Source organism: Orcinus orca, chromosome 20 (assembly GCF_937001465.1).
Source record: "Orcinus orca chromosome 20, mOrcOrc1.1, whole genome shotgun sequence".
NCBI classification, from domain to species: Eukaryota; Metazoa; Chordata; class Mammalia; order Artiodactyla; family Delphinidae; genus Orcinus; species Orcinus orca.
Window position 1 is genome coordinate 29,040,633 of NC_064578.1, and position 1,025,000 is coordinate 30,065,632.

At 45.7% G+C, this 1,025,000-nt stretch overlaps 7 protein-coding genes, 6 long non-coding RNA genes, 1 other non-coding gene and 2 pseudogenes across 33 annotated transcripts; 5 read left to right on the plus strand and 11 right to left on the minus strand.

The window, feature by feature from the left end:
* Positions 1 to 48,649: 48,649 nt before the first annotated feature.
* LOC101276480 (liver carboxylesterase-like) lies at positions 48,650 to 86,197 on the minus strand. Of its 5 annotated transcripts, none has more exons than XM_049703342.1 (14): positions 86,084 to 86,194; positions 82,446 to 82,653; positions 70,513 to 70,657; positions 67,951 to 68,084; positions 65,830 to 65,983; positions 64,254 to 64,358; positions 62,219 to 62,323; positions 59,532 to 59,570; positions 59,066 to 59,206; positions 56,804 to 56,884; positions 55,715 to 55,862; positions 51,355 to 51,486; positions 50,335 to 50,407; positions 48,650 to 49,316 (listed from the first exon to the last, which is right to left on the minus strand). In XM_049703342.1, the coding sequence occupies exons 1-14, from the start codon at positions 86,133 to 86,135 to the stop codon at positions 49,265 to 49,267; spliced, it is 1,569 nt and encodes a 522-aa protein (XP_049559299.1). In that variant the 5' UTR covers positions 86,136 to 86,194; the 3' UTR covers positions 48,650 to 49,264. The 5 variants fall into 5 exon arrangements, with proteins under 5 accessions (XP_049559299.1, XP_049559298.1, XP_033274867.1 ...); XM_049703341.1 differs by having other exon boundaries at positions 48,663 to 49,287; XM_033418976.2 differs by lacking the exon at positions 48,650 to 49,316 and adding an exon at positions 49,681 to 50,057 and having other exon boundaries at positions 82,446 to 82,650; positions 86,084 to 86,197.
* Positions 86,198 to 122,894: 36,697 nt separating this feature from the next.
* SLC6A2 (solute carrier family 6 member 2) lies at positions 122,895 to 167,414 on the minus strand. Of its 9 annotated transcripts, none has more exons than XM_004264907.3 (15): positions 163,917 to 167,409; positions 163,077 to 163,401; positions 152,019 to 152,150; positions 151,047 to 151,284; positions 141,983 to 142,121; positions 137,065 to 137,199; positions 135,345 to 135,448; positions 133,975 to 134,099; positions 133,121 to 133,233; positions 131,738 to 131,866; positions 130,681 to 130,780; positions 129,605 to 129,705; positions 128,942 to 129,109; positions 127,344 to 127,415; positions 122,895 to 126,707 (listed from the first exon to the last, which is right to left on the minus strand). In XM_004264907.3, the coding sequence occupies exons 1-15, from the start codon at positions 164,175 to 164,177 to the stop codon at positions 126,684 to 126,686; spliced, it is 2,166 nt and encodes a 721-aa protein (XP_004264955.3). In that variant the 5' UTR covers positions 164,178 to 167,409; the 3' UTR covers positions 122,895 to 126,683. The 9 variants fall into 9 exon arrangements, 3 of the variants coding, with proteins under 3 accessions (XP_004264955.3, XP_033274862.2, XP_033274865.2); XM_033418971.2 differs by having other exon boundaries at positions 163,077 to 163,404; XR_007474227.1 differs by lacking the exon at positions 122,895 to 126,707 and having other exon boundaries at positions 128,942 to 129,446; positions 163,917 to 167,413.
* An 11,352-nt stretch (positions 167,415 to 178,766) lies between these two features.
* On the plus strand, positions 178,767 to 780,560 carry LOC125962645 (uncharacterized). Of its 2 annotated transcripts, none has more exons than XR_007474070.1 (2): positions 178,767 to 178,894; positions 770,833 to 780,560. It is a non-coding gene; the product is annotated as an uncharacterized LOC125962645 (long non-coding RNA). The 2 variants fall into 2 exon arrangements; XR_007474071.1 differs by lacking the exon at positions 178,767 to 178,894 and adding an exon at positions 426,774 to 427,328.
* On the minus strand, positions 194,618 to 258,672 carry LPCAT2 (lysophosphatidylcholine acyltransferase 2). 2 transcript variants are annotated; one of them, XM_004264905.4, is made up of 14 exons: positions 258,382 to 258,672; positions 250,716 to 250,855; positions 249,218 to 249,435; positions 247,793 to 247,905; positions 245,819 to 245,879; positions 244,674 to 244,732; positions 243,362 to 243,396; positions 240,066 to 240,120; positions 230,067 to 230,149; positions 227,370 to 227,495; positions 225,632 to 225,785; positions 205,034 to 205,132; positions 199,807 to 199,942; positions 194,618 to 196,308 (listed from the first exon to the last, which is right to left on the minus strand). In XM_004264905.4, the coding sequence occupies exons 1-14, from the start codon at positions 258,550 to 258,552 to the stop codon at positions 196,127 to 196,129; spliced, it is 1,632 nt and encodes a 543-aa protein (XP_004264953.1). In that variant the 5' UTR covers positions 258,553 to 258,672; the 3' UTR covers positions 194,618 to 196,126. The 2 variants fall into 2 exon arrangements, with proteins under 2 accessions (XP_004264953.1, XP_012386760.1); XM_012531306.3 differs by lacking the exons at positions 245,819 to 245,879; positions 247,793 to 247,905.
* On the minus strand, positions 211,419 to 212,454 carry CAPNS2 (calpain small subunit 2). The gene has a single exon (XM_004264906.4). It carries the CDS (start codon positions 212,349 to 212,351, stop codon positions 211,602 to 211,604), a length of 750 nt encoding a protein of 249 aa, XP_004264954.2. The 5' UTR covers positions 212,352 to 212,454; the 3' UTR covers positions 211,419 to 211,601.
* On the plus strand, positions 212,588 to 222,537 carry LOC125962646 (uncharacterized). The gene is made up of 3 exons (XR_007474072.1): positions 212,588 to 212,705; positions 216,757 to 216,840; positions 221,824 to 222,537. It is a non-coding gene; the product is annotated as an uncharacterized LOC125962646 (long non-coding RNA).
* On the minus strand, positions 255,981 to 258,369 carry LOC125962647 (uncharacterized). The gene is made up of 2 exons (XR_007474073.1): positions 258,279 to 258,369; positions 255,981 to 258,212 (listed from the first exon to the last, which is right to left on the minus strand). It is a non-coding gene; the product is annotated as an uncharacterized LOC125962647 (long non-coding RNA).
* MMP2 (matrix metallopeptidase 2) lies at positions 261,187 to 286,763 on the minus strand. Its single transcript, XM_004264904.4, has 13 exons — positions 286,301 to 286,763; positions 283,516 to 283,742; positions 282,489 to 282,637; positions 281,317 to 281,445; positions 280,924 to 281,097; positions 278,078 to 278,251; positions 277,048 to 277,221; positions 274,986 to 275,141; positions 273,600 to 273,735; positions 269,164 to 269,300; positions 267,993 to 268,152; positions 263,568 to 263,677; positions 261,187 to 262,090 (listed from the first exon to the last, which is right to left on the minus strand). Exons 1-13 carry the CDS (start codon positions 286,454 to 286,456, stop codon positions 261,987 to 261,989), a joined length of 1,986 nt encoding a protein of 661 aa, XP_004264952.1. The 5' UTR covers positions 286,457 to 286,763; the 3' UTR covers positions 261,187 to 261,986.
* On the minus strand, positions 354,195 to 357,080 carry LOC125962644 (uncharacterized). Its single transcript, XR_007474069.1, has 3 exons — positions 356,848 to 357,080; positions 356,158 to 356,422; positions 354,195 to 354,369 (listed from the first exon to the last, which is right to left on the minus strand). It is a non-coding gene; the product is annotated as an uncharacterized LOC125962644 (long non-coding RNA).
* IRX6 (iroquois homeobox 6) lies at positions 407,119 to 413,029 on the minus strand. Its single transcript, XM_004264903.1, has 6 exons — positions 412,450 to 413,029; positions 411,186 to 411,443; positions 410,433 to 410,542; positions 409,931 to 410,238; positions 408,539 to 409,141; positions 407,119 to 407,566 (listed from the first exon to the last, which is right to left on the minus strand). Exons 1-6 carry the CDS (start codon positions 412,492 to 412,494, stop codon positions 407,559 to 407,561), a joined length of 1,332 nt encoding a protein of 443 aa, XP_004264951.1. The 5' UTR covers positions 412,495 to 413,029; the 3' UTR covers positions 407,119 to 407,558.
* Positions 471,130 to 471,202, minus strand: TRNAG-ACC (transfer RNA glycine (anticodon ACC)). The gene has a single exon. It is a non-coding gene; the product is annotated as a tRNA-Gly (tRNA).
* On the minus strand, positions 720,628 to 724,344 carry IRX5 (iroquois homeobox 5). Its single transcript, XM_004264902.3, is given in 4 exon segments — positions 720,628 to 721,834; positions 721,836 to 721,972; positions 722,133 to 722,538; positions 723,589 to 724,344. Coding segments are annotated over 4 exon segments (1,452 nt in total). The 5' UTR covers positions 723,838 to 724,344; the 3' UTR covers positions 720,628 to 721,174.
* Positions 725,694 to 736,372, plus strand: LOC117199437 (uncharacterized). Of its 5 annotated transcripts, none has more exons than XR_007474068.1 (6): positions 725,694 to 726,285; positions 728,590 to 728,638; positions 729,860 to 730,005; positions 731,392 to 731,457; positions 734,427 to 734,481; positions 736,097 to 736,372. It is a non-coding gene; the product is annotated as an uncharacterized LOC117199437 (long non-coding RNA). The 5 variants fall into 5 exon arrangements; XR_007474066.1 differs by having other exon boundaries at positions 725,699 to 726,285; positions 729,883 to 730,005; XR_007474067.1 differs by lacking the exon at positions 728,590 to 728,638 and having other exon boundaries at positions 725,702 to 726,285.
* LOC117199436 (uncharacterized) lies at positions 765,203 to 769,711 on the plus strand. 2 transcript variants are annotated; one of them, XR_004480671.2, is made up of 2 exons: positions 765,203 to 768,115; positions 768,360 to 769,711. It is a non-coding gene; the product is annotated as an uncharacterized LOC117199436 (long non-coding RNA). The 2 variants fall into 2 exon arrangements; XR_004480674.2 differs by having other exon boundaries at positions 765,203 to 768,091.
* Positions 780,561 to 800,530: 19,970 nt separating the features above from the next.
* On the minus strand, positions 800,531 to 876,116 carry LOC101274314 (mitochondrial import inner membrane translocase subunit Tim29-like; annotated as a pseudogene).
* LOC117199499 (uncharacterized) lies at positions 848,790 to 848,890 on the plus strand (annotated as a pseudogene).
* Positions 876,117 to 1,025,000: the final 148,884 nt, after the last annotated feature.

The following is a 1,025,000-nucleotide window of genomic DNA, read 5'->3' on the forward strand; positions in this document are numbered from 1 at the left end:
CCTGGGGAAGCATCCCATGATTAGGGAACCTCCACCCTGGCGTGGGGGTGGACCGGCTACAGTGAGGAGCGCCCCTGGAAAGTTCAGGCAAAGAAGCCCCCGGACAAATGAGCCAGGATCCCTCCAGGAAAGGAAAACACAAGTGACGCCTCGCGGCTGCAGGCAATGTTCACCGCGCTGCGGTTACAGGAGGCGGTACCGGAAAAACGCTTCCAAAGGACCGTGGTGGGGACCGGGGCTGGCAACGCCCGGGGACACATGGGGTCGGCCAAACGGTGGTGAGGGTCACATCCGCCTGCGCTCTCTGACACCGCTCCCCGGCTCCAGCCAAGCCAGGGACACGAGCGGGAGGCGGGGGCTGTTCTCAGGCTGCAGGAAACGGCGACCCGGAGGCCGGCGGCGCGGGGCCTGGGGCGGGGAAGACCGGAGGACGCGGGAGCCGGATTCCCGCACAACCCGCCAACACGGTGGCTGCTCCCGTCGGGCACACTGGGAAGGGGCGGCCGGGGGGCTGGGACACCGCTTACCGCACGGCACCCGGTTCCTCCGCTCCAGCCGGCACCGACGTGGAATCGTGCGCTCGGCCCCGCCTGTTGCTCACAGCCCGGCCCAGGGCGCTGCGGGCGGCACGGGCGGCGCGGGCGGCGCGGGCGCGGAGCCCCGGGGCGGGTGCAAGGCGGGGGCGGGGCCTCTGCGCCCGGGCCGCCTCCTCGGCCTATAACTGAGCCCCCGGGCTCCTCGCTCCCACACGGCCCCCACCGGACCCGTGAAGCGGCTTCGCCCCTTGCTTTGGACCTCGGGCCTCACTCCTCCTCCAGATGGACCCCAAGTGCTCCTGCCCCACTGGTAAGGGAGCCCTGCCTTTGAGCCTTAGGATGCCCCCTTCCCGGGCACAGGACGAGAAGGGAGGGCTTTGAGTTTTGAGCTCAGGAGGACTCCTGTCACGGGTCCAGGGCTTTCTTGGTAGCCAGGCTCCTGAGGGCACGTCAGTCTCCCTTTGCCTCTCCGTTGACACTGAGGGCACGGAGGCTCCAGGCTGTCCTTCTTGAGGTCACCCGGCAGGTCAGGGGATTGCTAGACCGGGACCCAGCGTCTGGAGGAGGCCTCGGACCTGCCACGATTTGATGGGAGGAGGGGGCGCTGCCTCTTTGGGGTTCAGGCCATGGGCCCCGGCCCCCGGCCCCAGTCGGCCTGGGTTGCGTCTGGAGCCCGGGACCTTCCCTGTGGAGTCCCATCAGGAGGGGACCTACTCTCCTTGGACCAGAAGAGAGGAGCTGGGGCTTCTCTATCCGCCCGAGTGGACACGAGCTCCCAGGGCTGGGTCCTGACAGAGGAGGAGGGCTCAGGGAGGCATTGCTGACCGTCTGCTGTGGCTCCTGCATCCCCGTCCCTGCTCACTGCTGGCCTCCTTTCCCTTCCCGGCAGGCGGCTCCTGCGGCTGCGCTGGCTCCTGCACCTGCAAAGCCTGCAGATGCACCTCCTGCAAGAAGAGTGAGTGTGCGGGGCCTTCTCTGGGAAGGCGGGGTCTGGGCTGAGTGCGAGGAGGGGGCCCAGAGCTCAGCAGGCAGGCAGGAGCAGGACAGTGACCAGACTTCCCGGCACCCCCCTCACCAGGAAGGGATTCACAGTCAGAGCTGGAATCACCTTCGGCATGACCGAGACCCAGGCGCGCACTAGAGAACAGGGAGACTGAGGCCCAGACGGGCCACCGACAAACAACCTCAGACCTGTCACTAGAACTAGTCCTCCTGCCTCCTGAGTCACGCTTCCGAAACCTCTCAGGGACTGAAGCACTTTCGGGACAGGAACCAGTGGCCGTGCGTGGCTTCTCGGACCTGGTGCAGCCCCTTCCTGTCGAAGCAGCCCAGAGCTTCCCTATCCCGAGCGGGAGCTGCTCTGTGCGGGCTTTGCCTCCACTTTGATCCTGAGGACTTGGCTCACATCACTGGTGGTGCTGGGGGCTGGCTTTCTCCTGTCCCCAGAGGCCCTGCTCACTGTCTCTCCAAGGCGCTGTGCCCTGTCCTGGGCACAGATGGGCCGGGCAACCTGAACCTAGTGTCTGAGAGCAATTACCTCAGGACAGAGGACACCATCGTAAACTCAGGGTCTGGGCCCGAGAGCGGCTGGGGCCAGGCCTGCTGCTGGGAAGGGTGGTTCCGGACAACGCGTGGTCCGACCGCACGCTGCCCTTGCCTCCCCAGGCTGCTGCTCCTGCTGCCCCGTGGGCTGCGCCAAGTGTGCCCAGGGCTGCGTCTGCAAAGGGGCCTCGGACAAGTGCAGCTGCTGTGCCTGATGTCGCGGAGAGCCTGCCCCGGGTGTCCACAGAGCAACCAAGACAAACCTGCATTTTACCGTTTTTCGTACAACCGGACCTGACGCTACATTCCTTTTTCTATGAAATCTGTGACTTGTAATAAAAGCTGTTGACTTTATTCTGGCTCTGTCTTCCTTGGTCTGTCTTGGACAAAGAGACTCCGTGCCCATCAGGGCTGGCGTGGGGAACTGGACTGGACGTGCAGAGACCTCGGCTCTGGACCAAAGAGTACCGCCCCCCAACACCCCACACCCCCAAAACACACACACGCTGAGCGTCTTAGCCGCTTAGGTTCATTTGAGCTTCCGTTTCTCAGCTCCAAAGGATACCCTCGCCAGATGACATAGGGCATTGGACACACAGAGGACACACTCCCTCTATTCCCCTTAGGAGTATGGATTGCAGAGAAAGTTGCCCATTTCTCATTTTCCTTCTCTGGGGGCCCCTGCCAAACTCAGCGCTCGGTGATGAGAGCCTAGAAAAGTACCCAGAGGGGATGGAATCCCACACCCCTCTCGTGTGACTTCTGCACGGGGCTTGCGTCTAAAACACCCTGGAAAGACCTCTTTGTATCTTCTGCCACCGTTTTCACCCTGGTCAGTAAAAACGATCGCTAAGAAAACACGTCAAAGGACACGATACGTGACACCCAGTTTTCCCTTCAACACGTAAAACCACCTTCACACGTGGAGGAGCAATTCTGAAAACTGGACGCTCTCATATGCTGCACGTACGTTGAAAGTGTGCCCGAGTCCTGGGAACACTTCACAGATGCCCCACTGTGTGGACCACACACGCCTGGAGCAGCTCTGCCCCCCGCCTCCCCACAGGGAACATCAGTCTTGGCTTGCCCAGGGCTACGGACAGGACACTCGCCACCCGTGACAGCTCCCTGCAGGGGCTTGGCTCTGAATCTTCGCAAGTACCTCCCTAGGTCAGGCTGACATCTTCCCTTCCCTCAAAATCCAGCCCGTGGCTACCTGACACCCCGAAAGAAAGTGATTTGGATTTGGTGGGAATTTCCCGGCTGTTTCCCTGAGACCTGGTTTCAGAAGAAGGACTTCACGTGTTCCTCTGCAGAGTGATGGTGGTGCTGCAGTGCGTGGGGTGGGGGGGGGCCTGGTGGGGTTTATTAGCAACAAGTGTGTGCTGAGGGAACAGGTAGTATATTTCAGGTGTTGGGCCCCCTGGCGGTCTGGGGAGGGAACTCCTATTTGATGGGCACTCCGAGAGAAAGAGGAGACACGTGGCTCAGAAGTCAGGACCAAGATGGGCCACAGGTGCCCCGAGTGCACAGGGCATTTCGGGAGCCGGCCCGTGCTGCGTGCGTGGGCGTCGGCGTCAGGCACTCAGGTTCACAGCCACCGTGCCACTTCCTGACCTGGCAAGTCACTGATACTCTCTGAGATTTCATTTCCTCCTTTCGATACAAAAGATTAATTTCAATGAGGGGGAATAAGCGAGATAGCGGCCTGGCTCCCAGCTCGGGCTTCCCCCACGGTGTCCCGTACGATCGCTCTCTCCACACTGACATCTGTGCACAGAGAATCCTTGAGCTCCCGACAAGCTCCTGGAGAAAGGCTCCCTGGTTTGCAAGCAAGCTCATGGTGAGGGCAGAGATGGATAGGAACCTTGCTTATCCAGTGCCAGAGGGCGTGGGGATGTCCTCCAACAAGCCCCGTGGAACGAGTCACCGCCACAGCGTTTGGACAGACTCGGTGAACCTGCATGGTCTGGAGTGATGGTGCCAATTCCAGAGAGGTTAAGCAACCTACCCAAGGGCACACAGCCTATACTCAGAGGACTAAACCTACACTGCAGCTGTCTCACCTCCCGGCCACACGGTGCCGGTTATGACATCACTGGAGGCTGAATCCGGCCTCTCCTTTTTCAGGGCTGCAGGGTCTTCGGAGACAGTCCAGCTGTGCTCCTGGCTGCAGAGGTGGGAGGCCGAAGCCCAGAGAGGTCACAGAGCTGTGCCGAGGGTTCTGGCTGCCGGCTCAGGGCTCTCCCACTGCTGCCTCTGTGCCAGGTGTTCAGTGTTCTCACCCTTCGTGGGATGACATGGTGTCCGGTTGGGCGCGGGGCTGCAGTCAGCCTGCAGGAGGGCCAGTCCCGTCTGTGCCACGTACAGCCATGGGACATAACCTCTCTGTGGCTCCGTCTGCTCTGCTCTAAAGGGAAAATAATAGTGTCTGGCTCTCGGGATTAAAGAACTGAATACATGCAAAGAAGGTCAGAACATACTGGGCACTCAGTGAGTAATCGATCACATCACCCATTCATCTATGTATCTATTGATTTATTTGTTATCATCAGCCTAGGAGACACTGTTCTCCTTCCAGACACGCAAGCAAGGACGGTGTGTTTAGCTCTGTGCTCTGGGCCGTCCCCATCGACCCTGTGAGCGTGGGACCGGTACCCCCGAGAGGGTTATCCTGCCTTCACGCAAAGAGCCGTTGACACTACAGATAGAAAGCCGTGAGGAGCACAGTCGGTGTCCTCCTCACAGACACAGAAGGGTCCTGCCACTTCTGCTGTCACCTGCATCAGGATTTCCTTACCATTTTCTTTTCGGTGATTTTCTGAAATACGTTATACCAAAAGAAACCTCTTGAACGCTACTGAAGGAGAGAGTCAGAAGGTAGCCACAAAATCATAAATACATTCCTACTGTGTCACCTTGGTCGCCCCCAGGATTGAGCTGGACATGGTAGAGACGGGCCGAGGACACAGCTCTGGGCCAAAGGGGAGCTTGCTCACTGACTCCCTCTTTCAGCTGCGAAGCGACAAAAACACAGAAGCAGGGCACCACTCCCCAGCCCTGTGTGCCTGCCTCAGTAGCCTCCCTGTACTGTAGGTACTTTGGACTTTGGGAACCGGGCTCCTGACTGCTGTCTCCCTTCCCGGTTGGTGTGACAACTCAAAGAGCCAAAGTGACTAACAAGGCTTGGCATGGACTCCACGGTGAGTAACTGTCAGGACTACTCAAAGGGAACTCTATCCACTTGTCTCGCTTTGTTAGTTACCGCCAGGTCTGCCTATCACCTACAATGATGCCGCCCCTGGGGAAGCATCCCATGATTAGGGAACCTCCACCCTGGCGTGGGGGTGGACCGGCTACAGTGAGGAGCGCCCCTGGAAAGTTCAGGCAAAGAAGCCCCCGGACAAATGAGCCAGGATCCCTCCAGGAAAGGAAAACACAAGTGACGCCTCGCGGCTGCAGGCAATGTTCACCGCGCTGCGGTTACAGGAGGCGGTACCGGAAAAACGCTTCCAAAGGACCGTGGTGGGGACCGGGGCTGGCAACGCCCGGGGACACATGGGGTCGGCCAAACGGTGGTGAGGGTCACATCCGCCTGCGCTCTCTGACACCGCTCCCCGGCTCCAGCCAAGCCAGGGACACGAGCGGGAGGCGGGGGCTGTTCTCAGGCTGCAGGAAACGGCGACCCGGAGGCCGGCGGCGCGGGGCCTGGGGCGGGGAAGACCGGAGGACGCGGGAGCCGGATTCCCGCACAACCCGCCAACACGGTGGCTGCTCCCGTCGGGCACACTGGGAAGGGGCGGCCGGGGGGCTGGGACACCGCTTACCGCACGGCACCCGGTTCCTCCGCTCCAGCCGGCACCGACGTGGAATCGTGCGCTCGGCCCCGCCTGTTGCTCACAGCCCGGCCCAGGGCGCTGCGGGCGGCACGGGCGGCGCGGGCGGCGCGGGCGCGGAGCCCCGGGGCGGGTGCAAGGCGGGGGCGGGGCCTCTGCGCCCGGGCCGCCTCCTCGGCCTATAACTGAGCCCCCGGGCTCCTCGCTCCCACACGGCCCCCACCGGACCCGTGAAGCGGCTTCGCCCCTTGCTTTGGACCTCGGGCCTCACTCCTCCTCCAGATGGACCCCAAGTGCTCCTGCCCCACTGGTAAGGGAGCCCTGCCTTTGAGCCTTAGGATGCCCCCTTCCCGGGCACAGGACGAGAAGGGAGGGCTTTGAGTTTTGAGCTCAGGAGGACTCCTGTCACGGGTCCAGGGCTTTCTTGGTAGCCAGGCTCCTGAGGGCACGTCAGTCTCCCTTTGCCTCTCCGTTGACACTGAGGGCACGGAGGCTCCAGGCTGTCCTTCTTGAGGTCACCCGGCAGGTCAGGGGATTGCTAGACCGGGACCCAGCGTCTGGAGGAGGCCTCGGACCTGCCACGATTTGATGGGAGGAGGGGGCGCTGCCTCTTTGGGGTTCAGGCCATGGGCCCCGGCCCCCGGCCCCAGTCGGCCTGGGTTGCGTCTGGAGCCCGGGACCTTCCCTGTGGAGTCCCATCAGGAGGGGACCTACTCTCCTTGGACCAGAAGAGAGGAGCTGGGGCTTCTCTATCCGCCCGAGTGGACACGAGCTCCCAGGGCTGGGTCCTGACAGAGGAGGAGGGCTCAGGGAGGCATTGCTGACCGTCTGCTGTGGCTCCTGCATCCCCGTCCCTGCTCACTGCTGGCCTCCTTTCCCTTCCCGGCAGGCGGCTCCTGCGGCTGCGCTGGCTCCTGCACCTGCAAAGCCTGCAGATGCACCTCCTGCAAGAAGAGTGAGTGTGCGGGGCCTTCTCTGGGAAGGCGGGGTCTGGGCTGAGTGCGAGGAGGGGGCCCAGAGCTCAGCAGGCAGGCAGGAGCAGGACAGTGACCAGACTTCCCGGCACCCCCCTCACCAGGAAGGGATTCACAGTCAGAGCTGGAATCACCTTCGGCATGACCGAGACCCAGGCGCGCACTAGAGAACAGGGAGACTGAGGCCCAGACGGGCCACCGACAAACAACCTCAGACCTGTCACTAGAACTAGTCCTCCTGCCTCCTGAGTCACGCTTCCGAAACCTCTCAGGGACTGAAGCACTTTCGGGACAGGAACCAGTGGCCGTGCGTGGCTTCTCGGACCTGGTGCAGCCCCTTCCTGTCGAAGCAGCCCAGAGCTTCCCTATCCCGAGCGGGAGCTGCTCTGTGCGGGCTTTGCCTCCACTTTGATCCTGAGGACTTGGCTCACATCACTGGTGGTGCTGGGGGCTGGCTTTCTCCTGTCCCCAGAGGCCCTGCTCACTGTCTCTCCAAGGCGCTGTGCCCTGTCCTGGGCACAGATGGGCCGGGCAACCTGAACCTAGTGTCTGAGAGCAATTACCTCAGGACAGAGGACACCATCGTAAACTCAGGGTCTGGGCCCGAGAGCGGCTGGGGCCAGGCCTGCTGCTGGGAAGGGTGGTTCCGGACAACGCGTGGTCCGACCGCACGCTGCCCTTGCCTCCCCAGGCTGCTGCTCCTGCTGCCCCGTGGGCTGCGCCAAGTGTGCCCAGGGCTGCGTCTGCAAAGGGGCCTCGGACAAGTGCAGCTGCTGTGCCTGATGTCGCGGAGAGCCTGCCCCGGGTGTCCACAGAGCAACCAAGACAAACCTGCATTTTACCGTTTTTCGTACAACCGGACCTGACGCTACATTCCTTTTTCTATGAAATCTGTGACTTGTAATAAAAGCTGTTGACTTTATTCTGGCTCTGTCTTCCTTGGTCTGTCTTGGACAAAGAGACTCCGTGCCCATCAGGGCTGGCGTGGGGAACTGGACTGGACGTGCAGAGACCTCGGCTCTGGACCAAAGAGTACCGCCCCCCAACACCCCACACCCCCAAAACACACACACGCTGAGCGTCTTAGCCGCTTAGGTTCATTTGAGCTTCCGTTTCTCAGCTCCAAAGGATACCCTCGCCAGATGACATAGGGCATTGGACACACAGAGGACACACTCCCTCTATTCCCCTTAGGAGTATGGATTGCAGAGAAAGTTGCCCATTTCTCATTTTCCTTCTCTGGGGGCCCCTGCCAAACTCAGCGCTCGGTGATGAGAGCCTAGAAAAGTACCCAGAGGGGATGGAATCCCACACCCCTCTCGTGTGACTTCTGCACGGGGCTTGCGTCTAAAACACCCTGGAAAGACCTCTTTGTATCTTCTGCCACCGTTTTCACCCTGGTCAGTAAAAACGATCGCTAAGAAAACACGTCAAAGGACACGATACGTGACACCCAGTTTTCCCTTCAACACGTAAAACCACCTTCACACGTGGAGGAGCAATTCTGAAAACTGGACGCTCTCATATGCTGCACGTACGTTGAAAGTGTGCCCGAGTCCTGGGAACACTTCACAGATGCCCCACTGTGTGGACCACACACGCCTGGAGCAGCTCTGCCCCCCGCCTCCCCACAGGGAACATCAGTCTTGGCTTGCCCAGGGCTACGGACAGGACACTCGCCACCCGTGACAGCTCCCTGCAGGGGCTTGGCTCTGAATCTTCGCAAGTACCTCCCTAGGTCAGGCTGACATCTTCCCTTCCCTCAAAATCCAGCCCGTGGCTACCTGACACCCCGAAAGAAAGTGATTTGGATTTGGTGGGAATTTCCCGGCTGTTTCCCTGAGACCTGGTTTCAGAAGAAGGACTTCACGTGTTCCTCTGCAGAGTGATGGTGGTGCTGCAGTGCGTGGGGTGGGGGGGGGCCTGGTGGGGTTTATTAGCAACAAGTGTGTGCTGAGGGAACAGGTAGTATATTTCAGGTGTTGGGCCCCCTGGCGGTCTGGGGAGGGAACTCCTATTTGATGGGCACTCCGAGAGAAAGAGGAGACACGTGGCTCAGAAGTCAGGACCAAGATGGGCCACAGGTGCCCCGAGTGCACAGGGCATTTCGGGAGCCGGCCCGTGCTGCGTGCGTGGGCGTCGGCGTCAGGCACTCAGGTTCACAGCCACCGTGCCACTTCCTGACCTGGCAAGTCACTGATACTCTCTGAGATTTCATTTCCTCCTTTCGATACAAAAGATTAATTTCAATGAGGGGGAATAAGCGAGATAGCGGCCTGGCTCCCAGCTCGGGCTTCCCCCACGGTGTCCCGTACGATCGCTCTCTCCACACTGACATCTGTGCACAGAGAATCCTTGAGCTCCCGACAAGCTCCTGGAGAAAGGCTCCCTGGTTTGCAAGCAAGCTCATGGTGAGGGCAGAGATGGATAGGAACCTTGCTTATCCAGTGCCAGAGGGCGTGGGGATGTCCTCCAACAAGCCCCGTGGAACGAGTCACCGCCACAGCGTTTGGACAGACTCGGTGAACCTGCATGGTCTGGAGTGATGGTGCCAATTCCAGAGAGGTTAAGCAACCTACCCAAGGGCACACAGCCTATACTCAGAGGACTAAACCTACACTGCAGCTGTCTCACCTCCCGGCCACACGGTGCCGGTTATGACATCACTGGAGGCTGAATCCGGCCTCTCCTTTTTCAGGGCTGCAGGGTCTTCGGAGACAGTCCAGCTGTGCTCCTGGCTGCAGAGGTGGGAGGCCGAAGCCCAGAGAGGTCACAGAGCTGTGCCGAGGGTTCTGGCTGCCGGCTCAGGGCTCTCCCACTGCTGCCTCTGTGCCAGGTGTTCAGTGTTCTCACCCTTCGTGGGATGACATGGTGTCCGGTTGGGCGCGGGGCTGCAGTCAGCCTGCAGGAGGGCCAGTCCCGTCTGTGCCACGTACAGCCATGGGACATAACCTCTCTGTGGCTCCGTCTGCTCTGCTCTAAAGGGAAAATAATAGTGTCTGGCTCTCGGGATTAAAGAACTGAATACATGCAAAGAAGGTCAGAATATACTGGGCACTCAGTGAGTAATCGATCACATCACCCATTCATCTATGTATCTATTGATTTATTTGTTATCATCAGCCTAGGAGACACTGTTCTCCTTCCAGACACGCAAGCAAGGACGGTGTGTTTAGCTCTGTGCTCTGGGCCGTCCCCATCGACCCTGTGAGCGTGGGACCGGTACCCCCGAGAGGGTTATCCTGCCTTCACGCAAAGAGCCGTTGACACTACAGATAGAAAGCCGTGAGGAGCACAGTCGGTGTCCTCCTCACAGACACAGAAGGGTCCTGCCACTTCTGCTGTCACCTGCATCAGGATTTCCTTACCATTTTCTTTTCGGTGATTTTCTGAAATACGTTATACCAAAAGAAACCTCTTGAACGCTACTGAAGGAGAGAGTCAGAAGGTAGCCACAAAATCATAAATACATTCCTACTGTGTCACCTTGGTCGCCCCCAGGATTGAGCTGGACATGGTAGAGACGGGCCGAGGACACAGCTCTGGGCCAAAGGGGAGCTTGCTCACTGACTCCCTCTTTCAGCTGCGAAGCGACAAAAACACAGAAGCAGGGCACCACTCCCCAGCCCTGTGTGCCTGCCTCAGTAGCCTCCCTGTACTGTAGGTACTTTGGACTTTGGGAACCGGGCTCCTGACTGCTGTCTCCCTTCCCGGTTGGTGTGACAACTCAAAGAGCCAAAGTGACTAACAAGGCTTGGCATGGACTCCACGGTGAGTAACTGTCAGGACTACTCAAAGGGAACTCTATCCACTTGTCTCGCTTTGTTAGTTACCGCCAGGTCTGCCTATCACCTACAATGATGCCGCCCCTGGGGAAGCATCCCATGATGAGGGAACCTCCACCCTGGCGTGGGGGTGGACCGGCTACAGTGAGGAGCGCCCCTGGAAAGTTCAGGCAAAGAAGCCCCCGGACAAATGAGCCAGGATCCCTCCAGGAAAGGAAAACACAAGTGACGCCTCGCGGCTGCAGGCAATGTTCACCGCGCTGCGGTTACAGGAGGCGGTACCGGAAAAACGCTTCCAAAGGACCGTGGTGGGGACCGGGGCTGGCAACGCCCGGGGACACATGGGGTCGGCCAAACGGTGGTGAGGGTCACATCCGCCTGCGCTCTCTGACACCGCTCCCCGGCTCCAGCCAAGCCAGGGACACGAGCGGGAGGCGGGGGCTGTTCTCAGGCTGCAGGAAACGGCGACCCGGAGGCCGGCGGCGCGGGGCCTGGGGCGGGGAAGACCGGAGGACGCGGGAGCCGGATTCCCGCACAACCCGCCAACACGGTGGCTGCTCCCGTCGGGCACACTGGGAAGGGGCGGCCGGGGGGCTGGGACACCGCTTACCGCACGGCACCCGGTTCCTCCGCTCCAGCCGGCACCGACGTGGAATCGTGCGCTCGGCCCCGCCTGTTGCTCACAGCCCGGCCCAGGGCGCTGCGGGCGGCGCGGGCGGCGCGGGCGGCGCGGGCGGCGCGGGCGGCGCGGGCGGCGCGGGCGGCGCGGGCGGCGCGGGCGGCGCGGGCGGCGCGGGCGCGGAGCCCCGGGGCGGGTGCAAGGCGGGGGCGGGGCCTCTGCGCCCGGGCCGCCTCCTCGGCCTATAACTGAGCCCCCGGGCTCCTCGCTCCCACATGGCCCCCACCGGACCCGTGAACCGGCTTCGCCCCTTGCTTTGGACCTCGGGCCTCACTCCTCCTCCAGATGGACCCCAAGTGCTCCTGCCCCACTGGTAAGGGAGCCCTGCCTTTGAGCCTTAGGATGCCCCCTTCCCGGGCACAGGACGAGAAGGGAGGGCTTTGAGTTTTGAGCTCAGGAGGACTCCTGTCACGGGTCCAGGGCTTTCTTGGTAGCCAGGCTCCTGAGGGCACGTCAGTCTCCCTTTGCCTCTCCGTTGACACTGAGGGCACGGAGGCTCCAGGCTGTCCTTCTTGAGGTCACCCGGCAGGTCAGGGGATTGCTAGACCGGGACCCAGCGTCTGGAGGAGGCCTCGGACCTGCCACGATTTGATGGGAGGAGGGGGCGCTGCCTCTTTGGGGTTCAGGCCATGGGCCCCGGCCCCCGGCCCCAGTCGGCCTGGGTTGCGTCTGGAGCCCGGGACCTTCCCTGTGGAGTCCCATCAGGAGGGGACCTACTCTCCTTGGACCAGAAGAGAGGAGCTGGGGCTTCTCTATCCGCCCGAGTGGACACGAGCTCCCAGGGCTGGGTCCTGACAGAGGAGGAGGGCTCAGGGAGGCATTGCTGACCGTCTGCTGTGGCTCCTGCATCCCCGTCCCTGCTCACTGCTGGCCTCCTTTCCCTTCCCGGCAGGCGGCTCCTGCGGCTGCGCTGGCTCCTGCACCTGCAAAGCCTGCAGATGCACCTCCTGCAAGAAGAGTGAGTGTGCGGGGCCTTCTCTGGGAAGGCGGGGTCTGGGCTGAGTGCGAGGAGGGGGCCCAGAGCTCAGCAGGCAGGCAGGAGCAGGACAGTGACCAGACTTCCCGGCACCCCCCTCACCAGGAAGGGATTCACAGTCAGAGCTGGAATCACCTTCGGCATGACCGAGACCCAGGCGCGCACTAGAGAACAGGGAGACTGAGGCCCAGACGGGCCACCGACAAACAACCTCAGACCTGTCACTAGAACTAGTCCTCCTGCCTCCTGAGTCACGCTTCCGAAACCTCTCAGGGACTGAAGCACTTTCGGGACAGGAACCAGTGGCCGTGCGTGGCTTCTCGGACCTGGTGCAGCCCCTTCCTGTCGAAGCAGCCCAGAGCTTCCCTATCCCGAGCGGGAGCTGCTCTGTGCGGGCTTTGCCTCCACTTTGATCCTGAGGACTTGGCTCACATCACTGGTGGTGCTGGGGGCTGGCTTTCTCCTGTCCCCAGAGGCCCTGCTCACTGTCTCTCCAAGGCGCTGTGCCCTGTCCTGGGCACAGATGGGCCGGGCAACCTGAACCTAGTGTCTGAGAGCAATTACCTCAGGACAGAGGACACCATCGTAAACTCAGGGTCTGGGCCCGAGAGCGGCTGGGGCCAGGCCTGCTGCTGGGAAGGGTGGTTCCGGACAACGCGTGGTCCGACCGCACGCTGCCCTTGCCTCCCCAGGCTGCTGCTCCTGCTGCCCCGTGGGCTGCGCCAAGTGTGCCCAGGGCTGCGTCTGCAAAGGGGCCTCGGACAAGTGCAGCTGCTGTGCCTGATGTCGCGGAGAGCCTGCCCCGGGTGTCCACAGAGCAACCAAGACAAACCTGCATTTTACCGTTTTTCGTACAACCGGACCTGACGCTACATTCCTTTTTCTATGAAATCTGTGACTTGTAATAAAAGCTGTTGACTTTATTCTGGCTCTGTCTTCCTTGGTCTGTCTTGGACAAAGAGACTCCGTGCCCATCAGGGCTGGCGTGGGGAACTGGACTGGACGTGCAGAGACCTCGGCTCTGGACCAAAGAGTACCGCCCCCCAACACCCCACACCCCCAAAACACACACACGCTGAGCGTCTTAGCCGCTTAGGTTCATTTGAGCTTCCGTTTCTCAGCTCCAAAGGATACCCTCGCCAGATGACATAGGGCATTGGACACACAGAGGACACACTCCCTCTATTCCCCTTAGGAGTATGGATTGCAGAGAAAGTTGCCCATTTCTCATTTTCCTTCTCTGGGGGCCCCTGCCAAACTCAGCGCTCGGTGATGAGAGCCTAGAAAAGTACCCAGAGGGGATGGAATCCCACACCCCTCTCGTGTGACTTCTGCACGGGGCTTGCGTCTAAAACACCCTGGAAAGACCTCTTTGTATCTTCTGCCACCGTTTTCACCCTGGTCAGTAAAAACGATCGCTAAGAAAACACGTCAAAGGACACGATACGTGACACCCAGTTTTCCCTTCAACACGTAAAACCACCTTCACACGTGGAGGAGCAATTCTGAAAACTGGACGCTCTCATATGCTGCACGTACGTTGAAAGTGTGCCCGAGTCCTGGGAACACTTCACAGATGCCCCACTGTGTGGACCACACACGCCTGGAGCAGCTCTGCCCCCCGCCTCCCCACAGGGAACATCAGTCTTGGCTTGCCCAGGGCTACGGACAGGACACTCGCCACCCGTGACAGCTCCCTGCAGGGGCTTGGCTCTGAATCTTCGCAAGTACCTCCCTAGGTCAGGCTGACATCTTCCCTTCCCTCAAAATCCAGCCCGTGGCTACCTGACACCCCGAAAGAAAGTGATTTGGATTTGGTGGGAATTTCCCGGCTGTTTCCCTGAGACCTGGTTTCAGAAGAAGGACTTCACGTGTTCCTCTGCAGAGTGATGGTGGTGCTGCAGTGCGTGGGGTGGGGGGGGGCCTGGTGGGGTTTATTAGCAACAAGTGTGTGCTGAGGGAACAGGTAGTATATTTCAGGTGTTGGGCCCCCTGGCGGTCTGGGGAGGGAACTCCTATTTGATGGGCACTCCGAGAGAAAGAGGAGACACGTGGCTCAGAAGTCAGGACCAAGATGGGCCACAGGTGCCCCGAGTGCACAGGGCATTTCGGGAGCCGGCCCGTGCTGCGTGCGTGGGCGTCGGCGTCAGGCACTCAGGTTCACAGCCACCGTGCCACTTCCTGACCTGGCAAGTCACTGATACTCTCTGAGATTTCATTTCCTCCTTTCGATACAAAAGATTAATTTCAATGAGGGGGAATAAGCGAGATAGCGGCCTGGCTCCCAGCTCGGGCTTCCCCCACGGTGTCCCGTACGATCGCTCTCTCCACACTGACATCTGTGCACAGAGAATCCTTGAGCTCCCGACAAGCTCCTGGAGAAAGGCTCCCTGGTTTGCAAGCAAGCTCATGGTGAGGGCAGAGATGGATAGGAACCTTGCTTATCCAGTGCCAGAGGGCGTGGGGATGTCCTCCAACAAGCCCCGTGGAACGAGTCACCGCCACAGCGTTTGGACAGACTCGGTGAACCTGCATGGTCTGGAGTGATGGTGCCAATTCCAGAGAGGTTAAGCAACCTACCCAAGGGCACACAGCCTATACTCAGAGGACTAAACCTACACTGCAGCTGTCTCACCTCCCGGCCACACGGTGCCGGTTATGACATCACTGGAGGCTGAATCCGGCCTCTCCTTTTTCAGGGCTGCAGGGTCTTCGGAGACAGTCCAGCTGTGCTCCTGGCTGCAGAGGTGGGAGGCCGAAGCCCAGAGAGGTCACAGAGCTGTGCCGAGGGTTCTGGCTGCCGGCTCAGGGCTCTCCCACTGCTGCCTCTGTGCCAGGTGTTCAGTGTTCTCACCCTTCGTGGGATGACATGGTGTCCGGTTGGGCGCGGGGCTGCAGTCAGCCTGCAGGAGGGCCAGTCCCGTCTGTGCCACGTACAGCCATGGGACATAACCTCTCTGTGGCTCCGTCTGCTCTGCTCTAAAGGGAAAATAATAGTGTCTGGCTCTCGGGATTAAAGAACTGAATACATGCAAAGAAGGTCAGAATATACTGGGCACTCAGTGAGTAATCGATCACATCACCCATTCATCTATGTATCTATTGATTTATTTGTTATCATCAGCCTAGGAGACACTGTTCTCCTTCCAGACACGCAAGCAAGGACGGTGTGTTTAGCTCTGTGCTCTGGGCCGTCCCCATCGACCCTGTGAGCGTGGGACCGGTACCCCCGAGAGGGTTATCCTGCCTTCACGCAAAGAGCCGTTGACACTACAGATAGAAAGCCGTGAGGAGCACAGTCGGTGTCCTCCTCACAGACACAGAAGGGTCCTGCCACTTCTGCTGTCACCTGCATCAGGATTTCCTTACCATTTTCTTTTCGGTGATTTTCTGAAATACGTTATACCAAAAGAAACCTCTTGAACGCTACTGAAGGAGAGAGTCAGAAGGTAGCCACAAAATCATAAATACATTCCTACTGTGTCACCTTGGTCGCCCCCAGGATTGAGCTGGACATGGTAGAGACGGGCCGAGGACACAGCTCTGGGCCAAAGGGGAGCTTGCTCACTGACTCCCTCTTTCAGCTGCGAAGCGACAAAAACACAGAAGCAGGGCACCACTCCCCAGCCCTGTGTGCCTGCCTCAGTAGCCTCCCTGTACTGTAGGTACTTTGGACTTTGGGAACCGGGCTCCTGACTGCTGTCTCCCTTCCCGGTTGGTGTGACAACTCAAAGAGCCAAAGTGACTAACAAGGCTTGGCATGGACTCCACGGTGAGTAACTGTCAGGACTACTCAAAGGGAACTCTATCCACTTGTCTCGCTTTGTTAGTTACCGCCAGGTCTGCCTATCACCTACAATGATGCCGCCCCTGGGGAAGCATCCCATGATGAGGGAACCTCCACCCTGGCGTGGGGGTGGACCGGCTACAGTGAGGAGCGCCCCTGGAAAGTTCAGGCAAAGAAGCCCCCGGACAAATGAGCCAGGATCCCTCCAGGAAAGGAAAACACAAGTGACGCCTCGCGGCTGCAGGCAATGTTCACCGCGCTGCGGTTACAGGAGGCGGTACCGGAAAAACGCTTCCAAAGGACCGTGGTGGGGACCGGGGCTGGCAACGCCCGGGGACACATGGGGTCGGCCAAACGGTGGTGAGGGTCACATCCGCCTGCGCTCTCTGACACCGCTCCCCGGCTCCAGCCAAGCCAGGGACACGAGCGGGAGGCGGGGGCTGTTCTCAGGCTGCAGGAAACGGCGACCCGGAGGCCGGCGGCGCGGGGCCTGGGGCGGGGAAGACCGGAGGACGCGGGAGCCGGATTCCCGCACAACCCGCCAACACGGTGGCTGCTCCCGTCGGGCACACTGGGAAGGGGCGGCCGGGGGGCTGGGACACCGCTTACCGCACGGCACCCGGTTCCTCCGCTCCAGCCGGCACCGACGTGGAATCGTGCGCTCGGCCCCGCCTGTTGCTCACAGCCCGGCCCAGGGCGCTGCGGGCGGCGCGGGCGGCGCGGGCGGCGCGGGCGGCGCGGGCGGCGCGGGCGGCGCGGGCGGCGCGGGCGGCGCGGGCGGCGCGGGCGGCGCGGGCGCGGAGCCCCGGGGCGGGTGCAAGGCGGGGGCGGGGCCTCTGCGCCCGGGCCGCCTCCTCGGCCTATAACTGAGCCCCCGGGCTCCTCGCTCCCACATGGCCCCCACCGGACCCGTGAACCGGCTTCGCCCCTTGCTTTGGACCTCGGGCCTCACTCCTCCTCCAGATGGACCCCAAGTGCTCCTGCCCCACTGGTAAGGGAGCCCTGCCTTTGAGCCTTAGGATGCCCCCTTCCCGGGCACAGGACGAGAAGGGAGGGCTTTGAGTTTTGAGCTCAGGAGGACTCCTGTCACGGGTCCAGGGCTTTCTTGGTAGCCAGGCTCCTGAGGGCACGTCAGTCTCCCTTTGCCTCTCCGTTGACACTGAGGGCACGGAGGCTCCAGGCTGTCCTTCTTGAGGTCACCCGGCAGGTCAGGGGATTGCTAGACCGGGACCCAGCGTCTGGAGGAGGCCTCGGACCTGCCACGATTTGATGGGAGGAGGGGGCGCTGCCTCTTTGGGGTTCAGGCCATGGGCCCCGGCCCCCGGCCCCAGTCGGCCTGGGTTGCGTCTGGAGCCCGGGACCTTCCCTGTGGAGTCCCATCAGGAGGGGACCTACTCTCCTTGGACCAGAAGAGAGGAGCTGGGGCTTCTCTATCCGCCCGAGTGGACACGAGCTCCCAGGGCTGGGTCCTGACAGAGGAGGAGGGCTCAGGGAGGCATTGCTGACCGTCTGCTGTGGCTCCTGCATCCCCGTCCCTGCTCACTGCTGGCCTCCTTTCCCTTCCCGGCAGGCGGCTCCTGCGGCTGCGCTGGCTCCTGCACCTGCAAAGCCTGCAGATGCACCTCCTGCAAGAAGAGTGAGTGTGCGGGGCCTTCTCTGGGAAGGCGGGGTCTGGGCTGAGTGCGAGGAGGGGGCCCAGAGCTCAGCAGGCAGGCAGGAGCAGGACAGTGACCAGACTTCCCGGCACCCCCCTCACCAGGAAGGGATTCACAGTCAGAGCTGGAATCACCTTCGGCATGACCGAGACCCAGGCGCGCACTAGAGAACAGGGAGACTGAGGCCCAGACGGGCCACCGACAAACAACCTCAGACCTGTCACTAGAACTAGTCCTCCTGCCTCCTGAGTCACGCTTCCGAAACCTCTCAGGGACTGAAGCACTTTCGGGACAGGAACCAGTGGCCGTGCGTGGCTTCTCGGACCTGGTGCAGCCCCTTCCTGTCGAAGCAGCCCAGAGCTTCCCTATCCCGAGCGGGAGCTGCTCTGTGCGGGCTTTGCCTCCACTTTGATCCTGAGGACTTGGCTCACATCACTGGTGGTGCTGGGGGCTGGCTTTCTCCTGTCCCCAGAGGCCCTGCTCACTGTCTCTCCAAGGCGCTGTGCCCTGTCCTGGGCACAGATGGGCCGGGCAACCTGAACCTAGTGTCTGAGAGCAATTACCTCAGGACAGAGGACACCATCGTAAACTCAGGGTCTGGGCCCGAGAGCGGCTGGGGCCAGGCCTGCTGCTGGGAAGGGTGGTTCCGGACAACGCGTGGTCCGACCGCACGCTGCCCTTGCCTCCCCAGGCTGCTGCTCCTGCTGCCCCGTGGGCTGCGCCAAGTGTGCCCAGGGCTGCGTCTGCAAAGGGGCCTCGGACAAGTGCAGCTGCTGTGCCTGATGTCGCGGAGAGCCTGCCCCGGGTGTCCACAGAGCAACCAAGACAAACCTGCATTTTACCGTTTTTCGTACAACCGGACCTGACGCTACATTCCTTTTTCTATGAAATCTGTGACTTGTAATAAAAGCTGTTGACTTTATTCTGGCTCTGTCTTCCTTGGTCTGTCTTGGACAAAGAGACTCCGTGCCCATCAGGGCTGGCGTGGGGAACTGGACTGGACGTGCAGAGACCTCGGCTCTGGACCAAAGAGTACCCCCCCCAACACCCCACACCCCCAAAACACACACACGCTGAGCGTCTTAGCCGCTTAGGTTCATTTGAGCTTCCGTTTCTCAGCTCCAAAGGATACCCTCGCCAGATGACATAGGGCATTGGACACACAGAGGACACACTCCCTCTATTCCCCTTAGGAGTATGGATTGCAGAGAAAGTTGCCCATTTCTCATTTTCCTTCTCTGGGGGCCCCTGCCAAACTCAGCGCTCGGTGATGAGAGCCTAGAAAAGTACCCAGAGGGGATGGAATCCCACACCCCTCTCGTGTGACTTCTGCACGGGGCTTGCGTCTAAAACACCCTGGAAAGACCTCTTTGTATCTTCTGCCACCGTTTTCACCCTGGTCAGTAAAAACGATCGCTAAGAAAACACGTCAAAGGACACGATACGTGACACCCAGTTTTCCCTTCAACACGTAAAACCACCTTCACACGTGGAGGAGCAATTCTGAAAACTGGACGCTCTCATATGCTGCACGTACGTTGAAAGTGTGCCCGAGTCCTGGGAACACTTCACAGATGCCCCACTGTGTGGACCACACACGCCTGGAGCAGCTCTGCCCCCCGCCTCCCCACAGGGAACATCAGTCTTGGCTTGCCCAGGGCTACGGACAGGACACTCGCCACCCGTGACAGCTCCCTGCAGGGGCTTGGCTCTGAATCTTCGCAAGTACCTCCCTAGGTCAGGCTGACATCTTCCCTTCCCTCAAAATCCAGCCCGTGGCTACCTGACACCCCGAAAGAAAGTGATTTGGATTTGGTGGGAATTTCCCGGCTGTTTCCCTGAGACCTGGTTTCAGAAGAAGGACTTCACGTGTTCCTCTGCAGAGTGATGGTGGTGCTGCAGTGCGTGGGGTGGGGGGGGGCCTGGTGGGGTTTATTAGCAACAAGTGTGTGCTGAGGGAACAGGTAGTATATTTCAGGTGTTGGGCCCCCTGGCGGTCTGGGGAGGGAACTCCTATTTGATGGGCACTCCGAGAGAAAGAGGAGACACGTGGCTCAGAAGTCAGGACCAAGATGGGCCACAGGTGCCCCGAGTGCACAGGGCATTTCGGGAGCCGGCCCGTGCTGCGTGCGTGGGCGTCGGCGTCAGGCACTCAGGTTCACAGCCACCGTGCCACTTCCTGACCTGGCAAGTCACTGATACTCTCTGAGATTTCATTTCCTCCTTTCGATACAAAAGATTAATTTCAATGAGGGGGAATAAGCGAGATAGTGGCCTGGCTCCCAGCTCGGGCTTCCCCCACGGTGTCCCGTACGATCGCTCTCTCCACACTGACATCTGTGCACAGAGAATCCTTGAGCTCCCGACAAGCTCCTGGAGAAAGGCTCCCTGGTTTGCAAGCAAGCTCATGGTGAGGGCAGAGATGGATAGGAACCTTGCTTATCCAGTGCCAGAGGGCGTGGGGATGTCCTCCAACAAGCCCCGTGGAACGAGTCACCGCCACAGCGTTTGGACAGACTCGGTGAACCTGCATGGTCTGGAGTGATGGTGCCAATTCCAGAGAGGTTAAGCAACCTACCCAAGGGCACACAGCCTATACTCAGAGGACTAAACCTACACTGCAGCTGTCTCACCTCCCGGCCACACGGTGCCGGTTATGACATCACTGGAGGCTGAATCCGGCCTCTCCTTTTTCAGGGCTGCAGGGTCTTCGGAGACAGTCCAGCTGTGCTCCTGGCTGCAGAGGTGGGAGGCCGAAGCCCAGAGAGGTCACAGAGCTGTGCCGAGGGTTCTGGCTGCCGGCTCAGGGCTCTCCCACTGCTGCCTCTGTGCCAGGTGTTCAGTGTTCTCACCCTTCGTGGGATGACATGGTGTCCGGTTGGGCGCGGGGCTGCAGTCAGCCTGCAGGAGGGCCAGTCCCGTCTGTGCCACGTACAGCCATGGGACATAACCTCTCTGTGGCTCCGTCTGCTCTGCTCTAAAGGGAAAATAATAGTGTCTGGCTCTCGGGATTAAAGAACTGAATACATGCAAAGAAGGTCAGAATATACTGGGCACTCAGTGAGTAATCGATCACATCACCCATTCATCTATGTATCTATTGATTTATTTGTTATCATCAGCCTAGGAGACACTGTTCTCCTTCCAGACACGCAAGCAAGGACGGTGTGTTTAGCTCTGTGCTCTGGGCCATCCCCATCGACCCTGTGAGCGTGGGACCGGTACCCCCGAGAGGGTTATCCTGCCTTCACGCAAAGAGCCGTTGACACTACAGATAGAAAGCCGTGAGGAGCACAGTCGGTGTCCTCCTCACAGACACAGAAGGGTCCTGCCACTTCTGCTGTCACCTGCATCAGGATTTCCTTACCATTTTCTTTTCGGTGATTTTCTGAAATACGTTATACCAAAAGAAACCTCTTGAACGCTACTGAAGGAGAGAGTCAGAAGGTAGCCACAAAATCATAAATACATTCCTACTGTGTCACCTTGGTCGCCCCCAGGATTGAGCTGGACATGGTAGAGACGGGCCGAGGACACAGCTCTGGGCCAAAGGGGAGCTTGCTCACTGACTCCCTCTTTCAGCTGCGAAGCGACAAAAACACAGAAGCAGGGCACCACTCCCCAGCCCTGTGTGCCTGCCTCAGTAGCCTCCCTGTACTGTAGGTACTTTGGACTTTGGGAACCGGGCTCCTGACTGCTGTCTCCCTTCCCGGTTGGTGTGACAACTCAAAGAGCCAAAGTGACTAACAAGGCTTGGCATGGACTCCACGGTGAGTAACTGTCAGGACTACTCAAAGGGAACTCTATCCACTTGTCTCGCTTTGTTATTTACCGCCAGGTCTGCCTATCACCTACAATGATGCCGCCCCTGGGGAAGCATCCCATGATTAGGGAACCTCCACCCTGGCGTGGGGGTGGACCGGCTACAGTGAGGAGCGCCCCTGGAAAGTTCAGGCAAAGAAGCCCCCGGACAAATGAGCCAGGATCCCTCCAGGAAAGGAAAACACAAGTGACGCCTCGCGGCTGCAGGCAATGTTCACCGCGCTGCGGTTACAGGAGGCGGTACCGGAAAAACGCTTCCAAAGGACCGTGGTGGGGACCGGGGCTGGCAACGCCCGGGGACACATGGGGTCGGCCAAACGGTGGTGAGGGTCACATCCGCCTGCGCTCTCTGACACCGCTCCCCGGCTCCAGCCAAGCCAGGGACACGAGCGGGAGGCGGGGGCTGTTCTCAGGCTGCAGGAAACGGCGACCCGGAGGCCGGCGGCGCGGGGCCTGGGGCGGGGAAGACCGGAGGACGCGGGAGCCGGATTCCCGCACAACCCGCCAACACGGTGGCTGCTCCCGTCGGGCACACTGGGAAGGGGCGGCCGGGGGGCTGGGACACCGCTTACCGCACGGCACCCGGTTCCTCCGCTCCAGCCGGCACCGACGTGGAATCGTGCGCTCGGCCCCGCCTGTTGCTCACAGCCCGGCCCAGGGCGCTGCGGGCGGCACGGGCGGCGCGGGCGGCGCGGGCGCGGAGCCCCGGGGCGGGTGCAAGGCGGGGGCGGGGCCTCTGCGCCCGGGCCGCCTCCTCGGCCTATAACTGAGCCCCCGGGCTCCTCGCTCCCACACGGCCCCCACCGGACCCGTGAAGCGGCTTCGCCCCTTGCTTTGGACCTCGGGCCTCACTCCTCCTCCAGATGGACCCCAAGTGCTCCTGCCCCACTGGTAAGGGAGCCCTGCCTTTGAGCCTTAGGATGCCCCCTTCCCGGGCACAGGACGAGAAGGGAGGGCTTTGAGTTTTGAGCTCAGGAGGACTCCTGTCACGGGTCCAGGGCTTTCTTGGTAGCCAGGCTCCTGAGGGCACGTCAGTCTCCCTTTGCCTCTCCGTTGACACTGAGGGCACGGAGGCTCCAGGCTGTCCTTCTTGAGGTCACCCGGCAGGTCAGGGGATTGCTAGACCGGGACCCAGCGTCTGGAGGAGGCCTCGGACCTGCCACGATTTGATGGGAGGAGGGGGCGCTGCCTCTTTGGGGTTCAGGCCATGGGCCCCGGCCCCCGGCCCCAGTCGGCCTGGGTTGCGTCTGGAGCCCGGGACCTTCCCTGTGGAGTCCCATCAGGAGGGGACCTACTCTCCTTGGACCAGAAGAGAGGAGCTGGGGCTTCTCTATCCGCCCGAGTGGACACGAGCTCCCAGGGCTGGGTCCTGACAGAGGAGGAGGGCTCAGGGAGGCATTGCTGACCGTCTGCTGTGGCTCCTGCATCCCCGTCCCTGCTCACTGCTGGCCTCCTTTCCCTTCCCGGCAGGCGGCTCCTGCGGCTGCGCTGGCTCCTGCACCTGCAAAGCCTGCAGATGCACCTCCTGCAAGAAGAGTGAGTGTGCGGGGCCTTCTCTGGGAAGGCGGGGTCTGGGCTGAGTGCGAGGAGGGGGCCCAGAGCTCAGCAGGCAGGCAGGAGCAGGACAGTGACCAGACTTCCCGGCACCCCCCTCACCAGGAAGGGATTCACAGTCAGAGCTGGAATCACCTTCGGCATGACCGAGACCCAGGCGCGCACTAGAGAACAGGGAGACTGAGGCCCAGACGGGCCACCGACAAACAACCTCAGACCTGTCACTAGAACTAGTCCTCCTGCCTCCTGAGTCACGCTTCCGAAACCTCTCAGGGACTGAAGCACTTTCGGGACAGGAACCAGTGGCCGTGCGTGGCTTCTCGGACCTGGTGCAGCCCCTTCCTGTCGAAGCAGCCCAGAGCTTCCCTATCCCGAGCGGGAGCTGCTCTGTGCGGGCTTTGCCTCCACTTTGATCCTGAGGACTTGGCTCACATCACTGGTGGTGCTGGGGGCTGGCTTTCTCCTGTCCCCAGAGGCCCTGCTCACTGTCTCTCCAAGGCGCTGTGCCCTGTCCTGGGCACAGATGGGCCGGGCAACCTGAACCTAGTGTCTGAGAGCAATTACCTCAGGACAGAGGACACCATCGTAAACTCAGGGTCTGGGCCCGAGAGCGGCTGGGGCCAGGCCTGCTGCTGGGAAGGGTGGTTCCGGACAACGCGTGGTCCGACCGCACGCTGCCCTTGCCTCCCCAGGCTGCTGCTCCTGCTGCCCCGTGGGCTGCGCCAAGTGTGCCCAGGGCTGCGTCTGCAAAGGGGCCTCGGACAAGTGCAGCTGCTGTGCCTGATGTCGCGGAGAGCCTGCCCCGGGTGTCCACAGAGCAACCAAGACAAACCTGCATTTTACCGTTTTTCGTACAACCGGACCTGACGCTACATTCCTTTTTCTATGAAATCTGTGACTTGTAATAAAAGCTGTTGACTTTATTCTGGCTCTGTCTTCCTTGGTCTGTCTTGGACAAAGAGACTCCGTGCCCATCAGGGCTGGCGTGGGGAACTGGACTGGACGTGCAGAGACCTCGGCTCTGGACCAAAGAGTACCGCCCCCCAACACCCCACACCCCCAAAACACACACACGCTGAGCGTCTTAGCCGCTTAGGTTCATTTGAGCTTCCGTTTCTCAGCTCCAAAGGATACCCTCGCCAGATGACATAGGGCATTGGACACACAGAGGACACACTCCCTCTATTCCCCTTAGGAGTATGGATTGCAGAGAAAGTTGCCCATTTCTCATTTTCCTTCTCTGGGGGCCCCTGCCAAACTCAGCGCTCGGTGATGAGAGCCTAGAAAAGTACCCAGAGGGGATGGAATCCCACACCCCTCTCGTGTGACTTCTGCACGGGGCTTGCGTCTAAAACACCCTGGAAAGACCTCTTTGTATCTTCTGCCACCGTTTTCACCCTGGTCAGTAAAAACGATCGCTAAGAAAACACGTCAAAGGACACGATACGTGACACCCAGTTTTCCCTTCAACACGTAAAACCACCTTCACACGTGGAGGAGCAATTCTGAAAACTGGACGCTCTCATATGCTGCACGTACGTTGAAAGTGTGCCCGAGTCCTGGGAACACTTCACAGATGCCCCACTGTGTGGACCACACACGCCTGGAGCAGCTCTGCCCCCCGCCTCCCCACAGGGAACATCAGTCTTGGCTTGCCCAGGGCTACGGACAGGACACTCGCCACCCGTGACAGCTCCCTGCAGGGGCTTGGCTCTGAATCTTCGCAAGTACCTCCCTAGGTCAGGCTGACATCTTCCCTTCCCTCAAAATCCAGCCCGTGGCTACCTGACACCCCGAAAGAAAGTGATTTGGATTTGGTGGGAATTTCCCGGCTGTTTCCCTGAGACCTGGTTTCAGAAGAAGGACTTCACGTGTTCCTCTGCAGAGTGATGGTGGTGCTGCAGTGCGTGGGGTGGGGGGGGGCCTGGTGGGGTTTATTAGCAACAAGTGTGTGCTGAGGGAACAGGTAGTATATTTCAGGTGTTGGGCCCCCTGGCGGTCTGGGGAGGGAACTCCTATTTGATGGGCACTCCGAGAGAAAGAGGAGACACGTGGCTCAGAAGTCAGGACCAAGATGGGCCACAGGTGCCCCGAGTGCACAGGGCATTTCGGGAGCCGGCCCGTGCTGCGTGCGTGGGCGTCGGCGTCAGGCACTCAGGTTCACAGCCACCGTGCCACTTCCTGACCTGGCAAGTCACTGATACTCTCTGAGATTTCATTTCCTCCTTTCGATACAAAAGATTAATTTCAATGAGGGGGAATAAGCGAGATAGCGGCCTGGCTCCCAGCTCGGGCTTCCCCCACGGTGTCCCGTACGATCGCTCTCTCCACACTGACATCTGTGCACAGAGAATCCTTGAGCTCCCGACAAGCTCCTGGAGAAAGGCTCCCTGGTTTGCAAGCAAGCTCATGGTGAGGGCAGAGATGGATAGGAACCTTGCTTATCCAGTGCCAGAGGGCGTGGGGATGTCCTCCAACAAGCCCCGTGGAACGAGTCACCGCCACAGCGTTTGGACAGACTCGGTGAACCTGCATGGTCTGGAGTGATGGTGCCAATTCCAGAGAGGTTAAGCAACCTACCCAAGGGCACACAGCCTATACTCAGAGGACTAAACCTACACTGCAGCTGTCTCACCTCCCGGCCACACGGTGCCGGTTATGACATCACTGGAGGCTGAATCCGGCCTCTCCTTTTTCAGGGCTGCAGGGTCTTCGGAGACAGTCCAGCTGTGCTCCTGGCTGCAGAGGTGGGAGGCCGAAGCCCAGAGAGGTCACAGAGCTGTGCCGAGGGTTCTGGCTGCCGGCTCAGGGCTCTCCCACTGCTGCCTCTGTGCCAGGTGTTCAGTGTTCTCACCCTTCGTGGGATGACATGGTGTCCGGTTGGGCGCGGGGCTGCAGTCAGCCTGCAGGAGGGCCAGTCCCGTCTGTGCCACGTACAGCCATGGGACATAACCTCTCTGTGGCTCCGTCTGCTCTGCTCTAAAGGGAAAATAATAGTGTCTGGCTCTCGGGATTAAAGAACTGAATACATGCAAAGAAGGTCAGAATATACTGGGCACTCAGTGAGTAATCGATCACATCACCCATTCATCTATGTATCTATTGATTTATTTGTTATCATCAGCCTAGGAGACACTGTTCTCCTTCCAGACACGCAAGCAAGGACGGTGTGTTTAGCTCTGTGCTCTGGGCCGTCCCCATCGACCCTGTGAGCGTGGGACCGGTACCCCCGAGAGGGTTATCCTGCCTTCACGCAAAGAGCCGTTGACACTACAGATAGAAAGCCGTGAGGAGCACAGTCGGTGTCCTCCTCACAGACACAGAAGGGTCCTGCCACTTCTGCTGTCACCTGCATCAGGATTTCCTTACCATTTTCTTTTCGGTGATTTTCTGAAATACGTTATACCAAAAGAAACCTCTTGAACGCTACTGAAGGAGAGAGTCAGAAGGTAGCCACAAAATCATAAATACATTCCTACTGTGTCACCTTGGTCGCCCCCAGGATTGAGCTGGACATGGTAGAGACGGGCCGAGGACACAGCTCTGGGCCAAAGGGGAGCTTGCTCACTGACTCCCTCTTTCAGCTGCGAAGCGACAAAAACACAGAAGCAGGGCACCACTCCCCAGCCCTGTGTGCCTGCCTCAGTAGCCTCCCTGTACTGTAGGTACTTTGGACTTTGGGAACCGGGCTCCTGACTGCTGTCTCCCTTCCCGGTTGGTGTGACAACTCAAAGAGCCAAAGTGACTAACAAGGCTTGGCATGGACTCCACGGTGAGTAACTGTCAGGACTACTCAAAGGGAACTCTATCCACTTGTCTCGCTTTGTTAGTTACCGCCAGGTCTGCCTATCACCTACAATGATGCCGCCCCTGGGGAAGCATCCCATGATGAGGGAACCTCCACCCTGGCGTGGGGGTGGACCGGCTACAGTGAGGAGCGCCCCTGGAAAGTTCAGGCAAAGAAGCCCCCGGACAAATGAGCCAGGATCCCTCCAGGAAAGGAAAACACAAGTGACGCCTCGCGGCTGCAGGCAATGTTCACCGCGCTGCGGTTACAGGAGGCGGTACCGGAAAAACGCTTCCAAAGGACCGTGGTGGGGACCGGGGCTGGCAACGCCCGGGGACACATGGGGTCGGCCAAACGGTGGTGAGGGTCACATCCGCCTGCGCTCTCTGACACCGCTCCCCGGCTCCAGCCAAGCCAGGGACACGAGCGGGAGGCGGGGGCTGTTCTCAGGCTGCAGGAAACGGCGACCCGGAGGCCGGCGGCGCGGGGCCTGGGGCGGGGAAGACCGGAGGACGCGGGAGCCGGATTCCCGCACAACCCGCCAACACGGTGGCTGCTCCCGTCGGGCACACTGGGAAGGGGCGGCCGGGGGGCTGGGACACCGCTTACCGCACGGCACCCGGTTCCTCCGCTCCAGCCGGCACCGACGTGGAATCGTGCGCTCGGCCCCGCCTGTTGCTCACAGCCCGGCCCAGGGCGCTGCGGGCGGCACGGGCGGCGCGGGCGCGGAGCCCCGGGGCGGGTGCAAGGCGGGGGCGGGGCCTCTGCGCCCGGGCCGCCTCCTCGGCCTATAACTGAGCCCCCGGGCTCCTCGCTCCCACACGGCCCCCACCGGACCCGTGAACCGGCTTCGCCCCTTGCTTTGGACCTCGGGCCTCACTCCTCCTCCAGATGGACCCCAAGTGCTCCTGCCCCACTGGTAAGGGAGCCCTGCCTTTGAGCCTTAGGATGCCCCCTTCCCGGGCACAGGACGAGAAGGGAGGGCTTTGAGTTTTGAGCTCAGGAGGACTCCTGTCACGGGTCCAGGGCTTTCTTGGTAGCCAGGCTCCTGAGGGCACGTCAGTCTCCCTTTGCCTCTCCGTTGACACTGAGGGCACGGAGGCTCCAGGCTGTCCTTCTTGAGGTCACCCGGCAGGTCAGGGGATTGCTAGACCGGGACCCAGCGTCTGGAGGAGGCCTCGGACCTGCCACGATTTGATGGGAGGAGGGGGCGCTGCCTCTTTGGGGTTCAGGCCATGGGCCCCGGCCCCCGGCCCCAGTCGGCCTGGGTTGCGTCTGGAGCCCGGGACCTTCCCTGTGGAGTCCCATCAGGAGGGGACCTACTCTCCTTGGACCAGAAGAGAGGAGCTGGGGCTTCTCTATCCGCCCGAGTGGACACGAGCTCCCAGGGCTGGGTCCTGACAGAGGAGGAGGGCTCAGGGAGGCATTGCTGACCGTCTGCTGTGGCTCCTGCATCCCCGTCCCTGCTCACTGCTGGCCTCCTTTCCCTTCCCGGCAGGCGGCTCCTGCGGCTGCGCTGGCTCCTGCACCTGCAAAGCCTGCAGATGCACCTCCTGCAAGAAGAGTGAGTGTGCGGGGCCTTCTCTGGGAAGGCGGGGTCTGGGCTGAGTGCGAGGAGGGGGCCCAGAGCTCAGCAGGCAGGCAGGAGCAGGACAGTGACCAGACTTCCCGGCACCCCCCTCACCAGGAAGGGATTCACAGTCAGAGCTGGAATCACCTTCGGCATGACCGAGACCCAGGCGCGCACTAGAGAACAGGGAGACTGAGGCCCAGACGGGCCACCGACAAACAACCTCAGACCTGTCACTAGAACTAGTCCTCCTGCCTCCTGAGTCACGCTTCCGAAACCTCTCAGGGACTGAAGCACTTTCGGGACAGGAACCAGTGGCCGTGCGTGGCTTCTCGGACCTGGTGCAGCCCCTTCCTGTCGAAGCAGCCCAGAGCTTCCCTATCCCGAGCGGGAGCTGCTCTGTGCGGGCTTTGCCTCCACTTTGATCCTGAGGACTTGGCTCACATCACTGGTGGTGCTGGGGGCTGGCTTTCTCCTGTCCCCAGAGGCCCTGCTCACTGTCTCTCCAAGGCGCTGTGCCCTGTCCTGGGCACAGATGGGCCGGGCAACCTGAACCTAGTGTCTGAGAGCAATTACCTCAGGACAGAGGACACCATCGTAAACTCAGGGTCTGGGCCCGAGAGCGGCTGGGGCCAGGCCTGCTGCTGGGAAGGGTGGTTCCGGACAACGCGTGGTCCGACCGCACGCTGCCCTTGCCTCCCCAGGCTGCTGCTCCTGCTGCCCCGTGGGCTGCGCCAAGTGTGCCCAGGGCTGCGTCTGCAAAGGGGCCTCGGACAAGTGCAGCTGCTGTGCCTGATGTCGCGGAGAGCCTGCCCCGGGTGTCCACAGAGCAACCAAGACAAACCTGCATTTTACCGTTTTTCGTACAACCGGACCTGACGCTACATTCCTTTTTCTATGAAATCTGTGACTTGTAATAAAAGCTGTTGACTTTATTCTGGCTCTGTCTTCCTTGGTCTGTCTTGGACAAAGAGACTCCGTGCCCATCAGGGCTGGCGTGGGGAACTGGACTGGACGTGCAGAGACCTCGGCTCTGGACCAAAGAGTACCCCCCCCAACACCCCACACCCCCAAAACACACACACGCTGAGCGTCTTAGCCGCTTAGGTTCATTTGAGCTTCCGTTTCTCAGCTCCAAAGGATACCCTCGCCAGATGACATAGGGCATTGGACACACAGAGGACACACTCCCTCTATTCCCCTTAGGAGTATGGATTGCAGAGAAAGTTGCCCATTTCTCATTTTCCTTCTCTGGGGGCCCCTGCCAAACTCAGCGCTCGGTGATGAGAGCCTAGAAAAGTACCCAGAGGGGATGGAATCCCACACCCCTCTCGTGTGACTTCTGCACGGGGCTTGCGTCTAAAACACCCTGGAAAGACCTCTTTGTATCTTCTGCCACCGTTTTCACCCTGGTCAGTAAAAACGATCGCTAAGAAAACACGTCAAAGGACACGATACGTGACACCCAGTTTTCCCTTCAACACGTAAAACCACCTTCACACGTGGAGGAGCAATTCTGAAAACTGGACGCTCTCATATGCTGCACGTACGTTGAAAGTGTGCCCGAGTCCTGGGAACACTTCACAGATGCCCCACTGTGTGGACCACACACGCCTGGAGCAGCTCTGCCCCCCGCCTCCCCACAGGGAACATCAGTCTTGGCTTGCCCAGGGCTACGGACAGGACACTCGCCACCCGTGACAGCTCCCTGCAGGGGCTTGGCTCTGAATCTTCGCAAGTACCTCCCTAGGTCAGGCTGACATCTTCCCTTCCCTCAAAATCCAGCCCGTGGCTACCTGACACCCCGAAAGAAAGTGATTTGGATTTGGTGGGAATTTCCCGGCTGTTTCCCTGAGACCTGGTTTCAGAAGAAGGACTTCACGTGTTCCTCTGCAGAGTGATGGTGGTGCTGCAGTGCGTGGGGGGGGGGGGGCCTGGTGGGGTTTATTAGCAACAAGTGTGTGCTGAGGGAACAGGTAGTATATTTCAGGTGTTGGGCCCCCTGGCGGTCTGGGGAGGGAACTCCTATTTGATGGGCACTCCGAGAGAAAGAGGAGACACGTGGCTCAGAAGTCAGGACCAAGATGGGCCACAGGTGCCCCGAGTGCACAGGGCATTTCGGGAGCCGGCCCGTGCTGCGTGCGTGGGCGTCGGCGTCAGGCACTCAGGTTCACAGCCACCGTGCCACTTCCTGACCTGGCAAGTCACTGATACTCTCTGAGATTTCATTTCCTCCTTTCGATACAAAAGATTAATTTCAATGAGGGGGAATAAGCGAGATAGTGGCCTAGGCTCCCAGCTCGGGCTTCCCCCACGGTGTCCCGTACGATCGCTCTCTCCACACTGACATCTGTGCACAGAGAATCCTTGAGCTCCCGACAAGCTCCTGGAGAAAGGCTCCCTGGTTTGCAAGCAAGCTCATGGTGAGGGCAGAGATGGATAGGAACCTTGCTTATCCAGTGCCAGAGGGCGTGGGGATGTCCTCCAACAAGCCCCGTGGAACGAGTCACCGCCACAGCGTTTGGACAGACTCGGTGAACCTGCATGGTCTGGAGTGATGGTGCCAATTCCAGAGAGGTTAAGCAACCTACCCAAGGGCACACAGCCTATACTCAGAGGACTAAACCTACACTGCAGCTGTCTCACCTCCCGGCCACACGGTGCCGGTTATGACATCACTGGAGGCTGAATCCGGCCTCTCCTTTTTCAGGGCTGCAGGGTCTTCGGAGACAGTCCAGCTGTGCTCCTGGCTGCAGAGGTGGGAGGCCGAAGCCCAGAGAGGTCACAGAGCTGTGCCGAGGGTTCTGGCTGCCGGCTCAGGGCTCTCCCACTGCTGCCTCTGTGCCAGGTGTTCAGTGTTCTCACCCTTCGTGGGATGACATGGTGTCCGGTTGGGCGCGGGGCTGCAGTCAGCCTGCAGGAGGGCCAGTCCCGTCTGTGCCACGTACAGCCATGGGACATAACCTCTCTGTGGCTCCGTCTGCTCTGCTCTAAAGGGAAAATAATAGTGTCTGGCTCTCGGGATTAAAGAACTGAATACATGCAAAGAAGGTCAGAACATACTGGGCACTCAGTGAGTAATCGATCACATCACCCATTCATCTATGTATCTATTGATTTATTTGTTATCATCAGCCTAGGAGACACTGTTCTCCTTCCAGACACGCAAGCAAGGACGGTGTGTTTAGCTCTGTGCTCTGGGCCGTCCCCATCGACCCTGTGAGCGTGGGACCGGTACCCCCGAGAGGGTTATCCTGCCTTCACGCAAAGAGCCGTTGACACTACAGATAGAAAGCCGTGAGGAGCACAGTCGGTGTCCTCCTCACAGACACAGAAGGGTCCTGCCACTTCTGCTGTCACCTGCATCAGGATTTCCTTACCATTTTCTTTTCGGTGATTTTCTGAAATACGTTATACCAAAAGAAACCTCTTGAACGCTACTGAAGGAGAGAGTCAGAAGGTAGCCACAAAATCATAAATACATTCCTACTGTGTCACCTTGGTCGCCCCCAGGATTGAGCTGGACATGGTAGAGACGGGCCGAGGACACAGCTCTGGGCCAAAGGGGAGCTTGCTCACTGACTCCCTCTTTCAGCTGCGAAGCGACAAAAACACAGAAGCAGGGCACCACTCCCCAGCCCTGTGTGCCTGCCTCAGTAGCCTCCCTGTACTGTAGGTACTTTGGACTTTGGGAACCGGGCTCCTGACTGCTGTCTCCCTTCCCGGTTGGTGTGACAACTCAAAGAGCCAAAGTGACTAACAAGGCTTGGCATGGACTCCACGGTGAGTAACTGTCAGGACTACTCAAAGGGAACTCTATCCACTTGTCTCGCTTTGTTATTTACCGCCAGGTCTGCCTATCACCTACAATGATGCCGCCCCTGGGGAAGCATCCCATGATTAGGGAACCTCCACCCTGGCGTGGGGGTGGACCGGCTACAGTGAGGAGCGCCCCTGGAAAGTTCAGGCAAAGAAGCCCCCGGACAAATGAGCCAGGATCCCTCCAGGAAAGGAAAACACAAGTGACGCCTCGCGGCTGCAGGCAATGTTCACCGCGCTGCGGTTACAGGAGGCGGTACCGGAAAAACGCTTCCAAAGGACCGTGGTGGGGACCGGGGCTGGCAACGCCCGGGGACACATGGGGTCGGCCAAACGGTGGTGAGGGTCACATCCGCCTGCGCTCTCTGACACCGCTCCCCGGCTCCAGCCAAGCCAGGGACACGAGCGGGAGGCGGGGGCTGTTCTCAGGCTGCAGGAAACGGCGACCCGGAGGCCGGCGGCGCGGGGCCTGGGGCGGGGAAGACCGGAGGACGCGGGAGCCGGATTCCCGCACAACCCGCCAACACGGTGGCTGCTCCCGTCGGGCACACTGGGAAGGGGCGGCCGGGGGGCTGGGACACCGCTTACCGCACGGCACCCGGTTCCTCCGCTCCAGCCGGCACCGACGTGGAATCGTGCGCTCGGCCCCGCCTGTTGCTCACAGCCCGGCCCAGGGCGCTGCGGGCGGCACGGGCGGCGCGGGCGCGGAGCCCCGGGGCGGGTGCAAGGCGGGGGCGGGGCCTCTGCGCCCGGGCCGCCTCCTCGGCCTATAACTGAGCCCCCGGGCTCCTCGCTCCCACACGGCCCCCACCGGACCCGTGAAGCGGCTTCGCCCCTTGCTTTGGACCTCGGGCCTCACTCCTCCTCCAGATGGACCCCAAGTGCTCCTGCCCCACTGGTAAGGGAGCCCTGCCTTTGAGCCTTAGGATGCCCCCTTCCCGGGCACAGGACGAGAAGGGAGGGCTTTGAGTTTTGAGCTCAGGAGGACTCCTGTCACGGGTCCAGGGCTTTCTTGGTAGCCAGGCTCCTGAGGGCACGTCAGTCTCCCTTTGCCTCTCCGTTGACACTGAGGGCACGGAGGCTCCAGGCTGTCCTTCTTGAGGTCACCCGGCAGGTCAGGGGATTGCTAGACCGGGACCCAGCGTCTGGAGGAGGCCTCGGACCTGCCACGATTTGATGGGAGGAGGGGACGCTGCCTCTTTGGGGTTCAGGCCATGGGCCCCGGCCCCCGGCCCCAGTCGGCCTGGGCTGCGTCTGGAGCCCGGGACCTTCCCTGTGGAGTCCCATCAGGAGGGGACCTACTCTCCTTGGACCAGGAGAGGAGCTGGGGCTTCTCTATCCGCCCGAGTGGACACGAGCTCCCAGGGCTGGGTCCTGACAGAGGAGGAGGGCTCAGGGAGGCATTGCTGACCGTCTGCTGTGGCTCCTGCATCCCCGTCCCTGCTCACTGCTGGCCTCCTTTCCCTTCCCGGCAGGCGGCTCCTGCGGCTGCGCTGGCTCCTGCACCTGCAAAGCCTGCAGATGCACCTCCTGCAAGAAGAGTGAGTGTGCGGGGCCTTCTCTGGGAAGGCGGGGTCTGGGCTGAGTGCGAGGAGGGGGCCCAGAGCTCAGCAGGCAGGCAGGAGCAGGACAGTGACCAGACTTCCCGGCACCCCCCTCACCAGGAAGGGATTCACAGTCAGAGCTGGAATCACCTTCGGCATGACCGAGACCCAGGCGCGCACTAGAGAACAGGGAGACTGAGGCCCAGACGGGCCACCGACAAACAACCTCAGACCTGTCACTAGAACTAGTCCTCCTGCCTCCTGAGTCACGCTTCCGAAACCTCTCAGGGACTGAAGCACTTTCGGGACAGGAACCAGTGGCCGTGCGTGGCTTCTCGGACCTGGTGCAGCCCCTTCCTGTCGAAGCAGCCCAGAGCTTCCCTATCCCGAGCGGGAGCTGCTCTGTGCGGGCTTTGCCTCCACTTTGATCCTGAGGACTTGGCTCACATCACTGGTGGTGCTGGGGGCTGGCTTTCTCCTGTCCCCAGAGGCCCTGCTCACTGTCTCTCCAAGGCGCTGTGCCCTGTCCTGGGCACAGATGGGCCGGGCAACCTGAACCTAGTGTCTGAGAGCAATTACCTCAGGACAGAGGACACCATCGTAAACTCAGGGTCTGGGCCCGAGAGCGGCTGGGGCCAGGCCTGCTGCTGGGAAGGGTGGTTCCGGACAACGCGTGGTCCGACCGCACGCTGCCCTTGCCTCCCCAGGCTGCTGCTCCTGCTGCCCCGTGGGCTGCGCCAAGTGTGCCCAGGGCTGCGTCTGCAAAGGGGCCTCGGACAAGTGCAGCTGCTGTGCCTGATGTCGCGGAGAGCCTGCCCCGGGTGTCCACAGAGCAACCAAGACAAACCTGCATTTTACCGTTTTTCGTACAACCGGACCTGACGCTACATTCCTTTTTCTATGAAATCTGTGACTTGTAATAAAAGCTGTTGACTTTATTCTGGCTCTGTCTTCCTTGGTCTGTCTTGGACAAAGAGACTCCGTGCCCATCAGGGCTGGCGTGGGGAACTGGACTGGACGTGCAGAGACCTCGGCTCTGGACCAAAGAGTACCCCCCCCAACACCCCACACCCCCAAAACACACACACGCTGAGCGTCTTAGCCGCTTAGGTTCATTTGAGCTTCCGTTTCTCAGCTCCAAAGGATACCCTCGCCAGATGACATAGGGCATTGGACACACAGAGGACACACTCCCTCTATTCCCCTTAGGAGTATGGATTGCAGAGAAAGTTGCCCATTTCTCATTTTCCTTCTCTGGGGGCCCCTGCCAAACTCAGCGCTCGGTGATGAGAGCCTAGAAAAGTACCCAGAGGGGATGGAATCCCACACCCCTCTCGTGTGACTTCTGCACGGGGCTTGCGTCTAAAACACCCTGGAAAGACCTCTTTGTATCTTCTGCCACCGTTTTCACCCTGGTCAGTAAAAACGATCGCTAAGAAAACACGTCAAAGGACACGATACGTGACACCCAGTTTTCCCTTCAACACGTAAAACCACCTTCACACGTGGAGGAGCAATTCTGAAAACTGGACGCTCTCATATGCTGCACGTACGTTGAAAGTGTGCCCGAGTCCTGGGAACACTTCACAGATGCCCCACTGTGTGGACCACACACGCCTGGAGCAGCTCTGCCCCCCGCCTCCCCACAGGGAACATCAGTCTTGGCTTGCCCAGGGCTACGGACAGGACACTCGCCACCCGTGACAGCTCCCTGCAGGGGCTTGGCTCTGAATCTTCGCAAGTACCTCCCTAGGTCAGGCTGACATCTTCCCTTCCCTCAAAATCCAGCCCGTGGCTACCTGACACCCCGAAAGAAAGTGATTTGGATTTGGTGGGAATTTCCCGGCTGTTTCCCTGAGACCTGGTTTCAGAAGAAGGACTTCACGTGTTCCTCTGCAGAGTGATGGTGGTGCTGCAGTGCGTGGGGGGGGGGGGGCCTGGTGGGGTTTATTAGCAACAAGTGTGTGCTGAGGGAACAGGTAGTATATTTCAGGTGTTGGGCCCCCTGGCGGTCTGGGGAGGGAACTCCTATTTGATGGGCACTCCGAGAGAAAGAGGAGACACGTGGCTCAGAAGTCAGGACCAAGATGGGCCACAGGTGCCCCGAGTGCACAGGGCATTTCGGGAGCCGGCCCGTGCTGCGTGCGTGGGCGTCGGCGTCAGGCACTCAGGTTCACAGCCACCGTGCCACTTCCTGACCTGGCAAGTCACTGATACTCTCTGAGATTTCATTTCCTCCTTTCGATACAAAAGATTAATTTCAATGAGGGGGAATAAGCGAGATAGTGGCCTAGGCTCCCAGCTCGGGCTTCCCCCACGGTGTCCCGTACGATCGCTCTCTCCACACTGACATCTGTGCACAGAGAATCCTTGAGCTCCCGACAAGCTCCTGGAGAAAGGCTCCCTGGTTTGCAAGCAAGCTCATGGTGAGGGCAGAGATGGATAGGAACCTTGCTTATCCAGTGCCAGAGGGCGTGGGGATGTCCTCCAACAAGCCCCGTGGAACGAGTCACCGCCACAGCGTTTGGACAGACTCGGTGAACCTGCATGGTCTGGAGTGATGGTGCCAATTCCAGAGAGGTTAAGCAACCTACCCAAGGGCACACAGCCTATACTCAGAGGACTAAACCTACACTGCAGCTGTCTCACCTCCCGGCCACACGGTGCCGGTTATGACATCACTGGAGGCTGAATCCGGCCTCTCCTTTTTCAGGGCTGCAGGGTCTTCGGAGACAGTCCAGCTGTGCTCCTGGCTGCAGAGGTGGGAGGCCGAAGCCCAGAGAGGTCACAGAGCTGTGCCGAGGGTTCTGGCTGCCGGCTCAGGGCTCTCCCACTGCTGCCTCTGTGCCAGGTGTTCAGTGTTCTCACCCTTCGTGGGATGACATGGTGTCCGGTTGGGCGCGGGGCTGCAGTCAGCCTGCAGGAGGGCCAGTCCCGTCTGTGCCACGTACAGCCATGGGACATAACCTCTCTGTGGCTCCGTCTGCTCTGCTCTAAAGGGAAAATAATAGTGTCTGGCTCTCGGGATTAAAGAACTGAATACATGCAAAGAAGGTCAGAACATACTGGGCACTCAGTGAGTAATCGATCACATCACCCATTCATCTATGTATCTATTGATTTATTTGTTATCATCAGCCTAGGAGACACTGTTCTCCTTCCAGACACGCAAGCAAGGACGGTGTGTTTAGCTCTGTGCTCTGGGCCGTCCCCATCGACCCTGTGAGCGTGGGACCGGTACCCCCGAGAGGGTTATCCTGCCTTCACGCAAAGAGCCGTTGACACTACAGATAGAAAGCCGTGAGGAGCACAGTCGGTGTCCTCCTCACAGACACAGAAGGGTCCTGCCACTTCTGCTGTCACCTGCATCAGGATTTCCTTACCATTTTCTTTTCGGTGATTTTCTGAAATACGTTATACCAAAAGAAACCTCTTGAACGCTACTGAAGGAGAGAGTCAGAAGGTAGCCACAAAATCATAAATACATTCCTACTGTGTCACCTTGGTCGCCCCCAGGATTGAGCTGGACATGGTAGAGACGGGCCGAGGACACAGCTCTGGGCCAAAGGGGAGCTTGCTCACTGACTCCCTCTTTCAGCTGCGAAGCGACAAAAACACAGAAGCAGGGCACCACTCCCCAGCCCTGTGTGCCTGCCTCAGTAGCCTCCCTGTACTGTAGGTACTTTGGACTTTGGGAACCGGGCTCCTGACTGCTGTCTCCCTTCCCGGTTGGTGTGACAACTCAAAGAGCCAAAGTGACTAACAAGGCTTGGCATGGACTCCACGGTGAGTAACTGTCAGGACTACTCAAAGGGAACTCTATCCACTTGTCTCGCTTTGTTAGTTACCGCCAGGTCTGCCTATCACCTACAATGATGCCGCCCCTGGGGAAGCATCCCATGATGAGGGAACCTCCACCCTGGCGTGGGGGTGGACCGGCTACAGTGAGGAGCGCCCCTGGAAAGTTCAGGCAAAGAAGCCCCCGGACAAATGAGCCAGGATCCCTCCAGGAAAGGAAAACACAAGTGACGCCTCGCGGCTGCAGGCAATGTTCACCGCGCTGCGGTTACAGGAGGCGGTACCGGAAAAACGCTTCCAAAGGACCGTGGTGGGGACCGGGGCTGGCAACGCCCGGGGACACATGGGGTCGGCCAAACGGTGGTGAGGGTCACATCCGCCTGCGCTCTCTGACACCGCTCCCCGGCTCCAGCCAAGCCAGGGACACGAGCGGGAGGCGGGGGCTGTTCTCAGGCTGCAGGAAACGGCGACCCGGAGGCCGGCGGCGCGGGGCCTGGGGCGGGGAAGACCGGAGGACGCGGGAGCCGGATTCCCGCACAACCCGCCAACACGGTGGCTGCTCCCGTCGGGCACACTGGGAAGGGGCGGCCGGGGGGCTGGGACACCGCTTACCGCACGGCACCCGGTTCCTCCGCTCCAGCCGGCACCGACGTGGAATCGTGCGCTCGGCCCCGCCTGTTGCTCACAGCCCGGCCCAGGGCGCTGCGGGCGGCACGGGCGGCGCGGGCGCGGAGCCCCGGGGCGGGTGCAAGGCGGGGGCGGGGCCTCTGCGCCCGGGCCGCCTCCTCGGCCTATAACTGAGCCCCCGGGCTCCTCGCTCCCACACGGCCCCCACCGGACCCGTGAACCGGCTTCGCCCCTTGCTTTGGACCTCGGGCCTCACTCCTCCTCCAGATGGACCCCAAGTGCTCCTGCCCCACTGGTAAGGGAGCCCTGCCTTTGAGCCTTAGGATGCCCCCTTCCCGGGCACAGGACGAGAAGGGAGGGCTTTGAGTTTTGAGCTCAGGAGGACTCCTGTCACGGGTCCAGGGCTTTCTTGGTAGCCAGGCTCCTGAGGGCACGTCAGTCTCCCTTTGCCTCTCCGTTGACACTGAGGGCACGGAGGCTCCAGGCTGTCCTTCTTGAGGTCACCCGGCAGGTCAGGGGATTGCTAGACCGGGACCCAGCGTCTGGAGGAGGCCTCGGACCTGCCACGATTTGATGGGAGGAGGGGGCGCTGCCTCTTTGGGGTTCAGGCCATGGGCCCCGGCCCCCGGCCCCAGTCGGCCTGGGTTGCGTCTGGAGCCCGGGACCTTCCCTGTGGAGTCCCATCAGGAGGGGACCTACTCTCCTTGGACCAGAAGAGAGGAGCTGGGGCTTCTCTATCCGCCCGAGTGGACACGAGCTCCCAGGGCTGGGTCCTGACAGAGGAGGAGGGCTCAGGGAGGCATTGCTGACCGTCTGCTGTGGCTCCTGCATCCCCGTCCCTGCTCACTGCTGGCCTCCTTTCCCTTCCCGGCAGGCGGCTCCTGCGGCTGCGCTGGCTCCTGCACCTGCAAAGCCTGCAGATGCACCTCCTGCAAGAAGAGTGAGTGTGCGGGGCCTTCTCTGGGAAGGCGGGGTCTGGGCTGAGTGCGAGGAGGGGGCCCAGAGCTCAGCAGGCAGGCAGGAGCAGGACAGTGACCAGACTTCCCGGCACCCCCCTCACCAGGAAGGGATTCACAGTCAGAGCTGGAATCACCTTCGGCATGACCGAGACCCAGGCGCGCACTAGAGAACAGGGAGACTGAGGCCCAGACGGGCCACCGACAAACAACCTCAGACCTGTCACTAGAACTAGTCCTCCTGCCTCCTGAGTCACGCTTCCGAAACCTCTCAGGGACTGAAGCACTTTCGGGACAGGAACCAGTGGCCGTGCGTGGCTTCTCGGACCTGGTGCAGCCCCTTCCTGTCGAAGCAGCCCAGAGCTTCCCTATCCCGAGCGGGAGCTGCTCTGTGCGGGCTTTGCCTCCACTTTGATCCTGAGGACTTGGCTCACATCACTGGTGGTGCTGGGGGCTGGCTTTCTCCTGTCCCCAGAGGCCCTGCTCACTGTCTCTCCAAGGCGCTGTGCCCTGTCCTGGGCACAGATGGGCCGGGCAACCTGAACCTAGTGTCTGAGAGCAATTACCTCAGGACAGAGGACACCATCGTAAACTCAGGGTCTGGGCCCGAGAGCGGCTGGGGCCAGGCCTGCTGCTGGGAAGGGTGGTTCCGGACAACGCGTGGTCCGACCGCACGCTGCCCTTGCCTCCCCAGGCTGCTGCTCCTGCTGCCCCGTGGGCTGCGCCAAGTGTGCCCAGGGCTGCGTCTGCAAAGGGGCCTCGGACAAGTGCAGCTGCTGTGCCTGATGTCGCGGAGAGCCTGCCCCGGGTGTCCACAGAGCAACCAAGACAAACCTGCATTTTACCGTTTTTCGTACAACCGGACCTGACGCTACATTCCTTTTTCTATGAAATCTGTGACTTGTAATAAAAGCTGTTGACTTTATTCTGGCTCTGTCTTCCTTGGTCTGTCTTGGACAAAGAGACTCCGTGCCCATCAGGGCTGGCGTGGGGAACTGGACTGGACGTGCAGAGACCTCGGCTCTGGACCAAAGAGTACCCCCCCCAACACCCCACACCCCCAAAACACACACACGCTGAGCGTCTTAGCCGCTTAGGTTCATTTGAGCTTCCGTTTCTCAGCTCCAAAGGATACCCTCGCCAGATGACATAGGGCATTGGACACACAGAGGACACACTCCCTCTATTCCCCTTAGGAGTATGGATTGCAGAGAAAGTTGCCCATTTCTCATTTTCCTTCTCTGGGGGCCCCTGCCAAACTCAGCGCTCGGTGATGAGAGCCTAGAAAAGTACCCAGAGGGGATGGAATCCCACACCCCTCTCGTGTGACTTCTGCACGGGGCTTGCGTCTAAAACACCCTGGAAAGACCTCTTTGTATCTTCTGCCACCGTTTTCACCCTGGTCAGTAAAAACGATCGCTAAGAAAACACGTCAAAGGACACGATACGTGACACCCAGTTTTCCCTTCAACACGTAAAACCACCTTCACACGTGGAGGAGCAATTCTGAAAACTGGACGCTCTCATATGCTGCACGTACGTTGAAAGTGTGCCCGAGTCCTGGGAACACTTCACAGATGCCCCACTGTGTGGACCACACACGCCTGGAGCAGCTCTGCCCCCCGCCTCCCCACAGGGAACATCAGTCTTGGCTTGCCCAGGGCTACGGACAGGACACTCGCCACCCGTGACAGCTCCCTGCAGGGGCTTGGCTCTGAATCTTCGCAAGTACCTCCCTAGGTCAGGCTGACATCTTCCCTTCCCTCAAAATCCAGCCCGTGGCTACCTGACACCCCGAAAGAAAGTGATTTGGATTTGGTGGGAATTTCCCGGCTGTTTCCCTGAGACCTGGTTTCAGAAGAAGGACTTCACGTGTTCCTCTGCAGAGTGATGGTGGTGCTGCAGTGCGTGGGGGGGGGGGGGCCTGGTGGGGTTTATTAGCAACAAGTGTGTGCTGAGGGAACAGGTAGTATATTTCAGGTGTTGGGCCCCCTGGCGGTCTGGGGAGGGAACTCCTATTTGATGGGCACTCCGAGAGAAAGAGGAGACACGTGGCTCAGAAGTCAGGACCAAGATGGGCCACAGGTGCCCCGAGTGCACAGGGCATTTCGGGAGCCGGCCCGTGCTGCGTGCGTGGGCGTCGGCGTCAGGCACTCAGGTTCACAGCCACCGTGCCACTTCCTGACCTGGCAAGTCACTGATACTCTCTGAGATTTCATTTCCTCCTTTCGATACAAAAGATTAATTTCAATGAGGGGGAATAAGCGAGATAGTGGCCTAGGCTCCCAGCTCGGGCTTCCCCCACGGTGTCCCGTACGATCGCTCTCTCCACACTGACATCTGTGCACAGAGAATCCTTGAGCTCCCGACAAGCTCCTGGAGAAAGGCTCCCTGGTTTGCAAGCAAGCTCATGGTGAGGGCAGAGATGGATAGGAACCTTGCTTATCCAGTGCCAGAGGGCGTGGGGATGTCCTCCAACAAGCCCCGTGGAACGAGTCACCGCCACAGCGTTTGGACAGACTCGGTGAACCTGCATGGTCTGGAGTGATGGTGCCAATTCCAGAGAGGTTAAGCAACCTACCCAAGGGCACACAGCCTATACTCAGAGGACTAAACCTACACTGCAGCTGTCTCACCTCCCGGCCACACGGTGCCGGTTATGACATCACTGGAGGCTGAATCCGGCCTCTCCTTTTTCAGGGCTGCAGGGTCTTCGGAGACAGTCCAGCTGTGCTCCTGGCTGCAGAGGTGGGAGGCCGAAGCCCAGAGAGGTCACAGAGCTGTGCCGAGGGTTCTGGCTGCCGGCTCAGGGCTCTCCCACTGCTGCCTCTGTGCCAGGTGTTCAGTGTTCTCACCCTTCGTGGGATGACATGGTGTCCGGTTGGGCGCGGGGCTGCAGTCAGCCTGCAGGAGGGCCAGTCCCGTCTGTGCCACGTACAGCCATGGGACATAACCTCTCTGTGGCTCCGTCTGCTCTGCTCTAAAGGGAAAATAATAGTGTCTGGCTCTCGGGATTAAAGAACTGAATACATGCAAAGAAGGTCAGAACATACTGGGCACTCAGTGAGTAATCGATCACATCACCCATTCATCTATGTATCTATTGATTTATTTGTTATCATCAGCCTAGGAGACACTGTTCTCCTTCCAGACACGCAAGCAAGGACGGTGTGTTTAGCTCTGTGCTCTGGGCCGTCCCCATCGACCCTGTGAGCGTGGGACCGGTACCCCCGAGAGGGTTATCCTGCCTTCACGCAAAGAGCCGTTGACACTACAGATAGAAAGCCGTGAGGAGCACAGTCGGTGTCCTCCTCACAGACACAGAAGGGTCCTGCCACTTCTGCTGTCACCTGCATCAGGATTTCCTTACCATTTTCTTTTCGGTGATTTTCTGAAATACGTTATACCAAAAGAAACCTCTTGAACGCTACTGAAGGAGAGAGTCAGAAGGTAGCCACAAAATCATAAATACATTCCTACTGTGTCACCTTGGTCGCCCCCAGGATTGAGCTGGACATGGTAGAGACGGGCCGAGGACACAGCTCTGGGCCAAAGGGGAGCTTGCTCACTGACTCCCTCTTTCAGCTGCGAAGCGACAAAAACACAGAAGCAGGGCACCACTCCCCAGCCCTGTGTGCCTGCCTCAGTAGCCTCCCTGTACTGTAGGTACTTTGGACTTTGGGAACCGGGCTCCTGACTGCTGTCTCCCTTCCCGGTTGGTGTGACAACTCAAAGAGCCAAAGTGACTAACAAGGCTTGGCATGGACTCCACGGTGAGTAACTGTCAGGACTACTCAAAGGGAACTCTATCCACTTGTCTCGCTTTGTTATTTACCGCCAGGTCTGCCTATCACCTACAATGATGCCGCCCCTGGGGAAGCATCCCATGATTAGGGAACCTCCACCCTGGCGTGGGGGTGGACCGGCTACAGTGAGGAGCGCCCCTGGAAAGTTCAGGCAAAGAAGCCCCCGGACAAATGAGCCAGGATCCCTCCAGGAAAGGAAAACACAAGTGACGCCTCGCGGCTGCAGGCAATGTTCACCGCGCTGCGGTTACAGGAGGCGGTACCGGAAAAACGCTTCCAAAGGACCGTGGTGGGGACCGGGGCTGGCAACGCCCGGGGACACATGGGGTCGGCCAAACGGTGGTGAGGGTCACATCCGCCTGCGCTCTCTGACACCGCTCCCCGGCTCCAGCCAAGCCAGGGACACGAGCGGGAGGCGGGGGCTGTTCTCAGGCTGCAGGAAACGGCGACCCGGAGGCCGGCGGCGCGGGGCCTGGGGCGGGGAAGACCGGAGGACGCGGGAGCCGGATTCCCGCACAACCCGCCAACACGGTGGCTGCTCCCGTCGGGCACACTGGGAAGGGGCGGCCGGGGGGCTGGGACACCGCTTACCGCACGGCACCCGGTTCCTCCGCTCCAGCCGGCACCGACGTGGAATCGTGCGCTCGGCCCCGCCTGTTGCTCACAGCCCGGCCCAGGGCGCTGCGGGCGGCACGGGCGGCGCGGGCGCGGAGCCCCGGGGCGGGTGCAAGGCGGGGGCGGGGCCTCTGCGCCCGGGCCGCCTCCTCGGCCTATAACTGAGCCCCCGGGCTCCTCGCTCCCACACGGCCCCCACCGGACCCGTGAAGCGGCTTCGCCCCTTGCTTTGGACCTCGGGCCTCACTCCTCCTCCAGATGGACCCCAAGTGCTCCTGCCCCACTGGTAAGGGAGCCCTGCCTTTGAGCCTTAGGATGCCCCCTTCCCGGGCACAGGACGAGAAGGGAGGGCTTTGAGTTTTGAGCTCAGGAGGACTCCTGTCACGGGTCCAGGGCTTTCTTGGTAGCCAGGCTCCTGAGGGCACGTCAGTCTCCCTTTGCCTCTCCGTTGACACTGAGGGCACGGAGGCTCCAGGCTGTCCTTCTTGAGGTCACCCGGCAGGTCAGGGGATTGCTAGACCGGGACCCAGCGTCTGGAGGAGGCCTCGGACCTGCCACGATTTGATGGGAGGAGGGGACGCTGCCTCTTTGGGGTTCAGGCCATGGGCCCCGGCCCCCGGCCCCAGTCGGCCTGGGCTGCGTCTGGAGCCCGGGACCTTCCCTGTGGAGTCCCATCAGGAGGGGACCTACTCTCCTTGGACCAGGAGAGGAGCTGGGGCTTCTCTATCCGCCCGAGTGGACACGAGCTCCCAGGGCTGGGTCCTGACAGAGGAGGAGGGCTCAGGGAGGCATTGCTGACCGTCTGCTGTGGCTCCTGCATCCCCGTCCCTGCTCACTGCTGGCCTCCTTTCCCTTCCCGGCAGGCGGCTCCTGCGGCTGCGCTGGCTCCTGCACCTGCAAAGCCTGCAGATGCACCTCCTGCAAGAAGAGTGAGTGTGCGGGGCCTTCTCTGGGAAGGCGGGGTCTGGGCTGAGTGCGAGGAGGGGGCCCAGAGCTCAGCAGGCAGGCAGGAGCAGGACAGTGACCAGACTTCCCGGCACCCCCCTCACCAGGAAGGGATTCACAGTCAGAGCTGGAATCACCTTCGGCATGACCGAGACCCAGGCGCGCACTAGAGAACAGGGAGACTGAGGCCCAGACGGGCCACCGACAAACAACCTCAGACCTGTCACTAGAACTAGTCCTCCTGCCTCCTGAGTCACGCTTCCGAAACCTCTCAGGGACTGAAGCACTTTCGGGACAGGAACCAGTGGCCGTGCGTGGCTTCTCGGACCTGGTGCAGCCCCTTCCTGTCGAAGCAGCCCAGAGCTTCCCTATCCCGAGCGGGAGCTGCTCTGTGCGGGCTTTGCCTCCACTTTGATCCTGAGGACTTGGCTCACATCACTGGTGGTGCTGGGGGCTGGCTTTCTCCTGTCCCCAGAGGCCCTGCTCACTGTCTCTCCAAGGCGCTGTGCCCTGTCCTGGGCACAGATGGGCCGGGCAACCTGAACCTAGTGTCTGAGAGCAATTACCTCAGGACAGAGGACACCATCGTAAACTCAGGGTCTGGGCCCGAGAGCGGCTGGGGCCAGGCCTGCTGCTGGGAAGGGTGGTTCCGGACAACGCGTGGTCCGACCGCACGCTGCCCTTGCCTCCCCAGGCTGCTGCTCCTGCTGCCCCGTGGGCTGCGCCAAGTGTGCCCAGGGCTGCGTCTGCAAAGGGGCCTCGGACAAGTGCAGCTGCTGTGCCTGATGTCGCGGAGAGCCTGCCCCGGGTGTCCACAGAGCAACCAAGACAAACCTGCATTTTACCGTTTTTCGTACAACCGGACCTGACGCTACATTCCTTTTTCTATGAAATCTGTGACTTGTAATAAAAGCTGTTGACTTTATTCTGGCTCTGTCTTCCTTGGTCTGTCTTGGACAAAGAGACTCCGTGCCCATCAGGGCTGGCGTGGGGAACTGGACTGGACGTGCAGAGACCTCGGCTCTGGACCAAAGAGTACCCCCCCCAACACCCCACACCCCCAAAACACACACACGCTGAGCGTCTTAGCCGCTTAGGTTCATTTGAGCTTCCGTTTCTCAGCTCCAAAGGATACCCTCGCCAGATGACATAGGGCATTGGACACACAGAGGACACACTCCCTCTATTCCCCTTAGGAGTATGGATTGCAGAGAAAGTTGCCCATTTCTCATTTTCCTTCTCTGGGGGCCCCTGCCAAACTCAGCGCTCGGTGATGAGAGCCTAGAAAAGTACCCAGAGGGGATGGAATCCCACACCCCTCTCGTGTGACTTCTGCACGGGGCTTGCGTCTAAAACACCCTGGAAAGACCTCTTTGTATCTTCTGCCACCGTTTTCACCCTGGTCAGTAAAAACGATCGCTAAGAAAACACGTCAAAGGACACGATACGTGACACCCAGTTTTCCCTTCAACACGTAAAACCACCTTCACACGTGGAGGAGCAATTCTGAAAACTGGACGCTCTCATATGCTGCACGTACGTTGAAAGTGTGCCCGAGTCCTGGGAACACTTCACAGATGCCCCACTGTGTGGACCACACACGCCTGGAGCAGCTCTGCCCCCCGCCTCCCCACAGGGAACATCAGTCTTGGCTTGCCCAGGGCTACGGACAGGACACTCGCCACCCGTGACAGCTCCCTGCAGGGGCTTGGCTCTGAATCTTCGCAAGTACCTCCCTAGGTCAGGCTGACATCTTCCCTTCCCTCAAAATCCAGCCCGTGGCTACCTGACACCCCGAAAGAAAGTGATTTGGATTTGGTGGGAATTTCCCGGCTGTTTCCCTGAGACCTGGTTTCAGAAGGACTTCACGTGTTCCTCTGCAGAGTGATGGTGGTGCTGCAGTGCGTGGGGGGGGGGGGGGCCTGGTGGGGTTTATTAGCAACAAGTGTGTGCTGAGGGAACAGGTAGTATATTTCAGGTGTTGGGCCCCCTGGCGGTCTGGGGAGGGAACTCCTATTTGATGGGCACTCCGAGAGAAAGAGGAGACACGTGGCTCAGAAGTCAGGACCAAGATGGGCCACAGGTGCCCCGAGTGCACAGGGCATTTCGGGAGCCGGCCCGTGCTGCGTGCGTGGGCGTCGGCGTCAGGCACTCAGGTTCACAGCCACCGTGCCACTTCCTGACCTGGCAAGTCACTGATACTCTCTGAGATTTCATTTCCTCCTTTCGATACAAAAGATTAATTTCAATGAGGGGGAATAAGCGAGATAGTGGCCTGGCTCCCAGCTCGGGCTTCCCCCACGGTGTCCCGTACGATCGCTCTCTCCACACTGACATCTGTGCACAGAGAATCCTTGAGCTCCCGACAAGCTCCTGGAGAAAGGCTCCCTGGTTTGCAAGCAAGCTCATGGTGAGGGCAGAGATGGATAGGAACCTTGCTTATCCAGTGCCAGAGGGCGTGGGGATGTCCTCCAACAAGCCCCGTGGAGCGAGTCTTCGCCACAGCATTTGGACAGACTCCATCCTTCTCAATAGCAGGCCTGGCCCCAGCCGTCCTCAGGCCCAGACCCTGAGTTTACGATGGTGTCCTCTGTCCTGAGATAATTGCTCTCAGACAGTAGGTTCAGGTTGCCCGGCCCATCTGTGCCCAGGAGAGGGCACAGAGCCTTGGAGAGACAGTGAGCAGGGCCTCTAGGGACAAGAGAAAGCCAACCCCCAGCATCATGCTGTGAGCCTGCAAGGTCTGGAGCGATTGTGCCAATTCCAGAGGGGTTAAGCAACTCACCCAAGGGCACACAGCCTATACTCAGAGAAGTAAACCTACCCTACAGCTGTTTCACCTCCCGCCCACATGGTGCTGGTTATGATATCACTGGAGGCTGAATCCAACGGCTCCTTTTTCAAGGCTGCAAAGGTCTTCGGAGAGAGTCCAGCTGTGCTCCTGGCTGCAGAGATGGGAGGCTGAAGCCCAGAGAGGTCACAGAGCTGTGCAGAGGGTTGTGACTGGCAGCTCAGGGCTTTCCCACTGCTGCCTCTTGCCAGGTGCTCAGTTTTCTCACCTTTCACGGGATGACATGGTGTCCGTTTGGGTTGGCGTCTGCAGTCAGCCTGCAGGAGGGCCAGTCCCACATATGTTCATTACTGCCAGCCTATATAACCTCTCTGGTCATTCTCCCCTGCTGCAGAAGTGTAAAATAATAGTGCCTGATTATTTAAAAATTTATCTATGCAACAAATTAGGATGTCAGAATTCAATAGGATTTAAGAATGTAATAGATACAACAATATTAGGTTTAAGCCTGGCACACAGTAAGTAACCAAAGTATTAGCTATTACTTTATTATTATTAGTCATATTTTAGGCGATATTTTCCTACTTACAAACCAATAAGACAGGGCTGCTGTGCACAGCTGTGTGTCCTGTGTCGTCCTCATCAGTCGTGTGAGCATGTGCCAGTTCGCAGAAAGGGTTATCATCTTTCCCAGAAAAGAGGAGTTGGCACTTGAGATATAAAGCCAGGAGCAAGCCTGTCCCTGTCCTTCAAAAAGTTGAAGGAGTATGCCTACCATTTCTGCTGTCACCTGCACTAGGATTTTACTTAAAATTTTTTCTTTTTAAAATAAATTTATTTATTTTTATTTATTTTGGACTGCAGTGGGTCTTCCTTGCTGCACGCGGGTTTTCTTTAGTTGCGGCGAGCGGGGGCTACTCTTCGTTGTGGTGCACGGGCTTCTCACTGTGGTGGCTTCCCTAGTTGCGGAGCGTGGCCTCTAGGCACTTGGCCTTCCGTACTTGCGGTGTGTGGGCTCAGTTGTGGTGCACGGGCTTAGTTGCTCCACAGCATGTGGGATCTTCCTGGACCAGGGCTCGAACCCATTTCGCCTGCATTGGCAGGCGAATTCTTAACCACTGCGCCACCAGAGAAGCCCAGGATTTCCTATATGTATATAAAGTTCTAAAATTTTCCTTTTCCTCAGCCACAATAGGTCTTTCCCAGGGCCCCAAGGGAAGTGGGTTTGCTGACCTTTCTTCAGTGGTTTGGGGATTTTATTTTTTCATGGAGAAGTATCTGAGCAGAGCTTGGAGCCTGCACCCTTGAGGCAGGTTTTCTCTCGTCTTACTACCTGTTCCCAGTATTTCTCACGGGTCCCTGATAGAGGTCCATGGAGAAGGGCCTGTAACAAGTGTAAATTCCCTGTGGGTGTGTGGTTTTTAGGATTTCATACTCTTATACTCACCTATGTTTGGCCTTTAGCCCTTGATTCGAATTTTAAGAGTAATTGTACTCACACATATGGTGACTCCATCTTCCACCTGTCTCCAGACGGTAAGCCAGTGTTCACTTCCCATCTCTCCTTCAAAATGCCTGTCTTCCCCGAGATTTCAGGGTAATTGTTTGCCTTGCAACCTCTTTGAATGAGTCAGAGAAAGTCATGATTTTGAGGATAATCCACTTTTTTCTTTCTGTTAAGGTGGGAGTGGCATTCCTTAGAGCTTTCTATATCCCAGGAGCCAGAAGTCACCCCAGGGATTCTGAAAGAGTCAGTTTTCACGTGACACTTCAGGGACTCACTTCAAGGTGGTCACTGCTTGTACCTGATGTGGTCCAGGCTGCAGAAAGTGTTCAGAAGAATTGCTGGAAGAGACGGCCTCAGGGAGGGGCCTGGGAGGATACTGTGTAAGTTGAAGAAAGAATTGTAGACCTGTGGGAGGGTCAGTAAGGGCCACACAACAGTGCCACAGTGTCACCATGGCAAGTCCCCCTCCTTCCCACTCCAGGTACATCCTCGGTCTGTGCCCCCTCCATGTCTACAGGCGGTTCCACATGGAGGAGAGGGCCACTGCCCTCTGGTTCCCTCACATCCACTTACTGGAGTTGTTGACGGCCCAGAGACATGGAGCAGATGCAGTGTCCCCCTCAGCCCCTCCCAGGGCCCAGCCTACTGGACTCTTCCTGTCCAGAGGCCAAGCCAGAGCTGCCCGAGTCACCTTCCTGCCAGTGGTGCCCTCTCTCATCCTTCTCTCGCTAATGATGACTTAATTCCAGCCCAAGACAAAGACACTGACTTGGTCTCCAAAAGAACATTTATTTCCAAAATTGAGGCCACAGAAACAGAAATTCCCCCTCCCTGACCTCTGCTACTCCCATCAGATAATTCCCCAGCCTCCACAATAAGATGCCTCTTAGGCCCACAAACACCTTCTATAGAATACCCCTGTCTGGGGTCCCACAAGCCCCGAAGGCCAGCTGAGCCTCCCATCACAGCTCAGCATGTTTTAACTGGGGTGGCTTCTTTGCCACCTCCTTGGACAGGAGCTCGTTCCAGAAAGCCACTTCCTTGTCTTTCAGCTTCTCGGCTGCCTGGGTGGTGACGCCAATCTGAAGGTACCCTTCTTTCTGGTCATATATTGGCCAAGGGGGAAGCCCCTCCCCGTTGGGATTCCTGGGAACAGAATCACATAGAAATTCCCCAAAGCTACTGTGTGGCCCCAGCAACCCTCAGAGATTGTCAGGGACCCCTTGGCTTCATCTCTGCCAAAGGCTCATACGCCTCCAGAGACAGGAGGCTGACCATCTCCTGGGCAGCCTGTCCACTGAGGGAGCTCTCACGTCAGGGGCCACAGGGCGGGGAGTTTGCCCAGCACACGTTGAAGCTCCTCCTACCCAGCAGACACGCCCTGCCCCTTCCCAACCCTGCCCCATCTGTGCCACCAGCTCACCCGTTCCGAGCAAAGTTGGCCCAAAATTTCATCACCATCTTGCTGAGATTGGTCTCCTCTTCTGAGGCACCATCTGTGGGGAGGAGACAAAGCCATTGCTACTCAAAGTGTGGTTCAGGGGCAGCAGCAGCCCTTGAGGACTTGTTAGAAATTCAGAAACGGAGCCCTTACTCCAGACCTACTGAGTCAAAACCACATTTTAAGAAGATCTTGGGTAATTCAAGTGCACTTTAAGCTTGACAGTTACTGACCTAGGTCGGGCTCAGTGAAGGGCTGTAGTCAATCCATAAACTGGCTGGGTCACAGGGCCACACCCCAGGGTTTCTGCTACAGTAACCCCACCTCCCAGGATACTCTCCTTTGGGTCTTTTTTCAATCTCCTACACCCACACACATTTTCATAGAATCTGAAAAATAACCAAGCTGCAAGGCCCCCAAAGAGTCACCCAACCAGAAAATGCCCAGAGGCACTGCCATGTACAGCCTTGGGTTGTGTCACACACAAGTTGTCGGTAACTGCTGAGGGTTAAGACATTGAAGACATCTGTGAAAAGTCTTTCTTTAAAATATTATACTCTTAAGTGTATTAAAATATTAAAAGATATGACTTTTAGATAGATAGATGGATGGTTGGATAGACAGACACATATTAGTCCTGATTCAAGGTTAAGAGCAATTCTAACCTTACTCTCACGTACCTTCTGATATGCTCTTGTGAGTGTGAAGTGAGTGGTGGCATTCTAGCCCTGAGCAGGGCCCTGCAGGTGACCCACCTCCTGTCTTACTGATGCCCAGGTCTGGATTCTTAGAGTGACCATGGAGGAAGGCGCAAGGATACACATTCTCCACCATGCACATTAGAGCAAGAGAAAGGTTAGGACCCTTTGTCCTTCAACCCTGTTATGGTGAACTCAGGAAACTAAGACCTGGAGGGAAGGAGGAACTTGCCCAAGGCCACCAAACCAAGACTTGAACCCAGATCCCCTAACTCCAAGTCTGTAGTCACCAAAGGGCCATCACCTTTCAAAAATGGAGCCCCGAAGACTGAGAAGAGCTCATCCCCATGGTCCCCCATCACCGTCTTGGGTTTCATGGCTGATGAGAAGCTTGGGCGATACTGGAACTCATACATGTAAGTGGGGGCTCCGGCATCTGGAAGACATGGATTCGTGCACAGTTCACTTCAGCAGACACACACCTGGATGGTATCAAGGGCTCCAGAGGTGGGTGGGAGGGGCGCTGTGAGCAATCAGGAAATTGGGGGCATGCCTGGTCCTGAGTGAACAACAATATTAACAGCAGCTGCCCGTTGTGAGAAGCAACTGTGTGCCAGACCCTGTGTGTCCCTGCAGGAAGCCCCTGGTTATCAGCATAACAGAAAAACAGTTTGGGAAAAGTTCTATGACTTGCTTAAGGGTGTACTGGTGGTGGAGGTGGAACTGGATTTGAGCCAGCTATTGAATGAATGAATGTTGAAACTTTGGGGAAATTGATTCAAAATAACTATCATTATCGAGGCATTGGGTCAATACATATAAACCTCTTTGCCTATTGATGCATTCACAGAGTAGAACATCTAGATACATAATCTATGTACACAGAAATACCACGACATTTCATTGCTAACAGGTTAGTCTTCATTCCCTTGGAGAATACCTGCAGCCTGACAGGTGCCTTCTATTATACCCATTTTTGAGCGTTTCTGGTATTTTTCACACGTATTCCAAGAAAAGTGAAGTAAATCCACGTTGCTGGTCTGCAAGTGCAGATATTTAAATACAAGCCTATGCAGAAAGGGGACAGTCTATTCCTTGTGTCTCAGGAAACCACAATTCAGCATTTCCTTTTTCTCTGTCATCTCACAGGTCTTGCTTCCTGCTTGGCCCGGGGAGTGTTAAGGTGGTGGCAGAAGGAAGAAGGGGCCGAGGAAGGGTACAGTACCTCCCTCCTCCTCTCCCCTGCCCTTACGCTCACCACCCCCTCTCTAAGCCCCAGGAAGATGTCAGTTTTCCTGCTGACGTTTCAGCAGCGTTGCCCATTTTGCTCCTTCAGGGCTAACTCACGGGCCACCCGCCTGGGGAGCTCTGTGCTCTGCATTGATCATTATGCCCAGAGCGAGTGACTCTACCCGGGAAGGGTCAGGCCCCAAGTCAGACTGGCGGGGAAATATCACACTTTTTCCCTTCCTGGGGACAGAATCACATTTGGAAAATGCAGAAAAAAGGAATAAGAACAAAATGATCACATATAATCCCACTGCTCAGAGAAACCTCTGTTAATATTTTAGCACTTATCTCACTTATGTATATAAAATAAGGATACTATTGGATGTGTAGTTTTGTAATGACTATAATAATTTCTTCACATCATTAAATGTTTGTCCACTACATAGTGTAACAATATATGCCATCCTGACAGGAGGATGTAGAATAATTTATTTAATTGCCTCCCTTCCCCCCTCTCACTGCACTCTTGGTTTAGCAAGAGGCATTGTTTGGAAGAAGCAATCCGTCTGTGGTTCCATAATCCAATTGCTAAACAGCTGCTTCAGGGTCAAGCAGAACTCACTGAAAGGAGGGTGTTTACCCTTGCCTCTGCTACTCAGAAGTGTTAGAACAGAATTGAGAACCCAACCATACAAAGAAAGACCTAGTGTGAATGAGAGAACTTAATTATGGCAGCATGCTGCCCAAAAGATATTCTTTTCATTCCTCTTCTTCTTCTTTTTTTTTTTTTTCAGTGTTTTGCCTTAAACCACTGAGATTTATAAAAAAAATTCCTACGGGGGTACTTTTCTGGTGGTCCGGTGGTTAAGACTCCATGCTCCCAGTGCAGGCGGCCCGGGTTCAATCCCTGATTGGGGAACTAGATCCCGCATGCCGCAACTAAAGATCCCGCATGCCGTAACTAAAGATCCCACATGCCATAACTGAAGATCCTGTGCGCCACAACTAAGACCCGGCTTAGCCAAATAAATAAATATTTAAAAAAAATTCCTGCAATCACAACACACATCTTCAAAGGAAAGTAGGGCAGAGATTTCAATAATAACAATCACGAGCAACAAGAGAAGCAGGGGGAAGGAGAGAGCTAGTAATAAAAATATGCAAATTAAAACAGTGTGATTTTTTTTTTGTGAGGTAGGACTTATATAAAATTGGCTGCATTATTTTTATTCTTTTAATCTGACTATCCCAAGTGAGAGAGCTAAGAAATCCACACTCTCATACACCAGAAAGCAATTTCACAAAATGTATCAAGAACTTTAAAATTGTACTACAGCCCAGCTTAATAATTTCACTTCTAGAAACCAACTCTAAGAAAATTATTTGAGACTTGGTTAAAGATTTATGCACATAAGGCTGAGTATGATGTTTTCTGTAGCATCAAAATGAGCAGCCAGGCTAAATACCCAATAGGACAGGAATACTAAAGTAAATTTTAATCCATCATACCATGAAATAATTGCTATTTTCCATGAATTTATATTGACATTGAGGAAATGCCTACAATATAGTTGTCTATGAACATAAAATTAATTTTAAAATTATGTGTAAGACATGGAAAGGCTAATAGAAAAAAAATGTCAAAACTTTATAGATGGGGCTTCCCTGGTGGCGCAGTGGTTGAGAATCCACCTGCCGATGCAGGGGACACAGGTTTGTGCCCCGGTCCAGGAAGATCCCACATGCCAAGGAGCCGCTGGGCCCGTGGCTGCTAAGCCTGCGCGTCCGGAGCCTGTGCTCCATAAGGGGAGAGGCCACAAGAGTGAGAGGCCCGCGTACCGCAAAAAAAACCAAAAAACCAAAACTTTATAGCTGATACTTCTAGGTGAAGGAATTATGAGTAATATATAGTTGCTTCTTTAATATGTTCCCATATTTTCAAAACTTTCTACAATGGTAAGATTAATTTTATACTCAGAAAACTACTTTATCAAAAAGAGATTGAGAGAAATACGACAATGAAAAAATAACATTGATAAACTCTGGGAAGTGCTGGCAATAAGACCCTGAATTCAAAGTCACGGGATGTCAGATAAAAAACTCAAGTCCAGTATGGCTGGGAGCAGCATGGATGCTGAAGGGGATACTACAAATCAAGACACGTAGCAAGAGGCAAGACCAAATTTATGAAAGAACAGATTTGACCCCAGGCAGTCCCTGGCTGGTCATCAGGACCCTAGGGAGGAAGAAATGGTAACTAGAACCTCCAAAGTACTGTACTGAGTGCTCGGGGATAGAGTAAGTCAGCCACAGCTACATTTTATCATGCTTATAAAGTCTCAAAGTTTAAAACCCTTCTAGCACCGTTAGGCAGGGAGGTCTGGACCCCAGAACCATCTCCTGGCTTGCAGACTAGGTGAGTGAGGTCTCCAAGAAATGAAGGGTACTGTGAGTAACTCAAAAGGTACCCAAAAGGGACACCTCCTCTCCAGGTGAGCTCATCCATCCCTGACCTCACACCCTACACACAGTCTTGGGTCAATGTTGGAAGGTCCTGTGGTGGACACAGCACACACTGGGAGAAACAACAGCCAGCCACAGACATTGACATTCTCTAGACCGCGTGGCCCCACTCTTCCAATAATCACTCCTTTCAGCTTTCTTGGTCCCAGACAACACTCCTGATCCTATGCTTGGCCTCCCTCTACCCCCAGCTCCACTGGTTAACAAACTAGTTTGCAGCTAGCTCTGACCTTGGAAACCTTCCAAGACCTATCTTCCAAGATTTCCCCTCTAGCCCCACAGACCACCGCAATTCAGGTGAGGAGCCCTGTGGCAGATGCTGTCGGTGCCTCCCCATATCCCCTGCTTCCGGGCACGCCAGCCTGATTTCCACCTCCTGCATCCACAGCTCTTTGCCTGAGGTCTTTGGCAGCCAGAGACCACTCTGCCCACGTGTGCAACAGGTCAAAGCACCAGGGAATTAACTGCCCTTGGGAACAGCCTTCAACCAATGACTCGTCAAAGTTGGAGGATAAATACCCCAGCTCTCTTGCCACTCACTAGGGATAACCCTGAGACATGTGTTCTGCTGGTTTCCCAGAGTTCCCCAGGTCCGGGTGTCCACAGTGGATGCTTTCTTGACAGTGCAGTGTGGACTGGCTTCCTCTCCATTCATGTCACTTCTCCACTCCTCTACTGGTGTTTCCTGGGATCACCCCCCAAATAAACTCTTTGCATTTGGATCCTTTTCTCGGAGTCTGCTTCTGGTGGAAACCAAAACAGGACAGTGCCCCACCCCAGGCCAAACGCAATCAGCCTTGGATGTACGACCCTCAGCAATGTCCACATGTGTTTGTGCTGAGGGCTGGGCAGGACAGTCAGTGAAGCTGGAGAGGTCAGTGTCCCTCTCCCGTCCAGTGTCTGGGACTCACCTCTGTGGCGACGGGCCACATTCACAGATGGGACACCGAACATCCCATCTGCAAGCAGGTCCAGGAACAGGTCTTTCCTTCTGGCAGGGTCGTCCGTCCCTCCTAAATACTTGTCAGCCGCCACCATGGCCAGTTCCTCAGGGATGCTCTGAAATAGATCCAGTGAAAGTGACCACTGTTAAAGTTAAATATAAAATGGAGACCAGACTTACGCATTATCTGTGCAGACAAAACCATTTAAGCCATGTAAGCAAAACTAACTCTAGCGTATTTCATGCACATAAGCAAAACCTAACTTAGGTTATTTTTTGTAAATCCCTCTGACAATCAAAAAATAAACTAAGTCATCTCCCTAAAATAGTATGAGATAATCACTTTTAACCAATCCCTTGCCACCTGAAAACCTCTATTGTAATAAGCAATCACTGAAAATGTTAACAACTTCCTCATTTTCACTTTATTAGCCATCCTGTAACTTCACCCCCCACCCCACCCCCGCCCCCCGCCGAGCTTCCTACCAGCCTTTGAAGTTGGAAGCCCCCAGGGCGTGAACTATTTTTCACGTACCATAAACTCTTACTAGATACTCTTCATTCATTTGGTGGTTTAAATTTTGCTATTTCTGGATTTTTTTTTTTTTTTGCAGTATGCGGGCCTCTCACTGTTGTGGCCTCTCCCGTTGTGGAGCACAGGCTCCGGACACACAGACTCAGCAGCCATGGCTCACGGGCCCAGCTGCTCCGCGGCATGTGGGATCTTCCCGGACCGGGGCACGAACCCGTGTCCCCTGCATCGGCAGGCGGACTCTCAACCACTGCGCCACCAGGGAAGCCCCTATTTCTGGATTTTTGACTTCACCACCCCTGATGAGTGACACAGTTTCTCTTCTTGTGTTAATGGTGAACTTTTTGAGCTCAGTGCAAACTTTTCCCCTCCCCCAACCCTGGGTAGTGATAAGAAAAGCAGGAAAAGTGGGGCAGAACCCTCCCAGCCCCAGTCTTCATTCTGCCATTAGTTGCTCTGCAATTGGGAACAAGCCTCTTCCCCTCTTTAGGGCTCAGCCAGTTCCTGTGATTCCTAGACTCTTACAAGGATGGGGTAGGACTTCCACACGAGGGATGTGGCCGTCTTCTGGTCCAGCTTGCCTTCAGAGAATGAGTAGCCCATGAACTGTTAAAACAAAGGTTAAGCAATTGTGAATCATCAGGTAATGACAGGAAAAACCAAAGTTACCAACAAACCAAACCAATGCAGGCTGAAGGTCACTGTCATATCTTGATGGGCATGGGTCCATTTTTTTTTCTTTTTGAGTCTTTTATTGTTTATTTATTTAACATCTTTATTGGAGTATAATTGCTTTACAATGGTGTGTTAGTTTCTGCTTTATAACAAAGTAAATCAGTTATACATATACGTATGTTCCCATATCTCTTCCCTCTTGCGTCTCCCTCCCTCCCACCCTCCCTATCCCACCCCTCTAGGTGGTCACAAAGCACCGAGCTGATCTCCCTGTGCTATGCAGCTGCTTCCTACTAGCTATCTATTTTACGTTTGGTAGTGTATATATGTCCATGCCACTCTCTCACTTTGTCACAGCTTACCCTTCCCCCTCCCCATATCCTCAAGTCCATTCTCTACGTCTGCGTCTTTATTCCCATCTTGCGCCTAGGTTCTTCATGACCATTTTTCTGTTTGTTTTTTAGATTCCATATATATGTGTTAGCATACGGTATTTGTTATTCTCTTTCTGACTTACTTTACTCTGTAGGGCATGGGTCTTTGAAGAGTTGGGCAAAATCAATGAATCAAAAGGAATTTTATATCTAGAAATCAAGGAATGCAAAGAAGATAAAGTAATTGTTAAGGGAAGCTGTCCCAGTTTTTGTGTGTGTGTGTGTGTGTATATATATGTATATATGTGTGTGTGTGTATATATATATGTGTGTCTGTGTGTGTATATGCGTGCATATATATGTGTGCATATATATATATATATATTTAGGCTAGAGTCTCCACGGTGGTCATCAAGACAGAGAGGGAAGGTTTCGGCCAGCCAAGTGTTGAAGTAGAGGGCTCTGGGGCAGATGACACAGACCTCACAAATACCCCGCCTGTGTTAGATAGCAGAGAAAGCCCCAAATTCTGCCATTATGGTTTTGGTCCTTTGGTATAACCTCTGAAATCATTCTGAAGAACTGCAGAACTCTGCACATAACAACTGCATCAAAACTCTGCACTAAGTGACTTCACCAAACTCTAGCACGGCCACAAGCAGCTTAAGGCCATGTCCCCAGGATGACCCCAGGCCCCCTTAAAAAGCTCTGTGCTGCCAGGAAAATTTACCGTTTGCTCTAGCCAAAACCTGGTGATAGGCAGGTATGTCCCTGAACCCTTTCTTAGTGCAGTTACTTTAGAAACCTTGTAATTATAAATCCTTTTTCTGCCCTTTGGGATGTAAAACCACTGCTCCAACCTGTTTTCTCAAGGACCTGAGAGCCAACTTTTATGAAAAGCAAACATTCAGGGGATAATTCTTGCTCTCTCCCCCAGTCCCTGTGGAAAGATAATGCCTAACTTCAGTGGGAGCCTTGCTTCTACTTACACCACGGCCTCCTGTCATAAAGACAGAAGCTTGTTTCTTCTCCAGATAAATGCCAGCTAACAAATCCAGGTGGCCCAGTTTCATGGACAAATCCCCCCTCCCCGCGCCCGCAGCCTTAAATAGGCTCCAGCCTTTTGTTTCAGGGATTTGGGTTCAGTTTACAATTGATCTTTTCCCTATAGCAAGAGTGTCACTGAATCAAACTCATTACCAATTCAACTGCTGTCCGGCTTTGTTTATCTTTGGCAGAAGGGAAAGCTCTTCCTAACTTTTAGAAGTCAATTTTAACTCAGGAGGAAGCAGGCTCCTTTGAATGTTTCCAGTTAGATGAATGAGAGTGTGAGGTGTGGGTGGGTGGAATTTATGGGGAAACTATGAAAGCACCAAGCCCAGGGGAGAGGCTGCAGGTCCCAGGCCTCACTCTCCCTAACTCCCAAACCCCTTCCCCTTTCCAGGCCTTGGGTTTCTCATCTGCCCAATGATTATCTCTACCAGCCCTCCTGGCACTGACATTTCAGGATTCTTGGAAGGGAGGACAAGCAGAGAGTGTGTGGGGATGTGGGTCCCCAGGGCCGCACCACCCAGGTGACAGCTGGGCCATCGTGAAGGTTTCCACGGAAACGTCAAGGTGTATGAAGGTCCCAGAGGGGGGTGCGTAGAAGGAGGGATCCTGTGACCAGAGATGGGAGGGGTGATGAGTCTAAGAGGCCTGCAGGGGAGGCGAGTCTAAGAGGCCTGCACTTTCTCACCATCGGCAGAATCCAGCCACACTCCTGCTTGTTGATTCCCACGACGTAGGGAACAGGGTGGAAATTCTTTTCAGCCAGAATCTCTTCGGGCGTCTTTGGCAGCAGCACTCCGTCAAGCACGGTGGGCAGGAAAGGAAAGCTCTGGGGAAGAGGGCAGCGTCACGTCTGTGCTTCCCCTTCGAGGTCACACCCGCGTCCCCCTCTCCACCTGCCTGAGCTCACAGCCGGCATCGCAGACCTGCGTGCCCATGGGCGGTGGCCACACACTCAGGGTCCTAACAAAGGGGGCTAAGTCTGTGGACCCCAGAGGGCAGAACTCTGACCAGGGCCAGCAGTGGTTAGGTGATGCGGGCAGATCTTCACTCAAGTTGGTATAAACTATATAACGTAATGTGCATTTAATTTGAAGGGTGTGTGTATCTATATGCATCTCTCCATCTATAGTCAGTTCTTGTAAGCATCTTACCTCTCTGGGGTCTCCGTGTAAATCAAGAGCGAAAAATTTCTGTGAAGACAAAGGCAGAGGCTGTGGGTGAGAAGTCTTCCTGAGAGCAAAGCTGATCCTGTGAGCTGTGCGTCAAAGGTATCAAGTCCTCCCTCCTGGTGCCACCCTGGCTGGGCTGAAAGGAAGTGGGCAGGGCACCAGCTCCCCTGGGCATGAGCACAGGGTGCAGGTATGGGATGGGGAGGGGAGCTCTGGAGAGGACTGCTGCTTGTGCCTGCCCTGCCCTGCTCCCATTTCCTCTTCTTGTTCCTCCAGGCGAAAACACCCCAATTTTCCTTTGGGGGACTCCCTCTTCCCCAGTCTCACTCCACGATTCCAGGCATCTATATGTGACCTGAGGTGCACCGTCTCCCTGAAGACAGGGATAACTTCAGGGATGGACATGTGCCCATGTCAGTTCAATAGAGTTTACCCAAAACTGTTGCTGGAATTATTGGGAAAGAGGGTTTCTAAGCAGATAGGATGTAAGTCTAGGATACTGCTGTTGTCTAACCTCCCCAGGGGACAAATCCGCCTGAGAGTGAAGCCAACGCAGAGAGGTAAAAAGCTGAGGGATAGAGACAGAGTCTTGATGATATCATATGTGCATCTGGATCCGGACATGCCTGAAGCCATCAACTCCTGGACTTTTCAGTTAGTTACCTGAAGATTCTGTTACAACATATCCCTTTCTCTTCTCAAGTCACTTCGAGATGAGTTTTCTCCTCCTGCATTAGAAAATCCTGACTCATACAAGCTCACTGAAATTCACCCCACTCCACGCTTCTCTTTGTTGTGAGTTCACCAGGATTGTGCTGATTTTATTGTGACACTGCAGCTAACAGGCCTGACCAGTATGCAGGAAGTCCCAGTAAGGGTCCCTCCGTTATAGGTTGTAGCCCCGCAATCCAGGTGTGTGTGTGTGCACGTGCACACCCACGTGTGTTATTGGGGAGAGAGGATAATCATGGAAACACTTCCACGTGATCTCAGAAGATCTCAGAAGGATAACATGGGCTCTTAGGTTCTCTGGATTCTCCCAAAGTCACCGACTCTCCCCCCTTATAAGCGGATCTCTTGTGCCACATGGAGAAGTGCTGAGATAAATTTACCTCTTTCCAGGCATCAGAAAACAGTTGTGTTTTTATCTTTGAGCACATTGGTCACCTTATTTGAGCCTGAGAAACCAGGATCCAAGGCTACGTTGGACTTAACCCATGGAAATAGAGCAGAGTCCAGTGCTGGAGGCTGGCCGCTGGGGGTCCAGGAGCATCCTCAGGGGTCCATGGTCCAGACTCTCCCCTTATAAGCGGATCTTATAAGTGGTGATCTCTGGGTATCTGTTGTGCTGTAGCTTCCTGTGATGACCCACTACCATAGCCATCCACCAATCCTGAAATGTCACCTTCTCTGTGAAGCATCCCTGCTTACTATAATGAATGCGTCCCCTCTCTGTATTCCCACCACACTTAATCCATGAAGTATATGGGCGTGTTTCTCCTTGAATAGTTCCTTATGAGCAGGGACTATATCCAGTTATGTCTGCATCACCCACGCTGTTACCCACCCCCATACACTTAGCAAAGAGAGATGGTTGGGTGGATGGAATTAGTCAATACTTGGAGCATTGAATTGGGGGGATAAGTGGATAGATGGATGATAGCTAGCAGATTAGGTGATGGATGGATCATTGACTTTAGAGAGATGGATGATGAAATACAGATATATGAATGATTGATAACAGATGAATGAATGTTATAGATGAGTTGATATTAGATTGATGAAAAGATACTGATGAATTGGATTCACTGGTGGATGGACAGATGTATAATAAGATGATGAATGAATGGATGGATGAATAGGTGGATGGATGGTTGGATGGATGAATGGGGAGATATACGATTATGTGAGAATCACTACGGAGGCAGACGTGCAGAAAATCTAGAAAATTGGGTCACCACTGGATTATAATTGAGGTGGTTTCTAAATTAACCAAGACAATTGTGACAACCTTTCTGAAGAGCTTTGTTCTGAATAACCCCATTCCCAAAATTCAGGATGGTAATCACCTCTGAGAATGGGTAATGTTTAATTTCTTAAAAATCTATCAGATTCCACTTATATGAATGAATCTAGGATGGGCAAATTCATAGACAGAAAGTAGATTAGAGGCTTCCAGAGACTGGGGGGAAGGGGAGAAGGCAGAGTAACTGTTTAAAGAGGTAGGGATTTTTTGTTTGTGATGATGAAAAGTTTTGGAAATAGTGGTGATGGTTGCACAATACTATGAGTGTAATTAATGCCATTGAATTGTACACTTAAAATGATTAAAATGGTAAATTGTATGTGACATATATATATTTACAATAAAGAAAATAGTCACATATAAAAAAATCTATCAGAAAAACAAGATTGGAAAAAGTAAGTTTTGATAGATATGAGGAGTTATTACACAGTTGTTCATTATGTTATTTTTTGTCTTTGCTAACATCTGAGTTAAAAAGAAAGAAGGAAATTCCCCATTCAGATCCAGTCTGACACTGCTCTTGAGAGGTGAGAAAGTGTCCCAGGTAGTTTTTCCAGGGCAAGGGGATAGGTGAAATGATGAAGCCTGGGGCCATGTTTACAGGGCGGGGAGCTTGTGTGGCCGTGAGAGTGGATGTACTCACCATCTTCAGCGTTATCTCCAAGAGCTCGTCCTCTGTCTTCTGGCGCAGGCAGTGAACAAGGACAGCTGAGGTGGTGCTTTTGCACCCAGCAAAGACAGCAATTTTCTGCAGAGATCACAGGTGACAGCAGAATTCAAGAGCCCTGTCTCTTCCCTCCATCAATAACGAAGTGTTCTGTTCCAACCTCAATTTCTAAAGTCAACACATGGTAGCGAAGATACTCTAGACCAGTATGTCCTGGATCCCAGATGTGCCAATTATACTCCTCAGCCTCTGCTGCCTTATCTCTGTTCAAGTGGACATAATGATCTCAGAGCTGAACATCTAAAGAGAGGCAGCATGGAGTGGGGCTTAAGAGCATGGAATCCAGAATCCACTGTCTAATTTCAAATCTCGGCTCACCCAATTAATAGCCTTTTGGCCTCAGGCTAGACACTTGCAAAGTGCAGCCAGAGGGGAAGATGCAGAAGGAGAGAAATCAGGCTCCATGATGGCGGGACCATGAAGAGTGTACATGGGCTGCCCAGAGCCTGGTCCGGTGTCTGACATACAATCAATGCTCAGTATGTATTTGGTGAAAAATTAAATAAAAAGGCACATGAAGAAGTAGAGCGGAGAGAGAGAGGGAGAGAGAGGGAGAGAGAGGGAGAGAGAGGGAGAGAGAGGGAGAGAGAGGGAGGGAGAGAGAGAGAGAGAGAGAGCGAGAGCGAGCGCGCACACAAGAATATGAGTCTTGGATTCTTCATTCTGCCAATCTCTGGTCCTGTGTGACAGCAAAATCCAGCACCATTTCTGCCACCTTTGTTTCCTTTAAATAAACTCCCCCTTCTTGACTTAAGCCTGATCAATGGGCTTCTGCTGTTAATAGCCAAAGAATTCTGAAAAACAGTCTCAACAATTTTTTAAATTCTTGGTGTCTTATCTCCTCCCCTCCTGCTTACCAGTCAGTCCCTTTAAGTCTGGTTGCTGCCCCCACCCGTCCACCTAACCAACTCTCACAGCCCGACGAAATCGCTCCACATCAGTGACTCCAGTGCACACTCCTCAGCAGAGCCTCCCTGTTGCTCACCCTTCCTTGGCTTCCTAACGCTCTCCAAATAAAGACAAAGTCCTCACCAGGTCCTCTGCAGCATGGCCCTGCCGATGGCTCCATCCTCACTTCACTCCAGGTTCCGTCTGCTCTTTCTGCTCTGGCCACAGCAGCCTTTCTCGCTCTCTCTCAGTTGAGATACCTGCTCCTGCCACAGGACATTTGCACAGGCTGTTCCCTCTTCCTGGATGTTCTTTTCTTACCAAGTAGTTTACTGCTCATCCTTCTCATCTCAACTCGTTGATCACTTTTTTTCATGAAGCCTTTCCTGATAACCTCCCCCTGTCCACTGGACTAAGCTCTCCTTTTGGATTCTGTTATGACATCAGGTATCTCTCCTTTATTGCTCTAGTCACAGTTGACATTTTGTAAGTTGTGCAATTATATAATTATTAATCTGTCTCCTCAATTATAACAGAAGCTTCATGAGGTTGCGAGATGTCAGATTATATCAAAACTATTTGTTGAGTGAATGAATGAATCAATGAATGAATTCTTCAGGAACCCACCCCAGTCACAAGCCCCCAAGGAGAATCCACTCCAGGCACACATGGTGCCAATGAGTTCATCAGATTTCAGACCCTGAGCGAGGCAAGATAGGATGACAGTTCACTGACCACTGTCCAGGCCAGCACCCCACCTGGAACACTTTGGGAAGCGTGTTCAGTGGAAAATGCATGGGGCTGGCAGTCCAGAGTCATGAGCCTGAGTCCGGCTCTGCTCTGATCACTCGCTGACCCTGGCAAGTGCTTCTGCTCTCTGCCCCAGTTTGCTCAGCGGTAGAAGGTGGAGGTGGGATGAGGTGTGTCCTTGCCCTCCCTGATCAGCCACCCTCACTTCTGTGATTCTCTGAGGATGTCAACTGGCTCCCACAGCAAGAAAGACCTCTGACAACTCCAGGAGAGCAGAGCAAAGGGTGTGGGGACAGTCCAGTGTGAGACCTACCTTAGCTGCAGCCTTCATGTCCTTCTTGACCAGGATAGAAGTGAGGGCCACACCACTCTCAGAGATGGCCCGGTGGAAGAGATTCTTGGCCAGGGGAGATAACACCTGGGAGGAGGGTGGCGAGAAAGGGAGTTTATGCTCACGGGGAGGGGTCTTCAAGAGCTACCCCCATCCACAGCCCTGTCCTGGGCTGTTCCCCTGGAGACCATGGGGCCTGGCTTCTGCAAGAAAACCTCAGCTGGAAGGAGCCAGGAGCAGAGTGAAGGACAAAACAGGAAGTGTGTGGCACACACTGATTATAACAATCAAAGTATCTGAAAGGCAGCTCAGCAATTCCTAGCAGCACTTTAAAGCACAGTTCTGATTCCCCATTTGCATTACTTAGCATTTATTTTAAGGAAAATGATCATGGAGGCACACAAAAATCTCTAAAATGTTCGTGTTATTTATAACAGTAAAAATTGGAAATAACACAAGGTTCTAATATATGACATTGGGTAAATAAGGTATTTTTCATTCTTACAATGAAATACTATACTATACTCGACTATATACACAAAAAATATGAAAGAATAACTAATGGTGAGGGAAATATTTGTGTTATAATATTAAGGAAGTTTTTTTGTTTAAAAATTCATAGAGACAGATAGATAGGTAGATAAATGATAGATGATAGATAGATAGATAGATACATGGAAAAAAGACTAGAAAAATAAAACTGTCCATGGTGACAATCCCTGGCTATTGGGATTGTGGATGAATTTTTATTTCGGGAGAGTTATCTATGCTTTTCTTTTTTCTCCATTTTATAAAATAAAAACATTTTCCTCTGAAGATTCAACTATGAATCCAACATATGTTTTAAAAATACAGTAATAGTGTTAACCTTCTGCTCAACTGTGAGGCAGCTGGAGGATTTCTAACAGCTCCCAGCGCCTTCTAATCTGGTTTTCCACCTTTGCTTCCCTCGGTGTCTCCCAACTGCCATTCCCACATCAGGCTCCCAGGTCGTGTCTGTGTTCCATTTCCTGGGTCCCATCCCCCCTTCCCTCCTCCTTCCTCTCTCTACCCCTCCTCCCCCAGCCCAGCTCCATCCTCAGCCCCAGAGGCTGCTGCCCTCCTTCCTGACCATGAACAAGCCATCAGACCTCCCCAGAGGAGGCCTCTGACCTGTTCTTAGTGTTTGTGTCCCCTTGAATTGTAGATCTGGCTTCAAGCCAAATAATGACATTGCACCCAACTTCATGGTTGCCTCCTCTTATCCAGAATTTACACCCACCCCTACTTCCCAAGAGGAGTGAGGTGAGTACTAATAGTAAAATGATTAGGAAGGAGAGTAAGAGCTCAACCAACACAGGACAGGAGGAATGTCTCCGTTGCAGCCGTGGCTGGAGATATGGCCCCAGGATGCTAAGCTGAGCTCTGAGCTTCCTGCGGTCCAAGGAGAGTTTGGCCATAACTTTCCACCATCTGGTGCTGCACAGAGTAGGGTCAGCCTTGAACCAGGTCCCATGACTAGACTGGCTGGTCTGCAAGGGGTCCCATCGGTAGCCACATCAGGGCCAGGAACACTTACAAGAATAGAGACACTTTCCCCTCCTGCTGACTCTCCAAAGATGGTCACAGAGCCTGGATCCCCTCCGAAGTTGGCAATGTTCTCCTGGACCCAGTGCAGTGCAGCCAACTGGTCCAAGTGACCCCAGTTCCCCCGGCTGTGTTCATCCCCTGTGCTGTAAGAGAACAGGGTGGGGTTGAGAGCAGACATGTCACAGCAGGGCTCTCAGGACCACAGATAGGGCTGGGGGTCTGGGTGAGCCTTCTGCAAGAGACTGGGCTTCCAGAGCCCTGACACTGGGGTCTTCACCTGCCTCCCATCCTGCAGCATTGTTCCGCTGTAGCACTCTATACATCCATCCCACATCTATTTATTGAGCATCTACTATTCTACAATTCCAAAGGGAATTCCAGGCAGAAGAAACAGCACATGCAAAGTCCCTGGCATCCAGTGAACAAAAGTGTGAGTCTAGGACCTACAGCTACAGAGGGCCCTGAGGGCCTCAGTAAGGATGTCAATGTCATCTTGAGTAAGTTAGGAAGCCACTGCAGGGATGACATGATTCCATTTATGTCTTAAATGATCACTTTGGCTACTGTGTGGATCAGACATGGTGTAAAATAGCAGGGTTATAAAAGTAGGTGTTATTACAACAATCCAGGGGAGAGACACAGAGTGCTTTGAACAGGGTGACTACAAGGGTGGAGGTGAGAAGTGGCTGGATTCTGAACATATTGTAAAAGTGGAGCCAAGAGGATTTGCTGGTGACTGGATGTGGGGTGTGAGAAAAAGAAAAGAATCCAAGTGCCCCCAGGCTTTTATCCTGAGTAACTGGAAGGGTGAAGCTGCCTGCAGCTGAGCAGGAGGTCCTGTGGAGAAAGGAGGAGGGTTTGGGGCAGGGGCATCTGGGAGTCAAGGGTTAAGTTTGTTCGAGGAAGGGAGAGGTGTCCCGTGGGGATGGCAGGAGGTAGTTAATGATGTACCTGCTGGTTTCAAAGGAGAAATGGGCTAAAAATAGGGAGCCTGGAAGTGCCCCCTGAGGTCACTCAGGGAACCAGTGGGACAGAGAAGAAGATGCACACAGAGGCTGAGACGGGGAGGGGAGGGTCCAGGAGGGGCCGAGAAGGAGCTGCCATGAGGGAGGAGGTGGCCAGGAGCCAAGAGCAGGAAATTTTTCAAAAAGGTTTGAGGGGTGACGTGCGGTTGCTGCCAAGGCTGGGCCGCTGGTGACCTGGACCAGAGCAGTGTGGTGTCTGGTCGGGGTGAAACCCTGACTGACGTGGTAGAGGAGAGCCTGGGGGAGAGGGAGGGGGGAGTGTACGCAGTTATACTGTAACTGGGAGCAGCCGTGGGCCGTGGGGGAAGGACATGAGGAGTCTCAGTGAAGGTGACACATCCCGGGACATGACTCACCTGGGACAGCCCTCCTCCAGCCCATAGGTCTTTCCAGTGAGATGACCACCCCTCGCCCAGCCCACCCACCAGCCATCTGAGGGTAAGCGGTCCTGGGGCTGGTGCATTCAGAAAAGGCTCGGTAACTGTGCCTGCAGGAAGTCCGGTTCCTGTCCCCACGGAGACTCCATGGAGGAGACTCGAGCCTTCGCTCACGCATGTGCCAAACTCCACGAAGGAAATGGGGTGAGTGGGCCCTACACTCCTCTCCGTAGACGTGTCCACTGGAGTCAGGTGCTCGTTACAGCCTCCAAGTTCCAGCCACCCATTCCTCCACCTACAAGACTTTACGGAGCTCCCACGTGAGTCTGCTCCTTCTTTCCTTCCCCATGAGGTAAGATGTATAAGCCTCTAACTGCTGCGCTGCATGTTAACTGTCACCTTACAGGTATGCAACATGCTGGGCAGCACAGGTGAAAAAGAGATGAGCATTTCAGACGAGGTAACATTTGGGTTGGGTTTTGCAGGAATAATAGGAGTTTGTCAGGCAGATTAGGCATTTTACATGCAAGTAAGTGGACCAGGGTGGCTGGGGAAGGAGAAGGTAGGTAGAGCCCAATTATGAGGGGACTTGCATGTCTTAGTAGGGAACCTAGCAAAGATCCCTTTGAGGGCTTGCATGACCAGAGTGGGGTCCTAGCACTCCCACACTGAGGGTCAATGTGCCGTGAGGAGAGTCCAGTGTCTTACCTGAAGAATCCCCAGATGCCCAGGCGGTACTGAACGGTCACCACCACCACGTTTTCATGGGCAGAGAGGGCCAGCCCATCATAGGTTGATGCCCCGCCCAACATCAGACCTCCTCCGTGGATCCACACCATCACCTGGATGGGGAGGAAGCAACCATACGGGGCATAGGAAGCAGAGCTGGGAAAGACCTCAAGAGGCTGTCTGGTTTGGTCATCTACCCGTTCTCCCAGCTGTGGCCCAACTCAGTGCACCCTGGCTGCCCCTGCCTGTCTCCCCTGCCTCAGTGCCACCTCCTGCCAGTGCTCTTCATGCTGAGAACATCATCATGGGAAGAGCCAAGGCTAAGAGCGCCATCTTCTCCCCAACACTCCCACAGTCCTCACTCCCGGACCCCTCACGCAGCTCAGCACACTCCGCATGCAACAGCCCTTGGTTAGAAGCTTATTTCAGCTTCACCTTAGTTACCTTTTGTGTGGTGAAATAAACTTCTCACGTGAATGATGACCATGTCAAGAAGCACACGCCCTGGGTGGTACCTCTTCTTAATAGGCCTTTCCACTGCCTCCTCTGCTCCCCAAATCTCACCCATCCTCCAAAGCCCAGCCTAAAAGCCACCTCCTCTAAGAAGTCTTCAATCATCTGATGAATATGATTTGAAAACCTACTAGGTGCCAGGGACTGTGGTAAGGATTAAGGATGAGAGTGGACATGACAATTCATAATGCATGGCCCTGAATTTAAAAAGTTCACATAGCAAGAAAGTGAGAATGGCTAAAATAATAGTATAATGATTTTGTTAATAAAAAAATCAAAGAACTCATACATGAACTATGTGTCAAGTACTGCTCTAAGCATTTAAAAATAAACCATCCACAAGATAGGGACTACTATTGTCCCATTTCACAGACAGGAAAACTGAGGCACTTAACCACCCTGAGGTCACGCAGCTCATAGGCGGTGGAGGCAGCACTTGAACCCAGGCAGTCTGGCTCCAGAGTCCACACGTCGAGCTGCCCAGCACACGGCAGCCAATGGCCATGGTGCAGTAGGCTGGCTGTTGGGGCAGGAGGAATTTCTTCCCTTCAACTCTAACTAATGCATCAGCAAGACTTGCCTCGTGTGCTGTGTCAAGACACTGACATAAATCTTGATATTCATTATTGAACACTTGTGTGTGATTATCCCTGATTTGAGGAAACAGAGCCAGGTCTCTCAGCTAGTAAAAGGCAGAACCAGGATTTACACCCAGATCCTGCAGTTCCAGAGCCTGTGTCCATAGTAGAGGTTCTCCAGCTTCAGGTTCCTGGAGCCCCTGCTCCTCCTACATCTCTGATCCCTGCCTACCTCCGGGCAGAGGGACTGAGTGTGCAGTCACCTCTGAGTCCAGGCTGAGCCAAGGGCTGGCCAGCAGTGATTTGCTGAAGAAGCTAGTCCAGCTCTGTGCAACCCAGATGCTAAGATCCTCGAAGGCAGGGGCTGTGTGGTCATGGTTTTATGTTCCTCCTTTCTCTTAACCCCCAATTCTAGCTATGCATATGGGGGCGCTGAGTATGTACTAGGGGAATGAATGAATGCATGAATGAATGAATTAACAATTGTCCCCACCTCTTTGAGCCCAGCATATGCAGGGCCACCTTCTAGTCACAAGTTCACAGATGCCCTCCTCCACATCTGGGCACCATGCCAGGGGTGTTCCTGGGAGATGGCTGGGTGCTCACACCCCGCCTGTCTCTACCCCACTGACCCCTCCTTTCCCAGCAGACCAGCCCCATCCTCCAGCCTGAGTCTGGAAGGTTGCCCCATCTCTGGGCTTCCATTTATTCTGCAAATGCTGACTCACTGGGACATCAGCTTGTGTCAAAGTAAATTAGGAAGTGAAATTATCTACAATAAAATCTTGATAGTTGGCAAAGGCAAAGGAAAGTGCTTCTCTGTTGCTCCAGGGTCTGCACCCTCCACCTGTGACACTGAGACACTGAAAGTTTGTCAGAGAAGGTCTCTGTGTGCTGAGGAAAGGCCACCCACAGGCTCCACTTGCTAGTGTGTGTGTGTCAAAAAGCGTGACTTAAAGATCAGGAGACCCATGCTCTAGTCCTGCCAACCCTACTCTGCGACCTCGCCTTCCCCTCACTGGGCTTCAGTTTCTCTATCTGTAACAGAACGGTTGGGTTGTTGGCTTATCTCCAAGATTCCTTCCAGCTCTGACTTTATTGGAAATTATGTCTTAGCCACCCTGGGTATCAGATTCCTAATCTAACGATTAAGAGTAATCCTTCTTGTCCATCTATTAGCATGAGAGACCTTAGAAAAATTAAAATGTTCATTACAGATGTATAGCAAACTCCCCCAGAGGCCCTATGTCTGTCACTAAGGGAAACTGAGGTGTGGAAAACCTGTGTTCCTCGATGTCAGGTTTGGCTGTGGTGGTAAAGAAAGCCCTGGGGCCCCTGGGGAACAGCCTGGGGCCCCTGGAACAGCCTCGGTCCAAGACGCCCCAACCCAACACTGCCTTCATCCCCCTCCAGTCTACACCAGCCTTGACCATGTGTTCCCACTGCTTACCGGCAGCCTGCTTCTCTTCCTCAAGTCAGCAGGAGTGTAAATATTTAGGTAAAGACAGTCTTCGGAAAACCTGAGATTAATGTTCTCCTTTCTGTTGGTAAAGAGCTCTGAGATCACTTGCCCCGCCACTGGGTCTTGGGAGCACCTGGGAGAGGCAAGGAGAGAAATGAATTCTTGAAGTTCAATCAGAGCTGACCAAGGAGATGTCTCCTGTGGTCAGGCCAGGTCTTGGACTGGCAGGTTTAGGGCAGTAAATAGAGTTGTTCTCACCAGACTCAAGACACTGGGTTAGGTAGGAGGCATCTGATGGGGGCTTCTCAGGCTCACCAAGGTGTCCCAGGACCAGGTATGGTGAGGCCTGACCCTCTTCCCTTCCTGGGGCCTTTGGGATGCCCTGAGTCAAGGAAGGAGGCTGCCTCTACGCTGCTGGGCCTGGGAAAGGACCATTTCCTGCTTGCCCTGGGTCCAGACCAGCTCTCCGCTGGGCGCTGTATGATGCCCGCTATAAGGTGACCATATTCTGCCAACAGGGAAACATGTTCTAGTCTACAGGAGACCTCCATAAACCAGGAGAAATCACCCAAATGGCAGTTATTTACGGCCTACAACAGGTCAGAGGTCAAATATTTGTGGGGCAGCTTTAGGGGAACTACGCTCTAGTCCTGCCTCAGCCTAATTTTTTTTTTTTTTTTTCGGTACGCAGGCCTCTCACTGTTGTGGCCTCTCCTGTTACGGAGCACAGGCTCTGGACGCGCAGGCTCAGCGGCCATGGCTCACGGGCCCAGCCACTCCACGGCATGTGGGATCTTCCCGGACCGGGGCACGAACCCGTGTCCCCTGCGTCGACAGGCAGACTCTCAACCACTGCATCACCAGGGAAGCCCATGACTCAGCCTAATTTGCTGGGTTTCCTTAGGTGAATTCTTTGCCTGCTCTGGGCCCCAGTCTGCTCCTCTGTGTAAATGAGGGGAGTGATTTCCATAAGGGCCCTGCAGCACTGACATACTAAAATTCTATCATCAACCCATCACAGGCAAGAACTATTGGTTGCCCTAATAGGAGGCTTTTTTTTAACATTTAAATTTTATTTTATTTATATTTTTATACAGCAGGTTCTAATTAGTTATCTATTTTATACATATTAGTGTATATATGTCAATCCCAATCTCCCAATTCATCACACCACCACCACCACTCCCCACTTGGTGTCCATACGTTTGTTCTCCATATCTTTGTCTCTATTCCTGCCCCGCAAACCGGTTCATCTGTACCATTTTTCTAGATTCCACATATATGTGTTAATATACGATATTTGTTTTTCTCTTTCTGACTTACTTCACTCTGTATGACAGTCTCTAGATTCATCCACGTCTCTACAAATGACCCAATTTCATTCCTTTTTATGGCTGAGTAATATTCCATTGTATATATGTACCACATCATCTTTATCCATTTGTCTGTCGATGGGCATTTAGGTTGCTTCCATGAGCTGGCTATTGTAAATAGTGCTGCAATGAACATTGGGGTGCATATGTCTTATTGAATTATGGTTTTCTCAAGGTATATGCCCAGTAGTGGGATTGCTGGGTCATATAGTAATTCTATTCTTAGTTTTATAAGGAACCTCCATACTGTTCTCCATAGTGGCTGAATCAATTTACATTCCCACCAACAGAGCAAGAGGGTTCCCTTTTCTCCACACCGTCTCCAGCATTTGTTGTTTGTAGATTCTTTGATGATGGCCATTCTGACTGGTGTAGGGTGATACCTCAATGTAGTTTTGATTTGCATTTCTCTAATAATTAGTGATGTTGAGCATCTTTTCATGTGCCTCTTGGCCATCTGTATTCTTCTTTGGAGAAATGTCTGCTTAGGTATTCTGCCCATTTTTTGATTTGGTTGTTTGTTTTGTATTAATTTAATTTAATTTATTTTTTTAACATCTTTATTGGAGTGTAATTGCTTTACAATGGTGTGTTAGTTTCTGCTTTATAACAAAGTGAATCAGCCATACATATACATATATCCTCATATCTCTTCCCTCTTGCGTCTCCCTCCCACCCTCCCTATCCCACCCCTCTAGGTGGTCACAAAGCACCGAGCTGATCTCCCTGTGCAACGCGGCTGCTTCCCACTAGCTACCTGTTTTACCTTTGGTAGTGTATATATGTCCATGCCACTCTCTCACTTTCTCCCAGCTTACTCTTCACCTTCCCCATGTCCTCAAGTCCGTGCTCTAGTAGGTCTGTATCTTTATTCCCATCCTGCCCCTAGGTTCTTCATGACCATTTTTTTTCTTAGATTCCATATATATGTGTTAGCATATGGTATCTGTTTTTCTCTTTCTGACTTACTTCACTCTGTATGACAGACTCTGGGTCCATCCACCTCACTACAAATAACTCAATTTCGTTTCCTTTTATGGCTGAATAATATTCCATTGTATATATGTGCCACATCTTCTTTATCCATTCATCTGTCGATGGACACTTAGGTTGCTTCCATGTCCAGGCTATTGTAAATCGTGCTGCAATGAGCATTGTGGTATATGACTCTTTTTGAATTATGGTTTTCTCATGGTATATGCCCAGTAGTGGGATTGCTGGGTCATATGGCAGTTCTATTTTTAGTTTTTTTCCCCAGGGAGCTCATCTCCTTTATTTATTTATTTATTTTTATTTATTTATTTTTTTGGTACGCGGGCCTCTCAATGTTGTGGCCTCTCCCATTGCGGAGCACAGGCTCCGGACACGCAGGCTCAGCGGCCATGGCTCACGGGCCCAGCCGCTCCGCGGCATGTGGGATCTTCCCGGACCGGGTTACGAACCCGCGTCCCCTGCATCGGCAGGCGGACTCTCAACCACTGTGCCACCAGGGAAGCCCCTCTATTTTTAGTTTTTTAAGGGATCTCCATACAGTTCTCTACAGTGGCTGTATCAATTTACTTTCCCACCAACAGTGTAAGAGGGTTCCCTTTCCTCTACACCCTCTCCAGCATTTACTGTTTGTAGATTTTTTGATGATGGCCATTCTGGCTGGTGTGAGGTGATACCTCATTGTAGTTTTGATTTGCATTTCTCTAATGATTAGTGACGTTGAGTATCCTTTCATGTGTTTGTTGGCAATCTGTATACCTTCTTTGGAGAAATGTCTATTTAGGTCTTCTGCCCATTTTTGGATTGGGTTGTTTGTTTTTTGATATTGAGCGGCATGAGCTGCTTGTAAATTTTGGAGATTAATCCTTTGTCAGTTGCTTCATTTGCAAATATTTTCTCCCATTATGAGGTTTGTCTTTTCGTCTTGCTTATGGCTTCCTTTGCTGTGCAAAAGCTTTTAAGTTTAATTAGGTCCCATTTGTTTATTTTTGTTTTTATTTCCATTACTCTAGGAGGTGGGTCAAAAAAGATCTTGCTGTGGTTTTTGTCAAAGACTGTTCTTCCTATGTTTTCCTCTAAGAATTTTATAGTGTCCGCTCTTACATTTAGGTCTTTAATCCATTTTGAGTTTATTTTTGTGTATGGTGTTAGGGAGTGTTCTAATTTCATTCTTTTACATGTAGCTGCCCAGTTTCCCCAGAACCACTTATTGAAGAGATTGTCTTTTCTCCATTGTATATCCTTGCCTCCTTTGTCAGAGATTAGTTGACCATAACTGCGTGGGTTTATCTCTGGGCTTTCTATCCTGTTCCATTGATCTATATTTCTGTTTTTGTGCCAGTACCATATTGTCTTGATTACTGTAGCTTTGTAGTATAGTCTGAAGTCAGGGAGTCTGATTCCTCCAGTTCCGTTTTTTACCCCTCAAGATTGCTTTGGCTATTCGGGGTCTTTTGTGCCTCCATACACATTTTAAGATTTTTTGTTCTAGTTCTATAAAAAATGCCATTGGTAATTTGATAGGGATTGCATTGAATCTGTAGGTTGCTTTGGGTAGTAGAATCATTTTCACAATATTAATTCTTCCAATCCAAGAACATGGTATATCTCTCCATCTGATTGTGTCATCTTCGATTTCTTTCATCAGTGTCTTATAGTTTTCTGAGTACAGGGCTTTTACCTCCTTAGGTGGTTTATTTCTAGGTATTTTATTCTTTTTGTTGCAATGGTGAATGGGATTGTTTCCTTAATTTCTCTTTCTGATCTTTCACTGTTAGTGTATTGGAATGCAAGAGATTTCTGTGCATTAATTTTGGATCCTGCAACTTTACCAAATTCATTGATTAGCTCCAGTAGTTTTCTGGTGGCATCTTTAGGATTATCTCTGTATAGTATCACGTCATCTGCAAACAGTGACAGTTTTACTTCTTCTTTTCCAATTTGTATTCCTTTCATTTCTTTTTCTTCTCTGATTTCTGTGGCTAGGACTTCCAAAACTTTGTGGAATAATAGTGGTGAGAGTGGACATCCTTGTCTTGTTCCTGTTCTTAGAGGAAATCCTTTCAGTTTTTCACCATTGAGAATGATGTTTGCTGTGGGTTTGTCGTATATGGCCTTTATTATGTTGAGGTAGGTTCCCTCTATGCCCACTTTCTGGAGAGTTTTTTATCATAAATCAGTGTTGAATTTTGCCAAAAGCTTTTTCTACATCTATTGAGATGATCATATGGTTTTTATCCTTCAGTTTTTTAATATGGTGTATCACAATGATTGATTTGCATATACTGAAGAATCCTTGTGTCCCTGGGATACATCCCAGTTGGTCATGCTGTATGATCCTTTTAATGTGTTGTTGGATTCTGATTGCTAGTATTTTGTTGAGGATTTTTGCGGTTATATTCATCAGTGATATTTGTCTGTAATTTTCTTTTTTTGTAGTATCTTTATTTGGTTTTGGTATCAGGGTGATGGTGGCCTCGTAGAATGAGTTTGGGAGTGTTTCTTCCTTTGCAATTTTTTGGAAGAGTTTGAGAAGGATGGGTGTTAGCTATTCTCTAAATGTTTCATAGAATTCACCTGTGGAGCCATCTGGTCCTGGGCTTTTGTTTGTTGGAAGATTTTTAATTACAGTTTTAATTTCATTACTTGTGATTGGTCTATTCATATTTTCTGTTTCTTCCTGGTTCAGTCTTGGAACGTTATACCTTTCTAAGAATTTGTCCCTTTCTTCCAGGTTGTCCATTTTATTGGCATAGAGTTGCTTGTAGTAGTCTCTTATGATGGTTTGCATTTCTGCGGTTTCTGTTGTAACTTCTCCTTTTTAATCTAATTTTATTGATTTGAGTCCTTTCCCTCTTTTTCTTGGTGAGTCTGGCTAAAGGTTTATCAATTTTGTTTATCTTCTCAAAGAAGCATCTTTTAGTTTTATTGATCTTTGCTACTGTTTTGTTTCTATTTCATTTACTTCTGCTCTGGTCTTTATGAATTCTTTACTTCTATTAACTCTGGGTTTTGTTTGTTCTTCTTTCTCTAGTTCCTTTAGGTGAAAGTTTAGATTGTTTGAGATTTTTCTTGTTTCTTGAGGTAGCATTGTATTGCTACAAGCTTCCCTCTTAGAACTCCTTTTGTAGCATCCCATGTGTTTTGGATCGTCATGTTTTCATTGTCATTTGTGTCTAGGTATTTTTTGATTTCCTCTTTGATTTCTTCAGTGATCTCTTGGTTATTTAGTAATGTATTGTTTATCCTCCAAGTGTTTGTGTTTTTTACGGTTTTTTCCCTGTAATTGATTTCTAATCTCATAGTGTTGTGGTCAGAAAAGATGCTTGATATGATTTCAATTTTCTTAAATTTACTGAGGCTTGATTTGTGACACAAGATGTGATCTATCCTGGAGAATGTTCCATGTGCACTTGAGAAGAAAGTGTAAGTCTGCCATTTTTGGATGGAATATCCTATAAATATCAATTAAATCTATCTGGTCTATTGTGTCATTTAAAGCTTCTGTTTCCTTATTAATTTTCTGTTTGGATGATCTGTCCATTGGTGTAAGTGAGGTGTTAAAGTCCCCCACTATTATTGTGTTACTGTCGATTTCCTCTTTTATAGCTGTTAGCATTTGCCTTACGTATTGAGGTCCTCCTATGTTGGGTGCATATATATTTATAATTGTTATATCTTCTTCTTAGATTGATCCCTTGATCATTATGTAGTGTCCTTCCTTCTCTCTTGTAACATTCTTTATTTTAAAGTCTATTTTATCTGATATGAGTATTGCTACTCCAGCTTTCTTTTGCTTTCCATTTGCATGGAATATCTTTTTCCATCCCTTCACTTTCAGTCTGTATGTGTCCGTAGGTCTGAAGTGGGTCTCCTGTAGACAGCAATATATACAGGTCTTGTTTTTGTATCCATTCAGTGAGCCTGTGTCTTTTGGCTGGAGCATTTAATCCATTCACATTTAAGGTAATTATCAATATGTATGTTCCTATTACCATTTTCTTAATTGTTATGGGTTTGTTTTTGTAGGTCCTTTTCTTCTCTTGTGTTTCCCACTTAGAGAAGTTCCTTTAGCACTTGTTGCAGAGCTGGTTTGGTGGTGCTGAATTCTCTTAGCTTTTGCTTGTCTGGAAAGCTTTTGATTTCTCCATCGAATCTGAATGAGATCCTTGCCGGGTAGAGTAACCTTGGTTGTAGGTTCTTCCCTTTCATCACTTTAAATATATTGTGTCACTCCCTTCTGGCTTGTAGAGTTTCTGCTGAGAAATCATCTGTGAACCTTATGGGAGTTCCCTTGTATGTTATTTGTCATTTTTCCCTTGTTGCTTTTAATAGTTTTTCTTTGTCTTTAATATTTGTCCATTTGATTACTATGTGTCTCAGCGTGTTTCTCCTTGGGTTTATCCTGTCTGGGACTCTCTGCATTTCCTGGACTTGGGTGGCTATTTCCTCTCCCATGTTAGAGAAGTTTTCAACTATAATCTCTTCAAATATTTTCTGGGGTCCTTTTTCTCTCTCTTCTCCTTCTGGGACTCCTATAATGCGAATGTTGGTGCATTTAATGTTGTCCCAGAGATCTCTTAGGCTGTCTTCATTTCTTTTCATTCTATTTTCTTTATTCTGTTCCGTGGCAGTGAATTCCACCATTCTGTCTTCCAGGTCACTTATCTGTTCTTCTGCCTCAGTTATTCTGCTATTGATTCCTTCTGGTGTAGTTTTCATTGCAGTTATTGTATTGTTCATCTCTGTTTGTCTTTTCTTTAATTCTTCTAGGTCTTTGTTAAACATTTCTTGCATCTTCTCAATCTTTGCCTCCATTCTTTTTCTTAGGTCCTGGATCATCTTCACTATCATTATTCTGAATTCTTTTTCTGGAAGATTGCCTATCTGCACTTCATTTAGTTGTTTTTCTGGTGTTTTATCTTGTTCCTTCATCTGGAACATATTCCTCTGCCTTTTCATTTTGTCTATCTTTCTGTGAATGTGGTTTTCGATCCATAGGCTGCAGGACTGTAGTTCTCCTTTCTTCTGCTGTCTGCCCTCTGTTGGATGAGGCCAGCTAAGAGTCTTGTACAAGCTTCCTGATGGGAGGGACTGGTGGTGGTAGAGCTGGGTGTTGCTCTGGTGGGCAGACCTCAGTAAAACTTTAATCTGCTTGTCTGCTGATGGGTGGGGCTGAGTTCCCTCCCTGTTGGTTGTTTGGCCTGAGGCAACCCAGCACTGGATCCTGCAGGCTATTTGGTGAGGCTAATGGTGGACTCTGGGAGGGCTCACACCAAAGAGTCCTTCCCAGAACTTCTGCTGCCAGTGTCCTTGTCCCTGCAGTGAGCCACAGCTGCCCCCCACCTCTGCAGGGGACCCTCCAACACTAGCAGGTAGGTCTGGTTCAGTTTCCTATGGGGTCACTGTTCCTTCCCCCTGGGTTCTCATACACACACTACTTTGTGTGTGCCCTCCAAGAGTGGAGTCTCTGTTTCCCCCAGTCCTGTCAAAGTCCTGAAATCAAATCCCGCTAGCCTTCAAAGTCTAATTCTCTGGGAATTCCTCCTCCTATTGCCGGGCCCCCAGGTTGGGAAGCCTGACGTGGGGCTCAGAACCTTCCCTCCAGTGAGTGGACTTCTGTGGTTTAAGTGTTCTCCAGTTTGTGAGTCACTCACCCAGCAGTTATGGGATTTGATTTTATTGTGATTGTGCCCCTCCTACAGTCTCATTGTGGCTTCTCCTTTGTCTTTGGATGTGGGGTATCTTTTTGGTGAGTTCCAGTGTCTTCCTGTCAATGATTGTTCAGCAGTTAGTTGTGATTCCAGTGCGCTCTCACCAACTGTTGTTTTAAATACTCCTTATGTATTAACTCATTTAATCTTCACATCAGCCCCATGATTTAGGTTCTATTATTATCCACATTTTACAGTTGAGAAACTGAGGCACAGAGATGTTAGAGAATTTGCCCAAGGTCACACAGCCAGAAAGAACCATACTATGTAGTGCTTATGTTTCCAAGGACCTTATAAGCCACATTTCCAGATCTCAGTGTCCCCACAAAACAGCATGACTGCCTCCAGTATGTCGACGAGGTAACTGAAGCACTGAGGTGCTTGGATGACAGAGCTGTCAATTAGCAGAGTCAGAGCTCCAAAGATAAACTCTTGATTTCCATCCCGGGGGAACTTTCCCCAGATCACCAAAGCAATGGGCGTAATATTCATAAAAGAAGACAATCAAAAGTTTAAAAAGAGAAAAATAAGTCAATGTCACTAGTATTCAGATAAATGTAGAATAAAGAGAATAATCATACATATAATGACGGAGATAATAAAAATTATCGTTATTTTGCCTATTCAATAGCCCCAAATCATTTTTAATAACCCAAAACATTGTTTAAAATTCAGTTAATGGAGGTTTTCATATATTAAATAAAGGGGTGCAGTTGGAGTATTTCTGAAGGGAAATTTTAAAAATACTCTTACTCGTAAATGTTATTTCTTAGAACTTATCCAAAAATATTTATGAACATGCATGAAGATTTAGCTACAGGATATTCATCATAGTGCTACTTATATTATCAAAATCATCAAGAACAATTAATAATCCCAAATAAAAGGTGCAGTAAATAAATTATGATTCAATATGCAACGTAATGCATCTATTAAATGTCGGGGTGTGATATTTAATGACATAGAATGATGTTCATGATATACGTTCATGAGCAAAACAGGCATCTAAAGTATCTGTCTTGGGGTTTCCCTGGTGGCACAGTGGTGAAGAATCCGCCTGCCAATGCAGGGGACATGGGTTCCAGTCCTGGTCCGGGAAGATCCCACATGCCGTGGAGCACCTAAGCCTGTGAGCTACAACTACTGAGCCCATGCGCCACAACTACTGAAGCCCACGTGCCTAGAGCCTGTGCTCCATAACAGGAGAAGCCACCGCAATGAGAAGCCCGCACACCACAACGAAGAGTAGCCCCCGCTGGCCGCAACTACAGAAAGCACGCATGCAGCAACGAAGACCCAGCGCAGCCAAAAATAAATAAATTAAAATAAATAAATAAAGTAAAATAAAGTATCTGTATCGTGTAATATGATATTGTGATATAAGAAGAAATATGTATTTGATCTTTGTCCAGTTTCTGCTGAAGAGCTCTTTTTTTTTTTTTTTTATTGCCATAGGCAGGCCTCTCACTGTTGTGGCCTCTCCCGTTGCAGAGCACAGGCTCCGGACGCGCAGGCTCAGTGGCTATGGCTCACAGGCCCAGCCGCTCCGTGGCATGTGGGATCTTCCCGGACCGGGGCACGAACCCACGTCCCCTGCATCGGCAGGCGGACTCGCAACCACTGCGCCACCAGGGAAGCCCTGAAGAGCTCTTAAAACCCTTGAAATCTCCTGAGTGGTGTATACTGTTGGGTTAATGAGGTCACTTTTGGACCTCATCTAAGAGCAGGAACTGGTTGCCAGAGGAACAATCATGTGATTAGAGGGTTGGAACTCTGCGCCACAGCCCCCTGACCTCTGGAAAGGGGAGATGGGCTGGAGAGGAATCAATCACCAGTGACCAATGCTTTCAATCATCCTGCCCATGTAATGAGGGCTCCATAAAACCCAAAAGGACAGGGTTCAGAGGGCGTCCTGGTTGGTGAACCAGAACTCTTCTAAGTGCCACCGTGCTGGGTCCCAAACTCCAGAAGGATGGATGGATGCTCCTTTGTTAGGGACCTCACCTTATGGATATCTTCATCTGGCTAGTGGCTTGTATCCTTTAATATCCTTCATAATAAACTGGTAATCTAGTGAGAAAACTAATTTCCTGAGTTCTGTGAGCTGCTACGGCAAATTAATAGAACTTAAGGAGGGGGTCACAGGAACCTCTAATTTATAGCCAGTTGGTCAGAAGCATAGGTGACGACTTGGACTTGGAACTGGCATCGAAGCAGAGGGAGTTATTGTGGAGCTGAGCCTTTAATCTGTGGAATCTGATGCTATCTCTAGGAAGAGAGTGTTAGAATTAGCTAAATTGTTGGACACACATATGGTGTGTGAGAATTGCTTTTTGGTGCGGGGGAAAAAAAAACACACACATTAGAATTGGGTACAGAAAATTATGTGATTACATTTTAAGGGAGAAATTATGCAACAGATAAAAGACTGGAAAAATAGAATCTAAAATATGAACAACAGTTCTTGCTCTGTGGTGTATGCTTTTCATTTTCTTACCTTTACTTACCTATATTTTCTCACTTTTATGTAATAAGTATGTATTACTTATTACTTGCAATCAGGAAATTAAATGTATACTTGCAATAAAAATAAATAAAACATATTAATTGCAATCAGGAAATAAAAAGAATGAATATTATTTTAAAAGAATGGAAGAAGTAAGGAAGGAAGGGAGTAAGGAGAGAAGAGAAGAAAAGAAAATTCAGCAAGAGGCAGGACCCTGGAAATTATTAGAAATCTCTTGCTGAGATAAATATGGTCTGAATCAATGCTTGTAGACATCTTAGGTGCCTTGGGGGACAGTTGTGAGTCTTCTTGCCCAACTTGACCAGCTAACTAGAACACATCAACCATCGTTCTGCTTGTGACTAGGTAGCCAGACACATTTGGGAGTTGAGAACTTGCCCAGTCAACACCCCAAAGCACTACCCATCCACACATCTCCTGGCCCACCTCACTTCCCACTATGGTAAAGTTCAAGAAGGAAAATGAATAGAACTGTGAAAATTAATAAAGAGAACCCGCACTAAAATGGAATCTGGAGGTGAGATGGGGGAGATCTCAGGAAGATATCACTCCACCTCAATACAGATCCCCCTAGGAAGAGACATACTGTGCACCTCTGACCAGAAATGACACGACTTTACCACAAGAAAGATTTCCTCCTTGCCTGGCAACAGCTCAGCCAATCAGAGACTATCATTACTCAGCCAATTAAAAGCCACTACATAACAAACTCCCAGTTTCCTCCAATGGACTTTTGTTTATAACAGTGCCTTCTAACTTCCCCTTTGCCTCTATAGAAGAGTTTCCTTTCCTTTTACCAGACTTGCATGTGGTTTGCCATAGTTGCATGTCCCCAATTGTGATTCTTTGCTGCTCCCAAATAAATCTCTGGTTTTGCTGGTAAAATATCTGGTTGTTTTATTGTTTTAGGTTAACAGAATCATTACTTTTGAAACCCCTCACCTGCTCAACTTTCTATTTTTTTCCACAGCACTTATCATATTCTAACATACTGTATAGTCTATTTACTAATTTGCATATTGTTTACTATCTATCTGCCCCTGCTAGAATGCAAGCTCCATGAAGGTGGGATCTTTGTTCTGTTCACTAATAGATTCCAGGAAACTAGAAAATGCCTGGCAAAGTTGCTCAATAAATATTAGTTGAATAAAGGGCTCTAGAATGCTGTGAGAGTTCTGAAATGTTTGTAAGGATCTACAATATCTTAGGATTCCAGAACAAAGTATGAGCCACTCAGAGGATTGCCTTGGCTCCTTCCTGTGTCCCTTTGAGGCTAACATCCCCACTGGAAGATGCCAAAGTCACACCTTGACTTACATGGGAGGGTAAGAGGTGGTATTCTTCACGAAGATCCATGGTTCTGCAGGCTGCGGCGGAGCAAACCTCAAGGATCCAAGAGGGGGCCTGGCAAAAGGGACTCCCAGGAAAACAGCCACAGGCTGTGCAAAACCTTCTAAGCTGACGTATTTCCCCAGGACTCTGCCCTGCGCGGTGTCCACAACAGGTGGTGAGGGTGGTTGCCCTGCTGGACATTGAGAGGAAATGAGAACATGTCAGTGGTGAAGGTGTGAACTGGATTCTGGGTGAATTTTGTTACTTTTGCCACGTGATCTTGAATGTCCCCTCAACTCTCTAAGCCTCAGTTTCTTCTTGTGTAAGAGAGAGTGAAGCTAACTGTCCTTCCTAACTCACAGCGCTATCTGAAGGAGCGAATTGGAATTGGAGGTATAACAGCATCAAATAAGACATAAATGCAAAAAGAAGAGCCACTGGGAATGAAGAGGGCATTCAGTTTCCACACTTAGGAGCATCTAGAAACAATCACTGGATGCTGGTGCCGAGCTGCACGCTGGATGAGAGGATGAACAAGAGCAGGTTGCTCTTCTCAGAAATCTGGCCTTATGTGGAGGATGAGCCACATACATACCTGACCCTACTACTGGGAAGAAAGTGGTCCGTGTCCTGAGAGACGTACCAAGTAAGGTGCCATAGGAGACAGAAGAGGGAGCGAGGCCTTCTGACTGGTGGCTTCATGGAGGCAGTGACCTTGGAGCTGGGACTTGCAGTAGTGGAAGGAGTGACAAGGGGAGGTGGAAGAGGGTGCTTAAAGGTATAAACAGAGATGAGATTGTGCAGAGGTGAGTCTCTGTGACAGCAAAGTGCAAGACCTGCTTGAGGAAGAGCGATTGGCCCATTTGGGTCAGGAAGAGTAATGGGGGAGGAACATAATCCTGGATGAGACAGATTCATGTCTGGGAGGGTCTCAAACGCCAGGCCAGTGATTCGGGCTTTATTTAGTGGGTAAATGAGCAGCAGTGAACCGTCCTGGAGTAAAAGAGAGTGACACAATCAGCTTGAAGAGGCCCCTTCTGCTGGCTCTGAGCACGGTCATCCAGAGGGAGCGAGACGGGCTCAGATTCCATCTGTCCCCTTCTCGTGGAGCAGACAGTTCTTTCTCACTGAGCTGAAATGCGTCTCCCTGAAGCTGCCACATCAGTCCTGGTCCTACCTGCTCTGGGACATCCTGCACCTTCATGTGACAGGCAGCCTTAGTGACCCATGTTCATACCCATCCCTCAAGTCTTCTCTTGTCCGTCCTCAACAGCTTCAGTTTGTTTAAGCATCCTAACAGGAAACGATTTCCAGCCTCTCATCCTCCCAATTGTTCCCCTTTAGATATAGACACAAGGTCAACCTCTCTCTCAAAGTATGTGGCCAGAACAGAAAAGAATAACCCAGATTTGGTCTTCCGGACAAATCCGATGATAACCTTCAAGAGAGATGAAGTGGACAGATGTCCAAATGGCAAGGGTGAAAAAGTGGGTGATTGGCTGAGAGGTATAGGCAATACTGGTAACAGCAGCAGTTACCACTTGTGTTATATGTAATGTTTGTATATTGAGCACTTACTATGTGCTACACGGGCATTCCAGTTCCTTTAAACTAATCTTCACAAAAGCCTTGCTAGGTAGACATCAATATGCCCATTTTTCAGATGAAGTAACTGAGGAAATGGAGGCAGTCAGTATGGACTTTCTTTTTTAAAAATTTTTATTTATTTTTGGCTGTGTTGGGTCTTAGTTTCTGTGTGTGGGCTTTCTCTAGTTGTGGTGAGTGGGGGCTACTCTTCATTGCAGTGCATGGGCTTCTCATTGGGTGACTTCTCTTGTTGCAGAGCATGGGCTCAAGGCACGTGGCTTCAGTAGTTGCAGCGTATGGGCTCAGTAGTTGTGGCATGCGGGCTCTAGAGTGCAGGCTCAGCAGTTGGGGCGCACGCGCTTATTTTCACAGCATGTGGGATCTTCCCAGACCATGGCTCAAACCCGTGTCCCCTGCATTGGCAGGCGTATTCTTAACCACTGTGCCACCAGGGAAGTTCCCAGTATGGACTTTCTAAAGATGGAAGTGGCATGGCCCTGCCAGGGGGTAAACAGCAGTTTACCCCTAATTTGGTTCTTACTCTGCTCTTACCCTCAGTTCCAGGCCTCTCACAGTGTCATAGGCCCAGGAAGAAGAGAAAACCCAGTGGAGCCTGGGCTGTCAGTGCACTGACAGCCAGAGCACTGGCTCTGGACTCAGGAGTTAGAGATAGAATTCAGAGCATGATTTTCCGGTTGACCTTGGGCATGTACATTTCCCTCTCTGAGTCTCAGTTTCCCCATCTATAAAATGGCACAGATGCATTCTGAGGTCCCTTGCCGCACCCTTGTATTAACCAGGTCTTTTATGTTCTGTATTCTGATGCCTTGACATCTGGGGCCTTGCTGATTCTGGAGGGACTGCCCCTCCCAGAGTTCGCCAATCCCTAATGATAGGAATGAACTTCCCCTTCAAGCGTGCCAGAGCCTGTACCCCAACTACCTTCTCTATCAGGCCCTCCACATCTGGCCACTATCATCCTGCCCTAATCACTCCAGGCCAAGTACCTGACAACTGTGCAGTCCCTAAGCCCCAGAACCTGTTGAAATTGGCTACTTTGCCAATCCCAAACCTGCATATCCTGCCTCACCTCTTCCTTCCCCCCAGCAACCAAGATAAAGCCCCTCACCCCCAGTTCCTCCTTCTTCCCTGTGTCTCATGACCCACCCAGGGCTTCACCTCCAGGCCCCCCATGGTAGTTCCGTACTCCTTCCTCTGGGGAAATGGAGTCATAAACCATCTTTTCAATGACAGTTGGTTCCTGATCTGTGGGCCTTAGAATACCCCTAATTGTCTATTAATACACTGTCTTTTTTTTTCTGGCTGCCCTGCGAGGCACACGGGATCTTAGTTCCCCGACCAGGGATCAAACCTGCGCCCCCTGCAATAGAAGTGCAGAGTCTTTAACCACTGGACCGCCAGGGAAGTTCCAATACACTTTTTTTTTTTTCAATACACTGTCTTTTAAAACAACTTCTTTATCCCTTTTTTGCACTCTCTCCATTCCAGGCACTCTCTCAGAAACAACAGCCCATTTCAACCTCACAAGAGCCTAATGATGTGGATACAGCTTTCACCCCCATTTTATAGAGGGGGAAACTGAGGCACAGAAAAAGGAAGTCCTTTGCCTAAGCTCACAGGGCTAGTAAGTGCTGAGCTGGGATGCAAACCCACACACTCTGCCTCCAGAGGCGGTATTAATATTCTGGTAAGCTAAGCTCCAGGATTTGGCCACGTCCGTATTAGTAATCAAGAGGAAAAGCTATGGAACTCTCCCAAGTCCTCAGCTGGAGGTTGAGGTTAGCTGGTTGTCCAACCGGGAGGTTAGCTGGTTGTCCTCCTCTGGTGTGGCGGCGTGCAGCCGAGTCTAGGGTGTTTATCGTCCACTGTGTCTCCTGCTGCGGGGGACCAGCTGGGCTAGACGGTCCAAGTCCACAGAGCGTGCGCTGCTGCAGAACCGCCCCTGTCACTCCTTCCCCTTGTCCCACACAAGGATTTCCAAAGGTCCCCCGCTATTTGAATTTAGGAGGACTCACCCAAAGCCGTGAAAGTGGTGAGGGAGGACAAGACCAGAGCGAAGACCCACATCGTGGAAGGACAGCAGCTCCTGTGCCCGCAGGTCTCGGCCCTGCTCAGAGGGGCTGTTCCAGTCCCCGCCCCCAGTCCCCGCCCCCAGCTCTCTGCACAGGCTCCCGCCCCAGTTGCTCAGTAGCCTAATCTGGAAATAACAGAAAAGCTCTCCCACCCTTCCCCGTGGGCTGCTGTTTAGGGCTGTAAGCCACGCCCACCCAGAATTTACCTTCTTTTAAATCAAGAGCCCGGACTTTACTCTCCAATTACAGGTAGCCACCTACAGGTTCAACGATTTGTTTCATAAGTGTTTCTCCCTTCCTGGACTCTAACCTTAGTGTACTGTGGGCTACCAAGGCAGACACAAGCACACAGAGGTCTTTGGACAAGGGGAGGCTGTGGTCGGGTCCTCAGAACAACTTGAAAACTTTCAGAGCAACTCCCAGACCCACAGCTGCCCAGCTGGGGAATTAAGGGCAAATCTTTTCATTTCCCTGGGCTTCTGTTTCACAGAGTTCCATGCTCTTATTTTAGAAACATCTTAAATTTCATTCAGTCTCCCTTCTGATGCCTAAATTAACTTCACAGTATTCCTGCCAAGTGACTCAGCCTCCTGTTGCACACCTGCAGGGTCAGGGAACTATTACCTCTCCAGGCAGGGATCTTTGGACAGAATGTTCTTACAATAAAGGGACTCCATCTCTCTATAGTCTTTGGTTCTAATTATTCATTCATCCATCCCTCCATCTTTCCTTCCATTTATTCATTATTTCATTTATTCATTCATTCTCCTAACATTTACCAAATACCTGGCACTATGCTAAGTGCAATGGATACAAAGATAAATTCAAGACATGTTCCATCTCCTGGAGGAACTCTCTATGTAATAAATAAGACAGATGCAGGGAGAGGTGATAGGTAGATTGCAGTGCAATCTGAAAGCACCAAAGTAGAGGGATACAAAGTGCTCTGAGTACACCTGTGAAAGTGCCACTTACTCACTAGGGACACAAGGAAAATGCTCAAAGCCTGTTTTATAGAATTACTAAATGTTGAACAGTAGGACATTCTCTAAATACATTCTGGTACAGCTGGCTAAGGAAATACTATGCTTTCACTCAAACTAGTGAAGCACACCTCTATTTATTTAGTTAGTTATTTTTGGCTGCGTTGGGTCTTTGTTGCTGTGCGTGGGCTTTCTCTAGTTGAGGCGAGCGGGGGCTGCTCTTTTTTGCAGTGCGCGAGCTTCTCACTGGGGTGGCTTCTCTTGTTGCAGAGCATGGGCTCTAGGTGCGGGGGCTTCAGTAGTGGTGGCACGCGGGCTCAGTAGTTGTAGCACATGTGCTTAGTTGCTCTGTGGCATGTGGGATCTTCTCTGACCAAGGCTCGAATCCGTGTCCCCTGCATTGGCAGGCGGATTCTTAACCACTGAGCCACCAGGGAAGTCATACACACCTCTATTTATTGACAAGGAAAGGCAGTCATGATCTATTGTGAAGGGGAAAAAAACAGATTATAATATAATTATGACTGCTTTAGGAAACAGTTTGGCAATTCCTCAAAAATCAAACACAGGGATTTCCCTGGCGGTCCAGCGATTAAGACTCCATGCTTCCGCTGCAGGGGGTGCGGGTTCGATCCCTGAGGATCCTGCATGCCACGTGATGAGGCCAAAAAAATTTAAAAATTAAAAAAAATCAAACACAAAGTTACCAGATTTCCCAGCAATTCCACTCCTAGGTATATACCCACAACAGCTGAAAACATATCTATACAAAAACTTGTACACAAATAGCTGCATTAGTCACAACGGCCCGAAGTGGAAAGAACCCAAATATCCAGGAACTGATGAATGGACAAATAAAATAATATCTATCTATACAATGGAATATTATTCAGCCATAAAAAGAAATGAAGTACTGGTACATGCTAAACATGGATGAACCTTGAAAATATTACGCTAATGTAAGAAGCCAGACATGAAAGGACATATATTGTATGATTCTATTTGTATGAAATGTCCAGATTAAGCAAATCCATAGAGGCGGAAAGTAGTTTAGTGGCTGCTGCAGGCCTGGGGTGGGGGAATGATGTGCGGCTGCTAATGCATGGAGGCTTCTCTTTGAGGTGATGAAAATGTTCTGGGATTACATAGTGGTGATGGTTGCACAACCCTGTGAATATACTGAAAACCACTGAAGTGTACGCCTCAGAAAGGTGAATTTTATGGTGTGTGGATAATCTTTCAATAAATAAATATTTTTAAAAATCTAGGGCTTCCCTGGTGGCGCAGCGGCTGGGAGTCCACCTGCCAATGCAGGGGACACGGGTTCGAGCTCTGGTCTGGGAAGATCCCACATGCCGCAGAGCAACTGGGCCCGTGTGCCACAACTACTGAGGCTGCATGCCACAACTACTGAAGCCTGTGAGCCTAGAGCCCGTGCTCCGCAATGAGAAGCCCATGCACCGCAACGAAGAGTAGGCCCCGCTCACCTCAACTAGAGAAAGCCCAGTGCAGCAACAAAGACCCAACGCAGCCAAAAATAAATAAATAAATAAATTTATAAAAAAATTTTTTAAAAATAAATAAAAATAAAAAATCTAGTCATGTACAATATCCCATTATAATATAAAAAATATCTTTCTTTGGGGAGGAAAAATTTTGGAAGGTTATACCTCTAACTTGTGTTGCAACAGCCATTTCCTGGCTATAATATTGCGAGTGTTTTTATTAGTATTTTCCACTTTTATTCACTCAGACATTCATTTGACAAATATTTACGGAGCGCTCACAGTGTGGGAATGACCGTGCTGAGGGCTTTGTATGCAGGATCTCACTTAGTTCTCAAAATAAACCTGTGAATTGATACTATGATCTCCCAGTGCTCAGTGAGGACAAGGAAATGGCCCACAGTCACAAAGCAAGTAAGAGGAAGAGCTGAGAATTGAACAAAAGCTGCACAGTGTTATAGACCTTACTCTAAACATTGTGTTAACCGGAGTCGTGAGATGTGAACTTTGTTCTTGTCCGTGGAGAGGGAGCAGATGTGAAGGGGTTGTCTCTAGGGCACAAGACTGAAGAGGTAGCTGTGCCTTCTCCATGCTTGCACTGTTTCCCAACTGTCATTTGTCAAAACTGACCTTGTCCAGGCCAGACCAATATTAACATTAGGAAGAATTGGGCAACCATAAAGCACATGACAATCTTAGAAAAGCTCATGGGTTCTTGGCCAATGTCATAGGTTGTAGCTGAAATGAAGCTTTTGGAGATCCAAGTTCTAAGAGTGATGCTCATCTGCACCCATTCTAGCCCCTGTGGCAGGCCGGCGAGGGGTGAGTTTGAGACAGCAGTAGAGTCAGGCCCCAGAGGCGACTGCTTCTACAAAGATTGACCTGGGCTGGGCTCCTCACTTTTACCAGGAAAGAAACATGGGTCCTAAAGAACACCCTAATAAAGAACACCCCTATCTCTATCCACACTGAACAACCCAGGCTGTCTTCCTAAGCAGAAAACAAAGCTGTTTCTAATCACTTTGCACTCATACACTCACACACGTGCGTGCACGCGCGCACACACACACACACACACACACACACACACACACACACACACACAAACACAGAGCTGTTAAGGCAAAACCATCCTGCCTTTTGCCCTGGCCAGCTGGCCTTTGCAACTTGAGACAGACCTGGCTCTTAGACTATGAAGACTGCAGGATGCTGTCTTAGCAAAATATAAAAGGTAAGGATGAATTATTCTCCCAGCCCCACTGTTCCATCACATGCCCTCTTGTGACACCCACAGTTCCGCAAACACGCGCAGCTATGCCCAGACCTTGAAGTGTCTGCAGCCTGCATGCCCACTCCTGGCTCATGATGACTCTGCAGAAATGGGTAAGGCATCAAGCCAGACCTCAGTTTGCTTAACCTGTGCCCGCTCCCTGGGTCACACCAGCTGTAAGTGATACAGCTCTTGTTTCAGTGGCATTTGATAGAGATTACAGCTTTTAACTTGGGAAACTCCCATATGGAACTAGTCTGAAGAGGAAAATCCTATACTGGCCTTAATGCCTAAGTAGCTGGGCAGGTCTTGGGAAAGAAGACACCTCTAAGCTCCAAATCAGACCCCTGCCATCTCCATCAATTCACTCAACAGATACATGGAGAGCACATACTAGAACAAGCACTAGACAAGTCTGAGCCCATGTCCTACTGGACCATTCAACTGGACTCTGTCCATTAATCGTGGGATTAATCAGGCAGAGTCTTCATGGTGGCGAACGCTGCACTGGCGGACCAGAGGTCTGGAAACCCACAGGGTGACTTCGGAACGTCCTTTTTGGAAAGGGAGTGGTGAGAGGCAGGGGTGGCGATGGCTGAGGTGATCCCTCATGCGCCATCCACCTTGGATCAACATTCGATGAACCTGGAATTCTATGAAATTTTTCAATGCAGCCTAGACATATACAGTGTTTCTGGAATCTGTTATTCTCATGCTAACATCACATTTTCAGCCATATCAGCATAACGTCTGTACTATTATGAGCAGTTTTCTTTTTTTTTACATTTATTTTTGGCTGTGCTGGGTCTTTGTTGCTGCACGCAGGCTTTCTCTACTTGTGGCGAGTGGGGGCTACTCTTCGGTGTGCGGGCTCCTCATTGCGGTGGCTTCTCTTGTTGCAGAACACGGGCTCTAGGCATGCGGGCTTCAGTAGTTGTGGCCCATGGGCTCAGTAGTTGTGGCTCATGAGCTCTAGAGTGCAGGTTCAGTAGTCGTGGCGCATGGGCTTAGTTGCTCCGCAGCATATGGGATCTTCCTGGACCAGGGCTCGAACTCATGTCCCCTGCATTGGCAGGTGGATTCTTAGCCACTGCGCCACCAGGGAAGTTCCTATGAGCAGTTTTCTTAAATGAATTAATTCTTTTTGTTTTAATGCAATTGTTCAAAAAAATTTTACCCATTTCCATAAATGGAAGATTATAAATTGTCATGAATTAAAGGTATTAAAAAGGTAAAAATTCAACTGAGTAAAATTTAAAGATCTTATTGGCTCTATTCAATAATTAATGAATCGGGCAGTCTCCCATATAGCAGAAAGAAAGATGCTCAGAGAGCTATACAAAATGAAAGACTCTTACAGGCAGAAGGAGGTGGGACAAGGAAGTTACTAAATAAGAGTGCATTTTTTGTGGCATGCTCACCTTACATTAAGGGGTGGCAGGGGTCTATCAGGCCAATGACCTCACTGGTTCTGACCAGGCAATTCCGGATCGACATAAATCACAGCAAGATTTTTTTTGACCCATCTCCTAGAGTAATGAAATAAAAACAAAAATAAACAAATGGGACCTAATTAAACTTAAAAGCTTTTGCACAGCAAAGGAAGCCATAAACAAGACGAAAAGACAACCCTCAGAATGGGAGAAAATATCTGCAAATGAAGCAACTGACAAGGGATTAATCTCCAAAATATAACAACAGCTCATGAAGCTCAATACCAAAAAGACAAACGACCCAATCAAACAAAGGGCGGAAGACCTAAACAGACATTTCTCCAAAGAAGACATACAGATGGCCAAGAGGCACATGAAAAGATGCTCAAAATCACTAATTATTAGAGAAATGCAAATCAAAACTACCATGAGGCATCACCTCACACCAGTCAGAATGGGCATCATCAGAAAATCTACAAAGAGCAAATGCTGGAGAGGGGGTGGAGAAAAGGGAACCCTCCTGCACTGTTGGTGGGAATGTAAATTGATGCAGCCACTATGGAGAACAGTATGGAGGTTCCTTAAAAAACTAAAAATAGAACTACCATATGACCCAGCAATCCCACTCCTGGGCATATACTTGGAGAAAACCATAATTTGAAAAGATACATGCACCCCAAGGTTCATTGCAGCACTATTTACAATAGCCAGTTCATGGAATGCCCATCAATAGACGAATGGATAAAGAAGATGTGGTACATATATACAATGGAACATTACTCAGCCATAAAAAGGAATGAAATTGTGCTATTTGCAGAGACGTGCATGGACCTCGAGACTGTCATACAGAGTGAAGTAAGTCAGAAAGAGAAAAACAAATATCCTATATTAACGCATATATGTGCAATCTAGAAAAATAATACAGATGAACCTATTTGCAAAGCAGAAATAGAGACACAGATGTAGAGAACAAAGGACTCCAAGGGTGAAAAGGGGGTGGGATAAATTGGGAGATTGGGATTGGCATGTATACCCTACTATGTATAAAATAGATAACCAATGAGAACCTATTGTTTAGCAAAGGGGAAAAAAAAAGAAGGTACAATCTGTTTGTTAACCTTAAAAATGCATTCCAATATACAGTAGGTGCAGGCAAATTCTGTTTGGTTCCACTTATACAAGGTACCTTGAATAGTCAAATTCATGGAGTACGAAAGTACATTTGTAGATGCCAGGGGCTAGGGGGTTGGGGGCATGGGGAGGGGGAATGGGGAGTTAATGTTTAATGGGGACAGAGTTTCAGTTTAGGAAGATGCAAAATGCAGTAGATGGATGACGGTGAGAGTTGCACAGCAATGTGAATGTACTTAGTGCCACTGAACTGTACAGTTAAATATGGTTAAAACAGTATGTTTTATATTATGTGACTTTTACCACAATAAAAAAAAATTTTTAAAGTGGGGGATGGCAGGGGTCTATCAGGCCAATGACCTCACTGGTGCTGACCAGGCAATTCCAGATTGACCGGTTTAACATTTTACTCCTGGGAGAAGTTGAACTATAATTAAGTCAGATATTAAACCTGTTTGGTGACGTGTGCTTAGTGCAAGTGATTCCATTTTGGGACTGTTGTCTCTTTTGACAATTTTCCGCTTTTGGTCAGAGTCTCAGCTTAACTGAGAGACGTGATAAAAATTTAAGGCATCAGTGCCACTCCCAGCTGCCACTCTGAAGTTTTTGCTGATCCTCTGTGTGGTATTTACAGGTCATGATGTTCTTTGCTGAATCTCTGTTGTATTCAGAGGTCATGATTTTCGATTCACATTTTTTTTTTTTTTTTTTTTTGGTGGTACGCGGGCCTCTCACTGTTGTGGCCTCTCCCGTTGCGGTGCACAGGCTCCGGACGCGCAGGCTCAGCGGCCATGGCTCACGGGCCCAGCCGCTCCGCGGCATGTGGGATCTTCCCAGACTGGGGCACGAACCCGTGTCCCCTGAATCGGCAGGCGGACTCTCAACCACTGTGCCACCAGGGAAGCCCCACATTTTTTTTAGTTGGTTATTCTCTTTGTTCCTTTTCTGATGTTCCAGTCTTAGGGAGATTAGCTACGAATATGTATTTAAGATTTTGAGGGGCTACAACACACCAGGGAGATTACTATGATTATTAGAAGCAGGATAATTCCCAAAGTCTAGAGTGTACTTTAAAGCTGTGGTCCCCAAGACCTAAATCAATCAAAATCAAATGAGTCAAGGAAAGACCCCATTGAAAGGGTCACTTTCTTAAGGCATGTGGCTTGCTCAGTGATCTCATGCTCAACTGATGTTCAGCTTCCCCAGAAGTGTTAATCCAGGTGCCTCAAGTGTCGTGGTCCACAGCACAGACACCTACTTGTTCAGCTAAAAGATAATCAATGGCAGCTTTATTATCAGAAACAACCTGTCCAATATATACACTACCAAATGTAAAACAGTTAGCTAGTGGGAAGCTGCTGCACAGCACAGGGAGATCAGCTCGGTGCTTTGTGACTGCCTGGAGGGGTGGGATAGGGAGGGTGGGAGGGAGACGCAAGAGGGAGGGGATATGGGGATATACGTATACGTATAGCTGATTCACTTTGTTATACAGCAGAAACACACCATTGTAAAGCAATTATACTCCAATAAAGATGTTAAAAAAACAAAACAAACAAACAAAAAACAACCTGTCCAGAGAGTCTAAGGATTTTTGTTGGGCAACCATTATGTTAGCAGAAGATCCTGCAATACTTTGAACAGTTGAGGAGAGGTTTCAGATCATAGCCTCATTTGCACCTACTCCTACCCGGGAGAGTAGTAATCTGCCACAGGAAGCTAATCTTGAATGATGAATGCCTTCTGATAATTCCCAGTTGAGTCTGTGTCTCAGGGCTGGAAAGGCATCAGCCATGGAGGTCAATAAAATTTGAGGGTTGATAGACCACACAGGCATATGTATTCCAGTTATCCTTGCCTTGTGCCCGTCTTTTTGTACACAGTTTGGGATCACAGGCAGGGAATCAGAGACAGGGAAATGGACCCCCAGGGTCACGTTGTCCGACACAGTACAGAGGGGACTGAGTTTGTTCCAGGGAAACTGAGGCACTGGAAATCAGGGTAAGTTTGTGACAGGAAAAACTACAGAATCACCACCATCATGGCAAATCTAACTGTCATTTGGTGGTTGGATTACCATTATTTGCAATGTCCTGAGGCATTTGAGCAATGGCATTATCTTTCCAGGCCAGAGCAAGACAAAAGGTGGACAAAAGAATCATAAAATATTTTCATGGTGTAAGAATTAGGAAAAGAATGGTCAAGTAGCAAAGGAGAAATGGAATGAAACTTTCTGGATCCAATGTCTTGGTAGGAAGTAGTCTACCTCAATGTTGGCTACTTCTTTTCCTAGTCAATTTGATTTTGAGGTCTCCAGCAGGTGTGCAGTTCCTAGCGTCTAGAGGAATCCTTTTAAGTTGACAAATGAGGACCCAAAGGACTTCCCTGGTGGCACAGTGGTTAAGAATCCACCTGCCAGACTTCCCTGGTGGCACAGTGCTTAAGAATCCGCCTGCCAATGCAGGGCACATGGGTTCGAGCCCTGGTCCAGGAAGATCCCACATGTCATGGAGCAAATAAGCCCATGCACCACAACTACTGAGCCTGCACTCTAGAGCCCACGAGCCACAACTACTGAGCCCACGTGCCACAACTACTGAAGCTCGCCTGCCTAGAGGCCATGCTCCACAACAAGAGAAGCCCCTGCAATGAGAAGGCTGCACACCGCAACGAAGAGGTGCCCCTGCTCTCTGCAACTAGAGAGAAGCCCATGCGTAGCAACGAAGACCCAATGCAGCCAAAAATAAATAAATGAAACAAATAAATTTATATATTAAAAAAAAGAATCTGCCTGCCAATGCAGGGGACACGGGTTTGAGCCCTGGTCCAGGAAGATCCCACATGCCGTGGAGCAACTAAGCCCATGTACCACAACTACTGAGCCCATGTGTCACAACTACTGAATCCTGTGTACGTAGACGCCGTGCTCCACAACAAGAGAAGCCACTGCAGTGAGAAGCCTGTGCACTGCAACGGAGGGTAGCCCCCGCTCGCCGCAACTAGAGAAAGCCTGCGTGCAACAACAAAGACCCAACGCAGCCAAAACTAAATAAATAAATTAATTAATTTAAAAAAAAGGAAATGAGGACCCAAGGTTTAAGTCCCTGATATTTGGCTGTCATCTGGGTAGTCAGGAGGACCTGTTATAATGGGCTCCCTTCCAAGGAGATTAAAGGACAGTCTTTGTGCTTAGTGATTCCAAATCAGAAAGGTGGGAAAAAACTTGAAACTTTAGTTTGGAGAGTCATAGCCAGATATTTGAGGAAACTAGAAAAATTCAGGATCCAGTCCAGTTTACAGCAACATGTCTTGGATTTATCTTTGTATCCACTACACTTAGCATAGTGCCAGGCATTTGGTAAATGTTTGGAGAATGAATGAATAAATGAAATAATGAATAAATGGAAGGAAAGATGGAGGGATGGATGAATGAATAATTAGAACCAAAGACTATGGAGAGATGGAGTCCCTTTATTGTAAGAACATTCTGTCCAAAGATCCCTGCCTGGAGAGGTAATGAGTTCCCTGACCCTGCAGGTGTGCAACAGGAGGCTGAGTCACTTAGCAGGAATATTGTGAAGTTAATTTAGGCATCAGAAGGGAGACTGAATGAGATTTAAGATGTTTCCAAAATAAAAGCATGGAACTCTATGAAATAAAAGCCCAGGGAAATGAAAAGATTTGCCCTTAATTCCCCAGCTGGGCAGCTGTGGGTCTGGGAGTTGCTCTGAAAGTTTTCAAGTTGTTCTGAGGACCCCAGACCACAGCCTCCCCTTGTCCAAAGGCCTCTGTGTGCTTGTGTCTGCCTTGGTAGCCCACAGCACCCTAAGGTTAGAGTCCAGGAAGGGAAAAACACTTAATGAAACAAATTGTTTGAAGAGTCTCCGGCCACCTGTAGTTGGAGGGTTTAGTCCTGGCTGTCAGTATAGAAGAGGGCAAACTCTGGGGCGGGGAGGGTGTGTCTTAGAGGTGGCCGGGGGTTCGGGGGGGTAGGAGCTTGCAGCCAGAGCTAGAGAGGGCGGGACTGGAGGGGGGCAGAGCTGAGGGGTGGGACCGTACTGCCTCTCCAAACTCCTAGAGACCTGTAGGCATGCGAGCTGCTCTTCTGTACTGTGGCTCTTTGCTCTGGTCCTGACCTCCCTCTCCACTTCCACAGCTTGGCATGAGTCCTGCTGAAATGCAAATAGCAGGGTGACATTTTGAAATCTTTGTCTGGGACGAGGTGCCAGAGATGCATACAGGGCCAAAGTTCCCTAGCAGTGGCTCACCCTCTGGGCTTGGAGCTTTGAGTCCAGCCAATCTGGTGGCAGGAGACAGAGGGGAAGGTAAACACCATGAGACACAGCTGCACGGGCCATGTGCAGGAGGGACATCAGCTGACCTCCCGCCTTGCTGTTGAGAACTCTGGAGAGTGCCTACTATTTTCCTCTTGATTATCAGTATGCATGAGGCCAAATCATGGAGAGTGGCATACCAGAATATTAATACCGACTCTGGAGCCATAGTGCGTGTGTTTGCATTCCAGCTCAGCACTTACTAGCTGTGTGTCCTGAGGCAAGAACCTTCCCTTTTCTGTGCCTCGGTTTTGTATTTCTAAAATGGGGGTGACAACTGTATCTACCTCATTGGGCTACTGTGAGGTTGAAATGGGTTGCTGTTTCTAAAGAGTGCCTGGAATGGAGAAAGAAAAATAAAGTAATTCATAAATAAAGGGGTTGTTTTAAGATATAGTGTATTAATAGACAGTCTGAGGTGTGGTAAGGCCACGGATCAGGAGCCAACTGCCACTGAAAAGATAGTTTGTTACTCACAGCTCCCCAGAGGAGGGGGCGTGACACCACCATGGTGGGCCACAGCTGAGGCACCGGGTGCATCAGGAGGCAGAGGAAGGAACGAGGAATTGGGCGCAAGAACCTTTATCTTGGTTGCTGGGGGCAAGGTCGAGGTAAAGCAGAATAAGCAGGTTTGGGATTGGCAAACTAGCCAATTGCAATGGGCTCTGGGGCTTAGGGAGTTCCCACAGTTGTCAGGTACTTGGCCTGGAGTGATTAGGGCAGGATGATAGTGGCCAGATGTGGAGGGCCTGATAGAGAAGGTAGTTGGGGTACAGGCTCTGGCACGCTTGAAGGGGAAGTTCATTCCTATCATTAGGGATTGGCGAACTCTGGGAGGGGCAGTCCCTCCAGAATCAGCAAGGCCCCAGATGTCAAGGCATCAGAATACAGAACATAAAAGACCTGGTTAATACAAGGGTGCGGCAAGGGACCTCAGAATGCATCTGTGCCATTTTATAGATGGGGAAACTGAGACTCAGAGAGGGAAATGTACATGCCCAAGGTCAACCGGAAAATCATGCTCTGAATTCTATCTCTAACTCCTGAGTCCAGAGCCAGTGCTCTGGCTGTCAGTGCACTGACAGCCCAGGCTCCACTGGGTTTTCTCTTCTTCCTGGGCCTATGACACTGTGAGAGGCCTGGAACTGAGGGTAAGAGCAGAGTAAGAACCAAATTAGGGGTAAACTGCTGTTTACCCCCTGGCAGGGCCATGCCACTTCCACCTTTAGAAAGCCCATACTGGCTGCCTCCATTTCCTCAGTTACCTCATCTGTAAAATGGGCATATTAATGTCTACCTAGCAAGGCTTTTGTGAAGATTAGTTTAAAGGAACTGGACTGCACATGCAATAATTTAAAAGTTATTAAGAATTTCAAGATGGCAACAGCAGAGTACTAAAGCTACCACGGAGCCTGGAGGCTTCTGAGTGGGTACTGTGTGACAGCACAGGTCTCACACCCATGACAGAGCTGGTGACAGAGCTGGGATAGGACCCTTGCCAGTTTGGCTCTAGAATCTAAGTCCTTAAGTGCAAAGTAATCCTTCCTTCCTACACAGACCATGGTTTAAAAATCTTTACCTGGGCTTCTCATCTTCCTTCAGGGATGGAGCTGGACGACAACCCCAGGGCCAGACTCCCAGCACTTTTCCCAAATAATGGTGACTGTGCCTGAGCTGACACTTCCAGGGACAGCATTCGGACTGATCCCTTGGCTCTTGCAGCCTCTAGAGCCCCAACCATGCAGCGGCTGCTTGGGTGGGAGCTTCCCAAATCTTATTCCTCCTCTTCAAACTGAGATTTAATGCCTTCTTGTCAGGTGGACTCCCCAGCCTCCAAGATGGAACTAATCCAGGACCTGGCACCTTGGAAGTGCTAAGGAGACTTCACTCACAGAGCATTTCTCTGAAGAGTATCTATCTTTTGCCTCTTACCTGGGCTAATCAAAGACTCTAACCAGTTCTCGCTGCTGCTGTTCTCCACCCTGCAGAGCCAGAGAGATTCATCTCAATGGCCACAGTTGTTTTCACATCTCTCTGTACGTGTCCTTTGCCATGTGATTTTGCAGCTGCACTCATGAAGAGTCTGGGCCGGCCGCTTGACTCGCTTTGATAATAAAACACAGCAGACGTGATGGTGTGCCAGCTCTCAGCTCTGGATATAAGAGGCCTTGCATACAAATACTTACTCTCTTGCGCCCCTGTGACCGCCATGTGAACAAGTCCAGCTGAGACTGCTGGAGAATGAGACAGCACCTGGAGGCAACAAAGACCAGCCAGCCTCTGGCTGACCCACAGATGCAGACACATGCGTGAGCCCAATCAAGATCAGCAGAGGCTGGTCCAGATCAGCAGTACTTGCTTGGTAGCCCACAGACTCGGGAGCCAAATATATGGTTGTTGTTTTCAGTTTGGGGGTGGTTTGTTACACAGCAATTGCTCACTGATACACTATATAACACCCAAGTCTGATCACATTACTCCACCAATCTAGAGCTTTTCAGCGACTCCCCACCACCCTCTGGAAAAAGTTCCATCACCTTATCCAGAATAGGAGGGCCCTTGTCTTCTGGATTTTATGTCCCTCTGCAGCCCTTTCACTTAGACCCTTCAAATCTGCAAATCCTTGTATTCCCTGTACTGCTTCATACTTCTGTGCTGTCACTTTTGTGACTCTCATGACCTGGAATTTCCCTCATGACTCAGCTCAAGTGTCATCGGTAATGGGGAGCCCTGTCTCCCTAGGTGGGATTCTGTGTGTGATTTCACTGCCAGGTCATGAAATGGCCTCGTCTCATTCATCTGTAAACCCAACCACCCACTGAGGGCTGACCATGTTCCAGATACTTGTCTAGGCACTGGATATACAAATAAAAGTAAGTGGTTGTGACCTCCTGGCCCCAAAGTTGTTGGTCCCCTGAAAGATCAGTTTGACAAATTGTGGTGAGTGCAGTGACAAGGATAGGTTCAGAAAGGCTTTTTTTAGAGGTGACATCTTGAGGGACAAATAGGAATTAGTCAGTTTCAGAGAAATGCACAGGTATGAGGCCCAGGGGGCTGGGTGTGCTTGGGGACACACCTGCAGGTAGTACAGGATGACTGGAGCAGAGAGGCAGGGTGGGCTGAGGAGGGGGAGTTTGGATTTACCTTGAAGGCAATGGGAGCCACTAGAGGGCTTTAAAGAAGCAAGCAATAGGTGCTCAATAAATGTTTCCTTATTAGCACACCGTCTGTCTTCTCCATTAGACTGAGAGTTCCCGAGGACAGGGTTATTCCTTCTTTGTATTCTCCACTTCCTTCCTGGAATGGCTGGGTATGATTTTGATCAATGAATGAATGAGTGAATAATGCCACCCAAGATATAACAATACAAAACCCAATGGGTCGGGCTTCCCTGGTGGCGCAGTGGTTGAGAATCTGCCTGCCAATGCAGGTGACACGGGTTCGAGCCCTGGTCTGGGAGGATCCCACATGCTGCGGAGCAACTACGCCCATGAGCCACAACTACTGAGCCTGCGCGTCTGGAGCCTGTGCTCCGCAACAAGAGAGGCTGCGATAGTGAGAGGCCCGTGCACCACGATGAAGAGTAGCTGCCTCTCACCACAACTAGAGAAAGCCCTCACACAGAAACGAAGGCCCAACACACCCAAAAATAAATAAATAAATTAAAAAAAAAAAAAACCCAATGGGTCTTTTCATCCAAACAAGAACCGCTTTTCACTCCCCTGGTCAGGGAGGTGTTGAGGGTTCAGATAGGCTCTGAGACGGGTCCAGAGAACAAAGACCCCTAGTCCTCTGGGCTTCCCTGAGCCTTTGCTTGGCAGCAGGAGTGTGTGCTGGTGCTACCTGGTGGCCACAATGCTCATGTTCTATTTTGATTGTCCTCCTCCATTGCCAAGGGGCCCTGTCAGGCCAGAGAAGGGGAGCAGGAGCCTGGAGTGGGCAGAAATGCTCTGCTCAGCATGTAACCAAAATTTTGGTCCCTGTTCCCAATGCCAAATGATAATGAGGACAAGGTTTTGAGAATAAAGGAAAGAAAGAAAAGATTTTAATATAACAACACTTCTTTTAATGTACACACATCATGCTCCTATCATTTCACTAGCAAAACCAGGGCCTTCAGAACTCAGTATTAACTACAATACCATCCCACAGGGCTATCTATAGCCTTAGAAACACTTTGTGCTCTTTAGATGTGGGGGCAGCAGGAGAAAATGGAAAAGAATAGTGGCTTCTCAGGATAGCTTCACCAAAGTGCCAGTTGATCCAACCCAATTGTTTGGAGTGAGAAAAATTTCTTGTCAACTAGTCCGTCATCCTTTCCAAAGTTTCACAGAAAACCCTGTACTCTTCTGCTCTTGGTACTTAGAAACATTCCAGTCTTTTAGCTCTTTGATTATTCCTTCATTCAACAAGCATATGTTTTTCACTCACATCACAGTCCAAATGAGTTTTGCCAACTGCAGCTGGCCTTCCCTCGTGATTTGATATCTGGCTTCTCCATCTTGTGAGGCTGAGATCTTCCAGGGCCTCCTGAGTCACCTCTGCTGTTCTAGAAGAGTCTCCTGGAGAGGCGGGAAGCAATTGGAGCTCACCCTGGGGACACAGTTGCTGGCAGGAGCCATTTTTGGTAGCTCATTCTACCACAAGCACACTGGTGCTGGCCAGTGTCATTTTGGAGTCCTTGAGATATTTACTTATTTATTTATTTATATTTATTTTTTGGTTGCCCCACATGGCTTGTGAGATCTTAGTTCCCTGACCAGGGATTGAACCTGCACTCTCTGCAGTAAAAGTGCAGGGTCCTAACCACTGGACTGCCAGGGAATTCCCTTGAGAAATATTATTTTGCCAGCAAATGAGGAGGGTAGGAGACTAACTTCTTGAAAACTACTGTCCTACTCTCTGAAAGAGGGCAGGTCTATTTAAGGAGAATTTTGAGGGTAGGGGTAACAGGACTACGTGACTGAGATCTCACTGGGCTGGTGCTGTTTCTTTCGATATATCTGTGATTCATGGCCATTGCAGTGGTCTGCCTCTGGTCAAGATGCTCTGTTTTTCTTCTGCTTGATCCTACACAACTGTGACTCAAATTAAGAAGAACTAGCCAAACAGGCTAGAACTTATCAGCATAGTTAGCAGACAGAAACAGCAAGTGTACATTATTTGATTTAATGCATGAGTTAAAGGAAGTGGTCAGTTGTTAAATTTTTAACTCTATATTCAGCTACATATTCCCCACTGTCAGTTATAACCCTCCATATCTATGGCAGTGAGGACTAAAAAGTCATCTGGCTACTTCCTGCTGAACAGGGGCAATGTTAAAATTGGGGAGGATTAGAAGAGAGAAAGTTCTGGACTTTCATTTTAAAGGATTCGCTTGTCCCAAAAGGTGCTCTAGAATCCTGCAAGATAAGCAGAGAGGCTTTTTCTTTCTTTCTGGCCTGATGTCACCTTTTGTTATATTAACACCTTGGAGGGCATAAGGTTGCAGTCGGCTGCCAGGTTCTCAGTCGTACAGAAACATGTCTGAAACCACATCCGTAACAGCCATCCAGCTCTGTATTCAATGCCTGAACCATATTTACTCTGATTTTTAAATGTATACTTTTTCTCAATGGTTAAAGCAGATGTACAAGTGTATGTAATAGGACACAAACAGGCTGTTCTGGTTAGCCTAAAGTTCAAAATAATGTATAAGCCAGAATGACTTTCCCATACCTCAATATGTGAAAATTTCCTCCATCATTTTTCCCTTTTAGTTGCAAATCTCTCCATAGAAAGCACTGATAATCAATACATTTTTCCATTGTTGTTGGAGTGGTTTAGCTGCCTGCTCCAGGTCCATTCATGTCCCTCAGGGCTAGGCTTACTCTTCGTTTATACCTTTGCCTAGTTCTCCACGTTGGGGGAAAACTAATCAGATAGGACAAACAAATATAGTGAGGTATGCTGACAGGGAAACACTTTATAGGCTATGCACTTAATCAATTGTACCAAATTGTCATTCAAACATACGTGCTTTTAGCAGTACACTCAAAGCAAGCAGTGATATATGTCATGAATAGTTAGACAACTTCACTAGAGAAATTTCTTTCCATCCTGAACATTGGTGTTAAACGTATGGTCAGAAGTAAAACAATAACTTTCCATTTTGATAGGAAGACAAACATTTGGTAAACAATTCAATTAAATTAGTTGGATGGTTCTTCAGGGCTGATACAGATCCTTGGGTCAGCTGCCTACCACTGCTGTTGTCTTCTTATCCTGTGTGGTTGTCATTTGGGGTCAGCAGTCTTTTCTGTAGACAGTTCAATGCAGAGGCCCTTCTTAATTGGGAAATATGAATTTAAGAGTTGTTTCCCTTCAGTTTCCTTGTGCATGGGGTACTTGAGAATACCTGATAAGAAGTCTTTCATCTAGGTTGAAGACAGTCCTTTAAATGATGCTTTTTCCAGTATGCATAACCCCTTGGTTATAGATCATGGGGCACCTGATCTTCATCCAAAGATAGATTACAGTGATCAGCTTCAGAAACAGGCTTAGGATATCTTCTTAATAACTCAGTTAAACTTTACAATAACGTAACATAGTAACAAAGAGCTATTTGGGAAGAGAGTTTTAGACAGTAAATACTGACCTCAATTAACAAAACTAGAATTTAACACCTATTGAAACAATCTTTTCTCTCTAAAAACAATCTTTTCTCTCTAAAAACAATCTTTTCTCTCATTTTTACCAAGTATAGCCAAATTATGATTGTAGAAAGAATACCCCAAGTGGAAAACACATTTTCTAACCATTTCTTTTTTCATTGTGAGGGCATCAGTCTTGCAGTCAGGGAAGGCTTTAACCCATTAAATAAAAAATGGGGTTTGCCAGGGACCTGGGACAATCCAAGTGTCTGTCTTGGGTTCCCCATAGCCCTGCCTGTTTAACTCACAGCTATTGTTTACATATCTTAATTTCTCTGATTTAGGAGCAGACTGTTGCCATGTTATAAAGACATCAGGATGGCAATGAGGGGTTAAGTTTCTTTGTAGAACCAGAATGGAGTTTATCTACATGTGCTATCATCTTTATAGATTCTGTTGTTGCCTTTGCATGAAAGTCAGTTAGGGCATTTCCCTAACACTCAGGTTCAGTCCCTTTGGTGTGAGTCTCAAATTTGATGATGGATAACATTTTATGTCAGGTCATATAAGATTTTAAGGAATTTCATATAATTTCTGTAACACCCACAATATACTTATATAGACATAATAAAAAGAAGGCTTAATGTTACCTTTTATTTGACAATGCTTCCCCTCTAATTTAATCTACCAAATAATCCTAGTTAGTTTAATATTTTTTTCTGAGATGCCTCAGGGGCCCTCTGGAGCACCTCGAAGTTAGCTGGAGGTCAGAAGAACCTTAACTAGAATTTGACTTTTGGGAAGTTTGTCAAAAATATCAAAAAGTTTCAAAACACTTGGTGAACGGAATTATAGGTCATTTTGAAACAATACTTATTCACTCAACCAAAGTAATAAAAGATTTCAAAAGCAAATACAAGTCACTTAAAGGCCAAGAGATTCACACAATCTGTTATCAAAAGCAGCATTTCAAGAAAACTTTGTTCTTTTAACAGAGAGAAAACCAAATTCTTTTTTTTTTTGGTACCACCTTACTGTTAATAACAAAATCCATTTATTTAATTAAATTCAATCTAATCTTAATCAATCCTGACCATTAAAAAACCCTCCTTTTTTCAAGGTTCTTTTTCTGTAAACGTTCCATAAATTTATGTGTCCATATTAATTTGTCCCCTTTTTTAAAACTATAAACAAGCAGCTCTAGGACAAAATTATTCTTTTTTTTCCCCATGAATATATTTCCCGTCTTCATGTCTTCTGTCACTGACAACATATATCCTACTATCTTTACATATTGAAATGTTTCCCTTATTATTTTAGTAGCTTTAGTTATATATAATAATTTTTTAACTCTTAGAAACCTTAACAAAACCAAGAAACAAGTAATTTAACTAGCTGTGATATCAGCATTCCCTGATTAGCAAACTTAAGAATTTATTTCATAACCTCCAAAAACATAGTTTCCTCATAGCATGATTTCTCTTGCATGTGGTGCAAGATGCATGTCTAATAAACCCAAACATCTTTAGTTTCCCTCTCGTAAGAAGACAAAAGTAGGTAAACTTAGATTTGTTCAGCAATCAATGTTCCAGTATTTTACCTTAAAAATGATTTTGACATTTAATGTTATCATTTAATTTAATTTAGCAAAACTCTAAAATTTCAAGTTACCAGAAACCTGGAAAAACTATTTTTAAATAGACATTTCTAAAACATAATTATTCCCAAAGTGTTCACCCAAAAGCTTTTATCCCATACCAAGTTAATTTTCTCGCTGACAAATTTTGCAATAGATATACTGGGCTGGCCAAAAGGTTCGTTCGGTTTTTTTCATAAGATGTCTCTAGTAGCACTTAGTTTTCTTTAACTTCATTCGAAACAATTTTGTTAGATTGTATGTGACAGCTGTCATATCAGCGTGCATTTAAAAAAAGACATCAAAATTGGTGAATTTTTGTATAGCCATTTTAATATGGAAGGTGGAAGAAAAAAAGCAACATTTTTGGCATATTATGGTTTATCATTTCAAGAAAGGTAAAAATACAACTGAAATGCAAAACAGATTTGTGCAGTGTATGGAGAAGGTGCTGTGACTGATCGAACGTGTCAAAAGTGGTTTGTGAAGTTTCATGCCGGAGATTTCTCGCTGGATGATGCTCCACGGTCGGGTAGACCAGCTGAAGTTGATAGCGATCAAATCGAGACATTAATTGAGATCAACATTATACCATGTGGGAGACAGCTGACATATTCAAAATATCCAAATCAAGCTCTGAAAATCATTTGCACCATCTTGGTTGTGTTAATTGCTTTGAGGTTTGGGTTCCACATAAGTTAAGCGAAAAAAACCTTCTTGACCGTATTTCTGCACGTGATTCTCTACTTAAACATAAGGAAAACGTTCCGTTTTTAAAACAAATTGTGACGGGTGATAAAAAGTAGATACTGTACAATAATGTGGAACAGAAGAGATTGTGGGGCAAGTGAAATGAATCACCACCAACCACACCAAAGGCCGGTCTTCATCCAAAGAAGGTGATGCGTATATGGTGGGATTGGAAGGGAGTCCTCTATTATGAGCTCCTTCCAGAAAACCAAACGATTAATTCCAAGTACTGCTCCCATTTACACCGACTGAAAGCAGCACTCAACGAAAAGCGTCTGGAATTAGTCAATAGAAAACGCAAAATCTTCCATCAGGATAATGCAAGACTGCATGTTGTTTTATGACCAGGCAAAAACTGTTACAGCTTGGCTGGGAAGTTCTGATTCACCCGCCATATTCACCAGACATTGCACCTTCGGATTTCCATTTATTTCAGTCTTTACAAAATTCTCTTAATGGAAAAAATTTCAGTTCCCTGGAAGACTGTAAAAGGCACCTGGAACAGTTCTTTGCTCAAAAAGATAAGTTTTAGGAAGATGGAATTATGAAGTTGCCTGAAAAATGGCAGAAGGTAGTGGAACAAAAGGGTGAGTACGTTGCTCAATAAAGTTCTTGATGAAAATGAAAAATGTGTCTTATTTTTACTTAAAAACCGAAGGCACTTTTTGGCGATCCCAATAGTATGAACTTATTGACGCTCAGTAAGCCCAAGTACAATAAAAGTACAATACTTAATGTTGATGATTCTAAAGATGTGCCTTGCTAATTAACATACTTAAACAATGAACTTAAGCTGACTTTAATACTAGATATTAATTTAATACTTAATATTCCTCAGATCATGTGAACTTGAAATTTATTTAGCTTAATTTCTCTTGTATTTAGAAATGTTTGATTTGTAAGTGCTTACTTTAAGCCAATTAAATAGAGCTCATTTACAAATTAACCTCAGCAATATTATCCAAAGACAAAGACACGTAATGAGACATCCATATATCCAGACAGACACAGAGAGCTCATAGTTTCTGCTTGAGGTTAAAAATGCCTCTTTAGGGCTTCCCTGGTGGCGCAGTGGTTGCGAGTCCGCCTGCCGATGCAGGGGACACGGGTTCGTGCCCCGGTCTGGGAAGATCCCACATGCCGCAGAGCGGCTGGGCCTGTGAGCCATGGCCGCTGAGCCTCCGCGTCCGGAGCCTGTGCTCCGCAACGGGAGAGGCCGCAGCGGTGAGAGGCCCGCGTATCGCAAAAAAAAAAAAAAAAAAAAAAAAAAGGCTCTTTGCCTTTTTTTCCTCCTTGGCTTGAGGTTCTGCTGCAGCAGAAATAGAAATGAAGTTTCCCTTCTCCTGAGAACAAGGAAAATAAAGGGAACAGTGAACAGGCTAGAGAAGAAACAATCTGGCCTGAAAGAGTTAATCACTCCTAGTTTTTTGTTTTTTGTTCTGTTACTAGCATCTGTAGTTTCTGTAACTACATTTGTACTTCACAAAGCTAACCTATTACTCTTTAACACTATGTGAATTACACTCCCATGTAGTAAATCACCCCTTGTAGGATTTGCATTTCAGAAAAAAAGTCGCAGGCAGATAAGGCAGAGACAAACGGACCCAATTACCCGACTGCCTGACGCCAGCTGTGACTGTTTTGAAATAATGCGGGAAGAAGAAGAATGCAAGACCTTCACTACTTTGATCCTTATCGTATACCCCCGGACTGCAGCCCCACATATAAAATCTTCTCCGATTCCCGAAGGAGGGTGGGGGGCACAGTCCTTGAGGCGCTAGCCTGCTGTGTCTTCCCTTGTGCCTGGCAGAAAAATCACACCCTCTCTCTCTTCCTCCAAAATCTCTGGCTCCGAATTTCTGTTCGGCATCGGTGCACAGAGAAGCCGAGATTTCGTCCACAAAATGGGGGCTCCTCCGTGATCTGGTCGCAGGCAGGCGGCTCTGCAGTGCCCCTCGGCTTGATCGGAAGCTTGGGGATCTCTCTCCAAGCCCTTCAGGAGAGCGGAGGGTTCGAGGATATCCCTGAGTCCAGATCGCCAGGGACTCCCTGCCTCAGGGCTGCGCCCCGATCACGCCCGGCCCGCCGACTCGGCTGCGGAACTCCAAGGCTGCGGCAGAGAACGCGGGAGAGGCTGACCCAGCAGCTGCCAGGCTTCTTTGCCTTAAGGACACCTTCTCTTCTCTTGCCCTTGCCGGCCGGGACTTCCACTCAGAGAAAACACTAAATATTGGAAGATCAGAAAGAGGGCATACGGAGGTCGCGACACACCCCGTCAGCACCTACGGTGAGTCTCCGGGAGTGTACTCCGGGACCTTTGACCGTCCCCCCCGTAGGGGAACTCGGTTCCAATTTGGGGGATTTTCCTGCAAAGGGAAATCCTGATGTGGAATTCTCCCTGCAAAGGGAGATTCTGATGTAAGGCGCCGCTTTGGGGCAACCATCCAGGTCGAGTGGGACTCGGAAGTCACGTTTGGGCAGGTCTCTGCCATATGTTTCTCTTTTTTCTTTTTGAGCATCCCTTTGCTGTTTCCTTTTATGGTTTATGTTTATGTGTGACTTCCAGCTGACGAGGTGAAGGTTTATGTTTTGATTTGAGCGCGCTAACATCTAACGTCTGTTACCAACTGCTCTAGACAAAATGGGAAGCGCTTCCTCTAAGGTTCCACCCTCATCTGGGAACTTTTAGGGAAAATCTTAAATGACTGGTCGACCTGTAGCTATGATCCAATGACAAAGAAAAATGGCCTGAAAATGGGTCTCCTACAATTAGATCTTTATTGCCACAGGATGGGGAAAATGGACCGAGGTTCCCTTTTTTTTTTTTTGTGGTACGCGGGCCTCTCACTGTTGTGGCCTCTCCCGTTGCGAAGCACAGGCTCCGGACGCGCAGGCTCAGCGGCCATGGCTCATGGGCCCAGCCACTCCGCGGCATGTGGGATCTTCCCAGACCGGGGCACGAACCCGCGTCCCCTTCATCGGCAGGTGGACTCTCAACCACTGCGCCACCAGGGAAGCCCGAGAAAGATCATTTTTGACAGTATGGCCACAGTATTCTTTAGACTCTGGAGAAAATTGGTTAAAATAAAACTTTTCTTAAAATTGCAAAGCCAGTTCTTTTTGCATGTGCAATTAGAAAAGGCTAGCTTGTTAAAATACTTTTCTTCAAAATTCTGACCCTGAGAGAACAAAAATATGCCTAGGAGGAAGCTTGAAGTTAACTCTCATCATGTCCTTGAGTTACAAACACAGCCCACTTTGCTTGAGAGTTCAGCCTTGGGTTAATTAGTAGAACTTCAAGCCAAAAAAAAAAGAGGCAAAGACACATTTTAAATATCAAGTGGAAACTATGAGATCTCTGTCTGTCTGGATATATGTGTATGTCTCAGTACGTGTTTTTGTCTTTGGATAATATTGCTGAGGTTAATTTGTAAAGGAGCTCTATTTCATTGGCTTTAAAGAAAAGTAAGCGCTTACAAATCAAACAATTCTAAATACAAGAAAAGTTAAATAAATTTCAGGTTCATGTGAACTGGGAAATATTCAATATTAAATTAATACCTGGTATTAATGTTTAAGTTTGTTGATCTAATTAATCTGAACATGTCTTTAGAGCCATCAACATTAAGTATAATACTTTTATTGTGCCTAGGTTTAATATAAACTAAATAAGATCTGATTATATCTGCTACAAATTTGTCAGCAATGAAAATAACTCGATGTGAAGAAACTTTTAAGAAGAAAAACTGCAAATGAGATAAGAACTTTGGGTGAATTTTTAGGAATAATTATGTTTTAGGAATATTTACTTAAGCATGATCTCTCCAGATATTCAACAACTTGAAAATTTAGAGTTACGCTAAATTAAGTTAAAGGATGGAAGTTTATTAAACAGTAATTACTGAACATTGGCTTCCTTTTACAGAGAAACAAAAGGTTTAGAACTATTAAAAAATGTGTTTGGTGCCACACTGAGATATTTTCTATAAGGAAGCACATTCTTCAAAAATTATTATTTGGATGTATGTTTACCAATCTACAGAGTGCTGATATAAAGGACAGTTCATGGTTGCTTAAGGAAAGTAGAAAGTGGTTTTTAGTAAGGAAGGTATGAGGAATGGAATTGCATTTTATTAAAGGAAAAGGAAGTAGGTCTGATTTACAGGTGGCTGTTTCTGATTGGGAAAATAAAGTGATGGATACAGAAAGTGATAAAAAAGGTTTGCAGAATGTGGACCCTTAGAAAAGAGTTTTATACATGGTACAAGTTTTCTTAAGATGCTGAACTGCTTTGGATGACAGATTTCAAGCTTGCTTATTTATTTATTTATTCATTCATTCATTCATTTATGTTTGGCTGCATTGGGTCTCTGTTGCTGCACGCAGGCCCTCTCTAGTTGCGGCCAGCGGGGGCCACTTTTCGTTGCGGTACATGGGCCTCTCATTGCAGTGACCTCTCCTGTTGTGGAGCACAGGCTCCAGGAGTGCAGGCTTCAGTAGTTGTGGCGCACAGGCTTAGTTGCTCCGCGGCATGCGGGATCTTCCCGGACCTGGGCTCAAACCCGTGTCCCCTGCATTGGCAGGTGGACTCCCAACCATTGTGCCACCGGGGAAGTCCCATGCTTCTTTACCTTTTAAGTGATCCGTTTGATATTTGCCTTTAAAATCTTTTATCGAGGGCTTCTCTGGTGACGCAGTGGTTGAGAGTCCGCCTGCCGATGCAGGGGACACGGGTTCGTGCCCCGGTCCGGGAAGATGCCGCAGAGCGGCTGGGCCCGTGAGCCATGGCCGCTGAGCCTGCGCATCCGGAGCCTGTGCTCTGCAACGGGAGAGGCCACAGCAGTGAGAGGCCTGCGTACCGCAAAAAAAAAAAAAGAAAACTTTTATCGTTACTTTGGCTAAGTGAATAACTACTGTTTCCCGGTGACGTATGATCTTATCTGACGGAGTGTTCTAAACGCTTTTGATTTTTTTCATAAAACTTCCCAAATCAAATGTAATGAAGTTTCTTTGACCTCTAGGTAACTTTGGGGTGCTTCAAATGGCCCCTGAAACATCCCAAAGAGAGAGATTACACTAATTAGGTTCATTTGGTATGTTAAAAGTATGTGGGAAGTATTGTCAAATGTGTAATAACTCTTCTTAGGTTATATTGTATGGTAATTGTTACTAATATAGATAGTCTAGAAATTATATGGAGTTTCAAAAAAATTCTGTTATGTCCTGGTAAAATGTTATCAGTCATAATTCTAGTTATTATCTTAAGTGTCATATGTCACAACAGTATCCAAGTTACCTTGTTAATTACATTGTAATCAAATTTTAAATTTGCCTTAAGTCTTTTGTCTCCAGAGACACAGTTTCACTCTGATCCCTTTGCAAAAATGCTTCCTCATCAAGAAGATTTATAAAAAGGACTTCTGGATAAATACAAGTTTCTGACTTTCAGACCATAATGCTAAATTGGATATAAAGAAGCTCTTCTCCTCAAGCTACTTATGGTTTACAACCATTTGGTGATTTACATTTATGGGTAAAATTAAAACATTTATTTTCTCTATCTGCTCCCTCCAGAGACTGGAAACTCTTAGGTCCCCAGCAGCTTTATCAGATAAATTAGGAAGGCTACCTCACTAACAGGTATAGAAATCTCATGGTATTTTCGGGACCTTGAAAAGGGAGGAATTCACCTACATCTGGTAAGCGAAATCTGTGACAAGCCCTTGGTGTGACTTCCCTGAGAGGTCTTTTAAAAGTTCAGTCTGAGACTCCTTATAAAAGTTTCAGCAAGCAAAAAGCCTATATGATCAATTACAGTTATATAAATCATCAGGCCAAGTTTATTGATACCAGACTAAAATTTGGTTCTCTTTCTCTGTTTAGAGAACAAAGTTTTCTTGGAATGCTGCTTTAATAACAGACTATGTAAATTTCTTTGCCTTTACATCGTGATTTACATTTGCTTTTAAAATCTTCTGTTACTTTGGTAAAGTAAATATTATTTCACAGTGATCTGTAAAGATTATGATGGTGCACGTAGATAAAGTTCACTCTGCTTCTACAAAAATTGACCCCTCAGTGTCAGACTTTTGCCATCCTGATGTCCTGAAAACATGACAACGGTCTACTCCTAAATCAGGGAATTAAAAATGTGTAAACATTAGCTGTCAATCAAACAGTCAGGGCTATGGAAAATCCAAGACGGCTGCTTGGCTTTTTCCGGCTCCCTAACAAACCTCATTTTTTATTTGATGGTATAAAGCCTTCCCTGGCTGCAAGGTTAATGCCCTCACAGTGAAGAAAAAAAATTATGTTTTACTGAATATTAAATTCTAGTTTTGTTAATTGAGGTCTGTGTTTACCAAGACTCACTTCCCAGATAGTTCCTTGCTGTTATGTTATATTGCTAAGAAGTTTAATTGAATTATTAAAGGCCACTCTAAGTTTGTTTCTAAAGCTGATCTCAGTAATCTATCTTTGGATGAAGATCAGATGCCCCACGACCGACAACCAGAGGATTATACATACTGGAAAAGACATAATTTAAAGGACTATCTCCAAACTGGAGGGAAGGACCCTTATCTGGTACTCTTAACTAGCTCGTACACAGTAAAACTAAAGGGAATTAATTCTTGGATTAATTTCCACTCACGAAGGGCCCCTGCACTGGACTGGCCTATAGAGAGGGCAGCTGACCTCAAAATCACCTTAAAACAATGCTCAAACAGCGGAGAAACTACACTCACCCCAGGATGAGAAAAAGACAACATCAGAAGTAGACAGCTTACCCAAGAGCCTGGACCTGACTCATATGCCCATCTATAATGTTCTCTTGACTTCTTGGACCTTTGCATATGAATCAAATGTTTTTCTATCATAGACACGATCCTATGCTAGTTTTAAAAATCAATCCAGTTGTTGGGTTTGTGGCCAATTACCTATGTCTAGTACTTCTGGATTACCTGAGTGGATTTCTCCACTCCAAGGCTCTAATTGGTTGACTCTTAAGAAATTAATCGTAAAAGGAAAATTATAGTCATGTTCAGGCCACTATTGGTATTACTAGGTAAGATCCCCTCACCTGACCCATTCATAATACCTGCTCTGACCCTGACCATAAATATGAATTTTCCTCTATTACTCAAAGTTCAATCAGAGCAACAAGCAAAATTTCAGCCAAGGAATAAAACCTCCCACCATCATGGGATGGATTTATGTAGTTAACACCAGGCTATGGTAATTTAAGGTTAAAGGCTTCTCTATGCTGGGAACAATTAAATCATACTAAGGATAATCATTCTAGTAACACTAGGAAGCTGGGCTGAGTACCTTATGGACAATGCCAATGTATAATTTCCCTGAAGAACAGGGATTAGTATAGAACAGACTAAGTCAAGACAACCTGGGATATACTGGGCTGCACCTAATGGAAGTTCTTGGCTATTTGTATTTTGCCTATTTCAGAAAAATGATTGTTTCTTACGTTACCAAATGTGTGACTGAGCCTCTGATAAAGTGAGGATATATAGTTCCATGGGAGATCAAATGATTACCATAACCTAACTCTAGATATGAGAAGAAGCAACAAGAGGGAATATCCTGGACCATAAGAGACTAGGAAGACAGGTGGTCCAGAGACTTCTGGATACGAGTAAAGGCCTAGTCCAGTAATAGCACATGGAGTGGCCTACTGGCAAAATCTTTGCCAGACCTGGGAAAGAGCGTTCCTAGCACCGTGGGACAAAATGGTCAGGAAATGCCCCAAACCATGATTGAAATTATGACCATAAAGGGGCCCTGCCGACTGAAAACTGACACTTGCCATCTCCTTCTACAAGGATTAAATCATGAGCTTCTGTAGCTGGTGACCTTCAACACCCTCTACAAGGAGTTCAGGGTGGAGATCTTAAATGAGGCACTCTGTGCTCTGGGAAAAACAGACAAGGACAGGCCTTCAGATAGTTAAATACTTTCAGGAGAAGATTTTATGAGCCCCAAGTCTTGCATCTTCTCATACCTAGAGAAACATTGACATCATTAACAGGGACACTAAGGTGTTATTTTAGGCAAGTCCTTTTATTGCTAAGAACTTGAGTTTTCTGAGCTGTGTTAGATTTGGGATGTTACCAGCCATTCTCAAAAGAACGTCTGCTGGCAGCTGGTAACTGCAACCTTACTTCTTAAAGGTCTCCTCTGGTAACTATTACACTTTTAGATGAAAAACTTGCTTTAGATCATATGTTAACAAAAAGAGAAAACACATATGTAGTGACCAGTAGCTCCTGTTACTTATATGTTAATACCACATCAAAGGTTAAAACCTATTTTGATGAACTAGATAACCGGCTACCTAGCTACAAGTCTCCCCAAAGTGCCAGGCCTAGACTGGGTTTCAGGCTTATTCTCCTAAAAAGAAATGAGATCTATTTTGTCTATTAACGTTTAGGTTGTCACTCCCCCAAATACTTCTAACAGGGTCTGTTACACCTACATCAATCACACTGGGCTAATAGAAGAGGACATAAAATTATATATATGACTACACCAAATGGCTCCATTCCTTTAGACAGGGTAACCCAAATGCTGACTCTATCTAGACCAGGATCAAAATTACCACCGAGCGTAACATGGCTCTTAGTCCTGCTTGGGACCCCAGCTACAATAATTCTTTTACTAATCTTTGGCCTCTGTTTTTTTTTTTAAACTACTTGTTAAGTTCTGTCTCTTCCAGATTACAATAGGTTCACATCAAGATAATGATGATGCAAAGATTCCAGCCGTTTCTCAGAACAGATCCTGCCAAAACAACAACAGAAGTCACCCCGGGGCCCTTAATAAGACAGGGTGAGAGCTCCGTGACCCCAACTAGGTAGGGTCTACGAGCCCCTTGCCAGCCTAAAGAAGCTACAGAAGACATACCGTCGTCCCTTATCCTCCCAATGAAGATTTCTTGGGGTTCACGCCTCTCAGGGGGGATATAAAATAGGAGATAGATGGGCCCCTGGGCCGGATAGCTGGTGTTTGTCAAGTGGAGCAAAACTGAAGTTTTGTCCTCAGCCAGACAAGGACGCCTGTCTCCCTCCCTCCATTGATACGGAGGGAATGAACTAGCAGTGGGGAATTTGTTGCAGCAAAAATAGAAGTGAAGTTTTCTCCCTCCTGAGAACAAGGGAACACTGAACAGGCTAGAGAAGAAACATGACCTGGCCTGAAAGGTTAATCACTCCTAGTTTTTTTTTTTTTTTTTTAACTGTTACTAATCTGTAGTTTCTGTAACTAGATTTGTACGTCACAAAGCTAACCTATTACTCTTTAACACTATGTGAATTACACTCCCTTGTAGTAAATCACCCCTTGCAGGATTTGTATTTCAGAAAAAAGTCGCAGGCGGATAAGGCAGAGACAAACGGACCCAATTACCCGACTGCCTGACGCCAGCTGTGACTGTTTTGAAATAATGCGGGAAGAAGAAGAATGCAAGACCTTCACTACTTTGATCCTTATCATATACCCCCCCAGACTGCAGCCCCACACATAAAATCTTCTCCGATTCCCGAAGGAGGGTGGGGGGGCACAGTCCTTGAGGCGCTAGCCTGCTGTGTCTTCCCTTGTGCCTGGAAGAAAAAAATCACGCCCTCTCTCTCTTCCTCCAAAATCTCTGGCTCCGAATTTCTGTTCAGCATCGGTGCACAGAGAAGCCGAGATTTCGGCAACAGTTCTACTTATTAACTCAAGGCTGAAGTCTCAGGCAAAGAGGGCTGCGTTTATATTTCAAGGACATGTAAGAGTTAACCTCAAGCTTTCTCCTAGGCATATTTTTGTTCTCACAGGGTCAGAATTCTGAAAAAAAGTATTTTATCAAACCAGCTTTCTCTAACTGCATATGCAAAAAGAAACAGTTTTGGAATTAAAAAACTTCATCTTGGCCATTTTTCTCCAGAGTCTAAAGAACACTGTGGCCATGTAGTGTTAAAAAAAAAAAAAAAAAAAAAAACACTTTGGGCTTCCCTGGTGGCGCAGTGGTTGAGAATCTGCCTGCTAGTGCAGGGGACACGGGTTCGAGCCCTGGTCTGGGAGGATCCCACATGCCGCGGAGCAACTGGGCCCGTGAGCCACAACTACTGAGCCTGCGCGTCTGGAGCCTGTGCTCCGCAACAGGAGAGGCCGCGATAGTGAGAGGCCCGTGCACCGTGATAAAGAGTGGCCCCCGCTTGCCACAACTAGAGAAAGCCCTTGCACAGAAACGAAGACTCAACACAGCAAAAATAAATAAATTAATTAATAAACTCCTACCCCCAACATCTTCTAAACAAACAAACAAAAAAACAACTTCTTTCTCTTTCTAGGAGCATACTAAAAATCACCCAGTTTTGTAAAATACACCCTAGGGAACAAGTACAAGATGGAATAGAGCTCTCATTACCCATTTTCCTTTTAGACATAGGCTTATAGCTGTAAGTTGGTCATTCGGCCATAATCCTTCCCAAGGGACTTTCAGACGGAATTGAAACGGCACCTCCCATGTTTAAAAGCAGACAAACGACAAAGGAACAACAAAGGAACCAAACCCAACAAGGCCAGCTAAACAAACAGGAACCTTTCAAAACTCAAAAGAGAACAAAAGGGAACAACTTCTCCGGGTTCTCTGGTCTCACTCAACCGTGACCTCCATACCATTGGTGCCACAAACAACCCGTAAAGGGCTGGAAGTTTCACAACCTTCCTTAAAAGTACGGAATCAAGGATCTCGGTGTGCACACCAGGGGACTTACCCAAATGGCCAAGGTGTCTCGACTCTTCCAAAATCTGTTTCCTTTTCCTCCAAGAAGGTTCAAGTTGCAGGGGACCATGTCCTATCTGGGGAGAGAGACCGGAGTTCCCCAGAGCTAAATGGGGCTCCGGCCGCTGCTTGGACAGTCCCTCACTCTCTTCCCGGAAGGCAGCCTTCTTGCCGGCGTGGGCTCCAAGTGCAACCTGGGGCGGGGGCGGGGGCGGGCCCTCGGGGCAGGCCCTCCCCGCTCTGACAGTGTTCCATCGGGCTTGGGTAGGGGATGAACACCACCCCACTGGGGAGCCGAGGTGCCTCTGGCTGGCTCAGCCAATTTGTAACCGAAAATTTGGTCCCTGTCCCCGATGCCAAATGAGAATAACGAGGGCAAGGTTTTGAGGATAAAGGAAGGAAAAATTTCTTAATGTGCCAGCAAATGAGGAGGGTAACAGACTAAGATCTTGAAAACTACCGTCCTGCTCTCTGAAAGAGGGCAGGTCTATTTAAGGAGAATTTTGAGGGTGGAGATCGCAAGACTATGTGACTGAGACCTCGCTGGGCTGGAGCCATTTCTTTTGATACTTCCGTGATTCATGGACATTGTGGTGGTCTGCCTCCGGTCAAGGCAGACCAGACTGACTGTTTTTCTGCTGACTGCTTGATCCTACACACCTGTGATTCAGGATAAAAAGAAATAGCCAAACAGGCTAGAGCCTATCAGCACAGTTAGCAGAGAGAAGCAGCATGTGTACATTATTTGAATTAAAACATGAGTTAAAAGAGAAGGTCAGCTGTTAAAATTTTAACTCTGTAATTGGCTACAAGCAGACCTAGCTGCCAGCTCAGCCAGTTAGAGGTGCCTCTATAAATGCCAACCCAGGTCAGTCTGTCCTCACCTGCAAGACCTGCGTCCCGAATCCCCATAACTTGAGCCCAAGGGAGTCATTGATCTCACCCCATAGGACAGAGAAGCCCTTTATCTATGGCCACTCAGACCATGGTGCTTTTCACAAGGGCCCCTGCCATTGTCAGCAGATGATGGAATTCAGGTGAGGAAGCCACGAAAGGGAGGTAATGACCAGTGTCTTCCCAATATCCTTCTCATCCTCTTCCTAAGATCCTCTTCCTGATTCTGTCCAGAGAAGCAATGTATCCAGTTACACAGTCTTTCTCCCACCCCAGACTCTCTTACAGCTAAAGTTGCCAGGTTACATGAATCTGGCCTATGAGATGTAGATGGACATCCAGGTGGGTTTCTAGGAAATCTACTCTTCTTCAGAGTTAAGAGGCACAGATTCAGCAGGCCTCTGCCCTTGCTCTTTCTCTTTATTTCCCTTCTTCCTGCCTGAAAGGTGGGCAAGATGTCAGCAGGTGGATTAGCCATTTTTCTCCATGACTGTGAGAACCGCATGCTGTAGATGGTAGAACAGGAAGCTAGAAGGAGTCCAAATCCTTGATGACTTTCTTAAGCATCACCAGAGGCATCCTGGGCTTCTGAGCATGTCCAGGAGGAGATCCTCACTAAAGTCCTTCTCCAGAACCAGGGACACTTCTCCTTTTTCTTCCTGCTGAAGAACACTCTTCTCTCTGACTCATTGTCTATTTGTTACAAGAAAATGAGAAAAACTCATTGTTAAGAGACCATGGTTAGATTTCAGTTACATGCAGCCACTTATCATCCTAACGCATATGAGTATAATATTTTTGCTTTTTGATAGTGAGTCCAGATGGACATAAGAACCAGAAAGCATGGGATTGGGGTGTGTATGGAGAAAGCCAGCAAAGATATTTTCCTTGAGATAAAGGAGAGGTCTGTTCAAGATGAAATCTCTTACTTTGTGATCTAGGGCAAGTCATTTGCTTCCTAGCATCATGTAGGCAAATTATATATAAATGTATATAGATTTAAGTGCATGCATATATAACATATGTATATAAAGTATGTATATGTGTACAAATTATAAATGTGTATACATATAAATAAATTTATTTTCATTTCTAGTACTTATTTGTAATTGGAGAGGGTGTTGGAACTAGTTGAGGACCCATGCCCCTACCAGCTGGACCATGGTATGCCTGGATGGCTGGGGACATCAGAGTGGTTAGAAGCACAGACTGCAGCTGGACTTCCTGGCTTCAAATCACAGTCCCACCAGCTAGTGAGTTGTCTCTTCTCTTTGTGTCTCCATTTTCCCCACTTACAAATGGGGATAATAATACTACCTCATCGACTCATTAAGAGGATTCAAAGAGTTGCAATTTGTAAAGCACCGGGAATAGTAACTGCGGCAGGATAAGCTGATGTGCTTGTTAATTGAATGTCAGCCCAGTGCATTGGCCTTGTCCAAGGTGCTGATGCTCCTAAGGTCTCAGTCCTCCTGGGAACCATGGCCTGTGAGACCTGGATGGCCCCATTTTCTATTTTAACAAAGCCAGCCAGGTACTGCTTTGCCGTGCTCCCTTCCAATCCCAAAACTCCGGTGGGGAACTCTATACATTTAATTGCTTACCTAAAAATTCTAGTCTTGGCTCTGACACTCCCTGATCTGATTCTGCAGCTCACTTGAAATGCCAGAGTGGCAATGTCCTTCCTTATCTGTGAAGTGAGTTTGCCTCATTTATCGGCCCTGCCCTCTCACTCCTCTCCATGGATAGGTTATTGTTACTATCCAGTGACTGGAGATGGGAGTCAGGGGTCAATGGCAACTACCAGGGAAATCTGGGGCGCCGTGGTGCAAGAACAGAAATGTAGCAAGAACCTGGGAATGGACTCAGGGTGAGCAGTAGGCAGGTACCCTGTTGTTGGCCTGACCACGGCCTTCAGGTCTGCCCCAGGCTCACCATTGCCAGAAGCTGGGCTTTTGCTTCAGGCCTCTCCTCTTCTGACTCCACATCTTCCTGTCCTAGGCTGAGACTCTGCACTGGAGCCTGCAGTAGGTGGGGTGGCTGCTCCCTCTATATTCTTTGCTGTAGAAACAATCAACCGTGGCTCCAGGGTATGTTCCGGCCATGACCCCTGCTGGGCATCCTCTGGGGACAGAGATGGTTTCCCTTGATTTCCTACGGCCCAACCCCTTACCTTCATGCCCTGCTGGGGCCCAGCTCAGCCCCTCCCAGGCCTGATGACAAACCAGTAGCTAATAAGAAAGACATCAGAAGCCAATCACTTGCCAGCACTTTCAGGAGCCTCTGGTTACCACACTTCTGTCTCCAGCTCTTCTGGGTCATAGCTGAGGTCAGGGCCTCCCTGAAACATGGCCCAGCTGAGGGAGCATCTCCCTTGCCAGCAGCCTAATGGGGACTGACAGCGGAGGGCTTGTGAGGCAGCCAGGTCCTGCAGGAGGTTGGCTGCTGCCTGGCAAGGCTTGTGGAGGCTGGTATTTCCGAAGCTGGAACTTCCTGCCCAGTGGTCACGTGCACTCAGGCCCAAGGAGACTCAGGTTTGGCTACTCAGACCCCAATTCAAACCTCTGGGGCAGTTTCCTAAGGAGGGGACAAGGGAACAGAGACATTGTTTCGGCTACATGAAAGCACAGCAGTAGCTGGGTTGCCTTTGAAATGGGCAAAGATGGGTGAGAAGGAGAAGAAATAGATCAGCATTATGTAACTGACATGTACTAAACATATAACAACAAGCTGTGTAAGCTAGCACTATTCTGAATCCAATATTAATATTTAATCCTACCTATGATCCCATGAGGTGGTGGGGCCATTGTCATTCCCATGGATCGATGATAAATGAGGCAAAGGGAGGTTAAGTAACCTGCCCAAGTCTTCACACAATTGAGTGATGGAACCAGGATTTGGATCCAGGCAATGTGGCCCCAGAGAGGTTCGTCTTAAGTGTTCACCATCTTTATTCGATCCTGCTGACCTTCTTGGCAGTGCTATTCCCACTCTTCAGAAGCTAGAGAGACTCAGATTTTACATAATTTGTCCAGGTTTCCACAGGAGTAAGTAGTAGAGTTGGTATTCAAACCCAGGTCTAATCTGGCTCAAAACCTTTGTTCTTTTCATTAATCCAGGGCAAACCACAGACCTCAGGCCAAATCCAGCTCACTACCTGTCTTGTAAATAAAGCTACTTTTATGCTACAACAGGAGAGGAGTACTTCTGACAGAGACCTTTACAGAAAATGTTTGCTGAAACCTACACTAAAAACGTAGAATGGGTGAAAAGCAGCAACTCCCACTTCTGTCTATCAGCAGCTACCTAGAAAGGTAGTCATTCACATTTTAGTGTGAATTCACCAATCATATCTGTGGTCGCTCCCTGAGAGTATATCATAGAGTCAAAAACAGAAGGGGGGACTTCCCTGGTGGTCCAGTGGTTAAGACTCTGCCCTTCCACTGCAGGGGGCATGGGGTTCCATCCCAAGTCAGGGAACTAAGATCCTGTATGCCACGCAGTGTGGCCAAAACGCCCCCCAAACCAACAAAAAAACAGAAGGGACTTTACAGAATCACCTAATCCAACCTTTTCATTTTACCAATTGGAAAACTAAGGTTTAATAACTGTTGCCAGGAAAACAGATGAGATATTGAATCTGGGGTGGATTAAAATGAAAAGTCAACATAATGCAGGGTGATGGAGATTTAGAAATGAACTCTGTTGTCATACTGATTTCATTTGGGGTGAGGACAGAGAGAGATGCCATGTACTATCGGAAGAAAGAGGCCCCCAAAGGTAATATATACCAGTGAGTCTTCAACATCTGAGAATCTGATGAATGTATCAATTCTCTCTCCCGGAAAGGTAGACATAAACTCATGCACACAAAAATTTGCGTTTCATTTCAGAAGGTTCTGATATTTCTGAAGGCTATCCATGAACACTTAGTGTTAATAACCCCTGACCCATTGCACAGATGAACAAATTGAGGCCCAGGGAGAGACTCCACATATCAGGGCCTTTTGGAAGGAGATAAAAATGAAGCTCTATCTCTCCAAACATAGGACAGGAGTGCTATTAAAATTGGGACATTTCAAAAGCCCACCAGTTTCTTAAAGTGAAGCCCACCTGTGAGGCTTCTCCAACTACATTTGTCAGCCTAGGGGACAGAATGGCAGCCAGCCCCCCAGAAGAGCTGCCCTTTCCCCCTCTGCTCCAGGCTCCCTCCTCTACTCCCGCAGGGCCCCTTATTAAATGTCAGCAGGCGTGAGGGGAGGGCTGGAAGCAATGTGGCTGCCTTTTGTTTGATTCATTATAATAAACCCTAACTCCAATTCTGGAGGTAAAATTTAAATGATCAGATGATAATACCCCCTCTGGGATGTCTGCCCAGCTCCAATTCGACAAGCCAAACCCACCCCGACATCTTTGACATAAATGTATTTGACTCTCCCAATGCTGCTGTGCAAGGTTGGGTTCATGGCTGTCCAAAAAAAAAAAAAAAATTCCATAAGCTCCAAATGGAAGGGATCTTAGAGGTATGCAACCCCCTCTCACACCCCTACCTGACACTGAGTTCCCTCTACAACCTCCCTAAGAGACATCACTGGGGTGCTCACTACTTCTGGCACTATCCCATTCTCTGTTTGGCCTCAATTCAGCCCTCGGGCCCACCACCCACTCCCTGACGGCCTTTACATACTTGAAGACATAGACTGAATTGTTGGTTGTCAATACCTCCCTTATATTGGTGTCACTGTCTATCTGCTTACTTGCATTAAAAATAACAATGTAAGGTCACACCTTCCCCAAACAATACAATATAGCACTAAGGCCCTAAGTGTTAGTGTATCCCTCTTCCCAGAAAAATGCACACAAGTGCTAAATTGCACATTCATTTCCATCCAACTGGAAGTTCTGATCCCCTTGAAATTCAGGCCTAGAAACAAAAAAGTGAAACTACTAACTTGGTATCCACTTTCTACTTAAATAAAAATGTGTCGGGCTTCCCTGGTGGCGCAGTGGTTGAGAGTCCGCCTGCCGATGCAGGGGACACGGGTTCATGCCCCGGTCCGGGAAGATCCTACATGCCGCGGAGTGGCTGGGCCCGTGAGCCATGGCCGCTGAGCCTGCGCGTCTGGAGCCTGTGCTTCGCAACGGGAGAGGCCACAACAGTGAGAGGCCCATGTACCGCAAAAAAAAAAAAAAAAAAAAAAAAAAGTGTCAATCTCAGAGCTAGGATTACAGATTTAACTCCCCCCTAGTCTTCTGTTCCATAGGTTATCAAGAGAGTTATTTGGGTGAAAGGTGGGCCACTATGACCAGAAGCTCTACTTTACTAGCTGGAGGCTGATCACAGAAGACCCATTGGACTTAATTTGTAGCATTTTACCTTCACGCCAGAAAGAATTCCACTACCAGTTACATGGCACAGGAAATATCCTTTATTATTCTGTACACTTAATTTTCCATGAAGAGAACAGCTTTTAAAATAAACGCACACACCAGATATAGAAATATGCATGACATTGGAACAGTCCATGACACAAGGCACCACTGAAAGAGTCCTTATTTACATAAAAGTGGAGAAACAGAGGGAGGAGGGCGGGAACCCCAAAAGCTACTTCACATTCACCAGAATTTTGGTGACTTCTATGATCGCAGCTATAGCCATGCTGCACATCGCAGAGCTGTGGATTTTGGGACTCATAAGAGCATGACAACTTACCCTCAAATTCCGCAAAACAAAAGGGTTGGATTTATTTTTTAAAATACCAAGTGTTTCTGGCATCAGTTGAAGAAATATTGTCGAAAGAGGAACTACTGAATGTCCAGAAAAATCATAGTTCTGATATGTCTGCTCAGTAGTAGGTTATTGGTCACTAGATCATTCTGGAATGTCCTAAAGTAAACCGTGTGCTTCCTTCATTGTAAATTTACAACAATAACATTGTTACGGAGACAGGAAATTTTATTTACTGGATGGGACCTTTGATCTCTGATCCAACCCTTGCTTTTACAGACAGAGAACTCTGAAGCCCACAGAGGTGGAGCCCCTCTCCCCAGGTGACCCAGTAAGACAGCCGTAGACCCAGGTCCATGCAACTCTAAATGCTGTGCTGTTTCCCCCACGCCACACTCCCTCTCTGTTCTTCTCCCTTCCATGGCTTTCAAAGGAAATAAAGAAATGAAGTGAGCTCAGTGGGCTTCTTACTAAGAAATGATATCTTTGGTAAGAATGTTTGGTCTCACATTAACGGGATCATTTGGCAAGAGACTGGCTCCCACCTGGGCCGGAACCCCTCTGAGAATTAAGGCAGCTTTTAGGACCTTTATTTGGCATGATATTTGGCAAGAGTTGGCAGGTCCCCTTCTCCTCTGTCTCATTCGCATCTAGAATGAAGACCGACTCACAGGTAGACACTAAATTATATAATTAGACATTGAGTAGATGTTAACGGGATGGTATTAAACAGATATTTTTACACTTCATGGAAAATAATAATTCCTTAAAAAATCTGGTAAAGTATCAAAAGTGCTCTATACAGTACACAGGAGCACCCTTATCCCGGATAACCTCTACTATCAAAAAAAAGGCCTCAAATAAGAAGTCAAACATTACTTATGATAAAGCCCATGCTCCCTCTCCAGCGAGTGTGGGTGAAAGGTGAACCCAGAAGGTCTGCCAGCACCTCCTCGAAAATGTCCATGGGTGCCCCGGGTCCCCCCATCTCCAGAGCCCCTCCCCAGGCTCGGGAGCCAACTTCCCCCGCAAGGCAGCACCACTGGGTTGGTTGGTGTTGGTTCAGGTAGCACCACATCTCTGATTCGCCTTCGGACAAATGTCTGGAGGCAGAAGGGCCACGCGCAGATGGCAAAGAGCAAACGTCAGGCTCTCTCTGAAGGGTGCCCCTGATACACAGGCTTTTCTGACTCATTTCTGCCAAGTAGGCTCAGCTTTTCACAACCCACTGTTCCCTAGAGTGCTTATTTTCATCAAAGGAGAGCAGCTAAATCATTTCCTCTCTAGCAACCAGTTAGAGGAGAATAAATGACATCCCCCCACGCCCCCCTTCTTCCAACACATTGTTCTTTTGCTAAGAAATATGCCTTGGCCACTTGACTGGATGGATTTTTGTTTATGTTTAATGACAGCCCTGGGTGGGGTGAACCATATTGTGCTGGGAATTTCAAAGTGCTCTCAGCTGAGAGTCAGGGGCTCTGACTTGAGGTTCCAACTGGATCCCTTAGTAGCTGGGGAACCTTGAGCAGGAATGACTGAAATGCTGGACCTTGGTTTTCTCACCTGCAGAATGGGGACACAGAAGCCAGCCCTGCAGTACTTGCTGGGCGGATGGGAGTAAACGTGGATGAAAGTGCTTTGTTAAAAACAAACAAACAAGCTGTCACACCTAGGGAGGAATTACCCTTCACGGGGCGGGCGGATTCAGTCACTTGTGAGGCCAAATTCCATCAGTGACGGGTCACCTTGCTCTCATTCCCAGACCCCTACCTGTCTGTTCCACTCTGTTGGATGCTCCCAGGCCCCCTCTTTTTCAGGGTCCAAGACACCTGCCACTTGGGCTGTCTCAGATTTTGAACTGAACTTTTTATATGGAGAGATCCAAGGTCTACTGATTTTCCTACTTTTCTTTAAAGAATGCCATAAGGACCCTGTCCCTGGGAGAAAACCACCGCCATGCCCCCAGCCAGCCCATCTTCCACAGACTGCATGATCGATAGATTAGGCTCAGTGACACCCCACTTTCCCCAAAGCACCTTTTGGATGTGTGTCACCCTCTACTCCCAGTGGAAATGATGTGGCCTTTTATTTTTTTGCCCAAGATTCTGCAGCAGGGGCTCCCACGGTCAGGACAATAACCCACAACTCTAGATTGCCAATGAGAGCGTAAGAAACTCAGACCATATGTTAAAAAAAAAAAAAATGCAAATGGATGCCACCGACTTACCAACTACAAACCGCTTCTCTGAATGAGCTGAGACCAGCCACCAGCACCACCAGAGGGCACCACTTATAAGTTTGTATCAGAAATCAACCTGAAATTCTCTACAACCGCCAACCTGCTCCGTCAATTGAGACTATTCTCCCCTCAACCTGAGTGACCGGGGTGCTGTACGCTTGGTTCCATGCTGCCCTCCACGGTGCAAAGTACGGCCCATGAGGAGAGACAAAGGGAGTTTTCAGGGCCCACTTCCCATCACTTGAGACTTCTGGTCCAGGCTGGGTGGGATTTCCCAGGGACAGGCTTTGCAGGTGTCTGTGAAAAATACAGAAACAGACAGCCTGTCGGGCTGCCCTTGGACACCCACCTGGCCCCGTGAGGACAGCAGAGGATCCCGTAGCGGAGACATGCAGCTGGCCTTGCTGGGTTCCTGTCCTGAGTCCCCCAGGAAGGTCTCAGGAGCCACAGGTAGGTTCCTGAGCTCCGTGCATCTGACAGAGCGAGACCCGCATGTGGTCTCTACAGACTTGTCTGCTGCTTCTGCAGAAGCCACTCACTGTGACACCCATAGCTCTGGACCCTCTGAGCGCCAGAAACCAGAAGAATATTCCAGAACACACACAAATCAAACCCAGGTCAACCAGAGTGAAAACTAACTATGAAGATTTCTGCTCACGACCCCCCAGAGCTTCTATCCACGGACTTCATAACAGTGACAAATATCCCCAAGCTCCCCAACCAAGGTCCAAACAACAGAGCACTGACCGGGGCAGACGAGAGAGGCAAGATCTCTGTACCTCCCAAACCCAGCTGGGCTTTTTATTTGTGTTTTGGTTTTTCAGTGTCTGACCAAAAAGCAACATCCTCTGTCTGATCTGGTGGACTGAGGATTTCTTCTGCGGCCCAAAGTACCAGCAAACGAGGTGGGGAGTCCTTCCCAAGCCCGTGGACGTCAGCTCGGGCCGGTTCCCACACTGGGTGAGACTTCCTCAAAACTAAAGAGGTTCGACGGAAGTCATTTTTCCTGTTCCCTCCTCTCCTCCTCTCCCACAAGGCTTACCAATCCAAGCTCACAGCCCTCAGGCCAGGTGAACAGAAAGTGAACGAAAACCAGGTCACTAAATCAGTTGTTAACTTGGAAAAGAGGAAGAGGGGGGTCGGAGAGGAATCCCCAGACAGTGTCTGGGGTGGTAGGAAACCTTTGACCTGAACGTTGGTGCAGCAGGGTTCCTCCTCGGGGTCAGATTCAGATGGCCAGCCAGTGTTCCAACTGCAGAGGAAGACGGCAAGGCTGTTAGGCCGGGGCCAGGGCAGGCAGGGACTGAGGGACAAGGGCCAGCTGAGAAGGGCAGTAAGACACATGGAGGGGCAGAAAACACAGCTGTTTCCTTCAAAGACCCGCAGAACACGCAGGCCAATCCCCTAATTGTCATGGGCACCCAGAAAGGGCAAAGGAGCCTTCACAAAGTCACACAGTAAGTCTGAAGCAGGGGGGCTCACCGGGACCCTCCTGGCTCCCCCACCCCCATATTTTACAGGGGAAAAGGGTAGGACTCAGGTCAACACGTTATTGATGTACCTACAGCGCTTCCTTCAAGATAAGAAATCCTCAGCCTAATTTGGGGATACTCCGTGGTCACAACTCAAAGAGGGAGAACCGAGTTTAGGAAAGTCTGGGCATTTGGTATCTCAGGACCAAGGAGTGGAGGGGCAGGCGACAGCTGGTAGAAGGCAGAAGACAGGCCCCTCTCCTCCGGTTTGTAACATCACACCCCCAGGGGCTATAGCCCACAGCTGCTCTGGGTTTTCTGGAGTGTGGTGTGTGGTCTTGCCTCCGATAGCACAGCAGGGAGCAGTAGGGCCCCCGCCCCGTGGCCCCCATCAAAATGGTCCAAGCTGCACCTACTTGGAACTGCCTGACGTCCCTCTGGGCCACCAGGTGATGCTCGTTCTCTGGGGTGATGCCATAGGCCAGTCTCTGTGAAAGGATGGAGAAGGGGAGGAGGCCTCAGCTTGGCCCAGGGACACCCTTCCAGCAGCCCAGAGGACACCACACATCAGGGCCACCTGCTATTTGGCCCTGAAGTCTCACATGGACAGCAGGAGAGGTTCGTACAAGACACTCCCCACCCTGGTTAGTTCACTTTGAGACATTCATCCAGTGAATGTTTATTGAGTCAATGACTGTAGTCACACACTGGCCTAGGCCCTGGGGATCCAGAGCTGAAGGTCACCCACACATTTTGCTTTGGGAGAGCTTACAGCTCAGGGAAGGGGCTGACACTGAACAGAAACACACACAGGCAGTTTTACAACCACGACTGGAGTCAGTGCTGCAGAGGACAAGTTCAGAGCACAATGAGAACTCAGTGATGGGACCTCAGCCCTGCCTGGGGATTGGGGCTGCCTCCTTGGGCTGTAGACACAGGGTGGACTCAGGGAATGCATCTGGAATCAATGTCTGATCACTAGAGGGGGATCCCAAAGTGTAGAGAATAAAAAGCTCAAAGCAGGTCCTGGTTCCACGTCCGGGATGAGCTCACAGAACATGGATCCTCCCAGTGACCCAGAGGTTCCTGGACTTTGGGATTTCATGGACAGGAAACATGTCACAGGGGGAGGGGGTCCCAGCCCTGCCCGGGACCCTCTGCCCTAAGTTCCTGTACAGCTCACTCCTTTACGTCCTCCTGTGTCTTTCTGTCCCCTCACGAGAACATGAGCTCCGGGGAGTGTGTCTAGAGCTGAGGATACTGCCTGCCCCGTACAGATTCTCAGTAAATATCTGTGAAGGGAGTGGATAAAGGAATGAAGGGATGAGATCTTTATAAGTAAGGGCATGAGGAAATGACTATCACCATTATTTATAAAAGAAAGGGCATTTAACAACCAAACTATAGGAAAGACATAATTTTAATGAAAACGCAGATCATGCGTATATGTATCTGCAATGTACGCAGGTCAAAGAAGAAAATGTATTTTGGAAATCTCTGGTTTAGGCTGATTAGGTATCAGGTTCACAATAGAAGCAGGTGAAAGCCAAAGATACAAGGTCACGGTGAGTTTGGATGGGGAGAGTGGGGGACATCTGGGGACATGACAAACCTTAGGAGGTGGGACACAGGAGTGGGCACAGTTAATGTAGATTAACTGCTCTTTAGGGGACTGCAGGGCTGAGCCCCTCACATAAACAACGGTAGGAACAGAGTGGGAGCACACGGCGCATATGACGTTCAACACGATAGGAAGTGCCGCGTGGTGACCATCTACCGTGTGCCAGGCCCTGCGCTAAGCACTTCCTTTCACCTTTCAAGGTCTGTATGATTACCCCAGGTTACAAATGTGGAACCTGAGGCTTGGGGGTAAATAACGTGGCCAACGTGGCAGGTCCGTCTGACTCTAGATTCCGTGTCCTTCTGTCTCCCTCTCTCACCCCAGCGGGAATAACTCGGGATGCCCCCTCCCGTGCTGTCCCCCACCCTCCCCCAGGCTCGGCCCAGAGCTCACCTCGCGAAGGGAGCCCCGCGTGCTGAGGAACTTGTAGACGACGTAGGCAGGCACCAGGACCATGGAGGAGCCCGCGATGCCCCACCCGACCCAGTTGGCCCAGAGTGGGAAGATGTAGTCATCGTAGGTGAGCGGCTTGAAATTGATGATGCTCACGACCACCACAAACTGGGGGGAAGGGACAGAAGGAAGAGGGAGAGAGACAGGGAGAGGGGAGAAAGAGGGAAGGAGGCGGGAGAGAGGGAGAGATGCAGAGAGGGACCAGAGGGAAGTGAGGGCCAGGGTGTGAGATGGATGCAGGAATGGAGAAGATAAGGAAGGAGGGAGATCGAGAGAGAAAGGAGGAAGAATCCAAGTAAGGAAGGATAACAAAAAGGAGACAAAGAAACAGGAGCAATACAAAGAGAAGAAGACTAGAAAGGTGACCTTGGAACTGAGTGGTGGCACAGACAGCCCCCGGCCCAGACCTGGCCCCAGGCTGGCGACCCCTCTCATGTGCAGCCTCCTGGGAATCAACAGGGCGGAGCATCCTGAGCATCTGTCTGCGTGACCAGGGCCCTGCATCCCAACCTCCTCCCCTTAGAGGCAAAGATCCCCACCCCCACCCTCACCCTAGACACACAGCACCCCTCACCCGAGGATGCCCAACCATGCACTACACACCAGGAGGAACGCAGGACTGACAAACTTCCAGCAGAGTCTCCAGTACAGGCCTGGCTTGAACCCCATCATCTGCTGGATGTCGTTGCTGAACCTGTCCACACCTGCGCACACACAGGGCAGGCCCATCACAGCGGCCCCTGCAGAGCCTGGGGCCACCCCTACTGCCTTCCCAAGAGGGTCTGTCCCCAGGTGGACAGCAGAACAGTATCTCCTAAGACAGGGATACCCTGGCACTTAGGCGACCTGGGGACAGGCACTTGGCTGGTTCAGAACAGGGGAGAGAACACACTCAGGGGTAGCATCCCCTGGTAGGTGCCGCCCCACTTCCTTTTTCAGAGGGAAAACCAGGGCTCGGGGAGGGGAGGGGACTTGGCCCTGGTTTACACAGCCAGGGTGGCCTGACTCCAAAGCCCAGCTCTTTCCTCCCGCTCCCTCTCTCTTAAAACAATGATGGCTGTGTATATAGAGCTTTCCCCGACTTTAATCTGGTAGAAGAGACCAGACTCTTTCCAATGAGTAGAAAAGAGTGAGTGACACATGGGGAAAAAATGAACAATGACAACACATTTCACTTTCTACCATGTTCTCCCCATTCAGCTCTGGAATAAGGTTGCCAGAGAAGATAGAGGACACTCAGTTACATTTGAATTTCGGAGAGACAACAGAAGTCATTTTAGTTTAAATAATTTCATGCAATATTTGGGACATATACTAAAAAAATGATTCATTATCTGAAATTCAAGTTTAACTGGATGTGTCGTATCCCAGATTTGCTAAACCTGGCAACCCTACTCTAGAGTGAATTACATGGCTTGAGGAGCAGCATCTTCCTCTGAGTTCCTCTCTAACAGCTGACGCTGATGCCTTTGGGGCCCTTGCCTCCTCCTTTTAAAGGGAGCTCATGCAAAGATGAGCTGAGGGCTGGAAGAGCTGTGCCCAATAAGCAACTTGCTCAACTCTGGGATCAGCCAGTGACTGCCCTGGAAATGGAAAGCCCCTTTGCACCTCCAGGTGAAAAGGCTCCAGAAGCACATGGGGCCCGAGGCTTTTCCACACGCTCAGGACCCAGCACGTACCGTAAAACCAGGAGACGCCTATGGCCTCCATGAGCACAGCAAACAGAATGGAGGTTCCCGCCGCAAACGTGTCCAGCAGGGTCAGCACGTATATTCCACCCTGGGGCATGGACAGAGAAAGCCTGAGGCCATGATGGATAGAAATGGCTATCAACTGTTACATCCATCAAAATTGAGCTGTCCCCTGTCCCGCTCACTCAGAACCCACACCCACCCCCAACACAGGTAATGGGGTTTCTGGTGCTACTGTGTTGCTGCTACGTATTCTGTGTATTCACTGGGTCTGAGGGTGGGGACTTCAGCCAGTAAAAAGCAAGATGGATTTTATCAATAAAAAAAAAAATGTTGCCTGCCACGTCAGTAAACAAAAGATGTTGCAGCCATCACATTATAGCCACCCCTCTGAAGGTGAGCTCTGAGGGAATTCAGGATAGAAACAGCATGCCCGCCATCTAGCAGTCAGCAAAAAGCTCGGATACTGGCCCTAGATAGCTGAGGTCCATATCAAAGGAATGATTTCAGTGAGCCCAAACTCTTGCATCTTCCCATACATGGAAAAGCATGAGATTCCTTAACTTGAGACGTCTGGTTTTCTTTAGTCAACAGTAATCTTTTGATGTAACAACTACCTGGTCTTTGTCGCAAAAACTCATGTATCCTGGATCCTCCCTTACCTCTCTGGAGCAGTCCCTCAGAGCTATCTGAGATGCTGTGTCCCAGGCTTAAGTCCTCAGTTTTGTCCACCGAACAAAACGTAATTCTCAGCTTTCAGGTTGTGCACTTTCTTCAGTTGGCAGTTTAAAATGGACTTTTGCTGTCCCCCCAAACCAACAAGCAGTTGAAAGATTTGTCTGGATATCCTCAGGCTCAGAAGGGACAGATAACAATGGGGTGTAACCCTAAGGGACTGGGCCACGGAGTTCAGGATACCAGGCGCTGCCATGGTTCCCCTGAGCTCACCCTAGCCCTACCCCCCAGCTTCAAGTCTGGGAATATCTGGCTGGATTGAAATGCAGCCTCAGAAGCCCCAGGTGACCCAGAGCCCAGCCCCCCTCACCTTGGTTATGCAAAACAGGGCCAGAAGGAAGGTTCCAAAGGAGACACCAAATGTGAAGAGTTTCCGGTGTCGTTTCAGGACCTGGAAGTCGTCGGCCAGGCCCGTGATGACCGCCTCCATGCCTCCCATCTGAAGGGAACCAGGCAGGTGGGATACAGAGGTGAATGAAAAATGTTGTCCAACATATCAGCAAACAAAGGATGCTGCAGCCATCAAGCCATCAGCCACTACTGCTGCCCCCGCAAAGGTACACCTGAGGGGACTCAGGATGGGAAAGAAAGGATACTGGCTCTACGTAGATCTGGTGCATATCAAAGGAATGATTTCAATGAGCCCAGACTCTTGCATCTTCCCATATATAGAAAAGTGCTAAATTCATTAACTTGAGATGTCTGGTTTTGTTTAATTAACAGTAATCTTTTGATGCTCTGACCACCTGGTCTTTGTTGCAAAAACTCCTACATATCCTGGCTCCTCCCTGACCTCTTCAGAGCAGTCCCTCAGAGCGATCTGAGAGCCTGCCTCCCAGGTTTGAAGTCCCCAGAAAGTCTGCCAACTGAAACATAATTCTCAACTTTTAGGTTGTGCACTTTTTTTTTTTTTTTTTTTTTTGCCGCACCACGCGCATGTGGGATTGTTAGCTCCCCAACCAGGGAGTGAACCTGTGCCCCCTGCAGTGGAAGCTCGGAGTCTCAACCACTGGACCACTGGGGAAGTCCCAGGTTGTGCATTTTTTTTTCAGTCAACACAGGAGTGAGGGACTCTCTGAACCCCAGTCTCAGGCCTCCCGGCTCCCTTGGACCTCCCGCAGCCCTGGACTCATGAACCCTGGAGGCTGCCTTCCTTCTCTAGAGAAATCAGCAGATCCTCCCTTCTCCCCATCCTCTCACCCTACTTCTGCCCTATTCTCAACCAACCTCAGAACTCAGAAACCATGTGGGAGAGGGTGAAGAGATAACTCCTGTCTCCCCCTTATCAACAGGGACCTGACTCCTGTCCGCTCACTCAGCTTGAGTGGATGCTGATGAAATACCCTGGGAAGAGTGGTTGGTTAGAGAACAAGAGTTCTAGCCACACCCTCTCTGAATTCAGTTTCCCATCTGTAAAAGGAGAGTATTGGGCTGGCTTATCTGAGGTCCCTTCTAAGGTAGAGTTCCATGATGTCAAGTAGGTTTCTCTTGGCTCTTGGCTTTGGCCTAAATCTTGCCTTTCTGAGTGAGTACTGATTTCCTTGTTTGCATTTAAATAAGGTCTTCTGCAAACAACTACTGATCAGGGGCTTGAATACGGGGGAACTCTGAGTAGTGTGAGTGTAGTTAGGGGAGGGAGGGTCAGGTCTAGTGGTGTCTGTGGGGGGATGGTATCCCCAGCCAGGTCACTCACTGAGCTGTCAATTCCCAGAGCCAGGAGCATGACGAAGAACACGACAGCCCAGAACGTGGATCCTGATAGGGTGGAAATGGCTTCTGGGTACAGGATGAAGACCAGGCCAGCTCCTGTAAGAAACATCAAGGACCTCATTAATAGCTGGGACTGTTGGTCTGAGCTGCAGATGATAGGAGAGCATTTTGAGGCCCAACAAGCCCCAGCCCAGCCCCATGATGTTTGGGCAGTCATGTGTAGATGGAGCAAACCAAGGTCTAAAGATGACTGATGAAACCAGCTTCAGCCTGAGTTCACCTACGCACCGAGGAGGTTGACCTCAAACAGCCAAGCCAGAGGGCAGTGCCTCTCCTGGACAGCTACAGGCAACGGGCCTCAAACCCCACCTCCTGCACCCTATGAGGGATCCTCTTACTCTCAAAACTTTGTGATTTTCAGAGTCCATCAGAGGTAGCCCCTCCCCAAGTCTTGGCCTGTTTGTGGCCCTAAGAATATGAGAAGCAGCGGGGAAGGACACGAGCTGGTTGAACAACTTCAATCACCTGAGTCTCAGCTTTCTGATCTTTAAAGTGGGTCTATTAACACTTGCCTAGTAACACTGCAAGAACTAAACCAAGATACGTCAAGTGCTTAGCACAGGGGCTGGTACAGAGTCAGTGCTCCCAAATCTATCTGGTCTGGCCTGACTCAGAAGATGATTCTGCCTGGACTTCCTACTGATGGCCTCAAAGAAAGTGGGCAGCTGGGAAAGCTCCATGTCCAGTCCTCTCAGTCCCACAGCCACAGGAGAACTGCTAAGAAAGAGGTGAGTTTTGCAGCCCCCGCCTCCTCAGTGGGCGAGTCTGCCCACCCACCTTCAGTGGCAACATCCTCAATGTTGACCTTGTGTTCATGGGCCATGTAACCAAGGATGGAGAAGATGGCGAACCCAGAGATGAAGCTGGTGACACAGTTGATGGTGCTGGTGAGCAGGGCATCCCTGAGAGAAAAGAAAGCACTGTTAGTTCAAGTGGTCTGACTCTCCCCAACCCTGCTTATGGACTGCTGGATCATCTATGGAATCCACGGCTTCAAATGCCAACCCCCTCTTCAGCGCCCCTGCTGCCACATGGGCCCCCAGCACCCCACCATCACAGGGTCAGAACCTGTAGGTGCAGGAAATAGGTCAGCAGCTTCTGGATGAAACACTTTAACACCAGAGCCTGATATCGAACTCTTGCTGGGAAATCGAGGCACCAGCCTCCTTCCTCAACAAACTTTCTGTGGCTCCCCAGTGCCTCACAACTTTTCACCCAGGCATTCAAGAGCTTTGCTGAGATGACCCAACCTTCCTTCCAGGCTTATTTCCCATAACTCCCCAACACGTACTCTCTGAGCAAACCAGTCAACTTGCTGGTTCACAAACACACCACCTCCCCTGGCTTTGCTCATGCTGTAAGTTGTCCACTCACTCCGTGTCTGCCTATCCCAACCCTAACTATCTTCCAAGGCTCACCTCAAATGCACTTCTGTGCTCTTGCTGACCCCCCATCAGATGGCTGATCACCCCATTTCCTTAGCCTCCCTAAAGCCTGTCCCACTGGTATGCATTCATCCTACTCTGTCTTGTACCAGGGAGGTTATGATTCTGTCTTAAGCCTTTGATAGAGAGGGATGGAAGCAGCCCCATCTGTGCCCATGTCTGAAGCCCTCACAGCACTGGGGCTGCAGGAGGCAGCATTAAATGCTTACAGGACCAGGTGATCTAGAGCATGGTCTTCTGACTCTACGGCACTGAGCAGACTTCTCATTCTGCTGTGTGGTCTTAAGCTCTGACCCTGCTAGGCCCTCAGCCCTCAAGCAACCAGCCTGGATATTCCAACCTTGTCTGCCTGGGCATCAGATGGACAGACAGGCAGTGCTGGCTGCTCTGAAAGCCACATAGTGCCCCTCTGTCCCAGCCACCCACCCTCATGATATCCCAGTGTTAGTGGCCTCAACTTTGCCAGCTCCTCACCCTGCATCTATCTGGGAGGTGTCCTGAACTGACATATGTTCATCAGGACCCCCATAGGCCATGTTGGAGTTCACAGAACATCCAGGATGGTCTACTCTGCTTCATTTCCCGGGGAAAGAAACCCAAGCAGAAAATTTGACTTGTCCCAGACCAGAGCCCTCTCTCCCATCCCTGCAAGGGTTGATTCCCAGGATTTAGAGCTTTCCAGAGCCCCAGGAAGGATCTTACCTATAGCAGTTGTTGTCAAATTTGTTGTAACTAGCAAATGCAATCAAGACACCAAATCCAGCGCCCAAGGAAAAAAATATCTGAGTTGCAGCATCAATCCATACCTGAAATGGGCAGATAAAGGCCATCACCCTCTGTTTCCACAGAATTGGACTACCTCACTGCTCCAGAAGGGCTGGGAAGTCCCAGGAATGCCCTAAGACCTGAGGAAATGAGGTCTGAACTAGAGATGGGCAGCCATGCAACTCCTGCTCTCCAGCAGCCTGTACAAAATCACTGTAGAGAGAGGCTGGGGTCTCTCTAGCATCTCCCAGCCTTGGGTGGTCATGAGTGAGCTCACCCCAGAGGAACTCACTGGCTCAATTTGACATCCTGATTTTCAAAGAAAGTTAATAAACAAAATGTTCTAGACTAGAATGTGGATAGGGCAAGGGCAAAGGGTTATGACTATCTCAGCGGTTATGGAGACAACATCTTCAGAAAGGGGTAATGATTCCTAGTAGCTTCTACCAATCCATAGACAGTGGTGACTCCTTGGTGGCCAGTCGGGTCTACTTCCTTCATCTTTTGGATGATGAAACTGCATGGCTGGAAGCCCGGAGATCTGAGCTCCTCTCCAACCTCTCAGCCTCATGGTCTTGCCCTGGTCAATTTCACTGTCTATATCTCAGTTTCCTCCTCTGTACAGTGGGGATAATTTTACCTAGCTCACCAGGACTAAGCCACAATTCGGATTTGTGAGACTTCTGTCATCTCCCCACTCGTGCTATTCTAGACTTCCCCTGCTTTGTAAGCAAAGGGTGTAATGAGAGAAGCAATCTGACGGAGGAAGATATATCTGCTCCCTGAGACGGCACTCAGGCTGAGTTTCTACTGTCCAGAAAGACTTAGGATATTTAAACAATGCAGAACAGATAGAACTCTGACTTGCTTCACAATTTACAAGGCTGTTTCATGTCTTACGCTCTGTTATTTTTCTGACAGTTACTAAGGAAGTAGGGTTTTCTCTTGGTTACTGGGCTGTAACCCAGAGTTGTGCTAGGACAATGGGAGGTGTGTACTGGGAGGCATCCGTCCTAATCCTATGTTGATCTTGCCTGCCAGGATTATTATGGGTTCAAGTAGAGTGTGGAGAAGTCTTTGGGGATTATGAGGGGAAATATTGAGGTGTGGTCACTGAGGCAGACGCGAGGGAGGAGGTTGGAAATAATCTCAGCTGTGATTTGAAGATGCTCAAGGCACTAGGAACCTCTAAGATTGTCCCTGTTCCCAGCCTCACCGTGCTATTTTGGACTCCACTCCAAAGTCACCCCACCTTCATTGTAATCGCTGCCTCTGGGCAGGACAGTGAGCTGGAGGGGTACCAGAGGCCAGAGTTGGAGACCAGAGTAGAAATAGGGCTAGGGTGGCTGGGGTGAGGCTGGGGCCACGGCACAGGGCAGAGGTAAGAACCCAGGACAGGGTATTGCTTTCCTTGAAAGGAGGGGTCTGCAAAGGCCACTCAACAGAACCACAGATCCCGAGCCATCAGAGCTGGACACGCTCACGGAGACTGTCAGGTGCAAATCAAATTGGCCTTGGTCAGGTAGAGACGCTGCAGCCCAGAGTGGGAAGGATCCATCCCAGGCTACGCAGAGCTGGGACCAGATTTTCTTTCACTGCCTGCACCGAGAACCCTCCCCAACCCTGGCCCAAGGGTGGGTGGTCACTGGGCACTGACCGTGGCCTCTTTCAGACGGTAGAAGTCGATGTGCAGGTAGGCGTTGATGCCATTGGAAGCGCCGGGCAGCGTGATGCCGTGGACCAGGAGTACAAACAGCACGAGGTAAGGCAGCGTGGCCGTGATCCACACCACCTGGCGGTGGGCAAGGTCGCAGTGAGGGCCCGACTCTGCTGCCAGCGGGGTGGGGGGCTGGCGGGGGGCGAGCCAGTCACACCCTCCCCACACGTTCCTTCACACCGTGCGCGTGCTAAAAGCTCCACCTCTAGGCCAGGCCTGGGGCACTCCAGAACAGAGCGGACAGACCAAGGCTGCACCGCATGAGAAAGTCAGCACCCTGGGGGCACCGCTGCCAAGGAAGCCAAGGAGTGAGGACGCAGACTCTCTCGGTGCCCAGCGCCTCCTGCTCTACCAGCTTCCTGCACTAACTAGCACCCTCACCTTTATGCCCTCCTTCCTCCCTTCTGTCCCCTTCTCGTTTACCTTCATTCAAGCGTGTCCTCCTAAGCTCACCACCCAGGGAGGGACGTGGCTGGGCAGAAAGCAGAATCCCTGGCTGCTCTTTATTTGGGGATGGATTTAGGGCAAAGACAAACTGCCTCATCCAGAAACCCATAAGGGAAAAAACTGTCCCCAGACTGAAAAGAGACACCAGCCCACCCTGCCCACGATGAAGAAACAGAGAAGAGAGGCGGGGAGAGGAGAAGGCTGCGTAGGCTTCCTCGCTGTTCCTTCTCACCCCTGACTATACATTAGACGACTCTGGGGGAAGTTACAGACAAAAATGTCCAAGTTCGGACTCCATTTTTGGAGTTTCTGATTTAATTGGTCTGGGATGGGGCTTGCGCTCCATGCTTTAAAAGCTCTCTCAGGTGGATGCAGGGGACAAAGACAGGTGAGGATCATTTATTGAGCAACTTCCATCTGCTAGCCCAGCAGCGAGGACCTCTCACCCCATCCTCCCAGCTGCCCTGGAGGCGGACAGGATCGTGAACTGCCCTCATTTTGCGGGGTGAGGACACTGAAGCTTAGGGAGTATCATTCATCCCGAGGTCACCCATTAGTGAATGATGGTGCCGGGACTCCAACCCCTCAACCAACACAAAGCCGTGTTCTTAATCCCTCACGCTACTGCATGTTTGACACCCACGTGCAAGTCCTGGCTCTGCCAGGCTGTGAAACCCTGTCCCTCTCTTGGCCTCAGCTTCCCCATCTGTACAAGCAGGCTGGAGCACATGGCTTTGGAGAACCTTCCAGTTCAACACTGAGGTGTTTGGTACAGGCTTGTAGTTTCTAAGTGCTGGTTCAGCCAACACCTATGAGTGGGGGGCGGGCAGACAGGACTCCAGGGCGGCAAGCAGCACTGTGTGCACACTTGCCCGATGCCCTGGGGGCTGACTGGCCTCCTCCCTCTACCCTGCGGTGGTCGGTGGGCCAGGGTCACAGAGTGTGTGGTCTGCGGTAACCCCTTTCCCTGATTCAGACTGTACCTCGCCCCCCAGTATCCCAGCTGCCAGCTGTGGAGCCATCTTCCCGAGAACAGAGCCTTCACCGGCCAAGACAGGAAGTTTGAACACTTGCAATTCATTTCAGGCCAGCTCTGTGGCTTTGGCAGCCTGCTAAGAAAAGATCCGTGTCCTGTTCCAGACGTAGTCTGGGAAGAAATAAGCAATGCTCTTGGTTTTCTCATGAGCCAGAGTATAAAAACAATGAAAGACAGGACACTGCAACGTCCTGCATGAAGTTCCTTATTCTAGAAAGCCCCTCCCTACGGACTGCAGGGGTCCTCGCCTGCTCTGGAGGCAAAATGTGGGCAGGGACTTCAGGCGACAAGTTTCCATCAGCGGGGGGCTTCCTAGGGCAACACTCCTGCCCCACTCGTCATTACACTCCTCAGGGGAGGGCGTGAGTCCTCCTCCTCCAAAGGTGACTTTGCACAAAGAAACGGAGCATGCGAGTCTCCCCTCCTTTTCTCTTTAGCATCAGTCTCCCCATAGACAACTCAGGCCTGCTCCAGCCAAGTGCTAAACAAGGTGGGGCAGGCTGTGGCGATGTGGCGATGGCTACAGGAAACTTAATCTTGAGGTGTAATATTAGAAGCCCGTGGTGGCCCCTCACCCAGGCCGGAGCAGTAGTAGAGCTCATACACCTTCTGCAGCTCTGCTGCCTGCAGAGGCCAGGAAAGCCCTGCTTTCGATACCCAGGAGAGGCACAGAGAGACTGGACAAGGCTGGCCTGGGGCTTCTGTAGTTTTGCTTGCAGCTGAAAACCCTTTCCCTCTGCCCCATCTCTACCTGACCTAGCCCAATGCCACCTTCTCCATGGTCTTTGCAGACCCTCTCAGTCTGAAGAGCTTCCTCCTTCCACTAATGTAACATCTTATGGTTTTTGGACCATGGGAACTCATGGTAAGAAAAACCTTATTTATCGAGACGTATGGGTTGCTATAACTGAAATGCAAAAATTCCACAAGACATCTCTATCTTTAGTATGTGCAATGCACACTGTTATTATGTAGACGATTTCATTTTGAAAAATTGTGGTGACCCACTAAATTGATTTAATGACAGTTGAAAAACCCACAGTTTGTATCTCAATTAAAGTGCAACCTACCTGATGTAAAATTGTTTTCAAGGTAAAGTTAAGTTTTTTAAAAAGCAAGATCTATAATAGTGTGTATAGTTTGTGACCATTAGTGTTTATATGTCTCTGAACGGAGATGCAAGAAAATAATAACATTGACCTACACCTACCTGGCTATAACACACATAATACTACAATCAATTGAATCTGTCTTATTTCTTCTTGCATCACTAGTACTAGCATCAAGCCTGGCACATAGTAGGTATCCATAAATGTTTACCGAGTTGAATTCAAAAGAACACTTAATGAAGTTCCCCCAACTTATTTACCCACCTACCCTTCTTCCTCCCTTCCCTTCTTTCCTCACTACTCTGTCAATAAATATTTACTGAAGACCTACTATGTGTCGGGTGTTGGGATGGTTGTGGTCTTAGCCTGGTTTTGCTCTATCTTAGAATTCCTCCAAGCCCTGGTCTGCATTTCATTTGGGTTCTTCCTTGGGGCAGATACCATGTCTCCAATACGCTGATAGGAAGTTCCACTTCAGGCTCTTGTCAAATTTCATTCCCGTTGGCTGCTGGTCCCCTGTCACTATCTTTGCTATTATGACATAACCAAGACTTTAGGAGAACCAGAGAGAACCCTGATGCACCCCACTTTTCAAAATCAGTTGCCTAGGGCTTCCCCGGTGGTGCCATGGTTAAGAATCTGCCTGCCAACGCAGGGGACAGAGGTTTGATCCCTGGTCAAGGAAGATCCCACATGCCGCGGAGCAACTAAGCCCATGCACCCCCACTACTGAGCCTGCGCTCTAGAGCCCGCGAGCCACAAGTACTGAGCCCGCGTACCACAACTGCTGAAGCCTATGAGCCTAGAGCCCGTGCTCTGCAACAAGAGACGCCACTGCAATGAGAAGCCTGTGCACCACAAGGAAGAGTAGCCCCCGCTTGCCACAACTAGAGAAAGTCCACGCGCAGCAATGAAGACACAACACAGACAGAAATAAATAAATAAAATAAATTTAAAAAAATTCAAAATCAGTTGCCTAATGAAGGTTCTCATAAATTCATGCCTACCTGATTATTGTTGCCTTGTAACCCCCAATGAACATACACACTGTGTGTTCCACACTGACTCTGGGCTTTACCACAAGACTTATCTTGTTCATTGGGACAATAGCAAGCATGATGAAAACAGAGACTGGAAGAGCTACTTGTACATTGGGGCTTGTCTGCTTGGAACATGCTCTTGGAACTCAGCCATCATGCTGTGACATACCCAAGCTACAGGGCGAGGCTGTATGGAAACTACCCAAGGTGCTCTGGTTGACAGCTCCAGTTAAGCTCCCAGCCAGTACCAACTGCCATCCATGAGTGTTAGCCATCTTGGAGGTTCCAGCCCAGTCAATCCCCCAGACGTGTAGCTCAGGCAATATCACATGGAGCAGAAGAACCACCTTGCTGAGCCCAGTCAACCCACAGAATCATGAGAGGTAATAAAATGGCTGTTATTTTACATCTCTACATCTTGAGGTATTTTGTTACACAGCGATAGCTAACCAAAATACTGGACAGAATATTTCCCAGCTACAGCCTCTTTAATACAGCCAAGCTCCACATGGACCCATAGGGTCCAAATGGAGCTGTTGTTCTCATGATATTCATCAGGCTCAGAATCAATGTGGGCCATGACCTGAGTATACTCCACCATGAGGTGCTGACTATGGGGGGCACTGTCACCTAAGTCAGAATGCCAACTCTGGCAGGCTCTCCTAGGTCATCAAACCCTGTGCTCCTCTCTCCAGGAAACGCAGACCCTTGCGAGCACTCCGCACTGTGTCAGAGGATGCCCCAGGATTCATCTAGATATCTTCTGGAGCATTCTCATTTACTCAAAAATTCAGAGGTGGGAACAATCAATTTTATAGTGAAAGAAATGGTTATATGCTAGAGAAGGCTGCAATATTTGCATGCAGTTTTAGTCCAGAATTTAAGATTTATCAAACACATGTCAACAGGTTGCTTTGGGCTTTTTCCAGAGACGCTTGGGGTGTCCCGTTCCCTGGTCTCTGCTATTAGGGAGGCTTTGGTGGGAAATTGTGAAGAACTCTGATCCACTTGCACTCCCTCATCCTACTGCTGGGGAGTCCTGGGCTTAGGGAAGGGAGGTGATTCATCTAAAATCTCCAGCAAGCCAATGGTAGAGCTGGGGTGCAAACCCAGGTTTTGTACTTCTAGCACCACCTTTTCTTTTCACCAACTACCTGTTTATAGGTAGAAAAAAACATCTTTTTTTGAGGCCAACCTCCCAACTGAAAGAGAAACAAAAATATTACCTTTCCTGATGTCTTCACTCCTTTCCAGAGGCTAAAAAACAGGACGATGACGACGACAATCAGACAGAGCAAGAGCTGCCACTGGGGCAGGCCAATGTCATGAATCCCGCTGCTCTCGTGAAGGTGCAGGACGCCACGTCTGCGGGGAGGAGAGGGGAGCGGACCGGGGAAGATGGTGTCGTCAGGGAGGATGATCAAGGCCTCGACCACAGGCCAGTCCTCGAAAGTGCACATTGATGGAGACAGGCCCTCGGCTGCCCCCGCTACAGCCCTGCATCACTTGGACCTGCCCTGCATCGTCATGGCCTGTGCCCAGCACCTCCCTGCCCTGGGCCAGCAACTCATCTGGGGAGACGTCCCCACCCAAGGCTGCTTTTTAAATGGTAACAGAAGCTTTCAACATAACAAATATCTCTTGAGTGCCACCTGCAAGCCAGGTCCTAGGGAGAGGGTGGTAAATAAACAGAGGAAAGGTCTCTGCCCTCATAGCACTCATGGTCTAAAGCAGTGGACACTGGAACATTTGGCAATGTCTGGAGATGTCTTTGATTGTCACGACTTGGGTAGGAGACATCTAGAGGATAGAGAAGTGGGACATCCTATGATGCACAGGACAACCTAAACATCCTATAAGGCACAGGACAGCCTCCAAAATTCCCATGTTGCTGAGGTTTAGAATCCCTGGTCTAGAGACTGAGATAAGAGTAAACCTTTCTCCTATTTGGGAATATCTACCCCAACTAAAGGTATGTGTATCCTCTGCTTTAGCAATTCCACTCCTGGGTGTTTGCCCAGTAGAAACATTGTACATATGTTCACCAAAAGACATGGTCTAGAATGTTCATAGCAGCATTATTCATAACAACCCCAAATTGCAAAATAAATATCTATAAACAGTAGACTACAGGGACTTCCCTGGTGGTCCAGTGGTTAAGAATCCGCTTTGCAATGCAGGGGATGCTGGTTCGATCTCTGGTCAGGGAACTGAGATCCCACATGCCTTGGGGCAACTAAGCCCGTGCGCCTCAACTAGAGAGAAGACTGCGCACTGCAACGAAAGATCCCGCGTGCTGCAACTAAGAACCAATGCAGCCAAGAAATAAATAAATATTAAACAAAACAAAAACAGTAGACTACATAAATTATGATATATTCATAAATTGGAATATTATATAGCAACTAGCTCTGTATGGATGAATCTCACACACCTAATTTCGTGAGAAAGAAGTCAAAACCGAAAGAGGACTGCTGGGGGCAGGTGACAAGGCTGTGGGCAAGAGCCACATGGAACTCCTGGGTGACAATAGCTGGTGCAAACATTCCCCATCTTGAGCCCTTTTCCTCTTCAGTAAAATGGCTCTCGCGAGGCTTACGTTGCAGAACGTGAGACAGTGCCTAGAACCCAGGAGATGCTCAGCGCCAATGGTCATTGTAACTATCATTCTGACTGAGTCCCAGCCTTCAAGGAGCAGCGGGCATTGGCAAAGAAGCTAAGGAGTGCTCAGAAAACTCAGCCAAGGGAGTCCCTGTGGCAGGCTCCACCGAGGGGCTGGCTGGTGCCTTCTCTGCGGGCCTGTGGGAGAGCCGGTGAGTTGAGAAGGGGTGGCCAGGTGTGGTAGGGGCGAGATGGGGAGAGGGAGGTGGGTGGTAACAGGAAAACAGAGGAGTCTGCAGTGAGCCCTCAGGAATGAGTGAGCAGAGCTGTGTGGCTGATCAAGGCCCACAAAGACCCGTGTCCCCATCTCCAGAGCGGCCTTCATCCCCACTGCCCCCAGGCAGGATGCTGTGGACACAAACTACTCACCCTGCATCAACTTTCCTGAGCAATCAGTCTCTGTGTCTGGCCCCTCCTAGCCCTAGCTCTTGGAAATCAGCTCAACCAACACCCCCGTCCTCATGGCCCAATGCCAGGCCAGACCCATATTCTGTTCCTCCAGGACTACTGTAAAAACCTCCCCATCCTCCCACCATCCCAGTCTCTCTACCTCCAGTCAGCCTCCTTAAATCTACAGTCTGTGCTGCTGTAGAACCATCCGATTCATCTGAAGTTGTGTTCTAACTTTGTCACTCTTCTGCCCCCAAATCCTCAGAGGCTCCTTGTCACCTAAAACAGTGGTTCTCACTGGGGGCAATTTTGCCCCTGCTTTCCCTGGACACTTGGCAACAGCTGGAGACATTTTTGGTTGTCACAGCTGGAGGGCAGAGGGGTGTTACTGGTGTCTAGTGGGCAGAAGCCTGGGATGAGGCTAAACGTCCAAAGTGCACAGGACAGCCTTCCCACCGCAATTATCCAGCCCCAAATGTCAAAAGCGTCAGCGCTGTGGAATCCTGGTAGAGAGGATAAAGACATATGCCTTTCAGAATCGGAGGCCTTTCTCAATCGTCCTGTACCAAGCGCACCCCATGCCTTGCCACACCATGCCTTTGGCTCCTGGCGACCACCAGCCACTTGTCATTCCCGAATTATATGAAGCTCTCGTCACTCTGGGCCTTGGAACCGTCTGTTCCTTTATGCCTAGAACACACTTCCTGGCCCAATGTGTCTGCCTGGTGAACTTCTGTCCCTGCTAGTCTCAGCTCAAAAATGAGGCCCTGGCTGAGGTCCCTCTCCTATGATGAGAAGGAGGGAGAGAGTGGGAGAGGGAAGGAGAGAGAGAGGAAGAAGAAGGAGAAGGAGGGGAAGGAGGAGGAGGGGGAAGAGTAGGGGGAGAGAGAGGACAAGGGAAGGGAGGAGGGGGAGGGGAGGAAGGGGAGGGGAGGAAGGGGGAGGGGGGAGAGTAGGGGGAGAGAGGAAAAGGGAAGGGAGGAGGGGGAGGGGAAGAGTAGGGGGAGAGAGAGGAAAAGGGAGGGGAGGAGGGTGAGGGGAGGAGGGTGAGGGGAGGAGGGGAGGAGGGGGAGGGGGGAGAGTAGGGGGAGAGAGAGGAAAAGGGAAGGGAGGAGGGGGAGGGGAGGAGGGGGAGGGGGAAGAGTAGGGAGAGAGAGAGGAAAAGGGAGGGGAGGAGGGGGAGGGCAGGAGGGGGAGGGGAAGAGGAGGAGAAGCATGGGGTTGGGGAGGGGAGAGGGGAGGGGAGGGGAGCAAAGGGAAGGGAGGAGATTGGAAGAGAAGAGAGGCCGGGCATATCTAAAAATATGGAGAACCAGAATCAGGTACTGAGCCCATCTGACTCTTAATCCTGCTTCTTCCCATTTCTTTCCATACGGGCCAAGTATTGAATGGTATCAATAACCATTTGGCCAATTTGACTGTTAAAATCATGAAAAAAAAAAAAGGCACTGAACCAACTGTGCTTGCCCTCAAACGTGCGAAAATGACTCTAGAATCCAATCAGATGGCCGAAACGCCTCCTAATCGGCCCAGGTGACCCACATGTGTGTGAGGTCCACTTTCAGCCTTGTAGTGGTTGTCTAGATATTTCATCAGTGAAAAAGCCAGACTCCAGAGCTGATTTCCAAGAAACGTGAATCCAGCCTCCTCTCCCGTAACAGGCCGAAGTCTTGGGGATTAGTACAAGTAACTTTGTTGTTTGTTGTAGTTTTCCAGCAGTTTAATGAAAATGAATCATCGTGGAGTACACGGTCCAGACTTTCCGATGTCTACAGGCCAAACGGGCTCAGATCTCACTTGACATTTAAGTGCAAAGGGTTAGTGTTGGGGTGGAGGGAGAGTTCTCTTCCCCACCAGGAACACGCAGCGGGTAGAAGTTTTCTATTCCCTGAGCGTGTTCACCAAGGGTGCCCTTTTACAGATTAAGTTACAGAGCCTCGGGGTTTCCTTCAGCCTTGGGCTATTTGGCCTCAGGCCTAGAGCCTGGGGAGTATCGAAGTTTTGTTCCCTTGAATGATATGTTCAATCTGTCAGCTTAAATAAGTACAAGATGGCAAGAGAATCGGCCAGCAGGCTCTGAGGAAAGCAAAAAAAAACAACTAATCTCTTCAGGGTTGGTTGGCCCTGGGAGTCCTACCTGCTGGGTCCCCAGACTGAGAGGGGGTAACTTTTAAAGCAGAAGCATTTAGATAAAAGGGCCATTAAAAACAAAGTGAGAGAGTGGCATGGACATATATACACTACCAAACGTAAAATAGATAGCTAGTGGGAAGCAGCCGCATAGCACAGGGAGATCAGCTCGGTGCTTTGTGACCACCTAGAGGGGTGGGATAGGGAGGGTGGGAGCGAGGGAGACGCAAGAGGGAAGAGCTATGGGAACATATGTATATGTATAACTGATTCACTTTGTTATAAAGCAGAAACTAACACACCATTGTAAAGCAATTATACTCCAATAAAGATGTAAGAAAAACAAAAGAAAGCAAAAACAAATCCAGAGGCAGCTCATGACTTAGATACTGAGAAGCACACAAAAGCAGCTTCAGGGTGAGAAAGAGATGCATGAGAAGGGCTCTGATCTACCCACAGACACTCCTGCACTCCTGTCCCGAATACACCCCACTGGATACTCTGATGGGATGGAAGAGAAGACAGGGGAGAGGCCTGTGGATGGGATGAGGGCCTTAACTCAGACGGCCCGGGTTCGGATCCCAGCTCTGCCACTTCCCTAAAACCTGTACCACTACATTCTTATCTGGAAAATAGGAGTAATTCCCACCTCCATGAACTGTGAGGACTAAATGGGACTTGGATATGAGAAGATGCTTGGTGCCTGGCTCACGGCAGCTGTGAAGCTTGGGGTGGGGATGTACTTAAAAGGATGGAGGAGGGGAAAGAAGGGGGAGGCAGGGAGGGGATAGGAGCTCTGTGGAGCAGAAAGCTGTAGAAATAAGTCTTGGATTCTGCTCCCCACAACATCCCCCAAGCCCCTTCAGCCCCACATAAGAGAATGTCATCTTCTTCCACCTTATTCTGCTCACAGCCAAGCTGGGAGGAAGTTTAAGGCTGTAATTAAAGCAACCTGGGTTTCAAAACCCAACTCACTTCTCCCTTCGGCTGGGGCAGATCTGCTGGCTATGAAGACGTCAGAGAAGGAATCAAATAATAACTAGACTAGAGACAAGGCTATCATTTCCCATTTTAATTTATAAGGACGAGGGTTGCCAAGAGTAAAAAGAACGATCATGTTTTCTTCCTTTATCATGAGATGATAAAGGAGAAAGCATGGAACCAATTACATGTATCATGCAGCACCCTCAGCTCCACTATCCTTTACCATCTCCTAGTCCAAACCACACTTATAAACTAGGAAGGCCTAAAACCTCCGCCTGCAAGGTCCCTGAGGGTTCTGGGATTGTCCGAGGCCACACCCCCAAGGAGAAGAATAAAGGAGGCCCTAGATTTTCCATGACATGGTCCTGTAGGCATGTTAGCCTGAGCCCACTAAGGATCCTATTCTGTTTGAGATGGGAGAATGCAGTGGCTAAGACAGGGGCTTTCAACCCTGGCTGGATATTAGAATCACTGGAGGAGCTGTTAATACAAATCTCCACGCCCCACCGGCTGCACCCAGACCAATGAAATGGATCTCTGGGTGTGGGATCCAGGCATCAGTGTGTTTTAAAGGCTCTCCAAGTGGTTCCAATGAGCAGCCAGTGTTTAGCATTGCTGGGCTAAGAGCCTGGACTTCGGAGCCAGACTTCCTGGATTCAAACCCACTTCAAATGTCACTTCCAAATGCATGGCTGGGATATAATCTAAGCTGGATAAATGTTAGTTGTGACTATGACAGTATTTTGGAATAATAATAGCCGTTTATAATGGCTAGAATCCAATATAACACAGAAGTTAAGCCTGCAGACTCTGGACTTTCACTGCTTGGCAAGGGAGGGGCCAGGGTGAGGAGAGTGAGGCTCCTGGGGGCAAAGTGTAAGGGGGCTCCCACTCTTCGAGTCCTGTAGCTGCAAACCGTCTGGGTCCACATCTTGGCTCTGCACAAGACTAGCCATGTGGCCATGGGCCAGTGATTTACAGTGATTTATTCATCTGCAAAATGAGGCCGCGTCACACATGCAATGAAGGTAAGAGTTACAGAAACCTCATCAGGTTGGTGTGAGGCTTACTCTGAAATAACACATACAGAGAAGTTAGCAGAAAGCTTGAGGCACACGGTAAGTGATTAGCTGTTGATGTGATGAGGAGAAAGACAGGGATGATGGTGTTGCTTAGATGCTTACTTTAAGTAACAGCAGTCCTTCAGATCCGTCTGGGGCTATAGAAGGATTTTGAATTCCATGACAACTGTGGACCCTCTCCCCACAAAATTCCCAAATCTACATAATTGTGCACATGCCTGCTGAAGTCTGCAGAAAACACAGATGGGGGTAGGTGGACACACAGGTCCAGGACCCTTAGCAAATTCTCCACCATGGCTCATTGAGGGTAGTTCCTGGGCCCTGAGAACCCTGACTCCTCTGAGCCCCAGGACGCAGCAGACTTTCCAGAGGCCACCTTTAACCACACCAAGGCTCCTTGGCCATGCTGCACCGAGATGGCAGGAGTGGAAATGGTCCTCAGGAACCCCACTCTCTGGATAATCAGGACTCGTTCCAAGGTCCTTGGCTGAGGGAATATATAGGACCAAAGCAGAGTGGCCCTAAGGTTTTGGTGTTGGTGAATTTGTTGTTTTCCATCCTCTAGACCTGCACTGCCCAATATGGTAACCACGAGCTATTTACACATAAATGAATGAAAATTAATGAAGTTAAAAATTCAGGGCTTCCCTGGTGGCACAGTGGTTGAGAGTCCGCCTGCCGATGCAGGGGACGCGGGTTTGTGCCCTGGTCCGGGAAGATCCCACATGCCGTGGAGCGGCTGGGCCCGTGAGCCATGGCCGCTGAGCCTGCACGTCCGGAGCCTGTGCTCCGCAACGGGAGAGGCCACAGCAGTGAGAGGCCCGCGTACAGCAAAAAAAAAAAAAAAAAAAAAAAATTCAACTTAGTCACGCTAGCCACATTTCAACTGCTCACTAACCACGTGTGGCATGTAGCTACTGCACTGGGCTGTGCAGACATAGGACATTTCTATCACGGGGAGTTCTCCTGAGCAGGACTGCTCCAGACCAGCAGTCAGCAAGCCATGCCCCGCCCCTCCCCGCCCCGTCCCCAAATCCAGCTGTGGCCCATTGAGTTATGGCCTGTGAGCTAAGGATGGTTTCTATCTTTTTAAAGGGTAAAATCAAATAAAGAATATGCAAGAGACCTACGTGGCCCACAAAGGCCCAAAATATTTCCTATCTAATTTTTTACTGGAAAGTTTTCCGACCACTACTCAGACCATGTGTACCTTGAGAGTGAGGTTTGAGTGGGATTTACTTGTCCTGCCCCACAGTTTGTACCACGGACTTTCTGCTTAGCTGCTAACAGTTGTGTAGGGGTTGCTAAAATGGGACTCACCTCCGCCTGAAGCATAAAGACAATAGATGCTACATTCTGAAGAGACCACCATGCAAACATTTGAAATAAGGTGACTGAAAACAAGTTGACTATTACCAACCTCAAGGACTTAAAAGGACGGAGTAGAGGTTGAGAGGATTCTAGGGAGCAACAAAATAAATAATGATGTCTATGGGTTAAAACCACAGAATAAAATAAATACCAATGAGCCCATACTGATAGAAATGAATAAATGAGTAAACAAACGAATGATTAAATAGGGGAAAAGGGACTTTTCTCTTCAATTAATCTAGAGGGAATGATGGGACTAGAAATTACTTTAGATCAACACTATAAAAAATAATCCTTGTTTGCAAGACTCATTGAAGAATGATAAGAACTGTGGGCAAAAGTCTGATGACAAATGAGATATTTGCATAACCTCAAAGTAACTTCCCAGAAGACACTTACTAATCACAGAGAATAATGCTACCTCTGCACAGGAGGAAGCTGGTAGATAGCACTTTAGCTGAGTGATCAAGGTCAACATGCCTAGTAATAAGAGACTGGCATCCTGTACCCCCTGATATGATGCACCGAGAAGGACACAATGTCATTTCCAAGTTATTCTTGCCAAAAATGTCAAAGTCAGTCTAATCACGAGAAAACAATGACCAACCCACACTGAGGGCTATTTTATAGAAAAACTGACCAGTGCTCTTCAAAAGCATCAAGGGCATGACACTCAAGGAAAGACTAAAGAACTCTCACAGATTGGAGGAGACTAAGGAGATGTGATAATTAGATGCCACATGGGACTCTAGGTTGGATCCTGGACCAGGATATGACATTAGTGGGAAAACTAACAAATTCAAAAATAGTCTTTAGCAGGTTAGTTAATCCATGTTAATTTTCTGATTTCAATCATTGCACTATGGTTGTATAAGGTGTCAACATTAGGGGAAACTGGGTGAAGGGTCTACAGGGGCTCTGTGTACTACATTTGCAACTTTTTTCTACCTCTAAAATGATTTCAACATAAAATGTTTCTTTTTTTAAAAGATGTTCTGTCTTCTACACCAGTCAGTGCCTCTCATACACATAGTCCAAATAATTTCTCTGAGCTGTACACAGCTGGCCTGCCTCCCGCTTCCTAAATCTCACTCACAAACTCTGGCTACTTTCACCCATGGAAGCCCCAGAGAGACAGCAGCACACGGTGGACCAGGTGACAGCTTCAGGATCAGATTGACTTGGGTTCAAGCTGCAGCTCCATCATCTACCAGCTGTGCCCTTAGGTGTTCCCCTGGCTGACTTCATCAGTTCTTACGACACCTCCTCCTAGAAGCCCTCCCTGACCACCTGCACTAAAGTTCCTTTCCCCTACACAATCACTGTGTAGCACTGGTTTTAGTTCCTTAAGAGCACTTATACTCCCTAAAATGTGTTTGATTTCCTGAAGGGCATGTTCACGCTGTACAGCGTTCTTGCTTCCTTACCTTTTTGCTAGTGTGTTGTCTCCCCACCCCCATTCTGCGCCAGAACACAAGCTCCTCAAGCTTTGTCCACGGCTGTATCCTTGGCTTCTAGCCAGGATCATGCCTGTGGTGGCTGCTGAGTACACATTACAGTGACTGGCGTGGCCCCCTCACCTCCTGTGGTTTTCCTTAGCATTTGGCTCAGGTCCTGCCCAGCACAGGTCTCGATGCGCCCGTGTGAACAGGACAAGGGGTTGATGACTTACTCATAAAACTCTGCTGCTGGCGTGAACTTGTACTTGGAGTACGTGGTATGGTTGCCCAGCACGGAGCTGTTGAGGAGTTTGGGGTCGGTGCAGTTGGGGCTGTTCCAGGCATGGCCGCAGTCAGTCCAGGGCAGGTTAAGGGTGAAGGAGGAGAAGAGGTAGTAGAGTGACCAGGCAATGATGACATTGTAGTAGAAGCCAACGTAGAGTGCAATGAGGATCACAGCGTAGCCAACTCCTGGGTGGGGGGCAGAGGGGGTCAGGCAGGGGCTTCCTCAGAACCACCTCTCCTGGGGAGCTTGCTCCAACCATTGCACTACCCGACCCCGCACACCTCTCTTTTTTTCTGTAGCAGATTATCGGAGCCCTAAACCCCCTAGGGCCCCACCCCCCATTCCTTTGCCTGAGGGCTCTCTCTTGCCCCTGGAGCCCCTTCTGTCCACTTATCATCAGGCAAGGCTAAAGTGCCAGGACATTTAATGCCCCAGGGAGCAGCCGGGTCAGGTGTTGGAGCATAAGTATCCCAGCTCCCCCCACCCCTTGGGCAGGATAACACTGAGGCATGATAACATTCTCTCCCAGCGGAAGGAAGCCCCTTGCCCATGGTGGAAAGGCACGTGATCCACTTATCATGTCTGCCATGGGAGCAAGAGGGGAGAGTAGTGGTATGTGTTCTGGGTACTTCTGACACTTCTATGAGTTTTTCCCAATCAGGAAAACAGATTCCCTCTGGTTACTCAGCTGTACAGCCTGGACTGGAACCCAGATTTCCAGACTTTCTAGGCTAAAGCTGTCCCTGACACCCCCAATGCGTTCCGTGTAACTTTGAACGGTGGACGTGCTTGACCTTGCCAATAACTGTAAATCTCGAGAGAGCTGGTCTACCGCAGATCCCACCTTTGGAGTAGATTCTCCAGGGGCACACAGAAGTCTTTTAGAACAACCTTTGACTCCCCCAGATTCCTTCTTTACCTTTGAAAAACGGGCAGATCTTCCACACGGTGGCTGCCCCTTCCCGGTTGTACTGGCCCAGAGCCAGCTCCATGTAGAACAGGGGCATGCCAGCGATGATGAGGAACAGGGTGTACGGGATCAGAAAGGCACCTGGAAGACACAGAAGCAGAGTGTGAGCCCCTAGATCCCTGCTCAGCCTTGGGCCTGCCCCTCAGAGCGTGTGGACCCATGTCAGCCAGAGCTGTGAGGGTCCTCATTCATGGCACCTGGCCACTTCTCAAGGGATGTCTTGTGGTAGGTAAATCAGAGCAATTAATACAAATAGCCATAACATAATAATAGTTATAGCAGTAGTCATAATCATAGTCATAATAATGAGGTTCTGTGCTCAAATTAGTAAAATCTGTGTTCATCAAAGCTAAACAGGCTTGGGCTTCCCTGGTGGCGCAGTGGTTAAGAATCTGCCTACCAATGCAGGGGACATGGGTTCGAGCCCTGGTCTGGGAAGATCCCACACGCCGCAGAGCAACTAAGCCCATGAGCCACAGCTACTGAGCCTGTGCTCTAGAGCCTGAAAGCCACAACTACTGAAGTCCGTGCACCTGGAGCCCGTGCTCCACAAGAGAAGCCACCGCAATGAGAAGCCTGCGCACCGCAATGAAGAGTAGCCCCCACTTGCCGCAACTAGAGAAAGCCATGCACAGCAACAAAAGAAACAAAGCGGCCAAAAGTAAATTAAAAAAAAATAATTTTAAAAAAAGCTAAATAGGCTTGTTTCTTGCAGGATTCTCCTAGCCTTTGATACACAAGCACAAGCTGTGACGGGCTATGAGGAAGATCAGGTGCAGTCTTTACCAAATTAATTTCAACATAGAACTCTTTCTTTCATGAATCACAACTCTGGGGAATGCCAATCACCCCAAACCCTTCCTTTTATAGGTAAGGCAATTGAGGCCAGAGAGGGAGAGACAGTGCCCAAAGTTACATATGACTGAGTTTTCATTTTGCTCATGTCTATATCAGCTTAAGGTCACCTCGGGTTTTCCCAAACATGACCTCACTGGATTGTCCTTAGTCTCACATCAGCTCACAGAAATAATCAGAGAGGGTCAGTATTTCCCCCCAGGGGAAACTGAAGGCAGAGAAGGGAGTCGAATTGGTTTTGTTTGCACTGTTGCTAAGTGACAGAAGCAGGATTCGCATTCATGTCTTCCAACCATCAAGCTCACTCTGTTACTGCTGGCTGAAGGTAAACAAACACCAGATCAAAGAGGTCAGAGGCTCAAGTCTCTGACCAGGGAAGATGCCCACCCAGAACACTGCCGAAGCTACAGGGAGCCCTTGGCAATGGGCAGCAGCAAGTCCCTGGGAAAATTCCTGGTAGAATTAGACACGTCTGAGTTCCAGAGACAGTTCTCAGTACGCCTGGTAGCCTGGGGTGAGCTTAACGGGCTCTGACGCCGTAAGGTGACTCACAGGGGTACTTGCCACGTCAGCCTAGGCTGCTCCTTGGCCTGGTGCAACCGGAGGTGGCCAGGCCAGATCCACACTCCTCCCGCCATTGGCCTTTGGCTGAGATGTCATAACCTTGGAAACCAAACACTCTCTGACCCGCCCGCACTAGGAAAGTGCAGAAACCGGGAAATGCGTAACGATGATAATATTAGGAATATAATATTCCCTACTGTGTTCCCGGCACTGTGTTCCATGCAATATCTCATTCCATCTTCACAACAACCCTAAAAGTATTACTACCGCCATTTTACAGATGTGGAAACTGGGGCACCAGGCTAGCAGAGAACTGTGGCAAAGTCGCACGCACCCAGGGTCAAACTCCCCCAGCTACTCAGACTGTCAGTCTCCACTTTCCTCCCAGGGCGTCTCCTCAGGAAGCCCAGGGCTCTTAGGGACAAAGCATGAAGTTTTGGCCGCAGTGCTCTGAGACCCAGTCCTTCTGAAGCAGGAGACGGACTAGCAGGGTGGGCAGTAGGGAAGAAACCACTGGAACATGAGTACCTCCTATATATCAAGCAGGGCACTGGGCACTGGACATCTGTGATCCCATTTATCCTACCCAGAAGCCATCTCAGGTAGCAACTGCTACACCCATTTTTCAGAGGAGGAAACTGAGGCTTGGTGACTTGTCTAAATTCACCCAACTGGTCAGTGATAGATCTGAGATTTGGGCCCAGGTCTGCCTGGCTCCAGAGCTCCAGAGCCATTCCCAAAATATTCTGTTGATTCCAGAATATCCCAGCCTCGATGGAGGACATGAGTCTGCATAGAGGCTTGGTGGAGGGTGATCTGAAACTGGGACTCTGGGGCCAGCTGAGCCAGCTGGTCTGCTGGTCATGGGCTGCTCCAAGCCTCCAGCCCCTGCTCCAGGCTGGACTTCTTTGAAACGGCCACATGCCAACCTCTCTCTTCCCCTCCTCATTTCTACTCTCAATCTCCACCCTTCTCTTTCCCCACACAGAGAGGGCTAGTCTGGCACTAGAACCCACGTCTGTTCACGCTGCTAATAGCAATGCCGGTGATGCTGATGGAGGTTGGGGTGGTGGTGGTGACGGTGGAGCTGGTGAAAGTAACAAGTACCATTTATTGAGCTCCGTTATATGCCAAGCCACACACTAAGTTTTTGCATAATTATTCCTTTAAAACCATCCCTGAGAAGTACCACCAATCCCATGTAAAAGATGAGGAAACTGAGGCTTAGAAAGGTCAAGATGCTTGTCCAAACTAGTAAATATGCTTGCTTGGCTCCACATCTGGATCTGCCTTGTGGCCACCTGTCACTGCCCTTGGGGGCCTGGAGCCAGAGAGTAAGGGAAATAGATGTATTAGAGTATTTAACAGGTCTGAAGACTGAAGTCAGGGTCCAAGGGACAACAGGGAAGGAAAAAGCCAGGAGTCATGGCTCAGATCTCAGCACCGTGGTTTGCCTCTGTCAACTAGATGTTCTTTTCTACAACCAGAGGAAAAAGCAATGTCAGCCAATTCACCAGGGATCTCACATTGGCCAGTTTTCTCAACTCTAACCCTCTGGGTGGCACTGCCAACAGGTAGGTAAATTGCCCAGTTGTAGGTAAATAACCCTCTTGTGCTGGCTGGGAGTTCCAGTGGAAGGAGAGGAGGAAAGATTATGGGTCTGCACAAGCCCAAGACTCTTCCAAGTGCATTTGATGCAGGGCAGCCAAAGCTTCAGGTGGTAACAGATGGGGAACGTTCAAGAATGTTGGAATGGCTGAGTATGAATGAAAACCAGAAAGCTGCCCAGTGGCCAGTGTCTTATTCTAAAAGAGGACATCGACCAGGGAGATGGCCTAAGCCCCCTTGCAGAAAGATCTGGAGGAAGCCAGGACAGAGCTGAAGAATCAGAAAGAGGTTTCAGGGGTGCCTGAGGTCAGCTAAGGATGCTTCTCCTAGAAACAGCTCTGCAGCAGCTCCTGGGACACCGAGGCTGGTTGCAAACTTCCTAGAAGGTACTGCTCTGCAAGGCCCATAAGTGCCACATTCCCACGGCCCTGCCTCATCTCCATGCGTGGCAGCGTCAGCTTCATCCAGCCTCATGCAGGGCCAGAGAGCTGAGAACCTGAGGAGCTACAGGCCCAGAATCCTGGCTCTGGAATGCTCTGGCTGGGCTGACAGGGGCAGACCTCCCGAGGGTCTCAGCTCCTAGGGGTCTCCAATATCCACACACGTACACAGATGCACACCTGTACATCTTCATGCAAAGGTACACACGGATTCTGCACGTCAACACACTCACACGAACACAGGAAGAAAAGACTGTCAACTGCGAAAGGGACTCCGACCCGTGGCCTTTGGATGAATTCAGTAAGAAAAGCATCTGTCTGGCACACACTGCCTGATGCCGCCCCGCCATTAGAGAGGAACACTACTGGTCAGAGAGGGGCTCTGGACTCCTCTGTGCAAATGTCAAGTCCTCAGAAAAGGGAAGCCAGTGGTCACTCAGTTCAGATGGGAAGTGCTGGAGCAGACCCCTGGTGGGTGAGGAGGACCCCAGGGGAGGGGACGGGATGCCTGTGGGAGGTGGCTCAGCAAGAGGAGGTGCGGGCCAGGCCTGGTGCGGGGGTGGAGAGACTGATCAGGGAGGGGCTGCAGGAGGGACAGGAGGGTCCCTGAGACCTCACTGGCCCAGCTTCCCAGTTGGTGGAGGGTAGGATTCCTCAAACTGGCCACATCCTGATGTATTAAGAAGTGAAAACCCACAGGACTGTTCGCCTGGTGCCTGTAGCTCAGCTATGGGTGGTCACTGCCCGTGGCTTTCACCAGAATTCCAAGAAAAAGTTGGTCAATGCCTACAGTAGCCAGATTTGTCCCCGCTTCCCAGGTACCCCAAGGGTATAGACATCAGGGTGCAAAAGAAGGTGGAATTTCAGTAGAGACAGGGCTGCATGCAGCAGGCCCACCCGACTTGTAGAAATGGGGACAAGAGCACTGGTGGAGACTTACCCTGCGATATCCACATATTTAAAGGAGACAACTCAGGCCACAGCTGTTAAACCAAACCTGCTCTATCATCCTACCTTGACAACTCAGCATGGTTCTATTATAAAGTTCAAAACTGGAATCCCCAGTTCTTGGAGCTTTGCGCTGGAGTGTGGAGGCCTGGGGGGAGCCCGCACCCTGCTTCATCCCCACCTCAGCTCCAACCAGCAGTGTGTGAGGCCTTTTGCACGTACGTGTGGACTCTTGTGCCCACATGTCTAAGCTCTGTCCACAGCCTCTGGCTTCCCCTTGGGCCTGGGGCTGTGCAGGCCTGTAACACAGTCCAGGCTGGGGAAGCAGGGTCCAGGTAAGAGGACCTTGTAGACTGGGGTGGGTGGATGTTGGAGTGTTTGGGCAGGGAATTCCGGAGTCCAGGTACCTGGAGTTTGATGGGGGTTAGAATCAGTGCTCTGGGTGGGCAGGCCCTCTCAGCCCTGGAGTGGGGGAGGCAGAGAGGAGGGCAGATCAGGGCACAGGGCCCAGGGCAGACCCCCTGTCTCTGCTCTGGACTCCTGACACAGAACTCCTAAAACCCTTGTAACTTCCTGCGTGATGGGGGTGACAGGAGCATCTTACACAGAGCTCCTAAATCCCTGGGAATTTTCTGGGTGATGGGAATGTCTTTTCTTCTAATGAAGCCACTCTTGGTGGGCTTCTAGATGGGGGCTGGTCCCCAGAAAGATCAAGCCATGATGAGAGGCTTAGGACTTTCAGCCCCACGCCCACCCTCCAGGGAAGGAAGAGGGGCTAGAGATTGAGTTAATATCGATCATGCCCTTGTGAGGAGGCTTCATAAATATCCCGAACGTAGGGGGTTTGGAAAGTTTCCGGACTGATGCACTGGCGAGCACGTGCACATACTGGGAGGGTGGTGCACCCCAACTCCACGGGCTCAGACGCTCCTGCACCCAGGACCCTTCCATACCTCACCCCCTGTGTACTTCTTCACCTGGCTGTTTACCTGTACCCTTCATAATAGCCTTTATAACAAACTGGCAAATGTTTCTCTGAGTTCTGTGAGCTGTTATAGCAAATTATCAAACCTGCAGAGGGGGTCATGGGAACCCCTGATTATAGCCGGTTGGTCAGAAGCACAGGTGACATCTTGACCCTTGTGACTGGCCTGTGAAGTGAGAGAATTCTTGTGAGACTGAGCCCTAACCTGTGGGGTCTGCACTAACTCCAGGTGGTGTCAGAATTGAATGGTAGGACACCCACCCCAAAGTTGAAGGATGGGTTGGTGTTAAGAAAAACCCCACATATTTGGTGTCAAAAGACTGTAGAATGTGTACAAAAACGGAGTTTTCCTCTTACCCCCTTGCCTCGATCTGAGGCAATCCTGGCCCCCAACCATGCTATTTATGGCTTTGTGACCTCGAGCCAATGTGACTTCTCTGAGCTTTGGTTCCCCCTTTGTAAGGGGGGATAATACCTGCATCACTGGTTTGCTGTGATCATTAGAGATAACGGAGGTGAAGTCCCTGGCACTGAGGTGCTCTGTAAATGGGAAGCATGTCCTGCCATCACACATCTCTAGTTCTGAGAGAAGGACAGTTCCAATGAGGAAACATGCTTGCTCCTCTGGTAGATTAAACCCTGCCCCTCTAAGGAGGTCAGTGGGGGTGAAATTCAGGGAAATTGGAGTTGAGGCTACCCCTCCTCCTGTGACAATTCTCCCTCCGTGTCAACTTTGCAGGATCTGACTTGATTCTTACTAATGAAGCTCCTCGAAGATTTTGGTTTCCCACCTCTTCCTTCCTGGTCTCTTTAAGAGGAACAAATTACAGGGTGTTTGGAATGGTCAGAACTATATTAGAGAAGGAAATATAACTCACAAAGAACAGAGTGGAACCTCACCTCCCTGATTTGGGATATAGTACCTCCAATAACAGAATTGAAAATGACGTTAACTTGTAGAATATCTGTAATAGACTATGAACTCCCTAAAGGCAGGGATTGCCTTTTGCTCACCTCTATATTCCTGGCATATGACAGGCATTTAGTAAGTGGGGTTTTTTGGTTAAATAAATGGATCCCGGCAGTGACTCACACAGAAGATTGCAGCTAATGAAAGCCCCGGGGCCTTTCTCCACTTGTGCTGTGGCCTAATCCTTACTTAGGCAGTTGGGTTTGGGATCACAGGGCAGGATGTAACATTTATCCCTATGAAATCCCACCTTGTTGAAAACAGTCCCTCTAGATCTTTTTGGCCAGCTCAGAGCAATGGGCCAAATCATGCGGGTAATGCCAGATCACAGTCTCAGCTCCAGCCCCTGATGAATGCCTCCTTCCTGCAAACTTGTTAGCCGAAGGGCCATACCAGCTGGCTGGCTCATGTACATCTGAGCTGAACCATCAGCCTCAGGCTTGGCAAGCTCAGGGTGTAGATGGCCCCCTGCAGCCAGGCCCAACGCGAGGGCGATGAGTTTGCAAACTCCTGCCTTTTGTACCTGTCACCGCCTCTTACTTGACCTCAAGAACCCCAGATATTTTGGCCAAGAGGATTCCCGAAGGTCTGTGGGTACCTGAGACCCTGAGCTCACTTGAGGAAGGAAGGGAACCCCATTTGGGACCCAGAACTACATATCTCATGGGACCCCATATAGGAATGTTAATCCCCATTTTCCAGGTAGGGAAAAAACAGTGGGATAAGGTTAGGCTGTTAGAAACCCCAGGCCCAAGTGTGACCACTTTCCAGCCTTATATCCCTTCTAACTTCCTCTTAGAATCAAATCTGCTCCAAAATCAGGACCCTGCCCTACTCCTGTATCTAGCCCGGGTCTAGCAGTTAAAAATCATTGAACAATAAAAATAACAGCAACAACTTCATTTATTGAGCCCCTACTACGTGTCAGACACTGTTGTAAGTACTTTGCTTATATTATATCTAATGTCATATCACCCTGTGGGGAGAGGCAGTCACCTTCCTTTTCTGCACATGGAAACTGAGGTCCAAAAAGGACGAGTGCCTTGTCCGAGGCCACACTTCTGGGAAGTGTCAGGCTCAGATTCAAACTCAGGCCTGTCTGAACTTAAAGGACATCTCTCTGACAGCTCAGAGCTGTCAGCCGGACACATCTCAAACAGAAGCGTTCATTTACAAAGGATAATTCAGAGTGGCCTCTTCCATGGCAAGGAGACAGACACGGGGACTCGATGGATCCGTCCACTCCTCCCTGGGGACCAACACAGGCCTGGCCCAAGACCACAGGAGCGGAGCACCTTGGAAAGAGCCCCACTGACACCGCCTCCCTGTTTGAGAAGGTTCTGAACAAAGCCTTGGAATTTCCAAGAGTGGCTTTCCCGGCTGGAAGGAAGCCACTTGCCCCCGTGCATCCCAGCAGCTGGCTTATGGGAAGATGTTCGGACAGGTTGATCTTTCTCAGTAATTCATTCAAAAAATATTAGCCAAAAAAAATATATTAGCCAGGGGCCTAAACTATTGGCACTTTTATCATTTCAAAACATCCTCCAGTCTGGGCCAGCATGAACAGCTGGACTTGGAGGTTACCGTGTTAATACTGGCACCAGAAGAGAACACAGCCTGTTAAATAACAGGGTGCGTGAGTCCTGGCTTGGGTGCAATGCTGAGCCAGGCATTGGAGAGGGACGGATCTTGGGGGTCATCCAAGCTCACCTCCAGCTGTAGTGGGGAACTTGAGCTCAGAGAGAGTGACAGAGATGGGATTTGAACTTGGGTCTTTGGGCTGCTTCTAGAATTACAGGATATCCACCTGCCAACCTGCTTGCCCATCTCTAGGCCTGACTTTATAATTGCTGGATGAGAATTGATCCACAAGGAGCAGCCAGGAGGTCTCAGCAGAGACAAAGCCCAGAAGGAGCCAGCCAAGCTTCCCCTGGAGGGGTGCAGAGTAAGAACAGGAGCTGCCTCAGACTCTGAGATGTGGGACTGCACTGCTCCATTGTGCCAGCCGTAGACATCCTAGCCAGAAATGGAAATTCACTCGTATAACCTCCCCACCCCGTAGCCTGCCAGCCACGGTCTCCATAGCCTGGCCCCAACTTGCCTCTCCACCCTTATCTCTCCCGGCCTGCCCTTCAGCCAGTCTGCACTCCTAATCTCAGAGACCATCCCTCCTGCATTCTTGAGCAACTAGTACACCTGCTCCCTTCCCCAGGCTTGTCCGCGCTCCATCTGTCCCAAGGAGCTGAGTTCCAACCACACAGCTCACTTCCTCTGAGTCTTTCCTAAGCAGCCTCTCCTCAGGCCTTTAGAGCACATGACACCTCTCCCGTCCATCTCACGCATCATCGCAAGGATGTGAATAAGAGGTGGCAGCTATCTTTACTAAGGCCGTACTTCATGCCAGGCCCTCCACAGCATTATCACATTGAGTCCTCACAACAACCCTCTGAGTTGAACATCATTGTTTCCATTTGACAGATGAGGAAACAGAGGCTTGGAGAGGTGCCGAATGTCACACAGCTAGAAGCTGGAACCCAGGACTCCACAGCCAGGGCTTCTGATCTCTAGGTGCCAACCCCGCCTCCCACCAGCACAGGCTGCCTCACTTTGTTAGCTCCTGCCGGTGGAGTTGGGGGTTCTGCTGTTCCTGGGTAGGCATTAGGTCTCTGAGGGCTTGAACCATTTCATTCATTTTTTTCATTCAACAGAAGTTTGTCGGGCACCTTCTACCACATTGCCAGGATCTAGCCCTTATCTTGGGCATTAGAAATACAGGCATGAAAAAGCCACAGTCTCTGCTCTCAATGTGCCCCCGTCTGTTTGGAAGACAGACTCACAAAGAGAAAAATGACTCAACAACTCAGGATGGGTGATGTGCAGGGCTAGCAAGCCTAGGAGAGGGAGCTTCCGGCCAACTTCACCTAAAAATTGGAACGTGTGACAAATGTGCTGTGTTTGGTGCTCTGGGCGCCTGGTACAGACTACCTTGCATACAGCAGGCGCTCTCAGTTGGTGGCGGTGGCCAAGTGAGCGGACAGTGTCAGTGAAAGCCCCAGAATATCCATCTAGCTGATGTGTTCAATTGGCCATCTGGGGTGCTTTTAGTTTCAACAGATACTTATAACAATGGAAATGATGGGTAGTGCATGACAATGAAGCCCTTAGATGACTAGAGCTCCTGGCAGGCAGAAGTGGTGGTTAATACATCTAGGTGACCCCTGCAGAGCCTAGCACTGTAGCTCATGCCAAGAGGAACCCGATCAGTATTGCTGATTGATGACAGAACCTTCTGCTGTCTAGGGACACGCAGCCTCGGACAGTCATGGAGGACATGCTAGACAGAGTGTCCTAGGTTTTCTTAGTCTTTCATTCCTCGTCTCCCTGTCTGCTAAAAATACAGAGAATCTGCATTTCCTCCCTCCTTGAGTCCAAAGGGCCAGAATGCTTAAACCTGACCAGAAACTCTTGAGAAGATGCAGCAGTCAAACGAGGAAAAGTTTCACCTCTGGATCATCTGTTTTCCATTCCTCACCCAAAGCAAGTGTCCAGAGTACACACTGAAGCAATCAGCAGGGGCCCAGACCCTATGGAACAAGGTCATGAGCTTTCCCTCCAGCTCCAAACCCTCACCCTACCTCCCTCTGACCCCCTGGAGTCCTGAGCCAGAGCCCCTGCCAGGCAGATGGCCCAGTGGATAGAAAAGTGTTTCGGTTGCTGGTGGCCACCCCTTTGCCGACTTCTTTCTCTGGGTCATTTTCCCAGGCTCTCTACAGGGTACTTCTGAGCTCATCCCAGCAAAGGGGGCAGGTCTGGGGTGGTTTGGGCAAAAGCTCTCAGGAAGGAGTTAGGGCTTTAGGCCCCAGTATCCTGCCCCCTGGGCTGCTTCCCCCAGGACTCTGCCCCCTGAGTAGGCTATAGTTGATTGCAAGGCTCTCATCCCAGGGCAGACAGTAATCGGTCACCCAGCAGGGGGAGGGGGAGAGAGCCTGGTTGCTGGACTGGGGTCTCCTCCAGACCTTCCTCGCACTCCACCCTGCAACGTGGCCAGGACCCCAGGAGGTAGAGGCTTCATCCCAATCACCCAGGGCTCCTGTCTCAAGGACCAGGCCAGTTCTTGGTACCCACTGATGCAATCCCGCCTAGGCTGTGTGCTCTGGTCCCTCCAGCCAAAGGACCACCAACCCGAGAGTGGAGTTCTCTCTGCCACTAGCTTCTCTTTATGCGTCTCTGTTCCAGGGTTTCTGTCCCCAAGGGAGCAGGGCCTCCCAAGTGCCTTCAGGGTACCCAAGTCCTTTATCAAACCTGGAGCGCTGGAGTTGGGGTCACCGTGGGCACTTTTGGCGCCCAGTCAAGAGCTCTCCACCTCCCTTCCTGCGGACCATCAAAAAGTCAGAGTTCCTCACCCAACCTGGTCCTTCCACGCATGCGCCTATCACCGTCCAAAGTCATGCCTCGATTTCCCTGTTCCACAGGGGACTCCTTTTTCCGTGAGCCCTATCCAGTCCCTTCCTGCGTCCCAGACTTGCCCTTCTGCCTCCTCTTCTCCTCCCGTGTGTATCCCAGCTCCTCTCCCGGCCACCGCTGGGGACTTCAGGTAGCCTCCCAAGTACAAACCCCCAGCCCGTCAGGGGGCTCACCTCCGCCGTTCTTGTAGCAGAGATAGGGGAAACGCCACACGTTGGCCAGGTCTACGGCGAAGCCGACCACCGACAGCAGAAAGTCGATTTTCTTGCCCCAGGTCTCCCGGGGCTGCTCGTCGCCGTCGCGGGATGCCAGGAGGCACTGGACGCCGTTGCGCTCTTTCACCACCAAGAGTTCTGCAGCTTTGCGCTTCCGCTGGGGCTGCTCCGACCCCGGGCCCGCCCCGCTGTTCTCAGGCTGCACCTGTGGGTTCATCCGCGCCAGAAGCATGGGTGCGGCTGGCGAGAGGGGAGTTGGCGATACTGGGAGCACGCCGAGGCTCTGCTGGAATAAAAGGAAAAGATGCGGTCACTGGGCCCTTCCACCCTGCCTGCGCCTCCCGAGGCCTCCCGGGAGCACCGGGATACTGTGGTCGGCGCGCGCTGAGCGGACGCAAGGTTCCTAGAAAAGGGCGCGCGTCTGTTGGAAAAATTTGGAAGCAGAGGTAGTGGGGCGCCCGACTGGGACGGCACTTCGAGGTGGAGACCACCCCTGCCGCCCTAGGGATCCTGCTAGGCACCCCGCAGCTCTTCCCTCATTCACCCGCTCTCTCTTGTCCCCAAACGGCGGAGTTTGGACACGTCCAGGCAGAGATTTCCCAGGGCGGTGACCCGGCCGGGTGCAGCTGGCTGCCCCCTACCCTCGGCTCGGGTCTGAGCCACGTCCGAGAGCCCCAGGAGTCTCCCCGGACACTTATTACCTCTGCACTTCAAACTCGCTGGCACCCTACCTCTGCGCATCCCAACCTGGGCCTCCCCGGCACACCTAGCTCGGTTCCGCGCGCAGGGCGCACTCACGCGTTCGGCGGCGACGGGATCCCGGCTGCCGTGCGCTCTGCCTTGCCTGCTCCGGACCCGCCTCGCTTCGCCTCGCCTCGCCTCGCCAGGCTGTGGGGCGCGGGCTGGGGCTGGGCTCCGCCGCGTGGCGCTCGGGCGCGGCCTGAGGAGCGCTGAAAGCGCGGGGCGGCCGGCGGGGCGCAGGCTGGCTGGTTCTGACCGCGCCGGGCGGGGGCCGGGCTGGTAATGTAGCCTGCGCCCCAGGTAACGCGCCGATTGCATTAACCCAGCGCCGGGCCCGCTCTGTCTGGAGCCTGTTAGCGCTAATGGAGACTGACAGCGCGGCCGGGGATGGGCAGGGGCGGGAGCGCGGCGCGGGCTCGGGGGACGGCGGGAGTCCCGCTCCCGGCGACTCACGGGACCCGGGCGCCCATTCCCGTTGCAGCACGCACTGGGACACCAGACTCAGCTCCTGGGGGCACCAGGCTCTGACCTCTGACTACGGGAAGAGAGCGAGACTCTCAGAAATAGTATCTGAGTCGCGGGGACGGGGAAAAGACTGGGGAGATCAACGACGGTTCAGTACCAGCTCTGTCATCCGCCGCAGGCCACTTAAACCACCTGGCCAGAGTTTCTCCACCAACAAAATGGGAATGTTCTGTTCAGTGCCTAGGAAGGCACACTGAGGGCCTGCAGGCCATTGGGTGGGTTTTGTTTAGCTGGCTCGAATTGAAAGGTCACAGCTGGGCACTTACTCCTTCGTCAGTTTGTTATGGGCAGGCTAGCAAGGGATTTGAGGTTGTGACCCCTGTTGTATGAGGCTTAGAGTCGCTATTCATTCATCTATTCACCCATTCATGCACCCCTTTGCTCACGTGTTCCTACATATGCCTTTTATGTGCCAGGCACTGTTCTGGGCTCTTGAGACACATTAGTGGACAACTCAGTCAAAAATCCCTTAAAAAAAAAAAAATCCCTGACATGATGGTGTTTACAATCTGTCATGGGGAGTCAGGGGAAAACAAGAAACATAACAAGTAAACACATTATTATATAGTATATCAGAAGGTGATCTGTACTATGAGAGGATAGGGAGTGCTGTGTGGGGGGAGGGTGCAGTTGTAGTGTGACCAGGGAACTTGAGAAGGCGAGTTTAAACAAGTAAAGGAGTGAGCCATTTGGACCTGATATTCATTCATTCGTTTACCTGTTGGTTAATTTATTCATTCATCAGTAGATGCTGATCACCTGCTATATGCCTGAAGCATGCTGGCTGGTGGAGCTATGGAGGTAGTCCCTGGCTTTAAGGAGCTCTCAGTCCAGTGTGCAAAGAGTTGATCACAAATCAGCGTGGTCAGAATTAGTTGTGACCACAAGGGTGTGGAAATTGGGCGCAGCTGAATTAGCGAGTAAGGGGTGGGGTGGTGATCCAAGAAGGCCTCACAGAGGTGACAACTCTTAAGCAGGATAGGTAGGAGTTTGAATAAGCCCAGGCACACTGACCTTTCTTTTGTTTAAACATTCCAAGCTCAAACCCACCTCAGGACCTTTACACTTGCTGTTTCCTCTGCCTGAGTTGTTCAGGTCTCAGTTCAGTGGTCCCTTCCTGACCACTCAAATTTAAAGTGTATGCCCACTCTCTATCAAATCACCCTATCATCCTATTTTATTCCTTTCATTACATCACTATCCAGATTTTAAAATTTGTTTATCTATTATATGTCTCCTCTTGGTGGCTTACGAGCTCCGTGGGGGCAGGGATCTTGGCTGTCCTATACACTACCATATTCCTAATATCTGGAACATACTAGGGCATCAGTTATATAAGGTGAATGAATTAATGATGGTGCATGAGGGTGTTTAGAGCATTTTCATCAGGGTGACCAGCATGAGAGATGTCCTCTGTGAAGGATGCAGAGAGAAGAGAAAGGGGAAAATAGTGGGGTGGTGGGTCAGCCTTGGCCTTCTGGAGGCTGATGGTCAGAGAAAGGAGGAGGTTTCAGGAGGAAAGCCTGGAACCACACCCATCAGGACGTTCATCTCCTCTGACGCATGGACCATTTTGATAAGCCTATGAGGAAAGCAGGAATGGAATCATCTTTCCAATCTGGGGGTCAGGAAACTGTGGCTGTGAAGTCTCACAGGTTAGAAGTGACAGAGTTGAAATGAGAACCCAGGTCTCCTGGCTTCCAACCTGTGTCTCCTCCACCAGCTTATGGATGGAGACACTCAGAATCTCTCTGGGAGTCATGTTCCCCTCCTCTCTTCTACCCCATGTCCCATCCAACTGGTCCTGAGAATCCCACCTTTGAATCTGCTACGAAGCCCCATTCCCACTGCTGCAGCATCCCCACAGAGGGTCCCCACCCATCGCCTTCCACTGCAGCAGCCTCCTTGCTGGTTACCCTGTGTCCGGTATCTTTCCAGCCACATGATATTCACCAGCTGCCAGAGCCTTTTCTAAAACTCATCTGATCACCTCACTCTTCTGCATAAAACTCCTCTGAGAGACAACAACACATCAATGTGATTTAATTAACCCTGGATTTGAGGTAATTTTATTTTCTTCTTTATACTTCTCTTTATCTGACAACTTTTCTACAATGAGCATTTGATACTTATGCAATCAGAAAAAAGATAATTTCTTAAAATCTTCCAATCTTTCCAAGATAATATCACAACACCTTCAGCTGTACAGACAAGATTCTGCCTGCCTATTTAACCACATCTCTTGCTATTCTAATTCTCTCCTCATTCTTCTTAAAATTCCTTTACCATCTCCAAATTGTGCTTTATTCTCCAGCAACATGAGAGATACTCAACTATTAATGGTTCCTTGGACACCTTGTGCCTTTTTACACTTCTGGATTTTTAAGTAGGCTGTCCATCTTCCTCTTGTCTACCTGGAGAACTCCTACTCATCCTTTAAAACCTCAGATGTCACCTCCACTGTAAAGCCTTCCCCGATAACCACCTCCCACAATAGAGTAAACTCTCCCATTATATTGCTTTGTATTTTTGCCTAGTACTTTATCTGTGTGACTTCCCTACTAGGGAAAAGGACAGTACCTGATATATCCTGTTACATAGCTTGCACTCCAGAAATGTGTGCACAACAGAACTAGGTGAGATCTCAATTGTTGGCTGGGTTTGGTTGGGGTTTTTTCTGTTGGTTCTTCCAGAAACAGAACCTGAAACAAAGAATTGAATTCAAGACGTTTATTTAGGAGGGGATACTGGAAGCACTGATAGAGGAGGGGGGAGGTAAGAAAGGGAAGGAACCCAACAGAGGGGACGTTAAAAAGCAGTTACTACCAAATATAAAATCGATAGCTAGTGGGAAGCAGCCACATAGCACAGGGAGATCAGCTCGGTGCTTTGTGACCACCTAGAGGGATGGGATAAGGAGGGTGGAAGGGAGACGCAAGAGGGAGGAGATATGGGGATATATGTATATGTATGGCTGATTCACCTTGTTATAATGCAGAAACTAACACACCATTTGTAGAGTAATTATACTCCAATAAATATGTTAAAAAAAAGCAGTTACGGAAAAAAAAAAAAAAAAGCAGTTACGGCTGTGGGCAGCTGTTGGTCAGTCCTGCTGGGAACTTCTGGGAGACAGCATTGACCGTACCTCGGAGTTGTCCCATCCCCGGGCAAGGAAGCTGGAGTATTTATCCATGAAGGCTGCTCCCTTCAGCCTTCCCTGGAAGGGTGCTAACTTCCCAGCATTCCCAGCCTGTCTGGTGTGTGGGCTGAGTGAGCTCCTGTTGCCAGAAAAAGTCTCCCATCAGAGTCCCAGGTACGGGCAGTAGGAAGCTTGTGGGTCAGGTCTGCGTTGGCAGGAATAGAGGATGACGAGTGGTGTTGGTGAGGCAGTGGAAGTGTTCACTACAGAGATGGAGGGAGACACCCTCCCATACATGCACATCACTGGAGGGGCCGCCAGCAAGTCCTGAGGGTTCCACTTTGTGGTTTCAGAGACTTCTGGAGGACAGCAGTGAGGATACCAGCCCGCGGCTGTGCTGAAGGGGAAGACATCTCTCTCCATCTCTGGCCCAGATTCCCTGCCCTCAGTTCCAAGAGCCATGGGGCCATGTGGCTTCTCTCTGTGCCCTGCCTCCTGCCCCTCCAGGTGGCCTGAGGGCAAGTGGGTGGGCAGGCGACTGGAGCATTATCAGAGCTAACGGGATCCCTGGGGAGGCGTCACTTCCACTTACCACGGCACTTGGTGACACAGGCCATGGGCACAAGGTGATGGCTGGTGCTGTCAGCCCAGCTCTGGTCATCTCCCTGCAGACACCAAGACCCTGACACACAAAGGCTGGTCTGGAGGTTATTTGGAATCCAAGTGGCTCAGTCCTGGAAGTGTCCTGAGGATACTATGAGAACCTGCACCTCTATTGCACTGATAAGGAAAATAAGGCCAGAGAGGAGGAGAGGTTCGTCTGTACATTTCCTCCCTTCCTTCTTTCCTCCTTCGCTCCTTCCTTCCCACCTTCCTTCCCTCCCTCCCTCCCTCTCTCTCTCTCTCTTTCTTTCTTTCTTTCTGTTTCTGTTTTTCTTTTTTTTCATCTTTTGATCAGGGGCGTTAGACTGATGTCCTTGCCACTGACCTGCCCTGCGTCATTGGTCATGGATATAGGTTAAACTGCATTTACAAATAGCAAAAAAGTGTCCTCAGTAAAAGACCCCTAGGAGCTGAAATCAGTCTCCTTCAGGACACCTCCCACTAAAGTCCCCCAGGTGTCCCTGAGGCTTCCAACCTACCCCGATGGGACTCATCTGGGTTAGAAGAGTCTAAGGACTCTTCTCTACGGAACTCCTACCCAACCTGGGACCACATCCGGGCACAGGCATTAAAGAGCGTCTATCCATCATTGACGATGGATACAACCATTTACATCCCCTGCCTGGATCTAAATACAGACCGACATCTCCACACGGGTAGTAAACGGCACCTGGAACTCCCATGTCCGAGATAGAATTCTTGGTGCCCCCTTGCTGACCTGCATGCACACCTGTTCCTCCTCACCTCCCTCATTCCAGGCGATGGCATATTTTTCCTTGTAGAGCCTCAGAGGCCAAAAACCTTGGAGTCCTCTTTCTCACGTTCCCACAACCAATCCTACTGCAAACTCTGTTGGCTCCGAATCAGATCCCACCTCCACACCTCCAAGGTCGCCACCCTGTTCCAGGCTATGTCATCCCTCACCTGGATTACTGTGGCAGCCTCTGAATGGCCTCCCTCACTTCTCCCTTTGCCCCCTGAAGTTTAAGCTCTACACAGCCACCAGGAAGACCTTTTGGAAGCGAGTTCAGTTCCTATTCCTCCCTCTCTCCAGTGGCTCCCATCTCATTCAGAATAGAATCTGAAGCCCTTCCACGGGTGAGATGGATGAATGCGTAAACCATCCTTTCGTGGATTTGCCAACACAAGCCCGGCCAAGCCTCGTGACCCTCTATGGGATGGACAGAGGCACTGGCAGGTGGGGTGGCAGAAAAAGCACAAGGCTGGGAGTCAGCACCCTGGGTTCTGACTCCTGCTCTGCTGCTTTCGGGCTTTTTGGTGAGGGCCAACTCCATCAGCAAGATGGGGAGGGACAGTAGGAAGAAGAAAGACAGAGAGAAGTTATGTCAGGACTGGAACTGCAGAAGGAGAAAGGAAAGGAGATGTTCGAGGCAAAGGAACTCAGTCTCCTGGGAGGAAAGGAGGACCTCCCTCTTCTGCATGAGCCACCAAATACATCCTTTGGCCTGAGGTGGTCACGTGAGTTATGGGGACAGAGGACTCACACCTGGTTTATGTCCTGTTCCGAGGCAGAGGGGGGTTGAGGTCAGCTGACCAGGATGAGCCATAATCAGGCTGACACAAGGCCTCTGTCCATCATGGGGATGAATATCAGAGCAGGATGGGACCACAGAAACCTTCATGCCCAGGTGTACTCTGTTAGAAGACCAGACACTCCTTAGATAACCCAATGAATGTGGACTCTCCCAGAAATATGCACACACACACGGTATTTTAAAATTTAGTGTGAAATTTCTCATACATAAGAAAAAGTGTATAAAAATATATGAGCAATTTATAGTTTAAGTATCAATAATATGAACATACAAGAACCCACCCTGTTGGATTAAGAAATAGACCATTTCCGATACCCTATGAGCCCCTGTGTGCCCCACTCCAAGGTAACCACTTTCCTGTATTTAGCAACTCATCAATTTTTTTGTTTTTCTTCACAGTATTGTCACCTATGGATCTATTCCTAACAATATATTGTTTAGTTTTATCCTTCTTTGAACTTTATCTAAAAGGAATCATACTACAGATACTGTTCTGTGACTCCTTTGGCTTGAATACAATATTTTTGAGATTCATCCATGATGATGGAGTTAGCTGTAGTTCACTCATTTTCACTGTTATATATATTCATTCTATTGTCTGAATTATAACAATTTGTTTATTCATTCAGCTATTGAAGGACATTTGGATTGTTTCTAGTTTTTTAAATGTTTTGAACAATGCTGCCTAGAAACTTTGGTACAGACAGCTCCTACGCCCATGTGCAAGTCTCTCTAGGCTCTATACTTAGTGAAGTGCTGGCGTGCAGCGTATGTGTTTGTTCAGCTTCATCAAATAATGTCAAACTATTTTCTAAAGCGGTACCAGCTGAAACTCTAACACTGTTATTTCTTCACTTGCAATTTCTTTACATCCTCGCCAACCCTTGGCATTATCTGCCTTTTATTTTTTACCAATCTTTAAGATGTGATTTTGGGAATTCCCTGGTGGACCAGTGGTTAAGACTTGGCACTTGCACTGCAGTGGCCCAGGTTCAATCCCTGGTCAGGGAACGAAGATACTGCAAGCCGCACGGCGCAGCCAAAACACAAAAAAAGATGTGATTTTAACATGCATTTCTCTGACTTCCAATGACCTGGACCATCTTTTCACATACGTGTGGGTCATCTGTGTTTCTTTTTTTCTGTGACATGATGACATGTTGTCTGTACAATTTTGTGTTGGCTTGTTTTTTTCTTATTGATTCACAGTAGTTCTTAATATACTGGGCCCAAATCTTTGTCACTTGTCACTTACGTTGCAAACATCTTGTCTTGGTTGTGTAAGTCTTTTTTCTCTATATGGTGATTTTGATAGAGGTTATTCATTTTAATGTATTTTAATGCAGCAATGCATTAATGCAGCAATGCATTAAAATACATTATGTATTTATTTCAGAAACACTTCCCTACCTGATATTTTCCTAAACTATAAATTTTGATAGTTTTTCCCTTCATATTTATATCGTTAATCCACATGGAGTTGATTTTGTGTAGGGTGTGAGGTAGGGATTCCACTTCACTATTTTTCATATGAATCACTGATAAACTGTCATGGCCCATTCATTAAGTACTTCTATCTTTTCTGCTCTGATTGGCAGAGAATGCTCACTCACCAACCAAGTCTCCTTGTACAGTTGCGTTTGTTTCTGGGCTCTTCATTCTGCCCCATTGGTCGGTTTTCTGTGTCCAAGCAATACCACATTGTCTTAATTAACATTGTTTTCCAGGTACAAACTTTCAGTCATAAGGTGACTAAGTTCTAGGGCTCTAAAGCATGGCATGGTGACTATAGCTAACAACACTCTATTGTATATTTGAAATTTGCAGAGAGTAGATCTTACATATGTCATCGCACACACACAAAAGGTAACTATGTGAGGTGATGGATGTGTCAATTAACTTAATTATGGTAACCATATCATGTTGTATATGTATATCAAACCATCACGTTGTACACTTTAAATATATACAACTTTTTGTGAATTATACCCCAATAAAGCTGGGAAAACAAACAAACAACTTTGCCATATAATAAGTTTTTCCACCTGATGGGGCAAGACTCTCCAGCTCTTTTTCTTTGGAAGTGTCTTGGCAAACTCTTCTCTGCAAATTTCAGAATCAGCTTGTTGAGTTCCATGAAAAATCCCATTGGAATTTCAACTGTGATTACATTGAATCTATAGATCAATTTGGGGAGAATTGACTTTTTTTTTTTTACAGTATTCAGTATTCCTATCCAAGGTAAGTATTCCTTATCTCTGTGTATTTGTCATTTTTAATGTACACAGCATTTAAAATAGAGGTTTAGGGGACTTACAGATTCCTGCATGGACTCCATCTCAGAATCCCTGACATGACTGCCCACTAGTCTCTGTGCTCTGTTTTCTTTTCCATCAGGAAACACTCCCCAGTGGTGTCACTAGTCATACATAATACATACACATACAGCTACCTTCCCACCCCCTCCCCACTTGTCTTTCTGGCCCTCTGATATCTATTCCTCGGAAACTTACCAAGTTAACCTTTTTCTGCAGTCTGGAGAGGGAGAATGGGTAAAAGCAGGAACTTAGGAGCCATATTGCATGAATTTTAATCTTGTCTCCACACTTACTATCTGTGAAATCTTGGTCAAGTTCTCCTTGTCTCAGTTTCCTCATCTGTAAAATGGATAAGATGGTGATGCCAAATAGGACTTACCTCATAGAACTGTTGAGAGGATTAAATGAATAAATACATGCAAAGCACTTAGAACAGTGCCTGGTATAGCATATGTGTTACTGCTTCTTGCTGTTGTTTCAAAAACTTTAATGTCTCCACATCTGTGGGAGGCGGGGATCATCTTCAGAATTTTAAGTTAGGTCTATCTGACTTCAAATTCTGAGGCTGGGGGACTTCCCTGGTGGTCCAGTGGTAAAGAATCTGCCTTACAATGCAGGAGATGCGGGTTCCATGCCTGGTCAGGGAACTAAGATCCCACATACTGTGGGGCAACCCGCACACGGCAACTACTGAGCTAGCGTGCCTCATCTAGAGCCCGCCATAATGCAAACGCTCTGGAACCCGCGCACTACAACTACAGAGCCCACACACCTTGGAGCCTGTGCGCCACAACTAGAGAAGAGGAAAAACCCGTGCACCACAACTAGAGAGAAGCCTGTGCACGACAGGGAAGAACTTGCGCACTGCGACGAAAGATCCCACGTGCCTCAACTAAGACCCAACACAGCCAAAAAAAAAAAAAAAAAAAAAAAAAAAAATTCCGAGACTGGGATGAAGTAGCAAATATGGGTTTGTTTAACAACTATGAGTGTGGATTTGGAGTTTAAAAAAAAAAGCTGGGTGGGTTCAAAACTTGCTTCACCATTTACCTGCTGAGTGACTTTGGTTTCTGAGCCTCAGGTTTCCCACCTGTAAAATGGGGATAACACAGCTATTAAATAAAACAATCAATGGGAAAGACTTGGTAACACTACAGGAAGGGACTCATTTATCAACACTCTGTGACGTCAGTTACAGTCATGTCCTTGAAAGTAATCTGCTTCTTCCTAGAGTTCTGTTGCCTCTTTGTCACTTTCCCAGTTCACATTAGTCTAGCAGATTGTTCAAAGTGCAGATTCCTGGGCCTGCCCCAGAAATTTAGATTCAGTGGATCTGCATCTGCCTGTCTGTGGCATGTTTAATTCCTGTTTAAAAAAAATATAATTCCAGTATTAGTGATATGTTTCATAAGCACAGTCCCAGTTTGAGAGTGGCTATAGCGATTCACACTGGCTTTGCCCTACCTGAGTGCCGTCTTTCCCGAGCACTGGGGCTTCTTCCATTTGCTCTGGCTACACTTAGCAAAAAACTCGCAACCACTTCCTGGCGGAGCTGTCTTCTCCCTGGGAGGGGTGAACGGGTGCCCTCTAGGGCATGGAAGGAGAAGAGCTGCTTCCTGCTCACTGTCTAAGGGACAGTTGTAGAGGTACCAGGAGCAGCCATAGAACCCCCAGAGCAGGTGTGTGGGATGGGCAAGGGGATGGAGGTGGGAACTGCACCCTCATCAAGGTGATTGTCAGGAGGCCTCAGCCCAAGGAAGCCAAGGGCTGTGGGATCTGCCCCCAGCCTGGGCTGGTCCTGCTCCGCCCTCGTGCCCAGGAACCTGAATCTAATAAGCCACTTAGTGACGGCAGCACAAGCAGTAGCCACACTCTGTGCACCACAGACAGAAAACACCAGCCTGAGGCACGCCCTTACGAAGCCTGTCTCCTCCTCTGCCTGTACCCTTGACCCCCAAGATGAAAGCTGAGTGGTTTTAGGGCAAGGGCAGGGGAACTAGAGAGCAGGGCTCAGGGTAGTGATTTTCTGCCCCTCTTTATGGTAAACACCATCACCCTCCCCTCCTAGTTTCTCGGGAGACCCCTGACACACTGGCCTCCTTTATGTGACAAGCAGGCAGCGTGGCACTCAGCTTTCATACTAACTGCTTGGGGCTTCAAATCCTGGCTCTGTTGCTTACTAGTTGTGTCAGCCTGGGCTGATGCGTGCCTCAGTGTTCTATACAATGGTGCTCATCACAGTACTTATCTCACAGGGTACTCGTAAGGCTTAAATGCATCATGACTGCCAAATGCTTCGTGTTGGGCACATACTAAATACACAAAAGACATTTGCTATATATTTGGCAGTCTTTCCATTCATTGGTTTTAGGTACCATGCTAAGTATTATTTCATATAATACTATTATTATCCCCATTTTACAGATTAAAGAATTAATGGTATTAACCAATAAAATTTAAAAATTTTTCCAAAAAGAACAATAATGGTGAAAGTGGTTAAATGCCTTGCCCAGGGTCACATGGGTAGGATGGGACAGAGGGTGGAATTTGAACCTAGAACTAGGCTGGCTCCAGGGCACACGTTCTTAACCATTGTTCTATCCTGGTGGCTCAGGGTCTCCCTCTTTGGTCCCCACCTTCTTCATCCTCCTTACCTTCTCACCTTCCCCCTTCCCCACTCAAGCTTCCCATTCTCAGCAGGGCTCCTCTCGCTTTTTGCCTGGGAACCCGGAGGCTGTGGCTGATGCAGTTCTGAACCCCAGCATTGTCTGTTTGCAGCCACCATCTTCTCTGGCCCTTTCTCCTCAGAACTGGAATCCTTCCCTCTCCAAGGCTTACCTCCTCTCCACTCCAGTCCCTTATGTCCTCCCACCTCTGGGACCTGCCCCAACACCATCCTGTTTCTCTTCTACTTCTCTTCTCTTCTCCCCTTCCCTCTGTCCTACCCAGGTCTTCTCTACCTGATGGCATCCCCCCTCCTTAGTGCTGTATCACGCTCCTTTCCCTTCCTCCCAGGTAACTCGAAGAAGAACCCCCCACTCACAGCTTCCGTGCCTCACCCCCAACTCCCAGGGTCACACAGAACAAGTGCTCAGACTCTGACTCCTGACATGTGGTCCAGGGCTCTTCCCACACGGCACATCTTCTCTGTGGAGCATTTATCAGACTAGGTAGTCTGGGCACACCCTGAAGGGAAGAAACAAGGGACCGGGAAGCTGAGATGAGGAGGCTGGCGAGACTTTGAGGTCTTGGTGGAGGAGGGTCCGGGCTGGGCAGAATTCTGGGTGACAGAGTCGAACACAGGTCATCATTAGGTCCTCCCTGCTTATTCCAGGGGACACAGAAATGCACATACTAACCCTCCAATGCACTGCTTTCCTTGTGAGGAGACCGGGTAGCCAGTTCATACTGCCCAGGCATAGATGGGGGCTGTTGAGTTGAAGTCAGTCCAGACACTCGGACACCCCCGCAAATATACTGCATATTTCTGCTTGTGTGTGTGCCGGGGAGTATGAGGAGAGGGGGTGGTAGAGGGGCTTGTGGCCTCAGGAGACTGAGGGACAGACCTGCTGTCCTCATGGGGGGACATGCAGTCAGAGAGGGGAGGTGGCAGTTATATTCTCTGTGACCCAAGAGCAGGATCAAAGCCCATAAACACACACTGCAGGGAGTCAGCCCCCAGCTCCCCGGAGCACAGGAGGGGGCTTAAAGAGCTGTACCGGGGTGGACGAGGCCCACCTCCCAGGCGTGAGGGCCCGGCTCCCAGAGGCGTCCAGGCTGAGCCCCAGCGTGAGAACAAATCACATGGTGGGGATTGTTTGCCTGACAGTTTTCCAGGCACTCATGAGGCCTGGGAAGGGGGTCGCAGGAGGAAGGGGGCTCTTCATCAAGGCTTTCCCAATTCTGCCAATCATTGCTAATCATTTTACTACTAATAATCCCTCCACTTTTGCCTCCCTGTCTCCCAGCCCACTCCTAACAAGACCTACTCCACTCCCCAAACCACTTAGAAGGCAGGACAGCCAGGGCTTAGAGGGACCTCGCTACCCTTTCCTGAAGTACAGCAGCACAATGGGTTGTGAGATGTTGATGATTTAGGCCCATGCAGCCCCTGCTTTAAGTGGCTTTGCCTCATATAGGAAGAAAGTGTGACCCCCTTCCCACTGTAATAGAGAAGAACAAATCTGACTCCATATTAGATCTGTTTCTTCTGTTTTAACCTTTGTATTCTATTGCTTTTGCTTCCAGTTAAGAATGTTGCCTATAGCCTGAAATATACAGCACAGCCCATTCTCAAGGCCCTGACCTTTAAGGGTATAATACTTTTCCATTCATATAGAGATAAAAAGTTGCAGAACAGAGAGAATAACATTTTCCTCCTTGGAGGTTTACAGGAACATCCTGACCTGACCTACATGGACAGCTACAAGAACAAACGATTCTGACACCAAGAGGTTTGCAAGAACAAGCCATGCTCCTCCCTCACCTTGTCTTTAAAAATGCTTTGCTGAAACCCTTCGAGGAGCTTGGGGTCTTTTCAGGCATAAGCCACCTGTTCTCCTTGCATGGCCCTGCAATAAACCTTTCTCTGATCCAAACTCCAACGTTTCGTTTGGTAACACCATGTCCTTTTAACCCTGACTATTGAAGTAGCACCTCTTTCTCCTTCACTGATCCCCATTTCAACAGAGGGAAGTGGGGCTCAGGATCAGACCCTTCTAGCCCAAACAGTGTCAAAGTACAATTGAATAACAGTGTTTCATCTCATTGCATATCTATTGTTATGCTTACCATCTATTTATAGCATGTGGTAGTGGTTTTCGATTTCTGATATTATATAAAGTTTCTTTCATTATTTATTACTTAATGATTTTAAACTTATGACATATCTCAGACTTACATAAAATTATAGACACTCCTATAACAAACAACTAACTAACTTAAGAAATAAAAACATTAGAAATATGGTCGAAGTTCCTGAGTCTCTTTCCCAATTGTATTCCTCTCCCTCCCACCTGCCCTGGCCTGCCGCCATCCTTATATAATATTGATTATTCCCAAGCATGTATCTATGTTTTCGATAGATGGATGATAGATTGATAGGTAGATGGATGGATGGATGGATAAATGCAGAGACAGATATAGGGATATATAACTAAAATTGTATGTGTATACTCCTAAAATTATCTTACATATATGTGTGTGTGTCTATGAGGCTTAACACACACAGAAAAATACAGAAAAGTGCAATAATTACGAGTGTACTTTTTACATAATGAATATACTTAAAAAAAAATGACCAGCACCCCAGAATTCTCCTTTGTACCCCCTCTCCGTCACCATCTCCTCCCTCCTCCCCTCTAATGTCATGGACTAGTTTTGCCTGTCTAAACAACAGAAAGTATGGTTTTGCTTTTTTTTTTTTAGTTTCTGCTTTATAGCAAAGTGAATCAGCTATACATATACATATATCCCCATATCTCCTCCCTCTTGCGTCTCCCTCTCACCCTCCCTATCCCACCCCTCTAGGTGGTCACGTAGCACCGAGCTGATCTCCCTGTGCTACGTGGCTGCTTCCCACTAGCTACCTATTTCACATTTGGTAGTGTATATATGTCCATGCCACTCTCTCACTTTGTCCCAGCTTACCCTTCCCACTCCCTGTGTTTTCAAGTCCATTCTCTACATCTGCATCTTTATTCCTGTCCTGCCCCTAGGTTCTTCAGAACCATTTTTTTTTTTTTTTTTTTGCTAGCTGATTTTCCATGAATGGTTGCTAATATAGGTTCTAGCTCAAGAACAAACATTTTAGAACCAGTTATATCTTTTTTTTCTTTTTCTTTTTAGATTCCACATACATGTGTTAGCATATGGTATTTGTTTTTCTCTTTCTGACTTACTTCACTCTGTATGACAGACTCTAGGTCCATCCACCTCACTACAAATAACTTTGTAGCTTTTTATGGCTGACTAATATTGCATTGTATATATGTGCCACATCTTCTTTAACCATTCATCTGTCGATGGACACTTAGGTTGCTTCCATGTCCTGGCTATTGTAAATGGAGCTGCAGTGAACATTGTGGTACATGACTCTTTTCTTTTTTTTTTTTGCGGTACGCGGGCCTCTCACTGTTGTGGCCTCTCCCGTTGCGGAGCACAGGCTCCGGACGCACAGGCTCAGCGGCCATGGCTCACGGTCCCACCCGCTCCGCGGGATCCTCCCGGACCGGGGCACGAACCTGTGTCCCCTGTATCGGCAGGCGGACTCTCAACCACTGCGCCACCAGGGAAGCCCCACATGACTCTTTTCGAATTATGGTTTTCTCAGGGTATATGTCCAGTAGTGGGATTGCTGGGTCGTATGGTAGTTCTATTTTTAGTTTTTTAAGGAACCTCCATACTGTTCTCCATATGGCTGTATCAATTTACATTCCCACCAACAGTGCAAGAGGGTTCCCTTTTCTCCACACCCTCTCCAACATTTATTGTTTCTAGATTTTTTGATGATGGTCATTCTGGCTGGTGTGAGGTGATACCTCATTATAGTTTTGATTTGCATTTATCTAATAAGTAGTGATGTTGAGCATCCTGTCATGTGTTTGTTGGCAATCTGTATATCTTCTTTGGAGAAATGTCTATTTAGGTCTTCTGCCCATTTTGGGAGTGGGTTGTTTTTTTGATACTGAGCTGTATGAGCTGCTTGTAAATTTTGGAGATTAATCCTTTGTCAGTTGCTTCATTTGCAAATATTTTCTCCCATTCTGAGGGTTGTCTTTTTGTCTTGTTTATGGTTTCCTTTGCTGTGCAAAAGCTTTTAAGTTTCATTAGGTCCCATTTGCTTACTTTTATTTCCATTTCTCTAGGACATGGGTCAAAAAGGATCTTGCTGTAATTTATGTCAAAGAGTGTTCTGTCTGTGTTTTCCTCTAAGAGTTTGATAATGTCTGGCCTTACATTTAGGTCTTTAATCCATTTTGAGTTTATTTTTGTGTATGGTGTTAGGGAGTGTTCTAATTTCATTCTTTTACATGTAGCTGTCCAGTTTTCCCAGAACCACTTATTGAAGAAGCTGTCTTTTCTCCATTGTATATTCTTGCCTCCTTTATCAAAGATAAGGTGACCATATGTGCATGGGTTTATTGCTTGGCTTTCTATCCTGTTCCATTGATCTATATTTCTGTTTTTGTGCCAGTACCATACTGTCTTGATTACTGTAGCTTTGTAGTATAGTCTAAAGTCTGGGAGCCTAATTCTTCCAGCTCCGTTTTTCTTTCTCAAGATTGCTTTGGCTATTCGGGCCTTTTGTGTTTCCATACAAATTGTGAATTTTTTTGTTCTAGTTCTGTGAAAAATGCAAGTGGTAGTTTGATAGGGATTTCATTGAATCTGGAGATTGCTTTGGGTAGTAGAGTCATTTTCACAATGTTAATTCTTCCAATCCAAGAACATGGTATATCTCTCCATCTGTTTGTATCTTCCTTAATTTCTTTCATCAGTGTCTTATAGTTTTCTGCATACAGGTCTTTGTCTCCTTAGGTAGGTTTATTCCTAGGTATTTTATTCTTTTTGTTGCAGTGGTAAATGGGAGTGTTTCCTTAATTTCTCTTTCAGATTTTTCATCATTAGTGTATAGGAATGCAAGAGATTTCTGTCCATTAATTTTGTATACTGCTACTTTACCAAATTCATTGATTAACTCTAGTAGTTTTCTGGTAGCATCTTTAGGATTCTCTATGTATAGTATCATGTCATCTGCAAAGAGTGACAGCTTTACTTCTTCTTTTCCCATTTGGATTCCTTTTATTTCCTTTTCTTCTCTGATTGCTGTGGCTAAAACTTACAAAACTATGTTGAATAATAGTGGTGAGAGTGGGCAACCTTGTCTTATTCCTGATCTTAGAGGAAATGGTTTCAGTTTTTCACCATTGAGAACGATGTTGGCTGTGGGTTTGTCATATATGGCCTTTATTATGTTGAGGTAAGTTCCCTCTATGCCTACTTTCTGGAGGGTTTTTACCATAAATGGGTGTTGAATTTTGTCGAAAGCTTTTTCTGCATCTGTTGAGATGATCATATGGTTTTTCTCCTTCAGTTTATTAGTATGGTTTATCACATTGTTTGATTTGTACATATTGAAGAATCCTTGCATTCCTGGGATCAACCCCATTTGATCATGGTGTACGATGCTTTTAATGTGCTGTTGGATTCTGTTTGCTAGTATTTAGTTTTGCATGTTTAATATTTATACAAATGGCATCATTCTGCATGAATCTTTCTACAAATGTTCTTGAGATTTTTCCATATTGATACTTGAGCTTCCTTTTTAAAACAAATGTATTTAATTTAGAAGAGTGAATTGACTTAAAGGAAAACATCAAGGGCACACAAGGACGAGTTGAACTTGGACTGCCAGAGGAACAATGGCTCTAATTCCACTGCCTTCCCCCCTTACAGATGTGAAAACTGAGGTCTGAGAGAGTAAAAATCATACCCTCAGGTTACTTTGCAAGTTCGGGACACAACTGCGATGAGAGCCCCAGCTCCAAATGCTAGAGGCCAGAGATCTTTTCTACTGTGTCATGTTGGTAAGAACTGTCTCCCTCACCCCACCCCATGGCAACAGATACCAACACTATTTTCTAGCCAGGGTTAGTTCTTAACCTTGAACTGCAGAAAGTAAACTGTTTTTGTGAGTTGATTGTTTGAGAATTAAGCCTGGGATTGGGGTGTGTCATGGGGGGGGAACAAGACAGCTGTCCAGCCTTCAAAGTTATGACAAGGCTTCCACTTGGCAGCCCACCTCGGTGACCTATATTTTAATATGTGCTATTAGATTATTGCTAATGAGACATCTTAGGGATAAAAGAATTATGCTCGCTGCCTGGGCTGTGGTAAAAGTAGAATTGAATTAAGGGCTGAAATCGTTTAGGACTCTGCTAGACAACCTGTCCCCCAGGCTGGGCCTGAATGGAGATATTAAGCTTTGGAAATTACACAGGAAAAATAAGTATAATTGATCTAAGGTAACTTCACTCGTCTAAATTAAATAATGTGATTGTCACAGGCAGAAAGGATGGGGATGAGGAGCCGGACAGAAAAGGCTCACTATCTGCAAACAAAGTTATAAGTAAAAGCCGTAGGGAATTGACTTTCCCCTGATGAGCTGAGCACCCTCCCGATGGCTCCGAGTGTCCACTTGGGCATCAGTGGGAAATGGATCTAGTCTGGGCATCATAGAATAATCTGTGGTGTGGCAGGGACTCAGACCACCGTCTTTACCATCTCCTACCTAACACCTGAGCACTTGTTCCTCTCCTCGGCCTCCAGTGTGGGAAGCTCCTGCCCGCTCCAGCCCCCTAGTCAAGCTGTCCAGTGTCTGCGCTCTCGGTTAAAAGAGATTTCTCTGCTGGTGGCCAGCCAGCTGCTTTTGTGTAGCACGTGTCCAGCCACATGAGTCCTGCCCTCTGGAACACCAAAGGTTGGTGCAATGCCACCTCCCTGGAACAAGGTCCCACCCCCTCCTGAGCCACCTTCATCATAGCTCAGTTGTGTGTGCAGTGCCCACCTGAGGCCAGGTCTTGAGCGACATACTTCATTTGCATAACTTCAGAAGACCTGGTCCCGTCTCCAAGGACCTCATGGGCTGAAGGAGGGAAATAAATTATATTCCTCGCTCTGACCTAAATATTTGCATTCCACCAGCTCTTTCATTGATTCTACGTTATTTGAGGGCAAGGCTGGTCCTGATGCTGTTTATACAATGGCAGATGCTACCATCACACATCTGCCAGGCAGGGCTGATCCTGCCCACCTGTGAGGGCGGAGACTTCTCCCCTCCTCCATCCACTCCATCCAACCATCGCGCCCCACTGGCAGCTCCCTTTACCTCCCCAGCTCCTGTCTGTCCTCCCCTGGACCACAGAGCTGGCTGCCTGGAAGGTGAGACTGAGGGCTCCCCACCCCCAATCTGCCCCCCAATATTGCTGCTTATAATGCATTAAAACCCACAGTTAATCCTTTTGTTTTAGCTACTACCCTCTTCAAGCTAGACACCAACTAGTATATGTAGATATAAGAGGCTTCCTTTATCCTTTCTCTTTTTCTTCTCCCGTTCTTCCTCCCTCCCTCTTTCCTTCCTTCCCACAAGTATTTCTTGAGCAACTATTACACATCAGGAACGGTTCTATGAGCCAGGATTGTAATAATAAAGAAAACAGATGAGGTCCCTCTTAAACTCAAGCAGGGGGAAGACTAGAAAGAAATAAACAAGCAACTAAATCAGCTATCAACAGATACTGACAAAGCCTTGCAGACAATACCAGAGCAGTGGGTTAACTCAGAAAACCTGGGAAGGGCCCTTTAGTTGGGTGCTCAGGAACGCCTTCTCCAAGCCCTCCCCAATGAGACCAAAAGGTGAGAGGGACCTAGGTCGGCAGGGAGCAGGGAGGGATGACTCAGGTAGACGTAGCACCGTGTGGGTTGGAGGGAGCTAGCAGCAAGGGGCAGTGCCTCCCAGGGGTGTGGCCAAGGGCAAGGGAGAGGAAGTGGAGAGGTGGGCGGTGGCCTAATTTTAATCTGCTTCTTGGCCACCCTGAAGAGGATGGCATTTACTCAATGCACTGAGAAAGCCACTGAGGCCTTTATACGGTGAGCAGCACAATCAAAATTGTATTGAAAGGGTCTGTCCAACACTGTGTGCAGAGTGGCGGGCAGGGGTGGGGCAGAGGCCTGGTCAGGAGGTCCTGGAGTCACCGGAAGAGAAGAGGGGGCAGTGAGGAAGGGGGGCTGAGGCCTTCTTCACAGGCAGGAGAAGGAGGACAGCAGGCGCAAAGGGTGGTTTTAACGACGAGTCTAAATCACACCCCAAAAGAACAGTCTGGGGACATTTTCTGATCCTGAAAAAAGGTAAGGAAATACTGAAAGAGTAAATGGATCTGCTCTCTCTAGTTCCTTACACACGTGACCGCCCTGGCTCAGAAAACTGCCTAAGCTTCCCAGTCCTGCTGGGAACCCTGCTGGGCCTCTCTGTGTCTTTCAAAGTGGGCCAAACAGGTTCCATGCCCCTGAACCACCCAGGGATGGGCCTGCTTTCTGGGTGGGTCTGTGAACAGGGCAGAACACAGAGCCTGGTGGTACTTAAGAACATCCCCAAACCTCACCCTGTCAACAAAAACGTGACTTTTAGTGTGTGGGACAGGAGAAATCCTATTTCTCAAAAGCCAGTTATTGAGTTGGAGAGACTCCCATATTAATCTCCAGAGATGATGTTTTTTAACGCAGAAGCGTGAGCTCTATCTTCAGTGCTGTGAACTTCTTTTCTATTAATTTAGGAGAGAACATGAAGCGGCTCTTGCACATCTCAATCTTCCCTGTCGCACTTGGTACAGGGACCGTTCTTTGGGCCTCCGCTTTCCCTTCTGTACGACGCATGCAGTGTTTCCCAACGTCTAGTCTACTTCTGTTCTGATGTTCTGCGTCCTTACTGAGGGGGAGTGATGAAATGGACTGCTCAACACTATAACTGGACGTGAAGGAGATCACTTGCGCAAATGGTGAGCCCCTGGTCTCGTTGGGTCCTGGGGTGGGTGTGAGGGCTGCTATTGACTGGGAAGGAATCCAGTGATAGGCGAAGGCCGGAGCAGGACGTCTGGCTGCCGTGAAGGACTCCCCTAGCAGGGTGTAATTAACTTTTCCTGACTTCTCCTGTTGTGTTGGTCACCAGAGGTCTCTGGAAAGCCTTCATTACTCTCCAAGTGTCGATTTTCTTTTTTCCATTTCTTATTTTTTCCTGTTACCTTCAGACTTGGAAATTATCTCAGTGACTCAGCCATTTGACTTCTTATTAATTCCAGGATTCCATGTCCTATCTGCCCATTTTCCTTCCTGTTTCTCAGAAGCCTGGCTTGTACTTTAGTTCTTCCCAGCAGCCACAAATTAAGGCACTGTCAGTGACTCCCTGCTACCTTCACCTCGAAAGTATCGCGGTCCAGGGTCACTTTCCACTCCTCATAGTCCCTGTGCTGAGAGTTCTAAGTCCCATTTCTAGAGTGGAAAGAGAATTCTGAAGTTTCTGCATATCTTCTAAAACAAAACAAAATCAAATCCCAAACAAACAAAAAACAAGACCCCAAATAAAGCAGGTCAATTGAACTGTGTCTAGTAAGATAAATCACAGAATTTCTAGGATGGATGGAACTCCAGAGTCTGTCCAAAGTGATGCTTCTCTCCACCATATAATCTCCAAACGGTGGGCACTGAACGTGTGCTTGGATGCCTCCCACGACAGAGTGCTCATTTCTTCCAAAGGCAAGCGACTCCACCTTTAGCCCTCTGATTGCTAGGGAGTTGTTTCCCTATAACTTCCACCTGCTGGCCCTGGGTTTAACTCTTGGATCCTCACAAAAGAAGCTACTTCCCTCCAACTGTAACAACCGGCGGGTATTTGAGGACAGGGATAACTACTCCCTCTCCCTCCCTTTCACCACGCCCTTGCACCTTGGGTTTTCTCTTCTCTGGGCCAGGCATCCAGCCCCAATGCCTTTAAGTGTGTCTTAAGAGACTGATTCCAAATCATAGCTTCTGGAATGACCTCTGGAATTCAGCAGCTGCTAGGGACATCAACGCTAATTGCTTAAGAGGTCACACGACACATTTCTTCCCCTCCCAGCCCTTGACTTTCTCAGGTTTCCTTGATCTGGTTTGTAATGATCGCATCCCAGTGAAATGCAAACGTTCACACTGTTTCACTGCCCCAGAGAGACCTGCCCATTCTCCGCACCAGAGAAGGCCATAACCCTTTGTGATCACTTAGGAAGGTGCCTAAGGGCCACTAAAGCAGCTGTGGCCACGCACAGCCAGATGTCAGGGTGGATGGTGGAAGGAGTTAACCTCTGTTACAGAGCATCACCAACCAGTGCCTTTATGGGCCCACCTTGAGGTCCCAGTGCTTTACTTGGCCCACCCAGTGCTTTATAGATCAGGAAATTTCACATAAAAATCTAGGTCTCTGCAGAGAAAACAAACTTATTGTCATCAAACGGGAAGGGATGTGGGGGGAGGGATAAATTGGAAGTATGGGATTGATAAGATGCACACTACCATATATAAAATAGATATACAACAAGGATTTACTGTATAGGACAGGAACTATATTCAGCATCTTGTAATTCAGTATAATGGAAAAGAATAGAAAAAAATTTGGATAACTGAATCACTTTGCTGTACACCTGAAACTAACACAATATTGTAAATAAACTATACTTCAATTAAGAAAAAAATCTAGGTCTCTGGCTTCCCATAAAGCTTGGGGAGTTACGTCTGGCCACCCTGAGTTTTGGAGAGGGCAGGAGCTCTCCAGATCACTCCAGACCCCTTATATCTTGACGGCCGTACTCACTTCCCTCTCTGCCGAGCCTCCTTGGCTTTGCAACCACAGAGTTTGCAACCACGGCCCTCGGCCCTTCCACTCCTTTGTCACCAGTGTTGCCCCCGCGATGTGGTGCTGCCTGGGAAAGAGTTATCACTTTGCCTCTACACGGGGCTTTCCATGTGCACTGACCTCCCCAGCCATCGCTGGCCCTCTGTCTGAATTCCTACCTATGTCAGTGTTGCCAGGTGATTCCTGACCAGATCAGGTGCCTTTGGGCCATCCTCCTGGTCTAGCATTTGAACCTGATCAGATGTTCTGCTGAAATAGGCAGGAGGGATAGGGAAAGAACCATGGGTTACCAGGCTAATCTGAGTGTTAATTAACCAGTTGCCCTGAGAACGTGTGGTCTCATGCTTCTCTGGTGGAGGCCTGGGAATCTGAAGGGCTGTTGCTGAATCTTGTTCAGCGCCATCTTTGGAAACAATACATTTACCAGAAAGGACTGTATGAATTTCCTAGGGCTGCTGTAACAAAGTACCACAAACTGGTGGCTTTAAACAACAGTTACTGTCTCATGATTCTGGAGGCTGGAAGTCTCAAATCAAGGTTTCTGCTGGGCCTTGCCCACTCTGAAGGCTCCAGGAAAGAATCCTTCCTTGCCTGAGGAAGTATGGGCCTTAGGTGTGGCTCAAGGGCTGCCATGTGAGGGATCAAAGCAAAGGAGGTCTCTTCAAGGTACCACTTCTACCCTTATGTGGACTTCACGAGCACCCTGAGCCCTCTCCCATCTCTTGTCGCGTCAGCTTTCTCCAAAGGCCCTGTGTGGTCGACAAAGCCATGATGATGATTTCCTTTTAGAGAGGCAGAAATTGAGCTCAGAGAGATGAAAGTGGCTTCTTGGTGGTGTGTGGGAATCAGAGTTGACCTACGAGTTAGAGGACTTGGAACACTAAGCCAGCTTGGTCCCCAGAACTCTGCCCCCAGAGCTGGATCCGGCAGTGACTTCGCCTCATGGGGTCTCAGCTTCCTCATTTGTAAAGGAGGCCTAATGCTTCTTTTGAGACACTGCTAGTAGGACCCAAATAGGTAGCTTCATTTTGATAGTACCTTGAGAATCATTAAAAAAAAAACCCCAACTTTCTGGACCCATCATTCAAATGATCTACTGATTCAATGAATGAATGGAGACAAAGTTAAGGTATATGTGTGACTATTATGAGTGAGCTCAAGGCAGAAAACAAAATCATTCTCCAAAAATGTCCTCTGAGGGTCAGGACCCCATGATCTGGTTCCTTCACTTCTGAGCCATTTATGGTTTACATTTGAATGTTCCCACAACTGTTCTGCATTTGCCAACATTTAATGCAAGCATTGCAGGGTGATGATGGGGAAAGGGGCAGTTCTGGCAGATTTAAAAGCAGCTTACTAGCAGGTTGGGTTTCTGTTTACACACAATTTAAACAAAGAGTCAAATTGTCACTGGGAAAAGTGACAGTGCTTCTCTCTCAGGATTTCTGTGTTTTGTTTCTTCACCAAGAAACTCTGAGGTTGAGAGTATTCAGTTACTTATTTGTCCAGAAATATCATGGCAGAGTTGAGGAGATAATGCGAGGCCCATAAATGTGGCAGAATTTGGATGAAGAGGAAATGTGCTATGTAAAGATGACACTGATACGGTACGGTAGGGTTGGGAGATTATTGAACAAATGTTGCATTCTATGGCGGGTTGAATCTATTGCCTGAGAAAACACCTTTGTTCAAATAAATTTCCTGTATCGGAAATCCGTTTTAGCCTCCTAAAATTTTCCCTGTTCATTTTATTTGACAAATCATTTGTTCTCCTCCACCCTGTGCATCTGAAAGGAAAGTAACCCTGAATGGAGTGAAAAGTGATTTCAGCAGGCCCCGTCAGTGCTGTTCATAAGGCCTGTGTTTACCTTTCAAAGGAAATTCCTTTTCCGTAACAATTGTGTCGAGCACAGAGATTTTGCTTCAATTATCTCAATTTAATTTGGAGCGCCTTCTAGTCTAAAACACTGACAAGCAGGTGATTGAATCTAAGAAACCTGGAAAAATTTGCAAGTTTATATTATGAATGTTTTTCACTGGAGAAAACTCTGTGTGTGTGTAAAATAAATTTAGGGGAAACTTTGGGCTTTTCTACTATAGAGAAGTGGATTACAATTCAGCAATGCTATTCAAACAACCACTTTGGAAGGGATTCTTTCCTTCCCCCACCTCCAGTTCCCCAAATTATCACTCACTTGAACTTTCTCCATCGGACACATATGCCTCATCTTTCTATACGGCAAAAATGCATCCAACAACTTGTGAAGCTATCTACTGGGAAAATCAGTCTGGGTTAAAACTTACTAATGTTAAGAATAAGAAAGTATATCATTAAGATTGTACAGACATCAAAAGGATAACAGGAATATTAAGAACAAATTTATTGTAATAAATTCAACAACTTAAGTAAAATAAATAAATTCCTTGAAAAATGCAACTTATACTGACTCCACCAAATGCTAGTGAGAATGTAGAGCCTTCAGGGTTCTTATCTATTGCTGATGGAATGTAAACTGGTACAGCTACTTTGGGAAAAACGTCTTATAGTCTTATGCTTTTGGTGTCAGGTCTCAAAACGCTTTGCCTATCCATAGAGCCCAAAGATTTTCTCACACATTTTCCTCTGAAAGTTTTATAGTTTTTCATTTTACATTTAAATCTGTGATCATTTTGAGTTATTCTTTGTATAGGGTGTAAGGTTTAGGTTGAAGTTCATGTGATACTCTGCAAGTAAATTAACTACCTGGCAGAACAAAACTCAAAACTCTGTTAAGGATGATAGCCAAATCTAGACACTCAATACAGTGGCATCTATAATGTACAGGATATAGTACAAAATTACTTTCATAAGTAAACTGTACACATTTGTGTACAAAATAATTTGTATAAAGACACGTGAAGAAGGAAAATATGACCCATTACCAGGAGAAGAATCAGCCAATATAGACCCAGGAATGACAGAGATGATGAAATAGGAAACAAGGACTTTAAAACTACTATTATAAGTATATTCCAAAAGGTTAAGAAATCTATGAACATAATGAGGGAAAGAAATATGGATTTCTCATTAGCCAGGTAGAAACTAAGAACCAAATGAAAATTCTAGAAGCGAAAGTTGCAGTATCTGAAATGAAACATCTGCTGTGCAGATTAGATGAAGAAGAATCAGTGAACCTGAAATAAGAGCAACAGAAATGACCAAAATTAAAGCACACTGAGAAAGACTGAAAAAAAATCCCACCACTTGAGGTCCCACTCAGTCACCTGTGGGATAATCCAAGCAGTCTAACATATGTGTAATTGGAGGAGAGAAAAGAGAAATATGAGGGGCAGAAAAGTTATTTGAAAAATATAATAGCTGAAAAATTTTCCAATATGATGAACTCTAAACCTATAGATCCAAGAAGTTCAGTAAACCCCTAGAGGATAGCATAAAGAAAATCACACCAAGGCAAATCACAATAAAATTTCTCAAAAATTTCTCAACAGTAATAAAGAAAAAAATGTTAAAAGTAGCCTGATGGTGAAAATACATTATATACAAGAGAGCTGTGAAAAGAAATATTTCTAACTTTCATCAGAGACAATAAAAGGAAGAAGACAATGGGATCTTTAAAGTACTGAAAGGAAAAAAAAAGTTAACCTAGAATTCTGTATCCAGCAAAAATATTCTTCAAAAAGGAAGGCAAAATAAAGACACATTTAGACAAAAGAAAGCTGAGAGAATTTATTGTCAGGAGACTTGCACTACAGGAGTTGTTTAAGGACATTCTCCAGGCTTAAGAAAAATGATGGAAAGGTGGAATTAGAATGCCAGGGACAGTAAATATGTAGATAAATAGACCTTTTTTTCTAAATTTTTAACTTGACTATTCAGAGCAAAAATGATAAAAGTGTCTTGTGGGATTTAAAACACACAGAAGATATATTACAATAGCACAAATGATGGGATGGAGTGAATTGGAAATATATTTGTAAGGTTCCTATGTTATAAGTGAAAAGTACACTATTATTTGAAAGTAAACTATATTAATTTAAAGATATCTATTGTAAGCTCTGGAGAAACCACTAAAAATAAATAAGTACAGCTAAGAAGGCAAAAGAAAATAAGATAATAAATGACCAAAAAATATTGATTAATCCAAAATAAATCAGGAAAGGAGGAAAAAAGATCAAAGAAAGTCAGACAAGATATAAAAGCAAGACCCAAACAGACCACAAAACACTCACTTAAGAGATGCATATTAAATATAAAGTAAAAAGATAGAAAAAGGTAAACATGCAAACACTAAGAAAGTTGGTATGGTTGAAGTGGCTATGTTAACAGAACAAGTATTACTGGAATTAAAGAGGAATATTCATGATGATAAAAAGGTTATTTTATCAAAACTATATAACAATTGAAAATGATTATAAATCAATGGCAAACTCCAGACAAACTGACAGTTGCTAAAACCACAATTACAGTTGGAGATTTCAACATCCCTCTTCAATAATTAATAGAACAAGTAGACAAAAAACAGTAAGAATAAAGGGGAGTTATACAACACTATCAAATAACTGGATCTAACTTATGTTTCTAAAACATTACACCCAACAACTGCAGAATACACATTCTTTTCTAGTACACATGGGATATTCACCAAGATATATCATAGGCTGGGCCATAAAATGAGTCTCAAAACATTTAAAAGAATTGAAAGTTTAAAAAAAGTTATCAGAGGAGGAGTTTTTCCCCCAAGCTAGAATCCAGGCCAGGACAGAAAATTTCCTCAGAGTCTTCCTTTACCAGAAGATGAATTTTCGCAGTTCATTATTTTACTGAGGGTGTAGCCCTTCAAGTGTCTTTTTTTTTTCCTCCCCTGAGATCTCAGTTCCAAATCCCCACATCATATAAAAAACCTTGTCTTTTGTTTCCCATAGCCACAAAATACAACCCTCTTTGTTACTAAGATTGATGAATATCCCCAGGTCAACTATAACTTATGCCTTCACACAGTTCTGGGGTCCAGCTCCCTTTTCATTTTTGGCCTTTGAGCATTTCCCTTAGTATTGTGCATGCTCAGCTACACATTTCAAATATGTTGGTGATATTTTGTTCAACATTCTAGGGGTTTTGTGGCCAGAGGGTTCTCAGATTATCTATCTAGTTTCCACGTTTCTGGAACCTGAAGCTTGTCATATAAGTTTTTACTTACTTTATGGGTTCAGGTTACCTTGGCCTAATCAAAAGTCCCTTCACTTAGAGCCAGGCAGCCTTGGGTTTGAATTCCAGCCCTGGTGCTCACCAATTATGTAACTCTGAGCAAGTGACAAAACTCTCTGAGCCTTATTTTCTATATTAGTTTTAGGGATCATAATCCCAGGTTTTCAAGTTTGTTGTAAAGATGATCTCTATTCTAAATACAATACAAGGCACAATAAGTGAAAGATAATGTTATCATTATTCATTCTTCAAATACTGAGTGTTCACTGTCAGGTACACCCTCTTAGTGCTATGAAAAAAAGACAATAAATACACGAATAATACATTATATAAACATATTTTAATATATAAATATATATTAGTTATATATATATATAACAATAACAACAAACCCCCCAGAAGTTTAAGTGCACTACCAAAAAGGATAATGGGATTGAGACTGCCCATAGAGACAGAGTGAGCTTTTTGATTAGGTGATAGGAGATTCCCATTTGATGGTGTGACATTTGATTTAAAATCTGAATGAAGTCAAGAATAAAAGATTTAGATGAGAGGTGATGGTTGCACAACTCTGTGAATATGCTAAAAAAGCTGAATTGTAGGGCTTCCCTGGTGGCGCAGCGGTTGAGAGTCCGCCTGCCGATGCAGGGGACACGGGTTCGTGCCCCGGTCCGGGAAGATCCCACATGCCACAGAGCAGCTGGGCCCGTGAGCCATGGCCGCTGAGCCTGCGCATCCGGAGCTTGTGCTCCGCAATGGGAGAGGCCACAACAGTGAGAGGCCCGTGTACCGCAAAAAAAAAAAAAAAAAAAAGCTGAATTGTATACGTTACATGGGTGAATTGTATGGTGTGTGAATCATATCTTGATGAAGCTGTTTTTCTTTAAGACTGAAGGAAGAAGAGAAAACAAGGTGAAAATCTTTGGGAAAGAGCACTCCAGCTAGAGGGAACGGCAGTACAGAGACCATGAGGTTGGAAGGGACTTTCATCAGTTGGAGGAAAAGAAAGATTGGGTGGTGGGAGTTTAGTTAGGGAGGAGATTGGAGATGGTGGAGATCTAGACTATGGTAGGGGACAGACCAGGCAGGGCCTTGTAGATCATGTTGAATACTTGAGATTTTATCCAAAGTGCAATGGGTAGCCCTTGAAAACATTTAACTGGAGAAGTGATATATGGTTTATGCTTTCAAACAATAAATTTGTGCTTTCTGTATGGCAAAAGGATATATAGGAGGGCAAAAATATAAGCAGGGAGACCAGCAAAGGGAATGCTTCACAATAGTTAGAACGAAGGTCCTAGATATTGCAATTCTGGCTTTGTCCTCGGTCCCTCAGACTCTCCTTTATTGATCATAAACTTTATTCTGAGAGCAGAGATGTGACAGAAAAGGCCACTGCAGCAGAGGGACCCATGAGAAGTAGAGAATTCATGCTCCACCACTACCCACAAAGGAAAAAGGTTACTGTAGTACCCTGGCATTCACCTCACCTTTGGTTTACAGTAACTTGTATTATTTCTACAGGAAGGTTTCAGGATTTTCAGCTGATCTATCCTGGGCCACAATGAAGAGGGTCAGGAGGGTTCACTTTTCTAGGCTGGGGTTGGCCAATCTTTTTCCCCATCTCAGCCACTGCTTGGAACCATTCTGAACTACCTCTGTCTCTCTTTAAGAACTAAGTCAAGGGCTTCCCTGGTGACACAGTGGTTAAAAATCCACCTGCCAATGCAGGGGACACGGGTTCGATCCCCAGTCCAGGAAGATCCCACATGCCGTGGAACAACTGTGCGCCACAACTACCGAGCCTGCGCTCTAGAGCCCGTGAGCCACAACTGCTGAGCCCCCATGCCACAACTACTGAGGCCCGTGTGCCTAGAGCCCATGCACCTCAACAAGAGAAGCCACCGCAATGAGACGCCTGCACATCGCAACGAAGAGTAGCCCCCACTCGCCACAACTAGAGAAAGCCCACATGCAGCAACAAAGACCCAATGCAGCCAAAAGATAAATAAATAAAAAATAAAAAAATAAAAAAAGAACTAAGTCAAAATTTCCCACAAGTAGAAAAATACATGGGCAGATGCTCAATCTATAAATTTTATAAATCAGGCAGCTTTGCTGCTTTATATAAATGATTAGAAGCATGGCCTTTGGAATCAGACAAAATTAGGTTTAATTGCAAGCTCCGCCACTTAATGAGTAACTTAGGGATAGTTCTAAATTTTGTTTAGTAAAACTAGGGACAACAATACCTATGCTTCATTGAGTGTTTAAATGTGTTGATGTCTGTAAATCACTTAGTACAATGCCTGATACATAGTAAGGATGCCAGATTGGTAGTATTATTATTATTACTTATTGTAATAATTAGTAAGTCTGTTACTTTTACAAAGGGAAAAATACCTTCAAAAAGATGAAGTCTACTTACCTTTAAAAGACATGAACCTGTTAACTACTACATGAGGTTAAAACTATGGAATCAAAAATAATCATTTCAATTTTTTCCTGTAATAAAATTAATTTAAAATAAAGTTAATAATTATAAAATCTTTAGCCAAAAAATTTTTCATTTTGGAATTCAGTAACTATAAATAAGCCCCTTAGCAAACTATTCATAATTATAAACTATTATGGAGTATGGAGTTGATTATTTTTAATAGTCCCAAAATGAAAATCAAACTCACAGTTTCAATATTTGAAGAAAGATCACATATATTATGTTATAGCTATATACTATGTTATAGCTATATACTATGTTATACTCTGAAGGAGTATTAGGTATACTTTTAAAAATTTACATTTCCAGGTAATTTTAATGATACTGGAAAATGTTATATTGCAAGTGAAAAAGCAGTATATAAATACCATCTACATTGTTTATGATATGTATACGTGATATGTACGTTGGATATATGTCAAGAACTTTGTGAGGGCCTTCGCCTCTATCAACTCACAGCATGGCATCGATGGAATACTCTGGTATAACAATTTACCAAAAATGGAAAAGTCCATTCAAGTGAACAGAAAAGAAAAAAAGAATTATAAACATGTATGCTTTCCTAGGGGATGGCTTCTTACTAGTGTCTTTTAATCCTCTTTAGTGATTCCTTTATAAGGATTCCACAAGGACCTTTGTGGTCGAGAGCCCACTTGTTCCAATACAGTCAATGGTGTATCAATTAACTGGCATCAACTAACCACCTTGCATCTGTAACAGTCTGAAAGGGAGAGCTCCTGAGTCTGGGAGTCAGATATCTGTACTGCTGTGCCTCATGCAGACAGCAGACCATGTGTCTTCTAAAAGGGGCTCTTTTAAATATCCATTAGAGGTAGCACTACTAGCGATCACACTCAGCCTTCCAACACTCTAAAAGCATTGGCAAAGGAGAATTAAATACGCATAATGCAAGCAACTTGTTCTATAAGCATTCAGTATGTCATATCCTTCAATAGAACTGTTCTGATGGAAATTTATATGGTCTTTATAGGTCTTAGGATCTAGTATTTCTCATTTCAAAGAGTAACCTCGTTTTTTCAAACTATTATATAACACCACAGTGCATTTAACTGATTTAGTTAAATTTAATTTCTTACTTTAAATTCTAAGAGAAAAAACTCTTTGAAGGAAATCTTTGTTTAGATGGCATAAAAGTAGAGGCCTCGTTGGTAGTAGTACTGACAGTCATGACTTGTGTTATTACATACACCCTACCAGTCAAAAGTCAACTTCTTTAGGAATAATAACTATTGCTGCTTTGGCTAAAATTTGAGTCTTTCATTAGAATAAAATTATGTCTGACATTTCATAAGGCTTAAATGCAAACAAAAATGATTAATCACATTCATAAATATGCAAACTTACGTTCAAACCATGATATTAAAAAGGTATATTACATTTGAGACAATATGGCAAAACCAGAATTTTTAATTGCCAAGAATTTTATGTAGCAAGTTTGTTCAGTAACATAATAAAACAGGAATATTACATTGGCAGAAGTGGAATTAAAGAACATAAAATATTACTTTAAAACAGGAAAACAATGGGATCACTTTCAAGAGCCTCACAGAAAGCTTGTAATTTAAAATGCTACCTTTTCATGATTAATGGGATTAATATGTGGGTTTTCTGTGATAAAAATCATGGTACCTGAGTAATACATACATTCAATTGCATATGACAACCAATATTATAAAGATGTACTTTCCTAATTACTTAAGAAATTGTTTTCAGCTTATTCAATGCTCTGTCTAAATAGCTTAAGATATGTAAAAAGCAAACAATCATACTGTTTCATCCTTCATACTTAAGGATGAAACTTTTTAGTAAGCATGTGTGACTATAATAAAATAGCACTTGAGGGAAATTATTGCTTAACCTAAAGGAAAAAAATATCACCGTTAAATTCCTGCCTGGGGGTTAAATTGTGGTCTTGCATTAATAAAGTAGGTTTTTGGATTCCTTAGCTTTTGGTGATAATTTGGAACCTTTCGTATTTTCCCTGTAGATATTTCAGGCAAGCTCTAAAATTTGAGAGGACACAATAAAATAAAACTCCCACTTAGATGATAAAATATATTAATTCTAATAATATATAAATAAAGTAAATCTGATTCATTTACTGGGCAAGGGCTACATTCTAAATTACCCAACTCAAATTAAACTAAACTCTGTGGCAAACAATTTTTCTCGTTAGGCAATTAATGTTACCTTCGATAAGGCAATTCCCACATAGCCTTTGGCCATAGCTGTTGTCTTTAAAACAAAGTTCTAAATCTGTAGATCATGCAAAAGGTTATGATCTCCTTAGCAGGTGGTTAAGGAAATCTACAATAGGGATGCATGGTCAAGAGAATATGAGTTTTTAAGAAGTCTCATCTAATTAGCGGAGCTCTCCCTTCCAATCCCCCCATGTTTAGTGATCCAAGAAACTGAAATGCAAATGGAAAAAATGAATCTGTGAAGTTAAAGGTATAAAATTCTGCAACGTTCCTCAGACTCTTCATTCTTATTTCTAGAATGGGAAGGGATTAAAGCTAACCTTGTTTCTTTAGAGGAAAGTAAATGAAAAATTATTTATACTTTTAAAACTTTTTGCAGCGTTGATTAATGCTCATCAGTAAATAAGGGAGACCATTTCATTCATTTGGATATGCAAATTAACCTGGAAAATCCATAAAAACATCTTTATTGCCAATAAGCCCATCAGTATAGCAAAATATAATGTAAAAGAAAATGAATATTACTTGATAAACACATGTGAATAGAAGCATTTCAATAAGAAAATCTATCATTTTTTTATAAAAAAGCTTTCTATTTTAAACATCATTACTCAATCACAAATAAAATACTATGAGTAAATGCCTTTGAAATTTCAAGTAAAAGCCACCGCATTTTCCTTATTAGGAATGTTTGCTTTCAGTCGTCCTTTTTGTCTGAGGTACTCTCTTCATGACTTTCAGGGCTGACTTTATTACTTACGACTGAGGGAGTTGCTTGGACTTCTGGTAATGAAAACACATGGCACGTCTGGAGGTCTAAGTAGGTGGTAAATATCTTAGCATATTCTGGATGCTTTAGGGCAAAACTTTTAAATTCCTCTAAAAGAGGAAAAAAAACAAAATCCAATAAATTGAGGTGAATCTTCTTTTGGCATGATGCAGATTAACATATGATCTTAATAATACAATGATCGTAAAAGTCTATTACTCAACCCCTTTAAATTATACAACCACTTTGGGAGATAGTTTTTTCCATTAGCTAGTCAAGTTGAAGATATGCATACTTTATTCCAGGGTATATAAGTGAGAGAATTTGTGCGTATTGTGCTCTGGGAGACAGGTATGAGAATGTTCATAGCAACATTATTCATAATAGGTAAAAAATGGAAACAATTCACATGTTTGTCAACAGTTGGAATGGCTAATTAAATCATGGCATATTTGTGGAACAAAGTGCTACACAGCAATGAAGATGAATGAATAGCTGTGTTGTAACAATGTGGATGAATCTTAAAACCATAATGTTGAATGAAAAAAGCCAGATGCAAAGGAACACATATTGTATGAGACCATTATGTAAAGTTCAAAAACTTAGGCGAAACTAAAATATATTTAAAGATGTGTACTTTTGTGGTGAAATGCTAAAACAAAGCAGGCAAAGATTCCTTTTTAAGTCAGGTCAGCAGTTCCCTCCTTTAAGACAGAAGAAGGGGTTCTATTTGGGAATAGGCACATGGAGGCTTCTAGAGTTATTGAAAAGCTCTATTCCTTGACCTGAGTGGTAGTTACACAAGGGTTCATTTGTAAAACTTTGTTGTGCTCTATGTTTATGTTTTATGTAATTTTATTATGTTTTTGTAATAGAAAATGTTAACAAAATTTATTACCCAGGACTCTCTATCACTGGCTTTTAAAACTATTTTAACCTTTAACTCTGGTAAAGAAATAAACCATCTTGAAAAGCTGAGCCCTGACTTATGATCAGTAAGGGCAAGTAGCGTGTACAATATTCACTAATCATATCACAAGACCCCTGAGTAGTAGGCCTCCTTTTATCTCAGGTGTTTGAGATTTAGGAAGTGAGGTAGAGTATAGAAGGCTTACAAAATTAACCATCAGAATTTGAACCCAAGCCTCCGGTAACCTGGAGTTTCTGAAATATGATGCTACCCTCAAGTTTGACATTTCTCTCTCCTCTTCTGTTTGGACAGAGAAAACTTTATTGAGCTTATATAGCAAAGTGAGCTTGGTCTTTGAATCAGCTTGCTATTTGACTCTATAATAAAAGGTTTTTAACCCAATATCCTATTTCTATCCATTCACTAAAAAAAAAAATCCTCTGATAACCAAGTGTCTACTTCATTGCACATTAGACTATCTAGCAACTCTTGAAGATAAAAACAGGTCTTAGTGATGAGGAAGTCACCAGATAGAGCCCAGATCATTCTTTGCAATTACAACATTATTTTGCATTGACAGAGCACTTTATATTTCTAAATCAGGCAAGCTATTAATTGTTCTTTCTTAACATCCAAAATAAAGATTTATCTGAATGAGTCTATTTCAATGACAAAGATACAGAGGACATAAGTGACTTCTAAGATACGTGGGCAGGAGTGTTGATCTACTGAAACCACGAGCTTTAATTTTAAGACTTGTGCTCTGGTCAAAAGATCAAGGTTCTCTGTCCTCTTTGGGGATGCTAGTGGCATTAAAGAGTAACTCATTTCTAGAAGTGCTGAGAGCTGGCAATAAGTAGAATTTGGGCATTAATTTGGCTAAAGGAAAACCAAGAATGAAAACAATTTAAACTATCACATTTAAATAATGTAAATGGATACATTCATGATACATTTCTATACCTATTCTTTCATAAAATCATACTTAAATACCTCAAACATTCCTGCAAAAAAAAGTGGGCTTGCATAATATTGGGGAAAGGGAGATATTCTGTGTATTCTAAAAAGAAAAAGGTTGAACTCCAAAAAACAGAGTAGATTTCCCTAAAAACATACTAAAACTGACAGGTAAAAATATGACTACCTACAAATAATTCTTAGTATTAGTTTCCATTGAAATAGCTATTCCAAATACTTTTTCAAAATTTGTAGTTTGGAGTAATACAGAGTATTAACTATGCAATGAAAATGGTCAGCGAATTAGTACACATGGGGTTTTTGACTCTTAAGTTTTTTTTGTTTTTTTTTTTGTGTGTGTGGTATGCGGGCCTCTCACTGTTGTGGCCTCTCCCATTGCGGAGCACAGGCTCCGGATGCGCAGGCTCAGCGGCCATGGCTCACGGGCCCGGCCGCTCCGCAGCAATGTGGGATCTTCCCAGACCGGGGCACGAACCCGTGACCCCTGCATCGGCAGGCGTACTCTCAACCACTGCACCACCAGGGAAGCCCAGACTCTTAAGTTTTATATCAGTATCTACTTGCCATTTTATCTTTTTTTTTTTTAAATGAACTTAATAGATAAGTGCACTTAATTACCTAAAATAGAATAAGGACAGCCAAAATGACAGTAATTAAAAACAGAAGAGTAGGGCTTCCTTGGTGGCACAGTAGTTGAGAGTCCGCCTGCCGATGAGGGGGACACGGGTTCATGCCCCGGTCCGGGAGGATCCCGTATGGGGCCCGTGAGCCATGGCCGCTGAGCCTGTGCATCCGGAGCCTGTGCTCCGCAACGAGAGAGGCCACAACAGTGAGAGGCCCGCGTACCGCAAAAAACAAAACAAAACAAAACAAAAAACAGAAGAGTAAGAGAAGTCTATGAACTAATTCCCCCATCCCATGAAAGTTATCGGGTTGAAACTCTTTGACCACCAGAAGGAAAAAGGCATTCAAGAGGAATCCCCCTCTGGCCCATGAGAGAAGACTGGGGAAGATAAGCCATGCTGACAACTACAACCATATCAAAGCTAAGGCAGAGGCCTCTCCACTGAGGTGTGTTTCCCAAGGACACTGTGAAACTGATGAACCATCCCTTCAGCCCTTAGGGGACTTGTCTTCATGTGTGGACTCGAGCCATCAGGAGAAAGGCTGGTCACTGGTGGACGGACCTGCCACTTGGCCACAAGGTCTTCCTCCACGACAGTCCCTACCTCACAGGGGTGCCATCAACATGATGTGAGATAATGAACGTGAAAGCTCATCTAAGCCACTAACGGGAAACATTAATAGATGGTTTAGCTACTGTTATTACTGTGGGTGCCTCAGTCCATATCCCTCTACTGTGGCTACAACTCTGACATTCTCTAGTAGATGATCTTAGGTAAGTCACCTAAATTCTTTGCATCTCAGTAACATAAGAATAATGAAGAGTACTGATTGAATAGGCTTGCTATAAAGAATAAATGAATTAATACATATAAAATGTGTGAAGAGTGCTTAGCATACGGTAAGTCCTCAATAATTAGCTTCTACCATTACACCACTACTACTATTATTACTATCATCATCATTGTTACTATTACTTCTATTGTTAACGTATTAGTGGGGGGAAACAACACTCTTGTATGAGGGTCAGTCATAGTCTGGATGTACACTGTATACTGTACAGCACACCGAACCAGGAGCCAAACTGCCTACTCACCATATGAAACAGAATCCCCCTGGGCTATTTCCTTGAAGAGACCAGAAACATCAAGGTCAGGCACTCCAAGGGAAGCCTGCATAATGGTGGCGAACTCTTCCTCTGTTATGAAGCCATCCTCGTCAACATCAAAGAGCTGAAGGAAAAAGAAAATAAAGCCTAAGAATGAGCTCCTCCAGAGCAATGGTGGTATGTAATAATCTTAAAAAATAAACTGTTTAGTAATTCAGACATTCATTGTGTGGGGGGCTAGGGATATATGTCCATAAGTATGGTATCTGCTGCCTTCACAATACTTATAGTTTAGTGGTAGAAAGAGATAGGATTAAAATAGGGGCTATAGGGACTTCCCTGGTGGTCCAGTGGTGAAGAATCTGCCTTATAATTCAGGGGTGCAGGTTCGATCCCTGGTGAGGGAACTGGGATTCCACATGCCGCGGGGCAACTAGGCCCGCACGCCACAACTACTGAGCTCTCGCGCCTTAACTAGAGAGACCCCATGCCACAAACTACAGAACCCACGCTCCCTGGAGCCTGTGTGCCACAACTAGAGAGAAGCCCGTGCGCTGCAACAAAAGATCTTGTGTGCCGCAGCCAAAAATAAATAAAATAATAAATAAATCTTTAAAGAAAAATAAGGGCTACGACCATAGTAAGTACAAAAGCACATGGAAAAAATAGGGGATATAACCATAGTAAGTACAAAAGCACATGGGAGTCCTGTGTAAACAAGATGAATCCTACCCGGAGAGGTCAGGGAAGGCTTTATGACATTTGAGTTGGGTCTTAAAACATGAAGAGATGTTCCCAGAACATACAAGTACTGGCAGGCAATTGCCTGGGGCTCAAGTCAGGAGAGAGAAAGACAAGCAAGGATCAGATCATGATGGCCATATAAGGCCTCATCTACCCCTGCAGGATTATGATGGGAAGGGCTGTGGGGTGATTGCCTGTGAACTGAGGGAGCTCTGAGGCAAAGTGTGGAGGATGGAGAGAGGGCAGAAAGTTGAAAGGACTAGAGGCATGAAAAACAATTAAGAGTCTGGGGTGGAGAAGCAGGAAGGGCAGGAAGAGACAGAATTTATAAGGAAGCAAAGACAGGACTTACATATCAGTTAGAGGTCTGTAGTGATGGAAAAAAAGGAGCTAAAGACGGCTGAGGGATTCTAGCTTGGGCAAATGGGTGAAGGAGGGTTATGTTACCAAGAGTGGGAAAACAGGTTCCCAATGAGATCAAGGGTTAGACCTGGAGAGCTTAAATTTGAGTCAGAAGTGCCAGGAGGAAGTTAAGATTGAGCACATCAGCTCAGGAGAGTGATGAGGCTTCAGATATGAATTCAGGTAAAGATTGAAACTACAAGTGTGTTTGAGCTTCTCTGTGGAAAGTGCACAAAGTAAGGCAGAGCCCTGGGAACAGCAAGAGTTGAGGTGTGCGCAGGGAAGAGGAACCTGCCAGAAAAACTCAGAAGCAGCAGCCAGAGAAATGGAGAAGCAGAAAGAAAGAGCATGCATCTTGGAAGCTAGGGAAGGTTTTCAGCAAAGAGGAAGAAACTCTGAGTGTGGTAATGGCCAACAGAGTAAAATGGCATAGGAAGGCCAAGCAAGAAGCAAGAAGGTTTGCTGGATTTGGCAATTAGGAGATCCTGGCGACGGATGGTAACAGGAATCAAGCAATGATTAGAGAGGTGAGGCATGGAGGCAACAGGCATGGCTCTTCTTTTAAGAAATTATGGAATAAAGCACAGGAGATAAATGGGGTAATAACCACGTACAAAAGGAGGCTGCCTTCAGGAAGGGAGAGACAATATGTTTATAGGCAGAGGGGAAAGGGTGGGATAGTCTGAAAGTCAAGCAGCAATGCAGGGGTAACTGATAGATAATTAATATGCCATATTCATAATCCTCTCCAGGGTATTAACATTTTTTCATGATATCAACACTGACTCTTTGCAGGCACTGATCCAACATGTTCAAATCACTTTACACACTCATTGAACCCTAATAATAGTCTTATGTAAGGGGGGGTGTTGTTATTAGCCCTATCTCACAGATGAGAAGGCTGAGCAACAAGGAAGCCAGGTAACTTTCCCAAGGTCACACAGCTTGTAAATGGTCAAGCTGTCACCCAAATGCAGGCAGATATCTACAGTTCCTGCTGTTAAGGTATCCACTTCTGACCAAATACACGATCAAAAACAGGCATTGGATGAGGTGTGATAATCATGAAAAGAACAATAAGCAAATACTGAATAGTGTTTTAATTGTTCACTAGGGTGGGAGGAGAAGAATATAATTCGAAGTTGTGATTTGCTGCTCCCAGATAAGAAGGCACTGGGACGCCTAGTCCATTTTCTACTACTCAGCCCCTAAATGGACGATAAGATAGCTGGAAAGCGCAAAGTGAATTAGCTAGCATTTGTTTTCACAACAGTAGCCCCGGGGCTCTTTATGGGCCTTGGACTTCAGGCGCTAACTGCCAGGATTCAGTCACAACCTCCCCCCACCTTCTCACAAACTCTAATTTTTCTGTAAAAGTCTTCCGTTCCTAAAGAATTCTCACCAGCTTATCAAATCATCTAAATTTGGTCCTTTGATGGCTCTTCCGTCTGTGTAAGTTTCCTTCACACGTCCATTCTGGGGACTTTTACTTCCTCTCCATTTGTCCTTTGTCACAACTACCCCACGAAAACCCCTCCATTTCTCTCAATTCCTCATCGCTCCCAATAGCCTCCCTACTACAGAGTTCCCAGATCTAAGGTAAATCTCATGCTCTGGGCTCTGGTAGAAGATTTAACACCCCATTTTCCTTGGAGAATGGGGGAGCGATATCTCCCCAGTGCACGGAATGCTGTGGGACTCTGCATCAAAACATCCTGTCTTTCCTAGCAAGCACATGGTCCAAGACCATTTGGACTCTGCCTGGAATTTGAATGATGAACAGCGTTGGAGTTTGCTCACTCTAACGGCAGTGCCCAAGGGAGATGTAGAGCAGCTCCCACAGCTGGGACCTCTGGAGCTGCCTGCTTTGGAGTATTCCCTGGAGCCTGCTTGCTGTCCTCACAACTGATTCCTCCACCAGAGTCTATGCCGACTGCTTACAACTGAAGAATGCTGACTAATATTCTACCTCTAAAGGTCACCGTGATGATGAAATATGATCAAAGATGGGAAGTTAACTGTGAAGTGTTACCCAAATAAAAGGATGTGAATGCATTCTGTATATATACAAAATGATACTACTAAATGAAAAATAGAAGCATGCCAAAATAATTTTCAAAAACATCATACAGGGACTTCCCTGGTGGCACAGTGGTTAAGAATCTGCCTGCCAATGCAGGGGTCACTGGTTCAATCCCTAGTCCGGGAAGATCCCACATGCCGTGGAGCAACTAAGCCCGTGCGTCACAACTACTGAGCCTGTGCTCTAGAGCCCATGAGCCACAACTACTGAGCCTGTGAGCCACAACTACTGAAGCCCACATGCCTAGAGCCTGTGCTCCACAACAAGAGAAGCCACTGCAGTGAGAAGCCCGTGCACCGCAACGAAGAGTAGCCCCTGCTCGACGCAACTAGAGAAAGCCTGCACACAGCAACGAAGACCCAACACAGCCAATAAATAAATAAATAAATAAAATAAAATAGGCAAATAGACACTTAAACAAAACAAAACAAAATGAAGAAACCAAAACATCATACACCCCTGAGAAGGATAAAAAAATAACCAAAGTAAAACATAACACTTGCTTTACTGAAGAAAAGAGCTAATTATAGTTTTAGGTTCTTCTTTCCTCTCCCTGTCCCCCCTCAAAACCAAGGTCTAGGCTAGAGAAAAATCTCAGGACTTCTTTAAAGACAATAATTACTATGATTAAGGGCCAAATTTTCTATCAGGTCTTTCATTGGTAAACCCAAAGTGACCACTTGCCCAGCTGACCTTATAATCACACAGACAATCTCAGAACAGAAACAGAAATGTCCGGGTTGGAATAAGTTAGCTATGTGTATAATTTTAGGTTTTATGATGAATAAGTCTGTAAAAGTTTTCAGCTTGGAAAGAGTTCTGGCCCTTGCCTTGAGACCATCTGCTAAGCATCAACCTCTTAGGTTCTTTATAGGCCTAGCAGTTAACTCAGTTGAAACCAATCTGAAATAAAAAGTCAACCTGGGGACTCCTCTGTCAAGGATAGAACACATGGAAATTCGTGAGGCTAACCCAGGTGGCCTCTAAGACGTGAGAAAGGACTCTGGGAGGAAGAGAGTCTTTCTAGATGATAGAGGGGAAAACACTTGTTGAGGACACAGTGGGATATTCTTCTCAGAGAAAATAAGGAAGAAATAAGAGTAGGAAAGAGGCATGGGGAAGGTCCTCAGCTGTTATGGTGGATGAAGCAGAGACTCAAAGGGCTGTATGATAAGATTCCACATACACAGCTTGGTAAGTGCGATCAAGTTTTTGTTTTACTTGAGAGCAGATCATGTAAGATTAAAATATGGAAGGGAACATCCCATTCAAATACTAATTAGATAAAGCACGTTTCATCTCCAAAGAACCAAAACACTTTGGGAATGTACTCTTCCCTCTCCTTTTTGCATATATAAGTGATAAAATGGAATCTGAGTTCTCATAATTCAAACCTCCATTAAGTTCTGCTAGGGATGGGGGACATGGATTTTATTCATCTGCCCCTCAACCCCCCATACTGCTGTGACAATATATGTGATATACAGGAAAACACATAGGGTGGAAACTTGAGACATTTATGATGGTATTCACCTGACACCACCACAACAAAGTAAACTCCGTCGGGAAAAGATCACCTAAAATATCTCTGACATACAGAGTGAGAAAATAAGGATGGATCAGAACTTTCTGCCTGGTGAATTGGGATGACTATAGACAGGTGGTGTTTATTTATAAACCTCACTTTGGGGCTCCAAGATGGGGAGGCTGAAAAGAAATAATTTTTAAACTAATTTATGAAATCACCTGCTCTTCAATTTTAATGCTGTTAACTAGGCTGCTTCCAAAGACTTTCTTTTTGCTTAAATGGATGCTTGTCTTTTCTTTATTCTCGGTAGCGATTGTCTTAATCACATTGCCCTCGTGTACATGTCACAGCAGATCTATAAACACTCGTAATAGATGCACTGATTTTCAGATAATACACTTAGAGTCAACACTTGTTTACGAGACAGACCAAGATGATTTCAGTGGGGCTGACAGTACCTTAAATGCCACCTGGATGATCTCCTCTGTGTTGGCAGGGTTGCACAGGACAGCCAGGCCAATTACATACTCTCGGAAGTCGATACTGCCATCATGGTTCTGTGAAAGGATGGGAGAAATCAGTTAGCAGGGCCACTGGTTGAATGACTATTAATCACAGCCCACAAGGTGAAATGCAGACATGCCACGCAGCTCAGCCTCGTCATGCACTGAGCCAATTTGGAAAAACGTTCGCACTGAGATAGAACAGCTAGTGAGTGGCCCACCTATTCCCAACTCAGAAGGAAGAAAAATATATTCCTGTTGAGTGATCAGTATAAACATTTTATCACTGAGGCTCATTTAGACTGGCTCTATGGCACTCATTGTGGGTTCTTCAGCTCAGCCTTGATGGGAGCCTCTCTGGGAAGCAGGATGGGGGATTTCATCCTAGGTGGGACTGAAGCCTTCATTCCACCATCGATGGTGGGCCTGCCACGATGGCCAACACCAGTGGGTCACTAAGAGACTCTCTCCATGTAGGAGATAGAAGGGAAAGGAAAGGGGCAAATTGAGGCAATAGTCACAGCTACATTCTTTCTCCTTTCTGTGCTTACTCTGCAATAAAGCAGGAGAAAGTAAGCAAACCCGAGCAACTTCAAGGGCCCCTTAGTGATATCGGGCCCTGGAAGATCCTGCACTTCTAAGCCTTGGAAACTAAACCTAATTCGTATGATGTTTATATCTATACACTGCAGCAGGTATTTCTTGATGGTATTATAAAAGAAGGGGTTGATAATTCTAATCCATGCTGACCGAATACAGAGTTTTTCCTACACATGAACTACTCACCTAGATGGGAACACTGAGAAGATGAAATGGGGAGAAAGGAGAGAAAGCTTAAGGAAGAGAGGAAGAAAGGGAGAGAGAGGCAAGGCAGAGAAGGAGGGAGGATGGAAAGAAGAGAAAGAAGAGAGAGAACAAGAAGGAAAGGGGAAGAGGAGAAAGGAAAAGTGAGATGGAGAGTGGAAGAGAAAGATGGAGGGGGAAAGAGGAGGAGGAGGAGGGAGAAAGGAAGAGGACAATAAGCTCAATGATTATAATCCCAGGTGTGGAATCATTTTGGCAGCAAGATCTTCATGTTGCCAGATGAACTATGAACTAGTAACAACAAAGCTAAGTGTGATACTTGATAGGTTAGCAGATGTTTGGCACTGATGAGAGCGTAATCTTTAGCTGTGACTAAGTGTCTACATTTCAACCATCAAGAGTTCCTCTAGGGCAGGGATTGCCTTCCTCTGTGCTGTGTATTCCCATTGCCTAGCACACACAGGTAGGTGCTAAAAAACGATGCTACCTTTTCCTCACCTACTCTCACCTACTATTGATACTTTGGGTTCACCTTAAGACACTTAGGCAGTGTTTTTCACTGGGGTTTCACAGATGAGCTTGAAAGGGAAGGCTGTGAAGCCTCTGAAAGGGTATGCCTTTTTTTTTGCTTTTTTGTTTTTGGCTGAGCCACAGGGCATGCGGGATCTTATTTCCCTGACCAGGGATCGAACCCTTGCCCCCTGCAATGGAAGCGTGGAGTCTTAACCCCTGACCAGGGATCGAACCCATGTCCCGTGCAGTGGAAGCATGGAGTCTTAACCCCTGGACCGCCAGGGAAGTCCCAGCCCTTTTTATATGTACATTTTTCTAGGGAAAAAAAATCTTGTAGCTTTCCTCAGCTTCTCAAAGCAACCAAGACTCACTGTCACCATACTACTTTATCTTGCTGCAGGGTGGGAACTAAAAAGGAATAATTTACCTTCACTTTCTCATCGGAGAAGGTAGAAACAGAGGATTCAAGATTTCCCTAAAGTAACAGGGTTTCTTCCTAGGATTTAAAACTCAGGTCATCCGACTTCCATTTTTGTCTGATTACCAGCCTCTAAGACAGCTGTTTTCTGCCTTTCCTTTAATCGACTTTATTGAGGTATCAATTACAGTCAATAAAAAGCATCCATTTTAAGTGTACAGTTTGATGTTCTTTGAAAAAATGCAGACACCAGGGTAACCACCATCACAATTGATGGCTACGATATTTTCATCACCCCAGAAGTTTCAGAGTTTTAAGGGACATAATTTTCCTTGTGCCACTAACGTTTAATTTTCTTCTGTACTATGGAGGGCTGTTGTTCATTAGGCCTTAGAGGCTGAACAGCTTATGGTACCGTGAATATATGCTCAATAAAGGTAAATTTATTCTGCAATTGGTTTTCTCCACTAAGCAACATAGAAGTCTTGAATAGAAGTTCTGAAGTATAATGAACCGGTTTGCAGGGCAGAAGTAGAGACACAGATGTAGAGAACAAATGTATGGACACCAAGGGGGGAAAATGGCGGGGAGGTGGGTGGTGGTGGTGTGATGAATTGGGAGATTAGGATTGACATTTATACACTAATATGTATAAAATGGATAATAAGAACCTGCTGTATAAAAAAAATAAAATTCTAAAATTCAAAAAAAAAGAAGTTCTGAAGTATAGATATAAGAATGACCTATGAATATATTCAATATCCTGTGATAAACCATAATGGAAAAGAATATGAAAATAAGTATATATATGTATAACTGAATCACTTTGTTGTACAGTGGAAATTAACACAACATTGTAAATCAACCATACTTCAATTAAATAAATGAAAAAAAAAGAATGATCTATGGACACTGAAGATATGGTCGTAGGTAGTATGATTGGAAATACGCCTTTGATTTATTGTGAGGCATCCAATTTTTATCTATATTACCGGACCCTATGTATAATACAGGTCAAGCATTATAGCTTATTTTTCAGATGGAGGAAGAGAAATGTAAAAGACCCTTAGTATTACTGCTATTCACGAATAAAGGTAATATTCTGGACCCCTGGTTTTCTTTAACAGTTTTATATGAGTGGCTTTGACCGACAAAAGAATATTAAAGCAGACTCTTGATAATCAGTCACATGAGAAACTATATGTAAGTTTTCATCCTAGTAATGTGAAGGAAAAAAGGCAGCATAGAAATTATTCTGAGAGATTTCATTATAGGACTAATAAAATAATACATTTTAAGGTTCCAATTTCAGAATAATAAAATTTAGAACTGGGAGGAATCTTAGAAATCATCCGTTCAACTTCTTCATTTTTACTAATGAAAAATTGAGATGTAAGTTTTACTTGAGGTCACAAAACTCACTATTGCCACAATGACAATTAACATTTACCTAAACATTTACGTGACTCCCAGTCATTCAAATTAAAGCAGGCAAGTTGATAAAATATATTCAAAAACAGATAATAAAAAAGTATACAGCAAAATACACTCCTTTAATTTTTCAAATTCTAATCAGTCCCATGGTAAAAAATTATTCCTCAAAGCTGTGGTTCTTTCCTTTAAAAACTAATGGAACTCCTCAGGAAGAGTATTGCTATTCAAATTCAATAAATTCTCAGTTATCCAGGAGAGTCAGGGAAGAGGTATTCTGTTTACCTCAATATTCTTATTTAGAGCATATTTCTACCCACCTGCATAATTGTATTATCAATTTTCTAGGAATTAAACTGTTTTAATCCACTTAGCATTAAAAATAGACATTTTAAAAAAAGTAATTCTGAAAGCACTTCAAGATTAATACGTGCATTAAGTATCAGTGCCCTGCAGGTGCCTCAGCAAATATTTTTTAAGGCCTGACTATGGGTTAGTTGTGCAATATTACTGATGAAATTTCTGATTGAAGTTGATACATAAATCAACTTTTAAATCACATGCACTATTACTCAAAAAATATTTTAAAAGTGACCTTTAAGATGATATACAAATTTTGAATGTTTTTGGACATTTGCTGTTCTTAGGTACAGAACACACAGTTCTTTTTCCTGCTATTATAGGTTACAGAATTCAGTGTATTAAATCAAGACTAAGGTGTTTTTCAAAATCATATGGGATATTTTGAAATTAAAAAATGTAGCTGTATAATTTCACATTTAAACAAAATCATTATTATTTTCAACTTACTACATTGATTGTATTGCTTTTAGAAATTTGAAAATGAGATGGAGTTATATTAATGAAAGCCCTTCACCTTAGGCTATCAGTAGTCTTCCATGTAGAAAAGGCAACATTTGAAAACAATTATCAGGTGAATACTCCCTCTTACACTGAAGATGTGCCTTTAAAACACCAACTAAAACAAACAAACAAACAACAAAAAAACCCATTGGATGGAAATTAAGAAATTCAATCACTTGTTAGGCTATTGGTTCTACACAATGCCAAAGGTTTGTTTACTTGGAAAAATCCAGACTTTGGACTAAATTTTCTGGGATCCACTCTAGTGCCTGGGGTTATTTGTCCAGTTTTACACAAATTCAGAAAAGAACAAGAGAAACTTAGGTAACTTCAGGATGTTTTGCCCTGTGCATGCAGGAAGAGAATCATAAAAGTAGGTAATCCCTTAACTTGAAGAGCAAGAGAAATACTTAATACCACCCCTAGTGTGAGATAATTGTCTTAACTTTCATAAAACATTTAAAATGAAGTGAGGGGAGAAAAGTGGGGCTACGTTTTCTTTTCCCCAACCATCATGTGGAAAGATTAAACTATAAACTTAATATTCTGAGACCTTAAAAGGTATCTTGGCAGATTTCCCCTTTCCTGGCTATATTACTACAGCCATGCCTAACATACTAGTGGCCATATTCTAAAACAGGGATCCTGATATTAATGTGCGGTTGCAGCCTCATTCTAATATAACCACACCTGTTTTAAGTAGCTCCCCAGACCAAGTTTAAATTACAAGTCCCTTGAGGAAAGCGGATGTGATCTCTGGGCTTGGCTCAATTCAGAATTACATGCATGTGGTATTTCATAAATATTATATGATGGTGATAATGGTGTCCACAGAGGCCAAATGCCAACCTGTCCTATTTTCACTGGGGATTTCTAACAGGCAGCTGAGGGCTGTTAACAGGCCAGTTACATCATTTCAACAGTTACAGCTTTCCTCTAAATGACTCAAAAAGGAAGGATTTATCTTCAAACTCAGGATGATCCTCCAAAGTAGATTGGGAGAGAGGGAATGCATTAAAACCCAGAGAAGCAGGAGGGTAGAAACCAATTAAATAGGCAGATGAACAGAGCACTTGAAAATGCAGCCTCTCTAGCTGAGTCTACTGGCCCGGGATTCCTGGATTCTCTTCGCCCCGTTATCACCACCTGAATCAAAATGAAAAAGCCAAACCAAGGGCCATTCACAAGAAAGGCACAACTACCCCTGCTTTTTGGGTGGCAGTTTCTCCATACTCCTATCTTCTTTTTTTTGGAAGCTGGCAACACTGACTCCTGTGGGGACCTTAGTTTTCAGCTGAGACTAATATGAAAAATACAGTGAAGACAGACTAACCTTAAAGCTGTGGCTGTCAACCTTGGTTGCTCATCAGAATCACCCGGGGAGCTTTAAAAAATACTCATCTCTGAGCTCCACCTCTAAAGATTTGTATTTAACTCATGTGGAGTGGGACTCAGCTCAAGAGCTCTCCCGGTGATTCTAAATTGCAGTCAGGGCTGAGAACCACTGCAATAAAGACTCAGCAACATTTATATATATTTATACATCTCTCTATCGCTTTAGATACCAAATAACTGGTTATGATTTGTGTACATTTTCTTTGTTTACTTTTTTTCCTGTCTGCAGTTTTCAAACAAATGAAAGAATATTCTTTGCTCTGAGGCAGGGCAAGACGTGACAAGAGCTGGCTAACATCAGCAGGGCGTGCCTGATTTTGAAGTACATGTAAGAGCGATCACTTTGATTCATTAAGGCAACCAGAGACATTTCAACTATAAGTACACTCTTTCATTCCCCAATGCCCTGATTCTCTTTACAATTATATCAGAACAAAACTGTTACATGCTTATTTTGCTAGAGAAAAGGGACTAAAGAATTCTAGATTTTAGATAGTTGTTCCACCATTAAAAAAAATACTACCTTTTATAAAACTGCTTAATTTCACATTTCTGAACCTGTTTCTATACAGTTAAGCAGGTTACCAGGAAAACACTTTTTTTTTTTTAAATGTAATAGAAAGACCTGATGTGAATTAACAGAAAAACAGGTTTTGAATTTCCTGCCTCCTCACCTTTTTTAAAGGAGAAAAATATATCCCCTGAGAGCTTTCTTGATTTATTCCAGGATTTTTTTCAAAATTTCATTCTTAACAATAACAACAACAGCTTTCCTGCTCTTTGGAATTCATTCACCAAATAAGAAATGACCTATTAAAATCTACTCCATTACAGCCTGCCTTGCATTCCCATCACATATATAAGTCCATATTAATCCTGTGTCTCAAAAAGCCAACATACAAACCACTCAGAACATTTTTCATGAAAAATCTGTTTAAGTAAGCAGTAAAGGGCAGCACAAGTTCAGAAATAGGTCGGGTTATGAAAGAACTCGGCAGGAAATGACAGCTTTGGATGGGGTAACCGCAACCGTGCAGAGAGCATGGCTAAGCTTCCAGCACTCCCGTCCCCCGGGGTAGTCCCGACTTAGTGCCCACTTTAGGAATACATGGTCAGCTGCAGCCATTCTTGGATAGACACCTGAATCAGGCCATCCGCATCTCTATCCAGGGATTTGAAGGCACAAAACATGGCATCCAGGCGAACCAGGCAGCTGATGAAGTTGTTAAAATCCATACTTCCATCCTCATTGGCATATCGGCGGACAATCATTTGGTAAAGTTGTTCCTTTAGCTGGAAGCCTGCTGCCTGCAGAGCCCCCCGCAGCTGAGAACTTCCCAGAGACCCAGAATGGTCCCTGTCATATTGCTTATAAACACGCTGCCATTTCTTGATGTTTCTCCAGAGATACTTAAATTCTTTGAAGCCCAGCTTTCCAGTTGTGTCACTGTCCATGATGGACACGATGCTCCGGCAGGTGTCAAGACTAAAGCCGTCAGACTTCAGATCCTTGTGCTTAGACAGGACTTTGTTGAGAATATTCATTAGGTGAGTGGCATCCACTTCCATGTCTGGTCCAGCCAGCTGTGCAAATTGTTGCCGAAACCGCCTAACTTCCTCACTTTCATTGGCCTCCACGTTGGTGAAATGCTGCTCAGTGGGTGGTGGTTCCGGGGTATACTGAGCAGCTGCAGCCTCGCTGATAAAATTCACAATTCCTCCAACTATCCCCCCAATATTTCCTGCTCCTCTACTTTTCTGACTGCCTCCTCCAAGAAGGTCTCCAAGAGCTTGTCCAAGACCTTGACCTTGATCTCCTCCTTCCAATAGAGACTTTACAAGAAACATGCTTTTGGTTTACCGAAAGGGTAAAGCGTAAAGGCTGCTGAAATCTTGGAGGTGGTATGAGAGAGATGAAATGGAGTCTAAGTAGTTTACATGTGGAAGAACTGGCTTTTCTGTACTTGCTTGCATTGTACAACACCCTACCCTAGTTGCCTGAATTCCGCTAGGTCCTAGCACCTGCCATTTTTCAGAGGGCATCAATAAAATACTCCTAAGTTATAGTATGTCTGACAAATTAGAAGAAATCATATTTTTAACTGTAATATATTAAACTATACATTTCTATATGCTGTTAACTATTTTTAGTTCTCTTTCTCAGCACCTGAAAGATGACGTGGAGTTTCCTAACAGGAGAAGGTAAATGACTCAAGGATATCAAGAATTTCTTTTCTAAGGAATATTTATTGTTAGGGTACAACTGAAGAATTCTGGGGCACTGGAAAAATATTTACCTAATTCTCTTCCTTTAGCAAAGATCTGCAGCATCCAATGTTCTTAAGAAAAACTTGGAAGGGGGATTTTTAAAATGCAGGGTCCCCAGGTCCCATCCTCAGAGATTCTGATTCTGTATAGTCTGCTGTGGGGCTCATGATTTACGTTTTTGGAATCTTTTGGAAGTGTAACATTCACATAGAAAACTGTACAAATCACAAATATATAGCTCAAAGAATTTCATATATATATATATATATATATATATATATATATATATATATATACCCATGTCATACACCCCGATCAAGAAATAGAACATCATCAGGACTTCCAAAGCCTCTTCATGCCTCTTTCCAGTTATTCTCCTCTCCCAAGGGTAACTAACCATTGTCCTGACATCTAACACCACAGATTCATTTTTGTACCTTAAATAAATGGAATCATATAGCATATACTTTTTTGTATCTTGTTTTTAAATTTTTAATTAAAAAATTTTAAAATTGTGGTTAAATACATGTAATGTGCAATTTACCATTTTAACCATCTTTTAAAAAATATTTATTTATTTATTTGGTTGCACTGAGTCTTAGTTGTGGCAGGCGGCTCCCTAGTTGGGCTCCTTAGTTGTGGCACATGGGCTCAACACTTGAGTTGCAGCTCGTGGCCTCCTTAGTTGTGGCAGGTGAACTCTTAGTTGCGGCATGCATGTGGGATCTAGTTCCCTGACCAGGGATCAAACCCGGGCCCCCTACACAGGGAGCGCAGAGTCTTAACCACTGTGCCACCAGGGAAGTCCCCCATTTTATAATAGTTTTAGCTCTTCTGCTTAGGTCTTTGACCCATTTTGAGTTAGTTTTTATATATGGCATAAGGTAAGAGTCCACTTCATTCTTCTGCATGTGGTTATCCAGTTTTCTCAGCACCATTTGTTGAAAAGACTGTTCTTTCCCCATTGAATGGTCTTGGCACCCTTATCGAAAATCATTTGTATGCACACACACAGGTTTATTTCTGGGCTCTCTATTCTATACCATTGGTTCATATGTCTGTCTTTATGCCAGTACCACACTATTTGGATTACTGTAGCTTTGTAGTAAGTTTTGAAATCAGGAAGTGTAAGACTTCCAACTTTGTTCTTGTGCAAGACTATTTTGTCTATTCAGCATCCTTTGAGATTCCATATGAATTTTAGGATGGATTTTCTGACTTCTGTAAAAAAAATTTTTGTCGGGATTTTGATAGGGATTGCATGGACTCTGTAGACCACTTTGGGTAGTATTGACTTCTTAACAATATTAAGAATTCCAATCCATGAACACAGGATATCTTTCCATTTATTTGCATCTTTTTAAATTTCTTTGAACAACGCTTTGTAGTTTGCAGTGTACAAGTCTTCTACCTCCTTGGTTGTTTATTCCTATTTTATTCTTTTTAATGCTGCTGTAAATAGAGTCACTTTCTTAATTTCTTTTTCATATTGTTTATCGTTAGTGTATAGAAACACAACTAAGTTTTTTTTAAAAAAATAAATTTATTTATTTTTGGCTGCATTGGGTCTTCGGTGCGGTGCACAGGCTTCTCACTGCAGTGGCTTCTCTTGTTGCGGAGCATGGGCTCTAAGCAAGTGGGCTTCAGTACTTGTGGCATGCGGGCTCTAGAGTGCAGGGTCAGTAATTGCATTGCATGGGCTTAGTTGCTCCATAGCATGTGGGATCTTCTCAGACCAGTGATCGAACCTGTATCCCCTGCATTGGTAGGCAGATTCTTTTATTTATTTATTTATTTATTTATTTATTTATTTATGGCTGCATTGGGTCTTTGATGCTGCACGTGGGCTTCCTCTAGTTGTGGTGATCAGGGGCTACTCTTTGTCGCGGTGCACGGGTTTCTCATTGTGGTGGCTTCTCTTGTTGTGGAGCATGGGCTCTAAGCTCGTGGGCTTCAGTAGTTGTGGCATGCAGGCTTCAGTAGTTGTGGCTTGCGGACTCTACAGCATAGGCTCAGTAGTTGTGGCGCACGGACTTAGTTGCTCTGCGGCATGTGGGATCTTCCCAGACCAGGGATCAAACCCGTGTCCCCTGCATTGGCAGGCGGATTCTTAACCACTGAGCCACCAGGGAAGTCCCCACAACTAAGTTTTGTGTGTGAATTTGTATCCGGCAACTCTGCTGAATTAGTTTATTAGTTCTAACAATTGTGTGTGTGTGTGTGTGTGTGTGTTGTCTGCAGGATTCTTTTACATATAAGATCATGTATTCTGTGAGCAGAGATAATTTTTCTTCTTCCTTTCCAGCTCATATTCCTTTCATTTCTTTTCTTGCCTAACTGTTTTGGCTAGGGCTTCCAGTACTATGCTGAATAGGAGTAGTGAAAGCAGGCATCCTTTTGTGTTCCTAATCTTAGAGGAAAGGTTTTCAGGCTCAAACCATTGAGTATGCTGTTGGCTGTGGGCTTTTCATATATGGTTTTTATTATGTTGAGGTACTTTTCTTCTATTCCTAGTTTGTTAAGTGTTTTTATCTGAAAGGGTGTTGAATTTTGTCAAATGCTTTTTCTGGATCGATTGAGGTAACTGTGTTTTTTCCCCCTTCATCTGTTAATGTGGTTTATTACATTGATTGATTTTCATATGTTGAACCACCCTTGCGTTCAAGGAATAAATCCCACTTAGTCATGATGTAAAATCCTCTTTATGTGCTGTTGAATTCTGTTTGCTAGTATTTTGTTCAGAATTGTTGCATCAATATTCATATGGGGGACTTCCCTGGTGGTGCAGTAGTTAAGAATCTGCCTTCCAGTGCAAGGGAGATGGGTTCGATCCCTGGTCAGGGAACTAGATCCCACATGCATGCCACAACTAAGGAGCCCATGAGCCACAACTAAGGAGCACATGTGCTGCAATTAAGTAGCACACGTGCTGCAACTAAAGGAGCTGGCGAGCCGCAAGTAAGGAGCCCGCCTGCTGCAACTAAGACCAAAATAAATAAATAAATAAAAAATTCATATAGGACATTGGTCTGTAATTTTCTTTTCATGTACCGTTGACACTTGAACAATATGGGTTTGAACCATGTGCCTTCATTTCTACTAGGATTTTATTCAATAAATACATACTACAGTACTACACTTGAGCTTGGTTGAATCTGTGGATGCAGAATCATGCATACATAGGGCCAACTATAAAGTTATATGGAGATTTTCGACTGCACGGGGTTTGGTTCCCCTAACCCCTGTGTTGTTCAAGGGTCAACTGTACTATCTTTTTCTGACCTTGGTATCAGGATAATGTTGGCCTCATAGAATGAGTTGGGAAGTATTCCCTCCTCTTCAATTTTTGGGAAGAGTTTGAGAAGGATTAGTGTTAACTCTTCTTTAAACATTTGGTAGAATTCACTAGTGAAGCCATCTGGTCCTGGAATTTTCTTTGTTGGGAGTTTTAAAAAAAAATTACTCATTCAATCTCCTTACTAGTTAGGTCTGTTCATATTTTCTGTTTCTTCATGATTCAGTCCTGGTAGGTTGTACATTTCTAGGAATTTGTCCATTACATCTAGGTTAACCAATTTGTTGGCATACAGTTGCTCATAGTACTGTTTTATAATACTTTTTATTTCTGTAAATTTGGTAGTACTGTCCTCTCTTTTCTGATTTTGTGTGTCTGGATTCTCTTTGCTCAAAATTACATTTGTGAGATTTTATATTTTTAATAAGTATCTTCAGAAGTCAGTCTATGACAGATAGTCCCAGATAATACTTTGAGAAACCTCACCCTTGATACTAGGTAGAGTCAGGGTATAAGCCCTTCAGCAGTCTTTGGAAGTTCTATTGGTAAACTCAGGGAAAAGTGGCCAGGACATAACTAAGTCCTTATATCACTCAGCATTTTGGATCTTAATTTCAATCTGCAAACTGATGATAATAGTATCTCCCCTGCCTACTTCATAATGATTCAATTTCTTTTATTATGTTTCAGGACTTGGACTCAATGTTTAGGAGAGAAAGATGAAAACATCAGGATTGCTGTCCTCAAGGATCAAAGAGACCCACAGAAAACTAGGTGTTGTAACTATAATCTGAGGTCTATTTTCACATTTCTACTATTAATACTAAACTATTACATTTGTATATAATATTCTTTGGTATATCGATTTTATAGAATTTCCATGAAAGACATAAAAGCATTTGAAATAAGGAAAGGAAATCTCAGAGAAGTTAAGCTACTTATAAAAGGTCACACAGCTAATATATCGTATAGGATTATCAAACCAATATGGGTGCCCAAAAGGGGAACAATAAGTTCTGCTGAGGAAAGGAAAGGAGAACATTTACCTACAGAAGAGGTAATGTGTAGGCCTGACCATAGGCTAAGTCAGAGTTCTCCAAAAAGACAAGATATATATATATATATATATATAAAGGGGTGGTGTAGTGAAAAGATAGAGGAAGTAAAGCATGTGTGGTATTCAAGAGATAATGAGTAGTCCAGTGTGATGAGTTTACTGCTGAGAATGATGGGAGATAAAGGCAACTCAATAGAATAGAATGAAATTGGAAAGGACTCTGAACTGCCATGTGACAAAGTCTATCTCACAGGTTACTCTGGAAACTACTAAGGCTCAAATATGAAGTCAAAAGGAGATTAAACGTAAAATTACTTTATAAACTGTACAATTCTAGAATTAAATAATGATTATTCTAGCTATTATTAGGGAGAGAATAGTAGCTGGGAGACACTGCTCTGTGTAGGACATGAGAGCAATGTCTCCTGCCACACTTAGTGGTTTATAGAAAACTCTCCATCAACTGGTTTTATGGCACAATGACTCCAATAACTGGTCTCATGGGCACCGTGAAATGGTCTCTGTAAACACCAAAGGCCAAATGTCTTCCTTTACCACACTGAAGAAGCACCACAAAAGGACTTTCTTCCCTTTAGGGGATCACAAGGGGCCATCTGGCCTCAGACAGATTTAAATCCATTCATATAAGCTTCTGAGGAAATTACATGGGCTTTGTTTTTATAATATTGCAAATTAACTTGACAGCATCCATTGTCATATAAAATGTGCCTCCTTATGACCATCTGAAGTGTTTTTCGCTGAAGTTTAAATCCAATTCCTCTCATTTATTTTCTGCTAAGATGGAAAGCATTTGGCTAACAGTTTCTCATAAGGCATCATAGAATAAAAGACTGTTATTAGATTAACAAGCCTTTTCTTCTCTGGACTATTTAATCCCCTAAGGCTATTTATTAGAACATTAATAGGAACTTTGGTTGCTGTCTGGGGGAACTCTACTGCGCAGCTCTGGAGAAAAAGAGTAGGGGAAGAAGCCATATTCAATGGAAAATTTAACCTCAATTTGAGGGGGAAGAGTTATTGAACTTAAAAAGTTAACAGTGACACACGAATGCTACTAGCAACACTATTCATAATAGTTCCAAAGTAGAAACAACCTAAATATCGACTAACAGGTGAATGAATAAACAAAATGTGATAAATTCATATAATGGAGTACTATTGGGCAATAAAAAGGGATGAATTACTGATACAGGCAACAACATGGATGGACCTCAAAAACTTACAATAAGTGATAAAAGCCAGACATGATACTATATATTGTAAGATTCCATTATATGAAATGTCCAGAAAAGGCAAATCTATACAAGTCTCTATTCTAGTCTTTATTCTAGACCAGGTCTAGAACAACGCAGGAGGACTTACTATAGTGGTTGCCTAGGGTTGGGAGATAGGTAGGTGACAGGAATTAACAGTTAATGACACAAGGAATCATAATGGGGTGATGGAAAAACTCTAAAACTGATTTATGGTGCTGGTTGCACAACTTGGTAAATTTACTAAAAAAATCATTGAACTGTATGCTTGAAATGGCTGAATGCTATGATATGTAAAATATGCCTCAAGAAAGTTATTTTTAAAAAGTCCAGAGATGGTTTGTAGTAAAAAGAATACTGAACTAGGAGTTCCCAGTGCTGCAACTAACCAGCTCTGTAGCCTTGAGCATACAACTTCCTCTTTTGGGCTGGAAGCTTCCTGAGAAATGAGGAAGATGGGCAATTTGACACTAAACATCCTTTCAGCTCTAGAATGCTGTGAGTCTAGATCTTCACGTGCCATGAAGTGGTGACTGCAGCTTCGTTCTTACCTTGCATTCAGTTTCCTTCTCATGCCCAAGTATTTTTATGTTATATATGACTGTAATTTAATCTTTTTCTTGGGTCTGGTTCTACAACTTTTAAAGACATACTTACATACCCTTATCCTCACTTTGACGTATTGTCTGGTTTTCAAAAGTATTCTGGTAACCTATCAAGTATGTTGCTCCTCCAGACAGAACTCCAAGGTGGGGGGACTGAAGCAGGTCTCGAATAACACAGGACACACAGCTCCCGCTGTCAGTGAGGGCTCTCTGTCAAGTGGGGCTTTCACCTAACTGCAACATGATCTGGACCAGACCTTCCTAATTTATTGATGAGAATGTCACGTTGGATGAAATCAAAAACCTTTCTAGAGTCCATATAGATAATATCTATTTCTTCTTCTTTATCATCTTGGACTGTCACTCTGTCATAGGAGGAAATTAAATTGGTCTGACACAATTTGCTCCTTACAAAGCCCTGTTCTTTACCTCTTTATGCTCTTGGAGGAGGCCACTGCTCACTTGTTCCAATAAAAAATCGAGCTTTAATCAATGCCCTCTCCTTTCTGTTTCCTCTAAGTGTCTCCTAGGTAGACTTGCATTGAGAAGCCAAAAAGAAAGCATACAATTCTCATGCTTAAAAGGATATTTCTAGTGTAAGAACACTCAGGGAGGGAAAATATTGTGCTGGACTGCATGGGGGAGTTAAGTCACCATGAGAATTGAAGAAGGAAATGGTCAGACATATAGACCATCAAACTTTCAGGATGACTGGTACAACTGGATAGGAATGTTCATCTAGCCCACTCAGAAAGTTATAGCTTTCTTCTGTTAATTATATCATATGAGCTTTAGATTTCATATAACAAATCCTGATTAACTGAGATTGGAGTCAAGATGAGTTCTTTTCACATGAGCTATGAAATACTAAAGTATACATCAAACCCGAACTGGAAATTTAAAGGATAGAAGAAAGGGGAAGAGGGGGGTAGAGGAGGGATAAATTAGGAGCTTGGGATTAACAGATACACACTACTAGATATAAAGTAGATAAACAATGAGGTCCTAGTGTGTAGCACAGGGAAAAATATTCAATATCTTGTAATAACCTATAATGGAAAAGAATCTGAAAAAGAATATATAAATATAACTGAATCACTTTGCTGTACACCAGAAACTGACACAACATTGTAAATCAGCTATACTTCAATTTAAAAAATAGGATAGAAGACTTCACGGTTGCAACTATTCACCTCTGGCACTGTATTATGAAAGCAGCCATAGACAGTACATAAACAAATGGGCATGGTTGGTGTCCCAATAAAGCTTTATTTACAAAATAGGCGTCAGACTGGATCTGGTCTATCAGCTGTAGTTTGCTGACTGTCACCTGCTATATTTCCTAAACTGATGAAAATAAAGCATGCTGGTAAAATTTAAGGACTGATCGAAGGATTGCAGTCAAGGCTTATAGCCACCATCGTTCCACGTCTGATTTAAAGGGGGTCATTCTGAATCTTTATTCTCACCAAATCTGTCTACTTCTTATTGACATCCTCCCCATTTCTAACTAGTGGTATATCATTCATCTTCACAGATGAGAGAGACTGATTTCTAATCACTCAGCTATAGTCTGGCATGAGCTCACTCTCTTTTTACCAAAACCATTATGCACACAACAGACCACAGGCTAAGAAAATTTAGATAGCTGGTTACTATTTCCATTCTCTAAAAAATGTGAAAACTGTCCTGATTTTTCCCATTTCGGCCTTCTAACGGGTACTTGGTTCTTCTGGCATTACTATGTCCTTTGTTTAAATATTAGAACAGGAAAGTGTGTGTATACTTTAGCACTTTGACAATCCATCATTTTTGGCTATTCTGGAGATCTTTTATTACTCTTTTGCATTGTGTGGAATGAATGCGTTTCTTTATCCGAGTTCTTCCTGTCTGCCCTGTTCTTGGCATTAGTTCAAGTGTTAAACCATGAGCAAATAATGAGCATATAATAACAAGCATCCTTGCTTGCCCTTCCCTGTTAGAGAAGGTAGGGTGCTGTATTATGCAGATTTTCAAGCTGAGAGTTAGGACAGGGCATTTATGTGGCTTAAGTGACTGAAAATAACCAGAGAAATCTTTCTGAGTGGGGTGGATTAACTTTTCTATTCAGTTGTACAAATTATACTGAAAGTTTAGGACCAAATGTCCCACAAAGTCAAAAACATTTACAATCCTGCTCTTTGCTGAAAAAAGCCTGCTGATCCCTGAAATATAGCTTCGCCACCAGCGAATATACATACCGTTATGGTGATGTGTGCCAGATGGAACATGACCCTGAATGTATCATGAGATGTAGTGCAGATGAGATGACTTGCCACTAGTAAGAGGTAAGAGGCAGATAACATGGTATACTGTCAAACTAGCAACAAAGATGATATGTGTGCTGCAATATTTGAGGACTTTGTCTCATAGGTATGTAAGATACTGCTGGCAGGGCAGCACATGGCTCTGCTCAATAACACAGCGTTGAAGAATGAATGAAATAAGGTGATGCTGTGTAGATATTCTTATAACTGTACAAATGTGTTATAATTATTTCTGACTTAGCCAGTGTTGTTTCTCAGTCCCATTAAGTGTATTTAAATGCCTTCAAGAGTGTTGGCAAAAAAATCTAGTCTTGAAAACTGAATTATGAATATAAAAAATGTTGAGAAGCCACTGTTTTAAACTACTGTCTCAGCTCTCAACTGTCTCTAACTCATGTGGACTTTTGACTAATCCCTATCAGCCTCTGATTCAGAGAGCTCAGTGTACATTTGGGAAAATAAAGAAGCTGAATGAAACCTAAAGATGAAAAGGGTCTTCTTTTCCTTTTTTTCAGAGATGAGACCTCTCCACAAAAAACTATCCTAATCCAATGAGCCATGCTATGCTTTGGATCATGAATGCCACATTTCTGTTGGACCTTGAAATCATCTGCCATCGCATATCTGACAATCTAAAAGAACACATCAGATTGTCAGAAGAAACTGAATGGACAGCACATTTTCTTTTTTTTAGGACAGACTGAGATGAAAACCATTATGAAGTTTTTGCAGACTTGCCAGGAATGTATGTGGGAAGAAGGAGTAAGGGAACATGGAGAGATATACAGATCTCTCCCCTTCCCCAAAATACCAACCACAATTGCACCAGACCTGGGGAGAGATTGAGAGAAGAAAAGAAGGAAGGGGAAAAGGAGAATAAAGTGGGAAAGGCACATGGGAGGAGCCCTCTGTCCTGCAAAAATTTATAGCTACTGAAATGAAAGAGCAAGAGGAACATCCCACCCTCTCTTTCCCACCCTTCTTCCTCCCCCACCCCTCATAAGTATTGAGTTTAGCAAGATAAGCTACTCAGAGAGAAATAAACTATGACGTTACTGAACTTCTTTGTCTTTTCCGTGGAACATTTCCCAGCTAAATCCCTCCAAGAGAGCATGGAAGTGGGGATGTGCACAGGGTGTGGCAACGATTACATAATTCAGCTTCTCAAAACAAAGCAAATCTTCACAGGCACAGACATGCAGGTATGTTAAAAACAAAAAAAAAGGAAAGCGAGAAAGACAGAGAGACAAAGAGAAGAGAAAAGGAAGAGGTAAAGAAAGGTCAAATGCATTAGTTGTTAATTCTCCAGATTATTTTCTCTACCTTCCAGTATGTTGGAGATCAAAAGTGTTTTAAAGACCAACTCGTGGTCTATATCTAAAGCTAAGTCTATACACTATACAAAGAAGTGAAGAAAACTTAACAGTTACAATTGATACGTGAGCCGATTGAAGCAGTCCATGCAGAAGTGTGATTGACCACACTGGCCACAAAGGCTCACCAGTCTCCAAACTGCTTGGAGCTAATTGTATTCTTTCGTTCAGAGTGAGTCAATCTGGCTAACTAGGGCTTATTGTAATCCTTGGTTTACACTCCCTTCCCCACTCCCAAATCTTACCACATATCCCAGTGCTATAGAAACAATGGGGCCAGTGGCAGGTATCATCAGTCATCAAAAGACAGAACTGCTGTCAAAGCAATCCTGTTATTGCTGCTATGACAGTTTGACACCTGAAAGACAGGGCAACTTCTATGGAGACTATTTTTTTTTTTTTTTTTTTTTTGCGGTACGCGGGCCTCTCACTGCCGTGGCCTCTCCCGTTGCGGAGCACAGGCTCCGGACGTGCAGGCTCAGCGGCCATGGCTCATGGGCCCAGCCGCTCCACGGCATGTGGGATCCTCCCGGACCGGGGCACGAACCCGCGTCGCCTGCATCGGCAGGCGGACTCTCGACCACTGCGCCACCAGGCAAGCCCTCTATGGAGACTGTTTTTAATCTTGATTAAAAATCCTGATGAGCATAAAGTCTATCATGTGCTTTGAACTTCCCTCTTGGTCCCTGTTTCATGTCACTTCCCATTTCCCCATCTCCTGTTCTTATTTGTATGTCCCTGCCATATTCCTTCCTGTCACCAAGTTCATATTTATAGAAACTTTATTTAAAATTGCTTGCATGGTTTCCAGAGCCATACTGAAAAATGCTATACAAATCTCACAGAAATACTAGTAACAGTACAAGTGAAAAGTGCCTGTATTTTCCCAACTTGCACTGTTACATACCATAATTTACATCTCCTTTTCCCTAAATCTTCATTACACTTTAAAGTAGCACCATTGCAGTGACACATTACCATTTCACGGACAAGGAAAAAATATTTGTATGCTGCAACAAGCACAGAAGAGAGGCTTGTGCACTCCATACGGAAGAAGGTTGCTTACCTGTATCATGTTAAAGAATAGTTCATCTAAGGGACTTCCCTGGTGGCGCAGTGGTTAAGAATCCACCTGCCAACGCAGGGGACACAGGTTCGAGCCCTGGTCCGGGAAGATCCCACATGCCGCGGAGCAACTAAGTCCGCAAGCCACAACTACAGAGCCCACGTGCCACAACTACCGAAGCCCGCACACCTAGAGCCCGTGCTCCACAACAAAGAGAAGCCACCACAATGAGAAGCCTGCGCACCGCAACGAAGAATAGCCCCCACTCGTCGCAACTAGAGAAAGCCCGGGCCCAGCAGCGAAGACCTAACGCAGCCAAAATTAAAATAAATTAAAAAAAAAAGTTCATCTAAGAGAATAAGTCACAGAATAAGTCATTAGGAATGTTAGTGACCTCTGGGTAAGAAGAAAAAGAAAAGCTCTGTCCTGGTTTCTGTCAGCAGGCTATAATTTCTTTGCAAAATATCTTTTCCCAGTGGTTGATAGAGACCTGGGACTTCTGGTGCCAGCCAGGATGGAATGAGCTTAGTTTAGCCTATCTCTCCTTCTCACTACAATTAGAAACTCTGATCGAAATACAAAAAGCACTACCTCTGGATAAAATACCATGGCAGGAGGAACTTGAAAAACAACCAGATAGGCCTGAAGGCAGCAGGATGAAATTATTAAATTGTTGAAAGTGAAGAACTCTATACAGAATTCCATATATGTACAACAAAAATATCCCTCAGGAATGAATGTGAAATAAAAAAGATAACAATCCTAAGTATTTACCCAAGTAAAAGGAAAACTATATTCACTCAAAAACCTATACATGAATGCTTAGAACAGTTATATTCATAATTGTCCCAAGGTGGAAACAAACCAAATGTTCCTCAGTTGGGGAATGGATACACCAAGTATGGTACATCCACACAATGGAATACCATTCAGCAATAAAAGGAGACAAATTACAGATACATGCAATAACGTGGCTGAATCTCAGGTGCGTTATGCTGAGTGAAAGAAGCTGGACCCAAAAGGATATACTAAATGATTCCATTTGTATGGCATCTGGAAAAGGCAAACCTATAGGGATGGAGTGATTGCCAGTGGTTAAAGGTGAGGGAGGGGCTTGACTATAAAAGCCTAGCTACAGGGAATTTTTTTTTTTTGCAATTGTATTTCTTGAATGTGGTGGTAGTTACATGACTCTATGCATTTGTTAGAACTCACAAAACTGTAACCAAAAAAGTAAACTTTGCTGTCAACTTTATATATTAAAAAACAAATTAAAAAGAGAGAACTTGAAATCTTGATGCACTTTTCCTAAGGAAACTTTGACATTTCAATTATCTAACTCCATGTACGTACATATTCGTAAGCAGAAAACTGAATCCCCAATATGAGGACTAACAGTCAAGCTTTAATTGAAAACTTTGTTATAAATAAACTAAAATCGATTTGGTCTTCGGATGTTTTGGGGGAAGTCCAGAAACCTTCAGGATAGAATAGTACCACCCGTGTCATCAATGTATGATTTTGACATAAATATTAAAATTCTTGCTAGTTATGTAAACCTTTCCAATTCCATACACAAATATGGGTATATGGTCACAATATTTATTTCTGACCTGGTGTTTAAAATAAATAGACACTATCATAACTGTTGCCACACACACACACACAATTATTATTATATTACTATTATTATTACTACTACTACTACTGCTACTACTACTATTAAGCTGAAAAACAAAATCATGCAATTAAACAATGGGCTCAGGCTTGCTTCTTCTAACACTGACCTAGCAAGTTTTTCTAATGCCTGCCATACTGATTTATACCCTGTGGGGACTCGTGAAATAAAAATATTTGCGTGTTAAAGATTAAACTTTAACCTACCCTGTCAAAGAGCGCAAAAAGTTGTCTCAAGACATCTGAAACAGGCAGCTTCAAATACTCCGCAAATTCTTCAATTCCGATTTTTCCTCCTTTAGAGGAACTTGCAATAGCGGCATATTCATCCAAATGCTTACGAATTCCATCCCAATCTAATCTAAACAAAGAGTTATGAAGATGTATTAGCGTTTTACAATCCACATGGACATTTTGTGAGTTTTGTTTTATTCATCTGTCTGAGGGAAAAATATATTCAGTGTTACATTTGAAAAGGAGAAGAAAACGAATTTTTAAAGATTTTTTTTTGCGGTACGCGGGCCTCTCACTGTTGTGGCCTCTCCCGTTGCGGGGCACAGGCTCTGGATGCGCAGGCTCAGCGGCCATGGCTCATGGGCCCAGCCGCTCCGCGGCATGTGGAATCTTCCCAGACCGGGGCACGAACCCGCGTCTCCTGCATCTGCAGGCAGACTCTCAACCAGTGCGCCACTAGGGAAGCCCCAAAAACGAATATTTTAAGGCACACTTTGAACATGGATACAGACTTCTAATTTTTTAAAGGATATTAACATAACTATAATTATCCCAAATATCTGAGGGAAAGAAAAGTAACTGGGAAAAGGAGCAATGTGGTAAGATAATAAGTGACTCATGAGAAGAAAAAAAGAACTCACATTTTAATCTAAATATTACTTAGTAAGTCAACAGTACTTACTGAGTTGTTAAAAAAAAAAAAAACAATTCTTGCTTTCAAGCTTTCCAGATGATAATGAACTCACATTTCACAAAATGTTGTGATGGGGGATTCATTAGACTTTGTACACTTCCTCCAATATTAGTTATAGAACACTTTAAAAAACACTGGAAAATATACTGTAGCTTACATCACATCCTGCAGAATTAAACAGGTGACTTAACATATACTTCTACATCCAATTTCAGTAACTATCTAATTTTTTCAAATCTATTGGAATATTATAAAAATATAACATCAAAACATTGCTATCTAGAAGATATAAATAATGTTTGCTACATCAGTTATCAAAAAATATTTTTTAATATTGAACTTTAATACAGTAACTGGTTCTGCAGCTCCCTCCTAGGGAGGATGCCAAGGTCTACTGAGTTAATAAATTCTGCAGATCTCTGTCAGGGCTGAAAACAATGAACTGTAATCAGAGAGGGATGTGGGAGTTACACCTTCATACCAGGAAGTTCAAAGGGAATGTTCTAAATGGTTTAAACCAGATCATTAAAATCACAATTTTTTTTTTTTTGCCTTTTAAAAAAATTATGTACCCAGAAGGAGAAGGTTGATCTAGGGAAGTATTTAAAATTCAATGATGGTCAGAATTGCTGCTCTACAAGTCAATTCCTATTTCACATGAGGAGTTCTGACCACCTCGTGCCAGTACCATATAATTAGGCCATCTTTCTTATAAGAAGGTGGCAGGACCAACTACTCAGCTGTTTCTGGGTAGGGAGGCAGATCTGTGCTGACTCGTGTTTACTATCTCGTTCTCCTCTCATGACCAACGCACATATTTCTGAGTTAGCTGTTCTTGAAAAAACAAAACTAGATGAACTAAATGGGAGATAAATTCACATCCCTGGCTTTCTTAATAAACGCCACGTAGGCTCTAGAGTTGGAGCACTAATGAAAGCAGAGAAAATAAACATAGCAGGAGTTCAGGTCTCTTTTGGACGCCTTTAGGAAAGTGTGGTAATTTTAAAATACGCTTACTTCAATTTCCGGCTGATTTTGGTAAATTCCACCAACCCAGCTTCCATAGGCAGTGTTAGCTGTCCTGCTGAAATCATCAATCTGCAGTCTTCATAGGTGTGATCTGTTACTGGAATTCTCAGAGCTCTAAAGTATTAAAAAACAAACAGATTAAACTTTTTAAAAAAGGTGATGGTTTTTCATTAGGCCTGAATTGGTCAACAAACGACAGTAAATGGAAAAGTATTTACTACTTTTTGAACCAGTGGCTTTGGCTTATTATTGCCAAAGAGACATAGTTCTCTACTTCACAGACTTATTGTGGCCCGAGTTGATCTCTTTATGTCTGTGTGCTTCTGCCAGCTAGTCATTTTTGTTCTGTGTTTTGACTACAGTGATAATAATAGTTGAGTTCAGTCAATGGAAAGTAATGAGAAGACTTAGGTTCAAGTCCTATGGAGTCTTATACCAGCTGGCACTTAACCTAAGCCTCACTTTTCTCATCTGCACATGGGAATAATCACTTCCTACACAGGGTTATTTTAAGGACCAACTAAGAATGCCTGTGGAAGTGCCATTTAAACAGATAAATGGTACCTGTACATATTATAAGTGAATGGTCTATCCATATTGCTAGCTAGCTGCGTCTTTCCATCTTTTAAGACTGAAGATCACCTTCTAGCTACATAGCAATCTTCAAAAAATACTAATGAGGACTGATTATAAGATCATATTTCTTCCAAACCTAAACACCCTCCATCCTCAAAGGAGTGCACAATACTGACTACCTCCCTCCTGCTCAGAGATCTACTTATAGTGAAACAGATTTGGAAAAAATACATATTAACAAGAACTTGAAATAACACTGGAGTGACAAGAAGAAAATCTGTGCTGTACATAAAATAATTTCCTGCAGATCCCTCTTGGCTAAATTTTTATTCACACACATTCAGTGACAATCATAAAATTATGTCATCAACTGTTATTTGATTTTGTTGAATCATGGCTAAGAACATTCAATTTTCAATGAATGCAATATGAATAAACATTTTTTTCCTACCTGCCACTAAGCTGTTTTTGATTAATGACTATTTGGGTGTAAGAATATATAAGGAAAATAAAAATTAAAAACACTTCAGGAATTATGAGTAAATAGTAGAACAAAACAGTTAAGAGCTTGGGCTTTGGTAATAGGAAGTGTGGATTTGAATCCCAGCCCAGAAACTCTCACTACCTCAGAGCCTCCATTTTCTCACTTGCCTCAGAGCTGCTGTGAAGATTATGTTAGGTAACACAAGCAAATGGCCTAGCACAGGATTTGGTAAATATTTATTAGTGGTCGACCACCACTACTTACCTCGGCTTTGCTCTTTACCATTTTCAAATGCTTTTAACATTTCCTACTTGACTCTCATAATAACCAAAACTATGAGAAAAGCCAGGCAAGGATTAGAATTCCCACTTTACACATGAGGAAAGGAGCCTTGGAGGGAACTTATCCAAGGTTGTACAGCTAACTGAGGTCTTTCTTACTCTTTATCCAAGGCCCTTCTACCTCCACGCCTCCAAATCCAGGAAAAGGCTGCTTAAACAAACCTTTCCTGTTTTTAGGCAGGTTTTGGGAAGTCAAAATATCTGATGTAAATTCTCTCAGTTCCTAATACTTATCTTCCTTCCTAAATTTTGGACATAAGCTAGTATGAAAACATAATGGAAGAGGGAAGAAAACAATATCAAAGCAAATTTTGTAGCTGCTCTAGAAACTAGGTAAATCAAGTACATGTAGAGACACGTAGTAACAAAAGTTTTTCAGCCAAACACTTAAACATTTATTCTTTTTTGAAAATAAATTTAGTCTCCTGTGAAATATTAATATATGTAATATACATATAATATATGTAATCTTGCTTATAATGCCAAATTCAGCTATGAAGCTAAATTCAGAGTTCTCATTGCATTTTTACTAAGAGAATAAATACTGCTGGCTTATTAGCTCCAAACCTACCGTTGGGCATGACTGAGGGAGGTGGTGCTTGGGGAGAGGGTGCACACCTGGAGGGTTCTGAGGCTGCCTGGGTGGTGGGGATAGTATAACACACTCTTTCATTACAGGAGGAGAGGTGATTTATCTAATCAGGATAGTGGCCAGTTCAAACTCCCTTAAGTGCAGGAAAATACTTGCCTTATGTTTTGCAGTTTCTAAATCCTAAATTTATAGCCATCCCCTTAATGAGGGTGACTTTCCCCCTTTTCTATGCATCTATTGCATTCCCTTGCAAACATTTCCCTTTTTGGTGCTATAATCATTAATGCCTTTGAAACACGTGGCCTTGGCAGCTATATGGAGGCTGAGAGGATAGAAGGTGGGTCACAGCAGGAACCACTCAGACCATCATTAGCTTTGTCTGACAGCGACTGGCCAGCTTGGGAGAATTCACCCTTTGGAGGTCACTGGCTGGTTTCTCCTGGTTCATGTACCCTCCCTGTTCACCTGGCAAAGCTACGTCTCCATTATTTTGGGGTTACGTCAGGGAAAATATTTATAGATTGTCTTACTGACCGCATTCCTAGGCACATGATTTTTCCTTACCAAAATGAGTTGGGGAATGAGGCCCTCAGACAGAAAAAAACAAAGACAAAAAACAGAAACAATGTTAAATGCCATTTACCAATAATTTTAAAACTATTTACTGATCATAATCACATATAGATACTTACTCTGCCATTAAATTCCGGACTGTACTGGCAAAAAGGACAGGATCACTTTTTTCTTCATCATTTGGTATTTGAACAGGCATAAACTGAAAGGCAAATATACCTTTCCATTACAATTGTGAGGCCTAAGACTTTAAATGCTAAGTTAATTTATAAGCTGTCATTATATGAAATCCCCTGCCTTTCTAGCATACGGGATATAGGATAGAATGTAAAGAGCACTGTGCTTGGACTCAAGAGATCTGAATCCAAGCTCTGGGTCTTTCTGTGTGTTAACTAGTATGACCTTTAACTTTTCTGAACTGTCTCCTCAACTCTGAAAGGAGGGCTATGACCACCTATGTCCCGGGTTGTGGTGAGGATGAAATGAACCAATGTCTGGAATTCTGGAAGTTGTAAAGCTGAAACTACTCAGATCTTACTCTCAAAGCTGCACTTTCTCCCACGTACCCTCTGTGTGAAAATGTTATTAGTGGTAGTACTTTGTTTTTTGTAGTTTATCTTCTCTATCCATTCCTATATCAGCCATATTTTTATCACTTGATCAAGCTTTATGTTTGATCATTTCTTCTGCTTGTTTTTGAACCCTTATATTGGCTTTCTACCATGTTTTGCTTTATCATTTTAAATTTTACTCTTTTTTCTCCACTTGATAATCTGTGATACCTCATTTGTACTATTCTTGTTTTTAATTATAGTTTCCTAACATTAACAAGCTTTCAGTGTTATATTTAAGTCATTGTACATTTTTTGAGCACCTACTATATACCAGGCAAGACGAACAGGACCCTAATTCCCACTCTAAAGAAGATCCATATTTTAACAGGATAGACTGACACAACACACACTATCATTACCCCTAATGATAGGGCTTAAAAGCTTAATTAACTTACTTAAAGTTATATGGGTCACATGACTAGGATTCAGCTCAAGGCCTGTCAGACTTTAAAACCCTTGTTTTTCCCACTAAACCATCCTTCCTGGAGTATGAGCACAAGGGATAGGAAACGATTAATTTGGTCGGGGCCTGGGAAAAGCAACCAAAGAGGTTTTATAGAAGAGCTAATGCTTGATCTTGACTTTCTGAGGATAAACATGATCTTGCCAATTCCTACTGTTTATTAACTGAACCAGGCACCACGCTAGGTGTTTTATATGCATTATTTCATTTTACTAATCCTCCCAATTCTAGTCATAAGGAATTGGGGATCACAAAGATTAAAAGACTTGCTCAAGATTTCATGGCTCATTTCCATTCAACAAATCCTGCTTAAGCACACTGTTATATGCCAGGCACCACACTAAGCCTTGAAAACATGACAAGGAAGTTCTGCCCTCAAGGAGTTCTTCATGCAGCGGGGAATAAATGTACGATACAGTGAGCTAAGTCCACCAGTAAGGGCTACCATCCTTCAAGAACCTACTGTGTACTGGGTACTTTATATAAGGGGTTTTATGTGCCGAAATCTTGCAACAATTTCTTGAGGCAAATTCTACCATTTCCCTTTGATAGGTAAAGAATGTGGCTCCAAGAGGTTAAACGATATAGCTAAGCCACACACAGATGGCAGGGTCACAATTTGAAAGAAAAGTAAGTATCTGTATAAATAACACCACTTTCAGACTCACATGGACCTGTTTTCAAGCTTGTTAACCATGTTTAAGAAGCCTACGGGGGGCTTCCCTGATGGCTCAGTGGTTAAGAATCTGCCTGCCAATGCAGGGGACATGGGTTCGAGCCCTTGTCTGGGAAGATCCCACATGCCGCGGAGCAACTAAGCCCGTGAGCCACAGCTACTGAGCCTGTGCTCTAGAGCCCGCGAGCCACAACCACTGAGCCTGCGTGCCGCAACTACTGAAGCCCACGTGCCTAGAGCCCATGCTCCGCAACAAAAGAAGCCACTGCAATGAGAAGCCCGTGCACCGCAACGGAGTAGCTCCCACTTACCGCAACTAGAGAAAGCCCTCGTGCAGCTATGAAGACCCAAAGTAGCCAAAAATAAAATAAATAAATTTATAAAAATAAAAAAATAAAAAAAAAAAAGAAGCCTACGGGCAATAGTGACTCAGAGATGAAGTTTAAGCAAGGGAGTGAAATGACCCGGTCAAAGTTTTTGAGCGTAACTTTGGTGGCAGGGAGTGGATAACCAAAGAGGAAGAGGCTCGGAGCAGGGAGAACCCCTGGAGGCAACCACAATCACTCTGTGAGTGATGGTAAGACCATGAATAGAGGGAGGGAGGGAGGGTGTACAGGCCAGCATGGACCCAACTGGCATTTTTAGGATAAAATGGACAGAAATCATAGGATAATGTGCTATTTGTTATTTCACTTCTCACATTTATTTTATTAACATCCTCTCCAAGAGGACAGTGGCATGCTGCGGAGACAGCACTAGGCCTGGATTGATGCCTTGGCTCTGTGATCCTGGAAAAGTCATTTAGCCATTATAGGCCTCAATTCCCTCGTTTGTCAAAGGAAAAGTTTGAGTAGATGCCGTCTAAGGTCCTTTCCAACTGGACTTCTAAGTCTATCTTTTCGCTTAGTATCCAGTCATTCTTTAAGATGGAAAAATAAACTAAGCCACCAGAGGTCCCCACATCACTTATATATCCAGAGCAATGAAAAATCTTTGCAAATAAATATTTCTAAAAATTCCCTCCATCCTGTTCTAGTAAAATCTCTTATAGTTGCTTAGGATGAAATCCAAGGAAGAAAACTATGTTAAAATCAATGTTCATAAAAACCTAACAAAATAATACAATCAATTAAAGTTTTAAATTGCCATTTAATTCTTCATTAAAAAAAGCTAAATACTCATTTATAATACACTTGATTGGTAGGTCATAAAAGTTCATACTGAAAACCCTAAAAAATAAATTGCTGTTACACTGTTAACCAAACACAATACAATGAACTATGGGTTTGGTTCCTTTTAGTGCAGGGAATATTTTCCATAAAATGATTTTTAATAATGCTTATATTGGCATGGCATCTTATTCTTGAGGAAAATAATTCCTCTGAGAGTTCAAAATAGTTAAAAGCCTGGATTTGATACTCACTGGTCTTGGAGGCCCCCATGCCTCCTGAGAAGCAATTCAACGGAAATTCTAATAAAAAGTCATCTCTCCTTGGATAAGATCTTGCCCTTTATATCACATTTCCAATTTGTACAAAGTCATTCAAGGGTCACAGCATGAACATATCTTTTACTTGGGAAGGAAGATCAGCCAGAGAGAGGGGAACATGATTGTCATTATCTATTACTGAACGCTAGTACACACCTAAATACCCCAGTGACCCCAGGACCACAAGTTATCCTTTCTACCTTTATCTTCTCTCGTTATCCCCAGTATCCACATTGATGGCCCATCTTGATTTCACACCCCTTCATCTGGCCACAGATATTCTTCTCAACTCTACCTTGGCCATGGAAAAAACATGCATTCTAATTCCTCCTCTGACAAGTTCTTCCATGAGAGTTTCCCCTCATTATCTATTAGTGTTTACTTCACCCCTAACCTGGTCCTGCAGAGACCGCAAGAAACTGACGGTCACCCTCAGGAACTATTCATCCCTCTCTGCCACCCCCTGCTGACAACATCTGTCTGCCTATCTACACTGTACTTTGAGAATCAGACACTTCTCTATGACCCTTCTGTCACCTAGAATCTGTCACTTCTGCCACATACTCGGTCACCTCTCCTGATCCCGCCTCCCTAATCCTGTTAGAGAGTGATGCTAACTGAGAGATGCTAAACAAAGGTACAAAATCTTACTGGCTGAGGCTACTACAAATTCATGTTCAGTTCCTTGGAGCTGCTTGAAAAATTATATAATTTCCCAAGGTGACCATGCTGCCTCCAAACATAAAAAAATACTTTTTTGTTTCTGTTGTCGAACATCTTCTTTTATCCTTCTAATCTGTGTAGGTGGGCCAAAATATGTGATCTTAACATTGGGTCTATTTCTTTAATGTTTATGTGATAGGTGACGATCAAGTTACTTAAATCGAACCTCACTGCTGCTTGGCAGCCCTCTTCTGTCCTTCTTTGACCTGCTGCCATCATATTTTCCTTTCAAACGTGTTCCTTGCTTCTCAAGTTGCAATTCCACTTTCATCTCAATAATACTTCATTTTCAACTTTAGAAAGAAGACAGTGAAGGAGTTCAGGACATGCAACTGCAAAATGTGCCACTTGGGTATATCAATTATTTTGAGCTGTAGGCACTTAAAAACAGCACTGCAGGGAGAGGTTTTCTCTGAACTCCCCTTATCTGCCCATGACAGATCCTCCAAAAAGAACTCAATTGTCCTAAATGTGCTCCTGGGGAGTTTCATCAAACAGGGAAGACTGACTCTCATCAGAGGGGAGGAGACTAGAAGTCAACATCACACCCAGACAAACTTTATCACACACCATCATGTCTCCCATCTGTTCTAAAGGCCCACTCGTCTTTCTTAAAAATCATTTACTCTCCCCTAAGTGGCCTATGCCCTCCCTCCCCTGCTTCTTTTTCTTTAATTTGAAACTTTTATTTCTGCTATAAACTATGTGGAAGCTCTAATTCATCTTGTTTTTAAATTGGAGTAAAATTGCTTTACAATGTTGTGCTAGTTTCTGCTGTACAATGAAGTGAATCACCTATATGTGTACCTATAACCCCTCTCTCTTGGACCTCCCTCCCTCCCCACCCCACCCATCTAGATTGTCACAGAGCACCAAGCTGAGCTCCCTGTGCTATACGGGAGGTTCACGCGTATTTACGTCAAACCTAATCTCCCAATCTCCCTCTTCTTCCCCGTGTCCATGTGTCCATTCTCTACGTCTACGTCTCTATTTCTGCCCTACAAATAGGTTCATATGTACCATTTTTCTAGATTCCACATATATGCATTAATATATACTTGTTTTTCTCTTTCTGGCTTACTTCACTCTGTATGACAGACTCTAGGTCCATCCACATCTCTACAAATGACCCAATTTCGTTCCTTTTTATGGCTGAGTAATATTCCATTGTATATATGTACCACATCTTCTTTATCCATTCATCTATCGTTGGACATTTAGGTTGTTTCCACATCCTGGCTATTGTAAATAGTGCTGCAATCAACATTGGGGTACATGTGTCCTTTTGAATTATGGTTTTCTCAGGGTATATGCCCAGTAGTGGGATGGCTGGGTTGTATGGTAGTTCTATTTTTAGTTCTTTAAGGAACCTCCATACTGTTCTCCATAGTGGCTGTATCCCCTGCTTCTTTTAACATGGTATATAAGCTCTCAAATCTCACTTTTTTGGGTATTCACTTTTTATTCCCTGTGATGCCCTTGTGAATATCATATTAAAACTTAATAAATCTGTATATCTTTTCCGCTGTTAATCTGCCTATTATCAGTTTATTTCATAGACCCAGGAATCAGACCTGGGTGGGTAGAGGGAAGTCTTTCCTCCCTGACAGCATCCTGTGTAAACTCCGTCAGTTCCCTTTCCCGTTGCACCTGAGATGGGCTCCACAGCTCCAGCCCCCTCCTCACTGCAGTATCCCCTCTTCCCTCACCCTGCTTACTCTGTACCATCCTGACCCAGATGAGGAGGAGACTAACTGGCCTGTCTCCCACACCAGCACCTCTAGTTTGCACTTTTGGTCCCAGAGCCTCCTACCTCTTCTTGGGCCTTAGACTGCACACAAGATAAAGCCCAAATTCCCCTGCCTATTGTTTAAGACTCTCCATTACCCAGAGCCAGTCCTTTACATGAATACTCACTACCAGTGAGACTGGTGTATTCATTGTTTACTGACCACATCAAGCACATTCCTTTCTATTAAATAAGTGATGATGAGAGGGAGAAAGATTGACGAGTGATGACGCTACAATCAACTTTTTCTTCTTCTAAGGAACAGAAAAGGATTTTAACAGGTGAATCTTAAGAAATGTGCAGTTCTGGGAATTCCCTGGCAGTCCAGTGGTTAGGACTTGGTGCTGTCACTGCTGGGCCTGGGGTTCAATCCCTGGTCAGGGAACTAAGATCCCGCAAGCCGCGCGGTTCAGCCAAAAAAAAAAAAAATAAGAAGAAGAAGAAAAGTGCAGTTCTAGTTCTGCTCGTGATTCTCCTTTACAGTCTTCAAAAGGAGAAATGCAAAAGAAGAAAGGTTTTATGAACAATGTTTTATGAACATTAGCTCCTTCCTTCCCAAAAGAACAGGAAAATCTAGTTGATAAGGTGAATAAAGGTTAATGCCTAACTCACCACATACTAGCACACAAGCAACCTGATTAAATCCTCACAACCCTATAAAATAGGTATTAGTATCCCCCTTTGACCAGTGAGAACACAGGCTTAGAGCGGTTTAAGTAATTTGCTCAAGCAAATACAGGTAAGTACTAGCAGAACTGGAACAAAACCCCCAGCTAACGCTCTTCTTGTAGCACTCTATTTCTCCACTTACAAATTCCAGAATTCTACCAAGTTCCAGAAGAAATTACCTCTGTTAGAACAAGTACATATGGGGTGTGTTGTGTGTGTATGTATGTATGTATTTGTGTGATGGTTTTCTAAAAGGCCCGTTTTAGATTAAAAACTACACATCATTTTAGTGCATTCGGATATTTAAATAAACTATATAAATGTATTTGAAACTTCTCTAAGTAATTAGCTTTAGAGATTTAAAAAGTGATATATTTCTATAGGTGTTGATCATAACACTCATTATTATAATCCTTTCCTACATCAGAAATTTTTTAATGAAAAAAAAAACCTCTTTCTATCACAAGGCAATGAATTACCTACCATTAAGTAATGCCAGCAGCCACTAGAAGCTCACTATAAGCTTTGCCAAGGAAGTTTCCTAAAGCAAAATATGTATGTCTACAGACAAATCATTTTTATGTATCTCTAATATAGTGGATGGCTTTAAAGTCAACATATTTTGAATGCAAACTAAGACACAGCCCATGAAAAAGGAAACTGATTGTAGAGTCAATGTGAATGTCATGTTTCCATTCAGAAACTAGCTGTTATCCACAGAGTGCTATATAGTCTGACTTTGCTTATATTCTCTCTCATGAGATAAACTAGAAGGCTCTTTATTTATGTCATATTTTGGGATGTTCCCTACTAGCTAGCTTATTCCCTATGCCCCTAAGCCATATGCTTATTAAGGAATACTTGTGGAGTAGCTGGCTGATAAAAGTGATCACTAAAAGATGCTTTAAGTACACCCACTACGCCACATTATGATTCAAAGAATAACTTTCAATAGAACCATTCTGTAGACACACATGGCATCATTGTTCAAAGATGCCACAAGACCAATTACATAGGGCATGAGGTTTGGAACTTGTTGTATTTTTAAGATCCAAGAGTCAAGAAAATAATAACCTTTACAAAAATAAGTCTTTTTGTTGGGGAAGCAGAGAAGGAGTGGGTAAGGAAATAGTCCTAAATACTATATTCCCTAGATTTTTAGATATCTGATCATTTTGGTAATTAAAGAGATTGATAATCATCATTAATGAGGGGAGACGTGAAACTAAAGGATACAGCCTTCAACATACTGAGAAGTCCTTGACTCACAAGAACAAGTGTGTCTAAATGGACATTTTAGTAACAATCCACTCATAGCTCATTTTAAAAACCATAAAGTTAAGGCTATATTCTTGAATAATACATCTTGAATTAGGTTTACCTAATTAATATTCAAGAAGGTCTAAAAACACATGTTAAAAATAACACCTAGGATTTCCATCCATTTTAAGAAAAAGGAAAGCAGAGGAGGTGCTTTTGAACAACCAAGACAACTGAAATTGTAGCAACTAAATGTACTGAGATTTCTGACTAAGCTGCATTGGGGCAGTTCAAGCTGGGCCTCCTTTGACGTGGTGGAAAAGCTGGAGCCTTAGAGCTAGTGCCCAGCCCCTGAGAGTCTTGAGCCAAGGTGTGGGTATACTTAGTGCCTGGCAGGCTGCTGGGATACATTTTCCAGTTACATCCCAACAGTGGGGAATTAAAATATTCAAAAATCATAAAGTAGTTAGGAGTCCCCTGGGTGAAAGGTAGACTCATAAATCTCAAATTAAATTACAGTTAAAATAAGAATACCCAATTTGAAGCCTAAAATTTCCATCTTCTTACCCTGCACCACAATTCTTATACATCAAATCCCTACCTATTCAGCTTTTTTCAACTGGTTAAAAGCCATTTTGTGTGTGAAGTTATCGAACAAAGGATATATTGTTTTATTTGCAGAAAATATTATCCAAACAGGTCTGAGAACAGGTTGGAGAATGCAAATATTGTAATTGAAAAGAAAGAAGGACAGCCATGACATGGAAAGGAAATGTGGTAATAGTGGTCAGGGCAAAAGCATGAGGAATTTGCAACCTCTGTTGTAACACAATTTGACCACTGACACGCGTGCTAGACAAAAAAATGTACAGTTCTATGTGCATTTCCACATCTATTGCTAGATTTCATCTTAGCTAAAGAGGGGTAAATTCAGAGGAAGGAACAGCATATATATATAAACAATATCTTCCAAATTTGCAGAGAATATGGGTTTTCTTATTTATTTATTTTTTTTTAGAGAAAGAAAACAGGGCTAGCTATCTGAGCAGCTTTTCAAGAAGGAAGAGCAGTGCTCAGTCGAAGTACTTAGAAATAATAAGATATTTCTTTCTACCAGGGTTTCCCAAAATGTATTCTATGGAAACTGGCTCTAGGAGGTATCCAGAGAAAAAGGGGTTCAGTGGTCAAACATTTCAAAGGCACTGAGAAGTCTTGAGAAAAGAAATCTGATTCATTTTATTTACCCTGGTACTTCATAAACTTACTAGGATACAGATTAGTTTTTTTCTGTAGAAACATCTAACTATATTCCAAGATCTAGTGTTTTCTAGTCACACTGAGAGATACTGAGCTGGTTTTAAAAGTGTGGAGGTGTGGCATATAATTAGTAAACAGGTATTTTCAAGGCAGGCAGACAACCTGCAAGTCTCAAGAAAAATTTCACTGAAGTTAAATTCACTTTGACATAATTTGCCCTCCTACATCATTTGGTAGTGCTGACAACATCTAAATGGCTGAACAACCAAGCTATCCAACAAAATAAAACAGGATTCTTGTGACTTCCATTCCACAGTCCTGTCACCTGGAGCACTGCCCCCACCCCCACCCCCGCTCAGAACTCTGAATTACATATGCAAACTTAAGGTTTTCATTACAAAAGCCATGGATGCAATTGGAAAATCCAGGCAAGAGTCTGGAGAACCACTATTCTGACCCTCTCTCTTCAGAGGCTACCTGAGGGTATCACTGAAGCCAACGAGATTCTGAATTCAGGAGTCCATTATTCCATGTCATTCCTGGAAACTAAGCATAGTTCTTGGAATCAACCTTCAGAGTCTTAAAAATCTGGTCAGAATTTTCAGAACATTCTAATCACTCCTCCAGTGTTACAGCCTGCTACTGTGACTTAAACTGAAAAACTGTCCTGTGAACAATGATATGAGCTGCCTTCACGGCTCATACAACATGATTTCCTCAGGCTTTCCATGTGCAGATTGATTCCAAAAGTGAGGGTTTCTCACTCTGTACCTCTCCCACAATCTCTCAGCTTTCACAGAACATACTTCTTCAAGAAGCTGTGGGGTTCTACCAGCTACTGTAGTTCCTTTGGTCAGGATGTGAAGGCATATCATACAACTTGGCAGAGGTGAGCACTAAAAGGATTAAAGATAGGAACGGGTGATGCAAATCTGGCCAGCCAGGGTGGTGACATGCTGGAAGTTCCCAGAAGTTAGGAAATTGTGTTTCCTAACACAGTTCTAAGGGCTAGGGTTGACAGACGGTTTAGGCACACAATTTGCAAAAGACCAGGGCTTATTTTCAAGGTGGCAGATTTAACTTCCAATCTTTCTACATCTGGTCTCTCTAGACTAAAAATTCACAATGAAAGGAAAGGCCAAATCTTAGGCTCCAAGGCTACATTTTGAACCACTTACCTCAACTTCCACCTTTGTGAAGGGCTGGCAGCAAGTGAGCACACAAAGTTGAATGCTGAGGAGAAAAAAAGAGAAGGCCATCTTTATGTGGTAATACAAGTACCATCTAATATTACTGAACAATCTTTTCTTTACATACAAGCAACCCCATGTCACTCTTTGTATGTATTCTGCATTTATAAATGCCACACTGTAGCTACAACACTTTTTGGGTTTAGAGAACTATTCTTGATATTCAAAAGTTAAATTGCTGAATGCAATACCAAATATGTATTTGTGGGTCAGAGCCGCAGCTCAGCAGACTAAACCCCAAATTTGAAGTCTTCTTGACAGCTAAGACTCATAGGCCTAGAGAAACTAACCATGGTCACATCTTAAGGTACATTAATATGTTTACAGAAAAACTGCTGAGTAGAACATTACTAAATTCTTTTCTAATATTAAAAAAAACAAAAAACCAGTGGGCCTTTCCTTAAAAGCAGAAACTTTATCATCATTGTCCCAGTTATTAATAAATGTTTTAGCTATGGGGAAATTTTCTGAAAAGTTTCAGGTTTCATTGTAAAGCTAGACGAAGCCTTTTTTTTTTTTTTTTTTTGCGGTACGTGGGCCTCTCACTGCCGTGGCCTCTCCTGCACGTGGGATCCTCCTGGACCAGGGCACGAACCCATGTCCCCTGCATTGGCAGACGGACTCCCAACCACTGCACCAACAGGGAAGCCCGACAAAGGCTTTCTTTAAAGTGGTTATAATCAATCCTCTCAAAGATAATTTTTGAAATGGTTCCTACTTGCAGCTTTCCAGTGTATATTTAGACTCTCTGGCTAAGATTTCTATGGGATTTTTATTTCACCTCATGTAGACGGATGACCCAGAAGTCAGGCAGGGTAAATTAGACTACATGTTTAAGAAAACAACCAACCAAGCTTTTTCTGCTATTAAGAAATTAAAATATGATTTACCTGTAAAAATTGCTTGAAGGGACTTACTTAAGACAAGGAATTTAGGAATTTAAACAAGGAATTTACTTAAAAGAAGGAATTTAGGAAACAGGCTTATTAATTCCATAATTAATTATAAATTGTTAATGTGTCAGTTCTCATATCTTCTGTTTGAAAGGGAAAGAATCTTTTACTATCAACTCCAAGCCACAAAGCCAATCCATATTATCTATCATTAAGTAAATTGTTCTTTAATGATTTAAATTGAGCTTTGGAATTCAATGACTTGAATACATATTTTGTTCTGAAAATTCTGAATGCTGTTAAAGAAAAAAAAAACATACACAAATGAAATCACACACAAGATCTCTTTAAACTTGACTTGTCCACACTACAGACAAACCAAACAACACTTCTTAGACTGACATAAAACAGCTTTTCCAAGGCTTTCCCTTCTTGATGGTTAGTCCCTGAGTCTCCTCTCCCCTAGGACATCTGCTTTGGTGTAAAATCCCTTCCCTAGATCCTGAGTCAGAGTAGTACTTGGAGCCAGGACAATTGAGAAAACTGATTTAGAAGTAAGAGACACAGTGCTAAATATAACATGAAGACCAGAAGATAAAGGTGGAAACAAGAGGTTACCACACGTAAGTGTGATGTGGCACTTGGATAAAACAACGTTGTATCTTTAGAAGGTTTTGTGTTTGCTTATAAATCCTAAGAAACCTTTAACTCTGAAAATACTTTTTTTCCTCTCTTTCTTTGCTGAATTCTATTTTTCCCCCTCTGTCACACATTTCTCAGGTTAGAGCCTAGATTAACTCAACCACTCTATTTACCCCTGATCTCCCTTCCAGAAAAGCTTCCTATTTGACCTTCACATCCACCAGCCCAGCTGCAAAACCAAAAAAAGTCACAATGAACCCAAAGTCACTATCTCTATGAGGACTTAACTTGTAAAGGCCCCAGGGATGACACACCTCTGGAAATATAAATATGTTATCCCCTCAATTTTCAGGCACTTCTTTTTCTAAAATGCTCTCATACTACTTGTTTCTCCTACTTTCCCCTTGTATAGAAGTTGAAAACCAGGAATTCGTAATTAGTAATGACAGGAAATACGTATTCTAGCCAAGGGAATAGACTGATTTCCTGTAGGGTTAAAGATAGCATAATGTCTAGATACCTTTTACAATTTATGTTCCTTATTTTTGGTGTTGTTTACTTAACTTCAGCTACCAGGGATTGAAGTATAACAGGAACATAAATGTCTCAGGCGTATCAATGTTTATTAATACATGTAATTGGCCCATCTATTCTGATTTAAATGTATCATTTCAAAGCAACTTACATACACAAAAAAATGGAGAAAATATGTTTTAGTTAAAAAAAATCTAATTTTCAGAAGTTGTTTGGATTGTCTACAATGTACTTGAAGGCAAATGATGATTTCTTTTAAATATTTCCAAGTGATCGTCACCTATCCATCAATAATTTGAGCTCTGTGTATAACAGTACCAAAAGGCATTACTTCATAAGTCCTGGGAAAATCCTCAAATCCAAAATATAAACAGGCTGTCTTCTGAAAATTTTTTTAAGTTTGGGGAAGGTTTATTATTTTTTTTCTCTTCTGCCACCCAAAGCCAGCCAGGTTCCTTGAGGTGAACATAGAGGGGTGTCGACACTCTCCATGCAGGTAAAGGACCAAAGGAGGCACGTAAACAGGCAGGGGAGCCAAACAAAAGAACTTCTTGAGAGTAAGTAAGATTCTACATGTTCTGCTCTTTTTAAAAGGTCTAGTTCACTTCAGCTAGCTTAACAGTGAAACTGTATTCTTCTCTTCAACATTTATAGAAACTGCTGATCCTTAGGCTCTTAAAATCCAAGAGTGGAAGTGAAAGTTTGGTTAGCTATTTCCTCAACTCAAATCAGACACATCACAACTATTTCAGGCCATATGACTAAAATGCTCTGGACTGTTTAAACGAATACAGTAAAATAAAGATGGAGACACCAGATAATGCTAAATTTGCGATGGGAATGAAATTACAAAATTTAAGCTGAGTAGGATTCAAATGAGATCACTGGAATGTTTCTTAAGAATAGGTAGATAAACACTTGAGACCCATTAGAACATGACAAACAACTAGAATTCTGCACATGGCAGACACTGGGGTTTAATGGGCAAGATAGTTATGCTCTCTACAGAAACTTCTCAGTTACAAGATTCAAGGATCTGATTAGAAATCTTTACTTCTACAAAAACAAGGCTTTTTTTTTTTTTTAAAAAGAACAAATTCTTTTTCTTCACTCGAATAAAATTTATATAAACTAATAATAATATAAGCAACTTACAATTTATATCCTTGCCATGTCCATGTCACAGTATCCTAGAATAACAATAGTATTTAAACTGTTAGTTCAGAGAAAAAATACCAAATAAAACAAAAATTTTATTTTGATACTGAATATACTTTCTTTCTGAATTAAAAGCAATATGCTGAAAAGTAAGACAAGCATACTATTATTGTTAAACAAGAGTGAACTGATCTATAAATTATTGGATCACATATCTACATGGCAAAGATCTGTCTTCCATATGTAACCACCTATCTTTTTATGGAATTAAGTTGCTTTGAATTTTTAAAAAAACTTGTGCATGCTTAACTATTTTTCTCCTAATATGAACATATCTGGGTAATTAATTGGCTTACAAAAACCAGAATACATCAGTTCTTAAAAAAAAAAAAAGTTTATTTGGGGAAAAAAGACTACAGTAGTGAGGTAGTGCACAGTGAAAGAATTTGAGTAAATGACAAATGCAAACCCACAGGTAGAAGTACGCTGAGTAAAAATTTGATGAATTTTAATTTTTTAACTACAAGTGTCCAAGGTTGAGAAATAAGCCGCTGATAGAAAGTTGAATGGATTAAGAACTCAATCTTAAATGACACAGATGATTAATAATTACATCCTGCATTTTAATGTAAATTCTCTAGTAAAGAAAGCTCCTCTCCAAAACAGAACATCCCTCCCCCTGCCAAAAAACCACTTTTTTTAGGAAAATGGTGACGCAGTCAATACCCAGAAAAAGACAAAGCTCCTCGCTGGAGCAGAAGAGTATTTCCTGAGCCCACATGGACTTTCTATAGGATGTTAGGTTCTTTTCAGATATTTCCTTATTTAAGGTACTTGCCAAGTGTCACACAGCTACGAAGTACTGAGCCCGTAATTAAACACCAAGCCTCTTGCAAATTTATCCTACTACTTCAATCCTTCTCCACCAGTAATGACCAGTGAATCAGGAGATTTCTCCTTCTAAGCTTAATGAAAACTACAAATTTATGAGAGTTTTCTGAAGTCCAGTCTAAGAGACCCTGAATCTGAGACTTAACCATACCATCACAGTGACTACAGGGTAGAAGCTAAGGAAATATCTTCCTATAGCTTAGTAATAGCAAAAGCAATATGTCAAATTGGTATCAACCAATATGTGCCTATCTTGCAAATTTTTAAAAACTAAATTATAGCAAGGAGAATGAGTCTACCCATCTGCTCCCACCATTTATCTATTCATCTATTTTATTTATTCAAACAAAAGGGGTCCTAGAGAATTTGTGCTGTTTGGAATGTTGAGATTCTTCCCATAGTAAACTACGATGCTTACCAGCTTGTTTGGGTATCTGAGGAGAACTGGTTGTACTGGAACTCCTGGAATGAAGGCCCCTATAACCATATAGTGAAATTTTATAACATGCTCTTTATATGAACACAAATTTTACAGTGAATTAAAAAATTAATAATAAATGATGTAAATATGTTAAATGTTTTAAGAGTACATATAAACTATTGGCTAAATGTTGGTAAATCCCTAGTGTTAGCCAAAATGACAGATTTTGAATTCAGAATTATGTAAGGAAAATATTAAATGTTATGCCTAAGTCACTTAAAATATTACTTATATCTCCATTTGTTTTCATTTGCCAAATACCTATTATTCAACAGGATTAAAAAAAACAGTAATGATGAAACCAAGACAAAGAGAAAATAAAGAGAAGAAAATCTAGTTGAAACCAAATGCTTGAACCCTCAACTATCACACTTGCTAGAATTGAGTTCTAACTTTGGCTCTGAGCATTCTAGCAGCCAATACGAAAACATTTTAAAGTATTAATAATTACTGTGAATTGACATATGAAATTACAAATTACTATAAAATTCACAACTTCATAATATATATATATTTTTTGCGGTACGCGGGCCTCTCACTGTTGTGGCCTCTGCTGTTGCGGAGCACAGACTCTGGACCCGCAGGCTCCGCGGCATGTGGGATCTTCCCAGACCGGGGCACGAACCCGTGTCCCCTGCATCGGCAGGCGGACTCTCAACCACTGCGCCACCAGGGAAGCCTTCATAATATTTTAAAAAGGAGTGAACCTTAGAAGGAACTGAAGGTATTTTAATGATAATTGAAGTAGGTTTTCTAACTTGATGACACAGGACCCCAAGTGTCTGTGAGGGTTATCTTTGGAGGAAAAGAAAAATCTGCTAGTGGCTTCTGCTCAAACACACACACACACACACACACACACACACACACACACACACGGGACATTCCAAGGAAGAAGGGGTTATGATACCAAAAAAGAAAGCAAAGGAGTGAGTTCTGTGGATCCACATCATTCAAAACATTTTATCAGAAAATAAGAAATGCTCCAAGCGAACTGACAAGTTATTTTGTATATTTATTATCAGATCATTGAGAAATCTTCCATACTACTTTGTCACAATACATAATTTAATTGATCTCACCTGGTTTAAAAGTAATCAAACAGGAACGATTAGTACAAGTACCTTCTGGGAAAACTAGTATCTTGGGAGAAAAGGAATAGATTTAATATTTCAGTCTAATTAATAGATTAGCTCTTTACTTGCTTTCTTAAGACTTTGCAAATAGTTGCCAATTTTTATAAAGCAAAAATAAAATAAAAGGCTAACACCTGATTCTAGTGAAAGCTAGAATCTGATTATTCGCTTTTGCTCTAAAAGAAGTGTAGTCTGACCATTAAGATAACTAGAAAATGAATTAAAGCTTTGAAGAGAGAATACACATAGTAAATATTTCTTAACGATGATGCTAATGATCTGAATAGACTTCGAAGAAGATGTAGACCCTGAATCATGGTCAAAGTGTACATTTTAGGCAATATTAAATGCCTTCTTCTACTGCTGTACACCCTTAACCAAATCATTTCCTACTTCTTTGTTTCAGTCTTCCCATTAAATGATATTCCCTCTTACAACATATAGCTTTGGGACGTACTGAGAAAAAAGGAGGAAATGCCTACAATATGCTTTATGCTTACTTCAATTCGTTGACATATGGAATACAATTTAATGTCCTTTTTTGAGGAGGTGTTTTTAGCTTTTAATATACTTCTTTATGTTTTCCACACAAAAGATATGCAGTATAGTTCCTCATTAACTGAACAGCATAGCAGCTTCATTTTTCTGAAGCTTTTAGAATTTAGCAATGAGTAAATTGCTAGGCACATAAAACAAAAAAGAAAATCCCTGCACTAACAGCAGTTAGTAATGGGTATTTTATAATAATTAGAGAAGGAAAACATTATTAAGCTAAATTGTCACAATAACAAGTTATTTGTAAAATAAAAATTGTGAATAGGTGCAGTTCCATCCTCCAATTAAAAAAAAACCAGGTTTCTTACCCCAATCGGATACAATATCAAATATGATTCATGGAGTGGATATTCTATATACTATGAACAATAAATTAATATAGAGTAAATCATAAAATCTCAAGAACTGGATGGGGCATTAAAAGTCATATAGCATCTCTAATGCTTGAATTCTTTTTACAATATCCCACCCAAGTTGTTGCTTAGCCAATGCCTGAACATTCCAGAAAGAGATTCCAAATCAGTCCATTCTAATTCTGGACAGAAAACTTGAGATGAGCAAAATGAACTGAAATCTACCTACTTGTTAACTTTCACCCACAAGTCCTAGATACATTCCTTGGAGCCAAGAGCAAAATCACACCCTTATTCCAAATGTCATTTCTTCCCAGTGACTTTTTAAATCATTCCTTACATGCCTTGGTTTCTAAAACCTCCTGGTTGGTCATATGCCTCTTGGTACTTTAACAGCTACAAATCACCATGAGTGGCCAGACCACCTCAGGACCGTGAGTTCTGCTAGAGATCACTTGTTTTCACCTGGGCAAAGATAGAGGGGTACTTATCAGAATCACCCATGAGGCTCCATTTATGCAATAAATGTTGCCCCTTCCACACCTTCAAAAAGCATTCCAGGGGAAGGAGGTGGTGGGATGGTAAAATGTGAAAAAGTTCTACAGGTGATTCTGATATGCCCCTGAACTAAAAAGGCTGTCTAAATACACTTCAGATAAACTTAAGATTTTAATCATTTTCAAAATAAACCCACCATATTGTTGAGTATAACTGAGCTTCAGTATCTCATCTTTAAAAGGATAAATAAATTCAGAGGTAGAGAATTACTTTTTATGACACAAAGTAAAAACCAGTTCAAAGAGTTTGGAGAATAAAAAAGAATGATACATTTAATTCCACAGAGTATCTCATGGGGAAGAGGACTTTTTAATCCTCACTCATTTATTCTGCTTCTAGACATCTAGCAGAAGGTGTCCCCCAGTATTGGATCTGTGGATCCAAATGAGTATGTATACAAGTGTACAATAAATAAACTTTCAATATATTTAAATAAACATCTACTATGTTTTACCTGGGGCCATTCCCCTCCTGATGTGGCCCGCCTTATTATTTCATTTATTGTGTTTTTTCGAGAATCTGGATCTACACGGGACACCAACACTGGTTGCAGAGCCCGCAATATTCCTTTAAAACAAATGAAAAGTCACAACTAAGTCATTTTTGGGGCTAAAGCTACGACAGCAATGATACCAGATAAATCATAAAACAAATTGTATGGAAAATTAAAATGACAGCAAATCAAAGAGAACAACTTAAAAAAGCCCTCTAATTCAAAGTTTATTAGAACTTAGCTTCCAGTTTCAAAAGGATAGGTGGATATTTAGACCTAAAAATATTTCACTGATTTAACAGAAGTAAGCAGCAGGAATATGAAAAGAAGCAAATGCAGTTTTCTCCCTAAAAGACTTCTTCCTCAATTGACATTAAACATTTGGAATATACTATAAGATTATCTTGTTTTATTTCAGGAATATCCTGCAAACCGATTATGTGAAGTCATAGTACACGTGGGTAGGAGGCAATTATTATTTATCTTACTAAAATTTTCAGCGCAATAGTCTTTTAAGTAGGTAGCTTCCTAGCACATGCAAAATAAACCTCAATTTACCAAAAGACTATTGCTAAACAACTTTTGGGGAAAATGTCATATTACAGAAAGCAAGGTGGTTACCTTAAGAAAAAAGAGAGAGAGAGAGAGAGAGTCTGTCTTTCTTAGATGAATGACAAAGCTGTAAGAACTACTATTATTTCTCCAGAGTACCAAGGCAACATCAGGCAGTTTTCACACGCACTTTCTCACCACTTGATGCTTGGCAATAACCTTGGGACAACTGGTAGCAGTTACTTGGAGACTAATCCCCTGGGGAGAGAGCAAAGCATCTGGTGGGAAAAACATTTCACTTGCTTCATTATTTTTTATGGCAGGAAGCATTAATTTTTCCACATCATAATTTTCAAAGAGTTACACATTTGTCCCTCATGGAGATCTGGACAATAATGAAGAAAACAGAGTTAGGAGAAAAGACTTAGTGCATTTATTTATCAGTCTAATACGCTAAAGAGAAATTCACTGAAATAGCATGTAACCAGTGCTTTCACAGATTCTTAGATTAAATTCTCTCTCCAAAAAATCTACCATGTTTGGTATTTAAAAACTGTTCTTTTTGGCTATATTTAGGAGCAGAAAGAGGTGATGGTGCAGTGACAGAGTTTAGACTTAAAAAGAATGATAAGGGTACAGATACGGAAGTCTTTAATCTTTTTTCATAAATTCATTCTTGTGATATAGTACCTCATTAAAAGCAAGGAAATATGTTTGAAGTGTTTTATTATTTTAAAGTTTTTAAAAAGCCTACCGATGAACTATACATGATTTTCTAAATTGAAAGCATGAACATGAAAATATTTTATCTCTGTTATCTTATAAAGTACTTACTGCCAATCAGAGGCACCTGCACATTCTCATGTCGAGATACTATAGAAGGTAACCCAGCCACAACACAGGCAATTCCATCAAAGAATGTTGAATGAGGGGCAACAACAAAAATTGGTGCTTCCACAGGACTTGCGATCTTTCCTTTCACGGTAACTATAAATCCCATTGAAAAGAACATGGCATGGCCTAGAAACTTCAAGACTGGCTGAGTAATTGTCCTTTGGAAATAAATACAAAAAAGGACATAATTAGCTTTGCCAACTGCAGCTAACAGCAGGGTTTTACTCTAAAGCACAATGCAAAAACCAAGACAAGCTGGAGCACTTCATTTTAAAACGTGAGCTAAGAAGAATAGCTAACACTTCAGTGGAGCTCTTTCTGCCAGGCACTGTTCTAAGTAATTTATGCATATTAATTTCTTTAATCCTTAGCCCAATTTTATGAAATAGATAGCATTTATTATTATCCCCATTTTACAGACATGAAAACTGAGTCCCAGAGAAGTAATTTTCCCAAGGCCATGTGGCTAATAAGTGGCTCCTTTATTCTGTGACTATAAAGTAATAAGAATGAATCTTCAACATGGATCCACCACTGAGAAATCCAAATCAGTACTGTCCTTCAAAGGAGTCACCTTGGAAATCTATATTTGTGTAACAAGGATGCTGCTACCTCCCAAAACACTTTTAGAACCGGCATGTGGAAATTGTCCTCAGAATTATTTTAGGAATAAAATTTTAAAAGTAAGCCTTATTACCTATATCATTATAGCCCTTAGACATCATTAAGAATCTTAAGAAGTAAATTTACCATCTCACTTCTCTGGAACAAAGAAATTTCAATTCCAGAAATTGAATTGTTTACTCTTTAAAAAGAACCTGTCATTAAAGATTAGTTAATTCATCAAATTGTGCCAGGAATTGTGTTGGACACACAAGACAAGTAAGATCCAGGTCTCTGTCCTTGATAAACTCAGTTGAGTAGAGAAACAAAAAAATAGCCCTGGAAGTACAAACACATGACAGACATCTCAGTATGTGAATAAGCGTTATAGCTTTGCATGAAAAATGTCTCCCATAAGACATCCAGTGGGAGCTTTAAAAAATGGGCTTCCTATAGAATTCTCTCAAAATTCACATAATAATATAGCGAGGCGCTATTAAGCAACTAACCTGGGAAGTTTCTCTAACTTTAATTTCACAGTAAGGAGAAGTGAGACACAGAAAACCAAAGAACTTTTCCAGAGGGCACAGGGAAATGATCGATCTCTCCTTGCCCTGTAGTTTAGAGTTGAGATCTCTATTTATTTAAAGATAAAGAGCTTATCCCTTCACAGAATTTCCATACCTCTTATTTTTTATTTTTAGTGACATAGCCTGTAAAAACTATATTCCAAAATATCCTATATTCAGAGTCATAATTGTTGTTCACTGACTAAACTTTGACAAACTCTTCTTTATCTTGATTTTCCTAATATTTAGACATAGTTATTTCTTACCTCTTCCAACCAGTTATTGGGTGGGTCAGCTTTTCAGGACAGCATGTTGTTGAAATTGCAGCAAATAGCCACGCCAGTAATAAAATTAATGCAAGCAACAGGGCACGAATTGGAAGCAGGATAATTCCAAGAAAGAAAATCTGAAATCAAAGTTGATTAAAAAAACAGATGACATTATTCTAATGCTGTAGTTATCAAACAGAAATACATAAGAGGAAAATCTTATGCTATTCATGCATTCATTCAAAGATGAATTGGGCATTACCCTATACCAGACAAGGATCTAAGCACAAAGAAAATAAGACATTGTATCTGACCTCACAAAGCCTACAAAGCAGCAAAAGAAACAGGGAAGAAAACCAAGTACTGCCTGATCTGTATATCAATGAACGTGAATAGGGCTGCTGGGGGAACAAAGAAAAGGTTTGTTGGACTTAGTAGTCAGGGAAAGCTTCCTGGAGGAGTTGAAGCTGAAACGTCTTGCTTTAAGAAGCAAGCAGAAGCTGGCAAGGTAAGAGGGGGAAATAGTTTTTTGAGAGCTAGAAGTAGGATGAATATTAGTAAAGGCATTAGAGTGTGAAGAAGTAAATGTATTATTTTATATACCTGCCAGTCCTTTATAACTAACAATAAGGAGATGGGGGAGGAAATACAAGAAATAATAAAAACTAAATAAGAATAAGAATAAAAACTACATAAATAAGAACAGCAAATAATACTGAGTGCTTACTATGTGCCAGGCACTCTAAGCACTTGGCATGTAGTAACTTATCTGAGTCTTACAACCTTAAGCTGTTTTACATACAAGAAAGGAGTGGCACAGAGGGAATTAAGTTAAACTGCTTAAGATCACACAGTAAGTGGCAGAACCAGGATTTGAAACCAATGTGGTTATAAAACTCTTGCTCTTAATCCTATCCCATAATGTCTTTCAAGTGAAATAAACTATCCTTATATATCACAAATTGTCTTCTTTTTTTTTTAGCCAATTACACTACTCAAACAGTGCTGCCCTTCTTGTCTCTATTGGCCCGTAATGTGAATCTGAGCATCATCAAATAATTTATGAGAAATGCCAAAAATATTGTAGTTATCAGATCTCTATCAAATTATATGTGTACATGTGTATGACTGAATTAAAAATTACATACAGGGCTTCCCTGGTGGTGCAGTGGTTGAGAGTCCGCCTGCCGATGCAGAGGACGCGGGTTCGTGCCCCGGTCTGGGAAGATCCCACATGCCGTGGAGCGGCTGGGCCCGTGAGCCATGGCCACTGAGCCTGTGCATCCGGAGCCTGTGCTCCGCAACGGGAGAGGCCGCAACAGTGAGAGGCCCGCGTACCACCAAAAAAAAAAAAAAAAAAAAATACAAGGAAATATACAGATCTTAAATGTATATAATCAATGAGTTTTGATAAATGTGTACTCTTGTAAACATCACCTCAATCAAGATACAGAACACATCTGCCACTCAGAAAGTTGCCTCATACCTCTTTCAGTCAATACTTATCCTCTTAGGCAACGAATGCTGGATGTTTATCATCATATATTATTAGTTTTGCACGTTCTTGAGTGTCATATAAATGGAATCATACATTATGCATTCTTGTGTGTCTCACTTCTTCCACTTAACATAATGCTTTTGAAATTCAACTATGTTGATTTCGATGTCAGTAAGTCATTCATTCTGACTGCAGAGTATTATTCTACTATATGACCATATGACATTCTGTCTATTCTCCTGTTGATGAACATTTGGGCTGTTTCCAGTTGTGGGCTATTATGAATACAGCCACTACAAACATTCTTCTACAAGCCTTTTTGGGAATAGTTGCTTTCGTTTCTCTTAGGTAAATACCTAGGAGTGGAATTGCTGGGTCATAGATGTAGTTTAACTTTATAAGAAACTGGCCAAACAATTTTCCAAAGTGGCTGTATCATTTTAAAGTGTCACTGGTAGTGTATGAGAATTTCAGTTACTGTACATCCTTGCTGACATTTGGTGTTTGTAGTATTTTATAAAAATCAATTTTACTAAGGCATAATTTACATAAAATAAAATGCACCTATTTTAAGTATGAGGTTTTCAAATGCATAACCCTATGCAGGCACCACTATAATCAAGATATAGATCATTTCCATCATCCAGAAAAGTTCCCTTGTGTCTCTTTGGTTTTTTTGTTTTGTTTTTTTTTTTGCGGTACACGGGCCTCTCACTGTTGTGGCCTCTCACGTTGCGGAGCACAGGCTCTGGACGTGCAGGCTCTGGACGTGCAGGCTTAGTGGCCATGGCTCACGGGCCTAGCCGCTCCGCAGCATGTGGGATCTTCTCAGACCAGGGCATGAACCCGTGTCCCCTGCATCGGCAGGCAGACTCTCAACCACTGCGCCACCAGGGAAGCCTCCCTTGTGCCTCTTTGCAGTCAATATATCCTCAGTGTATAGCAACCACTGACAGTCAGTCTTTCTTTCACTATAGTTTTTGCCTGTTCTATATTTTCATATAAATGAAACCACACAGTATGTACTCTTTTATGTCTGGCTTCTTTCACTTCATATTTTTGAGATTCAACCATGTTGTCATATGTATCAGTAGTATAGTCTTTTTAATTGCAGAGTAATATTCCATTGTATGAATATATCACATTTAATCTATCCATTAATCTGTTCAGGGACATTTAGCCTATTATAAGTTTTTAGCTCTTATGAGTAAACATTAATGTTTGAGTCTCTATGCGGACATACATTTCCATTTCAAGGGGAGTGAAATTGTTGGGCCAGGATATGCCAAACTGTTTTCCAAAGTAGTTGTATCATTTTATATCTCCACCAACAAAGTATGAAATTTCCTGTTGCTTCACACCCTCATCAACATTCAGTGTTGTCAGTCTTTGTAGCCATTCTAGTGGGTGTAAAATGATATCTCACTGTGGTTTTAATTCATATTTCCTTGATGAACAATGACAGTGAGCACATTTTTTCATGTGCTTATTGGTCATCCCTTTAACCTGTCTGTTCGAGTCTTTGGCCCATTTTTATTGGGTAGTTAGTCCTTTTCTTATCAATTTGTAGGAGTTCTTTATATGTTCTGTTTACAAGCCCTTTTTCAATACATGTATTGAAAATATTTTCTCCCATTTCATGGCGTGCCTTTTCATTTTCTTTATTTTTTTTTAAATTTAATTTATTTATTTTTGTCTGTGTTGGGTCTTTGTTGCTGTGTGTGGGCTTTCTCTAGTTGCGGTGAGCCGGGGCTTCTCTTCATTGTGGTACACGGGCTTCTCATTGTGGTGGCTTCTCTTTGTTGCGGAGCATGGGCTCTAGATGCGCAGGCTTCAGTAGTTGTGGCACACTGGCTCAGTAGTTGTGGCTCACGGGCTCTAGAGCGCAGGCTCAGTAGTTGTGGCACACAGGCTTAGTTGCTCCACGGCATGTGGGATCTTTCCGGACCAGGGCTCAAACCCGTGTCTCCTGCATTGGCAGGCAGATTCTTAACCACTGAGCACCAGGGAAGTCCGCCTTTTCATTTTTTTCATGGTATCCTCTGATGAGAAGAATTTTAATTCTGATGAAGACTAATTTATCATTTTTATTTTCTGTTTAGCTCTCTTCTGAATCCTTTCTAAGAAATCTTTACCTATCTCAAGATCATGAAGATATTTTATATTTTCTTCTTCTTCTAGAAGATATATGAGTTTTGCTTTTATGTTCAAGACTATGATCCACCTTAAATTACTTTCTGTGTAGTGTGCAGAAGGGATCAAGTTTCTTTTTTTTTTTCCGTATGCGGGCCTCTCACTGTTGTGGCCTCTCCCGTTGCAGAGCACAGGCTCCGGATGCGCAGGCTCAGCGGCCATGGCTCACAGGCCCAGCAGCTCCACGGCACGTGGGATCCTCCCGGACCGGGGCACGAACCTGCGTCCCCCACATCGGTAGGCGGACCCCCAACCACTGCGCCACCAGGGAAGCCCGTCAAGTTTCATTTTTATCCATAGATTTATCTACTTGTTCCAGAACCAATTCCATCCCCCCTCCTTTTTTTTTTTGGCTGTGCTGCGGCTTGCGGGATCTTAGTTCCCCAACCAGGGATTGAACCCTGGCCCCAGTAATGAAAGCGCCGAGTCCTAACCACTGGACCGCCAGGGAATTCCCCAGAACCAATTTTTGAAAAGACTTGACATTCCCCGATAAATTCTCTTGGCCACTTTGTCAAAAATCAATTGAACATACATGTGGGCTCTCTATTCTGTTCAATTGATCTATTAATCTGTTCTTCTGTTGATACTACCCTACCCTCTTAATTGCTGTAGCTTTCTAGTAATTCTTGACATAAGGTAGTGTATGTCCTCCAACTTTTTCTTTTTCAAGCTTTTTTTGGGCTAATATAGATCCTTTGCATTTCCACATAAATTTCAGAATTAGTCAGTTTCCACACAAACAAAAAGCCTGTTGGGATTTTTGTTGAGATTTCAATGAATCTATAGATCAATTTGGGAGGAATTATCATCTTAATAATGTCGATTCTTCAAACTTATAAACATGGTATATCTCTTCATTTTACGTAAATCTTCATTAATTTCTCACAATGGTGTTTTGTTGTTTTCATTGTAGTGGTCTTACATGCTTCTGGTTAATATATTCCTACGTATTTCAGGTCATTTTATTGCTATTATGAGATTATTTAATTTCATTTTGCAATTGTTTGCTGCTAGTATATACACAAAGTTGATTTAAAATTTTAATCTTTAAACATTATTAAGATGACAAAATCAATTCTGAGTAACTGTCGAATTAAAAGGATTACCCATTATATTGCCATTTGGTAATATGTCATCTCTGTAGGAAGGCCTTCTTTCAACACTCTATTGGGATTATTTTCCTCTCTGGATTTACTTCATAGCACTTACTAAAACATGGAATTATATATTTCTATACTTGCTTGTTTAACTTTTTCAGTGAAATACAAGCTTTAAATAGGCAGGGTCCTTATTTCTCTTGTTCATTGCTATGTCTCCGGGGATTAACAGTGTGCCTGGCACATAGTAGGCATCCAACAAATATTTTTGGTATGGTAAATGACCCCACAATTACAACCACTCATTTTAGTTCCATATTCTGTTGAGGAAATAGAAGCTAGGCTAATTTTTTATATGCCATTGTGTAGCAGACCCTTAAACGGTCAAAAAAGAGAAGGGGAGCAATAAAGCTAAGCCCTATAATGAGACACAAAAGTCACAACAGTCCTTAAGCAAGACGTTGATCATCATTTAGGATTAAATTTAGTCTGATTTAATCATATCAAATCATACTTAAATTCAAGTATATCAATCTTTTAAACTGGATAATACAGACAACATTGTTTTTCAATCATGTCTATTTAAATTTTCCTTTTACCCAGACTGTTCAAGCCATTGAAACTACCTTGGAATCTCTCGTCTACATGCATTTTTAATTTTTTTTTTTTTTTTTTTTTTTTGCGGTATGCGGGTCTCTCACTGTTGTGGCCTCTCCCGTTGCGGAGCACAGGCTCCGGATGCGCAGGCTCAGCGGCCATGGCTCACGGGCCCAGCCGCTCCGCGGCATGTGGGATCTTCCCGGACCGGGGCACGAACCCGTGTCCCCTGCATTGGCAGGCGGACTCTCAACCACTGCGCCACCAGGGAAGCCCGCATTTTTAATTTTTTAAAAAATATCGAGACTATATTCATTTCTATCCAATCCAAGTGGTAAATTTTAAGTGCAGTATACAATTGTAGATAACAAAGAGCATAACTATCAATATTAAGATCAGCAAACAATACCAGATTCTTTCACACATTATCTCACTTAAATTTTAATCCCTCTTCCATGTATTATTATTCCAATTTAATAGATGAGGAAAGTGAAGTTCAGAGAGGTTAAGTGACTTGGCCAAAGCTATACAACTAATAAATGGCAGGGCCTGAGCAGGTTTTCTGACTAACACTAGTGATCTTTCCATCATCCTACAACTCTTGCAGGGTTATTTGAAAGTGCTCTCAAAATGGTTGCAGGCATGCTATTAAAAAAACCCCCAAAACTCAAAAACTTAATAATTTACTCCAGGTACAATATAAATACTATAAATATGCCACTTTGAGCCTCTCTCCAAAACATGAAGCCAAATAGATGGACATGACTTTCATTTAAGTATGACCGATTTGACTCAATCAGACCAAAAGGAACCTTGAATGATAGTCAATGTATTTATTGTTTCAGAAGTTTTAAGATATAAAGGGAATATCTATCCATTTAAAGACATGAAGATCAAATTTTTAAACATTTAGTTTCTTTACAAAGAGGGATTACTACATTCACTATCTTCCTCTTCCTCTCTCACACCTTTCTTCAACCAGACACCCATCTACCATTATTCTAACCACCACCCCATGCTGCTTAGCCAAAAAGCGCGTATGCGTTTTTTCTTGAATATATTCATTTATATATATACACTTAACCTGCTTCCATCGTAGAGAACAACAGTCTCAGGGCACACAAGTATGCCGTGCAAAAATGACACTATTTCAAATCCAAAGTAAATAAATGAGTGAGATGGACAGGAAAATATTAAAACCATTTTTTCCACGCAGAACACAAAGGACAAACGTAGCTTGCATGGTCTATCTTGTTCTCTGATCACTAACTTCACCAAACAGGAAGTCCAAAGAGCGAGTATTACAAGAAAGAGCAGCGTTTTACAAGAAAAAGGAAAGGACAGGAAACTTCCTTTTTGTATGTAGCTGTTTTTAAGAATGAAAGAAAGTCTGAGCTGCTTCTCATCCTTGAATGTAGAAGTGTTTGGGCGAAAACTGACTCAGGACCAAAAACTCTTGACTACCTTGAGCTGCCCCACAGAATCCCTTTTCTTAGACTGTGATTTCCCGTCCTTGATGCCCCTGCTCAGCCGGAGCATCCCAGCCTTTCTTCTTGTTCTAATTCCAGACCTGGGTTCCCTGCCTTCTCCCTTACTCTTCCCATCCCAAACTGACTCCTCTCCTTCCCTGCGGCAAAGCGAAAACTTCCCCAAACCCGCTCTCCTGGGCTACGATGACCTCCCACTAGACTTTCACACACTCCAGTCGAAGTTCACCCACAGTCGTTGCCTCTTCTCAGCATGGAATGTTTCCTCTGCCAACGGCCCGCCTGCTCGGCCTCCTCCTGTTTAGGACCTTCCTCCAAGGCCCACCTGTGCTTTGCGTCTTCTTTTCTCACACACGCCCCCAGACCATCCTCCAAGGACCCTCAGTTTTCAGTGCCGCATCTCTGTCCCCTGCACACTCATGGCCCCTTCAAAAGCCCTCTCCCCTCAGATCTACATCCCTGTCTTCCTCAGAGCCTTGCTTCCCAGACTCATGCCCTCCTCAGCCACTCCCCTCTGACAACAACCTCCCCTGGCAGGCCCAAGCTCCCCTCAGACTGCCTCCTCTCTCAGACCCACGTCCCTCCCCTGAATCTGCGTCCCCTGTCAGACGTCCCTCCCCTGGACCTGAGTCCTCTGTCAGACGCTCCTCACCTGAATCTGCGTCCCCTGTCAGCCGCCCCTCACCTGGATCTGCGTCCCCTGTCAGACGCCCCTCACCTGGATCTGCGTCCCCTGTCAGCCGCCCCTCACCTGAATCTGCGTCCCCTGTCAGACCCTCGCCCCGCACCTGGATGCGCCTCGCCGCGCCCAGCCGTGTCTGCTGCACGAAGGGGTTGCGCACGGGCGGCGGGAAGAAGGACGTCTGGCGGGGCACTCTGGGCGGCCGCTGCCCCGCGTTCCCGACGCCCGCGCCGGGTCCCGAGGCCGCCACCGCCGCCGCCTCAGCGCACCGGTTCATGGCCGAGCCCGGCGCCTCACAGGAGCGAAGAGACCCAAGCGGTGCGCGCGAGCTGCCGCTGCCGCGAAGGCTTGAGGGGGATCAGCTTAGGAGTCCGGGGTCTTTGCGCAGGCGCCAAAGTTACCTACCCGCCCTCCGGTCTCGCCCCGCCCCCTCCGGCTCTGAACACGCCCAGGCCCTGGCCCCACCCCCTGAGCACACCCCCACCCTTTTAGGTTGTCCGGCTCTTCCTCTTGGGGTTAATAGCTCAGCCTCCTTGGGGGTGAAGGTTTTTCCTTCAGAGCCAGGCACCCCACAATGAGAGACAGTTTAGGCTGAGTTCTCTGCTTTAGGGTCAGGCGGACCTGGATTTCCTTTTGCTTTTTTTTTTTAAAAGAAATTTATTTATTTATTTATTTTTGGGTGCGTTGAGTCTTCCTTGCTGCCCACGGGCTATCTTTAGTTGCGGCGAGCGGGGTCTGCTCATCGCGATGGCTTCTCCCATTGCAGAGCACGGGCTCTAGGCGCGCAGGCTCAGTAGTTGCTCCGCGGCATGTGGGATCTTCCTGGACCAGGGCTCGAACCCATGTTCCCTACATTGGCAGGTGGATTCTTGACCACTGCGCCACCAGGGAAGCCCTTCCTTTCGCTTTTACTGGCTCTTTGACGTTGGTCAAATCACTGTCTCCATGAGCCTCCGCTGCCCCCTTCGTAATCGGGGATAAATGGAGCTCACATAAACAACCTGAATCCAGCAATTCAAGTAGCAACCCCTGGGCTGTTCCTGTAAGAGGGTTAATTATCCAGGGTGGGTTTGATTTCTGGTGTATGTTTTGATTTTGCTTAAACCCGTTTGGGTGGGATATTTATCAGTTACCGCTAAGACTCCTGACTAATATAGAAATTGGTAACAGGAGTGGAATCTCTTTCACTCAAAATATGGACTGACAATGGGGAGATAGTTCTCCAAAGGAAAATTGAAGCTGTAATTACTAGAAAATGACAAAACCACCACTACCCTCTGCACTAGATGAGGAACCTGGCCTCAAAAAGGGAAGTGACTTGGGCTGTGGTTCCACTTCACCCTGAAGAAGTTCAAGGGCCCATCTGGACCTTTGTTGGTGGGGGTTAGGGGGAGGATTTTCCCAGGACCTGAGATCAGTTGGTCAAGCCCTGAGTGGCTGAGAGGCAGATGGAGATGGTGAATGATTTATCTTTACTGGTCAACTGCTCACAGCAGGCTGGAGGCATGATGAGAATCTGACTCTGGGCCCTGGGACGGCTGCTCCTTCCAAGGTGTCCACTGTAGAATCTCAGAATCTTCCAACCCTACCAGATAGATGCAGCCTTCAGCTACTCACTTAACCTCTCTGAGCTTGCATACTCATCTCAGAATGGGAAGACTAATTCCTAACCCATAGGATTGTATTGGGTTGGCCAAAAAGTTTGTTTGGGTTTTTCCACACCACGCTATGGAAAAGCCCGAACGAACTTTTTGGCCAACCCAGTAGTATCAATTAAGTAAAATAATGCATGTGTAGTGTTCATAGAAAAGCACTCAAGAAATGGCACCTTTTAGGTATTACATAGTGGAGCAGCTGAATTTTCTCAGTATTTAACAGAGAACCTTAATAACAACATATTACAGCCGTGATATAAAGTGCCCCAGCTTTGGGGTCTTCAAGTAGAGGGTGGCAGACCCTTATGGTTCTTTAGCACAGAAGGCAGTCTCTCCAAGAGCCCTCAAGGACCGGAGCGATTGGGCAGGCCACAGGAGAAAACAGGACTCCACCAAGGTCACTTTCAGAGAGACCTGTGCACTCATCATCCGCTTCCCTACCAGCCCCACCATGAGAGGCCTGAAGTAATAGTCTATCGGAGCCAGAAAGGGCCTCTGAAATAACCCCAGGCCTTAAGTTTCTGTTCTGTAGCAGCTCCAGAATTTCTATATAGGAAGGGATTAAAGATGGGCAATCTGCTGGAGAGGAAGGTAAGGAGCTTACCCATTAATAGAAGCTGTGTTTAGAAAGCACACACATTTCTCCCCTAGTTGAGTTTACTTAGAGGGTTTTGGGGGAGGTGAAGGTTAATGCTGCTGAGGGAGATACTCAGCTTCCGGCTAAACCTTCTTCTCTAGGTCATCTTTGGCCTTGAGTCAGGATGTTACCCAGTATCTATGGTATCCTGGGAAAATCACTTTTCTCCAAGCCTTAGTTTCCTTATCAATAAAAATTGACTAATAATATTCTCCCTTCTTTAGGTTGGTATAAAGGTTAAATGAAGTGATGCACGTGAAGTGCCTGGCATGTAGTAAGCATTCTATTAATGGAAGGGGTATTACTGTTGTTCACTGTTATTAGTATTAGAATTGGTGTTACTGTCAACAAAGAAACAGACTCAAGAAGAGAGGAAACCTTGAACAAGGACCTGCAATTAAATAACAGAAACGCTGCTGTTCCAGGGCTCTTTCCACGGGACAGAGGGACTCCAGCTCACCCACCCTGAGTCTCTTGCTGTTTATTTGGGCATCTGTGACCTTTCCAGCATATGTTACCTGTATGCTGCAGGGAGCAAAGATTTAGACTTTCTAAGTTTCCTCTTCTGGCTGGGGCTGGGGCCCCTCTCTAGTCTCTGCTAAAACAGCCGGCCAACATGGCCACTCAATCGGTGTCTTTATTCATACTTGTTGATTTTTCCCACGGGGAAACTGCTGAAGGGAGAGGAGGGGAGACTGGGTGAGGAGCCAGGGTTTGGTTTTCCTCCATCCAGTGGAGTAAGTGACAGAGGAGGGACATACTAAATAGAGTGACCAAGGGGACCATCACTACGTGGGCTGAGATGCATTGTGCAGTGACTTCAGATAACCTGAGTCCTTCTGTCAGGAAACGCAATTTCAAAGTGGAAAAATAGATCAAAACAAAAAAAAAAACAAAGTGCATACAAAGCAAACTGCTAATGTAGGGACGGTTCTAAGGCAGCCAGCAGTGAGAAGGCCAGGTGCCTGGCGTGGCCACCGGGCCATGCCCCTCTCCCACTGCCCCATGCCAGGCCAGGCTGTCGGGCCACCAGTGCCCTCTTCAGACAGTCTCTGTTGGCTCCAAGGGTGCTGTAAAGCCACAGAAGGTTGTGGAAGGAGAAGAGCCTGAAGGGTGGCAGCACCAGGGCAGCCCAAGACAAGGCTGCATTGAGAATATCAAAGCATCTCTTTGGGGGTGGCTCTGGAGGGCTGGTGAGGTGTGGAGGGGGAGGGGCACCTGGGACGGGTACAATCAGCACCTTTCTTGGAGCACAGGGCAGAGCCACTCTGTGGTTTCTTAAGTTACCAGGTGGGAGTGAGAATGCTGATTAACTACAGAGCTGAGGGCTGCCAGGCCCATCCGGGTCCTTCCCTGGTGCTCAGGGCCCGGTGTGCAGAAAGTGATAGAGAGGCAGGCCCTGGGGGAGGCAGAGACAGCTCAGCAGCCCAGCCAGTCGGACTTGATGCTTCCAAACTTCACGCTCTTCAGACTTTGGTTCTCCAACTTCAGGTAATACGCGCCCTTGAAGAAGTAGCTGTGACCTGGGATGAGAAAGAGAAGAGGCTGTGACCAAGCCATCCTCAGGCATTCCCCTTCTCAGGGAAGGTTCCTGAGAGTTTTACAAGTCTGCCTGCCATAGGGAAGAAGCTTTTAAATCACAGGAGACCCCTGTGAGGCTGGAAGAAGGGAAACGGCTGTGGAATTATGCTCTCTGAGTCTTTGTTTCTTCATCTTTAAGATGTGGATAACGATACCACCTCTTAAGGCTTCTGAGGATTAAATGAGATGAGATATGCTATAATTAAGATAAATAACAGAACTCCACTGAGCACAAGCTCCAAACTAGGCACTTTCCTTTTCCAGAGGTGGCAAACCAGGAGGCTGCTAGCCCCATCGGGCCCACAGATTGGTTTTATTTAGCTCACACAGTTTTTTCTTTTGTTTTGTTTTGAATAACTGGCCAACATGTAAACATCTGGAAATTTCATATGAAAATACAGATTTCTCACTTCCTTTTAAAAGAGTTAGAATATCTAATAACACTGCTCCCCTTTTCTTGCAGGGCAGAGATCGCCAGAAGCCGAGAAGCAACTGTCCCCTGAAAATGAGCCATGTGCTCTCTGGTGCTCCACAGACCCCACCACTCCCTACTGTCTGCCCTGCCTGCATCACTTATTCAGGCCACCAGCTTGGCCCCTGTGGGCTTTGGAATTTCTTACTCTGAACATATATGATCTCATTTTCTTCCTTTCAAACCCTGGCATATAGTACGTGCTCAGTAGACGTTTATTTCTGAAGATAATCTTTAACCTAGCACCTGATTGTATACTGCTTTTTCCTGGACATGTAAGACCTTTAGCCCCTGGAGGTCAGGGCCATGTGCTTAGCGTGTGATAGGAACTCAAGAAGCATCTTTGCGAAATTTAATTGAAATCTCCTCTAAAAAGCCAAACTGGACTCATTTCCAGGGCCCTAGAGACCTCCCAGAAGCCTCCTCAGGAATATGGTTTCCAAACTCCAAACTCTATCCCTCGCTGGTTTGGTGTTTCATTCAGCAAGGGACCAGGGACAAATTGAGCCGATGGGCTATCTCTGCCACCTCAGCAGCAGGGCCTAACAAAGTCTGTGCTGTCTCAAATGGAGCCATCCTTCTGCTAATAGGAAGCAGTCACAAGGCCCCTTGCGGAACCCAAAAGGGCCTGGATCAAACCCCAGAATGAATCCAGGGCACTGAGCCCAGGTTTCTCGCTCCCAGCAGGCCTCCCGCCCTCCCTGCTCCCTGGCTCCAGGCTCTGCAGCTGTGAGGGGCCTTTCTGGGTCTTATAGCCTGGAGCCAGCTGAGTGAGCAGAGGTCAGGGGTCTGGATGCCTTCCCAGCACTGGGTTGAAGGGGCTGGTTTGTTTTCCCGGGGCGCCGCATGCTTTCCTGCACAATAAGGGAGTGTGTGCTTGCGAGGAGCAGGGCCCTGGCTGGGGGGCAGGGAGTCCTAGAAAGTGGACAGAGGCCTGGGCAGCTCACCCCCGCCCTGCAGGTCCACCACAGCATCCAGGTTATCAGGGATGGCGTTCCAGGCATCTGCGATGAGCTTGGGGAAGCCGGGATCCATTTTCTTCTTCACCTCATTGTATCTGCAGGGAAATGGCCATGGTGAACCTGTGGGAATCCCTAAAGGCCAGCCCTTCCCCAACTTGATGGGAGGGCCGGGATGATGGCTCCTGGGTGAGCCTGGGAAGCCAGACCTAGCCCTTCAGGGAGGCCGTTGACTGGAGCTGAGGGGCAGGGAGTCAGACCTGGGTGAATCCTAATTCCACTACTCACTAATCAGGTGACTTTGGACAGCCCCATGAAAACAATCTTGTGATTACTGCTCACGTTTAAGCAGTGTGTTACCCACCTTCCATATACTTTCTCAATCCTTTCGACAACGCTAAGACACAGTCACTACCATAATACCCATTTTACAGACCAGAGGCTTAAAAAGGGCACCCAGTTTCTAAGTGGGAGTCCAACCCTGGCCTGTCTGGCTCAGGGCAGCAAACTGCTCTCTGGGCCTCAGTTTTACCATCTGTAAAATGGGTTATAATTAATTTACTGTATTTAATTAACACATATGTGAAACAGAGTAAGACATGCAAAGTGCCTATCCCAGTATCTGGTACTGGGTAGGTATCTGGGAAATGTTAGTTCCCTTACAAACTCTGATCCCTGCTGCAGTACAAACAGCACTGGCCCAGGAGCCCAGAGACAGGGTCCGGCCCCATCACTGCCCTTCACGGCTCAGCTTGGACAAATACTGCTTCTTCATCTGTCAAGTGGAGTTGACAGTCCACAACCTGGGCGATGATCTTGGCTGGGACAGTGAGGTTACAGTACAAGGTGGTGTGTGAACCCAAGCCCTGTCAGTCACAGGGCGACTTCCTGCCACCTCAGTCCCAATTGCAGTTCTCAGGGCAAGTCGTTATCTTGGGCTCTGCCTTTAATTTGTGTAAATACCTTAAGTATTAGTTGGCATATTCTTTCTGGCTAGCAACATCTGTGTCTTTTTAATTTGGAGGGAGAACTTTTTAAATGCTGGGGTTATTTTGATTCCATTGCTTCTCCACTTACACTCAATATATTTATTATTCTGTAAATATTTAATGAGCTCCCACCATGTCGCTGTGGATATTGTAATCAACAAGATAAAGTCTTGCCCTCATGATGCTGATTTTCTAGATAGATCTGTGTTTGAATGCCATCCCGGTGACAGCCAAGCATCAGCCTCATAGCTGACTCTCTTCTTCCCCACAGCCAGCCTGACAACCTCTGCCCCAGATGCCAAAAACAGCTTCCTCTCTGAGTCCCCTTCTACAGGGGTCTTCCCCCTCTGCCCATCACCCTCAGAACTGCCAGAAAAGCCTTCCTAATCCCAGTTCTGTCATGAAACTTCTTCTTGCCAAACCTAGCATGCTTCCTCATGACCTGGGGTACCAAAACCAAGTTTCCCAGCTCAAAATTCTAGCAATCCATCCATGTCACCTGCACTGACCTCCCAAACTACATTCTCTAGAGTGATGATGGCTGAGAGCTATGTGTCCTTGAACTTGCCCTCATTTCTTTCTCACTCTACCCACGGAAAGTAGGGATAGCAGGAAGCAACCCCATTTGATGGATGAGGGAACTGAGGCTCGGAGAAGTGAACCAATTTGCTTCCAAGTTCTTTTCCTCCAGGAAGAGTACAGCATGGAGCCATCAGAACATGTTGGCTCTGAACAGAACCACACCTCTTCACATTCCTCTCTGTCCCCAGAGCCTCCTCTGGGAGCCTCCTTTCCTGCTCGCTGGTACACTCTTTTGAAAGGCTTCTCTGTGACCCTCTGAACTTCTCCCTTCTGGCTGTAGAATTGCAGTGCAGAGCAGGTGTTAAGAACACAGACATCGGGCTTCCCTGGTGGCGCAGTGGTTGAGAGTCCACCTGCCAATGCAGGGGACATGGGTTTGTGCCCTGGTCCGGGAAGATCCCACATGCCACGGAGCGGCTGGGCCCGTGAGCCATGGCCGCTGAGCCTGCGCATCCGGAGCCTGTGCTCCGCCAGAGGAGAGGCCACAACAGGGAGAGGTACGCGTACCGCAAAAAAAAAAAAAGAACACAGACATTTGTGTCCAAGCTTGTTCAAAGGTATATCCTTGAGGCACTTCAGCCTGAGTTTCTACACTTAGAAAATGGAGTTAATAATAGCATCTACCTTAAATGAGAAATACAGGTGAAATGCACAGCCCTGGGATGTGGTACAGGTCCCATCACAAGAGCCATCACTATTTTATTTGTATGTGTTTATGTCTCTTCCCCTCACGATATTGTAAGTTCTACCAGGCAGAGAGAGACTATTTCTTGACAGCTGTCTTCCAGCACCTAGGTAATTGTCTGGCACATAGGAGATATTGAATATATTATTGTGGGTTTAGTGGAAGCTTCTAGAAGCAAGGGCTGAGCACTCCCTGGCATGACCTAGGGTTTGCCCAGTCTGGAAGCAGCTGCTCGTCCTCTGTCATTCTGGAGCGCTCTCTCCTTCTCCAGAAAGGAGGCCTGGGAATCGGCAGACTCCACCAGGACCAATGTCTCGAGCTCATTAACTACCTCTCTTGGGAAAAAGATCTGTCTCCTTTGGAAACCCCGCCCAGATCCTCCAATAGATGTTTCAGTTCTGCTGCTTTTAAGGAAGATTCACAGAACTTCCTCTGCGGAGCAGGCTGTCCATCCCAGATCCAGGCTTTGTGAGGTGGGCTTGCTGTGGAAAAGGACTGGGAAGCAGATAACTCTGCCCAAAACCCAGCAAGGTACCACCACAGCGTGAGCATCAGTGTGTGTGTGTGTGTGCGCGCGCGCGCGCGCATGGACACGTCTGTTCTCATATGTTTACATTCACCGTACGTGCTGGGGGTGATTATAAATGTCCTCTCAACACCATGATTCAAAGGCAAGGGTTCTATGATTCTGCTCTGTGCGGCTGGGCCTCTTGCTGTGCGCGATTCTAAGATCTGGAGATTCGGAGCGCCTCCTGTGCCGAGATGCCCTTCCCCAGTACGTGCGCGTGCCTGAGTGTTCTGGAGCCTGTGGGCAGAGTGCCTGCTCCGCGTTTTCCTGGCTGACTGTTTCCTTTCTTGAGGCTTGAGATATCAATCAGCTTAAGTTGCTAAGCATCTTAGCAATATGTCTGGAATTCCACCCTGCCACGGCAGCCTGGGACATAAACAGCTCCTGAATGCAGGGCAGCTGGGGGCGGGTGGTAGGGAGGAGACGGGAGGAGAGAGGCCTTGGGAGGGAAGCAGGATTGTTCCAGGGGTGGCAGACAAAGGTCCAGATGCAGCCACGGGAGGAAACGTGGGGACGCGAGGAGGGAAGGAGGAAGACCACCCCTCCCCCACCGACCCGATGACCCTGAGGGTACAGTGCAGGGGGCCCAGGGTTAGAAACCAGAAGAAGCGGTTATAATCCTATAATCTGTGGCCAACACACTTGCCTATAAATAACTTAAGACAAGTTGGTTCATTTCTATGGACGTCAGATTCCTCATCTAGGAAATGTGAAGATTTAAAATCAAACTCCTGAGGTCTGGGCTGCCTCTCACTAACCTTTCCTGGAGATCAGGCTCCCTGACCCTCAGGCCTGACCATGGCCTCTCAGAATCAGACCCTTCCCTTTAGACGAGCTGGAGCAGAGAGCTACCTGCTTCCACACTGGTCCCCGGCCAGCCTGTGCCCACAGCTACTGAGCCTGTGGCAGACGGGCCAGAGGGTGCCGCTGTTTTCAATGAGGCTGAATTTGGATGCTGGCTCCAGTGGACACCCGTCTCAGTTTTCATCCTATGTTTGCTATCTGCCATCCCTGCCTCCACCACCCCCATCTCTTGGGACCCCACTATCTCAGGTATAGTGTAGAAAAGTGAAGAATGTTCTCTGGGAGCCAGAATTCCAGGGTTTAAATCCCAGCCTGCCACTACTTGGCTGTGTGACTTTAAGCTAGACACTTAACCTCTCTGAACCTCTTTCTTCACCTGTAAAATGGGAGGAATAGTAATAATAATATGCACCTCATAAAGCCTTTGGAATGGTGTCTGGCACATAGCATCAGAGTAGCAGCTATTATCTTTATTTTTATCACTCCCTTCTTCAGTGATTCACTCTAAAATATGGGACTCCAGACCAGACGGACATGGGCCCAATCCAAAGACTTCTGAGAAGGGAAAGGAGGATCTAACCAGAATTGTACCAGTAATGTGCCCAAGAATAGCTCACCCTTTGGTGACTTTTCAGAGGGCCAATAACCCTGGCAGATTAGAGACCAGAGAGGGGGCATCCGTGGTCCACCAGCCTCCAAACTTAACCCAGGAGGCTCAAAGCCCGTGTCTTCTCTCTGTCCACGCAGCTGGTGGTGCCGCTTTCCTTCGCACCGCCCTCCCTTACCTCCAGAATTTGTCTCCAGCGAAGATGTACGTCTTCTTGTTCTTGCTCCAGTTAAAGGCAGCATCCACTTTTTGGACATCAGGAGGAAGCCCCAAGCTGGTCAGTGGCTTGGGGTACCCTCGCTCCAGGGTGCTGGCTGAATAGACCCAGTATTCATTCCCTGGGGTGGAAGAAGAGGGTGGGCTGGTGGCAGGTGCTGGAGGCTGTTCCTCCCATCATCCATCTGCTAGGGACCCCACCGTGGCCTTTCTCAGCAGGGACACAAGTTCTGCCCAGTTCCGCATTCAGTGTCCGGAATCAGGGTCCACATACAAGGTTTTACAAATCGGTTATGGAAGGTCCCTGGCCAAGAAGGTAAGTGGGAGTGAGTCCTAGCCTGGCTCCACTTACCAAGCCAGAGACTCTAAGTGCCACACCTGTTGTGAAGAGGCACCTTTTTCTAATTTGCACAAAGGTCCCCTGTGAGCCAGCAGCTGCTCTCATCACTCTGGGCTGGAGGAGCTGGGAAGCCGGCTGGTGGAACACGCACCCGTGGTGCTTCAGTGCCCCCAGGAAGCCACCCCTGGGCCTCCACCGCAGCCCTTCCTGAGCTCCCTCAGAACAGCCTGGTTTTCTGTCTCCCCCACTAGTTCATGAGCTCCCTGAGAGCAGGGGCTGCATCTCTGGCACATGATAGGTGCTCGAATAAAGATTAAATGAGCAGGGTTTCCCAAATGTTACCCATGTGACCCTACCTCGGTGATTTTTACCACTTACAGAGTCTCCTCATATTACTTAACTCGAATTAACGTTTTGCTTTCAAGGAATTCATTTTGAAGTCTATAGAAATACATTTAAACGTTAAAAATGAAAACAAATAGGTGTTTAAAAAATTCTAATTAAAATTGTCATCTGCCAAAGGCACTAGCATTAGGAAGGTGTTACAGACACCAGAACTAAAGTGTCATTTTCCCTCTGGAAAAGGAATCAGAAGGATTGAAAAGGGATTAAAAGGTTATTGAAATGGTCGTTCTGTGGGCCAGTGCTAGTTGATGCTGGGTGTCTGAACCCATCTCCCAGATGATGGTTGAAAGAGTGGATCCCTAAAGGAGAGGGAACACCCACCAGTGCACAGGAATCACGGTGCAGTGCCGCCTGGAGCCCAGGGCCAGGCAGCTCCCCTCCCACACACCTGCAAAGAATACAGCCTTCTCCTCCTGTGGGGCCTCGTATACAGCATCGATCTTTTCCGGGAGCTCAGGCCAGAATGTGGCCACCAGCAGGGGCCCCATGGGCTTGTCACGTGGTGTCACTGTTCGCCAAATGAACCTGGGTGGGGGAAGGGGACACAGGAAACCAAACCTTCAGTCACTCTGCAGTTGTAACTGCACATGCCTCTATAAGCCCTCTCAGAAACATCCCTGGATGATTCCCTGGGAGGTGGGGAGGTAAGATCAAAGAAAGGGTGGAGAAGGACTGAAGAATGGGCAGAGCCCCCTCTGCAAGATGCCAGGGCTGAGAAGCAACCTTTTGCTCGCCCTCCTGCTCCCTCCTCCAGGAAGCCTTCCCTAACTACTTCTGTCCCTTACTGTGTTCTCCCTCCTCTGAGCCTCTTAAAATCATCAACACTGAGTGCCCAGAAGAGTAGTTTGATTGTTTGTTTTTTTAAGTGTCTTATCTTTCCTGTCAGTTTCAAAGCCAATTCAGGCAGAGGCTGATGGCGCTCAAGAGTATTTCCTGAATTGAAATGATGGATTCAGGCACTTTGGCAGGAGTAGTAAAGAGCCATCGTTTATTGAGGGCCTACTAAGTGCCAAGCACTTTATGTGGCTTGTAAGATGTCGATTTCAATGTCAATATTATAATATAATATGCACTCTCAGTGGTCTACCCAGCATCTATTATCTTATTTCCCTATCATCCTCCCTCACAAAATTCCCACATTTATGGCCCCTCCTTTCCTATAGGTGGACCCAATCCCCATTCTGATGAGTTTAAGCTACTGGTTCTCAAAGTGTGAGCTCCAGACCAACACCTGGAACTCATTAGAAATGCAAATTATTGGACCCGACTCAGGACCCATGAATCAGACTCTGGGCTTGGGGCCCAGTAATCTGTGTCTTAAGAGCCTTCCAGATGATTCTAATGCATGCCAAAGTTTGAGAACCGCTGATCTAAGCCTATCGGAGCTTAGCATTCCCCGGCAACTGTTATTGATTCAGCAGTGGCCATGTGTCCTATGTTGGCACAATAAGATTGAACACATACACTTATAGTTCACATCTGGAGATCTGTCCCTCTCTTTCTTTTCTGCTGGATGTTTGCAAGGAAGTTTATAGCCCCAGTTGCCACTGGCAGCCATTGTGTGACCCTGAGGGACCCAGTCTTAGGATGAAGACAATGCCAAGGAGAGCAGTGGATGAAGACATCATTGAATCAGTGACCCTCTTTCTGCCCCTGGAGGCAGCCCTACCCCTGGACTTTGTACCACGTGGGAGTAATTTCTTTCCATTGTTTAAGCTGGTTTCAGCTGGGATTCTCTGTTACTTGCAGCCAAAACATCCTGATACAGGAAAGTATCACAATCCTTATTTGGCAAATGACGCTCAGAGAGGTAATGGAATTACCAGGATTCAAATCCACATCTGACTCCAAAGTCTGAGTTTAATTATCCTACAATACTGCCTTTCTTGTCCCCCACAATGCCTAGCACCAATTTTTGCATATGGTCAGAGCTTAAATTTTTTTTTTTTTTTTGGCGATACGCAGGCCTCTCACTGCTGTGGCCTCTCCCATTGCGGAGCACAGGTTCCGGACGCGCAGGCTCAGCGGCCATGGCTCACGGGCCCAGCCGCTCCGCGGCATGCGGGATCTTCCTGGACCAGGGCACGAACCTGTGTCCCCTGCATCGGCAGGCGGACTCTCAACCACTGTGCCACCAGGGAAGCCCAGAGCTTAAATATTTACTGATTAATTCAAGGAGTCCGTTAAACACTCATCAACTTCCTTTTTTTTTTTTTTTGCATTTTTTTTTTTTTTTTTTTCTTTTTGCGGTACGCGGGCTTCTCACTGTTGTGGCCTCTCCCGTTGCGGAGCACGGGCTCCGGACGCGCAGGCTCAGCGGCCATGGCTCACGGGCCCAGCCGCTCCGCGGCATGTGGGATCCTCCCTGACCAGGGCACGAACCCGTGTCCCCTGCGTCGGCAGGCAGACTCTGAACCACTGCGCCACCAGGGAAGCCCATTCATCAACTTCCTTTTGAAAGAAAGTAATGTGTCAGGCCAGGGATGGCTCCGACCTGGGCCTAGGCACTGCACCCTTTCCCAACTCTGTACTCAGATCCGCACGTGTGGTCAGGGCTTCTTTAGGGAGAAGTGCTCCAGACCAAGGGTGGTGCTGGGGCACGGGGCCCCTGGGCTCACCTCTTCCCCAGCCCTGTAATGGGGGCTGCAGGACAGCACTGACATCTGTTGTTACATGTCCTGGTTTGGGCGTTCATGGCCTGATGGACCTGACTTCTCATTGCAATTTGGGTCTCATCTCACTCTGTATTCTTGCCCTCTCTCTCCCTACTGGCATCTGCCCCCCGGCACCTAGCCCAGTGCCTGGAGCAGAGGAGCCCCTTCACAAGAGTCTTTGGAATATCTTCAGCCTCACCAGGCTCTCCCGGGAAAAGCCAGGAACTTTCACATCTCTATGGCTTTGTTCTTGCAGTTCCCTCATCTCAAACACGCTCCCACCCTGCCAGCCCCATCACGTCCATCCGCATCTGCTTCTCCTTTAATGTTTCCCCTTGAGCGCTGCTTCACCTGCAGAGCTCTTCCTTCACTTGGACGTGTCCACAAAGCATTTTGCTAATGTCTCTTGCAGTCACATCTCTTTCATTCTGCCATGTCAGTCCTCTATGCCTCTATTCCCTAAACCAGACTGGGGGTGCTCAAACTTTAATGTGCATCAGAATCACTGGGGAAATTTTCTTTTTTTTCTTTTTTGGCTGTGCCACATGGCTTGTGAGATCTTAGTTCCCCTACCAGGGATTGAACCCAGGCCCTCGGCAGTGAAAGCTCAGAGTCCTAACCACTGGACCGCCAGGGAATTCCCATGGGGAAATTTTCTTAAATGCAGACGCCTGGGACCCATTCCCAGAGATTCCAGTCAGAGGGCCTGAGGGTGAGGACAGAAACCCACACGTTTAACCCTCACACTCTAGGTGGTTTCTGTGTGGGAGATCCACTGACCTCTTTTTGAAGACACCGATTCAGGCATTAAGCAGCCCCTCCACCTCTGGAACAACACCTTGCACCCCCAGCTCCCAAAGCCTAGCAAAGGATTTGGCACAGTAGATGGCAAGTAATTATTTGTCGATAATAACAGCTAGTATACTTGAACGCACTTAGTCTGTGTCAGGCACTCTTTTAAGCACTAAGCTCATCTAATCCTTACAACAGCCCTGTGAGATAGGTTGGAATATTCATCCCATTTTAGAGATGAGGAAATTGAGGTTAAAAAGAGATACACAGGGCTTCCCTGGTGGCGCAGTGGTTGAGAGTCCGCCTGCCGATGCAGGGGACACAGGTTCGTGCCCTGGTCCGGGAGGATCCCACATGCCGCGGAGCGGCTGGGCCCGTGAGCCATGGCCGCTGAGCCTGCGCGTCCGGAGCCTGTGCTCCGCAACGGGAGAGGCCACAGCAGTGAGAAGCCCGCGTACCACAAAAAAAAAAAAAAAAAAAAAAAGAGCTACACAATTAACTTGCCTATAATCATGCAACTGGTTAGTAGCAGGTCCAGGATTCTAACCCAGGCAATCTGGCTCCAGAACCATTCTCTCAGCTATTATGCTCTATGGATGGACAGACGGATGGATGATGAATGGCTTGATGATGGATATGGACAATGGATGATGGATGGACAGATAATGGATAGATGGATGGATGATGGACCCTTTAATGTAGTCCTAGATTCTGCCTGCCTTTAGGATAGCTGGGTGAGTCTTAGCCCCTGATGGATTGAGTCGGGGCCATATTTATAGCACGAAGGACACCACTTCTTTCTACTCTGTGGTTACTTGCTCCCATACATAGAACATTTTAGGTCAAGGCCATTCCAGGAGAAGGCCTGTGGTAGACTGGATTATTGTTCCTAATTCTTCCCTCCATCCCTAGTTTAGAAGTATACATCCACGTGTGTTGTCACACGACTATGCAGTACCATCCCCTAGAGTAGGTGTTGGCCTTGGCCACGTGATTTGCTTGAGCCAGTGGAATATTCTCAAACATGCTGAGACTGAAGGCTTTAAATGTGCTTGTGTGGTTTTGATTCGGCCTCTTGTGCTCCTGCCATGTGCCACAAGTCGCCGCTTAATCCCAGGAGAATGAGTGACACGCAGAGCATACCTGAGCCCAAACTGCAGCCCAAAGCCAAGGCACCTGGTAGACCCACAGACTAGAAGAGGGCACAAGAAATGCCTGTTGTGGTAGCCACCAGGATCTATCTGACACGCAGCAAAAATGGTCTCATACAGGCCATTCTGTGAAGCCCACAGTAGGATCCTTGAGCAAGAGATGGGCACGAGAATAACAGAGAAGGGAAAGAGGGCAAGGAGGACCAGAAGCGAGATCCCGCACTTACCGGTCCTTGAAGAAGAAGATCTCCCCACGGATCTGAGAGATGCCATCAAAGACGATGTCCTGTTTGCAGATCTCAGGAGTGATGGGGCCCAGTGTGGGCGTGGGGCCGGTGCCAGTGTCAATGTCAGGGGAGGCCCCTGGGGGAGGACACCTGACCTCAGACTCAGACTCTCCCCAGCTCCAGGGGTTCTCCCTACCAGGCTGAGCCCCTAGGCTGGCCCACCCAACCTGCGAAGCATCAGAAGAATAGTATTCTGGCCTCGGTGTCAGCCCAGGGAAGACGGGGGACGAGGCCTGGACTTGGAGAGAGGAGACTGAACAGAAACCGGAATCCTGTGGCCCTTCGCCTTCTACAAATGCTCTTCCCTGACATCCTCAGAATCAGTTCTCTCTACATCCCTAAGAGGTAGGCATCATTATTACCCCCATTTTACAGATGAGGAAACTGAGGCCCAGAAAGGTTGTATATGACTTGCCCAAATATTTAAACCCAAAGCTCATGTTAGTAAGCCCACAAGAGAGTCACGGTGGTCAGAGGGGATACTCATGTGTCCAGCACTGGGGGGTGTGGTACTTCCTTCACTCCTTAGGATAACCAGCCGCAGTTTAGAGATGAAGAAACTGAGTCGAAAGAGGTAAAGACCGGCTCCATCTTTTGCGGCTGGTGAGTGGCAGAGGCAGCACTCGAACCCACAGCCTCTCACTCTACTGCAGTTCTTCCCCGAGTCCAATGCTCCCCACACTTCATGACTCCAGAGCCAGTTCCATGATTTCAGCTTTGTCCAGGTACCACCAGTACTATTCCATATTGACTTTTCTTTTTTTAAAATGGAGTTACTTTGTAAACTCTGGCCTCACTGTAAGCATTAATATAAATAAAATCCCTAGTTTCAGGTAATAGTTGTATTGATCCTATTACACGTTAAAATAGAAGAATCGTTAGGAAGACTAGAAACTTGCACCCCTGTATCACTAAGGTCATTCCAGGCACTGGGAAACTCTACCCTGTGTTTAGCTAATCCTCCTGGATTCTAAGCCTCACTTGGATACATAAACCTGGTTGATCTCGGGCCAGAGGGTTACCTTTCTCATACCTCAGTTGACCCGCCTAGAAAATGGAGAGCCCATTTCTGCCCCGCCTGCCTCACAGCATGGCTCTGGGGAACCAAGTGGGGCACAGACACTGGTGTTATTTGGAAAGGAAAGGGCTGTCCAAGGGCCCCCTTGGAGAGTTGCTCTGACACACCCAGACCAGGTTAACACTCCTGCCCTTGTCTCCTGCAGTCCTAGACAAATGGGACCTGGATGGTTCCACTCCCTGGGCCTCCATCCCCAGTGGCATGACCTCCCCAGATCCCTGCCCCAGGGACCCCAAGCTGAGGCTTACCATAGAGCTCTTGAATGCCCTTGATGTCATCATGCGACAGGCGGAAGTTCTTGGTGTAGGTGTAAATGGGGGCCATTAGGGCTCCGGGATCCTCTGAGTGTTCCAGCCCCATTGCATGGCCAAACTCATGGGCTGCCACGAGGAACAGGCTGTACCCTGAGGCCCGCAGGGAGGGGAGGAGGGACAGAGAGACAGGGAGAAAGATGAGAGAGAAGTCAGGCCTGGCCCCGGCAATGGCGACATTTGAGGACATCCCCATGGTGGGACTGAGAGCATGGAGGTGACATGTGCTGATTTTTCCTTCTCCCAAGAATTCTGGGGTTAACAGACCACGCCTATGGTTTTCAAGGAGAGTCAACCAAAGTCCGCTTGTCCCTTTCCAGGTGGGCTGCACGTGTGCTAGAAAGGGGAGCACGTAGCATCGGCAAATCCTCTATGTAGAGTCCCATTTGTTAAAAATCCTGTTTCCTGGCTCTTTGTTTCTCTATAAAGACTTAGGACAAAACCTGCTCTGTGGGTTCTCCAGAGAGGTAACCCCTGGGACCACCATTTCTGCTCCAGGGGAAGCAGTAAAAAGATTCTTACTTGGAGTGGTTGCCCAAGCTCAAGCCAGACAGTGGGCAAACCCTACTGTCACACCCTGCTGTGTATTGAATTGTGTCCCTCCAAACCCCACGTACCTGTGACTATGACCTTATTCGGTAATAGAGTCTTTGCAGATAAATTAAGATGCAAGTTAAAATGAAGCCATACTGCAGTAGGGTGGACCCTTAATCCAATGTGACCCATGTCCTTATAAGAAAAGAAGATACTTAGAGATGAACATATAAGGCCAAATAACAACAGAGGCAAAGATTGGAGGGATACAGCCTCTAGAGGGAATGTGGCCTTACCCACACCTTGATTTTGGACTTCTAGATGACTCTAGAAGGGCAAGAGAATAAATTTCTGTTGTTTGAAGCCACCTGGTTGGCGGTACTCTGTTATGGCGGCCCTAGGACACGAATACACCGCTCCCCAGGTGCACCACACCTGCTCTGGAGCCTCAAACCACTCCGGTAGGTGGAGAATCCCACCTTTAGGTAGAGACTGCAGCAGGTAAAATCAGGATATGTCTTAGCACGGCACTTGGTGGAGGATGAGAAAAACTCCTTTGGCCAGCCTCTGTCAGCTGGCGTTCTCCAAGTTCCATCTCATTGAGAGTAAAAAGAAGAAAAGTAACTTAAAGAGAGGCTGACCTAATTCTGGCTGGCCCAGGACCAGCACTCTCACCTGGCTATCTGGGGCCTTGAACCCAATGACACTGGGCCCTGCAGCCTAGACTGGGCACAGTGCCCCCAAGGATTCTGTTCATTGCAGTGACCACACAGTACGGTCATGACCTGTCTCCTGGTCACTCTCTCGCTCCAGCCTGTGAGTCCTGGAGGGCAGAGAACTGTCCCAGGTAGCTGTGTTTTCAACACCCAGCACTGACGAGGACCCCTCCATTCACAACTTGGCAAAGGACGGTGCCCGTGGGGCAGGAGGGCTGTGGACGCTTCCCCGTGCGGCATGGAGGGTGGGGAGAGCAAGGATGAGGCTCCTCCTGTTTTCCTCTCTTCTGCCCACCTGGCTCCCTGAAGGTAGCTCTCTGTTGGAGTGAGAATGCCTCGCAGGAGAATCATCTCTCTGGGGCAGGGCTCCCTGTGCCCAGCATTGAGACATTTTGGGGTTTGACAGACCCACCCGGAGGGGTACAGATGTGGGAGGGAAAAGCAGCATCTCCTCGGGAAAGCTGGTTCCCACCCAGGAATCGGGTACTGGGATGGATGGGGTCTTATTTCGGAGGCCATGTCTCTGCCCGGAGAAACAAGGCCAAGGCAGGGACACTGTCTCCACGAGGAACGGACAGCATCTCTGCCAAGTGGGTGGGTCTGTTGTGGGCAGTGTCTCTACCAGGGTAGGTGGGTGTCTGGGGGGCAATGTCTGTGGCTGAGGTGGGTGGGGACTCTGGAAGATTTCCAGCCCAGTCGCGGGTGGGGCGGGGTGTGCAGTGTCTTTGCCCAATGGCCAGGGCTCCTACCTTGGTCGGGGCAGAAGCCCCACTTGCGGTCATCGTCGTAGTTGGCCGTGGTCGCGCACCACAACTTCCCATCGCTGCGGCCGGCGCTGGTGCAGCTCTCGTGCTTGTTGCCCAGGAAGGTGAAGGGGAAGACACAGGGGGCACCTTCCGAGTTCCCGCCCACAGTGGACATGGCTGTGGGGTTAGGGACATGGGTCAGCGGGCAGCAACGGGTCTGGGGCCACCGCCAGGGAGCAATGATATGATGCGGCCATTAACAAACCAGGCTTACTGAGTACTCGCTCAGTCCGGGGCACGTGGTCAAGTGCTTTACACACCGCTCACCCGCCTGGCCCCCTCCAACAGCCCTGTGTGGGTGGGACCCTAGGTTACCCCCCATCTCATGGATGGGGTGACTGGAGCTCAGAGAGATGAAGTAACTTGCCTGGGCACATGCTGCTAGGAAGTGGCAGGGCTGGGATGCAAACCCAGGCAGCCCGATTCCAGAGCTTTAATTAGCCTCCCATGGATGGGACCACAGCGGCTAGAGGCAAAGGGGGCTGGGCAGAGCTGAAGGCGTCAACACGTTTCCCGAGACCGGGAGCTCCATCACACATGGTCTCGTGGGAGACCTACCTGTGTCTCCTGCAGAGAGCAGGGACTCAGCAAATGTCTGCTGAAGGAAAGGAGGAAGAAAAGAAGGGAAGGAGGGAGGGAGTCCTTATTGAAAAACAGAGACCAAAGGAGATACAGACTAAGACAAAGAAAGGCAGGCAATAGAGACATTGAGATCAGAGAGAGGAAGAGATAATTGCCAGGGAGGCTGCGAGAGTGTGGGTCGTTCAGAGGGTCCTGGGTGGACCTGACATTAGACATCACCAACCGATTCAGCTGAACTGGCTGTCGGTGCCCAGCGTCTGTCCTGATTTTGGTGTCCGTGCTGGACCAGCTGCTACACACCCTGACTAGCGCCCCAGTCCTGGGGAAAGGAGGTGGGGACAGGGCTCCCGTGGGCTTGCTATCGAAGGACAGGGAGAGGCGTGACACCTACCGGTCTCGGGGCAGAAGCCGTACTTCTTGTCGCGGTCGAAGTCCTCGGTGGTACCACACCAGCGGTAGCCATCGGTGCGGCCCTCCGTGGTGCAGCTGCTATAGGATGTACCCTGGAAGCGGAACGGGAACTTGCAGGGCTGTCCGTCGGCGTTGCCACCCATGGTGAACAGGGCTGGGGTGCAGGAGAGAGGGGGAGGGTGCGAATGTGAGGGAGACCGCCCACCTGCCCACGGGAGCATCCGCTGGGCACCTGCATGGGCGCAGAGCTGCTGCCCACCTGCCCGCTCATACCAGGGAAGTTGTAGCGTTGGTAAAACGTTAATTCTGAGCTCCCAAGGTGTAATTACCCCTGCCTACACGGCCAACCCCATCCTTCCCCTGGGACGTTATGGACGGCCCCTCCACACCAGCAATATAATAGTAAACACCTGGCACACAGTGGGGCCCTCAGATCCCTGCCCCAGCCCCAGGGTCACTGTCCACTCTGCCTGGTTGTTGCCCACATCCCTGCGGATTGCTAAATATATCATCCATGGTGGGCAGGATGGCAAGAGTCTCTCCATTTGATAGATCGGGAAACTGAGGTTTGCAGAAGCTGGTTCCAGAACTGCTTATGGTCATAGAAACGGAAAAACTGGATGAGGGCTGTAACTGAAAACTACAAAACACACTTAACCGCAATTTCTCCCTTCCTCGCTCTGTCACACACGCTCGTGCACACAGAGAAAGCTTCACCTCCTTTCAACCCCAGGCCCTCTCCTGGATGCTGCAGTCCCTGCACGAGGGAGGAGGACAGGAGAAGGAGGGCACGACAGGGAGGTGGTGTTTTGGGGGACCTTTCAAGACACACCCCAGGCTCCCACTCTGACCTCCCCAAGACATGGGCCATGACTGGAGAGTTCAGGGCAGACAGCGGGATTAAGAGTCTGGGCTTGTCTGTCTTGGGTTCTTCCCCTGCTCCCCCTACCCTCATCCACCCTAAAGCTACAAAATGGTGTGTCTTTGGATTTGCCAACTAGCAAAACCACAAGTGCGTAACAAGGACCATCTGTGCACTACAGCGCCAGAGGTGACCTCACCAGCCCCCGTTAACTCCGCCATGGCCAGAATTGAGCCCAGTCCATGGCGCCCCCAGCGCGGGTCTTGGGGCCCCATACCCTCACTGCTCCCGTCTCCCCAGCCTAGTGACCTTCTCCTGCAACGCCAGAAACAACGGGACGAATGGAGAAAGAAACACTGAGGCCAGATGCCTTGGTGACCTCAAAGTGGGAAAGGCAATTGTTAAATGTATCATCCACGGTGGGCAGGATGGTGTTAACCTCAATGGAGGCCAGTCTCCACCTCCGGCCTTCCATCAGCTGCATTTCTACCACCCAGGAAGCCCCCATCTCCTCTCAGATCCTGCCCCCGAAGGGATGGAGAGAAGCAGACGCTGACTCAGCAGTCAGGAGGGGCTGAGTAACCAGAACCTCTGCCCCAAGACCCAAACACGTGCATGTCGTGCGTACTTGCATCTGGCTAAAGACCAAATCAATGGCTAATGTTCAGGGCAGGGAAAAACCCTTCCCTGACTTATGAATTCCAGCTGTTTCTACTTCTATTATCAAGACATTCTGTTCTAAACACAGGGGTTGACACATGGGAGGGTTAACGCCATCCAAACCCATACCGGGAAATGCAAGATACATTAAATATTTTTGGTTTTAAATATTTCTGACTTATTGATGGTCAATGCCTTGAACTCTTAATACAAAGTATTGTGTGCACTTTGGTACCAAAAGCGTAAACAGGAACACAGTTAACCAGGTCTTTGTTTTTTTCCTTCTGTCAACATAGCTGGTACTTAGGGTTCAGTTGCAATAGTCACAAGAGATTCACAAACATGTAAAATTACAGCCAAGAAGACAGAGGCATCTATAGATCGAGGAGTCTTTATGGGATAGTGAATACTTTTAAAAAGTATTTTAAAAGGTTTTGGACTTTCTCCCCTTTTCCCCAAACTTTCTCAGCTTTCAATTTCTAGAATCATTAAACACGATGACTTGATAGAGTATGAAGTACGTACGCTGTCCTTTTATGATTTCTGATTATGAAGTGTGTCAAGGATAGATAGATGAAAAAGGATTGAGTGTGTATGTCAACACCCTCACCTTTTTAAAGACTTTTCCCTCTATGTTCCTTCAAAATATCTGAAGCTTATGTCTGAAGCACTGACAAAAAGGCACACACAAATACTGCGTCAAACCTAATGCCTTTGCCAAGACACAGAGAGGCAGCCACAAGCAAAGACAGATGGAGACCAAGAAAGGCAGACGCAACAGCTCCCAGACACCCCCCCACCCCCACACACATACTCAGAGTCCAAATCAGAACCAGAAGTGATGGCTGAAATTCCCCAGGTTGACGTCCCCAAGCCGGGCTGGGTACCAGGCCTTGGTGTCTGAGTCTTGCCTCCCAATCCCACTGCTAGGCTTCTCATCTACCCCCAAGCCTCTCCTCATGCCCTTGAACCTCCAAACCTGCTGGAGGGTAGAGAGTGGTTCTCTAGAGATCCGCTGGGCATTTTAATCATTCTAAGTTCCTCTAACGCATGTTAGAAAAAAATAATTAGTGCATCAAACTGGTGAGTTCAAAAATATTATTGCTAATGATAAAACTTAAAGAAAAAAAGGAATTGATTTAATGAAAGTATTAACTGAATAGTGGAACAGACGAGAGGGGCACAGTGATGGCTCAGATCAGGACATGGGGCCTGAAGAAGGGGACACTGGTTCCCTGGCAGTGCCAGGCCTGGGGAGTGTGGAGGCCAGGAAGGTGGAGGCCTGGGGCCAGGAGGACACTCACCTTCATGGGGGCAGAAGCCGTACTTGCCGTCCTTGTCGAAGTTGTAGGTGGTGGAACACCAGAGGAAGCCGTCGCTGCGGCCCGTGTCCGTGCAGCTGGTGTACTCCTTGCCGTTGAACAGGAAAGGGAACTTGCAGTACTCCCCGTCGGCGTTCCCGTACTTCACGCGGACCACTGAGGGGCCACACAGGGTGGAGGGTGAACCTCTCCAGGCCTTTCTTTAGAGACCAGGATTGCGACTCACCAGGGTGTGTGACCTCCCTCCCCCTCCCATCTGAGCAGATGGAGGGGTCCGCGGTTGCCAGGGAAGCCAAAGTCCTTGTTGCTAGGTGACAGGGAGGCATGCAGAGGACCGGCGAGGAGGCTTGGGCACGTGGATGGTCACTTTCTTACCTTGCCCTTCTCCCAGGGTCCACAGCTCATCGTCATCAAAGTGAGAGTCTCCCCCAACGCCAGGGCCTGGGGCGAAGGCGTGAGCCAGAAGCCCGTCTTTGCCGTCGAAAGGGTACCCATCTCCATGCTCTGAAACACACTGGATCTCAGCTTCTAGCTACCCCGCTGGGCACTGAAACCCAAGCACATGCCATCCATGGTTGGGGCCCTTTAGCCCACCTAGCATGTGTCCCCTTCCCCTGTCCTGTTGGGTTATCCAGGACTGGGGACACAGTGAGTCTAGAGTATTGCCTACTTGACTGTCACCATCCTATGGTCTACACTACTCCCTCAAGTCTACACAGCCTTCAGAATCTCTGCCACCAACCTTCACTGTCTACACTACTGCCAATGACACTACAGCTATCCACATACCTACACTACCATACCAGTCTCCTCACCACCCACCCTCCTTGTCCACAGTGTCTATACCATCTACTCTCAATCCACACTGCTCTCTCTTAGCCGTATCACCTCCCTTCACGTCACACTATCCAGTGGCCACAATACTAACCCTCATAACCGCTTTGCCACCCAGGGCCACATGCCTACACTGTCTCCTGTGACTGTGCCACTTACCCTCATCACATACCACTCACAATGTCTACACTGCCTACCTTCGTGTCTACACTACTGCCAGTGTTCCTACCCCAACACACACGGCACCCTGGACCCTGGGTTCTATTCCACTTACTCTCATGTCTGCACTGGTCCAGCTGCCCCACTCCCATATCTAGAGTTCCTCAGTGTCTCTGAGTGTCATCCAACAGAACTTCCTGCCATGATGGGAATGTTCCTTGCCCAACTTAATAGTCTGATGTGTCTACTGAAATCTGACTAGTGTGACGGAGAAACTGAATTTCAAATTTTATTGAATTTTAACTAATTTAAAAGTAAGTAGCCCTATGGATCCAGGGGCTACCACGCTGGACAGGAGATGGGGAGCCACATGTTTTCAGGTTCACACCGCCTCCAGGGAGTCACGTCACTGCCTTCCCATCAACGCGGCTCTCCAGTGTCTGCATCTTCTGCCCTCCTAGCTAAGCTGGAAAGGAGTCCCCTGTGGCTCTCTGATGCCTGGATCGCCCCCTTGTCTCTGCACTGAGCCCCCTGCTGGCCCCTCTTCTGCCTACCCCAGCGGCCAAAGTTGATCATGATGTCAGCTTCTCCATCATGGGTCCGAGAAAACCGCAGTGGAGTCACATCACTCCAGACTCGGAAGGCACGAGCGAAGGCATTGTCCACTGTCTCGGGGTCCAGATCAGGGGTGTAGCCAATGATCCTGGAGGTGGCAGAAGTGCACGTGAGTGTGTATGGGTATGCAAAGGAACGTGAGCGTACCTATGCATGTGAGTGTGTGTGCATGTGTGCAAGGGTGTGTGTGTGTATGCAAGTGTGTGCATACATGGGAGGAGTGTGAGAGTCTGTGTGCACGAGCGTGTGCATGTGAGTGTGGATACACACGCAGACAATGTGTGTGCATGTTGAGTAGAGCTCCCTGGGAGAGGAGCCCGCCCAGAGTGCCTTGAGGTCCCGCGGTGCCTCAGATCAGCCTGTATGTTCAGGCCCTGCCTCAGGCGTCTCTTCCCTCCCTCTGGCCGAGGGAGAAGGATGGGCGTGTAAATAGTGCATTATGGAACACAGCACAGAGATCTCATCCTTGGAGTCCAACATGAGCCGTACGGAACAGAGCCCCCAGCCCAATTAACAACCAATTATAACAACTCTATAATACAATAAAAAACCCAATTAGCAACCAATCATCAAGTTCCCTTTACCCGCCCCAATGACCTCATCTGATAATAACAGTGACTAGCATTTATTACACTCTTACTACATGCTGGACACTGAAAGCCCTTTATACCTATCATCCAGTTCCCAAGCCGTAAGTAAGGCTTCGTTTTAACCCCATTTGGCAGATCGGAAAGCCAAGGCTCAGAGCGCTGAAAAGGAAGGAGTCCAATGCCGCACAGCCAGGAAGCGTGAGATTCAAGTCCTGGTCTGTCTTATTCCAGGTCCCAAGAATTCTGCATGCAAGCTCCTTAAGAGGCCAAGTCCTCCCAAGATAGCTCCCGGGTCCCCGGAGCGGGGAGGCAACGCCCAATGAGACGCGGTGTCCCTTGGCCCAGGGCCCTGCCTCCCGCAGCCCTGCCCCGGCACCTGTAGGTGATCTGGTTCTTGTCCCACTTGGGCTTGCGGGGGAAGAAGTTGTAGTTGGCCACGTCGGGGTTGCCACAGCGCGGCTTCCGCATGGTCTCGATGGTGCTCTGGTCCAGTTCACCTGTCTGGGGTAGCCCGAAGAACTTCTGCATCTTCTTCAGCGTGTCCTTCAGCACAAACAGGTTACAACTCTCCTTGGGGCAGCCATAGAAGGTGTTCAGGTATTGCTGGAAGAAGTAAGCACCCCGGCACAGGCAGCCACGTTAGGATGGCATAGTACTGATCAAAGGAGTCAGGGACCCAAGGGCACTGGGTGGAGTCCTAGGTTCCCAAACCAGCCCTGTCACCCACTAGCCGAGTGACATAAAAGCTGTAGAGAGCACGGCTTGGGAGCACATGTTGAGTGCTTACAATGGGCCCAGGCACTAATGTCAGCTTGTGTTAACTCATTGAATGCTCACAGCAACTCTGTCATGTAGACAGTCCATCATACAGGAGGAAACTAAAGCACAGAGAGGTTAAGAAACTTGCCTAAGATCACACAGCTCACAAATGGCAGAACTGAATTTGGACCCAAGCAAACTGGCTCCAGAGGCCAGGCTTAGAACTGTACCTCTCTACCACCCCTCTATACCTCCATCATCTCTTTTAATCCACCAAACTGCTGATGACATAGGGATTACTTTCCTCACTTTTCTTTAAAGAGATTCAAGGGCTATGTGCCTGAGCTCCAGCAGCAGTCAGTCCTGGGTTCAAATCCTGAATCTGCCAATTTCCCAGAAGAAAACAGGCCCATCCTTCAGGTCCTGTGCAGCGGGCTCTGCCCAAACGGAGGCCAAAACCAAACAGGCCCCTGCAGGGCATCGGGGACCCATCAGCTCACTTATTTGTTGAACAAATACTTTTTGACACGTACCAGGTGCCAAGCCTGGTGCTAGTGCTGGGGGTCAAGTGGTGAGCACGACAGATGTTTCTAGTCTCTAGGGTTCAAATCCCAGTGTGGGGAGGCTGATGGACCACAAATAAGTGAAAAGTTAAATATGTGATAGGAATGGTGGGAGAAGCCAGGAGATCTCATTACTGGGGCCCTAACCTTGTTTGAGAGGGTAGTTAGGAAAGAAGAAATAAAGGGTATAATAATGATAATAACAATATAATGACTAATACTTATTGAGCACTTACCATGTCCCAGGTACCCTTCAAAGTGTCTAAGATTACCTCTCCTCGAACCCCAAGACAGGTACCATTATTACCCTCAGTTTGCGGAAGCAGTTGAGAGAAGTTAAGTCACTTGCCCAAGATTTACTAGGCCAGTTGATTCGTGCAGCCCCAGATTTGAGGCCAGGCAGACTAAGTTCAAAGCCTGGCTTCTCAAGCCCCGGGCCCCACTGCATTGCCTCTGGGTAACAGGGACTTCCACATGCTGTAGAAAGCATGGGGACCCAGGTAGCTTTGTCAGTGCTCCAAAGCTCCACCCTCCCCCTCAGCCATAGCCCCCTCACTATGCAGACCACCTCCTATGCAGACCCTTGAGAAAAATAGCCCCCTAAAAACGTAAGGTCTCCCAACCCATTTGTCCAGAGAAGGCAGAGACCTAGATGCTGGAAAGGGGGCAGGGGTGGTGTCACATCCAGAGAAGGGGCCCCCCAGGTGACCAGGGGGCACGAAGATCCTGTCCTGGGCAGTTTGGAGACCACGCTGAAGGCGAATAGGGGCTTTCTAAGGTGGCTGAAGCAACACGTGGCAGATGTCTTGTGCGCTGGAAAGAACATCTTGAGGGGTCCCCAGCCCGAGGCGCTTACAGGGTGAGGGGGAGTGTCCTTCAGCTGCCCGCATCTCTGCTTGTGCAATGTGGTGGCCTGGATGCCCCTCTGGCCAGGCGCGCGCGCCCGCGCCCGCGCGCGCTCGCAAAACAACATCTGAGCCGCAGCTCGGAGCCCTGCCAGGAGGGAGGGCTCCCTGGCCGCTCTCCGACCCCAGCCGGCCTCAGTCCGCCCCCGCCCCACGCGCCAGGGCCCTCGTGCCGCCCCTCCCTCCGCCCTGCCGGCCAATTCTCTCCTTCTGTCCTCCGACCCTTCTGGAGAAGTTCGAGGAAACTTTCTGAGGTCCAACTCTTGACCCTCCTTGACCAACTTGCTCATTGAGCCACTGGAAAAAGCGCTGTCCTCTTCCCTCCTGCCCCCAATACTTGCCAAAAGGTCCCGGGGAGCGGTTTGTCCAAGGCCCCTCTCCAGATGTGTGCCAAAGGTTCCCAGACGTTTGCCAAAGTTCCGCTTTGCCCAGAGCTCCCACCCTCACGCGTGCAAAAACTTATCCAAATTGTGTGCCAAAGGCCCCTCTTCTCTAAGTCCCACAGGGGTTTAAAGGATCCTCCACCGTTTGCAAGAGACCCCTTTCGGCTTTTTGCCAAAGGCCTATGAGGACGCTGGCCAACGGCCTCGTTAGCCAACCCCCCAGATGTGTCCAAGAGATGCATACAAAGCCGCCCCCCTTTGCCAAATCCCGGATACTAGTCAATGTCCTTACTATTTGCAAAGGGGGCCCATTCCAGCGGTTTGCCAAAGCACCCCCCGCGCCCCCCGCTGTGTCCCGAAAGTTGCCAAATTGGGCTTCTCTTACCACAACTCCTCACCCCCTCCTCCTGCGAACCAGACCACCCCATGCTGTTTGCTGAAGCCCCTCCCCCACGCTGTATGCCCTCCGTGGCGATGGGGGAGGGGTGGCCCTTCCTCTACCTCCGAAGTTTGTCGAAACTCGGTTGGATGAGGCTCGCTTCGGAACTCACCACAGCCAACTCTTTGTCCGTTTTGGGGGCGACATCTCCAGGAAACTTGATGATGGGCGACGGCGCGGCGGTGGCGCGGCCCAACAGGCAGCCCAGGACGCAGAGCGCCCGCAGGGGGCCGGCCAGCGGGCCCCGAGCCACTCGCGCCTCGGTCATTGCGCTCTCGGGCCCCGCGCGTCGCCCGGGGGGTTGCTGGCTCGGTGCGTGTGGCCGCGTCGCCGCCTGGCTGGCGCCTGCTCCCCCGCGCAGCGCTGCGCCCCCAGGGGCTGTTCGACTCGGTCTCCTCGGCTTTGCCCGGCTCAGCGGCGCATGGTCCGGCCCCCAGCCCTCGCCGCCGCCGCCAGCTCTCGCCGGTCCTGGCAAAGCCTTTGTATGTTTAAAGCCCCAGATGCGTAGCTCCAGCCACCGCCGGAGGAAGTCTGGATGCAGCGGAAACAAGGGAGGGCAGCCGCCAGATGTGGCCGGCTGGGCTGGGAGGGCGCTGGCAGTGCAGCGCCGGGTGGAGGGGGAGCGCTCAGGCCCGCCCCTCTCCGCCCCATTCTCCCTCTAGCCCTCCTCCTCTTTTCTCCTTTCTTTTCCTTTCTCCGCCTCTTTTCCCCTCAGCCAGAGCTTTGGGCCTCTTCGAGAACCATCAGTGCGGCGACCTTCCAACCTTTACTCCCCAGTCCGGGCGCAAAACCTATGGAACCTCTGCTGGGAAACATCTGGCGCTACCACTCTAGACACTTGAAGTCCTGAGGCTGGAGAGCAGCGGTTCTCGGAGGGACACACGGCGGGGGGCCGGACGGCCTGCACTCCCAGGGGTGTAGGTCAGAGATGGGGAGGAAGGGTCAGGAACAGATGATCAGCTGCACCTGTAGATCGTCAGAGAAAGAGATTTTAGATGATTAGAGATGGAGACAGAGAGATGAGAGAGATAGGCAGAAATGGGAAGAGATACAGAGATGGAAACAAAGTGAAGGTCCCTCCTTCCTCATCTCCCTCCTCCCTCCCCCTCCCCTCCCTCCCTCCTTCCTTCCTTCCTTCCTTCCTTCCTTCCTTCTTTCCTTCCTTCCTTCCTTCCTTCCTTCCTTCTCCTTCCCCTCTTCTTCCTTCTATGACTATTTAAGCATTTACTTGGCCTCAGGCATAATGCTAGGTGCTAGATAAACACTTGGAAACCCAGCAGTCCTGGTCTCTGTCCCTGAGGAATGTCCCCTTCCTCCCTCAGGAAGGAGAATTCATTAGGTGCTAAGCTGTGTTGGGGAACTCCAGCAGGTGTGGGGACACCTGACCTCAGTCCCTAAACTAGTATAGGTGGTCAGGGAAGGCTCCCTGGAAGAAGGGACTTCTGGGCTGACACCTGAAGAGCTACAAGACTTGAGAGTATTGGGGTGGGGGGAGGGATGTGGAAGGCACAGTCTAAGGAACAACATTTACAAAGGTCCAGAGATGAAGGACAGCAAGAGGCACTGGAGAAGGACGTTCCCTCTATCTGAAAACTGGGGGGGAGGGGGGAGGGGGAGGAGATGGGACTGGGGGTCGGCAGGGGCCAATTTGAGGAGAAGAGTCATGGGCTGAAAGGGTCAGCAACAAGCTGCCTGCGAGGGCCTTGGAAGTCAGGTGATGAATCTGGTCTGTATCGTAAGAACCAGAAAAGCTCCTGCAGCTTGGGTGTCAGTGGGTTTCAGAGAAGTACAGGCTTGCCTGGCAGGCATGTGCTGCTGGCTGGCCAGGAGTCAACCTGAAAGGCACCCCTTGGGAAGGACTTCGCTCCACAGGAGGAGCCCAGCCCAGCATCCTGACCCAGGGAGAAGCCTTGGCTATTTGGGGGAGGGTGAGTCTGAGGTCAGTGGGAGAGGGGGTTGCCTCCTGGCTAGGCCCCATTTGGCTCAGGTCCACATCCTCTGGATAACCAGAGAGCCAAGTTGGAGAGCAGAGAGCTAGGAGTGAAAATGGAAAAAGTTGTCTCACTGAAGCAGGGCTTACAAACTCGTGGCCTGTGGGCTGAATCCCGCCTGAACAGCACTTTGAAACTCGGGACACTTCATCTAAAAATCTGACTTTCTGGTTTGCTTTCAGAAATCTCCCCAAATCTGGCAATACTGGGTGCCGATGTCCACATGGCAACAATTAGCTGAGGCATGTACTTTGGTTTGCCACAGTCCCCACCATTCTCTATTGCCTTGCATGTGACTCAGCTCAGTTTTGCTCATTTACATCACTTGTCCCATTTGAGGTTTAACATTTTCCCGAAAACCTTTGTGAGACATTGGGCACTTCTGGCACAGGGCAGCTGTGACTGTGCCTCTTCACAATCTGTGTAGTTTTGGCATTCCAAGGGCATTGGTTCCCAGTGTAGGTGCTTGGTGTCCATTTAGAGATGGTGACAGCTGCAGAAGCAGGTGTCCATTGTACCCAGCAGAGCAGTGGCGGTGCGCAGTAGTGACTAAGGCCCAGGGGACCAGGAGATCATAGGCAGTATCTAGTGGAAATGAACTTGTCAGCGAGTGCACGCGATATACTCCGGGACCCCTGTGTATCCCTTTAGCTCTCTCTGCATTGGCAACCTGCCATGGTCACCCTGGGAGCCATGGTAACCCCGGGAGCCCCATGGTGATGTGGCAGAACCACAAAATGAAAGCAACCAGTCCCACTGTAGACTTGGTAAGTGGAAAAAGAAACTTTGACATAATACTATAAACCACTGACATCTGGGGATACCGTTGGTATTGCAGCATCTTTCAGTCCATACTAATACAGGTAAAAATTGTGGGCCCCCCCGAAAGGTATGTTCTACTCCTAACCGCCAGTACCTGTAAATGTGCCCTCATTTGGAAATAGAGTCTTTGCAGATATCACCAAGTTAAGATGAGGTCATACTGGATTAGGGTGGGCCCTAATCCAATGACTGGTGTCCTTATAAGAGAAGAAATTTGCACACAGAGACACACATGTGACCATGGAGGCAGAGTTTGAAGTGACACAGCTGCAAGACAAGGAATCCCAAGGACTGACAGGAGCCCCAGAAGCTGGGAGAGACGAGGAAGCATTTTTCTCTAGAGCCTTTGGAGAGAGCATGGGTCTGACAACACCTTGATTTTGGACTTCTAGCCTCCAGAATTATGATAGAATAAATTTCTGACGTTTTAAGCCACCCAGTTTGTGCTACTTGGTTACAGCAGCCCTAAGAAATTAATACAGGCTTCAATGAAGTGACACCAGGATATGGCATCGGTTTCTGCCATGCATTCATTTATTCATTCATTCATTCAGGAAAACTTTAATGAACACTGTTCCAGGTGCTGGGGTACAGCAGCATCAAGATAAAATTTGTATTGATGAAGAGGGAAAACAAGGATGGGAGATACCAAACAGGAGACGACTGGGCCCTGGGGGAGGTAGTGGCCATCTGTTGTTTATTGCTTCCCAAGATCCTGTCCTCCTCCTTTTGGTAGCGGCCCCTTAATTTTCCTTTGAGGAAACCTCCTCTAAGCAATTCTTGGTCTATGAGGTTCAGTGGATGTGACCTACCTCCTGGATCGTGGGTCCATGTGACCCAGGCCTGGCTAAAGAGCAGATCCAATGTCACTGGCTAGATGCTGGTCCAGAAGGAGGCTTATGAGTCCGTTGGAGCCCATGAAAAGTAATTCTGGGACGTTCACTGGAGGTATTTGGGATGTAGCCTACACTTGCAGCTATAAATGGTATGATGCAATGGTGGAGGAGCCCTTAAGGACAGAGGCTTCCTAAGATTGAAACTACACCAAAGAGAACAGAAATGGTGATGCTGAGCTCCTGCTGGCATCGGCTGAACTCCTGGATCCAGCCCTGCCTGCAGCCAATGTATCCTGAGCTTTTTAGTTTGTGAGTCTATATAGCCTCTCCTCCTAACTTTGTATGTGGTTTGTTTGTTTTTTGCTTAAGTCTGTTTGAGTTGAGTTTCTGTTGCTTGCAACCTGAGATTCCTGACTGATACAGTGAAAGACTTAGCTGAGAAATCAGCACCAGTCATAGCCTCTGCCTGAGGTCACAGCCCTCCCTCATTTTGTCTCTGTCTCTGGTCCCAGGGACATCTGAGAAGCAGTCCTGGGGGCACAGGAGTGTGCCAACACACTCCATCCTAGAGGAGCATAGCAGGACCTTCTCTGGGGCCAGGGAACCCCAGGTACCTTTTGGTTTCCTGCTGGGACCCCAACCCTAGGCCCAGGCCTATAGATTCCAAGCCATGTCCTCTCCATACAGTCAGGAGCCCAGGAGGGAGCAGGTGGCACTCTTGCAGGAGGCTAATTCCAGGAGTGCCTAGTGAGGAAGGGATTAAATACAAAGTGTGCGGGTGGAAGGTAGGGGGGACTAATGGGCCAGAAGCAGGACCGTGATCATCTGGCCCAGAAGGTTGACGGGAGGGCGCAGTTATGGGAGAGCAGGTGCCTTTAACGAAACGACAGCCCAAGAGACCTCCTGCCGAGGGATCCAGGAATAAACACCCTCCTTTGTTCTCTTCCTTCCCTCCCTCCTTTGCGGGGCTCCCCAGCACGGGAGGAACGGGCCCCAGCAGTCCAAGGGGGAGGGAGGTGGAGCGCCACCTGGAGGAGCAAATGGAAATTGACCAGCACGCCCGCCATCTCCTCCCTCCTGCACTTTTTATCTGCAGCTAAGCTGGCTTTCTCTCTGTTCCTGAAAGATGGCAACCCTCTTGTGACAGCCATAGATTTTCTTTCAAGGAAGAACATGCTGTTCAGTGGCAAAGAGTGCAGTGAGCTGACTGCCTACAGCTGTAGGAATCAGCCCGAGCTTTTGAGCCTACACCGTGCTCGTTTGGCCAAAGCCCCGGATTATGACTGAGCACATAGGGTACCAGGGCTCCAGAGCTCCCCTCTGGGGCCACTTGATCTTTTTGGAGGAGCTGTCTTGGAGGCTGAGACTCTCTGCCCCATCCTGCTTCCCACTCTTTTTCTTTCTCTGGTCTTATCCTCCAAAACTGCTTGAACTCCTGACCCCATCCCAGAATGTACTTCCTGGAGGGCCCAACTGACATGCCTGTCCTCTTGGCCTGCAAGTCTTCTCATCTGTTAGGTCTCAGCTCAGATGCTGCCTCCCCAGGGAAGCCTTCCTTGACTGACCAGCCACAGAAAGGATCCACCCCCTGTGTTTTTTCCTTCCAAGCAGCTACAGCTGTCTTGAAACAATCTTGTTAACTTTAATTTCTTGTTTGATTATTGACTCCTGTACTGTGGCCCTAGTACCTGGAACAGGGTTTGCATATAGAAGGTATTGAATTAATACTTGTCAAATAAATGGTTGAATACGTTAATGAATCAGCCCTAGATGTGGGGAGATGGAAGGGCAGGCCCAGTGAGTAGAGGTGGGAATGGTGTGGTGGTCCCCAAGTAGAAAGAAAGGCCAGAATGAGCACCCGGGGCTCTGACCTGGAGTCATTTTGGATGACTCAAAACTCTGGGGCTTCTCTTGTGTTATAAAGACACAGGTGGCCATCCTAAGTCTTCCCTTTTCTGCCATGTGGAGGTCAGGTGGGAACAGATTGCTTTAGGTTTTGGAGAGCCGCAGGGCAGAGTTGTTAATTTGTAACCAACAGCAGGAGAAACTCAGGGTAGATGTCAGGTAGACTTCCCAACAGTGAAGAGAAGGAATGAGGCCTTAAAGGGTCCATAAGTTAGGCTGAGACAACGGCTTCCCTAAGGGACCTCGGGGAGAGAGAGGACAGGTGAAACCCTGTTTGGCCTAACCTAGACTAGTTGAGTGGACACAAAGAACAGCAGACAGCAAAACGATCTTGACTAGGCTGAGAAAGACAAGTGGGCCATCGACTTCCGTCCTTGTCATCCCCACCTTGCCCATCGGCCCTCCATTCCCTCGCCACCACGCCCACACGGGGTCTCTGAGTCCCCGGGTCACTGCCTCTCCTGGGGCTCTGCCCCTGCCCACTCCCCCTGCCTTTGCTCTTGTCTAGATGCGTGGCTTCTGGCCATGATCATCAGGACAGAATGTAGTATTGGCGCAGCCCTTGTTTGTGCCTGCTTGGCCCCCATTCTCCTTTCTCGTGCACAGCACACTGGGTTCTCATTTGGGAAACCATACCTTCCTCCCACGTGGCCCAGGCCTGGCCAGTTGGAGTATCTAGCCCTTGGGGCACAGGAACCACTTGCCAGCTTCTATCTGGAGGGTAAATCCGGCCTCACAGTGGGGGCAGAAGAAGAAGACACAGACTGGGGGGCACTACTTTAGACCCTGGATCCAGCTTTACCTGAAATCATCTCGCCTTGGATTTCTTAGTCTGAGGAACCCTTTTAGACTTCATCTGATTTGGGTAGCATTTCCGTTATTTGTACCTGAAAGTGTGCAGGGGAATCCCCGTGATACCTGGGAAGGCTCGCCACTGAGGTGCTTCTGCTGGCAGGATGCAGCCCCGGGGTAAGCGTGTTCAGTGGATGAGACTGTGATGATATCGACTTGGCTGTCTGTCTGCACATCGCTAAGCCAGGCAGAGAACCCCCTTCCTCAGCTCCTGGGGGTCGGTCTTCCTGTGCAAGCGCCACGCGGTGGAAGAGATGGCAGAGTGCAGATCTGCCCCGTGGGCTCCAGGGCATCTGCGAGGAAGGGTCTACATTCCCACCGCTGCTTGAATGGCCCTGAGAAGCGTGGGTTACAGGTAGGTAGATGGAAACCAGGCAGTGAGCTCCCTGTACTTGTACTTGGACATGTTCAAACAGGCTGCCCCTGCCCCCCCCCACCCCATTCAGGGAGGCTGCAGAGAGGAGTCCTGAGTGATACCCTGCTGTGGGCGCAGTGGTGTCCACATATTTGTCATCAGCAGCCTTTGCAGGCTGCCTTTCTGTGGGGTGGGAGGCCACGGGCGGTCCGGGGAAGGGGAGGCCCAAATCGGAGCATAGTCTGCGGTTATGGGGCTTGCCCGAGCACTCAGGGTACCCCAGATGACAGGCAGGTATAGTAGGGGGGAAAAAAGAGAAAAGGAATTAAGAGGCTGTCAGCTAAAGAAAAGACTAACGAGCATGTCAGATCTGCACGGATCCTTGAGAAGGTCTGATTACACCTTTCAGTTTAATGCAAGTCACCACTGGAAGGGAACCTGAGTGCTGACTGCACGTCAGGCACTGGGCCAGGTCTTTTATGGGCGTTGAATTCCCACGGTGCTCTTTTGACACAGGTCACGTGGTTAGCATCTCCGATTTACAGTTGAAGAAACGAGGCAGAGAGAGGAGGACTTTGCTAAGGTCATTGCATGCAGCACCAGCACCAGGATACCCCTCGGGGCTCTCTGACACCAGGGTCTTTGCACCCAACCACCACACTACATGGACACCCTGGAGAGATGGGGGAAACGGAGGCACACGGGAAGATTTGCCCAGGCCACACAAGGGAAAGAAAATGAGCCACCCCCAGGGGCTCAATTTGTTCCAAGGACTGAGTGAGGCAGGCACCTTCACACAGGTCACTGTACTCAGTCCTCCCAATGAACTTGTGACTAGGCTACGAATATGAGGGGAAAATGAGCCCAGAGAAGGCAAGTAGCTTGACCAAGGACACACAGCATATAACGCTGGAACCTGAGTCTAGTGAGTCTTTCCCCCCTAGCAACTGCTACTCCCCCACCTGCTGGGTCCTGTCAGCCCAACAACCCAATCCCACTGTCTTCCACCTCCTTCTAGCACCCCTGCAGCCAAACCTCCCCCTGCCCTCTGCTGCCCTCAGCTCACCGGTTTCACCCTTGCTCAGGGGTATTCTCCAAATGTCCTCCCTCCATGACTCTACCCTACTTGTAAAACCAGCTCAAAACTCACCCCCAGGGAGCCCTTGATTCAGAGCCCTTGTTCTGTAACTACAGTCAAGTGCTGACTATGACTTACTGACCATGTGACTCCAGATGCCTTCAGCTCATGGAGGAGCTCTCTCTTTTTTGTCCAATAGTCGTTATAATCATCTCTCAGGGCTGGGTATAGAATATGTTAGTGTTTATGAAATACTTAACACAGAGTCTGGGGAATTCCCTGGCGGTCCAGTGGTTAGGACTCTGTCTTTCCACTGCAGGGGGCAAGGGTTCGATCCCTGATCAGGGAACTAAGATCCTGCATGCTGCACAGCCAAAAAAAAAAAAAAAAAAGTATATACAAAAAGAACATTAAAATAAAAGTGTCTGGCATGCGTGCAGTAGGCACTTAATAATTGATCACTGTAATGACTGTGCTCCCCACAGGGCTCATCAAGCAGGCCTCTGTGTGTGTGTGTGTGTAGGTGGGGTGGGGAGGGTATCGGCTCAAGTGATCAAAAGTCTTTGTTGAGCACCTACTGAATGCAAAGCCTTTACACTGGGGCAAGTGCCAAGACGGGCAGACGGGGTTCTGATGGAACAGGCGGGGTTGGATGTTCATAACCCTGAAATAGAACTAGGTCTCCCCTGACCCCAGATCTCCATCTTGGGGCTATAACCCACCTCAGCAGGGAAGTTTGTACCTCTCAAACCACTGGTATAGTGAGGCCAGGCTATCCTGCACCCAACCCCTCACCGTGGAGGAGCGGCTCCTTCTGCAGACGGGCTGCGCCATCTGGTGGCCACTCTTGGTGAAGCAGCCTCAGGGCTCGGAGCCCGCTGGGTTAGACCGTTATTTAGGCTTGTGGCTCTATCTAGTGGCATTAGTGAGCAACCACACTCAATCAGCTTCAACCTCAGAAATCACCCGAGGAGCTTCGATAAACACTCCAGGACTCCACTTAAGAACTAATGAGCCAGATTTCGGGGGCGTGATTCTGAACTCAAGGAAAGTTTACGTTTGAGAAGCAGGACCGTAAAGGGACTTCTACCAATGTATTTGTACCTGCTCCCCGCCTGTTCAGTAATAACATCATCAACCTACTTCATATATGAGATTCTCATTTTCGCGTTTAAAGGGGAGGAAACCGAGGTCCACAAAGTGGCAGTCACTCACCCATGACCACACAGCGAGCCAGAAGACATCTGCCCTCCCAGCTCTAGGGCAGGAAGGAAGCATGTTTGCCATCAGGAGACCTGGCATCTGTTACCTGCTATTTGCAAATAAATGAAGGGCGCTGCCAAGGTGAGCTAGATCACTGTGGCAGGATCTCCTGGCCGCTGGTCTTATGATGCTGCAGTTTGTTTGTCTGTTGGATTATTACTATAACTATCTTGCTTGCCTCTTCTTCATCCTGGTTGGCATGAGGGTGGGATGGGACACTGATCTGTCAGGGATAAGGACACAGAAGGTCTAGAATAGTAAGAACTTGCATTACGGTAATGTCAGGCTCTGCCCTAAGCACCTTCTACGTATTAGTTCATCTGATCCTACAAACACGCCCCTGAGAATATATTATTATGATTATCCCTTTACACAGAGAGATATCCCTTTGCACAGAGGAAACTGAGGTACAGTTAGTGAGCACTGCCCCAGGCAATCTGCTCTGGGCCCATGCTTTTAGCCAGGGGCCATCCAGTGCCCCAGAGCAGGTAAGGTTTGGCTTCTGCATTTTTGAGGACATCAACATCTTCTCTCTGATCATCCTTGGCCAAGCAACCTTCTCTGTCTGGGTCTCTTTGTCCTTATTTGTTTGTTTCCCTGGTAAATGTTTATTAAAGCCTTGCACTGGGCACTGGATATACAGCAGTGATTAATTACAGTCATTGCTCTCATGGTGCTTACATTCTGGTGGCGGGGGGTGGGGCAGGACAGACAATACAAAGCAGACAAATTAATAAACTAATAAACAAGGTAATGTTCGATGGTTGGAAGACCTGTGAAGATGGGATTGTAACAGGGAAGAGCAAAATCTGACTCCACGTTGGCTCTGTTTCTTTTACTTTAACCTTTGCTTTTCGTTGCTTTTGTTATTGTAATCACTAAAAGGATGCTGTCTATAGCTGTAAACATACATGATGGCCTGCCACAGGAATCCCTGCCCACCTGTGAATGGCTGCAGAAAAGAAGAAATTAATACATCCCCTCCCTGATGTGGGCCAAGCGAGGAGATATCTCGCAAGATTAATGGCCATTTTACTTTACTTCCTCACCTCCTCCCCCTCTCTGTTCTATAAGAGAAACTGGCATCCAGACCCCTGATAAGATGATTTTTGGGGACACTGGGACTCGGTCTGCCAGCTTTCCAAATAAAGTCATTATTCCTTGTCTAAACACCTTGTCTTCCGATTTATTGGCCTGTCGTGTGGTGAGCAGAGTGAGCTTGGACTTGGTAACAGGATCAAGATGATCTGATGGGGAAAACTTGAGAATGGGTGGTCAGGAAGGGCCTTTCAGAGAAGCTGATGTGAGATCTGAGTCCTGAAGGATGAAAAGGAACCAGACATGTGCAGAACCAGGGGCAGGATGTTCAAGGCAGAGAAGATGGCAGGTGCAAAGGCCCTGTGGTGGGAGCAGAGTGAAGGACACACGAGACATTCATGGGTTTGGTCTGCAAACACCTGCCCATCCCCTTTTTGGGGATACTTCTCTCCTTCCACTGAGGACAGTGTTGCGGGGGAACTTCTCTGTTGCTGGGAAAACAGACTGGGGTACCTGCCTTCCCTTTTCAGAGGTCACACAGGTCCTTGGTGCCTTCTTGGGCCAGGCTCCTTCCTCTGGGTACACTTCCTCTGTTACAAGCAGGGGTGGGCTTGTGATCTGGGCTCAGCCAATGGGACACTCAGGGAATCTTGAATGACATAAATATAAACAGAACACTGGGAGCCCAGGCATGCCAACGGTGGGGTCCCTCGGACCTGGTGTTCCCATCTTGGTGCCTGCCCTGGTTGTCTAGCTTTTGCCACCACGGCTATTATTATTCCAATAAATGCCTACTTGTTTGAAGTTAGCCAGCATCAATTTCTGTTGCTTGCACCCAAATAACCCTAATGAAGCAGTGTAGGAACAAAGGGAGAGGAAGCTGGGGACAGATCCTGCTGTTTGGCCAAGCTAAGGAGTTGGCCTGTGTTCTGATGACTACGGGATCCTGTGGATTCCTCTGACACTGCCCTTCTGAGATCTCTTGATTACGTGCAGGTGGCTTCTTACCTGCAGGGATGACCTTTCTTCTACCAACCCTCATCCAGAATTTCTCCCTTCCCCACCCAAGCCAGGTCCCTACCCCTCTCTATGGTTAGCAAGCAGCTGCCCTCAGGCAGAGAGCAGAGAGCCAATGGCTTTGAGCTTGAGATGATTTATCTGTTTCCTGTGCCCGCCCCCCCACACCTACAAATGGTCCCTCCATGGCTTAGATAAATGTCGCTAAGACTTTATCCCCTGCCACATTCCAGTGAAAGCAAAGTCAAGTGAGAAGGAAGGAGAAATGGGCAATCAGAACATCCTACATATTATAGGATCCAGGGAGGGCGCTCAGGAGGGGGCCAGAGAGCCCGAGGTTGAGCCGTGGCCCCAGAGCGCCTCCTGCCCTTGAATTCCAAAGCAGCAGGAACCAATCCCTGTATCAAACAGCCAGCTGGTGACCCCAATCCTTCTGCCCCAGCGGTAAGCTCTGGCTATCGTTTTTCTAAGAATACAGTCAATCCCCTTTCCTGTGAGTTCCACCCCATCCTTCCCCCTCGGGTCAGCAAAACCCTTCAAAGAGGAAAACCCACAGCTCGGCTTTTGTCCGCTGCCCTCCCAGCTGTAGCCCAGAGACCCGCAGGCTGGAGTCCCAACTGTGATGCCCAAGTCAGTCTCCAGCTCCATGCCCATGTCCCATCTCCACTCTCATCAAACTCAACCGGTCCTTGGCCTCCCCCTTCGGTGACCCGCACTGAGGGGTTGACAGGGAGGTCCCTGACCCCTCCTTCACCTGGTGGAGGCTCCTTGTCATGGAATCCAGGAGAGACTTAAGGGCGGAATTGCAGGCAGGCAGCTAGGAGGGATTTCAGGAAGGCCTGGAAAATGGCTGGGGGTTTCCAAAGTGCACGTGTGGGCAGTGCCCCAGGCTCCTGAGGGAATATTCATTTTTCATGCACAACCTGCCCACATCGGTGGGCAGGTTGCTTGGTGATCTCTCCAAGCCTCAGTTTCCCCATCTGTAAGACATGCTTACAATTTTGCGACCTCAGGGGGTTGTTCTGAGAGTTTTTATTGAGAAAACACACAGAATGTACTTAGTACGGTGCCTGGAACATAGTAAACGCCCCCAAAAATGTTTGTTGCAGAAACAAATGTAGCCCAGTTCCAGGTTCTTTGCAGCCCCTGCACCTCCACGAGACTGTCTCCACCTCCACGAGACTGTCTCCATTTCTTCCCTGACAACAATATTTCTGTTCTTTGATCCACATCAACTTCTTAATCACTTTGCAAGGATGGGAATGAGGGAAGTAAAACATGCCCAAAAAGTCCTTGAAATTATTGCCATTCAGGGATCAGAAGACGAAGATTAGTTGCCTGTCTCTGTCTCACAAACAAATTAACCAAGTGGCAGCTTTTGGTGCCAAATATGATTCTTGTCGAAAGGATTAGACGTAGTAAATCCAGCTACAATATACTGTGATCGTGTGTGTGCGTGTGGGGTTTTCTTAAAAGCAAATCTGCAATAATCATACATTTACAACTAATAAATTGGGTCCTTTAATTCCTCTGCAGTAAGCCTTTGAAATATAATCTGTCATTTCAGACTTACAGAACATGACTTTTCATAATTATAATTCTCCAGCACACATGACTACTTATAATTAAATTCACTTTTAAGAAATCCAAAGCTTTTTGTGTGTGTGTGTATTATCTGTTTGTCTGATGTCATAATGGTAAAATGAATGTATAATCTGTTGAATAAATTTGGTGAGTTCTTATATAAAAAACACACTCTGCTATCGATCAAAACCTGGAAAGATAAGATGGTGAACGAAGTATACACTACTTCTCAGCAACAGGCTTAAACAAAGGCAGAACAAACCCAAGCATGTCTTCTCATCCCTGCCTCCTTTTAGGGCTGCTAACCCCATAAAAGAAGAACGTTTGAAAGAGTTTGAGAAAACCCAAATGTTAAATTATGGCCAAATGATCTGCTGGAGACCCATAAATTTTGAAAGGCAGTTGAATAAAAGCCCCAGAAAACAGACCCGAAATGGCCCCAAATCAGTGAATACGTGCCGGAAACATACAGACCCATAAAAGGAAGGATAACCACACAGGAAAAGATAAGCAGAGAAAGGAAATGGGAACCTTGAACTCAGAGAAACAGACACAGCATTTGTGGTCTACAGGTACCATCTTGAGCTTTTAATAAAGAATAGCCTAGAAGCTATGTTGCAGTTTTGCAACTCTTGACATAAATGACTTAATGTTTCATTCTTCAGCCAAAGGCCAAGTCTGGATGCACTTGTGGAAGTGTGTGTTCCCTCCTTGTGCCTCCAGAGAAGTAAACACTGCCTCAGAGATGGGATTTCAAGAATGACAGGACAGTTTTCCCCATCAACGGAAATGTCCTTCCAGGTTGATACCTCTGCCTGAGGTCCAGGAGATCACTGCCAAGGTAACAATTTTTCCTGAGAGATGCTACTTGAACGAGAGTCAAGTATTTAGCATGATCCTGGGTACCTTTTGAGAGGAAGGGCTCCCTGGGAGAAGAGCCCACCCAGAGTGCCTTGCAGTCCCATGAAGCCTTAGATCAGCCCGTATCTTCAGGCCCTGTCTCAGGCGTCTCTTCCCTCCTTCTGGGGAGGCATTTATGGAGACATTTCTTGTGGTTTTGGCCCAGGTGGGGCACAGGGAGGAAGTTGTGGCAGACTCAGGCAGGTGAGCCTATTAAGACCAGCTTAATAGGTGAGCCTATTAAGACTGAGGTGACGTCAGCACAAAGGTTAGCATTGGCCTTGGGCCTGAAATGAGGTTAAGGACCAGACCAGAGGACTTCCCTGGTGGCACAGTGGTTAAGAATCTGCCTGCTAGTGCCGGGGACGCGGGTTTGAGCCCTGGTTGGGGAGGATTCCACATGCCGTGGAGCAACTAAGCCCGTGTGCCACAACTACTGAAGCCTGCGCACCTGGAGACTGACTGTACTCTGCAGCAAGAGAAGCTACAACAGTGAGAAGCCGGTGCACCACAATGAAGAGTAACCCCCGCTCGCCACAACTAGAGAAAGCCCGCGCACAGTAACAAAAGAACCAACGCAACCAAAATAAATAAATAAATAAAATTTATTAAAAAAAGAAAGAAAGAAAGAAACAGACCAGAAATGGTCACAGATGACAGCTTCAAGTATCAAAGAAGAAGCCTAAAGAAGGGAAGTCATGAGCCCAAGGTCACATGCAGCTTAGGAGCCAGGATAGGCCTCAAGAACGTGACTTTGGGGACTTCCCTTGTGGTCCAGTGGTTAAGACTCCCTGCTTCCAATGCAGGGGGCATGGGTCCGATCCCTGGTTGGGGAACTAAGATCCCACATGCTGACTTTTGATCCTTGGTCTCTGCTTAAAACACACGCGCTCGCGCGCGCGCGCACACACACACACACACACACACTATTATTTAAAAACTATATCTGGCTGCCTCCCTCTGTCAAGTCAAGATAAGACCAGAATGGGGCTCGAGCTAAGATTGGACTTGGGGGTAGACTTATTTCTATTTCTATCACATTCCCTTATACCTGGGAGCATTACTGAATATTCACTGGATGGATGGATAGATGAATAGATAAGTGAATAAATGGTTGGATGGATAAATGGATGGATGGACAGACGGATGGATGGATGGATGGATACTGAAATTAAAGAAGGGACAAAACTGAGGCCTAATAGTTGCCTCCTAGGACTGAAGGCCAAAGTTCATCCACACAAATGCTTTATTTTGGTCATAGAAGGTGACCCACACAAGGGCTTTAAATATTTAAAAATGTTAAATATTTAAATAATAAGTAGCCACTACAAAACCAGGAGATTTCACATTAAAAAAATACAGATTTCTGGATTTTCTTGAAAAAAAATTAGAAGATGTGGTGACACCCAGCTTGCATCCCACATATAAACAATCTTGAAGCTGAGTAGCAGCTGCCCCTTTCAAGGGGAGACTGATTTTGAGAGCACCACAATCCCCACCACTCCCTACTACCCTGCATCTTCCACACATCCTCAGTTATGTCCCTCGTCTAGCCCCATAGGTATCTGCATTTTCATCTTCTGAGTTAAAAACATCGCTGTGTCGCTCCTTTTTCCCTTGGTTCACCGATGCTGCCGCAGTCACTCTGAGGCTGTGTTTCCTCACTTTCCTTCCCCCTGCTCTTCCACCCCGCCCCTCATTCTGCAGTTCTGGGCTACGTACCCAGGTGATGTTAACCCCTGCCTTCTAACTCGGGCAACTCAAGATACAGGGAAGGCTCAAGCAGGTATCTGCAGCTCACCTCCCTCCAGTCTCCCAAGGGGATGGTAAAGGGTCTGGACAAGGGATCCCCCATGGCAGAGAAAAATGGTGGGTTGAGTGTTTGCTCTGAGTGGACAAGCAGGCAGGCTTGCGGGAAGGAACAGCCTACCATCCAAAAGTGAAAATGGAATGATTCTCGAAAAAGTCCCCAGTGCACTTTTGTATTTCATTGATTTTTTTTTTTTTTTTTTTTTTGTGGTACGTGGGCCTCTCACTGTTGTGGCCTGTCCCGTTGCGGAGCACAGGCTCCGGACGCGCAGGCTCAGCGGCCATGACTCACGGGCCCAGCCGCTCCGCGGCATGTGGGATCTTCCCGGACCGGGGCACAAACCCGTGTCCCCTGCATTGGCAGGCGGGCTCTCAACCACTGCGCCACCAGGGAAGCCCATGTAATCTTTTTAAATCTGAAAATTTCTGAATACTGAAATACATCTGGCCCCAACAGTTTCAGATAAGGGTTTGTAGTCTTCTACTCAAAACCAGGAAGTATTTTAAAGGTTAACTTAATCTATGTCCTGCAAACAGATTGTACCTTTTTCTTCCCCCCTGTGCTCTACAGTAGGCCCTCACCAGCCATCTACTTCATACATAGTAGTGTACATACGTCAATCCCAATCTCCCAATCCATCTGCCCCTCCCCCTTGGTGTCCATACGTTTGTTCTCTACGTCTGTGTCTCTCTTTCTGCTTTGCAAATAGGTTCATCTGTACCATTTTTCTAAATTCCACATATATGCGTCAATATACGATATTTGTTTTTCTCTTTCTGACTTACTTTACTCTGTATGACAGAGTTTCAGTTTAGGAAGGTGAAAAATTTGGGAGATGGACAATGGTGAGAGTTGCACAACGATATGAATGTATTAGTGCCACTGAACTGCACAGTTAAATATGGTTAAAATAATATGTTTATATTATGTGACTTTTACCACAATAAAAAAGCATTGAAAAAAAACCCAGGAAGACTTTCGCGTAAAACTCAATAGTTCCAGCTTCCTTGAAGAGGTGGCAAGAAGGAGTTCCTGGCAGTCCAGTGGTTAGGACTCCACACTTTCACTGCCGAAGGCCCAGGTTCGATCCCTGGTTGGGGAACTAAGATCCTGCAAACAGTGCAGTATGGCCAAAAAAAAAAAAAAAAAGTGGTGGAAGGTGGGCCAGCCTTTCCCCACAGTGCCGTCATGCACCCCTGGGGTGACAACTGTTGAACTCTGAGAGGCCCCTGCCCCCTTGGAAAGGGCCTGCCCTCTGCATTCTGGCTTGGTCCCCACTGCTGTGCACCCATAGGCCAAGATAAGCCAAGGATAGAGAAGATTCAGACAATCCTCTTTCCAGGTGTGGATGTGGGGTGGTGGTAGGGACTGTGGCAGCCCGCAGTTTCCTAATGTCATTCCTGGGTACCTCTGTCTCCCTCAGACCCACTGTTTGTCATCCCTGTGAACCTGTGGAATCCTAAGAGCAGAGCTGGACAGTCTCTTCCACTCTCCAGCATCAGTTCATATCACTGTCACAACAGCCCTGGGCGAGCCTTATTCTGTCCACTTTCAGGTGAAGAGACAGAGGGTCCAACATACTGTGTGTCTTGCCCAAGGCCACGCCCTTAGGAAACGCCGGGGCTGGACCTGAGAGCTTCCCTTGACCATCATCTATGGGTCAGTCTGGAGAAGTGACTGGAGCAGGGGACCCCTTGACCTGGTTCAGGTTTGAAAGGAGGGTGAGGAAGAGAGTCAGTGTCAGGAAAGCCCAAAATTAGAGTAAATGGAGGATGTGAACGTGAAGAGCTTTCCGGTTGTTTGATTCAATGCTCTTGTTTTCTCCCTGGAAGAGATGGAGGACGTGGTGGCTTAAAGGAGACACAGTAGGCTGGGAATAGAGGAAAGGGTCATCGTAGTCATAGTAGGGACCTTAACCCTGGACTTTGCCCTTTAATATCCTTCTCCCCCTGCAACCTCTTTAACTTGCTTAGCTAGAGGGAGGGGAGCTCTGGTCTGTCCATCCGTCCAACCATCCGTGCCTGCGGGTCTTTGTTCTTTCGCCCCCACCTCCAGAGCATGCCCACGGGTGATCTTTCCATGACACTTTCCCTCTTTGGACTTTGAGAAGTAAAAACCGAGCCCCTGCTGTTGTGTAGCCACACTTGAGCCTGGAGGAATGTTAAAATTCAGCTGGAGAGGCGCCTAGTGAGATAGAAGCATAGATAAAAAAAAAAAAAAAAGGGATTTCAGGCAAGAGGAAAAAATAAAATAAAGAGGCGTCTCTTTAAAATGTCCTGTGAAATGGGGAGCATTGGCCCCTCGGCACCAACGTCCACGGGAGATGACTCCTTTGGAAAGCGGTGAGTTGTGTGTGAGCACAGACGCATTTTGTTTTCCTAGGAGGAATCGATGATTAAATTATCAGAAACCAAGCTCAAAACCAGGCTGCTTGCATATTCCCCCATACCTCCCCAGTGTCTCCTGCTTATGAGGTGTCAGCTTTATCTCGGAAGCTTTAGTTTAAATGCCCAACACATCTTATTAATGAAAGTAATAAGCTGTTGTTTATATATGTCATAATGGGGAATGACTATTTAATATAAATCTGACATTTAAATTCCACTTAGTTCTGAGATGTGGACCATATCAAGGCGTAACTCTTTACCCTGGAGTAAAAACTCCCTGGGTCTGCATTTTCCAGCATTGAAGTTTTCAAAGTAATCAGGTTCCTTTTTTTTTTTTTTTCCAGAGGAACCAAATTGTGAAGACATCTGTTCTGTTATTAATTTCACATAAATCTTAAGCTCCTCAAGGCCAGAAATGAGGCTTCATTCACGTCGAATTAATGAAACATGATTGTAAGTCCCTTGCATGGAAATGCTGTCACACAATTCTGAGCTGCTTAGAGCACTGAGTAATCTCAGAAACTGCCAGGGGACAGCCACGTGAAATCCGCCCTCCCCTCCCCCCCAGCCACCCGAACACAATATCTGAAAATATCACAACACTAACCATATCCTGAAAGATTAATAGAGAGATGAACATTTCTGGGAAATGAATCAGACTTTCTCGGTAAAGGATACACATATCCTGGGCAAAAGCAGATTGCACAGTGTAAGAGCTCTTCAGATACAGTTTAATAACTGTGCCCCGGGAGGCCCTATGTACACCCGAAAGGAGGGGGGGAGGTTCCTGAGATGCCCCGCAAAGATGTCTTTGGAGAGGATGTTGGAGATATGGGTCAAATCTAGGCGGCATAGATTTGAGATGGGAAACCTGGGCTGGCCGAAGCATGATACATGTGTTGGGTGTGAGAATGTGTGTGTGTTTATGTGTGAATGAACATGTGTGTGAGTGCGTGTATGAAATCAAGTTTGTGTGTGAAAATGTGTGCGCTGTTTATGAGTGTGCGTGAGAATATGTGTGTGGGTGTCTGTGTGTAGGAATGTGGGTGAGTTTGTGTGAGAGCGTTCATGATTTTGTGTGTGTGTGTGCATGTGTTTGGTGTATGTGTGAGGGTGTGTGTATACAGAATGTATGAGTTGGTGTGTGTGTGTTATATGTGTGAGCATAAGTGGCACATATGTCCGGAGAGCACCCGTGTGTGTAGGTGTGTGAGCTTATACGAGTGTGTGAGTGTGTACATAGGAAACCTCTCTGGATGGACATGAATTTGTCAGTGGGAGATGCATCTCAAATAGCTCAGCACAATCTTGTACCCGGCTGAGCTGTTCTTGAAAGAAACTTGCTTCTGAAACTTGCTTCTGGGCTTTTGCATGTGTGGGGCACAAATTTTTTGTCAAATAACTGAGATTTGCCAGCAGAAAGAGTGTCTGGAGGGAGACAGGGAAGGCGGGGGGGCCCTGAGATTTCTTAATCAAACTTCCAAGTGTTATTTTTGGTCTTCCGCTGAGCTGGGACCCCAAAAAAGCATCTGCATATGATATTTACATCTCAAAGCTTCAGAGCCTCATTAGCTTTGATATTTATTTATTTATTTATTTACAAAAAGGAATTTAAATCAAACAGAGAGGCACAAAAGCAAAACCTTTGAATACAGGGCAAAATTAATTAAAACAGGCAGCCAATGGGTAGAATGGAATATAACAGAATTCAGAGAAAGGACAATGAAAGTAATTAGACTCTGACGGGAAAAATCCCTCGTTTAGAATCTCCTTTCTACCACCTCCCCCCCCCCACCGATGTTTTAGTGATCATCTACTGGTAATGAATAAATCACCAATATTGATATTGGAAAAAAAGTTCGGAATTTGAAATGCTGTTTTTCCAGAAGTTTCCTTCTTCATTTTCCTAAGACTCTTATCTTCCAAACTAAGCCAATCAGATTATTGGAGGTTGTGTTTATTATATTTTGGAGAAAACAGTCTAGTCTGTACCAGCAGCCGTCCATCCCCAAAATAGCATGTAGGTGGGCTGAATTTAACTGACAGCAGAGAAAGCCACATTCAGACGCAAGGGATGTTGAACTCCAACAGTTAGCATTAACCCAAGTGGTGGAACCAATTTGTGTATATGAACAGATACAGTCCCAGCCACATTTTGCCCCTGGATGTTTTGAGGCTTTGTTTTACCATCCATGCTTTGTAGATCTGTGAAAAACATTTCCATCCCTCCAGTTGAAAAACCCTTGACCAACAAGATAAGAAAGACTTTTAGCTTTGTTTAGCATAAGACTACATCAAGGAGTCTGGCTTTCTTGTCGGAGTTCTTTTGAATAAAATGATCAGTTAGTATTTATGCATTTTGTCCTTCTGTGTTATGCAATAGCACAAATGTACAACTGTCATAGTGGGACAATTCAATGCATAGCCAGGCTGTCACAAAGTTTTAAAGTTGGCCACATGTGTCTTTGGCAAGTCCTAGGTCCGCTTTCAGCTTCATTTAGAATCTCCTTTCTACCACCCCCTCCCCCCAAGCCCAGCACTTAAGTCTCTCAGGTTGACCCTGGGTCATTTCCAGCTTCAAGAGAGTGGACTTTGAGAAATACCATGATAAGCCTTAGTTCAATTTAAAAAGATGACGAAAATGCTAATGGGGAAATTTTAGGCTTTGTGGCCATTGGATGAAAGAGATATTTTTGAACAAAAAAATCATTCCAATGATTCCTCAAAACAATTATTCTCCAATGCATAGAGATAGGCTTGTTTTGATAAGTCAGTAAATTAAACCAGATCTCAGTTTTCCTCTGTGTAAAGTGGAAGGAGTTGAATTGGAACTAGAATGATCTTTAAGATTTCTCAAAGCAGGTATAATTAGTGATTCTGGCACACACATATACACATATATATGTGTGTATATTATACATATAAATTACACATATATATAAATTACATACATATATATACAGAGAGAGAGAGAGAGAGAATAACTTTTCTATGTACAATGAAAATCAAGGGTCTCACTTATAAGTAGTATACGGATTCATTCATTCATTTATTCATTCATGTGTGTCTGTCCCCCATGGGCCAGGTCCTGTATCCCACAGTTCTTCTACATCATTTCATTTAATCCTACAACAACCTTTTGAGCTGGGTTTTCCTAATGGGAGTGATAGTCGATCTATTAAACTATCAATACACTACAATAGGGGCCAAACAGAAAGGACACGGAGCAAAGCCCTTGTCTGTGTCAGCTGTTCATTGCAAGATGAGAAGAGGTGCGGCTTTGGAGGAGGTAGGGAGAGCCAGGGTGGCTGGTAAGATGGAGGGGGGCTTGGGAGGCTATTTAACAACTGACCTGGGAAGGGCTTTCAGTTTTAAACAACCAGGACAAGCTGGACCACTAACCATATCTGGATATGGTTGAACATCAGCCCTGATTTTCAGTCTCCAGATTCTGCAGAGGACAGAGATGAAGCTCTGGGAGCGCAAGTAACCTTCTCAAGGGCAACCCACTAGGCAGTGACAGGCCTGAGTTGGAAGCCACTTTAAGTCTTTAAGACCCCAAAGTTCACGTTCTTAACCATCGTGCTGACTGCAGAGATGCCTGTAAGCTGACCTCAGTAAGTCCCAGGGTGGCCCAGTGCTTCTTTCCCAAGATCCCAAGGAGCTGTTCCAGAATCCAGTTTGAGTCAGTGTAGAGCTGCCAGATTTAGCAAATAAAAATACAGGACACTCAGTGAAATCCGAATTTCAGAGAAACAGCCCTAATGTTTTTGCATATTTTAGCATATTGCACGGTACAGAGTTATACTAAAAAATATTCATTATTTATCTGAAATGCAAATTTAACTGGACATCTTGTATTTTATCTGGCAAATCTAACTGGGGGGTAAGGGAACAGTCACAGGGATGCCAAGACATTTCAGTGCAGAAATATTTTCTTTTCTAGGAGCTCCCTTCTCAGAAGCTGATAGGTCTCAGGGCAGTAGGAAATCCTTCTAACCTCACTCCTTGTACTTTCTTGATTCTGAAGTCAAAATGCCAGGGCAGAGGTCATGTAAGCTAAGACACTGCCTCTTCCGGTCCTCCCTCCACACAAGAAGGCAGAACCCACGGCACGGTGGCTTGGCTTTGAAGCCAGGGAACATTGTCCACGAGGCGTGTCCTCCTCTCCAAAGCACATGGAAACTATTGCCTTCCAGAAGGTCTTCATGGTTAGTCTGCTGGAAGTCTCATGGTTTTTCAGCTGCAGTTATAATTTCTGTAGCACCCCCTGCCCCAGCTCAGATGGTATTGATTAGAACACATTGCTTTTGAAAAGAAAACTGCATCTTAATTAAAGGTTGGCAATCCAAAGCCTGTTTGCAGATGAGAAAAATTAAACAACTACTATGAAGGGGGCAGCGCATCTCCTCTGTCGGTTAAAACCCCAGTCCATATGCTGAGGCTCTCCCGTGTTTCAGGCTATCCCCTCATCTTCATCGGATGCTGTAGGTACAGCAAATAGAAATGAACCACAAGACTAAAGGGAGGAGCTTTCGGAGCAAAAACGGGCTTGTCTTCTCTGGTACTCATTCCCCTTCATGGGCTGCAGCCCAAACACAATGCCTGGGCTGGGAGTGGGGTTAGGGAAGGTTGTTTGGTGTCCAGAAATCAGCCCCATTGTGCACCCCGGTGCATCGGAAACTGAGCCACTGGTGTGGATACTGGGCCTGGTTCTGGGGCTAGGTGGAGGCTGGAAGGATCTGGCCTTTGCCTCACTTCTGAACCAAGATGGACATAAGCTGGTGGAGGATAAAAACGCTGCTTCTCTGGGGTGGAGGGCTTCTTAACTTGGGTCCCATGGAGCAGAAGCCCCTTAAAGGATCCATGAAGCCCCTTAAAGGATCCACTCGCAGCATTCACCGAGTCTGTGAACTTAGATGGGAAAAATTTACACACACGCGCACACATACACACCCATACACTTTTTTTTCTAATTCCTAACTGAAAGTTAGCATCTCCTCCAATTTTGAATGTAGGTAACAAACCATCACCATACTGGCACGACGTGTGGCTTCTGTCATCAAAGCTATTTAATGTCACATTTATAGTGGCTCTAGGATATCGTAAACTAGACTCATGATATCTTGAAATTCTAATAGCTATTAGATCCACCTCTATGTCTTGCTATTTAAAGGTTAATAAAAGCACATGAATTCCTATATCTTTTCAAATTATTTGAATAGCTGTCATTTAATATGCTTTTTCTTTGTAATCCTATTTTTAAATTTTATGCCTGTAAAAACATTATCTGTAACAAACCTTGAAGACGTTAAGTGAAATAAGCCTGTCACAAAAGGACAAATACTATATGATTCTACTTATTTAAGGTACCCAGAGGAGTTGAATCACATTCAAAAACAGACATTGTTCTGTAAAGGGGTTCATGGGCCTCACTGGAGCCATGGTACAAACCAGGTTAAGACACTCTGATTCTGGGGGAACTGCCCTTTTTCATACCTGTATATCTTCCCAAGCCTGCTCTACCTGGAGGAATCTTCCTCCCTCTTCAGGGCTCAGCTCAAATGCCACTGGCCTTGTGGCTCTTGTTCTGTCCCCAAGGCTCACCTGGGGATAAATTCTTCATATATCTCTAGGCATCCCTCTAGCATCCCAGTTGGACCCTGCTGCCTACCAAGAGCCTGAGGTTTTGCTCTCTGCTTTAGTTAGGGGTTATTAGGCAAGTATCAGAGAAGTGTTCAAGCCATGTTAGTACCAAACCGAGACTCCTCCTTGGTGCAATGAGGAAACTTGCTTTATGAGTCAATATCACTTAATGCTTTGTCCACATACCATCCACATATATCTCAAGGTAACTTCCCACATTTTGTGAGACATTACATAATCTTAGTGAATCTATAGATCCTAGGATGTTTGTACTATCAGGAACAGCATTTTACAGAGGAGGAACTAAGACTCAGAAAGGTGAACTTGTCTGACCCCAGAATTTTTTTGCATCGAACATCCTTCTGTAGTGATGTTCCTTAGGAGAAGCCCAGGGCTGCATTAGATGAAGATCAGAGAATCTGGCTTTGAACCTGACAGAGAAAAACGACAGACTAAACAAGTAAGGACTGTCAGATCCTCAGAGTGGGAAGGACCATCTAGTTTGTCCTACCTGTTTTAGATGAGGACACTGGGGCATGGGGAGGGCACACAGAAGAGCTGAGGCCAGGCTTGTGGCCCCGGTGCCCTGGCACCAGCTCAAGTGCTGGTCCAGGCTTCCATCCTCACACAGGTTTATACAAACTATGGTTTCTTCTTCAATCTGCATCCTGGAGATGGAGGGAATGGGAAAGAGGGTCTGGATCTGGAGCGTGTTCTGCTTCTCAGAACCCAAATCACTTCTTGGGTGGACACCAAAACCGTGGTCGCAATCACTGTGCTAGCCCCTTGATGTGGGTTTTCTCAATGATTCCAAACTTCCATCACTTGTGGCTCCCTTTACAACTTTGGCCATATATGAGTGTCATTGAAACTTATCTACTTAGTGCTCCCACCCCCCTAAATGGACCTGCTTTTATTGAAACTTAAATCCATTTACTTACAAAGTGAAATTTATATCAGCAGTGTAAATAGAAAGCCAATAACCATATACATTACTTCCATCAAAAACTTTTTCTCGGGCTTTCCTGGTGGCGCAGTGGTTGAGGGTCCGCCTGCCGATGCGGGGGACGCAGGTTCGTGCCCCGGTCCGGGAAGATCCCACGTGCCGCGGAGCGGCTGGGCCCGTGAGCCATGGCCGCTGAGCCTGCGCATCCGGAGCCTGTGCTCCGTGGTGGGAGAGGCCACAGCAGTGGGAGGCCTGCGTACCGAAAAAAAAAAAAAAATTTTTTCTTAAATTCTACCTCGGTATCGCTGCCTAGAATAGACTCAGCACCTTAAGTCTTCTCTCTGTTAAAACAAAAAGAAAACACTTGTTAGGTGTTAAAGACACACTAGCATCAAATGGAGACTTTCTTGATGTAATTAGGAGGGTCAAAAGGGAATTTACAAGGACATAACGTACTAACTGTGTGAATCAATGATATTTACTGTCTTACCTGAGCATCATCTAAAATCCTTTTGGGTGTCATCTGTGGTCTCTGTGCATCTCCAAATACTTCATTATCCCAGTTCCTCTTTGAAACAACCCTATGCTGTTAGTACTAGTTAGTATTGCTAGTAGCAGTTATTACTAGTAGTAGTTAGCACTAGTACAAGTTAGTACTACTAGTAGTTAGTACTAGAAGTTAGTACTACTACAGTACTAGTAGTTAGTACTACCCCATTTGATGGATACAGAGAGGCTGCTCGGTTAGCCCGAGGTGGCACAGCCAGCAGGGGCAGCCCTGCTCTCGTTGACTCTGCGGCTGGGGCTCCTCTCCCCCAGGCTGCCTGACCACAGTGGTGTTCTGTTCCATGGCTACATCTGCCCAGGAAGAGAGCATCTGGCAGTATCCTGTGACTCCTCAGGAGCTGCCTAGGCCGGGCGTCCATCCAAGCACAACCTCCACTGTACGGGGCCCCGTGCTGAGACAGAGTGCCTACCCGCAGCCCCGCCTGTGCAGGACAGAAATGCACGTGCACAATGCTGGACCTCCTCAGACTTAGCGAATGAGGATGGCACTGATGCAGGAAAGGAGGAGTGGACAGAGGGGGAAGGAGGTGAGGGCAAGGGATGGAGAGGAGGAGAGGAGCCTCAGGGTCTTCATCTGGAAAACAGGGATAATAAATCCTACTGCAAGTCTGTTCTCTATGTCTGTGAGTCTGTTTCTGTTTCTTAGATAAGTTCATTTGTGTCATATTTTAGATTCCACATATAAATGATATCATGTGGTATTTGTCTTTCTCTGTCTGATTTACTTCACTTGGTATGATCATCTCTAGGTCCCTCTGTGTTGCTGCATTTGGTATTATATCATTCTTTTTTATGGCTGAGTAATATTCCATGGCATATATATGTACCACATCTTCTCTATCCATAATGGAAAAGAATATGGAAAAGAATGTATATATGTATAACTGAATCACTTTGTTGTACAGCAGAAATTAACACAACATTGGAAATCGACTATACTTCAATAAAATACATTAAAAAATACCCCTATTTCATAAGATAGGTGATTGTCAGGAGGATTTGAGCACATAGTAGGTGCTTCACTCTCCCTCTTCCCTCCTTTCCCCTCCCCTCCTCTATGTACACACAAAATACGCACATGAGTGTGTATATTGTTTTAAGTGAAAAGAGGGATTTTGTAGTTGAGCACATGAGAATAAATGTGACATGTGGGACAAGAAAGACACAGGCAGATACAGCCCCTTGAGTTTCAGGGCAACCTTACCAGAAGGTGGAGTAAGGGGTCCCTCAAGAGGGATCGTCTGACATGGACCAGGAAGTCCCTCATGGCCAACAGCCTGTAATCCCACCATTGGAATCTCACGCCTTTGAGCTTGGCTCTGGCCTCGCTTCTGTAGGTTCCCTAGAGAAATACAAGAGCCGACACATAAAGCAGAAATGGGTATGTCAGGTGCCTTCTTTCAAAAGAGACTCTGGGAAAGGGGGGACCCCAAGAAATGGAAGGAAGGGGCAAAGGACTGGACCTACCCAAGGGGCGTTCCTTTCCCTCCCCCGTGGGCTGAGAGGTCCTGAGGCTTCGGACATGCCTAGGCGTGGGTTGGGTGGCCAAAGCCCGCAGATTGTAAGAGGGCAGAGGAAACCATTCTTAGGGTGCGGGGTGCGTGCTTGCGCGTCAGTTTCCTCCACGTCGGCCTCTTATCTCCCGCAGGCAGAAAGGCGAGGCTGATGTGAAGTGTCGATTACACCCAGACCAGGCCTGCTTCTCATCGCTGGCAAACCACTTCCTCGGGCTCCCTTGAGCTCGGCACATCTGGCAACCTGGTGGGCTTTTTCTCAGGACCAGGGAAAACAAACACAGCGGCGCGGGTGTGCACGCTGTATAAATATAGCCGCGGTGCGCCAAGAAGGCTTAGAGGGGGAGCCCGGGATCAGATGTTCTAAGTTGCTCTGTGCGCTGCAGTAAGCCTGTCTCCTCTGCGGGGCCTCAGTTTCCTGAACTGTAAACTTGTGGAGGGGCGACAAGGCTAGTTGATGTCTAAGAGCTCTTCTTGTTCTTTAACGATATGGATACTCCTCTTGGATAAAAATACAGATACACAAGAATGCACAGAGTAATACTCGTGAATTTGAGTGCGTACTGAAGCCCCATCTCTGCAGGGCCAAATACCTAGACAGTAAGAAAATCCATCTTGACAGAATCTCAATTATCAGCCAAAGGGTGGGAGTGATGCAGACTTAAGGGTCATATTTTTTTGCTCTGAGTTAATGAGCTTGATCTGAACCCAGACATCAGAGTTCAGCCACCGGAGGCCTTCTTTCTTTTGCACTGTATGGTATTTTTTAAAACCGAGTAAACATTTGAATAACAAGATTTCCCATGAAAATTCCAATATCTGACATCTCTACAAAAATCAGCGGATCTGAGACCATCAGCAGGAATTGAGTCAGCCTGTCACGGCCATAGTCTGTTCATCCTTGTCCCTACTAGGTGACATTAATGTCACCGAACCCGGCCTAGGTGTTTGAGTTTGAGACTTTGTTTTACGAGGAGAATGTCTGGATGCTCGAGGCAGAAAGAGAGACACCCCAGTTGGAAGTGTTATTCTCTTCCCTGGTGACTGATAAGGGCACAGCCCTGAGTGTGCCCCCCCTTAACCTGGTGGGCTTACCTGCCTCATCCCAGAGCCGGCCTTGCCCAGTCCCCTCTCCCTCGTTGGCTGTGAACAAGGCTGGGGACATGTGGCTGTCTGAGCCCTCTGGAAGACTGGCTGCCCCGCCCCTCAGAAGCAAGTATCAGCCTGAGCAGGGCTGGGGCCCATATGCGTCCCAGAAACGTCCCAACCTCCCATTTGATATGGGTTTCCTGCTCAACCTTGCAGCACCTACTGCCAACTCGTGGCTTTCATGTCGTCTGCCCAGGGCCTTTTTCCAACGTGTGAAATTGCATTCTCTTTTTTTTCCTCAGGTGGGTCCCCATGCTTGCTGAAGGGGTTTTGAGATTGAGGCTTTTGCAAAAAAATGACTTTCTGGGGCTTCCCTGGTGGCGCAGTGGTTGAGAGTCCGCCTGCCGATGCAGGGGACACGGGTTCGTGCCCCTGGTCCGGGAGGATCCCACATGCCGCGGAGCGGCTGGGCCCGTGAGCCATGGCCGCTGAGCCTGCGTGTCCGGAGCCTGTGCTCCGCAAGGGGTGGGGCCCCAGCAGTGAGAGGCCTGCGTACCGCAAAAAAAAAAAAAAAAAAAAAAAAAAAAGACTTTCTTGGTTAAGGCTTTTGCAAAAATGACAGTTCAGAGAGACTTTTCCCTCCCTGACTTTCAAGACCCCTCCTACCTCGCCTGTCTTAACTCTCCAGCTCTGTCCCCAGCTGGCTGTGCCCTAGCGGGGGCCGGAGAAGGACAGCTGGGGGCGATAGCCAGAGAAGGCTTCCAGAGGAGGGACTACTTGGCCATGGCTGTGGGTCGACTGCTAAACATGGCAGGTGAGTCACGTGAGGAAAAGAGAAGAGCCGGTGGCAGGTCACCGAGGTAGGAAAGTGTTAGGCATATTTTGCGGAGCATTTGGTGGGAGGAATGTAAGGCACCTGCGGGCATCTGTTTTAGGGGCTTGCGGACTAAAGGATGGTGAAGGAGGAAGAGTATGCAGGACCCAGAGTGCCAAGGGCCGTGGATGTCATGCTACACTTTGTCCTGCTGCCAGCGGAACCATTGGAGGTTTAAAGCCACAGAGCAATGCAGTCAGATCTGCTTTTTGGAAACAACAACGGACCGACTGGAAGCGAGACAAGGAAAGCGGTGAGAAAACAACAGCAAGTGTCCACACCTGAGACAGTGGTTGAACTGGATGGTGGTGGCCTGATGGCGGGCGGTGGGTGAGGACACCCACTTGATGGGAGGGACACTTCTCTGGATTGGGTGTGGAAGAGGAGGAAGACGGGTGGGTTGGAAGTGATCCCAACGTGCCTGACCTGGGCTCCTGGGTATCATGACTCCAGTAAGACTAAAGAGGGGGAGGAGCTCAGGGGAAAACCCAGTGAGTCTGGTTTTACACTTAGATAAGTAATTCATCTTTAAAACAGAGATGCAGTCTTGGATTTGTGGTACCACTTTGCACACTCTCCAAACTAGTTATGGGCATGCATGCATGATTTTTGAACTCATGAAAGATTCATGCTGTGTTGGCACACAGAGCACTTTGGTGTCAAGGAAAAGTCCTCTTCCTTCTGCCCTTGCTGCTAGGGACCATCACTTCAGCCTTCCAGGCCTGGCTCAAATGTCATCTGTTCCAGACAGAACTCCTCCCAGGTTCCGATTTCATAGCAGCCCTCATTCCATGGACCTAGAGTCAATGACTCTCTCTGTCAATGACTCTCTCTCAGTGATAAGCAATGACTCTCTCTCAGTGATAAGCATATTGATTGAATCTTTAAACCTGCCATCTGGCACAGTGTTAAATATATCGAAATTGTCACTAAAAGTTGAAGAATGAATCCATGATATTTTTTATATCCTTCTTACAGCTTTGGATTCAAGGCACAGAGAAATGCAGCCACTGGTCCCAGATCACACAGTGATCTTAGACCAGATCCCCAGGGACTTTTCTCAGTTTTGGTCTTTCCCAGTGACTTCACATTCATGTTTTACAAAACACTTATGTGCCCCACACAGTTATTTAGAAGTTAGAGCCCACATGGAAATTGGGAGCTTTCACAACTAGGTCTGAAATTTTTGTTTCTTTGCATAAGTCAGACAATCTGGAGATATTGAACAGGCTTCTCTTCCCAATTTTCCACACTCCCCACCATTCCCCAAGATTCCCCCAACAGTAGGGAGGGAAGACAGTTGCTGTGTAGTATTGTGCTTGTATTGTTGTTGTTGTTGCTTTTTCCTGCATAGAGGAACATTATTATACAGTCACGCCCTTAACAAATGTGGATACAAAATGAAACTGGAGTGGGCCTTGTGTTTGGAGAGGATGAGAGAGGACATATTTTTTGGTGGAAGTAATGACTATTTCTATGTGCTATCTTTAATATGCAAATGACCCCCTATTTCCCTCACTTTCACTGTTACTCCGGTGCCTAAGGACCCAAGCATCAAGGCCCCTCCCACAGAGGCAGCTGGACACAGTGGTTAGGAGCATGGCTTTCTGGGTGACCTTGGGCAACTTCCTTAAACTCTCCCTGCCTCTGTGTCCTCATTGCAAAATGGGGTGATGATGATAATTGTACTTCTTGGAGGTGGTTATGAGGACTGAATGAGTCAAGAAGTGTAAGGAGCTCAGAAGAGCCCCTGATCACTAGCAAGTGCACAGAAGAAAGGAGCTATTTTTGTCACTATGACGCAGGGTAACATATTGACATTCACTTACTAGTTAATTGGCTTGGTGAACATCTATCGGTAGATGCGTTTGAAAAATGCCAGATTATAAATTTTAAAGGTTTCTTGGTCTAGGTCTGTAACTCAGTGGTTCTCAATCATGATGTTCATGGACTCATCTGGGGAATTCTGACAAAATACTGATGCTGGGGGCCCCACCTAAGACCAAAGAGCAGATACTCAGGAGGCAGAATCCATGGCTCTCATATTGATGACAAACTATGTCAAGTTATGGTCAAGATGGGGCACTGTCTTCAAGCCAGGGCCAGGTCGTCCATGACCCTGATAGTGGGTACTTCCTTCACTTTTGCACTCCGGTCCCTCATTTGCCTCGCCTGACCCTGGCCCTGCCCCAGACCTCTAGAACAGAAACTCCATGAGGGCAGGGATCTTTTTTTTTTTGGTCTATTTTCTTCCTCCTGCTCTATCCCCAGTACCTGGAAAAGCAGCGAACACAGTATGCCCTCAATAAATATTTATTGAAATAATAGATGAATGAATGAGCCCATCATCCTAAAGTTCGAGCTACAGCTGCCTCTTTGCTGGAGACAGCTGCGTCTGCTCTACACAAACCAGAGGAGCATAGTTCGGATGCTGAGCGTTTCTAGAGGGAACCTTGGAGGTCAGTTGGGACAGGAGTTCCCAAAGCAAAGGCGTTCGGTCTCACTCTCAAGATGTTTGCCTTACCCGCATCCCTCTTGAAATATTATTTCTTTACATCAATCCATGTTTACTTATCTACGTTTGTCTGATAAAGAAGCCTTTAAAAATCAGTTCTGTAAAGGAAAAACTATTTTTACTTGCCATGAATGGGTAACTGTAAAAATAAGGACAGGGCTTTCCTGGTGGCGCAGCGGTTGAGAGTCCGCCTGCCGATGCAGGGGACATGGGTTCGTGCCCCGGTCCGGGAAGATCCCACATGCTGCGGAGGGGCTGGGCCCGTGAGCCATGGCCGCTGGGCCTGCGCGTCTGGAGCCTGTGCTCCGCAACGGGAGAGGCCACAACAGTGAGAGGCCCACGTACCGCAAAAAAAAAAAAAAAAAGGGACAAAAGAAAGAAATCGTGTTATTAACTTTAGTTGAATGCCATTGCCTGTGGAGGGATGGGAGCCTGAGTCCTCCTCTCTTATTATTATGAAGGGAGGTCTAAGAACATAAGAGAGGTGTTAAAGGCATATTAGTTTTGGACTGGCAACTTTCTCTTGGGGGGAAGCAGAAAGCTTGAAAGACAGCTCAAAAGTGATACCTTTCTCCCTCTGTGCCTCAGTATGATTTAATGCTATATTCAGGTTTATCACCCAATCCCATCCATATGGTACCCAACCATCATCGTGCCCATCCCACTGGGGAAATCCTCAGTTAGTCCAACTCTCTCATTTTACAAGACTTTTAAGCTCAAAGAGGAGAGGTTTACCCAATGGCACATTCATTTATTCATCCATGCATTCATTTGACATCTATTTACGGAACGCCTCCAATATGCCTGGCACTGTGAACGAGACAGGCCCAGTCCCTGTTACCATGGAGCTACCATCCTAGGGCCAGAGGAGGGACTCTATCCCAAGTCCCCTGATTCCTTGTCTACTGCTCCTTCCCTTACCCTTCCCATCTGGTAGGAGGTGTTTTCATAATTCCCGTCCATACCCTGCCTGCATGGATGACTTGGACCCTCAGTGTTGCATTAAACATCTTTTCATTTTAATAAATCAGCTACATTTTCACTCCATCCCGGGCTCCCCGTCCCTGCAACACACACTTTGAGAATGCTGCTAATTTCAGCGTCTGGCTTCCAGACCCAGACGTCAAAACAACTACCTTTCATCTCAGGTTTGTAACACAGAAAACCTTCAATATTGGGAACAGATAGCCTCGAAGGTGGGTTCATATCTCTCAGCAAGATTGCTGTAACTTAACTCTCCCGCGTCCGATCAAGGCTTTCTCTCTGCCTCGTAGGTATTTTAATACAAATGTTCCTTTCATTTGACTGATTGAAGGTCTTCAACCTGCAGTAAATGAAACATCTGATCCCCTTGAATCCAAATCACTTTTTCTTTGATTTTCTTTTACTTCTATTTCTTCGTCCTTTGTTCTACAGCTCGAGTCAAATTTCCCTTTAGAAATTGAAAGAATGTGTGTGGCGTTTGCCTGCCTTAAAAAAAAAAAAAAAAAAGCAACACCAGGCTCTAGCGAAACTGCAGGCTCATGGACTAGAATATTAAGATCGGATTCAATGGCTGCCTGTCGCCACAATGTGCTTTACGTGCCATTGTCCCCCCAGTTTCGGGCAACGGCCACACACATTGGCCTCTGTGTAGGAGTCACCAAAGCCGACTTCTTGAGTAACCCCTAGGTTTGGGAGAAAATATGACTAAAGATTTTTACCCCTGCTCAAAGAGCTAAGTTATCCGTGCACAAAGGCCTACATGTTGGCATCTAGCTATGGAGGTGAGCATTTAATTGCCTTTATAATGACTTATCCCATCCACATAGTAACGGGTCCCCAGTTGCAGGCAAAGCATGTTCGTACTTAGGTATGTCAGCAGCTGGAGACCTTCACCTTCCAGCTTTGCTGGCAACATGGACAACACTGACAAGTACAAGTTCAGGCAGGTGCCAAATCCAGGTTACTCTGATACTCTTTTCAAGGAACATTTAGGCTCAACATGACTCTGCTTTCACAAATGGCCCACATGGCCATTTTAAGACGAATATGTGTGGATATTATCTGAAAGGGCCCAGGCTTTAAAATCAGACAGCCTTGGGCTGGACGTCGGGCTCCATCACTTTGTAGCATGTGGTCCTTGGACAAGTCAGCTAAATTCTCTGAGCCTTTAGTTCCACCATCTATGAAATAATGACAGTAGAATGGTTGAGATATTATGATTTTTTAAAAAATCATGCCATAAAGGATTCAACTAAGAAAAGGGATCTTCCTTCATTCCCCTCTCCCTGGAAGGAAAAAGCTACTGCGATTTCTTGTCTGGGTATATTTCTTCCACGGTTCCTAAATAATTTTTGGTGGCAATGTGGTGAGTGAAGGCAGGAAGGTGTTTCAATGCTATAGGACCTTTGATCTTCAGTTGGTACCTTGGAATGGCCCAGAATTACTAGTGCTACAGGATAAGCCCAAGGTGATTTAGACAGAAATTAACTACCCACCTCATTGTAACAAAAAGTTTGAGAGAATGAGAAAGCGAAGAGAGAGAAAGAGAGATTGCCACCACGACTGGCACATGTCCCAAGCCGAACCACAGATACCCGAGTTGGGCATGAGGGTATCAAGGTATATTTACAGACCCAGCGCCATGGCTGGTGGAATTGACTATGTGAACTGGAGTCTAAACCCTGGCCGGTGGCAGCATCCTGGCCCTGGGCTTTTAGAAATCCCAGCCTAGGGAGGAGGCCTAGGCGTCCCCATCCTGAGTGGGCCCAGCTGAGCTGCAGGAAGGCCCGAGCTCAGGCTGATTTCCCTGTTGATACGTCCCTAGGAGCTCAGCCCAGGGCTGTGTTGGGAGAGTGTAAGCTCTTTAACACATGCTGTTGTTAGTTTTAAAGGGTCCGTTGTCCTTACAGCTCTCTCAGCTGCCATGTCTCTCTCCCTTCTTTGCTCCCTTTCTTGGTTTTTCATCTCTGGTTTGTTTCAAGCATGATTGGAAACCTGATGTTGTGAGTTTGCATGGAGGAGGTGAAGGCGTCTCCCATCCTCCTGCTTTGCCTTCTTGCAGGAAGGCAAACATCAAAAGGCCCTGCGCCGGCTCCCCACGAGGCCCAGATCTTCCTGTATAATGTGGAGAGGAAATTGGGGCCTTTGTGCTTCCCTTGCTCAGATCATATCAATTCAGTTTTCCCCTTCACTTAATTTGTAGTTGGAGTCGTCCTTGCAGGCAGGGCAGCGGTGGGTGAAGTGGAAGGTCAGGAAGGGGAGAGGAAACGGGCTGGATGCTGGGGCTGGTAAAGACTCCCGGAGATTTTGGAAATGAGGGTGGAGCAGAGGGTAAACCTTTGGTCAAGGGATTGGAGAGGGGCTGCAGTATTAACCCCGAGTATCCCCGGCCTCCCCGGGGCTTGGCTACTTTGTGTTCTGAATCCATAAAACAAGGAGCTGGGAGCAGATGAATGTTAGGTGCCTCTTCAGCCATGATTTTGTGATTCTTCACCGGTTCTGTCTCTTAAAATATGACTTTGGCCATGTCACTATCTCTAGGCCCCCTTTTAATCATCTCTGTGCTGGAGGTTGTGAGGTGACTCAACAAGGTAATATCCACGAAGGTGCTTAGCTGACTCCTGGAGCAAGAGGAGCCTGATGGATGCCACTTAAACATGCATCTCTTCTCTGTGACTCCTGTGTCCACGTGGGGAGTGCCCAGGGAATTCTTAATTTGATATATTTGTTCTCTTAAACATTTGAGGCTTTGTGGGCCATGCATGGTCTCTGTTGCACACTTTATCCCTCTGCCTTTTTTTTTTAAAAAAGTCTTTATTGAATTTGTTACAATATTGCTTCTGTTTTATGTTTTGGTTATTTGGGCCCGAGGCACGTGAGATCTTAGCTCCCTGACCAGGGATCGAACCCGCAGACCCTGCGTTGGAAGGCGAAGTCCTAACCACTGAACCACCAGGGAAGTCCCTCCCTCCGACTTTTAAAAAATGTGAAAACCCGTCCTAGCTCGCAGGTTATACAAAAACATATAGAGGACTGGAGCTGGCCTGTGAGCCATACTTTGCCACCCCCTGCCCGAGAGAGATAGACTGTTGAGGTTCAAATGCCAGCTTAGTCACTTACTAGCTGTGTGACATTGGGCAAGTGATTTAACCTCTCTGATCAGCATTTTCTTCATCTATCAAATAGGGCTTATAACTACCCTTCTCATAGTAGTACTATAAGAATGATGTCTACAGATACAACACTTAGAATATCTGGCATACAGTTAGCCCTTAACAGTGGTTTATTATTAATGTTATTAATTTGCAGCTGGGAATTTAGGGCCTGCTTGGATAAGAGCTTGGTTGGGGATAGAACTTCATTTTTTTTTTGCCACAGGGTCAAGGGAGAAGGGGGGGGGGTCTCTGAGCACAAAGCCCGGGGCATCTCTGGGCCTAAGATGCATGCATGCATTCATTCATTACCTCACTCACTCACAAACCTTTATTGAGGGTTTACAACATGCAGGCACTATAATAAGAACTGAAGACACAGCAGAGTACAAAATGGACCAAATCCCTGCCCCCAACGGATTCATATTCTAGTGGAGGGATATAGATGATACACACACAAATAAGGTCATATTTAATATGTCAGAATGTGTCAGGAAAAATAAAGCAGAGTAGGGAGGGTTAGGAAATGCTGCAGGGGGATGATTGTTTTGTGTGGGGAGATCTGAGAAGGCCTCACTGGGAAGGTGTTCTATGAACAGAGACCTGAATGCAAGGATGGAGGGAGTCAGCCACGTGGATGTTTGGAAGAAGAGAATTCCAGGCACAAGGAGCCACAGGGGTACAAAGGCACTGGGGCTGGAACATAGTTGTCCTGTAACAGGAACACAGTGGGAGCCAGAACACCAGGAACATGTGATGAGGCCAGAGTGAAGCGTACTGAAGGGAGATGGCAGAACAGATATCCGAGAAGGACGAGGCTGGGGAGGGCGTGCAGCCCGTGTTAGGCCTTGTAGGTCACTGTAAGGCCTTCATGCCTGAGGCTGCTGGGGAGACAGCCAGAGTCTTCTCTCGTTCCCTCTGCAGTTACTTCTTCAACTTCCAGTATTCATATCCGCACAGCACCCACTCTGTGCTAGTTATTCTCTCCATGGTGTCAGTCACACACCACCCTCTGTGCTCTCAAGGAACTCAAAATCAAGTGGGGGCAGACAGGCATTCATTCAATAAACCCTCCAAAGTCAGACCACTGCCCTGGAGAGTGATGGGGAGAAGAGGCTTTAAGGGACACTGAGGTGGTCTGGCAATCAGGGAAGGCTGCCTGAGGAAGGAGTGGAGGAAAGAGCTGGGCGTTTGGCAGGTGGCAGCATGGCCCCTTCTAGGAGCTCAGAGAAGCCAGTGCGGCTGCAGGTCGGAGAGTGAAGGGGAGCATGGCGGGCATGTGCAGCTGGAACTGTGGGCTGGGGCTCCCCACACCTTGTGGGCTGGGTAGAGCTCCTCCTTTCTCCTGTGTGCAAGGAGGCCTCTGAAGTGGGCAAAGCAGGGAATGACACAATCATATATGCAATTGGACTGGATCACTTTGGCTGCCCCCATGGAGGGGGCATCAGAGTAGATTTGGGGCCACCTGTTAAGAGGCTATTATACAGTTATCAAGCTGAAAAATTATAGTTGCTTTGCCCTATTTACCATAGCCAAGACATGGATAAAGAAGATGTGTTTTATATATGTGTGTGTGTGTGTGTGTTATATATATGTTATATATATATGTTATATGTATATATATATACACTACCCAGCCATAAAAGAGAATGAAATAATGCCATTTGCAGCAACATAGATGGACCTAGAGATTATCATACTAAGTGAAGTACATCAGACAGAGAAAGACCAATACCCTATGACAATACTTATATGTGGAATCTAACATATGACACAAATGAACTTATTTACAAAACAGAAATAGACTCACAGACATAGAAAACAAACTTACAGTTGCCAAAAGGGATAGTAGGGGGAGAGATAAATTAGGGGTTTGGGATTAGCAGATACAAACTACTATATATAAAATAGATAAACAACAAGGTCCTACTGTATCGCATAGGGAACTATTTTCAATATCTTGTAATAAACTATAATGGAAAGGAATATGAAAAAGAATATATATATATATATATATATATATATATGTAACTGAAGCACTGTGCTGTACACCAGAAACTAACACAACATTGTAAATTAGCTATACTTAAATTGAAAAAAATAAAATTATAGTTGCTTTGATGAGAGTAGAGGCAGGGAGGCCTGAGGTTGGTGGCTGCACCCAAGAATATTTTGCAGGTAGGATTGAGAAGACTTGGTAGAAAGATGAGGCAGGAGGTGTAAGGGAGAAGAAGGCATCAAAATGCCTCTGAGGTTTGGGATTTGTGCCCCCAGATGAAGGGCAACCAGGGTGCTGGCAGGAGGGTGAAAGCCTTGGCAGTTCACACTGCTGGGATCTGCTGGAACAGGCGCCTTGTTGGTAAGGACCACAGCTGAGTTCCCTCCCCAGCGCCTGGCTCCTGACCTGGTCGACCGCAGGTGCGGGTCAGTGCAGCGTTGAGGGTCCATTCAAGCCAGTCTCCCTCGAGAGGGTCAGGAGAGAACCTGACAGCAAACAGAGCTGGCCAAAGTGGAGGGCCATCCAAACTCAGTTTGGAAGCGATGAGAATAAGGCTTGAAATATCTGGGGTGGGGTGGCGTTTCTGCAACCAACAGTGAAAAAGTGGCCATGGGGCTTCCCTGGTGGCACAGTGGTTGAGTCCGCCTGCCGATGCAGGGGACACGGGTTCGTGCCCTGGTCCGGGAAGATCCCACATGCTGTGGAGCGGCTGGGTCCGTGAGCCATGGCCACTGAGCCTGCGCGTCTGGAGCCTGTGCTCCGCAACAGGAGAGGCCACAACAGTGAGAGGCCCGCGTACCCCCCCACCAAAAAAAAAAGTGGCCATGACTTTACCCATCAATTTCTCAAGGTGGCTTTTGACTGCCTGAGTTCCCCTCCTTTCACGCCTTCCCTCCAGTCTCTCTCTCGGTGATGATCCCTCCTTTCCCTCTAAGAGCCTGTTTCCAGAGTTCACTTTGGAAGGGATCCTCCAAGCTCCTTCCTACTTAAAGCCTCTGCACATACTGTCCTTTGTGTTGTGAGTGCCTGTCCCTCCACCCTACCCCACCTCGGTAACTCCTTCTGTCCTTCTGTACCACTTGTCACCTGCTCAGGTAGCCTTCCCAGAGCCCCTGGCCTAAATTATTCATTCCCACAGCATCCTGTACTTGTCCTGTGTGGCCCTTCTCACCGCTGTCATGAATTCCATATTCTTGTCCTTTTCTCTCCCTCTCAGTAGTTTATGGTCCCCTTTTCCTGGAACTGGGCCAGCACAGAGTTGTGTTCAATGACCAGTTACTGAGTGAACGAATGAATGAATGGGCTGGGGTTATCCAGTCTTAGGGCTGGATGAGCCACCAACAAACTCATATTTTCCAAAAGTATTTCGGAAAGAAGAGATTTTGCTTGACACTCCCTAGGCATATCTGCATTTTATGAGATGAAGCAAACCTTGGGCTAAAGGAATGCACCTCTTGTAATGGAGAAAGTATTTTAAAAATATTAAATGCCTGTGGTTTTCATCCAACTCCTCTATAAATAATGTTGTCTACAGCCATCCTCCCGTGATTGCTCCAGTGAAGGGTGAATGTCACCTTGGGAACGAATATGCTATGAGGTAGGAAATGCCCAGACTGGACAAGAAGAGGAAGGAGAAAGCCCCTTCCTGGCAGGTGAGAGGTGAGTGGAAAGTGAAGGGCGTGGTCGTGTAGGGGATGCAAGCAATGTGCCACCGGAGGACCACCCTCCTTAGGGCTGGGACAACCGTCTCGACAGAGGTAACAGCTTGAATGTCCAGATGGGATAGATCATTGGGAGGCTGTGGTTCTGGGAGCAAAGCAGACACCAGCAGCTGCCTTGCAGAAGGCACTAGCGAGTACTCAGAAGGCACAGTGTGGACAAGGGGTCCCCTCTCCCCAATGTCATAAACACGAAGACTAGACAGGACTATTTGAACTCAGAGGAGATGCTTCAAACTGAGGAAGTGGAGTAGTCTTTAAATAGCAAGCTTAAAATATCCAATCCTGAAGACACCACCCAACATGCATCCCCAGTGGCAAGAGGTTTGGGGAAAGGAGAAGATCAGTTATACAAGATAAAGCTGCTACTTTTTCTTTGTACATCTGAGTAGCAGTGTGATTGAAATGGCGATCCCCCTGCCTCCACACCCTGTGATGGTAGAACCTTAGGCTGGCCTTAATATTACACCGAAAGATGTTTGCCTGTTGGCACCATCCCAGCCACCCAACAATTCCAAGCCTGCTTTCTTCTCCATGATGTGCTTTGCCCCCTCATCCTCTTCAATCCCTTTTGCAATGACAATGCCCAGCACTGAATGACTGCAGTAGTCCAACAGCAAATATGAAGTGGGGGTCTTGGGGCTGAGCTGGACAGGTTCCTGGTCTTCCAGCTCAGCTTCCCAGGCCCCCAGACTCTTTTACCTGAGACAGTGATGCACAGCGACCATGGAGGTGTGTGTGTCTGCATCCATCCATCCTTCCTTATGTCCGAGATGGGCTGTCTCAGCCTCACCTGTCCATGTGCAGATGCCGGAGCCTTGGCTACATCCAACCATCCCCTCACAGGTTCTGTACTCTTAGTCTCTTTAAGTGAGCACACTGACTCCATCATTCTCTTACGTGGACACTCTTGCCTACAGATCCCACTGCTAAAAATTAATACCCGGTCTTTCAGTTCCTGGCTCATCCTCTGGTTCACTTCAATTACTCTCTGCTCCTACTAGGAGTTAAATATTCCTGTCATAGCTTGACCCCTTTGAAAATGTCTGATGGTCGTATCATAAAACAATGGCGAGGCAGTTTAATTGAATCCTTTTTTTAAACTGCATATTCACATCTGATGCAGAATAATAATGCTTAGCACTCACAAGAGAACTTTTCATCTTCAAAGCACTCTGCTACCATTAAAGGCCACATTTGCCGAAGATAGATTCGCTTTCCTTTGTGTCACGCTGAATCACATCAGATTGAATTTAGAGGGGACAAGTAGCAGGGGACGCCTTAAAATGCTGAGTTGTGCTTGAAAACAGGCTGAAAATAAGCACTGGAGAGATCTCAGGATAATTGTTGTTTCCATCTCAATTCCTCTCAGTTGTGTCCCGGTCATGCCTTCTTCTTATTTCCTTTTTTGGGCAAGATAGGGTATATGATGCTGCAATAACAAACCAACCCCTGATTGCAAAGGCTTAAGATGTCAGAAGTTGATTTCTGACTCATGCTACACATCCAGTGGCTCACCTGGGGCTCTGCTCCATTTCTCCTTTGTACGATGGACCCGAGATGTACGTGTGGCCCAGCAATTGAGATGAGGACAAATGTCATTCAAAGGAAAAGAGAGAGTGTGGGCAATCACACACTGGTTCTTTAAAGTTTCCACCTGGAATTGGCACATGTCACTTCTGGTCACAATTCATTGGCAAGCAAGTCATATGGTCACGTCTCTCATAAGCCTGAGACCTGTCACGACCTTCTAAATCTCTCTCTGATCACTTTCCTTCCTCTTCATTTCTACCAAACCCACCAGCCTCTCTCCTTGCCTAGACTTCTGCAGGAGTCCCTATCTGATTTCCCTAAATTCATTCTTGTTTCTTTCTCTCGATCTGCTGTCCATACTCCAATCCGAGTGAATTTTTCAGTATGCAAATCTGATTTCATTGCCCTCATCTCAAGTTAAACCATTTCACTGGCTTTTCGTTGCTCTTAAAACACAGACCCTCCCGCCCGGTGTCCGACAGATGAATGGATAAAGAAGATATGGTACATATATACAATGGAATATTACTCAGCCATAAAAAGGAATGAAACCGGGTCATTTGTAGAGACATGGATGGACCTGGAGACTGTCATACAGAGTAAGTCAGAAAGAGAAAAACAAATATCGTCTATTAACGCATATATGTGAAATCTAGAAAAATGGTGCAGATGAACCAGTTTGCAAGGAAGAAATAGAGACACAGATGTAGAGAACAAATGTATGGACACCAAGGGGGGAAAGGGGGTGGTGGATGAATTGGGAGATTGGGATTGACATATATACACTAATATGTATAAAATACATAACTAATGAGAACCTGCTGTATAGCACAGGGAACTCCACTTTGCTGTACAGTAGAAACTAACACAACATTGTAAAACAACTATATCCCAATTAAAAAACAAAACAAGGCACAGACAGCCCCCGCCACTCCCTGCCAGCCTCATCTCAAGTCACACTTCCTATCACTCTCCTTCTATGGCCTCGTTTTGTTTCTGTTCAGCTGTGTATTCCCACAGCCTAATCGCATAGTGCTTGGCACTCCATACATATTGATTGATTCAATGAACAAATGAATGCATGAATTTCTCTCAAGTTTGTCTCCCATTTCTATTTGCCCAAATATCCAGTTCAGGTCAAAGACAAATCCCTTTGTGTACTTTCCTTATGACGTTTATCTTATGCTTCCTTAGTCTACAATCATTGTGAATTTGTCTCTCCTTCTCCTGGGGTGCCTAGGACTTTCAGAGCCTTGCCCATCATAGACACTTAGCATATGGCGTTAAATAGACCTGAAGTAGCTAAACTCACCCTTTCTGGTTTTGATACAGAAGGAAGTCTGCACGGTGTCCCTGTCATACCCCGTGGGCTCTGTCTCTGCCCGTCTCCCTGACCTCATCCTCATCTCTGCCTCTTCACCCCATTCATCCCTCTCTAAAGGACGCTCTAGCCCCAGGTCTTTGCATGATTGTCTCCCTCAATTAATTCAGGTAACTACTCAAATCTCTCCAGAAAAGTCTTCCTAATCAAAAATGGCACAGCCGGGCTTCCCTGGTGGCACAGTGGTTGAGAGTCCTGCCGATGCGGTACGCGGGCCTCTCACTGTTGTGGCCTCTCCCGTTGCAGAGCACAGGCTCCGGACACGCAGGCTCAGCTGCCATGGCTCACGGGCCCAGCCGCTCCGCGGCACGTGGGATCCTCCCGGACCGGGGCACGAACCCGTGTCCCCCGCATCGTCAGGCGGACTCTCAACCACTGCGCCACCAGGGAAGCCCGGCACACCCTTTTTTCTATTTTTAAGTCATTCTCTCTTTCTAAATTGTTTATTATAGCTTTTATAAGGGCATGTTATATAAATATAAGTAAATACATATTTATTTTCTGACCCTTCATTGGGATGTATAGTCCATGAGGGTGGGAGCCATTGCTTATCATAATATCTTCAGCCTCTGGAATGGTGCTTGGCACAGAGGGGATCAATGAACACCTGTGAATGAATGAATGATTATTAATTATGATGCCAACTAACTGGCTAGTTTTGTCACTGGGGGAAATAATGAAGAGATTTAACTTGATGGTTTGATATTTTGGTTGTAGTGTAACAGGTATTTTCTAGTTGTTCTTGTAGGAATAGTTGGGATTGTCTTTCAAATTTCAATCTATTTCTCTTTCCACTTCCGTGTCTCTTTCTGACTCTGCCTCTCACTTTCTCAACCAAAAGTCTTACACAAATATACACATACATCTCCTCAGAACAACTTTATTAGATCATTAGCTGAGGTGATGGAAAGTTGACTCTCTTTGATTTCATTCTTCATGTGTTGTACATTTCAAATAAATTAAGCTCATCCCAAGAAAACAAAGTATTCATTTTGCAGTTTTCTGAGAATTATTGGAACCAGGTCTTCAACACGAGATATGAGTCTATAAATATTTCCAATCCTTAAAGCAGTAATTACATTTAGGTGCTGATTCACATGTAAATACTTTCATATTTCCACCACATGCATGTTGGAGTGTACACATTTTTCTTTTTTTCTTGTTCTTTTTTTTTCTTCGGAAAAGCATATAAAATACAAATCTTTCTGCTTCAAAGTGGCAGCAGAGGAGTTAGAGTTCTAAATATTCTCTGATTTGGAATGGTGTTCCACTAGCATGAAACCAACATTTCATCAAAGTGGTTTGCTTCAATCAGGGTTGTACCAGTGAGATATAAATTATAAATCATATCTTCTGTTTTACATGGGAAACAGGAACTCGGAGGTGGATCGCTCTCGAACAGATGGACTCGAGGTGGTTTCATGTTTTCTGCTTATGTTTTGCTTCTAATGTCATTTTCAAAGATTCCATCATTAACTTCAGAGGCGCCCAGGCAAAGAACTTTCAACAACTAAATATGGGTTTTGGCAAAGGTTCCAGCTGCCAAACAAGGCAGGGTGGCGTGGGGTGCCTGGGAAGCACAAACAGACCAGAGGGGTGGGCACAGGGAAGGGGGAACAGCAGGGGACAGAGAAGGGACATCCCCCCCCACTGCATTCGCAGTTCCCCTCAGGGAAGTAATGTGGGACTGACTTTATCTGCATCCCGTTGATTACCCTGGGCTCCGGTTTCCTAGCTATTCAGTATTCAGAATCCATAATAGGAGGAGTTTGGACCGAATCGGGGCTGATATGCTGTGATTCTGCTGTATAAGGTGTTGAATGTTGAAATACTATTTGTTAAAAAGCCCCCTCTAGGGACTTCCCTGGTGGTCCAGGAGTTAAGGCTCCGCACTTCCACTGCAGGGGGCGCGGGTTCCATCCTTGGTCGGGGAACTAAGATTCCCACACGCCTTGTGGTACGCCAAAAAAAAAAAAAATAGCCCCCTCTATTGGTTTCCTGGAGCTGCTATAACAAATAACCAGAGGCTGGGAGGCTTAACACAACAGAAATGTATTCTCTTACTGTTTTGGAGGCTAGACGTCCAAAATCAAGGTGTGAGCAGGGTCACGCTCCCTCTGAAGGCTTTAGGAGAGAGTCCTTCTTTGCCTCTTCCGATTTCTGGTGGCCCCAGATGTTCCTTGGCTTGTGGTAGCATCAATGCTGTCTGTGCCTCCATCTTCACGTGGCCTTCTCCGTGTGTCTCTGTGTCCCCTCTTCTTCTTTTTTTAATTTTCATTTTATTTTATTTTATTTTATTTTTGTGGTACGCGGGCCTCTCACCGCCGTGGCCTCTCCTGCTGCGGAGCACAGGATCCGGACGCGCAGGCTCAGCGGCCATGGCTCACGGGCCCAGCCGCTCCGCGGCATGTGGGATCCTCCCGGACCGGGGCACCCGTGTCCCCTGCATCGGCAGGTGGACTCTCTACCACTGCGTCACCAGGGAAGCCCCCCTCTTCTTCTTATAAAGGGCACCAGATGATTTCATCTTGTGATCCTTAACTAATAACATCTGCAAAGACCTTATTTTCTAACTAGGTTTGCCTTTCTGAGGTTGTGGATGAACATGAATTTTGGGGGGGCACTATCTCACACAGGACACCCTCTGAATGCCTCTGCTGTGCTGGCTTTCTTGGCTCTTTCCTTGGACTCCCTGAACCTGCCCTGCATCCAGCAAGTAAAGTATTATTTCCTGGCACAGCAGGGCACCTCAGGACCCCGCTCCATGCCTCTGGATAGGACTAGAGGATCCGATGGGCCCTGTCTGTTCTGGCATTCTGACCCAGCCAACAGCACAGACAGTACAAGGGGAGAGCAGAGATGAGCCCGGGGAGGACCAAAGAGGCTTCAGACGTAGGTGGAGGGAAGACGTGATTGGGGAGCGTATTCTGGGAAGACTGGGACCCAGTGCTGTGGTGTGTACATGTGTGTACATGAGTGTGTGTGTGCATGTGTAGGCGGGGTGGACGTGTGTGTTGAGAGCAACCTCTGCTTAGCCAGACTGGATGCCTTCACTATGTGACCGGGCAAACGAGGTTTTCGTACACCGAACCTTTTACCTGTGTTGTTTCTTCGCCTGGAGCGTTCTTCTTCCTCTTCTTAGGCTGTATTCCTCATCCTTCAAGGCTTTCTGGAATTTGGTTCATAATGATTGTGCTGAGGATCCATTCCTTGTATTTCCCCTGCTCTGAACTAGGAGGCAAGGAGAGGTGGGGCCAGAGCCCTGCAGGCTACATTTCCCAGGTCCTGAGTCAGCTGGATTCAACCAATGGGAGGCACTGCTGGGCCCTGGAGGGTGGGAGGAAGGGAGAAGCCAGGGTATTTTTCCCCTCCCTCTCTGCCTCTGGTGGGGTCTCCAGCAGCAGCTTTGTCTCCTCCAGAGTTCCAGTTTCCCTGGGCTGACCTTCAGTAGTTCCATCTTTCTCTGGGTCATGCCTGGCCCCTGGCTCGCATAACCCCCCCTCCTCCCTTTGTCTCTCCAGCTTGGGGGTGGTACCTGCATCCTGCTATTGTTAAGATCTCAGCTGCTTCCCAATCCCATGTTTGACTTTCTCTACCATAGGTAACCAGTTCCCTGTATTAAATTCCTTCTGTTTTAAATACTCAGACTATTTGACTGAAGTGCCTTTGTTGTAGCACCATCCACACTGGTTTGCCGTTCAGCTATTTATCTCTCTGCCTCTCCAACGAGATGATGAATTTGAAATGAGCAGGACCTGTGTTTTCCTGATTTTTGGACCCTCTCCCAGATCAGAGCCTTCTTCTCCCATCCTGCCCTGTCCAGGGCTTTTCACAGAGTAGGTTTCCACTACCTGTCTGTTGGTTTAATGAAGAAATGGTAGACAAGATCAGCTTTCCACAAGCCTGAAAACTGGAGAGACTGTCTTCTCTTTCCTTGACACAATTTACAGGAGTCTTTTCTTTGCCTAGCACTTGTCACAGTGTATCGTTGTAGCTATTTGCATGTTCATTTGATTAAGGTCTATCTTTTCTCTTTATCCTCAAGGAGCAAAGCATGGAGCAGTTGGCTGAGCCCACTACATTGTGCTAGCACAGGGCCTAGCAGATAATAAGTGCTCATGAAAACTTTACTAAATGAACTATGGTTAGTTCAGGCGGGCTTTCAGAATTTCTAATTGCTTTGATCTTAAAGAGAAAACTTTGCTTACTTTGGAATAAAAGGGAAAATATATTGGAAATAAATAAAATTGAAAGACAGAGAAAGTATTTATTTGCTTGCATGACCAAAATAATGTTCCCTTTCACTCTTACTGACTATTATAGATTTTATCTCAGTTGACTTTAGAGATCTCTGTTAAACAGGGAAAGAGAAAGATTATTTCCCCTCCTGCAGCTGCAGAGACATGGGCAGGGCCTTTCTTCCCCATCATTCTGTGACTCTCAGGGTGGCCCTTTGCTGAACCCTGCACTTATCAGACTCCAGTATTTTGTAGGTTACACATCTGAGTCTCTCACAAGCAGGAGGGCAGGAACTGTGTTGGGTCATTAGTGCTGATCACAAACGCTCCAGTTCTTCCCTTCTTCCAGCACGTGGTAGGATTGCACTTCCAGGCCCCCGTAAAGGTAGGCATGGCAATGACATGCGAGCAGAAGGGACACGTGTCACTTCCAGAAGGAAGCTTAAAGAGTGAATGCGTGATTTACTACATCCTTTTCCCACTCTTGCAGAAATGCAGAAGCTCCTGTCCAGCCTAGGTCCCTGAGAAATTAAGAGGAGCAGAGCCCCCTGCTGACCTGTGAAGTCAACTCCCTCTTTTACCGTTCTGAGATGCTTGTTTTTGTAGCATGATCCAACATCTCCTGACTGATATTCATACCTTATTCACTTTTCTAGCTCCTGGATCCAGGACAGTACCTGACATATTATGGGCCCTCAATAATTATTTGCCAAATTAATAAGTGAATGAAGACAGAGTCCTTACCTTCCAAAGGAACAGTTTTCATGTGAGTCAACTGACTAGGAAGGAGGTGAGGGTGGGAATAGAGAAAATGCCAAAGGTGAGTTTGTTGTAGAAGTAGATGGATTAATTCCCAAACTGGAATGCTAGCACCTGTCCAATCCTGTCTCTTTGGCAGGCTTAAAGACTAAAGTATAACTCTCTTGATATTGACTTTAGCAGTGCCTTGGTAGTTAAAAAAATTTAAAAAGGCAGAAAAAAGAATTAATACTTGACTGCTGAGCTAAAACGAGACAGAGGAATCGGCAGGTGGTGAGTAATCCACTCCCCTCCCCTCATTTCTTTTCTCATGGCTTAATTAATTAATTTTGAAAAATTGAATTAATTTACGATATTATATTAGTTTCAGGTGTGCAGCATAGTGATTCAGTATTTTTGCAAATTATACTCCATTAAAATGTATAACATGAGAATGGCTATAAATCCCTGTGCTGTACAATATATCCATGTAACTTATCTATTTTATACATTGTAGTTTGTATCTCTTAATCCCATACCCCTACCTTCCCCTCCCCTATGCACTCTCCCCACTGGTAACCACTAGTTTGTTTTCTTTATCTGTGAGTCTCTTTCTGTTTTGCATATACATTTGGGTTTTTTAAAATTTTTTATTTATTTTATTTTATTTTTTTGGCTGCGTTGGGTCTTCGTTGCTGCGCACGGGCTTTCTCTAGTTGCGGCGAGCGAGGGTTTCTCTTCATTGTCGTGGGTGGGCTTCTCATTGCGGTGGCTTCTCTTGTTGTGGAGCACAGGCTCTAGGCACACAGGCTTCAGTAGGTGGGGCATGTGGGCTCTGTAGTTGTGGCTCGCGGGCTCTAGAGCGCAGGCTCAGTAGCTGTGGCGCACGGGCTTAGCTGCTCTGCGGCACATGGGATCTTCCCAGACCAGGGATTGAACCTGTGTCACCTGCACTGGCAGGCGGATTCTTAACTACTGAGCCACCAGAGGAGTCCCTGTTTTATTTTTTAGATTCCACATATAAGTGATATCATACTGTATTTGTCTTTCTCTGTCTGCCTTATTTCGCTAAGCATAACATTCTCTAGGTTCATCCAGACCAGGGCTTAATTTAGTTGGGCTAATTTATCTGCTCTCCATTGCTCTTATCTATTCACAGATTCCTCCTGGGGTTTAGTCTGCAGATATGGCGAGCAGTTACTAGGCGCCAGCTCCTGGCTTAGGTAATAGGCGATACAATGTGATCTATTCTCTTTAGAAACTCACAGTTGCGTAGGGAGAAAGGCCCAAGGTAAGTGCTGTCACGCCCAGGCCCAAGATGCTTGGGGGAACCCCACTCAGCACCTGCAAGAAGTAACTGTGCATTTCCCCCTAAAGTCCTCAGAACCTTGATTCCTTACTCCTCCAAAGTCCTTTAAATTGCTGCCTCATCCTTGACCAGCACAGCAACTCTTGGAAAGAGGAAAGGCAAGTCGTATTCTCTTTATTTGCAAGATGGGGAAGCAGAGGCACTGAGGGAGTAGGACATTCATCCAAGGTCAGTGTCGGAGCTGGGGTGGGGACTTTGTGGTCAAGATTTCTAGAGTCAGAGGAGACGAACCCCTCATTTCTAGGCAAAGACACCAGTCCAGCACAGACCAGTGGCTTCCTCAAGGCCACTGGACGAGTTCTCTGGGTCTGCAAGATTCCAGGATGTGTGTTATCCAAGCCACACAGGCTATTTAAAAAGCCAGGTTCACGTTGATTGGTTTTGCTTCAAATCAAAACCAACTAGATACAAGAGTCAGAAACATCAGGCAGACGACTGCCTTCTCAAGACCCTCCTCGCCCTGACATGCACGGATGAAACAGACCTGATTCTGGCCCGCATGCTGAGTGGAGTTCCTAACAGCCCGGTATGCCAGTTGCACATAATCAATGTTGTTGGTTGTTTGTGCCAGCGTCCCTTAACACCAGAAGCCGAGGAGGCAGGTGGATAATTTTGCACTGGGGGAGAAGGAAAGCAGGCCTACCAGGTATCTGTTACTCGGAGAGAGATGAAAGAGAATCAGCAGGTTCTCTTCGAAGCTGAAAACAGCCCGCGTCACGTGGATGGCCGGCCAGCTGGGCGACAGGAATTTCTTCCACTGTGGTTGACCGGACCAGGAAAACTTCTCTGGGCTGCTTGTGTTAATAGGTTGTTAATGATTGATGCGGGGGTCTTTTATGTCACCAAATGAAAGGCAGAAACAAGGGGCCCGACTTTGGAGTTGATGACTAGACCAGCACTTGTTCCGTGCAAAGGCGGAATTTTAAAACATTTATGTTGGCTGAGCTTGAGCTGGGCTACACAACAGCTCGTTGGAGGAATGAAACGATCTTCTCTGGTGCTCGCCTTCCTTTGTTCTTTCACTCAGACATTAAAAATACAGCAGGCTAAAAGGAGAAAATAAATTTCAAAGATCCTGCTAGATGTCAGGTGCAAAGAGGAGGCGAGATGCGGGGTGAGTTTGCTAAACAGATAAAGCAAGTGGGTAGGGATGTGTAGTAGATTCTTTGGAGACAGAGACCTCACGCTGTCCAGCCTCCTTGGGGTATTTCTTATACACGGACCTAGTGCACCTGCTACCCTATTTCCTGGGTTAGGGTTTTTTACAGAGCATTCTAGAGTGTCGTAGTGAAATAGCTTTTGTCTGTGCTCTGAGAGTGGCTTGGATACTTCAAAACAATAAACTTATTTATTGATGTATAATATAAATACAGAAAAGTAATTTCTGGAAATCACGAATGTTCACCTTCATATGTATACGTGTTCACTAATTGAATACACCCGTGTAACCCCCACTGGCATCAGTGAACAGAACATTAGTTTGGACACGTATTATTGCTTTGGAACTCTCTTCCCAGTGCAGATCAGATTCTCACATACTTTGATAATAACTAGGGTGACCATATAATTTATCTTCCCAACTGGGAAACCTTTGGGAGTAAAAATGTACAACAGGCATACATTGGAATTGTCCCAGGAAGCTAGGATATGTGCTCACCGTACCAATAACAACAGTACACATTTATCAAGCGCTGTGTTCTTGAGTCTCCATTTGGTACTGCTGTGCACCATCCTTTTGCTGCCTTCTCTCCCTGCTCTGGGATCCAGGACGTGGACTCTTGTGTACCACATATCTGCGTTTCATTGCCCTTTGGCTTCAGCCAGTGGGAAGCCCAACAGGAGATCCTAGGTTGGGAGGAGAGAGAAGTGGGAGCATTTCTTTCTTGCTCCCTCCCTCCACTGGCGCAGCATCTCTGGCTGTGGCTTCCTCCTTCCATGTCTACAGCTCTTGCCAGGTTGGCCCTCCTCCAAGCCCCAGTCCTCCCTGGCCTCCACTAGCACAATTTCCTCTCCTTGACTTCCAGGGCTAAGAGATGGAGCAGTTTTTCTCTACTGCTAGTTTTTAGGTGCTTGGTTCCTACACCTGCCCAGACCTCTGTGAGTAGTTCCTTCATTGTAGCTTTCTCATTGGAACCTCCCAAGTGAATTGTTTCTCGCCAGGATCCTGACTGATACAACTGCTTGCTATGAGCCACTACTTTATCCACATCAACTCATTATGTCCTTACAATAGTCCGTGAAGTGATGACTATTGTTATCTCCTTTTCGTAGATAACAGACTAAGGACAGAGATGTTAAATCATTTACTAAGACATACGGGGAGAAAGTAGTGTCATCGATTCTTATAGGAGTGACTGGAATCTAGGGACAGTGAGATAGGTCTTTCTCAGAACGGCACTCAAACCGATGACTTCGGGGCCTCTGACCACATCCTGTAATGACCAGGCAGCTCCTAGCAGTTCAGTGCAAACCCTGCAATTCAGAGAAGAGACTCAGATAAGAATAAGACTCATGCTGGCTTTCATCAGACAGGTCTACATTTTCATCAACCGTCTACATTATTGTCTTTTTGAGCCATTGCTTTAATATTGTAGAGCAGTAAGGTCACCAGACCTGGAGCATCAGGTCCTCCTGGGAATTTGCTAAAAATGTGAAATCCCGGGCCTCACCCCAGACCTACTGATTCAGATTATCTGCAGTGGGGTCCAGCAACTTGTATTTTAAGAAGCCCCTCGGGGGATACTGATGCCCTGGCCCTTGGGCTCTTGCAGCTTCCTGCCTGAAGCCTGACCCTATCTGGCTTTCAGAGGTCCTTGGGATTTCCCAAATTCTTTCTTTTTCTGATGGGATTGAGAATAAGTGAGTAGATGACATGAAACCCTCAGTATCCCTGCCTTCCTGCTTCCCCTGTGGACCCCATCTCTATGTGTGCAGCTGTTAAAATCATTGAAGAAGTTGTTCATGAATATTTCAGGGCCTCAGACAAATCCCGAGTCTAATTAGAAGAGCACAGAGGGAAGAACCCCAGAACTGGCTGCCCTTACAGGCTGTTGCAATAGAACTAGGTATTTTTTTTTTTTTTTTTTTTAGAACTAGGTATTTATTCATTGAATCCTTGTGGGGTCCCCAAATCTGGAAGGAGGAGGTCTTGGTCAACCTCTTTCTGATGAAGGGTAGAGGTTATGAAGGGTAGAGGTGATGGCTGACCTCCTCCATGCCCAGAAGTTTCTAGAGGAAGACTGATGGGGACTTTCTCAACACTGTGATTTATGTGGGGCTCCATTACTTGGCGATAAGTAACAGAAACTAAATTAAAGAGAAACAAAAGAAATCTATCAGAAGGTGTATCAGTTAGGGTTCAATCAAAGAAACAAAACCAGTAGAGGATATATATTAAGAGGTTTATTGCAAGGAATTGGATGGCTAAGCAAGTCCTAAATCTGAAGGATAGGCCATCAGGAAGGGCAGGCTGGAACTGTCAGGCATGGGCTGAAGCTGTCGTCCACAGGAAGGATTTCTTCTCTTCTAGAAAGCCTCCATTCTGCTCTTAAGGCCTTTCACCAGATTGAATCAGCCCTGCCCAGATTATCTAGTATAATCTCCCTATGAAAAGTCAACTGATTAGGGACCTTAATCACATCTACAAATTCCTTCATAGTAGCACTGATGTTAATATTTGATTAAATAACTGGAGACCATAGCCTAGCCGCATGGACTCATAAAACTGACCATCAGAGAAGGGCATGGAATAGTTCCAAGAATAGAGGAAAAGCCACACTAAAAGAATCAAGGACTTTTCTAAAATCCAAGTAGCAGGTGTGCATGGAATTCTTCTTCTGGGAACCATATTTAGGGAGAAGAGTTCCAAACAATTTTGACCTCATATGATTTCTCTCCCAGTTACAATTCTTGGATTGACGTGATACCTTCAATTCAATTCCTTCATTCCCTCTATACATTTGCCCTCTCTCACAAGGAGAATAGTGGCTCCCAACAATATTGATATATTGACTCATTTGCCCTATCTTACAATACACACAAAATCATTTCAGATTTGCTACCTGGATACTCCTATGGACAAAAGATGCTTTAAGTAAAGTTCGAGATTTCTTTATACTTATTTTGTTCTTAGACTATATCCCACAATACGTGAATAGTCAGAATATTATGTTCAGAAGTTGCTAGAAGTACTTTTTGTGTGGGTGTGTGGTTATATTATCATCGTGATATATAGTTCAGTTCATTCATATCTCTTTGATTTCAATGTTAGAGTTTGCTTTCTAGACCCTTTTAAATTTAATTCTGTTCTTTTAAAATATTCACAAGGTTCAAATGTCAGAGCCTTATTTAAAAGTGTGTATTCAGGGCTTCCCTGGTGGTGCAGTGGTTGAGAGTCCGCCTGCCGATGCAGGGGACGCGGGTTCGTGCCCCGGTCCGGGAAGATCCCACATGCCACAGAGCGGCTGGGCCTGTGAGCCATGGCTGCTGGGCCTGTGCGTCCAGAGCCAAAAAAAAAAAAAAAAAAAGTGTGTATTCAGTAAAGTCTCCTTCCCATCCCCCTCTCTTTTGCCCTTTTCCAGCCCATCATAATAAGAAACAATTTTCATTCATTTCTGGTTTACCTTTCCTCAGTTTCTTTTTACAAAAATACGATATATATATGTTCTCATTTCCTCATGTTTCTTACACAAAAGTTAGCATTTATATACATTAAATTAAAAAAAATTGTGGTAAAAAATACATACACAAAACTTACCATCTTAACCATCTTAAGTGTATGTTCAGTACTGTTAAATATATTCACACTGATGTGCAACAAAGCTTTAGAATTTTTTCATTTTTCCAAACTAAAACTCTATACCCATTCATTTCCCTCTCCCTGTAGCCTTTGGCAGCCACCGTACTTACTGTTTCTTTTTTTTTTTAATTCAAACTGATCATATTCTTTATTTTATTTTCATTTTTTAATTTTTGGCCGTGCTGCACAGCTTGTGGGATCTTAGTTCCACGACCAGGGGTTGAACCCGGGGCCCCGGCAGTGAAAGCACTGAGTCCTAACCACTGGACCTCCAGGGAACTTTCCATGCTTATTGTTTCTGTGAAACAGACTAGCAGTCCCGTTGAGTCAAAGGAGGGGAGACCAGTGAGGGTGGTTGGCCTTCAGTGTCTCAATTGTCATAGCAACAGGCAGAGTGGAAATGTTATCATAATGATGCAGATGAAGAAACAGAGACTTGGGCTCTAGTCGGGGAATCAGACCCAAAAAAAGTAAATAAATGAAAACATGGCCAGTTGTCATAAAAGCCATGAGAAAAGATAAAATGAGGCTGACATGGGAGTTGTGGGAGAATCTAGGGAGGACTCTATTCAAAAGAGTAAGAAGGAGTTAGCTAAGAGAAGAAAGGAGCAGGAGGGGATCATATCAGGTGGTGGGAACAGCATGTACAAAGGCCCTGAGTCAGGAATGTGTGGACTGTGCTGGAGAAGCCGAGGGACAGAGTTTGGGTTTTACTCTAAGTAGCTCACTCTGTTTATCTCCCATTTCACATGCACATGCATGTGCTGCGTTAGCTCCAGTTCAGCTGTTCCGTTCTTTGGGGTAGAACGTGGAGCCATTTCTTAATTGCTCTATATTTAGCTTTGTTTAAAAATCTATAATTTAAAAACCGCCAAGGGTTGGGCTGGTAATTGAGTTTCCATGGTCCATTTACTCCTTGGCCTTTGCTCCTGAGCTGGCCTACCAGGGTGACGGCGTGTGCCAGTCCCAATGAAGTATTTGTTAGCAGAATATCTGCTCCCCCAGAGCTGACCCGGCTCTAGTTGCCAAATCCCCAAACTAATCTCAGGGCCTCTTAGTTTAGTTTCCTACAAAGCGGGGCTGGAGAGGGACGGCAGAATACCTGGGGCTTAGTGGAGTGGGTGGAGAATAGTATCACAGGTCCGGTATCAATCTAAGCCTAGGCTGTGCTATTTATAAACCACATTGCTTCCTGTCTCTGGGCCTCAGTTTCCTCGCCTATCAAATGGATTAGATGAAATCAGGTGTCCTGAATCTAGAAGGTATTCTTATTTACTATTAGTGGGGTTGTCAATTGGTACATCTTGTTGCAGGGTTGTTTGACAATATCACAATTTTAAAGACACTTTCTCTCTGTTCCAGCAGGTCCACCTCTAAGAATCTTTCTTCCAGATGTGCTCACACTTTTGTACAGTTAAGCATGCACTGTTTGTAAGAGCAAAGGATCGGAAACCACCTGAATGTCCATCATTAGGGAACTGGTTATATAAATTACAGTGCATCCGTACAAAGGAATATTATGCAGCCTTTGAAAAGAGGGCGGCGGCTCTCTTTATATGGATAAGGTAGGGTGCCTAAAATGTATCATTGTGTAAAGTGGCAAAATATTAGTGCATTTGTGGTTTTTGAAAAGGTAATGACGTAATATGTTTGCCTGGCCTATTGTATCCCTAGAAAGAGAAGATACTGGTAACAGTGGTTGTCACAGGAGCCTTCAGGACAGAGTGGGAGGGAGGGTCCTTTTCACTACATATGCCATCGGTAAAACTTGAAGTATTTCCCAAATGCATAATTAATCAATTAAATAAAAATTTTTAAAGTTTTAAATGTCTATAGAACCCAGATAGGTAACGTAAGTGACTGAAACAGGCTAGGAGTGAAATGCCAGGGAGCAGTGGGGATGTTGGTGACCTGGAGTGCTCAAGTCCGCAGAAAGGGGCAGCTGTCAACCTCACTTGACTGTGCCCATGGGACAGGGGACCAGGGTAGCCAGACCTGATTTCCCAAGAGAAATAGAAATTGACGTTTTAATGTGAACTCTTCTGATGCTTAAGTGTTGGCAACTGGTTAAAACTCTGATAAACAAAACAAAACTCTGTGGGTCCAAAAAGTCTGGGGCCAGCATTGGTTTCTGGCATCCAGTTGGTAGCTGATGTATTAGGCGCTTTTTTTTTTTTGCGGTACGCGGACCTCTTACTGTTGTGGCCTCCCCCACTGCGGAGCACAGGCTCCGGACGTGCAGGCTCAGCGGCCATGGCTCACGGACCCAGCTGCTCCGCGGCATGTGGGATCTTCCCGGAGCGGGGCACGAACCCGTGTCCCCTGCATTGACAGGAGGACTCTCAACCACTGCGCCACCAGGGAAGCCCTATGAGGCGCTTTTTACGTTTCCTTTCAGTTTTGACAGTCCTCTGCCCGGGGCAACTGCAGCCACTGCACACGTATTTGCAAGCACAAAATGGGTTCTTTTCAGGTTGTTACTAGTAACTGTGCAAATGGTGGCCCTGGCACAGTGATGGCTCCACACCAGCTGCCGTGGTAAATGGAGAAAGCACTGGGCTTTAGTAAACACGGGAGGCTTGATTGGAGGCCAGCCTTGGATTTTTCATCTATGAAATGGAGACAACCACCAACTTGCCCTGCCTGTAGTTGTAAGGATCATATGAATTGTTGAATATAAGAGTGTTTTGAAAGTGGCAGGGTGTGGGTATGACGTTGTTTCAAGGACACAAAGCCTGGGCGGCCAGCATCAGCCCTCCCGGTCACTTTCCTTCCATCTCCCATGCTCACGGGACCTTGGAGAGTTTTCAGTCCCATAGAGGAAGTTCAGCGAAGCCAATGTTACACCCATCCAGACCCCAATCCTACTCCAGCAAATTCACCAACCCTAAATGGATAAACGTGCACGCCTGTGTTCAAGCTCACATCCTCCCAACATATTAGAATGGAAACGCTGTTTAGTAAGAACTGTGTTTGAGCCCAGAAAGAGGTTATTTTCTACCACCTGTGAAATGTCTTGACCCAGAAACAAAAAAATGTTCCCATTAGAGCAGTGCAGAAACCTACAGCAGAGCCAAAATTTCTTAAGTAGTCCCTGTTTTTGCCCTAATATCAATATGCTTTTATTGTCTACATTTATACAGTGGTGAGTAGATAAGAGCCTCCTTTAGTGTGGCTGAAGTTCTGAGCTCCACAAGAAAGATGTTAGCATTCAGCAGGCGGTAAATAATGTATTAAAAAGCAATTATTTATCTCTTTCCCTCTAATGGCTAGTAGCTGCCTGTTTCCCCTTGAATGGATCTGTTTCCTAGACTATAGCTCTCAAAAAACATAATAATAAAGCTGGCCTTTCTAAATAAGAACACTGATTATGGAGGATGCTTTGCTGGGTTCGCAGGGGCTGTGAAGTGTCTGGTCAGTGCTGTGCAGAGAATGTGATTATCTCCTCACACAAGGCTCCCCTGGAACGATCCAGAAAGAGAAGCCTCAAAGACACACTTGAAAGATGATGGTAAGAGTGGAATGCATCAGTCAACTTGGGAGGGACACCATCACCGTGTTTCCCCAATTATGGGCCTGATGCAAGTCTGAAGAGAGAGCTCTTTGTATAAAACACTCGAATGCAAATCAACACTGGAGCCTGCCCGCGCCCTGGCCCCGCCTGATCGAGATGCTTCTGGACTTCAGCAGAACCTGGAGGCCAGAATGACGCTTCTCTTCACATCACTAATGAATTCGCGGCCGGGCGTCTCAGACTCTCATCTCCTCTGCCTGCGTCTCCTCAGTCCCTGTCCAGCCAGCCTGGGGACCATTGAGCAGTCGCTGCTGTGCTGAGTGTCAGGCGCTGGGAGCTTTCAGCCTCCAATCAGCCAAACCAGTGATTTGGAAACAGAAAGAGGCAGTTTCAGGATTTGAACCCAGGACTTGCTACCTCCAACGCCCAAGTTCTTTCCACTAAGGAAACCTCCTGGGCTTCTAATTGTTTAGGAAAAAAAAAGATAAGCCCGTAGCCTGGCATTCAAGATCTCAGTTCCCCTAACCCTTCTTATATCTGCCAGCATCTCCGAACCGGCACAGACAGCCTCTGCGCTTACCGTTTCTGGAGCGCTCTTTGAACTATGTTGCAAGTGCCCTTTATCTGGGATCCTGGTCCCTCATCTCTCCTCTCTTATGCTGCTCATGGCTTAACATAAGCTCTGGGAAGCCTGCCCTCTCCTCTTCATTGTGGGGTATGCAGCCTGGTCCTATGCTAGACCTTCTGCATGTCTGAATCACCCCTGCCCCACCCCCATCCATCACAGAGCACATCTATAGCAATATCCCATTTTCCCTATAGTTCTTGTCCAACTATTACACTTGGCCTAGAAGAAATGCTTTGGTTCTAGCCCCAGTTTTACTATTTGTAAACTTTGTGATGTTTGGCAAGTGAGAATTGCTTCCCAGCCTCACTTTTCTCATTTTGATGGAATAACAATCTGTGGTCTGTTAACAGAGTTCTTGGGGGTGGGGAAAGAGACAATAAGATAACTGAAAACCATGTTGGAACTTGTAAAATAAGTTGTATTATTATAACTATTACACGTTTTGAATTTTTCTCCGTCACATTTCGCCCATCAAGTGTTCCTGTGAAAAGGAGGTAGGAGAAAGCATTTTCGCAGTTTTTATAGATGGGAAAACAGGACGCTATAAAGCCTGAGTGACTGATTTAAAGACGAAACAGAATAGAAACAGAGCCCTGAGAGGGTCTTTAACTTCCTAACTTTTTGCCTTTTTGTTAGATTACAGGTCTCTTTAACAGTCCTCCTGTTCTTATTCTCAGAGAAAGAATACTTTTAATGACTCAAATTCAGAAAGCTTTTAGTGAGTATGTACTTTGCACCAGAAAGAGATTCAAGGGTTCGGGCTGGCTCAAGGAGCCTTAGTTTATTAGTTTCAGCCCAAGAGATGGAGCTACAGTAAGAGCTTAGAGAGGAGGTAGGATAGACCAGTGGTCGGGCATGTGGGCTGCCTGCCCCTTCGTCCACTGCACCACTGACCAGCTGGGCAACATTGGGCATGTTGGTTACCTGCACATTGTGTCAGTTTCCTCATCTGTTAAAGAGTATCCCTGAAGTCTTAATACTTGTAAAGTGCTCAGAGCAATGCCTCAATTACTACTACTGTTCCTTTGCACAACAAATATTAGGTAAATGCCTACAGGGCAGCAGGCATTGTTTTAGGCACTGGGCATACAGCAGTGACCAGAACAAGAAGTCCCTGCTCTCATGGGGCTTAGAGTCACAAAGGCAGGCAAAAATAAACACATCAATGAATACAAACATTTTAAAGTCATTTGGTTAGCTTTTCTTACAAACTGTCATTTTATAGATTATTACCTTTTTCACTTGATTTTATTGGCAGAGAATGTGAACAGTTATTGGGTCATTGATTCTAGATTTCTAAACTCATTTTCTAAAGATCCCGATTTTATATTGGTGTTTCATTGCTGATTGCTCACTAGAAATAGCCACCCAGGAGACAATCCTACTGCAGCCTGGAACTAAAACCAGTTTGGTTTTTTGATACTAAATGGTATAAACTCTGGGTTTGCTTAAATTGGAGCTTGCAAACTTAAATTACTGCTGAGGTCAGGTGAGTCACATCAAAAGAGGCAGCCGGCTGGGACTGGGCCTGGGAGACTGCTGTCACATGGGGAAGTGGACCCAGTAAGGCCAGATCTTCTGATATTTTTCTGAGATGGGACAATTCAGAAATTTTTGTATGAAATTTCCAGATTTTTGTTTAGTGGAAACACATTCACCTTTAAGATGAAGCTGTTGAATTAGGCCTAGTGTGGATTAAACAGAACCCTTCTGTAGGCCAAGTTCAGCCTGAGAACCACCAGTCTGCAAAGATCCTTGGTTTATATCACTGCATATGATTTTCAACTTTGTCCTAAACTGCCCTGCCGTTTGAAGACACTGCAGTTTCCTTCCTTTTGTCCGTCTCTTTCCCCAGCATCATCTGTGGCAGCAGTCCTTGTAAATGGATGTTTTGTGCCAGGTCATTGCAGCACCGGAGAGGCTGGTGAGCTTGGGTAGTGGAATCCTCTCCGTGGCAGCCTGTTTTTCAGAGGGTCTTAGAGTCCATCTGAGCTTGGGGAAAAGAACCCAGTCCTGCTTTCCCAGCTTTAATAATCACTGACTCTTTGTACTTTCCATCTTTCTGGTGATGTTTGTTTTCTTTGCATATTAATATGTCCCACAGAAGAATGCTTAAATCCAAGAGGGAGCAGGCGTGGGGAATGTGTACAGACACATTCATAGTCCTTCTGACATAATACAGATGAAACCGGAACCCCTTGGGCCTCCTCTGCTTACCCCAGACATCCAGGAGACTTTGGCTCTTTGTTTTCCAAAGATTACAGGATTAGAGTCACTGGTCACCCTGTCCCAGAATATAATCAGCCGCATGGCTGAGCGGGGCTCAATTCTGCGCCAATGGTGAGTGACTGGCAGAGAATTTGGGGCCAGGCCTCTATATGAGTGAGTGAGTCTTTATTCCTGCGGTCTCAGAGCCAAGGAAGGCAGCTTTGAATCATAACAAGCTTTTCAAGGCTTTGGACTCTGGCCTTCACTAAATGGAATTCAGAGGTGATGAGTATGAATTTTGACTGGTATTTTGAAGCAGCCCTTTCAGCAAACCCACAAAACCCCATCAACTTCGAGGGGAACGGTTCTGAAAGTTGAGCGTGCGTCGGAATCACCTGGAGGGCTTGGAAACACAGGTTTCTGGCCCCTCTTCCAGATTTTGATTCACAAGGTCTAGGATAGGACCTATCCTACCTCCGGGAAACTTGCATTTTTGGCCAGTTTCTAGGTGATGTTGATGGTGCGGTCCAGGGATCACACTTTGAGAACCAGTGCTCTAAGGAATTGGCAAACAGGTGTCTAAAAAATCAGGAAATGCTTCCCCTTACTTATCTTACTATTAGAGGCTGCCAGTCCTAGTGGAAATCAAGTCAGGAAACCTGGGTTCCAGCCCTGACCCTCTGTTACCCGCTCTGTGGTCTTGGGCAAGACACTTACCTTCTCTGAACCTCGGTTTTCCCACCTGGAAACTGAAAATAGTAATTCCAGTCATGCTTCCTTCCCAGGGGTCTGGGGAGATGCCAATGACCTTAGGGGTACGTGTGCTTGAGACCCTCCATTCAGGCACGAGGGACTCTTACTGAGAGTGTGGAACCTTAGGAATTAGTTTTCCAGTCTGTTCTTGTCTTTCACTCTGGGGAGACCTCATCTGTAAGACTATTTTAAGGTGAGAGACCCTCAGAATTTGGGATCAAAAGGTTATTTTCCTGAAGAATGAATCCTTTCTGAGAGAAAACACTGTAACTTCCTCCCATCTCCAAGAACACTTTCCAACCTGAGAAATGGGTTGACTTAGTGGAGTAGGCGAAGCCCTCAAAATAATGGCAACTTGTGGATGTTCTAAACAGACAGCATTCCTGTTCATATTGGGGATTCATTTTAAAGATTATAGACATATAAAAAAAGATCGCTGACTTGGAAAATTCAGCATCAAGGAAGAGCTTAAATAGGCCAAGACAGTAAGTAGATGTTAAAATGGTGGAGAGCAGAATGGGGTCTCTTCAGAACGACTGGGAATTGCCTTGCTGAGCACACTCTCAAAGCTTCTTCCCCAGCCCAGTGGATAGAAATTCTCCCACAATCCACTCTGGATTTCTTTCCTGATTACAAACAAATTTCTTTCACCTGTTGGCCCAGCCCATCTCCATACTGGGCAAAACAAGAATGTTTACTCTTATATTGCCCAGGCTTTTCTGCAATATCAAAGCTAAATTGTGTGCTGAGTTGTCGGTTGACTGTCTGGCAATCTGACAAGGGCTGCAAAAGGATAACAGTCCAGATGAAGAGGGCAACCTGGGACTGTGAGATAAGATGAGTGTCCCACCTTCCCTGTTCCTAGGCATGAAATCCCAGCATCTTCCAAAGAAAGACTAGAGAGACCTTATCATGCAGCTTTAAGCTTTCATCCAGTTTGTTCCTTAACCGGCCGATTGATTATAAGCATAGTGTATGCCTACCATGGGCCATCTGTAAAGAATTTAGAGCCAGATTGATTATAAGTTTAATATCATCCCTCAGCTCTCAGCTGTGAAGTGGGCAATTTCATCAAAGCAAGGAGGAAAAGAATGTGAGATGACCCCCACTCCGTTTTCCCCTGCCACCAACAGTCCCACATCCAGTGTCAGCCATTCCTTGAATCAAAGATTAGTGGTGTGATATTGTGCATTCAGAGTGAGACCAAGACTTCCCAAGGGTCTGATAGAAGTTGAGGCAGGAAGGACTGAGTTGCAAAAATGAAATCATGGCATGTTGCAGTCAAAAGAATGTTTATAGAGCATCAGGTCCAATGGGGAAACTGAGGTCCACAGATGGCAAAGGACATGTCCAAGTCACTTGGGTTTTAGTAAAAGAATTACAGAACTGAAAGTCAAAGCCAGAAGGGCTTTAAGGTCATCCAACCTATCTACCCATTCAATGGGTACCTATCAGGAGACAGAAGTCCCCTCTGCTGCTGGAATACCTCCTGTGACAGAGAATTTACTGCTCTCAGGGCCGGCTCATTACTTTTTCCCGTAGCTGGGAGCAATAGAAAGTCAGTGTTTTCTTTCTGTCTTCCCATGGCTTCCTATTTCTATCCTTGGGGATATGTGATTAAATCCCAATCTTTCCTTTAATTGCCATTCCTGTGGATATTTGAGGTCATCTATCATGTTTTCTATAAACATTTTCTTTTTTTGGCCTGTGACGAGCATTGCTTATGCCTCTTGTGATTCACTGTCCAGGCCTCTCACCACCTAAACACTGCCCACATTTATCCGAATCCCTCTTGAAAGTATGATGCCGCAAACTGAACGCAATCTTCCTGTGTCTAATTTACATGATCATGTCCTTTGTTCTAAAGACTTCATATCTATTAATTCATCCTAAGATCATATTGACTGCTCTCAGAATAAACCATTTAGGGTTCCTTTGGTTGTAAATGATGAAAATTAAATTCTAACCAGCTTAAGTAAAAGTGGGAATTTAATAGCTCACATAACCAAAAAATCAGGGATAGAACTTCAGGGATGAATGGCTCAGGCAACATTTGCCTGAGGTAGGTATCTCTGTAAGTATTTGCCCAGCTTTGCAACTGTTGGCTCCATTGCTAAATAAGATAAATGCCTGCCATGCCCTCTTAGTCCGTTCGGGCTGCTGTAACAAAATGCCACAGGCTGAGTAGCTTATAAACAACAGAAATTTATGTCTCATGGTTCTGGAGGCTGTAAGTCCGACGTCAGCGTGCCAGCATGGCTGGGTGAGGGATGTCTTCCAGGTCAGACTTCCCATTGTGTTCTCACATGGTGGAAGGGGCTAGGGATCTCTCAGGAGCCTCTTTTATAGGATGCTAATCCCATTCATGAGGGTTCCACTGTCATGGCTTAGGCACCTCCCAAAGGCCCCACCTTCTAATACCACCATCTGTCGGGGTTACGATTCCAACATGTGAATTTTGGGAGAGCACATTCAGACCATAGCACAGGCCAAGCTTAAATTTCAAAGTACCCAATACATGGGAATAAAAGAGAGTGGGCCTCTGTATTAGGCTGCTAGGGCTACCGTAACAAAGTACCATAAATCGAGTAGCTTAAACAACAGAAATTGATTGTCTCATGGTTCTGGAGACTAGAAGTCTGAGATCAAAATGTTGCCAGGGTTGGTTTCTTCTGAAGGCTGTGAGGAAGAATCTGTTCCATGCCTCTCGCCCAGCTTCTGGTGGTTTGCTGGAAATATTTGGTGTTCTTTGGCTTGTAAAAGCCTCATCCCGGTCTTTCATCTTTATATGGCCTTCCCCTATGTGTGTGTCTGTCTGTGTCCAAATTTCCTCTTTTCATAAGGATGCTAGTCACAGTGTATTAGGAGTCCCACTTACTGCGGTTAAGACCTCATTTTAACTAATCACCTCTGCAACGATCCTGTGCCCCAGTAGGGTCATATTGTCAGGTATTTAGAATTAGGACTTCAACATATGTATTTTGGGGAGGACACAGTTCAAACCATAACAACCCCTTTCATAAGATTACTGCCAAGAACACCCAAGGCTGCATTTCACGGGCTCCAATGAATCACACACCCATCCCTGAACTAATTAATCACAGTGATGCCAGGACAGAGACACATGTCTTTCCCTAGAACCACTGGTGAAGCCGACGCAACCTAAACCACAGGGACTGAGGGTGGGGGAGGGGAGGGTCTCGAGGAAAATGAAGGTGCCCTTAGAAGAGGCAGTAATGGGTGCTGGACGCACAAAACCGGTAGATATTTACTACACAAGGGAAACTGAGCAAACGCGAAAGCATGGCCCAGGACTTGGGCAACAGCTGCAGAAACAGGCAACTTCAAGGATGCGCTTGACTCTTGCCCATTAGAAAGAAGTCATTGTGTGTGTTGTCATGAATCAAGCCGGGAAGTTGAGCGGCCAGACTGTTTTCAGTTCTTACAAGGCGTCACGGAAGCCGCTTCGGCTCCTGGTAGCTTTGTGTTTTGCATTCATTTCTTTTCATACTGGGAGATTAAAACAATAGCTTCTGGTTATCATCCCACATATTATTGATTAAAATCCTTGCCTGAAGACCTTCCATCTCACTTTCCAGCGTGGCATGATTTACTTTTCTTTTTACTCCCTGTAACATATGATTAATGCTGATCTCCGGAGTCCCGGTGAGATGAAGCTGGGTGTCAGGTACAATTTGTCAGCTTGGAAGTATAGATTATTTTATGTTTCTCGAACTTTGTGGCCAAGGGAACACAGCTCTTGATGGTTAAATCCATCCACACTTTCCCCTGGGCTATGAAATGCCAGAAACATTAAATAGCCCACTTAATACATAACCTCATTCTGTATGCTTGACTATTTTGTTTTTAATTTTTCTTCCCTTTCCCGGCTGCTCACATGAAATGGGATCAAAGAAAAAATTATCCTCACTGGATTTTGTTAAAATATTAATAGGTTAGGGTTGACTGGCTAAATTGAATATCTTTGCTGATCTCACTGCATGTTTAACTTGTGCTTAGGAAAATATGTTTCCTAGGTGATAACCTTTTGTGTACCAGCCCGACTTCATTGAAATGCATAGAGATAAAAATATGTCACGCTCAGCGGCTATGCTATTCTTGTGTGGCACTGTGATTATTCAGATGGTAATTGACCCCCACCTGTAGACAGCTCCGATTCTGTAGTCAATCATTTCATTTGATGTTAAAATATGTGAAAGTACAATTATATAATTTACATTACAAATCATGCTGAATGCTAGGGGTCTCTGAACCGCTGACAAATGCAAAGGAATCGGGGTTGGGGGAGAGAACTCTGGTCAATAAATGAAGTGAATTACACCAGGCGAAGGGTTCACTTTTCTCATTTGTGTCCATAACAAGAGCTTTTGTGCCTGCGTCATTGAAAGAGTAGCTATGGCCTTCTCTCTGCGCCATAAATGGCAACGTTTTGGACGCCTTTCTAAGGATGTTTCCCCTTTTTCTGGCAAAGAATCACTCCTCCCATTAGCTAAAGAAGTGAGGGCTTGTCCAGGCCAGAAGGGAAAGCAGAGAATCTAATGAAGGGAAGACGGCGTCAGGTCTGGGAGGTTGCGGTGGCTGTTTGGTGCCAAAGCCAACACAGGTGTGAGTGGTAGACTGTAAATTACGCTTGCACGTTTCCGGACTTCAGATCTCGGCCATCAAACTTGAAACATGTACTACTATTATTAGGAGTCATGGCTATTATTTATCTAGTATTTCATATGTTCCCGGACACTGGGATAAACGTTTTAGATACATTATCTAGGTAACCCTCCCAACACAGTCATATGACTTGGATCTGCTGCCAGTGCCGTTTTTAGATGAAGGGAATGGGCACAGACTCGTTAGCGGGCTTGCCCAGGACCACTCAGTTATAAGATGGAAAGCGGCTCGTGGCAGAACCTGGGCCGGTGACCACCCTCCCAATTCTGGATCAGGCATCAAATGCTTATGGTGGCCATGCAGGACTGGAAAGGAGCACAGGACACGGTTTCTGCCTCAGTGGGGCTTTTGGGAAAGCAGGTGGGTTGGGGTGGGAGTGGGCATCCTTGGTGAGGGTGGTCCAAGTAGGAAACTCACCAGCCATAGGGTTCCGATGGAGATGGAGTAGCCACTGAGGTACAGTGGAGGACCGTCTCCAGTCCTGCTGCGGCGCTCTCGTAGGTCAGGGGAGGTGGCATGATTATGTCTCCTGTGGATGCATAATACTTCCTGCATCAGAGCCATCCAAAGCCAGACTCTCAGACTTCCTTCTACCACATTCCAAAGCAGCTGGGCTGGGCTGTCCCCGGGGCCTCTGGCTTCCAGAGTGGGTGCAGTGCTGGTCTGGGCACATGAACGAGAAAGCTTCACTCCCCGCAAAGTGATTTTGGGCAACTAGAGCTGGATTGGTTTCCGATGTGGACACCTGATCCTTGAAACGTGCTGGGAATCACACCCTGTTGGCTAAGGAGCGCAGGTTTGCTGCCAGCGCCTCTCACAGGGGCAGGGGCCAGCTTCTGCGCCACATCCTCAGGCAGCCCTCGGGAAGAGTACATTCGTACAACATCGCCTGGAGCAGATGCCGGACATCAGACAACTGCCTCCGTGATGTTCATATCCCATCCTCCTATCTCTTAATCACTTCACTTTGTTATACAGCAGCAACTAACACACCATTGTAAAGCAGTTATACTCTGATGAAGATGTAAAAAAAAAAAGTGCACAGGTTGGAGATAAACAGCTGGGTTCCAATCCCCGCTCTGCCATGTGCTGGCTGTGAGATCTGCATAAGTTAACCTCAGTTTGCCTCAGTTTCCCTAATTGTAAGTGAAGTGAATAATAGTACCCACCTTATAGAGTTGTTCTAAGAATTGAGTTAAAATGCAAAGCACTTAGAACAATGCCTGATACATGGTAAGAGAATATGTAAAGTGTTAAATAAAATGTCCTTTGTTCTTGAGTAAGGATGATTTTTTTTACCCGATTGTATATGAGAGCTAAATATATTTCTAATAAACTTAAAACATACACATAACTACTAAATATTGTTTTAAAATCTGTTTATGGACTCCAAGTGGTCCGGGCACTGCACTCTGTGAACCCCCAAAGAGTCAAGTTCAAACCCTTGGACCTGGCATTCTAAGTGGCCCCCAAAATTGTCCCCCACTCACCTTTGCAGCACTGTCTTCCCTAACAACGCACTACATACGTTGTTTTCTGTTGGGCTTTGTACTTAAACAGCATGAAGTCGGTTCATTATTTTATCAAGAGTCAGTACAGCTTAGTGGTTATGCACACAGCTCTGGTGTAAATGACATGGGTTTGAATCCCAGCTCTGTGCCATCTTAGCTGAGTAATATCAGTCACTCATCCCAGCTTTCACATCTGTAAAATGGGAATATAAATAGGATCTACTTCCTTAGAGAATTAAGTGAGTTGATTCATGAAAGCATTTCGTACAGGGCATGGCTAAAGTGAATGCTCTTTAGATGTGAGCTAAGCTAGTCATTGGTATTTGGGTCACATTTTATGTTACGTACAAGTCCTTAAGCCTGCACGCAGGCCCAGAGAATGAAGCAGCGGCTTCCTTGTCCAGGTTCTGGGACTAGTATTTGAGGAGCTCGAGGCCCTTTCTCCCCGACTGGAAGCTGCTGTGCTGAGGAGGTAGGGAGCTGACCTCGGGGGAGGGAGCCGGCCGTTTCTCCATTCAGTCAGAAATCCCAGCAACAGAAATCACCCACTTGGTGAACGAGCCAGACGCTCTGGCCAGGGAAAATTTCCCAGGCGCTTTCTGGAGGCTCATTTTGAAAGTGAATTGAGACATTATTTTTAATTAAAGTGGCAATCTACCCCCATGAGTTTCTCCGTCCCTCGCTGCTCAAATGATGGCCTCTGTTTTGTCCCCGCCCTGCCTTCTCTTCCTCCTTTTAATTTCAAGCCCATAAGACGGCCAGTTTACTAAATTGGTTTTAATGGAAATTTAGCCAACACGAACAATAATGAAATGTAAAATTATTCCTTAGCTAATGAACAGCCAGTGGCTTTGGGGTTAATCGTTTGCTTCTGGTGTCAGCTTATTTATATTGAAATAGAATTGTAATAGGATTCCAAGCTAAAACTGTTTCATCTTCTCCATCATCACTTACCTTAAGGTTTATTCTTTATCATCTGTTATTGTTTAGCAATCTCTCTCACTTTGGTCCTACTTGTGAATTAATTAATTACCTAGTTAAACTTGGGTGATGTTTTTTCCTTTGAAAAATAGAAAACTTGTCTTATTTTACCTTAGCATTGTGCTTTTATTCCAAAGCTCTCCATACACATGGAAACATCTTCTTCATTGATTTTTACATCAGCTGGTCATCTTGACCAGCCAGGAATCAAGGGGTTCTCCCTTCATCAACCATGGCTGATCCCCTCAGGGGTCTCCAGACAGAGTACAAAGGGGCAGGCAGCAGAGAGAGCAGCCACTTCTAGAAACTCATTTTCCTTCCCCAGGACTCAGTGTCCCATTTAAAAAGGTGGGGTGTTCGATCCCAGAACAACGCTTTTTAAACCTGTGGAGGTTCTTCTGAAGTTATTGCTGGAGGATATTGGTGGACTGGGGATCAGGTTCTCATTTGGAAAAGAACTGTTCATTCAAGAAGTTCTCTCTTTTAAAGATAGATTTTTCTGAGTGAGTTTTTGTTTGGAAAAACCAAAAGCGAGGGAGGTGAGCGTCACACTGTCTAAATAAAAAAAGTTTAGATTATGGACCAGATTTAGGGTTCCCAAATTTGGCTGCATCAAAATCACTCAAGCTCTTTTTTTTTTTTTAATTTTTAAAATTTATTTTTGGCTGCATTGGGTCTTTGTTGCTGTGCGTGGGCTTTCTCCAGTTGCGGCGAGCGGGGGCTACTCTTTGCTGCGGTGTGTGGACTTCTCATTGCGGTGGCTTCTCTTGTTGCGGAGCACGGGCTCTAGGCGCGTGGGCTTCAGTAGTTGCGGCATGCAGGCTCAGTAGTTGTGGCTCGTGGGCTCTGGAGCGCAGGCTCAGTAGTTGTGGCGCACTGGCTTAGTTGCTCCGCGGCATGTGGGATCTTCTTGGACCAGGGCTCGAACCAGCGTCCTCTGCATTGGCAGGTGGATTCTTAATCATTCTGCCACCAGGGAAGTCCCCCAAATCACTCAAGCTCTTGAAGTGCAACAGAAGCACAGGCAACAAAAGAAAAACAGAAAAATTGAATTATCGCACTTAAAAACTTCTGTGCATCAAAAGACACTATCGACAAAGTGAAAAGGCAACCCATGGAATAGGACTGTGAATAATATACCTGAGAAGGGATTACTGTCCAGTATATGTAAAGAACTTCCACAACTCAACAACAGAAAAAAACCAAACAATCGATTCAAAAATGGGCAAAAGACTTGAATAGATATTTCCCCAAAGAAGACACACAAATGGCCAAATAAGCCCTTGCAAAGACGCTCGACAGCCCTAATCACTGGGGAATGTAAATCAAAACCACAGTAAGATGCCACTTCACACCTACCTGCCTAGATCTAAGGATGATTAGGAAGATTAGATGATAAAATACATGGAAAGTATTTAGCACAGTGATATCTAAATAAATTATTAATATATCAGTTAGTTCTCCTGACACATATTGAACACCTTGCCAAGGTGCAAGGTGCTCTAGGTTATACGGACCATGTCCTACCAATGAGTTTGCAAGAGGACTGAGAAAAAAGTTAAATAGTACTAAAAGATTAAAATGTTTAAAAATAGGTTGGTTTCTGATGACAGGTATTTATATCAAGCAGTTCTTAATTTTTCCTTATTTAGAAAGAGCAGGATATTAAAAACAAAACAAACAAAACAATCTTATTTTTCAGTCTTTAAGGCTGTCTAGTTTCTAAAACGCCTGCCTGTGAAGTTAATACCGGCCATCCTGGATTAGACCTGCTCCCGTTACACCCATCTGGAATTCACTAGAAGGCCAAATCAAGGCACTTTACCCAGGCCCTTCCTGCAAAGCCGAATTAGGTTAGACTTTCCAAGGAGAAGTCAGGACCAGCCCAGCAAAGCTGCCCAGTGTTATGAGCTGTAATGTCAGAACCTGAAGTTGCCTTTAGTGTCTAGTTCAACTACTGCATCCTGTAGCCTGTTCAACTACTGCACTCTGAGACCCAGAAGGGGGAAGGACCCCTGCATCAGTCAGGTCTTAGGACACAGAAGGGGGTGCACATGTGATATTCTAATTGTCTCTTGGTCTGTCTTTGCACCGTTCCCTACTGAGCATCTGTCCCCCCGTGGGGCCTCTGCCTCTCCCATCCTCAGGTGACCTTCCACCCAATCCTTGTTAAAACTGTTGAAAATGATTAAAGAAGACCATATAGGTGATACAAACAAACTTGAACGCTCCATGAACTGGGCAGTGTCTGTTCCCAAGGGTCCAGAGAACTGCAGAATGGGGCAGGAGGCAGGAAGCTTTTATAGTGTAAAGAATAAGGAACAAGGAAGAGATAGATAGAAAACAGAAAAGGAACAAGCAAATAAGTATAGAGCCCAGAGTTGGCTTGGCATCTGGGGGCTGGCTGACTGGATATCCTGTGTTTCTGGTCCAGCGGGGCATTTAGAGGAACAAAGAAGTTGCCTGAGTTTTGGTTTGCTGACCTGGCACCCCGGGCAGGAGTGGCTCCATCTTGAGTCTAGAAAGTTATTTCAACACAACCCTTGCTCATTCAGCATCACATTGAAGGGTGAATTGTGACCTTGATGGGGACGTTTGCAGCACCGTGGTAGACTGGTTGGAAGAGCTTTCTTAGGCTGGGGACCTGTGATTCCTCAAGTAGCCCCACGCAGGGAGCCCCTGCTTTCTCCCACTTTGCACTGCCTCACAGGAAGGCTGGACCTGAGTTTGTCAACAGCTGTGGAACTGGAAGGTCCAAAGATGTCAAGGTAAGTGCTTACCAGACTTACCAGGTACAGGATTCCCCGCAGTCCAAAAGTACAACGTTTTGTACTTTTGTATGAAGAAGCAATTACGTCGTGACACATCTTTCTAACAGATGCACAAAATAAATCGAGATAAAGCACAGATGCTCACAGATACATAGTTCATACTATGAGTTCATAGCTCATAGTTCAAAGCTATGGCAGCCTGATGCTGAGATGCTGAGTGTAGTTCTTGGGAAGGAGCCTGGCAACAGCACGCTCACTCTTCCAGGTGCCTCTGTACTGGCTCCTGCAAAACAAACTCTGAATGTTACCTTCACTTTTTGCCTTTTTTTCCTAAAGGCTAAAACCTTCTTTGAATTTCTTTCGGTTAGTGAAAACATGTACTACTGGAGGTCTTTCCTAAACGCGAGGTGGTGTTAAATTCGAATTTTCGAATAGTGGGGGAAGCCTGTACTCAGGAGCCCCTAGTGTGCTTTCATAAAGGGCAGAATTCCTAAGCCCTTTCCTTGGAAACTCCAATTCAGTAGATCCCACATGGAAACTGGGAATCTGAATGTTTAACAGCATCCAGGTGATGTTAGGATTTATCCAGCTGAGTCAATATTTCCTGTCTTTCCTTCCTCCACGGATCTTGCAGATAAGAAAATCGAGTCTCAGAGATAAGAAGTAATATTTTCAAGTGTGGAAAACATAGTTCTAGAGCCCACCTACCTTTTTAAAAATAATTTGTCTTTGTCCGCAAAAGCTTGGAGGAAGACCTTAAAAAGATAACCGTTCCTTTGTTGTTCACAACCTTGACCTTGTAGCAGCTCTTTCTCATCTCACCTTCAGGATAATCGTTGTCATTTTCCTTTGGCAATGACTTCAGAGTCACCCCACCGGTGAGTCCTCTATAAAAACACCCCCATGTCAGTTCACAGAGAGGAGTCACAATGTGCCTGGGAACAAATCTCTCCTCAAATTAGAAAAGAAAAACATCAGCCTCTAAATATATCAACTACGATGAGCCTTCTATTTTTGATCCATTGTTGTATGGCTTGAGATCCTGAGCTATTAGCGCGGCTAAGCTTGGCCGAAATTAGACCGGAGATATTAAAAGCAATTAATGTTCTTCCCTTTCGTTTTATTTATTTATTTTTCAGTTTCACAATGCAATTACTTAAGAGGCTTTCAGGAGAAACCCTGAGAATCATTTTCAATCAGTAGAATGAAAACGTCGCCTTTTGTGATTTGGCAAATAAACGACGGGGTGAAATGACGCCCTTCTATGTCACTGTGTACTATTCATTAAAGGCTAATTGCTGCGGTCTCTAAATGAAATACGGCAAACTGTTCCACCTCTATGCCAGTTTGTTTAAAATCTGCAAGAGCTTTATTATTAACACTATTTAATTATGAGAATGTCAGCCATGGAAAATTCCAAACCCACACTTTCCCTTCATCATTAGTAACAGGGCAAAAATGAAACACTTTCAACAATGAAACGTTCATATTTCAAGCTTATACAGTAGCTGCTAAAAGGCTATACTCAGAAAATCAATTTTATTAAAATCCTTCCAGCACTAAAGGGACTTGCATGCAACTAAGCAATTTTAAAAACATGTCCAGGAGTCGTGACTTTTTGATCCATGTTTTTAGTGGGGTGATTTTGGACTGTTTTCAATATTGTCTCCTAACAGTGGGGTCAGAAGTGATTTGGGGAAGGGCTGAGAAAGGCAAAGGGAACACGTTCTCACAATTCCTCCCTGCCTCAATTTCCATCAGACACGGGGGTATGTGGAGTGTGCGATCCAGGAGAGAGAGGCGTGACAACTCGCAAGATTGAGAATGGAGGCGGAAGGGCGGCAGGGGAAGGAGACAACATCTTTCCTCTTTTACTTTTTCTTTCATTTTAAACTCAGGAAAATAAGATTATATATGGATCTAAGTCACAGATATACAGGCTTAGGCCCTGAAGCCTGCATGAGCTCTCCCCAGCTTCCCAACTTCCACTCACCCTCCCAGTATCATGTTTTGTTCAAACTCCTCATTTGGCAATTCATTTACTGCCTTCCTACCATCACCTGCACTATTTACTTCTGTCTTTGAACTTGTCTCTTCATGATTTGTGTGTGTTGCCTCCTCAAAAGGGTCCTGAGTGTTTTGAAAGCAGAGACCACCATCCACCTCTTGGAACTATGAAGCCAACCAACTCTTTTCCCAAACTATTACCTTCGTCTTTAAAGAATACTTATCTAGTTGTCTAATTATGTCTCTTCGCCCCAGCCTTTTTGCAAACTCTTTGGCGTGATGTGGCTATGTCACCAGCGTCCAGAACAGTGCTTGGCACACAGCAGGAATCAACATCAGTTGGTTGGATCCATTGGTGTATTAATAATCAACAGATCCGTCTCTGTGGTACCCAGATAGCCTGGCCTGGTGCTTTTGTTTTTGGGTAGGCTCACAATGATTTCTTTCAGCATCATTGTTTTAGTATTTTAATAGCATTTAATATTTCAGTATTATTGTTTTTGGACTAATTGGCAGAATAACATGGGAACGAAAGTACAAGCCCCCAGATCAGACAGATTGGGTCTGAATCCTGGTGATGCCTAGTCTCAGGGGGTGGTATCTTCCCAAGGGACTCCAGACCACTTTAAGGCAAGAACTGGGCCCTTCTGCTTCCCAGTTTCTCTCCTGGTTTAGAGAAATGGCAAAGAACCTGGGCTTTGTCACCACAAAGGCCTCCATTTGAATAGGGATTTCGTTCTGTTCCCGTATGACCTTGAGCTTGTTATTTAACTCTTGGTTTCCTTAGGTATAAAATGTGCACAGTAATGTCTAGTCACAGGATTGTTCTAAGGATTAAATGAGATGACATGTGCAGCATTAGCGCTGGATTGGGTACATGATAAGCTCAATAAATGGGGGCCTTTGATGACAAGAACAAACACCATGGCTATTGGTAGTTTGGTTGCAGGGGGACAAGGTTAAGGTTTAAGTGTAAGGGTATAGTGGAGAAGCCAGGATATTTGAGCTTAACCCAAGTCTTTGTGGCTGTAGGCAAGGCCTTCCATATCTCAGTTTTATTGTCTTTGAAATGGGTACAATCATATTTACCATGTTTGCATCCTAATGTTGTTGTGAGGCTAAAATAAAAGAATAGATCTCAAGGTAATGACGCTATACACAACTACTCAGCTTCTATCTAAAATAAGTATTTCTTGAGGGCTTGATACTGGCCCAGCTCTTATCACGTGGTGAAGACATGTATAATCTAAACCCTGTCTTCCAGGATAAGGTAAGGCTAACCCTAGCCTAATAATAAACTTACCATTTATTGAGCACTTGCTATAGAGCTGGCACAGTTGCCAGTACTTTGCAGGTTAACTCATTTTATCCTCATAACAAACCACTAGGACAGTGTTAGTTCCCTCTTAATTTACAGCTGAGGACCCTGAAGCTCAGAGAGGGGAGGTGATTTGCCCAAAGTCACACAGCTAATCAGTGGCAGAGCTGAGTGTCAAACCCAGGCTGTCTAGCTCTCCACTACAAGCTATCTGTAATTAGATGAGCTGCTTTCTTTCTCTGGGTCTTTGGTTTCCCTTTCTCAAGATGAGTGAGTAATTTTACCCTGATGTTCCTTGGAAACTGGAAGACCTCGGGGACAGAAGGAAGGAGTGGAAAAGGGATTTTGACAGTAAGAGTCGGGGGAGGCCATGAGTAGCACGGTCCTATTTTAATTAAAATAGAAAAATATTTCGTCAAATCCTTAGTATTTTCATATACAGCTCCCTTCCTTGTGTGTATATTTACAAAGATCCTCTCCAGTTCAAGGTCGGATCAAAAGCTCCCTATCATTTGGTCTATTTCTTGTATTATTTTAGTTTTACATTTATGTGTTTAATTGAGATGGAATTCATTTGAGCAGGGAGAGTGAGGTGAGGCTTTAACTTTGTATTTTCTAAATAGTTAATCAATTTCCTTGGCACAAGTTCATCAAATCATTATTAATTTCCTAACTTATTGGAAACACCTCCTTCATCAAACAAATGAATATGTAAATTTGAGTTTGTTTCCGAACTTTTTCTTAATTTGTGGATGTCTATCTACTCGTGTTTCAATACAACAGTGGCCGTTGCTGGCTGATTAAAATAAATCCATACCCAATGACTGCACATTAATAATATTTAAAAACTGAGAACTTTGGATGTGAGGTCAAAGACAACATGGACCCATTACCATTAGGACTTAACAGCTGGGCAGCATTCCATTGGAACAGTGCAGTGATCTATCAAGACTCTGATTGGAAACATTGTGTTTGCCAATTAGTCATTTGACATATTGTCCACATGGTCAGTGGGAAGTCTCGGCAACCATCATTGAACATTTGTAAAAGATAAGGACACACTAGTTGGTTATGTGAAGTACGAAGAATATGGTGAACTTTCCTTGTTTCCTAGAGCCTGCAGAGGCATTTAGAGATGATTTTCCATGTTCACTCAGGGTCAGCCCATGATACCCATCTGGGCAGAAGAAGCCACTGCAGTATGTGGAAAAATCCACTCCACGCAGGGGAAATGTCCAGGGAGAAATTGTCTGGCTCTCCGGCTCACATCAGTGCCGTGTGCATCCGTCCCACAGCAAGTACGCATTTGGAAACATTGGGATCCCTTCAGAGTTTAGAGCCAGAAGAAATAATGCTGTGTGAAGGGTCACCATTTGCTTTCTAAGCAAATGTGCACCAGTCTCTACTCTCTCTGACCCTCCATTTCTTGTTCTGTAAAGTGGAGATAATTGTCCTTGCCATCTTATATAGCTGGGAAGACCCAATGTGATGATGCATGTGAAAACACAATTAACTTGTAGTCTTTTAAACAACTAAACAATGATAGTTATGACTACTACACTTGGGTCATGATTTTTTTAAATAGATGAATTGTTGAAGACCAGATATTTTTCTTTTCCTGTTGATTTGGAAAAAAGCCAAATTGTCCAATAGTCTCTAAATGTTTAAGTGAGAGGTACAGAATCCTCCAAACCTCAATAATAAGGAATGTGTCCAGTCGGGGCCATTCACTGGACAGCTATATGGTTAGTTTCATTTGTGTTATAGGATTTTTTTTCCTACTGAAAAGAGGGTGCTAGAGACGCTGTACTTTATATAAAAGCCCGTCTTTTTTTTTTTTTTTTTTTTTTAGTACTTGGAACACTTGGTAAATTCTCAAGTGTAGGCATGTGGCAATGCAATGCCTAATGAGCAGCTGGTGTCTTGCACTTCCATGGAAATCCATGTAGGCACTGGGTGCCTTTTCATCACCCCAAGCTTTAAGGTTATGGAATTTCACAAACTAATTATTTCTTCTCATTATCTTCTTCTACTTCTTCCACTCTCTTTTGAACCTGGTTCAATCAGGCTCCTCTCCACGGAGAAAGCTCTTGTCAAGGTCATGTTGCTAAATCTCACGGTCAAGTCTCAGACTTCATCTTTTTTTTTTTTTTGCGGTACGCGGGCCTCTCACTGTTGTGGCCTCTCCCGTTGCAGAGCACAGGCTCCGGATGCGCAGGTTCAGCGGCCATGGCTCACGGGCCCAGCTGCTCCGCGGCACATGGGATCTTCCCGGACTGGGGCACGAACCCGTGTCCCCTGCCTCGGCAGGTAGACTCTCAACCACTGCGCCACCAGGAAAGCCCTCTCCCCAATCTTTAAATGTTGAAGCATCTCTGGACTCAGCCCTCAGATTCCTTTCCTATCCTTCCCTTCCTTCCCCTTTCCTTTCATTCCCCTTCCGTCCCTTTCCCCTCTTCTCTGCTTTTATTCATGCCTTTGGTGGTTTTTCTTCTCTGGCTACTCATTTAGTCTCATGGCTTTAAATACCATCATAAAACGTATCTCCAGATGAGACCTCTCTCTTGAACTTCAGACTCTCTACCTTCTTAAGTGTCTAAAAGGAATCTCAAAATTAGCATGTCCAAAACCAAATTCCTAAGTCTCCCACTCCTTATGACTTGGTTCTTTTGTAATGTCCCCATTTTGGAACATACCTCCATTTTCCCAATCTTGTAAGCCAAGCCTCTCCTACTCCTTACTACCCCCAAGCTACTAACATGGTCCAAGCCACCAATATCTCTTGCTTGGATGACAACAATGGCCTCCTATCTGGTTTCCTTCCTTCCATTCTTGTCATGTATTTACTGAATTAAATCTGAGTGATTCTGTCAAAATCGGAATCCGATTATGTCATTCTTCTTCTCAAAGCCCTCCAATAGCTTCTCTTACTTGAAGGAAATCTCAAATCCTTACAATGCATAAATAATCTCCTTTCCCAATCTAATTTCCCATTTGCCCCCTCCCTTATCCTGCCAGACTTGCATTTTTGTTACTCTGGTCTCAGGACTTTTGCACTTTCTGTTCCCACTGCCTGGACTGTTCTTCCATCAGATAGCTGCATGGTCTACACCCTTCCTTCCTCCTGATCTCTGCTCATATGTCACCCAATCAGTGAGGTCATCCTTGCTCACCACTTACACAATGACAAATCCTCCCCCTTGCCTTTCCTATCTTCTCTGCCTTGCTTTATTTTTCTTTCTTGAGCTTATCATTACCTGATATATGCTTGTGAAAGCACATAGTTGGTCCTTATGAATACTGTCAAATGAATGAATGAATGAGTGAATGAGCTCTGGCATACACAAATTCCTATGAAAGTACTTTCTGTTCAGTGGGTTTCTTCCTTCTGGGGTGGAGGGATATCCACTGGCCCCCAGTCCTTGGACCCTCACATAGGAGGGGTTTGCTCTATTCCACGAGTCTCCAAGGGGCAGGGAGTGAGAGTAAAGCTTTGCCCAAACCTCTGAGGTCCAGATCCTGGTGACGGGCCAGGCTGGATGGGAAGGATTGAGGGTTTTGTGGGCATGGCAGGCATTCGGAGTCTTGAAAACGAGACAGAGCTACTTCACAAGGGAGACCAAAAACCAAGCCGTCTCCCATCATAATCTGCCGCGTTTGCTGTCCTAGGTTTGTAGAGGATTTGCCTGGACTGATTTCCTCCAGGGAAACAGTAATGTGTGTCAGCAATTACTCTTTCAAGTCGAAGCACTATCTTTATCAGAGGGCACTCAGGCGCTTTCTCCGAGGGCTGTAGGACAGGGAGAGGGGCGATAAGGTAGCCAAATGGCTTCGGGAGGTCTCCTGAGTCCTGCGGCAGGGATGGGGGTGGGAGCGGACACCTCCCCACCGCAGCCGTCTGGAGGGACCCCAGCCTGCGGAGCTCTCTTGAGACTCCAGAACACCCCTGAGCTGGAGCTCGGGAAGCAGAGCCAAGCCGCGCAGGGCCGGTTTTACGCTTTTACTTCTGAGATAGTGATCGTGGGGGAAGATTCCCTGCGTTTGTGGAATCATAAATTTTTTAAAGTCTCTGGGCTCCACTTTTAAATTTAGTGCCTGAATAAAATGTTGGCTGAGTTCCATATTCGATTATTAAAAATCATACTCAGGCCTGGGAGACGAGTATTTACACATTTTCCTGCTCATCTGAAGACCCACATATCAAAATATGGCTCACATCAGAGTGCGGTTTCCTGGGAAAAGAGGCTCCCGTGAGCCGAGTGCCACATTTGTGAAATGAGGGAGTTGTGCTGGAAAAGCCCTTAAAACTCTTTCTTGTTCTAACATTTGTAAGTGTTCTTGGCTATCCTTCCACCAAATTCATTGTTTGTTTTTTCCCTTGAAGAACATGAATGCCTATGTATGTGTGTGTGTGCACATGCGCGTGTGTGTAAATTAATAAGAGATAGTTCTAGAAAGATCCAGACTAAGCTGATAACAGCGGGTTACCTCTAGAGAAGGAGCTGGGGTGGGAAGGGGTAGAGATCAAAGGAGACTTCAACCTTATACGTAATATTTCATTTTTTTCAAGGAATATGTATTCACATATTATTCAATTATTTTTTAAACTAGCACATGATGGCTGTAGAAAATCCAGAAGCCATAGAAAAGGATAAAAATGAAAATAAAAATTTATCCTATGTCTCAGACCCCGAAGATAACATTGTTGGTATTTTGGCATTTTTATTTTAGGAATAGTTTTCTCATTACAGGTCCACTCATACCAGGTGTTCCCATTAGGGTTACAAGGACATAGCTTTTAAAGACAGGCTGTAGCTTTGGTTCCATTGCCAAAAGGGATGATGCATCTTTTCCCCTAAATAAAAATCAGTAATAAAATACCCTGAGGAGTGAGATATGGAAAATGTCCATTTTGGCCCATTTGAAAAACATCTGTACTTTTTATTTTTTGTGGATTATGGATCATAAGAGTCCCAGGCATGATAAGTATTTACCCAAATGAGGGAGAGGGGAAAAGTCACTAACAGAAGAAGGAGAGAGGAAAGATGCTGAGATAAAGGGAAAGCTTCTCTTTTCTATCTTTAAAGGAAGTTTAGTAAAAAGATAGCTTCCTCTCAATGGTTCTATTAGACCTACAGAAAGGTCATAAAAACACCTGTAGTGCAGGTATGGCTGACACGGCAAAATAAATAGATTCTTTAAAAAAGAAGGAGCCAAGAAACAGCTAATCTGTATCTCGGAAATTTTTTTTTTGCATGAACTTTTCAACTGGACTTGAACAATAGCAACAGAGTATGCATGTACGAGCACACACTTGCACACACACACTTTAAAAGTATCAAAATGGAAAAACAAACACCAGTAACTAGAAAAAAAATTTTTTAATATTAAATGATTCTCAAAATAATGCCCCAAATATGAATGTACAATATAACGGTAATCTATACTATTAAAAAACTAACAAAAACTTGAAAGAGACATAGCAATGCCACTTGTGTTAAGAGCACGGGAGGGTGAATGACTCAGCTTCCATTTTAGAAAAGAACAGGTGATTCTGGCTTAAGAGGAGGAGAGAGAACAGCAGTGGGATCAAGAATCCCATATTTGGTAGGAGCTGACCAAGACAAGAGCCCTTTAGCCATTGGGGTCTCCTGACACCCAAGTAAGGCAAACCTTGGTGCAGTGTCCAGATATCAACCCTGCCCCCCCATCTACCCAGCCTGCAAATCTGGGTCTCTGGGAGCTAAATTCCTTTTCGGGGTGCCCCTAATGTGTGTGTAAGTGTTGGGTAACAGGAGAAGTTGGCAAGGGTTTGGGTCGGGTGTAGGAGCCTTACTCTTAAGGGCAATTTCTGTTCCTTGCTTTATGCATTGAATCTGTCATTTTAATCATCTTCATAGCATCCCTCTACCATCATAAACATAATTTCCCTGCAGGAAAAGCTGGGTCACAAATGAGGAAGACCTGATTCGAACACCAACCTCTGCATCCGGGAAACAGATGCATCATGGTTCAGGGTTAGCGGGAACGTCAAGGGTATCTATCAATAGTTCAACCTGCGTCTGATCCTTGAATCTCTCCAATGACATCCTGTTAGGCACTCTCCTCTTATATGCCCCCAGGGGAGAGGAACTCACTACCTCCTCACATCTGAGAGTCAGTAACTTTTCCTCATATTGAGTTAAAACCCAGCTCTAAAAACCCTTCCTCCAATGGTCTATGCTGTGGGGTCTCCATGACAACAGGCTGTCACATCTCCCTGGAGTCCTCCTCTGCTTTCTTCAGCTATTCCTCACATACGTTTCCAGGTCTCTTTCCTAGGAGCTCACTGGGCTACCAATGGCCCCCACCCCGCCCACACACACACTGAACTGGCACGTCCAGAACCTCATCTGGGTTTGGGTTAATGGGTATCTACAATTCAGTTGTTCAAGGCAGAGATCCGATTGATGGACTAGATTGTATTATTTAGGACTCCTTCCACAGTCAGTGATCGAAACCCAACTCAAAATGGCTAATTTTAAAATAGGGAGTTGAGTGGTTCACATCACTGAAAATCTAGGCATGGCTTCATCCATGGGCTCACTAATCCCCATCTCTCCCTTTGGCTTCTCCCTATGGGATCCCAGGATGGCAAGATGGCAACCAGCAGTGCCAGGCTTTCAGAGCTCTGAGCCCTGAAGGTTTGGGCCGGAGTGCCGGGCTTGACTCCCATTGGCCTGAATTGAATCCTGTGCCCATCCTCACACAGATAGCTGAGACCACAAGTATGGCACAGCTGTGACTGGCCAAGCGTGGGTCAAATCCCCACCCCTCGAGCTGATTTTGGAGCCAACTTTCCCTCAAAGACATGAACCAAGAATGGGATTTGCCAGAGGGAAATGGGAATCCTGTCACTAGAAGGAGGGAGAGTAAAGCTGGGGGCGTGAATGTCCATCACATCAACTAAAGTCACCACGTGGTCCTGTTCAGAGGTCACCCATGGGGCCGATGAGGAGATCCTTGGTGGGTTAAGGAAGAGTCATGGTGGGTTATCCCTGCAGGCTGGGGAGGTCCTTTGTAAGCACAGAAACAGTCAGCTTCCCCCTTGGGCTTTTGATAAAAGCTTTTCCTCACAAGTTCCTTAGCTTTAGCACCATCTTTCACAGCTTTCAGGTTGTTGCCACATTGTTCAGGAGGAAAGTTGATTTTCTCACTTAAATTAGTTTGCTTAAAAAACCCCAGCTGTTACCCTTCCTTTCATCCCCCGCTTCCCCTGCTTTATTCAAAGACAATATCCCTTACCTGGGACCCACCAGAGCCTTTGGGTGTTAGATGTATATCCTGGGAATAGGGAATGAGAAGTCCAAGTGCAGATACCACCAGGCCCTTAAAGATGGTCTTTACCGGAAGGTGGGTGGTGCTGGGGCTCCAGGGGATGCTAAAGAGAACTCAGATGGTCACCAAGGCGGAACCCTATTGGAGCGACTCCTGTCCCACACGGATGACAGTTTGGGGAACAGGAATGAACGGGAATGAGATTGTCTAGTCACCAATGACTAGATATCAGACCCAAATGCACATGATGCCAAGCTTACGTTCTTCCAAAGTTTTGATTAAAATACTAAAAGCCTACAAGCAAAATACGGCAGAAATAGTTCAGTCAACACTGTGACAGAACATTAGCGCCCCAGTTATATAGCATCCTCTTACAGACTGGTTCAACTAAGGTGCATTAGTTCGACTAGTAGAAAAATAGGTCAAAGACTTAGCTAAGAAGTTCCTAAATGAATCAACACAAATGAAAGTTCAACCTTCATAGCAATCAAGAAATTTAAAACAACGAGATGCAATATTTGGGGCCTATCTAAAAGGTAAATGTATTTAAAGTGATGCTACCCAGGGTTGGTGGAGATGTGAACATAAACTCTTGTACCCTGCTTAGGTGGATTTGAAGTGATCCAAACTTTTTGGAGGGCGCTTTGACAATTTCTATCCAAAGCCTGAAAACTATGCATGCCCTGTGACCCAGCAAGTCAACATTTAGGGACTCTCCTGAAGAAATTACCATAAACATTTATAAAGAATTATGTCTAAGAATAATTACTGAAGCCCTATTTGCAATAGCAAAAAGTTGACAAACCTGAATTACCAGTGATAGGAGATTGGTTAAAAGACCCCTGAAAATCATATTTTTGCAAGAATTTGATGACATGGGAAATGTTTATTATATACCCGAGATTGATGAGTAAAGTATGAAATAGTGTATAAATTATGTGTAACATATATACGCTTATATGTCGTATATATTATGTAAGCTTGGAAGAAAGACTGGAAAGATAATCTCCAGAGTATTAACTATGGTTATTTCTAGGTTTGGGATAATGGGTGATTTTTTTGTATGTGTGTTTTCTATATGATTAGAAAAACAAAAACAAAAACAATGTTGACAATGGCTACTATTTATTGAGGGCTTAATCACATGCCAGGCATTGTGATAAACTTTTTGTAGATTAATTTACCACACTACTACCTTGTAAAATAGGTATTGTAATTATACCCACTTTACAGATGAGGAAACTAAGGGGGTGTGCCCACCCAAAGCTCATGCCCCTCTTCTAGTCCTTGCCCTAGAAATCCCATACCATGGAGTTTCCTGCTGAAAGGGCCCTGTTACGGGATGACAGATCAGGGCCAGTGAGGAAAGTGAGAGAGATTTCTACCTGCCACTCAGGTCCTCCTTTGTTAGTTAATGCTTACAGGTGTATGTTCTCCATCAATTTATCCTGCCCTTCTTTATCCTAAAAGGAGGAAGCAGAGCACACTGGAAGGAGCACAGTGTAGAATTTCAGTCCTGGTTTGGCTGTGTGACCTTGGGCAAGTCACTTCCCCTCTCTGGGCCTCAGAGTTTTCAGCTGTGGTTAGACTTGGTGTTCTGATGCTTCGTGACTCCACTCACTAAAGAAGATCTCTAAATAACTCAGGGGAATTGCTGAGAGCTGGGATGAGGGAATCCTTTTTCTTCAGGCAGCAAAGCAGGATATCTAGGTCCAAAATTCTTGACACCTTCTGAGGCGCAGATGATGAAATCCATTCATTCATTTGCTCATGTATGTAACGAATCACTCATTCATTGGCTCATGTATGTAACGAATTCTTGTGTACTACTTTCACACATGTGTTCTTATTCAGTCCTCCACGGGGGCTATACTTGGGTGGTTATTAAATGACTCATGATTGGCCTTTTGATTTCTGGAAAGCAATACATTTTTATGTGCCTTCGTCAGTTATGGGATGAGAGAAGTCAAAGACAATTAAGGTTTTGTTGGTGTCCTCTTTGAACCCTCCAGGAGAGTTTAGTTTCAGAATCAGCTCTCATTTTATTTGTCATCATCCACCAACCTGCTGAGCATAAGTGAGGTCTGTGGGTAGCACCCAGAATAAGTGGGCGTTCACCGTCTGCGTATGCACCTAAATCCTGACCCATTTTCGGTTCCGTGCACCTTGATGAGGTGGCTGCTATGGTTTACATTGCCTGTAAGCACCGGGTCAGAGGTGAGAAGCCTGGGAAGGAGGGCCCCTGTGAATACACACAGTTCTGTGCAAGTAAAGGATCACATCAGCTCCACGCTTACAACCCTCCAACAGAGACCCCAATTCAAACTCCTCACCTGGAGTCCACAGATCCCAAGTGATGAAGCTCCACCCACCTCTCTGATCTCACCCCCTACCCCACCCTCCAGCATCCTCAGCTCCAGTGCCCTGGCCTTCTTTAGCCTACAGAGTTACACCGGCCTTATGTCCACCCTGGGAACTTTGCCATTACTGTCCCTTCTGCCTCAAATGCTCTGCCTCTGGATTTTCACATGGCTGGCTCCTTCTGGAGTTGACATTTAGGTGTCCCCGAAAAGGTATGGACCTGATTTGTTTCAGTCACCACTGAGAATCTCCAGCACCTGAAACAATGTTTGGCCATAGCAGGCCCTCCATAAATATTTGGTACATGAATAATTCTTCCAGGAGACATCCCTGAGGTCTGCCTGGAGGAGGGGCATGTGAGCTGGGCCCAAAACACTAAGTAGCTCATTGGGTCTCCCTTCCTCTGTCCTGCTTCACATTTTTTCCATGCGGACACACAGCCTTTCCCAGAATGACCTCATCCATGCATGTACTTGATTTCAGCTACTATCTTTGCTGAGGCCTCTCACCGTGACGCCGGTTCACCGTCCCTCCCTTCCCCTCTCTTTGTCTGTTCTCAGCTGTCCTATTTCTGGTGCTTAATTACAGTCCTGCTATGCAGACAATGACGATGCCATCATTCTCAAAAGATGATTGTGTCTGCTCGCTCTTTTGTCCCAAACAGAAAGACGGCAAGACTGTCTAGGTCATAAAAATGAGTGCAGTGTTAGTTAGAAACCATTTCAGAAAGCACTTGTGTGATGCTGTCTGTCACCACCATGCTCATGAGGCTCGCCCAAATGGCACACAGAGCTTCTGAGCTGCTTTGGGCAGGATGTCTTATTAGATTAATTACAATTTTTAGACCTGAACTCTTTTTTTTTAAGAAGCTTTTAAAACAGGTTTTGTTTTGGTTGTTTTTTTTTTGGTTTGTTTGTTTGTTTGTTTGTTTTTGGTTTAAATGACAGGAACTAGAGTTCTTCCAGCCAGGAGCAAATTTAGATACTGAATAGTTTGGGTGGGAAACACGCTTTTGGGTTCAAGTCCAATTTAGGTTTTGGTTAACAGAGCTGTTGCCTTCACTGGACAAATTAGGCAAAAGGCCAGAGGCCCAAACTTCTCAAGGGCCTTCGAAAATGTTTGAGACTTGGGGGAAAAAAAATCACTGGTTGCAAAAGGAGAAAAGAACGGTATCCACTGAAAATGAATAAATAATGTTATACACAAAACTAGAAACTTCTTTCCCATTTTGTTCAGCAAAAGAAAAAAAAAAAGTACATCTAAGGTGGAATTTGAGTGTGTTTTAGTATTTGGTACAACATAGGAAGGAGCAAAGCAAAGTAGAGAGGTCCAGCCTATGGAAACTTTTCGAAGGCCTTGCTGCTAAATACGATCACCATTTTCTGTCTCTCCACCTCCCCAGAAGCCGCTTGAATGCTCGGGGGAGAAAGCTTTTGTGGGAGAGGCTTTTTAGTCCTCTATCATAAATCGGAGAGTTTAAATTTGACTGGCAAGAGGAAGATTTAAGAATTAAAACGACGAAAACTTATAAAATCTTTCCAACAGGACGGTAATTGCAGTAATAATCCCCTTTGTTATGGAAGCTACTGTATTATGGGTGACCTTGACTTCTATTATGTAGTGTTACCTTTAGCTCAGAATCTATAACTCAGGGGACTATTAATTATCTCGCCATAAGTGCTGGCTGGAGTGGGGGACTTTCTGGAGAAGTAAATGCCACATCAATACGAAGTGGAGCCCCTCGGTTGCTTGATGGCTGTTATCAGTGATTAGGGCTCAGCAGCCCACAGTCAAAGCCAGGAGATTATTCCTGCTTAGGCTCCCAGGCCGCCTCAAACTTTTCTCATCACTGTGACCTCTATCTGTGATTTACCTCAGCTTGCAAAACAAAACAAGTTTACATATAACGTTTAAACACTCCTACTTTTTCATCAACCACATCCTTGGGGTGTGCTCTGCTGCTAAGAGTTGCACAAGAATAAAACACTGTCTTCCTTGGGGTATTTTTTTCCAGTTTATGGTTTGATCTGTGGAATTTGGTATTCTCATCTTCCACCCTTTATGATCATCAGGATAGAGAACATTAAGGAAACCTATATCTAGCTCAGTAAATGTTGAATATGCTATGTTGGGGGAGACACAAAGAAGAGAGTTTTTAAAATGAGCTAGAAATCAGGTAAAAGGCGGGCATTTCCTTTGCCATCTTTTCCTTAAAAGGGTGAGCCCGAGCCAATATTCTGACTACTCGGCATCCGCTGGAAATTGTATCCTTCGATTTCAATCTTCGGTTACAGCCAAGGAACTATTCCGAGAAGTTCTCAGCAGTCTTGACTAACCCCAGAGCAAAATTTCCATTTTGCCCCCTAATGCCCTAATTGAATTTAGGGGGTCGGTTATGTTTTGGATAGGCATCTATCCCACATCAATGGCATACATTCAAAAAGAGTCTTATGGAGTGGATCAGATAAATATGGGCTGCAAATGTGCTGATTTACCCCAGCTTGTAAAACAAAACAATTTACGTATACAATTTAAACATTCTTTCTAGTTTTTCATAAACCACATCCCTTGGGTGTATAATTGAGATTTCCTTGCCACCCAGAAGATAGCAAGATAGTCCGCTGGGCTTTGTTCCTCTTCTGCGGGAGGGTGGCTGGAACTGTGAGCTGCTTCTTAGAAAGGAGCTGCTGGCAGTTTCAGATTGGAGGCTGTCAGATGCTGGACCTGGCCGGCGACGCTAGGGAGCAGACTGACACAAGGATTATGGATGCGCTGCAGATGCCCCGTCTGAAGAGGCAGAAGCCGCTGCAAATAAAAGCCTTGTCTGTTTCCTTCTTTATTTTGGTTCTGTCTATTGCCACAGAGTGGGAGAGAAAAGAGGGAAGGAGGCACGTTTCATGCTCAAAGGCTCCTGCCAGCTTGAGCCAAAGGGATCGGCGTCCTCGCATAAAATTCAAGAGCAGTGGCCAAGGAGGAGGAGGGGATATTTTTGTACCTTGGATCTCCAGTGGTTGAGCCGTGGAGGAGAGGATGTAGATCTTCCCATAGATGAGGCTGTGTGGCCTGTCCTAGGACCTGAATGAAATCTATGTCTATAACTAAGGGATGTGGGCACCTTTCTCCTAACTGATGACAGAATAACCTTAGTAGGTTGGCTCCTTCCAATTGCCTGACAGTAGAGGAATGAATGGAGGAAAAATAAATAAAAAATTTAAAAAGTCACAAATTGGAATGTTAAAAGAGATGACTTAGGGTGTCAAGTGGGAAAAGCCAGTGGTAGAATTTCACAAACGCATTCAGTGATACTGTGCTGACTTATGGAGCCCTATATATTTAACAAGAAACTAAGGGCAAGAAGGAAACACACAACATTCAGCCCAGCCTCTGGGGAAGGAGAAGGAAAAGAATAGAGGTTGAGACAGAGAGGGGGACAAAAAACACTTTTGTTTTATGTGCATTGATTTATTTGTATTAAAATAATCTGATGCAGGGCTTCCCTGGTGGCGCAGTGGTTGAGAGTCCGCCTGCCACTGCAGGGGACACGGGTTCGTGCCCCGGTCCGGGAAGATCCCACATGCCGCGGAGCGGCTGGGCCCGTCAGCCATGGCCGCTGAGCCTGCGCGTCCGGAGCCTGTGCTCCGCAACGGGAGAGGCCACAACAGTGAGAGGCCCGAGTACTGCAAAAAACCCAAAAAACTGCATTTAAAATAATCTGATGCAAATCTGACGTTAACAAATTTTTTTTTCTTTTTGGGTTGTGAGAGCTTGTTTTTATTATTCTCTGCATTTTTTTGTATTTAAAGCAATATTTTTATTTTTAGGAGTTTATTAATTAATCTATTTATTTTTGCTGTGTTGGGTCTTCGTTTCTGTGCGAGGGCTTTCTCTAGTTGTGGTGAGCAGGGGCCACTCTTCATCGCGGTGCATGGGCCTCTCACTATCACGGCCTCTCTTGTTGCGGAGCACAGGCTCCAGGCGCGCAGGCTCAGTAGTTGTGGCTCACGGGCCTAGTTGCTCCGCGGCATGTGGGATCCTCCCAGACCAGGGCTCGAACCCGTGTCCCCTGTATTAGCAGGCAGATTCTCAACCACTGAGCCACCAGGGAAGCCCAAGCAATATTTTGAAAAGAAAAATAATTGGAAATGTGAGTGTGGAGACCACAGACAGAAGTCCACTTTCAGCATAGCTCAGGCCTTGGTTCCATAAGCCCCTGTCAGAATATAGCTCAAAAGTTGTAGAAGTCAATCACCTTTATAATTTTAAATTGCACCATTTGGGTGTAATTGAGTCTCTCCTCCCTCCCCTTCCCCCCCCACCCCCCCTCCACCCCCCCACCCCCCCACCCCCCACCCCCGTCTCCTTTTAGTCAAATTAAACTTATTGATTAGAACCCATTAGTATGTAATGGATTGTTAATTTGACTCTTTTTACAAATCATATTTATCTGCACCAATAAAATATTTGGATTTAATATTCATCTGTCACATTTATGGTGATGTTGATTGAGGGCCAGGCAATTTGAAGTGAAAGCAGGCAACTTATCCTTTACTCACACAAGGGAAAATGCACAATTAGCTCCATGAACTCTCCCAAAGGTGGGAAGCTTAAATATAAAGGAAATCTGAGAAAAGGAGAGGGCCCTCCCTCCTGCCTTTTCCTGTAAACTTGAAACTCCATCTCATGTTTGCATACTCCTCAGCAATAGAGCAGGATTGGGGTACCCCGTTGCGGTATTCGATTTATTTGTAATGTGGTTGCAAAGTCTCTGTTAGGAACAAGAAACAGGTTTTTGGTAAACATCAGTAGAACTGTGGCCTCTTGTGCTCATTTTGCCTCTTAAGGAAAACAGAACCCAAAGAAAGATCGACTCCTTGTCTTCCTTTGCTGGCAGAAGGCACTTAGCAGGCAGCTACTCAAAGGGAAAACATGAATATATTTTCTGTATATTGCAAATATATAGTAACTGAATACTGCAGGTGATACAGCTGCTGGGAGTGCAGGACAAACGTACTGAACTGCTACCATTAATCGAGTGCCTCTTCTCTGCCTGGCTCCTGGGGTGATGATAAAAATATTTAACAACTAGTACAGCATGAGCACCCACCAATTGGAGAGGAAGCCAGCTGAAAACAAAACAGCTGGTTAAGTCTGGTATCCCAGCTGAGTTTCTGTCCTGCTTGTTTCTTGAACAGGAAATACTACATCTAAGTTCATTTAATGCTCAATTATAGGAGCTCTATTTGCCTAGGCTAATAATGTGTTTGATTATTTTCTTACCTTCCTTTTTTTTTCTTGCTTTTAAAATATTTCATTTTTATATTCGTACCAGTCTTAATGCAGATAGTTTTCCGTTGTGTACTGGTTTTTGTTTTGCCAGGAGATCCTAAACCTTTTGAGAAGCAGGAAGGCTATATGTTTTAAATAAATAAAAAATAAATACATGCTTTTCCTGATCCTGACCAAATCCCATTACAAAGAGAACCAAGACACCATCAGAATTCCTTTGTTGCCCAGGGGTTGTCCTATCAATATTGTATAAAGCGAGCAGGTCATTGGCTAGGCCTCGGAATTCTTTTTGTTATTTCAAGGGTTTGGGGTGATATTTGTTGTAATGAGAGCAAATCTTTAAAAATAAAATTTCTTTCTGCAAGGCGGCAACAAGAAAGGCTTGCACAGCCAGTCCGGGCTATGTCAATGTTTGGTCCATGGTCTTTGCAGACAAAGAGCTTGGCTGGTCATCATTAATGATGGAATGCATGATTGCTACAACTTTTTTGACAGCCAGCTTCGGTAGAAACTCTACACAGCCTATCGTCAAGTCATTTTACTGAGCTCGGGCAATTTTTCCATTTGTCGCTTAACAGGCATGTGTCAGAAGTAGGATGCTTTGAACACAATTGTGATTTTCTTTTCAATATCTCTTAAAAATGTATGTTCTTTCACCAGTATGAAACGACCTAGTTTTTGAAGCAGTAACCTTTATTAAAAAAAAAAACAAAAAACGAACTCTTAACATTTGCGTTTTCATATTGAATACCAACATAATTTTTTTTTTCTCTAAGAAAAGCAGCCCCCTTCATAAGCAGTCATTATTCTAGATAAGTTATGTGGTGAGCCAGGATATAGAGAGGAAGTGGGAAGTTTCCCTGGACTCAGCAGAAATGTGGTGTCAGAAGCAGAAATAGCCCCTTGTAAGTGCTAGGTTAATAGTCGCGTAGTTCTTCCTTTACTGGCCAGGTTCTAGGGGATAGATTTTTTTTACACGAATACATTATGGCCCAGACTGAACTGTAAAATCCTAGAGGACAGGGAATGGATTCCATTTGTTTATTTCTCTCTGCAGGCCCTAACAAAATAAGTGTTTGTTGATTATATGGTAGACTTGGGGATGAGAAATGTCCTTAAATTCTTGATCCAGTTACTTCAAACTCTGGCCATGCTGAGATAGTAATATTTTGGACTGAGATAGTAATATTTTGAGGATTATTGAAATGTTGGGCAATTCTTGTGCTATTTGGCTGTTGTAGGAACTGAGTAACAAGGCAAAAACATTTATAAAATACATAATAATGATTTATATAGTAAGTTATACTCCGTTAGGCAAAGATGTTATATAAACCACAAAGTATTTGGCCACTGTAGCTTTTAAGACATCTTAAGATGCTTAAATACCATGAGATTTATAAATATTTTAATAGTTAAATGAATTTAACTTTGAAAGTTACTTAATATTCTATGAGGTTTGAGGTTGGAACTTGTTTTTCTTTTTTGTGTTTGAATGTGCTGCTTTCAGGTTGATGCAAGCCGTTAGTTTGGGTACTTAATGGCATATCATAAAGGATTTAACTTAATTCCACCATAATGAATTAATTCTCCCAGTGACACTGTTTTCATTATAGATTTAATGACATCACCTTGGCCAAGATTCAGGAATTCAGAACTCTAAGTTCCCTGAATTATCTGAAAACGAAAATGGAAAGATGATTCTGCTTTGTGCCTATGTGTGCTCTAACTGCGGATAAGAGTACATGGGGATCGTCTATTATTTTGACTAGTTGAGTTAAAAATAAAACTCCTAACACCAGTGAGGAAATTGGATTCCACATTCTCTTAAATTGTCTTTGGGGACATTCATTTTACAAAACATGAAACCCAGAAGAAGAAGAAAGCCCGAGTGTTTCTTTTCATTTGCTTATGTCATGATATTTGTTGTAAACATAAAAGGATAAATACGCAATCTGAAATCATAATTCAGGAACAAGTTTTCCCCGGCTAAGGAAAGGGGGAGTGGGTGCAAAATATATGCGTTTTCAAGGACTGTGTTTGATTTCCTTTTGGATTTGTTTATTTTGTGGAATTAGAGGGATGGTGCATCCTATTTTTACAGGCTTGTATTGTTACCCCAGGAATGTTTTGGCAGATGCGAAATTAGAAACAAATTTTGCATGTTCTCCAGTGCCCTTCAGGCCTTAAAGGACAGGAACAAAGTGTGGTGGTTTGTCATCAGAACTCCAGGAAGCCGCAAGGAAACAGATCTTAGGAACCAAATTGTTCAAAATGGGAAAGAAATGAAAAATGTACAGCAGATGCTCCCAGCCCAGAAGTGTAAGCCTCAGGAAGAAGGGACCACCAGTAATGCTAATTGGTCTTGAACAATGGCTGTTTGCATGGAGACACGAGAGAGAGCCCTGTTTCCCTCTGATTCTGTTCTATAGACATCGTTACAGGATTTGAAATTGATAATTGTAGACACAAAGATACACTTGGCCTAATTTGCCAGCCTATTGGAGTCATGGGTGTCACCCTGCATGTCTGCATGGGTGCAGATGGTTCCTGCCGGCTCCAATAAAATTGGAAAACACAGAATCTGTATTTTTTTTTTTTCCTTCAGACTATTGAAAGGGGCTGGTTGTCAGTGCCCTGGGTGTTGAAATGAGAAATGTTATGCTGATTTTTAAAAAGTGTTCCTTATGCTTTTAGACCAGCAACACCGTCAAATCCGGTTATTTGGGCTAAAATCAGGGGTAGGAGAATAGGGCCAATCAGTAGATCACTAAATAGAAAATAAAGTCAATCACTGAATCAGATGTGAATTAGTGAATGCTTTAGCAGAGCAGATATAATTTCTAAATTCCATTTGTGAACAGGCCTTCTGCTTTAATCACTTAAGTATTTAACTCAGTGATTTCCAAACATCATTCATTCAGGTTCCAACTTTATGGTTTTTGTCTGCTCCAAATACAGCTTATCCTATCATTTACCTATTCTTCTATTCAAACAGACTTAATATTTAAATTAAATTTATTTTTAAGAGGAAGTTTGTATCACTTCTATGAATGGAAAAACACCCACTAACTGCACCCCTTACCACCAATACAAAGTAACCATCAAAATAATTGTTGCTTGCCTAAGGCTTTCTGAGCCCCAGACCTTCTCTTTCTTCATTAAAAAGGGAGATTATGCTGTGTCCTTTGTCAGAAAGGTGCTGAAGATGTGCTAGTACCAGTGGACACCATTTCTTTGATAATCAGAAGGATGTAAAAAGCAGTGAAAACAGGAATAAATGATTTGACTTCACTCAAAGTGTTCACAGTGGTCCCATTCCTCTGGGTTAGAACCAGAAACTGGTTTTGCTTTCAAAATGCTTGTCTGTTGGGTGAGAAAATACTTGCCCATCAGAATGATTATCTTATCTATCTATTATTTTTTCTAGATATGTGCTGAATTTTGTAGTATGCACTCTTAAGTTGTGTAGGAGTTCAGAATATGCTAGGCTAATTAACAGCTACCTTTTATTGAGTGCTTGTTACGTGTGGGCACTGTGTTAAATGTTTCTCATGTACTCTCAGATTTAATCCTGACAATCTAATTACACAGGCATCCCACTTAACAGATGTGGAACCTGAGGCCAAGAGAAGTTAACTGGCTCCAAATCATAAAGGTGAAAACCCAATTTAGGCTGCCTACCATGTAGGAGGTCTTAATGTCTATATTTTACAACAAATAAAGCTTATTTTTATTTGGTATTTTATTCGTAGGCAAATATAAACTCCCTTCTATAACAAGCTCCCTTCTGTATTGGTTAGCTATTGCCACAGCAAAGCTGCGAAACAAGCCATGCCAAAACTCAGTGACTTGAAACAATAATCATTTATTATTGCTCACACATCTGTGGATTGATTGGAGAGATTCTGCTTCAGGACGCCGCAGCTGAGACAGCTCTGATCCATGTCTCTCTCTCTCTCTCATTCTCCTCTGGAACCAGCAGGCTAACCATCGTTCTTAGAACGATGGCAGAGAAGCAAAAGAGCAAGTCTATCTTTGCAAGCACAATCACACAAGCACATTTCAAGCCTCCAATCACATCTGTGAACATCCTGTTGGCCAAAGCAAGTCACAGGGCTGAGCTTAAAGTCAAAGGGCAGAGAAATATACAACAAATATGTGATGAAGGGCATGGACACAGGGAGGGGTGACGAATTAGGGCCAATAACATAGACTCTACTTCCTCTTTTTAAGCACAGGAATATATCCCTTTCTGTGACTCTATCGGTTTCCTGTTTATCTTCTTAGCTGCAAGCTAAGGAGCATCTCAAGGCAATCCGAGTTCAATAGCAAGAGTGTCGACCTACAGAAAGGAGGAATGTCCTAGTTCTATGTACCTAATATAGTCCTCTTGGTTTTCATCATGAAGAAACTAAAGTCCAAGGAGGGAAAAGGCCTTTCCCAGGTCAAAGAATGAACGGATGGCAGAGGGGGCAGTGGACCAGGATTTCCCCACTCCCATCTAGCGAGGCTCCCTCTCTGCAAAATCAATGAGGTCAGAATCGGGGGGGTTTTCTTGAAGATTTTTTTTAAGTAAACGAGGGAGGTATTTCACTCCACAGAGAACAAGATGTCATATTTGAGTTAAAAGAGCAACACAATAAAAATGTTTGGAAAAGTTACCATAGAGATATTTTGGATTCATCCCTCCATTGTCTCTAAAATCAGATGTTACACATGAATGTAAGCTTACATTTAAGCTGCTAATTTGAGATTGATTTGTACTGCTTTAAAGTATTTTAAAAACAAAAATACTAGTGAAATTTACATCATGCCATTTCAAACATGTTAGTTTTGTTTACACTTGGGCATGCACATATTTTCATTTCGGGTCTTGATGGTATAGCCTTTTATTTTCATGGATGAATAGAGTTCAATTTTACTTGGGTAGGATTGACTACTTCCAAAGCTAGAAAAGGAAATAGCATGCCCATGAGGGAAGAGACACCTGTCTCTCCCAAGTAGTGAGTCCGGCTTTGCAGAGAAAATCAGACCGGGAGTGTGAACATCAAGTGTGTCCTTGCCTGGGCAAATCCTCCGCACTGTATGGCGGCTCATCCCAAGACTGGAGCTGTCAGAAGGGTCATTGGCCTGCTCTGCCCACTGTACTCTTGGTCCCATCTTTCACATACCCGAGTGCTGAGCGCTCAGTCTGCGCAGTAAAGCTCTATGGAATCCCTGCTAGAAGACACAGACTACAATTTGGGGGAGAATCAGAGAACTGCCAGAGCTGAAAGGATCAAAGAGGACATCTGGTGTGAGATTCTCATTTTTGGGTGGGAACAGAGGCCCAGAGAGATGAAGCGTCTGGCCCACGTTAGCACAACTCCTAAATGGTTGAGCAGAGGCTGGATCAGCTGATGTTATTTACGAAGATATTGTTCTGTTTTCCATAGTGAGGGCTCCTTGAGGGCTGGGTTTCTGCTGATTTCATCTCTGTCATCCCTGTTAACTTATTCGTGTCTTTAGGACTGACACAAGGATTCTCCACTGCTCCGTGAGTTATTGCCGGGGTACTGAGGACATTCCTATGCCTGTTGCAGGAAAGACTTGAAAATATGAGCTGTAAAACAGTCCTTCCACTGCATTACATTTTGTGGTTTTAAATAGCATTTTACAAATTGGAATTGTGTGCTATTGACTCAGTAATTCCACATTCCCTGGAATTACTTTAAAAGAAAAGAAAAAGTACAAATATATTTAAAATAGTAAAGCACAAAGATGCTCATGACAGTGAGTTTTATAATAGCACAAGGTTTGTAGCAAAGCAGTGTCCAACAATAGGGGACTGTTGGAGTAAATGGTGGTCTTGTGTAGCCATTTCAAAGATGCAAAAAGACAAATGGGATAATATTAAATAGAAAATAAAGTGTAAAACTGTATGTACCCTATGATCAGAACATGAGAATCAAAATATTTTCTTCAAAAAGCCCAACCCTAAATCATGAATGTTAGGAAACTAGAGAAAAAGTCCATATCATTGTCTTGGACTGGGTAGATTATAGGTAACGGATTTTAGAAGCTGTATCTGGGAGTTTCTCTGTTTTGTTTAATGAGCATTTATTGTAGAAACAGCCTTTATTTCAAAATGAAGATCATACTGACATTTATTATCTCATTTGATCACTGCAGCCTCCTAACAGCCCAGATAAATCACCCCCCATTCAATATAAACAATGAAACTGAGGTTCGGAGATGTTTTTAAAAGCTTAATTCTTCTACTAAATGTTGGTGCTGAAATTCATGATAAGATTTCCAGACTCCTGAACTGATGTTCTTACACAGTCCCCTCTGCTGGCTTGACATATGCTCTTCAGTTTCACCCAGCAACACAGTGCACCTTGTGGCAACTATGAAAAACCAGCACTTGGTTCTGTCATATTGGTTGGGTAAGAGGACCCTGTTCTGTTTTCCTGTTCCTTTATATGCTGTATTAATGTGCCTTTCTTAGTAGCACGAAACTAGCTGTCTTGGCTAGGGAACTCACCAGGAAAGCTCTTTTTTAAGATACTTTTCTCAAAACCTGGAGCAGACAGAGTCTTAGAAACCCTAGGAGGTAGTGATTATTATTATTCCCATTGCACAGATAGGGAAGCTGAGGCCCAGAGAGGTTAAGAAACTCTCCCAGGGTTACCACTTAGGAAAATCTAGCACTGTCAACCCCCAAGTCCACTCCCTTGGCTATTATGCCAGGGTCCCCCAAACTCATCCGATAGTAAGAAACCCATGTGGTCATGTAAAAATACAGATTTCCACACCTAACAGTCAGCAAAATCCAGTGCTGGATGCCCCATGCCAAACTACTAGCAAGACAGGAACACAACCCCACCAATTAGCAGAGAGGCTGCCTAAAATCATAATAATTTCATAGACACCCCAAAACACACCACTGGACATGGTCCTGCCCACTAGAAAGACAAGATCTAGCCTCATCCACCAGAACACAGGCACAAGTCCCCTCTACCAGGAAGCCTACAAAACCCACTGAACCAACCTAACCCACTGGGGGCAGACACCAAAAACAATGGGAACTATGAACCTGCAGTCTGTGAAAAGGAGACCCCAGACACGGTAAGTTAAGCAAAATGAGAAGACAGAGAAATACACAGCTGATGAAGGAGCAAAGTAAAAACCCACCAGACCAAACAAATGAAGAGGAAATAGGCAGTCTACCTGAAAAAGAATTCAGAATAATGATAGTAAAGATGATTCAAAATCTTGGAAATAGAATGGAGAAAATGTAAGAAATGTTTAACAAGAACCTAGAAGAACTAAAGAGCAAACAAACAATGATGAACAACACAATAAATGAAAATAAAAATTCTCTAGAAGAAATCAAAAGCAGAATAACTGAGGCAGAAGAATGGATAAGTGACCTCGAAGGTAAAATAGTGGGAGTAACTACCACAGAGCAGAATAAAGAAAAAGGAATGAAAAGAATTGAGGACAATCTCAGAGACATCTGGGACCACATTAAACACACCAACATTCAAATTATAGGGGTCCCAGAAGAAGAAGAGAAAAAGAAAGGGACTGAGAAAATATTTGAAGAGATTGTACTTGAAAACAACTCTAATATGGAAAGGAAATAGTCATTCAAGTCCAGGAAGCACAAAGAGTCCCATATAGGATAAATCGAAGGAGAAACACGTCAAGACACATATTAATCAAACTATCAAAAATTAAATACAAAGAAAAACTATTAAAAGCAGCAAGGGAAAAACAACAAATAACATACAAGGGAATCCTTATAAGGTTAACAGCTGATCTTTCAGCAGAAATTCTGCAAGCCAGAAGGCAGTGGCAAGACATATTTAAAGTGATAAAAGGGAAAATCCTACACCAAGATTACTCTACCCAACAAGGATCTCATTCAGATTTGACAGAGAAATTAAAACCTTTACAGACAAGCAAAAGCTAAGAGAATGCAGCACCACCAAACCAGCTTTACAACAAATGCTAAAGGAACTTCTTTAGGTAGGAAACACAAGAGAAGGAAAAGACTTACAATAACAAACCCAAAACAATTAAGAAAATGGTAATAGTCATACATACTGATAATTACCTTAAATGTAAATGGATTAAATGCTCCAACCAAAAGACATAGACTAGCTGAATGGATACAAAAACAAGATCCATATATATGCTGTCTGCAAGAGACCCAATTCAGACGTAGGGATACATACAGACGGAGAGTGAGGGGATGGAAAAAGATATTCCATGCAAATGGAAATCAAAAGAAAGCTGGAGTAGCAATTCTCATATTAGACAAAATAGACTTTAAAATAAAGACTATTACAAGAGACAAAGAAGGACACTACCTAATGATCAAGGGATCAATCCAAGAAGAAGATATAACAATTGTAAATATTTATGCACCCAACATAGGAGCACCTCAACACATAAGGCAAATGCTAACAGACATAAAAGGGGAAATCAATAGTAACACAAACATAGTAGTGGACTTTAACACCCCACTTTCACCAATGGATAGACCATCCAAAATGAAAATAAATAAGGAAACACAAGCTTTAAATGACACATTAAACAAGATGGACTTAACTGATATTTATAGGACATTCCATCCAAAACAACAGAATACACTTTCTTCTCAAGTGCTCATGGAACATTCTGCAAGATAGATTATATCTTGGGTCACAAATCAAGCCTTGGTAAATTTAAGAAAATTGAAATCATATCAAGTATCTTGTCTGACCACAATGCTATGAGACTAGATATCAAATACAGGAAAAAAAAACTGTAAAAAATACAAACACATAGAGGCTAAACAATACACTACTAAATAACCAAGAGATCATTGAAGAAATCAAAGAGGAAATCAAAAAATACCTAGAAACAAGTGACAATGAGAACACGATGACCCTATGGGTTGCAGCAAAACCAGTTATAAGAGGGAAATTTATAGCAATAAATCCTACCTCAAGAAACAAGAGAAGTCTCAAATAAACAACCTAACCTTACACCTAAAGCAATTAGAGAAAGGAGAACAAAGAACCCCAAAGTTAGTGAAGGAAAGAAATCATAAAAATCAGTTCAGAAATAAATGAAGGAAACCATAGCAAAGATCAATAAAACTAAAAGCTTCTTCTTTGAGAACATAAACAAAATCGATAAACCATTAGCCAGACTCATCAAGAATAAAAGAGAAAAGACTCAAATCAACAGAATTAGAAATAAAAAAGGAGAAGTAACAAGTGACACTGCAGAAATACAAAGGACCATGAGAGATTACTACAAGCAACTATATGTCAATAAAATGGACAACCTGGAGGAAACGGACAAATTCTTAGAAAAGCACAACCTTCCAAGACTGAACCAGGAAGAAATAGAATATATAAACAGACCAATCACAAGCAGTGAAATTGAGACTGTGATTAAAAATCTTCCAACAGTCAAAAGCCCAGGACCAGATGGCTTCACAGGTGAATTCTATCAAACATTTAGAGACAAGCTTACATCTATCTTTCTCAAACTCTTCCAAAATATAGCAGAGGGAGGAACACTCCCAAACTCATTCTACAAGGCCACCATTAACCCAATACCAAAACCAGACAAACATGTCACAAAAAAAGAAAACTACAGGCCAATATCTCTGATGACCATAGATGCAAAGATCCTCAACAAATTACTAACAAACAGAATCCAACAGCATATTAAAAGGATCATACACCATGATCAAGTGGGGTTTATCCCAGGAATGCAAGGATTCTTCAATATATGCAAATCAATTGATGTGATACACCATATTAACAAATTGAAGGATAAAAACCATATGATAATCTCAACAGAGGCAGAAAAAGCTTTTGACAAAATTCAACACCCTTTTATGATAAAAACCCTCCAGAAAGTAGGCATAGAGGGAACTTACCTCAACATAATAAAGGCCATATATGACAAACCCACAGGCAACTTGGTTCTCAATTGTGAAAAACTGAAACCGCTTCCAGTAAGGTCGGGAACAAGACAAGGTTACCCACTCTCACCACTCTTATTCAACATAGTTTTGGAAGTTTTAACCACAGCAATCAGAGAAGAAAAAGAAATAAAAGGAATCCAAATTGGAAAAGGAGAAGTAAAACTGTCACTGTTTGCAGATGATATGATACGATACATAGAGAATCCTAAAGATGCTACCAGAAAACTATTAGAGCTAATCAATGAATCTGGTAAAGTAGCAGGATACAAAATTAATGCACAGAAATCTCTTGTATTCCTATACACTCACTAATGATGAATACTCTGAAAGAAAAATTAAGGAAACACTCCCATTTACCATTGCAACAAAAAGAATAAAATACCTAAGAATAAACCTAAGGAGGCAAAAGACCTGTATGCAGAAAACTATAAGATGCTGATGAGAGAAATTAAAGATGATACAAATAGATGGAGAGATATACCATGTTCTTGGATTGGAAGAATCAACATTGTGAAAATGACTCTACTACCCAAAGCAATCTCCAGATTCAATGCAACACCTATCAAACTACCAATGGCATTTTTCACAGAACTAGAACCAAAAATTTCACAATTTGTATGGAAACACAAAAGACCCCAAATAGCCAAAACAATTTTGAGGAAGAAAAACAGAGCTGGAGGAATCAAGCTCCCAGACTTCAGACTATACTACAAAGCTACAGTAATCCAGACGGTATGGTACTGGCACAAAAACAGAAAGATAGATCAATGGAACAGGATAGAAAGCCCAGAGATAAACCCACACACATATGGTCACCTTATCTTTAGTAACGGAGGCAAGAATATACAATGGAGAAAATACAGCCTCTTCAATAAGTGGTGCTGGGAAAACTGGACAGCTAGATGTAAAAGAATGAAATTAGAACACTCCCTAACATCATACACAGAAATAAACTCAAAATGGATTAAAGACCTAAATGTAATGCCAGAGCATATAAAACTCTTAGAGGAAAACATAGGCAGAGCACCCTATGACATAAATCACAGCAAGATCCTTTTTGACCCACCTCCTAGAGAAATGGAAATAAAAACAAAAGGGACCTAATGAGACTTAAAAGCTTTTGCACAGCAAAGGAAACCATAAACAAGACGAAAAGACAACCCTCAGAATGGGAGAAAATATTTGCAAATGAAGCAACTGACAAAGGATTAATCTCCAAAATATACAAGCAGTTCATGCAGCTCAATATCAAAAAAACAAACAGCCCAATTCCAAAATGGGCAGAAGACCTAAATAGACATTTCTCCAAAGAAGATATACAGATTGCCAACAAACACATGAAAGGATGTTCAACATCACTAATCATTAGAGAAATGCAAATCAAAACTACAATGAGGTATCACCTCACACTGGTCAGAATGGCCATCATCAAAAAATCTGCAAATAATAAATGCTGGAGAGGGTGTGGAGAAAAGGGAACGCTCTTGCACTGTTGGTGGGAACGTAAATTGATACAGCCACTATGGAGAACAGTATGGAGGTTCCTTAAAAGCTAAAAATAGAACTACCATATGATCCTGCAATCCCACTACTGGACATATACCCTGAGAAAACCATAATTCAAAAAGAGTCATGTACCACAATGCTCATTGCAGCACTATTTACAATAGCCAGGACATGGAAGCAACCTAAGTGTCCATCGACAGATGAATAGATAAAGAAGATGTGGCAGATATATACAATGGAATATTATTCAGCCATAAAAGGAAACGAAATTGAGTTATTTGTAGTGAGGTGGATGGACCCAGAGTCTGTCATACAGAGTGAAGTAAGTCAGAAAGAGAAAAACAAATATCATATGCTAACACATATATATGGAATCTTAAAAAGAAAAAGGTCCTCATATATAAACTACTAAACATAAAATAGATAGCTAGTGGGAAGCAGCTGCATAGCACAGGGAGATCAGCTCGGTGCTTTGTGACCACCTAGAGGGATGGAATAGGGAGGGTGGGACGGAGACGCAAGAGGGAGGGGATATGGGAATATATGTATACGTATAGCTGATTCACTTTGTTATACAGCAAAAACTAACACAACATTGTAAAGCAATTATACTCCAATAAAGATGTTAAAAAAATATATATATATAGATTTCCAGGTCTCTCTCTTGTCAATTATGATTCAGTGGTTCTGGGGAGGGCCTGGGAATCTGGGTTTTTAGCATGTGCCTCTCATGATTCTCTTGATCATGTAACTACACTGTCTCATTTTAAGACACCAATCCTAGAGTCTGCCTGGCAAACACAAACTATTCCTGTTTCTCTTTTCTCTATTCTTACACCTGAACTCAGGTCGTGCTTTTAAAATGTGAACTCAGCTAAACACAGCCCCGTCTTTATGTCCTGGGGGACAGCATGGTTGCTTTCTTCTCAATCAAAGAAAATGGTAGGTTGGGAATGCACAGTGATTGGGTTTTTTTTGAGAATACATATGAAAAAAAACCCCAAACAAATTAAACCCTTGATTCATAATTGCCATTAGGCATCATTAAAGTTCTACTCAAATATATCATCAAAGTTTCAGAACATTCCTTAGCCCTCATGTCTTAGGAGAGGGAATGCTGTTATTGGTGCTGCTGTCTTTCATTTTTTAAAAAATTCTCCTCATATTACCAGGATTATGATAAACAACTTGTCTGAGACAACACAGTGTGATAAAAAAGTGCTGGACTGAGACTCAGGAGATCTTGGCGCTCCTGCAAAATGGCTGTGTGCCCTGGAGAAAAGCATTCCCCATTCCCTGGACTCAGTGTTCCAGTCTGTAGAATGGGAGGTAGGTGGACACAGTTCTCTCTAAAGCCCTTGCTATCCATGAATTAAACAGACAAACAAAATAAAACAAAATAAACAAATAAATAGAACCAATAACACAAAACCAAAGACAGCTGTTCTAACTTGCAGCATGCCCAGCTCAAAAGCCTTCCTGGTGGGTCGGTGCTGATATATTTTTCTGATAAGATATTCAACAAATGTTCTTTGGGCCCCTGTTCTGTGCCAGGCAATTGAGGCAGGAGCTGGGGATAAAATAATAAGCCTCCCTAATCCCACTGAAAACCAAACCAAACTAAACAGAATATTCTGATCTTAGAGTGTTTACAGTCTAGTGGAAGAGAAAGACAATTAATGCATTGCATAATAATGATATGCTTTATAATATACAATATTATACATTATACCAATAATATGCTGATTATTTATATAATATCGGAACAGGGGCAAGTGCTATGAGGAAGAGGGGTTTCCTGGAGGAGGTAAGGATGGATCTGAGAATAAGATTGAAGTAGGAACTAAGGGCTCACTGGGCCTTAAACCGTAATGGCTGTCAGTCAAATCTGATTTTAAATAAATGGAAAATCCAAAAAGAAAGAAATAATCCCAAACAGCAATAATCTTTGTTTATAATCAGTAAACTTGCTCCAATTCCAGAAAATCTGAACAGTTGCTCTGGCCTGAGCCCTGTACCTACTCATGGAAACTAATGGCTACATTTTCAGGAATTTTGCAAGCTGTTAAACGCAGCTGTCATTAAAAATGAAACAGTTTAACCTTTCCATTAAGTAAATCATATTCAAAACAAAGGTAATATACTTTTAAAGGTCATCACTTCCTAATTATTGTTACTGTATTGCTGATCATGAGATTATTTATACATCTGTGGGATGGAAATGCTATGTTGTATGTACTATTCCAACTATGCCTCTTTCCCCAACTTCATGTTCTGTGATATATTAGTAGCTGTAAATTGACTACGGTAGGAGTATTTACCCTCCAGAAATCAGCCAACATGAGGAATCAGGGCTTCCCTTTTCTCCACCCTGCCGAGACAGCCAGTTGTTAAACCAATGTATCACGACCTGAGCTGCCCTTCAGAGCCGCTCCCTCCAGGTGGCCATTGAGTCCATGAAGTCCAATCAGTCCACCCACTGCTGTGGGAGGACCAGGTGGAGGAGCTCAGTCCCCAAGGACCCACAGTTGCATCGGGTTGCCTTAGGAAGGCAGAGCTGAACCTCGGTGAGGATGAGCGTAGAATTGAGATCATTGCTGTGCCTCCAGGGCATTTGAGGCTCTGTCTGACTCAGTCGGACCTGGCATCACTGGACACTTTGCTGCATTGCAGGCGGCCCTGCCACAGAGGTGAATGAATGAATCAACATTTCCTCTGTGCTTGGAAGCCAACGGATGAGAGGCAAAGAGGAGGGAGGTGGAGGGTCTGTAAGGAGGGAGAATAAAAGGAGAGGTCTGTGGCAATTTCCTCCTGGGGAAGTTTAATAAGTACTATTTAAAAAAATGTAGTAATTCATTGTCATGGTTTTAAAAATTTGAAACCAGGATTTATGAGGAGTGAAAAGGAGAGTCATCTTCCCCATCCACTCCCCAGCTGTGCTTTCCTAGGTAACCTTCCAGACATTTCTATGCAGATGCTAAATTTCTTGTTCTCGCCCCACACCAGCTCTCTGTGTGTAGTTCAGTAACTTGTTTTGTTGTTGCTACTGCTCACTTAATGATGTAGCCGGGCTCTGCAGAGAGGCAGTGCAACCTAGTGTTCAGAGCATCACTCTGGAGCCAGACAGCCTTCGCTCACCAGCTACCAGCAATATAACCTTGGACAAGTTACTCCCCTTTCTGACTCCGTTTCCTAATCTGTAAAACTAGAACAGAGTAAAAGCATCTGTCTCGGGACTTTGTGAGCCTTCTGTAACGAATATACGCCAAGCATAAGAGAGGAAGTGACATGTGTTAACTTTCTATATCAGATCATTTCTCTCACATTATTTTTTAAGTCACCTACTATTCCATTATATGAATGTACTAAACTATATTTAAGCAGGCTCCTTTATATTTAGGTTATTTCCAGGCTTTTTTTTTTTTTTTTTTTGCTGCTACAAACAATGCTGCAGTATAATCACACAAATATATTTGCACAATTGTGTGAGTTTATGCATGGGAAAAAAATTCCTGGGAGTTAAACTACTGAGTCAAAATTTGATAGCTATTACCAAAATTACTCCAAATCAGTTTGCAACAAATATATGTTCTGCAAACAGAACATCAGAATGTCTGTTGAATTTCAAAGGCAATAACTGTAGACATTACCCAACCTTCTCATGTTTGCCAATGCAGTGAGTGAAAAGTGGTATCTTATTGTTTACATTTTCCAAATTACTGATACGTTTAACCACCTAGTCATATTTTTATTACCCATTAGTATTTCTTTAAAAAACATGAAATGTTTATGTTTTTTGCCCTTTTCTTTATATTTTTGCAGTTTGTCTTCTAATTCTTTTTTTTAGCCACACAAAATATTTTTATGTAGTCAAATATATCAATCTTTAACATAATAGTTTCTGGGTGGTATGCTATATATGGAATAGCCTTCTTCTGCCCTTTTATTAAAACGCAATTATTTGGCCTCACTTTCAGTTCTTTCATGGCTTCACATTTTATATCTAAATATTTGAGACATCTGTAATAGTTGTAAAGTGCATTCATGATTAATTTCATTTTTTCCCAAATATTTAGCGAGTTTTCTCAGCACCATTTATTGAATAAGCCAGTTTCTCCATCAATTTATTTTTTATTATTATTTTTTAACATCTTTATTGGAGTATAATTGCTTTCTCCATCAATTTAAAATGACACTTTTATTATGTGTAAGATCCCCATATGTATTTAGCTTGAATTCTTTTAATTCACTGATCTGCCTCCCTAGCTCTGCAGCAGGATCATACTGTTTTAATTACTGCAGCTTCATAGTATGTTTTAATATACAGTAGTGTTAGTTCCTCTCAATATTTTTTATTTTCAGAATTTTCCTGGCTATCTTATAAGATTGCTTTTCTCTATGTATTTTGATACCCTTATGACAAGTTGCTCCCAAAAATCTCAGTGAATGTTTAATTAATAATCACCTCCTTGATGCATGTAATTAACTCAATGGCAGAGGTCCTTTTACAAGGTATACATTTATTAAATCATCATATTGTACACTTTAAATATCACAATTTTAAAAAGTTGTACCTCAACAAAACTGGTGAAAAATAATCACCTCCTTCTTTGAAAAGTCCTTCCTGACTCATTTTCTCTTTTATTCCTCATAACAATTCTGGGAATCCCTCTTTACAGGTGAAAAATCTGAGACTCAGAGAAGTGATGACATTTGCCCATCGTCACCCAGCTGACACAGGGTCAATGTCCTAAGACTCAAACCCAGGTTTTCTGATTCTAAATCCGATGCTCTTTCCATCACGCCCAGAGAAATATAAATGAAGGAATAAGTTTGGAAAAGTGAGGAAAAAATACAGTTATCTTTATCAAGAGCCTAAAAAAGGAATCGGCCAACTTGAACTCACCTGGAATCCAGATGTATGTAGAGCTGTGCGATGTGTAATATCAGATGAAGCCCCTGGTCCACCTACACTGTATGATTCTGACCTTCCTCGTACTAGTGCCTACGGCTGACTGTGGAGAAATAAGTAACAGAAAGTGCTACAAAACTTCTTGCTAATATTATGTGTTAAGTACAACCACACTGCTGCTTTGGGCTGCTTCCTTAAGAATGCAGAAAAAAATAATGCTGACACTTTGATCTCATGTTTTAAATCTGGCTGTTATAAATAGATAGAATTTCAGCTTAAATATACTAATGATTTTTTTTGCTATGCAAATTATATTGGTTCCTTAGCAACAGAATAAATAAGTGTTTCTCCTCTAATTCTGTGTATGTTGGTTTAGAGAAGGCACACAATAAGTTAATTAGAGAGTGGTTGGGGGTGATTTGTAAATGTCATATTAACATGCTACTTGCTTTGTAGCGCCTGAAGACGTTAAAATAAATAGACGCCATTTTCTGGCATGGTTGATTTTTTTTTTTTTTTTTTGTCTTTGGAACCTTTTCCCAACTAATATTTGGAATAAAGATTTAGAAGTGATATGCAAACCAAACATACCTTTGGTTGCAACTTCTAATTACATATGTGCTCAGTTTTGAAAAAACAGATATATAAAAATCTAATCTGAAAAATGAAGATAAACGGGGCATTATTAGAATCCTAGTGTATTAGAGGTAGTCCTTATAGCCCTTTCATTTACCGAGGGGACGACTTGGGCTTAGATGGGGCAAAGGCCCAGCATCTGTGCTTGGCTGTGAGGTAATAGAAAGTATCTATTGGTCTCTGCCCCCGGATCCTGACACAGAGCTCCTGAAACCCTTGTGATTTCCTGGGTGATAGGAGTGTCTTTTGTGCCAATGAAGCGACTCAGGTGGGCTCCTTGATGAGAGCTGGTCACTGGAAAGACCAAGTCACGATTAGAAGTTTAGAATTTTCAGCCGCACAGCCCTCTGCCCCCATTCTCAGAGAAGGGAGGAGGGATGCAAACAGAGTTAATGATTGGTCATGCCTACGTGATGAAGCCTCCATAAAATCCTCCAAATATGGGGTCTGGAGAGCTTCCGGATTGGTGAGCATGGGGAGGTGCTAGGAGAGTGGTGAGCCTGGCCAGGGCATGGAAGCTCCGTGTCCTTCCCACATGCCTTGTTGCCCTGCACATCTCTTCCATCTGGATGCTCATCTGTATCCTTTATCATATCCTTCAGTAAACTGGTAAACATAAGTGTTTCTCTGAGTTCTGTGAGCTGCTGTAGCAAAATAATCGAACCCAAGGAGGGGATCATCGGACCCTCCAATCTAAAGCCAGTTGGTCAGAAGCACAGGTGACAGACAGCCTGGGCTTGCAACTGGCATTTCAAGTGTGTGCATGGGGGACAATCATGTGGGACTGAGTCCTTAACCTGTGGGATCTAATGCTATCTTCGGGTAGGAGGGGTTCAGAAGTGAGTTAAGTTGTAGGATACCCAGCTGGTGTTGCAGAGAATCGCTTGTTGTGGAGGAAAAACATATTGGTGACCAGAAGTGTCAGAAGTGAAGTGTCTGTGTGAGTGTGGCATTAGTGTGAGAGTAAAGGGGACACACAGGAAACAAATACACAGTAAGAAAGAACTGGGTTTTTCCCACACAGGTGGGAAGTTGAGTTTTCCCTTTACACTGGTGAAGCTTCAACTCAAACCCAGGACTCCCTCTTCTGTCTGCCATGTCCCCTCTCATTCCAAGGCTTGCCCTTATAGTCCTTAAATAACCAGCTCTTTACTGTTTGTTGGTAAGGCTGTGTTTATATTTCCGTCTGTTTTGGACTCGATTTCTGCCAAAAGTTACCCTTCTGTCCTTTCCTCCCACCATGGGTGGGCTGTATTATATCTGATTAATGAACTGTTTGCAGGGAGAACAGAGGGTGGTGGTTGTGCTGGGGTGAGGAATTCTGTAATATCCAGGATAAATCATGAGGCATAAAAGCTGAAAAGAGCATTGAGAAAATACAACAAATTAATTCATTAAAATAACAACTTGTCTCCTATTTTGATTGTTTCAATTGCACAATCAAAGATTTGTTAAGTCTCAGCATATTTTTACATTGGTTTAAACCACCACCCTTACTCTGATTATTAAAAAAAAATGTAAGGGACTCACCTGGTGGCGCACTGGTTAAGAATCTGCCTGTCAATGCAGGGGACATGGGTTTGAGCCCTGGCCTGGGAAGATCCCACATGCCGTGGAGCAACTAAGTTCGTGTACCACAACTACTGAGCCCGTGTGCCTAGAGCCCGTGCTCCGCAACAAGAGAAGCCACTGCAATGAGAAGCCTGCGTACCGCAACGAACAGTAGACCCTGCTTCCCGCAACTAGAGAAAAGCCCTCATGCAAAAATGAAGACCCAATAAGCCAAAAATAAACAAATAAAATAAATAAATTTTAAAAATCGATTTAAAAAAAATGTAAGGAAATTCCCTGGTGGTCCAGTGGTTAGGACTCTGCACTTTCACTGCCAAGGACCTGGGTTCAATCCCTGGTCAGGGAATTAAGATTGGCAAAAAAAACAAAAACAAAAAAAACCCCAGGTAAATGGACAATGATACAAACTTCGTATTCTGAGACAAAAGCAAATTTTGTGTCAGTTAAGAATGTATTTAGCTGCAAGTAACAGAAAACTCAACCAGTAGGACAGTCATTTTTTACAATACATTAAGTCTGAGTATACGCAGTTTCAGTATTGGTTCAGAATATAAATGATGTCTGGGTTGAAAATGTGGTCCCAGTAGGTGCCACTGCTCCACGCCTCATGACCTCACATGACCCGTCCAAAGGCAGGAGACACATGGAGGCCCGGCAGTGAGTAGTCTACTTGTGAATCTCTTTCCTTTCAACAGGAAAGACAAATCTTTCCCAGAAGCCTCTAGGGGGCGTTCTGTTACCTCTCATCGGCCACAAGAAAGCCAACCTTAGCTGCAGAGATAGCAAGGAAAGCCTATTTCCTGGGAGGTGGGCAAGGATGAAGGGATTGGGCGTGCTGCTGACTGGCAGCCGTGGTGCCTACCATGTACTGGTTATGCTAGCAGAATCCCCGTGGCACTCATCTTTCCATACATGCTAATTTTGTTCTACTGTGAGGGGCTGAGGGCTTCCTCTTGCCTGCAAGTTGGCAATTCCTTGGTGCTGGGGAGTTACACCTCTGAGAGCGAATTGGACATGGACATTGGGGATGGAGGACTCATACCCCAGCTCCGTTGCGCTTGAGTGGGACAACCCTAAGACATGTGTCATATCAGTTCCCAATGGTTTCCAGTGGGATTGAGCTCCCGTTGCCCACAGAGGTAACTTGTTTGTCCGTGCACTCCGAATTTGCTTCTTTGCCTTCTCTGTCTTGCTTCTCGACCCTCGCACTGGTATTTTCTGAGACCATCTTCCAAAGAAACCACTTGTATTCAAGTCTTGCTTTTGAATTAGCTTCCAGGGGGAATCCGGTCTAAGATACTAGCTATGTGAACCTCCTTAACTTCAGTTCTGCTAACTGTAGAAAGGAGATAATAATCTCCACTCGGGTAACCACTTGTGAGGGTCAATGACAAAACATATGTGAAAATACATTGTGAACTATAAAGCATTAAATTGACACAGGGATAATGTGGGATGGAAAACACAACGTGTTTTTCACCCAAGCCCTCAGTTTAGATTCCATTTCTGTAATTTCACCCAAACTTGCCAAGGACTGAGTCTTTGGGCAGAGATCCCTTCCTTTGACAGGTAAAGGAAGTGTAATTGCTAAAGTGGTACTTCCCCTCAGTCTCAGCTGAGAGCCTTACTTTTATGCCTGTTACTGCACGAGGATTCCAGTTAGCTCTTACTCTTTAGAGATGGGGGGTTGGTGATAAAATGGTCTTCACAGTTGCATTACAGTTCTCAATATTCAGTATGTTGACAAAGATAAACAGTTAATTCTCTGTCACAGGTACTCACCTGGAAATCTGTTGGGACTGCCTCAAAAAACTTTACCCTTGGTTTCATTTCTCCACGGGGGAAAAAAGGGCATCTTGATGCATTGAATACAATCACCCTAATGAAGCCACGCTTTTAAAAATAAGAATCAAAGTCATCTATTTCCATCTAGTGGAAACCCTCATCCTTTTAAAAAAATATTTGTTTAATTGAAGTATAGTTGGTTTACAATATTGTGCTAGTTTCAGACGTACACAAAGTGATTCAGTTATACATACATATATATTTTTTCCAATTTGCTTCCATTATAGGTCATTGCAAGATATTGAATATAGTTCCCTGTGCTATAGAGTACTCATAAAGGTGAGAGCCATGGTCCTTTCAGGGTAGGGTTGAGGTAAATGTACTCTGTATGACCATCCATGCTGTGACCCCCATCAGTCTGATTATATTAAACCCTAAAAGTCAAACCACTGCTGTTTGAATTTAAAGTTGAGACAGCAGGGCAACTTTGGTGATGTGAATACTACAGTGAAGAAGCCGCAGATACTAGAAAAACTATGTCAAGAGGAAGCACATCTCTATCTTCATGATACTGTGAAGTGTCACATAGACTTTCAGTGTTTTATAAATGTCAAATTTGACCCCAGAATTTTTACTTCTTATCATGGAACTTGGCCCCTGCTCCTTGGGGGTTAGTAGGCTGGGGAATGGGGAGATGGGGAGCTCCTTGTTAATTCTAGAAGTGGTTTTCTCCAAAAAGTGCTATCCAGGGGGTTGGAAATGCTCCTTTGGGTTATGGGATGGAAATATTAAAATGATCTTACTTTCTATATTTTTTAATGACTATTTTATATATACTTAGGTTGTATATATTATATATACTTAGGTTGTATATAAAACACATGCATGTAATTTACAAACAAACACACCTATATTTGGGATGCACCTTTAATTTTTACTACTAATAATAGACATTTCCTGGTCTAGAAGAGAGGTCCTTTTGGGAGATCACTGGCGCCTCTAAGAATCTGATGAAAAATGAGGATGCCCTCTCCCCAGAACACTGCACATGGACACAGTTCTACAGACGGTTTGAGGGAGGTTCAGAGCTCCCCAGAGTCCAACTGTGGATCCCAGGGAAAGAGTTCTTGCTTCCAAATTTCCTCATCAGGAATTATTCTAGTGTGCCTTTAGGCCACTGTAACATCTGGTCACCCAGCAGGGCCCTCAGTTCAGGAACCTGCCAGCCGGCTCTGCAGAGCATCTCTGTTCATGCTCTTGCAGACTTCCCGAGACAAAAGTAAGGGACCCAAAATAATGGGTACTCTCTTGTCACCCATCTCAACAGGACAGCCCCAGGGAGCACAACCGTCCTTTCTATCCATCTCTTATTGTTCACAATTGTGTATGTACACACACACACACACACACACAGATTTATTATGTATTTTTCATGATTAAGCACAATCTTGCAGAAAATTTGGAGATATAAAAATGTAAAAACCAGAAAAGTGAAAATACCCATAATCTCATCTTCCAGAGAAAACCACTGTTCTCATTCTGGCATGTGATCTTGCAGTGTCTTTTTCTCTGCGTGTTTGTACTTATGAAAAGATGATTTTAACAGCTTTACTGAGGTATAATTGATACACAAAGTGACATATATTTATCTATACAATTTGATGAGTTTGGACTGATGCATACACTGGGGAAACCATGACCACATTCAAGGTAACAGATATGTCCATCACCTCCCAAAGTTTCCTTGTGTCGCTTTGTGTGTGTGTGTGTATTTTTAAATAAATTTATTTATTTAATTTATTTATTTTTGGCTGTGTTAGGTCTTCGTTGCTGCGCGGGCTTTCTCTAGTTGTGGTGAGTGATCTTCTCATCGCGGTGGCTTCTCTTGTTGCGGAGCACGGGCTCTAGGAGTGCGGGCTTCAGTAGTTGCAGCACACAGGCTCAGCGCTTGTGGCTCACGGGCTCTAGCGCACAGGCTCAGTAGTTGTGGTGCACGAACTTAGTTCCTCTGCGGCATGTGGGATCTTCCCGGACCAGGGCTCGAGCCTGTGTCCCCTGCATTGGCAGGCGGATTTTCAACCACTGCACCATCAGGGAAGCCCTGTGTGTTTGTTTTTGTTTTGCGGTAAGAAGACTTAACATGAGATCCACCCTCCTAAAAGGTTTTCAAGTGCACAATGCAGTATTGCTAACGATGGGCAGGTTTCTCTTGAACAGGAATGAGGCAGGTAAATCACACTTTAGCCAAAAATCAATAAGCAGATGCATATATACTGAGGTTCCCAGGATCTTGAACTCAAGGGCAGAAATCTGGGCTCTTTTCTTTTCAGATGCTTTTGATTTACTCTCCAACTCTCTGTAAACCTCCCCTTCCCCTTGCTTTGTCCCTCTTTTCCTTTTCTGGCCTTCCTCTCTCCTTCCTCATTTATTCACCTTTCCAGGTTGGTTTTTTCGGCATCTACCTCTGATGGGTCACTGAGCTTGGTGCAGGGAGCAAGGTGGGCAACACTGACTCCTTTCTGTCCCTCGCCCCCATCCCCTGACTCATCCCGCCATCTCGTTTTTTTCTTTTTTGTCCCGAGTCACTTTGTATCATTCCATGCCACCTGTAGGCTTTCAATTTCCTCCTTATAACTTACCCCTCTAGAAACATTCACATATTCGAGTGCCTTCTCTGACAGTCAGTATTCCATAAACTGTCAGCTCCACACAAGAAGCCTCTCTCTGCTGAATTTATGGCTTCGGCAAAGCCATTTCATAAAAAATGATTAATGATAATTAACATTTTAACTTCAGGCCATTTAATGGCACCCAACAAAGGGGTCAAGTGAAACTCATGGGTGTCATATGTCAAATGTCACGGTGAAGGGATGGGGCTGAACAGGAGCTGAGAGTTAGGTGAAGAGAGAGTGGGAAAAACTGCAGACAGGGCTTCTGCCTCCTTGCCGGGGCCTGTGGCCTCCTTGCCCACCGTCAAAGGGCTACCGCCTTCAGCCCACATTAGAAGTATCTCTCCTTCAGTTAGAATGTAGGTTGGAGCGTTTGGTTTTGCATAGAATGTAATAATAGCCCAGGCCCTTCTGCCGCACGCGTTCAATGTACAGCATGTTGCACGTTAAGGGAAGTCGGCTGGACGCCCAGCATTGAGGGACTTCGTTTCTTTTCTTTTCTTTTTTTTTTTGCGGTACGCGGGCCTCTCACTGTTGTGGCCTCTCCCGTTGCGGAGCACAGGCTCCGGATGCGCAGGCTCAGCGGCCATGGCTCATGGGCCCAGCTGCTCCGCGGCATGTGGGATCTTCCCGGACCGGGGCACGAACCCGCGTCCCCTGCATCGGCAGGCGGACTCTCAACCACTGCGCCACCAGGGAAGCCCGGGACTTCGTTTCTTGAACATCCCAAGTTTTTTCACCCTACACCTGGGTCCTCACTCTCTGAAGTCTCTGAGCTGACATCCTCCACCCTCCAACCTCCTCCCATTCATCTGCACGTTCTCATTTCACTTCCTCTCCCCCACCCCAATCCAGGCTCCATCTTTGCTTCTCCCCCACGTATTACTCCCCCCTCTCTTTTATAACAAATTTTTATTGGAGTGTAGTTGATTTACAATGTTGCATTAGTTTCATGTGTACAGCAAAGTGAATCAGTTATACATATATGTACATCCACTCTTTTTTAGATTCTTTTCCCATATAGGCCATTACAGAGTGCAGAGTAGAGTTCCCTGTGCTATACAGTAAGTTCTTATTAGTAATCTGTTTTATATATAGTGGTATGTATATGTCAATCCCAATCTCCCAATTTATCTCTACCCCCTCTTACCGCCTGGTAACCACAAGTTTGTTTTCTACATCTGTGACTCCATTTCTGCTTTGTAGATAACCCTCCCCTCTCTTCTCGCTCTTTGAAAGTTTACCCATCAGTGCTTGGGAAACCACTCCCCGAGGGTGGCCTCATCCCGCTGCTCTGCACTCACCCCACAGATGGGACCTAAACACCAACCACTACCAACAAAAAGTTAAGCATAAAGTGAGGCCAAGAACCAATGCATTTCAGCAATGGAAGGTTGGAGTCCTCCTGGAAGGTAATGAGTTGAATGATCAAGGACTAGGCAACATGGCAGACACTAGGTACTAGACCTGAAGCCCTGGGAGGTAGGATCTTGGTGTTGAGATAATAGCTGGTAATGGACAGGAACACTCTCTTGGGTCAGTTCCCAAGAAGGAGAAAAGTGTGGTAGTGAAACAGTGCTTCCGTACGAGGGTGACATCACACGCCCAGATCCCATCTTTGGGGAATGGCCCTTTGTCGACAGAATTAGGACCTCACAGTGGGGTGACACATGAGATACTCAGGACTACAGTCTATATCATGATCATAGCAGGGACATGTATGGCAAGCTAAGGCAGTTTGTCACTTCCCTAGGGAGCCCAGCTATAGTGGAGCAAGTTAATTCAGTCATAACCAACATTTATTGAGCATGTGTGTCAGCCCCCGAGCTATACACTTAACATTTCTCAGCTGAGTTCATCCTCGCCATCACCCCACGAGCTAAGCTCAAGTTCTATCCCATTTTACTGACGAAGAAGCTGAGGTTCAGAGAGATTAAGGCAGTAGCTCACCATCACCGGGTACTAAGTGCCGGGGCCAGAATGTGAATCCAGCTTTCCCTGCCTCCTATACCTATGCTCTTCATCACACTGCCACGCCACCTCTTGACCGGCTGAGTGTGTCATGGTGGCCACAGGGGAAGGGCAGACATAAAGAGTGGGTAACCACACCATTTACACACCCCATTTAGTGGGGTGTGTTTAAGGAACAGGAGGAAAAAATAAGGAGCTTTCCAGTGTAATAGAAAGAAAATCCCCACTGTTCGGCCCAGTGACAGTCCCTTGATGGGCATCGTCCTGACCTTGCCTCGCGTGTCAATGTCAATAGCTGTTGTCACCAGTCAATGGGCCTCCCGTTTGGCGCTTAGAGATTCTCTTTATGCACTTAAAAGGCATCATTAGTACCAAGTGGCTATTAAAGCAGTCTTGCTGTTCAGAACGATCTTCTGAAGCAAATGCGGAGGAAACACGTTGAGGGTTGAAGTCATTAGCTGAGACCACAGGAGGACTGACCGTGGGCAATGGTGCCATTAATCTTGATAAGGGGAAGTGTGAGCAATTCATAAAATGTGCCGCATGAGGTTTCTCCCTAAATGGACACCGAGAGAGTGACCCCATGTCTTTGTTCCAGGTAAGAGGGACATGTGTGAACTGTGACACCGACTTGGTAGAATAAGCAGGGCAGGCAGGACTGCTGGGGGTGGGGACACAACAGTGATTTCAGGCTTCACTGGAGAGGCAGGGACCGCTGGTGCAGTAGTGGGAAAAGAAGTTGCAGCTGACATTTTACATAACGTATACTATGGACCGGGCACACAATTCTAATGCTTTACATATTAACCGTTTAATCCTCACAACAGTCCAGTGAGGCAGGCACAGGCACTATTATTATTCCCATTTTACAGATGAGGAAACCGAGGTCCAGACAGGTTATGCTACTTGCTTCAGGTTACACAGCTAGTAAATGGCAGAGCTGGGATTCAGACCCTGGTAGTCTGGTTTCAGAAGCTGTGCTCTTACCACTTTGCTCTACAGCATGATCTTAGAGTGGAGGCACTCAGCCTCCTTCTGTCTTCCCTTGGAGGACAGCAAGGGCTTTGGAGTCACACAGACCTGGATTGGAACCCCAACTCTGCCATTTTCCAGATGGGCACCTTGGAAAAAGGACTTTGTTTCTTAAGACTCAGTTTCTTTGTTTACAGAGTGTTATGAAATCATATGCAGTGACAGGCACTTAATGGCTCTTGAAGATATGTCACTGCGTTCTTCTTCCACATTGAGGTTACAGACACATTGCCAGGGCAGGACATTTTAAAAATATATATTTATTTGGCAGCACTGGGCCTTAGTTGTGGCATGTGGGATCTTAGTTGCGGCATGTGGGATCTTAGTTGCGGCATGTGGGATCTTAGTTGTGGCGTGCGGGATCTACTTCCCCAACCAGGGATCGATCCCGGGCCCCCTGCATTGGGAGCACAGAGTTTTAACCACTGGACCACTAGGGAAGTCCCCAGGGCAGGACATTGATGGGGGGATATGATGGGCAGCTAGATGCCTGCCCCAGCCAGCACCTCTGTGGCTAGGGGCTGGCCTGGACCATTGGCGAGAGAATCAGCACCCTTTTCTTGGTCACCTACTTCCTAACTGACCTTGTCCATCTTGAGTTCTGGGTTAGGGTCTGTTATTAAATGATTATGGCCCTCCAGAAGTCCTATGTTGAAGCCCTAATCCCCAATGGGACTGTATTGGAAGACAGCGCCCGTGTGGAGGTGATAAAAGTCAAATGAGGTCATAAAGGTAGGACCCTGATCCAATAGGGTTGGTGCCCTTATAAGAAGAGGAAGAAACACCAGAGCTCTCTCTCTCCACCATGTGAGGACACCATGAGAAGACTGCCATCTGTGAGCCAAGAAGAAAGCTCTCACTAGGAACCAAACTGGCTGGCACCTTGATCTTAGACTTCCCAGCCTCTAGAACTGTGAGAGCATAAACGTCTGTTGTTTAAGCCACCCAGTCTGTGGTATTTTGCTACGGCAGCCCTAGCTGACTAAGACAGAACCCCAAGTCCACACGTTGAATGGGAGAGTAATAAAGTCTGGAACTTCATTCAGAACTGGGCCTTCAGCTATGATCTCAATTTGGGTAAAGATGCCTACAAACTCTATGCTATGCCTCCCATTAAATGGTAGAGTTGAATTCCTCTCCTGTCTCTGAACAAGCTTAGTGACTTGCTTAACCAATGGAATACAGTGGAAGTGACATCCTGAGACTTCTGAGGATGGGTCATGAGAAACCTTGTGACTTCCACCCAGGCCTCTTGGAACACTTGCTCTTGAAACCTGGCTGCCATGATGTAAGGAAACTCAAGCAGCCCATGGCAAGGATGGAAACCTCTGCAGGGGCTGGAACCCCACATCCTCCTTGGAAGTGGATCCTCCAGCTCCAGTCAAGATACCTCTTCTAATACCTCATGGGCCAGAAACAAATCATTCCCACTGAACCCTGCCCAGATTGCAGATCTGTGAGCAAAATTAATGACTGTTGCTGTTTTGAGCCATTAAGTTTGAGGGTGATTTTTCCCTCTGCAATACATAACTGGAACACCAAGAAACACTTCCAAAGGGCTCTTACCCAGCTCAGGGCCACCTCTGAGCTGTCCCGGGGATGACTTGGCTCATGTGCCTAGGGTCTTCCACTCTGTGTACAGGCAGCTGGCATATGAGATGGGCAAGGCTCAAGGAGGTCTCCCTGGCTTGACACTGGCCTTCGATGTCCAGGATGACATCCATCTTTGGGCTCCTTTGTGAATGATGCGATAAACTGTAACTGTCATATCTCATTTTACCCTGGGGAAAATGTGAAGTCCATAGACTCCAGGGAGAAACCACAGGCTTCTAGACTTTGTCTGCCAAGCCCCATCCCTTACTCCAACACCCTTCTAGAAAATAGTGGGGCTGGAAAGAGAAACAGCCTAGTTGTAGTTCACTGGTTCTCAACCTTGGCTGTACATTGGAATCACTTAGAAGCTTCAAAAATACTGCTGGGGCCCACCCCTAGAGATTGGATTTAATTGGTCTGAGGTACAGCTTGGAGGTTGGTATGGAAAATCAAAACAAAGGCAAACACCTCCCTGGCTGATCTGATGCACCACCAGGGTTGAGAACAAATACTCTAGACTCATTATCCTTGTGGACATTACTGTTCTAAGGCAGGTTGTCTAAGACTTTAAATAAAGCCAAGTTGGAATTTGGAGACAGACCCAGGCAATGAGGGAAGACCTCAGTCTCTGATGATCTCTTCAATAATAATCACCCTTTACATTCATACAGATTAACTCACCAAACAGTCGAATGTGTACAAGCCGTGATGTGAGCTGGTCATGGCATTAAATAACGCTGAATCTCAGAGTGACACAAAGGGTTCCCTCTTCAACTTTCTTTCAATCCTCTTATTCACAAAGGAGAAGCCTCCGTTGGTGCTAGTTTGTCTTTAACATCTCTCCAACTCTTGGCAAAAATTAGGGGTGTTGCTTTGCCACTGACCAACATTCAAGTAACATTGATCTAAATCTTCGTCTCCACGGCAGCTAGAGCAATTATGAAAGAGCTACATGGTTTAACATGATCCCACCTACCAGGAGAAAGCTGAATCTCAGAGGCATTTGGTGACTTGCCCAAGGACTCAGGTCACTATATCTCCACCTTCTCCAACTTAGTGTTTAATGAAAATCATGCCAACGGAGAGGGTCCTCCACCATATAACTGGGAGACAGCTGTTGGACTCCATTCTTACCCTGATCTCAGAGGAAGGACCAAGCAAGTTCCACTGAGAGGACGAGGGGAAGAGGAGGCATAGAGGGTAGGACAAAGAAGAAGGAATCGTGGAGAAGAGTAAGACTTGTTGGTTCAGGAAATTGATTTCAGAAGAGATGTGGAGAAAGAATTTGGTTCAAAAAAGAAAAAACTTTCTATTGCAGCCAAGGCTGCAACAGGAGACAGTGAGAGACCCATCCCCTCCATCACTTTTTTTTTTTTTTGCTTAGGATACAGTCTTCCCTTCCTGGTGTTGGCTTTCCCCAAATATGTAGTGATTCTGGACTGCATGCTTGTGTTTGGGCACAGAATTCTCTTACATGCTGAAGTGCAGGGGACTCCAAAGATGCTTCCAAACCTGGAATCCTAGTTAGTCTTTAGACTGCTCGGACAGGCAAGTTCGTCTCCTAGGTCACCTCCTCCCCCTCCAATAACAACAAATCTTTGAGCTTCAGGATGGGGCGTGGGGAGCCGAACCAGACGAGGCGATTGCATGCCAATCCAGATTAAATCCTGGAGGAAATGTTGGCACCTGTTACTGGGATGTGATTTATTCTTGGCCGACAGCAGGCATCCTAAGGTCTCAGGATGAGTTTAGGGTCTGACCACTTGAGGGTCAGTCACTGCTACTCAGATTAGAGGCCCACGAGGCCTCCTAGGGTGCTTGTCACACAAGCAGATCTTTCAGGCAACCTCCCAGTGGGATTCTTTAGTCATGGGCTGACTTTGATGGTGGAGATCCATGGGCTACATTTTGCCAAACACTGACCAGGGGTGTCTCAGACAGCCATGTCCCGGGGAAATGTGGGCAGTGGGATGGGGGGGTGCTCTCAGCCAGGATATGGGGGCAGGTCCAGGAGGCACCAGAGGTCCTTTTCCACTGGATATTCCTGAGAAGGAAGAAGGGCAACCTGGAGTTCCAGAGGCATGAGACAATAGACTCAGAGAGTATCAAAGACATAGGCTCTTATTCATAATGGAATAAAAGAATTTTAAAATAAGAGAATGCATTAACAGTAGAGCTTAGTGGTTTAGAACCAGTCCTACTTGGGGTTTGACTTCTTTACTTGCTAACTGGATAACTGACATCAAGTTATTTTACCTCTCTAAGCTTCTGTCTCCTCATTCGGTAGATGGACACACTAGTAAGTACAATATAATGGTCCCTGGGACCCTTGCGACGTATAAATGAGTCCGTGCATTGAAAGGACATGGAATTGAGTCTGGCACGTGGTAAGGCCTCCAGAAGCTCTTATCGTCATTACCAGGGTCATAGGATGTTTGAGCCAAAAGTGATCATAGAGATCATCTAGTGAGTCCAATGCCAATGTCGTGACTCCTGGCAGGAAAGGAATCGATAAAGGAAGAAGACACGTGTTGTGGCTCCCTTGCCTTAGCTTCTTCTCTCTACCCAGTCCCCTCATGGTTCTCCCCAGCTGAGGGAAGGAGCACGTGAGCCATCAAGGGAGTTTGGAGAGCCAGTCCTACAGTCTCTCCAAACCTGAGAAAGTCACCTTGCCTCCTTGACTGCCACTCACTCTGCAGGGCTCACAGGCCAGCTGTCTGCGGGCCCCAGCAGGCTCAGCTGAGGACGGCAGGGTGCATCCTCCCTCCCCTTGCTCTGGTGTTTAATCAAAACAGTATTCAAAATATGATTCTGGGAGATTAGATTGGGAGATTTGCAGGAGGCTCTCAGTGGGGGCAGAGATGGTGGGAACAGATTGCCGCTGGGGGCCGGAGGCTGGGATAATCACAGGCTCAGACTCGCCATTCTCAGGCCTTCACCTGTGCTGCTGGAGCCCACCATCAGCTCCGGAGTGAACACTGAGAACCAGGATGGAGAACTAGATCATCTCTGTACCTGACAGCTGGGGAAACTAAGAGAGGGGAAGGGGGCTGTCCACGGCCACATAGCAAGGTAGTAATGGGATTGAGGTGGTCAAGCCGTTTCCTGGGATTCAAGGCTACTCTTTTTGGCCCTTCTGACACGCCTCTGCCTCCAGCTAACCAGGCCCAAGGTCTTTGGAACAACCCTGGGCCGCAGGCTCCTGCTCGGGGTTGTGGTGGGGGAGAGGCTGGACCTCTTAGACAAGAGAGAGAGACCACCTCTAGAGGTCCTGCTTGATAGCTGGGCCTCCTTTCGCAAGGCTCAGTGTCCTATAAAGGCTGAATGGCTGGAGGCAGGGTGCAGGTAAACCCTCCGCCCACTACCATCTTCCACTCTCTGCATCCTAGGCCCACATGACCTCGGGCTTAGGTGGGTCCCTTCTCTCTGGCCTTCACTTTCCCATCTGGAAATCTGACTCGATGTGATGCTAAGGGCCCCTCTCCTCTCCACTAAATGGTCAGCGGGAGCCCCGCTCTCAACTGGAGGCCCGAGGAACAAGCTTCTGCAGCCTCAGCAGCCTCCCGAGGGGGTTTACCTGGCCCCCTAGGAGGGGCTGGGGTCGAGAGCGCCTTGAAAGAAACCTCTAGCTAATGCGCTTTATTACAAGCGTTAATCCCACAAAGCCGACTGGAAATAATGTTTATCTTTTCGCAGTTTAATTTCCCGGACCCTAAGCCGCAGGTCAGTGAGGGCGACTGGAGTGTCCCTGGGGAGGCTGGGGGTAGGAGCAGCTGTCGCCCAGAAGCAAAACGAAAGCAGAGAGGTGGTTTCCCAACAGGAAGCTAGGGAGAGGGGCAGGAGCTAAAAGGGGCCTTGAACCCTCAATGGAGAGCTGGGTCCCTCTTCACCACTTTGAGCCAGTCCCTGCCCTCCCATCTGGCCTCAGTTTCCTCATCTGAGGAAGGGGTTTGTGCTTTTGTAATTCATTATCTCTGACTATTCTATAGAAAAGAAGGCAGGGTGGGGTGGGGGGAGGTGGCCTGTTCCCTTCGGGTTTTTTTTAACCCCCTCTTTTCCTCTCTGCAGCCTTCAAGGTTCTTAAAATCTCCTCCCAAGGATAAGGATCCTTCCCGTCCCAGACTTCAGCGGCCCGTCAGCTGGCAGGGCTCTGGTCTGGAAGGCTGTCACTCAGCCACCTCCGGCCGGGCTGGAGCCCAGCAGTGGAGACACAGCTTCCCGAGGATCCAGCCCCTAGGCGCACACCCCAGCTGCCCTCCCTCCCGCCTCCCCGTCCGCATCAGCTGCCCGGACCTCCCCACTAGGGCGCTGTCCCGGGCTCGCCTCCGTCTCTCCTCGTGTGCAGCGGCGAACGCACTCGCTGGCTAAAGCCGAAGCCACTGCGTCGAGGACACGAACTCAGGGCTGGCAGCGGCATCTTTAAATGTCTCATCTCCGCCTCCGCACTCCCCAGCCCTACTCCAGAAGCTGCTAGCCAGGGGGGCAAAGCCCCCTTCCTCGCCCGTCAGCTCCCATTGGTTGGCCTGTACCGGAAGTGTTTGCTGGCACTAGATTAAATGGAAAGAATGCCCCCTCTCGCCTCTCCTCGACCCGGCAAGCTGTCACACTTGGCCGCCGGGGCAGAGGGGAGGAGCGCGGGGGTCCCAGCGGTGCGCCCAGGGACGGACAAGAGGATCCCCATCGCCCCTCCTCCCAGCAAACTTAAAGCCCAAGTACGAACCCGGAAACAAATGCAGCTTCCACACAAATATCCTGAAGGCTGCACGCCGCCTCTTCCCCGCCCCCAGTGGCCGCCCCCATCCCCAACTCCCAGGAATCGGCCGGGCGTCTGCCGGGCTCTGCGTGTTGGCTGGGGCCGCAGTTCGGTGGGCTAAGCCGCAGGCGCCGTGGCCTTGACCATTCCCTTGCCAGTTTCTCTCCCAGCTCTGAAAGGGACTGAAATCTGCATCCTGTCCCCAGAACCACATTTCATCCTCCCCTCCACCCCGACCTTATCAGGCTCCCCTGGCGCAAAGAGGCCACACAGCTTGGGTTCGGTTGGATTATTTTTAAGCACACAAGGAGTGGGGAGGAGGAGAAGACCCACGTGGTCCTTAGGGGCCAAGTCAGCATTGAAGTTACAAAGTGAGGGTGATGGGAGTGAGCAGGAGCGGGAGTGGCTTCAGACCCTGAATCCAGAGGGGAGAGGGAGACTTGGATACTGAGTCCGTGCACGGTGCAGACTCGCCAAGCCTTCCCCCTTGACCTTCCCCAAGGTGCCCTGCCGCCTCCTCCGTGAGATCTGACAAAATGCACGTCTGCCAGCCACTCCCAGCTCTGCGTGCGAGGAGGGCCGGTAGGAGGGTTTCTGTGTGTCTGTCTCTTAGGCAAAGTGAGAGCCCCAGACCCTGGGGAGGTCTCTCAGCTTCTTAGTGTGGAGGTGAGTTCCAAAAAGTAGGGCTTGTTTCCAAGATTCTTCTGCAAATCGCAGCCATTGCGCTAACCTGCTGAGAGAGGAAAGGTTGATTAAAACCGGAGGGCCACTTGGTGGTGATTCCTAGGAAATCTGAGGTCAGTGGTGTCTCATCCAAAGGGAATCAAAGGTCTAGGGGCAATTTGCTTGCCAGAGGTAGCATTTGGACCCCGTTATGTGTAAATTCAAATAACAGTGTAACCCAATTTTCTAAGCCAGTAGCTAATCCCGAGAGAAATTACTTCAAAGAGCAGAATCTGACAGTAATTGCTGGAGGCTGCCAAATGCTTCTGGAACGTCCCTTTGTGGGGTGAGATTCCCTTCCACCAAACACAGCCAGAGAACCAGCCAGGGGCAGGAGACACTGACTGGCAGTCCTGCCCTGCTTGGGGGTGAGCTTTTGGTGGGGGGCGCGGGGCTTTCCAGGGACAGCACCCACCTGAGCGACGCCCATAGGGATTTAGTGGGCGGCACAGAGGGCTGCCCGCTGAACTTAAGCACTGGCCTTGAACCGACTGTAGGTATCTGGCCCTTCCCCTCAGACTTCCGGGAAAGCCCTGGTACCTGCCTAGCCCTGGCAAAGTCTTGGCACCGGAACAGCAGGAGCCAGCTGGCTTCCTCTGAAGGGCAGGCAGGGGACAAGGGTGGCTGTGCTGGAGAGGGTCATGGTGGTGCCCACCTGGCACACTGGCTGAACGTTGGAGAGATATTAGCTGTCCATCTCTTCAATGACTTTCTAAGGGTTTTCTAGGCAAGTTACTGTCTCATTCTGAGCTGAGTACTATTATTTGGTTTTAAGATTTGGTAACTAGAACTTTTATCTCTAAGCTTCTGTTTCAAGGAGTGCTGTGAGACAATCTTGCGCTAGGTCTGAACCTGGGCATACTGGAGAGGCAGAGAGAGTGTGCAGCGGCTGGGCACCCGGGGCGGGGGGGTGGATGGATGGATGTGTCGGGGGAAGGTGTCTTTTGGACAGACACTCCCAGCGCCGTTGGGGGCCCACTACCTTCTGCTCCTGACTGGTACTGGCACCGCACTGCCGGCGCCCTCCGCCGCGGGCATGGCGTACAGTCCAGAGGCAGGCCCTGTTGGGCAAACGAGGGGTTTCCAAAGGCTTTGGCTACTCGGGAAGACTCTTCGCACGCGGAGTCTCTGGGGACTGCGGGTCGCGCGCCGGGGCCTGGAGGCTGTCCAGGAATCAGATGGCACTCAGGACTTCGTGGCCTGGACAGGTTTGGGGGTGCACCTTCGACACCGCTGGCTGCCGCAGTGTGCGCCAGAGACCAGATGCGCGGTTTCTCGCTGCGCGGGTAGTGCATGGTCAAAGTGGGGCCTCCTGGCTCGGCCCGCAGGAAGTCGGTTTCTCCTGACCTGGGGGTCTCAGTGAACGAGAAGCGGGGCGCCGCCAGACTGCACTCCTTGCGCTCCGGCCGGCCCTCTCGAGTTGTGGCACACTGTGCCGCCGGCAGCGACTGAGTGTCTTGATGGAGCTCAGCCAGCCTGTCCGTAGCTGTGGCCACTGCCTCCTCTTCATCCGCCTCCTCTTCCTCTTCTTCCTCCAGGTCTTCCAGGTCACTCAGCCCCCGAGCCTCCTGGCTAGCTGAAACGTCTGCGGGAAATCAGGAGCGAGTGAGAAAAGCCCCAGGCCCCAAGGGAAATCCTCGGGAGTGCCCATCCCTGAGAAGCTTTTAGCAAACGCGCTCTGCACTCAGGGCATTCTCGGTGTAATTCACCAGGATGGCCACACCGCCTCCTACATTTGCCCCTGGGCTGCCGGCTGCGCAGCAGGAAAAGAATTCCCGCCCCTAGACCTGCCCCCACCCTTTGGAAGACTCCTCCCCTCCGATACCCCAAGGAAATGTCCACTTTTCGCTGCCTAAGACCTGGATCTCAGTTCCTCAGCCTTAAAAAAGCAAGGGAAAGTTTTTACCCAATTCCAACACCCACAGGTGGCTGGTGTGTATTACTTAATTGAGAAAATATTTACTGAGTACCAACTATACTCCAGACATCATTTAGGCATTTAGGTATTAGGAACTTAGAGAATACAGCAGTGGATAAGACACTTTCTAGGGGAGTTGACATCCCTGAGGGGCTAAGTATGGCACATAAAGTAGGCTGACGTGATAGAGAATAACTTGGGAAGCTAGTTGGCGTGGGTGGCCAGGGAAGGCTTTTCGGAGGCACTTTTCAAGTCGAGAAGAAGCCGGCTCTGTAGGGAATTCCAGGCAGAGGGAACCACACAGGCAAAGGCCCTGAGGCATGCAGGGGTTGCACGTGCAAGGGTAAGCAAGGGGGTGCCTTCCTAAAAGCTACCCCACGGAGTGGTTGTGAAAAGCCAATTAAACTGCTTGATGGCTGGAAACCCACGCAGGTTGGGGCAGTGAACATTCGGTACCTTTGGTGTCACCATTTAGGCAGCCCAGCAATTCCTCTGCTCCACCCTCCTCCTTCCTCTCCTCCCCGCCTTTGTTCTTGGGCGCCCAAGTCATCTTGTTCTCCTTCTTGAGGCGCCGGCGCGCGTTGGCGAACCAGGTGGACACCTGGGTGAGGGTCATCTTGGTGATGATGGCCAGCATGATCTTCTCGCCCTTGGTGGGGTAGGGGTTCTTGCGGTGCTCGTTGAGCCAGGCCTTGAGTGTGCTAGTGGTCTCCCGGGTGGCGTTCTTTCTGCGCCCAGCGCCACCCAACTCCACCGATCCGTACCTGGGGGAGAACTTGACTCACAGTTCTGGGGTGAGGAACCTGGGGCTGCAGGCAGGAGACTGTTTACGTCCTGGAAGTGAGGTTCTGCTCCCCATCCTAGCACACAGCCCCCCATGCTCTGTAGATTGGTCCTACCTTGGCCAGGAAGGGGGGAAAGGACTTGAGATGACAGCCACCAATGCCCCATGCCTTACCGGTCATACTGGTACTGCCCCAGGCTCTGCTCGTAGGGATAATAGGCTGCTGGTTGCGCCAGGCCGGGTGTAAAGTTCCCTGCAGCCTCCTTAAATTCATACTGTGGATTCTGGTGGGGGAGGAAGGAAGAATTCAGAACTACATCTGGGGAGGAAGAGGGGTGGGGAGTTGCTGAGGGTGTGAACTCTGGAGTCAAGTCTGGTTCCAATTGCAGTACCACCACTCGCATTGGCTGTGTGACCTTGGGCACAGTTGTTTAACCCCTCTATGCCTCAGTTTCCCCTTGGTAAAATGGGATAACAATAATGCCTAGAGGTTATTGAAGAAGAATGCTTGACAGAGTTCCTGGTGCAGAATAAACAATAGTTAAATATTAGCTGTTAAGATTACTGTTACTACTTGTCCCCCCAGCCCCTCCCCCCTCCCACCAGCTGGGGAACTTTCTTTACTCCCCTTCCAGAGCTATTCCCTGACCCTTTCTCTCTCGGGCCCCTCTGCACCTCAGTTTCCTCATGTGTACCCTGAGCCTAGTGATGACTTGCCTACCTCACGCAATTCATAGAGGTACAGGACGGACTCCTGTAAACTGTAAAGATTTTTTTTTCTTTATATACAGTCCTAACCTTTTCCTTTCCTCGGAGTTGTGAGTCCTTCCTAGATGGAGACATCACACTGGATTTCGCCCCTGCCGCTCCTGCCCCCAGGAGGGTAGGTTTTGACGCACAGACCCAGGCTCCACCCCAGCTACTCACCAGCGCCCCGTACAGCGTGGGCGGCTCCGGGCCGTAGGGCAGGTAGCCTGCGTAGCTCTGGGCGGCTGCAGCGGCCGAGTAGGGAGCTCCATAGATGCCCAAGGCCGCGCCCAGCTCCGGCCTCGCACTGCCCAGCAGCCGACTGTCGTAGGGTGCGAAGCAGAGCGCGGCCGCCGGGGTGGAGCCTGAGGCCACATCTGGGACCGAGCGCGGGGCGGATTCGCAGCAAGTGGCGTTGGAACTTGCAGACACCAGAAACTACGGGGGCGAGAGAGGGGGCACCGGAGGTCAGAGACCGGCGCCTCGGGCTGGCGGGAGCCAGCGGCGGAACTGCCAGATCGTTCCTTCATTCAATATAAACTAAATGCCACCTTGTGCTGTGTTGAGCGTTCTGCTGAGGACTGGGACAGGAATTGTCCGTAGACGCAATTTACCCAAACTGCCTTTATAAATACCCCTAAACCTTTGCTAAACTCCAGAGTTCCAGGGGCTCCGGGTCATGGGAAGGTTCTAAAACCCAAATCACAGAGGCCAACCTCGGCCAGTTCCCTCGCGAGCCCTCCCTCCCCGGAGTCACAGGATCCTACAAAGGCCGAACTTGAAGGTAGTCTTAGAGACCACGTCTCACTCCTGCTCCCATTTTATAGATCGGGAGTTAGGGCTAGAGAGAGTCGGAGGCTTATCCTAGATCACAAAGCGGGGCAGAGGTCAAGTGGGACTAGTCCTCTGGCACTCTGCGGAGAAACTGAACAGGGGTGGGCTCTCCAGAATTTCCCCAGGAAACCCTGTCACCGTACAGTACCCACCCAGGTCTGGAAAAATCGAAGGAACCAGAAGCAGAGCGCTTGGACCTGCCCATGGAAAGGGAAGAAAAAGAACAGAGGACAACAAACGAACAAGCCCAGAAAAACAGTGAGATGGACAGGGCTCTGGACTGGAAGTCTGAGACTCTCCTGGCCACCTCGGATATCTGTACGATAAGGAGGCCTCTCTGTAAGATTCCCGAGATCCCACCCACCTCACGGAGCTCGTGGCCAGAGTGCCCAAGTTTCGGGTCCCACGATTTTCCAGCCTACGCTGGGGGAGTTGAACGTTCTCAGCCAGGGATTGGGGCTGCCAGAGGGGTCGGTGGTGCATTACCCAGGTGCCCGCTCTCTGACTTCCCCGGGGACTCGTGTGAGAGGGGGGCGTTTACGAGCGGGCTCCTGCGCTAGGCGCTCCCTCCTTCCAGCCCGCCCCCATCCCCCAAGGGGGCGGCTCTTACCTGGGAAGCGCTGCCATAAGGGTGTCCAAAGTGCGGGAAGGACATGGTGGCTGTCCGTGACCCACCTCCCTCTTCTCTTGCGAGTTCCCGCCTCTGCCTCGCGGTTCTGCGCCTCCAGCCGTCCGCGGCCTCGGTTCCTTACACGGTTGCCGATGCCCAGCGCCGGGTCCTCCGCCCGCTTGGCGCGACTGGAGGCAGAGCCGAAGGCAGCCCGGCTGCCGAGCCCTGCGCTCCAGAAGGCTCCCCTCCGGCCCGCGTGGTCCGGAAGACAGAAGGGCCCATGGATGGGCAGGGGAAGGCAGTGGATGCGGGTTCCCAAAAGCGCGCGGTGGCGAGGCAAGGTGAGGCGCGGCGCGGGGCCGTGCAGCTCCCGAGGTGCCCCAGTCCAAGGTGGCCAGAGGCTCAATGTGACGTCACGGTAATCCCGGGCTGCCAGGCGGGCCCCCGAGCCCTGGGGCCCCGGGCCACCAAGCCTGCCAAGCGCAGCCAGCCCGTGCGCGCGCGCGCACTCACCACACACACTTGTTCCGGGAGGTTTGTGCAGCTGGTGAGGAAAGTCAAAGACCCTGACCCTCTCTGCCTGGCGCAGGATCCTACCGTTTTCGCCTTAAACTCACGCGCGCGCGCACGTACAATCTCACCAAATTACCCGGGAGAAGTAGCAGAAACGCCTCCCACTGTGCCGCGCAGGCCCCGGGCGCAGCGCGCTTACCTCCTCCCCTGCAGCCCGGAGGAGGAGAGAAGCACCGGGCAGCGAGGGAGGAGAGAATACAAAAGAAGAGACAGGAGAAACTACAGGAGAAAAGTGGGGGAGAAAGGCTAGAGGGAGAAGGAGGAGGGGAGAGGAGAGAGATGAGGAGTCTAACTGAATAGAGGCGCGCGGGGGAGGGGAGGAAACAGGGGTGGGCGAAGGCTGGGCGGAGGTTGAAAGCTGGCAGGTGGAGGAGAGCAGAAGCTCGGGGGAGAAGCCTCCAGCCCGGCCCCCCCATCCCGCCCCTCCGCTGCAGGAAAGTTTGTTCGCGCCACAGGCCCCGAGCTCGTTGGGGCAGCGCTGGGCAGCGTCAGTGGATCCCACTGTTCCGGCCGTCTTTGTCCTCGGGGACCTGGCTCCCCGCCCCAGTCTCCCTAGGACTCTAGCTCGATGCAGGCTCTCCATGCCCGGGGCTTTGCCAGGGCCTTGACCCCGGGGCTTCTCTGCGGCTTTCAGGCCCTCCAATAGGCCGAATAGCGCCCCCTCGAGGTCAAGGTTCAGATCCCCCCTTCGGACTCCGCCAGGAAAGGCGCCAAGTCTGACCCCTGGCATCTGCAGGCCACGGGCTGAGACTCCTGGGCGTCTCCTCCGAAGCCGAGACTTGGCTGCCTCGTGCGCACGGCGAACTGTGTCCACGGGGGAGCGGGGAGCCGCAGGAAGGCGCTGGGGCCGAGCTGCAGCCGCCGCGCTCCGCTGGGGGTGGCGCTGGCGAGCCGCGGTTCAGCCCGCGGGGAGGGCGGCCCATTCCCTGCGCTCCGCTGGGACGCCTGGCTGGGCCTAGCGGTCTGACCACCCCCTCCATCCCAGGGGCTCTCAAAAGGGCACCGATGGGCGGACGAGCTCGTTGGTGCCTGGGAGGGGGCCGTGTCCTCCAGGCCTGGCTCCCGGGCAAGCGGCCGCCAGTTTGCAAGCACCGTAGATCCTGCACTCCCAAAGGCTCAATCCCCAGGCCTGGAGCCTCCCCGCTGAGGGTCTCTAACCTGCGACGTCTGGGGGCGTAAAGGGGCTGCCGGCCTGGTGGTGGTGGTGGGTGGCGTTTCGGGGGCTGCTACCGGGATCGAATGCCTCGCCTTTCATTCACGGGGTCACCGCGCTTTACAGTTTACAAAAATGTTCCCCCAGGCCCTCTCTGCACCTCCCCGGAGGAATCGGGGCGGCGGGGTTGGTTCAAGGGCCCGGGTTTATTTTCTAGTTGAAACGCAAGAACGTGTGGCGCAGAGGTTAGGAACAACCCGTATCTCTGCCCTGGGTTCTGGCGAGGCAAGGAGGAAGCCCAGGGGACGGACAAGGTTTGGGGCCCTGGCCCGGAATCCCTGGCCGCGAGCTTTCCTTCGGCACCTTTCAGAGGAGACGGGTAGGCCCGGAAGCCAGCGACGTCTTTAGAAGGACATCGGCTTCTTTTTTCTTTACATATTCTGCAGAACGCGCACGGAGCTTGGATAAGCGCAAACCGAAGACTCCTCCGCCTAAGAGATTATTAACATGAGGACAAGCTCCATTCTAAATACGAACAAACCCAGCGAGGTTTCCTGGCTGCTGCTACAGCGTCGTTACCTTGGAGAAACCTTGCGTTCAACCCGGGAAACTCCTAGTTAGAAAAAGAATTATAGTTATCGCCGGATTGATTTAGTGATAAAAATTCACCGTAATAGATAAGATCCCTCGATTTTTCAAAATGCACTTTGGAGCCATCTACACGTTTGCAGCTTGGATACATCTAAGCTATTTTTTAAACGTAAGAATTGGAGAGAATTCATTAAATTAGTCCCTTGGGGAAGGTTACTGCTAATTAATTAATTGCAAACATTTCCAGAGGGAAGGTATGTCAATTGTAAAGTAATAAAATTAGGTAGTTGAAATACTTACTCAGCAGCTTTGATTGCCCATTCGTTCCTAAGCAGATTTTTTTTTTTTTATGACAGAAAAATGGGGAGGGTGGTGAAGAAAAAGCATTAGTTCTGTCCCCTGGCAACCTGATTGCAAAGGAGAAACTACCATATAGAATTTATTGATTTTCATCTGATTTATAAGACCTCTGTGGTATCAATGCTGTGTGCAGGGCCTCCAGGCCTACCTCTTGTCTTTGCTCTCCAGGATTCGAGAAAAGCAACAAGATTTTTCAAAAGAGAAAGAAAAGAGGAGGAAGAACAGTGGTGAAGTGAATTGGGAGGTGAGACTCTGAAGATGTTTCAGCATGTTTTCTTCATCTGCAGAAAAGAAAACAAACAAAAGAGCAGGTTTTCTGTTAAGGCATCTTTCTATTGTGTGCAAAGTTGCTTTAAGGTATCTGGATGTCTTGGGGAGGAAGGCTGCAATTTCCAGGCATGGGAGACCTTGATTTAACATTTCTTTCCTGGGGAGAGGCTGCACCCAAAGCAAACCTACCTGGTGCCGCTGACGTTCGATTGTCACCACCTTCAAAAGGGGTCTATGTTCCCTAAAAAGGGGTCCTATGAAGTGTGCCTTTTCCCATTATTTTGGGGCCCTCATTACAAAACCAAACCATCAGGTTCAACCAGTATCAACCTCTGACTGGCAGAAACCTCAGGTGAAAAGAAGTCTTTCCTGGAAAGTGCTTCAGGGAAGCTGCCGTGGAATTTGCTCTTGTCCTCCTGACTGTCGACAGACACTCACCTCTGCAGCCAAAGTGCTCTGAGCTTCTCCACCGTGCTGGCTTTTCATTGCTTTATTCAGCACCGTCTAATTTAGTTTTGGGAAAAATGCCCAATTGTCTATGTGTACGCATTGAATTTTACTGAAGCAAGTAAATAAGCCTCTGAAATACAGACCCTCCCAGTTACATTTAAGGGAGTCATTCCACCTAAAATGTTTTACACAGATGATACAGATTCTTTTGTTGTATTATGCCACATGCCCTGATAGTTCCTCTAGCTGCTCATTAAAACAAAGTCAACAGTCAAAGGCCTATTTGGAGGAGGGAGAGCGCTAATCCACATCGTTTATTTGAAGTTCACGTTGCTTTGCTTGAAATGCACTGAAGGTCCTGAGCAGGCAGAGTAAAGGATGTGTCTTGACAGTAAACTGGAGTGCAGGTACCATACACGCAAAAAATCACATTGCACTATTTTGAGTTAAACAGCCATGATTTCCTAATGATTTAGAAAGACAGCACATTTTACAGGGAGGGGATGATAACTCCAAAATGCCTCAAATCAACTTCAAATGCCTCAAGTCATAGATGGAATGCGTAAGTATATGGATAAAATAACACCGATGAAAATGTGCTAAATTATATTTTTTTAAGTATGAGATTTTTAGTGACTGTTTTTGAACTGGGAAGAATGAAATTTCCTCAAATCTATGCATGAATGAACAAGTGCATCTGGACAGAAGCATCTATAATTTATACTGATCAGTCACCGCAGGTCTCCCCGAGTAAAACCGAAATGAACACTAATTGTTTTGACGGAAGTAGTGTGCGTGGCATCTGATTGTGAAACACAGCGAGCCCCTTGCCTGAATACATATTGTCAGCAGCAACTCTGGCATCAGGAGGGGAAAATAAAAAGGCAATAATTCCCAGATGAGGGTGTTGATGTTGCTTGTCAGGAAGGTGGCAAAGAGAAAGAAAGAATGAACTTCCGGATAAAGTAAAAAACGAGACAATGCAGCGATCCTGGTGCGTCAGTGAGCCAGGTACAAACCTGAGCTTAGAGTTAAAAATCATAGCTTTTGCTATGTGGTATTCTTTTGCATTTGTAGCATGCTTGGGGGCTATCCTTAACACCCCTGCTTTACCTTACTTAAGGTTCATGATAAGGAAACTGGAGAGGTGGGAAGCAAATCTAAGATTACATAACCCAAGAGATGAGAGAGGAGGAACCAGAATTCAGACCTCCCCACTTTGGGTCTTTCCACAAGACCTTATTTCAAACATACATAAAGCCAGATACAGCTGGAGATGTCGTGCCCTGGGATATCACCGTGTAATTTAGCAGAGAAAATATCTAAAGAGATGCTGCAGTAAGCACACGAGTTCAGGGTCTCTACTGTATGCTTTTATATCAGCTGGTATTATGAAAGAGCTTCTGTAATACTTTGGGAGTTTTAGAAATTTGATGATGGTCATTAATTAAAATAGAAAACAGCAAACAGACCCAGCTGTGATGGATAAGAATATTTTAAAAAAGCTAAAAAAACACAAAACCAGCCACAACAAAAAACCTCTGAAAAATTCAGCCAAGATTATGTCTATATATCTATGACAGTTTATAAAACAATTAATGGAACTTGGTTAGTGACTATTTTCAGAAAGATATACATATATATGACTGTATATATATAGTCACTAACCAAATTATATATATTTATATATATATTTATGTACATATTTTTAATCTTTGTTTTTGCATCAGTAGACTGGGGGAGGGGGTTGGTGCATTAACTCCTCACTTACAAAGCAGGTTTTATGTATAGAAATTCTTGATTATTTTTATCTTCTGGATGGTGATATCTTTCTAATGATAAGCTCAAGGCATCTCAAGGAATTAAAATTGAAAGTTAATGACAGATGTATGGATTTGAAGGCCAGGGAACAGCTTTTGAAGCCAAAGTCTTTGGGAAACAAAAATGCATGTAAAAAATAAAGACCTGAAAGAAGCCACACAAAAGGACTTGCTAGGATAAGATGCCACGTCTTTTTTCCCCTGTGCGACAGGGCCTAGGAGCGGTCTTGAGTGTACACTTAGGGGACAGAGTCATGGCTTAGACAAGTGGCAAAGTGAGCTGATTTGGTGCCGGCTCTGACTCTAGCCAGGGACTGTGCGTTTTTGCATACAGCAATCTAACTGGACCGTTGCTAACAGGCAATTTTTAAAGATGCTATTTTGTCATTGTTCTTCCCAAAGGATTTCACTGTCATAGACTTTAAGGCTTCAATTAAAATATGAGCAGCTTCGGGGCTTCCCTGGTGGCGCAGTGGTTGAGAGTCCGCCTGCCGATGCAGGGGACACGGGTTCGTGCCCCGGTCCGGGAAGATCCCACATGCCGCGGAGCGGCTGGGCCCGTCAGCCATGGCCGCTGAGCCTGCGCGTCCGGAGCCTGTGCTCCGCAACAGGAGAGGCCACAACAGTGAGAGGCCCGCGTACCGCAAAAAAAATATATATATATGTATATATATGAGCAGCTTCAAGTCGTATACATATTGTCTGATGAGCTGCATTCTGCTGGTATCCTCTTTCACTGTGGTATCTCCTACTTTGAAAGCTGAGCATTAGAACAGGCCAGGAGCCTTCTGTTTTTGTGCCACCTGGAGCCCGCTACTTTAGGGAAGCTGGGACCATTTGTGATGTCACGTGCTGGCCAGAGTAATTTATGACAAATCTTCACAAATCAATAAAAATATGGGAAGTATATCATTTCTAAAGGGAGGGGAAAAAAAGAGAAACACATGAGACATGCCCATTAAGGGCATAGCCATTCTAATACCTGCATGTCTGCTTGGGTCTGCAATTAAAAACATTCCAATAATAAATCTCCTTGCAGTCTCTTTTAATGCTTTTAACTTTCCTGAAGGTTCAAATTGGTATCCCAAAAATGTGCCAGGACCGTCACAAGGTGTTTTATAGACTCATAAATAAATACGGCAATTCATCTCTGCTATATTTCTTTCATATTTGACGACAATTTATTATGGCATTCACCCATTCGGTGTACAAAAACTCTAATGCACTTAAAATCGGATTTCAAACCAAACATTTTATGGGAAAATATAGTATTGATCATCCATTTAAAGATATCATGAAGATGATTCATAACCTGCTGTAAAAAAAAGATCTCATGAGAATCTTACAAATGAGTGGGGTGGTGGAATCGTCTATTCATAAAACCAGAGCTGTTGGATCTGTTCCTCTAGTTTTCTTCATCTATCTTTGAGCTTTCCAGCACTGATTGCTTTCATAAGTTGCTGTTTTATAAGAAAAATCCTTTTCCATGACATTTTTCATAGTGACAGAGGTTGTGGGATTTCTCAGTGAGTATTTTCTCGTGCGATTTTCTCTGGAGATTCTGTCTGCAGGAAGAGTTTCAGGGGGTAATAGAAGATGTTTCTGTTACTTGGAGTCAAAACCAGCCCCCCATGACACTTACGCATAATTGACAGATGGTGGTGGTTCTAAGCAATCTTGAGCCCCTGTTAGTCTGCAGTCCTCCCATGCTATGAATGCTTGAATATCTTTTGTGCACACACAGTCCGGGTGAGAATATAAGAAAATCCTGGTGCTGGTCTTTCTCTTCAACTAGCACGTGGCCTGTCTGGGAAGAACAGCCCATATCATTCATTCAACGGATAACTACTGAGTGTCTACTGAAAGCAGGGCATGGTTCAAGGAGGTGAGGATTCAACACTAAACGAAACAGGTTCCTGCCCTCATGCACGCTGCATGTGAATGAGTTAAATATTCTAGCGTCATCCTGAAATCACTTATCTAGCATCATAATAATTTGGGAAAGCGGCTTAATGTTTACTGAATGCTCACAAGACTCTAGGCGTGAGGTTAAGCACTTTTTATGTCACCCTTCCTTCATTCCTTCACTAAGCACTCATTGAGCGCTTGTTATTTAAGAGCACGGACTTAGGGGCTGCGGATTTAATGCAGCGAGACAATGAAAATCTCTGTCCCCGTGGGGTTTACAGTTGAGCTATAATGTATACCTGAAATTAGATATCATTTGTTTTGTTTTACAGAAGTTTGAGCCTAAGAGAGCTTAACTTGCCCAGTGTAATAGAGCTAGTTCTGAAAATCTGGGGCTTGAACTGAAGTTGTTGGCCTTAAAGTCTGGGGAAAATAACATTTCCAATTAAATGCTTAATTGTTGAGATGATGCGTCTCGAGAAATAACCACCTCACCTAATAAACAAATGATCTGAACTGCTGCTGTGTTCTTTTTTATAGCAGATGGTTGGCTTTCCCTACGTTTTTAAGTCTATGTAATACCAAATATCTGCATAGAAATGAAAAAAAAATGGACCAGCTAAATAGATATTTCAGTCCTGTTGACACCAGCACCTTGGATTCTCAGCAGATATTTTTTACATTTGCCTTTGACTGAAGACTAGGGCCCTATATAATGTCTAGGAAAATGCATCTCTTATAAATATTGGCTGATGGGCATGGGGGAGGGAGCAATACAGAGCTGGAATTTTAGGGCACCTATGACTCAGTTGCTTCAAATCTACCCATATTACATGGGTATTACATTACCCATATTACCTGTATTACAGGTTCGTAAGTTGCTTTCTTCCGTTCTCCCAGTCACTCTGGAGGTTAAATAGGGGAGGTTTTCTTATCCTCTTTTCATAGATGAGCAACTGGGGTTCAGAGGGATTAAGCCTCTGGTTCAGGTCACATAACCGATTAGCATTTGAGACAACCCGGGAACCAACGGGTCTCTGAATTGATGCTTGTTCCTCTCGGGGGTTCTAGCACCTTTTGCAAGAAAGCATGAAGTCTGACCTTGGATTTCTATACAGGCTTTGGGAGGTAGCCTGGCAGCTCCTCCCATCTCTGCGAAGGCGGTACCTTGCTCTTTCATTTGGGTTTTGCTATATCAGATTTCCCCTGGCAATTTTAAAGCCACACATCCTTCTGATTTCTGATTGTTCAGGTTTATTCTAACAGAGAGCTCAGAAGAGAAAGTTTGCACTGTTCATAGCAATCACACAGGCACGGCGCCGAGTATGAGGCACTTAATCAACAGTAATAAATCTATCCACCAACAGGACCTAGGGTCTCCTCACCTGCATTTCTGAAACCCTCTGCCCCAAAGCTGTAGTCCTTCGGAGGGGGGCTGCCTATATCTGCTCCAGGCATATGCTGCTTTGAGTCCGCGGAGATGGAGACATTGGGCACAGTAGCCGAGAGAAAATGGACTTGACGGAGACAGCATGAAATACACGAGCGGGATTAGACTGTCAGTGTAGACCGGAGAACATAAACCATTTCCTGTGTCACTCTCTAGCTCAAGGGCAGGGGCAGAGCAGAGGGGAAACCTGCAACTATAATTATGAAATATAAATGTATACATATATAAAGGGGAAGCCTGAGAGTGGATATTAACCACTAAAACTCCTTTTACATTATAAAATGTAAAAGGGATATGAAAAAGCAGTGTGGGGATTAAGGGCATCTTTTTGGTTGGGGACTAATTTATTACTGTAGGTTATGCAGTTAACGGAGAACGGGAAAGTTGACACTTGGCCGTTTCTCTGTAAAAGTTAAATGTGAGTAACGGGAGGGTCCTGCCCCTGGCTGTAAACACTTGATGATGGCGAAAAAGGTGGCGGAGAGTTTATGGGAGCAAAGCACTGGTTTGAGAGACAGTGCTGGAATCTAGCCCTGGCCCCGCCACTGATTGCCTGGGAGACTTTAGACAATTCTCTGTCCCTCTGGAAGCCTCAGTTTACTCAGCTGCAAATTGGAGAGCCTGAGTTCCATGATCTACAAAGGTCCCTTGGGCTCACATCTTTCTGGGAGTCACGTCACACTTCCTTTTCCAGGACTTAAAAACTCCTCTGCTGCTACCTATAAGCACAGACTCTCTGGAAAGTTCTTTTTATCATGGATGGTGCATCGAAATCTTTTGAGCATCTTTAAACGGCACACACGCCCAGCCTCGCCCTCTGAGAATTTGAGCAAGCCTCAAGTGTGGCCTGGACATCTGTATTCAAGAAGAATGTAAAATACAGCAGCGTGTACATGTCAATCTCAAACTCCTAATCTATCCCTTCCCCCACTCTCCCCCTCGCCGTAACCATAAATTCGTTCTCTAAGTCTGTGAGTCTGTTTCTGTTTGTGTGTATCATTTTTTTTTAGATTCTGCATATAAGCGATATATCATATTTGTCTTTCTCTGCCACACTTACTTCACTTAGTATATGATAATCTCCAGGTCCATCCATGTTGCTGACATGTACACATCACTGTATTTAAAATAGATAAACCAACAAAGACCTACTGTATAGCACAGGGAACTCTGCTCAATATTCTGTAATAAGCTAAATGGGAAAAGAATTTGAAAAAGAATAGATACGTATATATGTATAACTGAATCACTTTGTTGTACACCGGGAACTAACACAACGTTGTTAACTATGCTCCAATATAAAATAAAAATATTAAAACGTTAAAAAATTAAAAAAGAAAAAAATTGAAAAAGGAATATATAAAATTAAAGTAGAATATTCATGTGGTAAAAAGCCAGACCGCCTGTGGGAGATATGATTGATTGTCTAATTGGTACCCACTCCTGCTTCTTCCTGGCTAAGCACGTCCTGTTGTTGGCTGGGGTGACCATGTGAAGTTGTAACCACCTACTCCTGGATTCTAGCATCTTTGGACGGGGAAGAGGAGTGTGCCGTGTGAACCAATTCCGGCCAATAGGACGTAGAGGAAGTCTGTGTGGAGGATTCTGGGAAAGCACTTGTTTTCATGATAAAAGAGGACAGAAGCAATGGTGGCACTTGCCCTCTCTTTTCAGTCTTGGACACGGATGTGATAACTGAAGCAGCAACATCCATTCATTCATTGGTTCAACAAATGTTTATTGAGCACTAACTCTGTACCAGGTAGGATTCTAGGGTGCTGGGGTACAGCTGTGAACAAAAAAAGTTCCCATCCTCCTAGAGCTGACATTCTGGTGCAGGAGACAGACAATAACCAAGGTACACAGGCAAAATATAGAGATGCTAGACGAAGATAAATGCTGTAGAGGAAAAAATAAAGCAAGGAAGGAGAGTCACCAAGAGTGTAAGGTCAAGCTCATTGCACAGAAGTAGCCCTGTTATCAGGGACAGTAAAACACTACCTCTGGACTGCTGGTTATGTCAGACAAATAAACTGGTTTTGTTTAAGTCTTTGTTAATTGGGTTTTCTATTACTTACAGCTGAATGAACTCCTGAGAGACAGTGTAGTGGGGTTGCAAAGAGACAAGGAAGTCATCTGATTGTTTCATCCCCACCCTCCAGAGGCACAGACTCCTAACAGTTTCTTGGCTGCCTTCCAGATATTTTCTATGTTAATATAAGCCATATAAGTATAAACTATATATATTCTCTCAATCTCTGTCTGTCTCTCTGTCTCTGTCTCTCTCCGTCTCTCTCCCTCTCTCTCTCACACACACACACACACACACACAATTAATAACAGTATAGCATGGGGGTCGGAGGTCTGGATGTAGGCAGCCTATATGTATTGCATGATATACAGGCTGCCTATATTGTGGCTCCAACACTTTCCAGCCATGATTATCTTGAATAAGTTTCTTAATTCCTGTTTTTCAATTTCCCCATCAAGAAAATGAGAATAACAAGCTTACCACAGTTTCTTCTGACGATTTAATAGATTATTAGGTACAGCACAAAGAGCTGTCCCTGGTACATTGTGACCACTCAGAAATGTTTGCTACTTTATACACAATGAATATCCTTCTATTCACTTGACCATCTACTTGTACCTCTTTCCAACATGCACAGAGGTATCCCTCTTTTGGACATGTGTGTATTATTCCTCAGTACAGAGATCAGTATTTTTTTCTCTTAATGTCCATTGGACATTTGAATGAGCCCTCCTGATGGAAGACCATGTTCTGAAAGGACTTATGTCTCACAGAAGCTGGCTAACACGGAGAATCTACTGAGACTGACCTTCTTTCTTCTTTGTTAGCCTTCCCTTTACACGGCTCCCCATCTTCTACTCTCTCTCACCCCACTCTGTACACTTTCCCCTTTAGTTATGTGCAGAGCTAGGCACACTTACAGGGCAGCATTTATGATACATTCTACTTAGGCATTTAAGAATTGGACCTTTGCAGACTTTTCCTCCATGAGGTTGCATCTCTTGTTTTAGGATGGATGGAGAAAGAAAGAAAGGAAGGAAGGAAGGAAGGAAGGAAGGAAGGAACCTAGATGTCCTCTATCTACATAGACACATAATAGGTAATTTGGTGGCATTAATCCTATGAAGGAAGACGTATTTAAGTAACAACTAGTCCAATGGGGGCACAGACATGAAATAAATCAGATAATAATACCATAACACGTTAAGTGTAATGAGGGAGAATAAGCATAAAGGGCAATGGGAGTGACTAATCTTAACTAATTGTGCCTTATAGCTTGTGCAGAAGATCGGGAAATGATCTGGCTGTGACAGGCAAACAGGGTTTTTGATCAGAGAAGGAGGAGGGGTCATTCCAGGTAAGAGAGGAAATCAGCATAGGCAGAGCCATGAAGTGAGATATTGGGGATCATAATAGGGTATATGGGAAGGCATGGATGGGATGGGGCCAGAGAAGGTGTTGGGGGCAGACTGAAAAGGGTGTTGGGTCCCATTGAGTCTCTGATTAGCTGCTCTGGGACCTAGCAGTGTCATAAATGACAAAGCCTATGAGATATAGCATCTTCTAGAACTCTAACCCTTGCCCAGTACACACTGTCAGCTTGTTTCCTATCCCACCCTCCAAGCGGTACCATTCTGTAGGGGCTCCCAAAGAAAGTGACTAAAGTTGCTGAGTTTGGGAGAGAAATACAGAAAAGTAGGTCATGGGCAGTGGGAAGGCTGAAGATGATGTGCCTCTGTCTCGAGGGTGTGTGCTTAACACAGGTATTAGTCAAGATTCTTTTGGTTGCTGCAACAGACGGAGCCTAGCTCAGTTAAGAACAAAAAGGTAAATGAGCAGTGGATGAAAGGATGAGTTAGAAATCCCACTTTAGGGAAACATATCCAGAGGTCTCAGCAAAAGGCTCAAAGACTTTCTCTCCAGAAGGCTGCCGTTAAGCAGTCTCGGCCTCCAATAGCTATGTCCCTTTTAATAAGTGTCATATCCCTGAGAGAGAGAATCTGATTGGTCCATTTTTGGTCTAGTATTATTATGGCTGGACCAATCATCTGTGGTCACGGAATGATGGGGTGATGGTCCAAACTTGGGCACTGAGACTTGAGGGGTCACCTCTTATGAACCAAGCACCACCACCCTCCCCAGTCCAAAATGGTGGATCAAAGAGTAAATCAGGGCAATCCTCAGGGGTGAAGCAAAGCTGTCCTCCATTCAGGGCTTGGAGGGGGGCAGCTGGAACTACCTCTGCTGGATCCAGGCCCCAAGAAATTTGGAATTCATAATTTACGAAGGCAACAGGGAGCCAAGAGATCCACTCAGCACACATGAAATATTTCAAGTGAGGCACAAGGGACCTGGAGCAGGTCTTAGAGAAGACGGATTTACATCTGGCAATAAAATCCCAACTCCAGTAACCTTTGCACTGAGGTCTGGATTTTGTCTGGCTCTTAAAACTTTTAGAAGTGTTTTAGAGCATGAACTCTGTAAGGTTTGGAATGTCTCTTGCCTTCTCTCCCCCCAGTGATTGGGCTGCCATGATTAGGTTGGGGGGTGGCTACCTGTCATTCTCCCAGTCCTGGAACTCTTGGGTGATGTACTTAACGTTGCTGAGCTCCAGCGTCCTCACCTGTGAAATGGGGGTGCTCCTACCAACCTTATAGGACGGTCATAGATACGAAATCCGGAACACATTTGAAAGCATTTTGTAAAGCAACAAATGAGTGAATGTGATTATTTTGTGATCTTGCTGGAGTTTGGTTTTAGAGGTAGAACACCCATTGCTTTGGGTCTCAGCTTTGCTTAGGAAAGTCACCTTGCCTCTCTGATCCTCAGTTTCCTCATCTAGAAAATGGGGACAATAGGGCCTATCTTGTGATGTTATTGTGAGGGTTAGATGATAATGCATGCAAGTGGTCTTGTATGGGTCTGAGCACAGGGTCTAGGCACAGCACGTGATAATCCTCCCCAGCTCCCGTGGAAGTGTTCAAGAAGTCAAATCTAACATTCATGGTGAGTGCGGGTCTCTCCAGGCACCAAGAGGCCTTTGGAGTCCCTATTTGTGGTAGATATTTCTAGCACTCACCTATATACTTCTCCTTTCCTTCTTGGTGTACTGGAGACAACACTTCCAAGCCTCCTTGCCATTAGCCAGTGCCACGTTATTAATCTGGGCCACAGAATAATGAGTAATGTGAGTCACTTCCAGGCTGAGGAAATGAGAAGTCTCTGTATGAGATGCCCATGATACATCCCACCCTCCCCATCCCACCCCCCCAGGCAGTCACAAAGCACCGAGCTGATCTCCCTGTGCCATGCGGCTGCTTCCCACTAGCTATCTACCTTACATTTAGTAGTGTGCATATGTCCATGCCACTCTCTCGCTTTGTCACAGCTTACCATTCCCCCTTCCCATATCCTCAAGTCCATTTTCTAGTAGATCTATGTCTTTATTCCTGTCTTACCCCTAAGTTCTTCATGACATTTTTTTTCTTAAATTCCATATATATGTGTTAGCATACGGCATTTGTCTTTCTCTTTCTGACTTACTTCACTCTGTATGACAGACTCTAGGTCTATCCACCTCATTACAAATAGCTCAATTTTGTTTCTTTTTATGGCTGAGTAATATTCCATTGTATATATGTGCCACGTCTTCTTTATCCATTCATCCGATGATGGACACTTAAGTTGTTTCCATCTCCGGGCGATTGTAAATAGAGCTGCAATGAACATTTTGGTACATGACTCTTTTTGAATTTTGGTTTTCTCAGGGTATATGCCCAGTAGTGGGATTGCTGGGTCATATGGTAGTTCTATTTGTAGTTTTTAAAGGAACCTCCATACTGTTCTCCATAGTGGCTGTACCGACTCACATTCGCACCAGCAGTTCAAGAGTGTTCCCTTTTCTCCACACCCTCTCCAGCATTTATTGTTTCTAGATTTTTTGATGATGGCCATTCTGACTGGTGTGAGATGATATCTCATTGTAGTTTTGATTTGCATTTCTCTAATGATTAATGATGTTGAGCATTCTTTCATGTGTTTGTTGGTAGTCTGTATATCTTCTTTGGAGAAATGTCTATTTAAGTCTTCTGCCCATTTTTGGATTGGGTTGTTTGTTTTTTTGTTATTGAGCTGCATGAGCTGCTTGTAAATTTTGGAGATTAATCCTTTGTCAGTTGCTTCATTTGCAAATATTTTCTCCCATTCTGAGGGTTGTCTTTTCGTCTTGTTTATGGTTTCCTTTGCTGTGCAAAAGCTTTTAAGTCTCATTAGGTCCCTTTTGGTTTTATTTCCATTTCTCTAGGAGGTGGGTCAAAAAGGATCTTGCTGTGATTTATGTCATAGGGTGCTCTGCCTATGTTTTCCTCTAAGAGTTTTATATGCTCTGGCATTACATTTAGGTCTTTAATCCATTTTGAGTTTATTTTTGTGTATGATGTTAGGGAGTGTTCTAATTTCATTCTTTTACATGTAGCTGTCCAGTTTTCCCAGCACCACTTATTGAAGAGGCTGTATTTTCTCCATTGTATATTCTTGCCTCCGTTACTAAAGATAAGGTGACCATATGTGTGTGGGTTTATCTCTGGGCTTTCTATCCTGTTCCATTGATCTATCTTTCTGTTTTTGTGCCAGTACCATACCGTCTGGATTACTGTAGCTTTGTAGTATAGTCTGAAGTCTGGGAGCTTGATTTCTCCAGCTCTGTTTTTCTTCCTCAAAACTGCTTTGGCTATTCTGGGTCTTTTGTGTTTCCATATAAACTGTGAAATTTTTGGTTCTAGTTCTGTGAAAAATGCCAGTGGTAGTTTGATAGGGATTGCATTGAATCTGGAGATTGCTTTGGGTAGTAGAGTCATTTTCACAATGTTGATTCTTCCAATCCAAGAACATGGTATATCTCTCCATCTATTTGTATCATCTTTAATTTCTCTCATCAGTGTCTTATAATTTTCTGCATACAGGTCTTTTGTCTCCTTAGGTAGGTTTATTCCTAGATATTTTATTCTTTTTGCTGCAATGGTAAATGGAGTGTTTTCTTGATTTTACTTTCAGATTTTTCATCATTAGTGTATAGGAATGCCAGAGATTTCTGTGCATTAATTTTGTATCCTGCTACTTTACCAAATTCATTGATTAGCTCTAGAAGTTTTCTGGTAGCATCTTTAGGATTCTCTATGTATAGTATCATGTCATCTGCAAACAGTGACAGCTTTACTTCTTCTTTTCTGATTTGGATTGCTTTTATTTCCTTTTCTTCTTTGATTGCTGTGGCTAAAACTTCCAAAACTATGTTGAGTAAGAGTGGTGAGAGTGGGCAACCTTGTCTTGTTCCTGATCTTAGTGGAAATGCTTTCAGTTTTTCACCATTGAAGACGATGTTGGCTGTGGGTTTGTCATATATGGCCTTTATTATGTTGAAGAAAGTTCCCTCTATGCCTACTTTCTGCAGGGTTTTTATCATAAATGGGTGTTGAATTTTGTCGAAAGCCTTCTCTGCATCTATTGACATGATCATATGGTTTTTCTCCTTCAATTTGTTAATACGGTGTATCACATTGATTGATTTGCGTATATTGAAGAATCCTTGCATTCCTGGAATAAACCCCACTTGATCATGGTGTATGATCCTTTAAATGTGCTGTTGGATTCTGTTTGCTAGTATTTTGTTGAGGATTTTTGCATCTATGTTCATCAGTGATATTGGCCTGTAGTTTTCTTTCTTTGTGACATCCTTGTCTGGTTTTGGTATCAAGGTGATGGTGGCCTCGTAGAATAAGTTTGGGAGTGTTCCTCCCTCTGCTATTTTTTGGAAGAGTTTGAGAAGGATAGGTGTTAGCTCTTCTCTAAATGTTTGATAGAATTCGCCTGTGAAGCCATCTGGTCCTGGGCTTTTGTTTTTTGGAATTTTTTTTTTTTTTTTGCAGTATGCGGGCCTCTCACTCTTGTGGCCTCTCCCGTTGTGGAGCACAGGCTCTGGACGCGCAGGCTCAGCCACCATGGCTCACGGGCCCAGCCACTCCGCGGCATGTGGGATCTTCCTGGACCAGTGCACGAACCCGTGTCCCCTGCATTGGCAGGCGGACTCTCAACCACTGCACCACCAGGGAAGCCCTGTTGAAAGATTTTTAATTACAGTTTCAATTTCAGTGCTTGTGATTGGCCTGTTCATATTTTCTATTTCTTCCTGATTCAGTCTTGGCAGGTTGTGCATTTCTAAGAATTTGTCCATTTCTTCCAGGGTGTCCATTTTATTGGCATAGAGTTGCTTGTAGTAATCTCTCATGATCTTTTGTATTTCTGCAGTGTCAGTTGTTACTTCTCCTTTTTCATTTCTAATTCTATTGATTTGAGTCTTCTCCCTTTTTTTCTTGATGAGTCTGGCTAATGGTTTATCAATTTTGTTTATCTTCTCAAAGAACCAGCTTTTAGTTTTATTGATCTTTGTTATCATTTCCTTCATTTCTAATTTATTTGTTTTTAATTTAAAAGCTCTTAGCCAATTATTATCATTGTTTGAGTGAAGCCCTTCTCACTAACTTTATTTCCTTCTTTTTCTGTGGATTTCCTTCTTTTTTTGTGGATCCTTAACCACTGCGCCACCAGGAAAGCCCTGTACTGAACATTTTGCTCTCCTCCCTACTTATCTCTTGAAGCCTTCTGCTTTGTGACCTGTCCACATTGCTTTATGTATGTCTAGTTCATTGTTCCTTACTACTGTATATATATTCCATGTCGTCCCTTTTTATTAGCCAGAACATTGGATTTACCAGAACACCTTTATTCCCCAGCCAAGACTACTCTACAAGAAATATTGTCTTCATTTTCTACTGAGTAAATCAGTCATTAAATTATGACCTTATGATGCAATTATAGCAATAATGATGGCCATGCCCACTTGCCCACATCGAGAATTATAGTAGGAAAGAGCTGAAAGCAAGCTCTTTGATTTTATGTCTCACTGTTATGTGTATGATTGCCCATGTGCGTGTGTGCTTTTGGCAATATGTACTTTCCTGTGTTTTAAATAAATATTCCAATTTCCATAATTTTAGCGAATTTCCATGGTGCATGAAAATATAAACTCAGGGCTATGATGTCAATTAGGACAATTCATATCCCATAATAAAAGCAGCCTTGAGTTTAGAGGCAGGCGATCTACATTCAAGTTCGGGTTCTGCCTCTTGTTAGCTGCGTGATTTCAGCCAAGCCGTTTAACCTTTTCTGTAAAGTGGAGAGTAATAAATACAGGGTTGTCACGAGGATAAATGAAATGACAGTTGGACATGCTATAGAAATGCAGCATCATATCATATTTTTTTGTTTCAGATATGGAGTTTTAAAACTGAATGTAACTGGCAAACATTCAAGGGCCTGCTCTGATGGTTCCCCTTTCCCATTTGTGCCTATGAAAGATGTTTCTAATTGAGCTGGACACAGCCTCACAATCCTTTTCAACTTAGCATTCATGGAAGACTACCAACTCATTAGGGATAACTTGCACCCCAAATTTTAATTTTTAGTTTTTGCCATTCATCATTTGGGCACTGTGTTGAGTCCACTAGGGAAGAGCAGAGATGAACATGTCCTAGGCTTGCCTTCAGAAAGCCTAAAGTTATGCAGGGGCAGCAGGCATAATTAGATCCAAAACAAGACAAAGTATAATCTTATGATGAATCACCCAAGTGCTATGGATACACAGAAAAATGGGAAATGGATTCTACGATGGACATCATTGAACATTTCTTGGAGCTGATAGCATTTCAGCTAAGGCTTCAAGGTCAGAGATGATTTGGGAGGTGCACACATTGTGAAGAACATTCCAGGTAGGAAGAAGGGTCTAATCAAGTTTAAGATATAAGAAGTGCAAAGTGTGTGTGGAGAGTAACTAAATCTGGCTTAAATCCAGGTACCATACTGTAAGATAGACAAGATACACTGAACATTATGATAAGAAGTTTAGAGTATACTCTTCTACTTCTGCTACCACTATCAGTAATGTTACTAGTACAAATTGGTATTTATTGAGCACTTAGGCTGTTCCAAGCACTGTGCTAAGCATTTTAGATACATGATCTCATTTGATAATCATAAAAACTCTATAAAATAATATATCAGTTAGCTATCACTGTGTAACAAACATTTCCAAAATTTAGTAGCTTAAATTTACAGTCATTTATTATTTTTCATGAGTCTAGAGAGGTTCTGCAGATCTGGATCAAGCTTGGCTGATTTCAGCCTCACTCATATGTCTGTATTCAACTGATGGGTCAGCTTGGTCCTGGCAGGTCTAAAATGACCTAAGCTGGGCAGCCTCTGTAGAATGCTTTCACATCCTTTCAGCAGGCTAGCTTGGGCTTGCTCACATGTCTTTTGTAGGATTCTGAGATAGAGACCAGAAACATTCAAAACCTCTGAGGTCTGGGTTTGGAACTGGCACAGTCACTATTCTATCTGGCCAGCCCAGATTCTAGGAATGGGGAAATAGGCTCCACCTCTTGATGGGAGCTGCTGTGAAATCACATTGTAATCAATCTACCACAAGTAGTAGCTACTATTATTATCTTTATATTACAAGTGAAGAAAACTGTGGTCACAGGAGGTTGAGTGTCTTGCCCAAGTTCATGTAGCTGGTAAGTGAAGAACCAGAACTTGTACTTAGCTTAGTTAGCAGGGAGAGCCAATATAGATCATGTGTATAGGAGTGATGCTTTCGGCAGACTGGAAGGAAGGAGTATTTCTATGGCTAAAAGCTGGCACCATGGAGAATGCAAACCTTGATTATTCCAACATCATTCCACCCCACTTTCAGCTCAAGTCGGCTTTGGGACATAGCATTCTCTTGGAGCACTGGGTGGTTATGGTATTGGCTTTTGAAAGACACTCTCACTGAGCCTGCCTTTGCTCCAGTCCCTTAATCCTCTGTGCCTTTCAGGAAGCCGAGCGCTGTCCTTTCAGGGCACCTTCCCAGTATGTTCTGTGATTATTAGGCATCTCCAAGCTGAAAGGACCTGTCATTCCCAGGACTCGTGCCACCCCAGCATCCCTGCATGGCAGCTACCAGTGGCTGAGCACTCCGGAGACTGTGGAGAATTAGCGAGGACCTAGCATCCCAGTCGCCTCACTTGCCATCGTTCAGAGATCTGGGTATGGTAACACGGGACCCTTCCTGGAGCCAGAAGCAAACCTGAAATCTAACCTTAATCAGATGTGGGCTTCAGAACTGGATACCTGCTAACTCTGGTGACTGGACGTTAAAAGGCGTAACGTGGCTTGATTTTCTCCTAGGTCAAGTGCAAGAGACCTTTCATAAGTAAAGTTATTCAGAGATCACAAATTCAGAGCCATGGTTCCCATTACCATTGAGTCCAGGTGGTCATCTGCCCAGGAGAGTCTGCGTAGCTTAGTGGGAGGTTAAGAGCACATGCTTTGCCAAAAGACAAACTCAGGGTCGAATACTACAGCCCATTTCCTTTCTGTGAAGTTCCTAGACAAGGAGCTTAATCTCTGTGGGCCTTGGTTTCCTCTTTATAAAATGAAAACGTTAATATCTGCTTCTCAGGGTCGGCATCAGAATTAGGTGAGCTGGTGAAGACCTCCCAATGGCCACTCTGATCAAGAGCACGGTTGCATCCTCAGAAGAGGGAAAGCTGAAATCTTGCAAAATCACCTAGGAAGAAGCCAAGTGCATGCAAAGAATCTGAGCATTCCTCTTCCAAGCCTTGATATTCATAATTAACAGTTCTGTCCACTACTAATGTGCTCTGCTTGAGGAGACCCTCTGTATCAGTGGTTCTCAAAACTGGCTGCACATCACAATCACTTGTGGAGCTTTCAAATATCTCAATGTCCAGGTCCATTGCAAGGCCAGTGAAATCAGAACCTCTGGGGTGTGGCCCAAGAATCAGTAGTTTTCAAATTCCTTAGGGTAGGAACTAGGGTAAAGTACGGGAGCTGCCTAGTGTGCAGAATTTAAGGAGGCACCCCCGGTCAGGTGCCAGCTCTGTGCTTGCAGGACCCTGAGAGTGAGTGCCTCCTTAAATGTTTCACACTAGGTACCTTACTCTGCTCACCCTGGTCCTGGCTCTGTTCCGAAGGTGACTTTAGTCATCAGCCAAAATTTTAGGAATTGTTAAATCTGTGAACTTATGTCATATATCCATGGGCCACAAAAGTGACCCTGTTCCATTCTGCTTTCTGGTTCTGTCTTCCTGCCTCTCCTCCACCCCCTCTATTATTCCCTGACAAATGGAATGAATTATTTGTCCCAGACTTCCAAATCACCAAAGTGTCCAGCAAACACAGTGTCCTTTAGTTAAAAGGACTTATTCTCTTAAGTATAGAGTTGAGCACATTTTTTTTCTTCATCATTTTAGGGGACCCCCCCCCACTGCACCCTAGTGACTTACCAAGAGTTTTAATAAACGATGTATCACTAACACTGGGCTTTTATAAGAATGGTCTACTAAAACCCCCCAAAACCCTCTTTATGTTACAGCCCTGATTGTTACATTTATTATGTTATGTTGTAGTAGGCTCTCCCTGTGAAAATAAAAATCAAGTTCATTCACTGTTATGACACCTCATCACATAGAAAACCACCTGGCATATATAGTAGGAACATTCAAAAATGAATGAACGAATGAATGAATAGTCCAATGTTTAGACTCCATTTTATCTTTTCCCTTTGGACCAAGTGGTCCAATTTCATCATTGTTCTCTCTTGGAGCTGCTTGAAGGCAGGGATGGATGGTCAGAATCACGTTTTGTACACAGTAGGAGGGCAGGAAACATTTAGTACAATGAGACAAAGCACCAGTGCCCCTGGAACCCATGCCCTCTCTCTCGGCCGGGGAGTAGCTTAAAGAAGCTTCCCTGAAAAGGTGCTGACAATAGCTCAGGATTCTAAGAAGAGAAAAGCCTAGCGCTGGCAACAGGAGCTGCTCCTGACCTGTAGTGGGGAAGGCTGGCCCAGGCTGTGGCTTGAGAGCGGGCCAGCAGAGGGGGGCAGCTCTGGGACTCTCCTGCTTGGGGAAGGCAAGCCATGGCTTGGAAGAGAAGAGAAAGGAGACCTCTTCTTGGCTCCCCAGCTGGCATCTTAGGGTCTGAGGTTGAGTTTGGAGAGGAAGGGTTGGAGGAGAGGCCCTGAAGCTCAATGTAACATCAGCTATGCTCCCAGCTGCCTCTCTTTGAGGACATACATCTAGGAAAGAGGCCTGCAATTCAGACCGGTGGAGCAGCAAAAATCTTTTTTTTATTAAAATGCTTTGTGCTGCAGGATACCGGGGAGTTAAGCTGATCTGTCTCTGAGAGTGTGTTTGCCTAGAGCGCACTATTAGATACTTTGTCTTCTTTAAAATAATACTAAGAGATGGGCTTTATAAAGTCTCTCTGTTCCTGCCCTATATTGCCATCTGCAGAAACGGGGCCAGGAGAAGAGACCATTGGCCCTGCTGGGAAGGGCCTTGGCGTACCACGAAGTGAGGGCTTACCCACGGCCTGGATCCCCAACAGCGGGCAAGCTGGAGCAAACAAACTGGTTTGATTCTGGAGACTAATTTGTGAAAACGCAGCGTTATCCGCCAGGACAAAGATAGTGCTGCAGCGTCTCCACCTCCTGCTCCAGATGCTATCAAATCGTTCATAGTAGCATTCCTCTTGGATAAAAGATTTTATCGAGATCATTTATTTATAAAGAAAATAGTGCCTATAATGGCATCATTACGTCCCCCGTTAATCAGCCCTCTCGTCTTTCACACTGTGTTCAAACTCATTAGTATTTGGAAGATAAAATATATACACTTGGTTATCCTTGGGCACCTCATGATTTAAAAAGGAAGAAGAAGAAAATAAGCCCCTGACAGCAAATCCTTGAAAGTGATTGCTTTTTACGGGCTCTGTGCACGGAGTTTTGTGTTTCTCTGAGCATGTAAAGGCGTCTCATAACACACATTACACTGGTAGCCTCGGCAGGTTTTAGTCATAAATATAACCACTCTCTTAAGTGGTGCAATATGTATCATTTTTCTCCTGTGAACTTGGGGCCTCACAACATTATTCTCCAATTGCAAATAATAAAATGTGGGCGAGATCGGTATTCCTAATTCAAGAATCAACTAGAAGAAATGTCGTGTTTAAAACGGCATGAACACAGAGACAGACTGATACACTGGTGGGTAGCAAGCGACTTCTCTTTCTGCCCCAATTTGAAGAACTGCCTAAGCCCTGCATTTCTCCATTTAAATATCTCTTTCTTGGGTTGCCACAAAGAGCCTTTGTACTTTCTTCTGAAGAGCTGTAGGCATAGGATTATGTGTTCTCCCACATCTTATTTTAGGTACCAGCAGCAAAGTATACCAAAGGCAAATTTATGTTTAGGGCTATCAATAAAACATAACTGAGAGTCTGCTAAATTGGGAATCATGAAAACCTAGCCAGATCGCTCATTCTCTCTCTTCCTCTCTCTCTCTTTTTAATATCACAAAGCAAGTTTTAAAGTATTTGCCTTTGGTGTGAGGGAGGTCTCCTAAGACAATGTATACTTAAATATCTCAGAGGTACCTGCAGGCCTTATTTTTGGACTAGGGTATCAAGGGAGAGCTAAACTAAAATCTAATAATGGTTTTAAGTTAAATGCCTTCAAGTACTGCCAAGGGCCTTTACTATCAGATGTCCATCACGAGAGGCATAATTTATCAGCAAGATGGAAAAGATAGTGTTTGTCAGCAGTTATTATTAACTCAAATGAATAGATAGTCTTGCCCGGGCCTCTGAAAGCTCTGTTTCAATCTCACGGACACCAAAAAACTACACATGAAACCATTTAGCCAAGAGGGAAAATTACTCCCCATCTTACCACAATGACTCCGGATTTTTCTGAAGGGAACATAAACAGTAAAGCAGAAAGGAAGATGCCCGCCATGAGGCAGTGTCGGGGAGGGTGAGGTCCAGCCCAAGAGAGAAAGCTCTTTCTTTATGATGGGTTTTATATCCAGAGGGAAAGCTTTTCTCGTCATCGGGGGTCACTGAGCCATCTGGTACCCCCAGAAGGCGGCATGCAGACAGGAGTCTGGGTGTGGTTTCTTTTTGGTGCCTAAATCATTTGCAAGAAGTCGAAGGACTAGAAAACACAGACAATTATCTCTCTCGGCTGCTAGGATATGAGGGCTGGAAGGCCTCCGAGATCAGCTGGCAGAGTGGTTTTCATTTTCTTTTTAGCCTCAGAACTCTTTCTTCTTTCAAAATATCATACTGAACTCTGATTATAAAAGAGATAAAAGCAGAATGCTCTGGTTAAGGTACGGATGGGGGTTCAAAATCCCACCCTCTGAGCCCCAGACCCTCCTCCTACAATAGCTTCTGTGAAGTGACTAAGGGCTCAGCAGAACATAAATTTAAAACCACTGCTTTATTAGCTTCGCTCGCTCCCAACCCCGAGATTCAGAGAGGGGAAGGGACTTGTCCAAAGTCACCGAGCTGACACAAAGGGCAGAGAAGCACCGAGTAATGCCAGTCATGGGCTTTGCCTGCTTTAGTTATTAAGATTCAAAAGCACATAACTTGGACTTCCCTGGTGGCGCAGTGGTTAAGAATCCGCCTGCCAAAGCAGGGGACACGGGTTCGAGCCCTGGTCCGGGAGGATCCCACATGCCACGGAGCGGCTGAGTCTGTGCGCCACAACTACTGAGCCTGTGCTCTAGAGCCGTGAGTCACAACTACTGAGCCCCCAAAGCCACCGCTATGAGAAGCCCAAGCACCGCAATGAAGAGTAGCCCCCGCACTCCGCAACTGGAGAAAGCCCACGCGCAACAACGAAGACCCAACACGGCCAAAAAAAAAAAAAAAAGCAGATAACTTGCTTCCCTGGCCACACCTTGCCTGCAACATGCTTTGCCAGCTTCAGAAGCCGTGCATATTCACGTGGTTCTGTCTTGCGCATTTCTTGCTTTATTCTTCCTGGCAGTGAGCAGCCAACCTTATCATCAGCAGTTTTAAAGATGACATGTAACCCTAATGATGATTTCCACCTCATCATGTTTTTTTTTTTTTTTTTAACATTGGAGGCTTGCATGTATATTTCATCTCTTCAGTTTACCATAACTCTAATAGAGAAGCTGGGACTTTCGCTACTGTTTGGAAATCCATGGTGTGTAGGTTCAGCACCTCCCAACAGTTCTACTCACTTCAGCCACGTGGCTCCAGCGGGAGCAGCCTGGTTTTCACAAAATCCCACCCCACTGACCTCCGTGGACCAGCATTGGATGCTGAGTGGAACCGTATGATACGAAGCGCAGAAGTTGTGACTCAGCCATGTTCCCTAACAAGGGGGATTTTCATTTGCGGTGAGGGTTTGGGGTGTGGAATCATGTAAACACGGTGACTCACGCTTGATCTAGAGCAAGTCACTTAGTTGCTCTTTCTGTCTCCGTTTCTTTATCTATAAAATGAGGAAGATAATAGTACCTGTCTCATAGCGTTATCGCAGCTAAACACTTGATAAGAATGCAATTTCTAGGACCTGGTCCCAGAGAATCAACTTTCAATTCACTCAGTGTATCAGTTCAGGAATGTGTTGGTATAAGTGAGCAGGGAAGTGGCCAGCGGCTGCAGAGAGTCAAGGAAGATGAGAGCCAGAAGGGTATTAACCATTGACCTTTCTCGTGAAAATTAAAATGGAAATCCTTCATCCAGGCAGGTGGTTTCAGTCTGGGGCCCTGATGGGCACATGCTGCTGTTATCTTCTGCCTGGCGTAGCATCTCTGTAAATTTCTGAGTCCCTTGATACCATAAAAATCTTAATATTCTCTGAGTCTGTGAGCATCTTTCCATCAATATCATCCTCATCCCATTGTGACGACAATACTCTTATTCTCTTCTTTGCATACACTCCGCTAGCTAGTTGGGTTGAGATTTTAGCCCTGGCAACCAAGAGGCCCACACTTGTAGGTACATCTAGGCCCTGATTCCAAGCCCAAAGATTGAATTCCCTCCTGTTGACGCATGTCTTTTACTGAAGTACCATGATTGGGTTGATCTACAGGCAGAATTTAATACATTGTCTCAAACATTTTCTAAGTACCTCCTGGGAAATAAGGGGTAAATAGCATTATCCTGCGATAAGGGTTCCAAAAGAGAGAGGAGAGAAAGGTCTGTGGGAGTCTGAGGCCAAGGGGGATTGCTTCCGGCTTGGGGAATTGGGAAAGGGCTCACAGAGAAGGCGGCTTTTGCTCTGGGTCTTGAGGAGAAGGGGAACATCAGTGAGAGAGGTACTGGATCAAGACAACGCAAAGTATGCTAGAGGCAGCGACTTTTCCTTAATGCGACGCACCCTTGAAGCCACAGAGCGAGGTCTGACAGTACTAAGTGATAATAATAATGGATGGCATCTTTTGGATGCTTCCTATTGGTCAGATTTCTTCTGTGTGCTTTACACATATTCTTTCACTGGATGCTCACAGCACCCTGTGATATATCCTGAATTATTCCCATTTTGCATAAGAGTTCGCATGTGTCAGTGGTAGGGCTGGGATGCAGCCTCCTACCAGGTCATTGGACAGCTCGTATCCACTAACTATGCTTAATGGTCCCAAATGCATAGTTCCACGCCCTGGGGAGATGCTGGTGAATAGGAGAAGCATGGTCTCTGTCCTCTTGGAGTTCACAGTCCAGTGTGTGTTGGTAAGAATCCAGACTCAGCTCTTTCTCATGTTGTTGTTTTTCTGGATACTGGTTAGATATGGCAGAATCCTCACCCTTTAGTGTTGTGTTTGTGTGGCTTTTAGGTTTGCCTGAGGACCTTGGTGGTTACAGCTCTAGCATGCATTTTCCCACCATCCCCCACTTTCCCAACAGCCCCTGATTTTTGTGATTCTGGGCAGGCTGATAGCACCCCTGGCCCAAGGTGGAATGTGAGTGAGACCAGGTTAAGCCAGTCAATGCATTCCCTCTACTGGCTCCAGTTACTGGGTCAGGAGTGGAAGGGTGAATTCAGTTGGCCTGATTATATTGGTTTTCAGGTCTTTGGGAATACTGAGATAAAGGTTCTCTTTCTTCCTCTCCAGGACATGAAGAAAGAAATAGGAAGCTCTCTAAACTACTGAAAGCCATCTTAGGACTGGGTGAAGAAACTCTGGCTGAGCTTGGAGTCAGAACCAAGCAAATGGAGCTCAAAAATCAAGAGAGAGAAGCTGGATCCTGGTGACGTCGCTGGGCTCCTGGATCACGCCTCGCCTGAAGCCTCAATAGTTCCACCTCTGGATTTTACAGTCACGGAAGACAGTTTGAGTCAGGTGTCAATTGGAATCCAAAGCCTACAGCTTAGGAGGCTGTGGGGGCCACTGTTGGCATGGAAAATTCTCCTGTGAATCCCAGTCTGCTACCCGGTCTTCATGTGACCTCTGTTCTCCAAGTCTCAGTTTCTTTATCTGTAACTGGAGAAGACCAGATTGAAACAACAGCAGTGACGAGGATGGTCATGATGGCCACCACGTCTCAGGCACTGTCTGCTTCCATCTGCTTTGCTGAGGGATTTTATACACAATATCTCATTTAGTTGGTCCAAGAGCCTCATGAAGTAGTAATATAGGGAAGCTGATGCCCAGAGAGGTTGAATTACAATGCAATTAATAATTGGCAGAGCTGAGATGTGATTCAGGCATCTAACAATGACTTTTTTTGTTTGTTTTGAGACCAGCTTTTTCATTGCAAAACTCCTTGTATGTCTGTGAACATCTAGGTCTACTGCTATGTTATTCGCACTTTATTCCCCCAGCACCAAGCATAATGCTTGTCAAAGAGTAGATGTCTAATTCATATTGGTTGAATGAATGAATGAATGAATGAGTGGCCAGAGGAACTCCAAGAGCCCATTCAGCTCTAAAGTCCTTTGAAATCTGCCTTGTGCTCTTTGCCTAATGAGAGTTCCCAGAAGCATTTCTCGAGTGAAGGGCAAACTCCTTTCTCCTCCTCTGAACTGGTGTTTGCTCCACTGTCTCTCTCCCACTAATGAGGGGACACAGCCCAAGGGGACCGTGTCTCCAGGCTAATGACGGTTGTGGTTGCTCTGACCACACGGTTCAGAATATTCAGGCCATCGCTGGTGTTTTACATCTTGCCACTGTTGCCCTTGTCAACTTCCAAGGGCACGAAGCCATGGCCCAGTGGGCTGGCCCTTCCAAGGTCAGCTTGATGGCAAACACAAACTTAATTGAGCTGGAATAATAATATTTTTTCTTTGCCTGATGTGCAGGTGACAATACTTAAAATATCGACATGCCTTAATACTTTTAAATTCAGTTGTTTGCTGATCGGCCGCAGCTACTTAAATTGACCAATCTATCTTGCCCAGCTGGAGATCAAGGGATCAGCACTTAATTTCATTCCCTGAATAAAGAATTTTTTTTTATATCCACATGGAAATATCAGAACATGAAAGGTTAAATCAATATGGAGTTTTACATTGCTTAAAGGGCATTTGCATCAAAGCAGCCCTGAATGCAATTCACTTGTTTAATGAATTTTTTATGCTTATTTAATGAATTTCACAAAGGTTTGGTGTTTTTCATAAAATGGATAAGGACTTCCAGTTTTATGAAATAATAAAAATGGAACTGAAGTTATGAAATGAGCAATCTCATTAGTTAGGCATGATATATTCATATGAAAATGTACATGTCTCTGTATTATTGCCTGGGCACCATTATGCGAACAGTGGCTTGTTATAATAGCATGGCAAATATTCCTGTAGTTAAGATATCAAGAAGTGACAGAAGGAAATTGCATTTTCTCCCCATTTCTAATAATGACATAATTAATGCTCATTTAAAATAATTACCTGGGCATTGTTTCCCAGGAGTGCTGAGGTCTAACTCGATGGTAAATGGGTCTTGAGATTCTTTTGAACCTCAATAACTCAAATGACATCCCTTGCTTTATAATTTGTTATTTGTTGAAGTAACAGTGATCTCCTGACTTTCCATTTTGATGTCCTGGTGCACATATAGAATATTCCAGACTAAATTGATCAAACTGTCCACATACAGAAGAAATATCTTGTGTCCTAATAGAGAGAGAGGGAGAGAGAGAGAGAGAGAGAGAGAGAGAGGGAGATTGATTGATTGTGTAATCAATTCCTCAGCTTTTTTTGGGGGGTTGTATATTTCCTTGGATATTAGGCTTTTTACTGGGTGTCCAGAGTTTGGTGAACTGGTTTTGTCCTATTGACTCATCTTTGATTTTCAGAGGTTGGAAAGCATATAGGTTACCAACTGAGGCTTTGAAGCACAGCTCTACGCCTTACAGCTATTTGACCCTCAGCCAGTTCCTTAACCTCTCTGAACCTCAGCCACAAAATAAGGATCATACTTGGTATGATCCATGGTAGTTCCTGCCTCAGAAGGTTGTGGGCAAGACTAAGGAAGTCTATGCATGAAAACTTCTTAGCATGGTGTCAGGCATCCGGTAGACACCCTGTGATATCAGCTGTTGTCATAGAAGCTGCTGGTAAGAAGCTGCACCTTGAGTTTGCTGCCTGTTCTGGTGTGGAGTCTGGACAGAAGTTATGAATCAGTGCTAGGCAGGCCCTCAGTGGGGAAACTCGAAACTGTTCCATCACTCTTTCTTTGCCTATTCAAGAGGACAGGCAGCTGGAATGCTCCTCTGGCATTCAACACTGGTATCAACCTCAGCAACATTAATAATACAGTGCAACCGAATTAATTCTGGCTCCTCTGATTTCACAGAGCGGATAAATTCAAATGAGCACGTCAGTGAGCGTGTCTGGGGCACCCACTGGGTGCTGGGCTTTCCCTAAGAAAAGGGGAAGGCAGAGCTCCCCATTCTCAAGGAGTATGTAATCTTGGTAGGGCAACGTGGGAGAGCCAGGATACAATTTTACTACCAATAAAACTTCTTATATCTGTATAGCACTTCGTAGTTTTCAAAAACCTTTCAAGGGACCAGCTTATCCCTTAGGACAGTTTTGACAGTAGACTGAAATAATTTCATTGGATGCAGAGAGGTACGTAGCACTGTGGTTAGCAAATTGGTCCCTGCAGTTAGAACTGAGTTTTGGAACCAGCTCTGCACAGTTCTAGCTGTGTGGTTTCCCGCAAGTCACTTAACCTCTCTGAGCGTCAGTTTCTTCGTCTTTTAAATGGAGATGATAAGAAGACCCAGTAAATTTGTTGGCATTTAAGACACATCGCCCTGACTTTCCTCCACACCCTGAAAATTACTGTGTGTCCAATGTGCCCATATTCTGGGGGGGAAATGAGTGTTAAAGAGAGAAAATAATGGAAGATACTACCCCCCAGTGGTGGAGTTAGGGAATTCAAAACCTCACAGCAAAGGTAAGAGTACCGTTGCCTTTTGGTAGTGGAGACAGTGGGTAAATATTTACTTTGCAAAATTTTTTAAATAAAAATTTTAAAAAAAAGGTCACCTGAATGATTAGAGTTTCAGTTATTTCTGCTGTTTTCTAGATACACTGACATATTATAATGTGTATGTTTACATATATATACACACACACATATGCACATGTGTAATTTTTAAAGCTGTATCATTTTATACTCTTTCAAGAGCATAAAACGATCACTGAATATCCAGAAATTATGACTTTCTACTGAATTCCACTAAGTACAATAAGTCTATTGTACTTATAATAATAAATGTAAAATAGTAAAACTATAGAGTAATATTCTTTCCCATATAAAATCACTTTAATATCATCTTTAATATAGACAGTAAAAGTACTCAGCTTCTTCCTCTTCGTCTACATTTTCTTCTGGTATTCGGGGGAATCATAGTATAGAGTGTTAATAATAATAACACTAATAATATTTCTTTAAACTCAGGTCTTAACCCCCAAGATGAGAGACCCTTCTAAGACAGGGCACTCTCTCTCACCTTCACATGTCTGCATCTTCACTGAAATTTCACATCTTCGGTTCTCCATCGGAGCACACCTGGAGACCTTTGTGACCTACACAAGCCCACAGCTCTAGCCGGAGAACTCACAGGTCAGGGGCAGGCCCAGGAATTACACTCTTCATCTGTGTAATGAATTACACCCGTCTCGTAATTCTGATTTGTCCCTTTGATTCGAAAGCAATAGGTAAGAAACCCTGAAAGAATGCAGCACAGATTCCAAACAAAAATGATGAGGGAATAAAGATAACCTTTATACAGCAAGGCTAGGTATAAAATCTGCCTTCACTCACATCTTTTCACTCATCATTTTAGATATCAGCGCCTCAAATTTGACAATGGCCTCATTTTACTTTACAAGAGAAGATGCTTAGATTTATAGGTAAGCTCACCTATCCCACCCCACAACTCCATCTCCCACACTGGCTCTCCAGGTGTTCAGGCCCACACCTGGGAATCACCCTTGACTACCCTCTGACTCTCATCACAGTCAGATGGGGGCTTCTCCTCAACACCCCTGCGCCACCCCGAACACACACAGCCCACGTCAGCAAATCCTGCTGGCTCTACCATCGGTATCTACCCGGAAACTTTCCCACCGTGTCCATCACTCCAGGTCACCGTCACACTCAGCCTGCATCGTGCAGCAGTGTCCTACCTGCCCTTCCCTTTCTTACTCCTGCTCCCTCAGTCTGTGTCCCAGAAAAAAAGCCAGAGTGACGCTTTTAAGATGTAAACCAGATCCCATTATCCCTGTGTTCAAAACCATCTCAGAGTAAAAGCCCAAGTCCTTCTGGCAGCCTGGCCATCGCACAGGTCTCCTTCCGCAAACTCCCAGGCCCTGTTCACCTTGCACTGGCCTGGCGCTCTGCCTGGAGCTCTCCTCCCCGCTATCTGTAGGTTTCATTCCCTCCCCGAGAGGCTTTCTTAGCACCCTCTCCTCTAAGGAACTCTCTACCCTTGCTCCCTCAATCTGCTTGATTTTCTGAAGTTCTTAGGGTCACTTACCATAGCACATGTTTGCACGTTTCTTCGTTTGTCTGTCTGCGTTCCTCACCAGAACTTGGGGGCTCAGTGCTATATCTTTAGTGCCTAGAGCAATGTGTATAGTAAGTGGTGGATGCTCATTTGTTGAATGAATGAATAAATGAATGAATGAATGAATATCTAGGCCCCAGGACAACCCATATTCATTGTCTGAAGCTATCTCCCTGTCTCTGCCCCAAACATAATTCGGGGACAAACAGGAACTCACTTCAATCATGCCTGCATCTGACTTACTCTCCAGGCCTGGGAAGGGGAAGTACCCAGTGTGGCATTAAACATATTCAGACCCCAGGCCAGCCCTTAAAAATGCTTGAAAGACAAAAGCCCAAACAGAACAGAAACCATCTAATCCTTGAGCCTTTTCCCTCCTATTGGCCTTGTCCCGCTTCGAGGAGAGAGTCATTTATAAAATTCAGTTCAATGAGGTTTCCAGCTAATTGAGGCTTTCCTGAATATCCTATTTGGTGCATTGATTAAGCACCTCTCTGTGCTTTGTGCCACAGAGGGCTGGGAAGTAAAACAGTGAACAAGACGAGGCCTGTGCCCTCCAGGTGCTGACAACTCCAGCGGGGAGGGAGACAGACACACAGGAACTCATAACCCAGGGCAGAGAGAAGGGCAAGTTAAGCAGAGCTGACAGCTCTGTGCTTGGGGCCAGGAGGGTCCGTGACATCAACTCTTGTTTGGTCCAATTTATTGCCACCGCTATTACTAATCTAATAATAATAATAATTTCTAGTAGGCTTGCCTTCTTTGATATCAAAGGGTAATTTTTCTACTGCCAAAATGAATGATAAAAGAAAACAACTCCTTGGAATTAAAAGCAGTTGTGCTTGCTGATGGTGGAGAGAGGCATGGGCTCTTTCTTCTTGGGAGAGTGGGGAGGCGGGGGTGCTGGTGACTATCTCTTTAAGGACCCACTCCCCCCAAGGACCTCCTCTAGCAGAGAGAGTATCATGGCATATGCAGGAATCAAAGTCACATTGGGTCGGTCTCTATCAGCTCTGCCATTTAATGTTTAACAGCTGGGAGGGAAAATGTCCTGAAGCTTTTCAAAATAAATGAAGACATGCATTCCAGGTTTGTGGTGAGAATGGCGACAGGGCTGGCATCTCACACGTTCTGGGGGCCCGAGTCGGCCAAGGCGCACGGCGGTATCCAGGAACCCCGTACTACCCACAAGAAGACCTCAGGGGGGATTTCTTGGGGCCTGGCTTGCCTGGGCATGGTTCCTAGATTTCAAAGACTGCTTGACACAGGGGATGGGTCAGCATTTTCCAACCTCATTTTCTGTCGTATTCCTTTAGCCCTGGACCCACATCACCATCTTTGTCAAAACCATTCTCGGTTGCTGGGCGTGATGGATCCGCTGTTAGATATTAGGGCAAACGTTGAAAATAACTATGGACAGACTATAGTAGAAAGCAGGCCTTTGTCCTCTCCTGTGACTCGTGAGTAATGTGGCATGCATGTTATGTTTCAGGTGTACCAAGTGCAATGGGCCTTGGGACGGTCAGGTAACGTGCGCGAAGTGGGCCAGGTTTAAGCACACGCATGCATTTTGTGAGAGGTGGAGTGTCGGCCGAACAGCAGGCCCTGTCTCCACAACGGAGAACAACCATTACTCAGCCCCGTCAGCTGCTGCCAGGGAGGAATGCGGTGGGCCCAGGCAGGAATTTGGATTTTCATGTGATCCAACAGCCCGGTGAAACATGCCTGTGGGCCACTAGGGCTGCAGTTTGCAAACACTGTCATATATCAGTCAAAGCTATCTCTAAAAGCTCGATTATAGGTGGCATTTCCATCTATGAACGTTCTGCCTTGTTGGGTTATACGTGGGGCTTTTAACACAAATAATCCTTCATAGTTGTGCAGTATTTGACCATGTAGGAAAGAAAGTACCTTCATAATGATTACAGGTCCCACTTTACAGATGAAGAAGAGCTTCTTTAGTGATATCTGTGTGGTTAAGAGGTGAGGCAGAAATCCTGAGCCTAAGTTCTTTCTCTAAGTATAAAAGGCTTTGGTTTTTTCCCTGCTGTTTAAATATGCCATCGTGCGGTGTTAAACATGGCCACACATTTTTGGACCCTTCTCCTGTCACAGATTGGTCTGTTTCCCCTCACTTTGCATCTGGGCTTGTCTGGAACTCTTTGACCAATAGGATGCAGAGGAAGTGACATTCTGCCAGTTCTGGGTGTAGTCTTTAAGAGGATTGGCGGTTTCTACTTCCTTCTTCTTGGAGTCTTGAGCTGCCTTGGGAAAAGTCCGACTAGCCAGCTGGAGAAACCATGTGGAGAAACTCTGAGACTACACAGAGAGGGAGCGGGCCTGGCTGAACCAGCCTTCCAACTACCCCACCAGAAGACCAGACTATGAGGGAACCTTCTTGGTCCCTCCAGACCACCCAGCTGCCAGCCGAACACCATGGAGGGACCCTTTCAGCCCATGGCCTATGGCACAGAAGCATCTCTCGTCTGAGGTCTGCTCGAATTGCTGACACAAAATATAATAATCACATTAAATAATAACTTGGTTATTGTTTTAAGCCATTAAATTCCAGGGAAGTATGTCATACAGATAACCAAAACTTACCTGCATAACTGCCATAGCACATCTCTGAATGCGGTACTATTGTATCTATCATCTACCTATACCTATCTATCTATCTACCTAACTATCTATCACCTATCTATCTATCATCTATCTATCTATCTATCTATCCCTATTTATCTATCATCTATCTATCAATCTCTTATCTATCTATCATCTATCTATCACCTATCTATCTATCATCTATCATCTATCAATCTATCATCTATCTATCTACCTATCATCTATCTATCATCTGTCTATCACCTATCTATCTATCTCTTATCTATCTGTCTATCTTCTATCTATCTATCCCTTTCTATCTATCATCTATCACCTATCTATCTCTTATCTATCTATCTATCATCTATCTATCTATCATCTATCTATCTATCTAATCTATCTATCTATCTATCTATCATCTATCCATCTATCATCTATCTATCTCTCATTTACAGAATATATCAATATCAATATAGTAATTTTGAAGAGGGCAGAAAAGCACAAAAAAGAATTGAGCTATCTGAAGATTGTCACTAGGAATACCTATCCCTTCAGACCTTTTCCTTTTTCTTTTTTTTCTTAACAAAATTGAGATCATACTGGGCTTACTGCTTTGTAATCTGCCTTTATCACTTAGTATGTTGTGACCATTTTCCCATGTGATGAAACATTTTTTCCGATGTGATTTTTAATGGCTGCACAGAAAATTTGTGTGCTGCATATACTATGATATATGTAACCAATTTCATATTGTTTGGATGTTTAGACTGTTCCAAAGTTTCTGCATTTTCTGCATTATAAATATTGTTGCAATCAATGTCCTTGACCATAACCACTAATTCATATCACTGATTATATTTTAGGATGCACATGTGCAAATGAAATGGTTAGGTATAAAGTTTATGTATATTTTTCAAGCTTTTGAACATTGGGAAGTTGCTCTGTGGACTACAGCAGTAGTTGAAAAGGACAATTTTTTAAACTGTCTTTTCAAATTCTGAGTCTTATTATTATTAATTTTTTTACAAAATATTAAGTAGAGTTCCCTGTGCTATACAGTAGGTCTTGTTGTTTATCTATTTTATATATATAGTAGTGTGTATATGTTAATCCCAACCTCCTAATTTATCTGTCCCCACACCCCCCTTTCCCCTTTGGTAACCATAGGTTTGTCTTCTATATCTGAGTCTCTTTCTCTTTTGGAGATAAGTTTACTTGCATCTTGTTTTTTTTTTTTTAGATTCCATGTATAAGGATATCATATGATATCTGTCTTTCTCTGTCTGGCTTACTTCACTTAGTATAATAATCTCTAGGTCCATCCATATTGCTGCAGATGGCTTATTGCACTCTTTTTTATGGCTGAGTAATATTCATATATATATATATATATATATATATGCATATATCTATCTATCTATCTATCTCACATCTTCTCTATCCATTCATCTGTCGATGGACATTTAAGTTGTTTCCGTGTCTTGGCTATTGTAAATAATGCTGCAATGAACATTGGGGTGCATGTATCTTTTCAAATTATGGTTTTCTCCAGATCTATGCCCAGGAATGGGATTGCTAGATCATACGGTAGCTCTATTTTTAGTTTTTTAAGGAACCTCCATACTGTTCTCCATAGTGGCTGCACCAATTTATATTCCCACCGACAGTGTAGAAGGTCGTCTCTGTCCAAAACTTTACAAATGTGGATCCTTGATTCATACCACGCAGCACTCCCACAAGATATTCCATGAAAAAAATCTTTCTTCAAATATGTTTGTACAATGATGCATTCTATACTTCCCTCTTACAGACTCGCTACACCCATTAGCTTATTTAAGGTTCTGGAAAGTTTTACCTAATGAAATCTCATTTTATTTAATTCAATAGCTTCCAATTATATTTGACTACCAGAACTCTTTTGTTTTTCTTTCACATAATGCTGTAAAATACACAAATTTCACTCAAGCCACAGGCTCAGGTTGTGCAAAAATGTAACATTCAAAGATGTCTCGTGTTAGTCTAATTTATACCTTGATCCCTCTTTCATTTAATAACACAAAACTTTATTTTTCCTAAAAGATTTGTCACTGATTTTTTAATGCATTGAATAGATTATCTTCATATAGCAATACAGTCATAGATTATAATTTTAAAAATACAGTGAGGGGCTTCCCTGGTGGCGCAGTGGTTGAGAGTCCGCCTGCCGATGCAGGGGACGCGGGTTCGTGCCCCGGTCCGGGAAGATCCCACATACCGCGGAGTGGCTGGGCCCGTGAGCCATGGCTGCTGAGCCTGCATGTCCGGAGCCTGTGCTCCGCAACGGGAGAGGCCACAGCAGTGAGAGGCCCGCGTACCGCAAAAAAAAAAAAAAAAAAAAAAAAATACAGTGAAAAGTTTTTCTGTCACCCTTTCCCCAGTCTGCCCAGTTTCTATCATTACTCTGAGCATCCTTTTTTGTTTTGTTTTGTTTGTTTCTTGTGTGTCCCTTAAAATATCTTCTTGCATACTCAAACAAATACGAGTTTATTTTCTTATTCCCCTCCTAATAAAATGCTGCACCTTGATGCTTTTCACTTTATATATATATATATATATATATTTTTTTTTTTTTCACTTAATATATTTTGACAATCCTTCTGTATCGGTGCATAGGATAATTCCTGAGTTTCTTACTGATGCATAGTATTTCCCTGGATTACAAACACTCGCATTGTTTTCAATCTTTTGCTGTTGTGAACTATGCTGCAATAGATAGCTTTGCTTTTATGTCATTTCTCTCCATGAATTTCTATTTTCAGGATAAGTTCTTTGAAATACAATTGCTGGCTCAAAGGATATCTGCATTAGTAATTCTGATAAATCCCGCACCCCTATAAGGGTTGTACGATTTATTTTCATCCCAATAATATATGAGGCATGCCTGTTAACCACTGTCCTTGACAACAGAACGTGTTTTAAACTTTTGAGTTTTTGCCAATATGATAGGCGAGTAACAGTAGCTCAGGGCAGCTTCAGTAAAAGTCACTTATATTAATCTTGTCTATTTTTCTATTGGGTGGTTGGCTTTTGTCTTATCTAGTCCTGTAAATAGTTATTACTTGTATTTTGCTTTGTTGGGGAACTTGCAGGATTAAAAAATTTTTTTAATCAAATGTATCAATCTTTTCTTTTATGACATCTTGGTTTTGAGCCATCATTAGAAAGATCTTTGAGCTTCCCAGGTGATAAAGAAATGGTTCCATGTTTTCTTCCAGAACGTTTACCGCTTAATTTTAAAAATTTAAATATTTGATCAAGTTTTAAGTGTCCAGGTGTGAGGTATGGCACAATCTTACCCTTTTTTTTCTTCCCATTGTCTGTACAGTTGCTCCAGCCTCACGTGTCAGGTAGCCCATTGTTCCTCCGCTGATTCCAGATGTGGCGGCAGCCATTAGCCAAGTGAGGGTAAATTCTGTCAATTCATATTTTCCCTGGGAAACAATAAATGCCTTGCTGTCTCCCTGGTCTCCACCCAGGAGCAGAGCCACAGGGACTCCCCTCTGGGGTCCTCATCCCTCTCTGGGGATCTATTTCTCCCCCCAACTACCTCCCCCCCTCTGCCTCCCACTCTCAGCCCCTGTCTTGACTTGCTGGGGGCTGGGGGCTGGCCCTGGCTGATCTCATTTTCTCTTAAAACACTTATCAGGACATTTAGGGCTGCACTTTTTGATACTCAACTTGAAAACCTCAGGTTTCAGAGACTCAAGACCTTTCTCTCAAGCTATTGCTTTTGTTTTGCATTTCCAGTGTCTATTTTGAAACTCAAAAGCTGAGAATGTTCTCTTTCTCCCTTCTGCCCCCGGAGGCCAGTCCCCTGGAATGCTGGTCACTGCTGTCATGGTGTGGTAGGGTGGGCGACCGGAGCGGGGACAGGAAGTCCTGATCAAGGAGACCTGGGTCAATATTGCAAACTACGGCTTCATCGCGCCACCACACGGAGTAACTTGGTACTTGGGGAGCGACGGTTGGAAGTGTGAGATGCTTCTGTCATTTGAACTATATTAAGGGGAGCACTGCAGGCCCCATGCTCGTCCTGGTTCTACCAGCTCACCTTGGGGAAACTGTGGGACTTAACCTCTTTCTGCCTTAGTTTCCACATCTGCATTGTCCTTCCCCAGGCTCTGCGAGAGACTCCAAATATGTCACGAAGCCAAAGCACTTTGTAAACTTAAACACACCATACACATGTAAGGCATTACTACTATCTTCCTTCTCATCGAAAACATTTTTCCTGGGCCCCCCTGTGTTCCAAACACCATTCCGACGCATGTGTTCTAACACATAACAAATACCTCTTTGAGATGTTTTTAATTGCATGTTAGCTCCCTTTCAGACCTGATTCATTTCTGATCTGAACAGCAACAAAGGGAGCTTTTATTGCTGAGGTTCATTTCTGGAAATTAAATTTCCATTTTCAACACTAATGCTACTGTAATTCGCGGTGCTTTCTGTCTCTTTTTATTGTGTCTGACAGCGACCAGCCTATCAGCGTAAGTGGCTGAATACGAGTATGTAAATGTACAACATAAAAAGACATTTTTGAAAAGCGGGGGAAAGAAAAACATTTAAAGTAGGAAATTAGAGCAGTTACTGGATCCCACACCATGGTTAATGAGTGTGCAGGAAGCAAACAGTTTCTGGCTCGGGGACCTCAAGCGTTACAGCCAGGGCAACGCTTCTCCTGTTTTTGGAAGGAAATCAGTAATAGTCTCCACACATGGGAAGCCTTCAGTTTGCATTTTTTAATGCCTCCAGGGAGGACAGGGTTTCTAGTTTCAAATCTGTTAAATTTTTCCTTAAAAGACGGGTTTTGTTCAGAAACCAAAACAAAAATTAGCATATTAAGAATATATGCAGGTCACGCATTTGCACCGGTGCTGGAAGATTTCATCAAGTGTGGCTTTTGCCAAACATCAGTGGGTTCCTGAGAAGCAGGGTGGGACTCGGTCACTTTGTCTAATTAGGTAAAACCTCTTAAAAGCCCCATACCCCATTTTTATTAATAATTTAGTACGTAAAATCTGGCCAAATGCCCGTCTACGCGTTAAAAGTGGCCATTCAAAGGTGTTGAGTTGGGAGAGATTTTCATTTTCTTCCTCTTGTTATCCGCGTTTTCTAAATTTTTTAGAATGGAAGAATACGGCTTTAGAAACAAGAAAAATAGGAGGTACTTAGGACAAAGCAAAATGAAAACTCACAAGTAGTTTTGCTTTTCTGTTTTGCGCCTGGAGCCCAGGATATAACCTGAACTCAATTCCAATTAATAAAAACCCTCTCACTGAGCACCTAAGTGTGATGTGGTGCTTTCCTTCTGTCTCCAGTATTCAAATTTGTTTTTCCTTTTACAAGGGAGTCTTTCTGAGTAACCCCTTATGCCATCCAAAGACTGAATGGCTATGAGAAAGTTTGAAATGGCTGGTTTGAAAGTAACAAAGAAAATTATGAAAAATAAGAAAACTTAACCTCCCTTATGTAAATACGGGCTGTTTTGTGCCTTATTTATACTATTCTAAGTGTTGGAGATGTTACTCCTAAAAACTGCCTATTCAATTAAACTTTGGAGCATGGCGGTCCTGGAGTCAGGATTGAGTCCCATCTTGCTGTGTGAACTTGGGCAAATCATTCTTTTCGCTGCGGGTGGACATTGGCTTAGTTGTTGGGATTAGGTTCTGAAAACTGGAACCTGGAGTGGGAGTGTCCAACTAGGCAAAAAGACAGGAGTGAGTCAAACTGAGTCACTGGGGAGGGCTGAACCTCTGCCGGAGATTGCTTGCTGTTCACCAAAAATCAACTTTTCTTCTTTTCCTCCTCCCCTTCCTCTTTTTCTTCTTCTCCGTTATTATCACCTCCATCTCCTCCATCATCAACATCATCATTATCATCGTCATCATCATCACAGAGCTAGACCCCATTCTCATTCCTCAGTCTCCCCTCCACTTAGGTCTGGCTATGTGACTGAGTCTAAGCCAATGGAATATAAGCAGAAATGCTCTCTCCCCTTCCTCCAGCTGTATGTTGATTATGACAAGACCCTCACCCCCAGCAGTTGGTAGAGCCACACAACAGAAAGAGATGAGGTTCCTGAATCATGACATGGTGGAAACCCCACTGTTTAGGAACATCTGCCTAAAACTATTACATAGGGACTATTATCAATACATAAATGTTGATGGTATTTGAGGCATCATGTTTTGGTGTCCATTTGTTACCGCAGCCTGGATTGCTTAATGGACGCAGAATCAAACACCACCACCAAGAGCCAGAGGCAGGAGCAGTAGTGTAGAGGCAAGAGTTGGGTGCATGGGGTCTGAGTGACCCACTATACTGACATATATGTCAATAATAAGTGAGGTGAGGACAAGACTGTCAGGGCTCCATGGCTGGCCTTTATTAATCTGTGGGGATTCTTTTTTTTTTTTTTTTTTTGTGGTACATGGGCCTCTCACTGTTGTGGCCTCTTCCATTGCGGAGCACAGGCTCCGGACGCTCAGGCTCAGCGGCCATGGCTCACGGGCCCAGCCACTCCGCGGCATGTGGGATCTTCCCGGACCGGGGCACGAACCCGTGTCCCTGCATCGGCAGGCGGACTCTCAACCACAGTGCCACCAGGGAAGCCCCTGTGGGGATTCTTAAGGGTCAGGGGTTGCTTGGTACAATTAGCTTCTCTGGGCTTTCTTTTCTCGTCTGTAAAATGGGGAATGTTGGATGAGATTAAGAACAGCAAGAGCGCTTCATTTTAAGGGCCAGCTCCAATAGATTGGGCAGAGCTGTTTGGAGCACTGTGTTGAGAAAGATTCTGAGGTTGAGTCATGGATCTGCAGGGGAGTACCACAGCCAATTATTGGTGCAGGCACAGGGAGGGAGAGAAGGAACCCGCACACCGATGGCTGCCATGGCACGTTGTTCTCTGACATCTATGATCTCATCATGGCAGAAATTTCAAGGGCTGCAGTAGCAAATGTGTCCAGCTGAGGGTGACCTCAGAGACTGGGCAGCTGGAGTCAATTCATCGCTAGTGAGTCCCTTAGTTTAGCAGTTTTCACTTCAAAGATACCAAGCTGTCTGCCTTACGGATGCCTGGAAATTCTATCCAGGTTTTTCATTTTCTTTCTATTCTGTGTGTGTGTGTGTGTGTGTGTGTGTGTGTGTGTGTGTGCGCGCGCGTGCGCGCGCACTAGGTTATTCTAAAAGACCTCAATGAAAAAGAAATACCAATGAATTTGACCCCCTGGGAAAGAGTTCTAATTGGGTTCTTCCCAGGTCAGACTGATTCAGACAAAGACTTTTAAAAAAAATTGAGATGATGTGGTAAGAGGCCTGGGAATGTACAAGTTTTGTTATAACTTGGAAAGATAATCCACTCCATCAACATGGCCCAGAGGAAGGAAACTAACTCATCTTTTCATGCCCAGGGAGAGTTGTATCATGCAATTAGGCTTGGTAACCAGGGATCTAGGAGGCAGGATTCGAGTTCCAACGTTGTTGTCAATTTGCTGTGTGGCCTTAGACAAATGACATTCCCTCCCTGAGCCTCAGTTTCCTCATCTGTAAAATAAGGATTTTGGACTAGAAACATGGTTTTCGAATTGAGTCCCTTGGTTCCCAAACATTCAGAGATGATGTTTGGGGACAGGAGGGTGCTGCTGAGCTTGTGGGGTCCTGGGGCCCCCTTTCTCATTTCCATCAGAGTGACCTTCCTTGTATCTATTCTATACGTGGGCCAAAGTGGCGCTCTGGTGGTTCCCTGCCCGCTCCCCAGCTAGGTGTGTCCTCCCTGTTGAGAGGTTGACCCTTCTGGCTGCAGCACACTCCAGGGGGCCGGGAGGAGCTGAGTGGAGGCGGGAGTGAGCCGGGCGCTGCTCCAGCAGCAGGGGCTGCCATCTGAACGCTGTGCAGCTGCCTAAATATTTTGCCTCCAGATTCTCCCTGCAGCTGCCCATGCTCCGGTTCATCTTAATTAAAGGGGCCTCTCTCATTCTGCCTCTGGCTTTTTGTCAGTTCTTCCCCACCTCCTCGACTTAATGTCAAATCTCCAAGTTTGGCTGTGGTTTTATTTGGACTTGACTTTATTAGTGTAATAGTAGTGGTAGTAGCCACATATTCACCATAATAATGAATATCGTCCTAGGTTTATAAACCACTTCAACTTTGCAAACTACTTTGACCTACAATAACCCATTTACAGAGAACCCCACCCCCATTCTGCCTTTTCTTTTTAAAGTTTTTCCTTGCACTGCAAATGTGATAAACAGTTATGTTTCATTAAGAACACCCACTTCGGTGGCTTCCCTGGTGGCTCAGTGGTTGAGAGTCCGCCTGCCGATGCAGGGGACAGGGGTTCGTGCCCCGGTCCGGGAGGATCCCACATGCCGCGGAGCGGCTGGGCCCGTGAGCCATGGCCGCTGAGCCTGCGCATCCGGAGCCTGCGCTCCGCAACGGGAGAGGCCACAGCAGTGAGAGGCGCGTGTACTGCAAAAAAAAAAAAAAAAAAAAAAAGCTAACTCTTATGTATAAAGCACAGATACACAGTACATGAATAGATATGTAATATATCTGTGATTTTAAAATTTCATAGGTGGGACATTGAGGGGCAATAAGAAAATGTTGAGAAACACTGTTCTGATTCCTCTCCCTAGATTAACACATGGCTCTGTGAGTGTCCTACCACAATTTCTAGTTATTGTTTTATTGTGCAACAAAACCGCTTCTGTGCTCTGCAATGCCTTAGCTCTTTCCTGATTTATCATGGCTATCCTTCCGGGATGCGGAGGCAGAATTGATGCGCCTTACGATGACGCATCATGAAGAATCATAACTGATTCACTGATTCCTCTGCTTATGAGCGCTCGGGCAACTCTGGTGAATGTGTTTTCCTGAGCACAAGGATTGATTCCTAGAAGTGCAACTGTGAGGTGGGAGTGGCTGCGCTTTTAGAGTTTTTATAGCTCCTGCCCAGTTACTCATGTGATCTTCACAAGTATCATGAGTGGGACCTTTGGACGTGGAAGCCAGCTCTGAGAGGCTGGAGCATACCTGGCAGAGAGCAAGCAGCCCAGCTGGGTTTAGACTTCCTGTCTCCTGTGCCATGGAGCAGGTACGTTTTCTTGGGAGCCTCTTTCACCTGCGGGGTGAAGCCTCCCTTGCTGGCCCAGGACTAGCTCATGGGGGATCTTCACTGGGCAGCCTCGCAGGCCCACCCCACCTTGTTGCTGGAGGAGGGCACTCTGTGCCCCGAGAGGTTTGTAGCCAAATGCATCCTAACTGACTTAGCGAGGCATTGGTGGAAGTCTAAATCTGAGTTGTTCAAGGGTTTCTTCCTCTGCCAACATTCACTAAACCCTGAGTGTGTCTCTTCTGAGTAACTGTGGTCCCACAAGAGAAAAAAGGATTGGTACTTTCGATCATTAACTCTGTGTCACATACTACTGTAAGCTCTTTCCCTGCATTGCCTCATTTAATGCTCCCTAGTGCTCTACCAGGTAAGTACTATTATTATGTCCATTTTAAAGATGGGGAAACAGAGGCTCAGTGGCTTGCTCAAGTTTCATAGCTGATAAGGAACAGGGTAAAGGATTTGTACTCATAGTTGCCTAACATCAGGGTCCATGACCCTTGGACTCTCTCTTCTCTTGACTATTGTGGTAGATCGAATTATTGTCCCAATTCATTACCCCTCTCTGTACCTATACCCTTTGTCAAGTGATTTTTTAGGGCAAAGTGACCATGACAGGTGATCCCCCTTTATAAAATTGAACTGGAGAATTTTATATTCTCTTGTGTGGAGAATGCGGGCATCAATACTGCTACCTCTCACATGCTAAGCAAGTGCTCTACCACATGAGCTAATTCCCTAGCTCCTGTTGTAAGATTTCTTTTCCAGCTTTTCCTACTAGAGGTATAATGCCCCAGATCTTCACTTTGGCTTTGGTCATGTGACTTGCTTTAGCCAGTGAGATCGGGGCAAGAATGCCTGTGAGCTAGCTTAAGCCAAAGCCTTAAGTAGGCACTTGGCCATCATCAAGCTTCCCAGGAAGTCGCTTCCTTATGGCTGGGGCCCCAGGATGAGCCCAGGAGGAGGAGATCTCAGCCTGTGCTACAGCGTGAAGCAGCCGAGCCCAGCTGATCCACTCACGTGGGAAATCAATTCTTGCTTTGGTGCGTCTCTGGTAAGATGTGGCTCCTGGTCGTTCTGCGTTAATGTTGAATGATTGCCTGAAAGGCGAACTGACACCCTCGGCTTCATGTTTGAGGCTCCCTGTTCTGCAGCACCTGCCACAATCCTGGGGAATGTCGTGGATGAAATTAGGTGGCAAATGTGCTTTAGCATCTCAGCACCAAGAGTCCATGTGGACTCAGGCCCGCGTCCTGGGTTCTAGCCTTGGTCCTGCCCGTTACGAGGCTGGGGGTCCTTCTCCAAGTCCCTTGCCTTCTCTGTGCCTCAGTTTCCTCGTGAGTGAATGAGGGGCTGTGACTGGGTCTCCTCCAGCCCTAACATGAATGGGATTCCAGGTGACTGAAGACTTCGAAAGACATCATGTGTAACTTTATATTGAAAAAGGGACAAGTAGAGATCAGGGCTTAAATCCCATGCCGAGTGAAGAAGCAAACATAAACACCTGGAGAAAGATGTTTGAAAGTCAAGGAGTGAATTCTTGGAAGGATATTCGTTTCTAGCAAATGGTCATGTAGAAAATAAGCCGTCAGGGCAGTCTAATGCTGTGCCATGTTAGATCTGTTATTCCTTTTTCTTTTACACTTATTTATTTATATTTATTTATTATTTTTGGCTGTGTTGGGTCTTTGTTGCTGTGCGCAGGCTTTCTCTAGTTTGCGGCGAGTGGGGGCTACTCTTCATTGCGGTGTGCGGGCTTCTCTTGCTGCAGAGCACGGGCTCTAGAGTGCTTGGGCTTCAGTAGATGTGGCGCGTGGGTCAGTAGTTGTGGTTCATGGGCTCTAGAGCGCAGGCTCAGTAGTTGTGGCACACGGGCTTAGTTGCTCCGCGGCATGTGGGATCTTCCCTGAGCAGGGCTTGAACCCGTGTCCCCTGCATTGGCAGGCGGATTCTTAATCCACTGCGCCACCAGGGAAGCCCTGTTATTCCTTTTTGATCTAGCAGACCTTGAATTACCCAAGGCAAGGTTCCCTCTGTATTTGTTAAATCTTGGCGCAGCAGCAATTATGAGCAAATCAGGCAGGCCTGGGATGGAATCTGGATTATTTCAGTTCGTAGCTTTGTGACCTTGAGAAACTGGCCCACCCTCCCTGAGCCTCTTACACTTCCTTATGTGTAAAATGGGACAATCGGAGCTTAGGCACATTGAGTTCTTACTAAGGGCCAGGGCTGATTTTAATCACTTTGCTGGAATGACGTGATTTAGTCCTCACAACAGCCCATGGAACAGATCACTATTTATTACCATCCTCATTTTGCAGATAGAGAAGCTGAGGCTTAGAGAAGTTAAGTAACTTACAGAAGGTTGCACAACAAGCAAATGCTGGGGTCCGAGCCAGGACAGCTCTTAACCACTACCCTGCATTGTCTGCCTCATAGAAGGCATAAGGTTAAGTGGCTCCACGGAGTGCATACACAGAAAGTACTCAGAACATCCTAGGAAAAGACCCAAGTAACAAAAATCAAAATCACCGGGGGAAACTTCACCCATTTCACAGCCTTTGGGTCTTGTACACATCAGCCTAACTGGGAAGAGTGTCTTTTTGCCTCTCTCTGAGCTGATTCAAAAGACAGAATTGGGCTGGGTTTTGCTCCATCTTTTTTTTTTTTTTTTAACAACCAAGAATGACTGAGTGACCAGGGGGTTTCTGTCATCTGTGGTAATGAATGCCCCCAAAGGGCAGAAATAAAGATAGGTGCCGTTATCAGCCCTGGGTCCTTAGAGGAAAGTTGTTAGATGGTGGCTGGTACAGAGCAGGTGCCCTGTTGGGGTGCAGTGCCTGCAGTGGAGGTACCCTCTCCGGCTTCACTGCAGGTGTGCGAGATAAATTCCCGAGAGACATGTCAGTTGTCTCGTGGTGGTGGAGCCAGAACAGAGAGATGGCAAAGCCGAAGTGGCTTGATTTGGGGGCAGGGAAGAGGCAGCTCTCTGCCGTTTCCAAGTGTCACTGGAGACTGTCCTCCCTTGTGTGGGGAGGCTGCCATGTGGGGAAATCTGCACTGAGCATCGCAGAGGGGTCCAGCTGCGAGCTCGAGTTTCCGGGTCAGGTGGTGAGTTGGGAAGGACTCACATCCAGAAGTTAATTAGATTAAACTGCTGTATCACGGGAATGAAAGGGTGAGTATCAAGTAACCAGTACCTCAAAAAAAAAAAAAAACAAAAAAACCCCAAAACCCACTGGAATCAGGCTAATGCTGAAATTAAGAGAGGTGAGAGAATAGTAAAGTGTGATTTACAGGTCAGTTCTCTTTATTACCCCAGACTCTTGTGTGCTCCTTCATTCATTCTTATATTCATTCATTCAACCAGTGTGAGATCACCCAGTTGTAGACTCAGCGTGTGTGGGCACCAGCAAGTAGGGGAACTCCCTCACTCCAAGATTCAGCTTCAATAGACTTTTCCTGAATCTCATAAACTGAAAATTTAGAAATATGCTTTTAAAAAATTTTAGCACACATATACATTTTGTGTTTTGTTGTCTTCTTCTTCTTTTTTTTTTTTTGTGGTACACAGGCTTCTCACTGTTGTGGCCTCTCCCATTGTGGAGCACAGGCTCCGGATGCACAGGCTCAGCGGCCATGGGTCACAGGCCCAGCCGCTCCGCGGCATGTGGGATCTTCCTGGACTGGGGCACGAACCCATGTCCCCTGCATCGGCAGGCGGACTCTCAACCACTGCGCCACCAGGGAAGCCGCCCTGTGTCTTATTCTTATTCTTAATTTGAATTACATATAGAGTTGGGGACTCCACTATCTTTACAAGGCCCAGAGTCTCAAAAACATCTAAATCTGGTCCCACATTCCATCAGCATTAACTGAGTGCTAAGTACCAAGTATTGCGCTAGGTCCTAGGACGTAGCTGTTGTATTAGTCAGGGTTCTCTAGAGAAATAGAACCAATAGAATACATATATGAAGAGATCTATTATAAGGAATTGGCTCACACGATCGTGAGGGGTGACAAGGCCCAAGATCTACAGCTGGTAGCTGGAGACCCAGGAGAGCTGATGGTGTAAGTTCTGGTCTGAAGGCCAGGAGGCTGGAGACCCAGGAAGAGGTGATGTTTCTGTTAAAGCCCAAAGGCTGGAAAGAACCAATGCCTGAGCCTGAAGATAGGCAGGAAGAAGTTCCCCTTACTCATGGGAGGGTCAGCCTTTTTGTTCTATTCAGGCCTTCAACGGATCTGATGAGGCCCACCCAGACTTGGAAGGGCAATCTGCTTTACTCAGTCTATCAATTTGCCCAGAAACACCCTCACAGACACATCCAGATTCACGTTTGATCAAATATCTGGGTACCCCATGGCCCAGTCAAGTTGACACATAAAACTGACCCTCACAGCTACGAATACAACTGCTTGTTAATCACGTGCTGTGGTTGTCCAAGTGAAAGGTAGTAGAGGCCCAGATGAGGGTGGCCCTGGGAGAAACAGGATGAAGGGGACACATCTGGGGAAAAGAGAGGCAAGTGAACGGATCTTGCCCAGTGGGATGGATGCAGACAGAGAAGGGGAAAGATTTGGAGCTTTTAGAGTCAGAGGATTGTTGGTGGAAGTTTGCTGATGGCAGGAACAGAATTATTTCAAGCCAAAAAGTGGGTTAAGGAGCAGAAAATCATGGTAAGTCTTCAGTAGGGTGATCACCATCCTGGTTTGTCCAGGATAGTCGCAGTTAACACCTGGAACGAGACCTGTGGTCTTGATGTCCCACGTGTTTACTTAGCTTCTGTCCCCAGCACAAGTGGGTCCCCATTCAGATGCTAGATTGTACTGTCACCTCCAATCTTCAGGTAGGTTGCTTTCGAGCTGCCAACATATTCCTCACTGTTGGAAAAGGTTGCTTATTGTCTAACTTCTATCCTTCCAGCTGTAATGAAAACCTGCTCTTATAGTCCTGAGGTCAGTGACATCAACAACCACAGAACAGCTAGTGTTAAGTTGTTCCAGAAACTACCCTGTGCCAGGGGCTATCCTGGGCACAGCGTGGGCGGTGAGTTACAGCGGTGAATAAGACCTAGCCCCTGCATCCGGGGAGCTCTGTTCTGAGGGAGTACAGACAGTAAGCAGATAATTAGAGCACAGTGTAATTAGAACTTGGAGAGAAGTGACTCAGGGTCTAAGGAAGCCCCACTGAGAAGTCTTTTTATCGCTGGCCATTGCCGCAGGCAAGTCTTTCCGAGGTGTTCAATATTAATTAATGAGCTGTAATTGAGCACCTGGTCCCCTGCTTTCCACCCTCGCTCCCTGCAGCCCTTTGCACAGCCACCGAGAGAGATCCATGTAGAAGAGAAACTCATGAGATTGCCGTTTCTTCCAATATCCCCATGCCTCGCATTATATGATACTAGCATCCCAGTCTTTCATCATGGCCTCTTCTCTCAGCTCTGGCCCCTGGCTAACTCTCTGAGCATTCCTTCCTTGCTAGTGGCATATAGATAGAGCATCCTCCATCTCCTGGGACTTGGAAGGCAGAGTTAAACCCAATGGGCAGAAACCAGTGGGAAAAACTGGTGCACAAGGGAGGAATGAGCTGACCATAAAGGAGTGAATTCCCTGTCACTGGAGGTGTGCAAGCACAGGGAGGATGCCTGTAGTAGCTGAACTTTAAGGTCCCTTTTAATGTTATTCTCTGCTAAAGGTCTTTTGCTTATAGGTGGGAGAAGTTCTTCCCTCCTGTCTCCTCAATCTTCGCCCAGAGAAGGGAATATGTACTGATCTAAATTGTCTGCTCTCAGGACCTCAGTGGGTGATGGAGCAGTGGCCAGAGTTACAGGGCTGGCTTACCCTCGGGCACATTGTTTCCCCAGACTGGAGAAAGGGCCATTGGAGCCCCAGGCTGGCTTGCCATCTGTTCTCTCTCTCTTATGTTATTTATTTATCAGATTTGCACACAACAGTTACTGTGTACCATGTACACAGCACTTACTAAGTCCTTTCCAAACATTAACTTGAGTAACCAAGTAAACTTAAGTAAAAAAACTCTAGAAGGTAGCTACTGTTATTATCCCCAGCTAACAGAAGAGGAAATTAAGGACAGAGAGATGGCGGAGCTTGCCCAGGGTGACCCAGCTAGTCAGTGATCAGTCAGGATTTGAACCCAGACAGTGTGGATCTAGACCATGATTTGAACTACTGCAGCCACGTCACCTTCTTTTCTCCTGAAAGCTTCAGTTTTGAATGTCTTGCTGGTGGTCAGATTAGGTCTCATTGGAGAACGGAGTGTCTCCCTTTTCCAAACACTCCCCAGCCATGGGCTAGTTTTGTCAGCCTTTGGGACGAGGCCTGCAGGGCTCACTTCTGTGGGCTGTGCTCTCTTACCTGGCATCAGCCGGTGCAGAGACCGGCCCTGGGTCACAGGAGACCAAGAGAGAGACTGTGGACGGCTCCAAGCAGCAGATCTACTTTCTCTTGTACGGTAAACGCCTACTCATCCTGGACATTGCAAATGAATAACCACTCCCTTGAGAAGTCTTACTCGACCCCCTGCCCCGTCCCGCCCTAGGGGTTTCAGTTAGGCTATGCTGCATTACCAACCAACCTCAAAATCTCAGCGGGCCATCACAGCTAAAGTTTATTTCTCAATCATGTGCGGTCATTTGCAGATCCAGGCAACTCTTCAGAGCCCTGTTCCTCCATGTGTGACCCTCAGTTATTTCCATCTTGTGGCTGTACCTTCTCAACACGTTTGCCTCAAAGGGGAACAAGAGGCTGGAGAATCATGGAGAGGTGTTCCAGTGGGTCATTTATACCTGTGTTTTTGGCCAGAACCAATCACATGTCCCCATTGGGCTGGGAAGTTAATCTCCTGAATGCCCAGGCAGGGTGAACACTCGTAACACCCTCCACACTAGACCAGATTTCCTTCTAATTGCTCTTATGTCCACATGTACCTTCCTTTCATATATCAGTTTGTAATTACAAATTTGTGCGATTATATGATGGACGTCCAACTTTCCCCCAGCCTCTATGGGAATGTAACTTAGAATGTTGCTTATTGTTAACTGAGTGGATGGATGGATGGATGGATGGATGGATAAATGGTTGGATGTTTGGATGGACAGAGGGATGGTTGGATGGATGGATGGATGGATGGATAAATGGTTGGATGGTTAGATGGATGAAAGCGTAGTGAGCCCTTTGTATAAAAGACGACACATTCACAATTCAGTATTACTTGGATGTGTCTGATATTTCCTCCCGAGTTTCAGAGCTAGTATAATCCTAAGAAGGGTTAATTAAGATTTCCTAAGGGATTTACATCTGAGATCTTTCAGAGAATTAATTAGTTTGGTGTTAAAGTTGCAACCAAAATCCCCAGGAACAGTTGTAATCCCTGAACTAAGACCCTGCTTCATGCTCTGTTCCCAGGCTTGCTGACCTGTTGGTCCTCGCCATGGCTGTGAAGGATGGCGGGAGTATGTGAAGTCAGAGCTGGGAAATGTTTGCTGCCTCAGTCATATTATAGCTGCAGCTTCCTTAGCTCATAATCTCTGGGCATAGATGGGAAACAAAGAGACGCTAGGACATTAGCAGAAAAGGTGCCTACCACTCTAAGACAGTACATGGCATTGAAATGTATCTGCTTTTTTGATGACGGAGCCTCCAGGGGGCCCACTCCAGGGCAGAGCTGGCTTTGCAATATGTTAAAGGGGGCCCTTCAGAAGGTGGAAGAAGATGCTAAGCTGTCATCATCCTTTTTCCTTCCAGGACTTCAGGTTTCTCTTCAATCTCATCTAGAGCTTCATTTAAATAATCTACTTGTCCCTATAGCTCTGACACTAAGAAATCACCACAGAGAAAGATTTAAAATTAGTCATAATAGCCTTGCTGATTGGTTGACACACCTCTTTCTTCTGCTGTCCCACCGGAAACACGACTCCCCTTGTCACGTCTTTACCAAGGAGATTCAGAGGCGCAGGCACTCGGCTCAGGAATACCTTTTCTCTGCTTTTGCTTTCACATCCTTTCCTGGAGGCAATGGATGCCATATGGTGGAGCTGCTGAAAAGGTACGAAGGGGTCATGGGGTAACAGGAAATACCAGGGAAAAACAATAATTGGTAAGTATTTGAAATTATCACCCACATCATTAGCTATTACTATAATTGTTATTACTATAATCGCTATAGACATATTGAGTTATGGGTTCTTTTATTAATAAGTGAACTCCCTTCACCTTGTGCCCCCCCTATCCAAATAATGCCCATTTAATTAAGGCTTAACTTTTGCTTTACTGCCTCAAAAATATTTCCTGACCTCCAGCGCACACGTTTCTTCCCTCCTCTCAACTCCTGTCCTGACGACCCTCTGTGCTACATATGCATGCATATTTTCTTTTTTTAAGGCTGCGCCGGGTATATTTGCACCATGCGGGCTCTTAGTTGCAGCATGTAAGACCTAGTTCCCTGACCAGGGATCGAACCCGGGCCCCCTGCATTGGGATCGTGGAGTCTTAGCCACTGGACCACCAGGGAAGTCTCTCCACGTATATTTTCAGTGAACTTTTCATGTGTATATCTATCTCATTTTGTGTTCTTGTTCTGGTAATCTATTGCTGCAAATACTCCGAAATTAGCACCAAATGCAATCATCATATTATGTTTATGGAGTTTTGGTGTCAGGAATTAGGCAATGACAGAACCAAGATGGTTTGTGTCTGTACCAAGATGTCTGGGGGTCTCTTCTGGGAAGACCCCCAAGGGTAGAAGTGACTTGGTGGCTGGGACAGGAATCACATGGAACTGTCTTTACTCGTATGACTGGCATTTAAAAATATATATATATATATTTATTTATTTATTTTTGGCTGTGTTGGGTCTTCGCTGCTGCACACAGGCTTTCTCTAGTTGAGGCGAGTGGGGGCTACTCTTCGTTGTGGTGCACGGGCTTCTCATTGCAGTGGCTTCTCTTGTTGCAGAGCACGGGCTCTAGGCGCACGGCCTTCAGTAGTGGTGGCATGCGGGCTCAGTAGCTGTGGCTCGCGGGGTCTAGAGCACAGGCTCAGTAGTTGTGGCGCAGGGGTTTAGTTGCTCCGCAGCATGTGGGATCTTCCCGGACCAGGGCATGAACCCATGTCCCCTGCATTGGCAGGCGGATTCTTAACCACTGCGCCACCAGGGAAGTCCCATGGCTGGCATTTGATACTGCCTGTTGGCTGAAACACCTACACACGGCCTCTCCATGTGGACTGGGCTTCCTCCCATACTGATGGCATCAGACCTCTTACATGACAGCTCAGGGCTCCAAAGGCAAATGCCACAAGGGAACCAAGCAGAAGCTACTGCCTACTATGAGCTTGCCTGGATGCCACATATCACTGCTTTAAGTCCCAAGCCTGCTCAGATTCAGGGGGGAGAAACGTAGACCCCACCTCTCAGTGAGGAATGTCACAGACACACTGTAAGAGCATTTGGGGTGGGAGGTACTGTTGCGGCAATCTTTGGAAAGTATCGTCTGCCACAGTCCTAGAAACATTCCCTCTGGGATGGAGACCATGACTTAATTTTCTTTGAATCTTTTCCAGACCCATTACACAGTATCTTGAAAAAAAAATACATGTGTAACAATATTTACTGGTTGATTAACTGGCCTGTGTTGGAGGCAGCCACATGACTCTCATGGATTAAGACAATTGGGATTGAATAGCATTTTATGATGGACAAATCACTCGTATATATGCGTCATTCAAATATCATTTAAATATCACAAAAGCCCTGTCAAGGAGGTGTGGGTAGCCTAATTCATGAGTTCGCAGGTGCCTCAGAGGGTTTAGACAACTTGTGTCATGTCAACACAGCTGGTGAAGGACACATTTGAGCCCAGGATCCGCTTCCCAGCGTGGGACTCATCCTCAGAGTGTCAAATGCCCAGTTGAAACACAGGTGAAAAAAAAAGGCAGGTAACTAAGACTCTCCAAATGTTTGTCTTGAAGATTTTGCCAGTCTCTAATCCAGCCTCTACAGGCTGTTTCTACTTCCTGCTGTGCCCCCTTCCAGGAGGCTCAATCAGGAAAGGACTCCAAGTTCAGCATCGAAAGCCAGGCTCCTGGTAACCAAAGATGGTTGGCAAATGGTCTTTGAACAAACTTGTCTCGTGAAATGCCGGGTCGGTTTCACAAGTACATAAAATAACAACGGAATCAAAGACATAAACAAGAACAAGCCTGTAATCGTCACAGAGCTGGGCAGGCATGGGGGAAGGAAGGCGGCTTCTGATGCCTTTGCCTCTCCTGCTTTCTTTGCAGGCGATTCCAGCGCTTCGGCCATCTGTTCCTTGTTGTGGGTGGTTAAGTGAAATGGGCTGCCAATACAAATAGCCCCACTTGAGGTTTGTTTGCATAAATTGTTTTGAAAGCTTCATGACGAATTTTCAGGATTACTTGCAGTGGTAGGGACCTCGGCGGAGGCGGAAATATAAATTTAGAGATGCCAGTTGGAATCTATTAATTTGCTTGCAGCCCGTTACCCTAGCTCTGTTGCTTAACTGGCTGTGTGACCTTGGGCCAGTGAACTAACCTCTCTGGACTTTAGTTTCCTTATCTGTTCAATGGGAGGTGATAGGCATAGTAGCTACTTTATGGGATTATGAATTGGAAACAAGATGATGCATATAAAATGCTGAGCATAGGGATTGGCATATGGTAGGTACTTAATAAATGGAATGGATTAGAGTCTTTTTGCTGAAATGAGAGGAAGAACAGCCCCCCCCCCATTTGGTGCTCAAGTCAGATAGCCCTGGGGTTGTGTCCCAGCTAGGTAACTTGCTACCTGGGTGACCTTGGGAGAGTTATATTGTCTCTTTGAGCCTCAGTTTTTAAATTTGGGGAATAGGACCAATAACAGATCATGAAGACCACTTGAGGCAACATATGTAAAGCACGTAGCTCTACGTCAAGCGCTCAGGATGGCTGCCCTTGTGATTATTCCATGCCGACTATGGCTGAGCTACTTCTGGATGAGTTTGAGCCCTTTACTGTCTATGTCCGGGATGGGACATCCATCCTGTCTCCTGTGTCTCCTGTATTTGTTCTGATCTTGGCTGGCTGCCTGGAGAAGTTTCTTCAGAAGGAGCTATGTGGGAAAGAGCGATGGGCTCACTGGGAAAGAGCGATTGGTGCTCTCTGCCAGAGGAATAGGGGCACCCGAGTGAATCTGTTGACCTTACTCTAGACTCTAAGACATTAAGACCACTGCCTGCACATATTCAGCTGGTAAAGAAAGAAGATGCACAGAGTGAAGGCGTCAGATGGAGAGATGCCATAGCCCATGGCTGCCAGCTACCAAATGCTACAAATCTTGAGCTGGACGTTTGACTCCCCTGTGCTGCTAGTATCTTGGGGAACATGTTGGGGGAATCCCCAGGGAAATAGTTCATTTGGGGTTGATTCGCTGGGGCTAAGAGAGAGAACGAGACAGAAAAATGAAGAAGAGAGGAGCAACAAAAGCATGGGATTAAGAAGGACAGACAGAGAAGCAGACAAGAGACACAGAGAGAGGGAGAAAAGAGAGAGGGATGGGAAGACGAAGAGACATACAGTCAGAGAGACATGGAGGAGAAGGAGATAGAGATGGAGACAAACAGAGAGACAGAGAAGGAGAGATTCAGAGAAGGTGAGACAGAGACCAAGATGGAGACATGGAGAGACATAGACAGTCTACAGGGAGAGAGGAAGAGAGATACTCCTATAGAGAATGGAACAGAGGCAGAGTGAGATGGAGTAGGAGAGATGGAGAGATCAACAGAGACAGAGAGAGAAGAGAGAGGAGGAAGAGACCAATGGCTACCCCTAGCTCCCACAGCCAGAAGCAACAGGGAACGGCGTCCAGTTTCTTTCATCTGGACAGTCCGATCTGCACACCCAGGGACCATCAGAAGGGTTGGTGGCCCCCATCTTGTTCCCGGGACACCAGCTGCCCATCAGCCCTCAGTCTGGCACACTGGCAGGACCTTTCCAGCTCCCAGGGGCCTGACACAGTTCTTTCATCTTCCGGCTCCACGGTCCCATCTCATAAATGCAGACCAGGAACTGCCCAGATGGAGCGAAGGGCCAGGGCTTGTGGCCGTGCCCGTTGAAGCATTTCTGTCGATGACAGTTAAATTGTTGAGGCCTCTGTTCTTCATTTACATCACAGACACGAGGGTCCTCTGACGACCTCCCCCAGATGAAAGCCAGCTGCCCCCGATCTCATCCACCGTGCACTTGCTTCACTTCAGACGGTCTTCTGACTTTCAACTCAAACCTGCCGTCTGCCTTGACAGGCTATAGCGCTTAATGATATTTTATTGTGTGATTTCACCAAACCCTAGAGTTTTGCACTTATTTTAAGCTAATGGACTAAATCTGGACCCATTTGCTAAAACAAGTTCTCTTTTAGTAAGGAGTAGAGTGGTTACACATAAATCAGGGTTTCAGGTAAAATATTAGGTTTCTATTGCATCAAACCTAGTAACAGGCTGTCCTTTTATGTGATTGGTAAAGCAGCTGACACAAGGCATGTTTAAAACTTGCCTTCCTACTGGGAGGGACTCACGGCAAACTATTTTGTCCAATGCCCTCAGTCATTTGATAAATGTTTGCCGAACTTCCATTATATGTAAGTCCTTGAGGCATATGCAATTGAAAACCATGATCCAAAGGAGATTACATGCTGGGTGGAAATAGGTATGAAGAAGAAAGGGCTCAGGGCGTTATGGTGGAACAGAGGGCACAGTTCTCCGTATATTCCCTGGCAAGTGAATATACTCTCAGCTTTGTGGGGTACGTGGCTTTGAGGGTAAATCTTCAAATTTGGGTAAGATTTTAGAGCAGTGGCTCTCAAACCAGAGACGATTTTGCCTTCGATGGGACCCATGACAATGGCTGGAAACATTTTCAGTTGTCACATCTGGGAGGACGGGGTGTTAGGGTTGCAGCTGAACATTGTACAGTGTACAGGACAGTTCTCCACAACACAGAACGATCTGATTTAAATGTCAATGGCTCTGCTATTGAGAAATCCTGCTTTATTTTTATTTTTTGTGTTGTGACTTTGTTTTCTTAAAATTTTTTATTAAAGTAGAGTTGTTACAATATTATATTTGTTTCAGGTATACAACATAGTGATTCAATATTTTTATAGATTTTACTCCATTTAAAGTTATTATAAAATATTGGCTATATTCCCTGTGCTGGACAATGTATCCTTGTAGCTTATTTATTGTATACATAGTAATCCCCTATCGCTACTTTCCCCTCCCCCTTCCCCTCTCCCCTCTGGTAACCCCTAGTTTGTTCTCTATATCTGTAAGTTTGTTTCTATTTTGTTATATTCATTAGTTTGTTTCAGTTTTTAGATTCCACAATAAGCGATAACATACAGTATGTGTCTTTCTCTGTCTGACTTACTTCCAAAAGCATAACACCCTCCAGGTCCACAGGTCCATCCATGTTGCTGTAAATAGCAAAATCTCATTCTTTTTAATGACTGAGTAATATTCTATTGCATATATATATGCACACACATATATACACACACACATATGTATGTATATATATCACGTCTTCTTTATCCATTCATCTGTTGATGGACCCTTAGGTTGCTTCCATATCTTGGCAATTGTAAATTATGCTGCTATGAACATTGTGGCACATGTATCTTTTAGAATTTGTGTTTTCATTTTCTTCAGATATATAGCCAGGAGTGGAATTGCTCGGTCATATGGCAGCTCTATTTTTAGTTTTCTGAGGAACCTCCATACTGTTCTCCATAGTGACTGCACCAATTTACATTCCCACCCACAGTGAACTAGGGTTCCCTTTTCTCTATATCCTTTCCAACATTTGTTATTTGTGGTCTTTTTGATGATAGTAATTCTGACAGGTGTGAGGTGATATCTCATTGGGATTTGGATTTGCCTTTCTCTAATAACTAGCAATGTAGAGAATCTTTTCATGTGCCTGTTGGCTATCTGTATGTCTTCTTCAGAAAATTGTCTATTCAGGTCTTCTGCCCATTTTTCAACCCAGTTGATTTTTTTTTTGATATTGAATCATATGAGCTGTTTATATATTTTGGATATTAGCTGCTATCAGTCATATCATTTGCAAATAGAGAAATCCTGCTTTAGATAGAAGGAAATGGGTGTGGCAGTATATATGATCCAGATGGGCAGGTGGTCAGGTGTAGCTGTGCAGGCTGTGCACTGCCCAAGTCCAATAGATGCTAGTCACATTGCCTCTGATGAAAGCGGGCCTCTTGGAGTTGTGCAGTGCAACGGCCTTGCAGGTAGAGGGAAAAGTACAAGCAAAGACCCAAAGGCAGAACAGTTTCTGTGAGGTTTGGCTTGAAGACAAGGTGCTTGGAGGGGATTGGAAAGGAGTGAAAAGTTAGGGTTGGTTCTGGGACCTAGGACTTTGTTCTGTAAGCACTGGGGAGCCATTGAAGGCTTTGGAAAATAAAATGAAAAGATCTGGGATGTGCTTTGGAAAGACACAGATCATGAACTGAGCCCTCTCATCTTTCACGTGCCCAGGCTACCCCGAGGCCCTGTTTTTGTAACATATAATAAATGAAGCATGGTTCTTTAACATTATAATGATTTTTTCATTTGCGGTGACAATGAAACCAAAGGAAGGGAAAGGATTGTAAACTGGAAAGCTTCCTGAGGATGACTCTCTGAGAGCAGAGAACAGAGATTTAGGTATTTGCTGTCAAGGTGACGGGACCATGATCCAGGGGCTGCTCTGGTGGGTACCTGGGTGGCTGACAGGCAGGGTCAAGGGCATTACACTGAGAATTAGCTGTGCTGGGCCCTAGTCTCTCCCTGCTACCTCTTGTGGCTCTGAGCAGTCCACACCCATACCCTGGCTCCCAGTCTCCCCAGCTTTAAACTGTGTATTTCCCCATCTTGTTGTGGTGAAGTCCATATAATGGGTAAAAGTGGTGATGGACTAATCAGTTATGGGGTGAGGAGCTGCAGGTTTTATTTACTATTAAAATGTATTTCATTGGTTGATGACTTAAAAGGCAGTGCAGTGTGGCTGTCAAGCAGGTAGCCTCTGGAGTTGCCTTCCCAATCAGAAACCAACACTGCTCCCTAGTAAGTGGGTGACCTTCAGCTGAAGAACGAACTTTTCTGTGCTTCAGTTTTCTAAACCTTTTTCTTTAAAAAAAAAAAAAAAATTATTTATTTATTTGGCCGCACCGGGTCCTGGTTGCGGCACACGGGATCTTCATTGAGGCATGCAGGATCTTTAGTTGCGGCATGTAGGCTCTTAGTTGCGGCATGTGGGCTCTTAGTTGCGGCATGTGGCATCTACTTCCCTGACCAGGGATCGAACCTGGGTCCACTGCATTGGTAGCGTGGAGTCTTAACCACTGGACCACCAGGGAAGTCCCAAGTTTTCTAAATCTTTGCATCAGTGGGGATAGTACCACCTTGTAGAGTTATTATGAAAATTAAATGAGTTAATGAATGTAAAATACTTAAATAGTAGCTGGCAGAAAGTAAATGCTCAATAAAATATTTGGTATTTTGATCATCATCATCATCATTATTTTCATTAGTCTCTTTTCTGTGCTTATCCTTTAGGGTTTGAGAGGTGACCCTTGAGAACCAGTTGGTGTGTCCTGTGTAAAAGATACTTAACAGATTAAACACAGGGAATGATTCTGACCTAGTCTCTGAAGAAGGTTGTTTCTTTATGCGCTGTTTCTATTCATCATCACCATTGTGCATCTTCTCTGAGTGTTTATTGAACACGAGGGTCAGTCTCTGGGAGTTAAATGTTTCCCTGAATCGAACCCATTAGAGATGAGCTGCCCTCCCATTTCTGCATCTGGCATTGGGGGTGCAGCAGGGGGAACCCAGTCAACTCAGATTGGAAACAGCCATTGGCAGTTGAGTCCCAGCAGACTGGAGGGAAACGTTTTTGGTTATGCCCAATAAGTATAAAAAACTGAAACAGAAAAAAAAAAAACCCTAATTTGGACAAAGTGATTTAAATGTGTGTGTTTTGAAGGGACCTGGAATAGGTTAGAGGAGGGAACTGACAAGTCTGTGTTTCTGGAAGATATGAGCTGAAGCTTTATCCACTGCTGCAGGCATTCACAGCGCCCCCTGCAGGAGGAAGCTTGTCACCTCATCTTGCTGTGCTGCTGAAGTCCACGTACAATGGATAAAAGTGGTGCTGGACCAACCAGCCGTGTGTGGGGCAAGGATCTGCTGGTTGTATTGACTACTAAAGTGTTTATTTCATCAGTCGATGGTTTACATGAGCAGCTAGAATACAAAGCAACTGACGAAAACCATCTCTCCCCCTCAAAGATGAGATATTTGAACCTATTGTCCAAAGGTTTTGGTAAACCCTGGGTGACCAACTGGAGTTGTCACATGTGTTGGGTGAAGTGTAAACGAGGCTGAAGGGAGTTCCTCACGTGGACTTCGGAATTGCCTCAGTAAGACCCAGCTGTTACCTGGCCCTCCACTGCTGTATCTCATTTAAATCCACACAGGGCAAACTCCCCTGCCGCAAAACTGGGTCCTTTCTGGCAAATCTTCTCAGCATTCAGATGGCAAGATAATGCCAGATTCACCCTGGGAAACTCTCCCGAGCTGGCCTTCCTTGAGTCAAGCCCTATGTGACCCCACCTTGGGGCCATGACCTTACATGGCCACTGGGTGTCGCTGTGCCACTGAGCTGGGCCACAGAGAGCATTTATCTGGCTGTTAAAAAACCCTGCCTCTTAAGGAAAACAGTGGAACGTAACTACTCAGATGGGTCTTAATTATAATGCAAACCTTGTCAAAAATATGATGTTTACTATAGGAGGCATTTTACATGACTATCTTTCACATGCTAGGAGATATTTTAGATCCAGTTTCAAACAAAATAAAAAGAAGAAAAGAAAGGCAAGAGAAAAGCCGAATGAACATTCTTGATTCCTAATCCCCCAAATTATGATATTCTGATATATTATGTGGTTGTATTGTGGGATGATGAACACCAGGATGGAGTTTTTTCCTTCTTTTTTTTTTTTTTTTTGTTTCTGACAGCTTTTATTCCTCCCCCAGCCTCTTCCAAGAGCCACAGAAAAAATGTTTTTCAAATGAACACAGGCACAGATGTGTCACCCCATGATGGATTGCTCACTCTGGTTCAGCTTTTGATAATTAAGTTCTACTCTTCACAGACGAAGGCTATTCTGCCAAATCCGAAATACCCCGGAAAATGTAGAATTCGAAACTTATGAGAGAAAAGATTAAAAGAGCTAAATATATATGCATGGCGTTTGGCTAGGTGGTGGGGTGGGCTGCAGAGAGGGGGTGTGATTCGATATACTAATCCCTATAGGGACACATGGCGAGGAAAAATGGGGAATATTTACACACAGGGACAAGGTTGAATTAAGAGTAAGTAGATGACTTAAATAAAAAAGAACAGGGCTTCCCTGGTGGCGCAGTGGTTGAGAGTCCGCCTGCCGATGCAGGGGGCACGGGTTCGTGCCCCGGTCCGGGAAGATCCCACATGCCGCGGAGCAGCTGGGCCCGTGAGCCGTGGCCTCTGAGCCTGCGCGTCCGGAGCCTGTGCTCTGCAACGGGAGAGGCCACAGCAGTGAGAGGCCCGTGTACTGCAAAAAAAAAAAAAAAAGAAGAACATTTAGGACAAACATCACTATAATAACCCTGACTGATGGGGACTGTACTTCAATTAGGGTCTCAAAGGGGAAATATTAGATACTCCAAAACTTGAGACATTTCATATAGGTTTATCCTAAACACAGGTTGGCAGTACTATACAGAGACTAAAAAACCCTCCTGGTTCCCTAGAGGTGGGGCAGGTTTTCTCAAAACTCTGATTTCTCTCTCTATAAGTCTTTCGTTTGGTGCCTCAAGGTTATACACCATTAAATACAATTTGCTAACTGGAATCTTCAACCCCTGAAGACTGGCTCTGAATCATGAGCTGCGGAATCCACGTGGCTGCTCCAAAACTCTACTATGAAGTCCTGGCTGAGGTAGAGGGAGCCTGTGCAACCCCACGCGGACAGCATCGCACGCAGGCACATTGGCCTGGAGGCCACCATCTTGTTTTGCTGCATTTGTGGTTCAGCCGCTACACTCAGGCTGTGACTGGTGGAGACTAGCCCATCCTTTCACCATGGATCAACACCACGGACCACAACAAGCAACAGGAGTGGCTGAGTGATTTATTAGAAGAGACTGCAAAAGATACTTTAAAAGCAAACTCCCTCACTCCGCAGTGTAATGTACCAAGGGGGGGAGCAGAAGGGCCAATAACCCACGTAGCCATTACATTCTTGGCCCGGAGCACCCTCTTAGCTGGCTCGCTCAAGTGGGCAGGAGCTGGGTTTCACAAACCGTTCCTATCTTGAGGACTCCTGGTGTTCATTTGATCGCCCTGAAAGCTGGATCCTTATCTGCCCCAGTAATTTATCTCTTTGGAAGGAGAAAGCAGAGGCAAAGACAGATACAGTCGATAAATACACCATTTTGCAGTGTACAATTAGCCTCAGTTAAATGTTAAAGTGCTACTGACGGGGGCTGCCTTTTTGCTGTGAAACAGATATTTTAAACTAACCCCAACTGGAGCTAGCTCTCCGCCAACCCAACCACTTTCTGCCTGCGGTAGTGGTGGAGAGACACTTACGTCTGGCCAATGGGAAATTTCTCAAGTCTGGAGGGAGGATGAGGGGGATAGAGATGAAAGAGGGCACGGTCAGGCCAGGTCTCTTTCCTCTTTGCCAAGAAGCTTTTGGATTTTGTATCCAATTTTTTTTTTTTTTTTTTTTTTTTGCATCCGATTGCAAACCTGGCCTTAAGGGCAGTCTGGCCTGACCCTGGGCTCAAGGAGAGTGAGATAGCTTAAACCTGCTTTCTGTCAGAACTCCCTCCCCACCGAGATGGCTTGGTGGGAACCCAGAGATAAAAAACGGGAACTGACTTCTTGCATGGGGCACGAAAACAGCAGGAGGAAAAGAGGCTTCCTGCCCCTCTCTGTCAGCCGATAAGCCTAATTGGCCAGGTCTGCTGCTGCGTGTTGATTACACCTCCCAACGAAACACCATTGATTGGCACATGGTGTAACAGTGGCCCCCTTGGGCAGTGTTCCCACCCCTGTTATTTGGACAGCAACCTCTTCCTGTGGTACGGCTTCCTAGCATTATAAATTGGGTCAAAGGTGGGAAACGTGCACTCATCTTGGGGACATCAGGGCAATTTCTGACTACTTTAAGACCTAGCATGTTACCTCTTTTGAGCAGAAAAGATGCCTTAATTGGATTCAGGAAGTACTGAGTTACTAATACTATTCTGATGGTGGCTTATGTTTTCGTGAAGCCTCAGAATTAAGAGCAAGGCTGTTCAGGGATCCCAAGCCCATGTGGCCAGGCTGGGGAGCAGCCTGGGCTGGCACAAGGCACACACACAGGCTCTCAGGGCTGAGATGGGAAAGCAAGAGGAAGGGAGGTTCAGTGAGCTGTCTCAAGCCATAGAACACTGTGGTTCTAGCTGAATGAGCCTGGGCAAAAGTTATACCTCCCCCTGTCCCCTGCCACACACACATAAGGCTTAGAAGAGTATGTGGTCCAAAGCAAGTGTTCAATGTATTTTAGCAAATAGTAGGATGCTATCTCCCATTGTCATCCCTGTCATTCCTCAACTCAAGACCAGATTTTGATCTATGGGGGCACAAACATTGAAAACATTATGGATACGGGGACTGGAGAGGGAACACAAAGAGCTTCTTGCCCATGTCTTGAGATCATTCTGAAAGCACTATGGTGCCACTTGGTCAACTTAAGTATACGTATAACCCAAGGCTCAGTTGTCCCGACCCTGTGTATATGCCCCCATGGAAATTCCCACACAGGTCGTTGTAAAGAGCTATCGAGAGGAAATCCGTGGCGTTGTATTTTCTGGGGGCGGAGACTTGTGGGCAATCTGGGCCCCCCTTAGGAAAATTGAGAATGCCCACCATAGAGAACTGAGAAATGGGAGCTACAGACAGTAAACACACAGCAGAGGGGCTGGGGTTTTAATGCACGGTGTTACCGTGAGAAAGTAAGAAATACGATGAGACTATGCAATGTGATGCCATTATGTCGATTAACTATACATCCACACCAAGAATACATGTGTAAGGGCACACGCAGTCACGAAGATACACTTCAGAGGGGCTGACTATAGGGGCGGAAGACAATGGATATTAATGGGAATAATCAGATAACCAAATAAATACAATGAAGTGGGTCTTGCCCAGATGGATAATGGCAATGTATGGTAACCGAGGATAAATAAAATTAACTCACCCCTCCACCCTGCCCCTGAGTTTCAAATAGAAGATTGATTACCCCTACATGTTATGAAAAGTAAAAAGATTGTATATTCTTACATTATACCACATATGCAACAATGTAACATATTATATATATATATAGATAGATATAGATATAGATATATATAGATATATATACATTAAACTATGAACTAAGTGGAGAAAAGTTTAATAAAGTTATGCTTTTTCCCCATTTACAAGACTTTTTGGGGAATAATTTTGGAATAATCCAAAAGATTATTTTGGAATAATTTTAGATTAATAGAAAAGTTGCAAAGAAAGTACAGGCACTTCCTGTAGACCCTTTATCCAACTTCCCCCAGTGATACCATCTTACAGAATCATGGTATATTTGTCACAACCCAGAAACCAACATCAGTACCTTACTATTAACTAAACTCCAGACTTTGTTCGAATTTCACCATTTCCCCACAAATGTGGAATACAGGAGACTGCATTACATTTAGTTGTCAAGTCTCCTCCAATCTGTGATAGTTTCTCAGTCTTTCCTTGTTTTGCTCGACTTGGTGGTTTTGAGGAGTACAGGTAAGGTAGTTTGCAGAATGGCCCTCACTTTTGATTTGTCTGATGTTTTCTTATGATTAGACTGGGGCTATGGGTTTTGTGTAAGAATATCACAGAGGTGAAATACCCTTCTGTAACATGATGTCAGGGGCATACAATGTCAACGTGATTTTGTCACCTGGGACACTAACCTTCACTTGGTAAAGGTGGTATCTGCCAGGTTTCTCCACTGTAAAGTTAGCATTTTTCTTTTTTTATACTCTATTCTTTGGAAACAAGTCACTGAGTCCCGCTCATACTCAACAAGGGGAGAATTAAGCTCCACTTCGTGGATGGGGGCAAGTTTCTACCTATATTTCTCAATGCACTTTTTCCTTTTTTTATTGTGGTAAAATACACATAACACAGAATTCAGCGTCTTCATCATTTTTAAATGTACAGTTCTCTCAATGAATTAAAAAATAGCTTTATTGAGACATAATTCACATACCATAAAATTCACCCCTCTAAAGCTTTGAAATCAATGATTTTAGTATATTCACAGGGTTGTGCAACCGTCACCACTAAATATCAATAAGTTTAGAACATTTTCATCACCTGCCCCCCAATGAAGCCATGCACCCAATAATAGTCACTTTTCATTTCCACCCTCCCCCCAGATCCTGGCAACCACTGACTCTAGATCTGTCTGTTCTAGACACTTTATATAAATGGAATCATCATTTATCAGCTGATAGATATTTGTGTTGTTTCTATTTTTTGGCTATTATGAATAATGTTGCTATGAATATTCATGTATAAGTTTTTTGTGTGTGTGTGGAGGTATGTTTTCATTTCTTTGGGGTAAATACCTAGGAGAAGAACTTCTGGGTCGTAAGATAGCTCTGTGTTTATCATTTAAGGAACGGTCAAATTGTTTTCCAAAGTGGTTTCACCATTTTGCATTTCGACTAGTAGTGTATGAGGGTTCTGATTTCTCCACATCCTGGTTATGATCTGTCTTTTGGTTATAGCCCTCTTAGTGGGGGTGAAGTGATATCTCACTGAGGTTTTAATTTGCATTTCCCTGATGACTTATGATACCAAACACTATTTTCATGTGTTTATTGCTCATTTGCGTATCTTCTTTGGAGAAATTTCTCTTGAAATCCTTTGATCATTAAAAAAATTGGGTTACTTGTGTTTTTATTATTGAGTTGCAAGGGCTCTTTATATATTCTGGATACCAGGCCCTTATCAGATATATGAGTTGTGCATATTTTCCCATTCGTTTGATTGCCCTTTCACTTTCTTGCTGGTATTATTTGCGGCACAAAAGCTTTAAATTTTGATTTGTCCAATTTATCTATTTTGTTGTCATGGTTGCTTGTATTTTTCAGGTCGTATCTAAGAAACCATTGCCTAATCCGAGGTCATAAAGATTTACTCCTATGATTTCTTCTAAGAGTTGTATAGTTTTAGTGTTAACATTCAGGTCTATGATCCATTTTGAGTTCACTTTTATGCATGGTGTAATGAAGGGCTACAACTTCACCCTTTTGCCTGAGGATATCCAGTGGTTTCCGTACATTTGCTGAAAAGACTATCCTTTCCCTCATTGAATTGTATTGGTATTCAATGCATTTCTGAAATGTCAACATTTTTCCAAAAAAAATTGTTGGGTGTCTCCACTTTGCCCGCCCTAAGCCCAAGCTGCCCAGTCAACCATTGTTTCCAGTAGCATTTTAAAGATATTGTTTCATGGAAGAGCACTTGTGGGAATTCCCTGATTGTTCAGTGGTTAGAACTCTGCACACTGCTGAGGGCCCAGGTTCAATCCTTGGTTGGGGAACCAAGATCCCACAAGCCTTGTGTCGTGGACAAAAAAAAAAAAAAGAAAGAAAGAAGAAAGAGTACTTGCTTTTGGTGGATCAGACAAACCTGAATTTGTTTTCTACTCCTACACTTACTGACCTCACCTCTCTGGAAAGTCACTGAACTTCTCTGAGCCTCATCCCTTTATCTGAGAAACATGCCAGGTGGACTGTAGGTGGGAGTGAGAGGACCTAAGAAAGTGCTTTGTAAACTAGAAAGTGAAGTGTCCTGTGTATTTTTTACTGATTGCTGCGTAACAGATTACCCCCAATCTTAGTGGCTTAAAACAATAGACATTTACTATCACACAGTTTCAATGGGTGAGGAACCTTGGCATGGCCAGACTGGGCTCCTTGGCTGAAGGTCTCTCCCAGGCCGTGTTGGAGGTATTGGCTGGGTCTGTGGTCATCTGATGGCTCTCTTGCAGAAGGATCCACTTCTAAACTTGTTGGTGTGGGCGGGACTCAGCCCCTCATAGGCTGTTAGGTGGGGGTGCCTTCAGCTCCTTGCCTTGTGTGTTTCTCCACTGAGTCACTCCCAACATGACAGCTCGCTTCATCAGGGCAAGTAAGGAGAATCACAGGGTGTGTGCACAACGGAAATCAGCCTTTTATAACCTAATCTGGAGTGATCATCCATCACTTTTGCATATTCTTTTCGTTATAGGTCCAGCCGACACTTGGCAGGAAGGGATGATACAAGGGTATGAATACCAGGAGGTGGGGATCATGGAGGGTCGCCTTAGAAAGCAGGCTACTACATCCTGTCAGGGCAGCAGGAACAAGGCATTTCTAGATCTCAGAGCTCAGAGGTGTGTCTTGTACATAGTGGGTCTTCAGCCAATGTTTGTTGAAAGAAGAACTCATTTCTGTAAAACGTGTTCTAACCAGCTGCTTTGTATCATCAACTTCAACCATTAGAAATTCAGTTCCATGTGTAGTTAGGCAACTAAAAATATAGCCCTGGTCACTTGCCTGCCTCATTTCCCCTGAAAACTACATTTCCCAGCTTCCCTTGCCAACTGGCTTCTGGTTAGGGCAAGCCAGTTGGGGGCACTGGTTGAGACTGAAGAATAGGAGAAGGGGAGAAGCTAGGGCATTTGCCTCCCACCCACTCCTGTTTTGGGTGACATCTCTAGTGGGCTCTGAGGCTCCAACTCCTACCATTTGGGCTCTTCCTGTGGTTCCAGCTCCCAGGCTTGGTAACACTGCCTTTGCCCTTCCAGCACTGCTGTTGTCATCTTTGAGCTGCTTCACCTTCCCCTGTCTGGCTCTTCAGCTCTCCCTCACCTTTGTACCTAATTCTCTGCATTAAATGCCACTGATTAGAGACCCTGGAATGGGCCCAGTTTCCCAAGTCAGACCCTGACCCATGCATCCTTTTAAAGTTTAGAATATCCGGTCTCCTTTGATGACTTGATCTCGTTAGGTCCTAACAACATCCTTCTGATCGGGTGGGAGAGGTAGCAGATGTGTCTTCACTTTACAAACCCTCATCTGCACTACAGCTCAGTTTGGGAAGGGGACCTACGTAAGGTGACACCATAGTGTTGAGACCCAATCTCGAATACCACACCCTCTGCCCTGGGCCCCTTCCAGATGTCACTCCAATTTCTGTCAAGATCCTCTGATGCCCAAGTGCTTTCATGTTCCCTTATGAAACCCCTGGCTCGCTTCACATTCGGCGGTGGTTCTTAACCCTATTTTTGTTAAGGGAGCTCCGGGGTAATGACCCTATAACTTCCGCCCAGTACAAGAGCTTAGGAAGAGAGTGAGGAGGGGCTGAAACCAGCTCATGCTCTGTTTGCTAAGCTGGGCATCTTGGCTCGGGGCTGAGCCTTCCCAGAGGAAGTGGCACCTTTTTCTAACTCATTATCCCAACAGGAGTGCCTTTTTCTAAATTTCCTGAGGGCATAATATAGATTAGCAGCAGCTCTGGTCAGAAACCCCTTTCAGATGAAATGCAAGCAACATGACCTCTCCTCAGAAAAATACACATATTCATACAAAATTGTGCATGATTTTAGGGGTTCATAGGCTCCCTTAAATGTCATGGTGCAGCCTCTAGGGATCGATGGAATTAAGCTTCATACCAACTTGTATAGTGTTTCAGGATTTCCCAAATGCTGTTCACCACCTAGAAAATGTTTAACACATCGCCACACCACTTTTACTATTGTTCATTTAATATTTCCTTTATATTAACTTCCTATAGTTTAATTGAACTGTGAAAGCATACTTGATAGCACTATCATGATATCTGTGAAGTCACAGGTTTGGTGTAGTGGTTAAGAGCTTGGCTCTGGAGCCAGACTGCCTGGGCTGGCATCCTGGCCACCACTTTTAGCTGTGTGACCATGAGCAAGTTACTTGACCTCTCTGAGCCTCGGTTCTTTATCTGTAAAACGAGGCTAATAAGACTACCTTCTGCATAGGGTTGTTGTGAAGATTAAATAATTTTGTGTATGGAAAGTCCTCTGAACGGTGCCTGGGACATAGTAAGTCCTCCATCAATGCTATTATTATGACACCAATATATTATGCATTTTCCAGTACATTTAAAAACAGACACACAATATTAAGATAAAAAAGCATCATGTGTGTGTCACCCCAAATGATCTTATGTACCCCAGTAGCTGACACATTTTGCGCTTTGGAAAATGCTGCTGAGTAGTCGTGACCTCTCACATGTATGTGTGCGCGGGTGCGTGTACACACACACACACACACACACACACACACACACACACACACACACACTCCAGCAAAAGAAGCAGGAAATCCCAAAGAGGAGATAAAGTAACTGATAGTGGCTTTGGAAGGATACTGAGAGGGCATCTGAGGGTCTGTTTGTTTCTGGATTACGGTGACAGAGCAATAAAGAAAAACAGACTCTATTTATCCTACTCGATGCCACTTCCAGAGAGGCCAGGAAACACATCCGCCCCTATCTAGTGACTGTTGCCGTGGGGCCCCCCTTGGTCCCTATCCTGCTAGCTGGCTGCAGTGAGCTGCTGAAAGCCTTCCAGTCGGGTGTGGGAGCTTCTGCTCTGCCCTTCTCCGTGGGGGGCACTCGCCCCTGGAGCCTGGATCTGTGCACAGAGAGGTCTGCTTTAGCAGAAGGGTGTGCTGCTGCTGTGGCCTAAAACACCTGTCCACAGTGGCGAGTGGGAAGAATTTGGGCCAAGCCTCGGGGGAATCATTTGTAATTTTGTCCATAATTTCTTACATCTTCTTCAAAAGCACCCTGATTTTGTTCTAGGGAGGCTCACCCTACTTCCCTAATGGTTCATGTGCTTCAAGTTCCGGGGGAGGAGCTTGTGACTGAAGCTAAACCAATCAGCTCTGCCCATCCCTCCTACCATGGTGTTTGGTTTAGGAATGGGCACATGACCCAAGTGGGTCCAATCAGAACCAACCTGACTCAACACTGGGACCTTTCTTTGAGCTATCAGAGAAGGAGCCTCTGTTCCTCAGAACCAGCAGTAGGAATAGAGGAGCCTGAAATGGCCAGAGGTGCCTGAGGATGGAGCCAACCCAGGGGGAACAGAATCAAGGGATGGATCCTTCTTCTATTGGTTGAGCCTGGATCACGCTGTGCCAGAAGTCCACCTTCCTCCTAGATTTGTCTTTTGCGAGTGAAAAATACAAAACCGGATCCTCAGACTCAGCCCTGGGAAAATGAGCCGTTTAACAGTTCCAGCTGGGCAGCTGGGGACTGCTGGTGGGCGCGACTTTAAAAGTTGGAAACCAACGTTATTTGCTTCTTCACTCTGTGGAAGAAATTATGGCCACGAGCTATACGTATGTCACCTTTATTCAAGATGACCATTCAACCTTAGTCTGGGCCATTCCACAGGAGCAACAATCTCTTATATTCATTTGGTATCCCCAGCTTGTAAAGTACCTTCAATTGCATTGCCTCTTTGGATGTCCCCGGAGTGACCCTTGGAGGAAAGCTGAATGGGAATTAGTAGCCCCAGTTTATAGATGGGCAAACTGAGTGTTAAGGGCTGAAGGTTCCTGTCCAAGACACACATCTGATTAGTGACAGGCAGGACTTGCATCCTTGTTCTACCATGAAATGACTGCTTTTCCTAATTCACTAGTAGGAAAGCTAAGTATACTTTGCTCAGGAGGCCACACTGCATGGGGTGGGGGGCAAGAGGGTGGACTCTGGACTATACTAGCTCCCAGCTGCTTACTAGTGATGTGATTCCAATACTAGTTTTCCTTTTGCGCGCCGGTTTCTGCATTTGTCAAAGTGGATGGTAATAACACCCGCCACATAGGTATCATCCTCTTTTGACAATGTTAAACCTCATTGTTGTGAAAAGTAAAAATCCCTATAAAGTATTTACAGGATAAATAATCCAAGTGAGCGCTTATTGTAACGATTCATTATGAATCAGAGTGGCGTCATAAAGCCTCAGGCTTGGCTGGAAAACAGCGGAGGGACAATTCCTTGGCAGGATAGGGGAGGCGATGCCTACAGCTCTTGGCAAATCCACTTCTGTCCAAAAGACTTGATGTAGAAACTGATGCTCTAAACTGACTGGTGATCAGTTTTGAAGGAGAGATGATAACTCATTGGTGTGACAAGGGAGGAGAGGGAAAAGGAGGTGTGTGTGACCGGGGAGGTCTGAGCTCCAGCTCTAAAGATGGTGTATCTGTCAATTGCATCCATCCCCTTTCCACTGGGGATGAGCCCTCGTCCAAAACACCTGCAGGGCTCAATAAGACACAAATTGCTGAAACCCACCCCCAGAATTTCAGATTCCATAGGACTGATTCCATAGGGACCTGAGAATCTGCTGCTGGTTGGGGGGCCCTGCTTCAGAACTTGCCAGGGACACCCCATTTTTATTGAAGTATAGTCCATTTACAATATTGTGTTAGTTTCAGGTGTACAGCGGAGTGATTCAATTTTTTTTTTCAGGTTATATCCCATTATAGGTATTACAAGACGTTGAATATAATTCCCTGTGCTATACAGTAAATCCTTGTTGCTTATCTATTTTATATATAGTAGTTTGTATCTGGTAACCCCATACTTCTAATTTGAGGGACATCCCATTTTTAACATTAGAAATGGTCCGGAAAATTTGGTGGAATTAATTTCCCACTGACCTATATTTTAATGTTAAGATAATATTTTGTTACTCTTGGTAATCTTTCAGTAGGTATCCTGATTCTTAGAACTAGATGTTCTCTGTTTTTCTTTTTCTTTTTTTCTAAATTTAACTTATTTATTTTTGGCTGCGTTGGGTCTTTGTTGCTGTGCGCGGGCTTTCTCTAGTTGCGGTGAGCGGGGGCTACCCTTCGTTACGGTGGCTTCTTTTGTTGCGGAGCATGGGTTCTAGGCACACAGGCTGTAGTAGTTGTGGCACGCAGACTCAGTAGTTGTGGTGCACAGGCTCAGCAGTTGTGGCTCACGGGCTCAGTTGCTCCGCGGCATGTGGGATCTTCCTGGACCAGGGATCGAACCCATGTCCCCTGCACTGGCAGGAGGGTTCTTAACCACTGAGCCACCAGGGAAGTCCCTAGACGTTCTCTGCTTTTCTAACTCACCTCACTTAACTGATGCCACATGCCAGGGGAGAGGGTGTATTCTATGTGCCATGTGTGGGTATGAATTGTTTTGGGGAGGTCTCCCTAAACCTGGTCTAGGCTTGCTTCTCCTACTCAACATACACATCCTCCTTCCCAGACAAGTCCAAGATCGCCCTCTGGATTTCCTCTGGCTTTTCTGGAAGAGCGTCTCTGTGGCTGCTGGTTTTAAAAAAGCCCCAGTAACAGCTCATGATTATTGAGCTCACAGGTGACACCAGGCTTGTGCCGTAACTTTACCAGCATCACCTCATTTAAGCTTCAGGCAGTCATGTGAGGTGGACGCTAGTACGACTCCCATTTTACAGATGAGGAGACTGAGTCTGGGAGAGGTTAAGTCACTGATACAAGGACATACAGGTGGTAAAGACAGGAATCAAGCCCAGGTACTCTGATTTCAGAGATATAAAGTCTTTGCTGGCTTTATATTGCTTTTATTCACCAAAATATCGCCAAGGAATATTGCCTTGCATTTTAAAATTTGATTTTAGTGCCCCTTCACGTATCACCACACTTGACCTTCACTATCACTATAGGACACACGACTTTATCCTCATTTGACAGATAAGGAAACCGAGGTGCCTGAAGTTTAGGCAACTCAAGCATGGACTTGGAAAGAGTAAACGACTGGGGCTGGGGTCTCTGGTCTTCTTCAGGGCCCAAGGGTTCGAGTTCATGTGACATGAATTATGATTCACTCACATGTTTCCAAGGATTAGTTGGGGGTTGTGGTATGTTTTTCCACAAACCACAACTATAAATGGACCGTTCGAGTACAGATTAGCCTGGAGAAACCATCACGGATTCCATCTGAGTAAAAGCAATCAGCCTTTGAATATCTCCAGGGATTCCAAGAATTGGAAATATAGGTAATAATAAACATGAGTATTCACAACAATAACAGAACAACCAGCATACTACGTGCTTTTCTAGGAGGCATGAAACCTTGACCCCAGGAAGTGCATACAATAGGTCTCACACCCATTTTAGAGATGAGGAAACCAAGCCTTAGAGTTGTCAAGCTATTTGTCTAAGGTCACACACCTCACATGTGGCAGATCCAGGACTCAAACCCTCGCTCCGCTTTCTCGGCACTTACTTGGGGCTGTGCTGCTTCCTTCCATTCACTTCCTCTCTTTAACCTTCCTGACCTCCAGGACACCCACTTTTGCTATGGGGTATCTTTTTTTTTTTTTGGCGGTACGCGGGCCTCTCACTGCTGTGGCCTCTCCCGTCGCGGAGCACAGGCTCCGGACGCGCAGGCTCAGCGGCCATGGCTCACGGGCCCAGCCGCTCCGCGGCATGTGGGATCTTCCCGGACCGGGGCACGAACCCATGTCCCCTGCATCGGCAGGCGGACTCTCACCCACTGCGCCACCAGGGAAGCCCAAGCTATGGGGTATCTCGGCTGAGGCTCCCCTCACCTCTAAGTGGTCTTGCTCACTGCCCATTAATCCTCATTATCACCTTCATAATAACATCTCTCCATAAATCTTTCACCACTTGGCACTTGATTATAATGTAATAAAGGACCATAATCTAAATTGATATCTTACATTTATTGTTGTTTAAATGATGAGAGAGAAGAAAAAGTTCATACAATATTTAAATATTTCTTTTCCCTCGAGGGCTGTGAATAGAAAGCTCTTTCAACTCCACTGTCGGTAATTTTTTTCCCCCAGTTTGAGGCATAACAGGCGACTGAGAACATTCCGGTGCTGTTGGTCTGTCTGCAGATACCAGCATGCTATGGAGTATGGTCTCATTTCTATACGGTCCCTATTGATTTGGGAAGCAATTGCTTGGTTTACACTAACTTAAGGCAAAAAACAGGGAGTTAATCTGCAGGCTGTGGAGGTGTCTTGTGGGACCTGTATCGGTCATCTATCACTGCAGTAATGCTGCATAACAAAGCAGCTAAAACATTATTTAGTTTAAAACAAAAAGTGTGAATTTGGGCAGATGAATTTGTGGATTAGCGATTTAGGTGAGCTTCAGTAGGGGTGGTCTCTGCTCAGCTCACTCACATGTCTGGGGTCAGCTGCAAGGCAATTGATCTAGAATGGCCTTGGGTGGGCAGCCTGGGGTGACCCAGCTGTGCTCCATGTGTCTTAGCCCCCAAGAGGATAGCTTAGACATGTTCTCATGGTGAAGGCTGAGAGGCAATAGCATACATGGAAATGCTCCAGTGCTTTCTCAAGCTTCTACTGTGTCATGAGCTAATGTCCCCACAGGTGTCCAGAGTCAAGGGGGTGGGGCAGAATACCCGACCCAGGTTGGGAAGGCACTACAAGTTACACAGCAAAGGGTGTGAATACCGGGAGGGGCCATTAATACAACTGATTTACCTGGAGCCCCAAGCAGGGAGGAGAAGTGGGCTTGCGTGGATCGGGGATCAGACTGCAAGCCGTCACACACCAAGGCGGCGCTGTCGCCCAGCAACTGCTCAGCATCTCATTTGTGTAGCTCTCTGAGCATCTTTTCCCTCTTGCCTCCACTGATGCTTTCTCTGCTGCCTTTGTCCATGTTATTGTGTGTCTTTGTGCCTTTGCTGGAACGTCACTGCCCTGGCTTACAAGACTGTCGACATCAGGCACCAGCCCAGTAGTGTGTGTCCTAACCTCACATTCCTGGGACAGACAAGCAGTTGATTCATCCCAGCCTCTGGAATCAAGCCCCTGCGTCGGGAATCTTGATTCTTCCCTGCACTATTCTGCTAGGGCTGCTGTCACAAAGTACCGCGGGCTGGGTGGCTTAATCAACAGACATTTATTTTCTCACAGTTCTGGAGACTAGAAGTCTGATATCAAGGTGTCCACAGGGTTGGTTTCTCCTGAGGCCTCTCCCTTTGGCTTATAGATGGTCATTTCCTCCCTGGGTCTTCACGTGATTTTTCCCTCTGAAGACATTTGTGCCGTAATCTCCTCTTCTTACAAGGACACCAGTCATAATGGATTAGGGACTATACTAATGACCTCATTTTAACTTAATCATCTCTGCAAAGACCCCTATCTCCAAACAAGGCCACATTTTAGGTACTGGGGGTTACGATTTTAACATACGAATTTGGAGACAATACAGTTCAGCCCGTAACATTCCATGAAACTTGTTCTTTTTCCTTCTTCCCCAGTTTGGTCAATGGCACCATCGACCATACACGGGTCCAGGATGAAAACTTCAGAGTCAACTTTCATCCTTCTTACCCCCCGCCTCTCATCCAACCCATCATCAAACCCAGCAAATACTGCACTCAAAATATTGGTCAATTCACTCCTTCCCATTTCCACCATCCCCACCATCTGTGTGCAAGTCACCATCCTCCTTCTGGATGCCCATGGTTGCCCCCTCCTACCTACCAGTCACTTTCAATCCCATTGCCCTGTTTCGTTTTCTCCATAACATTTACTACTGTCTAAGATCATCCTCTTGTATACTTGCTTATACCTGTCCCATTGTAGCAGTTGGTAAACTCCGTGAGGACAGGGGACTCTGTCTGTTTCGGTTAGTGCCGGATCCCCGTGCCTAGCTGTCTACTGTGATTGGCGACTGGTAGGTGCTCAGTGTTGAATGAATGAAAAGGGGTGAATCATGTAATACAGACGTGGCGGCAGGCTCCCCACTTCCCCACCGCCTCCTTGTTCTGCGTTGGTGGGCGGTTCTGTTAAAAAAAAAAAAAAGGAAATGAGAAGAGAGCACCCTCGAAAGGCATTGACTACAGCCCCAGATGCCATGTCTGGGTTAAGAACCCTGGGCCAAGGGGCTGCCCTGGCTGAGCAGGGCCTTAGCTGAACCCACGAAGTCAGGGTTGCTTGAGGCATGCCCTGTGTGAACAGGACGATGAATGAGGCAGACCCTGCTTCGACCTACTTAACATGAATAGCGAGGATTCCTCTGTAATGAATACAACTGCTGACCTACAATTAGTACGGAAGGCTGTCCTCTAATTTAGTCCACAAAGCGGTCCCAGCAGGACCTCAACTTAGAAATAATTTGTCAGCAGTTAGAGTCATAGAATGGCAGCGCCCAATACTTAAGAGTGATAAAGCTGCATCCACTTAAAAACTATTCTGTAATTCTGCCTCCTCCCTGGCCTGCTCCCCAGTTAATCTAAATGTGTTTATTTATGACGTCTAGCCTTCCTACTTCCCAAAAGGATTTGATGTGGCTTCCATTAAAGGCGCATTTCAAATAGGGAGAATGATTTAAAGAGAGAAGAGAGCAAGACAACTCCAAGAGGCTGCCCTGCAAAGCCAGAGGGGCAGTGAAGGGGGCCCTCTGACTGAGGGGCGGAGGCAAGCCAGGAAGCGGGGTGGACATGGGGGTGGGAGGTGCAGACCTTTGAGATCTGAGGATGGGAAAGGTCTAAGCCCATCCCCTCCCCCCAGGCATGGGGGGGAGAGTGTACCTTAAATCTCTACTCCCCGGCGCAATGCTTGATGTTTCCAGTCTGTTGACCTCTTGAGCTGTCTTCTCCAAAGTCATGTTTTCATTTTGCCAGAGAGGAGAGCCTGTCCTAACCCTCTGGGCATATTCTCCCAGGTGCAGGGGGTGAGGAAAGGGAGTTGAAGTGGGTGTGTGTGTGTGGAGAATGGGGGTCGATCAACACCAAGCAAAGCTAATACTTATATAGACCCCACCCCGTGCTAAGTACTGTTCGGAGCACTCTGTATGAATTAACTCAATCTTTAGGTAGTGATCCTATTATTATCCCTACTTTATAGATAAGGAGTGGAGGCCTGGGGAAGTTAAGAAACTTGCCCAAGGGCGGCACACAGCAGAGCTAAGATAGGAGCCCAAGCGGTGTGACTCCTGGATCCCGGGGCGCAGTAAATGTTGTCCACCACGACCACAGAGCTTTTGGATTCTACATCTTTCCACTGGGAAGAAAGGACTTTGAAATGGTCTGTTTTTCTGAGAATGTGCCATAATTATAATCATGGCAACACTTACTCCTTTTCCTCTCTGCACTCAGACCCATAGCATAATAAAGCATTTCCCAACTTTCTCTCTTCCTTCAGTTTCCCCTTGTTAGCCCTGCCAATGACCTCCAATTCCCCATCCACCACATTCTAGGTCTTCTGAGATTCCTGGAGCTCGGCACAGATTGGCCATCTGAACTTGGGCAACTTATTTCAGTAATCTGTGCCTCAATTGCCTCATCTGTAAAATGGGGATAATAATAGTCCCTAAGTCTTATGGTTCCTTTGTGACTTAAACGACTAATACGTACAGAACAATTTACAGGGCAGCTGGCAATCAGCAAGAGCTCAATAACATTAGCTACTACTGTATTCATTGTATCAGTTCATTGGGGCCATGGAGATTTCAGGTAGGGTTCTGGAACCGAATTTTAATAAATGCTCTACAAGGGCATCCAAATGACAGGGAAAGTTGGGGAACACTCTTCTAAGGCAACATATGCTTTTTTTTTTAAGATACGAAGACTGAGACCCAGAACAAGGAAGTGGCCTGGGAAAGGTCACCCAAAAAGAAATTGGGGCTAGAATTCAAGTGACCTAGCTCCCTCCTGGCCAAGAGTCTTTTCCAATATACCTAAACGACTAGAAGTTTCTATACCTCAACCATGTCACCAGAGTCCTGGTGGGATTCAGTGTCTTAAGAAAAATAAAGTCAACCTTGGTTCAAAATGGCCCTTGATTTCCCATCTCTTTTGAACAAAGACTCTCAGAGATCAAGTTTAACATATGATGACATATAGATACCCTCTCGTGACATCTTGAGGGGTTGTGGTGGCCTTGGAAATGTGCTGCCTAGAAGTCTCTTCCGGGGCAGACTTGCTGCCCAGTTGTGGGAAGTGAGGTCAGTAGGCAGCCTCCAGCTGCCTTTAGGGTCTACCTGAGCTGCAGACCCCCTCGCCCAAGGTTATGCCCTTCCTGGTAACTAACTGGGTGAGGTAGGGGTACTAGGGTCTGATGCCCCCTAAGGGGCAGTTCTCACTCCAGAGCTCCCTGCTTGGTTGCCTAGGTCTTTGTTGGGCTGCATCATAGTTCATCTTCTTACTGTGCCCGGTCCTGTTTCCTCTCATTCGCTTCACAGGTGTTGATTCTTAAAAAAAACATTTTGCATCCCAAACACCATCTCTGCAGAAGGGTCAACAACAACGGTGGCGGTGTGGAAAGGGGGATTTTGGCCGTGGCGATGAATTTTGCCAAGGGGCACACGATGGGGAAACAGACGGTGTATCACATAAAATGCATGCTTTTAAGGAAGCCTTGGCTGACAGAAGTGCAGGAGACACCTAAACATTTAAATCACCTTTTCCTATTGATTAAGGTAAATACTTTACTGATGGTTTTAATCAATACCCCTATAAATCCTCCATCTATGATGGGTTTACTGTGCATTTAATGTTTCTGTCTTTAACTGACTTACATCCCCCTCAGCCCAAAATGATGAACGGAAAGTTAGAAATCATCTTGGCTCTGACAAAAATGGGGAGTATTCTTTTTTTTCTTTGTTTAACTTGAAGAACTAAACCCTTTGAACATAAGTCAGCAAGCCTGATTTGGTCACCAGTGGTTGGTCTCATTTCTTTATCTCTCTGGGTCTCAGTTTTCTCATCCGGAGATGGGGGAAATGGCTGCTCTGCCCATGAAAGATAACAGCTGAGAAAGCCCTGAAGCTGAAAGGGAGTCTTATTATAAATGACTCAAAGCAGGGATCTGCAAGAAAACTCACAGAATCTTCCACGGTATCCACAGGGAGTGGCCATGGTGGTCTTGGACCCTGTTAATTCCTCCCACAGACCTCCTTCTGCACTGCCATCCACTGATTGATTTGCCCATTTAGTCAGCTGAGTGTAAATATCCACCTGTCAATCACTCCATTATGCTAAGTGCCCATCGAGCCCGGAACGGTGATTTACACCCCTCTGTGGAAAGCCCTGGCCCTCCTGGCAGCTGTGCCGTGTACACGGTTAGGTGGAGTGGGGCACACACAGCGTGTTGCATCCTCAGGTCTACACTGCAGAGCGTCAGAGACATGGTCTTGTCCTCAAAGAGAGATCTGGATGACAGATGTGACCTATTCTCATATCTCTTTTCCATCCCCAGTTCTGCTGAGGGGATGACGTTAAAGCAGACCTCAGAATCTAAAGGAACTAATTTCGGCCCCCAGAGAAGAAAGATCTGCAACAGTGGTGCTCAACTAGAGGCCACTTTGACCCCCAGGGGACACTGGCAATGTCTGGAGATGTTTTAGAGGTCACAACTAGGGGTGTGTCCCTGGCATCTACTATGTAGAGGAGGCTAGGAATACTGCTAAAAATTCTATGATGCACAAGACTGGCCCCTATACAGAGAATTATCCAGTCCAAATTGTCAACAGTGCCACTGTTGAGAAATCCAGATCTACAGGGAAGAGAGAATGTTGAGCATCAGTAGGCATTAGGCAGCTCAAGGAAATGCCCACAGACACAATGATTTGTTGCAAGATCACTTTGGGACAGGCAGGAGTTAGGGGGGTGGATGAGCACGATGGTGATGTTAGGAGAAGAAACAGCTGGTCAGAATTTCTCAGAGCTGGTACAGTCTTCCGTAATCTTCACTTTACAGAGATGGGTTCTGAGGCTCAGACTGGGGACCAACTTTCTCAGGTTGGCAGCAGATCTAGAATAGGAATCCTTGTCTTTTGATTAGCACTTCAGGGCTCTTTTCAACATCAGAGAAATCACTTGAAGTGATTGATTAGTAGTGGCTTTCCAGATTGCTCTTGCCTGCTGAGCATCTAAGCCTAGCAGATGCTGGGATTGATTTGTGATGTCTGCCACAGGCATAGGAAGGGAAAGTAGTAGCACTTGGGCAAAATAGTTACCTTCCTTGCACTTTACCATTTTTCTTATCCTCAATCATCACAGTTAAGGGCAAACACATATAAGGACACTTAAAAATATTTAGAATCTTTTTAAGCTAAACAAAAAGAGATATTTTAAAATATCCTACTTGCTTAAAAATGTATTTTTCTGGTTGCTTTAGTAATACATGCTTATTTTGGAAAATAAGAACGAATAAAGAGAAAAAAAATAAAAATTCCCAATATTCCAAAGATAGCTACGAGGATATTCTGATAGACGCCTTTAGACTTTTATGGTATACCATATGTATTCTTCCCCTAAGTTTTCCTAAAATTAAATTTATCATGATTCATTGTTGTTTTTTTTAAAAAATTAACACTAACATATGTGTGTTATTCATGTCATTAAATATATTTGTAAGCATTGTTAGTTCATGGCTGTAATGATATACCACACTATGGATGTGTTAACGTTTTTTAAATAAATATTCGGTAGTTGGATGTTAGGGTTTTTTCTAGCTGGGTTTTAAAAAAATTAATTATTTTGCTATTTTTACATGATAAACAACTCGTATGTAATTTTTTTGCATATGATGATTTTTCCATAGAATTAAAATTTGTAATGCTGTAATGACTGGTTCAAAGGTAATGAGAATTATTAAGGTCCTTGATACATTTTATTAGATTTCTTTCAGACAAATGACTCTGGATTTACTTCTATCAGGAAGGAATATGAAGGCTAGTTTCTCTGAATTGTCAACAAAAATGGCAATTTAAAAATGGTTGTATTTTTAAGCAAAAGCATAGTGTCTTGTTTTAAAATTTGTATTCGTTAGTGAGGTTGAATTTTTAAAAATGATTTCAGTTATTTGTGTATTTTTCTTGTGTGAATTATCTGTTCATGTCTTTTTTCCATTTTTTCTTTGGGAATTTTTTTTCTGTTTTTCTTTTGTATAAATTCTTTAGATTATACTAGCTTTTTAAAAGATTTGTATATTTGTTATAAATATTTCCATCAGTCTTGTTGGACTTTTATGTATGTGTGTATGTATGTATGCATGCATGTATGTATGTTTACATTAAGAAATTTTAGTGTGTTTTGTCAAATACTTTTTTTTTCTTTTGGAATTTATCCCACTGCTTTTAAGGTCAGTTATTTCTTTTCTATCTTAATCATATATAAATATGATTAGTGTCCATACATGCACACATATGCAGAGAGAAGCTTTTATTTTAATTATATAAATATGATTAAATATACAGATATAATTACATGTACAGAATTTCCTCTACTGTTTCAATTTTTTGTTTTTGTATATTTAGCATCTGAAGTTTATTTATGGGGCAAGGTAAGAAACTAATTTTTTTTACCTCAAGTATTTACCAGTTTTCCCAGTGGTTTTTAATACCTAATTCTGCCTTCTCTCCCGGACATGATGCCATCACATATGGTATTCTTCTACTTAATAGAGTTTGTTTGTGGGTTAGTTGCTCCTTTGCATTTTTCTGCCAGTATATGTAGTAATTATTAGTGCTATTCACCAACATTTCTGGTTTGCTGGCTACCAGGAGTATGGTCAGATTTCACTACCTAGCAACTGTATTCCTTAAGGTTGCATGGAGTCATATGACTTGCTCTGACCAATGAAATATGAGCAGATATGAGGTGGGTCTTTCTGGGCTGGAACATTTACTTGCCAGTGGGATATCTTCCAGAACTCTACTGATTCCATCAGCAGGAGTACAGAGGAGTGGAGCAGAGCCCCCAGTGAACCTCTAGTGAATATGCATCAGAAACAAGATATAAATCTTTGTTTCTAAGACACTCATATTTTGGGGTTGTTACTACAGCAGAACTGAGTGTGTGCTGACTGAGATGTATTCTACTGTTTTAATTATTGTATTTGTAATACAATACATGGTCAAGTAAATCAGTCCTTGTTGCTTCTTACCCACAACCCCAAAATGTTCTGAATAATTTTACCTATCTGTATTCCTAGAAAGCCTTTTGATTCATTGCATCAAGTATTATTACTTCTCCTTGCATTCCCAGATGAAACAGTGAGATTTGGTTTGAACTGTATGAAATATATTACTAAATTTAGAAATAATTGACATTCATTCAATATTTCACCTTCCCATTTTTTTTTGCGGTACACGGGCCTCTCACTGTTGGGGCCTCTCCCGTCACGGAGCACAGGCTCCGGACGCGCAGGCTCCGGACGCGCAGGCTCAGCGGCCATGGCTCACGGGCCCAGCCGCTCCGCGGCATGTGGGACCTTCCCGGACCAGGGCACGAATCCGTGTCCCCTGCATCGGCAGGCGGACTCTCAACCACTGCGCCACCAGGGAAGCCCGAAACATGGCATCTTATATTTTGTTTACAAATTATTTTAGATATCTCCATAAAATATTTTTATGGAGAGTTCTGTATATTTATCATAAACATTATTCTTAAATTTTTACATACATTGTTGCTTTTCATCTGGGGTCATTGTATCATTACTATTTTCTAACTGGTTTTTGCCGTTATTTAAGAACACTTTTTATTTTGTACATTTCGTTATGAATTCAGCTACCTTACTGGATTTTAATTGGTTTTCATCATTTTTCAGTTCATTGTTTTCGATTACTTTTCAACAATTTTCAAATTTAAATAGTACATTCTAATTTAAACAGCTAAGTTTTATTACACCAAATAGAAATAACATTGTGAATGAATCAAATAAGACAAATTATTTTTACAATTATTAATTTGGAACTATAATTTATATACTATTAGGTTTTCTCTAAACTCATATTCATTTTTCACATTTTATAGAGACTAGTATAGTGAACTTACATATATCCATCTCCAAGCTTTAAAAATTTTCGAACATGATCAATCTTGTTTTACCTGTACACCCCAATCCCTATCCACTCTACACACACATTACACACACAAACACACACACACACTTTTTTCCACTGAATTATTCTGAAGAAAATTCCACAATATCATACCATTGCACCCACAAGTATTTCATATATTCTAATTTTTAATCTAAATCATGACTTTTCCCTCTTTAATTTTCCAAATTGTACTGAAATAATTTTCCAAATTATACTGAAAACCTGCTGTTGGCTTGCCCCAGTCTGGTTCCATCTTTCTTTTTAATTGAACAGATAATACCTGCTTATGATAAACAATTTTTTGAAGTTCTCAAGCAGTAGAAAGGGATATACAATGCAAAGTGAATTGTTGTCTTTTCCCAAGGTCCCACGTAGCTCTTCCTCAAAAATGTCACTCATAGTTTTCTCTTGAGTATTCCAGGTGGACATCATGTCATCTGCAAAAAAAAGTCTGATTGAGGCTAGAACTTCCAGCACAATCGGGATTATGCTGTTTGCCTCTAGTGAGTAGGGGATGCCAGGATGCATACCCATGAAATTTGGTACCAGAATATGTTTTTAACCACTGTACCAGACTTTAACACAGTAAAGAAGTGTGCTTCTTTTTCCAGGTTATTAAGACCTGGATGTTGAATTTGATCAAATTTCTTTTTGTTATCTATTGCAATGATTGGATGGTTTTGTCCTTTGATTTATTGATTTGTCATTTCATCTTACTAGATGGTAAAGCCATTGTTTAATTCCTGAGATAACTAAAATTTGGAATTTTATTTGGTTAGTTATATTTTAACATGTTGCTGGTTTCAATTTGTTAGGTTTTTTTTTAATTTAGAGAATATTTGTATCTATATTTACAAGTGTGAGCGGGCTATAGCTATCTGTGCTATTTTTGTCATATTTTGCTCTACTATCAATCAGAAAGCTTTCTAACCTCTTCTAATTTTGGAAAGATTTTGGAACTAATTTGACCCCCTAGAAGTATGAAAGTATTCACAGTAAGACATGATAGTCCTGGAGATTTTTTCAAAGGGAACTTTTTGATAGTTTTGAAATGTCTTAAATCAATATTGATCAATTATATTTTCTTAGAAACCATCCATTTCATTGACATTTTTCAGGGAAATTTACTTAATATTTACATTTATAAAAGATAGTAGCTACTTTTTAACTTGATTTCAAAGATAAATATGGGTTAATCTTAGAACATTGATTTGAGAAACAGAAAAGCATATTTAAAAAATAAAAATCACATGTATTTCAAGTTCCTTTTAACATTTCAGTCTATAAACTTCATATCTATTTGTCAGGCTAGCTTCCCATTTTGCTTAATGAAACATGAAAGATGTTGTATGTCATCAGTTTTCAAAAATGTAATTTTAAGCACTGTACAATATCCTATGCTACAGAGGTAACGTAATTTATTTATGCAATTTCCTACTGTTGGACATTTAAGTTACTTCTATTTTTTCCTATGAATAATACTGGGATATATAGCTTTGTAAATATACATATGTATACTTATGTGAATCTTTCCTCAGCATATATTTCTGGAAATAGAATTAGTAAGTCAAAGATTATGAATATGTGAAAGCTTTTCGGTCCTTATTTCCAAGTTGTCTATGCTTTTACCAATTTTGGCTATTATATTTCAAATATCTTGTTTTATTTTTTATCTTTTTCATTACTATTCAGATTAAACACTTTTTCATATATGTATTGGGCATTTTTAATTCTTATCGCCCATCCTGTTTGTCTATTCATATTCTTTTCCTATTTTCTATTAGGTGCTCATATTATTCTTATTAATTTAGGTGATTTGTTAACTCTATACATCGAAAATAGTTTTTCCTAGATTGTCCTATACTTTTGATTGTTAATTTCTTGAGAGTACAGAAACTTCTCTCGTTTATGCAGTCTATTAATTTTTTTCCCTGTATGCCTTCTTCCTTTGCTTTCATACTTAGAAAGGACTTCATTATTTCATTTTATAAAGGTCTTATCTCTTGTTACATTCCCTTTCTCATTTTATTTGGGTTTTTTTCTTGCTTTCCTTTTTATTATTAAATTTGCCAGAGTAAAGCCTGTTTTCTTATAGCTTTAATGAGTCATCTCAGACATTTATACTCTGCTTCTCTTTCTCAAATCCATCATTTTTCCTTTTTATCTGTTTAATTTTTGTCCAGCTTTCCTTAGGTTTATTTTGCTGTTCATTTGCTATGTTCTTGAAGCAAATATTTATTCATTTATTTTTATTCTTTCTCATTTAATACTAAAACAATTTATGGCTTTACATTTCTTTTCTCTTAAGTGTAGCTTTGGCAGCTTTCCATAATCTTCGACAAAGCGTTGTTTTGTTCTTATTTTATTATTTTCTAAATAGTCCGGAACTAAAGTTTTTATTTCCCTTTTGACTCAATAACTATTTATGAGAATTTTTCAACTTATTTATTTATTTATTATCCAGGTTTCTATTATTTTCTTTGTGGCTGTTAGAAATGTCTCCATTTATTTTACTTCTATCAGGGAATGTGGCCTGTAAACTTCTTTTTTTGGTTGAGGTTTTCTTGACAGTGCAGTACGTGGAAAGCTTTTGAAAACGTTCTACTAACACTTGAAAAAGTATTTATAGGGAACAAAGTTGGGTAAACTATATATCTCCAGTCTTATTAACTCAATTATTCATGTTTTCTTGGTCTCCTTGAGGTACTGAAGGCATTGAGGTTTGTTAACCCTCTGACAGCTATGTCTCTGTCATTTCTTCCTGACATTTCTGAAACAACTAAAATATTTCGGAGGTTTCATAAAGGTCTACTATATCTTCATTGGAGATTTTATTTTTATCATAAGAAAATGACACATTTAAATGAAAAGACTCAAGCTATCATTTGCTTTCTTTTTGCATGAATTTGTCTTCTTTTTCTCTATAACACCTCTTCTAAACCCAGTCTCACTTCTTAGTCATGATCCATGGAAGTAGAATATAGTCAAATTTTCCTTTTACTCCCATCTGTGAGTCTTTTAATAGGGAATTTAAAGTCATTTACGTACACTGGGAGCCATGGTTAGCTATAGCTGGGTTGAGGCCCACCTGCACCCTAGGGTGTGCATGAGGACTGAGGGATGCCCTGGGGACACAGTCCCTCTCAGGAAAAGAGAGTCACTCAGGAAAAACTACCTACAGGTAAAGCCACAGAGGTTGGGGAGGGGAAGTTGTTTTATTTTCATCATTTTTCAGTTCATTGTTTTCGATTACTTTTCAACAATTTTCAAATTTAAATAGTACATTCTAATTTAAACAGCTAAGTTTTATTACACCAAATAGAAATAACATTGTGAATGAATCAAATAAGACAAATTATTTTTACAATTATTAATTTGATCTCTCTATGATCAAATTATGAGATTTGATCTCTCTATGATCAAATTATGAGATTTGATCTCTCTATGATCAAATTATGAGAGATCACACTATGATCTCTCTAACTCGCATATTTCTGAATCTTGGCCCACTATGGGTCGTGTGTGATACAGAGAGACAGGGGAGGAATGGGATGGGGTTAGAAGACGGCGGGGGTGGGGGGAGACACTAACATCACTACCAGCTCTGTGGGTTCATAACTCCTCAGACAGCGTGGTCTCAGAGCCTGTCTAACACTTTGTAGCTCAAAAGAGAAAAGATGAACCTTCTCCCATTGTTATCATATCCACTCGGTGGCTCAGACACCTCAAGGATCTCAGTACCTCTGAGGTCCTTGATGGATGCCCGGTGGAGAGCTCTGGAGCCCAGGGCATGTAATCTGGCAGCTGGTTGGACTTGGTAATGAGCCCACGAGGGACTCCCCCAGAGGGTTCAAGAAAACTTGACAACCTGAAGGGTACATTTCTGGAACCTAGGACCCTGCATGTGGAGACAGAAGCAAACAAGTGAGTAATTATTATAACCAGCACCCTATTTGCAGCCCTCATAGATAGGCGATGCCGGGAGTGGTGTGTGTGTGTGTGTGTGTGTGAATTTATCTTCAGAACTAGCATACATGTTCTCATTTCTTTCATTTTATTTTCCATTTTAAATAGTGTATTCATTGATCTTCTGCTATATCCCCAAAGGACTTTTTTTTTTTTACTTCTTCTTTTATGATTTGGAAAGTTTACTTTTTTTCTTTTTTTTTTTTAAATTAAGTTTTTACCATTCAATTTCCAAGAAAGAGCTCTAGCTTGAGTTTGAACCACTGGCTCCGCAGGGGTTCACACAAGTCTGGCGAGCTTTAGGGAGGCATCTGCCAGGAATCTGTTTTTGTGTGAGGCTGAGGAGTTTCCTGGGAAAGAAAAATGTGTTTTCTCCACATTTATCACCTTCCTTGCATCTTTTTCATCTATTTTTTCTTTCTTCTACATTCTGGAGAGTTTCTCCAGCTTATCTCTAGCCTATTCCATGACTTGATATTCACGTATCAATTCTCTTTTTTTCTGTATGAAATCTGGAATTTAATTCTGCGATTGCATTTTTAGTTTCCTTATGGTTCTTCTGGATATTGTTTATCTTTATTTGTATCTCATTCTGTTGGTCTTAACTTATCGTCCTCTTCAGGCTCTCGTGCTGCTCTTGAGAATATGAAACATTGCTCTGTAATTATTATCTCCTTCTTGTAGGTTGTGTTTTCAAAGTCTGGCTCATCCCCTGTATCTTCAGGATTTATTTATTCTCTTTCCCTCCCCACAACATAGGCTTTTCTCTCCCTGTTTTTCAGAAAAGTTCTCACCAGACATAAGGACGTATTAAATATGTCTGTCCAGTTCTCTGTTCACCAGCCTACTGGTCCAATCCCATTCCCAATCCAAGCTGAATGGCCCATTGATGTGCCCAATTTTAGCCTGACCTACCCTAAGTCACAACTCCAGCTGGCTTTCATCTCTTAAGGCTCCAATGAATCAAGATGGGGCTGTCTTCTCCTCCTTCTGTCTGAGCCTCTCTCCTGATCTTAATGTCTGCAGAGTTCTTCTTGTCTCCAAGCCTTTCTCCCACACCCTTAGGAGCTTCATTTCAACAGGTAGATACGAAGTTCTAGGACTGGGAAAACAGATGAAGAAACAGTCACTTGATGAATGAATGAACACACTTCCTCTGCAGAGAAGTAAGCATAGGGGTTCAAGGGAAGAGCTGATTACAGTCAAATTCCACTCCTTTCTCTTTCCTAATATATAACTCTTTTTAAAAAATTAATTAATTAGTTTCTGGCTGCATTGGGTCTTTGTTGCTGCATGCGGGCTTTCTCTAGTTGCGGTGAGTGGGGGCTATTCTTTGTTGCGGTGCACGGGCTTCCCATTGTGGTGGCTTTTCTTGTTGCGGAGCAGGACTCTAGGCATGCGGGCTTCTGTAGTTGTGGCATGCGGGCTCAGTAGTTGTGGTGCACGGGCTCAGTTGCTCCGCGGCACGTGGGATCTTCCCAGACCAGGGCTAGAACCTGTGTCCCCTGCATTGGCAGATGGATTCTTAACTACTGCGCCACAAGGGAAGTCCCATAACACATAACTCTTTACCATAGGCAAAGGTTTTAGATGCTCTTGTGTGTATCTTTCTGTCCATCACTCCAGAGCACATCATGCTACATCACTTCTCCATGCCTTTGCTGGTGCTGTTCCCTCTGCCTGGAATGCCCTTCTCTCTCTTGCCCATCACACAGTACACTTGTTAAAGTCCTGCTTATCTTTCCAGGCTCACTTAAATGTCATCATCTTCCCTCTTTAAACTTTCCTCCTATGTTCTCATCCTTGTTTGTGCACCCGTAGTGCTTACCCAGGTGTCATAGAGCTTATTACCTTCTCTATTTTAGTTATCATTTAGTTGCCATCTATCTCTCTGAAAGATGGTCAGTTCCTCAAAGACAAAGGGTTGGCTTTATTCACTCTTGTGTCCCCATCCCTGGCAAGTGCAGGCTTGGCAGACACAGACTAGGTCACATACATGTTTTTTGAAGGGTTTGATGATGCTCTGGTTAGATCTTGCAATTGACCAAACGGCCCAGGGTCTCTTATCACCTTGGTGTCAGAAGCACATCTCAGGTCAAAAGATCCCAAATGTCATAAGACCAGGCCTTGGTGTACTTGTTCGTGGTTTCTTGATGTGAGGGTGATGCTGGCACACTCGGGCCGTGTGGGTGCTACCTATCCCTTTGGATAGTTCCTTAGATGTAGTCTGTTTAGCAATATCGGTGGTGTGTTTCTGGGGAGAGTCTTGTGAATCACAGAAGGCCTTGAATGCAGCATTCCAGAGTTTGCATAGCCTAAGAACGCACCACTAACTCGTTGTGTGCTTCTGGTCCTATTTATTTACCTCCCTGTTCCCTGGTTTTCTCCTCTTTAACATGGGGATAAGAATAGTACCAACCTTGTAGGGATGCTGTTGGGATTAAATGAGTTACTACATGGAAAGCAGTAAGTACAGTGCCAGCTCATCACAGTCACTGTATTAGGGAGGCATTTATTGTTATGTTTATCAATGAAGATTGATTGATATTATCTACCTGTGTTAAGAAGGATTCTGAGGCCTCATCTTGGCTCAGTTAGAAAAAATACGCTGTCCAGTGTGCAAGAAGAAGAGGTAGCCCGTATGGCAAGTATTTGCTGGCTTTGCTATAGGCACTAGAAAATGGCAAAGTTTTTACGTTAGTAGGTACTAGGGGAATATGGTGTAGATGTGGCAGCTTCTAAACAATTTCCGGAGTTTAGTTCCAAGGAGAGGTCAAAGGAGTTCCTGAACACTCAGAGGAGAAATGACTGAGTGTCCATGCACAAACACATTCACACACCTCATGCATGCATGCAACACACAAGGGGATGAAGGCATCACCTTTAATTTGTGACCCATGTTTTCCTACCCTCTGTGCCCTTTGCCAGCTTCCTGTGTGGGGAAGTAAGGGGTTAAATGTCTCTAGAAAGGCTTCTGGGCCCCTTTTTGCATACGAGCATTTCCATGTTAATAGAACATTTTAGAGAAAACGCTCTCTGTCAATTGATTGTATAAATATTTTATCTGGAGTAAGTGGCAGCCAGGAAGGTCTTTCTAAAGATTTTCCCAGAGAGCAGTGTGAAGGATAAAATTAGGGTGTTATTGTGCAAAGAAATAAGACACAACAGGGAGTTATAAACACTTGATCCAAAGTGTAAAAAATGGTCCCCTCACCTCTGTGCAGCCTGGAGCCTGGGCCGATTAAATCCATAATGGAATGAGTAAGTTTGGGCCACATAAATTTGTCTCCCTTCCTCAGGAATCCTGCCCGCCGACCAGCTAGATTAATGGCCAGGAGCCTCGCACATAATGAAGTGCGCTACCCTGGCATCCGCTCATGAATTTATTATGGTGTCCACAATTGCGCTGGATGGTGGAGACATCTTTATAAATCCTGCATTTAGCACTGCCGAGATGAGCACTTCACTCCTAATGGCGAACTTGATTTATCACCAGGGGCCCTGCTCCTCAGCCAGGCCCCTCCCCGGCGCTTCTCGAAGGAAATCCAGGTCATCTTGCTGATGGAAATGAAATGTGAAGGTAATTAGAGGATGCCAAATGGAGATGGGAAAGGGGGCACCGTGGACGTTTTAAATACGTTGGTCATCTTTTTCCTTGGAGCAATTATATCAGGCTGATTTATTTTTACAGTTTATAATCACTTAACTACCTGTGGCTGGGGATTTTTTTTACTTTAACCTCAAGCTTTGGAACAAGAAACAGGCTTTCGATTTCTCTTTCTTAGGATGGTATAAGGGGAATTCGTTCCAAGTGCCTCGGGCTCTGAGTTCCTTTGCAGTTCTGTAGTCAGAGCGGCTGGCTGCTGGGGGAGTCCTAGTCAGTCCCTCTCTGGGGTACCCTAGCTGTGCATAGCCCTCAGCAGCTTTCGGGACCCATCTCCAGGTGGAGATGTAACAATATCTACTTTTTCTGGAAGGTCATGGGGACAGGCCCACGACAGGTGGAAGAAGAGTGTTGTCGAAAATGTCACGGACTTCAATCCTGGCTCTTTGACTTCCTGGCCAGCTGACTCTGGATGTCTTTCTTCTCTAAGCCTCAGTTCTTCTATCCATAAAATAGGTATCATAATCACAGTAATATCTTCCTTAGGCTGCTATGAAATTATACGGGAAAATGTTTGCAAACTCTTAGTAAAGTGCCTGGCACGTACTAACCACCCCAAAATATTCGATAATTATAAAATATTCAGGGCCACCACACTATAACTAGGTCAGCCCATGTTTACTTTGAGAATTAATTATGTTTTAGATACTGTGAATATAGCCTGAAGGCTCTACCTGCCACCTAGGCCTCTCTGTTAGTGGGGAAGGTAGTGCAGTAAAGACGATTTCAGTACAGAGTGGCAGGGACAGGGACAGTAAGAACAGGTAAGATGGGAGCACCGTGGAGGAGTCCTAAACCCTAAGAGTGGTTTCAGAGGTGCTGTATCAGGAAGGGCTTCCTGGAGAAGGAGAACCTTACTTTTAAAGCGTGAATTACAGTGTACACAGCATTTTTATATGTAGTGTCTTACTTAATCTTCATGACAATCTTGTCGGGTAGACAGTTTATAGGTGAGGAGATGGGGAAGAGAGAGGCAAGGTGACCAACAGAAGGCAGCAGAGAATACCAGAGAGAGCACTGGACTCCGGGTCTACTCACCTGGATTTGAATCTTGGCAGGGTGTAGGCTGCGTACCAGTTGGTGGTGCCCTTGCCACATAACATCATACGTATTAAAAGGCATACTCATTTTCCATTTAATATAAATTAAATATAACTGTCTAAGAGTTTGGTTGAGATGCAGTTGACTGGGTGACACAGTGTGTGTTTGTGTGTGTGTGTGTTTATCACCCAGATGCTTTTAAGATTTTTCTCTTCATCTTCGGTTTTTAACAGTTATTTTATGATATGTGTTTTTCTTTGTATTTAATCTGTTTGTAGTTCACAGCACATCTTGAATGTATCTCTTGATGTCTTCTGCAGTCTTGCTAGATTCTCTGCCATTATCTTTCCAAATATTGTTTTCTCTCTATTCTCTGTTAGTCTCCCTTTCTGGATCTTTTCAGACTGGATATTTTCTACCCACATACTTTCCAGAACATCAATCCTCTTTTTAGCAGTATCTAATCTTCTGTTAAATCCATTTATTAAGTTCTTAATTTGGGTTATTGTATTTTCCACCTGTAGAGTTCCTATATGATTCATTAAATACAGATTCTAGTTCTTTGGTCAAATTCTCCATTTCTAATTCTATTTTCTTGAACATAGGAATCAAAGTCATTTTAAAGTCCATATCTGATAACTCCAATATCTAGATTACCTGTGAGTCTGTTCTATTGTTTTTCTTATTCTTTTGGTCCAGCCTCCTTTATGTCTGGTTATTTTTTAATGAATTATCAGATATTGTGTATTAAAAATCGTAGAGCTATTGACTGCTGTTTTCTTCTTTAGAAAGTTAACTTCTGGCAACCAATTAGAGGAGAAGCAGATCACCTTGGTCCAATAAGGTACTGAGATGACTTGAGGTTGCATCTCAGCCTCTCCATCCCTGCCACTTGAGAACTAGCTGATGCCTTCAGGGGAAAAGAAGTAGAGAATGTAAATATGGTAGAGCTTTGCCTCAGTGGGTTTCTCTTCGCTTTAGATCACGGTCCCTCAGGTCTTGGGTGCTTGGTGTTTCTCTGAATCCTTCAAACAGAACTTTAAAAAATATTTATCCAGTTTTTAAAGTTATTCTTATGGAAGGGTGATCTGCTACAAACTCATAACTAGAAGTAGAAGTCTAACATATATTAATTATGACTCTGAAGTTTTCTTTTTACATGTTGGTGCATACAATTTTAATTTTTGTCTAAACTTATTTTCATAGGCTCTTTACAAGCTTGTAAGGCCTGTACTCTGCAACTTACCAACCGAATAGATTAATAATGGTAATAACAATAACTAATGTTTATTCACTGCTTATTATATGCCAGAAACTATTCTAACTGCTTTAATATATTAACTTATTGGATCACCACTAAGTCCATTTCATAGTTGAGCAGTGAGGCACAGAGAATATGGCATCCAGCCTCCAAGATGGCCCCAAATGCTCCCTGTCTCCTGGCTGTCACACTGCTGTGTAGTTCCCTCCCACACTGTAACCGGCTTGATCTATATGACCAATAGATGACAGCAGAGGTCATGGTATGTCAGTACTGAGATTATGTTATAAAAGACACTGTGGCTTTTGTCTTCATTGCTTGCTGACACCCTCCATATCTCATATCACTTGCTCTCTCTCTGGACCTCTTGCTTTGAAGAAGCCATCTGCCACATCACAAGTAGTCCTATCTTACGGAGAGGCTCACCTGTCAAGGAACTGAGTGAGGTCTCTTGCCCACAGCCAATGGAATGAGCTTAGAAGCATGTACCCCAGCCCCAGTCAAGCTTTCAGATGACTGCAGGTGCCGTGAACAGCCTCAGAAGAGACTCTGAGCTAGAACCACCCAGCTAAGCCACTGCTGGATTCCTGACTCTCAGAAATGGGGTGAAATATCCCATGTTTGTGGTCTTCAACTGCTAAGTTTGGGGATAATTTGTTATGTAGCAATGGGTCATTAACCCAGAGAGGTTTAAAAAAGTTCACATAAATAGTATGTGGCTGAGTGGGATTAACTTGGGAAAATCAGGCAAACTATTGTGGAAAAATAAAAGACTACAATCTGAGCATTTAAAATGAAAATATTTAGAATTTAAAAACAAGATTCCATTGTTTTTAAAGGCTGAATTATGGGAAGGAAGAAGGGAGAGCTCACCCACCAGAGGCTGGGGACTTCCTCACCCACTTTTGGACATTTTCTATTTGGACAACCTAAGATCTCCTGAAAGAAACCTTGGCTGACAGCCAACAAGAAAACAGAGACTTCACTCCTATGACTGCAAGGAACTGAATTCTGCAAACAACCTGGACCAGTGTGGAAGAAGACCCCAGACCAAGCTGGGGCCAACACCTTGATTTCAACCTTGTAAGACTCTGAGCATAGAACCCAGCTATGCTATATCCAGACTTTGGAGCCATGGAAATAGTGAGATAATAAACATGATAATTTAAACCGTTATGTTTGTGGTAAGTGCTATGTAACAATCAAAACTTAATACAAAGTTAAAATGCACCACTTAATTTTTAAAAAGCAGTCAACTAGTATAATAAGTTTCTTTTGATGGATTCCTTTCCCCATTTGAAATCATCGATGGTGGCTGAAAATAAGTTTTATAGTAATCCCACGTCTAGTTTTGCCCTGAATATTTTTGAGTCTCAAGAATACCCAGATTCCCTTAGATAAAGTAGTCATTAATAGCTCAGTTTGCAAATTCTGGGTGCTCTTCAGTTGTCCAGAGCTGCAAAGAGAAGCTTAACTTCAGGGTCTGTCCCGAAGTGATTTTGCCTGGCAGCACAAGTTAATGATTCGGTGGTCCTGGGTATATTAAATTTTCTATCCAACATCTTGAGAGTTGTAGGGACTTCTAAAACTTACAGTCTTAAAAATATCTAAAACTGTGTTTTAAAAAGAATTTTAAGTGAAATGTTTAGGTAATCTTGAAGGGCTTCTCTCAAATCCAGGGCTCCAGAAGACACAGGTAAAATCCCAGATTGGCAATTTACCCAGGGACCTTCCAGCTGCACGTTTTTAATTGATCTGAAATTATTTTAGTCAGAGTGCTTTGGCCCTTCTTTCACACTTCCTTAGAAAATCATTAGGTTACCAGTATTTATACACATACACACATATGTGTGTATATATGTATTTATATATGGTATTCTATATGTGTATGTGTAAATATATGAGGCATTACATATGTGTGCATACGTATGTATGTATATGTCATATATATAGTATTATATATGTATGTGTATTTCTGGAAAGGGAGCCAAAGTCTGAGTAGGAGGCGGAGCTAAGGGCACTGAGGGGCACAGGTTAATGTGTGTGTCTATATCTAATTATTTGAGAATTTGTTACTCTATTTTTTTTTTTTCTTGTGGTACGCGGGCCTCTCACTGTTGTGGCCTCTCCCGTTGCGGAGCACAGGCTCCGGACGCGCAGGCTCAGCGGCCATGGCTCACGGGCCCAGCCGCTCCGTGGCATGTGGGATCCTCCCGAACCGGGGCACGAACCCGTGTCCCCTGCGTCGGCAGGCGGACTCTCAATCACTGCGCCACGAGGAAAGCCCTGTTACTCTATTTAAGTTAAGCTTTAATCCTCAGCTGAATTTTCATTTTGTATTTGGTGAAGAAGACCATCTTACCAGGGAGGCCAAACCGATTTGATGCCGGTTACAGCTGGCCTGTAAACCTGACTCCAGTTGCGCAGTCTGAGAAAGGGTCTAGAACAGGGTCTTTCAACCTCGGGATTACTGACACTTGGGGTCGGATAGCTCTTTGCTGTAAGGGGGCTGTCCCGTGCACTGTAGAATGTTTGGCAGCATCCCTGGTCTCTACCCTCTAGATTCCAGTAGCACTGCCGTCACCCTCACCTCCACCCCAGCCCCTAGTCGTGAGCATCACAAACACCCCAGATAAGAACTTCTGCTCTAGGGAAAAAAACCAAGCTTCAGGCTTATAGCAGCTGTTCTAGAAATAATACATTTTCTTCTTATCTTAGACCTGTCACCTGGCTCTCAGTATTTAAGAAGCTTCGGTTCTCTTAAGCAGGAAAGTTTTGTTGACCTCTAGACTACAGTAGACATATTCCAGAAATCAGATGATTTCAAAAATTCCAATTTCAGGAATGGAGAAACTGAGGCCCAGAGAGGGGTAGGAACTTACACGGGGGGACACAGAATCAGGGACTGGAATTTGAACCTTTCCCTGGTAGATAAGTTCCTCCATCTTCTCTGTCTCTCTGTCTCTCTGTCTCTCTCTCTGTCTCTCTCTGTCTCACACACACACACACACACACACACACACATACACACACACACACACTCATCCTCTCCTTGCCACCCCAGGAGTCTGATGGATTGAGGCTAACACACATTCAAGGCAAGAAGGGAGGCGCTGTTCCATTGACTAATCAAATACACATAAAAGCTCCTTCTGAACTATAATTACGTTTGTTCGCTCCTTGGGTTGATTTATTTTTTATTTTAATTGTCAGCCCTGCTCCACCATGATGCTAATAGAAATGTTATTGCAGCCAATATGTGCTAAAATGATGTCTAAAGATTATTAATGAGAGCAATAAGAAGGTGTCTTCATAATAAGTCAGCATTAACAGAGTAATTCATTTTACCTGATGTAATTGGATTGTAGCGTTTCAATAGCCTGGGACTTCCTCCTAATTGGGATTAGCTGCAGCTTCCTCCTTTTAGGAGGACATTTAACTCTTCCTCTTCTACTTTCCAGCTTTTTATGAAGTAATTCAATGTGAACTGTGGGCCATTTCTGAACAGGGAGCCAAGATCTGAGGAGATGCTGGGTGGAGAGGGGACGGGGTAGAGCTGAGAGCATGGATGGATGGCCGTTGGCCGAGAGCTTAGTCCTCCCTGCCTTCCTCCTCCCCTCCCCCTTCCTTCCTCCTCCCCTCCCCCTTTCTTCCTCCTCCCCTCTCCCTCCCCTTCCTTCCTCCCCCTCCCCCTTCCTTCCTCCTCCCCTCCCCCTCCTCCCCCCTCTCCTTTTCCCTCCCTCCCCCTGTTCTCCTCCGCCCCCACTCAGTTTCCTCGGCTCCTCCTCTTCCTGCCCTTCGGATCTTCGTCTTCCTTCCCGAGTGAGTCTGGGGTCTTAGAACATGGGGCAGAGAACAGAGGCTAGCGCTGTGCTGAGGGAGACAGAGCTTAGCCATAGTCGCTAGGAAACATGTTGCCCGTGAGGAGGGAAATTCATCCCTAGGCCCTACTTGGTACCAGGATTCAGGTCAGACCCTCTGCATTTCCTATTTCACTGAATTGTCTCACTCGCTGTGGAAATGCTCAGTGTCCTTGCTTTTCTGGTGAGGAAATTGGGACTCAGGGACAAAAACCGTGCCACCCAGCAACACCACCTGCCACCCTACTCAGGGATCCTGGGACATGGGGGCACATTTCCTCAGATTGTGGCCCTCGTGGTAGCAGGAAAGGACTTTAGGGGGTGCCAGCCAAAGGGTTTTTACTGAATAGTCATGTGTGACTTCAGTGGGAGTTAAGGAAGAAAATGGGAATTAGCACGTCAAACCCTTTCAATGCAAATTCATTTCAGTAAAAATGTGAGTCAAAAGGTAAAAACTAAGGAAATCTTTAGAATGTATGGTCTTTAGTTAATAATAATGTAAATATTGGTTCATACAATTTTAACAAGTTTACATTTTAATTTTAACAAATGTACATACTAGTGTAAGATGTTAGTAGGAGGACTGAATGTAGGGTAGATGGGAGCTCTCGGTACATCTGTGTAATATTTGTAAAGTTGAAATTTTCCTATACATCTAAAACTTTTAAAATTAAAATTTACTTAAAATATTAATAAAGTACTTATGATTCAGAAAAGAAAAAGTGAGTCAGTATAAGGAGCATTATAGAAATATATAATATATGTAATATATGGGCAAATCTGTCTCCGTTGGGGACCTGTGGGTACCATACAGCCTGACATCTTTCACTGGATCAATCTCTGTTCTCTCAGTTGCATCAACAGAAACCAACTCTACCTTATTTAAGGAGTAGAGGAATAACTGGAAGGATATTCGTGACTAGGGCCATGGACACCTTTGCACTGAGCACCAAGGTCAGGCATGGGGCCTCAGGGCCCCCAGAGATCGTCATCAAATGACTCTACAATAAACAGCAAAGCTAGTGGCAGCGAATCATCACAGTGATAACAGTCATCTTCATCATCATCATCTGAATGGCAACCAACACATACTGGGCTGTTATCATGTCCCGGGCACTGAGCACCTGACATTTAATCTTTACAGTCCTTACAAAAATTGTCTTTATTATCTGATCTTGATTATGTCCACTGAGGCACAGAGAGCATAAGCAAGTTGCCCAAGCTTACACAGCATTGCCAGGCAACCTGGAGAAACAGGCTGGGATGATGGCTCAGAGCAGGGAGGCCAGGAGGCAGCCAGGACATAGCTGAATCCTGCCACAGCCTCAGTCCTGGTCACCACTGCAGCCCCATGGCCTCTGCTGACCTTTGATCAGGATGTGGCTTCCACTACCAGAAGACCTCTTTACTCTGTGCCCTATTTGGGAGCACCCCCTCCAAGGATACATCATCTGTTTGGCTAGTCCTAAATCATATGGTCACATCCTAGCCACAAGGGCAGCTAGGAAAGTGGATGTCCAGCTTCTACATCGCGATGTGGGCTCTGCCCCATGAGCGTGCATGAGGTGCAGAATTCCTGAACACGGCTGTTCTCAAACTTTTTGGTCTCAGGACCCCTTGGCACTTGAAAACGTTGTTGTCATTGAGGAGCCCAAAGATCTTTTGTTTAGGCAGTATGTATTGATATTTAGCATGTTAGAAATTAAAAATGAGAAATATTTAATTATTATTTAAAAATAACAATGATGAGCCCACTGTACACTTACATAGATAAGCTAATTTAGCGAGCCACATTATTTTACATTTTTGCATCTCTCTTAACTGTGTGGGTTAACAGATTCTCATTTTCTTCTGCATCAATCAGTTGTAACATCCCAACATCCTGTAGCCTGTGGGAAACTTCCCTGTATACTTATGAGAAAATGACAATTTAAAAAGGCAAGTAATGTTTTAGTATTATATGAAAACAATGGCTGGGTTTCAGGAACCCCCAGGGGTTCCCTGACCTCACTTTGAGAACCACTGCCCTAACACACAAAGCAACTCCAGTGATCAGACCAAAGCTAATACTTAGGTCATGTCCCCTGTACCTATGACCTTCCTGAGGCTCAACTCCTCCCTCCTCTCTTCCCTAAATGTGGGCAAGGCTTTCACAGTATATAACCCTGACACCCTGGGGAGTTGTCAGCAGAAAGTACTGGACAAGAGGAGGATTTTCCTGATCCCTTGGTATCCCATTAATGCTGGGAGGAAGCTTGTCTTTTATTCACTGTGGTCCTACTGTGTTCTGGGCACAGAGCTGGCTCTGGGGCCAGAATAATGGATGTGGCATTGGTCCATCCTCTCCAAGCAGACAACTGACCTCACCTTTAACTGCAGGTACTGCAGTTAAAGCAGGGGGTGCTGGAACCCCAAGGAGGGAGGGGCTTGTTGTGCCTGGGGAGAGGCACAGGCTCCCTCTGTGGGAATACTCTTCCCCAAGGCCCCCTTCAACCTCAGGGCAGTCCCAATGTCCCCCTCAACCCAGACAACCTCATCCCCTCTGCACACGGCAGGCTGCTTAAGCATCACTGTGATTTCAAGTCCACCAGATGAGGGCAAGCGAGAAGGGCAGGTGCCTCAATGCTCCAGGGAGCAGCCCTCCACCAATGACACATGGGGAGCTGATCCCTCAGCCCCCTCCCCCTGGGGTGGGATAACAGAGGAGCAGCCCCTACAGTGTCCCTGAGGTCCCTAGAGGGCCTCAGGGTCACTAGCTGGATTACACACTCTTGGTGGTGTCCCTCCCTTCCCTGCCTCACTTCCCACTCTCCTGCTGGTACTTCCTGGGACCATCTCTTAAATAACTTCCATTTGAACCTTTATCTCAGGGTCTGCTTCTGGGGGAACCAGGGGGTACAGTTTAATAACTTTATGAATTCTCCAGTACAGAATGCAGCTCAGTTTAGCGCGGCACATTTGCGTGATGATCTGTTTAACATCTGTGCCCCGACAAGGCTGTAAGTACCTTGGTGAGGGAACTGAGACTCTGCTCATTCTTGAGTCATAAGTACTGAGCACAGGTCTTGGCACATGGCTGTCCCTTGAGAAACGTTTGTTGACTGACTGAATAAGCGAATGATTGAGCGGATGAAACCTTTCACACCATATGCCAGCTGTTCTAGAAAAACCCAGCCACTGTTGTTACAGAAATATTGTTTCTAGGTCGGGGGTTGGCAGACATTTTCTGTAAAGGACCAGATAGTAAATATTTCAGGCCTTGGTGCCATACATTCTCAGTTGCTATCACACCCACTCAATACTTCTGTCGTAGCATGAAAACAGCCATAGGCAATGTGTAAACAAACGGACATGCCTGTGGTCCAATAAAACTTTATTTACAAAAACAGATAGGCCTGAGGGCCACAGTTTGCCGATCTCTAGTCTAGGACAAAAATGTTAATTGTTCCCTGTGGGGTAAGTATTATGTTTGGTTCTTGTGGGGAACACTTGTCTTCCTTTTGAGAACCCACGCCCATCCCACTCGGGAACCTCACCTTTCCCCTCCCTCCGTGTCCATGGGGCTCCTCTGAAGAGTGAGAGCAGATCACCTCAGGGCCTTAGGACCTTGGCTCTGCCCCTTTCCCCACATCTGGTGACTGGCTGCCCTGTTGGGTTCTGCAGCTGTTCTCATGGTCTGTTTGCTGACCTTGGTCAGGGCCTGGGATCCACCCTTGCTGACCCAGCCAGCCCTATGTGGTCTGTGTTGCTCTGTGGAACCTCAAGTCACACCCTCCATCTTGCCCTGCACTTGTGTTGCTCACTTGGAGGCCGCCCCAGTGAGATCACCTTGCTCCTTACCTGGAAGCCTCACTGTTAGGTCTGTATTAGTCAGCTCAGGCTGCATAACAAACACCATGGACTGGGTGACTTAAACAACTGAGATTTATTTTTTCACAGTTCTGGAGGCTGGAAGTCTAAGCAAAGTGTTGGCGGGGTTGATTTCTTTTGAGGCCTCTCCCCTTGGCTTGCAGATGGCCAACTTCTCCCTTTGTCCCCACATGGCCTTTCTCTCTGTGTGGGAATCCTTGGTGTCTCTGTGTGTGTCCGAATTTCCTCTTCTTATAAGGACATCAGTCATATTAGATTAGGGCCTACCATATGACCTCATTTTAATTTAATCACCTCTTTAAAGACCCTATCTCCAAATACAGTCACTTTCTGAGGTACAGAGGGTTAGGACTTCAACATATGAATTTTGGGGGCTACAACTCAGTCCATAACAAGGTATGTTGTCCACATCTCCCACTGAAAACTCTGATCCCTGCACTGCCCAATGGAGATAAGGGGACCCAGGATCTAACTTAGGCCTCTCTCCACCTAACGACATCAAGCCTGCATTTTATTTCTACTACATTACTCCACATTGGAATAGGACCACCCCTGGTGGTGATCTCTGATTTCCAAAGGGGAAATTGGAACACCAGCCCTCCCAGTTTCACCTTTCTCCTCATCCCAATACCCTCACCTCTGGGATTTTGGTCCAGAGGGAGGAATGCAGGCATATCCTACTGTTTTTCATTTTCAGAATAGCATTGTGGATAACAGCATTTGGAACTAGTGGGCCTGGCTTCTAATCCAGCAAGATCTTTAACCTTCCAGCACTTTAGTCTCCTCATCTGTGAAATGGGATGACAATTATAACTATCCCAAAGTTTGTTGTAAGGATTAAATTAATACATATAAAGTGCATAGAGCTTTAACATATATTAATCAATACATATGCATACATTTATATACATTTATGATGTCTATAAAGTGTCTGGTGCACAGATAGCCCTCAGTATGTGTGACCATTGGTATCCTGACCTCTGTCCTTCTGCTGCTCACCTTGCCCAGGGCAAGAAGGGCTGCCCTTACTCTGCTTCCTGTGTGTCCTCCTACCTCATATCTGTCCCCTCCCAGAGGGAGCATTGGGTCCTCCCCACTTCTGTGGGGCCATAATGCTGTGGTGACTTCAGGGGAGCATGTTTAATGGGGCGGGGGCAGCATATAAAAATATGTTGATGTAAGATTTTAAAAAATCATCCCCATTATATATGAGTATTCCAGGCACTGGACTGATCCTATGAGAAGACACAGACATTTAAGAATGTCTGTGTTCCTCCCTCCTAGAGTGCCACGTAGAGCATTTTTCAGTGCTGGAGGCACGTCAGAGAGACCAAGTTCAAATCTTGGCTCTGACCTTAACTACCTATGTGTCCTGAGCACATTGCTTTGCCTCTCTGAGCCTCAGTTTACTGGTCTGTATATTGGGTTAATGCCAGAGTTGATAAGACAATGCATATAAAATGGGGTCACATATAATGGGTGTTAAATAAGGTTATAGATAAGTTCAACAGTCTGAAGGTACACCTGATCATGTAGATAAAGAGGCTGCTACAGTGCCTGCCCTGCACATAGTACACACAGCTTCTGACATGCTTGCGGAGGTACACACGAGACGGGGCTTATGGAATGCTGAATTGGTACTAGCCACTTCTGTTGCAGGGGAGGAAATTGGAACAACCCAAATGTCAGATGTAAGCCTGAAACTGAAGTCACTGCCCTGGGTAGATTAAATCCCACCCCTACCCGCCCTCGCCCCAGGGAACCAGGGGAGCTGGGGCAGCATCTCTTAGTTGCTGAGCACACAGAGGACAGAAGCAGCCTGTCTATCTGTCAGCTGTGCTTTTAGGATGAAAACCAGGATTTAATGTTTGGGGCCATCAAGATGCCAAGGAGGATTCACTGCCAGGCCAAACTTGGGTTCTGTCCAAAAGCCACTTGCAAGACAGCAGGGAAAATGTGATGGTCACAAGCCAGGCCTTGTGATGATGGGGGTTTTCCCTTCCGTTTTCCATCAACCTGGGGTGTCTATGGTGGCCTTTCTCTGGAGTCTGGCTGTCGGGGGGCTTGGGGAGTGGGGAGTCTCTGGTTTTCCATCCCGAGAAGGATTTCTTTCTTACAGGTTGCGGCGAAAATCAGCAGTGTCCGGGCCGGGAACACAAAATAGGAAGTGGTGCGCCCCCATCCCGAGTCCCCCACGACCTCCCCTGACTGCCACAGCTGTGACGTTGAGCCTCTGATTGTCCCGCTATTGATCCCCCCTCCCGTAATGAACTGTAACAACAACTCCATTACTCTGTGCTCGCCCATTGGCTAAGGATAATATAAAATTAGCCAGCGTGCATGGGGCCTCTTAGGATCGATTTCCCTACTCAGATTACTTGTTACGAAAGAATAGAGCTGTCTCCCCCGTAATTGAACAAGTTAACTCCTTGTCTCATAAAATGTAAGCCAGTATTGATTGGCTGTTGTTGGCGTGCAGAGGGGGGGCTTGGAGAGAGGTGGGAACACCAGGGCGTGGGGATGCTCTTCCCCTCCCCCACCCCTCCCTCATGGCCCCGCCCCCCCTTAGCTTTAGAGGTTAGGGCATCAAGCCTGAGGCTGGATCCTCGGTCTGAATAGTTATGGCGAGGGGGTCTCTGAGCCCCGGTTTCACACCCTCGGTCCCCGTCTTTCTAAGCCAAGGATGTTTATGCGTGTCAGAACACCTGGGGCTCTGGACTTACATGGACCTGGGTTCAAATCCTAGCTCTGTCAAATGCTAGCCATGTGACCTTGAGCTGGGCACCCAGCCCCTCTGTTTATGGGGATAGTAGCAGTAACCACCTGAGAGGTTATTGAAGAGGGTCAGATGAGCTAACTCGTGTACAAGGCCAGGCACGCACGCAGGCATAGGCAGCTAGACACAGGAATGGTTATTAGTGTTCTTGTGCTTGTTTTAATTTATGTCAGTAATAGAAACCCATTAAGGTAACATATGAAATTAAGACACACATGGTTTTCTGTTGGGTGGGTGAATGGAGCCTTTAAGGAGCGGGGGCAGAAAGCCTGGTTTTAAATACCTCTGACCATCTTTCATGTGCGGTCAGAAACCACAGGCGTCGTGATGGGCAGGATTATTCTGACATGTTTTCAAACCGGAGAGATGACTCTGTCATTCCAGAAAGGCAGGGGCTCGCCTCGCCGACCACATGAGCTTGCCAATCCCAGCTGACCCCAGCCCCCCTCCCCTGAAAGCGTGGCAGCCCCATCATCTTACAGCCTCGGTGGATGTGGTCAATGAGACCACCTGCCACCAGGAGGGGGCTCGCGTTCACTGGATTTGGGACCATTTCCCAAGGCCCGCACATCAAACGGCAGTGGGCAATGTGTGCCCAGGAAGGCTAATTTTCAAGGCTATCATCTCCCTACTGACTTTGGCTGGGATGTCAAAGGCAGAAGGAGGCAGGAGGCAGTGAAGAAAGGAAGTAAACAGCAACCTAGGACCCAGGTCTGGGTTCATGGTGTAGGCTCACGGAAAGCAGCAGCCGGCAATTACGGTACCGACAGATTTCGCCTTTACCTAGGTGTGAGGTATAAGGCTCGTTCTATAGCTGGGAAGAATAGTAAACTCACTCAGGAATGACCTCTATATTAGCCATGCAATTTGGGAATTTTTTTTCTAATAATAATATGTCAGTAGTAATAATACCAACATATACTGTGTGGGCTTACAATGTGCCAGGCTCTGTTCTAAACACTTGACCAGGGTTCCCTTACAGAAACCTGCCAGCAACCCTTTATCTAGGTGGCATTATTACTGTAACGGGCATCACTTGGTTGAGACCTACTCTCTGCCCAGGCTATGGAAAGGGTACTGTACGGTCATCTCAACGATGCTCGCCATGTGGGAGATAACATCTCCATTTTCTAACGAGCAAACAGGTTAATCACCTTGCACACAACTATTAAGGAGAACTGGGTTTAAAACTTAGGAATGCCAGCCTCAGAAGCGGTGCTTGAAGCTACTTCACTTCACTGTATCTCTCTGATGTGAAAATTAAGACTGATGAAAGTGAGGGGGGGAGGAAAGAAGGGAGGAATGAAAGAAAGAAGGAAGGAAGGGAGGGAGGAAGGAAGGAAGGAAAGACTGCCAGGTGTGTCACAGGCCGCAGGAGACTCTGATCCCAGTTCTTAGATTGGATGCTGAGTGACTGTGGCCCGAGCCCACCCCGTGGTTGAGCTCTCTTAACTGAGTGAATTCTTAACTGAGAATTGTGGAACCATACATTGCATGGGGGTACCGAAACCTGAAGTCAGTAAATGAATTGATCTGCAAGCGTGGTTATGGCAAAATCAACAAGAAGCGAATTGCCCTGACGGATAACGTGTTGATTGCTCGATCTCTTGGCAAATACGGTATCATCTGCATGGAGGATCTGATTCATGAGATCTATACTGTTGGAAAACGTTTCAAAGAAGCAAACAACTTCCTGTGGCCCTTCAAATTGTCTTCTCCGTGAGGTGGAATGAAGAAAAAGACCACCCATTTTGTAGAAGGTGGAGATGCTGGCAACAGGGAAGACCAGATCAACAGACTTATAAGAAGGGTGAACTAAGGTATCTACCATGATTATTTTTGTAATCTGGTCAGTTAATAAACAGTGACTGCTTTCAAATTGAAAAAAAAAAGGTTCTCAGGTTCTTGCTATGAGTTTAAACAATCACATTTATTCATTTCAGAGAAGAATCTTGCTTTTCCTATGGAATGAATTCATTTTTAAGTGTACAAGTAATATATGCCTATTATAGAAAAAGTTGAAAAATAGAGACAAACGAAAAGAAAATTAAATTATCCACAAATCCACACTCTCACCCTTGTGATGACCACTGTTGTTTATTCTGTTGTATGTTATTCCAGACTGTTTTCCTATTTGGATGAAACATGCATGCACGTGTACACACACACACACACATTTAACCCAAATGGGACATTATTCATCCTATCTTGTGACCTACTTTTTACTCATCACTGTACTTTGGACACCTTATCTTGTCAATGACTGAAATTCTAAATCACCTTTTCTAAAAACTACACAGGGCAGTTTTTTCAAACTGCAGCTCAAGACACATCAATGTGTTCAAAAATCAACTTGACGAGTCAAAATCAATATTTAAAAATAAATGAAACAGGGACTTCCCTGATGGTACAGTGGTTAAGCATCTACCTGCCAGTGCAGGGGACACGGGTTCGATCCCTGGTCTGGGAAGATTCCACATGCCGTGGAGCAGCTAAGCCTGTGCGCTACAACTACTGAGCCTGCGCGCCACAACTACTGAAGCCCACACACCTAAAGCCCATGCTCCGCAACAAGAGAAGACACTGCAATGAGAAGCCCGTGAACTGCAATGAAGAGTATCCCCTGCTCGCCGCAACTAGAGAAAGCCCGTGTGTGGCAATGAAGACCCAACGCAGCCAAAAATAAATAGATAAATTTATATTAAAAAAATAAATGAAACAGAAAAGAATATCATTGTACAGAAGAGAAAAATATTAGTGTGTATTGCATTAGTGAAGATCAGTACTTTTATAAACACTCTGTGTATTAAACATATAGGTATATATTGGGTTGTAATATAGTATGTATCTCTTATGTGAATTCCAGTCAAAATTTTTGAAAATTTCTGATATGCTCTCAGTAGAATTTAGCAGAATCCATTTAACCCATCTACTGTTCTTGAACATTTATGTTGTTTGTACATTGAATTTTGCATGTTTGTCTATTTATTTCCTTAGGATTTCTAATGGAATTAGAATGGGTCATAAGGGTGTGTCCATTTTTAACGAGTCTTCCAGAAAGAATGAGCCAAGGTATATTCCCACTGGCTGGGTATGAGGCCACCTGTTTACCCATACTCTGACCACCACTAAGTTTATTATCATTTAATATTTGCCAACCTCATATTATTAAGAATAGTAACTAGCATGCTTTGCAGTTTACTGTGTTCCAGGCTCTGTGTGAAGTGCTTCCTTAACTCATTATCTCCTTCGAGCCTATGTTAACCTTCTGAAATGAGTGCAACTATGATTCAGTTTTGCAGATGAGGGAGCTAAAGCTCCAAAAAGTCCAAATTCTGACAAAGGAGGATTTAAATTCAAACCCGATTACAAAAGCCGTGCACACCTTTCATTGTTCTCATCGACCTCCCTCATTGTCATCACTGATAACATAGCATACCTAGCGAGACTGAGGATCTTCCATATGCTTATCAAATAGTGCTGATTAAAAATATTTTCAAATATATTTGAATGATTCTTCAAAGTCCTGGCATTGCATCATCTAAGTTGCACTGTCCAAGGTTTGGCCCCAGGATTTAAAAAAACACAATTTCTTAAACTGGGTATGCATTCAGCAGGGATGGTCTTGGAGGATCTGGAAGGCACAGGATAAACAAGCAATATCTTTGTGAAGCCTTAATTTAACTCACCAATTTGAGGGGAAATGTTATTTTGATATCAACATAACCACTGATTTGATATGGTGTACAAAAATTTTAAAGTTAAAACACACAACTTCGAAGAAATTTAATCTTGCTGCAGGGAGTTGTAGCAATCAGTATAAGCTAGGTTCTGCTGTGGTAACAAAAGATCCCAAAATTTCAGTGTCTTAAAAAAACAGATATTTATTTCTCCCTGACCCACCGTATCTATTGCCTATTGTCTGGGGCTCTGCTCCGTTGCATCCCCCCTCCAGGATCCAGGCCAATGGAGCAGCCTCCATTTGGAATAGTGCTTGTCACTGTGGGAAAGAAGAAAAGTGAGCTTTGGAGGGTTTCATGCCAGCAATTAAATGCTTAGCCCAGAAGTGACATATGTGACTTCCACTGGAAAGTTTTTGGCCAGGACTAGTCACATTGTCCCACCCAACCACAAGGAAGCAGGAAGTACAATCCTACGATTTACTTGAAATGTAAAGGGTCAGACATATTTGGGGAATGGCATAATAATTACCATGGTTGTTTAGGCTCTTGCCTCCATTTTTCTCTTGTTCTCCAATGGTCTTCTGAGGAGGAAAACAAGGTTATTCATCAGAAGGTGAGAAGACAACATCAGAACGTCTATATCTCCTATTTAAAAAAAAAAAAAAAAACCAAGGTAAAAGATTATCTCTCTATCATGTAATAGAAGTGTGGAGGTAAGCAGTCTGGAGCTTGTGTGATGTTCCATGGTGACGAGGATCTAGGGTCCTTCTATCTTCTTGTTCCACTATCATGGTTCTATCTAATGGTTCAGGAAGACTGTTCAAACTCCAGCCATTATGTTTGTATTCAAGTCAGCAGGAAAGAAAAATTTTTTAAAAAATTAACAGCTTTATTGAGATATAATTCACATGCCATACAATCCATGCATTTAAAGTGTACAATTTGGGGGCTTCCCTGGTGGCGCAGTGGTTGAGAGTCCGCCTGCCGATGCAGGGGACACGGGTTCGTGCCCCGGTCCGGGAAGATCCCACATGCCGTGGAGCGGCTGGGCCTGTGAGCCATGGCCGCTGAGCCTGCGCGTCCGGAGCCTGTGCTCCACAACGGGAGAGGCCACAACAGTGAGAGGCCTGCGTACCGCAAAACAAACAAAAACAAACAAAAAAACCCATTAAAGTATACAATTCAATGGCTTGTAATATATTCAGGAGTATGAAACCTTTATCATAGTCCATTGATTTTAGGGCATCTTTGCCATCTCCAAAAGGCACACTGTGTGCTTCAGCTGTCACCCCCTCTACCCTCAACCTCCTCCAGCCCTAGGCAACCACAAATCTACTTTCTGTTTCTATAGATTTCCCCGTTCTGGGCAGTTCATATGAATGGACTCATGTAATTATGTAGTCTTTTGTGATTGGTTTCTTTCACTTAGCATAATGTTTTTGAGGTTCATGCATGGTGTAGCATGTATCAGTATTTCATTTTTTTTCTTGACCAAAAATATTCCCTTGTATGGATATAACACATTTTGTTTATGCATTCATCGGTTGAGAGACATTTGGGTTGTTTCCACATTTTGGCCGTTATAAATAATGCTTCTATAAATATTCATGTACAAGTTTCTGTATGGACATATGTTTTCATTTCTCTTGGATATATACCTAGGAGTGGAATTGCTGAGTCAAACAGTAACTCTATGTTTAATTATTTGAGGAACTGCCAGACGATTTTTTTTTTTTTTTGCGGTACGCAGGCCTCTCACTGTTGTGGCCTCTCCCGTTGCGGAGCACAGGCTCCGGACGCGCAGGCTCAGCGGCCATGGCTCACGGGCCCCGCCGCTCCGCGGCATGTGGGATCTCCCCGGACCGGGGCACGAACCCACGTCCCCTGCATCGGCAGGCAGACTCTCAACCACTGCGCCACCAGGGAAGCCCCCTACCAGACGAGTTTTCAAAGCTGCTGCACCATTTTACATTCCTACCAGCAGTGTATGAACGTTCCAATTTTCCCACATCCTCACCGATATTTGATTGAATTTTTGATTATAGTCTCCTAGCGGGTGTGAAGTGGTATCTCATTGCAGTTTTGATTTGTATTTCCTTGATGACTGATGGTATCCTGAAGCTTTTCATGTACTTATTGGCCATTTGTATATCTTTTTTGGAGAAACGTCTATTCATCTCCTTTGGCCACTTGTTAAATTGGGTTATTTGTCTTTGTAAGAGGTCCTTATACATCCTAGATACAATCCCTTATCAGATATATAATTTGCAATTTTTTTTTCCTATTCTGTGGGTTGTCTTTTCACTTGCTTGATGATGTTCATAGAAGGACAAAAGTTTTTAGTTCTGTTGAAGTTCAGTTCATTTTTCTCTTTCACTGCTCATGATTTTGGTATCATACCTAAGAATCCTTTGCTAAGTCTAAGGTCGTGAAGAATTTCCCTTATGGTTTCTTCTGTGAGTTTTATGTTTTAGCACTTACATTTTGGTCTTTGATCCATTTTCAGTTAATTTTTTATGTGGTATGAGGTAGGGATTCAATTTAATTCTTTTGCATGTGGCTATCCAGTTGTCCCAGCACCATTTATTGAAAATACTATTATTCCCCATTGGATAGTCTTGGTATCCATGTTGAAAATCAGCAAGGTTGCAGGATACAAGATCAATATGCCAAAATCAATTGTATTGATGCACCTAGAGTGAACAACCTGAAAATGAAATTAAGAAAACAATTCAGGGCTTCCCTGGTGGCGCGGTGGTTGAGAGTCCGCCTGCCGATGCAGGGGACACGGGTTCGTGCCCCGGTCCGGGAAGATTCCACGACGCGGAGCGGTTAGGCCCATGAGCCAAGGCCGCTGAGCCTGCGCGTCCAGAGCCTGTGCTCCACACAGGAGAGGCCACAACAGTGAGAGGCCCGCGTACTGCAAAAAAAAAAAAAGAAAAGAAAAAAAGAAAACAATTCAATTTATAATAGCAACTAAAAGAATAAAACACTTAGGAATAAATTAAGTGGAATAATCAAGTATTAAAATTAATAATAAAATAGGTTAAAATAAATTAATTAATAAAATAAGTGAAAGATGCATCCTGTGAAAACTATAAACATTGCTGAAAGAAATTAAAGAAAATGTAAATAATTGGAGAAAGATCCCATGTTCATAGATTGGAAGATTTAACATTGTTAAAATATCTCTACTCCCCAACCTGACCTATAGGTTCCTTGTAATCCCTATTAGAATCCCAGCTGACTTCTTTACAGAAATTGACAAGCTGATTTTAAAATTCAGAAGGAATTGCAAGAGACCTCAAATAGTTAAAAGAACCTTGAAAAAGAAGAGGGAAGGAGGAAGACTCGTGCTTTCAGATTTCAAAACTTACTTCAAAGCAATGGTAATCAAGACAGTGTGGTTAATATATGTATATGTATAACAGATTCACTTTGCTGTACACCTGAAACTAACACAACATTGTAAATCAACTATACCCCAATAAAAATTAAAAACAAAACAAACAAAAAACCAGTGTGGCATTGGCACAAAGAGAGACATGTCGTTTAACAGAATGGAATTGAGAGTCCATAAGTAAATCTATTTTTTATCAAAAACTTGGGAAATAAATGAGGGTTCAACAGTTTTTAAATCTACAGACTGCCACTGATTCTTTCATTCTGTCCTATGTCATAAAGGCTGTATGTACCATAAACTCTAGAAGGCATCCTTGGGGGAGGAGTGGAGGTCACCACGAGGAGGGGTGGACAGTTTCTCTATTACCCATTTTTTGGTTTGTTTTCGGTGCATTTTGAGGACATGTGCATGTGTCCTGTTAATTGGATGTACAGATGATCTTATCTTGTTTTAGTGAAATCAGCCTTCACAAGAGGGACAAGTGGCTGAAGAAGATTTCTGCAAAGAAACCAAGATTAATGTTAACAATGATGATGCCAGTAGAAGAAAAGGAGAACAGGGCCATTCTGTCATATCCTCTCCTCACACAGGCTTTTGACCAGCCACCTGAGGAGATGAAAACAATGGTTATCTAATAAGATCTGAAATAAAATCCAATTGTTTGGCCCAAACCAATTGAAATTATCAAAAAGATTTACATCCCTATAGTTGATAACAACCTATCCCTAAGGGGATATTGTGCTGTGAGATATTAGCTAATGAGAGTATGTGGCCCTCACAGTTAGAAAAACATTTAAAAATACTGCTCATTTCATCATCTCATTGTTTCAAAAATTTATGTTTTGTGTCTAGGCATGCTTTATAATGTTCATGCATTTATTCCTTCACTCAACAAAGCATGGATCGGGAGACCCTGGGGATATAGTAATAAAGCAACCATGTGGCTCTTATGGAGCTGGTATTCTCCTGGGGAGAGGCCAACAATAAAGAAAAAGCATAGAGAATATAGTGTCCACTATAGATTTTAAAAATTTGGTAACCACATGCCTAGATATTTAAACATGCTCCTTCGTCGTGGATGTTATTTTGAAGGAAAAGTTTGAGAGGTGCTAAGATTAAACCTAACTCCAAAATAATGATGGCTTAACACTCACTATCCTCCCAGACCCTGCCAATGCTCCCTTCTGTTCACCCTTCTCCTCTTGTATTATCTTGAATAAAATAAAATTCCAAGAACCAGCATTTTGGTGGTTTTGATATACATATTAGTTACCAGTTGATGTGTTACAAATTACCATGAATTTAACAGCTTAAAACAACACCTACTTATTTTATCACAATTTCTGTGGGTTAGGAATGCAGGCACGGCTTAGTGAGGTTGTCAACCAAGACCGCAGTCAAGGGGTTGCTTGGGCTGGAATTTCATCTGGAGGCTTGACTGGGGAAGGATCTACTTCCAAGCTCACGTGATTGTTGGCAGAATTCAGTTCCTTGGGGACTGTTAGACTGAGGGTCTCAGATTTTGACTGTTGGTCTCAGTTTTTGACTGTTGACCTGAGACCACCCTCAGTTCTTTGCCACATGGGCCTCTCCAACATGGTGGCTTGCTTCAGCCACACATGCAAGCAATAGAGAAAGTCCACTAGAAAGATGGATTCACATTCCTATGTAACTTAATCGCAGAAGTGACATCCTGTCATCTTTGCCATATTCTTCTTTCTTTTTTTAATTAAAATTTACTTTTGAGATAATTGTAGGTTCTCATGTACTTGTAAGAAATAATACAAAGAAATCCCATGTACCCTTTATGCAGTTTCCCCCAATGGTGACATCTTGAATATCACAAGTAGGATACTGACATTATGCAGTCAAAATACCAAACATTTCCATCATCACTAGGATCCCTCATGTTGCCCTCAGTGGCTGTATCTGCTTCTCTCCCATCCCCACGCTGTCTGTAATCACTGGCAACCATTTAATCTGTTCTCTATTTCTATACTTTTGTCACTATATGAATGTTATGTAAATGTAATTGTATAGTATATGCATACATTTATATCCTTTTTTTTTTTTTAAAGAAGATGTTGCGGGTAGGAGTTTATTAATTAATTAATTAATTTTTTTGCTGTGTTGGGTCTTCATTTCTGTGCGAGGGCTTTCTCTAGTTGTGGCAAGCAGGCGCCATTCTTCGTCACGGTGTGCGGGCCTCTCACTATCGCGGCCTCTCTTGTTGCAGAGCACAGGCTCCAGACGCGCAGGCTCAGTAGTTGTGGCTCACGGGCCCAGTTGCTCCGTGGCATGTGGGTTCTTCCCAGACCAGGGCTCGAACCCATGTCCCCTGCATTAGCAGGCAGATTCTCAACCACTGCACCACCAGGGAAGCCCCCTCCTATTTTTTTTAAACAGACTGCTTCCAGAATCAGAGCTAAACTCATAGATAATATTCCTAAATTGACACAGTGCCACATTTTTTTGTGTCACATTAATCTGGCATATTGGTCTGATTTTTTTTTTTAATTATCAAATCACCCCTTATGTAGTCAACAGTTTCATTTACAAAAACTCATTCCAACTTACTGAATTAGCTTGGATTCCCTGGAAACTGACTCTGAGGTGGAGGCTTGTGTATAGATGGGCCTTTGGGGTTTGGACCCAGTAGACACCCCTGGAAGGAAGTGAGGAAGGCAGTTTGGGCAGAAGGAGAATCTGCCCCAAGGTGCGGTTGCAACTGAGGCTTCAGCAGCTCACCTTACAGGGAGCTCTGAAACCAGACAATTTTTCAGAGTCGTCCCAAATTAAGGAAGGAGGCTGGACCCTATATATCTCCATTCTAGTTCCTTTGATTCTTCATATACATTTTATTTATCTTTTATATTTATTTATTTATTTTTATTTTATTAAATTTATTTATTATACAGTAGGTTCTTATTAGTTATCCATTTTATACATATTAGTGTATATATGCCAATCCCAATCTCCCAATTCATCCCACCACCACCAGTCCCCCTCCAGCCCGCTTTCCCTCCTTGGTGTCCATACATTTGAGTGAAGTAAGTCGGAAAGAGAAAAACAAATATCGTATATTAACGCATATATGTGGAATCTAGAAAAATGGTACAGATGAACCGGTTTGCAAGGCAGAAACAGACACAGATGTAGAGAACAAACGTATCATATACATTTAGAATCACCTTGTAGATTCCTACAAAGCATGCTGCTGAGATTTTGATTCGAATTGCATTTAATCTATAAATCTATTTGGTAGGAACTGACACATTCAGAATTTTGGATCTTATCGTTGAGCATGATTTATTTGGTCCTTGATTTCTTTTATCAGTGTTTTATAGTTTTCAGCATACAGATCTTCACTTTCACCGTATTAGAAGCAAAGCGAAAGTCCCTCCCAGACTCCAGGGAGGAGATTACATCAGGGATGAATACCAGGGGATAGAGATCATTGGAGGCCAAGTTAGAGTTTGCCTGCTGTACACCTTTGGGTGGTAGTGACCCTCATACCTTCCTGGCTAAGAGGGCTGTGGTGTTCATGGGCCCCAGTGCTCTGAGACTAAGCCCTCCGAGTGGTTCAGAAGTAGGAGAGATAAGTGGGGGGAGCCCAGCATGTGTGCGTGACCTGGTCCTAACCTCCCTGCCCACCTCATCTCTCTCAGTCCCTTCACACTATGCCTTGTACACACTCCATGCTCTCCTGCTTTTGCCCCTTACTGAGCCTTCCGCCTGGAATTAGATCACCCACTTTCTCCGTGTACCAAAAACCTGACACTCATTCTGAGCCTAGGCTCAAAGACCACCTCCTCTAGGAAGGAGTCCTTGAGTCCTTGGAAGACTCAAATTCTCCTCTGAGTTTCTACAATATTCTGATCATACCCTGTGCATGACACATTTCATTCTGCCTTGTTTTTTAATCATTTGCGTAGGAATGAGTAACATTCTTTCTCTTGTGACAGTAGACCGGTTCAGGCAAAAACGTACTTTATGGGCTCACAAAATGGAAAAGTCCAGGGGTAGACTGACTTCAGGCAGTTGGATTCAAGGGCTCAGACAGCAGTATCAGGACCCAGTCTCTCTCCATCATTCTGCTCCACTCTCCCCTTTGGGCCCTTCTTGGTGCCCAGGGGCAACAAGGTGCTTCCTGTGGTCCCAGACCTAAGCCAACGAAATCTACCTCCAATCAAAAGAGGGAGGGCCCCTTTCTGCCCACAGAGGGTCCCGGCTTGTGACTAAACCACGTGTCCATCCCTGTACCAATCACGGAGGCCAGGTGACATGGCATGAGTCAAGGTGAGGCTAATTTCCCCGAGAAAATCCAGGACACTGGAACCAGAGCGCACAGAAACGGATGTTCGGTGGTGCCGAATCCTGTGGTGTCCCCACAGACTGTGAGACCCTGGAAGGCAGGAACTTTGGCCCTTTGTTTTTCGTTCCAGCACCTGGCCCAGAGCTCAGCACATACTTAGACTCTACACGTTGAGCCAATGCTTGTCCAGCAGACAGACGCAGCCAAACGGACTAGAACAGGAGTTGGCCAGCGTTTCCCGTAAGGGGCCAGATAGTAAATATTTCCAGCTTTGGGGTCTCCCTGTTGCAGCAGAGAACAGCCACAGACAACACAACGGAGGGATGTGGCCGTGTTCTAATAAGACTTTATTTACGCACAGTGACCTGTGAATTTCATGTCCTTTTCACGTGCGTGTCCGGAAATAGACCAGGCTCACAAAAGGCTCAGGAAGCTTCCTTTTGCTGCTTCCGGAATGAGGAGCGCAGGTCAGTAGGCAGAAAAATAACCCACCGCGGGCGTCACACCCTCGCGCAGTTTCACACCTTGCCGAGCCGACTTTGTGTGAGGCCCGTGAGGCCCATTGTTGTGCCATCAGCACGTGAAAAGGTAACATTTAATTTAGGTCGCGCATCTGGAGCGGGCGAGGCGCCTTCATCAGGCGGTATTTAAATTTCTGTGTTCCACACCAGTGCCTCTGAAATTGTTAAACTGCGTCGCCCTTGCAGCTTTATTAAACCTCATCCGTTCTAGCCAGGCGTGACGAACGAACGAGCAGACTTTCTTCCGAGTGGAGTAGATTTGCCGGGCGGGATGCCGCTCCCTCCCAGCCGCTCCTGGGAAGTCAGCGCGGTCCCGGCCCCCGGGCCCTTTGTGCGCGGGTGCCTGGCGCCCAGCAATTGTGTCTCTAATCAACTGCCTCTAAGCAGGTGAGCGTTTATCTCAGTCAGTTACCCCTTATAATTACTGTATTGAACCTAGTTGTCTATAAAATGAATGGTTTGTTCAGACACTTTACCCAAAGAGTTCATTAGGGGTTAAACAAAATGCAATCCCATTTGCAAAGAGTATAATAAATTGTTTCATCTGTGAATTTAGCTGTTCTCCCTAATGCAGACATGGGTGTTACAGTGGCTTTCCCTTGATAGGGTTATGGGTTAATGAAATGCCTTTTCTGTTGCTTATTTTCCTCTCTTCTGTGCTGAGTGATAAGTAGCTAACCAACGAAGCTTGTAATTACAATCTTACAGAAACCGGGCCGATCTGTATATAAATCTCACCATCCAATTACAAGATGTAATAATTTTGCACTCAAGCTGGTAATGAGGTCTAATACTCGTGCATGCGATAATCCCCTCTGGATGCTGGCTTGATCAGATGTTGGCTTTGTAATTAGACGGGCAGAAAATCATTATTTCATGTTCAGGAAAAAATTAGGTTGGTGGGAAGTTAATTTTCTCACCGCTCTCTGAAGCGTAGACAAGAATTTAATGATTTAATCATGATTGTTAGCTCTTTTGCAATCAATTTGTAATGATTGTGTAGCAACTCTCTTCAAGGGAAGGTGCTTTGGAGAGGAGTTTGCAAACAGCTGTCCAGGGGGGCTGACCTTCGAGGGATGCTTGACGCCAGGCCATTAAAACTGTCTTCAGCGTGACTGACAGGATGTGGGGAGGCCCAGCCTTCCAGCTTGCAGATGTGCATCCCTTCCAGCAGGGTCTGAGGAGATGGAGCATCTTAGCACTAGAGGCTGCCAGGGTTCTGACTCCATCCTCAAGGAATGGGATGCAGGCTCCTTAGCTGCCCATGCCTGGGGAGTAATTTTGCTGCTGTCATGCGATGTAGATCCCGGCTTACAAACTCAAGTGTGCAAAGAAGCTACAGCGTATTTTTCCACTTTTAAAAAATTTACTGAATTCTGAGAGACTCATGCTGCCCGGTTGGTGGGAGCTATAACTTACAGATAAATGGAGTTCTCTACCCCACCTCCTGAGAAAGGTTGACATCCAGGACCGTGCACAGTGCAAAGGCCCTTCCTGTCTCAGCCTGCACCGTCCCTTCAGGCTCTTGAGACCATGCAGCTCCCCTTCCAGGAATGAGACACAAGAACCTTTGGGGAGGCTGAGAGCCGTGGGCCTAAGGTCCAGCCTCCGGAGCTGGGTCAGTTAGGCAGGCAGGCCCTGTGAGGTTTCACATCATGGGGACCAGGAGCCAGGTTCCGACTTACAGCAGTTTCCCTGCCCAGGCCTCAGGCCAGCTCACTGTTTGCCAAGTTCAGGCTCCTCTGAGAGGCCGCCAGCTCACCCCAACGACCCCATCCCATCCCTTCAATAACTTTACCTTTTTCAAAGGGTCAGAAGTGCCTTTAACGTCAGGCATCTTCTGTGTGCAGCCCTGCTGAAACTCCTGAGGCTGAGAATTGCAAAGCCTGCCTACCTGCTTGAAGGAGAAGACAGAGGGAGAACAAACTCTAATGAATATTTCAATAAATTATTTTCCTGTATTGACTCAGACCTCCTCCTGTGTGTTCACTGGATGATTTATTTTCTGAGTGCCCCAAACACATTTTCCCTCCCAATATTGGATGGTGTGATTATCACTGGGAGGTGTCTGGGTGTTCCATCCAGTTCAATCCTAGAAGTTTTTATTATGCTCTAGCTAGATGCTAAAGGCTGAGCAGAGGATATCCTGTGTGTGTGTGTTGGGGGGGGGCAGTGATAAACAGTATTAACATTTATTACTCATTGCATTTTATTGAATTTCCCTGACTCCATCCATTGTAAAATGCATCATTATTTTACATACTAAGAAAGTAAAAAGTTATTGCCAAAGAAGATACGTATAGTGCTTCTATAATCACTTAGAATTTTTATCTTGTACTTAATGACAGGCTCTTTCATAGTTATATAAACATAGATTTTTATCAGAGATCATTCATTTGCACACATAAAAAGAAAATATGAGTGGAATAAATTGGCGAAGATATTCCAGAACCATCTTCATATTCAGAGACTAGATTTTCTGAGCTCAGTGCCTTTGATGTCTGTGTTTTCTTAAAAGAAGCCTGCACTATTATCTTCAGGAATTTCTTCTAAGCAGTGACATCTTTGTGCAAATTTTGGTGACCATGTGCAGTTAACGCCAGTGATGTCATGATTGCTCCTGGCCAACACCCATCCCAATCTCGATGTTAAGATGTGTAACAAAAAATGCTCATCTCAAAATTGATGAAATACAGTAAGTATCTGGCTTTGGACAAAAGTACAGTTTTTCAACCAGGGCAGGTGGAGTGAGGACAGAGAGACTCTGGGGCAGGCGGTGGGGAGTGGGAAAGAGAAAGCTCAGATCCGGGCTAGCATGTTTTCATTCAACAGAGTAAGAGGTGAACTCAGCTGTGCAGCCGGGGCGGAGGGCGGTAGGGCTGAACTCTGAGTTCCAGAAGCTCAGAGTCGCTCTAAGGCCTCCTGATGGGACGAGGAAGGTGGCTAGAGCCCTTGAATGTCCCTGGCTAGTTCTAGCGACACCGGAAGCCCAGAAGAAAGGAGGAGGAAGCTGGTGTTGGTGAGCCTGTAGCATTGAGGGCAAGAAAGACAAATGGGGCATGAGAGTGGGTCCCGTCGAAATGGTTGGCTAAAGTTTCCACCCCAGGCAGGTGGGTTTCCTGGTTACTCCATGCTCATTCCCTCTGCTGTGCCTCTGCCCATGCTGTTTAGCCCACCTGGATGCCCTTGTGCATTACTTCTCTTTCTCCAAGTACTGCTATAATGCCTTTTACCATCCCTAGGGAGTAACTTGGCTTGAGGCATTGCCCCCTATTAAAATATAGCTCCCTGAGAGGCGTTTCAGTGTGAATTACACTGTCTCTCACCCTCAGTGCGCAGTCGCCCTATGCTTGTTTTCCATTTCCTTGTTTTTTGTATGTTCCCTTTCACCAGAGGACCTTTGCACACGTTTATCCCACTACCAGGACATCTTTCTTTCCCTGCTCATCTTTCAGGTTTGGGCTCAAGCAGCATCTTCTCAGGGAAGTTTTCCCTGTAGCCTGAGCAGATTACCCCTTCCAATTATGGGTCTCCCTAGGCTATGTGACTTTTCTGCCGGACTCTTGTCACAGTTGCAAATTACGTTAGTTACGTGTCTTCAGAGATCTGTATCTCCCACTAGAGTTTTAGCTCCTAGAGTGTTAGGGCAGGGGCTGTATCCACTTTGCGTCGCAGACCTAATGCACTGTCTGCATGTGGGTAGTTGCTCTCTCGCACCCTCTGTCTTCATGTATATAAATGATGGATGCATGAGTGGATCATTTTTAGATGAATTAATAAGCGCATGGGTGGAAAATGTGAGGCATTTCTGGGTGTAGCGGGAAGCAACCTGCTTTGGAGGCAGGGCAGGGGAGTGATGAATAAGAGCATGAACTCTGCTTGCAGATCCCCTTGCTGCCACTTCCTAGCTGTGCCCGTCACGTCACTGCTCTGAGCCTCAGTCCCCTCATCTGTCATATGGAAATGACAATAATGGGGCCCATTTCATAGGATCCTTGTGAGGATTAACTTATTTAATGTACGTAGAGAGATCAGCGTAGTGCCTGGCATGTTCTTGTTCTTTTTCTTATTTGTTCTTATTTGCTACACAAAAAGGCATAGCAGGATACATTTCCACCTACCAAAGGGAACTAACAGGACCCTCCTTGAGCGCCCAGGCCCCCTGCTGCACTGTCCCGGGCTCCTACCTAGCCTGGAACTATGTGACCCAGATATCATCAGGGCTCTCTCTGGGTGATGGGAGTATAGATTTCCTCTTTCTACTTCTTCTCTGTTTTACAAGATTTGAGAAGTGGACATAATTCTTTTATAATCATAGGTAACCGTTATAATAATGAAGACATTTTAAATGAGCACAGACTTCTAGCTAAAGATAATAAAGTCATTTTTCTCTATTTGTCTCCCTTAAAGTCTACATAAAACAGCCACGAATAAGTAAAAATAGAGATCAATTTGAATTTTGATGGAACCGGAACAAGTCTGCATCCCCAGACCATCTCTCTTGTATCTGGAGCAAGGCTTGGCAGAGGGAGAGAGCTTCCAGGTCCTTCTTCGTACTTCAGGAAGGATCTGAAAATAAGCTTTGCCCTCGTGAATTAGAGGAATGTGGTTGGAGAGACCAGAAGTGAGGATGGGGTGTCTAGAAAGGTGTGGAGGCATTGCTGTGCAGGTCCTGTTGAACTTGAATGGAAGGGGAGGTGGGCAGGGTGGAGAAACCATGGGGATGGGCAGTTTCTCTTGTCTGGGGACTGACCTCCCAGCAAGGGAGTTCATGGGAGGTGAGGTGGGGTGAAGGGTGAATAAGCGGTGACCCCTGAGCTCCGCACAGAAAACTTGGGACAGATGCACCCCCTCTCCATCATGGAAAACTGAGGTTCCATCTGCCCTGGAGCACAGGCAATAGAAAATACCTGAAACTCCAACTCTGAACTGAAGTGTGGGCCTCCCCAGCCCAGTCTCTGACCACTCTTCGTGCCTTCCACATCCAGCATCTCAAGAGGAGAAATCGTCAGAGAGGAGTCAGCACGTGCCCTATGCATACACACTGGAAAACTTTATAAAATAAAAGAAAAATCAGGACGGCGGAAAGAAATCTAAGCGAAAGCCACTGAAGAGCATACATCCCAAGAGGAATTACTCTACATAACAGAAGGAGAGTTGGACAAATGGTTATCCATAGATTCAAAGAAATTACACACAGTATGGTCTTTCTACAAAAGGAACTCAGAGAGTTGATGAAAGGCCAGTTAGCAAAGCTCAGGAAAGAAATGGGAAGTAGACGCTTGACAGTCGAGTACTGCACTGAAAGCAGCAACCCCCCAAAATAAACATGACCAAAAATGTAGCCGGGGGCGGGGGCGGGGGCGGGGGTGGGGAACAGGTCAGAGAAAATTATACGCATGGAATGGAAGAGAATGCAAAATGTAAATATGAAAATGAGAAAAGCTGATAGACGTGGAAGACAAAGGAGATCAAACGTACATAAATGGTGGACTTGAAGATGAGCACAGAATGGCGCATAAATTAATACTCAAAAACAAAGTTAAGCAAATCCTTGTGAAATAAAGACTTCAACTGTATGTGGAATGGGAACAGGAAAAATTATGTAGAAAATTGGTGAGTTTCCTAAAGTTCCAAAAAAACAAGCAAACAAAAAAGAGTGTTGTATTAGCATCTTGGGTGAAAGGTACTGGGGGAAGAAAGTCAAGTATGAGGGGAAAAGAGTTGGGTAGGTGTCAAACTTCTCCATAGCAATTTGCAATTCGTAAGATAATGGAGCAGTGTTTATGCTCTGATATGAAAAAGTAAGACTCTCAAATTTATGCCCCATCAAGCTAGCACTCACATATGAAAACCACACATATTTTCAAGCATGTGAGAAGTCAGTTATGTAGGACCTGTGGACCCTTCTTGGAAATTTAAAAAAAGAAAGAAAGAAAGAAATGCTTAATAAAATCCAGCCAACCTAGAGATGAATCAAATAAAGTAAAGAATTCTGGGGTGAGAAGTAGATAGATTTATTTTAATTAAGAAAAATTTGTAATATAAAAAATTGCTTTAGGGGCTTCCTTGGTGGCGCAGTGGTTGAGAGTCTGCCTGCTAATGCAGGGGACACGGGTTCGAGCCCTGGTCTGGGAGGATCCCGCATGCCGCGGAGCGACTAGGCCCGTGAGCCACAATTACTGAGCCTGCGCGTCTGGAGCCTGTGCTCCGCAACAAGAGAGGCCGCGATAGTGAGAGGCCCGCGCACCGCGATGAAGAGTGGCCCCCGCTTGCCACAACTAGAGAAAGCCCTCGCACAGAAACAAAGACCCAACACAGAAAAAATAAATAAATTAATTAATTAAAAAAAAGAAAAAGAATAAAGTCTTTGAATGCAGAGAATGTGCTTTAAAAAAAACTTGTTTTAAATTTCAAAGAGAGGAAGCAGATCCACAATGGGTAATTCTAGTATACTCTGGGAGGTGTTCCATCAGAGCAGTGGTTCTTAACCAGTGGTTCTCCAACCTGAGGCAGGACTGGGGGGCATTTGGCAATGTCTGGAGTCACCTTTGACTGTCAGGACTTGGCAAGTGGAGTGCTACTTGTATCCAGCTGGTAGAGATCAGGGATGCTGTAAACATCCTACAATGCACAGGACAGCTTCTCCCCTCCCCATCCAAAAATTATCCAGTCCAAAATGTCAACAGAGCCATGGCTGAGGAATCCTTCACTAGTGGGATGGACATCCAACAAGGCACTGCAGTTTCCTGACACTGCCCGGTATTCATATACATTTGACATCAGTGACTATGCTCTGTCTCTCAAAGGAATTTTTGTTTCAAAAAGCTTGCTGGGATAGGGCACTGCTTATCTGAAAGGGATCATCTCTAATGGGACCTGTAGGCACCATATCAAGCAAGTAGGGGAGAAAACTTGGGGCAGGGAGAATTTTCTGGGTGGTTCCGAGCAGTACCAACGGGCAGATCACCACTCTGCCGTGCGACCTTGACCAAGACATCTTATTCTCACGGGCTGGCCCGTTTTGCGAGCCCTTACGCCCCGCCCCCCGCCCCCAAACTCCTGCAGCCCCTTTCTGTGGCCCCCTTTCCCCATCAGTTCCTGAAGCCTCCTGCTTGGCCATGTCATGCCATGAAGCCCCCTCCCCTGGAACTGCTCTCACTTGGCCATCCCTCTGGAGTGCCTTTGAAGATTTCTGGCTTCTCTAGTTTGGAAGCCGCACACAGGGTCAGGCATTTGAGCCCGATAATCACTCTGTTCTGCCAGGGCCCGAGTGCCACGAAGCCTCTTTTCATGCCTATTTAAAGCCTCCGAGGGGCTTTCAAGTGCTCTTTGATAAATCATAGTAAGTGTTATTCCGGCCACTGCGGCGCGGTACCTGCTCGCGCCCTTCCCGTCTCCCGGGCAGCTGCTGCCCATCACCGCATTTCACTGGCGACAGTAATTCATTCCACTCGAGCTGACGAGCTTAGTTCCCATTTATTTGCACATTATGAGCTGTGTCACTCCACTTACCCTCTAGACAGTAAATGGTTTGAAAAATGCAACTGTAACAAATATTCAGGAGAGGATAAGAGAGAGGAAAAAAGAGTGAGAGAGAGAGAGAGTGAAGGAGGGAAATGAAACCTTTGAATTCAGAGTCCAAAAACCCAGATAATGAATAAATAATGCTCTTGAATTATCTCAATCAGCAACAGCAACAGGGATGCCATAGAAACGTCCAAGCCTTCCTCGGAAATAAGCCTCATTCTCTTTCTGCTTTTGAGTCTGAATTCTCTGAGAGTGGAGCTAAATCAAATACCATTCTCAGGTCAGGAAAATAATGCGGCTGCTGTATCCGCTTTTACCTTTAAAATCAGAGAGGCCTGGGCTGTTTTCTCTGCCTGCTGGGGGCCAGGGGCCCACTCTGTAGCCCCACTTTCCTTGTGATGATTGGGATGACTTTCAGGGAAACTGAGGCAGCTCGGAATGGTAATGCTTCTTCTAGGTCTCAGAGCTTATACAAACCAGAACTTGAATCCAAGTCTTCTAAAGCCCTGGTGTGACTTGGCTGATGTAGCCTGCATAGCACCTTTGTGAGTAGCATAAAAAGCTGCCCCGTGACTCCTAACTTGTAGCTAGGATATGGCTTGGTCGTCTGATGGTGCCTTGAGTGAAGAGAAGGTGCCCCTTCTTCTGGGGAGATGTGGCCCCATGCTAGGACAACGGTCTGGCTTGCAGTGTGTAGGCTGGAAGCCTTTGTGCAGTGCACATCCTGTACAACCGTATGTGACATCTTGCCATGATATTCCGGAAAGTCTACTTTCTGTGGGATGTGGGGAGTGGGTACCAGAATGTTTAAGGCTAACTCTAGGCTGTATCTAGAGAGCTGAAGCAGGAAGGGAGAGAGGCTACAGAATGCCAGGGCCAGACCCCCTGCACTCAGGCTGCAGTTGGAGGAGCAGATCTAGGCAAGGGGTTCAGGGCTGAAGATGTGCAAGTGGAGTGTGCCTGTGGTTGGCACATGCTGTGAGGTAGGCCAGCCACTTAGAGGAAGCAGGTGGGGCTGAAAGCATGGCCTGTCTCTGGAGCCACGACAACTGCCTGGAGGCTAGGATTTGGCAGTAGATGCCAGGTGATGTCGTGACTAAAATCATGATTTGAACCCTGGCTCTATCACTGTGGTGGATGAGGTCTTTGATCAGCAAGTATTTACTTCTTCCTCGACCTCGACGGTCAGAAGGTACTTGCCTTTGATGTTGGGCTGAGCCCTATAGCTTGCTTTGGCCAATGAGGGGTTGACCAGTTGTGATACGAGCAGAAGCTTGAAACGTGCTTGCAAACTTGTCTTCTCATCCTCCTGTTGTTGCCCTGGGAACGTATGCTGGGGAGCCCAGTGGTCCTGCTAGGAGAAACACATAGAGCAGGTCTGAACCAAACCCAGATCCAAGCCCAGCTGAGCCCAGCCTAGATCGGCCAAACTGGAGCCAAACCTCCGATCACTGTGGTTGTTTGCTGTGCAGCAATAGCTGACTCAGAAAACTACTTGCTGTGCAGTCTTCGAAAAATTCTTTTATCTACCAAGGCCCTCATTTCTTCATCTATAAAATGGGGAAATGCAGAGCTACTGTAAGAATTTAATGAGATAAGAGCATAAAGTTCTTCACATATGGTATATAGTCAATAAATATGATTGTTATTATTATTTGAAAGCAATCCCTACTTCCTTCACCCTTCCCTTGCTTCCTTCCCAGGCATCTCTCCCCACCCCAGGCATCACGATCACCACAAGTTGGGAATGCACAGGGCAGGATGAGTTGCCAGCTCCTGGCCCATCTTACCAACTACTGCTTTGTGGGAAGAAAAAACAACATAGAGCCTACTCACTGTCACGATAAGAGTGAACATACGGATTATTTCCTTGTGCAGGATCAGGCCCCAAAAGGAGGTGCAAGGGGGCCTAAAGGTGAGCCTTCCTGAGCACTGGCCCAAGGCCTTTGCCCCAGTGAAGCATGGGAACAAGCCTATCCCATGGATGGAGACATGCACTCAGAACCCCAGCCTCAGAGCGACAGTGCTGGCCCAGGAAGTCTTAAATGCAGAAAGGAGCTACCTTAATTAAGCCTTTGTGTGTGCACCACCCTTCACAGTTTACAAAACAATGATGCTTATGATCTCCTGGGTACCTCGCAGTAGCCCCAGGAGAGAAGATTATGATCGTTTGCACTTTGCAGATGCGGAAGTGAGGGCAAGGAAGTGGCCAAGCAGATGTCAGTGGTCCTCCACTGACCAGGCCTCTCCCACCGACCCCTGGCCCTCGCTAAAGAGGCTGCTGGGAACAGCTTCCAGGGCGAGATCAACAGACACTGTCACACTCAGCAAAGCTGAAACCTGCCAAGGTTTGCAGGCACGTCTGTTAGTGAACGTTCACAGGCGTGAAGAGCAGGGAGAATTTCAGAGATTGTCGGGGACAGTGTCGTCCCCAAACTGAATCATTTGTACAATATCCTGGGGTTTCTGTCATGTCCACGTGACTTTGTTCCTTATTTTGATGGCTTTTTCCTTAATAGACCCCATGTTTTTACTTGAATACCTTTATTTTTTTTAATGTGTTTTTGTTTTTAATATTTATTTATTTGGCTGCACTGGGCCTTAGTTGCGGCATGCAGGATCTTTTAGTTGCAGCCTGCGAACTCTCAGTTGTGGCATGTGGGATCTAGTTCCCTGACCAGGGATGGAACGCGGACCTCAGCCACTGGACCACCAGGGAAGTCCCTAAATACCTTTATTTTAAAATAAAATTTTATATATCTGTGAAGTCACGGATTTAATGTGCCACTGTATTTTTTCCAAATACACATTAAAATAGATCTATGCCTATTCAAACAAAAATTGTTTGTCCACAGACCTCCTAATACTCATGCTCATGCTACCAGGGAAGTGTTACTATGGGAAATGCTGATCTAGTCTAAGGCTCTTATTTTTTGGAGGGAAACTGAAGCACACAGAGGCAATGGGGTTCACCAAGGTCATGTATCTGGATAGAAGGAAAGGCAGAGCCTGGTCTCCAGATGCTTAGCTTGGGCCCTTTTGCCTCACCAGCAGGTGCCCAGCAGTTCTATTCACAGCTCCTGTTCTATGTGATAAAGAATTCTGGGCCCAAATGAGCTTGGGAAATGCTGGGATAAACCCTGTCAAGAAGGTTTGCTTGGCACACACTGATGTGACCCCAAGAGGGTCAGTCATGATGTTTCCAAACTTCTCTGGCCATGGAATACGTTTTCCTAGATCAGATTGCATAGGCTTCTGGAAAGGTAGCACGCCGGTGAGCTTGTCTGAGGCTCTGGGCCCAGCAGTTGAGGCCCAGGGACCTCCGTAGAGACCCAGGTTCACCTTGTCTAGGAAACCAAGTCCCATCCTGAATCCTGAGTCAGGAATGATTCTTGCCTCCCAAGGGGGCAAGAAAGGTGGCTGCCGCTGGGAGGGCTGGGAACCCCAGGGGTTTGGATCCTGGAAGCATCAGGGAGGTTGGGGAGGGAGAGGTGGGGTGTCTCCAGACAGGAGCCTGGCTGTGGGGTCAGCTGCTGTGGCACGTCCTGGGCCTGAAGACCACCGGCCCCATCCTGACCCCACTCCGATCACGCCAGGCTTCCAAACCTGCCTCATCAGGGGATTTACCATGGCTTTTCCTCTCACCAGCTGTGTGACCTTGGGAAACCTATGAGCTCTGAGACTCAGGTTCCTCATCTATAAGTTGGGATAATACCTTTCACATTATTGTAATGAGAAAATGTACATAAAGTACCCAACGCAGGGCCTGGTGGTAGATGCCTTGTAAATGACAATTAGTAATATTATTACCGTCATTATCAGCGGCAGCAGGCTGGAACTTGCCCCACCCCCTCCTAAATCTGTGATTCTGATCATCCCGTCTCTCCCTTCCTCATTTCCTGGTTATCGCATATCCCATGGGAATGCCTCCTTGGCTTTCAAAAGTACAAGGAATCGTTTGGTAGACAGAGAAAGTACCTTTCCCTATTTTCTATAGATCACATTCATTTCTCTTTCAAGCACCACTGCCCTGGGCAAGTGGGGTACTCGAGCTCATCACTTTGGAATCCTGCCCTGTGTCTTCCGGTGGCCAGGTCAGTCTTGCCGGATGTGAAGTCATATTGAACTGGTGTCCTCAGTGGTCCACAGAGGTCCCTGTGGAGGCTTGGAGGCAGACACTGTGAGTTGCCTGCTCTACTGCACCACCCTGTACCTTTCTCCAAATTATCTTTATCAAATATGAAAATGTTGAATACATACTTATATCGAAATGTCCCCTGGGAGGTTTTTAGGAAAAATGTTTTCTCACCTTACCAAACAAGGAGGGCGTCCCTTTGTTTATCCCTAGTTATCTCTTTGATATTCTCTGGCCCCTCCCATCTTGCACTGTACACTGTAGTGTGAAGACGTGATGGTTGGGGCTGCTGCAGCCAACTTGCAACCATGAGAAAAAGACCAAGGGAATCCTATACTGCTGACCAAGATCCTTGACACCCCTGAGTTGCCAAACCGCTACCACCGAGTAGACACAGGTCATAGGAGATGGGTTCAGTCAGGGGCAAGTTCAGTCTTCTAGGGCCAACAAGCACATATTGCTGGGTCCTGGGTGCTGAGTACTATGTTAGACGCAGAGATAAGGAAGGAAGAAAAACCACCACAATGACTTCCCTCCCTCATAGCATCTGTGCAGCTAAATGACATCTTAAGCTTGCAAACTTTGATGCAGCTCATCTTCCCAGGACAGGGTTCCAGATTCAAAATCTGGTGGTTCATCCTGAGGCAACTTATTCAAGTGATTCTGACCCGAGTTTCCATTCATGGAAATTGAGGCTAGTTACCCCTAGCTCGTAGGGTTCTTCTGGGACGATGGCAGTAAAAAGCTGAGCACGCTTCAGTTAGTTCTTGAGTTAATGATTTGACTATTGCGGTTATTAATAAATATCATTGCCCTGGTGTCAAGAGGCCTTTGCTGGAACCCTCTTAACCGTCACTCATGCCTAGACTTCCCTGACTGGGCACACGTTCCGGGTCCTGGGTCCCAAGGCGCATGTGGGCCTGTCTGGAGGTCAGGGTGGCCTCACACAGGGACTCCACATCCTTGTGACGGAGGCATCGAAAGGAAATTAATTCTCTCCATTCGGAGCCCTCCTCTATTACCTATTCATCAAAAATTGCCCGGCGTTTGTGCATTTTTCATTACAAGAGTCAACATTTGCCACGTTAATAAAACAAGGGGCTGCTTTTCTCCCCTCAGAAATAGAATATGTAACAACACGGCCCCTTTGATGTTTCTCGGCCAATACAATATGTATCTGAATGAGGATGAAAGCCGTCCTGTTAGGGCCCGGCCGCAGAGATGCCTTGATGGAGCCGAGCCGGGGAGGGGGCGTGGTGGTATGTCTGGAAAAGGCTCCGCAAGGCAGGAAGTGGGCTGGGCTTCCTCGCCATCCCAGCTTCTGAGAGGCCTCACCTGGTGAGAGAGGTAACAAGAAGATTCTCTTTCCCTCTAGGGATCCCCGCTGCGGTAAATCATGACACCCAGAAGCTAGGAGGTGACACGGGGTGCCTGGGGAGGGTATGGAAGCCCGGTTCCTGGACCAAGGGCGGGAGTGGAAGTTAGTTGCCAGGTCAGCTCAGGGTGTCTTGGATGCAGGACAGCCGGGGGTGGCAAAGAAAACCTTCTCTCCAGGTTGTTTGTGTGCGTCACACGGAACCGTGTACGTGCACGTGCCTGTGATGGGAGTGTGCGTCTGGGGGGCCAGAATTATTTTTGTCCTCAAAAGCCACCGCATGTCCTGAGCACCAACGATGCCAGCGCTGTGGGAGGCACTCGGGGAGATGAACCGATGGGACCCTCCCTGTCTTTGCCCACATGGAGCTGACAGTGTAGCTGGGGAGAGGCCCCCATGATGAGACCTGAATATCCAAGGTTCCGTTCAAAATCTGGATGGTGCCGGGAGCCGGGCCACGGGGCAGGGTGGACAGAAGCCCCAGAGGACCCAGCAGCCCGATCCCAGGCCCTCGCCCTCGGCAGTGAGGCAACTGCAGACCGGCTCCTGACGGGGCCCAGGAACAAGTTACCCGGGCAGGAAAGCAAATGGGGAGCACTCCCCTCCCTAGGAACCCCGTGTTTGCCACACCCCATATTCAGGGAATACTCTGACCTCAGACCCATCAAAAAATCAGCCCCTTGGGTAAACTACACCCGCCCCCATGTCTTCAAAGAACCAACAAGGATGGCATGAAAAGGAAAGCCATCGATTCTCTGTCCCATCAGCTTGTCTCTCCCCATCCCCAGCCAGTTCTCTTTCTCCTTTTGGATAATCCCATGAAATGGCTCACAACAAGAGGGTGTACTAGCTTTTCTAGTCACTGGCTGTGTGACCCCAGGCAAGCCACATACCATCTCTGAGGCTCAGTTTCTTTGTTTTTTTTTTTTTGCGGTACGCAGGCCTCTCACTGCTGCGGCCTCTCTCGTTGCGGAGCACAGGCTCTGGACGCACAGGCTCAGCGGCCATGGCTCACGGGCCCAGCCGCCCCGTGGCATGTGGGATCTTCCCGGACCGGGGCACGAACCCGTGTCCCCTGCATCGGCAGGCGGACTCTCAACCACTGCGCCACCAGGGAAGCCCCAGAGCCTCAGTTTCTTTACCTGTAAAACAGGGATAACAATAGTGCCTCTCTCACAGGGCTGTTGAGGCCTGAGTGCAATGCCTGGCATGCAGCCGTCCCCGGTAGTGACGAGCAGTCATGGCCTGCTCCTTCCTCCTGAGCAGCCCTGTCCCCCTGCCCCCCACTCCTGCCCTGCAGGTTGGGGCCTGCCGGGCAAAACTGCAGCCAGAGTCTCCCAGGGCCTGGGAGGGCTGTAACACGTTAGGACTGTGTGGTGGGACCTGGTCAGACACTCACAGCCCTAAAAGAGGCAGAGAGGCCCGTTGCAGGCTCTGGGCTCACTGTAGATGCTGTGGTCAGCGCAAGTTTGCTGCTATAAGGAGCAAACCTGTTTGCACACTGGCTCCTTGTGGTGTAGCCTGCTTCAGCAGGCCCGTTGTCAAGGCTCCTCATTCCCTCTCCAGAAGGCCACTGATACCAGTGGGAACTGTGGACAGTCAAGGTGGAAGGAAGGGACCAGAAAGCTCAGAGAGGGCCACTGGGCTCATTGAAGAGCTAGAAGCCATGGTCTGAAAACGAGGCTCAAGCCCCTTCAGGAAGCCTTTTCACCGTGCCAAGCCTCAGTTGTCTCATCTGTAAAATGGAGCTCCCGTTACCCACTGGCCCCTACTCTTGATACGCCAGGGTCAATTGAGGTAATGTGTGTGTAAGAGGCCAGTGGAGTGGCTGAGAGCGCCAAGACCAGAAGCAGCCCTGCCAGCCTCTAGCCAAACTCTGGATTCAGTTACTGGTGAGCAGTATGGGATGGCCACAGAACCTTCTCGACGGAGCTGCCGTGAGGATTCAGAGAGCGCCTATGCACGAAGAGCCCGGGGCTATTCCAGGCACCAGCGTCTACCTGTGCTCTCAGGGGCTCCCACTGAGTGGGGCAGAAAGACAATGAACAGATATCTAAGGGGTGCTGTGGACAGAGTGACCATGTGTCTCCTGATTACATCGGCTGTCTCTGCACAATTACTAAGAGTGCTCCTTTCACACTCAAAAGTCTTCTGGTTTGGAAGATCCGTTCTATACTTCCCTTCACTATGAAGAAAATGGAAGAGAAGGATTAGTGAAAAAGTGACCTAGAAGAGCATGTTTAGGTGGATTAGAAAGGCCACTCAGAGGTTATGACGTTTTCATCAGACCCGAGTAAAGGGAAGGAGTCAGCTGGGTAATAATCAGGTCAATGAGCATTTCAGGTAGAGGGAAGAGCAAGGGCAAAGGCCCTGAGGCAGCACTGAGCTTTGGGTGTTGGAAGAGCAGGAGAACTAATAATGTTGTTGAGCAGAGGAGAGAGTGGTGCCAAAGGGGGGCCTGGGGTAGGCGGGGCCTGATCACAGAGAGTCTGGTGGGCTTTGGGAAGGGAATTTAAATTTTGTTCTCTAGGTCAGAGGTCAGCACATTTTTTTCTGTAAAAGGTCATAGAGTAAAGATTTTAGACCTCATAGGCCATAAGCTCTCTGCCGCTCCTACTGTCCTACTCAACTCTGCTGTTGTAGCACAAAAGTTGCCATCTTCAATATGCAAACAAATGAGTGGGGCCGTGTTCCAATAAAACTTTATTTATAAGAACAGAGACAAGGCCCGATTTGACCCCAAGCCGTAATTTGCCAACACTGCTCTAGGTCATGGGAGACCATGCATAGATTTTGAGCAATGGCTTGATCGTTGTATGACACCATCTGATTTACATTGTTAAAGTAACCTCTCTGATTGCCGTGAGGATAATGAATGGCTGTGGGTCAAGAGAGATAACCTGCTTGAAAAAAAAAAAACTACTGCAAAGATCCAGGTAAGCGCTGATGGACTCAGGAACTAGCAGAGGAGCTGGAGAGAAGTGATGGATTTGGGAGCTGTTTTGAAGGGAAGAAGCCGAGAAGGCAGGTCTGTTACTGTGGGTGAAACACAAGGTGTGATCATCAGCATCGTCATCTGTACCGTTTTGCTCGTCCAAGGGGCTGGCTAGCCTGGCAGCCACCAGGCCCATGCAATAAGCTTTGCAGAAATTACCTCCTTACTTCAAATCACTTACAAAAGTTCAGGCTGCAATTATAAAGCTTCATAGCTGTGCAGCATCCATAAAAAGAGGTAATTTTAATATTTGGTTCAACTTCAAAGCAATAACTTAGAATTATATATACCCCATTAAAATATAATGTTTCTCCCCCAAACTAATCAAATGGCTAAATCAATTGTTGGTGGATTGCCAGTGGCCTGAGGATCAATGGGAATAGAAAATGTATTCTATATTTTCCCTGGTACATAGAGTTAGAGCACATATTTTATTAATGTTCATCCTTTAGAGACCAGATTTGTGTGTTCGCTAAAATAAACACTCCGATCTTCAGGGTTTGGTTGGATGGAGAGTGCCGGAGAGTGTAAGGGCAAAGAACGCTTCACAAGGAAGCAGCCATTCCAGAGCCCTCGTGAGGTGGTGGGAACCGCCCAGAGCTCAGATCCTGGGAACTTGTGTCTTGCATCTCCCATTCACATGTCGAATGACTTTGGAATACGTCCTTTATCTTCTTAGTCGTTCCATTTGTCAAATGACGAGTTTGGACAAGATCAGTGAAGGTAAACAGGATTGGGGCTAAATTAGCTCAATTAGTAGGCAATGCATGGAGCCTTGAATGGGGAAGGATTCTGAATCTATGGCTGGGTTCAGAGGGAGGGAGTGCAGCCATTGATTGGTAATGTCTGTCATGGGCATGGGTTAGGCATCCTGCAAGCCAGGGGTTTGTGATCCTTGGACTAAATGGATTCTAAGGTCCCTTCTGTTCTAACAGGTTGAATAAAGGTCTATTAGTCTGAGTAGGTCGTCTCCTCTGTGACTTGTAGGATCTTCTCAGGCCCTCCATGAATGGTCTCTCACCCTTCCCTATGGCCAGCTCTGGCTAGACTGGGAACTCACTGAGAATAATAGATTCCAAACTCTGTGTGCAATATGTCAGTTGCTACATTTCAGTGGTGCTTACTGGGCACCAGGCCCTGCAGAGCTAAAGGTCCATAAGCCATGGCTGCAGCCTTATATGAGCAGGGACTATGGAGAAGGGCATTCAATTTAAAGAAGGACCAACAAGTAACATAAAACTCTAAGGTGGCCCAAGTCTCCCTGAATTTTCCATCCATACTTGGGAAGACCTAGTCTAGAGGGTGGGTCACTCCCCTCATCTCCTGAGTCTCTCTTTTCTCTTGGTGAGCTGTCGCCTCCCCTTTAGCAGTTGCATTGTTTGGTTGCAAGCAACAGTGACTGACCCAGGCAACAAAGAAATTGATTGGAGAGCTATAGGAAAGAGCTCACTGAGTTGGTGGAAGGCTGGAGAATTGGCTCAGAAAAAGGCAGCACTAGGAGTTCAGGGTGCTGGAATTGAACAGTCACGTGTGGCACTGCCTTTGAAATGTTTTCCACTCACGATTCTATGTCTTGGGAGGGAGTTCAGTTGACCAGCCTTGGACTACATGCTCTCTTCTTGGTAGGAGACTACAAGCAGCCTTGATTTATAAGCTGACACAATGGAGTAAAGAGAATACCCCAAAGGAGACATAGTACAGACACAGGAGAAGGAGGATATGGATACCGGGAGGTCAAAACCAGAACACATCTGGAGGAACAGCTCTGCCACTCTGCCTTGGCAGCTGAAATGAGCCTCTTCTAACCCTAATCAAGGGTCAGCTTAGGCTGCTGGTTCTATTTTCGGATGGCAGAAGCTTGGTCACTGTGTTAGTTTCCTGTGGCTGCTGTAACAAATAACCACGAGCTGGGCGGCTTTAAGACAAGAGAAATTTGTTCTTTCACAGTTCAGCCAGAAGTCCAAAATTAAGCTGTTGACAGGGTAGCGTTCCCTCTGCAGGTTCTAGGGGAGGGTCGTTCTTTGCCTCCTCTACCTTCTGGTGACTGTCGGCATTCCTTGGCTTGTGGCTGCATCGCTTCCGTGGTCACGTTGCCTTTTCTTCTGTCTGTCTCAGATCTCATCCTGCCTTTCTCTTATAAAGTCATTTGTCATTGGATTTAGGGCTCATCCAGATTATCCAGGAGGATGTCTTCGTGGGCTACCTCTGCTTCCAACAGTCATCCTGGGCTCCAGCAGGAGGCCCTCGGGACCCACAAATGCATTTCGTGGTAGTCCTCCAGAGACCATCCAGAAAAGTGGGAGCCTGGGACCTCCGTTGAAGGCTGGCTTTCCTCCCAGTGCTGAGTGGTTGACCATCAACCCTTCAGTGCAGAAGAACTGAATTATAGGCCCCTGTTCTCCCTCACAGTGCCGTGACCAAGATCCACAATTAAAACTCGGTCTGTGCACAGACTTATGGCCTTGGGCTTTGCATTCACTCCAAAAGCAGAGCTGTCTTACCAGTTACCGTACTCCGAGGATTTGAGGAACTGTGGGCCCCTGAGCCCCAGCAATGATGGGAGTGCTTAAGGCTAAACAGCACAAAGGCAAAGACCTTCCCAGAATTGGGAATTGCCCCACTTTGAGCCAGTGGCTTCCTTTAGAATTTGGAACTCTATTAGCAAACATCTAGTCGAAACTTTTCCTATTCCACTGAGGACCAGGGAAAGGCAGAGGCCTTCCCGAAGCCCCACAGAACTCTTATCTCCTGGTTCCTTTCCTGGGTGCTTTCTCTGACACCCCAAGTGGGCTGCACTGAGCAGTGGACAGGTCAGATGAGCAGAGCCTGTGCAGACAGCTGGGGGAAAGGAGCCTACCAATTAGTCTGGGAAAGTGACAAGCACATGAAAAATGACTGAGAAAATAAACCTAGACATTTCACAAGGAAAATTACACTTCCACACAGCCTCAAAATATTCCCCATAAAATATCCCGGCAAAATATCTCCAAGGACACGCGACATGTTGGGATTCTGTCACAGGCTCCATTTAAGTGTTTTCACCTGGGCAAAAGTTTTGTTTTTCCACTTGAAAAATAAGAAGGATCAACTTCTAGGCTCAAAGGAAATACATCCTCAGAAGGAGAACAGTTGTGTTTGCAGAGAAACGTTTATTCATTTAATAAGCATTTTCTGAGTCTCATTATGTGCTCAGGTAGCAAGGATACAGCGGTGAACAAGAAAGACACAGTCCTGGCCCTAAGGATGGAGATGACAATGCTGATGCTGACGATGGAACTGGTGGTGGTGGGATGACGATGGAGGTGGTGATGGAGGTCATAATGTTGGTTATAATTTTTAACTTCTATTAAGAATTCACCCTGTGCCCTTGCTCATTCATTATCTCATTGTATCTTTGCAACAAGCCTGTGAGGCAGGGACTTTTATTAGCCCCTTCTTACAGATATGGAAACTGGGGCACAGAAGTATTAAAGAACATTCCAATGCTACTCCTTTAGAAACTGATGGAGCCAGGTTTTGACTCAGCCAGTCGGGTCTGATAAAGAAGATAGACGATAAACAACTTGTCTCTTAAAAATAAATATTTGATCACAAACTGTGATGACTTCCACAAAAGACAAGTGCGATTATTTTAAGAGAATGAAAAGGAAAGACTTCTTTGTGTAGGGGTTTTAGGGAGAGCTTGAAGGGCAAGTAGGAGTTAATTCAGTAAAGAGGTTGGGGAGAGGGGAATGTATACCGTGTTTTTAAATGGACACTGAAATCCTTTCTTTGCAGTGGAATTCCACATAACATTCTATGTAATAAAACAGGACAAGGGCACAGCCTGCATGGGGAAGCCTGGAGGTACCCCTGGTCCACTACTGTCCTGACTCTCCTCTCTAGGGTCTCCCCCTACCGTCCCCATCCTGCGGTGACCCAAAGCCCCACAGGAGACAGTGTGGGACCCACCAAGCTGGAGGTTGAGATTTCAGCCAGGGCTGGGTCTGCGCCTGGGGCCAAGGGACAGTGGCTCTGTGGGCCGAGGTGTGAGGAGTGGTCAAAGTCTTCTCCTCGGACTTCCCTGGTGGCACAGTGGTTAGGAATCCGCCTGCTGATGCAGGGGATGCAGGTTCGAGCCCTGGTCCGGGAAGATCCCACATGCCGCAGAGCAACTAAGCCCGTGTGCCACAACTACTGAGCCTGCACTCTAGAGCCCGTGCTCCGCAACAAGAGAAGTCACCGCAATGAGAAGCATGTGCACCAAAACAAACAGTAGCCCCCGCTCACCACAACTAGAGAAAGCCCACACGCAGCAACGAAGACCCAATGCAGCCAAAAATAAATAAGTAACTGTATTAAAAAAATTTTAAACAAAACAAAACAAACCAACAAAGAAACAAACAAAAGTCCTCTTCTCTAGCCTGAGACTGGCATTGGCTGCAGCCAGCACAGTGTCTGGTGGCTTCTCATAGTGGTGAGCGGGGAGAGGGTGAAGGTGACGTGGAACAGCAAGACACACCTTTTAGCCTGGAAGCCAAGAGATGGCTGCTCCCACTGCTGTCCTCAACTGGCCCTATTGCTTGAGTCTCCCAAGTGACCCCAGAGTATCTGCTAGACGGTTACTGGCCATCAGTCCATACCCTTCGTTCTCTCCCACCTCTGCGCCTTTGCTTTGACCACCTCTTCCATTTGGATAACCATGTTTTTCCCCCGTCACATCATTCCCATTCACTTCCGTTTTTCCCAAACTGACGTATCAGCTAAGACTTGGGCTGACTTCCTTAACCCTGCCTTGAACTCCTCTGGAAGGAAGCCGTGGTGCAGCTCATCTGAGACGTGGGGTTGGGGGAGGGGATAGCTGGGGGTTGGAGGAGTCCAGAGGCTGAAGGTCCACGTTTGTTGACCCCTCCATCAAAGGCTGGCTCGGTGACCCTGGCAAATCCCTTAAGCTCTCAGAGCCACACTTTTCCCACCTGTAAAAGAGGACTAATAATGTCTATTCCACAGGCACCTTTGCTGGTGGTTCCTGGATGCGTATTTAATCTTTGCTTGTGGACTGTTGGGTCGTGCCAACCACATCTGAAGCGCCCACTCCTGTGGGTACTGGATATGCCCACTGTGGCCAATATCCCCTTCTTTGAGGAGTGGCCCCCATCACAGACAACTTTGTAAAATCAGATCCCCCCCTCCACCTCCCCAGGTTGATTGGCTTCTGTCCCGAGGACAGCTCGGCCATGGGCTAGCTTGGAAAAATGGACGAGGCCAATCAGATCCCTGCACCTGGAAACGACCATGAGCCAGGATGACCAGAACCCCACCTGTGGGTATCGAGTTAAGAAGTGGTGAGTGAGGGAAGCTCAGGGCCACAGTCACCATCAGGGGTGGTCACAGACTGAGACTTGGAGGACACTGGTGGGGGAGAGAAGAAAATGGGGGCAGAGACACATGGAAATGCCTGAGAGAAGACCACACTAGCTGTTCCCATGACAATAGGCTACTCTCAGTGACCTAAGTAAAGCTCTCTGCCCAGGGTCACCGCTGTCTGCAAGGGGATGTGACGGAGGAATTGACTTCCACTCACTGCCATACCTCCAAGGAAGGCCCCAGGGGTCAGTAAGGAGCCTGTGAGGAAATCGCAGTGGTTATCACTAAACATGTGCCAGGCATCCTTCTGTGGTCCATCCTCAGAACGGCCCTGGGAGGCAGATACCATCGATCTCCCCATTTCACAGGTGCGGAAACTGAAGCAAAGAGTGGTCACGTGAACTTGCCTCATACGACGAGATATACGAGTGAGTGACCCAGGATTCAAACCCAAGTAATCGTCTCTAGAGACTCTGAACTTAATCTCGGTGTTATCCTGTCAGCTACTGTAATCAGCCAGAAAAGGCAATGAAAGAGAGATACAAGAGTCCATTCACAGGAGTCTCAAAGATAGTCACCAGCCCAACAAGAAAAGGGCAGGAGCTTCATGAAGAAGAGTACAAAGCTTTGCTGAGTCACCAAAAGCTTGAACGATACACAGACACTGCTCCTCTATGGAAAGATTTAGTATTAAAATTGCCAGTTTTGCCCACAGTGATTTCAAAGTTTCAGAGAACCTAAATCACGAAGCTACTTTTTAAGGAGCTTGATAACACGATTCTAAGTTGCACCTGGAAGATTTAATGGGAGAGAAGGGCCAGGAAGTTTTTGAGAAAAGGAGCATAATTAGGGGGGATTTGCTCATTACCATGTTTGGGGGACATATTATGAAGCCATGGTAATTAAAACAGTGTGACACTGGCTTTGAAGAGCAGAAAGATAAAAGATATGCAATTAAATATTTGCTATGTGATAAAGGAGGTGTTTCATGTAAGTGAGAAAAAATATATCATTTATACCCCAATTAATTCCAAATGGATTCAATGTTTTCATGTGAAGAAATGAAACTGAAATTTCCTCTCAAAAATGCATAACCTGAATTTAATCAAAAGGGAACATCAAACAAACCTGGACTAGGGACCTTCTACAAAATGGTTGGCCTGGAATCTTCTAGCTATCAGCAGCAAAGCAGTCAGAGGGCAGAGAATGAGCTCTCAGAGCTGGGGGAAGAGACCCCAGTGTGGGTGGAGCAGTGACGGCACCCGCAGCAGAGGGAGGGGTGGGTGTTGCAGGAGCTGGTGACGCCACATGAAGAAAAATGGATCCCTGGGGCTTTCCTGGCGGTCCAGTGGTTAGGACTTGGTGCTTTCACTGCAGAGGGCCCGAGTTCGACTCCTGGTCAAGGAGCTAAGATCCTGCAAGCTGCATGGTGCGGCCCACCGCCCGTCCCCACCAAGAAAAAAGAAAGAAAGAAAAGAAAAATGGATCCCGAAAGAAGGTTCTGGGAGCAACCTGTGTCACCAACAAGAAGCCTCATCCTTTGCCTCCCTGGTTTTCTGAACTCCCCTCTAGTGATTGCTGATCCATGTCTTAATGTAACATTGTGTAAGCTCAGAAAAACATATTTGTGAAGAACTTTTAATTACAGTAAGTGTCCTACATACAAATGAGTTCCATTCCGAGAGTATGTTCGTAAGTCCAACAAAGTTAGCCTAGGTACACAACTAACACGATTGGCTATAGAGTACTGCACTGTAATAGTTTTATAACATGATACGTTTCACACAAATAATAGCTAAAAAACAAACAGAAAAAATAAAACATTTTGAATCGTACAGTACAGTACCTTGAAAAGTACAGTAGTACAGTGCAACAGCTGGCATACAAGGGGGGGCATCGAGTGAACAGGCAAGAAGAGTTACTGACTGGAGGAGGGAGAGGAGGTGTCAGATGGTACAGCTGAAGGATCGTCAGCAACAGGAGGATGTAGAGGATGTGTGCACGTGACAACGTACGCCAGACACGTGAGGTAACGTGATTGGACATGTGAACGCACCTGAAGGTTCACAACTTGAAGGTTCGTATGTAGGGGACTTACTTATATGTCAAAACAGACGTTAAATATAAAGTTAGGCAAAAACATTTTGTAGCGTTTACTAGATACTAGTAAACGCCAGATACTAGTCTAAGTCCTTTTAGATTTAGTCCTCGTATTTACCCTATAGGGCAGGTACTATTATTATCCCCTTTAAATTTGAGGAAATCGAGGCAGGCCACAAGAGGTCAAGCGACTGCGTCCGGAATCACATGACTGTATAGGCTAGGACTGAGGCTTGGTGGTAGGTAGTTGAACCCCTAAAACTGCACTAATAGACACCATGCTCTACTGTTCTGTATAAAATCAATAACATGCCCAGGACAAGACAGAAGGGATGCTCAGAGGCTACCCAACTTGCCCAGAAGCTGGGATTATGGGTACCTGTTTTCTGGATGTATTTGCCTTTGCTGAACTTTTAGAATATTCCAGGCTAAGTCACGACTTTTCTTTTTTCTTACAATTGGAAAAGTCAACAACGAAATGGAAAAAATTCTACCCACCCTTCTAGTTTGTTCTATGGGAGTCAGTTCTTGGCCCCTGCGAGCCCACACTGACAGCCCTCTCTGAAATCCCACACCACTTAGGTTCCCTTTATATTGCTAAGGACGTCGTTATCGGCCAAGCGGTTGGTGGGTCTGATTCATCGCTAGGACATTGTGAGTTCCTCAGGGTGGTCTCTACTTGGTTCTCCGGGGGAAATGCAGGTGCTCACATCTCAAGCCTTTCTTGCTTGTTCACCCTCTGTAAGATAATATGTTTGTGTTAAGCCACTAAGTTTACTGTCATTTGTTATAGCAGCGATCAGAAACTAATACATTCCTAGTGAGGATGGAGTCAGTACATGAACTTGTGCTGTCTGGCGTCAGAGCTCAAACTCTTAGCCATGATATCTGACTGCCTCGATCAGTGTATACAGAATATGGGTCCATGGTGAAATTATCTGGGGTCCTAGGAATTCAGGAGGCCTTGAGGTTATGCTGAGTGAGGCTTAAGGTAGATCCCAATGAGGGCAAGGGTTTGGATAAGTGAGGGTGAGAGGGAGCAGAGCGGAGAGAACATTCTGCCTGAGGAAACTGTGTCCAAAGTTCCAGAGGCAGCAGACAAGAAAGCAGAGGTGGGTGAGATGAAGGGCCAGGTGGAGTGGGGAGCAATAGGAGGCCCACAAAGGCCAGCAGAGAATGTGCCTGGAAGCTGTGGGTTCTGCGAGCAGCCATGGGAATGACGAACAGATAGACCGGGGGTGCTGAGGGGCCCAGGAGCCGGCCAGGTCTCTCTCCTCATTGGCAGACATGACGCTGCTGTATTCTATGGGGCATCTGGCACCATGGTTTTGGGAAGACATTCCCCCCCAGGTCAAGTCCAGCTCAGGCTGAGTCTTCTGGGCCCTGGAGCACCAGACCTGTGGGAAATAGGATTGTTGGCAGGGCCCAGCCCCTGAAACCTCCCCTGGCTGAAGGAAGATGCTGGAGAAAAGCCTTGTTCCCAGTCCCTCTGGCCTCACGATCCAGTGCTTATTTCTACCCGAGCTAGGCTGCCGGCAGAGTTTGTCTCAGGTGTCCCTGCCCCAAGCCTTGATCTTCAGCTTCCTGGGACCCCATTCAAGACTGAATGCCGTTCATTCGTTCAACCCTTTATCCGTCACATGCTTATTGAGCCCTTACTACGTGTCAGACACCGGACTTGGTTGTTGGTGAGACAGTGATGGTCAACGTCCTGCCCACCGGGAGCTCAAGTCATATCACTCTTGTCGCTCTGGCCAGATGGCGCTGGATGGGGCATGGTGGCTCTCCCAGTCTGGAAGATGCACATGGTGACCCACAGTCCTCACACAGCCAACAGGTACATTTTGTTTGACATGCACAGTTTTTTTTTTTTTTTTTCCTGATTTACTTATCAACGTATACAGATTAGAAGATTTCCTATATAATAGATACCCGGCTTTCCAGCTTCCCATGAAAAACTACAAGCTCTGGCAAACCAGGCTCATGTTTGCACACAACTAGGGTTGGAACTGAGTAGCAGCTGCCCCCTTTGGCTCACCACAGTCACCCTCTTCCTGGTCCCTGAGTCTCCCAGCCTGGAGGACAGGTGTCAGGACCCACTGTCATAGTTGTATTGCTGTTTGTTACTTGGAAACCTCCACCTTCGGAGACAGTTCCCCATATATGTAGCCTCTATGATCTCTTCAGAATCAGTGCTTGCCTGACATGAGTCCCAGAAAATGCTACATGCTGCTCTGGTGAGCTCAGTAGTCACACGAATATCCATGCACCTGCTGTTGTAGCTGGTGCAGATGAGAGAGCTCCATGCTGGGACATAGGACCTGCTGATGAGTCTTCCATGGGTTTGCTGTGTGACCCTGAGCAGGTCACTTCACCTATGCCTCAGTGTCCTCACCCGTACAATGGGGAAGTTAAAAACCCTCCAAGCATTCTCCTAGCTCTAAAACTCTCTACACGATTGCACTTCCTTCCTTCCCCATGGCACTGGGAGGGGCTACTCAGATCATAGATGTGGAAGCATCTTGAAAATTCAGCAACTGCACGCTGGCTAGGAGTGCAGGCTTCGGAGGCCAACAGCTCAAGAGTTTAACTCTCAGCCCAGCCCTAACTTGTTGAACCTGGGGAAACTTTCTTAAGCTCTCCATCTCAGCTTCCTCATATGTCAAAAGGGTATAATAAAATTCACTCGCATTGTTGTGAGTATTAAACAAGTCATTGTAGGGAAGGTGCTTAAAGCAATGCTTGGCGCCGAGAAGTGCTCAATAAATATTAGCTCTGTGCCAGAAGCCACTGTTATTGTAAAAGCCTCTGTTCTTGAAGAGTGTCTAAGCTCACGGGGAGACAAGGAGGGCCTCTAAAGTACAGTCTGGGGACAAGAGGATTGTAAGGCATTCAGCATGAATTCAGGGAGTGTAGTGGAGGCTTTCAGACCTGTAGGAAGCAGAGAAGGGTGGTCTGGAAGAGTTCAGAAGGCTTCTCTAAGGAAGGTGTGGATGGCAGGATTTGGCTGAGAAATAGTGGGTGCCAATGGGAGGGTGTTTTGTGGATAACCCTATCCCAGGTGGGAGAAAGAAAGGACCAGGCATTGCTTCACTTGATCATTTATATTTTTAATGATGCCTCGTGTCAGGCTCAGTGTTTGGTGCCAAGGACACAAGTGAATAAGGCAATTCGGTGCTGTAGCTAAGACCACAGACATTGAGTCAGACGTACTTGGGTGAGAGTCCCAGTGCTGTTGCCATCAAGCTGTGTGATCTTGGTCAAGCTAGTTAACCTCTCTGGGCTTTACTTTTCCATTCTGTAAAATGGGGATGATAATGGCACTTTGTCAGGGGGCCTGTGAGGATTAAAGGAACTAATGCCTGAAAAAAAAGTCAGCCCCTGGTAAGTGATGGTCATCGTTGCTCCCTTGTTTTGTATGTCTCTCGCATTGTAACATTGTGGGGAACATGGCCTGTGTGAGAAATACAGCTTCTGACTGGGAATTGTATATAACTCAAAGGAAAAATGATCTAGGCGGCATGCAAGGTGGGATGGTCCTACACATGGATGAAAAAGATCTAGAACAGTGCTACTCAAAGTGTGGTCTGTGTTCCCACACCAGCCCAAAAACTCTTTGTAGGAGATCTGTGATGAGACAACTATAGAGGTTGAGGGTAAAAGCTTAGAAGCTTTTTCAGCAGTTTCACATTGACTGACATCCAAAAGCATGCTTGGTAGACTTGTCTCACTGAACAGGATGTAGAACAGTTCAGTTCTTGTTGAATTAGCATGGTACAGTGCATGTGGCTCAAGTTGCTTACCAGTCATGTGCAGTAGGACCAAGTGTCAATCCATGATGGATTGGAAATATTTGAAAATGGTCCTTTGCAACAGATAGTTTGAGAAACAGTGTGTTATAGTCAGGCAGAAAGCTTAATTTTGAGTGAGTAGATTTGTCAGTCAGGGCCCACCATGAAAACAAAATGTGCTCTAGGTGTTTCAAATATAGAGAATTTAATAGAGGGGATTGATTACACAGGCAATGGAAGATCTGGGAAGCCAAATAAGGGACAATGATACAACCCAGAAATTGGCTACAGCAGGAATCTGTTACCATTCCTAGGGCTGGAGGGACAGCAGAAGGACGTGGTGCAACTAAAATCAAGATTCAGGGTTGTCCGGAGAGGGCTAGACCCATGGCTAGGGCTTCTCAGCAGGAGCTGGGGCCATGGAAGAGACCTAGGTTCTGCTTTAGATGACACTGGAAAAAAGGAGAGATAAAGAGAGATACCCTGACTTTTATCCTCTGTCTATCCCTCAGTATTCTGTCAGTACCTTCTATTGGTTGGGACCTATGCAGAAGCCAGTTGGCAAGGGAGCTTGGGGACAGAGAGCAGGGGAATGACAATGAATGGATCTGAGAGCAAAGAAGCCAATGACTGTCACAGGGGGCGAGAGAGGGCAGGAAACTAGCCACCCAGAAATGATTTCCAATCAACTACTTCTGACCATGGTGATGGGGCTGGTGATGGTGGATTAAGACTTCTCACTAGCTCTCTGTCTCTTGTTGTTGAGATGACCAAGTAAGATGGTACTCACCTGATACCCTGGAGCGGGGATAGGTGGGGAAGAAGATGGAGTTTCTGTACCACCAACCTCAAGGGCAGGATTAAGAAACACGATTAATGTCTGCTTCTCTAGATTATCTTCCCTCCAACCTTCTTCTTGTAACTTCCAAGTGGGAAAAAAAAAATCCATGAAGTCTGTGATGTCTTCCATTTTTTAAATGGAGCTGTTAGAGTCCAAAGATGTGTGCATTATGGAGACGATTTGAGAGAATTTCTTAGAAAATGGAGAAAGAATTCCAGAGAAGTTTAAAAAAAAACCCCAAAATACAAGCAGCAACACCAAACCAAGAGATTGGGGGAATAAAACACTTGTGAAAAAACCTGCCAGGCTGTGATGCAGGGAGAAAATTGATATTAATGAAACATCATGAGTGAATTAAGGCGGCCAAAGTACTCTCAGATGTCTGTGGGGACTGCTCCTCTCACTGGCTTTTGGAAAAAGTTAACATGTAAAACTTCCTCATAAACAAAAGTATTTTAAGAATTTCAACTTGGAGACATTCCTGGCTAGCATCACTCATGCAGTTGGGAATACCTTTGATTAATTCCGGCTGGTAATTAGGTTGGAGAGCGTTTGTGCCAAGCGTTCCTAAGAGCTGCGTGAAGGGTGAAAGGGGAAGGCAGGGCGCAGTGGGAGAGCCCTCACCTGGCTTTGCTGCCCTGAGATGAGCTGGATGGAGACTTCTGGTTTTAGGAGTGAGACCAGTATATTAGCTCTTGTCATTTATAAGACTGTCACTGAAACCATCCTGTGTGTGACTATAGAAGATACCAACCGGGGTGTCTCTCCAGCTCATGTCTCCTTTCTCTGAGACCAGCCTCTCCCTACCCTACAGCCATATTGAAATCACGAGATCTCAGCCCTGGACGTAGCAGATTCGACCAGGAGTGGTCACCTGACTAAAGCTTAGCCAATCAGATTCTTCCCCAAATCCCAAGCTCTTGGAACTAGCATTTGCAGATGCTAGTGAGTTTCTTCTTGTTGCTTGAACTGTGGACGTATAAACTCAACGAATGCTGGCTGCCTACCTTTCGCAGAGAAGCCTGTTTACAGAGAAAGAAAGATGAAGAAGATCCAGAGAAAAGAAGCAATTCCAGGCAATGAGGCTTGAGAGAGAACCTGATTATGGGGTCCTGGTTCCTGTCCTCCATGAGGCCCAGTTTCATGGTCTCTCCTTCAGTTTTGAGAGATACGTCCAAAAATAGTCCCCTTTTTATTGCTTGTGCAAATCTGGGTATCTGCTCTTTGCCAGCAAGACACCAACAGTATGAGAAAATGGTGGTCGCCATGTCATGGCCTAAGATGGCATCAATGCCTACAGATGAGACAAGTCAACGATACTTGCTTATTACTCACTTCAATTTAGGAGACGTCTGTGCAATATCTCTCAATTCTGTCTCCCATTTGGGGATGCCAGTAAAGAGAGAAGTGGGGGAAGATGCTGCGCAATTTGATGGCTCCCCCAAACCTGCCCTGAACAAAAGCAGCCCTTGCCCACCTGCCTTATGTCCTACCATTAGTCATCCCACTCTACGTAGGTCAACACAGGATGCTACCTGGAGAGGGAGAGAACCCATTGTACAGATGATATGACTGAGGCTCAGAGCTTAAGTGGCTGCCCTTTGCAGCATCTAACAGAGTTCTAGCACCAGGTTTGTACTTGATAGTACCAACTTAGCATCAGCACCAAGCTGAGGCCTGTGACCCAGATACGGCCCTTGGAGAAATCATGCAGCCGTCTTGAGGAAATGAATATTAGTGTCTCCTGACTGTGGCTGCACTTTAAAATTACTAGGGAAGGTTTTTGAAAAAAAAAAAATCTAATGCCTGGGCTATACTCCAGACCAATTGAATCACAGTCTCTTGGTTTGGGACCTGGGCACTATTATCTTTTAAAAGTTCCCAGGATGATTTTAAGATGCAATCAGGGTTAAGAACAACTGAGCTTGGTGAATTACTTTTGGGAAGAAGGAGAGATTAATTGAGCTGATGGGTGCTGGATCTTCATTGTTGAGCACTGAGCATGAACCCCCTGAACTCCTTGCCAGGGATGGGTGAGAGAAAGGGGAGAAAGGGGGAAGACTTGGCTATTGAGTTCAGATGTTTCCTGTCACAATTAAGGTCAAACCAGCTTGGACTGTCTGAAGTTCATCACTCATTATACTTCATTAATTTGGACTCAAGGTAAGAATTTATGAATGTTCTCAAACTCTTAGGAAATAGCTTTGTTCAACAGAGGAAAGATGTAAATAAGACAGCCAGCCCTTTGGCCTGCTTAAGGGAATCAGCCCTACACACACACACACACACACACACACACACACACACACACACACACACACATACACACACACACCCCAACAGTGAGTTTGCTAATAACACATTGGATTTTAGTTAGTCATTCAAGTAGGTCCTTGGGGACCACTATTTGCCAAACACTGTTCCTGGCATATGGTAGAGACTCAATAAATATTTGTTGAATTAATGAATAAGTGAACATATTGTCACTGTAGAAGTCACCACATGCTGTTCGGATTATAGATGGTTTTGAAAGAAATGGAATATTTTGAGGCCCAAACAAAAATGAACAGACCTGCCTCCATCTGGAACTTGGTTGGGGGTGGGGGTCATAGGTCAGAAATCTCAGATTTTGGATGGGCAATAATTTCTATTGGTTTTGCTTTCAAGGTTCCCAAGCTCTAACCTGTCCCCTCCGCATATTCCAAGGCTGGGTTTAACCTGACTCAATTTTGGCCAGTAATAAAGGGGAGCGGGGTGGGACATTGGCACCTCACATATGTCCTGTATTGGGGAGGCAACTGCCCCCTCCACTGGGCTCCTCCTTTGGGCATCACCCTGTCAGTGGACACATTGAGGGCCCAGAGCCTCTCAGACTTGCCAACTGAAACACTAATGAGGGCAGAAGAGCATGAACTCATAACCCCCATGACGTAAGGGCATTTCCTTGAAGCAACCAGTTGCAGCAGGGCTGCTATGAACTAAACTGAATTGTGTCCCCCACCCCACCCCCCAATTCCTACATGGAATCTATTATCCCCAGTGTGGCTGTATTTGGAGATAGGACCTATAAGGAGGTAATTAAGGTCAAATGAGGTCATAAGGATGGCACCCTGATCCTTTAGGATTAGTGTCTTTATAAGAAGAGACACAGAGAGCTCTCTCACACTCAGAGGAAAGGCCACATAAGGACAAAGCTGGGAAAAAAGCACAAGGGACTTGAACTATGTAAAAAAATTATTTTGATGTTGTAATCTATTGGACAATAAAGTCCTTGTTTGTTTAATATTAAAAATAGTTGTTATTTAAAATAACATTTTTCCTGAAGTTTCACCTAATCCCTACCTTATCTCCAATTACCTTCCCAGGTACATGTGCCCAGTTTGAAAAGTACATGATAAGCTGAGTTGAGAAGAGGCTTAAATTGAGAGGGAGCCATGATCCAGGTCAGAAGAAGTGTTTGCAGGAACTGGGGGTAATTGTCCCAAAGAGGAGGGGCTGAGGGTCAAGCATGACAGCTACCTTCAGATGTCAGAAAGGGAACCTGAAACATATACCAAACAAAGGCCTTCAGTCTTAGCAAACACCATGCCCCCTTTTGATAAATATAAAAATCTTGCACATTCTACTTATTATCAGGCTCTTATTTGTATCATGGAAAATAGAATTTTTTTTCATTTTTCAGCTTTAAATATCATAACTTGAATTGTGGGTTTCAAACCATTTTCACTGCTGACGCCCCTCCATCCTGGAGATTCTGATATTCCCATCCAGCCGGCTTCCTCACCTCCCTGCTGAGTTTTGCTATTTTAAGTGTGTAGCTCCGCAAAGTAGAATCCAGCCAATGGGGATGAGTTACAGGAAGGTAGAATTCAGCACAGAAAGAAAGACATTGTAAAAGAATCCAGAATGGATTGATGTTGTAGGTAGTAAGCCCCTTGTTGCTGGAGGGGTGTAAGAAGAGGCCAAGCGACACTGTGATTACCAATTCTGACTTTGTGCTTCAAAAACTGAGATGTACGACGTGGAAACTCCAGGTCTCTGGACAAACAGCCACACCTTTGTAGGTTAGACATTTCAGTGTTTTAAATTCTGTTCTCCATACTTTCAAAGAGGAGCCACTCACCTCTGATCCCTTGGGATCCCTAATTCTTTCTCCCATCCAGTTAGGGGAGTTGAACTCAATTTGTCTGAGGACTGGAGGGCCCCAGGGGAGACATCGGAGGTGTGGAGGCTCCAGTGGTGAAGGTGGAGAAGGTGGCACAGGGGTACCATGTGAAAAGGGCACAGGGAGTTCTCTCTGTCACTTCAGCCTTTCTAAGCCAAAGAGCCAGGGTCCATTCATTACACACCTGGAGGTCTCAGTGCCCTACCATAGAAAATTAGCCTGGCCCTGGGTCACTGCCTGCTGCCCCACCATGTACTTGTTGCCATCCTGAAAAGTGCGAGTTCACCACTCCCTCCTCACTTTCTAGCCTTAGGCCAGAGGTTACCTTACCCCAGGCTAAGCTTAATGCATTTGGTTTGAACAGGAGGGTGTATTTCGTTAGCCCTCTCCTACCAAACAGAACAAAATAAGGGATTTCACGTAAGGAATCCAGATTTCCAGTTTCTCTGTAACACTCGGATCTGGGAACCTGGACCTGCATCCCCCAGGGCACAATTCATCTCCTGTGCTGCCCTCCCCTTCTGTCACCAGATGTCCCTTGTCTTAGTTTGGATTCTTCCTAGAGCAGATCCTGGATCAGAGAGCAAGTTAGTTACTTGGGAGGTGAGTCCAGAACATACGAGCAGAACATACAAGCAGAAGGTGGGCAGGGAGGGAAGAAAGCCCATATAGTTACTACTGTGGGCAGCTAGAGTCTAATCCTGCTGGGGTCACTCTGAGAAGCTGTGCAGATCATGCCTCTGTGTCCGTCCTGAGAGGGGAGGGAGCTGGGGTATTTGTACACCAACTCCTATCAATCACGGGTGGAGGCTGTTCAAGCAGAGAGAGCACGGGTGGCCAGAGAGAGCCCTGGGGCAGAGAGAGGCAGGTCCTGGCAGCAGGGAGGCGAGTGCACGGAAAGGGTAAGGCCTGCACGGGGTGGGCGTTGTGGGGGGGCAGTGCTGGTGGCTTCTGCTGCTCTTCTGTAAGAAGTTTGACTCCGCTACTCTGCTTTAAACCATTTTGTCCAGCCCTGTTTTAAAAGGACATCTCCTCTCCTTGCTGTCCTCATCTGACTCATTTCCTGTTCCGTGCTATGTGGGCATGATGGTGCGTGCTGTGGCCTTGGGGGCGAGGTGCAGGTCCAGGCAAGTTGCTTGCTGTCCCCTAAGACAAAAGTCACCTGCTTTTCATGGCCTTGTCCTCTCAAATCCCCTGATGGGGCTGACCTTGACGGGGTGTCCTGGGTTCTCTCTTTCCTCGACCCCATCCAGCCAGTCTTGCTTTTGCCTTCTGAAAGCTTTAAATTCCTCAAGTCCCCTGCTCTCCTGTTCATTCTAAGTTAAGCAGCCAACTGGTTTCTTGGCCAGTTGTGGGAGAGATTAATTGGAGGGGAGGGATTAACAATCCTTTTCTAAGTCAAATCTCCAGATCTGGGTCATTAGCAATGATGCCTTTTTGAGTACTTCCATCTTTGCTGGCATCCCTTTGCTGACCAAAGGAAGAACGGCAGACACCAGACAATGGGCCCCCATCTGCCCTCACGGCCACAACATTTCCTGGAACCAAAGGGCTGGTAATATGTACAAATGAGAGGGGCAAGTTCTCTGCCAGGCCCTCCCCAGAGGGGAGTTAATCTTCACCGTAGACGTGTTTTATTCTGAGAATCTGTCTTGTAAACCCCGTGCAGACAGCTGTTGTTTTCAGATTACAGAGCCTGTTGACGGTCTCTCCTTCAAAGGATCTACAGTTTGGGGTTTTTAACTGTTGCAAACCATGCCGCCTAGTCCCTGCTGCATTTGTTTTGCCAGAGGTGCCCGCCAAGGGCTTCTTTTTTCTGTGTCTTTGTACGCCAGGGCTTGGAGTCAGGACTGGCTGTAGCCTCTTCTGCATCAAGTGAACTTCTTCTGCCCTTTTTCTCATCTTTTTCAGGCCCTTTTCTTTGTTCCTCTTTCTCAGATGCTCTAAACCGAGACTGGGTGAGGCCAGCCCGTCAAATGTCCCCATGGGTCCTGCCTTCTTGGGTATTTAGTTACACCAAGCTGTGGTGAGTGGTGGGCATGGGACAAGTACACAGAGGCACTGAGCCAAAGATATGGGCCTTGAAATGTATTGCTTAGGGTACCAGGCCCCAACCAGTTACTAGCCGGGAGCCCTGGGGCAAGCCACTTAACTTCTGTCTGTTCCTGTTTCCTGGCCTATAAAATGGAAATAATGAGGGCACCTACCTCAGGGAGCTATTGTAAAGATAAAATGTGATAATACACAAAAAGCTTCTTGGTTGGCACACAGTAAGAGTTTGATAAATGAGAGCATTTTTTTATGATTTAAAAAAATGTTTTTATTGAAGCATAGCTGATTTACAATAGTGTGTTAGTTTCAGGTGTCCAGCGTAGTGAGAGCTTTTTTGCTTTCACCCTCATCATCGTCATCTGGGCTTCCAGAAATACCATCACTGGCTTTCAGAGGAGGACTGAGCTCCATCCACTGCGAAGAAACAGGGGTAGTTTCTCAAATCGCAATGTCGTAGAGGGGGATGGCAAGTCAGAACAGCGAGGACGGCATTCCAGGTGGAGTGTGAAAGTCTCTTATATTGACTGCAGTCAGTAAAAGAGAGGCAAAAGGAGAAAATGAGGCAGAAGAGGTAGGCTGGGCCCAGTCCAAATGCCCAGCTTAAAGGTGGTGGGCGCCATGCATAGTTTTAAACGAGGAGATCTGTTTCATCAGAGCAGGGAGTGTCCGTGCTCAGAAAGAACACCTCTGCTTTCTGGGAGAGGCCAAACTTCTCAATTAAGAGAATTCTCCTTTGGTCTTGACAAAATGGCCAACAGGAACCACACGCTTGGATTTTCCATTTGTCAAATGACATCCTTTGCTTCGACAGCAAAGCTGAGGCCCTGTGTTATGTGCCGGGGGTGGGAGGGTCGGACATCTTACTGGAAAGTATTGAATTTGTTCAGACCCCTGCAATTCCCCTGGAAAGGGCCACGGATACGGGGTCAATTTACCCTCCGACCCGAAGCCACAAAGTTGATAACCAGCCGCCACCGTCTATGGGGGAGATGAGCTCCGTTGTGGAGCTGTTCAATAAATCTGCTATTAGCAGGGAAAGTGCTTACATGCACTTAAAAAGAATTAAACAACAAAATAAGAGCCGCTGATTGACAAGGCATCAATAAAGCCGTATGTGTGCACTGCTGACCTTCCCTGCCCCCAGCTGCCAATCTGTGTTTATTAGAAATCAGTTTCTATAAATAGCTTGTGGAAGGGAGCACAGTGAGCTGCTTCTCAGATGTGGGATTGTGAGTGCTAACTCTTTAATACTTGGCTCTTGGTTTGCTGCAGCTGAAAAGTGGGGCATCAGTAGTGAGGGGCTAGTGTCAGGAGGTGGTTAATAATTTTTTATCCCCCCCACCTTCGAAGCAGAATTGCTAGTTCCTCACCCCAGATCTGTTCTTCCTTTTCGTTGACCAGCTGAACCCCAATTTGTTTCCAGGTTGGCTATGTTCTATGCTAAAAAAAAACGATGGCTTTCCCAAACTTCTCTGAAGCTTGGGCTGTGAACACGTTCTCACCAATGAAACACAAGCTGAGGGTTTCAGGGAAAATGTTTGCCAACCTGATACACGTACTACCTCTTTCTCTTTCTTCCTTCCATTTTCTTCCTGCCTGGAATACGGATGTAAGGCTGGAGGTACAGCAGCCATATTGTGACTATGAGGTTACAAGCTTGAGGATGAAGACTGCAATGCTAAGGATGGTAGGGCAGAGAGGTGGATGTGACTGAAGTCCCTGATGTTGTTGAGTCACTTATAGCTCTAGGCTGCCTATTTGTAGACTCTTTGTTGTGTGATTAAAAACAAAAAACAAAAAAACTCTTCTCTGTTTAAGCCTCTGTAGAAAGGTTGCCAGTCAGTTGCAGCTGAATACATCCCTAACTGATGAAATCTTATTCCAGACTCTCATCTCAAATTTATACTACGAAGATGTGAAGATCACGTGCCCAGCGTTGGCTCCACTGGGTAATTAAGAGTAGAGTGTGTTGGCTCTTGAATCGGCTAGACCTTGGCTCAAATCAAGAAGCCAGATGCCACTCACTAGCTGTGTGACCAAGGTCAAGTCTCTTTACAGGTCTTTGCCTTATCTATAAAGTGGAGTAATAATAGTACTTACCCCATAGGTTGTTGTAAGTATTCGATGGTGAATGGAAATGCTCCACCTTGCAGGGAATAAGAGGCCCTTGCCTGAGGGTGGGCCAGGGGCGCACAGGCATGGCTTAAGAAGCTCCAAGAAGTGGGCAGACACAGGAGACCAACTACCATGGGGGGCACTGGGCTGGGAGCCCAGAGGCCTGGGATCTGGCTGGTCATATGTACACACCTTCCCATGATCCGAGGAAGAAGTTCCACGATGTGGATTCAGCCATGGACTATCTTCCTGGGCATTTGTCATCTCACTGCACCTTCATTCCACAACCTTTACTGGGTACCACCAGGCCCCTGGCGCTGTATATTACTGTCTCATTTCTTTTCTCATCGCTCGTCTGCGTGGGTGTTTTTAACCCCATTTCACAGGGGAACAAACATAGGCTCACAGAGTTTATCTATTTGTCACCCTTATTTATTCAGTCCTTCAACAAATGTTTCCCGAGAGTCTGCTATGTACCAGGCACTGTGCAAAGCCTTCTCTGAGTTAATCCTTGAAACAATATTATGAAATGGATACTGTGAGCCTTAATTTTCAGGCTCAGAGAACGTATTGATTTCATTCCTTCTCTCGGTGAATTCTGAAATAGACCACCTGATTACTACATCAAGAAGCAGGAGTGGCCCAGAGCACAGGCCAGGCCAGCTGTCTCTGTGGGAGGCTATCTGTACATTGCCTTTCCTCCTGGGGATGATTTTTGGTCCATCTTTTCCCATCTGCAGGCCTGAAGGTGGCGGGTTAGTGGGGCAAGCCTTCAGGTGCCTGCCCCACTGGCTCCCGCCCGGACCCCTGTCCTCTGGCCTGGCTCTCAGCTTTGCAGCGTTGGTGGCCCTACAATGGTTTGTTTCAGATTCTTATTTGCTTTCTAAAGGGGACTTTCCCCCCACCCCCCATTTCACTGATGAAGATTGAGGCAAGTCCTGTGCAGTCTGAAATCGTGGACTAAAGTGTAGTGATCCTATGGTATCCCGCCCACATCTCTTTATTAGGCTGGTGCACTCAACCTTCGGTGACCGTGAGTATTGGCTGCTAATGGCTCACAGGTGCCCATGAAATTGTCCAGACAATTTTCCTTGGCCAATGGTCAGCCCCCTTGCCAGGGAGGTTAAACTCCCTAATTCCTGAGAGCAACCCACATCCAATGACTGACTGATCGGAGGGGACCAAAGCCTGGACACCTTGCCTGAGGGTCGAACCACGCCCTGAGTTGTAATTCAAGCTCCAGGCCTCCCCTGAGGCTAGATTCCAGCTACGACCAAGTTCTTTCATACCTCCTTCCTCCACTCTACCCTACTCCCCTCATTCTCTTTCTTCTGAGAAACACGAATCACCCAAGTCCCTGTTCTGGGCTCTGCTTCTCAGGAACCTGACCTGAGGCATCTGGGTAAAACCTTGGAAATCATCTAGCTTGGGTCTTCTTTTTATAGAGTCCTACCCTCCCCTGATCTCCAGCCAGGATGGGTTATTGACGGCCACCGAAGCTCTTACTGCTCTGTCTTGTAATCGATTGTCTGCTTATGCATCTGTTTCTCTTGATTGACTAAAAGATACTCTTGAGGGCAAGACGGAGTCTTGGTTAACTTTGTGTCTTCCTGTTCAGTGCCTGGCCTGTGATGAGCACCCAGTGATAAGAACAGCAACATACTAGTAAATAGAGCTGACATCAGTATTTGCTGTGTGCCAGGCACTGTTCTAGTGACTACATATAGTAGTTCATTTACACCTCGCTACAATCCTCTTAAGTAGGAAATATTATTTTTCTCATTTTGTGGATGAGGAAACTGAGGCTTGAGAAGAGCTTTGAAAGGGAAGAATCAGGGCTGGAATGCTACACCCCTGACTCCTGATTGGGGTTCTCTGTGTCCCTCTGCTCAGAGAGGAGGCCTTGCCCTCCTAAAAAGTTGAGAGAGAATTTGTTCAAAGGTTCTTAAATAGCATTTCTCATCTCACCCTCGGGGTAAAAGAAAGTAGCAGTGATGCTTGATAAAAGCAAACCACAACAAGGCTAAACATCCTGGTCTCGTAGCGTGAATCATGCAAAAGTGGAAAGGAAAGATGGATTAAAGAATGATGGATCTCAGTTTCAATTGCTATTTCATCAGCTTACGAAATGAAGGCACTCTGGGAGTCCACCACGTGTGAGGAAGGGGAGGCGGCAGGAAGGAAGCTCAGTCCTCTTGCTCTATAGCTGTTCACCCCATTGCAGTATTTCTCCCTCCACCGGAGACACAGCAGCCCCTCAGACACAGGTCTCTTTGCTCTTTCCTTTCAGGATCTGAGCTTCTTAGAGAATCTCGGCATCTCAAGGCTCTAAGGGACTTAAGCGGTCATTGAACCCACTCTCAATTCAGGAATGAGAATAATGGTTATAAGATTCATTAACATGTTATGAGCATTTACTATGTAATGGGCATCCTGCTAAGTGCTTTATGTATTTATTTCTCTCAACCATCCTAGGAGGTAAGTACTATAGATAACACCAATTTGAGGAAGAAGAAATGAGGTACAGAACATTTAAGTTACTTGCTTAAATTTCTATAGAAAGTAAATGTGTTCGTTAAGGTTGCATTAGCTGTGTAACAAATAATCCCCCAAATGTTAGTGCTTAACACACTAGAAATTCACCTCCGGACCACCACCTCAACATTCCATTGCAGGTATTTCTGGTCACTGGATGGTGCCTTCTACATGGTGCTTTGGGGACCCAGGCTCCTTCCATCTTGTAGCTCTGCTGTCTCCTAGAGCCTTGTCTGTCAACCTTACCCACCCAGTGAAAGGAGAGAGAAAGCATGGAGAAGGCATACCTACTAAGAAGACTCTTGGCCCAGAATTGACATGCGTCTGTTCCTTTCATGTCCCATTAATGAAAGTCAGCGATGGAGGCAAATCTAGATGCAAAAAGGGAAGGCAGATGCTTCTCAGGGGCAACTCTGGAATAAAAGAGATGAATTTGAATGACCACTAGCCATTTGTCCCAGTAAGCCCTCCCTGAAGGTTGGAAGAAGAGGGAGGAGGGAAGAATTAGACACTGCAACCTTATCTGTTTCCTTTAACCAAGACTGCATAAGCTTTCCCAGAACCCCTCAGCAGACTTCCACTTAGGTCTCATTGGCCAGAACTGGGTCACATATCCATCCCTAGCTGCAAGGCATGCTGGGAAAACAGAATAGGATTGTCACAGTTAGTTTACATGCATCATGTTTCATCACCTGAGACTGGGTATGTTGCCTTCTGGAACTAAAACAGGCTTCAATTAGCAAGCAAGAAAGGAGGGGGTTGGGAATTGAGTAATAAACTCCTTGAGTGTGTCACACATTCATTTATTCAAGATCTATTCCACAAAGTCCAGAGCACCTGCTCTGTGCCAGGCACTGTTTTCTATCGTCCAAGGCCATCCTGACTGCTACCCAACACTGCACTGAAAGTTTCTTCACCAAGCTTACCAAGCACCTCAAAGTAAATAAATGGCAGAGACACCCTCCAGGGCTGAACCTCATGGCCCATCAGAGGCTTTTGCCAAAGCGAGGTCACCTCTCTTCTTCGGGGTTCCCAAGAACAAATCTCAGTGCCCAGGGTCAGACATGGGAATAGTATGCCCACCTGTGGAGGTGGTCTCCCCAGCAACTCCATCAGCAGAAGGGAATGATGAAGAGCCAGGAGCCCTACCCACCAGCTGTCCCCCTGCCTGGCTCTCTGGAGGGCAGCTGGAAGGGGGCTTTCCCATCATTTCTGATGCCTGAACCAAGTTCATGTTCAGCATATATATAAAGTTATTTGGGCCAAATTTCCATGTTAACTGTTCAGATCAGAAATGCTCAATGTCAGTTAAATTTGGTTGGATTATAAGACAACACAGTCAAGATCAAGAACATGTGGCCTGATTTGATTTAACCCAGAGAAGAAATGCCTTTTCCCTTCTGCTCAGCTATAACATTATACATATAAAGATACATAACGCGCTTGCTCTCTGCCAGAAATGTCAACTGCTTTTGATCTCTCCCTTTAGATATTAAAGTTTCCCTTGCTCGCCTCTCTGCTTGGCAGGCCCCTTAAGGGCTTTCAAACCAATAAACAAGCCCGGAGCTGCTGAGAGGGTGGAAGCTGTTTGCCTTTTTGAGCTGGAGCCCCGTGGCCCGAAGGTCGTGTTTAATCAGCCTCAAGGTTTTGCTTAACATTGACTTGGAGTTTAAAATAGCATTTCAATAACCTCAGCCCCTTCCTGCTCTCCCCCATCAGCCATGGGAGGAGGGAGACAGAGGCCCACGGGTTTGGGAGTTTGTGTGTTTGTTGTTAAGGTTCTGAAGCAAATGAGCTGTGCTTGGCTGGTGGCCATAGCAGAGAGCTGCCCTCCTTGTCTCAGGGAGGGATTTGGCCCCAGTGCCAGGACCTGGTCCTGAGTGCTTGAAATAATAGGCTTATTGTAGCAGAATGCCAGCTGGAGATTGGAGTTGCATTTTTTTCTTTTCTTCTTCTCAGACTCTAAAGATAGATAATGCTCTTTAGAAGAGGACATGGGGCCACACTTGTGTGTTTCTGTTATGCCCATAGTATCGAGTGGAAGGTGAGAGCGGGAATTACAATCTTACGTACAAACTGACTGCAAACTCTCCCAAGACTGAAGCTGGTATAAAGCACTTAACTGCTGTTCCTTCCCTGGGAGGGGTCTTTCATGCCACGCAGAGTCTCCTGAGATGGGCATTGGCTGCTTCTACTCACTCTGCTTCTCCTCTCTCCAGCCTCCCCCTACGTCTTGACCTTCCCCCTGAAGGATCCTCGTCCTCCCCTGGTGACATGATTCCTCACCCCATCCTTGGAACCTTGGAACCTGATGTCTTCTAAGACAATTTTCGTTCATTTTACAGAATCTGCCTACTGAAGCATTCTTTCAATGCATTATTATACTTAGAAATACCCTCCTCATCTAGCCAACCAGTGAGTTCATGGACTCATCATCAGTATAGTGTCAAATAGCTCAGCCACCCAGTATTAGTCAGGATGTTTAGGCTCTGTTGAAATAACAAAATAACCTCAATATCTCCATGCCTCAACTCAACAGAAGTTCATCCGTCACCCATGAAAAGTCCTGTGCAGATGAAGTTGCCCTCCAGTGCACCTGGTCCCCCTGCAGTGGCTTAGTGACCCAGACAGCTTCCACCCTCTTGACGTGTGGCATCCATGATCGCTGAAGGTTGACAGTCAGCTTTTAAGTGCTTTGGCCCAGAAGTAACACTCACCGCTTCTGCTCACAGACCAGTGCTAATCACATGGTCCTATATACTGCAAGAGATCTGGGCAACCTAAGGATATTAGGTGAGCAGGAAATTCCTTTGCCACACATACCCATTCTCCACATCTCCGAACCCTTGTAATCGCTAGGATAATGCTTGCACTCTTTCCAGGCTGTGGGGAAAGTCGCTTCTGAACCTATGGATAGCCGTGAGACATTACTATCAGGACCCCATTTTCAGGGCAGGCTGCTTTGTATTTTTTAATGAGATGGTCAGTCAGGTGCAGCAACAAGAAGAGACACAGGAGAGGCTCGGGAAAAGAAAATGTATTATACTCACAGGTCCTAGAGACAGGAGACACGGCATGCCACGCAGAGCCACATGGGAAAGTCACCAGGGTGACAGGATGCAGAAGACAGGAGGGGTCAGGGAGCACTTAGGCCACAGCCTTTATTGGGGTTTCCAGGGGAAAGGTGAGGCAGGACAGAGTGAACCGCCTCCGATTGGCCAGTGTGAATCATTTCAGCTGGTGTGAGCTGTAGGGGTGGCCCCGGGTGACAAAGGCAGAGGAATATTGCCTCCTGGAATGCAAGGCCAGATAAAGAAGGGACGGCTTGGAGTAGTTAATTTGCATAACAAAGTCCTGCTCCTGGCTGGGCCTTTGCTGCCTCTAGGAATTGGCTACCAGGGAAAGGCAGACTCAACCCAGTCAGAAAGATTTTTTTAAGATGTAAAAACTTCATAATATACAGAGAATGAAAAAAAAATTTATATATGTATATGTATATATATATACACACACACAGTACACAGACCCTAGGAGAAGCAGGTAGTCAAAGCTCAGACAGTTAAGACACAGGATAAGGGGCATCCCCATGTTTTACAGAGGTGGAAACTGAGGCCCAGATACACGAGCAGTTGTGCGCAGGCTCAGAGTTGGTGAGGGACAGAAGGAAACTTGTCCTCTATTTGTTCACTCGGGTCCCTGGTCCTCTCCCATCTCCGTTGGCTGGGTCTCTTCCTTTGCCTCTTTCCAGAAACTCTGGGGACCCCAAGGCTTCCTGTCGGAAAAGAGACCCCAAACTCACTCCCTGGTGAGTACCTGGGGACTTGATGTGCTGCTCTGATTAGGTGGGAACAGAATGATTCTAAACCCAAAAGACCGGGCAGTGCTTACCTCGAAGGATGGACAGCAAACCCTGCGGTGGAAGGCCACGATGGCTGGAAGGCCACGAAGTGGGGAGAGAGCTTTGGGAGGAGAGCAGGGGGCCTTGCTGCTGCTCTAAAGCCACAGCTCACCTCTCCTGGGCTCCCCTCAAACCCTCCACCTGAACTGAAGCTTTTAGTGTTCCCTTTGTTTCTGAACCTACTTTCTTTCCCCCTTCCCAGTCAATTCCGAAATATTTTCTTGAAATGTTTCAGTGATTCCATACGAGATGAGGGACAAACCTCTGGGGTTACCACCCTGAATTACCTTATTGTTTGAGGCCACACCGTGGGCTCTCTAAAGGGCCTGGGTCGAGGAATTCGCTAGAACGCCTGGAAAAGGAAACTCCCAGCCCTTGCCCTCACTGATGAGTGAGCCCCTTCCGAGTCCAGGCAGGCGCAAGCGAGCTTTGGTGCCCAAGTGGAAGGGAGCTGGTAATATTCCCTCCGCGCATCTGGAAACAGATGCCTCTGAAAGCCTGCGGATTTCTTGCCTGGCACACACAACCTGCTAATTAAGTTTTACTATTTACCTCTGGGAAGAAAAGGGGCTTCTTGGACTCTTGGTCTCCCCTCTCTCCTTTCCATCCTCCACCTCAATCTGGCTCCCGCAGGAAGGGTGGGTAAATCTTTGGGGTCTGAAGAAGGGGAGAAATTACATAATCCTCTCCCCCCTCCCCCCAGGCTGCCCCTGAAGGTGGCGAGCAACACTGCCCCTGAAGGAGGCAAGAGAATGAAGCAGTTCAGCCAAAACTAACTTGCTCCTTCTTGCTATTTGAACTTGATCTCTCTAAAGGTCATTTTCCTCATTCGTAAAGTGGAGGAAATAATCACACTTACCTGTGAGGATGGTTGGGATGATTAAAGAAGAGAGGAGAGAGAGGTCGTGTGGGAGAGTCTGCTAGATGCCCACTCAATGTCCATTTTGCCCTTTCTCATTACCAATAGGCCTATGAGTCTTTATTTGGGCAGCAAAGTGCCCAGATAAAAGACTATACTTCCTGGCCTCCCTTGTAGCTAGGGATGGCCTGTGAGATACGAGTGGAAGTTATTGGTGGTGGTAGAGTTTCCAGAAATATTACAGGGGTCTGCCTTAACCGAGAGACAAGCCTATTGCTCTTCCCTCCCTGCTTCATTCTCCTTGTGTGGAATGCAGACTTGATGGCTGGAGCTCCAGCAGCCATTCTAGCGTAAAAAATCTTGAGAATAGACCCATGTGCTGAAGACGGTAGAACAAAAAAATGGGGATGTTCACTGGCCCTGGACTCTCTGTTTCTGGATTTCTTCTAAGAGATGTAGAATTAACCTCTATTTTTCTTCAAGTCAGTGATTCTCAAGCTCTAGCTTGCATTAGAATTACTTGGAGAGCTGGTTAAAACAAAGATAGCTGGGCTCTAGTCCCAAGGGTTTCTGATTCAGTAGGCCTGGGGGTGAGGCCTCAGAATTTTATTTCTAACACGCTGCCAGGTGATGCTGATGGTGCTGGTATGGGTACCACACTTTGAGAATCACTGGTTCAAGCCACCATCAGTCAAGTTTTCTATTGTATGAAGCAGAACCCAATCCTAACTTACATAGCAGGGTAAGGGCTTCACCCTCAATAAACGTGATTAATGTTTTTCTACAGAGATGAAACGATAGTGAGGGGACTGCCTGTTTTCCTCCTGGGACCCAGCCATGGGAATAAATAAGAAGCCCAAGGGGCTGGAAGGCAGGGCTAGGCTGCCATGATGGCCAGCCTTAGCCCCCACCACTGAAGGGCAGCCTTGACATCAAGAACCCCAAGGAGACTGGTCCTAAGGCCTATGTGTGGGGCGAAGTTGAGGCCCCACCTTGCACAGGCCCATCATATAGCATCTCCTATTCCTCCAAGTTTTCCAGAAACTTAACAATATGCTACATGATGAGAAAACTTTTTTTTTTTTAAGTGGGGACCATGTGTAGGTCCAAGCCCTCTGTGAGTATTATCTCATTTACTCCTCCTATAAAGGGGAGCAGTAGACAAATGAGGAAACTGAACCTAACAAAGGATAAGTAATTTGCCTATAGTCACAGAACACTAGTGAGCAATGGAGCTGAGATTTGAACTGGAAAGGCCACACTCCAAATAGCCATTTAAAGCTGGGGTCAGCCCTGCCCTGGCATTGGGCTATGCTCAGCCGTATTTCCAGAAATAAGAAAGCAAGAAGGCTTTGGGGCAGCTCCGGGCGAGGGTGGGGAGAGTGTCTGGGCCACCCTCCCACCCCTGTGTCTGTGGACCCTCAGTGAGGACTGAACACCAAGCCCTGGAGAGGTTGAGGGGTGGCAGCCCCTCTTCCGGGCAGGCGGAAACCATGCCTCTCCTGAGGTGAGGGGGTCGGTGGCCCCGTGCTGCCAGCTGTTCCAATAAAATATGAAGTTCAGAAACCCCAAGCAAGCTTCTCTCTCCACTGAGTGATGACCTTGTAATTGGCTCTCAAGCTGGCTTGATTTATCGACTCCAACCTGGGCAGCCAGAAAAGGATGAATTAGCTCCTGGGGCCTGCCGATGAGAGCAGGGTCCCTGGGAGCAGTGATGCCAAGGGCATGGGGCCGTTTGTCGCCACCAGGCCCTGCTTAACTGTGGGAAGATGAAGCGAGGAGGTGTCGGATTGCACCGTATAAATCACGGTCTTTTGTAGTACAAGCTGGGCCAAGGCGGCCGGAGGCATTCTCCTATTTGGAGGGAGTCCCTGGGCACAGACCCGCATCTCTGCACCCCTACCACTTCATGAAAGAGGCAGCTTGGGCATAGGCTTCAAAGAGCGTCCTTTAGGGAGAACTGGAGAGCTAAGTGGTGTTACAGCCTCAGGGGAATCCCGTGTACTTTTCAGCCAGCGTCCTGGGTTCAAATCCTGATTCTGCCATTTACCAGCTGAGGGACCATGGCTGAGTCATGTAATCTCTCCTTGCTGGACATCATGGTTAAGAGCACTGAGTCTAGACTGGAATCTGGGCTCTGCCCCTTACTGGCTCTGCGGCCTTGGGCAAGTTACTTAATTTCTCTGTGCCTCAGTTTCCTCATCTGAAAAATGAGGATAATAATAATACTTAACTTACAGGACTGTGTTAGTTTCCTGGGGCTGCCATGACACATTGCCACAAACTGGGTGGCCTAAAACAACAGAAGTTTATTCGCTTACTGTTCTGGGGGCTGGAAATCCAAATTCAAGTTCCCTCCAAAGTCTCTAGGGCAGAAATCTTTTCTGACCTCTTTCATCTTCTGGTGGCTTCAGAGTTCCTTGGCTTGTGTCTGTGACACTCTAGTCTCTCCCTTTGTCCTCACATGGCCTCATCCTCTTCTCTGTTTCCCTCTTCTGCCTCTTATAAGGACACTTGTCACTGGATCTAGGGCCCACACAGATAATCCAGGGTGATCTCATCTCAACTCCCTTAACTTAATTACATTTGCCAAGACCCTTTTTCCAAATAGGTCACATTCACAGATTCCAGAGGTTAGGACTTAGACTTATCTTTTGGGCGGTTACCATTCAACCTACCACAGGGCTATTGTGAAAATTAATGAATTAAAATATTTGTAAAGTTCTAAGGAGAGGCCCTGGCACATAGTAAGTGCTATACAAGGATCTGATACATGCATGCATGTATATATAAAATTATTTATATTACATAATGTATAGTATAAATTTAAATATATCTTTCTATATTTAATATAAGTAATATATACATTAATATATAACATATTAATGCGTGTATTAGTATGTATCCATTAGCACATATAATCTATCTACATGTCTATGTGTAGAAAATAATGACACACATTTGTAGTAAGTCAAGTTATTGGAAAGATTAGAGCTGATGATGAGCGTGCAGCAGCTGTCACTCTGCTCAGGGCACAGTAGATACTCAATAAACGGTCGCTTTCATTATTATGACATCGTGCCAGGCCCAGGGGTGGGATGGGTCAATCTGTCCACTAGTCCACACATATTTATTGAGCATCTGTTATGTGCCTGGCGCTTGTCAGGCACTGGGGAGACAGAAAGGGATAACAAAAAAGTTAGTCCCCTGCCCTTATGGAACTTTCATTGCAGTAGGGAAAACAGACAAGCAAATAAATATATGTATAAGGTAATGTCAGTGATAAGGAGGAAGGAAGGGGAAATAACTACGGCAACTGTAACCCCAAATCAACCCCCACTCAGGCCACCTGGGATTCTGGCTGCAGCTGTAGGTGGCTCTGGAGCAACCTGGCAGCGTCTCATCCCAAATGCCACCTCACCCCCCAGCTCTTCTGGCTCCAGCGTTTTCCAAAGCCTTGGCCGATGCCCTATCGGTGTGTATCATGGGGAGTGACGGGGGGAAGTTCAGGCAAGTTAATGACCCACTCAACCAATGAGGGACAGATGGAAGTTGGTAGATACATGTCACAACGTCCTAACCTTCAGTGGGACAAAACTGAGGCACGTCCTTCTCAGTTCCTCAGGGGGTCCCTGGGGGGGATTGGGCCCCCGTGGTCCACAGAGGTAACCCACTCACTGAAGCACCCTTTTTTTGTTGTTTTTGCTTTTCTTCCTTCTCCATCCCATTTATCATGCCTCTTTACTGCTTCCTGAGTTATGTACCAAAGAAGGAAAGAAATATGTATGTTTACATAAAAACAGGTGCACAAATGTTCAGAGAAGCTTTCGTTGGAATGGGCAGAGAGTGAAACAACCTAAACACCCCACATGTGGGGAATGGATAGACACACTGCTCCATCCAGAGGATGGAGCACTACCCAGCAATAAGAAGGAATGAACCGCTGAGACAGCAACACGGTACAGCCTGGATGCCCCACGTTAAATGAAATGGCTACAATATGTAGGATCCCATTCCCACAGCATTCTGAAAATAGCAAAACGCTACGGAAAGAAAACAGATCACTGGTTGCCAGGTGTGGGGAGGGGTCGACTACAAAGTGTGGGGCAGAGGAGGGACGGACTTGGGGGGAGGCTGAGTCTCTTCTCCACTCTGTGGTAGTAGTTACACAACTGTGTTTGTTAAACTAGCAGAATTGTACACGCTAAGGGTACATTTTACTGAATGTAAATTATACCTTAATTTAAAACTGAAAACAAAAATCGTCTGAAGAAAAGGTTCTGTTGCTACAGAACAGAAGTTGGAAAATCCCCAAACTGGGGCAACCTAAAGGTCTTTCCCAGTGTGCAGTGTGGATTCCTGGGAAGATTCAGATACCGCCCTACCCTGCTCTGAGTTGAGGCCAGGGGCTTGGTCTGCGGGTCTGACACCATGTGGCTGAGTGTCTGCTGGGTGCCCTGCCTGGGAAACACTGGTCCTTCCCACCCCGCCCCTGTGTGGCCTCCGCTGAATAAACACTGACCCCTGCTGTCTCCATCAGTTCCTCCTTCCTTCCAGCCTGGTCTCGGAGCCAGAGAACTGTGGTCCATCCCCAGGTCTGGGGGAACCCTGGGTGTAGAGGCGGGGAGCTGAGGCTGGAGCAAGAGCTGGCAGCCAGGGCTTTCAAGGGTGGAGGAGGTGCTAGAAAGGGGCTTGTGTCCCCTCTGGGCCTGGAGCTGGCACAGGGCAGAGCCAGGGCTGGGAGCCGGGGGCTCCCAGGACCACCTTGCTGCCGACTTGCCTAATCCGAATTTCCCCACCCAGGACTGGGTGTGGGGAGGAAGAAGGCATCGGGGGGTTCCACAGATGGGGTCAGGCTTGCGGGACAGACCCACGCCTCTCTGGGCCTCAGTCTCCCTAGCTGTTAAGTGGGAATATCAATCCCCGCTCTTCAACTTCACCCATTTATGTTCTGAGCACAGGCACCACAGTGCATCCTGGGCATAAAGGGCTGAGCATCACTGCCGGGGCCCCTGGCCCCAAAGAGCTCATAGACCCACAGAGACTGGGAAATTCATGGTAAATATGGTACCAACGAACTGTGGACACGGCCAGACCTAAACTATGGAAGGACCTGGAATTGGTTTACCATTTACTCCTTCCTGGGGATGACTGGAGAATGAGGTGAGTCGAGGCTGGCTGGGAGCTGGGGTGTGGGCTCCAAGGTAGATTCTGCACTTCCTTGGCAACTTCTCCCTGACCCTCCCATTCCAGAGCCCCCCTAAAGCTGTCCTTGGATTCTTCTTCAGATGAGATGACACCAGCCCTCTGGGGTGAAGATGGCCCAGCTACCACTGGGGTGATCATGTCCAGAGAAAGAGGAGGCCCATGGGGCCAGTGACTAAGATTGTGTGATCATGTGTGTACAGTTGCCTACCTGGGTATTTGCCTGTGTGTAGCTACAAGTGCATATGAGTGTGTGTGTGTGTGAGGATAAGTGGGCAAGGTTGTGTAGATCTCTGCAGGGGTGTGTGTGGGTAAGGGCAGGTGCGTGTGCATGCGTGTGTCTGTGTGCATGTGCGTGTATGCATGACATCGTGGCCTGTGTGTGCCTCTGTGTTCCTGTGTGTGCTGTGTGCATGGCTGCATGAGTTCACATATGTATTTCTGGACCTGCAGGGGCATGGCCTGTGTCTGCGTGTGTCTGTTAGGGTGTGTGTGCTGTGTGTTGGCGACTCTGCGAGGGTATGTTTGTGTGTGCATGGTGGGGACAGGGCGACCAACACCCAGATCCCTTCTCACTCCCCAGGACCCTTGTCTGGCGAGGAGGCTGCCGCCCCAGCTGCTGAAGGCTGAGAGCCCAAGCGAGCACTGCCCTCCTTTCTTCCGGGGGTCAAAGGCGGAGCCTCCCCAGGTACGAGCAGCAGCCCTGCAGGGCAGAGCAGGCGGGGCACAGTCAGCCGAACACTGATGAGCTCCCTTCATGTGGTGGCTCGGGCCTATTTCTGTCTTGTTTGGCTCATCCTGGCCGGGTGTTCCCGTCCAATAATGCCCTGTTTCTCCGCCCGGCTATTTCAGCTGAGGAATGTGCTGTTTGTGTCTCGAGCAGAAACCCAAAAGCCCCCATTATGGTTAGCTGTCCTGTGGCTCGGAGCAGCCACTCACTCATTTAGGTTTCTCCTGGTCTATATTTGTCGACGGATGACATGTTGAACTTGGAAGGCATGGCGTAAGGGGGACCAGGGCCTCTTTAACGAGGCGGAGGCATCATCTCAGCCCTCCCCACGGCTCCGCTAGGGGTAGCTGCCCTTTTTGCTCTCCTCACCTCACCCTGGGCTGCCCAGCCGCCCCTGTGCATGGGCCCCCAGACCTTCTGACTCAGCGCATTGTCCAGACCAGGCCTCCCCTCTCCCTGCTGGCCTCAGCTGCAAGCCTCCGCTCCGCCACCCACTTCATCCCCATAGCATCTTCCCCCAGCCCTGCTCCACACACCCAGAGCCCCATAGGGGTGGGTAGGGCACAGGATCTAGAACTAAACTGTCTGGTATAAACCTTGGCTCAGCCATCTCCCGGCTGGGTTACTCAGCAAATTACTTGTCTTCTTCCCGTCACCTTCCCTTCTTCTAGAAAGTGGGAGTAATACTCGATTTCGCTGATTTAAGACACACGTTTTCACGCTCTGACGCTGGCCTTACAATCAACAGCATGGCATCGTTTAATTGGCCACATTTTTCCTATGACTTCATGGTACATAGAATAAGGTGTGGTGTGTATTTTTATTTTATTTATTTATTTGTTTATTTATTTGCCGCACCGCGTGTCATCATGCAGGATCTTAGTTCCCCGACCAGGGATCGAACTCATGCCCCCTGCAGTGGAAGCTCAGAGTCCTAACCGCTGGACCGCCGGGGAAGTCCCTGGTTTGGTTTATAATCAATGGCATTTAGGGGTCTATGAAACATGCTAGTATGAACACTAGCGCTTTAACAGATGGTCCTTTCAAATTAAGGTAACATGAGGAGGTTTGAATAAAGGAACACAAGGTGTGGGCAGGATGTAGGGGAGCCACGGCTATAGTAGGATACCTGGGACTAGTAACAGAGGGGTTGTTACGATCCTAGACCTGAAGACAGAGTTTGGGAGAGTGGTTCCCAGAACTTCGAAGGAGGCATTTGGTACAGATGACCACTGAGAGCAGTGACTTTTAGTGGGGGACACACAGCCAGGCTGAGACAGGCTACTGGCTCTCCTATCTGTTAGCTGTGTGATTTGGGGCAACTTATTTATCTGTGCTTCAGTTTACTCATCTGCAAAATGGGCATAATAATGGTCCTACCCCATAGGATTGTTGCCCAGGCTTAAATAAGAAAAGACACATCAAGTGTTTAGAGTACCTCCATAAAGACTGCCTATGCTTTCTTTCTGTCTTGGTGTTCCAAGCTGCCCTGGTTCCCATCCTAACTCCATAACTAACTCACTCTCCACTTTCCTGTCCATTTTATGAGGTACTTGGTCTCCCTGCAATAAGGCTGGAGTTTTGTTGTTGTTTGTTTGTTTGTTGCTTAATTTAGCTCAAGTTGATTTCTGTTGCTTGCCACCAGAAAACCTTAACTCTACAGTGACACAGCAGTGAGACGGGAGTGAGCCAGGGTCCTCCCCAGCAGGCACTAGTGATGAAACAGTCTCTGCTTACTGCTGAGCGCCAGCTCCCCTAGGACAAGCTACCATACCCGGAGATTCTCGGATTGACATGGCAGTAGAGGGTCAAGAGCCCTGCTCCTTCTGCTTTTCCCTCCTCCCTTTCCCCTTCTTCGACCCCCTTGCACCTCAGCCCTAGAATCTTCTAGAACACTGGCTCCCCAACAATTGTGTCCACAGCCCACCTTGGCCAAACCAAAGCCCCCAGACACTCTGTCTCATCCTATCCCATAGGCAGAAGGGAAAAGAAGGTGGTGACGACATGGAAGGGCCCCATGGGAGCAGCTGCAGGAGTTTTATGGACGCATCTGCTAGAAGAATAAGGGCATAGGGGTGATTCATAACCAAACTGCAACACCTACATGTTTCAGAGTCTGGGAGTTATTGGAAAATGATGGGCCCCACACTCCGCTGGTGCAAATATGCATCCCTACATGCTGTGGGCTTAACCAACCACCCGCCACAAGCTGCATTGATGACGAGGGAACCAAACCCACAGTGATTCATAATTAAAATGTAAGAATAGCAGCAACTGAAAACCAGGATCAGCCCGAGGCAGCCCCGCCGGGGCCCAAGCATCTTGCGTGTGACATCTCCGCCTCTGGGAACATGTGGTAGCATTTTGCCATGCTGCCAAGCCTTGCACGGCAGCCCGACTTCTTCGCCAAGTGCTGAATCAAGTCCTCAGGAAGCTCTCCTAACCTGCTAATTTGGGGTTATAGATACCAAGTTTCGGTAATCCTTGTTGACTCACTGGATCTGTTAGTGAGTGGCTATTTGTAGGATTGGGTACCATTTGCTGGAGAAAGGCTCTTCCCTTGGAAAATCGTTCAATCTAGAGCCTTGAGTTGTAGGGAAAAGAGCCTGAAATAGTCATGTAAAAGTTGAAAGACCTGCGTTCAAAACCTGGTCATAGGAAGGTCTGAGCCTCCAAGCCTCATAGGAGCTCACGATGGGAGGTTGCATCAGCGGCAGCAGGGCTGCTCTGGCTGCTCTGGGCAAAGAGCTTGGAGCTGGCGTATAAGGAGCTTTGCATCGCACTGGTGCGGGAATGTCACCAGACAGGCAGTAGGACTGGATTCGACAAGGAAAATTTCAAGAATCCAGCTCCTCTGTCTCTCTGCTCTGTCGTCCTTGGCAAGGCTCTTCCACGTGTTATTCTGAGAAGCAGATGCACAAGGATGTTATTAGGGAGCTGCCAGTCTGACCCTGATTGGGAGAGAGGGTGGCGAGGTCTGGTGGAGTGTCCTGGACCTCCAGGCAGGTCTGGGGAAGGGTCAGCAAGGCTGTCGCGGAGTCCTAGAGCCACAGTCACCTGAGTCTCCGTTGGAGGAGTCCTGTGTCTCCCTGGATCCAGCTCAGCTTAGTATCCCTGCCGCATTCGCTCATTGGCTGGGAGCAGCCCGTGGGAGGAGCGGTCTGAGTGCAAGGGTGGAGGTCGATCTCAGAGCACAGCAGCTGTGGCCCTTGGATGAGTATGGTCCCTGTGGTCAGAGGTCGGCAGGGGAAAGCCTCCACTGAGCTTTGTGACGCTGCTTCCCCGAACTCCAGTGCTTTCCTGATGGCCTTGGTGGACGCTGTGCCCGTTGGGGCCTCTCATGGAGCCGAGTCCTCCGGTGGGTCTTCTGGCCTCCCATGAGATCCACTTCAGTACGCCCAGCTCCCTCAAGCTCCATCCCTCCCTCCACCTCCTGCCTGGGGCAACTCAGACATTTCCACTTTGCTGGGACTCGGACATTGTTTTCTCTAGGCTTCTCATAACCACCCTGGTAGCGAGTCTGCCACATTCTCTGGGGTGTGAAATCCCCAGAACCCAAGAAAATGCCCTCGATCAGTGAATCAGTTTATCTAGTTTTATATTCCAGCCTTGTTGAACAAGAACGCTTAAGCCCCACCCCAGGAGCACGCCCCAGGCTGCTGCCTGTGCCACGACACACCGCTTATTCTCGCGTTCTTTAGCCGCATAGCCCCTTCCCTTCATCCCAGGCTTAGCGCTAACGTGAGATTTCACCCTAGTTACCAGCTGCCAGGGGAAGCATTTGTTGCCTGGTTGGGGAAAGGCTTCTGTGGCATCTCCCAGCATAGAAGTGTCAGCTCTTTTTAGGGAAGGGCAGGTCACCTCCACAAACCCCGAGGGCCCAAGGAGGTTGTAGAATCCACATTCTTAAGGACATCCATCCCAATGTCCCTGTTCTATATTTCATGGTCCCAGGTTTCCCCAACCAGGACCCTGGCCTTTGCATCACCATTTTCCAACTACTTTAGCGCTGCATCCAGACATCCCTGGAGTCGTGCCGCTCTTAGAACTGAGCTCTCCACCTTTGCTCAGCTGTATCCACCCTCCCCGGGCAGGTGATAAAGGCCTCTTTCTGAGCTACCGCCAAAGCCCTCTGGTCCTTATACTTGCTGTGAACTGCCCAGGAATTGCCCTCAGACTCTCATTATCCATCCGCAGGCTGCAGGGTCAGCACAGCTTAGCATCAACCAGCCGGCTCCTCTGTCTTTGGGGGCATGGCTCAGCTCATATATTTCAAACCCCTGTGCCATTGCACCGGCCTTGGCATCCGCCTCCACCAGTATGCTTTCCCGGGTCATTCCAGTAAAATCTTTGACAATTGAGCTGCCACTTTGTGCCAGGGATTATCCTGCTGCACCCACCGACCAGGACAGCATCCTCTTCTCCCAGCAGGTGCCGGGAGAGTCGGTCCCAAATCCTCATCTTAGCATCTGTTTTTTCAGGCCACTCCTGGTACCACAGAAGTTAGTGTCTGAAAAGATGTCAAGGGAAGAGAGAGGAAAGGAAAGGTGGAGAAGGATCGTCGACAGCTGTGCAGTCTCAGCACGGTTTGTCATGGGCTGAGAGTAGCCGGTGGGAAGCACGACTTTGGCACAAAGGTGGTGATGGATTTCAGAGCAGACAAGACATACGGCCACTTCTAGAGCAACAAGAATCCCATGGAATGCCATGTGCTAACTGGCTCAGATAAGCCAGAGTCCCCTCCTGGAGCTGGGAATGGGATGTGTGGATTCTGAACAAGACCTGTGCTGTTAGGAGGAAGGAAAGGGAGGGAGTGCCGGGGAGGCCACCGACCGCGTCCACCAACAGAAGCGACGTTAGAAAGAACAAAACCCCTTCTTCTTGCAGATGGAGGAGGCAAAGGTCTAGAGTGGAGACGAGAGAGATGTGCCCAGGCTCTCACTTGGAACTGGGGCAAACACAGGACGGGGAGCTATGTCAGGCCCCTCCCAGAATGGTTTCACACCATCTCTTCCTGGCAGCTTTGAAGTACCCAAGTCTGCACCAAGCCATGGCGTCTGGTCCTTGCTCCTTATTGAGCTGGCCTGGTGCAAGCCCTCCCTTCTCAGAATTCTCAGCTGTTTTTTTTCTTGAGCCCCAACTGGGGTCTGGCCACTTCTCCCTGGAACACTGGATCAGCACCCAGGGGGGAACTCACAGGCAGCTCTCCTGAGATATTTTTAGGGCAATTAAATACAGCAATAACTCCTCACTTTCTCTTAAGGCTCATTTCCTATTCCTCTATTAAAGGGAATAAAAGCCCATCCTGGAAGGATGCCCAATACCCTCTTTGGGGAAGGCGGTAGGACCGGATGCCAGACAATGTTGGTCAAAGTCAGATGGAGTTTGCCTGTGAAGCCCCCGGGAGGCTTGTCTGACACGCAGCCACTCCCACCTCAGCTGGCTCTCCTGAAGTGATGTCTGAGTTCCTTCCGCTGTGACCTGGCACCAGGGATGGTTCGACAGTGCGGGCCGGCCGGCTGACTTTCCTGGTCTGGCTCAGAAGACAGCATTAGCTCCATCACAAATGCACAACCTAAATCACCCCCACCTTCCTGCAGGCCTGCCAGAGAGTCTACACTTTGGCCTTTTCTCTTGTTGGGTAAGCAGAGGGTTAATTCCACCCTTAAACATTTGCTCTTGGGGGTTGTCTCTCTGCAAGCCACCTACTTTAAAAGAGAAGTACCCCTGGGAAAGAAGATCCAATGTCCATGTATACTTAGTTGGGAAAGAGCGTTGCACCCAGGCTTGGAGGCCTGCATTTCAATCCTGCGTCTGCCGCTTATAAGGTGAATAATCTTGAGCAAATCATTTCCCGTCTCTGAGTCTCAGTTTCCTTACATATCCACTCTGAACACTTATCTCTATAGGCCCTCTCTCCTGGGGCTCTTGTGAAGATCAAACTGAATAATGATTTTAAAAAGTACTTTAGAAGCTGTGAAGTTGTATTAGTCACGTTAGGTTAGGCTGTGCTACAGTAACAAAGAAACCCTGAATCCTCAGTAGCTGAACACATAATTATTTCTTTCATATGTCAATGTCTCTGGTTCCATCTTTTGGCCTCCCTCTCTCAATTCATGGCTCCCCAAGTCACCACAGTAGGGGTGTAAGATCAGGGGGGTCCACACCCACCTTTACATGATTTGGATCTGAAATGACACTTGTCACTTCTGCTCATAGCCTATTGGTCAGAATTAGAATATGGCTCTGCCTGGTAGCAAAGGGGCTGAGAAATGCAGGGGGCATATGTGTGTTTGGTGAGCTGTCAATGTCTCTGTTGCAAAAGAGTTTTATAATTCAGAAGAATTATTGTTTGCTGTTGGCTTTGTTTTGTTTTTTTTTGTTTGTTTGTTTTTGGCCACGCTGCACAGCCTGTGGGATTTCAGTTCCCTGACAAGGGCTGGAGCCCAGACCATGGCAATGAGTGCCGAATCCTAACCACTAGACCACCAGGGAACTCCCTGCATTATTGTTATTTGGAATGATGCTAGCAAGAGCAACTGTCTCTGACTCTGGCTCATTTATAATGGGAGCAGGAAAAGGGATGGTGGAGGAGTAAAACTGCATATGGGATAGGATGAGGGTCCTGAATGCTCAGAGCAAGAGGAAAGGAGTCAAAGCAAATATTTGCCCTGTTGTAGACTGGGCAAGTACGGGGTGCCAGACAGCAGCCCATCTGCAATGCCTTCTCTGCTGCATGTAAGCCAGCCAGCACCAGGTCGCCACAGTCCACTGGTTCTTGCCAGGGTCTCACTAGCACCCCCAGGTCCCCATCAAAGTAAGCCAGGATCCCTTAGTTCTCAAACTCTCTGTGGCTACAGACGGATTTTGTTTTTAATCTCCAACCTGTCAAGGACATTGTAAGGTACGATAAAAGAAAATTACTAGAGGAGTTAAATAACCTAGAAATTAATCTAGAAAATAACATGGATAGCCTAGGATGAAGTACTGTAGAAAAGAACCCAGTTAACACAAAGATAATTTTGAAAAATTTCTCAAAACTAATAAAATCCAAATAAAGTAATCTAGAACATAATCTAGAGACTAAAGAAATGAAATAATTTGTTGTGAACATTTGCAAACTATAATTTAAAAAGCAGGATAAGGGAGGGAGGGATAAATTGGGAGATTGGAATTGATATATACACACTACTATATATAAAATAGATAACTAATAAGGACCTATTGTATAGCACAGGGAACTCTACTCAGTATTCTGTAATGACCTATATGGGAAAAGAATCTAAAAAAGAGTAGATATATGTATATGTATAACTGATTCACTTTGCCGTACACCTGAAACTAACACAACACTGTAAAACACTATAGTTTAATAAAAAAGTTTTTAGAAAAGCATTACTAGGATAATGAAAAGAAGGGCATCCTGACTTGTCTGCCTCCTGTTCAGTGAGATGAGTCCATTGATCAAGCCCACAGATGCTGTGCCTATATCACATTGCTATGGAAGTGAAGTGTTCCCCTTGATTTCCGTACTTATCTCGTGGTGGACCAGTTTCCAAGGTGTGTGTGGCTCATCACTGATCCCTGAACACACTTCAGGGGCCCTGTTAGATGCAAGCTTTTGGGGGGCAGAGCCTGCATTTCCCTAACAAGGAATGTGGGGGTCATCCAGCTCAGCAGCCCTCAATGTGGGAGATACAAGACCCTGGCTGATGAGTCATGGAGACCCCCAGCCATGGCCAGGAACATGCCAAGGAAGATCTCCCCAAATCATTAATGAAATGCTTACCCCCAAGTCAGAGCCTTGCCCCCGTGGAGGGGTGTGTTTTAAATTTTCCTCTCTCCAGATTCCTTGTGTCCCCCTCTGCCATCCCACACCCACCCTCCTGAGTCACTCACACGCATTTATGGCTTTCGACTACTCGAGTCTGTGTTAATTAAAGAGCAGACTTGAGATAGGAGAGCCAAGTGTCTTATTTCATAACGTAGATAATGTTAGAGATTTTAATTTACAACGAGAGCGGAGACCAGGGTCTGTCTGTAGCAGAAACAGCCACAGAAAGCTTCTTAGTTTCTGAATCTGATATCTCGAGACTCTGAGTTGCCATAAATTCTGATAAAAATGTCTTCCCAGCGGCAAAAGATAATTTTTATAAGCTTTTGGAAGGGACTAATAAAGCAGTAATCTACCGTCTTCCATTATTTAAAGACCTGGCTTGAGGGATGTGATTTGTAAGGGTTTTCATATATAAATATATAGACGTACATTAATTATACATCTCAATCCATCACCCTCTCTGGAAAGGAACTGTGGCAGAGAGCTCTGGTTTTCCCAGGACCGGCCTCTTGCCTCAGCTGGAGCTGGAAAAATCTGTCTCTGAGACCTAGCCCCGCAGATCTCCATGCCTCCAGGAGAAGTGATCAAAGGTGATGGTGCAAACACTCTTCATCCCTCCCCTGGACCCGTGTGATAACCTTAGGGTTACAATGCACGTCTGACAAACATGATTCCACTGTGACAAGGCCTGGTGGCGATGAGGGAGGCTTAGTCAGCAACTGACAACAGACTCACGTTGGGGATTTTCCCATCTACCCCTTGCCCGAGTATTCTAGCTCTGGAGTTATCGTGCAAACACCAGCCTGAGCATCCAATAACAACAAGCTTAAGCTCAGAGCCAGAGAAGGTGGCCCTTGCATCTGACTCCAGGAGCCGGGACCCCTGCTGGGTAAGGCAGAGCAGATTTTCGAGACTGTGGGATTTGTGTGACTTATTCTGTGAGAACGCTCCATGCCCCCGTAAAGTACCTTAGATGCTACAGGGCAAATATATGGTCCAAGTCCCTGCTCATCAGCCTCCTTGCCTCAGACAAGCCAAGAGGCCTTTGGATGGTGGCAAAGAGCTGACTGAAGATGCTCCTTAAAGGGACAGAGGTGGTTCTGTATTGGCCACATTTCTCCCGTGTCTTTTTACAATCTGAGCGTACAAAGGGACCCAACACCAGGAAGATGCCGGTGGCAGCGGTGGTGTTTCATCCCCTATCTCTTCTCCCTTCAACCTCATGATCTGTGACCCCCAATATATAGGCAAAGAAAGTATAGCACAGATTAGTGAGGTGCAGAGGCAGAGCCGGGATTCAAATCCAGGTCTGGCTGACCCCATATGTTGTGTGATTTTATCTACAAATATTGACTTATAGATAAGGAGAATACATTTTTAAAAAGAAAAGAGGGAAGGAGGGAGGGCTTGGCAAATTTGAATTGGCCACCTGGATTAGTTGCAGATTGCTGTGCTAAAAAGGAGGAGAGAGTTTGGGGAAATAGCTCACACAAGTGAAGGGTAGGAGCAGAAGACCCTCTGAAGCCTGCAAAAACTCTGCAGGAGACCCTGGATAGGCAGCTGGCTGGAGATCCCAGGGCTGAAGCCAGGAAGATGAAATTAGAGAGAATGTCCGGCAGTCAGTTCCAAAGCAAGCGGTCTCCTCAGCTCCATGAGCGAGAAGCATCCTCCAGGGACGCCTGCTGGCCTCCTCCCAGCCAAGACTGGACCAAGGAATAGTTCCTATATGGCTGGACCTGGAGCCTGGACCAAGTTGCAGGCCTGGCCACTTTAGTTGCAGCCCCTGCTCCAGGAGCCATGTTACAGCTCCAAGGCTTGGGTATTGAGACCTTGAGGGGCATTACGATCCCCTGAGTAAGGTGAGAGAAGGGAGGCAAGGATTTTCCGGTTGTGAAGCCAGCAGCCACCAGCTTCCCAGGATGTCCAGACCTCCTCCTGTAAAGCTCGCACGCTGGGGTCACGTGCGGCTGAGGTCGCGGGCAGCAGCTTCCTCACGATTCGTGAACGTCTAGATTTCCTGAAAGTCAGCAGCAGCATTCCCAACCCTTGCTTCCACCCAACCCCCACCACCTTTCAAGAATTGCACCATTTTCCGAGGCCCTGAATTAAAATCCTCCCTCTGGGAAATACCCAGAGCAACTCCTGGCTGCCTGGCCGAACCCTGAGTGAGACAGGAGACCAACTGGAACTGCCTGGCAGGAAGCGTCTATCACACAGAAGAACAGAAACTTAATCCAGTTTTGGAAAACGAAGAGACGTTTCCAAACCTCTTTGCCCACCTGAGTATACAGACTGACAGTCATAACTTACTACATGTTTTTGAGGTAGCTATGGTCCTCAGGGTGGTCAGCACCTCCTACCCCATCGCAGGTCTCGACATTTACAAGGGACTTTCTTGGCCACCACTGATCCCACCTGCAAGCCTGCAAGGTGGGCATGATCCCCATTTAGTGGATTAGAAACGTGGGTCTCTGGGACAGGAGCAAATAGAACCAAGGGCTTAGACCCTGCATTCGTCTGCTCGGGCTGCAAAAAAACAAAAGAAAACAAAACAAAACACCCTGACAGGCTGGGTGCCTTAAACAACAGAGATTTATTTTTCCACGGCTCTGGAGGCTGGAAGTCCCAGATCAGGGCTCGGCACAGTTGGTTTCCAGGGAGAGTTCTCTTCCTGGTGTACAGATGGCATTCTTCTCTCCTTGTCCTCACATGGCCCTGCCTCTGTGTATGCACAGGGAGAGGGAGCAAGCTCTCTGGTGTCTCTTCTTATAAGGACACTAATCCTATAGATCAGGGCCCCACCCTTAGGACCTTACTTAACCTTAATTACTTCCTGAGAGGCTCCACCTCCAAAGACAGCCACACTGTGGGGGACAGGGCTTCAACACAGGAATCTGGGGTGTGGGGGACACAAACATTCAGTTCGTCCCATACCTCTAGCCTGGTGCTCTTATTATGACCCTAGGAAACTGAATGCATTAGGGAGAGGCATCCAAGGAGGGTGAAAAGAGAAGGAAAAAAAGATGGAGGTGAAGGTCTTGGCCTAATTTCAACCTAAATCAAAAAGTCACACTGATCTCCAAGCCTTGAAGCAGACACCCTCCAACATATTGAATCTGGAAAGGCTGTCCACAGGCAAACTGCAGAGGCTTTGGCTTGGCCTGCATAATATCTTTTAGAAATTAGAATTTGTCGCCCATATTTAAAGATTGGAAGACTTCCCATAAAAACCTGGGTTTCTGGCTTCTCTTAAAAATCAGAAGGTGACTTCTCACTGGGGCTTCATGTCGGTATAGCAACCATTGGCCCGAGTTCCGGAGTGGCCACTCCTGATGGAGCATCTGACTTATTCCCTTGCTCACCCAGGTCCCCACCACTGGCCTGGGCCCTCCTGGCCCCTCTGGGCACACATTGGCCCCATGGGCCTGGGGAAGACGGGCCACCATGGAGCAGCCCGGCCTCCCTGAGCTTCTTGCAGAGGTGACCGCACAGCATGGGTCCTCTTTGACTCCAGGGCTGCTCATCCAATGTCCAGCTGCTCCTTCCCCCATGACAATATCGCATAATTCACATGAAAGCGGATTAATATATGGTCAGGAAATTCAGACACTTGATATAACTTCTAAGGGCCTCTTTATTTGTATGAAAAAGGGAGCATCCCAAAATATTCACTTCTCCTCCCCTCTGGGGTTTGAAGATCGTTCCCCAAGACCCTGTCCCACCAACCGTTTGGACGATAACCAGAGAATCCTGTGGGCTGAAGGTGGGCGGATTCCTGGATACCCCATGCTGGCTGCAGGCACCCCAAGCCTTCCATGTAAAGGGTCCGATCTTGGCGTTTATTTATTATTAAAAACACAATCTCTAGCTCTGAATCCTTTGCTGTTTTTTGGCTCTTGCCTGAAGCCTCTCCCACAACCCAGCTTCTCTGATCATTTGTGTCGGAAAGTTTCCTCTCTTGGCCCAGGATGAAGCAGGCCTGTTACCCCACCGTGCTGTTCAGCTCTGAAAAAAATGGGCTGAGGAAATGGTAACGGTTCTCCATCCTCCCACGTGGCTCCCCGCTCCTTAGCTGCGTGACCTTGGGCAAAACACTTTACCTCTCTGAGCTTTTGATCGTTCTTCTGTTAAGTGGTGTTTTAAAATACCACTCAGGGAAAATATACTGTGATCATGGATGAGAAAAAAAATCTTTGAAAGATATAAAACACTATATAGAGCTTAACCCCAGTGAATTGGTCAGGACCCCTGAAAGGAAACAGACAATGCTTCCAAACAGGGTAACAGAAGACAAGGTTAATGAAAGGACTATTGACAAAGGAGTGGGGAGGTTTGAGGACTCTGACAAGGGATGGGGCAGCACCCTGAGGATGTATCTGTGAAGATACAAGCAAAGGAGTAACTGTCCCAGAACCCAGGAGTGGGACTGTATTAAGAGGGCTGCCTGGGAGGAGCAGTGGCCTTCAGTACTGTGCAGCCAACTCATGGTGACCTGGCGAGGGTGGGGGAGGTGGAGGAATAAATATCCCAGCATGCTTCACCCCTCACCCTCTACTGTCCTGTTGGGGTCTTCCATTGGTTAAACCCAGTCAGAAGCAAGAGAGTGAGGGAGCTCCTTGCTACTGTCCTCGGGCGTCAATCTCTCAAGCCCCAGAGCAGGGTGTGGAAGAGTGGAGTTTGGATCCGGAGGGGCAAATGGAAGATGTTTGGAATCACTTGGAGCAAACAGTCGCTGTGTTTTTAAAGTGCACCAGACACCGTGGCAATGCTTTGTATCACCATATCACTGACTCTTCCTACCAGCCCTAGGAGGTGGAGACCCGATTATCCCCATTTTACAGATGAGCAAACTGAGGTTTGGGCAGGCAAATGGACCCCCTCAGGATCACTCAGCTACTAACTGGTAGAGGCAGGAATTGAACCTAGGAGCCCGGATTCCTTGAGGATGCTGCTGCGTGCTCTCTCAGGTAGAGAGAGAGAGATACTCATTGTATCATCGTCCCGGATCACAGCACGGTATTGTATTGATGCTTTCTGCCTTGTTCAATATTCAGGGGTCCTGTCCTCAGCACCATGGAGATTTGCTGCGCTGGCCTCAAGGGCTCATAACATAACCGTGAGCCCTGTGGAGGCAGGAAGCACGCCACGAATGCAGGCACATGGGGTGGATGGGATGCGCAATGCAGATGGAGAAGCACGTAAGGCTCAGAGGGTAATGAAATCAGGGGAGCGAGGAGACAGTCCCCCGATGAGGGTGGAGCCTCCTGTCGACAGAAGTAGGGGCGGTGGGGGGTGATGAAGATGAGTTCTTTCTGAGGTGCCTGTAGAGTGTGCAACTGGACATGTCTAGCCAGCTGTTGGACTGTGTGGGGCTTTGAGCAGGTTATTCAGCTTCTATTTCCCAAGGAACCAAAGAAGCAGGGCTGCCTTCCCTTTTTTTGGTCATCCATGAATTAATATAGAGGACAGCAAGGCACTAGGGAGACTGAAGCTAAAATATAGAAAGAGCTCAGGTCCCTAATCACTAAGGAGAAGTCATCTAGGTACCAGGCACTCCGTTCTTAGACTAATATGTGAGTGAGCAAATAAATTTTTATCATGTCAAGCCACTGACATTTTAGGGTTTGTTACAGCGGATACAATCAACTCGCCAGTACGTGGAGCTTTTCTGTGGATCACATCCTGTTTGTAGAAAGACTGAATAGGATGGGAAGTTCAGAACTGCCTCCAGAGGGACCCCCGGCTTCTAAGAGTGGCTTCTTCAGGCAAGATGTGCTTCAGGAGAAGCACATCTTCCTCTAAGGAGCCAGCTTTAGCCAGGGTGAGGAGAGCCCAGGCTGAGAAGGCATTTACTCCCCAAAGCTGGGGTCACCCGAGGGATGGGCTTCTCTCAGGGGATCTGTGCAGCTGGGTCCCCGTTCAGCAGAGACCTGTAAGTGGTTGTGGTCCTGGGGCTCCACATATAACTGCTCTGGCTTTGACAACAGGCTTTGGGGTGCAATGAGCGTCTGTAGAACTCAGTCGGCAGGAAATTTATATCTCATCCCCTCACTTTCTTATTGTATATATTGATTGAAGCAGTTCTTATTTAGCTTAAAGCCTCCAATGACAGGGTGTTTTTTTCTTTTTTTGGTCTTGGCTTTTTTTGCGGGGGGGAGTTTTTTTTTTTTTTTTTTTTTGCGGTACGCGGGCCTCTCACTGTTGTGGCCTCTCCCGCTGCGGAGCACAGGCTCCGGACGCGCAGGCCCAGCGGCCATGGCTCACGGGCCCAGCTGCTCCGCGGCATGTGGGATCTTCCCGGACCGGGGCACGAACCCACGTCCCCTGCATCGGCAGGCGGACTCTCAACCACTGCCCCACCAGGGAGGCCCAGCGGGGGGAGTATATTTTTCCCAAAATGAAGCCACTTTCCGTTGAGTAATTGAGACCCATCTTGCTACCTCCCCCTCCACTGCCGGCCCCACCACCACTCTCCCAGGAACCCCAGAAGAACCAGTGGGGCGGCAGCCAGGGCTTCCCAAACCATGGCCTAATTCAGTGCTATTTGATATTCCTGCAAACCCAGGACCCACACGATGCTCTGGGACAGTTTGTTTGGAGAACACATTTCTGCCCTTTTGTACTGCAAGCCTGGGACCAAATGACATGCATGTCTTTTCTGCAAATCTGGAGTTTGCGAGTTTGCTGGAGGGAAGACATCTTGCGACCACGTAGACATGCTACAGTTTCTCTATCCATGATATGGGCACGCTGCGACGTGGCCTGGCCACCTCAAAGGGTAGTTAAGGAATCGTGTGGGGAAAATGTCTTTGTCAGTCAGGAATGCCAGCTTCAAGGAACAGAAAAGTTTACGACTATGATCTAAATTAATAGGGGTTTCTTTTTTTCCCACTACAAGCTATCTGGAGGGTGGCAGTTTGGGGCACTGGCTCGGTGGCTCTGTGATGTCATCAGGGTCTAAGGTCTGTTTCATCTTTCAGTTCCCTCATCTTTGCCGTGTTGACTTTGGATCTCGTGTGATTGCTTCCTGGTCCCCAAATGGCGAGTGACTCTCTAGATCCCATGTCAGCATCCAAGGCAGAAAGAAGGAGTCAAGGCCAAGGCTCTCTTCTAATGAGGCCTTGTCTTTTTATTTGGTAAGGTGAGCCGTCCCCGGTAGATTGCCCGGTTACCTCTCACTGGCCGGAACTGGACCAGAGGAAGGAAGGGGGACTGAGTGATGGCTGCTGGGTGGGCAGTGGGTAGCATCTGTGGCAGAACCACAGACCAAAGGCGAGAAGAGCTGGAGTTTAGGCCTGGTTCTGCACTCAGGGTGAGCTGTGTGTCTTTGGGTTCTGTCCCTGCCTTCTCTGGGCCCCAGTTTACCTTTGGTCCCAGGAGAGAGTTGAACTCAGTCATCTCCGGGGCACTTCCTGTGTCTGTGGTTCTGGGGCTGTGACCTGGACGTGGCGACTGGACTGTGGCAACCTCAGCAGAGGAAGCCCCTCCCATCGCAGTGGAGAAGGCCCCACCCACCCCTCTGCCAATTCCTCCTGCTATACTGCAATGGCACATTCACCTGCTCTGGGGTTCTGCCTCCAGGATCAAATGAATTGTGGCTGAGAGTGTGCAGGGGCTGCCTGGGACAGAAGAGTCCCCACGCACATGTTTGGGCTCCAGGAGTGCTGGATTCTGGTCCTAGTGATGCTTCTGATTGGCTGGCTGATCTTGGGCCAGTTTCTGGCTTTCTCTGTGTCACGGAGTCCGATTTATTCTGGGAGGACAGATTCTCCGGCTTAGTTTTTGTTTCACAGGCCTCTCAAAGCATGGCCCAGAGATGACTCTGTTCTCCCAAACTTAACGTTTAAGGATTCATTATAAAAATACTTGGCAATGACCTGTCTCTCTATACTTCTCTTGTCCCTTGTTTGTCCCTCCCTCCTCCCCTCCCTCCCTCCCTCCCTCCCTCCCTCCCTTCCTTCCTTCCTTCCTTCCTTCCTGAAGCACTTATTGAGCAACTACTATGTACCAGGTGCTAAAGATATAACAAGAAACAAGGCAGACACGGTCCCCGCCTTCCTGGAACTGACACTAATGGAGAGACAGGCACTGAATAAGCATTTACTATCTGTATGTTGGGGATCAAAGCTATGAATGCATAGATAAGAATCAACAAACATAGCCAAAGAGAAGGAATCAAGGAAGGAATCCTGAAGGATAAGGGGGGCTTAGCCAGGGGTAGTAAACGCTGGTGCACCCACTCTGGATGCTGTAAGCCGGGCTCTTAATGACCCACTACTGCCCCTTCTCCAGAGACTCATCAGCTGGGGAGCCACTTCATCTGGAAATGCCTAAGAGATTCCACGTTCCCCCCACTACCCTCATGAGGGGCAGGACGACAGTCAATAATTGATGTGTGGGCACAAAAACTCAGACCCCTTGCCTTAAGGAGGGGTGTCATCACTCTCTAGAGCTCCCCGTGGATCAAGCTGAGGATTGACTCTTGCAGAACCCACAGCTTTGCCCAGCTTCCTCCCCTGCCCTCTCCTTTCATCACTCTCTTGTAGGGTTCTCCTGGGAACAAGTCCTCAAAAAGCCACTAGTGTAAGAATCCCCATGTCAATCTGTTTCTAGGGAACTTATCCTAAGACATCAGGTGACCAACTACTCCAGCACAAAAAACAGCTTATATAAAGCTTTATATAAACCTTTAGTCTCTCCCAAAGCAGCTAAAGTTTGCATAGCTCCAATCCGGGCTTCTTCCTCATCCTCTTCTCTCCTTTTGAATCAAGCTTATCTCCTTAAAGGTCTTTCATCATCGTTATCTTATGGCCTCAAGACACACCTGTGAAATAGCAGGTCAGAACTGTAATTGTTAACCCTATGTGACAGAAGGGTAAATTGCATCCAAAGAGGTTAAGTGACGTGGCTAAAGTCCCCCAGCCAGAACCCCGATCTCCAGATTCCCAGCCCGGAGCCTCCCGGGTTAGGACTATTAGGAAGTTTTGGGTGCGAGGCCAAGAATTCCATATTCGCGGTCCAGGACTTGGCACATCAGCTCTTTGTCTTCTGCTGGAATCCCATTTGGGTTCAGCCTGATCTCAGACTGTCTAAATGAGACGCCCATTCTAATGCTCAGAGACGGTTTTATGAATAACAATCAGCATTGGGGACATTTTTTAAAGTTGCTAATATTAATCTTACAGAAATAAAATCTAATTGAATTCCTCCTGGCTTTCCCCATTAACTTAATGTTATGGACTTTTAACGGATGCTTTAATTAGACATTCCTAGTAATGGGAATATGGCTCAGTTTTCAAACGAGGGCCTAAGCTGCCAATATTCCCGTTTGGGCTTTTAATTAAGGTGAGAAAGTATTAACCAATTATACCGGGTTATTGCCTGGGCTCTTTGTAGGATGGTGAGGTCACAATAGAGCAGGAACCGCAAGGGCCTTCGGGTAAAGGAGGATGAGTATTGGGGTTGGGACAGCAGGGAAGGGCAAGCCAGGACCTCCGGAGAAAGGAATCCTGTATCAGCTGTTTCTCCATGTGAAGATGTGGATGTGGAACCTGGTTTTAAATATTGATACTTCCCTGCATTTCTCTCTGAGTTTTCTGGGTTCGTGGAATACTCAGTTGGCAAATGCATCAACTTGCTTTTGCTGTGTAACAAAACATCTCAAAATGTAGTGACTTTAAAAGCAACGTTTTATTATCTTACAATTCTGTATGACAGCCTTTGGACTGAGTTTAACTGGGTATTTCTTCTGGTCTGGGCTGGATTTGGCTCATCTCGGCTGGGCTTATCCGTGTATCTGTGGCCAACTAGTGGACCAGCTGGATGATGATGGTCTTGGCTGGGATAAGTGGGGCCTGTCTCCCAGTGGGTGCTCATCCTCCAGCAGGCTAGCCCAGATTACAGGGTTTTAAGAGCTACCAGAGGGTAAACCCTTATGCTCAGATGCTTTTCCAGCCTTTGCTTGAATCTCATTTGCCACTGTCCCATTGGCCAAAGCAAGTCGTGTGGAGAGCACATCCCAAGGATGAAGACTTTATAAGACGTGTGAACAAATTGGGATGTTCCTGCAACTGACCCACCACAGCAGGTTAGGTGAAAAGCAGCTGAGACACTAAACCAGAGGTCCCAAATCCAAATGCCTGCAGGGCATGACACAAGAATGAATGAAGCAGGCCTGGCAGTAGGCACTGAGGGACACCATTGACCACATCCTGACTAAAGGGACTCTTCACTGCTAAGCCCCAGCTGATCACTGCCATGCAGGGACACCGGCCACCCATGGCCAAAGAGTCTCTGTTCTCTGCTGTAACCAGATGTCTGTATTTTAGTATAGAGTCTCTCAATTTTTGAAAGTTGGAAACAAAATTTTTAAATGCTGTACAGCTAGTAGAGAAATGAGAAGAAAGTTTAAACAGGAACTCTACAAGAGGAAATCAAAATGGCCAATAAATATACTAAGTGGTTGTTGACCTCATCAACCACCAAAGAAATACAAGTTAAAGCCAGGATGAGGTATAATTCACACCACGATCTCAGACGCTGCCGGTGGGAGTGAAAGCTGGGGCAAGAAATTATCGATAAGAGTTGAAGATCTGCATAGACCGTACACAGAAATTCCACTCCTTGGCACATATTAAGAAGTGTGAGCCCATATTCACTAAGTGACAGGTAAGAATGAGCTTGGTGGCATTGTACCAAACAGCCCAACATTGGAAACAACCCAAATGTCCATCAACAATAGAACTGATAAACACATTGTTGCATATTGCATAGCAACACAATGAAGTACTATACAGCAGTGAACATGACCGAGATACCAAGATATGCAACAAAGTGGCTGAACCTCACAGATGTGATGCTGAGTGAAAGAAGTAGGGCACAAAAGGATGCACACTATAGATTCTCTTTCTAGAAAGTTCAGAAAGGAGTACAATTAAACACCATATTTACATAAGTATGCATAAATGCTAAAATACATTTTAAAAGACACGACAGCATTATGAAAAAGCCTAGACAGTGGTTATCTCCGGTGGCGAAGAAAGGGTGGTGATTGGCTAGGAGTACCCCAGGGGCTGTCGATATTCTCTTTCCTCACCTGGGAGGTGGTTTCATGAGTTGGGAGTATGAGTGGGACTTGGCTGGACAATTCTTTTGCTCCAGGTGGCCTTGCCTGGGGTCGCTTGGGGGTGTTCAGTGGGTGGCTGTCCTAGTTTGGAGGATCCAAGATGCCTTAAGTCACATTTTTTGAAAGACTGTGCTTATCTGGACCCCTGTCCCTCCCCATGTGGTCTCTGCTGAAGGGTAGTTGGAATTCTTACATGACTGCTCAAGGCTCTAAGAGTGAGTGGACCCACAGACAGGAGGTGGAAGTTGCTGGTGTTGGAAGGCCTGGGCCTGGAAACTAGTGCTTCTATGATATTCTATTCATCACAGCAGTCACAGTGCACCCAGGTTCAAGAAGAGGGAACGTGGCCCCATCTCTCCATGGGAGGGTATCAAAGAATCTTTGGCCATCTTTAATCTGCCATCCTACAACTACATTACTATTATTGCTATTATTATTATTTATTAATTATTGGTATTATCCCAGGGTTAGAAATTTGAGGAGATAGCACCAGAACCAAGATCTTCCCACTTTTCTTGCTGAGGAAGCAGCCCTGAAAACCAGCTTCCTCCTTCATCTGGGGCAGGGGCCCTGGATCCTACCCACCCATCTGTGACTCGTTAGATGGAGGGAGATGAGTGGATTTCTGGCAGATTTGCGTTCCCAACGACATTTGTGTCCCCCCACCTCCAATTTCTCTCCCACTTCCTAGAGCCCACAGTTCCAGTGCCACCTTCCCCTCCCCCTCCCCACGCCCACACGTTGGGGGTCCTGGCCTGCCCCACTCCCTGTTCCCCGGGCAACAGTGCGTGAGTCTCACGGTGGGTCTGCCAAAGGCTCTGCAGCCAAGGGGCTGTGTTACTCAGCGTCACATCCATTCCCTTTTCCACCCCAGGATGAGTCTTTTCCATTCTTTTTTTTTTTTTTTTTTTGGCAGTACGCGGGTCTCTCACTGTTGTGGCCTCTCCCGTTGCAGAACACAGGCTCCGGACGCGCAGGCTCGGCGGCCACGGCTCACGGGCCCAGGCGCTCCGCGGCATGTGGGATCTTCCCGGACCAGGGCACGAACCCACGTCCCCTGCATCGGCAGGCGGACTCTCAACCACTGCGCCACCAGGGAAGCCCTCATTTCTTATTTATCAAATAGCTTCTTATAGGGTGGCAGGTTCATAAAGAGGTGATATGCCTGCCGTTTGGAGCTGAGCTATCAGGGTTTGATCTTTAGTTCTGCCATTTACTGTGTGATGTTTAGCAGGTTATTAATGTTTCAATGCCTCAGTCTCCTTGTCTGTCCAATGGGGATACCAATAATAATATACCCCTGGCATGGGGCAACTATGAGGATGAAGTGAGTTATCATAAAAAGCACCAAGAACAGTACCTGCTTGTAGTAAGGACGACGTAAATGTTTTCCCTGATTTTTATTATTGCAGAGCAAAAAGGCACCTAGTAAAAATTATATAGAAGAACATACTATGAAAAGTCAGTCTGCCCACACCTGTGTATCTTCTGCCTTTCTCCTCAGAGGCAACCTCTGCTTGTAGTTTCTTGGATCCACAGACAAAAATATTCATCCAAGTGTGTGTGTGTGTGTGTGTGTGTGTGTGTGTGTGTGTGAGAGAGAGAGAGAGATTTTAAATATCGTATATATATATATATATATATATATATATACACCCATACCCATACACAGATATATATTTTGCAGAATACTGAATACTTTTAGACACTTGTCTATACTTTGCTTTCTTTCCTTAACTCCGTATCAAGAAGATTTTTACTGGCACATCTGGACTCAAGGACTAGAGCTCTAATGGTAGAAGTTCAGGACATTCGGGCCCATAGGGAAGAAATCCATGGAAGAAAACATCCTTTAGAGGTACTCCCAAATTCTACCCTGTGGGTAGTTCCTGACCCTGGTTATAGCTTTTAAAGATTTTGTCTCAAATTGACTGTGTAACCTCAGAAAGTCCCTTCTCTCTGGCCTCAGTTTTCCTAGCTGTTAAATAGGTACTGGCCAAGGCTAGCTCCAAAGCCTCCTGGAGCAGGACATCCAGGGCTTCCAGGGTACGAGAAGGCTCTGTCCTGGCGGGGACCCAGAGCCTTCAGGGTGTCAGCCTTCTTCTGCAGCCTGAGTGTTGCCTGGCCCCATTTCATACAGCCTCTGTGAAGGGGCTGGGATGTGTGTCACTGAGGCGTGGAGAGTCGGGTAACGAGGCCAGAGCGGGAACAAGGCAAATGTCCTGGGACTGCCTGAACCGAACCCAGGGCATCTGGAGACGCCAGGCGGGCGGCCTCGGTTTGTGTTGGACGCCTCACAGCCCGCCCGTGGTAACCGAACCGGCTTTTGTTTGTTTGTCTAAATAGGAAGACAGAGGCTCGGGGCTGCCTGGGATGGCTCCACAAACAGCCCCGCGGCCAGAGTGGGCGGCCGTGGGCTGAGCTGGGCAGCCAGAGGCCTCCGGGACTGAGGAGGGGGCGCCTGGAGGCCAGGCTAACCGAGCCTGTGAGGGGATAGTGTGACAGGCAGGCAGGGCCGGGGGAGCGGGACGGTCATGTTTCACTCCCCTTGCAGAAGTGGGAGGACAGGACAGGAGACTCTGGACTGGCCCAGAGTGAGGCCTAGGCTAGGCTGCCCTCCCTCTGCCCTGGCTCTGCCCTGCAGCTTCTGACCTCACCCCAGGGGATGCAGACCTGGGGCCCAACCCCTGTGTGTGCCTCCGTCTTGCCCATCAACTACAAGTCAGCGTCAAAGGGTCCACTCATCTCTCCCTTCTGCCGCTGAGGGGGCGGTGGCCGGTGAATTAGGGCCTCCCCTTGGTCAGCAGAGGGAGTGGAGGGGACCAGCTCACTCTGAGGCCAGGAGAGCTGGACAGCTATCCGGGGTCCTCCTTGACCCTCGGGTCCCCGAGGCCTCGCTTCCTGTCCATCTCAGGGCGGCCAGGCTCCTAGTCGGGGTGGGGGGTGGGGGAGCAGTACTCCCAGATTCGGAATTAGAGGAATGTTTGTGGGTTTTTTTGTGTGTGAAAGAGAAGGAAATATAGATCTAGATTATAGAGATTCAGTATAGGTATAGAGCTGAGCCATTTCAAGGAGCCATTTTTATAGCTCAAAAATGGTCTAATACAGTCAATTTCATGTGGTTCAACTTAACAATTGTAGTGATAAGGATATAAATGTAGTGCTGACGTAGATACAGATGTACACACATATACACAGATATATAAATATGTATACACGTTGTAAAATGATACACTAGTCATTGTTTTTATCAGATACAGACAAACCTCACTGACCTCTGCTTTGCCCTCTGTGCTCCCCACTCCACCCCACAAGCACGAAGGTCTTGATATAGCCTCGGGGCCCTCACAGCGTAAGGGCTCGCTTCAACAGTGGTCAGCGCTCCAGGGGTTGCTGACCAGGACTTCGCCTTGTTCACTCGCTGCAGGGCTGGGCAGCAAAAAGAGAACTTTGGCATCAGGCGAATCTGGAGCTGAATCCCCACCTTGTAACTTACTACTGGTGTGACCTTAGTTAAGGCGTCATTTCCTGGAGCCTCGTTTCCTCGTCTGTGAACGGGGGGATACAAAGAGGACCGACATGGCAGAGCCTTTATGAAAACAAAATAGGATGATGTACACTGTGAACTGACCACTGACACGTGGAACCATCTTAACAGGTATTGATCTTCTCACTGCCTCTTACCCTTTCCTTCCTGGGCCCTTCTTAGCCAACAGGAGGGGAAAATTGCTTTGGCCCCTGTGCATGGCAGAAACATATGAATATTTTTTACATAAAACTTTTTTTTTAATTATGAAAGTAATCCAAGTTCATTTTATGAAATTCAGAGTAGTAAAATAAAAGAAGAAACTAAGAGCCCCTGAATTCCACACTCTGAGACTACCAGTGTTAATATCGTATAATTAACGGGCAATTCTTAATTTACAATTTGCAAGTAAAGAAAACTGGACTCAAACCGGCTTAAGACAAAAGGTAATTGATGAGCTCACGTGACTGAAATGTTTAGAGGAAGCTTGTCAGATGGCAGGCACAGCTGGCCTAGGTGTTAAATGATGTCATCAGGTATATTAGTCAGCTTGGGCTACCATAGCCAACACCGCAGACTGCGTGGCTTAAATGACAGAAATTTATTTTCTCACCATTCTAGAGGCTGAAAGTTCAGGATCAAGGGGCCGGCAGGGTTGGTTTCTCCTGAGGTCTCTCTCCTCAGCATGCAGATGGCCTCCTTCTTGCTGTGTCCTCACATGGCCTTTTCCTCTGTGCACATACACTTCTGGTGTCTCTACCTCTTCTCATATGGACATCGGTCCTATCGAGTTAGGAATCCCCCTCCCACTTGTGACTTCATTTAAATTTAATTCTTTATTTTTTATTTTATTTTTTTTATTTAGATGTTGGGGGTAGGAGTTTATTAATTTACTTATTTATTTTGCTGTGTTGGGTCTTCGTTTCTGTGCGAGGGCTTTCTCTAGTTGCGGCAAGTGGGAGCCACTCTTCATCGCGGTGCGCGGGCCTCTCACTATCGAAGCCTCTCGTTGCGGAGCACAGGCTCCAGACGCGCAGGCTCAGTAGTTGTGGCTCACGGGCCCAGTTGCTCCGCGGCACGTGGGACCCTCCCAGACCAGGGCTCGAACTCGTGTCCCCTGCGTTAGCAGGCAGATTCTCAACCACTGCGCCACCAGGGAAGCCCCTAATTACTTCTTTAAAGGCCCTATCTCCAAATACAGTCACACCAGGTGTTAGGACTTCAACATATGAATTTTTGAGGGGACACAATTCAGTCCATATCATTAGGGAGCTACCGTTCTCCATCTTTAGCCTGTTTTCCTCTGAGTGGCTTCATCCTTTGGCAGGAATGATGTCCATCAGCAACTCTAGGCCGACTTCCTAGTTCTTTATCTACAACAGAAAGAGAGCATCTCTGTCTGTCTCTACTGCTCCTACAAAGTTCCATTTGTTTGGTCCAGACTGCGTTATGTGCCCACTCCTGAGCCAACTGCTGTGTTCTGATTGGGCAGGCTGGTGCCACATGTTCACACGGGTTCTTGGGGCTCAAGTCAGCCACATGTGAGCATGTGGCCTGGAAGTGGGGGAAGGGCAGTTCCCCAAAGGAAACTGGGTGCTATTTTCAGCAGGAGGGTACAAGGATGCCAGGTAGACCAAACAACTCATGTCCACCACACACATGGAATATAATCATATACAAATACATTTCCCTGAGAAAAATATGGCCAAAGCGGTGGGGAGCTTGGAGAGGCACAGATGCTAACCACCTACTCAAATGCCAGCTTTACATCTATTTCGTAGTTTTACAGTTTTACAAGCTATGCCTTGTGATTTCTCCCACAGGTGGTTTTGCCTTTATGTCCTTCTTATACAACTACTCCTCACCAGCCCCATCACATGGGCCACCCCTGAATATCAAATTTCCCAACAGACATGCTTCCTCTAGAAAGAATCAAGGTGACTTCAGACCCTGACAAGGCGGAAGGCTCAGGAAAGGGAGACTGGGCCTCAAAGATTTTGCAAAGGAAAATGGCATCCAATTCCATCTGTCACCAAACAGAAGGTGATCACTGCAACCGTGGGAAGATCAGGATCCAGTTCCGCCTCTTTTCTTTTTTCTTTTTTTTTTTTTTTTTGCGGTACGCGGGCCTCTCACTGTTGTGGCCTCTCCCGTTGCGGAGCACAGGTTCCGGACGCACAGGCTCAGCGGCCATGGCTCACGGGCCCAGCCACTCCGCGGCACGTGGGATCTTCCCAGACCGGGTCACGAACCTGTGTCCCCTGCATCGGCAGGCAGACTCCCAACCACTGTGCCACCAGGGAAGCCCCCGCCTCTTTTCTTACTTCCTCTCTCTGATCCCCAGTGGGCCCACCTGCAAAGGAAGACCTCTGATCTCAGTAACAGACTCTGTATCCCAATACACCAGCTCCTGAAGTCAGCATCCTGATTTCCTGACTCACCCGCCTCCCTCAGAGGCATAGTTTGGGTGGGATGACAAACTCCTGAGCAGTACCCTGCTGTGTGGAAGCCACAGGCCGAGCGCAGTCCTCTCCCCTCCCCTCTGTAGACGGCGGTCCGTCAGGTGAGGGATCTAGGTGTGGCCAGCCAGGTGTTCTCACAGGGACTTTGCTTACGGAACCAGAGACACAAGGCTGAAGACATGGACGGCCTTCCTCGTGACCAGGCCATTCCTCTTGTGACCCCACGGCTGTGCTGGCTGCTCCCCAGGCTCCCCTGCCATATCCCAAGCTGGTGATTGCTTCATGTCCTGATCATAAATTTCCTAATGCTAATTTCTTTCTGTGGCTTACAACCCAAGGACCTAAACCAATCAGTGCTTTCAGGACCCTTTCAGTTCTGAAGTTGTGTGAGGAAACGGCCATGACAGAGACCGCTCTGGAACACTCAAACCCACCCTCTCCTCTTGCTCCAGCCTGCACCACCAGCTTGATTTCCCAGCCTCCCTTGCAGTTAAGCAAGACCACGTGACTAAGTTCTGGCCAATGGGGTGTGAGCATCCTGTGATGTGCGTCACTTCCTGCCCCCGCCCACAGAGCCGCACTGCAATTCTCCATGGCGAGGACTCTGAGATCAGAGGGCCGGGCGCTGCTGCAGGATGGAAGGGCCTTCCTCATCTTCACTCCCTGCCACCGTTTCGGCGTCACACGAGTGAGAAATGGAGTGTCAGAGTCTCAAACCTTAGAGACTCTGAGGTGCTGGTATGGGCCCTATCCATATCTACCTTAATTCTCCTGGTAAGCAGTCCTATGCCTCCGAGTTAGCAGTGAAGACACCCAGCAAAGCCAAGAAGTGACCACCAGCTGCTGCTTCCCTCGTCAGCCAGAGGGGCAAGCTCCCCTGGACTAGGGCCCAGGCCATGTCTCCTGTGACACAGAAAAGCTTTATGCGGAAGGAGATGCAGCTCGAGGTGGGTCACGCTGGGGCTGCGCCTTTAAGTGTAACTTCCAATTACATGACGAGTGAATTTCCGTCAGGGACCCAGGGATTTTGAAGCGACTTTCGGTTGTTCTGGAGCCTTCCCCTCAGAGTTCATTGGGTTGGGCTCCTTTCCCCAGAGCACTGTGGGAGGATCCTTCCCTGAGTAGAGGAGCAGATGTTGATTTGCATATATGCATGTTTCTGGTCTCTGATGAGATTAGGAGGTGCATATTTAATCAAAGCCTCCAGCGAGGCTGGGCCCTGGTAGGCAGCCTCAAGGGGGAAAGAGGAAATGTCACAGCAAAGAGGGTGGGGTCCTGGGAGAAAGAGACTCTCAGAGCTGAGCCTTGTTTACAGAATCGGAGAGGGGCTGGCTGGGCTCTGTGGCTGGCAAACAGGGCTGAAGATGGAGGCAGACCTGGAAGTGAGGTCATGTGCCCCAGCCCCTGCAGTAGCTCTCTATAAACCCTTGGACAAGTCCTGGCTTCTCCTTGAGGCTCAGATGACCCCGTAAAATGGAGGGTTGGGGTGAGGCCATTGGACCCACTAAGGAATGGGCTGCAGATCCAGGTCCAGGGGGTCAAGGGTTCTGTCTTACAGGGAAGTACCCTTGTCCCACCAAGATGCCCAGCTGAAATAGAGGCCAGTGTGGGGTGGAAACTGCTATTTCCCTTCTGATGAATAGGGATGCCTTGCTTTTCCTGGAGGAGAATGCTTAGAAATGATTCCAGGGTGAAATCTGTGCTCCTTGAGGTGTCTATTTCCCAAAGCAGAAGACTCTGAAGGATGAGTTATGTCTGCATGTGTTCCTTGAACACATCAAGTATTTTGCCTCCTCAGAACCTTTGCACCGGCTGTTCCCTCTGCCTGAAATGCTCTTCCCTTGTCGTTGACTCCTCAATTTCATTCATGTCTCTGCAGAAACGTTACCTCTTTGAATGGAAGTAACATCTGAGGAGGCAACCTGATCATCCTGGCTTCCCACACCATCCCGGTTTCAATACCCCTTGTCCATGACTCTCTCCCCCACCCCACGGTTTCTCGATCTCCGAACTGTTGATATTTTGTGCTGGTTAATGCTTTGCAGTGGAGGTTCTCCTGTGCATTTTAGAACATTTAGCAGCATTTCTTGGCTCTTCCCATTAGATGCCAGTAGCATCCACCCTCCAAAGGTTATGACGATCAAAAATGTCTCCAAACACGTGTCGTGGGGGCAAAGTCTTTCTAGCTGAGAACCCTAGTCCAACGTGTTTTATTTTTCTGTACGGGACTTGGCACTACCTGAAATTTGTATTTTGCAGGTTTTTCTGATCATTTGTTTATCATCCATTTCCACTGCTGGAATGTGAGGTCTGCTCAGGCAGGGACCCTGTCTTGCCTTGTTCACCAGGGTGGCCCTAGCCTGAGAGTAGCACCTCACATGTCAAGGAGCCCAATGAATGCTTGTTGAATAAATAAGCAAGTGAGAAAAAAAGTAGCTTCGGCGAGAGTGTGTTTTAAGATCCCTTTAATGTCTGTGTGCACGTGTGTAACAAGATGCAGAGAGCTGTGCTCCTGTGGCTGCTGGTGCAAAAAGCCTTCCAGGGAGAGGCCAGTCTGCATCTGAACGGCACCATTCTTCATAAAGCCACTCTGAGCAGAGCTCCCCGAGGCTCTCAAGGCCAGCTCCCACCTGGGTGTTCGAAAAGGGTTGAAATTGCTCTGGGTGAGACAGATACAGAACGCTCTGCTGGTTCTGACCACATGCAGAACAAAAACTAATGTGTGTAGAAGGAAATGCAGAGATCGTACAGGATCTACATTCCATGCTTCTCTGTCTCTCATCTCCTTTATCCTCCCCTTTGTGAACTCTGCCCCTGCCACACTGGCCTCCTTGGTATTCCTGGAACACTGCCAGCATATGCTGCCTCAGGGCCTTTGCACTTGCTGCTGCCGCTCCCTGGAACACTCTTAAACTTCTTATGTGGGTTATTTCCATGGCTTGCCTCCTCCCCAACTCCTTTAAGTGTCTACTCAAAAGTTGCCTTTGCAGGGAGGCCCTTCCTGTCCACCTCATTTATTTAATTCTCGTGTTGTCTGTCTTCCCCAGGAGAGTATCTGCTCCTCCAGGCAGGAGCTCTTGATGGTTTCATTCTCTGCTGCATCCCCAGCACCCAGATTATTGCTTGGCATGTTCTTGGTCATGTGTGGGTGTGCATGGGTGTGACTTATTTAACATTGTGACACCAGGGCAGAAAGCAATGGCTGGCACACAGGTGGGTGTTAAGCCTGGGTTCCCCAAGGCAGACCCTGAGATGGAGTCAGGTGAAAGTGGTGCATTAGGAAGCATTTCTGGGAACAATCCACAGGGAGTGGAGAAGTGGGACAGGGAAGGGAAGGAGGCCAAGAGAGGGCGTGTATCCAGCAAAGTCCTACAGAGGGGACCTGGTGCTGGAGATAGCATGGGTCATACATTTGAGTTGTCCCTCGCGGGGACAGGTGAGGCAGAACCTTTCAACCCACACCCTTCAAGCTGCTCTAGAAGGATGTACTTTTCCAGACGCTTCCAGGTCTCTGTGCATGCCGTGTTCCAGCAATTTGAGGGCAGCGCACTGACAAAAAGACTCAGGTGTTGGCTCTTGGGAATGATAGCACGCCCAGAGCTGGCCTCCAGTGTGCAGCAAGGTGGGAGAAGGATCCCAGGGGATTGTGGGGGAACTCTGACAGCGTCTGCTACAATAGGCCTGCTCCGTATTGTTGAGTAAACGCTCCAGCCTAGCTCAATTGCAACCAGAACATTCTTGGAGCTAAAGAAATGACAGCATTTCATGCTACCACACCTTTATCCCTTGCAACTCACAACTCACATGAAAATGAGGATACTAGGATCTGCCTGCAGAGTTCGGCCTGGGCTAAATGAGTGGCGTGTGCCCTGCACCCACATTCCTGCTCCCTGAGGCTCAGGCAGAGCTGCTCCAGCTCAAGGCTGGTTTCTCTGTTTTGCATCCTGAGGTGGAGTCCACAGAGACCCTGTCACCGGAACAGACCTCACTTTCATCTGCTTCCTCTGCTTCAACTCCAGTAAATTTCTGATTCGTCCTCTCACCCCTCCCTGCCTTTACAGAGGCCGGGCCCTCTGCCTGGAATGTCCTCCTCTCCATTTTCAACCTTGAAATGCATTTGCCTTCCTTCCCTCCTTCCTTTCCTCCTTCCTTCCTTCCTTCCTTCTGCTCAGATATCACTTCTGAAGTGGGTGAACCCACCCTGCCCTCAGCTTCTATCACACAGGGCTGCTTTCGTTGGTCTCCCTATTTGGGCAGCAACCATGGCTCTGTCTCTCTGGCCTCTGGTGCTAACCAGGTGCCTGGCTTCCAGGACATGAGTGGCATATGCTTCATGAGTGAACGCAACGTCCAACCACTGAAAACAGACAAGTGGAAGGAGAGATGCCACCCAAACCTGAGTCCTTCTCCATGGCACCTTCTCCCACCCCACGTGGACCTGGGATCAAGCGTTGGGAGGCTGCTCTGGCCTTTGAGATTGCCACCGGGGACCCTCCTTTCCAGGGCCCCTCCTCTCCGGCACCTATATTCTGTTCTGTTCCCCACACCCCAGGTTCCTTCCTTTCAGCTCCTCCGTTCCCCGGTTCCCCTTCCTCCCAGGGGTCCGCCCTGGTCTCCCTCCCATCCCTAGGGCCTCAGTGACCTCGCTCCACTTGATTTCCTGTGCCAGAAACTTCTGGAACTAGATCAGACTCCAGTGCCCCAAGAGTTAACTACCTCAAACTCAGCTCGCACTGTTCATTGTCAAATGGATTTCTCAGGCCAGCCAGAGTGCCGGGGAGCCCGGGCCGAGCTGGGTCGAGTGGAGGTTTATTTTTCTGCTGACTACCATCTCCCAGTCGAGTATCTTTCCCAGGACAAATCTCAGGCCCCGTTTTCCCTGGCTCTCTCTCCCCGTATAAAAACAACTTTATCTCTAAAGAGCAAATAACACCCAGCGCTCATAAGAGATGCCAAGAACTGTTTCTGTTTTGATTTTTGAAAATAAAAATTCAACTGTGTTCAATAAAATTCAGAAGCCGCTTCCCTCTGTGGAAATTAAAGGAATCCAAGACGCCGGAGAAGCCACCGACCTTCCTAATTAAAGCTGCAGCAACGGCGGGAATCTGCTTCCTACAACCAGCCCGCTCTCGCTGAGCAGAGAACAAAGCCGACCCCCATCAATATTTCATTCTCTCTTTTCTTCCACGATAACAATGCTGTGTGTTCTGAGCGCGCCCCCCAAAAAAGACATGCAGAGCTATGTTAATTAGGGTTTAAATAATTGACGCCCTAGATCTCACTCTGTTTCCGGAAGTGTGCAAGATGGGTTGTTGGCTCAGCTCATAATTGCATGTGTTCGAAGTCACAGCCTCTGTCTGTCTGTCCAATTTGACAGGTACAGACTTAGGGAAAGACTAGTCCCAGTTCCTAGAAATTGCTTCCATGCTGAGGTTTTGGCTGGTTTTTTGCTTTGAGTTGTAGACTGGAGTCTGATAAGATGTGTTAACTTGGGGCCTACTCAGAGGAGGGGAGCTCTGCACCTCTTCCCGTCCGGGCCACCCCCGGGCCTCTGACCTCATTCTGGGCACCCACTCTGGATGCCTGACATGCAGGAAAGTCATAGCAAACAGTCTTTCAGTGGAAGAAAGGAGAGAAGAGAGGGAGGGAGAATGAAAGGGAAGGATAGAGAGAAGGAAGGAGAAAGGATAAATGGATGGATGGATTCATGGATAGCTGGATGGGTGCATGGGTGCATGGGTGCATGGGTGGATGGGTGGATGGGTGGATGGGTGGATGGATGAGTCTTTCCTGTGGGCCCATGGTGATTTATTTCCTCCTAGATGGGAACTTTAAAACATGGTAGATAGTCTATCCATAGGTCCTTAGGTGCAGATAGTACCCTAGTACCTTGTTCTATAAACACTGATGAGAGGAGCTGTGGTGTGGTGGTTAAGAGCATGAACTCTGGGCCAGACTATCAAGGTTGGAATCCCAGCTCTGCCACTTACTAGCTGTACACCTTGGACAAGGTTCTTGGCCTCTCTGTGCCTCAGTTTCCTCATCTGTAAAATGAGGATAATAATAGATAATACCTACCTCACAGGGTTAGCTGTGTTTACATCAAGTGTAAACCGCTATCGCTATTCCAGTTGTTCAGTACGAAGGATTGAGTTTCAGGCAGCAAAGCAAAGAGCTGTAGGGGAGGAACCTCTGGGGGGACTTCCAGGGACTGCAATACGTAAAGGCATAAAGACAGCCAAGGCACAGAGTTTCGGGGGGTAGAGAGGGAGCTAAGGCTGCGAGTCACTGTGCTAAAGACATATCGAGCAAAGGCTCTTTTGGCTTCTGGAAGGACCAGCAACGGCCCACTGTGTGGACGGCCGTTCTTTGTGGGGCATCTGCGTCAGTCCCTAGTTGGTGTGGAGCCTTAAGGGCATGTGACAGTGTTAATCCCTAGGTCCTCCCTCAAGCGCGCCCTTCCCTGACACCTTGCTTTGTGGTGTCCCCACTTCTCTGGCTGACCCTTCTCAGTATCCTTCAAGGTACCTCTTTCTCAGCCCAGGCCCCAATCACCAAAGTTCCTCAGGGCTTGGTCCTTTCTTTTGCTCTGTTCTCCCCTCCCCTCCCCTCCCCTCTCTTCCTTCCACGGAACCCTCTCCTTCTGGACACAAGCATGGACTCCCATGGACCCACTAACCATTTCTAGACCTTCAGTAGAGGCTAAGACCCCTCATCTAAGCCTCAGACTTGTCTGTCCCACTGCTCACCCGGCAGCAACAACCAGGTTTCTGTCTTACAACCCCTTCAACTCAGCACATCACAAGCGGAACAATGCGAAGTGGTCCAGACCACAAACTCTAGAGCCAGACTGGCTGTATTCAGATCCTGGCCCTGACACCTGCCGCTGTGCAGCCTTGGGCCAGGTGCTTAACCACTCTGTGCCTCATTTTCTCCATCTGTAAAGTGGGAAGAATGACAGTACCTGGCTCATTAAGGTGTAGGGAGGATTAATGACTTCATGTAGGTAAAGCACCTTGGAACAGCCCTGGATCAGAGTAAATGTTACATGGGTTTTTCTACTGTTCCTAATATCGCCTCCTCTTCCCTGCAATGTGTCCCTTCCTCAACTTTCCCATCTCAGCAAGTGACACCACCATCCACCCTGGAAACGGGCTGTCTTCCTGGTATCTTGTCCCTTCCTTACGGCCGCGTATGTCATCATCCAATGCAATGCATTCCCCCTGCTGACTACTTTTCAAAAACGTCCACTTCTCACCTTCCCACTGCCACCTTCCTGGCCCTCACCCCCTCCTCTCTCTCCTGGGCTGGGAGCAGCCTCCTAACTGGTCTCTCGGTCTCTACCATTGGCCTCCTTCAATCTGCCCTCCACCCAGAGGCAGATTTATGCCCTCCAGGATGAAGTCCCAATGTCTGAGCGTGGCCTCCGAAGGCCCTCGCCATTAGGCTTTGCTGATGCCCCCTCCTCACTTCCTCCTATTCTATCAACCACCAGCCAAACTGCTTCACACGGGCCTTTGGACCCGCTGCTCCATCCACCTGAAATCCACTTTCTCCTCCCGTTCTCTCCCCTCCCCTTCTTCCTTCCCATCTCCTCCTCCTCCCCCTAGTGCCCTCCAGAGCCTTCCTGACTCCCCACAACTCCTCTGCCAGGACTGCCCTGGAACATCCACAGCCTCCTGGCTCATCCCTGTGCCGGTCTCAGCCCTACTAGGCTGGAGTCGTCTGTCAGCCGCACCAGACTCCGAGAGCCACGAGAGCCATGTACTAATTTTCTATCACCGCTTGAAAAGTTACCACAAGCTCAGCAGCTTAAAACAACACACACTTGTTACCTCATAGTTTCCCTGGGTCGGGAGACCGAACACAGCCTAGCTGGTCCCCCGCCCAGGGTCTCACAAGTCTGCATTGAAGACGGCAAGCAGGCTCCACGATGCCGTTGGTTGTTGGCCGGACTCAGATGCTTGAAGTTGCGGGCCTGGGGTCCTTGCTTTCTCGCTGGCTATCAGCTAGGGGTTGGGGAGGGGGTAATCAGGGGATGCTCTCAGCTTCAAGAGGTCGCCCACAGTTCCCTGTCACATGGCCTTTTCGTAGCCCCTCCCACACACGGCAGCTTACTTCTTCAAAGCAGAGGAGAAATTCTTTCTCTTCAAGAGGGGCCCAGTCACTCTTTTAAAGACTTTTCACCTGATTCAGTCAGGCCCACCAGGATAATCTCCCTTTCGATTAACTCAAAATTAACTAAAAATCCACTGATTTGAGACTTTAATTACATCTGAAAAAAATCCCTTCACCTTTGCCGTATAATAAAACCTGATCACAGAGTGAAATCCCATCCTATTCTCAAGGTCTTCCCATGCTCAAGGGGAGGGCATTATACAGACCATGTATGCAGCGGGCAGGAATCCTGGCTGCCAGCTCAGAATTCTGTCTCCCACAAGGGGGAACTTGGCTACCATGTTTCTAGCCCCTGGCACATGGCAGGTGCTCATAACCTTCTTTGAACATGTGAATGAATGAATGAATGAATGAATGAATGAGTCAAATGGCTGTGAGGCTCAGACCTTCTTCTTTGGGAAGGAAAGGTAGGGTAGAATTACAGATTAGCCTGGAAGGTGACCCCTGATTCACCACCTAATCAACTCCTTTGAAGAGACCTTCAGTTGCCATTTGTCCTGGCACAGACCAGGCTGGACACAGGAAGACACAATCCCTTTCACTCCTCAGAGATGAGCTGGTGGAGGTCACTTGAGTGTAGCCAAGCTACAGAAGCTTGGCTTCCCCAGTGTCCCCCAGGCCACCCCAAAGTGAGAAGAGACCTCCCCTTTGCCAGGAACCAGCTTACTTGTTTCTTTGTGCCCCCATGTTGGCACACATGGTGTCCGGCTAGAGCCAGTGAAGGATCCCAGGGGACACCCTGACTTTGGGCAGGAATCGGGGATTGTGTGCAGTGAGCTGCGAGGAGCCGCTCGCTGAGAGGCCCGTGGTATCCTTTATTTATTTGCATTGAAATATTTATTGAGATGTGAGGCATCTATAATAGATTTGTCAGCCACTCGGGCGGGTCTGCTGGGGGACAAATCTGGGTGGCCTCTCTCCTAGGCATTACTATTCATTCAGTGAATAACTCACCTGGAAAACACTTCCTGGGGATCCACTGCAGACCAGGCACTGTGCTGTGGAATCAGATTGGGTCACTGCCTTTGTGGGGAAACGGGAGACGAAGAGGAGGCAGGGGAGAAACTCGTGTTCATTGAATGCCTACTGTGGGCTAGGCATTTTACACATATCATCTCACTTGATTGTCACAGCAGCCCTATGATGTAGGTGGCATAATTATGTCTCCTGTAGAGATGAAGAAGGTGAGGTTCAGAGAGGTTAAGTAACTTGCCAAAGGTCACACAGTCTCACTTAAAAGTTCAAGGTCTTTCCATCAAGCCATGCTTCCTGAGACCTGAATTGAGAGCTCTTTATAAATTTCAACAACTAAAATAAGTTTGGGGGTGGGGTGTAAGGATAGGCAGTGGACTTGGGATGGAGCACAGGGAGGAGATGAAGGGACCAAACCCCAGAGGAGAAGCTAGTGATGGGGAAATCATTGTGGTCCTCATTGGCTGAGCCCTCACTCAGCCCTCACTCAGCCAGCTCCTGTTCAAAGAAGTTTAGTTCATTCCACCCTCCCAACAACCCTCTAGGGTGGCTATTATAACCTTCATTTTATGGGTGAGAAAATGGAGCTCAAGTTGGCAAAGCAACTTGCCCCAGCTCACCAGGTACAAAGTGGCTGAGCTGGGATTCGAAGCCAGGGTTCTGTTTCTGGGTGCATCTGGGAAATGGTTCATGGAAACAACAAGGCTTCCTGGGTCCTGACTCTGACCAGGCAGCTGCTCAGAGACCTTTACATGCATTGGCTCAGCCTGTCCTTACAGGCGCCCCTGTGAGTCGTGCATTGTCAATAACCCCATTTTACGGAGGGGGAAATTAAACCATGGAGCGGTAAAGTCCGCCACACGGCCAGGGAGGGACAAAGATGGTATTTGAATCCAGGCAGTTTGGAGCCCAGAGCCAGTCCTTGTGCTACCCTACTAAGTGTCGGGGTTTGGCAGTGGCCTGTAGACCAGGGCAAGCACCCCTAGGGAGGGGACAGGGCTCTCCCATAAGCTGGGGCCAGGAGGCACAGGCCCAGCCCCTTGTGCTTCCTGGGATCCCTGCACCTCTGATCCCCTGGCTTCCTGGGATCCTGCCATTTTTGCTATGCCCACTCTCTGGGATGCCATCATTTCTGCCTCGCCCTTGACTTTCTTTGGTAAGCCTCTAATGTGGGACTCTGCAGAGCCCCAGAAAGATCTTTCCAGGTCCTTCCAGGCTCCTGCTCTCCACACAACACCAAATCTCTGTCCTTTAGTGCTGCTTCCCTGTCCAGAGTCTGGTGGACAGGGATCTGGGTGAATATGTCACTCGGGGGCAAACAAACACAGGCACAGCTGCAGACGGCCCAGAGGAGGAATAACACAGGCTTAACCTCTTTGGGGAACCGGCCTGCTTCAGAAAGGAGGGGTATGTGTGTGTGTGTGTGACTTTATTTTTTTTTTTAATTAAGAAAAAGTATCAATGTAATAAATATATGTGGCTTTTAAAGGCAGATGATTTTATGAGGTTTAGCGAAGAACAGGCGTCTTCTGCTTCTCCCTCCCCTTTCCTCACCTGCAATTCCCACGCCCCCGAAGCATCCTCTTTCAGCTCCTAAAGTTCTTTTTTCTACTATTTACCATACTTCTATATAATATTCAGCTATTTTTCAATTTAACAGCTTTCTTGGGGTATAATTGACATACCATAAACTGTACATATTTAAAGTACATAACTTGATAAACTTTGACACGTGCTTATACCCATGAAACCATCACTAGTCAAGATAAGGAGCCTATCCATCATCTCCCCAGATTTCCTCTTGCTCCTTGGCCATCCCTCTCTTGTCTCCCTAACTCCCCTTTCCCGCTCATCCCCAAGTCACCCATGATCTTTCTGTGACTGCATTTTCTAAACTTGTACACAAATAGAATCACACCATATGTACTCCTTTTTGTTTGGCTTCTTTCATTTACCATAATTATTTTGAGATTTGTCCATGTTGTTGCAGTAACAAGCAATTAACAAGTTTTACTGCTGAGTTGTGTACCATCTTGTGGATGTATGACTGTTTACCCATTAACTTGATGGACATTGAGACTGTTTCTAGTTTTCAGTAATTATAAATAAAGCTGCTAGGGGCACCTATGTACAAATGCCTTTATTTCTCTTGGACGAATACCTAGGAGTGGAATAATTCCATGATATGATATGCCTAGGTATAACTTTTTAAAGAAACTACCAAACTCTTTTCCAAATGGTCATGCCATTTTACTTTCGCATCAGCAGTGTATGAGAGTCCCAGTTGTTTTCTACTCTCGCCAACACTGGCATGCTTCGTCTTTTTAAGCCATTGTAATAGCTGTGTATCTAATAGGTGTTAGTGGTATCTCATTGTGGTGTTCATTTGCATTTACCTAATGACTAATGATGTTTCATGATGTTTTCATGTGCTTATTTGCTATCTATAAATTTTCTTTAGTAAAGTATTTGTTCAAATCATTGGCTCTTTTTTAAATTGGATTTTCCATGTTCCTATTATTAAGTTTTGAGAGCTCTTTACATATTCTGGATACAAGTCCTTTATCAGAGGATTTGCAAATATTTTCTCACAGTCTGTGGCTTGCCTTTTCATTCTCTAAACAGTACCTTTCAAAGAGTGGAAGTCCTTAATTTTGATGATGCTCAGTTGATCAATTTTGATCTTCCATGGAGCATGTTTTTGATGCCTTTTCTAAGAAATCTATGCCTTACGCCAAGGTCACAAAGCTTCCCCCCCCTTTTTTTCTATAATTTTTTAGTTTTAAGTTTTACATTTTAGGTTTATGATCCATTTTGAGGTCTGTGATTAATTTTTATACTTAGGGAGAAGTATGGATCGAGACTCAATTATTTGCATATGGATATCCAATTATTCTCCATCATTTATTAAAAAGACTGTCCTTTCCTCATTGATTTCTCTTTGTACCTTTGTTGAAAATTGTTTGTCTATATATGTGTGGGTCTATTTGTACACTCTCTGTTCTGTTTCATTGATCTTTTTGTCTGTCTTAACACCAATACCACACTGTATTGATTAACATATTGATTACTTGATGTCAGATAGCATTAGTCCTCCCACTTTGATCTTCATTTTCAAAAGTGTTTTGGGTATTCCAGGTCCTTTGCGTTTCTATATGAAATTCAGAATCAACTTGTCAATTTCCACAAAGAAACCTTCCTTCTGATTGAGGCTGCATCAAATTGGTAGATCAATTTGGGAAGAATTGTTATCGTAACAATGTTGAAGTTTCCAATGCGTGAATATGATATATCTCTCCATTTATTTAGATCTTTTAACACCTTTCATCAGTGTTTTGTAGTTTTGGGGGCACAGATCTTGCACATCTTTTGTCAGATTTATTCTTATGTATTTCATATTTTCTAGTACATGGTATATTTTATTCCAATTTTCAATTATTCAGTGATAGCCTATAGAAATATAATTGATTTTGGTATAGTGACCTTGAATATTGCAACCTTATTACATTTGCTTATTAAATCTGGTAATGTTTTTGTAGATGCCATTGGATTTTCTATATTAGACAATCATGGACGATCATGTCATCCACGACCAAAGACAGTTTTACTTTTTCTTTCCCGATTTGAGTGTTCTTAAGTTGTTTTTCTTGCCTTATCACACTGGCTAGACATTCTAGAATAATATTAAATAGAAATGGGGAGAGTGGACATATGCTGGTCTTGCTCTTGATCTTAGAGGGAAAGCAATCAGTGTTCCACCATTAAGTATGATGTTACCTGTGGGTTGTCATATAAGCCTTTCATCAAGTAAAGGTAGTTTCCTTCTATTCATAGTTTGCTGCAATATTTAAAAAATCAAGACTCAGTATTGGATTTTGTTGAATGCCTTGCATATATCTATTGAAATATCCATACATGTTTTTTGTTTTCAGTTTGTTAATATAGTGAATTGCATGGAGTGACTCTCAAATGTTAAACCAACCTTGCATTCCTGGGATAACCCCTACTTGGTCATGATGTAGTATCTTTTTATAAATTGTTGGATGCAAATTGCTAAAATGTTGTTAAGAAGTTTTGCCTCTACATTCAAGGGGATATTGGTTTGTAGTTTTCAAGTAATGTCGCTGTCTGGTTTTGGTATCAGGGTAATGCTGGTCTATGAAAGTTGGGAAATATTTCATCCTCTTCAATTTTCTGGAACAGTTTTTATAGAATTGGTATTATTTCTTTATTAAATACTTAGTGGAATTCATCAGTGAAGACTTCTTGGCTTAGAGTTTTCTTTATGAGGAGATTTTATTTGTACTAAAATTTAATTTCTTTAATAAATTTGGCTATTCAGAATATCCATTTGTTTTCGAATAAGCTTTGTAGTTTTTTTCCCAAGAATTTGTTTATTTCATGAAAGCTATTGAATTTTTTGGTATAAACTTGTCATAATAGTCCCTTATTATCTTTTAAATATCTGTAGAACCTATAGTGATTTCACCTCTCTCAATGCTCGTACTGATAATCTGTGTCTTCTCTTTATCTAGATCAACCTGGATAATGATTTATTAATTTTATTGATCTCAAAATACCATCTTTTAGTATCAGTAATTTACTCCATTGTTTTTCAGTTTTCTATTTCCTTGATTTTCACTTTGATCTTTATTGTTCTTTTTTTTTCCCTGCTTACTTTGGTTTCAATTTGTTCCTTTTATTTATTTTTTCCTAGTTTCTTAAGATGGAAGTGGATGTCATTGGTGTAGACTCTTATTCTTTTGTAATATTCATGTTTAGTGCTATAAATTTCCCTTTATACTTTTTACATGTATCTCATGCCCTTTGGTTTTTTATTTATATTCATTTCAAAAAATCTAATTTTCTTTTGATTTCTTCTTTGACCCATGGTTTATTTAGAAGTGTGTCATTTAGTTTCTAAATACTTGGAGGTTTTCCAGATATTTTTCTGTGATTGAGTTCAAACGTAATTCCATATGGTCAGAGAACATATTTTGAATCTGTTTAAATTTATTGAGACTTGTTTTATGGCCCAGAATATGGTCTATCTTGGTAAATGTTCTGTGTGCACTTGTGAAGAATGTGTGTCCCGCTATTGTTGGGTGGGGTGTTCTGTAAATGCCAATCAGGGTCAAGTTGATCGATACACCTGTCCAAATCTTGTATAGCCTTACTGATTTTCCGTCTACTTCTTCTATCAATTATTGAAAAAAGGACATTGAAATTTCCAGCTGTAATGGTGGATTTATCTGTTTTTCCTTGCAATTCCATCAGGTTTTGCTTCGTGTATTTGGAAGCTCAGTTATTAAGTGCATAAATGTTTAGGATTGCTATATCCTCTTGATGAATAGACCCCATTATCTTTATGAAATGAGCTTCTTTGTCTCTGGCAGGATCAGAGAAGTGTTTAGTCTAGGGCTAATTATTCCCTGCTATTGAGGCAAGACCCTTCTGAGTTCTCTACTCCATCCTCTGAGTTATGAGGGGTTTCCACTCTGGCTGGTGGGAATAGGTATCACTGCAGGCCCTGTGTGAATGCCAAATACTATTCTATTTAATCCTTCTGGGTGGTTCTTTCCCCACCTCAGGAAGCTTCCTCGCATGCACGTGTTGATCAGCACCCTGTGACTCCTCCAGGGGACTGTCTGCAGGTCTCTGTGCAGCTCCCTCCTTTCCTGTACTCTTCCCTATACATTTCAGCTACCTGGTCTCCCTGTATTCTTCACTCCATCTCCTCACCCAGGAAATCCACCCTGTCTCACCTGGGTTTCCTCTCCCTATGCCATGGCCTAGAAACTCTCTCTAGGCAGTAAGCTGGGCTGTAGGCTTACCTCATTTGCTGTCCATCTCTCAGGGATCTGTGTCCTTCATTAAGTCATGTGCAGTGTCTTAAAAACCATTGCTTCATATATTTTGTCCAGTTTTATCATTGTTTGAGGTGGATTTTTATCACTGTTAAGTCTAGTTCTTGCGATTCCATTTTGGCTGGAGGTGGAAGTTTTTGGCTATTTTTTAATCTGTTCATTTTTAGGTATCTGTTTTGACCCGTGGCTGTGAAATCTGAGAGCTTAGATTTCTTACAAAAGATTCTCCACCTTCACCTGCACACCTTTTCCCTTCCCCCAGCCTCCCAATATAGATTTGGTTAAAATAGCATTAAATATTCACATTATGATGACTTTGAAAATATTACTCACATCTGACTCATCTGGTATGCTGGGGCTAAGGTCCTTTCTTTTATTTTAGTTGTCGATAGAGTTAATATTTATCTTTTAAAAAGGCTTGCTTTCTTATCTAATGGTTTATTCTTTTAGTTTAAGACTTTCATGCTCAAATAACAGGAAAGCCAGCTGAGTCTGGAGGAGGGAGGTTACTGAAGGATCTGGGCTACATGGGCTGAGGCCACTTTTGTGTCTCTGGCACGGCAGAGGGGTAGGGCAGGGACTCAGGCTTTGACACACAGTCCTGGCCCTCTGCACCCACCGTACATGTCCCTGGCATATTCTGGGAAGGAAGGAAAACATGGGAATTGGGGTCAATAGAGAAGGTAAGAAGTATGAACACAGAACCGATCATGGGATTCCAGTCTCACCTGTGTTACTAGTGTTCTGTGTGACCTCAAGCGAACTTCTTCTCTGTTGAGACCCCAGCGACATATCTGTGACATGGGCATGAGGTTGAATGATTGCAAAAGTCTCTTCTAGATCTCCAAGGTCATGAAGGGATGGGGGTGTCCATGGAGATATTGGGAGCCTGAGAAGTTCCCCAGGGACCTGCGTCAATTCAACCAACACTCAGGCAATCCTTTGCATATAAAAGAGAGCAGACATGGTTGTTTGGAGTCACCAACAGATCTAATGATGGGAGCCACAGGGAGTGGGTTTCAGACCAAGATGGTGATGGATTGAGGAAACATAAGCCCTCTGTAGGTAATGAGCTCCCCATCACTGGAGTGTGTGAGCAGAGCTTGGACCAGCCTTAGGCAAAGTCCTGCATTCCTCCATTACAATCATCATACTGTATTGTCATTGGCTATTTCCTTCACTGGCTCCCTGACTGGACCGCAAGATGCCCAAGTGTCTAGCCCAGTGGTTCTCAACCAGGGCATTTTTCCCCCGGGTGACATTTGGCAATGACTGGAGACATTTTTGGTTGTCCCAACTTAGGGTGGGGGTGGGGAAGGTACTCCTAGTGGATAGAGGTCAGAGATGCTGCTAAACATGCGACAAAGGATAAGACGACACGCAGCAAAGAATTATCTGGTAGGAAGTGTTAGTGGTGCCGAGGTTGAGGAGCCCTGGGCTGTTCCACCACCTCAGCCCACACGCAGCTTGGGGTCTGGCACATGGGAGGCGATCAGTACGTGTAGGAGGAATGAACAACAATGCTGGGCAGGGGCTCTGCTTGCCCAATGTCCCCTGTTCCTACCCCGGGCCCTGAGGGGAGTGTTGCCCAGTGTGGCTGAGGGGAAGGTCCCCACCCCAAAGCACAGCGGGTGGACTTCTGGTCTGATCAGGCCTTCCCTTGCTCGGGTTTGTGAGCTATCCTGGCCAGACAGAAACTGGGCTGCAACCCCAGCCCTTCCTTGATCCTTGGCATTAATTCTTCCACTGTCAGCTGAATGAACCAAGACTCGGGTTTTCCCTCTATGTCACAGGGAATTGCTGGAGCCCCTCAGGAGCCGAAGGGCAGAGGGTAGCGGTAGTTCATGGGGGAGTGTCGGAGCTTTGCCTTCCTAGACTCGTCAGAGTGCAACCAGTGGGATGACAGTGCCAGAGGGAGAAATTCCCTCATCCATCTATGCAACAAGTATTTATTGAGTATCTACTATGTGCGAGGCCTAGGTGTTGGGAATATAGCACTGAATCAGACAGAAATTCCTGTTCTCATGGAACTTACATTTTAGTGGAAGAGAGACAATTCAAAAAATTATGATAGAAAGAGAGGAAGAGAGAAAAAGAGAAAGGAAGAAAGGAGGAAAGAATGAAAAGAAACAACAGGGCATACAGATTCCAATTTTCCAAGTTTGTTAAATTGAATACAATTTACTGTTATACCTTATACTATAGGCAATTTTAATACGTTGAAGAAATTCTCCAATTCATCACTTTCCAAACATCCATTTTACCTCCCTATTCCTCTCGTGTCCTCGTACATTTCCAGAAATCATTTTGGTATGAACTTCACTCAAATCCCCTCTAATTTTGACCATTTAACAGATTTCATATACTGTGTGAAATGCTGGAGATAATGAAATCGATGACATCGTCTCTGCTGAAAAAAAATATGATAAGTAAATTATAGGAGATGACACATTATGATATAAAAGAAAAACAAATCAAAACAAGGCCCAGGGGATCAGGAGTGAGTGGGGCGAGGAGGGGGATAAGCCCTGTAATTTTAAGTGGGGTAGACACGGTAGGCGTCGTTGAGAAGGTGACATCTGGTCAGAGGCCTGAAGGAGGAGACAGGGGTGGGAAGGTGGGTATGTGGGAAAGAGTGTCCAGGTGGAGGGAACAGCCCGTGCAAAGACCCTGGTGGGAAAAGGTAGCTAGCATGCTTGAGGAACAGCAGGGAGGCCCGTGTGGCTGGGGCAGAGTGAGTGAGACTGGCAGCTGGGACTCAAAGGTGAGGCCAGGAGGGACACACAGCACACCGGGCCTTGTGGACGCCCTGGCTTTGGCTCTGCACTGGAAAGCCATGGAAGGGCTTTGAGCAGAGGAGTGGTCTGGTCAGCCTTGGAGCTGTATGACTTTCCTATTGCTGTTGTAGCAACTCACCACAAACTCAGTGGCCTACACCCTCGTGAATGTATTCTTTTATGGTTCTGGAGACCGGAAGTCCAAAGTCAGTTTCACTGGGCTAAAGTCAAGGTGTTTCCAGGCTGGTTTCTTCTTGAGGGTCCGGGAGAGAATCATTTCCTTGTCTTTTCTAGCTTCTGGAAGCCACCTGCCCTCCTTGGCCCATGACTCTGGCTCACATCACTGTGCCTTTTCTCCCGTTGCTCTGTGGACACACCACTTTCTTCCTCTTCCGTAGGTGTGTTTCCGTCTGCCTCCGTGTTAGAAGGATGCCTGCGATTACACCAGCCGCACTAGCCTTCTTGATGTTTCTTAAGCACACCAAACATTAGCACCTTTTCCTTGTCATGGTAAAGGGACCGTGGAGAGCATGAGTGGGTGAGGTTGACCTTGAACCCCCAGCGGGTCAAATCTCCAGGATCCCCTGCCAGCTCTGGGTGCTGCCCCCATGGTACACCCCCTGCCAAGCTGCAAGATGTGAAACGCTTATTTAAGGAAACTGTAGACCTGCTCTGGTCAGGGACACCCAGGTGGGTCATCCCAGATTCTCCCCCTACAGAACCGTAAACATTTTTAGACCCATGGTCCCGTAATTGAGAAGGGTGGCTATCATGTTGGAATTTCGGGTCTGGTGGCGATGCAAGGGAAGTGAATTACGGCTGGGTGGCTCCGCCACGACAGAGGGGCTTCCCTGGGCCATGGGAATGGATGTTGAGGACCTGGGATGCTGAGGTCCCTCCCGGGCCACACCGGAGTCTGGCCCTGATATGACCTAGCCCTGGAGTAGAGTGGCTTAGGAGAAAGAAGTCTAGCAGGTTGTGGCCTCCGTGAGCCTGGGGTTCAAATCCCAGAGCCTCCTCTTCCTAGCCCTGAGACTTCCTGTGCATAAATTAGGTCTCACAGTTTCTTTGTGCGACTGTTCTGAGGATTAAATAAATCAGAAAGTCCCACCAAGCGCCTGGCACGTAGTGGGCACCCCCAAGCCCCTCCCTGTTCTGGCTTTCTCTTCTTACGAGCCGCCCGGAGACCCTGTCTTCACTGTCACAGGGATAGTAGCCAGACCAGCCGGCCCACCCTCTACCCGGATCAGCCTCTCTGCGTTTGAAAACTTTCAAGGCAGGAAAACTTCGTTTCCCAGGCCGGCCCCGTCTCTGCTGCCACCATGAAAGCCCCTCCGCTTTCCCCCCACGCGACTGCCGCCGTCGTAAGAAAAACCCTCATCCCCTCTGCCGGGCGCAAAATCGTCACCAGGAAAGGAGGGAGCCGAGGGGGACGCACTAATGGGGGACGCGTCGGCAGAGGAGAAGACACAGTGGATAAAAGAAGAAAGCGCATCCGAACACGAGTTCTTGTTCTCGAGGAGAAGGGCCAAGTCTGACTTTATAGCAACAGCTTTGAGAGCAGCAGCGGTGGGATTTCATGGCAGAGATTCCGCGGGAAAATCAATAAGCGGGGACGCTGTTTGGAGAGGCAGCAAGAAAGGCCACTAACGAGGCCAGATTGTAACAGTTCTGCGAGCAGTCACAATGCTCACCTTACACGGCGCGGCCGCGCGTTAGTAAATAATAAATCACAGCGGCCGGCGGCCGGCGGCGGCGGCGGCGGCGCCGGACAGAACGCAGCGCGTTTGACTGCAAAGCAGACCCGGGGCCATGAATTATTCACCGCCGCGCGGAGATAAAACACGGCAGCGGGAGGAGGCGCAGCCCTGCAAACAGGTGCCCGGCGCGGAAATCTACATTTTGATTACGAGCCTGGGCTGGGGCTGGGCCGGCCGGGCCGCAGTTCGGGGGCGTCGGCGCTCAGGGCGCGGGAAAAGCTGGGATTAATCAGGGGCGGCAGCCGCCGCCCAGCAAGAGCGATTTGCCAGACTCCGGAGCTGGGAGCAATTATAGGCGGGCGCGGCAGGGCTGGCGGGAGGGCCTGCGAGGGCTGGCGTGCGTGCGTGCGTGCGTGTGTGTGTGTGTGTACGTGCGCGCTTGCCTGCGTGCACGCATGTTCGGGTGGTTAAGCATGCAGGTATGCTTTAGCGTACATACACCATGCATTTGGGTGCGCGTGTGCATATGTGCTGTGTGTGTGTGGTTATGCATGCACGTATGTTCCATTTGTGCACTGTGTGCACAGGTACCGTGATCCACATGCATGTGTGCACATATGTGAATTCTGATTATGTGTATCTGCATGTATGGCTATGCAGACATGCATGCACACGTGTGCAAATGTGGTGCATTTGCCTCTGCATACAAGGTGTGTGGGGGTATGTGTGAGGTTACGTATTCATGTGGGCACGCATGCGCAGTGCATGTGTGCTTAATGTGCTATATGTGTGTGCGTAAGCAAATCTGCGGGGTTATTTCTGCATATAGAGCATATGCAGATATGCGTGTGGGCATATGCAGGGTATGCGTTTGTATCAGCTCATACCTGCACGTGAGGTGTTCGTGCATGCATACAGGGTGGCTGTGTGTGCCTGTGTAGTATGTGTGGCAGGCGTCTGTACAAATGTGCACTTGTGCATGTGTGTGGTTATACACACATGTGACCCTGCACAGGGCACCTGTGTATGTGCATGTTGCATGTGTGTATTCATCCGTGCTTTGTGAAGTTTTAAAGGTTTATGGTGTGCATACATTGTACGTGTGTGTGCTTGTGGACAGTTACGCACACACACGTAGGTGTGTGGCAGCCTGTGTGCAGAGGTGCTCACGTGCACTGTGAGTACTTATACGATGTGGTCTTGCATAGCTGTTTGCTGGCGCCAGTGTACATGCACATGGCTGTGTCTACAGTGTGCAGATGGGCACATGGACCTCAAGGTGTATGTTCGTGCACACGTACACCTCATTGAAACTGGGTCAGCTACATGTTTGAGGCAGCCACGTTCTCTCCTCAGTGCTCCCCTACAAGGAAGTCTTAAATGTCATTGCATCCACAAAGCAAAGCCCATCACAGACACATCTGCAAAGCACTGATGAATAACGTGCACTCTACTGTAGTTTGCCTGGGGAGCTTGAGAGAAGCTTTATACCTTGCGTTGCACTCAGAAATTCTTTGAAAGCCATCTTAAATGACTCTATCTTTTTCCAAAGTGCACCATGGAGCTGTCTCATCTTTTCCTTCCCTCAACTCCCTTCTCCTGGGAGCCTGGGAAAATAACATACGTGAGACCTGTACACCAGCCCCTAGGACACACAGTAGGAAGTAGTTGGTTCCCTAATACAAGGAAAATGTCAGAAAGCTCACAGCAGGGAGAGATACCTCACTGCTGGAGAACCCAGAGGTCTTCCTGGAGGAAGTGGCACCGAGGCTCAGAAGAGTGGAGAGGATTTAGCTGTACCAAGACAGAGACGTGGATGGGGGTTGAGATTGAGCTCCTGGTGGAGAAGAAGGGAAAATAAAGGCCTCAGGGATATGTCTCAGTCAGGATCCAGTTAGGAAACAGAAACCACTCCAGATATTTGAACAGAAAGAATTTAATATAAAGAATTATTAACCAGGTATTAGAGAACTGAAAACGTAAAAAGAAGAGTAAGTTTTCATGGAGTTTGCAACTGCGGGAAATGACTGCCAGCCCTAGAGCCAGGAAAACAAAGGGAGGAGATTGGAATTATTAACATTTAGAAGCTTAGAAGGGGAGCCCTTTGGGCCAGGGATCTAGATCTCTGAGGAGGGGACACCAGTTGGCTGGAGTTAGCATCTCTGGGGGAGGGCCTCCAGACGTCAAGGACCCAGCCTGCTGGAAAGGGGGCACTGTCACCTGGTGCTGGTATCTCCGAGGGGCTGGTTCTACAAGAATTGGAAAAACTGTACACTGGGCTCAGCCACTGCCTGGGAAGGGAACCGCCGCGGCCAGGGTGAAGAAGCATCCCTGGATGATGTTGGCATGGACCACTAGCGGACAGGAAGTAATCCGGAAGGAGCCAATCCCTTCTTCCTCTTCCAGCCTTGCAGTCTCCCTCTAGCGACCCTATTGGCAGAGGTAACATGGAGCCAGAATTGTGGCTTGCAGAGCCCCAGCCCCTGCGTCACAAAGCTGAGGATGGAAGGGCCTCTTGGAGCTGAGAGGCAGTAATCTAATTAACCGACACAGCCTGCCCCCGTGGTTACCTGGCAGGGGTAGGCACCCTTTATACCGATTTGAAATTCCACACAATAACAAAACAACTTTGTGTTTCTGCCTAACTCGGGTTTTATTTGTGTAAATATAAACCTGTTCAGCTTCTCCCCGAAATAAGGAGGCAGCATTCTCAACTGACATTGTATCCATCTCTGCAAGATAGTGAGAGGGTGGGAAAAGAGGGGTCATCGTGGCAACAATGAGAAATCCAGACTGACCTTCCTGACTTGAGTCCCACACAGAGGCCTTGGGGAGGGGTCAGCAGATGGCTCAGAGAGGGGTCTGTCCATCCAGTGGGACAGAAAGCTAAAGCCAGCTCTGTGGACCCTAGAGTCTGTAAGTGTTCTGGGTCCTACAAGTTTTGTCAAGCCATTTCCTCACGTTGACCATCAGCTTTGTCTTCTGTTAAAGGGACTGTCTGCCTGCAGTGAGAGCCAGAGAAAGGTGTCAGCCGTAAGAGCAACCTGTGTGTAGTGGGATGGTGGGTTCCAAGGCCGGACGTCCTGTCCACTTCTCTATCGTTGATGTCTTGTGTTCTGGCTCCAATTTAAAATGGGCTGAGTAAGGGTGTCCGTGGGTCCCACTGTGGGGAGTAGACCAGGTCTGGTGGGTTTGGGACCCTGAGCCAGAAGGGGGATACCACCCTAGCCAGCACAGACACACCCACGCCTTGCAGGAGGGAAGCAGAGATACTCTGATCTCCTCTCTACTGGGTTGAAGAGGGTCTCCTGCGTGTGTCCTCAGAGCCAGGGCACAGAAGCAGAACAGGGCCATGGAGACTAGAAGTGGTCTCCCCTTGCCACCTCCTCCCTCATCCTCTGCCTGTGCCCAGCTTCATTCTAATGATGCCCCTATGAAGCATGGTCGGATCTGTTGTGCCTTGCCCACCCCGAGGATGACTGCCTTCTTAGAGCTACTCCAGAGCCTGCTATGCTTATTATCCCAAGGAACAGGGGACTGAGGGTAGAATGTCAGGCGTCTGCAGGGCTGCCATGTGCAGTTGTGCAGGCTGTGCACTGCCAAAAGGCTCCCGGCAAAGGAGGCAAGTGGGGGCTGAAATCCATTCTGAAATCCTTTCTGAAGGTAGGGGAGCCGTGATCTAATTGGTACAAAGGCACTTTCCGGACTCGTACTGGAGGCGGGTATTGAGGTACCCAGGACAAAGGAAATCGCCAGAGGTTTTCTGCACGTGACTAGGCTCCCAGGCAACTGAGCAGTCCTCACCCACTAGCAGATCTCTGAGCAGGAACGATTCACAGCTGTTATCACAGCCAACATCCTGTCCATCTGCCTGCGCATAGCAGCACTGAGGCCCCAGAGGCTCAGAAAGTAAGAGTGAATCTCAGGCTAAAGGCAGAGCTGAGACCAGACCCCAGTGGGAAGCTCTGCCCACTCCCTCAGCTCCCAGGCGACTCTGAGCTCACAAGGAAGAAAGACTTTCTTATCTTCACAGGATACGGGCAGTCCTGGCAGTCAAGCCCAGCCACCTCTGTGCAACTTCGGGCAAATGGCCTAACTTCTCTGTGCCGCAGTTTCCACCTCTGTAAAATGGGGATTATCATAGCTCCTCCCAGAACGACTGGGAGGATTAAATAAAGTGATAACAAAAAGAGTTGAATGTGAACTATGCCAAGTTTGGGAGCTATCAGTAATCCCATGTTAGAGATGAGAAAGCTTGGAGAGGTTAGGTAACTTACTCAAGGTCACAGCTACCCATTTTAGAGATGAGAAAGCTTGGAGAGGTTAGGTAACTTACTCAAGGTCACAGCTACTACGGGGCTGGGATCTGCATCCAGGCAGGCCCTAACTATGGCGTAAGATCATATGAGGAAACCTCCCAGCCCAGTCCCTGGCACACATGAGTCCTCAATAACTGTAGCTATTATTATATTTCTTGAATTGCAATAGGTCCTGCCCGACGTGGGTTATCTCTGGAAGCCACTGTGTCAGCTGTTGCTATGAGTCCACCAGCAGGGCCCAGCTTCTCATTCTTCCCAATGCCAACACCTGTGCCTGCAGGAACTCCAGGCCCTGGTGTCCCCAACTCTCAGACCCTCAAGCCTGGCTCTGGCCCTCCCTCCTCGGAGGCAGCTGTAGGTCTGCCGTTGACACACACTTAATTAGTTCCATCACTTGCTGAGCCCTGGCAGGGGCATATCAGTCTCTCTCTGTCTCAGGCACTGATGGGCTCCCCATAAGCAGCTTTGGAGGGAGATGGTGGAGAGATCTGAGGTACAGAAATGCATTTTCCCCTTCCTGCTTGCAGATAAAGTGGCAAGTAACCAAGCAGGCTTCTTTCTGGAGGAAGGCCTCCAGGCTGCGCAGTGGTGCATAGAAATGATTTATTTCCAGCCAGGCACTTGGGGCTTGTCAGGGAAAGTTCCCTGATTCCCAGACCTGTGGTCTCCAAGTGCCACCCTGGATGCAATGAGCTTTGGCTAGGTGGAAGGGCCTGGGAGGGGAGTGGTGCACAGGGCCCTGGCTGGATACTCTTGACCCTCTGAGCCGGTCCTATCTCAATCGGGGGGACAGGTGTGTTCCCTAATCCAGGCCTTCCCAGGCTGCATTCTGCTTTAGGCAAGCATGTTGTCTCCTAATTCAGGATGTGCTGAAAATCTCCATCACTTGGATGAGTGACGTTTTGTACATTAACCACGAGAGGTAGTATTGTTTCGTGACAAACTGGCTTTGATTCGGGGTTCCACCACCGACAAGCTCTGTGACCTTCAACAAGTGACTTGACCTCTCTGTCCCTCAGTTTTCCAATTTATAAAATGATGATGAAAATATCTATCTCATAGGGTTACCACAGGGATAAAAGATTATCATAAGGATCACCTCATAAGGTTATCAAAAGGAAAAAAGACTTTATTCCGTGTGGAGTACCTGGAACAGTGTCTGGAACAGTATTTCCCTGGTGCAGAGTAAATACTTAATATCGATGAGTTGTCATTGTTACTTGACTGTTTTCCACACTATACACCGTTTGTCTTAAAGTGTGGTGATCTATTTCCCTCAGCCGCTGAGGGGCTCTGCTGTAGCACCGCATCCGGACAGGGGTTGCCATTGACCCCATGAGAAGAGGGCCAGGGACAGAATTTCTGGAGTGAGGGCTCACTCTTCCATGGGATGATTGATTAATCATGGTTGCCCAGAGCTTTGTGCATGCAAGGATTCCGGAGCCTTGTCTGAGCCCCAGAGGAACAAGCAATGTGATTGATTACTGATGTCTGCCCCAGGCATGAGCTAGGCAAGAAAGGGCTTTTAGTTGGCTTCCCCCCACAGGGGGCTGAGCCAAGACGGGTGCAAGGAGTGTATCTGGGAGGTGATGCCAGGAAGACCCGTACGTGGGGCAGTAAGACAGGGAAGGCAGAAACCCAGTGAAGGGGGCAGTACGGGGAGGACTACTGCTGGGGCGACAGGAGGGGGCTTGTTTCTTCCGAGGACCTGGTGGAGACTGTAGCGCACACCTCGGCATCACCCCACTCGGGGGCAGGGCAGCTGGAGTGTGTAGCTGCCAATTCTCATGGCTCATTCCTGGAGAGTCGCTCTTCTGGCCTTAGTCCCTGGGCACTTGCTGCCAGTCCTGGATGTAGTCTGAGCACACATCCACGGCCAGGAAATTGCCTTCGAGTAGAAAGATCCAGTAAGCTGGAAGAGAGGCCAGGAAGGGTTGCAGCGACCTTTGGGTGGGCTAGGTGTGTGGCTGGGGCACCGGGTACACAGGTCATGGATGCTTTGTGTGTGTCACCACACACTGCAAGACCAGAGGAGCTGTCACCTGCCCTCCCTCCTCCCTGAACACCCTCCTCCCTGCCTTTCTTTTTCTTTGCCCTCCCTCCTTCCTTTTGTTTTATTTTCTCTTCTTCCTCTCCTTCCTGCCTCCCTTCTGCAAATATTTTCTGTGTGTCTTGCCAGAGCTTATGCTAGGAACCGAAAGTAACAAAATAAATAAAAACTCGCCTTTGCCCTTTAGCTGTTCAATCTGATGAAAACGGCAGAGACCTCCCATCTCCCCGGAGGGGGAAGAAGACACCCAGAGCAGCTAATAAATGGTTTCAAGTGGTTCCTTTTCAGGCACTTTCATTTTTAAAAGCAGGGCCCAAGGGCTGCTGGGACTGGCAATTAGAGGCTGCGTCTCTGTGTTTGCCAAGAGACAGGTGTGAGGAATCTGGACACTTGGAAAAAGTAAACTTATTAGGAGGAGGAGGATCTAACAGAGTATGAAATTTACAAAAGCCTCCTCCGAAGTAACACTAATGACAGGCCACTTTATTGATGTTTAATTCAAAAACAGAAGCTAATGCAAGTACCCTTCCCTCAGAGTGGGAAGGAGGCGGGAGCCTTTCTTCCTAATAATTTACTTAAACTGAATTTCATATGGGAAATTAAGTTGTCTGGAATAAAAGCAAGACCTCACTCCAGAAGTAAGAAGTCACCTTGAATGAGTCTATCCTCACAAGGGCAGCTCACTGTCTTCCAAGCCCAGAAAGTTCCATCTAATAGGCAGGCCTGGGGGTAGCACGACTATATTTTGGGGTCTTTGGGGGCTGTATGAATTTTCTATTACTTTACTGTGTGACAAATTACTACAAATTTAGCTGCTTCAAACAACACCAATTGATTATCTCAGTTTCTGCGAGTCAGCTGCATGGGTCAGCTCAGGTCCCATAAGACTGCTATCAAGGTGTCGGCCAGGGCTGGGGCTTATTTGAGTCTCAGGTTCCCTTTCCAAGCTCATGCAGCTTGGTGCCAGAATTCAGTGCCCTGAAGCTGAAGAACTCGAGGTGGCTTTCATCTTCTTCAAGGTCAGCAAGAAAAAGGTATTTTGGGCCTTCGCCTTCACCTGATTAGGTCCGGCCCACCCAGGATGATCTCACTTTGGTTAATGCAAAGTACACTGATTAGAAACCTCATCACAGGACAGAAACCTCAGGGGAGGGGGCTGGACAGGGTGTGTACACCAGAGGGTGGGAATCTTGGGGACCCTCTTAGAATTCTGTCCGCCACCCAGGCAGAGGAGCTGGATCCAGCTGAACCTTCCTCAGCTCTGAGACTGTGGACAAACCATTTCCTACTGCTTGGCCTTTGTGCTCTCACCTGTGCAACAGGTTATCAATCCTAGCCCTTCTGACCTGAAGAGGAACAGCAGAAGTGTCTTAAATGATTAGCTGGGTAGTAATTCAGTATTCAAAAATGACAGTGGGAAGTCATCAGAAATGGTATATACTTGTTGCAGGCATTTTAACTTAAATTTGATAAGTAAATGCACATTTGCTGATTTTTTTTCACATAAGACCAAGGCAGTTTTGTTGAATGTGACCCTCCCCCATGGAGTTCCAGGAATCATTCTTACTTGAATTAAACCCACACCATTCCACCTATAATTTCTAATGTTCTTCAGCGTGGAGTGAGAACTTTGCACATGTGAAGCAACATGTGTGCAGAATCTGTCCAGATATTCACAACTTCTGCAGCCTTTCGTAATTATTTAATTCCCTCCTTGTTTGACACACATTTTCTTAGAAAACTGCCATTCCTGAGAGCTTCCACAGCGTTCACCTCCTTGGTTTTGTGCTCCCGTTTCATTGGTTTATGTAATATTTAATGTAATTATGTAAGTATAAGAACAAGCACAACTGGCATATAAACAGGTTTGGGAATAAATTCAACCAACTTGGGGTGAATTTGTCTGGCTCCACCGTGGCATACACGCGTGTGCGCACACTGGAGAGGAAGTGACAGCTGGGATATTTGGCCTAGAATAGGCAACAACCAAGCTAATTTGAGAAGAAATATAATATTGGCTAATCTGGCAAGTTAATTAGGAGAAGGGTGGTTTACTCTGAAAATGAGAAATGCTTTGGCAAGTGTGAAGTTTGGTGTCAGTCTGAAGGGTGTTGGGGACTGAACCTACTGTCCCAATGCCTCTTATTTATTTGACTGCCTTGAGGCCAGGCCTCCTGCTTGATGTCACAGGGCTGGGGGTTAGGACCCCAGGGAAGGAGAGGCCATCCCATGAGTCACAGATGTAGACACTGAGGCACAGAGATGTCAAGTGATTTGCTCAGGTGATAAAAACGATGAAACTGGAATTCAAACCATGATCAATTTGACACCAGAGCCATTGCTCTTAACCCTTCAGAATTGGTTCTTGGACATGAATGTGCAAAGAATCCCATGGGGAATGGGGAGGGAGAGCTTGATAACAATGCCACTTCCTGGGGCCCTACCTCCACCGATTCTGATGCAGTAGGTTTGGTTGGGGCCTGGGGATGTGTACTTCTAACAAACGTCCCAGGTGGACTGAAAGCCAAGTCAGGGGCTGTACCGTGCAAAGCCATGCCCTCCAGTGGTGCCCTTACCTAAGGCCTGGCCTGCTGAGTTCAAGAGAAGTGAGCCGATTCTGAACCCAGTCCTGAGTCTGCTGGGGACCCTGCCCAGAGAGAACTCTTGCCTGCCCCAGTGGAGACCTCCAAGATGGCCCCAGGGCGAACCATCAAATGGGCCAGCAGGCGCAGCATGACTTTCTACCAGCTGCACAATAGAATCATCATTCTATTCTACAATACCCATACCTGGACCCCTCCCCAGAGTTTCTGACTCATCTCAGCTGATTCTAAGGGACAGCCAGGATTGAGAATCACTGAGCTAAAGCAGAAAGATTTCAGACCTTTCTATTGTACCGTTTAAAGCTGTCTGGGACAGGGAAGCCTGCCTTGGGAAGTAATGAGCTCTCTGACTTAGAAGCCTGAAAGACAGAACTAGATGACTGCTACTTGTGATGGAGGATTAAGGGGCACTGGCGGGGGTGGAGGCTGCCACTGGGAGGCAGGTGGAGTGAGTGCTACAGCCTCCAACTTGCCTCTGTCAGTGAGCAAAACAGAGTGGACTAGGGACAGGACGTCAAAGGAACATGGAAGCCAGATCCTTCCCCATCAGCCCTGTCATTATAATGATATCACTCACAGTCACAGGGTGCTGAGGTCTGTCCTGGACCCTTTAGATCGTGATCATGTGATTCAGCTGTTGTGAACAGCCTATGACGTTTGTGATGTAGCCTCCATTTTCCAAATGGGGAGTTTAAGTCCCAGTGATGTTAAAAAATCTCGACTCAATCACAGAAGATTTGAGCCCAGCTGGTCAGATACTTTCTGCCTTTCTATTCAACCAGGCTGCTTCTTTTCTCTGAGGCAACACACACACACACACGCACACACGCACACACACACATGCACACACTTGTTCCCATACACAATTCCTTGCATGAAAATACACTGTAGCGAGAGACTAGCTCAGCCCCCATGTCCCTGTGTCTCTGTCTTGTTCTCCTCCTGTGCCCCTCCTGTCCTCGGCTCTGTCCTTCTTACTTTCTGTGTGTCACACAGACTGTCCAGTTTGAACTCTCCTCTGAGATTTCCAAAGAAGCCCCATCCACCTGCTTAAGTTTTATAGTTTCCAGTGAGATGTGCCAGAGGGGCCACCAGCTCCAGCCTTGAAGGAATTGTTCACCAGTTTGGCTTGCAGGGCAGGCCAAGCAGAAACTTCTAAATGCATGAAGGGCAGCCGGAAAACACCCTGGTATTTACAAATTGTTGTTGAAGCCAGGAAAACCCCAGGGAAGAGGATGAGGTAGGGAAGCAGTGCAGAGAGAAACTGCGAGGCCTCAGCCTGTCCAGGCCTGGGTCACCAACATCTACTAGCATCCAACAAGCCTGGAAGAGGGGATGGCCAGACAGCATTGTCCCCATTGTACAGAAGGGGAGACTGAGGCCAGAGAGCTCCAATGATGCCATTCAGTGAGCTGGAAGTATCAGAGGCAGGAATCAAACACGGGACCTGAGGTCATAGAAACTGCAGCTGAGAATTCAGTGGAGAACTCAGCGGGACTCACCATCCATGGGTTTGTCTAGCTGCGTCCATTCTGATTGGCCAGTGCCCATACCTTACTGATTATCCAATTCCTTCACTTATTGAATCCTACTCTGGCCCCAGGCTGGGCACAATTGGGGGATGGCAGAGATTGGACAGAGAGAAGCTGGAGGTCTCTGGGTCGGCCACAGAACTCTGAGAATACTTCCGGGGCTTGCTTAGATGATGAGGTTGGGGAGACCCCAGCCCAAATTCTATTGTACACAAGTTTCTTCACGAGGAGTTCCCACCAGTGGAAAAGGCACTCTCCCCTCCACCTTGCATTTTCTGTCCCTGAAAATTGAATGTATTACTTGACTCCTTGGGCCATTTTCCAAGCGATCTCCCCATCTGATCTGTAACTTGGCCTCTGACGGATTTACAGGTCCAGCCTTGGTCCCGATTTTTCTGTGCCTTCCCGTGTGCTGCTCAGCACGGATGTCTTAATACGCCAGCTGAGACTTCTTAAATCCACATTGAAACAACTGTTGGGTTTTTATACCGTTGTAAAACTCTTTGTAGGGTATTCATAGAAAATGTTTTATTAATTGCCATATGTTTATTGATTTCTCTTTCATGTCGGTTCTTTTGTTCTTTCTTTGTAGTGGCAAAAGATCTCTCTGCATCATCATTTGCAAGTTATCTAAAATGTCAAAGGTGTTCTTTTGAAGTTTATTACAGATCACATGCCATAAGGCCCGGACGTTGGGTATTTACAGCAAGGGGGGAATTCCTGCACGGACTTTCAAAGCTCACAAAAGAATTGAGATCATATTGGTTTAAAACAAGACACACACACAAAACCCCAATTTATCATTTTTTTACAATTTTTCTCATTTTGAGTGAGTAAGGGGGGGGTCGGCAAAGACATACCAACGAGGAGAAATGAACAAATGTTCTGGTCTATTCATAGCATGGGTCTCCCTCTCCGTCTTGCAATCTCATTGTGGTCCAGGTTATGGAATTGCTCCCCAACCTTCAACCTGCAGCCTAGCAAACCTTCACTTGGAGGTCCCCTCAGCTACCCTGCATAAGGGGGATAACCTGCCACTTTTCCCAGCAGGCCAGCTTCCGCCTCCCCATTTCAGTAGAGCCTGCTCCTGCTGAGGTGCTCAGGGGGGACCCCTGCGAAGAGAACTCTCCCCTACAGAGCGGAGGTCCTAGAGGTACCTGGGCTCTACCTCCAGGATCCAGGGTGGGGGATGGATGGGGGAGGGCCAGGAAAAAGAAAATAAAAAGTTAATAGTGTAATTCCCCAAGTTTTAAGGGAGCTATTGATGTCTAAGTCAGCAGAGCATTTTCTTTTGAAAACCCCAAAAGTCATATTTTAAAAAGCCTAACCGGGAAAAACTCGCACTTTGATCTAGATGGGATATGAATGAGATCCACGCACTTATCAGGGAGGCATGAGGAGCTATTTTCCAAGCTCCCTCCCTTCCCAAGGGAAGGATGACTCCAACAAGCTGGAATCCAGCCCAGGCTTGCACCCCATCATGCTGGTGCACTTGGGTGGCTCACTGATGCTGCAGGAGCCTCGATTGCCTCATCTTTAAACGAGTATAATGATTCCTAGCTGATCTGGGTCTCCAAGAACTCATGAGGGTCCACTGACACTTAGGAAAAGGACGTGTTGTCTGGACTGCCTTCCTCCTCGGTCTCCTTTGCTAATTGCCAGTGTCCCCCTGGCTTCCGGTCCCCACTGCTTGGTTGGGAATTGGGGCTGGGGGCGGGGGTGGGATTTAGGTTGAGGACTTGATGTTTTGTTGCTAAACTCAACTAGCTGCGCCTTTCTCCCCCAGACTGGGCCAAGAGTCCGTAGCCGGAATCTGGCAAAAGAGCTAAAAGGGGACTGTGCCTGGGGCCCTGAGCTGGCTCTGCAGCAAAGGGAAAAAGAGAGACTCCCTGGATGGGGAGATGGAGAGGTTTGGGGAGGGTGAGGCCAGAGGCTGGGCCAGAGACTCCCAGGGGAGAAGTGCTTGAGAGAGGCCTGTTGGAGCCTCTTTTGCTCACTGTCACAAAGCCACCATCCTGGTGGAGGCCTGAGCACTGCCCTGCTTCCCAGCAACCATGGGTCTGATTCCCAGTTCTGCCAGTGTCATGCTTTTTGCTCCTGGGTAATTTACATCCTGTGTCAGAGCCTCAGTTTCCTCATATATGAAACAGGAACAGGCTGGGACTAGGGTGAGGAAATCCAAGTGCACCCTGGGTATAAGATTTAAGGAGGCACTCGCTTACATGCTCGAGTAAGTGCAAGGTTGACACCTGAGAGCGAGTGCCTCCTTAAAATTGGCCTCCCACTTGTCTTGGCCCTGAATGGAAACTTGGCCATGCCCCTGAGTTTTGTGAAGGTCTGACAGGCCAGTTACTGGCTGCAATTGTGTGTGTGTGTGTGTGTGTGTGTGTGTGTGTGTGTGTGTGTGTGTGTGTGTGTGTGTGTGTGTGTGTAGAGGTTTCCATCCAGGCTCTAGAGCCACATCCTGGCCCTACCACTTTCTAGCTGTGTGACTTGGGCAAGTTACTTAACCTCTCTGATCCTCAGTTTCTTTGCACCTGAACAAGAGGTATTATTAGCTTCTTCTTTGCAGGTTTGTACTGAGGTTTAAATAAGCTAATAGAAGTGAAGTGGCCAAGACAGTGCCTGCTGCATAGCGCGGTCATAGTTAAAAGTGCCAGCTGTTATTAACACCTGCCGCCTCCTTGGTGAGGGCTGCTGGGAGCCTAGAGTCCTTCCTTGTCCCTTCCCCTCTTCTTGCCACAAGAAGGAGCTTCTACCACTACCCCCTGGGCTTCCTCAAGACCCTTTGCCCACCCTCTCTGGGTGTTATGAATGGGGCTGTGCCCACCTCTCACCCCTCCGAGGCCCAGGAATTGCGGTGAGGACAGCTTTGGGGAAGGTTTCTGGGGCTCCCTCCCAAGCTTCAGGTCGGCAGAGGAGCCTGTGAGGGAGACTGTCCCCAGCCCGAATCAAGCCCACGTCCACTCACACAGCCTCCCCTGGCCTTTCCCCAAAGCCAAGAGCTGTCTGTAGACCTGGAGAAGAAAACCAAGCTTTATTTATTCACACGTTTGTCCTCATCTGGGCCCGGCTGTATCTGGCATTGGGGACCCAGAGATGACCCCGGCTCTGCCCCCAGCCTCCAGGAATCCCCAGTCTAGGCCAGAATGTCTCCTGGTGACATGCTGGGGGGAGGGGCATGAGGCTTGCGGGGGGTGCAGGGGTGAGTACAGAAGTAGTGGCATTAGGGACACTTCCCAGAAGTGGTGACCTTTGAGCAGGACCTTGGAAGGGGAGGGGACCTTGGCTGGAGAGAACTTCGCCAGGCAAAGGGGTGTGTGTCCCTGGCACAGGGAGTCACCTGCACAAAGGTTTGTGGGCAGGAGAGAGGCTGGGAAATGATGGGGTAGGGAGGCCTGGAGAGCATCCCAGAGACCCTGCAGAGGCAGGTTAGGGCAGGGCCGGCCAGGGACATGGGGTTAATGGGCAGGGTTGGAGACATGGCCTTTGGGGTATAGGGCCTGCCTACCCTTTGGGGTATAGGGCCTGCCCCGCCAGGGGCTAAAGCCTGGCTGGGTCCACGTTCCATCTCTCCTACCCTTCACGATGGAGAAGCCATTTTCAAGGTCCCCAGGGCAGGATCTGCCATCATCTGGCCATTTGTGAACATCGTGGGCAGCTCAAGTCCCAAAGAAGTGCTGAGGTCTGGTCTCCCTGTGGGGTCTTTCGGATCACCAAGTAGCAAGTGGGAGTGATTCTTTGATATGGTCCCGTTGGAGAAGCCTCAGATGGACTCTGGGCTCAAGAGGAGTCCATTGGAAATAGTGCCAAGTCCCTAAGCAACCAGGTGGCCTAACAGAGATGCTCAACTCCTGGGAGCTCTCCTGGGGCCTCCTGGGCCCTCCTGAGGGCAGTGCCCAGTTGCCAGGCTCTAGACATGGGTCACTGCGTTTGAACTGGGAGGTGCCTGGAGAGGCGGCCTGGGCCAAGATTCCCGACACTCTGGCCATGGTTCCTTCCCCCCTTTCTCTGTCGTCTTCAGTAAGAGAGCCTGCTGGCCAAGAGCCACAAAGTTGACTTCCAATCCCAGCTCCACACTTTCCAGCTGTGTGACCTTGGGCAAATGAATGAATTTATTAGAAGAGAAGTTTCACACATCTTTGTTTTTTTCACTCCTCCATCCCCAGAGCTGAAAACAGAGTGTGGCACATAGAAGGTGCTCAGTAAATATCCGGAGCTCTTAAAGTCTTAAATGCCTTAATTGTCTCATGTGTGTAAAGTGAGCAAAATAATAGTACTTATCTCAGAGGTTAGCTGTGAGTAGCAAATAGAATATCCATTAAAAATGCTAAGCCTGGTGCACGGAGGCCAGTAGGTACTCAGTCACTATGAGATCACAGTGTTATCGCCATTGTAATCACCACCACGGCCACCTCACCTTTTAGAACCTCCCAAAGCACTTTCAGTCCCATCACCTCTCAGGAGTTTCTCAATACACTAGAGATGGCAGGTGGGCTGCAATGAGGTCCAGAGAGGTCAAGATTCTTCCCCAAGCCCACGCTGCTCCATAGTGGCGGGGCAGCCTAGCTCCCTGACCGCCCCTAGCGTGTCCTGGCGCCCATCTAGAGAGGCTGACCTTGACCTGTCCTTTTATATACCATCCCGAGCCCAGTGCAGCGTTGGGTAGAGGAGTCGTCCAGTGGGGCTCCCTGATCGAATGATGAACTAGGTGACTATAGCTGGCTTGCACTACCACTTTATTTGTAGCTGGGACACGGTATAGGAAGCTTTATGGAGTAAGGCAGAAGTCAGCAAACTTTCTCTGTAAAGGTCCAAATCATAATTATTTGGGCTTTGTGGAGTTTCTGCCTCAACCACCAATGCAGGACCAAGTAGCACAAAAACACCCTTAGACAATACATAAGTGAATGGTGTTCTATTTCCAGTCAAACTTGATTTACAAGACGGGCAATGGCTAGGTTTGGCCCATAAATCACGATTTGCCAATTCTTGCTGAAAGAGGACAAGCCTAAACCAACAGTGAAAACTCGAGTCTGGTTTCAACCTACTGACTCCCTTCCTCTGGGCCTCAGTTTCCCCGTTAGTTCAATGACAGGGTTGAACTAGACCAAGGGTCTCACATTGAACTTCCTACAAGGGCAGGCAAGTGGGACAGAAGTGTGATGTGGCCCGGGGTGGGAGGGGGACAGCTGGAGGCAAGCTCTCTCATCTGGGGCAGCTACGATGTAGCATCCATTGATGGTGGTCAGGTCTCCTGAGAATCTGCGCAAGCAGAATTGTATGTGAACTGCCGAGATCTGTAAGAACTTTTTACTGACATACAACACGCGTACAGGAAAGTGCACACAGCTTAATTATCCAGCTTGATGAATTTTCTTAAACTGAACACATCCAAGTAACTAACACCCAAATCAGGAACAGAAGGTGACCGGCACACCAAAAGCCTTCTGCGTGTCAACCCCCAGGGAACCGTTTCCTGACTTTGCACAATTTTTAATGTGGCATCTAGTTCTCTCTCTCTTTTTTTTTAAGCTCTGTGTAGACTAAACGCATCGGCGGGCCACTTCTCAACGGCTGGCTCGGACGTTCCTAGCGCTCAGTGACTTGTTAGTGATGACACTTCCAGGCACGTAAAATCGCAGGCTGTTGCCCAGAGCCGGCCACGCAGAGCAGACAGCAGGTGGGCAGCGCCCCGGGAGTGAGTGGCCGGTGTTTTTGTTCCCCTGAAGGCGTGTGCAGTGAGCAATCAGAGTGACAATGCGGCCCAAGGGGCATCCTAAGTGCCTTCCGAGGAGGGCAGCGGGAGGAGGCCGGGCCGGGCCGGCGCACTCGGCTGGCTTATTAAAACGACTTTGATCCCTGGCTGCTTTGATATCCCGGTCTTATAAAGAATTCACTTTCAGGGGTAAATATAGGTAGTTCAGAGAGATTTTATGACATACCGTACAGGCTCCTCTTCGAGAGACTTATTTAATTACTGCGGTCGGGAGGGCTGGGGGCAGCAGAAATGCTGACAGAGAGTGGCTGGGCCTCCGTGTCATCTGCTGCCCACCAGCGGCACTGCCCGGCTCCGCTCCCACGGTCCCTGCCATTGGAGGGACCGTCTGTGTTGGCCTCTTCACCAGGGGTGCCCAGGAAAGGCCTAGGCTGGGGAAGCAGGCAGGGCCCTGCTACCTGCTGTTTAATCCGGGGCATTGGAAGAGGAACCAGGTGGGAGATGCGGGATGCAGGGCAGTGCTGCCCGATGGTCATTGCTTGTCACAGTGAGACCTAGCTTCGAATGAATGCAAGCTCTGCCAGCGAGTCACCTGGGGCAAGGGCCGCTCTCAGAGCCTCAGTTTTCTCATTTGTAAAGTGGGAACAAAAGCAGTGCCCACGTCCTAGGGTGGGTGTGAGGGGTTACAGTCATCATGGCAAGGGAGAGACTGACAGTGCTGAGCACACCGTAAGCAGAAAACCCAGCTCCACTGGGACCCAGACCGTGCCCTTTGATGGACCCCGGGCACAGCGTCACTCCTTCCAGGCTGTAGAAGGAGACGCTGTGCTGCTGAGGACCCTGTCCTGAGGGCTCTGATCCCTCCTCTGTCTGGGAGACTTCCCCACCCACACTGGTCCTGCAACACAGGACTACAGAACAAGCAGGACCTGTGTGGGGTTGTAAGTACCCATGACTAGAGAAGTAAAAAGAGGCTGGGGAGGGAGTCCCGGGCTGCAGGGAGAATAGACTGGAACAGTGTGCTTCTCACGCTCCATTTCTCAAAATGCAGATTCTGATTCCGCAGATGTGGGGTGGCCAGATTCTGCATTTCTGCAGCATTTCCAAAGCTGCTGGTTGCCAGTCTACTCTGAGAATTGAGGGCCGAGGTGATCCCTGGGGCTTTCCCACCATGCCTTTGCCCCAAAGCACGTTCCTGTTTGGGTCACTCATAGGGTGCTCAATGCAGAATAATTCCCCTTCTGTCAAGTGTTCCAGGATTTGCATCATCCAGAGAGGTGACACATGTAGAGAACTTACAATAGTATTGAAATTTTAGTAAGCGCTCAGTGATGACAATTGAAACTGTTATTCTATTCTGAGGCGAGAGACTCAACATCATTTGTATCTCTAAAAGCTTCTATGTATTGACCATCTCTGCATATTGGATCCTCTAGGAAAAATCGGTATAAAATCTCACAAGAAATAGCTATCATCAGCACCATTTTATGGATGGGAAAACTGAAACTCAGAGAGACGAGGGGATACATGCAAAGGCCCAGAGCTGATCAGTGACTAGGCAAGGATTGGAAATCAGTCAAGAATGTCAAACCCAAGTATCTTCTGCTACAGCCCCGCCTCAGTGATTTCTCCCATCTGCTATACACACATACACACACACACACACACACACACACACACACATACACACACACACACACACATGCACACGTGCACGCACACACACTTTGGGCCTGCCACTGCACTAGGCACATAGAACTCACGTATCCTTCATTACCTCGTAGAGTTGTTATTTTGTTTTCATGCCAAATGTCCCATTAGCTATGCACTCTTGACAGGCAAGAGTCACGTCTTCCTCACGGTTGACTGCCCAGGGTCTAGCGCAGGTGCTGGTATACAGTGGGTGCTCCGCACATGCCTGCTAAATGAAAGAACGCCCAAGACATGAAATGAGCAAATTTACTAACCGTCCTTTGAGAGGGCCAGTGAGTTTGTTGCTTTTCCTGGTAACCAGCTAAATAAGCTCTCCCATCCTTCTTCTCGTATCTGTAGAAACACTGCCAGGTGACAGACAATGAATCCGTCACAGAAAAATGGTGGTTTCGATCTAGAAAATACCCCCTTTTGCGATCATGGCCTGCTAACTAATCCCCTGTTCTCTCCAAACTGCAATCAAAGAAGGATTGGATAAAAACAAGATGTCAAAGCAGAGTAGACTCCAGGATGGAGGACGAGGGGCCTTCTTCATTCCAGGGGCCCTCAGTGCCCTGGCAAAGACCTTACACATAGTAGGTGCTTAGATGCTCGTGGAATGAATGAGTCAGTGCTGGCTATTTCAAGCAAGAGAATGGAATAACTGTCCCCAGGTCTCTTCACCCCAGTCACACACGCATACACACACACCCACACACACATGTATACGCACACATTCACGAGCCCTTTTGGCATGGGGGAAGGAACCTGCTTGGAGGTTTAAGGGACCCTGGCATCCATCAGTCTGGGGACAGGAGCCCTTTGCTCTGTTTTTCTCTCCTTCTTCTTCACTCACTCCTCGCCTTGCCCTGGAGCTGAGGCAGTAACTAATATTGTTTCCTGGCCTAAATAGATAATTGCCCTTCTGGCTGGATGAAAGATGTCTCGCGGAGCAGAGTGAAATATCATTAATAAAAGAGACTGATTTACTCAGGAATTCCTCCAGAAGTGAGATTAATAAGCCATCCCCTGGTGTTAGATATAATCTTCAGTTCTCTCCTCACTGCATGACTTATTTTTGCAACAACTGCACTATTCTGTCATTAATCATTAGAGGAGGCCCACAGTTTGTCTAGGCTAATGGGCCTGATACACAAACACAACAACTTTTTCCTCCCATTTGACAAGGGAGAAATTCAGGGGGAAAATTAATCAACTGTGTGTTTCTTGTTAAGGAAAGAATCTACCACCTGACCCAGGATTCAAAGCATATACACACCGTGGTGTGAATGAATATGCCGTATGACTACAGATGGGTGCATATATATGGAATATGACTGTGAATAGATAGATATGGGGCCTGGCCATGTGATTCTGTGTGTGCTTAAAATTGTATAAGCTGTGTTTGTGTGTGAATGTATATAGGGCACAAATAAATATGTAAGATATCAGAACCTGTGAATATATTGTATGGGATTATGCGCTCAGCTTTACGTGTAAACAGGTGACATGAACCTATGTATGTGGAAATGTGCATGGCATATGCTTGTCTGTGTAAATGTATATGCCCATCTATGATGTCGTGTATGTAACTAACTTATGATGGATAATTTTTAGCATGTGTATCCCAGCTAATGAATGTATGCTTAATAAATGTTTCCTACACTAAATTGAAAGACAAAAGTCTGTTCAGTGTGAAAAAAAAAATCAACAAACTTTTAACTTACCCATTCCTGCTCCTTGGGATTTTCTGTCTGTCTGGCTATCTATCTGTCTACCTATCTATCTATATCTATCTATCTATCTATCTATCTATCTATCTATTCATCCATCCATCCATCTATCTATTTGCTGTCTTAGGCTGGGCACCCTAGAAGCAGAATCAAGACAGGGGTTCCCATCAAGTGATTTATGGGGTGGAGGAGAGGCTGACTTCCCGGCATTGAGGCAGAGGGTAGTCTCTATAGAAAGTCGCAGCTGCGAGCCGTTAGCATCCAACACTCCCAGCAGCTGGGGATGGACACAGCTGCCCAGAACAGGGGATCTGGGAGCGGCACCTTAGCATATAAGGTACCTACCTGGTCTAGATTGGAGCTGGACTGGAAGAGTTCTTGACAACCAGGCTCTGGAATTTCTTAGACTCGATTTTGTGGGGAAGGAGGTACTGGTAGGCTTCAGAAGCTCCAAGATCAGACTGGGCTTCAGGACAACAGCCCTGGGGACACTCAGAGGCAGGGCTGTGGTGCTCCCAGAGAGACCTGGGGCATTAATGGAGGCACTGAACCCCCAGGCCTTGCTGCCTCCACCCTGGTCCTTCAGGGGCCTACAGGGCCACAGCGCCCGGTGGGGTCCCAAGCCCGTAGGCACAGAGCCCACGGCTGCCCTGCCATCCCCTCCCCGAGCACGCGGGCGGTTCTAGCCACTGTCAATGACAGCATTCAGCCAGATGGGTTCCTGTCCCTCGGCCAGAGAAATGTCTGATCCCGGTGGGAAGGTGAGAGGCCGCTGGGTGCTTATTTATAAACCAGGCTCCCTGTCCTTGCGGCAGGCAGTGAGGCAGCGCCCACGAGGGCAGCCAGCCCCGAGCCTGAGCTCTGACAGAGCCCACGCTTGTCTGGGCGGCGGAGAGCCGCCAGCCTGGCCCCCGTCTCGGGCGGAACCGGGCAGCAGCCCGCAGCTTGGGTTCCATCCTTGCCCCCTCCCCGGGCCACGGAGGAGTCGGGTGGTTACACAGGCATTTCTGATGTTGTCTCATGAAACCCGAGTGCTGAATCCTGAATTATAGCCACGCTCCACTTGGTGACTCGAAGGAATGTGAAATGGGGCGATTCTGGCCGCCCTTGCCAATTGTAGTTCAGAGAATGTGGTATTTGTAGATGGAATTAGAGGCGGCTTTCATGTTAACAAACTGAAATGAGCAGGGTTTGGTTTTGCAAAATAAACTCCTCTCGGCCTGAGCTGCCTGGTGGTGGCCCAGGCTGTAGACACCCCATCTGACTCACGCGGGCCCTGACACCCAGGCACACACTCTCACAGCCACGCCATGTACGCCACGGCCACACAGGCGTGCATCGGGAGAGAGGCAGCTCTGTCCCAGCGGTTTAGAGCTCAGAGCCAGGCTGGGTTCAAAGCCCAGCTCCACCACTTAATGAAGGAGCCGAATGACCTTGGCCAAGTCCATGGCACGAAAATGTCTTGACACTTCCCTAAAATTTGCTTACATTCCTTTTCAACAAAGGGCGAGTCCCGCCTTGAACTTGGACCTTGAACAGCCACGGTAGCTAGAATGGAAAACTGCCTTCTCTGTTCACTGTGCTCGTTTTCATCATTATCTACTTTTTATGCCAAATGACCTTGATTTTTCCATTTCTGGCAGCAAAGGTTTCTTCTAAAAGTAAACTTAAGTTCACAAATGAGTCAATTTAATGGAAAAAATATTATAACAAGGGATGGTCAAAGGAGTCTGTGGACTGGGGGAGCACGAGTGAAAGAGCTCTTCCAATGACTGCAGTGTGGAAAAGGCTTCATTTAGCTTTACTGCTTCTGCAGACCTGGGCGACCTGACCCCCTAGCCCTCTCTGTGGGAGTCTGGGCGCTGGGGCAGGCTTAAACGGATCCTGCCAGGAGAGTCAGTGAGGCCGGGACCTGCCCATGGCCTTTGCAGGGTGGGGAGCCCCTTCCCTGCACACTCTGGATTGGAGTCGCTCTCTAAACGGCCATCATAGTCTCCAGCCCTCAGCTGGAGTTCTAGAAATTCAATAAGACAGCTAGCTGGACGGAAGCGCTGTTTCAAGGGTCCAAATGGATACAGGGTGCTATAGTACCTTCCTCAAGTGAGACTCCAAATGTGGAAGGAGAGAAAGGGAAACACAGAGGGAGGGACCCTGTACACACACACACACACACACACACACACACACACATGCACACACATGCATGCATAAGCAAAACACACACACGTACATGCAAACACACACACGACACACATACATACAAGACACATTTGTGCAAACACACGTGTGTGCAAACACCCACATGCAAACAACATGCATGCCAACACACATGCCTGCGAGCACAGACAAATATACACATGAACATGCACGTGCAAACACACACAAACCACTCACACAACTGCTTCCTCCCGCTGAGGACAAGATCCTGGGGGAGGCCAGTGCAGTGAAGAGAACAGCTCTTCCGGAGGCCTGCTTGCCTCTGGCCCCAGGTGCTCTTCCCTCCTCCCAGAATGGAAGTCATGAGTAACTCCACACAGCGCCTGACAGAAAAGGTATTTGCTCCATCCTGGCCTAATTACAAGGGCCATCCTGGGCCTGGCCTGGGCAGCTCAGCCTCTCCCTGCTCCCCTGCCCGTCTACTTTCCTGTGTGCTGGGGAATCTCTGGCCAGCCCGTTTCCTGGACATGGTGTCCATTAGGCCTCAATTACCTGGCAGGGCCATGGCCTTTGAAGTGGTTGCAGAGACCGCTGGGAGGCCATTTTTCTCTCACCTGTCACCACTTATTTTCCTGGGCTCCTGGCCTGTGGCCTGCCATTTTTAACTAATGGGGATTAAATAATCCAGCTGTAATACAAATGCCCACTCCTGGCCCCTGGGTCCACCTTGGAGTCATTAAGACCTCAGATGGAGCTGGCAGGCGCTCCCTCTGGAAGGGGTAAGGAGAGGCCGGGCAGCACATTCTGGATTTTTTTATTGCCTCCTCCTTATAGCTATTATCCACAAACACAACCGCTAATGAGAGGGCTGAGGAATTTGGGAGAGGAAAGGTTTCATTTGGGCTAGAGAAGGAAGCCATCGTCTGCCCTGAAATAGCAATGCCATGTCTGAGAGCGCCTCTCCCGCAGCACCCCACAACCCAGGGCATGAGCCGTGAAACTGTGGGCAGAAGGGGGCGGGAAAGAGACCCGCAAGCTGGGTTTCTAGTACCTGAAAAGAAAGGGATGCCCACGTCTCACTCGTGGGCTTGGCAATATTTACCGCACACAGCCAAGTGCCCGGGTCTGCATTAGGGCTGTGGAGGGACTGTGTAATTTATCACACAAACCAAGACAGCTCGGAGAGCGAAAGGGAGAAGCTGTAACAGTTTCTCCAGGGCAACAGGCATAAACCAGGAATGTCCTGGGCCGGGACTAGGGTGAAACATGTGAGGCACTCATCTCGGCTGCAAAAGTTGAGGCTGTGCCCAAATACTCAGTCCTCAAGATAAATATTTTAACAAGCTGTTTCTAAAAGATCGAACTCAAGTCCAAAAAAAATTCCAGGCACATGAACAGATGCTCAACATTGCTAATTATTAGAGAAATGCACATTAAAACCACAATGAGATTACACCTCACACCTGTCAGAACAACTATCATCAAAAAGAACACAAATAACAAATGTTGGTGAGGATGTGAAGAAAGGGAACCCTCGTGCAGCCTTGGTGGGAAGATAAATTGGTGAAGCCACTGTGCAAAACAGTATGGAGGTTTCTTAAAAACTAAAACTAGAACTACCATATGACCCAGCAATTCTACTCCTGGATATATATCAGGAAAAAAGGTGAAAACACTAATTTGAAAAGATACTCACGCACCAATGTTCACAGCAGCATTATTTACAATAGCCAAGATATGGAAGCAACTTAAGTGTCCATCAGCAGATGAGTGGATAAAGAAGATGTGGTGTACACACACAATGGAATATTACTCAGCCATGAAAAAGAATGAAATTTTGCCCTTTGCAACAACATGGGTGGACTTGGGGGGCATTATGCTAAGTGAAATAAGCCAGGCGGGGAAAGACAAACACTGTCTGATACCACTTATATGTGGGATCTACAAAATACAACAAAGTAGTGAATATAACAAAACAGACGCAGACTCACAGATATAGAGAACATTAACTAGTGGTTACCAGTGGGGAGGGCGGTGGGGAAAAGGGCAAGATAGGGGTAGGGGATAAAGAGGTACAAAGTACAATGTACAAAATAAATAAACCGCAAGGATATATTGTACAACACAGGGAATACAGCCAATATTTTGTAATAACTGTAAATGGAATATAACCTTTAAATCTGTGAATCACTATGCTGTACACCTGAAACTTATATAATAGTGTACATCAACTCTACCTCAAATAATAAATAAATAGAAGAATTTAATTCCAAGCAACTTAAAAAAGAAAGAAAAGAAAAGAAAAGAAAAAAAGTTAATGGGCTAAACACTCTAATTAAAAGGCAGAGATTGTTCATGAGAATAAAGGTCATTGTAAGACCAGAGAAGCCATACGGTTGAATGTAGGCCTGATGTTTACCTCGTAGGGGCTGATGCAGCTTACTGGTGGTTAGAAATACTTCCATACCAGTTGCTAACTAGGCCTGAGTGCTCACTTCATCCTAAACCCTAGCCCTTCCCTATGAAGCCCCACCTCTACCACCCAGCATCTCAATGCTACATGCCTAGCACAGGACAAGGATCCTGGGACCCTGCTCCAGCACGGAGGCCATGGTCCATTCTATTTTGACATTTCCACTGCTGCACCAGTTGGCAATCTTTTGAATATCACCCCTGGCTGAATGTCAGAATTTGAAATCAGGGGTTACAAATGCCTCACCCCTGGTCTTGCCAGCCTCAGCATGTGATTCATTTCAGTATTTTGTTTCTTGCGTGCATTAAAAAGTGTATCCTGATTCGCACCGAAAAATAGTTTCAAACGATAAGAGTTTTATTTTTTTTTTGTCCACAATCCAACTTGCAATCTCAGAATATACTTCACTTTAACAAAGGCATGCGGAGAGATTTTATTCCAAGGTGTTCCCCCCCACCAAATATTAAATTGGCCATATACAGTAATGTAGCAATGATCTCCAGCAGATTTAAATTGGGGAACAGACCTTGACATGTCTTTTGATGTTTTAAGTTTTCTGTAATATTGTTTTTATTATAGCTTTTTAGATACTTAAAACTATATAAAAATTTAAAACTGTGATTAAACGTTTGAAACGCTAAGGGCTGTATAGAATTTACTTTAAACTCCGCCTGCCTGTCCCCGCTCTATGTGTGGGTGCGTCTGTGTGTGTGTACACATGTGGGTGTACACGTGTGAGTGTGCTGTAGGTGTGTGTACGTGTGTGTGCTGTGTGTGAACCAGCACTCTTTCACAAGCATTATCTCCTGGGTGTTCACTAGTATCTGATGGAGGAAGGAGAGAGGACGGCTCTGTTTCCGGCCTCTGCCTCAGCCTGGGGGCTTCATCTGCTCAGCCTGGAGGATGGCCCGTCCCCCGCCACGCCCACCAGTCGCACCCAATTCCCATCCCGCCTGGCGACGCTGGTGGCTCCCTGTGTCTGAGTGCAGAAAGGTCAGTGATGGGGTTTTAGAGACACTCATGATTACATCCTGGATGACCTCGGAGACGGGCCATTTGGGGGCTGACACCTTTCTAAACATAGCACGGGGGAAGGGCTGACATCCCGTTCGTCACCAAAGCCACTTACCCACCCAGACAGGCCCACACGCCAACAGGAGCCACTTATAGACACCTTCAAAAGGGCCCAGAGTGGGTGCAGTGCCCAGGGGAAGGGAGGGTGTGACGCTGTGGCCTGAGGCCTCTTGACCAGAGAGGAATCTCTGGAGCGTGACATTTAGAGAGGCCGAGGGGCCTGCGTTCAAATTCTACCTCTGCCCCTGCCCGTGTGAGATCTCATCACTGCTCTGAGCTTCCTTTGTCCCATTGGCAAGACGGGGATATCGTTGCCCTAACTGTCCCTAAGAAGCAGAGCTCGCTGCTGGGGCTGAGGCCTGGAACTGACCCCCCGCCCCACCTTTGGCCTCTCCGGCTCAGAAGCTGGGGAGAGGGTCTTGGCCGGGGCAGGGGTAGCTGTGGGCATGCGGGTGTGCATAGATGTTCCGATTCAACGCCATACGCGCTGTGTGTCTTTGGGTGAACCGCTCTCCCTTTCTGAGCCTAATTTCTCTGAGCTGCCTCCTGTCCTTCCAGACCTATTGTCAGTCCTTCTTGAGCCACTGGTCTTTAACATCTGCATAAAACAGACTTCATCGCAAGCTGGGCTGGTCTTCATTGTGGTCTAATTGCCCCAGAGCCGGCCCAGCCCTGGGTCCCCACGAGGGCTTGGGAGCCTCCAGTAATGCAGAAAAGGCCCGGTTCCCTTCCTCTTGGCACACAATCTCATTTTTACCAGGGGCCCAGTAGCTTCCATGCTGCCCTCAGGCTTCTGTCAATGCAAATTAATTCACTCCAAGGTGGCAGAGACTAAATCTGTCTCCAGACTCATGGCTTTTTCAAAGAGGGGCTGAAAAGGGCCATGCTTAACCCAGCAGCATGACTGGGCGTGAGTGGCACCTTAGAGGTCCACGGGGAGGATGTCTAAAAGCAGAAGCTCCTAAAGTCATAGGTCAGCGCTAACAGCCGTGTCCCCCACGGGGTCCAGGTCAATAGGATTCTTCAGGCCTTCCTGTCTTGTTTGTCCCGGTACCACTGGGTGGCAGGAGAGATGGGTTCCAGGGGATTGGATGCAGGCGGACCTCCATCCTCAGGCAAGTCCTGCTGGGGTGGGGGTGCTGCTCTGGGTGAACGCTGGAACTTCATGGGAGCTTTTGGTCGTGAGCAGCCCCTCTGCCCATGGGCTCAACTTCCCAGGACATTGTGCCCTGTGGCAAAGGGCACCCCAGGGGGTGGTGCGCCCGGCTTTGAAGTCAGAGAGGCCTGCGCTTGCATTCTGTCTCTGCCCCGAGTGAGTGTGCAACTTTGGGTAAGCGTTCCCCTTTCTGGGCCTCAGTTTCCTCATCTGGAAAATGAAGCCAATGTGTCCTCCTGCATGGGCTTGTGTGGAGGCTTCCAGGAGCTGAGCCACGGCAGGCTCCAAGCGCAGAGCCTGGGGCAGGATCCAGCTCTCCACAGACGGAGGCGTCGGAGGTGCTGGTGACCGTGGGGAAGAGGAGGAAAAGGAAAAGGACCACGTTAGAGATGGTGATGGCTCGGGAAGCAGGTCGTAGCTCTGACAGCGGGAGCTAGGGGTGCTGCAAGCTCCTCTCCCTGCCAGCGACGCTCTTTGCCATCAGCGACATCTGGCTCTCTGCCCTGGATGTGTATTAGGAGTGATTACGTGTCCCTTTAAATTCTGGGAGCTGTCGCTAACGGGTGCCGAGGTTTATCTGCACAGTTTATTTCAGCTCCCTTGCAGCCCCTGCCCTTCTCTCCTGAGAGGGGCAGGGGAGGAGAGACACCTGCTCAGTGTGTTTAATTTCCATGCAAAGCGTGCTTCCTGAGAAGGAAGCCCTTTGAAGTGCTCCGGGTTGCCTGGAAATGAGTCCCGAGTGACAGCCCCCGACCCCAGACATGGGGCTCCCCCTTTCTGGAGATGGAGAGGAAGAGGAGCCCTTTCTAAAGGGAGATTCAAATTGGTTAGAAATTAAGGTGGAGGAGAAAAATGATGATGAGCCCGACCTGGGGGTGAGGACAGAGTGGGGCTTTGGGCGGGGTCTGGCCGGCCTGGGCTCCTGTCACATGATAGTCACATTCTGGTTGAGTTTCGGGGCACATTTCCTAACCTCTGGATAAAAAGGAAGAGCTGAGCCCCGTCCCCGAAACACACACACACACACACACACACACACACACACACACACACACACACACACACACACACACACAGCCAGGAGGATGAAATGTGCTAGAAAATGTTGGATTCGAATTGCAGAGGTTGATGATATCACAATCACCCAGAACATTTGTGGAGCCAGGGCCAAGAAGCCCCCCTTTTAATATTCCTCCCCCAACTGCATGGCTCACTGTGTGGGCCCCTCACAGAGGTGTGTGGACCCTCCAGCCCAGCCACCCAGCCCTGTCCACACACTGCCACCCCTCGGAACCAGGGACATACACGTCGGCTGCGTAGCTCACTTTTGGGGGATTGGACTCACTGAAGAGACCCACAGAGCCCCTGGAAGGACGATTTGGGCAAGAATTCACGAGTCCCAGGTACCCAGAGCATCACCTAGAAACGGGAATGCAGGCTCTGAGCGGGCAGCCCCCTTTAACCCTTGACCCTTGCCTCTGAAGACACCTCACCTTGTGGGGTGAGGCGTGGCTGCAGGAGGGACAGAGCTGGGCTTCTCCTGCCAGGTCTCCACGGAGTACTGACATCAGAAGCTGGGGAGGATGGGAATAAACAGCGGCCGTCAGCCACTACCCGTGGGGGCAGAAGTGGGCACAGCTATTTTGGAGGGCAATTTGGTGGTGGCTGCTGAAATTTCAAATGCACGCAGATCCTATGACCCAGAAATTACACCTCTTCGTGGCGACCCCAGGAAAAAACACCACTGCGTCCAAAGAGGTGTGTGCAGAGGTCACAACATGACGTATAAAAGTTACAGTAGGTGAAGTAAGTCAGAGAGAGAAAGACAACTAGCATATGATATCGCTTATATGCAGAATCTTACAAAATGATAGAAATGAACTTATTTACAAAACAGAAACAGACTCACAGACTTAGAGAACAAACTTATGGTTACCAGGGGGAAGGGTGCGGGGGGAGGGACAGATTGGGAGTTTGACATGTACACGCTGCTATATTTAAAATAAAATGCTTTTCCATGAAAAAAAAAGAAAAGAAAAAAATAAAAATAGGTATAAGGATTCTTTTGGGGAGCATAAAAAAGTTCTAAAATTGGTTGTGGTGTTGGTTGCACAACTCAGTGAATATTCTAAAAGACATTCAACAGTACACTTTAAATGTATGAATTGTACAATATGTGTTGTACCTCAATGAAGTTTTTTAAAAGAACTATAAAAAAAAGTTGAAAAACTGGAAACAACCTAAATGTCCATCAGGAGGGGAATGTTTAATTAAACCACAGCGTGGCCACACAAGGAACACTGTGCAGCCATTAAAAAGAATAATGCTAAGTCTGTACGTTCTCACAAGGGACAGTCGTGAAGGTGTGTTCTTGGTCAGAAAGAAGCATGGTATTTTGAGCCGATTTATAGCAAATCAAAACATAACACCACCATATATGTCTACGAGTATATGCACATGTATGTAAACACACAGAAACACGTCTGGAAAAATTCACAACGTGATACCAGAGATTATCTCTGGGGAATGGATTAGGGGACTAGGACGGGATTAAGTTCAAAGGAAATTTAATCTGTAATGTGTGAATATCTGCATATAGTTATGTGTTCCTTGTGTCACTAAAATTTAATCTACATTTTAGCTGAGTGGACACTCGATTGAAATCCATCTATGTTTCCTTTCCTTTCATCTTTAGAGCACGTGACAGTCTCCAAAGCATTTCTCACCCAGAGTTTGTAAATCAGCAGAGCCAAGAGAATCCCATTTCACAGATGGGAAAAACAAGGTTCGTTACAGGGACTAATCAAAAATCTCCAAACCCCTCCTAGTGAGGACTCTACCTAGGAGCATTAAGAGGGTGGCACATAAGGAAAATGTCTAATTTCTTTAATGAGATAGAAAAAAAAAGAAACCCGTATTCCCCTTATCATTATTCCTTAGCTGATGAAATGTGGTCATCTGAGTGTTTTGCTTCTGCTATGGCCTCTGCCTGGAACCCCTGCCTCACTCTACTTGTGTTCATCCTTCCCAGCATAGCTGCATCTCACCTCTTCCAGGAAGCCATCCCTGACTGCCCCAGCCCTATCTACCTCTCCTTCCTCTGCTTCTGCGTCTGCGAGAATAGCACTATGTACCCACAGGAATACTTATTGTGCACCTTCTATATGCTAGCGGCATAAAACATTTTTTAAATGCACATGAAATATTAAGGAAACAACTAAATGTTAAATCATATGGCACCGGGAGTAAATTATTCAAAGTTTAATTATTTGGAAACCTCATTAGTCCAAAATACAACTCTAGAATATTGTTGCTTTATCCATACATTTTTACTTAAAGAAGAGTCCCACGAGGTCCTACTGAGGGCTTAAATACTCTTACGTGACAAATTATTCTAACAATCACAGTGATGTGGTTTCCAAATCTGAAGAAGGAACACAAATTAGAACGGGGAGAGAAATGGCGTTTCAGCGGTTGTACATCAGGAAACAGGAATGACATCCCCACATCCCGACAGGAAAATGAGAGAGAAACGCTAAAAAGCAGACAGGAGACTTGAAAAACCAGAGCCCCTTGGGACATTCAGTGCAAGGGCAAACAGTCCTCCACACTTGGGTGGGTCTCGAGCACATTCTCGATGTATTAAAACACAGAAAAATAATGACATAGTTTAAGTCATCCATAAAAGTTAAATAATGTTCCGAGCTCTCTAAGAAAATAGGGATATACATGATTTATTTTAGAAAATTTTCCCCTGGAAAAAATTTAAATAAGAAAAAGTTGTATCTAGAAAGGGCAGCCTTCAATTGTCTAAAAATTCAAATATGTGAAAAAGCTTTGTTGCCTCATGATTCTGGGTAGCTGAGGCGGGACAGGTTACAGCTGATTGTCCCGTGAGTGCTAGTCTCAGTTTCCTTGATCCACGGAAGATGCGTGTTCTGTGACCACACCAATGTGGCCCTGGCATGAGGCTTGGCTCGGCAGAGGAACATGCCCACCGGATCACAGGCTTACAACTCAGAACTGGCTTTGCACTCCAGACTCCTGCCCAGCTCTGTACCTGGCATGCAGCTCTGGCTCTAAGACTCTGGTGGCATAAGAGTGAGCTGGAAAAAAGCATCTGAAACAGATGACGATAAACCAGAGGGGTGGGCATCTGTGGTCTAAATTAAACAACGCCTGAGAGGAGGTGGGAGGCGGATACATAGACATGAAAGAGACGGAGTGGCTGATTTATGGATAAAGCAACAATGTTCTAGAGTTGTATTTTGGACTAATGAGGTTTCCAAATAATTAAACTTTGAATCACTTACTCCCAGTGCCTTACAATTTAACATTTAGTTGTTTCCAGGACTTTGTGTGTCAGAAAGCCTCAAGCTCCCTGAGAAAATCAAGAGGTTCAACGTGGTGAAGAGGGTTCATTTGATTTGCAGACTGCAATCATCTGCTAATGTCTGTTGGGGTAAGAAGATTCAGAAGCCAGGTCCAGACTCAGTGAGAAAGACGGCTGTGAGTGATTGGCTTTCCATCATTGATGTCTGCCACAAGCAGGAGAGAGGGGCAGCGAGCATGATAAAGATTTGCTATCCTTGATCTGGTCTAATGCCTTTATTAAACAAATGGGATGGTGGGTGGTCTAGAGAAAAGAGTGATTTGCCTGGAGTCACCCAGCAAGAAGCAAGGAGATGGTTTAGAACTGTGCTGTCCAATATAGTGGCCACTAGCCACATGTGGCTACTTAGAACTTGGGATGCAATTGGTCCGAGTTAAGCCGTATAATTACAAAATACACATCGCATTTTGAAGACTTAATAGGAAATATCTCATTAACATTTTTATATTGATTGCATGCTGAAATGATAACGTTTTGGACATACTGAGTTGAATAAACTCTATTAATAAATTAATGTCACCTGTTTCATTTTACTTTCTTAAAATGTGGCTACTAGAGAATTGTAAATTCGTGGCTCCCATTACATTTCTATTAAACAGCGCTGTTTTAGAACAAAGCGGAGGCTGTCTGCCAGGCAGAGGGGAGTCAGCTATGGGGGACTAATTATCCTAATCTAGGAGGTCGTCCTGGGGGCAGGTAAGATCCAGAAATGTTTTGGTAAGTCCTGGTATGCAGTCCAATTTTATCTTCTTAAGATTATTAAAATATTGGAACAAATTGATACACCACCTTAGAAGTTAGTCACTTCCGTGTCCCTACCCCATACTGTCCCACCTTTTATGGTACCTTCCATGTCCCGGACATATGTGCTTACCTACCTCCATATCATCTCATCTCACCCAAAGGAGGATGGCATCTCACTAGCTCCATCCTACAGCTGCAGCAGTTGGGGCTTCAAGATGCCAGGGACCTTGCCCAAGCTAACAAAAGTAGGCAGTGACAGAGAGTCAGTGCTCTTTCCTCCATGGGGGTGCGAGGGAGAGGGAACTCCTCAGCTGGTGCCTATTTTTAGGGCCAGGCGAAGCCAAAGAATTGCATTCGTTCTCCCGAAAAGCTCTAAATGGAATGCAGCCTCGCAATAAACCATAATCAAAACCTGACTTTGCAAAGCAGGGAGGGAAAGAGTCCCCTCCTGTTAGTCCTTCATTCAAATTTCCCTTGGGAGGAAGCTGGGGCATGGCTGGGCTCACATCTGGTGGGTGACGCTGCAGGGCACAAGCCCTGGGTGGCCATCCATGGGCAGATCGTGACTCTCTCCAGGACTCAGTGTCCCTGTCTCTGCCATAAGGAGGGTTGGGGTGATTTCATTTAACCCCTCCAGCCTCTCCAATTCCAGAAAATCTGCTCTGCTTCAAGGCTGGTGACTCAGGGACACTTGATGGGCTCAGCTCTAAGGAGAGTGGAATGGAGACGGAAGAAATCTGAGGATAGGGTTAGTGACAAGGCTTAGCTTTCCCAGCTCTGGGGCAGCATGGTTCTCAGGACTGTTGTGCAGGTTGTTCACTGCACCAGAGCATCCCTAAACAAAGCAAACAGGAGAAGAACTCTACTCCATCCTCCGAGCCGAGTTCCTGGTGCGGGAACCACATCTGCCCTGACGAAGTTGCACCCACACTAATGAGCACAACATCACTGTATGGGCAAGCGAGGGGTCCTGGTGTTGCCCTCCCACTGCGCACTCACTCCCAAAATGACTCCACCCACCTTTTCTTGTCAATACCTTAACGATCAACACGGAGGTAGTGCCCACTCATGAAATTGGTACATCTTATGGCCTGAGGCTGGAGAGAGTGTAAGCGCCAGCCATGATCTTGGAGTCAAACACAGACAAGGGTACAGGGGCTGGGTGCAAAGGGTGCATTCAGGTGGGTGCATGGAAGCCAAGAGACCAGGCCAGCGACCCAGGGACCATCTCTGGCCCTGGGCTTGGACAGCCTCACGGTCCAGGAGCCACTCCACCACCAGCTCCTCATATAGCTTTGGGCAAGTCACTTTCTCTTCCTGAGCCTCAGTTTTCTCATCTATCAAATGGGGGTGATTCTCCCAGGACCCCACTGAGGGTCGGTGGAAAGGTGGATATGGAAGCACCTGGTGGGCCACAGGATCCAGCCATGGCCGACTGACAGGTGCAGTTCAGGGCGTGCAGGACCTCAGCTTCCCCTGGGGCCTCCCTGGGTGACTCAGCCCACACTGTCCCTGGCCTTGCACACACAGGCTACCCTATCCTTTGTCCTCAGGACCTTCCCAGTCCACATAAGCCCGGCAGAGCTGCCCACCTGCAAAGGTCATCTTGAGGATGATGGACGATGGGGCGCAGGGATGGGGTAAGGAGACACACTCCTCAAATAGTCACAGAAATTGTCAGCCCCGTCTTCAGAGAACCCGAGGGCCTCTCTCCCCACCCGCTGAGGTCCAGCTGCAGGGGGGCAGTTTGAGAAGGCTGAGACTTGGTCCTTGCTGTTTGGGAGCTGTTCCAGCTGAGGGGACAGAGAACAGGCCCCCGAACCCTGATGCAAAGTCACGGACACATCCACAGAACTGGGGCATGACTTTCACGGGTGCCGAGCCCTTGGTCCACTCCAGGGATACCTCCGTCTGCACTGCTGGGGCTGATGAGAGGTAATATACCCATCCAGCCCCAACTCTGAGGCCCAGGAGGGCCTCAGCTCCCAAATTCAAGGCCAAGACCGGGCAAGTGCTGTCCTGGGTATTAATCAGCTACCATCTGAGGCGTTCGGATCATTCAAGGTGACGGCTGACCCAGCCACTTTCTGTAATTGGGATCAAGTGCCCTCTTGGTGTCTGAAGAGGAGGCTCTGGGGGCATAAAAGGCCCTCCAAGGTCTGGCCTCTCAACTATCCAGGAGGATAGGGGGGCCTAGGCCATCCCCACTTACCAGTCCCCTTCCCCACTGCAGCCCACTGTGGTCTCCCTGCCCTTGCTGCCAGCCCACAGGCTGAGGAGGCGGGAGCTAGGAGCCCACTTCTCCCCGGCACAAGTACAAAGCAGTCCTTTCGCTTCCTCAGGCCTCCCCTTCTGCCTCTGGCACCCTTGGCCCAGATACCGGCTTGAGTCAGACAGATGCGGAGTCCTATCCTAGCTCTGCCACTTATTGGCTAGAAGCAAGTCCCAAGGCTTCCTGAGCCTCGGTTTTCATGTCTACAACATGGGCATCTTCTCATCACCCAGCCAGTGTAGCGAAGAGGGTTAACAGAGATGCTGCGTATCTGTTGTATGTCTGCCATTAACGCTCAATACTATTGCCCCACCCCACATCCCCTCCCTGCATAAAATGGGGGAGAAGAATGCCAACATGCCCAACTCACTAATTTAGCAATGGGTGTTCACATTCTTTGTTAGCTCTAAAGTGCTATGCAAATATTTATTGTTATTACATTGGTAATGAAAATTGACATTAATAACAATAGCCAACAACCTATGAGAGTTTAACTGTGTGTGGCCAGCTAAACAGACACCTGTGCTAACTAGATTCCTTTCCTTTCATTGTCTACTTGAACCCTTACATCAACTCAACCCAGTGGGTACAACTGCCATCCCACTTTACAGATGGGAAAACTGAGCCACAGACAGGTTGAGGAGCCTGTTCAAGATCACGGAGGACGGATCAGCCCAGATTTGAAGTCGAGTCTGACTCACTCCAGAGCCTGCATTCTTGAAGGCTGAACCCTGCTGCCCTCATTAGCAGTGCACTGTCTTTTACTGAGGCCCCCAGGACCCAGCCCCCTGCTAAGGGCTCCCACCTAGATAAAGACAGGCCCTGCCCCTAAGGCCCTGGTGTAGCCCAGCTGCCATCTACTGTCCGCCCCACGATGTCTATCTCGGAGCCTGTGCACGAAGGTGTTGGCAGAGGGCGAGAGGGCCAGTCCGGGGAGGGCTGCTGCGATCCTGGCTCCCTTCCTTCCCCCACCCCATCCATTGATCTCAGCAAGGACTCTGGCAGCCCATCCTTAGGCCGAGAAGCCAAGCATGGCCCCTGCCTCCCACCCTCCCACCATCCCATTAGGTTGTGTCGAGTCACACTGTATAGAGAGAAGTTTGGGGGAACCTGTCTTTTTCCCATGAGCACCACTCCACCTCTGCCTAGTATCTGCTGTGCCTGGAAGGACTCAGAGACTTTTAGCATTTTACAGAAGCTGAAAACTTTGTGGGAAAAAAAAAAAGTCATGTGGGTGAGAAAGCCCAGGGCATTTTTGGGAACTGGTGAAGACTGGAGGGGGATGTGAGAGGAGCTGAGGCTGGGACCTAACAGCTCAGAATGCTAAAAGCCTCGCAGGCTGCGCGAAGCCATCTAGACCTCATTCCGTACAGGAGGCACGGAACGCTGGGGATCAGGAGACTGAGACACTCGGCGGTAACTTTTAGGAAAACAACTTGGGCTGCGGGAATGAGGATTCACTCATTCGTTGCACAAACACTTACTGAGCACCTACTATGTTCCAGATACTGTTCCAGGCTCTGGGGACTGATTGGTGAATAAGATTGACAAGGTCCTTGCCCTGGGGGGCTTACACTCTAGGGGAAAACACAGCCAGCACTGGAAAAGCTGGGAGAGTGGGGAAGGGGGCTCTTGGAGGATTTCAATTCTCTTTCGGATCCCCTTGTTCCTCCTCTCCAGGTCAAGCAAGGCCACCCTCCATCAGGTTCTATGGATCGCAGACACAGCCCCTGAAAGAGGTTCTTCTGCCTAAGCACCTCCCAGAGACTCTGAGCCATAGTCAATGCCCAGCCCCTCTGTAGGAACTCTGATCCCTTTCCTATGCTCCCAGGCTCCCCTGCTAATCTGCTAGGCCCTTGCTTGTCTGTGCTTGGCTCCTACTTGCCAGCGTCTTTTTTTTTTTTTTTTTTTTAATTGTGGTAAACACACAGAACATAAAATTTACCATTGTAACCATTCGTAAGTGTACAATTCAGTAGTGTTAAGTATATTCACATTGTCTCCAGAACATCTTCACACTCTTTCAAAAACAACTCTCCATTTCTCCCTCCCCCCACCCCCAGCTCCTGGAAACCACGATTCTACTGTCCCTATGAATTTGACTACTCTCGATATCTCATGTAAGTGAAATCATACGGCATTTGTCTTTTTTGTGACGGGCTTATTTCGCTTAGCATAATGTCCTCAAGGTTCATCCATGTTGTAGCAGGTGTCAGAATTGCCTTCCTTTTTAAGGATGGATTTTGTCATCCATTCATCAACAGTTGGGTTGTTTCCACGTTTTGGCTATTGTGAATAATGCTGCTTTGAACATGGTGTACCTATATCTCTTTGGGTCCCTGTGATTCTTTTGGATATATATCCAGAAGTGGAATTACTGGATCATATGGTAATGCTATTTTTAATTTTTTGAGGAATCCTTGCCAGCATCCGAAGTTATTAATCAGTATAAAAGCATAGGCACTTTACCATCTTCAAGCACAGGTAACAGGTTAAAAATCTGCCTTTCCTATGGACTATTCAGACGGGTCAGACACATCTCAGGAGACAGCTTTCTAGGCCAAAGCCCACAGGAATAGCTGGTGTACAAATGGTTATGATCTAGGCTTACTGACCAGTGACAAAGTAATCACTTGTCTGTTGCTTTAGGCAGCACTGATTGGCGATGTCAGTATCTGAAGACGGCGAGGCAGCTTCCCATGGAATTCAAATACAGTAGGGTGAGCTTATACACCTCTTCAGTGGCATTAAGAACCCACTAAAAGGAAAATGGTTTTAATGAGGAGCAAACAAATAACACACGATTAGCCTTGTCAAGCTCGTGGTAGCCAATGTGTCTCCACCTTGGCACTACTGACATTTGGGGCCAGATAATTCTCTACTGGGGCTGCCCTCTGCTTTGGAGGATGGATAACAGCATCCCTGGCCTCTACCCACTAGATCCCTGCAGTACCTTCCTTTCATTGCGACAGCCAAAAATGTCTCCCATCATCTCAAATGTCCCCTGGGTGGTGGGGGTGGGGGCGGGATGCAGAATCGCCCCTTGTTGAGAACCACTGGTGTAGCCAGAGCGCCACTCGTCGTGTGTCGCAGTGGCCACTGCTGTTATTTAGACTGTGATGGTCTGGTGACAGTAAAACCGTATACATTTGAACTAAAGCCAACTTGGGCTCACGGGGTCAAGAATGTTTACGGAAAGAAGGGCTCAGAGAGGACTGCTTGGTCCGGGGCGTCCTCTGCTGAAGTTTCCCCTTGTGCTGCATTTGGAAATGAACTTGTAGACCAGGGCCTGCACACAAGACTGCAGGGGGCAGATGTGGCCTTCTGAACAAAACCAGCTTTCCAGGGGCTCTGCACGCAGATTGCCGCTGCCGTGTGCTAATTATAAATAATTATGAATTATTCTTTGACGCTCATGAAAGCGGGTCTTAGGCACAGCCTGTGTTGCTCCCTATGACATTTGAGAGGAGTGAGCCTGGATTTGGGGGCCATTTTAAAGAAGGAGGGCCATTTCCATGCCCATGACAGAGTCGACTGCATCTCGGGGCGGGGGCTGTCTTGGAGGAGGGATGCAGAGAGGTGTGGCATTGCTCCGTCCATGCTGGACTGCCGACCCGGGGCAGGAAGCTCCAGGTGAGGTGGGCAAGGAGACCCTCTCGACTCCCCCACGGATCCATCCTCCACCTGCCAAGTCAGGCTTCAGCACTTGTGCTAGGTGGAGAGGGGCAGAGTTCTCAGAGGATCCGGGGTATCCCCATCGCTGGCCTCTGTTTTTCAGCATTAAGAAGTCCATACAGCTGTTCAAACGAATTCCCTGAGGTTTCCCTCCATCAGGTTCCAGGTTTGCTGTTAGGCCCAGACTGTCCGTACTGTGCAGCCCACTGCGGTGTCCACACCTTCCCCTGGACCCTGTACCACAGAATCATCGCCAGAGTCAGGTGCTCAGGGCTGGACCACCACCCCCTGAGGGTAGCACTGCCTCGGGCATTTGTCACATAACAGACACGTTCCCAGCTGGGGGAGTGCATGCAGAGTCCTTTTCACATTCACTTCAGCAACCAGCCGGATGGGCCAGAAATAGGTTTCCAGTCAGATTAAGCCACTATTTATGAAGTTATCGGGAGAGGCTGGGCACTCTCCCCCCATGGACGCGGAACAGAGGAGAAGGGACATTGGAGCTGGGAAGGCCTGAGTTGAACTCCAAGAAGCCATTTGTTAAGGTTCTACATAGCATAAGTTTCTACATAGCATAGTCTGTGGAGAGCACAGGCTCTGTCCCCTTGGGGCCTGTGTTCGAAACCCGGCACAGACACTGTGTGATGTTGGGCAGGTCACGTCACCCTCTACACCTCAGAATCTTCACCTATCCAGGGGGCTGACAATAGACCCTATCCCAGAGCATCCTTGTGCCGAGTGAGGTTACGCATGGAAAGCACTAGAACACTCTCTGGCATTCGAGAAACCCAGCGTGAGCCTTTCTCATTGCAGTGTAGTCTCCAGCAAGTCACTTGAAATCTCTCTGAGCCTCAGTTTCCCACTGCATAAGAGAGAAACCATAATGCCTCCCGAAGAGGGAAAGTTAAACAAGAATGCACATCTGACATGCCGGGCACAGAGCAGGTGTACCATAATTGGTAGCAGTTATCTTTATGTGATGGACAAAACCATGTCCCTAGCCTCTAATTCCTCTGCCTTCTCACTGTATTGTTTTCTCTCCCTCTTCTGTGTTGGAGGAGCTGAGGGATGTTCTCAGCTCATAATTACTCCTTTCAATAAAAGGGTCTGTGCGTAGAAAGGCTATTTGTCAGATCAGAACATTGAGTGAGCTCAGAGGTGGTGGCCACTTCCCATCCTCTCCTTGGCATTTACCTATCTGGCGACAATTTCCGCTGAAAGTAATTATGGCCACTGAGCGGATAATTAGAGAAGGGCTCCATCTTCCTCTCCCAGCTATGAAAATGTCACAGCTGGTTTCTCATCTCTGAGTGCAGTGAATTCTCAGGAGGCAATCAAGCCCACTGCTGGGGTAGAGATAATGCCTTCTCATCAATGCCCAGCTACTCCCCCTGGCGGCATGGCTCTGTCCCCAACTTGCTGGGTGACCCTGGGCCAGTGCTTAACCCCCCTGGGATTCAGCTTCCTTAGAGAAGGACTGAGATCCCCAACACCATGTTAGGACCTGTAGAAGCCAAAACAAAGCACAGGGCATGGCCCTTCCGGTATCATTCAGAAGAGGGTGAACTGGCCTGCAATTCAAGGGATGTGGGTTCTCATCCAGGCTGTGTGACCTCAGACAAGCCACCCCACCTGCCCAGCACTTGTATTGCACGTCTGTAAAATAGGCATTACACACATGAATCAGTTGTTTGTGTTCCTAGCTATTTATACTCTGCCTGCTTCCAAAAAGGATTTGAGACAGCTTGTAATCAGATGCTGTGAAAATAGACATGGAAAATCAAAGACCTTGAGGAAGGTGGGGGAAGAGGCAAATAGACCAGCCACATGGACCAACATAGCTTCTGTGGTTAATCTGACCCTTTTTGCCTTGGATCCCAGGAAGCTCAGGACTAAATTTGTTATTCTGGAGTTACACAATCCACTGTTCAAAGAAAATCCACTGTTACCAGTTGTTGAAGGGAGACAGCCTTTTTCAGAAGTAAATTCTGAAAATAATCAACAAAGATACCAAACCTCAGAAAACGCTCTATAAATATTAGTCTTTACATTGATTCACTCAGTAACTTTATTGAACAAGATGCCAGGTGTGGAGAATGTTGGGGATACGAGATGAACAAAGCTAACAAAGTCGCTGCCCTCGTGAAGTATATTTTAGTGAAGGAAAACACACAACATATAATAAACAACACCAAGTGCATAAACAAGAAGAGAGGAGATAATAAATGCAACTCCAAAAAATGATAGGGTGGGGGCTGGTGACCTTGGAAAGTCAAGAAAGCATCTTCGTGGAAATAACATTTGAGCTAAGAGCTCAACGGCAAGAAAACAGAAGCTTTGACAACATTTGAGGAGAGACAATATTCCAAGCAGAGGGAATAGCATGTGTAAATGTCCTGGGGGCAGTGGGGGAGAACTCAGCACTTGGAGGAAATGAAAGAAGAGGGGCAAAGCATAAGATGAGGAAGAGAGGGATAGGAGATGAGAGATGAAAAGTTAGATCATGGAAGTCGGAGGTTCTCACGTGGAGCTAAGCCTTAGAATCACCTGGGGAGCTCTTGCAAATACACTACACTCTGGTCCCATCCCTCAGGATTCTAATATAATTGGTCTAGGGTGGGCCCCACACCATAATTTATTTCAAAGCTCCCCAAGTGATTCTACAGAACACCAGCGTGAGAACCAGTGGTGTAGGGCCTCGTGGACTGTCTTAAGAAGTCTACTCACTATGATGGGAATCCACAGGAGGATTTAAAAGTCTTCTCTGCTGCTGGGTGGAGTATGAATCTAAATAGAGTAAGAGTGGAAGGAGGGAGCCTAGGCTATGTTGGGCCCTGGGAAAATATTTTTTCAGGGCCTCTGTCTATATAAATAATTTGAGTCACCCTGAATCAGTGAGTCAGCACCATTCAGGTGACCAGAACTCATAGGATCCTGTGAAAGAAATAGTACACGGTCTAGTGTGAAGGACCTGCTTGCCAGACTGCCCTCCTGGAACTATGGTGAGGCCACAGGCCCTGGGATGACCCCACAGGTATGTGTTCTGGAGCTCCTTGGGGCATCTGGTCTACCCAACGTATGTGTTGGGTTGGGATAGGGCATTAGAGAGCACAGAGAAGGAGAGGGTTGGGGACCATAGCCTAAATAAGTCCCCGTCTGGACTGAGGGTGCCCAGTGGCACTGCTGGCCCCAACTGGCTCCAGGCATTAGAAGGGGACTAAGACTTACAAACTTTCAAGAAAATGACTCCAAAGCCCAGGACCCACTGAGGTCCTGCCCCCAGACCAAATCTAAGGATGGCACTGGGAGAGAACACAGGTAGTGGAGGTGACAGGTGATGGCAGCCTGGGCAAAAGTAGTAGCAGAGTACAGGGAAAAGTGGACTGCTCCAGGAATCCAGTATACACTGACTGGGAGGCAGAGCTGTTCTTATGAACAGAATTTATGACAATGATAGTCAGCAAGGCAGCTGACAAATATCGGGTCTCCTTGTCTGAAGGCACATGGTAGTATCACACTTCTTTGCCCACCTGAACTTTTGTGTGGTCATGTGAGTCGCTCTGGCCAATGAAGTGTGAGAGGAAGTGACGTGGCGCTTTGACGGAAGTTCTGAGATAGCTCACAGCCCACCACGCTTTCCTCTCTACCTCTGCAAGACGGAGTCTCCACGACCAAGTCCCCAGGGTGGCTGTACTGAACAGACATCCCCCACCCCACAGTGGGCATGCCACACAAGTGAAAATGTAGCTTTGCTGTTGGAAGCCTCTGAGATGAGGGGCTGGGGAGGTGTTTGTTATGGCAGCATAACCAAGCTTGTCCTGACTGATGCAGGGGCTCTTGATTGGCCAAGGCTGAGGTTTCACCACACTTTCCTCTTGTCCTTGGCCCACTGGGAGGGGGGCCCTTCCCAGCCTTATCCACTTGGCAGGACCCTAGGCAGCCATTTTCTGGGCCTTTGGAAGCCTCTGGAATAAAAACAGGCTGAAAGAGAATGTATGCGTGGCCCTTACCCCGCAGGCTGTCCAGCCGGGGCTCTGGCGCCTCCACCCCGGCTGTGGGCTCATTAGATGAAAGTACTATCACCTGTCAGACAAACTGCTAGAACTGTGATAAATTAATGATCAAATGATACAGTCAGCGCAGCTACTATACGGCCTTGGCTAGTTACAAGCCGGCCGAGTGCTTAAAAAATGCAGCCGGCATTAAAAAAAAATCAGGCATTAAAGGAAAATGTCACCTGGCTTTTCAAAAAGGATCTGTTTTAAAATGACCACAGACGGCTTGGTTTCAGGGTCTTTATTTGATTCTTGTTCTTTGTATTTTGTTTTATTGCTCACAAGGAAGGAAGGGGGTGGTGGTGGAGTGGGGAGAGGGCAGAAGGAAGGTTGGAATTTCTGACAATTTTCACCAGCCTCCAGCCCTTTGGAGCATCTGACATGGGACTCAGCCCCTCTTGACAAACACAGGGAGGTTCTTCCCAGGGCCTGGCTGGATTGAGTATCTGAGCAGTAATTACTATACAAATACAATAGTTACACGTCTTTTGTTCTAGGATCTTTGCTTTCTTATTTCATTTACTCATCCTGATAGCTCTACTAAGTCCCCATTTGTCAGATAAAAAAACTGATACTCAAGAAGTTACCGTGGTTAACAGTCTTCTGAGTGCTAACCATGTATCCTCAATGCACGTTCCACCTCTTGTTTTATGAGTTTAATTTATTCTTTTTAATATAAAATCTCATTACCTGAACATGATACCACCACTTCCACTTTACACGCACCATCTCATACAACTGCCATCGTGGATCTAGGTGGATACTAACATGACCTCCACTTTAAAGAAGAAAGAGGGGATCAGAGAGGTTAAGCCACTCGCTCATAGTCACACAGCCAATAAGTGGTAAAGGGAGGACCTCCACAGTTGCTTCTGGCTCCTGGGACACTGAAATCTCATCTCTGGGGGCTTATGGGAGCAATTTCCAAAAAGAAACAGGAAAAAGAGTTCTCTTGACTTAAAACCCAGGCCCAAACCTGGACTCCTAATCATGGCGGATACACAGTCCGTAAATGTATAGGTTTCCTCTGTGTGTCAGCCTCGCCTGGTCCTTCCACCTCCCGTTTTATGAGCTTAATTTATTCTTTTTAATATAAAATCTCATTACCTGAACATGATACCACCACTTCCACTTTATCTTTGATATAAGAACAGAGAGAAACCTAAATCAAACCTTTAAATAAAGTCTATAATCATGCAGCACTTTCACTTGCTTTTCAAATTTCTAAACAAAATTAAGTCGAAATAGCTCAAGGAGAGGAGTGTGGAAAGGGAAGGGGAACTAGGGAGGGGAAGACCCCCACGCATGGCTTTGCTGGGCAGCCACCAGGGACGTGATTACTCAGAGAAGGAGAACAGCTTCTGCTTGATGCTTGGTTCCTGCTGTTCTTTGGCTCCCCGGCCCAGGTCTGGAGAAGGAATCAAATGAAGTCTGCCCAAACCTGTGTTTGCCAGGGATTGATCTCAAAAAGCCATTTGCCTCACCTTGATATATATTTCAAGGCATTTGCTATCTGGCGTTAATTTTCATAAAGTGAAAATTGATGAGCAGTTTAAAGAAACACAGTCAAGGGTTTTATTCCCCAGGAGCCAGGGGTGGGCAAGTTGAGGCCACGGGGGATCTTGGCAGCGGAGGGCGGCACGGGTTCCTGGGAGAAGAAGCTCTTTCCTGGCCTCCAGAAGCATGGGTTCAGACCAGGAGTTTGGCTGGATACCAGCAGAGAAAGAGAACCGTGGGCAAGGCATGTCATTACTCTAGGCTCCCCTCAGTTTCCCCATCTGTGAAATGGGGATGAACACTCCCCACTTCACAGAGCTGTGCACATAAAATTAAAATAAACTATGGGAAAGTGTCCAGCTTTGTGTCCACAGACAGGGTAAGTGATACCCATTGTCAAATCTGAGCATGAAGAGCTGGACCCCTTCTTTCCTTTCTTCAACACATCACTTATCTTGGGATCTGGCCAACGTCTCTCCTCTTCCAGGAAGACTTCCTTGATTTTTGATAATGGATCTGAAGTATCCATGGTTTCACTTTCTTTAGACCTCAGGTAAATAGCACACATCATTGCAGCGTGAAGGGAGCAAGCAGGCTCTGGTGTCAGCCTTGCCTGAGTCCAAACTCTGGATCTGCACATCCTCACCTGTGACCTTGAGAAAGTCACTTGACCTCTGGGACCTCAGTTTGCTTTCTGTAAAGTGAAAAAATTCCCCAGAATCCTGCTTCATCGTTGTTGCTTACATTCAACGTATTAATTGCTGTTAAGGAGCTTAGAAAAATGCCTGATACATAACAAATCTCAATAAGGGATAACTAATATTATCAATATTATTGCTGTCATCTCTCAAAGCAGCTTAGATGTCTATGGCTCTGTGTGTATGTGTGTGTGTGTGTGTGAATCTTATGTAGGTGATGTTTTTATTGAAGTTTATTCTACAAACAGAAATACGAACATACCAGAAATCCAAAATTTTCACAAAGCAAACACACTTGGTAACCAGCTTCTAGATCAAGTTGCAGAATACCACCAGCCCCTTGGAAGAGCCCCTTGTGCCTCTCCTGGGAAGCAGCAGTCTCCTGGAGGAAGAGCTGGAATAGATAGAATCCCAGTAGATGCCAGTAGTATAGCCAATCTTAGAACAAATTCTTGAACCCGTGGGGTAGATGGACAAGGGAGAGAGTGGCTGCGATGAAAGCCCTCACCGCTATTCTATTTGGAACAGACCCCCACCCCTATCTCCAACTAGCTGTGAGACTAATCCCTTCCTCCCTCCAGGCCTCAATTTCCCCTTCTACACAAAGAGGCATTTGGTTGAGATAACCTCTTAGAGCTCTAAGGATGAATTCAGTCATCTATTGACTTAAATATTTGAGCACCTACTAGGTGCCAGGCTCTGTCCTAGGTACTTGAGATCCAGCAGTAAACAAAATAGATACCCATCCCTGTCCACAAGAATTCTACATTGTAGCAGGATGGAGTGAACCATAAATACCAGACATCATAAGTAATTACACGTGATTCTAGGAGAGTGCCCCAGCTAGGAGATAAAGGGTAGCCACCTGCCACAATTGTCTTGCTTCTCCAGTCCCCCTGGGTCTGTGTCAGAGCCAGGCCACAAGTGGCTACAAGATGGACTTTTCTGAACTGTGCTCCCTGAAGTGTGAGCCTATCCCTAAGGGGATGAAGGGACCGGGACATCATTTTTTCCAATTTGTCCAAATTAGGACAAAAGATTTCAGACACACAAAAGGATCGTAATAGAAATGAACAACCCCCAGCTTATGAGATGGAGTTGGAGCTCTTTGTACCCCTCTCTGATTGCATGGAGGTATGAATTCTCCTCATAAGGAGCTCTGCCCCACCACTTATGCTCTGTGGATTTGAAGGAACCAGTCCCCACACACCTGCCATTTTCCTGAAAATGAGCACATTGCCTTAGGGATCCCCTGCTTTCTGCCCAGAGAAAGATCTCATCAAATGCACTGAGACCTTGGAGAACATTCTCTCTGCAGAATGAACCTCCCGCTGCCTCTCTCTCCCTAGGTAGGAAGTGAAAACAGGCTGAGCTGGGCAGATGCAGGCCTTCGCTGGAACTCAGTCTGGGTGGAAGAGGCGATAAGAGGCTGGTGGGTGGTGGTGGAAGTGAGTCAGGAGGGACCAGGAAAAGGCTGATCTTAAATACCTGCAGGAGGGGGCAGCAGAGAGAAATGGTCCTTGAGGAATAGGATCAGGGGTGATATTTCAATTATTTAACTTGAGTGCGTTGCATGGGTCCCAACAGGCCTTCTGGAGCACATCCTGGGTGGCCCATACTGGGTCAGGTTTTTCCCTTTACCTGCTGGACTGTGGGAAATCCAGGCATTGTAAGGAGGGCCTGGAGCCGCAGGGTGGGAAGGCACTCAGGGACTTGCTATAGCAGTTATTTGACAACAGGTTGAATATATTTTAATATTTTTACAACCACTGTGACTTGTCCTAGAACGGCAGAGATGTGGGCTTTGACTGTAAAGAGGCTTGGGAAAGAATGCTAATGTAGGGCTCATACTCAAGTGCAGAAATGTCTATTCCATCTTGAGTTTTGAGGGTCCAGCTTTATCCTGAGCACAGGAAAAAGACAGTTTTCTGACATCAGTAGCCATTTCAGGGGTCCAACGGGCATGGGTTATACCAGCTAGCTGCCTATAATCTACAAACTGATTTGCTGGAAACATAGAATGTTTTCTTTAAAAATTGTCCCTAGTTGTCCACATTTCCAAACGGGGAAATTTCACGTAAAAATCTGAACTTCCAGTTTCTCTTAACAGATCAGAAGAGGGGGCCATTGTCGGCCCAGCACCAGCTCTACATAGTGCCTGGAGCAGGGTGGGGCTGCTCTCCCAGACGGTATGTGCCCTCCAGGTTGCCCAAGTCCCTCTATAGCCCACTTCACTTGCTTATGTCTCCTTCCTGGCCCTGAGTTTGTCATCCCTGAGAAAATGGAAAAAGCAGAGGATTTGAAGCCAGAAGACCTGGGTTAATGTCTTACTCTTGTCTTCTCGAGCTCATCTAAACTCTTGGAACCTCAGTTACTCCATCTGTCAAATATGGGTCATAATAATTTCTTCTTCACAAGTGTTTGTGAGGATCAGATAAACTGTACAAATCACTGAGAGGCAGGACCACACAGAGATAAAGGGCAGAGGCATCTGAATCCAACTGTGTTTAAATGCTGGATTTGTCGCTGCCAGGCTGTATGACCCTGGACCTACCCTTTAACCTTCCTGTCCCTCATTTTTCTCATCTGTAAAATGGATACGATAAGAAGTCAGCCTGACAGGCTGTTGTGAGGATTCTGTGGATTGACACACGTGGAGGGCTTAGTCTGCTGCCACAACATACGTGTTCAATAAATGTACATCATCATCATTATTATTACAATTACTCTTACTATTATATGACTTGCTCTTTTTGTGCAGCTAAAACTTACACCCCTGGATCCGGGAAGGTGCTCTGTCTGCAGAATACCACAAGAGCAATCTCCTTTCACCCAGAATATTATCCCAAGGGAGGATAAATTGTAAGTTGGAAAATTATTATTTAAAATAATTTTGATATCAGTAAAATAAAAAACCAGTCACTGATAATTATTGTGTTCAATGGGACTCTTTGAGGGTACTTTTTATACACTTCCCGAAATGCTTCAGGAATCAGAAAACCCAATGGTATAATTGCTCTCCACTCATCCTTTAAGCAGACCACAGAGCTGTATATTGGCGACAAAAGAAAAAGGCTTGAACCATCAACTTTGGTGGGTGCAGAGCTGTGCTGGAAAGCTCTTAGACTGTGCTCAGAACCACTCTTTTGTCCTGAGGCAGTAACACGACCATGTTCCTTGCATTTTGCAACAAAAGCGGGCTCCCTCCCCTGTCCAGAAGCAATCTGGGAAGAAGTCATCTTTTTTTTTTTTTTAATAAATACATTTATTTATTTTTGGCTGCGCTGGGTCTTCGTTGCGGTGCGCGGGTTTTTCTCTAGTTGCGGCGAGCAGGGGCTACTATTCGTTGTGGTGCGCGGGCTTCTCATTGCTGTGGTTTCTCTTGTTGCGGAGCATGGGCTCTAGGCGCGCAGGCTTCAGTAGCTGTGACACATGGACTTCAGTAGCTGTGGCTCACGGCTCTAGAGCTCAGGCTCAGTAGTTGGGGCGCACGGGATTAGTTGCCCCGCGGCATGTGGGATCTTCCCCACCCAGGGCTCGAACCCGTGTCTCCTGCATTGTCAGGTGAGTTCTTAACCACTGTGCCACCAGGGAAGTCCTGGGGAGAAGTCATCTTAATGGCCCATCTCCGACGGGAATAAAATGAACAGGATGACAAATGCAGGTCAGGCAGCCTAGGAATTTGCCAAGGATGGAAACCAGTCAAATGCTTCCCTCCGTGATGAAAGTCTGTTCCCCCAATGTATCATGCCTCCTCCCTCGCCTGTGCCCCTTTTCCCAGCAGGCTGCGCCCACGGTGGGTGCTTTTGAAGTCCAGCCAGCGGCCTCCCGTCTCCGAGCTTACAGCTAAACACGCCAGCCCCGGAAGCATGAGCCATTATCATTTTTGCCCTGGGAGAGAAAAGCAAAGATCTAAAACAGCTCTAGGAGATCCAAACAGGGAATATTTAAAATACCAAAGGAATGGGAAATGGGGTCGGGGGTATTTCTTTACTTTTGTCTCCTTTGCGCCAGCAGCAGGAAGACTGTTCTGAGCGCTCCGGGGGGAAGGAAGGGTCGAGGAAGCAGGGACGGTGTTGGGAACCAAGGTGCTGCTGGCAGGAAGCAGGATTTAGAAGGTGGTAAAGAGCAGCGAGTTCAGAAAAGTCCCCTGCTGCCAAAACCAAAATCACTGAGGTCACATGCACAGACTCATGTGTATGCACTGGGCATCTTGTTACAATGCAGATTCTGATTCAGTAGGTCAGGGGTGGGGCCCAAGTCTCTGCATCTCCAACAAACTCCCAGGTGCTGCTGGCCTGAGGACCACACTCTGAGTGACAAGGGTTAGAGGGCTGGTTTTGAAGCTGGAGTTGCATAATTTTTACTTCGACTGTGCCTGTATTTGGAGAGATCTTGGGGTATCTGATTATCAAGGGGCTACAATCCATCATGACTTCCCTTTGCTTTCAGAATCAAGTTCAAGCTTCTTCCCAAGACTTGCAGAGCCTGCAGCATCCATCCCAGACCCATCCATGGCTTACTGCCCCCAGGCCCATGTCCTGTCCATCTCGACCCTACAGTCCAGAAACCAACCATCTGAACTGCTTGCAATGTCTGAACACTCCCATGCTCTGGCACTTCCGGGTCTTTGCACATGCTGTTCCCCCTGCATGGAACCTCAATGCCCATCTCTCTGTATGGTGAACCTCTCTGCATCCAGGTTTCAATTCAGATGACTCTTCCTCCAGGAAGCCTTCCCTGACTGTAGTGGTTAATTTTACATGTCAACTGGACTGGACCATGGAGGGTCCAGATATTTGGTCAAGTATTACAGTATTCTGGGTATGTCCATGAGGGTGTTTCTGGATGAGATTAACATTTGAATCGGTGGGATCAAGCAGATTGCCCTCCTCAATGTGGGTGGGCCTCACCCTATCTGTAGAAGGCCTGAATAGAACAAAAAGGCTGACACTGCTGAGAGTAAGGGACAACTACCCCTGCCTGACTGCATTCCAGCTAGAACAGTGATTTTTTTTCCTGCATCTGAACTTAAACTGAAACATTGTTCTTCCTGGGTCTGTAGCCTGTCAGCTTTCAGACTGGAGCTATACCATAGGCTCTCCTGGGTTTTTAGCTTGCTGACTGCAGATCTTGGAACTTGTTAGACCCCATAATCACATGAGCCAGTTTCATATTATAATAATAATAATAGTAATAATAAATTCTATTGGTTTCTATTGGTTCTGTTTCTCTGGAGAAACTTGACTAACGCACTGACCCACCCAGGATTTTCTCTCTCATTTCTGCTGTTCTTGTATTTTCAACTTATACCAGGGATTTCATCTTATACCAGTAAAAATACCATAGCTGTACTTTAGAGCTGTACCATCCAATAAGATAGTCACTAGCCCTATGAGGCTGTTGAGAACTTGAAATAAGGAAGTGTGAACTGAGATCTGCTGTAAGTGTAAAATACACACCAGAATTTGAAGACAGTACGAAAAAAGAATTTAAAATCTTATTAGTGATTTATTGTATCCATTATCTGTTGAAATCATAATTGTGATACATTAGATTAAATAAAATATATTATTAAAATTAATTTTCCCTGCTTTTTTCCTCTCTAATGTAAAAATAGAAAAAAATATTAATATTTTAATGTAAAAATATAAAGTTGTGTCTACACCTTATGTTTATATTTCTATTAGATTGTGCTGCTCCAGAGCAAGGCCCAGTCAAAAGTCTAGATCCAACCAAGCTAGAGATGCTGAAAGTTACCAGAGCCTTCCAGGCTCCAGTATTCAAATTCCCACAAGATGGTTTCATAAGAAAATATATGTTAGGGCACTAGAGCAGAAATGAGTAAATTACAACCAAGGGGCCAAATCCAGCCTGCCACTGGCTTTTGTAAATAAAGTTTTATTGGAACAGAACCATGCTTATTCATTCACATATCGTCTAAGGTTGCTTTCATGCTACAATGGTAGAGTCGAGTAGTTGCAACAGAGACTGTCTGGCCTGCACAGCTTAAAATATTTACCATCTGGCCCTTTATAAGAAAGTTTGCCAAGCCCTGGTCTAAGGCAAGAAGGTGGATACTGTAGCTCCGGCGGACAGAGAGGCCAGTGATTGGGTGCCGGCTCCACGGCTCATTAGCTGGACGTTCTGAGCATGTTACTGCGGACCTCTGAGCCTCAGTGTAGTCTGTAAAATGGGAGAGTTATAATAGTTACTTCATGGGTTGCTCTGAGAAGTGAGAGGATGCAGCTAAAGGGGCTGGTACCTAAATCATAATAGTAATTTATATGTCTATATGTCTCTGTTTGTTTGTTTTGCTGAGTTAGGGGCCCTGCTCTGTGCCTCCACAGGCCCCTGCAATGCTCTCTCTATATAAGATATTTTTCTGCTCCCCGGGTGTCTCCTTACCTGGACCATGACTTCTCTAAGGGAAGAAGAGTCTTTTTCTTGCTTTTGGTAGTTGCAAAACCAGTGCCAGGAAGTGCTGGCTGGCTCCCTCTGGCCCTCACTCCTCTTGGCTCTATGGACAGCTGAGGGGACACTTCTCTGAGGAAACTGAGTGAGAATGTGGCCTTCCCACACTGAATTCTCCTCAGTGCTCTCCCCATTTGGGTCTGGGGGCTATGGAACCCTGAGGGGCTGGAGGCGGCAGCCTCTCCTTGCAGTGTTTCGCCCGACCCGTCTTGTCCAGTAGTTTCCACCCTGGTTCCTTATGGGGTGCCTCTGAGTCATTGAGGGACCCAGAGCGGGCGTCCAGATGGGATGGAAGCCTATTTTTATCCCCTATTGATCTCTCTTGCTCAGAAACCATCATTATCCTGGTGTAAAGTGGCCGCTCCCAATGCAGGAGACTCTTGGTGTCTCTGGCCAATGGACACCCAGCAAATTGCTCCAAGCCACACCGGCCAGGGAAACCAAAATAACGTCATGAGACAGCCGTCCAGCCAGGCCCTGCTGGGGCTCTCGGAAAACGGCTAACTTTGACCCTTTCTAACATTATCCACAGCTTGTCTTGTCTTTTCGGAAACAAAGATGAAGCTAGTCTCTAATTGACCTGCTGTCTGCAGTTCTTGACTGTGCCTGCCAGCTGGGCAGAGGTGAGGGGCCTTTGCCAGGGTCCAGCCCGGCAGTGACCATCCTCATGGAGCCATTGGTGGCCCAGGGCTCCGGGCTCACAGAGGAGTCACAGGGACCTCGTACACTGAAGGGCAGCTGCGGCCGAGGAAGAGGGTGATGTCTGGTCCTCATCCAAGGTAAAGCCAAACTCCCATCCAATAGCCCAGAAATCAGTCCCTGCTCCTCTGAGGGCAAGACGAACAAGCTTACCCCTTACGCACCCAGAACTGCCCTGTGGTATAGGAGTCAGCAAGGGGGATACAGTGATGCAGGGGGCACAGTCTTGGTAGCTGGACCGAGTGAGTCCTGTCCCATGGTTTGCCGGGAAATGTTTGACAACCGACTTCCGGGGGAAGGGCAGTAACCTTTATCTGTGGCCTTATTTGCTGATTCCCACAGTGTGAATATTACTCGCATGGCCGATTTCAAGGCACCAACGTGACTAAACGCAGAGTTGGGAAAAGACGCACACGATCGGCTCTCCCGAGCCATTCCACACCAGCTCCAGCTCACCAAGGGCTCCAGCTCTACTACCCCTGGTTGCTCTGTGGCCTCAGACAAGTTACTTAACCCCTCAGTTTAACTGTGCCTCAGTTTCCTCAAGTGTAAAACAGGACTCATAATAGTGCCTACTTCTTAAGATGATCGTAAGATGCAAATGATAAATGACTGGAAAACACTCCATTCTGGGCCTGGTGCGTCGTAAGCACTCAGTAAATGCTGGAAGTAATTACGACCCCTGGGATTATTGCCATTAAGTTCATAACTGAGTTGGCAGGGAAGCACTCACGTACATACACGCTCTGTCACTTAGAGATGGGTGTAAGATAGTGCATCACGGGGCTTCCCTGATGGCACAGTGGTTAAGAATCTGCCTGCCAGTGCAGGGGACACGGGTTCAAGCCCTGGTCCAGGAAGATCCCACATGCCGCGGAGCAACTAAGGCCATGCACCACAACTACCACGCCTGCACCCTAGAGCCTGTGAGCCACAACTTCTGAAGCCCACGCACCTAGAGCCCCTTCTCCGCAACAAGAGAAGCCACCGCAATGAGAAACCCGCGCACCACAATGAAGAGTAGCCCCTGCTCGCCACCACTAGAGAAAAACCTATGCACAGCAACAAAGACCCAACGCAGCCAAAAAAAAAAAAAGATAGTGCACCACTAACTTGTGAAGGGCCAGGCAAGGAGAGATGAGCCTCGCGCGGAGCAGTCCCAGCAGGCTTCCTGGGGAGGCAGGATCCGGATCCGCAGGAGGTGAGCGAAGAGGAGAGCAGTGAGTGGAAGACTGAGGGCCAGAGAGAGGACACACAGAGAGAGGAACACGTGAGGGCTCAGTCAAGGCGAGGAGAGTTCACTTAGAGAGCGGGCCCAAACCCACTCAGTGTGGGCCGGCTGGCGCATGCGGGCTGAACCTCTCGGGGCTCCCAACAACCGGGGCCCAGGGCGGAAGTCCAGGCCACGGGGATTCTGGAGCAGGACACCTGGACCCCGCTGGGTTCCCCTGGCAGGCCGTGACCTCGAGAATTGGCCTGAGCAGCGGGTCCCGTACCCCCGGACGCGCAGAGTTTGCAGCTGTGCCTCCCTCCACGCCCGCCGCCCGCTCCCAGCCCGGCGGCCCCGACGCCGGTGAGGGCGGGTAATAATCAGCCAGTGTGTACAAAGGCCGGGCTTGTTTTCTCATTCGGGTGGGGTGGCTGGGTAGCTGTGTTTGCGCCGGGAACTGGCGTAGGGCCTCTGTCCAGCCAGCGCTGTCTCGTCTTTGTTAACATTCCTCACTAACTGCGGCTCCTCCGGGGCTGGAGCCCGGGGCAGAAGGCGGCACCTCGGCCCGCGGGCCTCCGCGGCCCCGCTCCCGGCGCCGCAGACCCCTGGGAAACCTTGGCCCGGCTTCCTTCTCGCCTCGGCCTCCAGGGACAGGCCCAGAACTAGCCCAGCTCACCTGGCAGGTGCAAGACCCACATCTCAGGCAATTACCTTAAACACGGGGCCTCCCCCGCCACCCCAGGTGGGTTGAGAACACTCCTTAGGTGTTCCTTTCTATGGCGGCCTTCTCTCTCTTTCAGGGACCGAGGGGCTAATTACACAGCTGGGCCCTCCCCACCTTGCACAGCCCCCAGGACAAATGCTACCTGGGTCCTCCCTCGGTTCTTCGAGCCCACTCCCACCCAGCACTTACACGGCCGACAAATGAATGTTTTGGCCTGTCCTCGGTTCACATAAATAGCCACAAATTCCTATAATTAACTACAGTAAGCTAGGCTGGGATTAAAACAAAGATGGGCTTGTTTACTGGGATGTCCTGAAACAAGCAATTTTCAACATTACAGTGACAACTACTGTCTCTGTCTTTGTTAAGCAAGGCATGGGGTAAGGAGGCGGGGGCGGGCATGAATGGTGAGGGGCCCCAGATGGGAGCTGGGAAGGCGTAGGGATGATCGCTTCTCATGTTTCAGCCAAAACTCCTTTGTCCATGGGTCATTGGACCCCCGAGGCCCCAAGACCCACTCAGCGTCTAGTGGAGACAGTGGAGTCAGGCATAGCCAAAGAGACACCCTCTCCTCTTCCCAGACGTTGGGGTTCGAGTGTTCCCCAAAGAGCTCCCTCCCTCACTCCTGGCAAAAGTGTCTCCCACTCACCCAGTAAAATTCCCGAAATTTCCACCGTTAGGTGTTAAAGTGGGATAGGACTCTGGAAACTGGCCCAAGCCCGCCTCTTCCAGGTAGGGAAAATGAGCCCCAGGAGGCTGTCGTAGCTAGCCGCTCATGGTAATGGTCTAGCAGGACTTGGCCCCAACTTTTCTCGTCGTAATCTACAAGGGTCAGCAAACTAGGGCCCACGGGCCAGTCCTACTCAATGTCTGTTTTGTTTTGTTTTGTTTTTTAACAGCCTGAGAGCTAAGAAGAGTTTTTACATTTTCCAATAGTTGAAAAAAATTAAAAGAAGAAAACGACAAAGCATGTGAATATTCCATGAAATTTAAGTGTCTATGAAAAAGAAGTTTTACTGGAACACAACCTCTCATCCATTTACAGGTTGTCTATGGCCTCTCTCAAGGTACATGAGGTGAGTAGTTGCCCTCGACTCTATGGCCTGCAAAGCCGAAAAGATTTCCTATCAGACCCCTCACAGGAGAAGTTTGCTGGTCCCTGTGCTAGTATATTACACGCTACTCTATTGCTTTAGTTAAGATAAAAAGGCAGAATTTTTTTTCCAAAAGTTTGTCTTCTACTCGGGACTCTTTTTTCAAACAAAATCTTGGGCACACCTTTGGTGTAGAATGCTTATCTCAAAAGGGGGTCTGTTCTGTTTAGTTGGGTGGGAGTGGGGTAAAAGCCCTGAGGAGACTTTGTGGGCTCCCCGAGCAGGTGGAAGAGTGTCTGAGCCCCCAAGTAAAAATAGCATCTCTTGCTAAGGCCTCCCTGTCACCCCGGAGCTGCAGGGGTGTCCACATGTTACAGTCATCAGCGGACGAGCCAGGTCTCTGGGCAGATCCACTCTAAGAGAGGAATTTTAAGGAGACTTTTCTGATGGGATTGCCTTACTCGGCATGGGTTGGGCAAATGAATTTAACATTCAGTGACTATTTCCTGAGCTCCTCCTCTGTACCAGACACTGTGCTAAACTCTGAGAAGCCCGAGGTGAACATCAGGCAAAGTCCCTGCCCTCCCAGAGCTGACATTCTAGTAGGAAAGACAGAGCGTGAAGACATTAATTCATTAATGCCAAGTAGTTACTCACTATAAGGAAGACAAATCGAGTAAGGGCTTAGAGAGAGATGAGATAGTAATACGAAAGGAAGGGCTCTGACAGGGTAAATTTGAGCAGGGAATGAATGACTGAATGATAAAAAAAAAAGAAGAAGAAGAAGAAGAAAGAAAGGGTAGAGAAAAACCCAGACTTTGGAGAAGGCTGGGGCAGGCTGGCCTGCATAGGTCACTAGAACGGAACCTCAGGGACCCTTAGAGAGCGGCAGGTTGGACATTGAAAGATGACCTTGTAAACTTGGAGATTTGAGCTGGGAGAGGGGTTGCGGCAGGGGGTGGTCCCCCTGCAGACACAACCTTAAAACCCTGTGTCCCATCACTTGTGATCCTAGTTAGACCACTGCAAAAGAACCCAAACCACTGGCAAGACCAGGTATCAAAGGCACAAAGCAATCAATGGAGAATACCCTGGAATCCAGGTCCCTTGACCCCCAGAGAGGTCTTTCTGGGAAGGGTGGGCTGCTGGGGGTCACGGGCAGTGATTCCAGTTCACGCCCTGCTCACAATGTCACGTGTCTGCAGGCTGTGCTCTTGAACTCCCCAGTGTCCAACCATTTATACGTGAATTTGTTGATCCTGATGGGCTGCCATAAAGGCAGCTCGGTGCGTGGCACGGTGACAAAGCTCTTAAAAGAGTCAAGAGTGTGTTTACTGGCCACCCAGCGGTGATGAGGGCTCCTGCCAGCTCTGTCTCTGGGCCAAGGGGCCAAGTAGCTGCAAACACATTAGTCTGAGCCCGAGTCTGGGCTGAGAGGGCAGAGCACTGTGAAAGCAGAGGAAGCCAGGCGATTCTACCCACGGTGACCTTCTGCAAGTCACTCACCCTCTCAGGGGCTCTGCTGGCGCTTCTGAAAAGTGGGGGGAAATGAACAATGCAATCTCTTGGGTATGCTTTGGAGCGCCAATGAAGTGACACGTACGAAGCCCTTTAAAAAGCGCTAACGGGAAGTGCAGGCACCGCTGATGATATTACTAACAGAGGCAGAGCAATGGGTGTCCGGTCTGGCCAAGGAAAGGTCATGACCTCTCTGAACATCAGGAGTCTCATTAGACAACAGGCTGTAGGTGCAGAAATTAAGACGGGGCCTCTGGGGTCAGGCTGCCTGGGTTCAGATCTCAACACTGATACTTGGGGGTCGTGCAGTTTGGGTCAAGTTGCTTTGTTTCTTGGGATTTCAGTTTCATCATCTATAACGTGGAGATAATAATGGGTCTGACTTGACTTAGGGTTACTGCCAGAACTGCCTGTGTTAGTAACATAAATAAAGCAGTTAGAAGGAGCTTAGGGAATTCCCTGGAGGTGTAATGGTTAGGACTTCGAGCTCTCACTGCTGAGGGCCCAGTTCAATCCCTGGTCGGGGAACTAAGGTCCCACCCACAAGCCACGCAGGGTGGCCCGCAAAAAAAAAAAAAAGGAGCATAGTTCATTGTTATTAACCAGGACCTTCTCTGCCACCCAGGGCTGCAGGGCTGTTGTGAGGACAGAGAGTGAGCTCTGAGATCAGTAGATAGCTGGGTACACGGGGAGGATTGTCTTACGGGTGTCTGGGGGCTGGTTGGGGGAATTTGGTGCTGATGGGGCCTTGCTTCTTGCTTCTCCCTCTTCTTAGGGCTTGTCACTGCGTGGCAGAAGTCGGGAACTGGCCAGAGCTCTTGTTTTCTCTTCATCAAATTATTTGCTAATGTTGAATTTACTGAACGCCAGGCATTAGTCTAGGTGCTGAAGACACTATGGGGAACCAACAGAGCCCAGTACCCTGCCTTGGGGAGCTGGTATTCTAGTGGAAGAGGCAAGAGATGCAGACGCAAACAGATGCACCATATCGTGCCGGGGAGTGAGTGGTGCTGTAAAGGAAACTAAAGCAGGTAAGGGGCTAGTGCCTGGGCCCTGCTTCAGCAGGGAGGGGTGAAGATCTCTGTGAGGAGGTGACGGCCGAGCACACAGTCCTCTCTGACCCTCGGTCTCTTCATCTGGATGACTTGTGGGACAGGAAGAACTGAGCAAGATGTTCGCTCTGGTCACCTTGCCCACCTTGCTGCTGCCTTCCTGGTGCCATTGTGCGGCAGACCCCGAGGCGTCCACCCTGAGCGAGCCCAGGGGCTGGCACGAGGCAGTACCTGGCTCCTCAGGCCCAGTGCTGCCATCAGCCCTGAGCAGAGCTATTTTTTTAATTCGGACCAAAGGTACAATTAACGGCCTCCGCTTGGGCCTCGCCCAGCCCCAGGGCCTCTGCTCAGCCTGACTGACCGGCAGGAGGGAGGAGACCCTCCCAGTGCCCCTCAGTCCAGTGCCAGGGCTATTTTGGTGACTGTTATTTGGGCAAGGAGTGGGCTAGTGGCTTGTGGGAAGGAGGGAAGATGCTAAAAATACGGAGGCCAGACTGAGGTGACCGGCCTCTACCCTCTCACGGGCCTGGCCTCCCTTCCTGGGTGAGGAGGGCCTGGTCCTTGGTCTCTCCTGGGGGATGGGCTGCTGAGGCCTCAAACCCACTCAGGAGCCCTTTGGTTTTGGATCATGTTAGTTGTGGTTTCCATTAGTAGGGAGGTTGGGGGGGAGGCGGTTAAGTGACCTGCAGAGGTCACGCAGCTGGTAGGTGGAGGACAGATGTCTGAAAAGTTGAGAAACAGCTGTAATTGGAGCAAAGGCCAGCCGGTCAGAGTGGCGTCCTGCTGAGGAGACGGTTTGGGAGAAATCTGCATGATGGCATCATCTCCCCAGGCCCTGCCAGTCCTTCCCTTGTTACAAGAAGACCCCAGCCGTCACCCCCCAACCATCAGTGCCCCTTCTCCACACATCAAATCCCACAGGCCAGGGCCACCTCCTCCAGGACGGCTGAAGCGAGGACCCAGTCAGCTGCGTTCTCACTCTGCTCTCTGCTTTCTCATCTGCTGAACTGGTGGGCCCAGGGGACCAGGAGGGAGAAAACTCTTCTGAATCCTGGTTTGGTCACACCTTGATCTTGGATGACCTTGGACACAACACCCAACTTCCCAGGCCTCAGATCTTGGCTCTGACCACCTTGTAAACAGATACTTGGGTGACTTGCCATGACTTCTACCAGGTGGGGGCCCCAGCTGAACTGTGGGTTCTTCAGCTTGAAGGTCAAGGTCTAGTGCATGAATGAGCCCACCTCTACCTGGGGAGATAGGATCCACTAGGGGAAGGAACCTAAGAGGCCCTTGATGTTGGGATCTAATCATTCATTCATTCACTCATATGTTCCTTTCTTCAGTTATTCCTTCAAGATTTTTTGAGTAAGCACCACCTACATTTAGGCATTCTTCTAGACGATAGGAATCCAGTGGGAAGCAAGTCCAAGCCCTACATCCTTGTGGAACTTGCTTTGTAGAAGGAATGGACAGCCAGTGCACCAAGGAATGAAGCAATGTGCTCGGAGGTGATGGGGCCATGAAGAAGAAAAAGCAGATTAAAGAAATAGGGAGTGTGTGTGTGTGCATATGTGTGTGTGTGTGTGTGAGTGTTTCTGTGTGTCTATGTATGTGTGTGCATGCATGTATATATGTGTGTGCATGTGTGTATATGTGTGTATGCATGTGTATACGTTTGTGTGTGTATGTTTTTGTGTATGTGTGTGTATGCATGCATGTGTGTGCGCGTATATGTGAGTGTTTCTATGTGTCTATGTGTTGTGTGCATGTATATATGTGTGTGCATGTGTGTGCATGTGTATACGTTTGTATGTATATGTATGTGTGAGGGTTTCTCTGTGCATGTGTGTACGTGTGTTATGTGTATGTATGCATGTATGTGAGTGTGCATGTGTGTGTGTGCGTGTGTGTGTGTGTGATGTGTAGGGGGCTGGGAATGGCGGTCAGGAAACGTCATGTTTGAAGCAGGACTTGAAGAACGTGAGTGTATGAGCCATTCAGATACCTGGGGGAAGAGCACTCAGGGAGAGGCTGTGAAGCACAAGGGCGCTGAGGCACGGCACGCTCGGAGGAGACAGAAGGAAAGACCTCCGCGCCCTTGGTCCGCCTTCTGCCACGGGTCCTGGGGGCAGAGGCAGTCCCTACACTCCCTCGCCCATCACAGCACCCTCTCCCCAGGGCGGGCCTCGCTCCCCTCTGCAGCCCCTGGTGAACCTTCACCCTACAATTACCATCCTCTGCCCAGGGCTATTTCCTGCAGACTTGTAAATAGAACCTCTTTCAGCTCCACACACATTATGGTTTGTCTAAAACGGTGTCAAAGGAGCCAATTTTCCTGAACGGGGACCATTGACTAGAGGTGAAGTTTACAGAGGGTCCCCGCAGGACCTGGGTCTGCGGAGTCGAAAACAAGGACCCAGGGATGACGCAACCACCTGGCAAAGCCAGCTTGAATGCTTGAACAGAGGAGCAGACCTCGGGCATCTCTAGGGTGGATTTCCTTGGGGACGTGGAAATAAATAAGATGGTTAGGGCACAACCTGACTAGCTTTATCAGGGAGGGGCCCCAGCTCGGGCTCCGGGAGCAGGAGGGCCTGGGTGCTGGGCCTGGCCTCTCTGCTATCTTTCCCTCTCCATGAATCTGCTTACGTCTTGTGAGCAGACGCCAATGAACTTGACTAGCCAGCTGAGACGAGTTGCAGCCATCTTGCAGAAGGGAAGGAGGTTTATGATTGAGAGAGGAAAGAGGTATGAGTAACGGGGAGATGGTTCTAAGGACTCTCCCCCACTCTCACGTAGCCCTTAGGGACTTCCCAGGAGGCTGCAGGTCCACGTGATGGCTGCAAGTTGAGAAACAGCACCCGCTCTGGGCACAAGCAGTCCACAGGCACGGGGCTTGGTTGAGTAGAAGGCAGCTGGACTGGGGTCCTCCTGTGAAGTGAGGGTGATGATCTCCATCCTATACATGAAGAAACCGAAGCCCAGAGATGTCACACATTTAATGCTCAAAGTCACACATTTGATAAGTGGCAGAAGCAGGGTTTGAGCCCAAGCCCGTGTCATCTCAAAGCCTGTGAGTCTTCCACGCTTCTGGACGTCTCCCCGTCCTGACCCTGCTCTGCCTTAGCAAGTCCTGGGCACAGCCCTCTGAGCAGGAACCTCTACCGACCGTGACCTTCCCGCGGCCCCAGAGGAGTGTCCCGTGCCAGCTCTGCAGCTGCCGGCCCTTTCCAGGGCCCAGGCCTGAACCCTACAAGGCTGGTGCTGCCCGTTTTGGCCCAGGTTCCTGTCTTACTTAGGCTTCTATGAATAAAGGTCCAGAGAGCATTTTAGGAACCAAAACCACCTAGTAATCTTCCTTGACTTTAAAACAAAACAAAACAAAAAGAACAGATGTGCAAGGAATATCCTAGCTAGAAAAGTACACTCACTTGAATTATATAAAGATGACCCAGGAAACAGAGGTCTGGGATAGGGTTCTGGACCCAGATTTACCTCTAAGTCATTCGACTTCGCTGAGCCTCAGTTTCATCATTTACCAAATGAGAAAGGTGTTAATATCTACCCTGTTCATATCCCACTTGAGAAACAGGGTAAAGTGGTTAAGAACACAGGTTTTAGGATCAAACACACCTGGATCTGAACTCTCAGCCTCGCCGTTTCTAGCTGTGTGATCTCTGACATGTTAGTCTCCTCTCTGAGTCTTAGTTTCCTTAGCTGCAAAACGGAATTAACAATCCTTGCCCTGCCTCTCTTTCAGAATGAGTGTGAGGATACTGAGAAAGCAGGGGGGTATAATGTATCAAAGGGTTTCTTTCTCTCCCTGGGGATTTTTAGTTGTTAAAAGAGATATATATATATATATATATATATATATATATATATATATATATATATTCACACACACATATATATGTATATATATATGTTAAAATCATGATTTACATACAAAAAAGGGAACATGTATCAAAGATTTTATTTAACTCATTAATTAATGAGGCAACAAGCAAGATGTTACAACTGTTCAAAGGAGAATCAAAAGAACCCACATATATAGGCAATCGAGAAAGCAGGAAATGAATTTACAAATAGATGCAAAAATAATCCATCCACATGGCATTAATCAATTGCATTCCAACCAAACAAAATTCATTTGCATTCCTACGGACGAGAAGCGTTTGAATTATTATTAGTTCTCTACGACTGCAGAGATGTAAAATACCTTAAAGACTAAGAAATGCGGAAATAATCCAGAAGGGTGGACTATACAGAAGACACAACAATTCTTTTTCTGCTCATTTCAAAGCATTTCACAAATTTTCCTGCCACGGTTCTGGTGCCTCCCCACCTCCCTCCAAAACAGAGAGCAAAAAAACATGTGTTGCTTGAGCCACTGGAATCATGGTGGCAGAAAAGTTTCATGTTAGGTATCAACTTCAATTAATCGGTAGCAACTGCCTAGAGAGCTCTTTGGAGGAGATTTGAAGGCTGCTCACCATGGGACAGAATGGGTCTGGCCTGAGGGTGAGTGCTGCTCAGAACTCTCCCGCAAACTCCCCTCTGTGGACCTGCTCCTCTATTTCTCCTTCCAGCTGGCTGGACAAAAAAGGTCCCTGGCGTGACATTGAGAGTCAATTACTGCAAAGGACAGAGCCACGAGAAGGAAGGTGCCTGAGTCTCTGGACTGCAGGAGAACCTCCCAGTCAGGATACCAGACACAAGTGAGAAATAGACCTCTTTCTTCATTAAACCACTGAGATTCTGTGGTTTCTTTGCCTGTCTGGATTTGAAATCTTACTTACTTGCTGTGCGATCTTGGAAAAGTGACTTCATTTCTCTGAACCCTGGATTCCTCAAATGCACAAAATGGGGATTATGATATAACCATCACAAGTGAGGCGGGAGAATCAAATAAGAAAATGTATATGGCAAGAGCCCATGCCCCCTTTCAGGCAGACACTTAAAATCAAAAGCATCTTTTCTCCTGGACTGCACGGACAGACCTCTTTACAGTCGATATGATATTCGCTATAGGAGAAGCCAGGGCCAAGCAGGAGCAGAAAGAGAGAAATGAAAGGCTTCTTAGCACAGTAAGGGTGGGGGTAAGAATGGCAATAGTTCCCAGTGGGCAGCAGCAAAGCCACGCTAATGGGAGAAATGGTCCCTCCTCCGCTTAGGAGCAAACTGAACCAACTCCAAAGGAGATGAATGCCCGCTGTGATGGTTTGTATCATTCTCGCAGGTGATCTGTAAAGAACATTGGTACATGTCTCTTGGATGCAGAGACTGAAGTGGAATCCACCCTCACTCATGGAACTTGACCGCATCCCTAGCTCCCTTTTGGGGTTTGCAATGGCTGAGCTGAGAGAGTCCTCAAAAGGGTTCTGTTAGGGACACAGAAAGCATGGAGCCTCTTTCCCTTTGTTTGTAGGAAGCAGAGTGTCTTGAGGACAGACAAGAAAATGCCCCCATATGGAGAGATGTGGAATGTTAGGAAATGTTTTTTAAAGAGAGAAAGTAATCAGGGGGAGAAAGATTATCCACAGTGTGGAGTGGGAGAAGAAGTAGGGGAGCATCCCAGTGAAGTCTGAGTTTGCAAGGATCTTCACAGGACAAGGGAATGACCCTGAGAGTTACCATTCCCAACCTTTATTTCTGCCACCTTGTCCTTTCTGAGAAGTAGCTGACCCTTCATTAAGAAACTCCACTGTTAATGACTAATAAGTGAATTTAATAAAGTTGCAGGGTACAGAATCAATATACAAAAATCAGTTGTATTTCTATACATTAATAACTAGCAGAAAAAGAAATTAAGAAAATGATCCTGCTTACAATTGCATCAAAAAGAATAAAATACATAGGAATAAATCTAACCAAGAAGCTAAAAGACTTGTATACTGAACACTATAAGACATTGATGAAAGAAATTGAAGAAGACACAAATAAATGAATCCATGCTCGTGGATTGGAAGAATTAATATTGTTAAAATATCCATACTACTCAAAGCCATCTACAGATTCAGTACAATCCTTATTAAGATTCCAACAGCATTTTTCACAGAAATAGAACAAACAGTCCTAACATGTATATGGAACCACGGAAAACCCCAAATAGCCAAAGCAATCTGGAGAAAGAAGAACAGAGGCGGAGGCATCACCCATCCTGATTTCCAACTATATTACAAAGCTATATTAATCAAAACCATATGGTATTGGCATAAAAACAAACACATAGATCAATGGAACAGAATAGAGAGCCCCAAATAAACCCATGCGTGTATGGTCAACTAATTTATGACAAAGGAGCCAAGAAAAGAAAAAAAAAAAAAGAAACTCCAGGTGTTTGCACTGTAGTCTCAAGCCCTTGGTTTGACAGAGACTGATGAGGCAGTGGTGGCCAGTGGAAGTGGCCGCCATCTCTGCTTCTCTTCTTTTGGGGGCGCTTGCAGAGATGATGCTGGGGAGGAATCCACCCCTCCTGGATGAAAATGTGTAGTCACCACTTGTTGTCAGCAGCCAAGTGAGACCCATGCCCCAACAGCAGGCACACAAGACCTTGAGGTGTGGGAGAGCAAGACCAAATTTCCTGATCTCCACCCTGACATTGCTCAGGACCCTGCCCCCCACCCCGGCCTCTTCTGAGTTACGACATGAATGGACCTGATACATGATGGTGGGTGATGCCACATGTATGCAGTTGTATATTCCCACGGGCTGGCACAGCCGTGCAATTAACAAGTGGTAGGACATCATTTCTCCCAAATGTGAGCACAGGGTGCTTGTATAGAAGCATAACATCTAGAGCCAGGGAGATGTAGGCTTTGCACTGATCAGACCCCATTGGGATGCTGGATTGCCATCAGCACCGTCACTAGCATGGTTACCTTCATCATGGTCATCATCATCACCATCATTACCATCATTTTCAACATTATTATTCATTACTACACGCTTAGCACCTAGAACAGAGTAAATATAAGTGTTGAAGAATGAGTAAGAGGATGCATAAGTGAGAAAAGGGAAGAGCTAATGGCTCTGGCAGATATAAACATGTAGGTGTCTTATTTCCAGATAAGAACTAAAATGAGCCTGGTGCCCGGGGCCCTGGGACCAGTTGCTTCTGGTGCCAAGTGATAGGAAGCATGTACTGAGCATACTCAGCCCAAGAATTGAGCTCTGAACTCCCAATGAATGCTGCTTCTTTGGGAGAAAATATTGGTTAAAATATGCAACCCCTGCCTACTTCCAGGTGCATCCCCTTAATGTCCTGTGGGAGTGACCGTGAACTTCCAATACCCCTTGGTGTTTTCCTGAGTTACCTGTCTTACAGGCCTCCAGATGAGATGTTTGTTTCTCAAGTGAAGGTGAATGGAACCCTCAAGGCAGAAAATAGAGTCTCTCTCCTCCAAACTGCATGGCCACCCACAGACTCCAGGACAGTCATCACTCCTGTGAACAGGTTTACAGCCAGAGACTGCTTCTTGGCATGGAAGCTCAGCAGCTCCAAACACATCTATCATCTTGTCAACCGCCCTGGCTGCTGGGAAGAATTTGAGAACTATGACTTTTTAAATTTAAACATTCAGAATGCCTCACTATTAAACTTGGGACACTTTGAAGTGGAAATGTACTTGGCACTCAGAATGATCTTTTACATAGGTGGCTCTGAAAGCTTGTACTCCAGCTACCAAGACATGCCATGTTTTCTATCAGCCTTGCTTGCTGGTTGTAACCAGTCTCTGTAGAGACTCTGTCTTCTCCCTTGTATGAGTTGCTGGGAGAAGCATGGGATTTGGAATGACGTGGATTGGGATTTGAGTCCTACAGCTGAAATTTTTTAGCTGTTTGACTTTGAGCAAGTTTCTCAAACTTTCTGTGCCAGAGTTCTTTGTTGTGTTAAAAGGAGATCACAAAAGTTGTAACCCCTATCTAACTAAGTGTATCAGTCAGGACAGGCTAGGTCATGCTGTGTAACAAACAACTTCAAAATTTCAGTGCTTTAACACAAGAAAGATGCATTTGCTCACTCATCTACATGTCTATCCCACTGGCATAGAGTTCTGGTCTATGTCCTTTTCATTCACCTAGGCTGGTAAAGGTACCACTGCCTGGAATATCACTGGTCATCGTGACAGGGTGAAGGGAAAGTGGAGAATTGTGAATTACCTCTGAAATGCTTCTACCCAGAAGCAACACATTCACTGATCTGGGCAAGTCACAAAGCCACACCTGAATTTAAGGGGAGAAGAAAGTGCAATTCCTCTGTGTCTGGAAGGGGAGGGAAACTGGAAATTTTGTCCTGCAGGACTCATATCTACATGCCAAAGTTGGAAAGGGAGCATGTGTGAGAATCCCTTAGATTGTGGAAGACTCAAGACTGTAAAGAGTTTTCACATTCATTACTATTTTCAGAATATTCTGGCCACTGGGATGACCACCTTATAACTAAGTGACACACTTTCCAATGCCAGGTCTACTTTTGTGGTTACACTCACATTGGTGTCAAGAAGTACAACTATAATCATTGAGGGCTAAGGAGAAAAGGAACAGAGATAAACTTAACATGAAAAGATACATTAGTGTCAAATGAGAACCGATTGGCAAATGTATTACGGAATGCTTCCGGAACGCAAAAGAGCATCGGTGTAGCAGTCAGCACCATATTCTTATTTCAGGTGATGATTTGGTTTTGGTAAGACAATGTTATTCTTCATCTTAAATATTTATATTTTAAAATTTGAATGTTAATATTTTAAAATGTGGATGTTACTACTTTTTAGCAAAGTTCATATTTAATTTGTCAATGTGTTTGCATTGTATAGCTGTACAAGGGCTCTAAGCTAGTTTTATATTTGTAGTTTGCAGAGGACACTTGATGATTGTTTTGTCACTCAGCATTTGAACACTCTTCTGATGATAGTCAAATCCCCATCTTATGAATCAAGTCCACCATAAAAATGGAGAAGCTGAAAATGCCAGCAACTTGCTTTCCCAGCCTCACTTGCAGCTAGGGAACAATCACATGACCTGGGTCCACCAAACAGATGTGCTCTCACCAGAGTTTGAGCAGGAGCTTGTGATGGGAAAAAGGAGACCACGTGGAACCCTTTCAGAGGAGGTTGGTGGCTGTGGTAGTGGCCACACCTGGGGTGCAGCACGGGTGGTGTCTGCAGAGGGCTCTTGACATCTATGCCAGCAGGGGCCCCACCCCAAGCTCTGTAGGACCAGTTCTGCCACTTGACTTGAAGTTATGGCATCTCCATCCTTGTTCCCTGGTCTTAAAGGAGAGTCTATTAGCCACTCTACAGTCTTTCATTAATATATTTTTTGCTCGTATTAGCCACCATAGTTTTCTGCTGTTTGCAACATACCTATAAAAATCAGAGTGATATTAAAATATTAAAATAAAAATAGTGTGTGTAGTGGGCTTCCCTGGTGGCGCAGTGGTTGAGAGTCCGCCTGCCGATGCAGGGGACGCGGGTTCGTGCCCCGGTCCGGGAAGATCCCACATGCCGTGGAGCGGCTGAGCCTGTGAGCCATGGCCGCTGAGCCTGTGCTCCGCAACGGGAGAGGCCACAACAGTGAGAGGCCCGCGTACCGCAAAAAAAAAAAAAAAAAAAAAAAAAATAGTGTGTGTAGAACGTCAGCATCCACAAGAACCATGCCCCCCTCCTTGAAAGGACTGTGTATATAACTTAAATATAAGCATTAACCTAGTGGGTCTCTTTTTAAAATGGAAAGATGGAGGATGTGACGGGGAAGGAACCTGCAGGGTCCCACAGTGGATGAGTAACAGAGTCCAGACGGGGACACAGATTCTGCACCTTCAGTCCCCAAGTGTCTTCCAGTGAAGTAGCCCAGCTGGGGCAGGGCTGACCTTCTCTGGGCCTGTGGCAGGTGGGGAGGGCAGGAGGCGTGAATGGGAGCTGATAATGGAACCCAGTGAAACGTCTGCACCCCAGTAACTGCCCCTCTGAGCATCCTGGCAAGGGCCACCCCGGGACTGGTCACCGGGATTCCTGGCATGGGCCCAAGAGCAAGCAGGGACTGTGGAGTAGCAGCCATTGCCCCCGGAGCCACCAGACAATCGCCCCGCAGTCCGCAGCCCTCCTGTAAACAGGCGGCTGTGCCTGAGAGAACAGGATAATAGCAGCCCCTGCCACCCTGCCCTCTCTCTGTGTTGGGGAAGGTCTGTAATTACTGTCTTAACTGACTCAGATATGACTGGCAGAGGGTAGACATTTCCTGAAGCTGTGTACAATTTTTGCAAGCTTTTTCCTCCTCCCTCTTCTAGGGCTGGGGATTCAGGCTCCCTCCCTCCAGCCCCACCCCTCAAACTTCTCCTGCAAGGCCAATGGTGGGGCATGCTCCAGAGAACCGAAACACAGAAACTTCCTCTCCCAGAACTCACATCCACAGCTGTGGACCAAGGCTTGGAGGTGGGGTTGGGGGAGGGACAGTGAAGAAAGGTCTCTGTCTAATGGTCCCTGCCCAGACCTTTCCTGTGCACGGAATTTCTCCATCAAAGAGCCAATCCTTTGGCAAAGCATGGCTCTCATAAAGTACCTGCTAGACAATGTTTTTCTCTTCAGGACACCAAAAGGACTTCAGAGAAAATCAATGGTTCAGATGCCTAAAACAGAGCATATTCAGAAGTAGATAAATCCTGGAGAGGGTGTGGAGAAAAGGGAACACTTCTACCCTGTGGGAATGTAAATCGGTGCACCCTCTGTGGAGGACAGTATGGAGGTTCCTTAAAAGACTAAAAATAGAGCTACCCTTTGATCCAGCAATCCCGCTCCTGGACATATATCTGAAGGAAACTATAATTTGAAAAGATACATGCACCCCAATGTTCACAGCAGCACTATTTACAATAGCCAAGACATGGAAGCAACCTAAGTGTCCATCAGCAGATGAATGGTTAAAGAAGATGTGGTACATATATACCGTGGAATATTACTCAGCCATAAGAAAGAATGAAACAATGCCATTTGCAGCGACATGGATGGACCTAGAGATTATCATACTAAGTGAAGTAAGTCAGACAAAGACAAATATCATATGATATCACTTATATGTGGAATCTTAAAAAATGATAGGAATGAATTTTTTTACAAAACAGAAATAGACTCAGACATAAAAAACAAACTTATGGTTACCAAAAGGGATGGGGGGGGATAAATTAGGAGTTTGGGATTAACATATACACACCACTATATATAAAATTTAGATAACCAACAAGGACCTACTATGTAGCACAGGGAACTATATTCAATATCTTGTAATAACTTATAAGGGAAAAGAATCTGAGAAAAGAATATAAATGTATGTATAACTGAATCACTTCGCTGTACATATAAACCTAAACCTAATACAACATTGTAAATCAACTACACTTCAATAAAAAAAAAAAAACCAAAGTAAATCTGCCCAGGCCTGAGCTGAGTGACAGTGGCTAAGTGGCCTGGATAGGTCAGACCCGAGTCTCTGAAATGAGATTTGGTGCCCACCACTCACTGTCAGTCCTGGAGGCTCAGAAACGGGTATTAGGGAGTCACCACAGAATGAGGAGAGAAACTGGGAAGTAGAAAAGGAGCCAAGGAGACTTCTGGGCTTTAGAGAAATTTACTGATAGAGCCTGAACCGGACCAAGTATTAGCCACCAAATCTCTTTGTGCCTTAGTTTTCTCATCTGTAAAATGGGGATGATAATTCCACCAATCAGGACAAGCTAGGTTATCTTGCAGTAACAAACAACCCCGAAGCTCGGTGGCTGTCAACAACACAGGTGTGTTTCTCACTCACACTACACGTTCACCGTGAGTCGTCGAGGAGTTTCTGCTCATTGTTTTCAGAGCAGCTACCAACCCAAATGTTGCTGGTTGATAACAGGAGGGAAAAGGAACGATTGAGATCTTGAACCAGCAATTGTGCTCTGTCCTGTAAATAACACAGGTCTCTCCTGTTCACACTCATTGTCCAGAAACAGTCCCCTGATCCATCCAGTTATCAGAAGTGCAGTCCACGTGTTCTGGAGAGAGAGCGCCAGAAATACTTGGTGAACAGCATGAATGCCTACCACAATAATCATAGAACAAACTTCTAAGGTTGTTGAGAGAATGAAAGGGATTCCATGTGTGATAAGTTCTGTGTAAGTGTAGGCTGTTCGCATTATGATAATAATGATGATGGTGATGTTTATTAGTAGTAAGAATATTAAAATAGGACCCGAGGAAACCATCAATGAAAGAATAATCACTGCTCTAAACTCCTATTAAAATGATATTAGAAAGTTGGATGTCATGTCAAGAAGAGCCACATCCTGGGTCTGCCACTCATTTGCTGTGTGATCTTAGGAAATAACGCTCTTTGTCTGAGCTTCCAATTCCTCTTTTGCGCAAAAGGGTTCTTGGGCTCATTATTCGGGAATGAGCTTGGGGGTAGGTAGGGGTAGAATGTAAGTAAAAGCAGTCCAGGGCCTGGCTTGGACTCACCCTCACTAGCTTGGGTGAGATGTACCCCTTGATGCTGAGCTCAGGAAAATCCTTGACATTGGAGCCGTCTGTGTCAGGGTTATGAATCTCAATCCGTAAATTATGGGTGACAGTGGCTTCTTAAAGAGGAAATGAATTGTTGCAACACAATCCAGCCGTGTTGTATCGATATGATTAGGTAGTTATCCACGGAGTGCAGTAATTTGCTTTGATTTTTAAGTATCCGTTAGCAGCCAAGTCCTAATGAGGCGGCTCTAAATTGATTAGATACTCTAAGATACAGCACGGTTCACAGATTGTTTCAGAAAACTGTCAAGATCCCGAGACTGGCGTTTCATTGGATTTAATGATTGCTGGAGAAGGTGTGCATCCCAGCCAGATACAATCACATTTGTCAGCGTGATCCTTTTAAGCACAATTCAATTAAAGTGTTATTCTCTAATTTTATTAGAACCTGAGCCCAGAGCTAATGCAAACTCCCCATATTGCGTCAGGAGGGGAGCGTGCACAATTCAGTTTCCCTAACTGGAGTTTAGTGATCTAACATGCTTTTCATATCTTAATTCTTGGGATAATCTCCGGTTTTTGCACCTGCTACAATTCCTTTAATGGAAATGAGGGATCAGATGCAACGGTTACGCCTGGCATGGAATCACCAGGTCACATCTGCCTCATTGAAGCGAATTTGCACATCTGGATCCTTTGCTTTTACCTGATCCTTTCCCACTGACCTTGGCCTTGGCTTTGATAAGAAGCATCTCTAACCTGGATATGATCAGCTTTTCCAGCCAGGCTGACAATCTGAGAATGAAGATGGTGGAAAGAATGTGGGCTAGTTTTGGATCTCAGCTCCATCAGGCATCCGTCCGTGCAGCTGATCAATATTTTGTGGGTTCCTACTATGTGCTGGGCACTGTGTTAGTTGGTGAGGGTACAAGCCTGAGCAAATCAGACATGGCCTCTGACATCATAGAACTTAGAGCCTGCTGGGGAGAGGGTCATAAATAGTAATCACACGAATATCAAAACAATCGTTATTGTAATAAAAGACGTGAAGGGAAGGAATGATGTAAGAAAGACCTCGTCCCACTCCAGGCTTAGTTGTAGCAAGGGCCTCTAAAAAGGTCCTGTGGCCTGAAGATCCTGGATGAGAACCAAGGGAAGTGTGCTATGTCGCCTTCGTGCCAGACCCTCTCTCTGGCTGCAGTGCCCCTCTCCCTGCCCCAAACAAGTCCCAGCCTTCAGGTTTTGGGTGGAGCCCCAAGTGGGAAGAAGCTTGGAACATTTGTGAAGCTAAGAGTTGGCTGTTCAGTTTAAATGACGTAGAAAGGGTCAAGGAATTAGGTTAGAGAGGTAGCTGGGGGCCAGATCCCATAAGATCTTACGGGTCTCAGTTGACATCTGTTGTCCTAATGCCCCAGTATGGGCGATAAATTACAAGGCCACCCACTTACAAGTCAAAATGGGGAGGGGTGTCTTATTGCTAACATTGTCTAGAATTGCTGATGCGTGGTGCTGGTAAGAAAAGATTCGTAATAGGAAAAATAGCTAAAATGTATTGAGTTCTATGTGCTCAGCTCTTCTATACATTATCATTTGATGCTTTCAATGGCCGTAGGAGGGCACTGTGACAGTGTCCCTTCTACAGATGGGAAAACTGGGGCTCAGAGAGGTAATACTTTGCAAGGTCATCAGCTAGTACGTAGCAGAGCAGGATTTAAACTTTGCCTAGCTGACCCAGAACCACCAGCGTGAATTGCTTGATGTCATAAGCCTTCTCCTCACCCCCAATCCTGAAGTGCAAGTCCTGTTAAAAAAAGGGGAGGTACCAGAGCCTCACCAGGCCACACTGGATGTCTAGAGCCCTGTGGACCCTGCATATCCTCTCCTCAGCTCTAGACTGGCATAGCAAGTCCAACTCCAGCCAGGATTCAAAGGCAGGACACCCAGGGCCTGCCTCATTCCTGCCACTGTCACTTCTGGGACCTGGCCTGGTTACATCAGCTTTTGTTGGACTCTGTGGGGAAATAACACCCCAGCAGTGATCACAGCTAGATGACAGGCAAGGATGCTCCTTGCTGGTTAGAAATGGCTTCCCATGGCACTCAGAACCAAACCTCAAATTGTTTCCATGTTTCCACAAAACTATGGAAAATCTGGCCTCTGATCTATCACCAACCCCTCTTCTAATACTTTCGCAGGCAGGTGAGAAACATTTTTCTGGGAGTAATCAGTAAAAACTAACACTTGCCTAGGTATTGCTCTGTGCCAGACAATATGCTAAGTACTTTACATGAATTAACTCATTCTCATTCTCCCAAAAACCCTAGGAGGTTGGGGATGCGGGAGTATTACAGGCAGATGAAGTATCCGGGGCACAGAGAGGTTAAGTAACCTGTGCAATGTCACACAGCTGATAAGTGGTAGAGATGGGATTTGAACTCATAACCCTGCCTAGCTTTAGAATTTTTGCTCTTAACATGCATTAACTCATTCCAGCTTCCAAACACTCCTGTAATGGGGCACTTGCATTGTGGCGATAGTAAAACTGAGATTCAGGGAGGAAACGTGATTTACCCAGTGTTTAAGCCTTGTGAGTGGCAAGCTGACAGGCTAGTTCTATTTGGGTCCAGGCCAGACAGTGCCTCCCCAGCATGGAGGCAGGAGATGATAGATACTACTGGTAGCTAACATTGAATGTGTACTTACAATGTGTCAGCCACTGTTCTAAGTGCTTTCCAGGAATTAACACAAGTAATCTTTACATGAACCCTATGAAAGAGGTATAGCTTACCCCCATTGTACAGATCAGGCAACTGAGGCCCACAGAGGTTAGGCAGTTTGCCCAGGATCACACAGCTGGTAAGTAATGCAATCTGGCTCTAGAGTCCTTCTGCTTTTCTGCCTTATCTCCTAGACAAATGCCCTCTTTAGGCCTGAGGAGCACTAAACAGCACTCAAAATTTGCATCTAGGTATGGGGAAAGGTATCTGGGGAAACACTGGCCTCGCTGACTCTGAACAGCGCCAGATGATAGCTGAGGTAGCCCGGATCAGGGGTTGGGAGGCCACCCTCAGCTGGGACCGTGAAGACCCAAGAATAAGATGTTCAAGTTTGAGGCTCCCCCAGGGGCTGGGTTCACTAATGGAAACCCACAGGATGTGCCAATAAAAGATGTGATGGGGAAGGTGATCACCTTACTCTGCTCTGCCCAGGAGTGATCTTACTGTCAGAAATGATTAGGGGTCAAGTTTGTCTGTGAGCCAGCTTGGGGGCCAAGGCGGTGGGGGGTGAGTGGGAAGATGAGAGGGCCTATTAAAACAGAAAGAGGGGCTTCCCTGGTGGCGCAGTGGTTAAAAATCCGCCTGCCAATGCAGGGGACACGGGTTCAAGCACTGGTCTGGGAAGATCCCACATGCCGTGGAGCAACTAAGCCCGAGCACCACAACTACTGAGCCTGTGCTCTAGAGCCCATGAGCCACAACTACTGAGCCCGTGTGCCACAACTGCTGAAGCCCACATACCTACAGCCCATGCTCCGCAACAAGAGAAGCCACCACAATGAGAAGCCCACGCACTGCCACACTAGAGAAAGCCCATGTGCAGCAACGAAGACCCAACACAGCCAAAATAAAAAAACAAAAACCAGAAAGAGAAGCAGACTTACAGAGGCCGGGAGAGGGGAGGAGGAGGGAGGGAGATGGAGAGAGAAGGGGAAGAGAGACGAGAGACATATTGAAGCAATTGGAAAAAAAAGTAAAAGGAGAGAGAATCATTTCGAGCAAGCTCTTTTTAATCTCCCCTCCCCCCATATCCGTCATTCCATCCCAGTTTCCCTCTCCGCTCAAAGTTGTGATTAAGTTATCCTATACATAACAAATAGAATGAGACTGGCCTCTTGGAAAGTGATTTGGGGAAATAATTAAATTACTGTCTTCGTGAGCACCGGCCAAATAAAATGATTCTGGCCCCTTTTCATTCCAAGATGGGGCCGGGGCGGTGGAGGAAGGGAAGGGGGACCAGGTTAGCAGCCTGCCGGTGGAATTAACTTCTCAGTCTTTCTCTCTCTCTGAGGAGTGGTAAAGATTCATTTCATCTTCATGTTTGACTGTCCTGGCCGAGGAAGTGCTCACGACAGTAAAAAATGGCATGTGGTTCCAGGAATGACATCAGAGAAATAAAGGTAGCTCTCCAGCCTCCATCCCCAAGTAGGAGCCCAGATGCCAGTGCCCAGGATGACAGAGAGCCCAGGACTCCCCTGAGATGCCAGGAAAATCCACAGCCCTTGGCTCCACGGTTTTAGGGCAGAAGGCTCTGCTCCCCTCTTGGACTCCAGGGAAAGAGATGATGATGCCCAGCCCCAAAGGAGCTGGGTAGGTGGACCAAGCTTATTTATGATGCTGCTCGAGTTTCATTTGACTCAGGCAGAAAGACGAGTTTGTCCCCCGCAAAAGAGCAGCTTTTGATAACACGCTTTCCTCGATGACTCTTACTCCTCAATTCAGAGCTTCCGGTTAGAACTCTTAGCGATGGATGACCAGTCCCTGTGAAAGACTGTGCAGGTCATAACTGGCGGTGGGATTTCTTCTTGTCTTTGTGTTTTATAGCAACGGTGCTGACGGTAGCTTCATAATGCATTACTGTCTCCTCCTTGGGTGTGGCTCCTTCCTTCCTCCTTCCCCCCCCCGCCCCCCGCTTCCTTCCTCTCTCACTCCCTCTCTCCGTTACTTCAACAAATATCGACTGAGCACCTACTCTGTGCCAAATCCTGTCCTAAGCTCTGAGAATCCAGCAGTGAACAAGACAGACAAGATCCCTGCTCTCATGTAACCCGCATTCTGTATAGAAATTATAGACAATAAACAACAGCAAAAAAAACAAAGCCACAAATGCTAATACTATAAATCATGTTAAGCACTATAAGAAAAAAAAATGGACAAGTGTCATGGGGTGGCAGTGGGGGATGGAGCGGGCAGGGGGCGCTGTGTATTTGGAAGGCATCTCAGAGCGGGGTCTGGAGCAGAAGGGAGGGTGGTAGGAGGTGAGCTTGGAGGAGATGTGTGGTCAGATGGTGCAGGACCCGACGTTACTCTGGGTGAGATGGGAGCTGTCTGGCTGCTGGGTGGGAAATGGACAGAGAGACAATAGTCCAGGTGAGAGATGGACGTGGCAGAAGGAACGGAGATGTAGTTTGCAGGTAGAGCTGATCGGATTTGCTTAGGAATTGGAGAAAGAGCAGGGTCATCCTGGGATGATGAGAGGGTGAGTGCTGGGCGAACGGAATGCAGCTCCCTGCCTGGCAGTACAGATGAGAAGGCCCTCACCCCCTCGTTAGGGTGGGTACCTCAACGGCGGGAGGGCAAGCTGAGGCAAACACCTTGACCTTCCTCCCAGAGCTCTCTGGTGACCAACAAAGGAGGAGAAGGCACTCCTCATAGAACAATTACTCTTGCCACCCCTGGCAGGGGGCCTCTCTGCAAAGTGTTATTACCCCCTTTTTGCACAGGGGAAAAAAAAAAAGATAAGCCTCGATTTCCGTTGATCCATCATGAATCAATGCTTTTAAAAAATCTCACGCACATACGCACATTTGGCTTAAGAGCCAAAGCATGCATTTTAGGTTTTGACATGGTGTCATCGATCGGAGGCAGGCGCGCACGTGTGTGTGTGTGTGTGTGTGCGTGTGCGCGAGCGCACGTGCGCGCCCCACCTGCCGGAGCCCCCCAGTCCACCCCCGGGACGGCGGGCCTGGTCGCGGTGCGTCCTTAATGGCCTTGCCCCCGCCTGCACCTTCCATGCCTCCCCTGGCCCTCAGCACGGGGCCCTTTCTCAGGTTTTTTGAAAGGATCGATAAGGTGCTGAGGCCTCCTGCTGCTGCCTGTCACTCATACTCCGCCATACCATAAATTATGTATCTGCCTCTCTCTCTCTCCCGGCTCTCATTCCTCTTGCATTCTTCGATGACTCGGCGATGGTTGTCTCTTTTCAGCCCTCTGAGGCAGGGGTGCAGTTCAACTTTAGTGAGGACACGGGTCGGGGCTGCAGGCTTAGGAAGAGGGGCTGGAATGCGGGGAGAGGGAGTCAGCAGCTGCTGGTGATGGATGGAGGATAGGGGGAGGGGTGCTGGGGCTCGGGACGGCTGAGCTGCTTCCGGTGGTCCTGGGACCTTCTCAGTGGGGTGGCGGTGGATCAGAACCCAGCCTCCCAGCCTAGGAAAAAGGAACATCTTTCTGGGGGAGAAGGGAGAGATTGAAGTCGGCATAAAATATCATCTCCTGCTGGGTCTTTTACCCTGGCTTTTAGACCAACAGGGAATTTTGCTAAGACTGGGGCAAGCAGAGGGTGGTGAAAACAGGGTACAGCGTCCGTTAGCTGGAGAGTGGGCTTTCCTCGCTCGGGAGCCTCCAGACCACCCACCCAGAATGCTGAGTGATGTGTTAGAAGAACAGTGGGCTGGAAGGTCCCTCATTTACTGTGTGACTAGAGACGAGCCTGTTCCCTTCCCTCAGAGGTACAGCCTGGAGATCAAAGGAGCTAATACATGTAACAGCTACCAATTATTGACCATTTACTACAGTTCATCTTCCCAACAGCCTCGGCACAATCCCAATCCCTATTTACAGATGAGCTAACTGAGGCCAGAGAGGTTAAGTCAGTTACTCAAAATCACACAGTTAGAAGTGAGGGACATTTGAACCCAGGCCTCTGCACATCAGAGGCTATGCTCCTAGTCACTCTGCCCTGCTTTGTTCCTCTTTGATTCTCTTAGAATCTGTCCATGTGATCTTTGCACTCTTATCTCAGGGTAGAGACAGGCTTGGGAAGAGGGGCTGTAACTGGGAGAGAGGGAATCGAGCCTGTAGCCTGGCCACGCTCTAGCCAGGCCTCTCTTCCCTGCACCCTTTCTCTCCCACTCTCAATCTACACAACCACCATGCCTTCCTCTCTGTTGATGACAACGGTGGCTAGTGGATTGGTATGTTTTCTCCACCTGTGTAAATGTTTGCGATGAAAACTAGAAAAAGATTTGAGCCAGAAGTCCAAGTAATAACTTCTGCCTTCCGGTATGACCTAGAGCAAATCCTTTCCTCAATTTTCACCTCAGTTTCCTCATCTGTAAAATGGGTACTATAAGGTAATGCATGTTTTATGTACCTCCTAATGGAGATGGGAAGGAGGGAAAGAAATGAGGTCATTTTTCAAAAACCGAGTAGATAATGAATGAGGAAATATTTTGAAGCCCTAAAACATTATACACATGAAACAGATTGGCGCAGATTTTGGTGCAAAGAGTGTTTTATTCTTACCCCAGGGAATAAAACTCTAACAGATTCTCTGGGTGACACTGGAAGGGAAACTAAGAAGATAGTCTAACTCTGCAGCTATAGTGACCTCTGTCTACTGGTCTCGGGGTTTCACTGAGGCCCAGCACGGCTCTTTGGACAATGAAAGATGTTTTCCGGTTGGTAATGATCACAATATATGTGTCCCTATTCCACTGATGTGAATGGATCTTGTTAAGGCCAAGACCTAGCAGTTGGATGGAGCCCCCAAATCTACCAGGTTCAGAGCTGGAATATCTGTTCATATCTCGCAGAGAGAAGGGTCTGCAGCTCTGAGCTGGGAACCGAGCAGAGAGACCCATTCATTCGGTATTCATCCACGTGTATTCATCTATCTGTAAAGTACTTGGTACAGTGCCTGGTATATAGTAGGTGCTATATAAGTGCATGCCTTCATCGTTCACTTGTCCTTTCCCTCACTCACTAGCTCACTCAGTCACAGGGCTGGTTTGCACAATTCCAGGGGGTGACATTCATATGGATGGGAGGGGGGCTGTTCATTCCATCTCTGAAGCTAGACACTGGGCCAGGGCCTTTGGGCTTACCAGGTGAATAAAAGAGAGTCCCACCCCACCCCCACCCCAAGCATCTCACAGTCTGTAGCAGAGGAGACAAAGATGCCTATAAACATCCGTAATTCCCACAGAAGGTAGAAAGCAAGAAATAGCCCCTAGAGGGCTTCCCTGGTGGCGCAGTGGTTGACAGTCCTCCTGCCGATGCAGGGGACACGGGTTCGTGCCCCGGTCCGGGAGGATCCCACGTGCCGTGGAGCGGCTGGGCCCGTGAGCCGTGGCCGCTGAGCCTGCGTGTCCGGAGCCTGTGCTCCGCAGCGGGAGAGGCCACAGCAGTGAGAGGCCCGCGTACCGCAAAAAAAAAAAAAAAAAGAAAAAAAAAGAAATAGCCCCTAGAAGAAAAACACGGAGAGTGGAAGAGGAGGGGAAGGTTGGGGAGGATGGAGAGGAGGGGGAGGTGGGGGGGGGGGGTTGAGGAGGGGGAGGGGAGGGGAGGGGAGGGGGAGGGGAGGGGAGGGGAGGGGAGGGAGGGGAGGGGAGGGGAGGGAGGGGGAGGGGAGGGGAGGGAGGGGGAGGGGAGGGGAGGGGGAGGGGGAGGGGGAGGGGAGGGGGAGGGGAGGGGAGGGGAGGGGGAGGGGAGGGGGAGGGGAGGGGAGGGGGAGGGGAGGGAGGGGGAGGGGAGGGGGAGGGGGAGGAGGGGGACAGGAGGGAGGATCTCAGTTGCCTTCAGGTCTCAGGCAGGCAAAGTCCACCCTGGAGTAAGTGGAGAAATCATGAAATGACTGCCCCACCTGCAGGGGGCAGCAGTGACCCATCTCCAGACGATTTTTTTTTCACGATTTTTTATTTTTCACGTTTTTTTTTGTTCAGGAATGTGGAGCGAGGATTGCCAGGTCTTCCGACTCTTTTTAGAGAAGGTGGAAATCCAAAATTTTCGGTGACATTTTCTGATTTTTAAAAATATAGTGCAGGTCAAACAAAAGAGCCGCTAGCTTGTAACTCTGGCTTGAGCTTTGCAAGAAGAAATTAATTCCTTCCCAGGGAAGGCTTCATGGTGGCATTTGAGCCTGACCTTGTAAGACTGACATGCAAGATGGGAAGAAAAGATTGGCAGTGACCTTAGAGAGAATCTAGTTTCTCTATCTCACTTCATAGATTAGGAAATTAAGGCCTAGGGGTCTGGTTCCTTTTGGTTGCCAGTTAAGAGAAGATGGGAAATGGGCAAGAGTTTGGAAGACTAGGTTGGAGACAAATTACAGAGGAGCTTGAATGCCAGGCTGGGGAACTTGGGTTTGAATAAGCATGTATGCCTAAGGGCTAACACTTCTGAGCACTTAACTATGTGCCAGGCCCAAGCACCATCTCATTTAACCTTCACAGTACAATTACTATCATCCCCATTTTACAGATGAGAAAACTGAGGCTTAGTGAGTTTAAGAAACTTGCCAAGTTCACACGGCTGGTAAATGGCAGAGCAGGTCCTCAGACCTAGGCCTTTCAGACCCCAAAGTTTGTGTTCTTGACCACCAGTTCCTACTGCAAGAGAAAAACGGAGCAATGGATTTTCAAAAGATGTTCCATTACCTAGACATATTTTTAACTTCTCTAACTCATTTCCTCCCAGAGCCCTGTTTTGTTTTATTGACTTGAAGATTAGGTTTCCACATTTCTTGAGAAGTCTCTCTCCACCCCTTTTTAAACACAGCTGTCTTTGAGGGTGGAGAGGAGGAGTATTTTAAACAGGAGTTGTTTAACTAATTGCCAATTATCTCTGAATAGGGTATGGTTTCCAACAGCTGTAAGGGATTTTGGTCTCCATCCATTGCCTACTGTTGCTGGTACTTGGAGTGTGTTGAGATATTCTTGGCCTCTTGCTTCAAAGGGACAAAACCAGTGCCTCACCCCTCCTCCATTCATGCAAACAGTCTCAGCCCTGCTTTTCACTGACTGGCTGGCTCAGGAGGGCACTGGCTGTTTCTGACTGTAAGAAGATCAGTAAAGACTTTCTATCTGTCTGTCTCTGAGTGTAAGTGGCCTGGTACTTGTGAGGGCAGAATTCTCCCCCAGGACTTGGCACCTTTACTATCATTTCCCAGGGCTTTTTAACATCTCCCTTGTGTATGGAGGTTTCTTGTTGAAATAGGAGACCTGCTTTGCCTCCTCCATCCTGAACCTAGCTGAAAGCTCAAAAGAAATTAATATGAGACGTCAGAAGACCCCAGTGCAGATGGGTGATGTTAATTGTCCCTTCTGGCTCTGTCTGCTGGATTCTTGGGAACCGGCCGAGGGGCAAACTTTTGTAAATGTTAATCTCCTTATGCTTAAGATATCACACTGCCTTTGATGTTCCCAAACATGTTCACTCCTATCTTGGTTAAGGGTGTGTGGCTCAGACAGGCCAAATGCTTGTTTTGTCTTCTGTCTTCCTCCAGGAGGGCTCAATTGATAATATGCTCACCTCCAGTTGAAATATGAACAAGTCCCTCTTCAAAGCCAAAGTGGTATTGGGGGTGGGGGGTGGGGAGGAAAGATGCAGTGACACTCAGGGCCCCTCCACCTCTATACCCAGAAACCAAACTTAACTGGAGTCATTTTCTCACCCACGGCCCTTTGCATTCAAGTGGGTTGAATTCAAGTGGATGTCCCTGTCCGTTGCAAACCCCTCCGCTACTATAGAAAGGGGAAAAAAGGAAAGATTTTTAAAAATCTATTTAATATATATGTATGGTTAAGGTAACACTGATTGCTGTAACAAAAAAAAACAAAAATGTATGATGGCTCAAATACAATGGAAGTATATTTATACCTAATGTCAAGTCCAAAATGGACGCTCCTAACGGGAGGTGGCTTTCCTCCAAATGATGATTCAGGTACCCAGATTCATTGTCTTGTGGTCCTTTCATCTTCAACAATTGTTTCCAAGTTTGCTGTGTTCATCTACAAGGAGCTGTGGAAGAAGGAAGAGAGGGTGGGGAAGGCACACCCATTTCTTAACTGCTGGTGTCTGAAAATGGTACACATCAGAATGAGTCACATGACCTCACCTAGAAGGGAAGCTGGGAAATGTAGTTCTGGCTCGTGGCTGCTTCCCACTAACACCCTGTATTACAGAAGTGGGAGCATGACTCTTTGGTGGACAATTAATTTCTCTGCCATATACTTGAGCTGTGAGGAGACAACTGTGACACCAGAGGAAGAGAAGCAGTTAGAAGCTATGGTTTGAGTTTCAAAGTCTGGCCAAGTCTGGCCTTCTGGGTAGGTCACTTTCCCTTTCTGAGTCTCAGTTTCCTAATCTGGAAAATGGAGATAGTGCAAAATGGGAAGAGATAATAAGGATGACCGAGTTATATTCTATCAAACATCCTACCCGTGGCTGCACACTAAGCTTGGATGTTAGAGTATTTTAGGGAAAATGTGATGCAGTTGACGATTTATATGGATTTCAACTTTCCCTGAAAAAGAAAAAAAAAAAGCAAAGGACTAGCAACACTGGGTCTGCATTCCTGGATGGTGAATCAGCCAGTGCTGAATGTAGAAAAGGTAGCATTGTGAAGTCCCCTACAGTCGAAACCACTCCCATATAGCCTTTTGCCCATTTATATGGCTTTTCTTGCCATGTCAGCAGGGAAATTTGAGGATCCTGAGCTATACAAGTGTCATACCTGCTCATAACGGTGATCACACTCAAGCTTCAGGAATGTTTTACTTCTTTTCTGATTTCAAAGAACTTAGTCAGGGCTTCCCTGGTGGCACAGTGGTTGAGAGTCCACCTGCCGACGCAGGGGACACGGGTTCGTGCCCCGGTCCGGGATGATCCCACATGCCGCGGAGTGGCTAGGCCCGTGAGCCATGGCCGCTGAGCCTGTGCATCCGGAGCCTGTGCTCCGCAACGGGAGAGGCCACAACAGTGAGAGGCCCGCGTACCGCAAAAAAAAAAAAAAAAGAATTTAGTCATTGCCAGACTTCCACCCCAGCAGCAGAATCTTGTACATTAGCTTTATTAACTGATAAACTCTAGAAATTCCATATTAACAATGAAGACCAATGTATGTAATTTTTAATTGTCAATTTTTTTTTCAATCTTGGCAGAGTATTGTTACGACTACCATAGCACAAACTTCAGGATCTTGTTAATTTTCCTGAGAAAATGGGCATTCTTGGAGAAGGTTCCATTCCGGAACTCAGAGCCCTGTGAGTCCAGTAATTTGCCTCCTGCCGAGGCCAGTGCTGGGGAGGTCGACTGACTGACAGCTGTAATTGATGGACACTGGCGATGATGCCAGGGGCACGGCGTTGTGGGGCAGGCTGGTGATCTCCTGCCAATGTCCACTTGAATATCACTGGGAAGGCAGGAGATGACCAATCATCGATGCCTTTTAATAGTCTGTTGACAGAAGGTAAGATAAGAAATAGAGTTATGTAAGAAAGACTGCTGGGCAGAGCAGAGCAGCAACGGGAGAGGGAGGGAAAAGGAGAGGAAGAAAGAGAAGGAGGACGAGTTCGAAGAGGATTCTACGTATATTATTTAGGATAGGCTAAGTTATGCTGTTATAACAAATGACCCCAAATCTCAACGGCTTAAAACAACAAAGGTTTATTTCTTGCTCACAGTGCGTATCCATCGAGGGTCAGCAGGGGTCTCTGTTCCATACTGTCCTCAGTCTGGGACCCAGGCTGATAGAGCCACCACCATCTGGAACAGCATTATGGGAAGGAAAGAGAGAGAGTGGTGAATCGCACACGACTTGTAAAGAGCCCACCCGGAAGTGACGCCTATCACTTCTACTCCCATTTCATTGACAAAGGAAGGCATATGCCCTGCCTCGCTCAGGATCGGTGGAGAAGTACAATTCTCCCACATGCCCAGAATGAGAAAAACTGGAAAGCTTGTGAATAGCCTTAATATCTACCTCTCAGAGGATCCAAGATTCTAGATCTGGAAAGAATCTGCACTAGTTGGAACCATTTGGGTTGCAAATATAGAAAATGAAACTCAAACTACTTTAAACGAAGGACATTTATTGACTCACAAAACTAAAAATTCAGTGGTAGGTCTGTCTGTCTTCAGGCAAAACTTAATCCAGGGGATCAAATTCTCTAAGATCTGGTCTCTTTCCATCTCTCAGCTCTGTTCCCTTCCATGTAGGCTTTGTTCTCAGGTCTTCATAGTCCCAGAGTTCAAGTTCGATGGGAAAAGAGAGCCTGTACCTCTCTTCAATTTTAATAAAAATCTGAGGCCTCAATCTCTCTGGACCACATTGAGTCATGTGCATATTTCTGAACCAGTCACTGAACCCAAAAGGATGGAATGTCAGGCATCCCTAAATCATACGTCTAGCCCTAGAATCAAAATTGAATTAACTTCATCAAAAGCATTTAGACCGGGCTTCCCTGGTGGCACAGTAGTTGGGAGTCCTCCTGCCAATGCAGGGAACACGGGTTTGAGCCCTGGTCTGCGAATATCCCACATGCCGCAGAGCAACTCAGCCCGTGCGCCACAACTACTGAGCCTGCGCTCTAGAGCCTGTGAGCCACAACTACTGAAGCCCGCGCACCTAGAGCCCGTGCTCCGCGACAAGAGGAGCCACTGCAATGAGAAGCCCACGCACCGCAATGAAAAGCAGCCCCCGCTCGACGCAACTAGAGCAAGCCCGCGCACAGCAACGAAGACCCAACACTGCCAAAAATAAATAAATAAAATAAAAATTTTAAAAAGCTTTTAGACACAGGGGAGGGGAGAGATGGTTCCCAAGGGAAATTCAGAATGCTGGACTAGAATAAGTATCCAAAAATATACACAAATAAAATAACACATATCCACTATAGGATGTAGAGATGCTCTGACCCAGTGGCTTTCCAAGTATTGTTTTGTGGATGGGAAGAGTAGGACGGAGTTCCTGCACTCTCCAATCTCCCTTTCAATTAGAGCAATTGTGCTTTGTTATACATTAACATTCCACGTAAGATTTTTTTGGAATTAAAAAAGGGGGATCCTCTGCTTTTAAAAAAAACAAGGGGATTAAGCAACCCTGCTGTTTGATCCCACCTGCTCATTTTACAAAAGTAGAGATTGAGATTCAGAAAGATTAGTAGATTTCTCTTCACGTCTCATTGGCCAGAATTAGTCATATGGCCTCCTACCTGTAAGGGAGGCTGGGAAAGTGAGCATCTGGCAAGGAGAATGGAATGATCACAACTGGCCTAGAGATAAACGGTCCATCCCCTAGGGCTGGGCACATTGCCACCCCACACAAAGGTGGGGTTCCTTTAGGAAAAGAGAAGGAAGGAAATGGCTCTCAAGGAGCTGTCAGCTGTGGTGGTATGAGTCTGATCTCATTGAAAGTTCCTTAAGGCTAGGACTGGGCCTTGTGCCTCTGTTTATTCCTCCACTGGTCTATGAAATGTGCCTGCAATGATCTCCTTTAATCCTCACAGCAATCCTATGAGGCAGTGAATCACACACTGACTGTTAAAACTGTCCAGCTAGAATGGACTTTTATTATTATGATTGTGCCCAATTTTACAGAAAGAGAAACCGAACTTCAGAGATGAATTAATTACCCAAGGTCACACAACTAGTAAATGTTGTTTGTTCCTTACTTGACACCTTTAGCACTGAAGGAGGAGGGAACTTTACCCACAGATCTTTAACCATGTAGGGGTTGACTGTAGAAAGGTGGGGGGCAGACAGTGAGAACTGGGGCATGACAGAGGGAACAACAGCATGTGCAAAGGCCCAGAGGCAAAATAGTGTATATGAATGGCAAACAGGTTTGCCATTTGCAGGTTTAGAACCTAATGTTTAAAGGAACATTATACTTAGGAGTTCAAGTCTTGCATGAGGGCAATAGAGAGCCGATAGATATTTCAGGCAGAAGAATTATATCATCACATATGCAGTCTATCTTCAGTGGGGAAAATCAACTTCAGGAAACAGGACTAGAGCTGGAAGGCCATTGAGTGGGTGAGAGATGACAGTGGCCTGCATTACAAAGTTGGTGATGGTAACGAAGTGTAGATTCAGGGGGAGAAAATCGAGGACACTGAATCCACCAAGTCTGAATCCAGATTTCGTAACCAGAGGTGACGATCTGGAGAAAATGGAAAAAGCCAAGACTGAGTCCCAGGTTTCTAGATGGTGGTGCCGTTGGCTAAGCTGGGGTAGGTGGGAGGTGAGTGTGGAGGGCAGGAACCCAGGCAGCCTGGCTCCCAAGGCTGCACTCCTCGTCACAATTCAGGCTGAATCCCCGACACTTAACACGCAGTAGGAAAATGTGAGGACTCAGGACCGGGCCAGGGGTATTAAGGGAAACCTGATGGAAGTGAGGAAACCTCCCTCATCGGGTGTGGGTACAAGTCCTCACACAGCCAGTTCCTCACCCTGCAAAGAACACCGGGCGCAAGTGAGTGCCCCTTGCCAGGAGGAGGTAGTGAGCCCCTCCCTCATCCTGCCTCAGAGCCACCATCTTTGCCCCTCCCCTGCACCCATCTGGGCCCTCAGATTCATCTTAGACTGACTGCGGTCTATTCTGGGCACCCCAGACTACGCCTTAGGGTGCCCAAGATAGATTCTATAGAATCTGGTATGCACTTGATTCGTTTCTCCACCTGTAGCCTCAGAGAATCACCTGGGTGCTCTCACACCTGTTACCCTGAAGCTCAGACTCTGTGCCTGGTACAGTACTGAGGGAAGGAGTACCAAAATTAATGATTTTGACACTTGTTAAATTCATCCTAAAACTTGTGTGGAAGAATAAATGCCCCCAAATAGCCAAGTCAAAGAGTTCTGAACAAGAAAAGCAAAAAGTAAGGACTGCTCTGTCGTATTGTAAGACACATTGCAAAGTCATAGTCAGATAAACAGTATGGGGTTCCAGACAAAGAGCCTGGGAGAGTGCAGAACCAGATCTGTGTGTTTCTGGAAATGTACATGCAAAGATGAAGGGCCAGGTCGAAGCTCACAGAAGCATGTACTTTTTGGAATCACCTTGTTTCCAATCCTGTACATGGATGCTAATATGTGAACAAAGAACATACTGGCTTTGCAGGTGGTCCTGGAACGAATGACTTCTAAAGCACTCCACAGACAGGCTCACCCTCTAACCAAAAACCGGGACACAGATAGCATCATCATTACTTCACTCTGGTGGAACTGAGGCTCTGAGAGGTTAAGCCACTTGCCCAAGGTCACACAGCTGGCATGTGACAGAGATGGGAGGCAAACCCAGCTTTCCCTGACCCTAGAGCCCATGCGCTCTGCTGTCTCTCCCTCAGCAGCAGCCCCATGTGGAGAGGAAGCGGTGTGAGCTGGAGCCATTGTGAAAGGCCTAGAAGCTGCTAGAAGCACTTGAACTCAACCTCTGAAGGGCAAGTGGATTTAGACAGGTGACTGGGATGGTGGCTCTGAGGCAGGGGACCCAGCCTGGGGAAGAGGGCTTGGAAAGTGACTGTTGAGCCAGTGTGACCAGAGCACAAGATACCCAGGAAGGGTCTAGGGAGACGGGGTCACCTGGGAGAATGGGGTCAGACTGATGAAGAGCTTCAGATGACTTAGAGAGGAATCCGTTGGAGTATAGTTTTGATTTTGTCACTCTCCCGCTCTACAACCTTCTGTAGCTCCTTTGGCTACTGTCTCCTGGCTAGTAAGGTAAGAGTATGTAGATGGAAAGATGGGGGAGAGCCTGGAGACAGAGAAACCAGTTAGGAGGCTGATGTCACAGTCCAAGAGGAAGGGGCCAAGGGCCTGGAGGGGATGGGAGAGAGGAAGAGCAGGCACTTTGGGACAGGGTTTTGTGAGATGCACGCCAACCCCTCCCCCTCCCCCCGCCCCTGGCCCTCATCACATTGAGGATCACTGCTTCTCTGTAGCATCAGATAACATTCCAAGGTCAGCAAATGGCAGGTACCTTATTCTACTCACAGTAGAATTGAGCTGTGAATAGCCAGAGAAACAACTGCTGCCTAAAACTGCAAAGAACAGCCAGCAACTCCCTCCTGGCTCCATCTAGGCACAGAAGATGAGAGTCAGACATTCCTAGGTTCACATGTCACTTTGACGCTTACTCGGGCAAGTAAACCTTTCAGCACCTCAGTTTCTTCACCTGTAAAACAGAGATAGTGATAGTACGTACTCCATAGGTTTGATGAGGCATTACTGAGCTCATGTACATACAATCTTCAGTAGAATAACTGGTATACACTAAGAGTTCAATAAGGTAGCTATTATTATCAATAACAAAATCATTGTTTAGGTAATATGTTAACTGTTAACTGTACTATGCGATTGTTATGCAGCTTTTAGCAAAGGAATTGGTGTTGGAGTTCTCAGACGTCACTTATTTTATCACCAAGGTGGCGACATGGGCCTTATGACTAAGAAATGTCAGAAGATGAAGCAAATTCCATTCAATTCAATTCAGGAAGTTGTGAATTGTCAGTCCTCATTATAAACTGTTAGAGAGATAGATGGACAGATAGTAAATCATGAAAGCTAACCATATTTCCCTATTTGAAGTACTGATTGCTATTTAAAAGAAAAGGAAAGAAAAGCCTATTATATTTCCCTCCAAAAGCCCCTGCTTCTGTGACAGAAGTCCATCGTTTCACCTCTAAGAGTTTTCATTATTCAGCAGTTTTGAGAATGAGTGATTGATGTAATTAAAGTTATTGGTAAAGAAAGACTCAGTTACCACGGAACAGATGAGTCAGCAGAAAGTTTAAGTAATGAAATAATGTTCCAAGGAGTGATTCTTAAAATAAGATTTTTTTTTCACTCTAGACATCTTAACCATTGCTGATCAGCAAAAAGATGTGAAGTAGTTAAGAAATGGAGAAAACACGCTACACAATTTTAGAAATTCTCAGATGAAATCATTTGCAATCATATGAAACCATATTTATTGAGTAATAATGGTAAGCACTCACATTTCTTGAGAGTCCACCATGTGCTTCGGTGCACTTTGCATCCATTATCTCATAATCCTCACCCTGTGAGGTAGGTACTGTATTATCCCTGTTTTATGGATGCTGAATTTCAGAGAGGTTAAGGAACTTTCCCAGGGTTGCACAGCTGGCAGAGGGCACAGATAGGAACAGAATCCAAGAAGTCTGGCACCCAATAGAGTCCACCTTTTCCAACACCACAGGTGCTGGGTCTCTCTGTTTAGATTTCTTAGTCATCTAATCTGGTTCATTAATATACCCAAGATAGTAGAGGGCAGTCAGGATTTGAATTCACATCTGTCTGACCCCAGAGCTGTTTCAAAATTCATTTCTATGGGAAAAATCCAAGTACACTGGCTTGGAATCCATTTCTTTGTTTTCATTTCCATCAACATGTATTGAATACCCAGGACGCTCCAGGCTTTGGGCTCTACTTTGGTGCTACAAAGATGGCTGGGGCAGGGAGACCTTCAGGAGGTATGTGATGGTCAGTATGACAGACGATGAAGTTCAGACCAGTGCAGTAGGTGGGGGAGACGGTTGAACAAAATCCCTCAGAAGGATCTATGGGACTTGGGGAGTGGATGCATATGAAGCATTGGGGAAAGGAAACTGTTGGCCTGTTTCTGAAGTCCTTCCACTGGGTCACTGGATGAAGGAAGGCAAGAGAAGCCAATCTGGGGTTGGGGTGAGGTTAGGAATGGGAAGGAGGTGACTATAGCTTGGAACATTTTTTTTCATCTGTCATTTTATCTGGCTTTATTCTTTTATATATATATATATTTCTTTTTATTATTTTTAGTTTTTATTGAAGTATAGTTGATATACAATATTATATAAGTTACAGGTGTACAATATAGTGATTCAAAAATTTTAAAGGTTATTCTCTACTTATAGTTATTATAAAATATTGGCTATATTCCCTGTGTTGTACAATATATCCTTGTAGTTTTGTTTTGTTTTTTTTTTTTTTTTTTTTTGCCGTACGCGGGCCTCTCACTGTTGTGGCCTCTCCCATTGCGGAGCACAGGCTCCGGACACGCAGGCTCAGCAGCCATGGCTCACGGGCCCAGCCGCTCCGCGGCATGTGGGATCTTCCCGGACCGGGGCACGAACCCGCGTCCCCTGCATCGGCAGGCGGACTCTCAACCACTGCACCACCAGGGAAGCTCCTTGTAGCTTATTTTATACCTAATAGTTTGTACCTCTTAATCCCCTACCCCTATTTTTCCCTTCCCCCATCTGCTCCCCACTGGTAACCACCAGTTTGTTCTCTATATCTGTGAGTCTGCGTCTGTTTTGTTATATTCACTACTTTGTTGTATTTTGTAGATCCCACATATAAGTGGTATCAGACAGTGTTTGTCTTTCTCTGTCTGACTTATTTCACTTAGCACAGTGCCCTCCAAGTCCATTCATGTTGTCACAAATGGCAAAATTTCATTTTTTTAACAGCTGAGTAGTATTCCACTGTATATATATATATACCACATAGAAATTAAGGAAACAATCCCATTTACCATCATGTCAAAAAGAATAAAATACCTAGGAATAAACCTAGTTTGGGACATTTTGAATTTGAGTTGCTTGTGGTCCTTCCGGCTGGAGATAGACTTCAGGTAGTGGATAGGTGGCCTGGAGAAGAGGTGAGAGTGCTGGCTGGAGGTAGGCCAGGTGTGCTGCAACACCACTGAGGGGCATGGCAGGCCTTCCAGGGCAGGTGAGGGAGGGCCTACCCAATAAACAAGCTATGCTAAAGGTCCCCACCCAGGGAGAAGAGAAAAGAGAAGAGAAAGGAGCAAGCAAGCAAAGAGGAGAAAGTGTGTGTGTGTGTGTGTGTGTGTGTGTGTGTGTGTGTACAGGGGTGTTAACTTTGAGTGATATTACAGCCGGGAACCTAACAACACCCTACTTGTTAGCACTAAACAAAGTTCCCATGTGTCTCTGTGGCCAGCTTCAGAAAGGAGGGGAGAGGGATGGGAACCTCCCATTGTAAGTATCTGGAAAAAGGGGCACTGATAGGGCAGGAACCTCTCAAAGGGAAATGCATCCACCTCCTCAAGCCCACCCACCCCTTCTCCAAATTTTGCTCAGAGCTGGAGGCTCCAACCCTCTCTTCTTCCCCTGCAGAAGAAATGGAGAAGGACCAGAGCCCTTTGTGGCGTCAAAGAGCATACTGGGTTGTGGGTCTTGGCCTCTTAACCCCAAAGAGTGACCCACAGATAGGAAAAAAGAGATTCAGGCCTTGCAGAACCAGTGGAATGGAAGGAACAAAAGTTTACAAGGTTTGTACGAATTCTCCCATCTCGGTCCTGCTTCCCCAGAAGCTCACCCAGAGATGAGGATTACAGTGCAAGGAATTCATTAAGAAAAAGGCGTAGGGGGAGCAGGGTGGGGATAGTGGGCAGCCACCCCTGGCTGCTCTGTCACCAACAAGCTGTGTGATCTGGAGCAAACTGCTTTACCTCTCAGGGCCTCAATTTCCATATCTGTAAAATAAGCAGTTACTATTTTTTAAAGTGTGGGAAGCACATCTCTGGGGGGACACAGGATGACTTTAGGTGTGGGTGAAAAGATGCTCACGTGACCTACATAATCATTGGCAAAGCAGAAGGGATGGGGTTGCAGTAACCTCTAGAACAACCAGAGACCCTGAGAGACACCAGTTGCCTTCAAAGCCCAGGAGGCAAAGAACTTCACTTAATTAACTGGCTTCTTAATAATTGTCTTCCACTGATGGCGAGTGATACTCGTTTTTCAGTGACTGTAGTGGTACAAACATTCCTTTCAATATAAGTAAATGGTAACAAAATTCAAAGGAAATTATTCTGTAAATAGTAGTTTCAATAATCGTAGGCTATGACAAGGACTGGGAGGGCAGGGCTCAAATGAGTAAGTTTTGGGGAACACGGAGCAAGGACCCTTTCCTTGCAATTTCGAGTCCCACAGAGCCTTCTCAGACATTCCTCAGACATTTTCTAGGACCTGTCAGGCACTTACCAGATTAAAAGAAAAAAATTAAAAAGAAAAAAGAAAGTAAGAAAGAAAAAAATGTCTGGAGAGAGGGGAAAAAAAAACTCCACCAACCAAAATAAACCAGGCCAAGGATTTTTCTACCACATTCTTCATGAGCACAAAGAGGTGGTGTTTATTCCAAAAACACCCTTTTCTCCAAGTTGCCACTCATCCACTCTTTTATGTGATCCAGGAAAATCAGTCCTCAACTACCCATGAACATCTCTGCATGTATGAGTATTTAGAAAAAGAGCCACCTATTACAAATAGTAGGCAAATGAAATCAACCAACCAACCAACAAACAAACAAACAAAAAACCTTGTGGCTTGGACCTTAAAAAAAAAAGTCTCAGCAATGACAACTGTGTGGTAAGTCTGATGTCAAACCCTGTTAGCTGGGAAGGTGTCTGGGATGTTCTGGAACTGTGAGGGTATTTGGAATCTAGGGTTAACAGATGTCTCGCTCTGCTTGAAAGACATTGAGATGCTATTCCTAAGGGCCTGTGGGTTCCCTTGGGGACAAAGCCACTGATAGATTTTACAGAAAAAATCCCCAAGCAGACGACCATATATATGACACAAGGAGTCAAGAAAAGGATTGAGGTGGGGAAAAAAAAGCAAAAAACAGTCAAGGTGAGGCACTGAAAAAAGAAAAAAAGAAAGAAATACAAAATACATGCATGAAAGACCTATGATTGGAGTCCTTGTCCCCAATTCAAATCTGTTTGCTGGGAGCTGCTCTGTAAAATGATGGGCAAAGGAACATTCGTTTTTGCTGCAATATGCGAGATCGTTGTGGGCAGGCAGGCAGTCACTTCCAACAGGAGAAATGAGCAAATCTTTTCAGATGGTCATCTGTACTTCACACACACAGTCCTGAGGGGGCAGCCTGTCTTCCAGCAGCTTTGGAGGAGGGCTAAGATATTTCCCGGCCCTGCCTAAAAATATCTCCCTTGACAGCTTGTCACAGTGTCTGAGACTCCACCACTCTAAATTCATTCCTCTCTGTTAAGGCATTTTGTTTCCAGGAGTTCTCCGTTAAAACACAGATATCCATGAGATCTTAGCTTCGCTGAGACAGAAGGAGAGCACAGCATAGGAGTTAGGAGACCCGGGTTTCTGATTCGGTGCTGCCTATAAGCTCACTGTGTGAGCTTGGGCAAGTCATTTCATTTCCTGAACCTCAGTTTCTCCACTGATAAAAAAAAAAGAAAAAGAAAAAGGGAAAGGAATAAAAGGCAGAAATAAAAGGGGAGATGGGGTTAGAAAGGTCTGAGATCTCTGGTCTCAGGCGGCAGGATCTGTTCACTTCAGGGTTTGGCCTGGCCACTGGATGACCAGCATGTCCACGAGAGCAACTCCTTTGGGCCAAAGGGCTTGGGGATCAGGTCAATGAGTATCTTACTTCCCCCTTCTCCAGAAAAAAAAAAAAAATCCCTGCTCCTCCCTTACCACTGGACATCTCAGCAAATGGCAACCCCATGCCTCTGGGTTTTCAGGCTCAAATTCTTGGAGGCATCTAGAACTCCACTCCTCTTATTCCCAACATCTAATCCATCAACAAAGCCTGTTGACACTACCTTCAGCCCAGACCTGATTGCTTCTCCTCACTTCCCCGGCTACCGTGCTGGACCAAGACCGCATTCCATTACCCCCCCCCCCCAAATTCTCCATCACCCTCTTAACTGGTCCCTGCCTCTACTCTTGTCCTCCCAGAGTCTCAGCTCCTCATATAGGGGGATGCCTTTAAAACATAAATTTGATCCTGTCTCTCCCTTCAAAACCCTCCCTGCCTTCCTCTCGCTCTCTCTCTCCCTCTCTCTCTGTCACATCATAAAATCCACAGATCTCACCAGGACCCATGAGGCCCCATATAACCTGAACCTGGCTTTGCCTTGATCTAATCCCCTCCCATAAAAGTCTTCTTGGCGTTGCTCAAACCTGCTCCCACCTCAGGATCTTTGCACCTGCTATGCCTTCTTCCCAGAACTCTCTCCCCTGGGATACCTGCCTGGCTTATTCCCTAACTTCTTTCAGGTCTCTGCTCAAATGCCCCCTCCTAGGGGATGCTTCCCAGACCGTCCTCACTCCAAGAGCACACTCCCGTCCATGTCCTTACCCTACTTAATTTTTTTCCTAACACTCATCACCTGGAGATTGTGATAAGCCATTATCACACTTATTTGTTTGCTTTCTGCCCACCCCTCTAAAATGTAAGCTCCAGGAGGGCAGGGACTTTGCTCTGTTCTTTGCTCTATCATCAGCACCTAGAACAAGGAATCTGGCATATTATAGATGCTCAATTATGTATGTGGCAGGAAGGGAAAAAATAGTCTAAGTGGAGCTGCACTAACATGGAGGCCAACCAAGCCTCTTACTGGAGAGGTCAATGCCAAGGGCTTCCCTGTGCTCTGCTTCAGCAGGGTAGGATGTCCCAGGGAGGCAAAGGTAGAGCCAGGTGTTGGGAGATCTGGGTGGGGCAGTGTGCGGGGTACAAGGTAGGCAGGGGAGGTAAAGACTCCAAGCTGAGTTTATAAGTTTGTGGGCTGCAGGGTTTTGATTGAGGCTAGAGGAAGTGGCTAAAAGGACTTGGGGACACATTCCAAAAGACAGGAGCCTGCAGAAAAAGGGTGGGTTATACATAAATGAGAGGAGGTCTGAACTGTCCTGTGAACTAACTTGAACTTCAATTCTGCCCCCATGCAGGGGATCCCAAGGCAGGTCCGGTCAGCTCCCCAAAGCTCAGCTGTGATCAGAGCTGCCTTCCCAGGCTCCCCAGTGTCCCCCTCCAATCAAGCCCCAGAGAGTGATGTATAGCCAGAGGAGGCAGGGAAAGGGAAGAGTGCTAAAGAACAACAGCCATTCTGGCAGGATTCTCCCCAAGTCAGAACCCAAAGCCTCAGTCTCCCACCCTCTCCCCTTTCCCCCAGGCCTTGGCTAGCATCTCCAGCGAAGTGAAGTGCTAAGAGAGCACGACCCTAATAACTGTATTGAAGGATGACTATCTGCCACCCACTAGAATCCTCACAAAACAGGGGTGGAGGCTTCCCTGGTGGCGCAGTGGTTGAGAGTCCGCCTGCCGAAGTAGAGGACATGGGTTCGTGCCCCGGTCTGGGAAGATCCCACATGCCGCGGAGCGGCTGGGCTCGTGAGCCGTGGTCGCTGAGCCTGCGCGTCCGGAGCCTGTGCTCCACAATGGGAGAGGCCACAACAGTGAGAGGCCCACGTACAGCAAAAAAAAAAAAAGAAAAGAAAACAGGGGTGGTACAGGCCCATTCTACAGAGGAGGCCATTGAAGTTCAGAGAGCTTATTTGATCTGCCCAAGGACCCACAGCTTAGTAAATTGCAGAGGGAGGTAGGATTGAGCCACCAAGGCCCGAGGACCCACTGTAACGCTTCTGGACAACAGCCTACATCTCCATCTTCACACTGCCTGGGGTGCCCTGGTCACACTCAAGGCCTGGCTTCTAGGACGCTGGAGAGGTGCTGTCCACCTCTGGGCCTGCAGCCACTGGAGTCCTGGCCTCCCCCCACCTCCACCCCCGCCTGAGCCGCTGGCCCGCAGGGGGCGATGGCGGCATGGCTGGAACCTGAGCCCCAAATCTGAGGCTGGTCAGCAGAAAGCGGCTAAGGTCAAGGAAAGCCCCCAGGGCCAGGGCTGGGTGCAAGAGAAAACCGTTGCAGGCGCTGAACCCCCGGAGGCCGAACCCCAGCTGTGCTGAGCGCCGCTGCCAGGCCGCCCCGTGTGGACCCGAGCTCTCCAGCCGTTGTTTGATGAGCAGCGGCCAATAAATTCATTAATCATCATTTTATGCCTCATCAAACCCCCTCCAAGCCCCTCCATGGGAGTTACACAAATTAGCCCCTGAAAAGACAGTAATTTCAGTTTAGCGAGGTAAGTGCTTTCTGATGGGCTCCGCGCACAGAGCTCTCCTGACAAGCCAATTCATCAGCGAGTTGGGGATGGGACGCGGCCGGCCCGCCCTGACCAGCCGGGCCTCACCAGTCCCAGCCCTGCCCAGCCTAGCCTCTGGGGTCTACCTGGCAAGGGTCTCCGCCTAGGGCGCCCCCTTTCCCAGGCTCCTTTGCACCCATCCTCCGCAGTCTGTCTCAGCTGGCCTCTTGCCTTCACCCACCCAGACCTCCTCCACCCTCCTAAACGGAAGAAAAACTTTGCCGGAAAAACCAAGGCCCAAACTTGGGGAACGAATTTGTCGAGGATGGCGGAGACCGACGCACTGGTGCTGAAGTTCTGAACTCCCGCCCAGTGGAGCTGGGAGTCAGGTAGTCCTTTCTCCTCCTACAGTCTGGATGTCCGGGTTCTGCGACCCTTTGAAACTATTGAAGGATTGTGTGCATTGCGGGCATACATTGGGGGAGGGGAGGTTATCCACGCCAGTCCTGAAAGAAATCCCAGAATCCAAAAGAGGGCCAACTGGGAACAGAGAAGGGTGGTCCTTCCATCTAAGGGGCGACTCCATGGGACCCTGGTGGCCGGGGGTCGGGGTGGAGGTGGGGGACGCCCCTGGCCTTTTCCACGTCCCTCCCGTCTTTCTTTCGGAAACCCCCGCCTGGGGTGAAAGACGACGCCTGGGGAGGGGAGCAAGAAAGGATTTTCTATCGAATCGGCCCTGCCAGTAGGACTCCTGTATGGAGAGTTGGGTAAAAACCGCAGAACACTGTGGCGAGAGGTTGAGTATTTGCAAGCGCGAAGCCGAAGCCGCGCCTTCTCACTTTCCGGTCCCCTTGCACAAAAAGTCCCAAGGGGATCCTACCCGGCGGGCAGGGCGCATACAGAGGGGGTGGACAAGGAGCCGCCGCCCAAGCCGAGCCGACCGACCAGCGCTCGAGCGCCCAGCGACGCGCCTCTCCTTCATTAGCTTCCCCTCCACGCGGCGCTGCATGCCTCGGAAAATAAGTTAGCAAACGGGGAGCCGTTTATCTCTTTTATCTTGGGGCCTGATCCAATTAAACAAGTGCACATTTACATTTGCATCCATCAGGCGAGAGCGCTGAGAGCCCGGGGTTTGCTCGGAGCAAATAAAAGCAGATTTCACTGAGAAAAGTGGCGTCTGGGAGCGCCAGGCTCGTCCGGGCGCCGGAAACGAGCGCGGCCGGGAGGGCGGCCTTGGGGACCCAGGGTTGGGGCCTGCGGCCGACGGGAGGCCGGAGATCCCCAACGGCCCGGAGAGGCCGGCCGGCGCTGGGTGTGCAGCCAGAGCTGCAGCCCGGTCCCCGAGGCGATCGTGTTAGGCCACAACCTGGGTCCCACCTCGTGCCTGGGACCCAAGTCGCATTTAGCGCGAAAACGAAAAGGAGATTAGCTCTGGCCTGGTTCAAAAGGGAGACCCGTGGGGTGGGTGTAGGACCAGTTCCACAGCTTTGGCCACTTTCGGGGGAGAGCAGGAGGCAAGATTCCGGTCGGGCCGATTTTCCTCCTATTCGGGGGCCGAGTGGCAAAGAAGGCGAAAGTCAGGTAGAGGGCGCGCCCCTCGCTGTCCCCAACATCCTTGCACCGGGGGAAACCAGCTGAGACTTCCCGTTAGCGCTTCTGGATGGGTAGAGGGGGACGTCCAGGTGAGCACCTCCTCCTTTGCCACGCCGAGCTCATTAAAGGTGCTTTCGAAATAGGGTTTGAAGAATTCGAGGGTAGTTTTGTTTTGTTTTTCCTTTTCCTAAAGATGTCCAACCTACAGGCCAAAAGATAGAAACGATCTTTGGGGGCGCGGCTGCGTCGTAGACCCCCGACATGCCAAACCGCAAATTAAAACTGTGCGGGGCCCAGAGGCCGGGAGTGGAAAGGCCAGCAGAAACGGAATACCTGCACCTGAAGCGGAGCGGGCGCACCGGCACTGCCTGGGCTGCGCACCGCCGCGCGCGCCCCCCCCCCCCTCCCTGCAGTCTGCTGCAGCAGCCCGCATATTTCTCAACTGCCTGCCGCCAGGTTTTAAAGGCTGTGCCCAAGCCGCGGCAGGAATCTGTAGGGTTAATACTCTCCAGTCGAAGGCCGTGCTTTCCGAATCCCCAATGTTAACTGGGTCCTGGGTCCCAGGCCGAAGCGAGTGGGATGGCGGAGCAATTTACTTTTGACCCTGTTGGGGTCCAGAGCTAAGGCCCCGCTGAGGGTGGAGGGCATAGCTGGGTGTCGCCTAACTCCTCCTCTCTGCGAGCCGCGTGGCGCCCGGGGACCAGTAGGCGGCGCCCTTCCTAAACTGCATCCGCCTCCGGCTCCCTCTTGGGAGCGCAATCACATTCCTTTCACTTTGGGCGCTTTGCAGGGCGCTGTTCTGTGCCTCCGCCCCAGCTGGCAGCTTGTTAGGCGGGACAGGTGGGCTGGTAGGAACAGCCAGTTCTGAAACCGCTCGCACGACCACCGCAGCCCAGCCCCCAACCTTCCAGGCTCCAAGAGCTGTGCACATCTCAGGGAACGAGAGGCCCTGAGGGGTTTGCAAACCAGGAGGCCTCAATAAAGACCCCTCACCCAGGCCGGGGAACAGCAGTTCGGGCCCTGGCACCCCGGTCCGAAGAGCGGGAAGGAGAAAGGGCCCCTTCTGCAGCCTCACCTCAATGCCCGAGTATGCACCCTCGGGGATTGACTGGGCTGTTGGTTCCTCACCCCAAATCCCAGAAGCTGATTCGTCCCTGCACAGGGGGGCAAGGGAAGAAACCCAGCCGGGCCCTGGTTTGGCGCTGCCTCGTGGGGCTGACTGCAGGGACCCCACTCAGTGGTCCCGCGGCCTCTGTTGCCAGGGGTTCAGCGACTCCTAGTCCCCTTAGTGCCAAGCTAGGCTCTGCTTGGGGGCTGCAACCAGTGCAGCCAAGCGCAGGTGACAAACGCCCGCGATACCCCAGCACCGAGGTGTATTAGGCACTGCTTCGCATAACTTCCGCGCCCCCGTCCAAGTCTGCGAACAAACCCCTGGCACACGCCGAAAGGTTTCCCCCAGCCCCCCTTGCAAGGAGCATCGCCTTCGACACGGCCCAAGATGCGGCCAGGCTGAGGCTCGGAGGGACTTGGGACCTTACAGACACGCATCTACTTCTGGGATTAAACGCGGGAGACATTTCCTAGCTGCACATACCTCGACCCGCCCAGCAGGCCGCCCCCAAACTGAGAAGTCTCTAGACAACAGAAAAACCACTGGCCAACGAACCCCAGCTCTGCAAAGGAGAAAACCCTAAACTTAATTTGGGGCTTGTACTTAGGACGAAGTACGCAAAGAAAACCCTCGACCCTGCAGAGGCCAAGGGCAGGAGGGATGCGGACAGGGGGCAGCGATGTGGGCACCAGCCTTCCAGACTCTGGCGGTTTCGCTGCGCAGCCGGGAGGCGTCTCGCACAGCCCCTCGTTGGGGAGAAACGCCACGGGCTCCCCGGTACGCGGTTCCCGTTCCCAGGCAGCCCCCGCGGGCATTCGGCTCCCAGCCCGGAGCCTCGGCAATCAGACCCGGGAGGCCCGCGCCGCGCCATTTGCATATTCCCGGGAACACAAGGAAGCCTACAATTTTCTTTTTAAAATCGTTGGGCAGGGTTTAGGGCCAGTGCTTCCAAATCCCGCAGAGTTGATGTCGTCCTTAAACTCTCTCTTAAGAGAAGGCGACTGGCCTATTCTTCTGACTTTTTTAGAAGAGAAGGTGACTCCTGGGGCTGCATATTCAACAGGGGGGAAAAAGCTGATTGTGAACCGGGCTGTCGGGGGGTGGATGGAGGGGGCTGGGGCGCGGGGGGTAGGGCAAGTCATCTCTGGAATTCAATTGTTTAAAAAAATCATTTATAATTAAAGGGACAAAATAAAATACGATCGTCTCATGCATATTTAATCATTCACACTTCCAGCTTTGAAACCATTTTCCCTGCGTGAATTTTCTCACTAATTTAAACACTGAAGTCGACTGCTGTTCAAGAAAACATCTGGACAATGCTGCTTTCAAACTTGTTTAAATTCGAATAACTAAAGGAGCCCCGTTGCAGGTTAAAAAAAAAAAAGTAGCAAAAGTGAAAACTCCAGTGAAAATTTGGGCTGTGTTTAAAAAAACAGGGTTAAAGTGGTCTTGAGTAGAAGTGCAAATATGTGAGTTTTGATTTAGCCTAATTAAACCGGTGTTATGTGCAAACACATTCTCTCTACGCTCAGGCTTGGGTTTAATAGAGCAAATTAATTCCCCTCGCTGGGGTATGTTTTTGCTGTAAAGCCTCCCGTCCCCCGACCAGTGAAAATTTCCCACGAAATTCCACAAGTCCGCGGTTCCCCATCTCCCGCGCAAAATGGAGAGGCGAACACCGACCGTGCTGGCGGGCCTCGGGCGCAGGGCGGTATCTCTTCCTCATGTGGGATTGAGACGTAACCTGCCTTTTCGTTTTGCGATGAAAGATGCGGGATTAAACGGAGAAAATAAAACCTCAAAAATACTTTTGTGGCTACTCGGACTCTTGAATCCGTGATGGGAAGAGTGCTAAAGTGACAAGCCTGATCAAGTCCACAACGGCCTCATTATCTAGGCAAACGTCCTCGAACTTTTGAATGCCGCTTGTCCAAAAAGGGGCCCTTGGGGGTGGGGCGGGGGGGGCTCTTCTGGTTCGTTCGGGGCTCCCCTTGCTTCCCCCAAGCGCTTATGGCACTCCCTCCCCCACTTCCGCCCACTCTCTCTCCAATCTCCGACTCTGCAAAGTGCAGGCTTGTAATTCAGGACAAGTGTGACACCTACCTGTGAAAGGGAGGAACCGTCCCCTCGCTGGTCCCGCGGCCCAGCCCCGCGGCTGCGCGGGGAATCTACCCGGCCGCCTACCACCCGCACGGTCGCGGATGGAACATTTACTAATCTAATCAAATCCAGCGAAGAGATCAATGCCCAATTTTGAAGGGGTAGAGAAGACAGTGACTTGGGAAAGCCTTCTCCTTGTCATCCCCTAACGCTTCCCGCCCGCATTAGCCCAGAGCACCTTTGAAAGAGTAATAAGGGCTAAATCCGGCATAAAATCGAACTCATTAGCAAAGTTCACCAGCTCATTGCTTTGCATAAAACACGACACTGATTGGAAGTAATTAGGTTAAGCAATGGAGCTCGGGTGGTGCGTGTCTCTAGCTGCCTTTGCCATCTCTTCTCCCTTCTGGGCACACACTTGGGTCTCTCTCCTCCCTCCTTCAGGGTCCAATCTCCCCACAGCAGCCCGCATCAGTGATCCAAATCTGCATTCCGGGCAGGGCCAGGTTCCCCGGGGCTCGAAGCCTAATTACAGTTTCCCGCTGGCACACTAGGTTCGGTGGAACCTTTCATTCCCCACTTCGAAAAAAAGTTGCAGTTTGCACCTTTTGTCCAGGGCGATGGACAGTTTACTGTGGCTTCTAAAAAGTAATGAGTGGCTCTGATTATGTTAAAATCTCTTTTAATTAAATATTTTGCATTTTACAAAGGCGGCTGCAGTTTCTTTTACTTTTTAAATCTAAGAGTATAACCTGTTCCCTTTCTGTAATAATACTTCAGCTCATACCCAGAAAAATCAATAGGTGTAAAAAATTAAATTAAACTTGTATTTTTAAACTATGAAACAGTTCTGGGGGAAACACAAATGTATATAGTTATATTACAAAAAAACATTAAATGCCTGTACAGGTGTCTTAATTTCATAATTTACTTCAAAGATATTGAGTTATCAATTTAAATACAAAAATGCTACATTAAATATACAGAATAAGATTTAATACAAATCCTTTTTTAAATTTTTCTTTTCAGTTGGTTAAGACATTTTTGTTTGTGTGTGGAGATGTTTACATTTTTATGTCATCCATCTCCAGGAACTATAAACTTTTTAGTAGGAGGGGTAGTTTTGTTTTTCTCTCATGTTGATGGAAAAATAACTGCCAAGGCCATTTTTTTTTAATAAATTAGGAAAGTCCAGGACCGACGCAGCCCGCGTTAAATGTCGGACATACCTTTCTTCAATTCATAGGGAGAGTCTTTGCACAGGTCTAGCTGGGACTGGCTCCGCAACATTTTCGGGTCTTTAGCCAAAGCGTCCGCTCGGTTCAACACGGTCTGGTTTAATCCATTGAAATGCGAGCTCGGACCCGTTGTAGGGCCTGGACCGGGCCCCGGGTGGCCGTGAAGGTGTCCGAAGGAGCCATAGTTCGTGTAGCCAGGATAGAAGGGCGCCGTGTAGTAGAGAGGCCGGGACAGCACTGTCCCGCCTGGAAAGGGACACTGAGCCGAGGGCGAGCGCGATGGCGCCGGTGCTGGTGACGCGCGGCTGCCTCCTAGGGCTTGCCCGGCTACGGGCCCGGGGCACGGTGGGCACGGAGAGCCCTCGCTCCCGCCGCCCCCGTCCTTGACCTTGTCCGAGGATGTGGCGATCTCCGCCAGAGACCAGAGTTTGGGCTTGGCGAGCACCGCCTGAGGCGGTGGCGGTGGCGGCGAGTGTATGACCGAGGGCCCTCCGGGACCGGGGGGCAGCTCTCCCGCGGCTGGGTGTGGGCCCGGAGCCGGCGCGCCCGAGGAGTAGTGAGGGGCCGGGTCTTCGGCCAGCCGAGCTGCCGCAGGCCCGGCCGGGGAGGGCCCGCCGGCGCGGGGGGGGCCCGGGCAGCGCGTCGAGGCGGCCCTCGGATGGCGGCTCTTTAAAATCCGAGTCGCTGAGGCTACCCTCGGTCTCTTTGCCGGCGGGGGTGGGCGGCCCCTGCAGCCGTTCAAAGCCTGAAGCCGCCTTCTGCTCTGCTCCTCCTGCGGGCGAAACCCAGGCAGTCAGAAGCTCGGAGGCCGCGCGGCGGGGCCCAGGTCCCCGCCCGCAAAGGCAAAGACCCCTGCCCTCAACCTCCAGGCCCTGTGCGCCCCCTCTCCAGTCCCCCTTTTGCTTAACGCACCCTTTCCCGCGTCCACCAACCTGCATCGGGGCCCTCGGGGTCGCCCTTGTCCTCGGGCTTCTGGGGCTCATCCTCGTCGTTCTTCTCCAGATCAATGTTTTCCTCCTCCTCCTCGTCCTCGCTGCGGTTCCGCGGCGTCCACGTCATCTTGTTCTCCTTCTTGAGGCGCCGGCGCGCATTAGCGAACCAGGTGGACACCTGGGTGAGGGTCATCTTGGTGATGATGGCCAGCATGATCTTCTCGCCCTTGGTGGGGTAGGGGTTCTTGCGGTGCTCGTTGAGCCAGGCCTTCAGTGTAGCAGTGGCATCTCGCGTGGCGTTCTTCCGGTACGCGGGGTCCCCGTAGGGGTACGAGCCCAGGGGTGCTGCGTACGGGTGGTACCCCAAGGAGCCTGCCATGCCGGGTGTATGGTCGTAGGGAGAGCCCTGCAGGGAAGGGGCAGAGAGAAAGTGAGAGTGGGCCGTGGTCCCCAGTGCCACCTGGGCGACTGAAAGACACTTTCCCTGCGCCCAGGGGTCTTCGGGCTGCGAGGCCCGCACTCAGGCTTTCCCTGGGGTAGGGCTGGAGAGCTCAGACCCTGGGGCAACGCCTCCTCCTCCTCATAAGGAAGCGGGGGCGCCAACTCCTGAGTCCTTGGGGGCGCTTGGAGCCGTCCTGGCTTCCCTGGCCCCTGGGAGGCCCAGGAACGTCCTCCCTCCGTACGCAGATCCGGCCACGGCGGCCGGGCCCTCTACCCAGAGAGAGGCCTGGGCAGCGGCGGCGACTCTGCGCTCCGCAACCGAGTGGTTGCGCGTTGGGAGCAAGGGTGGTGAGCAAAGGAAATCAAGGACTTTTTTTCCCCACAGAGAAAGGCAAACGAAAAGCTAAGCCTTGCCTCGGCACTCCCACCCCTCCAAAAGTGTTACCCCAAACCGAAGCCAAGGCGCTTTTCCAGAAAGTGCACCCGGCCGAAAAATCCCGGATGCACCGCAGCTCGCCCGACTTTTCAGAAATTTAATACCTACAAATCGGATTGCAAAGATAGGATTACGGATTTGCAACATTTTGGAGGACTAATTAAAGGCGAGGCCAAACACATTTACACAGACTTAGCACGCTTCTGTTCAGATTTCGGGTCTATTTCTTTTGAACTACTTTCTCCAAATGGCAAAACCAAAAAAAAAAAAGAAAGAAAGAAAGTAAAATGTGCAGGGCGGCCTGGAGCTCACGTTTGCTGCTCTTTAATCGCAGCGACCTCTCCCCAAAAAACCCTTTCGCCAACTCAGCGATCCGAGCAAGACGCGGCTCTTCTCTCCGAGCAACTCCTGAACCCGAGGCCCGGGCGAAGCCGAGGGAGACAATCGCCCAAGGTTGCAGGGTCCGCGAGGCTTGGCAGGGGCGGCCCGCGGTGGAGCCGAGGCCCGTGTCCCCCGCAGCCCCCGATCGCCCCAAGCTGCCGCAGCTGCCCTCGCCCGCCCCGGCTCCAGCTCACTCACCACGTACGAAGAGAAGGCGGCGGCTGCCGCCGCCGCGGGGTCGGCGCCGTACTGGAGGTGCGAGTTGTAGCCCGGCGAGGGCGCCGTGAAGGCGGTGGAGCCGGCGTAGGGCGAGAACGCGGAGCCCGACGACGAGCGCCCGAGCTCATCCGTGCGGGGCCCCGAGATGACGCTGGTGCTGTACGCCGGGCACGAGTAGAGCGCCAGCGAGGCGGACGGCTGGTACAAGTAGCCCTGCGGGTAGGACATGGCCACGCACGGGCATGGGGCGCTCCGCGCCGCGGCCGCCAACGAGCCGGGCGGCGCCCTGCGAGGGCGTGCGGGCGGGCACCTGGTCTCCGGCTGCCCCGGGCCGCCGCTCCTCGGGCCCCGGCTCCCGGGCTCCGGCCCGCGGCGCCTCCTCGCTGACTTCCCGCGCGCCTCCGGCTGCGGCCGCCGAGCCCGCTCCTCTGCGCGCCTCGCTCGCCCCGGCAGGGTTTTCCCCCCCCTCCCTTGCTGCTTTCTCTTTTTCCCCCTCGCTCTTTGCACTGGGGGGCTCTGCTTTTGGCTTCGCAAAGGTCCTGCCAAGATGCTAAGTTGGAAATTGAGGATTCTGACGCCTTGTGCGCGCCTGAAGCTCCTCCTTCGCGGGGTGTAGTCGGTGGGAGGACTGGCAGGAGCCTCTGGGCGGCCGCAGCCAACCCGGCCGCCAGGCGCGCCTCGCCCTCTCCCTCTTCCTCCCCGGCTCCCTCTCCCGCTCGCTGGCGCTCCCCTCGCCCCTCCCTAGCGCCCGCCTCTCCTCCGCGGCACTCCTCTCCCCCCTCCTCTTATTTCCCCCCCTCCCCTCCTAGGTCTCTCCCTCTCTCTCTCTCTCAGACTCTTGAGCGCCGGCCCCAGGATGACAAACACATCCCAGGCGCGCCGATCTCTTCCAACTTTCCTCCCCTGCTAAGTCGGGGTGGAGCGGCGGTTCCGACACAAGGCGGGCCCTGATGGCCGGTCCCGCCGCTTCGACGCACAAAGGGAACGAGGCCTCGGACCGCGCGCCAGCGAAAGCTCTGCTTTCTGTACGCCGCAGTAAATCGCGGAGTTAGCGGATTTCTCGTTCGCCAGAAGGCTGAACTCCAAGGCAGATCGCCGCCCACCCGCCCCTGGCTTCTCCCCCAAGCTAGGGGACCCGAGAGCGAGATGGATACCCGGAATGAAGGCCCCCGAGAGAGCCGGATGGATGCCAGCGTCCAGGGCGCAGGGAGTCCGGGGTGACTGTCCCTCTCCGCCAGCAGCAGCAGGTGGGCGAGAGACAGGCCTTGGACATCTGCACGTCTCCGGCCCGGCCTCCCTTCCACCAACTCCCCGCCAGACGGCGAGGGAGGAGGCACTGGGGACCCAGTACTACGGGGGTAGCCTTTCTCTAGAGAGGTAGTGGGCAAGAGCTGCCAGACGGAGAAGCAGCTACACCGGAGTAGGTCGTCGGACTCCACTACACCTCCTCCCGCAATGCCTGGCTGCCTCTTTCTCGGGGCTCTGCATTATCCGCAGCCCGCCCCGCCAGGCCGGTGGTGGTGGAGAGTGCGGGTCCTCTTCCCCTTCGCACCCACTCTCGCATCCGCCCACGCTCCACTGCTAACATTGCGGAGCAGTAACCAACCCAACCATTTGTTCAGCGAGGCGCTGGCAAGGCAAACACACACAACCGAGTCACAGGCCGAGCCCTTGCCCACGAAGGCCACACATTTAGAATACAAAACAGACCCTTTGCCTGTCTCTCCACACCGCGCCGCCACAAGCCACAGAAGCACTCGAACTGTGGGACAGACAGGGGCGCTGGTGAACCAGGACAGGGGCTGGCACAGTGTTGGGCACTCCGCTGGGGCCCAGTAGATCGGGGACTTTGTGGCCTTTTATAATGAGGTCACACGGAAGCCGAAGTATGCCTATACACAGAGTTTCCCTCAATGACTCTGACGGGAGAGATACACTTTTACTTCCTGAGCTCCAACCCCTGCACCCAAGCCCACTCTCCACAACGGCACACTCTCCGCAGCGCGACTTCACGCACGCGCGCTGACTCCTCCCCTCCGTCAGTTCCCTCCAGACTCCGCCCCTCAGGCGGACGTCCTCCTACAACCGCTCTAGCCTCCCGGCCCCATCCCTCCTTGCTTTCACCTCTAATTGGACGCTGGCCTCTATTGGCTCCGCCCTTCGGCTACGTGAGCCCGCTTTCCTCCGAGTAACGGCGCCGAGAGGGCGGGACTGGGCGGGGCGACGGCGCGCTATTGTCATGGAGACGGGAAGCCGGCGGCGGCGGTGGCGGGAACAGCCAGGCTGAGGTGGCAGCAAGCCGGCCGCGACTGAGGCGAGGCTGAGCGGCCTGACGTGCGGAGCCGGCCAGTGGTGGCCTCTCAGGCAGCCAAGGGGCAATGTCTTCTGGGGCTCGGACAACGCCCGGGTGGTCGCGGGGAGTGCCCCGAAGCGTCCCCGCCCTGCTCGCATCGCTCCCGCCTCTCGCTGCCCCTCAGCTCCCCAGCGCCCGCCCCCCGGCTCCGCCCGCCGCCGGCTCCGCCCGCCGCCGCCGCTGCCGCCGCCGCCGCCGCCGCCGCCGCCGCAGCAGCCCTTCGCGCTAAAGGTCTGTAGCGGCCCGCGCGCGCCGCCCGCCGGGGGCTCGCGCCAGCCACGAGGGAGCGTCCGCGGCTCGCGCGCCCGCGCCGTGGAGGAGAGGTGAGCCCCGGGTCCTCCATGCCACCGCGCACCCGCCCCGTTGCGGCCGGGCTTCCTGCCTCTCGAGCCGCGTCCGCGTCCCCTCGTGGACCGGACGGACGCGACGGTGCCCCGCGCGCCTCCGTGGGCATGGGCCGCGTGAAAGTTGGGCGGGCTTCTCCTGGTGTGACGGTCCCCGGGCGGGCGGGCGTGGGCGTGTCCCCTCCATCCACGCGCGGCGGCTTCACCCTCTGGGCTCTCGTCCGAGATTTCTGAAATGGAGCCGTGGAGGTTTGTGCCACCGAAAATCTGAGTCTGTCCACACAGACATTCTCGTTACATCATCATGTAACTCTGGGCAGCTAAGCAACCCCCCCACACAGACACACTATACTTACCAAACCCCCCTCCCCCCCACTTCGTTTCTTTCTACTGTCTTCTTTTTGGTGCACGGACTGTAGAGAATCCTGCAAGATATTGAGGCATTTAGAATTTATGGAGTTTATGGTTCTGTTGCTGTGGTTGTCACCTCCGCTCTACGTCAAATTTGAGACTCATTTCTTAAGGATGTCTCTATTTTCTGGTTTATTTGCACATTGATGGCTCTGATGCTCGGCTGGCCACGGCCGCCCGGCGTCTGAGATAGACTCGTGTTAATATGTGAAAGGGAAGAGCTGATCATTAGCGTGCAGACGGGATTCAGATAACATCTGGCGGGTTTTCTCCGTTTTCATGTGAAAGCTTTCACGTTTTTGCTGGTAAACCGGAGGTTTTAACTTTTAGTCTTGGTAGCAGTGACGATAAGGATACGTTCCCTTCTCTCCACCCCGCCCCCGCCCCTTTTCCTCCTTTATTCATCAGCTTTGCCGTTTGGGAGCCTGCGTGCTTTTAGCAGTAGTTTAACTCGTCTCTTGTCACTGAAGCTTTCTCCCCCAGCAGAGGTGGGAGCTAACTCCCTCTGGTTCCAGGTTACCAAGACGACTCCTTTTGTTTTTGGCTTACTGTTGCATTTGTATCTTTCCGAACATTTTAACTTACACTAGGGATAGGTATTCCCTGATTGTTCTTAATGAAGGACTTTAAAAAAATTCTAATTTTAAAACTTCCTAAGAGTTTATTGGTTTGTCATGTCTGCACGGATCCTGTTAGGCATAACTCTTAAAATTTAGAGCTTTAAAATAAGATCCACAATTGTATTGTTAAGACATGGTCGTGGAGCTTGCTCTTCGAGTTTTGGCTGTACAGTTGTCATTGTTTAAATCAAGTGCAAAAGAGGTTATTCCTGTTTATTTAGTGTAATAACTGTTTACAGTTAAAACTTTAAAGACTCATAAAAGGAGATCTGCTGTATTTTAAAGATCTCATCATTCTTGTGGGAGAGACACAACACTGACGCTAGGAAAGGCAACAGATTGCTTCTGTCATATCGCTTTGCAGTTTTGGAGTGTACTTAAAGGATTATGATTGATAAGGCTGTCTTGCCAGAGAATGTTGACACAGGTGTGCATCGTTATCTTAATTAAGATCTTGAGAAAATGTTGTCTATAAAATGGTGACATAAGAAGGGCGGCATATTTCTGTACAGTTTTGCTTTTGGAGAATTTAATTGCATAGAAACCTGTCTTTGAGCTTCCAGCACTCTGGCAGCAGAAGTTTTAGACAGAAATGATAGTTCAATGTTAAGTGTTCTGGCATGTATTAATACTACTTGTGGCTTTTTGGCAATGCCTTTGTCGACTTCTTTTGTGCTTCCATCTTTGTGGAGTAATGGTTCCTGATTTAGAAAGAAAAGCATAAATAGCATAGTATATTATTAAGCAAACGTTTATTAGTGTTCAGTAAAAATATGTAGAGGAAGGCGTGCTTAATGTGCAGAAACAGGATTGTAATGAAAAGGTAAATATATAAGAAATTTATGTCCCTTCACTTTTTTTAGAAGACAGTCTCCTAGAATGTTTTAATGATCTAAAACAACTTCTTTTTTCTTATTGTCAGGTACTTAACTACATTTTTTATGGAATGTCTTGTTTTTATTTCCAGACGTAGAAGAAAACTGTTTCATTTCTTCCAAAATGTGGTTCTGTAAACTTGAATTGATGAGCAAGTGAAGATAGTGCATTTAGACTCTTATTAGTTTAAGGATCTGAATCATAACCTGGATGACCACTAGAATAGTATTACTGTCCTTTACTTCAAATCTCTGAATACCAAATGCCACAACAATAGCAGGACGGATGCTGCTGATTATATTACCCCTTGGCTTACCCAGCACCTAATACCCTTCAACATAAGTATTGCATTAAGATTTCCCCCCTCTCTTTGTAGCCCATGATTTCCTGGAAGCTGGCTGTCCATCAGTGTGTATGTAAGATGTGTGAGTGTTTTTCTTTAATATTAAAACTCATTGTAGAAAGAGGAAATGAAAGTGGAGGAGGCCATAGGCGTTATGATCGGAGAGGCCAGGTGTAGAATCACAGCTCATTCCTGACTCCAAGGATAATGAGCTGCCGAGCATTACATGGTAAACTAAAATCAGAGAATGACTTATGTAGATTTGTTTGCTGAAACTAAAACAAGAGCATTAATTTTGACATAATTGCTTTACTTATCCCCCAACTCCCCTTCAAAAATTTCTTTTCTGGCAGCTAAGATCAGCATCCCAATGCTATTATCCATACATTATTTTCAAATTTGATATGCTGTGTTAAAAGAAATGAAATAGGAATATGAGCTAATTACCTGTCATCTGTTTTAATAAGTAACACCAAGTAATTATTACTATATTAATATATAATAATATAATATATTTTTACAGTATAGAAATCTTGTGGAAAATGTCAGTGTTCTTCAGTTGATAATGTGCAAGTAAATGAGATCGTGTAATCCTGAGTGAATTAAACATGTTCTTTAAAACAGATTATGAAAACAGGATCATATTTTGGAACAGTGTTTTACCTCTGAGATAGCACAGCCTATTTTGTGTGGTAATATCTCAATATCTTTGTGTATTTCCCTTCAGCGTCTACATTGTGTTGGCTCCTGTAGCTTAACATCTTTTCGGTATAAATGTTAGCTGTTTTATAGAGAATAATTGTCCTTAATAGAATAGCAGCTGATACCACTCTAAGAAGATGTAAAATCTTGGAATTATTTTTTTCTTGTTCAGTAATGACTCTGGTTTGCTTTCTGGTTTAGCACTACTCTGGAGTGTGATACTCATGACTTATTTCTGCATAAATCTGCAGTATTTTATAGCTAGAGTATACCTGAGCACCAATTTAGCTTGGCAAATTAACTTAGATGCTTCAAAATTGAAAACCAGTATATTCAAATGTAGTTAAAGTTTAAATCTTTATGAGTAAGGATGCACTTAACATTTGTTCAAGAGAATAGAATATAATTTTCTCCTGCAGTTGTCATTTATGTAATCCATTTTTCTAGCCTTTTCTCAGGCTAATGATATTCCACACCTTGATACAGTCTTTAGTTGTTTATTTGAGATAATATAGAGTGATACCTTGGAGAAAATTAGATTAGATATTCATATCTAATATCCCTAAAGTATTTAACCAGACTTCTGTGTTTCCTTAAACAGAATCGTTTCCATTTTCTGTGCAGGTTTTAAGTATGATGTTTCCGTAATACATTTGGATGTTTTTAGCTAAGCTCACTTCTGAACCATGGGGTTCCTCCAAATGTTGACTGAAATTTGTCCTTGTGCATCCCCAGGCTCATCTGCAAGTGAGTGTCTGCACAGTTGTGCTTGTGTGTGGAGTAAACCCAAAATAGCATTAGCGTTTGTTTTACCAAAGTATTTGTATTGGAAATGGGGATGGTCTAAGTACAGAATGTAGAGAATGTCACTTGAGGCCTTTGATTATTAAAATTTTACCAATGCATTGGTAAGTAGGAAAATTTTTGATTCATGGAAATGCACTTAAAATGCATTTATTTTTTAATGTTATCGTCGGATAGTGAAACTTTTGAGCTCAGTGCTTTTTGTAAAAATCAAGACTAAAGTTACGATATGTTATAGAAATAGGATTATTATTTAAAGGAAATAATGTTTATATCAAATTACAGTTTTTGATTATTTTCATTACCCCAGTTCTTTTAAGAATAAACTTAGAGGGAGTATCAGCTCTAGTCATGGGTACTAAACTCTTTTAAAAAGACAAAGGATATACAGGTGTGCACAAAACTTGTCACTTCTCATCAAAATAGGGGATGCTGAATACAAGCAGATGAGAAAAGCTATGAGAAAAAAAAAATACTGTGCAGAATATTTGCGTTGCCTAGTGGGGAGAGCAAGTACTGGATTTAGTGATAGAGAATATTTTCTTAAGTAAAAAAGATGGTTGAATGACCAAAAAAAAAAAGCTAATTCTACAGAAGGCAACTCTAGTACAGCCTGCAGTAGAATAAGTGCTTCTCTGTGGATACTTTCAAAGGTATTAAAGTGATTTTTAATGTTATATAATTGTTTTTAAATAACACACTTGTGTTCTTCTATCACTGATTGGGCGTTATGGGGCTTCATGTATGACCAAGAGCTGAAGCATTACAGTCACTTAGGAAACACACAAATATGAAGAAAATGTTAAACAGTGAGCAGTCTGATTCCTCTTTGTTTGCCTTTAAGCTTAGTTTGTGTTTTTTTAACCACATGTAAACTTGTTGAATTTATAAGACAGGAGGATTAGATTTTTCTTCCCTCCTAAGGATGAATATAGGAAAAATCTAAACATATATGCAAATTGGTTGAGTTTTATATCTGTAATTAGCCAAAATTTATTATGAAGATTCATGTTTATTTCTTATATATTAATGGTATTCAAATGTATTAAAACCGATACTTCTTTTATATAAAATAGGTGGTGTGAGGGGGGGTTCCCCACTCTTGAAAATATGAAGAAAGCATGTCCTTTCAACAGTAATAGGTTATGGTTGATTAATTGAGAAGGTTATACTAAATGTTCTCTAGTGGAAATGGCTAGAGTATGCTTTTTGAGAACTATATCATTCAGGAATAAAATCAATTGAAGTATTGGTAATTAAATTGTAATTCAATGAAGGAACGAACTGGTAGGAAAGATGAAGCTAACTCTTGCTGTTTTTCTCTTTAAGAATCTACAGTCCATAATGGAGCTACTGTACTGGCTATTGGAAGAAGGAGATTCTGAAGATAGGGAGGTAATATTATCTCTTTTAAAAGAATACTTTCCTCTGTAATCCTGTGCCTTTATTACATATAAGAACTTTATCTAGTAGAGAGCAATTTCTTTAAATTTGGGGTATGGAAACAATCTGATTTTCCTGTGCTGAGTTTTCGAGCTCCTCCTCCTGGGGTAATAGGCTATGTTGGGAGAGCTGAGAAATCTCATCTAGGCATACTCAGCACCCTTAAAATAGCTTCTTTCTGAGAATTAGATCTGTGATGGTGGCCTACCCCGTTCTAGTAGATGTCATTTTAGCATGTGGTTGATGTGCAGGCATTGAGCGCGTTGCTTAGCTGTCCTCATTTACCTCTCTGGCTTTGTTGCCTTCTCTGGGGGAACGTGCTCTCGGCAGGGTGGTTTACTGCCAGCCACCACCCAGCTCTGAGTGGGAGACTTGCTGGTTGACAACTGGTTCCAGGGCTCTGCCAAAGAGCTCACCAGGCCCAGCCTGGGCTGCTCTAGCGCACTGGAGGCCAGGAGCTCCCACACACGGGTTCCTTCCCTAGTTGTCAGCTTTAGGTCCCTTTCCATTTTTTGTGTAATCCTAGGCTATGGGTAATACTTTCCGTTTCCTCTCACTAGGTTGGCTTGTTGCTTTCTTTGCAGCTGTTGCAGGGATTCACATGGAATGGAGGACTCTGTTTTATTCTGGATGAGATCTTTGATCATTTCCCCACATGCTTTCCCAGTTTCAGAAACCTAATGCTGGTGTTACAGAATGAATCTAAGATTCTTGAACAACAAAAATGAAAAATCTATGTCAATAAGAAAATCTTCCATCTTTTCATGCTATGTTGCTACATTGCCCATGCAAGTTAAATTAAAAACAGAGTCAAACCCCTTTATAAATTATCAATCGCTATGTCTAAGAATGTTTATAAAGGCTTAAATTGTGTAATGGTATTTATATCATTTTTTTTCCTTTTTAAGAAAAATGATATACTTTTCTAGTCATCAAAAATACTCCCTGAACTATATCTATGGAGGGATATTAATGTAATAATAAAGGGCTTTATGATGTCTAATTATATAATTGGGAAATTGGTAAGCAACAGTAGTAGATAAAATCAATTTCTTCTATTAAAGAGCTAGTATACATTTAAAAACAAAAACCTTCAAGAAGGGGACTCTTTAATCTTTAAATCATATATGTTTTTGGTTAATACAACGGGAAGAGGAAATATACTAATCTCAGATTCTTTTATTCTTGCCTAGGTAGAGGTTGGAAGTAGCTGAGGAGCTATTAGCATGTAGCCTAGAAAAAAAATGATATAAAAGTGATTACTTGGAAGGCAGTTTACATTTGCAGAACAATTCAATATTATGTCCTTGACCAACTTTTACACTTCATATACTTGGGTTATTACTCTAGCGTTTAAAATATCAATCTATGGTGTAGCTTGTGTATGGAATGCAAGGGTATTTTTGAATTGACTAGGTCTTGCTGGTCATTCTAAAATGTGCTACAGTATTACAAAGTTGAAATGTAATATTTACTAATAGAAGGAAAATATAAAATTTAATATCTGGGCAACTGTGACCTTTAAACCTACTTTAAAAGTATAATCTTGACATCTGTGACACTATTTTTTGTCTTTGTTTATAGATAGAATTATGGATATTCTACAATCCAAATGATTTATTTATTAATTCCAAATTTTGTTCTCTATAATGGACTTTTAAAATAAAAAGAATACGTACTTTAGACATGGACTAATTTATTAAGCATTAGTACACAGAAAAGCAGCCTTGATTAATTTAAAACTGTGAAAGGGGGCAGGTAAAACTGTTTTTGGCTGAAATTTACTAATGCAGTAACCATTTAAATTAAATGTTTGTTAACGTAATAGTGATGGCATTTTCTCCTCCTCCTCCTTGTGGTTTTGTCCAACTAGATGTTACAGTGGCAGTTGCGCTGACTGTTAAGTGTTTAAATGATGACACCATTATGTGAAGTGATTTTGAAATGAGAGATTCCAGCCAAGAATTACATCTGCTCCCATCTCCTTCAAATCATACTCTCTGGCAGTACAGATTATGATTGATTTGTTTGTGACAGATTGCAGGAAACAGTCATTGATTTTTCAATATTTTACCTTAAAATTATTTACAGTTGTAACCATGGGGAGGTATTTCCACGGGCTGTCAGCCCCTGAAAGACTAGGATAATATTCCCTGCTCTCTGACAAGACAAATTACCTGTAATGAGTGCAGTAGCTGAAGGGTATACTTTTATTTTAAAATATGTCAATAACCCCAGTGACTAAACGAATATTGATTTAGCATAATGAAGCCTGAGTAATGTGAAAATGAGCTTTTTCAAGGAGCATGGTAAAGACTTTCTTTTTAGCTGGTTGTAAGAAGCTTTTCATTCTTTTCAACTAGCTAGTGGAGATAAGGAGTTTTATATGCAAACCATCAGGAATGATAGTGTTGTTTGTGATAACCAGGGTCCAAATATTTTGCCCTTGCTTTTATCGATTCTTTTTCAGATCTTATTTGGAGTCTTACTTTCAGTCATAGAATAGCTACTGATTTGCTTGCTCTTATCTTGAACCAAATTAATGTATTTACCATTTCAGCATATTTTGCGTTAGAACCTCTGGTATTGAATATTAAAATATAAGTCTATATACAATCATTTGTAGATGACATAATAATTATCTTAAGACATTTCAAATGGGTCTATTGTAGTATTTAATGTGCTGTGTGTTATGGTAGAATAATTCCTTGTCCCTGGACATCAGACTGCTTTCAGTGGGAATGAAGATTAATTTACTTAAGCCCTGATATTTTAGGCATCATTGCATGTTTTCATTTTTGTCAGACTTCCGCCCACCCTTTTCAAATGTAATTCTCAACTTTTTAATGGATTAAGATCCCAATACATAAGGTCCTTCAAACAAGAATGATAATAAAGTAGTATATTGCTTTATTTTATAGTTCATCAAGAAGCCAAAGATCTTATGCCTGACTAAGAATCTCCATATCTAACTTGGTAAGGAGAAAATAGGGTAGACAATGCCCATAATATATAGTAGAAAAGTCAGTATTTGAAGATGTCTAACTTGTATTCCATGGGAACCTAACGTATTTTATGATAACTAATAGTAATAAAATTTTATTGAAAGCAATAGGTAAAGTCCCTTTAGAAATTAAAAATGAGTTATGATTTAAAGAAAATTCAGATGGCTCTTTGTCAGTGCTAGTTCTTTTGTAGCATTGCATTGGAAATGTTGCAATAAAATGAAAAATATAAACATATCTTTTCATGGAAAATAGGATAGACTCTAGAACAGAAAATTATCATTTTATTTTTTCCCAGGAATTTGCCTGAGGGTGTGACACAGATGATCTCTGTTACTCTTCTTAGTTGTGTCCTGCAATAAGCTGGATGCTTTATAAAATACTGGTCCCTTGGTTTCAAATGTAAGATTTTAGTTCTCCATCACCCCCTCCCCCCAATTTTTTCCTTTTTTCTATAAAGGACCTTTGAAAATAGAAATATAAAGGTTGCACTATCATCACATATGAAACTGGTAGCCCGAATTCTTCAACCATTAATTTGGTTTATAGTTTTCTAAGTTTATACTTTATCCTTAGAACTTATCTGTGGTTAAGGCCTGTCTATAGATGTGCCCTCCAGAAAAAAATGAATATAGATTTTCTTCCTCAATAGTTTTTTTAAATGAAGCGTATTTTCTTCATACAAATCTACGTTAAGGAAAACATCTATATTGTTGTTTAGTTTATTTTGGAGTAAAATAATAAATGTATATGGTAAGTACCTCCTGACCCCATCATTTAGTTTAAACCTATCTGTTCATTTTATAGTACATGTGCAGAACTATTTACGTGAATAAAATTCAATAAATACGTAGATAAAGTAAAGCTTTTTCTGAGGAAATTATTCTCTTTTGGATACTCTGCCCTTTTCCATTTCTTTTCTCCCCTTGGGAAAAAAAAATCTTGCCCTTGTTCTCCTTTAAGGAAAAACTATTTAGATAAAGTGTTTTTAAATCATGCAAGTCATTGCCTGGGGTTGGTTAAAACATTTACTTTTTTGAAAAGAAGAAAAATGCCCCTGTTTTAAAAATCTTTCTTGTATTTGTATCTATTAAGATAAACAGTTTACTTTGATACGGTACATACCAATCTACTTAGTTAATTTTTTTTCCAGAATTCATTTTACTGTGCTTGGTATGACCTTCTATGATAACTTAATATAGGAACAAATTAGCATATAATTCTATTTTCCATGTGACCTCAACCAGTTGCAGAATTGTACCGCCACTTTTGGGGCGCAGTTTGATAGTCTATGTAGACTGTAGTATTTTTAAGTGTTTGCAAATGTTCAGTGCATCCTGCCTAAGGTGTTATCGAAAATGTTTAAAAGTAAGCAGTTAGAGGAAATACCCCTATTCCTAAGGTATCAAAATGCCTCCTAAAGGTAGCATTTTAAATTAGTGTGCATAATTGATTAGTGATTTGTCTTTCTCCCAAGCATAAAGCAACAGGGCAAAGTTAAGTGAGGTTGGTGAAGTATAAGAAGATATTAGGGACTGGTGGTGACAATGATCATGGCAACTAAATGGATTTCTTTTTTCTTTTAGATTCAGCTGTCAGTCTGAAATTTCCTGTGGTCTGTTCAGTTTAGATGCAAAGGCCATGGAAAAATCAAGTGCTCAAGTGGTTTAAATATGTTTTGGATGTTCTTATTTATAGATTACAGTATTTTTCCACTTAAAGTCCACAGTTGTCATGCAGAAGAAGGTTATGCCCTTCTAGATCACCAATTTTATTTGACATGCTTAGCGTTGTAATGTATTACCAAGTGCTATCTGTTTTAATCAAAGTATAGAAAAAATAAAATCAATTTTATATGTTGACTTTTTTTCTAAAACGACTTTATTGGATTGAATGAATGTTTATACCTGAAAAAGAGCGTTCCAAAAAAAAAAAAAATCACATTCTCCAACCTAGCAATTCTTCTGGCAATCTGATATCATTAGAATAGGTTTAAAATCACTTTCTAATGTGACCGTATTATATTTATGGGAGAAAAAAGGCTTGAAAGGTATCCTTATATATATTTTAATTCTCTATATTAGTCCCTCTGGAATAGAACATTTTCTTCTCAAAAAATCTATTAGCTCAACTCAGATACAAGATAAAAATCATAACTGGCAGAGCATTTGTTACGTGTTTGAGCATTTGTTATGTAAAGAAGGTTGACATCCAGTCTTTCACAGAGTTCTTACATTTGGGGAGACTGAATAATGACCGTTTGCCTTGCCATTGGGAAATTCCTTGTTGTGGCCTTTGTGGTGGCTGTAGGAAAATGGAAGGATTCCTCTGTGGTAGGCAGGCCTCTGGCTTCTGTGGTGTGAACACTGTCAAGGGGTATGTGTCACTAGAGGTGGCCCTTAGCGAGGGAACTGGGGAGATTCACAGATGCTGATGACACTCGAAGAAGCAGTTGTGAGTAACTGTTTTGTAAATGACCCAGTTCGTACTTCATCCACTTCTGTAGTTTTTACAAAGAAAGTGCTATGATAAATTCTTAAGCTCAGGTCTCCATATGGCAAAGTAAATTTATTAGGCTAGAGTGTTTCTTTTTTATTTTTAATTAAACTTAGTATTTTGAGATCATTATAGATTTCACATGCAGTTGTACTAAATAATGGAGAGGTCCTTTGTGCCCTTTACCTAGTTTCCCCAAATAGTATGGTATATAGTGCCATATCACAACCTGGACATTGGCATCAGTACAGCCAAAATACAGAACAGTTCCTTCAGCACAAGGATTCCTCATGTTGCCCTTGTGTATCCATAGCTGCTTCTGTCCTGCTCCCCTTCCTTAACCATAGCAACCACTAGGCTGTTCTCCATTTCTATAATTTTTTCTTTTCAAGGATGTTATACAAATGGAATCATATAGTATATAACCTTTTGGAATTGACTTTTCTCACTCAGCACAATTTTCTGGAGATTGAACTTGAATATTTCAAGTCTGTTCTTTTTATGTTTGGGTAATATCCCACGGTATCGTTGTCCCACAGTTTGTTTAACCATTTACCAGTTGAGACTTCAGGGTTGTTTCTGGTTTTTCACTATTACGAATAAAACTGCTGTAAACATTCGTGTATAGATTTTTGTGTGAACGTAAGTTTTCATTTTCCTGGGATAAATGCCCAGGAGTGTGATTGTGGGTCATATGATAATTACAGAGAGCATTTCTTTTTAAGACTAGAATTGATTTTGTGTGTATGGAAGGGGAGACAAAGAGAACATCTACATTTTTGTGGTATTTTTGCTTTAACAGGATTTGTTTATGATTTCAAAACATGCAGACTATCTTAAATAACTTGTAGCTAGATATCAAAAAACATTTTTTCCACAACGTAGATTTTGTTCTTATTTTTAGAGAAATATTTTTGAGAAAAAATTACCTTTTTGGGGGGGTAAACAATTTCTATGTAAAGGAATAAAGGTAGACATACACTATAGAAAAGACGCTGCAAAGCTGACAGGTTACTTGGGGATATTTTCCAAGTGTTGATAGAGAGACTTGACGTTCAAGGATATATTATAATAGTTTTTCGATTGGTAGACTCTAGCTTTTGTCACCACCATGTTGCCTGTAGTTTTTATTTGTAGGATGAATTCATTATCTTTACAATTTGTGTTCAGCGGTATTGCATGTAATGTCCATTTAATTCAACTATATGCACTTAGGAAGAAAAGAAGGAAATAAAAAACAATAAGTATGTTTTCTAGTACATGGCCCCTAAAAGGCAACTATTGACACTTTACATGATGCTTAATGGAAGAAACAGCTCTGTTCCCAACCCTGGTGAAAATTATACTGTTATACTTCCTGAGAGGCATGCATGAAACCGTCTATGCTCTATTTTGGGAGAGACTTACTGAAAGTATTTTCAAGGATAATTTTTATTCTAATTTTCCGCCGTATATATTGACTTTGGAACTCTTACTGAAGATGTAGCTCCATTTCTTTTTTAGAAACATTGGATGCCTTTAACTCGTTACAATAATCCTTCTAACAAAAGTCAATATTTTAAATCTTTAACCTTTTTGAGTGAGGCCCTAGGCCCAGGGGAACCCCAATCATGCAATTCTTCTAAATATAGTTCATCTTTAGCCCATATGGTCATGACCACAGTGATATAAATGACATAAGATAATAAAATAGTCCTTGCCCTTAAAAATGACCTGGACAAAAGATAGTATGGACATATAGAATCTTTGAATACCAGTAGTCACTCATCAAGAAGCAGCTAGGGAAGCATCTCCTGTCTAGCACTTCTAGGAACTGGGACCCTAACAGTAAAGAAGAGCAATACAGGCCCTGATCCCTTTGCGGGGTTCTCGCGGCTCTTAGATTGGGGGGTGGGGACAGGGGAGAAGTAAAAAGAAACTGAGATAGAGTCCAACATGATTATGTGTTACTAGAAATCCAGAACCTTCGGAATTTAGGAGAGAGACTAGGAAAGCTGAAACTGCTGGAGCAGGCCTCACAGAAAATGGTGGGCTTGAATTGGGAAGGAGCATGTATGTGACACAGAGAAGGAGGACATCAGGAGCGGAGGGAAATGAGCTGCAGTGTGGTTGTTGGAAGTGAGGTGCAATTTGGTCTAGTCATCAGAATAGTAGGTGACTGCCCCGAAGGATACTTAACAGCTTCCTATGTTTTAGGAACTCACCAGAAATGTGGCATGCCTTAAGAGCAATATTTGAGTTTAAATATGTATATTTGAGTGGAAAAACAAATGGATACTCTTCTTCTTAAAACTAGGACTTGGAAGTAGCTTTTAGACTATGAGGCTCAGTATGTGTGTGTGAATGTGAAAAACAACCTTACTTTCCTCCATTTGTGTTTGATAAGGAATAAGATATTTTGTACCTTTCTGATGTCTTAAATGCATAATCTGTAAGACTATAATACTTTAAAATGTTTTATTTTAGGCTTAAAATAAAAGAACTTAAAGTTCTTTTAGAAGAGCTCCAAAATTAAAACTGCAAGATCACATATAGATACAAGTTACATAAAGAATACATTTGTAAGATGGTACATAGAGCTGATGGCTTTACTAAGAAACTATTTTGGGCACCCTAAGAAAATACAGGCATTTCTGTGCATTCTTTTCAAGTGTTCAAGGTAGTAAGAGAGCTGAGAGCCTTTTCTAAATGTGCATCCAATTTTAGAAGGCTGAACTAGGAAGCGCTAATATGCCTGAGGCCCTTTAAGTCAGGAACCTGGAAAAAGGAAGACACCTAAGGGACTATCAGAGTTTCTTTAAATTTATATAAATCATAGATTTGATCAATGTGGTTATAAAAGACATCAAAATTAAGATACTCAGGATTTTATGTGTAATAATACAGATTCCAGTGCCCCCAACTATATGCCATTGCCAATGAGGCCAAAATGAATTGTGTTTTAGGAAAGTGCTACATTAGGTGGATGACTTAAAAGTTCTGAGTATGTATAATGAGCCAGCACTGTGGAATCATCTTGTAATACTGTTTATCTAGCAGTTTAAAAAAAAAAAATGGTGCTATTTTAGACAGTTAAAAAAATTTTTTTTACAAATATTGCAAATCATAGGTTGGTTACCACTAGACTTCCTGACTCTGCTGTGATTGCTGTATTCTCTCTATATTCTTTTAAAATACGAGGCACTTTATAATTTTGTCTATAATTGTTTATATATATTTTCTCCACAAAATGTTTTTAGAACAACTTATTGCTAAATTACCTTAACCTACCTGCCATTTTTAAACTTTGTGTATAAATGTACTGAAGTGTCAGTTGCAAGACACATTAGCAGACTATTTAATTTTTTTTTCCCGGAGTCTTTTTATTCAAAACACCTTGCAAACTCTATGCATAAAAATAGCAGACTGCTTCCACTTGCAGGCTTTTGAAGCTGGAGAAGATGTGTTTTTCACGTGAAGAAACTTGAGTCCCAGGAAGATGAAATGCCTTGCTTCTAAGTGGTAATAAGGATCTTTTGACTCCACAGCAAATGCTGCCATCTTGAAGATGCTTGTCCCCAGTTCTGGAAATTCAATCTGCAGATGGTTGTATCACATCCCTATTCTTCATAATATTTTATTCTATACACATCAGAAATAAATGTCTACTTGCCATCTGTAGATGTCATACAAACATTTTGTCATCCATTATGGGTACAAGTAACAAGTTAAAGTATGTTAATCTCAGAACTGAATTTTAACCAATAGAATGTTCCATGTATTCATTACTATTTATACATACCTGCTGGGTTTTACCATTGTGATAAATCCAGGGAATCAAATATGAATACAATATGTTCCCTGAATTCAACAACGTGGGCATTGGGCTCAGGCATGGAGATGAAATGGTGAACAGCATGCAGTGTTTACCTTTGTGGAGCTTGGAGCTTAGCATCTATCTTGGCTACAGAGGCATAATCAGACCATTTCAGCACAGCACGGTGAGAGGGAAAGGCCAGGTGCCATGGGACCCCAGGGGCAGAGTCCTCACAAGCCTGACGGAGGGTGGGCAAAGTCAAGGAAGGCTTCCCAGAGGAGAGGGGCATTGGGGTTGAGCCTTGAAGGAAGGGGGAGCAAAGAAAGACAAGGGAGAGCACGTGCCTTCAAGAGTCAGCAAGGAGTTTGAAAGAAGCAGGAGAGGTGCGTGCGGAGATTAGAAGGAGAGATGAGAGTAATCGGGCCAGGCTACAAAGGGTGGTTTATACGCTCGAGAGAGCAGCTTGGACCTCATCTTACTTTCACCTGACCAGCTCTGTGTTGTGGAGGTATCATGTTTGGTGGCAGCATGGGGAGTACATTGGAGACCAGCAAGACTGGTGGTGAGAGACTAGTTCGGTGGTTTTTGCAAGTAATTGTCCAGGGGTGAGAATAGTTGCGGGAGCCAGGGGAAGGAGAGCTGTCGGTGGATTGATGGGAGATACTAAGATGCTAGAAATTAAAGGACCTGTGGCTGACTGGTTACGTATGGGGGTAAAGGAAAAGCCTGTCAACGAGGGCGTCCAGAAGGCTGCAGCAGTTAGTTCGTGGTGGTGGTGTTTTGAGACAGGGAACCTAGGACAAGGAAGTCTAATGGGAGAAAAGAGTGTGGGCCGAGTAGATGGTGAGATGCTAGTAGAATATCCAGGGGATTTGGAACTCACAATCTAGTAGCAGGCAGGGAACACAATCTATTCTTTCATATCCGCTTGTTTTCATTTCTCTGAAAGGCACATTTCTCCAAAAATGTGTTTTCTTTCATTATTAAATGTTGTTTTCCTTTTTTTCTTACGTGATACAGCTGTAATGGTCCTATGAAAAGCAAGTCTGAGATGAACCGTTCAATATTATTGGGCAGCGTTTGTTTTTAAAAAAAGATGGGGTTCAGGATACGAAGGAAGGAAAGTGAAAGAATATTCCTGGCTATAGCTGTCCCCTAAACCGTTCAATGGATTAAGTATACTCAATTTCATTTGTGCAGAGGGATTTAAAGATAGAGAGGGAGGGGCAAAACATTTCCAAGAAAAAAGCACTGGAGAATATTTTTGTTTTTAGACACTTGGTGAGTTTGGATTACAACATATGCTTAAGTGATTAGTAAGTAACATTATCTGGATCATGTTCTTCCAACATTCACCCACAAGTCCTTACTCAGCATGTACTGGGTACTGGACAGCGTTGGCCATCGAGTAGAGACCACAGTGGGCATGGTCCTTCCCTCACAGAGTTTATAGTCTAGCTGGAGGGTTATAAATCCTGAAGGTAGCTTTTTATGTTATTTCTGTCCATGTTTGTTTAATATAGTTGACATACATTGCGAGGACAACTTACGACTCTCAAATCCTATAAAAATGAACGTTTATGCCTCCAGAGGGCACTGCCATGTTCAGAGGAGGAAGAAAAAGAAAGGATTCAGGCTGCCTTGACTTTCTATCTGTTGAGGTGGGGCTAGTTGGAATTGTTCCTCAAATCAGGGGACTGGAGCACATGTGGACAGTAGCTCCTGGCTATTCCTGAGTAGCTAAGAAGTGGAGTTGTGACTTACTTGCTCAAAAGGGTCAACATTCCCCACCAGCGTGGTGCATTTGTTACAGTTGATGAACCTGTATTGACACCATCACCCAAAGTCCATAGTTTACATTAAGGTTTACTGTTGGTGTTTTATATTCTGTGGATTTGGACAAATGTGTAATGACATGTATCCACCATTAGAGTATCATACAGAATAGTTTCACTGCCCTAAAAATCCTCTCTGCTTTGCTTATTCATCCTTTCGTCTCCACTAACCCCTGACAGCCATTGATCTTCTTACTGTCTCCATAGTTTTGCCTTTTCCATCATGTCATACTGTTAGAATCATCAAGTATTTAGCCTTTTCGGATTGGCTTCTTTTAGTTAGTGATATGCCTTTAAGGTTTCTCTCTGTCTTTTCATGGCTTGATAACTCATTTCTTTTTAGTGCTGAATAATATTTCATTGAATGTACCAGTGTTTTTCTATTTACTTAATGAAGCGTATCTTGGTTGCTTCCAAGTTTTGGCAGTTACGAATAAAATGGCTGTAAACATCTGTACGCAGGTTTTTGTGTGGATATAAATTTTCATCTCCTTTGGGTAAATACCATGGAGTGCTATTGTTGGATCATATGTAAGAGTATTAAGTTTTATAAGAAGCCGCCAAACTGTCTTGCAGAAGTGGCTGTATTGTTTTGCGTTCCCACCAGCAAGGAATGAGAGAGACTCATGATTAGGTCTCTGTCTTTTAATAAGCCTGCTGCACCTCTTGTCAGAACTTCGCACTCCTCAGTCTCCCGCCCCCTTAGGTAGGACAGGGTGGCTAGAGCAGGCTGCAGTTACATATTTCCCTTCCTCCCTGTGGAAGGCTATGGCCAGCTGGAAGTGAGTATTTCTTTTCCTTCAGGTCAGTTAGGTTAGGCTCTATGAAAATAGTTTCTCCTGAGAGCAGACCTTGTTACGAAGAAAGCTCTGGCACGTTTCAAAAATGCTTCCTTTTCCCCTCCCCCTGCCAGAAGCATGAGGGGATTTTTCCTGGACGTTCACTGTGAGGACCTGGTTGAGCTCCTGGAGGTGAAACTCACAAAAGGGTGGGAACTCCCTGTGACTGGGCCCCCCTGGAACTTTTGCCTTCAGAGTTGTCCACACTGAGCCTCCAGCAACTGGGCAATTACAGTTCAGGTTCTCCCACCTGCCATTGGCTCCCATGGAGGTTTCTGCTCTAGTGAGTTGTGATTTTCTGTACTCATCTGTCTCTCACTCCAGCTTTAGGGGCAGAAGTTTGCCCTGTAACTGCACTTCCCTTATGCATCTCACAAGATTGACTGATTTTTCAGTTTGTTCATTTTTTTACTTGTTTTATATTGGAGTTGGTGACATCTAAGCTCCTTACGTGTTGGACCAGAAACCAGAAATCCACAAACATTTATCAGCCTGTGACAAGATAAATACCAAATAATAAGAGAAGGCATTTAGAAACTTACATGGCGATTTGACTTTGCCATGATATCCACGTGCACAAAAATATTGGTCTGCAGAAGATTGGAAATTAGAAGCAAAACAAAAAGACAACGAACGATTGGCCCTTCACTACAGATAGGTGGAGGAGCTTGGAACTGGGAGGCAGTCAAGAAAATGATGATTGGGGATGGGAATTATACCACTTTATCAATTGTCCAGAAGGTGCTCTGAGATGCCAGGGGAAGAAAGTCAAACTGCTTGGAGTGCAAAGAAGAGGGTGATTAGGGCCTTTCAGAGTGGCTGTGCTGGGCAGGATACAGTGGCTTATGGGAGAGCATAGACATCCTCCACCCCCCACCTACCTCGCCCCTGCTGTCAGAGTGATCTTCCTAACATGGAGATCAGATCATGTCACCCCCCTTGCTTAAATCCTTTAGAGACACCTTCTGCCTAACGCTCCTCAGCTTCTCAGCACCATTCCTAAGGCTGCTCTCCACCTGACCAGAGGACCCCTCTCACATCGTTTTCTACCACTCCAGCCTGTGACCCTTCTCTCCAGCAGCTGGTTTTCCTGGAGTAGATCGTGGCATGCACTGCCACCTCAGTCATGCATGTGCAGCAACTACGCATCTGTGACCTCTTCTGTTGGGAAGGCCTTCCCTCCTCTCACTGTTCTCTGGTGAAATCTCACATATCCTTTAACATCATCCTCTTGGGGGTTTTCCTGCATTTGGTGTCAAATGCACAGGTGAGGCGGGCCCAGGTGCTCAGTCAATGTGGGGTGAGTGTGGAGCTGGAAGGGAAACTTACAGATTCTGCTACATTTCGGATGATTTCATGTTCTTGTGTCTTCTTTGGGCATCTCATGACTGGAAAGGGGGATGTGTTTCAGGCCATTAGGTAGGAGCAATTACCAGATAACACTGAAACTAGCATCTGGATGCCTCAGGGCTGCGGGGAGACCAGAGAAGAGGCCATTGAAGGTCGGGCTCTCCTGGGGCAGCTTTCCTGGGGTTCCCATCCTTCTCAGAGAGAGAGAGCCTCCAAAGCAGGGCTTGGCACACTTTTTCCCGAAGGAGCCAGATAATGAATATTTTTGGCTTTGTGGGCCAGACAATGTCTGTTGCGACTATTTTGTCATTGCAACGCAAAAGCGGGCATAGACAAGTGGGTGTGGCTGAGTTCCAGTGACACTTCTACAAAAGTGTTCCAATAACATTTATGAAAACAGACTGCAGGCTGAATTTAGCCCACGGGCTGTCGTTGCCAACCCCTGCTCGAAGGAAAGAAAACGTCCCCTTTCTTCTGCCCTGTCTCTAAATAGCCTTCGGAGGCCTCGCTAAGTTTACCTTTATAGTTTCTAAATTCCTGGATTTTTTTTCCTTCAAAATGGCATAAACAATGAGTAATCTGCCCCTACTTGCCAGTCAGTTGCAGCCTAAAATGTTCTTTATTGGTGGAGTGAAAGATGCAGTGGCATACACTGAACATGTATAAATGTTTGTAAAATTCATCCTTAACCCAGGTCTTTATGAGATAGACGCATGAGATTCTGACTATGAACTATATGAGAGCTAAAACCTTGCCATAAAGTGATTTGGTAATATCCTTGGTGCTCTGACTACCTTTTGGTGGGCTATGTGAATTTTGGACCTGGAAAGTAGAGTTAAGCTTTTCACAAACTGGGGTAAGGATGGGGACCTAGAGGATGCCCACGTCCATGGCCCAGTATACTGTCTAGAATTCACACCCCATGGGAAAAACTGCACAGCTTACTGATATCTTATCTTTGAGATAACAGTGGTAGATAGCGTAGCAATGCATAAACTAGGCCAGTAGACATTAAAGGCAAGTATACCTGCCTCAGATGGCTCAGATGGTCATATACTCTATAAAATGCTCAAGCCAAATAGCCATGTAAATTAAAGTCGAAAACAGCGGGGTTACTAAAACCCTGATATCATCAGCACCAGGGAAGCAGGTAGAGGAGGCTTGCTAATGCTATGATAGCCTTTGTCACCTCCCTCTGCCCCCAAGGGGCCCCATGGAGGTCACCCTGCTACCCTATTTCCCCAAAGCCACAAATCAGGACATCTTTTGTGGCCCGACCGAACAGGACGACCTAGTAGCAAGGCTCATGCGAGCTGTGACGGGGGGACTCTGACTTGGTCCTCATCATCTTCTGGTGCTATTTGGAGTATCTTTAGATTAGCCACAGTCTCCTACTCTGAAAAATAACCAGGATGGGACTTTCTTCACCTGGCAGTTTTTGCCCCCAGATGCAGTCAAAATCAATGTGTGCTTTATAGCCAGCAGTGGAGTGGTTTCCTTTACAATCTTGAATTCTTTCCCTTTCCTTATGTCTTAGACATCTAACTAAACACCCCCAAGAAAAGTTGGTGATATTCCCAGTATCTCTCTTCTTTTATTTATATGACAACCAGACCAGTTGCAAATTGTATTTCAGATAAACAACAATATATTGAGCACCTACTAGGCCATTATGATGTGAAATCAAATTAGAATGGTGTGAAATATTACTAGATCCTCACCCAGATGCATAGGCTAGGTTTGTTCTCCTACAGCCTCTTCTCATGAGTGTAGTGTGTGATTATTTAGATTTTATCAAAAGGGTATAAATTAGTAATTTTATGTCTCTTTTCTCCCCATTTACCTTTGGAGATTTTCACTTTTCATTTTGAAAAGTCCATATTGAATATATTTATCGTCAGTGTTGAAGAGGGCTAGTTTTAGTTTATTCTAATGTTATGTACTTTAGGGCTTGAATTATTTACTGTGGGTTTGGTTATTGACCTATTTTATTTGTCATTTTATGACATACATATTTTCAGTGGAGACGCTTAGGCTAAGCTATATTTATTTTTACCACAGTACATTAACCATAAAACTATCTAACTACAGTAAAAAACCACGATAATCTGGAACCCTCGGGGAATAGGTTATTCAAGATAGCCAAGTTTTAAGAATGAACATTAACTATTTGTGTTGGAAACCTTTGTAAAATGGACCATACCTGTCCCTCTTATCTTGAAAAAAAGGTAGAGTCTCACTGCGCTTTGATAATAACTCGTGGTCTTCAGTAAGAATTGCACTGCGTGACTCAGCTCTCATAAAGGACTTAGGTGTTCTTTTTTGTTTTTAGTTTCTTGTTGTTGTTGTTGGTTTTTAATTCTCATGGGCATTTCTTAAACCAGTCTTCTTTCTTCAGTGGCTGTCAGCTGTGTTTCTCACGTGCCCTCCTGGTAGCCTTCCCTCTGCCCTTCAATTTACTGCTTTTATACTTCTGTGGACTTGGAAACAGGTGACGGAACTCATGAGAATATAGGCAGGCATGAGAAAGGACTTCCGGGGACCCACTAACGGGTCAGATGCCTCAGTTGTGTATTAATAACTTGCAAGCAACCCTTGCCTCCCTGAAAACTCTCACTCCTTAGCCTGTCGGTTCTCTGCGTTCTAGCCAGGGGGTGGTACAATGGGGCAGATCTGCTGTAATTCCTCCCCTCAACATGCTTCTCTACTCAGCAAAGCTCTGCAGAAGCTGATTCTAGCCAGGATAGGGGAGCTCTGAGCCTTGTGTCTGGGAACTAAGGCAGCTAGTTGAATACACCTTAGAAAAGAAAATCAGGTTTAAAACAGGCCTCATTTTAAGTTCATAGTTTGTTAAATGATGCCTATATCATGATAATATCCTGCAAATTCTCCTTCTCTTTATCCTATTGCATCTTTTTCCTTTTTTAAAAAAAGTAAAATGCTAAACATATGCTCTTTGGGCTTGTAATTTATTGGGACTAAAGCTAAAGGCTTAATTCTAAGAAAGCATCTCTAGTCAAAACTGCCTAGCCCTTAATGAGTCTAGTTTTCTTAATGCACGTTATTATGGATGCGTTACATATACTTTTTACTTTAGTTTCTTTGCACAAAAACAATGAAAAATTCTTTATTAAAGATGCTGGCAGGTGACCATTAGACTAGAAAGTTGGTTGTCTGACATTTCCATGGTGCTTTGCAGGGTTTCATCATGTTTTCTCATTGGATCCTCAGAGCAATGCAGTGGTTATATTGTCAGAGCCCCATGCCAGAGCCAGGAGACCAGAGGTACAGAGGTGTCCAGTGACGCGTCCAAGGTCACACTGCTGTTAGCGCTCTCAGGATTGAGCTCAGCAGCTCTGCTTCCCAGACCTGTGGGCTTTCCCCCATTAGCTCCTAAGTTATCGTACTGGTGAGTAAGAGGTGAGACTTATTAGTTTACAGTGTGCAGACACATTAGTTCTCAGTGTGCAGTTGGGGCTGCCAACCCCTCCGAGTATGTGAAGTGTCAGATCTTCCAAAGAGAGAGGAGGAGAACTTGATCAGCATGTGATCCTAAGGGAGAAGTCTGTCATCTTCAACCAGCCGTCACCCTGCTGCTGCTGGAGGGCTGGAGACTGCCCGTTTGGGATCCAAGGACTGATGGTCAGTTGTGTACAATAACCTGGGGACTCTGGTACTAAATATAGTGGCATTAGTTATTACTGTAGATAATTGTCCAGTGTTTTCAGAGAACCAAATATTGTTTTGTTTAGTGGTTTTGGCCACATATGAGTAGTCAGTTAATGAAATTATTAGTTTTCAAAACCAGGTGCTAAAGAGTTTGGGAGTGTATTCTGATCCATTTCTTAATACAAACAATATATCTGTACCACTTGTATCCAAATCACAAGTTTCCTTTATTTTTACTTTCAGATTTCAAAATATAGCTGTTTTTGAGCTGGAAAAAATTAGTCTTTGGCAAAAACAATTTGCGTAACTGGATTTAATTTGTCATTTACAAACTCTATTGCTTTTTGTTTTAAGAATTGTAAATGATAGGTTATATTAAACCAATGTTTTTGAAGGTCTATTAAGATGTTACATTCCAAATAGAATAATATTTAAATAAACCTTTAACAAATTTATATTTTTCTTTTCATTTATATATGTGTGGGTGTGTGGGTGTGTATTTGCTGATGGAGTAGAGATTGCTTCCTGAGAAGTCAACCCAACCCCCAAATTCTAAAATGTTCGAATTCATTATCCAGTTTAGCTTTTTAAAAATCAGAAATTTAGTCCGATCTATTTATATTAACAGACTGGTGCTATCAAGTTAATCCTGTAATTAAAGTTCATTTCTCAAAGATGTTACTAACATCTTAGAAATATTAAAGATTTAAACCCTAAAAATTGGTATGGAAATTATTAGATTTTCCCTATTTTTTTCCCTTCTCTCCCAGAGTGATTCATTTCACTTTCTGTGTCTTCTTCCATGAACCATAATGCTTTTGTGGAGATCCCTAATTCAGTGAAACCTGTTTAGGGGATCATCTCTGTTAGAAAGACAGCTGCCAAAAAGGCATTCACTCTCCAAGTATGGACTTTAGATTATGGCCAATCAAGACTTGGAGCTGGAGGAACACCTGTCAGAGACGTTTTTCTGCAAGGAGATGGTGTCTTTAATCAGGTTTCATTGCACTTCAGAAAAATATTCATTTTAGAATGTGGGTAAAACAGCATCTGCTTTTATGATTCATCCTCACCATCCTTTTAAAGCTGAGAAACCAATTTAGAGTTTATTTAGGACATTGTTCTATGGCAGAAGGAGAAACTTCAACAAAGTGTTTAGCAAAGAAGGACTTTCCCAGATGTTTGATTTGTAACTTTCTTTCGTGAAAGAAATCTAAACATTTATTTTTGAACTTTTTTCCTGTGAGTATAATTGACAATAGGAATTCTTATGGATAAACTTTTAAAACTGTTTAAGCTAAGTTGTGAATATGCATCCTGAAAGCTGGGAAACTCTCCTATGTTGCATTTATATGTGAACAATGCGAAGTATTATTGATACGGACTGGTGTTTAGAGGAACGACACTCAGCTTTCAACTCTGCTCTAATTAGAGGCACGGTTAAGTACATAAAACGCAGGTACCTTCTCATATCTGCAGACTATACTGAGCATAACTATTAGAAGACAAACTTCATTTTGCAAACTGTAATTTAATGGTATAACAGTGTGCAGACCGGAATATTGGTTAATTTTCAAAACATTTTATTCTACACCAATTAGCTCAGGTCCTGGAGGGCAAAATGACAAGAGGTTACTCGTTTACTATGTATTTAATTAATTGAAAAATGCTCAAATTGCTTTTACAGTTGTTATTAAAAAGTAGAATCAGTGTTGCCAGTGCTCAACCATAATTGGAACCCCAGGGAATTAAATATTTAGCATTAGTAATGTAACAGCACTTAGGACACAAATTTCTATTTTCGTAATGAAAGCTATACACTGTGAGTGCAAGCGGCTGAAACGACAGCTGTGACAAGTGAAACGGCCTGGGATATTTCAATAAGACACCTCATTGGACAGCAAGTCTTACCACATTACTCGTTTGTGAGAGATCTGCAAGTTTAATTCCCAAAAGAAACCCGTTACCCAAGTATTTAGATTTCTAATTGCACGCAGGATGAACAGTTGGGCAAATGTCTTGCCATAAGTGGCTGAAATGTATAGTGCTTTCTAAATAATCCTATATAAGTTCATGCCTTTGTTAATTTAAAAATAGCAGGACTGTCAGGGAATAAAGATCTTGTTTGTTTTAAGTTTAATTACATTTTGAGCATAAATGCTCTCAGTGTTACAATGAGAAAAGTTGGATATTAGACTCTAATGAGCTACAGTGGTAGACGGCTGGAGACCCTAAGGGATTCCCTCCGTAAATTAACTGGATAAAAGTACTTGGTTAGGATATAGTTGATGGCTGAGCTGTTCTTAAAACCCAGTTATAGAGCTGTCTCTCACTCCTGTTTTCATTCCAAACAGGCCCTGTAGAGACTTTAATGGCCGCCTGTTACAACTGTTCAACTTGTCAAAATGTATTATATTACTCCACTAATAAATAGTATTAAAGGGTATTTGACTTCATTTCTCCTTTTCAGAGGAGATCAGGTTGATAAACACAACTGGCTTAGGTCAGTCTCATTTTAATTTATGTCATCTAAGTAATATTGAAGGTCCCTGGTTTGAATTTGGCAAACGTTATTTTCCCAGGGATGTAAAACTTACAAAATATTATGGACAATGGAAACAATTAATGGAGACTATTTATTATAGACTCTTTGTCTGTGAGAGATGTATGACTTTGACATGTTTAGCCCATGTTCAAAGTATTTGAAAAACCGTAGCTAAACTGACATTCTTTGAAGCATAACTCGACTAATTCCTTTGCCAATCATTCTGTCTTCTTGAAAAAAGAAAAAGTTGCAGGACTTTTTGATTTCATAATTTATTTTGCTTACCATTGTCTGAGTCAGTTTTTTTGAGAATTTATTCTAACTGATCATGATTTCTATTTTATTTTTTGTAATGTTTAGAACATACATGCTTATTTTTAAAAAAAAGAGAGAGAAGAAGAACGTAGAAATTTATTTGATAGTCTCCCTTTCACCCTTTCCCCCAATCCTCCCTCCCTCTCTGGTGATCACCTTTGCTAACAGTTTGATAACATATCAAGCATTCGTAACATTTTCTGTGCATATTATACACGTGCACATACAGATGGTATTTATTTATACATAGTACACAAAGCGTATTTAAAGAACATAATTTGGATCACCCCATAGAAGTCAGTGATTTGCTTTTTCCCCGCACTTACTTATCATCGATATTTTCCTATACTGGTGTCCAAATCTTCCTCATTCTTTTTCATAGCCAGTTGTCATTTCGTATTTTAGAGGTATAAAATTTATCTATTGCCTATTGATGTCATTTGAAGTCAGCTCCAGTTTTTCCGCTATGGCAGATAGCATTGCAGTGAACTTCTGATTGTGCTTGAGTATGTGTGTGTGTTTGCAGCAGGTGTGTGTGCATCTTTGTGCACATGTCATAAAAAGATATTGAGCTAACATTTATTGAGTGATTACTCTGTGCCAGGTGCTCTTCAAAGCACTTTACATATACAGTATTAACTCATTGCATCATTACAATAAAGAGCTAAAATGTGTTATCTATATTTTACATATAGGGAAGCTGAGGCACAGAGAGGTTGAGTTGCTTGCCAAAGGCCACAGGCAGGTAATAGCAGAGCCTGGGCTCAAACGCAGGAGGTCTGGCACACCAGTCTGAGTGTTTAACCGAACCAGTGTGCCTGCAGAAATACTTTGTTTTTTCTTCTGATTTATCTTTCCTAAGTAGTGAGTTCAAATGTGGTTTCATATGTTTATTGCCATTACATTTCTTGTTCTGAGAATTGGTCCATTTCTGTCTTTTGCTTGTTTTTCAGTAGTGTTGTCTTCTTAGCAAATTACAATAGATCTCTATTGATAATGGCTATTGACTCTTTGTTATAGTTTATCAAATTTTTTTCTAAGCTTGTTGCTTATATTTTTACTTTGTTTTATTTTAATATTACCAAGTTTTGCTTTATGGATTGAGGTATAATGAAGCCTTTTATCACCTGCAAGATTACAAGTATGTTTTCCTACATTTTCTTCTACTACTTTTAATTTTTTTTAAGTTTGATCTTTCACTCAAGTGGGTTTTATTTGGGTGTGCAGTGTGAGATAAAGATCAAACCTTTTATTTCTAGTAACACCCACAGGTTACTTTTGTAATTTGTCCATTTTTTTCTCTATGGTTTGAAAGATAATCTCTGTCTAATGCTATATTCCACCTATATATGTCCCTGGATTGCCAATTCTCTGGAATATTCCACTGGTCTAATCCTGCAGCGTCACACTTTTTACCATTATAACATAAAAGTAAGTTTAAAATCTTATAATTAAAAAGATAATCTCTATCAAATACTCAATCTTAAATTATAAAAGTTATAGATATTATAAATATTATATAACAAAATTGTATATAATATAAAATTTCAAAAGATATTTTAACATCTCATACATTTGCTTTTTCAGATAAACATTTGTATCAGCTTTCAAATTTCATTTTAAAATTCCTTTGGGATTTCTATTGGGAATAGATTGAATTTATAGATTAATTTAGGGGAAGGGATGAATCTTTCTAATCCTTACTCCTTATGATATCTCAGAATAACAGCTAATATATATTTGTTGAATGAATGAATATATGCTTTGTTTTGTTTTTGGAGATGAGGAGAGGGAGTAAATATTTGATCATTTTCTAGATGTTTTAAAAATTCTTAAAAATGATCATTTCACTTAGATTTTCAATTTATCATTGTAACGTTCTACATAATATTTTCACTTAACAATTTTCCCCATATTTCTAAGTATGTCTGCTTTCTTAATCCAAATGTAGTCTACTTTGGTTTCTCCACTTTTTGTCTTTGTCAGACTTGACAGAGTTTTACTTTATTGGTCTTTAAGTATATTTAACAAATTGCTTTTATTGATATGCTCTCTTTTTTACTTGTTTGACTGCCCTTTCATCTTAATTCTTCATTTTACTTGTTTTAGTTTATATGATTGACTTTTTCCTGGGTATTTTAGCTGAATGTATAGTGTGTTTATTTTTTCTCTCTCTTAGTTTTTAATACATATTTTTAGGCTATAAATCATCCTCTAATTTCTGTTTTGGCCATGTCTAGTAGTTTTTATATATATTCCTTTCTTTGTCTTTCATAAGTGAATAGTCCATAATTTTACACTTTTATTCTTTTTTAACCAAAGAGTTATTTTGAAAATAGCATTAAAAAATAAGTGGTTAGAGCAATATTTTTTTGGGGGGGTGGGTGGCAACAGGTAAGGAGGAGAGAGCTATCCATATATTGTTTATTTCTAGGGTCTTTTTTTTTTTTTCATTATAGGTAGAGAATAGAGCCTATATGATTTCCCCTTTGGGTAGTATATTGAGATTTCCTTTGTAGTCAAGCAGTTAATTTTTGTAAACATTCTACAGGTTTAAAGAAATGTGCATTCTCTCTTTAGGAAAAGTATCTTAAGTCTGCTTATTAAATCAACCTCGTTAATTATGTTTTTCAAATACTCTACAGTCTTATTTTCCATATATCTTAACCTGTCAGTCTTTAGGAGCTTGTGGTTTTCAGACATTCTCCTGTATTTCCAATAATGTGTTTATGTACTTTGAGGCTTTGTTGTTTCATGGAGTAAAGGTTTGTTTCCACTGTATCTTCTCGGTAGATTGTACATTTAATTGATACAAAATTTCTCTCTTTGTTCCCTTTGATTACTAAAGGAAGCCTTTTCCCTAGTGTGGCGCTCCTTGTGATTTTTTTTTTTTTTTTTGAAGAGCCTGGTGTTATTTCACATTTTTCTTGCTTCTCCCTCTGCTCCAGCCCTCAAGCAGTGAGCCTTCCCCAGGCACATTTCTCCTTCTGTTTGGTGAGCAATTCTCAGCAGCAAACACTGCTGCTACAACCCACTGTACCTATGGGTGAGGGTGGGTGAGTGTGGAGAAAGGCTGGGACTAGGGTGGGCCAAGGGAGACCCAGAGGGTGCAAAATTGATCACTGTCAGTGTCTGCAAAGTCAGGCAGACCTTGCATGCTGCTGAGAGTGAGTGCCTTCCTGAATTTGGCACTCTAGGGGCCTCACCTGCCTCCCCAGAGTCCCAGTCCTGCTAACAGAATCCATTGTCCTCCAGGTGGGCCTTTCAGGGATCTTGAGAGATTGCCCATCACTCACTCTGGGTCTTTCATATCTGTCATCTCTGAGTTTGCTCTTTCATCACTCCACTGAGAAGGACGACCTTCATTTCCATAGTAGCTATTCCTATACCTGTTTGGATTGTGGTTTACTCTGGTATTTCTGTTAATCTATTCCTGTCTTTTTAATTTTTATTTTCATCAGGGTAACAATGATAAATTAGTTAACAATGAAATAACCCTAAAAGAAAAACAGAAGGTCTTTACCTTGCCCTTCTTCACTCCCATTCTACTCGTCAGAGATAACCCTTGAAAAATTTCTAGCTGTTTCTTCTATTATTTGCCTTCACATTTCTAAATAATATGATTTCTGCTTTGCTTACCACTTGTAGGAATGCTTTATTGACTTCCACTCGTGACATATGAGTATATAGCTTTGTTACTTTACCATCCCCATTGCTCCAAAATTTCATTCTCCCAATATAATTTTTGGCTAAATTTGGTTTTTACTGCTGGGAAAAATAGTGTACTTATACTTCCTTAATCATTTAAACTTTTTTTTCTTCAAGCTAATAATGGACTTGTTTCTATATTTGATTAGTTTCCATGTGTTCCATCAAATCCATTATTCACTATCAACAGTTTCTAAGCAGTTATATCTATCAGATAATAATTTATCAATTCTCTTTTATTTAGTTTTTCTTTTCTAGGGAACTCTCTCTGGAAACGTTTTTCTCTCCTTCTCCAGTTTGGATCGATTGCTTTCTTGCTTTGCCACCTGGTTGTCATCCTGAAACTTATCTTGATGTTTTCCTGTGTTGGAGTCTGTGTTTTCTCTTGTTTTATGTCTTCCTCTTTCTTGCTTCTCATTTTCATGGAGCACATCCTTCCACAGCTTTCTACAGAAATATGGATGGAAGTAAAGTATTTTCATGTGAAAATGTCTTTATTGGAGGTGTCACACTTTTCCAAGAGCTCTATCTTATGCTCTGATTGCTCCTATTCTTCAACTGTCTATTCTTGTTTCATCAATATAGCATCTTTTATTTCTCTGAGGTTGTTAATAACTTGATTTTAAGCACTATTTCCTTTTGTGCTCTGCATGGTCTCAAGTTTCCTCCAGATCCCATTTTTATGTAAATTTAGGTCTTTCTCTTTCATGTTGGAGAATCTGCTCAAATGTCTTGTAGTCATTAGCTATAATATTTAAGAGAAAGGTGCTCAAAAGCTGATGGAAGCTCTGTGCTCATCTGTGGAGCTTGTTGGTGGATGAATTTCACTGTTGGATGATCAAGTGGCAAGGCATCCTTGGCTCTGGGGGACCCTTGAACTTCTGGATCTGAAAGTGTCCCTTTCCTTAGGCTTGGGTCTCAAGAGATGAACCTTCCAATCTCCTCTTTGGGAGGTATGATTTAGTGACTGACTTTCTGGAAGCAGAGAGGAGGAAGGGCCCAGGGAGCTCCCCGTTCAGTACAACATTTTTAAACCCTGTGCCTTATTGCAGCCCTTCTCTCTGCCTGGTATCTTTGAGTCTGGAGCCTCTAATTTAACGTCTCCTGCCCCCGACAGTTGCCTGAATACATACGAGAGGGGAGGAGATCTGGGAGTCTGCTGTGTACACAGACTTTGAGCCTATGTCCACCTTAACGCTCAGCCCTCATGCTCCACCATACCTGCTTCCTGCCATTCCTGAGCCTTTAGGTGTCATGGGCTACATTCTCATTTTTGCTCCCGTTTGCAGAATTTAGCTTCTAGCTTCCTTTGCTCTTTAAAGCCAACTTATCACTCTCCACCCACTCTCCACTTTTGAAAATTGTTTTGATGTCTTTGAAGATGACTTTGATATCTTTCATGCAGTGATGTCTTTATCCTCTCTTTTTCCTTACGTACTGGTGTCCTCTTTGCCTGGAACCCTTGTCTCTTCCTTCACTGTACTGTCACCTCCTCAGAAAGCGGCTCCTGGGTCTCCATTTTCTCCCTCTTGTATTGTCCCTTGGCCTCTCTAGGCTGCAGGCTCTATCTTTCATCACTCTTTACTCAAATCCTGGCACCTGCTTGATACTTACTTGTTGAGTGAATAAACAAAGCAGAGCTAGGTTGTTCTAGACTGGAAGAAGTGTGACGTTTTCCTTCTGCCTGGCCTGGAGGAAGCTGCCGTCAGAAGCACCCAACGTTGCCTTTAAAGAGCCAGATCTGGGACCACATACTGCTTTACGGGCGAGTGAAGTTGGGATCCATGCAGAGAGGAGGATGATGTCTGCTCCTCACTCCCCCACATCTGTGTTCCAGCTGTGATGACTTAAGCCCTGTCCCTTTTGGAGAAAAGTGTGTAGATCAGTGCTCTGGGGTTGGGACTTGATTCGTAATGTTAATAATGACAACGCACATATATTGAGCATCTCCTATGTGCCGGGCACCATACTGCGTATGCAACATGCATAATCTCATTTAATTCCCATCTGGGGTAGATTATCCCTATTATTTCTGTTTTTATAGGTGAGGAGACTGAGACTTAGAGAAGATGAGTAACTCACTCAAGTCCATGGGATTCGTGAATGAAAGAACTAAACTTGGACCCAGGTCTGTCTGATGCGAAAGCTTCTGCTGGTACAGTCATGTTCTACTGGTTTCTGTGATGTTTTCCTCCCTCTACATTTAAGCATCACAGAATCACTGGCTGGAGTCATGACATCTCAAAGGAAGAAAAGATCATAGAGGTCATCTATTTGTTCCAACTCCTGTTGGCATTGAGGAGAAAATGTAAGCCTGACATTTCCAGCCACGTATCATTTGCACGGTGAGCACTGCATTTAGCATTGATGCCTCACAGGAAACAGTAGGATCAGAATCTGTAGCTAACCAGGGCAAAGAAGGGCACAAAAGCTGGCCCAAGATCATTTTTGGCAAGTGCACACAGCCCTCTGTCCACAGGGTGAATGAAGCTATACACCAGAGTAACTTAAGAAAGTACAGTGCTTGTCCTGAGAAAGGCACCTTGGGAATCTACTCTGACATAGATTTCCTTCTGACTTATAGTTGATATAAAACACCTAATATTCCATTGGTCAGCTTTCCGAATCCCCTGTGCCACTGGGCTTTGTGTTAAATACAACACACATGGCCCGAGACTGCAGACTCAAAGGACAATGTGGAATAAAAACAGCAGGACATGATTCCAGGATTCACTATACGATACAAATTTTGGACTAAAATCACAGGATATTTCTCCCCACCCTTCCCTCCAAGTTCACCTACTCCCATAGTTCCTTAGGTTTGCAAAGATTTGAAGGCAAGGGGATTACCACTGAAGTAAGTAGATTTCAAGTCCTGGTGATGTTTTTGTAGCTGCCACATGTGGCCCAGTGTTAAGTGGCTGAACATTTCTGCTTGCTGGCAGCCAAAGTCAGCCCTCACCTCCTATGGAGCTCTTTCTGACTTCAAAAAGCATTCCACAGGGTTGCAGAGAAGAGGAAATGTGGGAGAGGGTTACCACTTACGCTGCCTGAATTCATTTTCCATCTTTGTGCTTTCTGGTTATTAAAGCCATGCAGGAGACAACAGAAGGGCAGAGGAATTTGAGGGCTTCTTCAGATAAGGTGCTAGAAACCCCGATATTTGAATGAGAGATTGCATTCTCCTAGAAGCAACTTTTTTTAAAAGCGTAACTAAATGTAATTTCAATTGGGAAAGGTTCCTGTAACAGATGTGCAAAGTATGCTGAATCAGTTAAGGGATCCCTTGCTATATATGAAAGCTCATCTCTTTGCATCTTTCTGGGGAAAAAACCCAGTCATTTGGAATGTTTTCCACAGTATAGCAATTCTGCTGGTGGCAAGCAAAGCCAGCCCAAGAAGGCACTGCTTACAGAATGGCGTAAGAAGCATGTCATTTACAAACCCTCGCTGTGCATAGCTGGAAAGCAGGAATGAGGCTGGAATAAATATAAGCTGGACAGTCCCTGATGGGGGACATCTTAACAGCAGCTACCCTGTTGAATTTTTGAAAAAAAATTTGTTTTGCCTGTTAGAATTTCTGAAAGCTTGAAGAGGACTTTCAAGTCTTCTAGATCATTTCGACATTGAAAATATTTTGTATAATAAATCTTATTTTGTTCTACTTTATATTTTGAATGAAATTTTAAAATAATAATTGATTTTTTTTAATTTGCAAACTTTTGGCAGAACTCATAACACAGTACAATAAATTGCTGCATGAGCCAACCTCCTCCAACCAATTTAATGAGATGTGAGCAAAATTTGTTAGATCAAATCAAATAGGCTGATTTTTATTTTCAAATGTAGTCAGTCAACAGATACTTACTGGACATACCTGCATGTAAGGAACTGTGTGAGACCCTATAGGCATCACATGTTTAGGACACAATGACTAACTTAGAACGTTAGACATCTTCTGTTTTCCTTCTGCAGTGATACGTATTTTTATTGGAGTATGGTTGATTTACAATGTTGTGTTACTTTCTGCTGTACAGCAAAGTGAGTCAGTTATACATATACATATATCCACTCTTTTTAAAAATTCTTTTCCCATATAGGCCATTACAGAGTATTGAGTAGAGTTCCCTGTGCCATACAGTAGGTCCTTATTAGTTATCTATTTTATATATAGTAGTGTGTATATGTCAATCCTAATCTCCCAATTTATCCCTCCCTGGCTTTCCCCCCTGGTAACCATAAGTTTGTTTTCTACATCTGTGACTGTTCCTGTTTTGTAAATAAGTTCATTTGAACCATTTTTTTTTAGATTCTACATATAAGCGAGATGTCATATATTTGTCTTTCTCTGTCTGACTTCACTCAGTATGACAATCTCTAGGTCCACCCATGTTGCTGCAAATGGCATTATTTTGTTCTTTTTTATGGCCGAGTAATATTCCATTGTATATATGTACTACATCTTCTTTATCCATTCCTCTGTTGATGGACATTTAGGTTGCTTCCATGTCCTGGCTATTGTGAATAGTGCTGCAATGAACATTGGGGTGCATATATCTTTTCGAATTATGGTTTTCTTTGGATAGATGCCTAGGAGTGGGATTGCTTTATCATTTGGTAGCTCTGTTTTTAGTTTTTTAAGGAACCTCATATTGAGTGTGGACTATGAATTGGTTGTGATAATCTTGGGGAGGAAGGAGGCAGGGCCCTCTCAGCGGCACCTGCCCTTTGGTGCTGAACCTGACTTGAGTCAGTCTCTCTGTCACTCTGGGTTTCTGTCTCTCTCTCCTCGGTCTAACCCACAGGGTGGACTATGGTTGGAGTGGAGCTGGAGCTTTCTCTGTGTGAAGCTAACTGGCCCATTTGGGGCTTAAACCCAGATTCTTAGACCTCTTAGTATCTTACTGTAGACAAGTGGGCTTGGAACTTCGGATGCAAATGCTAATTGTTGATCACTAGGAATGACTTTCTCCATTGGGGTCCCAGAGGAGACAGGGGGGCTGGCTGGCTGCTGCATCAGCCCTGACTCACACTTACAGTGAGAGCTTTGGTCCTCTGTGTAGAAACAAATGAAGTACAGGCATTGCAGGGCCAGTATGTCCCTCTAACATTCCAGGGGACGACTCAGTGGGTGACACATCCCACAACCTGGCCTTCTCCACGAGAACATGCATTCATCAGGAGTTAAGTTAAACAGCACCTAGAGATTGATGCAGATGTGTGAGCCACACGCGTATTTTTGGGTGTTAACCTAAAGGCTACCCTGGTGACTTTTTGAGGAAAAACTGTCTTCCTCTTCTCTGAGTCGATGGATTTGTTGGCTTGAGTTTTAGAGCAACCTAGCGATTAGGCTAATGGCCTTTGTTGGCTCAAGGCAGTGTTCTCCTTATGTTCTTAAATAATAAAGCTTAAACATCCCAAGAAATAGATGTATAAAGAAAAACATTTACTTTTTAGTGAATTCAAAATTGCTGCCTTCCGGTATTGAAATACATCCAATATGCACAATAGCCTGAATCTCTGATAGGCCTTAAATTTAAAAGATGGATGTCAGAAGGACCCATCAGTCAATGTCCAGATCCAGGATGTAACTATCTTTCTCCCCATGTTCAAACAGCCATTCCTCATCTACCCTGGCACTCTTTCGCAAGCCCAGATGTGTCATTGGAACCTTTCCTCAGCACAAGTTTAAGTCAAGGGATTGGAATTGGCCCTTGAGATGACATTTATAGACCAGCTCTGATCTAGGTAGCTTCATTCAAGGAAATTTCAGAGTTCTACTTTTTTTTGCTCTACACTGGTTTATGTTTGGATATTCTCACTCTCCTTTAGTCATGACTTTTGTGTATTTCTGTCCAAATGGCATCAGTTTCCAACCCGGACTTAACTACATGTGCGGCCTTGTAGTTGCATGGGTACCAGGAAGCAAAGGAACTTTCCAAAGTCACATGCAGTTTTACATCATAATATGATGTCATATAATAGTAAATGACTTTTAGCCAGTGTTAAGTAGACTGTATTACTTTGCCCACTTTCCCACTGGGTGTGTCTTTTTCCAAGTGAATTATATAGACCCTTTATCAATTAAGGAAACGAGCCCTTAAGGCAGATATTTTCCCCACTTTACCCTTTGTCTTTTGTCTTTGTTTACAGTATTTTGGCCCATCCTAAGTTTTTAAATTTACGTTTTTAAATTTCTCAACACCCAGGAAATTTGTGGAGAGTTGGACTAAATCGCAAGATCCCTTCAAGTCTAAAGAAGATTCTACAAATACTAACAACCACAAAATGAAAGGAGCGCAAGTCCAGTGGTGGATTTTTTGCAGACTTTAGCAGGTGGGTGAAAGCCGCTTCTGTTGTCTAGGCCTTTCCAAGGATTCTGTCATCTCTCCTGTAAAATACTCTACTCTGCGTTGTAGCAGCTGAACAGTTGACATTACAGTCAAGATATGATTTTTAAAATGTTTTTAAAATGTTTTTATTAGTGTTATAAAAGTCGTATGTTTCACTACAGTGATTGAATTTTTAAAATCCAGGCTCTGGCACCATGCCTACCCCTCAGGAATGTGCTGGATGAGTCTACCAATGTTTGTGGTAAAGGAATGTGATTCATGAAAGGATGAACCTCCCTAGAAGGCTTGGTGAGCTCAAGGATGCCCTCACACTTCTTCAAGGGGAGGAAAAGAAAGTAAGAACTTTGAATGCAGACACTAAATGACTTGGAGATAGCTTTCAGTGATTTATGATATAGTTTTGAACTTTTTGGAAAATATGGATCCTCCTTAAACTATTAAGGTAAACTCAGTTATCTAAATTAGAGAGCTTCTCAAAACCTTGATGTGCATATGAATCATTTGGGGATCTTGTTTGAACGCGAATTCTGTGATTGGGTGGGGGGCTCAGGTAGGACTGAGATTCTGCATTTCTAGCAAGCTGCTTGTCCCAGACCTCTCAGTAGCCAGGCTCTAAAATATAACTCTCCTGAACACAGTCCCCTACTCCATAGTACTATATGTGCATATACACATGCTTTATATATATCTTTATTTTCCTGCTTTCTCAAACATTAATTGGGAAATAGGCCATTGTTACAGAAACCGCAATGTGCTTCATGGAAAGGCAAAACATTGACAAATTGATACTTTCTTGCTTGGTCATGCCTGATTTAAGGAAATGAAGCCAAAATAGGCTATGTGAATTGGAAATTGACTTCAACCACATTTAAATTATTCTCTTTTAAAATATTAGCAGTTGAGTGTGTAAACCAATATTTATTTTCTAATCAAAGGTTTGTGGCAAATGGTCTATAAATGAAAGAAATGAGGGAAGAATGCTTTGAAATGCTTCTAGTAATAGAAATGGAAATAGGATATTTTATTTCTTTAAATGGCAGACACAGGCCTCAACTAAAATTCATCCTGCTCTAGGAAAAGGAAATTATATGAAAAATTGATCATAGTATAAAAGCACAGGCCAGCACCTCTCTGCCAGCGATCATAATAAGTATTTTTTGGTGGAAAAAAAAAGTTGAAGATCCAGCTACATTAAGGGAGAATCTATTAACAGAGTAATTGTATAGAGAGGATCCCTTAAGAAAAGCTTCCAAAATTCCATTATCTTAACTGTCACTCGCCACTTTGAGTTGTCTTGGAGCTGTGTGTTTTCATGAATTACCAGAGCTGTTTGTTTTTTCCTTTATCAGTCATCACCCTGTCAGCCGGGCCATTCATAACAACTTTTGGCAGCTCATCAGGAGAGTTCAGAGCTTGAATAGGACCCTATCAGCTCTCACACCTCATTGTGTGAAACTGTTTACCACCATTGCCTTTTTCTGTAAATATTACAAGCAGAGCCCTGAAAGTGGAGATGTGTGAAAACAAAATGGACAAATCTTGTAGCAGTTGGCTGAGATGGCAGATGGGGGGTGACTGAGAATTTACAAGTCCTTGTGTTTCCTTTATTCTGCTGAATACCGCCCAGTCACTGGGCTTGCCTTCTCGTGTATGCTTGTTAATTAGACAATATTTAATTTGACTTAACATTTGTGTCAGTTTGGTGAAAGTGAGACTTTGTAATTAGGGAGTACAGACCAGGTTTCTGTCACAATTCTACTCACTTACCCTAATTTAATGCCCCCTTTTCCAGTGTATTGTCACACTTGGTGTGCTGAGTTCCCCCGCTGTCTTTTATGCTTGCCTAGTAACAAGGTGGCCCACATTATACAACCACCAGCAAATGGACTCTGTCTCCTGGACTTAACAGCCTGAAGTTTCTGCCAGATTCACCCATCAGAAATAATTTCTTATTTAAAGCAAATGTCAACAATTCTCTATTGAAGCTAATATCATGAACTTGCAAATGGGTATGATTTTTTTGTTCTCTATTTTTATTGAAGTTATATATGCACAGATTTTGAAGTGTCAAGCAGTTCCAGGTTTTGTGACAAAAAATAGCCATGTCCCCAATCTCCCACCCCTACCGCCACAGACAACCACTTTCATTTCCTGCAGCAGATTATTTAGAAAAATAACTTCACAGTGAGAAATAGGTTGTTTCACTGTACCTGTTTTTGGATGTTACATACATGGAATCATTGCTGTGATTCACTTCTTCCACTTACCATGAAGGTGGGTTTTCTTTTTTTTTACAAATTTATTTATTTATTTTTGGCTGCGTTGGGTCTTCGTTGCTACGTGTGGACTTCTCATTGCGGTGGCTTCTCTTGTTGCGGAGCACGGGCTCTAGGCTCACGGGCTTCAGTAATTGTGGCTCGCAGGCTCAGTAGTTGTGGCTCACGGGCTTAGTTGCTCCGCGGCATGTGGGATCTTCCCGGACCAGGGCTCGATCCCGCATCCCCTGCATTGGCAGGCGGATTCTTAACCACTGAGCCACCAGGGAAGTCCCAGTGGGTTTTCTTTTAATTACTCTTTTTTAAAACCAAAGTATAATTTATATGCAATGAATGCACAGATTTTCAATGTACAGTTCAATACATTTTAACAGATGAATGTACCCACGTAACTGTATACCAAACTATGGAACATTTGCAATACCCCAGAAAGTTCCCTTATACACCTTTGCAATCAGTCCCCATCCATGAAGCAATCACTTTTGTTATTTCTTTCATCGTAGATTAGATCTCCCTGCTCTAGAACTTTCTGTACGGCATTATACATTAGGCACTCTTTTGTGCCTGACTTCTTTTGCTCAAAGTGACATCTTTGAGATTCATGCAGAAATTTATTCCTTTTAACTACCAAGTAATGTTTCATTGTGTGAAAATACTACTGTTTGTTTATCAGTTTACTTGTTGATGCTCAGTTGTTTCCATTTTGGGGCTATTGGGTTATCTTTTTATTATTGATTCATGGGAGTTTTATATATTCTAGATAAGAAGTTCTTTGTCAGAAATCAGTTTTGCAAATCTCTCTCCCAGTCTGTGTTTCATCTTTTCATCTTCTTAATGGTATCATTTGATGAGCAGAAATTTTAAATATTGGTTTTGTCCATCTTATGATTTTTTTTTATGGCTTGTGCTTTTTGTATCCTGTCAAAGAACTCTTTGCCAACCACAAGTTCGTGCAAATATTCTTCTATGTTTTCTTTTAGAAAACATTGATGCTTTCTAGTTTCAGATTTTACATGAAAGATTCCTATCTAAATACAATTTTTGTGTTATGGTGTGAAGTAGAGGTCAAGGTTCTTTCTTTTTTAAAATATGGATGTACAATTGTTCTAGCATCATTTGTTGTAAAAACTTTCCTTTCCCCGTTGGATGTGTGTATGTGTGTGTGTGTGTGTGTATACTTCAGAACTTTATTCTGCTTCACTGACTTGCATATCTATCTTTATACAAGTAACAGTGTCTTAATTATTGTGGGGTTTTTTTGTTTGTTTGTTTTTTGCAGTACGCGGGCCTCTCACTGTTGTGGCTTCTCCCATTGCGGAGCACAGGCTCCGGACGCGCAGGCTCAGCGGCCATGGCTCACGGGCCCAGCCGCTCCACGGCATGTGGGATCTTCCCGGACCGGGGCACGAACCCGTGTCCCCTGCATCGGCAGGTGGACTCTCAACCACTGCGCCACCAGGGAAGCCCAATCATTGTGGTTTTTAAGCACAATTTAAAAGCAGGTAGTGTAAGTCTTCCAAATCTTTTCTTCTTTTTCAGCTTATTTTTACTATTCTTAATCTTTTGTGTTTTCATATACATATAAAATCAGCTTGTTAATTTCTACTACAAGCCTCATGGAATTTTGATTGGGATTGCACTGAATTTGTAGGTCAATTAGGGAAGAACGGATACTTTAGCAATATTAATTTTTCCCATCCCTAAATGTGTTATATGGTTTAAGTTTTTTATTTAATAACTTTTTGCAGTACGTAGTAGTTTTCAGAATACAAGTCCTACCTATCTTTTCTTAAATTTATTTTTGAATATTTTATGTTATTCCTTCAATAGTAAATGAATTGCTTTTAAATTTCATTTTTTAATAATTTGCTGGTATAATTTTGAAATATAATTAAACTTTGTGTATTGACCTTAATTCCTGTGACTTTGCTAAATTCACTTACCAGTTCTAGTAGTTTTCGGGGTAGATTCCTTAGAATGTTTTATATATACAATCATGTCAACTGCAAAAAAGACTGTTCTGCTTCTTTCTTTTAAATTTTTATACCTTTATTTCTTGCTTACATTGTTGTGCTAGATAGGGCTTCCACTATTCTGCTGAATAGACATGGAGACAGTGGGTACCTTGTTCCTGAACTAAGAAGCATTCAATATTTCACCAATAAGTATGCCATTAACTCTTCTTTCTTCATATATTCCCATTATCAGGTTGATGAAATTCCTTTCTTTTCCTAGTGTTTTGAGAGGTTTTTTTTATGAATGGTGTGACATTTTTTGACATTTTCAAAAATGTTTTTGCATCAATTGAGATTTTATTTTCTCTTTGATTCTGTTAATGTAATGAATTAGAACTATTGAGTTCATAACGTAAAACCAACCTTTAATCCTGGCATAAGCTCCATTTATTAATAACATTTATCCTTTTCATATAATGCTGAATTTGATTTGTTAATATTTTCTTGAGGACTTTGTATATTTATTCATGTAGGATATTAGTCTATAATTTTCTTTTCTTGTAATGTCTTTGTCAGGTTGTAATAACAGGGTTATGCTGGCCTCATTAAACTACTTGAAAAGCATTTCCTTCTATTTTCTCAAAGAGTTTGTATAACACTGGTATTAGTTTTGTGCTTAAACCTTTCATAGAATTTGTGAGTAAAGCCCTCTGGGCCGGGGTTTTCTTTGTTGAAAGGTTTTTAATTATGAATTTAATTTTGAAAATGGATATAAAGCTCTTTGAATTTTTCTATTTCTTCCTGTGCTAATTTTGGGAAGATGTGCTTTTCAGGGAATTTGTCCACTTGCTCTAAGTTGTTGAAATTATACGCATAAAGTCATTAATGTTTTTGTCTTCTTGGAGAATTGAATCCCTTTTCATCTTGTAATAAGCCTATCACTGGTAATATTTTTTGTCTGAAGCCTACCTTGATATTAATAAAGCCACTTCAGCTTTCTTTTGAGTAGTGTCTGCATGGAATATCTTCTTTCATTCTTTTAGTTTTAATCTAGTTATCTCTTTATATCTAAAGTGGTATTCTTGTAGGCAGCATATAGTTGGGCCTTGCTTTTTATCTAATCTAACAATCTATCTTTGAATTAGTGTGGCTTACATTTAATGTGATTATTGATATGGTTGAATTAAAATCTACCATCTAACCAGCTCTTTGCTGTTTCTTCCCTTTGTCCTTTGTTTCTTTTTTCCTTTCTTTTTGCTTCCTTTTCGATTAATTGAGCATTTTCATGATTCAATGTGATTTCCACTATTGAATTATCATGCACACCTCTTTTGAAAAAGATTTAGTACTTTTAGGGTTTACCATGTACCTGGTATTTAATTGAAGTCCACTTTCACATAATATCCTGTCATGTCTAGTACAAAGACAATATATCCCCAATTTCTCCCTCTCATTCTTCTTCTATTCTTGCCACATACTGACTCCTACATATGCTGTAAATACACAATACTACTATTTTTGCTTTAGGTAGTTATCTTTCAGAGCAATTAAAAATAATAAAAAGTAAATTTTGAACTTTGCTTACCTTTAGTTATTCCATTTACAGTGCTCTTAATTTTTTTGTGTAGATTCAAGCTTCTGTCTGCTATTATATTCCTTCTGTCTGAGGAACTTTCTTCAATATTACTTATAGCATGGGTCTACTGGCAATGAATTCGCTCAGGTTTGGTTTTTGGTTTTGGTTCAGGAAAGTCTTTATTTCTTGTTCCTTTTTGAAAGACATTTTTGCTGGGTATAGGATTCTGACTTGACAGGTTTTTGTTGTTGTTCAGCTACAGAGACCTCATTCCTTATCTTCTGTCTTGTGTAGTTTCTGGAGAAGTCTACTGTAACTCTTATCTTTAATTTTTATTCCTCTGTATGGTATGTGTCTTTTTTCACTGGCTGCCTTCATAATTTCCTTTGCCTTTGGTTTTCAGCAGCTTGTATATAATATGCCTATGGTGTGGGAGTACTTTTGGTAGGGTAGCACTTATCCTGCTTGGTGTTCTTTGAATGTCTTGGAACTGTTGTTTCATATCTGTCATTCATTTTGGAATATTCTCGTGTATTATTTCTCCTTATTTTTTCTTCCTGGGATGCCAATTACACACAGGTTAGACCTTTTGTTATTATATCGTATCTCTTGGATGCTCTGTTGTGTTTCTCCACCCACTCTCTATCCTTCCCCACTGTTCTGCAATCCATGCCAGAATTGTTATAAATCCAGTTTCCACAGATGTGAGGGTCTGACTGAAGAAACTTCATTGCTGTTCTCCTCTTATTCTCCAAATCCTTGTGGGTTTATCCCTTTAAAAGATTGTTTTCTGCCATTTTAGTGGTCTTGGGAAGGAGTGAAAGGAGATGCACATAGTCAATCTACCATCTTTACCTGGAAGTCAAGTGTGAGTTTCGTTATTTAAATTAAGGTTAGTGGTGGTAAGGAACTAAATTTCCTATTATCTTTGAAATAAATCAATCTATTATATCATATTTTCTAATTTTAAAGAACTTTTACATTCTGCAAAATAAAAGAATCACAAATAATAATAGCTAACATTTATTATACACTTATCATGTGTTAAGTGTTGTAAATGCTGCTACTGTATTAACTAATTTCATTCTCACAACAGCTTTATAATATAGACATCCTTATTCTTTTCATTTTTACAGATGAAGATAAACTGAGGCACAGAAGATTAAGTAATTTTTCCAAAGATTCAGAAATAGAAAATGACAGAACTTGGCTCCTTAACCACTATATGTATTCTGACTACCTCCAACAAATTGGAAGATGGTGGCTTTTAGGTAATACCTTTGTTTTTGGTCTCTGCAATCCTTCGTGCACTACTGTTACCTCTCCAAGAGTCTTAATCTATGAATCAGTAAGAACATATTCAGTGCCTGTTATGCGACCAGAATTGTTTTGTTCACTGCGGAGGTATAAAGAAATACAGCAAAAAAAAAAAAACAAAAAAAAAATACAGCAGGGCTGCTTCCTTCAGGGAGTTTACATCTCTCTAAGAGAAGGCCCCCACTAGTCTGAAAATAAGCTTAATGGTACAAAGTAGTACCATCATTCAGGAAGGTGAAAGCTTGATTTGATCTGGGTGCTCAGAAACCATGAAAAACTCATTAAAAACACTGATGGTTATTCAAGAGTATACTTAGCTTCTGGCTTACCCATGCTGCCTTTCACTTCTCCCTTTACCTCTTGTTTTTGCAGCCTAATTTTAGCTACTGTACTGTTATAAATATTTTTTCCTCAGAGCAAATTAAGAGGATTGTTTATAAGCTCAAAAGATCTTTGTAAAAGTGTAAAGTGGGAAGAGTCTCAAATTCTTGGTCACAGTGATATATAGATATAGATATACCTTTTATTCCAACTATCTTCTTTCTCTGTCAAGATGGATAACTGAGAGTGAACATGTATTAACGTTAGGTGTTCTCTAGTATTTCTGGAATGGCTGTGAGTAAACAAAGGGTTGATAGATGCAATATTATCTTTAGATTGGCTAGCACAGGGACTGACTCCTAATAGATACCTAACAAATGTTTATTGTTTCATGGATGGAATGAATGAAATTAAATCCTAAGGTGAATCTTTTTTAGACAATGAGGAAAATCCTCATGAGTTTGTATTTTAATTTGAAGGAATTTTCCTAATTCAATGCACATCAACATGTCTTAGGGAGAAAGTTGTTGTAGTTGATTCATTATCCTTACCTGGAAGCTCTTCAGGATTAAGGGACGGGATTCACTCATAGCTTATGACCACTCCCTCCCTGGGGCAGTGCCTAGAATTTGTTGGATGGAAAGTTGAATCATTTGACAGTATCTGGTTTGAGGCTGAAGGAAGTCTAAGGGCTCTGTAACCACCTATCCCAACAGTAGGTTCTACACAAAACAGTAACAATAGAAAAAATTTTCAGGAAAAACTTGGTAATGTAGTAGTCAGACCATGTACTTTTTTTTTGGTGTTTTTATTTTTTTAATTTTTTTCAATTATTGGAGATTATATATATATTTTACATCTTTATTGGAGTATAATTGCTTTACAATGTTGTGTTAGTTTCTGCTGTACAACAAATTGAATCAGCTATATGTATACGTATATCCCCATATCCCCTCCCTCTTGAACCTCCCTCCCACCCTCCCTATCCCACCCCTCTAGGTCGTCACAAAGCACCGAGCTGATCTCCCTGTGCTATGCAGCAGCTTCCCACTAGCCATCCATTTTACATTTGGTAGTGTATATATGTCAATGCTACTCTCTCACTTCGTCCCAGCTTCCCCTTCCCCACTGTGTCCTCAAGTCCCTTCTCTATGTCTGCATCTTTACTCCTGCCCTGCCACTAGGTTAATCAGTACCATTTTTTTAGATTCCATATATATGTGTTAGCATACGGTATTTGTTTTTCTCTTTCTGACTTAATTCACTCTGTATGACAGGTCCATCCACCTCACTACAAATAACTCAATTTCGTTCCTTATGGCTGAGTAATATTCCATTGAATGTATGTGCCACATCTTCTTTATCCATTCATCTGTCGATGGACATTTTGGTTGCTTCCATGTCCTGGCTATTGTAAATAGAGCTGCAATGAACATTGTGGTGCATGCATCTTTTTGAATTATGGTTTTCTCAGGCTAAATGCCCAGTAGTGGGATTGCTGGATCATATGGTAGTTCTATTTTTAGTTTTGTAAGGAACCTCCATACTGTTCTCCATAATGGCTGTATCAATTTACATTCTCACCGACAGTGCAGGAGGGTTCCCTTTTCTCCACACCCTCTCCAGCATTTATTGTTTGTAGATTTTTTGATGATGGCCATTCTGACTTGTGTGGGGTGAAACCTCATTGTAGTTTTGATTTACATTTCTCTAATGATTAGTGATGTTGACCATCCTTTCATGTGTTTGTTGGCAATCTGTATATCTTCTTTGGAGAAATGTCTATTTAGGTCTTCTGCCCATTTTTGGATTGGGTTGTTTGTTTTTTTGATATTGAGCTGCATGAGCTGCTTGTATATTTTGGAGATTAATCCTTTATCCATTGCTTCATTTGCAAATATTTTCTCCCATTCTGAGGGTTGTCTTGTTTATGGTTTCCTTTGCTGTGCAAAAGCTTTGAAGTTTCATTAGGTCCCATTTGGTTTTTTTTGTTTTTATTTCTGTTTCTCTAGGAGGTGGGTCAGAAAGCATCTTGCTGTGATTTATGTCATAGAATGTTCTGCCTACGTTTTCCTCTAAGAGTTTTATAGTCAGACCATGTACTTTGAAACCAAGCAGACCTAGAGTCTAGTCCCATCTCTACCACTTAGGAGCTAGCCGTGTGACCTAGGAAGTTGTTTAACCTCTCCAAGTCTCAATTTCCCAATCTTTCAGTTTGGAGCAGTAACAGTATTTCATATGTTTGTTGTGAGGATTGAATACGATACTCCACACTGTGAACAACTACAGGAAGTGCTCAACAAATGGTAGATAAATAGTTATTATTCTACAGAGATTTCAGGGGTTGAGGCTGTGGCCATTTTGATCTGTAAAGAATCTTGACAAAAGTGGGGAAATCTAAAACAGAGATATCTATATGCTTCCTGTGTTCGTCTTTTCTTGCTTCAGGAATTTTGAGTGGTGTTTGTTTGACTATATGAGTGTGTGGAAAGAGGTGCGATAGGACAGGAGCTAGAAATTCTTTCTACTTTTAGAGAAATGCCCTCTACCAAGGATTTATGCTAACAGGACCCCATAGGCCCACCCTGTCAGCTGAGGATGAAAACAGCCAGAGACAATGGAATATGACACAGTAATGCGTTCTCATTTGTCAGGTGTCAGCTTGCTGATATGGTCTAAGGATATGGTGTTCAGTAATTCCTAGAAATTGGTAATAATGATACCATTTACACAGCAGCTCCTCTGGCAGTTTTCAAAGCACTTCCACATACACCATCTGATTTAATTTCCACCACAATGCTATGAGGAACCTGAAATAAATATTATCATTCCCATTTTATAGATGAGTAAATACATTCTGAGAAGCAAAATGACCATGCCCAAGGTCACATAGCTGCTCAGTAATCAACCTCAGACTTGAACCTGAGTTTTCACTCTGGGATCATTATTTTTTTTCCATCAAACAAACAGCTTGTTTGTTCTACCTAATCCATCTCGTATTTTGAATATTAAGTGTGCTTACACCCATGCTAGATCCTTAAGAATTTGTGTTTATAAGATCATTTTGTAATCAGTAGCAGCAGCTAACCTTGTGTGTCTTTTTCGTCCAACAAAGAACAAAGTTGGTCATCCTGATACACAGGTCTTTAATGATGTCAATAAAAGAAACAGCCCACCCTTTGGTTAAAAGACTCTGAGCCTAGGGCTTCCCTGGTGGCGCAGTGGTTGAGAGTCCGCCTGACGATGCGGGGGACACGGGTTCGTGCCCTGGTCCGGGAAGATCCCACGTGCCGCGGAGCGGCTGGGCCCGTGAGCCATGGCCGCTGAGCCTGCGCGTCTGGAGCCTGTGCTCCGTAACGGGAGAGGCCACAACAGTGAGAGGCCCGCGTACCGCAAAAAAAAAAAAAAAAGACTCTGAGCCCTCAAGGACCACTGGTTGTCCAGAGGAAGCCATGGTTATTCTGGTGAAGCACAAGGCCACGGTCGTTTTGATCAGTCACTCAATGGAGGGTCCAAAGCTTAAGCAGAATAAACTCAGGACAGACAGCACTGGAAATCTAGGAGTGTAACCTCACCAGCAGATGAGGTAGTGATGGATGACTCCGGATTATGGAGTCCTTTTCATCGCTCAATTTATATTCTGAGTTGTTACCTAGAATAAATCCTACTGTTTCTAATTAATGCACTCGTTGTCTTTATTTTGAATGGAAAAGGGAAAAAATGTGTTTATACCCCTGCTAGCAGCATACGAAGTATGCCTAAAGTGGAATATCTTTCTCCATCATGAATAACATTAATCTTTGCAGTTCTCCAAAGTAACTAATTGCTGTATAGTTGAATTCCTGTTTGTATGGATGGGTGAGTTTCCAGGTGACAATTTGTTGCAGGAAGAATTCTCTCCAGAACCATTCTTAAGATTATTGTCAAATTCCTTAATCAAGAATGAGAATCCAGGGAATTCCGTGGCAGTCCTGTGGTTAGGAATCCGCACTCTCACTGCCAAGGGCCTGGGTTCAATCCCTGGTCGGGGAACTAAGATCCCACAAGCTGTGCAGCGTGGCCAAAAAAAAGAAAAAAGAAGAAGCCAAACTGGTTAGGCTAAATACACAGACAACCAGTTGGCAACAGGCTGAGCTCATCCTTCCTGGATTCTTAATTGTCAGAGAGAATTGATGGATAAAGCTACAGAGGGCTTGCATCCATTACAAATCTTCGAACGGGAGGGGAGCCGCCACACAACAGTTTTCTTCTATCCTGAGCCTGTCTTGTGTTTTTCCAAGTTCGTGAGTATGAGATGCCTGCACACACCCATGCCCTCTGATGAGATGATGACGGTAATAGTGAACCTGAGGATGCCACACCACTGTGCCATATTCTCAGAAGAACCCAGTTTTGTTCCAACAACAATTTTCAGTGAAAAGAATAATCACATTTTGTATATTCCCTTACAAGGACTTGGAGAGATTACGTCCCTTGTTCAAGGTCACACAATTATTAAATGGCAAAGTAGGAATTTGAGCCTGGGTCTGTCTGCCCCCAACCCCAGGCTTTCCAGCATCAGCCTCATTGTCTCTACTGTGATAATGGCTTCCCTGTGGTAACTGTTAGAGGCTGGAAAATGTGGGCCTGAGAGAACTTTTAAATATGAAATAACTCTTTGCCTACTGAGATTCTTATTTTTAAAAACCCAGAGGAAATTATATTAATATATTTATTTAACATTTATGTACAATATTTACATTTACAAAATGCTTTATAGTATAACAGAATGGGCAGAAGTATTTATTGGGGCATATAATTTGCCTTTCTTTCATATTCATTTATTCCTTTGATTTATATCAAATGTTCTCCACTTGGTCTTCTGAGATCATGTACAATGGTAACAAATTTAAAATAAGATTAATAAAAGATTATTTTATATCACTCCTAGGGAAAACCGAGCAGGGCCATGCCATTCTCTGTTCTTGATAAATGTTATGCAAAAGCGCATAATATCGTCCCCAGCATACTGTCTGTAGCACCAGCTACGCTTGTTCATGGTACTTTGAAACTCTTATTCCTCATTGATTTTGTGGTATTCATTTCTGCCCTTCAGCTGGTCGGGGTGCTCCACATTTTGGATAATAAACTGCTGTGCGTAGCATCTGAAGAGGCTGCACTCTGGCCTTTCTTCATTGATCACCAAGCCAGAAGCCTCTGCAGAGTTTTCTCGCTGATGATTCCCTCTGCCTGGACATCTTTCTTCCACTGATGGTCCCATAACTGCTACCTTCCTTCCCTCGGGCCTGAAATCAAACGGCACCTTCCCCAAGAGGCCTGCGTTGATCTCAGATCCCAAAGAATCACACCCCCATCAGTGTATCCTGGCATGCTCTTTTATTTTCTCTTTAGCACATAAGACTATTAAGAGCCCTAGAATTCCAGCGTTTGGGAAGAATAGATAGAAATATATATATTGATAAGCTAATATTTTGTCACTTTAAGTTGCTATGATCTGCTTTAAAATTAATCTTTTAAGGAATCTCTTTAATGCAAAGTACTCTCAAGGTTTGGAATACACTCCTTGTCTTTTTAGACTCAGATCGTTATTCTGGAGGGCATGCCAATATATGGCTAGGGGCAAATGCCCAGGTTTGGTTACCTTACAGGTTCTAAATCTAAATAACTTGTGTGTATAATCAGTAGATTAAAACTCTACTCTCAGAAAAAATGTTTTTCTCATCCTTGTATATGTGTGTGTGAAAATTTACTTTTTTCTTTAAAGAATTGAAGGTAGAGTGCCTAACTAAACTATGGTTTAGAAGGACAAGTATAGAGGTCTGCCCTGGGAGGGAGGGTTGGGGGACGGGCAGATTAGGTATGCGGTTCTCCACCCCGGCTGTACGTTATTAATAATGATCTATCCTACCAACCGGGACCAATCAAATCAGGATCTTGGAGGGTGCGCCCAGGCACTAGTGTTTTGTGTACTGTGCCAGGCGAGCTGACCAGGGGTGAGAGCCACTGGATCAGCAGGCTGCTGTAGTCCAGTCTTGAGAAAAGGGAGTTACCAGGGCAGTCGTTGTCAGCCCTGCCTTCCCCACGCCTGCCAGTTAGAGGCGCCTGATTCTCATCCAGCTCTGACCGAACCTGGAAAGAACCTAGGATCCCCCTCTCTGCCGGTGGTTTCCGGAACTGGTCTGGCTATCTTCAACAGTGTTCAAAGAGCCTAGCGCTGCCACCACGGCACCCTCTCCTCCGTTCTGGTCCCCTGTTTCGATTTCCCTTTTTTTTCTTCCCCGCCGCACTACGTGGCTTGCGGGGTCTTAGGCCTTAGCTCCCTAGCCAGAGATTATACCCCGGGCCTCGGCAGTGAAAGCTCGCAGTCCTAACCACTGGACCGCCAGGGAATTGCCCTGTTTCAGTTTCCTGATTGGTTTCCAGCTGCCCTCCTGAACCCTCAGCCCAGACCTTTTCCGGCTCCTCTGTGCCTAGCTACTCTTTGCTTAGCTCCTGCTGGCTTCCTTTTCATGGACTCAGGGCCTTATTCCCTCTGTCCAAGCCGCCAGCTGGGGTCTGGCTTCCAACAGATTGAACCACCCAGAATCACAGTGGAGGCTCCCTCCTGACTCATCCCAGCCTGGCAAACTCAGAAGCTGCCAAAGCCCCAGTGGGACAATCTCCTTGAACATGGCCCCTCAACATGGCCTTTGAATTCCTGGAGAAATAAACTCCACGCCCTTAGCAGGGGGCTGTGCAAAGCTATGTGCAAGGGGGCCTGAACACAGGGAGGGGTGAAAAATGGGGGCCAATGAATGCAGTCAGCCAACCACAGATGGGAAGCAAATAAGGGAGATATGGACTGAGCATTTCTGGGGAAGAAGCAAAAATTGTGTGAACATCAGCTCTACAGGGAGTTTAATTTGATCTGAGGTGAAAATAGGTGACAAAATGACAATTGTGATCATGTTGCCATGAAGCATCCGAAAGTTCGGTAACTTGGATGCGAGTCGAGAAAGGTATATGAATTATTTAGACAAGTTAATAATGGCAACTTGAGTGCTGCTCACAAGCGTGAACCAGGGGAGAGAACGGGCTTGGATGGGATCCTGGCAAACACTGGGGGGTCCGCCACGCAAAGCTGCTTCCTCCCAGGAAAGGAACGGGGGAGTCAGGGCTAGAGCGACCGCAGTGTGGTTCTTGGGAGCCTCTGTGGACTTGGTTGTACGACGTACACCCAGTTCATCCCTTTGCTTCTGGCACAGCAGCCTCAACTCTCTGAACTTCCTCTCCTCCAGGCACCTGGGTGGATTATACCTCCCTGCCCCTTTGAAATACGAGAGGAGGTGTCATACGTCACTTCCTTGTAGAAGCCATGAAGAGCCACCACTGTATTTTTTTGGTGTTCTCTTCTCCTGTGACAATGAATTGTCAACCTTGCATTGAGATGGTGGCATCAAAAAACAGTAGTCTTGGGTCCCTGGGTGACTAAATTAAGCACAGCCACCTGCTGACTCACAGTGGACAAATAGCATGAAAGAGACATAAACCTTTACTGTGTTAAGCCACGGAGCATCAGAGGTTGTTGTTACTGCAGCAGAGCCTAGCCTATCCTGACTACTGGAAGGACTTTCCCCATGAACGTGCCCCTGTTAACTCTCTAGAACTTTTGCTTACCCTCCAGCCTGGTAGAGTAGAAGGAACCAGTTTTTATCACTGAGAGGGGGAAAAACTTTCTGGCATTACCCTTCTGTGCTCCTCTAAGGTGGATGGACTAATGGAGAATGGAGGAGAACTAATGTTTGTTGATTTCCTGCTCTGCACCAGGCACCATGCTGGTGCTGTGCATGCAGCCAGTCTTTAGAACAGTATGGTTAAAGGATTTTGATTTTTATGTTATTGATAAGGAAGAAGAGCTCAAAAGAGGTTAACTTGCTTGTCTGTAAATCTAGCTAGGAGATGACAGAGCCAGGAGAAGAACTGAAGTCCATCTGACTACAAAACCTATGTTCTTTTCTTGTAAAATAAATATACAAGTAATGAGCTTTTAACCCCTCATAGCCTGTTAGTGTTTTTCTCCAGACCATAATCTCTTTGGAATAATCTTTAGTTAGATCAAGCTATTATTCCAAGCTATTATTCTTAGAATTATTTTCTTCTTTTATTTCACTCAGATTTGTTTTTACTGATCTTTGACACCTGAGGTGCTACAAATCTGCATGTTTGTTTAAACTCCAACCAAACGCATTCATGTTTAATTTGGAATATCATCACCAGGATGTCTGGAAATTCTTCTACCGCGGCTACGGGTTTTTTAAAAATGTGAGTTTTGCCCTTTCTGGCAAGGATCTTGGAGGAGGGAAATAGAATGAGATGAGATGTGGAGGGAGAAGGTTTATTTGTAAAGAGGAGAGCATGAAGGCTGTACGCAGTTACCAGAGGCCCTTTAGTACATGGGCTCTTTTCAGCTATCTCTCCGTGACGCTTAGAAATGTGTGATCCATCTACTCCAGGAGATCCCTGGTGACTCCCGCTGGGCCTCACCAAAATAAGATGAAATCTCGATGCAAACCCACGACTCACCCTCTGATTCCCTTGGCTTTCAGAGCGCAGCCAAGCCGCCCCATTCAGAGTTCGGCAGAGGGCATGCCTTGGCCTGTGTTCTCCAACTCATGACATGACTTCAGGATGGAGGGCCAGGATTTTTCTCAAGTGTAACAATATTAATTATCAAGTCACTTTAACACACGTGTGATATATGTGTGCATTTATTTCACAGGAATAGTAAAAAGATTAAATACTTAATGAATCCATTTTTCATATCAAGGATATATTTGCCCTGTGCCTAACTATATCTCTCCCTTCTGTTTCTCATGAGAAATATAGCTATCTTTATTATGTAATCAGTAATATATCATTCCTTCTAAGCAGGATCTAATTTTAGCAACAAGATGAATGGCCCAGGAATGTATTCCACTGCCCTCTGCAGAAAGGAATATATATCAGACCTGCTCAGGTGTGTGTCACTTCTTTATATTGGGAGCTTTCAAGCTCCCCAAGTGGCAGCCTGGGTTTTTCTGGCTGACAGCCCCAAGTTCTCTGTTATGGCTGCACAGACAGCATTAGGAAACGGCCATGTGTGAACAATAACCAGGCTTGCTCGCTCCAGCCAATGAGGGATGTGGCTCTCCTGGGCCTAGGATTATTGCACCAGCTAGAAAATGAACAGTTGGGGCTTTAATTTATTTATGTGCAGGATCTGTTTGTATAGGACCATCCTCAACTTCCTACCCACCACCTCCCATTTTTTCCCCTGATGCCTTTAAGCAGTGAAATTTCTTTAAAATGCAGGAATAATTCCAGTTTGACTAGCAGCATGAGGAATTAGTTTTTCTTGAGCTTTCAAGGAGAAAATGATCATTTTCTTTCATGCTGCCTGTGAGTTTTATAGCTTCTTCTGCCCATTCATAGCACCTTGTATCTTGATAACATTTTAATTTTGAAGGTATTTTGAATTCATTTTTGAATTGATCTGTAGGAGAATCAAAGCAATACCTTATCTACATTTCAGATGTGAAAACTGAGGCTCAGAGAGGGTTAGTGATTTGTTCAGGTTTGGGGACATGGCCAACTAAAAAGGAAAACTCCATATCACACGGTTGCCTATGCTTAATTTTTAATGATCTCTATATAAGATGGAAGATAAAAGTTAGAGGTGTTTGCTTTTGCAACAGTTGTATATGTGAAAATCTGAAATTCTTTGTGCAACTTCTGTATTTGCTGATTCTAAGATGTACTTTTCTCTCATACTTGTGTCCCCAAAACTGGGATACAGCTGATAATCAATGGAGAATCTTAATCTAATTGGTACTATTTTTCCTTTCTTAGTGGTTGCAGCAGATTGACACTTAAAGTACCCCAAATCTTCACCCATCTCTGTCTCCACGTCCTTCGCAAAGATGTCACTTTGCAACTCTCCCATCAATCAAATCTATTTCCCTAAGCCTGGAAAATGGGTGGGTCTTATCTTTATTTGTTCTTGTAGAGGGCACGTTGGTGCCCACCCATTCCCCTTGGCCCTTACTGCCTCCGCCTGCCTGACTTCCACAGGCACATGCATTCTTTGCTTGAGGCTGTCTTTGCCTACTGTGATGGCTTAAAATATGTTCACAGTCTTTGACATGCCTCCCTCCTCTCCTCTTGAACGTGGGCCATGTTTCATGACTTGTCTCACTCCTCTCAAATGGAAGCTTGGAGAGATAGTGTGACTTTCAAGAGGAGGTTATAAAAGCACTGTGGCTTCACCCTCTCGGATCACTCACTTTGCGGTAAGCCCTATACCTTGTCCTGAGGACATACAAGGGGTCAAAGGAATTGAGACCTCCGGCTAAAAGCCAGCCCTGACTGGCCAGCCATGTGAGTGGATCATGTTAGAAACAGATCCTCCAGCCACAGTCCAGCCTTTAGATAATGAAAGTCTTTCCGATTTCTTAACTGCAGCCTCATGAGGAAACAGAAGCCAGAACCCACCAGCTAAGCTATTCCAAAATCTCTGACCCTCACAAATAATATGAGGTAATAAATATTTATGGTTGTATTAAGCCACTAAGTGTTGGGATAATTCATTGCACATCAGTATATAACTAAATATATAAACTTATCCATGTGGCAAGCTGGAAAGTTTGGTGGATTACATTTTGGAAGCATCCCTCAACCAATGACATGCAGTAGTTTGTATAAATACCACAGCTTCCTCATGCCTTGTAGATCACTGAACTCTCAGAGTTTCCCCAGGGGAAACTCCATTTGCCTGGGATAGTAACTGGATTGATAACACCCTTTATTGACTACTTTCCCTCCCCTAACTTCTTCATGTCCCTACTGGTGTTTCCTTCACCTCCCATATTAATGACTTGTTCTTAAATCCTTGTCTCAATACCTCCTTTTTTGGGGGAGGAAGGATGCAAACTAGATCAATTCCACATAACCAGTTGCCAGATCCTGTGTATTTTTAATTTGAAATTATATTTCCATGGTTGCAGTTCAATAGCGCCAACCTGACCTAATGCAAAAAAAAAAAAAAAAGCTAAAAGGAACCCTCCCACTTCACACATATATGAATGTTGGTGAAAATATACCCCCTCCTCAATTTTTAATACAATTTAAAACTCAAAACTAGGGGAAAAAAATCCTCAAGTGCCAAGCACAAAGAGAATACTCAAAGTTACAGTGATAAGAGGGAGGTGAAATAAAAATGCTCACATGTGAATCAGGAGGAGAGAGAGACCTTAGCAGCTGAAGCTTTGAAGCTCTGTGAGCAGGATTATGTAGGTCTGAGCTCCGTGAGACCATAATCAGGAACCAGGCTACCTGCCTAAAGCCAGGGGTCCTGAAGAGATTATCTAGTATCCTCTGAATCTGGAACTAGAGAAAACTTCTGCTAGCCTAGGGGAATTGCAGGAAAGCGTCTAATTTTCTTGGGGCTGTGAAAGTAATAGGAATCACCAAAAAAAAGGGAAATTTGTTCCACAAGTTGTATGAGGCCTGAATTCTGATTACTCATGTACTATGGGAACCCCAAACTAAGAAATTATCCTAAAATCTTGTCCAGAATTGGTAAGTGTAAAAATGCTCCAAAAGGATGTTTTAGGGCACATGAAAATTCTGTGGCCTCCCCTTTCAATCTCATCTCTTTAAGGAAGAGTTTATGGAAAGAGAAATGAAAAAAAAGAATCATAGAAGAAAGCCAACCACAATGCAGTGGAGCCAGCAGATGAACAAATGGGAGAACTTGTACTTCAAGAACTGGAAATAATAGAACAACAATCTAAAAAAGACTTTAAAATAAGTAAAAACAAAAAACATTTCAAGACATGGAGAAAGGAATAGTAGTCACAAACCAAGAATAAAACTACTTGAAAAAGGGCAGATTTTGGGAAAAAATTCTAAAAATGAAAAATATAGTAATTGAAATAAAAAACTTAATAGACCAGTTGGACTGTAAGGTAGAGATGGCTGATGAGAGGTTAAGTGAATTGGAAGACACACTGCAAGAAATCACCCAGAATATAACACACAAAGAGATGAAAAATATGAAAGTTGATCAAATGAGCAGGTCCTACCTATGTCTATTAAGAGTTCCAAATAGAAAAAAAAGGGAGTTAGAAGCAAATAGATAGTAGTCAGTAATTTCCATTATCTAAGACATGAGTCTTTAAAGAAGCACACCTGGCCTCATGCAGTATAATTAAAAACAAACCTACTTTTAAACACTAGTTCAACTGCAAAGTATCAACCTTAAAAACTACCAGAGAGAAACACAAATTTACCTACAAATGAATGACATTTAGAGTGAGGGCATACTTCTCAAAGCAAAAATAGCTGGCAGAACATGGCTGTTGTGTTATAAATGTAGTTACAAATGCACAGGAATAATTCATTTAAATTGCTGAGAGAAAAACTGTCTTTCCAGAATGAAAGTAAAATAAAGTCAATTTCAGACACAAATGACTATTTTGACCAGTAGTACTTTGGCATGTTGTACATGAAGATTTACTTCGGCAAGAAAGAATATTACCTTGAAAAGAAAAAGTGGGATGCAAGAAGTATTTTTAAAATGGATAAATATGTTGGTAAATATAAACAAACGCTTGATAATACAAATTAAAATGCCTATGTGTTTAAAAATAAGGGAAAAATAAATTTGTAAGTATAAAACCATGGAACATGGGAGAGCAGATGAGAGTTAAAACATGTTATTTAGAAGGAGGTAAGTGATGTTGATTAATTCTAGACTTCAGTTTAGGTGTGAACATGAATATAAGGGTAGCCATAACAGAACAGAAATGGAATGCATAATTTGCATACAAGTAGAAGAAAAATATGAACTGGAATACTGTCCACCAAATCATGATAGTAGTTTCCTCTTGGGAGAGAGAAGAGGCGATGGCCACCAGGAGGGGCTGGGGCAGGGGGTAAAGGAAATGTCAACTTTATCTGAAATGGTCTACATTTTTAAAACATTTAGAAACAAGCCTTTTTGTCCCCTTTGCCTCTGGGATATGTTCAGGATTTTCCCTGATATTCAAGGTCCCTCATAACCTGCCTCTATTTTTCAGCCAGCTTAGCTCCCTCTCCACCTCTCAACACATATTTTCTATTTCCATCAGGCCAGTCTCCCCATTTTTTTTATAATCCTTGGCTTATTTTAGGATTCATATCTCTTTTGTCCAAATCCTGCCTGTCCTTAAACACCCTTCTTCCTATCACCCAATATTGACAACAGCAAATAGGACTGTCTGTAGCACATAATACATAATTACATTCTGTTTAGCTCTCTCTTATTTGTACATAACTATCTTACATTTATGTTTTCTATTTCCTTTTAATTGCTTTCTTTTATTCAGTATTTAACGTAAAAGATTATAGAATCTCAGAGGTCAAGAACTGTGGTGTTTATGATACCCTGCCCTGAAATCCCTCATGGCGTGTTCTACAGCTAAACACGTTGTAAAGAATGTATTTGTTAAATTGAAAGCAGTCCCTCTGATGGAAAGGCAATAAGAAAAGAAAATGAACAAGCAAGTTTTGATCATTCTTTGGTGGATAAATTGCACTGACTAAACAATAATAAAAGTCACTTATTTCAAAGTTATTGATTAATCTCAGTGATCTGGAATATATTTGAGATTCAGAAAAAGTTGGTTAAAAACATGTGCTTTGGTGTCAGACAGATCAGTTTAACCATGCGATTACTATCTTTATGACTATGAATAGGCAACTTAACTAGTTTGAGTCTTAATTTCTTCATGGGTAGAAAGGGAAAATAGTTCTTGCCTGGAAATCACCTAGCTCAGCACGTGGAATGTAGTAAAAGCACTCAGTAAACGTGACCTGGGATTATTATTACCTAAAATATGTAAACCCAAAGCCATGCCTGAGATAACTCAGTTCTCTCCCATCCCGCTGCCAGCCACAATAGAAATGCATTTGTCTGTTAAGTGTGGCCATGCTATTTATGTTTGCCAATAAAATGTAATCATAAAGACATATTTCGTTTCCTACAGAATTTGTAAGACCTACTGAACAATTCATCACTTCACCTTCCCCTATATGGGGAAGCACATGTTGAGATGGAGCCTCTGCCAGCCTGGGTCCCTGAATGACCATGTTGAGGAGAGCTCTGCTGCAACCTAAGGGGACACATAAAATGAATGAGAAACAAGCTTTTGATGTGTTAAACTCCCTGAGATTTTGGAGTTTTTTTGTTCCTGCAGCAAAACCTAGCCCATCCTGATTAATATAATGCATTAAAAGTTGTAGTTTCCCACCATCCCCCCCCAAAAAAAAAAACTACCTAAAGCCATACTTTAGAATTCATTTGCTCTTATTTAAAACACTTCTTTCCAACTTGTTTATGTGGTTTCCCATCTCTCAGGATGTTTAGAGCAAAATATTAGAGGCGATGTCACCAGAGGTAGGCACTCACCCCAACGAGAAGGGAAAACTGTGATAAGAAGGTAAGGAACTCAAAAAGCATTATGATCTGGGGCCATTTTGGATAGGTGGAATTAATGATGCTTACTAAAAAGCCTTTGAAGCCATCTCTGTATCGCAGCAACACTTTTTCAGTTTATTACAGTTTCATTACATTTTTATTTTGCTTATTCGTTTTCTTTATTTTATCGTACATTTAGTTTTTACTACACTTTTTTTTTTTTTAATGCTTACTATCTCCCAAGCATCATGCTGAACACTTTGAATGTGTAGCAGGTCACTTAACACTCTCAGCCTCTCTCAGAAGCGGCAGGTTTTTTCCCATCTCTGTGGCAGCACTCAGAGATTTGTAAGTGCCCGAGGTTTCTTGGTCACTATGGCAGCATCAGTTTCACGTGAACCCAGCCTGTCTGATTTCAGAGTCCTTTCACCATCATGCCTCTCAGGCATTAGCATAACACCGTAGGATGACCCTCAACAAAGGCTAAATTATGTTTCAGGAAAGTCTGTTTTAAAAGGCTGGGAGACATGTGTAACATTTTGGACATTTTTCTATAAAAAAAAAAAGAGATTCAACTTTAACAAGAGCTGGTGCTTCAAAGGCTAGAAAGCTTGGGTTATCAGGAAACGCACATGTGGGAAGCAGCTCTCTCTCTAACAGTGTGAGATAAATGAGACAGTCTTGAATTTCAATGATCTTATAAATGCAACAGGAATGATAAATATAAATCTATTAAAGCGCCTTCATTTAGAACAAGGAATCTGTATTCTTTGCCCATAGAACTTTTTTTCTTTACTGCAACTTTCAAACAGAAAAAGTTGCTGGCCACGGATGAGTCACTTCCTTGGTTCTTTACAATGTGAAGAGAAAGGACCCGTGGTTGGGAGTGGGGAAGTTGGGGAGAAGGTGAATTTCTCTGCTGCTGTCCAAATGGTTGCCAGAGAGGCCCCAGTTTGCCATTTCATCTCTGTAGTTGTTTCCTTATGCGAAGGATGGCGGCTGACACCCAGGGGTCTTCGCCATAAATGAAAAGAGCAGAGGACAACCAAACTAGAAGCCCAGAGAAGTTTCCTGCATTGAGAGACATTTGGCAGACAGCGTTTCTTATAGGATAACAGCATCTCACTCCTCACTGCCAGAAGGACATCTCTGGGGCTCAACTAACCTGCTCTGGAAACCTACATTGTCCCTACTTACCACAAACAAGGTTTCACTCTCAGTGGAAATTTGATTTTTGTTTGTATTTTTGTATGACCGTTCAACAGGTAAGCAACATATTTGTCGTAGAACCGTAGCACTATTGTTTAAACATCACAGTGACAATTTCAGTTCTCTGGAGGAGCTATTAAGCACGTAGGGTCCCTTCCCTGATCTGTGTTTTTGTCCCCCGTTACTGGGGGTGCAGCGTATTCACATACCTTCAGAGGGGTTCAGAGATGCCAGAAGGGGGGTGATTGCAAATGCTTACTATCAGGCTACTTCTGACAATTCCTAATGTAATCCATACACTACACATACATTCTAGTTATACAATTTATGAGGTATAACAAGGGGAGAGAAGTGAAGCTGGGATATAATTGTGACTGATGTGAAACAGACATGTAGAATGAATGGCCTTACAACATTTTCTTTGAAGTTTGTTAAAAGCAGTAAAGTGATATTCACTATAAGTGAAACCTGCTGTTATAGATATCCACTGGCTTGGGGAACATTTTCTTTTGACTTTATTTCTTGAATTTTAATTTGCCACTTGAAGTTTTCGAAATTTTTTTTCTTTTGACGTGCAATGGAAGAGAAAGGGAATAAAAATTGTGGAGCACCTACTACGTGCTTATCCCATAGCAGGCACTTGACATCAGGGCTGACTCACAAGCCACAGTAGGGCACAGTGCCTAGGGGCCACAGGAATGTTTTGGTTTCTTTTAAAGTCAGAAGAAAACAATGATATAATAATAATCCATTATCAATTCATATAATAAAGTTAAAATTTATTATAATAATAATGAATATAACAATGAATCGCACCTGGATTATATTTGTCTTTTAATCCTTTCTTTATGGAAGAAGGGGCCCCCAAAGGCAATGTGGCAAGGGCCCAGGGATTCCATAATGTGGTGGCCCTGCTTGATAGAAATTATCACGTTTAATTCTCCTGAGTAAATCTGAAAGACTGGAAAGTGACATTTCAGAGACTTAAGAAGTTTTCCTAAGGTCCTAAAGCTAGCAAGTGGTAGAGGCAGGTCTTAAGACTATTGTCTAATTCTTTCCACTGAAGAAGAGCTTAATGTATAGGTAATTCTACATTGGAACACCTGGCATTAGGAACGAAAAATGTCACATATATTTGGTACCAAAGAAATGAATGGAAAATCAGTTCTGAGGTTGGCATGTATTTTTCCATACAATATAGGAAGATGTCTAAAAATATATGTAACCCAGATGTCCCCAAGTTTACCAGCTTCAAGGCCAATACTTCTTTTCAATGCTCAAATTATAGTTTACACACCCACAGGGAAGTCCGGCCTTTGTCCTATCACTATTATCTTCCCATCTTTCTCTTGGGACCTGTGAAGACCACTTATGTGTTCCTCTAACCAGTCCTGGTTAATACTCAACGTCTCAGCAGACTGCTTCTCACCGCATTTGGGGCGTCATTTTTGGGGCAGGTGGTCACAGCTCTCTCTTCACACGTTGGTGCGTGCCCCTCTCTTTATTCCCCAGAGCACAGCTAAGAGAGAGCTGGGACTTCCAACCAGTTTTTACTGAAGTCTTGGGGGCATTGGTAATACAACATGAAGGGGAATGCTCGACGAATACCTAGGTCGACCAAGCATCCTAATTTGCCCAGAACTAAAGGAGTTCTTGGGAAATTTTAGTTTGAAAACTGTGTCAGTCCTGGGCAAACCTGGACAAGTTGTTCACCCTACAGATGTCTCATCTTGAACCCACAGCCCTGACTTACCTCACTTAGGGCTTCATCTTGGCTCTTGGTCTATCTCCACTTGGCTAAGCTGGTTCTTCCCATCCCTGTCACCTCCAAGAATGCTCTTTCCTTAGATCCCAGACCCAACTTTTCTTGGCCTCAGATAGAGGAAGACCTCTTTCCTCTAGTTTAAGACCAGCCTCCTTCCCTGCCCAGCCTCATTACTAACAGGAAGACCTCTTACCTTGCTGGGAAAGACCTGTGCTCCTCCATTAGCATGTCATTAAATCCTCATGGCCTGGACAAGACAAACCCAGAAGTCCACAAGACTGTTCCCAGACTCAAAAGTCATTTGGTCTTAAATGACATCATGTATGGGACCCCAAGAGTCTAATATGGGTTGTTCTGTATCAAACCCATGCAGTTTCTTGTCACAATCTCTTGGCCTGATAGAGGAATGGGAAGTTGGGTCATCCCCATAATTTGGAATCTCTTGTGAGAAATGTTTAGTTTAGAACACAGACACATCTCTGGCACATCATGAGAAAAGAGGTTTATAACCCCTAAGCAGCACAGTTCTGTTCAAACACACCACAGATGTTACCAAGAAGAGCACTCAGCCCCTTGAGGTGAAGTGTCTGAATTTTGGTTACTCTGTGAATTCAGGACTTTAGACAAGAACAATGGGTAGGTATATGTCCTATATACACTGTTGACTAAAACACCTTTAAATTGGACCTCCCTGAAAAAAAGGAAAGTTCTTTTCCAACACCAATTCCAAATCCTACCCTAGAGTTCAGCAACATTTGTGACTCTCAATGATGGGTTTCCAACTTTGAAAATTTAAAACTTAGGTCTACGAAGAACCCCATTACAGGTAAGATCAGAGAGTACGTAGAGATTACAAAATTTGTAACAATGCAATTAAGTGTCACATGAGTTGACAATATTTATCACAAAGCTAAGAGGCCATCTTGGGCAAACTGACCAAAAATTTAATATTTCTGAGAAGGGAAGAAAAAATGAAATGAGACAAAGGTAAGAAAGCTGATTTCAGAAGACTTTACACTGAGGTGGTAAGACTGTAGGAGGGCTTTCACCAGACTCTGTAGCATTAACTTTACCATACTTACATTAAAAAAAATCATCATTGTACCTTTTTCTATACCCTGTCATTATTACATCACCTGTTTCAGTTTTTTGACCAATGATTATATGTGTGTATGTTAAACTTGAAATTAAAAACCAAATCATCTGTTTTAATAATTTTGCTGTCACTCTACCCACTAAATATCACTTTTTTTTTTCTCTGTATATAATCTCAAGAAATACAGGATAAAATAGGTGTTTAACTAAAATTCCAAGTAGACCTAAGAAGTTTGTTGTGCTGAGGCCTGGATAGACTTAGGAACACATGAATCCAGGGGTTAGGGAAGAGGAGGGTCAAAAAGAAAAATAGTACAGATAGTTTTTGCCTTGGTGATAAGTCAGAACTTCATATGCTGCAAAAGTGAGGTATCAGAGCAAATGTGGATTGCCACAGCAATCAGACAAGAAATCAAAGGAATCCAAATTGGATAGAAGGCTGTAAAATTACCACCATTGGCAGATGACATGATACTATACATAGTTGACCCTTGAACAACACAAGGGCCAGGGGAGCCGACCCCCTGCATGGTTGAAAATCTGTGTATGACTTTTGACTCTCCAAAAACTTAACTATCAATAGCCTACTTATGACTGGAAGCGTTACTAATAACACAGTCAATTAACACATATTTTGTATGTTATATGTACTATATACTGTATTCTTACAATTAAGTGAGCCAGAGAAAAGAAAATGTTATTAAGAAAATTAACGAAGAGAAAATACATTTACAGTATTGTACTATATTTTTCAATACTGTTAAGTTTATGTCATCCATTTACAAGATGAATTGTCTATCTGTCAGCACCTACATCAATATTGGCTTATATGATACAAAGCACAGTAGATATTATACATATTACTAATAGCAGACAGCAAAAATGAAAAGATAATGTGAAAAAGAAATCCATATTGCTTTACAAGTATAACGATTCATGCATTGATAACAAAGAAGCAGCAATATGATTGCTTTATGTTAGCCTAGTGTAACTGATACAATTGCTTCATGGTAGCCTAGCCTATAGGCTAATGAATGAATTATTATAAATTTTCTTTATGACACACAATATTACAGTCATATTCATAATACAGTATTGGAAACATTGTTACATTATTTAGAAAACCACTTACCTCTGATGAGAGGCTGATATGCAGTTTCTCCAATTATGAGAGAGAGAGAAGCACACTGTACAGTAAGGTAATCCTTTGAAAACGAAGATATAAAACAGTAAGAAAACTAGCACATTATTAATTCTATATGGAATGTCACTCACCTATGCCTGTGTAAGAATACGCTATCCACTTCAATACAACTCTTGCACGTATATTTTTGTACATTTATTGAAAAAATATACATATCAGTGGATTTGTGCAGCTCAAACTCATATTGTTCAAAGGTCACCTATATGGAAAATCCTAAAGACACCACCAAAAAACTATTAGAACTAATAAATAAACTCAGTAAATGTTCAGGATACAAAATTAATATACAGAAATCTGTTGCATTTCCATATACTAAGAAAAAACTATCAGAAAGAGAAATTAAGAAAACATTCACAGTTGCATCAAAGAGAATAAAATACTTAGGAATAAATCTAACCAAGGAGGTAACTCAGAAGTTATGACATTGATGAAAGAAATTGAAGACAATATAAGCAATTGGAAAGATATTATGTGCTTATGGACTGAAAGAATTAATGTTGTTAAAATGACCATACTACCCAAGGCAATGTACAGATTCAATGCAACCCCTATCAAAATACCAATGGAATTTTTCACAGAACTAGAATAAATAATTCTAAAATTTGTATGGAAACAGAAAAGACCCTGAATAGCCAAAACAATCTTGAGAAAGAAGAACAAAGAACAAAGCTGGAGGCATCACACTTCCTTATTCCTTATGCTACAAAGGTACAGTAATCAAAACAGTATGGTACTGGCACAAAATCAGACATATAGATCAATGAAACAGAATAGAGAACCCAGAAATGAACCCACATTTATATGGCTGATTAATTTACAACAAAGGAGGCAAGAATATACAATGGAGAAAAGACAGCCTCTTCAATTGGGAAACCTGGCCAGCTACATGCAAAAAAAATCAAACTGGTCTACCTTATCACACCATATACCAAAAAACCAAAAACCAAAAACAAAAACACCTCAAAATGCTTAAAGACTTTAATATAAGACCTGAAACCATAAAACTCCTAGAAGAAAACATAGACAGTACACTCTTAGAATCAATCTTAGCAATACATATATATTTTTTGCCTATGTCTTCTCAGGCAAGGGAAGCAAAAGCAAAAATAAGCAAATGGGGCTATATCAAACTAAAAAGCATTGCACAGTGAAGGAAACTATCAACAAAACAAAAAGGCAGCCTACCAAATGAGAGTAGATATTTGCAAACAATATATCTAATAAGGGGTTAATATCCAAAATATACAAAGCATTCATACAACTCAACATAAAAAAAAAAAAAAAACTGGATTACAAATAGGAAAGAGCACCTGAATAGACATTTTTTCCAAAGAAGGCATACAGATGGCCAACAGGTACATGAAATGGTGCTCAGCATCACTAATCATCAGGGAAAGGCAAATCAAAACCACGAGATACCACCTCAAACCTTTCAGAGTGGTTATTATCAAAAAGACAACAAATAACACGTGTTGGAGAGAACGTGGGAAAAAGGGACTCACTGCACACTGTTGTTTGGACTGTTCATTGGTGCAGCAGCTTTGGAAAACATTATGGAGGTGCCTCAAAAAGTTAAAAATAGAGCTGCCATATGATCCAGCAGTTTCAGTTCTGGGTGTTTACCCGAAGAAAACAAAAACATTAATTCAAAAAGATATATGCACTCCAGTGTTCATTGCAACATTATAGCCGAGATACAAAAGCAACTTAATTGTCTGTCAGTAGATGAATGAATAAAGAAGATGTGGTATATATGTTTATCATTCATAAAAAATGAAATCTTGTCATTTGCAACAACATGGATGGATCTAGAGGGTATTATGCTAAGTGAAGTAAGTCAGATAGAGAGAGACAAATACCGCGTGATCTCACTCACATATGGCATTCTAAAAAACAAAATCAAGGAACAAAACAAAATGAAAACAGACTCATAGATACAGAAAACAAATGGGTGGTTGCCATAAGGGAGGGAGGGTAGGAGGAGTGAATGAAATAGATAAAGAGGATTAAGAGGTGTAAAATTCCATTTATGTAATAAACAAGCCACAGGGATGTAGTATACATTTTTAGAAATATGGTCAATAATATTGTGGTAACTTTCTATGGGACTGATCATGATCATTTCATAATGTAAGCAAATGTCAAATCATTACATAGTATACCTGAATCTAACAAAACATTGTACATCAACTATATTTAATTTAGAAAAATCAATATAGTATGTTATTAGTGTAAGAATAGTCTGGTCAATGAGACACAATAGAGATTCCAGAAATAAACCTGTATTAACACAATAAATTGATTTTTGACAATGGCATTGAAAGAATTCAATAAAGAAAAACCTTCAACAAGTGATGCTGGAGGAACTGAATACCCAGATGGAAAAAAAATGAACCTTGACCCTTACTTCAGTCTGTATAAAAAAGTTCATTTGGGATGGGTAATAGACCTAATTGTAAGAGCCCAAACTATAAAGTTCCTAGAAGAAAACGTAGGAGAAAATTTTTATGACCGTGAAGTAAATAAAGACTTCCTAGAAAGAACACTGGTAGAAATAACCATAATATTTACAAAAATCAGATTTCATCAAAATTAAAAATTTCTGCTTATCAAATCGTATCATTAAGTACAGGAATAGACAAGCTACAGACTGGGAGAAAATATTCACAGAAAATATATGTGGCAAAGAACTTGTATCTAGTATCGAGGACTTGAATCTTTTATAACTCATTACTAAAAGGACAACACAATTTCTTAAATTTGCAAAAGACTTGAACAGGCAATTACAATAGAACAGATACCAGTAATTTAAAAGCACACAAAAAATTCATTAGTCATCAGAAAAATATTAATTAAAACCATAATGGTATACTACTTCACACCCACAAAATAGATAAAATTTTAAAATGCTGACCATACCAAATGTTAATGAGAATGTGGAGTGATCAGAATTTGAATCTATCTCTGGTAGGAATTTAAAATGGTACAACCACTTGGAAGACACTGAAATTTTTTATAAGCTAAACATACATTTACTCTATGATCTAGTAATTCAACGCCTAGCTACATACTTAAAGAAACTGAAACATAAGTTCATAAAAAGATATGTATAAGAGTGTTCATAACAGCTTTATTCATAATAGCCCCAAACTGAAAACAGATCAAAAGTCCATCCTTGGGAGACTGGATCAACAAACTGTGGTATAGTCATAGAATAAAATAGTACACAGCACAAAAAGAAACAACCTACATGAATGAATCTCAAAAACATTATGCTGGGCAAAAAGAAGTCAGACACGAGAACTACGATTCCATTTATATCAAGTTTTATAACTTGGGCAAAACTAACCTATATTCCAAGATACATAGGAGAATTGAAAACATAGGTTTACAAAAAAATCTCGTACACGAGTGCTCACAGCAGAATTATTCATAGTAGAAAAAAAGTGGGAACCACCCAAATACCCACCAATTGATGAATGGGTAAACAAACTGTGGTATATCCATACAATAAAATATTACTTAGCAATAAAAAGAAAGTACTGATACATGCCACAATGCAGGGAAACCTTAAAAACGTTATGGTAACTGAAAGCCAGACACAAAACGCCACGTGTTGTATGACTCCATTTATATGAAAGCACTAGAACTGGCAAATCCATACAGACAGAAAGTAGTTTAGTAGTTGCCAGGGGCTGGCAGGAAGGGGCAGTGGGGAGTGACTGCTGATAGGTATGTAGTGTCTTTTGGGGGTGATGAAAATATTCTAAAATTAGACAGTGGTAATGATAGTACAACTTTGTGAATATATCATTGAACTGTATACTTTAAAAGGATTAATTTTATAGTATATGAATTATATCTCAATGAAAAAAACTATAGTGACAGAAATTTGAGCAATGGTTGCCTTGAAATCAGGGTGTGGATGGGGATCAAAAGGAAAATAGGAAGGAACTTTCTGGGAGGATGGAAATGTTCTGTATTTCTTTAGAAGTGTGAGTTAGAAATGGCTAATAGAAATGGCTGTATGCAAATTTTTCAAAACTTATCAAACTATAAAAAGTAAGATCTGTGCATTTACATGTAGATTTTTGCCTCAATGATAAACAAATTAAAGGCAAAAAAGAAAAAAGACTTAGTTAAATTGGAATAGAATACTTCTTTAACCTAGGTATGACAATTTTATCATATATATAAATCTCAAACCAGTAAGTCAATATCTTAGTATTGAAACCCTCTAGAATCTATAATTACAGTTGGAAACAAGACCAACATGTCCCGTTATGGGTGAAATGTTTTAACAAGATTCTGCAAGTGTTCACCAAAATAATTAGTGAAAATAAAAAAATAAGTTTTCTGTATTAGAAAGGAGGTGGCCCCAAATATTGTTATTTACAGTTATTGGAATTGTCCACCTGAAAAACCCAAATAATAATGAGAATTGTTGGAACCAAGAGGGTTTACCATCCTAATGGTAAAGCCAATAGCTTTCCTATATAATATTAAACACTATTTTTAAAATATAATGGTTAAAACAATACCATTTTTAAAATTAACAAAAATAGGAAATGCCCAAGACCAATATAAGCAAAGTTATTAAACTCTACTGATGGACATGAAAATCACTTTAATAATTCAAGAGTGCCTCTCATCTTTGCATGGATGGACTCAAAATAACAAAGATATTGCTTTTCTCAATTCATGCACATGTACAGTCCCAAGCAAACCCCAGCAAGGTTTTTATGATATTTAAAAAAATGATTCAAAACTAATATGGAATTAAATGTGTAAGAATAGCAAGAAGAAGAGTGAACTTTCTTCTACCAGGTATAAGAATCCTGTTTTTTTGGCCGCGCTGTGTGGCATGCAGGATATTAGTTCCCCGACCAGGGATCAAACCCGTGTCCCCTGCAGTGGAAGTGCAGAGCCCTAACCACTGAACCACCAGGGAGTTCCCCAAGAATCCACTAATTAACATTGGTGCAGAACTAGTACAGGAAGAGGGGTACCTTGATGGAAGATAATAGAGAGCCAAGACAAAAACCAAAGAATGAGTATGGATTGGGACAAAGTAAAGGCAGTGTTGAAATAACGAGAAAAAGATTGGATTGTTTACCAAATAACGTTAGGACAACTGACGTTTATGTGCAAATAAAAATGACTACCTATTACACACCTTACCATACCACAAATTCACGATGGATTAAAGGTTGAATGTAAAGACAAAACCAGAAAAGTACAAGGAAAACAATAGATAACTATTACATTTGTTAATTTTGGTTAGAGAAGGAGTTTAAGGAGGACGTTTGAAGTATATCATCAAAGCCAGACACTAAAGAGGAAAAGGATTGACTCCTTAAAAACAAAAAACTTCCATATGACAGAAACCTCCTTAAACAAAATTAAAAAACAAACAATTGGAGAAAACACTTACTGCTTATGTGACAGACCAAACGTTAATACCTTCAATATGTGCTTTTTTATGGTTGCTTTCAACTGAAGAGTTCTGCTCAAACTTGCTGAAACATGCACGGGGATTTGCTAGTTTCTGTAACTGGAGAGCCCAGGGATGGAGAGGCCTGAAGCTTCCATCATAAGGAAGCCATGTTGGTTGCCTGTAGCCCGGTCTCTCCTATCCTACCAACCTAACAGTCCTCCAGGAAAGAGTGCTGCTTCTCTGATCGCTCCAGCACAGAAGCTTTTGGAAGGATTCTAACCCAGTTTGGGTCACAGGTCCATCACTGAATAACCCCTGTAGCTGAAGGAAGGTTTCTTTCTCTTTTGCTCCTGTTTCTCTTTTGTTCTGGGATTCTAGTGTGTTACCCACTGATGATTCTGCCCAGGCATGGATCATGTGCTACCCTTGTGGCAGGGAAAGGGGTAGGTCAGTGCAAAACACACTACTTGGGATGAATTTTTCATAATACAGAGAGATTCTGTTATCAGAATAAGGGAGAAGGAATGCTAAGGGGAAAAAAATGGCAGATTTTCACTAACATATATAAAGAGCTCTCACAAATCAATAAGAAATAGTATGGTCAAAAATCCATGAAAAGCCATAATGATTCATCATTAATTAAATTTCACTTTTCCTTAGTCCTATTCTTTTATATCTCTGCTGAATGCTTTCCAAGGTTGTAGTTGGCTACTTTGACAAATTAAGCTGTTATAATTTATCACAAGATGCTAATATGTTATAATGAGCTTCCTATCCTCTTAGGTAACCCATAGAGTGCAGGGGCTTCCTACAGACAATGTTTTAATCAAAGGATTGTCTCGGTTGTGAGGATTTTAGGCATGAAAACTAAGATACAGTCCCTCAGGCAGAATGAATGCTCAAATCTTTATTTCACTAGCATTCAATAAATCTTTCTTCTTGTATCTTTGACAAGCAAGGGAAGGCCTTGTTCTTTTGGTTTTTCTTGAATAACCTGTGATTTTGCAGTTATTTTATGTGCATATTTCTTAAATGAATTTAGGGCCCTGAACTTCACTGATTTTTTTTCAAATTTAGTTTGTCTCATTGCAAGAAAGTTTAGATTATTACTTTTATATAATTTATATGTTTTTTATAAATATACATTTTTATCTATTAGATTTCAAGTTGCTGCTTTTTAAAAAACATACAGGCTGTATATTTTAGGCCTAAATGAGAGTATTCATAGAAGATAAAAAGTTCAATTTTTGAGAAAACAGAACATTTCTATTAACTTAGAACCCTGAAACTCAGGAAGCATGATTATTTTGATTTTTTGTTTGTTTGCTTTTAAATTTTGCACATTATTTTTATGAAAGAGAAGGAACCAATGGCAGGGAGTTAATTCAGAGACCCTCTCAAGTTTATATTTCACTGAGTAAATAAAAGTATATGCTTAACCCTTTATGTGTGCTCGGAGGCGTTATTCCCCTTCTCTGTGTCTCAGATTCATCATTTTTGAACAGGGATTACAACAGAATCTACCTCACAGGGTGGTTTTAAGGGTGCAGTGAGTTAAAGTGCTTTGAAAAGTGCCTGGCCCAAAGTAAGTGCAGAGCAGTTGGCTATGCCTATTATTCATGTCATTTCTAACCATAGCCCATCCTACCGACAGTTATGTAGCTGACACAGTTCAGAAGTCCTTGGGAGGTTAAGACGTACCTCCTGCATGACAGAATGCAGTTGAATAGAGTTGAGAAGCTTACTTCCTTGAACTAGAATTCTCTGGAAATAGATGTTTCAACTATGGATAAAAGAAATGAACACTACCATTAATCAGAAACATAAAAAGTTCTCAGAATTCCTTGTTACCTCTCTGTAGTCCTTATTCTATGATGATTTATCCACTGAGGTTTCTGTTTTCTCTACTAATCTGTGAATTCAAAGGATGGCTATGATTTATTTACTATTAATTTCCTCGACCCACTATGGGCCTATCACAGAGGGGCTCACTGAATATTTGTTGAATGAATGAATGAATGAATCAGCTAATGAACAAATAACCGAACAGGCATACAGCTCTCCAACCCTCTTATATAAATAGTACTCTACTGAGCAGTGTACAAGTCAGGACTAGAAGCCCCAGAGGCCAACTACCTGGAGAGCAATGGGACAGGTTTTATCTACTTGCAATCTATTAAAAGATCATCCTTCAAAAATTCTTTAAAGTGTCTTAAGAAGAGGAAATTCCATCATCACATGTGCTTCAGCCATGAATTTCAACATTTCTTCTTTGAAAAAACATGAAATATTATACCAACACAGATAAAATCTTTTGACTACTTTTATTGATCATTCATGCATATATACTGTTAAAGTTGAAACAGAATTGAAAGGTGGTAACCAAAAGGGAAGGTAACTTAATTTAGAGAAATTTAAAGGATGAGAGGGAAGCAATAAACATGGTTGAATTTGCTGAATATTTTTCTATGCTGGGGAAAAAATATTACCTGTTAGGTATTTGATACTTGAACAGAATGAAATAGTTCGATTCAGAAAGTATTTTGAAGCTTTGATTTTCTTTTGATGCAGTAGGTGAGGTCTTTTATTTTTTTTAAGAAAGTATCTAGTTCAGTTCTGTTTGAATGATCCTTCAGTATCTCTCTGCAGACATAACTTGTTTTATTGCACTTCGCTTTATTGACCTTTGCAGATATTGTGTTTTTTACAAATTGATGGTTCGTGGCAACCCCTATCAGGCAAGTCTATGGGCGCCATTTTTCCAATAGCATTTGCTCACTTTGGGTCTCTGTGTCCCATTTGGTAATTCTCACAATATTTCACTTTTTCATTATCATATTTGTTATGGTGATCAGTGATGTTTGATGTTACTATTGCAAAAAGATTACAACTCTCTAAAGGCTCAGATGATGGTGAGCGTTTTTTTTATCGATAGTGGGGTTTTTTTGTTTTTGTTTTTTTGTGGCCTCTCCCGTTGCGGAGCACAGGCTCCGGACGCACGGGCTCAGTGGCCATGGCTCACAGGCCCAGCCGCTCTGCGGTATGTGGGATCCTCCCGGACCGGGGCACGAACCCGCGTCCCCTGCATCGGCAGGCGGACTCTCAACCACTGCGCCACCAGGGAAGCCCACGATAGTGTTTTTTAATTAAGGTATCTACATTGTTTTTGTACAGAACACTATTGAGCACTTAATAGACTGCAGTATAGCGTAAACATAACTTTTACAGGCCCTAGGAAACGAAAACATTCATGTGACTCACTTTATTGCGATATTTGATTTATTGCTGTGGCCTGGAACCAAACCTACAATGTCTCCGAGGTATTTCAGGTTGAGTATGATGAGCAATTGGATTCGGTTCAGCTTATAGCTCACAAAGGTTGTGTGTTTCATTCTGGTTGGGTGGTGGTTGTCACCCCTCGGTCTGGCTGACACCTCCAGCTATTGTGAAACTCAGGGGTCTCCCCTGGAACTGTAAATGGAGACCCCCAAATGAGATCAAATGAGGCAGACGCCTTAAATCAGAAGTGTCAGCTGAAGAAAGAGCTCTTTCCCTGGGTTCCTGCAGAGAGCGGTCCAGGGGCCCATCACTTAATTCAGAGCTAAAAGAACATAAGCAGTGTGCTGGGTTTTCAGAAGTGGCGAACTGAAATCCTTTCCCCTCAAATTTCAGAATTAATCAGGAAATATCTACAAGCATCAGATAGATGAAGATCGAAATGTCGTCTTTATTGCTGGCCTCACTCAATTAGAACATGTGGCTGGAATCTGTGGCCCAGTAATTGGGTTTCCACATCTTGCTTCTCACTCCCTCCTCCAAGACAAGGTATTAGGACGGCCCCTTTGTAAAGCAGACACTTCCTTGGTCAACGGCAGGTAGGGTCACTGTCTCCCATCTGAGAAATCTCATGAGTTCAGACCGGTAGAAATGGCCTTCCTACCTGCCTCCAGAAAGGAGATGCCAGGCCCAAGGTGACTCATCCTGTGGAAGCAGAAGCAAGAGGAGATGCCCCCTCCAGGCAGACAGCCCTGAGACAGAGCCAGGACCAGCCGAGCCAACTCAGGCCAACTAGGCAGGTAGCTCCTTCTCCTCTGGGGAGTGAGTGAAGGGGAGAAACTCAGGCCAACTAGGCAGGTAGCTCCTTCTCCTCTGGGGAGCGAGTGAAGGGGAGCGAGTGAAGGGGACCAGCAGCATTAGGGAATAGCTGTCCACTTTCCACGTATTTTATCCTTGCCCTTTCGTCTCACAGTTCAAAACAGCACTTTGAAAACTTTCTTCAGAATTGAGTCCCTGAGTAAAAGCATCTTCATCCTTCAAAGGAGCCACTCCCATTGCTTTTTTTTTTTTTTTTTTTTGCGGTACGCCGGCCTCTCACTGTTGTGGCCTCTCCTGTTGCGGAGCACAGCCTCCGGATGTGCAGCACAGGCTCCGGATGTGCAGCACAGGCTCCGGATGCGCAGGCTCAGTGGCCATGGCTCATGGGCCCAGCCGCTCCGCGGCACGTGGGATCTTCCCAGACCGGGGCACGAACCCGTGTCCCCTGCATCGGCAGGCGGACTCTCAACCACTGCGCCACCAGGGGAGCCCTCCCATTGCTTTTAAGTCAGGAGAGCCATGGTTGACTTTTTCTAGAAATCCCCCTTTCCATCATGCCTACCCCTTCACCAGAGGTTCCTGTCCTTGTCACTTTCTTCATCCTTAACAACTGAAAGTCTGCGGCCCTTTCTTGCTAAGAAGGGCCTCTTGTGTTGTCTCACACCAGCCCGGGTGGCTCTCACCCATTTCGAGACATTTTTCTCCCTCTCCCAAGCACCTGCCCTCTACCCAGCACACACAGCTCGGAAGCTCTGATCTCCACCAAAGCCTTGGACCATTTGGATTATTTCCTGAGCACTTACTGTAGTCACAGCCTGTCTTAGAAGACTTAGTAAAGGTAGGGAATTGATTCCCTGTATATACTAGTTTTCTCTATACTTACTAAATGTAAGACTGGAAACATTGATGTTGTTGATTTTGTTGTCATGTTCTGTTGCGTATGAGTTCTTGGGCCGTTGAATTCATTCATCCAACTCAATCATTTATTCATTCACCTACTAATGTTTCTGCAGTGTGCTTGGCCCTGTGCTGAACCTGGGGTTACAGAGAGGAATAATGCTCAGTTCCTATCTTTGGGAAATCAGTCTGGGGGGAGGGATGGACGTAATAGATATTTTACCATATGGCCAGGTAAACTGAATTATAGAAGCACATTGAACCGAGGTCTTAGTTGAAGGTTGAAGGGTGAGGGAGACCAGGACATTTTGGCATGTCCTGGTCTCCTTCCGTGTGAAGAAGAGTGGAATGTGCCGCAGGAACAGTGAAAGGCAGGCTGGGCCCAATCTGTGGAAGGCTTTGTAAGACAGAAGAAGGCGTTTAAACGTCATTCTGTAAGCAACAGGAAGCTGGCAGAGATTTTAAGCAGAGGTGTAACTCGATCAGCTTTTTACTAGGGAGATAACTCTGCATCAGGCGGATGGGATTCACTCTTAGAAAAGTTAATCCTTCCAGGGCAATAGGCACTTGGCTGCTGAGAAGCCTGGCTTTCAGCTCAGTGTTTGGAGGGTCTCGAGCGATATTGATGTAATTGAGCTTTTAGCAAAAAAGATGAAATCGTAATAGCCAATATGTCTAAAATGAAAAGAACGTGATTTGCCTTATAATAAGGTACCCCCCTTAAAAATAAATCTTTAATTCAACCTATGAATTTTTAATGCCAAGAACGCAGCATAATACTTTGAAATTGAAACTTGAGATACAGGCATGGCAAAAATCATCCCTACAGTGGATTTGGGGCATACAAATTGAGCAGTATGAACTATTGACACCTCCTGGTGGCAGCAGATGTGTGCTGTTTGCTTGGTCAAAACAAGAGGGAAATGTATCAAAGGCATGGAAAATAAATAACACTGGCAGCCCAGGAGGAAGGGATGGGAGGATGAAATGGCCCTGGTCTCAGGACCGACCTGCTGGAAGAGAGAGATGGCAGAGGGAGGCCTCAGGTGACCAGGGCCAGCCGCCACTGCTCCTAGTGAGAAGGGCTGAGCAAGGGCGTCTGACAAATTTAAAACCAAAAGGTAGATGACTGAGATCGGTGTTCCAGAATGTCCGCTGGCAGTTCTTTTGTTGTTGTTGGTTTTTTTTAAATGTATTTATTTGTTTTTATTTTTGGCTGTGTTGGGTCTTCGTTGCTGTGTGCGGCTTTCTCTAGTTGAGGCGAGCGGGGGCTACCCTTCTTTGCGGTGTACAGGCTTCTCATTGCGGTGGCTTCTCTTGTTGAGGAGCACAGGCTCTAGGCACGCGGGCTCAGTAGTTGTGGCTCGAGGGCTCTAGAGCACAAGCTCAGTAGTTGTGGCGCACAGAGTTAGTTGCTCCACGGCATGTGGGATCTTCCCAGACCAGGGATCAAACCCGTGCCCCCTGCATTGGCAGGCGGATTCTTTTTTTTTTTTTTTTTGCGGTACGCGGGCCTCTCACTGTTGTGGCCTCTCCCGCTGCGGAGCACAGGCTCCGGACGCGCAGCCTCGGCGACCATGGCTCACGGGCCCAGCCGCTCCGCGGCATGTGGGATCCTCCCGGACTGGGGCACGAACCCGCGTACCCTGCTTCGGCAGGCGGACTCTCAACCACTGTGCCACCAGGAAAGCCCTCAGTTCAAAATCTAAAATGAAAAGTTGAAGTTTCTTAGGAGAGTCTGGGAGTCACCTAACAACTGTGATACCTCAGTCAGGGGAACCGTGAAGCCCAGTGAAAAAGGCTTATTTCTGTCGGAGGCTCCTTACCAACTCTGGCAGTGATAAACATGACATGGCATGTCGCTCTGCTCTCCCCAACCCCCAGACCAAGAAGGCTCTATGAATTAGCTTCAGCTCACAAGGAACAGGTCAGACAGAGGCCCCCGATTTTGTGAAATCCCGGGGAGAGAACACTACACGTAATTTATTTCTATCACTCTGCACCTGAGGCTTGCACACACCAACTGCACAGTCCCAGGCCAGCCGTCTGCCGGGGTTCAGAGCCCGGTCCGGACCCAGGCCGGACTGGGTTTCATCTCGCGACCTCCGATGGCACCAGCGGGTCGGCCTGGCTCAGGGCGACCTGGTCCTTCTTCTCCTGCTTTAAGACCTGCTCCTCCCACAGTGCCTGGACCACGTGATAGGCGGTGAGCACCACGGGCTTGGGCTTCTCCTCATCGAAGAGCCGCTCGTTGGCCTCCGGGTACAGCTGGTGGGGCCCGACTGCGCGCACATGTGCCGGCAGGTGCAGGAACTCGTGGGCCTTGAGGTCGCAGTCGCGCATCTGGGACCCCGGCAGCCACCAGCGGCCCACGAAGCCCACATCTGCGATCCGGTCCAGGAAGTCGGCCCAGCAGGGCTGCAGGTAGCGGCAGCGGGCCTGGTGGGGGCTGACCTGGGCGGCGAAGGGCGTCTCATACACCAGCGGGCAGAGGCCCGGGCTCACGGGGCGCCGGTGGCCGCGACCCGGAAGTCAGAGCGGCTGCTGCAAGGACGCTTCCGAGTCGCGTTGCGTGAGGCGGCCGCCAGCGGAAGGAGGGTCCCCGACGCTTCGAGAGATCGCTCCAGGCCAGGGCGCAGCAGGCCGCCGCGTCCCTGCAGGCCTCGGAGGAGTCCCAGAGCGGAGCGAGGGCACCGGAGCCCAACCGCGCCCACTTGCCGGGCTTCGCAGACGCAGCGTCGCCCTCCCTTCCGCGGCTTCGGGACCAGAATCCCTCCGGAGCGGCCACCGCCCTTCTCTTCAGCTTGGCCAGGTATGCGAAGCGGAAGGCCGGGGGAGTCTCTTCTGCTCTAGCGCCAACATTGCGGTTCGTGGCCCTTTTTTAATTAAAAAAAAGAAAAGAAAATGAGATTTTACGACTGCTTGCGTAGAAGAGAAATATTTGCCTTTATGCCAACATAGTGAAAGTATGCATCTTGCTTCTTGCAAGAAGCGGACGTTCTTGTGCTATGGGCCCCAGGGGCGCGGTGCCCGCAGCATCTCCTGGCAAAGTCGGCCCCGAGGGGGGCAGCCGGAGAGGCAAAAGGTCACGCGGGGAAAGAGGTGAGCTTCGCTTTAAAGGAACCTGGAGGGCTTCCCTGGTGGCGCAGTGGTTGAGAGTCCGCCTGCCGATGCAGGGGACACGGGTTCGTTCCCCGGTCCGGGAAGATCCCACATGGCGTGGAGCGGCTGGGCCCATGAGCCATGGCCGCTGAGCCTGTGCTCCGCAACGGGAGAGGCCACAACAGTGAGAGGCCCCCGTATAGCAAAAAAAAGGAACCTATAATCAAACTTGCACTCAGCCACTTATTCCTGTTTGGCTTCAGGCAAGTTATTTGCTCTGAGCCTCAAGTTTCTCTGACGTCAAATGAGGATAGTAAATCAGAGCAGCTCCCTAGGATTGCGGTGAGGGTTGAATGAGACAGTCCTGCAGACTCAGGACTTTACGATTGCTCAGTGTCTGACATTTAGTAAGCGCTCCATAAATGGCGGCTGTTACTCTTCTTCTTATTTTATTATCATCGTCTTCCCTAAGGGTTTGACGCATTTGGCCAGTATGGTTGCTCAGCTCAGAGCAGGGCCGACACCTGTCTGCCCACCCACTTTCTCCCTGGCAAGGTGAGCAGGGATCTTTCCTCCTGCAGGCATTAGGCCTAATTCATGGTAGCCTCACTTTGGGTTCCTCTCGCGAAGAGAGTGTGGGCCCATGGGGCTGCCAAGCCAGCTGGTTGGTAACGCCCACCCCTAGGCACACCTATGAACCTCACCTGTGTTCATAGTTGGGGAGGGCAGTGATGGTAGCAGCCATCACCCTGCTCTGTGACTGCTGAGATTATCACATTCCAGGGTGCTAAAAACCCTCAATCATTATTTAACTCATTTGGTTGAGTTTCAAGCCTTTTTTTTTTTTTGCTATGTACACAGATTATTATAAATTTTTTAAAAGTACACTATTTAAGGACCTGAATCTATTCTTACACATTATTACTGGAGAGTAAAAAAGTTCCATGAAATTTGAGTGTGTGTGTTTGGGTCTTTTGCTAGCCTAAAGTTTCCATAACTACATCTGTTTAAGATTCTGTGGGTATGGAAATCTCATATTGTTGATCTAGAAGGGCTATTTTTGCTTTGCCAAAGGCCAATCACACAGGTCAGTGGCAACCCCTCCCCCCGCCTTGCTCAACTGCTGTTCTTTGGGCATTAATTTTAATGTTTAAATAGTAAGTGCGTTTTCCAGACTGCATAAAGCACTAGATAAGCAGAAGGCCACTGGCTTGGGAAGAGGAGAATGCTCAGCGAAGCCTTTCGCATAGAGAGAATGCTGAATATCTCCACCATTATTTAGCATCAGAATCAGTTATGGTTGTCTGACTGATGGACAATTTTTTCCCTACCTGCTCTCTTTGCAAGTGACCTATACTGTCTAGACAGTTGCATATTATTTATACATTCATTTCAGATTTTATGATTTTTGTTTCAGTAAAGTTGTGCAGGTTTCATGCAGCCAACTATTGGAAATGTACTTCATGAAAAGCCATATAATTGCACCAGGTGAATGCTTGCTTTCTTAGAGTTGTGTCACCATTAAAATTTTTAAAACGTGTTTTCTTTTTTTTAAGAAAAGACCATTATATGAGCTCTGAAAAAAAATGAGACCAAACTTTCCAACACACACTCCCCTCCTATCTTCAGAGTACCAGCAGCAGGCCATGGAGAGAATTAAAGACAGCTAATTTCAAAGGTTCTTAATCAATTCAAGTTGATCCCATTTGTTGATTAGGGAGTCAAAACGCATTATTTGCATTCTGTTTCAAATTCAGAATTTTCTTCAGGAGATTTGAGGCTGGAGAAATCTCTTTCAGAGCGATCCCTTGGGCAATAAGGGAGTTAATTTGAAAACTCTGGTGAGTCTGATGGGTTTTGAAAGTTTCACATGAAACATTTATAATGGCTCCTTTCAGGGTGGTGGATTTTGGTTGAGTGTGTGTGTGTGTGTGTGTGTGTGTGTGTGTGTGTACTTGTGTGCGTGAGGGTTCTTCAGGAGTCATGAACCAGTGGCTGAAGCTTTGTGTAATTATCTGGGTAGTGAACAAAATGCCCCATTTCCATCCAGATACATGGTGTTCTGTAGACATTACAGTTGGAGAAGGGCGAATAGCACGAAGTTTAGGATTAAATGGAGGGATATTCCGTTCCCGAGGTGCATCTGAAGCTTGGGGCTAATTCTGTGCAGGTCTCAGGTCCCAAGTCTGACCAGCCCCACTGCCTTGGATGCGCAGTTTGGAACTGTGTCTTTTCCTGGCTTCATTGTGGGAAGACTTTCTACATGAGACTGAAATTTGGTATGGATTCCTTCAAGCCCATGACCTGGTGAGCTCTGGGAGACATGCCCTGACCAGCGTCCGAGGAAGTGAACCCGAGGGCCAGTTCTCCTGGGAGGACGTGCTCAGTGTAACCAGAAGTGAGGGCATGCATCTGGAAGTCCCTCCCCTCGGATTTCACCTCCCGCCCTCCCAACCCCAGTGAATTTTGCTAAAAAAATCCCAGCCCTGCTTAGAAAAGAAGGATGTTGATGTGTGTGCCCTACATATTGGAAGAAACTATTTCTTTGGGGCAAGATTATACGTTAACCTACTTGCATCTCATTTATGTCAACTGGAGATGGTGAGGGTGAACATTTCATAGGAATTATATGAAGAAAAAAATGTAGCTCCAGCTGGATACACTTTGTTCTGTATCTTTGGAGTCTCACCCCCAGCCCCTCAATACGTACCCGCTTACACTGCTTCCATGTTCCATGGGGAGTCACAGTGGACACCTTAAAATTGACCCTGGTCACCAAATTGTCAACCATGTTCTGTTTATCAGCCAACGCCAACATTAAATCGTAAAACTTGCTTACCAGGTGGCTAAAGTTATTTGGGATGTAAAAATATCACAATGAAGAAAGCAAACAGTCTTCACCACTCTTACAGAAAGGGAGAAAGTTTCACCTGTCTAAATACCAATTCTAAAACACACCATTTCCTTCGATAACGGCAAAGTGGTCCTTTTCAAAGGCTGTTTCTTTCTCAGCTTTGATTTCATTTTCTATTCCGTTCCTACAGTATAAGATTAATTCCCACATTCTGCATATTGCCTGGAGTTCAGCACACATGTTCACCGAGGTGTACAGCCCTCAAATAACTTTGGTGCCTCTTTCACCCACTGTTAGGAAGTATATTTAAAAGAAATTGCCTTTTATAGATTTAAATTACAAAAGTACTGATATCATGCAAAAGGCAGTTTAACTCATGCAGGCATACAAATAGGTAAATCTTAGGGAAAAAGATACCAAGGCTAATATGAATGTAAATAGGATTAGCTGCCTGCATTAGCAGCGGCTGTGAAATTTAAAGTACTTTCTGTTAGGTTATTCTTTAAAATACACCTATATTTCATGTGTTCATTTGTAGATATTTGGGAATATATATTTTACTTTGTCTTGAATTTTGTAACAAGTATAGACAACGGTCCTGAGCTCCACTTATTGACAGCCAAAGTAGAAGGGGAATTTAACTTTCTTGACGGTTAAATATTTATTGATATAGAATTTTAAATCTCTAGGAAAATAGGACACATTTTGACCAAGAAAACAGAGATTCATATTGCAAAGAAATTAGAAAACCGAGTGTCTAGTGGTTTTATTTTTCTTTTAAGAAAAGCCTTGTTTATTCCCAAAGGTTGAATCAGATGTCAGTGAGCAGTTCAGAGCAGGGATTGGCAAACAGTAGCCAATGGGCTGGATCCAGCTCCCTGCCTGTTTTTGTTCATCCTCCAAGGTAGGAATGGTTTTCACGTTTTTCAATGGTTGTAAAAAAAATCAGAAAAAGAGTACTTCATGACACATAAAAATTACGTTAAATTCAAAACTTAGTATCCATAAATAAAGTTTTATTGGAATATGGCCATGATCACGTGTTTAAATATTGGCCGCTTTCTCACTCTAATAGCAGATTTGAGGAGCTTATGGCCTCTAGGGTCTAAAAGATTTACCATTTGCCTTTCACAGAAAAAGTTTGCCAGCTCCAGGTTTAGAGTAATAGTATCTTTATACACTTTATTGTTGAGAATCAAAATCACGTTATTGGAGTTGGAAATCCGTTCTGAAAAGAATCTCTCATATTTGTTTACATTGAGATTATTTTCTTAGCTAGAAGCATCAGAAACAGATTATAGGTAATAAGGCATTTTTAAAAAGTAAGCCACAAGCTAACAGAGCACCTAAGGGCTACAGGTATGAGTCTTTGGATGGAAAGATGTGTGGTCAAGTGAGAGGGAAGAGCCTGGATCTGGAGTCCAACTCCCTGGGCTCACATCTCCGGTCTGCGACATAAGTTATCATGCTTAACCTTCTTTTTTTTTTTTTTTTTTTTTTTTGTGGTACGCGGGTCTCTCACTGTTGTGGCCTCTCCCGTTGCGGAGCACAGGCTCCAGACGCGCAGGCTCAGTGGCCATGGCTCACGGGCCCAGCCGCTCCGCGGCATGTGGGATCTTCCCGGACCAGGGCACGAACCCGTGTCCCCTGCATCGGCAGGCGGACTCTCAACCACTGCACCCCCAGGGAAGCCCAATGCTTAACCTTCTTGCTCCATAGTTTCCTTATCAGTAAAATGGGGGCAATAATGAAAACTTGTCTCATAGGGCTTTGCCAGAACTAAATGAGATGATGCATTATCACGTTTAGATGAGTGCCGGTCGGCAAAGCTCGGTTAGCGCTGGTTATTATTTTTTTTTTAATATAGGATGTTGGCATTTAAATCCTTGTGTATTCTGAGAGTTCACTTCCATGATAGAAGCACCTATTCTTTCGGTCACAATATTTTGAAAGGGTTCATTAGGTAACATCACTTTGGGGTTTTGGAACACTTCCATGTGATGTGCATGCCAGCTGAGGATAAAATGCTAAAAATACAGCTTCCGGGAATCATTGATCAGGAGTCAGTTTTCTCAAGCTATGCTGAGGAATGGGATGGGACCAAAAGAATTGCTGAATTGATTTGCTTCAATCCAGCCTGTCCTATATTAGTTAATTTTAGATCTAGTTAAGAATATTCACTTAGTCCATCATTTTCACATGAAGACATCAAGGTCCAGAGACTGGGATAGACTCAGCCAAGTCACACAATAAAGCAACCCCAGAGCCATGAGAGAACTCAGGACTTATAACTCTCAGACCTGGAGCCTAACAGTAAAAACACATGCACTCAGCACCCTTTTTCTTAGACCGTGATACTTAGCACGGTGCCCAGCACTTAGTAAGTGCTTAGTAAACACAAGAACAACAAAAAAGAATGAATGAATGAGCTACCTGAAATCTTCAAAGCCCTTTAAAACACACACGAGCATGAGAAAGATTTATTCCAATGGTTAAATGAAGAAAACGCTCCACAAAGAATTTTTTATGGTAGATCTGCCCCAGTATCTTACACCTGAGCACCTGCTGTGATCCGTAGAGTCCAGTCCATCACTTTTTTTGCCAGTAAGAGTTTGAATGATTAGTGATTCAGTCCATACATAATGAGTTTATGCTTTTTCCTTTTCCTTTTCACCTACTCATAATTTATATTTTAGTGGTATATTATATGGATCTCTATAAACCACCTCCAATACATATTGGAATAAGGTAAAGTGTGAATAAATAAATGAATTGATATATGGATGGATAAAGTACATAAAAGTGAGAAGGAGAATAAATGGATAAGTAGGTAAAAAGAGACGGTCAGCCAACAGCCATAAATTGCTTAGATGGGTATACAGTAGGTGCTTAATGAATATCGGTTGACAGGATAGCTAGATTAATATATTTTAGAAAGCTTTTCAACATGCAAAATTGCAACAGAATGTAACCTGACCATTAACTTGACCAAACTGGGCACATTGTTCCAGAGCCCTGGAGTTAGATGAGCTTTCTTCTGTCTGGCCTCACAAGGAGCACGGGAATACAAGGGCACCTCCTTCCCAGACCAAGTTTGATGCACGAAAATCTAGATTCCCAAAACAGATCAAAGAGCCATGCATCTCACTATTCATTCGTCGAGTCCCTGCATTTCTGCCAGACCAGTACTGAATGTTGCACATCCAAAGCATTGTGCTTACCCTCGTGGAGCTTATAGTCTAGAAGAGCAACTAACATTAAACAGATATTCACGGGATATTACAACGTAGTTACACTTCACTAGAGAGGGTGCCCCAGGATATGGCATGTGAAGATTGGTTTGGCTAAATGGTACCTTTATTTAGCAAACCTTTAGTGGAGAAGACCTGATGCAGGAGGACAGATTTAATAATATATGTTCTCCTGGTGTTTAATGGTGTGTGAAGTCCTTCCCACAGGTGGGCTGCATGATCACAATCCAACCATCAGCACTTTGGGGCATTTCTGTTCTCAGTGGAAAGCTTGTACAACCAAGAGTCAGAGAAACCCATTGATCTAGAACTACCTTGGTCCACATAGGCCTCTTTTCTAAGGCTGTATGCACAAAGCCAAGGTCATTTGGAGGAAGCAGGAAAGAACTCAGCTTTTGAAGATGCAGCAAAGGGTTAGACAGCCCTGTTAGTTGACTGCATAACTGTTTCATCAGTTGGCTACTGTCTCAGTGTGATTATGAATATTCCTCTTGCACAAATAATAAATAATTGATATTTTAAATAAGCATCATTAGTAAGTTATGCACTTGATAATTTGGTGGAAGCATTTGATGAGTGCCTAGATTGTACAAAACATTGATCTACATGCGGTGGAGATGGGGGCCTCGAAGGTGTGCCACTCACATCTCCCTTCCAGAAAGAACTTGCCATTCAGCTACAAAGAAGGCAGTTACCTCAAGCCTCTATTTGTTGGCCTTCAGAATCCACCTCAGCTTTCAGCCAAGACCATGCTCTTCCTAGGCAGTCTCTAGGTCTTGGCCATTTTTGCCCCATGCAGAACTCCACCAACGGCAACCATTGTTCTGGAGCTTCCTGTTGAATTGGTTAAGAGTTTATCGGATGAACATTATGTTCTGAGGCTCTTTCTTCCTAATCCTGCTTCCTCCCCACTTTTCCTTTCACTGGTATCAGCTCTGCATTGTGGTCCGATCTTGCTTCCTCCTTTGTACCAGTCTCCCTTCTAAGATGGTTCCCAATGATTCCCAGTCTCCCAGCATTCACGCCCTTGTGTAATCTCCTCTCCTTGGCTATTGGCTGGACCTAATGACTCACTTTTAATAAACGGAAATCAGCCAAAAAACGATGGGAAGTCATTTCTGTGACTTCGGTCTCCCTAGGACTCTCTTGCTCTCTCCCCCAGTTGCTCACTCTGATGAAGCAGGCTGCCATATTGTGAGCTGCCCTATGGAAAGGCAAGAAATTTAGGGTAGACTCCAGCCAATAGTCACCTGAGGGCCTCGGATCAATAGCCTTCAAGGAACTGAATTCTGTCAATAACCATATAAGTGATCTTGGAAGCAAATCCTTCTCCATTTGAGCCTTTAGATAAGAGCAGAGTTTCAGCTGACACTGATTGCAGCCTCGTGAGAGACCTTGAGTCAGAAGTACCTAGTTAACTTGCACCATATTCTTGACCCACAGTAACTATGGGGTAATTTGTTACACAGCAATGACTAAATAACGCATCCACTTTTATCTTTCATAGGCATTACTCCTTTCTGGAGAACCCAGCTCATCACATCTGATCATCACATCTGAGCCTTGGGAGAAAAGTCAAGGTAGGAAATGCAGACCTGATGGTCAGCAGCATAGACGTGGAACAAGAGATGATATCATTTCGGAGCGCGAGGTTGAGAAGAGAAGGGATCGGGTTGGGATCTGTGCATAGCTTCAGGCATTGGAATAAGAGCCAGCCAAGGAGACAGAGGAGGGATCAGAGAGCTTCCTCCTCTGGGACATCTTTCCTCACTCTTCCGTGACTCCTCCCCACTGCTCCCCTGCAGGGGTTGGTGAGATGCTCCCCCACACCCACCACCCCGTTTCCTCCCAATGCAAGTCATCCTGCTGTATCATAATTGTTGATTTCAGTGTCAACCTCCCTAAGAACCCACAAGAGATCCTTGAGGGCAGGGCGAGTGTCTTCTTCACCTTGACTTCCCAGTGTTTCACAAGGCTGGTGCTCAGTAGGAACCCATGTAATGTGTGAACAAATGTATGATCAGAATGTATGCAACCAGCAAAATGGGATGTAAGTTTGACTGTTAAAACATAACTCAGTGAACAATTCTGTATTAAAACCTTAAGAAGGGGGCTTCCCTGGAGGCGCAGTGGTTAAGAATCCGCCTGCCAGTGCAGGGGACACGGATTCGAGCCCTGGTCCGGGAAGATCCCACATGCCGCAGAGCAACGAAGCCCGTGGGCCACAACTACTGAAGCCCACGCGCCTAGAGCCCATGCTCCTCAACAAGAGAAGCCACCGCAATGAGAAGCCCACGCACCACAACAAAGAGTAGCCCCCACTCGCCACAACTAGAGAAAGCCCGTGCGCAACAACAAAGACCCAACGCAGCCAAAAATAGATAAATAAATAAATAAAATAAATCTAAAAAAATTTTTTAAGAAGGTAGATCTCAAGTTTCTTACTGTAATTAAAGAAAAAAAAAACCTAAACCAAAAAACTATAGCTCAGCTTTGTCAACATCTGCCCTGTAATACATGCAAAGTAATATATGCAGTTTTCTCAGTTAACCTTCCTAACTCTGTGAGACAGTGACTGCTATTTCCCACTTCACAGGGAGGAAACCAAAAATGATGCATTAGCTAGTGGGCAGCAAAGATAGAGCTTGAATGTGGGGACTTTGAGGTCCCGCTCTGCATGGGAACTAAAAGTTAGGTGAAGGCTCCCCAGCCTTCAGTCTGGACTTAGAATCTGCTTCTTGTGTCCAGAGGCTGAGTCTCCAGGCAGTAGAATCTGCCTTCCCTTCTCCCTTCAGTCATCTGGATCCTGGGAAGTTCAGTCCCTTCTGGCTGAGATCTCTGGGGTGACTGGCCAGGTTGGGTGAAATGTCTGAGATCAGCTTTTTGTGGGGAGAGGCTGGCCTGTAAACAGGAATAGTATTCTAACCGCTTACCACCCAGCATGCTCTGTTTACCTGTGGTTGGCTTCAGTGTCATGAAGATACAGACATCATCTGTCCTTTGAACTATGTCACAACTATTTGCTGCAAAGTAAAAATTTCGTCAATAAGCAAGTAATTTTTCTTCCTTTTGGATCATTCCTCCTTACCCATCCCTCCCCTGCCCTAAATTGACAAGGCATATGGCTGTTACGTAGATACCATCTCAATAAGCTGACTTTTCCTGGCAACATCAACAATATGATGCGATAATGTGAGGATTGTACACATGCAGGTACAAAAGCTTTTGAAGTATCGGGGTGGGTACGTTTTCCTTGTAGCATAAAATCCACATGCTGAGTGAGCATCTGCTAGTCACTGTCTATTCATATTATGGCAATAGCCAGTTAGTTGCACAATTACTGGGCACATTTTCATTAGATGCATACCATGTTTTTCCAAGAACAATTAAAAAATACCTGGAAATGGGCATGGAAAGTGTCCTTTGTTGTTTTGACTCAGTTAAACAATGATTTCAAATAACTTTTGATCTAAATTTCTGTATAGAGCCTCCAAATAAACCACTTAGTGACAAGCTTTATCTGTTTCTAATTTATAATAGAGCAAAAAGAAAATTTATTTTAGGGTCCAGGAAATACTTCCTTAATCTCGATGTGTCCTATCACTACAGGGAGTAGCTTTGAAGAAGTGGAGATATCAACTCAGCAAATGAAACCAGAATAAAGCAAGGGTGCTGCTTTGATAGGAGAATTAGTTAGTTCTACTCACAAAGGGGCTACAAGGCAGTGGGACAAGCATAAACTTAGGAGACTTGCTTCTCTATTGAAAGTGTGGTCCATGGACCAGCAGCGTGAACATCACCTGAGAGCTTGTGAAAGATGCAGAATCTCAGGCCCCACCTTAGACCTGTAGAATCAGAACGTGCAGGTTAACAAGAGGCCCAGGTGATTCTTGTGCACATTAAACTCTGAAAAACTGCTGTAGCACCAGCCTTGCCTGTAACTAGACAAACTGGAGTATTATTCTCCATCTTTAAAATGAGGACTTTGGCCTAGAGTGGTGCTTCCTAAAGTAGGATCTTCCAAATACTGCTATCCTAAGATGCTCCTTGGGAAAGAGGATTATGTGGTCAAACATGTTAATGAACAATGAATGTTAGCTTATTCAAGGCTCTGATAAGTCCTGCAATAAAGGAACCTTTTTAAGTAGCATTATTTGATCTCTAAACCATTTTTCGCTAAAATTCCATCCCATGGAATTAGTGTTCTACTGAGCATGCTCTGAGGGAAATTGTTTTGGTTTTTTTTTTTTGCAGCCTCTCACTGTTGTGGCCTCTCCCGTTGCGGAGCACAGGCTCCGGACGCGCAGGCTCAGCGGCCATGGCTCACGGGCCCAGTCGCTCCGCGGCATGTGGGATCTTCCCGGACCGGGGCACGAACCCGTGTCCCTGCATCGGCAGGCAAACTCTCAACCACTGCGCCACCAGGGAAGCCCAGGGAAATTGTTTTTAAAAGTCCTCTTTACCTGCCTGATTCTATAAAATACATGTCCTCTACGAATTTTAGTCAGCATTTGTGTTGTGACAGGTGGTCCTCTCAGTAATCTTCAACCAAATCTAAATATCTCCTCTTTCCCAGCTTGTTTGAGCCTTTAGAATGCTTGACCTGGAAGCTTAAGCCAAAAGATAAATAGTATAGGGGGACCAACCGCTTTCCCTAGACTGTCCTGGTTTTAGCACTCAAAGTTCTTCATCCCAGGAAACCCCTCAGACCAGGGCAGTTGGTAACCCAAAAAATAGATCCGTCTTAACACGATTGACAACTGGCTCGTTTTCCATTCCCCTTCTCTCTCCTCCCCTCCCTATCTAGTCCCCGTCTCTACCTGGCTCACCTCAAATGACCAGCACGGGAGGAGTTGCCTGGTGGTTTGGTCAGATTGAAAGACACATGAGAAAAAGGGTAGTAGGTGTTGAGTTTGCAGACACAAACCATGTGGGTCGCAGTTCCAATGAATGGAGTTGTCCCGTTCAGCCAACCTGATACAAGAAGAAATCCCAAGCTTAAGGTAGAGTGTGAGTCTTTGCTTCCCAAACAGATTCATCATAATGTTGAAAAATAAAGACCTACTTTGGAGGAAACATGAATGCTAAACATGTCAGGTGTATTTTTGTATCTTTTAATCAGTTCTTGAAGAAACGCAGTATCCCCTATGGTGATGAAATCTAGATCGCTCAAGTTTCTGGGTATGGAAATTTGGGGCAGGAAACACCTAGACAGCCCCTGCCCTTGAATCTTTTTTTCCTGAGGCTTTCAAATATATTACATTTGATTGACAAGATCCGCACATGTGTACAAATTTCCTAGTTCAGGGATTGTTTTTTTTCCTTGCTACAGTCCAACCTCTATGAAGTATTCTTTGTTAAAGAATACTTTGTGGAGTCCTCCTTCTAATCCCTATAATTCTAAATTCCAGCCTTACCTCACTGTGCATTGCATTTTCCTAGTTTCAGTTTGATGGAACGTTTTAAAAGACACCATTGCAACCAGAACTGGATGCCTCAGTTTTTGCAAAAGCAAAACCAAGTACTAGCATCCTTTAAATAACAATATTTTCTGATGTTAATGTTGAATTAATCCAAGAAATGAATATGTATTGATGGTATTCTTTTGGGTTTTGAAAATCCTTACAACCACATAATTAAATGAGTGCCTTTAGAAATACTGATAAAAGCCCATTGCCATTCAAATATCTATACAAGACAATGGCCGTAAGCTGTGGGCTTGGGAGATTAGTTTGGCCACGAGCCAGTGTTTATCACAATATTTCCATCTCAGCTGATAAAATTTAATCATTCTTATTTAAATAGAAATCAGAATTAATGCAGGTTTTAAAGAGAAGGAATAATAAACGAATCACACTATCTTTATTTCAGAGCTCCTGGCATATATTGTCTATTCAGAATGGAAATGCTAGCAGTTGTTGTGTTGTTTTTCTACCTTGGACTTTCATTCCAGAGTCCTCCAAAATAAGGAGCTATTGCTTCTCGAATATTTATGTCTTCAGCTCTGCTTTAAATAAAGTGGTTCCCACCCTCCTCTCCAGTGGGATAAGCAGGGCTTTGCGTGTGCCGGGGATTGTGACTTGAGTTGGAAGCAGCAGGGCACGTACTTGAGTGATTTCTCCCAGAAGGGCCATGGGTTTGGACTGTCCATTCACATCCTCTTGCCTGGGTCCCTCAAGACCAACAGCGGGAATTGAGGAGGCATCCAGTGTAGATGGAGTGTGTGGCTGGCTTTGGACCAGAACCGTAGTGCTGCCAGAGGTCAAGTCCAGAGCCAAGTCTCTCCCTGGAACAGAGACCACAGCTTCATGTAAGCAGTTACAGCCTAAAGAAACCTTATTGGTCATTTAGTTCAACCCACTCATTTTGTGGACTAGGAAGTTGAAATCCAGAGAGCAGAATTGACTTGATTCTTCAGGGTCACCCTTCAGGATAGCAGTCTTGTTAGTACCACACTAACCTGGCAAGTCAGTTCTCCAGACCCCAGCCTGGTGTTCTTTAGACTTTGTACCGTCCTCTTAACCCTGGGCTAGACCTGGAGTGGATGCAACTCAGTACTATTTTGTGTGACTCTGCGTATTCATTTTTGGTGCATGTCTCAAATGGTGTGTACCAAACCAAACCCGTTCAAATTTAAGTAACTCCCCATCCACAAAATAAACAAACCAACTAAAGGAACCACATTTTACCTCAGGATTTTTATTTCTTGGGTGGAGAGGTGTAGACAACCTTATTTCTCTTCCTCCTCCTTGAAATAATATTTTTTAATATTTAAATGTCTTACATTTAAATATTAAAAAACCCAGTTTCCCTGTCATTTCATTGTCTACATAATATTGCTAATATTAAAAAAATAAAATAATTCCAATAGGTAAAATTTACTGATCATTTACTATGCTCTGGGCACATTACTATCTCATCTAATCCATACAACATCCCAGTGAAGTGGGTACCATTTTTATTCCCATTTTACGTTGAGAAAACTGAGGCTCAGAGGGGTCAAGTAACTTTCTCAAAGTCACCCAGCTAGCAAGTGACAGAGCTAGGAGTCTAGTGGTAGAGCTAGTCATAGTCCTAACAGTTTATCAAAATGCAGTCTGGCTATAGGCTCTGGCTCTTAACCATGATTCCATACAGCCTCAGAAATGTGGATTCTTAATTTAGCCAGCACTAAGGACTTACCCGAATTTTTAATTTCATTTCCTCTTCAAACTTTATGATGAATCCCATTGTTTCCATGACTGTATACTCTCTCCCAGTTGGAATGAGGCCCTAGTAAAGTCATTTGGTGTAAACAGTTAAATTTGTTAGAAAAGGCATTTTGGAATCAATTTGACTCTATTGCTTTTGACTTTTTTATGAATTTCAGTTTGGGTTAAGGGTGTATCAGACTTCAAAACATCTGGTTAGGTCATTTAAGAACCTTCCTGAGATTTCACAACCCCTTAAGACTTCCTTTCAAATGCAGACATTTCCTCTGTCACCACACTCTTACAAATGCTTTGAGAAACAATGAAACAGTGCTTTATTCATCTGCAATAATGTAAAGAAGACCTCCTTAATCTGGCATCAGTGGGAGTAAGATGTTTCACATGAGTGAAATTTCCAGATACCTAGACCTTAGACGAGATGACCTTAGCTCTTAGATTTAAGAGCTGGGAATTTTTTTCTCAATAGGTTTTGATAGTCACACATTCCTTTCTTTTCTTTTTGTTTTCTTTCTGTTTGTTTTTCTTGGGTTTTAACCTTTTTTGATAACCCAGAGCTGTGGTCGTAATCATGAATAATATACTATGTACCCTAGTTGGAGGCTCTGGGAAAAATGATCTTTTGGGATTTGAGACTTGCAAACAAATGCCACTTTGTAATGAAAGCATCCCTTAAATTATTTGACGCCTTTAGAACTTAAACGGTAAGCAGGATGATATAATTTGAGAATCATGCAGTAGTTTGAATACAAATACCACGCTTGCATTTTGATAGGCTGTTAGGATTATGAAGACAAGTTGAGAGGGTTAGTTAACTGTTACGGGTGGTCTGGGCTCACTTAGCATAATGTCCTTCAGGTTCATCCACATTGCTGCAAATGGCAAGATTTCCGTCCTTTTTAAGACTGAATAATATTCCACTGCGTGTATACACCACATTTTCTTTGTCCGTTCATCCTTCCATGGACATTTAGGTTGCTTCCCTGTCTCCTATTGTGAATAATGCTGCAGTAAACATTTGGGTGCATATACCTCTTATAGGTCCTTTTGTTTGTTGCCCTTAGCTTGTGTGTTTTAGTCTCTGTCAAACTGAAATTTCAAACATAATAACTCAATTGAGAAACTCATGAGTGACAGATGGTCCTCTGTCTCCATTATTTATGATCATGTCTCGACTTAAAAATTAACCAGGTAGTGAAGAAAGTCACGTTTTGCATGACATTGGAGGCTGTTCCAACCATTTCGCTGCTTTAAAAGGAATATTGGTCTTTAGATGTCTTAAGTGTCCCTTTAGGAGTCTGCCTGACCAAGAACAAGAGAGAACAAACTTAACTGAGGTCCCAGCAGTTCTGTCCGTTCCAACCCGAGTCCCAGGGTGAACAGACAGTGCTGACCCCCAAAGAGGCAAAAGGCAGAGTCTGGGCTTCCCAGGCCATGCCCGTTAGACTTGAGCTAGATCAAGTTTCCTCATCATCCCCATCCACTTACGGGGGTCTGTGCTGGTAAATACCATTTTGGGCAGGTTCTCTTGTTTTTTTACCATGGTTACTGCAGGGGCACCCTTGCTGGACTTACTGTATGTCCTGCTGCTGCCAAAGTAACACTGGTCATTCTCCATCACCTTTGTCTTAATTCCCCAGAGAGAACCTTGGATTCAGGACTTTTGAGAACCCTCCTCTCTCCCATCCCTCTTTTCCAGCTTTTCCTGCCCCTCCACTCACTAACTCAGGCACTTAACCCCCCTCTGCCCAGGTAGTCCTTCAGTTATTCCCACCTGTCAGTCACTTTCCCTTTCCTTTCCCCCCCCCTCCTCCCATCTGCTGATTTGTACCCTCCACCTACTGGTTCTAGTCCCAACCTGCTCTCTAACGCTGTGTGATCCTTGGCAGGTTGCTGCACCTCTCTGGACTCCATGTGTGCATCTATACAATAAGAGAGTTGGATTGGATCAGCAGTCCCAAACCCAAGTGCAGGCAGGGTTCCAAAACGAGAAAATAAGACTGATATTCTTTCTTTGCATATGAAATGATACTTAAAAAATTCTTCCCTTTCCCATCAAAACCTACTTGCTTTGATTTTTTTTGCTGAAACATATTACCGTCTCTGTCTAGCTTTCATCTTTCAACCAAGGATAGAGACAAGGGGCTGAGAAGTAGGTCACAGTTCTGTTTGCTCTAAGAACAAAACAGCACAGGTGTGATGACATATAGCAAATGACACCAGCCTCTGTGTTGTGAGGCAGTAGGGAGCAGTGGAGATTGTGGCAACTGGAAAGCAGGACACATGCCCAGGCTGAGGGAAGATCCTGTTGTGCAGCCCCAGATGGGTATAGCTTGGCTCTCCCTACCCCCAGTAGGATTTGGAAATTCAGGTTTTTAATATAAAAATCTCTCAATGTTTTATTTTCTTCTTAAACACTGGCATCTAATTTCAACTCTAAAATTAAAAAAAAAAATCATTATATTAGTGAGCACCGTGCAGGCCTAACAGAAGAGGCCTCTGGGCCATACTTGGCTTAGGGGAGACCAGTTTGCTTCCTGGGGATTATAGGGCCTCTTATATAAGAGTCCCTATGTGTTTCCAGTTAATAATTCAGCACCTCTGAATCACATCTTTACTCTGTGGATTTTCAGCCCTTGCACATTCGATTTATACTAACCCAGCAATCATTTCATTCATTGCTTTGCAGTTTCTCGAACAGTTTCATTTCTGTGTTTTATCTCATTATCCGGATCGCTTGTTCCTTAGGGCTGAGCCAAGTGCTGGACTAGACTCCAGGGAGAATTGCTAGGGTGAAAGGCGCCGGTCTCTGCCTTGAAAGGGAGAAGATGGGACGGAGCATAGCTGATCTGGGCAGAGGGTACCGGGGGAGGTGCAGCCCAGGATGGGCCTGAGGGCAAGGGCAGCCCTTCCTCAGGTCTTTTCTTGATTCCAGGCGTCATCTCTAGCCCCAGCTCCATAGTTCTTTGCCCAGACCACTGCAGGAGCCCCCAGTGACCCCCTAGAGCTAGTCTGGTCCCCTCCAGGCCTTTGAAATCACAACAGCCAGAGTGACTTATTATGTCTGTCTGGCCTATTCTAAACCTTCTAAGGGCTTCTCATTGCTCTTTGGATGAAACCCCTAGGCGTTAATGGGGCCTAAGAAGATCTGCCTGGTTTGACCCTCTCCAGTCGCATCTCCAGTCCCATCTTCACATCCCTGCTGTCTTCTCCATTCTTGCCTTTCAGTTTCTCAAACACATTCCCTTTCCTCCCACACTGGGCCTTTGCACATCCTCTGCCTTCTGTGCAGACGCTGCCCTTTGCCTGGTTAAACCCTTCTCAGCATTCAGGTCTCAATACAAGGGTTGCTTTCATGAGGAAAGCTTTCCTGAGCCCCCAGGCTAGGTCAGGCTTCCCCGTGGTCTGTGGGAACAGAGGTTTGAATTGCCTTCTTCACCATTAAATTCCTAGATTGTACAATGCCTGGCGCAGGGTCGGGAGAAAATAAATATTCACTGAGAGGCAGAATAAAGAGCTGCTGGAAGGGTATGATTTTAGGAGTACTTGCTACCTCCCTCTGTCCTAAAAGTATGCCCTCATCTGGGTCCTCTATCACAAATTAGTTTTACAGTAAGAAATATGGGTCAAGAAAAAGCATCCTTCTATAGTCCCTCCCTGGGAGGAGAGTTTAAGAATAGGCAGGGTGAACTCGGGCGACCGGGAATGTTCCCCGTGCCTGAGAATTTTCGATCCGATTACTGCACTGATTACCACCTGAGAGATGCATGCGTCTGAGAAAAGCCATTTTCATTTTGAGGGTGCGGCATTCAGCACCCTGCTATCTGGTGCCTTGTTACCCAAAGCGTAGTCTGTGGTCCAGCCACATGGGCATCATCTGGGAGCTTGTTACAATGTGTACTTGACATGGACAGGCACTTTTTCTAGTTCACTCTTGTATTCCCATGGCCTGGAGTGGTGCCAGGTACACAGAAGGTATCCAGTGAACGTGTGAATGAATGAGCGATGGAAGGACCAAAAGCTGGAGTGAAGGGCTGTTTGAATGCAGGCATGTTGCAGATGAAGGGGGAACGAATGAATGCTGGATGAATGGACACGTGAGCGTGACATCATAGGCGTGTCAATGATGGATTCCTTCCCTATGGGCACAGGGTCCTGGAGGAGGGGCTAAAGATACCCCTAAGGCTTCCTCAGGGGAGAGGGTAGGCCGTCAACCACAGGCCCAAGAGGTGGAGCTTTGGCTTTGATTGAAGAAAGGGCCCCAGGAGAGTGGCTGGACTTCTTCAGGAACATGGGGCAAGCCCATGTTTGGGCATTAAAGTAAAACAAACAGCTAAACTGTTTGGTCTGTGAAACTATGTGATCCTATTATTCCCAACCTCGACAAAGCTTGCTTAACTTGAACTTCAACTGTTGTCATTATTCATCAAGACAGCGCAACCCTAATTCCTTGGTCTTAGCTAAGCCCCAGGCTTGCCTGTGCTCCTTGCAATGGATCCCATGAGCAGATCCAAGCCACAGAGAGAAGAAAAAGGAGAGCAGATGACCACCAAGAGGTTGGTGATACATCCATGAAGGCCTGACTGTCCAGGCAAAACTTCAGAGGAGAAGCTACATTTTCTTATTAGTGTCATATTCCCAGGAAAAATAGGTCTGAAATATTAAGTGCTGAGTATGGAACATAGTATATTGTTTGGTAAATTTTCTACATCATGATGAAAGTAATAATAGTTCATACTTATATAGGCATTGCTCCAAGAAACTAACTTATATGAACTCATTTTACCTTTGTAACAATCCAGTGAAGAGCTATTACCACCCTCCCATTTTGCTGATGAGGAACTGAGGCCCTGAGAGATGAAGTAATTTCACCCAAGGTCACACAGCCATTGAGTCAGTAGCAGAGCTGGGATGCAAACCCAGGCAGCCAGGCTCCCCCGAGTGCATGATCTCAAACTATCTACTACCCAGCCTCATCTGAAGTCTGAAGACTATTAAACGAAGGGATGCGTGCATCCCTTCATGCATTTATTTATTCTGCAGATCTGAAAGCATCTGTTATAAACTAGACCCTCTCCGTAGGGATCCAAAGGCAAAAATAGCAATTCCTTACCCCTGTACAGTGTTTTAGAAAGTATTTCCTTGATGGCCCAATGATCCTCTTCACAGATGTGGACACCTGACGCCTGGAGAAATTGTGTGTCTTTTTCAAGGTCCCGCGATTAGAAATAGAACGAGCTAGAACCTGAACCTGGATGTTCTGACCCCAGACCCAGTGTTATTTCCACCCTAACACGCTTGTTGAAAATACTGGAGGAGATTGGATACACAGACATGTAATAGGAATAAAACAAGATAGAAATGGTTTGTGCTTTTACAGAACATGTTAAATACAATGGGGAGCTGTAGATTACCATTGTGTAACAGCCTACATGCTACCATCCTAGTGGAAGAACTCACCTCCTTTATCAGCCTTCCTGGAGAGGTGTTGGAGTGTGTTGTTTTAAAAGAATAAATACATGTATAAAACATCTTGTAAAATGCATGATTAAACCAGCCACAATTTCCTTTCCAAAGAAAGTATCGTTCTGAACCTCATACTATTAGCTAAAAAAACCCTATTTGCCAGTTTATGAAAATAATTTGGGGTCCATATTTCTCCGCCTCGTGGACTGACTTGCCCACTTAAAAGGTCACCCTTTTGAAATGAACTCTCATTAAAATGCTCAGCTAGTGACATCAATAAGTTTATCCCTTGGAGAAAGCAAGCATGCTGGGGCTGTAATGACATGGTCTTTTGGTGATCTGAAGGCATTGATTAACCCTCACCTGCCAGAAATCATTAGCAACCAGACTGCTATTTTCTGATAGTTTTGAAAGGAGGATAAGTTTTAGTAAATAATCATTGGCCACTTTCCCAGGGGGAAAACCAGGCTGGATCAGCGCTGAACCGCCACACTGGTTTATTTTTTAGTGGGTGTATTCAGGGAGGAATGGAAATTGCATTCCAAGCAGCTAATTATAGGATAAGTGTGCCTACTTAACCAGGGAAAGCATGTCAGCTCTGCACAGAGCTATCATATTATATACATTTACTGTTCTCTGGATAATTAACAGGATCAAAATATTACTGTCAGATTCAAGGGGAAAATTAACACATTATCTTAATTGTCTTTTCTACTCAGGTACAAGGCATTACCATTTCAAAAAGGACTTGTTTAATACATTGGAATTTTAAACTGCAGTTCGTGAAGATGCCGTTAATCCCTTTCCAAACTTTGATCTACTGTTGTGATATCTTTGGACCCTGATTTCTCTGTTTCACTTTTGAACTGTTCAAAAAGGTCATAGAGGGTTACCACATTTTACTATTACCTTTGTTATTGAAGTTATCTCTACCGTATCTCTATGGTAGAGACTATATAATGGTGACCTGGTGCTTCATCCTTTCCCAGCTCTGCATGCAGTGACATTACATTGGTAGCTTGCCACCAGCCATGGTGCAGGTATTTATGCCATGGAAACTGGCAGATACTACAAATCAAGGCTTTGTTAATTGTCTTAGACCAGGGTTGGCAAACTAGAGCTTGTGGGCTGGATGTCTATTTTAGTAAGTAAATTTGTTGGAACATAGCCGCGCTCATTTGTTTATATATTACCTATGGCTGCTTTTGTGCTACAACCACAGAATTGGGTAGTTCCTGCAGAGACTGTATGTTCCGTAGGCCTAAAATATTTACTGTCTGGCTCTTTACAGAAATGTTGCTCTGGTCTGTATTAAGAAAGTGATGGAGAAAATACCGATAATGAAGCGGCAATTTGTACGTGTTATCATGTCTATAGCCGTTACATTTATGACTAGCTTGTATAACTAAAGAAGCCGGGGATCTCGTCTGCAGTCATGGCTATATCTAGGAGTTCAAATGATGCCATTGGGTCTCTCAGCTTTGCTCTCTTCTCTATTAAGTATTTTCAGGCAGGGTTTACCACGATGTGATAAAGTGGCTTCTTGGAGTCTCTGACTAATATCCTAGTTATAGTTAAGTGACCCCAGGTAAGACAGCATCACTTTCACGGTAGCTGCAGCAGCAAAAGCTCTGCCATGGGTATATGCCCAGGTTATGTGAACCTGCCATGGGTCATATGCCCATGTATGAACCAGTCACAGAGATGAAGCGCCCTGATTGTTTAGGCCTAAGACACGGGCCCATGCCAAGAGCTAGGGTTGGGGTCAACATTAGTCCCATCTGTGTGCCCTAATTGAGAGGGAGAGAGTGTGTGTGGTTCTCCAAAAGAAAATCAGGTAATTGATTAGAGAACAAAGATGCTCTAATCCTTGCATGCTGGATAGGCAGAAGCAGCAGACGTCTGCTGTAAATATCATCTAAGCCCTTGCCGCTGAAAGAGTGGTCCCTGGCCAGCATTATCAGGGAGCTTATTAGGAATGCAGAATCACAGATCCCTTCCCAGACTTCTCGAACCAGGATCTGCAGTTTGACGTGATCTCCAGGTGATTTGTATGCATATTATGTTATGAGAAGTGCTGCTCTAGGCCAAACTTCTCACTCTGCAGGAAACCAGGGCTCAGAAGTTTCAGTGGCTTTTCCAGTGTCACCCAGATTAAGTGCTGATACTGCTTCAACCAGCTCGCTGTTCTCTCTGGTACCCCAACACACGTGCCAACATATGATTCCCTAAACAAAACTGCGACGGGTGCTCTCCCTGACCTCTTAGTCTGAAGCTGTCTTGAATTCTATACCCTGTCAGGAAAGAGGTTTTGAGATAAGACTCGAAAAAAAAATTCCCAGTGTTTCCAAAAGAGAGTCTGTCTTCAGCTTTCCATCGCCAAGAAACACAAAGTTAAACTCCCAAACAGTTACTTGCGCACACGTTGCTGGTGATCCATTAGTCCCCAGGCACCAGGTGGTCTTGTTTTATTTATGTTGGGCTAACGTGGAATGGTGTGTATTTTCATCATCATTACCATTATCATAAAAACAACAACAAGAACAATGGTGATAAGGAGTACATACTTTTTTTTTTTTTTTTTTGCGGTACGCGGGCCTCTCACTGTTGTGGCCTCTCCCGTCGCGGAGCACAGGCTCCGGACGCGCAGGCTCAGCGGCCATGGCTCACAGGCCCAGCCGCTCCGCGGCATGTGGGATCTTCCCGGACCGGGGCACGAACCCATGTCCCCTGCATCGGCAAGCGGACTCTCAACCACTGCGCCACCAGGGAAGCCCAGGAGTACATACTTTTAAAAGCCAACAGTGCCCTTTAGCATCCTTGGAGCTGGAGTGGAAATGCACAAATGTTAGGTCTCTCCCATGTTTCCTTCCATGTTGACATCAGGAATGACACACATGATTCGCAGATTTTCCACATGTTTTTCTCCCTGGTTGACATCTCCCCACTCAATCAGAGCGAAGTCTGTGATCAGAGAGAGTGTTGATTGACTGCTTAGAGGGCAAGAGCCTTCACGAAAACACAGGCATGACAGTTTATATAAATACCCTGACACTTTTTTCTTATTCTCCCCCATCCATTAAATTCCCATTTTTATTTCTTTTCTTTGAGCTTAAAATTAATATTTTCTTTGTGGACATGTAATATCCCGGCATGCCTCAGTGCTCACTCAAGCAGCTTGTTAGAATTTCCTATTTAACTGGACCTCTTTCTCCCTTACCCATGTGGAATTATCTCACCATGGGTTTCCAATCGATCTAACATCAAAAAATAAGAAAAAAGAGACCATCTCTCCAAATTATAGTGTAATACATTGTCTTCTTTAGTAGAATGACCACAAAGATTCATACGTAGATCGATGTTATTTGGGGGTCCAGGACTACAAAGTTGCAATTTTTTGGGTAATGTGGGCACATAGACCCTCTCTCATTTGTCCAGATTAGTTGGCTAATTGCAGCTGTTTGGTTCTAACCTGGAGGGATTTTGGCTCCTTCCAAAGTACAGGGAAATAAATGATGTCGTTTCCTTTGGAACAACATTAAAGTTGGAAAGATTTTAATATGTGCAATTTTCCCACTGATAACATTTAACTTTCTGGATGCCCTGGAGTGGAAGGAAGATTGTACACTATTGACAGAGGTGAAATTTTTTCAGTTCGTGGTCTCAGAATCTAACATAATTATGTAGTACATGTTACCCAAAACTCCTTCAGCCACCAGAGGAGACTGGTGAAATACTCTCTTCTAGTCGTCCAGATAATTCCAAATGGCAGCCGGCTGACCCCAAGCTCTGTCAACATCCACCTAAGATCTTAAGGGATTCACAATTCTTCCCAGGTTGGTCCTGAAAATGGAATTGGCTGTGACACTATTTCTGTCCCAGGGCTATACTTTTACCTGGGGATAGAGCCTCTCCATCCTTTGTCTTCATTTATCCTGTGGTGACACTGAGTGTGTGTATCCCACAGGTACTATGGTCCCTGACTTTCAGGGGACTCAATTACCAAAAGGTAGATCCTTCAGTCCTTTCTGAACATGTGTTTCCTAGGCTTACCCACTCCTTCCGAGAGCCCAAAAGGGCTGTCTCTTTTCAGTCCCTGATACCCAGGGGATCACATGACCCAAGGGCAGCCCTTACTAGTGAAATTCTAAGCTCCTCCCCAACTCCTACGCCATTCCCAGGCTACTTGATAAATATCTCTTATTTCACCTTTGCTTAGACACTATAGAAACAAGTCAAGTCAAGAACTCTGAATTCAAATCCCAATTCTGACTATCTTGCTGTTTGACCTTGGGAGAGTCCATTCATTTCTCAAGGCCTCAGTTTTCCCCATCTATAGAATGGGAGGCATTAGCTAAGGTCTAAGTTAAATCCAAACCCAAAAGATGAATCCATTTTAAGAGATTATCATACACCAGAGGAGACTTCCCTGGTGGTCCAGTGGTAAAGAATCCGCCTTCCAATGCAAGGGACTCGGTTTCGATCCCTGGTTAGGGAACTAGGTTCCCACATGCCGCAGGGCAGCTAAGCCCACGCACCACAACTACTAAGCTCGAGCGCCTCAACTAGAGAAGAGAAAACCCGCACACCACCACAACTAGAGAGAAGCCCGCGTGCCGCAATGAAAGATCCTGCATGCCTCAAGGAAGATCCTGTGGGCCGCAACTAAGACTGACACAGCCGAAAAAAATTAAAAATAAATAAATAAAATAAATAGTTTTTTAAAAAAGAGATTATCATATACCAGAATTTAGAATACGGATTTTCCCATCTCTGAAAAGATGCCAGTTATTATGCATCTGTAAGAGTTTGCAATATTATGACCAGTCTTAAAACACCAGCAGTATAGTCATTGCCCATAACATAGAAAAAGCTGCTGCCTCTTCCCTCTGCAATGAATGTTTTTGTCTTGCCTCCTGTGAATGTCTAAACACTTCTAAAGAGAAAATTTCGACTCTCTTTTTTCCCCTTTGTGGGCCAATCTTTTGAACTGCAAATAGATGAGCAGAGACTATTTATGCATTCCTCTTCTCCTGTACATGTTTGTTTGACTGGTAAGATGGAAGGTAAGGGACTATTTAAAGATATCTTTGAGAATAATATAAGTACACAAGGGGGCCAGGAATAATAGGTTAACATCACAGAAAATGTAGGTTGGGTATAAACTTCCCGGCAGTTTGCATGATTCAGTTATGAAGTAGTATCCCATAGGAAGGGCTTTGATCATCTGTAGTGGAGATGTTTGCAATTTCGCTGGATTTTTAAAAAATCTCTCAGAGTCATCTTTGCAAAAACAAAAGGAGAGAATGCCAAATTTGGGCTTATTCTATGCATTAATTTCTTTCTCTTTCTCTTTCCCTCCACTTGCTAATTTCTTTGAATAATCATTACAGTGAAGCGTCACAAAGGATCTATTTAGGATTTCAGAATATCAACAGCATATGTGTACTTTGTAGAGGGCTATATGAGCCTAATCCGATACTGTTGGCTGCTATGTGAAGTGAAAATGTTTAATTTATTACTCAGGACTCGTAAGTGGATGTAACTTGCTTATCACTACTTGAGCTTTTCTTGAAGACTAGAATACTCCATTTTCTTTCTGCTTCCTTTATTTTTGGTTAACTGCTTTAAAGTAAAATAAGACAGAGGAAAAAAAAAACACCAAAAAATGTATAGTTTAAAGAGTTATTATAAGAGAAACATCCTTGCAGTCGCTACCCAGATCAAGAAATAGGACTTTGCCAGTCACCCTGGAAGACCTCTTATGTGTTCCATTCTAATCACAGCATCTTTCCTCCCCACAACCCTGACTTTTGTGTCACTTCCTTGCATTTCTTTATGGTTTTATTAAGTGGACATCCCTAGGCACTGTAGTCTTGCGCATTTTAAAAGACATTTTATGTTTTTAAAGTTTCTCTCAATCTATAGGTTTTCTGTCCATCCTTTTCTATTCTTTAACTACTTCTGTTGAAAAAACTTGGGACATTTGACTTGAGAGTTTCCCCACAGTCTGGATTGTGCTGACTGCAAATTCAGGGTGCCATTTAGCATGCTCCTCTTCTGCTATCTTTCCTGCAAGGGAACCCAGAGGCTGTCTTGGACTCACGTGTGATCTGTTTAGAAAGAATATAGCTGGTGGTGTGTTCTTTCCGTGGAAAGCACATGAGGGTGTGTGTCTATTTCATGATATTAGCAGCCTTAGACATGCAATGCTTGGATCCTTTCATTCATTTGAGTTTATAAAATGATAGTATTTTAACTCTATAATTTTTCCCATTTAATAGCAACATGAATGTAAAGAGATGCTTGCTCTCATCTGTATTTGGCTGCCCAGTGGCACAGTTTATATATGAAAGGTTGGATAAAGGCTTAGTTTTCCCCCTGTATTTATGAGTTTCCAAGATAATGAATTGGCCGCCTACATTCCAAAGGTGACTAACCGGTGTCTTTAAAAATATCATTATGAATTGTCATCAAAAAAGAGAAAACAAATTGAGCACCAGAAAGAAATAAAGGAGGGAAGGAAGGAAGAAAGGAAAGGGAAGTGGAGGGGAAGAGAAGGGAGGGGCAATAAAAGAAAAGGAAAAGAAAAAATGGGAAAGGAAATGAAGGGAAAGGAAAAAGAAATACTTAGGTATAAATCTAACAAAACATATGAAGGCTCCATATGTGGGAAACTATAAAATACTAATGAAAAAAAATCAGAGACCATTCAAATAAATGGAGAGATAGTTCATGTTAGTGGACTTCAGTTTAAAATAATGTATCAGTATCAGTTCATTAATTGTAACAAATACACTCATGTAAGATGTTAATAGGGGAAAGTGGGTGTGGGACATATGGAAACTATCTGGACTATCTCCACAATTTCTCTGTAAACTAAAAACTCTTCTAAAATGTTTATTTGTAAAATGTCATTATGATCTCAAGAATTTAAACATATTTGATGGGATTCAATCAATTGCATTTGTTTGTTTGTTTTTGAAGCTTAAATTGTCCTGTTGTTGGTCTCTTCAAAATTGGCTCTTGAGTCCTTTTCACATGACCCAAGTCCTTGAAAGTTTTCTGGGTATCTGGTATGACAAGGTGTTCCCGGCTCACCTCTTACACTCCCGCCCCAGACATAAAATCAGCCATTTCTCCAAGAAGCCCTGGTTTCTTCAGTTAGTTGGAAATGTATTTCAAGATCATGATCTTCGTGCTAGGGACAGTCATCTTTAGAACTCATCAACAGAGCTCACGAGTTTATACTAATGATTGCACTTCAAATTCAAGACCCCAGTTATTTTTTATTATTTTTTATTGATTTTTTAAGTTAACTTAGCCTCTTCAGTAATACATCTGTACACCCCCTTTTCCCCACACTGAGAACCTTGGTTCTCAGGGACACAGGGAGTGATAAAAATCAGAACATCCCATATTACTCATTTACTTTACCCCAAATTACACAACAGTTTCAGGACAATACTAACACTGTACCACCAATATAACTATTGAGAAAAGTTAAAATTTTTTTCCATGTGGTCTTTTCATTCTTCCTGTTTTATAGTTGTACTATAGATAGCTACAATGCCCGGGCATGAGAGCCCTTACAAATTATACGCTCTTTCCCTTGAACCCTCATTTAGTCTTAGTTCCACACGTAACTATATGTTAAAGCTTACAAACAGTCCTTGTGTTTATGCCTCTCAAGCTGGTTGTCTGAAGCTCGCGTTATAGAAACTTCCGTGGGAAGGGCGCATGGAAACAATATTCTTTGAGATCTTGTATGTTGATAACATTTGCCTGTGTCCTTTGCACTTTAAAGGTACTATTATTAAATATAAAATTCTTGACTCATGTTTTCTTTCCTTGAATTTCTTAAATATTTCACTCCATTTTCTTCTGACATAAAATGTTGTCATTGAACTGTCTCATTTTCTTTCCCTTATAAATCACTTGTTCTTTTCCCTAATTGTCTAAAGGATTTTCCCATTCCTTCCTCCCTTCATTCCATCTTTTCTTTTTTCTTTCTATGTTCCATTATTTACTAGAGTATGTCTTAATGTTGGTAGCTTTGGGTCAATAGTCTCAGTTATGTAGTGTATTCTTTCAACGTATAGTATCAAATCTTTTTTTCCTCAGTAAAGTTTTTCTGAATTACAATGTAATAGTAGTATTTGTTCGAAAGTATTCTTATTATTCCTTTGTTGGATAGTCTTTGCCTATCTTAAATACTTGTCACTTTATTTCAAACCCTTTTTAGTTCTTCCTTACTTTCATTTATATTTTTAATATTTTTGATCTATTTATCTTAGGGCATAATCTGTCATATTTATTCATTCCTGTGTCCCTTCTAGTTTAATTTTCATTTCTGAAAATAATTTTAAATTTCTCTTCTTATTCCTGTTGTCTCATCTCCAGGTTTTTCAAATTCTGATCAATACTGTTCTTTTGTGCATATTTTCTTATTGCCTTTTAGCTCATTTTAAAATAGAAGTTTATAGTTTTGATTGGTTTTGTGAGCATATATTTATGGCAAGCTTTTATTGTCTGCAGGAATGTTTTTCTGCCCCTTTTACTCTTTTTAAGATAATTTTGTATGAGATTTATCTTTGGTACATATCTGTCAATCATTTTTATACAGAATTGTTTTTCTGATCTTTTGGAAAGAAGTTTAGTTTCGGGTAGCTTTTATAACTTCAGAGAATTCCCTTTCCTGGTGTTTTTATATAGTATTAAGTATGATGACTTTTCTTGACCCTGTTTCCCTCCTTCACATTCATCTGGACCTTCTCCTTCCTTTGTGTGTGTTGACTCCTACTTATTTATGCATCTGTTTCTGCCAGTTATTCCTCAGTATGAGGGTCCTCTACTGAAAGGGAGTCCTGGCATACTAGTTTTGGATGTTGAAAGGAGCAAAGTTTCTGCAGTTTCTTCACTGCTTAGTGTGAACCCCTCCTATTCACCCACAATTAGATTGGGCAAAACCTCTTCCAGTTTGAGCTACTATCTCATATTGGTCTTCCTTGCTTGCTAGTGAACACTGTTGGCATTTTGAGATTCTTCTGTTTCCAGGTTCATCGGATGCTCTGTTGCTGCCCTCTGTTTCTTCCTGCACAGGCCTAGTGCCATTGGTGGTTATGATATTGTGATTGAAAATGAGAAATGTATATTTGGTCTTCATCACTGTTTCCAGCACAAAGCTCCTATCCTGGGATTTCTTAAGTGATAAAGGTGTCTTGATATTCATAAGTTATCCCTCTCAACCACACCTGAGTTTCCATTAATGAAGTGACTTTTAGAAAGCACCAAGGGATGGGGGCTCGTTGCCAGGGGGACCAACCACTTGACTAGAGGGTTGGAACTTTCAATCTCACTCCCCCTGACCTCCAGGGAGGGGAGAGGGGTCAGTGATTTATTAATTTGCCTGTATAATAAAGCCTCCATAAAAAGCCAAAAAGATGGGGTTCGGAGAGCTTCAGGTTGGTGAACGCATGGAGATTTGGGGAGAGTGGCATGCTTAGAGCGAGCGTGGAAGCTCTGCTTCCCTCCCCGCATACCTTGCACTATGTATCTCTTCCATCTGTTTGTTCCTGTGTTATATCCTTTTATAAAAAAACTGGCAATCCAGCAAGCAAAATGTTTCTCTGAGTTCTGTGAGCCACTTAGCAAATTAATCAAACCCAAGAAGGGGGGTCATTGGAACCTCTAATCTATAGCAGGTTGGTCAAAAGCACAGGTAACAGTCTGGACTAATGATTGGCTTCTGAAGTTTGGGCGGTGTCAATCTTGTAGGACTGAGCCCTTAACCTGTGGCATCTGACAGGTATCTCCACGTAGACAGTGTCAGAACTGAGTTGAATCGTAGGACACCCAGCTGGTGTCCCAGAATTGCTTGGTGGTGTGGAAAAAACACACACATTAGAATTTTAGTGGTTTATCCCCATGCATTAGTTTTGGGGGGGTTCTTGGGAATACTTGATGCACAGTGTAATTACCAATATTGTTTATAGGTCTTTGATTTTTTCATCTAGTTGCTCTATTTTTATCCTGGAAATTGGGGAGATTAAAAAACTATGCCACAGCTGCTCCCGCCTTTTCAGAATTTCTCCATTTTTCTGACCCATTGCTACACTTATTCATTTTTTGATACCAAAGGAATAAACATTAATACATGCAGAATATGAAACAGAACATTCTAGTTGTATTTTATTTAGAAATATTCATATATAAAACAAGTATTCTTAACTTGCAGAATATGGTATTTTTTGGAAAAATTTTCAGGAAGAAATAAGTCAACAAAAGGGAAATAGACTCACAAGGAAGATTTTTGCTCACCATACCTTTTGTTTGTTTGTTTATCTGGGAATATCTTTAAAAATTTTTTTAGTTTTATATTGAAGTACAGTTGATTAACAATGTTGTATTAGTTTCAGATGTACAGAAGAGTGATTCAGTTATACATATACATGTATCTATTCTTTTTCAAATTCTTTTCCCATTTAGGTTATTACAGAGTATTGAGCAGAGTTCCCTGGGCTGTATGGTAGGTCCTTGTTGGCTAAGCATACATTTTAGAAAGCTGTTCATCTTAAATGATTTTAAGAGACTTTAAGAAAATTGGGAAAGCTGGTAAAATAAGAATATCGACTTCCTTAATTTACAAATGTGGTAAATTTTAAAATTGAATAGTCCCTGCAAATCTAATTCCAGACACTTCTTCATTGGCTATTGAGAACCTTGGTGGTCACAGATAGTCAACCCAAGTTGAAATTATCTGAATCCTTGTTTCTCCATTTTTTTCTCCCCATATCCCCCCTTAGCCATAGCATTACCACTAGCATTACCATAACTGTAATTAATATTCACGTAGACTGCTCCTGCTTCCAAAACGCTTCTCATTTACCTAATGCTACTGAAGCCTTATATCTATAAAGATGTGTATCAGTTGGGGATGTGCTCAGTTGCAAATGACAGGTAACCCAACTAATACTGACTTCAACACATAGGGATTTATTTTCCTATACACCAAAATCCAAAGATAGGCAGTCCAAGGTTGATAAAGTTGCTTACGTGACCATCATGGACCCAGTTCTTTCTACTTCTCCACTCTCCCATTCTAAATATGTAGTTTTTGTCCTCATGGTTACAAAATGGTTGCTGCCTTTCTAGATATTATATGGACCACTGTCAAGATTGGGCCTTTGATGCTAAATTATGACAAAATTCAATACACATAACACACGTAATTCAAACACACATAAATGTGAAGAGCATATATTCACTCTTCTGTAAATTCTCTCTTTGGAGATAAATAGTTGAATCCTAAATGGAATGTTCTCATTTGTCAAGATACTCTCTTGTAAAAATATGGCGTTCTTCTGATAGTTTCATAAAAATGTTCTGGGAATTTGCACACCGAGCTCTGGGAATCTCTTATTCTACCATTTGTCTTCTTGCTTTGGTCTTGGGAATCTGCCAGGGGCCACACATAGTCCTGGGGCTGTTATAGCGGAACCTGAATTTCACTTTTCTGTACCCCATGTGCAGAAAAACCACCGAGGCCAGTGACATGCCTGGCTGGGTCTTATTGCTGTGTTGAAACTTTACTGCTCTTTGCCTGGTGACCAGTTGGGTACTTAATCTTCGTTTCATGGACAAGTATTTGTGAGAGTGTTGGAGCTTCATTCTTGGCTTCATTTCTTCAACAGGCATGGAGATTTGTTGGCAATGGTAGGTGTTCTATATGTAAGGCCTGGTGCCTATCCTCAACACCATTGTAAATATAGATATTAAAAGTACCAGTGTCCTACAGATGGGAGCTTATGTGAAGAACTCTACCACCTCTCTAAATAGGACCAAATTCTGCTCCGCAGAGCTGGCTGCTAATGGCATAGAAAGGTGATCAGTTTGGGTCATCCATTCTGACTTTTAGAGTCACCTCTCCTGGGGGCCATGAGCTGATCATTTGACCACCACACTGGCATCCCAGGGCTGCCCCTCCCTAAGGCCTGAACAGGTCTCTCTGACCCTGATTCTTCATCTGTAAAATGAAATAACACTCCTTAGTTCAAAGGGTTGTAAGGCTTAATGAGAGAACATCTATAAATCCAGCCATTCTCCTGTATCCACAGGTTCTGTATCTGCAGGTTTCTCATCCATGGATTCAACTAACCCTGGATCAAAACTGTTTTTTAAAAAAATTTCCAAGGGCTTCCCTAGTGGCACAGTGGTTAAGAATCCGCCTGTTAATGCAGGGGACACGGGTTCGAGCCCTGGTCTGGGAGGATCCCACATGCCGCGGAGCAACTAAGCCCGTGCACCACAACTAGTAAGCCTGTGCTCTAGAGCCTGTGAGCCACAACTACTGAAGCCCACGCACCTAGAACCCATTGTCCACAAGAGAAGCCACCACTATGAGAGGCCCGCGCACCGCAATAAAGAGTAGCCCCCGCTCGCCGCAACTAGAGAAAGCCCGTGCACAGTGACTGACGAAGACCCAACGCAGCCAAAAAAAAAAAAAAAAAAAAAAAATTTCCAAAAAGTTCCAAAAAGCAAAACTTGAATTTGCCATGTACCAGCAACTATTTACATAGCATTTACATGTGTTTACAACTACATAGCATTACATTGTGTTAGGTATCATAAGTAATCTGGAGATAACAAGTCTATTGAAGGGATGTGCATAGGCTATGCCATTTTATATAAGGAACTTGAGCATCCGTGAATTTTGGTATTCGAGTGGGGTCCTGGAACCAGTCCCCTGCAAATACCTAGGGATGACAGTAGTGACACCTCTGTAAATAATGCAGAAACTGATTAAGCCTCCAAGCACGATATCTAGCACTTAAGAAGTACTTACTCAAAGTTAACTTTTATTTTGCTCATCTGTGTTATAGATGAGGGTATTGTGATCCAGGGAGTTTAAAAAGACTGGTCCAAGGGTATTCGGTTATAATTAGTGGGGCAGGAATTTGAACTCAGGTCTACCTGGCTCTTAACTTTAGCTTGAACGTGGATGCTAAGGAAGTAGGATAAACTTCTGAAAGGATAGGGGACTATACCCCACCCACTTCATTACCAGCATCTCAAGGCTCAGGTGTGAGAGTACAGGTTATTTGCAAAATATTCTGTGGCAGTGCTTGTGAGATACTCAAACATCCAGTCAGTTTAGACACTTTGGGGGGAAAAATGTTGAAATTAATTGTATAGACAATACAATCAGATAACTGGCAGATTCTGACCCCAACCCTTCTCCAATTTTTTTCCTCTATTTTTCTTTCCTGTTCTCCTTCTAGTGATGGATTCCAGCAGTTAAAAAAAAAAAAAAAAAAGGAACCTCCTTCCTGAGCTCTTCCTTTGTAAATGGTAAATATCTGCGTAAATATGCGGTATTTTGGATACGGATGGAAAGTGGAAAACCGAATGCATCATTTTGAGGTCCTGTTGACCAAATACTTGGAATTTTTTACTTCCCTTGTACTCCTTCAGTTTGGCATTACACAGGCTCAGAGGTATTCCTTTTTTCTAGTCACTTAAGTACTTTCCCTCTGAAGATGGAAAGACTAATAATATTGATACACAATAAAAGAGAGAGAGAGCTTCCCTGGTGGCGCAGTGGTTGAGAGTCCACCTGCCGATGCAGGGGACACGGGTTCGTGCCCCGGTCCGGGTAGATCCCACATGCTGCGGAGCGGCTGGGCCCGTGAGCCATGGCCGCTGAGCCTGCGCGTCCGTAGCCTGTGCTCCGCAACGGGAGAGGCCACAGCAGTGAGAGGCCCGCGTACCGCAAAAAAAAAAAAAAAAAAAGACTTCAAATCCTTTTTTGTTTTAAGCCTTTGGGAATTTCGCTGATTTTTTTTTTCTTTTTGTGAGCTCAGTTTTGCTGCATTTAAAAGGATGTTAATTATATGTCACCCAGTAGTTCTAGAGATTTTGTGATCAGAGATTCTTCAGGTTATCTAGTCCAAAATATTCCTAGAAATAGAGGTCTGCAAAGGAAGTTGAACTAGCTGTACCTACCCTGCATGAGACATGGCTGAGTTTTCTCAGAAAATAAACATTTTGAGGAGGTTTTGCAAAAGTGAAGAAGAAAGATGAGCAAATCTAGTATCTCTTTTTTAGGTGAAGAAATAAGTGAGAGGTGTTGCAGTCACCTGCACTCTCTGAGAGAACAATGGCATCTCTGGCAGGACATCTCATGACGTGATGTGATGTGATGGTTTCTTTTTCTTAGATTATGGAAGGATAATGCAATAGAGAGAAGGATATTTCATTTTAATCTTTTATGTCCATTCACAAGGTATAAAAGGAAAAAATAAGATAAAGCAGTGCTCTCTTGAAAAGTCCATATTTTCAAAGGCTTTCGGCAGTAATGTGCTTATTAATTGTCATAGATCATCACTGTCATCAAAAGAATATTGTATAATATATAGTGGCCTTTATAGGGCGAAGAGAGAGAATTTCAAGTTTCTCTCTTAACCTGAGCCACTTAAATGAAAAACAAAGGCCATTAAATCCTGTTCACTTGAAGTGGATTCTAAATATAGTTTATTGGGGCTCTTAATTCACCCTGAAAAATGCTGTAATTATTAAAAGTGTCCAAGCTGTTAACTTGAAAACAACATATGCCACATTTACATAATGATTTGCATATAATTTCCATGTAATTCATTTAATGTCAAAATGTACAATTATACTTCCAACCCCTCTGCCTTTTACCCCCATGCCCCTTCCTAGCCCTGCTGTGTTAAATCAGAATATCTTCCTTGTTGGAATCTGTTTACGAATGGGTTTCAAAGAGATGGCTGGATGGAGATCGTCTATCATATTGGTCCAAAAAGGTTTGGCCAAACGTATTTCTTCTTTCAGACTGGATTGGTTGTACTATCTGTACTGTGACACCTTGGAGACCAGTTACTCAGTTCTGCCTGAGACATATGGGCTCATTTTACAGATGAAGAAACTAAGGCTCAGAGAGGTTCTCCCTGATTTGCTATGGTCTTTGCTTGCTTTCTCTGCCCCAGCAATCCAAAGGCCTCCACCTGCCATACAAAAGGCTTTCTCGTGTATCTTTTACAACAGACAAATATGCTTTGTTTAAAAAAATCATTTGCCGTAGCTCGTATGATTATTTGGGATGTCAAAGAGGTAGCTCTTGGGTTTGCCATCAAGGACAAGGAAGAATCCTTCCATCTGATTCCATAAACGTATTTATGCAATGCGGGTGGACTTTCTGTCTAAACTAATCGCAGTCCCACAAACATGTCATGCTTTTTTCTGGCTCCTACTTGTGTTTTCTGCATGGGTTACTTTCCCACCTCTTCCCTCTCCCTGAATCTCTGTTTGCACTCAACATCCAGTGTCCCGTTTACACATCACCAGGATGCCTTCCTCCATGCCCTGTGACTAGGTTTGATGCCCTTAGAGTGAACTCCTAGATCACCCTGTTTGACTCGAGTTCCCCTGAAAGCAACGCTTTAGACAAAGACTTGGGTGTAGGTAGTGTATTTGGAAAGTGACCCCAGGGTAGAGGGATGAGGGAGCCGGGAGAGTGAAACCGGGAGGGAAGAAAAGCAATATTAGGGGGCATTGTTGAAATTGCTGCTGTCGGCAACAGGAGCTCGATTCCACTGGGTCCTCCTGGGGAGTGTTTGGAATGACTCCAGCATGAGTGCCTGGAGGATGGGAACTGAAGCATTTATCCCCTGAGTCAGTTGCCACTGGCTGAGGGTTGCCCTGGGAGCTGCTAATTTCCCTGCCCTTCCCAGCTGTGCAGCTGCACGGGATGAGCAAGTTCTCCAGGGCTTCTGCCGTGTTGGGGTCACCCAGAAAACGAAGCTGTGTGTCCCTCAGGTTGGTAGCAATCTGCCAGGCACTGCCCACCCAGCCCTGGCTGAGATCAGAAGGAAGGCCAAGCAGGTGTGTCCCCAGATGTGTCTACCACTGCACTCACCACTCTGTTTTGCATTTCATTTCTCCTCTAGAGCATAAGCAACCTAAGGACAGGGGCTGTGTGACCACTGGGTCCCCAGCTAGAGACAGGGTTTGATAATAATCTGTTGCACGAATGGCTCAGGTACCAAATTTAGTTCAGCTTCAGCAACTGGTTACCTCTAAGCTTAGGAAAGTCATAAGAGTTTTTTGTTTTTAATTTATCCATTTTTTCTCCCCAATTCTGCCCTTTCTAAAAAATTGGAAGAAAGTAAATGAATCAAGGGGAATACACGTACACATTAAAAAATTGTCAGGAGCAAAAAGAAAACTGGGTCCATCAGGATTCTTTTCTTGAAGATACCGGCAAATTCTGAGGCAAAATTGTAGCTGATACTTGGTTTCATTCAAAGGAATAGCCTCAAATAAACTAAGTTAAATGGGTAACAGCCAAGGTCACAGTTAGAGACACTTAGGGCGTTTTCTCCCAGAAGCAGCTCTATCTTTTCTACTCACCTCTTTGCTTTGTCCTTCCCGCCCTCTCATTTAGTTTCTGTTCCTCTCCTTTATTTCTTTTCTTTTTTTTTTAAACATCTTTATTGGAGTATAATTGCTTTACAATGGTGTGTTAGTTTCTGCTGTATAACAAAGTGAATCAGCTATATGCATACCTATATCCCCATATCTCCTCCCTCTCGAGCCTCCCTCCCACTCTCCCTATCCCACCCCTCTAGGCGGTCACAAAGCACCGAGCTGATCTCCCTGTGCTACGCGGCTGCTTCCCTCGTGTCCTTCCTCAGGTCTAGGACTCCGGCTGCTGTATGGAGCCGACAGGGCGACAGGAACACCAGTGGGCGGTGGGGCCACTTTCACTTTGGACTGCACATTTTATCAAGACAAGAAGCCAGGTGCTCATTGTTCCTCCCCAAATAAACATGAAGATCTGACAGCCAGGGTGCTGAGAGGAGGCCATGCAAGTAAGCAGCCCTTGAGGCTTCCTTATCTAGTAGGAACCCATCCAAAAATGTCAAGTCAACAGATATAGAGGACAAACTAGTGGTTACAGTGGGGGGGGGGGGCACGATGGGGGAGGAGATTAAGAGGTAAAAGCTATTAGGTATAAAATAAATAAGCTATGAGGATATATTGTAAAAATAAACAAATAAAAAATAATAGCGTTTGAGGGCTTCCCTGGTGGCGCAGTGTTTAAGAGTCCGCCTGCTGATGCAGGGGACACGGGTTCGTGCCCCGGTCCAGGAAGATCCCACATGCCGCGGAGCGGCTGGGCCCGTGAGCCATGGCCGCTGAGCCTGCGCTCCGCAACGGGAGAGGCCAAAACAGTGAGAGGCCCGCGTACTGCAAAAAAAAAAAAAAAAAAAAAGTAGCGTTTGATAACACTAAAACAATTTAAAGTAAAATACTTAAAAATACTGAGAAAAAAAATGTGAAGTTAGTGGGCCTGCAGGGGTGACATGGCACCCGCATTGGCCCCCCTCCATATCTCCGGGGACCTCTAGGCTATGGAAGCCTTGCCCTCCAAGCAGGGCCTGAGTGGCGGGCTGTACCTCACGGCGGGAATCTGCCGGTGGGTGATCCCTCGGATGTGCTCACACTCCAGGGGGTAGGCAGCTGCCGGATGGGGCCAGGGAGAGGATCTGAGAGAGGAGGGGACGTCCGGTTGGGAGACAGAGCAGCAGCCTCTCTTCCTGCCTTCCTCCTCACTCTGTAACTTTCAGATGCTCCAAGGGGATCCCTGTTAGCACAAATACCTGTGCCTGGTGCGTCCCTTTCTGGAAGCTCCATCCAGATATCCCTGTGATTGACACTGGACTGTATGTCTGTGTATGTGTGTGTGTGTGTGTGTGTGTGTGAGAGAGAGAGAGAGAGAGACAGAGAGACAGGGACAGAGATGGAGACAGAGAGACACAGAGAGAGATAGAAATATTATAAACAATATTTGTTTATAATAATGATGATAGCTGGGAATTCCCAGTAGTCCAGTGGTTAGGGTTCCGTGCTTCCACTGCCGGGCCCAGGTTCGATCCCTGGTCAGGGAACTAAGATTCCACAAGCCGAGTGGCGTAGCCAACAACAAAAAAAATGATGATAGCTAAATTTATCAAGGTGTTTGTCAAGTTCAGGCACCATGCTACGCTCTTCCCAGGTATCCTCTCATGGGTTCTATGAATATTCCCATTGCACAGATCGAGGACTGAGTCTCAGAAAGGTTAAGTGACTTACGCAAGGTCACACTGAGTAAGTGGAGTAGCTGGGCCTCACACCCAGGCAGGTCAAACTGCAGAAACCGGGTCTGTAATCATCACGGTGGGTGGTTAGACACCTGCAGGATGTGTTCCAGGCGGTGCACAAGTGTGTGTGTGTATGTGTGTGAGTGTACATGTGTGTCCTCTTGTGTGCACATGTATGGAGAAGGTCGTAGCTGAGAATACAGAATGGAGCCAGATGGCATGGGTTTGAAATCCAGATGTTATGTCTCATCTGTGCTATCTCAGGCAGGTAACTTACACCTCTCTGTGCCTCCACTGCATCATCTGTAAATTAGGCACAATAGTATCTAGCTCATCGGCTTGTGTCCACTTAGAAGGGTGACGTGTGTATGAAGTCTTATGTAAATGCTGGATATTAGTTATTAGCAGCAGTAATCACATATCATTGTTGAGTAAATGAGAGAGGTATCAAATGTTTATTGATAAACATAATAATAATAGCATTTACTGGCAGCCCACCTTGATGCAGTGCTGTGAATACAGTCCCTGATTTAGACCTCCCAACTCTACTGTGAGGTAGGTATCATTATTTCCATTTTATCCAGGAGGAATTGAGTCTCAGAAATATTAAATAATTGGCCCAAAGACAAATATCTAGGAGAGGTCAGAACAGAGACACAAACCTTGATCTCCGTGCTTTCCTGTCTTACACACTTTTTGTGGGTTCATTTGTTCATTTGAACAAATACCTTTCATACAGACTTAGAATTTTTTTTCCGAATTGGGAATTGTGCCCATCTGCCTGCCTGAGAAAAGTTTGCACAGAGCTGCTTTTGAATAGCGACCTCTTGTAGCTTTTTAATTGCCACTATCTCTTTGAACATTTGGAATTTGTAATGAAATCACTTTCCAACCCTGATTCATCCCAAATTCAATATTCTGTTTCCTTTCAGCTTTTTTTTGTTTCCCGAGCAATGAAAAGATTGGTAACTTTATAAAACATCTAAAAGTGCGGTGGAAGTTTCCTGGGGCTTCAAGTGTTGTGTTATGTTATCTTTGGAAAAACTTTGAAGTCCCACCGGTGTAATAGAAGCCGTTATTATGTCATGGAGCTGATTAGCATGCCTATGGGAAACATTAATTCATGCTGACATCATAGCTGGGTTTGCAATCAATCAGTTTGTTTTGCTTCTTCTTGTTCCCCGCCTACCCCACAAGCCACCCCTTGGTGCTCTTCACGTAAAGGTGATGGGCTGACTTTCTGAGGATAATGGAACATGTAAGGATGCCTCCAGATGAGGCTGAACTGAACCACAGAAGAGGCCACCTCGTGACAGCCCTGGGAGGAAATGGCGAAACAAAGCTTTTGACAGAAGCAGGGAGAAGGCTGCTGGCCCTTTGATTTGCCTTGAAAGGTTTTGATTTAGTTGGCATTCAGACTCTTGATATATAAAACTTTTTAACTCAGTAGTCTGCACGGCTGCCTGAATCCATTTGGTTCCGGTCAGTTATGATTAAGCTGATTGCTGGTGGCTCCGGTGTGGTGAGGGGCAGCGCTGGCCTTCGTTGGGTGAGGCTAGCACATTCCAAACTGTCTTATCCTTCGGCCCAAAAGTACATCTCATTGACAAAGGAAGCTGTAAAGAGGAGACCTGTAGACTCCTATTATCTCAAATTGTTAATATTTAACATGCATTAAAGAGCTATCTTTCTGTTCGCCACGTGCAATTAATTTAATCACCAATGCACTGTTAACTTATCTATCAGAAATGTGAATTTTTTCACGATGTATTAATCTGGTAATGATGTCTTTCCTTTTACCTTTAGATGTAGTATTATTATTTTATGTTATGTGGCATGTTCTCTTGGGAACTAGGGAGAAATTACAGGAAGTGTTGGGAAGAGCCTAATGACAGCTGGTTTGGGGTAGGGAAGGTTCAGGGTATTTCTAGTCTGAACGGAACTTGGGGCTCCCTTTCTCCTGGGCATGTGTGACCTGCTCTGCTCCCTCTCTCGACCTCTAGATTTATGTAGCTTGGAAAGCCAGGGTGATCAGTTCCCTGGGTCAATTTTTGACCTGGAAGATGGAAACTCTGTAGTCTATGGTGAATCAAGGAAGGAGAAAATTGGGGAAGGGAGGTGTTATTTTAGATGCCTATGTAAATAGCTGTATTTTCATAGCTGGGTCCCATTTTGCCACAGTTATAAGCTGCCCCCCACCCCAAGCTCCCTTTCTGAAAAGCCCATCACATTCACAACTGCCTGCTCAGAATCTGCTTTCTCCCATTAGATTCAGGCTGCCTGAAGGCAAGAACGTGTCTGCCTTGTTCACCAAAGTGAGAACCTACTATGTGTTAGATACTGTCCTGGACCTCAGGGTTATAGAGATGAGTAAGGTATGGTTCCTGCCCTCCAGATGTCATACTCTTATGAACAAAACAGTCATGCATTCAGATAAACAAAAGAATATTTGGAAAATGTCCCAAGCGAGGTCTGTCTTACATGCAGTAGCATGCAGTAGGAACAGAGGGGGACCGACTTCATAGCAGAAGTGAGGTTTGCACTAATTCGAAAGGTACTTGGGGATTTCTCCTAGCAGAGAAATTGGGGTGGGGTGCTGTGTTTTTGGTCACCTGCAAGAAACCCAGAATGGCTCCATTACAGGGGGTCCCCCGGGAGAGAGAAAGAGAAAGGAACAGGTAGGGAGTTCTGAAGCTCAGAAAGGCAAAATGACTTGCCCATGGTTGCACAGCAGAGAGAGCTGGGAGTTGAAGGCAAGTCTACTCATAAACCCAGTACTCTTTTGGCTGGATAATAGTTCGCATGGGCTGCCCATGGGGAGAAAACACATCCCTAGTATCAGGATTCTCTCCAGGCGGCCCTATTTGCCTGCAGCAGACTTCCAGTTAACACATAACTTTCAAGCCCCAAATTCTAAGTGCCCAACCTATGGGGAGGACAGAGGTTTAAAAAAATTCATAAGTATCATGTTGGAGAATGGGACTTTTGCAAAAATGAAACAGCATATAATATAGATAGAAACTGCTATAGAAATCCCCCTTCCCAGCTGAACTGTTGGTCCACAATGATCTATTGTCCTTATTTTATTTTTTTCCTCCAGTTCACGCTAGGTGTACCTTTATTTTATTTTTTCTATTCTATTCTATTTTCTATATTACATTTCATTTTTTATTTTCCCCTTCTGTGTCCTATCCTGACTCCAGATCTCTAACTCCACGTACATGCATCCTTGCTGGTGAATTTAGTTGAGGCTCTTCTAATCCGCCCCTCCATACACTGATATGTGCATCTCCTGGAACGCATTCTGTATCTGTGCTAAAATTAGTTGGCATTGGACTACCAATCTCATTCTGTGAGCCCTGGGCACCACGCTGTTATCAAACTCATTAATATATTTCTATATCAAAATGTATGAATATTTACACTAAGTGGAATATGAAGAGACTCTAAGGGGCCTCATGTCAGTTCAGGTCAAGTTCTGCCTCCAAATAAGTTTGTGCCAAAGTTTTGAAAAAAGTTCATATTTTCAGAGCTTTTAAGAATTGCAGATAGGGGACTGTGGACCATTTTACTCCTCCGTTCCGCCTCTGATGGACCCCTCTGAATTTCCAACTCTGCCAGTTTGAACAGTGCTTCAAAAGCAGGCCTCATCCACGTCTTCCTGTGAAACTTTGGGAGAAAGTCTCTGGGGTAGACACCCCAGAGAAGAGGGTGTCCTGGGATCTTAGGACCTGTGCATTTTTACTCTCACTAACTACTGCCAGATTCATTCCTCTGCAAAATACCTGTAGCAGTTAACCCCCCGCCAGCAGGACATGAAGGAGAGTTCCTGTTTCCTAACATCCTCACCATCACTTAATATTATGTGATTGTCTAATTCTTTTTTCCAGTTTGAAGGGTGTAAAGTGCCACATCACAATCTTGTTCTGATTTGCCTTTCTCTGACTATCAGTGCACATGAACTTTGTAAATATGTTAGCTCTTCTTGTTTTCTCTACTGGGAAACACCTATTCATATCCTTTTAGTTTCGCATCTTTTTTTCCCCCCACTATATCATTTGTTCTTTGGGGTTTTGACTACAAATCATTATCTACTCCAAGGTCACAAGCACATTTATCTTATCTGCTTACTATATTTCTTAAGTTTTACTGTTCATCAGTTCAGTCTTTAATTCATCCAATTTATCTAGTGCTTATGTTTTTGTCTATGGTGTGATGTATAATCCAACTTTTTCTCTATGCTATGAGTCAGTTTCTCCTTTTACCAAATAATCTGTACTTTCCCTATCGATGGGTGGTGCTCCCTCCCTTAGATACAAATGAAGTAGAAAATCCTACAAGGACATTGGTTGGAATTACAGTTGACCCTCGAACAATACAGGTATTAGGGGTGGCAACCCTACACATATTCAAAAATTCACGTATAACATTACAGTTGGCCCTCCAATACAGATACCATGGATCACGTGGTACTGTAGTATGTAGTCATTGAAAAAAAATCTGTGTACTTTGTTGTGTATGTGGACCTGCATAGTTGAAACCCATGTTGTTCAAAGGTCAGTTGTACTGTAGTACATATTTAGTGGGAAAAAATTCACATATAAGTGGACCGGCACAGTTCAAACCCATATTGTTCAAGGGTCAACTGTATATATTTATTTAGGGAGATTTAACATCTTTTATAGCTCATTTAGTCCTCACAAGAACACGGTGAGTTAGATCTTCTATCCTCAATTTACAAAGAAGGAAACAGAAGCTCCAAGAAACTAAATAAACCAGTTATTGAGTGGTAGAGCAAGGATTCAAACCCAGATCTGACTTTCTGAGGGTTTTTATTATTATTATTGCACCTTTGTCTTTAGTATTACTAATCTGCCTTTCTCTTGTCCTTGTAAATGTATATCCTTGCTTATTTATTTATGACCAACCAATCCCTCATAACCTGCTTTCCTTTAGCTACAAAAATAACCCAAGGGTAGTAGTTGCCAAAGCAGCTTGATAGCCTATATATATATACATATATTTTTTCTACCTGAAACACAGGGGAATCTCTTGACTGCCTGCCACAGGAAGCAAGAACAAAAGCTTTGAGATTCCGTCTGCCCTCAAATCAGATCAGGATCTTGGAGAAGTGACCTGTTCTACAAGTAAAACAAAAATGAATAGACTCTATAACTAATTTCCATTTTCCATTTTTAATACCTCTGATGAATGAAAGAATATCTGATGGCTGAACTTAAATTTGAAGTTTATAAAGAATCTCTAATTTGATCTAAAAAAATATCATAAAATATTTATGGTATAAAAATAAGTAGAAAGTAATAAGAGCGATGATAAATTATATAGTCATAGTTCTTTATAGTTGTCAGAGCATATTAATGCTCTTTGTTTCTTTTGGTTCTTCCAACGGTCTTTTAAAGCAGGTAAACTGAGCCCCCATTTTACAGACAAAGAAATTGAGGCATGGAGTTTTACCCAAGCCCAGCTGATTGTGTGAATTCCCCCAGCTCTTCACCTCTAACTGTATTCATCCTCTTTGCCATCTATCTTTAAAATTCTTCCCATTGAGAGGCAGAATATATTTCCCCAACCACTGATTCTGTGTTTGACCATGTAATTTGCTTTGGTTCATAGGATGTTAGCAGACATGGCTAAAGCAGAGGTTTGAAAGTGCTTGGTGTGCTTGCCTGCATGTTTCTGCTTGCTTTCTTGCTTTTTGGTTATTACAATAAGGACAATCCAGGCTGGCCAGCTATTCCAAGGAGTAAAGTAAGAGACATCTGGAGCAAAGCTTCCCCAAATAAGATGCCCTGGCCAAGCCCTACCTGGAGCAGAGCCTCCCACTGACCTGCAGATTCATGAGTTTAATTATTTATGATTGTTGCCTTAAGCCACATAGTTTGGAAGATAGTTTGTTACACAGCAGTAGCTAACTGATACATCAAGGTAAACCAGCTAGTAAGTTGTAGAGCTGAAATTAGAATCTAGATCTTCAAACATGTAGTTCTACACACTTTCAACTATGCTAAGTTGCTTTTCATGCAGAGAGACATTTATTTGGGTGTGAAAATGCCTCAGGATGGAGTCTTTTCTGGTCAGGGACTGTGTCTCACTCTTCTTTGATTCCTCAGATCCTAGTCCAGTCCCTTGCACATGGTAGGTAGTCAGGATATGTTCAGTAAATAAATAAGAGATAAAAAATTGCCATACCTCCATCCCTTTGGTCTTATTTTTACAGTTTCTGGTTAATAAAAATAAAGTCAAAATGGAAGGTATATTGATCAGTGAAAATCACCGTCTAAAAACTGGTCCCAGCAACTGCACAAAGAGGGAACAGTCATCCTTTTCTTTCAGACATCTGTCCATATGTGGCATATTTCCTCTCTGAAGAAAGATCAAACCCCATAAAATGCATCATTTATATGCCACTCCCCATTATGAACCAGCATGGAGACAATTAATGAGAAGCAAAGGCTAAAAGAAGAGTCCACGGGTTGGATTCAGGCAGACTGTGGTGAAAATGCACTGTCCTTTGGGAATTACACACAGGAAAAAAGAACAAACATCGTGCCTGATTCCCTGCCTGCCCCCCACCCTCACCTCCATCTCCACTTCCCCCGTCACAACAACAGCTTGAGGTAGAGAATTTGTATAACCCACATGGAGAGCTTTTTCCTCTGATTTTTTAATCTCAGAAGTCCAACAGTGGCGATGAAGGTAGCTGTGACATTTGCAATTTTCCATGCACCAGCCCATTCCATTTCCTTTCCTGGTGCTGCTTCCATGGTACAGTAAACCTCCAGCTCTGACAATAATTATAGCCGGAATAATATGAAGGGAGTAATAGGAACAAAGTGTCGCTGTAATTGCCTTTTCATTATTTGCTAACAGTTACTTATTCAGTCACAGGGAGAAATTACACAGTAATTGGTTGACAATGGGGAAGCAATCGCTGAATCCCACAACTATGATATTTTTGCTTGTTGGGCTTTAGCTCTTTTATTCATATTTTGATTAAACAGCTGGAGCATTAAACTGACATATGAATGTATCCTTGGTCAAATTCCGATGTGATTGTTTCTACCCCATTCAAAATGTTGAATTTAAACTAGCACCTACAGTAGAGCTGTAAATAGTCTATTGACTTTCAAATAAATCCCTCCTCTTTACTCCAGTTCATAAAGAAGGCATGGTGGGTGTAATAGCACAGACTATTTTTTTTTTTTAACAAATCAGTTTTCAGTTGGGTGTTTTCAAAAGGAAAAAAAATATGGAATCACGTGGTGGTATCTTCCTGCCTTCAGATTTTTCTCAAATTTAACTTTCTAAACTCAAGGTCTTTATAAATAGAGTCCTAGAAAACATTCACTTTCACTTTCTCCTACAGGTAGAGAAACTGAGGTCCAGAAAGGGAGCTGTTCAGGGCTATCCGGCTCTCTACTCTTTTTAGGACTAGAAACCAGAATGCTGACTCTTAGTACTTCATCTCAACTGTCTTCTGGCTCCACATTTGCATGCAGGAGGACTAGGAAAGCAAGACAGGTAAGATCTACGCCTGCGCCTGCACAAGCGTGCATCTCCACATGCGTGCATGCGCTCACGCACACGTGCGCGAGCACACACACACACTACACGGGTAGATACTATATGTTGCTTGACTGTGGGATGTCATTTAAGTGGTGTTTACAATCTCCATTGGTAAGCTTCATGGGTACTGTAAGGAACGGCACCAAAAACGGAGGAGAGCTTAAACAAGCTTTATTTGGGAACGCTCCCGGGCGAGGTTCACTGGTCCGAGGGAAAGGGGCCAGAGAAGTCGCGCCCGGGTGCGGGCGCGAACAAAATTTATAGGGGTGGACACAGGGGAGGTGCTTGCTGTGTGAAGCAGCCCTTTTTTGGTAATCTCTCGGGTGTTGTGGCAATGTCAGGTGTCGGTTGCATCAGCCTCAGAGCCATTGGTTCCGCCCCTCGGGGAGCGGGAAGACCGGGGCCGAGTGGTGTGGCAATGTCAGGTGTTGGTTGCATCAGCCACTTTGGCGGGGGTTCCGTCTGGCTCCCTGGGCCCTTCCCCGGACCTGCTGGCCTTACAGGTACCACCTTTCCTTGGATTATTCCAGGCATCCAAGGACCTAGGCTAGGGCTCTGTGTGTCATGACACCTTGCGAAATGTTTGATGATGATAACAGAGCGAGAAGATCTAATTCTTAGGGTCCAAGCTTAGGAATCTTTTTACTCTTGGTGATATAAATGTTATCTTGGTTAAACAGCAGAGTGTTGAGTTGGTGTCCTTGTGGCAATTGCAGAAGCAGCTGAGAAGGTGCATTGTAAAGAATACATTCATGTTTGTATGTATGTGTATGCATGTGTCTATATCAGAGGCTGGTGATGAAAGATGGAAACGCTGCCCTAAAGTCTTCATTTAACGATGGAAATTTTCTGTTTAGGGGGTAGAATGCACTAGATCATATGCATGGGGACTTGAACCCACTTCGGTATGCAGGTAAAAGAACCTCAAGGCCATGACTCTGAGGAATTGGTTATGTATAGGAAAGATATGTGGGAACAGGATGGGTCTAAAGCTATGACTAACTCGGAAAGTCAGGAAATAAGCTTGGTGCTTCATACATGATCTTATTTAATTCTCACAGTAGCTCTAAGGGGCAAAGTTTCTCATCTTCATTTCATAGATAGAGACTAAGTCTTAGAGAGATTAAGGGACTTGCTCCAGATCACCAAGCTAGTGAGTGGGAGAACCAGTGAATAAAACCCAGAAGCTAAACTTTGTCCCTTGAAGTCGTTGCTGGCCTTTAGCCACTTGCAAGTAATTGGAACTTACCTAATTTTCCAAGTCAATCCACAGTCAACATTGTTTGATGTCTACCCTCTAAGTGCACCATGGGGATTCACAGGCAAATGAAAAGTTCCTCTCCTTGAGATGCTTAACCTCTCCTAGTGGAAACCATGAAGCAAGGCATGGATGAGTCAGTCCAGCATAGAGGCCACTCCTATAACCGTGGTGACTCGGTTTAAGTTGCCCCAGAAGCAGACCCTGAGACAAAGACTCAAGTGCAACTAGTTTATTTGGAAGGTGATGCCAAGAAATGTGGATACAGGGTAAGGAGTCAGACAAAAAGGGCAGGAAGCCAACACGGGGTGCCTTGAAGGTTATTGCCAAGGACATCGGGGCCCCATTTTCCTGGGAGAATTCTAAGAGGCAGTGGCAATGAGGCTTCCGTGTTATCCTGACCTGAGGGTGAGGGAATTGGGGTATGTATCCTCAGTGCCCTGTCCATCACTGTTAAGGGCTGCTTCTCAAGGTATTAACTCTTTGCATTTCCAGTTTACTCTGTGCACAAGTTCAGGGTACACCAGCAGCCAGAAAGAGCCCTTGGTAAAGATTTGCCGGTGGTCTCACTGAGCATCCTTCTGTATGAGTGCCAAGGTGATATGGGTGGGGAGCTGGCAGTGTCTGTCACCATGGTGACAGGCAAAGTGTGTCCCAGAGTGGGTGGTATTGCTGAGTAAGACTTCAAAGGTGAACGAAAGGGCATTCTAGAGCATGGTCGCCACCTGAACGGGGTGTAACTTGAGATCATCAATCTCTAAGAGCTGCCAGGCTCCGTACCAGGGGCAGAAATTGTCTGAAATGCCAGATTCAATCCCAATGAAATCATCTCCTGCTCACTACATAAAGCCCATATTCCCATCGCTTCTCGGCCTTTTGGCTAAGATCAAGTGTAGTATAAAGCCCATATTCTTGTCCTGGTATTCAACGCTATTCACAATGCAACCTCAGTTTACCTCTTGACAAGTTCTGAGTAATACACCCTGGGCTTGGATTCCTGTGTTGCTGCCTAGTCTCGCCTTTGAGACGCTGCCAATCCTTAAGGCTCTCAGCTCCAAGCCTGCCTCCTATACAGCCTTTCACGACCAGCTTGGGTGGAGACCATTCTCTGCCCCCTACTCCTGGCCTGACACACTTACGCAGCCTCCGTAACTTCCAGTGATAAAAGCCACAATCTCTTTTCTGCATTTCCCAAATACTTGGAGCTCTAGAAATTGAAAGAGTTTTGCTTTTGGTATCATTTGTTTGTTTTGCTTTTTAAAAAATCTTATATGGTAGCAAAATCTGACCTGAACTGCCATGAAGCTATTTCTAGTTCTTATTTGATCTAAATATTCACATATTTCACTACATAAATATTCATGTATTTGGTTACAGAGTACAGCCCCAGATCCTGCTGTGATTTTCTATGTGTACCATATTTCTTCTCTAAAATCTTTTTATCTGCACCATATTTCTTTTCTATAATTTTTATATGTGTGTCATATTTCTTTTCTAAAATCTGAAAAATTCTGAATTATAAAACACGTATCTCTGGCTCACATGATTCAGACATGGGGATTTGAGCCTGTAATAATAATAATAATAATAGGCAGTACTGTAGTCCATTCTAAGAATTTTATATATTTAATGATTTTAATCCTCATAAGGACCCAAGAAGATGAGTTCTAGTAATAACTCTATTTTCCTAACATCGCTTAGGAAACTAAGGTTCAGAGATGTTATGTAACTTGCTCCAGGTCACACAGCTTGCAAGTGCTGGAACCAGGATTTGAACTTAAGGCAGTCTGGCAGAGTCAAAGCTCTTACTTGCTCACTGGGCTTCTTCTAACTCTGAATGTCCAGCCTTGGAGTTGTACCTAGCACCCAGCTCAGACTTACCGTCTGGCTTGTCCCTGAGTGTTCTCCTGGGGAGCCTGTTTCCTTCTGAGTCTGAATTCTTGACTTGGAGCTTTAAGCCACCAGCATTGAGTTGGTGCTGGATATTTATCTCCCTGGAATGAGAGTTTCTGGAGCTTCTTGCAAACTTCAGTGGTCCTCAACTCCTCAGTCCACAGCCTCAGGAAGAGCAACTTGCCTCTTGCAGCCCAGCCCTGGAACTGGTGCTGCGTGCGCCCTGGGTCTGTAGCCCCTCCTCAGGCACCTCTTCTCTGCCCCTGGAACCTCACCCCTGCCTCTCCCATGTCTTGGAACACTTCTAAGATTAGAGACCATGTAAGTCTGTGTGCCCAGGAGTTATCCCAAGATCTTGCCTATAGTAGGGCCTTTGTGACGTATGGTGGCAAGAATATATAACTGAACGAGGAGGTCCAGATTTAGAACTTTTGCTAGTGTAGACATGGCCTTGGTTTTGAAATTACTCTCACACTTGACTCTCCCCACCACCCCATTCTATAGTACACACATAGTGCCAGGATTTGAACCCCCAAAATTGGATCCAGAGTTCATTCTCTTAACTATGGTGACAAACTATGCTTGTTAGGTGCTTCTTCTGCATTAGTCGCTACAGTAAGCCACTTAAATGCCTTGTCTCTGTTGATGCTCACAGCAGCCCTATAAGGAGGCGCCATCACTGTATCCTTTTACTGTGCGAAGAAACCGAGGTAGAGGAAAAGGAACTTCCCCAAGGCCTCAGTACTTACTGCACCCGTCAACTGTTGTCACAATAACTTTGTAACAAGCCACTCCAAAACTCATCTGTTATTCCTGCTTACCCATCTGTTAGCTTTCATGACGTCATCTGGGCTACTACAGGCTTAACTCCAAGCTGCCGTTGGGTTCAGGTCCACTCCATACGCCTTTCATCCTGTTGGACCAGGGGCTAGTCTCGATATGTTTTTTCTCATCGTGATGGCAGGGCAAACCCAATGTCTCAAACACAGTTTGAACCTCTAACTCTATCAAAACCACTAACGTCTCTTTGACCAATGCAAGGCACATAGTCAAGCCCAACATGGGGACGAGGAGCAGAATGCTCCTTCCAAGGACATAGGGAAATGGAACCCAGAGAGACTATCCATCAAACGGTAATCTAATCTACAATACCCACTAAAAATTAGAGCCAGAAGCCCCCCAGGGCTTCCAGCTCTGAAGCCACTTTTTCTTAAGCACTCTCTTGAGTAGCAACAAGTTCCCAGGGTACAGCTTTTGGACTTATAGGAAACGACATCAGTCTCTTGGGATTTTTGCTGCTGAGTTGGAAGACGTAAGGCTGCTCCTAGGCATGTGAGAGATGGCGGGAGAGCCTGAGCGGTGGAGGGCAGGTAAGTGCGTGTCCTGCCAAGCTGACATCCTCCCCTCTGCATCCACACATGACCCTGTGATGAAGCTCCCCTCTGGGCCTCAGACCTATCATTAGAGGATTAACTTTCTCATCACTCTCCTTACACATGTCTCCATGCAGCCTTGGAATGCATCATCAAAGTCCAAAGCAAGGGCATTTTAATTCTTTGCCTGGCAGACCTATTTTCTGGTGTTTAAAGAGATTGCTAGAAATTCCTAAATTTTGGAGCTGTTTTTTTTTTTTTCACTGAGAGAGAGGAAGGAATAGCAAAATCTCCCAGTGGATTAATTTATTCGTATTTTGCTCTAGCTCCTGACATTTGGAGAAGGCTTGAAGAGCTTCCTAATGTTTGCTATTTTGCATTTGCTTTGTAGGATGCTAGATCAAACCACAGAATCCTGGAAAATAGACTTGCTGTTTTCCTTTGCAGACGTACAAGGTCTGAAACTGCTCTCTCAAGTGCCAGGGTGGCCAACCCTCAGCTCCAGAGCTACGGCTCATCTCCACCCTCACCCTAACAGACATTGCCAATCGATCCCAGCACTGCTGCCCGCGAAGCCCAGACATGGCCCCAACCCTCCCAACACAGCCCTCCAGGCAGCCACTACCACTTGATCAGAATTAATGCAACTGAGTTCCCATCCTTGCTCTAAAACTTTTCCATTTTTAACATGCCAGTAAAATAACTTTATCAAGTTCTTTACAGAGTTCTGATAAAAAAAAATACTGCCTTTTTCTGCTCTACTTCTCATTATGCTACTATCCAACTTAAAAATTCTCAGTCTCCAAACTCCTTGTCTTGCAATCAAGTTCCTTCATCATCTGACACTTTCACTCCCCAGAACTAATGCCCTTCGAATCCCTTTATCACCCCTTGTGTCAGGAAATATTCCTTTTTTTTTTAAGATTTATTTATTATTCATTTATTGATTTTATTTATTTTTGGCTGCGTCGGGTCTTAGTTGCAGCATGCGGGATCTTCGTTGAGGCATGTGAGATCTTTTGTTGTGGTGTGCAGGCTTCTCTCTAGTTGTGGTGTGTGGGTTTTCTCTTCTCTAGTTGTGGCACGCAGCCTCCAGGGCGCGTGAGCTCTGTAGTTTGTGGCACACGGGCTCTAGTTGAGGCATGCGAGCTCAGTAGTTGTGGCGCGTGGACTCAGTTGCCCCGCGGCATGTGGGATCTTAGTTCCCTGACCAGGGATTGAACCCACGTCACCTGCATTGTAAGGCGGATTCTTAACCACTGGGCCAGCAGGGAATTCCCTGTGGTAGTAAATATTCTAATTCAGCTGCCAAGGTTCCTACTCCTGCCTCCAATCCCGATATATGTGCCCTGTATAATCCTCTCCCCTTGAGTATGGGAGAAACTTGTGAATGTGATTAAGTTACTAATCAGTTGACTTGGAGTTAATCAAATGAGAGTTATCCTAGGTGGGCCTGACCAAATTACGTGAGCCTTTAAAAAGAGGGACCGATCCTTCTGGAAGACAGAGAGATTCTCCTGCTGGCCCTGAAGGAGCAAGCTGCTGTGTTGTGAGAGGGGCTACGGAGGGGTCCATGAGGAAGGGACCTGAGTCACACAACAGCAAGGAGCTGAGCCCTGCCAACAACCACATGAGGCTGGAAGAGGAGCTCCCCAGAGGAACCCCTTGGTTTCAGCCCTGGGAGGTGCTGAGCGGAGAATCCAGCGAGGCTGAGCCCTGACTTCTGACCCACAGAAGCTGTGGGGTGATAAATGAGTGTTATTTTAAGCTGGTAACTTGGTGGTAATTTTTAACATAGCAATAGAAAACAAACACATCCCTGTTCTCAAGCCACATCCACATCCTTGCTACTATCCATACCCAGGTGAGTTTTCCTACCTCAGGGAAAACTTTGATTAGAGCCTTTTCTCAAACTGGGAGCCCTTTCTCATCTCTGTGCTTAAATCTTACCCAAGTGTAAACCTTACCCAATTGTACCCTCACCTCCTCCCTGAAGCCTGTTTTGGTAGGCTCAGACATACGTTACCTGGTCTTTTTTGTTTTTTGGTTTTTTTAAGGCCATAATTGTTTCCCTTCGTTTGGGCCTTGTATTGTAAAATCCCCCTGCAGACTTCTTTGCAAGGAGTCCTTGTCTACCTGATCCTTGCAGCCCATTGTAATTCACTGTACCCAGCACACAAGAGGTGGTTAATAAATATTTATTACATGAATGAGTGTTTTGTGAATTACAGTATGCATTTGACTAACTTGTGTATTTGACAAATTTTCTAACCTTAATATGTAATATTTTGATGATATTTAAAAAGTTTACATGACCAGGAACCAAATGAAGACCTCCCCACTCTACATGCCCAAGTATAGTTACTCTCACATTCCTCTCTCTTCTATTTAATTCAAATCAGTGCCCATCTGTTGCGTGCCAGGTCTTGTGCTCAGTCCCTGCCCTCAATGAACTTAGAGCCTGAGGGCGTTGGGTTCATCTGGCAGGAGAGGGGGAAGCACTGAGCAGCATTAAACAAAGGAGTGGCATGGACCCACTTGTACTTTAGATGGATCATTTGGGTCCCTTGGGTGTATGAGAGACCTGAGGTACCCAAGGCAGGCAGCAGGATGACAATGAGGAGACTGTTGACCTTATCAGGGAGAGGGGACCATGGCCTGAACTGGACAGTGACAGGGGAAATAGAGAGGAAGCAGAGATCTCTCTATCTCTCCATCTATCTACTCTTACACATACACATGCATAAACGAACATAGTGATGGAAAATATTTGTATGGACATTTATCTGGGATGTATATGCTTACCTTGTTAGGGTACAAAAATGGGATTATACCGTATATATTATACCTTTTCACGCATTTTTAATAGATCTTGAACATCTTTGTATAACTGTGCATATAGGCCTCTTCTCTCTCTGTGTCTTCAGTAGCTGCCTAGTATCCTGTTGTATGGATTTACCAGGAAGCAGTCCTCTATTAATTGGCATTTAGATTATTTTATTTATTCTTTCTTTTTTTTTTACTCTTCCAATGCTGTAATGAACATCCTTATACATTATTTTTGAGTGCTAATACAAGTCTGTCTACAAGATAAAAATCTTAGAAGGTACATGGCTAGGTCAAAAGGGTATAGACATTTTAGTTTTTTTTGTTGTTGTTGTTTTGTTTTTGTTTTTGTTTTTTGCGGTATGCGGGCCTCTCACTGTTGTGACCTCTCCCGCTGCGGAGCACAGGCTCCGGACACGCAGGCTCAGAGGCCATGGCTCACGGACCCAGCCGCTCCGCGGCATGTGGGATCCTCCCAGACCGGGGCACGAACCCATGTCCCCCGCATTGGCAGGCGGACTCTCAACCACTGCGCCACCAGGGAAGCCCCGACATTTTAGTTTTAATAGTTATTGACCAATTGCTGTCTGAAAAAGTTGTACCAATAAGCATTTCCATCAACAGCATATGAGAGTATTTGTTTTATAACCATTTAAAAATTGAGAAGAAGTTGTATATCCTGATATAGAAATACATTTAAGAATGAGTAGAGTGGGACTTCCCTGGTGGCGCAGTGGTTAAGAATCCACCTGCCAATGCAGGGGAAGCAGGTTCGGTCCCTGGCCCCGGGAAGATCCCACGTGCTGCGGAGCAACTAAGCCTGTGTGCCACAACTACTGGGCCTGCCTTCTAGAGCCTGCAAGCCGCAACTACTGAAGCCCACACACCCTAGAGCCCGTGCGCCGCAACTACGGATCCTACACGCTGCAACTACTGAAGCCTGCGTGCTCTAGGGCCTACGTGCTACAACTACTGAGCCCGCATGCTGCAACTACTGAAGCCCGCATGCCTAGAGCCAGTGCTCCGCAACAAGAGAAGCTGCCGCAATGAGAAGCCCGCGCACCACATGGAAGAGTAGCTCCTGCTCGCCGCAACTAGAGAAAGCCTGCACGCAGCAACAAAGACCCAACGCAGCCAAAAATAAAAACAAAATTAAAAAAAAAAAGGTTGATTGGAGGAGTCACCACATTATGTATATAACTCTGACTTTGATTCCTTTAGAATATGATCCAGAGCATAACCTTTAATATGCTGTATTTATCTAGTGTGAATCTTAAATGATTCAGAAAAGCATTTTACAATACACATTTTAAAGTATGAATTGGGCTTTAAGCAGTACTGCATGGCTCATATGAAATCATATCAATATAATAGCTCGCTTTGCCTTTCAATGTGACATCCACAAAAAGATATATTAAATATATCTATCATGTGATAAGTGAAATGTTTTCTATTAAAAAATGTCTACCACACTTGGTTCCGTTGCAATGCAAATTTTATGTTATGGTTCTGAAGTACATTTTTTCTTGCAGCTAGATCTTTATTAAAGTCAGTCAAAGGCTGCGCTTTTCATGTTATGAATAGTCGTCATAATTATCTAATGCAACTACTCCAAAAATCAGATTAGTAATTAGCTGGACCAACTGATTGGTATGACTTCCTGGATGCAGCTCTTTAATGTTGAACATTTACTTTGTGCTTGAAGGATTTGTTTGTGTATTTCCTATGTGTGATGAGAGCTTTTCGATAATTAGCTCCTAAGGGATGTCATATTCCAATAGTTAAAGAATAATTACAGCCTTATGAAAAGTGAAATGACTTCAGCTTCCTTTTGTTGTGGTTTAATTGTAGGCAACAAGTCCAGGAGGCCTCTCATTTCAAATTGTGATAGTGAAGATGTAGCTTTCATTAGAAAAAAAAAAAAGATGTGAATTTGGTAAAATGGCAAATTGGTGTAATTTTGAAAACAAACAAGGAAACCATCCTATTAAAACAAGACGTGTTATTTCATTAGTTCATAATTTTGATTACAAATTAAACTGTGGCAGAGTGAGGAGTTGTAAGGTTGTACGACAAGGGAATGGAACTTGAAAAAGTTCACATCAAAAGGCATCAGCTGGGGGAATGCCACTGTAATGGATTGTTAATTAGTGCCAGTGACCAAAATGAAGAGTAGAACGACAGGCCCGTTCTCACAGATCATATAATTTGGGGTTGAAGTTAGAATAAAACACACTAAAAATACTATATTTTCTTGAGTACACTTGTTACTTTTGAAAAATGGACTTTTTGGGGAAAAAAAGTTTTAAATCCAGCTGTATCAAGATATTTTTCACTCTGAGCAAGTGTGAGGGATTAAAGGATGCTAGTTTATACAAGACAGTAATATGTGAGTCAGTTATTGCTTCAATAATGCTGCATAACAAACCGCTCCCAAAATCGGTGTCTTAAAATAACAAGCATTTATTTGTCACCCATTGGTCTGTGCATTTTTTGCAAATCTGTAAAAAGATTTTGCACACGTGCTGTATTGATGCCTTTCTTTTTTTATAGACATTATCTCTGTGATTTTTTTTTAATTTTTATTTTATATTGGACTATGGTTCATTGACAATGTTGTGTTAGTTTCAGGTGTACAGCAAAGTGATTCAGTTATACACATATCTATTCTTTTTCAGATTCTTTTCCCATTTAGGTTATTACAGAATATTGAGCAGAGTTCCCTGTGCTATATAGTAGGTCCTTGTTGGTTATTTATTTTAAATATAGCAGTGTTTATATGTCAATCCCAAACTCCTAATTTGTCATTCCCCTCCCACCTTTCCCATTTGGTAACCATAAGTTTGTTTTCGAAGTCTGTGAGTCTGTTTCTGTTTTGTAAATTAGTTCATTTGCATCATTTTTTTTTTTTAGATTCTGCATATAAGTGATATCATGATATTTGTCTTTATCTGACTTACTTCACTTAGTATGGTAATCTCCAGGTCCATCCGTATTGCTGCAAACAGCATTATTTCATTCTTTGGGTATTGGTTGCAACTTGATTGGACTAGGCTGGACTTCACGCTCATGACTCCAAGTTCCAAGGTCAGACTCAGGTGTCCTCCATATGTCCTCTTTGGACCAGTGGCTACCCAGAATGTGTTTTTCTTACAGAGAATGGCAGAAACAAAAGAGCCTAACCAGGATACACAAGACACATAAGGTTTCTGCTAGTGTCACGTCCAAACTTCTATTTGCCAAAGTGAGTTACATGGCCCAGCCCAAGATCAATGGGGTAGGGGAGTGTGCTCTGCCCAGAATGCAATAAGGCAGATGGAAGATGTGTGCTAAACAATCATTCACATGGTCATAGTAACCTGTGTTGATCATCATGGTTGAGATTATTCCCCCATCAATAGGAATTAAGATCTTCCAACATTTTGATACATACACACTGTTTCCACTTTAGGTGTGGCCTGATGCAGTCAGGCCACACCTAAACTGGAAAATGTTAAAGAAAAGAAAATACGATGAGACCAGTTTACTTGCAGCACTGGTTGTGACAGGACATAGTAAAAAGCCGTACTTCTTGTGCAGTGAGGTTTGGACCACTGGAAGCATGAAGCCAACAAATTAAAGGAGTATTTTCCCTCTGTCCATCTTGAAAATTCTCTGGGCCGAATGGTGTGAAGTGGAAAGTAGACTTGTTCTGAAAATACTGGAACTTTACCTAAACTTGCATTATTTCCATCCAAAACCTGCCTTGTTTCAAAGCATCCTATGAGATTGCTTATTCCAGCATCACTGAAATAATCGACATAGTTGCGGCAGCCTTGTTGAAGCCACGTGTCTTGGAAATGGTTGAGCTAGGGTATGGTTTGGAAGGAAGAATAAAATGGTAGAACTGCCTTAGTCAAGTGACATCACCCATTCCAGAATCACTGATCCATTTTCCACTATTTTGAAGCAGAACATGGAGGAATTCCCAGCTACTCTGTGTCCCTTCATCAAACGACTGGAGGAGATTAGCAATGTCCTCTTTACAGTCTTGTTTTTGTCCATTATATAGAGGATGGTGTCAACAAGGAAAACTCATTGCTGGTGAACCTGTTTCTAGAAATTGCAACAGCCTCTTGGAAATGGTGCAAATGTCACCTGGAAGAAAACTCACAGTATCTGTGTGTAGCAGACCCTGTCCATGCCCTTCTCGTATCTCCTTGGCCCGTATCATGACTCACCATCTCCTGAATTCTGATGGCTTCTTGCTGTAAACACCTCCCACTCTCAAGCTGAAAATATTTTCTGGATGCTGGAGTAGGCTCAGCCCACGCACCAGGCAGGATCAAAATGCTGGAGAAGTTAGTGTCTCCAGGGGAACAACCCCCAACCAGTGATGAATGGGGGTTGATGCTTAAATATCCCTCACTGGGGACAATTCTGAAGCAGTTCTCCACTCTCTCCCAGGATTTGCCAGCAGGACCGCACCCGAGTGGCCCGCAGCAGTAACCAGCTTGATGATACACCCTTTAATGTCTTCTTTCCATTCCCTGACTCCTTTCCCCACTCCCCTACAGGTGCTTCCTGGGATCACCTCCAAAATAAACTGCTTGCATTCATGTCCCCGTGCCAGGGACGGTTTAGGGGGAAATCTGACCTAAGACACTGTACACCTGCAAAGCTGACGTCTCATCTGGTTTTGCTACTTGGTGAATAAAGAAGTTCTGTACCTTATCCTAACTTGCTGCTGTTTTTCACAGGATTCCACTAGTGTCAAAACAGTCGGCCAACAATGCTGACAGGCATCTGGTCGACCACAGGGGAGAGTCTCCGTGATATTAGAGCTAGATTCTGTTCACCACCTTTCCAGGGGGCTTGTCAGAAAGTGGAAACAGACTGAAGGCTTGCTCCAAAATCCTGAAGTTCCCTAGTTTCCAGGGGTAAATCTTCATGCACTTGATTACCATTGGGAAGAAGAAACGTGCCCTTTCTCAAAACAATTTGGAAGAATTTCTTTAAGTCTTGGCATTCTTGGCAGATTTTTTTTTTTTTTGCGGTACGCAGGCCTCTCACTGTTGTGACCTCTCCCGTCGCAGAGCACAGGCTCTGGACGCGCAGGCTCAGCGGCCGTGGCTCACAGGCCCAGCTGCTCCGCGGCATGTGGGATCTTCCCGGACCGGGGCACGAACCCGTGTCCCCTGCATCGGCAGGCGGACTCTCAACCACTGCGCCACCAGGGAAGCCCCTTGGCAGATTTTTTTAAAAGATCAAATGAACAAGATAAATCTCTTAATTCAAGGTCTTGCCATTCTTGTTATGGAAGCTGTTGCAGAAAAGCTCTGAACCCTTTAGGCGTCATACTTACTCTGGGTGAGAGGACTGGTGGTGGAGAATTTACCCGTTTCTTCAATTTTAAGATGAAATCTGCTGTAGAATATGCCGTTACTTTACTCACAGTTCAAGTGGGCGAGGGGACATTGCCCCATCCAATGTACTCATCAGCTCTAAGAGGGAAACTTTTAACATGTGATCTGGGAATGGAGGACTTACGAGGGAGCACCTGGTCAGTGCTAGTTGGAATGACCTCACGAGTACACTTGATGGTGGCAAATCCTCGTCAGTTTGGGGGCAGATGGAGATTGATGGACACCTGGAAGGCTATAAGGGCTTTTTGAAATTTTCTTGTGCTCAGGGAGCCTTAACATTGAAATACGTAACCTTCTGCTGCTGTAGCTATTGTCAACGAGGAAGGTCCTGGCACAGATGACCTCTCTGACTTGACAAAGGGACTGATGTAAAACGCATTCCACTTTAAGTCTTGGGGAATTCTGATGTTTCTCTGACTAGCCTCACCCTTACCCGGCCACAGGAGCGACAGGAATTCTGACACTGTTTGCCACTGTTCATGACTGTGCCTCTGTATTGTCAGCCTGTGTCCCTCACAGAATGAACAAGAAATGAAATGAGTCAGATGTCAATGAATGGCTGTGTCGAAGACCCATCCACAGATTTACTCTCGCAGTCAATCCAAACAAAAGAACCTTCCAGTGGAAATTTACTTTCAAGCAAAATTAAAGTTTACTTTTTGTTTTATTTGTGTAATCTGTATCTGTTTCCTTCTGAAGGAGGGGGAAGCAGCCATTCATTTTCATCTGGGAAAAAAATGAAAGACAAAATTTTGACAAAAATTGATCTTATTGATGACTATATGAAAGGAACCTATTTCCAATGCCGAAGGCTGATATGCACAATTTTGCATATATGTGCATTTTCCTGAGGTTCATGGATTCCTTTAGACTTTTCAATGGCTTTGTAACCTCCCCCCCAAATTTTTTTTAATTACTGTTTGAGTCAAACTACTTTGGAAACTGAGGATTAAAAGAATGTAAGTGATTTACTCCATCATGATTATATAGTAAGGTATTTTTGAAGTTATGAAAAGAAGTGTATTTTTTCTCGAAGGTGAACAAGTCCTTCTTGCTCTGTTGACGTAACTATTAATTATCCTAATAACCCTCACCACCCTTCTTATACAGTGGAAAGAAACAAAAAGTCCACAGTTTGGTCTAATCACAAATGCTCACTTAGTAAATTAAGCTAACTAAGGTTTTGCAGTACATGTCTTATTATAATACTTTTGCATAAATCTCAATTTCGATCTATTTCTTCATATACCGTGGATAATTATGTAGCAAAGTTCTCTCTCTTGCTTGGGGATGATTTATCTTTTCCATCCACAGTGTTTCTCCTCACCTCCACCCCGACTCAGAACCTATATAAATATATGTTTCTTTGTGATGCTAAAAACTAATCTTTGTTTTTTCAAGCTTTTAGGAGGGATACTTACCTTAATCCTCTTAGGTCTGTGTGCCTTGAAGTGATAGCACTTGGCAAGTTTCAAGTTTCAAGGAGTAGGCTCTCCTAGGACTCAGGTTGGGTTGACCTTCCCTGAGATTCCTGCCCTGTCACCCTTGTGGGGAACACTTTAAAAAGATTTGTGGCTCTGTGCTTGGATATCTACCAATGGTGCATTTAACAAAGAGGAAAGACAAAAAGAGAAAAGAAAGAAGAGGAGGAAAGGGGAGGGGGGAGGGGGAAGGAGGAGAGGGGGGAAGAGGGAAGGATTCAAATTCCAGTGCATTGTTTCTACTTTTCTACTCTTTCAATATTTTCCTAATTGTGTCGGTGTTTTCTTTCTTTTCCTTTTCTTCTCTCTCTTTTTAAAAAGATTTTAGAACCCCTCTTATTTCATTAAAATACTATATTCCCATTATCAGGCTCATACATCTGATAATAAGCTACAGGGTTTTCTGATCGGGCATTCAAAGCTGTTTGTAAATCCCATCTGTCTTTGTGTTACTGGCAGACAAACCAGCCTTCAGCAAGTCGCCTTGATGAAGAGCCTCATCTCCCAGAGCCTTTAGTAAGCACCTGGCACTGCCCAAGAGGTAGTGAGAGGTGCGGTTACTGAAGGAGAAAAAGAGAGCAATTGTCAAGATCTGCTTTGCTTGTTTTAAAGACTCCCTCTGGCGATTATTTTGGATTTAGTGAAACTCGTTTAATACTTAATAATTGGTCTACCTTCCTAGGATCTAAACCAACGTCTCTTGACATAGAGTTCACAGGTCTTGACCTACATTACATTTAGGGGAGCAGTTTAAAATGTGAATCCTCATACCCCAGGTCTGCTGAATTTCTGGGAGCGGAGTACAGGAATCTGCTTTTCTAACAAAACTCCTTTGGCAATTCTGTAGTAACTGAAGTTTGAAAACTACATCTCTCAGCTTCCCACCCCTGACTGTTTCAGCTCCTGTGTACTCGCTCGAGGTACCCTCTCTAGTCCCCCCTCTAGTCCCTGCTCTCTCTCCCTGACGGCCAGTGTCTATGAGATCGGAGGTGGTTGTGTGTACGTGTGCATTTTGCCTGTTTGGCGTTGATTTTCACCCACTTCCGGTACCAGCTCTCAGATTTTCCTCAATGGGAACCACCCATTTCCTACTCTTAATTCATATGACCAGACAGGAGCCCACATCTTCACACATCTAGGAGGTGGCATGTGACAAGTGGGCATTCTTATGCAAGAATTAAATGAGATGATGTATGTAAAGTGCTTATCACAATGCCTGGCCCAATTAATTAATAATTACCCAGTTAACCTTAGTTCTTCTTATTGACCTCAGTATACCTTTTCAACATTTTTATTCCACTTTTACCATATGTTGATATGTTTCATAAATGTCTCCCTAACTACCCGTACCCATCAGTTCAAACTTTTAAGCTCTTCGCAGTAAGCACTTCTGTTAACCAGCTGTGGTTGGCTTTAGGTCTTTGAGCCTCAATTTACCTATCCAAAAATGGAGGGAGTAGGGGCAGAAGGGCTAGATTGTTGGACTAGATGTTCACTGATGTTTTTACTACTTTTAATATTTCTTCTGTGATTCCAAGAACTCTAAGTATGGTAACCAACAAACTAAAAGTTCCTAGGCAAACATCTCAATTTTGTATTGCTTAATCACTGATTTTGTCAAGGTACTTTAAAATATGCTTTTTATTCTCTGCATGAGGAGCTATAGGTGTGACTCTATATGTATGAATTTGGTCAAGAATCATATACACACTACTATATATAAAATAGACAACTAATAAGGGACCTACTGTACAGCACGGGGAACTCTACTCAATACTCTGTAATGACCTATATGGGAAAAGAATCTAAAAAAGAATGCATATATGTATATGCATATCTGATTCACTTTGCTGTACAGCAAACTAACACAACATTGTAAATCAACTATACTCCAATAAAAGTTAATTTAAAAAAAGAATCAGAATGACTTCTACTGTATACACGTAGTTTTACTGCAAATGCTATCAATAGGTAAGAATGTTCTTTTGAAGCTTCCAGCCCAGAAGATAAATTGCATTTTGAAGATACCCAAAGATTCCCCCCATTTTTTTCATTTCTTTGATGCATGTAATTCTTTTGACTTCAGCCCAAGTCTCATCTTTTGGCAAATGACCAATTCACAGTTTCCAAGCAATATTCAGAATGTATTCAGCTAAAACAAATCAAGCCAGACAGTTGTCACAGAAGCATTTAACCAAAATTACTTCAACATTTTAACAATGCTTGACGTTTTCAGGGACGTCTTTGAAGTACAGAGCTCCCAAAATATTTAGTGTTAACAGTTTTAGACAGGTGTTTTGCCAAAGACATGTAAAGATGTGTTGAGTGAAGATTATTATTTTGCAGTGAGCTTAGCCTCTGGAAAAATATTTATGTCTTAATTGGATGGAATTCCACCTGTCATTTTAGCAAACACTTTGCTTATGGTCCGTTTTGCTTAGAGTCCAAGAAAAATGAAAGTATTTTAGTTGTGAGAATTAATGAGACACGTTTGGGCTTTGTGGAATCACTGCATTTGTTAGGTGATAATTATAAGAGAGTGTTTTAGGAACTTGAACTGGAGTTTGCAATTAGAACATACAAAATTGGGTCTCAAAAGAAAGCTTAAGAAAAAGAAGCGTGACAGAAACTGTTGCCAAGGTCCTTTTAGAGCAAACCAAAGTTATAGAACTGAAAAAATCACTTAATGAAAACTCAGATGGAAAAAGGCAGTCAACACATTTTCTAGGAGCTTCTTTCATTCTAGGGACCAGTTACCTTAGTACCTGTCACATAGTAGGTCCTCAGAAAGAGGGAGCTTCCTGCCTGTGTCTCCCTAGCTTTTCCCTTCTTTCACTTCATCATTCTTCCCTCTACAAGGTTTTTGGTCACTTACAACGTGATTTCAACAAGGGATACTGAAAATAGAAAACAGAAGTCAGCTGCCTTTGAATCACTCTTTAGATCAGTGCAAAGAAATCTCCCTCCTTTGCTCAGAGAAGTTCTCTGTGTGAGTGTAGCTGATGAAGTGTTAGCGTATTGACTCCATTACCGAGATGAATAAATCTGGTTCACATTTTGATGGGCCAAGACAGACTGTGAAAGTACCTGAAATGTTCTGTTTAAGGCCCAACCACGCGTTGAATGAGTGTCAGCTCTGGGTGGGTCAGGGTGAGCCCCACTGTCACCTTAGAGACGTGATCCTGAAGGGAGAAGTGGGTCATAGGTGAGGTGTTTTGCCGGGGGGGGGGGGCAAGAGAGTGTTGGATCTACCTTCTGAACCTCTCATTTTGGGTCGTGGTACCCCAAAACCCCAGCAGTAAAAGGTCCGACTCAAACCAAACAGCAAAGTCTCCCTCCTGTGTGGTGACATCTAAAGAAACAGAGCGAAGGGCAGAGCCAGCTGGAGGGCTTGACTCAGAGGCTCCTCACAGCGCACACCCGCCCGCCTCCACTTTGTCCTCTGCGGACCAGGCGCTCTCACGCAGTCCCCAGAAAAAGAAATGCAGAAGCTGTTGTTCACCAGATCTCACCTCTATTTTCCTTGTAGTGAAAACACTTGAAGTGCTTGGGCTAGAAACTGAGGCTCTGGAGGGCCCTTGAAGGAGGCGGAGGGGCTCTGGGTAAGATCTGGTGGGGGGGAAGTGTAGCCTGAGGAGGGCTGCGGGGAAGTAGAGCCGTGGAGCTAGTGAGAGGCTGTGGGTGACGTGATGACTGACCCCCCTATCTCTGCCCCTGAGCCCCTCGAACTTCTAAACTCCCACAAGGCTTGGTGAGGGCTCTGGCTTAGCCTCCTGTTCTTGGTGATGTGGAGAAGCAGTGCATGCAGCCACGGGTCACGGAGGTAGAGAAGTGAGCCGTGGCAACTCACGGGCTTCATGGTGCGTTTGCCTCGATGGGAGCTCGAGGCCAGCTTCAGCCGACGACCAGGTCTCCCAAGGGACCCCGGCCACCACATTGTCGTCATAAGGACTGGGTAGGTGAGCCACTCCTGCACCCCTTTTTACCAGGGAGTGAGCCTCTAGCTTCTTGATGTGGGTAACATCCTTCTCATCCTTCTTAATGCCCTTTCTTGTTCTCTGGCCTCTTATGCTATGGTTTCCTTTGTTTTCCTTTTTTTTTTTTTTCTTTTTTTTTTTTTGGCCATACCACTCGGCTGGCGGGACCTCAGTCTCTGGACCAGGGATTGAACCCGGGCCACAGCAGTGAAAGCGCAAGTCCTAACCACTGTACCACCGGGAACTCCCTACTGTTCCATTTTTGAATTTTTACAACATGCCGGGCACTTGTTGGATCAAGGTGACAGTCTGGTGTTTGTTTTTTCCAGTGTCCCCGTCAGGCCTGATACCTTGATCTTGGACTTCCAACCTCCGGAACTGTGAGGAAGTACATTTCTGTTGTGTAAGCCACCCGATCTGTGGTACTTTGTTTTGGTAAGCTTGGCAAACTGACACACTCCCCAAACAGGTAGATGGTCTGCAAATAAAGACACACGACCATGTAGATAGCTGGCACTGGAAAAAAATATACAGCGAGGAAAGAAATTCCAGAAGCACCAAGAGCTCCAGCAAAGATACAGAGGTAGGAAGAGGAGAATATATTTGCGACTGGAATGCGGGAAGGAATAAAGGGTGATAAAGCTAGAAAGGTGAATTGGTCTCAGATGATCAAGGTGAGTGAATTCTAGGTGGAGAAGTCTGGCCTCTCCAGACATCCTTTGGACCCTCAGTAGGCCAAGAGAACCAGGGAATGGATGTTGGATGTAAATTTAGAGCATGTGGAAAAGCGCAGCCTTTTTCTTGCTGCTTCTTTTCCTGTATGAGCTATTACTTTAAAAGTTGAAAGAGATCCTGGAGCATAAAAAACGTCTATAAAACGAAGAGAGAAGTTGAAAGAAGGTTTCTTCGCTTCAGGGACTTTGGGTGGAAATTTTCGTTGGCTTGAAACTTTTATGGGCACAACGGCATTTCAATGCCCATTTATTTGAGTAAATCTGGGGACATTCTCCTAGATGTGATACATTTATTGGCGGGGAAGGTAAGAAGCTTCCTGACTGGGTCCCTTCAGTGCAAGCAATGAAATGACTTAGAGTCTTTTTACATTCAGTGAAGAAAATTTAGGTGGGTCACTTTCTGCTGCTGCGGCGTGCAGTGGAGGGCGTTAGTGCTGCGGATACCTGTCGGGGAGAGGGCTTCTCAGGGGCTCCCTACATGGCAGGCTTTTGTGTGCTCGGAGGAGAGACAGCTTGGAGCACAGGGACAAGGTGTGGCTGATAGGACCTGATAAACCCCACACAAAAAGCCAACTGTAGTGCTGAAAGGGTCTCCAATGTAGCTCTTTAATTTCCTCGCTTAGAAATGTTTCTCCTCTTTTCATCCCCAGCCTTTATCTTAACTTCTAATCGGAGCAAAGCGGCAGCCTTTCAAATTGAACAAATAGGTTCCTCTGGCCGTGACAAGATGTACCTCATTTTCTCAGCCAGCCTTCAGCAAGGTCACACCTTTTTAATTTATTTTCTGTAAGAAAAATCTACTTGCTGGATAGAACAAGGGCCAGATCTCGCTAGAGGTCATTTCTTGAGCTAGTCATAAAGCAGAATGGGATTAGAACCGTTTAATATCCTCACCCTCACCTTGCTGCCCACCGCCAGCATGGAGGGAGCAGAAGGGAGCTGGCTGGGCGACAGGGACATTCCACGTGGATTGTTCTGTCCTCCTATTGTGCTGGGGGTCTTTCCCCTTGTATTTATTTGTATTTCACACATGACTTTTACTCTCCAAAAATGCACTCACTTAAAAATGTTAGTGAAAGATCAGGGACTGGTTTAACATTTTCTAACATAAAAAAAAAGAAGGGGCAGGAGATAGTCTGCTTCTGTTTTATATAAGCTAATTTAACGGAACTTGCCCACCACCCCAACTTTTAAAATTGTTCCCAGACATTGTTTTTTCCCCCCTGGGCATTTAAAAATTGAAGTGAATGATTTTACTCCGAAATCAAGGAAGTCTTCATTCTTTAAGTTTTAATTATTGGATAATTTACTAAAATATGCAGCCAATTCTTTTTGTTTTGTTTTGCTTGTATTAAGTAACTTCATTTTTCTCTTTGTAAAATTAGTTACCATCTACTTTTATGTATGTAAATATATAGAAAAATGTCTGGAAGTATATATACCAACCTTTAATAGTAATTACTCCTGTGGAAGCACGTAGGGATTGTAGGGAAGAGAGGACTCCATATATTAACTCATTACTTGAGTAATTTACAATGATAAGGCATTTATGTTAAAAAAAAGTTTTTTTAATAAACAAAAATAAATTTTTAGAAAACTAAAACCATGCTAAAATGGATAGCAAGTAAATACAAGTCACCTGTAATCTTACCTTCCAGGAAAAAATATTGATGACATTTTGTTGTATTCCTTCCCACACTTTAATCCTGTATACTTTTCTAACTCTTTTTCTCCATTTCATTAAATATTCTTTTAAAACAGTGTATTCAGTGCCTTCAGAGTATTCCATCATATATGCATACCTAATGCATTTAGACATTTTAAAACCTGCTTGCTGTTTTCAACTTGTGGCCTCTATTAAAGGAACCACTGTAATAAACAGCTTTATCTAGACACATTTGGGTACATCTCAGATCATTTTCTTAGGCTGGAGAAAATTCCTAGAAGTGGAGTTACTAGTTCAAAGCAGAGAACATATTCAAGACTACTGATACATTTTGCCAAATTAACCTCCAGTAACAGTGCATTCATTTAAATTATCACCAGCAGTGTAGTAATGTGTCTATTATAATTTTTCCTTTTACCTGACTCTTTGAATTTGATGAGGGGAGTAGTCATTGTTTTGATTTGTATTTTAAAAATTATTAGTGATGTTAAACACCTATCATTAGTTTATCAGTTGTTGGTATTTCTTCTCTTGTGACTCAGCTGTTTGCATTTTTTATCCATTTGTTTACTAGGGTTTTCATTTTTGCTTACTGACTTGTAAATCATCTTTAGAGTTTAAATATATTAACCCTTTGTATATATTTTGTATTCTGTAATTCGATATCTACATTTTTATTTTAATTATATTTAAAATATCATTTTTTTCCATTTTTATGCATTCAAGCTCACCACTCATGTCCTTTGTGGTATTTTCATTTGCATTTATGCTTAGAAATGTCTTTTCTACCCTAAAAATATACCTATTTCATATCCTACTCAGATACTTATCCTTTCATTTTTTTATGTAACTCTATATTGATTCAGAATTTATATAGTATAAGATAGGAAACACATTTTATTTCTCTAACTAGAAAACCAATTTTTCTAAAACTGCTGATTGCATTCCTTTTTCTTGAAAATTTGAAATTCTAAAATTCTGTGTCCTGTTCCATTGATTTCTTTGTCTATTCTTACATTGACAACATACTGGTTTAATAATTGTAGTTTTATAATATGTTTTCATATTTGTCAGTTTATTCTTCTTCTTTTTCACAACTTCTTCCATAGTCTTGCCCATTTAATTTGCAGATGAATTTTTAAATTCCCCTGTCATTTGGTGCTTACCAATAAACACTTAGTACTTAACAAATAAACATTTTTGATTGTGCAAATGAATAATTAATTTGATTGGAACTGAATTAAACCTCTAATTGGGAAGTGACATCTATGCAATATTAACTTTCCCATCCATGGACATGATTTGTCACTTCATTTGTTTAAAAAAATTGTGTTCCTCAATAATGTTTTTTTTTTTTTCCACATAGGCCTCAAATATTCTGTGGTGCTGGTGGAGAGGGAGAGAACTAGATGGATTTGGGAGATAGATAAGATTCACAGGCTTTGCTGGTAGATCAGTCATGGGAGGTTAGGGAGAAGGTTCTTGGCTTTCATAACAGGAGAACAGATGGTGCCATTCACTAAGACAAGGAACGTCAGAGGAAAACCAGCTTTGGGGGAGAAAGATCCATACTTTGGTTCTGGACGTGTGAACTTTGGGATGACTTTGTGACATCTAAGTAGACACATGCAGGTTAGCAGATGTGCAGGTTTGAAGCTCGGCGGAAAGGGCTGAGCAAAAAAATCCACATTTATGAGTCACCTGCAAATGGATGGTAATTAAAGCCAGACGTTACGCAGGGAGCAAGCATGGCATGATAAGGGAAATATGCATAGGACTGAGCCTTTATGGCTGGGGAGATGTTGAGCCTGCAAAGGAGATAGACCAGAGTGAGCTTAAAGTCACCAGAGCCAAGGCAAGAAAGGGTCTCAATTACATCTACAGCTAACTGATCTTTGACAAGGGGGCCAAGACCATTCAATGGGGAAAGAGTAGTCTCTTCAACAAATGACGCTGAGACAATTGGATATCTACCTACAAAAGAATGAAGTTGAACCCTCACTTCATTCCACATAGGAAAATTAACTCAAAATGGATCAACACCTAAATATAAAAGTTAAACCATACAGGTCTTAAAAGTGTCATTTAAGAAACTACACACAAATCACCAACTGTTCCTCAAATTCTGAAAGAGTATTTGGAGCTTTATGTGGTAGTTAAGTTTTGGTTACAAGTTACAGAAATGGACTTCAGCGAGTTTATGTGAAAAAGAGTGAATTATTAGAGGAAGCCTCAGGAATTTAGTAAAAGTCAAGAAAATCAAGAGCCGGGAATGGGCTGGGACTGGGCATCCAAATTGCCCTGGGGGGGAACCAAGGAAGTTTGTTGGTTTATTAGTTTTTTGCTCCCTCCCTTCTTTCTCCCATCCCCACCCAATCTCTCTCTGTCTCTCTGTCTCTCTCTCTGTCTCTCTCTCTCTCTCTCTCTCTCACACACACACACACACACACACACACACACACTTTATGTCTTTCTGCTTCAATATCTTCTTTGTCTGCATTGTGGATTTCTCTGTTTCTCATTCTGAGTGGTGAAACATGACTAGCAAGAGCTCCCAGGTTTACACGTGTTCAGTTTCTGCCAATCTTGGTTCCACTTCCAAAATCCTAGAGAAGAGCTCTGACTGGCCCGCACTGGGTCAGATGCTCCAGCTTGGACCAATCATCTGTTACATTTTACTAAGACTGTGATATTCACCTAACAATGCATATGTAGTGGATGGGGAAAGAGCAGTTCCCTGAAATATGTGTAAAAGGTGGATACTAAACAAGTAAGTTTGGTTTTCTCTAAAAAAGCATAGTCCAAAACTTCTGAATTTAGAAGAAAGTGGCTAACTTTCAAATATTCAAACCACCTTAAGGAGCTATTAGTATGATTTGATTCAAGCTCCCTTTGATCAAGTCCTTGCCTTGGGAAATGAGAGCTACTTCAGAGTCATCTCTGATGATTGTAGGGTGCTGCCATTTTCAACACAAGTGCAAGTTTGTATGATAACTTGTTTTTGAAACTAGGGTGAATTAGGTGTAACTCCATTGCAGTAGGTTGGCTTTGAAAGAGGATGTTATAATAGTCAGACATCAGAGTAGAAGATGCTTCATAATCAGGTAACAATGTGGTTTGTTAAATCATGGCCAACATAGACAGACATTTTTCCATGATGACTACAGAATGTTCAACAAAATCAAAGCATTTTGATTTTGCCCAATAGTTTGACTTAGTAATATCATTCAACTACTAGTAATACAGACCCTCAAATACAATAAGTTGGACCAGACAGGCATTCATTTTTCTCCCATAAAATGAAGTCCTGAGGAAGACAACCCAGTGTTGAAGCAGCAGTGACAATTCATGCCCAAGCTTCTCTACCCCATGTCTTTGGCCATCTCTAGCATGCTATATCCATGCTCAAGTTTGCCTCAGCATCACATAATGGCCTCTGCTGCTCCAACCATCACATCTATGTTTTATGAAAGAAGGAGGAGAAAGAGGGGAAGGCAAGAGAGCCCCTATCAGTTGAGTCAGTAAGTTTTTAAGAAGTATCTGAGAAACTCCACCCAACAGTATCCACTTACTTTTTGTTTCTAGAACTTAGTCATGAGACTGATCCTATCTGCAAGGGAGGCTGGGGAATGGAGATTTTCATTGGCTGTTATGCTGTCTTTCCCCTCAGATTTTCTACGGAAAGGAAGAAGAGATAGGACAATGAGTTGGTAACCAGCAGTTTGTCTTACCAACTTTGCTTTCTTTGACATTCTTTGGTTTCCACATTTACATTTCATGATTCTCCCACAGCTGCACACTAGTCTGTTCCCTGCGTTGAGAATTATCTATTTTTGCGATTTCATTTGCTTGTTCGTCTAACTAATATCTATTGAGCACCAACTGTGTGGCCGCATTTGTAGCTATGGCACTGAACAAAATTAAACAAAAATCCCTGCTCACAGAGTTTCATTTTAGTGAGAGAAAAGATGATAAATAACAAAAAATATGTAAAAAAGATACTGTGCTCAATGGTCACAAGTGCTAAGGCAAAGAAAGGCATCAGGGCAGTGGGATGGGAATGAAGCATTGGAGTAATGGTTGTTGAAATTTTAGATAAGAAAGCCCAAGAAGATCTCATCAATTTTTGGAATATAGGCAGAAAGAAGTAAGGGAGCTAGCTTCAGGAAGAGCATTCCAAGGCGAGGAAACTGCAGGTGCAAAGGCCCTGTGGTGCGAGTATCTGGAGTGTATCTGAAGAAAACAAAGGAGTTCAGTGTGGTTAAAGCAGAGTGCAGGGAAAGTAGTGGGAGATGAGTCAGAGGGAGAGCAGGGAGTGATCACTTGAGCATCAGAGACCCTATGAGGGACATCAGCTTTCATTATTTTGCCTCCTATCCCTACTCGGAATTTCTATAAACTGATAAAGCTTTCGCTTTAGTTTAATTTTAGTATTTATTTTTAAAATTCAGCTTATTTTAGTTGATTTACACTATTTCATTGGTTTCAAGCGAACAACATAGTGATTCGATATTTTTATAGATTATACTCCATTTAAATATTTCATTATTTGTTTAATGAAATATCAGGTTTATGGGCCGATTACCAGCATTGGGTGAATATTTCTGCTTCTGTCTCATCAGCTTTAATAGCATTAGACTCATGCCTTTATTCTCCCCAATTACACACACATTCACACACATTTGCAAATACTTTTTATTTTGAGTTGTTGTTGTTTTAAGTAGCATTGTTACTCACCAGCTGGCTGTGCTGGTGCACATTTTTATGTACTCAGTTCTTTGTAGAAACTGAGCGATATGGCCTGAATGTGGTTGACATGAGTGGGTGAGAGGATGATGATATGTGAGAAACATATTAAATATGAAGGCGATCCTTGTACAAAGGGATTTCAACCAGTGGGTTTAAAGATGGGAACCAACCCAGCGGCAGATGGAGTTACTTAGAAGTAGTTAGAGAAGGAATTCAAAGTGCAAGCTGAAACACAAACCTGGATTAAACCTCCCAAATATGAAGGAACTTTCATGATGAAGTTTGTTTTCATTTTTTTTTCTCTCTTCAAATCCCAGCCCCAAACTGCATGTCTCAGATGAATAGGGAGCAAGTGTAATTAACTGAATAGAGCAGTAAAAGGAGAATTATGGGATATGGAAAGCATTTAAATATGATTCATGAGTTTGGAGATATTGCAAACATGTGATAGATGCTCGGAAGAGGCCATCAGAGAGATTGTGCTGAGAGCTCAGTTGGGAAATGACTAAAGCCTGCCCCCGAATCTTGGCAGTTCATATAATTAAAAGACTAAATATTTTATAAAGATGAAGCAAGTAAGATTTCACCAGCACCACACTCTGAGCCAGAAGTGATTAAACATAAACCAAAAATGCATGCACATTTTGTCCCTGGGAAGCAGGGTCTGTTTCTTCCCTCTGGAAGTCAGGAGTGGAGGGGCACGGTGCTTACATCATTGCTGAATGGATTACTAGTGGCAGGAATCTGAAAGTAAGTGGAAACCAGGTCCTTGGCTCTATGGTGGATGGAACCAGGACATGAGCTGGCATTCTACAAGAGAAAAACCATCCCAAAGCTTTCATATCACTTACCCTCTCACCACTCCCAGGATATCAGCACAGGCCATGCCCACAATATGAAAGTTGAAACCGTAAGGCTTCTTAAAGAAAACATAGGGGACTATCTTTATGACCTTCGGGTCGGCCAAGATTTGTTAGATGGGATGCAAGAAGAACTAACCATAAAACAGAAGATTTGATAAATTGAACTTGAATCAAAATGTAAACCTCTTCTCATTGAAAGAAACTGTTGTGAAAATTAAAACACAAACACAGACTGGGAGAAAATATTCACAAAACATATATTCATATCCACAATATATAAAGAACTCTTATGAAACAATAACGAAAAATACAATACAATTTTAAATTAGCAAAACAAAACAGAAACAAACCAAAAAGTGGCCAAAAGACTTGAGCTGGAACTTCATAAGAGAAGACATATGAATAACCAGTAAGCATATGAAAAGGTGCTCAATATTATTACTCATCAGGGAAATATAGATTAAAGCCACAATGGGATACCGACAATACTCAGCAGGATGGCCCAGCTAGAAAAGCTCGGAGAGCTATCTCTGTGGTCATCCTTATCTTCCACCTCCAGCTGGTGGCCACATCTTGGCTGTTGTTCCCCCTTAATGTCACCAGGGACTGATCCACAGCCTTCGTTTCTGCCTTAGGACAGTCTCTCCCCAACTCTTCCTTTCACTTTTGGAACATCTTCCTTACCCATCTCCCTGACTCTGGTCCCTCTTCTTCCACTCTTCTTCACTCTGTTGCAAATTTGGTCAAATCCCTCCCTGTCCCACTTTCTTGGTGAGTTCCCCAAGCCTACAGGTAGAGTACGCCCTCCCCTAGCACCCTTGCCCCTCCAAAACCTCCACCTCTGCCCTCATCTCAGGAACCTGCTCTGTTCCAGACACACGACAAACTACCTTTACAGATTCCCAAATACATGGGCTCTGTGTCCATTTGTTTGTTTGTTTGTTTCCTGGAAATTCTGCCAGCCTATCCCCATCACCCTCAGGATAAACACCAAACTCCAAGGCCTTGCATGGCCCACCTCTTCAGGTAACTACCCACTAGGTCACTCTCTTTATTCCAGCCAGGGTTGGCGGGGGGGGGGGGTGGCTTATGCTCCATCCTGCCCCAGGGACTTTGCACACGCTATTCCCTTTCCCTGAAACACTCTTCTCCTTTCTACATCTAATTAATTCCTACCCAGGCTTTGCTCTCAGCTCAGTTTTCCCCTGCCCTTACCTGGACTGATTCATATACCCCTTATTATCCTCATAGCACCATGGACCTCTCCTTTGCAGTGTGTGTGTCATAGCTATAGTTTTACACACACAGTTTCTCTCACCACATTGTAGACAGGAACAGCATCTGTTTTTCCACCGTTATACCCAGTGCTGACAGCAGTGCCTGGCTCCTAGTAGGAGCTCGTAAGCATTTGTGGAGGGGCAGGGACTTGGTTGTGTGCTCAGACTCAGGTCAGACTGCCTTGATCCAAATCCTGCCTCAGCCACCTACCAGCCACGTCAGCAAGTTATTTAACCTCTTGGTGCAGGGCTAGGATTAGAGTGGGGAAAGGTGCCTGGGGTGTAAAATGTAAAGAGGTACTCACTGCAGGACCTCCCCCTGCCCTAGTGTTGCTGAACCAAACTTGGGTCTGCTCACCCGCGTGCAGTAAAGCCAGTCTACCGACACCGGGCTGTAGTGAAGGGAAGTGCAGCGTTTATTGCAGGGCCAAGCAAGGAGTCCAGGCAGCTAGTGCTCAAAACACCTGAACTCTCCAATGGGTTTCAGCAAAACATTTTTAAAGACCAGGTGAGGGAAGGGAGTTGAGGCTGCATACGTGATCAACTCCTGCATGATTCTCTGATTGGTTGATGGTGAGGTATCAGGGCAGTGTCACAGGGGTTAACATTATCAGTCCTTAGGCTCCAGGAGGCCTGGGGGCCTGGGGGTCATCAAGTAATAAACATCTTCCTATTGGTGGGGGTTTTAGCGTCTGTAAAAAACTCAGGAAATATGGATCGGATACTATTATCTTGATACTTCAGAGAGGAGCTAAAGCAGAGAATATGGGGGAGGGCCTGTCCTGGGAAGGCCCCATAGGGTCCTGATCTGTTACACTGGCCTTGTCTCTCAGTGTCCTCATCTGGGATAATCACTGGGCCTGGGTCATAGGCTTACAGAGATGAAATGATTTCATGGATGCAAACCACTCGGACCAGTTCCTGGCACAGCATCTTCATTTGTCAAGTGGCTCAAGGCTTAGTTCATACCTGTTCTGCCAGCACTTCCAACTCAGGCCCACCTCTTCCTTGGACCCCTGCTGCCACTGTCCTCTTCTGAAAAAATGGCACCCCTAATAGTACTGAGGTGTACAGTTCTCATGGCACTCGACGCATCTGTCACTTTCTCTACTAGACAAGAGCACTTCGAGGACATCTAAACCTGAGCATCCCCTGCCCTAACCCAGGTCCCAACAAAGAGGGTGTCCTCCCTGAAAACAGGTTGAATGAATATTTATTTGCTACTCTTGTTCAAGGCCAGGTCTAAGAGCCCCTCCCGCCCCGGAGGGCATGTAACCCTGACTCCTGGTTGTCAAGCTTCAGAATTTGAATCTTGCGGCAGGGGGAGGAGGAAGGAGGTGCAGATTCCAGCAGCATCCATACCTGGTCTCAGGGAAGCCCAGTTTGCTGGCAAAATGAGCATGTAGCCCATGAAGAGCAGAAATGCTCAGAGAAGGAAACACCCTCAGAGAGGAACATTTGGGGGGCTGGGGAGAAGTTTATACAGAAACCCATCTAGGTAGCTAACCTTTTTGTTTGTTTGTTTGTTCCTTTAGTGGCTTGAACTATCTAGGAAACACTGCATACTTCCAAGCAGTAAGCAAGCCTCCTTTCTTTCTTCATTGTCCTGCTTGTCACTCCTGGCCTATCTGCCATCCCCTGCTATCCACGCCTGCCCACTGGGAATACTGAAGGATCCCAGGTTCCCATTCCTCTGAAGAGGACCTGGATTGTGGCTTCTGTCTCTCTGTACGCCAGTGACCCTCACACTGAGATTCCATGCTGCCCAGCTTCTCACAGCCCGTGAGGTTGGTCACGAGGGGGCCGACGTCGGGGGGGAACAGGTTTTCCCGGCCTGGGGGCACATGCCCAGACTCTTGCCCCACGAATGGCCCGTCATCTTTAGAGCCGTAGAACAGTGTGCATCTTTGTTTGGTCGTGGATGAATCCATCAGGAGACCCATCTCTGGGGCTGCTGGCTGGTGACTCACGTCCAAATGCTGTTTATTTCAAGCCCTGTGGGAAACTCTGAAACTGACATAGGTTTTCACACAGCTGGACTCTGGCTTGTCTCCTATATCCACTCCTCCACCCCTTTTCTCTCCAACAGGAGAAACTGAGGACAAGAACGATCCCAAGGTCATTCTCACTGAACTGGGGGAGCTGTTTGGAAGGGCTTACAATTCCACAGGCGAATCTGGGTCCAGTGCAGCGTGTGGGGTCACCGTCTCCCCTGCTGTAAACCCTGATTATTCTTGCCCTCTTAATCTGCATGATTCCATCTGGCATCTGCAAAGGGACAAAGCCAAGCAATCCAGAATATTATCAGTTACCCAGAGACGACAGAGAGTTAAGAACAATCTGGAATGACATAAAATGGTACATTGTACACTGTGGAGTGGATCACTTCCAGTTAAGTTACAAAGGCTTCTGTTGCAATTATGACTTTATTCAAATCAATACTTAAACGAAGCTTGGAAATAGAGATGGAGAGGTCAGAAGGCAAAGCACAGCACGCCACGCAAAGCACCTTTCCAATAAATATGCAAGAGTGTCTCCGCCACGGAATCTATTGCTCCCGTGAAGTCAGCATAAATATGCGAAGTACTTAACAACACTCGCTGCATGTATATTGGCAATTTGTCAGCGTGCTAGCAGCAGGAATCGAATGCCTAGCGCCTGGTGTTGGGCTGGTGTCGTTTTTTCAGAGGACCAGTACAGGAAATTGCTAACTCTGGTTAATTCTTTTGAATTAAAATGACCCACATGTTTTCCTGAATGAACCACAAACAATTCAGGGAAGCTTCCTCCCCACCTTTCCCCAGCCTTACCACCCATCCCAGGGTTCCATATATTCTCAGCTTCCTCTCCAAAAGCTAGCCAAGTTTGGTGGATATCTTTTGTTTCTTTCATCGGATCACCTCTCTGACAAACTATCTCAATTTTCCTCCAGGATAACTGTCCCTCCCGTATCCTCAGCCAGTGGTAGTCTGGGTGGGGTTGACTCCACCCTCAGCCTGTGTTTTGATCTGGCCAATCAAATAATCACATTCCTCTAGCCCCAGTGACTGGTTCAGAGATAGGCGTGTTACTCAATTTGGGCCAATGAGAGTCAGGCCTGGGAATTTTTTTTAAGCTGCTTGGAGAAAAGAAGCTCTCTCTTTCTGCAGGGTTTGGAGCTTTGAAGAGTGAGCCTGGAGTTGCCCACGACCAGCACATGAGAAAATCTGCCTGAGAATAAAGCCAGCACAGAGGAAAGTGGAATCAATTGAGTCTTAATGACATTGTTTGAACCACTGGATCAAGCCATGCCTGAAGGCAGTAATCTCAATTTTTTAACTATAAGAATGTATTTAAAAATTATTATTTTTTGTTCAGTAGATTGAGTTGTGTTTTCTGTCACTCAACAACTGAAAAACTCCTAACTGATATGTCCTAAATCCCCAGAACATACACACTATTCTTTCAAGTACCCAATATTCTTTCAAGTACCCATGTTAGATTAGTGAAACTAAATGGCTCCTAAATAAAAATAAGTAATTCTTTTAAAAGGAGAATGGGATGTTGCTGCAGACAGAGGGCACTGGGTGTGTCACCAGCATCCCTGAAGTTAGTGTCACTCACCTGTGGGCTTCCCCCACCTTGTTCAGTCTCTCCTCCACGGCATAGTGATGCTTCATGCTTCCTCACTGGACCCGTGTGTTAGTCCTGTCTCAGTTTCAGCACTTAGGGCACTGCTTGGCACAGAGGAGATGTTTGATGTGTGACTTTGGGGAGATAGCTTAGCTTCCTTGTGCCATAAAATGCCACCCCCCCATGGAGATGCTCGCTAAGGCTGTGTATTCTGCAGTGGGAATGATGCACGGACAGCCCATGGCAACCGGAGAAGAAATCAACCTCACAAAACAAGTAAAACGACCTTCTGTTTATGCGGCATGGATGGAGCTAAAAATTGAACTCTGATTTTTTTTATCTTAGTATGTCCACATCCAGTATTTTCCATGAGGAAAGAAGATATGCCTTAACCAACAATTTCTCAAATTCCTTTTAGTAGATACACTACTCCTTGACTCCTTGTTCTGTTGCAGTGTCCATGAGTCTGTGTTATTTCTGCAAAGATGGTAACTGGGGTGGGGGAGAGAGTCACTTTGATTTGCTATGTGTCATTGAAATGTCTTAGCGCTGTCAGCCAAAAAAGCAGCTAAAAAACTCCCACACTGTATGCGCCCATCTGTGGAGCAAAATGAAGGTCTGAGTCGCGTGTTTGGGTTATGATCATAATCACAGCAAATAACCGCTTTGCTATTTTGCTGTGTGTACAGCCTTGTGTTTCAGCTCTGAGCTATCAGGTTTACTATTACCCCCAGTGCCATCTCACCAGCACACCGAGTTCAAAGTGGCGCCAGGCAGTGAGCTTTAAGGTTGGGTTTCCGCTGTGGTAGCAGATGTGACTCTTGTCCAATAAAACACATGCTCCTTTAGCATCTCCCGGTGACTTCAGCCTGAAAGGACAGGCTAAGGGACCATCATTCTTTGCGGGGAGATATTTCATCTGCTAAATTGTTTTCGGCGAAACAATCAAAGCTACTGTGTGCAGCTCCAAAGCACAGGCAGGGACGAAGCAGGGAAAGTGCTAGGGTTGATATGCAATCTGGCTTGGGTTATGGCTACGTGAGGCAAAATGCGGCTCCAGAAATAACTGTGAGGTTCCCGATTTTGATGCAGAAGTGGATAGCAGACTGGGCAGCTGGTAACGCCAGGTCACCATGAGCTCAGCACCAAGGAACATCAATCCTTTCAATGTGTCTGTATCCAGGACCTGCCCTGACTCCTATTTTCCCCCGGGGGTGGTGGACTTCCTCTTCTGAATTAAGAGGTAAGTCCCACAAAGGCAGAGAATTTCGGTCTTTTTGTTAACTGTTGTTTCCCCAGTGTCTGGAGCAGTACCTGGCATGTGGTAGGTGCCCGTAAATTTTTGTTGAAGAAAAGAATCACTCAGTCGACAGACTCAAGTCTCCTTTGGGTGTTTACATATTGAGAAGGAAAAATACAATGCACAAGGACGAATTATGAAATCCCCCAAGAGAAGGATAATGGCCCTCTGCAATCACAGCCTTTGTTTTACATGTAGATTTCAAGACTGGAAACTCTGCCATCACTGGTATGCGACAAGTTCACACTCTTAAACCGCATAATGACTGTCTGCTGATAACACTCCATGTTCTGGTGGCCTGTGGGCTGGGTCCCTGCAGCTCACACTAGTGTGAATCCAGCCTGTGTTGCATTTAAAGTACAATTAAACTAGTTGGCAATGTTTAAAATCTGGGAGCTTTTAGATTACAATATGAATTGCTGGGTTTCCCTCAGTAGTAGAAAGGCACTCGCCTTCCTGCAGGGTAACACTTGGCTGGCGCTGAGATGTGGATGGTCCCATGAGAGGAGCCATCCTGTGACATCCAATTTGCTGAAGGTGCCTGGGTCACCTCCCTTGCTCTCATAACCTACCTGCCCCTGAAGACTTTTGAATTTGCTGCAGGGAGCCCTAGGGTATTATGCAGAGAGAATTATGTCCCTGTGAATTTTGGGTGTAGGACAGTCCAGAAAAGTGTGTCCTGAGTACCTTGATAATTTGTGAAAAGGCAACATTTTGTTGATTAGGAAAACAAAGCAGCAGGATTTCAGGAACAGATGCCATTAAATTTTTTGAATCAGTAAAAGCAAATTTGAAAACTTCATTATGGATCTATGGCATAAAAATTGAGGGCATATCTTTCTCAGGGCACTTTGAGGTCACAGCCAATGTCTCCTTCCAGGGTAGTTTTTAATAGCAAAGAAGCTGATTTGTTTCGGAAACAGATGCCTTTTAAAACTTTGACTTGGATGTGTGCTATAAAATATGTTAATGTATTTTATTATTTTGGGATGAGACTTTAGTCTTGCTAGTTGTGGTTTCGTACAACTGTTACGTATTTTTCTCCTACCCCCCTAGAACTGTAACCCCTGTCAGCAACAGGAGGTGACCGCATGGGGTTCAGGGTCAGGTTGTAGAGTTCAGACTAAAAGTGCTGTGAGGAATTCAGGAAAGCTTTGAGATTGGAGTGGACCAGGATTTCAGAGGAGGCTTCAAGGGAGCCAGGAAGCTGGTTCCCAGAATGCCAGGATGACAAAGGACTGCTCTAGTTGCGGGGAGCAACGGGAACCTGAGAGAGGAGAGAGAATTTAGTAGTGCATCTGGTAAGCTTTGGGAGGCAGTGCAGTCGAATTCTTAAGGGCCAACCTCTGCATTCAAATCCCACTGCATTCAGATTGCTTCCTGCTGTGCTACCTTGGGCAAGTTACTTAAATTTGCTGAGCATCAACTTCTTTATGTGAAATACGGTTCCTACCCCATAGGAGAGTTCAGTGAGTCTAAGTGCATACACTGCACTTGAAAAGAGTGCCCGGCTAGTGCTCTATAAATGCTTGCTACGATTGTCAAAATGTGGGTAGGCCTTGAGGGCAGACTTGTCCCTGGGAGCGTGAAGCTTGGTGCAGTCGTCTAAGACTCTGAGAATTGGTCCTGCTTGTGCTACATCTTCTCTTTGAGCTGCAGATAAGGCCTTGATACAGCTTTGTTGCACGGTATGGTCTGTCACTTCCTGGAAGATAAGGACCTAGTCTTAGGGTCTTTTGTGCCTGCCACAGGGTAAATACTTGGTATATATGATTTACTCACCAAATATTGGCTAGTTAATTCACTTCAAAGTCTCCATTCTTGTCCTAGATCAATTAGATCAAAAATTTCAAGAGAATGCAGAAATCCTAATTCTCAGGTAAAACTTTCCAATGTTAAAAAAAACTTAGTATGGGTCAACTAAAACATACCTGCAGGCTGCGTTCAGCCAGTGGACTGCTAGTTTGAAACTTCTAAGCTAGCTCTTTGTAGTGGATGCTAGTGGCGCTTGTGGGGGCTTATTACTTCAGAGCCCTCAGGGATGCTCAGCCCCTATGTCCCTTTGCCTGGGGTCTTTCTCAGGCCAAAGCATCCACTCAGTTCACACACAAGGATTTCAGTGCCAGGGGGTTGACCCTTTTCAGAAGCAGCTCACGTTAATAACTGATGGGAGTGGTGGATAAATACCTCAGCTCCCTCGCCCGTCAGACAGGATAACTCTGAGACCCGTGGATGTTCTATACTGGTTCTCCGTACTCTCCAGCAGGATGGAGCCCCAGTTTGACTGGCTTAGTAACACACCCTTTATTGGCTGGCTGCCTTCCTTCCCCTGTCTCACTCCTCCATTCTACCGCCCTGTTTCCTGAGACCACTTCCCTACAACTTACACGTGAATTCTTGTCTCAGGGTCTATTTCCAGGGGAACCCACACTAAAATAATTCTCTTGGGCACCTGTCACTTGGGAAAACTGAGTCTTCCAGCTTATCTAGTTGGTGTCATTGGCCAGGCACTGCAAAATGGAGTGGCTTTGGGGCCCAAGGGCCTTTTGGGGACCAAAATAAGGTTTTGTGATCAACCTAGGCTTTTAGAGAATTCCCTCCTAATTTTGGAGGGAGATTCTTTCCATACCCATGCATTCATTTGCATTTAAATTTGAAGTTGAAATTAAGGTTTTTAGAAACTTTTAATTTCTATTTAACTATAAGAATTTCACTGCAGGGTATCTATCTGATTTAAAAGAATAATTAAAATTAGGTATAGCTGCAGTGATTTGCCACAGCATATGTCTGTCCTTTAGAATGTTAAGCAACAGAAAATTATCTGTGGCTGGAGGTGCTCTATATGTAAATTCCCACAAGAAAAGAATTTGGTGATAGAGAAATTCAGATTATGAAAATCACGTTGCAAGTTTGAACATCAGTGCTTAATAAATGCCTTAGTTGTTACCATTACTTCTCTTAATATCCTCAATTAAATGATTTAAAATAGAACAACAGATAAGCAAGATCAATTAATTTTATAAGATGATCAAAGGAATGTGGTTCAGCATTGTCAAAGCTGTAAACGTGATAATGGTTTTATCAGACAAGAAAAATAACTCGAAGTGGCTCAAACCTTATTCATTTATGCTCAAAGGGGTTTTATTTGTGATTCATCAAATCGTCTTTTGTAATAGGGAGAGTTTTAGGATCTTACCCATTAATTTGAGAAAAAAAATAATTCAGACATTAAAATAGATGCTATTCTCAGATGCTTGTATGTCAACCATAATAAGTAAAAACAACCATCAAAGTTTCTTGATCCCATAACCTGTTGGAAGGAGGCTGCAGGAGGAGCCAGGGAACTGCCAGTGGCAATGACATTGATCCTCCTGAGTACTCAAAGAAAGGCCCTAATTCAGCTTGTGTGTCTGAGGTCTAGGCTGGAGGCCAAATGCAAGGTACAGAATCAGCCAGTGATTCTCTGCTCAGATGAAGCATGTGCCATCGGGAATTTGAGAGCAGCAGGGTGAAAAGAGGTATCATTTCTGAAAGGCTACATTTATCTGCAGTGTGTATTGCGGTTAAGAATGATTCAATTATTTATACCCCTCTGCCTTTCAAAAAGGAAATAGGTAGCTTCCCCCCCCCCTCAAAAAAAGGACAGAAACAGTAAACAGAACAGAAAAAGAGCAAAGCTGAGTAATAAGAGGGTGGTGAGTTAGGATTACAGTGACTCAATCTAAGCTAAGGGCAAATGTTTGCAACTAAAAAATATTTTTTGATTTGGAGCTTCCTGGCAATCAGAGCAACGAGGGAAGCATAGTGAGTGATTGCCTCTTATTATCTTATTTAAAGTAGAAAAGAGATGACTTTTAATTTCTAAGAGGATATTTTTTTAACAAGAGTAAGAAAGTGAACACAAGCATTGATTGTAAAAAAAAAAAAAAAGGCAAGGTAATAGTGTCAGAAACACAAAAATAGTTCCTCTGTAAATTACCCTGCTTCATTTGGACCAGAAGACTTTTGTCTGGATGAAACCACATCAGCAAGTTTTGAGAAGGTGTCCATTCGTCTTGTGATATCAGCCGCAAAGGCCAGAAATATCCCCACAAATCTAGTTTTTTTCACAATGTAAGTTGGTGTCGTGGCTCATGGCCAGTCAGCATGCACTTGGCCGAAATGGGGTTGAAGGATCAAATATTGGCTTCGTGACTTTGAAGGGCAGTTCAGTGATTTCTGAGGAGAGAGCAGGGCACAGGGCGGCAGGCAGGGGACGGCACTGTGACCAACGAGTGGCTTTCTGACAGTCAGCTTGCTGCATGAGCCACGGTTGGATTTCCCCACTGCTGTGAGGGTAAAGCTCGGTCACTAAGTGGCTCATGGGCTGCTGCCTGCCCTGCATTAGCGCAGCTATTTGGGGCTTACTGAAAGGACTTTGGCACGCTTGCTGATTAAGCAGACCACAATGTTCTCTTGCTCCTCCCCTGAAACTCCCGGGGCTAATCTCCTATGGCTCTCAGGTCTAATGGCAAAAAGGTGCAGCGCACTGCCATGGGCCAACTCCCACTGGAAAATCAGCAAGGAGAAAGCTCCTGGACTCGGCTGTTATTTGAAATTCCTGGAGGGTAGATACGCCAAGGAATTTTCCTGACCAATGCTGATCCCTTTTCCAAGTCTCAAGGTACTTCAAATACAAATCCTGCAGGAATGTGTCATTTTCTGCCTTACGTTACATTATTTCTGGGTGTGATACAAAGGGCTTGGGTTTGGGAGACAGATTTGGGTCCAAATCCCATTTTGCCACTTACTGGTTATGAGATCCTGGGTAGATTATCTAACTTTGTCGAGTCAGTTTTCTCATCTGAAAAACAAGTCTCCGTGAGTTAATAAATGTAAAGCATCAGGATCTGTCCTTGTGTGTAGACAGTCCTCTGGTCATAGTTCCATTTTTAAATATGTGATCGACCCTGTTCTAGATGTTGAGAATACAGAGACAATAAAACACAATCCCTTGAAGAGTTCCAGGTCTACAGGGGAAACACCAAGACACTGTGACACGTGCTATTACTGAAGCATGTGTTGACAGTGCCAGAGAAGGAGGGAGTCTAGGTTGGTGATCTGTACACCAAAGGACGGTGTTGACCCAAAGGCCATGGCTGAAAGCAGAAGAAACAGTCTCTAGCTGCCTAGGGTATCAGCCATGGCCGAAGGTAAGCACTTATATTTTAGTTGCCTCATCTATAAAAGAAAGGAAGGTCATCAGGAGGTCCCTTATGTTCCTTAGTAGCCATATGGAGACTGGCCTTCAAGATAGACATTGAGAAAATTACAGAACTCAGGCAGATTTGAGCGTTAGAAAATTTACCCCGTCTCCACCCAGAGTTCACCCTGGAACTCTTCTATGAGAGCCAATGCTTTTCCATTAGCTAATCCCTGGTACCCAAAAAATACAAAGAGGGGAAACAGAGTACATAATCCATTCCTGTAAAGTAGTTATTAACCTTGCACTATGATTGTGTTTACAAGGTGACTGGTATGCCATTAATAAGAAGGATCCCATCCAGCCCAGTGACTGCGATTTAGTTCAGGGAAGGCAACCCATAGAGGTGCCCTGGCTGTCTTGCTGGCCAAGTACACTGAGTCAGGGTCACTCATCCAGCCTGATGTGCGCTTCAGCTTAAGCGCTGAACTTCATCAGCAGTGTAATTCCATTTATGCTATTACAAAATTAAATCGAGACTTGAACTGTGCTTTTTAAAAGATTATGTGACCATATGTACCTTGAACGAGGGCCAGCTTTGAGAAAAGTGGTCTTTTCACAATTCCTTTCTATTAGGTTAGGACTTTGTTATTTCTTGTTTCCTTTTTTTTTTTCTCCCGTAAATTTGAATCAAACCCAGTCAGTAGTTAATACATTGATATGATTACAGCTTAAAGTATTTTTATTTAAAAATATGCTTTCAGTATGTTTTAAAACAAAAATAAAATCTTGTGGAATCCAGATCGTATATCGGGCATGGAATATCAGTGTTCCCACACTCTGAGGACAACATGAGCTAATGTTTCAAATGGCTTTTTATCAAATCAAGTTTTAAACCAAAAGTTTTAGAGTCAATACTGAGTAATTTAATTAGCAAATGGTACCCTTAATTCTTAAAGTAAGTCAAGTTAAGGAAAACAAAATCTTATTTCTAGTATAAAGCTACCATTTTTTGAGAAATTATTTAACATTCAGGGGAATGCCTCTCTTGTACTCACTAATACTAGGGAACTCAATTCAGATCTATAAATTAAGCCAGCAGAGAATTTTTATAGCAATTAATTTTATAGATAAACAAAACAATATGAATAGTTTTCAGTGAAATCCAGCCATTATTTTAAAGCACACATCATATCTGGAAAAATTAATAGGAAAAATAACTGTACTTGAAGTCTAAGGAGAACGTGGCCAGTTTTAATTTTTCTTAATCAGCATAAACTGTTCCTTGTAAAATCTAGACTGGTCTATGCATATGCAACAGCTCTTATTAAGATGCATTAGAAAACACAAGTGCCATTAGATAATGAAACTGACCAGAGGTATTTTCTAGTGCTTCAATTAATACCCTGGTGGTTAAACTATAATGACCAAACTCAATTGGCATCACATTCAGACGTGAATTGTACTTAAGGACCTCAGAGTCACTTCTTAGTGGATTGGTTTTGAAACACAAAAGCACTAAATTAAAATAATTGTTTTGTCTGAAAGTTTTTTTTCAGTGATCTCCAAAATGGGTGCTCCCTCAATCTCAGACGTTAGCACAGAGCACGGCAGGGTATTAGCATCTTCCATTCTTGTCCCGTGCCTGGCACATAGCTGGTACCCAGTAAATGTACTGTGTTAAGTACGTAAAGAGTGCTTTCAGAAACTCAGTATGATCTGATCCAAAGCAATATGCTCTTTCCTTTGAGATCTTCAAGTCCACAGGCTTGCCTTGACTGAAGTTCATTCAGTGCTAAACTCAATCTTGGTTTGTTTTTTATTTTTAATTTTTATTGGAGTAGAGTTGATTTACAATGTTGTGTTAGTTTCAGGTGTCCAGCAAAGTGAATCAGTTATACGTATACGCGCTCTGTTTTTAGATTCTTTTCCGATATAGGCCACTACAGAGTATTAAGTAGAGTTCCTTGTGCTATACAGTAGGTCCTTATTAGTTATCTATTTTATATATAGTAGTGTGTATATGTCAATCCAAGTCTCCCAACTTATCCCTACGCCCGCCTTACCCCCGGTAACCATAAGTTTGTTTTCTACATCTGCGCCTCTACTTCTGTTTTGTAACTAAGTTCATTTGTACCCTTTTTTTAGATTCCACATATAAGCAATATCATATGATATTTGTCTTTCTGTGTCTGACTTACTTCACTCAGTATGACAATCTCTAGGTCCATCCATGTTGCTGCAGATGGCATTAGTTTGTTCTTTTTTAAGGCTGAGTAATATTCCATTGTACCACATCTTCTTCATCCATTCCTCTGTTGATAGACATTTATGTTGCTTCCATGTCCTGGCTATTGTAAATAGTGCTGCAATGAACATTGGGGTGCAGGTATCTTTTCAAATTATGGTTTTCTTAGGATAGATGCCTAGGAGTGGGATTGCTGGATCATATGGTAGCTCTATTTTTAGTTTTTTAAGAAACCTCCATACTGTTCTCCATAGTGGCTGTACCAATTTACATTCCCAAAAACATTGGAGGAGGGTTCCCTTTTCTCCACACCCTCTCCAACATTTATTGTTTGTAGATTTTTTTGATGATGGCCATTCTGACCAGTGTGAGGTGATACCTCATTATAGTTTTGATTTACATTTCTCTAATAATTAGTGATGTTGAGCATCTTTTCATGTGCTTTTTTTGGCCACCTGTATGTCTTCTTTGGAGAAATTTCTATTTACATCTTCCACCCATTTTTTTGATTGGGTTGGTTTTAATTTTAAAAATCTTGAAGGTGGAGGCACACAATACTTTTCATTTCATGAGTTTCTAAATAACATCCATATTCAGTTATTTGATCCTCACAACAACTCTGTCCCAATTTTACTTAATGAAATTAGATAACTTCCTGAAGGTTGCACATTCAGTTGGTGGTAGAACCAAGACTGGACCCAGTCAACCTAGATCCTAAAGCCATTCTTTCAGCCTCTACATCAGAGGTCCACAAACTATGGCCCAGAGGCCAAGTCCAGCCTGTTTTTATTAAGAAACTTTCCTTGGAACACAGACCCACCCATTCGTTTGGGTATTGTCTAGGGCTGCATTCATGCTACAAAAACAGAGCTGAGAAGTTGCAACAGAGACTATATGGCTGTAAAGCCTGAATTATTTACTATCTGATCCTCTAGGAAAAAGTTGACTGACTCTTGTTCCACACAATTTGCTTAAGAGTAAAGAGGAGTCAAGATGACAGCTCAGAGAAGGTTCACATCCACAAAAGCCTTCCACTGAAGTCGACCAGAATCCACTGTCAGAAATAACGGTGTCTGTCAACCAATTCAAGACAGTGTGGGATGGTGAAAGGAGCATGTGGCTTTGGAGCCAGGTCAAGTTTAAATATTAACTCCAGCAGTTAATGATGTAGAGACAAGTAAGTCACCTCTTTTCTCTGGGTCCTCATTTTCCATCCGTAAAATTGGACTGGTTTATACTTCCCATGCTGAGTTGTTTTAGTGAATTAAATAAGATAATTTATGTTGAAGTCTTAATGCAGTGCCTGGCATATAGTAGAAGGTCAATAAATAGTCATGAATCAACAGGGATTGATCCTTGTATTTTTTTTTGTCTATATCTAACTACATCCATATATCTATTATCAGAAATCTTTTCTTTCTTTTTTTTTTTTTTTGCTGTACGTGGGCCTCTCACTGTTGTGGCCTCTCCCGTTGCGGAGCACAGGCTCCGGACGCGCAGGCCCAGCGGCCATGGCTCACGGGCCCAGCTGCTCCGCGGCATGTGGGATCTTCCCGGACCGGGGCACAAACCTGTGTCCCCTGCATCGGCAGGCGGACTCTCAACCACTGCGCCACCAGGGAAGCCCTAATGTGCTTCTTTTATTTGGAGTCTTATGAGTAATTCTAGGAAACCCTCAGCCTTCATGTACAACTGACACATCATGTTTTCTCCAATTCTTCCTATACTCATCTCTGGAACTCCAATTAGTTGTATTTGGATCTTCTGATTCCTTCCTTTCTGTCTCTTCATCCCTCTTCCATATGATCCGTGTTTCTCTGCTTCCACACTCCATTCTGAGAAACTTTCTCAGATCTATCTTCTGAGTCACTAATTCTCTCCTCAGCTGTATTTAATTTGCTATTTAACTAGTCCTTTGAAGTTTAACTGTCCATGAGTATATTATTCACAAATAAGAAGTTATTAATCAGAGAATTATTTATAATTTAGAAGCTGCCTAAATATCCAACAATTATAAAATAAATGATGATCAACTAAATCACAGTGCATACATTTGATAGATAATTATGTAGCCATTAAAATTATAATTACAAAAAGCCTGAAAGCAAACAGTACAAAAACTTATTAAAATTAAAAAAATATAAAATTATATGTATGCTATCCTTGTGAACATATGCAAAGGTAAAAGTGAATACACAAGATAATAATAGTTGCAGTAGGGTGATTTCATTGGAGATGACCTTTTCCTCTTCCAACCTTTCTATAACGGTGTTGCATTATTTTTACTATTAAAAATAGTCCCTTAAAACACATTCAACTTCTCAATAGAATGTCTGAGTACAGATGCTAAATATGAGGTCAGAATTAGCACTTGCTTAAATATGTCCCTCCTGTTGAATACTTCTAGCAAGCAGAAATCCATTTCTGGATGCTGATAGTCAAAATCTTGTTAGTCATTTTGAATCCATACATGTTATTTCTGTCCCAGAGCTGAGTTCAGAAAATTGAAATACATGTGCTTGTATCATGACTGAGATGCCCCGAATCTGTTTCTTGGTTTTCTCTCAAACACAATTAAGAGTTTGGCTTTGAATATTGTCAATTAGGAACTGAAAAATGCATTTCCATTCTACAAATTGTGCTTTTGAAAAAAACAGTTTATAAAGCATGGGCCGTGCTTAAATTAACTGGGGACATGTTTTTAAAGATTTGGCTTTTGCTACATAAAAAACAAGTTTACGGGCTTCCCTGGTGGCGCAGTGGTTGGGAGTTCGCCTGCTGATGCAGGGGACGGGGGTTTGTGCCCCGGTCCGGGAAGATCCCACATGCCGCGGAGCGGCTGGGCCCGTGAGCCATGGCCGCTGAGCCTGCGCATCCGGAGCCTGTGCTCCGCAACGGGAGAGGCCACAACAGTGAGAGGCCCGCGTACCACAAAAGAACACAAAAAAACAAGTTTACATTTCTAAGAAAGAACTTAATCACTGCGTATTTGCCAATCATACTAATTTCTTACGCTGGCAATGTCAGGGTTTTCCTTAGCTTATCTGAGGCTAAAATTTGGCATTCAGAAAAGCTGTTACACAGGCCGCTCTAAAAATATCTGCAGTGTATCTGACCACATCCTCTAATTTGGTCAGTTTCCTTCATTTTCTTTCCTTCTTCCTAGTGTTTCTATAATGTTTTCTCTGCAGACTCAAAGATGCCCTTTCCCTGTTACATGTCCTCCACCAGCACTCTCTCACCTGATGAAACAACAGGACAGCAGGGGCCATAAAAACTGATAAAGGGAAAACTCCTCTAAAATTTCTGGATTTTTGACTCTCAATGGCCTGGCCTGGGTTCCTGTTTTCAAGATGCTCCTTGAGTTTGTATCATCCTCTGGTCGGACCATGATCCTTAAACACAATGATAATCATAAATGCTCTTCTGTTTCCATTTATTCTGAGAGGTCAAAAGATGCGGCTGGTTTATGAGTTTATTCTGCCATGTATCACTACAGGCGGGTCAGCAGGCCAGTGGATGGATGGGCAGTGCTCAGCTCCCCATTTATTACTCTTGTCAACTCAGAAGGGATTTTTTTTTTTTTTTTTTACCTTGTGAAAGGCCCATCAGCAATGAATCAGTGAAGTGAAGACGACAGTTGATTTGTGAATTTAGATTCTATAAAGTGACTCTGCTTTGGTGGGCTGTGTAGATAAAGCAACTGTCATGATAAGGTGGCAAGTGCAATTCCACAAAACCAAATTTATTGCACATTTGAGGAAATCATCCTATTTTAAAATGCCATAAATTCGAAATTGAATATTACTTATTCCCATGAATTTTGATTTATATTTTGAATATTTTTAATGGGATGCTAAATAGCCTAGGTTCGAAGCTATGAGTTTATGCATTTCTTCTTGCAGGCTATTGTGACTTGGCGCAGAATATATTGGCCATTCTTAGGATTTTATTCGTGTGGACCACAGTGCGGGTGGGAGAGAGGATTCATGCACTTGCTGAAGACGCCCTGTGGGGAATGATAGGGATGCTGGTTTAAAGAAAGGGAGCTGGCTGGCTGCAACCTTCTTTCTTCCAAGCAGTGAGCAGTCTCATACGGTTGCCACGGAGCTCAGGGAGGGACTTTTGGCCCGAGCTCAGACAAGGCTGGGAATCGTGATTCTCCCCACTTGGGTTCGACCCCTATTAGCCACCTTCATTAGAATACCCATACTTCTCTGCAACACTTATTGCTGCAGTAATGAACGATTTCAGTGTTGACTTATTTACAAGCTGTGTCCAGCAGTGGGCTGCATCTCCTGGCTCACGACTGTAGCACCACAGAGCCTGAGAAGCAAGAAACCCTCCGTCGATGAAGACAAAAACCTCCCTTTCCCAGAATGCTTTAGCCTATCACCTTTCCAGTTAGTTCAGCTTTCTGCTTAACTGATAGGTAAGAAGAAAACCGGCCTAATTTCAACCCCGGCTGGTAACGCACTTCAGAAAAGGTATACCCAGTTTACCCTTCTGCAAGGAGAAAGATCCAACCTGTACTTGAAAACGGACAGCTTTGCCATGTCCCCACCAGGCAGCGGCCTCCAGGACTGCTTACCCGGCCCTCGGTGGAAAGGCAGCTGGGCTGGAAGGTCTTGAATACTTTCCCCACTCCTTGTGCAGACTTCACCCAGCGCCTGGCATTGTGTGGAGCCAGGTGCTGAAACTGGCAGATGACATGGTCAGGATTTCTCCAGCCTAGACTGGAGCTGCCTTGTCATTAATCCTCCCAGGCAGTGGCTGAGCTGGCAGAGAGAGAAACTTCCTCCAGTTGAGAAGATTCAGCAGAGCAGATTTAATATGCAGATGAGGGCCTGGGAGAGCCATGAAGGTGTCCAACTCCTTTTTAAATACTTTTAATCACTGCTGTGTTTGGAGCATGGGTGAAATTTGCATGGTACCTGCTAGAAACTTTCTAATCTCTGTGTAAAGTGAAACCTTATAACTTTTACCACCTGAGTCCTCTTAGGCCCCAAAGCCGCCAAAGAAATGTGCTGTTCTTTGCATTTACTGTGGTTTCTCTTCCCATGAGGCATAGAGAATAAGAGAAACACACAAATAAGCTTTGAAAAAAAAGATAGGGGGATTATCCGGCATACTCTACTCCGCCGTCTCTGACCACCACACCTACCAGGCTGTATAGCTGCGTCTGGGTAGCTTCAATGCACAAAATAATGTGATTCCACATACGACTGCATTGGCTGAGACCTGAGCTAGGGCTTTCTGGGAAAGTACCACCACATGGCCTCACCAGGTAGCCTGGGCGTCCTCACAACGTGTTGGCGGGGTCCAAAAGTGAGTGTCCAGAGTGGGAGAGAAGGATAGGAAGAGAGGGGCAAATAGAGACGGACAGACAGACAGACACACACACACACACACACACACACACACACACAGACAAAGAAACAGAAGAATAGCGAGGGAAAGAGAGAAGAGAGGGAGGGAGAGAGGGACAGAGAAAAAGAGACAGAAAGAGAAACAGAGGGGCAGCGGGAGAGAGAGAGAGAAAACTAGGCAGAAGCTATAAGCTTTTTATGACCTAGCCTCGGAAGTCATAGAAAATCACTTGTCACTTCCTGTTCATTAAAATAAAGTCGCTTGATTAAGTCTGACCCACATTCAAGCAGAAGGAAATTAGACTCCACCGTTTGAAAGTGTCAATGAACGTGCAGACCTATTTTAAAACCACCACATAGGTTCATTGTGGGGAGCAAACTTGCTCCTATGGGTGTTGAGATCTACTCTGGGTGGTGCCTGAGACCTTTCAAAACTCAATTAGCATCTTTTGGAAGCAACCGAGGGAGTGGGGTTTGGCAAGCCACCTTCCTACCTGGACAGGAACTTGTAGCATCTCCTGTAGTGACATTTTTTTGGTTATAGGGACTTTGAGGGAAAAGTGCATAAGCAAGTCTGAGGCCTCCTCTAGCATTCCAAATGCCATTTAATATTTTCTGGAACATCTCTATGTCAGGAGTAGGGGTAGCTGTGCTGTGCCCTCTGCTTGCAATGTCTCTGTGCTTGACAGACTCTACTCATCCCTTAATGCCCACACTTCAAGCACATCTCCTCTTTGAAATATTTCAGGGCGCTTCCAGGGATTGTTGAATACCCCTGCCTCTCTACTTGCGCATAGTCTGTTATTCTCAGGTCCATCACAGCACCAAAATGTCTGTCACCTTGTCTTTTGGATAGTGGGTTCCCCTAGAGCCGTAATCCTGCCCTTTCCCAGCCATAAACAGGGCTCCTGGAATGTGCTAGGCATTTATAGTCCATAAATGTTGGCTCAGAGGAACTTAGAAAAATGGGCAATTGTTTTAGGCTAGCATTTTCCAATATGGGATGTATGCAAGCTTCACTTCATGAGATCCTATAAAAGGAGGGTTTTGTGTCAAAATAGTTTGAAAAAAATCTACTGTTTCTCATGGTGGGTGGTGATCTTGCTGAGTTTAGTGGGTGTCCTTTCGTGAGAACTCAGCACTCGTTCTGCCATCCTTGCAGGCATGTTCAGGAAGAGATGCAAAGCTCCTTTTGCGGTCAGGAACCTCCAGCTCTGGTAGGGAGCTTCTGGCTCCTGATTACAGAAGCTCTGTTGCTTATTTACCCCTGCGAAGCTGCTCATAATTTTTGTTTAGCTCCTCATAGAGACTTGAGGGTGTCAGGGGCTTCCTGAATCCCTGGAGAGGTCTGGGCTCAAGGTGGCTACTTAAATACCTGTGGATACCTGGGTCCTGAGTTGAGTCAAATAAAGTGGTTTTAACTGTCCCACAGCTACGTCTCCTTTTTCTGGTAATAAACCACCTTGATCTTCCTTTGGGAAACCGCTCCTTCCCACTCCCTGGCTTTGTAGCTTAGGTAGGGCCAACTGTAACCCCTGGCAACAGACTGGGCACATGACCCAGGTCTGGCCAATCAAAACATCCCATTTCCCTGCTTCAGAAAAGGACATGTGACCTAAGTGGTTCAATGAGGTGACTGGGTGGAACCATGGGAAGAGAGCCTGGCTGGTCGCGGGGTGTGGAGTGTGGAGCCGTGGAGAGTGCTGCCTTTGTCCGGGGACATCAAACTCGTTGAAACCTCCGTTCTGATAAAAAGTGGGGAAAGAGAAAATTTGCAATTACATTACGGTTCCTCTCCGGAATAATCATTAATACTACAATGACTGTGTTTTATTGACTATTTACTATGTGCCAAGCTCCTGGGTCTCCTCAGTTCTAACGCACATCATTTCCCATTTGAACATCTCAGGAATCAGGTTTCATCTTCCCTTCGATGACTTCATACAACTGCTTCCAGCCAAGCAGTGGTCATGACCTGGTTGTCATTACCTTAACCAATATCTCCCACTCCCATTTTGTATGAATACCAAGCGTGATACGTGGTGAAAGTCTACGTCAAGATAAATCTTCAAAATACTTTTTCAACAAAAATTCCAAATGATAAGAAAGCTTTGGGATATGGTTCCATCACCAGTGTTTTTCGTTTCTTGGAGAGACACAAAATAACGTTGCATCTGATGACATCTCCATTTCTACAAAATACAAGATTTCCTTATTTAGTGTTCGTCTTGGTGTTGTGTTACATTTAAGGAAACCAATGCTTGGGGAAGTTAGCTAATTACCCAAATCCACCACCACGTGCCAAGTGCTGAACCAATGTGTACAAAGCACATAAAACTGGGCCAAATTAGATCAGTTCAAAACTCAAATCAAAAATGGACTTTGCCCTCTGGGGAAAGATTTCTAATTTGTGATCGTAGGCAGAGGTCATCTTTTCTTATTCCTGTATTGAAAAAAAAAAATTTGCTTCTGTCCTTTCCCAAATCCAAACCTTCCGTTAGTGTTGCTGCTTTAGATAATACCATCTCAGTACAGTAGCATCATGAAAAAGTTACTTGTAATCTACAGGATTAGATGAAAGCTGTGTTCCCAGTCTGCTGTTTCTCTACCAGAAAATTGATACCAGGGATTTTCCGAGCCGAAAGAGACCAGTGAGCTTGTTTAAAACAACCAAGGACCCAGTTGCCACGATGTGGCAACAATTAGAATATGATTTCCTTTGGGAAAACGGCACTCAGCTTATTTCAGCCAAATGCCCAAGTCGTTACGGACAATTTTTCTGCACAACCCACCCACTCCCAAATTTTTATAAATTAGAACCATCCAACTAGGCTTCAGAGTTTGCTTGGGGCGGGGGGTGGCGAGTTTCATTCCAGAAAAAATTGTACCACGGAAAGAAGGGTCTTAGCGCAGATGCTGTTTCCTGATGGCATGGAGGGGATGGGGGCATCGCGAGACTTTCCTTCAGAGGTTGCTTTGAACCCTGGCTTTCGTGTGAATATCAGACGCTTTATTGCCTTGACTCAGGTGACCTCATCTACCAGAATGAAGTCATCCAACCCGCCAGGAAAGACAAACCTTCGTTCCAGAGAATCAATCAGGCCCATCAGGGGCCCTGCTTCCCCCCTTATCTCCAGCCAGTGAAGGAGTGCACAGTTATAAACCTGACAGGCCCCAGCGAGCCCCCGTTCTGCAGGTCCCACTAAATCAAAAAGGGACCCGGAGACTCGCAAAGCACCAGCTTGCTACTGGGTAAGCACTGCGTGACATCATTTCTGACTTGGGGGATTGTTTTGCATCGAGGTGTTTCTTGAGAACAAAACCATGGCATTCCACTGAACTTCGGGATGTTTCTCCTTCTTGTTATTAAACTATTAACTCCTGCCAGATAGGAATGCCAGGCACGTAATTGCTCACCCGGCCTTTTTATCCCAGGCTGTTGCACAACCCATAAACATTCCAATTAGGGAACCAATTAAAATGAGAAAGAGGCTTCCTGAATTACCCAGCAGTTGAGGCAGCGCTGCCTTTTCGATGTCAGCCAGTGAAAGGTTTTTATTGTATCTGCTGAAGAGGTGAAAGGAGGAAGGAGAGCCGTGCTGCGCGCCTATGGGCTGAGCTGCAGCGAGAGGGGAGCCCTGGACAAACTCAGGGATGCTCTGGGAGACCACGAGGAGGGTGTCGGAGAAGGAGGAAGCTTTGCTTTGCTTATTAGAAGCAAGACAGAAATTACAAACAAAAATTAAAAACCGTACCATGAAGTTTATTCCTTTATTTCTGCAGAAGCTCTGGTGAATATGTACGGTTTCAGAAAGCGGATTCTTTCCCTAGGAAATGGATCCCGCCTTGAGAACCTGGAGGCCTCTCGTGTACATTGGATGCTGGATCCTTCTTCAAGGCATCCCTCTCGGTGGTTGTAGGAGCTTCACGCTACCAAGGAAGAAACTGACCTTGGCCAAGGTCACTTACCTCTTCATGCATCTGTTCAAGAGACACTTACTGTTGGCTTACTCAGGGCAGTAGACACTGCGGGCCCTGGGGGCCTGAAGAGTGAATAGGACAGACTTCTGCCTCCACTGACCTTGCAGGTTATAGACACATTCACTCACTTCTCCCTGGGCTCGCCTCCAGTTTAAACCTTTAGCTTCAGACCTAATACCAGTGCTTGACGCACAATGGGTACTCAAACAGGGGGATGGTGGAAATGTCCAGACTCATAAACCTCTGCTCATCCTGCTTGGCCATCAGCATCCCATCAAGGGTCCTCAAAAAGATGGGTGCTAATGATTCCTTTTCCTGAGATGGAAACTTGCATGTGTGTGTGTGCACACGTGCATACATGCATGCGTGTGCCTGTGTTTACGGGAGATATAGTTAATAAACTGAGCGTTTCTTGTTCTCCACGGTAATAGAGCCTCTTCGAAATATTGAGGCCACTCAGAACTCCACTTGTAAAATTGACTTTGTTCTTTGCTGCTTATAGAGTCAGAAGAAGGAAAGTGGATTGGAGGTGCAGTAGACCTCTGAAATGCCGAGAGGTGGTGCCCTACGAAAGCCCCATTGCACTCTGTAAAGGCACCAACTGCTTCCTCCTTCTCTCTGAGAGAGTTTGCCATGTCTCCTTCCTCTCTGTGTGGATCTGAGCTCCTTGAAAATAGGCACGGGGCCTCTTTGCTGCTGCAGCCCCCAGGACCTCTGGCTCAGGGCCTGGCCAAGGGGGCCCCTCCCTGCATCACTGACAGGAGAACACACCGTTCTTGAATGTCTCTGACTTTCTCCGCCTTCTCACTCTGTTAGCCCTATAACCTCCTGGCCCACTTTATTTCCATTTGAAATGAGATGGTGGCTTCAGCACTAGGATTTGAGTCTGTTAACTTCAGCCTCATTGGGTAAAAAATTGGGTCTCGTCCAAGTTCCTCCAGTTAGTCACTTGGGCAAGTTGCTTAATCTTCTTAAGTCTCTGTCTCCTTATCTGTAAACCACAAATGATAATAGTACCCGAGTCAGGTTGTTGGAGGATTGAACGAGTTCATATATGCAACATGCCTAGACCAGGACCTGGTGCATGGCAGGTGCTTCACGATGTAAGCTGTTATCATTTCTGTGCTGTGGTATTTGTCCAAGCTGTTGGCTTTCTCCTGGCAAGACTAGACCTCGAGCGTGCAAGGCTATACTCACCCCTTTCCAGGAGGCTGAGAGCAGCATCAGTTTCAGTGGGCCTTGGGGGACTTCAAGTGCTCCCAGCATCTATGCTGGAATCCGCTGAAAGGTTGGTTGCCATGGATTGGGCATCTGGTATGTAGTAAACGCCATACTTTGTGTTTTCACATGTCCTGTCTCATTTAGTAAATGGCCAGCCTTGGCTTAAATTTCTGGTGGCTGGGAGCCCACGACATCATAAGATTTCTACTAAAATGTAGCATAGCAGAGTAGTTAAGAGTATGAGCTAATCATGTTTGAATCCCAGCTCTACAGCTGTGTGACCTTGGATGAATTACTTAAACTCTCTCTGCCTTATTTCTCCATCCATAGAATGGGGATAATAATAGTCCCGACCATACAGCTTTTATGAAGATTAAGTGAGGGATATTTATAAAGTTTCTTGAAGAGTATCTGCTGTGTATAAAGTTAGCAAGAGCCTGGCTCCGAGAGGGTCTGTCACCACTGGGTGCAAGATGAGTTTCTGCCTGCTAATTTGGACTGGGGCACCCATTTTATTTTATTTTATTTTATTGGGGGGGTACCCATTTTAGAAATGAGGAAAGGAAAGAGGAAGTAACCTCCCTAGACAGCATGGCTAGGGCATGGCCTAAATGATAATGGGCACCAAACTCAGGACTTTCTAAACTTGGCGCCCTTGCTTGGCTCCGCTGAGCCAATATGGATTTCAGATCAGTAAAAGAAAGAACTGTCTAACATTGAGTCGTCATAAAAGTGGAACTTATTTACCGTAGTCTTATGTAGGGAAACACATCAAAATATTTTCAGATGAGAGGACATGATGTCATCCATGTTTTTTTTTTTTTTTTTTTTTTTGCGGTACGCGGGCCTCTCACTGTTGTGGCCTCTCCCGTTGCGGAGCACAGGCTCCGGACGCGCAGGCTCAGCGGCCATGGCTCACGGGCCCAGCCGCTCCGCGGCATGTGGGATCTTCCCGGACCGGGGCACGAACACATGTCCCCTGCATCGGCAGGCGGACTCTTAACCACTGCGCCACCAGGGCAGCCCAATCATGTGTTTTTTTTTTTTTAATTTTTATTGGAGTATAGTTGATTTACCATATTGTGTTAGTTTCTACTGTACAGCAAAGTGAATCAGCTATACGTATACATATATCTTATATACATATGTCTTATACGTATACATATATCTTATATACATATATCTTATATACTTATACATATATCATATATCTTTTTTGTATTTCCTTCCCATTTAGGTTACCACAGTGCACTGTGTAGAGTTCCCTGTGTTATACAGTAGGTTCTCATCAGTTATCTGTTTTATACATAGTATCAATAGTGTATATATGTCAATCCCAATCTCCCAATTCATCCCACCCCCACCTTTCCCCCTTGGTGTCCATACGTTTGTTCTCTACGTCTGTGTCTCTATTTCTGCTTTGTAAATAAGAGCGTCTATACCAATTTTTTCAGATTCCACATATATGCGTTAATATACGATATTTGTTTTCCTCTTTCTGACTTACTTCACTCTGTATGACAGTCTCTAAGTCCATCCATGTCTCTACAGATGACCCAATTTTGTTCCTTTTTATGGCTGAGCAATATTCCATTGTATATATGTGCCACATCTTCTTTATCCATTCATCTGTTGATGGACACTTAGGTTGCTTCCATGTCCTGGCTATTGTAAATAATGCTGCAATGAACATTGGGGCGCATGTGTCTTTTTGAATTATGGTTTTCTCTGGGTATATGCCCAGTAGTGGGATTGCTGGGTCATATGATAGTTCTGTTTTTAGTTTTTTAAGGAATCCCCATTACTGTTCTCCATGGTGGTTGTATCAATTTACTTTCCCACCAACAGTGCAAGAGGGTTCCCTTTATTCCACACCCTCTCCAGCATTTATTGTTTGTAGATTTTTTTGATGATGGCCATTCTGACTGGTGTGAGGTGACACCTCATTGTAGTTTTGATTTGCATTTCTCTAATAATTAGTAATGCTCATCTTTTCATGAGTTTGTTGGCCATCTGTATGTCCTCTTTGGAGAAAGAAGACATGTTTAGGTCTTCTGCCCATTTTATTTAGGTCTTCCGCCCATTTTTTGATTGGGTTGTTTCTTTTTTTGATACTGAGCTGCATGAGCTGTTTGTATATTTTGGAGATTAATCCTTTATCAGCTGCTTCGTTTGCAAATATTTTCTCCCACTCTGAGGGCTTGTTTATGTCTTTTTGCCTTGTTTATGGTTTCCTTTGCTATGCAAAAGCTTTTAAGTTTCATTAGGTCCCATTTGTTTATTTTTGTTTTTATTCTCATTACTCTAGGAGGTGGGTAAAAAAGATCTTGCTGTGATTTATGTGTTCAAAGAGTGTTCTGCCTATGTTTTCCTCTAAGAGTTTTATAGTGTCTGGCCTTACATTTAGGTCTTTATTCCATTTTGAGTTTATTTTTGTGTATGGTGTTAGAGAGTGTTCTAATTTCATTCTTTTACATTTAGCTGTCCAGTTTTCCCAGCTCCACTTATTGAAGTAGCTGTCTTTAGTCTATTATATATTCTGGCCTCCTTTGTCATAGATTAGGTGACCATAGGTGCATGGGTTTATCTCTGGGCTTTCTATCCTGTACCATTGATCTATATTTCTGTTTTTGTGCCAATACCATATTGTCTTGATTACTGTAGCTTTATAGTATAGTCTGAAGTCAGGGAGCCTGATTCCTCCAGCTCCGTATTTTTCCTCAAGATTGCTTTTGCTATTCGAGGTCTTTTGTGTTTCCATAAAAATTGTAAAACTTTTTGTTCTAGTTCTGTGAAAAATGCCATTGGTAATTTGATAGGGATTGCATTGAATATGTAGTTTACTTTGGGTAGTATAACCATTTTCACAATATTGATTTTTCCAATCCAAGAACATGGTATGTCTCTCCATCTGTTTTTGTTGTCTTTGATTTCTTTCATCAGTATCTTATAGTTTTCTGTGTACATGTCTTTTGCCTCCTTAGGTTGGTTTATTCCTAGGTATTTCATTCTTTTGGCTGAAATGGTAAATGGGATTAATTTCTCTTTCTGATCTTTTGTTGTTAGAGTATAGGAATGTAAGAGATTTCTGGGTATTAATTTTGTATCCTGTGACTTTACTAAATTCATCAGTTAGCTCTAGTAGTTTTCTGGTGACATCTTTAGGATTTTCTATATATAGTATCATGTCATCTGCAAACAGTGATAGTTTTACTTCTTTGCCAATTTGGATTCCTTTTATTTCTTTTTCTTCTCTGATTGCTATGGCTAGGACTTCCAAAACTATGTTGAATAATAGTGGTGAGAGTGGGCAACCTTGTCTTGTTCCTGCTTTTAGAGGAAATGCTTTCAGTTTTTCACCATTGAGAATAATGTTTGCTGTGGGTTTGTCAGATATTGCCTTTATTATGTCAAGGTAGGTTCCCTCTATGCCCACTTCCTGGAGAGTTTTTATCATAAATGGGTGTTGAATTTTGTCAAAAGCTTTTTCTGCATCTATTAAGATGATCATATGGTTTTTATTCTTCAGTTTGTTAATATGGTGTATCACATTGATTGATTTGCATATATTGAAGAATCCTTGCATTCCTGGGATAAATCCCCCTTGATCAAGGTGTGTGATCTTTTTAATGTGTTGTTGGATTGAGTTTGCTAGTATTTTGTTGAGGATTTTTGTGTCTATGTTCATCAGTGATATTGGTCTGTAATTTTCTTTTTTTGTGATATCTTTGTCTGGTTTTGGTATCAGGATGATGGTGGCCCCATAGAATGAGTTTGGGAGTGTTCCTCCCTCTGCAATTTTTTGGAAGAGTTTGAGAAGGATAGGTGTTAGCTCTTCTCTAAATGTTTGATAGAATTCACCTGTGAAGCCATCTGGTCCTGGACTTTTGTTTGTTGGAAGATTTTTAATCACAGTTTCAGTTTCATTACTTGTGAGTTGTCTGCTCATATTTTCTATTTCTTTCTGATTCAGTCTTGGAAGTTTGTACTCTTCTAAGAATTTGTCCATTTCTTCCAGGTTGTCCATTTTATTGGCATAGAGTTGTCTGTAGTAGTCTCTTACGATCCTTTGTATTTCTGTGGTGTCAGTTGTAACTTCTCCTTTTTCATTTCTAAGTTTGTTGATTTGAGTCCTCTCCCTTTTTTTCTTGATGAGTCTGCCTAAAGGTTTATCTGTTTTGTTTATCTTCTCAAAGAACCAGCTTTTAGTTTTATTGATCTTTGCTATTGTTTTTTTTTTTCATTTCTATATCATTTATTTCTGCTCTGATCTTTATGCTTTCTTTACTAACTTTGGGTTTTGTTTGTTCTTCTTTCTCTAGTTGCTCTAGGTATAAGATTAGGTTGTTTATTTGAGATTTTTCTTGTTTCTTGAGGTAGGATTGTATTGCTATAAACTTCCCTCTTAGAACTGCTTTTGCTGCATCCCATAGGTTTTGTTCATTGTCATTTGTTTCTAGGTATTTTTTTTTGTTTCCTCTTTGATTTCTTCAGTGACCTCTGGGTTATTTAGTAGCAATATTGTTTAGCCTCCATGTGTTTGTGTTTTTTATAGTTTTTTTCCTGTAATTGATTTCTAATCTCATAGCATTGTGGTTGTTCCATATGTTTTGAAGTGACCGGGCGTGAAGAAGGGGTGGACAGTGGGCAGAGAAGATTGAAACAATGACTAGGTGTTGGTAGGCATTAAAGCTGAGAACAGCAGACTTATTTGATTATTCTCTCTACTTCTATATATGCTTGAAATTTTCTATAATAAATTTAAAAATAAACAGGATAATGTAATAGAATGAGCAGGGTTAGTGATGGAGAGGGAAATCAGGGAAGTCTCTCTGAAGTTCAATGGCAATGAGCCAGCCACATGGGGATAGAGGGGAGGGGGATTCCAGGCATAGGGAACAGCAAGTACATCACCAAGATTACTCAACTCTATCTAAGAAATAACCTTGTAGAGCCTTGGAAAATGCCACTTACACATTTTCTGAATGATCGGATCAGCCAAGAGAAGATGTCTAATTAGCAACTGAAAATATTGCTGCTTTGAAAATGATGCTGATTTTCAGTAGGGTTTCTTCTGTCCAAATGGAGATGTATGTGTGCAAACCTTATGCTTCGGATTAAAATTTCAAGTGTTTTAAATTTTGATTAGGATTATTTGAATTTAAAAATCTTAATTGCCTTATTGTCTTCATCGTTTGCTGTCTGATTCCACCACTGGGATCCATCCTGCACCTGCTGGAGTTCCATAAGCTGCCAGTTCAAACAGCCGCATGTCAGTGAATAAAAGGAAAAGACAGTTTTTTATGTTTGTGAAATACTGCACCAATGCATGTAGTGTAAAATAGGCCAGTGTGGTCCCAGCTGAATAGTAAGAGGGTGATTTATTCCCAAGGCTCTGTTTCCATTTTTGCTGTTTATGACAGCATATCAGCGGAGCTTTTTGATTGAATTACCACCTTGTATTCAGGCTGGGACCATGCATTATTACATATGTAAGTATAAACGTTGATGCAAATGAGTTTTCTTAATGAAATGAGAGGCAGTTTATTTTTCCTTGCTTAATGGGTGGTTCTGAGGACCAGATTTATTTTCCAAAAGTGAGTACATGCTTATTTTTCAATTTGTCATCCATTTTTAGCACGAGCACCCCAATAATTCAGATCTGCAGATCTTTACGCTTTCACACGTTAATGTGGAATTTTTTTTTCGTTTTTAAACCGAAATCAATTTCAATGTGATTTATCATCAGAGAACTGCCTTATGTAAAATGCTTAAGTGAATGAAGTAATAACTTTAAGCCTCTCAGTTAGAGGGCAATTTTCAGATTCTGAGGTCTGAATAAATGGTGAGATCCCTGGGTCACATTTTCATTTCATTCATGACACTCTGTGCTTTAGTTATTACTAAGTTTGGGAATGTTTAGCAGCTTCAGATGAGCTGAATTGCTTTTAAATATTGCTGAATTTTACTTTATACAATTTGAGCTACTTTGCTTGGGTGTTGCTTGCTATTCTATTATCCCCTTACCTGAACCAGCTGGCCAAGTCTGGAGTTTATTTCACTCTTCATAAATTAGGATACTAATGCGGAGCCCTGGGCTCTTTCTTTGCATATGAAATTAACCACAGCTTCCTTGCTTTGAAAAGTAGAGTCAGTTGAGGATTTGCTTAGTAAACACTTGTCCAGAGATTGCAGAGGGAGAACCAGGCTGAAGGAAGTGTGGTACAGAAGTGTTTCTCTCCCAGCTTTGAAGAGGTGAAGGATCAGGTGAGCAGATCTCAAAGACAGACAGGAGTGTGCCCACCAAGCCTTCTTGTGTCAGTTTGGGGGTTAATTGGGCGGCACCTCTGAGAGCATAATGTGAGTTTAGGGACAATGACCTCCTTCTTTTCACAGGCCAGACATCTCCTAATAATAGTAATAGTATTTAATAATAATCTTTCTTTATTACTTACATATAACTAATATATAATAATAAATATATATATATTATACTAATATATAGGATTTATATTGTAATAATAATAATATTATTATTATTCAAATACTTATGGAGTACTTACTGGGTCCAGGCACTATGTTAAGTATCTAACATGTTATCTCATTTAATCTCCAAAACAACCTTCCAAGGTAAGAACCACTACAATCTCCATTTTACAAATAAAGAAGCAGAGACTCAGAGAAGTTAAGCAATTTGGCCAGGGTCACCCAGCGAATAAGTGGAGGAACGGCGATTTAAAAGCAGTCTGGCCTCAAAGCATTCTTCAACTCGCAAGCCTCTACTTTAGCAAGGTTTCCGCCTATGGAGGAATGCTCCTCTGTGCAGTGTTTGTGAAAACCCCCACAATCTCTCGTCCTGCGGAAGGGAAAGGAGATTATGTAGCCAGGTGGTGGGTGAGAGGGCCAACTTTAAAAGTCAGACAGATCTGGTTAAGTTCCAGCTCTGGGGCTGTCATTTCAGCTGCATGGCTTTGCATAAGTTGCTTGACCTCTGTCTGCCTCGGTTTCCCCACCTACAGTATGGAGATGCTAATGATACTATTGTTATTGTGAAGAATTAGTGAAGTAAGGCCACATCCAATGGGTCAGAACCTACTGGCACTAGCTACCCTTAAACTAAAATCTTACACCAGATTTATTCAGGTGGGAGCTGCCTCTGGGAGCTATTTTAAAGGGGCTTATCAATTTGCATTTCTAATTACCCTCTAACTACCTGCCTGGCCAGTCCTCTGAGGACTTGCTCGGTGATTGATGTGATACCACTTAGAAATTTCTTTGAGTTCCTCAGAAGAAAGATTTTCTGTACAATCCAGCTGGTGGTGTTACCGTTTAGAGGCATCTGAAAACCTAACTGTGCCGTTGATACGCTCATAGGGAGTTGAAAGGGGGATTATCTTTTAAGACCGGAGAATGTTGATGTTTGCAAATATTTTCTAGCTGCCTCTCCTAATACTGCAAATTGACTGCAGAGATAATGGGCAAAGGATGACATCATACAAAACAGCAGCCTTTTAAGTGCAAGAGCTGGAGGAACCACTTAGAGTAATTAGGAAATCCTTAAACAAGTGTTTGCAAAGTATTGACTCACCCTTAAGGTTGGCTTCTTTTTCCCCTGGCATCCACCTCGGAAAAATCTGACCTTGAATAATTATCTACCCACTGGCTTTCAGCACCAGGAGAAGAAAGGTTCCGGGTCGCCGTCTGGTTGCGTGTGGACAGCACCGCTGAACCCGAGTGCAGTTAACAAGCGAGGAGCTGTTTGCTCTCAGACAGACGAACTGTTCAGAGTGGCGTTCCATGAGGCCCCTGCTAGATGCTCTGGGATAAAGTGCCAACTTCCTTTCCTCTTGCTTGTGTGGACTGTGTGTGGAGATCCAGGGCAGTCCTTCTGATGGAGGAACGTGGCCCACACTGATTGCTGATGCCCTCGAAGGCAGTAGTCCCCATTATAGTTTCCTTTCTGCCCCTGTACATCCCAGGGCTCTTTAGGTTCTGTATCAGGTCCTTTCCTCGATGCCCTGTCACAGGGTGCTTTGGGAAGCCAGCAGAGAGAACAGTGACCTGGGGCTCACCCATCCTCTGAGCATGCATGTAGAAGCCATTCCCTTGGAACCTCCCCTGTGTCACTCTTGCTCTGGTCTTCTGTTCCCCTCTCTCCCTTCTGCTCAATTTTTTATGGGGCTTCCCTGGTGGCGCAGTGGTTGAGAGTCCGCCTGCCAATGCAGGGGACACGGGTTCGTGCCCTGGTCCGGGAAGATCCCACATGCCGCGGGGCGGCTGGGCCCGTGAGCCATGGCTGCTGAGCCTGCGCATCTGGAGCCTGTGCTCCGCAACGGGAGAGGCCACAACAGTGAGAGGCCCACGTAGCGAAAAAAAAAAAAATTTAAGAATTTTTAAGATAAGAATTGAGTAATATTTAGGAATAACAACAGAACTTGAAATCAGGTTGAACTACAACAGTACAAGTTGAGATATTTAATATTGTACTTATTCTTAGACTCGGCAGTTGAAATCGTGTCCCAGGGTAAATGGTGATATTTTCCTCATTAAAATACTATGAGAGGGGCTTCCCTGGTGGTGCAGTGGTTAAGAATCCGCCTGCCAATACAGGGGACATGGGTTCGAGCCCTGGTCCGGGAAGATCCCACAGGCTGCGGAGCGACTAAGCCCATGCGCCACAACTACTGAGCCTGCGCTCTAGAGCCTGCGAGCCACAACTACTGAGCCCACGTGCCACAACTACTGAAGCCCGTGCGCCTAGAGCCTGTGCTCCGCAGCAACAGAAGCCACCGCAATGAGAAGCCCGTGCACTGCAACGAAGAGTAGCCCCCGCTCGCTGCAACTGAAGAAAGACCACACACAGCAACAGAGACCCAACACAGCCAAAAACTAATTAATTAATTAATTAATTAAAAGCTATTATGACAGATGAATTACACTTTTTGCCCACTTGATTTGTAACACTAATTTATAACATTATATGTTTCATGTGGACAGCATTATAATTTGACTCTGTCTACACTACAGCATGCTCACCACTAAAAGTTTAGTTGTCATCCGCTACCATACGCTGACTCCCTTTACCCACTTCACCCTCCTCCACCCCCTTCCCCTCTCATCACCAGTGTTCTCTGTATCTACGTGTTGTTTTTGTTTTGTTTGTTTGCTTATTCACATTTTATATTCCACATATGGTATTTGTCTGTCTCTGTCTATTTCACTCAGCATAATCTCAGAGAAATGCAAATCAAAACTGTAATGAGGTATCACCTCACACCAGTCAGAATGGCCATCATCAGTGTACACACTGCTATATTTAAAATAGATAACCAACAAGGATCTACTGCACAGCACAGGGAACACTGCTCAATATTCTGTAATAACCTAAATGGGAAAAGAATTTGAAAAAGAATAGATACATGTATATTTATAACTGAATCACTTTGCTGTACACGTGAAACTAATACAACATTTTTAATCAACCATGCTCCAATATAAAATAAAAATTTTTTTTTAAAGTCTACAAACAATGAATGCTGGAGAGGGTGTGGAGAAAAGGGAACCCTTCTACACTGTTGGTGGGCATGTAAATTGGTACAGCCACTATGGAGAACAGTATGGAGGTTCCTTCAAAAACTAAAAACAGAACTTCCATATGATCTAGCAATCTCACTCCTGGGCATATATCCAGAGAAAACCATAATTTGAAAAGATACACGCACCCCAATGTTCATTGCAGCACTATTTACAATAGCCAGGACATGGAAACAACATAAATGTCTATCAACAGAGGAAATGATGAAGAAGATGTGGTACAATGGAATATTACTCAGCCATAAAAAAGAACAAAACAATGCCATTTGCAGCAACATGGATGGACCTAGAGATTATCAAACAAAGTGAAGTCAGTCAGACAGAGAAAGACAAATATCATATGATATCACTTATATGTGGAATCTAATTTTTAAAAATGATGCAAATGAACTTATTTACAAAACAGAAACAGACTCACAGATTTCAAAAACAAACTTATAGTTACCAAAGGGGAAATGGGTGGGAGGGATAAATTAGGAGATTGGGGTTAACATACACACACTATTATATATAAAATAGATAATGCACAAGAACCTACTGTATAGCACAGGGAACTCTACTCAATATTCTGTAATAACCTATATGGGTAAAGAATCTGAAAAAGAATGAATATATGTATATGTATAACTGAACCCCTTGGCTGTATGCCTGAAACTAACACAACATTGTAAATCAACTGTACTCCAATAAAATTTTTTTAAAAATAGCACCTCAGCATAATAATACCTTCGGGGGCAAGTCTTAATCCTCAAAAAGTAATAATGAGGGTTAATGGAGTTCAACAAAGAGGAGATCCACCATCATACATTAGCTTTTCAGATTCAAAACTATCTAAATTCCAAAGGAAATAAAAGGCATACAAAGAATTGGGGAGAAAAGTTTCCAAATAGATTAGAGCACAGGGATTCAGATTTTCTGCTGTGTTATTTTTCTTAATGATGCTCAAATTTCACATGGTAATTTCTTTTTTTTGTTTTTTTTTTGTTTGTTTGTTTGTTTTGCGGTACGCGGGCCTCTCACTGTTGTGGCCTCTCCCGTTGCGGAGCACAGGCTCCGGACGCGCAGGCTCAGCGGCCATGGCTCACGGGACCAGCCGCTCCGCGGCATGTGGGATCTTCCCAGACCGGGGCACGAACCCGTGTCCCCTGCTTCGGCAGGCGGACTCTCAACCACTGCGCCACCAGGGAAGCCCTAATTTACCTTTTTTAAAGCAGTAAAATAACATGATCAAATTTGTATCTCAAGATCCTTTGGGCTGCATTGTTAGGAAGGAGGTGAAGGTGGTAGGGAGACCAGCTGAGCCAGAGTCCACGTGAAAGATGGCGGTGTCTCAGATGAAGGTCCTGGAGATGGCTCATGGAGAGACAGATCAGAAAAGGACTGTTTCTGCAGGAAAAATTGACAAGCCTTGGCGAGACTGGATGGAGGTGGGGGCTGGTGAGGGAGAGGAAGATACCAAGGATGAATTCTGGATATCTGCCTTCAAGCAGCCATTTACACGGAAGGAAAACCCTGAAGAACAGCGAACTTGGAGGTGGAAGAGAAATATGAGGGAATGAAGCATCGCAATGATTTCTTTACTTCGTATTTAAGACCTCTGACTCTCTGGGTAGTCTGGGAGTAGAAGACAGGACCCCATGTAGATGGTCCACTCTTGTCCTCAGAAGTTTACGATGATGTGGAGCCCAGGTGTTTTCACAGCATCAACACTGATATCCCATTTCTTTTTCTTCTTTTTTTAATTTTTATTTATTTTCTTTATTTTTGGCTGCATTGGGTCTTCGTTACTGCGCGCGGGCTTTTCTCTAGTTGTGTCAAGCGGGGGCTACTCTTCGTTGCAGTGCGCGTGCTTCTCATTGCAGTGGCTTCTCTTGTTGCGGAGCATGGGCTCTAGGCACACGGGCTTCAGTAGTTGTGGCACGTGGGCTCAGTAGTTGTGGCTTGCGGGCTCTAGAGCGCAGGCTCAGTAGTTGTGGTGCACGGGCTTAGTTGCTCCGCGGCATGTGGGATCTTCCCGGACCAGGGCTCGAACCTGTGTCCCCTGCATTGACAGGCGGATTCCCAACCACTGCGCCACCAGGGAAGCCCTTATATCCCATTTCTTAACACATGCTAGACTTCACATCTCTCCTGTTGGGGACGTAAGTGTATTCACTCCCAAATTTCTATATCATTTAATGCCTTTTGATAATGAATATAAATCATCCATCCACTCACCACCCAAAATGGAGGGATCGATCTGTTTTCCATCCCAAGTTGAGCTCTGCTATCCATATTCTTCTCCTGGTAACCACGGAGTGTGCAATTCTTAAGATATATTCTAACAAGTTTTCTTGAGTCATTTCAATAAGTTCTTTAAAAGAAACGGTGTATATTTTTTTCGGGAAGTAAACGATGGCATTTGTGCCACTATAAATCATGATGGATTTCCATATTCTCTGAACCTTTTTTTCTCTTAGAAAGGAAAATTAAGGTTGCTGTACCAGGGGATCACTTTCATTATCTTTAGCATACAAATGATCTTTTAAAAAGATTTTCTTCCTTTACATATGTACAGTATCAGTGATATAATTTACATTGCATCCTTCATATTAACACTCTGATCCATCATCGCTAACAATGCAGGGTCTTTGTGTGAGAGGCTGTCGGACAAATGTTTTAGCTTGTGGGAAGAAAATTGTTAGCATTTGAATAGAGAATGGTACAGGAAGGATTAATAGCCTACTTTGATGGATTAGAATGTAGGGAAATTGCTCAATATTAATATGAAAATGTTTGTGAATTGGTGGCAAGGTGCTGTCAATGGAAAATGATTATGTCTCCAAGGCCTTATCAGTTGAGACTTGACTCTTAGCTAAGACTTTCACACAGAAGACTGATGAGGGGCTTGGAAGATGGCTGGCTCAGGGAGCCTGGACAGAAACACACCATTCCACCAGTGGAGTCCTCCTGTCACTTTGGGTGCCCTTTCTGTATTAGTGTACATCTTTATATTAACATATCTGAATATGCATTTATAATAGAAGAGGAAGGAAAGTGTGGGCAATGTTATTATATTTATAATTTAGACTTTCCATTTTGGAAACCCCATCAGAAACAAGCAGGTTTTTGTTGCACAGACAATCTAGCTCCCTTTAACTGAACTTTTGGTCTGTGTACAATGGTTTCCAAGATGGTAATTTGCAAGGATGGTCAACAGTCCAAAAACCATGATATGAAAATGATTGTTTAATACTAGTGTCAACAGACTCAGTCAGAACCAGCCTAATTCTAGAAGGATGTCTGTGAGGTTTGGGGGAGTGGGGTATTAAAAAGTCATATTTGGTAAAAAAAAAAAAAAAGTCACATTGGCAAAACTGCACTCTGGTGCTTTAAAAATATCTTAGGTATTAATTTACCTTTGAAAATAGATTTAGTACAGAACGTTCAGATTCATGACAAAAGGGAAACTAATAAAGCGCTGTTGCCTCTACAAACAATCTGAAACAATAACTGGCTCTTTTTGCCCATCTGATGGGGTACCCACCAGTGTCGGGCAGCCTCATCCTGCACCGGTGCGGTAACGCTGTCATTCAGTCTCACTGAGTGTCATCAGAGTAGAAATGACAGGCTGGGCAGCGGGAAACACTGCTCTTAAAATCAAGGCACTGTCTCTTCCAAGAACGGAATGCTCAACAGGGTCCTTGGACTATATGTTTCCGATTTAAGTTTCATATTTAATGCTAGAGCAGGCTTTTCCAGCCTCAGTACTATTGGCATTTGGGGCAGAAAAAGTCTTCGCTGTGGGAGCCGTCCTGGGCATTGTAGATATTTAGCAGCATCTCTGGCCTCCACGCACTAGATGCCAGTAGCATCCGCCCCCAGTTGTGATGACCAAAAATATCTCAGACGCTGCCAAATGTCCCCTGCGGCACAACTCCTCTCCTCCCACCAGCTGAGGACCACTGGGCTAAAGGCGAGAAAGGTAACCATGAGTTACGCACAAATATTACTGTTGGAATTAAAAAATATATGATGTTAAATTATTCTCTCCTTAAAATACTGTAAAAGGTGAGATTCCATGACGTTTATTTACACATTTTATTTATTGATTGTTTTATTTACACGTTTTTAAAACAGGAATACTAGCAACTGTCTATTGAATGCTAGTGAGTTCCCCAGCATCGAACGCTTGAACATCATTATATGGTCCTCAGAATTGGGTGAAATGATTCCTATTTAACAGGAACTGAGGCTTCAGGCGTTAAACCACTAGCCCAAAGTCAATTTGCTAAGATGGCACAAATGGGACTCAGAGCCGACTGACCCTGACAGCAGTGCCTCCTCAGCGCATCTGTGTGTTCCGGGCGGTGAGGTCCTCACTACAAATGGCTCCATTGTGCCCCTCACAGCCTCCTGTGCTTGGTGAATCTCAGCCTCCACCCATAACCCCTAAATGGAGCTCTGAGAGGCTGCCTCTTTCCCAGGCTGCTGAAGGGTCGCCAGGCAACATGGCAGCGGGGGCGGAGTGTGTCATAAACCCCGGGGTCCTGTTGGAAAGTGAAGCATTGTTCAGGCGCCTCTCCATGGCGCCTTGCACCTTTCTTGCTGCATTAGGCTGACATCCCCGCTGCACGGATCCACTCCTGCAAGGTACAGAAACCTGAAATAACAATGCTAGGTATAACCAGGAAGCCTAGAGACCGTGCAGTGCTTCCTCTTTCCGCATAGCCTCTATAGGTGAGACGCCCTAAAATGGTGACATCACTTCATCCTGGCCTGGTATCCAGTAGTTTTAGTCTAGTTGGCACAGTTAAGTATGGAGCCTGCACAAAAATAAATGCACATCTGCATACATATGCCAATTGACATAGATTTTCAGGGAGGTCATCGGACCTGCCAAGACTTCTTTCCCTAGACTCCAGATTAAGAACTCATTTCCTGACAAGTATGTGGGCTCTCCAAGAATTTTATCCTAACTCAGAGTAGCACCTTTTTCTTTAAAAAAAAAAAATCCATTTTGGACATACTGGGATCTAATTTATGGAAATGAGTAGTTACAGTCACCAGCAAGGGTACACTGGGGAGGAGAGGTGACAGCCTCCCCGGGCCCGGCGATGTGCATTTAAGAGGGCTGACAGTTCGCGAGGCCAGCTGTGGCAGATGTGTCCCCCGCGTGCCCCTGGGATTGGCAGCTTCATTATTGCTGTCATCCGTGTTTGTGGAGTGCCGACCCTGCGCGCCAGCCAGGCCTTTCCCAGGTAGAGATGTTCATTGTAAGCTATTAATTCCCAGGCAAAGACAGAGTCAAGATGGAGGGCTGGCAGCTCTTAATGCCTCCGCTGGACTTTCTGCTTTAATTCCTTGTTGTCTGTGGCTCAGGGCTGCCAACCTCCATCCTGTCTGTTGCCATCTTGGCCCAGATTCCCCTCTTTTTTTTTGAATCAAAAACTTTCCCCTAAAGTTATACATGTTCTTAGTTCTAAAAAAATTTGATAAAGCTCCCCCTTGCCTCTCCAAGTTCCCTTTTCACTCACCCCAATCCCACTCTCTACAAGTGACTCATTTCTTTCTGATGTATCTCTGTGCACATATTTCCATGTTTTCTAAATCACGTCTGTAGAGCTTTTTCTTTATTTTGAAATCTAGGTATTGTCTGTTAACTTTCCACTGTAGAATATGCGGCTCTGGCTCTTCATGCATTTCCCTACCACTGCCCCCAGTACACACACACGCCTGGCAACACAGGCCCACTTCCAGCCACCTTCCTCCCAATGAATTGTCACAATTTGTATTTAGTTCAATATTTGGCATTTACCTCATTTTGATAATGTCAGCATAACCCACGATTGAGCCATCGATTATATTATGATTATATTTCGTTCTTGTATAACTGTTTGTTTTCTCTGGAGTTGCTTATAGCCTTGTTTTCTAGGTACCTCTCAGTAATTCACCTGCAGGCTATCAAAACTGTGACTGTCTTCTCAGCATTTTTAAACACATCTGTTATTTCATCAGTTTTGGGATTCCTCTAGGAGGCGTCCCTGTGGTCTCCAGCACCACTCCATTCTCCTGCTCAGTCTGGACTGGCTGCCCTCTAGACTGCCTTCCTGGTCTTTCTTCACCATCATCCCAGGGGACCCCTTTAGTCTCCTTATTAGGTTAGATCTTTGTTTCCTGTCCTTATCTTTTGGTGGGCATCATCTAGTAACTTCTGATTGTGGGTTCATGTCACACACATTCTCTGAGACTGAAAATGCCTTTTTCCTAACCTCACCAACAAATGTCAAGGTTGAAAGGTTGAAAGGTTCAAAACATCATAAAAACCTCTTACAGTTTCCCCTACCTTACTGCTCCCAGGGCATCAACATGTTTCTGTAGTCGTAGACTTTTTCCAGCTCTTAGGAGCATTGAGTATAACCCTGTAATCTATTTCTCACTGACGTCTCAGAACTAATAACAGCCTACATTGTATAGCCCTTTACTGTGTAGCAAGCACTGCCATAGACATACCTCACTGCAGGAGGCAGGTAAACATTACGAATGTTGTGTCTGAGGAAGCTGAGGCTAACTCGGGGCCGCACTGTTCATAAATGGGGTATGCGGGGAGTCAGGGTTGACTCCCAGTGAGTGCCCGAGAGCTTGAGAGACCAACAACACGTGTGCTTGTGGCACCAGAAAAACAGAGGCACCACAGAAATTTTTGTTTTGATGAGCTTAGGCAGAATTTTGCATTAAGAAATTCTTCCAATGAGCTATTTTTTGTATCAGCTAACATGTTTCGGATAAGTTTCACATTTTATGGTTTTATAAGTTTTGAAGTCTATATGGTAGGTCAAGGGAGCACCGTAATATTTTCAGGGTTCAGGGCTTATATTTTCAGGTTTAGGTTTGCTTCAGGTTAGATGATTTGCTCCCCCATAACCCCACACCCACCTACTCTACCTTGATTAAATGAAGTTAATTTCTATAACTATGCTTTAGTTAGGTCCATCTTAGGAAACCACCTTTTAGGAATTGACCAAAAACTCCTGCAAGAATGTTCTGTTGACTGAACAGTTTTGCAGTTGAAAAGGAAGGAAAGGGTTTTATATGCAAATCACCAGGAGAGAATTTTCCACCTGTACTCTCTCTCTCTCCCTGACATTTTGCCCTGATCTTTATTCCATTTCCTTCCACCATGCTAGGGGGCTGGTGTTATTGATGGTGGTAGGTCAAAACAGTAGAATTCCACTGACCTTTATCAGAGTTTATGAACCACTTTTGGTTTCCAGGAAGAGTAAATTGCAAGTGCAAAGGCCCTGTGTCCCTTTTGAGGCTCCCATTCCCTCGATGCTCTGCTTTCTCAGATAGCAGCTAGCTAATTTTTAAAGTACTTTTTAAAGTAATTTAAAAAGTAATTCCTGTTGAAGTACTCTGGAATAATGTCGTTTAAACATAGCTTGAAAAACATGTTTAGAGACTATACCTTAATCCAAAGAGGGAAGAGAAGTAGTGGAATTTCTGATCATGGCAGGCAGGGGACTTCTGTACTTTTTCAGCCATGGGGAACAGCCCACCTAGAGAAGCAACAAGGTACAGATGAAACAGGAAGTATTTGAGATCAGGAGGCTCCTCTGGTAACCCCTGTTGTCCTATCCTGGCTGCGTGATCGGAGTCACTCCTTACTGTAAATAGAGATAATATAAAACATGCATGCCTTAACCTGTATCTCAAATGCAGAGGGGATAGCAAAGTGCTTTGTAATGCGGTACAGTATGTGAAAGACATTTGCATCCCGGTAAGCATTAAATGCATGTTAATTTCAATTTCATTTCTTAACATTTTCATGCCAACATATAGTACTCTCACATAACTCCCTCACAGAAGGTATATTTCTGTACCTCATTTTTCCATACCTACCAGAACCCAGATTTCCTTTCCTTGGATGCAGTCTGCATAAAATTAAATGTGTGTAAGTGTGTGTATCAGTGAGGGCTTGGGGTTGCAAACACAGAGGTGGATTCTCTTATCTTAAGTAGAAAGGGGAATTTAGTCAAAGTTTATCGGGGTGTATAGAATTTATATTCAAAATAGTAACCGATAGGGTCTGGCACTGTCCAGTCAGAAGGGGGCTGGAACAGGTTCCTGGTGGCCTCCTGCTGTTCTGGGCGTTAACCCCTAGGTTTCTGGATGATGGGAAAAGCTGGGCAGGTTACAAGGAAGGGGCCTTAGCCAGGACAGCAGGTAGATACAGTTGGGGAGCTTGGAGCCATGGCTATTTACTGATGGGAGAAGAAGTACTTCAACATTTTCACCTCTGGCACGGGTTCACTAATGCAGATCCACTGAGCATCAGCTCTGGCTGAGAGAGAGACCAAGAGAACCAGGCTGGTTCCCATATAGGAGGGATGATGCTTCCCGTATCTCTAACAAGACCTTCCGGGGAGGCCACTGTCACTGATTCTGCACATCACTGCTGTGAGGGAATTCCTAACTGTGCCTGCATTTTTGTGGCTTCATGCAGGATGCAAAGCCCTGCATGGGAACATCAGGCCGGCTGAGGGTAGGCATGCCCCCTGCCTGCCAGGGAATGACGAGGGCAACGTGACTTCCTACTACGACATAGCCAATGGGGATTCTTCCAAGGAGAAAAGGGCTTTGGATGCCGTGTACCCAATGTCCACTAGAATGAAGGTTTAATGTCGGGACAAAGATGCTTTCTGTAAGGTGGTCTCTAAACCTGTTTCTCCTTCTTTCCTGCATCAGGAGAGGAACTCTGTAAACAAATCATCGTCGTCGTCACAAAAAGACCTTAAAAAACCACAAGGTGATCGGCAGTGTGTTGCCAAGCTCAAGGTCACCTTGGATTTTCATCTTGACTGCCATGCTTTTCTTCTCATTAAAATATTTGACAAGAATTCTTTGCATGGACGAGCAGCTCCAAGCACCCCAGACCCACACTGTTCTCACAAAGATGTTGTCCTGTCAGAGGAAATAATTGTGCTGCCAGCTGAAAACCAGTATCTGTGTTATACACACATTAACACAGAAATCTGGTATTCGTACCGGTACAGTGCCAGAAGATATTGCACGACTTTTTGAGGAAATAACATATATTTCCTTCCCCTTATATTACTTATGAGTGGCCTGAAAAGTAGGGTTTACATCTTCATTTATTTCCGGATCCCTGCTGCACTTGGCAAAAAGCTCTGATCACAGTTGACGGTTGAAAATGTTTATTGAGGTGGACAGTGGTGTTGGAAACTGCAAGAACATGACTACGTCCTAAGTCTAAGAAGTTGTATATGGGAGGAGGTCAAGTATAGTGGTTAGTATTACAGGCGGGATGACCAACTGTGCCAGTTTGCCTGGGACTGGGAGGGTGCCCAGGATAAAGGACATGCAGGGCTAAAACTGGGAAAGTCAGAGGCTACCAGACAACCTGGATTTGAATTCTGGTTCTACCACTTATCAACTGCGTGACTCAGTTTTCTACTTGTATTTAAAATGCAAATAATGACACATTTATTACTGGGCTTTGGAAATACATATGCTAATATGTATAAAGTACTTAGGACCACGGTGGCTCAGAATACACGCTCAGTTAATGTTGACAAATAGTAAATTGTTATAATGCCTGACTATAATGTCTCCCACCAGAGCCCAGAAAATGCTTCCGTGAATATCATTCTTAGCATTTGTAAGTCTTTTTAAGATGCTGTGTGTTGGGCTTCCCTGGCGGTGCAGTGGTTAAGAATACACCTGCCAATGCAGGGAACACAGGTTCGAGCCCTGGTCCGGGAAGATCCCACATGCCGCGGAGCAGCTAAGCCCGTGCACCACAACTACTGACCTGTGCTCTAGAGCCCGCGAGCCACAACTACTGAGCCCACGTGCCACAACTACTGAAGCTTGCGCACCTAGAGCCCATGCTCCGCAACAAGAGAAGCCACTGCAATGAGAAGCCCACGCTCCACAACAAAGAGTAGCCCCCGCTCACCGCAACTAGAGAAAGCCCGTGTGCAGCAACAGAGACTCAATGCAGCCAAAAATAAATAAATAAAAATTAATTAATTAAAAAAAAAAATGCTGTGTGTTGTAAAATTTTTTAGATGGCTGTTGTACTATCTGACTCTCCCCGTGACGCGCGCGCACACACACACACACACACACACCCTCCCTAACACAATGCTGGTGGTCTTCATACTGGCAACTAGAGGATTTCCCAAAATTATCCAGGGGAAAAGAAAAGGAAAGTGGGGGAGGTGAGTATTTAGCCTCCACTACCTAAATAAATACCATCGGAATGCCACCGTGGCTCTGATCTCTTTGATTTCCCCCCTCTCTGATAGAAATGTTCCTTTGCCCCAATTTCATGAACAAGCTTAAATCAGTGTGTAAATATTTTGCCATCATTAGGGCCTGATTTCTTCATCTGAGTATTCAGAAGTCTTTAGTCCACATGTGAAAGAACACAGAGGCCTTATCGTCTTACATGGAAACCAAGGCATGTGCTGAAAGCTAACCCAGGAAGGAATAATAGTGGTCTGTAAGGCAAAGACTTGCCAGCTCTCTGAGCTAGCACTCCCCTGAGCCAATGTGGCCCACTTGCTGTTAGCCCAGCCTTGCTTTTAACTGAGTTTCGGCTCCATGAGCTCAGATCATGAGGATGAAAAGAAGAAATGGTCGATAATCTGGGTGTTTTGTCTGTGCTGTCAAATATGTGGGCGTGGGGAATGTCTGTGTGGCTGAGTTCTGACTTTCTGTTATACAAGGCCTGAATCCTTTGTTTTTCTCCTTAGACTGTAAGATCCACTCAGGGTGAGCTACACTCAGAATTGTAAGGTAGCTGCAGTGTTTTCTTGTTTCCTCTTGCTTTTTAGAAGAAAGAAGCAAAGAAACAGGAAGCAAATTAATGGAAACCTTTAGTTAAAAAGATGTTAAAGAAACAGGATACGATAGAGTGTCAGTAAGCGTTACCTGGCTTGGTGTTTCCAAGCGTAGGACACATGTTGCTGGAGGGGGGTGAAAAGATTTTAGGTGGAGCATTAAATAACAGAGACTTCCATAGCGATAAAGACTCCCTTTTCTAGTCTTTAATCCCTTTACCTCCATCTGGAAGAAAGTCTCAGCTGGGTGCTAGTATGTCTCTTAACATCCCTCCAACACTAGCTAACCTGCCCCTTTCCCAAAGATCAGTGGCCTAAGGTTCAACCCTTCAGTAGGCAACAGAATCTCTCTGGAATTTAATAACATTGCTTTACTTGCTTTTTATCTAATTTTCATATTTGCCTTCTTTTCCATTTATGGCACTGCATAAAGTTTTTCTTTTTAAATAAAAGTGTGCATATTTAAAGAAAGCCATTAAGTCATTGTAGTAAGGTCAGTGTACAGATATGGCAAAACTCATAAAGGAAATCTGTAAATAGTCCAATTTTAGGAACCAATGACCAAGTCCTTCACTGTGAAGAGACAGCGTAATCCTTTCATTCATCCATCCAGTCACCCATGTACCCATCCATCCATCCTCCATCCATCCATCCACCGATCTTTCCATCCTCCGTTCATCCTTTCATCCATCCACCTATCCATCCATCCAACAAATATTTCTTGAGTATCTATTATGTTGTGCTGAACCCTGCGGATCAGGGGGCAAAGTCCTTGGTCTTAAGGAGTAGTAGGGGAGATAGACGGCAGTCGAATCAACAAATAAGTATATAAAATAATGTCAGAAATAAAATGAAGGAAAAAAACCAAGGGACTAGAGAGTGACAGAAGGTTCTATTTTTGACAGAGTGGTGAGGAGAGAGCCCTCAGAGCATCTGAGGAGATGCCATTGAGCAAAGCTGGAATGAAGTTGGGTGTGAACTCTCATATATTTGGAGGAAAAGCATTTCAGGAAGATGGAACAGCCAGTGCAAAGTCCTGAGGCAGGAGGGTGCCTGGGGTGGTGTGGTTACAGCAGAGTGAACAAGGGGTACAAGATGTGACTGGAGGTCTGGGCAGGACTGGAGTCACGTAGGGCCTTGTCGGCCGTGGTGATAATTTTATTCCTAGTGAAATGGGAGCCATTTGAGTGTCTTGAGCAAAGAAAACATGATCTGAACTACGTTTTTAAAGGTCACTCCGGCTGCTGTGCAGAGAAGAGATGGGGAAGGGTGTGGAGACATGAGGAGGGTCCTACAGTCTGTTCCAGGCTGTGGCTTCTACCCACACGGTGGTGTTGAGAAATTTAAGCACCCAAGGCTGGGGACCTTTATTAACCATTTCGAAGGGATGAGTGAAAACTGCATAAGACTCTCTTCTTTCTACTCTGAATGGTCTCCACAGGTCTCCCATCCCAAACACACAGTGGACTGAACCATCTGCAAGTCTAACGTGTTATAATCCCTCTGTCCCACACTTCTAACTAGGTGTTTAAGAGAAGCCACATTCCCATCTCATCTCAGCAAAGAAAGCCCAAACCTCACTAAGGACAGAATGAGATTACGAGGAGATTGCGTACAATTCTCTTAAAAGAACCTGTCATATAATCTACCTTCCATCCGGCCCCACCCTTCTGGCAGTCCAGTCCATTCACTGCTGAAGATCACCAGAGACGCTCTTAAAGTGCTTCCTCGGACTTATCTTTTAGGCTCCATCAGCCAATTCTTATGATCCGATAACAGAAGCTATGCTCAGGAAGCTGTCAGGACCACCAGCTCACCACGTTAAAATGGAATTATCAGGCTGAAATCAGAAGCCATTTAAATCTTCAACAAGCTCTCACTACGGCTGTTGATTCAGGAGACTGTGCTTTCCCAGACACGGATAGTATTCCTGACAGATGTTTTGCTTGCATGGAGGGGGTCTCTTCAGAGGAGTAATTTACAAATATCCAAGGAGGCTGAAACATCAAGAATCTGCAAATCTCTTGGTCCTGTTTCTTTGGAAGACGCAGAAGAGAAAATGCACCCAAAGTGCATCAGAGGTCCATCTTATCCTTCAGGAAAGAGCGAGACAGCCCCCTCAGAGTGTTTGCTCTGGGGGTATTCCCCAGTAAGCTTTATAATGTACTTGCTTCTTCAACTGGTGAACTGAAATGCAATCATCTTTTTTTTTTTTTTTGCGGTACGCAGGCCTCTCACTGCTGTGGCCTCTCCCATTGTGGAGCACAGGCTCCGGACGCGCAGGCTCAGCGGCCATGGCGCACGGGCCCAGCCGCTCCGCGGCATGCGGGATCCTCCCGGACCGGGGCACGAACCCGTGTCCCCTGCATCGGCAGGCGGACTCTCAACCACTGCGCCACCAGGGAAGCCCCTCAATCATCTTCTTAATAATAAGAAGAGCTACTCTATTTTCAACAGTCCATCATCCTGGCATTGAGGGAGTCATAGCAGGTCTCCCGTGCTCCCCAAACCTTCCGAGGGCTCCCATTCCCTAGAAATATCCAAAGTCTTCCCAGGGCTCCCCCACTTTTCCTGATCTGGTCCTCTCTTACCTCACTGATGTCATCTCCCACCACTCTTGCCCTCCCTTGTTTTCTCCAGCCACACTGGTCCCCTTGCCGCTCCTCAGAAACTCCAGGCATGCTTTCACCTTAGGGTTCTGCACTGCCCCAATGCTTGGAATGACCCCACCCACTGTATTCTATTGGCCAACTCATTCAGCCCCTCCAAGTCTGACTCTACTGTGCCCTCCTAAGCTGTTCTTATTTTACCCCAACCTTTCTTTTTTCTATACTGTTTTCACCTAACTTCCATATGACTGTCTTGTTGTTTATTATTTACTGTCTTTTTCCACACTCGAGTATCAGTCCTACAAGGTCAGGGATCCTGTTGTGGCTGTTCTGTTTTGCTCATCCACGTATCCCATGTATCTCAAATAGAGTCCAGCACGTCGTAGTGCCCAGTAAATAACCGTTGAGTGCGGAATGGCTCAAATTCGTTGGGTGCTTAGTCTGCACTCATTACGCTGCGCACTTTACACGTGCACATATAATCCTTAGCAATCCAGGAGAAAGATAATATTATTAACCACACTTACAAGTGAAGAAATTGAAGCAGAGAGAGGTGGATTAACCTGCGAGCGTCACACAGCTAGTAGATGATGAAGCCAGGATTCAAAGCCAAGCAGTTAGCCCTAGAACACTAGTTCTTAACTCTACCAACTAAACTGAAACAGGCAATGCCGAGAAGAGGATGTGCACTCAGCAGGCAGGTTCTGCTTACGGTAGACATCAGCTTGCTGCTCCTACATTCGTTCTCTTGCTGGCAACTGCACCCAATTTTCCTCTAGGGAGTCATTCCTTCCCCCACTTTCAGTCTATGGGACTCTATCCCTGAGCAGGGGCAAAGCTCTTGCTGAGAGAAAGCCAGTCAGTACTGGTGAGCCTCAGGTCTTGGTGATTGGCTCAGGGGTGGTCATGTGACCCGATCAGCACTGAGAAAGCACTGACAATACGGCTTCACTGCTGCACGACCTGGAGGCTAGGAAGCTGGAAAGCTGGTGGCGCCAGCTTGTGAGATCACAGGGAGGCGAGTCTGGGTGAGAAGAGCACCAACACACAGGAAGTAAAGTCAGTGAACTTGAGAGAAGTCCTGAGGCTGCCCACTGGGCTTGTCTGAGGCCCTGAGAGGCTCTCCTCTCTACTCCAGCATCCTCTGTGGATAAGAGCGTCTCTCTGCAGAAGAACACCCCTTTGGTTTTCTGCTTTCATTTCTCTTTTCCCTTTCTTTCTCCCTTCCTTCTTTCCTTCCTTTTTCTTTTTCTTTCTTTCTTTCTTTTTTTCTTTTCTTTCTTTCTTTCTTTTTCTCTTTCTTTCTTTCTCTCTCTCTCTCTCTCCCTCCCATCCTTCCTTCCTCTCTCTCCCCCTTCCTTCCTTTCCTTACATTAACTGAGTGGCTGCTATACACCAGAAACTATCCTACATTTAAATACATCATCCCATTTTTGCAGCAACCATATTAGGTAGACACATTTAATATTCCCATTCTATAGATGAAACCAGGCTAGAAAATCTGCACAGGGTCACCCAGTTGACTGAGTCCAATTTCAAACCCAAGCCATCTCACTCCAACCCATGTACCCTTAATCATTAGGCAAAACTTCCTCCCTTGTGGAGTACAGGGGTTTGTGTGGGGCAGGCCAGAGTGAATAGAAGGAGAAAGCGTGGCTACAAAGTCAGCTAGTGTGAATGCAGGTAGCAGTGTAAGGGGCACACTGGCGTAGTGATTAAGAACCGCGCTTTGGATTCAAGCCAGCTCTGGTTTGAATTCAGCCTCTTCCATGTACTAGGTGTGTGGACTTGGCACACTCCTTAACCTCTCTGAGTTCTTTTTTTTTTTTTTTTTTAATTTATTTATTTATTTTTGGCTGTGTTGGGTCTTCGTTTCTCACGTGGGCTTTCTCTAGTTGCGGTGAGTGGGTGCCACTCTTCATCGCGCCTCTCTGAGCTCTTGAATTCTCATCTATACCATGAAGATCATATCCCTGTCTTGAAAATACATTGCCTGGTTTAACTGAGAAAATGGATACAAAGCATTACTCTGTTATTTGGTACATAAGTGAAAGCCACTATGATAATAACACTTATATATAATTACTGTTAATAATTATAATTAATTAATAATAATCTGATTATTCGTAGTCACCCTTGGACCCCTCAGTCCCAGCAACAGTCATCTGAAGACAGAGAGCAATGTGGGTTTTCTCCCCTGTGACGTTAGCTGATAGCCCCCCTTCTAGCTTTACCCTTGTAACTGAAGACTACTTATATACGACTGAAAAACACCCATTTAAATTATGCCAGTTGAATTTTGTCAACCTTAGGAGGGAAAGTGTATGATGTGTCTCCTTCAGGATGTGACTGTGTATCAAGAGATGTTCTCAGAAATACGCACGTGCCCCAATGAGGGGCAAATTAGTCTGAGTCCTTCCGCGGGTGATGTCAAGCAGACAGCTCTTTCAGAATTAGCAATCTGGCTATGAAGCCACTGGGATTGTGCCACGGGCATCAACCTTCGCAAGTGGCGGGGGGGGGGGGATGGATAAGGAGGGCTGTACAAACAGAAAACATCTCCCAGATCTCAGATTAATGCAGCTGTGAGAAATAGCGTTTTAATAAGTGTGTTCTCCAAATGGGGGCACTTTTCTGGAAAAGCCTTTCTTTTCCATCCTGAGAGAAACAGAACGTTTTGGTTAAGCAGAAGCCACGGCGAAAATATTTTCTAAATACGTGTGTTTTCTGCGTGTCAGTTTCATTGAATGTTGTAGATGGTTTTTGAGCCTCCGTGGGGCTAAGAGCTCCCGCAAAATGCTTCACTCTGACCTGAGCCATCAGAAGTCACCAGACCTGTTTTACATTTGGGGGTTTCCGGCTTCCCTCCTTCCTTCCCCACTTCCTATGACTTTACGTTTACAAAAGAGCTTTACGTTTGTGCGTCAGCACCGACCAGAAGACCACTTGAAGTTAAAACACTTTGCCAGTTTCCATTTTCCTCACAGCATTCCTTTCCGCTTCTAATCTTTCTTTAAAAAAACCAAAAAAAAAAAAAAAAAGAAAGAGAAAACCTGATTTAAGAAAACTTGATCCATTTGGAGCAGACTGGCCCCAGCTATCCCTTCCTGTGCTCCCCGAGACAGAAGGAGTTGAGGCAAGAGGGCCTAGAAGATTCCGGAGGGATTGGGGTGGGAAGGAGAGATGCCAAGAGAGGGCAAGGGTGAATGGGGCCATCTCCACGGGGGATGTTCAATAACTCTCTTACTCTTAATGCTGTGGGACAGGGTCTCATTTGCTCAATTTGGGGTGACAGCAGCCGTTTTTGTTCCAGTGGAGCCAGAGTTTTAAATAAGTGCAGCTCTCAGAGGCCGCAAGCCGCGTTCGTTATCTTAGCCATGGGAGGGCATGGAAATCGGAGGCGTTTTGGCAAGGGCAACATAAATCCGATGTTTGTGAGCGGCCGACCCAGCCAGGGAGGAAGGAATGCACAGTTTTCCTCTGACGGTGTGATTTCCTGCTTCTCGCTGGAGTGGTCGTCTGGACTCCTGCAGAAGCAAAATGTGCATCAATTACTTGAAAGGAAACCAACCCTATTCCTAAAGGTTTGGCAGCAGAAATATTCATTGTTGAGAAAGGGGAAGAAAAAAAAAAAGCCTAATGAACTCCCCTCTCTTCGGTGTTTCCAAAGGCCTCTTGTGTGGGTGGCTGCTTTTTTTTTTTTTCTTCCAGAGTTCTTAGGGACTCTCATTAGCCCCTCAATAAATGCTACTTTAAGGGCTTGTAACTTTGTCATTAAATCTTCGCTCCAAGATGAATTAAGGCTGCAGCCAAGAAATGCCTCTCCCACCCCTACCCCACAACCAGCATCTTTACAATTACCCAAAAGGCAGGAAAACAGATTTGTGGGCGATTTTTAGTACTCGTTTACGCACCTTCCTGTCAAATAGTGATTAATTCAGGGCCACTTAAGTTTTCCAAACTTTCATCTGTAATGGGCATGTTGACATTTTTATTTGAATCTCTTTACGCCATCCAAAATCATCTCCTTCAGCAACAGAAACTGTTGGTTAATTGCCACAGAGCAGCTGTTACCTCTTTTCCGTCGACAGCCTCTTTCGGGACGGTTTTGAGCTTGGTGCCTGCAAGAACACACGGGCCGGCGACAGAGGGTGTCAGGTGGATTGATTGAATGGCCCCCTTGTTCCTGACTGTCTGTGTCTACACCGGTATCAGGGCCAAACAAAGCCCTCCGCCTCTAAATATAGCATTTTCTTTGGCCCCGGGCCCTCACTGTCTTGTTTTTCCATTCTTCTACGCTCTAAAACAAATACAAGAGAGCTCCCTTATAACCTGACTTATTTTTACCCAGATTTGCGTATTCCTTGGGTCCGTTGGAGTCCTGGAAATAGAAGTTCATGCACAATTAATCTCATTTTCTGGTTAATTGAAGGCTAACCAAAAAACAGCTTTGAAAAATTCACTCCTGCTACACAGTCTTCTGGAATGTGTTCAGACACTTTCAGAAAAGCAGAGTCTCAGAACTGAAAGAGAAACAGGTGTCTGTGTGCCCAGCTCCCTATGAGGTAGAAGGTGGCACCTACGGATTCAGCTGAGTTACCTGGACTTTCCATCTTCTGCCCAAGCCATCCCAGTTTTTAAACAATTTTTGTTCTTGGATATTTCCTTCTTGTATGTCCTGCCTTAATTATTAGTGAAGTCCCGTGAATAGGTTTTTTTAAAATTTTTCGCTCGATGGTGTGGGAGCCCCCAGGCCTTCAGGATCCCACGTTGGCTACTGTCCTGTCGACGTGGAGGTCCTAGCACCTGGGTGTGATTGGGTGGCCCTGTTGGAGCCGAGAACCATCTGTAGCTATCACAGACTCTCCAAATTTGTCGTCTTATCTGCTTTTCTCCAAGAGTGGGCTGAGCTAGACCGATCCAGATATTGGGCATCCAATTAGATGAGATCTGTTCATCAATTTTGTGTTCTAGTGCAGTGAAAGGACAGCCCTTACTGAGTGTTGGTATAACCTGAGGCTGAAAAAGAAAAAGAAAAGGTAAAAATGGCTAATTTAAAAAGATCGACCTACTCTTTTCAGATTGTAAAAGTAATATGTCTTATAATACGTTCACACAATACAGAAAAGTAAGAGAAAGTGAAAGTTCTCTAAAGTCCTACAGAAATATTTTATAATTAAAGAAGAAGCATCTGGCCCAGCCCGGGCCCATGTGGAGGTGGTATGGCCTTGAATCTAGATGTGATTACAGGTCGGGCTTCTACAGTTTAAGCTGTCAACCCCACCACCTGCTTCCTCTGTCTTCCAAGCATTGATAGAAACTCCAGGCAGCCTTCCAGCTCCCCTGGAAGGCCCAGCTGAGAACAGTGTTATTCAGGGACATCTAAGGATCATGACAGCCATACACCCCTCGAGGCCCCAGAGTTCTATCTTTGGATCAAGCTGGACACCAGAATCCTGCTCATTTGTGCCGGATTTGTTTAGCCCAAGGTGAGGAGTTCCACAGCACACACGTGGTCAATCATCTGCCCTCTTCTCTGCCCGGCCTCGATGTGGCCTTGAATTCTTCTCATAACAGGCTCTGTGAACCACCAGGCAGCTGGAGTGGGCACTAGACAGGTGCCCATTTGCCTTACTTTTTTACCCTTGCTCTGGAATTTAACAACTGCATCTGCTCTCAAGTTGACGTTGAACTTCTTTTTCATTGCCCCCTTATGAAGAGCCTTGAGTGTAAAGTTTATTTTACAACAAAGTACCTGGGAAAATGTTTCTCCCCTCTGAAGAACTGTATGCTCAAGTGAAGTGAGCCTTTGTCATTGGTCATCATTCCCCTTTCACTCTTGCTGCCAGGAACCTCTGAGTCAGATCCCAATGTTCAATGGTAGCAGACATAATGAGCCTTATGACTGCCCTATTCGCAACCTCCTTTTTTCATGTCCAGAGTTTCTGTCTCTAGCCTATGTGTTTTGGTTGCGAACTACCGCACATCAAAGAGACAAAAATATAAATAGACACACAAATTTAAAAAGTCATGCTGCCAATCTCGTGCCTTGTGAACACAGTCCTCCGTCTGGGAGCTCATTTTGTTTTCCTTCATGCTTAAAAACACATCCATGGCTTTGGACTCTATCTAAGAAAAGAGATTGGCTGCCAGAGCAATGTAAGGAGAAATAAAACTGAGTTGATGGCCTGGATATGGGATGTCTTTATTTTCAGCCTTTTGAGAATGTTCTTGTGGCCCATTTTACAGATAAGCAAGGGCAGACACGAAGGAGGACTGAGCTTCCAGGGGCCACCGGAGCCTGTCTGAGTGGCGTGTCACCCTGGAGACCTGCCTCCAGGCTGTTCTGCTTTGCAATCTCCTGCAACCTTGTCCATTTCAACAGTGCTTCTGCGCTCCGGGTCCTTCCAAATGCTGCTGGTGAGCACAGTGAATTTCTACTTTGTTTAGCAGTCAGAATCGCTGAGACTTTTGAAAAGCATGAAATCTCCAAGGGAAGGAACACGTCCTTTAGGTACTAGGCTTCCAACCCCCCAATATGGAGAAACAATCTGCATACACAAAATTAGAAAAACATACACAGAATGGTTGTTTAAAATTCACAGCTGTCAACATCAAGTATTGTGTGTGAGAGAAAGAATGTACGAAACATCGGGTTAACAAAATAGCTGCAGATGGATGGGTTTGAGGCTGGGCCGGGGCCGGCATTGTCTGCACCATTTGCAGAGGCTCATTTGCATCGCAGGACAAAGGTTCCCTGTTGGAGACCCTTTCTCTCCAACCTCCTCAAAAAGGCGGCTCACCATCCGCAGTGAAGATAGCCTGCCTCCGTCCTCCCATCAGAAACCTACAGGAACGAGCACAAATCTGTTATTTTAACACAACGTGGGCACAAAGTGGTGTTTTCACTCCGAATAAAGCCAGGGGAAGCCAAAGAATGGGGCCTTTTATTTGCAGGAGATACTCAAATGAAGTAGGATTGAACTGTAGGCCAGCATGTATGAATAAAGTTGTTAGAGAATTTGCAGCCTGTGGTCTGGGAGCTCCACTGTAAGTTTGCCGACTGTCAGCTTGAAGCACTTTGCGTCAGAATGCATAATTGCACCTGTTAATGACATTCTTTTGCCCAGTTCTCCAACAGAGAATAAATTCATTTTCCCTCTACATTTCATACTGCCTGGGAGAGAAGACTTTTTTTTTTCAATTTAATAAACATGATTGACAACAGAAAAATGCAGATTTAATTTCTTTCTATTATGACTGTATTTTGGAGTCCGGAATGCACACATGTATTTTGCTGATGATTTTGCAACAGCCCATCAACAATTCATTCCGCAAATTCTAAAGGCCCTATCTTATGACTCTTGTAAGAAGTAGCTGGAAAGTGGCACAAAGAAATGTTTAAAAATACAGTGAGACTAAGGACATTTTAAGCACCATGTCTAACGTGAAATGCCAGGGTAAAAAGGGCATGTCAGTGGTAAAGGCCAGCCTCTGAGGCCAGGGCAGCCTCTGAGATCATCACTTGGAAGACTGGGGCTCCCATCCCACATTTTAAGGGGGTTGAGCTCAAAATGCCTCAGTCTTTTACCACTGCCTTTGAACCAGGAACCCTTTGAACTTCAAACTTGGCTAAGCCCCACTGGGCAGCTGGTTTACCCTTTGCCCAAGGTCACAAGGATTGTTAGTAAGAGATGTGAGACCAGCACCCTGACCTGCCTGGATTGTGGGAGGGAGCCTGGGATATCCATCCCCTTTCCTCTCTCTCCTTCCCTCCCTTCCACCCTTTCCCCCTCCCTCCCTCAGTCCCAGTGCTCCCAGGAAAAAGGTTAAGAGTCCTCCTTTCCCCATATGGGTGGGGAATAGCAGAGGAAAGATGGCCGTAACTGAGGCTGAGAAACCCGGAGGACATGGTGATTTCTGAGGCTGTGGCCTGAGGCGCCATGAGTCTGGGGGTGGTGACTGTCCAGCCCTGCTTCAGAGAGGGGCCCCATGATGTAACGGAGGGCTTTGACACCAGCTCTTTAAATCAGGGGCTCCTTTAGGGGCGCCCCACTGCCATTGTTTCTAATGGCCTTAATCCCAGGCCTGAGGGTCAGGTTCAATAATTTTTCTTTTTTAACCACTAAAGAAACCCTCATGTTTTAGTAGAAGAGAAAGGAAAAAAAAAAGGAAATCTCCCAGAGCATAGATAATCTCCTCTTGATCTGGTCTCCCCGGGCCTCTGGCTTGCAAAGGTCAGCCTTATGATGGTTCCGGGAAGATGGGTGTGGGAATGTCCCCACTTGGGTTTGGGAGAGCATGCTAAGGAGTGGGTGTCCCTGCGAGATCTTCGGAGACCTCAGCCCACGCCTGCCAGTGACAGCTGTGAGTGTCACCTGGCGCAGAGCCGCAGACTGGTCTCCACAGCGCTTGCGGGCCGTGGTGTCGCACGGTCATATATTATGCGTCCAAACGAGAGGTCGGATGAGATCATCAGGGTGAAAGAGCTTTGTAAGCTATAAAGCACTGGACCAACGTCAGTGCGTTTTCATCATTAGTAGGACAGTCCCTCTTCTGCCAAGGAGACTATTAAAATTTTTTTTTGGTCTGAGTTTTTTTTTTTTTTTAAATTGTTAACAAATATTTATCAAGAGCCTACCACTGACCAGGCGCTTTAGAACAATAAATTGAATCGTGTCGCTCCCTGACTTGAACCACTCCAGGGCTCCTCATTACATGCAGAATAACATTCATAAGAGAGACCTGGCCCCGAAGGGTCCCCATCCTCATTCCCCTCCATCGCCCCCTTCCCTCCTCTGCCCCAACCGGGGCACCCTCCTTGCTGCTCCCCAAACATGTCAACCTCATTGCACCTTAAAGCCTTTGTACATGCTGTTGAATCTGCCTGGAGGACACCCTCTTTCATCCACTCAGGTCTCCGTTCAAATGTCACTTCCTGCAGAAGGTTGCCCTTGACTATACTCTTTGCAACCACCCCTATACCTTTAACTTCCCACCTTGCTTTAAGGTTCTCCACAGCCCTCATCATAATCTGAAATTGTTGAAGATATGTGTGAGTGTGAGTGTGTGTGAGTGTGTGTGTGTGTGTCTGTGTGTATTGCTTGTCTTCCCCACCAAAATACATGCTCTGTGAGGTGCATTTCACCCTTGTCTCTGTGGCCCTGGTACTTGGCATTCAGTGGGTGCTCAACAGAACCTGGCCCACAATGGTTGTTCAATAGATATTTATGGGATGAATGCAAAGATGAGAAAAAAATCAAGGAACTTAGAGTCCTGCCCTTTATCTCCTGGGACTTGGCTTAGAAGGGAAGCAAAGAATAAGAACACAGTGTTTACTTTGTGACTGCGTATGAAAGACTCGGACACCCAAGTTCTTTTTCGTAAGAAGACGCCCAAGATGGAAGATCTGGTTTCTAAGGTACCCTTGAGGCCAGAAGTTTTGGTGGGAGAGATGTAAAGACCAGGTCCAGAGAGCCAGGTCAGAGACTTCAGGGCTGGACACATACCGGGAGGGCCACCCAGCTCCCAGTGACTCACAGTGACTGGATTGGTGATACCACTTCTCTCCACCTCCCTCTCTGTGGGTCCAATGAGAGCTACATGGGGCATCCTCTCTGCCTCGTCTCTGATTGGTTAAAGAGTGAGCACCTCACCCAAGCTGAGCCCATGAGTCTCCTTCAACCCCTTGCCACGGGTGGCCAGCAGCCCTTAGTCAGGCCCGCTAGGCCCTCCCCTAGGGATTTTCCAACTGAAACGAGAGAGAAAAACTGTTTTCCTTTCTAATCACAAAGCTGTGAGGATGTGAGCTGGGAAGAGCCAGCAGCAGAAGTTCTAGCCTCATGGCAACAGCCACAGGAAGAGAAATGCAGAGACAAGAAGTAGTGATGGAGATACAGAGGTAAAGAGAGAAGGGCCAGTTCTAGCTCCACTCCCTCCCTTCCCTCCAGTCCTGAGCCACTAAATCCCCCCTTTCTGCCTAGGCTAACTCAAGCTGGGTATTTTTAAAGCAACCAAATGTGCCCTGCTGAGTCTATTTTTAAACGCGTTATTCGGTTATTATAAAATAAGCACATACATTTAGTCAAAAAATGCAAACCCTCCAGGAGATTATCAAATGAAAAGTGGTCTTCCTGCCTGTTCCCCACTCCTCCCTCCGCCTCCCCCACTGCCCCCTTCCCCCCGCCCCCGCCCCGCCCCAGTTTCATTCCCTAGAGGTAACTGGCAACCACTTGTTAAACTGATTATCCTTCTTACTGTCATTTGACCAACTTCTGGCAAGCATTTTGAAAAGCAGCAGAAAATCTTTTGTAATTTTGATTTATCTGATTGTAATATATATTACTCTCGTAGATTTTCAAACAATGGGTTATTCAGTCATTTATTTCAGTCAGCTCTGTCTGCATTAGTAAATGTTTTGACATTAGCCATTTATTTCAGAGATGAATGATTCATTTGGGTATTTCTCAACATCATAAAATAATACTGTGGGTGAGGGCATTGCTGACTTTTTGGCAGGGACTGAGTTATTCCCTTTCCCATTCTTTATACTCATCATGGTGCTTTGCGTAGAGCAGGCGCACAGTATGTGTTGGAAGGGATGAAGAACGTGGTGAAAAGAAGCCCAGGACAGAAAGGGAAAGAATGAAGCTTTACTGAGTGCCTTCAAAGTACCATGGGCTTGGCATGCTTTATCTCTTTTAGTTGTCGCTGTAACCCTGAGTGACTCTACTCTCTGTCCTTCTCCAGCTGATTCTTTGGCTTTTCATTTCATAATGTGGCTACTCCACAACTCTCCCACTAATTTGTTTTGCTTAAGTTAGCCAGGGCTGCTTTCTGTTGCTTGCAACTCAAGAACCCTAACTAACAGAGAAATCAGTGCATGAAAAGTAGGGTGCAATGGACTGGGCAGGAAACAGATGTATCCCCGTTTACAAATGAGGGAGATGAAGTTACAGAAACACTCAGTGCTTTGCTTCAGCCCACATAGCTAGAAAGTGGCCAAACAGGAATTAACTCAGGTCTGTCAGGGTACAGAATTTGGTCCTTTCCACCACTCTACAGCCAGGTGCCAAAATGGCGTGTCTTAGACACTTAGGAAACAATGTTTAGATGGGATAAATCATGCACTATTCTCCTATTTATCTTTCATATCTCCAAATGTTTCATGTTTGTCCCATTTCTCTTGTGCTGCCTTCACTACATAGTTCAAAAGAAAAGAATAGGGACCTACCAGCTATGGTGAATATTGATCATTTGTTTGTTTTAGGTCTGACTCTTTACCTCACGCAATATTACAAAGTGATCAAAAGCAGAGACTCCAGAGCCAGATTTCCTACACTTGAATCCCAGCTCTGCCACTTGTTGTGCAGCTTTGTGGTATGTGATAAGTTACTTACTATCTCTGTGACTCTGTTTTCTCATCTGTTAAATGGGTATAATAATAAAAGCTCATGTCTCCCAGGATTGTTGTAAGGATTAAAAATTTAACAGAGCTAAGACACTTAGAACAGAGCCTAGCACATAATAGGTGCTGTGTTTGTTATTAATATTTTTCCTTAATTTTTTAAATTTTTAAATTACATTTTAAGGTTTGGAAGAAACTGAGCAGATGAAATGTTTTGAATTCTGCAGGTACATGTGTGTGAATTTTGCAGTTCAGAACAGTAGCTTAGAGTCTGTGATTAAGGCATAGGTCTGGAAGTAACAAATGACTAGTAGCCGTAGGAGTATAAATAGAATACTGCTTCATAGATATTCTAATTATTCTTTCCTCTTTGACATGATTCCGTGTTTAGCTGCGTAACATTAAGCAATACTTACACAGCCGGGAAAGGGCAATTTAGAAAGATCAGACCCAATGATCTTAAAACCATGATGTATGGTTCAGTGAAAGTATAAGTAGGTCAGATACTTCTAACAGAATTAGCTGAAATTATGCAAGCTGTTATATTGGATATTACTGTTTGAACATTTTGTATAAACGGCAGTAATACACATTCGTCTTTAGAGGATGAATCAAGACTTAAAACTAATTCTGGTGAATTAAGAATTGTATTTTCCAGGAATTAACTACCACAATTTGACTGCAGCTGTAAAAATTTTATTAGGCAATACATCTGACCTCAAATTGGAAATTTGTGTTGGAACCAGTTTAGGAAATAATTATTGCTGTGCTGTTAATTTTATATTTGCCTAATAAAACACAGCAGGAGCGACAGGGTAGGGTGAATGTAACAAAAGAAAGCCCTTGGACATGCTTGAAACAAGTGTTTTCAACCTAGCTGGAACACCGACGAGGAATGAGTATATCTGATGAACGCTGTCCTGCTGACGCTGTGGAATTAATAGTTCATGGCTATCAGACTGTGAAAAAGAAATGTATTGATGTTGTTTGTATCACTCACACCAGCCAATAAGAAGCGTCACCGTGTGCATACCTTAAACCGTTTGCCTTGGTAAGGTTTAACTTCCTGACGCACCTCTAACCTAACAGGAACGCACACATACATGCTGACGTTGACACTCATCCTACCTGCTTGTTCCTGTTTGTCCAGTTTGCATTGCGAAGAGTATGAGTAGAGAAAGACCCAACTTCTCTTGGACGCGTGTGGTTGCTGTCAGCACTGCCTCACGGTTGTGGAGAGAGGGAATTATTTCATGCAAATATGTGAATGGCTATTACGCTTCCTTCTGCTAGTATCATCTTCTAGTATCTTCTAGTAGCATCTAGTATCTTCCAGTTTCACCTCAAAGACATAATTTGAGGTTATAAACTGTGTCCGTGGCTACTTGGTACTGGTTGCTGTGGGGCAGGATTATCCAAAAGTTGGGACACAAGCTGCCTTTGGGATGGAGTATCAAATACCATAGATTCACACCACGAGAAAGTTATTCCCTTAACAATCCTCTCACGATCCTTCTGGTTGTATCAACCAGGACATCTCAGTTTAGTGGTAGGATGTCTTTCACACCTTTTAAACTCTTGTTTACCTCCAGTTTTACCAAAGATTGGGGAGGGCTCAGGCTCAAAGCTGTGTAGCTAGTAGCTACAACAGTAGCTAGCTAGAGATTAATGACGTTGGTTTGTTTGCCCTGCTTTTTTTAATGGCTGTGGTTGATTTAGGATAAATGGACATTGTTTTTCACTTATGATAGGGGTTGAGTGTCTACTTTAAAATAATTGAAACATAAAATAATTTAACTGATTTTAAGAAAAAATATTAGGTAAATATCAATAAGTAGTCCTTGGATAAGACAAGGACTTGGATAAGGCAGAATCAAGAAGATTGTTCTAAGAGGCATAAACGGCATGCTCAAAGAATTAACTGGAAAGAGGTTAATGAAATGACTAGTTACAGACACTTGAGCAGGGTGAGGGGGACCAAAGACTCTGGTGAACACTCAGAACTAGCAACTATGGGAAGCCATTAGCCTCTGAGGGCTGAGTGTGAGGGAAAGGAGGGGTTTCCCCAGAGCTACATGAGACCTGGGACTTAGGAGGTGGGAAAGAGTTGCCCCATTGGGAAGCAGGGAAATAGACACCCTGACCTCTCCCTGCTTCCACCTTCCAACATGCTGCTGGTGACCTATATCAGCCCAACCCAACCAGAAGCCAAGGTCAAGGGAGAGGCTGGGAGATGCAGTCCTCAGGGGTCAGCCTCCTAGGGCACAGAGCAGGGTGGAGACGGAAGGAATGGGGGCCGGCAAATGGAGAAAAGCCAGAGCAGTGGTGCTGAAGTGACTGAATTTGGGACATTCTGCTGTGCTGTCTAGGGAAGGGGCAAATGGTGATGGGGGGAAAGGGAACTGACTTTTGAGATCCTACCCTGTATTCTCCACCAGTCAAATATCCTTGACCTGCTTTATTTCATTATTTATATCATGAGTGGACAGATAAGATGAACAAAATTCACCTCTGAAACTCTTACCTTGCAAGAGAACAGAGCCAAGTGATAAGTTATTAGCAGATGAATGTTTAGTTGAAAGCCACTGCAGGAGGGCAGCCTAGCTCACCCACTTGCTTTGTAAAGCAGAGCACAGCAGTTGAGAAGAATAGCTTAGGGACCCACCTTGCTGGGGTTCAAGTCCCAGCTCCATCATATATCAGCCGTCTGTTATTGAGCGAGTTATTCAATCTTTCTGTGTCTCATTTTATTCATCTACAAAATGGGACCATGACAGTTCCTACTTCTTAGGGATGCTCTAAGGATTAAGTCGGTTAATACAGATAAAGTTCTCTGAACAACATCTGGCACATAGTAAGTGTTCAATAAGTGTTTTGTAGCAACGTTGTTGTAATTGTTTTGGTTTCATTTTGCAGATGATAATGATACCCCTTCTTTCTTTGGGGCATACGTAATAGCACTAATGCTGAGGCATAAAATAATTGAATAAGAAAGGATCTTTCCTCCCCAGTATTTCTTAACTGCAGTAAAACCTTAATAGGTCAGAAGGCGTGATACACCAGTAACTGAGACCTTGGGTAATCAAGGAGATCAGAGCTCCCTTTTTATTCTAATATCTGTGGAAATATTGGGTTGGCCAAGAAGTTCGTTCGGTTAGTGGATCTGTTTTCCATAAAGTTCTTCGTGAAAATGAAAAATGTGGTTTTTATTGGTACTTAAAGCCGAACAAACGTTTTGGCCACCCCAATATTTTCTAAGATGGGCCAGTCCACTTAGATCACCTAGTGAACACAGTAGTGAATACAGCTGAACCTTCTCCTGGAGACCGAAAGCCTGAGGGAGCTGAGACTCATGGTTCAGAAGATGTGGACTTACCCTTCTAGCCTGCGGATCAAGAATGGGTATTAGGGGCTTCCCTGGTAGCGCAGTGGTTGAGAGTCCGCCTGCCGATGCAGGGGACACAGGTTCGTGCCCCGGTCTGGGAAGATCCCACATGCCGCAGAGCGGCTGGGCCCGTGAGCCATGGCCGCTGAGCCTGCGCATCCGGAGCCTGTGCTCCGCAACGGGAGAGGCCACAGCAGTGAGAGGCCCGCGTACCGAAAAAAAAAAACAACAAAGAATGGGTATTAGGTTGAACATCCCAGGCACTAATTTTAGAGTATTTGTCCTTAATCTACACTACAAAGTGCTATTTTATTATCATTTGTTTCTTTCTGATAAGATGAAGAAAATGCCCTGGAAGGCTAAGGTTCTCCTAGCCCAAGGATGCTTTAAGTGGAAAAAATCCTGCCTTTAATTTGTGTGTGTGTGTGTATGTGTGTCTGTGTTGTGGAGAGAGGGTGCCCAGGATGAGGCATGGCTCTGACCCTTGAAGAGATTATGATTATAATGAGGAGAGTGAGGCAAGATCCAGCTCAGACTCTTCTGACTGCCTTACGCCTGGTGGGCCTGGGGTGCAGAGGGAGTCCCCGAAAGGCACTTTCCCTTTCTGCCGGAGATAGAGAGTAAGTTGGACAGACCAGAGATCACCTGGGTAAGGGACTCATTTCTGAGCTGGATTTGGAGGGAAAAGTAGGTTGTTGAGAACTGGAGACGGGTGAGAGGAGTCATTTATGATTGAGAGAATTCTGCAAGTAAAAAAGACTTAAAGTGAGGACATTACCAAATAGGATTCAAACGCAGCAAACATCTAGCTTAGCAGCCATGTGCTTTGCACATTGTAAGCAGGTTCTTGATGTGTTTGTTTTATTGAATAGAATATGGCCTCCATTGTGAGAAATAGATCAGGAAATATGATTTGGGTCAAATTATGAAGAGTTTTGGATGCCAAGCCAAAGAATGACTATGCAAGATTATGAGTTGATTTTTTGACTTTCAATCTTGAAGTAAAATGGTAGAGAGCCTTTTCAGCATCCCAGGTCTTAAAAGTAAGAGATGGATGTTACAGAGTTCACAGTCAGACACGTAAGATGGTTAACTGCACAGTGTGGTGAAGGTCACAGCAGAGGGACTGTGGGAACAGAGGAGAAAGGCACCTAACTCATGGTGGGTCAGATAAAGAAGATGTGGCACATATATACAATGGAATATTACTCAGCCATAAAAAGGAATGAAACTGAGTTATTTGTAGTGAGGTGGATAGACCTAGAGACTGTCATACAGAGTGAAGTAAGTCAGAAAGAGAAAAGCAAATACCATATGCTAACACATATATATGGAATCTAAAAAAAAAAAGAAAATGGTCAGAAGAACCTAGGGGCAAGACGGGAATAAAGATGCAGACCTACTAGAGAATGGACTTAAGGATACGGGGAGGGGGAAGGGTAAGCTGGGACAGGGTGAGAGAGTGGCATGGACATATATACACTACCAAACGTAAAATAGATAGCTAGTGGGAAGCAGCCGCATAGCACAGGGAGATCAGTCAGCTCTGTGCTTTGTGACCACCTAGAGGGGTGGGATAGGGAGGGTGGGAGGGAGGGAGATGCAAGAGGGAAGAGATATGGGGACATATGTCTATGTATAACTGATTCACTTTGTTATAAAGCAGAAACTGACACACCATTGTAAAGCAATTATACTTTAATAAAGATGTTAAAAAATTAAAAATAGAAAGCCTTCTGGAAGAGGGGGATTCCTGGGTGAGACACGGGGAAGGGCAATAGTTGATTCAGCAAAGGAAGGCAGAGAAAAGATGCTCCGGGCAGAGAGAGCTGTGTGTGCAAAGATCCAGAGGTGAAAGAAGATGACTGTCGAGAAACAGCCAATGTGCTTCCTCCAAGGATGTACTAGTCAGTAGCAAGGCACAGCAAGACACTCAAGCTAGTGCAAATAAAAATATGGGGTTATCACAAGTATACTAAGGGCTCCTGGAGTCCAAAGACAATACAGCCAGGTTTCAGGGAACTTATTACCAGGGGCCAAACAGTCAATACTTTTCAGCCCTCCCCCATGGGCTACATAGTTTCTTATCTCCACTTTTTCTTGCCTTATCTATTTCTGTCTCTTTCTCTCTTCTTTGACTTCCAAGGTGGCCACCAGCCCATAACACTACTCAACCTGTCTGCACAACCCTAACTGTCAGCCTCTCAGCCTATAGTCGCAGGAGAGGACTCTGGTCACCTCAATTTAGCCAGAGTTCTTGGCACCAGACTATGCCATAGAACTGTCTAGAGATTTATTACCTTTGGGTCAGAACCTCTGTCCCAATAAGCTGTGGCTAGGAGGGAAGGGAATAAGGTCCTACAGTACATGTCCACTCATCTGGGGCTATGGGTCTTCATGCCCAAATCCCCAAAGGTTCTTGGATGCCACAGAAGTTGTAAGCTGTAGAGAAATCCAGGGATGAGTTGAACCAGCCCTTGAACTGACAACATGGTGCCTTGCAAAGCCCCTCCCCCTCCCCCTCCTCTGCCGCCTCCCTGCCCCCATCCAATCTCAGTGTAATGACCTGAGAGCCACTTGCCTGATTGACATTCTTGTCAAGATCCACTCATTCTGGACCTAGACTGTTAATTTCATTTGGAACAGCAAAGAAATAAATAATTCAATTAGGCATTTTTCTGCTAAACCTATGGAGAGAACTAAGTGATAGGAATCTCTCCATCAAGTTGCCAGTTTTATCTTAAGCGCTCAGGGACAGAAAATGGTGGCAAATAACACTCTGTGATCGAGAGAAAGTATAAAGTGCAACCCTCCAGTCAAAATGTTAATTCTTAGAATTTTGTGTTTATCTTGATGGTTATGCTGCCTTCAATTTTATTAAAAGTTTAAGACTTTCTCTGATTAAAAATATACTAATATGCTAAGAAAAAATCCTCTCCCCCGCCATATTAAAATTTATTTCCCAGGAGAGAAAATAAATTTCCATGAAATGAAAGAAAGAACTAAGAGACGCTCGTTTTCTGAATAACCCTGTTTTCTTCTTGCAAAGAATGTGCTTTCAGGCAAATACATTGGTGTGCCTCTGGAGGTATGTGATGTCAGCTGCTGTAAGACAATAGTAATTAAAAAATTAAACAATTAAAAAAGGGAAAAGTTTGTCATCAATTTTAATGTTATGTTATGTGAATTAATATTTCTTCTTATAATGCAATATTCTGCAATTTATCATGCAGGCACAGTCCTTGCTTCCGCATTGTAGATAATTAGTTTACATTACTCTACAGAAATGAATTGTCGCTGGTGATCTCAAGCTCCCGCTAACAAATCACTTCTGTTGGGGGATTCATTGAGAGTCTACACAGGCCTTAACTATTGCTATATAGGGCACTGTTCTTAAATGTTAAATATCCAGCTAATTAAACAAACAAACAACCCCCCCCCAAAACTAGATTCCTAGACCAAGAAGGCTAGAAACCTATTCCTGTGACAAATCAACACTCTGTCCTCTTGCTTCACAAAAAGGATTTGTGTTCTCAAGTATAATTTTCATGACCGATTTTCTCCCCTCCCCCACCCCCAATCCAGCCGCTAAACAAACCAGCCAGGACAGTGAAGAGAGACTTGGGACTTCTGCAGGCTGTTAATGAGACAAAATGACTCCGGAGTCTTTGTATACCTCCTCCTCTGAAACTTGGATCTCACCATGAGATACTCATGGAAAAGATAATTGACCTCAAGATCTAATTCTGAATTCCAGTATTCGTCATCATGTGTGCAAGAGCCATACTGTGGATCAGTTTCATCCCAGGAAAAAAACTGGGTTGTCTGATCGTGTCTGGTGAGCTCAGTACCGCAGAGCAGGTCTGTCTCACTACAGTCCTAAAGGGCAACATACATGGAGAATACAGCCTGAGCACACGGGGAACTGAGCAGGAACTAACAGAGATGCAAGCTCCAAGCATCTCTTCTCTGGGAGTTTTATGAGACTCTGAGTCACTGTCATCTAGAGATTCTCAGGAACATGGGAGTACTCCTGAAGACTTCAGAGACATAGCAGCCCTGCCTCCCAAGAGTTCCAAGCCGAAGATGTAGCTAGATTTGACCGGGGCAGCAAGCATTTATGGAGCTCCATGATTATGGATTCTCGGGTAGAATTATTAAGAAGTACAAGTCTGGCCTCTGCATTAGAGGGACTTATAGTCTAGTTGGGGGAGAAAGGTGAGCATAGGACAAAAGGAAATGGAATATAAGGGCACAAATATTGATTATTGATCAGTTTAGCATTTCCCAAAGTTCAAGTGATTTTAGGTGTACGTGGACACAGCATTAATGAGTTAATGAGAAAATTAACTCATTTCAATCTCTTCTCAATCTCTCCATACCAACAAGAGAATCTCTAAGTTTGGTTGCTATTATGTCTTTAATACTTTGCTAACTCTTCCCAGCTTCCCTTTTAATAAGAAAAGAGCAGGTTTTAAGGTACAACCGTAGGCACAACCTTCATTACAGTATTCTTGTCTGTCTTTATTTACATTCCATTTATGCCAAGTGCCACTGGTTTTCAGTTTATAATTATGACACAAAATTTTCTTTTAAAATAAACTGCTTAAGTAAAAGTAGTGAATCTGTTTAAAGAAATGTATTCAGTAATTAGTAGCCTAGATGGTAAGTGGTTATAGCAAAAAAAAAAAACATGTGAAGGTGATATAGGTATGTCTGAAGTTTGGGAAACTCAGGATTACTGGAGTCAAGCATTAAACCCAGATGACCAACAGGGACAGGTCAGAGGAAGTGCACAGAAGGATGAGGTGAGAGGAAAAAGAGTTGAGGAATCCAGCCTGGGAGAGAAGAGAGGAACCATGGACAGCACGACACTGTTTGACCTTGTGACTTGTGGCAGTGAGGGCAGAAATCCTGGGCTATAAGTCTAAAGATGCGTGAGTGCCCCAATCGAGCCACTTTGCTGCCCTGACACCTATATATACACTCAGACACCTGCCCCCATCTCCGACAGGTAAAGACAAAATCCAATTTATTTACATCATCTTTTTAGCTAGAGCTCAGAGACAAGAGCACACTTCTTCCCCAAGCTCTAGTGGGAGACTTAACATGCATCTAACGAGCAATCACTGTGCACAGAAAAGGAGTGTGCTGATTGGCCAGCTTGAGTCACATGCCCGCCGCCACAGCCAGGGAGTGGGGCTATGTGATTGGCAGCCTCAGCAGGTGTATGTGAGTGCCCCTGAAGTTAGACATGCTGAGTAGAAAGTAACAGATAGCCACCACCAAGGGGTAAGATGTCAAGAGACTGGGCAGAGAGAAGGGCCAGAAAAATCTTTTCTTAGTGCTTACTCTTGGCTCAGATCACAGACTAGTTCGCTCTCCCCACCTCCCTCTAGGTACCCAGGGCCTTCACGTTCCCCTGCGTCCCTGGAAGTCTTCCCCTAGACTTGCCCTAGTAGCATTTTGAACTTAACCAAGCAGCCAGGAAGCACATGTTAGAGGTAACTGTGTCCTGACACCACGTGGGGCTTTTCACGGAGTGATCAGAAGTTGGCCTGCCATGTGATTCTCCCACCTCAGCCCCCAAATTATGAGGCTTATTGCTATATATCTGAAATGGGGGACTGCTTTCCAAGAAGCATAAATCTTACCAAAAAGGTCTTCTGAACACCTTGATAGATTTAGGAGTGCTGACGATAGACCTCTTGGATCTGAGCGTGAGACCAGGAGTTGGTGAGAACTGAACTGCAGTTCCCTTGGGTGGGATAACAGCAGAGGAAGAGCACAGGAAATGGTTGGATGCTAGCTATGTGCAGTGACTTGGCCACTGAAAAACTCCCCGATGACTGGGAGTGAAGGAGTTACAAAAGTAGGGATGGCTGTTAGGAAGTCATCTGCACAGCTGTGATCTAGATCTCTAGCCATTCCTCCTCTTCTGTCACCTCAAAACTTTAACAAAGGTTTACTAGGTATAGAAAGGAGTGTGCGTGTGTGTGTGTGCGTGCACATGCGCGTGTGTTTATAAATCTCGGAATTGCTTGTTGATATGACAGATATCTGCAAGCTTTATTGTACAAGGCTGTGAGCAGTAACCAGGTGTCTAAAAGCCACCATCTGGATGTCTAGAGCAGGGACAGTGGCCATTGCTCACCTAGAGCCTCACTCCTTATATTCTGTATGTATAAAGCCTTCCAGAACAGTGGCCCCAGGAATCGCCCTGCTATCCTCATTCTTCAATGCCACCTTCTCCCTGCTGGAATTTCTCTACCACCTGCAACAATCCCTCCCCAACCCCAGGCTCCGAGTCTCACCAACACAACTGGTGTGCAGAGGCATGGCAGGAAGTGTTGAGGAAGGGACAGAGGCCATCTCCAACTCCATGATGCTCCTCCCAGGCCCAGGGCTGCTGCCCACCCATCCCTCTCCATCTCTGTCCACTGCCACCCCTCTTCTCCCAGTAAAATGCCCAGGATACGAGACCCACTGGGTGGGTTTTCTGGAATGCAGACTGTCTGGTTTTATTGTTTGAAGATGGGCACCAAAAGTCCCTTCTTTAGCATCTCAGTGGGCCTTTGGGAAAAAACCTTTCATTGTTTGTTCCTGTCTTACCAGTTTTCCTGTTTGCTAGAAGCAAAATCCCTTTAAAACTCATGAAGGATGTGGATGCGGGCTTGCCATGAGGAGAGAAGGGTAGGAAAGAAGCTCTTTTCCCAGATGTCCCCCAAGCTCAATAACTCACCTCCCTGGACCCCCTTTCTAGAACACTCCCTATCTCACTTCCCTGGTTTAATCTTCTCCCTAGCACTTATCAAACATTTCATATATTTAACCTGTTGATCTTATTTGATTGCCTGCTGCCCCGACTAGAACATCTCCTCCATGAGAATGGAGATTTTAGTCCGTTTTGTTCACTTGTGTCCCTGTAGTCTCTCCCTCTAGGAGATCAATAAATATCTGTCATTGAAAGACTTGTGTTACCTGGGCTGAGGGACCAAAACCCCAGTTGGAGAATGTAGGTACTAACTCCAAGATGGGAAGCTGACAGATGCACTTGGGTTCTTACAAAGGTCTGGAATGACCATAGATTTGGGCCAGGACAAAGGATCATCACTAGGGCTCGATTCCCTGCAGCTCATAACCCTTACCCCCTGGGACCCCATCCCTGCTGTTAACTCTGCCTTGTGGAAACCCCATTTCCACCCTGGGTACTAGGAAAGTGGCTGGTTCTAGGTGACGCCTCACTTCCTTTGGCGGTAGAGAGTCTGGACTCGGGTTATACGGACTCATCCCATGGTTTAAGGGTGTTATGGGTTAAATCGGCATTTGAGGATTTGCTTGGGACTCTCACCACTGGACTTTCTGTGGGAAGTGGGCCTGGCTTCTCTCAGCTCTCCGGCCACAGTACACGTGTGGGGTGGGATGTGGGAGCTGCCATGGCCAGGATGCACCCGTTGGAAAGTGTTTCTCCCAATCCCAGCTGCTTAAAGGCTAATCTTTTTGCCTCACATGGGTTAAGAGGGCAAAGTTGAATCCAAAAAGGGCTCAATTCAATCTCATTTCCTCCTCCCTTTGATCTCTTCATTTCCTATTTCACTTCCTCTGACAATTTCCTCCTTCCATTCCCAGAACAAACAACTCTCACTGTGGCACTTGGCCATTTTCAATCATTTTCCCAGACGCTGATTCTCTTTTGGCTGCCGTTTACCATGGCACTGTGGACGTTCTGCTAAATATCAGAGGCAGGGTTGGGGCACCTCACGTCATGCCCCGTGGCTCCTCATGCCCGAAACTTGGATATAGCCAGAGATATGCGTCTATGAAGTCTTGGATCCCCCAAAAAGGAAGTAGTACAATTATAACCAAGAAACTATTTCACAGTGAGCAGAGGTAACCTTCCACCCCTGGATCCCTCAAGAGGGGCTAATGCCATGATTTCAGCCATTTATGTTTTTCTTTCCTAACTGAGCTCATAGGTAAGAACCAAATATTCCATTCCAAAAAAAAAAAAAAAAAAGCTCAGAATGTTCTAGAAACTTTTGTGTTTTTATGTTGATGTCTGAGTCTCAATGTGAAATGGTTCCCGAACTAATCATATTAGTAAAACTGGCAAGATTGAAAGAGCCATAAACACACACGCTCAGTATTTCAACATCCATTAAAACGTATACTGCAGCCTCCCAGAATATTTAATAGGCTTGTATGATGACTGAACGTGAATTCATTCATCTCAGTCAAGTCGGGTTATTAAGATACACATACTAAGTGATTTGTCCTGTATTTACCCTGTGCTGGGAAAATGGTATCTGATTTGGAAAACAAAAAACAAAACTCAGAGTTGTTCTTTGTTGAAAGAAATGGGAGTCAGGACCCTACCCCACCCCCAGTTTCCATGCCAGCTCTGTCACGAGCAAACTGCTTAGTCCCTGTGGGACTCAGTTGTCCATCTGAGAAATTAGGACGGTTACCTAAACGATCTCTAATGTTCCTTCTAGCCCTGACCTCTTTAAATGTGGTAGGTGGGATAGAGGAGTGGTTAAGAGTGTGGGCTTTGGCATTGGACCACTAGGGCTCAAACCCTGCCTCTACCACTCAGTTTCCCCATCTGAAAAATGGGGATAATAATAGAAGGCTAAAGGGAGGTAATCAATGCAAATTGTGGTACCTAGGGAGTGCTCAATAAATGTAGGTTAACTTTAGAAATTAATGTAACATCTACTGGGCAGTTTGAAAAATGGATTTCATTCTTGAAGTTAAGAATATCACACTTTAGATACATTGTTTAACTTAATCCTCACCACAATTTTGCAAGGTAGATGGAGTTAACTTTGATTTGCAGATAAGAAACTGAGACCCAGAGAGATTAACTAGCCCAGAGTGACACAACTATTAAGAGACAAAGCCAGGATTTAAACTCAGATCCTGACTGACTCCATTATGGGCTTCCCTCCCACCCAATCTATCCATCTACCACCTCTGGTTAATTTCCAGTGCACTTAGCATCCCTCAGGGATTCTCAGTACAGCTCTAAGTATTCAAGTCTGTGGCCATTGACTTCTCCACTCTGGGAAAACAGGAAAAGCTGGACCATGTTCTTTCTGGTCATGCTGGTTTCTCTGGAGTTTAGGACTAGGAAATCAAAGTCCTGTTCTCAACACCTGTTCTCTCTCCTCCCTCCCTGAAGCTTAGTTGGCCAAGAGCAGCTTTTGTTCATGATTATTTTTTGGTTTTAATTTGCCGAGATTCAGGCTCAATAACATCACATCTCCAGCATTAATGTGTATCCCGGCCAAGCTGAGCCGAGTGGGAAACCGGTGTCATGCCTGAGTCTAGATCAGAGTTTCCCAACTTTGGCACTGTTGACATTTGGGGCCAACAATTCTTCATTGTGTGGGCCGTCCTGAACATCCTGGAGAACGTTTAGCAGCATCCCTGGCCTCCACCTACCAGATGCCAGTAGCAACCCCTCCCACTCTCCAGAGTGACAATCAAAAATGTCTCCAGACGTTGCCACATATCCCCTTGGGAGCAAAATCCCCGTTGGTTGAGAACCACTGGGCTAGCTAAAGGGATGAAAAGCTTAAGCTTAAGTATTCTTTTCATTCTGCCTTTGCCTCCTTCATTGCATGGCTTTTGGAGCTATTTAGGTTCTGGTAAGCAATTGTTTTATCTGGCAACATCCTAGCAGGCAAAACATTGGCCACCGTGAGATGCTTTTGGTCTGAAGGCAAATTTGCCTGGACGGAAATACATGTTTTTGTCTCCGTGGCTAGCAGGCATGCTTTCTTCGGGACACTTAAGGCGGCCATCTTCAAAATGGTCCCCCCAACTCTCAATGGGGCCAGTGCCCTCTGCTGGAACGTTTGTCAGCATTGCCTCAGAGGAGGTCGGGACGCATGGTTTGAAAATTTGGAAAACAGCAGAAGTACAAAAGAATAAATGAAACAACCTAACGAGTAGGAAACTTTTGCAGTAACTTCCTTTGTATTTAGTCATTGTTTCCACAAGCTTTCTAATTTCTCAGCAGAGCTTTTTTTTTTTTTTTGGTAGATTAACCAAAACTTTCTTTCCATCCTTTCATCTATACACCCATACAGTCTTTCACTGATAATTATAATAACCACATCAACAAAGATTTACTGAAGGGCTAACCATGTGTTCAGTCACTGCGTCCCCTATATGCTTCCCCCTTTGGTCTTCTTAATAGCTCTCTGGGACAGGGGGTATTATTACTATTATTATTCACACATGAGAAAACCAAGACTTGAAGAGGCCAAGTGACCTGACCAAGGTCACACAGCTCATAATGGTGGAGGAAGGCCTCAATTCCAGAGCCCACGTCTTTAACCCTATGCTATGCTGCTACATTCCTTTATTCATCTTTTCTTTTTCATTCAATCCCAAAGTTTCCTTTCTAAATGTGACTCATTATTGATCTAAGGAAGCAGTGTATGGATGTCTGGTGTCATTTTGAATTTGCTCCCATTTATTTAAAGCATATTTTTCACCTAATTATCCCTTTTAGCTTCTGAAACCACAGGAAGATAAGTTGCTTTTCTCCCAATGTGAACTCTAGACACAGAATTCTAATAGCGAACTAGATTCTTAAGCGTTCAAGGGCTCATGAATCTCTCTAAAAATATTATATTCGAATAACATTCATATGCATCAGAATACATCAGAATATATCCAAGACCTTGTAATTTATGGCCTCGCTTATTACTTTAAAAGCCTGGGATTCTTGTAGAATATGGCTTAGTGGGTCAAACATTCCCTTTCCTCTCATTTATCAGGCTTTTGATCTCACGTCAGTCCTGAATGTTGGCTTGCCTGGCCAGGAACCATGTGCTAGGAGATCACACACACAACAGACCCCCTTTCCTTTTAAAAACTTGTGGGGTTGCTGGTGCTACAGAGCCCCGCCTGGGTAAGCAGAGGAGGTATTGAGTTCCCCCGGTCCTCACTGCCCCTTTGTCTATTATTATTTTATAGTTTTGTTCTGCATTCCTTTCATTCAACCTCCAGTCCATAGAAGCCTGTTTCTTTATTAGTTACATATGTCTGCACCCTTTTACCCCAGCAGGGAAAGACAAAATATTCTGGAGGGCTCGGAGGCCTGGGATGGACAGCTAATCCATCCCCACCTTGAACTAATCGGCGGGCTGATGTGCTATTGTACCGGGTCCTGTTCTGTGCAGTTGAGCAGTGGGGTTTCAATTTGTAGGAGCATAAACAGATACTAAAGTTGGAAGAACGGCTCAGTCATTTGTTAGCAGAGTTCAGATCAAATTATCACAGCGGTCCCCTGCTGACAGCCTGAACAATTACCTCCTTTTTTCTTGATCTTTAAATGTTTTCTGTTTCACTTAAGCCTCAGTAAATAGTTTACTTCTCATGGGCTTCATTTATTGACACAGAGAGGCTGATTTATTTAATTTTGTTTCTCTGCTGCCTTCCCAGAAAGGAGTCGTAATGCTTTGTTGAAATCTCCCCACACGCCCCCAGTGATAAGTTTATCATGGTAGGCTGAGGAAGCGGTTTAATGATGTGACTATAAATTATCTGGGTTTTTAATGAGAAGTTTAGATCCCCAAATTTGAAAGCCGATTTTTAAAGGCTTTAAACCAGAACCCGGCATCTGTTGCTCGAAGAGGTTGAAACCCAGAGTCAGAAACTGGTCTAAGGAGAGACTGCTGAGGCTCTGGGATCTGAATCCATAATTGGATTATTCAAAACCCAGGAATTTGATTATTCTTTTAAAGAAAATGGCGTACATTGTGTCCGTCACGTTTGTCCTATCTTGGCGTAGATTCATTGATGTTCTGCGTGAGCTCACCGGAATTAACTCCAACATTTGTTTTCACTCTTTTTCCCCTTCCCCCATTTTCAACCCTTGACTTTCACTCTTCCATAGTTACATTTGTCTGCTTCTTACAGTCCTACTGGGACGGATTTATCATCATTTGCTAACATATCTGTCTCAAAATCTCAGCTTTGATCAGCTTGTATTTTATAACTTACATCTGTTCTACATTTAACCTTTTGTAATGCTGTTTTTCAAAAATATTACCTGAGCTAACAAAAGAATTGTACCAGAGCAAGAGCTCCAGAGTGTCGATTTTAAAAAAAAAAAAAGATCTCACCGAACATACCTGCCTACGTGACCATATTTTTATTACTCTTCCAAAGGTGACTTTTCATTAAATATATAAATCCATCATTTCCCCTCACTTCGTGGCAGGACTTCTGTTGACCCAAGGGCTTCGTGCTCCCTGTCTGCCCTTGTCCCATCATCTTGACCCTTCCTTTGCAAGGAATTCATGCCAGAGCACATGGCCGTGAAAAGGGTGCTTCTGCTGGGGTCCGTGGCTGGACCTGGAACCAGCTTTCCTGTCCTATTGGCCCGGTCTGGAGGGGGACCAGGGGCCGTGCTGACCAGGGCAGGCTGTCAAGGCAGCTCCTGTGGATTTTCCTTTCTAGCAGGTTCTGCCTTCCAAGAGGTTTGAATTCAATTTCATTTGCTTATTTTATTTTAATAAAGTTAATTTATTTTTACCGCTGAATTCTGAAATGTTTGACAACCGCCGCTCTGAATTGAGGGTACGCGTTTCTGGGTATTTCTTTATACTTTAACTGCTTGTGTATGTTCTTCTACATAAGATTTTTCATATATTTCTGCTACGTGCTCTCTTCATCCATGTTGATATGTGCAGCGCTAAGCAGTCATTTGCATTGTCGTAGAATGTTCCGTTTTATGATGAACATTTACATTATTTCAACTTTCTTGCTATGAAGAGCAGTCAATGCTTTATGAAAATTCTTCTGTATGTCTCCCAGGGTGCATGTGTGAGAGTTTCTCTAGGTTCTTCACTGAGAGGGAATGGCTGACTCACAGGATACGCACTGCTCGATTTTAGTAAATATTGCCAAACTCTTTCCCGACACGGCTGTTTGATTTTACACTCTTGTCAGTGCTTAGTGTTGCCAGACATTTTTAATTTTGCCAACTGATAGGATTGTAATGGCATCATGCAGCGGTTTTCATTTGCAGCTATTTGCTTACTAACAAAGTTGAAATGAAATGGCATAAAGTAATATTACTTATCACAGTGCCTGGCACATAGTAAATATTCTATTAATGAAACATTACTGTTGTGATTATTTTACTGAGCAATCATTTTATAGATGAGTGTCCAGGATCTGGAAACACACTAGCTCTAACAGGATAGATCCAGAGAAACACAAGCAGTGGAGATGATGGTGGTGGGCAGTAGCCTGTGATCCATAACTGACTTGCCGGTATCACTACCACGTGGAAAGACTGTGGTAGTGTGGTCGGGACTGCCATCTTGAACGATGCTCGCCATCTTTTCTAACTGCTTTCACACCTGCTCTGAGTCAAGACTCAAAGTGGGAATGTGAAGGTCAAAGATCAGGCTCTTTTTTGGCTCATGGCTTGGGGAGAGGACAGGTGGCCCTTGCTTCACCCTGTGGTGGAGGAAATACCACCTGGACAGCAGGGGTCTCCACAGAATCAACTGACTCAGACCTTTGGGGTTCCCCTTCCCCACCTCCAGCCTGCCCCCTAAAAAGCAGCCCTGGAGGGCTTCCCAGGTGGCGCAGTGGTTGAGAGTCCGCCTGCTGATGCAGGGGACACGGGTTCGTGCCCCGGTCCGGGAAGATCCCACATGCCGCGGAGTGGCTGGGCCCGTGAGCCATGGCTGCTGAGCCTGCGTGTCCGGAGCCTGTGCTCCGCAACGGGAGAGGTCACAGCAGTGAGAGGCCCGCAAACCACAAAAAAAAAAAAAGAAAAAAAAAAAGCAGCAGCCCTGGAGACCATGGACTTCTTTACTGGCCTTGAAAGGCTAGAATTGAGTCCTCCTTCCTAACAGGAAGCTGGAAGAAGCCATATTTTGTGGGACGTATATGTGTCATCTAGGTGACTGATGGTGATGATATTGATGATGAAGATGGTGATGAAAAAGAGGAGGCAAAAGAGGAAAGAAGCTAAGTTTTGTTGTTTTTTTGGCTACCATGCAGTTTGCTCCTTCTACATGCCAAGCGCCATATGGACATCTTGCATATATTCTCTGTCCTATTTGGAGCTCACGATAACTCTGTTAAGGAGGCAGTGTTATCTCCATTTTACAGTCCCAGTAGGAGTCTAAGAAACATGAACATCCAGGCTCAGGACAGCCTGGTCTGGGGGGAAGAGGGAGTCAAAATATTCCTTTTTTTTTTTTTTTTTTTTTTGTGGTACGCGGGCCTCTCACTGTTGTGGCCTCTCCCCTTGCGGAGCACAGGCTCCGGACGCGCAGGCTCAGCGGCCATGGCTCACGGGCCCAGCCACTCCGCGGCATGTGGGATCCTCCTGGACCGGGGCACAAACCCACGTCCCCTGCATCGGCAGGGAAGCCCTCCATTTTTACCTAAGGGTTTCTGTGCCCCAAACTCTCTCCCTTCTTTAAATTACTAGATTCATTTTCTTCTGCAGAGTCATCCATGCACTCTGTAAACTAGTCCTGTTTGGCCTTCAAACACCCAGGACCCCAGGACAAAAACAAGTTCACCACGAACTTGAAGCGCTATGTCTGGATTCCCCGTCTCCTTTAAGGACCAGTGTCTGGGGAGTGAGGTGGTGGCTTCAGCTCCATCCAGTAGCACCTTGGATAAGAAAGGCGGTTGCATACCTCTGCTACCATTCTGAGGCTGAGGTCTAACCACACACCTTTTTCTCTTTTGATTTCCTGAAGACATGGGAACGGCTAAGGTTACCAAACACACCTCTCTTGATGGGGGAGAGACTTCTTTCATTTTGGTTTGGTTTGGTTGTGCCGAATTCTACCCTTTGAAAAATGCAGAAGCCCATTAGAGATTAAGACTACAAACAAGCTTAAACACATCTTAACAGCATTCCGAAAGTCCCAGGTGTAGGTGGGTCAAAGCCATATCTTGTTCTCCTACATATTTCAACAGATAGACAAACTTTTGATTGCGCTATCAGTTCGAAAAATGACTTTGAACTTTCCGCCAGTGCCGCCCACTTGGGCTTTCTTAACCCCACAGAGGGCCAGCAGCTGATAAGGGGCCTGAGTGGTCCCCGGCGGGTGGCGGGGGCCTTTCATCTCACCTCGGCTGTGTACACGAGCTGTTTGCTTAGCTTGGCTCTGCTATCCTGAGGACCTTTTAAAAATCCTCCCATTTATTAGGATCTAACAACCGATCTGTAAATAAACGAGGAGAAAATGTAGATTTCGGCAGTGGTAGGCGGGCAGTTCATTCTCAGGCAGGCTGATTTCTCCCTCTAGCTCTTTATTTCTCTCTCGTTAGCTCCCTAGATCCCCTCTTCCCTGCCCTCTCCTCCTCGACCCTCTCTTCCTTTCTCCTTTCCTTCCCCGCCTCCCTTCCTTTTCCTTCAGCTGCTTGCAGATAACGAAAGAAAAATCATATAGATGGGCTGTATTTTTGATGTAGGCTTTAAGTTCATGTATCAAGAAGCAGTAAAAGCTTGGTGGCTAAGAGCCCAGACTCAGAGCCTGGACTTGACTTCTGGTAGAGTGGGTTCTCGATGTGTGACCGTAGGCAATTTACATAACTTCTTTGTGCCTCAGTTTTCTCATCAGTAAAGTGGGGACAATAACAGCACCTACCCCATGGGGTCATTGTGGGAACTAAAACTTAGAACAGGGCTTGGCACGTAGTACACACTAAGTCTTGGCCAGTTAGTTATTACTATATTATTATTATTAACGTGCAGAAAGCTTGGAGGTGGCATTCATGGCATCACCAGTGGTCTCTGAAAGAGTTGTCCTCCACTGAGAGACCTTGGACAAATAGCTCCATGACAAGGATGTGAGCCCCTCTGCCGACTGGATTTCCCACAGTTGTGCCTGTGCTCTCATCCCCTCCAGGAGAGATGAAGGAAGAGGCAGTGGATCTCCTGCCCTCAAGAAGCTGACAGTGTCTCCTGACCAAGCCTCTCCTTCCACACTTCCATCCCCCAGCACTCGAGGGATGGAGGGCCTATCTGGTGGCAATATTTCAAATGTGGGGAGATGCTGTGATTAGGCTGGTCCATCAAACCCTGTTGAGAGCTTTGGGGTCTCATCACTGGGAGGGAATGTAATCATCTCCTGGCCATGCTGTGTCCCTCACAAGAGAATGCTGGAACCCACCCAGCTCTCCTGGACCACATGGGTGAGGCCGGCAGAAAACAGAACCCAGAGTCCTCCCCTCTCTGTTCTGAGTCCACCCTGAGGCCTCCAGATTCTCTGACAGCCCAGGGCAGTTTGGATGGATTCTGTGGTCTCCCCTTACCAGTCCATCACGTGATTAGAGGAAAGCCCTGAACCCGTTTCTCAGAGAGATGGAGCCAGTAGAGGTGGCTGACCCAAGATGCTGGGGCAAAGAACAGAGAACATCTTCTGCAGACTCTTTGGAGCCCTTTCTGCAGCGCAAGAGCAGACCAACTGAATCTGAAAGAAGCATCCCTCACGGATTGTGTACAAACGGAAATTTTCAACATCATTTTTCTTCCTAAATGCTCAAGGGTAGTTGGCTTTTGAAAGGACCTATGGTAAACTGAGAATCTTTCAGGATATAATTTGCAGCTTAGATGACCAGAATCAAGAGGATTTCTTCAATGACAGCTGCACTGTGACACCTGCAACCTCCAAATGGGCTTCCCAAGCCCTAAGCAGATCTTGGGATCTGGGGTAACGGGAAGCAAAGGTCACTGAGGAAAGAGAACCACTGTCCTCGAAGATTCCCTTGCTTTAGTTAAGCTTTGTGCTGGAAACTGCCTGTGCCCACAAAGTGCATTCTCCCCTTTGGCCCAGCTGGACTGTATTACCCTTGCAGTTGACTCTGGCCACTTGACTTAAGTTTTCGCCAATAAAATGTGCGCCAAGCCACATGGGCCACTTTCAGTTCCAGGCTCTAACACATCCCGGTGCGCCTCCTGCATGTCCTCTTGCCCCTTCAGACTGGCTGGAATCTGGACAAGGCAGAGACCCATCAGACAGTGACAATGCCCCAGGGCAGGGCCAGTGACCTCCACCCAGATCCAGCCCAGAGTCGGCCAGTTCTGGCCACGTCCATCACATGAACACTGCCTAGGGTTGCTTTGGGGCCACTGCCCCAGAGTTGCGTCCTTGTAACAGAAACATTATGACCGGCAAGCCAAAAATATTTATGATCTCCCCTTACAGAGAAAGTTTGCTGATCTCAACCTCGGGGCATGGCAGGGCAACGAAAAAGGAACTGAGTCCCTGAGCACACACATGGAGCAGAGGGGTTGTGCACATCAGGACCACTGTGAGATGAGGAAATGGGTGTGCTTGGTTCACTAAGCCTCTGTGGTCTTGAGCGTCTGTCGCAGCTGCATAGGGCCAGTACCAGCTCCGGTCATCTTCTCTGGGAATGGTCTCAGAGAACTGTAAGTGCTGGCTCCCACCTTCTCTCCCCCCAGGCCCTACAGTCTACTCGGCACTGTTTCTGGAAACCGTATCAGGACACCCTAAGGAGAAGCCTGGCACACTATAAAATGTGGAGATCCAGCGATCCCACTTCTGGGGATATACCCAAAGGAAATGAAACCTAGATATGGAAGAGATATCTGCACTCCTGTGTTTATAGCAGCATTATTCACAAAAGCCAAGATATGGAAACAGCCTAAGTGGCCATCAAGAGGTGTATGGTTAAAGAAGATATGCTTTATACATATACAATGGAACTTATTCATCTGTGAGAAAAAAGGAAATGTATTGAATGAATGAACGAGCTGGAGAGTAAAAGAAAGAAGGTCAAGAGAAGAGAAAGGGAAACCAGGGCACTCTTGCCAATGTAGAACAGCAGATGAGTTTTGAATGCAGTGATACCTTGGTCTGGTACACATAAGCTGTGTGGCCTTCAGCAAGTCATTTAACCTCTCTGAGCCTTACTTTCTCCATCCCTATAAAGGGGATGGAAAGACTGAATCATGCAGTGTTGTTGTCAGGATTAGAGATAACAAGAGTAGAAGGCATAATGTAGAAGACTTGACTGTGGTTGTCTGACATTATGGTTGTCCACAACGTGGTAGTTTCTCTGCCATCAGCCACGAAGGGAGTGAAAAAAAGCACGTACCCCTGAGAACTTTTCCAAAGTCCTGGAAGTAAATACCACTTACAAGAGATTATCGTCCTCTGAGTCATCATGTTATCCTCTAAATTAATTTGTACCCACAGGCCTCAAATGATAAGCAAGGTGGCGCAACTACTAGGGCAGCCATATTAACTCGGGGGGTGCCAGTTATATTTCCTACGTAAGAAAGTGCTTGCTTTGCTATGTAAGAATGTGTTGCTTTGAGCAGCTAGAGTGCAGCCTGAAATTCTATGATTCTGAAAACTAGGTGGGTTTCTGCTTGGCCTCTCCAGTGGGAAGAAGTTACTAAGTGTCGTAATAGCAAGTTCCAAGTAAGGAGATGACAAGAAGTGCGTGTAAGTGTTGAGACGACAGGGCATCCGGGGCAGGCAAAGGGGGCAGGTGTCATCAGGGGCAGATTTGTTGAAACAGATGCACTTTGAGTGGTATAGCGTGATGATCCAATTAGCTGTCCTTTGCTGAACACAGAAGTGTTCTAGGAGCTGCAGTGGGTACTCTGAATTTTTAGCCAGCATACAAGGTAGGCACTCATTATTCTCCACCTTCTACAGATGAGGAAACTGAAACTAGGAGAAGGGACGTTGCTTGATTTGGAACAAACAACTGATAATGGTGGGACCTGGATTCAAACCCTGGTCTGTAGGACTGTAGGACCCACAGACTTGTCTGAAATACAGTATTTTCTAGGGCCTGCACCTCTCTACGATCCAAAGCCACAAATAGTAGGCAATGGTGGATACACTCACACATTTTTAAAAATTTAATTAATTACCCGTATTTAAAAACTAGGAGACTTTACGTTGAATCCTAGACATGGGGCTTATTGTGGTCAATCGGAAGATCTGGCAACATAGTGCAGGAATTGCCCTTCAACAATGACTGCCTGGAACCAAGTAGAGGCTGCTCCCTTCAGGAAAGACAAACAAGAACCAATTGGCCACAGTCCTCACCATTCCCTATTGTCTAGTCTCTGCCATTGTCACTCATTTTCTTTCCTTCCTGGTCCCTGTGGGCATTTGAGTTCAAGATCCCTGCCCTAGACTCTCGAGGCCCCTACCTCAGGGAAGCAATAGCAGTATCGTCTTGCCCTTTAGAGCATGGGGAGATGCGAATGGGTGGGAATGGTGGGTGGAGGAAGCACCGCGCTGTGGGTAAGTGACACAGTTTGTTCCAACCGGCAGAAGTCTTTTCTTTAGTGAGCACTATCTTGCCCTCCCCCCCACCCCCCCCACCGCCCCAGGGGCTCAAGAATCTCTTAAAGCAGCTTGTTATCCCACTTCCCTTGGCCAGAAGCCCTCAGTGGCTCCTATTGAAACCATTTTATTTATTTCACTTGATCTACAAAGAGTCCAGACTCATTATAGACCTTGGTAAATGCTTTCCTCCCGCCAGCTCTATGGGGAGATCTGCTAACTTGATCAATAGACCCAAACTTTAATTTTTCTTATACAGCTAAGGCTATAGCATGGGTGGAGGGGAGTAGAGAGGGGAGAGGGAAGAAGTCTTAAAACAGTATAGTTATAATTTCCCTTTGCCTAGAGGAAGAAACCATGTTGCTTCAATTTTGGCATGAGTTAAACTCGCTGCAAACATCGCTGTAAATGGGTCAGGCAGTCAAGAAAGCCAACAGTTGGCCGCATTTGTGCTAAATCCAGTCTTTTTGTTTTTGCCAGAGGAAAAAAAAAATTCTAATTTCTATCAGTCTAAATTGAGTTGGGGAGCATTATCAGCTGGAAGGACCCTTCTGATTTGACAGGCCCCACTGTATGATGATTAATTACTTCTCAGCTTCATTGGACTTTTCTAATTTCCTTTTGCCACTGGCTGGAGGCATCGCGCGATAAGTACTGCTCTTATTATTTTGTGCAAAGGAAAATGTCTATTACGGTCTGTCGTACAAGCGAGCAGAATGAAAAGACAGCCGATCAGAAAACTTGCAAACTCCTCTATCTTTATTTGGTCTCCCCTGGTCTCCCTTCCTCACTTGTTCTAAGACAGAGGTGGCCACACACGGTTTCCTGTCAAAATAAGAAGATAAAATCATAATCTCTATCAGAGTACTTGACATTTGGAAATTTGTATAATGATTTCACGGGATTTAATCCCCCAGCTCGCCACAAATCCTCCTCCAAATGCAAATGCAACTAAAATATTATACAGAGAGATGCAGGGCCATTCTTCTTCACCAGCGCATTTATTTGGTCATAAATTCAACTTGAGGGCTTGCCTTATTGTATACAATACTGAAATGAGAACAATAATAATAACGATGTTAATAATAGTTATTATTAAAGAACCATAATTGAATTTGGAAAGAGAACATTTTTCTAAGCGGACCAGACACCTAAATTATAATGTGTCGGTTTCCAGGGGCCTCTTGCCTCAGCACATGACAGCTTACGTGACTGGTGGGCTGGCTCTCTCCCTGGGATGATCACAGACTCTGCTGGAATGGACAATTGAGACTCAGCAGAGGCTGTTTGTTTTCCTGGAGAGGAGAGATATGAAAATGTATAACGGATCCCACTTCTGCAGCCCCTTCTGCCTGCTTATCCTCAGGCCCGGGCTGATACAGAGTTCAGGGACTCTCAGGACATGTTTACGGAGGCTCACGCAGGAAAAGCTCCACTGAGCAAATCACAGCAGCATTTTTCTACATCCCTGCCTGCTGCCGAGGAGGCCACTGCTTTCTCAAGGAGTCTGACTTCAAAGCAGGGGTGGAAGAGAAAAGGCTGAGAGTGCTGAGGGCAGGGCTGGAGGCCCGAGGCCCTGGGTTCCTGCCACAGCCCCGCACTGGCTTCTGAATTCTGCCTGTCTGCTACTGCCACTTTGTTTGTTTATCTTTGGCGGGAAAGAGCTATTTAACTTGTTTTTTGAATAATAATACCAGCAAGTATTTAGTGAGCACTACGTGAGAGCACTGTGCTAATTATGTACATTATCCCACGTGGTCTGTGCAGTCCACTTGATGTTGGTACCATTATGGACCCATTTTACAGACAGGAACACTCAGGCATCAAAGTTAAATGTCTTGCCTGGGATCATGTAGCTATTAAAAGACAGAGCCAGCATTTGACCCCAAGACTGTCATTCTTTCAACCTCTCTGCTCTGCTGTCTCCTATTTCTCTCTTTTAACTTTTGCAAAAGCCCTGATGATAGTCTGTGGGGTGAAGAATACTGGCTGGATAAATAGGATGTGCCATTTTATTCACATACTCCATCATGATTCTCTCATTTATGTCTCTATTTGTTCCCTAAACATTTATTGAGCACTTATGGTGCTAGATGTTTTACTAGGCTTGAGGAATCCCCAGATAAAATCCCCATGGTACTTGCCCTCAGGAAGCTCACTCTAACAAACGGCTAAAGCTTAAAACCCAGAGCAAGAAATGCTATAATACAGATGCGTAAGAGTGACAAATTTTGCCTGAGGGAATGCGGAGGTTTGCAAGAGGGTCTGACATTTGACCTGAGCCTGGAAGGGCCTTCCAGGCAGAGAGAACCATCTGGGCAAAGACTAAAGAAGTAAGTAAGCCTGGTGAGGCTAGTTTGTGGGGTCCTTGAGTAACCGAGAGGACAGATCCACCGGAAACTAAGACTGGGAAAGTATCGAAGGCCAGACCCTGAGGCTTACTAAGGAGGCTGACGCTAGTTTAATCTCTGAAAGGGCCTGTTTGTGATCTCAGGCAAGTCCCTTCCCATCTCTGGGCCTCAGTTTCCCTATCTCTACAATGCAGTCATTAGCCTAGACGAGAGATTGCAAACCAGTGACCCATGGCTAGATCTGGGCCACACATGAGTTTTCTTTGGTCTGCATGTTTCTTTCTTTAACAGAGAGCCACCATTCAAGAGTTCGCATCAAAATCCAGGTCTCTAGCTACTTTTGAAAACAAAGCCACAACAGATGGCGCCTACTTTCCCACGCAGCCAGAAGTGGCTGGAGTGAAGAAGCAGATGCATTGCTCAGGTGAACAGAGTGCTTTCCAGTTCGCCACAGTCTCCGCCACTCCCTATCATATGCCCGACACCAAGGCCAACTAAGCATGGTCATGTGTCCTCACGCTGGTATTGTTGATTAGTGTTTTTTCTTAGAGGAAATATACCTCTATAATCATGATGCTAACAAAAGTGGGAAACAAAATCTAGTCCAAGAAAGGACCACATTTTAAGAAAAATAGTAGAGGGCATATTTTCATATTGAATTAAAGAAGATTTCTGTGTATTTTCTATACAAACAAAGGTGTGCCTGGGTTGAAAGAATTCAGTTGTATTCATTCAGTGTTCCTGCTGGCATCTGAGTCTGAACCTTGGGCTTCGTATGTCTCTAAAACTTCACTCTGGGTCCTGAGGTGACCTGCTGTGGAGCCCTGGAGTTGGGGCTTGGCCAGCAATATGGCCCTAACAGAGGGCCAGGGTGAGAAGCAGATTGCTGGTCACCTTGTCCACCTCCCAATGTGGCCCTTTATGCATGAACCCTCTCTGGCTTTCATTGAGAGGTGTGTAAGTCACTTGGGTGGGGAGAGCCTCCAGCTACCAACTGACTCTACTGGAAGAAGGAATCCCTCATCCACTGGCACCTGGCACCCAACCCCCCAGCAGCCCAGGAAGAAAGACATGGCAGGGACCTTGGAATGGCATAGGTGAGGCATCCTGTGTGACACATGGTCTGCTGAGGTGAGCTCTGGTAGACTATAGCTTTGATTTGCCAATCAGTACACTTCTCCCCTGTGAACCTTCAACTTCCCTGGATCTATGCCCTCGTCTCTGTAACCTTGTGGTGCCCGCCCCTTGACTCTGTGTGACTTGCATTGGTCACTAAGACGTTAGCAAACACAAGGCAAGCAGAGGCTTGAAATGTGCTTATGCGTTTTCTCTTCTCCTCTTGCCCTCTGCCTTCTCCACGAGAACACACCCAGGCCAACCTGCTGGAAGATGTGACTCATGGAACAGAGCCCAGATCTCCAGTTGTCCCAGCCAAAGCCTTCCTAGGCCCATGACATCCAGCCTACCCTGAAACCTGGGAGAAAGCCAGCCCAAATCACCCTTAGCCAACCCACAGCTGACCCCATACTCATGACTTGGGCCAGATGAGAGCAGAAGAAACTCCCCATCAACTGGCAAACTCAAAAGCTGAGGAAATGCCTATTGCTTAAGCCATTTTTGGAGTGGCTTGTAACACAGGATTCTTATGGCAACAGATGACTGATAGACCCTCCCCACAAGGATGTTTCTTCCCCAACAGCGCAATCCTTCCGCCGTGTCAGCAACCCCTACCTCTTGTCCCCAGGCTGACTCCTAGAAGATGAAGTGGGTCCAGAGCCCAAAGTGTTTGGTGTCTTTCAGAGGTGGGTCTGGGGTTTAACTCTGCCCATTCCCAACTCTGTTGCCTTTCACCAGCACTTTATTTTTTGAAGCCTCAGTTTCCTCATCTGTTTAATGGGAAGAATAATAATAAAAATAAAAAGACAACTCTATAAAGTGCTGGCTTTATAGAGCTGTTGTGATGATTAAATGAAAAAGGCAGGTAGAAAGGACATTCAGCCCAGTGCCTACCATGTGGTACATATTCAATAGTAATCAAATGGGTCTCACTCCCACCCCTTCCCCTTTCCTCTTTCTATTAATTTTCTCAAACTCTTGATGGAGTTTCATCCTTTTTCCACACAGCAGTGGGCACCCAGGCAACTCTTTCAACCTGTACTGAGTGTGATGATGTCAGAGCACACACCTGCAGAATTTCCCTCTGGCAAGAACCACAGACGATGCCTAGTTACCATGAGCCTGGGATTCCCCACTGCTTTCCTCATTCTCAGTAGGTCACTGAAGGTGGCCATAAGCACACGCTGACATGCCAGACATCACGTTGCACTTAGGAGACACAATCAGCAACACATCTAGAAGTCAAGTTTTGTCCCTAAGAGAGGCTGATGGTGCAGAAAAATGAGATTCTTTGTGTGTTGTAAATACCGGTGCTTCCCGAAGTGTGCACTGACAAAATGTTTCCCCATGGTACCCCCTAAAGAAATAAATGATAGATAGATAGATAGATAATAGATGATAGATAGATAGATAGATAGATAGATAATAGATAGGTGATAGATAGATAGATGATAGATAGATAGATGATTGATAGATAGATGATAGATAGATAGATAGATAGATAGATAGATAGAAATAGGACAATCCAAGGAAAAATAACTTTGATAAATTCTGAGCCAAACAGGCTTTGTGGAAGGACTTCTCAGAGACATTCAAGGATAATGTGTATTATTTCTCTCCAGCAAGGAGGTGGAGAATGTTGTGTTTTTTAAAAGTGATCTGACCACACAGCCCTCCATTTTGGAGTAATGTTTTACGAGACCAATAGCCCATGGAATATCCTTTTGGGAAACGGAGACTCGAACTCCAAGTTGGTAGCGTGGCTGCCATCGCAGACGAGCCATCCCCACCGGCAGGTACTTCTCTGCCTCGTGGGAGACGCGGGGTGCAGTCACTGTTCTCTCTCTTACCGTCCCTGGCTCTTTTGTTTGGGTCTCTCCTTACTCCCCTGTTTGGCCACCAATTAGAGCTGAAAGTTTGACTTCCCTTGGTTTTGTGGGGTTTTTTTTTCTCTTCTTAGAGTGAATTGTGCAGGCAGATGCCAGCAATTCGCTACTCCTCCCTGGTAGTGTGAACGCCCAAGAAGGCAGAAGTCCCTTCTTTGTGATGGAATAAAGCGGGGATGCTAGAAGCATTAGCCCTTCTTCATCATCCCCCCAATCAGACGAGGTTTAAATGGAATTCTGTCAGGGTCACCGACATGATTTTTTTTTAAACAGGCGCACAAGATACCATTACATTTCATCTTAGGACAATTGTTCTCTGAGCAAAGTGTGTTATTTTCCTGTAGGTAATCCCCTTACCAGATTGTGGATTTTCCATGTTTAACATCAGCCACGACAACCAAAACGCAACGAACTGTGTTATTGACAGTGTTTTAATTACAATACATAAAAGATCCAAGACAGCAAAGACGAGAAAATTATCTGCCTGACGTGGCATTTGTATGTTTAAGAAAACTCACAGTGGCGGTTCTAGCACGACGCAGATATATAATTTTTTCTGCTAATGCTCAAAATTCTAGGAGCATGTATGGGATTGCTTTAAAAGAAATAATAACATTAATAGAAATGATTGTCCCTGGCAGCACGATAAATGAAATTAGAAGCTCTTAGAATTGTGGGCTTGCAACAATGTTAGTGTGAAATATAATTGTTGGATTGCTTTGTTCTTTTTTCCAATAAAAGGTGGAAGCTTTTGAGTATTGTTATTAGGCGAGTTAAGCTGGGCTTCTGTACAGCATAGTTTTGTGTGTCTGAACCAGCAGAAGCTTTTGAAGTCCCACGATTCCTTCTGCTTGCTAATTCTTCCATTTGTTTGATTTTTGGTACAAAGAAAATGAAAGAATATGATGAGATTATGGCATTTTAAGTCAATATTTATTAAAAAATCAATCTAGATGAAAATCTGCCCATCCCTCTAATTAGATGAGGCAACTTGAGGTTGATTTTTAATTGCAAAAGTAATTACACGGAGCAGATAGCCAGTGACATTTGATTATCTAGGTGATTGATTAAAAAGCCGAGCTCACCAAGCAGATTGCCAGCCAGGGAATCCAGACAAAAGAGCAAATTAAAAAAGTTGTCCTGTTAGTAATCACAAAATTCAAGGATGAAATTACAGAGCCAAACACCTCCATTGCCCCCTCATCTTCATCACTCACTCCACTCGCATTCACTCCAATGCCTGATAAAGAAATGGATTAGTGTGAAATTAACTGAAGAAGGAAAAAGAAGGGGGGGGGACCAAATTCACGGCTGAGCACAGGGCTTTTAACAAGTTGAAACAAATTTCTCCAGTTTTATAATAAACTTTTCTGTTTTGGCAAGAGAGATGTTTTCATAAAGGATCTTTTCAGAATGTTTGATGATATTAATTTAGCTGTTAAGAGAGAGAGAGGGGAAAAAGATCTCACTTTCTAGCAGAATAGGATATTAAGATGTCTTGCTTGTTCTTCATTTCATTATAACATGAAAGCCTGGGGAACAGGCTGTACATTTGGCAAGAGAATCCTTGGATTTGTAAACAGCCCTAGATGACATATTGGACAGAATAATGAAAGGGCTTCCCGGTCATTCAGAGGGACCCTGGTGGGGTCCACTTGAGGATATTGTGGATAAAGGTGGAAGGGTATATACCAGAGCAGTCCCCAAGAGGACCTCGGGTCTGGCTCACAGCGATAATTCCAAGTCCCAGGGAGTACCAGAAAAGCAAAAGGGAGACTGAGGCAGGGCCCCCCAGTGCGGCTCGGGCAGCCCTGAGAGCTCTGGCCGCCTCCTCACGACTGCTCGTCAGCACTGCTACGGGTAGGATGTAATGAAGCAGTCAAGAGATAAAGTCCAAATCACTGCTAACATCTATCCTTCTGCTTTGTCAGCAGATACCGTCCAGGCAGAGTTGGATGGGAGCGACGTGCTCCTTACACCCTCCAGGGCAGCTGATTTCAGCTAATTCCAGGGTCCAGAGCCTGCAGGTGCCACAGAGAGATGCTATGTCAATAGACAGATGCTTGGATTCCCAGCCTCTGATACTAGTTAACGCAACCCCTTCCTTGTATTCACTATTTTGCTTTTTCGAAAACCCATTTATTCCTTCAACACATCCTTTTGGTAAGGGAGTTTGATATTATGGTTAAGAGTTCAGGCTCTTAGAAAACAATTTAGCATCATCCAGGGCAACTGGAGTTATACACACCCTCTGACCTAGCAATTCTTCCACTAGGCATGCATCCTAGAAAAACATGTGCAATGTACACCAGCAGACATAGGCAAAAACACTCATAGCAACAAGGTTCTTATAGTTGCTGAAAACTGGGAACAGATCAAATGCCCATCACCTGAAAAATGGATAAATAAATTGAGGTATATCATTCAGTGGAATACTATGCACACATAAACTTTCACAGTCGCAACATTAGCCCAAGCAGCAAGACATGAAAGAATATTTACTGAGTGATTCCATTTACATCAAGCTCAAAGTCAAGGAAAGCTAAATTACACTGTGTAAGAATCTATAGGTGGTCCAAGGAGAGGAAGGATTATAATCAGGGAGGAAGTGCAGTGAGTCTTTGGGGTATTTGCAATGTTTTAGTTTTATTTTTTGTCAGTGGTGGTGGTTATCAACTGTTTGTCCCACTGTACATATATGTTTCTTGGTTTTTTTCTGAATGTCGGTTATCTTTCACACATGCACACACATACTGGTAAATATATATATATATGAATTTAAAAATAGATGCTCGACAAATTCATGGCAAGAAGGGAAAGTGGACTGCAGATGTGGTACTTCAACTTCACCTGTAATGTTTTATTTCTTTTATTTCAAAAAAAACTCCTCCAGTTTAGTTTTATGTTTAAGTTCTTTTGTTTAAAAGACTTGTAGCAAATATGGCCAAATCTTAACAAACATAAATTCTGCTTCATGGGAACATGGATATTTAAAATGTATCCATTACGCAATTTTCTTTTTCAAGAATTCTGAAAAGGAAAAAGAAACTACTTACTGCATATGAAAAAAACACTAATAAGGACCCAGGCTGAGTTCTGTGGGAGCCAAAAGAGGAAGAACCTGATTTGCCTGAGGTGAGCAGAGAAGGTTTCCAGAGGAGGTGCCACCTGAACAGAATCTTGGCAGATAAGTAGAAGTTCACCAGATAGATGCAGAGGATGAGGCAATCGAGTGGAAAAGAATATAGCAGTATGAGTAGACTGCAGACAAAGAGTGCTACTAGAAGACCCCTCTGGGCCTCATTTTCCCAATCTGTAAAATGAGCTATTTTCCATCTCTCACATACCAGGCTCCAGAAAATGTGGACACTCAATTCAGCAAAAGCAGTGAAGATCCTGGGCTTTTAAAAAAATTTTATTTATTTATTTATTTTATTATTTTTGGCTGCATTGGGTCTTCATTGCTGCACGCAGGCTTTCTCTAGTTGTGGCGAGAGGGGGCTACTCTTTGTTGCGGTGCGTGGGCTTCTCATTGCAGTGGCTTCTCTTGTTCTGGAGCACAGGCTCTAGGCACGTGGGCTTCAGTAGTTGTGGCTCATGGGCCCTAAAGCACAGGCTCAGTAGCTGTGGCGCATTGGCTTAGTTGCTCTGTGGCATGTGGGATCTTCCCAGACTAGGGCTTGAACCTGTGTTCAAGCCACCAAGAACAATGCAGTGAACCCTGCCTTGGCAGGCGGATTCTTAACTACTGCGCCACCAGGGAAGTCCCAAGACCCTGGGCTTTTGACACAGCCTGCCCAAGTTCAAGTGCAGCTCCTTGGGCAGACAGTCAATCTCCCTGTGCTCCTCCTGCCTTGTCTGCACAAATAGTGATAACAGTACTTCAGTATTTACCTTGTAAAACTTTGGTAAGGATGCAATGAACTCATACACTTAAACTATATACATCAGTGTCTGGCAGATATTAAGGTCTATGGGAGGATTTATCTGCTGATTCTCAGATATCTGTGACATCCATTCATGACTTTTTCAAAAGTTCTGGCCGTTTCATTGCCTCTGTCCACAACAATTTCACAGGCTCAAGGATTCTGCCATGTTCACCAGGGGAATTCTCATAACCCGGTGCTCATATCATCCAGGTCATCTGATGATTGTGCTTCTAGATTTGCCAAGTATTCCCTCTCCATAGCTACCCCTCCTCCTTTAATAGCTCTTTTTCGCTGGGATCTCATTCATTCTTACTTGTCTGAGTTTTCCCTTCTTGTCGTTACTGTCAGCCAAATTCTCCGAAGGCCACAAGCAAAGATCCCCCAAATCCATACGCAATTGCATTGCCCTCTCGAGGGGATGGAGACTAGTCCGGGAGATAACAAGAAAGATACCACTATTGGCTTTTCCTTTTTTCAGGGCTTTGGAGCAGGGCTTCTCTCCTCTCTGTTAGCCACTGTTAGGTAAATGTTCCCAGGCAGGTGCCCTCTGACCATGGGTAGGAAGCAGTTACTGGTAAGGCTGAGGGTGAAGTCCTCCGAGGGCAGTGCCCAGAGGGTGAGTGGAGGGGCGTCTTTTCCCGATGAACACTTGGACTTTGACATTGGCGAGGTGGGCAGGAGCTTGGGGTTTGATCCTGGGCTATCAGAGCTGGGGGGAAACATAGCAAGAGCTGGTCCAGCCCCCTCATGACACAGATGAGGAAACTGAGGCCCCAAGAAGACCGAGCTGGGAGTACAGCCAACCTTCCTGATTTCCAACCCATTACTCTCTCTCTCTCGCCACGTTGATTAGCTCAGCTTTTCACCCCCATCTCTAGGGGCAGTAAATTGATGGCAAAAAAGTCCCCAATTTTTCATGCCTTTCTATAAACACATTATTTGCAATGTCATTGCAGCTCCTCACATCAAGAAGTAAAGTCTGGGGCTTCCCTGGTGGTGCAGTGGTTGAGAGTCCGCCTGCCGATGCAGGGGACGCAGGTTCGTGCCCCAGTCCGGGAAGATCCCACATGCCACGGAGCGGCTGGGCCCGTGAGCCATGGCCGCTGCGCCTGTGCGTCTGGAGCCTGTGCTCCACAACGGGAGAGGCCACAACAGTGAGAGGCCCACGTAACGCAAAAAAAAAAAAAAAAGTAAAGTCTGTTTCCCCACCAAAATCTGTATTAGTTTGTAGGGCTGCCATAACAAAGAACCATATAGACTGGGAGGCTTCAACAACAGAAAAGTAATTTCTCATATTTCTGTAGGCCAGAAGTCCAAGATCAAGGTGTGGGCAGGGTTGGTTTCCTCTGAGACCTCTCTTCTTGCCTTGCAGATGCCATTTTCTCCCTGAGTCTTCACATGGTCTTCCCCCTTGCATGTCTGTGTCCTAGTCTCCTCTTCTTACAAAGACACCAGTCATAATGGATTAGGACCCTACCCACATGACTTCATTTTACTTTAATCATCTTTTTAAAGGCCCTATCTCCAGCTACAGTCACATTTTAAGGTACTAGGGGTTAGGACTTCAACATATGAATAAGGGCTGAAAATGTGACTGGCTTTGGCCAACAGAATATGGCAGAAGTGATGGTACCAGCTCCAAGCCTAGGCCTCAGAAGACCTTGCTTGCTTCTTAGAACTCTTCCAGTGCCACCCCCAGTGAACACGCCTGGACAAACCTATTGGCCACATGGAGCAGAGGGGGAGGCCATCCTAGATTGGCCAATAGCCAGCTAACTCCCAATATGTGAGTGAGCACAGCCGAGAGCCACAAAATAGACCCACAGGTGACCAGCCAGCTGACCAGAGACACCTGAGTGTGCATAGCCCAGCCCAGCAGAACCACCTGTCCACCAAGCAGACCCATGAGCTTTTAAGGCACTGGGTTTGTGTTTGTTTAGTATGTGGCATATTATGGCAGATAACTGATACGTTAACCCACATTGATTTTATTCATTGAACGGTTTACTCTGGCCGGATACTGTTAAGCACTTTGCATGTATTAGCTCGTTTAACTATTCTATTCCCATTTTTCAGATCAAGAACCTGAGGCAAAGAGAATGTGTGACTTGCCCAGGGTTGCATAGTGTGTTTGCTAAAAGAATCAAGATTGGAACTCAGGCAGTCTGGTTCTAGAACCCATGTTCTTTGATCATACTCTATGGTGCTTTCTGTTATTGCTTAAGATGAATTATTTCTCTTTACTGAAGTTATCAATAGATTTGACAAGAGAGCAATTCCCAGGTCCCACATTCCTGACTCCAGGGTGGCCTCTTCGTAAGGAAGCTAGGGAGGGGATGAGCAGGGGTGAGGATCTTCTTCCGAATTGCTTCCGGTGTATGACCTGAGGTCAGCAAGTTAATTTTTCTCCCCTGTATCTAGAATAGTAGGAATGTTGGGAGCTAGTTTCACGAGGGCAATGGTGGTGAATGAGGCATGTCTCGACCAGACCGCTCTTGGAATGAGAAGTTTCTACGTCCCAGCTGTTTCGTAGGCCTGCAGTGTTTCCTAGCTTCCTGCTAGTCCCAAGACCCACCCCCTTCATCTCCCATCAATTTTGTAACCCTTATACCTTTCCTATAAAACATTTATGTTTAATCAGCCAAACTGATTAACACCAAGAACAATCACCATGTCACCAATTGTATTTCATTCATTCAACAAACATTCATTGAGCAACTACTGTATGCCAAGTGCTATGCTAGGTGCTGCGGACACAGCAATGAATAAAGCACATGAATCCCATGCTGTCATGGAGCATACATTCTCGTAAATATGAGCCCTTTCCTGTTAAATGTGTTTGTGGGAAATGCAAGTACATCTCATCCTTCAAGGCAGCCAGATGATTGAGACCTTCAGAGTCAGTCCAATCTGGATTTAAGTCCCATAGAAAGGTCTTTAAAACTTCACATCTGAACCCCAAAATGAATTAGAATTTTTACTCTTGTCTATCCTATCTGGTTTATCTCATTACAAAGACATTCCTAACTGTGTGATGTTTAAACAAGTCCATCAGCTTCTCCAAGCCTCACTTGTCTCTTTATGTGGAGTGTTGCAATTCCTAGGTTTCAGTAATAGCAGCTGTCTCTTAAGTAACTAAGTTCCAGGCATTTTTCTTACTACTAAATGTTGTCTTCGTCCCAATTCCAGGAGATAGGTACTATAATTCATCCGCAGACTGGCCACTTGCGGGTCTGCTTGAAGATCTGCTCTCCCACCCCACCCTTCTTCCCCTGTTCTGCTCTGCATTCAGGGAACTGAACTCAATAAACGGTTTCTCAGACTTCCTTGCCTCCTCCAAGGTACTGGCTCCCATGAGATGGCCCTGAATCCTGGACTCTGAAATGCCATCTTCCCCCTTGTTCCTTAGCCCTTGGGGCGGTAATAACTTCTTATTGCTAATCTCCGTGTTTTCTCACTGCACCTGTTTGGTGTCTTAGCTCTAGCTCTTCTATAGCTATATAGGTAAATATATATATTATGTGGGTATGTATACACACACGCATTTGCATATATACATGCACATACATACATATGTATAGATATGATTTCTGTGTGTATATATACACAGGCATACAGCAGAAGCTGTATCACCTTTTAATTTTTTTTTTCTTTTTTAATTGAAGTATAGTTGACTTACAGTGTTGTGTTAGTTTCAGGTATACAGCAAAGTGATTCAGTGCTATATATATATTTTTATATATATATATATATATATATATATATATTTATATGTTCTTTTTCAGATTCTTTTCCATTACAAGATATTGAATATAGTTCTTTGTGCTATACAGTAGGTCCTTGTTGTTTCTCTATTTTATGTATAGTAGTGTGTATCTGCTAATCCCAAACTCCTAATTTAATTTTAATTTTTATCTGAATATTCTTTTTTAAAAAGTTATCATACAGTAGAATTAACTTTTTTAATGTATGGGTTCATCTAACCACCATTACAATCAGGACACAGAAGTTTCATCACCTCCAAAACTCCCTCTTACTATCTACTATGGGGGTTGTAATACTATCCCCCTTTTCGTTACTAATATTGGTAATTTGTGTCTTCTATAATTTTAGTCAGTCTTGGTATAGGTATAGCCATTTTGGGTCTTTTCAAAGAAACAGCTTTTCTGTTTCTGATTTCATTGACTTCTGCTTCTTTCTGCTTGCTTGCTTTCATTTTATTTTGCTTTTTCTTTCTTTTTTTTTAGTTTCTTCACGCAGAGGCTTAGATTCTTAATTTGAGAACTTTCTCCTTTTCTTTTTCTTTTCTTTTTTTTTTTTTTAACATCTTTATTGGGGTATAATTGCTTTACAATGGTGTATTAGTTTCTGCTTTATAACAAAGTGAATCAGGCATACATAAACATATGTTCCCATATGTCTTCCCTGTTGCGTCTCCCTCCCTCCCACCCTCCCTATCCCACCCCTCCAGGCTGTCAGAAAGCACCGAGCCAATATCCCTGTGCCATGCGGCTGCTTCCCACTAGCTATCTACCTTACTGCGTTTGTTAGTGTGTATATGCCCATGACTCTCTCTCGCCCTGTCACAGCTCACCCTTCCCCCTCCCCATAACCTCAAGTCCGTTCTCTAGGAGGTCTGCGTCTTTATTCCTGCTTTACCCCTAGGTTCTTCATGACATTTTTTTTTCTTAAATTCCATATATATGTGTTAGCATACGGTATTTGTCTTTTTCTTTCTGACTTACTTCACTCTGTATGACAGACTCTAGGTCTATCCACCTCATTACAAATAGCTCAATTTCGTTTCTTTTTATGGCTGAGTAATATTCCATTGTATATATGTGCCACATCTTCTTTATCCATTCATCCGATGACGGGCACTTAGGTTGTTTCCATCTCCGGGCTATTGTACATAGAGCTGCAGTGAACATTTTGGTACATGACTCTTTTTGAATTTTGGTTTTCTCAGGGTATATGCCCAGTAGTGGGATTGCTGGGTCATATGGTAGTTCTATTTGTAGTTTTTTAAGGAACCTCCATACTGTTCTCCATAGTGGCTGAACCAATTCACATTCCCACCAGCAGTGCAAGAGTGTTCCCTTTTCTCCACACCCTCTCCAGCATTTATTGTTTCTAGATTTTTTGATGATGGCCATTCTGACTGGTGTGAGATGATATCTCATTGTAGTTTTGATTTGCATTTCTCTAATGATTAATGATGTTGAGCATTCTTTCATGTGTTTGTTGGCAGTCTGTATATCTTCTTTGGAGAAATGTCTATTTAGGTCTTCTGCCCATTTTTGGATTGGGTTGTTTGTTTTCTTGTTATTGAGCTGCATGAGCTGCTTGTAAATTTTGGAGATTAATCCTTTGTCGGTTGCTTCATTTGCAAATATTTTCTCCCATTCTGAGGGTTGTCTTTTGGTCTTGTTTATGGTTTCCTTTGCTGTGCAAAAGCTTTGAAGTTTCATTAGGTCCCATTTGTTTATTTTTGTTTTGATTTCCATTACTCTAGGAGGTGGGTCAGAAAGGATCTTGCTTTGATTTATGTCATAGAGTGTTCTGCCTATGTTTTCCTCTAAGAGTTTGATAGTTTCTGGCCTTACATTTAGGTCTTTAATCCATTTTGAGCTTATTTTTGTGTATGGTGTTAGGGAGTGATCTAATCTCATACTTTTACACGTACCTGTCCAGTTTTTCCAGCACCACTTATTGAAGAGGCTGTCCTTTCTCCATTGTACATTACTGCCACCTTTATCAAAGATAAGGTGTCCATATGTGCATGGGTTTATCTCTGGGCTTTCTATCCTGTTCCATTGATCTATCTTTCTGTTTTTGTGCCAGTACCATACCGTCTTGATGACTGTAGCTTTGTAGTATAGTCTGAAGTCAGGGAGCCTGATTCCTCCAGTTCCTTCTTTCGTTCTCAAGATTGCTTTGGCTATTCGGGGTCTTTTGTGTTTCCATACAAATTGTGAAATTTTTTGTTCTAGTTCTGTGAAAAATGCCAGTGGTAGTTTGATAGGGATTGCATTGAATCTATAGATTGCTTTGGGTAGTAGAGTCATTTTCACAATGTTGATTCTTCCAATCCAAGAACATGGTATATCTCTCCATCTATTTATATCATCTTTAATTTCTTTCATCAGTGTCTTATAATTTTCTGCATACAGATCTTTTGTCTCCTTAGGTAGGTTTATTCCTAGATATTTTATTCTTTTTGTTGCAATGGTAAATGGGAGTGTTTTCTTGATTTCACTTTCAGCTTTTTCATCATTAGTGTATAGGAATGCCAGAGATTTCTGTGCATTAATTTTGTATCCTGCCACTTTACCAAATTCATTGATTAGCTCTAGTAGTTTTCTGGTAGCATCTTTAGGGTTCTCTGTGTATAGGATCATGTCATCTGCAAACAGTGACAGCTTTACTTCTTCTTTTCCAATTTGGATTCCTTTTATTTCCTTTTCTTCTCTGATTGCTGTGGCTAAAACTTCCAAAACAATGTTGAATAATAGTGGTGAGAGTGGGCAACCTTGTCTTTTTCCTGATGTTAGTGGAAATGCTTTCAGTTTTTCACCATTGAGGATGATGTTTGCTGTGGGCTTGTCATATATGGCCTTTATTATGTTGAGGAAAGTTCCCTCTATGCCTACTTTCTGCAGGGTTTTTATCATAAATGGGTGTTGAATTTTGTCAAAAGCTTTCTCTGCATCTATTGAGATGATCATATGGTTTTTCTCCTTCAATTTGTTAATATGGTTTATCACATTGATAGATTTGCGTATATTGAAGAATCCTTGCATTCCTGGAATAAACCCCACTTGATCATGGTGTATGATCCTTTTAATGTGCTGTTGGATTCTGTTTGCTAGTATTTTGTTGAGGATTTTTGCATCTATGTTCATCAGTGATATTGGCCTGTAGTTTTCTTTCTTTGTGACATCCTTGTCTGGTTTTGGTATCAAGGTGATGGTGGCCTCGTAGAAGGAGTTAGGGAGTGGTCCTCCCTCTGCTATATTTTGGAAGAGTTTGAGAAGGATAGGTGTTAGCTCTTCTCTAAATGTTTGATAGAATTCGCCTGTGAAGCCATCTGGTCCTGGGCTTTTCTTTGTTGGAAGATTTTTAATCACAGTTTCAATTTCAGTGCTTGTGATTGGTCTGTTCATATTTTCTATTTCTTCCTGATTCAGTCTTGGCAGGTTGTGCATTTCTAAGAATTTGTCCATTTCTTCCAGATTGTCCATTTTATTGGCATAGAGTTGCTTGTAGTAATCTCTCATGATCTCTTTTATCTCTGCAGTGTCAGTTGTTACCTCTCCTTTTTCATTTCTACTTCTGTTGATTTGAGTCTTCTCCCTTTTTTTCTTAATGAGTCTGGCTAGTGGTTTATCTATTTTGTTTATCTTCTCAAAGAACCAGCTTTTAGTTTTATTGATCTTTGCTATTGTTTCCTTCATTTCTTTTTCATTTATTTCTGATCTGATTTTTATGATTTCTTTCCTTCTGCTAGCTTTGGGGTTTTTTTGTTCTTCTTTCTCTAATTGCTTGAGGTGCAAGGTTAGGTTGTTTATTTGAGATGTTTCCTGCTTCTTAAGGTGGGCTTGTATTGCTATAAACTTCCCCCTTAGAACTGCTTTTGCTGCATCCCACAGGTTTTGGGCTGTTGTGTCTCCATTGTCATTTGTTTCTAGGTATTTTTTGATTTCCTCTTTGATTTCTTCAGTGATCTCTTCATTATTAAGTAGTGTATTGTTTAGCCTCCACGTGTTTGTATTTTTTACAGGTCTTTTCCTGTAATTGATATCTAGTCTCATGGCGTTGTGGTCAGAAAAGATACTTGATACAATTTCAATTTTCTTAAATTTACCAAGGCTTGATTTGTGACCTAAGATATGATCTATCCTGGAGAATGTTCCATGAGCACTTGAGAAAAATGTGTATTCTGTTGTTTTTGGATGGAGTGTCCTATAAATATCAATTAAGTCCATCTTGTTTAATGTATCATTTAAAGCTTGTGTTTCCTTATTTATTTTCATTTTGGATGATCTGTCCATGGGTGAAAGTGGGGTGTTTAAGTCCCCTACTATGAATGTGTTACTGTCGATTTCCCCTTTTATGGCTGTTAGTATTTGCCTTATGTATTGAGGTGCTCCTATGTTGGGTGCATAAATATTTACAATTGTTATATCTTCTTCTTGGATCGATCCCTTGATCATTATGTAGTGTCCTTCTTTGTCTCTTTTAATAGTCCTTATTTTAAAGTCTATTTTGTCTGATATGAGAATTGCTACTCCAGCTTTCTTTTGGCTTCCATTTGCATGGAATATCTTTTTCCATCCCCTTACTTTCAGTCTGTATGTGTCTCTAGGTCTGAAGTGGGTCTCTTGTAGACAGCATATATAAGGGTCTTGTTTTTGTATCCATTCAGCTAATCTGTGTCTTTTGGTGGGAGCATTTAGTGCATTTACATTTAAGGTAATTATCGATATGTATGTTCCTATTCCCATTTTCTAAATTGTTTTGGGTTCGTTATTATAGGTCTTTTCCTTCTCTTGTGTTTCTTGCCTAGAGAAGATCCTTTAGCATTTGTTGTAAAGCTGGTTTGGTGGTGCTGAACTCTCTCAGCTTTTGCTTGTCTGTAAAGGTTTTAATTTCTCCATCAAATCTGAATGAGATCCTTGCTGGGTAGAGTAGTCTTGGCTGCATGTTTTTCTCCTTCATCACTTTCAGTGTGTCCTGCCACTCCCTTCTGGCTTGTAGGGTTTCTGCTGAGAGATCAGCTGTTAACCTTATGGGTATTCCCTTATGTGTTATTTGTTGTTTTTCCCTTGCTGCTTTTAATATGCTTTCTTTGTATTTAATTTTTGACAGTTTGATTAATATGTGTCTTGGTGTATTTCTCCTTGTATTTATCTTGTATGGGACTCTCTGTGCTTCCTGGACTTGATCAACTATTTCCTTTCCCATATTAGGGAAGTTTTCAACTATAATCTCTTCAAATATTTTCTCAGTCCCTTTCTTTTTCTCTTCTTCTTCTGGAACCCCTATAATTCGAATGTTGGTGCGTTTAATGTTGTCCCAGAGGTCTCTGAGACTGTCCTCAGTTCTTTTCATTCTTTTTTCTTTATTCTGCTCTGCAGTAGTTATTTCCACTATTTTATCTTCCAGGTCACTTATCCGTTCTTCTGCCTCAGTTATTCTGCTATTGATCCCATCTAGAGTACTTGTAATTTCATTTATTGTGTTGTTCATCGTTGCTTGTTTCATCTTTAGTTCTTCTAGGTCCTTGTTAACTGATTCTTGCATTTTGTCCAATCTATTGTCCATTCTATCTCCAAGATTTCGGATCAACCTTACTATCATTATTCTGAATTCTCTTTCAGGTAGACTGCCTATTTCCTCTTCATTTGTTAGGTCTAGTGCATTTTTATCTTGCTCCTTTATCTGCTGTGTGTTTTTCTGTCTTCTCATTTTGCTTATCTTACTGTGTTTGGGGTCTCCTTTTTGCAGGCTGCAGGTTTGTAGTTCCTCCTGTTTTTGATGTCTGTCTCCAGTGGCTAAGGTTGGTTCAGTGGGTTGTGTAGGCTTCCTGGTGGAGGGGACTAGTGCCTGTGTTGTGGTGGATGAGGCTGGATCTTGTCTCTCTAGTGGGCAGGTTCATGTCTGGTGGTGTGTTTGGGGGTGTCTGTGGCCTTATTATGATTTTAGGCAGCCTCTCTGCTAATGGGTGGGGTTGTGTTCCTGTTTTGCTAGTTGTTTGGCATAGGTTTTCCAGCACTGTGGCTTACTGGTCGTTGAGTGAAGCTGGGTGCTGGTGTTAAGATGGAGGTCTCTGGGAGATTTTCGCCGTTTGATATTATGTGGAGCTGGGAGGTCTCTTGTTGATCAGTGTCCTGAAGTTGGCTGTCCTACCTCAGAGGCAGAGCCCTGCCTCCTGGCTGGAGCACCAAAAGCTTTTCATCCACAGGCTCAGGATAAAAGGGAGAAAAAGTAGAGGGAATTAGTAGAAGTATGAGGAAAGAAAGAAGGAAAGGAGGGTAGGAAGGAAGGAAGAAAGAAAGAAAGAAGCAAAGAAGGAAAGAAGGCAAGAAGGAAAGAAAGGAGGGAGGGAGGGAGGGAGGAAGGAAGGAAGGAGGGGGAAAGAAGGAAAAAAGACAGAAAGAAAGAAGATACAGTAAAAATAAAATAAAGTATAATAAAGTTGTTGAATTTAAAAATTCTTATTTAGGAAAAAAAAAAAAAAGGGACGGAAAGAACCTTAGGACAAATGTTGGAAGCAAAGCTACACAGAGAAAATCTTACACAGAAGCATACACATACACCCTCACTAAAAGAGGTAAATGGGGAAAAATCCTAAATCTTGCTGTCAGAGACCACCTCCTCAATTTGGGATGATTCGTTGTCTAAAGGAGGGAAGGAAGGACGGAAAGAAAGAAAGAAAGAACGAAGGTAAAGTATAATAACGTTATTAAAATTAATTATTAAGAAAAAAAAATTAAAAAAAAAAAAAAAACATGGACGGATAAAACCCTAGGACAAATGGTGGAAGCAAGACTATACAGACAAGATCTCACACAGAAGCATACACATATACATTCACAAAAAGAGGAAAGGGGAAAAAATCATAGATCTTGCTCCTGAAGTCCACTTCCTTAATTTGGGATGATTGGTTGTCTATTCAGGTATTCCACAGATGCAGGGTATATCAAGTTGATTGTGGAGCTTTAATCCGTTGCTTCTGAGGCTGCTGGGAGAGATTTCCCTTTCTCTTCTTTGTTCTCACAGCTCCCAGGGCTAAGCTTTGGATTTGGCCCTGCCACTGCGTGTAGATCGCTGGAGGGCGTCTGTTTTTTGCTCAGACAGGATGGGGTTAAAAGAGCCGCTGATTGGGGGCTCTGGCGCACTCAGGCCGGCGGGGACGGAGGGGCACAGAGTGTGGGGCGGGCCTGCGGTGGCAAAGGCCGGCGTGACTTTGCACCAGCCTGAGGCGCGCTGTGCGCTCTCCCGGGGAAGTTGTCCCTGGATCCCGGGAACCCGGCAGTGACGGGCTGCACAGGCTCCGCGGAAGAGGGGTGTGGAGAGTGACCTGTGCTCGCACACAGGCCCCTCGGTGGCGGCAGCAGCAGCCTTAACGTCTCCCGCCCGCCTCTGGGGTCCGCGCTTTTAGCCGCGGCTTGCGCCCGTCTCTGGATTCCGCGCTTTCAGCCGCGGCTCGCGCCCGTCTCTGGATTCCGCGCTTTCAGCCGCGGCTCGCACCCGTCTCTGGATTCCGCGCTTTTAGCCGCGGCTCGCGCCCGTCTCTGGAGTTCCTTTAAGCAGCGTTCTTAAACCCCTCTCCTCACGCCCCAGGAAACAAAGAGGGAAGGAAAAGTCTCCTGCCTCTTCGGCAGGTGCAGGCTTTTCCCCGGACTCCCTCCCGGCTAGCTGTGGTGCACTAACCCCTTCAGGCTATGTTCAAGCCGCCAACCCCAGTCCTCTCCCTGCGCTCCGGCCTCAGCTCGCAGCCCCGCCCGCCCTGGCGGGTGAGCAGACAAGCCTCTCGGGCTGGTGAGTGCCGGTCGGCACCGATCCTCTGTGCGGGAATCTCCCCGCTTTGCCCTCCGCACCCGTTGCTGTGCACTCCTCCGCAGCTTCGAAGCTCCCCCCTCCGCCTCCCGCAGCCTCCGCCCGCGAAGGGGCTTCCTAGAGTGTGGAAACTTTTCCTCCTTCACAGCTCCCTCCCACTGGTGCAGGTGCCGTCCCTATTCTTTTGTCTCTGTTTTTTCTTTTGCCCTACGCAGGTACGTGGGGGGTTTCTTGCCTTTTGGGAGGTCTGAGGTCTTCTGCCAGCCTTCAGTAGGTGTTCTGTAGGAGTTGTTCCACGTGTAGATGTATTTCTGGTGTATCTGTGGGGAGGAAGGTGATCTCCGCGTCTTACTCTTCCGCCATCTTCCGCCTTCGTCCCCTCACTTAATCTGAGTCTGGTCGCAAATGTCACGGTGCCTTGCGTGAGCAGAGTGGCCTGCACGTTTACGTCTAGTCAGGAGAGCCGGGGAGAACTCCTTTTCTTAATATAAACATTTAATGCTATAAATTTCCCTCTAAGCACTGCTGTATCTGCATCTTACAAATTTTGAAATAAGGTGTTTTTGTTTCTGTTCAGCTCAAAATCTTTTCTAATTTCCCTTGAGACTTCCTCCTTGACTTGTGGATTATTTAGGACTGTGTTGTTTCATTTCCAAGTGTTTAGTCCAAGATCTTCCTGTTATTCATGATTAACTTCTGCTCTTTTTCCTTTGTTTCTCTTTTCCTGCCCTCTTTTGGGTTGTTTGAATATTTTCACATTTCATTTTAAGTTTTCTATTGTGTTTTTTTATCACACCTCTTTGTTTAGTTTATTTCTTGCTCTAGAGATTACAATATGCATACTTAACTTTTATAGTTCCCTTAGGATTGATAGCTTACCACTTCAAGTTGAAAGTAGAAACCTTACCACTGTATAGGTACTTTTACCCACCTTCCTTTATATCATAGGTGTTTTATATATTATATCTACATGCATTGACAACTCCATCAAACAGTGTTATGATTTTTGCTTTCAACCACCAGACACATTTTAAAGAATTTAAGAGAAGAGTAGTCTATTATATTTTCCCAGATACTTACCATTTCTGTTGCTCCTCCTTCATTCCTGATGTTCTAGGTCTCCTTCTAGTGTCATTTCCTTTCTGTCTGAAAATTTTCCTTTTGCAATTATTTTAGAGCCCGTCTGCTGGCAATGAATTCTTTTATTTTCCTTCATTTGAAAATGTTTATTTCACCTTCATTTCTGAAGGATATATATATATATATATTTTGTGGTACGCGGGCCTCTCACTGTTGTGGCCTCTCCCTTTGAGGAGCACAGGCTCCGGACGCACAGGCTCAGTGGTCATGGCTCACGGGCCCAGCCACTCTGCGGCATGTGGGATCTTCCCAGACCGGGGCACGAACCCGTGTCCCCTGCATTGGCAGGCAGACTCTCAACCACTGTGCCACCAGGGAAGCCCTCTGAAGGATATTTTTGCTGGTTATAGAATTCTGGGTTGGTATTTCTTTTCTTTTAGCACTTTAAAAATGTCATTCTTCTTTTTTCTGGCATCCTTGGCTTCTGATGAGAAACTCACAGTCATTCTAATTGTTGTCCCCCTATAGGGAATGTATCATTTTCATCTGGCTCGTTTAAATATTTTTTCTTTGATCTAGTTTTCAGCAGTTTGATTGTGATTCTTTTAGGTTTGCCTGTTTAAGGTTCACTGAGCTTCCTGAATCTGTAGGTTTATGTCTTTCATCCTCACTCACTTCTCTGTCATCTCATTCTGCTATTGAGCCCATCCAGTGAGTTTTTCATTTCCTTTTTTTAAATTCTAAAATTAGATTATGAACTTTTTTATTTTGTCATTTATATCAAGAGTGTTCACAGTTACTTATTAGAGCATTTGTTTAATTGCTGCTTTGTCATATAGTTCCAACATCTTTCTTATCTCAGGGCTGGCATCTGTTGATTGTCTTTTCTCATGCATTTTGATATTTTCCTGGTTTTTCATATGCCAAGTAATTTGAGATGCTATCATGGACATTTTGAATATTAGATTACGAAATACTAGGTCTTATATAAATCCTATAGAGAAGGTTGACATTTTGATTTTAGCAGGCAATTGACTTGTCCTGTTCAAGTTGCAAGTTTCAACCTGTCTTCTGCAGGCTAGGGTTCAAATGTTAGTTCCGTTTTTAAATTATTTGTAGTGTTATTTGACTCTGGTCTGCATGCACACCACCCATCGCCATTCTGTCACATGGGCAGCGGTCTTTGTGTCAGTTCAGTTCTCAAAGTCTTTGGTATGCTAATTTGAATCAGATCCATGCGTGTGCAGCTCAGAGGTGAGCCCAGGAATTTATAAACCACTTTATGCAGTTGCTTTCCTAAACTCTTCTCTCTCTGCTGTCTCCCTGGTACTTTTCAACAGAGTAAGGAGTCCCTTTTCTGTTCTCTATCCAGGCAGTCGGGGCTTTACTTACCCCAATCTGCCACATATTTCCATGACTATGCAGGGCCACGTGGTGGAAGGAGCAGGGGAAAAATGATAAACTCACCCCCACTTCAGTGATATTTCAAGTTCTGGTCTTCCTGAATCTGCCCATTACCCTTACTTTTCAGAGTCCTCAAGTATCTGCCCCAGGTATTTTGTACACAGTTTTATAGCTGTATTCAGTGAGAGAGACAGGGGATGTGCGCTTACTCTACCTTAGGTAACATCAGTACCAACCTATATCATCTTTTATGACAGTGACGGTGAGGTCTTGCCAAGTCACATGGTATCACTTCTGCCACACTCTATTAGTCAAGGCCGCTACAAAGGCTCATCCTGGTTCAATGGGAGGGGAGTGACAAGGTTCTGAAGGCACATGTGGGACCAGAAATATTGTTGTAGTCAATTTTGGAAAATATAATCTTCCACAAATAATAATGAGGAAGAAAGAAATTAGATCAAAAGGGAAATATGGAGAAGCTCAGGCTAAGGCTGTTGTATACAAAACATGGGCCCCAAGGTCCTGCAAACTTGCTACTCTGCTCCTTACGCTTTCAGAGCAGCCTAATAACTAAGGGAAGGTGAGAAGCATGATTCTTTACAATAGTGCTTCTCATATTTATCCAGGAGTATACCCCTGGGGAGGCTGGGAGCAGAACCTGAGTGGTTTTTCCTTCTCAAGGAATAATGACACCCTGGGAGCATGTGAAGATGCTTACTGTGTGCTTTTGTAACAACCATAAGAGGTAGACCCTTAGAAGCTTCAGACACACCTGCATATCCCCCTAAGGGAACCTGAACCCTGGTTGGAGAGGTTGGTTTCATAAGTTTCAGTGTCCATACAGTAAAACCAATTTGATCTCTCCAGAGATGGTTCATTTTCCCCTGGTCTTGAAACTCAAGAGCAACTTCTTCCGTGGACCCTCTTAAATGGACATTGTGACCACAAAGTCATTGACCTCAAAGAGAAAAAGAATCCCTGCAGTGATGCTAAATGTCAGGGCCTTTTCTAATAGAGTGTCAGGACAGTGAGGCTCAGAGAAGGCACCCTGAGTTTGAATCCCAGCTCAGCACAGCACAAGCTTTGTGACTTGAGCAAGTCACTCCATCTTCCAACCCTCAGTTTCAAGTCTCAGAGACAATAATGGTGTCTACCTCATAAAGTTATTGGGGGGCTTAACTGAGTGAGATCAAGCCTGTAAAGCACAGTAGCTGGGACTCAGCAACCCATCCTTGAGTGCCAATTATTACTAATATCAGATAAGTCAGCCTGAGACCAGAACCTAGGGTGAGGCCAACCTCTCCCCAAGAGGTAACCTAACTTCTCTGTGCCTCAGTTTCCTCATCTGTAAGCTGGAAACCAGAATGGTATCTATCTCTTAGGGTTACTTAAAGGATTAAATTAGGAGTGAAAGAATTGGGGAGCTATTGGTTAAAGGGTGCAAACTTTCGTTTATAAGTTAAATAAGTTCCGGGATCTCATGCACAGCTTGTTGATTACAGTTAACGATACTGTCTTGTATACTTGAAATTTGCTAAGAAAATAGATCTTAAGTGTTGTCACCGCGCACACACAAAATGGTCACTATATGAGGCAATATTAACTTGATTATGGTGATCATTTCACAATGTATATTAAATCATCATGTGGTACACTTTTAAATAATCACATCGTACAACCTAAATAGATACAATTTGTATTTGTCAATCATACCCTCAATAGAGTTAGAAAAAATAGAATTTTAAAAATTAAAAAATAACTTAGAAAAATGATTCCATGAGCTAATCAGGTAAAGTGCTTAAAATAGCACTTGGACAAGGCAAGTCTGCAGAAGCCTGAGCAAGTTATTATTGGAAATTTATGAACTGTGAAACTGGGGTAAATGTATTTCAAGGTTAAATAGCATTGTGCAAGGAGATATAGGAAGCCATATGTTAAAGATGGTATATTTTTCTGGAATGTCAACTTGGCAATTTAAGAAGAAAAGCCTAATGAATATGGACCAACGTGCCCCCAGCTATGCTGTTCTCTAACAGTCCATGGTTGATACCTAAGGATCCCAAGAATCCCACCCTCTCTCCCCAAAGTGATGTCTGGACTTCAGGGAGAGGACAGAGGAAGCCCCTGGATGACACGAAAGCACCTGGCCACCAGAGAGTGTGCAGGCACAGCACAGCCACCGCCCTGGCTGCCTTCTCCATCCCAGCTGCCTCAAGCACGGCCGTTTTCCACATTCCCCTTCATTAAACAAGAAACTCAGATGTTGGTAATTAGATCTCCGTCCCCAGCTGCCAAGTCACATTCGGTTCCAAAAAGCCCTGTATACAGCTACTTGTGTGTTTGTTAACAATGTCCCCACAACAGGTCTGCAATTAGAGCCCATCTGTTAGGTTTCTCAGAAAGCAGTGCCAATCAGGCTGGTGAACTTGGAGTCCTCCTGGTTGTGAATTTCTGACCAGAAACCCTGTGGCGGACGGCCACCTGTCCCTGAGTGAGTGTCTGGGGCTGGGGGCCCCTGGATACCAGTCATAATGAGTGCTCGTAATAAATGTTAAGGAAGGTGGGCGTGATCAGGTGATGGCAGGAGCTGCATATATGGCCATCGTGGGGTGTCTGTGCTGGTGTCCTCAATCAAAGCAGACCCCCTCCTTTCTCCAGCTGACCCATCCATCAGCTGGCCACACCCTGTGGGTCTGAATGCTACTACTGGTACCGAGGGGGTCATTTCCCAGCCAGTGCTATTTGGTTGAAATCAAGTATCATTGCTTCCTTCGGTAGGGGGTGGGTCCCCAGTCCCATCCCAGTAGGAGATGCTTTGTAGCCGATGTCAGCTCCCTTCCTGGATGAGTCCAGTCTTTCAGAGGAATCAGTGATAAACAGGGCTTCCCTCTGGGAACCAGTTGGGGAAAATGGAAAATGTTGGGGCATAGGAAGAGGACCAGAATCATCAGGATGCAGGTGTAGCCTATTTGAAACCTAACAAATTTAAAAATGTATTTTCCAAGAAGGAAGCTACACATGCATGCATCAGAAAACAGTTACTGACGGCCATTAAAAGGAATGAAATAATGCCATTTGCAGCAACATGGATGGACCTAGAAATTATCATACTAAGTGAAGTAAGTCAGAAAGAAAAAGACAAATATCATATGATATCACTTATATGTGGAATCTAAGATATGACACAAATGAACCTATCTACGAAACAAAAACAGACTCACAGACATAGAGAACAGACTTGTGGTTGCCAAGGGCAGGGGATGGGGAGGGATGGGCTGGGAGTTTGGGATTATCAGATGTAAACTATTATATACAGGATGGATAAACAAGGTCCTACTGTATAACACAGGGAGCTATGTTCAATATCCTGTGATAAACCATAACGGAAAAGAATATGAAAAAGAAATAGGGCTTCCCTGGTGGCGCAGTGGTTGAGAGTCTGCCTGCCGACGCAGGGGACGCGGGTTCGTGCCCCGGTCTGGGAGGATATCACATGCCACGGAGCGGCTGGGCCCGTGAGCCATGGCCGCTAAGCCTGCGCATCCGGAGCCTGTGCTCCGCAACGGGAGAGGCCACAGCAGTGAGACGCCTACGTACCGCAAAAAAAAAAAAAAAAAAAAAATATATATATATATATATATATATATATGTAAATGAGTCACTTTGCTGTATGGCAGAAATTAAACACAATATTGTAAACCAACTATACTTCAATAAAATTAAAAAAAATAAGTTATTGAGCAGTGACTCAAGGTGAGGGTCCTTGCCAGGCACAAAAACAGGGAGGTTAGGGAGACATGGCCTTCCCATCTACCTTGTCAACCTTTGACTAAGACAGTGGTTTGCAACTCCAACTGCACATAAGCATCTTTTAAGGAGCTTTAAAAAATATTAATGCAATTAGGAAAACAATCCCATTTACATTAGCACCTAAAATAATTCAATACTTAAGAATAAATCTAACCAAGGAGGAGAAGGACTTGTATGATGAAAACTACAAAAATTGCTGGAAGAAGTTAAAGAAGATCTAGATAAATGGAAAGACGTCCTTTGTTCATGGATAGGAAGATGTAACATTCTTATGATGTTAATACTACCTAAAATGATCTGCAGATTCAACACAATCCCTATCAAAAATTCCAACAGCCTTCTTTACAAGAATAAAAAAGCCGATTCTCAAATTTATCTGGGATTGCAAAGGGCCCCAAATAGCCAACACAATCTTGAAAAAAGAAGAATAAAGCTGGAAGGCTCACATTACCTGACATTGAAACTTACTACAGTCATAAAAACAGTATGGAACTCGCATCAGAACAGGCATATAGACCAATGGAATATAATAGAAATCCTAGCAATAAACCCTCACATATATGGTGCTATGGACTGAATGTTTGTATCAAAATTCATAGATTGAAGCTCTAATCCCCAATGTGATGGTATTTGAAGGTGGGGCCTTTGGGAGGTAATTAAGCCATGAAGGTGGAGTCTTCATGAAAGGGATTAGTACCCTTAAAAGAACGGGTAAGAGAGAGATGATTTCTCTCTCTGCCATGTGAGAATATAGCAGAAGGCATCCATCTTCAAACCAGGAAAACAGCTGTCACCAAGAACCCGACCGTACTGTCACACTGATCTCAGACTTCCATCCTCTATAACTGAGAAATAACCACTTGTTGTTTAAGCCACCCAATCTATGGTATTTTGGTATAGCATCTTGAACTCAGACATATGGTCAGTTGATGTTTGACAAGGGTGCCAAGACCATTCAACGAGGAAAGGCAGTCTTTTCAACAAATGTTGGGAAAATTGGATATCCCCAAGGCAAAACAATGAAGTTAGACACTTACCCTAAACCATATACACAAATTAATTCAAAATGGATCAAAGACCTAAGCTTAATTGCTAAAACTGTAAAACTCTTAGAGGAAAACATTGGGGGAAAGTCATCATGACATTGGATTTGGCAATGACGTCATGGATATGACACTGAAAGCAGACACAAAATTAAAAAAAGATAAATTGGACTCCATCAAAATTAAGAACTTTTGTGCATCAAAGGAGACTATCAAGAAAGCAAAAAGATAACATACTGCATGGAAATAATATTTGTAAATAGTCTACCTGATAAGGTATTAATATCCAGAATATATAAAGAACTCTTACAACCCAACAACAAAATAATAAACAACCCAATTTAAAAGTAGAGAAAGGGACTTGAATAGGCACTTCTCCAAAGAAGATATACAAATGGCCAACAAGCACATGGAAAGATGCTCAACATGATTAATCATTAGGGAAATGCAATTAAAACCGCAAGGAGGTAGCACATCACGCCGACTAGAATGACCACAGTTTTTTTTTTTGAACTGAAAGATAACAAGTGTTGGTGAGGAGAATCCCCGTGCATTGCTGGTAGGACGTAAAATGGTGTAGCTGCTATGCTTGTTAGTTTCTCAAAAGCTTAAATATAGAACTCTACCGTATGACCCTAGGCATATATCCGAAGGAATTGAAAGCAGGGAGTGAAGCAGGTATTTGTACACCAATATTCATAGCATTATTCACAGCAGCCAAAAGGTGGGAACAATCCAAGTTTCCATCCACAGATGAATGGATAAATAAAATGGATTAAAAAATGGATAAAAACATGAATGGATTAAAAAAATGAATGGATAAATAAATAAAATCTGAGCTATAGATTCAATGGAATGTCATTCGACCATAAAAAGGAATGATGAAATGTTGATACGTGCTACAACGTGGATGGACCTTGAAAACATTACACTAACTGAAATAAGCCAGATATGGAAGGACAAATAGGTATGATTCCAGTTATATGAGGAACCCAAAATATGCAAGTTCACAGAGACAGAAAGTAGAATAGAGATTACCAGGGACTGAGTTATTGTTCAATGAGTACGGTTTTTGTTGGAGATGGTAAACAGGTTTTAGGTGTAGACAGTGGTGATGGTTGCACACGGTATGAATATGTTTAATGCCACTGAATTGTATGCTTACAAATGGTTAAAATGATAAATATGTTATTCATATTTTACCACACCTACTATGTACCAGCTACTGTCCCAGGTCCTGGAGATCCCGTATGAACTAGGTCAGCAGGTTAGGCAGAGTGGAAGTAGGTGGAGACCAGTGATCAAGGGAAGGACAAGGAATGTCACAAAGCATTCCAGGTTTTTAATGTGAGCTGGAGAGGGGCTGAGGATGCCCCTCTAAGAACTATTTCAAGCAGAAGAGTTGCTTCAAGGGTAAGTTTTAGGCATGTTATGCTTGAGCTGCCAACATGCCCTTCACTGTTGAGAAGTAATAGTTAATCTCTGTGATACCGCTTATCCATGGTGGGCCTTGGACGTAATCCTCGGACTTCCTCACTGACCCTCAGTTTCCTCATCTGTAAAATGGGGCAGATGATGATTGAACGTTCCTCAAGGGGCTGTTGAAAATCCAATGACTCTGTATGTTCAGTGCCTAGTACTGGATTAAGAGTGTTGGAAAAGATCACTAGTCATTTCCATTGAGTGTCAGATGAAGCAGTTGCTTTGTGTTTAAAGGCCAAGTTAGATCCCCAAAATATGTTTTCCTATACTGGAAAATATGCAAGGAAAAGACCTACAGAGTAAAAGACCGATTCCTATCTCCCATCCCACCCGCTTTTGAGCATACATTCTCGGAGAAGGCAGAATCTCCGTCACCATTCAAATGGCTGCCCCATCTCTCTCTTGTGTGGCCCATGGGAAGACAAGCTCATCTCCGTGGGCGCCACCAGGCTTGACTGCCAATGACCGTGGCCAATGGCAGAACCCAGCATGGACAGCTACTGATAAGGAGGGACCAGGGGCCTCTGCTGGATGCCTGGGTGATTGACAAAGCCCCCCTGGCTCCCGGAACTGAAATCAACCTTGGCAAGAAGGGGCGAAGAGAAGAGAGGGGAGGCTCTGCATTTGCCTGGATTATTTGTCCGAAAGGGACTAAGGGGAAAATCTGGACTGAGCTTATCTCTCTTTCCTAAATCACATTTTCTGCTCTTGGGTAGAATCTGGGCTGGAAAGCAAAGTTTGGTTCAGTTAACAAAAAATAAAGGTCCGTTTTCATACATCTGAGTTTGTGGCTACAAAGGACATCCCTGCTACATTGCCAGCTTGCTATGGAGAAGTGAGGGAGGACACCCCTGCTATGTGATTTGGATCCACAGACATGTATGAAACACTCTCACTTGAGCAATAAGAGGAGGGGGAATGCGAGATGCTTGTTTGAACCAAAATATTAAGGTCGTGGGGAGTTTCCCTTATATTGTCAGGTAGACTGGAAGGTTAGAGAAATCTCTTAGCGAGAGCCTTGCCATTTACTGGACCATCTCCTGGAGGACGTGCCATCAGAGTTGGGACTTGAAAGAGAGGCTACAGTGAAAACCTGAAGACATGGTTGGGTTTTATTTTTCCCCTAAAACACCGAGAACTGAGGGTCTCCATGATGAAAGATAAGACTTGGCATTTAGTGTGGAGTCTTCTAGCTCAGTTGTGAGGGTCAGGCCATGCTAGCAGGACCATACTCTAGCATGAGCGCCAATACTGAGAGAGTGGAGTTTGAGAGCACGGGCTCCACTGTCAGAAAAGCTCTGCTGTGTGACTTTGGGTAAGTCACTTAGCCTCTCTGAACCCCTTCAGTCTCTCTATAAAAAGAAGACAATAACACCAACCTTATAAAATTCTTCTGAGGATAAATGAGAATCGTGTACAGATAGACACACAGACCTGGGTTGGATCCCAGTGCTGCAAGTGCTCCTGCTGCCTTTCACACGTAACCCTGTTCCCCCCAGAGCCCTGCTTCTCTAGAGATAATGAAAACTCGTGACTTCCCAGGCTTCTCTCAAGCTGCAGTCAGCCTGCTGTGATCTCGGGCACAGGTTTAGCCGCGTCCACAGATGGCAGCTGCGGGGCTCTGGGAGGGGAGAGAGCCACTTCTCCTTTGGGGGCAGGGAAGAATCCATCCTTTCAGCCTCCATCAGGGCTGATGATGGGGAAGCCAAGCAAGCTTCAAGGTGCCTCCTCTAACTGTGGAAGGGGCACGGTGTGGAAGAGGGAACAGCGCGTGCAAAGACTCTGGCACACTGGAGGAAAAGAAAGCAAGCCCTCCCTGGCTGAAGACGAGAAAGCTGGCGAAAGGGTGGCAGGAGAAGGTGGCAGGGAGAGCAGCCTTGCTGGGTGCCAGGCACTCCTCTAAGCCTCTGTTGAGCCATTCAGGCCTCAAAACAAGCCCCTGTGGTCAGTGCTAGCATCTTCCTCCCCTTTTATAGATTGTGCGAAAGAGAGGGTTTCTGTGACCTGCCCAACGTCATACAGCCAGGATTTAAAGCCAGCCCCCCTGGCATCCGCAGGACCCCTCTAACCATTCTGTGTACTGCCCCAGACACAGGGAGGATGTTTATTAAAGGTATCAGGCCTTATCCTAAGAGTAATAGGAACTCAGTAGGAGCAGCTCACAACCTCATCTGCATCTTGTGACAAGGTTCCTCTGGCTGTTGGTGGGGAACAGATTTGAGGAGGCCAAGAGAGGAAGCCAGAGGCTACCCACCGCAGAGCCCCTGAAGGCGGTCCTGATGACTGAGATTAGGGGCCGTGGCTGGACTGGTGTTGAGGGAGGTGGGAGAGAAGGGGGGGATATTTTAGAGATGTTGGGTGTCCTCACCACTGTGCTTTACCCTAATTTTATTTGGGGAACAATGAGCTCTTACTGGCTCAGCACTGGGGGTTTGGGGGAGGGGGGGAGGTGTCAACTCACCAGAGAGCCTCAGCAGCTATTTCAGGGACCCGGCTGTCACTTCCCACTGCCTCTCCTGTCAAGGTGAAGGGCTGGGAACTCCTGCCCCTGAAGCTGGGGGTTGCTCCCAGGGGACCCGCCCTCAGATTAATTCCCCATGAACCAAGCAAACAGGGAGACAGCCCTCCCAGGGGGCAGGAAGCCCTCCCTAGACCCAAAGGATGCTAGCAGGCCATGCTCTGCCCTGGGGGCTGAGGCTTTAACCTGCATTCTGACACAACTGCTTCCACCTCAGGGTGGCCTGTGTGCCTTGGCAAAGGGAATCAAAGGCTGTTGGAAAGAACGCGCCCAGAGTGTCAGACAGTTACCCACCATCAGGGGCTGCTTTGAACCAAATCCTCACCTCCAGCTAGTATTTACCTCCGGCACACAGCCTGGGTTCCCTGCGGCTGCAAAAGGTCCGGCCTCACAGGGCAGCAGCCCGCCCCCTTCAGAAAACCCAAAAAACATCACCTTTTGGCCGGTGCGCTCCGTACCACCAAAATTAAGACTGAGTAGAGGGGATCCAGCATTGGGGTGAGGGAGAGGGAGATTCCAAACTGCTTCCCCCCAGCACCTTGAGGTCTCTGCTATTTGCATTCTGCCTCACCCCATTTCCTGCAACCACTGAGAGTTAATCTCCACAGCCCAGATTAGTTTATTCGATTAACTCTGCTCCCCATAGACTATCCCGGGAGCTCTCCGCCACGCGTCCAGAACGAGCCTTACCAACAGTTTACCAGCCCGAAGAAGATTCAATAGAATAATCTTTTTCTTTCTTCCTTTCATATGATTGGAAAATAAATTGAAAATGAATTTCAGGCATTGCTTGTGTTTTAAATATGAGATAAAGGGCAGCGCCTCGTGCCAGCTAGTTCAATAGATGGTTCGGGGGGCAGGTGGCTTCCATTATAAGCAACACAAACGGGCTCTCCTAGGGAAGCAGGAGGCTAAGCAAATGTGTTAGGTTACCAACAATATTTGTGTAATTAGACTATTCCATTTCGACACGTTTAACTGATTATTGTTATTTTTTTGTTGGTTTCTGGAGACGTCCATCATAGCCATCAGAAGTTCTAAAAGAAAACTGTTTCCTCCACATCCTATTTCAAAATGTCACTTAAGCCACTGGTACTCCAACTTGCCTGCATGTTGAACCACATGGGGAATTTTTAAAAACTTGTATGCTTGGGTCCTGTCCCCCAGAAATGTGGATTTCATAGGTCAGGGGTGTGACCTAGGCAGGAAGAAGATTTGTAAAGCTTGATGATTTTCATTTTTAACTTTTTTTTTTTTAATTTCTAAAGATTCTTTTAAAAGAGGATTCCAAGGTGGAGCCAAGTTTGAGAGCTTCTGTCACCAACTATTCTCTGCTGATAGCGATCTCAGGGAAACCCAAAGGTGTCAGCCCTCATTAACCATCCTGTTAAGCAGTGCGTTCTCACACTCTTAGCATCATGTTAGAAACTTCGAGTCAACATGCTCCTTCTTACCTTCTTTTTCTCCAGTGGCGTAGGTGCCTGCCAAGCAGTAGGTGTCTTGGTGGGAAGGCCCTGAGTAAGAGTGACCCCGAGTGTTTGTAAGGCCATCTTCACGGATGTATTCATACAGGGCCTGTGTTCAGCACTTGTCATCACTGTCACCGAAAATGACTTCCTGGGTCATAAAAAATGACTATGAAGCTTGACCCTAAAGATGCGACTTGCCTATTTGCTTATTCAGGTTCAAGATGTGATGTCAAACACTGTTCTATTAGGGGTCGCTTTTCACATGGAATTTGCTCGGGGTTGGTAACAATGATGATTGGAGAAGCAGCCACATTCTAATAATGTTGGTCCAGATAGAAGGGTGGTGAGACGCCGAGAATGACGCGTGCTGACAAGGCAAGGAGGCTGGGAAAAGATGTGCAAGGGTGGATGTTACCTTCCCTGGCAGCACCTTTTCAGCAACGGGCAATTCATCACTGCGTAATAATAACGGCAGGATTCTTGGGACAAGGGTCTTCTCTAAGAGATTTCTGGTTCTCATACACAATGCGGCCACTGGTTTTACACAGCCCTCCGCGTACCTATTTGAAAATGCACTGAGATCTAATTAAAGTGGACGACCACACTTCTTTTAATTATTCATTACAGCTCCAGTACACAAAGACTCTTCCTAAAGTTAGAGTAACTGTCAAATAATGAGGCCTTATCCCCCCTTCCACTTCCTCATGAAACCAGGCATAGGCTAGCTTACCTCCAAATCATATTAGCCCAACATTACTATAGGTGGCAGGAAGCGTGGGTGTCAGACTCAGATATTTTCAAAGAAGAAGCCTATTTTTAAATTAGATTATTAAAACACTCGGACAAGAAGACACGCCTAGATACATGTCAGATAAATAGCTGGGTGCTGGTGCAGTTTTTGAAAGATGGAGTGCATCCACTTTCATTAAATTATACGATTGTGTTAGGATGGGCTATCGCTCAGCTATGAGACTTCAGCTAAGTCACATTAGAGCCAACATTAGGAGGGTGGATTACTTTTTTAAAATAATAATAACAAAATTGTAAACACAGGAAAAAAATCTGAGTGTGTGATTTCGGCCACATGCCAAGAAACAAAAATTTCCTAAACTGAATGATCTCCAGTTTTTTATTAACCAAAATTATTATAAATAGATTTCAAATTGTTTGAGGTTATTTTTCTAAAGGTCCTTGAAGTGCTTCTTAAGTATATGTATTTGCAGGTTCTGCCCGGTTGGAAACCTAATAACGGACTCTGTCCTCGACTTACATTTCAGCCATTTGGAATTCCGAACACTTCTGCATTCTCCTTCGGCATATTTTATGGTAAGCCAAACGTCATCTATTTGGAATCTATGATATTTCACCTTTGGAATGTGGGATTCCTTTTGTTGGACTGGTTTAAAAGAATCCTCTCCTCTGTACATTTTCAGGGTTTTAAAGAGGAGCTTGTCCAAAATCCATCACAATGTAGAAACAAGTGCTCACAACCTTTTAAAATCCTAACAGGCCATGGACCAGCCGAGCCCTGCAATTAAATCTTGACGTTAACAGAACTGCATGTTTTTAATTGGATTCTCTGATGACAACTTTTTCGGCCGTTCTTCCCCACGGAGGGGTTGTTACTGGGTCTTATGCCTGGAGGATTCGAATTCCTCATTGACAGTCTCTCCCAATGGGTGATGCTCCATTTAGTAGATTACTCCACACATAGTAGGAACTCGATAATTGTTCCTGGGGTTTATCATTTGGCTATTCATTTTCCATCCACTGTGCTAATAGTAAAAGAAACTCGTTACATGTGTGCTAAGAGTCCTTCAACAGAACAGCACGGGGTCCCCCCAGATCCAGCCTTCAGACATGGCCCCAGGAACTCTGCTTCTGTGTGGGGAGCCCACAGATCTGCAAGCAGCTGCCACGCTGGGCTCCACCTTCCCACAGGGCGTCATATCCCACAGGGGCCCTTTGCCGGCCCCACCCCCCACCTCCTTTCTTCTGACAAAGTACAGAATATCAATAGCATTTTAGGCTTAGAAAGTTCAAGGGTCAATCTTCAAGGTGCTTAAGGCAGGGGGAAAACTCCCCAGAGACTTGAAGACAAACTCAGCCCTCAATAGCCAGGCTGGTGTCCTTGGGGTGCCTGACAGCGAAGGCATCTCCAAGTCAATAGAGGCATCCCCGTGTGAAAGCGCCAGTATTCCTCATGCTAATTAAACAAACCAATTATGGTAATTAACTGGCACAAATGTTTAAATGGCTGTGAATCAGAGTGAAGGGGGTTCCCACTTAGCCTCCACACAATTATCCTGGTAAAAATGGATTTCTAAACAAGAGTGTACTAAACATTCGGATCACTTTCAAAATCTATGTATTGAAGTTCTTAAGGAAGATCTGCCATTCTGCCCCAGCCTTAGAGCGTTAAAGACAAGAAATATTAGAAAGAAACAAACAAAGGGAGAAAAAGAAAACATAAACCAAATTTGTAAAATCCTGCTACACTGACGAGGATGCTATGGGATGTTACTTTTCCCATCATTTCGTAATTAAAGAAATTCCGTTTCAGTGAAGGTCACCTTGACGTTAGGAAGGAAACAAGGCCTGAATGATATGCTAATTAGGACACATCTCTTTGGAAAATGTCTAAATGGCTGAATAGATACTTTTAGAGCAGGCCTGTGGTTAAAATAGTTTGCACCAAATTCTCGCTTTTTGTTTTCTTCCTAAAGAGAGTTGGTTGGTCAAGTGGATCCCTTGTTGTTGAAATTCAATCAAGGGCATTAAAGTGTAAACCAGTTGGAAAAACAAAGAGCTTTAGGGAAATTAGTTGCTTCAACAACAACAAACAAGCACTTGGTAATCTTCTTAGAGAAATTAATGAACAGCAAACCCCCCTCAACTGGGGAGAAGAATGATCCCTGGCTCTCAAAGCACAGGCCTGGGAGGTTTAGAGAGAAGGTGTGAATGAAGAGAAGGATTAAATCGAACTTCAATGAGAACACAAAGAAATTTGGGGGATCTGAGAGCACAGCGCACCCATTTTCAGATGGAAGAGTATTTTGGAAGGCCAAGGGGTCCTAATCCTTTATGCAAATCTCCTTAGATTGAAGTTTGCTTAAGTGTTTTATTTCTTTGCATACAATTAACATTCGAAGCTCTGAAATGCTAACCGACTTCAAAGAAGCCTCCTGGTCTAGAAGCATCTCGAATTATCAAGCATGCTGCATTTCATCATCTTCCAAAGTTTTCTGATACTTTAAAATGAAATCTCATTTTTCAGAGTCTTGAAGGCCTTACAAGCACTCAAAGAAAGAAAAAACACCTTCCCCACCACCAAACAAACAAACAGAGCACCCCGTCTCCTGCATTACAGGCCAGAACCTTATCTTCTTTTCGTTGGGCTTAAGGTTGATAATTAAATCTCCTATTTTTACTTCCAGTTTGATCGTGTTCCCTACACTCCTCTTTTTGATTTAAGATGCAAATCATAACCCTGAACTACAAGCAGTGTTTTGTTTTTTAAAATATTTATTTGGAAATAACTTGAAATTCACAGAAAAGTTACAAAACTAAAAACATTATAAAGAACACCCTTTCCCCTTGGCCTAGATTCGCCTACCATTAGCGTTTTTTCCCATTGCTGCATCACTTGTGCATATCACACCCACACACACCCACACACACCGAATTTGCTTCTTTAAACTACTTGAGAGTACATTGCACACCTCAAGTTACATACCCTGAGATGCTTCTGTGGGGATTCCCTAAGAACAAGAATATCTTCTTACATAACCACAGTAAAGTTATCCACTTCAGTAAACTTAACCTTGATACAGTAACTTTTATCTAGTTGCTCATTTGTGTTTCAATCAATTTTGTCAGTGGACCCAGTAATGTTCTTGATAGCATTTTCCATCTTGCAGTACAAGACCTGATGTAGGATCAGGTGTTACATTTGGTTGTCATACCTTTTTTAGTTTGAACAGTGTTTTTAAAATTATATAAATTTTAAGCATTCGGATATCTTTAGCAAAAAATGATTAGATTCAACAAATGACTGCATTATTTAATTTAGATACCTAAAGTTTAAGTTTTTGCCAACATTTGTCATTGATGTATGTGGAACCCAAGAATCAGGGAATAACAGTAAGAACAGCAATGACAGTAAACCTTTATTGATGGCTTACTATGTGCCAGGAGCTCTGCTAGGTGATTTATATGGACTATCTGTGTGATTGTCTGTTCTATCAAGGCTTCCTTTTCTCTCTCCCAACACAGAATGAAGGGGTTTCCAGAAATGTTCAGGATCACCCTTCTCACCCCTTCTAAGAATCTCAGCATTTGAATCCCACTTCTGCGATTCAGACCTGGGGTCGTGCATGCCATGAAGGAGGTCCAACACCCCAGGTCTTTAACTAGTAGATAAAACAGACAAAGTTGAGGGGACAAGTGCTAGGAAGAAAAATAAAGCAGGGTCAGGGAAAGAAAGTCAGATGGAATGGGAGTGGGAAGTCTATTTCATTTAGGGAAGTCAGGGAAGACCTCTCTTATGGGTGGCAATGGAAAAGAGCCCTGAAGTCAGGAAATGAAAGTGTGATGCCTGTGGATATGTGGGGGAAGAGCAGCCTAGGCAGCGGAATCAGCACGTGCAAAGGCCCTGCGGCAGGACCAGGCTTGGTGTGCACCAGACACCGTGGGGAACCCACCCAAGGCTGGAGCACAGTGACCTGGGAAGAGAAGGATGTGAGAGGAAAGAACAAAGGTGGCATGGAACTGCCAGGGTGAGGACTTGTAGGTCATCCTGAGGACTTGGGCTTTTATTCTGAGTGACATGAGAAACCATCACAGAGTCCTGAACAGAAGAATCTTTTTAAAGGTTGTGATGTAGAAGCAGGTAGAAACCAGGAAGCTATTAGAAGGCTATTATAACTAATCCAGACAATCGTGGTGGCTTGGACCAGTACCAGTGGGATGGCTATGTTTTGATGGGAGAACTGCCACGCTTTGCTGATGGATGGGATGTGGGTATGAGAGAGAGAAAAGGGTTAAAGATAGCTCCAAAATGTCAGGCCTGAGCAATGGGGAGGACAGACTTCTCATAGACAGAGATGAGGAAGGTGCCGGAGACAGTTTTGGGGAGAGGATGAGATAAGAGTGAACATCAGAAGTTCGTCTTTGAACACACGAAACCCCCATTAGACACCCAAGTGTCTGTCAATGGAAGTGAATCTTCCTCCCAGACTCTGATATTTGAGGTCAGTCGAGCCTTGAACAACATGGGGTTTAGGGTCGCTGACCCACCTCCAGGCAGCTGAAAATCCACATATAACTTTTGACTTCCCCCAAACTTAACTACTGATAGCCTGCTGTTGACCAGAAACTTCACTGGTAACATAAATGGTAGATTAACACGTATTTTGTATGTTATATGTACATCTACATACATATTTTGTGCATTCATGACATAACTTTTTCTTCCTTTTTTTTTGATATTTCTAGGCTATGTGGATCAGCTGTGACATTTTTTTCAAATTGCTGCAAATCTCCAAAAGTTTTTCCAATTTATTTGCTGAAAAAAATCCACGTATAAGTGGACCCACGAAAGTCAAACCCGTGTTGTTCAAGGGTCAACTGTATTTTATCAAACAGGGATGGGGGGCTTCCCTGGTGGCGCAGTGGTTGAGAGTCCACCTGCCGATGCAGGGGACACGGGTTTGTGCCCCGGTCCAGGAAGATCCCACATGCCGCGGAGCGGCAGGGCCCATGAGCCATGGCCGCTGAGCCTGCGCGTCCGGAGCCTGTGCTCTGCAACAGGAGAGGCCACAGCAGTGAGAGGCCCGCGTACCGCAAAAATAAAAAAGAAAACAGGGATGGGAGATGTTCCTAGATTTTGATAGAAGTGACCCTCTGCTGCTTGTCCTGGCAGAGTTCCCCCTGCTTCATCCACTTGGAGCATTTTCAACCCCTTCCTGTCCCCAGCCCCACCCCCTTTCCCCAATCTGTCCCAATTCCAGAAACCATCACCACATCCTTTTGGGTTTCTAGGTCCCTGTGCTGACAAAGCTTCTGGGCGAGGGGTAGTTTTCCAGTTCTCCTAATCTCACTCTGTCCTTCTTCCCACACAGTGATTAAGAGGGGCAGGCTCTGGACTCAGAAGACACAGGTCGGAGTCCCAGCTCTCCCCTTCTTAGCTGTGACCTTAGACGAATTGTCTTACTTCTCTGAGCCTCAGCTTCCCTGTCAGTAAAATGGGGATGAGGAGGCTCAGACCTACCCAGAGAGCTGTAGCAAGCTGTGATAAATCTGGGGCCACTGCGACTCACAGGGTGCATTTATGGAAAATGGGAGACGCCCCTTCCTCCCAGGGACACTATCCTGCTTGTGAACAGAATGTGAACTAGATGTCAGCCCTACCTCGTCCTTCCTCGGCATCTCTGACAGGGTATTGTCTGCCCAAACCAGTCATACAGGTCCTGGAAATAAAGCTACAACCTTTAGAACATGATATGCACTTGATATATACTCGCCAGTTTGCTAAGTGCTGTTCTCAAGGCAGCCCGGGCTCCTCTCCCGGCCTTTACCCTGCTTTGAATGGCCCAGAAAGTTTCTTCTCTGAATTCAAACAAGGTAGCCGAAAGGAGTAGCCCTGCCCATCAGAATACCCAACCAAGAGCTGCCCCGCCCTTCCACAGAGGACAGGTCGGTGTCGGGAGGCTGGCTATTACCACTTACGTTTCCATGTACCTGGTAGCAGCTGTCGGTATTTCTAAACTTGCAAAGAAAGGAGACTCATTTTCCCAGTTCCAGAAAATGGCTTGAGGCCTCCTGAATGCCCCTTCAGACGGGCAGCTGGAGCAGGCTGGGGAGAAAGCAGCGCTGCGTGGTCTTTCTCAGGACCATCTGGGCAACTCGGCCTGTTCTGTGGCTACGCCCGCCCTGCTTGTCATCCCCAATCATACTTGCTCTAATCCGTGTTTTAATTTACTCTGCTGGTTCAACACCCGTGCTGCCAGGGCGGTCCTTGGGGCCCCCTCATTCCTGCTGCTGATGACAAGGCGTATGCAAAAGGCACAATTATTCACCCACCAAGGTGACAGAGGAGGCCTCTGCCTGGGAATAGGTTTCCAGCTTCCAACATTTTCATGTCAGTCGCTGAAGCACTTTGCAGTTTGCAAACAATTCTATGGAGACCTTTTTTTTTTTTCTCAAAAAAGCATTTTGATCCTAGCAAGTGACGAGACTTCAAGTGGTGGACGGCTGGCCCGCCACTGATTCTGAAGGCCCGTCTTCAGAAGGGTGGCCACACGCTCCTCCTATCCAGCTGGATTATTGGATTTTTTTTTTTTTTTAATCAAGTAAGATTCCCCCTCTCCCTTCATCTTCTCCTTTTCCTCCCAACCCCCAACCCCAGCCTGCTTGGCCTCAAACAAAGGAAAAATATGTCAAGCCCGGCCTATTAATTCGCACAGATTTGGCATTGTTTATGTTCTCATGTGGACCACATTCCAAAGCACCAAAATAAAACAGCTCGAATGTAGCTTTCCGCTCCCGAGCCCATGATGTATTTCATTTGCTACGGTCCAGCCATGGTAACAATGCCTTTCATTTTCTTCTGGCCTAAGATGATTTTCTTTTTGTGAGGGCCATTTTGAGAGAGAGAGCGAGAGAGAGAAGCAGAGACAGAAAAAGAGAGAGAAAAAGAGGGAAAGAGAGAGAGAGAGAGAGAAGAAAAGAAAACCACTTCTCTTTTCCTTTTCAGGGTATCATTTGCAATATAAAGCTAACCTGGGGAGCGCGGGGAACAATGGCGCTGCCCATAAAATGGTCCCCGCCGGGGGCCCGCATGCCCAATGAGGGTGATGTCGAGCTATTTAGTTCTTTGTCCTCCCATAATATCTACTTAATGCAGTTCAATAGCGGCGGATTGTTAGTGGCATTAAGGATTCTATTAAGTTCTTCCCAAAGCCCTGCTATTCTCCTCCAGCTGTTGAGAGCCTGAGGCTTTCAGCTGAGGCTGGGATAAAACCTTCCCAGAAGCACCTCTGCAAAATGGGTCTTCTTCAGGCTCAGGAAGACCGCGCTAGATTGCAGACCGGAGCCCAGCGCAGAGACATCTGCGTATGGCTAAGCAGAGCTGTTTTCAAATCCCACCAGGCCCCAAATTTGAATTTCTATCAAATTCTGTCACATCTGTAAAATGCTTTCTCTGAAAACATTTTTAGAATATTTTAATCATTTTTCAGTTCTGCTTTAGTGAGAATAAATAACCCACTTTGTTCTGATTTATTCTTTATTGTTTAGGTACAATCGGACAAGAGTTCAGTTTCAGACATGTTGACATAATCCTACCTCTTTAGAAATCTAATTAAACATTTTATAAATTTGATCACGCAATTTTTCTTTTTATGTTTAGATGCCAATACTCTAACTTCATTTTTAGATAGGAAACGTGGTGGGCCTTGGGCTGATGGTGAAATGGCGTCTACCCTACTGGCAAAAAGTTTTGCCCAAGGCGCAGTGGTTGAGAGTCCGCCTGCCGATGCAGGGGACGCGGGTTCGTGCCCCGGTCCGGGAAGATCCCACGTGCCGCGGAGCGGCTGGGCCCGTGAGCCATGGCCGCTGCGCCTGTGCGTCTGGAGCCTGTGCTCCGCAACGGGAGAGGCCACAACAGTGAGAGGCCCGTGTACCACAAAAAAAAAAAAAAGTTTTGCCCAAGACTGACTCCACATTATTCTGAGCCTGAATTAAGTCAGCCGGTGAGCCTCAAGGGCAGCCTTTTGATCTCTACTAGATGCTTCAAGCTTACCTCCTAGGATCTGGGGAAACCAAATAGAGCCGGGTGGCTAGGTTCCCCTTTTCAGGGCCTAGGACCATACCTGGCACACAGGGGTGCCCTCTGCTTCCCACGCGAGGATCATTTATTAATGAGTTCTTGAGAAAGCCATCCAGGGATCCTTGAATGCTATTTCCCTCTTGACGCCACCCTGCCCCACAGACACTCCGGGGCGTGGTGGTGGGTGCGGGGGGCGTCCCGTTCTTGTCCGTTACGACAGGAAGGACAGGCAGAGCAGCCCTGGGTGCTGCGGCATCCGTCCGTGAGCCGGCCACTCTGTCCAGAATAGACAGAGAGAGGGAGGAGGGGCTGCAGGAGGACCAGCCAGAGGAGAGGGGGCCGCACCAGGATTTCACACAGTTGGCTGGAAGAGGCAAGCGCTAAGCTGCCTTTTCAACCACGGTAAACCCCGTCCATCTGGCCACCCTAAAACTCTGTTAGCTTGTCCCCCTTGCCCAGGGCTGATTAGGCCTCCTGAAGCAGAAGTAACGCCATCAATGGTGTAAAACCCCGGCCACTTGAGGGTATTACATTTCACTTCATGCTTGACTTAATCAAAACTGGGGAAATGAAATGTACACCTTTTTGATGTTCTTTTCCCTGCTGTTTAAAGAGAAGAATCTTAACCCATTTGATCTTCACGTGCACCCAGTAAATGACCAAATATGGCAAGCTGTCAGAAGCAGAAGGCGGCCAGTTGCCAGGCGGTGTTGGGTCACTGAGAAAGCACTTAATGCGGGAAAACTTAAGTTTGGAGCCCAGGGACTTTGTGGCAAATGCAGCATTTTCCCCAGCCAGCCTGCAGTAGGAACTTTGGAAAGAAAAAGGTGGGTTGGGGAAAGGATTCGGAAGGAGGGAGCATTGACTGACACTTGCTTCTCCGGGCCTTTGGAATTTCTCTCGGGTATCACGTCTTCCTGGAAGTTTTTCCCACCCTCTCCCCAGTACTGGTGAAGAAGGAGGGGACTCTGGGGTCACTCTCTGTATCTCTGGGCAAGTTACTTAACTTCTCTAGGGGCCTCAGTTAACTCATCTGTAAAATGGGGATGATTATATCAATCGTTTTGACCTCATTGGTTGCTATGAGGATTAAGTGCTATAACGTATGTAGAGGGCTGAGCAGGTTGTTTGGTACATCGGAAGTTCTCAATAACTGCAGCCTATTGTTATTATTACTATATAGGTTACTGACTCCTATGGACTAAATTGTGCCCCCCCCCCCGAGTTCATATGTTGAAGCCCAACCTCCAATGAGATTATATTTGGAGATGGGCTTCTAGGAGGTACTTAAGGTTAAATGAGATGATAAGGGTGGGGTGCAAATCTAGTAGGATTGGGGGACTTACCGGAAGAAAGAGAGATCTCTCTTTTCGCACTTGGACACACTGAGAAAAAGCCATGCAAGGACACAGCAAGATGGCAGCCATCTGCAAGCCAAGAAAAGAGCTCTTGCCAGAAATTCAGTCAGCCGACACCTTGATCTTGGACTTCCCAGCCTCCAGGACTGTAAGAAAATAAGCTTCGGTTGTTTAAGTCACCCTATCTATGGTATTTTGTTACGGCAGCCCTACTGACTGTTGCACCAACCTGTTAGAGTTCTCTATTCTTGTTATTTATGTGTATATCTCCTTAATGAGACTCTTAAATTCTTTGAAGGTTGACCCCATGACTCATCTGGCTTTGTATACTGGGGGCTTAGCACTGTGCCTGGTATACAGTGGGTGATCAAGAAGTACCTGCTAAATACATAAACGGGGGAACACAGTTTTGTGTGACAAGAGAGCCCTGGGCCTCTTCTTGTCCCACTCTGGCCACTTCTATGCTGTGACCTTCGACAAGTCACTCACCGTCTCTGTGCCTCAGTCTCCCCATCGGGTTGGGCGGGATGATTTCTGGGATCTCAGAGACTGTGAGATTCTGCCTGTAATCAAAGACTAAGGTGGGAAGAGCAGGGTGACAGGGATGGTGGAGCCTAGAAAGAGGCTGCTGACTTCCCCCACCCCAGGCGTCAGGAGAATGCTTGTAGACGACATTGAACTAGCAGAAAGTTGCCAAGATGGTTCATTAGGCAGCTTGAGTTGACGTCAGGAGGATGCAGGCTCAGGACTGTTCAAACACAGGCCTCACTCGGTGGGGCTCGAAGCTCTGGTTCCCGTCTGCCCTGTGGGGCTGGGGAAGGTGTGGAGCTTTCTGTCCAGAGCTCAGGGATGCAAGGTAAGAGTGCAGACCTTCTGGAGTCCTAAGTGCAGAGTCAGCCAAAACAGATACGGTTGTCCATCTAGTTGGGTGGTTTGCAACAGCCATGAATATGGAAACACCAGAAGGAGGGTTGCTTGTTAAATCCCTGTGCCCCAGCCCTAAGCCCTGCCTTCTTAACTGGCTCAGTAAAGGGGAGCTCCAGCTTGGGGATTTCTACCAGGCCTCCTTGGAGAGCCAGGAATGCTTCCTGGATATGCCCCTACCCAACCAGCCTTGCCTGCCAGGAACTCACTCGTGACCTTGGACCAGTCATCTCGACTCTCTGAGCCTTACTGTCTTCATCTTTGAAAGGAGCACGATTAACATTTGCCTCTCCTAGGGCAGGTGTTGGTTTGCTTGTGAGGGCTGCTTCTCTGTAAGAGCAATGGACCACTTCGCATCCATCAAACGAAGATGCCTCTGATGTAAGGTTAGGTTAAAAAAGAACTTGAAAACCCGTATACAGAGCATAATGCTGTTTCTGTAAAATGTGTGTGTAATGCACATGTGTGTTCACGTCACATCACATTTATATGTTAAATATCTATAGAAGCATGGGCTCTGGGAAGCGGACTGAGTTCTAATCTGGACTCCCACGTAGTAGCTTCAAGAAGTGGGCAATTAATTAACTTCACTCTTGCCTCCATTTCCTTATCTGTAAGATTGGGTTGATACGGACACCTACTAGCCTCATATGGTTGTTATAAAGATTGAATGAGTCAATCCCAAGTAAGATTCTCAGCACAGGCTCCTAACAGATATCCAGTGAAATGTGAGCTGTTCTTAGTTACGGAGAAGCTTTTTTTTTTAAAGTCAGACAGGAGATCACCCAAATGACAGCCATGGTCACCAAGCACTTTTGTATTACATAATTGCCAGGCAAACAATTTTTTTTTTTCTTCAGGAAGAAAAATAACCCAAGGATGGGACAGGGCTTATATCCTTTTAGTATGGAAAGATGGCCAAAAGCAATTGGGTAAGACAAAAAGCGAGCTCTCTAACAGGCCGCGTGGTGGGAACTGCTATTGCCAGTAATAATGAAATGTCGGTATGCACAGGGAGACAACTCTGAAGGCCGATAGATCACCCTCTCACGGTGATCACTTCAGGAACAAGATTGGGTTTGGAGGGAGGCCGGTGAGGCAGCCAGAGCGTGGAATCTGCACTAGCATCCTACGTGCCACACTTGCTTCACCCAATCCCATGCCTGCCCAGCGGGGCGAGAGTCTAGGAGCTTTCATTTATTACACTCTTACACTTCTGTATTGTTTTAGTTATTTTGACAATTAGTCTTTATTTCTGTGTTGGGTGTTATTCTTTGTAATAACAAAGAATTGTTTATTTAAACAGTATAGTAACGGGCTTCCCAGGTGGCACAGTGGTTGAGAGTCCACCTGCCGATGCAGGGGACACAGGTTCGTGCCCCGGTCCAGGAAGATCCCACATGCCGCGGAGCGGCTGGGCCCGTGAGCCATGGCCGCTGAGCCTGCGCGTCCGGAGCCTGTGTTCCGCGACAGGAGAGGCCACAACAGTGAGAGGCCCGCGTACCGCGTACCACCAAAAAAAAAAAAAAAAGTAAACAGTATAGTAACTGTTTTGACAATTATTCTTTATTTCTGTTTGTTTCTATTTTATTTCATGTTTATTTGATTTGTTAAAGAAATATTGTGGATTTCTTTAACAGCGTGGGGTATCCATAAATATGTAATGCAATAATTCTAATCATATTTACTGCTGTCATTTATCCATTTGGATCCCAGGTATAGAGTTGCTAGCCCCCATCCCTGGCCCATGGTGCAAAATAACACCGGCATCCAGTCCTTTTGGAGCTCTTGCTGTGTGCCAGGTCCTGTGTTGTCACAGGGATTAGCTCAGCTAACTCTCCTTCTGGTCTTCTGTGTAGGGTCTGTAAATATCCCCATTTTGAAATGAGAAAATATGAAGTTCAGAGACCTCAAGAGACTAGCTCGGGGTTGCACAGCTAGTAAGAGAGAGAGGTGGGATTTAAGCCCTTGGAGTCGGACTCTGGAGCCTGAACTTTCAACAGGTACGGGACCCTGCTCTACTCAGCCCAGATTTATCCATATAATTACATCTTCAACTCTCCTGCTTTGGGGACCCCTGGCACTTTTTTTTTTTCTGGTGGAGCCGTATGCAACCAAATACCCCACCAAGAAAATCCCAGTTTCTGCCCCATCCCTGGGCTGCGCCAGTTTTTTTTTCCCCCTTTTGTTAAGAGGCCTCATTTCTGACTTGATGAAAACATTTGTAATAGATAATCAAATGCTGATATGTTGCAGGGGACAATGCCTTATTTGTTAAATATAAATGAACATGAACACGGGTCCTCAGTGCCAGAAAGGCAAAGGGTTTGAGGCCTTTTCAGCGGCACAGGCTGAGCCCAGGAAAGAAAGCCAGGCGCCTGTAAAGGGTCTCGCCTAGGACGGTGATCGACCGACAGCTCTTGTGTGACAAGATACATAGTTTCTTTTCAGCAACAGGCAGATTATCGGTTACTATAGTTTCCCTAATGCTCAAATACAGCTCAGCCTAAGCTGAACAGAATAGGTTAAAAGGTGCCGAATTTTGGCCCGGGAAACCACTGTTGAGAATCAGACACCAAACAAAGCAAAAAGCACATCTCCCTGGGCTTTGATGTCTTTTCTGAGGGATGTAAAGTGAGAAAAATACAACCGGTGCTCAGGCCAGGGGCTGGATGGGGCCCCTGTGACAATGGCCGGCCGATTGGGAGTTCAGTACAATGCCCAGACAATGTCCCCAGTGCCAGGCGTCCCCGGCTGTGCTGTTCCTTCACAAACACCCTGCTGGAAACAGCCTTTTAGCCCCCAGTTTCTTAGAAAGTTCCTGCCTGCCTCCCCAGCCCAGCTAAACCTCCTCCCTTCCAAACCCGACCCTTTGACAAGGTCCCTCCTGAGAGAGGCGACTTTCTCATTAAATGCCACCACCCGCCCCCAGTCCAGTCCCTGCAACACAGCCACCCAGAGCATCATTCTTCTGCCTGCTTTAAATTTTCCTAGATCTGCATAAACATCCTTTCTCAACATCTGAAAAGAGGGAAGCTCTCTCCCTTCCAATAATTCATTGCCTTGTGTGTATCCCTTGAAGGTGACAGTGTGACGTTTTTCCATAAACGGAATTAAATTAACCACTATTTATGCCAGCACCGTGGGTTCCTCCTCTTCTGCTGGGATCTGTTTATTTCATTGTGCTTTTTATTTCAATTTAGGGAGCAAGATAAATGTGCTTTCGCATTTGGAGATCTCCATCCATCACCGGTCGGCTGCATCTGGGAAAAGAAGTGAGTGGGAGATTATGGGCAAGGGAGAGAGAGCTAGCAAGCTGCAGGCTCACGCATGGAGTTCTGAATGTTTTTTAGTGGTTGTTGTAGTATTGTGCTTCTCGTTGTCATTAGTTCTTTATAATGTTTCATGAAAAATATCTAATTGTAACAACTGTATTCCGAGCGTGAACATATTCCTTGAATTGAGGCGCTCACAATGGCCATAGGATAACTGTCCTTGAATTTGAGCCCTTTGTGGGCTGTCAATAGGCTTACAATGTGCTGAATTAGCAGGCATATTAATGGGCAGATGCAATAGCAGCCATTCTTCAGCCTCAAATCTTCTTATGCAAATACCCCATGAATTCAGTTCAAAGAGCTGCCTTCGAAATGAGCTGATACCCCCTCTCAGAAGGGACCCCGGGAGAAAGTGACATGAGAAAAGTTTAGACACTTGTTTTTATAACTGGACATGATCTTGTTATCATAATCTGATACTGGTCACTTGCATGGCCGGCTTGTAGGATTTTAAACCCTTAACAGAGAGAGATAATCTTGGCCTTTGTAGGAGTGTGGACAGAATCCCGGCGTGCAGGAAAGCCGGCAGTGAGAAGCACAGTTCTTGTTTTCTCAAACAAAACTTTTCATGATAAAAGCTTTTATCCTAGGATAATCACCCGGCTGGATTTCAGTGGTGTTGGTAAGGTTGGCAAAGGGCAGTAAAGGCAAATTTTTGAAAAGTGAAAGTAGCCAGTTCTTGAGATTACCCACAATCAGACGGAATCAGTTCTCAGAGTCCCTAAAACGGCAGTTGGAGAGTTTTCAAAGATCGCAAAGAAAACCAAGTTCTGGTAACCTCTACCTACCCCCAGGCAAGATCACAGAAGGATAGTAACATTTCTGTGGCACCAAAATGTGCCAGCCATTTTGACTCTGTTTGTACAGTCTTTTACACATATCAACTTGTTTAATTTTCACAAATACCCTATGAAGTAGCTACCATTTTTAGCCCCATTTTACGGATGAGAAAAACGAGGAGAGGGGTTAAGCTCTTTGCCCAGGCACTGAGAGGTAATTAAGCCCTTTAGGGATAAATGTGCTGTACCCGCATCAACTAATTCCACTGGGAAATGGTAATTCCCCCATGATGACTTTTCTCTCCAGAAGAATCTGCTTCCCACCGCCCCCCCACCCCCGACCCCGTGAGCTGGGCGGCCTAACTAGTATAAGGGTATTTGGCCAGTTGGCCCCTATAAAGTGTTCTTTCCTCTTTGACGCTGTTATATGATAAATTTGCGTTTATAAAAATATTTTAGAGGAGAATATAAATTTAACAGTCATGCTCCTCTATATCATGGCACTAGAATTGCCTCTAGAGCTGAATTGGAAGGCCACATGGAAGTTAAGTACACTGAGATGACACACTACACGCTGAAAGTCACTTATGTTGCTTAACAGGAAGTGACAGATTGCGTGGTATTATCATTAACGGTAACAGCAGACATTTTCTGTTTGTGCATTTTTTTACTCATTTATTTACTGAGTATCAACTCATGTATTCCTTATGCTCGCACTGGCAAGACGGGAGGTTTATGATTTCCATTTTACAGCTGAGAAAATTGAGACCCAGATAGGTTCAGTAATTTGTCCAAGGTCAAGAAGCTGAGATTCGAACCCAAGACATCTGGCTCAACCCTCAGTCACGCTGCTACGTGTCAGTCCAGATGGTCCAGCCACCCTGGGACCCACCCTGGGTACAGTGGCTGCGTTTTCCCTTGATCTGCCCTGACATTGCCACTCCCACCGGTTTCTCCGAATTGGCCTTCCCCACGGCCAAAGTGAGTTTCGTCAGATTTCTTGCCCCTTTGTTCCCCACCTCTCTCTGTAAGAGTTCTTGGTTCGTTATATTATAGCTTTGCATTCCCCACATTGTGTGCGTGTGTGTGTGCATGTGCGTGTGCGTGTGTGCGTGCGCATGTGTGTGTGTGTGTGTGTGTGTGTGTGTGTGTGTTTGGTGTGGAGGATGATTGTGGGGGGGGGGGAGGAAGAGAAGAAACAGAATGATTGACCATCAGGGAGCCTGAAGGAACCAGAGGCAAAGAACTTGCTCAGGGTCTTAGATCTGGGTAAACCCCTCCAAGATACCCTCAGGCAAGAGACATCCCCACCCCAGACTTAGGACCCTAAACGTTTGTTACCTTAAAGAATTAAATAACAAAAGGATGAGACATATCTATGCTTCCCAGAATAATATCCGTATAATGATAGTTACAGCAGTAATAACAATAAAAGATAATAATAAAAGGCACTAGATGCTTTACCACGCCCCAGGCACTGTGCTAATGTGTGGATAATTCGCTAGCCCTAGACAGGACAACGCAAAGGAAGAAAATACCGCAAATACGAAATAAAATAAGTAGTTTGGGGGGAACTTAGGACGGGGTAGCGGAGAGTGAATGACGAATGGTGAGTTCATCTGCTTATGCTCTCATAACAAATACCACAGACTTAAACAACAGACTTATTTCCTCATGGCTCTGGAGGATGGACATCCAAGATCATGATGCCATCAGGGTTGCTTTCTCATGAGGCATCTCTTCCTGGCTTGCAGACAGCCACCTTCTCACTTTGTCTCCCACATGACCTTTCCTGTGTGTGCTCACAGAGAGAGAGAGAGAGAGAGAGAGAGAGAAGGAGAGAGCATTCCGGTGTCTCTTCCTCTTCTTGTAAGGACACCAGTCAGATTAGAGCCCTGCCCTGGTAACCTCATTCAACCTTAATCACCTCCATAAAGCCCCTGTCTCCAAATACAGTCACCTTGGGGATTAGGTCTTCAACATATGAATTTTGGGGTGACACAATTCAGTCCATAACAAATAGGGGTTCTGGGAACACTTATTAGAGATGACAGCATCTGAGGCTGAATGAATGATTCTAACAAAGAAACTACAAATAGGTAAACTGGTTTTGTTTGGCCTGCACAGTGTTTTAAAAACAGAGAGAGAAAGAACTTCAATACCTGCATTTTCAACTTCCTTTGAAAAACTGAAAGCTCTGGCAACTCTGGGCCAGCCTTCCTAAACAGCAGTAGCTGGCTGGTTGGTGCTTCGTATAGGCACCAAGTTCACTTTTCCAAAGTCCCCACCACTCCCTATTGTACAGGCCCACGATTTCTCATCCAAAACTTTAGGGGTCAGATGTATCCCTGAATTCAGAATTTTTTAGATTTTAGAGAGCTAATGCAGTACATATACTCTATTACCTTATACCCCCAATTCAGTCTGGGGCACCACCTCCCTAATCAATCAACTAATATTTCTGTAATAAAATATATTCACACTAAGTGAGATAAATAAAGGCTTTAAGTAGCCTCTCATCTGTTCTGATCAGTTTCTGCTGCCAAATAAGATGGCATCAGGACAGACTTTGCCACAAATGATTTATAGCAAACTTGTAATATCCAGAGCCTCTGCAATTGGGAATTTTAGGCAAGGGGTTTGACCCTGTCTTCCACCCACCCAGCCTGCTTCACTGGTCTGTGCTCTGACCTGGCCCCGACAGGCATCTGCTTTTAACTTCCGCTTCAACAGGTGAAGAGTAGGGGACAGTGTGGGTGGCGGGGGAAAGAAGAGCTTCTAAGCACAAAGGCTTGGAGACAGGAAAGTGTTAGGTATATTTCAGAGAGGTATTTTCTGGCCAAAGTTGAATGAAACAGATTTTCTTTAAGACAATTTTGGGAAAGGGAAACACACTTCAGAAGACCCTTCAGAAGTAAAAACTGCATCGTGGTCCTGCCTGGGTCCGCTGAAGCACGTTTCAGGCTGTGGTTATGGGGATGGCAGCTCTAGGTGATTCTGCAGAAGCCTGTATCTACACTAGCTCTTGAGCTTAGCGCAGTGAGGACGTGGCTTGCGCCCTTGATAACAGCATCATCCAGATGTGGCAGCCCACAGCTCTGTTTGCTCTACACTTGAGTTTGGACAGGTCAAGATGCCAAAGAGTGATCAGAAATTAGCTTAACCAGACAAGTCACATGGACCCACTAACATAATGAAATGCTCCGTTTACCATTTCAGCTAGGGCCAAAAAGAGGAAGGAAAAAAAAATCCTGATTATTCCTTTATTGTTTTTCTAGCAACCCAAATCATGTTTTTTTTTACCATTTAAACAGACCATCTAAAAACATAATTCAGGTTGCATCCCTTTCCTGCTGGATGGCTTCACAGTGATGAACAAAACAGACAAAGGTCCCTGCCCTCGGGAAGTTTTACATTTTCGTGGGGAGGCTGGTCATCTGACTCCACCGACGGTGCCTGTAACCACATCAGGTAAGGGACTCTGGAGGCAACGGGTCCACTGTTAGTGCGCTTTCAAGAGGGGAAACTGAGGCATGTCTTGGGGAAGGATACGCCTTGGTCATTTATCCTGATTTGGCCACCTTGAATCACTTTTTAGGTGCAAGTCACACGGTGCTAACTTACGTCTTCAGTTTGAACAAACTGGAACATTCCTCCGAAGAAAGATTACTCACTTCGTTGGTTTGCTTGGTTTGTGTTTCCTTGACCATCGGTGTAGAAGGGATCTCTGGGGATGACTGTGGTTTCTATCGCCATCTCTCTACAAGTACGTGCGTACTTCAGAGAGGGTCTCAACTTTCCCCAGAGTTTTTCCTGGAGGGTAATTGGAAACTGTGGTTAATGTAGCATGGCTTTTCAAATTGAGTTGAAAAGTTCATCAAAATGTCATTAATCTGCTTTACATAGCCTTTCCTGATTAAGTCAAACTTGTGTCTGCCCGATTATTTATGAAGCAGAGATCTGGTTGGGTCTGTTTTGGCATTTGTGGCCGGACATTCGGTCTGAGAAGGCAATGAGTCCTTGATACTGGCGGGGGTGGGGCCTCTAAGTCCCACTCAAATGCCGTCCCCGCCCACGCCCAGCCAAAGGAGACCGAACTGGCCACACAGACCATTTCTAACCGGTCCACAACGTTTGATGGAGAAGTTCAGTTGAGCATCTACGCTGTGTGAAGTATGATGGGAGATGCCAAAAATAAGTCATCCCTTGTCATCTTGGGGTGACTATTTGGAGGAAACCCTTGCATATTTTGAGCTGGCACTAACCCACATTTGATTTCGGCTGTCCTCTGGAAGTAGCCACCAAGGGAAGACTCTGGGCCCTGGGCCTGCCTTCTGAGCTCTGGTCTGCAGTGGGGTTGGCAGTGAACCCAGAACCTTGCTCCACAGCTAGAGTCATAACAATGACAGTAACGACAATGATGGCATCTACAGTGCATTTCTATACGCTGGGCACACAGTTCTTGTATGAATTAAAGTGGGATTATTAGCCTCTTTCCTCCGATAAAGAAACAGAGGCTCTAAGAAGTTCAGAAGCCCCTGTGTGCAAGGTTCACTCACCCAGGGTCTCAGGCTCAAGGCTGGAACCTGAATCTGGGTGACAGAGGATATTAAGGCACTTAGCTGCCATGACTGAGTTGTTTTGTGTGTGTGTGTGTGTGTGTGTGTGTGGTTTGTTTTTGGAGGGGGTTTGCTCGCAAACCAGTTTCCTTTGGGCAGAGAGGACGTTTCTCTAATTGCCCAGAGGGCCACAGACCCCCTCAGTCCGTGTGACATTTTTAATGACTTGGGCACAAACCAGCGGCAACTTAAGAGGACACACACCCTATCAGGAGCCACAGGACAAAGTGGGATCACAGGATCAGTGAAGACCCAAGGGAAAACTCCAGGAAACAGCCAGCCAGTGAGTCTGAGAGTGGGCCAGAACCGTGGTCTCCTGGAGGCCCCTCTGACCCAGCCACATACCCCGAGGCCTGCACACACCTCTGGGGGTTCTGAAAAGGAGGGAAACAGCCATGTTCTGGAGCAGTTGCTGCCTTAGGCCCAGCTTTGTGTGACTGTGGTTGCCCTTGTTTGTCATGGTGGCAAAAATATGGCGGATGGGGCGGCTGGAACTTCTGCCAGCAAGCTCAGCACATGGCATTAGACGGTATTTATATGGGTCAAGTTTCCCTCATTGACAGAGAGAGAGAGAACGAGACAGAACCTGTACTTCTGGAGTTTCAGAAGCTGTAGCGGCTACCAACGGTGCTCTGGGCAGGCTGCCACCAGCACCTCGGGACTCAGCCAGATCCTGTTTTATGAGTTTCTAGGTCCCCCAAAGACATCTTTATTAATGTCCGACTCTAGAGTGTGGCTTCTTAGGGTCAAATTTCCCCTATCTCTCCGATATATTCCACAGGGAGAGGAGGGATACAGGCACACAGACTGCTGGGTTTATTTGTGTTTGTGTTTTATGGTTTGAGCTGTTTCTTCCTCCTTTTCCGCCTCCTTTCCCCTCTCCGTTCTTCCCCTCCCCCTCGGCTTCTCCTTCTCCTTCTCCTTTGTCTTCTTCTTCTCCCTCCTCCTCAATATTTTCAGTATTTTTATAGGTTCCATATTATAAAACAAAATATATCACCCCAAGATATCAGCACATCGTGCTTGCCTGGGGGCGGGGGCCGTTTTATAAGATACACCACCTTCAATGAGGTGTTTCTGACTTTTAATGACTGGCGTTGGCTTGACATGTGAGGGGCAGAAACCCCAATCTGAACTACTTGAAGCAAAAACGGAAATTTATTTATTGGCTCATAGGGCCAAGGAGTCCAGGGTAGCACTCGCTCCAGGCTGAACCTCTCCTCAGATGATGCTAACAGGACCTGGTCTCTCTCTTCTCCTCTCCTCTTTGTTGGCTCCCTCTTCAGGCAGCCCCGCTTCTTAACGTGTGCAATGGCTTCCAGAGCCCCCTGGAATGTTCTCGCATCCACGTCTGTCCTTTTCCCAACAGTCAGGGCCTGACTCTAATTGGCTCAGATTGGGTCATATGCCCATTTCTGAACCAAATGTTCAGAGGATGGGATATGGTGAGAGGGATGGAACTTTGCTGAAGGAAATAGGTTTGCCAGATTCTTCTACTGCAGAAACTGGGAAGCAAGCAGGGATGCACAATATGCATCAATATGCAAAATGTCCTTCTAGAACATCCTGATTGGCCACCTTAGCCACTAGTTCATGTTCCCCTGAAGAATGGAACAAGTTGCATATTTTGCTGGATGTTTCTTCTAACTTCAGGAAACTGTTGCTTTTTCTTCACTTAGCGAGGAAACCTTAATCCGAAAATGTAAAACTGTATTTTTGTTAAAAAAAAAAAACCTTTAGTTTTAACAACTAAGAAGTCTAAAAGGAAATACCATACACTGATGTTAATGTTTTCCACTCTCATGGGAATATTAACCTTTAAAGGGCAGTCACAGCCATCATTACTTTTGATCAGTGGGTCTCGACCAGGGACATTTTTATCCCCCAGGTGGTATTTGGTGATGTCTGAAGACATTTGAGTTTGTTACAACTCGGAGGGAGTGGTCCTGGCATCTACTGGGTGGAGGCCAGGGATGCTGTGAAACGTCCAGCAGTGCGCGGAACAGCTCCCCAACAAAGAATTATCAGCCCCCAAATGCCAATAGTGATGAGGTTGAGAGATCCTCTTTTTGACCCTCACAGCATGTCTGTGGGAAAGAAGAACTGGGGACATGGTGTCCTTGTTTGACATTGCCCAGAGAGGCTGTACTCACGAGGAAGGTATTTGGCTCTAAGAAACAGAAAATCCAACAGTTCCTTAAATAAACAGACATTTCTTTTTCTCAAATAACCAGAAATCCAGGGGCTGGCAGTAGCTGATGTTTATGTGCTCAAGATGCCACCAGAAGCCTTGGTCCTATGCCTCTTCTCGGTCACCCCTACTGGGCTGGCTGTCCTCTTCATGTGTGTCACCACATGGTTGTTATCGGGTTTCTGCAGCTCCCCGGATCGTCCACTCAAGGCAGGAAGAATGGAGAATAGGCTTGGCACCAGTCACCCCTGTAGTTTTTACCAGGCAATCACAGCTCTCTCTCCGATACACCCTCTTCTCATTAGACTTCTGCTTACATTTCACTGACCAGAGCTGGGTCACGTGGCCACCTCTGGCTGCAGAGCATGCTGGGAGAGGGAGTAATCAGCTTCCCAGCTGCATACAGGGAGACAGCCAAGAAGAGCATGTGGGGAGCCAGTGCTGATTTAGGTAACCAGTGGTGTCCACCACAGCGGATCAAGGACTTGCCCAAGGTCACGCAGCTAGTGGGTCAATCTAGGATTCAAGTATTTTGATAGGTGCAACAATCTCATTTTACTGGGATATGTCAGGCTTTTTGTGATGCCTGTGCTTCCAGAAAGACAAAGCTTGTGAATGAACCCAGGAAAAGAACTTGCTCTTTGGAAATTCCACAGGTTCTGTTTAGCTGACCAGAAATTGTTACTTGTATCCCTACTGCCCGGGTCACCAGAAATCATGGGCCTATTCATAACTGCAAGACCACTACTGATAATAATAGCAATAACTCAATCCCAAGAGTCCTGCAAATAGCTAGGTGTCTCGGACCTCAGAAAAAAGAAGCTTAAAATAATCAAAGTGTAAGATCCCAAACAAATTGCCTATCTGGAAACTCTCTGGGTGGAAATGAAATATCAAGACAAACAGATGCTACTTACAGATCAGTGTTTTTCAGTTGCAGCCCGTTAGTGGGTGGCAAATTCAATTTAGTGATTTAGTGATAGCATTAAAGAATTATGGAATAGACTAGTATAGAAAAGAAAGTGGCAGAGTGCATTGCAGACAGGAAGGGCAGTATAATTGTGCAACTTTGTTGCAGGGGTGTGTGGTGTGTGTGTGTGTGTGTGTACCACACTGCAATATAAAATGTATTTCTTACTGTATGGGCCACAGTCAACAGGTTTGAAAAAAGCACTACATTCCCTTTGTCCAGAAATGAAAGGGCAATGCAAGTAGAGGCAGAAACTGCCCTGGGACGCAGGCAAGGCTGGTGCTACGTCGACTTAGGCTGTTAATGAGTTGTCCTTCTGCTTCCTAATTATCTTGAAAGCCTGATTGAGGGGGACTTTTTGCGGAAATCTAAATAACCCTCCTGCCACTCTCTGTCTCATTGGTCTGAGTGGCTAGTCAGCCCTGACACCTCTGCAAGCCAGCTCTGGTTAATTAGAGCTACTGCTATCAGGAGCACATTTGGTGTCACCATTCCCTGGATTCAGTCCTCCACCTCGCCTCTGAGGAGTGGTGAGCTGCTTGAATGTGAGGGATAGACAACTGGTGATCTCAATACCTTCTCCTTTAAAATGGGGGTGTTCTGGATTTGGGGAAAGGTTCTTTTGGGAAAATCCCGCCAATAATCCTTCCCAGGGGCACTAGGTACCTCACAGAGAATGAGAGCCCCTTGGGCTTTAATTCAGATGTTTCAAGAACAGTGACTACCGCCCCCTGCCATCTCATGTGGTTCTTGCATCCACGAAACAGTAGTAACAGCAACCGTCTGGGCTTCTCCACCCAGAATACCACTGACCTCTGTTAAATCGCCATAACTACTTCAGGTCAAGGGGAAGCAAGAAAGTATGCACCTTGAGCTTTGTTTAAGATCAGCAAACCGTAAGTGTCCTGTGCTCTTCTGTGACCTTAAACAGCGTAATTAAAGTCTACACACTAAAACTCAGACATATTAATAAATGTCACTTTATATATTTTCTATAACTGGCTTCATCTTTCCGAAGGGCGCCTATTCTCATTAATCCCGGTGTCTTCTGGGTTTAAGAGAGTCTCTTTTGGGTAAATAGAAAATCTATTTAAAGTTCCTGACGGAGCTGTTTCCTCCCTCTCCAACAATCATTCTTCTCCTTTGTCATTTCCAGTATGGCGTTTGGGTACAGGGGAAGCTTGCATACCCACATGGCAGCCAAGAGAAGGGGCAAGTGACCCTCGGGTTATTCTCTGGGGCCTCACTAAGGAGCCCTATAGTCCACTGCTTAGTGGCTTAGTATCTAGTGGTGTGGCCCGTTCCTTCTAGTCTGAGGGACATTGAGCTTGAGCCCACTGCTGAGGCCTTTGATCATGGCCTGTAGTTACGAAGCCCACTCTCTGGGGCTGGCCCACCCTAAGCCCCAGTTTCTCCTGGCTCACTGTTTCCCACGACTTCTCTATCCCTTCAGTCTGGCATGTGGGAATTTGGGGGTGCCCTTGCGTTGGCTACGGGCAAGCAGGGGCTCTGCTCATGCCTCTTCACCTTGACAATGTCCTTGGGTCCTGTTGCTTCAGGTTGGGCATGACCATACTGGGTCAACCCCAAGCAGCTGAAGGGATGTTCGTGCTTCCTGTCAGGTGGGAAACTCTGTGACATCATCAACCCCATTCCCTCTAGGCTATGTGTGTATAAAGCTCTATGTTCACACCTCCAAGCCAGCTCTTGATATGCAGAGGGGAGTCTGGAATGCCTCTCTTTTTTCCAGCAAGGATCATTGTCTCTCCACACACTCAAAAGAGCCTAGTTTAAAACGCAAAGTTGATTGGTGATCTCTTTATTTTGTCCTTCTCCTAAAGCAGTAAATTCACAGATGGGAGGAAACCACAGAAAGACTGGCCAGTAGGTATCTTTGATTACCCTGAGTAGGGTATATTCGTTTAATATCTAAAAATATTTTTATGTTGAAGCTCAGTGCCGGTGCGTGGGGTTTCATCCTACCAGTCTCTCTACTTCTGTGTCTGTTAGAATTTTTTCCATCATAAAGAGTTGAAAATAAATAAATAAAAATACGTATGCCCATCCCACGTAGAGGAGTCATCCATTGTCAGGTCGAGAGCTGGGAATAGTTACGCCGCCTCAGCAGCCGGCAGAAGTCTGCAGCCGAAGTTTGGGCTGGAGCTGTCACAGCTCTGCCCCAAGCCACTAGTGCTCCTGCTTCATTAAAACACCAGGGGAAGGCCCTCATTTAGCCAGATTTAATTTTCAACTTTTATAATTCATTTAAAATTTGATCAAGGAGTTAATTTATGACAAGGGCAAGGGGTGCCTTGCCAGCTCATCTGGTGGGCAAAGGCATTATAACTTAATTTATGGTTAAGGCAGCTTGTTATAATTGAGTGCAAAAAGGTGGTTTCTCATCTGGAGTTTGGAGGCCTGAGGTGAGTGGAGAGAGGAGTGGGTGTCCCCCGTTCTCATCTGGGAGGCGGGGATGTGGGTGCTTGTGCAGGCGGCAGCAGAGTATTAGTGGAGGGTCCATTTTGATCAAATGCCGTCCATCAAAAGCTTGTCAAGGGGCTAAGGAAACACACTGTGGCAGCTCTACACCCAGGACCCAGGACGTTCCGGGCTCCTCCCAGGGCCCCCTGGGAATGGGAGCATCTTCCCGAGCAGGGAAGGGAGGAGAAGGCAGCTGGCGTGCCTGCCACGTGATGCGGGTGCCTCCTTCCTGAAAAGTAATGGGAGAAAGCTTGGAGGTGTTAGTGACAAGGCTGGGACGTACCAAGAGCTCTGAATTTGTTTCATGGTTCAGGACTTTGCAGGTGTGTATGTGTGTGAAGTGAGGACGAGCAGATGTAATGATGAATGTGTGCTAGTGTGGACGTGGGTGCTGTGTGCAATTGTATATATATCAGTGAACGTGTGTGTGTGAATGCGGAGGACATGTGTGTATATCTGTGGATGTGTGTGTTGTGTAAGAACTTGGGAGGATATATGTATATGTGTATATCTGTGAACGTGTGTGTATCTGTGTGCGTGTAGATAGGGAAGTTAAATATATTTATGAGTGTGTTTCTGTGAACACGTATGACTTATGATGTATGTCTGGCGGCGGCGGACATGTGTGTACATCTGTGAACGTATGTGGTCTGTGTGGATGTGTGGATCTGGGTAGAACGTGAGGACCTGAGGGTGTCTCTGTGAATGCGTATGTCTGTATGTCTATGAACAGGGGAATCGTGAATCCATCTATGCAGTGAGTATACGCGTGGGGATGTGTGTAGACTTGGGAATGTGCCCCCGTGTGTGTGAACAAGAAGACTGTGTGTCCACGTATGATATGTGCACCTGTGTGTCGGAATGCAGGGGCTGTGTGTGTATGTGTGCATGTATGTGAGTAGATGTCTGTGTATATGGAGACTGGGAAAATTTGACTGTATCTAAGAATGTTCCTGTGTTAATGTGAATGTCTGTATACCTGTGAATGCGTTTCTGCGTTTGAATGAGGGTGTTGTGTAATATCTGGGGATATGTGTGTGTGTGTGTGTGTGAGCTATGTGTGAACTCAGGACGTGTGTGTTTGTGTGTGTGTGCGTGATGTGCCTGAATATGTGCTTGCACACGTATGTGTTATGAGCACATTGACTGCAGCTGTGCACAGCAGCCCCGGGCCCACACGACGGCTGAATCTGGTATCGGGGTTTCTCTTGCCATCTTCCTCATTCTTTTCCTCTTTCACAAATATTTATGGAGACCTTGGAAATGTCAGGTCCTGAGCTGTGCTCTGGGAACCCAGCTGGGGCCCCACCTGCACCCAGACCGTGAACAGACACCGTCTCTGTGCCCTGAAGCTTCCCTGCAAGTCCCAAGCCCAGACATGCCCTGGGTCAGCTGCCCAGGAGACCAAGGGCCTCTGGCACCCTCAGGAAGACATTTACCTCGCTGTCACTCTACCTACCGTCTCTCTGTGCCCTGCCCCACGAGGCACCAGTGCCCTCCTAGTTCTGAGTTTCTTGGGGTCACTTGTCTGGGTAGCATCCTGGTAATGGATAGCATATGTGATCCACACATGGTAGTAAGGGGTTATTTTTATATCGTACATATAAAAGATAACTTCTGTGGGGCACTTGTTCTGTGCCTGGCATCACACTTAAGCCTCGACAAGCATTATCTCATTTAACCCCCCAAATATCCCATGAGCCAGGACTTATTATCCCCATTACCACAGAGGTAGTTGAAGCCCAGAGAGGTGCAGTGATCTGCTCAAAGTCACACAGCTAACAAGTGGCCACTCAGGGATTTAAGCTCAGGACTGTGGAACGCCAGGGCCCGTGCCACGGTATGGGGTCCTGGTCATTTAATATGTGTCCATTGCTCTAGGCCTTCCTAAAGCAGAACTTTGTACCCTCAGCAGAACTTCCCAGGTCCACTCTGATCCGCCCATCTGGAAGAGTTTTCCTGGTGTTTCCTCAGCGTGCCTCTTGCCTTGGGCCAAGACTTAGCCCAAGACTCCAAGGATTAGAAAAAAGGGGCCCCCCTGGGCAGCTTCAGGCCAGAAGGGACATGGCTTGTGAGCGGTGTGCTGGTGGTCGCCGGCCCCCTCTGGCCCCTCTGTTGGCGTCCCGGTGCCGTGAATGCCTGCCCACTGAATGTGGCAGCCCTGGCCCGGATCGCACGGCACCCTGCTCTTGGCGGCCCTTTTATCCTGCGCTCCCACCCATCCAAACCACACGCGCATCCTCTAAGGCCCAGCTCAAATGCAATTTCCTCCGGAAAGTCTTTTTGGCTTCACACGGGCCCCTCTGAATCCTTGGCCTCTCTCCCTGCTGTTTATACATCTCTCAGACCACGGGCCACTCTCTACTTTGCATTAGAGCTATTTGCAAGTGAATCTTGGCCTCCCGGCTAGACTAACAAAGGCTCATTCACCTTTGTACCCACCCCCTGCGCTGTTATTACCACTACGAGCATTGGCATGCTAATAATTCTCCTTGCGAGCTTCCTAGGAGTTTGGCACTGTATTTAACCCGCAGAGGAACCCTGAGAGTAAGGACCATTACCATCCCCATTTTATAGATGAGGAAACTGCGGCTCAGAGAGGTGCAGTCACTCATACAAGATCACACAGCTACCGAACGACAGGGCTCAGGCTCAAACTGAGAGACCCGTCTGGTTCTAACATCCTTGCATTTCACCACCACTGAACACATTCTCAGGAGTGTGTTGATGAATGACTTTTTCTGAGGGTGTTTATACTTTGAAAGAGGACTGAGTAGAGAGAACAATGCTTAATCCACAAGAATGAATCTAGTGGTGGGATGGCTGGCGCTGTGGCTTGGGTCGCGGGCAGAGATTCGGACCAGAGAAGCCTTTTTGGGGCCTTCCCAGCACAGCTCACAGGGAGCTGCAGGATGGCAGGCTGGCCCGAGTCCCGCTCTCCATTTCTAGATGCCCCTTCTAAATCGGATGTTGTGACACAAGGGTTATGACACGCTTCCTTTAATGTGGGTCTGGGACAGAGTTGAGCCATTCGATTGCATTTAATATAGCTGTGGTTTTTACAGCCACGTGCCCTGTCTCGGCTGCCCCTGGCCTCTCTCTCCCTCAGGGGAGGCCTCAGGGTAATGGGCATATTAAATAAATCTATTACATGAATCAGTGAGACATTCTTGGACATCCTCATTACAGCTTTGAGAAAAGTAGAAGAGGCGCAGAGCTCTGGAGTGTTACCCCACGAACATCTAAAGCGCCGTTGTGTTTCTAGGATGCAAAGAAGGAGGGAGGGAGGATGGGAAAGAGCCCTATGCAGCCTTCGCCACGCTCATGGCTGCCACTGGGCCAGGGTCCGTGGTTCTCCTTACCCAAGTGAACTCGGGTCTGCCATGTAGCGCTCGGGAAAAGGCTGCCAGAGGAAAGATGTTGACTAGGCCACTCTGTCCAGTGTTTCTTTTCAATCAGCTCAGAGTTCGTCAACCTCGCGCTCCTGACATTTCTTGCTCATTTTCTGTTGTGAGGTAGGGCGGTTCCGTGCCTTATAGGAGGTTCGGCAGCATCCCTGGCCTCTATCCACTAGATGCTGGTAGCAAACCGCCGCCTCCTCAGTGTGACACCCAAAAATGACTTCAGACATTGCCAGCTGTCCCCAAGGTGGGTGAGGAGTGAGAAGGTTGGGAGAGGCCAGATCAGCCCTAGTGAGAACTACCCATCAGAAAACTAAGCAACAGAGCGGTAGGCGCCCCAAAGAGGAAAAGAATGAAAGAAAGCGGTCTTGGGTATTCGTTTCCCTGAAAGATCCAGAGCCCTCACACCTGGGAAATGCCCTTTGGTGAGAGCCAATTCCTGTTTCGGTTGTATCCTGTGAGTCCCTCTCTGGCGGGTGGTGAGAAGGATTCGGAGGTACTTGTCATGACGGGGCAGCCCCATCTATTCTGTTCTGCACACACTTCCTGAACACCTACTGTGTGCCAGGCTTCATGCCAAGTGAACAGAGGCTCCTGATTCATCCTCAGAAAACCAGACAAAGAACAAAGAGCAGACATGGGGAATAATGATTAAAATCACAATAGCTGATATATCCTGGGCATTTATAGAGGAATGAGTATTTTACAAGCTGGATCTCCCTAGGAGGTTGGTGCTTTTGAGAAAAGCCGGGCCAGAAGTTTTAAGAAACTTGTCCAAGGTCATACAGAAAGAAGAGTGAAGGACCTTGGCCTAGGACCCAGCAGGACTGGGCTGCAGAACCTGTGGGCTTTTCTTTCTTCCATACGAAAGGGCTGAAGGAATAATGTGCGAACATCCATACACCCACCACCTAGATCCTACAGTTACTGTTTTGCTATCCTTGCTTTATCACATATCCATCCTCTATCCGACCATCAATCCATTTAATTTACTTTTGTGTGTGTTCATTTCTTAGTAAATCGCAGACATCAGTACACTTTGTCCCTAAGCCTATCAGCCTTCACATCAGTCACTAGGGTTTAATAATTGTTCACAGCGTTTTTTAGATACAATTTACATCCAGGAACTATGTAAACCTTAAGAATGCCAGTACGTGAGTTTTGCAAATGTGTATACCTTTGTAATGCACGCCCCCTATCAAAAGAGACCACTTTACCATCTCCCACTGAAGTTCCCTCCCGGGTCTTCCAGTCTATACCACAGAAGCAGCTAACTCTTCCAATTTTGTTTTCCATCATGAATGAATTTAGCCTGTTCTGGAACTTTTTTAAAAAATGGACTCATAACGTATGTGTATACGTAGGTGTAAGGCTTTTCACCATACGTCATGTTTTTGAGATGCATCCGTGGCATTGCACGTATTCCAGCAATCCCTTTTGTTGCTGAATTCCATCATATGACTGCACCTGTTTGTTTATCCATTCTCTTGTTTATGACCATCTAGACTGTTCCCAGATTTTGGACGGTTATGAATTAAATGGCTGTGCCAGTTTGTAACAGACAAAATGATCGTTAAGGACTTAGCTTTTGGTAGACATATGCTTGTATTTCTCTTGTGTAATTACCCAGGACTGGGTTGCTGGGTCACGGGATAGCTGAGTGTTCCGTTATATAAAAAACCCACCTCACTTTCCCCAAAGTGATTGTAACATTTTACATTCCTATCAACAACGTATGTGAGTTATAATTTTTCCACATCCTTGCCAACTTTCAGTGTTGTCGTTTTTCAAGTTTTAACCGTTCTGATGGGTGTGTAGTGGTAGCTCAAGGTGGCTTTCCATTTGCATCTTCCTGATGACTAATGACGTTGAGCCCTTTTTTCATGTGTTCGTGGGCATTCGCAAATTCCCTTTCCTTTGTAAGCTATCTGTTCAAATCTTTGTCTTTTAAAAGGTATTTCGTTGTTTGTCTATTTGATTTTGAGTCAGAGGAGTACTTTACATACTCTCAGTACCAATCCTTACACAGATAGATAATTCAAAGTCTGTGGTTTTAACCTCCAGGAGGTCAGAGGCGATGAAGAGACTTGGGGTGTTCAAACTCTTCATCCTGCAGTAGGAGACACTCAGGTTGACATGAGTCAGATCCCCTCTCGCTTCCCCACCCCAAGCTGAAAAGTGCTCTGCACCCTTGGAAATAGACGGGGTAAGAGAATAAAGAGCTGGGAAAAGGAGAAGGAGAGGAAGAGGAGATTGGCACAAGAAAGAAGTTGCAAGGAGTTAAGCTCGGGAGGCTGTGTCCCGCAATCAGCTTTCCTCCTCCTGGAGGCCAGCTTCCCTTCACGTGGTGGTTTTCCAGACTCTTGTGTTGAGTTCTGTAGACTTGGGGTCTGTGATAGTCATTTGTGCTGTTCAACAAATATTTCCACCTCTCCTCCTTCCTGATTCAAGAAAGGACTGTATTTCCTTGCCTCCTTTGAAGCTAGGCTGGCCATGTGGCTTTTTCTGGCCAGTGGAATGTGAGCAGAAGTTGACTTCCGGCAGAAAAATGTAAGAAGCAGTACAATCCTTGCTTCCCATGTTCTCTTCCCACAACTGCGGTGGGTCTGTGAGTGATAACCGTGGGCAGAGCCCCATGCTGACATGAGTTCAATATGTAGCATGAGTATGAAATCAACTTTCTGCTGAGATTTTGTGGTTGTTTGTTACTGCCTCATAACCTAGCCTATCCTGATTGACAGAGGATTGCTACTTTCCCTTTCCGTAGGCTGCTCAAGAGGTACGGTGGAATTCGTATAATACAGCTTTCTTTCTCCCGTCCTTTAGCTGTATGCTTTCACGGTTCTGGGAAATTGATAGCCTGATTATCTTACAGCAAATGAATAACTGTAACAGTCGGAACTTGATCTTGCCATTAAGTTTCTTCTCTTCTCTTGGCCTTTTTTTTTAAACAGCAGGAAAGTGCTTTTGATTTTTAATGTAGGATAACCAGCAAAGTGAATTAGGGCACATTTTAATTCAGGCAAAAACAAACAAAATTTAGTTCTGTTTTGAAATAGGGATGAAAGAGTATAGCAATCATGTGAACTTACAGCTTTTCATGGGCTCCCAAAAGGGTTTGCACTGGCAAACTAAGCAAAAGCTTCCCTGAAAAAGTAGGAGCCAGGAGGGGAAACCCGGTACTCTGGCCGTTGAAGAGTCTTCTCTAAGAGCTGCACAGGACCCAGCGCTCAGATCAGTCACAGAAGAAGATGGAATCAGTCAGCCAGAGCTGAATGCAGCTTCTTTTTTCCAACCAAGCCCTGTAGTCATGACTTACATTTGTCAACCAATTCCTACTCATTAATGATCAGCAAATTCATAACTTCCCACGTTGACGTGTCCAGGTCCAAACTTATTGTTTCAGACTCTTTAGCGTATCAAAGTAGTGTTTACAAAGGGGCTAGCACTTAGCTTTGGGAATTAAAGAGTAAATAAAAGTCCAGTTGATTCTACACTATTCAACAAATATTTATTGATCTCTTTTACAGGGCCCAGTAATCACCATTCATAGATGAATCTGCCCAAAATAAAGTAAGTGGGGTTCGGTTAAATCCCAGGGATGAGAAGTGTCAACAGACAACCAATTGGCCACTTTTTTTCACCAGTGAGTGCTCACAGATCAGCCTCTCCTTCGCCCTGGAGCAGTGATTACAGCAAAGCATCAGAACTTGTAGGATCCTAGTGCGAGCGGTGATGTTTTCAATTGTGATCGCAGTTCGCACTCTTCCCCAGACTGGCTTCTCTCAGGAGATTGGCCTCTGGACCCGGGCTCATTTTTGTGGCTATATCAATATCCTTCGTGATGGTCCAGCTTGCATACGATGGATAATGATCTGCTCTTGTGATTATCATTCATTTTGCAATTTTATTTCAATCAAAAGAGTAAGGCTCAAGGGTGTGGCCCTACCCAACTCCCCAAGGCTCAGATCTTAATTCCCTGGGCTGGGAGCCCCTGATGAACACACATGGAACTGATTTAGTGGCCAGATGGCCTAACGGCAGAGGGAATTACACTAAAGAAGCTGGCTTCTCTGCCAGCCTGTGCTTCTAGACCGTGTATATGGCTGACAGTGTGGAGTCATTACTGGGTGCCAGACGCGGTTGTACACTCTCCTTCTATTATCTGATTCAATCTTAGCAACCACCCTAGAGGTGCTATTTTTATCACCATTTTATAAATGAGTAAACTGAGGCACAAAGACTCAGAGCCACGGAACCTGTAAATGGCAGACTCAGAATTTACTCTCAGTAAACTTAACTCTACAAGTCCCGAGGATGTAATGTACAGCACGGTGACAATAGTTAATAACGCTGTATTAGATAGTTGAAAGCTGCTAAGGGAGTGAATCTTAGAAGTTCTCATCACAAGAAAAATAACTTTGTAGCTATTCTGTGATGGATGTTGACTTCTTCTGGTGATCATTTTATAATATGCACATATATCGAATCATTGTGTTATACATCTGAAACTAATAGAACGTTATATTTCGATTATATCTCAATTTTTCAGAAAAGCATAACAGGGTGTACAGTGAAAAGCACATCTCTTCGACCCCTAGTGAAACAGTACTGATCCCGGGGGCCAACCCTCACCGCCAAGTTTTGGTCCCTTCATGAACCTTCCTGAAACAGTATTTTAAATCATGGAGAATGCCTGCTAAGGGGGAGTTTTCAGGATGCCAGTACAAATGGGTACCTCAGTTCTTAGAGGTCAAGATAGAACATTTCCTCTTGGTGAATAGGAAATAGCTTTTAAAAGTGAAATAGATAGCTCCCTTGTCCCCAGATTAGGCGGTAAGGCATACAGCATTTTGGAACTCTATAAAGAACTCTATAATTGGGGTGATGATTCTGGATAGAAAGATTTAACTATGCATAGATGCACGCGCGCATGTACGCGTGTGCGTGCGCGCGCGCACACACACACACACACACACACACACAGCATGGTCAAGTAGAAAGTTTCTGGAAAGTTGAGTCAGACTGGCTAGATTTGAATCTCAGCTCCACTGTTTACGAACCATGAACCTGAGTTATGAAATGTCTTGGAACCTCAGCTTCCTAGGCTGTGAACTGGGGATAACATTGCCTACTTAGCCGTTTTATGGGCAGCAGGGCCTGAACTAGGATGAGGCAACCGAGACATTCATGTTGGGAGCAAAATTGAAGGCAGGGCCCCAAAACCTCAGTCTAATCAAGATAAATAATATTTTATTTTATTTTATTTTATTTATTTTTTGCGGTACACGGGCCTCTCACTGCCGTGGCCTGTCCCGTTGCGGAGCACAGGCTCCGGATGCGCAGGCTCAGCGGCCATGGCTCACGGGCCCAGCCGCTCCGCGGCATGTGGGATCTTCCCGGACCGGGGCATGAACCCGCGTCCCCTGCATCGGCAGGCGGACTCTCAACCACTGCGCCACCAGGGAAGCCCAAGATAAATAATATTTTAATGCAATATTTCAAAAAATCAAATTAGTAAACTATGGCCTTGGGGCTGGCTGCTGTCTTTGTAAAGATGGTTTCACTGGAATGAGAGGTGATTCATGTAGCGCCTCAAGTTCAATGTCTGACCCTTAGAAATAGGTGTCTTTCAGGTGAATCACGGAGCTTGGGTTAAGGGGTGTTTGTTGAATCCTTGGATCAGAGGATACCTAATTGAAAACGTTGTCCGGTGACTCTCATGCCCTCCCACTCACTTCTATCGCTTACAACGGAAATGGGGATCCCTCCTTGAGCCATTTATCAGAGTGGCAGATTAAAATCATGTGACAGGAAGTTTTCTGTTCATATTGTAATCTAACTGAATCACCAGTTCTCTATTGAAAATTCATTATGTGATGCCGCTCTCTTGCTGAAGCTCTGAAATGCTTTTTGCCATAATGACTTTAAAAACCCCACTTCTATAATGGCCTCCTGAGATGGTGCCCCTCAGCATCTCTTCCGTGTACAATAATATTATTCTGCAATCTGTCTTGGGAGAACGCTTAAAAGCTTTCTCTCATTTTCTCCATTTAACTCATGTATTCTCTGAGTTTTTACATTAAATGGTCATTCTTAATATCCCATGACACGTCACCTCTTTTCTAGAGAGGACACGGATACAGTACTTACCCAATTCCAGAATCTATACTAATCAAATCACGCTTTCCCACTTCAGCCGAGAGCAGTTCGTTCAGTGGGACAGCATTTAATCTGGAGAAGGAACTTATGAAAGAGAACAAAAACAATTGAAGCTGCAGTCGGTTAAATGCGAATATGATTGATGCAATTTGTTGTATAAAAAGGAATTAGCAGATATTGAAGTCAAGTTGTGGAATGAAGGTCAAAAATGCCCGGATTTATTGCTTGCAGACAACCAGCAACAAGGCTTTCTTAATAGCCTGACCTGAGCAGATTGTGGATAAACATTTGAGTTTTGATACAGAAGGAGAAGAAAGACTACAGCTAAGGCTTTAAATCTACACTACGAGCTAGTCATTTAAAAACACTGAAATCCATCCTTGAAACCCTGATACTTTACTCCGGACTCCCTCCACTCTGCTTAATCTGTGCTTCCCGGCCCTGCCTTGAGCAAGGAGCCAGAAAGCCGACTTACATACAGCACCTATTTTAAGGAAGAAAGAACATCTGATCATTGACTCACCTTCCCTGTAGGATTCAAACACAAAACGGAAAACTTGAAGCCCAAATTCCTTTACAGTATGAAAGGAAGGGACTGACTTTTGCCTTGAGGCCCCCTGGCTCGGAGTGCTTTGATTTTAAGAGTCAGGGACCTCCAAACCTGCGGGCTGATTTCTTTCTCGTGCAGATAGAAAGTCCCATCTCACTAATGGATTGGGGGCAGGACATGGGATGTGTTGGGAGGCCAGTAGTGGAGATGTTCATCTCAGTCCGAGAGTGGCTGGGGGTTGAGAGGAGGTCAGTGAGCAAAGACAAGGGACCATGAATCATCCATCCTTTCGACGTGGGCACCAGCCCTGAGGGGAACGGATGAACTTGACTGACCTACTCAGAATCTGCATGGTAGGGACCCCAAGAACAGAGAGCAAAAGTTTCCCAAACATTGGAGCCAAAAATATCTAGGTTTGAATTCTGTCTCTGCCACATAATAGCTGTGGGACTTTGGGCAAGTCACTTGACCTTTCTGAACCTCAGTTTCCTGATCTGTGTAATGGGGGTGACAATACCTACCTTGGACGGTTGCAGTGAGGATAACAGATATAATCTACGTAAAGCACTCCACAGCATATCTTACACATAGTCTGTGCTCACCAAAGTGGCAGTTCCATACCATTCTACGTGGCCAGTGTCCCTAGATGTACTCGCTTGGCCAACTGTACCTTGATGGATGGCAACAACTGAAATTTCAAACAGCTAGTTGGATTATAAATTGACTTGTTTATTCCATTTAAAACAACCGACCATTGTGAAATTAAAATTATGGGAGGACTTCATATAATGGAATTTGTCTTGCACTTTAAAAATTAATCTTTAAAAACTCCACTTTGCCATGTCTCGTTGCCAGGGTGTCATTGGCAAAGACCTTGGTTAGAGAGAGATGCTTTGCCTTCTCCTTTATCCAAAGGTATTTATTTTATTTTATGCTTGCATTCTGGCTCTAGGCTGGCATCATGTTGGATGATAAATCCATTTGTTTGGGCAACTTCAGGAGGGAAATTTGCCCAGAAAACTGGCTGGAGCTGGCTTTGGAAAAAGCCAAATTAGGTCTCTAGAAGACTGGGGTCCCTTCCAAATGAGTTCCCAGTGGGCAGGGAGTGTTCAGTTCTGTACAGTGTGCAGCCTACACCGCGAGCCCCCAAACTGTGTTAAACAAAGAAGACCCAGCCATTGGCAGTCACATCGATTGGCAGATATCAGATTGCATTCCTTTGTCTGCTGCCCGGCTTATTTTCATACCCCGGTCCAACCTTTGTAAAGGAAGAAGCTTAAATGCTGACAAATTTCCCCCTCCATAAGAAATTGCCCCTGCAATTTGTCTTTTTAGCTGAGCTTCTGTGGGCCTGTGTAGCATAAAAAAAAGATGTTGTCCTTGTCACCTGCCATTTTTCCAGCCAGCCTGACACCCCCCGGGCTTCCCAACAGCTCTCTCCAGCAGGAGCTGTCTCTGAGCTCTTAGCACCACCAGATA

Excerpts from the sequence above, each read along its gene's own strand:
- LOC101276480 (XM_033418975.2), bottom strand. The coding sequence starts at position 86,135 with ATGTGGGTCTTCGCTCTGGTCTTGTCCTCCCTCACCACTTTCACGGCT. Across the intron at positions 59,571-62,218 it reads TGGAGATAACGCTGAAGATG|AAATTTTTCGCTCTTGATTT; the intron begins GTGAGTACATCC and ends TTGTCTTCACAG. Across the intron at positions 50,058-50,334 it reads GCCAACTTTGCTCGGAACGG|GAATCCCAACGGGGAGGGGC; the intron begins GTGAGCTGGTGG and ends TTCTGTTCCCAG.
- SLC6A2 (XM_033418971.2), bottom strand. The coding sequence starts at position 164,177 with ATGCAATCGGCGCGTTACCTGGGGCGCAGGCTACATTACCAGCCCGGC. Across the intron at positions 152,151-163,076 it reads CTGCTACAAGAACGGCGGAG|GTGCCTTTCTGATCCCGTAC; the intron begins GTGAGCCCCCTG and ends TGTGTCTTCCAG. Across the intron at positions 135,449-137,064 it reads ACCGTCTGAAAGAGGCCACG|GTATGGATTGATGCTGCAAC; the intron begins GTCAGTGCCCAG and ends TGCCCATTTCAG.
- CAPNS2 (XM_004264906.4), bottom strand. The coding sequence starts at position 212,351 with ATGTTTCTTGTAAAGTCTCTATTGGAAGGAGGAGATCAAGGTCAAGGT.
- LPCAT2 (XM_004264905.4), bottom strand. The coding sequence starts at position 258,552 with ATGAACCGGTGCGCTGAGGCGGCGGCGGTGGCGGCCTCGGGACCCGGC. Across the intron at positions 244,733-245,818 it reads TTTGATTACTTTTAAACCAG|GGGCCTTCATTCCAGGAGTT; the intron begins GTGAGATCAATT and ends ATATGGTTATAG. Across the intron at positions 227,496-230,066 it reads GTCCGGAATTTAATGGCAGA|AGCTCTGAGAATTCCAGTAA; the intron begins GTAAGTATCTAT and ends TTAATACTTTAG.
- MMP2 (XM_004264904.4), bottom strand. The coding sequence starts at position 286,456 with ATGACCGAGGCGCGAGTGGCTCGGGGCCCGCTGGCCGGCCCCCTGCGG. Across the intron at positions 278,252-280,923 it reads CGGCTTCTGCCCCCATGAAG|CCCTGTTCACCATGGGTGGC; the intron begins GTGAGTGTCCTC and ends CCTGCACCCCAG. Across the intron at positions 277,222-278,077 it reads CGGCTTCTGCCCCGAGACCG|CCATGTCCACTGTGGGCGGG; the intron begins GTAGGTGTCACG and ends CTAACCCCACAG.
- IRX6 (XM_004264903.1), bottom strand. The coding sequence starts at position 412,494 with ATGTCCTTCCCGCACTTTGGACACCCTTATGGCAGCGCTTCCCAG. Across the intron at positions 410,239-410,432 it reads GGGCAGTACCAGTATGACCG|GTACGGATCGGTGGAGTTGG; the intron begins GTAAGGCATGGG and ends GTTCTCCCCCAG. Across the intron at positions 409,142-409,930 it reads CCTAAATGGTGACACCAAAG|ACGTTTCAGCTAGCCAGGAG; the intron begins GTACCGAATGTT and ends GATTTCCCGCAG.